Source organism: Canis aureus, chromosome 29 (genome assembly GCF_053574225.1).
Source record: "Canis aureus isolate CA01 chromosome 29, VMU_Caureus_v.1.0, whole genome shotgun sequence".
Classification (NCBI taxonomy): Eukaryota; Metazoa; Chordata; class Mammalia; order Carnivora; family Canidae; genus Canis; species Canis aureus.
In genome coordinates, this window is record NC_135639.1 from 28,881,805 (window position 1) to 30,031,412 (window position 1,149,608).

Sequence of the window (1,149,608 nt, forward strand, 5' to 3'; positions counted from 1 at the left end):
TGCGCATGCTATTTGGGAGTGCAACGAACAGTTTTAACTTGGGGATTAAATTGGAATTCTACATGCATTCCTTAACTTTTATTTATTTATTTTTTGAGTGAGTTTAACTTCCTGTAGCAAAGTTTCAATGTCTATAGACCTTTTAAAATATAATCTGACTTCAGAGGAGCGGCTGCAGTCTTTGGCAGATTAATTCTTTAAACCAGAGCGCCTGCTTGCTCTGTGAGGATCTCTGAGCAGTAAGGGTGGAAGGGTGGGGGAATGTAGTTATCACCTTCCAAGAAGCAGAGATTCTTGGTAACTCTTTCTAGCATGATCTTCCCAACCCTGTTAGCTCTCAACCACCAGCTTCTGGACCCTGGCTTCCTAGGACATAGAAATCTCTGCCCAAATCTCACGGTGGGGGGGGGGGGTCACTAAGAGTGAATAACTTGAAATCGTTTGAGAACGAAAAAGACTTTCTCATTTGGGAAAAAATTTTTTTTGCCATCTTCTTGTCGCTTAAGAAAAGTCTTATCCCGCCCTCACCGCATCCAGCCCGGAGGTCCTGGTCTTTGGTCCGCACTGGGAAGAGCGATTCCCAAGATCTAGGGGTAACCTTTGCTCCGTCAGTGGGCGTCAGGGTCTGCTGGCCTAGTCCCCCCTTGCTCTTGGTTTCTTGAAGCCCTGGGCATACCCAACAATTCCCACTGCTCTGGCGACAGTTCCAGCTTGTCAGACTCTGCAGGATGTTTCGGGGGTGGGAGACGGGTGCTGGCCTTGCTCGGAACCGGCCAAGGACCCGACCTGGAAAGGACCAGGGCCCAGGGGCCCGCCGCGCTCCAGGGCGCACAGCCAGGGACGGAAGGCGCGACTTGCCTACTCGCCGGAGGAGCAGGGCCCGGGTCCACAACTCTGGGCCTCTGGGTTTCACAGCCTTGGCCCGTACAGACGCCGGCGTGTCAGGTCTGAGGTCAAGAGTTGAAGGCGCGGCATCTAGGCTGCGGGGGCTGTAAGTGTGCCAGGCCTCACTCCGCCATCCCAGCGTGGGTGCCGCATGGGGAGCCCGAGCACTTTGTCCACGCGGGTCCGGGCGGGAGGGAGTGTTGGGCTTTCTCCCCGGCGCGGCGCGCTGCTCTCCGGATGCGGACCAGGAGCCCAGACCTTAGTGAGGAACCCCCCTGGGAGATGCTGGCTGGGCCTTGCCTTCATCCTCAGACGTGCCTGTAGGTTCCCCGCACTTCTGCCCCCGGGAGAGAAATACCTTCTTACCTCTGGCTGCTGTGGCACACCGGAGACCGGAGACCGAGACCCCACGAGCCTGGGAGCCTGGGAGCCTGGGAGCCCAGAACTTCCGCAGTCTGCACCTTACCTCTTGCAGCCAACCCCTTTCCCCTTTGGACTCCTTCCTCTGGCACTAGGCCCAACACTTCTCTACTCCTTCCCTTCCTCACCCCCCCTTTCTCACTCCCCCTTTCTCCCTCACCTCCTCCTCCTCCTGTCCCCAGCCCTCTTTCCCTCCTCTCCACTCCTCCTTGCCTTTTCCACTCTTATTTTTTCACTCTCTTCCTTTCCCCCATCTTATCTCATCACACCCCCACCACCCTGACCCCCTGGGAAGCTCTCCTGCATTTTTGTCCCTGGCCCCTGCAGGGGTTTCGTGTGTGCACCAGGTGGCTGCATGGGATTGGGTCAGACTAGTTGTGCATGGTCTCTCTCCTGAGCCCCAGACTTCCCTCCACCGCCGTTCTACTCCTGGCTCGCTCACTGGCACTCTACCTCAGGGGCTGCTCCTAAAGATGCCCAAGCACTTTTGGATTTGTGATAGGGACACTCCTCTGCACCCTGCTTCGGCCTGGAGGACCTCTCCCACCCTCCAGCCCCACAACCCTGAGCAACCTCAAATGAGGGCCCTGATGGGTCTGTGAGGCTCCAGGTGGCAGGCTTGGCCATCCTCCCTGTGGAAATCCCCGCTCCAGGCAGATCCTGCGGGGCCTCCGTTTCCTACTATTGTGGCAGTCTGGAGAGGATCACAGCCGAGCTGAAGGCAACAGTAAGGCCTGGGCACAGATCAGGGCTCCCAGATCAGGACCGGCCTCCTCCCTCACTACACAGGAGCATTATCCAACTGAACTGATCTTTCCTTCTGTTTCTTTCTTACCAGTCCTACATTAGATTAGGGGTCTTGAGATCATCTCAGCTGGGAAAGATTTCAGGGATTGCAGTAAAATGCAGGGGCCAGCTCAATGTAGTTGAGCTCTGCCTTTGGCCTAGGTTGTGATCCTGGGGTCTTGGGATGGAGTCCTGCATCAGGCTCCCCAAGGGGAGCCTGCTTCTCCCCTCTGCCTACATCTCTGCCTCTCTTTCTGTCCCTCATGAATAAATAAATAAAATCTTTAAAAAATGCAGGGACCTAATCTAGGAGAGGAGAGTGGGGTCCTGTCTCCCACTAGCCAGCAGGGGCAGGGATTGAGCACTCTGTAGCTATTCTCAGCCCACCTATAATCTCTTAGCCTCTTCCTACTTACTGGGTATGGGGCCACTGAGGACATTGAGTCGTCAGCCTCTGAAGAGGAGACAGGGTTTATCTAGGGCCTTCTCCCCTGTAAGTCAGGCTCCCCAGTTGCATAGTGGCCACCCCTACCCTTTTCCATCCCATCTACAACCATGTTTCCGAGGTTGATGACAGTTGTACACTCTGATAAATATGAGTTTCCAACAGATGGACACAGACCTGACATATATTTCTATGGACTTCTTTTTCTCTTTGGATGAAAAAGGTGCTTTCCTGTGTGAACACATCAGTGCATGCACATGTGGATAGGCATGGGAAAGAAGGCTCTCGGGACTGTGTCCATAAATGTAGACTACATGTTAGGGCTTTTCTCTTTCAGACAGTGTGGTCAAAACGGAGGGGCTGGGCCAACACTCATTCTGAAATCTTCTCCCTTCTTTTTTTCCCACAATAATATGATTGCTGGTAGTGGCATGAGGTTTGGAGAGAAATGTTTATATGGTCCAAGAATAAAACTAGCTTCCATGACTATGAGATGCACTATTCCATACAGGCAATTTGTGGGATCATTACAATTACACTTGTACAAAGTGGTCCCATAGGGACCACTGCATTCAGAGAAGAGGGAATAGGTTTTATTACTAGAGTTGTAATGACTCTGGGTGTTCTTGAAAGTAATAAAACCACACTGAAGTCATTCTGTAATTTAGACTTTTAAAAACTTTACATGCTCCTCCCCCATTAGTATAGGATGCATGCAAACCCTACAAGCATGCATGTGTAGACGTGGTACCTATGACACCTTCTTCTGCAAGGAGGTCCCACAGAGTGAAGGAGGCTGGGTTTGGGGTGGGCCATAGGGGGAGATGTGGCTTTCTCTAAAACATGATCACACCTTCGATGTCTGTCTTGGGCCAAAGCAGTGACCCTGGAGTCCATCAGAAGGGGTTTGGAGCCCCGTCCTATCACTTTTTTGTCTTGTAACCTTGAACCAGTCCCTCAACCTTGCTAAGCAGACATATTCTCACCTACAAAAGGAGATAATAATGGTTTGGACTTTATAGGCCTGCAGTAGGATTAAAGAAATGATGGAAAGAAAGCACTGATGGAGCTCTGAGCACAGAGAGACATGTAGTAAATGTGAATGGGGACACACTGGGTGGTTGTTAAGCTCAAGGAGGGAGGCTCTGAACCTCTCCTCCACTGAGCAGAGATCAGGAGCTGGATTCCTCGCTGCTCCTTTTTCTTACTTGGGGGTGGGGAACATTATTAAACTATCAATCAAATTGTGTGTGTGTGTGTGTGTATATAGGTTTTTTTTTTCTGTCCCCAAACAAGAAGAATCCGTTTTCTTAATCATTGGAGTTTTAGGATATACTCTTGGAACCAATAGCCTCCTCTTGGCCACCCCCCACCCACTCCCCACCCACTCCCCACCCTCTGGAGCTGCAGCAAACAAATCCCACACCCAGACTGAGCTTCCCGCTCCCACAAATGCATCATTTTTAGCAGCGGTAAACAAATCCCCAAAGACTCATGTCATTGTTATCATGTTTAGATAAAGATCTGGCCAATTGGTGTCCACACTGGAATGTAAATAAATCAGCTGCTCTGGACCTACCCCAGCGGGGGGTGGGCATGCCTCTCCCACCCGGGCTCAACCCAGTACCCTGCGTTCTTCCTTCTCGCCTTTTCCCTTCTGGGATGGGAGAACATCTGGCCTTCAAAATCACTTGGTTTCTAATCTTTTCGCTCTGTCCCAGATCTGCTGTGTGACTTCAGGCAAGTCCTTTATCCTCTGTAATGATTACTACACCTCTCAGGATTGGGAGGGAGCAGCAGGAACTATAGAATAATACTGTTCTAACAGTAACAGCAATAATCCTCTCTTAAGCAATGGTCATACAGATAACGTCAGCTACCATTCAGGGCTTTCCTACAAGCACACAGTAAGGCTCAGTGATTAAGAGCCTCTCCACTCACCAACTCGCACATAAGCTGTCAGACTGTGGGCTAGCTGCCCTGGTGGGGCGGAGAGAGTCATGGGTATGACGATGGGAGATGGGTACCAGGCCTGTTGTAAACTCTTCTGAGTGTCCATCCTGGTTATTGTTTCTGCTTCTGGCAAGGGTCTTATCTACAGCCCTGTTAATGTAACTCTTACATACAGTAGGAAACTGAGGCTCTCGAGAGGTAAGGTCGCTAACTTGCCCAAGCTTAAGTTCCTTGCCTTTCGTGTGAGCTCTCTCTCTTTGCTCCTCTCCCTTCCCTGGGCAGCCCCAGCACTAACTACCAGACTGTGCACCAGGTAGAGACTGCTTGCCCGGGCACTGTTCTATCTGCTTTTGTGAATTCCTGCTAGGTACTGGACAGCCCACCCCACCACAAATCTTCCTATAAGGCCTAGGCAGTAGTCCACAGCCCCCAGGCCCTGGGACTGAATGGAAGCTCCCTTGAAGATAAGCTTGCCTTGGTGGTGGGCTGAGCTGCATGGAACCTCCTTTCCTCTTCCCCCTATCAGCACCCCCTCAGAGCTGCTTCCTTTCTCCCCATTTCTGTCTTATTTTTTGCTTTCTCTTCAAAAAGAAGAGGAGCTGCCAGCCCTCTGCTCTGCCTTCTGAGGCACCTGCCATGGAGGTTATATTAATCATGATAATAAACCTCCTGCTGATGAACAAAGTGTTTCACATTCGTGATCTCTTCCTTATTGTTACGAGATCCCTATGGGACAGATACTATTGCTTCTTCCCCTCATTTTAGAGCCAAATTGAGGTTCTAAAAAATGAAATGACTTGCCCAAGGTCACAGAGCAGGTAAGAGGTGGATGCAAGACTTACAGGCCTGTGGGCCAGATGTCATTACAAGATGTCAAGGCTTGGGTGGGCTGGAGAGAATGCCCTACTCCAGCCCAACTCCAGGAACCTTGACTTGACGGCAGCCTGGCCTGTAGCAGAACTTCTGCTTGAGCTGACTGGGTTGCCTGGAGGCCCCAGTCTGGGAGCAGCTTTTCGGGCTTGGCCCCCAGGCATCCTTGCTCTCAGAGCTCAGTATGCAGCTGCAACACCAACACCCAGAGCTCCACCACCAACCCTCTGGGAGCCCTTTGAGCCACCAACTCCCGAGCTCCCAGAACAGGCCACCGTGCTTTCCCAGGCGTCTCCCCTCCTTCTCTGTCCCGACATCTCAGGCCAGTCTACCCACGCCCTCCGCAGAAGTAGCAACTTCCCACTGGAAAATCACAGCAGGCGGGTGGCGCCAGGGACGCTGGAGCCAGTCACGTAGGAATCTGAGCAAGTGCTTGCCTTTGGGGTGTGCAAAGGGATGCTGCCTGGAGAAGAGCGGTGGGTTCGAATCCTGTCTCCAATCTCTGGGCGAAGTCCTTAATGCCAAGCCCGGCTTTCCCAACGTGTAGAACTGGGAATACTAGACGTACCTACCTCCTAGGTCGCTCCGAGGGTTAGAGGAGATGACCTCTGTGAAGCACTTAGTGCGGTGCCCGGCTCAGTAAATGCTCGTTTATTGTTACTGACCCGGGGCTAGTGGAGGCTGACTTTTCCCGTTCCTGGGTGTGGGTGTGAGCTCTGTGTCCCTGAGCACACCGAGGCCGCAGATGGGGCCGGGTCGCGCCCGGGGGCGGTGGCTGGACACTTAGGAGCGCGAATTTTTGGAGAAGCGCCCTGTGCTTTGGGCCGGGCGCAGGCCGCTGTGGGACCGAGCCCCAGGGCCACTGCGCTCCCCGCCTCGGGCTGTGCGTGGGCCCCGAGCCGCGTGCGTGTCGAGGCCTGTGCGTGTCAGGAGCCGGGTGGCCGGTGACGCGCCTGCGGGGACCTCACCTGCGCTGGATTTAGATTTCGGCGGGGACAAGGACCTCCGGTTTACCTGACAGATGCGCGGTATCCGCGCTGTGTACACAAACCCGGGCGAGACGGAGTCCCGGGGGCTCGGCCGCCTGCTCATCGAACAATTTTGGCTATTAATGGTTATTTTATTTATATCGTTAGAATTGTCCCCCCCGGGTCTGTTTACACCAACGTCTGGCCGTCCTGGCCGCAGTGTTTGGACAGCGGATTACACTAATGGATGGCGAGCCGGGAGGGGGGCAGAAGGCGCGGCTGGAAGCCGGGCTCGGGCGCCCGCGGGGTGGGCCGGGGGAAGAGGGAGCAGGCCCCTCCGGGGCTCGGGGCTCGGGGCTCGGGGCTCGGGGCTCGGCCTCTGACCCGAGGAGGGAAGGAAACGTGTCTGCTCGCGATAGGAAGCTTCGGCCTCCGGTGGGGTGGGGGCTGGAGGTGCCTGCTCCCGGGGTGTGTGGGAAGGAGGGGGAACCTCCCTCCAGGCTGATCCCAACCTCGAGGTCGTCCCGCTCGGGTGCGCACACGTCAACAAGTAAACAAGACCCGGAGCTACCGGGACGGCGGCCGCTTTGATTCCCGCCGTCGGTGGCGGCCAGCTTAGGGCTTTGGCCTCCAAATCCGGATTATGGCTGAGCCCCGGGCGCCCGGCGGCCGGCAGGGTTGAGCTGCTTTCAAAGGGGGCCGCCCAACGAGCGCGCGGCTCCCCCAACTGGGGAGGCCCCGCCGCCCGGGACCCCAGGTGCGCCCCCGCGGGCCCCGAGCGCGCCGCGGCCGAGCCAGGCCCGCGCACCCACCCCGCGCCGCCCGGAGGCCGCCTCCGACAGCCGCAAGGGGCCAGCTCGCTGGCGCCCGGGGCCAGGGAAGGTCTTGGGGATCCGTCAGCCCTTGGCTTGCAAAGACCTGGCTTCAGCCCCGAATTCCTGGCTTTAGAGCCAAACGTCTTTACTCCAGGAAGGGGGTTGATGCCTACAATTAGCTAACATTTAAGCTAGCATCTACTAGGCGCTGGACACCATGCTAAGCCTTCGTATCCTGCCCCACAATGCCAGGAACCACCATCCCGTTTTACAGAGGAGGAGACGCGAGCTTTAGGTAATTTGGGCCCGGCCTCACAGCCAGTGTGGGAGCTGGAACCCTACCATGCAGGACAGCTGCAGAACTAGTGGGATAGTTGACATTTTGGGGTTGGAGCACCTGTTTGGGACCCGATGTAAGCTACGGACCCTCTCCTCGAAAGAGTGAGTGCTCAAGGGCACAAACAAGTCCTCTGTCAACAACTCCGGGGGCTTCTCGGAACTCCCTAGGCTCACCCACGGACATTTAAGAACTTTGGCTGTAATTGCAGGTTATACAAATTGCACTTAATGTAATTTCTTAATTCTGAACATAGACTAGGAAGTTAGTAGTACTTTTTATGTCCGTTTTATAACTGAAGACTCCCGGAGTTCGGCGAAGTGAAGTCATTTGCTCAGGATCACACAGCTGGGAAATGTGGAGCTGACCTCTCAGGTCTTTGGACCCTATAGAGTGTTGGGGTGCCCCACTCCTCCAGTCCTGAAGTTCTCCTTTTCCTTCCCTCTTGGCTCTCACGTTCTCTCGTCCGCAGGGAAGACGTGCGGCCAGCCCTTTGGAGGATCTGGCTTTTCTTGGGGGCCTCTGCAAGGCACTCTGCTGGCGGGGGCGCAGCGCCAGGACCCGGTTGCCCTGTGCTCTGTGGGCCGCGCTGCCAGGACGCGCGCTCCGGTAAACGGTTTATCTAAAGAGAACTTCTGTTTCTCGTTCGCTGTCGGGAGTTGCCCTGCAGCCAGCAATGAAAAATGCTCCTTTTCCCGAGACTCTGGCGCTGGTGATTTATGTGGGAACCGTCCTCACCCGCGAGGCCTGGGCTGCTCAGCCGGGTCCGGGGGGTGGAGGGTGAGAGCCCGCCTGGAAGAGAAGCCGGTGCCTCGCCCCTCGCCGCTCCCGCTGCACGGCGCCCCCCTTCACCTCTACCTCCAGGACATTTTACAGCCGCTCCCCCAGGGAGCTGAGCGCTTTATCGTAGTAAAGTAAACACCATTATCCCAGGTCCATTAACACGGAGATTTTGGCGTTGTAAATAGACTGCGAGAGGGAGAGGAGGAGCCCCAGCAAACTCCCTTGTAAAACGGTGACGGTTCTCCAAGATTTATGGCCACTGATTGGCCTCCCAACCTTCTAAGAAATCCCAGTCTTGACCAGAGCCAGAAGGTAGGGCATTCCCCCAACCTAGAAATCCCGCCCCGGTGTTAGGACTTCAAGGGTAGGGAGTCCCCAGGACGCGTCTAGTTCAGTCATTAATTTTCTTTAAGTTACAAACCGAGGAATGCTGATTCCTTTCGGGCTGTGGATGCACAGATAAACCCCGCCGGTCCCCAGGAGCTCTCAGAGACCTACCAATGTAGATGGTGCTGGGGGCCAGAATGCTTGTATTTCAGGCTCCTTTCTCATTTGTAAACTTAGCTGTGCTTTCAGCAGCTACTTAGGAGTTTATAAAGCACAGGAGAATTATAACTGGTGGGCGCTCCCCAAACACCCTGTGACCTAGGGCACTCATTTTGCCAGCTTGTATGGTCTTGTTTTTGCTTCTCTTTCCAAAAGGAAATACCCTCCTTATTTATTCTCAGGCCAGCCTATATATGAAATCAAGTCAGGATGATGATGCTGGTACACAGCACAGTAGACAGTCCCCGTTCTCTGCCTGAGTCTCTCTTTCTGATGAGTATCTAGTGACCTGATCTAGGAAGTTTCTGCTCATCTAGAGTGTGGTTTTCTTCCCTCAACTCAGTATTTATACTGACAAAACAGAGGATTTTGAGGTAGGATAGGTGGCTCAGATTGTTTGAGATAACAAAGGGATGAACAAATTCTCCAGGCCAAGGGAAGCTGCAGCAGAACCCAGACTCTACTAACCTTTGTCAAGGTCACTTTCAGGACATAGTCCATGCCAGGAAACAGCTCCTTCTTTAGCCCTGAAAATTCAGTATTTCCGGTGAGATCCTCCACCTGGCTAATGAGTCGGCTTTTGGGAAGCGACAATAGAGAAAAAGCAGGGAGCAGAAGGGTGACAGAAATTATTTGGGTCCTTTAGTGTAACTAGAGCTATCTAAAGCAGGGTCTTTTAGTAATTTTTTTTTTTCTGGACCAAGGACCCCATTGACAACTTTGACAAAAGTTGGTCTGGTGAAGAGGTCCTCCTCTCAGAATAATATTTTAAATGCTTAAAATAAAATATACACAATGATGTTAGAATATAGTTACCAAAATCTTTTTTAAGATTTGTTTATTTATTTATTTGAGAGAGAGAGAGAGAGAGAGAGAGAGAGAGAAAGCATGGGGGGAAGGCCAGAGGAAAGAGAGAATCTGAAGCAGACTCCATACTGAGCATGGATCCCATTGAGGGCTCCATCACACCATCCTGAGATCATGACCCCAGCCAAAACCAAGAGTTGGATGTTCAACAGACCACACCACCTAAGTGCTCCACTTATCAAAAAAATTTTTTTTAAGATTTTATTTATTTCAGAAAAAGAGAGAGCACAAGCAGGTGGGCAGAGACACAGAGAGAAGCAGACTCCCTCCTAAGCAGGGAGCCTGATGCAGGGCTCAATCCCAGGACCCTGAGATCATGACCTGAACTGAAGGCAGACACTTAACCACCTGAGCCACCCAGGCTCCCCTGTCAAAATATTTTTTAAATAGTGATATAGTAATATATGTGCTTCTTTATTATTTGATTAAATAACAGAAGCTAGTGGCAGGTCTAATAACACCCATAATTCAAAATAGTGATGAATATAAGTGGAATTCAAGGTATCTGAAGCAACAGTAATGTGATATGACAATATGAAGGACTTCTGTTGGTGACAAAGTCACAGGTTCTACTAATACTACTGAGTTTATTGCCTACATTCAAAAATAAAATGCTAAATTACAGTTGGAACTAATAAAAAATAAAGATGTACTTTTCCCCCTTCAGGTTCATGGATCCCCTGAATTCTCATGTCCCTTGGGAATCCATAAGCTGCCAGGTTAAGAACCACTAGTCTAAAGTTTAGACCACTTCATCTCAAGAAGTGGTCTTTGGGTCACCTGCAACAGAATCTTCTAGGGGTGCTAGAGAATTCTGGAGACCCTTCCGAGGTTTGGGTAAACCCAGAAAAGTGCATTTTAAACTTAATCATCACAGGGTTATTTTCTTGTGAAGTTTGAGAATTGCTGCACCAGGACTTCACTGATCAACATCAGCACTTTGGTTGGCTGCTTGGATAATGAAAGGAAGCAAGATCCATGGGAGAGCTGAGGATGGGGCGGCAAAGTGGAGATACTGGGCAGAAGGTCTACCATGGAGACTACTTTGAGGTGGCACACATGAACTTGGTGGCCCCAGCAAGCTGGCGGTAGGAGAACAACAGAGAAAGAAGCTGGAGGAGAACATTTTTGTGAAGGGTTCCAACGTGCTGGCAGAGGCTCTGGAAAAACTTTGGATATTAACAAGTCCCCATCTCCACCTTGATCCCATATTTTACACATCAGAATAGAAACTTGCCAAAAGCCACATTTCTAGTGGCTGAGGTAGGTCCATAGTCCACTATTCTGAAATGCCAAGTTTAGTCCTCACACTTGCTGGTGGTTAGTTCAGAGCATAACTCATGGTCAGAGGCAAGCCACAACCCCATGGCACTATACTATATAAACCTCTCCATCAGCTCTCTGCATTAGCTTTTTTTTTTTTTTTTTTCATTTAGTTCTCCTGGTTCTGAGCTCCTTTACAGAATCTTACTATGTTGGCATTTTTGGGGCTTTCATTCATTCACTTACTCAATGGATACTATGGACCAGGCCTGATCCTAGATACTATAAAAGATACACAAATGAGTAAAGAGATGATCACTACCCTTTATTCTTTTTAAGATTTTATTTATTTATTCATAAAACACACACACACACACACACACACACACACACATATTGAGGCAGAGACACAGGCAGAGGGAGAAGCAGGCTCCATGCAGGGAGCCCGAGTGAGACTCCATCCCGGGTCTCCAGGATCATGCCCTGGGCTGAAGGCAGCACTAAACCGCTGAGCCACCCGGGCTGCCCCGATCACTACCCTTTAAAGATTTTCACAGACACCTGCTCTTATCACCACCAATTTTAAATATCCCTGATAAGCATCAAATTTCTTTTGATCCAGGTCTGATCTGATGTTTGTGCAATCACCAGAGGCCAAAGAGGTTTTATTGGAAGGGAAGAAGAGCTTGCAGCATAATGATTAGTTGAGGACCTGTCTCTTCTATTGTAAAAGGTGACTAATTAGACCATGAGATTTGATGAGCACCGTTATAATGTCATAGTGTTGAACAAAGTGGGGCTTGTTCCAAATATAAGAAATGTGCAAGATATATCCACCATGACACTTCAAGATAGTTATGACATTGCTGGCTCCAGATCAAGCAAGTGATTATAATAGCGCAAGAGTAAACACAACTCTAAAGAGAAAACGAACCAATTTTCACAGGATGTGAGCTTCAACTTTAGCATTACCATTTGCCTCATTCTGTGTTTTCACACATGCCTTCGTCAGAGTCTCACATCACACTCTCATAGACAGCAGTGGGTCTGTGTGCAGAATTTAGAGTTTAATAAAAACAGGGAAGAGTGGAAAGGGAACAGGATCTAGAGTCAGAAGATTTGGGTTCAGTTCTGTTTCGTCACTTAGGAACTTTCTGATTTGGGCAAATAAGTTGAGTTTGAGTTTTCTTTGGTAAAATGAGTGGAGTAATGCCTATTTCATTAACTTGTTGGAAGCAGTAAGGTAATGTATAATAACGGTGCTTTGTAAACTGTAAACCACTATGCAATGTGAATAGTTTATTACATGCTTTTGGAGCCAAAGGGACCTGTCTTCCAAGCCTGGCATATACCACTTACTTGTCATTTGTAGAAGTTCTTTAACTTTGCAGGCTCACTGTTCCCATCCATAAAATGAGACTAATAATATCTATTTCTCTTAATCATTGTCTAAGATTTAAGTGAGATCATTGTGTGTGGAAGAGTATCTATCAGGGGCACCTCACTGGCTCATGGTGGATCATGTGACTTTTGATCTTGGAGTTGTTGAGTCTGAGCCCCATGTTGGGTGTAGAGATTACTTAAAAGTTAAATATTTTTAAGAAGAGTGTCCAGGGCAGCCCGGGTGGCTCAGCGGTTTAGCTCTGCCTTTGGCCCAGGGCGTGATCCTGGAGACCCGAGATCGAGTCCCACGTCGGGCTCCCTGCATGGAGCCTGCTTCTCCCTCTGCCTGTGTCTCTGCCTCTCTCTCTCTCTCTCTCTCTGTCTCTCTCTCTGTCTCTCATGAATAAATAAATTAAAAAAATAAATTAGGGAATCAAGCAAGAAATGTTTATTGAGTTACTACTGTGTACCAAACACTGTTCTAGATGTTGGAGATTCTGCAATAGGTAAGACAGGGATTTCTTCATCAGTCCCTTTGGCCAGTGCAGAGAGTGACACCTAGAGTTGCTGTTTCTTTACTGATTTTCTTTTTGAGATGAATGGACTTGAGAATCTGGAGGTTGAAGTGCAGGGAAATTGTTGTACGGGCTCCCTGCAGGGAGCCTGCTTCTCCCTCTGTCTATGTCTTTGCCTCTCTCTGTGTGTCTCTCATGAATAAATAAATAAAATCTTAAAAAAAAAAGAAGTTGTTGTAGTGACTGTCCCTGGGAAGGTGGTCTCTGAGGAATTCAAGGATATACAAAGGACCGGAGAATCAAGCATAGTCACACACACTAGTCAATAAGGACACAATTAATAGAGGGAGAAAGAGGAAGAAAGAGAGAGGGCAGGGGGAAAATAGAATGTTTTATACTGCTTCTGTAACAAATTACCACAAACAATAATTTAAAACAGCATAAAATATTATTTTACAGTTCTATGGATTAAAAATTTGACATGGGTCTCACTGGGCTAAAAGTAGTGTTAGGCTTCCTAGAGGCTCTAGGGGAGAATCTATTTCCTTGCCTTTTCCAGCTTCTAGAGGCCACCCTCATTTCTTGGCTAATAGCTCCCTTCCTCTATTTTCAAAGCCAGCAATGACAGGTTATGGCCTTGTCAGCTGCCACCTCACTGGTTCTCTCTCTGACCCTTCTTCCGAAGTCAGGTCTCACTCTGACCACACTTGGCAAGATTTCTCTTCTACTAAGGATTCATGTGATTAGGTTGAGTTCATCTGGATAATCCAGGATAAAGTCCCTGTATCAAGGTCTGTATCCTTAATCACAGTGCAAATTTGCCATGTAAGGTAATGCATTCACAAATTCCAGGGATTAGGGTGAGGGCATCTTTAGAGACCATTGCTCTGCCTGCAAGACAGACAGAGAGAGAGAGAGAGAGAGAGAGAGAACAGAGGGGAAAGGAGAGAAGAGTGGAGAGAGGAGAGAAAGAGGGGGACAAGAAATGTTTATCTAGTGTCTTTCCTGGAAAAATGAGACTTCCATTCCACTAGCTTAACAATTAAGAATACATCAAAAAGTCAAGAAATGGGGCAGCCCAGGTGGCTCAGCGGTTTAGCGCCGCCTTCAGCCCAGGGTGTGATCCTGAAGACCCAGAATCGAGTCCCGAGTCGGGCTTCCTGCATGGAGCCTGTTTCTCCCCTGCCTGTGTCTCTACCTCTCTCTCTCTCTGTGTCTCCATGAATAAATAAAATCTTTAAAAAAATAGTCAAGAAATAACGAGTGTTGGTGAGGATGTGGAGAAAAAGGAACCCTTGTGCACTGTTGGTGAGAATGTAAATTGGTACAGCCACTGTGGAAAATATTATGGAGGTTCCTCAAAAAATAAAAAATAGAGATATTATATGATCCAATAATTCCACTATTGAGTATGTACGCCAGGAAAACAAAACACTAATTCGAACAGATATGTACACCCCTATGTTTATTGCAGCATTATTTACAATAGCCAAGATATGGAAGCAACCCAACTGTCCATCAGTGGACAAATAAATTTAAAAAGATGTGGTGCACACACACACACACACACTCTCATACACAGGAACATTGTGTAGTCATACAAAAGGATGAGATCCTGTTATTTGCAACAACACGGATGGACCTAGAGAGTATTATGTCAAGTGAAATAAGTCAGACCAAGAAAGAAATGCCACATGATTTCAATTATTTATGGAATATAAAAAACAAAACAAACAAATAAATACTGAGAACAAACGGGTGATTGCCAGAAGGGAAGAGAGGGGGGAATGAACAGAATGAGTGAGGAGGAGTGGGAGATACAAGTTTCCAGGTATGAAATGAATAAGTCATGGAAATAAAAGGCTTAGCAAAAGGTGTATGGCCAATGATACTGTAATAGTGTATGGTAACACTTGTCCTGAGCATAGCTTAACGCAGAGAGAAGATGAATCAGTATGTTGTACAATTAAAACTAATATAACATCGTGTGTCAATTCTACTCAAACAAAACACAATTTTTTAAAGAAATAAGAATGGAACTAAAGTTCAGCATTTTTTAAGGAAATCATATTTTACTTTTTGCTACACATTCAGCAGCTGTAGACATAACATGTCATACTGAAAGCACAAGCCATGTCTTCTGCTCTCTCTTCTCATTCAGGAGCATCGTGCTACATGTTGGCTAGCCTTCAGTGTGCAGAAAATCAACTCCTTGTTAACTATACTCTGTCTGTGTCATATTCCCAGGTTTCCATCTGGTGCAAGATGAGCCCCAGGCAAAGCTGCAGGAGAGCGGATGTTTGCCTTTGGTGCCACACTTGTCTTTACCCCTAAACAGGCTCCTCTGCTTAAAGGCACATACAGAACTGGGGTGCCTGGATGGCACAGGCGACTGAGTGTCCGACTCTTGGTTTCCACTCAGGTTATGATCTCAGGGTTGTGATCTCAAGATCTCCACGCTCAGTGGAATCTACTTGGGTTTCTCTCTACCTCTCCCTCTGCCTCCCCCCTGTTCTCTCTCTCATTCTCTCTAAGATAGATAGATAGATAAATAAATAAATCTTTAAAAAACACACACACAACTGTCTGCGGATTCCCCCCTCCTCTTTTAAGGTATATATAGGGAAAAGGGCTGGAAAAGAGTACTCCAAAACAATAGTATTTGTAAGGTGGTAAAATTATGGATTTCCTTCTCATATCTCTTTTGAAAAAGCCATTATCTACCATTTTTTGGTGTCTTTTGATATAAATGTATATTCACAAGTGTCAGCTGTTGGATGGAGAACTCATTCTGCAATATGGAAGTGAGAGTTGTAGATCAGGATTTAGATATTATAATACTTTTATTTCTGAAGAGACAGTTTTGCCTAGAAGAAACGAGTATGGGATGCAGGTAGGTCTGCATTAGAGTCCTAATTCTTCCATGTAGAACCTAGTTGATCCTGCACAAGTGACTCTGTTTCTTCAGGTGTAAAATGAGGAAACTAAATAGCTTTTATCTCATGATGTTTCTGTGAAAATTAAATCACAAATGTATACAAACCATTTAGACTGCTGTCTGGCACATACTAGGCCTTCAATAAACATGAATTGTTATCTTTAGAGCTTGAAACATTCCTTAATCCAGCCCTCAAAGCAAATATCAAATCTAATATTAGAGACAGCAAGGGTGGTCATGTTCCCAATTTCTGAATGTGGCAATTATGGGTAAACAGAATGTGTTTCCATCTGAGAACCTTCAATTTGGGTGAAAGCCCATAAGTGACTTAATTATATAGACAAACACTATTGGTAATGCAGGATATTAAAGAATAAAAAAGTAGTCTTTCAAATTTATTCACTTGTTATTTATGGAGTACTCAGTATTTTCCAGGCCCTCTGGAGACAGGTCTCTGTCCCAAGAATTTGTAGTGTATAAGGGGAGAAAAGAAATGAACACAAATGGCTATAAAAAGGGACAGAAGAGATAACAAGTAGCCTGGAAGGTTAAAGAAGGTGGTTTCCTCGGAGAGTGGTGAGGCTTCCTGGAGGCAGAGAGATTTGAGTGGGGAACTATAGAAGGATATGTTTTGATAAGGTGATTGGGTGGTGGGAAGACAGTCTGGATTATCCTGCGAGCATTTTCATGGTACAAGCTTTCAGGGAACAAGCTTCCACTAGCACAAAGATTCAGAGCATGTGATTCTCGAGAGCTATGGTTTCTGAAACAAAAAAGAGTTTCAATATACAATCGATTACAATGATCCCTAAAATGATAAATATGCAAAGCATTTAAAAACATAAGATGCTTATGTTATACAGCCTCTCAGAAAAGGTATGTTTAAAAAATGTATGCACAATAGGAGCTCAATGAAATACACAGAAAAATGATGATAGGAAATACATATAAAGGTTAATATCATTTGTTGAATCTAGGTGTTGGGATTATGAATTTTCCCCCTTTTATACAGTTATTTGTGTGTGTGTGTGTGTGTACTAAGTACCTAGAAAGGACAGTGTAAAACACGTATGTTGTTTAATAACCACAATAATATAAACACTTATGAGCTTACCATCTTGTTACAAACAAACAAACAAACAATTATTGGTACTTAAAAATCTCCTATGTTCTCTTGCCCAATTGCTTGTCATCCTTTTCCTCTAGATAGTGTTAACTATTTCCTTAGGCTTTTTCAACCTATGTATGTATCCCTCAACATGATATTACTTAATCTGGAGAAAAAACTGAGTGTCAAACAAATTCAGCTGTGTGAGAAAAAGACACACAGCTTTTTGTGTGTTGCCACTATTATAAAGCCTCCAAGAGGGAGGGTGAACAGTGTCTGGGTCATAATCCTATAGCTTTCTTAAGAGTTTACCTGAACCACCTGGGAGAACTCAATGGACAAAATCATCAACAAGTCCTGAAGTCCAAGGGCTCTGGAACCAGGGAATCTAAAGGCTGTGTATGGGATAGAGAGAGGATGTCCAGCAGATAAACATGCTCTATATGTTTTGCTTCTAAGCACCTACAGTCTCTCCCTAATGCTCTGGATTATAGAAAACTTCCACAGGGTGAAACGAATGTCTTCAGTTGGCCCCTATAACTAGCATGAAAGGGAGAAGTGGAATTTGATCCACATATGGCCAGTGCACAATCTGGACCATGCTTACCTGGGCACTCTGTTCTCAGATTAAAAAGGTGATATAATGGCAGAGAAAATCCTGGTAATGACAGTGCTAAGAATGCCTGGTCCTTGGATCTTTTTTTTTTTTTTTAAAGATTTTATTTATTTATTCATGAGAGAGACAGAGAGACAGAGAGAGAGAGGCAGAGACATAGGCAGAGGAAGAAGCAGACTCCCTGCAGGGAGCCTAATGTGGGACTCTATCCCAGGACTTCAGGATCATGACCTGAGCCAAAAGCAGACACTCAACTACTGAGCCACCCTAGGTATCCCTGGTCCTTGGATCTTAATGCTCCAGCCTGAACTGGCTGTCTCCTTCAATGGGAGACACTTAGGAATCACTGTCATCACTGTCTTAGGAATCCTATTCACCACTCTCCTAGGTTGGTTTACTGGTTTCCTGTATCCCATGTTCTCTTCATGGTTTGTAGGAGTACTATAGTACTATTTCCAAGAGTTTTTTGAAAGAAGAAGGGTACAGGGAAGGAAGTTAACAAGTTCAGACCTTGAATATCTAAAAATGACTTTTACATTTGTATTTGATTGATTGTTCATCTGAATCTAGAATTCTTCTTGGGAGATAAGGTATTTTTTTCTTCCAGAATTTGGAAAACAATCCTTCATTGTCTTCTAGCTTTCTTGTTAGTGTTGAGAAGTTCTATTCCTCCCTAATTACTTGGATTTTCTCTCTGGAACTTTGTAGAAACATTTCTGTTCACCCAATCTTATATAAAATTTCACAATAACCACAATAACGTGGCTAATGTGGGTCTATCTTCACCCATTGTGCTAAGCAGTTGGTAGATCCTTCGAGTATATCAATTCATGTCCTTTGGTTTTGGAAATTTTCTTGGATTGTTTTAGTGATTATTATCCTCTCCAGGGTTTCTTTGTTTTTGTTTTTGTTTTATTTTTTGCTTGTTTGTTTGTTTTTGCTATTTTTTATTATTTCTATATTGGATCTTTCAGACTGATCCTCTATTTAATTTTTCTTTTCATTTATCTTTTTAATCTCTGATTTTTTCTCAACTTTTTAAGAGATTTTCTTTATGGTATTCTCCAGCTTAATAGCTTGGCTTTTCAGAGTTTTTATGTTTTTTGAATTTTTATGTTTTTAATTCTCAAGAGCTCCTTTTAAGTTTGTCCTCTAAATATTCTTTGTTGAAACACACATTCGTTCATGTTTCGTGTTTGCAATCTCTTCTCATTTCTCTGAAATTAATATTGATAATTTTGTTTTGTTGTGTTTTCTTCTGTCTGAATAACTGCTGTTTCTACAAAGTTACATATTTTATGCTTTGGGGTTTTTGTTTGGTTTGTTTATTTATTATTTATTTATTTATTTATTTAGTCTTTGCATTATACAACAATGACTTTCCTCAGATGTCTGGTCATACTTGAGTGGTGATGATTAAGAATGGGCACCTAAAATGCTGATTAGAGCTTTTGAGAGCAGGAGTGTAATTTTGGACATTGAGCTTCATTGTATGGTGATTGGGGTGAGCTGTTTGTTGCAGAGCCCCCATATCAGGATCTTGAGGTAGTTCCTCTTGGTCTTGTCAAATTCTCACAGAGGAATTTTCCAGTCTCCTGCCTGATGCTTCCCATTCTGAGATTTTGAAGATTCTGTGGTATAAATTGAATTGATTCTCAGCTTCTCCCACTGCTAGCTTGGGATTCAGTTTTCTTGACTCTGTCATCTGTCCCAATGGGAGGTGAAATACTAAAAGACAAACAAACAAAGGTAGTACTATAGTATGAGGTTAAATTCTGGATCCTCACATCCAATTTTTATTTCAGGAAGGGGTCAGATGTGTATAAGAAGATGCAAAAAAATCAAATAAAATTGTCTACATCTTAGATGTTCAGCTAACTCTTTAATCACCTAAGGGTAATGAAGGGAATCTTGGCTTCTCACAACAGCAGATTGTCAAAAATGGCAGTCACTTTGGAACTGATTCAAGCCTGACATGTGACAAGCCAGTCACCTATATTTGCTCCAGAAAGCATTCTCTACACTGTGTTTGCCTCACCTAATGAACAGCTAGCTAAGATCCTTGAGCATACATCTCCGGGGGGAAAAGAGGGTTCCCAGAAGTCTGGATCTTGAGGGATTCTGAGGTTATCAGTGCACCAAACAAACTGTACACAAGTTGCCTCATTAGGTTTTGCCCCTTGTGATAAAGTTCTGAACATTTGGGAAGGGCTTGGTCTTGGAGTTGCAGATGACAGCATGATTACAAGAAAAAATGATGGAGGAACACTTCACTTCCCATTGCCTCACAGGGGCTATTAAAAGCTAGAACCTCAATTTTCAAACCCATCATTAAAACCCAAGCTGTGGTTCAGTGAAACGCTGGGATACCTGCACCCCAATGTTTATAGCAGCACTGTCCACAATAGCCAAACTGTGGAAGGAGCCTCGGTGTCCATCGAAAGATGAATGGATAAAGATGTGGTCTATGTATACAATGGAATATTACTCAGCCATTAGAAACGACAAATGCCCACCATTTGCTTCGACGTGGATGGAACTGGAGGGTATTGTGCTGAGTGAAATAAGTCAATCAGAGAAGGACAAACATTATATGGTCTCATTCATTTGGGAAATATAAAAAATAGTGAAAGGGAATAAAGGGGAAAGGAGAGAAAATGAGTGGAAAATATCAGTGAGGGAGACAGAACATGAGAGACTCCTAACTCTGGGAAATGAACAAGGGGTGGTGGAAAGGGAGGTGGGGGGGTTGGGGTGACTGGGTGAGGGGCACTGAAGGCGGCACTTGATGGGATGAGCACTGGGTGTTATGCTATATGTTGGCAAATTGAACTCCAATAAAAAAAATTAAAAATAAATAAAAATAAATTAAAAATAAAACAGAAAAAAAAAAAACCAAGCTGTGCTGTGTAAGTCAGAACAGAGTATTGTTATTCTAAGTAGCCTCAATTTGTAGAGTCATAGTAAAAAATAGGAATCGGAGGCTTTTAAAATTATCTTTGATGTCATTCTGGTTGTTCTTTCTTTTATAATTTCCCTCACCTGGTAATGTGCTGACTTGGTGCCACATCCTCTCTTTTTTTGTTTCATTGCATTTTGTGTTTAACTGTATTTACTAATTTAAGTGGGTATTAAATTCATGTTTTTCAAATTTCAAGATGACGGAGTCTCTCTCTTATTTATATGTATAAATTTATATACATATATACACACATATACAAAAAACACAGATACACACACATATATAAATAATTATGTGCTGTTATACTATCTACCTACATGATTGAATTATAGGGCTTTGCTAAGGCAAAATGTAAACCCAAGTAAGCTCTTTGTCCAGCACCTTTGTCCTTCTAGGGACCCAACAAAACCATTCACACAAAGTTGATACAAACTTAAAAAAAAAAACAAGTATTGTAGAGCATGTAAGTTTTTAATTTTTTTTTCGAGCTATTACAAAGCTGTATTCATCAAGGTAGTATGGTCTTAGCACAAAAACAGACACATAGATCAATGGAACAGAAAGAGAATCCAGAAATGGACCCACAACTAAATGGTCAATTAATCTCTGACAAAGCAAGAAAGAATATCCAGTAGAAAAAAAGACAGTCTCTTCAACAAATGATGTTGGGAAAACTGGACAGCAACGTGCAGAAGAATGAAACTGGACCAATTCCTTACACCATACACAAAAATAAATTCAAAATGGATGAAAGACCTAAATGTGAGACAGGAAACCATCAGAATCCTAGAGAAGAACACAGGCAGAAATCTTGTTGACCTTGGCTTTAGCAACTTCTTACTAGACATGTCATTGGAAGCAAGGGAAACAAAAGCAAAAATGAACTATTGGGACTCCATCAAGATAAAAAGCTCCTGTAGTGAAGCAAACAATCACCAAAAGTAAAAGACAGCCTACAGAATGGGAGAAGATTCTTGCAAATGACATATCTGATGAAGGCTTAGTATCCAAAATCTATAAAGAACTTATCAAACTCAACACCCAAAAAACAAATAACCCAGTTAAGAAATGGGCAGAAAATATGAATAGACATTTTTCCAAAGAGGACATCCAGATGGCTAGCAGACTCATGAAAATATTCTCAGCACCACTCATCATCAGAGAAATAAAAATCAAAACCATGATGAGATTACCACCTCACACTTGTCGGAATGGCTAAAATTAACACCATAAGAAACAACAGGTGTTGGCAAGAATACAGAGAAAGGGGAACCCTTTTACGCTGTTGGTGGGAATGCAAACTGGTGTAGCCACTCTGGAGAACAGTTTGGAGGTTCCTCAAAAAATTAAAAATAGAACTACCTGACAATCTAGCAATTGCACTACTAGGTATTTACCCAAAGGATACAAAAATACAGATTTGAAGGAGTACATGCACCCCAATGTTTATAGAAGCATTATCAACAATAGCCAAACTATGGAGAGAGCCCAAATGTCCTCAACTGATGAATGGATAAAGAAGACATGATATATTATTCGTATTACTCAGCCTTAAAAAAAAAAAACCCAAAATCTTGCCATTTGCAATAATGTGGATGGAGCTAGAGTATATTGAGCTAAGTGAAATAAGTCAGTCAGAGAAAGACAAATACCATACGATCTCACTCGTATATGGAATTTAAGAAAGAAAACAGATAGACATTTGGGAAGTGGGAAAAGAAAAAAAGGAGAGGGAAACAAGCCATTAGAGAGTCTTAATGATAGAGAACAAACTGAGGGTTGATGGTGGGAGGTGGGTGGGGGGATGTGCTAGGTAGGTGATGGGTATTAAACAGGGCACTTGATGTGATGAGTGCTGGGTGTTATATGTAAGTGAGAAATCACTGGATTCTACTCCAGAAACCAATTTGTACTGTATGTTAACTAAAATTTAAATTAGAAAATTTTTTTCTTACAGCAACATTAGCTGTAAGGTAGCTAGGGAAGACATTAATATCTTCATTTCACAGACCAGAAAACCCAGGTTCCATGAAGTAAGAACTTGCTATAGGCTACACACTAATGAGCAGGAATTCTAACTAATCTTCTTACTTCAAAACCAAAAGACCTTCCGTCCAGGAGTTTTGTATCTAAAAAAGGACCACAGGAGGGAATGATGCTTTATGTACAGTGATAGGTTGGTAGTGTGGGATTCTAGGCTTTGGAAGAAGATATTTTGGAAAGAGCCCCCTTTCCAAAGACTATCTCTGCCTGCCTCCATCTGGAGTGGGAGGCAAATGCATGAGGGTCTTTCTTAGGGGAAGAAGCAGTTTGGGGAGATTTTGCAAACGGAGAACTAAATGAATTTGGAAATTTGCTGGATGCTGGGGAAGAAGAAGAGGAATCAGAGAAGATGGTAAGGCTTGAGCTTGGATGAAAGGAAGAACTTGTGCTTGGAGCTGGTTTTGGAGAAAGGATGACAGTACCCATTGACTCTGACACATTGCATTTGGAAAACATCTAGATAAAGGTGTTGAGCGATCGTTTGGAAATTCAGGGTTGCATCTCAGAAAAGGAAACTTTAAGCTGTAGAGTTAGGAGTCACTGAAGTAGAGGAAACAGCAGGTAGAGGCCTTGGCAGGAGATGGATGGAGACAATGGAGAGTGGAGTGGGTCAAGAATGAAGTCATATATAGTAAAGAGGAGAAGGAAGGAAAGAGAAAACCAAGAAAGAATGAAGAAGACAGAGAAAAAGCATCCAAGAAGAGAATAGGAGGATGGTGTAATGTCATCAAAGTCTGATGAAGAGTCCCATTAAGGAAGGCAGGGCTTATCAACAGACGAAAGGTCACAAGACAGTCAAGGAGGATGAGAACTGAGAAAGAGCCATTGGATGTGTTGAGAGCTGAGAGTGTGTTATTGAATTGAGTAGTTTAGGAAAAGGAAACAGCAGTTTGAAGGGTTGTGAATGGGATGAAGTATGGATAAAATAAACATATATCGTTCTATCACCTTATGCTCCTTTGAGAGTGTAAGGGGTCACTGACTCCAAACAGGACAAAGTAACGGATCACTCCTTTCTGAATCCCTGCACCTCCAAGTCCTAGCTTCTGTTCTCCTGCAAGTACATATTATATTCAAATCTGCTGTTGTTCATTTAACCCACCTTCTTCCCAAACAAAAATACTGGCAAGAGGTTATAAAACGAGGCTCCCCTCCACCACCATGTGTCCTACCTACATAGCTAGTGTGCTTCAAAATATTCATATTGCCATAGTTCTGGTAATAATGAGAGAGAGAGAGTAGGGGAGATGAAAAGACAGGGAGAGGGGAGGGAGAGAGGATAAAGAAAAGAGATGAGAGAGGAGAGAGAATGTCTGTATGTTTATATTAGGTATAACATGCATACAGGAAAGGCACAAATCTGAAGTGGGCAGCTTAATGAATGTTTATGCGCTACGTGCCTGGGTAGCCACTGTCTGCATGCTAATACAGAACATTTTCAGAACTCTAGAAGTTGGCCTGGATGCCCTTGGCTGTGAATGAGGAGAACTGGTCCAATGCCAGAGGGGAAACCATGGTAAGGAGAAGTCCTGACTTCAATGTTTAACTGCCCTGAAAAGCAGAATAGCATAATGTCGGAAATGTGGACATTGTGCTACTACCTGGTTTGAATCTCAGCTCCATGACTTAGCTCTGTGAGCTTTGGCAACTTACTCAACATTTCTGAGCCCTAATTTTCTCATCTGTAAAATGAGACAATAATGGTACCTATTTGCCAGGATGGTGGTGATAACTGAATGAGGTACTAAGTGTCTGGCACTTGGTAACCACTCAATAAATGTAAGCTCTTTTGAAGCCATTGGTGGGAATTCCAGGTGCACTGCCAGAGCCAATGGAGCAAATATTTGGGGGGGAGGGTGGTCATATTGACCCTTCAAATCCCCCACTTAGCCATTTCTACCTTGCTTACAAGCAGTAGTTCTTTTCCCTAGATCTCCCCAGCCTCTCCATAAAGTCTCTGTTCTAATTCTATCCCTGGGCACTGCACACTCAGCTGAGGGAGTAGAGACGCCAAGCCCAGCTCTGGTGGTGACTTTATCAAGAATTTTCCATCAGACCCGCTGGGTCATCGGAAAGGCTTGCTCCCTGTGTGCTGGCTAGTCAGCTTCCAGAGAATTCATCAGCAGGCTGGAACTGGGGTGTGTGTGACCCTCAGCTGCTCCCAGGGCTTTCCCCTTCCTTCTCCCCACCCTGGTTTCACCTCTGGAATTAGACCAGTTCTCCACAATCGCGGCCAGGGTGACAGCAAAGTGTGATGGATGAACAAGGAGCTGTGGAGTGGCAGGGTGCTTGGTCAGGAACCCAAGGCTGTGTTTATGAGAAGGAAGAGGCTGTTTCCTGGAGCAAGCATAATGCAGCTCTAAAAAAGGCAGGGGAAATACATCATGCGAGGGAGCGTAACCCTGGGAGGGCCGCTGGGAATGCGAGTACCAGAGAAGCCCTGGCAGGTCAAGGTGCCTCTGACAAGGCCTTTTTTATAGGCCATTTGCGTGAGGGGTTGCTGCTGTTCCCTACAGAGCTGACAGCTACTCAAGGTCTCAGTGGGGAGGTTGGAAGCTAATCTTAGCTGTCACTTTCCAGACCTTCTCCACTGGCCCTGCTGATACATTTAAAAAAGAAATAACAAACTCTATTGTTTTTTTTTAACTCCAAAAATGACAATTTTGACCGTTGGCTCTCACAGTGCTACAAATAGATTAGGAGTATCAGCTCCTTTCCTTCTTTCCAAACCCAGGGCAAAAGAAAGTTTGGCTGGGTACCCCTGATGGTCAAGAGTGGTATGAGAATGAGTTTTCTCCTAGGAGTGCTAATATCTCTGTTTATCTCTATGGATTCATATCCCTCTGATTTCCCTGAAGATCCTGCTAGGCTATAAAAGAGACTCAGGATAAAATGAGCACTCTGTATTAATTTCTGTAGCTATGGTAACAAACTACACATTTTGTGGCTTTAAATAACAGAAATTTAGTCTCTTACATTTCTGGAAACCAGAAGTCTGACCTGAGTTTTATGGGGCTAAGACCAAGATTCTGGTAGGACTGGTGCCTTCTGGAAGCTTCCATGGGGGTGGTAATCCAGGCCTCATCTCTTCCAGCTCTGGTGCTTGCAGGCAATCCTTGGCTTGCAGCCCCGTCCTTCATCCTCAGAGCCAGCAGTGTAACATCTCTCTCTGCATCTGCTTGCCTCTGCTTCTGTGGTCAAATATCCCTCTGCCTCCTTTCTTTTTTCCCTTCATTTTTTTTATTGTGGTAAGATATACATAATATAATTTGCCATCTTAACCATTTTAAGCCATACAGTTCAGTGGTATGAAATACATTTATAATGTTGTGCACCTATCACCACCATCCATCTCTGTATCTCTTTTCATTTCATAAAACTGAAACTCTATACTGATTAAACACTGACTCCTCATTCCCCACTTCTCCCAGCCCCTGGAAACCACCATTCTTTCTCTCTGTATGCATTTGACTACTTTAGGTATCTTATATAAGTGGAATCATACAGTATTTATCTTTCTATGCCTGGCTCATTTCACTTAGCATAATGTCCTCAAGGTTTATCCATGTTATACTGTGTGTCAAAACTTCCTTCCTTTTGGGGCACCTGGGTGGCTCAGTCAGTTAAGCATTCGCCTTCAGCTCAGGTCATGATCCCAGGGTCCTGGAATCGAGCCCCACATGGGGCTCCTTGCTCAGCGGAGAGTCTAATTCTCCCTCTGCCTCTGCGCCTCTCCCTGCTCATGTTCTCTCTCTCAAATAAATAAACAAAATCTTAAAAAAACATACCCAATATTTCCTTCCTTTTAAGGCTGAATGATATTCCATTGTATGTATAGACCACATTTTGTTTATCCATTCGTCTGTTGATGGACACTTGGGTAGCTTCCATGTTTTAGCTATTGTGAATAATGCTGCTATGAATATGGGTATACAGATATCTTTTTTGAGACTCTGCTTTCAATTCTTTTGAGTATATACCCAGAAGTGGAACTGCCAGATCATATGGTAATTCTATTTTTATTTGTTTAAGGAACAATCATGCTGTTTTCCGCAGTAGCTATACCATTTTACATTCTCACCAGAAGTGTACAAGAGATTCAATTTTTCCACATCCTTTACCAACAGCTGTTTCTTTCCATTGTTTCGATAGTAGTCATGCTAATGGGTGTGAGTGTGGTGGTATCTCACTGTAGGAGTTTTGGTTTGATTTCCCTAATGATGAATCTCATTGAGCAAGGTGCTTATGGGCCATTTAAGTATCTTCTTTGGAAAAATGTCTATTCGGGTCATTTCTTCATTTTTGAATTGGGTTCTTTTTTTTTTAAAGATTTTATTTATTTATTCATAGAGACAGAGAGAGGCAGAGACACAGGCAGAGGGAGAAGCGGGCACCATACAGAGAGCCTGAGGTGGGACTCGATCCAGGGTCTCCAGGATCACGCCCTGGGCTGCAGGCGGTGCTAAACCACTGCGCCACCAGGGCTACCCTTGAATTGGGTTCTTATAGGACACTTGTGATTACACTGAGGACCCACCTTGATAATTCAGAATAATCTCCACATTTCAAGATCCTGCAAAGTCTCTTTTGCCGTATAAGGTAACATTCACAGGTTTCAGAGATTAGGACCTGGATATTTTTGATGGCCATAATTCAGCCTATCACAACTTGTAATAGCCATAGGAATTTATTGAGCATTTACTGTATGCTAAGTACTCTGTTAGCTGTCTTAATGGAGGTACCCTTCTAATTCTTCAACTTTATAAAGTAGGCACTGCTCCCAGTTTGCATATGATAATTGCTAAGGCTCATTGAATTCTTAGTATATGCCAAGCTTTCTTGGCTTTGGCTATACTAACTCTTTGAACTCTCACAGTAACATATGAAGTAGGTACTGCTATTATCTCCATCTTAGAGATGGGGAAACTGAGGGATAAATAGGTTAAGTAATTTGCCCAAGATCTTCTAGTAAGAAGCAAAACTGGAATGTGAACCTAAGTAAATAGATGCTAAACCTTCTGCCAATTCACTTTTGTTCTTTATACTTCCTAGCACAGTTTCTTTGACTATCACTGTCTTTATTCCATTGACAAGGTGAAAGTGGTACTGTGATCTGAGAGTCATTTTGGAAGTCAACTGGCCAAATATCAGGTTTTTTTCATTGCTTGAGTATATTCCCTTGCATTCAGTACTGCCCTTATACCCCCTTTGAAACTAAACATTCTTACAGGAGAAACATATTGAGTCATTAAAATCTTTGTGTGACTAGGTTTAATGGGTAGTTTTTATAGTAGAAAGAGAAGCATGAACTTAGAATGCAGAAGAGAAAGTTAGGATACCAGGGTTAAAAATCACGGAGTGGATGAAGGAGTGGGGAATAAAATAATCCAGTTTCTGCTCTCAGAGAAAGAGGTCCTGGTGAGGAGGGAAGGAGGGAGAGAGAGAGGCATGACACGTGAGAACTGGAGTGTTTTAAAGCCCACTTACAAGGCAACTAGGCTTTAAGTGTGGAGATGAGTAAACAGCCAGCACTGGAACAGGTGCTTTCCTGGGAAGCAAAGTGGAGAGAAGAGGTGTTAAAAGGAACTCAGTCGATCATATTGTTCAGCCTAATAAAGCCCCAACCCCAATCTATCACTACAACTTAGTGCTTCCAAAAAGTGTTCATTCCATTCCTACTATATACAGGGCTTTTCAAAGAGCTGCCATTGAGAGGCTCCTGCCATCATAAGTATAGTCATGAAGTGACACTTGGTTTGCAAACTGACAACCCAGAAGCCTAATTCTGGAAACAATATTTTTGACAGCAAAACATTTAAAAAGTGAATTAGAATTTTTTTAAGTTTGAGCATGACCCTGTCCAGGTCACCACACTTACTTCTTTCATTCTGTGTTGGCATAGTCATAGTCCCCACCCACTTCAGCCTGTATGAATCCAGCCTCTGAAGGCATTTGAGTTTGCAGCCTTTGGGATGAGGCATTTTGCCATGTGACACAGGCTACCAAACTTTTAGAATGAAGGCTGTGAAGCCAAGGAAAACTATGCTTACAACCATCTTAACTCTGGAAAGTCTCACACTTGACCTTTCAGCCTCATTTGTCCACTAAGTGTACCCCATTAGAAGATCTGTATCTCATGAGTTTTACTACTACAAATTATAGGGTCAGATCTTTCCCCATTTTGTCCTCTACTTTTGGCTCTCCTGGGAGACTGGAGGCCACTTCTCCCTTGAGTATGTGGGAAGTATTTGTCTCAATGGCTTTTGATGGGTGGGCAAGATTAATTTTTAGTCTACATGTACCTGAGTTTTGTGGCAAAGAGGTAGTTTGGGCCAAGACTGGGGTTCAATTGCTATTGGGGGCTGGCGGGAGTTAAGGCACCAACACTGTATCAGATGATTCTGTCCGAAGTGGTAGGATATCAGAGCTAGAAAAGACCTTAGATTTTTCATTCATTCAATAAATATTTATCAAGTGCTAGTATTTTGCTTGGTGCTGGGGTCACCACAATAAAAGACAAAGTCCCTGCCTTCACAAAACTTACATCTAATAATAGCTGTTCAGAAATCATGTCTATAGTCTGATGCCTTAATTATACAGATGAGGAAACCAGGATTAGAGTAGACACGTGAATTGCCTAAAGTTATGTTGCTCCCCCTTTTTTTTTTATTGTACGGATTTCATTACTTTTACTAAGCCATTTTATCTTTCTCGCACTCAGTGCAAAGAAATAGAACAATATAAAGAAAAATATGTCTTCATTATTATTTATAATATAAAGTGGCTGCTTCATTCTCTAGGTCTGGCACATTATATAAGAGGGAGGACTTCATGGTGTAAGTGGACCAAAGTACCATTTTGATTCTGACTCACTGAATAGAAACCTCAAGCAAAAAAATAAATAAATAAATAAATTAAAAAAAAAAAAAAAAAAGAAACCTCAAGCATATTTGGTGACTGGACTAAGTCCATGGGAGCTGTGATGTACCGAACCATTTCTCTGGTATTCTCAGATCTCACTAAATTAAGAAAAGACTCTATACAAGAAAAGATAACAATCAAACTGTCTATAAATTATACTTACTTAGAGCTCTATCTTAAGCATAAGGTGGGGAAAGGGGACCATTCTTGAGTACATGGATACAAGTATCGTTGTGGTCTAAATATTGCTGTATTGATATTGTGCTTGTTATAATGAAAATAAGTGTACATCAAAACCACTGCCAAATGAAGAAACGTCCACAACTCCCGGCTATGAAACTCACCACCAAAAGTAAATGATTGTATTGAACCACCTGGTGGGTGTTACATAACAGATGATATTTTTATTTATTTTGTTAAGGTTTTATTTATTCATGAGAGACAGAGAGAGAGAGAGAGAGGCAGAGATATAGGCAGAAGGAGAAGCGGGTTCCATGCAGGGAGCCTGATGTGGGACTTGATCCTAGGTCTCCAGGATCACGCCCTGGGCTGAAGGTGGCGCTAAACCACTGAGCCACCAGGGCTGCCCTACTTTGATTTTTTGAAAGCCCAAGTTTGCTTCCTTGGTCTGTTGCAAGGTCAAAAGTAGATAAGAAACCAAGTCTCAAAGCATGCTCGGGGGCATTATCATCAGCCACTCCAATAGCAGGCACTCCATCTCTATCTTTTTTTTTTTTTTTTAATTTTTATTTATTTATGATAGTCACAGAGAGAGAAAGAGAGAGAGGCAGAGACATAGGCAGAGGGAGAAGCAGGCTCCATGCACCGGGAGCCTGATGTGGGATTCGATCCCGGGTCTCCAGGATCGCGCCCTGGGCCAAAGGCAGGCGCCAAACCACTGCGCCACCCAGGGATCCCTTTTTTTTTTTTTTTAATTTTTATTTATTTATGATAGTCACAGAGAGAGAAAGAGAGAGAACTCCATCTCTATCTGACACAACGACAGATGGAGCCCTTCAACACTTGGTAATTTTTTATACAGGAATCACTTTAGGTCATTCACCATAATGAACTTTCTCCTGCAGGATAAATCTCCACTCTGGGCTTTCTGGGCTGCCATGTTCTCAGAGCTGTAAACTCAGGGATGGCTTCAAATTCAGTCTTCAGTTATGTGGCTTGTTAGTGACAAAATCAGGACTGAATATAAGGTTTGACACTGATTACCAGGTGTTTTCTACTTCACCTCCTTCCTCCTTCTACATCCTTCTAAATGGATTTCATCTGCCTTCATGTTCCAGAAAGCTGCATCTCAAACCATCCTTCTCCTGAAGTTGGTCTTATTGAGGTCCCCTGAGCTTATCAGTTGATTCTCCTATCTTAAAAGACCAGCAATTTGTCCCATATTTATAGAACAGCTTTTCCCTCCTTTATTGCCAGATTATGTTCCTTTTCCCTTTAGGTTACATTCAAAGACTTTACCATCTACAACAATCATTGTGTTTTTATGAGAACCAACAGAAAGGACCTGAGCTGCTGGGATCCATTCCCAATGAATTCATGGCATAATGGTATTAAAAACAAAACAAAATAAACAAATTTTAACTATCTCATGGAAAAATCAACTTCATTTTTTTGTTCTCCCCATGTTTGTAGAGAACAGAAATTGAATTCTATGTCTATCACAGTCTAATCCTCCTGTCCCCTGGGATATTTGACAGAATATTTCCCTGGGGTCTTGAATAAGTTTTTCAACCTGATGTGTCTCTGAATATGAATGTTTATGTGCTTATAACTGGTAGCTTTGTCTTTTATATCAACTTGGAATCCCCTCCAAACTCCTAGAAGTGAGAGGTTATGTTCATTTTTACAATAGTATGAGTATTTACAATGGTCTCTGTGTTGCTTGATAAATACCTGTGAACTATTTGTTTCCTTCCGTTTTTCTAACTTCAAGTTGTAACTGCAGTTTAATTTGATTTAAAAGGATTGTTAAACATGCTTCGTGCCCAAAGCTCCCCCGTGAAACCACAACAGGACTGGTAAAACCATCCCAGAGGGGTCTGTGTAATAATTAGTTCACTAAAGTTACTCAGTCTTCTCTAGCCTTACCTCAGCTGCCTCTGGGTGATGAACATACTCTTTGGGGGAGTGATACAAATAGGGCTTAATCCTAATACCTTACATTTGCTGGGCACTTGATGCATTTAATGGAACTTTCACATGTACTATCCTCCTAACCAGCCTGGGGGACAGACATCATGACATCATCCTCATTTTATTGCTCAGAGAGAACATGAGATTTGCCTAAGGTCATATGGTGAATGAACAAAGTTGGAACAAGGACCAATAGGTATGGACAATTAACAAGACAAAGACAGAAAAGAAAACCTGTAGAGTCATGATAAAAGCATTCATCAGATAAATGGATGAGGAAAGCAGCTACAATTTATTGAACACCTACTATGTGCCCGGCATTACAAGACATGTTTTATGTATATTACCACATCCAAGGTCATAGAAAATGTGGGGTCATAGATTGTGTGGGGGAATGAAGAGTATGTTTATTATCCCAGGATGAGTGATATGCTCAATGTACTCAAGTACTAAAGGAAATCCATTCACCATCCCTTTTTTATAAAAATATCCCAGAAGGTAGGGGCGACCCAGCCCCAGTCATTCCTCAGCCTCAGCCTCAGCCTCTACTTCCTTCTTAGCCTCCACCCCTTGTTTTTCTTCCTTTTCACTTCAACTTCATTTATTTTCAGTCACAAACTCATTTTCAGTCTTAACTTCATCATCTCCTCATGGTCAGGGAGAATCAGTCTTAATGAATAGAAGCTGATGAGAAGGAATTTCATGTTTCCTGAGTAGCCCCACCTAATCTCCAACTTGCCAGCACGATTTCTGACAAGCCACCTTTCTCACGCTAGTCTGTAGGTAACTGTTCTCAAATATTTCTATTGAGTAAGCTTGTGTATTGTTTTCTCCATTAATTTGTAAGCTCCCTCAGGATAGGAATTATGGCTACTCTTTGCTCTCTAGACTAAAAGGATAGCATAGTTATTTTTCCATTGTGGGAAGTTAATAAATATATGCTCCTGGTGATGATGTGATTGTACTTACATTGGGTACACGGAGTTTCTTCATGGATTGTTTTCATTTGCTTTTTGTATTGGACCCAAAAGTTCATCACTCTTTCTTATTTTCTTTATACGTTATCACTATTACCATTAGATTTTACTAAATGTCTTCATTTATTCATCCAACAAATACTTATTTGCTAGGTAACAGGAATAAAAAAAAAAGCAAGACAATCTCAGACTTCAAGTCCTGAGGCATCAACTAATAAACAATATGGCCAAATTTAGTTTTATAGTTGGCATCTCTGCATTTCTCCAGCATTCAACCAGGCTCCTCTAGCTATTTCCTTTCATGAGGAAAAAGCTTAGGTTAAAGCTTAGGATAAAAGGGGCCCCCCAAAAGTAGTAAATAGTAAGATGCCAAAGAAAAGTTAGGAACAATTGTACCAAATGAGAGAGAGAGATTTTTTTCATAATTAATTATCTTTAGTCTGTAAGGAGATTTATTTACTACCCTGAGATACCCCATCTACAAATAGTTGCAAGATGCCCATGGTCAGGGAATATGATAGACTGGAATTCTGGGATTCTAGCCAGATTGAATCTTGGTGAAGGACAGTGTAAGATCACGTGCTGATGTAATACTGGAGTAGGTCAGCATATGAGAGAAAAGAGAAGTACAGGTTTCCCTTTTCTAGAACTTTCTAATTAGGAAGATACATTGTTGTATCTTTTAGAAGATGTCCAACTTGATAAACATTATTCTGTTTCTGAGAGCATAAAAAATTTCCCTACATATAGCATCCACTAATGTAACTGTTTGGTTATATTATCATTGTCATACTTTTAACTATCCAACATAGTTCACTATGGTGGTTTTGCAGTATAGACCAGAGCAATAAATATTTCAGAATATTGGAATATTGGATATATTCTGGGGGATATGCAGGTAAGAAGGTGAGAATCCTTCACCTTGTTTCTTTCCTCTCTCTTATCTCTTTGTTTTTCTAGATCCTTCATAATCAAAGGCTCCCTTATCTCCGTTAACTTATTTTCCATATGGTTCCTCAATCAAAACCCCTCTCACAGGTTAAGTCAAGTTTCCTTACTTTCATCCCTCCCCCACAGGATACAAATCCCTCCCTCAGTTCCCCTAGGGAGGAATGCCTTTTCTGCTTCCCAATCCTTTCCTTCCTCCAAGGTCCACTTTAGACCAATGTCCTCCATCAAAGTCCTCCCTGACAGCTCCTGCCCAGTTCCCTCTTCCTTCTCTGACCTCCTCATACACAATGGCAAGGGATAATAATAGCCCAGTGGTTGACAAAGTACTGTACTCACTTGTGATTTTCACAAGCCCCTGAGGTTGGTAAGGAGAATTCTCTTGACCCCTTAGAAGAATGAACGATCCCAAGACCATGTTGCAAGTGGCAAAACTGGGATGTCAGCTCAGGTTCTGGAAGTCCAAGTTTTTTTCCACGAAATCTTTTGTCTTTCTCTCACAGTGTTAAGCCTCAATGGTACCTATTCAGAGCTGAGAAAAATTAGGCACTCTATAACTATTTGTAGATTGTTCTATTGATCTTGTCAAATCTTCATCTTTCATCCTATAGTCCACCTGCCCCTGACCCAAAGTGGCTGTTTCCATTTTTCATGAACCACGAGTCTACAAAGAACCAAAGGTGGAAGTTCTCTTCCCACACTTCATCTGTGATGGAAGCTATATCTGGGTAGTGGGGCTGGGGTCTCTTCCTCAGAGATGCCATTTGGGAGGGGCCTGGTGTCTCTGAAGAGCTACAGGTGGGGGGATATCTCTAAAGCATGGCAGAGTAAGGACATGATTTCACTTGTTTGTATGAGATTTTTTTTTTTTGAACCTAAGAAAAGAGGTCTTTAAAAAATACTCGCAGAGAAAATCTCTCTCCTTTGGCTGAGTGACATTTCATGCCTGTTCATATCATTATGTCAGTCTTTGAAAAATGAAGAGCTAAAGCATTCTCTTTCCTCACTAGACAAAAGGAAGAGCTGGGTGTTACCCTGGTGGGAGAGCCAAATGTGTTGAGTGAGGCATTAGGATTGAGGCTGAGTCACTGGCATCAGGAGGGTGGGGGTGGTGGACAGAGCCTTCTCCTGAGCTTTTAAAGCCAGCAATTGTGCTTAGGGACATAGTTACACACACCAATTTGTTGCAGCCAGTGCTAGCATTGTTGGCATCTGGGACATGGCTCAGGAAAAACTTTCAGCTGTCTTTGATTCTTTCAAAATGGACTTTTTCCAAATCATGTGGGCTAGTGTTTTAGTTTTTAATAGCTTAAAAATAGCAATATAGGGGGTGCCTGGGTGGTGAAGTCACTTGAACATCTGACTCTTGGTTTTAGCTCAGGTAGTGATCGCAGGGTTGTGAGACTGAGCCCCGCTTTGGGCCCTGTGTTCAGCATGGAATCTGCTTGAGATGCTCTCTCCCTCTCTTTCTGTCCCTCCTACTCATGCTCTCTCTTTCTCAAACATAAACAAACAAACAAACAAATAAATAAATCTTAAAAAAATAGTACTACAGGACTCACAATTTGTTGCAAAATGGTACGAAGTATTCCTGTGTACCCTTCACCCAGCTTCTGCCAATGGTAATATCTTACTTAACCATAGTTTTTTTTTTTTTTTTTAAGATTTTATTTATTTATTCATGAGAGACCCAGAGAGCGAGAGAGGCAGAGACACAGGCAGAGAGAGGAACAGGCTCCATGCAGGGAGCCCGACGTGGGTCTCAATCCCGGGACTCTAGGACTACACCCTAGGCCGAAGGCAAGCGCTAAACTGCTGAGCCACCCAGGCATCCCAGCCATAGTTGTTTTTGATGTAGCATCTAAGAACAAATGATTTATTATTATTGATGAGCTCTGTTGGTGGTTTTCTTTTTTTTTTTTAAAGATTTATTTATTTATTCATTCAGAGAGAGCAAGAGAGAGGCAGAGACACAGGCAGAGGGAGAAGCAGGCTCCACGCAGGGAACCCGACGTGGGACTCGATCCCGGGTCTCCAGGATCACACCCCGGGCTGCAGGCGGTGCTAAACTGCTGCGCCACCGGGGCTGCCCTGTTGGTGGTTTTCATGTGGGGTTCTTTCAGTTGCTATCAGCTGGCAGCTGAGGCTAGAGCCATGTGAAAATTTCTTATGTGAAGCTGGTAAGGCATCTCTTTCTACACATGGCTACTCCAAGTGAGTGGGTAGTTCCAGCTTTTTAGCAATCTCAGGTAATCGGATTTTTATAGGGTATCTGGCTAGCTCCAGAACAACTATTCCAAGAGGTCTGGGTGGAAGTTGCAAGGCTTCTCAAGATGTGGTCTTGAAAGTCCCAGAACATCACTTCCCAGAATATCATTCTATTCGTCAAGCAAATCACTCAGGCCAGCCAGATTCAAGGAAAGAGGGATTAGATTCCACATTACATCAGAAATACCAAAAATCAACAGCTATCTTTAGTCTTTAACTGCAGAGCAGTTGTGGTCCTCAAGTGGACAAGCATGCTAAGGAAGAACTTATTAGAAGTGTTATTTATGTCACTGGAAGGATAAATCCTTATGTCTGAGAGTATTCATCCTGTCATAGTATCTACAGCACCAGTAGGTAGTATATGCTCAACAAATGTTGTCTGATGAAGCAATCGAATCACCTTCTAAACCCATATATAGGAAGTAGAAAAAAATAGAGAAGTGGTGAATTTCTATGTGGACTTCTGGGTAAACCTTGGAATTGACCTTGTCCTGGTATAGCTTCCATTCTCCAAATAAACTGGAATCCATCAGACATTTTTTGCTATATTTGTGTCTGTTACAAAGTGATCTGCCTGGACTAGTTAAGGCACTTTGCTAGGTCTGTGTGCGATGACTTAGGCTTGGCTCCTGCTCTCAGGAATGTTGATAACAAATCCTCCCTACCTTTCTGTCGAGGGTCTTATTTTCCAGCCTAGGTGTTAAACACCACTGGAAAAATGGAAAGGCCCTGGTTGGCAACGGGAAATGTTTAGGGGGTAGAACTGCCACAATTGTTGTGATGGTTCGACAGGTTATAGTGGTTATTTCGTGAAGGAGTTAGCAGGTTGCATCTGGGTGGCAGCTCTTATGTGACCCTTCTGGTTCTCTCTTAGAGAATAAGAATGGGGATTGGCAAATTGGATCTTGACTTTTTCCCTAAAATATTTACCCTCTTCTATACCTGGATGTCAAATTATCTGGAGGACAACTCTTTGAGTATGCATAGTCTGGGTGGAAAGAAATCTTCACCAAGGGGTGGGGAACACTCAGCTAATGGTGGGGAAGTCCTTTAGGTAGGAGCACAATGGGCTTTAAACGGAAGCTGGTGAAGGAGGTGAGAGCTAAGAATGAACCCATGGGTTGCTTGAATTGAGGAAAAGGCGCAAACTGAGCAGCTCAACTGGTTTGTGTTTTGAACATGCTTCCTGTGATCATCTTCCTCAGATTAAAGATGATTATAGTTCCAGTGAAGGAAATTCAGTGAAAAGGAAATTAGTTGGGAATCTAAAATGGGTGTGTCTGACAACAGCAGAAGACGTGAATGAAAGAGCTCCACCTGGTGGTAGCAGAAAAGAAAAACGGTGGTGTATCTGGGCAGTGGTCTTGGGGTCTTGAAGAAGAGAGGAGGGTTCTTCTCCAGAGACTCTCTCATAAAGAGTGGCAGAATGGTGGAGCTTGGGGTTGATACAATGGGCTGGTAGAGAATTGTATATGTCTGATTGAATGACGAATTATTGTTATTAAGTTATTAAGTGCAAGGGGAAGGCTGCCCTCACGATGGGGGTGGAGGGAGAAGCCCTTAGACAAATGCCAAGGGTTGGACTATGAGAAGCCCCTCAGCGTGGTGTTGCCAGTTATCTGAGTGTTCCATGCTCTTTGAGATCTCCATACCTTTGCCCATGCTGCTCTTTCTGCCTGGAGTATCTCCCTTCTTCTTGGGCCTGCATTGATACGAGGTTTTAAGATTCAGTGGATGCTTCAAGCCCTTAGAAGGACCTCTTATGATCATTCATAATTTGGATTAAGGACCCCATTTCTGTGTCCTACATGATTTGTGGTTGCCATTGGACATGAGCACCATGAAATTGAGATTGTGTCTGTCTTACTTATTGTAACATTCCTGGTGCCTAAGATTTATAAACTCTCAATAAATATCTATTTACTTAATGAAATATCTCTGTTGTAGCAGTTATCATATGTATGGAAAATGTATGTAGGCTTGTCTGACTCTCTTGCCAGAATATGAGCTTTCTGAGGGCAGGGACCTGGCTTACTCATCTTTGTTTCCCAAGCTCATTAGCACAGAGTATGGGAAATAGATGATGGCTTATCAAAAAAAAATTGGAAGATGACTTATCAATATTTGTTGAATGAATATTAGAGGGGGAGGGGGCAATCTGAGAGTACACATGAGGCTAGCCTGTGATTCTAAGCTCTGGTGCACATAAGATCACCAGAACTTTAAAAATACTGATGCCTACACCCCACACCAGACTAATTAAAACAGCCTGTTGGAGTGGAGCCCAGGCATTGGTATCTTTTTTTGACAGATTTTATTTCTTTATTTGAGATTGAGATTGCACAAGGAGGGTGAGTGGCAAAGAAGGGGGAAAATAGGCTCCCCCTAGGAACAGGGAGCCCAAGGCGGGGCTCAAACCCAGGACCCTGGGATCATGACCTGCGCCAAAGACAGATGCTTAACCAACTGAGCTACCCAGGCACCCATGTATTTTTTTAAATCTCCATAGGTGAATTTAATGTTGGAAACTTCTGGGCTAGGCTCTAAAGGAGTGTAGGAATCTAGGGCAATCAAGAGACATTCCAGAACAGAGTCCCTTTCTGCTGGAGAGGGAAGGGCTTCAGTTTCCTTGCAAAACTGTGTAAGTACTAGAGCAGAAGATTCCATATTAATACTCAATGGATTTCCTTTGGGAGAAGAACCGAGGTATCCAAGTGTGCTCTGCTTTTAAGAAGTTAGGATGTTTCTAAGAATGATCACTATAATTCCCAGTACCAGCAGAATCAGTACCAACTGGAAGCTTATTAGAACTGAAGAATCTCAAGCCCCAACACTCCAGAACCTACCAAATGAGAATCTGGTAGTTCCCCAGGTGATTCATATATTCATTGAAGTTTGAAAAAACATTGTTCTGAAGTAGTTTTTCTCAACGTGGGTATACTAGCATTATCTGGGATGAGAGGTTGTGGTTCTCAAACTTTAGTTTGCATCAGAATTACCTGTCTGGTTTCTGATCACAGACTGTTGGGACAATTCACAGTCCAAAGGAAAACTGGTCAACCCATTAACCACCTCATTCAGTAGGTCTGGGGTGGAGTAGGAGAACTTGCATTTCTAACAAGTTCCCCACTGATGCTGATGCTGCTGGTTCAGAGACCGTACTTTTTGGTAATTCACCAAATAAGATCATTATAACCATTAATGTAAAAATCTCTGCAGATGTATGTTTTCATTTCTTTTAGGTAAATACTTCGGAGTGGAATTGCTATATCATGTGAATTCTATGTGCCATTTTTAAGAAACTGCCAAACTGTTTTCTGTTGTGGTTGGGCCATTTCACATTCCCACCAACAGTGGATGAGAGTTTTAGTTCCTTCACATCTTCACCAACCCTTGGTATGGTCTATATTTTTAAAGATTATTTATTTATTTATTTATTTATTTATTTATTTATTTATTCATAAGATACACACAGAGAGAGGCAGAGACAGAGGCAGAGGGAGAAGCAGACTCCCCATGGGGAGCCTGATGTAGGATTCGATCCCAGGACCCCAGGATCATGCCCTAAGCTGAAGGCAGATGCTCAACCACTGAGCCGCCCAGGCATCCAGGTCTGTACTTTTTAGCCATTCTAACAGGTACACGGTGCTATTTTGTGATTTTAATTTGTATTTCCTTAATAGACATGAAGTTTGGCATCTTTTCATGAGCTTATTTGCCATCCATATGAACTCTTTGGTGAAGTATTCAAATCTTTTGCCATTTTCTTATTGGGTGGCTTAATTGCTTATTAATGATGCTTTTTCTTATTAAATTTGAGAGTTCTTTATTCTGGATATAAGTCCTTTATCACATATGTAATTAATAAATATTTCATTTCAATGATCCATAGTTTGCCTTTTCATTTTCTTAGCAGAGTTTTTCAAAGAGCAGTTTTAAATTCTGATGAAATCCTATCTATCTATCTATCTATCTATCTATCTATCTATCTATTTAGAGGGAAGGGGGGAGAGAAGGAGGAAGAGGGAGAGAGAGAGACAATCTTAATCAGGCTCCACACCCAGCATGGGGCTTGATCTCTTGACCCTAATATCATGACCTGAGTCAAAATCAAGAGTCAGACTACTGACGGAGCCTCCCAGGTGACCAATTATCTCTCTCTCTATTATCTATAAAATATTTTGTTTATTTATTTGAGAGCGAGAGTGCAGGGATCCCTGGGTGGTGCAGCGGTTTAGCGCCTGCCTTTGGCCCAGGGCGCGATCCTGGAGACCCAGGATCGAATCCCACATCGGGCTCCCGATGCATGGAGCCTGCTTCTCCCTCTGCCTGTGTCTCTGCCTCTCTCTCTCTCTCTCTCTGTGACTATCATAAATAAATATATAAAAATTAAAAAAAAGAGAGTGCACAAGTGGGCAGAGGAACAGAGTGGGAAGGAGAGGGACAGGTAAAGAACCTCAAGGAGACTCTGTGCTGTCTAGCTGACCCTGAGATTGCAACCTGAGCTGAAACCGAGAGTTGGACACTTAACCAACTGAGCCATCCAGGTGCCTCTATCAATTTATTTTATTTATTTTTTAAAGATTTCATTTATTTATTCATGAGATACACACACAGAGGCAGAGTCATAGGCAGAGGGAGAAGCAGACTCCTCACAGGGAGCCCAATGTGGGACTCGATCATGGACCTGGGATCACACCCTGAGCCAAAGGCAGGCGCTCAACTGCTGAGCCACCCGGGTGTCCCTCAATTTATTTTTTAATGGCATGTGCTTTTGGGGTTGTCTAAGAACTCTTCACCTAACCCAGGGTCACAAATACTTTCTCCTATGTTTTCTTCTATAAATGTTATGATTTTAGGTCTTGAGTTTAAATCTATAATTCATTTTTAAAAAGATTTTATTTATTTATTTGTGAGAGAAAGAACATGAGCAGGGTGAGGGGCAGAGGCAGCTCCTTGCTGAGCAGGGAGCCCTACAGGGTTCGATTCCAGCCTGACCGGAGATGAGCCAAAGGCAGATCCTTAACCAACTAAGCCACTCAGGTGCCCCTATAATTCATTTTTTTAATATATGGATATCTAATGTTTTCATGATCATATGTTGAAAAGACAATCTACTGAATTGCCTTCCACCTTTGTTGAAAATCAGTTATCTAAATGTGTGGTCTTTTCTGGACTCTATTCTGTTTCATTGATCTAATTGTTTTACTCTCATTGTCTAATTACTGTAGGTTTATATCAAATAATGTTAGTCCTCCTACTTTTGTTCTTTTTTAAGTTTTTTTGACAATGGTAAGTCCTTTGTATTGCCACATGACTTTTCTTAAAAAGATTTTATTTTTTTATTCATGAGAGACACAGAGAGAAAGGCAGAGAGACACAGGTAGAGGGAGAAGCAGGCTCCCCGTAGGGAGCCCGATGTGGGACTTGATCCCAGGACTCGGGATCATGCCCTGAGCTGAAGGCAGATGCTCAACTGTTGAGCCACCCAGGAGTCCCTGCCACATGAATTTTAGAAGCAACTTTTCAAATTCAGTTTTCATTTTCTTTCAGTTAAAAATATTTTCTAATATCCGTTTTGATTCCTCCTTTGATTCATGGGTTATTTAGAAGTTGTCATTTAATTTCCAAATACTTGGGGATTTTCCAGAGATCTTTTGGGTTTTATTTATATCATAATTCATGTGGTCAGAGAATATACTTTGTATAATTTGAGTTCTTTTAAATTTATTTAGACTGGTTTGTGGCTAAGTGTATGATTTATTTTGGTGAATGCTCTATTTACATATGACAAGAATGTGGATTCTGCTGCTGTTGGATGGAATGTTCTACAAATGTCAATTAGGTCAAGTTGATTGATAATGTTTAACTCTTCTCTATCCTGATCTTCTACTTTTGATAGAATTGATAAAATCAATTGTGAGAAAAGGGTACTTAAATATCAAACTGGAATTATGGATTTGTTCATTTCTTCCTACAGTTCTATCAGTTTTTGCTTCATATGTTTTGAAGCTCTGTTATTAGGTATATTGATGTTTAAGATTATTATATTTTGATGATTTGATGCTTTTATCCCTGGTAATGTTCTTTACTCTGAAATCTATCCTATCTTAAATTAACATAACGACCCCAGGTTTCTTTTGCTAAGTGTAGTGTGCTGTAACTTTCCTTATCTTTTTATTTTTAACCTATTTGTGGTTTTAGATTTGAAGTGCACTTCTTTTTTTTTTTTTTGAAGTGCACTTCTTATAAAGCATCTAATTGAATCTTGCTTTTTAAAAATGTAATCCAATCCAATCAATACTCTTAATTGAGGTATTTAGACCATGTACATTTTTTTAGACCATGTACATTTAATGTTATTATTTATGTGATTAGGTTTAAGTCTGCCATTTTTCTATGTGTTTTCTACTTATTCCAACTATTCTTATACCCCTTTCTCTTTTTCCACCTTCTTTGGGATTAAGCAAATTTTTTTTTTTTTTTTAAAGATTTATTTATTTATTCATTCAGAGAGAGCGTGAGAGAGGCAGAGACACAGGCAGAGGGAGAAGCAGGCTCCATGCAGGAAGCCCGATGTGGGACTCGATCCTGGGTCTCCAGGATCACACCCCGGGCTGCAGGCGGCGCTAAACCGCTGCGCCACCAGGGCTGCCCCAGATTAAGCAAATTTTTAAATGACTCCATTTTGCCTTTGTTCTCTCATTCCTTATAACTCTGTTTTATTTTAGCATTTGCTTTAGGGTTTATATTATACATCTCTACTATATCACAGTGTACCTTTAAATGATATTATACCACTTCCTGAATAGTATAAGATCCTTACAGGAGTATACTTTTATTTCTCACCACCTAACCTTTGTACTATTGTTGCCACACATTTTACTGTTATTTACTGTCATTATTTTTGTTTAGACATTCAATTAGCTTTCAAAAAACTTAAAAAATAGAGAATTCATGTATTTAACCACATAGTTACCATTTTCAGCTTTCTTTATTATATTGTTTAGATCTGTATTTCCATCTGTTCTCATTTTTCTTTTTTTTTCCTCACTTTTCCTCTGTCTGAAGGACTTTCTTTAATAATTCACTTGTATTGATCTACTGATGATGAATTCTTTCAGTCTTTATTTTGGAAGAATATTTTCAACAGATATAAAATTCTTGGTTGACAGTATTTTTTAATACTTTAATGATGTTGCCCCATTGTCCCCTTATTTACATTATTTCTAAAAAGAAATCTTCTGTCAACTTATCTTTGTTCCTCTGTACAGCAGTGTCTTTTTTTTTCTTTCTCTAGCTTCTTTTAATATATTCTCTTCATCATTGCTTTTGAGCAATTTGTTTATTTTTTGCCTTGGTATAATTTTTCATGTGTCTTGTGCTAAGAGTTCACTGATCTTCTTCAATCTATGGGGTTTCCTAATGTTCAGAAAAATTTGTTGTCATTATTTACTAAACATATTTTCATTCCTCCTCTCCCTCCTTTCCTCAGATAATTCTGATGACATATATTTTAAACTGCTTGAAATTGTGCCAGAGGTCACTGATACTCCATTTTTTAAATTGCCATATTTTTTCTTTAAAAAAATTTTTTTAAATTTAAATTCAATTTAGGGAGTGTCTGGCTGGCTCAGTCAGTTGAACGTCTCCTTTGGCTTGGGCCATGATCCCAGGGTCCTGGTATTGAGGCCTGCATCAGGCTCCCTGTTCAGTGGAGAGCCTGCTTCTCCCTCTCCCTCTCTGCCTTTACAACCCCCATCATGCTCTCTCTCTCTCTCTCCCCTCTTCTGCTCTATCTCAAATAAATAAATACAATCTTTTAAAAAATTAGATTTAGTTAACATACAGTGTATTATTAGTTTCAGGTGTTATATGCAACTGATGAATTTAGTAATTTAGAATTACTAATTTCTAAATTAGTAATTTTAGTAATTAGTAAATCTTAGTGATTTAGTAAATTTTAGTAATTTAGAATTTAGAATTTAGTGATTCATCAGTTGCATGTAACACCCAGTGCTCATTACATCAAGTGCCCTCTTTAATGCCCATCACCCAATTACCCCATCTTTCTACCCACCATCCCTCCAGTTTGTTTCCTATAGTTAAGTCGTTTATAGTTTGTCTCCCTCTCTGTTTTTATCTATTTTTCCTTCCCTTCCCCTATGTTCATCTGTTTTGTTCCTTAAATTCCACATATGAATGAAATCATATAGTATTTGTCTTTCTCTGACTGAATTATTTCACTTAGCATAATACTCTTTAGTTCCATCCATGTCATTGCAAATGGCAAGATTTCATTATTTTTGATGAATAATATATATCTATATCTATATGTATCACATCTTCTTTATTCATTCATCTGTCAATGACATCTGGGCTCTTTCCATATTTTGGCTCTTGTGGACATTGCTGCTATAAACATTGGGATGCATGTGCCCATTCAAATCATTATGTTTGTATCCTTTGGATAAATGCCTAGTAGTGCAATTGCTGGATGATAGGGTAGTTCTATTTTTAACTCTTTGAGGAATCTCTGTACTGTTTTCCATATTACCATATTTTCTTTCTTTTTTTATTTTGGATAGTTCTATTGCTCTATTTTTGTGGTCCCTAATCTTTACCCCATGTCTAACATTCCATTAATCTGATTGAATGTCTTTTTTCATCTCACACATTGCCATTTTCATGTCTAAAATGTGATTTAAATCTTTTTCTTTTCAAAATGTATGTTCCTCCTACAACTCAACAACAACAAAAAACAAACAACCCAATCAAAAAGTGGTCAAAAGACTTATAAACATTTCTCCAGAGATGATGATATACAAATAGCCAATAAGCATATGAAAATGCCCAACATCACTAATCATTGTGAGTTAAAACCACAATGAGACATCACCTCACATTCATTAGGTTAGTTATTATAAAAAAGCAACAACAGAAAATAGTTGTTGGTAAAGATCTGTTGAAATTGGAACCCTCATGCACTGTTGGTGGGGATGTAAAATGATGTAGCTGCTATGGAAAATAGTGAGGCAGTTCTTAAAAAAATTAAAAATAGAATTAGCATAGGATACAGCAATTGCATTTCTGGGTATATATTTAAAAGAATTGAAAGCAGGATCTCAAAGAGATATTTGCACACTCATGTTCATGGCAGCACTATTCATAATAGCCATGAGGGGGAAGAAACCCAAATGTCTATCTATGGATGAATGGATAAACAAAATGTAGTATATATGTAAGTGGAATATTATTCAACTTTAAAAAGGAAGGAAATTCTGACACATGCTACAACATGGATGAAACTTTTAGACATTATGCTCAGTAAAATAAATCACAAAAAGACAAATACTGTCTGATTCCACTTTTATGAGGTATCTTGAGTAGCCAGGTTTAAAGAAACATAAAGTAGAATGGTGGCTGCCAGGAACAGGAGGGAGGAAGAAATGGAGAATTGTTGTTTAATCAGCATAGAATGTTAGTTTTGCAAGACAAAGGGGTTCTGGATATTGATTCTAAAACAATGTGAATGTGTTTAACACTACTGAACTGGATCCTTAGAAATCGTTAACATGGTAAATTTTATGTTATGCATTTTTGCCACAATAAAAAAGTCCACAGCAAAACACAAAATAGATTATAGAGCAAAAAGATAATACACGAGGTCTACTAACATAATGTCAAAATATTTTTGGGAAAAGTAAAATATTGTTCATCCCTGTAGTCTATTTTGAAAACATGTTCTTTTTAAGCATATTAGAAATAAAACAAATGGTATTTGTTTCCTTAAAGAAATAGATCTTTCATGTCTTAATTTTTGAAATGTGTGTAACACAGCTCCAACTGTTTTAATGTCCTTCTCTGCTCAATCTAACATCTGTATCTGTCTTGTACCAGTTCCAATTGGCTGTCTCATCTCCTCACTGTGGATTGTACTTTCTTTTGCTCTTTTGCATGGCTAGGAATTTTTTTTTTTTTTTTTGGCTAGGAATTTTTTTATTGGGTTCTAGGCATTTGGATTTTATTTTGTTGGGAGCTGAATATTTCTGTATACCTATAAATATTCTGGAGCTTTGTTCTAGGATTTGGTTAAATCATCTGGAATAGTTTAATCCTTTGGGTATTGTTTTTAAGATTTGTTAGTCAGGACTGGAGTAGTGTTCAGGCTAGGACTAATTAGTCCTTACTACTGAGGCAATACCCTTCTGGATACTCTATGCCTCCCACCCTCAACTTTCCATCCCACCCCTCATGAATCTTGAGGTTTTCAAGTACAGTTGATGAGGAAAGACACAGTTCCCAGCCCTATGGGAGCACCAGTCAATTACCCCTAATCTTTTTGGATGGTTCTTCTCTGACCTCAAATAATTTCCTTCATGTATGTGCTGATTGGTCCTCAGCTGAATACCCAAGTGGGAACCCTCTGCAAACCTCCAGAACTTCTTCTCTCCGTGTCGTTCTCTCCTTTCTTATACTCTGTGCTAGCTGCCTTAGTCTCCTCAGGCTCTCAGCTTTGTATTCTCAAGTCACTGAGTTTGCCTGGCTCTGCCTGGGCTCTCCCTCTCTGCACCATGACCTGCAAACTCAAGGCAGTAAGCTGGGACAATTGTAGTGCTTACTTCATTTGTTTCACATCTGGCAGGGATCACTATCTTTTGCTTAATACCTGGTACCTTTCAAACTGTGTTTCAGATGTTTTGTCAACTTTTTGGGTTCAGATGGGAGAAACCAGTTCTGATTATCTTGGCCAGAATTTGAAGTCTGCATTTAAGTTTTTTTTTTTTTTTTTTAAGATTTTATTTATTTATTTATTTATTTATGAGAGACACAGAGAGAAGCAGAGGCATAGGCAGAGGGAGAAGCAGGCTTCCCACAGGGAGCCCAATACGGGACTAGATCCCTGGACTGGGACCATGCCCTGAGCCAAAGGCAGACGTTCAATCGCTGAGCCACCCAGGCATCCTTGCATTTGAGTTTTAAAGCATGCTTCTCTCCTAAAATTTCTTTATATGTTTAAAAGAATTAAAAAGAATTGATTTATGTATTTCTCAACCAAAACTACAGTTTTCTTCACCTGAAAACTATTCCTGACCAAGTGAATTGCCCTTTACTTTTATTGCAACCCCACTGCTCACTCCAAGATGTTGGACTAGAGCAGCCTCTGAATATAAACCAAGCTGCATTAAATCACTGTGTGTGTACTTCACGATGACTGGCAAAACACAACTGTAGTTCTAGGTACAGCCACTTGAACTAGAGCAGCAGCATTAAATCTTTGCCTCACTCAAGTCTGGCCATTCTGTGGTTTGCTTTACAGCTGACACGTCAAAGACATTATGAAGAAGAAGATGAAACTTAAAGGTAAGATTTATAAACACACGCTCCCTGCTCTTAGATTAAGTGTCCCTAAAGACTTCAACCTAAAGTGGATCTCTGTAAGTCAGACTCCTGCACATGCACACGCTGATGTCTTCTATTTGGATACCAGTGGGAATTGCTAAGTAACTATGTAAATCTGACGATAGTGAAGCACAAGCACTTATTTGACAGTGTTGAATGGGGGGAGGTGCAAAATTTGGAGGAGCAAATGAAAACTGCCTGTAGACATAGAGGAATGACAAGGACATTTCAGGCATGTACTGAAGTATGAAAGTGTAAGTGCACTTACTTCTATAGAAGTAAGGCAGATACTCTGGGGCCTGGATTCAAGTCCTAGCTGAGACGATGATAGTTGCATAAACTTGGGAAAGTCACTATCCTTCCTGTCTTAACTCACGCAGTACTGCTTTGCAGGGTTGTTATAAGAATTAAAATTATCTGTGCAAAGGACTTAGAAGAGTGTCTGCACATAATGAGCTCAATATAACATTAGTTATTGATATCATTATTGTTATTATTATTGTTTTGAGAATTGCATATGCCAGAGCAGGAGGGATTGTGGACTACAGAGCATTAAGAGGGAAGGTCTCCTTGAGACAGTGGAAGATGAGCTGGGCTTTGAAGCAAAGAAAGAACTTAAAACAATGGAAAATGGGCAATGATTCTGGGTGTAGGAAAGAGAAGGTGCTGAAACCAAAGTCAAAAAAAAGTTCGCGATACGAGGAAATCAGGTTAGTGTGTACAGTGTTGCTGGCAGTAGAGAGTGGTAAGCCTGGAAGGGAGAAGATCACCAGGTTTGGCAACTGTTTAGATGTGGCAAATGAGGAGGAAGGGGTGTTGTGTTGAACCCAGATAGAAGCTGAACATCCCCGTGACCCAGTCTCAGAGCAACAATGAACTGAAGAAATTCTAGCAAACAGATCTATTTTAAAACTAATTAAGAGTTTTGCTTGCCTTTCTCCCAGAAAGTTAAGAGGCATACAATTCATAAGCTTTAGGAACAATTCTGAAGCATTGCTTTCTTCTTCTCAAAAATTCCTACATTTCATTAGCCCTGGAGCGTCTCATTCTCTCACCCCTCACCTTCCATTTCTCCTGACCTGAAACTCTCAGCAGAGTCAGCCCCAGAGCCCCTGTCCTTTGTTCTCCTTTCCTCCTGGCTTGTCTCTGTGTATCCACTCTCCCAATTTTGAATCATGAGGCCTATGGGCCATCCTGAGAAAGGCAGGACCCCCCTTCCAGGGCCAGCTTCGCAAAGCCATCAAAGAATACTCTGGCACTTCAGGCCACAGGGGCAGAGGAGAAGCCTTAGGGGGCTCTCTCATAGCCTTGTGAGCCCAGAGGGAAGGTAAACCTCTAGAAGAAAATTGAGGTGGGGGCCATCCTGTTTTCTGGTGCCGGAGGTGGAGAGGCCTGCCTTTTCGCACAGCCCCCTCCTCAGAGCTTCCAGCAGCACCCTCAGTGCTGTTTATGAACTGGCGTCGACGTCTGGGGCTGTGGTGGTGAGCCTGCCAGAGCTGATGAGGACATAGCATTTGTGGGAATTCTGTGACTCCAGAAGGCAAAAGGTCAGTTTCTTTTCATTGACAGTGTTCTCGCTGCCCGAGGGTTTATCTCCGGGAATCTTGACTGGTTTCCAGGGTCAGGCTTCACCTCCATTGTTATCTGGAAACACAGGAACAGCGCTTTTGTCTGGCCAGACTGGGTTACACATTGGACCCCATTCCACACGGCTCTGTAACCATACCCTCCCCCCCATGAGTACAGTTCTATACTCTTCCAAAACAGCTGCAAGAGGATTTTTAAAAATACTCAAATGTGCTCGTGTTCCTCTCAGGCACATACATTTGTCCTCGGTTTATACTGCCCTCTGTATTTCCTTTTGTCTCTAGGCACCACAGAATTACCCACGAATGTGATCCAACATTGGAATCCAACTCTGGAGCTCGAGGACATGCCTGAAATCCCCTGCAAACACTTGTCTCTCACCCCTCCTCACACATAGAAAGGATGTACACATATGACCCCTGAACGCACACATGACTCCACCAGCCCACAGCCACACTAAAAGTGGGTTCGAGTTACATGGATACTTGCTTACACCTCAGCTTGCACACTCCCACGTGGAGGTCTGTGTACACAGGGCCCGTTTATAGATGCAAGAGTCAGCATCTATGCTCACAGCCACATCAAAAACACATCTGTGGGTTCCTAGAAACAAATGGCAAACAGAGAAGGAAAACAGGGCAACTAAGAGAATGGCCCTGCTCCTTCCTCTTCTGTCCTGAAGCAGAGCAACCAGGATCTTCTGGGCTAATGTGGTGTGCTGGGCTGCAGTGTAGACTCTTACAACAGGCCCTGATCTGACTCCAAGGCTAAAAGCAGCAATCTCCTTCCCAGCCATGTCTGCTGGGTGCCTCCAGCTGTCCCAGGCAATTCTCCCTAAATGCAAACTATTAGCATTTCCTGTTAAAACATTTCTAATAAATAAATGAATACATCATCTTCCCAACGCAAGGCAGGTCTGAAAGCTAGTAGGAGCTCCTCTGAGCTAAGGACGGACATGGACCACCCAGCACCAGCCCACTGGCTCAGGGCCAATGCTGCTTTTGTTTGAATTCCTGTATGAGTAACTGCTCTAGCTGACGCCAGCCAAACTCAGTGAAATATTATTTTTAATATTAAATAAATAGATGGTGGGATGTGTTGATCTTTTTTTTTTCCCAGTAAATTGCAGCATCACCACATAGAAGCCTGCTCTTGTATCCAGATCTCCTCAGATAGCAGAGGGAAGGTTGACATTGTCTTAGACCTTCCTTATGGAGCACTTTACCCCCAGGAGACAGAAAAGGCCCAGTTGGTGTTGACAGGACCCTATTTGGAGTCAGCTGGGATTTCAGATCGTAGCAAAGCGTGTATAGGATCACCAACTAGTTTCATTCATTTTTCTAACTTACTGCTTCCTTCTAATAAACAAAAAGCATATGCTTTTTTATGTAAAAATCAGAAAGCACAGATCAACAAGAAGCTGCTGAAATCCCACTATCCATTAAGAGATAATTACTGCTAAATTTTGGTGAATATTCTTTCCAGCTTTTACATATTTATATGTACATATCCCACTCATGAATGCTGATTTTACAAAAATGGGTTCACACTGCATATGTATGTGTGTATCTATATTTTTTATGTGGAATTAATTTGGGGCATCTATTTTATACTCCCCTACAACTCTACTTGTAAGGGATACATCATGCCCACCATTTGAATATGCCACAGTATGCTCAACCAGACTCCTGCTGTCAGATGTTAGGCTTACTTCCAAGTTTGTAAGATTACAAACAACACTCCAATAAACAAATCTGCGTAGCTAAATCTTTGCTTACATCCTTAATTATTTTCTTAGGATAGAGTCCCTAAAGTAGCATTTTGAGACTTTGGCTACATATTATCAAATTGCCCTCTGAAATGATTATACCAGCTTACAGTGCCACCAGCAGGAAATCAAAACCTTATCTTGCTTGTTACTGCTGCCTATTATCCTTTAAAAACCATTTCTGACAATTGTTAGGCAAAAACCAAAAATGAATCAACCTCAACATTTAACATGAGAGGTGAGCTGTATGGAACTTCTTCACGTCTAGGTGGTGGGTGGTCGTGAGTGACAGCAACATTGGGCAGTGAGGGAGACAGACAGGAAAGGACACCCTGGTTGTGATGGCCTTAAGGCTCTGACGGGTGAGAGGACTCTTTGACATCAGGCAAGGCTGGATGAGCTCAGTTCTCTGAAGCCTCAGGGTGAGTCAAGAAAAGAGGCTTGGGCAGCCGGGTGGCTCAGCAGTTTAGCACCTGCCTTCAGCCCAGGTGTGATCCTGGAGACCCGGGATTGGGTCCCATGTCGGGCTCCCTGCATGGAGCCTGCTTCTCCCTCTGCCTGTGTCTCTGCCTCTCTCTCTCTCTCTCTCTGTGTCTCTCATGAATAAATAAAATCTTAAAAAAAAAAGAAAGAAAAGAGGCTCAATACCATGGGAAGATTCCCAAATTGTATTCTCAGTGAAATTCATTTATTTGGAGGAAAAAGAGACCAGGGTCAAGGAGGTTTGGGGAAGAGTGGTATGAACCTGGTTAGACCAGTTTCTTCACAGCAGGATTTCTCCTTCAAAATGCTACTGAGGGGGATCCCTGGGTGGCGCAGCGGTTTGGCGCCTGCCTTTGGCCCAGGGCGCGATCCTGGAGACCCGGGATCGAATCCCACATCGGGCTCCCGGTGCATGGAGCCTGCTTCTCCCTCTGCCTGTGTCTCTGCCTCTCTCTCTCTCTCTCTCTCTCTGACTATCATAAGTAAATAAAAATTAAAAATATTAAAAAAAAAAAACAAAAAAAAAAAAACAAAATGCTACTGAGGGATGCTGAAGCTCCAAGGTATAGTGGTATGCAGTGGTTTCTGAGCTTACTTAAGCACAGATCCAGCCCCACTTCTCATCTTTCTTATTTTCCCCAGTACATCTCATGGATCTAGCTAGCCTTTGGTGGAAAACATTCTTTAGGAGCCACAGTCTGATGCCATAAGTGGAAAAGAGTTTTCATAGAAAGGGCAGAGAATGGGCGATAGGACAGTAAAGAAGGGATGGGGGAAGAGGAAAAGAAGAGGACAAGAGAGCAGGAGAATGGAAGGAAAATCAGAAAAAAGAGATAGAAGAGAAACACAAAGGGGAAAGGAAATGAGAACAATGCAAAGTGAGAAGGGAAAATTTTAAGAGAATGAGGAAAAGAGAGTGGAGCAGGGAAATACAAATAGAGAGGCCCCTTATTACTGGAACCACCTTACTCCTGCTTTTAGGAGACACCCAGGAGCCTGTAATCTCCTCCATGCTCAAGTCCCCTAAAGGCCACCCCAGCCCCACTTGTGTCACTCTCTATGGCAGATTTTCTCTGACATTGTTACCTGTCTTGTAGGCCCTTGCTCAATGGTTAGTACTTAAAATGTCAGAGTTCAGTAGCAAGGGAAACTCAGAATATAGAAATAAATGGTGGGCCCTAAGGAAACCTAGGAAAAATAAAACATAGAATAAGAAAATCCAAAAATACTTAATGACTACATCTTTTATTGATGTCATGTAGCTTCTTGTAGCACAATAGGACTTGACCAAAACTAAACAAACATCCTCTACTCAGCCAGGAAGTCTAGTTGCCTAAAGAAATTGACAGCTTTTAAATGCCATCTGGGCCTTTCACCCAAGAGGGCCTGCTTTCAAGCAAACTGAAAGGACCAAAGTGGTAAAATAAATTCCTAAAAGCTTAAATGCAGTGCATGTACACAGTGTTGAACCCTTTAGAATTTCCCAACAAAAAGACATTTAATCATTTAATGAAAGCTATTTGCTATTAAAAAAAAAAAAACTCAAGTAACACCTACTAAGATAGAAGTAGGTATTTTGAAATAAACTCATGGAGTCATCTAAATCTGAAACCCCTAGAATTCTCAGCAATATGGGGTAGAATTTGAAGCAGTTACATTAAGATTGATGTCAGATTTCATTAGGACAGTGATTCCTAACCTCTTAATTACTAAGACCTTTTTTTTTTTTTTTTTTAAGCATTACTCCCTGCAATCACTCATCTTAGGCCTTTGCTGTCTTCATGTCCACAATTACTCATGGGTTCAATGCTGGACTGTCAGGTTGACCAATGATATTCCCAAAATTTCTGTGATTTTTATAAATTTAAGTCACAGGGACTAGTGTGATACACCTTGGGTCCATGAATTTGGGTACTATTCTATCTAAAAGAAAAGAAACTTGACATTTAGTTAAGCTAGTCAGCCCCCTCAGAGATGAGGAGTTAGCCCTCCATACCATTAAAAAATAAGACGTAAGTCATTTTTACTGATTTTATCAATGCCCCAGGGATCCAAGACCCCCAGGATGAAAACCCCCACATTTGAGATTTTTCTGGGAATCTTCCAACTTTTAATATTTGCTGTCTATTTAAGAATTGACTCATCTTAAACCTGTAAACCAAGGGTGGCCAGTGACAGCACATGTGCTGCTGTCCTCACTTTCTATACTTGTGGCAGGCATCCCTAATCAATCACTACAATGTTTCCCATTGAGTGATTTTTTTGTTTTTTACTTCTTAATACAGTTTTTTAAGCAACCAATGAATCAGAGCTGGTGTTGAAGGTAACAGACCCAATTCAAGGGGCTTAAACAATAAAATGTATTTGTTGGCCCAGATAACTGGAAGGAAATTAGGGTAAACCTCAGGATTAGGTGAGCCAGAGCCTGAGCCATGTCATCAAGGACTTTGATGTCCATAGTGTTGCCTTCATACTAAGACTCCTTATTCTCTCAATGTGGGATGTTTGAGATTTTGTGCTTCCAGGTTCACCTATGTGAGCATGTCTCATTAGCTGGAATTGTGGCATGGACCAATCACTGTGGCTAGTGTGAAGGACTTTACTGATTCACTTAAACCAAAATTCATTCCAAGAGCTAAGGTAGATTCAGCCCTTCCAAATTCCACAGCTGCTTCATAATCTGAGAAGGAAAGAAGAAAAGATGGGAGATGACTATGGGTGCCCACTATCATTTCCTCTTTAAAATTATCCACTTTAGGGAAGCCTGGGTGGTTTAGTGGTTGAGCATCTGCCTTCGGTTCAGGTCATGATCCCAGAATCCTGGGATCAAGTCCCGCATCAGGCTCCCCCCAGACTCCCCTGCTTCTCCCTCTGCTTATGTTTCTGCCTCTCTCTGTATATCTCTCATGAATAAATAAATAAAATAAAAAATAAAATCTTTTAAAATTCCCCACAACTATACACTTTAAACTGTTGGCTATGGCTGGTACATGGGAAGTTCTAAGTAAATATGATCTATTTAACTGACCATCTACCTGTTAATTACGAGCTAGAATGTACATGCTGGGAAGGGGTAATAATGAGACGGATCCTACAGGAAGCATAAAGGGAAATGTTATGAATATGAGGTCAACACCCCTCTGGACTCTTTTGTTGTGGCGACACACAGGAATTCAAGAAAGGGACAGACGTCTCTGGTTCCCAGAACTGCATTTGGGGTTTCACTGGGTCCATACTTCATCTGCATCCACTCCTTCCTCCAGGTCTGGGAAGAGCCATCTTCATTTTTCTTCCATACTCAAATTGGCATTGTATCATGCCAGCCTGGTAGGATCTGAGTTTTTAGTTTATTTATATCACTTTACAAATGATTTTTAGAATATATATATATATATATATATATATATATATATATATATATATATAGTTTAAGAGTTGGGAGCCCATTATACTAAGTGAAATAAGCCAGTCACAAAAGTACACATACTGTATGATTCCACCTATGAGGTAGCTGGTATGGTCAAATTCACAGAGTTGGAGAATAGTGAGGTGGGTGCCAGTGGCTGGGGGAGGACAGAAGGGGAATTAGTGTTTAATGGAGACAGAGTTTTAGTTTGGCAAGATGAAGAGTTTGGGAGATGGGCAGTGGCAACGGTTACACGACAATGGGAAAGTACTTACCCACAATTGAACTGTATGCTTAAAAATGGTTAAGATGGAAAGTGTTATATGTATTTGACCACAGTTTAATAAAAAAAGAGTCACACATGGGCTTTCCTTTCTTTAACCTTATTTTCACCATCATTCTTTAAAAGCCTTTTCTATTTCCATTATCAACATCTTACTTGAATGGCCAGCAAAATGGTTTCCCACCTCAGGCATCTGGACTGTTCTTTTATGGTTAAATTTAGAGTTTCTATTGAGGTACTCTAGATTTTTTTCTAGATTTACAATTTTTTTTTCCTAAAATGTGCCTTTCCATTTTTCTCCTCTCCAACAACAGAGTTCTTTTGCAACTTTTTTTGTAGCTGTTAATTTTTGCCTAACCACATTTTGCATAGGATTCAGCAAAAGCCAAATTCTACCACTTACTGGGGCTGTAGCCTGAATGTTGCATTTTTCCCTAGTCTCTCGCTCAAGGGTCACTTCCTTTGCTAGGCCCATTATGAACATAATTTCACAGGGTTGCCCAGCTCCCCTAAGAGGTGACACATCAACATCATTATACACAGGGGCACTCAGAGAGCTTAGGTGACTTAATCAAATCTTACAGGTGGTGTCTTTGGCTCCAAAGCTTTGGAATACCTTTCTTTTTTCTTTTTCTTTTCTTTCTTCTTCTTCTTCTTCTTCTTCTTTTTTTTTTTTTTTTAAGATTTTACTTATTTATTACGAGAAATACAGAGAGAGGAAGAGCCTGATGCAGGACTCAGTCCCAGGACCCCAGGATCAGGACTTGAGCCAAAGACAGATGCTCAACCACTGAGGTATCCAGGTGCCCCTGGAATGTCTTTTTTTTCTATACTATACTTCCTGCAACCTGTCTTTTCCTTCTACTCCAAGACATTAGATATCTCTATTTCTCACCCTTGGAATACTATCTTCTGTGGGGGATTGAAAAAGCCTGCTAGTGAGAGCTGGCAGTAGAATCCCCTGCAATAGGAGATGAGCCATCACAGCTTTCTGACTCATAGCCTTGGTCTCCCCTCTCTAGCTGTCCAGTTCCTGGCATCCCCTCTCACCCCAGTTCTCCAGCAGCCACCACCACACCTAACCCAAAAGATACTTCGATCCCCTCCTTGAGCCAGCCTGGGTAGACTCACAAATCCCCTTCTTCCTTGTTTTGAGCAGAAACAAGGAGAGCACATTTACTGTGAATGTAAGATGAAACCAAACCGAATTGCAAGCAGGAAAGACAAAAGCATCAGCATAGATGTATTGACAAAAGGGGGACCTTTCTCATAATGTAACGGAGTCCTTCCAGAGTGGCTGGGGGTGGATCTGACCATAGTTCCATTCCCCATCTGCACTCCCAGATCTCCTCAAGGGGAAGGAAGTCGAATTCCCACTCCTTCATCCCTCCTGGGCCAACGGTGGGTCTGGGGGCCAAACGGACCATTGCTACTACAGCCAGAACCTTCACATCTGTTTAACATTAAAGTGACATGATACCTGGAACCCACTGCCTTCTTCTAGGGGTGGTGGTGGTGGCAAAGGAAACCAACATATTGAGTGCTGGTGTGAGAGGAGCATGTAGTATGAGGGCATGCCCACAGACAGGGAGTTGTAAGGAAGAGTTAAGAGTGTGTTCAGATTCCCGTGGTGTCCACCACTAGTGGTGAGACCTCAGGTTGGGCAAATCATTCATGTCCCATTTTCCTCTCACATTGGGTTTTGGGGAAGATTGAAGAAGTAAATGCACACAGCCCTCAATCACATCCCCAAATGTTCACTATTACCAATGACCCTGTGCACCAGGTGTCAGGGCTCCAGCTATACTGATGAAGCAATTTAAAACACAGGTCTGCTGTGGTCAAGATCCACATTCTTTCCATTTCCCTATTGCAGTGGCCCTCATATGAGTATCTGTCCTTGTACTGTCTTGTACCATTACCAAGCTGCACATTTGTGGAGGCCATAACAGCCCTAAGTAAACAACTGTTTGAATTGAATGCATGAATGCCCATGTTAGTGAAAGGAGAGGAAATGATCTGAATTTGAGAGACAGAAAAAGCATTTATACCAAAAGCTAATAGATTAATTCATTTAGACAGTCAGTTGGTTAATATTTACTGAGTATTTATAGGATGCCTGGCCCTATTCATATAGATTGTACCATTTTGGATGCCCGGAGGAAGTGGGGAAGGCAGGGAGGGGGGAATAGGAGGAATGAGGAGGTTGATCTAAAAAAAATAAAAGTCTGAATTATAATACTTAATATTACTTTATTGTTTTCAGACAAGTGTAATCCTCAAACTGGGCTAAAAAAGTATTGGTTGAGAAGTAAAAACTAATAGTGTGACTTATCATAACCATATTAATAGCTTTTATATGAAAACATTTCTGTCCTCTTCTATTCCCAAATCCTGGTTGCACGAATGCTTTGCAGATAATCTCTCAACTGGGGATTTCAAATTCGAAATTAGCATACAGCCCAGGAGAAGGTTTTTATTGGACTGTTGATCTGAGCAGAAATGACTTGTAAAGAAGATACCATGCCTTGGACTGGGGGACAAGATTCTCTAGAGCAGGACTTCACGTCTTGAAGGAGCTTTACACCTCTTGATTCAGTCATTCATTTAATTTGTGAAAAGGACAAGCAACAAGTAGAAGCCGCAAAGGTCAGAGGCATGTACAGTGTTAAGGATAATATCACTACTACTGGGAAGGCTTGATGTAGTTAGGATTGTGAATGGATCGGTAGAGGGGGGGAAGAGAGAAGGGGAGTCTGGGCCAAGGATCCCTCAGTGTGGGCATCTGCAGGTTCAGACAAGTAAGAGAACAGACAGGTTAAAGCAGGTTGGATCACAGGTGACACAGTAAGAAAGGGCTCCCGGGAGTGGCTCTCAAGCATGAATCCTCGAAATGGGTGTTGAAATAGGCATGAGATGAATCCGAGGACCTCACTCCTCCTGCAGTCAATCTTGAGTAACTAAATGGATTCTGGTTGGTGCAGAAAGGGGACTCTCCAAAACAGTCTAGTAAAGTGCCTCCAAGCATATTCGAATCCCAGTCTGTCACAGGTTGAATGATCTTGGCGAGTCATTTAATCTTTAGGTTTCCACTTCCTCATCCATAGAGTGGGGATAACAGCAGCACCTGCCTCACTGGGATGTTCTGAGGATTAAATACCGTGATGGCTGTCACATGCTCAGTCTTGTACCCAACACCTTGGTGCTCAATACCAGGTGGTGATGATCACTATTGGGCTACCACTTCCAGTTTGTGAGCCCCTCAAAGGCAGGGTCTATGGTTTTACCTTAAAGTACTCCATTAAATTACTTAGTTCATCATTGTTATTGTTGTTAATAAAATAACAGCAGTTTGGAAACATGGCTTCTGCCTCTAGGGGTGACTAATACCTGATAACAAGCAACCTCTCTGGAATAAACTCTTTCAGGTTTTTCCACCAGAGAAAAAGAGCTGAGCAACAGCAATACAGCTAAGCTGTCATGTGAGTTGTCACTGCCCCCAGGCGTATCATCACTTTATTCCCTGAGCCCCAGATGCCAATAAAGAAGACAGCATCGATAGAAAGAAGAAAGAAATAGAAGAACAAAAATAGAGAATTTTGGAAGGCATTAAAGGTTCTCCAGATCAACCACCCTACAGTCAGCAAGGAGTGGTGACTGATGTCAAGAAGGGAACAGGAACCTGGGTGGCTCAGCAGTTGAGCATCTGCCTTTGGCTCAGGTCGTGATCCCAGGATCCCAGGATCGAGTCCCACATCAAGTTCCCTGTGAGGACTCTGCTCCTCCCTCTGCCCATGTCTCTACCTCTCTCTGTGTGTCTCTCATGAATGAATAAAGCTAAAAAAAAAAAAAAAAAAGAAGGGAACAGGAGAGAGGTGAAATGAGGGAGGAAGAGAGCCCTCCAAAGAGAGGTGGAGTAAAGGCACTAAGGTGGTTCCACAGAAGCTTTGCCTCTTGGTACCATATCGACAATGGATTGATGTGTTGGGTAGGCTGAGACCCCTGGGGAGTAGACAGGCCATCTCTTCTCCCAGTCATAAGGTTTCTGGCTGAGAATCTCTTGCAAAGACAGTGGTCATCTCCTTTGGATATTCTCACCAGATAACCTAGGTTAAATTATAATAGACTTCTTTATTTCTTTTTACTCTAATCACTTTCTCCTGCTTGGATTTCTTAGTACTTGATGCATATTACCATCTTTCTTTGCAATCCTTTTCCTTTTGAAATGTCTCTCTCCATCTCTTTTATTTTGAGTACAAACTTAAAAAAAAAAAGTCCCTTCACTTCCTTACTTTCTCCCCCTCTGCCTCTCCAACTCTCTATCTCCTGCCCTTTTGCCCTTCTGTTCTGGTTATTTATTTCCTTTTCTGTCTTACTAGCCATTCATCTTGCTCTAATGCCACATAGGAGTTTCCATTCATCTTCAGCCCAGGACAACTCCATCTCTTCATAGAGGGGAAGAGCTATGAAAAATCCAGAGCTCTGGGTTCTGGCCCTTCTCTTACTGTGTGGCTCTGTTATTCCCTTAGTGCTTTCAGTTTTCAGTCTCAGCATTGACAAGAGAGAACACACTAGGATTTTGTTCAGTACTGTGTTCCACGAATCACATTTCAGCTAAGGGTTTAGAAGATGCAGCTTCACTGTTTAAGATGCAAGATGTGCCAGGCCAATGTTATACCACTGATATTATGCTCTTATGGGATGAAGTGTTGTGGTTGAAACTCAGCCTCAGCTACTTTATAGCCCACAGGCATTGGGACACTTTGTAATTCTTGGTCGACTTTACTTTGGAATTATGGGGACTTCTGCAGAAAGTTCTTCAAAGTCAATGTGGTCCACCCTGTTGCCTAATATCTGCATCCCTGAATCCATGGAAGGGGTCCCTCACTACTTTCCAAGATAGCCTGATTTCCTTTCATGGCCAAGTAAGAAAGCTGAATTTTCAAAGAAAACGTTCTCATGTTTGGTCGTGGTGGTGGTTTGCTTAGTAAACTATCCCTCCATGAGTGACAGTTATTCTTAATTTTCAGTAGCCACAGGTCATTCCCTTTCCATCGAGTTCTTTGCAAGAGAAAGGGCTTTCCAGTGTTATCAGAACACTGGATTATTTGTCTTTTTGAAATTTACCGATGTAGAGATAAAAATGTATTTGTAGTGGGTGGATTCACCCTCATTAGCCTCATCACTGGGCATAATAATAATAACAGCTAACACTTCTATAGACTTGCTACGTGCCAGGCATTATTCTAAGCATTTTGTATACATTAAATCAAGAAAATATGATTTCTCTAAATATCTTTTCCATTTGCTTTCCTAAAGGGGTCTAGAATATAATGCCACATCAACGAGAGAAGGAATCTACATGCCATCCTGTCTAAACCCCAACTTTGCAGATAAATACCAGAGAGGGTAGGTGCCTTGCCTTAGGTCACACAGCTACGAGTAGTAGACGGGGATCTCAAATGTCTTAATAACAACGAGCTCACCATTCAGAGCCAGGATCAAGTAAGGTATTTTAGGAACCTGAGATGCTTTTGTTGAAAGACTCTGCCTCATTTTGCTCTCCATGTGGCTAGCACTCTGCCATAAGGTGCCAAAATCGCCTTTTTATTTTTCCTGCCTTCTTATCTTTTAAAATAAGCCTTTCTTTGAATTCCCTTCCAGCACTTGTATCATCTCATTTCCCAGTCTACTTAAAAACTTTTCTAATGTAGCCAAGTGAGTTTCTCCCCAAGTGAGAGTGAGATTTCTGGCTTGGGAACAAAACGGTCGTTTCAACCTCACTTCCATTGACTCTTACCAGAACAACTGACAAACAGAGTTCACTTGACCTGTTCAAGATCTGCTGGATCTTTTTCCTTTTGTGGTTTGTGCTGAAGGATACAAGAAGCAGTGGGAGAGTGGGTGTTAGGGAGAGGAGGCCTTTGGGTAGAAAAGGAAATGGATAGTATCTCAGCTTGCTGCATGTTGAACAGAACACCTCTCAGGCAGGAGAGAAGTAAGAGGATCCCTGGCTGTTTGCTTCCAGAGAAATCCATCTAGATTTTGCTTCTGGGATAGCTGAGGAGCACAATATGGAAACTCCTGCCCAGTTCTGGTTGTGAACATTTCTTCCCAAGAACCTCTGTCTATGTCCAATCCACATTTGGAACCAGGTCTGGCAGCATTCATTAAGAGGAAAGATCTTGTCCTCTCAGGATGTCAGCAGCTGCTTTTTTTTTTTTCCCAGTGTGTTTGGTGCATCAGTGTGTGGGCTACATAGAATATTTTAAGATAATATTTGCCTTCAAATAATGACAGCATGGGCATGGGCAGATGACCCAAATTTAACTTATAACTCCTGCTAAGGCTATTCCCAAATTATTTCATTGTACAGAATTATTGTTCAGAATGTTTATTGGGTTTGAGCTTCTTTTGTTTTTAATATAGATATAGTTGTATTTGTTGGGAAAATATACTGAAGAGAGACTGGTTGATTTTTTGTTAGGTTTTGGGCAAAAGTGTGTTTTCCTTAATTACCTGAACTTTTCTCCACTTCCTAACTAGAAATATGGGGTTTGTATTGATATGTGGGTCACATATGCCTGGGGCTGAATCTTCATTGTACCACTTCCAATTGTGGAAGCTTGTGTATGTGATTTAACTCTCTAGGTTTCCACTTCCTTCCATGCAATAGCACTTCTCTCACAAGCCAATGTGAATTTCAAATAAGATATTTGAAAAGCACATGGAATAGTTTTCATAGTGCTGAGTATATAGACATCCAGGAAATGTTAGTTTCCTTCTATCTATCTATGTGTGTGTGTGTGTGTGTGTGTGTGTGTGTGTGTGCTTGGAGTGAAGAGGAGGAACTAACTTAATGAATATAAATTGGAGGGCCATTCTAGAAATAAATGATCTGTTAATAATCAAACTAACAAAAGAATAAAACACAAAACAGAAAGGAACAGAGGTGAGAAATGGAAAAACATTTAGAAAAATGCCATCAGCAGGTATTGACTGAGCAGCTGCTATTTATATGTTCAGGTCCTCTACCAGGTGAGCAACATGTGGGGCTCAAGGATACTTATTGTCTTCAAAGAGCATACACTAGTTTGAGGAGACAAGATTTATTCATTTGTAAAATAGATAATGAAAATGCAAAAAAAAAATAAAAAAAAATAAAAAAAAAGAAAATGCAAAGGAGTTGTTCTTCTTGGGAGTTGAGAGGAAAGAGGAATCTCTGTGTTTATGGTATCTTTGGAGGCCAGAGAGTTCAGTGGTGCTGAGGGTGGGAGATGAGGGCAGTTGAGAAAGCCTTGATATGAACAGCCATTTGAGTCTGATGACAAAGGCTTGGGAATGGCTTTACTAGGCGAGACTGTTGAGTTGTTGTTGCTGTTTTGTTTTGTTTTGTTTTTTTTAAATAGAAGTGATGAAAAATGATCTTGATATTCTTTGTAACAACAGAAAATCCCAAAACAAGCCTAAATGGGCCCGAGTAGTCTCTCTCCATTTACGCTAAAGGGGAGGGGGTGGGTGGACAAGCTGAAGCCATCCAATGCATACTCCTGGTTTCCTTATTCGGCCTCAGAGACACCCATATCCTTTTGTTGAGTTACTTATCCAGATCCTCCTTAAGCTCCCTTTCTTTCTTTTCCCAGCAGATCCCGGGAGAGATGCCCTTTCAACCCTGCATCTCTGCTAAATGCCTTTTGGATCCCAGCAGTGGAGCCCATTGGATGGTTGGACTATCTCAGAGACTTACTGAGGCCTATTAGGGTTGGCAAAAAGAATTCTAGCCAAATCTTCCAGGTTAGAAGAGAAATGACAGCTGCCCCCAATGGGATTCCCATGCTGGAGCACAGCAACCATCCTACAAAGGGTTAATACTCCCCCTCCCTCCCCTGCCCCCCAACTTGCTGCCAGAGATCAGCTAATCTGATAATTACAGCAACAAACACAGTTTAGACAAACAAGACCTGACCCTGAGGGTTTGGAATGAAAACATTTACTCTCTCCCTCCCCAGAGAGACGGTGCCTGGAGCATACACATAGAGACACTGGGAAAATACCCGTGTGCTGGAGCAGCAGGGTGAAAACATCTGTGTTCCTGAGCTGCTTGAGGAGATAGCGTTAATGGGAAGGGCGGGTAGGGTGGGGGAGTGGGCAATGGTGCGGTCGAAGGGTGTGCATGCCGGCAGCAGATGGAACATGTACCCATAACTGGAGATGTGAGCCAGGGGTAATTGATTTTACAGCAGAGGCGGAGTATGGGAGGGGTACATAAGAGACTCAGTGCTGCAGAATTCCAGGGAAAAACCTGACAGTGGCTAAGTGGGGAGAAACATCCTATAACACAAAGTGGGGCAGTCCTGAGAACTAGAGGGGAAAGGGATTCAAAGTAGCCCGTGATTCTAAGGGAAGTTGACATCAGCCCATCAGGGAGTGAGGGGCTCACCCTCTCACCCCCTCCCAGTTTGGCTTCCAAAGGGAACAACATGCCCCTTCCCCTTCCTGCCTGCCTCAAAACTCTCAAGCTACTTTTCCCCCTTTTACTTCTAAAATGCTTATTCTTAGAAAAAACCTTTATGGGATGTTTACACTGGAGAGTATGACTTGGCTTGCTTTAATCTGGAGCTCCAGCAGTTACTCCTTTCCCAAATCCACCCTCACCCTCCACCCTTCTGTGCCATGTACCTTCAGTCCTTGGGCCACACATCATTTCTTTCTTATACTTGGCTGATGGCCTGTCAGCTGGTGAACAACAGTCCCTGCCCCTTAGAGCTCTTGAAATGATCTCTAGGCCTCCAGATCCTTGGGGGATTGCAGATCACATATATGGATTACATCCAGCTAAAAGGAATAACTGTGATTGATGATAGGCTCAAGGTTTAAAATGAATTCCATAAGGTGAAAGATAGCCTAAAATCAATAAGATAGGATATGTCAGGAATGTGAAGCACTGCATTTAGGTCCAATAATCAATTGTGCAAGTATGAGATGGAGAGACCTACAAAACAATAGCTTATGTAAAAAAGAACAATAAAAAAATATATTTTGGTCAGCAAGTGGTTCAATATGAGGTGATGAACCTATCTGCTTAAAAGGTGAATATAATCATTGTAGGTATTTTTTTCTTTTCTTTTTTAAATCATTGTAGGTATTAATAGAAGTATTGTAATCACATTAACATTTTACTGTATTCTTAACAAGGACTGAACAAATCTTTTTGTTTTTAAGTATAACTATTGGCTGATTAAGCACAGTGCAAATCAATCTTGGTTTGTTTGTGCTTTATTTATTTTTTTAGAAGATTTTATTTATTTATTCATGAGAGACACAAAGAGAGAGAGAGTGAGAGAGAGGCAGAGACACAGGCAGAGGGAGAAGCAGGTTCCATGCAGGGAGCCCAACATGGGACTCAATCCCAGGTCTCCAGGATCACTCCCTGGGCTGAAGGTGGCGTTAACCGCTGGACCACCGGGGCTACCCTTTGTGCTGTAATTTGATTTCAGGTTCATGTCCCCTATTGCAATCTATACAGTCTTCGTTGGTGGTTGTCAATGGCTCCCATATCCTGTTCAGCTACCCTGTTCACTCGCCCCGTGGTTTGAATCTCACACAGACTCACTCAGTTGCCCCTCTGCTGGTCTGTTGGAGAGTCCCTCACTCCTCAAGGAGACACGTTTCTTTCCAAATAGGCCAGTCTTCTCAGAGTTCCTCACATACCCCATGGTCATTTTTGCTCATTCATTCATTTGTTCTTGTTATCTATCAGCCATCCATGATGTGCCAGGCACTGTTGCAGGAAGCGGGGACTCAATAGTGAATATCCTTGATCCTTGCAATCATCAAGCTAATGTTCTCATGTGGGTCGGCAAATCCTAAACAAAAGAGAAAAAGAGGTCAGATTAAACAAAAAGGATAAACCAAGGACTTGAAAAGCCTTCCACCTTCTGCCTAGACTTCTCTGAATGTCACCTCCTGCCTCCTAGCCCAAGAGAGCTCAAGCACTCTCCCCTTGAGGGCAGAGAACTCTTCCCTGAACTTCCGGTACCCAGAGGTACCCATAATTGACACTCAACTGCTCTCTAATTGTTTCCCCAGCTAATTTGGCCTCCCAACAGACTGTAGGAGACATGAGCTCTTTGAAGTTATCGGATATACTTCCACTTTAGATGTATTCAGTCTATCTCTGTCCAGGGTGCTCTTTGAAAGGAAATGAAAAACGCAGTTCAAACATACAGAGGTTTAAGTCGATTCCCAGATAACAAGAGAACTCCTTCTGGTGGTTACAAAATCCTCTAGAACAAGAATGTAAAGTTAGGACAATAGTTTGTTTATTTGCTGAGCCTACCTCCTCCAAAGAGTCCTCGGCCCTGTAAGGAGATCTTTAAAGCAACAAACAAACATAGCTTACATGGAGTTGTAGTCTGATTAGAGGGAGCAGCAGAGGAGAGCATCCAGCAAGCCCAGAAAGCGAGAAAACACAACGACAAACAATGCCAAACTCAGAAAGGTGTTCAGTCCAAAGTTGAGGCCGAACAATATTCTTCTGGGGCCCTCATGCTCTATAGAATAAAAGCAAGGCCCACAAACTGCCAAGAAACAATACAGATGGCCACTAATGGAGGATTGGTTAAAGAACTACTGGAACCTTCATGTGGTGGGTGGGTCTGCGGAGAGAGTCAAGTCTGTACAGCTACATACCTTGACATGAGGAGATGGCCACTACTACTTGTTTTAAGGAGCAGGTCTCAGAACAATGCAGATAATGTGATCCTTTTTGTATATTGATATGTGTGTAGAAGAATGCACATAGAGATAGATATATAAAATAAATTAACAATGGTATTTCTGGGAATGTGGTTATAGGCAATGGGGTGAAAGAGACAGGCAGGCAGGAGAATTTAAGAATCTATTTTCTTTCTTTTTTTTTTTTTTAAAGATTTTATTTATTCATGAGAGAGAGAGAGAGAGAGAGGGAGAGAAGAGGCAGAGACACAGGCAGAGAGACAAGCAGGCTCCATGCAGGAAGCCTAACGCAGGACTTGATCCTGGGACTCTAGGATCACACCCTGAGCTGAGGGCAGGTGCCCAACCGCTGAACCACCCAGGCATCCCTAAGAATCTATTTTCACTTCATGGCTTCTGAAAGCAATGTCTGTTGTATATTCTGCACTTAATTATACGCATATTTTTAATATGAGCATTTATTGCTTTAATAAAGTAATAAACAGTTAATTAACAGCCAGAGTTTTCTTTAATCTGTCTTTTGGAGAAGACACACATGTGGTAGGGAAAGAGATTATTGGTAATGTTTGGTTTGTGCCTTGGAGAATTATGGATGCTTGAGTGGTTCTTGGATTTGTACAGGTGCCCTGGTGCCACGTGGGAGGGCCTCTGAGGAGAAATCCTAAGCATTTCCCCAGGGGCCATACATGGATACCCCCTAGGAAACACTCTAAGGTAGAAGAAAGCATATCCAAGCCAAAGATATGGTGGGGCACACAAGAGAATAGGAGGCAGCTAGAAGCCACTTCATGAATTTGCTTCCTTAATGCAATTCAAGGATCCAGTGAACCAATTTCTTGACAAGTTTTTTTGGGGGGAGGGGTTTGTATAAATAAGCTACTGGAAAAATATGTATAAATAAATCTTTTATATCAACCATAATTGTAGGTAGTAAGGAGAAACAATATTTAGGAGATGGAGAGGTCAAGAATGTGGCTTTAGAAAGATAGAGACATTTTTTTTAATTTTTTAAAAGATTTTTATTTATTTACTCATAGAGACAGAGAGAGAGAGAGGCAGAGACACAGGCAGAGGGAGAAGCAGGCTCCATGCAGGGAGCCCGATGCGGGACTCGATCCAGGGTCTCCAGGATCACGTCCCTGACTGCAGGCGGTGCCAAACCACTGCCACCGGGGCTGCCCAGATAGAGACATTTTGAATTCTGAGTTTGCCACTTAACTAGCTTTGTGATTTTGGGTAAATTGAGTCACCTCTCATTGTTTTCCTCTTACATCTCCTAAGTCTCTTCTGGGGGCTCCGCCTCCCCTTTCCAGCCCTAGAATGTTGGTGGTCCAAAGGCCGCTGTCTTCTCCCTTCCTTGGGTGATATTATCTCCCTGTGAGATGCAAGTCAATGGATGAAGCCAAATCTTTCCCCTCAGCTACATGCTCTCACTGATACTTTTTCATGGATCCCCATTTCCCACATACTAACATCCTTTAACATGCTTTGTGTGTCACTACAAAATCTGGCTCTAGTTTCTCTCTCCAATCTCACTGTTCACACATTGCTCACATCCCTCCCTGCTCCAATTGTACCAAGCATTTTTACTTCCTTGACTCACTGAATTATGTGCTTTCTTAGCACTGGGCTTTTACAAATACTCTCCTCAGTCCTGATTCTCTCCTTCTCTTTTCTTGGCCAATTCATACTTATCCTTTAGATTTTCACTCACACCTCACTTTTTGTGAGAAACTTTGCTTACTCCTCCAGGTCTAGGCTGTGTGTCTTCTCACCCAATCCAGTGATTTCCTAGTACCCTGATGCTTACACTGCACTGAATAACTTGTTTACACATTTGGATTGTTCAACAGATCATGAGTACCACAAAAACAAGAGCCATATTTGCCTTATTTGTCACTGTCTACTTAGAACATAATCCCCGATAGTGGCACTTAATAGCCTTGTGATAGATATCTGTTGACTAAAGCACTATTATGATTAACATGAGCAAGCTGATAAAATGGTTAAGAATTGGCCTCTGGATTTAAATATAGCTCTACTGCTTCACAGCTGTGCCAGTAAATTACTTTGGTTGTGCCTCAGTTTCCTTATCTGTTACTCCATCTAAAATGCTTAGGTGAAATGATAGACTAAATGGAATAATCTTTTTCATTACAAAGCAAATGCTCAATAAATGTTCGTCATTTTAACATTTCAGTTTTTATTTACTCATTTAAGTAATCTCTACACCTAACATGGGGCTTGAACTAATGACCTTGAGATCAAGAGTTGCAGGTTCTTCTGACTGAGCCAGCTAGGCACCCTGTTATTTTAACATTTAAAAAAATGCTTAGAGCGGTACCTGGCACATAATAAGAACTTAATAAGTATTAGCATTATCACTATATTTTTGTAATGATAAAAATAATCTCTAATTAGTTGTGAAAATTTAGATTTTTAAGTATAGATTTTCTTAAAGCCACAACATGTTGGTACTTAGCAAGTCTGATAGTCTAGTAGCTATTTTCCTCTAGGAAAGTATTTGAACACTTGAGTGGAAAATTATTAGGGACATTAAGAGAGCAAGGAAGGAGAACCAATTGTGTTCAGTGTTAATAATGTTTTAGATTTCCGGGCACATGGGTGACTTAGTTGGTTAGGCAGCCAACTCTTGGGTTGGTTCAGGTCATGTTCTCAGGTTCCTGGGACCAAGCCCTGCATTGGGCTCTGCACTCAGCAGGGAGTCTGCTTTGGGATTCTCTCTTCCTCCACCCCAGATCCCCTTTCTCTCTCTAAAATGAATAAGTATGGGCAGCCCCGCCCAGGTGGCTCAGCGGTTTAGCGTCACCTTCGGCCCAGGGTGTGATCCTGGAGACCCAGGATTGAGTCTCACGTCAGGCTCCCTGCATGGAGCCGCTTCTCCCTCTGCCTGTGTCTCTGCCTTCTCTATGTGTGTTTCTCATGAATAAATAAAATCTTTTTTTTAATAAAATGAATAAATACATCTTGAAAAATGTTTTAAATTTCAATTTTTGTAGTATAGTGGTTATTTTATGATGCTTTTGTTCTAGATGATGGTTCTAGAAACTTTGATGTAAATCTGTATCAACTGGTAGCTTGTTAAACTACCAATCAACCAGCTATATCCCAGGTGGTTGGGATGGGGTCTGGGTCCATAGACTTTAGCCAAGCTGCCCTGGTAATTCTGATGCATACTGAAGTTTAAGAGCCTGTGATCTAATAAAAATCAATTGGTTAAAATCAACCACTATGATCATGTGGCAGCAAGGGGCCCAACAAGTCTTTGTTGGGAGTTGCTTTCTACTGGGGGCTCTGAATGATGGGGCTCTGGGAGATGCTTCTCTGCTGGGAGTGGCCTCTGGGGACTATGGTTACCTGAAGGAAAATCCTAGAGACAGCTGACTCCACTTCCAAAGGAAACAGCTGCTGAGAAGCTGCTCCAGGCTTTTTGGCCAAGAGGGAGAGGAGCTCCCGCCAAGAGGTGTGCCAGAAGCACTATTAAGAGGTCTGGCTGGGGGGATCCCTGGATGGCTCCGGGGTTTGGTGCTTGCCGTGGGCCCAGGGTGTGGCCCTGGAGTCTCAGGATCGAATCCCACGTTGGGCTCCCTGCATGGAGCCTGCTTCTCCCTCTGCCTGTGTCTCTGCCTCTCTCTCTCTCTCTCTCTCTGTGTGTGTGTGTGTGTGTGTGTGTGTCTCATGAATAATAAAATAAAATAAAATAAAAAGAGCTCTGGCTGGAGGTGGCTGGTGCAGGTAGTAGCAGGTAGCAACAGTACTTCTTCAAGGGAGGCTCCAGGATTACCTGCTTCCAGAATTACCTAGAGAGTTTGTAAAACGCAGATTCCTTAGACCTATTCCAGACCTTTTGTGTTAGGATCTGCATTTTAAATATACTTCACAGATTTTTCTGAAGCATGTTAGAGTCAGCCACTGACAGAAGGTTGGAGAGACTTTGAGATACCAGTGTGTTCACTCTCCGCCGTCTGGAGCAGAGCAGCATTTCATTTCATCATACATCCCTTCCTGGTAATTTGGCAAAGTTGGAGGCCCAGACATTCTGCTGGGAATTCCAGATGGACTTATTAGATTTCAGATGGTCACCAGCCATCAAAGACCAAGTGGAGGGTATAACCTGGAAAAGACTTTTGTAAATCAAAGCATAACTTCCTTGGAGTTATGACGTGTTACACACTTTTCTGAGGACTAGAGTGGACATTTGGTTTCCAGGAACTGTCTGGTCATAACGATTTTCTTTCGAGAGAAATCTCAGTTGTGGTGGGTGGGTCTTGTCCGGATCCCTCCTGTAAGTCCCCTACAAGGGCAGCAGGGCCGTCTTGGCACACCTGGCTCAGGTGAGGGAAATGTTTTGTAGGTGACATCTGCTCTCCTTATTTGTCCAACACAGACAGATGAGCAGGGACTTGGTTGCCACAGGGGATGTTACTGTCTTACTTTTCCCATCAAACTCTGTCAGGCTTTGTAACTTGAAGAAATTAAAGGGGGCTTGGGAGAGAGACAGTTTCTAACAAGCTGTCAGCAGGGCCCCACGATGGGCTGGAAGCCTTGTTCTTTGTCAGTCTGCTTCTTGGTTGACTTTATTCCAATGCTATTAGGGTAAAAATCCTTCAGTTTCTTTCAGAGAAAGAGAAGTGGCCTGGGGCTGAGAGAGACAGATTCGTAAGTAATTTCTCTCATTATACACTTCTAGTGCTTACTCACCATTTCAAAGAGAAAGAGCTATCACAGCTGACTTGGAGAATTTTTCCCCAGACAGGATGCACTCCCTTATCCTACAGCTTAATCAGCCTGCTTTCCCCAATTATCTAAAATGGAAGAGACCTGACCCTTAGCAAGGCTGAGCTGTAGGTGGCCTTCTGTCCTTAGTGATTTGTAGGGCTGGACAAGGGGGAATTTACAAAGTGCTAATATAGAGATCCTTCTAGAGGTAGGATCTGCTTGCATGGGTGAGTTATCCAAGGAACTAGAGCAGTTGTTAGAGTCAGTGCCAAGTATAACATTGGATGGGATGGTGTCTAGAGAAGTCAGAACACCATAATTCCAGTAATCCCAGAGTTGAGAAGTGACAGGTTGAATAACAAAAATGCTTGTTACCCCAGCGGTTTTTGTGTTGTGTAGGTATTATAGATTTATTTTGTTTTTGTCAGCCATATTTATTATAAAATTATAAAAAGCATTCAAGATTACAATATTAAAATAATAATTAGCTTAAATAGTCTATTATCCAAGATTACAGATGGTATGACAGCTCCTGGAATGTATTTTGACTACTTACACAAGTAGTGCATGGATACATTCTTGTTGTAAAATATTTAGAAGTTTATACAGTGAAAAGTCCCTTACTCACCCATTCTTCTTTCCAGAGGTAACCACTGTCAACAGTTTGGTTACTATCCTTCAGTGATCTTTCTAAACATTTACATACCAGTGTATGTATATATGCACACTTGTCTTTTCAAATGAATGAGATCATTTGTCACATATTGTTAGGTAACTTTTAAAAATTTAATAATATATATCTTGGAGATATTCTCATGGCAGTAGATATGTCTTCCTCATTCACTTTAACATTAGCACAGATAGCATTATATGGACATGGCCTGCTTATGTGATCATTCACTAACTGGAGGACATTAACATTGTTTCCCATGTTTGCTTTTACACATAATGCTGCAAGGAGCTTCTGCACATACATCTTTGTACACATACTCTTGTAGAATGAATTCCTAGAAATAGAATTGCAGTTGCAATTTCTGTATTTGCTTATTACACCATAGGTCTAACTCTCCTCATTTCTTATTTATTTCCATCAATTATTTTTAACCCTAGCGGTACATTAGATTTACCTGGGGAATTTTTAAAAAGCGCATATGCCCAAGCTGTGCCACAGACCCACTGAATCAGAATAGTCTTTGGGAGTAGGGCTCAGGCTTTGGATTTTCAGAAAAAAAATCTGAAAATTCTCATGTGCAGCAAGGATTGAAACAATCATTGATCTATACATTAAACAAAATAAAACAGAACTCTAGGGTATTTTAAGATAGTACAACCAATTATTATAGGAACAGAGTCGGTCAAATGGTCAGGAGTAATCTTTGTTTCCTCTGAAAACAGGCTTAGTAAATCAAGTTGTTTAGGTGAAAATAAATGATGTTAAAAATTTTTAAATATTTTATTTATTTATTCATGAGAGACACAGAGGCAGAGACATAGGCAGAGGGAGAAGCAGGCTCCCTGTGAGGAGCCTGATGTGGGACTCATCCCATGATCCCAGGATCATGACCTGAGCCAAAGGCAGCTGGTAAACCGCTGAGCCACCCAAGTGCCCCAATAATGTTAAATCTGATGTTTAATAGTTACATAGCATTTTTGTTTCTTGAAAATACCTTTTGTTGTTGTTTTGAAATCACAGGGCATCTTTAATTCAAAGCTATGACCAAGGTGGGCTGGGCAGGAATGACCTTGTCCATTTTACATTCCTGGAAGCTGATAGAAGTAAAATGATGCTTCTCAATTTTAATGTGCTTAGAAAAAATCTAGGGACCTTCTTGATATGCAGATTCTGACTAAGTAGGCCTGGGATGGGGCCAGAGATTTTGCATTTCTAACAAGCACTTACATGACGTTGATGCCACTGGTCTGAGGACGACACTCTGATCAATAAACACCTAGGTAAAGGGTAATGAGCTAAATACAATGGAGAATCCAATCCAATAACAGACATAGGGTGTCATCAAAATGATGAACACTTGGGGCGCCTGGGTGGCTCAGTCAGTAAAGTGCCTTCAGCTCAGGTCATGATCTCAAGGTCCTGGGATAGAGCACTGGATGGGGCTCAATAGGTAGTCTACTTCTCCCTCTCCCTCTCCTCCCAACTTGTACTCACTCTCTGTCTCTCAAATAAATAAATAAATAAAATAAATATCTAAAAGAAATGATAAATACTTGGTAAAACAAAGAAAAGGGTTAGGACGCTTGGGTGGCTCAGCGGTAGAGCATCTGCCTTCGGCTCAGGGCGTGATCCCCGTGTCCCCGGATGGAGTCCCACATTGGGTGTCCTGTGAGGAGCCTGTTTCTCCCTCTGCCTATGTTTCTGCCTCTCTCTGTGTTTCTCATGAATGAATAAATAAAATCTTAAAAAAAAAAAAGACAAAGAAAAGAATGAAAGGAGAAGGGAATACAGGGTGGAGAAGGATGGAAGGCAACAAAGCCTGTCTTCTACATCCGCTAAACCAGGATGCCCTCATCCTAGAACCCCATGCTCTAAACAGGGGCACATTCATGAGTCATTTAATAAAAACAGTTCAGTCTTTAAGTAAAAAAAAAAAGTGCATCTTACTAATGGAAATTAGATTTTTTAAAATGATGTTTTGGTATTTTTATCTTTTGGAACAAAAGAGAAGCAATAATAAAATAATAAAGGTATTATTATTTTTAAAATATTTTATTTATTCATGAGAGACACAGAGAGGGAGAGGCAGAGACACAGGCAGAGGGAAAAGCAGGCTCCCCGCAGGGAGCCCAAGGTGGGACTTGAACCCAGGACTCCAGGATCATTCCCTGAGCCTAAGGCAGATGCTCAACCACTGAGCCACCCAGAGGTCCCAATAAAAGTATTATTTTTAATGGGCTGTTTTCTCTTTAATATATTGGCTGCCAAAATGGATTCCAGAAATTGAAGATTAATATGTACAAGCTGTAAGATCTAAGAGGTGCGGCTCGGGCAGGAATTAGAAGAGGAATGCTATCCATGCTAGAGGGAACATTCTGAGAGAGAAAGAACTGGCTTCAGTTAGATTCTTTCCCCCTCTTATATATATTCAGGTGCCTTTTCCATGAAGGTAGTAGCACTAACCATGGCTACAATGTTCATAATTTCATTTATGCGGCATTTTTGTTATCTGTCTTTCCCATCAGATTAGAGTAGCCATGAGGATGAGGACTTTTTTTGTTCACCATGTTAGCCTTAATACCTAGTGCAGTGCCTGGTAGATAGTAAATGGTCAATAAATATTAATTGAATGAATTGAATAAATGAATTAATAAATCACAAAAAAAGAAACAGTGGTATGATGGTATGAGATGAAATTAAATTAGGTTAAAACTAAAACAAAGGAACAAAAAGCCCTCAAAGCCTATAAAGCCTAGCTCCAGAAGAAGGATTCCAAATTGGAAAAATTGGAGATCTATTGAGTTAATTATGTGGACGATTAAAACTCACACCACCTGGGGCACCTGGGTGGCTCAGTTGGTTAAGTGTCTGACTCTTGGTTTCAGCTCAGGTCATGATCTCAGGGTTGTGAGATCAAGCCCCATGTCGGGGTCAGTGCTCAGCATGGAGTCTGCCTGAGGTTCTCACTCTCTAAAATAAATAAATAAAATCTTAAAAAGAAACCCAAACTTATACTACCTTACCCCTTCCAGCAATTTTAATCTTATTATGTAATTTTCTCTGTAAACTCTTATGCCTCTTCCATTTATATGAAAATTCTATGACATCAGAAAGCAAATATAGTGACTTCATCACAGGAACAAGGATAAACCATGGTCTTTTCAAACACAATTCATGAACTAGTAATACGTTGTAAATGTTATAAAAATATGCTCTACTTCAAAGGGAAGTTGTAGGATTAACTTTCAGGTATGGTTTAATATAAAATCCAAGCTCTCTAGATTATTTTTTTTAAAACAATCTTATTTATTTATTCATGAGAGACACACACAGAGAGAGGCAGAGACACAGGCAGAGGGAGAAGCAGGCTCCATGCAGGGAGCCCAATGCAGGACTCTATCCTGGACATGGGGATCACACCCTGAGCCAAGGGCAGATGCTCAACCACTGGGCCACCCAGGCATCCCTAAGCTTTCTAGATTCAAAGCACAATATAATTTCCAAAACCAGTAACGTCTCATTCATTCTCTCATTGGATAAATTTTTACCACATGACTGGCAATGTGGCGCAGTGGAGCAGGGATCCTGAAGAAAGACTGGCTATGTTCATGTCCCCACCATTGTCCAGCCATGCTCAGTTGCTTTCTGCTTCAATTGCCTCATCTGTTAAATGGGATAAGGTTAGCTACTTCAGCTTATCGTAATTTGAATGAGTTAGTGTTTATAAAGCACTTAGAACAGTATCTGGCATATAGTAAGCACTATAGACATGATTTTAAATAAACAAATTCCTATTATGTGCCAGGCAGGTATTAAGCACCAACAGGCCTCCAGGAGAGTGGTGAACTAATATCTACTAACCACTTGTTATGTATCAAACACTAATCTTTAGGTAGTTTTGCTTCAAGGCTCAGGACAACCCTGATAGAAGTATCATTCTCATTCATTCAGCCAATATTTATTGTCTACTAGATGTCAGAAACTGTTTTATTTAGGTCCTGGGGTACAAAATCTGGGATTTATATTTTAAAAAATCACTATTTTGTTAACAAGTGATTTTTAATAGCTCTCTCAATTTCCAGATTAATTCTAAACCATAGCATACAACTTTATTAAAGGTAGTTTCTCCTAACTTCTGAAGTTTTAGTGGCTATATCTGTAATGCTTTGGAGAACTATTTTTCTTCCTCTTCTACTTAATTAGCATTGTTAGAAACTATCTTAATTTTGTATTCTTGTGATATCTCTTTCAAATGTGTTATTTTTCAATAAAACTTGATTTTTTTCATTATAAAATGACACATTTGTTGGAAAGTATGTCATTCTTTACTATTTTTTATATGAAAGCTATGCTGCAATGCACAGCCATATACTTCTGTCCCTACCGGTCTTGCCAAACTTGTATAAACTTCATTAGGATAGATTCCTAGAGGAGAAATTGCTTGGTAAAATGATATGTCCATTTTAATTTTGACGATAGTGCCAAAATGCACTCTAAAAAACATTTCCTCATTCAACACTCTCACCTAAAGTGCATGAAAGTGCCTTTTCTTCTGCACTTTCAACACCATTTACCAATATTTTTAATTTTTATCAGTCTGATGGACAAAAATGGATGGATTGGTGTGGTTTCAATTTAATAATGATGATTTTGGCAATGTTTATTCACCATTTGTATTTATTCTTTCTCCATTGAATTTTTTATATCATTAATTCATTTTTTCTATCAATACAATGAAGCTCTGAGCTTCATTCACATATAACAGATGTGATATGCATTATAAGCATGCCCCAAATACTTTCCAAGTCATCATATTTCTGTTTATGCTGTCTATAACCATACAAAGTCAATTTTTTTCTTTATGGCTACTGAGATGGTGTCATGATTGGGATAGTCTCTTCTATCCCATTATTTTCCATATTTTGCTTGAAGTTTAAAATGTTTAAATCTTAAATCCACCTAGAGTTTGTTTTTGTTTTTACTTGGTATAAAAGAGAAAAGCAAATTTTTTTATCTTAAATGAATTTGACATGATAATTGACAGTCACTTTAGATGAAGCTCTATGCTTGAAAAGATGAAGTTTCTAAAACCATATATTGAGAGTTCAATACTATCATGCTGTCCTGAGAGAGTCCTAGAAGCACATCGATCTATTGGCTAAGCAGGATGTTTTTGAAGGACAGTTCCCCTCTATACTCTAGTCCTCCTCATACCAGCTAAATAAAAGTGCTACTGTGATACTATGAACAATTTAAAACAATACTTTATTTTCAGTAGTTAACAAAAGTCAGATACTCTGAAAATCAAATAATTGGCAAGTATTTTAATTTTAATGTAATAGTTTCCTTCATATAAATGTTTAATTATATGTCAGATATAAATGACTCGTGAACACATTTTATAGAGGCATTTTATAGAGGCATTCCCTTTCTGGCATATGTTCCCAAGTTTATAGAAAATGACTAATCTGTGGGTTAGAGAGATGAGGGCAGAACCTCCATGAAGGCAAGAAGGATTTAAAAGAGTGGAAGTCTTTTGATAACCGTGTTCCACACATCCCTAGCCACAGAGGGACTGTCTTATATATTTTCCCAATTAGTAATGAAGCACTTTGGATACCACGGGATGTGGAAGATAGTTATTAAGAATAACTAAGTTGAAATAGAAATAACTAAGATGAAAAAGTTCAAGAGATCTGTGGCTCGACAGTGTGCATATCATTAACACTACTATGTATACACTTTAAAATGTTAAGATTTAACATAAATTTTATGTTATGTGGGTTTTTTTTTACCACGATTAAATAAAAAGAGTTAATTCTGCATTGTAGTTTTTGTTTTAATCAAGCAACACATATTGGAGTCCCTATTATGTATCAAATATATTCTCATAGAGATTACAAGGAAGTATAGCTGATGGTTTCAGTTCTCAAGGAACTAATGAGCCATTGAGTTAGAGGATAAAGCTAAGTAGCCATGAAAAGGAACCATCTCTGGTAATATAATGATACCATATGAGGAGAAAAGATAGTTATTTTTAGAGAATGCAGTAATCTCTTTGGGCCACAGTGATAGAAATATTTGTTAGCTACTTAAATGGCTTTCAATGCACTTTAATATATAGTTTCTAAATTGACCCTTTTACTAGATCTAGGAGGCATTATCTCTGTTTAACAGATGAGGAAACAGGCTCAGAGGTTGTAATTTTTCCAAGTTCACACAGAGAGCTGGGAACTAGACACTGTCTTCCAGCTCTTACTCCTGGTAGAATTTATTTAAATTGGCATTGAAGATTTGCTGCCAAAAAGGTTTTGAGGGTTAGAGCAGAACCCAATGTGCTAGGGATACGATGGTTATGTATTTGCTAAAATTAAAATTATTCTCTCCTGTCATCCTGCCAAGGAGCATTAAGTAGCTTTTAGCACAAAATAACATTATTTTTTTCTTGCTACTTACTGGATAGAGAAACTCAAATCATAGTACAATAAAATGAGGACTAGCATACAAGCCTTCAGTCTCACTGCTATACATACATAGTCCTTTAGCCAACGACAGTCTCATGAAATACTACTTACCATCATGTCTGACGTCATTCTTTAAGGTCATAATACAAGGGGTATAATTGAGATAGGTCTGATCTGATCTAGGTCTGACAGAGAGGAAAGCTAACACAGACAGCAGAATAAAGTCAGTGAATTAGGATTTAAAACTAGTTATCAGGGCTAAAACCATAGGAGTTACACACATTTTTAAAACCACATCCTGCTAGTTCAGTAGATTGACTTCTCCCCAGAAAGTGCAGAATTAGGTCTGTTCTTACAGTAACGCTATCTGATTGCCCAGGGTCAAGCTACTGTTTATCTTTGCTAGACAGAACCCATATCCTGAGCATATTCTGTGTTTTTCACCATTTACTTCAAGGCAATACAGGCTCTGACGTTCTTTCTACCTAATCACCTAAACAATAAGAAAAAGACTCTAAGTTTTTCCCCCCTAAAGCATTAGGTAAGAGTAAACACACAGACACTGTGGTCAAGAGTGTCTTTTATTTTCCTTCTTATGAGCGCTATTTTGTAAAAGAAGGGCAGTACTGCCCTCTACTGCTGGATGTTGAAATTTAGCAATACACTTCTATATCCTCACTAGCCGTGTGAAATAGATTAGGACAATGTATTGCATTGCTTCAGACTATCCCTGTAGGAGCTGTTTAAAAGAAATTTGCTCTTGGCAAACCCATTGAATTTGTTTCCTTCAGTATCTCCTCATCTATCTTCATCTTCCATCAAAGCATGGGGCGTTAGGACACGACCCCACAAGATAAGGATATCCCAGCTTGTGGGTGGTGGTGGAGAAAAGCTTAAGACCATGCTTGAGAAGTAAGAGGCTGTATTTGTGATGCGTTTGGGGAGAAACGGGGCAAGGAGAGCAACTTTTCTTATGACTTAAGGGCTGCAGCCTTCCCATTCTTCTGTTATTTGTAGTGTTTTCATTTGCTTTTCGCTAAAGCTATTCATTTCGTTTTTTTTTTTTTTTTTTTTTGACAGGAGACAGCAGTGTCACCTTGAAATGTTGAGAGAAGAGTGGAATCACTCCCGTGTTTCTAAATAGTTTCTACTCTTCAGTAAGAGATAATATAGAAAGACAAGGAGTTATTATTAACATTGTTATATTTTAATTAAATATTTTTTTAAGATTTGTTTATTTATTCATAGAGACAAAGAGAGAGGCAGAGTCACAAGCAGGCTCCATGCAGGGAGCCCGATGTGGGACTCGATCTCCAGGATCACGCCCTGGGCTGCAGGCGGCGCTAAACTGCTGCACCACCAGGGCTGCCCTTAATTAAATATTAAATATGTTGTCTTGTTACCTCTAAATTGCTTTGAGATTTTACACATCTCTACAAGGACTTTTCGGAGGACTCTAAACATTTAAGTACTTGTGTTCTCTGCTTTCTTTTCCATCTTTAAAAAATTTCAGAATAGGGACACCTGGTGGCTCCGTGGTTGAGCATCTGCCTTCAGCTCAGGTTGTGATCCCGGGGCCTGGGATCGAGTCCTGCATCAGGCTCCCCTCAAGGAGCCTGCTTCTTCCTCTGCCTATATCTCTGCTTCTCTGTGTGTCTCTCATGAATAAATATATAAAATCTTTAAAAAATTTCAGAGTACATGCCTGTAAGAGGGATGTACTCCTCCCTCCCTCGACTTGTTCCTAAGTTTAGACGTGCTAAACTTAGGGGTGTCAGAGGGCAGAGAGATTTCAAAGCTAACCTATTACCCTATAGCTACCCAGGGACCAAAGTGTAATCTTAATAATAATAATAATAATAATAATAATAACAACAACAAATAGCAATACTTTCTACAACTGTGTTAAAGGTGTGTGTGTGTGAACACTAAGCAAAAATCTTTTTGTCCAATTTACACTCAGCCATGTTAAGTAGCTTACTCCAAGTTTCAAGATTAGTAAGAGGCAAAACTAGAATTTTATTGTAGGTGCAAAGCCTATGTATTGTTTTATTAGGCAGCTCCTCATTCAATGAATAAATAAATCTAAAGGTCAGGTGCTAGTAAACAACATCTGTGATGATGATGATGAGGATGGTGACTGGGAACATATTGAATACTTACTAAGTGTCTTGTACAATTCAGTTTTACATTAAAGCATTTAATCCTGGGGCCACTAGGTGGCTCAGTAGGTTGAGTGTCCTACTCTTGATTTTGGCTCAGGTCGTGATCTCAGGGTTGTGAGATTGGGCTCTGCACTTGGGGAGGCTGCTTCTCTTCTCTCTCCCCACTCTCCTGCTCACATGCTCTGTCTCTCAAGTAAATAAATAAATATTAAAAAAATACATCATTTAAAAAAAATACATCATTTAATCCTCACAGCAACTCCATAAAGTAAAACTATATTATCCTCACATTACAGATGAGGTAAAGAAATTGAGGCATACAGAGGAAACTAGTTCCAGGGGCCATGCTTTTAATCATAAGCTATATTGTTTCTGAAGTACAAAAACTATAAAGCACAACAATTTCTTTTTTAAGATTTTATTTATTTTTAATTATTATTTATTTTTTAATAATATGGGGCTTGAGATCAAGACCTTAAGCTCAAGACCTGAGCTGAGACCTAGAGTCAGATGCTTAACCTACTGAGCCACATAAGGTACCTCTTTAAAGATTTTATTTTTAAGTAATCTCTGCATCTAATGTGGGGCTTGAACTCAAAACCCCAAGATCAAGAGTCACATGCTCCACTAACTAAGCCAGCCAGGTGCACCAGTACAACAATTTCTTTTTTTTTAACTTTTTTTTTTTTTAAAGATTTTATTTATTTATTCATGAGAGACACAGAGAGAGAGAGAGAGAGAGGCAGAGACACAGGCAGAGGGAGAAGCAGGCTCCATACAGGGAGCCCGATGTGGGACTCGATCCTCGGTCTCCAGAATCACGCCCGGAGCTGAAGGTGGCATCAAACTATTGAGCCACTGGAACTGCCCAGTACAACAATTTCTAATGGTGCCCTGGAACTTAATTATGTTAATCAAGGAGATAAGACAATCAGTAGTTGTCATTCTATTGCTATCTCGGTTATAAGAAGGTCTCAGCAGCTTAAAAAAAAGTTCTGCTCATGTGGGTGCTTGGCTCCTGTCTGCTTCAGGCCTCATTGGACATACCCTTCTATGAATTAGTAAACAATAGACCCTCACTTGGTCCAATCCATGTGTGCAGGTGGAGAAAGGAAGGAAAGAAGGGACAGAAGAGAAGTAAAAGGAGATGATAGTTCCACTAAGGCATGCCCAGGAAACAAGCCAGTTAATTGGAAGAAAGAGGTTGATAAGCAATTATTTTCCTCAGCAAGAGTAAACTCAATACAGCAAGAGAACAGCACTGCCTTAGGGGCTCTATGCTTATGTTACTGCCCACTATTTAGCCACACAGTGATTCTTGAACAGGTCTCCTCTTGCAGCTTTTGTTTTTAAAGAAATACTTGATTAGCACTCAAGTCAGCTTTTGAATAATATTATACCCTTAGTGACAACATACACCTAAATGTAACTCTTCTAAAGCACTTTGCACATGACTTTGTACTTGAGGGCAAAGTGTGAAAAACTCCTCCCTCCCTCGACTTGTTCCTAAGTTTAGACCTGCTAAACTTAGGGGTGTCAGAGGGCAAAATTGAGTACAATCAGCAGGTTTGGATTTGCTTAGAGGTCCCTGCAGTGTCTGTGGCTGACCTGGCCTGCCTCTTATGCTACGTGGCAGTGCCACTGAGCCCTGAAGGCTTCAGATTCCCAGCAGAGTATATTTTAGAGGCATTCATTCCAGATGAAGCTGTAGCTGTGTAGGTTCCCAGTTTCTCCCTCCCAATTCTTTTGAAGAAAAAAGGGAAAAGAAAAAAGCCAAAAGGGAGATGGCGAGGAAGATGCTATGACAGTCACAGCAAAGTCATGCAGCAAGGAGAATACTAGTCCTTCTTTTTTATGACTCTATTGCCCTCTCCCCGCACACTCACTTTACCTGGCTGCCTATTTGGGCAATGCTAGCCTCTAAAGAGTCTTTTGCTTGTTCTAACCATTCAACAGGGAGTCAGTGTTGCTCAATTCTAAGTCAAAGTGTTAAAATTAGCAATGGCCTGGGAAGCATTTTGTTTATTTCAAGACTGGCATTTTGTGTAGAGGAGTAGCCTACAGGTCTCAAGACAGAAGGAACAAGAACCAAATATTACCAAGGAAAAGGTCTGAGACTTGGATCTTATGTCATATGTAGTTAGTTCCCTTCTCCACTACACCCAGTTAACTGTTTGCCCTTTCTTTCTTCCTTCCTTCCTCCCTCCCTCCCTTCCTTCCTTCTTTTCTTTTTCTTTCTTTCTTTCTTTCTTTCTTTCTTTCTTTCTTTCTTCTCTTTCTTTCTTTCTTTCTTTCTCTTTCTTTCTTTCTTTCTTTCTTTCTTTCTTTCTTTCTTTCTTTCTCTTTTTAAGATTTTATTTATTTATTTATGAAAGACAGAGAGAGGCAGAGACATGGGTGAGGGAGAAGCAGGACTCTATCCAGGCCCCCGGGGATCGCAACCTGAGCTGAAGGCAGATGCTCAACCACTGAGCCACCCAGAAGTCCCTGTTTGCCCCTTTCTAAAATTTAGAATGGATATTGTGAAGTTATGAAGGAAAACTGCATATGTCACTTTCTTTGCCACTGTCAGCTTGACTTGGTTATGGAGCTGCTTTGATTGTCAATAAATATTTATTTGGACTTAACTAAGTTGATAAGGTTTAGGTAACCATGGGTTGTTTTTCCCCAAGGCAATGACGTAAGAAATGACCATGATATTGTTGGCCATTGCTGCGAAGATCATCCTTTTCAAACTCTGGAAAGGCTGGGCCGTAGAACAACCCTCTCAGCAGTTGCCCTTTGCCTCTGCTTTTGGAATCACGAAAAGTTCATTGTCATTTCACCTTCAGTGTTGAACTTGCAATCTTAGAGGAAAGCGTTGTTAATGAAACACTGTGGGCAATTAGCTTTAAAAGCAGAGACAAAACTTCTGGAAAAAAAAAAAGCATGCAATACAAAGATTGGCAGGTGTTGCACAAAGTTTCTTTGGCTCGTGTTCATTACTTTGAGTGGAAAATATGTTTTGAGATTTGTCATATTATCCAATGAACAGAGGCTGAGGTACTGTTTTCTCCTGAAACACCAAGAGAATGGATTGGTCCTTCCAGCATTTAATGAATACTTACCAAGTGCAAAAAACTGGGGGATACTTATGTAGGGTAAGGTATCTGGCCAAAAGAAGGTTACCATCTACAAGGGGTGTGCAGATGTGCAGTGACAACAACGGCTAACATTTAGGGACTGCTTACTATACGCGGCTCAACACTTTATATGTGTTAACTCCTATAATCCCCACAACAGCCCTAAGGAAACCCTATTATCTCCACTTTACCGAGCAGGAACAAAGAGGTTAAGTCACTTGCCTAAACCTGCCTAAGTCAGTAAATGACAGAGCCAGAATCTAAACCTAGGTGGTCTGGCTGCAGAGCTAGGTTCTTAATCAGGGCATTTTCTGAGATGCTAATATTGCCCACAAGGTACAGAAGCACAGGACGGATTTTGACCCACTCCGGCCAAAAGCGGGCATTCATTTACTGTGCGTCTTGAAGGTCACCAGGTGGGCAGGAGGGCTGGGGAGGAGGCAGTCTGGGTACCAGCCAGCTGACGACCGCACGATCCGGTGGAGTGCCCACGAGGGAGGAAAGCTGGAGGGGGACGCGGGGCCCGGGTCCTGGAGGTCCTGGAGGTCCTGGAGGTCCTGGAGGACGCGGCTGCTTCGCAAGGAAAGGGGAGCGGAAAATGTCACAGTCTAAGGGCGGCAGAAGGGAATTCCAGGCCACTCCCCCACTTTCAGCGGGATGCCCCCGCCTGGCAGGCAGACAGGGAGGCAGGCAGGGAGGCAGGCAGGGAGGCAGGCAGGGAGGCAGGCAGGGAGACAGGCAGGGAGGCAGGCAGGCAGGCAGGGAGGCAGGCAGGGAGGCAGGCAGGGAGGCAGGCAGGGAGGCAGGCAGGCAGGGAGGCGGCAGGCGGCCCACCCACGCTGCCTCCCGCGGAACAGCCGGCCGGGCCGGTCCAGGTCTCCCGCCGGGCCCGGGCCGCGGCCCCGCAGCCGACCTTCAGGCCGAGGACGCCGGGGCTCTGGCCGCCAGCCCGGGGCAGGAGGGCGCCCCCGCTCGCCGGGCCGCGGAAGGTCGAGGGGGCCGCGCCGCTCGGCTCCGGCCTCGGCCATAGGAGGCCGCTCTGCCACTCAGCCCGGCCGGGGCCGCGTCTCGGCCGGCCGACCCCGCATTGGTTGCATCACACCGGCCTCCGATAAGATCCTCCGCTTGGATTGGCCAGCGGCAGCCCCGCCCCCGCCCCTCTGCGTCAGAAGCTCGCGATTGGTGGGCCGCGTTGCCAAGGCCCGGACGCAGCGAGGCCATTGGAGGCCGCGGGCCCGCCCCCCGGCGAGGTGAAGGTGAGAGTCTCCTCCAGCGCGGCGGCCGCGGGACCGAGCGGCTCCAGACGGCGAGGGGGCGGCCGCCCGAGCGCTCCGGCCATGGCGCCTCCGTCCGTGTTCGCCGAGGTGCCGCAGGCCCAGCCGGTGCTGGTCTTCAAGCTCACTGCCGACTTCCGGGAGGATCCGGACCCGCGCAAGGTCAACCTGGGAGTGGGAGGTAAAGATGCCGCGAGCTCCTGCTCCTGCAGCCGGGGGCGTGGGCGGACCCCACCCGGGCCGCGGGGCAGGGGGCGAGGCCGAGGCCCGGCTTGGCGCCGGCTGGAGAGGGGAGCCCCGGGGAGGAGGCGACATTCACGAGCCTTTTTTCTACTTGCCCATTTTACAGATGGGCACGTGGAGTCTCTGGATAAAAGGAGGCAAGGTGTGGAGTCCAGGGTCCACAGTACAGGGTTAACAGCCAGGACATAAACGCAGTTTTTCCAGTTCCCCTTTCCGTGTTCTTTATACTACACCCTTTCGCCTGTTAATAAATGGGGAGGCCAGAGGTCATAAGGAGAGGGGGGAAACCAGGAATGCTGGGAGGCTTGGTGTCCAGGTTGCTGGGGAGTGGGTGAAGGAGAACTCTAAGGTCAGGGAGCTCTGGTCTGGGTTAGTAAATATTTGATTGACTACCAGGTATCAATCAGTCCTTTACTAAGCCTTGTGGGGTAAAGACCGAGGCTTGTTTCGTCTCAAGGATTTTAAGATCAAAGTGTGATATAATAGAAATCTAAAATGCTCCTGAGACAGGTTAATACTGCCTGGGAGGATCTGGGAATCATATTCTGGCCCTCACAGCTGTGGCAGGAATGGGTAGAGAAGGTCGGTGGGAAAGAGTGGAGAGGAAGTAAAGTTCACTTTTCACACGTTCTTGTCTTCAGTTCTTGCTGGTATTTCTTGGACCTTGGACAGCTCAGAACATGGGCCTCAGTTTCCCCTTTTAGACTGGAGTGCCTCCACAAAGGTTCTTTTTTTTTTTTTAATTTTTATTTATTTATGATAGTCACACACAGAGAGAGAGAGGCAGAGACACAGGCAGAGGGAGAAGCAGGCTCCATGCACCTGGAGCCCGACATGGGACTCGATCCCGGGTCTCCAGTATCGCACCCCGGGCCAAAGGCAGGCGCCAAACCGCTGCGCCACCCAGGGATCCCTCACAAAGGTTCTAACCTTTGGTGAATTTGTTATTTCTGTCACCGTCATGTGAACGTTTGAAGCCCCACAGACTGTCGACCACAAAGACTAGCCAGGTTGAAGAAAATGAGTACAATGATGGTCTGTGCTAAGGAACAGATTTAGAGTAAAAGGATTAGGAAGTTTGGAAAGAGACAATCGAACTATTTTGTAGTAGAGGGTGGTGAGAAGGAGGTTCAGAATCAGGCATCTAACAGTGGCTGTACATAGGACCTGTTGAAAATAAGTCTTCAAAAAAAAAAAAAAAAAAAAAAGAAAGAAAATAAGTCTTCAGGGGTGCCTGGGTGGCTCAATGGGTTGGTTGTCGTGTCTGCCTTCGGCTCAGGTCATAATTGCATGGCACTGGGACAGAGCGCCACGTCCACATCTGGCTCTGTGCTCAGTGGGGAGCCTGCTTCTCCCTCTCCCTCTGCTCACTCCCCACCCCATGCTCTCTTTTTCTCAAATAAATAAATAAAATCTTTAAAAAAAAAAAAAAAAAAAAAAAAGAAACCTTCCCTAGGGAAGGAGTATGGGAGAGGGGTGAGAAAAAAAAAAAAAGCCATTAAAAAAGTATGTTTTGGTGAAACTAGGTAATGGCTAGGTGGGCATCCATTATATTATTCTTGTGACTTTTGTATATATTTGAAATTTTCCATAATAAAGCATTTTTTAAAAAGTAAATACTACAAGTTTCACCCATGGAGAGTAAGTGATGTTTTTAACAGGCACATGAGTGGGAGAAGTATTGAAAGGTTGCCTTGAGTTGAATTGGAATTGGGCACCATTCAACCTCTTAATTTAAATCCAATTTAAATTTAAAATCCAATTTAAAACCTCCAAGTATTTATTTAGGGCCAGATATATATGTGTTGATGTTGACTTAACTACATCTTTTAAAAATGTTCAATTCTTTTCGGACTCAGTTACCATTAAGTTATCTTACAGGGTTTTTGTGAGAATCAAACACATTTAAAGTACTCAGAATAGTATCTGGCAAATAAGTAGGGGTTATGTAAGAGTTGTTTTGGCATTTCTGTTACTATTATTGTTGCTTTTGGCATTTCTTTGGGTAGGTTGCTTAGAAGATGTTGAGTAAAACTTTTCAGCCTAAGAGCTGCAGAATGAAATCATTTCTGACATTGGTTCAGAAATAAACTGTCCGTGCAGAGAAAATGTGCCCTGCCAGCCCAGGCCAGAAGTGTAGTTTGCAGTTTGGGTGATCACCTCACCTGAGACGGTACCTTTTCCCAGGAACCTGTTTCCCAGGAACCCAGGAACTTCCCCTCCTTCTTATGAACAAATGATTTATGCATTTAATCTTATTTGATGGTTACAACAACTCTGGAGGGTTGTTTTCGACAGAAGGAAGGCTGAAGCCCAGATAGATGAAGCAGATTGTCCCAGATCACATGGCTATTGGTGATGGAACTGTCCTCTCCTCTATTTTGGGTCCTTCAGGTGGTCCAGAGGCTGCCAGTGCACCCTGGTGGGAAGGACCAGGAGATCTGGGTACAGGCCAGCCCTGCAGCCCAGCAGCCCAGCAGCCCAGCAGCATGACCTTGGGAGGGCTGTTTAACATCCTGGAACTCAGTCTGTTAAATGAGGAGCAGGGATGGGATGATGTCTCTCTAAAATTCTACTCGGAGGTTCACTAGCACATTACATGTAGGATAATGTAATCAACATCGGTTGGCTGAGGATTAAATGAATAATTATGTGTGAAATGTGAGATATAAGTGAAAAGTGTGGTATGAATATTTTTCTTTTTGTGATCTCTTTTGTGGATGGCAGGTGCTCCGATAAGCGTCTGATTAGAGTAGAATAAGAGGTCTCCTTCCAGCTTCTGTATGGCGTAGCTCTAGTCGTACACATCCCCAAGTATATCCTTTGTGAAGGAAATGTAATTAATCATCGACTTTGAGGAAGATACTTTTTTTCTCCCCATGTTAAGATAAAGCCTGGTGGAGATTATCCAGCTCAAGTTCTAGTGATGTTGGACATGTTTAAAATAAGCTGCAACTATTTATAATTTCACTACCTCATTCCTTCTTGTTGATAGTTTCTCCCAAGATATTCTTGCTGTGACCATTTCCATAATTTCTTATAGTTAAGCAAAGCAGAGCATCACATTTAAGTATGATGTGCTCTGAGCTGACCATTTTAGTGCTTCTCAGAGTTTGAGACAAGTCGCTTCAAAGGGGGGTGGGGGGAGACATGGGGCCAGCCTCAGTACAGCATGAAGCAAGACATTTCTTCATAGACTCCAGTCTGTTCACATAAACTGAGCTTTCTTTTGTTCCAGATAAACTGCTCTTGTTTTAATATTTGTTGCGGTTTTAATGTGGATTTCTAGCATTTTCCCATAAAATTTTTGGATGTATGGGCTGTATCAGGTGTTGCTGAATACTCCCAGCCCCTCTTCCCAGGACTCTAGTTAGAAAAGGGTCTTAAGAGCATGCCTGGGGCAACCTGGGTGGCTCAGCGGTTTAGCACCGCCTTCAGCCCACAGCCTGATCCAGGAGACCCAGGATCGAGTGCCACGTCGGGCTCCCTGCATGGGGCCTGCTTCTCCCTCTGCCTGTGTCTCTGCCTCACTCTCTCTCTGTGTCTCTCATGAATAAATAAATAAAATCTTAAAAAAAAAAAAAAGAGTCATGCCTGTGTGCAGGGGCTCTTGGCTGGCGTGGATGAGGGAAGTGATGTTCTTTATCCTTGCTGCCACTACCTTAATCAAGACTTCATTCCACCTCTGTTCCCCTTTCCAGTTTATGTTTCATCATGTCACTCAGATGATCCTGTTAAAACGTACAGCTGTCCACATCACCCTCTTGTTTAAATGCTTTCAGTGGTTTCCCCATTGAAACTACGTCCTTTAAAAAGGATATCCTCCAAGACTCTTTGAGTCACTCCTTGCTATTCCTCCACAGATCCTATGTCTGAGCCATGAAAATGCAGATCCTCAAAAATTTCCTTTCTCCAAGCCTCTTGGGCCTTGCACAGGTGTTCCCTCAGTCTGGTGAAGGGAAGCAAAAGATACCACCCCAAGATATGCCCTAAGCTTGTTATTTTTAAGAAACTGCAAATACAGAGGCACCTGGATGGCTCAGTCAGTTGAGCATCTGCCTTCGGCTCAGGTCGTGGTCCTGGGGTCCTGGGATTGAGTCCCACAGAGGGGTCCCTGCTCAGTGCGGAGGCTGCTTCTCTCTCTCCTGCTCCCCCTGCTTGTGCTTGGCTTTCTCTGTCAGATAAAAAAATAAAATCTTTAGGGATCCCTGGGTGGCACAGCGGTTTGGCGCCTGCCTTTGGCCCAGGGCGCGATCCTGGAGACCCGGGATCGAATCCCACATCGGGCTCCCAGTGCATGGAGCCTGCTTCTGCCTCTGCCTCTCTCTCTCTCTCTCTCTCTCTCTGTGTGTGTGACTATCATAAATAAATAAAAATTAAAAAAAATTATAAATAAAATAAAATAAAATCTTTAAAAAAACCCAAACTTCAAATACAGTTGAAGCTCTGAAAACCAAGTTGAGGTTACTGTTTTGTAAGAAACATTTACATTTATAGGGGAAATACCCATTAGTAGGAGTGTCTCTCTCATATGACTCTTAAGTCTCTAGGAACTTATCAGTGGAGAGGCTGCGCTTAGGTCTGCAGAAGGTCACCTCTCAGAACTGACTCCCCACCCCCAACATCTTTTATCTTTAGCTGAAGGCCACAGTTAAGGTGATGGCTTTGGCCATTTTGGGGAGTTACTCAGTTTTTCTGGGTCTCTCCCATGTATGCAGGCAGTACAGGTTGTTAAATTTTTGTTTTTCTCCTTTTAACCTGTTCTGTCAATTTAATTATTAGACCGGCCAAACAACCTAGGAGAACTCCCTTCTATGCTGGAATGCCCTTTCCTTGACTACCTTTAAAACTCTTACTCATTGTTCATCCTTCATTCTCTGTAAAATCTTCCCTGACTCGTTACAAGAGAATTAAGGGCTCTATATTCTATGTTTCCTCCAGGGCAGACAGTATCTTATTTTATCTTACCCATTTCTGTGTAGCTACTTGTAGCCAGTGTCTGGTTCTTGGTTCAGTAAGTCCTTGTTAAATGAATGAGTGAATAAAAGCATGAATGAGAAACTCCTGAGTCTGACAAATGGAATAAAAATCCCCTGGCAGAGCAGGAATCATAGTTGTTACTGCTGTTTGACCTCATTGCTCTAATCACCCAAGAGCCATCTGCTGTTCTGCTTCATTAGGGCAGTTAAACCAGGCATCAGGAATAAATCTGGAACTGAACCTGGGAGAAACTGGATGGTGAAGGAGGGCGGGGAAGCATAAGTTGGCCAATTTCTCTTATGTCACAGTATGTACACAATGCCTCCTTGAGTCTAGTCATATTCCAGGGTTTTTTTAGAGTAGTACAGAACATACAGTATAGGTAAAGCACAGTGGTACTGTGGCTTTATCTTTCCTATTTTATTTATAATACATGGTTTACAAATGATATCATAAATATAATACATATGGCATGATTACATAATATACATAACCTCCAAATACAGATGTAAAGCATAATAGAACTGGCTTTTCTATGAACACCGACATTGTACATCTAAATAGGATCTCTTTTGTGTGGTATAGTCAAAGATGTGTTTGCTCTTGCTGCAAGTACCATTTCTGAAAATCAAATTTATTTTCAAAGGACAAAGATTTAGCACCATTAAGGTTATTCAAAATAATGAGACATCATGTCTAAAAATAATTCCAAAAGAAGAATTCCAAGAATATTATGAACAATGGTAGCATTGTGATCATAGATTTCATTCAGAGATAACTCTTAAAAATGGTTATGTTGCTATCTCTTTAAAAAAAACCAGACCGGGGTCCCCTGGTGGCTCAGTTAATTAAACATCTACCTTTGGCTCAGGTCATAATCCAGGGGTCCTGGGGTCCTGGGATGGAGCCTCACATCGGGCTCCCTGCTCAGTGGTATGTCTGCCTCTCCCTGTCCCACTGCCCATCCTCCTGCTCGTGCACTTTCTCTCTTTTGCTAGCTCAAGTAAATAAGTAAAATCTTAAAAAACAAACAAAAACGGACCAAATCCCACCTGATAAAATAGGCTTTTGACTTGTTTGTAGGGAATCTGGTAGGCCAAGGTGTAGCATGTCAGTGTTGTAACAGGATTGTGAGTTATAGCCACCTACTCAGACTATGGTTGGTTAGTGGCTGTGTCAGTCTGGAGCTCTGTCCTCATTCTTATTACTAGTTTGATAATGCTTATCAGATTTGCAGATGACACATTCCTAGAGGGCAGAGTTAGTTGACAGAAGAAAGACCGCAAATCAAAATGATCTTATAAAATTTGATTGGTTGTATACTTTTGACTGTAATTTTACATCTAGAAACTTTTTTCTAAGGGAACACTCATGAATATGTGTAAAGGCATAAGAATATTTATCACAGTGTTTATATAATCAAATAATTGAAAGCAACACGAATAGTTAATAAGTTATGCCTGGAAAGGAATGTTGTCTAGTCACTAAAATTGTATTGTAAATGGATCATGAGCCTGAGTGGCTCAGTCAGTTAGCCTCCAACTCTTGATCTCAGCTCAGCACTTGATCTCAGGGTCATGAGTTCAAATTCAGTGTTGGGCTCCACGCTGGGCATGGAGCCTACTTAAATAAACAAACAAGTATGTAAGTAAATAAGAAAAATGCCCATTGCATTCATAATAAGAGAAATGTGAATTAAAACTACCCTGAGCACCATTTGCATCCTCATACTGACAAAAATTTACTCTGGATGAGGCTGTGGGAAGCAGACACTTGTACGTGGATGGTAGGAATGTTAACTGATAAAATCCCTATGGAGGCCAATTTGGATATATCTGTCAAAACTACAAATACACATACTTCTTAGCCAACTCTTCATTTTCAACCCTGCATCCTATGGATATAGTTACCTGTAAGATGACATGAATTAGGTTGTTCATTGAAATATTTTTCTGTAATAGCTAAAGACTGGAAACAACTCAAATGTCCATTAACAAGGGACTGGCAAAACAATTACAATTTGTGGTACATTCATCAGTTATGCAGCTGTTTAAAAAAAAAAAAAAAAAAAAGAATGAAAAAGGGCACCTGGGTGGCCCAGTTGGTTAAGCGTGCGACTCTTGATTTCAGCTTAGGTCATGATCTCAGATTGAGGGCTCCCTGTTCAGCCTACCATCTGCTTGAGATTCTCTCTCCCTCTGTCTCTGCCTCTGCTCCTCCCCAACTTGTACTCACTCATGCATGCTCTCTCTCTCTCAAAATCTTAAAAAGAAAGAAAGTTACTCCATGCACAGATAAAAAAAAAAAAAAAAAAAAAAAAAAAAAAAAGATCTTTTTTTTTTTTTTAAAGATCTTTAAATAGAAAAGCAAGGAACAAAACATTGTATAGTATGCTACATGTTACCTTTTATGTAAAAAAGAGGACATAGGGCCTATATTTGCTTGTGTATGCATACCGAAATTCTGGAAGGTTACAAAAGAAAATAAGAACAGCTGTTATTTATTGGAGGGTGGGATTTGGAAAGAGGTAGTTGGAGGATTAGGATGGGGGGCGGACATGTGAATATATCACCTAGTAGAAGAATAATTAATGACAACGAAAAATGCTCATTTTTAAAAAAGATTTATTTATTTATTTATTCATGAGAGACAGACACAGAGAAAGGCAGAGACATAGGCAGAGGGAGAAGCAGGCTCCTCCTCGCAGGGAGCCCAATGTGGGACTCGATCCCTGATCCCGGAATCATGCCCTGAGGTAAAGGCAGACGCTCAACCACTGAGCCACCCAGGTGTCCCAAATGCTCATATTTAAGAGGAAAAAAATGTTGAAAATTTTATATGCAATATGATGCATATTTTATAGAAGAACATACTCATGTAAAATAAAGCTTAGAAGGTTGTACACCAAAATATTGATACTCTATCTCTGAGGCCTGGGATTATAATATTTATAACATTATAATTTATTAAATAAATAATAATAATAATAATTAAGTAATTTATTATTTGTTCATAATGTTTATCATTTGCTTTCTGGGCTTTTAAAATTTTTCTACAGTCAACATATATTGTTCAGTAAACAATTTCAATCACCCTAAAAAGTGTTTTTTTTTTTTTTTTTTTTAGTCAAGGATTAATGTTTTTAAGTCAAGAATTATCAACAAGATAAAACAATCAGAATTACTCTTAAATTTTCAGTTTCAAAATCACTTGCAAAAGTGTGGGCCTGTTGGAGACCTAAACATTTCAGCAGAGTCAAATAACCCCTGTCAGGAATCTGCTAAAATGGTGCAAGCCACAGCAGCTGCCCTCTAAAGCTATAATCCTAAGATAATCATATAGTATTAGAGGGAGAAAATATCAGTGATAGGATAACTGGACTAAAAATACTTTAAGCATATAGGTGGCTTAGAAATTTGCTGTAGGCAAGACTAAATATTATGAAATGGATTACATTTAGATCAATAAAAGTGTGAAATATGAGGTAGGAGGAACAGTCAAGATGGTCAGCAGTGGTAGAGAGGATACACATCACAAAGATGTGTGCAGATATCGGATAGGTTGTTGGGTGATTGTGTAACCATTTGCTGGAACCTGCAGCCATGGAGCCTTTGCTCGCCATTTGTCCCATTCCTGTTCTTATAGGACAAGGGGAGGAGGTCATCCTCCTCTCCACATTTTATGTTTGAAGGTCCTTAGCACTGTGAAGTAGCCCCTAGCACTCTTCTGGAAATTCCTTGGGGAGATGCAGAAGGAGGAAAACAAGGGCCCATGGCAAAACAGACCTCAGTGTGCCCCTACTATCAACATAGCAACTGGAAGGGGTTTCTCAGTGTGCAGAGCACTTTGACGTGCACTCTTTTCACCAATCAGGCTCCATGATGTCCCAGTTTTACTTCAGTGTTCTGTCTTATAGAGGTCGCATACGTCAAAGCTCCAGTATCCATAAGGGTCGGAATGGCATCTGTCCTGCCTGCGCCACACTTAGCCCGGTGCCTGGTTCCGAAGCAGGCAGGCAGTCTTCGAAGGAGCTTTGCTTTCACTTCCCTTGCTCTTCTGTCTGATTGGAGGTGGAATGCGCCCCAGCCCCAGTGCCAACTCTTCCTCCAGTGAAGCCTGCCTCCTCCTCTTACATGACTCTCTGCTGTGTTCCAGCTTATCGCACAGACGATTGCCAGCCCTGGGTTTTGCCAGTTGTGAGGAAGGTGGAGCAGAAGATTGCCAATGACCATAGCCTAAACCACGAGTACCTGCCGATCCTTGGCCTAGCGGAGTTCCGGACCTGTGCTTCCCGCCTTGTCCTTGGGGATGACAGCCCAGCTCTCCAGGAGAAGCGGGTGAGTTTTGGGTAAGGATGCACAGTTGACCCTTGAACAATGTGGTGATTAGGGGTGTTGACCCCATGCTCAGCCGAAAATCCTTGTACCACTTTTGACTCCCGGAAAACTTAACTGCCGGTAATCTACTGGAAGCCTCATGGATAACATAAATAGTCAGTTAACACATACTTTGTATGTTGCATGTAGTCTATATTGTATTCCTACAATAAAGTAAGAGAAAAGAAAATGTTACTAAGAAAATCATAAGGAAGAGAAAATACATTTACAGTACTATACTGTATTAAAAAAAATTCAGGTATATGTGGACCTGTGCACTTCAAACCTGTGTCATTCAAGGGTTGGCTGTATTTTCTTTTTTTTTTTTTTTAAACTATATAGAGTTTTTTTTTTTTTTTAATTTTTATTTATTTATGATAGTCACACACAGAGAGAGAGAGAGAGAGAGGCAGAGACACAGGCAGAGGGAGAAGCAGGCTCCATGCACCGGGAGCCTGACGTGGGATTCGATCCCGGGTCTCCAGGATCGCGCCCTGGGCCAAAGGCAGGCGCCAAACCGCTGCGCCACCCAGGGATCCCTGGCTGTATTTTCTTTAGAAACTGCAAAGGTAAAAAAGGATTTAAATCTTAATTTGGTTTAAAGTATTAGGTGTTACGTCTGTTGAACTGTCCACGAATAGGGGTTTTAAGTAGTGTGATCTTAGGATCTGATAGTGTACATGATGTGGCCATACACCAAGCATGGCTTCTTTGATTGTTCTGTTTTATGCAATAGGTGATCAGGTTGTGGCTGCTGGGTCTGAAGTAGTCAGTGGAAATGCCAAGCCAAGGGAATTTTATGGAGTGATCAAGAGATCAGGGTCTGGACCCAGATCTGCTCCTTCTTTGACCCGGGGCAAGTCATTTACCCTGACATCTCATCTACATGTTAGGAAAGGACCAGTTTGTGGTTCATGATCCCACAGGGAACAGTTGCATAGGGGAACATTTAAGGGGCCTCTGAAACTCCTGAAAAAAAAAAAAAAGTTTGGTTTTTCTTTTTTTTTTTTTTTAAAGAGAGAGTGTGCACATAAGCAGGGTAGAGAGGGGCAGAGGGAGAGAGAGAATCCCAGGCAAGCTTCATGCCCAGCACAGAGCCTGACCTGGGACTTAATCTCACAATCCTGTGATCATGACCTGAGCCAAAATCAAGAGTCGGATGCTTAACTGACTGAGCCACTTAGGCACCCCCATCCCTGAAATTTTATGCTGAATTCTGTGTGTATGTGTATTTCTGGGGAGAAAGTTTATAGCTTTTATTTTATTTTATTTATTTAATTTTATTTTAGGATTTTTAAGTAATCTCTACACTCATTGTGGGGCTGACACTCAGAACCCTGAGGTCAGGAATGGCATCCTCCCCTGACTGAGCCAGCCAGGTGCCCTGCTCTTACAGGATTTTCGGGAGTCTGTGGCCCCAAAAGCTCAGGAGCCACTAGTCTAGATGCTCTGCGAAGTCCTGCCAGTTCTAGCATTCTTTAATTCTCCTAGCCTTGATCTTAGTTCCTCCCATTTAAGTGCTTCCTGGTATATATTCTATGTAAACGAGAGACATGTGGAAGAACACATCTGGAAGCAGATACAGCGAGATGAAGGGCATATGTGGCAGGAATGGTTTTGTAGACCTTTTCAGTGTTGTAAGGATTCAGAGGACAGGGGTGGTGGTAGGGGTAGAATTGGGACATGAGTTGAACCTTGGGGAACGAGGCCAGGACTCTGTTCCCAATTCTGGCTATATATTAGTACCACCTGGGGGTTCTCTACACATACAGATGGGTGGACCCCAGTCTAGACCAGTTCAGTCAGAATCTTGGAGGTACCACCCTTATCTGCCCCTTCACTCCCAGTGCTCCCCTCTTCCCCTGTAGGTCCCTTCCCTGCGAGGGCATGATTTTAAAAACTCAGTTGCCTGAGTGGCTCAGTTGGTTAAGCACCTGCCTTCTGCTCAGGTCATGTTCTTGGGGCCGGGATCGAACCCTACATCATGGAGAGTCTGCTTCTCCTCCCTCTGCTCTCCCCATTGCTCATGCTCTCACTCTCTTTCTCTCTCGCATATTCTCTTGTCTCTCTCAAATAAATAAATAAAATCTTAAAAAAAAATAAAATAAAAGCTCCCCTGTTGACTCCAAAGTCCTGCCCGCATTGGGAACCACAAAGTACAGTGGAAGGAAAAAGGAGGGGCATTTGTTTGCAGTAGTGGGAATGCAGGGACAGGAGGCAGGTGGGTCTAGGTTGAAGAGACATCTACCTGACTGGAGCTGGGAGCATGTCCAGCCTGATTTTGGCACCCTGACTAGGGGAAACCACCTGACGGCTTGAGCAGGAGAGTTACCCAGTTCAAGTGTTTGAAGAAGATAAAGCTGGCTGCAGGAGCAGGATGGAGATGGGCTTATTAAGCTTTTGCAATAGTCCCATTAGGTGTTGTTCAATTGAAGCCAGCTGCCCTTGCTGCTCTTTTGGGCTTGTGCTGTAGTGCAAGCCTCATGCGTGGAAGGGACTGCATCTTGGAGCCATCTGGTTTATTCCCCACAGGCTGTTTCCCAGATGCCTCGATAAGCAGGCATTTGGCAGGGAGTGAAATGAGGGGCACATACGCACCATCTTTTATATCAGGAGGCAGGGAGGCTCTGGGTGAAGGTTCTGGAACTTGGGTCAGTGATTAGGCAAGTCATGAACCAGTTTTGCTGGCTGGCATCGGGACACTGAGGAGAGTCCCGATGAGTTTGAGCATGGAGGACTTTAGCAGCTAGGGTTATCTTGTGGGATGCCATGGATAGATTAGATGGAATTCTGTTGTTGAGAAAGAAAAACCATTTCTGTGTTGGGGACCTTCTTCCTCTGAAACTGTGCATTTCTTCTACACTTAACAACCGTCCTGGGCAGGTACTTGTCCCTTTTCCTGGTGCTCCCATTTTGATCATTTCATTCTGAAGGCTTGTGGGACCTGACCTTCCCTCCTAGCCTACTTTGTCCTCTGTTGTATTTTTGATCAGAGAACAGGTTTAGGTGGCAGTCTGTAAATATTTGAAGGCTTTTTTTTTTTTTTTTTCCAGGATGGCAGGGGATGGTTTAGGATGCTCTCTTGGCATCTGTATCTCCCTAGGTCCTGGCTGGTTCTGAGCTCAGAGTCTTTTCTTTTTCCCTGGATGTCCTCACCATCCCCAAGCTGCTGTCTTAGTTCAGTCCTCTTATTTGGATTCTTGTGATAACCTCCTGTCTCTAGTCTCCTCCCCATTCTATTAGATTCTCACAGTGCAGGGGCACCTGGGTGCTCAGTCAGGTGTTTGCCTTTGGCTCAGGTCATGATCTCAAGGTCTTGGGATCGAGCCCCCCATTGAGCTCTCTGCTCAGGAAGGAATGGGGAATGGGCTTCTCCCTCTCCCTCTGCTCCTTCCTACTGTTTTTTGTTCTCTCCCTCCCTCCTTCTCTTGCTTTCAAGTAAAAAAAAAAAAAGAAAGAAAAGATTCTGCACAGTGCAGGTAGGATGATCTTCTGTAGCAAAAAAAAAAAGAAAAGAAAAATTTGCTGATAATCATGTCACCTGCTCCTGACCTCACACACAAACACACAGTAGCCCCTCCATAATCTACAGGACAGATCTAGACTTTGAACTGGACATGTGGTATATTTTGTAGCCAGCCTTCATCCTGTTCTAGTGACTCACAGCCCGCACTACCATTCCAGGAGCCTCTAAGTCCTGCAGGGCCTGACCAAGGGTCACTTCCATGATGAATCCTTAAGAGCCGAGTTTTCACAGGACTTAGTTCACAGTTTAGGAATAACCATACTACTGTGTTTACTATGTTGTATAATTTTGTAAGTCTGTGTCTCACACTTCCCTCGGGGCAGAGATTATGGCTTACTTATTTTTCTCGTACATAATTAGTACATACTAGGTCATAGCCTGGCATTTCAGAGATTCTCAGATGTTTGAATTCACTCATTCAGTCAACAGGCGAGTGCTTACCGCTAACAGCACTGTTTTGGAGAAGCTAGAGCACAGTGGTGACCAAAAGACCCAAAATCTGCCCTGGCTTACAGATTTGTGTGGAGAAGCCAACTGCAAATGTCATAGATAAGAATATGATAGAGTATGTTAAAAGAATATAAATGTTGTTAGAAGAGGTGCATTAAGGGTGCTGAGGGTGGGAGTTGGGGTAGATGTGGTTTTCACAAGAGTGGTCATGATAGAAATAGAAATGACATTTCAACCAAAACTTTTTTAAAAAAAAAATTTATTTATTTGATAGAGAGAGAGCAAGGGCAGGGGCAAAGGGAGAAGGGGGGAGAGAGTCTGAAGCAGACTCTGCGCTGAGTGTGGAGCCCAATGCGGGGCTTGATCTCATGACCCTGAGATCATGACCTAAGCCGAACCACGTCAGATGCTTAACCAAATGTGTCACCCAGGCGCCCCTCAGCCAAAACTTGAAGGAGATGAGGCATCAATGAATGAATGGACCAGAAAACAATTAGTAATCTTGTCTTCCCATAGATTTTTCTTCTCAAGATTTAACATTACCAGGTCCATCAACCATTTTGAGGAGCCCTGTTTTCTATACTTACCACTGCCGCTTACTGCTTTCTATTTTTAGACCTTAGGATCCAGACCATATGTCCAGGTTTCATCTCCTGCATTGTAATGCAGCTTTGGAAATTCCTGAGCTGCCGTTGGTAGGAGGGTCATGTGATGCCATCCCAGTTCCTCACTTTGACTCTTGCCTCTGAGAGGCTCAGGGCTTTTGCTGTGGCTCATCCTTTCAACACCATCATCTTCTTCATCTGGTTTGCCAGACACTGAACTGGTAGGGGTGCCCAGGTTTATGTGCCATGGCCTTGGCTATAAGCAGCTTCTGATCAGCTCTCCTGCTTCTTACCGTGAAGTCATCACATCGGTAAACTCTGATCTCAGACAAGTGTTCTTGAGTCCGGCAGGGATTTCTTCAGGCCATGTGGCTAAATTGAGAATATAGATTCCCAACTGGCATCATTCACTCCATATGTTACTGGATTTTTCTTGTCCTGGACACCCCCAGTTTAGCCACCCAGGGCCAGTTGCCTGGCTCCTTTTGAACTTTACACTTGTTTTCTTCATTCCAAATGCAGGGCTTCCTTGGGCTTTAGAGCAGTTTGCCAAAATTCAATTCACAGAATGACCAAATTGATACATTATTAATTCACCCCAAATTTCTCTCTTTTAATTGCTGATACATTTGTGTTTCGCTGAAGCCATCCAGTGTTCAATACATTTTTAGGTAATGATAATTTCTTGAGAATTCGATGTTAAGTGTCATATATCATATATATACATCATGAATGTTAAGGATCAGTTAATGTTACTGAAGTAGGTTTATTTCTTCTAAACATGTTTGCAATCCAATCTAGTCTACTGACCTTCTGACTCCTTTTAGTTAATGAATTTGTGTTTTAAAGTGGGAGAGAAATAAAAGATTATACCTGGGAATGTTTGCACTGATGTCTACATATACCTGTACATACCCAGGATAATTTAAAACCAGATTCAAGGAGAGTCTTGCTCATTTATAGAGAAGCATCAACATTCCAGACTTGCTTAGGTGTTTGAAATGTGAAATAATGGATAAATTGACGTTCAACTTCGCTGGTGACAAATCTATGAAAAATAAATGTGCATTTAACATCACCTTGGTAGTGATTTGTATGAGGAATCCAGATAGATGACATGTGAAGGCAAGACCTTGAAAGTAATGAGAGGGGCCTGGTGCTCAGTGGGGGTCACTGTGAAGGACAGAGATGGTCAGCCTACCATGCGCTGACCATTCTCAGCCAGTCCACTGTCCTAGCTCTCCTACAGTGCATGACTGTGCACAGCTCCTTCCCCCGAATGTCCACTTTGCTTCTGTTTCACATTTCAGACAGTATTCCTTTACAGATGCTCAGACCTCTGAATACAAACAGAACACTGGGGAGAAATAACAAGTGGTGACAATTGGTATCACTGCCTTGTTCCTGGCTTAAGGAAGATGTCAATGATTCACAGTTCATCATGAAGCTGATTTATTTGTCATGGCTGAATGAATTTTTCCTGTTATTTTCAAGAAGTATCCATTATCTCCTGTTGTACTGAGCATCAAAATCAGGAATGGCTCTGCTTTTAATCTGTTATGAAGACCATTTGGGTTTTCTCTACCTAGCAGCATGACATACTTTATTTTTTTAAGTTGGCTCCACGCATAGTATGGATCCCAGTGTAGGGCTTGAACTCATGACCCTGAGATCAAGGCCTGAGCGGAAATCTAGAGTCAGATGCTTAAATGACTGAGCCACCCAGGCGACCCAGCAGTACACACTTTATGATACATTTCTTTACAATCTTGAATTCGTGGGCTGTCACTTGAGCAATGGGGTGTGCTTTTTTTAGTGTGCTGTTGGATTCATGCTGTTCATAAATGTTTGTTTGGAAAGTATCAATATTCATGAATAAGCTCAGTCTCCCTTTTCTCCATTTTTTTCCTCTTTGTTATCTTTCAGCATCTGTGTTTTGTTAGTTTTAAAAAAAAAATTTAGAAGCTTTTCTTCTTTGTCTAGGAAAGGTTTTTTTTTTTTTAACCTTTTTTATTGTGGACAAATTTCAAATATTTACAAAAATAGATAATGCAGTGTGATGAACAGATCCACGTGTCTATCACCTAGCTTCAACAATCACCCTCTGCTCTCATGCCAAAGGTGAATTATTTTACAGCAAATCCCAGACATCTAAATATATTTTAAAAATTATTTTAAAATTTTGCAAATAATGCATGAATACATTCTCCTTATTTAAAAAAAATAGCTTCTAGAGTAGGACCACTATTCCCCCATCCTAGGCCTCTCTTGGAGGTTGTCCCTGTTGTCAGATTGGTGTGCCCTTCCTTTTATAAAGAAAAGCCTATCTAAAGATAGACTTTCTCAGATGATCTTTTTCTTTCTTCCTCCTTTAGACGTTTTGAGCAGTGTTTGACATTTCTCTACAGAAAGGGTCATACCAAAGCCTACTAAGAATTATGAGAGGGCAGACTTGAAGGTGTGTAGGCAAAACAGCGTAACAGGGCAGGTAACTAGATCTCAAGCAAGAACGCCTCCTGGATTCATTTCCAGTTCTGCTGCCCACAGCTTTTCTGCCACTCGTAGCCTTTAACTTTTCTCAGACCACTTCTCTGAATTGATTTCCTTGAGTGTGAGTTGGGGATCTAGGACTTACTTTATAGAGTTGTGTAAGGATCAAATGTGTATGAAGATCTTTTGTAAATGGGAAGACCAAGACTCTGTCTTTGCCCACGTGAGGTCATTTTGAGATGCAAGGAAGTTACGGAAAGTAATCCTCACACGTCACCTTTGTTGGAACATATTTCTCCGGGTTAATAAGCCAGCTTTGTAGCGATGGGGTATGGCATTGCAGATTGAGGTCACTGGCAAGCTAGAGACATTATTTCATAGGCTTCTGCTGGGAGGAATTTTGATCTTGGGATGGGTGCTGAAGGGGTGAGTTTGCCTTCCAGGTGGGCATAGTCTAATGTGGCCTGGGTATGTCCTCAACCTGTGTTCAGTAGGGAAACTCCCCTCAAGAGTCAGACTCTCAGACTTCCCAGGTGGAAGACCTGGCCTTAGTGCTCAGAGGCTGGTTACTGAGCAAAGTGCTTCACTTCTTATAGGCTCAGTTTCCTCATTCATAAGCATGGACGAATAATAGTATCTCTGTCATGTGGTTGTGAGCTTTTGATAAGATAATACGTTTAAAGGGCATAGCACAGAGCAGGCACAGAGTAAGTGCTTGTTGTTACCATAGTTTTCCTAATAATCATCTGATTTCACCATTATCGACCAGTGACCCTGCTGCTGCTTCTCTTCCAGGTTGGAGGTGTGCAGTCTTTGGGGGGAACAGGTGCACTTCGAATCGGAGCCGAGTTCTTAGCACGATGGTACAATGGAACGAACAACAAGGACACGCCTGTCTATGTGTCCTCACCAACCTGGGGTGAGTCATTCAGCTTTGGCAAGAGAAGAAACAGAGGAGCTGCAGGAATTAACCTCACCACTGTCACTGCTTATGCAGAAAATGTAACTCAGCGCTGGATCAACTGATACTTGGGGATGGTTTGAGCAGTGGGTGATGGCAGTACATGAGTAACCCGATGCTCCAGTTCAGATTAGGAATACTTGTTTTTAAGACTCTTGGTGGACTTGGGTTTTAGTGTATGTTGAAACTTCCCCGAGGAGGCATAAAATGTAGATACAGAGAGCCTCACCGGGGTAGAATGTAAGTGTAGCGTGACTGACTGGTTGAACTTGTTCTTGGGCGTTGCAATCTTTCTTCTAAGTTTTCACCCCTTGCCTTGATGTTGCCCATTGAATGCTGAGCCTGTGAGGGCCCTGGAGGCTGATGTGTGTCCTTTCCAGTTATGCCTCTGTGTTTGTCAAAGCGTTTAACTTTTTACTCCTCTGCTTACAGAGAATCATAATGGTGTGTTTTCCGCCGCTGGGTTTAAAGACATCCGGTCCTATCACTATTGGGATGAAGCGAAAAGAGGACTTGATCTCCAGGGTTTCCTGAATGATCTGGAGGTGGGCGATTAGATAAAAAGTAAACAGAGCCCCATGATGTCAGGAGGAGTAGGGGCAGGTCTCTGGATCGTTGATCAGGGAGAGAGTCTGAAACATTCCTACTCAAACCAAAATAGTGGTTTCTGAGTTAGCATGTAAGGAAGAAACACACTCCCGCTTGCCCAGTGTGTCACTGACTCTGACCCCCCAATATTCCTGCACACGTTGGGGCTGACATCACTTCCTTCCCTTTAGAATGCCCCCGAGTTCTCCATCTTTGTCCTCCATGCTTGTGCACACAACCCAACTGGGACTGACCCAACTCCGGAGCAGTGGAAGCAGATCGCCTCTGTCATGAAGGTAACTGACTGCCCTTTCAGAATATCTCTTGAAACATTAGCATGTATTACTGTTTTGTGTATTCAAATGCAATACCTGTTTATGGAAGAGTTTGGAAAATGGAGAAAAGCCCAAAGAAGAAGATAAGTATGAGCCAAGAGCTACTGTTAATATTTTGGTAGATAGAGTACTGGGCCTTTCTTTTCTTTTGCTTGCTTGCTTGCTTGCTTGCTTGCTTTATTTATTTATTTATTTATTTATTTATTTATTTACTTACTTACTTACTTACTTATTTGGAGTTACACATGTAAATATATTTCTTTCACAAAGATGGCATCATTTTATCTATACCGTTTTATACGATCCTTTGTCTTTCATTTGAACTTCTTTACACGCCATTTAAAGCTCCGTAGCACAGTTCTCATGCATGGCTATGTCACATTAGCTATTGATTAAATCAGTTGATGGACATTTAGACCTCAGGTTTCTTGTTCTTCTAAACAAATAGGTATAAGACTCCTTTTTATTATTTCTTGGGGATAACTTTCTAGATTGGAATTTCTAGCTCACATTTTATATTCCTCATTAATGTGTTTGAAGAATACTCATTGAGAAACTGTTATGTGCCAGGCACTGGGTGGGGGGTGGGTACAAGAGTAAACACAGTAGAGATGGTCCCTGCCCTCAGAGAGCATATGACCTGTCTGGGGAGACAGCCAAGTACTGTGGCTGTGCTGATGGGGTTATGTGAAGGCACGTGCCCAGACTTTGGGGAGAGAGAGAGAGTGTGTGTGTGTGTGCACGCGTGCGTGTGGGTGTGCACGCAAGCATGTTGGGAGGGCAGTGATGGCAGAAGAAGCCATGTTGAAACTTGAAGGATGAGGACAGGTGGGGGCTGGCAGGGAAGGAATGTTCCCTACAGAGGAAAGTGTGAGATCAAAGCCCAGGGCAGAAGTCATGGCCCATTTAAGGAATTGGAAGTAATTCTCGGTACAGACTAGAGTTCTAACGGGTTGTGAGTGACTTAGAGGTAAATGGGGGCCAGATCCTGTACTGAGGCATTGGACTTTATTTGGAGGCAGTGGGGGGAGCCACTGAAAGACTTTGATGTCATGCCATGTCATGATCACAGGTATGCTGTCTTCAGACTATATAAACAGGGAGTGGATCAAAGGGAGGCAAGATTAGACAGCCAAGAGAACAGTTGGGACTGTGACATAGCCATGCATGGGAACTGTTGCCACAATCCGAGTGGGAGCTGACGGGAATCTGAATGCAGTCTGTGGCAGGGGCAGACCTGAAAGGACTCTCAAGCTCCCAGGACATGGGGTGATAGGAACTAGGATGTGGTTGGATGTAGTTGGATGTGAGGGAGGAGCTGCCAGGGTAGGAGTAGAGGATGCACCCTGGCCTTTGGCTTGGACAGTCGGGGGCTCAGAAGTGGTGTCTTCTGGGAGGACGAGCCCAGTAGAAGGGGCAAGCTCCATTGTGGGAAGTTCTTTGAGTTGGTTGGTCAGAGGGGTGAGAATAGGGCCTTGGCAGTCTCCTTTGTCTCGAGTGCTCAGTAGATGAGGCCCAAGGCTGTTGGGAACCCTGGGTGGACCAAGCTGATCAAGCTTATCACGAATTCAGAGGAAAGAATACACCGACCTAGGATGCTACCTCCATGCCTCACAAATAAGTCTGGTTGGCAAAATGACATTGTGACACTCTAGGACAATAAACTTAAAAAAATAAAGTTTACTGAAATTATTAGATTTGTTGGTTGGCATTTAGTTGAACAGAAAAAAACAGATATAAAGCGGTGGTTGAATGCCAAAAGGGAGAGCTGGGAGAAATGGGTAGTTAGAAATCCTGTGCAGGCACCAGCTGGGGAAGGAAGGCTGGTGTCTGAGGTTGGTGTCAGAAGGATTTCCTGCCCTGACTCGCTTTCCTTCCTTGCAGCGTCGGTTTCTGTTCCCCTTCTTTGACTCAGCCTATCAGGGCTTTGCATCTGGAGACCTAGAGAAGGACGCCTGGGCTGTTCGCTATTTTGTGTCTGAAGGATTTGAGCTCTTCTGTGCTCAGTCCTTCTCCAAGAACTTTGGACTCTACAGTGAGTGCCTTCCCAGGTTCCAGCCCTGCCTCCCCCGCCCGCCCCGCGCCCCGTCAACACCCTGAGCGGACTCTCATCCCTTCCTTTAGATGAGCGTGTGGGCAATCTGACCGTGGTTGCCAAAGATGCCGATAGCATCCTGCGGGTCCTTTCCCAGATGGAGAAGATTGTTCGAATTACTTGGTCCAACCCCCCTGCTCAGGGAGCGCGGATTGTGGCCTCTACCCTCTCTAACCCTGAGCTCTTTAAGGAATGGTAAGGGGCTCAAAGCCTGATGGGTGAGGTGTGGGGATGTAGAACAGTAGTTGTCCTATTACATTTAACTGCCTGTTCCTTTCATTTTGGCAGAGGCAGGACAAAATGACTTTAAACTGTTTGAGTCTCAGGTACTTCTGTAAAATGAAGCCAGCACCTACTCACATGAGTGTAACACAACACATGTGAGTAACATAGCACTGGGCACAGAGGAGGAAGCGCTCAACGAACGGGCAGTTCTCCCCAACTCACCTACCACCTAGGCTTCCTCCCCTAAAAGTTGGGAAACAGGAAGGAATTCGTGATAGAATACAATATCCAAATGCAAGTCAGTGCGACAGTCTGGGGACTTCATTCTTATTCAATTTGCATATATTTTGCCCTATTTTAAAACAATAATTTTTATATAGTAGCTAAATCTACAGGCTACTTAATTAGGGCTGATAAAATACATGATCCTGTCTGGGTCAGTACCTAGGTGAATTATAGGTTAAAATCTGAGTGGTGTTACAGCCGGAAGACCCAAGACAAGTCAGAAGCTCACTTACTTCCTTGGGCCTGGTAAGTGCCTCTCTGGTCTGCTCATCCACCCCATCCAGGCATCCACACATACCATAGCAGTGTGTGGTCTCGCTTTCAGCATGTAGATTAAATTCCATTTTTTAAACCTACATGCTTCTGTGAATCATCTATCTGCCCTAACTGGATTGACATTTATATTGCTGTCCACTTAGGACAGGTAACGTGAAGACAATGGCTGACCGGATTCTGACCATGAGATCTAAACTTAGGGAACGCTTAGAAGCCCTCAAGACTCCTGGAACCTGGAACCACATCACGGAGCAAATTGGAATGTTCAGCTTCACCGGGTTGAACCGTAAGTGTCTCCCAACCACCTTGAATGCTGTTGGATACAGTCCTTCTCTCTGTGTTCTTGGGTTCCTTTAGCTGTCACCTCTTTGGTCAGCCATAACTTTGGGCCAGAACAAGTTAGGTTTTCTTACTGAAAACCTACTGACCCATCACTAGGATATTTTCATTTTTATGGGTCAGGAAATAATAGGATTTATAGCTTGGAGCCTTGCTTTAGGCAAGGTCTCTCATCAATACTCAGGTACCTTTTGGGTTTTCCTTAATCCTAAGTATAATTATTATACCTGATTATTTAGGGACCTAATTTCTTAAGAGGTCTTTCCTAGTCTCCAAGCATTGCCCTCAAAAAAAGAGGTGATGAAATTATCTCTCCATTTCATAAATAGGAACTTAGGTTGATAGTTGGAATTGAGAGCCAATTCAAAGTCTAGTGGGCAGTGTGTGATCTTGGTCAGCCGTCAGTAGGGCGTATCAGTGACCCGTTGTCCTTCTGACGATTGAAGATTCATTTATTTGATAAGTAGTTCCCGAGTACCTACTGGCCAAACCACAGGTCACATGGTGCAGATGTGACCACTTGCCTGTGTGTGGAGCTTGTGTCTGAATGGCTCTGAGGACAGTTTTGTGCCTGACTTGGGTGAGTAAATGGAACACCAGAGGTGCTGGGAAGCATTGTAAACCAGGGTCATTAGGGCACCAGTGTGAAATGAACTCAGAAAAAAGCAGAAGGAAATATAAACAAGATAAGTGGTAGAGACTGTATATGGTAGACCCCTAGAAATACTTTGGGGTAAAATGAGGCTTCCCAAAAAGTGAAGGGATAGGATAGTTCAGTTGGCCATAGGTGTCCTCATGATTCTGAAATAGGGCATTAGTTCACTTAAGTAAAATCATACTTTGCAATTTTTAAAATATTAAGTGTAATAGAAATGATATTTAGTAGTAATATTCTGAAAGTTCACAAGATGAGGATTGTCATCCCACAAAATATCCATATTATCCCACTCTCCAGAGTAGGAAATTAGTTTTACTATGAATTAAAAAATGGTGAGAACACACCTGTGCTTATAACGTGTAAGTTCTATTTTTAGCACCTGGCACTATTTACCCTTTTTAAAAACATTTGTTTTTTTTTTTTTTTGTTTTTCCCCTCCCAACATTTTATTAGGAAAAAATTTTAAAACAGAACAGGTGGAGGAATTGTACGGTGAGGCCCATATACTCACCACCCACCACCTTGGTTCTGCAGTGCTCCCTTTATGACATTTTATCCATCAGAACAGGGATTTGCAGCCTGTCGTCCATGTCATATTTTAGATCTGTGAAGCCCCTGAAATGATATTTGAAAAATTGTGTATGTGTATTGGCCTTTTCTAGGGAAAGAATCCATAGGTTTAGCTTCTCAGCTGTGATGCTCCCCTTACAAAATTAGTTAAGTTTCATTTTTATTAAAAAACAAGGTTGGGGTGCCTGGCTAGCTTAGTGGTGGAGCATGCAACTCTTGATCTCAAGGTTGTGAGTTTGAGCCCCACACTGGGTGTAGAGATTACTTAATAATAAAATCTTAAAAACAAACAAAAACAGGGTTTGGAGCCCTGGAACCGCAGCATCTGCCAGGGAGGCATAGGTTTTACAAACAGTGGTGTGCCTGTGGCTCTGATGGTGTCTCCTTGCAGGACTGTAATTCGTCTTCTTGCAGGACTGTAATTCACACAGTTCCAGCTGGTCAAGGTAACTTCCGAAGGTTGCTTTGTTTTGTTTGGAGGGATCCCTGGTAGCACTGAGTATGGGGTCCAGATTTTCCACTTGCATACATAGACTTGGGAGTTACATGCCTGCCTTAAAATCCCAGATCCACCACTGACTAGCTCTATGATGTTGGAAAGGTCTTTTAGCTTCCCTCTACACCCTCTGTGCAATGGGAAAGATAAGGTTATTATCAAGATAAACTGAGTTAATATAAAGTACTTAGAACACAGCCTGGCACACAGTGTTTGCTCCTCTAGTTATTATGATTTTATTACCTTCGGAGTTTGGGCTGCTGTAACAAGGTACCATGGGCGAGGTGACTTAAACAACAATCATTTCCTTCTCACGGTTCTGAAGACTGGGCAGTTTGAGATCAGGGTGCCAGCATGGTCACTTCTGGGGCAGGGGCTCTCTTGTAGCTTGCAGTTGGCTGCTTTCTTGCTGTGTCCTCAGATATTGGTTGTAAGGGAAAGAGAGAGAGAGGGACCACATGCACACACATACCAGCTCTCTAGTCACTTATAAGGGCACTCTTGCCAACACAGGGGCTCTACTTTCAGGGTGTCCTCCAGACGTCATCACCTGCCAGAGGCCCCAGTTCCTCCTACCATCGCATTAGAGGTTAGGGTTTCAACATAGGAATTTTGGAGGGACACAAACATTTAGTGACAATTCATGATAATTACCCATTCCTGCTAATCAAGGGTGCTAATTATTCAGGCAGAAATCAAATAAAATTTTCTCATGGCTTTGTAATACACCAAAGATCTCTAGAGATGGTGGCATGAGGGAAGTATAGGCAGTCCCTTCCTATTCATGCCAAGCCCAGCTGCATGTGTGTAAGTGAGGGACCTGAGAAGTGCTGGGTCACAGGGACCTTGGCAGTTTTTCAGCCTTTGGTTCAGGCACACAGCATTACTTCTAGCACGGGGCCTTCTACAATGAGCTGAGAAGAGGAAGCGTCAGTGGGAGTTTGCTGCTGTGTGCTCAGGGATAAGCAAATACAGGTTAAGGGGGCGAGATAAAGGAAGCACTTCAAACCAGTTTTTCATATCAGTAGAATGTTCGTAAGTTTGAGGGTTGTTTTAATAGGGTGTCCTGGTGAATGTAACATGCAAGCTTCAGTTGAGAGGTAGTCCCAATTCAAATTCCCATTAGGAGGAGTCATGTTAAACTTCCTGGGGATTAGAAAGTTAGCTAAGTGGTTTCCAGAATCATTTGAGCATACTTCCCTATATTTTCTAATTGGACAAAATAGCTCCTTTTATTTTCTTCTGTGTTGGGGGAAAGAAGGAACATGGCAATTGTCATGGAATCTCTGAACCTCCATCGCTGAGGGGATTCCTGCTACTCTCATTATATCGCTTTTGGTTTTCAACAGCCAAGCAGGTTGAGTATCTGGTCAACGAAAAGCACATCTATCTGCTGCCAAGCGGTCGGATCAACATGTGTGGCTTGACCACTAAAAATCTAGAGTACGTGGCCACCTCCATCCATGAGGCTGTCACCAAGATCCAGTGAAGAAATAACCACCCGAACCAGCACCACCAAAGCGGCCCTCTGTCATGTGTGTTCCCTGCCTGCACAAGCCTCGCTGTGTGTATCACGGAAAGAGACTACGGAGGACTAGAACGCTGCTCTGGTGAGGTGGCCTCTGTTCAAGCTGGCCCCCTACAAGAAGAACATCCCTCGTAAAGAAACGGGGGCCTAGGATCAGAGCCCCTTAGGAGGCCAGAGCAAATTAAGGTTTTTATTTAAGAATAAAAAGGACTTTGATCATGACACCTAGATATCTCGCTCCCTCACTAGAAGCCGGAATGCTGCCTCTCTTGCTCATGTGCTTTTGTGTATTGCTTGACTCTGCACAAAATCTTGCCCCAAAGATCAAGTTGTCTGAAGAGCCAACTGTGATTGTGAGTGTTGGCTGTGTCATTAAAACTTGTCATCTCTACCCAGACTGTCTCCTGCTCTTTCTATGTGGTTGTGTCCCTAGCCCTATGCTTTAGTTCTCTAGGGCAACCAAGGTAAATAGATTTACATCTCTCTCTCTCTCTCTCTCTCTCTTACACACACACACACACACACACACACACACATAACTGAAACACAAGTTTAACACATTATTTACCCTTGCTGTGAGCAGTGTGTCCTGATATTTTCTATCCTTTTGTGTTCTTTTTCACTAAAGAAATGAAAGTTGATTGAGACCCATGGAATTGATTTTGAGATCCACTAATGGGTTGTAACCCATAGTTTAAAATGGATGCTCTAGGGCAGCCTGGGTGGCTCAGCGGTTTAGCGCCGCCTTCAGTCCAGGGCATGATCCTGGAGACCTGGGATCGAGTCCCGTGTCGGGCTCCCGGCATGGAGCCTGCTTCTCCCTCTGCCTGTGTCTCTGCCTCTCTCTCTGTTTCTCATGAGTAAATAAAATTTAAAAAAATAAAAAAAATAAAATGTATGCTCTAGAGGGATTTGCTAGTTGCTAAAGAAAAAGCTGAACTGTCTTCTTGAAATATGCCTCCCTTCAGAGAACTCACTCACCCAACTCTGTTAGTTTTGTGGGCTTGTCCTTCAGTGGCCAGCTATCTTCTTCAGTATGTGAGAAATTGGACTTCATGGATTCATGGAAGGGTTGGCATCACTTGGAGTGATTCTAGAACATAGCCCCTCCCATTGCAGGCAGAGGACCTCCTGGTCTCTTGAAACAAGGAGAGCCACTTAAATACAGATCACCTTTTCCAGAGAGTCTGACTCTCCAAATGATAGTTTTGCAGTCTTTTTGAGTCTTACTTAAAACAAGAAGGCTACTACTTGGAGAGTTTTTAAATAATGAAAGATAACTCTTATTATAACAGGATCTGCTCCTTTCTGGGATGGCTTTGAGTGATTCTAAAATCCTGCAGTCCTGGGGGATGTTTGGGGTCTTATCAGCCCTACTTTGTCTCCCCCAGTACAATAGTATTTTGTACTGTCCTTGACTCCTGCTTTTCTTTCTTTTCTCTTTTTTCTTTCTTTCAAGATTTTATTTATTTATTCATGGTAGACACATAGAAAGAGGTGCAGAGACACAGGCAGAGGGAGGAGCAGGCTCTCTGTGGGGAGCTCAATACAGGACTCAGTTCCAGGACCCCAGGATCACGACCTGAGCCAAAGGAAGATGCTCAACCACTGAGCCATCCAGGCACCCCGACTCCAGCTTTTCAATGGGGTGGGGTGGGAAATGGATTCTTCCAGTACTTTGTGAAGCATTTCATTCCACTGGAGGAGCACCTTAATTATTATTCTTTTTTAAATATTTTTTTTACTTATTCATGAGAGAGAGAGAGAGAGAGAGGCAGGCTCCATGCAGGGAGCCTGACGTGGGACTCGATCCCGGGTCTCCAGGATCAGATCTTGGGCTAAAGGCGGTGCTCAACCGCTGAGCCACCTGGGCTGCCCCAGGTGCACCTTAATGTAAAGGTCTTAAAAGACCTTTACGTTATCCAGAATTTGATCTCCACCTGTCCTGCTCCCTGGTCTCCTCCTCCCGTCTTTGAAACAATGGGCATCAAATCCAGTGGCACTCAGGATTGACCTTTCAAATAGTTGGAAGTAGCAGTTTTCCTTATTTTTGCTTTTCCATGAAACTGCTACCCCCATTCTTTATTGTTTCTGCATAGACTGGTTTCCAGATGTCCTTAGGATCTGCATGGATCGCGGGTAGTCATTCAGAGAACACAGTGTATGATTGGATCTAGCAGGTGTCAACAACAGATTTGAAAAGATGACCTGACACTCATCTCATGACCTCCCGTCCTATTTTCCCTTTCATCAGTATTTGTTCTTCCTATTGAAAGATGCTGGCTATTAAGACACAGAACCAGGGTCAGTGATCCTACCTGCAGTCACTCTAATGTCATCTTCTCTAAACACAGCTTTAAGCCAGGAATTCTCAATGGGGTGACAGTACCTCCCAGTGGGTGAAAGAAGTCTAAGATAGTAAAATGATGTGTGGCCCTCCAAAGTGCACGCCTACCCTATAAATTCTCAGTTCTCAGTATTTCATTTTTCTCATTAGGGAAAATTTAATTTTTCTCTTGCGGGAAGAAGACATGATTAAAAACCAAAAAAGGTTAAAAACAGATCTTTAAGCCAGAATGCCCCCACCAAAGTGCTAAAATAATTTTTTCGTGTTTAAAACAAACAAAAAAGCCCTGCGATGCCTGGGTGGCGCAGTGGTTGAACGTCTGCCTTTGGCTCAGGTTGTGATCCTGGGGCACTGGGTTTGAGTGTCACATCAGGCTCCCTGCAGGGAGCCTACTCCCTCTGCCTATGTCTCTGCCTCTCTCTCTCTCTCTCTCTCTCTCATGAGTAAATAAAATCTTAAAAAAAAAAAAAAGCCCCAATCACTGGGAATTGGGCCCTCCTCTCCTGACATAGGCTGGCGTTCCCCACACTGTTCTGGTTTCCCCCGTGTGAAGAAAGGGTTTTGTGTCAGGTTTGGTAAAAGCTGGGCTTAGGGAATCCCATAGATTTCTTGACTATAGCTGGACTTCTTGGGGCCTCTCAGGCATGTGTGCACTATGTGAATTTCAGAGGTAGGACTGTTTTCTACACGTTTTGTCTCAGGAGCAGGGGTGCTGCCATCTGCCACTTCCTGGCTGTGACCTTGAGCAAGCCACTTAATGACGCAGAGCCTGTTTCATAAACTAAAACCTTCATAGGGTGGTTTGGGACAGAAATGAGCAAATGTATACTTAGTACAACACTTGGCACATAAAGCCTTCACCAAAACAGCTGTTCCTGTCATTTATAGTCATTGCTAGGAAGGGTAACAGACTCTCTGGAGGCTCCTGGGAAGAATCTTTAGTTGTCCATAGGCCACTAATGGACCTTGATCTTGGTGCTGGTTTGAGACATTTATAGTAGGTGTCAAATCCCAACCTTCCTTCCACAAAGACGTCAAATGCCCAAACACACCTTACCTGTTTAGCTGTTGCCTCCCTCCGACACCGGTTGGCTTAAAATTGACCAATATGTCTGGCCCACTCCCCTATGACTTTTCCCAGCCTTTGGTTGGAAACCACCAGAGTTGTACCACTTTGGTTCCTCGCCAAAGGGTCTGCAGAAGTGAACCAGTGCATCCAGCACATCATCTCGGGGGCTGGTCTGGAGCTGTCCCCCCAGACTCTGAACTTGGAAGGTGCCCAGCCCAGTGCCTTGCCCGGGCCTTGCCCAGGGCTTAACGAATGCCAGAACTTCTCATCACCGACGGAGTACTTGTCCTCATTCACGTTCTGGCTTCTCATTTTGGTTTTAGTTTTCCTTGCTGGCATCCACTGCTGCAAAACCTTACCCATCTGGCGCCCAGAGGAGAACACTAGTGCTCCCCTGTAACCTGAACTGTGGACTCACATCTGGCCTCAAGAGCCTCGCCTCCTTAGGGAGGTGGGCCTCCGCTGAGACAATTCTGCATGTGCTCCTACTCAACCTGTGTCTCTAATGTGAAGCCACTTTAGAACTGAGCTATTCCAGGGGCAAGAAAAACATTCCAGGAAAAGCATTTTCATTTTATTTAAAAATTATTTACAATTTATTAATCCTTCATAAATGCTTTATTTCAAAATCTTTGTTTTTATTTTTATTTTTTAACCTGAAGAAAATCTTAAGAGAACAGAGCAGGGACTAGTGAGGAGAGTGGTGACAGGCTCCTTTGGGATTTGGCAAAGGGATGGATGTAATGCAATAGCAGTAGCCTGAGCCCCGTGGCCTGAGGGTAATGAAAGGAAGACTAGCCAGGCTGGCCTCCTTGGGCCAGTGGCCAGCTGGGCAAGAAGACTGATATGACAGTGCTTGCTCGAAACTCACTGTTGGCTGATTTTGGTCTCAGGTGCCCAGCACGGAGGGCTGACACTTTGCCTCTTCCTATTAGGCAGGATAGGTGTTGTGGGTGGGTGGCAGCTGTGGGGTCACCTAGGGGGTCATGCACCGCTGAGCCTCAGGCAGAGCCAGGCAAGGGGATAACTGATAATCATACACTGCTGGAAAGGGCATCTCCAGCTGGAAAGTCTTTCCTTCCACCTGCTGTGGCCCTCCAGTCTGCAACACCTGCTCTGGTTTGGTGGTGAAGAGAGGACAAAGTTACTGGGGGTATGGCAACAATACCCTAATCCTTGGGTGTGCCAAGGATTTCTGAAGACTTCCACTTCTTGGCGTGTGCCAACTTTCTCCATTTAATAAACATGAGAGAAGACGGCCTGTCTCTAAAAGTCTGTCTTGAATGGCCCCTTACTCACTTCACTCTGCATTGCAGAACCTTTGGGCTGACAGTTCCACTAGTTAAAATTTGTAGTTTTTAACCCTTTGTGGATCTGAGACCTTTGAGAATCTCATGAAAGCGTTAGCCCTCTGGACAACACTCATTAGAACACACACACTAAGTTCTGACGGTATTAGGGGTTTCACAGACCCTCTGAAGTCCAATAATGGACCTTCTGGGGTGACTGACCCCCAAATTAAGAACCCCTGAGTTAAAGGTTCCTTTGGGTAAGCATTTTCTTTTGAGATGCAAATAACCCAGAGGAATTATCAGTCTTCCCTTCTTCCCTTGTGATTACAGACTGAATGCGTGTGAGGGTGTGAGAGTAATGGTTTTGGGGGAAGGCGAGGTAAGCCTGGATAGTAAATCCCACGGAAAGGTTTGGGAGTGGTTTGGAGATTACTTTAAGTAGCAGAATGAGATCACTGGATCCCTGATAGAGGGAACTCAAGATATGGGAGATGGAAAGGGAGACAGGTGTCTTAAAGACAACCTTCACTTACTCCCACATTTACCCAAAGGTTGGTTGGCTGTATGGTTAGTGATCTCGATTTTATTCTCCAAGGAGGTATGTGGAGTCATTCTGCCATCTGGTGGTCATACTTTGAATTGCATCTGCTGTAACATCCAGGTGAAAAAACATCTAGTTAAATTCTTGGAATAAACTACACTTAGCTGACCTGCTGGGGGAAGAAGGAGTAAGGAATGGGGTGGAGTGGAGGAAAGGGATGAAAAAGAAAAGCAGCTCTTCAATGTTCCTGTGTAATGCACACTGAAGTCCCACGAAAGCTTGCATCCTTCTTGGCTGACCTGGGCACTCTTTGGTTTGTCATGGCTATACTTGCTTTAACAGCTTAGAATTTCTCTACCTAAGTTTTTGTTTGTTTGCTTTGATTTCAACTTAAAACTTGAAGTTCCATCTCTAGCTCCCAATTGGGTCTCTGCTCTCTGCTTCTCCTCTTCCAGAGCAGATATACTGATGGATCAAGAATTGCTGATCGGGAGCCAAAAAGATGTGTCCCTGGGAAAAAAACGGTGACTTGGAGGTTCCAACTTGTGGTCTTTCCATTCCAGCCGAGACACACTTCCCTGGCTGCTAGAACCCTTATCTAACAGGAAACCGGTCACCAACAGTTTTCTGTTCTGTAACATCACATGCCAACACAGCTGAGTCCCACTGCTTTCAAGTCCTGGAGGAATTCTCAGTGCATCTCCTGACCTAACCTTCATACCTGCTACTCCAGCTGCCTATGTGCTTGTCTGCCAGTAGCACCTTCTGAGCTAGGCTAAGCATGAAATATGGCATCAGGGGATCCCAAAGAACAAAAAGGGAGTCAGGGGTCCCAGAGTGGCATTGTCATCTTGGGGTCATTTCTTCTCCAGTCCTAGACTGTACTGTGGAAAAGACCATTCTAGCATGTTCCACTGGAAGCACCTCTATCCATGGTGGCCACAGCAGGGATCTGAGTCAAACTGGAGGCAAAAAGGGAAAATCTGCCAAACTGACAGCTAGGGGTGAAGAGGTGGTAAGGAAAGCAGAATGCTCTGTCACCTGTGGGAGGCCTCGGGAGACGCAGAAGATGGGAGGGTGGGTTCTCCCTCGAAGCTGAATCTCACATACCCAGCAAACACTGTCTGCCCTGTCATGTGATCAGAGGCATTAGATTGGAGTTCTCCTCAGAGGCTCTCTCTCCATCGGATGACCTCTTCCTTTTTCGACCACCTGGAAAACAATTTGTAAGGATCAATCTCTGGCTGGGAGGACATTCCTTGATCCATTCTCTCTTGGTGGCCCAACTTCTCTTCAAAATAGAAGCAGAAATGCAAACAAAGCCCCTGATAGTTTGGCAGGACTGCATCACATCCTGGCGCAGATATCAGCATATTTACATCTTGAAGGATTAGGACAACACCTTCTACCTGAGATGACATCTCTAAAAACCTAGACCAGTGTCAGTGGAATGGAGATTTCCCCAAATGATTGAGTAAAGCCCATGGAATACCTCAGGATCATGTCTGTCCATCCCCTGAAGGCCCTGGCCCACCTCACTGCCAGACACCTGAGAGAGGACTGATCTCACAGCCTCTGATGATCTGTGAGTCAGGGTTTCAGTGGGTGTAGCTGGGAGGCATGCTCACGGGTCTACACTCTTAGCTTGGAAACGACCTTCCTTCTGCATTAGGGCAGGTGGGGGTAATCACATAATTGTATTTAAGGATGGAAGGGCAATCTGTTCCCAGCTCTGCTGATTTTAGGAAGGAGTATTTTTTACCTTGTTCTTTTTGCTATCAACTTCCTTCCATGAACGGTATTACTTTCTTTTCTACTAGGCCTCCTGGACACAAATTCTTTTTTTTAAAGGACCAGACAGTAAATCTTATAGGTTTTGCAGGCCATCTGGTCCCTGTTGCAACTGCTCACTGCTGCCATTGTGGCTATGAATCACAATGGGTCTAGGATCCAGTAAGTCTTTCTTTATACAAACAGACAGAAGAGGGAGGTCAGGATTTGGCCATGGCCGTGGTTTGCAGACTCCTGTCCTAGATAACCACCAACTAAATGGGACACATCCCCCCATATCAAGGGCACAGTACTGGCCTGAGCCCTGTTATGGATTTTCACAGTTGTACCTCATTAGGGTCCCACAAGGAGTCAACGGTTCTCCTTCCAGGAGTAATATCCTAACATGCTTTTTCTAGGTGGTGGGAGGCTTTCATCTGGGTGAAGAGCTACTTACTTAAAGTTCTCAGCAGCTTCTTGCCCACAGTTTCCTCAAAGTCACTACTGCAGGGGCTGGTCTCTGTGTCGAGGTTGATATTACAACATTCGCTATCTGATGCTGAGAGAAAGGACAGAAGAAAGAACTCAAGAACTCTTCCCACCCTACAGACCTAGGGGTCTAGAAAGGGTGATTCTGACTGATATTCCTCAGTAGGTGAAAGTTCAAAGCCAGAGCCAAGTTATGGCCGCAGTGGCAGCCATAACAGGGATGGGTGCCTAGGGAACTGTGGGCTCTCATTAGTTGGCAAGGGGCATCTTAGTGTCACAAAAAGAACGAAGAGGTCAGGAGTGAGAATCCAACTATCCAAACATTACTTGGCAGGAGAGAGATGAAGAGGTCAAGATGTTCTCTGATCAGTATCTTTGCCAGACAAAAAGCACCTTTGAGGACACTGACATGGGGATGTCTCCTTCCAGTACTTGCTAGATCAATACTAGATCAGACAAGTCCCTTCTCTGGGCTTCAGAGTCCTCATGCAAGGTACCCTGTGTCACACAAGGAGGATGGACTAGATGAACTCCAAAGACTATCTTCACCATTCTTATTCCTTTGATACAATTTCTTGCTTCATGCTTTAGCTACCAAACTCAGTGTGTGAGGGAGAAAAAAAACACCAGTTCTAAATTCAGGTCCTGGAAAGCTGACTATGTATGCCTCAGATATTGAGTTAGCCACAAGTTCAAATGTTGTCTTACTGACCACAAAAATTGATGAGCACCTATTAGGTCATTGCTCTGGACTTGAGGGGTGTCAGACCATGGACTGGAGCAGGTCTAGGATGTCAGGTGGGGTAACTGCTGCCTTGTGGGGTGCATCGGCACTGCTGAAGGCTCGGAGAAGTATATCTTAGTGAGGAAAGTACAGGAGGATCTCAGGATTGGTGGGACACGGGGAGCTTAGAGCAACACCACTGCCAGGATAGAAGTGTTGAGAGTCTCAGAGGGAGGTGATACGACCTCAGGGCTCAGGACAAGTCCTACAGATCACCTCTAGCCCAAAAGAAGGGAAGAGCCCTGCCAGTAAGAATGATGGCTGACTTCAGTGTTCTATTCTGTAAGGTAGGTCTAATGACAACTACCTCATATTCACAGAGCTGTGATGTGCCCTCTATATGTGCTATCTCATTTATGCCCAAAGCTTCTTTATGACCTAGCCAACGGGATTTGCATCTCTTAACCTATTAAGGAAACAGAATCTTAGATGAATGTAACTTGCTAAAACTTGCATAGCTCCTAAGTGAAGGAGCCAGGATCCGAATTCAGGTGGAAACTGGCTCCTAACACCTCCTGACACATTGTCCTCCTGGGAGAGTGGATTGTCGGGCCTGATGAGGGGCTGGTGCTCAGTAAGTGTGAGGAAGTGGTAAATACTACAGGGAGGTTGGGGTCCCTCGTCCTGCTTTCCCTGGGCCATGCCAGTGCCTGATGGTGAGGACCCCGATTTCCCTCCCTGACCTGCTGTGGTGGGAACGGCTGCAGAAGACAGCGAGAGCTGCTGTGTGCTCTGCTCCTCGAGGTCCGTCATTTCCTCCTGGGTGAAGGCCATCTCCTCCATCCTCAGGTACACCACCTCGCTGGGGCTTCTCAGCCCATCTGAGCGGCTGCCTGGGGAGGACGGCAGGTGTGTGACTGATCTGCTCTGGAGAAAGCCTGAGACTCTGGCTGGCACAGGATGGCAGCTCTGGGCAGGGGTGAGGGAGGAAGGCGGGGCTGCCTTCACCTCGTGGCAGCCAGCCCACCCACCCAACTGACTTACACGGCAGGCTGTTCCTGTTGCCGAGGAGGGCGATGGCAGGGTCATCCTTGGGGGTCTGGGGTGTACCCCGGGTCGTGGGGGCTTTGGTGGAGTCTCCATCAGCGAAGGCCTCCATGTCGGGGGACTGGGGTGAGCTGTCCATGTGGCAGGCAGTGAGTGCATTCTGGTACTGCTGCCGTGTGATCTAGAAAGAAGAGGCAGAGGCAGGAGGAAGCTCAGGAGGGCTGGGCAGAGCTCTCTCTGGATGCGGTCAGCTTCTCTGAGCTCAGAAGCAGCTCTACTAGGGTGTGCTGGAACCCCCGACCTCTGTGGTCTAGGATCCATGAGCTGGGTGCTTTCCCAAGCTGTACCAGCCTAGCAGTTGAGGGACAACGAGTTCCCATTTTCATTTTTATTGGCTCTGGATTCCTCAGTGCACCTGGAGGAGCCAGACTCGAGAGAGGATGGAGGGTACCTTCAGTTAGCAGGGTAGCTGGCCACAGAGTTCTAAACGCATGCTTCTATTGCCAAGGGCCTTCTTCCCAAGGGTGAGTTGATGGGGACTGTGGGGAGGGAAGTTCTGCTCCTGGTCCTTCTGTCAGGAAGCTGGAGGCTGAGGCCTGAGAACATTGCTGATTTGACTTGGCCCATGGCTGGATGTGGGCTCCTACTCCTATGTGGGAAAATTCTAGAGCAGAGGTCTACCCAGTCGTCTCCTCAGATCATGGGAGTCTTACTCATGATTTTCCTGATATCTCAAGCCTCACTCACAAGGAAAAATATCTGGAGAGTTAGGCTTAGCAGACCACAAGGGAGCTTCTAGAACTCCAGGTAGGAAAAGTAGGGATCAAGTATCTTTTCTGGAATATAGAAAGGTTTATCTGTCATCCCTGTTCTCTGTCTGCCTGATACCCCTGTTTTCAGTAAAAGTGGGCTGGTTTTTGCACTATCCAGTATAGAAACATGATACAATTAATCATTAAAAGGCATTGGGTGAAAAGTTACAATGGTACACAGTGCTACATCCTTCCCAAGGACCATGGCCTACACTGTTTTCCTTCCTTCTTTCTTGCATTTAGTTAGACAAATAGCAAAACTACAAACTGCTCATATTCCTTCTTTCTTTAGGGGAGGTATCACATGTGGGAACAGGAAGGCTGTGTGGCTGGAAAAGAGGGGATGGTTACGTGTTTCATGTTGGAACAGAGGCGGCTTGAAGCTGATTTGGTATCTGGCAAGGGCTCTTTTGACAGTGGGCCCTCGTCAACTGAGGATTCCTCAGCACCTGCTCTCCAGACCCTCCTTTCCTGGATGGCTGGGATGTGCCCCATGCCTGGCCTCCCTGGGAGCTGTCGATGATGGCTGAACCCAAGGCCTGGTGTCAAGCCTAGTCTGCTCAGTACTCACACTGGGTTAACTCACCATCACCTGTGGCTCATCCCACTCTGCATTCCTCACACACCAGTGTTCCTCCTTTCAGTATGGGCTGTTGCTCTGGACATTTTTTATTGAGTAGGTGAGTTAATTTTTCCTGCTTTATTATCCTCTGATGTTCTTCCTACATTTCCTAGACCGTATGGTCCTCCATTTACTCCAAAATGTTTTACAATTATTTAGTACTCACCCTGAATGTTAGGTCACAATCTTCACCAAAATACCTAACCTCAACAACCATTCAGGCAATGAATGTTTCCTCTTCATAAACAGAAATCTTCTATCTTCCCTCAAGATGGGAACTCATTATTTTGTTGGACATTATCAATCCTTTCTTCTCTGACAGACTTCGGGATATCTTGCATGAGGATCAAGCAAATTCTAAGCACAACTAATCTAATCACTAACACCTATTAAGAATGCATGTCATTTTGCAATCCTTATGGGACACATGCATGCAGAGATCCCAAGCTTCTTCTTGATAGTTTAAAACTGTGATTCTCAAACTCAACATCAGAATCACCTGGAGGGCTTGTTAAGACAAGATTGCTATGTCCCACTCTCAAGTTTCTAATTCATTAGATCTGAAGTGGGCCCTGGAAGTTTGCATTTCTAACAAGTTCCCAGGTGATGCTGATGCTGCTGGTTTGGAGACCACACTCTGAGAATCACTGACTTAAGACGTAGTTAAAAATCAAACACAGTTAGGGACACCTGGGTGCCTCAGTGGTTGAACATCTGCCTTGGGCTCAGGTCATGGTCCCGGGGTCCTGGGATTGAGTCCTGCATCAGGCTCCCCGCAGGGAGCCTGCTTCTCCTTCTGCTTATGTCTGCCTCTCTCTCTTTTCTGTGTCTCTCATGAATAAATAAATAAAATCTTTAAAAAGAAAAATCAAACACAGTTTTCAGGTTTTTGTTTTTTTCCCCTTTTTTAAAGGATTCAAATGGATAAAGCAGCAAAGCATTAACCGGCATGGATACTTTTCAGGTCAAAATAATATGTTCTGTGCTTTATGGCGTGCAGCAATGGGGGTCTCCACTTAGCATTCGTCTAAAGTCTTCAATAGATTCAATGTTACTGCCGACCTTTGCAGCCCCTTTTTTGGGAAGTGAGAAGTCAGGTTCAGAAATTTCCCCAGGAGATCTCAACTCTAGAGCCTACCCTCAGTCTTAAGTCTTATCTTGAGTCAGTCACACAAAACATCAGGCATGTATTAGAGATCTCACAACCAGCCGTCTGTGATGCAGCCCAAGCTGATGGTTCAGGGACTTGAGTGCTTCAGAGAAAGGATCAAAGTGACATGCTAATTATTCATGCCTCCTGGGATGGTGCTTCTCAACCTTGGCAGCGCATTAGAATCACTTGGGAAGCTTTAAAATATCCTGAGACTCAGGCAACACCCTTAAGCAATTATATCCAAATCTCTGAAAGTGGGGCACAGACATCAGGATTATTTGAAGCTCCCTAGGTGATCCAGTGTACACCACGGGTGAGAGGCACAGCTCTGGATTCTTGGAAGTGCCCCCTGTAATCAATTAGTATTTTCACTCCCCCTTGATAATTGCCTTCACTGATGTTCAACTTTCATACTGGACCCCCAGCCTGGGGAGAGGGCTGAAATAAGAAACCTCCATATGAAGAACATAAACTCTGGCAAAACTACAGATGAAACCAATATTATTATTTCTTTCTGAATGCCTTCCATAGTCCCACAGAAATCTGTTTGATAAATCCGTCAAGAAATTACTGCCAGGAAAAAGCTCCTTTCTCTAGATAAATGATGTACTTCCTCACACCGGATGAGAATACAAATATCCCACTATATTTGCCCTCTTTGCTTTTATGTCCAGAAAGCTCACAGATAAATTTATTATTTACTTATGGTAACAAACTCATGCCTGTTAACTTTTTCACTGCATTTGTTTGCAATTTCTTTTTAGTTTCTTATTTAAAATATCATTGGGTTAATTTTGGGAGGGAAATCATATATATTACTGGAAGTGCTATAACTATCCTAAAGAGATAGGACTGATATTAGGATTTCAGATGTTGGTGGAAGCCCTAGTGCTAGTGTCATCTGTAAGAGCTTGCTTTTGCAGGTAGGGGTTAGGAAATGATGATGGAACCTTCCATCCATAGAGCGGATGATGGCTTACAGAGCACTGGGATATGTGCTATCTCCTTTGCTGTTCATAATGACTGTGTGGGGTACATATGAGAGCCCTTGCGATCCTCACCTTACAAATTAGAAAACAAGGTCCTGAAATGTTGAGGGATTGTCTAAATTTTGACAGTAAGCTTTCAGAATCTTAGCCAGTGCACTGTCTCCTAAGGTGTGCCCAGGAAAGTGCTATTCACTCTTTGGAGCCTGGAAGATGGAAGGGAAAGTGAGATGGTGGAACTCCGAGTTCCCAGAGGAGAAACTCCAGAGTCTAATAATGGTACCCCTGCAGCCTGGTTATTTTGGTTTAAAGGCCTTTATCTTGCTCTCCAGGGACAATTGATCTTAGCCTGGGCTCTGTACACTGTGAATGGATGGTTGCACTGGGCTGTCTTTCACAATCCTTTAGGGGAGGTGCCCCAATAACTGCTTTGTATCTTGGGGTCTTGATGATTGAAAAAGAGCTGGCACATGGCCTGAACTAGTGTTACCATCAAACCCAATTATCTAACATACCCATAGTGTTCCAGAAGGCAAAGGTTTCTTTGGAGTCTTGCAGGTTCTCCTGGCTTAAAGGATGGAGAATTTTCCTAAATGATACTTGATAAGCTCAACAAAGCACTTGACATTACTCTTTTTGGGTTAACTACTTAGTTTAGATTTGGCTTGTAGATTAGTGTCACTTCTGCCACTTTCAAGCTGGGCAACCTTGGCCAATCATTAACCTCTCTGAGATAATGAGAGAACATGAATTAACTTGTCATCCAACTGTTAGAAATTACTGTTTAAAACACATTCACACCCCATCTCTCACAAGTTAACTTTATAATGGGCATATACTTCAAAGAAAGGGGTCAAACCTACCATCTCATTATGTCTAAACTGTGGATGGCACATCATGAGGTGGGGCAGGAGAAGAGGTCCCTCTCCCCGGGAGTAAGAGTAGAGGTACTGCCAAAGAACTAGATCTTAGGAAAGTAAATCCTTAACTAGAAAAATAAAGCAAAAGTAGGGGAAGGAAGGAGAATCCAAGTGGAGACAATGAGAAAAGGAAGCTGGAGAGAGGAGACATGGTGAGTGAGAGAAGACATGAGGGAGGGGGAAGGAAAGGGGTGTGTGCTGGTTTGTGAAATGGCTTCAGGGGTTCAGGGCTCTGATCACTGGTACATTAACTATGGTCCCCAAACCAGAAGCCTCTTGGGAGTGTTGCAAAGTGCTGTTATTTAGTTTATTTTTGGAAAGATTCTGTCCAGGCGGCATGCACAGTGAACTGTGCCATTCTTTGTTCTTAAGAAAAAGTGATATCATTCTCCAGTAAGCTGGAATGAAGGATCCAGGAATTCCAAGACTCTTTAAGCATTGTTCTAGAGTAAGACAACAAGTGGGGAATAAAGTATTCTTTCTGATATTCCTTCCTTATGAGGTACTGAGTTCCCTATTATGGAGGTATTCATACAGACACTAGGCAACCGCTAGTCAATGGTGTTAGAGGGAAGATTCAGATGGCCACAGCCACGACCCAACAGAAGTGGGCAAAAGCATGGCTTTGTGTGTGGGGGTGGGGAGGGGTTACCCCATTCAGGGGTGAGGGCAGAGGTTGGGGAAGAACCTATACTGTCGGGTGGATGGTTGTGTAAAAGGAAAAGTACCATCCGCTGGTTGCTCTCTCTCTGTGTTTCACAGTCTTGCTTTCATAATGCTTCTTCTTTTTAAATTTAAAAAAGAAAAACAATCAACTACCGCTATGTCAATGTGTCACCTTCAAAGAAATTGTTGACAATGCACCACTCTAGAAAATGTGTTCAGGAAACAACCTCTCCCCAGCTGCATTTCTAGATTTACGTGTTACTTTTTTTCTCTTTCAGTTTTTTTTTAAAGTTTTTATTGTGATTCAAGCATTACTTTTTGTCAGTTTGCTCCCCCTGTTCAACGGTCCAAGATCTTCTTCCTATCTACCACAGTACTGTCCAATAGAAATATAATGAGTCCCACATGTAATTGAAAATTCTTTAGTAGTCACATTAAAAATAAGTAAAAACAAATAGGTGAAACTAATTTTAATAATATGTTTCATCTAACCCAACATATCCAAAAAAATTCACTTCAACATGGAATCAACATAAAATTATTAATGGGGAATTGTACATTCTTTTTTTTTTTTTATTAAGTCCTTGAAACCCAACATGTGTTTTTCATGTATAGCGCATCAATTTGGATCAGCCACAACTGGTGTGCTTGGGGGCCACTGGTGGCTACTGGTTACCATGTGGATGGCAAAGGTCTAGCAGACAAACCTGAAGCTCCCTGCCCAGTTTTGGTAATGTGGCCTTGCATGGCCAGTGGTACTCCTACTGCCTGCACAGAAGCATGGGGCCAGTTCAGCTTCTTCACTTCCACTTGAATGCACTGTGCCTACTTGCCTTCCACACGCCTGTTCATCGATGTCTCTCCTCCTAGTCTTTCCTAATTCTTAAAGGTCTCGCATATTCACCAGCAATATCATCCTTAAAGTAAGTGCCACACAGATTCATCATCAATTAGAGACTACCCTGCATAGGTCACTACAGCCTCACCTACATTTCTTCTCCCTAACTAGCCTTTACTCTCCTCATATGGCAGAAGTTATGTTTTACATTTCTTTAGAGTAGACCGTGGGGTCTAGAACCATTATTAATGCTTAATAAATGTTTACCGACTGCTTCACTGAGGGAATCAAACCACTGCTCCAAAGGCAACATGTTTTTATTCTCTCTTTATTACCATAGATACAACCATTTCTTAGCAATAGCTTGAGCTCAAGCTGTCTTACACGGTGAACAGTTAGGAACTCAAGCATCCTCTAAATTACGAAGAAAATGGAGATCTGTTTATCTTGAACCAGAAGTAAGTGTACTGTTCTGGACATTTTGCTTTAGTGGCCAACACGTCCAGCAGCTAGCCTTTGGCCAGTGTGCTGTCTCCTATCTTATGATGTTCTTCCCTCAAAGTACCACCCTGAAATTTAGGGCTTCTGCCACCAGATGGTGATGGGGCATCTTGGTCACGGTTACACAATCCATACTCTAAGACATCTGCTGAATGGTCTGAGTTTAATAAAGACATTTACAAAATACATTCTTATAAAATTCATAAGGATGCTTTGATACCTTCACTCATAATTCACTATGATTAGTCACAGCTTTAATATCTCTCCCAGATAATCACTAGACACACCTTTCTATCTAATTTTGTAGCTTATCTTGGAGTCAGATTACTCCTGAACTTAATAAACACTGGAACTTCAGTCTGTTAGGCATAAAAAACCCTTGCAAAACTCTTCCTGCAGCTGGTCACAGGGGCTTGGGCTGTGAGAACACCGCCCTTGCAGTTTTCTCTTTAGCTCCTCAAAAGCTCTCCCTCTGTTAAAAAGGCAATGGGGGGTGGGTGGGCAGGTGGACCAGAGGAGTAAAAGGGCAGCCCAAACAATGGCCCTCACAAGTCTGTTACATCAGCAGAAAGGGATTTTTTTTTTCCAGAAAGGGAATTTTAACTTTTATCTAAGGCATCATCTTAATGTATATTAAAAAACAAACGGAAGAGAACCAGCACCAAAATGAAACACATGCTTGCATTCAAGCAAGAGCGTGAACCCCTAAAATTTCCTTCTACAGAACTGTTAGAATTGAAGTTTTTAAGAGACAGGGTCACAATTTGAAGGAGTTTCTGAATAATACTTTAATTGGTTTCTAGCCTCCCCTCGACTTCTAACATTTAGTCTTCTCAATGTCAAAATGTCAAGGTGGGTAAAAGGACCATGTTCTGTAATGCTCGGCTGCCTGGGTCACAGCAAGGTCCTCTGTCTTGACCAAAGGATGACCCCTGTGGCTGAGCTGACCCCGGGTTTGGGGTTCTTAACTCGCCTTCCATCTCACGTCGGGAAAGACACTTCCCTTTTACATTCCTCATTAGCTGTGAATGTCCCTTCATTAGGTTCTGGCATGGATGTCTAGGAGCTCATCTGTGAGTTTTAAGAAGATCCTTATAAACTTCATGCTAGGTGTTCCTCTTAACACATTCCTCTTTGAGGAGCTGCCCAGTTCATCCCCTGAAAGTGCTCTCTAATGTACGCATGCCTAAAGATGTTCCAGAAAACTCTGGGCTCACTGTGGTTGCTCATTAAATAGGATGCCACCCCAAAATCTCATTCACTTTCCTCCCCACCAACAAGCCAAATCCTCATATTGATTTTCTAAATTTATTATATAAATAATGTTAGAGACTGAACGTTTGTGTCCTAAGATTCATATGCTGAAATCCTACTCCTCAATGTACTGATGTGTGGAGGTGGGGCCTTTGGAAGTAGTTGGGCTGTGAGGGTGGAGCCCTCACAGATGGAATTAGTGTCCTGATAAGAAGAGAGCTTGCTTCCCTGTCCGCCTCTTCCCACCACGTGAAGATAAAAGAAGATGGTTATTTGCAAACTAGAACAAGGGCTCTCACTGGATCTGCTGGTTCCTGGGACTTAGATTTCCAGCCTCCAGAACTGTTGAGAAATAAGTGTTTGCTGCTTAAGTCGCCCCGACTGCTTAGTTCAGCAGCCTGAACTAAGACAAATAAGAAAATCTGAGAAAGAAACTTAACAAAAATTCTCAGTGCACGTACAGTGGAGTCCAAGTGGCTTCCGTCAGCCCGCATATGGCAGGCAACACTGCTGCTGACCCTCCACTGTCACTTCGCACCAGCCTTTGTCTTTGCACACCGTGTGCCAGCACTCAGGTCTGTGAACCACTAAGCTCTTTCTCACCTTTGTGCTCTCAAATGTTCTCTCCACCTCCCCTTTCAGGTCCCAGCAAAAATGTCCTTTTCTTAGCCTGCTCTGATAACCATTTCTAAAGCAAGCAGCCCCCTTGCCAAGTCTGCCCAATCACTGTCTATCCCACCACCCTGTTTGTTTCCTTGGTAGCCTTTACCACTACCAGAAATTAAGTTCTTTACGATGTGGTTACTTGTGTATCCTCTCTGTCCCCCTCCTAGCATGGAAGCTCTAGAAAGACAGGAGCTTATGGTCTTGTTCATCAGAGTATCTTGTCAATGTCCAGGCAATGCCAAGCACAGTGTAGGCATTCAGTCAATATTTGTTGAACCCTGTGCTCATACTGTGACTTTCGAGTTCTTTTCCCATAATCACAAGACCAGTACTACAAACCCAATAATAGCTGTCAGAGTAGATCTTCTCTGATCCCATTTTTTCCTACCCCCACTTCTGAGGAAGGCCTGCAACAAGAGGGCTTCAGGGCTGGAAGCAGGGAGGGGAATCATGGGCTTCAGTTTTTCTTAGGCTCTACTTGATTGTCACATAGGATTTGTGAAGTGTTTCTAGTCATATATATACCCATGACTATTTGAGGGTTCATTCCCAAAGTCACTTCCCCCCGGGGCTCCTTCAACTCGGATTTCCTACAACTCTCCCTAGAGCACAGGGATTTGAGGGTTTGGGCTCTGGGGACAGAGAGACCCAACTCTGAAGCTTGGCTCTGCCACTCACCAGCCCTGTGACCTTAGATGTAAGCTCCAATGTCTCCATGTCTATAATGGGGATGGAAGTAGAACCTACCTCACTGGGTGGTGGTAGACTTAGTGGATCATTCAGGCAAAGGAGCTATAAAGCACATGCACAGAGTACCCCACAAACAGTTAGTACCCCACCTCACAGTCCAGGCTCAGCCCCTCCCTCTGGTAGCTTTCCATCTTTACAGTTTCAGCTCAGAGTGTTTGCAGAGTTCTGGAACACAGAAAGCCAGCCAGCACACACTGCTCTCCAATTATCAGAGCTTGTGTTCTGGACAGAAGGAGATGACCTCCTCCCACCTTTGTGATTAATATAGCTCTCATAATTCAGCCCACAACTGGGACAAGATTTATCAAGTGAATTCATTGGGTGGTTTGTTGGACTTGGATAAATGGGGGCTCACTCCTGATCTTTGGCCCAAGCATGTAACAGTTTGCAGAATGCTAGCAAACAAAACAAATAAAATAAAACCTATCAAAGCAAGAGAAAGGAGGCCATTCTAGAGGGTTTCTATGCAATCCCAATCCCAATTCCAATGAGGGATATGAAGAAACAGCTCCCCTCCTAACTACAAGGGAATGAGCATTGCTGCTTCTCTCTGCTGCATGTGCGAAGTGATGCTCCCCTGAGCTCCACACAGCCCAGGGACGGCTAAGGGTAGAACTGTTACATAAAGGGTTTTCAGTTAACATGCATGTCAAATTGCATTTTAGACTTGAAACAGTAAGGTGTAAAAATATACTATCATACTTAAAATCATAGCATGGTTTCTTCTATACACTTGGTTTATTAATCACCTGCAAATTAATCTTGAAAAGACAAGCAACTTGGTGCCAATGGCAGGGGATCCAAAGCAAACAGTTCTACTGGCAACTTGTCTCAGGCAAACTAATTCCCTATTGTTTTGTGCCTCAGTTTCCTCACACAAGAAACAGGGATCAGGAGATCCTAAAAGAATGACAAATAATGAGCAGGAATCAAGCTAACTGAAAATAGGGCCCTTCTAAAGCCAGGGAACAATGACCACGCAGCATTATCTGGGAGCACTGGGCATGGGGAGGCACACCCTGTCCTGCTTCCCCAGCTGGCTGGCCGGCGAGGGGATGGCCCTCCTGGGGGAGTTACCTTCACAAACTGCACATCACTGAGGATGTGCACCGAGTAGTCAGGAGTGTAGAGGTTGTTGCTGCTGCTGCACAGCTGGGTGTTGCTCCCCCCAAAGTCATTGCGCTCGCGGTTTGGAGACTCGGAGCGGTTCAGCCCGCTGCAGCGAGAAGGGGACCGGTTTACTGCAGATGGTGGGGGAGAGGCAAGGGAGAAAAGGCAAGGAAAGGTGGATAGGGAGAACAAAAAGGGGAATGGAAAGAGAGATGGGAGGGGAGAGAGAAAGGTGTCGTTTACTGAGGGCCTGCAGGACTTCTGGGCAGCAGTGGAACCGGGCCCTCACCCTTCCTGTCAGAAGGTGCCCAGCTGCCCAGCTGCTCAGCTGGGGACAGGAACTCAAGGCTCTGCTGTGCTCAGGCTCCTCCTGCTCCCCACAACCTCTCCCAGGGAGGAGCTGGGCAGAGGTGGTCCACAGCCTTTCTCACTTCTGGTCTTTGGGTCAAGTGCAGAAGATGAGGACCATGCTGTGAGTGCGGTTAGCTACTCCAGAGCATGAGATCCTCTACCAGGATATAAACTCCCTTCACAAGCCTTATTTTGGAAAGGTGAAGGCCTTAGGTCTGACAGCACATATATACCTTGCCATGGTGAGGCATTTTAGTGGGAGTAGCTCAGGTCTGCCCTAAGTTTGGCAGGACTCTGGATAGGCGGTAGCCCACAAACATATGGGTACCTATTTGGAATAACCCACATGCCTTCTGTCAAAGGCATCCTACATGTTCAAAGTCAGTGTTTTTTTTTTTTTTGTTTGTTTGTTTTTGTTTTTTGTTTTGGTTTGGTTTGGTTTTCAAGAACCACTTCTAGGGAAAGTTCAATTAAGACCATGTCACTTGGTTTCAAAACAGATATGTGAACTACCTTCCTTGAATCAATACAACAGAGGTTCTTTTTTTTGTATATATATATATATATATATATATATATATATATATATATATATACATACACACATATATATATTTTTTGTATATATATATACATATATATATATATATATATAATTGGAGTTTGACCTGTCAACATATAGTATAACACCCAGTGCTCAAGTGTCCCCTTCAGTGCCTGTCACCCAGTCACCCCATCCCCCCGCCCACTTCCCTTTCCACTACCCCTTGTTCGTTTACAAGAAAGCTTTTTTTTTTTTTTTTGTATTTTTTTTTTTTATTGGAGTTTGATTTGCAAGAAAGGCTCTTAAAGTGACTCTAACATCATCTCAAACACAGAATAAACCTGAGGGAGAGACCATCAAGCCCCTTTCACCCCTCGGCTTCCCAACTAATGTCACTCCGCATTTCTTCCCCAAAATGGGAAGGGGGTGTGCTGTCAGCCTCTCATAACACAGACTTAGTTCAGGGGCTTGAATACAGAGTCTGGTTCCTCAGAGATTCTGCTCCTTGTTCTTTAGAGGTAGAACCTCGGGAATTTAGTCTTGTCTCCTGAGATAATGGTGCCATCAATCAAGATAACTGATTAGCATGTATTTGGAGCAAATCCTGGAGGTTGATGGTCTGTTTAGCTGCAAGCTGTTACTGGAAACCAGGCAGTGGAAAGGGTAAAATAACAATAGGCTGAATCATTTTTCTCATTAGAACCATAACAATCGCTGCCTTGATAGGATTATAGAATTAAGGATTCTATTTCCAGTGTTCCCTTCTCAGTAAGTGCCCCCCGCATATGCTCCATTACTTAAGCCAGAAACCTGGCGGGCGCACCCCTGACTCCTGCCACTCCCCCAGCCCACACCAGGCCCTCTCACCTCCACTTCCCAACTAATAAGCCAGTCGTCTCTATCTCTGACCCCACTCAAGTCCCAATTACCTGGACCCCAGTCCTGTCTCCCCTCTGATAATCTTACGATCTGTTCTCACCTCAGCTGCCAGAATCACATTTTTAAAAGCACAAATCAGCTTCCTTTTATTTAGTCTGAATAAAATTGAAACTCCTTGTTTTTGTCCCTGAAACCCCCCCCATGACTTGACTCCTGCTTTCCTGTCTGGTCTCATCCTGGGGACTCTTTTCCCCTCTCTTTTTTGCTCTGCTGCCCTCAATCATGCAAGTGTTTCCCAACTAACTCAGAAATAGTATTTCTCTTGCCCACACTTATCCCCACCCCCACTGCTTGAGTCTCAGTCATTAGGTCTCAGCTGAAATCCACCTCCTCTGAAGACTATGGCTGTCCTAAGATTTCCCTGTGTTCTCCTATCACTGTCCCTTGTTCATTCCTTCCAAGTATTTTTCACAAGTTTTAATTCATTATGTGTTTGAACTTATGTCTATTCAACTCAATGCTAAATTCCATGAGGGCGGAGGCCTTATCTTTCCTGGTCATTGTGGTACACCCAGTACCTAGCATTGTGCCTGGCCTAGAGTAGGTGCTCAGGAAAAATGTATAGAATGATTGGATCAACACCTAAGGGATTCTTAAAGAGTTTTAATTTAAAAATCTAAATTTTGTGGGGTGCCTGGGTTACTCAGTCAGTGAAGTATCTGCCTTAAGCTTGGGTCATGGTCTCAGGGTTCTGGAATCGGGCCCCACATCAGGCTCTCTGCTCAGTGGAAAGTCTGCTTTTCCCTCTCCCTCTGATACCCCCTTCCCCACCACTGCTCATGCTCTCTCATGCTCTCTCTCACTCTCAAGTAAATAAAATCTTAAAAAAAAAAAAAAAGAATCTAAATTTTGTTTAAAAAAAAGATTTCAGAGCTCTCAAATCATCCTGGATAGGAAATCCTTTCCTTTGCAATTTAAAATCATTCTGGGGAAGTTGACTTCTCCAAGAAGCTAGGGACAGGTAAAAGGACACTTCAGAACTGCAGCTGGAGAGAGTCAGAGAGTGTGCAATGAGAATCAAGGGCACCAGGAGGCCTCAGGCTTTGGGCCAGTAACCAGCAGGACACCAGTGCTTTAATAAAAGCATGTGAAACGGGATCCTGGGGTCAGGTCTCCTCAGCCCTACTTATCCCCTGGGTGATGGAGGGCCAGAACCTCTTCCACAGTGACCAGGGGCCAAGGAGGACAGTGATGGCACCGTGGACAAGAGTGAAGCACCCAGGTAATTGTAAATGGCAGTAGTACTGGGTAGGAAAATAAACATTTCATTTCTGGTTCTGGTCCCTTAAAAATAAACTGATGAGTTCTGGTTTGGCTAAATCCTTTGTGGTCTTCTGCAGGTGGTGGCTGCTAAGTTAGTCAATAGTGCTTCCTTGGGGTAATTGCTGTGGAAAAGGAAGGCAGGTAGTCCTGCAGGAGGGTGACTTCTTTGTTGTGTGAGTGGAGTCTGGAAAATCAGATCCTAAACTGGTGTGTCTTAGCCTCTACTCAGTTTGGAACAAGAGGAGAGAGTGTGAGCAGGGCCTGAGAAATAACCATATCTCCTTGACAACCCTCCACTTTGCCTGGTGGGACACATGCTTCACACACCTGATATGTGCTGTTCCATATCATCACCCCTTATGTCACATTTCAGGAGAATGGCAGGGAAACAGGCCTATCTTACCCACTAGACCACTTCCATCCATAGAAGGCTCTGCCTGAATCACTTCCACACTCTGTTGAAAATGAGGCCACAAATGCACCCCTGTTCCTCCCAGAGCTCTCATCCTCAGTGGCACTCAGGACAAGCATGCCACTCTGCTGTCACTCACAGGGACCACATGTCAAATGCAAGCGACATCACTGTTGTGCTAGGAGGAGAAGCATGTTCTGTTTCGTTTTGTAAAGTAAGAACAATGCTATTGAAAATTCCAAAGGATTTCCAACACCAAAAGATACAACTGTCTTATAAAGGTCGGGCCTATAAAAGCAATTTTTAAAAGGAAAAAAACCCTCACTTCATGACAAAGAAATCCCAGCTCATCTGAGTGTTGTGTAAGATCAATGTTTTCATGTCCCAGAGCCTGACATTCCTCAATAGGTAGGATGCTGATGACTTGGCATTTTGGTAATTGTGCACATACACTCAGAGGTTTCTGAGCAAGGGAAATGGAAATGCTTTTAATAAAAAAAAAAGAGAAGAAATCAGTAACAGACGAGTGTCCCAGCAGCATGGCAAACTAGTTCAAGTTGCATAATTCCCCTTGGCATTTCCTAAGAGCAGAGGCCCAGTCTGGGGAAGTAAAGTGAAGAGGAAAATCCTAAACTATAGTCAAAGAGGTCTAAGAGGGACAGATCAAACAGTGATCAAACTGACCACAGAATCCCTCAGCAGGAGGTAGGCCAAGCAGCCAACATATCCCTTGCCTACTCTTGCTTACATCACACCCTCAAGCTGGCTCTGGACGTTGGCTGGTGGGGAGCAGGGTTTTCTGCTCCAGACTCCCAAGCTCTGTGGAGAAGCATGATAGACTCCATTCCTGCAGCCTTTGCATGGTCATTCTGCAAGAGATATCTGTCCTACGGCAAGTTGGAGTTACTGAGATTGGGTGGAGAAGACCCTGGGGTAAAATTGGACATGGGATGGAGGAGGAGGTTGAAGAGGAATTTACACTGTAACTGGGGCTGAATGGAATATCCTCTGCCCTGATAGGTGGAGCCCCATGAACCTATACACAGCTCTGGGATACTTGCCTCACTCATGACACCTATATCTAGAGCAGAACCCATGATGTAGAAGAATGCCCCATTTCCCTTTTTAGTCTGGGGATTTGAAGGGAAAGAAGGGGTCAGTGGCTGTCTGTTTCTATCTTTTGGAGCATCAGTGAGAGACAAGAAGGAATAGCCCTTTTTGGTCTTGGTCCCTAAGCCATGGGCCATCTGTATTCTCCAGACTAGATGGGGAGCTTAACTGGATAGGCCTACAAGAGTACAGACTAGGATTATTAAAATTCATCATTCTGGGGTAATATTCAACATCAGACAACCAAATGCCAAAAGCTCTCTGTCAAAGCTACAATGTGAACTCTGCAAATCAGCCAAAGTGAGGAGCCCAGATGAACTCGCTCACATTACATGGAACTTTAATGGTTCCCAAATGTTTACGACACAAAAGCCAACCCAAAGGAATATTGCCACTTACCACATTTTACAAAGTAAAAGGATTATTTTTAGAGACTCCTTGTATATTTTGGGAGGAAACGGTCCCCATCGATCTCAAAGCACATTACAGATGTCAATTGAACACTGAAAAAGAATCACTGCTCCTGACCCGTCTCCTGCCTCTGTGCTTTTGTGGATTTGGAAAGATTATCATGGAGAACTCGGAAATCATCTCCACTGGGAAAAGAAAAAAGGAATGAATCTGGGGAGAGGGAATGATAACTGCAATAGAGCTGTGTAGTCTCAGTGGGTTGATCAGAAGTCTATTTTTTAAACCAAAGCACCTGCAAAGCTGGCTAATTACATCATTCTCTGCTCTGGAATCAATGCACAAAACCACTCGGCTCTCCTTATTTCAAACTAAAGCTTCATATAGAAGGAAACTGCCTATGGATAATGGTGGCAATATTTGGTGCAAGGACCGCTGGCCTCAATCCACTGTAAGCACCAGAATTCATTAGCAGGACAGCTTTCAAAATGCTAGTAAGTCACAGTCCTCTAGGGGGCACAAAAGGCCCATGTTCAGGGGGATAGCCAGGTCCATGACAATAGAAGCAGGACCTGAGTCTTAGACCCAATACATCACCCAGTGCTCATCAAGGCAAGTGTACTCCTTAATCCCCATCACCTATTTTACCAATCCCCCTCCCCTCCCCTCTGCTAACCATCAGTTTGAGTCTGTTTCTTGGTTTGTCTTTCCTTTCCTTTCGCTCATTTGTTTTGTTTCTAAAATGCCACATATCACTATACCTGAAACTAATATAACACTGTATGTCAACTCTACTGGAATTTAAAACAACAAAAAAGAATTTTGCAGTAGATACGATATATACGTATCAATTTATCCCATACATACAAACTTACATGATGTTATATGTCAATTATGTCTCAATAAAGCTGGAAACCTTTTTTTTTTTTTGGAGGATGGTTGACACACAGTGTTACACTGGTTTCAGGTGTACAGCTTAGTGATTTGACAAGTTTACACATTATGCTGTGTCCACCACAAGTATAGCTCCCATCTGTCCCATTACATCCCTATCACAGTATCACTGACTGTATTCCTTATGCTCTGCTTTGTATTCCTGTGACTTATTCATTTTAATTGGAAACTTTTTGTTAAAAATAAAAAAGAATTAAAAAAATTAAAAAAATAAATGTAACATTAAAAAGAGAGAGAATGAGATTAGGATTCCAATCCTCATCCTTCTACCTTCTCCCTGTGATACTAATGGATGGCTCGATGTTTTCGGAGCATGTTTCCTTTACCTATTGTTTTCAAATGATAATTCTTTGGAGGGTTGTGGGGATCAAATAAAATGACTGGGCTCTTTTTAAACTTAAAGGCTCTATTAATTTCCAGGATTTCTTTTTTCCTCTGTGTAAGGTGGGGGCAAGACATAATATATGCAAATAATTGTATTTGGATCATAAATTAAGTATGGGGCCAGACAAAAGGAGAGCAGATGAAAGAAGGTGGGAGGAAAGAGTCAAAGGAGAAGCAAGGCATTCACACCTTTTCTTTTTTCCTGCTGTGCTCCTCACTGCTCTACTCTGTAGAGGTAAACCAAGGGTCAGAAGAAGCTGGCCTTGCTCTCAGCTTTGTGGCTCACCTATTGGGTTGGACACCCACTCATGGAAAACAAGGGGAAGGTGCAAAGAGCTCTCAGGAGCAGCTGCCACCAACCAGGGTAGGATCAGAAGTGGCAGCACCTCCTGAGGGGGCGTGGAGTGCGTCACACAGCAGGAACAAGTCTCCTTCATCTTGGTCTCATAAGGGGTTACTATCAAGTTTTTCATGATAAATATCAATGAACTAAAATTAACCTTCCTTTAATTGGAAAGTTACAAAGAACTGGTTTGTCTGGTTAACTGAGGGTAATTTAAAAGGAAAATATACCCCTTCTTTGATCCTTTTGGTTGAACATCTTTTAAAAAATGTAAACCTTCTCTTTTGGCTGAAGCTTTATAGCATTCTCTTCATTTACCAAGACTCCCTGTGTGTGAAGGATCCTGAAGGTCCATGATGTGGTCATTTCTCATTTTGCCCACAGGCAGGAATAGACCAGTTAGCTGATAGAAGGCACCAGGTTGGCATCCCACATCGACCATGCTGGTCTGTAGACATCATGAAGGCGTGAGCTCTCACAAAGCGAGAAAAATGTTATTTCTTGGTAGAAAATCATCATTAAATAAGAGAAAACTTTGGTGAAATTTGAGAAGATGATTAACTTGTCTTTTACAGATAAACATGGGATCCAGATGGTTTTTGATGGGAAAAATGTGATTTGGGAGAAAGCAGGAGTCAATATAAATACTGCTCAAGTTGCAAATTTGGGGGTTTGAGGTCTCAGGACATAACCTTTATGAAAGTTGACGGTCTACTGTAGAGATAGCAAAACGTAACTCGATTCTTGATGGCTGAGGTTGTGGTGGGGCCTCAGAGTCCTACACTGGGACAAGGAGACAGATGTGGTGGGTGCAGGAAATTGGACTGTATTTTCACATTCTGACTTCAAGGCAATTTAACAAATAAATTCTTGGTTCGGTCATTACTTGTTTCATGAGCCTAAGAGAGCAACCTCTAGAGATGAAAACAAAACAAACACTTCATTGATTATTTAGATTTATTACATTGTCCTCCATCCTCGAGTTACCATGTAGTTCTATGAAGAGTTGCCTGACCCAGTTAAAAAGAAACCCAGCAACTTTTATTTAATTAACAACAGAGGTTAAACCTAATAGAACGCTGTCTTGAAATTTTTACACATCTTCTTTGAGTAAAGCCAGAGAGAATATGGTCCCCAGGGAGTAACATTATGAGGAAGATGAGGATGGGTTAGTGGTCAGCTAAAGGTAGAGGCCACATAGAATGAATGGTGGAGAGAAAATAGGCAGCAATAAAGAATAGTAGCCCATTGTTTCTATTTCTCTCCTGCTGCACTCCTCAGCCCTCCATTCTGCAGGGAGACAAATGATGAGGAAGAACCACACCATCCTTCACCCCATCATTTCTCCCTGTACATCCACAGAGACATCCCCAGGAGCTAAATTCCCAAGTGACACCATTGAACCAGCAATGCCTGGGCTGTTTGCGCAAATGAGTGTTTTCCATGTGGTGTGCTGTATACCTCCATCCTGGAGCACCTGCTGGAGGAGGCTAGTTCTTTCATAGGACAGTGATAGAAACCAAAGGCCTCTTGCAAACCCCGTTGGATCTACAGAGACCCGAGAGACACCCACGCATGTTTACCTGGGGAGCCTGCCAGGGAGTCCCCTCTGCTGAAGGCGAAGGTACGAGACACAGAGACGGGCACTAGAGAAGAGTCAAGGGCCAGGGATTTGTGAGTTGCAAAAGGTAAGATAAACATAAAAGGAGAAAGACAAAGAGCAAAGTGTGTGAGTCAGTCTGTTCTTGAATCTTCACAATGTTACATTTCTCCGCAAAAAGGGAATCTTGCCTCTGAAAACAGGGAAACTGCCTACCCTCTCACAGAATCGCTCTCCAGAAACAGGAACATAAAATAGTCTTTGCTCAAAGTCTTCTGAAAAGATGCACAGTAATCTTAGAGGGCATTAGACCTGCCGATGACAAGATCAGGCAGGCTCCCTGGGAGGTAGGGGGTCGCGGGGACGCGGCGTTCTCTCTGAGCCAGCAAAGATGCTGGGAGTCCAGCAAGGCCTCCCCTCGCCACCCCGGGCCTCCCAACCTCCACACACATCTGACTGCCTGCGGGATGGCTGGAAGCAGAGTGCGTGCTCCTGCGGTGGCGGGGGGCGCCCTGAGGAAGCTGGACCCTGCTTCAGACTCCTCGGAGCTCCTCGTGGTCAGTGCTCCGGAGGAACGGTGCATTGCTAGATCAAAGGCTGTTTCTGTCTGGGAATCTGTCTTCCTCTCTCTCATCTAATTATCCTGGGAGCCCCTTCCTTGGGGACTAAATGAAGTCGGTCTGCAGGGGACAGCACACTGAAACTGGCAACTTCTGTAGTCTTAGCCGCTGCACCAGGTGATTTTACTGACATCACCCATACACTCAGGGGATTTGCAGAGCTTTGTTCCTACCTGATAATCATTTGGTCTGACACCAGATGTCAAAGAATATTGGAATGGACTCCTAATGTTGTGAGACATACCGGAATAAGAAACCCCAGTCTCAAGAAGCATCCTAGAGCTTCCTGGGCTGCAAATTAAATGTACACTCCAAACAGGTAGGAGATGGTCTCTCCCTGCCTGCCTAGCCCTGTGCGCATCTGTTTTTCCTACCCTGAGCTCAAGCCTGGTTCCTTCAGAGTTCCGGGCTCATCGTAATCTGCTTGGGTTCCCTGGCAACCAGATCCAAGAGAGAGAAGACTGATAACCTCAAATATGACTCTGAGGCTAGGCTGCAGGGCCAGTGTTCTGGCAAACCTGCCATCCCATTTATCTCCCTCAAAGGCTAATAAAGCTACAGGCTGGCTTCGAGGACAGTGGTAGTTTGCTAGATCAAGACTACAAAAATGTACTGCCTTAAGCTCTCCTTTGACTGCAGGCTGACTTTCTCAGCCAGTGAGTTATGCTGGGTGGCTGGACCCTGGGCTGAGGGCACACCTGGCACAAGTGCAGGGTGTGGCAGCCTTGGCAGATATCTCACACTGTCCTCCACTAAGTGGGGGGCGGGGAGCTTATACGGTACAATGGAAAATGTCTCCATACCTTACTACTGGCTAATTCGACTTCTTTCTCCTTATGAAGATTTATAGAGATGCTCAAAAGTGAGGGGGCAGGGAAGAGCTTAATGCTCCTTTTTAGTTAACCAGTTTTGAAGGAGAGATCAGTATTGCAAATTTACTCCTGTCTCACTGATAAGATTAAAGGAGAAATGGATAGAAAGAATGAGAGACAGGAAGGAAGCAAGGACAGAAACCAGGTAACGTGTTCCACAACTCTTAAAATAATTTTTTTTTAAAGAAAAAGGTCATCCATATCAGGTGGGCTGGGGAACCTCACTTGGCTCCTTGTTCCCACATCTTTTGGGCTTCTGAAAGAGCCAGAACAGGGCCCCATGTCTAGGTAACATTTAGAATCCTAGGAATTACTTCACTTTGAGCAATCCCTAACGTGATGGATGGAAATCTCCTTTAGAGAACCAAGATTTCCCTGGTCCTGTAGCCCATCCCTCACCCATTCCACAGTTCTTGTTCTAAGATGGTGATGCTTTCTTCATCAACCTTGTTTGAGATTTGTTGGCTTATGTTAGTGTAATAATGTACCAGGGCTTTTCTTTTCCATTTCTTCAGCTCATGCTGGGCCACGCCTTGGGTGGGACAGGTACTTCAACTTCATTTCAGCCTTCTGCTGGGCTAGGATATGAATTACACTGCAAACTCTTCCAATATTTCCACAGAGAAATTGCATTCCAGAACGTGATGGGTCTCAAATCTGTATTTGAGATTGTGTGAACCAGCCAGGACACTGGAATGCATCAGGGTAGTCATCAACTTGCTTGGTAATTTGGAGCAAGTCAATTCCTTAGTTTCTCTCTGTTAAAATGGTATCTACCTTTCATGTGCCAGGGATCATGATATCACAGCTTTGGGATCCTCTGATAAATCCCAATATAAAGCACTATGTAAAATCCTTTTTTATGATGAGAGAAAACACCCCATTTGGCATTAAAATAGCCACCATTGTAAACACTAACAGCTGAAAGCAATGCAAAATTCAGACTCATGAATCAAAAAGAAATCTAGAGAAATCATTCTTTCTGGATCACACTTATATTCCAATAAATGCCATGCCTTCTAAACACAAGTATAATAACTCCACACAGGAAACAGCGAGAAGGTAGAGCACAGAAGGGACAGAACAAACCAGCCATCAGCCCTGTGGCAGCCCTCACCATCAGCATGCACAGCCACCTGGCAGCCGCTCTCCACTAGCTAAGATGTGGTGACGAGGAAAGAGAAGCAGGTAAGCACTATATTGCATCAGCCTGGGACTTGTGTCCTAAGACCTTGCAGTCATTTCCTCCTGATACCTTAATGACATACCAGGGTTTTCAAGTAAAGGCCAGTGAGTGAATTATATCATAGCAGAGAAGGAACGGCTGAACCAGAGCACACCAATCACCTGCCTGCATTCCCCGGCAGGTGACAATTTTAAATGGTGCCCCTCCCCTCACAACTTCCCGCCCTGTCATTCATCACTTGCCCATGAGCAGAGAAGCAGGAGAAAACATTCCAAACACAGAAACTAAGCACCTGTGGTCTGTGGGTACCTGGCAGGAGGCAGTGTTCCAGGCAGAGCATTACAAAGAGGCTGCCAACATTTGTGTTAGCCCCAGCCCAGGCTCAAAGTGCTCGGTCCAGGTCCCCAGAGTGGGCTGAGGCAGGACCACGATGGGGGCAGATGAGGGAGGGGTTTGAGAGATACATACGAAAGACAGAGGATCCAGCCAGACTTCCAACCTTCCGCACATCGTTATCTAAGGAAAGAAGGATATGATGCGTTTCAGAGGCAGTTCAGAAAACACACCTTCTTAGGGGAATGCCCCACCTCCCGGACCAACCCTGCAAAAACCAGGCAATCAATGTAAGTGTAAAAAGCAAAATAAACTTGTCTTTTCATATGGAAAAGTACCACCACCCACTCCTGACACTTGATAATGTTATAGTCTACCATGTACTTCTGCAAACAAACTCTCTGTATATGAAATGACTCTTACACTCATTTTACAGAGGAGGAAACTAAAGTCTAGGAAGTTAAATGGCTTGTACAGAGTCCCTAAGAGGAGTCAGGACTTGAACCCATATATCCCATTGCTTCCCCAAAAAGCTCTGGCTTGGGAACTGGAGTACCTGAGCAAGCAGTGGTCATGATGGCTGGGACCCCATAGTAGGTGAAGGCTCCATTCTCGAAGCGAAGGCCTTCCTTCCCAACCTCCACTTCCACTTTACCCTGGAGAAAGAAGAAAGTGTACTAAGGGTGTGCATAAGTCCTTCCAATTCTCCTATTGACTACAACCCTAAAGTCTTCCGTCTGGATAACAGGTGGGCTGATGTTCTTATCACAGGGAAATGTGAAGTCTGTCTAGATCCATTTCAAAAATAGCACCTCCAACTTCAGTAGCCCTTTGTAGTAAATTAATTGCTTAGTTCATCAAAGAGCATCCAGTCCTGACTAACCAATTTGCTTCGTGATGGCCCTTCCATAATGAATGTCCCAGCACCAGCTAGTGTCAGGCTCCCTGCATGGGACCTGCTTCTCCTGCCTGTGTCTCTGCTTCTCTGTGTGTGTGTGTCTCTCATGAATAAATAAATAAAATCTTAAAGAAAAAAAAAAAACCAGTGGGGCAGTGCACAAGGCCAGGGGCTAGCTAAACCCCTCTACTGGAGACGTACCCACTCTACTCCATCATCAACACTGCTGACTGGCCAGACTAACTGCCATCAAGATTCCACCACTCTTGGGACACTAGCCAGTCACAACAGATCCCTATGGTGAGTCATGGACAAATGCCCACCCCAACTGGCCTTGCCGCAAGGTAGCAGGCTGAGTCTTAGAACCCGGCACCAAGAAGGCACAGCCATTCCTCTCCAACCAGCCTGGATATGCCCTCATCTTGCCCTCAGAGGGTCCCTAACTTTCCCACTCACCTGCAGAAGCAGCACAAAGTAGTCCACAGGGCGGTTACGCTGGTAGAGGTAGTGTTCTGGGGCTTTCTTGTTCTTCTCATCAAACTTTAGTTCCTGGATCACATTCGGATGTTTCAGGAGCCGGAGCAGGATCTTCTCTGAGAGGTACAGAGATTTAAAGGGCTCCACTTCTAGGGGAGATAGGGAGGCAGGAAGAATCAGCAGCTGGAGGAGTCAGGATAGGCACGACCTGGCTATGTGTCTAGAGCCACCTCCATTCATGCTCCTGGGCACCAAGCTGGCAGGGCTCTTGTGATTCTCTTAGGGAGAGAGAGGGGGGTCTTATACCCAAGTGTGCATCTCAGTTTTTCCCCATGGCCTCTGGGGATGTATGTCCCTAAGCTGGCACACTGGAGAAAACAGATCACCGTTTTGGAAATGTCAGTTTTGCTATTCATTTTCTTCTTGATTTTATTTAAAGTTGTGCATAAACTTAAATAAAAAGGCAATTTTGCTAGTTGCAATAACATGGATGAACCTGAAGGACATTATGCTAAATGAAATAAGCCAGTCACACAAGGACAAATATGTCTGATGCCACTTTTTTTTAAAAAAGATTTTATTTATTTATTCATGAGAGACAGAGAGAGAGAGGCAGAGACACAGGCAGAGGAGAAGCAGGCTCCATGGAGGAAGCACTGATGTGGGACTTGATCTTGGGACTCCAGGATCATGCCCTGAACCAAAGGCAGAGGCTCAACCACTGAGCCATCCAGGCATCCCTCTGACACCATTTATATGATGAATCTAAAATAGTCAAATGTGGGACACCTGGGTGGCTCAGAGTTGGTGGGCATCCAACTCTTGATTTTGGCTCAGATGGTGAGATCAAGCTCACCTTTGGGCTCTGTGCTGGGCCTGGAGCCTACTTAAGATTCTCTGTCTCTCTCTCTCCCCCTGTCCCTCCCCTCCCCTTATGCATATGCATGCTCTCTCAAAATTTTTTTTTAAAAATGTAATAAAACAAAATAAAATAGTCAAACTCATAAAAGCAGAAAGTAGCTTGGTTGGCCAGGGTGAGTGGGAGGGGTGCATGGAAAGATACTGGTCAAAGGGTGCAAAGTTTCAGTTATGCAGGATGAATAAATCCTAGAGATCTTCTAGCTCAGTGCCTGTAATTAGGAATACTGTATTGTATACTTAAAATTTTGCTGAGAGAGATTTTATTTTAACATAGAAAAAATAATAATAAATAATAAATAAATAAGGTGGGAGGAAACTCTTGGAGGTGATGGATATGTTCATGACACAGACTGCGGTAGTAGTTTCACAGGTGTATACTTAGCTCCAAACTCCTCAAGTTGTATACATTAATAACGTACCGCTTTGTGTATGTCAATCTTACCTCAATAAAGAGGTTTAAGGAGAAAAAGAGTAATGGTGAAAAGAGCACAGATAAGTAAGCCATATGAATAACAAAAGCTTTAATACTATAATCAAATGAAATATGGAGAATTTAATCTGATTTGTTAGTATGACATGTATCTGTTGAATGAAAAGAAATTCCAAGTTAATACAGAGTTAATTACTTAAGGGATACGTTCTCAAAAATGTGAAGCCTTGCCGCATCACATTTTTATATTAACAGATACTATTTTATGTTATGTTATGAACAGATGCAGCTGTTTTGCTGTGACAGGCAGCCAGTAGTTAAAAGAAATCTGTAATTAGGACTAGAAAACATGTTGAAAACTACTTTCATGAAGCTCCAATTTAAAATTTTCTGTTTTCTAGCACCTGGAACAGTACTAGGACTCATAACACACCCAAGAAACCCATGTTGGATTAACTGATAATTGAACTTAGTCATGGGTGTGATTATTCTAAGTCAGCACCTTCATTAGGCCTGGATGAGAAGGATGGAAAGTTCAAAGACAAATACTATCTTCTTTATAAGAAGAAGTTTGTATTTGGAGCCTCATTTTTTTTTCTAAAGATTACAAGTTTCACAATCGACTTCTGTATTTTAAGAACTTGTAGGTCATAAGCCTATGTGGTCCTGGGAAGGTCCTGGGCCTTGGGCCTCGTCGCCCTCCTCAGCAAATCCTCAGGGGCACCTCAGCTCCAACAGGATGGAGCTCGGCCTCAGGCTCCTGCCAGGAAGCAAGGGGAGGAAGGGAAAAGAGCAGCAGTGGTTTCTTTAGCTCCCTTCTTGAGAAGAAGAGAGAAAAGCAGAGTTGAGGTGTACTTCCACCCTAGAAGATCAGGGCTGGGGCTGAAAATGATGATATGTGGCATCCTGCGGCCCAACCTACGGCACTCCCTCCCTTGGAACAGAGGTTCTGTGTCTGCTGTGCATAGGAATTAGGTTGTAAGGTGAGGTGCTATAGATGTAATTGGTGCACGGGTTTCACCTTCTAGATCCTAAGGAGGGGATGTGGGGGTGGGCGGTCATACCTGTGGCCATGAAGCGGTGTGTGGCCAGCAGGAGCTGCGGGGAGATCTTCACCCTCATCTCTGAGTCGGAGAGCTTAAACAGGGAGAAGTCGTGCCGCTTCCTCTCCCGGTGCGGGACCCTCTGCTTTTTCCGGTTGTCTGCTGTAGGGGCACAGGGGACAGATGGGGGCCATCTCAGAATCAGTTTTCCCACAGTCACATGGGACAGATGGATCCTTTGGGATCTCGTGAGTGTCTGCAATGTATCAACTATAGGTGACCTCACAGCTTCTCTTTCCCGGGGAGGAGAAGGGTGCTGATAAGGGACAGACAGCAGGACATGCCTCCAGGTCTCAGTATCACGTACACGGAGGTGGTGTGGACTGGAATAGGGGAAAGGCTGGTCTGGTGCCTCCAAGGCTGGGGTTCCAGTGCCGGCTCCCCTCCTTACCAGCTGTGCAAAGTCTCTAAGCCTCGGTGTGTCTGTTTTCATCTACACAGTGAGGTTCCTAAGCAGCGATAACGCTTCTCCTCATCCTGTGCAGTTAGTATGAAACTCAGGGCAGGTTTGGCAGAGCCCAGCAAGATTCTGCCTCTTTTCCTGTCCCCAGAGCTGGGCTCACCAGGTCTCTCTCTTCCTGCTGATTTAAACTCCGTGCTGAGCAGTACCTGGGGCATGTCACCGAAGGGATGTAGGTGGTCGTCTCCTCTTCCCACTCACAATTCTCCTGCTTCAACCCTAGCCTCTCCCCAGGTAGAGAACTGGGAAAAATCAAGGGAAGAAGAAAGGGGAAGGAATGGGAACAGCCCTACAACTTACAAAGTTGGGTTCTCAGGCAAAGCCTTAGAGGGACTTTAGATGGCCTGTGATACTGATGGGGAAAATCTGCTTTTTCCAATTAAATTTTTTTCTCTCTTCTTTTTTTAAGCTTATCTTCAAGAAATATTTTCTTAGGAATAGGGGGAATGTTTTCTTTGGTCACATATTTTTTTGCTTTCCCTTAGTTTTGAGTAAAATTTTGAAGTGTCTCGCCTATTTCACAGTGCTAAGGAGAGCAAGGAGAGCGATTTGGGTTTTCTCCAGACTTGGCCTGGAGACAGACAGGGCTGCAGGGAACTTGTAGTGCAAGCCGAGCAGATGCAGTGGACATTAAATGGAATGAAGCCCAGGGACGAGGAACCAGGGCCCTAGAATCTGGCTCCCCGGTATTCTCCTCCTTTTGGAGCTCACTTCAGCCCCATTTTCTAGAAGTTTGGATTTCCTTCTAGAAGACAGAAAGTGCCCTTCTACCGTGCTGTCCTGTGGGCCTATCTTGGACTCACGGCTGCTGCTTTAACTTTCCTTTTGCTCCGATAACAACAGTGGCAAGATGCAGACCTGGCTGTCCTGTGGGTCAGGGTCAAATGAGAAGAAACACAGTATTCCTGGTTCCGTGGCCTTCTCACAGCTCTTAAAGAATCCTTCCAGAAGCTTATTTATAAGGGCAGGAAAACCCTAACCTTCTCTAACTTTAGAAAGAGGATTGCTCAGCAAGAAAGCAGCAAATAGATGTATCAGATCAATTCTTCTACTCTCACTGGTGAGCAATCTTCTGCTTTAATAGGACATGTTTGCTTAAATATCTCTTCTCCCTCCTTCAACAGAATGCCACTTAACATTTCACCATTGGAGAATCATTCCTCATCTCCCTCTTCATTTCTATTATTTTAATAGTAAGTATTTGGAACATCAAGGTTGTTAAAACAAATGCTGGAGGAAGAGCATACTCATTTAGATTACCATCACTACTATCAGCCACTAACACTTTAGTGTGAATGCCTTCCCTAATAGATCTACTGAGATACTTGGGAATTCTAAATCTAGAGTGGTGGACAGAGGAGCACCTGGGTGGCTTAGTTGGTTAAGCGTCTGCCTTCAGCTCAGGTTGTGATCTCAGGGTCCTGGGACTGAGGCCCACATTAGGTTCCCTGCTCAGCAGGGAGTCTGCTTCTCACTCTCCCTCTGCCCCTTCCCACCACTCATGCTCTCTCTCTCTAATAAATAAATAAAATCTTAAAAAAAAAAAAAAAAAGAGTGGTGAGTAGAGGTGAAGGGAGAAGGGAATGGGGGAGGTAGAGGTTAACCCCTATTTGAAGAAGTTGGGTCTGGCTAGGGTATCACAGCAAAATCACTCTGACACTGTGACACTCTTACTTGTGTTTTGTCTTGTCTGGGCCTGACCCATCTTTTGGGTTTGGTCTCTAAGAATAAAGGGAAGGCAGTCTTTATGCACCACTCACTGCCTTACAGCATTAAAGCTCTTTCTACAGTGAGCTGGTTTCAGAATGGCTGCTCCTAGCAAACTAAGGACAGGATTCTGGATGGAATGAGTTATCTGAGGTAGGGAAAAGAGACTGCTGTCTCATGAAGTAAAATTCAGAGGAGGAAACACTTCCTGGCCTAGGGACTCCGGTAGATTTAGATAACACTCTCCTCCCACAGACAAAGCAAGCCTTTGTAATGTTTGCAAGCAGAGCTTTGATAAGGCTCAGTAACCAAAAGCCCTCACCCTCTGCTTGGAGTCCCTATTGTTCCCAAGGAGAGGGCTGTGGGTGGAAGGCAGAGGTGGAGAGGGAGAATGAGACACCAGGCTGCAGGGCTGAAAAGGCATGAGGGAGAAGAGCAGTGTGGAAGAAGGGCTATTTACGGTTTGGGCTTAGGTTGCATGTGGGCAATCTCCTGACAGTCTTGACTGTGCGCTGTTGCAGTTTTGTGGGCCAACTGTGAGTGCAACCCCAGGGAGTGCTAGATGGAGGAAGAGACAAAACCAAAACAACGCAGGGGAGGGACAAAAATGAGGGCAGAGAGGCCACCCGAGGCACACTTAGTTTCCGTTAGTTCCTCTTCCATCCAAACGCCAGGAGGTCTCCTTTTTAGTGTTGGCTTAGTTCCCGAAGGTTCCCTCCTGATAAACATTTAGCTAGCATTTTCTCAGTGACTCAGGGTGACTCAAGCCAGGGTATCCTACCGTGCCAGCACCTAACATTTGGGGGCTGACAGCAACGCATGGGCTTGTCCCAACACTCTGACACAGTATGTCAACCTAGGCCAGCTCTGAGAGTCTCACAAGAAATGGGATGACCCTGGAAAAAGAGCCAAGGCCATGCACTTACTGTAGAGGTCAGTTTCATCCAGGATCTCCGACTTAATGATCTCCTCTATGATGTCCTCCAGTGTGACAATGCCCATCACCTCATAGAAGGGGTCCCCTTCACCCTCATTGTTCACCCGCTGGACAATGGCCAGGTGAGATTTTCCTAGAGAACAAATGAAGTCACAGTTAAGCATCTGGAACATTTTTAAAGAAATCTTTCCTTATGAGAAAATTATAAAAAGTTGTTCTGTGACCAATTGTGGACTGAACTCATCATAGGACCTCCTTAAAATATGAAGCTTGTGTACAAGCTCTTACAAATGCAAACATTATACTTTTTTGAAAAATATTTTATTTATTTATTTGACAGAGAATAGCATGAGTGGTGGAAAGAGGTGGGTGGGGGGAGAAGCAGACTTCCCACTGAGCAGGGAGCCTGATGCAGGGCTCCATCCCAGGACCCTGGGATCATGACCTGAGCCAAATGCAAATGCTTAATCAACTGAGCCACCCAGGCACCCCGAAACCTTTTACTTTTATATCTATCTCTTTTCTAAGAAAGTTACCTAGTATACACAAAGCCAGTTAACTTTTTTTTTTCTTTTAACTTTCACATATTAGCAAGTATATCTAAGCTGAAGGAGGATAAATAACCTAATTAAAAGAATGAGAATTTGGAATCAAAAGATTTAGGTTAGAAGTCTTTTTTCCTCCAAACTTCCCCCCATAACTACCCCAAATACTCTCTGTGCAACTGCCCCTGGGCACATCATTTAACTTCTACTGAGTCTCTATTTTCTCATTTAGAATTAGGAAATAATACCAGTATGGTGATTTTAAAATAGGGCCTCCGGGGGCACCCAGGTGGTTCAGTGGGTTAAGCGTCTGCCTACAGCTCAGGTCATGATCCCAGGGTCCTGGGATCGAGCCCCATATCAGGCTCCCTATTCGGCTGTGAGCCTGCTTATCCCTCTCCCTCTGCAGCTCCTCCTGCTTGTGCTCTGTGTGTGTGTGTGTGTGTGTGTGTCTCAAATAAATAAATAAAATATTTTAAAAATAAAATAAATAAATAAAAAATAAAACATGGACTCAAATTCTTTGATACACCTCCTATTTAAAGATGTGGTCTATATCTCTTTCTCTGGAATCTGGACAGGCCTGTGACTACTTTAAGCCACAGAGGACAGGAAAGTGGGATACTACAAGGATACTTCTGAGGCTAGGTCACAAAAGGCATGTGGCTTCTTCTGGAAAAATGCTCTAAGAAGTTTGAGGCTACCATGGTGGAGAGGGCACATAGAAGTCTAAGTGCTCAGGTGACATATTCAGATGAGCCTTGCCTTCCAGCCATCCCACCACGGTGCCAGGCAGGTTAGTGGAGAAGCTGTGTTGGCTGTGGATCTGCAATTTTCATGATCCAGCCCCACTTGCTAGAGTCCTCACCAGCCAATCTGGTCTTCTCTAGCTGCAGGCATAGACACTGTGAAGCAGAGATAAGTAAGTCCTGTTGCACCTCATCCAAATTCCCGACTCATAGAATCTGAGCATCATAAAATGGTGGTGTTTTATGCTTCTAAGTTTTGGAGTGGTTTGTTAGCAGTAATGACAGCTAGGATTTGGTCATTGGGGGCTCAGAGGACCTAGTGGGTGTGTAAGAGTGCTTTGTAAACTATAATGTGTCATAGGCAGGCAGTTAATTTTTATTGTCCAACAACTGAATGATAATAGTTAATGTATAGTGAACTCTCATCATATGTCAGGCACTATTTGGAGCACTTTTTATGTATTAACTCATGTAATCCTTCTAACAACTCCTGAGACAAGTACTAGTCTTATCCCCATTATAGATGAAAGGACTGAGGCACAGATGGGTTAAGTAACATGCCTAAGGTTACATAGCCTGGATGTGGGGCAGCTGGATTGCAAACTCAGGTAACTAGAGTCAGCCCTAAAGTAGAGACTGAGTCTTATCTAACAGTCCTACTATCCTGCTTTACCTTGATTTGTTTTTATCTGCTGATAAATACATTTCCTGGTCCTATTTCTAAAATGCAGACCTGGGTGGTTTTTTTTCCTTGGCAAAGAGACATTTAAGGAGAAAATCTAGGGTTGTGACTTAGATGTTATTCTTGCCCCCTCCCCCCCAATAAATTAATAAAAGGAAGGTCATACTTTATCAGTATTACCCTTTCTAAGCTTGGCCCTTGCTAAAAATATCAGATAAATGGAGTAGTCAGTTTTCTGGAGGCATAATTAACCATTAAAATTATACATGTGAACTTCTGTATTGGATACCTCAAATCACAAGATCACTACCTATTGGTAATTTTAATTGGAAAAATGGGATTTGTATCACTCAAGAATGGTCTCTGGGGGATCCCTGGGTGGCTCAGTGGTTTAGCACCTGCCTTGGGCCTGGGACGTGATCCTGGAGTCCTGGGATCAAGTCCCACGTCAGGCTCCCTGCATGGAGCCTGCTTCTCCCTCTGCCTGTGTCTCTGTGTCTCTGCCTCTCTCTCTCTCTCTCCCTCTCCCTGTGTGTGTCTCTAATGAATAAATAAATAAAATCTTAAAAAAAAAAAAGAATTGTCTTTGATTTCTTCTCCAACTCCAACCTGTCCTTCAACTAACCCCAAACTGGTCTGATCATCCCACTGCCTTGCTCAAAAACCTTATAAGACTCCCTAGTATGCACAGAATCAAATCCAGATTCGTTGGTTTGGTAGTATCAAGACAGCAAAATGCCCTGCTATATCCCCTACCATTCTATACTCCAGATGCGCCTTGTTACCTTCACTTCCTCAACTTGGTCCATATGTACTTTCTAAGTCTTCGTGCACACTGTCTCCTCCCACTCCATTTGCACTCTTCAAGTTCCAGCTTAGGCCCTAGTTCCTCAAGAAAGTCCTACCAGATCTGCTCCATTCTGAATCTGAACCAATCTCTCCTTGTTTGTGTTTTGAAATCCTTGACAACTCCACTAGAGCATCTGTCACAACTTCCTGCTTCTCGTAACTAGCAATGAGTGTGTCCTCTATTGGACCATGTTTCTTCCTCAGGCCATAAGCTCCTCCAGGATATAGACTAAGATAGGATACACTCCATATAACAGGAACCCAAATAAATGCCTGATGAACTGAACTAAATGGAATGAAAATCCATAGTTGACACAATAGATGATATTAAAACCAGACACCAAAACCTTTGTTTTTTAATAAAATATAATGTGTTTAAATTAAAATTTAAACTCTACATCAGTGGTTCTAAAATTATCCTTCTTTGAAACAACTGCTTAAATCAGATTATGTTAATTGTTAGAATGTGCTCAATTTAAAGGCCTTTTCCTCAACACATTGTTCTTAAACTTATGGCACCTGTTCTCACTTTCCTCCTAACATGTGCTAACAGATGACAAAACAAATGACTACTGTAACAGAAAACTTGGAAAAATGATTTCTTAAAATTATTTTCTATAATTGGATAATTTTTGTAATGTGGAGCTCAGAATATATATAAAAGAGCCATTTTCTGCCACTAAGAGATTAGTTCATAAAATGGGATTAGTAAATTAACATTTTGGGACACCTGGGTGGCTCAGTGGTTGAGCGTCTGCCTTCGGCTCAGGGCGTGATCCTGGGGTCCTGGGATCGAGTCCTGGACTGGGCTCCTTGTGGGGAGCCTGCTTCTTCCTCTGCCTATGTCTCTGCTTCTCATGAATATATAAATAAAATCTTTTAAAATAATAAATTGATTAAGATTTTATGATGTTTCATGGAGTGCCATAACTTCCATGTGAAAATCAACCACTGGTATACACTTCATAAGGTCAATTTGAGGACATACTATGTGATCACCAGGGAATAGAGATTTTAAGTCCTAATTTTATAATATTCAAGACAATACACTTATGTAATCTATTAGAAATATTTTATAATTCACAATCAGCCTCTCTGATCACATCAAATGCCTATAGAAATCTACAGACAAATGAATGAAGTCATTTTCTTGGGTACAGACTGAAATGGGAATCAGAAATCACATAGCCCTGTTCACATTTCACATAACCTTTGTTCAGAAATCAGCTGTGCTCATGACACACATACCTGAGGTCCATCTTCTCTCAAAAAAGGTTGCCCTTTAAGAGACCTATCTCCCTGTACCCCTCTGCTTCCTAGGCCTCAGAAGGGTTGGGGGTGGCTCCCAGTGAAGCCAACCTTGAGACATGGAAAATGTAGTCACTCCCTCCCACCACAGCACTTTGTACAAACCTCTCTTTGGCACTTATAACAACAATATAGCTATCATTATTATTGTTATTATTATTATAGCAGCTACCATTTGCTATAACCACTCCAGGAGCTAGGCATAATTTCACCATGCTGTTGTTCTAAGTGATTTCCCCTACTATGATGATATGTTTTCTGAGGGGCAACAGCTATGTTCCACTTAATCTCCATTTCCCCAGAATCTAAGAATAGCACCTGGCACAGAATAGCTCCATAACTAGTGGGTGACAAATGGATATCTGTATGCAAAAGAACGAAGCTGGATGCCTACCTAACACTGTATACAACAGTTAATTCAAAATGGATCAAATGCCTAAATGTAAGAGTGAAAACTATAAAACTCTTAGAAGAAAATACAGGAGTAAATCTTTGTGACCCTGGAGTAGAAAAATATATTTTTAGATAAGACATCACAAAAACAAGCAACCAAGAAAAAATAGGTCAACTGGACTTGAGAATGCTTTTAGAATGTATTTAACGGACTACCAGCAAATCCTATATCTAATAGGGAGATTATACCCAGAATATATAAAGAAAATTTACAACTCATAAAAACATAACTCAGTTAAAAAGTGGGCAAAGGGGATGCCTGGGTGGCTCAGCAGTTGAGCATCTGCCTTTGGCTCAGGATGTGATCCTGGGTCTGGGGATAGAGTCCCACAACGGGCTCCCAGCAGGGAGCCTGTTTCTCCCTCTGCCTATGTCTCTGCCTCTCTCTCTGTGTCTCTCATGAATAAATAAATAAAATCTTAAAAAAAAAGTTGGCAAAGGATGGAAAAAGACAGTTATCTGAAGATAAACAACTAGCCAATAAGCACATGAAAAGTTGCTTAGCATCTTCATCATTAGAGAAAGGCAAATCAAAACCCTAATGAAATACCACGTCACACCCACTAGAATGGCTCTAATAAAAATGACATTGGTATGGATGTGGATAAATTGGAACCCTTAGACATTGTTGGTGGAATTGTAAAATGAGTCACCTGCTTCGGAAAAGTCTGGTGGTTTCTCAAATTATTAAACATAAATTATCTTATGATTCAGCAATTCCACTAAATCCATATATGTTTACCCAAGTATGGATATACACCCAAGCAAACTGAAAACACAGGTCCTCACAAAAATGTGTTCCCAAAAGTTCATATTATTCTTGATAGCTAAACAGTAAAAACAATCCAAATGTGCATCAACTGATGAAAGGATGAATAATATGTGGTATACCCAGACAATGGAATATTATCTGGCCATTAAAAGGGAATGGATTACTGGTACATGCTACAGCATGGACAAACTTTCAAAACATTATGCTGAATGAAAGAAGCTAGACCCAAGAGGCCACAACTTGTATGATTCCAAATCTATGAAATGTCCAGAATAGGCTAACCTATACAGAAAGAAAGTAGTTTAGCGATTGCCAGGAGCTAGGGGAAGAAAGGGATGGGGAAAAACTCTGGGGTTTCTTTTGGAGTGATGAAATGTTCTAGAATTAGGTAGTGATGGTTGCACAATTGATGGTCCACTGAATTGTATACCTTAAAAGGGTGAATTTTATCTCAATAAAGCTGTTATTAAAGCCAATTGGGAAAAAAAAGAATCAGTATTTAAATGAACTGGAAGTCAGTGGGTGAGTAAAAATAGCAACTGTTTCACAAAAAGAGAATAGAATGAAATATAAGAGCAATGCTGGTTTGGACAGAGGTGGCAATGCTGGTAACATGCTAGTTTAGAGTACTTGTCTTTTTGTGCTCTAGGATGCGGCAGAGACAAAAGCGGACACAGGCAAGGCCATCAGGAGAACAGGAATGGAGGAGAGGGCACCATCTTATAAATTTCTGTGGCAATGGAGAAGGCAGGCAGGAATGAGAATTTGTCACAGCTGGGAGGAAAGAATGTAAGAACAAAATCTCATTAAGATATGAGGCAAAAGGTAATGTTTTACCTCAAAAACTAGTGAATGCTACTGCTTTATGAGGTATTATGTCCCTAGACCAAACCATTGCGGCACTGAACACCAAAGGATGGGAAATCTGTGAGCTGAGTTGAAAGATACAGACACAGTGGATTTTATGGCAATGCACTTTCTAAAAATCAAGGCTACATTTGTCTCTGTTGTAAGGAGTATATTTTATTCCAGTTTACTGGTATTCTACTTCTGAACTGGTAACTACAGACACTCTGGAATGTTCTACTCTGCCATGTTCCTAGTGTCCAGTTTCTGCAGAAGCTCCAGCTCTGTCCCAAGGGCATGGCTTGCCAACATGTCTTTCCTGGCTTCTAGCAGCTGGGAGCTCCTTAAGCCTGCTTAAGTTTGCTTCCCTCCAGCATGGGTTACTTTCTCTCAGCCTCTGATGTACAGTCTCTAGCTTCAATGTTGTCCACACCCAGATGAGACACAAAGTAGAGAATATATACCTATCGCCTGAGTCTTGCTTGGACCACAGTGTCAGGATGGATTTGGTTGGAACTCAATCCTCAATGGAGCATAAGGGGTCAGTCACACCTTTCTGAGACTAAGTCACAGCCCTCCATTAAACATGAGACCCTCCAAGCCCAATGCTTTGGAATGCATTTTACTGGTTCAATAGGTTCTAACACTGGCTGTGTGTTAGAATCATCTGAGAAGCTTTGATGGTCTAAAGATTGGATCCCACACCCAGAGATTCTGATTTCAACAGCTTGGGGTGAGGCCATGGCATCAATAGTTTAATATATTCCCCAGGTGATGCTAATTCTCAGCCAAGGCTGAGAACTACTCTAGTTATTTATAGTCATGGTTCTCAAAGTGTGCTTCCTGGACCAGCAGCATCAGCATCACTAGGAATGTAGTTAGAAATGTAAATTCTCAGGACCCACCCCACACTTAGTAAATCAGAATATCAGGGGTTGTGCCCAGTGACCTGTGATTTTAATAAGTTCTACAACTAGTTCTGATGCAGTCTAAAGTTTGAGAAACTTTATGGGTAGGCTCTAGCACTCTGGTTATTTATCTGATGACTTACTAATAAGGAAGAAAAACAAGCACTGAGATTTCTAATAAAATCCTGGTCCCTTTGGTGCCCCTGGTTTAAGTTGCCAGATGCTAAGTACTTACTAAAAGAGAAGAACCTCCTGGAACAAAGGGTAGTTGTAGTAGCAAGCTGATGAGTGCTCTCATATGATATGGTTGGTTATGGCATTTGGTTCACACCGAGCATACAGTGAGCACTGACTATTTAATGCTGAGCTTCTTAGAGTGCCTGGGTGGCTCAGTCGGGTAAGGTCTGCCTTCAGCTCAGGTCATGATCCCAGGATCCTGGGATGGAGCCCTATGTCTGGATCCCTGCTCAGCAGGGTACTTGCTTCTCCCTCTGCCCCCTCCCCCATGCTCTCCCTCTCTCTCTCTCTCTCTCTCAAATAAATAAGTAAAATCTTGAAAAAAAATAAAAGAAAAGGGGTTTCTTATAGCTTTTGTACCAATCACCTCTGAGACAAGCTTGAGGTACTTGCACTATCAAATTCTTGGTGTGTCTCAGGTCAATAAAATTTCCCACTATTGAAAGTTAAACTAGTCATTTCTTTTGTCCCTCAAATCCAAAGGGTTGTCCTGGGCACTAGTTTCTAGAAGTAGCTTATCTCATTACCCCGGGCATTGACACACCCAAACTACACGTCAAATTTCTTAGAACGGCAACTAGGTTTTCAGGCGTTGCTTTTAAAGCAATGGTTCTCAACTGGGCTGATTTGATGCCCCCCACCCCCACCCCAAGGGGACATTTGGCAATGTCTGGAGACAAATTTGGGTTGTCACACTTGGGGCAGGGAATGCTACTGGAATGTAGTGAGTAGAGGCCAGTGATGCAGCGAAACATCCTCCAATGCCCAGGATAGCCCCATAACAAGGAATGTCAATAGTGCTGAGCTTGGAAACCTTACTTTAAAGAGACAGAATGTCAGTAAGCAGGCAACACCGCGACTATATTTCAGTGTTTGAAGAAGTAGAAATATTCTCCAAGGGTTTTTAATAAATGTAGCCTCTAATTGTTTAGGCACATCACAGAGAAGACCTCCTAAGGTCTCTGTTAGCATATGCCTTGAAAAAAATAGCAAATAATTGATTTGCTTTCTTTCTCTTTCAAAAATAGCTACAGCATTTTGCTAAGGTAACTGTTCCCAAGATAAAATTTAGAAGCTAAGGCAAAAGCATAATTGCTTAGAAATAGAGAACTAAAGAAAGCAGAAATCATGTTATGGCTTCTGCCTTACTTATGACCTTCACCTTGTAAAATACATTGATATTTGCTACCTTTTTATTCTCCCTGGTGTCCCTACCGCATCTTTTACTTATTGAGTGGACAGTATTGAGTGCCTCTTCTTCCTTACCTTGGTCTCAGTAACGCTCCCCCTTGGAGTGTGCACTGAACTCCAAGTGTGTTCCTGGGCACATCATCCGGGCACTTGTTCAAAACGCAGGTTCATAGGTGCCACCTCTGTGCCACATACAGAATCAAGATTTGGGTGGTGAGGTGCACCCCAGACAGCTGTTTCAATGGTATCCCAGGTGGTCCTCATGCACATTGAAGTCTGAGAAGCACTGCTTCTGACACCTGCTACTCAAAGTGTGGCCCTGGGACCAGAAGACTTGGCATTACTGGAAGGCTTGTGAGAGCCATGGCAGCTCAGCCCCATCCCCGCAGTCTGAGTCAGAATCTGCATGGCATCAGGATTTCCCAGTGGTACTTATGTACATTTGAGTATGTACATTTGAGTATGAGAAGAAATGGTCAAGACCCCGGTATTCTTCCCATGCTTATGACTGATATTTTTCTGTTTCCACTGTGGATTTCTTTATCCTCACCTAAAGATAAATACATGTCACAGGCTCTAGCTCAGTGAGTCTCAACCCTGGCTGCAAGTGGGAGTTACCCAGGGAGCTTTAAAACCTATGTGCCTCTCACAGAGGTTCCAGTCTAACTGGCCTGGGATGCTGTCCTGGCATTAGGATGTTTAAAACTTCTTCAAGTGACTCTACTGGGCAATTGAGTTAAGAGACTCTGCTCCAGTCCTTGATTCTCTGCCTCTCTCTTCTTGATTACAGATCCCAGAAGAGCCCATCACTTTAAATATCACCACTGTCTGTCTCCTGAGGACTAAATTTATATCTCAGCATCAGTGTCTACTTTGATCTTACATTCTGTTTTAAACATTTTGCCTGGGCTGTCTCCTTGTCTTGTCAAAATCACTTATCTCAATAGGAACTCATGATCTTTAAAGGGCCACTATCCTTGCTCTTCTTTCTGGTTCCTTCACTATATAGAACGTAGCACTATCAACCTTCTAGTTACCCAGGGTCATCACTCAGGAGTTATTTTTTACTTTCTCTTTGTTCCTATTAGGAAACAAAATCCCCGCATTCTTGCAATTTGCCTTTTCTTTTTTCATTTTATCAACAAGTGTTTATTAAATGCCTACTATGTACCAAGCACTAACCTAGGCACTAGAAATTGAGCAATAAACTCAATGGACAAAATCATTTCCCTTCTGTAGCTTACATTCTAATAACTAGGGGCGAGAGTTAATAAGCCAGATAAATATGTAAAAGCTACATCACAGCTCTAAGGGGGAAAGGAAAGTGGGGTAGAGCAATGAGGAAGTATGTGTGTGTATTACAATTTTAGGTAAGAGAGGGCAGGGATGAACTCCCCAAGAAAGTGGAATTTGAGTAAAGATCTGAAGGCAATGAGGTGGGGAACCCTGTGGATATCTCAGGGACACCCTGCAGTAGAACAAGAATCAAAAGGTCCTTAGTTGGAAGTATAGCTGATGTGCTTAGAATAGCAAGGCTGCTAGTGGAGTGGCTGCTGATTTGGGGTAAGGACAGTAGTAGGAGCCGAGGTCAGGGAAGTAAGAGATGGTAGGTGAGCCTGTGATAAAGCCTGGAAGGCCTTTTAAGGACTTGGCTCTTTGAGTAAGATAAAGCCATTGTACAGTTTCGTGTTTGTGTGTGTGTTTATTGTTTTACAAAAGAGTGATATGATCTGACTTATGTTTTAAAAGCCTCTTTCTAGTTGCTGTCTTAAGAATGGACACAAAGTGGGTAGAAGTAGAAGCAGAGAGATCTCATATGAAGCTCTGGCAATCATCCACGTGAGAGATGGGTGGTGGCTTGGCTGGGAGCTAGCAGCGGAGGTGGTGAGATGTAAGCAGATTCTCTAGATATGCTGAAAGCAGAGCATACATGAGGGATTGGGAGTGAGGCAAGAGCAAAAGAAGAGTTTGGATCTGACTAGCAATAACAATGGAACTACAATTTACAGAGTTTGGGAATATTGTGCGAGGAGTTGCTTTGGCACAGACAGCCTAAGCTCAGATTTGGACAGTTTAAGTTTGGGATGCCTTTCAGACCTCCAAGTGGAATGTCAAGTGGTAGCTGGGAAATATAAGTCTAGAGTTGATAATATCTTTGGGAGAATGAGTGAACGAATGAATGAATGAATGAATGAATGAATGAAACAATCATGGGAGGGAGACTAGACAAAGAGATCCATTTCTGAGCCCTGGGGCGTTGCAACCCTTAGAGATCATAGAAATGCAACATTTATGCAACAAATAAATACTGGAGCATCTGATATGGATAGGCCTTGCTCCAAATGCTGAGGATATATCAATAAAGATGATGTAGGAGGAACCAGTAGAAGAGCCCAAGAAAGAATGTCCAGAAAGGTAATGAGTCTCAGAGGTTTTCTCCATTCTAATTGCAAGTGCACATTCCTGAATTTCCATGTCCTCATCATATCCTAGACAACTGAATTAATATCCTAACCAATCCTCCTTCTGGTTTCTCCAGCTCCAATCAGTCTATCCACCAAACCAGACTGACTGCCCCAACAGCATTTATGAGCTTATTCCCCAGTTCAATAACATGTACCAGTTACCAAAAAGGATAATTTCTGAAGTCTTCTTGCTGCCATTAAAGGCCACTATGGGTTTTTTTTTTTTTTTTGGTATATATCTTGCCTTCTTTCCCACTACTCTATCAAAATGGACTGCATTTATTCCCCATTCCAACAATAACTGGTCCAAGGATATTCAGCTTATAAATAGTAGAGCCAATATTTGAACTTAGGGAACTGAATAGGACCCACCTAGCTGGCGTTTGTGGAAAGCTTCAAGAAAACTAAACGAGACTGGATAGTTGAACTTTAGGCCTCTCAGACTCAGAGTTTCTCTTAGAGGTAGCCCACAGGGCCAGTTTGTCTCTCTCTAGGTTCAGGCTAAACATAACTAGGATCCTCAGCTTAAAAATCACCATGATGACCCAGAGTGATCTGGCTAAGTTTTGACTGATGGTGACATATGCAGGCCATGAACCAACCCCAGACATGAGAAAAGACACTGAAAGGCAAATAGTCCTGGTCTAAGTTGTCTAGAGACCATACAGTTCTGGGCTAGCCCAGAGGCTATGGCCAAATGAGGCTGGTCCCAGGGAGGAGAGAGGTAGGGTTCCTAGGGGCTCTATTTAAATAAGCTAGACTCTAGAGGTGACCTTAAAACCTATCCTTTTGGAGGTTCTCATTGCAGGTAAAGACAGCCAACAGCTACTCCAACATTCTCCTCACTGTTTCTGAACTAAACCAAGTGGACTCCTGAGGGCACAGGTTCACATTCACTCCATTTTCCAGTTTTTGCCCTAGGGGTCATTGCTGTACCTATTGTTCAGAGAGTGTACACATTAACCCCTCATCTTCATCATATCTCTGCCAAATGGGGGTTGTTATTATTATTAATATATTATTAATATATGAATGGAGACTCAGAAATAGTGACTTGTCCAAAGTAAACAGCTCTCACTTCTATTCATTATGTCCAGTCACATTTACATGGGTTGGATCAGAGAAAGCACTTATTATACTAAATGACTAACTAGACACAATTCATGCAATTAGATCAGTGAGGTAGGAGGCAAATGATGCATTGTCTTAAATGTGTTATAGCACAGGTATTATCTTTAGCCTTTGCAGTAAACTTATAATAATATAGTATCATTATTCCCATTGTGGGAAGGAAGATAAGTCTCAGAGTGATAAAGTGTTCTGCCCTAGTACACAGCTATTAAACAAAGAAGCCAGGATCTGAGCCCAGTTGTCTAGGACGCTGTGTCTGTGTCTCCATGGCCTGAGGCAGCAAATCATAGATGTAGCTTCGGATTCTGCCTTAGTCACTAACATTGAGCACGACACTCCTGTCTCCAGATCACAGGTGCTTCATATGCAAAAAAGGGGAAAAAATGCTACTGACTTCATATGCATGGTGAGTGCAAAATGAGTTACTATTTGGGAATGATCTTTGCCAATGTAAAGATTAACTGTAAGGGATTATCATCTTTAATTTTATTATTTGTCTTTTCTGGGCCTCAGTTTCCTCCACTATAAAATTAAAGGATGGAACCAGGTGACCTCCAAGTTGCCTTTTCCAGCTCTAAAATTCTCTACTTTTTTTTTTAGAGAGGGGTGAAGAGGGGGCGAGAAAGAATCTTCAGCAGGCTCCACACCCAGCACAGAGCTTGACATGGGGGCTCAATCTCACAACCCTGAGATCATGACCTGAGCTAAAATGAAGAGTCAGACACTTAACCTACTGAGCCACCCAGGCGCCCCTTAAATTCTCCACTTTTTAAGTCTAAATGGTCCTGGGCTACAAAAACAGTTTGGCTTTACAGGATGCTTCTTCTGAATGATATAGGATATACTAGAATTTTAACAGTGCCGACAGCTATAGCTTCTTGTATTTACAAAGGGTGACTCCTAATGTTTGTATCTTAATATTGAAGAATCCCATTGGAATAGATGAGAAAAAGATGTCTTGACACATGCTAGATTTCTAAAAAAAATCTATACAATCAAATCAAATTACTTTTTATCAAAATCAGGAAGAGAAACACAAAAATGTTACCCTACCTACCAGTCCTGTAGCAACCACCTTGATTTGGAAAAATGAAACAATCTCTTTCTCTAGTTTATTAAAGAAAGGCTATCCTTTGTAGTGATTATCTTGCTCTACTTCATCCAAAATAGAATAATCAATACACTTCTCACAAAAAAAAATTTCTTGAGCCACTGAAAGGCAATTATAAAAAGCCAACTGTGTCACCCAGAACACCATGGTAACCAGCATCACCAGGGCATGAAAAAATAGTTGTTAGTCACTAGGATCTAAGCCGGTTGGCAGTTTGGCTTGCTAAGCAACACTGCAAAAATAGCAGAGTAACGACCCATTATCTGGAGATCTGACTTTGCACTGCTTTATCTGGTCCCAGAAGGAACTATCCCAGGTCCATTACACCAACCTCATGCCCTAGGCTCCTGGTCAAAGCCTAATTAATCATTTATTCAACAAATATTTATTGAAGCTTACTGTATACCAGGCACACAATTTCCAACACGTATATTTACTTGATTCTCAGTTAAATAGAGGCTCTGAAAGAGACACAGAAAGAGTGGTTTTGTGAAGAGCGAGGTGGAGGGAGGGGTTAGCTTGAGGCCAGCTCAGAGAACTAGCAGCTGATAGCCGGAGGGCAGAGAAAAATAAAGAAGTAGACAGCGAATGGCTTTATAACACAGCATAAAATAACTACATTCTCTTGACCACCATCCTGCGTCATCAAGAAAAGATTAAGTTATATTTAGGATCCTTTCCTAAGGAAGGCAGGAATGGGCATGAAACATTTTAGAAATATCACCACCAAAGATGGTTAAAATATACAGTTTTGGCCTTTGGAGAGAACAGAAATTATGTTTAACAAATATCTCATTCTGCCTAGTTCCCGCTTTTGCTGGAAGAAAAGCAGCACTGAGATCACCGCCTTTCCAGCATTCAAATGTGGTGTCGGCTTCCTTTCTGCCTTTATTTTTCTAGTTCAACCTCCTGTCTCAGCTGGAATGCCCTTTCCCTTCATAACTGCTTATCAGAATCGCTCTTTTCTTACTTCCTCAGAGAAGTTTTCCCAGATCCTTCCAGGGGATTTCTCCCTCCTGCCTTCCCCACAGATGTCTGGATGCCCTTGCCTGTCGGCTAGGTCAGGCTGCTTGGTATCCTTTCCATCAGAGGCCTTCTTCCTTTCACACTCCTGGAGGGCAAGCTCTTCCCCATATTTATATCCACATCCATCTCCCGAGCCCTGGTAGTCAGGCCCACAGGGAATGTTCCTGAACTTGGCTGCCCACACAATCACTAGGGGTAGAGGGAAGTTTGGCTGGCAGGGGTGGCACTTTCTCTAAAGGATGTTCAATGGCCCAGGAACCCACGTGGCCCCCACACTTGCCCCCTTTCCTCAAAGCCTTTGCACGTTTGTTCCCTTCACCTCAAAAGCTCTTCCTCTGGTAAACTCCTTCTTGCCACCCTCAGGATTCAGCTCAAATATCACTTAGGGAGGGGGAGGAGTCTATCCTTACCCACAAGACTGGCTCAGGACCCCTATCATAGGCTCTTATGGCTCCCTCCACCTTTTCTTCAAATCACTGTTACCACTTGTAATTATTTCTTGGTTAATGTATATATTCTTACTGTATGGCAAGTACCGGGAGGGCAGGAGGCCTGGCACAGAAGGAAGGAAGGGAGGAAGGGAGAGAAGAGAGAAGGAAGGAGAGAAGGAAAGAAAGATAGGGAAAAGGGAGGGAAGAAGAGAAGAAAGGAAGGAAGATAGGGAGAAAGAAAGAAAGAGAAGAGAGAAGAATGGAGAAGAATCCCAATTTGGAAAGGAAGACAGCAGAATATAAAGAGAATTGAAGAGTTGTGATGGAAGGTCCAGGGGCCCCCAGATTGGGCCTAGAGATAAACCAGTTTAAGAAAGTATTAGGAACATCCACAAACACCACTCCCCTGAGATACCCAAATGCTTTAAAAGGTCCAGAAACACAACCAAATGTATTTTGTATTTTGATTGTTAAAAAATGGAAATGGAATTGAGGTGAGCTTCTATAGTCTTCAAATAAGAGAGGACTCACCAAGGATGATAAAAGGAGAAAATGGAATTTAACTGCAGCCTGTGGGATTTAGATTAGATAAAAAGTCTGACATTGAAGGCTGTTTTTGTCTTGGAAAAGATAACTAAATCTAAAAATGAAAGTGTGAATTAGATTCTTTGTCAGGTTTTTCAGTGCCTCTTCCAGCTCAGATTCTATGGTAACCTTGTATTACTTTTGCTAGGCTGAGAAAAAAAATTATTTCAGAACAATATTACAACAATCATAATAAAAATTTCTAAGGAAAGAAATATAAATCGGTAATTTAAGGCCTTGTATATTTAATTAGTTCTACTTTTCAATTTTTGTTTTGCCTCCCTGTACATGATGGGCTATGCTTTGTTTATTGTTTGTTCTAATTATTGTTTAGAAGGTAAACATTCTAAATTCTACTGATTATTATTCAGCAATGTTTAACATGTTGAGCTTTTTTTTTTTTTTAAGATTTTATTTATTTATTCATGAGAGACACAGAAAGAGGCAGAGACACAGGCAGAGGGAAAAGCAGTCTCCCTACAGTGAGTCTGATGTGGGACTTGATCCCAGGACCCTGGGATCATGACCTGAGCCAAATGCAGACACTCAAACCACTGAGTCACCCACGCATCCCTAAACATATTACATCTAATTATGTCAGTGAAATAAAACTTTCAGTGAAAATAATTTTTTATTTTGTTTTATGAAAGACAAAAAAATGTAGCACTAATGTTTTGGCAGCTTTTTATAGAATTAAGCAATGGGATGATTATTCTCCCTGTTAAACTATCACACCAGAATTTGGAGTGATAAAGCAAAAACATTGACTTTTCAACCAGATTATTCCTCAGTGAAAATGTTACATTGTGTGTCTATGCCAGGAGCATTTACTGGCTAGTTGGAAGTCTTTTAAGCAACAGATCACATGCAGTAGAACCAAAGATTGAAGAGGATACCTTTCAGCTCCACAATGTCTGTCTCATTCACCATTGTATTCCCAGGGCCTAGTACAGTGCCTGGTCTAAAGCAGGAGTTCAATATTTACTGAATAAATGAATGAATGAATCAACCTATGAATGAGCAAACACTGAGTATGAAAATTGCAATAATTTTACAGCCATGCTAGCCTATAGACAGAATAACCCAACATTATGTGCCTTATGCTATCTTTTGTTTAGGAAGATGGTGTTACTAACTAGGCAGAGCTAAGTTGTTTAACTATTAAATACTAGAGCGATGGTACTCAGAGGCCATGTAGGTTCTGACTTCAGAACAAAGCTTTATTCTTTCTCCCTATTGGCATAGGGTTGGTTTTCTCCTAAAGACAATCTAATAAACAGAGTAAACTGCAGAAATTAATTTCAACAAATCTTTAGGGCTCCATTTTATAAATTAGTCTTTTCAAATTATAGGACTCACTCCCAAGGAGACTACAGTGAAAATAATATCATCATATTTAAAAAATCACTCTTGGGATTAGCATTGGATATTTTATTAGTGGAAGAAGGTAAGACCATGGATTTTTCTCTTTATTTTCCTTTCAGTAATTTGATTAAGGTTGTTACTATGGGTGCTATATTTTTAAAATGACAAAATATTAGAGGAGTTATTATCTCAGGATAGTGGGATGATTACCTTAGGAGATTTTCATGCTTTGTCTACTGTTCTATATTTTTCAGTTTTCTATATGAATATGGAGTATAGAAACTTACAAACTTCAGTAAAAATTTAATAAAAGACATAGAACCTAACCATAATCACTGTCTTCTCCATGCTCTCATTGCATTTTTATATTTATATTGTATCACTTTTATTTTAATGACTTATATGCAGGTCTGTCTTATCCATATGCTTATATGCTGAAATATGACTTGTGAATTGCAATGCTATTTATCTGAGGGGGAAAGGTGAGTTCAGCCTGCCTCCTACCTTTCAAAGGGGAACACTATTCTCCTATTAGGCTGTAGGCTCTTTTTTTTAAAATTAATTAATTTATTATTTATGATAGACACACACAGAGAGAGAGAGAGAGAGTCAGAGACACAGGAGGAGGGAGAAGCATGCATCCATGCAGGGAGCCCGATGCAGAACTCAATCCCGGGACTCCAGGATCACACCCTGGGCCGAAGGCCGGCACCAAACCGCTGAGCCACCCAGTGATCCTCCCAGGCTGTAGGCTCCTTGAAGGCAGGGATTGTATGTCATACATCCAACTCTTAGCACAGTGCTTTGAACATGACAAGGGATGGATAATTGTTATAATAAATAGATATACCTAAAAAAGTGGAGAAACCTTATATATGCAACACTTTTCTTCTAACACTTAAAATTTGCCTCTGTCCTGAATTGTCCAAAATGATTGGCTGGAGATCATTAATGATGCATTTCCTAGAGATCTGTGCAGATTGTGTCTGTTAAAGTTTAACTCCTTCAGTTATTCATTCAGTCATTCAGCAAACATTTACTGAAAACTTAGCATATGGCCTATCCATTGTTAAGACAGATAAGACAGTCTTTGCTAGTTATGTGGGTGAGCAGCACTAATAAGCAAAAACCAGTCGTACAACCTGTTAATTCAATGAGAGGTATGGGACAATTAAGTTGGCTCCCACTGGGGTTTACAGGAGAAGCTTCCCAGAAGAGGTGGCCTGGGTGCTAAGTATTAGAGGAAGAGGTGGAGTAGGGAATGCATATTAATCAGGCAATGATATTCCTGACAAAGAGTGCAGCATGAGGAAAGAGACAAAGCAAGAAAAAAAAAAGAGAGAGAGACAAAGCAAGAAAGAGTAAAGGGACAAAGGCAAGCAATAACATGGGTGGCCATGAAATTCAGCGTTGCTGGAGCACACAGCTGTGGTAGAGAGCAGTAAGGGATGAACCAGGAGGGGAGGGCAGGGAGCAGATCAGGAGAGTACAGCTTAGACTTTATCCTGCAGGCAGTGGGGAGTGCAGAAGGGTTTTAAGCAGGGGATGATGTCACCAGAGATTATTTTAGTGGCAATGGAGAGGGTGCATTTGAGAGAGACAAAAATCGGAAGAAGTGACATGACATTTCTTAGGAGGCCTTTGCACAAAAGAGTAATAGGTTTGTGTTTATATTTAAGAATCTTGGCTAACATTTATTTAGCATTTATAATGACAATTACTAAATAAGCAATAGAATACCATATTATCTTATTTCACACAACCCTCTGAGTAAATAAATACCATCACTACCCTCATTTTACAGCTCACAAAACAGACAGCTACATAACTGGGCAGTCTGGCACCAAAGCTTATGCTCTTAATCACTACCTCATTTGTTTAATTTTGGTCTCTTGCACTGGAATGAAAGCTTTATGTAGACAGGGACTACTGTATGTTCTCCATGCCTAAACAGCAGATATACAGGAATTATTTCTTGAATAAACTCAGTGAGTCAATTAAGTGAAAGAAATAGTGGACTATACTATATACAGATGCAAGAACTATTTTAGATGCAATTTTGGCAAATTTTTGGCAGACTTTGGTGATTGTTACAAACTGAATGTCCCTCTCCTGCCACCCAAATTCATATGTTGAAGCACTAACCCCTCTCCCCAGTGGGGCCTCTGAGGAAATCATTTAAGTTAAATAAGATCATAAGGGTGGGGCCCTAAACCAATAGGATTGGTACACCTTTATAAGAGGAAGAGAGACCAGAGCTCACGCTCTCTGTATACATGTACTGATGAAAGGCTGTGTGAAGACATAATGAGAAGCTAGCCATCTACGAGCCAGGAAGAAAGCTCTTGAACTTGGACTTCTGGCCTCCAGAACCATCAGAAAATAAATGCCTATTGTTTAAGCCACCCAGCCTATGGTATTTGGTTATGGCAGACTAAGACAGTGATAAGTAGGATGAGGGTGAGTGGTGAAGGGCAAGTTTCTAGCCTGGGAGACTGGAAGGACAAGGTTGCCACTGACCGGGGTAGAGAATCTGGGAAGAGGAAAGGTTTGTTATGGTCAATGGACCAACACTTGTTACCCAATACTTTGGGTTCACCTCACTCAAACATAAAAAAATATAGTAGAAATTAGCTACTTGAAGCCATTCATTCAATAAATGTTGATTCATCCCCTTGCTGTGGGGGCTGCTATGCTAGTCCTAAGAATACAAATAAATAAGATTCATTTTCTGCCCTTAAGGAATTCACAGCTCAATGGGGGAGAACTACTGTTTCTTTAGTAAAGCAAGCACTTAGCTGGAAAGACCTTTTTCCTCTTTCTCATTTCTAAAGACCTGCAGGTCATAAGAACGAAGTATAGAAGTAAAACTTCATACGGACAAGAACTTTGGAGTCATATGACCTGGATTTGAATCTGGGCCTTGGAATAATAGCTTAATGATGGTCCTAGGTAGGCCAAGTAACCTGGGTCTTAGGGTACTCACCTGTAGCTGCAGAGTCGTTTTATGGATCAGATAAGAGAAGATAGGTAGAAATGTTTTGTAAAATGCGACATACATGCTAGCAATCACTCAGCTAATTATCAAAACTCCATTTCTAACCTATGAAAACTAAAGGTAAATCAGCCACTGGCAGCAAGTCAGAGGTCAAAGGTGAACTTTGAACCCTGTGGGTGGCAGGAATTCTAGGATGGAGGATTATGTAAGACTGGCGTAGTGGGAAAAAGAGCAGGCTTAGAGGTCCTACAGACCTAGTTCAAATCACAATTCAGTTATCAATTGTGAAGAGCTGAGTAAGTCCTGTAATGGATCCTATAAAATGGGGTTGATAATGCCCACCCAGGAGGGTTGTGCTAAGTATGTAAAGGGCTTGGCAGGGTGCCCATCAGAACTGCCACTCAATTAATGGTGATTGTTGCTCCTATTTATCATTTTCCTCCCCTACCTCCAAAGGTGCTTGTTTAGTTAAGTTACTTGAGATGCAAAGAAGTGAGGGAAACAGAAGGGCTTTTATGATTTACTTTAAGAGTTATTTTTAAGGGTAAAGAAAACTAGTTCAATTCGGCTTTCCTTTCCTAACCTATAGTGCAAACACAATGTTTATAGAAAATGACCACTGTGTTATATGCCATGAAGCCAGAGAACACTCAATTGCCACTTATTCCTTGTATTTATTCTAAGTAAATCTACCAATCACTGTCAGTAAGGGTGCTCTGAAGGCAATGCTTCTCAGACATTAATGTACACATGAGTCACCTGGGGGCTTGTTAAAATGTAGATTTTCATTCAGTGGATTTAGAATGAAGTATGAAATTATGCATTTCTCACATGTTCCCAGGTGAGAAGGCCCTTGCTGCTGGTTTCTGGAGTATACTTTGAGGAAGGAGCAAGGCTCTGAAGGGACGTGGCAGGCTCTTCTTTGGCATGGTAATTCCCAGCTTCTCTTTAGCGATCTGCCTAATTACAGACTACTGATAGAACGCTGACAAGCCTTTTTCAAACCAGATTTAGAAATTCTGCAGCAGGACTCATTTCAGATCAGTATTTACTTTTTTTTGAGCAGCCTACTATATGAAAGGTACTGTGCAATGTGCTAGGAATACAAAGGTTAGTGAGACACAATTCCTGCTTCTAAAGACTGTCCTTAACATTATATGTTCTCATTCATTTGGGGAATATAAATAATAGTGAAAGGGAATATAAGGGAAGGGAGAAGAAATGGGTGGGAAATATCAGAAAGGGAGACAGAACGTAAAGACTGCTAACTCTGGGAAACGAACTAAGGGTGGTAGAAGGGGAGGAGGGCGGGGGGTGGGAGTGAATGGGTGACGGGCACTGGGGGTTATTCTGTATGTTAGTAAATTGAACACCAATAAAAAAAATAAATAAAGACTGTCCTTATTCTGACACTATATATCTTTGTAGACTTAACTTTCTAGGGGCAGTGTTCTGTCTCGCCTATTACCTACTACATAGATGCTCAATAAATAGTGAATGAATGAATGAATGAATGAATGAACGAGTTTATAGGAGTTTCATGAAAAATGTCCTCCGATAGCATGTAACAACGACACTATCTCAACTGCACTCTGTCTTAACTATCATATTTAAGGGATAATTAAGTTAGAACCAAGCTGATAGGGAGGCTCCTAATCCAATCTGACTGGTGTGTCTTTATAAGAAGAAATGATTAGAACCACAGAGATTCCAGGAATGAGCTCACACGCACTGAAGACGGACCATGAAAGGACCTAGAGAGAAGGAAGCCATCTGCAAAAGCCAAAAAGAGTCCTTAAAAGAAACCAAACCTGCCAACACCTTGATTTTGGATTTCCTGATTCCAGAATTATGAGGAAATAAATTTCTGTTGTTTAAGCCACTCAGTGTATGGTATTTTGTTATGGCAGTCCTTGCAACTAATATACATAGATTTTCACAGTTTTTATGCCCAGTCCAAGACTCCTTTCTGTAGGAGTCTTACAAAATGTAAGAATAATGCTAAGAGTGGTTGGATGAAAGTAGGGGTAAGGTGGGAACAAGTCATGCAAGGATTTGGGGGAAGATAGATGGAAGAGGGTGAAACAGTAGCCCAGATTGGGCTAAAACAGCTGTAATATACACACATGTCCCTCCCCTTCTCATGATACCAACATAAAGTCTACAAGCTGGGACTGAAAGTAGGTTTTCAACTTTTTTTCTCCCTTTCCAAGCCACACTTTGATACCTAACACAATTTTATTTGTCTAGAAAAATTGTGGTAGGAGGAAGACCCAGATTTCTCTTTGTATGAAAGACTCAGAGTACCTGTGATGATCAAGTAGTAAGATTGAGTGTTTGATAAACAAAAAGATGTGTCAAGATATGCCAAATGAGATTCCTGCTAGCCACAGGGAAGCTACATTTGAAGCTTGATTCTAAAGTCAGGGGATTGAATTTTTTGTTTTGTTTTTAATAAACATGCTAACTCATACGTACAGATGAATGCTTCCTTCAAAATGGTCATTCTAGAAGGTTCTACTCTTATTCTAACCATTTCACTATTCTCAACTCATTCCTGGAATTGTTTTCGGGGTTGTGAGATAGTCCTCTGCACTCAATGGTGACTCTTGAAGGTAGATTTGATCTTCAGAAACCATCAAGTGTCCTTCAAGTAGGAGAACCAGCCAAACTGTGTAACTCCAAGAAGATCAACCCTAAGAATCCAGGCTAATTTTTCTTGAGTGAATTGTACTTAACTCCAAAAGGGAGTTTCTAAAGACAAACCCCAAAGAGTAGTAAACATGCAATAGACACGGCAGGGGTGGGGTGTAACTGCTCTGAAGGAAACCCCATTCATTTGTATATGCAGATTTTCTAGTGGTTCCCTTTACCAGAATATTTCCTCACATCCAGATATACTGTCCCTCATGGGAACCCAGGTCCCAGAAGTATAAGGACTTCACTGCCTTAGTCAACTTTTTATCCAACCTGGGTACTGATAAAGTTAAATAAGGAGAAAGAACTAGTAGACTGTTTGGGGCTTCTGTGATTCAAAGGACAGAAAGGGGACCCAGAGAGAAGTTCCTGAGACAACTTTCTGCTCCAAGTAAGAAAGACATTATCAGCAGCTGGAGCTGTCCAACAATGGAGTTAGTTTGCCTGGGAGACTGTGAGTTCCCAGCCCCGGGAAAAGTTTAAAAGGAAGACTCCTTGTTAGGGGACGCTATAGAGGATCCTCCTCTATTGGGTGGGGAACTGTCCAATGACCTCCAAGGACCTTGGTCCAACCTGCACAATAATACCTGGCAATTGTTAGATCCTGAAAAAGACTGAAAGGGAATGAATGAGGAATATGGCACATCTTGTGAGCCAAGGCAAAGGTTAGAGGTTGGGGCTTAGTCGGCTGCAAGGAAGGTAGTGAAATGAAAATAGCCACCAAGAGGTGGGGCCTTCCTTCAGTTTCTGCGATCACAGAGAGTTGCTTTGCACATCTGAAAGCTCTCATGTTTACGAAAGAATCATACTTTTGGAGTGGGAAGTAGCTGAGAGAGGAGACAGACCACTGCTCACCCTTCTTAAACTCCTCCAGCACCGTGTCCAGCCGGGTGTCATTGAAGACGCAGTGCAGGGGCCGGTTGTAGAAGCGAGTGACCGTGAGCAGCGGCGTGCAATCGTCGGGGTCCACGAAGGCCAAGTCCTTGACAAACAGAATGTCCACTATGTTGTGCCGCTGATCGCCCTCGTACACGGGGATGCGAGTGTAGCCGCTGCGCAGGATCTCGGAGACCGTGGCGAAGTCGAGCACCGCGTCCGAGCGCAGCATGAAGCAGTCCCCGAGGGGGGTCAGCACCTCTTCCACCACCTTGGTGCGCAGCTCCAAGGCGCCCTGGATGATGTTGAGCTCCTCCTTCACCAGGTCGCTGTAGGGGTCCGCGGCCCGTAGCGTCTCCAGCAGCTTCTCCCGCGTGTAGAAGGTGCTGATCTCCTGACGCAGAGCCCAGTCCAGCAGGCGGCCCAGCGGGTAGCACACGGGGAAGGCGGCCGCCATCAGGAGTCGGGTCAGGCACACGCTGTGCGAGGCGATGGCCAGCCCGTGCCGCGAACACACCGAGTAGGGGCAGATCTCGGCGCCCAGAAACACGGCGCCGGTGCACACGAGCGCCGGCAGCCACGGGAAGTGAACGCCTGCCTCGCTGTAGGCTTCTCCAGTGCCCCCGACGCCCGGCGGCAGCGAGGCGTACAGCCAGCCGGCCAGCGCCGCGTTGGCTCCGGCTTGGCCCAGCAGCAGGGTGCAGAGCAGATGGGTGCCCCTGCCGCGCACGGCCTGCACGCGGCGCGCCTGCTCCTGCTCGGCCGCCGAGCCGCTGTTCCGCAGCACGCGTAACTCCACCGGGTCCAGCGAGAGCAGGCTCAGGCGCAGGCCGCTGAACAGGGCGGACAGGGCGAGCAGCAGAAGCGCCCCGAGCGCCCGCAGCCACGCGGGGGGCAGCAGGTCCCCGCCAGGACCGTACAGCCGCGGGCGGACGCGCAGCAGGAAGCCGCCGGCGGCGCCGTGGTGGTGCCAGGCGCGCCCGTCCCAGGCGCACAGGGAGAAGAGCTTCCCGCCCCCGCCCGCGCCGCCCCTGTCGGCCTCGCCCTTGCGCAGCTCCCGCACCCGCACCTGGACCAAAGCCGAACCCGCCACGCCTCCGGGACGCAGGGGCCCCAGGACCTCCACGTCCGACGCCCAGTCGCTCTGCTCGCGGCAGCGCTGCGGCCCCGGGGGGCGCGTGGGGACAGCGCTGGGCGCCACGCCGCCACCTCCCGGGGGCTCCTCGATGAACACGAGCCGCGGAGCCCAGTCGCCGGTGGCGTTCTCTCCCGCGGGAAGGGTGGGCGCGGGCACCGGCGCCGCGGGCGCCGCGGGCCCGGGCTGGAAATAGACGCGCAGGAGGAAGCTGGTGCCTTCCGCCGCGCGCAGGGTGCCCCCTTCCAGGGACACGCGGCCTCCGGCGGTGTCCTCCGGCCGCAGGCCCAGCAGCCAGGCGGCGGCAGCCGGGGGCTGAGGGGACAGAGAGAAGAAGAGCAGGAGCACAGCGCCGTGGCTGCAGCAGTCCCGGAGCCTGACACCCACCGCGGTAGCCGCGGCCGCCATCCTGCACCCGGCGCGGCTGCACGTGATACTGCAGAGAACGGAGCGAGATCTGGAGGGAGGAGGAGCCGGAGCCGGGAACCCGGCCTCGGGCAGGTCACCACGTGTGCGCCCCCTGCGAGCGTGCGCTGGAGGCGATGGGGGTTCAGGCCGTGCCCCCGCGCAGAGTCTTCACGGGAGGCCGGAGGCGGCCGCGCATCCCTGCACCATGCAAAACGCCCTTACACACTTCAGGCTATCTGAGGCCTGGCGTTGGAGCTCTGGAGCTCGGCCTCCCGCTCCAGCAGTAGGGGGCCCCTCCGCGAACTCCTACCCGGCAGTAATTCCCTGTCCGCCCCACCGCTTCCCTATTGGCCAGGGATATTTCCCAGCCTTTTGCCTCTCCTCCTGCCTCTTGCCTTCCCCCTTCTGGTCAAAAGATAATCCAGAGACAAGTCTTGAGTCTGTAAAAACTTTGCATTTGGTGTCAACCTGGCTGACCTTTTATGGTTTAAAATTTTTGGAATTGCTTCAGTTCAATTCCTTGTTAGGATCCAAACGTCCATGAATAAGAAACTGTTGAAATAAATTGTGGCACTACTGTGCGATGGAATACTATGCAGCAGGGAAAAAGAAAGAATGACGTGGATCCATTTGTTTGTGATGTGGAAATATCTCCAAAGTAATGGTTGAAAAATAGGGAGTGGCACCTGGATGGTTGGTTGGTTAAGCCTGAGACTTGAGTTCCACTGAAGTCATGATCTCAGGGTCTAGAGATGGATTCCGTGCTTGAGAGTCTCTCCATCTCCATCAGTCCCCCAACTAGCACTTGCCTACCCCCTGTTTAAAATAAATAAATATTAAAAAAAGAAAAACAGTGATATGCAGAAAAATATGTGCAATATGCTAGGTCGTATTAAAAGTTAAATGTACAGGTGCATATATATATAAATATATCTATATATGTATATATAATATTACATATATTCCTTTTTTATGGTTGGGTAGTATTCTATTACTCAGATGTACCAAAGCTTGTTTACCTATTTACTAGTTAAAGAACACCTGAGAGGTGCCTGGGTGTCTCAGTGATTGAGTGTCTGCCTTTGATTAAGGGGATGATCCTGGGGTGAGGGGATCGAGTCCGCATCAGACTTCCCTCTGGGAGCCTGCTTTTCCCTCTGCCTCTCTCTCTGTCACTCATGAATAAATAAATAAATAAATGATTTTTTAAAGAAACCTTATATATAAGAAAAGAACATTTAAGTTATTTCCAGTTTTTGGCAATTATGAAGAAAGCAGCTATTAATGTTTGGGTGAAGGCTTTTTTTTGTATTAATTTAATGCTTTTTTATTTTTTTATTATTATTATTTTTTAATAATAAATTTATTTTTTATTGGTGTTCAATTTACCATGGGTGAAGGCTTTTGTGGGAACCTATGTTTTCATTTTTCTTGGGCAAATTACCATAGGTCTATATTTCTTTTTATTTTTATTTTATTTTATTTTTTATTTTTTTATATTCCTTTTTAAAATATAAAAGTAACAATAATTTGCTATACTACCTCTAGGTACTTTGGCTAATGTTAGAAATCATTGGTGTGTGTGAGATCTTATTTTCCATAGAATTTGTAAGACCCCAATGATATTGATTGAGAGAGCCTTGCAAAGGTTACAGCTCAGTACAAATGGTTCTAGTTAAAATTATCTTGTTTTCATTACAAAGTCTTATAATCCAGAGTGGAAGTAACCCCTTCCCAGTTTGGGACTGGACAGGCCTTAGTAGACCGCTGGTCACATTCCTACATAAGCTATCTTCCACAGGGAATGTGAAATAGGATGCAGGGATTGTGAAACAAATTTACCATTGCCTTAAAATGCGCAAAGCCTGTATTACAAGCTGCCTTTTGCCTGGACAGCTTGAGAGATAGAAGGAAGATGTAATCTCAAGAGGCAACATTGAAGCATGTATGGGAAGTATAGGGGAAAGAGAGCAAAGGGGTCAAGCATGTGATTGTTTCTCTTAAGTATTGACAAAAACTGCTCTCACTGTTTTCCTGACGCTTATATCTATCTCTCTCCTCTCCCAACCCAACTTCCTTAGCTCAGAGCTACATGCTATCCTAAGAGTTCTCTCACCTCTTTTAGGGCACAGGATTTTATTACCATTATAACTCTACTTAACAGCCGTATCAAACTTTAGTGTTACCAAGGAATGTTGTATTTATTATTTCACACACATACACATAGCCCTGTGTAGTAGATGTAATTCTACCCATTTTGCAGATCAGGTTCAATGACTGGGTAAAACTTCTTTGGACTCTAGAGTGATGCTTCCTCACCTTGCAGTGTTGACTAATATCAAAGTAAAACCCTTCAGAAATACTAGATCAGGAGTTTAAAAACCTCAATTTCTGATTAGAAAGTATTACATGCTCATTGAAAATAAAATTTTAAGGCATAAAAGCATTAATGAAAATAAACTATAACCCCACCATCCAAAGTTAAACTGTTAATATTTGGCACATTTCTTTTTTTACTTTCTATATACAGATAACTGAGAAATACACACACACACACACACATATGCCTTCATATATTTGTATATTTCATAATCGAATACATATTATACATACAATTCTCTCTGTCTCTTAATATAGTGAGAGCATTTTCCTGAATTAAAAACATTTTTTTGTAAACATACTTTTTAATGAATGGGACTATTACTATATCTATCTGTTATATTGGGAGAGAGAGAAAACTGTAAAAATGAAACTTTTTCCAGTCACGTCAGCTCTGTTATTCACAAGTGTTAGGCTTAGGAAAGTCAATCCACTTTTCTGGGCCCATTTCCTTATCTGTGAAATGAAAGACAGTTTCAAAATCCCTAACCTTTCATGAGTCAGTGAGTAAGGGCTAATGTACACTGGGTGAAGATAATCTAGAGAGAAAAACTTTTCCTTTACTGAACAGGAGGTTCTGGAAAAGTACTGGATTTCCAAAACTCTACTATAACTGAAAGGATACTCAGGGACAGGTTTAGGCAGTGTGATTCTAGTAAGGTAGAGTTGCCAAAAATAGCTCCCTGGAATCTGAATGTTGATGAGATCATCATATCTCTTATAAAATAGGCACTTTGTAGTTTATAAGATGAGCAATTCCTCACTTCCCAGAGAGATGGTGGAAATTATACTTGCTTTTAATCTTAAGACTATGCCATTTCAGAATGTACATGTTAAAAATGCTTTTTATTTCATTACTTGTCATTCATTCAGTTAATTCTTGTCTGTGAACAAAGTGCTAGACTCTGTGTTAGAGCCTATGCATAAACAGATATCATGGTTGCTATCACAGAGCTTAGATTCTATTGAAGATGACAGACATGAACTAGACATTGCTTACCTCCCTAGTGAATTAATAACTTCTATGAAGATGATGGTCAAAGTGCCACACAAGTATATAATCTGGCAACCCATCTAGAGAGGAATATTTGGAAAGACTATCCCCCAAAACGGAATTAAATGAAAATGGAAGAATTTACATGTTAGGAAGAACATGAAAAGTCAACTTAAAACTATGATATATATATACTTGAAACTATGATAATGTATTAACAATATTCCTAATAGGAAATCAATTAACATTTACTGAGAGGATACTATGTACCAAGTACCTTCTCTGTTTTATTTTTATTTTATTTTTTAAAGATTCCATTTATTTATTTATGAGAGACACAGAGAGAGAGGCAGAGACACAGGCAGAGGGAGAAGCAGGCTCCATGCAGGGAGCCCAATGTAGGATTCAATCCCAGGTCCCCAGGATCACGCCCTGGGCTGAAGGTGGCGCTAAACCACTGAGCCACCGGGGCTGCCCACATTCTCTGTTTTAATCTTCACAATAGATAAAAAACTGAGGGTCGGTTTGGGAAATTCTGTAAAAGTTGTGTCATCAATGGTTAGTGGAGCCCAATTGGATACAGAGTCTGAGCCTAGAGTCTACAGTTTAAAAAGTTGGGAGAATAATAATCCCAAGTAACGTTTACATAAAGTTTATATATCAGGCATCAACTAACTCATTTAATTCCCATAAGAACCTTTGGAAGTAGATATTTTTATTATCATTTCCACTTTATATGACAAAGCTAAGCTATGGACAGATTAAGTACCTTGGTGGCCAAGATTGTACATACAATCAGTGGCATAAGCCCTGCATTATTTTACTCTACACACACTACACCTGTCACATTTTTGGTTACATTGTTTTATATAGTTACACTTACAATGTTCCTACAATTATAATATTCTGTTTCTTTTCATTCACTGTCATGGCATATTTTCCCTCAATAAAACTATTTATAAGCATGTTTTTCCTTTTTCCTTCCCTCTTCTCATCTTCTGGTGTTATGGTTGTTGTTGTTGTTGTTTATTTATTGGTTTTACCCAGCCCCAGAAGATTGAGTTAATCATCTTTCTCAGTTCATGGGCTTTGAAGAGGCCTCCTTTACCTCATCCTAATTCTCAATCCCATTCTCTCCCCTTTTAGGTAGCCACTCCAATATTTTGATGTGTCCTTAAATGCATATGTATTCTTGTACAATATAGAGATCGTACTGGTTTTTGTGTGTGTGTTTTATTGAGATATGATTAACATATCATAAAATTTGCCCTTTTAAACCAAACAATTTGGTGGCTTTTCATGTATTTAAAAAGTTCTACAGGGGATCCCTGGGTGGCGCATCGGTTTAGCGCCTGCCTTTGGCCCGGGGCGCGATCCTGGAGACCCGGGATCGAATCCCACGTTGGGCTCCCGGTGCATGGAGCCTGCTTCTCCCTCTGCCTATGTCTCTGCCTCTCTCTCTCTCTCTCTCTCTCTCTCTGTGTGACTATCATAAATAAATTAAAAAAATTTTTAAAAAGTTCTACAACCACCATCACTATCCAATTCCAAAATATTTTCATCTTCTCCAAGAGATCCTATACCCATCAGCAATCACCTCTTCCCTTGCCCCAGGCTCCAGCATCTGCTGATTTACATTTGTCTATGTATGTACTTTTCATTTTCATTAAGTGGGCTATAGAACCTGTTATGTTTCTTATATTGTCACTCAACACTGTTTGTAAAATAGGTCCATGTTGCTGAATGTGTGCCTGGTTTAATGTTCCTAAATGCTGAGTAGTCTTCAACAGTGGATAGCCACATTATTTTCATCTGTTCCCTTGGGGGTGGACACTTAGATGACAGTCAACTTTCCACACACAAAGCCACATTGAAATCCTTGACCATTCCCTACTGGACTTATGGGGGATTCATCTGGGATATAAGGACTGTGGGACTGTTGGGTCACAGTGTATATATACACTTAATTTCACTCAGTATAGCCAGCTTACCCTCCACCAATAGTCTGTAATTTCCTATTCTCCTACATCTTAGCTAAAATTAGTATTATTCACTCTCCAGATTTGATGAAGCTGATGAGTGTGAAGTGCTATCTCATTTTTAAAATGTGAATGTCCTTGATTCCTAACAACTTTGAGCATCTCTTTATATATATTTGTTAGTCTTCAGTTGTGGAATTAGGTGGAATGGGGTTAAAGTTTTGGGTTGGCATTTAAAGCACACCTGCTCTTTTATGGGATATACTTTCAACAGTAGTTTATGTCTGAAAACACTAACCCAAGCTTTACATTGCTTGTAGCCCTGGACCCTACTAAGACAGAAGCACGAATTGGAGCATCCCAGTACAGTAGAGGTAAGGCAATCTGGACTTGTTTATGTCTATGATAAACAATTAATTGTGTGGACAGCATTTCTGAGATACAGGAATTTCTATAGCTAATAAGAAAACTTTTGCATAAGGTAGGGAGGTTTTAAAAATTTTTTTCTTTCAAAAAAGTTCAAAGTTTTTTGGGGAAACCATTAATCCCCAGCATCTGGGCAGTCAGAAACTCAACTTCTCTTAATCACCAGCTAGTCAGTTTATTTAACACCGAAATCAGGTAATCAAGTATGAGGTACCAGACTAAGTCACAAAGAGATGGAAGCAGATGTAACCTTTAGGAAAACAGAAAAAAAATTGAAGATGTTTCTTTACTAAGAAGAAATGGGAAAAATGGAATGTTATTCAGGTGTGATCGGCTTGAGCACTACTTTTTTAGGATAATATGTTCTCAGATGGATAGGGGAAAAATAAATGGAATTAGTCTTTATTATAGCAAAACATTACTTTTTTTCTTTATAGAGCAATGTTTCTATAATTTTATTATGTATTATAATCATAAAAATCACATGAGAAGTTTGTTTTTGTTTAAACAGGTTCCAGAAGAATACATAGAAATTGGTTACAGTGGTTGCCTCTGAAAAGAAACTGGTACCTGGAAAACTGACAGGAGAGAGACTTTTTTCCTTTGATCTTTTAAATTTTGTGCAATTAATATCCATTTTCTATTAAAAATAATTTACATTTAATTAAAAATGCACATTCTTATTTCCATTTTGATTCTGTGGGTCAAGAATCTGCATTTTAACAAACATCTCATGCGATTCCAATAGAGCTGATCCATTGGCTCACTTTTGGAGAAAGAGTTATACAAAGGAATGGTTCTTAGTTTTTTTTAGATTTATGCATGCTTGTGAATTTTTAATGAAAGCTATGGGCCTTTTTCCTAGAAAACTGCACATTTACTCAAGGACACAATAATGTGAATATATAGTGATTACAATTGTAGGGGGTTCATGGGAACCCCAGCAGCTGCATGGCCATGATCTTCATGTTAGGGACCCCAATATAGAGGTTTTGTTCTACATCATGGCAAAAAAAAACTGTTTTAAAAAAGAGATGTTTAGAGACTTGAGAACACTGTTAAGTGTGTGTGCACGTATGTGTATGTCTGTGTGTACATATGTGAGACTGTGTGTGTGTATAAGAGCAGAAGTGATTCCTACTTTTGACAAACGGGTTCCTTCTCTGTTTCTAGAAGTAGCTCCTAACTAATAAAGGAACAGAAGATGGATCCCTCAACAATTCCCTTCCAGCTACATCCTGTCCACAAACATGTTAATGAAATTTGCAGATGACCCCAAAAGAGGATATGCTGCAAACACCAGGAAAGCCAAAGAAATTATGTAAATCATTAGCAATATGGCAAAGAGAATGACACTCAACTTGGAAAAATTTCAAGTAGAGGCATCTGGGGAGAAGTAATTGGAAAGAAAATTTTTCATGGGGAGGGCAACACCTGGAAAATAGTAATAACTATAATAGGCCCAAGGGTGATGCTAAATGGCAAATTAGATACATGTCTGTTGTATAATATTGTGAGAAAAATATGACACTGGCCTCTGGTTACAAAGCAGGGAGATAATGGTTCTTTCTGTTTGGCCCTAGTGAGATAGCACCTGGGATGCTGTTTTTGGTTTTGGACACTTCATTAGTGGAAAATTGTTGGTTAACATTTGGGAATTTGGAGGCAAGAAACAGAAACAATTAAAAGCATTTATTTGACACAACACAACCATTCAAAACCAACATCACAGAGGGAAAGAAGAATAATGAAACTCTATACTTAGATTGTGTTGCTGGGAAATCAAAGAAATCAAAGGTCTTTTCATTGTAATTTCAGCATGGACCCATTGTTAAAGCAGGGAGGGACTTTTCAGGTGAATTTTGATGATGTCTAAGTTCCTGGGCTATGCTAAAATTCTGTTAGCTGGGCATGTTGCTCTTGGACTATGCATTTCACAGAGCTCTAGAAAGGGTCCTCTTAAAACATAGATCTAATATGATTTCCCTGATTAAAGCCTTCCAGTGGATTCCCATGGCATTTAGAATAAACCTAACCTTGTAACAGGGCCCACATTGTTATGTTGAATCTGGCCTTTGCCTGGATCTTGACTTTTACCACTCTCCTCTGAGCTCACCAATCTTTAGCCATACTGGCCTCCTTGCTGTTTGTAGAGCTCTCCAAGATAGTAACAGGCTCATGGTCTTTGCATTTGCTGTTCATTCCTCCAGCTTCTTGCATTACTGATTCCTTCTCATATTTCCTCCTTTCATAAACACGTCATGTGAAGTCTCCATCCCTAGGTCTCCTGGGTGGCTCTGTCTGTTAAGTGTCTGCCTTCAGATCAGGTTATGATCCCAGAGTCCTGGAATCAAGCTCCAAATGGGGCTCCCTGCTCAGTGGGGAGTCTGTTTCTCTCTCTCTCTCTGTTCCCCCCTCCACTTGTTCTCTCTCTCTCTCTCTCTCTCATTCAAATAAATAAATAAAATCTTAAAAAAATAGTCTCCATCTCCACACCACCATCCGTTTAAAGCACTATCATAATCTGAAATAATTTATTTATTTATTATCTTTTCCTCCTGTTAGGACTACCTAGTAAATACTAAGAAGAGCAATTGCTGGGTCATATGGTTAGAGAATGGTTATCTTTGTAAGAATCACCAAAACTGTCTTCTGAAGTGGCTATACCACTTTGCATTCTCCCCCAGCAGTAGATGAGATTTCCTGTCGCTCCACATCCTCACCAGCATTTGCTGTTGTCAGTGTTCTGGATTTTTTTTTTTTTTTTTGCCATTTTGATAGGTAGGTGGTAGTGCTTCATTGTGGCTTTTTTTTTTTTTAAGATTTTATTTATTCATTAGACACACACACACACACACACACACACACACACACACACAGAGATTGAGAGAGGCAGAGACATAGGCAGAGGGAGAAGCAGGCTCCATGCAGGGAGCCCTACGTGGGACTCGATCCTAGGTCTCCAGGATCAGGTCCTGGGCTGAAGGCGGCGCTAAACCACTGAGCCTCCTGGGCTGCCCTCATTGTGGCTTTAATTTGCATTTCCCTGAACAGGCATGATGTGGAGCATCTTTTCATATACTTACTTGCCAATTGTATATTTTCTGTGGCGAGGGATCCATTTAAATCTTTGGCACATTTTAAAAATCTGGTTGTTTTCTTACTGTTAACATTTAAGAGTTCCTTGTATTTTTTCCAGCTTTATTGAGAATAATTGACATAAAACTGTATATATTTAAACTGCACAAGTGATGATTTGATATACATATACATTGTGAAATGATCATCAGGAACACGTTGATTGACATGTCTGTCATCTCACATAGTTAACTCTTTTATTTGTGTGTGTGATGAGAACACTGTGAATTTACCTTCAGCCAATTTCAAGTATACACTATTATATTATTAACTATAGTAACCATACTGTACATTAGATATTCAGAAATCGTTCATTTTATAATTGAGAGTTTGAGCTACATCTCCCCATTTCTTCTTTTCCCTAGCCCGTGGAAACCACAATCCTATTGTTTCTATGAGATTGACTTTAAAAAAAAAATGTTCACATATAAGTGAGATCATACAGTATTTGTCTCTCTCTATATGGTTTATTTTACTTAGCATAATGTACTCCAGGTTCACCTACGCTGTTGCAAATGGAAGAATTTCCTTTTTTTTTAAAGGTGTAATAATAAAGGTGGAAATCCAGTGTGTGTGTGTGTGTGTGTGTGTGTGTGTATTTATCACATTTTCTTTATCCATTCATCTGGATATTTAAGTTGTTTCTGTATTTTGGTTATTGTGAATAATGCTGCAATGAGCATGGGGTGCATATATGTTTTCAAATTAATATTTTTGTTTTCTTCAGATAAATACCTGGAAGTAGGATTGCTGGATATGGTTGTTCTCTCTCTCTCTCTTTCTGAAAAACCTCCATACTGTTTTCCAGAATGACTATACTAATTTATATTTCCAATAACAGTGTGTAAAGGTTCCCCTTTCTCCACATCTTCTCCAAAACTTATCTCTTCTCTTTTTCTTCTGTTAAATTTTTATTTTTATTTTATTTTTATTTTTTTTCACTTCAATGATTTATTTATTTATTTATTTATTTTTTACATATTTTTTAATTGGAGTTCAATTTGCCAACATACAGCATAACACCCAGTGCTCATCCCATCAAGTGCCCCCCTCAGTGCCTGTCACCCAGTCACTCCCATCCCCCGCTCACCTCCCTTTCCACCACCCCTTGTTCGTTTCCCAGAGTTAGGAGTCTCTCATGGTCTGTCTCCCTTTCTGGTATTTCCCACTCATTTTTTCTCCTTTCCCCTTTATTCCCTTTCACTATTTTTTATATTCCCCAAATGAATGAGAACATATAATGTTTGTCCTTCTCCGATTGACTTATTTCACTCAGCATAATACCTTCCAGTTCCATCCACGTCGAAGAAAATGGTATTTGTCGTTTCTACCATCTCTTTTCTTTTTGATAATTGTCATTCTAACAGATATTAGGTGATATCTCATGGTTTTGATTTTCATTTCCCTGATGATTAGTGATGTTGAACACCTTCTCATGTACCTATTGGCTATTTGTACATCTTCTTTGGAAAAATGTCCATTCAGGTTCTTTGCCCATTTTTGAGCTGGATTGTTTTTCTACTACTGAGTTGTATGAATTCCGTATATGTTTTGAATATTAACTTTTTTAATATTAACTTTTTATCAGATGTATAATTTATAAATATTTCCTCTCATGATGTAGGTGGCCTTTTCATTTTATTATTTTCTTTACAGTACAGAAACTTTCAGTTTGATGTAGTCTCACTTATTTATCTTAGCTTTTGTCGTCTATGCTTTTCGCATCATATCCAAAAAAATCATTGCCAATACAGTATCAAGAAGCTTTCCCCCTATGTTTTCTTCTAGAAAATTTATGGTTTTAGGTCTTTCTTAACTCTTTAATCCACTTTGAGCTTTTTTTTTTTTTTGTAAGTGTTGCAAGGTAGAGAGATCCAGGTTCATTCTTTTGCATGTGGATATCCAGTTTCCTTAGCACCATTTATTGAAGAGACTGTCCTCTCCCCATTGTGCATTATTATTAAAGAATAGTTGACAATATATGTGTAGATTTATTTCTGGGCTTTCCATTCTGTTCCATTTGTGTATAGGCCTATTTTTATGCCAATACTATACTGTTTTAGTCACTGTATTTTTGTAATATTCTTTGAAATCAGGGAGTATGATGCCTTCAGCTTTGTTTTCTTCAAGATAGTTCAGTTATTTGCGATCTCTTGTGGTTCCATATTAGTTTTCAGATTGTTTTTTCTATTTCTGTGAAAAATATCATTGAAATTATTTTTCAAGGTTTTTTTTTTTCAATTTTATTAAGATATAATTGACAAGGATGCCTGGATGGCTCAGCAGTTGAACATCTGCCTTTGGCTCAGGATGTGATACTGGAGTCCCAGGATTGAGTCCTGCATTGGGCTCTGCATGGAACCTGCTTTTCCTCTCTCTTCCTATGTCTCTGCCTCTCTCTGTGTGTCTCTCATGAATAAATAAATAGAATCTTTTTTTAAAAAAAGATATAATTGAAATAAATCACTGTATAAGTCTAGAGTGTATAGTATAATGGTTTGACTTACATATATTGTGAGATTATTACTGCAATAAGTTTAGTTAACATCCATTATCTCATATAGATTTATTAAAAAGAGAAATTAGAAAAAATAAAAAGGAAAAGAAAATATAATTCTTTTCTTTGTGATGAGCTCTCCTAGGATGTACTCTCAACAACTTTTATATATGTCATATAGCAGTGTTAACTACAATCATCATGTTGTACATTACATCTCTGGTACTTATCTTGTGACTGGAAATTTGTACTGTTTGACCACCTTTCTCCACTTCCTTCACCACTACCCCCTACTACCCCCTCCCCCCTCCCCCTCCCCCCTCCCCCTCTCCCCTCCCCCCTCCCCCCTCCTTTGTTTTTTTTCCCCCCCTCCTTTGTATAGCTACCCCTCCTCTCTTTTAGTTTCTGTTTGCATGGCATATATTTTTCTTTCTTTCTTTTTTTTTTAAGATTTTATTTATTTATTCATGAGACACACACACACACACACACACACACACACAGATTGGCAGGGACACAGGCAGAGGGAGAAGCAGGCTCCATGCAGGGAGCCGGATGTGAGACTCGATCCCTGGTCCCCAAGATCACACCTCGGGCTGCAGGCGGCGCTAAACTGCTGCGCCACCGGGGCTGCCCTGGCATATATTTTTCTACTCCTTCACCTTCAGCCTATATTTGTCCTTAAAACTAAAGTGAGTCTTTTGTAGGCAGCATACAGTTAGGTCTGTTTGTTTCACCCATTCAGCCTCTTTCTATGTCGTTTGATTGAAGAATTTAATCCCCTTACATTTAGAAAAATTATGGATAGATAAGAACTTATTATTGCCATTTTGTCAGTTTCCTGCTTGTTTTGTAATTTCTTTGTTCCCTTTTTCCTCCCTTACTGTCTTCCTTTGTGATATTTTTTTTGTAGTAGTAGTAGTGTGCTTTGATTCTTTTCTCTTTATTTTTAGTGTAGCTACTATAGGTTTTGCTTTGTGCTTACTATGAGACTTTCATGATACATCTTATAATGGTCTATATTAAATGAATAACAATTTAAATTAAATTGCTTAAAATAAGGGCTACATATTTACTTGCCCTCCCACACACATATTTTATATTATGAATGTTGCAGTACAACTTTTCCTATTGGACAGCCACTAAAAGAATATTTAGCTATAGGTATTGTTCTTTTTAACACTTTTGTGTTTTAGTCTTTACACTAGCGTACAAAGCAATTTCCACACCATCATTCCAGTATTAGAGTATTGTAAATGTGACTATATATTTACCTTTACCAGAAATTTTAAACTTTCATATGTTTTCTGATTATTAATTTGTAAATCTTTGTTTCAGTTTAAAGAGCTCCCTTTAGCAGTTCTTAAAAGGAAGGTCCAGTGGTGATGAATTCTTTCAGATTTTGTCTGGGAAGAGATCAATATTTCTAAAACAGAAATTGTTTACACCAATCCCCTGCCTCCAATGGTTCTCTATTGGTTTTAGGATAAAGTAAAAATCCTTTAACATTGCTTATCAAAGTCCTTCGTGGGCAGCCTTCTCTCTGCTTCATCATTCTGCTTCTCCATGGTGCTAAACGACAGAGCTGAAATTTGAACCCAGATAATTGATTTCCAAGTAATAATATTCTTAATTGCTTCCCTGCATTGTCCCAGCAGTGAGCCATAATGAATCTCTTTCATTGTCTCCCAGGAACTATGCTCTTATCTTTAGGTTTTGCTACATGCTCTTGCCTCTGCTTGGAACTTTCTCTGGTCATTGTTTAGGCTTGGAAAACTCCCTTATTTTATCTTTCAGATCTCAGCTTAGAAGTTTCGGTGTCTTACATACAGCTTTACATAATTCCCCAAGTCTGGGTCAGAAGATCTTGCCTTATATTCCTTTAAATTCCTTTTCTTCCCTTGACATATAACTTCTTCCTTATATTATAACGGCAAATTTATTTACTTCCTTGGCAGGAATTTAGATTCTGTGATTTCAAGAACTGTGATTTTCCTACGGATAATTACATCTCCAAGGCTTACTGCATAGTAGGCACTGGAAACATATTTGTTGTATAAACGAACAGAAGACAGACAATTCCTTAATAATGTATTCTCCTATTCTGGACATTGTTAGATACTTAATTCTGGGGGTTGGGAAGGTAATACTAGACTTATTTTCCTGTTTGGATCTCTTATGGGGGCGATTCAAAGCACAGCCTCGAAAGAACTGAAAGGCAGAGAGATGCTCAGGAGAAACAGAGACAAGGCCAGAGCTGCAGTGGGAGGAGGCAGGTATGCTTTACTCTTAGAGCTTTTGCCTCAGTGGCCCTTTCGCGGGCAGAACGGTATTTTGGCTCAGTGGAGCCACACCTCCCCTAGGGGGCGTCTGTGAGCCCAGGGCGGGGGGGGGGGGGCTACCTCTCCAGCCAGGACCCGCCTCACAGCGGGCAATATCGCGATACTTCGTCCACTAAGAGGTTATCGCGATACCGCCTCCCCCGGCCCCGAGTGGTCGCGTTTGACAGCTTCCCAGGGGTCATCGAAAGTTCAGGAATTTTTTAGGTCTTCGAATGGGCACTGACCTTCCAACGCGTGTTCACCCTCTGGGCTTGTCTTTCCGTGGGGCCCTGAACACCGGACTGGCCTGGACAGAGCCCGTGGGAGAATGGGGGCCGCCTGGCTGGAGTTCCTGCGAGGAAAGATGCTCGCGAGGGCAAGAGCCCACCCGCGGCCCTCGGGAATCGTCGTGTGCCCGGGGGGGGGGGGAGGGGGCGGGGCGGGGCCGAGGCGGCACTTCGGCGGGAAAACCAGGATTGGCAAACGCGAGAAAGCTCTGCTTCCAGAAAAAGAGGGACCCGGGAGGGGATTATTTTTCGCGGCCAGCGATGGAGAAGAGCCCTCGGGTCCGTGGACAGAGGAGGCCGACGGACCTGACATCTGGCCGCCGCCTGAGGGCCCTGGGTCGAGATCCGAGGGCAGCAGGTGGCAGCCAGGAGACAGGTGAGCACCCCCCGCCTTTGAAGACTCCTAGAGGGACTAACGGAGGAGGGGGGTATCCCGAGGAGATATGGACTCCTGTTAATCGGTGGCTCTGGGACTGAGGAGGAGAGGGTGGATAGCACTCCGCTGACCAACCGAGTTACAAAGTGTGGATATAAAATCTCCTTAGAAATAACGATAGCACTGGAGTGAACATCCGAGTTTATTTGCTGAGCCCGAGTCTAGAGGTTTAGGTATGTGTATGTCTTGTATTTCCTCTCCTCATTGTTCCCTTCTTACTTCCATTAAGCCAGGGGTTCTTAACTCTAGGATTTTGGTGATTCATAAGCTAGGATGGAAGGAAAATCACTTATTTTGTTACACCTCTGAATCAAGTTTTGCATTTTCATCAGTTATGAAACTAAACCATGGAAATATTAGCAGTACCTGTGACAATGTCATCAGTAGAAATCATGCAGTAGGGGCGCCTGGGTGGCTCAGTGGTTGAGCATCTGCCTTGGGTTCAGGTTGTGATCCAGGGGCCGTGGGATTGAGTCCCACATCAGGCTCCCCGCAGGGAGCCTGCTTCTGTCTCTGCCTCTCTGTGTGTCTCTCATGAATAAATAAATAAAATCTTTACCAAAAAACAAAAACAAAAACAACCCCCCCCCAAAAAAAAAGAAAAAAGAAAGAAATGGTAACAGTACTTGTACATTTGACCATAGAAATCTCAGATGTTGACGTTCACATCGTGAATGTTTAGAAATAGTCGTGCTCACTACTGTGAAATTTTGATTTGCCACTTGATCTTTTATTCAATGAATTAACATTGATACATTTGATGCTATGTCACTAATTTAAAAAAATTATAACTATAATTCAATATAATCGGTTTCTTTTGCAAATTTCTCATCCATTCCTAATCTTACTATGGTGCATAGAAGGAAAATTGGTGCCAATCTTAAGAAAGTGAATGGCCCAAATCATTGTACCACAAATATTTTTATAATTTAGGTGTTTACCAGTTTTTTTTATTGTTTACCAGTTTTTTTCTACAAAACTGAAGGAACACCTACTATAGTTCTTAATTGATAGATAATTAAAAGTAATATTTAATAAGAGATCACTGCGATTTGGTATATAACTCTAGAGAAGATCAAAGAGGTCATATTGCCATAAGAAAATGAAAAAAAAAAAAAAAGAAAATGATTACTATTCCCGTTTACTTATTTATGTAAACAAACTTTCTCAGAGTTTATATTTAAACATAAATTTAAAAAAGGGAAGTGATTGATTTTATACATTGACTAATACTAAGTGCATAAATATAAAGTAAAAGCCACATTTCATCTCACTAAGATATATGATACCAAAATTTTTCCTGTGTTTAATATCTATATAAATTATATTTATACTGTTTGGCTCAACTGGGTACTAATTGTCATGACAGTGTCATTCAAAAGAAATTTTTAAAAGAGATTTTAATTATTTATGAGAGAGAGAGAGAGACTGTGTGAGCAGGGGTGAGGAGCAGAGGGAGATGGAGAAGCAGGGAGCCCAATGTGGGACTTGATCCCAGGACCCCGGGATCATGACCTGAACTAAAAGCAGAAGCTTAACAGACTGAGGCACCCAGGTGCTCCTCCAAATACATTTTTTTTAATACTTTGAGTCTTGGCTTCTGGCAAGATGCGGGAAGAGTAGAGGTCCTCAACTCAACTGGCCCCACAAACTTACCTAGATAACTTTCAAAAACATTCTGAACACCTGCAAATTCAACCTGAGATTTAAAGAGAGAACAGCTGGAATGCTACAGAGAGAAAAGTTTTTGCTTCTAACAAGATAGGAAGGCAAAAAAAAAAAAAAAAAAAAGTAAGTAAGTAAGTAGGGGAGGGGAACTGCACGTAGCCAGGCTAAAGCAGAGCTGCGAAAGCCTCTGGGGTACAAAAGCCCAGCCCTGAAGAAGTGTGAACTTTAAAAATCCACACCAGAGTTTTCTCTGACGGAAAAGTGCTTAGCAGGGAAATTGGGCAGAATTGCAGGAGGGGCAGTGAAGCCTCAAGATTCCCAGAGTCACTAAAAGAGGAGGGGTGCCTGAGGGAAAGCTCATCATAAACCGAGGTCCAATATCGGTAAACGGCTGGAGCGCTGCAGCCCTCCAGGGCATTTGGGAGAAGCCAATTGGTTAGGTGGGCTGGCTCCGGATGCAGGTGGCTGTACCCTGTTCCCTTTGGGAGAGGTGGTCCCCAGGAGCACAGGTCCAGCGGCACAGGGTCCCTGATCCCAGGGCGCCCAAGCAGACAAAGCCAGTGATCCTGTGATCCCCCTGGGACAAGTGTAAGCGAGGAGGGCATAGGAAAGTAAGAACTCTCCTGCTACGGTGCCCTGCAAGCTGTGCAGATCAGTGTACCTGGGCCTGCCCCCAGGAGCATCTAGACCAGTGAGGACTGGGAGACTGTGGTTAGTTACTCACAGGGAGTTCACCTCCAGAGATGGAAATCTGGCTACTGCCATTGTTGTTTTTCCTCTTTTACCTTGTGCCTGGGAGAAGGAACAAAGTTCTCACAGGATAAACAGCTCACACAGAGCCCAGCACCTGGCACGGGGTGGGGCATTTCTGCCCAGGCACAGACACCTGAGAATCAGCACAGCAGACCCTCCCTACCCCCCACAGAAGAACTGCTGGAAGTACAAGGGAAAAGCAAGTGATTGGCCAAGCAGTGCTGGAAAGCTCCAGGACTGAGGGAAAATAGTATATAGAACTAGAGGGTCCTTTTTTTTTTTTTCCCATTTCTATTCATTTTTATATCCGGCTAAAAATTTTCAATATTTTTTTCTCTTTTCCCACCTTAACTACAGTATTTTATCAGCTCTTCACTTTTAGTTTTTTTTCCTTTTTGACTTTCATATTTCTACAATTACATGTCTTAGATATATTTTTCACTTCTGGATTCCCTTCAACGTATTCAATTTAATTTTGGTAGATATACAGAATATGGGTTTTTGTTTTTTGTTTTTTTCTGCCTCATTTTGTTTTACAGTGGTGGAAGTTAGTACCTTCTAAAACATGACCAGTATTCACCCAGAACCAAGTGGAACACTGTGTTGGTTCATTCTGTAAGATTGTATTATCTCTTCCTTCCCATTCTGCCCTCCTCTTTTATCTTGTTTATATTTTGGTGGTCAATGTTGGGGCTTTATATAAGCATTGCTGGTTTATATAAATTTGGGATTGAGCATCTTCTAACATACAGAACAAAATACACTCAGAACCAAAAGAATAACCCTCTAGGACCCCCTCAGGTAGATTACATTCTCTCTCCGCTATTGCTTCCTCACCATCCCCACCCTTTTTTTTCTCTTTTCCTCTTTTCTTTACTTTTTTCTTCTTCTTTGTTTTTGGCTTTTTATTTTTACTACTCTGTTTTAAAATTTGTTTTCACTTTAGTGGTCCTTTTGCTTTATTTTGTTCTGTTCTTCTTTATATGTTATTTTCTGGCCTCTGACCTCTTTAGAATCACCTAGGGTGTATTTTACTCAGGTCATGGTTGATATTTTTGACTCGGCCTACTCATACAGCCACTCTGCACTAGACAAAATGACTAGAAGGAAGAATTCACCACAAAAGAAAGAACCAGAAACAGTGCTCTCTGCCACAAAGTTATAGAATTTGGATTTGCAATATGATGTCAGAAATTCAATTCAGAAGCACAATTATAAAGCTACTGGTGGCTCTGGAAAAAAGCATAAAGGACTCAAGAGACTTTGTTACTGCAGAATTGAGATCTAATCAGGCCAAATTAATAATAGATTAAATGAGATGCAATCAAAATTGGATGTTCTAACTGCTAGGGTTAATGAGGTGGAAGAGAGAGTGAGTGACATAGAAGACAAGTTGATGGTAAGGAAGGAAGCTGAGGAAAAAAGAGAAAAACAAGAGACCATGATGAAAGGCTTAGGGAAATAAATGATAGCTTGAGAAGGAAGAATATACATCTAATTGTGATTCCAGAAGAGGCTGTGAGACAGAGATTGAGAGAAAGAGAGAGGACCACAAAGTGTATTTGAACAAATCATAGCTGAGAATTTTCCAAATCTGGGGAAGGAAACAGGCATTCAGATCCAAGAGATAGAAAGGACCCCCCCAAAAAAAATCAATAAAACCATCAACACCTTGACATTTAATAGTGAAACTTGCAAATTTCAAAGATAAAGATAAAATTCTAAAGCACTGCGAGACAAGAGTTTCTTAACTTACATGGGGAGAAATATCAGATTAACAGCAGACTTCTCCACAGAGACCTGGCAGGCCAGAAAGGGCTACGTGATATATACAGGTTACTAAATGAGAAAAACATGCAGCCAAGAATACTTTATCCAGCAAGGCTGTCATTCAGAATAGGAGAGATAAAGAGCTTCCAGGATAGGCAGAAACTGAAAGAATATGTGACCACCAAACCAGCTCTGCAAGAAATATTAAGGGGAACCCTGTAAAAGAAAGAGGGAACCCAAAGAAATAATCCAATCCCAAAAACAGGAACTGAATAGGTAATATGATGACACTAATTCATATCTTTCAATAGTTACTATTCAATAGTTACTATGTGAATGGGCTAAATGATCCCATCAAAACACACAGGGTATCGGACTGGATAAAAAAGCAAGACCCATCTATATGCTGTCTATAAGAGACTCATTTTTTTTAAAGAACTCATTTTAGACCTGAGGACACCTCCAGCCTGAAAGTGAAGGGGTGGAGAACCATTTATCATTCAAGTGGTCCTCAAAAGAAAGCTGGGGTAGCAATCCTCATATCAGATAAATTAGAGTTTATACCAAATACTGTAGTAAGAGATGAAGAGGGACACTATATCATAATTAAAGGGCCTATCCAACAAGAAGACCTAACAATCATGAATATTTATGCCCATAATGTGGGAGCTGCCAGGTATATCATTCAATTAATAACCAAAGTAAAGAGATACTTAGATACTAATACACTAATAGTAGGAGATTTCAACACAGCACTTTATGCAAATGACAGATATTCTAAGCATAGCAACACCAAAGAAACAAGGGCTTTAAATGATACACTGGACCAAATAGATTTGGTATATATACAGAACTTTCCATCCAAACACAACTGAATACACATTCTTCTCAAGTGCACATGAAACTTTCTCCAGAATAGACCACATATTGGGTCACAAATCAGGTCTCAACTCTTACCAAAAGATTGGGATTGTCCCCTACATATTTTCAGACCACAATGCTTTGAAACTAGAACTCAATCACAAGAAGAAATTTGGAAAAAATTCAAACACATGGATGTTAAAGAGCATCCTACTAAAAGATGAATGGGTCAACCAGGAAATTAGATAAGAATTTAAAAGATTCATGGAAACTAAAGAAAATGAAGATACAACCGTTCAAAAATCTTTGGGATACAGCAAAAGCAGTCCTTTCTTTAAAAAAAAAAATTATTGGAGTTCAATTTGCCAACATACAGCATAACACCCAGTGCTCATCCCACCAAGTGCCCCCCAGTGCCCATCCCCAGTCACCCCAACCCCCTGCCCACCTCCCCTTCCACTACCCCTTGTTCATTTCCCAGAGTTAGGTGTCTCTCATGTTTTGTCACTCTCACCGGTATTTTCACTCATTTTCTCTCCTTTCCCTTTATTCCCTTTCACTAATTTTCACATTCCCCAAATGAATGAGACCATAGAATGTTTGTCCTTTTCCAATTGACTTATTTCACTCAGCATAATACCTTCCAGGTCCCTCCATGTCGAAGCAAATGGTGGGTATTTGTCGTTTCTAATGGCTGAGTAATATTCTATTGTATACATATACCACATCTTCTTTATCCATTCATCTTTCGATGGACACTGAGGCTCCTTCCACAGTTTGGCTATTGTAGACATTGTTGCTATAAACATTGGGGTGCAGGTGTCCCGGCATTTCACTGCATCTGTATCTTTGGGGTAAATCCCCAGCAGTGCAATTGCTGGGTCGTAGGGCAGATCTATTTTTAACTCTTTGAGGAACCTCCACACAGTTTTCCAGAGTGGCTGTACCAGTTCACATTCCCACCAACAGTGCAAGAGGGTTCGCCTTTCTCCACATCCTCTCCAACATTTGTTGTTTCCTGTCTTGTTAATTTCCCCCATTCTCACTGGTGTGAGGTGGTATCTCACTGTGGTTTTGGTTTGTATTTCCCTGATGGGCATGATGCGGAGCATTTTCTCATGTGCTTGTTGGCCATGTCTATGTCTTCCTCTGTGAAATTTCTGTTCATGTCTTTTGCCCATTTCATGATTGGATTGTTTGTTTCTTCAGCAAAAGCAGTCCTAAGAGGGAAATACATTGCAATACAAGCCTCTCTCAAAAAATTGGAAAAAAAATCAAATACACAAGCTAACCTCACACCTGAAGGAACTGGAGAAAGAACAGTAAATAAAACCTACACCAAGCAGAAGAAGAGAGATAATAAAGATTTGAGCAGAACTCAATGAAATAGAGACTAGAAGAACTGTAGAAAAGATCAACAAAACCAGGAGTTGGTTCTTTGAAAGAATGAATAAGATAGATAAACCATTAGCCAGCCTTATTAAAAAGAAAAAAACCTCAAATGGAGAGATCACAACCAACACTAAGGAAATACAAACGATTTTAAAAACATATTATGAGCAGCTATATGCCAACAAATTAGGCAATCTAGAAGAAATGGATGCATTTCTGAAAAATCACAAATTACCAAAACTGGAACAGGAAGAAACAGAAAACCTGAACAGGCCAATAACCAGTGAGGAAATTGAAGCAGTCATCAAAAACCTTCCAAGACACAAAAGTCCAGGGCCAGGTGGCTTCCCAGAATTCTATCAAATATTTAAAGAAGAAAAAATACCTATTCTACTAAAGCTGTTTTGAAGGATGAAAAGGGAAGGAATACTTCCAAACTTTATGAGGACAGCATTACCTTGATTTCAAAGCCAAAGAGCCCACCAAGAAGGAGAATTATAGACCAATATCCCTGATGAACACAGATACAAAAATTCCCAACAAGATACTAGCCAATAGGATCCAACAATACATTAAGAAGATTATTCACCATGACCAAGTGGGATTTATCCCCAGGATGCAAGGGTGGTTTAACACTTGTAAAACAATCAACGTGATAGATCACATCAACAAGAGAAAAAACAAGAACCATATGAACCTTTCAATAGATGCATAGAAAGCATTTGACAAAATGCAGCATCCATTCCTGTCTAAAGCTCTTCAGAGTTTAGGGATAGAGGGAACATTCCTCATTTCTTAAAAGCCATTTATGAAAAGTCCACAGCAAATATCATTCTCAATGGGGAAAAACTGAGAGCCTTTCCCCTAAGGCCAGGAACACAACAGGGATGTACAATCTCACAAGAAGAAATAAAAGGCGTTCAAATTGGCTAAGAAGTCAAACACTCCCTCTTCGCAGATGACATGATATTGTACATAGAAAACCCAAAAGACACCACCCCAAGATTGCTAGAACTCATACAGCAATTCAGCAATGTGGCAGGATACAAAATGCCTAAAAACTAGGGGCATTTCTATACACTAACAATGAGACTGAAGAAAGAGAAATTAAAGGATTCAGTCCCATTTACAATTGCACCCAAAAGCATAAGATACCTAGGAATAAACCTAACCAAAGAGGTAAAGGATCTACACCCCAAAACCAAAGAACACTTCTCAAAGAAATTGAGGAAGACACAAAGAGATGGAAAAATATTCCATGCTCATGGATTGGAAGAATAAATATTGTGAAAATGTCTATGCTACCCAAGGCAATGCAGTCCCTACCAAAATACCATGGACTTTCTTTACAGAGTTGGAACAAATAATCTTAAGATTTGTACAGCATCAGAAAGACCCTGAATAGCCAGAGGAATATTGAAAAAGAAACCAATGCCAAGGGTTATCACAATGCTGGATTTCAAGCTGTACTACAAAACTGTGATCATCAGGATAGTGTGGTACACAAAAACAGACACATAGATCAATGGAACAGAACAGAGAACCCAGAAATGGGCCTTCAACTCTATGGTCAAAGTAATATTCGACAAAGCAGGAAAGAATATCCACTGGAAAAAGGACAGTCTATTCAATAAATGGTTTGGGGAAATTGGACAGTCACGTGCAGAAGAAGGCAACTAGACCATTCTCTTACACCATACACTAAGATAAACTCAAAATGATTAAAACAGGGCAGCCCCAGTGGCTCAGCGGTTTGGCGCCGCCTTCAGCCTGGGGCGTGATCCTGGAGACCCGGGGTCGAGTCCCGCGTCAGGCTCCCTGCACGGAGCCTGCTTCTCCCTCTGCCTGTATCTCTGCCTCTCTCTCTCTATGACTCTCATTAATAAATGAATAAAATCTTTTTAAAAATTGTTAAAAAATGATTGAAACATCTAAATGTGAGACAAGAATCCATCAAAATCCTAGAAGAGAACACAGACAACAACTTTTTTTAACTTGCCCACTGTAATTTCTTGGAAGATACATCTTTGAAGGCAAAGGAAACAAAAGCAAAAATGAACTATTAGGACTTAATCAGGTTAAAAATCTTCTGCACAGCAAAAGAAACAGTCAACAAAACTAAAAGACAACCTACAGAATGTGAGAAGGTATCTGCAAATGACATAAAGGGCTAGTATCCAAGATCTATAAAGAACTTATTAAACTCAACACCCAAGAAGTGAAAAATACAATCATGAAATGGACAGAAGACATGAACAGAAATTTCACCAAAGAAGACCTACACATGGCCCACAAGCACATGGGAAAATGCTCTGCATCACTTGCCATCAGGGAAATACAAATCAAACCAAAATGAGATACCACCTCACACCAGTGAGAATAGTGAAAATTAACAAGACATGAAACAAATATTGGAGAGGCTGTGGAGAGGGAGCCCCCTTGCACTTTTGGTGGGAATGCAAACTGGTGCAGCCACTCTGGAAAACAGTGTGGAGGTTCCTCAAAAAGTTAAAAATAGAGCCTATGACCCAGCATTTGCACTACTGGGTATTTACCTCAAAGATACAGATGTAGTGAAATGCCGGGACACCTGCACCCCAATGTTTATAGCAGCAATGTCCACAATAGCCAAAATATGGAAGGAGCCTCGGTGTCCTTTGACAGATGAATGGATAAAGAAGATGTGGTCTAAATATACAGTGGAATATTACTCAGCCATCAGAAGAGATGAATACCCACCATTTGCTTCAACATGAATGGAACTGGAGGGTATTATGCTGAGTGAAGTAAGTCAATTGGAGAAGGACAATCATCATATGGTTTCACTCATACGGGCAATATAAGAAATAGTGAAAGGGATTATGAGGGAAAGGAGGGGAACTGAGTGAGAAAAATTAGGGAGACAAACGATGAGAGACTCCTAACTCTGGGAAGTGAACGAAGGGTTGCGGAAGGGGAAGTGGGGAGGGGGATGAGGTAGCTGGGTGATGGGCACTGAGGAGGGCACTTGATGGGATGGGCACTTGGTGTTATATGTTGGCAAATTGAACTTCAATAAAAACAAATACATAAAAGCACTTTGAGTCTTATGGTTGTGATAAGTGACACCTTGATTTTGGAGTTCTGACCTCCAGAACTGTGGGAGAATTAATTTCTGTTTAAACCATCAAGGCTATGGTAACATGTAACAGCAGCCACAGGAAGATACAGAGGGTTTATAATGTAATGAAAATATTCAGTTTTGGTAGATAATGCCATATAGTTTTCTAGAGTGATTGCACTGATTTACACTCCCAGTGGCAATGTATGAGAGTTCTGGTTGCTCTGCATCAAGGGCTGGGGGCCCGATATGAGTCAGTCTAAATATTTTAGTCTTTATAGGCCAAATGGACTTGTGGCAAGTACTCAGCTCTGTCATTGTAGCATGAAAGAACCCATAGATGATACATAAATGAATGAGCATGGCTGCTTTCAATAAAGCTTTATTTAGAAAAATAGGTGGTGGGTCCTGGTTTGCTGACCCTTCCTCTATATCCTTGTCAACACTTGGTATTTTCTGTTCTTTTCATTTTAGCCTTTCCAGTCAATGTGTACTAGTATTTCTTTATGGTTTTAAATCACATGTTCTTGGTGACTGATGAAGTCACCTTTTCAGGTGTTTATTTAGATGTACTCTTGTGAAATGCTTTTTTGCTCCTTTTTATTTATTTATTTAAAGATTTTGTTTGGGGATCCCTGGGTGGTGCAGTGGTTTAGCGCCTGCCTTTGGCCCAGGGTGCGATCCTGGAGACCTGGGATCGAATCCCACGTTGGGCTCCCGGTGAATGGAGCCTGCTTCTCTCTCTGCCTGTGTCTCTGCCTCTCTTTCTCTCTGTGTGACTATCATAAATAAAAATAAAAATAAAGAAAAAAACAAAATCTTTTTGTTTATTCATGAAAGACACACAGAAAGAGAGAGACAGATTCATAGGCAGAGGGAGAAGCAGACTCCCTACAGGGAGCCCGATGCAGGACTTGATCCCAGGACCCTGGAATCACAACCTGGGTCAAAGGCAGATGCTCAACCACTGAGCCATCCATGTGCCCCTGCTCATTTTTATTTTTATTTATTTTATTTTATTTTTTTCCTGCTCATTTTAAAAATAAGGTTGAGATATAACTATAAAACTCAGCGGTTTAGCACCTGCCTTTGGCCCAGGGCGCAATCCTGGAGCCCCAGGATCGAGTCCCACGTCAGGCTCCCTGCATGGAGCCTGCCTCTCCCTCTGCCTGTGTCTCTGCCTCTCTCTCTATGTCTATCATAAATAAATAAATAAAATCTTTAAAAAACTCATTCTTTTAAAGTAATAATTCATTGGTCATTAGTATATTCAGAGTTGTGTAACCATCATCACTACCTAATTTTAGAACAAGAAAAAAACCAACCTATACCCATTAACAATTACTCTCCATTCCTTCTCCTAGCTCCTGGCAACCACTAATCTATTTTCTGTCTCTATGGATTTCTGAACATTTCATACAAGTGGAATCATACAATATGTGATCTTTTGTGTCTGGCTTCTTTCACTTAACATGATGTTTTCAAAGTTTATCCATGTTGTAACATATATTGTTACTTCATTCCTTTTTATGGCCAGATCACATTCCATTGTATTGGATACGACATATTTTGTTTACCCATTTGCCAGTGGATTGGGAGTTTGGATTGATTCCAATTTGGCTATTATGAATAATGATGCTATAAACATTCATGTACAAGTTTTTGTGTGGGTGTATGTTTTTTAAATTCTCTTGGGTATATACCTAGTGGTAGACTTGCTAGGTCACATGGTAACTTTATGTTTAACATTTTTGGGACTGCCAGACTGTTTCCAAAGCAGGTGAATAATTTTGCAATCCTACCAGGAACATCTAAGGGTTCCAATTTCTTCATATCCTCACTATTGTTTGTTATTGTCTGTCTTTTTTCATTATAGCCACCTCATGGGTGTGAATTGGTGTTTCATTGGGGTTTTGATTTATATTTCCTTAATGACTAATGATGTTGAGCATCTTTTCATGGTTTAATGACCAATTGTATGTATTCTTTGGAGAAATATATATTTCAGTTCTCTGGCCACTTTTTAATTGAGTTGTCCATTTTTAAATTTTGTCTGATTTCTTTATAGATTATGGATACAAGTCTCTTATGTTATATATGATTTGCAATATTATCTCCCATTCTGTGGTTTATCTTTTTTACTTTCTTGATGGTGCCCTTGAAACACAAAGTATTGTATTTTGATGAAAACTGATTTATCTAATTTTTCTTTTGTCACTTGGGCTTTTAGTGTCATATCTAAGAAATCATTTCATAATTCAAATTACAATGATTTCCACTCATGTTTACTCCTGAGTTTTATAGTTTCAAAACTGCTCTTACATTTAGGCATTTGATCCTTTTTGAGATCATTTTTTGTGTATAGCATTAGGAAAGGGCTCAACTTCATTCTTTTGCATGTGGATATCCAGTTATACCAACATGTGTTGAAAAGACTTTCCTGCACTGAATGATCCTGGTAACACAATTGAAAATCAGTTGACTATATATAAGAGGTTTATTTTGAACTTTCAGTTTTGTCAGTTTTGTCTTGTTGGTCTGTATGTCTGCTTTATGCCAGTATTGATTACTGTAGCTTTGCTACAGTAATTTTGATGTCTGGAAGCATCATTCTTCCAACTTTGTTCTTTTTCTAGGTTGTTTTGGCCACTTCCGGTGGTCACCCTTGCTTATCAAGTACTGAAAAAAAAGATAGCTGGGATTTTGACATGGATTGTGTTGAATCTATAGATCAATTTTGGAGTATTACCAACCTAATAATAGGAAGTTTTTCACTCCATGAACATTGGAACAGGTGATGTTCTTCCATTTATTTAGGACTACTACAGTTTCCTTCAACAATGTCTTGTAGGTTTCAGTGTACAGGTTTTATACTTCTTTTGTTAAATTTATTACTAGGTATTTTATTCTTGTTAATGCTACTATAGATGGGTTTTTTTTCTTAATTACATTTTTAGGAGTTCATTGTAAAAGTGTATAGAAACACAATTTATTTTTGTATATAGGTCTTCTATCCTGCAACATTCTGAACTTGTTTATGAATTCTAATTGTTTTGTCATTGTGAATAGAGATCATTTTACTTCTTCCAATCTGGATGCTTTTAAATTCTTTTTCTTGCTTATATGCTCTGTTTAGGTTATAACCTTCAGAAAAATGTTGAATAGAAGGGATATGAGAAGATATTTTTGCCTTGTTTCTGATTTTAGGGAGAAAGCTTTTAGACTGTTATCATTAAATATTATGTTAGTGGTGGGTTTTATTGTAGATGCCTTTTACCTACATAAGGTAATCCCCTTCTATTCCTAGTTTGTTGAGTGCTTTTAGTATGAAAAGTTGTTAAAATTTGTCTCATGCTTTCTCTGTATTTACCGAGATGATCATGTGCTTGTTGTCCTTTATTCTGTAAATGTGGTTTATTATACTGACTGATTTTCATATGTTGATAGTCTTTTTATATGTTGCTTTTTGTTCATTGTAAAATTGGGTTTTTGTTTTTTATTTGTAGGAGTTTGTTATATCTTCTCTTGGTGTCATTGCACTCTTAATGATGTCTATTCATGAGCAAAAGGTTTTACTCCTAATATAATCCAGTTTACCATTTTTTTCTTTTTCGTTAACATTTTTATGTCTTATTTAAGAAATCTTTGTTAGTCAGAGAAAGTCAGAGAAAGACCTCCAAGATTATGAAGATGTTTTCCTATATTCTTTTTCCTGTAAGATTTATTGTTTTACTTTTCACAATTAGGTCTGCAATCCATCTGGAATTGATTTTTAGGTGTTAGAGGTCAAGGTTACTTTTATTTTTATATGGATATCCAATTCACTTATCCTTACAGGACTGTCTTTTTTTTTTTTTTTTTCATGAATTAGGTGACCACATATGTTTGGGTGTGTTTCTGGGCTCTATATTTTGTTCTAATAGGGTTGAAAAGAAAAAAAAATAAACTCTTTATGTATGCTGCTCAGTTTTTGATTTTATGGCTACTCTTGAAATGGTTTAAACCATTTATTAAAATTTTAAAATTATTTTTGTTTTTATTGAGAGAGTGTGGATTTGCATGTACTAGGTGGGTGAGGGGCAGAGGGAGAGGGAGAAGGACAATCTTAAGCTCCAGGTGGGACTTGATCTCACCATCCTGAGATCATGACCTGAGCCAAAATTAAGAGTCAGATGCTTAAATGACTGAGCCACTCAGCTGGCCCAATTTATCATAATTTTTAAAGTTAAGGTGGAATTCACATAATATAAAATTAGCCATTTTAAAGTGAGCAGTCCATTGTGCATTTACAATGTGCAGTCACCACCCCATGTTTAGTTCCAAAGCATTTTTCATCATTCCCTGTACCTAGTAAGCAGATATTCTCTATATTCTTTTTCCTCCTGCTCTTGGACAACCACTACTATGTTTTCTGTCCTATGGATTTACTCTATGATTTCAGTCTGGATATTTTATATAAATTCAATTATAGACTGTGTTACTTTTTGTGCCTGGCTTGTTTCACTTAGCATAATGTTTTCTGCTTTTATCCACATTTAGCATGTATTGTTACATTGATTTTTGTTTATCCTTGCACCAATGTCTTAATTCTTAGGGTTTTATACTAAGCCTTGTTATCCCATAGTTCAGTCATTTTCTTTTCTTTTCAATATTGCCTTGGCTGTTTACTATGGAAAACAGTATGGAGGTTCCTCAAAAAGTTAAAAATATAATTATCCTACAACTGAGCAATTGCACTACTAGGTATCTATCCAAAGGATACAAACATAGTTATTTGGAGGGGGCACATGCACCCCAATATTTATAGCAGCAATGTCCACCTTAGTCAAATTATGGAAAGAGCCCAGATGTGCATTGACAGATGAATGGATAAAGAAATGGTATATGTACACAATGGAATATTACTGAGCCATCAAAAAGAATGAAGTCTTGCCATTTGCAATGTTGTAAATGGAAGGAGAAAATATTATGCTAAATGAAATAAGTTAGAGAAAGACACATATCATATGGTTTAACTCATATGTGGAATTTAAGAAATAAAACATGAACATAGGGTAAGGGAAGGAAAAATAAAATAAGATAAAAACAGAGAGGGAGGCAAACTATAAGAGACTCTTAACTATAAAGAGCAAACTGAGGGTTGCTGGAGGGGAGGTGGGTGGAGGAATGGGGTAACTGGGTGATGGGCATTAAGGAGGATGTTTCATGTAATGAGCACTGGATGTTGTATGCAACTGATGGATCACTAAATTCTACTCTTGTTAGTAATAATACACTATGTGTTATCTAAATTGAATTCAAATAAAATATTTTTTAAAAAGATTGCTTTGGCTGTTGTTGGTCCTTTGCATTTTCTTATACATTTTAGAATCAGTTTGTCTATTATATATTTTAAAAAAAACTGGCTAGGATTTAAATTGGGATTATGAGCCTTTCTAGGGAGAGCATGGCTAGGTTCCCAATAGGTCCAAAAATGACTTACAAGAACTAGAATAGGTGACTAGCTTTGGCTTTTATTGTGACTAGGGATTGGGCCACAGTGAGGATTTTTATATGCTGACCAGGGCTTGTGTATTTTAAATTTTCATCTGTACCAAAGGAAGGAGTTCATATACATTATTATCAGCTTTCTCAGATATGGGGAAGGCCAATATCTTTTAACTACTTGAAAGCCATCAGTAGTTAAACATCAAAAATGGGAGCCAGACTTTTTATTATAATTCAACTCTGATATTTGACCACTGAGATGTTCCATGTTTAATTTAATTTAATTTAATTTTAACTTGTTTAAGTCATGTGGCATTTTTTGAGGCCTGCAGCCTGCAGCTGGTAGAGAGTTACAGTTCAATTGAATATTGTGTTCAAGAGGCCAGTATTGTGTATTTTGATAATTGAAATGTGTGTCTGGGTCACTATAAATAATGTTAGGAACACCAAAGGCAATTAGTAGTATCTTAGTGAACTCTTATAGTGTGGCATTAGGATGTGAAGAGATATGAGTGATTTTTGGTACATATTTTGGGTATCAGTAAGGCATGAGATTCTGAGAGTTCTTTACCTCAAATGGGGCAACTTTGAAGAAGACATCGTTTTTTACCATTTGCAATGTCCCAGGAGTCTGTAAAAATGGATAAAAGGGGCAAATTGTGACCAGGGCATTCAGCACTAAGACTACCTGAAGTTTGGCTGATTTTGCTGATCTTTGGGTCCTATCCTTTTTATTAGAGATGTGCCATTAAGGATGAAAAGCAGTAATTGTCTATTAAACTCCATCATGTATAATGGTGGTACTGCTATCTATAAAGTATATGAGCTCCCTTTGCTGCTCACTCAGTTGAGCCAAGGGGTTCCCAGGGTATCTAGGAGATAAATGACCTTCCCTGGTAATGTGGTATTTGTCAAGGGACTGAGAACAGGAGAGACTACCCCTCAAGCAATTGGGGAATGCCAGAGGGCCTGAGGTTTGGTTCTAACTTGTAAGTACTGTTTCCATTTTAGTAAGGGGGCCTCAATGGCTGTGCTGAATTTGTGAGTGCTGCTTCCATGACCCAAGGCACAATGAGCAGCTGCGTATAGGGAGTAACTGGGTCAGAGTATATGAGAGCCTCTGTTTACAGGAGAGCCCAGTAATGAGCTAATAACTGCCTCTTAAATGATAGCATGTAGTTTGGGGGTGAGGAGAGTATTTCTTGCATTGAAAACCCACAGACAATTTATGACCATCATGGGTGGTCCTGAGTTCTAGGATCCATGAGAGGAGGTTGTTAAAGACTTTTTGTGGTAGGCAGGATAGTGTCCTCAAAGATGTCCATGTCCTAATCTCTAGAATACATAGCAAAAGGGACTTTTGCAGATATAATTAAGATAACACCGATTGATATAGAGAGATTATTTTGGGTTATCTGGCAGTATCCAGTCTAATCACAGGAGTCCTTAAAAGTAGAAGACCTTTCCTGGCTATAATCAGAGGGGAGATTTAATTGTAGAAGAATGGTCAAAAAGGTGCAACATTGCTGGCTTTGAAGACAGAGAAAGGTTCCTGAGCTAAGGATTGTAGGTAGCCTCCAGAAGCTGCAAAAGACAAGTAGTGAATGCTTCCAGAGCTTCCAGAAAGGAATTAGCCATACCGGCAGCTTGATTTTAGCCTTGTAAGAACTGTATTGGGTTTCTGACTTACAGAATTATCAGGTAATAAATCTGTGTTATTTTAAGCCACCAAGTTTGTGGTAATTTGTTGCAGCAGCAGTAAAAACTAATACACCTCTACAGTGAACTAGGCTCTGTTGTGCTGGAATTTGGATAGATTCTAGAGCCTTTTGTTGTATGGAGCTGTAATCAAAGTGAGCCAATTTGTGATCATTAGCATAAGTGGGCTTAAGTAAAATTTGTTGGTGAGAAGTATGTTGCTTCTTGACACCCAAAGGCCTAAAAGATGTTGGACTTGTTTAATGTTGTAGATGCTGAGAGGATAGACAGCTATGGCAGTATCAGGAAGGGAAGCATACTCATTTGTCCCTTTGTCTTCTATTTTATTTTTCAAAAGTCCTCTAGGAGTATCTTGTTATTTTATTTATTTATTTTAAATATTTTATTTATTTGAGAGAAAGAGAGCATAAGCAGGGGGAGCAGCAGAGGGAGAGGGAGAAGCAGACTCCCTGCTGAGCCGGGAGCCCCACACAGAGCTCTATCCCAGGACCCTGAGGTCATGACCTGAGCCAAAAGCAGATGTTGGTGGCCCATTTTTCAGGAGATTCTTAAATCTGTAATCATCATGATTAGGGGCCAATTCCATGGCAATGGAATTTGAGTTTAAGGATACTGGGTGTAGCTCAAGTATGAAATAATTCCTTGGCTGTGCCATGGATGTCCTATGAGTCTTCCATAAATCTGAGGATCAGGATGTTTTTTTTTTTTTTTTTTTTTTTTTTTTTTTGGAAACAGAGACCTACTAACACCAGAAGCAGAGGTGTTTAAAGTATAAGGTGCTAATGAGCCATATGCTCTTAGGAGAGTGGACCTTAGCATGCTACATGGTGATCACCTCTTCTCTGCACAAGTGATGATACTGGCTGTGTATCAGTTTTTTCTCTGAGTGTTCTATAACATAGTGACCAACATCTGTTTGAGATACACAACCATTGGTTATAGGGTAAGAGTCATTTTCCTGAGTCTAGTGTTAATTATGGCTTATACTGGAATTCAGACACAGAGTTCAGTGTGAGACCCAATGATAGGTCCTGGTCAAGACACATGACCCAGGGATACTTTAAGGAGGGACCGACTCCCATACTCCTTTCTCTAGATGTCAATTATTAAAACTCCCAACTTAGGTCAGTTAAAACTCTTAACAGAAGCTTAGTAGGTATCAGAAGATGTAGTACAAAACAGCACAGCAGAGCTCTAAGTGCAACTTCTCCAGCTTGAAGTGCATGCTCAATAGTGAGCCACTTAGCAAGCAAGCTAAAGCAAGAGAAGAGCCTCAACACCCCCCCCCCCCCCCCCCCCCCCCCCCCCCGTTAGTCATCTTAACATCTTGCTCACAGCACTAATTTTGTTATGATTTCCCTGCAGGGGGCAATATCAACCCTCTCCACTGGAAATTTCATTCAGATGTTGAGACTGATTTTATGTGCAAGAACCATGAGGACAGAAAAGGATGCATTGTTTACATAATGAGGCTTTCTAGGAGACAGCAGGGTAGGCAGGCTCTCAGGCAGGTCCAAGGTCTTAAGCTCCCAGGCCTGAGATAACAAGGAAGAGACACTGGCTTTAGCTTTTATTATGGAAAGAGGATAGAGATGAGGTGAGAGTAGTTACACATGGGCCAGGGCTAGTTTGGATTTCCTGCTAGTGCCAATGGAGGACTCTTACTTACTTGCCCATAAATGGGGCAAGAAGGTAAAAGGGAGGGGTAGAGCTTGAGAACTGCCCAAAACAGAGTTAAATGTTTTATTCCAGTGGATCTTTGGATCAGTTTTAGAAAACCCTCCATCATTATCTCTTCAGATATTGCTTCCTTTTCTCTCTCCTCTTCTTTTGGAACTCTGCATGTAAGTTAGATCTTTTGACTGTCCCCCACATGTCTCTGTGCTGTGTTTGTTCTTTTTCTCTTCACCTTCTCTCTCCTCTGCCACCCACCAGCAGACCGTATTTGTTTGTTTCTGCTCCAGTTTGGATATTTTCTATTGATTTCTCTTTGAGTACACTTCCTGTCTTCTGATATGGTAATTTATTTTTAGACACATGTATTGAATTCTTAATTTCATATATTTATTTTCAGTTTTAGAATGTCCATTTGACTATATATATTTTGTTGAAATTTTATATCTTTTCATTTCTTTTGTCCATATTTTACACTATTTTAAAAAACATATCAATTATTTGAAGTCCTTGTCTGCTGAATCCTATACCTGGACCCCCTAGGGTTTTTTGTTTTTTTTTAAAGATGTATTCATTTCTTTGAAAGAGAGCAAGCGCAAATGAGGGGTAGGGCAGAGAGAGAGAGGGAGATAAGCAGACTCCCTGCTGAGCAGAGAGCCCAACTTGAGGCTCTATTCCAGGACAGTGAGATCATGACTTGAGGTAAAACCAAGAGTCTACTGCTTAACCAACTGAACCACCCAGGCACCTGTGGGTCTGTTTTTATGGGTTATCAGTCAAGTGGTTCTGTCTTCATATGCTTAGTAATTTTTGTTTAAATGTTGTATGCTTTATATTAAAAACATACACATACACATCATACACACACTCCAACAACTTTAGAGGTTTCAGAAGATAATATTATTCACCAGAGAAGTGAGATTCTTTTTTTTTTTAAAGATTTTATTTATTTATTCATGAGAGACACACAGAGGCAGACACATAGGCAGAGGGAGAAACAGGCTCCTTGTGGGGAGCCTGATGCAGGACTTGATCCCAGGACCCTGGGATCACGACCTGAGCCAAAGGCAGATAGATGCTCAACCGCTGAGCCACCCCCAGAGAGGTGAGATTCTAAGAAGATAGAATGGGGTCTTATCAACTTAATACAGTTACAAACTTAATTAGGTCAAGACTGTTTGCAGTTTTGGTCAGATCTAGTCTACCTTTGTTTTCTTTGTTCCTACCACACGGTCTTTCCTGGATTTTCATTGAGAGTATGGGTAATCTAAGAACTTGCACTCTAAAAAAAAAAAAAAAAAAAAAAAAAAAAATTAAAAAAAAAAAAACTTGCACTCTGCTTTTTGGAAGTTTGGCTGAATTCAGAATCAGCAAATACCTTGAGGAAGAAATGAACCTTGTGTTTGAGGTTTTTCAAATCTTCACTTTTATCACTTCAGCCCAAGTAGGTGTCAGTAATTTTGCTCATTTCTCTGTCCTATAGCAGTATTTCTGTACTTGGGTCAATCCCAGATCTCAGCCACTAGTCTGTGCCCAGAAATGGCAAATGCCCCCAAAACACCATGGACCTTTAGACCACTTCTGAATGGTTTTTTGCTTTCTGAAATTTTGATCATGATATTCTTTATTGCCTTCTCAGTTCTTTGATACCTTTAAATATGTGATTTTTGTAATTTATCCAAGTTTCAGTTGTTAAGTGTTAATTTTACCTGCTTCTGACTACTCCATCCTGCATGGAAACATAAATGTTCAAAAGTCCATATTTCTAAAAAGTCTTTTGGAGGGCTATGTGAATAACCTTTGAAAGGCCTCTAAACCAGAAAGTGATTGAACAGGCAGTGTAATAAGTGTTATGACATGTTTAGGGGAGTAAGGGCTACCTAAGCCCTGGTTAAAGAAATTAGATTTGGGGAGTCAGAAGATACTTACTGGAAGAAGTATTGTCTAAGATGATAACCTAAAGGTTAAGTAGGAGTTAGGCACAGTTGAGTATAGATTTCTTTTGGTGGAATTTTTCTTGGAATCTCTTACCTTAGCTAGCAGATTTCATCTGGCCTATATCTCAGACTTACCCGATAATCATGAGCATTTGGAAACTGCATACCATGCTTTCTGGTGTGCTGCAGTTTGCATGTGCTCACATCACACTTCCTATCTGCTGTTCACAGGTGACCCACCTTTCCTAAAATCTTTATTGTACCCCCATAAATTTAGGTGTTAGCTGCTTGGAAACAGAGCATTTTTAAAACAGATTTTATTTATTTATTCATGAAAGACACACTCAGAGAGAGATAGAGAGAGAGAGGCAGAGACACAGGTAGAGGGAGAAGCAGGCTCCATGCAGGATCACGTCCTGGGCTGAAGGCGGCGCTAAACCGCTGAAACCCCGATGGAAACAGAGCATTTTAAATTGGATCTGGATTCAGCTTTGGGTTTTAATTCCACTAGCCTAGGGTAGCATTATTTTAAAGGAACTTTACTTCCCAGTGGAGTAATGAAGTTTTGTGGGACATCAGAGCAAAGGTTTGTTAAGGTTCTTTACCTGACCTATGTTATATCAGAGAGGATGTTGAGAGAGTGAAAAGTGTTTTCACAGTCCTTGAAGTGATGAAGTAGAATGTGGTACTTGGGAAGGTTTGACTGTAAATTGGACTTTTCTGTATCTTCAGACACCTGTGTTTATCTTCCCATTCTTAAAAGTTAACTGAGATGGCCATAAGTAAAGCTGTGAGGTCATTAGGAACTTTGGTGCTACAAACCTCCCTTCCATACTCTTTTCTCTTTTCAGTTTTACTCTTTCACTTTGAAGATGAAAGAAAGGAACAACATCAATCTTTATCATCAGCCCGCCAACACTTAGAAAGCATTTTCATGTATATTTTCTTACTTTATACTCATCTAGTGAGGTCAGCCTGGCATTTTACTGGTGCAAAACAGCTCAGAGAAAGTAAGGGACTGCTTTAGGGACAATGATGGGCTTTTCTTTATGTCCTTAGTGGACCCAAATGGTCTGCTGGAGTCCTGAATATATTAGACCCTAATGTGAAAGGGTTTACTCTCATTGTTTCTCTTATCCTGCCATTCTATGGCCCAGTGTTTTTAATACATCTCTCAGTACTTTAGACCATGGTGTGATCTGCTATTAGTTATTTATGAGTTAGGTCTGCTATCAGTCATTTATGAGTTTGAATAGGCTGGCTTAGCCAGAATTAGTAGGGTTCAGTTCCCAGAACCTACTTGTTGAGAAGACTTTCTATAGATTTAAACTGTCTTATATTTATTGGAGTTTCTACTGCAGTCATACACAATTTTAACAATGTGAATAAACTAGGAGTTAACTATCCATCTGCGTTCCTGTAGAAAATGTATTTGACTCTAAAACAAATGAATGCAGCTTACTTGTAAACTTTAAAGTGACCATATTTGAGGTTTTTTAGAATATGTATAAATATTTTCATCTTTTATCTAAGTCAGCCTGAATGCAGGGAATGCTAGGGAAGGTCTGGTCCTCTCAACACTAGGCTAGGGGTTAGGGTTGAGAAGAAAGAAGCAGGGGTGCTATTGTATACCCAAATATAGCCACGGGTTGGCTACTGTGTGGATCACTTTGTAGCATTTGTATGGTGGAGATTATCTGAATATGGGAGAGATAATCTGCTGGGCCTTGTGACCACTGGGCTAGAGAAGTAAAAACGGGCTCACATAGAGAGAGAGAAGAAAGGAGAGCCCAACTTACCTGGAGGGGAAGAAGGGTGTACGTTGGTCAGGGCTAAGTAATAATACCAAATTGATTTCCATTTTATTTTCACCTGATCAACTTATTTTATCTTCACAGTAATCATAGGACTTATTTATATTTCTATTCTACAGATGAGGCAAATCTGCCTTAAAGCATCTCAGGTCAATTGGATTTTTTAGCCTGTCTTTCAAATCCAAAGCTGTCATCTTTATTTGCTCTATTTTGCTGCTTTATTGGTGGTGTTATTTTTATAAATATGAATTTGAAAACAAAGTGTATCATTGTGTTCTGTTCCCTCAGAGAAGTATGGCTGTACTTTCCAGTTGTACCTTGTTTTAAGTAAAATATTATAAAGAATTTGGAAAATATAGAAAAGAAGGGAAAATAGTCTTTAATCCAGTCTTTTTTCCTTGCTTTAAAATTTTTTTCTTGCTTTTTTTTACAGAGTTGAAATAATAACTGTGTGTCTATGTATAATTGTATCTTGCTTTTTCATTTAACATTACCACATAAGCATTTTCGAAGTTTTAATAAGTCATTCATAAACCTAATTTTAATGCCTATTTGATAATCTACTGTGCGGATATACCATAATTCCTTTCTGCTCAGGGGCAGTATAGTGTAAGAGTTAAGAACACAGACTATGTTTTATTGAAGTATAGTTGACACACAATGTTACATTAGTTTCAGGTGTACAACATAGTGACTGGACAGCTGTATATTTTATACTATGCTTGCCACAAGTGTAGATACTATCTGTCACCATTCAGTGCTATTACAGTACCATTGACTATATTCCCCATACTATATCTTTTATCTCCATGACTATTTATTCCATAACTAGAAGTGTCTATCCCCCCACAGTCTTTCACTCAATTTTTCCATCCCCCTTCGCCCCTCCATTCTGGAAACCATCAGTTTGCTCTCTTTATTTATGGGCTTATTTCTGCCTTTTGTTAGTTTATTCATTTGTTTTGTTTTTTAGATTCCATGTATAAGTGAAATCATATGGTATTTGTCTTTCTCTGACTTATTTTACTTAGCATAATATCATCTGGGTTCATCCATGTTATTGCCAGTGGCCAGATCTCATTCTTTTTTATGGCTGAGTAATATTCCATTCTCTCTCTCTCTACACACACACACACACACACACATATATATATATATATATATATACACATATATATGTACCTATACATATATATATGTTTTTATCCATTCATCTATTGATGGACACGGGTTGCTTCCACATCTTGACTATTGTAAATAATGTAGTAAATACAAAGGATGTATCTTTTTGAATTAATGTTTTCATTTTCTTTGGGTAAATAGCCAGTAATGGAATTACTGGGTCATATGGTGTTTCTGTCTTTACTTTTTTGAGGAACGACCATACTGTTTTCCACAATGGCAGCACCAATTTACATTCCCACTAACAGTACATGAAGGTTCCCTTTTTCCCCCTCCACATCTTCATCAATGCTTATTTCTTGTCTTTTTGATTCTAGCCATTCTAATAGGTATAAGGTGATATCTCATTGTGGTTTTGATTTACATTTTCCTGGTGATTAGTGATATTGAACATCTTTTCATGTGTCTGTTGGTCATCTTTATGTCCTCTTTAGAAAAGTATCTATTCAAGTGCTCTTCCCATTTAAAAATTGAGTTATTATTGTTATTGGTATGGAGTTATATAAGTTCTTTATATATTTTGGATATTAACCCCTTACTGAATATATCATTTGCAAATATCTTCTCTCATTCAGTAGGTTGCCTTTTCATTTTGTTGATGGTTTCCTGTGCAAAAGCTTTTTATTTTGATGTCCCAATAATTTAATTTTGTTTTTGTTTCCTTTACCTGAAGACATATATCTAAAAAAATGTTGTGAAGGCAGATGTCGAATAAATTATTACCTGTTTTCTTCTAGGATTTTTATGGTTTCAGGTCTCACGTTTAAGTCTTTCATTCATTTTGAGGTTATTTTTGTGTATGGCGTAAGAAAGTGGTCCAGTTTCGTTCTTTTGAATGTAGCTTCCCAGTTTTCCCAGCATCATTTATTGAAGAGACTGTCCTTTCCCCATTGTATATTTTTGCCTCTTTGTTATAGATTAATTGACCATATAATTGTGGGTTTATTTCTGGCTTCTCTATTCTGTTCAATTGATCTCTGTGTTTGTTTTTGTGCCAGTACTATAGTGTTTTGTCTACTACAGCTTTGTAGTGTGTCTTGAAATCTGGGATTGTGATACTTCCAGCTTTATTGTTCTTTCTCAAAATTGCTTGGGAGGTATTCATGGTCTTTGGTGGTTTCTTTTCTTTTTTTTTTTTTTTAAGATTTTATTCATTTATTCATGAGGGAGACAGAGAGGGAGAGTGAGAGAGAGAGAGAGAAAAAGAAAGAGGCAGGGACACAGGCCGAGGGAGAAGCAGGCTCCATGCAAGGAGCCAAATGTGGGACTCAATCCCGGGACTCCAGGATCATGCCCTGCGCCGAAGGCAGGCGCCAAACTGCTGAGCCACCCAGGGATCGCCTCTTTGGTGGTTTCATACAAATTTTAGCATTATTTGTTCTAGTTCTGTGAAAAATGCTATTAGTATTTTGATAGGGAGGGCACGGAATCCATAGATTATTTTGGGTAGTATGGACATCCTAATAATATTAATTCTTCCAATCCATGAACATGGAACAAACATCTTTTGACTTGTTTATATCTTTAGTTTTTTTTTTGTTGTTGTTAGTGTTTTATAGTTTTCACCTTCTTGGTTAAGTTTATTACTCTTTTTTTTTTTTTTTTTGAGGAGGTGCAATTGTAAATGGAGTATTGTTTTAATCCTGTTTTCACCACCATTTTGCTGTCCATATGACCTTGGGCAACTTAATTTAGTACATCACTTTCTCCATTTTTAAGTTAAGAATATAGTACCCACCTTTTGAGAGGATTAAATGAGTCAACATGAAAAACTGTTCAAATCCTGCCTAATACAGGGGCACCTGGGTGACTCAGTGGTTGAGTGTCTGCCTTTGGCTTAGGTCGTGATCTTAAAGCCCTGGGATCAAGTCCCACATCAGGTTCCCTGTGGGGAGCCTGCTTCTCCCTCTGCCTATATCTCTGCTTCTCTCTCTCTGTCTCCCATGAATAAAAAATAAAATCTTTTAAAAAATTGCCTAATATAAAGTAAATGCTGTTAAATAAATACTGCTAATTGTCAACTGATAAATATTTAATTTATTTCATTTTTTTAATCTGATAAATAATACTATCTCTGTTCATATAGATTTTGTAGGACTTTGATTACTTGCTTAAAGTAGATTTCCAGGTGTAGAATTGCTGAGTCAAAATACATTTTTTGAAGCTCTTGAAACAGCTCACCAAATTGGTTTCTAAGTGTGTTGCTATGGGGAGTGATTAGAGTTTTATCCTGTAAATGTTCTAGGTAAGAATGTAATAAATGTATCACAGCCTTTTCTTAACATTATTTTAATTAGAAGATTTATCTTCAGTTAGAAATATACTCCAGGAATTGTCATATATGTAAATGAAAACTCATTCTCTTATAGATGGTCTTAGTAGAAAGCCATGTTTTCTGAGTATAGATACAGAACAGAAAGAGTTGGTGGATATATCAAATGCTTTATATCACTAGGCTGAGATTGCCTGGTAGATCTGTCTACACAGTGGAGGTTATCATGTCAATGGGAAAATAATGATAATACAATCAAATTGAGCACTTACTAGGTTCCAGCCCTAAAATAAGAAATTTACACCTGTTCTATCACTTAAGGCATACAACAGCATATGAGAAAATATTATTAGCACTGTTTGCACATGGAAAACTGAAGCTCTGAGATACTAAGCAACTTGCCCAAGGTCATCAGAATGGGGGATTCCATAGTCTTTACCACTTCCCCATTTTGATTATTGAAAGAGGTTAGTTAAGGTATATTCATATTGGGTATAATTTCAAAAAGATAATCCATTGATTGGATCGTACTGTTACATTGACCTCAGAGAAATATCCCTAGAAAGGGATATTCTTGCCCTAAGAAGGTTTGGTAAAAAGGAAAGATAAAGGAGGAAACCTGGAACCACATTTGGAATTTAAAGTGTTAGTTAGCTTTGTCCATCAGTGGTAGACCTGGACAAGTATTTATCCAGTCTTATTGGCATGCATTTTGGATGATAGACTAGGAAAATCCTAAGGATAGCCAGGGTTTGGATTGAGTGAGAGAGTAAGACATTTTTACCTTTCTCTGCCCATGTTTTCCTCTCCTTTTAGTCTCCTGTAATTGGCTATAATCTGGGGCTGAAGTTTTAAAAAAAATTATAGTTGCTATATTATTGATTAAAATCTAATGTTCTCTTGATCAGTTTTTCTGTTAGTCTTCTAATACTATATACTGTTTTCAATTATTTAAAGATTGAAAAAACATTTTCCAGTGTCTGTATTTTATTTTAAAACTGGCAGCTGTAAGAAACAAAAGTTGTTTTTCACTTGAGCATGACCCTTAATTGACTCCTCCCTATCACCCCCCTGCCCCACCCCTGTTTTTATAGGAAGAATAAAATGTTCCTATCCCCTTCCCTAAACTTACTCTGGGACTGGGTACACAGTCTATTCAAAAAAAATTTTTAATGCATTTTAAGTCCTGGCTTAACCAAGTTTTCAAATTTTTATATGACAGAGTATTTTAAATTTTATTTCAATGTGCATTATTCATCTTTCAAGACACAGTTCAAGTCCCATTCCTTCAATAAAGCTTTGCCTGGCTGCTCTGCCTAGCCAATGTTCTCACTCCTAACTCAGCATTTGCTATATAATCATGCGCTTCTTTGTGAAATAGCTTACCTTTGCTTTTTTTCCTATTTACTTCCTATAATAATGCTATTTTATATTTGTGTGCTCTTTAGATTTAATGGTGATTCTCAAATGGGTGTGTGTGTGTGGAGGGGTGGTAGTGAGGTGTGGAGACAGGTAGCTGCTTATCAGACTTTACAGATAAAGAGGGTCATATGTATCTTGGAAAAGCATGGAACTTCTGGTCACCTGCCCTGGCCAGCATAGTAAAGACTACTGAGTGAGCAGGGATAGAAAGGGAGAGGAGAATGGAGGAGTTCCTCCTTGTTGGAGTAAGGTGGGTGCAGACAGGATACAGATCAGAAACTTCAGAGGTGTGTGAAATATTAGGTTTATCAAAAGAAGTTTGAGAAGTATTGCTCTAGAACTGTACACTTCAATAGGATAGCTGTTTGCCACTTGTGGCTTTTGAGCACTTGAAATATGGCTTGATTGAATTGAGATGGACTGTTAAGTATGGAAGAAACATTCTGGACTTTCTATAAAAAGCTATGTCAAGTGTAAAATATCTCATTAATTTTATATTAATTACATGTCAAAGTGATAATATTTTAGATATATTGAGCTAAATAAAACATTATTAAAATTAGTTTTACCTGTTTCTTTTTACTTTTTTTTTGGTATGACTGCTGGAGAATTTTAAATTACATATGTGGTTCATATTTGTGGTCCTCATTATAGTTCTGTTGGGCAATACCACTCTAGGATGCAAATTATGAGTGCAGGGACTGCCTTTTCATCTCTGTAGTACCTAGCATCTAGCACTGCGCCAAGCACCTGGTAAGCACTCCCTGAATGCTTGTTTAATCATGTCTTCCAACTAGATTAAAACCTGACAACCCACCACTGCATTTTAATGTTTTGAGTACTTCTCCATAGACTTAGTAGAGTGTTACACACATAGTAGGGATTTGGAACATGTTTATTAGATGAATGAATAAAATAATGCTTTCTAATGGAAAGTAAACTTCCCAGATGTTTACTTCCTTTTTTATTAGCCAGTTCCCAGCTGATTTTCAAACATTTCCAGTGTTATATGTCTGGCTACTTGCCCCTTTACTTTTCTCTCCTTTCTCTTTTCCCCCCTCCCTGTCTGTCTAAATTCTTTTTCTTGGTATTTTTAAACCAACATGGTATGTGGCTATGACAGCCTTTTATTTATTCTTTCAAAGGCCATTTAGTTGGTCCCCTCTTGTTTCTAGTTTTTTGCTCATCCTTGCAAATTACAATTAAAGCTCACTAGAGGGGAATGGAGCTTGCCAAAGGCAAGAGAGGAAGATCTAGCTTTCCTCTCTCTCTGCCCAGACACCTGCAGAGGCCTTTCTCAGTGGGGCTCACTACAGTGCAATTTACTTGGCAGTTTGGAACCCTTTACAGGCCATTATCTTTTACAACTAAATAACTGAATGAGAGTGAGAACAAGGAGAAAAAAGAGAGAATGTGAGCCAAATAAGAAAAAGTACACAAAGCCAAAGACAGTCTGAAGATCTGGGTGATGGTGCCATTCCTAGTCCTTATTAGGAGTATATTTGGGGGAAATCTCTTCTTGTAGTCTCAGATCTACATTAGCAAAAATCAAGGAGATAGGATGATTTCTAGGATCCTTTCTGGCACCAACACTCAGTGATTCTTTAACCATTAACAGGAGAGGGCAGAAATGAGAAACAAATGAAGATCAGACCATTGTGTATTCAGGATGGGAACTTGGTTGGTTGACTCACCCTTTGTGACCTTCTATGCTCTGTTATTCTACCATCAACATTCTAACATCAACAACTCTCTTACCCTTTAATCTTACTTGTTATTCTTTCTTTTCCAGTATTCTTTCTGGAAACAGAATATCCATAAGAGGGGGATTCCTCAAAAAAAAAAAAAGAGGGGGATTTCTCAAGGATTCACTTTAGCTCTAATTACTTTTGATTTTTCACCAGTTGCTTTTATCTTTTTTATTGTGTTAAAATACACATAACATAAAATTTACATCTTAACTATTTTTAAGTGTACAGTTCAGTGGTATTAAATACATTCACACTGTTGTGTAGCCATTACCACTATCGTTCTCCATAACTCTTTTCTTCTTGTAAATCTGAAACTGTACCTATTACATAATAACACCTCATTCTCTTCTCTTCCTGCACCTGGAAACCACTGTTATACTTTCTGTCTTGATGATTTTGACTACTCTAAGTAACTCATACAGTAATTTGTCCTTTGGTGACTTGCTTATTTCACTTAACATACTGTGCTAAATATTAATCCATTTGAAGGATATTGTAGAATTTCTTTTTTAAGGCTCAGTAATATTCCACATTTTGCTTATCCATTCATCTATCAATGAATAGTTGGATTGCTTGCATATTTTGGCTATTGTGAATGATGCCGTGATGAATATAGTTGTACAAATATCTCTTTGAGATCTGGCTTTCAATTATTTTGGGTATATACCCAGAAGTGGAATTGTTGGGTAATATGAGAATTCTATTTTTTAATTTTTTGATGAAACTCCATACTGTTTTCCATAGCCAAACCACTTAAAATTCCCCATCCCATTTAAAATTCCCACCAACAGTACACAAGGGTTCCAGTTTCTCTACAGCTTCACCAACACTTTTCTGTTTTTTGATATTAGCCATTCTAATGGGTATGAGGTGGTAACTATCCCATCATACTTTTGATTTGTATTTCCCTAATGATTAGTGATCCTGAGCATCTTTTCATGTGCTTATTGGCCATTTGTATATCTTCTTTGGAGAAGTGTCTGTTCAAGTATTTTGCCCATTGTTTTATTTTTGTTGTTGAGCTTTAGATGTTTTCTATATATTCTGGATATTAATCCCTTATCAGATACAGATGATCCCCAGTTATGATGGTTTAGACTTATGACTTTCAGACTTTATGATGGTGTGAAAATGATACATATTCAGAAAAAACATACTTCAAATTTAAAATTTTGATCTTTTCCCAGGCTAATGGCATGAGGTATGATACTCTCTCATGAAGCTGAGCATTGACAATGAACTGGGCTGTCAGTCAGCCATGCAGTCATGAGGGTAAACACTTATAGCCATTCTGTACCCATATAACTATTCTGTTTTTCACCTTCAGTATAGAGTTTAACAAATTACATAAGATAGTCAACAATTAATTATAAAATAGACCTTGTGTTAGATGATTTTTCCCAACTGTAGGCAATGTAAGTGTTATGAGTATGTTTTAAGGAGGGATAGGCCAAGCTATGATGTGAGGTGGGTGAGGTGTATTAAATGCATTTTTGACTTAGGACATTTTAAATTTATGATGGGCTTATTGGGACATAACCCCATTGTAGGTTGAGGAAATCTGTATGTGATTTGCAAATATTTTCTCCCACTCTGTGCGTTGCCATCTTACTCTGTGGATAGTGTCTCTTTTTTTCTTTTTTTTTTTTTAAGTAGCATTTATTTTTTGTTTTTTTAATAATAAATTTATTTTTTATTGGTGTTCAATTTGCCAACATACAGAATAACACCCAGTGCCCATCCCGTCAAGTGCCCCCCTCAGTGCCTGTCACCCATTCACCCCCACCCCCCCGCCCTCCTCCCCTTCCACCACCCCTAGTTTGTTTCCCAGAGTTAGGAGTCTTCATGTTCTGTCTCCCTTTCTGATATTTCCTACCCATTTCTTCTCCCTTCCCTTCTATACCCTTTCAAATATTTAAACGATAAATTTAAATTTATCGTTTAAATTTGATGTACAAATTTAAAAATTTTCATAAAGTCCAATTTGCCTGTTTTTCTTTGATTGGCTATGCCTTTGGTATCATATACAAGAAATTACCACCAAACTTGGTGTTGGGAAGCTTTCATCCTATTTCTTCTTCTACGTTTTATTATTTTAGGTCTTTGATACATTTTGAGAGAATTTTTGTATATGGTATTAGGTAAGGGTCCAACTTCATTCTCTTGTTCAGTTTTCCCAGCACTATTCAATGAAAAGACTGTCCTTTCACTATTGAGTGGACTTGGCACCATTGTCAAAAATCATTTGACCATATATGTGAGGGTTTATTTCTGGGTTCTCTATTCTATCCTGTTGGTTTACATATCTGTTTATGCCAATACTATACTGTATGATTACTATAGTTTTATAGTTGGTTTTGAAATCAGGAAGTGTGAGTCCTCCAAGTTTGTTCTTTTTCAGTATTTTTTGGCTATTTGGAGTCCTTTGAGATTCCATAAAAATTTTATTTATTTATTTATTTATTTATTTTCATAAAAATTTTAGAAAAAGATTATCTAGTTTTGCAAAAAAGTCATTGGTATTTTGAGAGGGATTGCATTGAATCTGTTGATCGCTGTGGGTAATATTGACATTTTAACAAGATTAAGTATTCCAATTCATGAACATGGGATGTGTTTCTATTTATTTATGTCTTCTTCTATTTAATTTCTCTTAGCAATGTTTTGTAGTTTTCATTGTACAAATCTTTCATCTCCTTGGTTATGTTAATTCCTAAGTATTTTATTCTTTTTGATGCTATCATAAATGTAATTGCTTTTATAATTTCCTTTTCAGATTTTTCATCTCTTGTATATGGAGATGCAATTAATTTTTGTGTGTTGAATTTGTATCCTTCTAGTTTCCTGGGTTCATTTATTAATTCTAACAGTTTTTTTGTGGAGTCTTTAGGACTTTCTACATAGTACTGTATTGAAGAGAAGTTGTGAAGATGGGCTTCCTTAATCTGTTCCTGACCTTACAGGAGAAGCTTTCAGTCTTTCACCATTGAGTATTATGCTTGCTATGGGTTTTTCATATATGGCTTTTATTATGTGGAGACAGCTTCCTTCTGTCCTTGTTTTGCTGAAGGTTTTTTTTTTTTATCATGAAAAGGTATTGAATTTTGTCAAATGCTTTTTTCTGCTTCAATTGGGATAATTTTGTGGGGGAACCCCTTCATTTCATTGATCACATTACATGCCAACATTTATTATTTCTTGTGTTTCTGATTCTAGCCATTCTGACAGGTGTGAGGTGATATATCATTGTAGGTCTGATTTGCTTTTTCCTGATGAGTTAAGTCATGTGTCTGTTGGCCATCTGCAGATCTTACTTGGAGGAATATCTGTTCATGTCTTCTGCCCATTTTTTAATTGGATTATTATTTTTTTTTGGTGTTGAGTTGTTTAAATTCTTCATATATTTTGGATATTAACCCTTTATCAGATATATCATTTGCAAATATCTTCTCCCATCCAGTACGTAGTCTTTAAGTTTTGTTGTTTCCTTTGCTATGTAGAAGCTTTTTATTTTGTTGCAGTCCCAATACTTTATTTTTGCTTTTGTTTTTCTTATCTCAAGAGACATATCTAGAAAAATATGCTGCAGCTGATTGATGTCAGAGAAAAACTGCCTGTTCTCTCTTCTAGGATTTTTTTTGATTTCACATCTCACATTAAGATCTCATTCAGGTCTCACTTTAATCCATTTTGAGTTTATTTTTGTGAATGGTATAGGAAAGTGGTCCAGTTTTATTCTTTTGCATGTAGCTGTCCAGTTTTCCCAGGATTGTTTGTTGAAGAGGCCTTTTCCCATTGCATATTCTTGGCTCCTTTGTTGAAGATTAATTGTCTGTTTAAGTGTGTTTTTTTCCTGGGCTCTCTATTCTTTTCTATTGATCTATGTGTCTATTTTTGTGCCAGCATTGTTTTTATTATTAGCTTTATAAAGTAAACATTTGTAGCTATAAATTTATCCCTTAGTACTGTCTTTGCTGTATTCCCTAAGTGTTTTCATTTTTTTTTTTAAAGGATTTCATTCATCTATTCATGAGAGACAGAGAGAGAGAAAGGCAGAGACATAGGCAAAGGGAAAGACAGGTTCCATACAAGGAGCCCGATGTGGGACTTGATCCCCGGACTCCAGGATCACACCCTGAGCCAAAGGCAGACACTCAACTGCTGATACTCAGCTGGTGGCTACCCAGGCATCCCAGTGTTTTCATTTTCATTCATTTCTAAGTATTTTCTAATTTCTCTAGTGATTTCTTCTTTGTTCTATTGCTTATTTGTGTCTTAATTTTCAACATTTAGTGATTTTTCCAGTTTTCTTTATGTTAATGTTTTCTGATGTCATCTTTATGGTCAGAGAAGAAACTTTGTATGACATTTATATTTTTAAATCTACTGAAGCATAATTTATGGCCTGAGAGGCTATTTTAGAAAATGTTCCATGTGCACTTAGAAGAATGTATAGCTATTGTTGGGTGGAGTGTTTATATATGTTTGTTGTTGGCTTTGTACAATTTCAGTCCTCTATTTCTTTACTTCTGTCTGATTGTTCTATCCATTATTTGAAAGGGATATTAAAGTCTCCAACTATTACTATGGAACTGTTCATTTCTCCCTTAATTCTACAGTTTTTTTGCTTTGTATATTTTGATCATCTGTCATCAGGTGCATAAAAGTTTATTATTATATCTTCTTTATTGAACCTTTTATTAATATATAGTGTATTTCTTTGTCTTTTGTAACTTTATTTATTTATTTATTTTTAACTTTTTTATTTAAAATAAAATTTTATCTTATAGTAGTGGAGTTACTTCTGTTCTCTTTTGGTTACTATTTGCATGGAATATAGTTTTCCATCCTTTTATTCAACGTTTTGTGTCTTTGTGTCAAAAATGAGTTTGTAATAGATAGTATCTAAGTGGATCATGGTTTTTAATCCATTCTGCTGATCTCTGCTTTTAATGGAAAAGTTTTAATCCATTTATATTTGTTTATTTTATTTTTTTAAAGATTTTATTTATTTATTCATGAGAGACACACACAGAGAGAGGCAGAGACATAGGCGGAGGGAGAAGCAGGCTCCATGCAGGGAGCCCGACATGGGACCCGATCCTGGGACCCCAGGATCACACCCTGGGCTGCACCAAACTGCTGAGCCATCCAGGTGTCCCTCCATTTATACTTAAAGTAATTACTGATAAGGAGGGGCTACTTCTACCATTTAGCTGTTTGCTGTGTGTCATGTATGCTTTTCATTCCTTAGTTCCTTAGTTCTTCCAAAGGCCTCAAATTGTGGAGAAAGTGAAATCATGATTTTTTTTTGAAATCATAGTTTTAATATTTAAATGTACTTTTTGAATTCTACACATTATATAATTCAGTACCAAGATGAGAGAGCTAAGTTACCAAATATTCAGTAGTCTTCAGGGAAAGTATATCATTCTTGAAAAAGGTAAAGTTTTTTTAAGGGTTCATTTAAAAAAAATAATTATAAAGTACTTAATATTTACAAAGTACAATGCTTGGTTCTGTAGAGAAATAAAGTAAAATAATAATAATGGCAGCTATCATTTGTTAAGCCATTTAAAATGTGAGTTTAATCCTTACAACAACCCTATGAAGTTAAGTAGTGTTATTCTTTTGTTTTCTTACTCCATCAACCAGTATTCTTGGCTCTGCTTTCAAAATATATCCCATTTCAGTTCACTTCTTGGCATTTTTACTGCTGCTACTTTAGTCCAGGCCCAGTAATTTATCATGTGTCCTCATTTCTGTGCTTGCATTCTTGTCTCCCTGTAGTCCTCTCTCCACACAATGGCCATCTTGAACTTCTTAAAAGTGTATATAAGATTATGTCATTCTTCTGCTAAAAACTTTCAATGACTGTCTGGTACATGTAGAATAAAATCCAAATTTTTTACCATGATCTACAGGTTCTTACACAATCCCTTTGCTTATCAAGGGGTTAAAAGGGACTTTGAAGAACTTCTGATTTAAAAAGCTGAGGAGACTTGTCCAGGGTCACACAACAGTTAATGGCAAAACTGGTTGAGAACCCAATTCTCCTGGACTTGTAGTCATAGGCTCTGTGGACAGTCCACTCTATCTCTCTTTGATTTGCTAAAAGCAGTGTCTAAAGGATATGCTGCTGAGAGGGCCTCTGGGTCTCTTCTGACATCAATTTAAAAATATGTGCCAGTGAATTTTCATATATAGAGTATGGAATTTTTCAAGAAAGTCACGTCTGTTTTATTTACTCAGTGTAGTCCCTGACAGCAATATGCAAATATAGAATTTATTTAGTCTGCTTCTCCTGGTAATTTGCCAGTCTCCAAGGTGGAAGGAAGACATTTTATGTTTCCCAAAGGTTTTGTTTGTCATAGCTTGATTTCTCATAATGAAAAGAGTCCTGGATAGCCCCATGTGGAACAAAGCTGGAGGTTATTAAATGCTCCTGTCTTATGTACATTGGGTGTTCATATTTACTTATGAAGCCCCTCCATGCATTGAATTTAGAACTTGCCAAAATCTATCACTTGAAAATTGTTTTTTTTGGGTGTTTTGATGAACTATAGTATTTGACAAAGGAAAGTAAGTCTTTTAGTTACAATGTAGGAAATTTAAACCTGGGTTTTATTTATAATTTAGGAATCTCTTTTAGCTAAGGTTACCATCCTCAAGGTAGAGTAAAAGCCATGATTTTTATTGAAAACTGTCATTCTTTCACCTCTGTTTTTCCAGTGCCAGCAAGTTCTTTATCAGAGTGGATGTTCTTGGTCTAAAAATCCAGCATCATCCTGACTTTCTGTATGTAATTTGCTTGTAGCATTTCTCTGAGATAGCTCATTTACATGCCATCACTTTCTGTGGTGTTGGTAAAGAACAATACAATCTTTTCATAAAAAAAGGCATTTCTTCCTTCTCCCTAATTAGTTCTGTCATCTACTAAAAAGAACAACAATTGCTAACTTTATTGTTCTGAAATGAGACTTCTTTCTGATGGTAAATGAAGATCCAGGGAATTTGTATGAGTTCAATGATTAGGAGAGAAATAATGTTTTTTTTTTTTACAAATATTTTGATAATGTAATCAGTTATATTTGGCATTATGAAGTCTAGAGTGGAAACAGGCATTTTTTAAAAAGGGGAAACATATGCCTACAACATAGTTTCCTTTAAACATTTTACTATTACTCTGTCTGTCCTCCATTGCAGAATACCCACTTGATACTTTGAGAAAAGGAATGATCTGAACCTTTCTTTTACTTAACACTACTGTGTAACAGCTCTCCTCTTTCTTATGAACAGAATCTCAGTTTTATTTTGAAACAGCAAAAGATAATTTCTCAGACTCCTTTTCAGCTAGGAGTGGCCATGAGATATAAGTGGAAATTGTTGGATGGGACTTCCAGGAATGACTCAGCTGGGCTCCTCTTCTCGTCTTCCTTGTTCCTGTCTAGAAATTAGGTTATCACATGAATTCTAGCAGTTGTTCTGTGAACATGAATGAACCTTGGAAATGGAAGCTACATGCCAATGCTAAGGATAGTGGAGTAGAAAAATGGGAGTCTCAGACCCTATGATAATATGGCGCCACCATAATAGCCCTGGACTGCCTACCTTCAGGCCTTATGTTAATGAGACAGGTGGAGGGAGAGAACCCATGTCTCAGAAGAACCTGAATTCAGGACCTATTTACAACAGACTTCAAGAACCATTCTACATTTATTATACTAGACCAGTATTGCTGGTCTGCCTGCCAAATTTTTAATAACTGAGTGACTAGGTTTTTAAGTTCCACATAATCCAGTGTCTTATTATTTAAAGTGTAGTGGGTAGACTAGCAGCATTAGCATTACCTGGTAGTTTGTAAGAACTGTAACATCTCAGTACTTCATAGACCTATTGAATCAGAATCTGTATTTTAACAAGATCCCCAGGTGATTTGTATGCCTATTAATGTTTGAAAAACACTGGTTACCTTATAATCAGTCACATGAGGTTCTTAACTGAAAATGAATTCTACAAAGTATACTTAAAGTATGCCTTGATTTATGCAGCAGATGTATTTATGGGAAATAGTAGGCCAATCAAAGTTTCATAAATTAAATTATATTAAATATACTGGAACAGAGGGGCAATTCATTTTTTAATTCTTTGTGGCTAACATCTACTATGTGCCCAGTCATTGTGTTGAGCATTTTTTTGCATTGTTTCTTAAAACAGTCCTATGAATATAGATGTAATCCTCTTTCACTTCCTCCTCCTAATCATCATTGCCATTTACAAGTGAGGAAACTAGAGATCAGAGTTTAAGTAACTAGTACTGTCTCAAACATCTAGTTTGTAGCAAAACTGGGATTTGAATTTAAATCTGTCAGATTCCAGAAACTTCATTCTTAAGCATTTAAAAGTAACTTCATGATGTAATCATTTGTAATCTCTTTTTAAATAAAATGCCTTCTAATATTTTTCCTTATAGACTTTGATATACTGAAGCAAGTTATGTAATAAATATAAGAATATGATAATGCTCAGCTATTTATTAAACAGCAGTTGTTATTGGCATTTACAATGTTATTTCTGCCAGATTTTTTATTTGAATTTACACAAAGTAATAATGCTAATGTTAACAGAATAAAATCTGCATTTTGGAAGTTCCTTAATTACCTTTCTTTGACTTTGTAGTTTAAATTTTATTTCTTAAACTACTTTTTTTTTCTGATTACACAAGTAATATTTGTTTGTTATAGAATGTTTTTCAAGTACAGAAAAGCATAAAGAATAATATACAAATCACTTATAAACCCAAAAGTAGCCATGTATACCTTTCAAATTTTTTTCCCCTAACATACATATTACTTTATACATATTCATCATCAAAGTATTATGAGTTTTACTGTCCCTAATTTATTAAGTTAAGAGTTTTATATATCAGTTTTTCATAAAGTGGGGTGCATATATATTAAGTTGTATTATGTGATAGACATATTGAAGTTTCCATCCTCTTAGGAATTTGAGAATTTATATTTTATTACATTGTGCATATGACATTTATACTATCAAGAGTCAGCTAATTGTTCCAAAAAGTACCAGGATGCACAGATGCTAAAAGTTTCATTATCAAATGCTTTCTTATATGGAGAGCGGCATGGTGGCTTTCAGAGGTGAAAGGGCTTGTAGAGATCTCACTTGATGAAGACCAAACCCCTTCCATTATCCTGTCTTTTCAAAGTTTTATCCAGTGAGACTGAGCTCATTATTTCACAGAGCATCTATTACATTTTCGTTGAACAGCTGTCCTTGGTAGATGTTTCTTAAACTGAACCAAAATTTTATTTTCTTTCGCTTTCTACCTGTTGGTTTTACCTCTGCTCTTCATAGCAAAACAGAACAAAGTACTTTGGCCTCTTTTTGATTTTTCTTAAAGGGAGGTACAAGTGTCCCAGGAGAATGAATGAGATGATCTACCTCTTTGACTTATATTTTGTGTATTTATTTATTTATTTATTTATTTATTTATTTAGTGCATTTTTAATGTATATTATTTGGTAAATTGGCAAATATATACACATATAATTCATAAATTAATAATATAATTTGATTTGTTAAAATATGGTCAGAAAGTTTGGAGACTACTTTTCTGTCATTTCAGTATCTTTTCAGTATCTGAAGCCTCTCATAGCCCCTTTCCCAGCTAGGAAGTCTCTTGGGGCCTTTCTTTGACTAACCTTCATGTTAGTCAAAAAAGTAATATTTCTTCAAGATGTTGTGTATAGACTTCTACCACCTGATTTTTCTCTCCAGAAGCTTTCTAACTTATCCTTGTCCCTTCTGATATGGCCTACCTGGGAAGAACTTTTGTGAGGATAGACTCTAATATTAGATTGCACCATGAGTTATTTATCTTTTTATTGTTAGATAATTATTTATTTTTCTTCTTAGAAGTAGGGTTAGGGTTAGGGTTTAGGATTTATGGCCAGGATTAGGGTTAGAGCCAGGGCGACGATATGTGCCTGGTATCCAGCAGTTTAGAGAAATCTCCAGAGGGTTTGATTTAGGGTTAGGGCTAGGGTTAAGGTTAGTGGGTTAGGGTGTTAGTGGATTTATATTAATGAGAGAAAATGTTACCCGAATGACAGTTTATATATAGTGTTAGACATTGGGTTCTTCCTTTCTTATAATTTTGTGTGCTAATATTTGTACATGAATTCTTGAGTATCATTCTAATTATTTTCTTATGATGACTTCCTAATTGGAAATATTCTGTAAATAAATAACAGTATTTTTAAGGCATTTGATATATATTGCCAAATTGCTCCATAGAAAGATTATATCATTTTACTGTTCCACCAGAAATAGATGAAAGTATTCAAATATTATAGCTTTGGCAAAAATTAGTTACATTTCTGGGAATCAATATTTTATTTTACTCTGTTTAGTTAGATGGACAAAATGAAATTTTTTTATTTTAAATTTCTTTGAATTTTAGTGTTCTAATTGTTTTCTGTAATTATACTGAATGTTGTCTCTTCTGTACATTATTTGTTCTTAATGTTACACACTCACTATTTGTTAAATATCCTTTTCCATGATTAATTTGGGCCAACTGCAAATAAATGGAAAAATATTTATGAAGGCATCCCATAGAAGTAGATTTTGTCGCTGTAGGAATAAAGAAAAAGAATCCTAATATTTGCAGGTTTGGATTGGTACACCACGATTTTAAAAGGCAGACCAGCAGGTTATATGAAGAGAAATACAGAAAGATTTTATTGGTGTAAAGTCAGGATTTACTTTCTTCCAGAATCCTAGTAAAATTGTTTTTCTCTTAGTCACAATACATTCTTCTTATTTTTTTATTCAAGTTGCTTTCTAAGCCTGTGTGCATGCATGTGTGTGAGTATCCATGTATGTGTGTACTTTATAATGCCATAACATAGTAGAAATGGTTGTTTTATGCTATGTCTCTTCCCACTCTCTGGGGAATATCTTGGTTGAATTGGAGGATAAATTTATTCTCAGCAGCTTTCCAGTATGTTTGCTGTAAATATTTTTCATTTAATTAGATAAAAACCTACCAGATAACAGTCACTATCCATTTTTTCCTTTTTGTCTTATGCTTTCAGAATTGTCCTGATAACTTAAAGGTTATGACTTTAATATAGTACTATGACTTAATAATTCTATTCATACAACATAATCTTAAAATAATCAAAGCAAATGGTTGCAGTTGTCATTTTTTTGCTTTACTTTGGAGTTACAAATACTTCCTGTTATAATAGAATAATAGTTTTATATTACAGTATTCTTTCTAGTACCCAAGTCATTTGCTGGCATCTGATTTGTTGTACTAGGGTACTTCTGTTGAACTAAATGGTACCCTTGTGGCTTGAAAAGAGTGAAGTTGCCTCTTTGTGTACATGTCACTGTCACTGATTTAATAATCCCTGGAGAGAATAGGGCTCAATATCGTTTCCTGTCCGCTGTTACTAATAGCAGTTACACTACTTGCCAGTTATGGGTTTTTCAAGACTCTAAGCACAAATTAAAAAGAAAAAGATTTTTAAAAAGTACTCTAGAATACATAAAAGAGTGTTATAGATATAATTTGAATGAGGCTATGAATGCTCAGGTGAGAGCACTGGAGAAGGGGATAATACATTCTTTGAAAATTATACACATTAAAGGGATTAATGTGTAGTGAAAAACCCTGGAATGGAAGCAAAATTCTTTTAAAAATTATTACTAGATAATCATGCTAAGCAAGTACCCAGCTATGACATTTTAACACTTTTCTGTGGGGTTTTATGTGCTAATGAAATAAAGACATGTAGTGATACATAGAATAGTTCTTGGGTTGTAAGACAAAGAGGCTTTGGTAGAGAAAATGTATCTAAAGCACAGTAGTGTCGGCCCAGTTTAGGTGTTAGTAAATGAAACTCATATGATTATTGTTATAAGTAGTAATATTGTTGTGTATATGTGATAAAATAGTTCAACCTTACTTTTATTCATTTTGTAACAGACATTTATTGGGTATTTACTGTAGACAAAGTACCATGTATGATAATAAGATGAATTAGATACCATTATTTTAGACATATAAACTATTATCAGGAAAGATTACAAGTAAAACCAAATTTTTAGTATCTCAGTTTTGCTGTTTATTTCATATGTATTTTCATGGTACCATGTACTTTTAATCATCATTAACATTACCAAGATGTCCATCACACACATACACATATACACTCTGCTATAATAATATCTTCCCTTCACTCCCAGTAGGAGGGTTCGTTCTCTTATAGTCCCATGTCCTAGATATTCTGGGTTAAGGAACCCAGTCTCGGCTTGATGGGGGAGAGGTCTTGTTGATGGGGAAAGGGCTGAAGAAGACCCAGGGAGGATGCTACAGCTGGAGAAAGGGATGATTCAAAGTGAATGGGCTTTACATATCCCCTGGGATGGACTCTTGGAGTTGGCATGGGGAATGAAGGTCAGGAGCAGGGTGTATTCAGTAAGATGGGTCAAGATTAAATAAAAGAGGAAGGAAGGGAGAGGGCTGTCTCTGGGATCCTTTCTGACCTAGAGCGCCAAAGCAGGTATTACTTTTGTCAGGTGACCATTATATGTTCCAGAAGAGTTCAGTTTATATCTTGGTCCTTGTGTACTTATTAGTAATAACTCCTTAGCTCTCAGAAGTGTCCCATGGGTAATAAATTATAGGTCATCTTGCCCTTAGGGTACTAGGGTGTAGGTGTCCAGAAAGTTCCCCTTGGCTCATGATATCTACATGACCACCTCTACAGAGAACAGGATACATTGAAGGGAAATGATAACAAAAAGAGTTCACTGCAAACAGTAAGATAAACTTTAAAAATTTCACCTCAGTTTGTCTTCATCTTGATGGGAAAAATTAGAAGTTGAATGCAAAATTACTGCAGTTCTCCAAGATCCATAATACTGGGTTTTAGAAGAACTAGATTCTAGATCTAACTCAGTTACAGACTTGCTGTATCACTTTTCTCCTTTGGCCCTGCAAGAGCCTAAGTTTCTATGTTTTTAAAAATTGAGGACTGTATTCAATGATTTCCAAAGTCCCTTACAGTTGTGATATTAAATGATTTTTTTAAAAATGAGAAGTGGATTAGAAATGATTAGAAACCCTTGCAGAATTTTGTTCTAATTTAAAAAGTTATATCCATGCAAGGGCTGTTGCTGAAGTATATTTCCCAGCTGAGAGTTATGTGGTTTGACTTTATATTACATAAAGGCTTGCTCCAGTTTGCTCTGTGGATATTGAGAAAAAATTATTTTTCAGACATCTGTAGTACCATATCTGTTAGAGAATTTCATTACCTGCATTTAGCCTCCTGAGAAGTGATCTCAGACAGAATGAGCTCTGAAAACATGGAGCTGTCCCAGAGATGTTATCTCTTGCTAAAGCAGTTCTGATGCAGGAGCTGAAAGGTCCCTTTTTGTCTCACTGTCCATTGATTGAAGGATTACAGCTTAGGAGATCCAAGCTTAGTTCTTAGCTTCTGTTTTTGTCTCCTTGGACTTCTTGCCTCACACTGTTAACAGGCATTTAGCTATTTTTTATTTATACAAATGGTATCAGAGAAGTTGTGTATAAGATTCCAGATTGGTTAGTGATCTATTTGCCTTTATTTTCTAAATGGGCTTGCTTCAAATGGGATTTCAGAAGTCATGGCCCATGGCATCAGAGATCATGCACCTGTACATATTATCACTGGCCAGAGTGTCATGGCTTCCTTTTCGTCACCACTGCTAATGGCCACTCCGTGTCTCTGGAGCATTCATTTTTTTTTTTTTCCACAGGGTCCATCAGTTAGTGGATGCTTTATTTATCTGTCAGTCCCCCTGTTCATCTATCCATCTGTCCATCCATCCATCCATCCATCCATGCACCTGTCTGTCCATTTGCCCATTTTATATGTGCCCTGCTAAGGATCTATATCACATAACTCCAGGAGAGAAGATTTGTGTCCTTTGTTTCTCTTGTATTTGTCCCATGCTCATGGGGGGACTTTATGTCTTGGATCTGATTCTTCTAGATTTTAGTACCTAGATTTAGAGCCCTATTTTCTTAGGTTCTAGTTTCCTTGTCTATAATTTGTTAAATATTTATCTTTAACTTACTTGATAGTCATCACATTTGGTCCAAAGACAGAGGGAAAGGGAAAATTCTCAGGCCATATATATTTTTTTAACTTAAAAAACCCTTTTATTATGGAGACTTTCCAAAAGACTCCAAAAATAGAATTATGTAATTATCCTCATGTATCTGTCATCTAGATTCAATAATTACAACATTTTGAGAATGTTTTTGAGCTATCTTCCCTCTCTCCCTTTTTTTCATTGAGTATTTTAAAACAAATCCCAATGTGTAATTTCACTTATAAATACTTTAGGGTGCATCATTAACTCTGAGAACATTCTCCTTCTTTCTTTTTAAATATTACCATGACAGCCTCAGTTTTATTCCATCTTTGATGTTCTAGTTTTTGCTTAAAGGGAACTTTGATAATGGGAAGAGCATCAGGAAGGAATGAAGGGGAAGTCGGGATGTGACTATGGGGGTGTGGGAGCCTAGCAGTGAAAGTTAGAGTTGTTAAAGAGAATTTTAATTCCTCTTTTAAAACCAGATGATTCAAACCCCTGATATCATCTTATTGCAGTTATTATTTATCTCACTTGTAAGAAGATGCTTTTCTAGGGCTTCTCCACATAGGTTCAGAGCTTGAGGACATTTTCATAAATATTTCAATATATATCTCCAAAAGATAAAGGCATTTGCAAAAACATAACATGACCATATAATTATATCACTTATAGAACCATATCACATAAAGAAATTAAATCCTTAATACCATAATATAACCAAATTTTCAATTCTCATAAATACTGTGAAGTTTTTCATTTTATTTGAATCATGTTGTGATTGGTTGCTATGTTTTTTAAGTCTCTCTTAATTTAAAGTGCTCCTCCTACTCCTTGCAGTTTTTTAAAAAAAATTTTTATTGGAGTTCAATTTGCCAACATATAGCATAATACCCAGTGCTCATCCCCCCAAGTGCCTCCCTCATTGCCCATCACCCAGTCACCCCAACCCCCTGCCCACTTCCCCTTCCACTACCCCTTGCTCATTTCCCAGAGTTAGGTGTCTCTCATGTTTTGTCACCCTCAATGATATTTTCACTCATTTTCTCTCCTTTCCCTTTATTCCCTTTCACTAATTTTTATATTCCCCAAATGAATGAGACCATATAATGTTTTTCCTTTTCTGATTGACTTATTTCACTCAGCATAATACCCTCCAGGTCCCTCCACATCGAAGCAAATAGTGGGTATTTGTCGTTTCTAATGGCTGAGTAATATTCCATTGTATACATATACCACATCTTCTTTATCCATTCATCTTTCGATGGACACTGAGGCTCCTTCCACAGTTTGGCTATTGTGGACATTGCCCTTGCAGGTTTTTTATGGAAGAAAATGGATCATTTATCCTGTAGAGTTTTTCCGGGTTTGGATTTCCCTTCTTGCATTGCCTTGATGTTTAATGTATTCCTTTGCTCTTTGTATTTTCCTGTAAACTGATAGTTGGGTTTCTTTTTCTCCCCCCCACCCCACCCGAAGACTTCATAGATAATGCTGTGTTCTTCCATCAGGAGACACATCATATGTTATTTTCTCTCTTTTTGTAGTGTTCTTTTCCCAAAGATCTGTTATTTTTCATGGTAGAGAGACCTGTACATTAAGGGTGCTCATTGCTAGTGGGTTGATCATTGTTTCTAGGCCACTTCAGTGGGTGGAACTAGGAAATATGATTTTTGTAAGGATAAAATGCATTTTGAATTCTTAGTAATACTTCCAATTCAAATTCACTGCTATAGGATTTTAACTTCATCTTTTTTCATCTCATTTATGTGTTATTCTAATTCTCTTTCTATGCTGAAAATTCTGGGTCTCAAAAATGCTAGATGTGATAGTATAAAATTGAATATTACATTAGAGTGAAATTTGCTTTATATCACATTATACATATAGCTATCTAAGAATAATAATGCCAATGCTACTACCAGCAGTTATGACTATTAAGGATGTATAAGTTACTGGGCTTTAAAGTCACTTGAAATAGTTCTTTTGTGTATAATTATTCTCCCACGTGTGTACATTTAGGTTGATTTGTTTCTTTTTATTTTCTATTTTTAAAGGCTGCTTTAGAAATTTTTTCTTTTATAGTTAAGTAAAATATCTATATGGTTCCAGGTTAGATCAGTTAAATAAGCAAGTTGTAAAAGTTTAATATCTCTATTTATTTTAGCCCACTTGTACTTTTTGTCTTTCTATATGAATCAGTATTAAAACTAGCCAGATAACTTCTTCCCTTCCCCCTTCTTTCTCCCACAGCATCTGACTTGAAGTAATAACTTTAACTCTCAGTTAATCAGCAAGCTTATTCCACTTTTTTCATACTTTCCTATGTTTTGGATAGTTTTACTGGATCTGCATTGTTAGATTGTACAACCTTTGCCTGCTATATTCTCTCCCTTACAGCTATCATTTTGTCTTAGTTCTGTAAGTAAATATATTGTTAATATGGTTCCTTTGTAGATGTCTATCTAGTTGTTTGAATTGTCTGAAATTTATTCTTTAATAGATTTCTCTTGAAGTCCTCAGGAGAACAATATTCCTTGGGTTCTTATGTGTTCGTAACAGTCTTTTTGTGGCTTACTTGAAAGTTAGTTTGGCTTGATATGGAATCTTTGGCTACTATTTTCTGTCCTTGGAGATTTTTTAAAAGATTTATTTATTTATTTATTTGAGAAAAAGAGTACAGTGGGGAAGGAGAGGGAGAGGAAGAGAGGGTCTTAAGCAGACTCCAAGCTGAGCGCGGAGCCTGATTCAGGGCTCTATCTCACGACCCTGGGATCACAACCTGAGCTGAAACTGAGAGACAGATGCTTAACTCACTGCACCCTCCAGGAGCTCCAGTCCTTGAAGATCTTAGATATGCTGTTTTATTGTCTCCCAGCATAAAGAGTTGCTATCGAAAATCGATGATAAAATTGATTTCCTTTCCCTTATAAGTAAATTGGTCTTTTTGCTTATCACCAAAGGATATTATCTTTTTTTTTTAGCTTTATTGAGCCAAAATATTTTCTTTTCTTTTATCCAGTGTTTTACTAGAATTTGTCTAGGTATTGGTCATTCTGTGATGTATTGTGTCATTTCAAAATGTAGGCGTTTTTAAAGGAAAGTTTTATTGAATAATAGTTTTTCATATTTATTTTGTTCCATTGCTTTAGTTTTCTTTTTCAGGAACTCCTATTATATATTTGTTAGATCTTCCCCCCCCCATTTCTGTGTTTGTCATTTTCTCTGAAATTCTTTTTTAAAATTTTTATTAATTTTTTTTCTTCTTTTTATCTTATTGTTTAAATTTTTTTTTTTACTTATATAGTTAACAGGCAGTGTTATATTAGTTTCAGGTATACAGTGTAATAATTTAGCAACTCTGTACATTTCTCAGTAATACTCAAGATAAGTGTGCTCTTAATCCCCTTTATCTGTTTCACCTATTCCTCAACCCACTCCCCTCTCTAAGTCATTATCTTTCATGTTTATTTACTCTTTAGTTCTCTTGATATTCATTTATAAAACAATATTTTTCTTTTATTTTTAATTCTTTCTTGAGTTCTAGAATCTCACTTCATGGTTTTTCTAATTGTGATTTATGCTTATCTTTTGTATCTTTTACCATTTTCTTTTTTTAAAATTTGAAATCAGTTAATTAACATATAGTGTGTTATTAGTTTCAGAAGTAGAGTTCAGGGATCCCTGGGTGGCGCAGCAGTTTAGCGCCTGCCTTTGGCCCAGGGCGCGATCCTGGAGACCCGGGATCGAATCCCACGTCGGGCTCCCGGTGCACGGAGCCTGCTTCTCCCTCTGCCTGTGTCTCTGCCTCTCTCTCTCTCTCTCTCTCTGTGTGACTATCATAAATAAATAAAATAAAATAAAATAAAATAAAATAAAATAAAATAAAATAAAATAAAATAAGAAGTAGAGTTCAGTGATTCATCAGTTGCATATGACACCCAGTACTCATTCCATCAAGTTCCCTCCTTAATGCCCATCACCCAGTTACCCTATCATTCTATCCGCTCTCCTTCAGCAACCTTCAGTTTGTTTCCTATAGTTTACAGTCTCCTATGGTTTGTTTCCCTCTCTGATTTCATCTTATTTTATTTTTCCTTCCTTTCTCCTATGTTCATCTGTTTTGTTTCTTAAATTCCACATATGAGTGAAATCCATATGGTATTTGTCTTTCTCTGACTTACTTTGCTTAGCATAATACCCTTTAGTTCCATCCACGTCATTGCAAGTGGTAAGATTTCATTTTTTTTGATGGCTGAGTAATATTCCATTGTGTATTTTTACCACATCTTCTTTATTCATTCATTTGTTGATGGGCATCTGGGCTCTTTCCATATTTTGGCTATTGTGGACATTACTACGTGTGCCCAGTCAAATCACTATGGTTGTGTCCTTTGGATAAATACCAAGTAGTATAATTGCTGTGGGATAGTTCTATTTTTAACTTTTTGAGGAACCTCCATACTGTTTTCCAGAATTGCATTCCCACCAACAGTGTAAGAGGATTCTCCTTTCTCTGCATCCTTGCCAACATCTGTTAGTTCCTGAATTGTTCCTGAATTGTTAATTTAGCCATTCTGACTCGTGTGAGGTGGTATCTCATTGTGGTTTAGATTTATATTTTCCTGATGCTGAGTGATGTTGAACATTTTTTCATGTGTCTGTTGGCCATTTGTATGTCTTCTTTGGAGAAGTGCCTTTTCATGTCTTCTACCCATTTCTTGACTGGATTATTTGTTTTTTGGCTGTTGAGTTTGATAGGTTCTTTATAGATTTTGGATACTAGCCTTTTATCTGATAAGACATCTGATACGACATTATCTGATAAAACAAATGTCTTCTTCCATTCTGTAGGTTGTCTTTTAATTTTGTCAACTATATCCTTTGCTCTGCAAAACCTTTTTATCTTGATGAAGTCCAATAGATCATTTTGTTTTCATTTCCCCTGCCTTTGAAGACTAGCAAGAAGTTACTGTGGCTGACATTGAAGAGGTTGCTGTCTGTGCTCTCCTCTAGGATTTTGATGGATTCCTGTTTCACATTTGGGTCTTTCAACCAGATGGTACAGTTTCATTCTTTTTTTTTTTTTTTTTTTTTACAGTTTCATTCTTATGCATGTGGCTGGCCAATTTTTCCCAACACCGTTTATTGAAGAGATTGTCTTTTTTCTACTGGATATGCTTTCCTGCTTTGTTGAAGATTGGTTATATGATAGACTTGAGGGGTTTTCCATTCTGTTCCATTGACATGTGTGTTTGTTTTTGTGCTGGTACCATACTGTCTTGATGATTACAGCTTTGTAATACAGCCTGAAGTCTGGAAGTGTGATGCCAACAGCTTTTGTTTTCTTTTTTCAACATTCCTTTGGTTATTTAGGGTCTTTTCTGGTTCTATACGAATTTTAGGATTATTTGTTCCAGTTCTGTGAAAAATGTTGATGGTATTTTGATAGAGATTACATTGAATATGTAGATTGCTTTGGGTAGCACAGACATTTTAACAATATTTGTTCTTCCAATCCATGAGCATGGAATGTTTCTTCCATTTTTCATGTCTTTCTCACTTTCTTTCATAAGTTTTCTATAGTTTTTAAAGTACAGATCTTTTACCTCTTTGGTTAGGTTTACTCCTAGGTTTCTTATGGGTTTTGGTATAATTGTAAATGGGATTGATTCCTTGATTTCTCTTTCTTTTGCCTTGTTGGTGTATAAAAATGCAGCTGACTTCTGTGCATTGATTTTTATATCCTGCCACTTTGCTGAATTCCTGTAGGAGTTCTAGCAATTTTGGGGTGGAGTCTTGGGTTTTCAACATAGAATATCATGTCATATATGAAAAGTAAAAGTTTGACTTCTTGTTTGCTGATTCAGATGCCTTTTATTTCTTTTTGTTGTCTGATTGCTGAGGCTAGGACTTCTAGTACTATGTTGAACAGCAGTGGTGAAAGTAAACATCCCTGTCATTCTTCTACCATTTTCTTAATTCTCTTTACTGTGTTTTGAAATAGTGATAGTTTTTATGGGCGTGTATTCTCTGGCATGATTTTATTATTTCTAAAGAGATTATTCAATCTCCGTTCTTTTTTCTTATAATGTTTTTGCATGAGGTTGATTGTGATTCTTTTTTGTTGCTCATTTTTAGGCAAAATTAGTTTTCCTGAACTTTTGGTAAGGAGACATGGATTAGGAGAGCTTTTCTAGTTTCACACCTTTAGGGTTCCCTTATGTGTGTGTGTGTTTAGCATTAAAAAGTATGGCCTATTGCTTTTTGAGATATCTTGGTTTCATTCCCCTTCATCTCATTTTAACTGAGTTTTCTGTTTCTTTACCTCAATAATCTATATACTATACCATGTGGATTCTTTTCCCAAATGTTTTGCCTTATTACAGGGTTTTTTTGTGGAAAGGAGTTTTGGCTGTTTGGTTTTGTGAGTTTATAGGGCCTAAAGTGCTTCAGGCCCGTCAGACTTTCCATGGATCCTTGAACCCACCCACAAGTTGGATTATACAAAATCTTCCTGGTTGTCTGCTACTGTTTTCAAATATGCCTGCTACTCTTTCCTGTAAATATGTGTGTGTGAGAGAGATGTATATAGACAGAGAAAGAGAGAAAAATGAACATAAACCAGAAAGTGTACATATGAGGGGGGATTTCTAAGGCTTCAGGAGCTATATTTTCTATGCATTAGTCTCAAACCACCATATGCTCAGTAAAAGTACACCTAATCATGAGTATAGAATTAGTTTTTATGCATTAGTATATTTTGTATATCAAATTTAAAACCTATAGAGACAATCAAATGGTCAATATTGCTGAAAAAGAAAATAAAATTTGTTTTCTTCAGACTATAACATACAGAAGGGGATGCCATTTAGATTGAGAGGAGAAAGCTGATTAAAAAATTAAAAAGATAAGCTAGATTGATTAAAATGTTTATTGACTCTAAATATATGGGCCTACTTATATGTTACATATACTGGTTCAGAATATCTGAGTGATTAACAGTTTAGCTTCTGGAAGGACAGACCTAGATTTGATTCCCCAAGCTGCCTTACTAGTTATTTCTAGCAAGTTACTTAATCTCTCCAAGCTTCAGTTTTTTTCCTTCTTAAAATAAGGCTATGAGAACCTGTCTATTAGTTGTATTGTAAAGATTAAATGAGGTGATGCATTAAAATGCTTTGCATAGTTCCAAGTATTTAATAAGTGCTCAAGAAAGTTGCTTATTTAAGTATTATTCTTTGTCTACATGAGTGGGTAGATGGATTTCATACTTGAGATGATGAAGGGTTTGCAATGACATTGGATTTATTTTCAGATTGAGTCTCATCTGGTAGAAACAGTTTTTGCTTGTTTGCTTGCCTGCATGGTATTGTGTGCCTGTTCTTTTTCTTTAATAGTATGACTTTGTTTTGATTCCATCATACCTTGTACAGAGTGGATACTAAACAAATATTTCATAACTGTTTTGTCTTCACAGGATAGAATAACATATTACTTGTTTTTAGAGAATCTGGTTAAAAGCTCAGGTGGACCATGCCCAAGGTTTGTTTCATGAAGTTTATACCTTTATACTACCTGGACTTTCAGATTTCCCAGCAACTGGGGGTTGTTTCCCTAGCTCATGCTGGCTGCCAGGTTTGAGATTGCTGCTTCGTGTATCATTACTCTCACAAAGATGGATAGATAGATACATCTGTGGGCATTAATTTGCATGATTTTTGACTGATCTATTTCATATTTTACAATTGCTTCCTTACCATCATTAACAGAAACCCTGCAGTTCCATATTCCTTGTAGTGTTTACCCAAGTCCATTTTTGTCTTATTTGGCTTTGGAACATCATTTTTGTTAATGTCATACTAACATTTTTCCTTCTTCCCTTCTTTCCATGGGCTGCATGTTAAGTGCTATATGTCATGCAAAAATTTGTTTTACTAAAATTTTAAAGAACTGAAGATGTTTCAGTATTTAATTGCTAAAACATAGATAAATTTAGCCAAGAGGAGCAAAACAGCTAGTTCTGGAGACCTCTTCTGAAATAATGGAGCTTAGGTCCTATTTGCTGTCCCCTGAAGTAATGCTTCTCAGACTTTAAATCAGAATTTTAATCATTTGGGGAACTTGTTAAAATGTAGATTCTAATTTGTTAGGTTGGGATGGAGTCTGAGATTGTGCATTTCTAACCACTCCCACATTATGCTAATGCTACTGGATCTGTGGACCACACTGTGAATAGCAAGACCTTAGAGCAGAAGTGTGATCTGACCGGATGTACAATGAAATATTAAAACACATTTTGCCTTCCATTTACATTTTTTAATGAAAATTAATTGTATGAAATTTCTTAGAGCTGGCAAATTATTTATATTAAATATAAGTATCCAGCATAAATGAGAGGAAGATCTAATGTCATTGAGGATGTGTTGTAAAGCATATTTAAATTTGTATTGGGGTTTAGTTTAGCCATTAAATATTTTTGTGACATTGCTAGGCATTCTAGTTTTACATGTACCCCCACAAATTATTACAATAACTCTGTCAATTAGATTACTATTATTATTCTTATTTTAGGTATAAATAAATTGAGATTCAAGGAAGTTGTTTAACTTTATAAAAAAAACTTCCTTAAGGCTTCTTAATAAATAGGAAAACTGAGATGGACTTAGGTCTGACCTTGAAGCTCATTTGTTTGGCATTGTAGTAAGCTTCCTTCCTAAATTTGTTTTCCTGGCAAGTAAACTTATATAAATCTTTAAATATGTCTGCGGACTCCTCTAAAGGAGTTTATATGTATATCTAGGAAAATTTAGATAGTTTAGCTTTGTGAATATTTACTATAGTGTTCTGTGAAGCTTACAGTGGTGATGGGAGACATGTGCGTGTGCATGCATGCACACATGTACATTTCCCTGAAATTAGATGTACTCATGCAAGGAGATACTTACCCATCTCTAAAACCAGTCTCCTGATCTCTAAGATTCCTTGAAGCCCAGATATCCTAGATACATGTGTTAAGTTTTGTTTTTCAAAAAGGATTATGAGATAGATGGGGAATTTAAAATATTTCTACCAGCAGATGGCACTCCAGCATTTCTACAATTGGCAACCCTTAGCTGTTACCAAAGCAGAAACACAGGAGAAAACCGGGAGACATGTTAAAAAGAAAAGGGAAAAAAAGCGCCCAACTCATTAGAGTATGATGTATTTGTCATAATTGTGATGGCAAATTACATATGTATCAAGTAACAGACTCCTGTATATGTACAAAGTAATGTTACAACATAATACTTTACAGTGCTTCCTGGCAGTTTTCACTAACTCTACTATAGCACTTACCAAATGGATTTTTGTTAACCTGTTCATTTTCCCAGGTAGACAATAAGGTTTCCAAGGGCAAAGATATTCTTTGGATCCCAAGGGTGGGGGGAAGACACACTATCTAGCCTGTAGTCAGCCTTCAATATTTCTCCCTTTTGTTCCCCAGAAAATTAAGTATTACCTTGAATACAGGAGAATGTTTAACATTGGTCCACGCAGTCTTTTATTTTTTCCCTTTGCATGATTACCTTATGGGCATCAACTCTAATGTGTTTGATGGATGTCCTTTGATATTTTTTTATCCTTGTAAAATATATTGGTTCGTGTGTGTTTAATTTATACAATGTTTTTATGCTATAATATCCCATGTTTTTTGTTCCTCACATTATCATTCCGTGTTCTTGTATTTACATTCAGTTCATTGCTTCTAACTGTTGCCCTCTTCATTTTACCTGTGCATTTCCCTTGTGATGGACATCTAGGTGCCTCTAATTCCTCTGTATTAAAATCAGTGCTTTACTGATCATCCTTCTTCAAGTCCTTTTGTGAGTCTTTTGTGAGTTACTTGGATAATTTATGTCCATACTGGGACTGTTGGATCTTAGGGAATACAAATATATAATTTCATTAAATATTGCCAGATAGTCCCTCAGAATGGCCCAACTCATTTACACTCCCATCAATGTGCAAGAAAGTGCATTCTCCCTGCAAAATCTCCCCATATCTACAACTGGTGTTATTCAATATTTACATTTTGCCAATCAGATAGTGTAAAGGGGAAACATTTCAATCAGTTGAAACTCTGTTAAAGCTAATAGGATATATGGTATTTATTTGCATAATTTTCCTCCTCTGAGGATGGTCTCTCACTATCTGAACTTTCATTGTCTAAACTTAGGAATAGAATAGATTCTGATAATTTTCTTGATATAGCTCTTAGTTTTTGGACTCTTGCGCCTCATTACCTGAAACCTAGAAATCAAAAAGATGGAAATAACATGGTATCCCTTGCCATCTAAATTTGCTTTCTGTAACTAGAAACCCAAATAGAGTTATATAGCAATGGATCTAGGATATGCTGAGGCCCTACTCCAAAATTAGTTCTCAGAATATCTGCAGCTGGGCTGAGGCATATATCTTTTTAAAGATTTTATTTATTAGAGAGAGAGTGTGCATGCACACGAGTGGGGAGAGGAGCAGAGACACAAGCTGACTCCTCACTGAGTGCAGAGCCTAACAGGGACTCCATCCCAGGACCCTGAGAGATCATGACCTGAGCTGAAATCAAGAGTAGGTCACTTAACCGACTGAGCCACCAAGGCACCTTGAGGCATAATTATTTTTAAAAAGCTCCCAGTTGATTTTAATGTGCAGCCAGGGCTGAGTATCAGTGACCCTCGATTCTCAAATTATTTTTATTTCTTCCTGAAAGGGAAAGACATTTGAAAATACTTAAACACAGTAGCATGCTGGCTAGGCTTCAGAAAATCAAAAGAGAAATGTAATGTTTAAGTGTCCAGTGGAAATGAAACATACTTTCTAAAAGTCACATCATATCATTGTCTCTAGGTGACTAAAAGGACTAGAAGAATTGGAAAATATGGTGAGAGTTCAGGTTGGTAATGTTTAACATAATTGGTTTTGAACCAAGAAAGGACTTCGATATGCTTATGTGGCAACAAAACTATTTCAGAGAGTTAGGAATCTAGATGTTAATACCAGCAGAAGTAAAATATTCCATTGTATGCACAAGTAGTCTATCAGCTGATTTTGATTATGAGGAGTGGACTGAACCTGTGATAGGCTTTCTATTGTCAATATTTGTTTAACTCTCATTACTATGAACTAAACACATTAGGATATTTAAAAAGGTCCAAGTGTGCTGTTTGCCTAGGGAACAAAAGAAAATGCAATCATAGTTGGCACTCATTGGGGGTCAACAAATGCAACTATGTTCCCTGCAAAAGTTTTATTACAGGTTTCATATTTCAATGTAGATACTAAAATAGGAGATATACTGAGATAAATAGATAAGATTTACAAAGGGGTGCCTGGGTGGCTCAGTCAGTTGAGTGTTTGACTCTTGGTTTCGTCTTAGATCATGGTCTCAGGGTCATGGGATTGAGGCCTGCATTGGGCTCCATACACCACATGGGGTCTCCTTGTCCCTCTCCCTTTGCTCTTCCCCTGACTTGTGGTCTCCCTCCCCCATTCTCTCTCAAATAAAAAAAATAAGTAAAATCTTAAAAATAATTTATATATATTTCATCTTCTTAGAAATTATCTTTAGCATCAATTAAATACTTAGAATTATATGACTAGGAAGGCAGTATAATGGAAACTGCTGTATGTATAAATAACTTACAGTGAATGAACTTATAGAATATGTGAAAGGCAATCTGAATTTTTTAACTGGGACATTATATGTAAAAAGTTCTCAGGTATTTTTGGTAACAAAGATAGCAAGAGATTAGTCTGATTATCAGTCAGTAGAACTGGCTTTAGCCTTAGATTCCTTAAGAAACTGCATTTTGAACTTTATTTTTTTAGTGGTGGGGAGGGGCAGAGGGGGAGAGAGATATTGATAATCTTAAGCAAGATCCACACCCAGTATGGAGCCTGACAGTGGGCTTCATCTCACAACCCTGAGCCTAGACCTGAGGTGAAATCAAGAGTCAGACATTTAACCAACTGAGCCACCCAGGTGCTCCAGTATTTCGAACTTTTTGACTTTGTATTTCCTTACCAGAGTTATGAGGATAAAGCTTGTCCTATCTATGCTATAAGCATAAAACAGAATGTATACCTATAAGTTATTATTAGACTATTTCAAATTCTTAGGTTTCAGGTATATAAATTTCTTCCCACCTTATCTATGCAAATTATAATTGTTTCTACCATGAAACCCAACCAGTGAAAATGATAGTTGAATAATAGCTAAGTGCCAAGAACTAAAGACATTATCTCGTTGAGTTCTCACAGCACATGTGGAGTGAAGTATTCTTAAGCTTATTTTGTAGATGGGGAAATTGCAGCTCAGCAAGAATAAATGACTTGTTCAACAAAGGTCACATGAACAGATAGTAAATTCTGAACTGAGTTTAAACAGTTCAAATCTATTGAACTCTAAAGCCCATGCAATTTCCAGTAAAACATGATGCTTTTCAGGACTAATCTGAATGTACAAAAGGCAAAATGGGCTAGGATGGTAAAATGACTCTTAATGAATGTGACTAAGGACATAAATAAATGTAATCCATTTTTCTGTTACTTAGTTTCCTACCTATAGCAGTTTCTCAAATAACTCTCATCCTTACCCCAAACATGCTAAGGGATTTTGAACTGAACTCTAATTAGAGTCAACTGCATTTATTATGGTTATGATCTTCCCCACATAAGTTTACTGCTTGATGGAAACAATGGGAAAAAAAACCCATCCAGCTAGAGTTTTCTTATATAACGAGGTAGAACAATCATAATTATAAATTCCTTTCCTCTTCAACTTTCCATATGGAGAAACTGTTGCCATCCCTTGTTCCCCTAAGCATGACAGAAACACAGTCTTTGTTATTCCCCAGCACTGTCCTTTGCCCACTCTTTTGCCTTCTCCTGTCTTAGTGGAAAACAGAAGGAGCCATGTAAAACTTAATCAACTTTTTCTTCCTTTTTCAGATCCTAGGCACAGGCAGATGAGCCTGCATCTTTTAACTATGTAGTACATACTTATTACTGCATTTATTGACATTGTATTAGAATTGACCTTTTGTTTCAACTTTATAGTTTAAAGAACTTTATAAAGTTCTTTATATATAACTTAATTCTTGCCCCAGTCATCAGTTAAGGGGATGTATTTGTGGCAAGTGTAGAAGACAAGAAATAAGAGATAACAAGAAACCAGTGGCACAGTTGTATAATATTTTGGAATTCATAAAGCAGTTTATCCATAGATAATCTTATTTGCTTCTCATTCTAGGATATTATATTAGTTTTACAGAGTAGGCAGCTGAGACAACAGTTATAAAATTTACCCAAGATCACAAAGCTAGGATCTGGCAAAATCAGGACTTAAACTCAGGTCTTCCAACTCCTAGTCTAAGGTTTTTTCCACTGTACAATGACAAATTGTTAAGGGGTATGCAGTATTTTAGCCACTTACAGTAGAGTGTGTTGGTTAAGAACACTGACATAGGCTTTGGAGTCAGGTCCTAGGTTTCAATCCTTGCTGCCACTTATTAGCAGTATATAATGAGGAAGTTGCTTAACATTTCTGAGTCACTTTTCTCATATATAAGCTAGGTATATAACTGAATTTATACCTACCTCTCAGAGTTAATTAATAAGATAATATAGGTGTAATTCTGAGTATCATCATGGGACCACAAGGTCTCAATAAATAGTAGTCATTGTGGACAAGTACATATACAGTGATGAGACAGCAGGTTGGCTGCTATAGCTTCGTGCTTCCCAGTTCCAATTATTGTGGCAAGAATTTTTTCTTGCTATTTGACATCTTGGTATAAATCTTCCAGAAGGGGAAAACAAGTATAGAAATGACTGTAGCTCTGAATGTTTAATAGAAAGAGAGCATGTAAAAAGCATGTATATCTTGCAGTAAGATGGCATAGTATCCTAGAGTGAGAAGCAAATAAGATACTGTATACTAAAAAGTAGAATTTGGCCATAAACACAGGATGTAGCATTAGCCCCAGTGATTAGCACTGGTACACATATTGGTCACTGGCATATCTCTATTGGTCTGAGATGAAATGATAAAAAATATTATAATGATTTTTCATGAAATTAAATTTATTTAAATACTTGGTTTTTATTTTTGACATACCATCTCAGCTTTTTTTTTGTGCTATTTTTTTTCTTTTGGGAAATAATAGTGATAAATAGTTGATAGATGTTTTTTAAGGTCCTGGCTAGACAAAATAAGTTGACAAATATATGTCAGCTCTTCCCTATTAATGTTTATTTTGAAATCCCATAGTCATAGTCTAGAAAACCATTGAATGAGTTAATCTTCAAGATTTCTTACAGGTGTGAGAACCTAGACTCCTAGATATCAAAGGAATTTATCTATGAGGACCATTCGGTAACATCAGGAAGAGAATTTCTAAGGAGATGCAGCTAGTTCCCAGAAATTCACATTTTATACATAGGCCCCAGTTCTTATCTCTTAGGAAATTACAATTTAAGACAGACAGAGATACAGGTCATTGCTACTCAGCACATAGAAACCAGGATAGAAACTAATCTAATATACAGATTAATAATGAGCTACTTATAACATATAATTTAGGATTAGATAGGAAGTAAGACAAAAACCATGCTACAGGGAGAGGAGGCTATTTGGAAAGAATAGCCTTGTGAAGATCTTTATCCAAACTAGACCAAAGGAGCAAAGAATCAGGTCATCTTGAAGTCAACCAGGGCTATCTGGAACTCCTTAAATGTTACTAAATGGCTTTCTTTGCCTCGGTGTCCTGAGGCTGTATGTGACTATAGAATTTCAATGGCTGGCCTAAAGAAGATGGTTTTCATCAGGAATTTAAAAAAAAAAACAAACACTGTTTTGTTGGTTTTGATTTTTGTACCACTATACAGGTTCTGAGGAGAATATTAAATACTGATTAAAGTAACTAGGACACCAAACAATTATAGAATAGTTGAGTAAGTAAGCAAAAATCATGGATAAAATTAAGAACTAGGCAGATTTTCATTATACCCAAGTTCATCCTTAGTCCCAAGAGTAGGTATTTTTGAAAGGTATATTAATTATAGACATCTATTTGGGTGAGTGACGTATTTCATTTATGTGGTTGTCCTCTGGTCCCAATTAATGTGGCTTCTAAAAGTACATTCAATTGTAAGCCAGTGGGTGTTTAGGCCTTTGGAAAACCTGACTCCTTGTTAAACATATATAATCGATTTTAATTCTGAATACAGCAAATGAACTAATGGCTTCTGAATTCATAAGATAAGTACTTCCTGAAGGAGGTAACCAGGAAAATGCTAATAGCTGGGAAAACAAATTACTGAACAGAAACCTAAAAAACAGTTCACCATGACAAAAAAAAAATCTTATTTTTTTCCATATTTTTCTTGAAAGCACTATATGATTTTAGTGTGTTAAGCATGCTTTGATTTACCATTAATTTATTTCATAGACATTTATTGAGTGCCTGCTAAGTGCCTGGGTCTGGAGATACAAAGATAAATAAGAATCTTTGCTCACCAGGCTATTCCTGTTTAAGGAGGTGCTCAGTGCACATTTTAAAATTATAGTTAATTTCTATGGGAACTTATACCATACCACACACCCACACACACATATTTTAAAGGACTTAGGCATGTCAGAAACTTTCAGGAACGGAAAGAAGCGGGCAGGCCTTAAGGGCTGAAGCCCACATCTAATACTTCAGCATATAACATTCTGGTTTTTAAAATCATCTTTAAATAATATGCCTTGGATTTTCTTTCTTCTTTGTCCTTATTTTATGCAGTCCTACTTCTAGAAGGTCTTAGTGGCACTTCTCAGTCTAACCTAACTTAACTTCCATATTACTTGCTTGCTTAGTTTGATAGAAGCTCCTCAGAGAACTTCAGTTGAAGGTCATGCATTCCAGCCCTTTTCAAATTCCTTCATCCTGTCTGGGGGTATAGAGGGGAGACAGGTTGCCATTTCAGTGTTTGTGGGCTCTGAGACTGCCATTGCATATCCACTTTTGGGGAAAACCTTTGCTCTGCATTTTGCATGTTTGATATCCGGAGGCCCTGGGATGTTCATGCATACCCACAATACATAAAGTAGTTATCTTCATCTGCCAAATAAAAGGCCCATTTTGTTCCAGAAAGAATCTCAATGTGGGTCCTCAACTTTGCTGAGTACAGCAAACTGGGCCCGACTTCTTTCCCTTGATTAAGTTTGGGATCCACGGCTCCGCTTGAGAGGTGGTGTGGGTGGGGCTTGGTGAGCCAGGGCGGGTGGTGTATCACGCGACTCCTGGCGGACACTGGCTGTGACTCCTGGCTGAGTTTGAAAACCCAACTGTGTTACTCTGTTCCTTTCTGGCACTATAAAGGCGCACTTCCCTCGCAAGAGGGATAACCCCAGGGTCGACCTCAAGGAGGGCCTGGAGGAGCAAGTCTGCTTGCACAGTGGAGTGGCCATGCCGTGGTTCAGATGGGCGCAGCGCCGCGCAGACTATCCAAGCACCGACCAGTTTGCTTTGACTTGTCCTGAGTCAGCATATATTGACATTTTTCCCGTGGTTGCAGGCAGAACAGAGCCACGTGCAACCAACCTGGGCTCTTTTGCCCCTACCAGTGTATAAGCCCTTTGACCGGGTCACTCTGTATTCCTTCTCGCTACCGTTTCCCCTACTGAGGTCAGAGGATGCTCTGTGTGGCTGCTCTACGCATAGCTGAGGTCCATACTTGTGTCCATGAAGTCTCCATCTGCACTCTTATGCTTTGGCAGGAATCACAGTCGCCGCTGAGGACCCCCTGCAACTTAACCACTCTTACTCCTGCTCCTTCAACTCCTAGGGAAGGGCCCAGAATGGAAGAAATGCCTGATGCTGTCAGGAGAAACCCGCGCACGGCGGGTGCGCACTCTACTCCGGCGCGCCCAGGGCTGGCGCTGGGGCTTTCGTGTCGGGATTGAAGCTAGAACGGCCCTCCCCAGAGCCTCGCTGGGAGGGAAGTAAAAACAAGACGTCCCGCCCGTACCCAGAACGTTACAACCGTACACTTTCGGTCCCTCTCTCTGCTTCCTGACCCTAGAGGGTTAAATCAGGAGGGTACAACGCCACCCCTTCCTCCTACTTCCCGCCTCTATCCTCCACCCCCCCCAACCCCCTTACCTTTAAAAAGTTAAAAAATGTCTGCAGTCGAAATCTCTTAAAGGGGCGGTGCTGGTGAACGAGTACTCTTGGCACGAGTCACTGAGAAGGCTGGCTAGGGGCGTGAGTTCGCTCCACCAGCACCAAAACACTGAAAAAAAAGAGAGAGAGAGAGAGAGAGAGAAAGAGAGAGAGGGGGGAAAAAAGGAAAGGAAAAAAAAAAGTGGGGGGAGGCAGACAGACACACACTTTAGATAAGGACAATTAGTCACCAGTGAGACCCTGTAGGAAGAGAGGTTTAAATCAGAGGGATTTAATGAGGGTGCTCTGTGCCTTCCCTGAAGCCATGCCCTCCAGCAACTCCCGCCCCCCTGCGTGCCTAGCCCCGGTGGCTCTCTTCTTGGCTCTGTTGTTCCATCTCTCCTTTTCCTCCCAAGTTGGAGACAGGAGACCCTTGCCTGTAGACAGAGCTCCAGGTTTGAAGGAAAAGACCCTGATTCTACTTGATGTGAGCACCAAGAACCCAGTCAGGACAGTCAATGAGAACTTCCTCTCTCTGCAGCTGGATCCGTCCATCATTCATGATGGCTGGCTCGATTTCTTAAGGTAAGGCAGGGGCTTCCATGGATCATTTTTTTTTTTTTTAAGTAACAACCCCCACCCCTTCCTATCCCCCATTCCAAAGGGGGAAGAAGAAGAAGAAAATCAAGCGGATCTCACAAAGAGAAGAAAAGAGGTTTTCCTCCTCCTGGAATATTTGCTGTGAGGCTTTAACTGGTGATTGAGAAAAGCAATGTTTTCTATTAAGATGCACATGTTTGCAATGCAGAAGGCATTTCAGAAACTTATCAGTTATGACTGAAAAAATGTTGTGCTTACATATATCCACAATTAGCCTCCCTGTCTCCTTCTGAAAAAGAAACAAGAGGTTCAGGGCAGTTACAAAAGCGAAGAAAAAGTCTCGAGCAACAAAGACCCGAGAGGAATGGGTGTGTATGCGTGTGTGTGTGCCTGTGTGTTATGAGTGTTTAAGCGGGCTCGCACGAAAGTGGAATTTTCCACGGAAAGATCGATTTGTCAGTTCTCTCCCACTCCAAGACAGAAAATGAATTTAAGCAGAGACTGAGCGGTTGGCAGGTTGGATCGGATTTTTGAAGTTTTCTTTTATATCCTCCGCTGTCCTTTCCAGACTGCAGGACTTTGTTAGACGTTTTTTATAGACCGAATGGCCCCCCAGTCCCTCCTCCTTAAATCTCCTGCGGTAACTGCATAGTTTAGTTTTTCTTTAAAGAAAAAAATTCTCGCTCCAGTCATAGGGTATATAAGAAGAGCCGAAAGGGTACTAGAAATACTCCGGGGATTTTTCCGAGGTCTGAACCCGGCACCAGCGTATCACCAAACCGGGTGGTTTGTGATCGTGGACCACCCCCCACCCCCTTATTCAAGGGCTTGTAATCTAATTGGGCTCACTCTCTTCCTGGGTTGTTGCTGGTTAGCAGTTAGGCAACTGCGATCCCTTTCCATCAGGGACAGAGTTGCAGTGTTAAAAAAAAAATAAATAAATCGTCTGCAATGTCGAATTCAAGTGTTGAGTTATTAAAAATTCCCTCCAAATTGGATCCTCAGCTGTGGGCTCTCCCGAAGAGCCCCGAGCGCTCTCTCAGTCCCGCTTTTCTGCTCGGAGGCCGCGTCCGCCGCGCGTCTTTCGTGAGTATCTTTCACTCCCGGAGAAATCCGTTTTGCTGCTGCCGTGCTCAGCGCCGCGGTCTGCCCGGGCCTCGGCCGGGTCACTGGACGCGGCAGGTAGCGGGAGGCGCCACGTGGAGCGCCCCTTCCACGTGGAGCGAGCATTGCGGGAGGACCGAGTGGCTGGTGGTGGTGGTGCTGCTGCTGCTACTGCCGCTGCTACTGCCGCTGCGGCCCTTTCAGTTCCTGGCGGTGCCTCCGCTGGGAAGGCGGGAAGAGCTGCGCGCGGCCCGGCTTCCTCCTCGGAAGTCCTGTCGTGGAGCAGAGCGCGTCTCTGGGCTTGTCGGTTGGTTGGGGGCGACGGGGGTTTTACGAAATACACGCCCCACTTGCCTAGCACTACTCCAGCTGCGCGGACTCCTACGGGCTTTTTTCCTTCCTTCTTTTTAAAACCATCTAGTTAAATGCATGCTGAAAAAAAAAAAAAAAGGTTCTGGAAGGCAGCTTTTCGGGGAAGAAGCCGTGGCGGGGCGCATTTGCATTGGCTGTGCAGGCTTCCGGATGGACGGTTATTGGAAATGCCTTTTGTGCGGGGCCGCACTGGCGCGGAGGCTGCTCTGCCAGCCACGGCCCACGCGACGCCCGGACTGCACGCGTCCTGGGACGCAGTCCTGCAGCCCTCGGCTAAACGATGTTCGCGGCCACTGGGCTCCTCCGGGTGCTCACCGCTTTTGTCAGCGGCTCTCCGAAACTGCAGCCCCCGGCTTTTTTCTTTCATATCCACCTCCGATATGATCCCGTGTATTTTCTACATTTGGATTTGGATTTTCAGAACCTGAACCAGCAAAGCGTTAAAAATAACTGATAGATCCAGAATTTAACAGTTGCTCGCCTTAGTACTGAGAGTATTTGCACTGCTCCTTCTTTACCCCGCCCTGAAGTAGCTTTTGGCTTTTAAAACTATTTATTTATGGAAATCCTGAACCTAAATAAATGTAAATGCTTTTCTTCTGGTGCTCCTCGAATATCCTCCGACAAGCAGGTTCCATGTTTCGGCAAACTTCACTTTTTCCTCAGAGCTTGCTTCCAAAGGGCCCCACGTTAGGAATGAAAAAGATGGGAATTGAACTCGGAGAGTCGGAGAGGAGTATGTTACCTTTCCTGAAATCAAGGCTGAATTATTTAAGGGACCGAAGAGACCCTGCTTTTTACCGTGCAAGGCAGGGAGGGGGAGAGTTCCCAGAAAAGCAAGGATTTACCCCGGGAATCTCTTGTCCAGGGTTTGGGAGGTGGACGCGGTTGTTACAAGATACTGTTAAAGGAAAATCAACTTTAGCATTAAGGGAAAGCAACAACCACCGCCCCACAAACTAGACCTCGGGTACCTGGTCTGAGAGAGGAGGCAGGTTTCACCCTATCCACAGAGGCTGCGGTGCCCCTGCGGCGGCGGAGGCTGATCTCGGCTTTCAGCCTCCAGCTTTGGCAGAAGTCGGACCCGGCAGTCCAGTCCGCGCGCTGCGCGTCTCCGCCAGGAGCGCTTTCCGGGCGGCGGCAGATGCTGGGCAACTGCGCCTTAGCCGCGCATTCCTAGCAAAAGTGCCCCCCCGCACTCCCCCCCCGCCCCCCCCGCCACGCGCGGTGTTCACAAACAGACTAACCGTTTGGAAAGAAGTACCTTTGGCGAGCGGCGTCCGGTTGTCTGCGGGAGGGGGCCGTGGCCGCCCGGGCGCAGGAGGCGTAGCCGGGGGAGCGGGGCGCACGCGGGATGCCGGGCCCGCGCGGGTGGCGGGTGGCGGGTGGCGGGTGGCGGGTGGGGGGGACGCCGCCTCCAGCCTCGGCCAGGTCGCTCGCGGAGAGTGGGAAGAGGGCCTTGGTCGGTGCCTCGCGCCCCCTCGCCGTCCCCCCGGATCCTTTCCTCTCTCTTTCTCTACCCTTGCAGCTCCAAGCGTCTGGTCACCCTGGCTCGGGGACTTTCGCCCGCCTTTCTGCGCTTCGGGGGCAAAAGGACCGACTTCCTGCAGTTCCAGAACCTGAGGAACCCGGCGAAAAGCCGTGGGGGCCCCGGTCCGGATTACTATCTCAAAAACTATGAGGATGGTGAGAAACTTGCTTCCAGTCTAGCGGGGTGGGGGAAGTTTGAGGACAGGAGCGAGCACTCGCTGTGTGTGTGCGGGGGGGTGGGGGGGGTAGCAGGCTAGGAGGAGAGTGTGGTGGAAGCTCCTCTGTTAAGCTGGTGGCTGCGGGCGAGGGGGTACCGGAGTGTGGGACGCCTGGCGTGGTTACGCAGAGGGGGTCCCCAGCTTGTCCCCGTCCCGGCTGCCGGCCTTTCGCTGCGCGCCTTTGCTCCGAGGCCGAGATCTGGCAGGCGGAACAGTTGCTGGCCAGTGCAGTGGGGAGAAGATGCAGTGGGTTTCTTGAGAAATGTCAGACAGGTTCATAGGCTACTCATGGGTCCGGGTCACGTTTCATTCTTAAAATTCTAGAAAAAAGTGCCTTTCTGTTTTTCTTATTTCTTGCTTTCCTGAGATGAGGGTATGGATGATACAGTCTCTTGTGAAATCCATTTAAAGTTTTCTGAATAATCCCTTTTAGATTGAACCTTTGTTGGCGAAGGTTTGAAAATCCTCACAGGAGGTTCTCCTTCAGGCTGCCTAATCTTAGAGTCCTTTTTTTTTTTTTTTTTTTTTAATGGGGTTATAAATGCCAGCCTTTATTCTTGTCAGGTCAAATGAGTTAAGTGTTGGAAGGGGTTTGAAAACTCCTAATCATATGCTAGTGCGAGAGACCAATATTTTTAGTTTGAACAGTATCATTTTTACTAGGAAAAAAATGAAAATGATATTTAAAATTTTTGTTGAAGGGATGTAGTGTTAATATATATGAATCTTCTTTGTGGGTAGGGAGACATATTTCTTTTAGATAGTCCAGGTGGTAATTGGTGGGTCCTCAGCTACCAAGACTGTTTAGATTGTATAAAAGAGGCTTTGGTGTCCATTCTTGGAGGGTTATCTCTGCCCTGCTGTCCCTTTTCATAAGTGAGCCTCAGTTTAATTTTTAAAGGGCTCAAGGACAGGTTCTTAGAGCTCCATAGAGTTTATTACATCTTGTCTTGTAAATCAGCAAAATGAGGAAATGCTGATGTATATTCTGGAGTTTCACTGAATGGAGATTCTGGAGAGATAGTGGGATCTATTTCAAGGATGACTGGGAAAAAAAAATTTTTTTTTAAGTGCCAGAATGGAGAAAGAGAGCAAGGCTGAGGCTTCTTGAGTTTAAAGCGTGAATAAGACTTACTCTTATAACATTTGCCAAAGTGTATAGGAGTTTAAAGCTATGTCTTTTCAAAGGTAAATGTCATTGCCATAAAAATGTGGATTGCAATAGATTTTGCTGTCACTCAGCATAAAATGTTGAAAGGTAAAAGATAATCCTGAACAGCAGCTCTGATGGTAATTTGACCCAGGGCCTTATAGCTCCCAGGGTCACTGTCAGCTCTGTGATCAGACATGAGAAGGGAAGGGAGAATATTAATGGTTTTCCTGGTGAAACAGCTCTTCTTGGAATCCATGTGAACCACCACTTCTTTGGCTTGTGAAAAAAACTTGTAAGAGCCCCCAAGAACCACTGGGGGGGAAAAAGGACCATAATAAATTACAGGAATTGGCCTTTTTCTTCCCCAACTTGTACCTAGGATTATATTACCAATTTATTGAGAACATGAGATCTGCTTAAAATGAAGCATACAATTTGTTTCCCTTTGTGAAAGGAGAAAGTGGGCATCATGGGGAGAAAGGAAATTGGCAGAAGGCTATGCCCTATAAAACTTCATAGAATTAAACAAAAAAAAAATCAGAAATGGAAAAGATCTAAGAGGTCATCTTCAATCCTCCCACCACTTCAGGGGCTAGTATAGGATCTTTCCATATGGAATCCTTTTCTTATTTTGTCCAACCTGGTATTAGATATCTCTAGGAATGTAGTTTTTACCACACTTGTGGGAGAGAGGTCTCTGTCCCATAGGTTTTTGCCAGTATATTTATCCTGAATTTTCTTTTTATAAATATTCTTCAAATATTTACGGTTATTTCCTTTTTGCATTTTTAAAAACATCTATCTTCAAAATAATTCTGTCTTTGGTGTGTCAGCTTCAAAAAATAGTTTCCTCAAAGCTGTTGTTTTTTTTTTTTTAAATCTAGACTACCTGGATTTAGTTCTTTTAAAACTTTCTTTAAAGTCTGTACTTCCAGACACTAATCTGTTTTATTACTCCTAGCTGAGCTCCTTTTGATTTATGTCTCCCTGGTAATAAGATGCTCTGAAATATATCAGTATTTGAGGCCTTGGTAGAATTAAAGAGTAGGAATGCCCTATTCTGCCCTTTGATCGTCACATATCCTTAAATCAACCCATATTGTCTTTGTTGTTGCATGTTGCACTATAGAATTTAAGGCAAAAATGTTTTTGGTATAGTCTTAGCAATTTTGCAAACATAATACTTTAGTTATCACTTTTCACCCAGTGACAATTATCATCATCATCATGAACATCTTAAACATAATTAGGTCTTCTTAGTAAATGGCCCCGTAATAGGCTCTTGGGCATAAGCCCCTTATTAAAAACAAGATGTATTGACTTAAATATAGTACAGAGTAATAACATACATTTTGGGAAATAAGATACACCTTTTGGCACATTATGAAGTTGAATGCTATAGTGAAGGGAATATGGAATTTGAACTTAGAAAGCCTGTGTTGCAGGCCTTGCTCTATCACTTATAATTGTGTGGCCCTGAACTTGCTTCTTTATAGCATATGGATGAAGATAATACTTATTGTGCATTGCTTCTGTGAGGCTTTTAAGAAGTAATGTGTGTAAAATATTTTGTCAGTTACAAAGCACTACGTAAAGGCTAAGGATCTTACTTTTATTAAGAGCAATTTCAGAAAATTTCTAAATTTAATATTTTAAAGTGCAATTAAGGAGTGAATAAGATTCAGTGAGACAAATTTATATAGAAGAAAAGAGAATTAGGGAATTGTCTGAGAGGATTAAGGGAATTGTCTTTAAGGAATGGAGATGGAGAGCATAGGGGGGCTTACTTTTTTTTTGTGGTAATGAGAGAAGAGACCAAACTTTAGTTTTGTTACATGCTAACAGTGAAATGAACCAATAGTTCCAGTGTGGGTAAAAAATACACTTTTATGGTTAATTCATTCATATTGCCACTTTGATATAATTTGTTGTTTCCCCCCTGAATTAAGAGTGCAATTAACAAGACATGTGGCTTATATTTTCCAAATACTTTCTAAGCTTTAGTGCAATTGCATTTTCTCTACTTTCTAAAACCATTGTTTATGTATCACTTTGGGAGAGTCTTTGGTTACTCTTTTAATACAGTAATCTATTCTACTCTATGTTTAGGCACCTTGAATTTCATACAAACATGGTAACAGTGAAAGAAAAATAGGATTGTTCTTCATACCTTGGAATCTTACCATTTGCCTTACCTTTTGGATACTGCTTATTATGCGTGTCAAAAACAAGGTTGATATTTCTAAAATACTATATTCATTATATCACTCTTTTACCCAGAAATTTTGTTTATTTACGGATTGTGTACAGAAAATGTTCGAGCTCCTCAACTTGACATTCAAAGCCTTTCACATCTCAGTCTCGGCTTACGTTTTATATCCTGTGTTTTCATTTATTTTTTATTACAATCCTACTTGATTTTCACTCTCCCTAAAGCACCTTCATTATCTCATCCCCATACCTTTGTTCAGCCTCATATCTCTGCTCTGAATGCCTTCTCTTAGCTCTGTTCAAATCTCACCCACTACCCAATTCCTGAAGGCCCATTGTAAATGCCTATGCTCTTTATTTTTTCAGAGCCTTTCCTAAGCATATCATTGCATAGTGATCTCTTCTTTCTCTGGACTGTTGTAGCTTTTACTCTTTATGTTTTTTTTTTTTTTTTTTCCGGCTCCATCTGCCTTATTTTGCTCTTTAACTTTTCACATGTGTATGAAAAGTTTTCCTTTCCATTAAATGTTTTACCTTTACAATTAGAAAGCAATTTTTTTGTGGGAAGGGACCATATCTAATTATTGTATATTCTGAAATATCTAGCATTATATAGAACTTCAGCAAGTATTTTTGAAATATATTGGGTTAAGAATACTGTTAAAGCCCTAGGAAAATGGAGGTGACTAATGAAGAATTGAGTGAATTCATACATGAAGATTCTATTCATTTTTCATCTTCAATGCATAGTCTTACAAGTCCATTCTTAATGCTTATTTTTTTAAAAAAGATTTTATTTATTTATTCATGAGAGTCGTAGAGAGACAGAGAGCGAGAGAGAGAGAGAGAAAGAGAGACAGAGACACAGGCAGAGGGAGAAGCAGGCTCCATGCAGAGAGCCTGACGTGGGACTCGATCCTGGTCTGCAGGATCACGCCCTGGGCTGAAGGCAGGTGCTAAACTGCTGGGCCACCGCTTAATGCTTATTTTAATGACAGTTTTCATTATTTTAACCATGTACTATTATGTAGTCTAAATCGTCTTGATTTCATGCTACATATTTAAATCAACTTTTTCCCCCTGATTTAAAGTCTTGCACTGGACTCAGACTAGTTTTATATTGTATCTGTTTCTTCTTTGTCTTTACTTTTGCTTTTCCTTGTTAGCCTTACTTAGTTTCTATGTCTGATTTTTGAATTCCTGGTTTAATAGCACTTTTTCACAAACTTCAGAAGTTTTTAAAAATCTTCCTTATCTTGAAGATTTTCCCTTCAGAGAGCTTCTCAAATTCTAAATGATGAATGTGAGTGCATTTTTAAAACTCTGAGGTACTCTACAACTGTTGTTCACTTTTCTCCAGGAAGTTTTCCCAGTTTTAGTAGAGGTGAGGTAGTTAATTTTTTTCTATTACCATGCCATCAATCAAGACATAAGACATAAGAACAGCACAATTGCCAAAAAACGTATTTGCCTTGAACTTACCTACCTTTTGCTATCTCATTTTATTTAAAATAAAGGTTTTATAAAGGTTTCTTGAACTTTGATTACATTTACAAGGATTTTATGGTTACCTACTCTGTTTAGTTTCACACTAGACAAAGAATGGCAAAATATCAAATAAATAAATGATAGTGTCCCAAATTACTGTTATAATACAACAGTAATAATTGCTGTAGGCAAGATCTACTAATCAGTGTTAAAATAAATAGATGAGGGATGCATTGGTGGCTCAGTCGGTTGGACATCCAACTCTTGGTTTCAGCTCAGGTTGAGATCTCTGGGTCCTGGGATGGAACCCCACATCAGGGTCTGTGTTTGCTGAGGAGTCTGCTTGAGGACTCTCTCTCTCTTGAGGATTCTCTCTCTCTCTCCCTCCCCTTGCTTGCCTTTTCTCTCTCTCTCAAATAAATAAATCTTAAAAAAATAAATAGATAAGACTTTAATGTACAACTGGGTATTTGCATAGCCTCAAATCATCTCTCCCAAATATTTATGAATTAATTGTTTTGGTGGTTTTAGTTTATGTCCATAAATTCTTTGATACTTTTCTCTTTAGGAGGTAGAACTTGACTTTTGTTCCTTTAAGTATAGGATGGATTTAATTATTTGTTTCTAAAGAAGAAAATTTGTAAAAGGAAAAATACTAGCTTTATAGTGGAGAAACAGACTGTTGTTTCAGCAAAGTGATCAAACATAACATAAGCAGATAAATCATGTGGATAATCATGTATTCCCTGATATGATATGATATGATATGATGAGAAGGTATATCACCTTTTTGATATTCTTTGCAAGAATCTCTAACTCTGTAATTATGAGAAAACACTAGCCATATGGAAAGACATTCTACAGAACAACTGACCTGTACCCTTCAGAAGACACTGTCCCTGCTGTCAGTAAACTAATAGCTTACTTAGTGAGATAACATTTATACTGATAAAATTTAAGAGTAATTCAGAGACAGTATAGAAAGAAGTGCTAAGTGAAACATAGTTTGCCAGGTATACTATGAAAAGTAAAGGTGATTATGGGTCAGACTTAGGCAAGAGTTAGGTTTGGCCTTGTGAAAGATATGTAGACTTTGGAGAGGTAGCAACAAGAAGAGAGGACATTTAACTCAAGGGAAAGAGTGTGAAGGCAAAGTCTAAACATGTGTTTGGATAGTAAGGAGACCATCTTGGTTGCAGAGAAGGCACATGTTAGGAATTGTCTTAGTTCATTTTGCTAGAGCTCTGTTTTTTTTTTTTTTTTTAGAAGCCTATTTGCACATTTTGTTGTTAATTCAGAAATGTGATAATTTAAAAAATAGAATAAGTAAAGTACATGTTAGAAATTATTATTTAGGGGATCCCTGGGTGGCGCAGCGGTTTGGCGCCTGCCTTTGGCCCAGGGCGCGATCCTGGAGACCCGGGATCGAATCCCACATCGGACTCCCGGTGCATGGAGCCTGCTTCTCCTTCTGCCTATGTCTCTGCCTCTCTCTCTCTCCGTGACTATCATAAATAAAAAAAAAATTAAAAAAATTATTATTTATTTAGAGAGAGGAAACACAAGCAGGGGGAGGGGCAAAGGGAGAGGAAAAGTGAATCACAAGCAGACTCCTCGTGCTCCATCTCATGACCTTGAGATTAGGATCTGAGCTGAAATCAAGAGTCAGACACTCCACAGTCTCTGCCACCATGCACCTCATTAGAAATGATTCTAAGAAAAGCTCTGAGTGCTCACATTGTGTCTAAATTGAGTTTAAGAAGTTCTAATATATTTTTGTTAGCTCTAGAATATGTAATTAAAGAAGAAAGTATGTGTTTGAGGGAAAAGGTTGGTTGAGTAAATCCAGATTACATTATGAAAATCTTGAATTTTAGGCATAGTAAAATGGTATTGTTCCTATAGGAAACTAGAGGCTATTGTAAATTTTCTTGTTCCATTGGAAAAGGGAAGGATATGTTTTCAACATGGGCAGTGACCTTTGCCTTCTCCCATTCTTTTTTTTTTTTTTTACGATTTTATTTATTTATTCATGAGAGACAGAGAAAGAGAGAGAGGCAGAGATACAGGCAGAGGGAGAAGCAGGCTCCATGCAGAGAGCCCAATGCAGGACTCAGTCCTGGGACTCCAGGATCATGCCCTGGGCCAAAGGCAGGTGCTTAACCACGGAGCCACCCAGGCATCCCCCATTCTTCTTTTCAAAATTACTGCACATGTTCACATACTTTAGCTAAAGTACTTGGTGATGTTTGAGTTATGAAGCATGATTGAAAGACAGATAATTTAAAATTTAATAATTAATTTAGTTTTTACATCATCGGTATATAAAAGAAAGGAAAAGGTTTAAAGATTTTTTAAATTTATTAATGAGAGACAGAGAGAGAGAGAGAGAGAGCAAGAGCGTCAGAGAGATAAGCAGGCTCCATGCAGGGAGCCTGATGTGGGACTTGATCCCAGGTCTCCAGGATCAGGCCCTGGGCTGAAGGCGGTGGTAAACCGCTGAGCCACCCGGGCTGCCCAAAAGTTTTTAGAACTTACTTGATAAGTTTTATGATACCCTTCATATAGAATAAAAATAGGCTAATATTTTATAATACTCATTTACTCATGAATTGACTCATTGAACAGATATCTAGTTCCTGTTTGACACTGAGGCAGAGAAGACGAATAAGGCTAAGATATTAATGTCAAATTTCATACTACTGACCTCTTGTCATGTTAGCAGCATCAGTCAAAAGCAGTTTCTGGAGATTTTTAGGCCGAAGAAGAACTTTCAACTTCATCATTTGGCATTTCATGATTTGTTTGCTAGCAACTTTAGAAGGATTTGATTTCATTTAATATTTTATTAAAGGGTGTCAGAAATCACTTGAAGTTTTATATATGTTTTATTCTGCCGTTTAGAAACAGAATGGATGCCTTTTCTGTAATGTTTAAAATTTGGTACCCAAGTCCTGATGTTAGTTGCAGCTTACTGTATCTTGTGAATTTGAATATGCTATCTCAAAGATACAGTCGTTCTGTCATTTAGTCATTCTGTAGAGTGCTGTAGAGTGCTGGAAGTGGTAGAGATCAGGAAACTCTGGGTCTATTATGGGTAGAGGGGGCTTAATTAATTTCAGTGAGTCAGAAGATCCAGTAAATAAACCTTAGATTCACAATCACATCTGTATAATCTATCACCTGGTCAATCCATAGATGTTGTGTATTCCTGTACAACATGATTATGCTGCTGCTGCCAATACCAAATATCATTACTTTTCTTGCCAAATGAGTTTAAATTCTCTCTCATTTTCTCCCAAGCCCTCCTGGTGGGATGAGTACCTCATAGAAGAAAAGAAATTTCTTTCATGATTCTCTGGGCCTGATCAGGCTGCCAATTACTTGGAGTCAGGAGCATCTTCTGAGAATCCTTCATCGAAATGGATTAGATGTTAAGGGTCTTAACTTTGGTGCTCCTTAATTCCTTAATCAAGTTTTTAGTTATCTTAGTCTGTGTGGCAGTGGATTAGGGACACTGAGAGAGTGTGTGTGTATGCGCATGCATGTGTGTTTGTGTAAGAGAGAATATATGAGCATGAATTTGGTGTGTTTTATTTCTTGCACTTGTCTGTGGATGGTGATATATTCAGAATAAATACATATTTCTGGATTATTGGGTAGTGCTGTATAAGGCATAGATACCTTGTTGAACTCTGATGTCCTTCGGTTTCATGATTTATTGAGTGATATTCAGTTCTGTCAGTTTTCTTCACTTTAGTATAGTGAAAAACAGTGTAATTTTGTTTAATTTAATCAAAATTTGATTATAAACTATGTGCCAAGCTTAGTGCTAGATGTTGGGGATGCCAAGAAGAATAAAGCATGAAGTGCAGTCTCAAGTGTTCTGGTCTTACACATTTGTAACATTTCATAGTAGTCTCCAATATTATCTTTCTATTTCAGTCAGATTAATCTTTGCTTAGTCTCTCCACTTTGCTTATATCATTCACCCTCCTTCTTAAATTCAAAATTTTATTTGTCCTTCAAAGTTATACCCGTCTCCTCTCCCACTAAACCTTCTGCTAAACCAGTCTGCATTCGTCCCTCCTCATTCTCTGAATTTTTGTGAGATTCTTCTCTGAATACTCCATCTAATTTAGTCCAAGTGCCCCAGAATTTGTTTGATTGACTTACGTGGACATCATTTTTGTCTTTAGGATTTTACAATTAAAACACACTAGCATTGACATCGATGAAAATCCATATAGAGATAACTATCAACACACTGCGTGGAACAGGTGCCTTAAGTCAAGCAAAATATTTATGTTATTTAGAAACTTTAATGCATGTGTTTTGCTTTTTGTATGGCAGAGAATAAAGAGTAAAAAATATAAGCTGCATAGAGAAAAGATGGTGTGCATATCTGTATCTATATGTTTGTATTGAGGATCTTTGTGTTGTTGGGGATTAAACCAGTACCTTATTTTCACTTGCTCTGGAAAGGCAAAAATGCCAAGAGGGTTGGAAGGTGAGATTGGAAATCTGGGAAAAGGTTAACTGCTCAGATATGGGGTATTATTTCTGAAATAAGAATGGCTGTTTTTCTGTAGCTTAATAATAGTAATAATATAATAATAATATTACTTAACATTATTGAGTGCTTATTATGTGCCAAGTACTATTTTAAACAATTTACATGCACTAGGACATTTAATTCTTTATCAACCCATGAGAAAAGTACTGTTCTCCTCACTTGACAAATGGGGAAACCAAAGCACAGAATGGTTAAGTAACTTGCTCAAGACCACGCAGCTAATAAATTGTAGAGCAGAGACTCAATGACGTCAGTTATTAAACCTGAAGACTTAAAAATCTTTTCAGACACATAAGACATGCAAAAAATAATAACAACAAGAACAAGTTAAGATATATTCAAATGTTATATCATGTAGAACAAGCTGTAAGGACTCTAGGAGTTGAGAGAAGGAGATTGAGAGTTGGAGTAGTCAGGACAGGTGCCTAGGAGGAGGGCTCTTGACCGAGTCTTAAGGGTATATAATAATAATGCTAATAATAGCTACTATTTGCTGACCTCTTACTATGCTTTACATGTTATCTCATTTAATTCTTAAATCAAGCTGATGAGAAACATTGTGTATGTGTATGAAGAACCTGAGACTCAGAAAAGACATGTGACTTGCTCAAGGTCATAAAGATGGGCAGTTGAAAGAATCAAGATTAGAACCCAGTCCTGTTCTCTCTTTACCATGCTTAGATAGGAGAGGGATCCTGTCTTTGATTCATTCATTATTTTATTTATTCATCTGTTCACCTATCTGGCTGGCCCTCAGAAGCCATATATTAAACATTGTAGAACATTAAAAATATGTGCGCTCCAGGCCTTCCCACAAGGATAATGAAAATCTTGTGAGTTAGGACACAAACTAGTTGTTAGGTAAAACCACAAAAGAATAATCACAGAAAGACACATGAAAAATGAAAGATGGTTGTCACATTTTTAAGATGTATTGAAGGAATAGAACAACTGATCTAATGGGGAGTAAAACTTACTAGTTTATCTGGGAAGGAGCTATATTCAGAAGTGGATACTTTTTTTTAAATAAATTAATTTTTTATTGGTGTTCAATTTGCCAACATACAGAATAACACCCAGTGCTCATCTCGTCAAGTGTCCCCCTCAGTGCCTGTCACCCATTCACCCCCACCCCCCGCCCTCCTCCCCTTCCACCACCCCTAGTTTGTTTCCCAGAGTTAGGAGTCTTTATGTTCTGTCTCCTTTTCTGATATTTCCCACACATTTCTTTTCCCTTCCCTTATATTCCCTTTCACTATTATTTATATTCCCCAAATGAATGAGAACATATAATGTTTGTCCTTCTCCGATTGACTAACTTCACTCAGCATAATACCCTCCAGTTCCATCCACGTTGAAGCAAATGGTGGGTATTTGTCGTTTCTAATGGCTGAGTAATATTCCATTGTATACATAAACCACATCTTTTTTATCCATTCATCTTTCGATGGACACCGAGGCTCCTTCCACAGTTTGGCTATTGTGGACATTGCTGCTAGAAACATCGGGGTGCAGGTGTCCCGGTGTTTCATTGCATCTGAATCTTTGGGGTAAATCCCCAACAGTGCAATTGCTGGGTCGTAGGGCAGGTCTATTTTTAACTCTTTGAGGAACCTCCACACAGTTTTCCAGTGTGGCTGCACCAGTTCACATTCCCACCAACAGTGTAAGAGGGTTCCCTTTTCTCCGCATCCTCTCCAACATTTGTGATTTCCTGCCTTGTTAATGTTCCCCATTCTCACTGGTGTGAGGTGGTATCTCATTGTGGTTTTGATGTGCATTTCCCTGATGGCAAATGATGCAGAGCATTTTCTCATGTACGTGTTGGCCATGTCTATGTCTTCGTCTGTGAGATTTCTGTTCATGTCTTTTGCCCATTTCATGATTGGATTGTTTGTTTCTTTGGTGTTGAGTTTAATAAGTTCTTTATAGATCTTGGAAACTAGCCCTTTATCTGATAGGTCATTTGCAAATATCTTCTCCCATTCTGTAGGTTGTCTTTTAGTTTTGTTGACTGTATCCTTTGCTGTGCAAAAGCTTCTTATCTTGATGAAGTCCCAATAGTTCATTTTTGCTTTTATTTCTTTTGCCTTCGTGGATGTATCTTGCAAGAAGTTACTGTGGCCAAGTTAAAAAAGGGTGTTGCCTGTGTTCTCTAGGATTTTGATGGAATCTTGTCTCACATTTAGATCTTTCATCCATTTTGAGTTTATCTTTGTGTATGGTGAAAGAGAGTGGTCTAGTTTCATTCTTCTGCATGTGGATGTCCAATTTTCCCATTGAAGAGATTAATAGAAATGGATCAGCAATGTTATTGATATAAGGGAAATAGCAGGATAAAAACCAGAAAATTAAGTATATTTTAAAAAGTTGTTGGAAAGTTATAAACAAATTGTTGGGCAATTTTAGAATTACCTTATTTTTTAAAAAAGATTTTTTTAAATCCATTTGAGAGAGAACAAGTGGGGTGGTGGGCGGTGAGGCAAAGGGAGAAGGAGAAGTAGACTCCCTGCTGAGCAGGTTGCCCAATGGACAAGGGTATGAGGCTTGATCTAGGACCTGGAGATCATGACCTGAGCTGAAGGCAGAGCTTTAACAATCTGAGCCACCCTGGCACCCCAAGATTACCTTATTTTATATTTACAAATGGACCCATACTCTGCCTTCAGTTCTAAGCCCAGTGAAACCCTGTGAATGATAAAGAAAACTGATAGGGATGAGGTTTCAAGAAAACTCTTCCTTTCTAACCTCCCTCCCTGTCTTTCTCTTTGAATTGAGATTTTTAAATTCAAGTGGAGAACACTTTTATAGCCACTTAAAATGAAGAAACCAACAAACAAAGAGGTTTAAATATTCTGCACAAAGTCTCAGGGGTGATTTAAGTAACTCTGTTTTTAGGTGGCAGAGCTGTGATTGGAAGACATTCTCACTCTGAAGTTAGTCATTGTCACTGTCCCTCTTACAGCATAACAGCACCAGGTTCTTCATTCTTCTACCAAGACAGCTTCAAAGGTCTTTCCATTTCACTAGGGGTTTATATTAGCTTGAGTCTGATTTGGAAGTTTGAGAATAGGGCTACGTGAAAAGTATTATTTCTTTTGTGGCTGTTTCCATCTAGTTTTGTCATTTATTTCCTCCTTCTATCACCTCTCTCTGACACCTGAGTTCCATGTCTCTGTCCTTTCTATCCTGCTGCCTGATTAATCTTTCTGAAGCTCTACTGTCTGCCCAGCTAGAAACCTTCAGAGATCTCTTTTGTCTGCTTATTCAAGTTCTCACTCTCCTTCAGCTTTCCAAGGCCCTTGAGGGTTGGCTTGTACTCTCTCTGCCAGCATTTCTAGCCCTTTGATCCCCCACTCCATCATGTGTTGGCCCATTTTCTACCCATTTCTCAATTCTTTCTACCTTGCAAAACCCTGCTTACATTTGTCCTCCTTCTCTATGAATTCTTTACTATCTCAGCTCAAAGTGGTTTAATTAATGAATTTACTCATGAAACATTCATCAAGCCTGAATTTCTAAGGCATTTATTATCTAAAAATCACTTCTTTGCTATTTTCATATTGTGTTATCTTCTCATGTATCTTTTTGTGTATATTCATGTAGACTTGGTTCTACCCTTAGATTATAGGTCATTGTAAGAGTAGTGATTGTATCATTTCTGTAGTCTCTATAATATCTAGTAGAGTGCCTTTGGCATAGTAGCTCTTCATCACATACTTGTTGGCTAATAATTTGCCATTTATTTGGTAGCTTAATACACTAAAGGGAATAAGCTTTCTTTCATTCATCGTTTCTGCTTTTTTTTGAAAATAGGATATTTCTAGTGAATGCTTAACTTCTTAATTCATATTTTTACTTTTAAAGATTATGCTTTTATTTATTTTATTAATTACCAATATAATGCAGGCTCACTAGTATAAATTCAATAATACATATATCAAATCACCCCCAATCCCACTTTATAGATATAATCACTCTTAATAGTTTGGCATGTATCTCTTCAGACCTTTTTTTTTTTTTAAGATTTTATTTATTTATTCATGAGAAACAGAGAGAGAGAGAGAGAGAGAGGGGCAGAGACATAGGCAGAGGGAGAAGCAGACTCCATGCAGGGAGCCCGACATGGGACTAGATCCCAGGTCTCCAGGATCATGCCCTGGGCTGAAGGTGGTGCTAAACTACTAGCCACTCAAGCTGCCCCAGACCTTTATCTATGTATACAGCTGTATATAAACTTTTAAATATATAATTGGGATCATATTGTACAACTTGCTTATCTAGATCATCTTTTAGTCAGTAATTATGGTCAGTTTTTTAGTGAGTAAATGATCCATACGTAGATGAGCTGAAATTTAACTATTCTCTTTAGTTCTTTCATTGGTACTTTTTTGCAAGAACTTCTGTTTGGTATTTGTCCATAATTTCAAACAAAGCAGTGCTGTAGTGTCATATTTCTTTCTCCATATTGGAACTTGATCTAAATTATTTATTTTCCACTAATGTCTTTTTAAATACCCTTATCCATTTTAATCCTTTTAGCTATAATACATTCTTTGAATAAATGTCAAGAAAACAGTCACAGCAAAACTAATTCTGTGAGTCAAAGTGTGGTTTCATTTAGTGAAATAAGTGCTTTGTGAGGTTTTGGATACAGATGGAAAGTGACACTCAAAATATTTTGAGCTTTTGTTCAAATATTATATCACTGTGTGATTTAAAAGAAATCCTAGCTGAGGATTTCTTGATTTTCTTTGAATGTCACTCATCTCATTAAAGTTGCTCTGTGAATTTGAATATTAGTTAGCCAAAGAAGTGAGATTTATGAAGACCTGGAATAATGTTTTGCTAGGAACAGGTAGCCATTTTTGAAGACCTCTCTAATCTCTTGTTTACAAGAGAAAAATCATTACATTTTACATCTGTAATTCTCTTTTTAAAGATTATTAAAACACCTCTGATCCTTAATAAGGACTGTGTATAATAGGTTTACTTAAAATTTTGTCATTTCCATTTTATAAATAAGAAAACAGACTCAGGGAAGTTGTTCAAAGTTACATAGCTTTTAAGTAGAAGAGCTGGAATTAGAATTCAGCACCTCTACCTTCAAGCCTGATACTCTTAAATAAGGTATCACAGCTAATGATAGTCCCTCACTGTACTATAGTGAGCCACATGGGCACTAGTATTCTTCCATGATTGGGTCACTCTGCAGCAAATTCTCTGGGAGGCTAGAATGGGTCTATGGCTTTTGTGAGAGAGTGTGTTTGCTTGAAGGTGTGCTGGGGTCCAGTTTAGTCCTGGGTTCTTGTGTCTTTTTGAACCGCTCTTCATTGACAACGCGGTGGACAGGCCATAGAATGCTATTCTTGGAGATACAGCACCTGAATCCTAGACTCCCTTTAGACCAGATCCAAACCCAGGGTAAGTTTGAAATAATCCAGAGAATGGGACCAGGGGACTTTGAGAGCACTCTGTGGGATGCCAATATCTCTGAGGAGACTTCCAGCAAAAAATTGAAAAGCCTTTTCAATGTAGACATTCATTAGCTATTACAGTATACTCAGTGAAAGGGTGGAGGAGTCTGTTTCATTTACCCTGAGGAGGCCCATAGTAAGTAGGCAGAGAAGTTAGAAATAAAACATGAGCTTTTTGGTGTTAATAGTTACCAAACCATGCACAATTAAAAAAAAATCTTTGTAATCACTTTTGAAATAAATCTATATGTATCTCTCAGTGCCTTAACAGGTATGCTGTTTTCGTCTGGGTGTTTATTTCTTTGCAATTGTTGAAAAGACAGATTTTGAATTATTTGCCTGGCCATTGTGAATCCCTTTGGAAGAGTAGACTCAGGTTAAATCCAGTGAGATGTAAGATTCAAAAGGAACTCCAGGCCAGGCTGAGCCAAGTTAAAATCCACAGGTGAAACTAAACACGTAACCTAAAACCATTACACAAGTAAATGCTATTGTTTCATAGACCATTTGTAGAAGCAAATGAATGGCACCCCAGTCCAAAGGTCAGGATTTTCAACAACTCACAACAGAAAACTTACACTTATTAAATGTCTTCACTAGGGGTTTTTGTGTTAGTAGATGACTGAGGTCTTTTGTTTCTTCTGTTTTCCTCATGGCAATAAAGTTGAAATTTAGCAAGCTTTCAAAATGAAATTTCTCGTAGAAGTTATAACCACAGGTTTTAAGCTTTCATCACCTAAATGTGGAACAGAATGATTGAAAACTTGGGGGGAGGGAGAAAGAGAGTTGAGGACACATGTGGTGTGTATCAGGAATCCGTGTAAATCAGGGAGGTGTGGTAGGGGGATTTCCTGTCTTACAGAACTGCTGAAACAGTGCTCCCCCACCCTCCCGCAATACATTCCAAGTGAGGGTGCTGGCCTTTTCCGACACCTTGCAGAGATGGCTTACCCCTTCCCTGACACACTATAGTTTCCTTGAAGCTTCATTCAATCAACAGTTTGCTGCTAGGAAACACTCATCCTGGGGATAATGCATTCTTTGATTGTGTCCTTTCTTTGGAGCTTCTTGAGTTTGGCAGGTACCTTCCCTGTAGGGTGGGGCCAGACATTTGAGCCTGTTCTTTTTTATTCTTTCTCTGGAACAATTCATTTTTCAAATTTCCAGGTATGATGATAATAACTACTGATTATTGAATACTTACACATTCTAGGTACTGGGCCAAAAGCTTTTCAAAGATGATCAGATTTTTTTCTCTCACCCCCTGAAGCAGATACTCTTAACTGTCCCATTTGAATGAAACCTAGAGATGTTAGTCAGTGGTTCTCAATTCTGGCTGCACAATAGAATTAACTAGAGGAGCTTTAAAAATATCAGGTCCTAGACTAATTAAATCAATCCCTGGGGAGAGGCTAAGGCATTGTGATTTTTAAGAATCTCTTCAGGTACTTCTAAAGTGCACAACATGGTAAGAACCTCTGGGTGAAGTGATTTGCCTAAGGTACCCTTTCTGGTCTGTTGTGGAGTTCAAACCTAGGCAGTCTGACTCTAGAGCCCTGGCATAGCCAGCTCTACTGTAGTGATGCCTAAATTCTAACATGGAACGCAAGTCACCTGGGGATCTAGTTAAAAATGAGATTCTGCATTTCTAAAAGACTCCTAGGTCTTGCCCGTGCTGCTAGTTTGGGGACCATACTTAGAGTAGCAAGGCTTTTCTGCTAGTTATTAATATTAGTGCCTATGGTAGCCAGATGCAGAAAATGTTCACCGAAAGGCAGCAGCAGGATGAGGAGCTGGGAAGGCCTTCTCATCCATTTTACTTTAGTTATGATGGCAGAGATCATGGGCTGATTATATGAACTTTTCAGTGTTTTCCCAGGGCTAAATGACTTGTTTGAGAATATTTCCATGTTCTTGAGAGCCCTTGGAACTTCAGGTCTGTGACAAAACTAGTCGTTAAGGCATTTTCACATTTTAGGTAGGAATACTGGGTGTAATTGCTAAGTTGGTCAGCTTTCAAAACTCTTTTTGAAACAGGAGTTTAGATGATAATTTACAAGAAATCCTTGAATTTTCAGTTAAATGTTCATTCAGTAAAGATTTATTAAGTACCTTCTATGTAGTAGTATTGCAATCTCTCAAAGAATACAAAAATGATTGGGATATATATAGTTTTTCCTCTGATAGAACTTAAGACTTAGTAGGAAAAAATAACGTATACAATAGATAATGATAATATAAAGACGAATAGACAAATTACAGAGGAAGAAGCAGTAAAGTTTACCCGAAGTACCTGAGAACAACTTCATGGGTATCACCAGACAAATTTACTGTTGTTATTTCTGGTTGTTGTAAATGTTTATAAGAATTTAGGTTATTAGACCATGCTGAGATTTCTTAAGTTGTTTCTATATTACAGAATGGCTTTATAATTTTTAGATTAAGGGTCTAGGCAATTATCATCAATAGCATGCATAAAAAAATAGACAGTAAGTGTATTTTCCTCTGGAAACAGTATCAGTAACATTATCAACCTACACTACATTTATTGAGTTCTACCAAGGTACTATAGGCATTTCTCATTTAATCTTTTTCTTTTCTTTTCTTTTCATTTAATCTTTTAAAAAAACACTTTCATTGAGATACAATTTGCATTCAGTATGATTCACATACCATTTATAGGATATACTTCAATGGCTTTTAGTATATTCACAGGGTTGTGCAATCATTACCACAATCAATTTTAGAGCATTTTAATCACTCTAATAGGAAATCTTGCACTGCTTAATTATCTCCCCCTGCCCCCCCCCCCAATCGAGGCAACCACTAATATATCTTTATTATCTTTGTGTTTGCCTATTCTGGATATTTCATATGAACAGAATTATATAATATGTGGTTCTTTGGGACTGATTTATTTTTATTTATTAAAAATATTTATTTATTTTTTAAAGATCTTATTTATTTATTCATGAGAGACACACACAGAGAGAGAGAGGCAGAAACAGGCAGAGGGAGAAGCAGGCTCCATGCAGAGAGCCCAATGCGGGACGATCCCGGGACTCGATTCCGGGACTCCAGGATCACGCCCTGGGTCCAAGGCAGGCGCCAAACCGCTGAGGTTTGGGGATCCCTTATTTATTTATTCATGGGAGACACACAGAGAGAAGCAGAGACAGAGAGGGAGAAGCGGGCTCCTCACAGGGAGCTTGATGCTGGACTTGATGTGGGACTCGATCCCCAGACCCGGGATCACACCCTGAGCAGAAGGCAGACGCTCAACTGCTGAGCCACCCAGGCGTCTCTGGGACTGATTTCTTTAGCTTAGCATAATGTTTCTTTTTTTAAAAAATAAATTTATTTTTTATTGGTGTTCAATTTACCAACATACAGAATAACACCCAGTGCTCATCCTGTCAAGTGCCCCCCCCCCAGTGCCCGTCACCCATTCACCCCCACCCCCCACCCTCCTCCCCTTCCACCACCCCTAAGTTCATTTCCCAGAGTTAGGAGTCTTTATGTTCTGTCTCCCTTTCTGATATTTGTGGGAAATAGCATAATGTTTCTAAGGCTTATCCTTATTGTAGCTATATTAGTACTTATAGCTTTGTATTGCTGAATAATACCCCACTGTATGGATATATCACATTTTGTTTATTCCTAAAAGAATATTTCTTTTAGTTCATGTGTAAAATGAAGCCTTTTTGATGTAATGCCAACTGTCTTTTTTTGCCTTTGGTATTTCTCACTTTCCCTTTGTTCTTATTGTCGATCTTACTGTTTTAGGCCTTTTACTAAAATGGTAACCTTTTAATTGGTGTCAGTGCCCTCATTTCTTTGAAAGAAAGAGAATAAACAGTTCTTGAGCACCTGCCCTCTGCAAGATACTTTATATTACATCTCATTTATTCCTCAGAGATTTTCCAAATATCCTCATTTAAAGATGAGGAAAGTGAAGTTAATCTATGTTTTTTTTTTCAACCATACATGGCTATTCCCAATCCTTTTTAAAAAAAGAAAAAATTGACAAAGAAAATTGACAGAACATGGTAATTGATTTGATATGGGTAGTATCCTTTGCAATTAATTTGTGTTCCAGTTCAAACATGAAAGGGAGAGGGGTGGGGGTTTCGTTTTTTTTTTTTCTTTTTTTTTGAGAGTAACTGGGATCAAAGAGTGCTATAAACTGAGGGATTAATAGCATTGGCAAGAGTCAAACTTAATTTTTAAAAATTTAGTGAGTGCAGAGCAGGTTTTTGGCTCTGTGAGTTCAACTGGAAATAATCCCCTTTTCCACTATTTATGTATGTATGTATATCTTCATTTATTCATTCATTCATTTAACCTGATTTCTCTCCCTAAAAGCAAATAAAGCCAAATTGGATGAGGTTAAAAAAATGGATGGGGATAGGGTTAAAAAAATGTTTTCCAAGTATTATTAGTATATGGGCAGAAAACACTTTTGTATTTCAGCCTTTCTCAGACATTTATAAAATATCTATGTGACAGATAGGTATGAATCTAGTTAACCTGTAGAGGATATTTTCTTTCCTGTAGCTAATCTGCACTGTTAAATCTACTCTGTTGTGCTACAGTTATATGTTCTTGCTTAATAGAGACTAGATGTGTGAGTGGATGTCCCAGTTCTCCTATTCCTTCTTCCACTACCTCTTCTCCTCCTCCCTCTCCTTCTTTTTCTATGCCTGTTTATTACTAATGACTTTTATAAAACATTTAATATGAGTCAGATGTTTTATCCACATGATACCTACTATTTTACTTAATTTTCATAACCATTTTATGAGGTGTAAGAAACATTTTTATTATTGTACACATGAGGAAGCTCAGGCTTAGAAATGTTTAACTTGTTCAAGATTGTACAGCTAGTAAGTGACAGAACTAGGACAGGAATTCAGATCACTTTGATCCTAAAGCTCTGTTCTATCTAGTAAAATATTTCAAGGTACATCTCCAGCAGATATGTGGGGAGCATCAGTATTCCAACTAAAAATGACCAGTACAATATTTTTGAAACTCCTAAAGAAAAATGTGATTATATGGGTAGCCCCAGTGGAATAGCGGTTTAGTGCCGCCTTGGGCCCAGGGTGTGATTCTGGAGACCCGGGATAGAGTCCCACATCAGGCTTCCTGCATGGAGCCTGCTTCTCCCTCTGCCTGTGTCTCTGCCTCTCTCTCTCATGAATAAATAAATAAAATCTTAAAAAAAAGAAAAAAGAAAAATGTGATTATAGGGGCAAGGAATTATTTATAAAATGTTGGACACTAGTTTTCTAGGTTCCTATATTACTTTGCTACATACTGAACACATTTTAATAAGTCAGTGATTAATAGTAATGAGTCACTCTTTGCTCAGGTAGGATTTTTAAAAATTGTGGTAAAAAACACGTAACATAAAATTTACCATCTTAGAACTAATACATGAATTCAGTAAAGTTGCAGGATACAAAATCAACATACAAAAATCAGTTGCATTTCTATATACTAATAATGAACTATCCAAAAGGAAATCAAGAAAAATATCCCATTTACAAAGCATCAAAGAGAATAAAATACTTAGGAATAAAATTAACTAAAAAGATGAAAGACTGAAAAGTACAAAACATTGATGAAAGAAATTAAGACACAAATAAATGGGAAGACATCCTGTGTTCATGGATGGGAAAACTTAATTTTTTAAGTTTAAGTTTCAAACTTTAAGGTGCCCATACTACCCAAAGTGATCTAAAGATTGAATGTAATCCAATTAGAATGTAATCTCTATTAAATCCCAATGGTACTTTGACGTCTGTTTCTATAGTGAAATAGATAAAACAGTCCTAAAATTCATTTGGAACCACAAGAGATCCCAAATAGCCAAAATTATCTTGAGAAAGAAAAACAAAGCTGAAAGTATCACACCTCTTGACTTCAAAATATATGTAATATAAATGTAATAAAATATATTACATTTCTTTTTAAAAAATATTTTATTTATTCATGAGAGACACAGAGAGAGGCAGAGACATAGAGGGAGAAGTAGGCTCCCCACAGGGAGCCCAATGAGGAACTCAGGACTCAGATCATGCTCTGAGCTAAAGGCAGATGCTCAACCACTGAGCCACCCAGGCATCCCAATATATTACATTTCTTTTAGGTTGTCTAATTTGTTGGCATATAGATTTTCATTATATTTTCTTACATTTGTTTGTATTTCTGTGGTGTTGGTTGTTATTTTTCCCCTTTCATTTGTGATTTTATCTGAGCTGTTTCTTTTTTTTTTTTTATGAATCAGCTAGAGCTTATCACTTTTGTTGATCTTTTCAAAGAATCAGCTTCTCATTTCATTGATTTGTTCTATTTTTTCTTTTTTAATTTCCATATCATTTACTTTTGCTCTAATTTTTATTATTTCCTTCTTTTTCCTGGTTTTGGGTTTTTTTTTTCTAACTCCTTTACGTGTAAGGTTAGGTTGTTTGAGATTTTTCTTGCTTCTTGAAGTAGTCCTGTGTTGCTATACAATTTCCTTTTAGAACTGTGTTTGCTGCATTCCAAAGTTTTGGTACTGTTGTGTTTTCGTTTTTGTTTGTTTCCATGTTCTTTTTGAGTTCTTTGACTTCTTGGTGGACCCACTCATTGTTTAGTAGCATGTTACTTACCTCCCTGTATTTGTGGTCTTTCCAGATTTTTTCTTGTGGTTGATTTCTAGTTTCATAGCATTGTGGTCAGAAATGGTACATGATATGACTTCAGAGGAGATAGGTGGGCAATAGGGGAAATAGGTGATGGGATTAAGGAGGGAACTTGTGATTGAGCACTGGATAATGTATGGAATTGTTCACTCACTATATTGCAAACCTGAAACTAATAAAACTAATAAAACACTGTATTTTAACTATACTGGAAATAAAATAAAACATATATCACAAAGCTACAGTTATTAGAGCAGTATGGTACTGACATAAAGACAGACACATAGAACAGTGGAACACATCAGGCTCCCCAGAGGGAGCCTGCTTCTCCCTCTGCCTATGTCTTGTGCCTCTCTCTCTGTATCTCTCATGAATAAATAAAATAAAAATCTTAAAAAAATTTTCTAGACCAGTGGAACAGAATAGAGACCCCAGAAATAAATCCAAGTGTATATAGTAAACTGATCTTCAGCAGGGATGCCAAGGATCCACAATGGGGAAAGGCCAATCTCTTCAACAAATGGTGTTGGGAAAACCAGATATCCACTGGATATCCATATGGGAAAGGGTAAAATTGGATCCTTATCTTACATCATGCACAAATCAACTCAAAATGGGTTAGAGACTTAAATATAAGACCTGAAACTATAAAACTCCTAGAAGAAAATATAGGGGGAATGCTTCATGACATTGGTCTTGACAATGATTTCTTGGATAGGACACCAAAAGAAAAAAAAAAGATGAGAGGGATTACATGAAACTACAAGTTTCTACATAGCAAAGGAAACAACAGAGTAAAGAGACATCTTATAGAATGGAAGGAAATATTTGTAAAGCATATATCTGATAAGGGTTTTTATCCAAAATGTATAAGGAACTACTTCAACTCAATAGCATAAACAAACAAAAAACCAAAACAAAATAACCTGATTAAAACTGAGCAGAGGACTTGAATAATTATTTTTCTACAAAAGACATTCAAGTGGTCAGAAGACAAACAGATGGCTAACTGGGTATATGAAAAGATTCTTGACATTACTAATAAAAAGTGAAATGCAAATCAAAACCACAATGAGATATCACCTCATACCTTTTAGAATGGCTTTTATCAAATAAACAAAATATAACAAGTGTTAGTATGTAAAAAATTGAAACCCTTGCATACAGTTGGTGAAAATGTAAAATGCTGTAGCTACTGTGGAAAACAATATAGAGATTCCTTAAAAAATAAAAAACAAATACCCTATGATCCAGCAGTACCACTTCTCGGTATTTTTTAAAAAGATTTATTTATTTATTCAGAGAGAGAGAGAGAGGCAGAGACACAGGCAGAGGGAGAAGCAGGCTCCATGCAGGAAACCTGACGTGGGACTCGATCCCAGGTCTCCAGGATCACACCCTGGGCTGCAGGCGGTGCTAAACCACTGGGCCACCAGAGCTGCCCCACTTCTCAGTATTTATAAAAAAAATTAAAGTCCCGTCTCAAAAGATATATGCATTCCTTTATTCATTGTAGCGTCATTCACAGTAGCCAAGATAAAAAAAGAAAAAAATCCTGCTATATGTGATAACATGTATGATCCTTAAGGACATTATGCTAAGTGAAATAAGCCAGTGATAGAATGACAAATACTATATGATTCCACTTATATGAGATATCTGAAATAGTCAAACACATAGAAGCAGAGTAGAATGGTGGTTGTCAGGGACTAAGGGGAAGGGGACTTAGTGAATTACTGTTCAGTGGGTATAAAGTTTGAGTTATGCAAGATGATTAAGTTCTAGATATCTGTTGTACAACATTGTGTAACATCTGCTGCAACAATACTGTATTATACGCTCAAAATTTTAAGAGGGTTGATCTCATGTTGTGTTCTTACCACAATAAAAAAAGATTTCTACCATAACAATAGTATAAAACCCTAAAGTTTATTATATGAATATAGTAGGGTTTTAAAGTGCTATCTGTGACTATTTTTGGCATCCTAAAATTGTAAACTCTGAAAATGGAATCCATGTCTTTTATTTCTTCCATACCTCATGCTTTTAAAATGGTGAAGAACCACACAATGTATAGCTAATACTTGATAAATGGATAGATTTACTAATTATGAGGAAAGTAAGGATTTCAAACTGATGGAAACTGATTTTTTAAATAAGATTATATATTTTTTAAAAGATTTTATTTTATTTTAGAGAGAGTATGTGTATATGTGAGTGGGGAGAGGCAAAAGGGGAGGGAGAGGAAGAGGGAAAGAATCCCAAGCAGACTTTGTGCTGAGCCTGGAGTCCAGTGTGGGGCTTAATCTCATGATCCTGAGATCATGACCTGAACTGAAACCAAGAGTCAGGTACTTAACCAACTGAGGCACCCAGGCACCCCTATAAGATTATCTTTTTAAGTTTTATGTATTTAAGTAATCTCTACACCCAGTGTGGGGCTTGAACACAATCCCAAGATCAAGAGTCTCATGCTGTTTTGACTAAGCCATCCAGGTGCCCTGGAAACTGATTTTTAAAAACATTTGCTCTGTGCCAGACACTGTGCTAATGTTTATTATAGTTTGTTTTATTTAAATGTTTACAAAACCCTGAGAGAAAGTTACTACTCCCCTTTTAATGATGAGACATCTGAGATTCAAAAACAGTGAATTGTTTGAGATGGTATGGTTAGTAAGATTTGAAACCAGGGCTTTGTTACGGTTTTTGATTGTTTTTTCTTACTTCAGAAACCTATCTCTTTAGCTACTAAAAATTATTGTGACCTAGGGAAAATATTACTATGTTAACCACTTTTAAGTATATAGTTCAGTAGTGTTATGCCCAGGTAGTTTTGAGTTTATGAAAAGGATTCGTCCTCTCTATCTACTTCACCTTAGGCAGATTCACATTTTATATTAGTAATTCTATGTTATATTTATCTGGTATGTTATTGTTTACTAAGGAAATGACACATAGATGTCATTTAATTTTCAGATAGCTGTGTCGGGGGCACTCTTACTCTTTTTCAAAAAAGAAAAAATAGACTTAGAAATTAGTTGGGTCAGAGTTAGAACTTGAACTTGGTAGTTCGAACTCCATGTTTGGTACTCTTCCTATTGTAACCTATTAAAGTTAGTAGGGCATTCTCCTGAGTGTTGGAGAAAAGGCAATTTGCTAGTGCTGGTGATTCAGAGATGAATAATATGCTTGCTTTTAAGGAGCTCTTCTGGTACAAAAGACAGATACGCATAAAATGCATATGAAATTGAATGTTAATGTTAACCTGGAGAGATGTACAAATTCCAGTGTTAGTAAGGAAACATGAAAAACACAGTCATCCTTAGCCAGAATATAAATGTTCATCTCTCCTTATATATCTGTGGGACAGTATATCTCTAACTGGAATCCAAAGACATTTGGAGGTTCATGTGTATTGTCAGTGTCTTCTCAGGTGTCCAGGAATTCTTTACTAGAATTTAAAAATGTTATATCTCATCTTAATAATAATTTTTTTAAAATAATAATAATAATCTAATAGATATGTGGATCTGGCTACATTCTAATTCATCTGGATAAACACTTCTGCCATAAGATTTTGCTATCTATTTATTGGTCTTTAATATTGTGTTGGTGTCAAGACATACTACTTTGTCTCAGATTTATGGGGAAAGAACAGGGGTTAGCTTAATATATAAGTAACGTGAACAGCTCAAAATCATGGCAGAAAGGGCTCTAGGAACAAAAATTTTGAAATAGTTCCAATAGGGAAAAGTTGTGGGAGAATTGAATGATCCATAGGGCATATGCCAGATTCAAGATGATGATGATGATGATGATGGCAATGACAGAGATGATGATACTGATAATGGTAATAGTTAATATTTTGTTTTTTTAATAATAAATTTATTTTTTATTGGTGTTCAATTCGCTAACATAGAGAATAATTATTTTGGAGTGCTTATTATACACTAGGTACTGTGCATTTTACAGGCATTAGCTCATTAACTTATCGTAACTGTGAGCTAATAAGTTGCATTTTTATTTCTGTATTTTCTACATGAGGAAACTGAAGCATAACCTGTGCCATAAATCTTAGCTATAATCAGATCATGAATGTTGATTTGGTATTTCATAAAATGACACCATCCATCATGTTAAATTTAAATTTTAAGGATCTTTCTGGTTTGTTTCTGTTTAATTTATAAATTTGTTTTTGACAGTTGCTTAAGAACTATAGATAAAGACTGATTTTTATGCCATTAAATATTTACATAACATGATGATGAAATAATTTCTTTTAATTTTGGGATGACCTTGAGAATTTTTTCTTCCCTACTTTGTCTTTAAAAGGAGAGCTATACATGAAAGATACTGCCAGGGAACATTATAGATATTCTGTTGCTTTCTGTCACAGCAGCATGTCATTCTCTGGGTGTAGAGATTGAAGTAGTGGACTCCCAACTTTTTGGCAGTGTAATTCCATTAGTAAAAGCTTTTGAGTAGTCCCACAAATTTTGTTTGTGAATGTATTTACTTATAAATTATATACTTATATTATTGCATTAATTATTAGTATTGATATTGCATATCCATAAAAATAGAAGTTATAAATTAAAATGATACATAGATGTTGCATTATTTTCTCCTCACATCTCTGGTGTAAACATAACCCATTTCAGAGATCACAGGTATAGAAGACAGTTACATTCAGAAGACTGGGGTCTATTCCTGGCTCTGTTGCCTTAACCAAGTAATCTGTTATTTCTGGATCTCTCTTCTTAAAAGCTGAGCTTTATGGGTTAGTTTTTTTCTGTAAATAAGTCATAATTTTATTCTTTCTTATAATACAGTTAGTTTACACCTGTAGGTAATAATTGGTGTACATGCTAATTGTGGAAGTCAGGACATTTGAAATAATTCTTGCCAACATTACCCATATTTTATTTGTGATGAGTTAGCTCCTTAAGTTTTTAGCAAAGGATGTCCCAGTGATCCTGAATGTCTATGAAATATGATTTGTCAAATATGTTTGTGAAACATTAGGTTAAAGCAAATTATTTTTTTAAGGAGTTTTTAATATACTAACATGCAGTGTGAATCTCCGGAAGAGGGATAAGATATATATTTCATGAGATCCGTGTTCCACAAAACATGCTTTGAGAAACTCTGGGTCTGAGTTGTGGGTTTTTTTTTGTTTTGTTTTGTTTTGTTTTGTTTTTTTGCTTTTTTGTTTTTGCATCAGTGTGATATAGCAGTGAGGGATGTTGGCTTTTTTTTTTTTTAAGATTTTATTTATTCATGAGAGACATAGGGATTGTGTCTCTCATGAGAAAGAGAGAGAGGCAGAGACACAGGCAGAGGGAGAAGCAGGCTCCATGCAGGGAGCCCAATGTGGGACTTGATCCCGGGACTCCAAGGATCACACCGTGGGCTGAAGGCAGGCGCTAAACCACTGAGCCACCCAGGGATTGCCCCAGAACATTGGCTTTTGAGTCAGGCAGACCTACTTTGAACTCTAGCTGTATGATCTTGGACAAGTCATTTGGTCTTGCTAGGTCTTAGTTTTTAAATTTGTCACAGAAATAAAAATGGCTGACATTTATTGAGCACCTCATTTAATCTTCACAGAAATTCTGTGAAATAGATTCTCATTCTCTCTACAAATGTGGCAGCTTAAGGAATGAAGAAGTTACATAACTTCTCCAAGATTATTCAACTTATATGTGGTAAAGTAAAAAAATCTAACTCAGGTAGTTTGACTCTAGAACGTATACTTTAATTATTATTCCATACTGCCACACTGGGTATTGTGCAATGAAGTGTGATACATATGTCATGACATGCTAGGTTAAATGACACAATATGTAAAGTATTAACACAATGCCCAAAGCTTAGTACTTAACAAATGATATTTATTCTCTTCATGTAGACGAGTCATTACATGATTGCTCTGTAAAGCTGATCTGTGGCAGGGAAAACTGTACCAAATGAAGTTAGAAAGACTACACAGAGAGGCAGGCAGTGGGGGGGGGGGGGGGGCGGAGATTCATGTATGGTAACAGAAGCATCTGTCTAGACTATTACTCAGAAGATTGAAGAGACTCTACTTCCTAAGCTGGCCAGAATATCTCTTGGATTCCCTGTGACTTAGAGAACACTAACTCCCCATTAGGCAGGGTGGTTGATTAATTCAGAGGGAGGCAAGACACTCTAGGATATTTCAGGGGTCTCCTATCTCAAAAAAGGACCCATATGAGTTGTGCTGTTCCCTTCTGAGCTACAGTCAGAGCTCATTCAGGAGATTATGTTCTACATAGGCAAGTATAAACAAACAGGCAAACAAAACAATAGAGAAAAACCGTGCTTGACATAGAATTGTACCATGTGGTCAAGTTCTTTCAGGACACGAATATTGGTATTTCCTAACTTAGAGTTAAGCTGCAGTCTTCATGGGGGTCTGATGTCATTTTGTGTATAGCCCCCACTATGCAATCATCAGACTTTGCAGCAGAGAACACTTTATTAAAATTTCCACACAATGACAAAATGACTTAGTGAATTCATGCTTTTTAATGAGGCCGTCTCCTCTCCTCCCAATCATGGGGTCCTTTTCTCCTCAATTGTCTACTCTGACGTGTAGAAAAGGAAAGAAAGGTAGGTATCTCTGCCTTTTGGGGAAATGTGAGATCTAACATCTAAACTTGCTCTTATGTGTGTTTTGCTTTCTTGGCCTGCTTATATAAATATAAGAAGCCAGAAGCCAGTGAAAATAAAAATCATGAAGCTATCCATGAGGCATGGCAGAAGTAGCCTTGTTGAATGATAAACAAGCTCAGCTGCAGGAAGATCTCTGGTCTGATACTCATTACTGAAAACCTCCCATTGGATGGACAGTTTGTCCAGATGAGTTAATTAATTGTAAGAGCTCTCTGTCCTCTTAGAAATATACCATTCCAGATTGGCTGCAAACATGTTTACTTTGAACATTCATCAGTAATTCTGGGTCAGCCACCCCACAGCTTGGTTTGCTTTGGTGCCAGCTGCATGTGGCAGAAAAGCTAATTAAATGTCTCTTGTATTACAAGGGGGAAAAGTCATGTGGGAGAACAGGACTCTTGCAGAGAGAATGAAATGTTGAGTTTCCACTTCTCAGGACTGGGAAGCAGAGAGCACAGACTAGTCCATATGAGTCCTTAAGGAATTCAGAGGCCTTTCCCAAGGATAGCTTCTCATCTCTACAAATGAATTTTCCATTTTGATATTCTAGAAATACTTAAATTATTTTACTTGTCCAAAGGCTCTTTTTTAAAAAAAAATTCCAGATTTTATCCTGCCTTTCAAGTCCTATTTGTGTGCTACCTTCCTTCACTCCCAATCTCTCTCTTATTGCAGTGACTTTATTAAGCCTTTCCTTATATGAAGTTCTAAAGCATAAGGGAGGTACTAATCTCGCTCTTTTCCATTATATTGTACTGTTTGCTGGTATTTTAAGTGTACTATAGCTCTCTCTATTAAATTTAGGTAAGGAATTACCTTGTGAGTAGATAGAACAAATGATCTTTGTAAATGATTTTGTAAAAAAGTTTCCTCTTCTTCCACTTCTTTTCCATAGCCCCTCCCTTTTGATCTGCATTACTTAGGTAAAATTTGCCAGTTTTTAAGTGTATAATTTGATGATGAGTTTTGACAAATGTATTCATTTAACTATTTCCACAATGTCCTATACATTTCTATATGATGATATAGAGCATTTCTCAAGTTTCTTCTTGCTCCTTTATAGTCAGCCCCCTACTCCTCTAGGAACTGCTGATCTGCTTTTTGTCACTAGAATTTTGTACTTAGAATTTTATTTAAATGAAATCATGCAGGAACACCTTGGTTGCTCAATAGTTTGAGCATATGACTCTTGGTTTTGTCTTAGGTCATAATCTCAGGGTTGTGAGATTGAGCCCTGATTGGGCTTATGTGTTGTGTGTGGAGCCTGCTTAGGATTCTCTCTCTCTCTCTCTCTCTCTCTCTCTCCCTCTTCCCCCACTCCAGTTCCTTGTGTGCTCTGTCTCTCTCTAAATTTTTTTTTAAATAAATAAATGAAACCATGCAATACATAGCTCTTAAATTGGGCTTCTTTCACTTAGTGTAACACTTTGGAGATTCGTTGGTGTTATTGCATGAATGGGTAGTTTTTGTTTCTTTGTATTGGTAGGTAGTTTCCATTGAACAAATGTACTATAATTTCCGTATCCATTTCCCACCTGACGGAAAATGGGTTCTTTTTAGTTTTTGGCTATTATGAATAAAACTGCTTTGAAAATTCCTGTTTTTGCATGGACGTATGTTTTTATTTCTTTGAGATAAATGCCTGGGAGTGGAATTGCTGGATTGCATGTAAGTGTGTGCTTAACCTCTTAAGAAATTGATAGTAATATTTATTGAGTGCTTACTACATGATGGGCAATGTGCTGGGCATTAAAGAAAGTTTTTAATTTTGATGAAGTCCAACTCATCACTTTATTTATTTATTTTTTTTAAATTTTTATTTATTTATGATAGTCACAGAGAGAGAGAGAGAGGCAGAGACACAGGCAGAGGGAGAAGCAGGCTCCATGCACCGGGAGCCCGATGTGGGATTCGATCCCGGGTCTCCAGGATTGCGCCCTGGGCCAAAGGCAGGCGCCAAACCGCTGCGCCACCCAGGGATCCCGCAACTCATCACTTTAAAAAACATTTTGTGCTTTTGTGTTCTAGGGTTTTCAAAATATACTTTACATGATCAAAATCTCCTTAATAACCATCACTCATTAAGGAGGGCACTTGTGATGAGCAATGGGTATTATATGTAAGTGATGAATCTCTAAATTCTACTCCTGAAACTAATATTATAGTATATGTTAACCAATTGGAATTTGAAGAAAAACTTGAAACAAACAAAAAATAAATGATCAGAATATACTTTTAATTAATATTATACAGTTTCATGCATAGTGTAAGTACCATGCTTCTCCTTTTGATACCTCATGCCATTGATAAAATTTAAACATATGCTATGCACAAAGTTCATTATTCCTGTACTTGCTTGAATCATTCAGCTATCTTAGAGTAAATAAAGAAAAAGATTTTGTTTTTATCTTCATTTATTCCTTTTCTGACACTGTTCAGTTTTCTTTTTTAAGATTTTATTTATTTATTTATTAATGAGAGACACAGAGAGAGAGAGAGAGAGAGAGGCAGAGACACAGGCAGAGGAGAAGCAGGCTCCATGCAGGGAGCCCAACATGGGACTTGATCCCGGGTCTTCAGAATCAGGCCCTGGGCCGAAGGTAGCGTTAAACCGCTGAGCCTCCCGGGCCACCCTCACTGTGTTTTTACATGCAAGTTTCTGACCTATAATCCTTATGCCTGAAAACAAGACTTTCTTTTTAAAAAAAAATATTTTACTTATTTATTCATGAGAGACACAGAAAGAGAGGCAGAAACATAGGCAGAGGGAGAAGCAGGCTCTCTGTAGGGAGCATGACATGAGACTTAATCCCAGGACCCAGGATCATGACCTGAGCCAAAGACAGACGCTCAACCACTAAACCACCCAGTTGCCCCTGAAGACAAGACTTTCTTGAACATTTCTTAAGGAGAATGTATGCCAACAATGAAGTTGTTTGTCTGATAAAGTATTTCTCCTTTAGTTTTGGAGGATACTTTTACATAGTGCAGAATTCTGGGTTGACTTTTTTTTTTCCTTTGAACACTTTAAACATGTCACTGTTTTCTTCCATGCTTTCTGATGAGAAGTTTGCTGTAGTTCTTATTCTTGTTCATTTACAGGCAGTGTATCTTTTTTTCTCTGATTGCTTTCAGGATTTTATCTTTGGTATTTAGCATTTGGACTTTGATATGCCTGGCTCTGTGTGTGTTTGTGTGTTTGTGTGTGTGTGTGTGTGTGTTCATGTGTGTTTGGTTGTTGTTGGTATTTATCTTATAATGTATCTGAGTTTATTGGCTCTGGCCATGTTTTGTTGTCTGTCACTAATTTTGGAAAATTCTTAGCCACTATTATTTTCACGCTGTTGTCCTTTTCTTCCCCTTCTAGGATTACAGTTTTGCATATAATATATCATTTGATATTTCTCCTCTGCTCTTGGGCTCTCTGTTCTCTTTTTCTTTTTCTCTTTTTTTTTGTTCTTTTTTTTCTCTTTTTCTAATCCTTTTTTACCTTTTTGCTTTTTCTTTAGATAATGTCTATTGACCACTCCTATTGCTTACTTGTGTTGTCTCTGACAAAATGTTTGCTGTCATTATATATATGTGTGAGTGTGTGTGTGTGTGTATACACATACGTGTGTGTGTGTGTGTGTGTATAATGCCCTACCTACCAAAATGTCTTTTGCTCTGTGTACTATTAGGATTTTTGCAGGGTGCCTGGGTGGCTTAGTTGGTTAAGTGGCTGCCTTCAGCTTGGGTCATGATCTTGGGGTCCTGGGATTAAGCCCTGTGTCACGCTCTTTGCTCAGTGAGGAGTCTGCTTCTCACTTTCCCTCTATTCTCTCTGTCTCTCTCTCACTTTCTCTCTCAAAATAAAATAAAATCTTAAAAAAAGATTTTCTCTTCAATGTGGAGAAAGGGGAACCCTCTTACACTGTTGGTGGGCATGCAAACTGGTGCACCCACTCTGGAAAACAGTGTGGAGGTTTCTCAGTAAGTTAAAAATAGAACTTACCCCATGACCCAGCAGTTGCACTACTAGGTATCTATCCAAAGAATACAGAAATACTGATTCAAAGGGGCACATGCACCCCAGTGTTTATAGCAGCACTATCAACAATAGCCAAATAGTGGATAAAGTCCACATGTCCATCGATGGATGAATGTATAAAAAGGATGTGGTGTGTATATGGTATATATGAACATATGAACTCACATATATATGAATATTCCTTAGCCTTCAAAAAAGAATGAAATCTTGCCATTTGTAATAATGTGGGTGGAACTAGAGTATATTATGCTAAGTGAAATTAGTCAGTCAGAGAAGGACAAATACCATATGATTTCACTCATGTGGAATTTAAGAAACAAAACAGATGAACATAGGGAAAGGGAAGGAAAACTAAAATAAAATAAAAACAGAGAGGAAGGCAAACCCTGAGACTCTTAACATAGAGAACAAACTGAGGTTCCTAGAGGGGTGGTGGGTAGGAGATGGTTAAGTAGATTATAGGCATTAAGGAGGACACTTGTGATGAGCACTGGGTGTCATATGTAAGTGATAATTATCTAAATTCTACTCCTGAAACTAATACTACACTATATGTTAACTAATTTGACTTTAAATAAAATCTTGGATGAGAAAAAAGAAAGCAAATGTAAGCAAGGATGCAGGGCAACTGAAATGCTCATACATTGAATATGGGAAGGTAAATTAGAACAATAAATTACAAAAAAGTTTGGTGGTGTCTTACAAAATTGAATATATGCCTGTTATGTGAACCAAATAATTCCAGTCCTAGGTATTTATCTAAGAGAAATAAAAATACATCTTTACAGAAAGTTTTGTCCAAGAATAGCTGTAGAAGCTTTGTTCAAAAATGGAAATAATTCAAATGCCCACCAGCAGGAGAATATATAAACAGATTGTGGTATATTCAGGACAAAAATTTAGGAAAGTAACTTGGCACGAGAGGGGAACAAGTAGGAAGGGGCCTGAGAAAAATGTTCTAAACTTGATAGGGGTGGGGATTACATGAGTGTCTGCCTTTGGGAAAATGAATTGAATGCTTAAGATAAGTACTGGAATGTAATATATACGGATGACTAAAGCTAATACCGCTGTATAATATATAGGAAAGTTGTTAAGAGAGTAGAGCCTAAGAGTTCTCATCATGAAGAAAATTTTTTCTTTTTCTTTTTTAAAATTTTTTATTGGAGTTCAATTTGCCAACATATAGCATAACACCCACTGCTCATCCTGCCAAGTGCCCCCCTCAGTGCTCATCACCCAGTCACCCCAACCCCCCACCCACCTCCCTTTCCACTACCCCTTGTTTGTTTCTCAGAGTTAGGCGTCTCTCATGTTTTGTCACCCTCACTGATATTTTTCACTCATTTTCTCTCCTTTCCCCTTTATTCCCTTTCACTAATTTTTATTTTTTTTTAATTTTTAAAATTTTTTATTGGTGTTCAATTTGCCAACATATAGAATAACACCCAGTGCTCATCCCATCCAGTGCCTCCTTCAGTGCCCGTCACCCAGTCACCCCCACCCCCTGCCCACCTCCCTTTGTACCACCCCTTGTTCGTTTCCCAGAGTTAGGAGTCTCTCATGTTCTGTCTCCCTTTCTGATATTTCTCACCTATTTTTTCTCCTTTCCCCTTTATTCCTTTTCACTAATTTTTATATTCCCCAATGAATGAGACCATATAATGTTTGTCCTTCTCTGATTGACTTATTTCACTCAGCGTAATACCCTCCAGTTCCATCCACGTCGAAGCAAATGGGGGTTATTTGTTGTCTCTAATGGCTGAGTAATATTCCATTGTATACATATCCCACATCTTCTTAATCCATTCATCTTTTGATGGACACAGAGGCTCCTTCCACAGTTTGGCTATTGTGGACATTGCTGCTATAAACATTGGGGTGCATCTGTATCTTTGGCTCCTGTTTATGGGTCATATTTTCATGCTTCTTTGTTGGCCTAGGAATTTATAATTGGAAGTCAGACATTTTCAATTTTACATTTTTGGATGCTGGATATTCTGATATTCCTTTAAAAAATTTTTTTTGTCTTTTTGCATGGTGAACTTAAGTTCTGTGGATCAGTTTGATATTTTTTTCAAGGCTTTCTTTCAAGCTCAAAAACAGTCTTAGTCTGGGGCTAATTTGGCTTCTCTATTGAGGCAGAACCTTTCTGAGGCAATACCTTTCTACATCCATATGCTTCTTACTTGATGCCTTGTGTGTTGTGAGGCTTTTTTAGTCTGGCTGGCCTAACCATGTGAAGTCCTCTGTGCACTGTGGTAATTGTTCCACTCACTGCTTCTTGGTGGTGGTTCTTCTCCCGGCGTTGGTAGTTTTATCACATATGGTAGGTCATTACCCAACAGTGTCATGGCAACTCCACTGTAGGCCTCTGAGCACTTTATGTAGCTCTTTCCTTTCCTGTAATCTGTTCTGTAAATTCTAGTTGCCTTGGGGTCTCCAAACTCTGAACTGTGTCTCTTCAAATCAGCAAGACTGCTGAGTTCTATTTGGGTTAGATCTCCTTGTACTACAGCTTGAAAGCTCTCTCTAAGTAGTAAGATGGTATGGCATCCTAGGGCTAACTTTGTTTTTCCTTCCTCAGGGATCACTGTCTTATACTTTCTGTTTTCCTATGTCTGAAACCATTGTTTTGTATATGTTGGTCTTTTAAGAAGTTATTTAATTAGGAGAGTTAACCCAGTTCCTTTTTTTCCATCATGACTGGGTGCTGAAATTTATGATATGATTTTAAGTTTCCCAGAATTCTGTCCCCAGATATTTTCCTTACTGCCTTTCAAGGTCCTTATAATTTTGCCATTAAGTAATCACTAATTTGGGTCTTTTGGTATTTGAATATCCTGTTAAGATGCAAAAGTGCCCCATAGGAAAGGGGCACTCACTGATACTCACTGGTACTTATGGGGCATCTGAAAGCATAGAAATGTTATAGAACTAGAACTCTGGGTATATGGATTTAGTCAGAGATCTACCACAGGCTACATATGAACCCCTAGCTAAGTTGTTTAACTTGTCTGGACCCTGTTTGTCATTTGTAAAATGTGAGGGAGATGGAATGAGTGAGTAGTTGGAATAGGTAATTAGTTGGCCTCTGGCTGAGAGCAAAAATAGGCCTATGCCTCACTCCTTAAGGAACTTACGTGTAGTTGGAGAAACACAACTAAATTTTTAATGTAATAGAATATTATCTATGATAAGTGCTATGAAAGTCCATATATATTAACCTAATTAATAGATTTATTAAAAAAATAGATTTATTATTATGTATAATATTTTAAAATTATTAATATTTATATATTATTTTGGATAATAATATATTATCCTGAAAGAATAATATAAGGCTTTGTGGCAGAGATGGAATTCAAGGTATTCTTTGAAGGATGTGTATTTTTGGATAAGCCAAAGGGTACAAAAGTTAGAGAAATAAGATGTTCACTTTTGTTAAAATTTTTTTGTTATCTGATGGAAGTTTATTCTTCTAAGATGGGATCAATCAATTTCAGGATATTATTTATGAAATGGAAGTAATTGTTGTTTTTCATATACCACTAGGAGAGATAACACTATTTTATTTTATTTTATTTTATTTTATTTTATTTTATTTTATTTTATTTTGTTAACAATATTTTAATAGTGATTATAACTCTTGTGGTTATTCTGAGATGGTTATAATTTGTTCATAGTTAGGAGTTTTACAGATACTTTCTAGTGTTTCTTAAACCACAGATCCAATTTGTTCTCTAAATAAAACTTACTGAATTTCCCCTTTATTATTCAGTCTCTTGACTTCTGTGTTCCCTACCTTGATTTATGGCATCCAGTGTCTACCTTGTCTCTTGAGGAAAACTTAGAACTATTTCTGATTCTTTTCTGAGCCTAGTCTCCCATACTTACATGGCTGTTAGGTGTAATTGTCCTTAACTCTGGAATTTTCTTTTCTTGCTACTGCTGTGCTGCCATCCTTTCCTATCCCTCTCCTGAACTGTTACGACAGATTAATAGGTCTCTCTGCTCCCCAGCTCTCTTAATATAAATCTCATACTGCTATAAGAGTTATTTTCTGAATAATCTTCAGTAGTCACTTTTCTGATTCAGACACTCTGGTGTCTCTTCAGAGCCTGGAACATAACGCTCCAATCATAAAGGCACTCATAAATTTGCTCTCAGCCTCTTCTTTTTAACTTTCTTCCCACCCTACTGTACTCTAGTCTTATTATTCTAAGTATGATGTGTGGAAAATGGAATATTTCAGATAGGAAGCAAAATTAGCAAAAACATGAAAATATATAATGTACTTGGATTCACCCTCAGATAGACATACTTATCCTTTAATAAGGACTTGGCTAAGAAGTCAGCCTCCTTTAGTACAGACTCCTGACTTCATCCCCTTCTCTATTTATGCAGATTTTAAGTGCTTACTGCGCTGTTTCAGAGTTATTTCTGTTCTTACTTATTTGTATACTAGGTTGTGAGTTCCACGAGGGTCACTAACATTTATTCATCTTTGCATTTCTAGTGTCCAAGATAGTGTATTGAGCACATTGTGGGAGTTCATGAGTTTGTTTGATCAGCATACTAACACTCTCTCTCTTTTTTTTAATAATACATTTATTTTTTATTGGTGTTCAATTTACCAACATACAGAATAACACCCAGTGCTCATCCCGTCAAGTGCCCCCCTCAGTGCCCGTCACCCATTCACCCCCACCCCCCTCCTCCCCTTCCACCACCCCTAGTTCGTTTCCCAGAGTTAGGAGTCTTTATGTTCTATCTCCCTTTCTGATATTTCCCACACATTTCTTCTCCCTTCCCTTATATTCCCTTTCACTATTATTTATATTCCCCAAATGAATGAGAACATATAATGTTTGTCCTTCTCCGATTGACTTACTTCACTCAGCATAATACCCTCCAGTTCCATCCACGTTGAGGCAAATGGTGGGTATTTGTCATTTCTAATGGCTGAGTAATATTCCATTGTATACATAGACCACATCTTCTTTATCCATTCATCTTTCGATGGACACCGAGGCTCCTTCCACAGTTTGGCTATTGTGGACATTGCTGCTAGAAACATCGGGGTGCAGGTATCCCGGCATTTCATTGCATCTGAATCTTTGGGGTAAATCCCCAACAGTGCAATTGCTGGGTCGTAGGGCAGTTCTATTTTTAACTCTTTGAGGAACCTCCACAGTTTTCCAGAGTGGCTGCACCAGTTCACATTCCCACCAACAGTGTAAGACGGTTCCCTTTTCTCTGCATCCTGTCCAACATTTGTTGTTTCCTGCCTTGTTAATTTTCCCCATTCTCACTGGTGTGAGGTGGTATCTCATTGTGGTTTTGATTTGTATTTCCCTGATGGCAAGTGATGCAGAGCATTTTCTCATGTGCATGTTGGCCATGTCTATGTCTTCCTCTGTGAGATTTCTGTTCATGTCTTTTGCCCATTTCATGATGGATTGTTTGTTTCTTTGGTGTTGAGTTTAATAAGTTCTTTATAGATCTTGGAAACTAGCCCTTTATCTGATACGTCATTTGCAAATATCTTCTCCCATTCTGTAGGTTGTCTTTTAGTTTTGTTGACTGTATCCTTTGCTGTGCAAAAGCTACTAACACTCTCTCTTGAAAGTCTGGTTCTTTCCAGAACTCTTACTTCTGTAGGTCCCCTGAGGCTACCACTAGGAGGCTCCAAAGACATCCACATGGAAATTTGGTTTGCTTCCAAGTTAGGCAAGGAACTGATGATGCCTGACAATTCTTATCAAAAGCTCAGATGTCTAAATCTTTGTTGCAATTTCTTTAGAATTCTGTTTTGTTTTCTGGTTGTCTTTGACATTTATCAACTCTGTGTTATGTATTGCCCTTCAGAGAACTTACAATATACCTAAATGATGATAAGCCAAGGATATAAACATTCTAGGCAGATCCAGTCTACCCATATCATGGGAGGAAGTCAACTTTCCAAGAAGCTAAGTTAGTTTTTTAAGGCACAGAATGAAGGTAAGTGCTAGTGATCTCTAATCCAATGCCTAAATATTTCTTCTCTTGTTCATTAAAAAGCATGAATTAACTATAACTGTTGCCTCTTGTCCTTACCTGGTCATTTATTTAGCTTCAAAAGATTTGAATATATCGGATTCCAGCAGAAATTGCCATTTAGGATTGTTGCTTCTCAGTGACCAAATATGCCAGGTCTTTGGCTCTAATTGGCATTTGTGACTGCTGCTTTGGTAGAGTAAATTCTAAACCATTTTGTAGAAGGTTGTCTCTTTAGGGGCTTCTTGAGCTTCTAAGTGGTTTTTACTGTTTGGATGTGAGAAGGAAGAGAGTAGCCCATTGGTGCAGAGCTACATTGTTCTCTTCATGTACTTCGGTCTTCTCTTTGACATCTAAATTCTGTCTGTTCTTCATGCCTATAGCACATCTTCTATGAGAGTTTCACCAGAATGTAATATTATTTTATTTTATTTTATTTTATTTTATTTTATTTTATTTTATTTATTTTTTTAGTGCAGGCTAACTAAATGTTAGAGTTGGAAGAACTTCAGTTCATGTAGTCTGGTCTTCTATCCAATTCCACCAAGTGTGGGTAGAGATGGCAAGTATATACTGAGTAAACCAGCCAAAGTTTTGGTTTTGGCTAAGACCGGTTATGTAGTTGTCTGAGCCCATTCCTCTTCTAAGAACTGGTGGTGCTTTGCTTCAAGTTGTATGTATCACAGCTAATAGCTATTTATGATTACACAGTCCTTCCATGAGGCAATTTATTTAGTACTTTTGTGAAGAATCAATCAGGCCAGAAACTAATATAACACTATATGTTAATGAACCAGAATTAAATTAAAACTTAAAAAAAGGAATCAATCAGGCCAAATACAATATCTTTGTGGTTGGAATCTCAGCAATTGCAGATGACAGAAAAGAAGTAGATGTGATACATTCTGACACTTTGTATACATTAGTATTAGATCCAGTTCTACAGGGACTCTCACTTGAAAATAGACTTCAGGTTGATTGGGTGTGAGACCTGGTGTACAGATGAAAAAGCAGGACTGTGGTCAATACTGTGAGGATGGCCTTAGAAATATATTCAGCAGATGAATGATTTATGCTGAGCTGTTCAAAAGTCTGCTTCTGAGTTCAGTGTACAACCCAGTTGTGTTGCGTGTTTTCATGAACATACTTGAGATGGAACAATGGTGTCTTCATCTGGGAATGATGTGAAACTAGAGAAATACTGCAGACCACAGAGGAGGGAGCTGGAGCAGAGATTTGAATATTCATGGACATCTGCCAAATATCCATATATATTTGCATACATTTGTAGAAATGGATAAAAATACTTACTGAGGCAGATTCTGCTGTGGAGTCATTTATTCTGCTGGGTGATACAGTGGGAGGAACAATGATAATCATAGGAGGCCTAGGTTCTAATCTTTGCTCTGTACAAAATGCTGTGCAGTCAAGATGCTAGCCAAATCATTTCATCCCTGATTCCAGTTCCCTTATCTGTGAAATTTGAAGATCTTTTACTCTGTACCATCTCTCTAGCACAGGAGTCAGCGAAGTACAGCTTGCAGGCAAAATCTTGCCACCACGTGTTTCTGGAATTTTTTTGGAACGCAGTCTTGCCCATTTATTTATGTATTGTCTATGGCTGCTTTTGCATAACAACAGCAAAGTTTAGTTGCAATAGGAGGCTGGATGGCCCACAAAACCTAGAATATTTACTGTTTGGCTTTTTATAGAAAATAATCTGGCAATCTCTGCTCTGGAAAACATTTGAAAAAATTAGAGGGTTTTAGTCATTGAGACTAGGGATGCTACTGGTATTTAGTTCGGTGGGGGAGCAAGAATGTCAAATGTACTTCAGGGCAGGACATAATGAAAAACTGTCTTAACCTGAAATTCCAATAGCTCCCTCCTAGAAATTCCTTCTCGATTTTTAATTCTAAGAAGAACCACGTTTGAAAGCTGTCTGTACTCTTTTAGGCCACTAAGGCATCAGTTTCCCAAATTAAATGGGTTAGGAATTTTTTTTTAACCACTCCCCATAACCTGAAAGGAGTATCCACTAAGAATCTGAATCCATTATTATGCTTATTGGTGAAATGTTAGAATCATTCCCCTTAAAATCAGGGTGAAGCCAACAATGCCCACAGGTCACCTTTGTACTGGAGGTTCTAGGTGGCAAAATAATGTCAAGAACTCTGAGAGTCTGTGTTTTTAGCCTACTTGCAAGGTAAGAAGGTAGACTGCCAGAGTTTCATGATGCTGGCAGAAGATATGAAACCTCCTGTGTCAAACACAAACGAGTTTGTTTTTTGCAGCAATAGCAGTGGACAGAATATCAGCAACTTTTTGCACTGTTTTCCTGAGTCTCAATTCCCAAAAAACAAGAAGAATGCTAGGTGATACTTGCACATGCAGTGGGTTGTATAACAAGAGGGGAACCCTGAGGTTAAGGAACCTGAATCTTTTATGATGAGAAGTTAAACAGACCTTCCCTTTCCTCTGGAAGGAGATACTATATTATATTAGACACTAAGCGTGCCTGCCCTTTGCTCTGGAAGGAGGGTACTACCTTTGTCTTCTAAGACTCTTTAGTATACAAACATCTTTGAAAAGATAATCTGGAACAAAGGTAGCTAGTATCTCTGATTGTAAGATAAGCATAAATCCAAGAAACCAGTGTTTTCCAATACATAAGAAAAGCAAATTAAAAAGTTTTGGAGGGATGCCTGGGTGGCTTATCGGTTGGGTGCCTGCTTTCGGCCCAGGGCATGATCTTGGAGTCTTGGGATCGAGTCCTGCATCGGGCTCCCTGCATGGGGCCTGCTTCTCTCTTTGCCTGTGTCTCTGCCTCTCTCTCTCTCTCTCTCTCTCTCTTTGTGTCTGTGTCTCTCATGAATAAATAAATAAAATCTTTAAAAAAAAAGTTTTGGTAACTTTGTATGGTGACAGACAGTAACTACACTTACTGTGTTGATCATTTTGCAGTATACGCAAATGGTAATTGCTATGTTGTACACCTGAAACTAATATAATGTTGTATGTCAATTATACTTCAACAAAATAGTAAATAAATAAAATATGTAAGAATTAAGGAAGAAACAAATTTATTTTTACTAGCAGATATGATTGTTTATGTAGTGAATTCATGAACATTGAGTCACAGATGTTTACAAAATAGAGTGTTTGCCAAGATTGCTAGATTCAAGTTCTGTATAACAAAACAAGCTACATTTTTATAAACTGGGAACAAAAATTTAGAACATATTATAAAATTGATATCATTTATAAAATTAGCAAAACTATAGAACCTTTGAATAAATCTAAGAAACGTTGCACTACATTTTAATAGAGGACATTGTAAAACTTGAAAAACATAAAAGAAGACCTCATGGAGATGCATAATGTCATGGATAAGAAGACTAAATGTCTTGAAATTGTTTCCAAATTAATTTATAAGTTCAGTGCATTTCAAGTTTTTACAGGCTGTGTGTGTGTGTATCTAATTTACTTAACAGGTTGGTCATCCCCATAGATGCAGAGAAAGCATTTGAAAAAATTTAACATCTATTCATGATAAAAGCTCTTGAAGGAACTTCCCTAACCACATAAAAAGAATCTACAAAAATGCTATCGTAACATTATTTTAAATAATGAAAAACTGAATACTAGCTACAATTGAGAAGAAGGCAGGATTTTCATTTTCATCACTCTTATTCCACATCATTCTTGAAGTCTGAGCCAGTGTAAAAAGGGAAGAAAAAATAAATGAAAGGCATACAGATTAGAAAGGTCGGCATAAAACTGTATATATTTGCTGATAACATAATAATATACATTAGAAAATTCCAAAGACTAGGAAAGTTCTTAGTACTAATGATGAGTTTACCAAGGCTGCAGAATACTATGTTAATATACAAAATTAAATTGTATTTCTGTATCTACACTTACAATGAACATTGGAATTGGAAATTTACACAAAGTAGCACCAACAGTATAAATTTATGATAGCACCAAAAATTATAAATATAACAAAATACATGCACAATATTTATGCTGAAAATTACAGAACAATGGTGAAAGAAGTCAAATAAATGGAGATATATATACATATATAATATAAGTTTACAGATTAGAAAATTCAGGGTTGTTAAGACAGCAGTTTCCCTAATATGTGATGTATAGATTCAATTCAGTCAGAATCAGAATCAGGAAACTTTTCTATAGATATATTCGTCTATTAAAATATGTGAATATGTCTGTGTATACACAAGCACAAACACACACACAGGAACTAGAATAGGCAAAAAATTCTGAAAAAAGAGGAATAAAGTTGGAATACTCACATCACTTGATTTTAGTAATTACTGTAATGCTGTAGTAATAAAAAGCATATGGTATTGGTAAAGGAAAAACACATATCAGTGGAACAGAATAGGGAGCTTAGAAATACATGCACACAAATATCGTGAACTAAGTTTTGACAAAGGTGCAAGGGCAATTCAATGAAGAATGGAAGTCTTTTAAAAAAATGGTGCTGGAATGATTGGAAGATACTATGTGAAAAGTTGAACCTTGATACATACTTCACACTCTACAAAAATTAACTCAAAATTGATCATACATACCTAAACATGAAACTTATAAAACTTCTAGAAGAAATGATAGGAGAAATCTGTATGACCTTATAATTGGCAAGAACTTTTTAGATGTAATATCAAAAATATGATCCATAAAAGAAAAAATTGATTATCTTATCAAAGTTGGTATCTTTTGCTTGGCAGGTGGAAGACCCTTTAAAGAGAATAAAAAAGTGAAGCCACAGACTGGGAGCAAAATTTTAAAATTGCAAATCTGATAAAGTATTTGTGTTTAGGACTTACAAAAATTTTTTAAATTAAAAAAAAATTAGAAACTGAATTTAAAAATGAGTAAAAGATATGAATAGACACTTTACCAAAGAAGAAATTTGGATGGAAAATAAGTATATGAAAATATGTTCAGTATCATTGTCCTTGGGGAATGAAAATTAAAACCACAATGAGATGCCAATTCAAATCAATTAGATAACAGACAAAACTGAAGTGCTGTTGAGCATGTGGAACAGCTAGAACTCTCATTCATTGTTGGTGAGAATGCAGATTTGTACAACCACTCTGGCAAAGAGTTTGGCTATCTCTTATTAAGCCAAACACACTTATCATATGACCCTGCAGTCTTGCTCCTGGAAATTTACCCAAGTCAATTTTTTCTATGAAATTTATGTTCATAGAAAAACCTGAATGTGAATGTTTATAGGAGCCTTATTCATTGCCAAAAACTGGAAATGACCCAGATTTCCTTCAGTAGGTGAATGGGTAAACAAATGCTGGTGCATTCATCCAATAGAATAATATTCGGCAGTAAAAAGGAATAAACTATTGATGTACAGCAGGATGAATGAATCCTAAATGCATTTTGCTAAGTGAATGAAGCCATATTCCAAAGTCTACATGTTGTATGATTCCATTGATATGACATTCTGAAAAAAGATGAAGTTATAGGGACAGAAACCCCAAACCAAAAAACAACAGATCATTGTTTGCCAGGGTGAGAATGGAATGAGAGATTGATAAGGAAGGGGTAACAAGAGGGGTTTTCTTAGGTGATCAAACTGTTTTGTATGCATATGTGTAGTGGATTCTTAATTCTGTGCAGTTGTCAAAACTCACAGAACCTGTCACACCATAGAGTGAATTCTATTGTCTTCAAATTAAAAAAAAAAAATCAACCAGGATGTTAGGGAAACAATGATGGAATGTACATTTACAAATGAATATAACTGTATTACAAGGAATGAGAACCACATTGAAGGCTTAGAGAAGAAAAGAGATGACCTAGGTAGCTTTATTTTGACTGGGTTCTATAAGGCTAACGAAAAAAGAACTGAAAAACAAAAAACCACTGTGCTTGATAAATTTGTCATAGGGGTATGGATTAGCAATCCTGAAACTGCATGTTACTACTGTTGAACAAATAAGTAAATATATTATAGTATAAAACAAGCAGATTTCTCACTGTCAGAGAAAGAAATTACAAATAAGAAAATGGGAATGCTAGAATAAACCCTTTGGTGTTGGATTGGAATTGGAGACATTAATATGAACTATGTTTTTTTTCCTTTTAATAGGTAGATTGATACAGTAAATATAGATTTATCTATATACATCAGTTAGTAGATACATATACATTTCCTAGGTCAATCTACTGAGAGGATCTAGAAGTAGTGCACCCCAGTAGCAATGAGTGCATGTTGTGCCCAGATCTTGGTTTTTAAATAGCATTCTCAAACAAAAGGAACCAGAGCTCCTTGGCAAAGTATATGATTCAAAGACTGGGGCAAGGAAAATACAAGATGTTCCTGGAACATTTGTGGTGTTAGAAAATAAGGAAGTTGTTAAGAAAAAATGATGTGGGTATGTCAAAAGGACACAAAAGCTAACCTGGAAGAGTTCCAAATAGCTAAAGCTGGAACAACTTGTGCAACAAAATAGATAAATATGATGACTTAAAGAATGAAATAAATACTTGTAAGTCCATACTAATATAAACAGCGATTGAATAAATAAGTGGAGAAGGGCCACTTAATTTCTTACAGAATTAATGAAAGTAGAAGGAATGGGGAAAATAGAATATTCCACCATTGGAATACTGGAGGAATAATTGCTGTAGGCAAGATCCTCTAATGAATACTAAAATTAGTGGGTAGACATTTACAGGAAAGCACGGTATTGTATAGACTCAAAGTTTCTCCTATAAAATATTTATTAATTACAAAGGCAAAATAGTAACTTAACAGTGAAGAAACCTGTCAGACCACCTTAACAAGGTTATTGGGGTTAATATCATCATTAATAAGACCTAAGAATAACTCTCTGGTATCCTGGCCCCAAATCCATAATTTATTCCAGCTATGAAAAAACTTCAGCCAACTCAAACTGCAGGACACTTTATTTGAGCCTGATGACTACTCTTGACAAGTGACAAAGTCATGAAAGACAAGGAAAGACAGGAACTGTTACAGTTCAGAGGATATTAGGGAGACTTGACAACTAATAATGTAGTGTGGGATCTTGAATCAGGTTCTGGAATCCAAAAGGGTACTCATAAACTGGTGAAATATATAGTAAAGTCTGTAGTTTAGTTAATCATATTTGTAGCAGTGTTGCTTTCTTATTGTCCCATGGTTGTAAAAATGTAAACTAATATATTTTTTTATCTATGTAATAAAAGCATACATACATACATATATACAGTTTTGTAAGTGTATTATTTGGAGGATTTAGGTTGGTGGTTATCTTTGTAAAGGTGGAGAGAGGAAGGAGAATGTTATTGCTGACAGGTAAGCAGAGGGCTTCACATATTTCTGAACTATTTTCTTTAAACTGATCTGAAGCAAATATAAAAATGTCATGCAACCATGAGAAAATGCTCTGCATCACTTGCCATCAGGGAAATACAAATCAAAACCACAATGAGATACCACCTCACACCAGTGAGAATGGGGAACATTAACAAGGCAGGAAACCACAAATGTTGGAGAGGATGCGGAGAAAGGGGAACCCTCTTACACTGTTGGTGGGAATGTGAACTGGTGCAGCCACTCTGGAAAACTGTGGAGGTTCCTCAAAGAGTTAAAAATAGACCTGCCCTACGACCCAGCAATTGCACTGTTGGGGATTTACCCCAAAGATTCAGATGCAATGAAACACCGGGACACCTGCACCCCGATGTTTCTAGCAGCAATGTCCACAACAGCCAAACTGTGGAAGAAGCCTCGGTGTCCATCGAAAGATGAATGGATAAAGAAGATGTGGTCTATGTATACAATGGAATATTCCTCAGCCATTAGAAACGACAAATACCCACCATTTGTTTCAACGTGGATGGAACTGGAAGGTATTATGCTGAGTGAAGTAAGTCAATCGGAGAAGGACAAACATTATATGTTCTCATTCATTTGGGGAATATAAATAATAGTGAAAGGGAATATAAGGGAAGGGAGAAGAAATGTGTGGGAAATATCAGAAAGGGAGATAGAACATAAAGACTCCTAACTCTGGGAAACGAACTAGGGGTGGTGGAAGGGGAGGAGGGCGGGGGGAGGGGGTGAATGGGTGATGGGCACTGAGGGGGGCACTTGACGGGATGAGCACTGGGTGTTATTCTGTATGTTGGTAAATTGAACACCAATAAAAAATAAATTTATTATTTAAAAAATGTCATGTAAGGATAGAGCTGGGTGAGGATACATGGGTGTGGGTGGGTATTCTGTGTACATTTCTCTGTTCCAAACATTTTATATTTAAAGTAATAATGAAGGTTTTTTTTTTTTTTTTTTTTTTTTTTTTTTTTTTTTTTTGAGGGGGGAGAGGGGCAGAGGCAGAGAGAGAATTCTACTCTGGGTGCAGAGCCTGACACAGGACTCCATCTCATGACCCTGAGATCCTAACCTGAGCTGAAATCAAGAGTTGGATGCTTAAAACTGAGTCACCCAGGTGCCCCAAGAAGGACTTTTTTTTTTCCTAAAAGCGATGTTAATGCCTTGGAGATCCATGAGACTGTATTTGTGGATTCCAGTGTACAGTTTTAGTTACCTGATATGAGGTGCATATTATTAATTGGAATTGAAAAGAAGGGGACAACTTCAAGAGACATTTTGAAACCAAAGTGGATTAATTTGGTGACTTGAGGAACAGGGAGAGAGAAAGAAGAATAAAAGATGAGGAGACCAGAGACTAGAAGGTTAGGAAAATATGTGGCTGACTAAATCAGGGAAATTAAAGAACATAGGCAATGAGTGCTTTGACTTGGGGTTATAGGCTCTCAGCACAGAGACTCTCCTAGTTTCTGTGAACCTCTTTGAAGGGTTTGAAGATTAATCAGTCTTTCTTTTCCTATTGCTGTTTTAGTGGCTGCATTGAAGCCAGGAAGGAAGGGAGTGGTTCTAGCTAAATCCTCCATCATTTGGGTGAGAATAGCCAAAGCATTCTGTCAAGCCTGTACCTTCTGGGTCTGGCAGTACAGTAGCAGCATACAAAATTATATCAAAGTTGTGTTGTCTAATCTCATAATCCTCAGAGAAAACTATATATGGACTTTAACAATGGCATTGCAGCACCAAGATCCTAAGATGGTTCTTGTTTTAATTTTTGAAAAACTCTTATATTGCTGGTCATTTTGATTACTTAAAAAAATTTCAAATGGTCATAAAATACACATAATGAAATTTACCATCTTAACCATTTTTAAGTGTATGATAAATGGTTTTAAGTACATTCACATTATTGTGCAACCATCACTATCATCCATCTTCAGAACTTTTTTCTTCTTGCAAAACTAAAACTTTGTACCCATTAAATAACAACTCCTTTCTCTCCACCTTCTAGCCCTTGGCAAGCAACATTTTACTTTCTGTGTCTATAAATTTGACCATCCTAGGTGCCTCAAACAAATGGAATTATTCAGTATTTCTCTTTTAAAGTTTTATCTGTGTATTACTGGCTTCTTTCACTTACCCTTAAGGTTCATTCATGTTGTAGCATGTGTCAGAATTTCCTTCCTTTTTTTTTTTTTAAGATTTTGTTATTTATTCATGAGAGACACAGAGAGAGTCAGAGACATAGGCAGAGGGGGAAGCAGTCTACCTGCAGGGAGCCTGATTCGGGGACTTGATCCTAGGACGGCGGGATCAGGACCTGAGCTGAAGGCAGATGCTCAACCACTAAGCCACCCAGGCCCCCCAGAATCTCCTTTCTTTTAAGGCTGAACAATATTTCCTTATATGTGTATACCACATTTCATTCATCTATCTGTCAAAGGACTCTTGGGCTGCTTTTACTTTTTTGCTATTGTGAATAATGCTGCTACGAACATGGGTGTATTATTTTTGTTACTTTTTAACAGAATTTTAAAGCTATAATTTGCATATGAAAAAGTTCATCCATTATAAGTATATTGTTATTTCTGTGAAATATATAGAGTTGTGCAACCATCATCCTAATCCAGTATTAGAACACTTGCATGCCTGTTTGCAGTCAATTCTTCTCCCATACCAGCCTCTGGAAACCAGTGATAGCTTTCTATCAGATTGATTTGCCTTTTCTAGAAATTTTACTTAAGTAGATTCATACAATACATAGCCTTTTTGTGTCTGTTTTTTTTTTTTCACTTTATGTTGTTGAGGTTTTCCAGGTCTAGCATTTATCAGTAGTTTGTTTCTCCTTTATTGCTGAATAGTATTTGTATGTATCTTCCACTTTTTGTTTATCAGTTTACCAGTATATGGAATTCGGGTTGTTTCTAGTTCTTACTGTGCACAGTGCCGATGTATTTAACTACAAGTCTTTGTGTGAAGATACGCTTTTATTTGTTTTGGGTAGATTTCTAGGGGTGGATTTGTTGGGTCATACAGTAAGTTTATGTTTATCTTTTTAAGAAACTGCTGAAGTGTTTTACGAAGTGGCTGTATCATTTTACATTCCCACTAGCAGTGTGTGGGGGTTCTTGTTTCTTTACATACTTGTTAACACTTCATATTGTCAGTCTTTTAGATTATAGCCCTTCTGGGGTAGCGCCTCGTTGTGATTTTAGTTTGTGTTTCCTAATGACTAATGCATGATTTGAGCATATTTTCATGTGCTTATTAGCCAATTGTATATATTCTTTTGTGAAATATCTGTTTGGATATTTTGCCCATTTTTTAAATTGGGTTGTTAGTCTTTTTATTGAGTTGTAAACATTTCCTTTATATATTTATCATATATGTGATTTTTAAATATTTTCTTTCAGTCTGCCTCTTAGCTTTTTATTTTCTTAATGATTTTTTAAAAAGCAAAATCTTTTACTTTTGGTGAAGTTCAATTCATTATTTTTTCAATTCATTATTTTTTTCCACTGTGAATTGTACTGTTGATGTTATAACTAGGGAAATCTTTACCTAACCTAAGGAAACAAAGACATTTTCCTATATATTCTGGGAAATGTATGACTTCAGTTCTTCTCTTTAGGTCTGTGATCCATTTTGAGTTAATTTGTGTGTGTGTGTGTATTATGTAAGGTGCAAAGGTCTAAGTTCTTTTTAAATTCTATTTTGACCCACCGTTTGCTTCGATGTGGATGGAACTGGAGACTATTATGCTGAGTGAAATAAGTCAATCAAAGAAGGACAAACATCATATGGTCTCATTCATTTGGGGAATATAAAAAATAGTGAAAGGGAATAGAGGGGAAGGGAGAGAAAATGAGTGGGAAATATCAGAGAGGGAGACAGAACATGAGAGACTCCTAACTCTGGGAAACGAACAAGGGGTGGTGGAAAGGGAGGTGGGCGGGGGGTGGGGGTGACTGGGTGACAGACATTGAGGGGGGCACTTGATGGGATGAGACTGGGTGTTATTCTATATGTTGGCAAATTGAACTCCAATAAAAAAAATAAATTAAAAAAATAAATTCTATTTTGAAACAAATTTAGACTCCTAAAAACTTGCAAAAATAGTAAAGTAACTAAACTATAAACCTTCCTTGTATTTTATCAGTTTTTAAATGTATTTATTTCTTCTTATTGGTGTGTGTAATTTTTTAGAAGAATTTATTTATTTATTTGAGAGAGAGAGAGAACATGTGGGGGGACAGGGAGGGAGAAGCAGGCCCCACACTGAGCAGGGATTCCCAGGACCCTGGGATCATGACCTGAGCCAAAGGCATATGCTTAGCAGACTGAGCCATCCAGACGCCCCAGGGTATGTGTAATTCTGTGAAATTTTACACATATGTGAATTTGTGTAACCAATAGAACAGTCAGAATACAGAACTATTATACCACCCAAAATCAACAACCTCATACTACTTGTTTGTAATCTGTTACCTGTCTTTATGATTTTGTGATTTTGAAAATGTTGTATAAATGGAATCATACAGTATATAACCATTTGGGATTACCTTTCCTCCCCTATTTTTGGTAATTTGTGTTTCTTATTTTGCCATTTTCTTAAAAATTCTCAATTTTGTTGATCTTTGCAAAGGAACAGTATTTTGTTTCTTTGATTTTCTCTGTTCCTCTGTTTTTTAATTTCAGAATAGACATCAAGAGAAATGTCTGTTTTCTTCTTTCTACTTGCTTTGTGTTTAATTTTTTCTTATTTTTCTAGTTTCTAGGTGGAAACTTAGATTATTGATTTGAGGTCTTTCTTTTCTAATATATGTATGTAATGCTATAGTTTTCTAAGTACAATTTAGGCTCTGTTCCATAAATTTTGATATCACGTGTTCCCATTTTCATTTAGTTCAAAATATTTTCTAATTTCCCTTGTGATTTCTTTGACTTGCAGGTTATTTAGAAGTGCGTTGTATAGTTTCTTCATACTTGGGAATTTTCTAGAGGTCTTTCTGTTATGGATTCTTAGTTTAATTCCAGTGTTGTCAGAGAACAAGCTTTGTATGACTTCAATCCTTTTAAATTTCTGAGACTTATTTTATGGCCTAGCATAAGGTTATTCTGGTTATGTTTCATGTATGCTTAGAAAATATGTATATTCTGCTTTTATTTGGTATGTCCTATAAATGTCAGTTAAATATATTGACCTTTAAGTGATTTTCTACCTAGTTTCATCAAATACAGAGTAGGAGATTAAAATCTTGAACTATAATTGTTGAATTTCCCTTTCAATTTAGTCAGATTTTGTTTCATGTATTTTAGAACTCACTTGTTATGTGAATATACATTTATGGTTGTTGTATCTTCCTGATATATTGACCCTTTTATCACCATGATTTGTTCCTGTTTGTATCTAGTAATATTTACTATCTTAAAAACAATTTTGCCTTGCACAGCAAAGGAAATCATCAACAAAATGAAAAGACAACCTACTGAATGAAAGAAAATGTTTGCAAATGTATCTGATTGGGTTAATATCCAAAATACAGAAGGAACTCTTACAACTCAATAGTAAACAATCTGATTTAAAAGGGGCAGAATGTCTAGATATTTTTCCAAAGAAGACATCCAGATGACCAACAGGTACATGAAAAGATGTTCAGCATTACTAATCATCAGGGAAATGCAAACCAAAACCACAATGCAATATCTCATTCTCATGCCTGCTTGAATGGCTCTTATCAAAAAGATAAGAAATAACAAGTGTTGATGAAGATATGGAGAGAAAGGAACACTTATACACTGTTGGTGGGAATGTAAATTGGTGTAGCTACTACAGAAAGCAGTATAGAGGTTCCTCAAAATATTAAAAATAGAACTACATATGATCCAGAAATTCTACTTCTGGGTATTTATTTGAAGAAAATCAAAATCTTAAAAGAAAAAATATATGTAGCCCCATTTTCATGTAGCATTATTTAAAATAGCAAGATATGGAAACAACCTAAGTACCCATCAGTGGATGAATGGATAAAGAAATTGTGAGACACATTGACACACACACACACACACACGCACACATACACACAATGGAATAAAAAAGAACAAAATTTTGCCATTTGTGATAACATGCATGTATCTTGAGTCCATCATGATAAATGAAGTATATCAGTCAGAGAAAGACAAATACCATACAATCTTATTTATATGTGGAATCTGAAACAAAACAGAACATGCAAATTCATAGAGAACAGATTGGTGATTGCCAGAGTCAGGAGGTGAGGATGAGGTAAAATGGGTGAAGGGGATCAAAATTTATAAGCCTCCAATTATAAAATAAATAATTCATGGAGATGTAATGTATAGCATGTGACTATAGTTAATAATACTGTACTGCATATTTGGAAGTTGCTTAAGGAGTAAATCTTAAAAGTTAACTCATTACAAGAAAAAAATATTACCATGTATGGTAATGGATGTTAACTAGACTTATTGTGGTAATCATTTCACAACATATACAAATATTGAATCAGTATGTTGTATACCTGAAATTAATATAATGTTATATATCAATTATACTTCAAAAAAAGCAGATTACACAAAACTTAAGAAAAAAAGTTAAGTGGGCTGTTTTTCTTAACTCACTCTTTGGGAGTGTTGGCTAGAAGGACTTGCCTATTATGTTAAGTAGTGTGAAAGAAGGGGCAACTGACAGTCAAAATCAGCAATCTTGTGAATATTAGCCATAGATTCTTTGCCTAAAGGTAATGAGAGAGGAACCAAGTTTTCACTCTCTCAATACTGAATGGAGAGCAATTGTTGATAGAAAAAGGAAAATCTTTTTCTTCCCCTCTCCAGAAAAAAAAAAAAAACGTGATTAAATAACAACATAATGGGTACAACACCAAACCTGTATAGATATTTTGTTATGAATTTAATCACTTCAGCTCTCTTATGGTTATTGTTTGCATGATATATCTTTTTCCATTCTTTTATTTTCAACCTGTATTTGTCTTTAAATCTAAAATATGTCTCTTTAACAGCGTATATTTGGATCTTCTATAAATTCAATCTGACTGTATCTTTTGATTATTTAGTCCATTTACATTTAGTGCAATTATTGGTATAGTCGGCCATTTTGGTATTTTCTATATTTCTTATGTTTACTGCCTTTCTGTTAAACCAATTTTCTAGGTTTTCAAAAAGATTTTTTTAGAATACTTATTTAATTGCTTTGTTAGGTGTTACTCTGTATTATTTTCCATTATTTTCATAGTGGTTGCTCCAGGAATTACACTGTGTATCTTAGTTTATTACAGTCAAATTCAAGTTAATACTAACCTAATTTTGATAAGTTACAGCAACTTTGCATCAATATACATTATTTTTCTATTCCCTCTACAGTATCAATATTTTATATATTACATCTATATATGTTATAACTACAAAATAAATGTCCTCTGTATATAATCTTATGCATTTTAAAGACATTGAAAGTATAAAAATTCTAACACATTTATCTACATATATGTATTTCTAATGTATTTTTTTTCTGTGTATTTATCTGATGCCATTTCCTTTCAGGCTGAAAGACGTCCTTTAATATTTCTTGTATTAGAAAATTCAGTGTTTTTTATATGGAAGTGTCTATTTTGCTTCCATTTTCTGAATGATAGTTTTGCTGGATATAGAATTCATGGGTTTAAGGATTTTTTCTTTCAGCACTTTAATATGTTGTACTGCTGCTTTCTGACTTCCATTGTTTCAGATTAGAAGTCAACCATTAATTGTATTGCTGGTTTCCTTTTTTGAGATGATTTGTTTTCCTTTCTGCTTTTAAGATTTTCTTTTTATCTTGGGATTTCAAGACTTGTACTATGATGTTCTAGGTATACATTTCTTTGTAATTATTTTTTTGTTTGTTGCACTTCTTGGATCTGTGGTTTAATAATTTTCATCAAAGTTAGGAATTTTTTTTATTACTTTTTGAAATAATTTTATGTCTTCTCTCCTCTCATTTTATTCCATAGTACTCTGAGTATTTGTTCATTTTGCTTCAATCTTTTTCTCTCTGTTTTTCATGTTAGGTCATTTCAATTCATCTGTTCCCATACTGATTCTTTCTCTTGCCCTCTGAGATCTGCTGTTAAGCCCATCTACTGCATTTTTTATTTCAGTTATTTTACTTTTAAACTTTATTTATTTTTTTTTTTTTAAATTTTTTTTTTTCAATTTTATTTATTTATGATAGTCACAGAGAGAGAGAGAGAGAGAGGCAGAGACACAGGCAGAGGGAGAAGCAGGCTCCATGCACCGGGAGCCTGACGTGGGATTCGATCCTGGGTCTCCAGGATCGCGCCCTGGGCCAAAGGCAGGCGCCAAACCGCTGCGCCACCCAGGGATCCCACTTTTAAACTTTAGACTATCCTTTTATTCCTCTTTTTAAAATAAAAGTTTCTATTTGTTTCATTATTGTATTCATTGAGTCATTATTAGATTTTTCTTAGTTATTTAAACGTTTTTTAAAAAATTTTTAAAAATATATTTACAATTTATTCTTTGAAGTCTGTCTGCTGGGCCATGATAGAGTTAGCTCTAATTGAATGCTTTTTTTTTTTTTTTTTTTTTTTAGTATAAGTCACACTTTCCTGTTTTTTTTTTTTATCACTCATAATTTTTTGTTGGAAACTGGGCATTTTAGGTATATAAAAGCCAATCTGTAATTTAATTTTTTTCTCTTGATAGTTGTTGCTTTGCCTTTTTAAAAATAAATTATTCAGACTTAATCTTTTTAAGTGCTGCCACTGATATTTCTTCTGTTTTTAAATTATTATTATTATTATTGTTGTTGTTATTATTATTATTATTATTATTTTTTTTTTTAGCTTGGCTTCCTAGGGTTCATCTTTCAGTCCTAATAGTTTAGTGATCACCCAAAGATTGTTCAGTAGCTGTGTTTCAAACACTTTGAATCCCCAATCCCTAAGGCTTTTACTTGCTGTTGATGGATTTCTGTGAGGATTGGTAGAAATGTTCAGTTTTATGGTAATTTTTAAGTCTGCCTTACCATTTACTTTCCTCCCAGCCTCTTGGCTCTCCCTTGAGTTTGTGTATGGTTTCCCAGTTAGCCAGTTCTGTGTGAAGAATCTTATGCTGAATATCCCCTGCATGTGCATATAGCCTCCCAGTCAGCCAGGGATGTGTGGAAAATTTATGTAGTTCATTTTTATGTTTTCCAAAGCTAGGATTTCCCTGTTAAAGCTTTTGACTGGTCTACTAATCTGCCACTTGCACCAACGGGAACTATAGCCTTAGGCTAATAGAACTGTGGGTTACTAAGTGATTAAAGAATGGAGAAAGATATATCACAGAAAGAAGCAAAAACGAAAATACAAGCATGATTATGCTCACATGTTCAGAAATCATGATTGGCAATAACTTGACGTTAGGGTACCACCTTTGGTGGAGAATGCTTTCTCCCTTGTTGCCTCCCTCAGGGTATATGTTGGATCTTTGGCATTCTTGAACTACATCAGAATAAAGACCATGGGGGAGAGATGAGAAGATGACATATGATAGCTTGTTACTTGGAACTACTTTAATCACATAGCAATTAGGAATATCAGCAAGAAGGAGAGAACTAGTAGGAGGAGGGTAGAAGTTTAGGGATCATTCACCCCATCAACTTTTCAGTTTGGTAAACCAGGAAAGAGCCAAGGCATAAGGATCTTAAGTTTTTAGTCTATGGTTCCATGATTATTTGATAAATTATTTGAAATTCATGCCTAAATCTCCTGGCTTTGAATCTTTATTTTTTTTCTATTATGTTTGACAAAAGTAAAAGTTTTTGTAGAGCCATAAAATTTTTGAGCTAAAAATGAGCTAAAGGTATAATAATATCCTCCAGTAACAACTTTATGATATTAATATAATTATTATCATCCACAAAAACAACCAGAACTTGTTGATATGTCCCTATCAAGGGTCCTGGAATTGAGCCTGGAGGTTGGCTCCCTGCTCAGCAGGGAGCCTGCTTGTCCCTCTCCCCACCACTCATGCTCTTTCTCACTATCTATTTCTCTCAAATAAGTAAATAAATAAAATCTTTTTTAAAATTCTCATTTTGAAAAATTAGGAGAGATTTAGTGATTTGTCTAAGAGCTCTCAGAAAGTGATAGAGATGGGATCTGAACTTGCATATATTTGAATTCTGCCTTTAATATCTGTCATATTGCCTCATATAATGTTGGTGAAAGTACCTTAACCCTTTACTTGGCAGGCTTTTAATGACTAAACTGAAATAATTTTATTGTGTCTGCATCACCTAGTCTTTGCTTAAATATCTCCAGTGATCAGGAACTCACTCCATCTTTAAGTAGTTCCTTATAGGACAGCTTTTACATTTCTTTCATGTAGAGCTAAGTAATATGTCTTTTGGCTACTCCTATAATGTTTGGCTTTCTGTATTTATGCAGAATAAGTCAGTTTTCTTTTCTGTATGAAGCAAGCCATCTTTAATGTTTTCTTTGCCAGGCTCAACACTTTGTTTCAGCTATTTTTAAAAAAATAAAATTATTTACCATCTTGACATTAGATGATTAATGTCCTGAGAAACTATTACAGGCGGAAAACATATAATACTACAAGTAGAGTATTATAATGGCAAAAATAGTAACAGCTACCCTTTGTAGAGTTCTTATTATGTGGTATCTTATTATGTGGTATAGTGCTAAATCTTTTATGACTCTTTACAGTAACAGGATGAAGAAATAGCCTTCAGATGCATTGTTGTCTGTCATTTCCGCAGCTTATAAGGGACCACCAAGCTAGAATTTGAACCAAGGTCTGCTTTAACTCCAACTCTTTACTGTGCTGCCTTTGGCTAGCATGGAATTCAGGGTGGCTATGTTACCTCCTGTATTCTGGATGTTCTGGTTATATTAATTTAGTCTAAGAATTTTGTTAATCTTTTTGGCAGAAGTACTATATTTGGCAGCATTTTACTGACTTACATAAAGCTTGGATTCAACTAAAACTTGTAAAACTTAAAAAGATCTTAAATATTTAAGCTTCTGTTTGGTCTGGCCTTACCCTCTTATGTAATTAATTTTCAATATAATTGCAGGACTTTGTGTTCATGTCTACATCTTGGGGATTTCAGCCTAAGTTTCTAGGTTGTCAAGGTAATTTTGAATTGTGAATCTGTCATCTATAATATTAACTCTCCCTCCAGATATATATGACCATGTACATCTTTAATAAGTACCTTTTTTGTGTGTTTATCTAGTTTTTGATACAATTTCAAACAGATTATGGTGAATAAAGAATTTGTACAGCATATCTATTTTTTTCCTCAAACATTATTGCAGTGTACATTTCTAAAGTCTCAGATAAATGTTTGGCCATGCCCATGGTTTTCTTTTCTTACTATTATTAAAATAATATGGTCACTTTATTTTAAGGTTCTAGTTGGAATGATATTGAAGCTATCAGTTATAATATTTGCTTTCTTTGCCTTCTGAGCAAGACATTTATTATATAGGAAATAGAGAGTTTGGTAGGTGTTCTACTTTTGTATTAGATTCCTGGTAGAGGTATCTGAATAATTTAAACTCCTTTTAACTCTATATATAATGTTTTGGTACAAGTTTGGTAATGTTTTCTGAGCAAGTATCATACATTTTTCTTTTCTGGATAGACCATCTATGGTTTTGCTGCTGTAGAGATTTTTCTCTTTAGTTCCTTACTTTTATTATTTACCATACTTTACTATTAAATTCATGAATTTCTATATAGGAGTAACTTTTGGAAAGATCACTGGACTTGACTTTGAAAATTTCTGGATTTAGGGACTGACCATGCACTGTGAACTTGGGGAAGTCACTTAAGTTTTGTGGACCTCAGTTTCCTCAAATATACAATAGGGATAGTAATATTATTCTTTATCACTTATGATTACAACAACAGGTCAGGATTTCAAAAATAAGAAATTGATATCTCACATAACAAGAAATCAAGAGGTGGGCAGTCTAGGTCAAGAATGGTAGCTATGGGAACTCCTTAAAAACATCAGCACCCTGATGTTATGCTGGAGCTCCAATGGGAGAAGGCAGCTCAGATGCATCTTGTTCTCCTAAAGAAGCAATTCTCAAATCTTAGTCTCTCCCGATCTTCCATTTCACCATCCTTAATGTGTAGTCCTTTGTCCTCTGGCTTCTTGACTCAAGACACAAAATGGCTACTTTAACTCTGGGCTTCATGTCTATGTTTTAGACATAAGGAACAGGAAAGACTAATATGCTAAAGAAAAAAGACCCTGGTTTTCTCTTAGTGAGGTTTTGTCACTAAGGTTAAGTCCTCCTAAGGATGTCTGCCTGTAGCTTTTTGAGCAGAACCATATTACATGGTCATCCCTTGCTTCAAGGAAAGCTGGGAAATTATTAATTTTTGTGTTTTAGTCTCTATAATATAGCAAAGAAAAGTAGAAGGGATTGTGTGTAGGGTTTGGGTCAGCTAGTCAACAAAATCTGCCACATTCATAGGATTATTAGAGGGATTTAGTGATACAATGTAATAAGTTTTCCTCTTGCTTTCTATTGATGGTCTTAAAAACTAGAATGTATCTTGAATTAATTTATTCTACTTTTGTATTCAAGCCTCAGAAAATCTATGAGAGTATTTACTTGAATGTTAAATGAGTTCACTTTATTGCCTACAGTCTAGAAATTGGCATAAATATGTTTAGGAATAAATACTGCATTATTTCCAACCAGCTCCCCTGTTTTCATCCAAGATTAAGTAAGGACCATTCCCACATCTGGCTAATTGTTGTGTCAAATGCACATCCTAACTCTCATTGCCATGGGTTAGTATTTATATCTGGACTTCTCTTTTAGGGCTATGTTGACGGGTTTAAAGATTTATTTGTCTAGAACGATGTCCATATTTCATGCCACATGCCCTATTTTCTCTTTGAGCATTGCTTAAAGAACCAAATATTTCCTGTTGGTACGGTTAACACAGGTATTACTTTTTCCCTTCCAAAGCCATTGGTATCAACAGTGGCAAAGCAGTTTGTTCTTTTTTCTTTTCTTTACTTCCTTTCTTTTCTTTTTCGTTTCTCTTCCTTTCCTTCTTTCCTTCTAGCATTTTCTCCTAAAATCCTTCAATTTGCTACATAAAACTCGAAAGTTTCTGCTGCTATCCAGATTGCTGCTGATAAACATTATTTGTTTCTATGATAATCAGCTGAATTATATTTTAATTTGTAAAAACAAATAACTTAAGGGCATCAAAGCTCTATGGTAATTGGGAAATGTTCTAGGTGAATTTTTTTTTAATTTTTATTTATTTATGATAGTCACAGAGAGAGAGAGAGAGAGAGAGGCAGAGACATAGGCAGAGGGATAAGCAGGCTCCATGTACCGGGAGCCCGATGTGGGATTTGATCCCGGGTCTCCAGGATCGCGCCCTGGGCCAAAGGCAGGCGCTAAACCGCTGCACCACCTAGGGATCCCCTGTGCCACCCAGGGATCCCTAGGTGAATGTTTTTGAGGAAGACTATTTTCTGGACAATACTTCTGCTTTGAGTGAAAATCATATTGAAGTATAAAAAGCAGCCTGTCACTAATGGGAAAATAATTGGGAAAGAGACAGATCTGTAAAGGGTCTCTAGCCCTACTTTTGCTTTCTTCACTGACCCACAAATACTTTTAGATTTAAGGAGTTACTAGTGAGTCAGAATGCAGCCAGAGGCACATGAAAGATAGCAGGAGAAATCCTGAGCAGCTGACCCATAGAATGGCAGCCCTAATTTGAGCTGAATGAACTGGCTGGGAGATAAATTTGAAAACAGGTCACATGTTCTCTGAATATACATGCAGGAGCTATCACCTGGTCCTACAGCAGGAGGTAGAGGAAATAATCATAGTCACTAGTATTCAGACAAGGTTGTATGACTTTTTTTCTACGGAGAATGGTAAAAGATGTTAAGAAAAAGCCTCAGGAAGTGCACAAGTCCTGGAAGTAGACTGAGAGGAGAATGGAGGAGTGAGAATCTTAAGCGAGGTCACAGTGAGGTAATAAAATGGAAATTGCCAAAGATTTTGGAAATAAGAGGAGCCTGGGTGGCTCATTTGGTTAAGTGTCTGCCTTCAGCTCAGGTCATAATCTCCAGGTCCTGGGATCAAGCCTCATGTCAGGCTCCCTGCTCAGTGGGGAGTCTGCTTCTCCCTCTGCTCTTCCCCTTGCTCATTCTCTCTCTTTCTCTCTCTCTCTCTTTTTCAAATAAAATCTTTTAAAAAAGTAAAAAAAATAAATAAAAGAATTTGGAAATGACCAGAGAAATTTGCAGGGTGTATCATGAAGTTGGAGACACTTCAGGTTTATTACTTCTGGATCTCTTAATTCTGATGAAATCCTAGTAGGTTATAAATTCTGTCATTTTAGGTGAAACAAGATTTTGATGGGTATATGGTTTTCTGTTATATTGTTTTGTTTTGTTTTTGCTGCCTGCCTTTATTTCTCTTTGTAGACATTGTTCGAAGTGATGTTGCCCTGGATAAACAGAAAGGCTGCAAGATTGCTCAGCACCCTGATGTTATGCTGGAGCTCCAACGGGAGAAGGCAGCTCAGATGCATCTTGTTCTCCTAAAGGAGCAATTCTCTAATACTTACAGTAATCTCATATTAACAGGTAAGCCTGTTGGAGTCGTCTGAAATCTTAGAGCATTATAGATTGTTGGCCTCTATTAATTAATAACTTGATGCTTGGGAGACATTAAAATGGACTCTAGATGAGCCCACATCTGTCTGTCTCCACCCACCATATTCCTTTTTAAATTGTGATGACTTTTGCCTTCCTATAAAAAATATTTCTTGTAGTTTGCAGTATTTTGGCTTGAGGTTATAGGCAACTCAGCATGTGTGTTCTCAAAAGACAGAACCAATGAAAACCTAATGAAGCCTTATAAAAATATGACTTTTTAGATGTGTGCCAGTAGATTTGAAAGAATTACTAAATTTGGTGTCTAAGAAGCTGCTATTTTCCTCTTTCTGTGTATGCCCTTTCTATGAACCCAGTGAACATAAAGATGAAATGTAAAAGAGATAATGATCCACAGGCTGAGCTGAGAATGTTCTATTCCTGGTGGAGTCTGAAAATATCTGGAGAATTTGATTTCTTTTTAAGAGCAAAGAGGCTATGAGACAGCCATACTCCCTTACATCCTTGGTTCAAGGAGGAAAGTGAATTTGTATGAGAGCTCAAAGGAGAAACAACTTTTTGCAGGGCTGCCTGCAAACTTGGCTGGTAAAGAGCATGTGAGTTGCATGCTTTTGTCAAGCTTTAGAGAAGATTCTTAGAGCAGAGCTAATGTGAGAATCATTGAGGACTTGGGATAATTAAGAAGAGCAGTCTAAATTACATCCATTTTCTTGAGCAAGGCATACCTGCATTATATTGATCTAAATAAAGTTAAATAAATCAGTGTCTGTTTTTCCTTGTTTATGAACATTTAAAAATCAAAAAGATGGAATGTCTGATAGGCCATGAACATCTCACACTTATTTTTGTCAACCCCAAGTTAGGAAAATTTTAACTTTTTTTACAGGCTTCCTGGCATTTCACCAGGAATTGCTGAATGGCAACCAAATTGTTTTGCTCTTGAGAAAGCACAAGTCTTCTCTAACTTTTCATCTTGTACCTGGTGGAAAACCCAGTTGAATTAGATGAAAGTCAGATTTAAATGTGGCTTTGGTGAACAGAGAAGCGAATTATGGATTTCATAAGTATAGGCCTTGTTTTTTGCTCTTTAATAGGTCATTAAGGAGGGAAAACTTAAAAGTGATTTACGGTCAATGCTTGGTTAGTGAAACTGTTTAAGTTTAGATGTTTGGGAAGAACATAGATTTTTATCCAGATTTCTTTATTCTGTCTCAGGTGTACATGTATTTAGTATTTCTAAATTTAGTTATTAGAAATGAAATATTTTTATTTCATCCTTATTTTAATTTTAGGTCCATATTAAAGGGGTCAAACCCCATGCTCTTTAATGTGGCATAGACAGGGCTTAAGGTAATTCTAACCCTAAACTGTGGATCCAGAGTGTGGCTTGAAGGCATATTATCTTTGAAAACACAAGTGTTCTATTGGGTTCAGTGGAATCTTTTCTAATTCTCAGTAACATAATCCCTTTGGATGTTTATTCGCAGTTCAAACTGTTGGAATCAACATTGTCAACTTTTACCCTGACAACTTGCTTACTTTCCACTAAACAAACTTACCCTAGAGAAGAGCCTCTTTCCTGCTCTCACTTCTCCCAAGCTGCTTCAAAGAGTCCTCAGGCCTTTTCCACATTTTTCACCCAAATGCGTGTACAGAGGTGGTACCTTGCCACAGACAGAGCACTTCGTGTGCACCAGTTTGTTTATATGAAAGTTCAGAAGGTTTTGGTCCAGGTGTTGGGAAGAGATGTACTCACTTCAATTTAGCACCGATGGTAAAGCTATTTTAATGTCCTTTAACTAAGTCTTTGATTTTACACAGTGTGGTTTCCTAATTGTTATGAAGTTTAATCCTTGATTTCTTGTATAAATTTTGAGAACATGGTCTCCAGACAGCTAAACATAATATTTAAACATAACTAAACTAACTTTTGTAAATATTTCCCTTTTCAGTGATGAATGTATATTGGTAAGGAGGGTGAGGTTGAAGGGGCAGAGACCTCTCAAATGAAGTGACTTTCTATACCAACATGTTCAGAACACCTACTCCAGGATTTCTGCTTGGTGATGTTCCACTTATTTTTTATAACTCTGGCATAATCTTTGAAATGTCTGCAATGAAAGTATTTATGTGGAACAGTATGAGGAAACTGGGCCTCCACAATCTCAGAAAGAGATAATTTTCTTTACACTTCTGCCCTCCCCTCAACCCTTCTCTTTAATTGTTTACAGAATTTCATGTATATGGTTAGCAGTGTATCATAATTGTTTCCTGGTCAGTTAGCGGTATATTTTTTATTTTAAAATTGGATTCCTAAGATGGTAGTATGGGAAAAAATTAATAAAGTCAGCAATGTAGGAAATTAATTAAGTGACTGAAATATCAGATAGCTAAAAGCCTTTTTAAAATGATGGGTGTTGTGCTTGCTTTGGTAGCACATATACTAAAATTGGTGGGTGTTGCCTCCACCTAACCAGCAAGCCCTCATTCTTAGTTATTCCATCCCTTAACTAACGTGACTGTCAGTGTTGAGGTGAGAGGTATGTCTTCACATTCTGCATTCCGGCTCATGATCTCTCTTAAACAAGCCACCCCTCAGATGCAGGCTTATGGTATTCTAGCTTTGAAGATCTTCTGACCATTCAATAAAAGGAAACAACTCTGCAGTCCTTAGTGACAGCCCAGTTACAGAAATTAATAATATTTCTTTTAATGTGTATATCTTATTGAAGTATTCCACCTTATAGTTTTGGAAAAGTAGATTGTATTTTTGCATGGTATTAAACATGTCTTAATATTTTCATGTGAATGATTTACATAGCAATGGAAATAATGTTAGCCTCATCTAATCTAGAGGGTTATTGAAATAAACTCCAAGGCTTTCAGAATATGATGGGGTAATACCAGTAGAATATCAGTGATAGAACTATTTTAAATGGTGATGAGTAACATGATGCACTTTTCACACTGACTCACAACACATGGATGTATGCTTGTCCTGTAGCTTCCAGTTTGTCCTGGAGCTTTTAAGAAAGAACAGGGACGGTTCCTCCATTTCTTTGTGTTCTTATGATTCTTAATGTAATAATGTTCTGTATATTTGTTGGAAATATTCTGCTGTGTATATGATGAATGAATTCATTTGGGATAATTTTGACATCTAATTAATAACTTTCATAGGTTCAGATTCAGCTATTCATTTCTCCTCTCCTTTTGCCATCCCCGTACTTTTTTGAGATGTAAATAGAACTTTTGTGGTAGATACCTATAATCAAATGAAAAAGTCAGCCTTAAGGGGCAATGTATTTTCTAGGGTTCCATTTAGAACATAAGCTTCTGGAGGACAAGGAATATCATATTGTACAGCATTCTGCATAGTTATATAGAGCATGAATGATCTTGAAATGAGGTCAAATTAAAATGTATTTGTGCTGTGAAGTCATTTCAACCCTCTATAACCAGGCAGCCTGAACTGAAGCCATAATAAATAGATGGCTTTACCTAAGATGCTTTCCAATGAGGACTATTGTTATGTTAATTGCTGCCACTTTTTGTTTTGTACCTCCTCTTTCAGTCTTAGATTCCGAAGTGAATTGGAGTCCCTATAGTCAGCTTTACTGTGTTACTGTGGCAAATGAATTGAGCAAAAGAAGCTCGCACTTCTGTGTTGTGGCCCATTCTTCTAAGTTTAGTTGAACCAAGAGCTCAAATCAGTGGAATGAGAACTTTCTTTCAGTTCCCATAAGTCATAATGCTCAGAGGACAATTTGCAGGTCTTTTAATGTTACATTCTGTGGTATTGAAGATAAGATACTTTATTTAACCATTTCCCTGTTAATGTACATTAATTTATATACATGTTGACGCATTTATTTCTGTAGAATAGATTTCTCAAAGAGGGATGTCTGGGTCAAAAAGTTTGTATTTTTAAATTTTACAAAATAAGTTTTTTTTGTGGTATAATCTATAAGAAAACATCAATTTTGACAAATGTATACGTCATAGAGTCAAATAGCCACCACTACCATCAAGATACGGATTTCCCTCATCCTAGAAGTTTTCTCATCTCCCTTTGCAATCTCCTTTCCCTTCCTCCAGTCCTTAGCTGTATCTGAACTGATATTTGTTCCTAAAAGTCAAAGAAATGGAATAATAAAGTGGTTGTGTGTCTGATTTCTTTCACTAAGCATAATTTTTTTGAGATTCATTCACTTGCTGCATATTTCAGCATTTCATTCCTTTTACTTGCTGAGTGATATTTCATGTTGTGAATATGCTGCAATTTATTTATCCATTTCTCTGTTGATGAACATTTGGTTTGTTTCTAGTTTTTGGTGATTATGAATAAAGCCACTATAAACGTTTGCTCTCAGCTCTTTGTGTTGACATATTTTTTCTTTTCTCTTAGGTAGTATGGTACCTAGGAGTGGGAATGCTTGATTTCCTGGTGTCTGTTTGACTTAAAAAAAGCTGTCAGATTGTTTTCCAAAGTGGCTGAAACTATCTTATATCCTATCAGTATGTAAGAGTTCTAGGTCATCCACATTTTTGCCAACAATTAGTATTGTCTGACATTTAAATTTTAGCAACTCTAATAAATATATAGTATATCTCATGCTTTTAATTTGCAATTTACCTTATGACTAATGGTATTAGCAGCTCTTATGTGTTTATTTGTCATCTATATGTATTCTTTGGTAAAGAAGCTTTTGCCCATTTAAAAAAATAATGAGTTTTGTTTTCTTACTATTCAGTTTTGAGAGAGTTCTGTATATATTTTGTCTATAAGTCCTTTTTTCAGATATGTGATCTGCAAATATTTTTTTACTGTGACTGTCTTTTTCCTTTTGACTTTTTTTTTAATGGTTTTTTTTTTTTTTTTTTTTTGAGAGGAAGAAGGGCTGAGGGAGAGGGAGAAAGAGATTTTTTTTTTTTTTTTTTTTTTTTTTAAGGCATGGGAAAGGAGAAGCAGAGTGAAAGACAGAGAGAGAGAGGATCTTAAGCAGGCTCCACACCCAGTGCAGAACCCAGTGCCAGGCTTGATCTCGAAATCCTGAGATCGTGACCTGAGCCATAATCTAGAGTCTGCTGCTTAGCCAACTGAGCCATCCAGACGCCAGTGTCTTTTTATTTTCTTAACAGTTTCTTTTAGAGAGAAGGGTCTTAATTTTGATGAAGTCCAATTTATGAATTTTTTATGGTTTGCATTTAAAATTGTGATGCACATTGCCAGATAATTTTTAGAAAAGATTATAGCAATTCCTATTCTCACTAGCAGTGTATGAGAGCAATTATTTCCTGACATTCTCATTAGCACTGGATATCAGCATTTTTTTCAAGCTTACTCGGCCTAACAGGTGAGAACTATTATCTTATTGTTGCAATTTTCTGGTGATAGCCAGAGAGAGTATATTTTCACATATTGTTAATTTGCAGTTTGTTTTGTGAGTATTCTTTGTGAATTAGGAATGTTAATCCTTTGTCCTATGTATTGCAAATAATTTTCCTGGATATCATTCATTTTTTTACTCTGTTTTTAATTTAGAGCTTTAATATCTTACTAAAACTGTAATTTATGTTTATATTAGCTTGATGTAAGTATATCACATTATTTTCTTCCATGCTGTGAGTGCACTGTTTTTAAAATAAAACATTCTTTTGCTGCTAAATTGAAACATCATATATGGTTATATATTATATATTATACTCCCACATATATATGTACATCTTTCTGAACTGTATTTTCTGTCATTTTTCTGTTTTTTATTTCTGTGCCAATACTATACTGTTTTGATATCTGGTAAGGTTTATTAACTACTCTCTCACTTTTTCCCACAAGGTTTTCATAGCTATTCTCATATAATCACTTTTTGAAATGAGTTTCTCATTTCTTCCAGTTCAAGAATACTCGTCACTAGATTCTGATTGGAATTGTATTCAATTTATATCCTGATTTGGAAGGAATTGATATTTTTCTTAAGAATATGCTACATCTCTTTATTTGTTCAGTTGTTGTATGTCATTTGAAGATATTTCATAAATTTTTTCACGTGACTTTTTTAACTTCTTCTTTAATGTTTTATACCTTTGCTGATATGGAGAGTGAATTTCTTTCTTTTTATAACTTATTTCCAGTGTAAGAAAGAAGCTGTTGATGAAAGACAAAGGTAGATTTTGATCTCTTTTCTAAGTTTTTACCAAGTATTTTCCTTTTAGTTTCTAAAAACCTCACAAACAATATTGAAAAATCGTGGTGATAGTTGCTTTTTACATTTCAATGAAATGACTCATTATTTCATGTGCATAAACATCTAGATATTTATCCATGACAACTAATAGTTTAAAAAATATGATTTTCAAAATGAGAATAACTTTATTATTTTTCTGATTATAGTGATAAAAATCTTTTTATTAATATCCTTTTGGACATTTCTCTATTCATATACACACATATATAAGTTATAAACATATAGGAAACACACATACTTTATACAAACCAAGTAACATGATACATGCCTGTTATTTTGTAATTTCTGTTAATATTTTGTGAACATCTTTCTATATCAGAGAATATGGGCTCATACTCTTTTTAATAGCTACATTAGAATTGTGTTTTATGGATATATTGTAATTATTTAACTGATCTTTAGACATCATGGTTATCTTTAATTTTTCATGATTTTAAACAGTGTTGTGATGAACATCATTACATTTGTATCTTTGTATACTTCCTAGAAGTATGAGTGCTATGTCAAAGGAATGAACATTTAAACTATTTTTAGTAAATGGACTTTAAAAAAAATAGTAAATAGACTTTTAGGAAGGTCATGCCAGTTTATACTTATACCAACAATATGTAAGAGAAAACTAATTTATTTTGCTTTTTGCTAATGCTGATTATTTTCCCTTTTTACATGTGTTAGTGTAATAGGTTATAATTAATACATTGTTTCTAATTATAGTTCATTTGATTACTAATGAGGTAATGATCTTTTTATGTTCTTTGTCATTATTTCTATGAATTGTCCATTTCTTTAGTCCACTTTTTTGGATTATTGGTCAATTTCTTATTGAATTATAAGAACCTTTTTATGTGTAAGTGATAGTAATCTTTTGTCATGTATATTGCAAAAAATGTTTTCTTGGACTTTTAGTAGTCTTTACTTATATTTTTTTCAATTTTAATTTTCTTTCTTGTGTTTTCTTTAAAAAAATTTTTTTATTGGAGTTCAGTTTGCCAACATAAAGCATGACACCCACTGCTCATCCTGCCATGCCCCCCTCAGTGCCCATGACCCAGTCACCCCAACCCCCTACCCATCTCCCTTTCCATTACCCCTTTTTTGTTTCCCAGAGTTAGGTGTCTCTCATGTTTTGTCACCCTCACTGATATTTCCCACTCATTTTCTCTCCTTTCCCCTTTATTCCCTTTCACTAATTTTTATATTCCCCAAGTGAATGAGACCATATAATGTTTGTCCTTTTCTGATTGACTTATTTCACTCCGCATAATACCCTCCAGTTCCATCCACATCGAAGCAAATGGTGGGTATTTGTCGTTTCTAATGACTGAGTAATATTCCATTGTATAGATATACCACATCTTCTTAATCCATTCATCTTTCGATGGACTCTGAGGCTCCTTCCACAGTTTGGCTATTGTGGACATTGCTGCTATAAACATTGGGGTGCAGGTGTTCTGGTGTTTCACTGCATCTGTATCTTTGGGGTAAATCCCCAGTAGTGCAATTGTTCAAAGAGTTAAAAATAGAACTGCCCTACGACCCAGCAATTTTAGTAGTCTTTAAATTTTGTTTTTCTTTTCTGTATCTCTCTTCCTCTGTATTCTCCCCTGGCAGGCTAGCAGTTTGGCTGTCATTGCTATTGCTCTTGGTGTACCTAGCTCGGAACCAGGTTTTATAGTGGTGTGTGGTTCTGCTCTGTGGTGATATTTGGGGTCTTATTATATCCAGTCTCTGGGCCACGTGGCTTGGTGAATTCTAGGTATCTTGCAGCCCCTCTCACTTTTCCCTGCCTGCTTCCCATCGACTTTTGTCTCTGGGCAGCAAGTTAGCGGTGTTTATTTTTTATTTTTATTTTTTTAATTTTGTTTTTCCACTTAGTGAGTCTGGCTCTGGTCTTCCATCTCTCCCAGGGCACTTTTTATCTGCATTATCTCTTAACAGTCAAACTACTGTGACATCACTGTGACAGTGATAGGGTCGGCAGGTTTGGAGCAGAGACTACTTTAGATATGGCAGTCAGAGAAGGTCTCTCTTAGCTGAGACTTTCCAGCTGTGTAATCATTAGTATGTTTCAACCATCAATGTCCCTATCATTAATAGGTTGGTAGTAATATGTGCATTGCTTTTCTTTTTAGAGTTACTTTTGGGAATCATTGTCTCAGAGAGTGTTAAAACTAGAGAATTGGCGTTCTGATCTGTGTTTGAATAATAAGATAATGAATGTGAAAACACTTTATAAGTTAATCTGCTTCATGTCTTTATTAGTGAAGGAATCACAGTGGTCCCTTGGTGCAGAAATACACAAGTAGTTGGGCAGTTTTTTATTCTACCTAGTTGTGTTTGTTCAACATGTGAGTTTTGGAATCAGACAGTCTGACTCTAGAACAACCACACCAGCTTTCTTATCTTGGGAAAGTTTTTATCCTCTCTTTAGCTTTGAGTTCTTCAGGCATAAAATGGTGTTTGTATCTTACATATCTCAGAGAATTATTTGAGGATTAAATGAGACTGTGTGCATAATGCTTTAAGTACAGTACCTGGTATATAGTAAGTAATTATCCCATATTTGTTAGATTTATTCTTGTGATTAATTTTACTATTCTTTCTAATGCATATATTACTCTTGGTAGCTCAATTTCTTTTTGGAACTGAAATTTGTCTATTTTTAGATATCAGTTAACATAATATGGGAAGATAAAACTAATGAGAAACTATTTTGAGCTCTGCTGTTAACTTGTGGTAACTTCATGATAAATGTCCCTACCACTCTGAACCTTGGATTTTTTCAGTTATGTAGGATGTGTGTAAGCATTAGTAAAATAAAGCACAAAGAGTCACTCAGTCTCCTAGATAAGAAAGGTCTGAAACATATGAGAAGTGTTGTTCATGATTTTTTGGTTAAGCATTTTGAGTTCCTTGAAGGCATGGCACACTAGATGAATATTACTTGGTATTAGACTTTTCCTGATTATCCTAAATGAAGCTCTGATGCTGAGCAGAACAGAAATTAGATGGTATTCTATATATTAGAATGAGTCTAATGCCATTATCAACGTAATGAAATGTCTACATAAAAGTCAGTGACCATATACAAGCGCACAGCCATGAGGTTAAATAAATGACTAGAAGTTTCCCTTTTCTCCAGCTGCTTTATGGTTTTAAGTATAAGGATACACTCAGTTGCTGAAAGATCCTCTTATAAACCATCACATGAGTGAAAAATAAGTTATTAACAAACTCAATTTCTTACGTTAAATATCTTCTATATTTAACAGACATAAATTACATTTCGGTAAATATGATCAGAAAATACAAAACATAAAAAAGAATATAATTATACAAACTGTACATTTTGTTGTATTGACAATTAGAATAATCACTAACGGATGTTTTTAAAAAGTGCTCGTGTTCTGCTTCTCTCAAAATTAGATTTGGGAGCATCAACTGATTTTCTCCCAAGGTGATGGAAGCTTTGTGTGAATCACAGAATGAACTTCCTTATTTCTAGGAGTATTTATGTTAGGAGACATGCAGAAATATGATTATTTCTTGTTTTTCAGCCATTGTCTGTAAAGGTGATGTAGGAAGGAGTCCTTTGAATTCATTTTAACTTTAGTTCTCCTGTTCTCTTACTATGAGAGAGTTTCTCCTATGTTCCTTCAGTAGGCTGATGGCATCACATCAAATATAATTGAATAAAAGTGATTTTTTTGCAGAGTGAATTAAATGCTGACTGTTCTATACAAGTCTACCAGTGGTATCTTTTAGAGAATTTAGGTCAGTGATCTACAAGGACCAGGCAGGTGTGTGGGAAGGTGTATAGACATTCCAGGAGATGTGCAGATAAAACCCCATCGAGTGGAGGAGTTTTGCTAATTATTAATTACTGTCAGACAGTTTTTAGTTTTATACATTTTTATTTATTCTGAGAATGGAGTGAGAATTTTCATAATTGGGAGGAATTGATAATGTATATTATCTGTTAGGTTATTTTCAGTATATTTCAACATACTGCAGTTCACATGTGCCCAGTTCAATAGATTTAAAGAAATTTTTTTAATAAAAGAAGTTGGATTAAATATGGTTCTAGTGATGCCAGCACAAAGGAACAAAAAGAAAATTGCAAAGCTGACAGTTCGTCTTTTTAAAAAAAGTTTTTATTTATATTCCACTTAGTTAACATACTATGTAATATTAGTTTCAGATGTACAATTTAGTGATTCAACAGTTACATACAATCTTTGTCAGCCACATGATTTGGTAAAAATAATCTGACAAGAAATCCAAAAAATTTCTGAATTATCAAGAATATTTGAAAATTGTAGGTAATCAAGTTTACATATTATTTTGAATAATATGTCTTATTGAAAGTTTAATAATACTCACATATTAATACTATTTTAAAAATAGGAGCAAAAAAGTTTTTGAACCATTATCAAAATAAAACAACTTTAAAATATTGCTTATTTAATTTTTAGCTGGTTAATTAAAAATTTCTATTTTGACCTATGTTTTATAATGTAACTAAAATATAACTACAGTAAGTACATGTGTAATATATATATATTACATCTATGGAAATATATATTTTATATATATTAATACTTATATATGGATCATTTGTGATAAAAATGTTTTACTCATATGCAATCAAAAAATTTGGAGATCACCAACCTATGAAGTTCTTTATTTCTCAAAGCAGTGTAGGAGAGTAGATGTAAGCAGAAATTTGGGGGCTAAACAGACCCAGGTTTTGATCCTGTGCTGACCATGTACTAGTTGTATGGAGCCTGGACTAACTACTTAATCTCGTTCTCATTTGTGAAATAGGGAAAATAATATCTTACATGGTTTGTGGGTTTAGATTAGCTAATATGAAGTGCTTAATACAAAGCCATACACTCAATGAATGTTAGCTATGTTGTGTTATTATAATTATTATGTTGTTATTATTAATAAAGAGATTGTCCTTTAGGGAATCTTCCATAAATAGCACATGTCTTGGGTACTATCACAATACAAAGTGAAAAAGAGCTAAATAGATTTCAAAAGAAGCAAATCTTTAAGTTTCATGATTGTTGTCAGGACTTAAGTTTTTCATGCACCTGGAGTGTGTGTGTGTGTGTGTGTGTGTGTATGTGTGTGAGGGCTGAGGCTTTGGAGGAAATAGAGTGTTTATAGAGATTACAGGGGCATGGGAAAATGAACATGCTTGCCACACTTTTTCCCTAGAGCAGTTCTAGTCTCTGTTAGGCATCTGAACAGGAGAAATGCAACCATCCTACAATTTCTTTAGTTTTTGGCCTATTTCCTTTGAATGTAACGGCTTCAGCTGTTACAGGTTACTCGTTCCTTTCCTTGGTATGAAGAAAATTTACAGATCTGCAGATAAAACTTCACAGATAATCTGGGTGAGTGAAAGTATGGTGGGAGTAGGAAGTGATTAATTGTACTATGCAGCAGGGAAAAATAACATTTTGTGCACCTGGAATAGCCACTTGGTTCTCAGGTGATTCATGTTGTAAAATATATTATTGTTACAGTGATTGATTATATATCAGGGAGACAGTTTTAGAGTTGAGAGACCTGGATTTCAGCTTTGCCATTTGCTTCTATGTACCCTGGGGCAATCCTCAGCTTCCTCGTTTATAAATTTGGAATTACAGTATCTGCCTTTTGTGAATATTCGTACAACCCGTATCTGAGCACCTATCATGTGCTAGTACTGTGCTATCCACTGGGGATATGTAGGTAAGACTTGATTTGATCCCTGCTTTCCCTGAAAGTATAGTATGATAAGGAGACAAATGTGCAAACAATTGTAGCTCACTGTGATTAGGGCTATATTAGAAAATAGTCTGAGTTGGCCTACCGGAATCGAGGAGGTCTTCATGAAAGAAGTGGGGCTAACGATCTTTGAATTTTTACTCTTACATAAAAATTCTGGTTATCACTTGTTTCAGAAGTTAAGAACTGTTTGGCATATTAAAAGGGAAAAAAGCACAGGAACAATTTTCTTCAAATTTGTTGGCAGTCTCTGGTGCCTTCAAATAATAAAAATAGTTTACAGGGAAGGAAGTACTATACCTTTATTTTGTACACTAGAATTAGAGATATATGTATGTGCCTGCAGATGTGGTATGGAATTAGAATTGTTGAGCAACTTGGAGGATCTCAATCTTTCTTTTTCTGGTTCTTTTTCCTCATCTCTGTCTTTTGCTTGTGTGAGGATATACATCAGGGCCTCACCTTCTGTTGTCTTCCTCCACGTTTTAATCTACACTTGCAGCTTGAATTATCACATAAAGGCACATTCTGGCTTTGTGGGATCTGTAGTTTATAGAATTTTATTTGATTTCTTTAAGACAAAGGATACAAAATTATGAACTCAAAATTAATTACACACCAGTGTTTATATGGAAAGTCAGAAGAAGATCTAGAATAGCCAGCACAGTTCTGAGGAGAAACAAAGTCAGAGAACCCAGCTTTAAGACTTACTGTAAGGTGGCAGTAATCAAGATAATGTGATAATCAAGAAAATGTAGTATTGCCTCTGTAAGGTGGCAGTAATCAAGATAATGTGATAATCAAGATAATGTAGTATTCCATCACAAGATAAGTAGATCTTGTGATGGAATAGAGAGCTCAGGAGTAGACCCACACAAATACTTGATCTGGTCTTTGACAAGAGGAAAGGTAATTCAGTGAGAAAGGTTAGTCTTTTTAGCACATTCTACTGGAATAACTAGTCATCCATATTTAAAAAAAAAAAGAATCTAGAAACAGACCCTCCACCTTTCACAGAGATGAGAATGAATGATAGATCCAAGAGTAAAACATTAAACTGTAAAACTTCTAGAAGATAACATGGAAGAAATTCTCGATGACCTTGAGTTTGGTCAATAGCATGAGTTTTGAAGTAAAAAGTTGAAAAATTGCACTTCCTTAAAATTAAGAACTTGTACTCTTCAACAGTTGCTATAAGAGAATGATCAAGTGGGTCCAGAAACATTCCTAATTTATAATTTGGGATATTGTAAAATAATATTTTATGTTAAATTTGTCAAAAAATTACCTTCTTTCTCTCTACATACATTGTGATTTGTATTTCACAAGTAAATTTGTGATCCTTTACAAACTTGTCAGATATTGCTGTTTTATGAAAGGAAAAGTGATTAATATTGAAAAACTGAATGATGCTTTTATGAATCTTTTGGGTAATTTCAATAGAATGTTTGGGTTTCCTAATCCGTTAATAAAAGACAAATGGAATAAAAATATTGTTTTTCTGCTAACATCAAGATTTAAATAAAATGTTATTTTAATGCAGTAAAAACTTTTTTTTTAAAGATTTTATTTATTTATTCATGAGACACACACACACACACACACACACAGAGAAAGAGAGAGGCAGAGACACAGGCAGAGGGAGAAGCAGGCTCCATGCAGGGAGCCCAATGTGGGACTCAATCCCGGGTCTCCAGGATCAGGCCCTGGGCTGAAGGCAGCGCTAAACCGCTGAGCTACCCGGGCTGCCCAGTAAAAACTTTTTCAATGGCCGATTTCCATATTTCCTGAAAACATTTGCGAAAGTGCAACTCTGTACATCATCATATAGATGAGTCTTCTTGATAAATCTTACTCTTCCTTGTGCATTGAAGTCATACGTCATTTTAGAAGAGGAAAGGAGGCTTATTATCTTGTGTTCCTAAGGCAAGAAGTTATACCTGTCATGGTATACTTGTCAAGTATAGTGAGCTTCTGCACACACTTTGAGGAGCAGTTTCCACCTTTGTTCTGTGGCTGCTGCTCCTTTCTCTTTAGAGATAATTTTGAGCTGAAAAGCCAACCAGGAGCTGAAAACTAATCTCCTTTTCAAGTGAACCTACTCAAAAGAAGAGTGTATGCTAACTACAGGAAACTAATACTAAGGAGCATGTCTTTTTCTTCTAAAGTAGCTTCATGATAATATTTTCTTAGGAGAAGAAATCCTCAAATTAATATTCTTGTGTCTTTGAGTCAGATAATTCTATATTGGTGTTTTAGAGATATTTCCTCATGACACAAACTAACTAGCTAGTATATGAATTTTTAGGGAATAAATTGTCCTGTTTTCCTTAAAGATTATTTATGCTCCTGTATCCATCAGATCTCTTTCTCCCAGGTCTGTATTTCTTGATTCTCTATATGAGTAGATTCACAGAATCTAATTTTCATGGTACCGCACACAACCAGTCTCATATTCAACAGTGATGTTTAGTACTTTTATTTCTTTTTTTTTCAAGATTTAATTATTTATTTTTGAGAGTGAGAGAGAGCATGAGCAGGAGGGGCAGAGGGAGAGGGAGAGATAATCTTAAGCAGGCTCCAAGCTGAGTGTAGAATGTGATGTGGGGCCCAATCTCATGACCCTGAGATCGTAACTTGAGCCGAAACCAAGAGTCTGTGCCACTCAGGCACCTCTACTTTTATTTCTTCCAACTTAATTGTATCTGTATGCGTTCTTTTTCCTTTTTTCTTTTCTTTTTTTCTTACTCATGTGCTAGCAATATCTAATCCAGTGTATGGAGAATTTTTCTTCATGTCATTTTCAACCTCTGTTCGAGAGGCTAATGAAAGAGAAGAACAGGGCCCACATTTGTTGTGCAGCCAAAACACATTCTGGAGTGTTTGCGGGTCATTGAATGCTGCCACTTTGTTCCATTGTTTTACTTATAAGAAGAGCCAGTAAAGAACTAGCCCCATATGACACAAGAGCTTCCTGTTTAGCATTATCATTCCATCTTGGAGTCACCCCATTTTTGGCTGGGAAATAATCCATTCCACTCCATGCCAGTTGGGAATAACTTTTGTTTGCCTGGCTGAAATCATTTCGGCATTGAGTACTCTAGGCAAGAATTCCAAGAAACTCATAACCAGATAAAAAATTAACCAGATAAAAAAAATTTCCAAATTAAATATACATTTATAGCTGGGAGTGTTATTAGGAATCAAGTCCAAGCCTGCCACATTACAGGTAGATAAGCTGAGGCTACATATTCAAGGACACACAGTTGCCTAGATGAGACTAAAATGCCTAGGCTTTGGACTCTTGAGTTCATGGCTCCTACTAGTATCCTGTAAAATGCTGTCTCCTGGAAATGAAGTATCTTCTGTTCAGTTGAAAAAAATTATACAATTAAAATAATATGTATACTCCAAAAAGTTTACTTAGGCCCCATTCTGTTTAGTACAGAGGTAGGCACTAACAGTGTGGAGGTGAACACATCAGTGTTTTAGTCCCAGATAAGTCTGCTGCCTGTGGATGTGACTGACAGACAGATCTACAACAATACAAGGAGAGAATAAGTGCTCCACTCTCAGATGTGGGGACCTGGAGTAACTTCATCTGGGAAATAGGGAAGTATCTGAGTTTTGAAGGAAGAATATGAATTGGAAAATGAATGAGAAGATACAGTTTAATTTTATTGAAAATGTGATACATCATTTAACACTTTAAGAAGTAAAAGTGTCAATTACAGGAGTATCCAATTTAAGAAACCACTTCATGTTAGGATTAAGGCTGTAGGATAAATCCAAGAGGGATTTAAAAATTCTTTTTAGGTCTTTTAATTTTTGGTGGCTGAATGGTAGTTGCTAATATGGTCTCGCTTTAAGGTAATAATTAGATTTTAGGCATAGACAATGGAGAAAAACAATATTCCATTGCTATATGCTTATATCTTTAGTAGAATTATGATTGTTATCTATAAATTAGCCATGAAGTAATATATAGAGAGAAATTAGAAGAAACAGATTTTTAAATAAGATAGGTATACTGTGTTACTAAAGTAACTGATTTTTTTTCTCTAAACGGTGTCTCCTCTTTCTCTTCCTTGTGGGTTGCAGCAGATTATTTTCAGTATGCCTTTTTAAAATTTGTGCTGATTAGTATGAAGTTATGAAATAACTCCTTAGCACTTTCCTGCTAACCTCTGAACACAATAAGCTTTTTAACAGACTCTCCGATCCTCTCAGCACAAGTCTGTTCTCCAACTGCCTAGTTTTGTATCTCTATTTCTTTGTTCTTAGTTGTTTCCTGTCTTGTAGTTCACAATGACAGTGTCTTCTTTTAACGGTTCAGTAGCTTTGAAGCATCTCTCAAAGAAGAAACATGCAATGTCATCTGCTTTGGTTATTTATAATTTCTTCATTTAGAGAGGAATGTTATTTTACAGGAGTTAGATAAAAATTGTTATGTCCTCTTTGAAAAAGCAAAACAGATTTAAGTACTAAGAAGGTTTCTTTACAATTAGTCCTATCTTGCTTCTTTGTGGAATATTAGTATTTGCAAAAGGCTAGTGGTATGCCTTCTTAGAAAGATGAATCCAGGAGATACTTAGTGTTCACTTTGTTCCCCTTCTTCATTCCAAGAAAACCTAGTATGTTCAGTGTGCAAGTCCCTGAGAGATACATGTTGAATGTTCATATACAGTTCCATGAAAATTCCAATGGGTATGTTCTTGGGATTTTGAGTAGTCTTTTATCAAACAACCATTTATTGACAAAAAATCAAATGTATACAAGGCACAATGCTAGAAGCCATGGAGAAAAAGAAGTTGAATATATGTTCTTGATTTCCAGGGTAACTAAAACAAAGTGTTAAATATTGATCTAAGAATAAATGCCAATCACTATAAAAATATTTAAAACTACTCATAATAACAAATGTGAAATTAAAAATATTAGTGTTGGTTGAGGTAGAGGAAGACATCATTCTTATAGGAAAGGAGTCTGTAGGGGCACCTGGGTGGCTTAGTGGTTGAGTGTGTACCTTTGGCTCAGGTCATGGTCCTGGGGTCCTGGGATCGAGTCCTGCATCAGGTTTCCCATAGAGAGCCTGTTTCTCCCTCTGCCTATGTCTCTGCTTCTCTCTGTCTCTCATGTATAGATAAATTAAAAAAAAATTTTTTTTTAAAGGAAAGGAGTCTATGGAGAGAACACTAACTCATTTTCCAAATTAGCTAAGAAGTGATTAAAGGCTAGAAAATCAATGAGAAAAATTTTTTAAAAATTACATTGTCAGAGTAGAAAGTGATTAATTTATAATGGTATAGTTAGCCTCTCAGAACTAATGGATCTGCTTAAGGGAAAGTTTGAATAGTCTATTTCAAAAGATGCCTAGACTATTATCAGATTAATGTCAGGGAAAAGAACATGAAACATGTTAAAAAAAATTAGCGAAGAGTAGTAATTTCTTAAATGTAGGAGTCAGAAAAGCCAGCAAGACTAGAAAGAAATTCTGACTTTATTAGCTGGACTTTGGAATCACTTCTTTAAGCCTCAGCTATAAAATGGGGGTAATAATAGTATCCATTTCATAGGATTGATGTGAGGATTAAGTAGTATGTATGTTTAGAGTTTAGCACAGTGTCCAGTTTATTGTAAGTCCTCAAGTAAGTGGCAGCTATTGTAAGTATTATATAATTAAACCTTGGAAAAATAATAGGGATTTAAACATATTATTTTTTAATTTTTAAATTTACATCACTTTTCTCTTACATTAAAATAGAATTGTTCTTCTTAAAGCAGTTCATGAGAACTCTAGCACTTAAAAAAATGGTTGGTGAAATATTGATAAAATGTCATTAACTTGTGTGTATGTAACTTGCCCACAAACCATTAATATCTACATCAATAAAATGGTTATCATAACTGAAGCTGATTCTAAGATTTTTATTCTGGCAGAGATTTCAGAATAGATTTTCTAAATGTGATAAATGGAGTGGTTTGCTATTTTAAACTTTTTAAAAACTAATTGTTTCTACACACATCAATATCAATATAAGAGATGTTTTGCATTCTTTAATGATTCAGGTAATAAAGAGGAATTAAAAATAAAAGGCATGTAAGAAGCATTTATATATATATATTTTGTTATGTTATATTATGTTAAGGTCATCATAATAAGAGAGATTAAGCCCTGTGAAAGAAAGGATAAAAAAAGCAATAGAATTGAAATCCAGCATATTTGCTAAGCATATAGGCTCTTTAAAAATATGAGGTGTGTATTTTTTTAAATTTATTTATTTATTTTTTTTATTTTATTTATTTATTTATTTATTTATTTATTTATTTATTTTTTTTATTTTTTTAAATTTAAATGTTGTTAGTTAACGTACAGTGCAATATTGGTTTCTTTAGTAGAATTCAGTGATTCATCACTTAACATTCAACACCCAGTGCCCATCACCAATGCCCTCTTTAATGCCCATCACCCATCTAGCCCATCCCCCACCCACTTCCCTCCATCAGCCCTGTTTGTTCTTTGTCGTTTACAGTCACTTATGGCTTGAGGTGTGTATTTTTCACTTACTTGTATCTTGCATCGGAATTTAATGATGAAGGGATAAGACTGGATCATATTTGAAAATGGAAAAGATGAAAAAGACAGGCTCCGTGGAAGGAATAGAGCCACCAACAGTTAAGTTACAGCCATAGAAGCTCCCGACTGCTACTTCAGTGTTTTGGCCGCTTTATGAGAAGACAGTGACTTTTCCTATCTGCCTTTTTTAAAGGCAGAAGACCTGGCGTTCATTTCTAGTTCCTTTACTTACTTGTGTTTTGATTTAAGACATGCCACTTAATTCTTGTGAGCCCATTTTCTTCTCTGTAAAATGGGGATAATGATTTCTAGCTAGCTAACCCATAGGATTGTTTTCAAGTTAAATAAAATAATGTACATAGAAGTACTTTGCAAATTATAAAACCCTATTTCATTATGAGGGAGTATTATAATAAAGGGATATCTCTACGTATTAGTTATGTTGTGTTTAAGGAAATATTTTATGGAGATTACTATTGCAAAGTACTGTAAAAAGAAATTTGAACCTTGTGGCAAAATAAAAATTTTTGAACTTGTAATTTTTGTAAATGGAGATAATTAGATTGTGAGAAGAGAAGGCTAGTTTACTATAGAACTAATTGGGATGGATCAGTTATTTTCCAGAATTTTTAGAGAAAACTAAAAACATATTAAAGACATGGAACTTCTAATATTATTGAAATAACCAAATGCCCCTTACAATGTAAAAGAGGCTATACTTGTTACCTCTATGGGGATTCAGAGGATGTAAATGTTCTTTAATCAAAAGGATGTTTTTTTCCCCTGTGGGGAAGAAAAACATTTATTCCAATTTTTACAGTTTAGGGAAACACAATTCCTGGAAGATATTTCAGTGTCCCACAGTATGGATTGTCCCAGGTACAAATGTTTCATCAGTCAATTCAGAGAGATAAACTAAGAAGTGTGTAAGACATAGACTATATAATGATGATTTAATAAAGTAGAAGAGTGCCACATATTAAGGACATTCTTAGTTTCAACTGGCAAAGTTATTTAACAGCCCCAGATCTCATTTTCTCATCTCTAAAATTGGCAACAAATTAAACTCCATAGAATTGTTGTGAGAACTAAATAAGTAAAGCACGGTTGAAAAGTACCTGACATGCATTAAGATTCAGTAAATTTTAGTTACAGAATTATTTTCATGGTTGATAAGATATACTAGAATGCTGGATAAAAGAACAAAATTTTAAATTATGTACTATTGTATGTTCAGTGGAATGTTATGGAGGTATTAAATTGTCTTTTTTATGAAAAGGGAAAATATTAATGGCATGATATTGAGAGAAAAACCACCATATTGCAAAACCAACTGCTCAGTGATTTCAATTTTGTTTCAAAAAAGGATATATATATATACATATATATATGTATATATCTTTTTTATAATTTTATGAAGATCTGAAGAAGATATGTAAAAGATACTGTTTATATCAGAGTGGTATATTATAGATTTTAATCTTCTTCTTAATCTGGTTTTGTATGGACTTTACTCATCTAGTAAAAATAATCTTCGGATTGCACCATTAAGGCAAAACCATACTATGCTGTATATGAAAAAAGTACTTTAAAATGTGATTCAGAAAGACTTAAGACAAAAGCATATGAAAAGTGTATTAGAATGTTCACACAAAAACTAGTATACAAATATTCATAGCAGCATTTGTCATAATAGCCTGAAAGTATAAAAACCCAAATACTCAAAAATGATGAGTGGATAAACAGATCCATGCTACAACATGGATCAATCTTGAAAACGTTATGCTAAGCTAGTCACAAATGCCACATTATTGTGTGATTCCATTTATATAATAAGTCCAGAATAGTCAAATCAGTGGAGACAGCAAGTTGATTGGTGGTCTTTTAGGGCTAGAGGCTTGGGAGGAAATGGGGAATGGCTGCTGATGAGTACAGAGTTTCTGTTTGAGGTGATGACAATGTTCTATTTTTTTATAATAAATTTATTTTTTATTGGTGTTCAATTTGCCAACATACAGAATAACACCCAGTGCTCATCCCGTCAAGTGCCCCCCTCAGTGTCCGTCACCCATTCACCCCCATCCCCCGCCTTCCACCCCTTCCACCACCCTTAGTTCGTTTCCCAGAGTTAGGAGTCTTTATGTTCTGTCTCCCTTTCTGATATTTCCCACAATGGAATGTGGTGATGATTGCACAGTTGTGTGAATATTCCAAAAACCATTGAATTGTACAGTTTAAATGGTTGAATTGTATGATATGTGAATTAAAACTGTTTAAAAGTATAGTAGGCAAATATCAAAAAGAGTAGGAGTCAAATAGAAATACCAGGAAAAGTGAATGGCTAAAAAGCATTAAGTAAGACAAAGCAGAATTTACCATGCTAATAAATACAAAGTGCAATAACAGCTGTAAATACCTACATGCCAAATAATCCTAAAAATTTTCCTAAAGCAGAAATTTAAGAGCTAAAATGACAGGAGATTTAAGAGAGAAAAGGAAAATAATTAGAAACACTGGTATTCACTACTTCACCTCTCAGTTCAATAGAAATCAAGTAGACACCAAAAATATGTGTAAATTCAGAAATGTATATGTATATAAATATGTATATATGCTTTTACTTTGAAGTAGGGAATATACCATCTTTTTGATTGTTCCATGGAACATTCTCTGAACCTGATTGTAAAAAGTTCGCAAAGAAAATCTTAATATAATCCCTGAAGAATTAGTATATAATGTAACAAAACTAGAAATTAATACAAAAAAACAATAGCAATGAAACCTGGAAATTGAAAAAAAAACCCACAAAATAAAAACTCAAAAATTGAAAATATCAGTGAGGATGACAGAACACGAGAGACTCCTAACTCTGGGAAATGAACAAGGGTGGTGGAAAAGGAGGTGGGGGGGGGGTTGGGGTGACTGGGTGACGGGCATTGAGGGGGGCACTTGATGGGATGAGCACTGGGTGATATATATATATATACACATATATATGTTGGCAAATTGAACTCAAAAAAAAAAAAAAGATAAAACCCTCATAAGTGTCAAATTCAAAAAAAAAAAAAAAAAAAGAAAGAAAGAAAAGAAAATGCTCCTTCTCAGACTGCTGGAGAGTATCTGTGCTTCAGGGCAGGCTTCATGGATCTGGTTCATTTGGAGCTGTGCTCTCCTATTGGCTCCCTAGGGGACCTCTTGGGTTTAAATATCACAGAAACTGGGAAGGAAAGGAGAGGTGAGGGCATTTCTGTAGCTATCCTCGTGAATCTACATTCTGTTCACTTGTTTCCATTTTTGTGAGTGTTTCAAATACATATGACATGAAATATTCCATCCTAAAAAAAAAAAACCTCAAAAAAATCTCTCTTAATTCCAGAGTCAAACAGAAAATTAAATAATCTTAAGTAAAATATTTCTAGAAAACAATGGTAATGAAAATACAGGATGTCAATCTATGGCATAAACTAAAGCAGTGCTCATAGAAAAATTTGGAGCCTTAAATAACTATCTCAGTCAAGAAAGAATGAAAATCAATCTACTAAACACTTAAATAATTCAAAAAAATGAAAAAATATATGCATTGATAATAGCATGCATTTACATAAATTCAAGAGGGAAACAAAAACAAAAGTGATGATCTAGGAATGGTTGCAGGCCGGAGAGTAGGATGGATAAAAGATTGAGAGGGAAACTTTATATGCCTACTTATGATTCATGTTTTGCTTCTTAAACTATGAGAATGTATAATTTATTCAGTTAAAAAAAATAAAGTTATTAGGTTTTTTCAGGAAAATATTATGCAGAAACTATAATAATTATGATAGATAGCTAGTTATATAGCTGAGAGAGGAATTTTTGGGAGGTTGAATGGGCTACACTTTTTAAGAAATGCCCATCTTGGAGAATGAAGTGAGCTTGCATGGCCAAATCTATATTATCTAATTTTTTTTTTTAAGATTTTATTTCTTTATTCATGAGAGACACAGGGAGAGAGAGAGGCAGAGACACAGGCAGAGAGAAGCAGGCTCCATGCTGGGAGCCCGACATGGGACCCGAATTTGGGTCTGCAGGATCATGCCCTGGGCTGAAGGTGGCGCTAAACTGCTGAGCTACCTGAGCTGCCCTATATTATATAATTTAAATTTCTCAGAAGTCAACAAGTCTACTTGGAATTACAAAAGTACCGAATCTATTTTTTTAGTGCCTTCTATGTCCTAGGTGTGTTATTTCTAATTCTTACAACAACTTAGCAGAAACTGATGGTGATATCCTCAATTTACATCTTCAGAAACTATGCATAGGATAGCTAAAGGACCAGGTTGATTTTGAATGTTTGACTCTAAAAGTCAGTTGGACTCCTTACCTCACATTATGGTGTCTCTAAACCATCACTGATTATGCTTTAAGATATCCTGAAATTGTAGCATTTCAGAACTGTTGATGCTCAGGTTCCTGAGAATTTACTGAATTTTTCATTGAAAATATAAACTGACATTATTTCTGGGGTCCCACTGACCCAGGTGCTTTGGACTGAACACATTTGACCACAGCTTGCCATCTTTAGAATAATGGGTTAGCTGAATCATGACATTTATTGACATTTATTATATAGTAGGCATTATATACTTACTGGGTTTTCTAATTTTACCATATAGTAAATTCTGTGGGATATTATTAGGTGTTAATTGGAGAGAGGAAAGGTTACATGGTGAAGCTCGTTTGGGACATATTGAGTAAAACCATTTTTTCACTGAAGGACTTATTAGAGCTTTTAATATGCTGATATATATATGAATTTTAATGAAGTGAATATAAAGTGTGGTTTTATTTGACCACTAACCCTTTCTCTCTCCTCTTCCCACTTTTTCTACATGTCTTGAGACTGAGATGATCTGAAGAACATACTTTCATAACACTGTCTGAAAGGGTTTGTTTGGAAACTTCAGGATTCTTAGCATCTGAGCTTATGCATGTAACAAAGATTAAAGCAACTTTTGAGTTAGGTTAAAGAACTTTTAAAAGGAAAGCCCAGAGAATTCAAAGCCTATAGTGAATTTTGTTTTAAGTTAATTAACAGAGTGACATGTCCTTTATTTAAAGAGAATATGGTAAAGAGACCAGAAAAAAAAAATGATACGGCACAACTGCAACATCAAGACATTTGGATTCGGGACATAATAATGACATTCATGCCCCCATAAAAGGGTAAATTAAAAGCAGCTGAGAAAGACGAATATGCTGGCTGAGCTATCAAGAAGCATCACAATAAGGAATGGAGCACAGAATACCAAAAAGAACATGTGTAGGAGACTTTGTGTCCTTCCTTTTTTTTTTTTTTTAATATCAGAGCAACTTTACTTTTTAAGGAACAGCAAATTAGGCCAGAATCACACGAGGCAGTGGCTGTGGCTTTAAAGAATGCATTTATAGATTGATTAAGCTGAGTATTCTAGAAATAATTGTGGACTGAGAGTCTCTGGAGTCATTTGTTCAGTTTTTGTTCTGCAGGTGATTCTGGACAAGTAACAAGATTGTTTACCCTTATTTCACAACTGTTCAGGTGAAAGGAAGTAGTGAATGTGATTTTCTGTGCTACGTAGTAGGAGCTTATTAATAAGTTTAGTTGTAGCTCTGTGTCTCTTGGAATATATAAAAGAAGGTTAAGATACTCTAGAACTTCTATTTCATTTTCTGATTTTATGGGATACTATTACACGATGCTGCCAAGAACTAATAATTTAAAAAGATATTTTTTATCACCGATAGCAATGTTGGTCTGTAAATAACATCTCTGAAGTCTTATTACCAGTACAAGGAGAAAATATATGTTTTTTGAATCTCTAGTTAAGGCAAAATCCATTTGTTTGAATTGAAAGATTATCTGTACTCAGTGAGACTGAGGGCTGCATTGGGTTTTGCAGAGTGAGGGACTAAAGGAATTGTTTTCAAATGTAAGTAAGCATAAGGCTCCCCTGAGGAACCTGTTAGAAAAATGCAGACTTATAGGCCACAGCCCCGGAGCTCTTAAGGGGAGGCAGGAAATTCCATTTTTACCAGTAAGCACCTCAGATGTTTTTGATGCAGATAGATCTTTGATCACATTTTGATAATATTGAGATACAACCTATATAAAACTATCATCATCATGATTAAATAAGGTACAATAATGTACAGGTGAAAGAATAATTTTTAGAAAATTTATTAATATTTTTACATCTTTGATCTCCACATTAAATTTTTTGAAATATTTTTTCTAATCCTAGTCATCTATTTATTGGTTTGTGTATTTCTCATTTAAACATGTATACTGAAATTTTATTTAGCATTTATAGATATTTAAATTCATGTGAGAGGAGAATATTCTGATAATGATATACTGTTTTGGGGAAGTCTTGTTGCAGTAGAGCTTCCCAAATGCTCCAAGTTATTCCTGAGTGAGTTCTCTCATTCATCCAGAACACACTTCCATTCAGTATATATCAGGCACTGCTTTAATTGCTACAGAAAATTACAATGGCCATTTTAGAAAGGAAGAGAAAAACTAACTAAATAAAACATATACTTTGTTAGATGGTGATAGGTGCTGTGGAGAAAAATAAAAGCAGAAATTATTTGCAAGTTGATTTTGATAACAAATGCCAAAATTCAAAGTTTGATAATCAGTTCTTGATGTAAACTCCTGGTTCTTAGATATCTGAGTTAATTCAAGGCCTATACAATCACACACACACACACACACACACACACACCATTCCTTTGGGATAAAAGTTATGTCTTTCCTTAGTAGCTCTTTGAAACAAATACGGTGTGTATGTTTTCAGTTTTTAAATTATGCATTGCACCATTCTACAAAATAACATGTTTGTTATCACTTAGAGTTTTACACAAATTGTAAAGAATTCAGAGCTTAATTCCAAGTTTCTAAATCTTACTGAACTTGATGGATGGGTTGGTAAAGGGGATCTAGATAACTACTGAATTTGCCATTTGGGAAGAGTTCAGATAATGGACTTCAGATATTGCCTGAAGCTAATGGAAAGCCATTGGATTATATTAATGAGAACATCATTCTTAGATTAGAAGTTTAAAAGGATCATTCTACCACCTGTGTGGAAAATGGATCGTGTTCAAGATAGGGGTACAGGAGACCAGAACAATGAGACTATTATAATTGGGGGAAAAATGACAAGGCTAAAGATAGTGGAGTTGAAGAAGGGAGAAACTCATGAGTTATTAAGGAGATAGATTTGAAAGGTCTTGGTGTCTAACTGTATATGTGTGGTTTTGTGTGTCTGTGAGTGGACAAGGTGGGGTGGACATCAGACAAGGAAGAGTGACAAATACGGGATGAGCCTCAGGCTTCCAGGTGGTTCCAGATTGCCACTTTGCTCATTTGTCTTTATTTGTATGCAAGTTCATAAATGTCCTGAAATTATTAGGCTTACACTTTAATTCAGTGAAAAACAACAAATGAAAAATATCACAATTTAGTGGCTAAAGACAGCCAAATTGTTTTGTTTTTGTTTTTTTAGGTGATGTCTATTTTTATTTATTTTTTTGTATATTTTTTTATTGGAGTTCGATTTGCCAACACCCAGTACTCATCCCATCAAGTACCCCCTCAGTGCCCATCACCCAGTCACCCCATCCCCCGCCCACCTCCCCTTCCACTACCCCTTGTTCATTTCTCAGAGTTAGGAGTCTCATGTTTTGTCACCCTCACTGATATTTCCCACTCATTTTATCTCCTTTCCCCTATGATCCCTTTCACTATTTTTCATTCCAATACTTTTAACAACTGTTTTAAAAATTAACATTAATTAGAATCTCAGTTTTATTTTCTCTTTAATTAGGAAATGGATCTGGAAATGAAAAACCTGGCTTTGGGCTGGTCGTCAGGGCAATAACAAACCACAGAACAAAGAGGACTTAAAATCTAGTTCTTTCCTTAGGTTAGAGGCCACACAGGATCCAACCTGGCTGCGAAGTTCTTCATTTGTGCACAGCCTTCATGCATCACCTCTGGTATTATGTGCGCATTTAAGAGAAAGGAAGCCAAAGTCAAACCAATCTTCACGAAGAGAATTTCAGCAGTCACGTTAGGAGTATGGAGAGGACTATAGTCTGCCCTCAGATGCACACCCAGAATTTCCATTGACGTCAATACTTATTGCTCACACATATCCAAGGGCAGAATCTGGCCCTTAAAAATTAAATTAAATAATTCCCTGTGTGGGATGCCAGAAAGTATCACAGATCTGCTGAGAGGGACAAACTACTAATCATGAAAGGGAAGTTTTTCTTTGGTAATGTCAACACTGATGGATTAAGATGGCCCTGGGATGCAAAATAAGGGCCCTGCCCATTACCATTTAAGTTTACAAACATTTGGGCAGCCCGGGTGGCTCAGTGGTTTAGTGCTGCCTTCAGCCCAGGGCCTGACCCTGGAGACCCAGGATCGAGTCCCACGAGGGGGAGCCTGCTTCTCCCTCTGCCTGTGTCTCTGCCTCTCTCTGTGTCTCTTATGAATAAATAAATAAAATCTTAAAAAAAAATAAGTTTACAAACATTTTTGATCTGCAAATGTGTTTTCAAGTGCACATGATTTTTCAAACATCAGGACATGGCTCTTATTTTCATCCTTTCCCTGTTATATGCTTTTAAATATGATGAAAATAAAATTCTAAACCCTAACTTTCCAAAATCACTCTCATTCTATAATTTTAGACTTGGAATAATGCAGACAAAGCCAAATATTCTCCAAACTAGTCATCCATTCCATCCATAGGTAGATGTGTTTTTCTCAAGAAGGTGTCTAGAGTTTGAGAATTCCTGCGAGTCTTTTGGACTCAACAAATGGGAAAATGATTCTCTGCATGATCTTATTTAGAGGTTGGATGGAGTTGAACTCTTGTCAATCCTTGGAAGGAGAGAAATGGTTCTTTTTTTTGCATGGGAGTAAATAGAAAGGAGTCTTCATTTTGTGAATTTGCCACATTTGTTCTTTGAATGAAAGGTGAGATAGGATAATCTGTTTTCTATAAGAAATCCAATTCAAATATATACAGAGATCATCATTTAAACTCTTCAGATGAAAGTACTCTTGGGTATGTGGATTATTTAATGCTGACTAATAATACTTCCTTTGTTCTGAACCTGCAGTTCAATTAAAGAAATATTGGTTGTGTGGTTGTTTTTTTTTTAAGATTTTACTTATTTACTTATTTATTCATAGAGATGCAGAGAGAGAGAGGCAGAGACACAGGCAGAGGGAGAAGCAGGCTCCAGGCAGAGAGCCTGACGTGGGACTCGATCCCAGGTCTCCAGGATCACACCCTGGGCTGCAGGTGGCACTAAACCGCTGCACCACCGGGGCTGCCCTTGTGTGGTTTCTTTAGGCTAGTCTTAGGGCTAGCACTCTGGGCTGAGATCTCAGTCCCAGCTATCCAGATACTTAGTATCTGTTGATAGGAACAGCCATACTACACTATGCACAGAAGACAGAGTGTGCAAGTTCTTGAAACAGACATAGGAACAAGATTCTTGGAGAAAGGGAACTGGGAGAGAAAAAATTCAAATTTACCTGCTGTTTTGGAAAGGCCTCAATTGCTCTGATTGTGATGTACTTTGTAAATGACCGGTTTTGTCTGGTGACAGAGGTGTGGATGGGAAAATGAAGACAGTATTTCAGATGGAGCAATAAACCTTTAAAAGGAATTAGATGAGTGCTTGATACAGATAGAGGAGCAATGAGATGTCTGACATGATTAGAACATAGAATGCCCTGAGTAGTAGTGGAGATAAAGAAGTTGGGACCAACCTTGGCCCTTGAATGCCAAACTGAGAAATTTGCATTTTGCTCTGAAAGCACTTCACATTTTATAGTGTTCTTGTTTAATATCAGTTCATATCAGGATAAAATTCCAGTCATTCTCTTCATAAAAATAGTTTCACAGATATTATCTCTAAGCCTTTTATACTCACATTGTTTTTATTTTTTTCACTTTCTTTCAGTGCTTTTAATAAATATCATTCTCTATCTTTCTCATCCAGGAAAGTTTTAATATTGAAAAAATGGATTCATGAACCAGTATGATGAATATCCTAGAAGGGATTCAAGGTGGAAAGGGGTAATGTGAAAATCTTTGTGTGAGAAAGAGACAGATGAGGAAAAAAACAGTTTTTAGCTCTTATCTTTTTATTGTAGTTTTCCGTTGCTTAGGGATGAGGTAGGTTGTGAAGCACAGGCATGAAGCTAGCCCTAGCCCAGTCAGCTGTTGTGCTGGGAAGTAATCTTGGACCTCTGTGTTAGCCCTGTTAGCCCTAGCACATTGACTTGGACAAATGACTCCATATCCCTTGGCCTCATGTTCCTTCTTTTGAAAATAAGAGTTAATCTAAATAAACTCCAGGTTCCCTTCCTCTTTCATTTTTTTTTAAATCTTTTTTTAAAATTTTTATTTATTTATGATAGTCACACACACACACAGAGAGAGAGAGAGAGAGAGAGAGAGGCAGAGACACAGGCAGAGAAAGAAGCAGGCTCCATGCACCGGGAGCCCGACGTGGGACTTGATCCCGGGTCTTCAGGATCGCGCCCCGGGCCAAGGCAGGCGCCAAACCGCTGCGTCACCCAGGGATCCCCCTCTTTCATTTTTTAAAAAAGATTTTATTTATTTACTCATGAGAGACACACACACAGAGAGGCAGAGACACAGGTAGAGGGGAAGCAGGCTCCATGCAGGGTAATGTGGGATTCGATCCCGGGACTCCAGGATTACTCCCTGAGCCGAAGGCAGAGGCTTAGCTGCTGAGCCACCCAGGAGTCCCTCCCTTCCTCTTTCATAATTCATTATTGGGCAGTCATGACTGAACCTAGCAAGAGAATCCCCTCTTGGAATTTTCTTTGCTGCTGCTGGGCAGTGCTGAGCACACAAGCATCTACTCTGGATATATTCAGAGATTCTTGCATCTGGCTTGCTCTGCAGGCCAAATGAAGGGTAGTACAGGGGATGAGAATAAGAGCAGTTGGTGGTCAAGGTGTACTTTGAGCTGGTGGTGTGAAAGATATAGACCAGAAGAGGGAGAACTATAAAATAAACAAAGCTGATCTTTTTCACTACTGAGTTTGTTACTTTTTATGTACCCTCTGTGTGTTGGGCAGCATTGACTAAGGGGCCAGTTGGTTCATTGACTTCTTTTTGCAGGTTCTACTCTGTTAACTTCAGATATAATCACACTATTTTGCTGGCAACTGAAGGCATGCATTTATAAGAGGTGCTATCTTTGGTCACCAGGTTTTCCTATTTTTGTTTTTGTTTCTGCATTTTAGAATATTATCCCTGAGGGGATACAATTCTAATCATTGGCCTCCTTCAAATCAATTTCTAACCAGTGGAGCCACCCTGCCCAGCAAAATGGTTCCCAAGGGAGTTTAGTGTTGGTTTGTTTGCAGAAATATCTAACTTTAAAAATAATTCTCTGAGTATAAGGGGAAACACATGCCCTGAGAACATTTGGATCCCTCTGTGAGGACTTTTGACCTACCTGGGAGCTCATGTGCACTAAGTGGTTTCTTAGTGAAAGGGGCCAATATATATTTGCTAGAAAAAAGGCTATTTTACATCTTTATTTCCTCAAGCATTTTCTTTAGGGAGAAAAAGGCCTAAAATTGTCATTGCCCTTAGTTCTCTGGAATTGAAAATATGGACTTCAGTGCCCTTAAATGCACTGGTTACCAAGAAAAGCAAATGTTTCTCTGTGGCATTCAGTTGACATTCTGGGAACATGATTCTGCCTAGCATTTATTTCAGGATGGGGAGGAATGGAGTTTTATGATCTCCTCTGCAAAGGGCACAAGCCAAACAAATCTTGGGCTTTCTGACCTGGCTGTGAACAGCAGACTTTTTCCAATAGCTGTACCTTCCGTTTCAGATTGAAAATGGGGTAACTAGGCCTGAAATGACTCGGGAGAAAATCTTGAGCAGTTACTTAAAAAAAAAAAAGCTTTTTGCACATTCTCATAGTTTTGTAGGCCTTTAGTTCAGACTTGAAAAAGAACAATGCCTTCTAGCTCACCGATATTTTCAGTCTTTTGCAAAATTCTCAGGTCTTTGCCATTTGTTCTTTTTCCTTCAAGACATTTCTTTTCCATTATTGACACCAAAAGCATATTTGTTGGAGGGAAAAAGTCCCTCTAACGAACAAACACCTCTTTCCAAGAAAAAATAAATGACAAGATAGTTGAGAAGGGGTGGAGGAGTTTTCACTCCTCGATGGATTGTCCACAGGGCACCCAGGAATAGTGTTTTCTGGACTGAGAAAGAAAAGACCTTTACTGCTGGTTAGTGTTCTCTGTGACCTGGATCTATCTTTGCAGTCTTCTCCCTTTATTTCTTTTACTGCGAAACTACGTTGTCCATCGTATGAGGCCTTTTTGTAAATTTCTGTTCTAGGTTTGTTGTGCCCAAGATTGCAAATCCGAGAAACCACCGAGGAGCCGACACCGATGCAAACACACGAGGGTTTATTTACAACCTCGAGTCTGGGTCCTCAAGCTTGGGTCCAGGGACTTGGACCCAGGCTCGAGGTTGTAAATAAACCCTCGTGTGTTTGCATCGGTGTTGGCTCCTCGGTGGTTTCTCGGATTTGCGATCTTGGGCACAACAGGTTTATTTAAAACCAAGACTTCTGATCCGTTCTTCTTGTCCCCTTTATCCTTCAAGCTTGGGCAGGCAATCTGGGGTATTAAGTCATAATAAAAATAAAGAGGTTAAAAACCCAAAAACCCACTGTAAATTGTGAAATACTATTTGAATGTAAGATCTTTTGAGAAACGAAATGGAGGGTTAACATTTTTTTCTAGACTAAGATGTGATTTACTTTAGGTACTTGGAAATGCCCTATTTTTCGCAGTTGCTTCTGATTCAAAAATTTAGAATAGTGACCTTAAAGCTTTCTACTTCACACTTCCCTTTGGACAGAAATCCACTTAAATAATCTCAGAAAGATGAATACTCTGAAAAGAGTATCAGTCTGTAGAGTTGAAGAATTCATATCTCTTTTGGCAGCTTTTGTCAGTGTTTCACATCCCTTGAGATGTGAATTCTAATTTTCAATATAAGAATCTCCTGCTATAATTGAGGCTGTTCCTTTTGTTCCATTACAATGGAAACGAAATAGCCATTCACCATTATTAATGTAATATTCCTTTAAATTATTGAAGGCTCAGTTTCTCTGGATGAAATGTGTTTGGTTTCTTTAGATTTTCTATATAGTTACTATTTCCGGAAGCTTTATTTTTCCAAGCATCTTTTTAATTTTCTAACTCTTGTTTTAGTTGTAGAACCCCAAAGTAGAGATTTTTTAATTGAAGGCATGTTCAGTGCTGGAAGATGAATCTGTTATTCTCTTCTTTTTATGTGTTTCTATAGATAGTACTCACATATTATTAGGATTTTTTTTCCTGCCAAATGACATAATGTAGTTTTTGACATTCAGATATTTTTGTATTTCGCTTGTACTTTGCTTAGGACCTAGGTAAATATGAACTTTGAGGTTCCTTTGAAATAGGGTAGAAGTAATGGCAGGTGTTTATGTTCCCTGTAAATTTATTTTTTCATTCCTTCAACGAATAATGTGTATCTAGTATGAGTCCAGTACTACAGATTTATTAATAAACAAAGATTATAAAATCTCTACCCTTCTGGAACCAACATTCAAGAATGTTGTCAAGAATTTCTTACCCCACCCATGCCTCCTCCAACTTTTTCAGTTTAAACGTATGTGGCTTGAGAATGTAGTTGAGACTGGTTATAAAAGGTGGGTGATAGCAACTTACTTGCTTAGGTGTAACACAGAATATAACATGGAGTAGAAATTCCATGGATTTCTCAGGAAGCAATATCAGCTGACTGTGTAATATTCAGGAGCTTAGCCAGAGTGTTCAGCCTTAGCCAAGACATTGAACAGGCTGTGTAGCAACTCTTTAGTTTGCAAAATGACAGGCCCTGTCATTGTCTCTAGCCATCTGAAAGACTGTGGAAGAAGGATTAACTATGGCTTGTAGGGGTCTAGGGTCTCATGAAATATGACTGGTATAATTTAAAAAGAGACATCTTTTAGTTCACTGTATGGAAGGGTTCTGCAATAAAGCTGTCCCAAAATGAATCAGTAGCTTTAAAAAAATTGTGTCATTATCATCACTACCATGATTTTTCATAGTAGAGTAGTACTCTAGTAGCTACTTATTGAATAATATGTCCAGATAGTATGTTCTAAGACCTTTAACAGCATTACTTTTTTTAATCTTCAAACTATCCTGTGAAGTCTCATTATTCCTATTTCACAGATAAAGCACTTGAGACTTAGAGACTTTGTGAGTTCTCCATTTTGGATCTAGGTTACATGACAGATGGTGTTGTAAAGGGATCAAAGCAGTACATGGGAGGAGGTGGCCCATTATTCATTTTTATATTGTGCAATGTGAGTTTTAAATGGAAATATAAGAGCATTTAACTTGGGGACGCCTGAGTGGCTCAGTGGTTGAGCATCTGCCTTTGGCTCAGGGAGTGGTCCTGGAGTCCCGGGATCGAGTCCTACATTGGGCTCCCCTCGAGGAGCCTGCTTCTCCCTCTGCCTATGTCTCTGCCTCTCTCTGTGTATATCTAATGAATAAATAAATAAAATCTTTTTTAAGATTTTTTTTTTAAAATTTATTTATGATAGTCACAGAGAGAGAGAGAGGCAGAGACACAGGCAGAGGGAGAAGCAGGCTCCATGCACCGGGAGCCTGATGTGGGACTCGATCCCGGGTCTCCGGGATCACGCCCTGGGCCAAAGGCAGGCACCAAACCGCTGCGCCACCCAGGGATCCCAATAAAATCTTTTTTAAAAAAAGATTGTATACAGGAACTTGTATACAGAATCACAGAAATTACATGGTTTGTATTTTGTAGCTCACACATGCATATGCATTTTGATCTTACCATAACGGTGGAAATGCTGTGAAGTCCATCTCAACAGATTTTACTTCACTCTTTGATAATGCACACATTCTACCAACATTCTGTACTTTTGGCTAACTAATCAATAAGGAAGACTCAAAAGAACAAAGAACTATGGGTTGTTCTATCTTTCCCTTAACTTTTCATGTCATCATTTACATTGTAAGTAGTTGGTTAGTATGGGGAAAGAACATGAATAAGAGAATACGATAGGCTTCCTGGTTGTTCTAGTTTATTAGGATACCACAGCCTTTCTCCTGCATTCAAAGCAAGTTCTAGTTTGAATGAAAAGTGTGGCTTCTCCAGGCTGTGAGTGCCTCTGCTTATTCAATTGTAGATGTAAACACACTTATCCTGGACCCAGTTTGAGTCTCCCTGAACTTACACATATTGTGGATCTGTCAGAATTCTGTGCTTCTAGAGCATCATGAAGGCTATATGTGTGAAAGTGGCGGCAGGATGGGGTGGGGTGGGGATATGCCTTTTGTACCTGTTGCCTCTACTTATGTGTGTATGCTGCATTGTCCCATGGACTTATACAATATAAGTTCAAAGATACAATCATTGAGAATTTAAGATGGTGACATTTAAACTAAGTACAGAGCTCTTATGAGCACAGGACTTTGAGTATAAGGTAAGTATGTTGTAGAGACTGTAGTGAGCATCACAAAAGCTATATCCTAATGGGACAGCAAGGAACCATGGCAGATATGCATATTATGTGTATCTCCTCTGCTCACACTCATGTTCCATTGGACTTCACTTATAAAATACAAGCTCAAAGATAAAATTATTAAGAATTTTAAGATGGCAGCAACAGAGATTAGACCAAGGCTAATGCCTTTCTGAGTGTGGGACCCTGGGTGATAGTATAGGTTGCATGCCTGTGAAGCCAATCTTGGCTTCTTCACTCACATTTCTGATGTCTGGGATAGGAGGACTCAAAAGTTGAACTCAAGTAGGCCTATTGACTAGAGCACCTACATGTGGCCTCTTGATATGAATTGGGTTTCTGCCATTGTGGTATCAAGCTGTGGAGTCCTTACAGGGACCTTTCAGAGAACAAACATTCTAAAAGAACCAGGTAGAAACTGGCCTTTAAAGACCTAATCTTGGATATCGCATAGTGTTACATCTGCCATACTGTATTTGTAGAAACAGTCAGAAGAGTATTCTGACTTAAGGGGAGGGGGCATAGAGTCCACTTATTGATGGGAAGAGTGTCAAAGAATTTGAGACCATGTTTTAAAACTGCTTTATTTTATTTTTCATTTAAATTCAATTTAGTTAACATATAGTATATTATTAGTTTCAGTGATAGAACTGATTCATCAGTTGCATATAATACCTCGTACTCATTACATCAAGTGCCCTCCTTATTGCCCATCACCCAATTACCCCATCTCCTCACCCATCTCCCCTCCAGCAAAACAAACTGCTTTAGTGATAAAAGTGCTGAGGTGTTTTCATACTCTTTTTTCTCTCCTCTCCATTCTTATTTATTCCCATCTAGTACTTTCTCTCTCATCTCCCTTTCTCTTTTTCCTTTCCTCCTCCTCTTCCTTCTTTTTTTACTCTCATTGCACTACACTTTTTCTCATTGTTGAATAGGAGAAAAAATTTAGAGAATTGGAGAAATATGAAAGTAGGTGAGAAACGAAGAGCAAGGAAGAGAGAAAGTGGGATTAGCACATCTTTCTTTTTAGCTATGTGAATTTATGGCAATGTTTAAAAATTCCAGATACCTATATTATCTCCATTCACTCCATCTCAGCCCCATCTTCATTTCAAGAAAGGTCTGTGATTATACACGTTCCCATTTCTTTATATTTATTTCTCATCTATTTGCTTTTGAAAGTGAGCACATCTACTAGCCCTGGTCTTATCTTCTCTGTGCTTCATTTCCTTATCAATTCTGCTACATTTCTTGACTCTTCTAGAATTCAAGCAACAGGGCTTCAAATATTCCATAATCAGCATTAAAATAAAAGAGATAAAAACTTACTCCAAATAAACTGAAGCAAGATGTGGCTGCAAGAGGAATTTTGGCCTATAAATGTGAAGAAAAAAATCTCATTGTATATTCGAAGAGAATGCATTTGGCAAGAGCATAGACTTCAGTGGAAACTGATAGAGCTGGTTTGTATAAAGCATCTTTAATCCATCTGCCACTTGAATGATGGTTTCTGACTCAGTCTCCTTATTTCAAAGGATACCAGTGGAGTATTGCCTTAAATCTCAAACATCACTCATAAAACAACACTTTGATTTACTAAGTGGAACTAAATCAGAAACACGTAGACTTGGCATCACTCAGATTTACAGAATGATTGAGCAGTGTCAAGATAATGCCAAGTAAAACAATGTGATGAGCTCTAAACATTATTTTCTCATATATCTCAGAGTACTTGGTTCCAGGCTCTTCATAGTCAATGTCAAAGATACCCTGACCCTGAAAGAATCTATGGCTTAACAAAGGCACTGTATCGTGGTATTTGTCCGCAAAGCCATTATTTCCCAAATGCCACAGACTTGATTTGTATTGTTTACTAAAAAGGTAAGAAGTGACAAAGGCATTTTATAAGTATTAATTTTTTTTTGCCAAGATAGTTTAAGCTAATGTATATTAAAGCAGTATCCTCCAAGGAACAGTAGGCTAATGACTTAAAACCCAAATGAAGTTATTTTACACTAAGAAATTATCTTTCTTTCCCTTTTTTAAAAAGATAATTACAATATCATGTCCAGACCATTTTGTATTCCACTTTTCCCATGGATTATAACAGTGTGAAGAACATGGGCTTTGGAGCCAGACAGATCTGGGTTTGAATCTAGATTCTATCATGTACAGTCTCTATGGGCTTGGTCAAGTTGTTTATCCACTTTGGTGTTCAGTTGAAATGAGAATGACAATTGACACTCAAATATAACTTGGGTTCCACATGACCAGTCTTTGCTTAGTATCTTATTCACAGAAACAGAATTTAGCAGAAAAATGTAACTAAACATAATTAAGATATATAGTCTTTAAAATATAGGAGAAATTTATAAAACAAAAATTTATTTCATTTAATTGACATACAATAAACTGCACATATTGAAGCATAAAATATAATCAATTTCAGCATTTATATACACCCATGAAATCATCATGATCAAAATAACGACATCTCTATACCACAAAAGTTTCCTCAAACTGCTTTATTCATACCTTTTTTCTGCTCACTCTGGCTCCCCTATCCCTAGGCTACCACTGACCTGTTTTCTGTTATTCTGCATTAGATTGCACTTAATTTTTTTATATAAATGGAATCAGACAGTGTGTACTGTTTTTTGTTGACATCTTTCACTTAGCATAATTGTTTTGAGATTCATCCATGTTGTTGCACATATCAATAATTCATTCTTTTTTATTTCTGAATAATTGTATCAATATACCACAATTTGGCTATGCATTTACCTGCTGATGGATGTCTTTTGTTTTTTTTTCTTTCAGTTTTTAACTATCATCAATGTAACCACTATTTATATTCTTGTGCAAACCTTTGGATATATGCATTTCTTTGGCAAGTGAGTTTAACTTTTTAAGAAACTACCAAACCATTTTTTTTATAGTGGTTGTAACCACTTTACTTTCCACTAGTATTGTATGGAGGTTTTCACATCCTTGGTATGATCAGTCTTTGTAATTATAGCCATTCTAATTGAAAGGTAATGATATCGAGTGCCTGGGTGGCTCAGAGGTTGAGTGTGTGCCTTGGCTCAGGTCGTGATTTGAGTGTCTGTCTTTGGCTCAGGTCGTGATTCCAGGGCCTTGGGATCAAGTCCTGCATCAGGCTCTCCTCAGAGGGAGCCTGCTTCTCTTTTTGCCTATGTCTCTGTCTCTCTCATGAATAAATAAATAAAATCTTAAAAAAAAGAGAGACAATGGTATCTCTTGTGTGTGTGTGTGTATTTTTTTTATTGGAGTTCAATTTGCCAACATATAGCATAACACCCACTGCTCATCCCGTCAAGTGCCCCCCTCAACGCCCGTCACCAGTCACCCCAACCCCCCACCTACCTCCCTTTCCACCATCCCTTGTTCGTTTCCCAGAGTTAGGTGTCTCTCATGTTCTGTCACCCTCTCTAATATTTCCCACTCATTTTCTCTCCTTTCCCCTTTATTCCCTTTCACTGTTTTTTATATTCCCCAAATGAATGAGACCATATAATGTTTGTCCTCCAATTGACTTACTTCACTCAGCATAATACCCTCCAGTTCCCTTCACATTGAAGCAAATGGTGGGTATCTGTCGTTTCTAATGGCTGAGTAATATTCCATTGTATACATAGACCACATCTTCTTTATCCATTCATCTTTCGATGGACACTGAGGCTCCTTCCACAGTTTGGCTATTGTGGACATTGCTGCCATAAACATTGGATGAAATATCTAAATGTGAGATGAGAATCCATCAAAATCCTAGAGGACAACACAGGCAACACCTTTTTGAACTTGGTCACAGCAACTTCTTGCAAGATACATCTATGAAGGCAAGGGAAACAAAAGCAAAAATGAATTATTGGGACTTCATTAAGATAAAAAGCTTCTGCACAGCAAAAGAAACAGTCAACAAAACTAAAAGACAAACTACAGAATGGGAGAAGATATTTGCAAATGACATATCAGATAAAGGGCTAGTATCCATGACCTATAAAGAACTTATGAAACTCAACAGCAAAGAAACAAACAATCCAATCATGAAATGGGCAAAAGACATGAACAGAAGTTTCACAGAGGAAGACATAGACATGGCCAACAAGCACATGAGAAAATGCTCCTCATCACTGGCCATCAGGGAAATACAAATCAAAACCACAATGAGATACCGCCTCACACCAGTGAGAATGGTGAAAATTAACAAGGCAGGAAACAACAAATGTTGGAGAGGATGTGGAGAAAGGGAAACCCTCTTACACTGTTGGTGGGAATGTGAACTGGTGCAGCCACTCTGGAAAACTGTGTGGAGGTTCCTCAAAGAGTTAAAAATAGAACTGCCCTACAACCCAGCAATTACACTGGTGGGGATTTACTCCAAAGATACAGATGCAGTGAAATGGCAGGACACCTGCATCCCAATGTTTATAGCAGCAATGTCCACGGTAATGGTATCTAATTGTGGTTTTAATATCCATTTCCCTAATGAAAAATGATGTTAGCATTATGTCCTGTGAATATTTGCCTTCAGAATATAATCTTTAGATCAAAAATTTGGATCCAAATTTTCCAAAATTTGCTCATTAAAAAAATTGCATTGTTCATTTGTATTTGAGCTCTGAGAGTTCTTCATATATTCTAGATAAAAGTCCTTTATCAGATATGTGATTTACATATATTTTCTCCTGCTCTGGGGCTTGTCTTTTCATTCTCTGAACAGTGTTTTTCAAGGAGTAGAAATCCTAATTTTGATGAAATTCAACATCATTTTTCTTTTATGGGTCATACTTTTGGTGTTATTACATTATTAATGCACAGAAAAACTTAAAAAAAATTAAATATCTTTTTTAATAAAGATTTTATTTATTTATTCATGAGAGACAAACAGAGAGAAGCAGAAACATAGGCAGAGGGAGAAGTAGGCTCCTTACGGGGAGCCTGATATGGGACTTCATCCCAGGACCCCAGAATCATGACATGAACTGAAGGCAGACACTCAACCAGTGAGCCACCCAGGTGTTCCTGGACATCGTTTTCTAAATTGCTCTGTACAACAGTTCTGAAAAACCTTGCTCTGTACTTTCCTTCAAATCTCAATACATAGACATGTAGACTCTTATTTCTTTACCTTTACCCCAGTTTTATTATGGACCAAATATCCCAATCTGATTTGTCCAAGTGAGCATAGTTTTCTTTTTTCAGTGTATCAAGTAAGATTCAATTATAGTAGTTGCAGTGTCTACATAACCCTCTTTAGAGAACAAAACATGGACAATGTAAAATTTAGATGAGATGATACATGATAGCACTGTGTACTAAGTAATGCTCTATATGGCTATCATATTAGTGCCATTTCATACTGATATAGCTTACCACTTTTCATTGTCACTCAGAACTGTGAAGTTGAATATTTGTACTATATAGATATAACTAGGGTATGCACATAATTAAGTATAGAAGAAGGAAGAAGAGAGGGAAAGAAAGTTTTTTTGTTTTGTTTTGTTTTTGTTTTTTTGCAACATACTCTTAAATATAAGGGTTTTTTTTTTTTAAACTGGAAAATCATTGGGCACATGGGTGGCTCAGTGGTTGAGTATCTGCCTTTGACTCAGGTCACGATCCTGGGGTCCTGGGATCGAGTCCCACATCGGGCTCTTCACAGGGAGCCTCCTTCTCCCTCTGCCTATGACTCTGCTTCTCTCTATGTCTCTCATGAATAAATAAATAAAAACCAAAACCAACCAACCAACCAAACAAACAAAAAAACCCCAAATCCCAAACCTGGAAAATCACTTGTTTTTCATAGATGTAATAACTTCAAATATGAGAGATCACCTAAATCAGTAAGGTTAAACCAGTAAGGTTTTCTAGAAACTATAAAGTGATTTAGAACTGAGAAGCCTAGCTCTCATGGCTTGATCCTAATATTGCCCTGCAAGCCAAAATATTTCAGTTATTAGCTTCTTTGGGCAGAAATGGTGTGTATGTGTAGTTCCTTTATAGCTTTTAAAGGTAGCTATTCTCAATTTCTTCATGAGATAGTTTTAAATTTTTAAAGGACTTTTGAGATCCAGGTTGGTTCTAGAGCTTTCTTAACATGTACTTGGATAATATTTCCAGCTTCCTAGTTGTTCCTTAAGAATCCATCTGGAACCCAAAGATACCAGCATTAACTGAGTTCTGTGATCCTGGGTTTTGTTCAGACCAGGTTTAGAAAGCACTCTCAGGGGAACATCGACCTTATATTATGAGTTGGGAAGTATTCCCTTCTCCATCTTCTGGAGGAGTCTATGAAGGATTGGTACTATTTCTTCCTAGATGCTTTAAATGATTTTATCAGTAAAGCCATCTGGATCTGGTGTTTTCTTTGAATAAATATTTAAAAATTTTAATTTAGTGTCTTTACTCATTATAGATTTATCCAAATTTTCTATTTCTTCCTGAATCCATTTTGTTTATTTGCTTCTTTCTAGGAGTTTGTTCATTTCATCTAAGTTGTCTAATTTATTGACATAAAATTGTTCGTAACACTCCCTTAGAATCTTTTAATTTCTACAGATTTTGTGGTTATGTGTCCTTATACATTACTGATTTTGGTAATCTATCTTCTCATTTTTTTTCATAGTGGATCTTGCTAAAATTTGAATATTTTTTGTTTCTGTTTTTCCTTTTCTGAGAAGCATTTTTTGGTTTTATTTTTTACTTTTGCCTTTTTAACTTCTACTCAATTGATTTACAGTCTAATATTTATTATTTCCTTTCCTCTCTTTATTTACTGTGGGTTAAATTTACTCTTCATTTTCTACGTCCTTAAGGTGGAAGCTTGGGTTATTGATTTGATATTTTTTTCTAGCAGAGGCATTTAAAGTTGTAAATTCCCCTCTAAATATTGCTTAGCTGAAAATGGATAAATTTATTGCTGGCTATTTTTTATTTCAGAAGTTTTTAATCTTGATTTGGCAGAGACTATACAGATATTTGTTCTGTTTGGACATTGGGGTTGAATATTTACTGCCCTGCCAAAGCTACAATCTTTAGGAGCATATACACTGTTGCTGGGAATTTTGTTTTGTCCCAAACATTTGTTCTTCAGAGAAAATCTTACAAAACCATTTCCCCAGCTGTCTGCCTGTATCTATTCACTTTATGTTCTGATTTGTGATTTTCTGTGACTTATTTTACTAGTTTGACTATTTTCCATGGCCACTTGAAGCTGAAGAGAGGTAAGGATGCCAGGGATATAGTGTTCCAAATGATGAAAGGAACTAGAAGTTAGAAAGTTTGAATTTTGTTCCCACTTCACTACTCTTCAGAGTCAGACATGTATTTTGGATGAATGAAGTGATATGATTTCAGAGGTGTCAGGAAGGCATTCTTCAGAAACCTTTGTCCAGTTGGTGCTCACTCACTCTTAAGTCTTTGGCTTAGATATTTCTTTTAGAATTCTCTGACCCTTTGCACTTGGTTAGACCTCCCGTCTTTAACATTGTGTCTTAACTCAATCATAACCAACCACAGTGTAGTATAACTACTTGTTTGTTTATCTATTCTCCATGTTTTCTGAGGATAGGGTCCCTCAATTTGGTTCGCATTGTACACAGTACCTGAAAATATTGGGTACTTATGTAAAAAACCAATTTCTGAAATTTAACAGTTATAGCTTTATTTCTTTGTATATTTTTTTACTGATAAATTTGCTTTTCAGATTCCTTTCTGAAAGCAGGATTTATTGGAAGGGTGCTTGGTATAACTTGGGAGGCAGTACTGAAGAAGAACTGAGTACAGAAGGGGGCAAGGGGTACATTAAGTCTCCATTTGCCTCTGAGCTTAGCATGGTTTATTGGAATTCTTGTTTTTTGATGAACTTGTCATATTTTTATGTTACCTTGCATGATGAAATGGAGAGCATATGTGTTTAATTTGCTTATATCTCACAAAATTAAGCTGGTGATCTTGTTGTAAGTGAGAGAAATATGTTCAGATTTAAAATGATTTAATAAACTGAGGAAAGGGGAAGATATAAAAAGAAGGAAATTTCAGTTTGATGTAATTACTTTAGAAGGCAACTAGGTCAGAGGTGGAGTAAAGGTTAGTCACATTTTAAATGTTACAAATTGCCTACCGAAAAGGTTTCTATTTCCTCCAACTGTATATATGAGTATCTTATTTCCCAAATCCTTGCCAGCATTCATATTATCAATCTCTTTAATTCTTGCCAAGCTGAAAGGTGGTACCTCCCTGTTTAGTTTGCAGTTTCCTGATCTCTGGTGTGGTTGAGCTTCTTGTATTTTTTCTGTGAATTGTCTCTGTATGCCTTGCTATCTTTTTCCTCGTGTCATTTGTAGAAGTTTTTGAATTATTAGGGATAGTGATATTTTAAATATTTGTTAGAAGTATTTTCTCTCAGTTTAAAATTTATCTTTTAACTTTGTTTATAGTGTGTCTTACCAAAAAATTCATTTGTGATATGTCAAATCTTTAAGATTTTCATATATATTCTCATACGATCTTTAAGCCAAATCGATAAAGGTAAGAATTATTATTATCATTGTACAGATGAGCTAATTGAGATTCATAGAGTCTAAATTACTGGCCCAAGAAGGAAGGGATTCACATGGAAGCCTACATTGCTAGAAATAGCACACCAAAATAAGAGAAACTAGAATTGGCAAAGGAGCCACAGAACAAAGAATGTTTTTTTCCAAACTGACTGCTCCTATGGCTCAGCCATTGGTCAGTAGTCTTCAAGGAGACTGTGCCTAAAGCAGCAGTTACAGTTTGCAATGGCCTCTAGGTGGTTCTTGTAATATGAGGTGTTTGTAACTCCTCTGGCTTAACTTTGACACCCATTTCCCTTCCCTGCCTTTTCTTGCCAACTTTGTTTTATGATTCTTGGCTTAGGTTTTGGTTATTAATTTTGCTTCCTTCATGACTTCTGGCTCTGACCATTGGCTATGCCTATGGATAGATTATTGGCTACAATCTCAGTGGATCCCCCAGTTCCAGATTTAGGATTTTGGCCCTGGTTGAAGGCCCTGGTGATGATATTGGGATCCTAGGCCTTTATATCTGTGGATAACAGAGAAATGGAGAGCTGAGGAAAATGCAACAACAAAAAATACTTTATTTAGAAATGCCCTCCAAATGCTTAATGAGAAAATTCAGCTACTAGATACCAAATATCTTTGAGGAAGTAGGTTGGAAGAGTGGTACATTTCATTCTTCTTTCTGACTGGAAAGAACTAGTTATAGGTAGTTTAATTATGCACAAAAGATTTATGATAGGGATTTTGGTGGCAAATTGAAAGAGGTCTTGGAGAAGTTTCTGCCCGTTCTCCCCTCCCCATTATGATAAGCATATACAATCACTATTTCATACCCAACCATGGGAAAAAGCCAAATTTTTCTTTCATACTTCTCAGGAAATGGAAGTTTCTATAAGTTAAATCTTTTTATTGACAAATACTCCTTTTTAAAAAAAAACATTTTTATTTATTTATTTGAGAGGTGAGAGAGAGAGAGAAAGAAAGAGCACGAGCAGGGGGAGAGGCAGATAGAGGGGGAGAAACTGACTTCCCACTGAGCAGGGAGCCCGACACAAGACTGGATCCCAGGACCCCAGGACCTGGAGAGAATGACCTGAGCCAAAGGCAGATGCTTAACCAAGGGCCACCAAGGTGCCCCATACATGCTTTTATTTTAAAGCATTTCTATTTTTTAAGATATTGTTTACATATAATATCTCATTTTATTCTTAAAATGACCCAATTTATGTATGGGAAATGGGAGACACAAAGAATTTAAATAATTTGCCCATGCCCACACAGCTAGGAAGTGGTAGAGCAGGGTCATCCAGAATCTGTGCTCTTTATTGTTTGTCCTAACCACTATGCTGTGCTGCTTCTCATGGGCAGAAGTATGGGAGAGGGTGAATGTTTTCTTTAACAATAGCCAACACTTACTGTTTATTATATTCCAGGACATGTACTGCGTGCTTTATATGTAAAATGTCACTTAATCTTTACCATAGTCCTTTGTGGGAGGCACTATTATTATCTTTATTTTATAGATGTAAAACATGAATTTTAGAGGGATAGAGTAACTTGCTCAAGGCCACACAATTAGTAATGGCAATGCTATAATGGTTAAAAAGAAAAAAAAAAAAAAAACAAGCAACAATAAAACCCAGCTACATTTATTCTCCTAAGCATTGAACTTACAGACCTACAATTATAAGTTCAGATACTGAAAGTCAACTTTCAGAAATTTGTGAGGAAGTAACAGGAATGGACACCTCACTTGAGGACTTGGTGTGGAGGCAGAGTGGTGCAATGGACAGCATACTAGGCCATACTGGACCACTGGAGATAGGGTACTATGATTAAAGCCTTTGACTGGCCACCAACTCATTACGTGATTTTGTATAGATAGTTCACCTCTTTGGGTTGAACACTTAACTATAAAATTAATGCATAGGATTAGATAATCCCAAAATAACCTTCTGATTCAAATGTTCATGGATTATTGCCACAGGTGGTTGATGTAGAGATGTTAGACTGTCTTGGAGTTTGGTTTTCACTGGCTGTCTTGTCTGACATTATTTTGTCTTTTTTTTTTTTGGCCTAATTTTCCAATGAATTGACTCTTTTTGCCACTGGCAGGCAGCTTTCCTTCCTGCCCAGTTCCCTTCCATCATTGCCCCCCCTCCCATCATTGCCCCTTCCTCAACATCTGCATTTCTTTCCTGTTGTGCTCTGTGTAACTGTGTTCTGTAAATCACTCCCCAGTCTCCTCAGAACCTTCTCTGAGTTCCTGGATTATTTGTCATCTATACCTATCACCAGATGCTTAGAACCTTTTAGTTCTTTCTTGTTGCCCATGTTTGCATTTTCTTTTGTTTCCCACTTTCAGAAATGTCTTTATTGTTTGCTTTAGACTTCTCTGTGTGTATTTCAATATGGTTTGCATAGTCATTCATTTTATTTTATTATTATTTTTTTCATGATAAGTGTACTCCTTAATCCTCATCACCTACTTCACCTGTTACTCCTCCCACCCACCCACCTCGCATCTGATAACCATCAGTTTGTTCTCTATAGTTAAGAGTCTATTTCTTGGTTTGTCTCTCTCCCCACCCCCTTTGCTCTGTCGTTTTGTTTCTTAAATTACACATAGGAATGAAATTGTATGATATTTATCTTTGTCTGACTGATTATTTCACTTAGCATAATACTCTTTAGCTCTGTCCACATCATTGTAAATGGCAAAATTTCATTCTTTTTGATGGCTGAGTAATATCTCATTGTGTGTGTGTGTGTATACACACATATATATGTGTATATAGGTACACACATATATATAATATATATATATAAAATCTATTTCTACCTTATTGAAAAATCTCCATACTGTTTTCCACAGTGGCTGCACCAGTTTGCATTCCCCACATGTTTACATTTTCTCCAGAGTTTTAAACACTACTAGCTCAAACTTTTAAATTCACCATTGACTTTAAACCTGAAAAACATAACTCCAAATATATGCCACAAGGACATTCATCTATATCCATATTATCATTTTATTATATCTTTTGTGCTTTACTTCTTATATTTTACCATGTTTGTAATTGTCTTCTTTTTCTCTTGGATCCTTTTTATGCATAGGTTTTTTCAGCGTGGGGATAGGTTGGGGATTTACACTTTATTATTGCCTTTTGGGGCATTTTTCTAATTTTGTTTTTGTTAGGCAAAAGTATTTTGTCAATATATTTTTGAGTTGTAATTTTTCTCATACAATTTCTTTAAGCTTTCATTTTTAGAGTAACTGTGTGGGATTCCAAATTGCTGTACATTTTAATATATATTGAAATATGTAAAGTGTTTGTGGTTCAACATATACTCTTCTTTGTGCCTCCCGATGTTCCCACAACTAGACTCTAAGTTTTTTGAGGCCAGTACCATATCTGTAGCACCAGCTCCTGGCTTATACTTTTGGCTAGGAATGATCCTTTTAGTGAAAAGTCTTCTGAAAAGTACTGTGCCCAAACTTACAAGTTATAAACTGCTCTTCTTGCTTATCTTTTCATATCCAGCTCTTTTTCCCCTTTCAAAGTGATATAGGAGTTTGTTCCCAGCAAATAGTCTGCCAACATAGGATGCTAATTTGTGTAAGTGACCATTTTAGTGCTTTCATTTAAAAAAAAAGAGGAAAGAGAGAAAAGAAATGTACTGCTATCTATATTAATCTTTTTAAAAAATATTTTATTTATTTATTTGTGTGTGTGAGAGAGAGATCATAAGCAGGGGCGAGGGGAAGAGAGAGTGGGAGAAGCAGACTCCCTGCTGAACGCGGAGCCCAACCTCGATCCTAGGACCTTGAGATCATAACCTGAGCCGAAGGCAAATGCTTAACCTACTGAGCCACTCAGGCACCCCTATATTAATCTTTACCATCACCAAAGTAAAGTACTAGTAGATACTTGAAAATGTTTATGATCATCAAGACACTACCCTATCTTGATTGCAAACAAGACTGAAGAAGATCCACAAAAAGAATAGGTAAAGTAGAAAAGTTTTGTTAAGTTTAAAAGTGGAGAAGGAATTCATTTTAGATACACATTTATTTACACATTTAGGCATCTGTGATCCTGAGAAGAAAAGTTTACCACAGTTCCTCATGATATGATAGAATGCTTTAATTTTGAACAACTCTACTCATGTAAGACTCTTGCTGAAGCCATTGTGTAGTTCTGGAATTGAACCTTGAGTAATGGTATTTATTGGCATTAAATAGGGATCAACAACCTGTAGTCCAAGGGCCAAGTCCAGCCTGCTGACTGTTTTTTTTTTGTATGATTTGAGAGCAAAGAATGGTTTTTACATTTTTAAGAGGTTTTAAAAAATCAGTAATATTATTTCATGACATGTTAGAAGTATTTGAAATCCAAATTTCATTATCCATAAATTGAACAAAGCCATGCTCATTCATTTACATACTGTCTATAGTTGTTTTTATGCTACAATGGTTGAGTTGAGTACTTGTGACATAACCTGCATGGTCCACAAGTCCTAAAATAGTTGCTAAGTTGCTATCTGGCCCTTTATAGAAAAGGTTTGATTTATACTTCTGGTATAAAACAAGATAGGAGACCAAAAAAAAAAAAAAAGTCAATTAAGGGCAGAAATGAGGATAGAAGAGGCAGAATTGCTTTCCTGCTGCTTTTTATTCTTTCCCTTGCCCTCCTGTTCCCTAATAGGCTCTCTCTCTCCTTTTCTTGTATACTACTCCCCACTGCACCCCACCTCCTATTCACAAGCACATATATATTGTGAAAAAAGAAAACCAAAGGCTTTCATTTTTATGAGAGTTTGATTTGTGATTACTCTTAATTTTTAAAATTATATTTTCCCTTATTGTTTTCAATCTGAAGTTTGGACCATCTGGGAAAGAAAACTGGGGACCTCAGTATGTAGGCTCTCCATTTGGCAACAGCTAAAAGTAGTGCTAAGACCAGTCAAAAGGAGTGAGACTGAAAATGAAGCTTTGTTGGACTGTGTTGGGAAATTTGGACCAGATCCGACAGTTGGAGCACCATTTTTGACCATCATGCTAGGAATCATGTTTTGTTCCATTGTACAGAAAACCTTTGGGGTTAAACTCCTACCATTCAGGTTGTTTTGTGTGTGTGTGTGTGTGTGTGTGTGTGTGTGTTGGGGGGGAACAACAACACAAAACTAGGGGCTCAATTTGGAGGAGAAGCTGAAACTGATTCAAACAAGATTTTATTAACTAATTTAGGGAGCATTTGGAGCTGTTCTGAGCTGTACAATTACTTCTTTTCTCATCTCTACTGGCACTCTGAGAATCAGATCACCTGGGGAAAGCAGATTTAAAAAATTCCAGATGGTGTATGCGATACTCCAGCTGTGGAGAATCTCTCCCAGTCAGGCAATCTGCCTTTCTGCCGGAACCCTCTAAAACTGTGCTGCCCATTTGTCATGCTTCTCCAATTGCAGCCTTCTGGATAGCTTCTTTTTGCCTTGTCTGACTCTTCCTTTCCAGTTTTTATCATCCCCCTTCATGAGCTAATGTAGTAACATCTCTTCATTGGCTATAAATCCATAGAAGAACCCGATGTAAAATATGGTTTTGTGAAGGATAATTGGAAAACATCTGTTTTTTTACCCATAAGATTCAGTGTTCACTTGTCTCATATGACGACGTGACTGCTTGTGCATGTGTGAAAAAGAAAAGAAACAGGAAGAGGGGAGGGAAAGGCTAGCATGAGGGTGAGCAAGAAAGAATTCATGCATTTGCTTTTGTAGCCAGCTGGACAAAATAAGTTCATCTCCATGTCATCTTGATTAGAATCCTGGGTTAATGTTGGGAAAGGTCAGTCTCATTGACTTGAATGACCTTGATGAGGCTACCGAAGAAACAATTGCTTTTGGGTTGGTCCTGACTCTTGTTTTGATAAGTTTTGTCTGGAGTTATTCTTAGCTTATGGTGACAAGGCCTGAAAGCTTATGGACAACTTTTGGTCTTTAGAACATTCAGATGGGGTTTCCTTAGAAGTTCAACACTGTGGGGAGGTGAAGGGAAGAAGCAGATAACAGATGACACTTCATGATTGTTCTTCTATCTTTTCATAGTGGATATGCCTCACCTAATCTGTAGAATACTAAGTGGGCAAACTTTGGAATATTTAATTTTAGCTGTATTAGAATTGGATTCACATAAAGCATATGGGTCATTGAGTTTTATTTTACTTGATACTTGGTACATTTTGAAATCTGGATGGAAAATTATATAAATCAGCAGGAATTAAATTTTTTATATTGTCATTTGAACAATTGAGTAAAATTTATATATCATAAAATGCAAAGATCTGAAGTGTATAATTTGATTGCTTTTGATAAAAGTACGCACCTATGTAACTATCACCTTAAACAGGATTTAGAACATTTCTATCATCCATAAAGTCTGCTGTCCCTTTCTAGTCCATCCACATTTTACAAGGTAACTGCTATTCTGATTTCTGTCACCAGAAGTTCTTGAACTTCTTATATACTGTTTTATGTCTAGATTTTTAAGCTTAGCATAATGTTTTCAATAATCATCTTTGTTTTATTTTTTCTTAAGATTTAATTAATTAATTAATTAATTAATTAATTTTTAACACATGAGCAGGGAGAGGGGTAGAGGGAGAGAGAATTCCGAGCAGACTCCACGCTGAGTGCAGAACCCAACATGAGGCCCAATAGCATGACCCTGACATCACAACCTGAGCTGAAGGCTGACTTAGCTACCCAGGAACCCCCAAAATACTCACCTTTGTTGTGTGTATCAGTAGTTCATTTAGATTTTTTTTTTGACTCTTTCCCATCTTGCAAAATGGCAGATGAAAGAGCTGAGAATGCAGATGGTAAGGAGAAGAAACTTAAAGCCAAGAAAGCTGATGCTGGAGACCAGATTAAGAATGGTAATCTCGGGATCCCTGGGTGGCGCAGCGGTTTGGCGCCTGCCTTTGGCCCGGGGTGCGATCCTGGAGACCCGGGATCGAATCCCACGTCAGGCTCCCTGCATGGAGCCTGCTTCTCCCTCTACCTGTGTCTCTGCCTCTCTGTCTCTCTCTGTGTGACTATCATGAATAAATAAATAAAATCTTTAAAAAAAAAGAATGGTAATCTCAAGGCTGAAATACCAAAGAAGGGGAAGCCCCACTGAAGCCAAAACTCTGACCTAGTCAGAGGAATTGGCACACATTCCCAATCAGCTATGTATTCCAAAAAGGTAACGTACATGAGGAAGTATTCAGCAGCTAAATCCAGAGTTGAAAAGAGAAAGAAGAAGGTATATATTTATACCAAAACCAGTTGGTCGTGACAGGAATGGTGATATCGAATTGGTTAAACTTCACAAATTGCCTGCATATTATCCTACTGAAGATGTGACTTGAAAGCTATTGAGCCACAGCAAAAACCTTTTAGTCAGCATGTGAAAAAACTACGAACTAGCATCTCTCCTGGTATCATTTTGATCATCCTCACTGGGCACCACAGAGGCAAGAGAGTAGTTTTCCTGAAGCAATTGAGCAGTGGCTTGCTACTTGTGATTGGATCTCTGGTCCTCAGTCAAATTCCTCTGCATAGAACACACCAGAAATTTGTTATTGCCAACTCCATAAAAATTGACATCAGTAGTGCAAAATCCCAAAACATCTCACTGATGCTTACTTCAAGAAGAAGAAGCTGAATAAACCCAGACACAGGAAGGTGAGGTTTTTGACACAGTGAAGGAGAAATAATAGAACAGTGCAAGGCTGATCAGAAAACTGTGGACTCACAAAATCTGCCAAATCAAAGCTGTTTCTCAGCTTCAGAGCTATCTCTGCTTTGTGTTTTCTCTCATAAATGGACTTTATCCTCACAAATTGGTGTTATAAATCTCTTGCAAAGAACTTAATTAGACAACTGATCCATTTCGAAAAATAAATAATAAATAAATAAAAATTTAAAAAATCTGAATTGTTTTCCAATGTATGACGATCTATATTTATGCTTTCTCCTGTTAGTGAACTTCTAACTCTTATTCAGTTTTATAAACTCTGCTCTACAGAGCAGAAAGTTTTAATTATGGTAAGTCCAATTTATCAAAATTTTCTTTTATGTTTAATGTTCTTGGTGTTCTATCTAAGAAATCCTTGTCAACTGTCAAGCCCACAAAAATTTTCTTTCATCTTTTCTTGTAGATATTTTATAATTTTGCTTTTATACTGAAGTCTGTGATCCACTTCACATTAATTAATTGTGTCAGGGGGAGATTAATATTCATTTTTTTCCATATTTTTATCCATTTATCCTAGCAGCATTTGTTAAAAACACTGTCTTTTCCTCTTAATTAATACAGCTGAGGTTTGGGTTATTTGGCTGTAAATTTCTTTTTTTGTAATGTCCTTGTCAGATTTTAGTATCAGGATTAAGCTGGCTTATAAAATAAAGTGGAAACATTCTTTTCTCTTTCATTTTCTGAAATTGTTAATGTAACATGATACTAAGTCTTCTTTAAAGGTTGATAGAACTTTCCAGGGAACTCAGATGAGCATGGAGTTTTATTCATGCAAAATTCTTATTATAGTTTCTTTGATACATATAGGGCTATACAGATTTTGTGTTTCTTCATAAAATTATGTCTTTTTAAAATAAGAATTGCCCATTTTATTCAAGTTGTTGAATTTATTGCCATGAAGTTGTTTGTAATATTACATTATTATCCTTTTAATGTCTGTGGGATCTGTAGTGATGCTTCTCTTTTATTCCTGATATAGTTAATTTGTGATTTTCGTGTTCTTTTCTTAATTATTATTGCTAGGTGTTTATTAATTTCATTAATCCTTTAAAAGAAAAAATGTTGGCTTTGTTAATTTTTTCTATTTGCTGATTTCTTTTTTTATTATTATCATTTTTATTTGCTGATTTCTAATCTGATCTTTATTATTCCTTTCTTATGACTTACTTTGGATTTAATTTGCTCTTCTTTCTCTGGCTTCTTTTCTTTTTAAAAGAGTTTTAAAATTTATTTGAGAGAGTGAGAGCATGCACAAGTGGGCAAAGGGCAGGGAGAGAAGGAGAAGGGCTCCCTTCTCATTGGGGCTCCATCCCAGGACCCTGGGATCATGACCTGAGGAGAAGGCAGTGGCTTAACCAACTGAGCCACCCAGATGCTCCCTTTCTCCAGATTCTTAACGTGGAAATTTAGATAATTGATACTAAATCTTGCTATTTTCTCTAATGTGTGAATTTAAAACTAAATTCCTCCTTTAAACATTATTTGGTTTGTGTTCCACAAATTTTGGTAAGTTATTATTTTTTAGTTTGAAGTATTTTCTAATTTCTCCTGTGATTTTTTTCCTTGACTATGAGCTATTTAGAAAAGATTTAGTTTCCAGATACAAGGAGATTTTCTAGCTATCTCATTATTTTTTATTTGTAATTTAATTTAGTTTTTGCATATTTGTGGAAAGTTCAAGATGTTTCTCAAACTCCTCTAGCTTGTCAGGACTTAACTTTCAAACTCCATTTCCCTTCTGGATCTTATTAAAACTTGGCTTCATACTTTATTAGGGTGAATCTAGAGTACGTCTTAAATGAAAGTTTCATTGTTATTCCTATAGTGTGGCCTTCTGCTGTCTCAACCAAATGCCAACAATGTTATTACAGTATTAACAGGATCTCTCCACTCTGAAGGGGCCAGGAACTGTGCTTTTTTTCCCTCCCTCATAGTAATTGTTCTCTAATATCTCTATTTCCCTCTCAACTCTATTTTAACTGCTATCTGGTAAACTCTCATGGTCTCATTCTGAGCCTCATCCTCATCCTCAGTTGGGATTTATACAGGCCTTCCCAATGGGGCCTTCTCTGCACAGCCACTTTTTCTCTGTTACCGTGCATCATAGATTACAGCTTCTTCAACCAACCCAAACTGATTTCTGCCTCTTCATACTAATTGGATCACCTAGAGCAGCTCAGGGTCTAGCTCTCTGCATTACAGTTGGAAAATTATATTTATTTAGAGAACTGGGTGATCATGGGCTCACTTCAAGAGCTTCCTTTCGCTCAAGAGTTACAGTCATGTGCTGTCTGTTGTTCTCTGCCTGCAAAAGTTGCCTCAGTTTTTTTTTTTTTTCAGATTTATAGTTTATTTCAGGAGGGCTGATACAGTAACACTTATTTCAACATAGTTGGAAGTGGAATTCTAAGTCTATCATTTTGCTATTTGCTTTCTATTTGTCCTGCCTTTTTCCCTCTTCCTATTTTTTTCTTCTCTCCTGTCTTCTTTTAGGTTAATCACATTTTTATGTTTTGTTTTAATTATTTTAATGACCTTATAACTATAACTTTTGTATTATTTTTAATTAGTTGTACTAAAGATTGCAGTATTGATCTTTAACTTAAGTTCTACATAGAGTTAATGTAGTACTAATTTCAATAAAACTTGTATAACTAGTTTTAATAAAACTGTGATCCCACTTAGACCCCCCATCCTTTGCGATATTGTTTTATGTATTCTGTATCTATGTATATTTTAATCCCATCAATACAATATTATATTTTTATTAAATAATAAGTTGTTTTTTTATTGTGTAAAAAACATACAAAATTTACCATCTTAGTTATTTTTAAGTGTATACTTAAGTAGTGTTAAATATATACTGTCAGTTGTTTTTTCAAGAAATGAGTAGAACATGCAAAATATCCACATATTTACCATGCCCAGTCTCCCGCCCCCCCTTTTTTATGATAGTCACGCACAGAGAGAGAGAGAGGCAGAGACATAGGCAGAGGGAGAAGCAGGCTCCATGCACCGGGAGCCCGACGTGGGATTCGATCCCGGGCCTCCAGGATCCTGCCCTGGGCCAAAGGCAGGCGCTAAACCTCTGCGCCACCCAGGGATCCCCCCAGCCCCCTTTTTTAAAGAGGGAAGGAGTTGGGGAGGGCAGAGGGAGAGAAAGAATCTTAAGTAGAGTCCATGCCTAATGTAGAACCTGATGTGGGGCTCCATCTTACAACCCTGAGATCATGACCTGAGTTGAAATCAAGAGTTGGATGCTTAATTGACTGAGCCACTCAGGTGTCCCTCGTGTCCCCTTTATTTCTCCTTGTATGTGTGAAGTTCCATCTCATGTAGTTTCTCTTCAGCTAAGGAACTTTTCAACTTTGTGAGTTTTGGGAGGATGGCTCCAGCCTTTTCTTAAGCCTATATATTGAAATTTTTATTTCAGATATTACAGTTTTCATTTCTAGAGTTTTCATTTGGTTCTTTTGCATAGTTTCTATTTTTCTGCTTAGATGTTCCATCTTCTTATCCATTATGATCATCTTTTCCTTTAGAAGTTGATTATATTTATAATAGCAGCTTTAAAGAACTCCTCTGGAAACAGTATGGAGTTTCCTCAAAAAATTAAAAATAGAATTACCATGTAATCCAGTAACTCGGCTACTGGTTATTTACCCAAAGAAGATAAAAACACTAACTTGAAAAGATATATGCACCTCTGTTTATTGCAGCATCATTTATAATAACCAAGATATGTAAGTTACCCAAGTGCCCCTGGATAGATGAATGGATAAAGAAGATGTGGTGTGTGTGTGTGTGTGTGTGTGTGTGTGTGTATCTTGTATGTATGTGTGTGTATCTATCTATCTATCTATCTATCTATCTATCTATCTATCTATCATCTATCTAATCTTGCCATTTGCAACAACATGGATAGATCTAGAGGATATAATGCTAAGTGAAGTAAGTCAGAGAAAGACAAATACCATATGATTTCACTCATATGTGGAATTTAATAAAACCAAAAATAGAAAAAGAGTGACAAAAAAAATGGATTCTTGGGGCACCTGGGTGGCTTAATCAGTTAAGCATCTGCTTTTGGCTCAGATCATGATCTCAAGGTCCTGGGACTGAGCCCTGCATTGGGCTCTCTGCTTAGCAAGAGGGAGTATGCTTCTCCCTTTCCTTCTCCCCCTCTCCTCCCACCCCCAGCTCATGCTTTCTCTCTCTCTCTCAATTAAATAAATAAAATCTTTTTAAAAAATGGACTCTTGGGATGCCGGGTGGCTCAGCAGTTGGGTGCCTGCCTTCGGCCCAGGTCATGATCCTGGGATCCGGGATGGAGTCCTGCATTGGGCTTCCTGCAAGGAATCTGCTTCTCCCTCTGCCTCTGCTTCTGCCTCTCTCTCTGTGTCTCTTATGAATAAATAAATGAATCTTTAAAAAAATCAACTCTTAAATATAGAGAACAAATTGTTTGTTGCCAGAGAGGAGATGGGTGGGGGAATGGGTGAAATAGGTGCAGGGGATGGGATTAAGAATACATTTATCCTATGAGCACTGAGTAATGTACAGAGTTGTTGAATAATTATATTGTACACCTGAAACTAATATAACATTGTATGTTAATTATACTGGAATTTAAAAATAAATAAAATTTAGAAAGTAGTTATCTGATAATTCCAACATCTGCATTATTTTGGAGTTTCTATTAACTGCTTTTTCTTTTAACTGTGGGTCACATTTTTCTATTTCCGTGTGTAGTAAGTTTTTAATTCTATCTGGACATTATGTTTGATACTGTAGAGAATCTGGACTTTATTCTCTTTCTCTGAAGAGTGCTTTTTTTTTGTTAAATTCAAGTAGACAGTTCATTTATTGGTTGGTCATCTTAAACTAATATAGGTTTCATTTTACATTTTGATAGAGCAGATCTGTTTTAGTTTTTCTTTTAGTCTTAGGATGAGACATAGTCTTTACTCCTTGGCATTACTCCTCTCTGCAATTTTACCGGAGAGTCCAGATATTTATCAAGCCTCTTTAATTTGGCATAATTCAAACTCAAAACACTCTTTCCCTGCATTGGGAAGCAGCAGAAATCTTTGCTCAGCCTTTTCAACTTTCCAGCTATTGCCTTCCAACAGTCTTTTTGGAGTGTCACAGTTCTGTGGTCAGTTTATACTTAGATTTTATACCTAGATTATAATTTTTGTATTCAAATTTATTCAGAGTTTTGGGAGCTCCCTCTTCAGTGTCTTTTCCTTTTTTGGATTTCCTATCTCAATTTCCAGACTCCTTGCCAGCTCTAACCTTGTGCTCTGAGAGTTTCTGCACCATTCTGTACAGACTAGGGAATGCCCTAAATAGATTATTGGGTAAATTATTGTATATGGCTCTTTCATTTTCTATGGACTGAATCAATGTTGCATGAAAAATAAGAAGAATGTTTAAAAAAAACACACAAAAAAAACAGGGATCCTTCGGTGGCTCAGTGGTTTAGCGCCTGCCTTTGGCCCAGGGCACGATCCTGGAGTCCCAGGATCGAGTCCTGCGTCGGGCTCCTTGCATGGAGCCTGCTTCTCCCTCCTCCTGTGTCTCTGCCTCTCTCTCTCTCTCTCCATGTCTATCATAAATAAATAGATCTTTAAAAAAATAAAAAAATAAAAAATGTTTTTAAAAAAAGTTGTGACAATAGATGCTTTGTCATGTTGGAAAGCTTAGGTGGCTCTTCTGTGAGTGGCCTGGGAAATGATTGGCAAGGATAGAATGACACACTGTATTTCACTAGTAGCCAAATTAGGACCTTTTACTACAGATCACTGAGCAACCTGTATCACTATGTTATTGTTGTTGTTGTTGTTTTTAACAGGTTTCTCATGAAGAATATGTGCATTTATCCTTTCTGTTTGGTTGTAGTAAATGGGGAATGATAATTTTCTGATGAGCAGCCCAGATAAGTGTCTTTGTGAAACCTCATATACCTTGTGAAATAAAATTTATATGTCTTCTTTCTGATTTGTACTATTCATGGGAAAGGGTACTTCTGGTATGTTAAGCCAGCATATTCTGTTTTCTTCTTTCTGATTATGGTATTCCTTTACTATCCCACTTCTCCTTTGGAGAACCCTAATGTCATTTATGTGGAGCATGCAATCTTTATAATTGTATTCTTTGCCTATCTTTCTGATCCACAACCCCATCTTTCTTACCTTAGGGGTAGAAATGTGGTGCCAAATTACCACAGTAATTAGTTCAAGTATAGGCCTGAATAAGACCAAATAAAATTTTCCTCAGGATATTTCTCTTCAGCTTAGACCCTGAGCTTCTAAGGCAAGAACCATGTTTTTGCTCAACATTGCACCCTCTGTACCAGGCACAGATCTGGAAAAATGTGAATGAATATTGAACAGAATGAGTGGCCCTTGGCAGAATCATGCATTGATTGACTTTGGCTTTCCAAGACTGGATTCTTCTTTTTTAACCTAGTAGCATCTATCTATGAAATATGAGTCAGAAATTGGCAAAGCTATTCATGAAATGGACCTGACCAACATATTTTTGGGGCATGACTGAAAGAAAGAAAATCCCAAAGAAAGTATTTTTGAGACTAGACCATCATTTCCCCAGAGCAGTGTAATTTTGATTTTTGAAACAGGTGCATGCACATTTCCTTCAAGTCCTTGTCCCACTCTACTCCCAGGACCTCAAAGGACTCAGGAAGTTCTTTCACAAGAAATAATCTATTTCAAGTATATCAGTTCTCTATATTGAGTTTTAGAGAAGTACCATTAGCATCATTGAAATAACATTTGTGAATTAGGAGACCTGGAAGGTGTCACAGACTGGTTAGAGGGAGAATGATTTAGGAAGTGGGAACAATGGTACCTGGTTAAGATGTGTTTGTTACTTTTACAACCATCTCCATTTTCCTTTTCTTTCTGCTATTTTCAGGTACTCAGTGATCTCAGAGTTACAGCTTTCTTGGTAGGGATTTTGGAGAAATATCATTACTATACTATAGGTTAGATAAGAATAGGCTTTTTTGAAAATCTGAAATTTAATTACCTTACATATCATTGTTTCATTGTGGAATTATTACTAAATTCTAAACATTCAACCTATACATGGATATTTATAAAATGACTGCTTGTAAGTTGGAGTGGTTCATTGTCAATAAATTTAGACTCAACAAATGGTTAAGTGCTTAAAGTAACCACTGTGTTAGGGGCTTTAGGTGTGTTATTTGGCATAATCATAAAATCCTGTGTGCATGTGTCATCCTTATTTTATGGAAAGGGATTTAAACAACAATTAGAATTAAAAATAAACATTGTGACTTTTGACTTCTGGTCTGGCATATAAGGAGCTTGGACATCTCTACTCCATCATAACAAGAAATAAAAAGCTGAAGAAATGAAAAAACCAACTCTTCTTAATTCATAAGAGAAATGAAGTTACAGGGCAAGCCCTTATGCTTTATTCCTTATGGATCATCTAATTTGGAATACACTCAAGTTTAACTCAAAGAAATATGAGGTCCAAAAAATGAGTAACTGTGTAAACGTTGCTTGGTCAGAAGACACCTAGAGCAAACCTTTTAACAAATGCCAGAACACTAAATAGCTTAATTAGCTTATTCAGAATCAAAATTTCAATGATTCTAGAAAAATATAACTCAAAATCCATTAATGTTCTTGTCCCTGAGTAAGACTCAGAGCGCTCTCTCTCTCTCTCTCTCTCTCTCTCTTAGAAATGGATTGCCAGCCTCCCAGTAGAATATAAAGCTCTCCTCACCTTCTGTTTTCCGTCTTAACTTTAAATCTTACTTCACAGATTTTGTTAAGGGTCAATTTGACCTCCATTTATTAAATCAGATTTGATAGTGCTCTTTATGAGTCTTCAAAGCACAATTTGGAAGAAAGGCTACTAATTCAAGTTTGAAAAATGTACTCCATGAATGATCTCAGAAGTGTTTGGCAACAACTGCGTTATTAGACAAAACTGAAATAATCATGAAGCTGAGAAAGAGCTTATTTTATATATGGTTGGGTAGAAAGCTAAATAATTCTACATATTCTAACATTGGTTGGTGTCCTGACCTTTGTAAACATTTGACCTGTAAAGACATTTGAGAAGCCTACGACTTACTCTGTCTCTCTTAAAAAAATGATAGATTTTATATTTGAATTTTTACAAATGGAGTCACAACTACCTGTATCTCCAAAGGAGCAGTTATCTTACAAGGTACAGAACATGAGAAAATATATTCTAGAGAGCTCTGGAAACTTTTAAGGTCTTAAAATTTGTGGAGAAAATGAAATTTTATTTGTTTTTAAATGAAGAATCTACACTATGATAGTGGGCTACATCTGTTTGGAAGCAGCCCTTTCCAGTTTTCACTTAGCATGCTGCTGCACGTATTTGCTTAATTCCTCACAGAAATGTGTCATCAAATAAGAAATTATCAAATTACCATTTAAAAATAAATAAGCAGTTGGCATTTTTAGGAGAATCATTTCCATGAAATTCCAGATCTTATGAACTAATGCTAAGCATTTTCAAACCAGTTGTTTCAAGGATTTGAAGAAAATTGATTACTATTAAATCTTGGCCAGATGACCAGTGATAGATTAAATAGTTTCCAAATTTTTGTTTTGGATCATCAGAGATGAAGTAAAATGGAATATGTTTTGGGAAATGAGAAGTAGAGCTAGGGCAAGGAGTTCCCATCCCAAAAAGCTTGGTGTTTTGGAAGGCTCTCCTCAGAAATGGCAAGGAGAATATAGAATCCTACCAACAAGAATGTGGGGCACATAACCTACAAATGCCAATTGTAGGATTCTGCCTCATTCCTGACCATATTAATTCCCAAGTTATCTCTGGTCAACTAGCCTTTTGGGAATGAGTGACAATATTTTTTTTCACTTTTTTTAAAGTTTTATTTATGAGAGACACAGAGAGACAGAGGAGGCAGAGACATAGGCAGAGGGAGAAGCAGGCTCCTCACAGGGAGCCCAATGTGGGACTCAATCCCCAGACCCTGGGATCACGCCCTGACTTGAAGGCAAATGCTCAACCGCTGAGCCACCCAGGCGTCCCTGAGTGATGATATTTAAGGGAAGAGCCAAATATTTCAGGAAGTAGAGTTCTCAGCCTCTGATGAACCTTTGATGAGCCTCTCATAGTTTGATGGAGACTGGCCTATGGATTCTTGGAATTATATGGAGATTGAGCTATGCCTTTTACATTCCAATGTATGGAATTAGAGCAGCATGTTGAATTAGAAGTTTTTACTAAGGGATCAATGTACAATAAGTGTTACATACTAAAGCAGAGTAACAGTCCAAAGTGTAGAAGGATATACCTGGAAACTGGCCACATCATCTTAAAGACTCCTCATCTATTAGGAGGATATTAAATTATGTATTGTTAGATAGTTGAGGAGGATTTTTAAATAGATTTTTATTTATTTGAGAGAGAAAGACAGCATGAGTGGGGTGAGGGCTGAGGGAGAGAGAATCTTGAGCAGACTCCCTGCTGAGCGCAGAGCCCGACACAGGGCTCAGTCTCATGACCCATGAGATCATGACCTGAGCTGAAATCATGAGTTGGATGCTTAACTGACTGAGCCACTTAAGTACCTCTTGAGGAGGATTTTTAAAGGAAGCTTTATTTGGAGAAAATGGTATTCTGAATCTTTTCCTGCATACTTGTCTCCCAGGAGTAGGGTGAGAGTGCTTCCATCTTCACCTAAGGTTAAGAGAGAGGGCTACCTGAGGCACTTGATATGGATTTCCTATCAGTGGTATGGAAGAATGAAATGAACTCACTTCTTTCAAGGAAATCTAGAGGATGAAAGAGATGGCCACCTTCTTTCATGGTGGGACATGGAGAATTGCTGCTGTATTGGAATTGGCCTACACTTCTCAGAGTATTTGGAGGGAAAAATTCATGAATGTATCTAGTGGGTCAGATGTGGTTATACCTACAAGGGCCAGTATGGGAGATTTCTTAGATCCAGGACAATAGAAGTTCATAGACAGGCAAACAGGCCTCAGCAAGGTGGACCCTACTGTTTCCATGGAGCCCAAGGAAGAAATAAATGACTGCCAGAATAGAGTACAGTAATCCAAGTTGAGGGAAATAAATGTGACAGACTGCTAGCATTTGGGTGTGTGTGAGGTGCTTCAAAATACCTGTCATGGCACTCTCACCTTCAGAGAACATGATACCAAATTACAACAGTACCAATTAAATAAGAGTTTTATTGTTTTCCTTACCTTTCCTTACCCTTTTATGAACCTTTGAGCAGGAGATAGATACAATTTTGAATGAAATATAAAGGTTTGATAACCTGAGATTAGACATTTTGTGAACTTCAAGACTTATTGAGTCTTAAAGTTACTATAGAACATTTGCTACCTGAGAGTGAGAATTAAAAACCATGAAACTGCTCAAGTTTCTATCCAGGGCCATAGGAAATGCTTCCCCCACAAAGTATATTTTAAAGGGATAATGAAGACAAAAGTAACTCTACTATCTGATGATCTCCTACGAGTCTGCTTGTTCAGTGTGTTGGTTTTATAAATGTTTTTTCAGAGTTTGCAGATTACGGCACAGGATCAATTTAGAAGAGAATAGCATGATGGTTAAGAACATGAGTCTAGAATCGGACTAGTTCCAAGTCTTGGCTTTTCCATTTTTTAGTTATGTTACTTTGGATAACTTATTTAAATTATTTAGGATCAGATCCAGATTCCTTATTTGTAAAATGAGGATAATAGTGATAACTACCACAAAAGATTGTTAAGATTAGATGAGATAACGCAAGTAGAATGCACAGCTGGGTGTCTAGCTCAGGTGTTAGCTATATAATGGGTTTAGACTTTGAAGAGTTTAAATGGTAGGAACTTCTACTAGATTTGTTTCCTGAGGCAAGGGAAACAAAAGCAAAAATAAACTGTTGTGACTTCATCAAAATAAAAAGCTTTGCACAGTAAAGAAACAAATCAACAAAAGTAAAAGGCAACCTACAGAATGGGAGAAGATATTTTCAAATGACACATTAATAAAACTCACCCAAAATCCAAACAATCCAATTAAAAAATAGGCAGAAGACATGAATAGACAGTTCCCCAGAGAAAAAATACAGATGGCTAACAGATACATGAAAAGATGCTCAACATCACTCATCATCAGGGAAATTCAAATCAAAACTACAGTGAGACATCACCTCACATCAGTCAGAATGGCTAAAATTAACAACACAGAAAATAGCAGGTGTTGGCAAGCACGTGGGGAAAGGAGAATGCTCTTACACTGTTGGTGGGAATGCAAACTGGTGCAGCTGCTCTGGAAAACAGTATGGAGGTTCCTCAATAAATTAAAAATAGAACTACCATAGCATCTAGAATCACACTACTAGGTATTTACCCAAAGAATCCAAAAATACTAACTCAAAGGGATACATGTAACCCAATGTTTATAGCAGCATTATAAACAATAGACAAACTATGGAAAGAGCCCAGATGTCCATCAGCTGATGAATGGCTAAAGAAAATGTCATACATACACACACACACACACACACACACACACACACACACACAGGAATATTACTCAGCCATCAAAAAGAATGAAATCTTGCCATTTGCAATGATGGAACTAGGGACTATTATGCTAAGCAAAATAAGTCAGAGAAAGACAGATACCATTTAATTTCACTCATGTGGAATTTTTAAAAGATTTTGATTTATTTATTCATAGAGACACAGAGAGAGAGAGAGAGGCAGAGACACAGGCAGAGAGAGAGAGGCAGGCTCCATGCAGAGAGCCTGACGTGGGACTCAATCCAGGGTCCCCAGGATCACACCCCGGGCTGCAGGCGGCGCTAAACCGCTGCGCCACCGGTGCTGCCGTCATATGTGGAATTTAAGAAACAAAACAGATGATCATAGGGAGAGAAAAAGAGAGGAAAACCAAGAAATAGTCTCTTAACTATAGAGAACAAACTGATGGTTATCAGAGGGGAGGTGGGGGGGATGGGTGAAATAGGTGATGGGGATTAAGGAGTGCACTTGTTTGATGAGTACTGGATGTTGTATGTAAGTGTTGAATCACTAAGTAGTACACCTGAAACTAATATACTATATGTTAACTAACTGGAATTTAAGTAAAACCTTGAAAAAGAAAGAAAAAAAGTAGAATAACAATTTTTTTTTTGCAGTAAGGGAATTTAGTCATATGGATTTTAAAGTAATAGCCAATTGTGAGCTATATTGGTTTTAATGTTTTTGTTGTTTAAAATACTGTCAAAATATTTTAAAATATAAATTATCAATAATTATTATTTGAGTTTATTAAAAAGTTTACTACTACAAACCATGCTAGAATAAAAATGCATGTATATGCTCATTTACTGAGAATAGATTTATTTCTGTAGTGTAGATTTCTCAAAGTGGGATGTCTAGGTCAAATTTCTATGTATTTTAAAATTTCATAAAGTCAAATTATTAAGATATAATTTATGTGCAGTAAAAATGATTTTAACAAATGACTATAGAATACAGTAATGAAGCCACCACAACCATCAAGATAGAGATTTCTATCATCCTGAAAAGTTTTCTTATGCATACTCTTTGCAGTCAATCTCCCTCAGTTTTTAGTTATCTCTCATCTGATATCTGTTCCTAAAGTTTTCCCTTTGCAAAATGTCCTACGAATGGAATTAGCTTCTTTCACTTAGCATGATACTTTTTGAGATTCATCCATCTTGTTGAATGTATTAGCATTTCATTCCTTTTTATTGCTGAGCAGTATTCTGTTACATGAATGTTCTACAATTTGTTTACCCATTCATCTGTTGATGCACATTTGGTTTGTTTCTAGTTTCTTGATGTCATGAGTAAAGTCACTAGAAATATTTGTTGTCAGATCTTTGTATGGACATTTCTGTTGTGTGAATACCTAGGAGGAGTAGAATTGCTTGAACATATACGTGTATGTTTGACTTTTTAAGAAATTACCAAATTTTTCCAGAGTGACTACCATTTCACATTTTCCAAAGTGACTACCATTTCACATTTTCACTAGCAATGTATAAGAGTTCCAGTTTCTCCATATCATTGCCAACAGTATTGTCAGTCTCTAATTATTGACAATCTAATGGGTGTAAAGTGGGATCTCATTGTGGTAATTTACATTTCCCTAATGACTAATGATGCTGCACATATTTTCATGTGCTTATTAGCCATTTGTATATGGTGAAATGTCTATGCAGATCCTCTACTTGTTCTTTTCATTGTGCTTTTATCTTATTATTGAGTTGTGAGAGTTATATATATATATATATATTCTGGATATAAGCCCTTTATCAGATAAGTGATTTTAAATTTAAAAAATTTTTTTTAACTTTTTAAAATTTAAGTTAAAAATTTTTTAAAGATATCTTTTAAAGAATGTAAGTTTTTTATTTGATGAAACTCTTTTAATCATTTTTTTCTTTTGTGCTGGTATATGGGCTTATCTTTATTTCATCCTTCACATTTATAATGTAGTTTTGCTGGATATGAAATCTTTGGTTGATAGTTTTTCCCTCCAGCATTTTGAATATATCATTCTATGGCTTTGTGTCTTCCACTGTTTCTGATTAGAAGTCAGCTTTTAATGGTATTATTATTCTTCAGTAGGTGATGGATAGTTTTTCCCTTGATATTTTCAAAAATTTCTCTCTGCTTTTGTCTTCCAAAGTTGGATTATGATGTGTCTAAGTTGGGATTTCTTTGAGTTTATCATACCTAAGAGTTCTTGACCTTTTTTAAAAAATATTTATATAAATGTGTTTCATCATCCTGGGCTATTTTCAGCTCTTCTTCAAATACTCTTTCTGTCTTATATGTCTCTGAGGTTTTGCTCACTGTTTTTTCAGTTTTTCCCCTTCTCCTTCATATTGGGTCATTTCTAGTGGTCAGTCTTATAGTTCACTGATTCTTCTGCCATGTTCAATTTGCTGTTGATTCTACTTAATGAATTTTTCATTCTAGTTACACTTTTCAACTTTAATATTGCCATTTAGTTTTTAAAATTTTCTGTTTCTTTCTTGAGATTTCCTGTTTGTTGAGTCATTATCCTCATATTTCCCTTGAAATTTCTGAATAAACTTCTTAAAAGTTTTGAACATATTTTTAAAAAAAGATTTTATTTATTTATTCATGAGAAACACACAGAGAGAGAGAGAGGCAGAGACACAGGCAGAGGGAGAAGCAGGCTCAATGTAGGGAGCCCAAGGTGGGATCTCCATCCCTAGTCTCCAGGATCAGGCCCTGGGCTGAAGGTGGCACTAAACCGCTAAGACACCCGGGCTGCCCTGAACATATTTTTAACAATTGCTTTGAGGTCTTTGACTACTAAGTCTAATGTCTATACTCACCCCGAGTTAGTTTCTTTTATCTCCTTTCTTTTCCCTGAGTGTTTCTTTGCATGCTTTATAATATATTGTTGTTGTTGAAATCTGGGTATTTTTTGGTTTGAAAATGAGATTTTTTTTTAACTGAAGTATAATTAACATACAGTGTTAAGTTAGTTTCAGGTATACAACATAGTGATTCAACAGTTCTATATATTACTCAGTGCTCATCCAGATAAGTATACTCTTAATCTCTTATTCATTTCACCTGTATCATCACCATATCTCCTCTGGCAACCACCAATATGTTCTCTGGATTTAAGAGTCTTTTTGTTTGTTTGTTTTTCTCTTTCTCCCCCCTCTTCATTTATTTTTTTTCTTAAATACCACATGTAAGTGAAATCATATGGTATTTGTCTTTCTCTGACTAGTTTATTTCACATAGTATTATGCCCTCTAGGTCCATCCATGTTGTTGCAAATGCAAGATTTCATTCTTTTTTATGGCTGAGTAATATTCTATTGTGTATATTTATGTATACATTGTGTGTATATGTATATATACACACAAACAACATCTTTATCCATTTATCTAGTGGTGGGCACTTGTAAATAATGCTACAATAATAAACATAATGCTACATATGTATTTTTGAATTAGTATTTTTATTTTCTTGGGGTAAATACTCAGTAGTGGAATTACTGGACCATATGGTATTTCTATTTTTAATTTTCTGAGGAGCCTCCATACTGTTTTTAATAGTGGCTGCACCAATTTGTAATTCTACCAGCAGTGCATGAGAGTTTCTTTTTCCCCCACATCCTTGCCAACAGTTGTTGTAACTTGTGTTTTTGATTTTAGCCATTCTGGTAGGCATAAGATGATATCATGATTTTGATTTGCATTTCTCTGATGTTGAACATCTTTTCATATGTCAGTAGGTCATCTGTATGTTTTTTTGGAAACGTGTCTATTCAGGTCTTTTGCCCATTTTTAATTGGATTGTTTGTTTGTTTGTTTTTGAGTTGTATAAGTTCTTTATGCATTTTAGATATTAACCCCTTATTGGATACATCATTTGCAAATATTTTCTCCCATTTGGTAGGCTCTCCCATTTTGTTTTGTTGATGGCTTCCTTTTCTGTGCAAAGCTTTTTTATTGTGGTGTAGTTCAAATAATTTAATTTTGCTTTTATTTCACTTACCTAAGAAGACATGTCTAGAAACATGTTGGGAAGGCCAATGTCAAAGAAATTGCTGCCTAGGAATTTTATGGTTTAAGATATTACATTTAGGTCTTTTTTTAATAAATTAATTTTTTATTGGTGTTCAATTTACCAGCATACAGAATAACACCCAGTGCTCATCCCGTCAAGTGTCCCCCTCAGTGCCCATCACCCATTCACCCCTACCCCCCGCCCTCCTCCCCTTCCACCACCCCTAGTTCGTTTCCCAGAGTTAGGAGTCTTTATGTTCTGTCTCCCTTTCTGATATTTCCCACACATTTCTTCTCCCTTCCCTTATATTCCCTTTCACTATTATTTATATTCCCCAAATGAATGAGAACATACACTGTTTGTCCTTCTCCGATTGACTTACTTCACTCAGCATACATTTAGGTATTTAATCCATTTGAGTTTGTTTTTGTGTAATGCATAAGGAGGTGGTTTTGTTTCATTCTTTGTATATAAGATGTCCAGTTTTCCCAACCATTTGTTGAAGAGACTGTTTTTTTTCCATTGTATATTTTTGCCTTCTTTGTCACAGATCATATAAGTGTGCATTTATTTTTGGGATCTCTGTTCTGTTCATCTATGTATCTGTTTTTGTGCCAGTACCATACTGTTTTGATTACTATAAAAGCTGGGAATTTTAGATTATATATTGTAGCAACTCTGGACTGTATTTTTTTCCCATTAACAGTTTGTGTGTTTTACATTTTGATTTTTTTCATTGTTTGTTTTTAATAACTTGCTTGTACTTACCCAGAATATGGTCTTCTCTATGGTGTTCAGCTTCATTTTTTGTTCTTATTTTTATTTTTAAAATTTTAGTTTCCAAGGGATTGTCTTGTTCCTGTGTATGTGGTCACTAGTAGATTCAGAAGATACTGTGCCCAAGTTTCCGCAAGCCCCTAAAGTTTTCACCTTCTGTTGATGAATTTATATGTGAAGAGTATATTAAAAGTTCAAACAGTTCATAAGCATCCTTTAACTCTCTGCCTGGCTCTTCCTGGTATCCTCTGTATATGCCTTTGCCAGGGATATGTGATGGTTTATGTAGTTCTATGCTTTGTTCATTTCCAGGCTTGCTCTGTTCAGTTTCTGCATAGTCTTTTACTTTCACCTGCTGAAACTACTTTTTTTGGGGGAGAGTATTTTTTTTTTTTGGGGGGGGAGAGTATTTGCTGACGTCTTTCCCAACTATTGCTGGAAGCCTTACTTGTCTTCATATTTTAAGATTCTTGATTGATATTACAAATCTCTTTCATTCTTCTGTCAGTCTGTAGGCATATATATATATCTGCAAGGTATTTCTGATGGTGGATAATTGAATGAATTATTGTTGTATGAGCCCATGAATATCTTTGTTTTATTTACATATAAATGATAACTTGGCTTACAAAAACTTGTGGTCATGGGACGCCTGGGTGGCTCAGTGGTTGAGCATCTGCCTTTGGCTCAGGGCGTGATCCTGGAGTCTTGGGATTGAGTCCCACATCGGGCTCCCTGCAAGGAACCTGCTTCTCCCTCTGCCTATGTCTCTGCCTTCTCTCTGTGTCTCTCATGAATAAATAAATAAAATCTTTAAAAAAAAGGTTGTGGTCACAATTATTTCCCCTTAATTAATTCTGTAATACATGGTTGTTTTGCAATTGATGTAGAAGAGAAATATGACTTCTGTTCCTTCACATATAACTTTTTTCTTGCTTGAATGATTTTTAAGGATTTGTCTTTGTTGTTTCAATTTAAAACTAGAATATATCTAGGTATAAGCATTTAAAAATTAATTTGGTCTAAAATTGAAATAAATTTAATAAAGAAGACATAAAATCTAAATTTGAAAACTGATAAAGTTTTACTGAAGTTTGTAAAACTTGATATGAATAAATAGAGAAGCATGCCACATTCCTGGAGAGAAGAAATAAATGTTACTTCTTACCAAATACTGTCATCTTTCATAGTATCAGGTGACACATAATCTGTTTGTCACACCATTAGTAATACAATTATAATCTGAATCCAAAAGGGTTTTGTGTGAATGGAATTTGATGAGTTGAGATTTTAAGGTTCATTTATAATAGTAAGTATGTGAAAATACCCAAGAAATTTTGGGAAATTAATATATTATACTGCTAAAATTTTAAAACATTGGGATGGGTGAAAGATCAATGGCATAGAAGAATGAGTCTAGAAAAAAGTAAGTATATATGGAAATTTAATATTTAAAAACAGTTGTGACATTTTAGATCAATGAAAAATAAATTAAAAAATTGTGCTGAATAGTTGAATATGCAGCTTTAAGAAAGTAAATTTAGATTTTTCTACTTTATACTACATACAAAAATTAATTCTAGATGGATTAAAAGTTTAAATATAACTCATTTTCTAACTATAGAAATCTTAAGGAAATGTGGAAGAATATTTTTATAATTTAAATGGTATAAACACACTACTTAAAACTTAATAATAAAAGAAATGAGGGATCGCTGGGTGGTGTAGCGGTTTAGCGCCTGCCCTTTGGCCCAGGGCGCGATCCTGGAGACCCGAGATCGAATCCCACGTCAGGCTCCCGGTGCATGGAGCCTGCTTCTCCCTCTGCCTATGTCACTGCCTCTGTCTCTCTCTGTGTGTGACTATCATAAATAAATAAAAATTAAAAAAATAAAAGAAATGAGTGGCAGATTTTAGTACATCAGAATACTCTTCTGTTTTACAAAATACTATATAAAGTTAAAAGTTAACAACACACTGAAAAAATGGACATGAAATCCAGAAGACAGAATGTTGGTGAAATGTGTGAAAGTGGACATTGCAGGTAGGAAAATGTTTGGTATAAAAATTAAGAGGCTCATTCCTAACATTCTTAAATCTGGAACATATCTTATGAAAATAATTCCATGAATATGTTAATATGTTTTCCTTATATCATAATTAAAGAAGCAAAATGCTAGAAGTAACTATACATATATTAATAAGGGAATGATCAAATAAATTTGGTATATCTGTTCAGTTGGAATACAGACAGCTATTAAACAGAATGTAGTAGCACTGTGTGAGCTGGTACAGAAATATGACTGTAATGTATTTTTAAGTGAAAACATAAATTTGAAGAACATCTGTATAGCATGATCCAATTTTTACAAAAAATATGCATGTGAAGGTATATGTGCACATATATGCCTGTATATAAACTATAATCTTCCTGCATAATTATACAAAAAACTGTGGAAAGATATATTTTACAGTTAACAGCAGTTAGATCTAGTACATGGATTTTAACAGATGGAGGTATACATTTATACTTAAAAATCATTTTTGAAGAATAATTAAGGATACATAAATATACTCAAGATATAATTAAAGCATAACAAGTATACCGCTGACTCTCATTATTTTAGTTTGGCTAAGTCAGAAATAAGACTGTTGGATCAAAGAGTCAACTTCTTCCTTTCCTTTTCTTCCTGCTACTCTTAGTATTAACTCTTCTTTTCTACTGTTTAATTCTAAGACTCCCAGAACTCATTTCCACTGAACTTGTTCTTTTTCTCTGTACTACTGTCCCTAGCTTGGACCTTCCATAACCCATTGCAATGTGATGATCTTGTTGAAGCTATGCTTGGAAAGACCAAACGCAGTATCACAGTGCAGAGTACCTACTGCTTCAGATGAGAAATATATATATTTGAGGTTCTTAATTGAGTAGATTTTGTATGTACTCTTTCTTGATTATTCCAATAGTACTATGAATGGGGAAAGGCAAGTATTTCCATTTTAACAGAGGCTTGACATGGTTGGTGTCTTATTCAAGACAAGCAAGAAAGGTAGTAAAACATAGATCTAGATATTTACTCTATTAGAACAAGAGCATAATCAAATTGAGGTGAAATAACTCCAAAGGGAGTAGTTAGAGCAGTGATGGGAATCAGAAGCCTATGGCTTTGAACATTTGATTTAGCCACTTTAGACCTCTGCCTCACGCTATTTTAAGATTAGTCAGATTGGCAAACTCAACTGCCTTTAAGGATTAGACAGGAATTTGAATGAATGGAGCACAGAGTATAAGATTATAAAGGAGTGGAAACTAATGAACTAGATCTCATAATCTCACTCCAAAGACTTTGAAATTAAAAAAAAAAATGATGCTGTTAACACCAATTAAAGCAAGTCTGTTGTTCATATCCAGTGCATGGGCTTCCAGTTTGTAACTTCTAGATTAGTTGATTTCTTTTCAAGTCTAACATCCTTTTATCCTTTTTGTAACATAGAAAAATAATTGAATGAATGAAGGTGGCAATTGGTAGAAGGTATTGAATTTATAATATGATTTTTTTAAAACTTTTATTGAGATCATTTTAGTGATTAATGGTATACAGATTGTTAAAAAGATAGTATGGAGAGGTCCTGGATATCCTTCATCTAGTTTCCCACATTAGCTACCTAATTTGTATAACCACAGTACAACATCAAAATCAGGAAATCAACATTGGTGTGAAGTATGTATAAAGCTCAGTGTCATTTTATCACATTAGTAGATTTGTGTAACTCACCATAATCAAGTTACATAACTATTTATTTACCACAAAGATCTTCTTGTGTCAGCCCTTTATAGTCACACCCTCAACATGTATGTACCACAGTTTGGTTAATTATTTATCTCTTACAGCATATTTTGGTCATTTCCAGTTTGGAGCTATTTGTAACTAACATATGAACAATTGTGTGCAGATTTTTATGTGGATAGTTTTCATTCTGGGTTAAATGCTCACGAGCGTAATTGCTGTGTCGTATGGTGAGTGTATATTTAATTTTAAAAGAAACTGCCAAACAACTTTTCAGAGTGATGATTCCATTTTACATTCTTACTTGTGATGTTTCTTTGCATTCTTGCCAGCATATAGGATTGTCACTATTTTCATTTTAGTTGTTCTAATATGTATGTAGTAATATCATCATGGTCCTAATTTCCATTTCCAATAGCAAGTGATGTTGGACATCTTTTCATGTGCTTATTTGCCATCCATATATCTTTTTGCCTTTTGTTCATTTTCAATTTGGATTGCTTGTTTATTTTACTGATGAATTCCCTTGGAATGTCACCTTATATGGCAAAGGGGAATTTAGGTTTTAGATGGAGTTAAGGTTGCTAGTCAGGTAATTAGTCTGAATTACCTGGGTGGACTCAATGTAATTACACGGATCCTTAAAAATGGAAGACCAAAGCAGAACAGTAAATTGTGGTATGAGAAGGACTCGACCTGTTTGCTTTAAAGGTGGAGGAAGGGAATCATGAGCCAAGGAATGTGAGTAGTCTCCAGAAACTGGAAAAGGCAAGGAAATTATTCTCTTCTAGAATCTTCAGAAAGAATTGCAGCCCTCCCAACACCTTTATTTTATTTTATTTTATTTTATTTATTTTATTTTTAAAAATATTTTATTTATTTATTCATGATATATGAATATATATATATATATAGAGAGAGAGAGAGAGAGAGAGAGACAGAGAGACAGAGAGAGAGAGACGGGGGCGGCGGAGAGAGAGGGAAAGACACAGGCAGAGGGAGAAGCAGGCTCCATGCAGGGACCCCAACACGGAACTGGATCCCAGGTCTCCAAGATCCCACCCTGGGCCGAAGGTGGCACTAAACCGCTGAGCCAGTGGGGCTGCCCTCAACACCTTAATTTTAGCTCAGTGAGACCCAGTGATACCCAATGATATGTAATATATATAAGTAATATATTTGTATTGTTTAAGCTACTTAATTTGTGGTAATTTGTTACAGTAGCACTAGAAAAATTAAATTACATAATATGATTATGCTACATCAAAAAGTGTTTATCCACTATAGGACTCCTAAAAACTTTTAAAAGGTAGAGGAATAAATAAATGTTAAAATAGATAAATATTAATTTGAAAGAGACGGGGGTGGGAGTGTGTATATCCTGAGGTACTTAAATCAAGTCCTTAGGGTTCCATGATATTTACCTTGAATATTATTTATTTTCTTATTCAAGTGTAGTTTACAAACAATATTATGTTAATTTCAAGTGTTCAACATAATGATTCAACATTTATATATATGAAATGATCATGATAAATCTAGCTACCACCTGTCATCACACAAAGTTGTTGCATATTATTAACTATATTCTAGGTGCTGCATATTGTGTCCCCATGTTTTATTTATTTTATAACTGGCAAATTTGTACCTTTTAATCCATTTCAACTAGAAGATTATTAATTATTAATTACTGAATAGTGGTGTATATTCCTGCTTTTGTAAACCCAGTTTCTTATGTGCCAATGTTTTTTTCTCTCTACTTCTTTTCTCAAGCAGTGGGTAAACAGAAGGGAGACCTCATGATCTCAAAAGAGAATAGGTTGAAGACATTTTCTAAATATTGCTCTATGTGCAAATATGTGTCTGTTGAATCTAGATACAACAGCTGTTTCTCACTTTCTTATGATGTGCTCCAAACATTCAGCAGTATCTATAAAAAACACCTTTAAAATGTCTTATTTATGAAGTGGCAAGTGGAGATTAAGATTATTGTGCTTATACTTGAGCCAGATATATGTGGTGTGATTGATGCAGACATTCAAACTAAGGCTAAAAGCCTAGGTTGATTCGTGCAAATTCTGTGAATGTTGTGATTGCTCTCATACTTAATAAGGTAGTGGAAATCCCGGGAACAAAAATCACAGACTAATAGCTTGCCATATTTGAACTTCTGGCATTCTCCATAAGCCTAAAAAGTGCTCAGCCTATTCCCTTTTCATTGCTGATATGTCACATTTAACTTAGAGTTGGATCTATTAATTTAACTATAAACTGTTCATCCTTCTATTTGAGAACTTTCACAACCTTCCCTGTTTTGCATCTCCCAGGAGCACTCTATAAAAAAATCAAAGTATTATAAAAATTATTGTCTTCTGATTCCTACAACTAGTTGTATCTTTTCCTTTCTGTGCCTCACTCAGAATTCTCTCCTCTCCTTCCTCCATCCTAGCCTACAGAAGTTTTAGGCATTTTTAAAATCCCAGTTCAAATGTATCTCCTTCCATGAAGTCTCCTCTTATGTCTTGTGAATGTGAAGGAAGGAATTTGTCTGTTAGAGAGAGCTTAATTAACTTTGCTGTGTAGTATGGAAATTTGAGTATTTATAAACTCTTCAAGATAGGGACTTTCTGAATTATTTTTTCATTTCTTTAGGGCCTAGTGTAGAAATTTAGATTCTCAAGAGATACTGCATAAAGTTATATGAAATAACTGTTAGAGTAGAAAAACTAGGACAACTGACACGAGTCCACACACAGAGAAGATTCTTCACACTTTAAAACCAGCTTTTGGTGACATGGTATTAGTGTTCATATGTGTGCCTTTTATTTTGTATTAATATATTTATTCCTAACACATTGGTTTCAAGTATTTGATATGGAAATTTCAAAGAAGTAGACTACTTAAGAGTAAATAATATATTAGTCTCCATGGGAATGTGACTTTAGAACAAAAAGGGGGAAATTTTGACTATATATTTCTGAGCTCATCTCATAATTGAAGAACACCCAAGAAATTATTATTCTTTCTTAAACCTTGGGAGGCTAAGATGGGTAAGGAATGAAGATTCTTCCAGGGTGTCTTGTTCTATTACAGGCAAATTCCTTCTTGTTAAGCATTCTTATTTCTTCCTCAGCTGCTCACATTGAGCACAAACTAGCTTTCAAGGGAAACCAGATAGATCTTCTGCACATAACTCTGATTCCCTCATTTTCATTTATTCAAGAAGAGAGAATGAAAGGTCAGATTCAACTGTATTAATTAAGAAAATGCTTATTCAACATAGGTGTGTGTCTTTATAGACCTAGAAGGGTGTCTACCTCACAAATCAGTGACTAAACAAATTCCCTGCCCTCATAGAGCAATCATTGTAGTGGGGACATTTTCCAGGTCATTAATCCACATTTTCTCATTGAAAGCCCATGCTTTCTTATCTTCCTATTTTTCCAAATCTTTGCTGATCTCAGCTACCATAATGTACTTACCTCTACCTCCCTTTGTGACTTCATCTTATTTTTGCTCTTATATAGTACTTGGGAATACATGTTATCTGGATGCCAACACTCTAACTTTAATTCACTGTCATTCTTGATCTTCATCTACAAATCACTGTTCTTCATGGTCAGAGCCTAGGCTTGCTGTCAAAAGAGACTGGAAACCTCTGCTTCTGAGCAAGAAGGAGTAATGGGGACTAGATTTAACTTCCCACCTGAAACATCTCCAATACTGGGCAAAATAAAAGTTTTAAAAAGCATACCAGGCAACTCAGGACTGTGATCTCTGAGAAAGGGAAACAAATGAGATAAATTCTAGTTATGCCATTTTACTATTTGCAGAAAGTTTTTTTCAAACTTCAGAGGAAGCAGCAGGAAACCAAAGCTAAGTCCACTGGTTTTCCTGAGATGAGATTGAACTGGGAGTCCAGAAAGGCCAAGGTAGTTAGAGTTCACATCTTTGCACAGAGACAGCCTCAGAGATATTCAGAGTCACCAGTGAGTTTTCAGCTGACTACTGACCAGCATATGTATGAATTGAAACTGTCAAAGGCCAGAGAATGTCTACCCAAAAAGAAGCAGAAGGAGTAATCTATGGGGTTACTTATGTCTGGTAATAGTTGATATTCTCACCAGCCATAGAGAAAAACTTCATAAATAATGGGCATTGGATAAGTTACTCAGAGGGTATTATCTCATTGATGGGGTAAAATCAGTGTTAGGTCAAAGATTGCTCTGGTTCTGCTTAGCAAAATTGAAAAGCAGGCATCAAAAGAATCAAAATGGTTCCAAGAGGGAGGAACTCAGGGGAGTGACTGAATTATTTATAATTATTATATCAACTCTTGTCCCTAAGCTGGGCATGCATGAATCTGATCTTACACACAATATTAAAAACCTTGAGAACTGAATTAAGAGCTAGACCACTGATCCAGTATGATATTGGTCACTGTGGAACACAAATGAAGAATATATTGAAATTGCACCGTAAAGGCTTTGAGAATAGAATTCTCATTGAAATCCTAACCCAAGGGGGCAGCTGAGTAGCTCAGTCCTAAGGTGTCTATCTTTGGCATAGGTCCGGATACTGGTGTCCTGGGATTGAGCCCCAAATTGGACTCCCTGCTCTGCAGGGAGTCTGCTTCTCCTTCTCCCTCTGCCTACCATTCCCCCTGCTTGTGCTCTCACTCTCTCTCCATCAAATAAATAAATAAAATCTGTAAGAAAGGAAGAAAGAAAGAAAGAAAGAAAGAAAGAAAGAAAGAAAGAAAGAAAAGACCCAATGAGGACTGGTTTGAACTTGTGGCCTTGAACTCATTGGTTTGATTGTCTACTAAAACAAAAATACCAATGTTCTTCATGGGACTGAACAAGACCCAAAGTCTTATATCATACAATTCAAAATGCCCAGGATATATCAAAAATTACATGGCATTCAAATAACCAGGAAAATTTCAACTTGCATTGGAAAAAATAATAGATGCAGATGACAAGATGACACGGACATTGAAATTACCTAACAAAGACTCTTAGGTAGTAGTATAATAATATTACAAGTAAAGTTGGACACACAACAATTGGAAACAAATGGAAATGTAGATTGTTACGGTAAAGAAATAGAAGCTACAAAGCAGAAGGAAATGGAAATTTTAGAACTGAAAATATAATCAATGAAATAAAAAATGCATTGCAGTGGCTTAATAGCAAGGAGAAGATGACAGATGAATGTGTCAGTGAATGATAGCTCAAGAAATGAAGATAGATCAAGAGAAACTAATCTGAACAAGAGAGACAAAAAATTGAAAAAATAAACAGATCCTCAGGGATCTGAGGATCAATACCAAAATGTCTAACATTTGTTTCTTATGAGTCTCAGAGGGAAAGGAAGAGAAGTGCAGTACAGAAAAATATCTAAAGAAATAATGTCTGAAATGTATCAATTTTTTTGAAAGACATAATCCTGCCAATTCAAGAAGCTTAGAGAATTCTAAATAGTATAAATTCAAGGAACCTGCACTGGACACATAATCTGCTGAAACCTAAAAGCAAAGAAAAAAATCTTCAAAACAGTCAGAGAAAAATGTATTTTTTATGGGAAGTCTACAATTTAAATAATTACAGGTTTCTTACAGAAACCATGGTGACCAGAAAGAAGTGGAACAGCATTTTTAAAAAAAGATTTTATTTTTAAGTAGTCTCTATAGTCAAAGTGGGGCTCAAACTCATGACCCTGAGATCAAGAGTCACATGGTCTTTCCACTGAGCCAGCCAGGCATTTTTAAAGTGCTAAAAGAAAAGAACTGCCAACTACAAATTTTGTGTCAAGTGAGAATATCCTTCAGAACTAAGGTGAAATAAAGACGTTCTCAGACGAACTAAAATAATTTCTTCTAAAGGAATTTCTAAAATATTTTCTTCAGGCAAAAGGAAATTTGAAAGATCAGAAATGAAGGAAGAGCAATAGTAATGGTAAATTTTATATTATGTGTATTTTACCACAATAAAAAAGTAAAAGGGTAGAAGTAGTTATATTGTGAAAACACTAATAAAAAGAAAATTGGAGAAGTTACATTAGTATTACACAAAATAGACTTCAGAGAAAATTACTAAGGATAAAGAAAGATACTACATAATGATAAAATGAGCAATTTATGAAGAAATCATGATAATCCTAGATTTGTATACACCTAACAACAGAGCTTCAAAATACATGGAACAAAAAGTCACTAGATAAATTATTTAGGTAAGTTACATTTAAAATTATTGTACTTATGTAAAATTATACAAAATATAGAATAATTTATAAGCAACAGAAATCAAAATACTGGTTGCCTGGGTAAAATAAGGTAGGATTACCAAGGGGCACAAGGAAACTTTCAAGAATGATGGATATGCTCATTATGTTGATTGTTATGATAGTTTCCTATGTATATACATATTTTAAAATTTATCAAATTATGTACTTTAAATATATATTGTTTATTGTATATTCGGCTTTCATAAATCTGTATAAAAATTTAAAAGGAAAGACTGTAACAGATTTAATATTTCACATTCATCTTGGATTATAGACTCCAAATTTCTCCCTATTCCTACTCTTCTTCCCTACCAAATCTGCTGTTTACCTTTTTTGGATCTCTGGCCTCTTGGCGACTTCTTTGCTTCTGGATAACCCCTTTCTGGCCACACATGAAGGAAAGTCAAAGTATTGAGGCAAGTTCTCAAATGTCTGACTTTACCATTCCAGCTGGGAATTATAATCTAATCTAAAGGCGGAGAGTATGAAAAGGACAAATATTTTAAAAATTTGTTTAAGATCTTGAATCTTGAAATTACAAAGCTACCAGTAATTTATAAGCTTGGTCTACTGGAAGTTAAACCAACACTGCTGCCTCCCCACCTACAAACAAACATGAAAAGATGCTCAATATCATTAATCATTAGGAAATGCAAATAAAATCATGAAAGAAATGCTACTTTATACTCACTAGGATGGGCATAATAATACTGTTCAAAATGGAAAATAACAAGTTTTGGCAAAGATGTGGAGATACTGGAATCCTTATACAATGCTAGAAAATTGTATACTTATGGTCTGAATGTGATATCTTTGAGATGTGATTTGTGGTTGGTTTCGTTTGATGTCATATGTGTAAGTAAGTGTAAGTAAGTAAGTAAGTGCTGCCACTAGGACATTGTAAATTTGTGAGTAATGTAAAACAGAGAGTCCAGACAAGTGTTAGGACTCTAGAAGAATCCTAGGAAGGAAAAAGTCCTTAGAAGATTACACAATGGACCCTTGTACAACCTGGGTTTGAATTATGCGAGCCCACTTATATACATGGATTTTTCTGATAAATACAGTACAGTACTGTAAATGTATTTTCTCTTCCTTATGATTTTAATAGCATTTTCTTTTTTCTGGCTTACTTTAATGTACGACTATAGTATATAACAAATAAAATACAAAATATATGTTAATTGTTTATATTATTGGTAAGGCTTCTGGGTCAAGAGCAAGTGATTAATTAGTAGTTAAGTTTTGTGGGAACTTAACATATTTTTGACTGTGTAAGGCTAGAAGGATGGTAGGTGCTCTTAATCTCCCAGGTGGTTCACAGGTCAACTGTAATTAATTGGAAGAATGACTTGTATTATTAATAACTAACATTTGTATTAATGTTCTGAATTTTGAAAAAGATTTTATACCAAATGCAGTTTCATTGATTCTTTACTATCTCAGTGATATAAGTGGCATTATCTTTTTTTCATGAGGGAGAGGACTACTTACATTTCAGTGCACTTAATGCTAACCTTCTGAATCTTTTGCTTGGTTAGAGATCACATCAACAAGAGATGATCCCTTTCCAACTGTGTCTTCTCCATTCTTCCTTGAAAGATAAGGTTCCTTCTAAGTCTTGCTTCTGGGATTGCAAAGCAATTGGAAAGTGTTAGTTTGAAGACTACTACTATTTCAGGGAGAAAACAATGCTGAAGCAAATACCTTGGGGCTCAGGGAGTTGTCCTTTTAGGATAGCATGTGTAGAGGTAATAGTCCAATGTGTGTCCATTATGATGTGTACTATGTAAGGTATAGTGAGAAAAAGGCTGCTAGGAAATGTGAACTTGCAGATATGGATGATTTGTTAGTGATCTTCACTCTGTGTAAGCCTTGGATATGTTATTCTAAACTGATGTTTTCTCATCTATAAAATAGAGAAAATAGCGTCTTTCTCAAAAGATTCTCTTGAGGATAAAAAAATTTATGCATTATGAATCACTTAATATCAGACCTGATGTGGAGCAAACAATTGATGCATATTATCTATTAATATTAATAAATCATTATGATGAAGACAAAGATTACATACTCTAGTAGTAGCAAATCTGTTAGAGAACACTTGGAAGTGGGGGGAAGATAGTCACAGAGAACACTTTTAGGTAGACAGAAAAGACTTGGAGAGAGAAAAGACTTACACAGGAAAATTTCCATGAATGGATATTAGGACCACCAGTGTGCAGTCTTATCTGAACTAAAGGATAGGTTTTGGAAGAATAATAGAGGAAAGATCTCTACTTCTAAGTAATCATAAAAGCTCTGAAGTATTCTCTGGACTTAGGGTTGAGGGTGGAAGGAAAACAAGGTTGGTGTTAGGAAAGTAAGTGACAGCCTATAAGTCTTATCAGTGCACTCATCTTTATCAGGCTGCTTTAGATAGGGAGATTTTGTATTTGCAAATCTTTTATTCTAGAACACCAGACATTGTAATTAAATAGAATCAGAATTAATTAGTGTAAGAGATGCTTACACTAAAGCATCTCTTACACTAAAGCAATGTCTAATGTAACTTTGTTAAATTTGATTATGTTCACATAAGACAAAGTCCATATTCTTCAGGAGCTTACTCGAATGAGCAAATGTATATGCAATGCAGATGGCCAGTTTTGGGTAAGAGAGAGTAAAAAGGAATTGATAAGGAAAGAATACATTGTCCCAGAGTCATGGTCTAAAAAGGAAAAATACCAGAAATCATTCTTGAGTATTGTTGGTAATAGAAAGCTATTAGGATACAAATGTTAGGGGACCTTAATTTTTTTTTTTTTTATAAATTTTTATTTATTATTTATGATAGTCACAGAGAGAGAGAGAGGCAGAGACATAGGCAGAGGGAGAAGCAGGCTCCATGCACTGGGAGCCCGACGCGGGATTCGATCCCGGGTCTCCAGGATCGCGCCCTGGGCCAAAGGCAGGCGCCAAACCGCTGCGCCACCCAGGGATCCCAGGGGACCTTATTTTGTTTGCTTATTCACATGCTTTCTCTGCTGGAGATGGTTACACTTTGGGCACTGTATTGGTTTGCCATTGTTATGTAACAGATGACTCCAAAGTTCAGTGGCTTTAAACAGAGCATATTTATTATTATTATTTATAAGTCTGAGGGTTAGCTTCCTGGAGGTTAGCTGATCTAGACTGTAGTTGGCCTAGAACATCTCTGCTCTTTGGTATAGTGACCTAAGCTGAGCATGTTCTTAATGTGATGGTAAAATACAAGAGAGTAGGTGGAAACATGAAAGGCCTCTTAAAGCCTATGTCCAGATACAGGTCACCGTCATTTCAGCCTCATTCAGTTGGCCACAGAAACTCACATGGCCAACCAAGCCTAGGGCCAAGAGGTACACTTGTCATGGTGGTGAAGGAGAGTGAGTGAAAATTTCTGACTACTTATCTAATCTATTAACCATAGGCTCTGAGAACACTGAAAAAGGTTTGTCAAGAAGCCAAAGAGCTTGGGGTCCATGACATTGATTTCCACCATGTGAATTGGAACTTTGAGCAGGCCTTTCTATTTACATAGCAAATTCAAAGAAAACTTTCATATATATTATTTCAGAACTGTTTATTAATATAAGAAGAGATTATCATTCCTAAATTAAAGATCAGAGACATGATATGGCAATCCCAGGTTAACATTCTCTAGGAATGAATAAACAGGAATAGTTTCCATCTGATTTAATACAGAAGAAATTCTGAAACAATGTTAATACTCAGATGGCATTTTGGGCTCTCAAATCATCAAGTATTTCTTTGTCTTTAGATCAAGGACAAGGAGATTGGAAGAATGGCTTCTCTTTTTCTAAAGTCTGACTCTACACTAGGAAAGAAGCCATAGTTTTCTTTCTTTGACATCAGATGGATGGAAAACGGATTATTTTGGTTGCTTCTATAATTTTCTGTCATTCCAAAAGCCTAGAAGATTGGAATTGATTGCAACTTTGCCTTCAAACATAACTAGATTTGAAAACATTTGACAACTAGTATTTAGCAGTGGTTAGAAGATGCTTCAGTTGACATAGCTACTAGTTTCACTTATGAATTGGTTTGGGTATATGGCAGTTATTATTAGTTTTCCACCTAACAGCCATTCCTGCTCTTCTTCCTTTCTTAAAAGGCCTCACTTTTGCTCAGGGACAGGCCGCTATAAAGCCTCAGAGGAAGCTGATTCCTCCCAACTTTACTTGTAGGTGGATTTTAATTACTTTAAGTAAATCATGGGAATTCTCAACTCTTTATCAGTGATTGGCTTGAGAATGACCAATGAAGTAAAAACAGAAGTCTACTGGGGACACTCAGAAAGATTTCTTCACTTTTAAAAGAAGTGCGCTGAGAAAAATGGTTTTCTGCCTTTAGACACAACTGTGAAGAGGCGATGCTGGCAGCTAGTGCAGCCATTTTGCTACCTTTGAAGGGCAGACACAAGCACAAAAGCCAATACTCTCAGGTCAGCAGAGCAGAAATTGGAAAGGGTTTGCATTATTAAAGATATCACTGAGCCACTGAATTAATCAACCCTAAAACCACCTTATTTCAAGACTTCTTTACTTGTGTGAGATATTACATTTGTGTAGTGTTACACTACTTTTTTCCTTTTGTTTGCTGCTGAAAGTGCCCTAATTAATTGAAAGTAGGACCCTGTAGTGAGATGCCCTACATCTTGCCCTGCCTTGACCCTCAAGGAGGCTATAAATATGGTGATCAGGAGCATGGCTTTGAAGTGTGCCAGACCTATGTTTAAACGCTGGCTCTTGCCTTTTATTAGCTGAGTAACGTTGGATAAGTTATTTAACCTCTTTAAGCTTCCTTTTTTCCCTTCATCTATGAAATGGGAATAATATTATTAGCTATCTTTAGGGTTATAGGATTAAGTAAGGTAAATACATTCCTAGCATTAACACAGTATCTATCACAAAGTATGCACTAAATTCTTATTATTTATTTATTAATGTTAGAAAATCCACTGTCTACACCGTTTGTGCATTCAGCAAATGTTGATTAGACACATAGTTTGTAAATTGAGTGTTGGGGACAGCTTGCTTTTCTCTTGTGGAGACAGAAATCTAAGCTGTGAGAGGAGTTATATTTATGGGAGAAAGTTTTACAGTTTACAAGAAATTGTAAAGCTCTTAATGGAGGGATCAGATAGCTGAGAGTTCTTTATTCTGTGTCCTTTTTTCCTTCTCTAGGGGAGGAGGAGCTGGACTACCCAATCTGGCTGCCCTGACTTTTGAGATAATGCTTCAGAGGGCCCTGACTGCACTCTTCTAGCCAAGTAGCACACTTTCATGCCATAGTCGGTTATTCTTGTTTACCAAGTCATGTCTATGCTGTGTTCCCTAGCCCTTTAAGCTGAACTGAGTCACCATTTTCAGCTAATATTTAAAGATTTTATTTATTTATTCATGAGAGACACACAGAGAGAGGCAGAGACACAGGTAGAGAGAGGAATAGGCTTCATGCAGGAAGCCCGGTATGGGACTCGATCCCGTGACTCTGGGATCATGCCTTGAGCAAAGGCAGACACTCAACCACTGAGCCATCCAGGTGCCCCATCAGCCAATATTTAAGATAGAAGTTGGTTGTTATTTTAGAAAATCAATTTAGAATGTCACCCTTCACCTACCTCTTTTTCTTTGGAGGGGCAGGTTATCCCTAAGATAAAGCCAAGGGGCCACTGCCATCTTCTACTTTTACTAGAGTATTCATGTGTTCTTTACAAAAGCTTAGGACACCTTCATGATGGAGATGTTCCTCAGCCATGCCCCCTAAAGCACAAACAATACACTTACCCTTCCTGCCCTTCCCTCCCAGTATGTCTCAGTAAAAAGCCCAGAACATTCTGTAGTTGTGGTAAGAGGTAAAAAACTTGGAAAATCCTGCTCTAGAGCAGCTGCTGTGAGATTGCCTTGGATATAGAATGTCAGATCATCATTCAATCATAAAGAAGCACCCTGAAATACATTAGGGTACAGAATGAAAGAGAACTGGACTGGGAACCAGAAACTGATATTTTATGAAAGACTCACTTCAGGACCTTAGGAAATCACTTTACCTTTCCATGTCTATTTATTCTTTCTCAGTCGATAACTATATATTGACTGAATAATAATTTATTTAATAATCATACATAATTTATGAATTATACATTTATTTGGACAATTGTTTAGCGTTTTACTATATAATTGCTTCCAAGAGATGACTATGTCTCGTTCTACTAGATATTGTAACATTAGCAAAATTCCTAAATTACAGCAAGTGCTCAAAAAATAATTGTGACTAAAGAAATGAATCTATAATATGAGTAGGCTATAAAAGAGGGTCCCTAAGGTCCCGTCCTGTCCTATAAATAAAGGGAAAATTCTATTTCCTCATGCTCTCTTTAGTGTAAAACTGAAGAGTGGTTTCTTGAGGAATACAAATACCATTATATTTCAGTCCTTGAAGCATTAAGATACTGGAGGCCTAGGAAAGAACTTTTGAAGAAAATGTGGCTATTTTAACTTGAGATGAGTGGATTTGGCAAAACTTGAAAGTATGTGCATATATGCACTTAAAGACCAAAGTAGGTTAAAGATAAGATCATTGCTTTGGACTATTTGGTCTCAATCAGGAATAAGAGAAAGTCCAATTCTTCATGTGTTGAAATAAATTTGGGAGCTTCCATAAAAGTGATTTGGAAACTGAAGAATTCTGTAGGAGAAATTCACTCCTACCTATATGTGAGATGCCTCGGATGCAGGGACATCTTGAAGTAATATGCGACTCTTGATGACACCTCTTCAACACTTAGTAAATCTGACCTTTCCTTTCATCTGTCATTATGCTGAATCACATGGACCAGCAAGCAGCTAACACATTGCAACCAAACTTCACAATTGCCAGCTGGGAACATGTGCTCTCTCAATTGATTAGTGATATTACCAGTGTTTAAACCCATTTCCTGTCACCTTGGAGGATGGAGGTTACTTGACAGGAAGTCATTCTGCTGTCATCCAGCAGGGCTGCCAATGTAACTCTTTAAACTTACCAGTGAGTTGAGGCAGCCAGCTTTACTCTGGTCTAAAGCTTTTGCACATGTTGAGTAATGCAAGCATTTAGCATGTCATGGAAGTACCTAGTTTTGATACTTATGGAATGTGCATTTCCTTGAGGTTTCTAAGTTCTCAAAGGTTTTGGCAAATGCTGACATGGAAACTGTTTTAGTTAAAAATGAGCTTATTTTGTGCTTAAAGGGTCATTTTGCATTAGCTGTGTCTTCAAGTTGATTTTGAAAAATCAGCTCTTTGGGAGTGGGCAAAAAAGAAGTCCCAAGAGGCAGCACATTTCCTCTAATAAATTCAAGCAACTTTTTCTTTGTATTGAAGATATTATTTGTCATACATTTTCCTTGTCATACTGAGCATTCCCAGACTATCGTTTAAAACAGATTGGTAATTTGGCCCTTAATTTTGGCACCTGTACATCTTTTAAAGCTCTGGTTTGTGTTTGGAGACTTAACTACTCTGTAAGTTAATACCCTTTTAGGGCCTAAACACCACCATTAACAGCAAATTGGCCTCTCAGGATGCTGGATAGAACCATTTTTTATATTTATTTGTTTAATCTTTATTAGCCAAAGGTTGTCCAACAGCTCCAAGGGAGTGAATTGCCCATGAGGCTTGGAGGCATGTTAAATTTTCCCCTATAACTTCAGGGTTAGGACCACTGTAAGTACTTTGGGCTGCTTGTGGTTGCAGCCTCCATTTCTAGGCGGCCTTGAAAACCCAGCCATGAACTCCTTTCATTCCCTGGCTTGTTTGGCCCCATAAGTCCTAAATCTTCATAGCTGGAGGAGACCACAGACATCATCTGATTAAAACCAATTATTTCACAGGTAGGGAAACTCAAGTCCAAAGGAGGGAAATGATTATGTAGGTGCCTATTCCACCTACTTTTTCTCAACACTAGTATTAACGCATCCTCTGCCAGGGAGGAAGACCCCTTAAAATTACAGAAGTTTCATTCCATGTAGTATCTGGGTATGTTTATTTTAGGACAGCACCTAAGCACAGTGCCTGGCATGAAGTTGGTACTTAAGAATGTGTATTGAAAGCATATTTTAAAATGGCTTTAACATAACATTCTATTGAATATTCTATTTTACATTAGGAGTCCAGATTTCCAACCCTAATAGGCTCATCCAAGCATGACTGATGATTATTGAATTGTCAGTATTATGAAATTGTGCAGCCAGCATTCATCCTCATGAATATTTTGTGTTTGTTTTGAAGTATTTGATTAATTTTTTGCTGATTCTTGGCTAGTAGGGGTTGGGATAATTAAAGAATCCTAGATTCTTAGAGTTGGATAGCTTCTTAGAGGTCATCTATGCCAATCTGCTATCTAAGACTTGTTTGCTTTTCCTTTTGTAATGAACTTGCAAAATTGTTAAACAGGTTTTGCTTAACCTACTTACAGGTTAGGGCAACTCCTCATACCATGAGGTGGTCCATTGTCTTTGAACAGACTTAGAAAGCTATGCCTTTTTAAGAAAAGTTCTTATCTTTAGCAATATCTTGCATCTCTTAAAATTTCTGTCCAATGGTGGTAGTTCTGATTTCTGGAATCAGAGGAGTTAAATCTGATTCCTTTTCTATATGATTTCAGTTCATGAGTTGGCTTTTTCCCAAGTTTGGTGGGTATGTTGTTAACATTATTCCTGCTTCTAAGGGAAGATGAAGATTCCAAAACAGGCAGATTCCATAGTTATTTTTCTTCAAGAGTATGTTTTATTTATTTTTTATAATACTTGGTGCTTACAGATTTTCAAAGTAATAGTTAATAAACACATTTACTTTCCTTCCTAGTCTTTTGGTTTTCCAAAATGATGGTTTCTTTATGCTTTTGTTTGTTACCTTCAGTGTTGACAAGTATCATTTGATGTCCTTTTCAAGCTGAGTAAAGAATCTCATTCCCCCCAAAATCTCACTGAGTTTTGGATTATTTCTTAATGGGACAGTAGTAATTACCAGAGAGGATTTTAAAGGTCTGCCATTAATAATTGATCTTTGGTAATTTTTTTCTGTCCAAAAAAAGTAAATAAAGAGACAATAATAGAGTGTATCACTCCACTGCTCAAAAAGTTTTAGTTGACCATGACTGTCTTTCACTTATGTCTAAATATTACAGTGCTATCCACAGGTGAGCAGCATCAATATTACCAAAAAGGTTGTTGGAAATGAATTCCTAGTCCCTACCCAGGTCTATATGATCAGAATCTCTGGTCCCAAAACTCTATTCTAATAACTCTTCAGGGGATTCCTATACACACTGATGTTTGAGATGCAGTGGTATAAACTTCTTATAGACCTACATTCAACATCTACTGAAATGCCCAAACAACCTTTCTTCTTCTTTCCTTTTTATTACTCTTAAGCTTTGTCCAAATCAAATATGAGTTTTCCATCATGGAACCTTAACTTACTTTCTTACTAATTTTTGCTCACACCATGCACTTGACTATGAAATATCCTTACTGCCTTCTTTTTCTCCCTTAAGGCCCAGTTCAAGTGTGGCATTTTGTTACTTGTTTTGAACAATTTTATTTATTTATTCAGTAGAGAGAGAGTGTGTACATGTGTGGAGTGAGGGAGAAAGCAGAGGGGGAGGGAGAGGGACAAGCCAACTTTGCAGCACTGAGTGCAGAGCCCAGTGCAGGTCTCCACATCACCACCCTGAGATCACAACCAGAGCTGAAACCAAGAAGATGCCTAACTGACTGAGCCTCTCCGGTGCCCCCAAATGTGGCCATTTCTATGAAAACATCAGGAAGTCCCAAGTATAAGTGGCTTTTTCTATTTTTTTGAACTGTCCTAGCAATTTGCATCTCCCTGCACGTTGCATTCTTTTCTAAATTAGAGTTAATACTTATCATTTCTCCAGGATTCTATCCACCTCCCTATTCCGAAGGCAGATGCTTAACCCACTGAGCCATCCAGAGGCTCCACTAATTACTATCTTAAATGTCTTTATTTGCTAAAGCAAATGACTGTGAGATAATGAGCAACCCTGTTTTGGTGCCCTCAGTAATTATTTTTTTTGAAATGTTACTGGTCCATGGAATCCATACATATGTGAATAACTGGCTTAGATGCTTGCGCTCTAGATCTCCTCCCAGGGTTAACATTCTATAGCCTATAAATTGTAGTTGGATCGGCTTGAAAACAAAAACCTGATGGAGAATGCAGGTGCTACAGAACTGAAGTTTGGAATTCTACAAGAGACTGACTGCTTTGTCCCTGTGGTCCACTGTATAGTGGTGGCAAGTGTGATGGCAAGGATATGTGGCTGCCAGTAACCGTACTCTGGGAGGAAGATGAAAGCTGGCCCTGGTGCTCAGAACTCTAAAGATCCTTTAGATTATCTCTAAAAGCATCTGCACTGGAAAACATCATTGGACCAAAATGGAGATTTTCACAATTCCCTCAGTCCTCAAAAAGTTTTTGGTTCACATGTGACAGAGCAATAGAACTTCCAGGTATAAGCTAAGGCAGTGGTGTCAGTAGCAATTCTTCTAAAATGATGCATGTTTTCAGATACAGGACCAAATTCTATTGCAGTAATAAAGGGACCATTTAAGAAAAGCTTATTAAACTGTCCTCAGGACTGCTTCATTCTCTTTTCATTCCAGTCCCCAAGCACCGAGTCTTGCTGCTTTAGTGTTCAAGCAGACTGACTCAAGAGGCTTTCTGTATCTAATTTTACAGTAGCATATCTCTCGATTATTAACACATTAAGGGCAATATACTTCTAGCGTAGCAATCTGATACTAATTGGCTTTGGGATATTTTATTTAAAAACATTTTCCAAATGGGGCTGTGAATTGTTAAGTTTCTTTATTCAGGACTAAAGAAAACATTAATTCTGCCAGCAAAGTTGGACCAAAAGTTGGTCTAACAGGGCAGAAACATTAGAGTCTTGGAGTTTACCTGTCAATCTTGTATTTTCATGTCCTTTGCCTAGAAACAAGGCTACAAGCTAATTGACTTCTGTTCCTTTCCTCTTGGCCTCTCATTTTTCTGAACATGGAGACTCAAATTAAAACAAAGATAAAATTCCAGGGGAAGCTGGCATTGATCAAGGTTTGGATTAAATTAAATTAAGTGCTTTTTATTGAACTCAGCAGTATTAGTTATTAAAACCAGAAGGCTTTACCCTGGCTAGTGTAAAAAAAGAAAACAATGACTCATACTGCGGCACAGATTTTATTGGGAAATTAAAGCACTCGTTTTCTCTTATTCCATTAAAACTTTTGCAGACAAACACATGTAAACAAGATCAGGAGATGGAAAGCAGTGAGGAGTCAGTCTTTCTGGGCCCTGGTGCTTCATGGACTCTAGCTTTAGTTGCGGGAATTAAGGAAAAAAATCTTATCGGGGAAGAAAACAGGAAGCATAGTAGGATTTTTTTCTTTGGAGGGCATAAGTCAGACGAGTTGCTGAAATGCTCCTTTGTTTCTGTAGTGACTTGGAGTTGTGTATATAGGAAAAAGGGAGAGGGCAGCAGTATAGTGTAACATAAAGAGCCTTAGCCAGGTAATTAGGCCGTCAAATCTCAGCTTTAGTTCTGTCACATACAGGCTGGTCAGCCTTGGGTAAGCCACTTCACCTTTCTGATCCCGTTTTTTCATTTGTAAAATAAAGGGCCAGATTGGGTAGTATCTAAAGGCCCTATTGTCATTCTGTCATCTATTTCTGTGTTTTGTTTTGTGCCTCATATGAGAGAGCAATGTTCACTATGATCTATAGTGAATGCAGCAATTAACCCAGACTGGTCCAGGACAAATCTGGCCAGCCACCTGGTATTATTACTATTATTATTATTATTATTATTATTATTATTATTATTTTAAATTAACTAAAAAAATTATTCAGATTTCTTTAGTTTTTAAATAGGTTCTTTTTCTGTTCAAGATATCATCTGGGATGCCATATTACATTTAGTCGTCGTGATTTTTTTAGGTTCATCTTGATTGTGACAGTTTCTCAGAGTTTCCTTTGTTTTTTATAACCTTGAGAGTTTTGAGGAGAGTGAGTCAGGTATTTTATAGAATGTCTTCCTATTGGGCATTGCCTGGTGGTTTTCTCATGATTAGGCTGGTGCTACAGGTTTTGGGAAGGAAAACCACAGAGATAAGGTGCCATTCTCATTGTATCATATCAACAATATGTATTATTAACATGACTAATCACTATTGATGTCAGCTTGATCACCTGGCTGAGGTAGTGTTTGTCAGATTTCTCCACCATAAAGTTACTCTTTTCTCCCCTTTCCATACTGTACTTTGTGGAAGAAAGTCCTTATGCATAGCCCATAGTTAAGGAGTTAGGGATTTATAAGAATGGAATATTCTTCTGCGTGCGAAATTTGCCTGTTCTCTTCAATTTATTTATTTACTCAATCATTTATTAATATCAGTATGGACTTATGAATGTTTATTTTATTTTTTGGTATAATCCAGTGTTATTTTATCTGCTTAGAGTTGTTGTTGCCAAGCAGTTCCTTTTGCTACCTGTTTTTTAGATAAAGTTTTATTGAGACATAGCCACATTCATTCTTTTACATGTTCCTTATGGCTACTTTTACACTACAAAGACCATATAGCCTGCAAAGCCTAAAATATTTACTGACTCTTTACAGAAAAGTATTTGCTGACTCTTGGTTTAGCCCATTCTGCATGTTTTTTAGTAATAAATTATAGCTGTAACTTTATGGAATGTAATTTCCAGGATTTTCAGATTTAACTTTATGTCATTTTCTTCATGATCTAGACCCTAGATCATAATCTAGAACATGATTTTGGTTCTGAAGAATAAATCACCAGTGGTACCATCAACAAGTCTTTGGTAAATACTCATAGGTTTGGGAGGTTATGTTTCCTTACCCAGGCACTTCAGAGTTGCAAAGTGTTCTTTAATTTTTTTAAAAAAATTTTTATTTATTTATGATAGTCACAGAGAGAGAAAGAGAGAGGCAGAGACACAGGCAGAGGGAGAAGCAGGCTCCATGCACCGGGAGCCCGATGTGGGATTCGATCCTGGGTCTCCAGGATCGCGCCCTGGGCCAAAGGCAGGCGCCAAACTGCTGCGCCACCCAGGGATCCCGCAAAGTGTTCTTTTCTGTTAGTAGTTTTTCATTGAGAGGGAAAAATGCAAAGATCCAATCTATCATGTCTTTATTCCTTTTACTAACTTGGACTAAAATAATTCATATAACCAAGATCTAAGTTGCTTAAATGGCTATGTATTGATAAATTCCTTCTTGATAGCACTCAGTCTTCCCCATGGAAGCATATAGGTGGAGAACTTGATGTGAAATGAAGAATGTTGACTAGAATTTTGGACAAGGCGATCAAGCTTATTTCATTGGTAAATTTACTCAAATTAGAACTAAAGGTTCCAGTAGTGAAATATGAGTGCATTAGCCCACTTCTCTTAAGTGTTCTCTAAGCCATATGCTCTGACCTATAGTGAGAGAAAATAAATCATCAGTCTCCATAGTGGTTTAATATGTCTAAACATCTGGATTTAAACATAAATCTTATTTCAATATGGTTTTCACAGTCCAACATCATCATCTCACCAAATTAGTAAAGTTGTCAATAGAGGGTGATTAGAGAAATGGGGTGATTTATTTCAAATAATAAGTGTATTAAAGTCCCAATGAAGCAACATTAGTGTTATAAATTCAAATTACAGTTCAACCTTGTAATAACACAGATAGGAGTAGAATGGATAAGGATAATACTCATATGCTTTCTCTGGTGTATCGAGACTGATATCCTACATAACACTATGCACAGAGGGGACGGGATTTGACCCATGGTATGGCCTGATTCAGATTATAGCATAGTGGTGCTTTAGCATAGAATTTTACTATAAAAATAAAAATTAAAATAATGGCCTGAGAAAGTTAAAGTTCTCTCCGGTACATTAAGCTTAGCACATAATATAAAGTACTATTTGTTTTTTCTTTCACTACCTATCTTTTCAAATGTTGTCTGTCCCACAGTCTCCACTTTCAACCCACACTCTCATTAATTCTCTGAAGTCTGCCCTTTTCTATGATTACTTGCCTGAACCAGAACTGTTGAAGATCATCATGACCTTCCAATTGCCAAATCCAATTATCTTTTCCCAGCCATAGTTTCCTTGATTTGCATGCAACATTTGATACTGTTTTGCACCTCTGATTGTGTGTGTGTAAGTCTAGCTCTTAGTCCTTAGCTTTGGTCACTATGGAATTTTCCTTAGTGATTTTGTTTCTTGCTTTGGCTCCACCTCTATGCAGATGATGGTCAAATCTGAATCTGAAGCCTGATCTCTCTCCTGGGTAGACATTTTCCTGTGGTGTATTGAAGTCTCAGATTCGGTGCATTTTAACCTGTCATTTTTCTTTCTTAAATTTGGTTCCTTTCTCTTAAATTTCTACTAGAAATAAGAAATTTCTTATTTTTACTTTATAATTTCTTTCTAATTTCTACTACTACTACTTATACTACCATTCTCAGAGTTGTCTGAGCCTTACCTTAGAGTGACATTTGATACACCTTTTCCCTTGTTTTCCATAGCAGTGAGTTAACAAGTTCTCATAACTTTCTCCTTGCATTGCTTTTTCCCTCCTGCTCTGTCTTTCTATAAATATTTACTGGGTATGGTCCACCATGTGTTAGGAGTTGTTTTCATATTTCTCTTCCTTTCCCTTCTATCTTCGGTTACCACTCTATATCTGCACTATTACAATGACTACCTCAGTTTGACTCCTCTGCTTTATTCTTTCTCCACCAATCTATCTATCTTACCCCATCCCAGATGACATTTCTTAAAAGTGACTTCCATAATGTCATTCAAAGAACTATAGTGGCTTCCCACTATAAAGAGAATAAGGTAAAACTCTTAAGATTTGTTGTATAATTTTTCCATGATTTGGCCCAGGCTTGTCTTGGGAGAGTCAGCCTCCTTCATTTCTGTATAATCCTCTTTTTCAAAACAAGTGTCCTCTTACCCTAATAAACTCATCTTTTTGGGGGGATTTTTCATGGCAGTCAGAGTCTGCTTACCTAAAATGCCCTCCTCACTCCATTCCTCAGTGAAATCTGAACATCTTTCAAATCCCAGCTCACATTTCATTTCCAATGAGATTACATCAGTACAGAGTGATAGCATGAAAAGGCAGTAATATAGATAGAGAACCAAGGGATTTGAACATAGAGGATTTACCTCTCTACTAGTCACCATCTGGGTGACTTTGGACAAATCACTTTATTTGCCCAATCTTCCTTTCCTTATCTATAAAAGTTAGGGTATACTGTTACCTTTACTAGGATATTGAGAGGATTGAAGAAAGAAATATGCCGACTCTCCAGGCATAGTATCTGGCATCTAATCATTGCCCACAAATGTTTGTTGCATCTGAGTCTCCAAAGCCAAATTGCGATAGCATTGTTTGCACAGTCATTTTTCCTTCTGTGTATTTACTGCCCACTATAGTGAGTTATCTGAGTTATCTCTTTGAATTCTCTCTCTTCTCTCTCTTTCTCTTTTCTTCCCTTTCTCTCTTTTCCTCTCTTCCTCTCCCTCCCTCTCTCTCTCTCTCTCTCTCTCTCTCTCTCCATCTACCACCTAGTAGAGTACTTTGGGCATAACATGGGAACAGTGAATATTGATTTACATATTATTTCACCCAATAGAGAATTTAACTGTAACCATCTCTCCCCTTTTCCTCCAAACTCGGGGATCCCCAAACACTACCCCCACCCCCTAACCCCCACATATACATACCCATAATACTGAGATCCAAAGAAATAATAGATAAATCTAATCCTAGCCTCAGAATTCTGTCTTTGACCTGTCTTTCCCTTTGGGTAGAGTGGAAGGAGGAAAGAACTTGTCCTATGATAATGATGAATGAGTTTACAAGGTTGGAGTCTCTTTTGTATCCTCTGGTATCCAGGAGGTGTCACTACAGCCTTATATGCATCGTGAAAGGATCTAGAATGTACCTTTTGTATGAGTGGACCTCTTATTGTAGGATGGAGCTCTGGGCACTGACTTATCTTCAACTGGCCTTTTGAATAGTAAGTGCATGATTTTCAAGGGGGAAGCATTGAAATTCAAGGCACAAATCCTTATGTAATCCTGAGAAGCGATGGGAAGTTGCTGGAAGGATGAGTGATTTGGTTCAGTTGTTGTGTATGGAAAAAATGATTTGAAGTCTAGTATCCAGAACAATTTGGAGTTAAATGAAGGAGGATGTGTTTCCAGGGAGCTGAGGCCAAGGTGTGTTGATTGTTTACAGGTGTGTTCATACCCCTCTTACAACAAGATTTCATAGGCACAGTCCTTGCTGAAAGCACATGGAGAGATCTTCATCTCTTTTGCATCTAGAATTCTCCTCCAGGCTCAACAAAAACTGAGCTTTCCATCAGGTAGACCCTTGAAGGCTATCACAGGGAGAAGAAAAACACTCAAAAATTTCTCCTTTAATATGGCAAAACAGAAGTATTCGAAAAGTTCCTAAAAGGGGAGTCTTTGGATGACAGTGTGTTTGTCTGTACTCTCAAAACCCCCATCACAGCTTTCTCTGTTCTCTCTGCTTGTGATGGAATATATCGAACTAAATGTTGGCTTGACCTTATGACATCAGGATAGAAAGATTTTGTAAGATTTCTACACATATTGCTCGTGTGCAATATTGTACCTGGAAAGGAGACTGCAGGATGGGATGGTTTGGGCATGGATAGTGGGAATGTTTTTTCTGTTGTATTAGAAATAAGCCAGTGCTCCTGATGGAAGGAAAAGGTACTGGTGCCGTGGAACGTGCCGTTTGTGAGATGAGGCTCTGACCACTAATGACACTTGTGCTTTTCATTACGACAGAGGTGTTAACCACATCGTGCTGGCTGTGCTCCAGCCCAAGCCATTGCAGCCTTCTGCTTCTGCAGCCTTCCTCGTCTTCACCTCAGTTGGCTGTAGAATTCTTTGCTTCCTGTCCTAAACTTTTGTGAGGTGTCATGGCTGTTAAACAGCTGCCATGTTGCAGGCCAGATGTCGCTGCACTTTAGTGTGCATGAAATGTTCCTCCTATAAAATATTAGATAGTTTAAAAATCTGTTCTGAAGGTTTGTAAAACGCTTAGGATTCCTTCAGATAAGAGGACTATTTGTATATTCTTAAATTGTAGTGGAAAATGTGCCAAAGTATAAAATACAAAGGATAGAAGTACTGTAGTTTCCTAGTCTTCTGATTGTGAAGATAAGTTGCCAACTCTTCTGAGGGGGAACAAGTGAATATGGTCCAATAAGATTTTCAAAAACCTATAACAGGATTTCTAACCAAAGGCCTTTAAAATATAGTCGTCTCATTGATTTTGGAGTGGGAGGAGTCTGACTGAAGTGGGGACTTTATTTAAGAACAAGGAACAAAAAGAAGGAATCCTTATGTTGTTTTAAAAATTGTTTTATTGAAGTATAATTTACATAGAATGAAGTACAGATATCTTGCCTGTACAGTTTTACCAGTTTTCACAAATGCATGATAGCCCTATCCCTATCAGCACCCAGTATATTTTCATCACCCCCAGAAAGCTTCCTTATGCATTTCCAGTCTGTGTTATCCTGCTCCACCCTCAAATAACCTCAGGCCTACCTGATTTCTATCACCACAGATTGAATTTGACTATTCTAGGATTTCATACCAATAGAATTATGCAGCATGTACTTTTCTGTGTCTGGCTTCTTTCACTTCTCTCACTTTGTGAGATTTACCCATGTTATTTTTTAAATCAGTAATTTGCTCCTTTTTTGTTGCTGAGTACTATTCCATTATGTGAATATACCGCAGTTTATTTATTGATTATCCTGTTGATGGACATCTGGATTGTTTCCAGTCTTTGGCTATTATGAATAAAGTTAATATGAACATTCTTGTGCAAGGCTTTTTTAGACATACATTTTTGTTTTTCTCATATAAATATTTAGGAGTGAGTTGTAGGGTAGGTATATTGCTGAGTTGTAGGGTAGATAGATGAATGTTTAATGTTTTAAAAACTGTTACATTGTTTTTCTTTTTTTAAAGATTTTATTTATTTATTAATGAGAAACACACACACACACACACACACACACAGAGAGAGAGAGAGAGAGAGAGGCAGATACACAGGCAGAGGGAGATACTCCCTGCATGGAGCCTGATATGGGACTTGATCCTGGGTCTCCAGGATCAGGTCCTGGGCTGAAGGCAGCGCTAAACCGCTGAGCCACCCAGGCTGCCCTACATTGTTTTTCAAAGTGATTCTATCACTTTATACTCCCACCAACAATATATAATGGGTTATCTTACGTCCTCTCCAACATTAATTCTTTTTCATTTTACCAATTCTAGTGGATATGGAGTGGTATTTCATTTTTTTCAACTTTTTTTTCAAATAATCTTAGATTTACCAAAGCTTTAAAATGTATGTAAGTAGGTTCTTAGTTTTTATTTGGATTTCCTTAGTTTTTCACTACTGTCTTTTTGCTCCAGGAGTCAATCTAGGATACAACATTGCATTAATCTTATGATGGTTTTAATATGTACTTTTTTGGTGACCAATGATGATAATTTTTTTCATTGGTAATCTGTAGGTTTTATTTTTGTAAAGTGGCTGTCAAAGTGTCTTGCTTGGTTTTTTTGAGGGGGGATTATTTGCCTTTTTATCACTGATTTTTAGGAACTCCTTATTTGCTCTAAATATGGGTCCACTGTTAGAGATATGTGTTGTGAATATATTTTTTTCAGTCTGTAGCTTGTCTGTTTTCTTTATAATGTTTGGATGAATAAAAGTGAATACCTCCTTAAAGGGAAGTGTAATATTAGAGTTTCTATGGATTAGAAAGAGGACCTAGATTTGATCATTTTAAAATTAATCTGTAAGGAAGAACATACAAAGACTTCTTCAAAGAGGCAGGTTGAACTAAGTTTTCCCGGCATTGAAATATACACCTGAAGGAATATCAGAAATGGGCCTAATAATAATAGCAGTAGTAATTGCTAATACTTGCTGGATACATACTATGTAGCAGATCTTTTATTACTTTATTACTTTTATTACTTTGTAGGCATTATTTTGTTATATTCTCACAACAATTTTATGAGGGTAGGATTATTAATCTCTACATTCAACAGCAAGGAACCCAGGGTTTAAAGAAGTTAAATAATTTGTTCAAATTACAACTAGAAAATGATGACTTCAGGGTTTTAATCCAAACAATCTGACTCTAGAGCCTGCAGGTTTAATTTCCGCAACATTTTGACAGAAAGAAAGAAAATCAGTTAACATCAGTGTCTGTGACTATAAACATGGAAATCAGGTACTATGGAATATTGTTGCCTGATGTCATTGCTATCGTAAAAGGTGCATATTGATAACTTTATGGAAAACACTATTTTATCCTTGGGTAAAACAGGTGCCCTTCTACCCAGAGCACCATGTGTTCAATGAACCATATTCAAAATCATGGAATCAGAAAGGTCAACTAAAATAATAGAGTGAGAGGAGGAGGTGGTGGTAATCAATATATTCAGGGACAAATATACAGGGTGTATCTTTGAAAAGTGAAGAAATCTTTCCCAGAATCCCCCCAGTAGAATTCCATTTTTACTTCAGTGGCTATTCCCAAACCAATCACTAGTGAAAAAAATTGGAATTACTATGATTAATTTAATCAAGAGCCACTTACCTAATATTGGGAAGAAATTGGTTTCCCTTAAAGCATAGCTACCTGTTACTGAACAAAACGGAAACCTTTTTATAAAGGAAGAACTGATATATGAAGCTGGGGGGAAACATAATGAAAATGTCAAAGTACCCAGAGTATGGACAAAAGGATCATGGTTCTTAGTCACTGGATCCCAGAACTGTAGCATTAGAGGACTATCATTAAAACTTCTTCCATCAGTGGAAGCATGAGTATAATAAAAAGAACTCTTTTATATAACTTATGGAACCTATTAACTGAAAAGGTAGTGAAGAGTAAAAATAGAAATATGTTCAGAAGAAAGGTTGAAAGCTTTAATGAATGGCAGTTTTATGAGTTATTTAGGGGAGCTAGCCTGTGACAGGGAAGGGACGAGGACAGTCCTAAGCTTTGAAGTTGATGTCCAAGAGAACAACTATATTCAATTTTAACAAATCTCACTGTAAAACTTTAGGACATTCTATATGTCTGAATGCCTTGTCTTTCCTAGAATACGACATTGCATTTTTATGTTATTGTATATGCAGCTTTCTCTGGCTCTCTTCATCCTTAAAGACTCAGCTCAAAAGGGATATCATTTGTGAAGCCTTACCCAACATTTCTAGGCAGTTAGTCTCTGCTCTATGTTCCATGTAATTTCTTCTATTTTTCTATTTTAGCACCAATTTCAGTATTTAGTGTTATAGCCTAAATTTTCACTGGTGAATAACTGAATGGCAAATCTTGAGTTCAGAGCAATCAAAGAGGGGACAAGAATGTACAATCCTCCTGTCTACCCAGAACTAGAAAAATGGATATTGGTTAACTATAGTGATTTCTACTACAACTATTATCCCTGTTTTGAACTAAAACTCAGAGAAGTTAAGTAATTTGTCAAAGGTCAAGCAGCTGTAAAGAAATATAGCCAGGATTTTAACCAGTATGATATGAAGACTCTTTGACTCCTGTATCACATTTTAATTTACTCCACACTTGGCTATCATTGAGAACACCTGTAAGGAAGAGGGATGTTACTCTCCTTTAGCATTTTGGCCCTCCTTTATAGGCATCATTCTATTCTTCCTTGTATGTCCTTTCTTGTATAATAAGTTTCTCCACTGCAGGGCTTTTCTTATTCGTTATTTCCTCCACAGATCTAACACACTGTTTTGCCATGTTAGGTGCGCATTAAAAATTGAATTAATTGAATTGTATCTTATTGTGCTTCAGTGATTCAACACAGAGCTGAGCTGTGGCTTGGAAATTAAACCCTCATTGCCTTAGCTTCTCCTTATATCTCCCCAGTAAATGATTGGCAGCAACATAATCTTATGCCAGTGTTCTGGGATGCATTAACATTTTCTATTTTAAAATGTCTTATTTAGGCCCTTCTAGAGAGTTATTACTAAAGAAGTTGTATTTTAAAAACAGAAATCAGTTACTATGAAAAAACAACTATTTAAATTATAGAATTGTTCTAAAGAAGATGGAAAGCAAAAGGGGAAAGGGGCTATTCTAGTTCTCTAAAACCAAGGGAATAATAAAATATTTTACATAGTAAAATATATTGTTGTCATTTTTCACATTTATTTTTAAAAAGTAACCTTGCTCACATATGAATTTATCTTTTATTTAGGTATAGGCTCTAAAATATTGTCTCTGTCTTTAAGGAAGTTAAAATCTGATTGAGGAGTTAAGATAAAGTTAAAAGAAGCAATTGATAAAAGATGTAATTGTTTTTTATTTACACATGAATGGAAAAGAGTCAGTGCTATATGTCTTTAGAGGAATAACTGTGGAACTTATGAAATGAAAGAGGTGACTGAAACTTAGAATGGTCAAGGGAGTTTTGGAGAGTGAAGATGTCTGGGTACAGCCTATTTCAGAACTGCTCCCAAGCAGTTTTATGTGGATAAAGAAAAACCTAACACCTTGCTAACTAGTCTTACCTTAATTTCATGACTTTCAATAAGCCTTGGTCATTTTCAGCAGTCTTATTGTTTTTCTTGTCTACTCACTCTCCTATTCTCCTCATTTTCTCATCTCTCCTCAAAACCTACAATACTCACCACCCCCTCAACCCCCAGCCCCTGCCCCCTGCCTATCCTTTACTTTCATTGGCATCCAGTCTCCATCCCAACTTGCACTGGTTGCCCCCTCTCTAACCTTTTTCCTACTCTCCCATTTGTTACCTTCACTGGCCTCTTTGCTCTTCCTTGAAAATATAGAGTATGCTCTGTGTAAAGACTTTTACATTAGCTATTTTTCTGCTTGGAAACCTCTTTTCTCAGATGACTACGGGCTTGTCTCTCACTTCCTTCCAGTCTGTTCAAATGTCAGAGAGACTTTTCCTGGCCATCTACATAGAAGAACAATCCCCACTCTGACCTCAACACTCTGTAGCTCCCTTCCTCTGCCTTGTGTCTCTCTACGTTTTATATTTCTTTGTTTATCCCCATAAAGCCTGTCATTTTCCATTTGAATGCAAGGGACTGTGTTTTGCTCTGTGTTGTATTTTTAGAGCCTACATGTTGTAGACACTAAATTTTGAATGAGTGAATGAATGAATTAGACATTTGAAAAATGGACACACATTTGACAAATAAAGGCTAGGAAAGTAATTCCATGTCAGGGAAATGGTATGAGGAAAAAAGCAGAGATGGAAGTATGGATGATCAATAGAGGTTGAAGAGGTAGTTGTGGACCAGTATGACTGGGGCATTGGGTTTGAGCTGGGAAATGGTAGGACAAAATTTAGAAAGTTATGTGGGGGTATATTGTTATGAGTTCTGAAGAACCAGCTAAGATGTTTTATTTGTATGTATAGATGATGTGAAATGATTGCAGTTTTTAGAAGATTAGAATATCTTTCCTGCCACCAAGACAGAATCCATTAGGTACATCTCATAGAAGCTAATGATCCCTCCAGTGTCCCTCTTGCAAGACTCCCAGAAGCTTGCTTTATTTTGGAATATAGATGAACAGATTTTAATTAAGTTTTGAGCTGAAAGACACATTTGACATGTGTCTAACTACTAGTTTAGTGCCTAAACTACTACCATGAAACACTTATAGTACTTTCATGGCAAGGACTATTGTTTAGCACATTATCTGGCATCTAGTAGGAGGCAGTAAATATTGGTTGTAGGAGTACTATTTGTTGAGTAGAAAGAAGTCTCAAAGAATTTGAGTGACTTACCTCAAGGTCACCCAACAGAGTGGTTCCCAATTCAAGTTTTTTGGCAACTGTTCTTCATGGTTTCTTTACAGCAAGTAATTCTAGTGATTAGCCACATAATCCAAACTCTATACTTAGATTTTTTTCTCCTTAAATTATCAACTATTAAAATATAACAGTATTTGTTGTATTAGAGGTAAATAACTAAGTGAAATATATTTTTGATTAAAATGGAATGAAATAGAACTGTAATTACAAGTTACCTATTCCTAATTGATTTTTTATTAGGATTATAATCTTATCTGGAATGCATAATGAACTGTTTTACTATGATTTTATCTTGGCTTTTGCTTGATTGGTTAGTTGCAACTCTGACTTTGGAAAGGCACATCTGTTTTTAGGAGTTTAGGAGCTTTCTCCTCCTAATTCTTGACTTTTTTTTATTCCTTCTTTTCAAGAACATTTATTTCCTTTACTTCTAGATATCAGGTGTTCAGTGACTTTACTTTTAGATATCAAGTGTTTAGCCTAAAAATTCCTTTACCCAGGAATTTATTTGTGTGCATGTGTGTGTATAAGTCCTGGGAATCTATTGAGTTCATTGAGAAAACTTTCTCCATAGGGAATCTTCCCAGGTCCCAGCTTTTTCATGTTTTTATTGTTGTTTTCTGATTAACTTAAAAATCTTGTAACTTGGCAACTTTAAATCCATCTCTCCTCATTGCCCCAGATTTCTTTCTTTCTTTCTTTCTTTCTTTCTTTCTTTCTTTCTTTCTTTCTTTCTTTCTTCTTTCTTTCTTTCTTTCTTTCTTTCTTTCTTTCTTTCTTTCTTTCTTTCTTTCTTTCTTTCTTTCTTTCTTTCTTTCTTTTTCTTTTTTGCCCCAATTTCTTATGAGACATTTTTGTGTCATCAGTTCCATCAGTTGAAAGAGAGTTTTAGATGACACTATTCAGATCAATGGGGGATTTTCTTTCTTTCTTATTCTTCTTTTTAAAACATCAGATGACCTTTTATCTCTTCTATCTCTTATAACAGATGATCTTTTATCTCTGAATTTCTGATGGGGGCTTAACATTTTTCCTCTAAAAATATTTTGAAACATATTGATCAAGAGGAAACAAAACCTAATTTTTGAGGGGAAAAAAAAGGGTAGAAGAAAAAAAAAAGGACAGTTTAAATTTGGAAGCAGCGATTTAAGATTAGTACAGGGTTAATGAGGCCAGTAAAGAGAATATTGTTTAACCTAGGACTCAGGTATTGGTTAAAGAGATATTAGAGAAAATAAGAAAGACTATATGAATGTAGGAAAAGGATTGACTTTTTTTTAAAGAATGGTAAGGGAGAAATAATAATAGCTGTAGACATAAGGCATTCAGGAGGGCAAACTGGGTTTAGATATATTAGAAGAGAGGGGAGAAGGGCGTAGAAGTAGAAATAGTCATCAGGCGGGTGACTGTACTGGACAAGAAGTTAGAATAGGTGTCAGTATTGGAAATGGAGTTTTGAACTTTCAGTAGCCTAGAGTTCTTTTACCCAAAGACTGTTTGGATCTCCTTATGGAACCAGAGTGAGAGGGAAGAGGAGCACATTTCTTGAACTCATCAGTAAATTGAATACTAAGCTAACCTTTCATAAATGTTATTTCAAAGACTCTTGCACTGGGGGCATCTAGGTGGCTCAGCATTGACCATTTCCCTTTGGCTCAGATTAAGATCCCAGGGTCCAAGGATCGAGTCCCACATCAGGCTCCCCACAGGGAGCCTGTTTCTCTCTTTACCTATGTCTCTCTTTGTGTCTCTCATGAATAAATAAATAAAATCTTAAAAAAAAAAAAGACTCTTGCACTAACGCTGTAAGGGTATAAGCCTCATTTTTCAAATGAGGATATTAAAGGACTTGCTAACATGTGGTAAATAAAGCCAGAGTTAAACTCAGTATTTTGTTTTCCAAGTTTATGTTCTTCCCATTTATATCACACTGATTCAGACATCTAAGAGGAGGAAAACTGGAAAGAAACTTTGGGGATAGGCATTAACAACTACACAAGGAAAGTATTTGGGGGATGAGAGGGCAGAATGAGGGCATGAAAGAGATAAACTGTTGAAGAAAATCAGGAGTAGCTTAGGCAGTGTGAGAATCTGATTATTTGACTAGTAATATTTTATCTAAAATCAGGTTATATAAATGTGGATCTGATTCTACACGAGACATCTGGTACCTGGTATGCTTGACTGTCAGTATTTCACATACTCAATGCATTGGAACGTTGCTACCTAAAATAAACATACTGTCATCTTTGGCTAATGATTTCACAAGGCATAGCTACTGAAATTACCAGAATTGGGAAAGATTCGGAGTACTCTGTTGGTTAAGCATCTGCCTTCAGCTCAGGTCATGATCCCAGAGCCCCAAGATCGAGGCCCAGGTCTGGCTCCCTGCTTGGCAGGGAATCTGCTTCTTCCTCTGCCTCTCCTCCACTTATGCTCTCTCTCTTTCTCTCTCAAATAAATAAAATATTAAAAAAAATAATTGGGAAAGGTTCTAGTTTAATATCCCACCATACTCCAAATTAGCAGTCAAATCATAGCACGGATTGAGTGATAGAGGGAAAACATTTTGATTTGTCAGCCAGAATATATAGTTACTTGACAAAAGTATTGTCTTCACTGTTTATTTATTTATTTATTTATTTATTTATTTATTTATTTATTATTAAAGATTTTATTTATTTATTCATGAGAGGCACAGAAAGAGAGAGAGAGAGACACAGGCAGAGGGAGAAGCAGGCTCCATGCAGGGAGCCTGACGTGGGACTCCATCCCAGGTCTCCAGGATCACGCCCTGGGCTGAAGGCAACGCTAAACTGCTGAGCCACTGGGACTGCCCTTCACTGTTTATTTAATACTAAACATTGGGCTGTAGGTTCAGCCCTATGAATTCCAATATTCCATCAGTTTAACAACAGGAGTAAAAAAAATACTAAGAACAATAATTTATTGACATTACTGTTTGTGATATGCTAAATGCTTACTATTGATGATCTCATTTAATTCTTCAAGCAAACTGTGTGATACCATTCCCTCTTTTTAGAGATGAGGCTAAGAAATGTTGAATTTGGGATGCCTGGGTGGCTAAGGTTGAGTGTCTGCCTTGGCTCAGGGTGTGGTCCCAGAGTTCTGGGATTGAGGCCCCCGACATCGGGCTCACCTTGACAAGGAGGCTGCTTCTCCCTCAGCCTGTGTCTCTGCCTCTCTCTGTGTGTCTCTTATGAATAAATAAATCAAATATTTAAAAAACGTTGAATTGTCCATTGGCATATAGTTGGAAGGTAGTAGTTATTTGAGTAGAGATCTCTCTGACTGTACATGCCTTGCCGTTCAGTATGGTGGGTTGATTTCTTATGGAGAAGCAGCAAAGTGAAGACACTTGTAGTAATAATTACACAGTTACATAACACATTCCATTTTAACTAAGCCATGCAAAAATGGATATCGTGTCTCTTTCTTCAAGTTTAGAGTGACTTTTCTGCGGTCAGTCCAGTGGGGCTTTCCCTTTTTTCCTTTGCCTTGTAAATTCCTTCTGTAAACATTTCTCCTTTGTTGCCTAAATATTCTGTTAGAAAATAGAATGTTTGAAAGAGTCTATCAATTAAAAAAGATTTCTTTCCTATTTGTTGTTTCTTTAAAAATGAACTACTATAGTGGTTATATTCTACTAGCTGAAGAGGGTGTACCATCCTCCTGACCCTAGATAATGCACCTACAAATTTCTTTGAATTTCAGCCTCACAATGATGCTATCTTCTATGCTTTTCTTCTTCTTTTTTTTAATTTTTAAATTTTTTATTTATTTGTGATAGTCACAGAGAGAGAGAGAGAATGAGGCAGAGACACAGGCAGAGGGAGAAGCAGGCTCCATGCACCGGGAGCCTGACGTGGGATTTGATCCCGGGTCTCCAGGATCGCGCCCTGGGCCAAAGGCAGGCGCCAAACCGCTGCGCCACCCAGGGATCCCTCTTTTTTTTTAAATTGCTCATAATATCATGAATCTTTTCCATAGCTTTACCACACATTATGGGTGTTATTTTAGCTCTATTTGGAGTGATCCCCTTTTCCTGGAAGTACTCTGTTATTGATTCATTGTCATTGAACTCAAGGCCAACAGCACTAGAACTCATGCCTGAAGGAAGCTCATCTATTACATGCGTTTCCTCTGAAAGTCACATCACAGTGTTCCTGAACTTGGGAACACTAGAGAGCCCTTCAGCATTATACTTGGGGGCTATTTTAAATGGTAAAATCACCAACGAAATGCACCAAAATGTGAAAATGTAACATAAAATAGGCTAGGAAAAGCAGACTTGTTTTATGGTTTAAAAGCTGAAACAAGAAGACATTACCTTGTTTGGCTTCAGTTGGGAACTTGTGAATTGGATATCAATTTTTTGGCCATTTTATGCATATCTTGTGAATGATAAGGAGAGCAGCACCATTAGTATCAACATTTTTTAGCAAATGAACAAATTTGCAAATACAGAATCAGCAAAAATAAGGATTAGTTGTAATGGATTTATTAAAAAACACAGTTTTTTTATGCATTGTAATTTTCATAGGTTCCATGGATTTGACATGAGTATTTTGAGGGGGCCATTTTTTAGCCTACCACAGGTAGCAACCACTGTCATGTCCATTTCTTATGAGGGTATGAAGAGTTCCTTACTTCAGGTGTGAGGAATGATTATGTTGCCAACCATAGAGAGATGGCAATATGTACAAAACAGCTCAGCTATGCTTAAGGATTGTCTTTTTGAAATATATTAAGTTCTGAACATCTTTCTAGCCACACATGCTAAGCCGTTATTGAGAAATTTAATTTTCATTTAACCATCCCCCCCCCGCCCGCCCCATCAAGGAAGATAGTGGAATACAGGCTCTATATTTTAAGTTGCTTGGCTACAAATCCCTCACCCCACTCCCATTATTTCTAGTCATGTGGCCTTGGGTAAGTCTTATCTGTAAAATAGGAATTATTATAATACTTACCTCATTGGGTTATTGTAAATTAAATGAATTAATACATGTAAATCATTTAAAACAATGCCTAGTGAATAGTATTTAATTAGTTAATGTACATTAACTTTTATTAGCTATTGGTGTACTTACTGTTGTTGGGGATACAGGAGAAATATAAGACATGGTCCCTTTCCTTGAGGAAGTACAGAAATTTGCATTTAGTGAAAATCTAGAAAATACAGAACTAACATAGTTGAGTTCTGGTTCAGGGATGGGAGACCAAAATCAAGAAGTTTGTCTTGCTATGGTAAATCACATGTGAGATAAGAGAGCCTGAACTGGAGCTATAGAACAGCGTAGTAGAAGGGTTGAGTAAGTGAAGAGTTTTAAAGATCAGTGGACCAAGACTTGGAAACTGTATTATACTGCATTATGGGGGAAAACCATTTTTTTTCTTATTTTCACTGTTTCTAAAACCAGCATTGGTTACCCTTTTTCCTCTAAGGTGAATTAATGGTAAGATTCCTTCCAGAGCTCGAGTGTTCTGAATCTGAACTCTTCTGAGTTTTGAAGAAATTCCGGAAGTCCAACAGTTTGTTCAGGTGAACCGAGTGCTAGAAGCCTAACCTAGTTCTAGCCTCTACATTGTCTGAATTATTCTCTGCTGCATGATCTATCCTATTCTCACTCGCTCTTGCTCTTACAGTTCTTGAAACACATGGGCTGGATGGCTCTATGTAAGAGAAGACTTACTGAATAAATTACATATGCTTACATTACTTATTCTCCATCTAGTCCTTTCCTCTGAAAGAAATACAGACAAATAACCAGGAAGAAAGAAAAGCAAAAGTCTTGAGAAAAGAAGTGGCTGTCGTTTCTTTTCTTTGAACAGTTAGTGTGATCTCACAGTTGATTTTTAAATTATGCAGCTGAGTACGACTGATTCAGCCTAATATAACAACATTATAACTTCAGCAACTGTTGCAGTTTCTCTATCAAATCTAATAAAATTTCATGAAAAGCAGTCACTCAAACACAAGTCAAAAAGGAATCCACTTATGAAATAAAGTTGAAGATAAAATTAAAACCAAGTTAGAAGAACATTCTTACTTTATTTTCGTAATTCAGCATTGATGTATTGTTATTCATTCAAAGAAGATAAATCTAACATTTCATCTGCTCTGTTGAATACCACAATAACAGAACTAATAACATTAAGCTTTCCCACTATTAAAGGTTTGATGTTATCTTTCCTCAGCATCAGTTCCCTGCTTCCAAAATGGTGTATCTGTAGTCATCTGCAGTTAGTGGTGGTAGCTGGAGAGAGCAAAAGTTAATTAACAAGGTGGTAAGGTTTTTAGTTACTTTATAATGAACATGTTGGGCCTAAAGTTGAATTACCATGCCTAACACGTAACTCTGAATTTTCCATGATCTCTCTATGACTATCAGGTAATTGTTTTCTCTATCAAGTTGCTTCAATCATTTAAAATCCCACATTAAAGATACAGATTTTCCCTGCTGTCTGAAAGTTCCCTTTAAGCCACTTTTCTTTTTACAAAAGATCTACACTAATACCAGTTTTTGCAAACCTGAAGAAATCCAAAGAGGATATTCCCTTTTATAAAATGGTAATCACTTGTCATTTTGACTTACAAAAGTTTTCATGGAACACTGTACTTTCAGCTAGCAAGGGAAACCTGTATTTTATTTGGCATTATAAATTATTCTCTTTGCTCATTCAAGTTCCTCTGTATTTTGAACTTCTCTTTTGTCACTGTGTATGTGTGTGGTGGTGTTGGTAGTGGGGATATGGTGCATGGGGAATATAAGTAGGTTTTTTTGTTAAATGAATTATTCCATTTTTGTCCATTTTGCTCATCATATGCAATTTGCAAAATACAGACAAGTTAAAAATATTACCCAAAAATACTTTTAGAAAATTCCAATGACAAACATAAGCATATTAACCAAGTGAAAAAGATGCTATATTCTTGCTCTTATAAGCTGTTCACATTTAGTAAAGCAAATTTGGGATTTACTTTTTGTTATAAATCAGATGTGATCATCAAGACCATCTAGTTCAGAAGTACTATTTACATCATATATGCTGTTTTAAATTTTGTGGGCCTGGATATTTTACTTTGGAGACAGCATCTTAATTATATGTGAGAAGTTACCACCAGAGAGAAGTGTTTGTAGGCAGGAAATTCTTTGAGCAGTCTTAGATAGAGATATGTTGGAGGAATATTCTGAAATTAGTGAATTGGCTTGGCACTTTTATATGGGTAGCAGCTTTTTCTGAAAGGTGTTTCTTTGTGGCAAAGTTGTGACTTGCAGTTAATCTAGACAGAAGCTTATTGCTTATTTTTTTTCCAGGTTATTTTGACATACTGGTAATCGTGTTTATGTAGAAAATGCAAACATTGTCATTTTTGTGTTACTACTTTGTTGAGGGTTTTCTTGGTAAGGGTTACTATGGCCTCTTATTGATGGAAGTTACAATTAGCCTTAAATTTATAGTTCATTACACTAATGAACTAGTTTATTACCATTCCCACTTGATTTACATTATAAAATTGTATAGTGGAAGCCACTGCAATCCTTATAAGAAAAAAACATTAACAGATTTTGGTTGCTTAGTAAAATCTAGAAAAATATACACACAATTCAATATGATCATGTTACTATTACATGACTCAGGAATCAATATATACAATTTATCATCTTAAGAAAGAAAGATCATCTCTAGGGGCACTTAGGTGGCTCAGTTGTTTAAGTGTCTTCCTTTGGCTCAGGTTATGCTCTCAGAGTGCTGGGAACAAGCCTATGTGGAGCTCCATGCTCTGTGGGGAGTCTGCCTCTCTCTCTCCCTCTGCCCCTTCCCCTGCTCATATTCTCTCTCTCTCTCTCTGTCTCAAATAAATAAATAAATAAATAAATAAATAAATAAATAACATCTTTAAAACATTTTTAAATATCATCTGTACCTAAAGTGCATTGTTGTCTAAACAAGAAACATACCCACATGGAGTTGTCCCCCAAAATACATATCTTATAAATACATTGAGAGATAACTACATCAAATGAGACTACATTTCTAGGAACTAAAATGCTTTCTGCTTTGTTGATTCCCTAATCATCAAAGTAGGACTTGATATAATAAAAATAGCACTAGGATGCTTGTCTTCCTTCTCTTGGCAATCTTACACTTTTGGGATGGGAGTTGATAGGGTGGTTTGAGCTAAGAGAGGAGAGGAAGACGGAAAGACAGTAGCAAAGTTGTTCTATTTATTGCATAAATGATGACACAATGCCAAATAAATAGCCTGGTGGAGCAGAGTAAAGATCTCAAAGAACAGTCCATGTATGTTTGTTATTTACATATGATTAGGTGGCACCACAAATCAGTGGACCTCTATGTGAAGGATAAGTCCATAAAGTTAATAGAAGAAAATAGAAGTGAATATATGTGTGATCCAAAGCCTCAATAAATGACTTCTTGATAAAATTTTAAGGCACAACTCATAAGGCAAACACTGATAAATTAAAATTAAGGATTTTTTTGTGCAATAAAGCATCTAGGGCCAAAGTTAAAGACATGACAGAAGAGGAGACCATATAGGCAATGTGTGTAACTAACAGGAGATTAGTATCTTGGGTATATATGAAACTCCTGGAATCAATGACAAAAGAAAAACAGGTAAAGGATAGGAATAGAAACTTTAGTTAGAAAATTTAGTTAGGAGAAAACCCTAAATGCTAGCAAGCATGTGCTCAAAATCATTAATAATTTTGAAGGCACACATTGTAAAAGCAATGGGATACTACCTGGAAAAATTTGAAAGTTTGATAAAGCCAAGTGTTTGCACACTTGAGGGATATGGAAACCCTTATGCACTGCTGGTGGGATTGTACACTAGTGTATCCATTCTGCAGGGCAAATAGAGTATCCTTACTTTCTGACTTTGAAATTCCACTCCTCTTTTTTTACTTCCATCGAAATTCTCATGTGGGCTTATAAAGGGACATGTACAGGGTTTTCATTGAGCTTTACTTGTGAGGGAGTTTGAACAATTTGGGTGTTTATTTATGGGGGAATGCATAGAGAAAATGTGGTGATTACACAAATATTATACAATAATTAAAAGCAACCAATTTGTTGTTATGGATCATATGGGTGGATCATAAAAGCATTGTGAAAGAAACAGACAGTAATATATAGTACAATACCAAATGCTCACAAAATAATGCACATTTATAAAAGCTCATGCAAAAGAAAATGTATTATGCACATTTAAGTGGTTGTCTGTCTTAAGGATGGGGGACTTGAATGTGGTATGGGTATAAAGAGAAATAAAATTAAATGCAATAAGAGTGAGGCTTTGCAAAGATTGATGATGGTGTGTCATGAACTGACCATAATTAATTCTACCCTCTGCACTTGAGATCACAAGCAAAAGAACACAAAACAAGGTTATAACAATAACAGAAATTAAATAACAGAAATTAAAAATAAAACTTATCTATAATTCCTCTACAAATTAATATTGTTTGAAAGAATGAATTTTAGGGCACCTGGGTGGCTCAGTGGTTGAGCTTCTGCCTTTGGTCATGATCCTGGGATGCTGGGATCAAATTCTGCATCAGGCTCCCCGCAAGGAGGCTGCTTCTCCCTCTACCTATGTCTCTGCCTCTCTTTGTGTCTCTCATGAATAAAGAATTAAATAAAATCTTTTAAAAAATGAATTTGTTGTTGCTAGTTTGTATAACTTGTGCCTGACATGTAGTGGTAAGTGCCAAGTTAATTATTATATTAATTAAATGAGTAAAATAAATGGAGGAAAGAATACAACTAATTATTTCTCAGTAACCCTGTGTTCTTTACAGTTGTTATCTCCAAGTTTTAAAATGCTCTGAATCAGGGAAATAAATAGAGCCTCCATTTTGGTGGCTCTGTCCATCATATCAAGACTTTTAATAAGAGACATCTATATGAAATACAAATTTGATTACTTCCATGGTCAAATTCTTTATTGGCTCCACTTAAAGTTTTTTTTTTGGGGGGGGTGGGGGGAAAGCGACTTTTTAAAATGTAGCATGCACGCGACTTGGCTTATGACTACGTCTTTTGCTTCATCTTTTTCTTCAGGCACCCTGAGCTCCAAGTCATAAGGAACTTCTTTTATTTCACAAATGTGATATGTTGTTTGATCCCCCATTTGCCTCTACACATTCTGATTCTGGAATAATGCTCTTTCATTCAAGAAACTTACAAGATGGTTTCAGATACTTGAGACAATCAAAAGTCTGGTTTGGGCCAGTTATTTTTGTTAAGCACTGTCCTGGTTCAAGGGATACAAAGATAAGAGAAAAGGATACATCACTTAAATTAATGCGCTTTTTAGTCTCAACTCACTTGATTGAACAGGGTTGCCAAATCATTAATTTTCCACTAATTTAACTTTATCCTTGCCTTCATTGAGCTAGAGGAGTTTCTGTAATTATAAAATGTTGCAGTTGTAAGGGGTCTCTGAAGTTAGACCAGTGCAAATTCTTGGGTCACTGGTTAGGAACTGAAGGCAGTAGGAGGAAGTTAACGGCTTAATGCCACAACGCATTCTGTATTTTTAATCAAGGATACTTTCTAGAAACCTCATCATGGTGCTTTTTAGTTAACCTCAAGTAAGGACCCAACAGGCACATTTTCCTAGAAAGATAAAAGCAGAAACATAAACAAGAGAAGGTTAAGGTACAGACTTGTCCATTTGCCCCCTTGAGGCTTGTGGCATTTTCCCTTTCCTGTAGAATAGGGGAAGTCTGGGCAAAAACAGTTGGCACTGGGCTTCAGATCAGTGTAACTGTTAACTATCTGAAGTAGGAATGAACAGTGGACATTTCCTTTCTAATGCTGAAGAGCAGATGGAAAAAGGAGAGGTTCATATGAAAAGCTTTGGTTTGCTTAGACTTGACTTATGTAAACTTGGCTTTAATACTTAGTTTTCCATCTGCCAAGATAAATTTTTCCTGGTGCATAAACATATATGTTATGCTCAGCCTTGAGTAGTTTGTTGTGTGAGGAGTGAGAAGCCCCGACAGGAGTCTCATTGAGAAGTCATATTACTGCTTCCCCCCTTTTTATTATAGATAGCTACTTAATTATCTAGTAATGTAAAGTGACTTTGATTTACAAAAACAAGTACTTTCATAAGAATCTCTACATCAGATGGTCCCTGGCTTAAGATGGTTTGACTTAGGATTTTTTTACTTTACCATATTGCAAGAGTGATATACATTCAATTGAAACTGTACTGTGAGTTTTAAATTTTGATGTCTTCCTGGCTAGTAATATGTGGTATGATATTCTCTCCTGATGTTGGGGAGCGGCAGCAATGAGCTGCAGCTCCTGGTCAGGCATGGAATCACCAAGTGGGATGGGGCAAGTAGGCGGTAAACAACCCATACACCTAACAACCATTCTATATCCATACAAACGTGCTGTTTTTCCCTTTAGTACCATATTCAATAAATTACATTCAATATTATAAAATAGCTTTCATGTTAGATGATTTTGCCCTATTGTAGGCTAACGTAAGTGTTCTGAGCACATTTAAATTCAGCTAGGCTAAGCTAGGGTATTTGGCAGGTTAGGTGTATTAAATGAATTTTTGACTTTGGATATTTTCAACTTATGATGGGTTTATTAGGATGTAACCCCATTTTAAGTCAAGGAAGATCTGTAGTAACTTTATAGAAGTCAGAGAATATTAATGATAAGAAATCTGAACAATAGCTATGTGGATCCAGACAGTGATGATTACTCAAACGACAAACTAAGAATATGTTTAGGGTGCTAGCAAAAAATCGTCAACAAGAAAAATAATATCTTTTTTAGAAAGTCTTAAAAATGGCCACCATGGAGAAAATCAGAAATTTGTTGGGCTTCCTTACACTTTGTTTTTTCCTTTACAGGTTAATAATTGTTTTTATTTTGAATTACATGGTGAGAGATGTGCAGAACCAAGTTTTCAGTCCTATAAAGGTTTTAACCAGTCTCTGATCTAAAAAATTCATTATTTAAGCCAGAAGTAAATGAGTCATGTGTGCAATGGACATGTTTCTGGTATTTCCCAAGGCCTGAGCAGTTCAATCTTGAGTGGGTCAGACACTCCCTCTCTTCTTGCTTCTAGGCTCTGGTCAGTTTGGAAAGACACCTACCATAATTGGGTCATTTCTAAACTTTCCCAAGTTAAAATCTTACCAGGCATCTATCCATAACAAGTGTCAGTTTGGGGTCACTAGTGGTTATTCAACTGAATCATCATCCAAATATTTTACTTTATTTGCTTTACTAGTTCATTATTTAAATTATTTTTTTCCCCAAACTTAGCTTAGAGTCGTCTGAGGCTTGACCACATGTGAAGTTTGACATTTTAAAGGTCAGCTGGTTTGAGTTATTTGTATGTAAGTCAACAGATTTGTTTTTTCTTTTAAACAGGGAAATGTCTATTGTTTTTTCCACTTGAAGAACTAAATAAAACATACAAATATCTCATGAGCTTTCCTCAGACTTTCCCAGAAAGTGTCTGTATTTGTGCCCAGACGAAGCAGAGGGAAGTTTCAAATTCAGATGGTTTAGAGACAGTTCACATTGCAATAGCTCAAGGGTTAGATAAGGGAAAACCCGTGAAAGGCAGACTTCCACTGGCTTAAATGGAGAAAAGAAAATGTGACTTCTTTATATCTGTTATAGCACTCTACAGTATCATATGCTCCACTACATTTGAGACATGGCTGGAGTGAAACTAATATAGTAGGATGTGTTTAGCTGTTTCTGGAATATTCTATCACTTCTTAGTTAAAACCAGCTCCAGTATTCATATCATCTTTTGAGCTTAAGCTTTCATGAAACTGAAGGTAAAAGCTCAGAAGAAAACATTTTGGAGTCTACCACCTTCCTCTAACTGCTCTCTCCTCTAAAGCATCATCCATATGGCAGAGGATGGTCTTCTTAGAATGCAAATCAGATCATACACCCCCTTTCATAAAACCCTAACCGTTTTTCATAGCTTGAAGGATGCATGATCTTCATGATCTGAACTCCAGTCTAGAAGGAGGTCTACACAGTACTCCAATAGAAAGTTATTTCAATTTGTAAAATGTTTATGGATAACAAAACAGTGTCGAGATTAGATTTAATGACTGTTCATAAAATAGGCACTTTCATCTGAAAGTAAAATATACCAATGAGACCAATGGAGGTAGAGAGATGCAGTGGCTAAGTTGGTTGAACGTCCGACTCTTGATCTCACCTCTGGTCTTGATCTCAGGGTGATGATTCCAAACCCCCCTCCACACAGGGCATGGAGCCTCCTTTAAAAAAAATGTGTCATTTGTGTATATGCAACATACCCTGCATCCCTTCTCTTCTAAAGGTTAGTCCTTCATCATTAGCATGAAGATCAAAACATTGCTCTACTTTAAGTGATTAACATCAAACCTGTATCAGCAAGTTAAAAAAGGTATCAACTGAGTTGATGGGGGACGTGCTAAAAAGGGCCATTGGTTGGTAGAAAAGCTAAATCTAAAAAAGCATCACCATTTAACAGCCTCCTTTTTTTGTCACCTTGGCAGCTTTCATATTTCTACCTCCTAAGTCTTTTCGTTATGGTATTAACAACTATAATTTAATGTATTACAGGCACCTTTAAACATATGTGGCACTTTGGTAGAATATTCTCAGGGGAAGGAGCTACTTCCTCTTCTCTCTTACCGTATTTCAGTCTGGTTCCTTTCTGCTTCTCTACCTCATCTGTTTTGTTTTGTTTTTTAAGTTACTTTGATTTGCCAAGCTGTTTCTGGTCCCAAGACCTTCACACTAGCTGTTCTTTCCACCTGGAAGCTCTTCCTCCCTCTATTTGTCTGGCCAACGTTTAGTAACCCGTTAGAACTCAGTAATTCAGTGCTCATCAACAAGGACTTCCTATAAAGGGTTGAATGAGAGATACAAAGAGGAAAAGTGCAGAATGGTAGCCCTCAAGGAACGTGTAATACTGTAAAGGTGATATGTTCTGAATACATGAAAAATTCATGATATAGGACATGAGTTAAGAGAGTTGAGTGCTTAGAGGAGGCAATGACTGCTTTTAACTAAGGTTTTATTACAGGCTTTACAGAGTAGGGCAGGTTTTGAAGAGAACTTGAAGGTTGGTAATATTTGTGTAGGTGTAGAGGAGGGGCACAAGAAAGTGGAAGAATTTTCTCATTTGGGAGAAGTAAACATGAGAGCTGTATTGGAGTGGGGAGACTGATTGGAGAAGGGAAACCTTGAATTTTAGAGACAGAGAGACCTTATATTCAGATTCAACTGACTTCAACTTAATGCCTACCATGCATCAAGCATCTTAATTTTGCTTTTACTTAATTTATGTTTACTCCAACTACATGAAAACATTATTACTTATCTCTATATTATGGGTCAGGAAACAGATTCGTGGAGGTTAAGTTACTTGCCCAAGATCAGACAATTAACAAACAGCAGAAACTGGTATTTTAGCCTCTTATCTCCTTATTCAGAGTCCAGTATTCTTTCTACTTACTGCGCCATTTCTTATAGTCCTAAAATAAGAATCTTTCGTGTAGATAGATTGTAGAGGACCTGAATGTGAAATCTGAAGTTTGTTTTTTTAGCCAACAGTACCTATTAAAGATAGTTTGATAAAAGGAATTACATGATGAAAATAGTATTTTCAGATTATTCTGGTAGTCATGTACAGGATAGGTAAGAAGTGGGAGAATCTGTTGACAAACTAGGAAGAAAGATATTGAAGTAGTCAAAGCATGATATGGCCTTATCTGGAAATTGAAAACAATGGAAGCAAGTTATGGTATTAGGAAAAGGATCAAGGAGGAATCAACAGTACTTGGTAATGATTAAATATAATGGGCAGGAAAGGTAAGTGAAGAGTGATTTCAAGGTTTTGAGTCATCTAGGAGAATGGTTTACCTCTATTAAGAATGAAAAGAAACCAGGAATTGACATTGATTTTGAGGAAAATGTCAAGAAACTGGTTATTCATATGATGCTAGCAGGACATATAATTAGAAATATTTTGTAGGCATCTTAAGAATATGTGACTGGGAGGCACCTGGGTGGCTCAGTGGTTGAGCGTCTGTCTTTGGGTCAGGTCATGAACCCAGTGTCCTGGAATCAAATCCCACATCAGGCTCCCCACAGGGAGCCTGCTTCTCCCTCTGCTCATGTCTCTGCCTCTCTCTGTGTGTCTCTTGTGAATAAATAAATAAATTTAAAAAAAAAAGAATATGTGACTGGAACTTGAGAGAGAAGTCAGGGCTTGAGAGGTTTAATTAATAGTTGACTAATAAATGGGGTAGCAAATGTCATGTATGCAGATGCAATCTCTAGGAGTAGAGGATTTTGACAGAGATGAGAGCAGAGACTTGGAAACAGATCCATGGGGGATACTAACATCTAGAGGATAAGGAGGGGGACATGGTACCTGAAAGCTAGACAGCAGAGTGATTAGAGGGTGAGAGAACCAGACTAGAGGTGAAAGAAGGTGCTTTAAGAAATCAAGTGTAATTAGCAATGTGACAGTGTCAGATGCTTGATACTTGGAGTGAACATGGTTTTCACGTTATTATTTAAACAATAATTGAGCTATTAGCTGAGAAAAGGCCCAAAAGGAAAATAATGCCAAAGAATACCAATCCAATTACAATTTCAATAAACTCATTTTTATATAATGTGTAACAGCTATTCCTCACCCCCCCAAGGAGCTTAAATCTCTACAGAAAACTTTAAATAGGAATTTATTATATTACACATTCATGGGAATGAAAATAGGAAATAACTGGAAAATAAAACACAAAATTGGGGCAGGGTAGGCAGTTGAGATAAGGGCAAAATAAAAATTCAGGAAGGTGATGGTGATAAGTCACTGGATGGACACTGGGGTCGGGAAAAACTATTGTTTTTTGTGGATTTATTGAGCTATGCAGGTATTCCTCATTTAGTAATAGACACACTCTTTTTAGGTTGTGTGAACATTCACCTGTCTTTCCCATTGAGTTACATTATAATGTGAAATATTTTATTTCCATCTGGCATTGAGCCTAGATAATGGGGCCTACTGTTCCTAATGAGTGTTCTTTACTAGGTCATTAACTTTATCTTGACCTTTGGTTCCTAGGCTATAAAGGCATTTCTGAAACCTTTTTCCAGCCTACACAGTCTATGGTTCTGTGACTAATCCTTAATTGGAAACTGCCATCGTTGCTGTTCTCCACCTAAATAAATATTTTAACATATCTTTTTTTTTTTTTTTAACTCCTTATGTTTCCTTTTAAGTCACAGAATGCCTCTACTGGGCAAAAGCTATCAGGGTCATTTATACTCATACTTCTGTATTTCTTGATGTTTCTACATTTCTAGTCATTCATGTGGGTGGTACCTAGAAACCAAGTACAAAACAAGGCAGCCCAAGAATGAATGTGAAGGTGATTAAGATGAAAGGCAGGGACACGATTTAATATACAAATGCATTATCAGTGCTCAAAACAAACCAGCAAAGAAAAGGGACTGGAAGAAAACACTCTATAATGTCTATAATGTTAATAGTAGTTACCTGCAGATGTGGAAATTGTGGTTTACTTTTATATATTTTTAAACCTCTTTGCCTATGCCTTTTAGATCATCTAAATTGTCTTAACCTAGCATATTTAACTTTTATAATCATCAAAAAATTATAAAGATGTCTTGTTAGGTTTTTATGCATATCCCAAAGGGCTTTAAAATGTTGGAAGTTTAGTAAGTCTGTCTTGTTGTTTATTGCCTGCTCTTTAATGAAAGTAATGAAAATTGTGTGCTATAGTGAAATCTTATGCTTTGTCAGTCCTGAGGATCCATAAAGTGACTACCAATATTCTACACCTGGGACTGAGATGATTAGGTTCCCAATTCAACAAACATTCACAGAGAATGTACTCTGTGTAACACAGAGGGGATCCATAAAAATGGGCAAAATTTCCAGGAGCTAACTCCATTTAGGAAAATGAGAAATATATATATAGCTAACTATAACTGAAAGAAGATGAATTCATGCTGTATCACAGGTACAAACAGAACTGTGGGACTACAGATGAGGGAGGAATTAGTTTTACCTTGGGGTGGTAGAGGGATACATTTTGAAACATCCTGTTTTCTAGTAACTAGTATCTCCCAAATTTAATCATTTCAACCCACCTTCATAATTTCCCCCTTATCTACATTCCAGTTTTATAGCTGATTCACCTTTTTAACTTTAATAATTCAAATAAATGAATTAAGAAAGTAAACTTTATCTTACTACTATAAATGGAAAGCTAATTCCCTTGCCATAAAAAGACAGTAACTAAAAATAACGATGGTATAAACAAAATAGTGTTATTAAATTCTGTGTAGGTACTGTTGCCTATTCCTTGGCGCTGAGACTGAGTCCTTATAAAAAGAAAGCTTAGCAAGTGTTGGAGACATGCTAATGACATTATAATATGGCTCTGGGACTTGTTTCTTAATAAATCAGAAAATCAGAAAAAGAATTGAAACTGGAATGGCTTTCTCACCATGTGATTCAATGCTATATAATGACTTCTCTTACCACTTGTGGTACCAATGGTACCACTTTTTTTTTTAGAAATACTTAGGTAGATAAGCAGTCCAGACTTTGATATGATGGATATGATCTTAGTAGAAAAGAAGCAGATTTCATGGAAGAATTGGTGTCTGAGGCTTTTGGTTGGTAGAAATGAGGCAAGGACATTCCCATGGAAAAGTACACAGAAACATACTGGTTTCTATGGTGGTAGTGGAAAGAGAAGGAGGAAAACTGACTTCTATTTTACAGCCCTATTTTTCTGTCTCCAGAACTCATTTAGGATCTAGAAGTTAGGATGAGCTGAACAGCAGTTTTCCTGTGTTTCTAAGGACTTCTTAGTTGTTTCCATCTATGTGAAGGCCTCCACCCACAAGCCTCTGTGAGTCAGCTTTAGAGTATAAATGCCTCTGCAGATGTGAATAATGGGTGCTTTTTTTTGAATGCAGATGGCGTTTATATACTGAAAATGGACTTCCCTATAAGGTTTCCTTGAGTTTATCAGCTTCAGAAATAAAACCTTTCAAATATAGATCATTGAACACATTAGTATCATTTCACAAGACATCTTGGGCACCAACAGTGCTCTTTGATGCTTTGAAATCCAAGATAAATGCTGTCAGTCAAGACAGAAAGTGATAATTCTTTATGGTCTAGACCTTTGAAGAGATACGGGTGTTGGACTTGGCAGCACATCAGCAGCCACTGGGACTCCTTTTGCACTGGCTGTTTTTTTCAGAGATAATTTTGACAAAAGACTGGAGAGAATCCCTCTCAGTTCTCTGGGGAATGTGAAATTACTAGATTTATAAGATTTATCTTGTTTGCCTCAGCAGAGCACAACTTTAAGCTTGGTATGAATTGTAATTTGTTGCTGAATACAAAGCAATAATGAAAGGACTCCCTTAGGAAGTGTGAATTCACATCTCATGCTAATGTTCAGAAAGCATGATCAATATCCTAGTCATCCTCCTCCCAGAATAATAGTAATAAATATATTGGCTGTCATATTTTTAGTGCTTTTTCTGTTTGCTATATTCCAGACACTGTTTTTTACTTCACACACATTATCTTCAATCTTCACATCAACTCTGTAAAGTAGATATTTATCTCACTTTCCCATGGGGAAAGTGAGGTTCTTGGAGCTAGCCAAGGTCACAAGGCTAGAAGTGGTGGAAGCCAGTACCTCCTAACACTGCAAGTCTATGTCTTTACATATTGTTCCTAATTTTTTTAAAGATTTTATTTACTTATTCATGAGACACACAGAGAGAGAGAGGCAGAGACACAGGCAGAGGGAGAAGCAGGCTCCATGCAGGGAGCCTGACGTGGGACTCGATCCGGGGTCTCCAGGATCACGCCGGGGGCTGAAGGCGGCGCTTAACCGCTGAACCACCGAACCATCCAGGCTGCCCAATTTTGTTCCTAAATTTGACATGATACTCCAGGTGAGCTATGATTGGAATATAATCCAGTATAAATATTATAAACTTTTAATACTAATGCTTAATTTTACATTTTCCTCTCTCCTCTTTCCTAATTCCTGTGGCATACGAGCATCACATAAGCATAAGAAGCTGTTAGAGCACAGGGTTTAGAGTTAGACAGATCTGGTTTGAATCCAGCTCCATCACTTATTAGTTCTCAGACTTGGCAAAATATTCAATCCCTCTGTACTCAGTTTCTTTAGCTATAAATAGGTATAATAACAGCACCTGTCTCTTGACATTATTATTTTAAGTAAGATAAGGTAATTTAAGCATTCAGCACATTGCTTAGAATGTAGTAAATGCTCAATAGAGAGCACAAATAATAATCATTGTAATTTTTTATTCATTTAATTGAAGTTAGATATTTTCCTATTGCATCAGCTTCTCTTTTGTTCCATAGTTCTTTGTGTGACCTCATTTTCCTTGTATGTTTTTTTTTAAGAACTATTATGTTTTGGCTAATCCTTGACTTTAACTTGTTTTCTACAATGCCCAGCTAGTTTCTACAAATGCATTAAAAATATATCACATACCAATTAATTAGCCTGGTTTAGTTTTTGTATATGTATATAAATGTATATAAGTATGTGTGTATGTATGAGTGTGTGAGTGAGTGACATTTATGGAGATAATTAAAGACTTTTAAGATACTAGCCTTATAGGGCATTATTTTATTAACAACCCTACTGATCTCCTCTTGGGAATCTAGATCCATCTTTAAACAGCTAAACTTTCTGGAAGATCTGTGACTCAGATTGTCAAAGCTTACAGAGAGCAAACGCTAGAAGATGAGACAGCCTCTCCAGCTGCTCCCTTTCTTCTCTCTGCAGATGTGGACACTTCCCACAAACCCCTATATGAAATGTAGGGGAAACAGAAGGGAAACTGTTGAGCTGTTTATTTTATTGCAAACAAAGGTTAAGAGAGTCTTTTCTGAATGTTTTTCTTGGATGCTGAGAAAGAAATCTTGTATTACTTGGCCAGTTGTTTATTTTGAGGTAATTTAAGATTTAACTACCTTGAATTGTATTTCTGTTCAGGACATGCCTGCACAATCTGCTTAAAGCCAAAGCACTCCAATGTAACAATTGAGAAAAGCTGCTAAGGAAGTCAGGGGAAGGAGTGAGACACAAGAATCAGAAACCACTTTATTGATGGAGCATATAGAACAAGAAGACTGCTAAGTAGGCATGTAGTCACCACAAGGGAATTTAGATAAATGCGATGTTTGATGGTCTCCAACTAAGATGACCGTATGTATCCTTATCAAGATGAGGACAGCCCTTTGAAGAGGACTGAAAATACTTCAATTTAAATTCATCATTGTGACGAGGCACTTGGGTGACTCAATGGTTGAGTGTCTGCCTTTGGCTCAGGTTGTGATCCCTGGGTCCTGGTATCAAGTCCCGTGTCAGACTCCCCACAGGGATCCTGCTTCTCCTTCTACCTATGTCTCTGTCTTTCTCTGTGTCTCTCGTGAATAAATACATAAAATAATTAAAAAAGTAAATTCATCACTGTGACCTATCATAAGGTCTAACACGCCAGTCCCCTGATTTCATGCTGTAGCACACTTTCCCTCATTTAATTTTTTCTAGCTTTCTTTTGATTCCAGAGTATGTAGAATTCATTCCCACTTTGGGGATTTTGCTTTTGTCCTTTTATCTGATTGAAATGTTCTACATCCACATCTTTTCATGGCTGTGTCCTTCTCGTCATTGAGGCTTCAGGCCATGTGTTAGCTCCTTAGCGAGAATGCTAAACAAGAATGCTATGTGCTTCCAGTATATTTTCTCTCTTTATCCCCTTATTAGGCTGATTGCCACACAGCCAAACGGCCATATTATGCAGCTTCTCTCTATAGTTGAATATTGTCCTAACTAGCCAATGAAATGTAAGACAAAGTGTAATGTCATGCCTTGAAAACAGTACCTAAAAGGAAAAAGATATGTCCTTCTTTCTCTCCCTTTTCATCCTGTTCTGTGGAATATCAGATGTGGTGACTGGGCTCTAGTAGCTATCTTGGATCATGGGGAGAAAAGGGCTTTTACTAGGGATGGGAGCAGAGATATGGAAAGACTGAGTTTCTGATGGATTTGTGAGTCTCTCAAGAATCCTAGGGTTGTCTATTTCTAGGCTTCTTTTAAATGAGATAAAAATAAATTTTATCTCATTTAAGCCACTGCTATTTTTTATTCCTTTGTATATTCATCCAAACCTATATCAAGCCAATTTAAATGTACCTCCCCTGCCTACACACACTGTGCTTATCATACCATTATTCTCTGGTTTGTCTTCTTCATTGAACTTTTAACAATTAGAATGTCTTTCTTTCTTTATTATTTGTTTCTTCCATTTAGAATGTAAGGTGGGAGCAGGACCTTATCTTCCTTATTCACTATGGTGTCCTCAGATCCAAAAGAGTATTTATTTAGTAGGTACTCAGTAAAAAATACTGGTATTGTTGAAATTCTTTTTTTTAAATTTTATTTATTTATTCATGAGAGACACAAAATAAAAAGGCAGAGACATAGGCAGAAGGAGAGGCAAGCTCTCTCCAGGGATCCTGATGCAGGACTCAGTCCCAGGACCTCAGGATCACAACCTGAGCCAAAGGCAGATACTCAACCACTGAGCCACCCGGGTCCCCCGATATTGTTGAAATTCTGTAGGCTAAGATTCCTCCTACTCACATCAGAATTTTTCTCTATGATTCTGCTTTTATAGTTAAGCAATCTTCTTCTGATCATACTTTCTTTTTTTTTTTGGATATGATAAAATATTTAAATAGGTCTTTCTAGCCTTAAAGTTTTATATATCATTGATCCTTTGCTCCATTGATATTTAATACTCAATTTAACCTTCATTTCTAATTTTGTTTTGAGGGGAACATCCATTATCATCTCCAAGTACTTAATCAAATTTGAGTTATTTTCAGTTTCACTACAATATAACCTAAAGTATACATACATTACAAAAGCATAAGGTAGAAAATGCTTGGATTTATGTAGTACTCACCTTATACTGTTGCCTCAAAGAGAACGAAAGGTTTTAATTTCATTTATTTCTTACTGATGTGCTAAATAAGACAAGGTTAGTGCTTTGTAGAGCTGTGCTCCCAGGATCCCAATGACTACATGTTGCTAATTGGTGTTCAGCTTGTCATCTCTTTGACTCCATGCAGAAAAACCCATGAGATTTCCCTAAGAGTGATTCAAAGGCAACCACAGTGATATGAGAAAATATTTGGATTACTTTGCAAGGAGTGGAAGGCCAAGGAACATTTATTAACTCTGAAATATTTCTAATGTTTTAAGGCAGGAAAATGAGGAACAATCCAGAATCAAATGCTATTAATGTCTATAGGGAATCTGTGAGAAGAGGTGATAAAATATACAACATTGTGCTCATAGACATGAGAATGAGACCTCTGGATCCCTAAGAGTCAGGGTGGATTGTGAGGGACAAGAGGTTTCAGGGTTTTGTTGGAGAGAAGATTGAAGAAGGATTATGAGAGTAGGAGGAAAAGTAAAGAGACTGCAAGAGGGTATTATGGCAAGTGCAGACTTGGAGCATACAGTTATCCTCAGAAGGACTTCTTTGACTCAGTGTCCTCAGCTTTCACACAGGGCTGGCACTTAGGGATGCTCAGCAAATGATAAATTGAGTAGAAATATAGCCTGTTACCTCTGTGTGGGCAACATCAATGCTATACCTTATTTCACATTTCAAAATTAAGGAAGCAGTCTCTTTCATTATGTTACTTCATAGAAATAAGTAGGCTTTCTACACCAAAGTTACCAAAGCCATAGAAATATATTTATAGTGAAATCAATCTGAAGATTTCCTTTCTCTTACAGAAAAATAAAAGCATAGGAAATTAAGAACCTTTGGAAATGTCAGAAAGTAATTTCAACCAATCGATGACTTTTAAAACTTGAAGCTCACCATGTTCTACCTAATACTGTTAGTGTTGTCATTTTTGAAGAAATTTGGTATCTTGCTATCATGAGCATTTATTTATTTATTTTTAAAAGACTTTATTTATTTATTTATTTATTTATTTATTTATTTATTTATTTGAGAGTGAGACAGAGAGAGAGAACACAAGCCAGGGGAGCAGCAGAGGAAGTGGCAGAGGGAGACACAGACTTCCCACTGAGCAGGGAGACTGATGGAGGGCTCAATCCCAGGACCCCAAGATCATAAGCTCAGCTGAAGGCAGATGCTTAACTGACTGAACCACCCAGGCACCCTGCTATCATGAGTGTTCAATCAAGAAGAGTTTTAGTGATATATATGGTGCCTTTAGGGCTCCCAGTGAAGATTCTTAAGCCTACCCACTTTCCTGCACTTTCCTCCACAAAAACTTAGTGCTGTTTTCCTCCATCTTCATGAATCTTCTTAATAATACCGACTTCTATTTATAGAGTTCTAATTATAGATTATAGTCAGCATTTTGCTAATATTATATATTTAATCCTGGCAAAAGCCATATAAATAAGTATCATCCAGATAAGATCTTCTCTATCTCCCCCCAATTTCTCAAGCTTCAAAATAGTCTATCCTTTCCATTCTGTCAATGTGGAGTTACATTCTTTTGCTCATAAGCAAGTAGGCCCATAAGTCTTATCATAGACCTGGGTAGGTAATATAGAATATCACAGTGCACAGACCTGGGTTGGGGGAGGGGGTAGAAGGGACCAGGATTAGGCAGTGTGAGCACAGTTTGGTGCAATATGATGGCTGAGTTTGCCTAGGTCCCTGATGTGTTGGATAGAAACAGGGTGAGGTAAAATGGCATTAATAGGCCAAAGGGTGGCAGTCACAGTGACAGAGCTAGATTAAACATATCCATGCAGCCATAAGGGCCAAGTCAGCAAGGTTCTAGTCACATGGAAAGACAGCTACCCCAAGGCCCCTACACCAAGGATAGCATCAAATGAATTCGAATTCTGACTGGCATCTTCTAAATGAAGCCTTTTATTGAGTGTCTCAGAACTGCCAGCTCAATTCTGTTACATGCTATCAGCTCTTCTATGTAAGAAGCAACCCCCTGTCCACCAGGCATCTTTTGGCAAGTAGGCAACAGTACTTTTTTGGGGCATCTTTTTTCAACTATGTAGTAATTCCTTTGAGTTATTGGGAGCTGGGGCCAAAGTGGAGAGAAGAGAAAGTATGGGTTGGGTATTATAAGTCCATCTGCTTTCTCAGAACTTAACTGCTACTACTGCTTTGGACGGAATTATGTCTCCCCCAGATTTGTATGTGAAACTCTAACTCGCAGTATAATTGTATTTGGAGATAGGGCTTTTAGGAGGTAATTAAGGTTAAATGAGATAATAAGGATGGGGTCCTAATCCTACAGAATTTGTGACCTTATATGAAAATGAAGAGTCAAGAGGTCTCACTCTCCACACACCAGCACTGAGGAAAGGCCACAGGAGGATACAGCAAAAAGGAGGCTGTCTGCAAGCCAAAAAGAGAGCTCTTACCAGAACCTGACTATACTGGCATCCTGATCTTGGACTTCAGCCTCCAGCACTGTGAGAAAATAAATTTCTATTGTGTAAGGCACCCAGTCTATGGTATTTTGTTATAAGCAATCTGAGTTGATGAATACAACTACTTTATTATCAGAGCCTTTATCCTTAGGTGCAAGTCATTTTCTTTGGCCAGAGCAGCAGTTCTTTCAGTCCTAAAACAAACTGATCACAGTAATTCATAGTTGTGAATGACGAATAAATTTAACCTGAAGGAGGAAGGCTTTACCTTTTAAAGTAAGGTTTATTACAGCCCATCTCTCTCTCTCTTTCCCTACTCGCCTACCCCCAGTCTTATCCCATTTTGCCAAACTACACACACACACACACACACACACACACACACACACACACACCTCCTTTTAAGCAAGGACTACTTCCTCAGTGGTCCTCTGCTTTCTTGATTACCCTTCCTTTCACCCATATGGTGGGTTGTGGGAATGGGAAAAAGAGGTGATCTCCTTGGAAAAATATTCCATGCTCATGGATTGGCAGAATTAATATTGTGAAAATGTCAATGTTACCCAGGGCAATTTACACATTTAATGCAATCCCTATCAAAATACCATGGACTTTCTTCAGAGAGTTAGAACAAATTATTTTAAGATTTGTGTGGAATCGGAAAAGACCCCGAATAGCCAGGGGAATTTTAAAAAAGAAAACCATAGCTGGGGGCATCACAATGCCAGATTTCAGGTTGCACTACAAAGCTGTGGTCATCAAGACAGTGTGGTACTGGCACAAAAACAGACACATAGATCAATGGAACAGAATAGAGAACCCAGAAGTGGACCCTCAACTTTATGGTCAACTAATATTCGATAAAGGAGGAAAGACTATCCAGTGGAAGAAAGACAGTCTCTTCAATAAATGGTGCTGGGAAAATTGGACATCCACATGCAGAAGAGTGAAAGTAGACCACTCTATTGCACCATACACAAAGATAAACTCAAAATGGATGAAAGATCTAAATGTGAGACAGGATTCCATCAAAATCCTAGAGGAGAACACAGGCAATACCCTTTTTGAACTCGGCCACAGTAACTTCTTGCAAGATACATCCACGAAGGCAAAAGAAACAAAAGCAAAAATGAACTATTGGGACTTCATCAAGATAAGAAGCTTTTGCACAGCAAAGGATACAGTCAACAAAACTCAAAGACAACCTACAGAATGGGAGAAGATATTTGCAAATGACCTATCAGATAAAGGGCTAGTTTCCAAGATCTATAAAGAACTTATTAAACTCAACACCAAAGAAACAAACAATCCAATCATGAAATGGGCAAAATACACGAACAGAAATCTCACAGAGGAAGACATAGACACGGCGAACACGCACATGAGAAAATGCTCTGCATCACTTGCCATCAGGGAAATACAAATCAAAACCACAATGAGATACCACCTCACACCAGTGAGAATGGGGAAAATTAACAAGGCAGGAAACCACAAATGTTGGAGAGGATGCGGAGAAAGGGGAACCCTCTTACACTGTTGGTGGGAATGTGAACTGGTGCAGCCACTCTGGAAAACTGTGTGAAGGTTAAAAGAGTTAAAAATAGACCTGCCCTACGACCCAGCAATTGCACTGTTGGGGATTTACCCCAAAGATACAGATGCAATGAAACACCGGGACACCTGCACCCCGATGTTTATAGCAGCAATGTCCACAATAGCCAAACTGTGGATGGAGCCTCGGTGTCCATCGAAAGATAAATGGATAAAGAAGATGTGGTTTATGTATACAGTGGAATATTACTCAGCCATTAGAAATGACAAATACCCACCATTTGCTTCAACGTGGATGGAACTGGAGGGTATTATGCTGAGTGAAATAAGTCAATTGGAGAAGGACAAACATTATATGTTCTCATTCATTTGGGGAATATAAATAATAGTGAAAGAGAATAGAAGGGAAGGGAGAAGAAGTGGGTAGGAAATATCAGAAAGGGAGACAGAACATAAAGACTCCTAACTCTGGGAAGCAAACTGGGGGTAGTGGAAGGGGAGGAGGGCGGGGGTGGAGGTGAGTGGGTGGCGGACACTGAGGCTGGCACTTGACAGGATGAGCACTGGGTGTTGTTCTGTATGTTGGCAAATTGAACACCAATAAAAAATAAATTTATTATTAAAAAAAAGAGGTGATCTCCTAAGTACCTCATTTGTGAAAGGAAGCCCACCTCTGCCAGTAAATTGTTCTTTTTTGTCTGTGATATGTGAGAAACAAAATCTTATCAAATAGAATCCAGAGGAAGTCACTCATCACACCCCTCTATAAGAATAGCAATTCAGGTTAGCAGTCATTTAGTGTAGGACTAAGAATATTTAAGGCTTTGGAATCAGCTACCTGGGCATGAATCTTGGCTCCAGAGATTATAGTTATATGAACTTGGGCAAGTCATTTTGCCTCTCCAAGCCTTCATTGTCTCATCTGTAGGATGGAGTTATGATAATGGCTATTTAAAGTGGTACGGAGATTCAGTTGGATAATCTATGTTAAACTTGTAGAAGAGAATCTGGTCAATAAATGTTAGCTTTACTATTTATTTACTAATCATCCCCTATATAGGACACTATACTTGGAAGTAGACAGAGAAATAATGCTCTGTTCTTGCCTTCAGGGAGCTTACAAGTATGAAAAACAGCATGCAGCATTCCTATGAAATGAACAGATCCTCATAGACACCAAGTCTTTTAAAATATCTTCAAAATTCCTATTGTCTGGTAAAGCTGCTGTCATGTTTTTCTGCACACTCTGTTTATTTGTCTTCTTAAGTCTTTTGAAGTCAGCTACACTAGTTTTTTTTTTTTTTTTGCATCTTTCCTTTTAGCCCTGCGCATAATATGGCCAAATATTATACCTAATGTATTATTTTTTTGTCACTTCCCTGGTGCTTCTCCAAAGTAGACCCCTTTCTTGCATGCAAAGGAAGGAGACTTTCTTGGAAGAACATCTAGTCCAGAGGCTCCATGTATCACATATGCCGACTCTGTCATTTCTTTTCAAAGACAGTATATTTTTTTGGAAAACAAAAACCCAGCTCTGTAAGAATTATCAGAATATTTTAGTGGTACCGACTAGGATAAAAATACTTTGCTTCTTTGCTCTGTTAGAGCTGGTGCTGCAGTGTTTCTGTAGTCATACTGTTGTCAGGATAGAGTTGTTGCAGAAGTCAGTGCGTGTGTAAACTGTGATGCCAATAGTTAGAACAAATAAAGGGGAAAAAAGTCTTATCACTTCTTAATGGCTAAAAATTGCCATGGTACTTCGTGGTTTTAGCATATTATTAATTCATGATGTATCTTTTGAATTTATCTTCTTGGATGAGTTCTTTGAGATAGAAATGTTGATTTGTTTATTGAATGAGCCCATGTCAGTATTGCACTGAAGAACAACAAATGGTGCTGGTCATTCTACCATCATATGATATCATAATAAAACACCAGTTTGATTATAATGTTTCTCTGATCTGTGCTTTTAGAATGTAAATTTTAAGGAAGTTGGTATAACCATGGAGATGGTCAGAAATATTAGGAAATATTGATAACATGGAAGGAAAATTATAATTGATTTTGTGAAAAAGGACAGTTAACCTTTCATCTTTTCATTTACTTTAATCATTCAACAAATATTTACTGAGTATCTCCTACTATATTTCAGTGAACCTAAGACTATCTAAGATCCACCATCATTTGAGGTAGGAATAGAATGGCAGGCAGGTTCTGATACGGCTCACCACCTCCTAGTATTCATGCCCTTGGGTAATCATTGAGTGTGGGCAGGATCTAGTGACTTCTAAAGAATAGAATATGGGAAAACATGGTAACCTTCATGGTTAGGTTACAAAAGACCATGACTTTAATCTTGCTAAGACTCTCTGTTTCTAGCACTCTCCTTTGCCTTCTTGTTTGCTTGTTCTGAAGCAAGCTGCCATGTTTGATATCCTCTATGGACAGGCCGATGTGAGCGACCTTGAGGCAGTGTGACCCAGTTAAACTTCTCCTGGATAAAGGAAGCACTAAAATTGAATCAGCTGTCATCAAAGTTTTGTTTCCTAACTTAATATAGAAATACTCATTTTTTTGTGTTTCAACTAGACATAAATTATGTTGCAATATAGACATATTTTTATATATTTAAATATATATTTTTATTAATATTTTTACTGGAATTTTTACAGCATTTTTTCCATTTGCTGTACTTCTGCCTGTGCTTCATATTTTCCCCTTTTTATGCCTTTTTTTCCATTTAGCTGCTTTTTTTTTCTTTCCTAGGGTACAACTTGTTTTTATAGAAAAGATTTGTATTTCAAGATGAAAGCTTACTGACTTGTAATCTTCCTTAATTTTTCTGAAACTTAAGTTTCCTATGTATAAATTGGGGATAATAAAATCTGCTATATTAGACATGACCTTTTTATTTCAACTGACAGAAACCCAACTCAAACTAACTTAGGCAACCGATAAAAGTAGAAATTCATCAATTTAGTTAACTTCAGAAAGGAGTGCAGTTGAGGCTTAGAGATTACTAACACCAGAGACTGCAATATCAAGAGAACAGTCCCTTTCCATCTATAAACTCTATTACTTTCTAGTCAGCTTCATTTTCTTAGACTGGCTGCTTTGACATGGTTTGAAACCTATTTACCACTAACTCCTATTTCTTACATCCCTGAGACACTTTTGCCACCAGAAAGGGACTATATTTCTTTCCCAAGCTCCAATTTAATAAATGCAAAAGAAAGACTGATTGTCCCATCTTGGATTACATTGGTTGTGGGAAAAGGCCTATATTTGGCAACCCTCAAGAAAATTACCTGGTTAGAATGTGTATGAGGAGTATTATTCTTGTTGTTTTTCCTTGAGTGTGAAGGGCATAGTCGCATCTGTATATTTGTAAAATAGAGACTGTGGTACCAACCAATTTGGAGGACTGGGAAAAATGAAATATTACAGTGTAAACTATAAATGCAAAATAAGAGATTATTATTATCTAATTGTCTCTCTTTTGATACTATTAAATTTTCTCCAAAAAAGGTCTGAGATTAAAAAAATCAATATAAGATTAAAGAGGAACTTTGAAGAGGGAAAATAATTACCCACAATTCTATTTACTTCACAATTTTTAAAAAAGATTTTACTTATTTATTCATGAGAGACACACAGAGAGAGAGAAAGAGGCAGAGACACAGGCAGAGGGAGAAGCAGGCTCCATGCAGGGAGCCCGATGTGGGACTTCATCCTGAGATTCCAGGATCATGCCCTGAGCCGAAGGCAGGTGCTAAACTGCTGAACCACCCAGGTGTCCCAACAAATTTTTACATATTCCCTTCCAGGCCTCTTCCACATCCCCCAAAACATCTAAAGAGTTGTGACTGTATTTACCTATACTTTCTATCTTGCTTCTAATATTATGTAACAAATATTTTCCATCTTTCTAGGTAGCAATCAGAATAATAACATAATGGTTATATACTGTTCCATTATATTGATGTATATGATGTTTATGCTGTACTTCCTATTTATTGATTGGATTTCACAGTTTAATATAAATAATTTTTGGCTGTCATGGTTTTTACATGATAGTTTCTTAGTAGTGTGCTGGATTAAAGATCGGTTGTACTAACATAAAATTGTTCACAAATAGGCAATTGCAATACTGTTTGGTAAGTGTTCAATAAATACTTGTATGAATGAATGTGTTAAAGAATGAGTTTCATGGAAGAAAGTACACTTTAATATGGAAAGAGCATTTGGCTGAGGATATAAAGAGAGGGAAAGGTGTGCATTTGAAACTGTGAGAGATCTTGTTTTGCAATATAAGATGCCTTTGGTGTCAAGAACTTTAACTTTTTGATCTGCCCAACTCTATAACCTTGAATAAACCTTTTACTTTCTTGAGACTCAGTTTCTGGAGGATTCCTAAAGTTTTCCAATAAAAATTCTTTGATTGTCTGATGACTAACTGCGTACAGATTGTCTGACTGGAGAGAGGATATGGATAATACTTTCCTAATACAGATTACAATGCTGAAAAGAGCAAATTATAATAATTGTGAGAACTTAACTATCTTGATGGCTGCTGGAAACTAGTGTCTGCCAAAGGCAGTAAAGAACTTGTTTGATAGACAGTTTTAGATGGTAAAGAGGGTAAAGAAAGAAAGAGGCTAAAGAAGAAGTGTAAAGAAAGAAAGCTGTAAGAGAATCTTTCCATGTCATCTACAAATGTGATAAGTAGGGAAAGCTATTAGAAGATCAAATGTGAGCAAAAGGTCATTTTTAAAGAGAAAAGTAGTGGATTCTGGAAACAATAGAGTGATTTATATGTTCCCATATCTGTGAAAACAATGTAGAGAATTATTAAGCTTGTGCTTTGTAAACATTTAGAAGAAAGAGTGATTAGTAAGAGCCACTAAGAAGAAACCCTGCCAAAATAAATTTACTTCCTTTTTGGGTGGGGTTGGTGCCTTCATGTATGGGAGAATTCCATACACAAAGAGTATATTGATTTCAGCAAATCAATTTACAAAGGCTCCCATGTCATACATCTTGTAGCTAAAATGATGAATTTGCACCTAAGTGAATTTGCAGTTGATTGAACAACGATTGTGGTGTGACAGCAAAACAATCTAAGCAATCTTAGGCTCCATTAATAGATGTGTAGTGTCCATAAAAAGGGAAATAATGGTCTCCCTGGTTATTAAAATTAATAGTGCACAGGAAGGTCCTTGGCTCTCCAAGTGCCCTTTCCTTTCCAAAGTCAGCACTGTGAAGACAGAAGAATAGATGTGTGAGCTTAAAAAGGTCAGGGATGAAGAAATTTGAAGCGAACTAGAGATTTCAGGGATGGATGAAGGAAAAAGGAAACTTTCCACTCAAGCCGAAAGGCAGGTATTGTGATAGGGTCAGACCAGGCAGAATGAGTGTATTATGGGTTTCCTGAGAAATAGTATTATGTCTCATTCAACTTTTAAATCCATTCTTACCCTTAAAGCCTAGTGCATTATGCCTAGAACAGAGGAAATACCCAGTAAACAATTATTGAATAAGTGATAAATGCAAAAGCACGAATGGGTTGCCTTCCAAGTGGAGAAAGTGCCCTGTCAGTACTTCTGTCCCTCAGGACCACTGAAACAGAATAAATTGTACTTCACCCAGGGCAGTGCTACTGCCTCTAGCATTGTGCAAAGAAAATATTCCAGTGATAAAGTTTATAAACATCCTATCCAAATCTTTTTTTCATATACGGAAACTGAATCCCTAGAGAGATCAAGAGGCTTGTTTAGGATTCCATAGTTAATTAGGAACACAATCAATTTCGGAAATACTGGTCTCTTGGCTCTTAGTCCAGCAAAGCTTTTTCTTTGCCCCCTGTCTAGTCTCCTGTTCTCTGCTTCAGCAACTTCATGGACAAGTCCCTTAATACATTTTCTACCTGAACACTTGCTCAATTAAAATTTGTTTAAAAGCTATTATAATGGAGGAATACATTTATGCAGTCCAAAAGTAAAATATAGAAAGATATTCCCCCCTCATCTTTTCCCCTTCATAGGTAACCATTTAAAAATGTTTCTTGTATATTAACTTAGAGCAAAGGTTAGAAAATCTTGTTATATAAAGGGTCACATAGTAAATATTTTAGGCTTTAGAGGTCATACTCTTAGTTGCAACTATTCAACTCTGTTGTAGCATGAAAGTGCTCATAGCCAATAGTAAACAAGAGAAGATGGCTTTGTAGCAATAAAACTTTCTGGACATTGAAATTTGAACTAAAAAGAATTGTGTCATGAAATATTATTCTTTTAATTTTTTTTCAGCCATTCATACTTGGCTTGTGGGTTGTATTAAAGTAGGCTGATTTTGCCCACTGGCAGTAGATTGACAACCTATTCTAGACTTTCTTTATGCAAATGCAAGCAAATATTATAGTCTTATTTTTTCTCATTAAGAACATTAAATAATCTGGGTCACTTCAGAGCAAGCCTCTTATCTGTAGTCAGTGAACTTTTGGTTATTGGAAATTCTGCTGGCAACTACTCTATATCTTCAGGAACCATTTAACGTCATACTTCTTCATGAAGTTGGGCTTTTCCTCCCTTTTTCCAGAATGAGGAAACTTTTAGTATCTGGGATAAATAGTGCCAAAGGAGATTTGGATATCATTTTGTCCACCTTCTTACTCATTTTTCCATTTTATAGACAAGGAATCTGGAAGTCTAGGGTTTTAAAATTTTTATTTTAGCAAGGAGAGAGCTAGTACTACAACTTTGGTCCAAGGAAAGCCTTCCTCTGCTATAGATTATAAACAGCAAGAAAATGGAAGATGATAGGATCTGCAGTGTCTGTTGTCATTGAAGCTTCCAATTTCTGTTTCTTGGTCTGGCATGATGACAGTGATGTATGTTTCTGGAATTTTGTGTCTGTTGTATTTGTTGACAAGGATACATTCAGTGTATGAAGCATATTAATAGTAGTGTATTAGGATGTTGATGGATGCTGGGGAGCATTAGGGGACAAGGAAGACTAAAAAGGGGGTGAATTTGTGGCAGAAATGTGGGATTTGGAAGCAGATGGATAAATTAAAGCTTGTTTGTCTGGTTGTGTTTTGGTTTGGTTTGGTTTGTGGGGTTTTGTTTTGTTTTTTTGCTTGTTTGTTTTTGTTTTTAGAGTTTGAGGGTAGGGTTTCACTGTCCTGGAAAGAATAAGGATGAGCAAGGGAGAAGTTGTATTATAACTTTAATTTAATGTGTACTAATAACTGCCTTTTTTTCTCCCTTTACCTTGTGGGTTTGGTGCAAAAAGCACATGTCAGATTTTTTTTTTAATTTTTATTTATTTATGATAGTCACAGAGAGAGATTGGCAGAGACACAGGCAGAGGGAGAAGCAGGCTCCATGCACTGGGAGCCCGACGTGGGATTCGATCCCGGGTCTCCAGGATTGCACCCTGGGCCAAAGGCAGGCGCCAAACTGCTGCGCCACCCAGGGATCCCACATGTCAGATTTAATGGTGCCTTAAAGGCATGTGAATGTTTTGTTGTTATGACCATTCTTGGCAGTGCTGATTAGGAGGGCAGGCATTACAATTAGAAGGTATTTAGGGAAATGGGTTGATGATAACTTAAACAGATCAAACTTTTCCCACTACCTAAAAAGCTAGTATGAAGCATGCCTCCTTTTTCTCATGCATCATGCAGTGTTTGCTGATCATGGGGCACACTAACTTAGAGTTTGTCTCCATGAAAAAAAAAAAAAAGAATTTGTCTCCATGAAGGAGTAATCTTAGCTGTATTATGCTATATTCTTCCTTTAGTTCAGCTGTATGTACTCTTATGTTTTACTACTCTCTGGTCATATTTTAATTTTGCTTTCTACCTTTAATTCTTTTTTTCTGCCTTTAATTCTTGTTAGACTTTTCTTCATTCCTCCTACTCACCTTCAAACTTCCTTCCACTGACAGAGAACTAATTTTAAAAATCAGAGTTCTTTTATTGTTTCTTTTCTGAGACCACTTATTTTATAGCTTCATAAATTCATTCAACAGGTTACTACTGTCAGGCAAAAAATGCTGATGTTTTGAGGCTTGCTTTCTAGCAGAGGAAGACAGACAATAAATCATAAACATTATCCCTGAATAAATATGGTATTTTAAAAGGTAATGTAGCCTAATTCCACTTTCAGGAAAATAGAGTAGATGTACTTTCCTTTATTCTTCTTGCTAAATACAATTAAAACCCTTCATATATCCATATACCCATTTATATATGTGTATATACCAGTAAAGGAACAACCTAGGAAGACATAAAACTTTTAGACAATAACTACTCTACTAAGCCAAACAGCACAAAAGAATTGTGTCCCTCCCTACTATGTTAATTAACCAAGGCTGAGTGGGAATTCTATACTTCTACTCTTGTGAAGCTCTATTGCTGTTCCTCTTGCCAAATTGATGTCAGGTAAGTTCAAATAGGGAACATGGACTTTCATTCCTAGTGACTGGTAATGATGTCACTTTTCCACTGTGATGTCACTGAAACTGGAGAGCTGGAACTCACACACACTCTCCCAGCAGTAAAAAGAGCTCCCTAGGTGTCAGTAGAGGCTAAGTGAGTAACCTGGACTTTTACTTCCACCTGCACCCTTACTTCTACCAGAATGATATCCAAAAAAGCCAGTTAAATAGAAGGTTCAAAGAAGACTCAGAGTCTCATAGCATAATATAAAAATGTCCATGTTTCATTTGAAAATTACTTGTCATAGCAAGAACCACATCTCAATTTGAATGAAAAAAGATAATAGGTGCTGTCATAGCCAATTTTTTATAAGGACACTAATACCATTCATGAGAGCTCTGCCTTCATAACATAATTACCTCCTAAAAACTGTAACTCCTAATATCAACACATTGGGGTTTAGAACTTAATTGTATGGATTTTGAGGGGACAGGAACATCCAGTCCATTGCAGATGCCAACACTGAGATAAAGAGGAAATTAGAATTATCTGACAAAGATTTTAAAGTAACTGTGAGAGAAATGCTTCAATGAGCAATTAGGAATGTAATTGAAAAAATGGAAAATAGAAAATCTCTGCAAAGAAATAGAAAGTATAAGAAGAATCAAATGGGAATTTTAGAACTGAAAAATATAATAACCAAAATGAAAGAGCTCATTGGATAGGGAAGAATGGAGAGGACAGAAGAAAGAATCAGTGAGCTGGAAAATAGAACAATAGAAAAATAATAAATCTGAGCAAAAGGAAAAAAAATAAACTTAAAAAAGAACAAAGCCCCAGAGACCTGTGGTATTGTAACAAATGAGCCAACAGTTCTGTTATTAGAGTTCTGGAAGGAAAGGAAAAGAGAGCTGATAAAGTACTCAAAGATGTAATGGCTGAAAACTTGGCACAAGATGTAAACCTACAAATTCAAGAGGCTAAGTGAACCCCGCATAGGATGATCTCAGAGAAATCCACACCAAGACACATCATAATTAAAACTTCTGGAAACTAAAAACAAATTTTGAAAGCAACCAGAGAAAAGAGACACCTTACCTATAGGCAAAAGCATTTCAAATGGAAGCAAATTTCTCATCAGAAAACATGGAGACCAGAAGAAAGTGGTACAATATTTTTCAAGTACTGAAAAAAAGAACTGTCAACCCAGAATCCTATATCCAGTGAAAATACACTTCAGGATTAAGGGAGAAAACAAGACATTCACAGATAAAGGAAAATAAAGAGAATTTGTCACCAGCAGACCTATCCTAAAAGAATGGCTAGAGAAAGTTTTCTAAATAGACAGGAAACAACAAAAGAAGAAACTTGGAACATTGGGAAATGAGAATACCATAAACAAAAATACATGTGAATACAATAGGCTTTTCTTCTCTTGAATTTCTAAATTATGTTTGACAGTTGAAACAAAATTTATAACACTGTCTAATGTGGTTCTAATGTAGGTAGATGAAATATTTTTAAAAATTATAAATGGGAGATGGTAAAGGGATGTAAAGAGAGGTAAGGTTTTTATTTTTCACTTGACTTGGTAAAATGATAATACTAGTACTTATGTATATGTAATGTAATACCTAGAGAAGCCACTGAAAGAGCTATACAGAGATACAGTCAAAAACACTAGAAGATAAAATGGAATTCTAAAAATATCTTTAACTCCCAAGAAGTAATAAGAAAATAGAGAAACAAAAACAGAACAAATGGAAAATAAAAAAAATTGGAAGACTTAAGCCCTAACATAGCAATAAATATACTTATTAAAAGACAGAGATTGGGTAAGTAGATTCAAAATCACGATTTTTATTTACTCTCCTCAGGAAACTCATTTCAAATGTTATGATATAAGCAGGTTGAGAGTAAAAGGGTGTGGAAAAGTATACTATGCAATCATTAATCAAAGAAAACCAGGAGTAGCTATAATATCAGATGTTAGGTGATAAATATGTTCATTAACTCAATGGAGGGATCCTTTCATAATATATACACATATCAAATCACTTTAAATACTTAAAATTTTGTTTGTCAATTATACCTCAATAAATCTGAAAAATAGCAGATTACACAGATTTCAAAGAAACAGAGAGGGATATTACATGGTAATTAAAGGGTCAGTATACCACGAAAACAACAATCCTCAGTGTGTATGGACCAGATAATATAGTTGCAAACATTGGAAGCAATAGAACTAAAAAGAGAACTAGATAAATCCACAGTTGGAGACTTCACCTTTCTGTTAACAATTGATACAGTGACTATACAGGAAATTAGCAGGATATAGAAGAACTCAAAAGTGCCATTGACAAGAAGATCTAATCAACATCAATAGAACATTCCACCCAACAACAGTAGAATACACAGTAGAATTCTTTTCAAGATCCCACAGAACATATGCCAAGATTGACCATATCCTGGTCCATAAAACGAACTTAACAAGTGTAAAAGAATTGAAACCTTACAGAGTGTATGTTATCCAACCACAAAAGAAACAAGATAGAAATCAGTGACTGAAGGATAGCAGGGAAATCTCTATACACTTGAAAACTAAATAATAAACCAAACACTAAACAATTCATGGGCCAAAGAGGAAGTCTCAGGACAAATTTTAAAAATACATTGAACCGAGAAAATGGAAATCAGAATACAACATATCAAAATGTGTGGGACCCAGTTAAAGTAGTACTGAGAGGAAAACCTATAGCAATAAATGCATACACTAGAAAAGAAGGAAAGTCTTCAATCAATAATCTAAGCTCCCATATTAAGAAGATAGAAGAAAAGCAAAAAAATAAACCAAAAGCAGGGAGAAGAAAGTAAATACTAAAGAGCAGATATCAGTGAAATCAGAAACGGAAAAACAATAGAAAAAAATCAATGAAAGAAAAAGCTGATTCTTTGAAAAGAGCAGTAAAATTGATAGGCTTGCAAAACAAAAAAAGAGAAACACAAATCACCAATATCGGGAATAAAATAGGCCATTACTAGAGCCTTGCAGACATCAAAAGTATGAGAAGGGAATACTACAAACAACTCTATACACATTAATATGACAACTAAACAAAACGGACCATTTCCTCAAAAAAGCACAAGATTCCATAACTTAATATGAAATAGGTGATTTGAATAGCTGTGTACTAGGATAATTGAATTTGCAATTTAAAACCCCCAAGAAAGAATTTTCCAGGCTCAGATGGTTTCACTCTAGAATTCTATTGAATTAACAGCAATTCTTTGCAATTCCTTCAGAAAATAAAAGGGACCATTTCCCAATTTATTTTTTGAAGCTGGTATTGCCCTGATATAGAAACTAGAAAAACAGTACATATAAGAAAACTATAGAACAGCATTCCTTCCTAATGTGGATGAAAAATTCCTTAACAAAATGGCAAATTTACCAAATTCAGCAATATATAAGAAGAATTACACACCATGACCATGTGGGGTTTATTCTGGGATGTAAGGCTGTTTCAATATTCAAGGAGAAATCAATGTAAACCACCATATTAACAGACTAAAGAAATATATGTCAACTGATGAAGAAAAAGGCTTTGACAAAACTCAACATCCATTCATGATAAAAGCCCAGACTAAAGGAATAGAGGGGAATTTCCTGAAACTGAGAAAGCATATGTACATAAAGCCTACGACTAACATTCTGCTTAATGGTGAAAAACTAAATGCTTCCCCCTAAAGACTGAAAAGAAGGCAAGGATGTCTACTCTCACCACTCTTATTGAAGATGATGCTGAAAGTTCTAGCCACTGCAATAAAGCAAGAGAAGGAAATAAAAGTTATACAGAACAGAAAGAAAGAACAAAATTGTCCCTGTTTAAATATGATATACTTGCCTATGTAGAAAATCTTAAGGAATTTACCAAAACTAAATACCTGTATTTCATGTCTCACACAATATTAACTCAGAAGGGATTATAGACTTAAAAATAAAGTAAAACTATGAACTTAAAAAAAATGGGAGAAAATCTTCAGGATACAGGCTAGGCCAAGCATTCTTATACTTGACACCAAAAGCATCATCCATAAAAAGAAAAAGTAATAAATTGGGGTTTGTAGAAATTAAAATTTTGCTCTGTGAAGGCTCTGTTAAGAAAATAAAAAAGAAAGCTATAGACTGAGGAAAATATTTGCAAATCACGTATCTGTCAAAGGACTAGTATCTAGAATATATAAAGACTTATCAAAACTCAACAGTAAAAAACCAGACAGTCCAGTTAGAAAACTAACAAAAGACAATAGATACTTCATTGAAGAAGGTATATAGATTGCAATCAAGCACATGAAAATCTGTTCAATACCATTAACTAGCAGGAAAATGCAAATTAAAACCATGAGATGTCATTACAGACCTATCAGATTGGCTAAAATTAAAAATAGTGACAGCACAGGTGGCAATGCTGGTGAGGATGCAAAGAAACATACCTTACTGATGAGTATACAAAATGGCACAGCCACTCTGGAAGACATTTTGGAAGTTTCTCAAAGAAAAAAAAAAAAAAACCCTAAACATGCCACCACCACTCATTTGACCAGCAGTTGTACTACTGGACATTATCCCAGAATAATGAAAACATATTCACACAAAAACCTGTACATGATGGTTCAGAGTAGCTTATTTGTAATAGCCCAAAACTTGAAGCAACCTAAATGTCCTTCAGTGGGTTGAACAAACAGTGGTACATCCAAACCATAGAATACTACTCAGCAATGGAAATGAATGGACTATTAATATACACATACTGTATGAATATTCAGGGAATTATTCTGAATGAAAAAAGCTAATACTCAAAGGTTATATATTTTATTTGTGTAACCTTCTTGAAGTTACAAAATCATAGAAATGGAGAACAGATTAAGTGCTTGCCAGGGGTTGAGTTGAGAGTTGGGGGGTTGACAGAGAAGGGAAATGGGTGTGGCTATAAAAGGAGTAATAAAGGATCCTTGTGATGATGGAAATGGTCTGTATCTTGACTGTATCAATGGTAATATTCTAGTTGTGATAATATAGGTTTGAAAGATGTTACTATTGGAGGAAACAGGGTACCTGGCATCTCTGTATTATTTATTACCACTGTGTGCGAATCAACAATTATCTCACTAAAAAGTTTAATGAAATTAATTAGTTAATTAATGCTATGGAAAAACAAAGAAGAACAGGGTACAGGAAAATGGAAAATCTAGATTTGCCTGGAAGGGGCATGATTTTAGAGTAGTCAGAGTATGCCTAATTGAGGCAGTGAAAGTGACATTTGAACAGGTTAGGGAGTTAACTACATGCCTATCTAGGAGAAAAACGATGCAGCTAGAAGGAGCAGCCACTGTAATCAGTAGCTTTATTGAAGGATTTATAATTAACTGCCTATAGGTTGTCTGCTTTTAGGATCTGAGACTCTTGAAGACTAAGCCTATGTCTTATTTGCATCTACGTATTTAGTACTTAGCTTGGCACATAAACATGGAGTAAATTCCTTACTTCTGTTCTTAAACACAACCTTATTTCTTATTATATAGATCAAACTTCCAGTTTTCTTCATAGAACTGTATTTATAATATAACAAATAGAATTACCCTTATAACTTTGTTGTGTGCAGGCCTATTTCATCACAGAAACAAATATTCTTGCACTCAATCATAGATATATGTACCTAAGAGCAAAGGGGGCAAACCACTTCTGTTCCCTTTATTTTTCCTTTCATTTCACATAATATGATTTTGAAAGGTTCTGAGAAGTATTTTATTTGTACTTTCTCCTTTCCTTCTTTTTTCTTGTCCTCTTTTCATAGTGTGTCAGTTCATGTTGCTGCCATGTTTGCACTCAATGACTGTAAGCATCTTCTTCCTTTGTTGCCATTTATCCTGTATTTCAGAGTGGAACACCTCTAAGGCAAAGGCAAACACACCTCTTTTACTTAGACTGATGGCGTTTTGTAACCTAACTTTAAAATGTTGGGCTCTGGGCAGCCCCAGTGGCGCAGCGGTTTAGCGCCGCCTGCAGCCCAGGGCGTGATCCTGGACACCCTGTATCGAGTCCCACATCAGGCTCTCTGCATGGAGCCTGCTTCTCCCTCTGCCTGTGTCTCTGCCTCTCTCTCTGTGTCTCTATGAATAAATAAATAAAATCTTTAAAATAAATAAAAAATAAAATGTTAGGCTCTGAGATACCCTACCCTTCACTAAGGAGTGAGGATGGGTTACAAAGTAGACAGAATACAGTATCGTGTCATTCTTGATAATCTTAATAGTTGAGTACTTTATATTAGCAGGTACTATGTACCAACTGCTGTGATAAGAGCATGAAATACCGCTATTAATCCTCAAGTACTTCTACAAGGAATATACTATTATTATTCCTACATACACAGATGAGGAAATGGAGATCCAGAGAGACCATGTGGCTTGTTCAGAGTAATGGGGCCAGTAAATGGCAGAACTGGGACTTGAATCCTTGTCTGTATAATATAAAAATCTGGATAGGACATTATCTAGATTTATCAGTTTGGATTCCTACTTGAAACTACAGAACCCACTCTAACTAGTTTAAGCATAAAAAAGAATTTATTGAAGGATATTAGGTAGCTGTGCATGCCAGAGAGGTCCTAGATTTAGCTCTTTCTTTATAGCTGGTCACTTGCATCCAGCACACAAATCTTTCCCCACAAGTTGTCACCTACTAATTAATAGTTACCAACCCCTTAAAAGAGGAGCATGAGATGGGTGACAGAACATCATGGAAAATATTCCCTTAATATCGATTCTCTTGCACAGATGGGAGGAGGTCTATGATTACACTAATTTCAGAAAATTTCCTCACAGGACATTGGCTCCAACTGTTGGGGAATGGACTTTGAAAAGTAAAGGTTTGTGCTGATAAGTGATGTCACAGTTGGGCGAAGGAGTATGTGCTAATGAACCATGCAAAGCCCCAGTCACTAAAATTGGGGTTTTACAGATGTGTTTTTATGGATCCTTATTTACCATGAATGTTTAGATGGTAATCGGAGCACAAATTGTCTGCTAAAATAGTTATTTCAGCTTTCCCTTGGCCATCGTAATCTTCTGGTAATCCCTCTTTTGGCCCTTTCCAGCTGTCTGCCCCCTATTCAGAAAGAGGCCAGCTTCCCCTTTGCTGCTGTGAGTGAAGACTGAGCCTTAATGTGTGGCCACTTACATAGCTTCTCAACTTTCTAGTTAAAAAAGAGGCCAGATCACTTTATATGGTCAATGACTTCTTCAATGTGGAGAACAACTCTGTCCATTCCCAGAGCAGATGTTCCAACTAACAACAATGACATAAATAATGGTAATTCCCAGATACTAAGTATTTGGTATGTGCCAGGAACTGTGCTAAATGCTCTATCTGCATTGGTTCATTTACTCCTTACAAGAAGGGCATAAGATATAGGTACTATTATTATAATCAGTTTACAAATGAAGGAACTGAGGATTAAAGAGGAAAAAAAAAAAAACGTACTTAAGATCACCTAGTTTGAGCACCAGAGGAGCCAGGATTTAGACTCCAATGTGTAGTAGTACAAACCCTGTGTACTTAACTATCATGCCAGACTGCCTCCCTTGACTAGAATTCTTGTGTGTTGACTTTGAGGCAATGTCATCCAAATATTCTCCTGACAGCTGGATGTAGCTGCTTGCGGCAAGAAAGGCAAATTCTCCTGAGAAGTGGATGAACATTGTACTCCAGAGAAGACTCTTGTCTGCCTGAATTGCTTGTGCCCCTGGGGCTCAAAGAGGAGACTATGATTATTTAGGTTGAGAATTCACTTGGTTCAAAACAAAATTCTTATGGATAGAGTTTTCACTATTTTTAGTTCAATCCGGTTTTTATGGGAAGTTTAATCTAATTTAATTCAATTATATGAAATGTTAGTAAAAGATGTTCTGGAAGTTAGAATGGAACATATGACCCAAGGGAGGTGGGTATGTCATTAGGAATAAAATGTCTGACTATAAAGGTTGTTAAACACTGGGCCATTGTGTAATTTCTGGAAAATCCTGGGGACCAGCTAGCTACATTTCTCTCCCAGAGGTTGTTGAGGTGTGAGATTCTCTAAGAAGGGCTTCACATTTCCTTATAACTCTTATTCTTAATAACCTTACCTATAGTACTGTGTCAGTTCAGGCCCCTGAGAAGCAGACACCAAAAGGGGAATTAGGCATGTATGAATTTTATTTGGAGAAACCCCATGAAGAATAAAAAAGAAAGGAGCAGGAGTGGGCAAGATCCTTGAGATGGAGATGCAGGCCTGACACTTCTGAAGGTTGCAGGAGAGGAGAAGAAAATTGGGCAGGGAGAGCTTCAGACCACAATGCAGTTCTGAGAAAGTCTTGGCCAGGCTGATGGGGAGGCTTTAGGCAAAAATTCCCCTTTAGAGGGCAGCCCAGGTGGCTCAGTGGTTTAGTGCCGCCTTCAGCCCAGGGCATGATCCCGGGGCCCTGGGATTGAGTCTCACATCGGGCTCCCTGAATAGAGCCTGTTTCTTCCTCTGCCTGTGTCTCTGCCTCTCTCTCTGTGTCTGTCATGAATAAATGAAAATAAAAATCTTAAAAAAAATCCCCTTTAGAGAAATCCTGTTTTGGGGGAATGGCCCAACTCTGCTGCACCTTCTGTGCTCAGTCATTGCCTGGGAGCAGCACAGGAAGCAGAAGTTGGAGGTGGGGTGGGTAGCATGGCCTCAGAGCTAAAGCTGCCGCTGCCGTGGATCTAAAGGTACAGCCGCTGGAGGTTGTCAGATATCTGTGCTTTTAACAGTTCGTTCTCTTGAAGGGAGAGCTGAATGGGGTATCTCCGTGTCTGCCACAGTTACATATTGCCTTGCCAAACTGAAGTACTTGCCTAAAATTTACTGCTAGTGTCAAGCAAACTGAGAAGACTTTCTGTTTCAGTGGTATTTTCTCCTAAAAGTAACCCCTGGCATCAAAGTGCATTGTTTATAAAAATCTCTTTGTCCCCTCCTCCCTAGACACCATAGCCAGCTATCTGACCTTTTATTTTTAGTTTTTTCTGGAATCTCTTAAAGCTTTGCCATTTTTGATGTCTAATTTCTAAATGCTTTCAATGTCTATTCTGATGTGAATAGAAAGAACACTCCTGTATATATATTCTTCACTTTCATTTTCCATAAATATTATTTAAAATTATTACTAATTTTTCTCTTAAATATATTTAAATTTGTTCTTTTTCTCTATTCCCTATGTTTATAAATTCAGTTCCCTCATCCTCATTTCCTTGGATTATTTTAGTAGCTTTCCATCTGTTCTCTTTGCCTCTGTCTTGTAGCTGTTCAGGTCACCTTCTGTCTAGGTACAAAAACAAATATGACATTTTTAGAAACTTTTAATGGCTTACTAGCATTTAGAGGGGGAAAATAATCCAAGCTCCCTGGCATGGCAAGTGAGGCAGTTCATAACTTATCCTCTGCCCATCTTGCCAGCCCATTATCTCCTTCTGTTCTCCCCCATGTGCTTTCTATTCCAGTGCTATGGAACCAATTATAGTTCTGCACACTGCCTGCCTCCTTTGTCTAGACCGTACTCTTTTGTGTCCACTTGACACACTGCTACTAAAAATCTGATCAGGTATTGCACTCTCTTTGAAGTTTTTCCTGATTTCTGTTCAGAATTGATCACTTCATCTTTCATATTTCTATTGAGTTTCTTACCATTCTGTAATTGCAGGCTCCATGGATTGTGTTATAATTATTTTTACCTTTTCTTCAAGGGCCAGGTTGTATCTTATTTTTCTTTACATCCCCTGTACTTAGCACAGTGTTTGGCCTGTGAGAGATGCTCCATGAATGTTGGGGAACTGAACCAAAATTGAGGTACTTTCTTTGTATTGCCCACAATGTCTTGCACAGTCTCCTTGAACAAATATTTACGTAATGAGATGTAAATGAATACAATGAAAATGCATTTAGGGAACAGGAAATATCAATTTCAATATTCATTAACTGGACTTGATGTGTTTGCATCTTACCGGTTTCATTACTTGAGAGCAGTTGCCTCATATGCCTTACTGTGAGGTCAATACCATTCATACGTGTATCATGGATGTATACATAACTGTGATGATGCAATAAGCAAAAACTGAGGGCCTGAATTATCTGACAGGTATGGCCCTGGCATGATATCACTTTTATTTCCATATAATCTGTACCTGGACAGATATTGGGTTGTGTCTGCAGAAAAATGTCACTAGGGATGTGTCACTACTCTTCATTAAAATTCCCAGTGTGAGCTGTCAGAAGAAAGACTAACAAAAAAGGAAGTGAAATCTCCTTGCTAGATGCCTACCAGAGTCTCTCCTTTATGAGTATTGCTAGATAATTATGTTGTTTCCTTTCTTCCTTTCTTTATTCATTCATTCATGCATTCATTCATTCATTCATTCATTCATTCATTTTTCATCTTACAGTGGTAAGCAATTTATTCCAACAGTGGTTACCAATTTATTGGTAAACAACCCATGAGAAAAAAAACTAGTATATGCCAGTTACTGATGCTCATTCAGACACCAAAATAGGTGACTAATCCTCAAAACAGCTCTACGAGGTAGAAAATATTTTCATTTTAACAATGAAGACTTGCATGCTCAGAGAAGTTAAGTGGTAGAGGTAAGATCTGAACGCAGGAAATAGTGCTTTGCAACAGCCACATTCCAGGATTGATTTCAGACTCATCTGTTTCAATATCACTGCCACATACTCATTTAAAGATTGCTCATGTAATCTGTTGTGCTGTTTTTTCCACTCAATCCAGGAATATGATGATATCAACTTCCAAATTAGATGGTGATGCATAAAGTTCTGAATCATCATCATATTTATTGAACAGCTTATGTATATAGTTAGATCATTTGCAGTTTAGTCCTTATTTGGCTCACAAGAATTGTTTCTATTAAAAATTCTGGTGATTCTTTTTCAAATTTCTCTGGTTTTCAACCAGCTAATGGTGAATTGGTGGTGGGGAGGGTTTCTACTTTTAAACTGACAGTGATAAAATTGTCTTGGGTGGATCTGTATTTATGTAATACTTATAAATGGCTTCCTCCTTCCCTACTTTCCCCACCAAAAAAAGCAAGAATTGAAAAACCTGGCACAATCTGGAATAGTTGCCAGATCCTGATGTGAGGCTTTTATTTTGCTTTTAATAATGACAGACCACAATATAGCCCAAGGGGAGCTCCAATCAGCTCTATGGCAGGCTCATTTCCTCCCAGTAGGAGACATGGCGAGGAAGGTTTCTGAGGACAGATGCTCTAGAGCTCCTCCCAGGAGTGCTAATGTGGAAAGAGCTGACTAAGGAGAGGACCAGAGCTGAGCCTTGTGTAGAGGCACAGGCCAGGCCTATGTGTTAAGGCTAATCAGAATAGATGATCTGATTATCTCCCAGAATATAAACACCCCAAAACTTACTGGTCCTATTTATGTTGAAAGAAATCAAGAAACAAACTTCATTATGTTATTTGGAATAAATCTGTGCAAATGGTAAGCAGAACCAGAAACTGTTTGAAGTTTCATGACAAGCCAGGGGCATACATGAATATGATAACTTTTCCTTTTTTTAAAACATTTGATTTTATCAGCTTGTTTACCTATCTGTCACAATAGAGCATAAAACCAAGAAATGCTTGCATAGACTGATATCTGAGAAATATGTTTCTGGTAGCTGAGAAGTAACAAGAGAGTCATACATCAGTTTTCTGCTCTTTGTTAATTGCAGTAATAAACTAGTTCTTCAAAAATCACCTAACTGGTTGTCAAATAGAGTGTGACAGTGGGGAGATTTATAGCAAGGGGTAGGCATTGTCTGTGTAACAAATTGCTTTCTTGCACCAGTATTTCATGCCCTGTGCAGATAAATCAAAAGCAATTTGTCACATTTTTTAAAATTCCCTCCCATTAAGTTGTTAAACAAAGCAAGTAATTGTGGTACAGAGTTTTCTGTTCTTTAATCCTCAACCAAAGGACACCATGTCGGCCTCTGACAAACGTGGGTGGTTATTGCAGCCAGAGCAGAACTGGTTAAATCTTATTCTGCCTTCCAACAGGGAGCTAAAAGTAATTGCAAAATATTTCGTCCCCCTTGGCTCTGCGTGTAGATTTAAAATTAAATTGGTTCTGGTTAGCAAGCTAGAACAGGGCAACTAAATTGAATTTTCTGAGGAATGTTGTGAATCCTATGTGGAAAAAAAACCCCACACATACAAAGTTTGTATGTTTCCCGCCATCCTTTCTTTTGTGCTCTGCTCTCTCCTGTCCATTGTAATCTTTCCATACTCTCCTCCCCATTGGTAAGGCCAGCTTCAATCGTATCTCATTTGGGGTTTTAAATGCATTTGGACCCCGCATATTTATCTGAAAGTTGCAGTCACTACTTGTCATCCTTTCCAAACACTCTTCTCCCCAAGTGCAAATTGCTCCCTTTCTTTCTCTTCTCACACACTTCATGCAATGAGATTATTGTCAGCATTTTGTCGAGTTTGCACAAAGGAAAAACAAATACAGAAACACCAGAGACGGGCATGTGAAGTCTTAGCTTAGGCTGTTGATTATGTTTTCAAAGCACAATCACAGACTTTTGATTATACTAACTTCCAGAGTAGATGATGACATTCTAAAGAAGAATCTAGAATTATCTTAAAGCTCAGTTTCTCTCTCCATCTCATTTTTCTTTTTTATCTTAAAATTTATTTTCTTACTGTAAAACTAGTGCTTCCTTGTTGTAGAAAATATGGAAAATTCAGAAAAGTATATAGAAAATGGAAAAATTATGTCAAAGTTTATAAAGGTAAATAGAAATAGATGAAAAAATAATCTTGCCATTAAAGGCAAAAACAGTGAATAATTTAACATACTGTAGTGCCTATTTCTGTATTGTTGAGAGTTTACTGTATATACATTTTTGAATATTGCTTCAACCTTGGAAAATTTTGTTTTTTATTAAATTGATATTTGATGTAGGGGCCTAACCTTGGGGTGAAGTCTGCCTTATACCTCCTTTCCAATGTTCAGCTAGCAAGATATCTAGAATGTGATAAAACTGGCCTCAGCTTGGCAGCAGATGGATGTCCATATATCTTTTAAGCACTTCTCCCTTCATTCTTAAGTGTAAAGGGCAGGTATCTTATTGCTGCCTCATTTCAGATTTCTTTGCTTCTATTATAGAGGGTACATTTTCTTTCGTAGAACCTGAGCAATTTTTCTTATTAAACATTATTCTGTAGTTAAGGAGATACTATGTCAGAAACACATCTGATGCAGCAGGTTACTAAATGGAGCTGCTCTGGATTCAAAGTATTTGCTATTTGGCCTTTAGGTACATATTAGAGCAATCTTGATTTTTATTTTATAGTTCCTTACAGAAAAATAAATGCCTCAACTGATACTAGTGTGTGTGAATTTGAGAAAATCATCGTGGTTTTTGTTTTGCTGCTTTTTTTTTTTTTAAGATTTTTTTATTTGAAAGAGAAAGAGAGTGTGTGTGCACAGTGGGAGAGGCAGGAGGAAAGAAGGAGGCTCCCTGCTGAATGCGGAGCCTGATCCAGGGCTCTGAGATCATGACCTGAACCAAAACCAAGAGTCACACACTTGACTGACTGAGCCACCCAGGCACTCCCTGTTATTGCCTCTTATATTTGTTGAAGAAATAACACTAGGTCTCACAATGCTTAAATCTTCCATGTTCAGCTACTAAAATTTCACTGATCTTTCACCCTCACTGATCTTATGAGAAAGAGAAATAGATTATCTCTTTGGTTTATTCCCCTCAATTATTTGTGGGTTGGATGTTCTGCATGTCATTCAGTATGGTACTTACTTGCTTTTAGTAAAGAATTTAAGTTAAATTAAATCTAAGTATTTAAACTTCCCTTTCAAGAAATCTGTTAAAATTTTTTGATGATCCATCTCAGATGCCTCCTGGGGGAGCTTTAATAGTATTTTATTTGCTGTGATTCAGGTATTTCCAAGCCATGGTAAGCAGTCAGTGGGTCACATCCCTGGGCACTGTAAGTGTTGTTTGAGTTTCTCATTTGGGAAACTTTTAGACCAGTTTGTCTCAAATGGTGTGTCTTTAGGGTGATGTTTTCTAATATTTCAGAAGGAAACCAAAAGCCAGGCACATTTCAGTCTTTTCTGAGGCCAGTTCTTTTTCCAAGAATTGTTGGTTCCTGTTTCACCTCCACTATGCACAAACTGAAGATGCCAGAAGAGGTTAAAAATATTTATACACAGTTTACTTCATTGCATGAGGATAGATTACGTATGATTTTGTCCTGCAGTTCATTTCAACAGTTCTCCCATTAAAGCAGATAAATAGGGCAGCCTGGGTGGCTCAGTGGTTTAGCGCCACCTTCAGCCCAGGGCATGATCCTGGGGCCCTGGGATTGATTCCCACATCTGGCTCCCTGAATGGAGCCTGTTTCTCCCTCTGCCTGTGTCTCTGCCTGTCTCTGCCTGTCTCTCATGAATAAATAAATAAAATCTTAAAAAAATAAAGCATATAAATAATCTAAGATGGTGGTTGGCTTCCAATTTACACAATACTCCTGTTTCAGGGATAGTAACTTTGGTCATTTCAGTTTGGTTGTAGGACTTCTCAAGGTTTCACTATACAGAGATGGGGTTCTTTTAGCATTTTACAGCTGATAATTGTTGCTAATTAGATTAAAACTCTGCCTTGGAGATAAATCTCTTAATACAATTCTCTAATACATTTCTTTTGAATACCTGAAATCTTTGAATAGATGATCTTAACATTAGCCAATGAAGTAGAGGGCAATATGAGAAAGAAAAGATGACTAAACTCATACCAGTGGTGTTGCTAGAGGATTCTGTTGTACTAGACACGGTATCTAGCTGAGGCAGATGTTAGCAATTCAGTGGGTTGGTATTAGACATGTTTATTACAGAAAACAAAATAGTTGCTAAAAACAGGACTTTTCTCTCTCCTTGCATCTTCCTTACTCCATATCCACTTAGTGCTCTAATCCTGTTGGTGGTGATCTGTTTGCATATCCCCAGTATCTGCACTGCACTATCAATGTATTTGTCACTATCATTTATTACCTCATATGTAACCAGATACTACATTAGACACATGTTCATATTTAATTCTCACAATAACAATTCTGAAAAGGTAGGTATTATTATATGTATTTTACAGAAGAGGAAACAGAGGTTTGGAGAGATTATATAATTTCTCAAGGTTGAACAACTTGTACATGATAAAGCCAGATTTGAAGCCCATATTCATCTTGCTCCAAAACTGCTTCATCCATCTGCTTTCTCTATTTGCAACAGCCTCTTGATTTTCTTGCCTCCACCTCTATCTCGTTTCCAGCTCCCCCTAGTCCTTTTTTGCAGTACCTATACATTAGTGTTAAAGTATGGAAACACCAATGTGCCTCCAACTGCCTAAACAATGAAATCTAAGCCTCTTGGCTAAACTTCTCTGAACCTCTGACCCCTGGATCCCTGCTTCATCTCTATCCTTCCACTTACTCCCTGTCTGCCTACCTTCCAGTTCCTCACGCTTCAGCTGCTTATGATTCAAACTAGTTGGCATTATCTGAATGTTCCCTACTCTTTAACATCTCTGTGCTATTTTAGTTGCATACAATACACTCTGCCTGCCTCTTTCTTCTTAGTCTGTGAACTCCTATTCATCTTCCTAGCCCCGGCCCCCGTGTTACTTCCTTTGTGAGTCCTCCCAACTTTTCTTTTCTTTTTTCTTTTGTTTCGTTTTCTTTTCTTTTCTCTTTTTAAAGATTTTATTTATTTATTCATGAGAGAGAGAGAGAGAGGCAGGAGACACAGGCAGAGGGAGAAGCAGGCTCCATGCAGGGAGCCCGATGCAGGACTCGATCCCAGGACTCCAGGATCATGTCCTGGGCCGAAGGCAGGCGCTAAACCACTGAGCCCCTCCCAGGGATCCCCACTCTCCCAACTTTTCTAGGCAGATTTTGTCGCTCTGACCTCTGTACTTCTATTATACATGCAGAGAGCCTTAGTTATTTATGTACCTGTTTCTCCCGCCCTGCCAAGTCTGTGAACTCATTAAGAGCAAAAGCCAAGTCTTATTCTTTGTACTGTCTCCTGTAGCTGCTAGCAAAGAGTCTGGCAATGGGCACTAATTAACATGCTATTCCTAGAAAACTAGGAACCATATCATGTCTTAGTAAAAAAGACACAATCCAAAGACTAAAGCAACATTTGTTAAAGCCCTCTTTCCCCTCCAAGCCACTTCTATTATCACTAGAATTTGGTTTTGTGGAAAGATCACTGGGTATGATCAGCTGATCTGGGTTCAAGGTCTCTGTTGTGGCACATACTGATTCTTAAATGTGGTGTGCTATGTATAAGCACTTTGCAAGCTCCCAAGCAGTACACTGACACTGAGTGATGAATTGCTCCTTTGGGACTGTTCTTAGGCCTACATTGAACATTGTCCCTTCCTGCCTCTAAAGTCTTCTATCTCATGTAGGAAGACACTGATGCTGGATTTTTTAACAGTAGATATTTTGTTACTAAATATAGCATACAAACTCAAAAGTAGCTAAAACATGTATGTACAAGCTAACAAATAGTTATATATGAAACATCATATACCTAGCAGGAAACAGACCATTGCTGGCACTCCCTAAGGTCCCTTCCCATCCCATCTTCCATGTGTTATTTTGTTGATTTTTCACACTTTTAGCACTGGTCTCTTTATCCCTTTTAGTTGAATTTTTTTTTCTCATGACTAAGAATCCTCCTTGGATCTGATGCTGTACTAAAGCTGATGTACTTGGCAATGGAAAGCTTTGTCTAAAAAAGCAGCCCCATCTCATTGCCCAAGGTCCTGTTTGGTCACTGTGACTACTATTCCCCTCTTAGAACTGTCAGCTTCTTTCCTTGATCCCTGGGAAGGTAAGCAGATGGTCTCTAACTGCCCTTCCTTGTAGTCACATTGCATCAATATAGATGTTTGCTCATGTTATTAAAATTCTTCACCAAAATCATCTTAATGGTTGCCTAATATTCTGTCACATGGATATAATTTACTAAATGATTCCTTTATGAATGGCATAAATTTTATAAGTTTTTAAAAATTTTATAAACCTTTCAGTAAATAAACTTTTGTATATAAACTTTTATCTATGTTTCAGTTCATTGACTTAGGCTAAATTCCCCAAAATGGAATTACTGAGTTGAAAGACATGAATTTCAAAATACAAATTTTTTTTTCTGATTATAGAAGTGTTATATCTTCCTTACTGGTATTTTGGAAAATATAGGAAAAAAAATAAAGAATATTACAAAAATTAACTTGTATCAGTTACTAATGTAACAAATTAATTCTTAAATGTCAATTGTTTAACTCATTACTAGTTAATTTCTGTCTCAGAGAATAATGGACTAGGCCTCTCCTATACCTCTACTATATGACTCTCTTCAAAGCATTAGGGACTAAGGAAAGTTTTTTGTGGTTCCATCGTTTTGTGGCTTCCAAGTTACCTTGATGTCACAGCTGATTGACAGGATAGAAAGGAAAGTCTGTAAGGTCACATACAGATTTAGGGCTGGAATTGACATATATCCTTCACATTCCATTGCCTGAACTCAGTTAAATGGCTAAATGAGCCATATGACGACAAGGGAATAGGTGTTTAGGAAAGGAATATGTCTTTTTATGCCATGAGGAAAATGAAATGGCTTGGAGGACATATAGCTTAGAGGCTATAGGATTATAGCATATCATTCACAATCCTGTCTTCCAGGAGTAACCTGTAGTAGTGTGTGATATGGTATGGATATGTCCTCCCCCAAAGTCATATGTTGAAAATCTAATGTCCACTGTGGTAGAATTAGTCATTTCTTTGGGAAATGACTGGGTCATGAAGATTTTGCCTCATGAAGGGGATTATTGCTCTTTAAAAGAGACCACAGGGGAATCTCTTGCCCCTACCACCATGTGAGGATGCAAAAAGATTTTGGTATTCTGTGATATAGAAGAGGGCCTTCACAGAACTTGACCATGCTGCACCCTGATCTTGGAGTTCTAACTCCCAGAACTGTGAGAAGTAAATTGCTATTGTTTATAAGCCATCTAGTTTATGGTATTTTGTTATAGTAGTCTAAATGGACTAAGATAGTAGGCTTAGATATATTTTCTTTTAATATCTTTATATACATATGCTGAATATTATATAAATAGCAATTATTTTGCATATATATATCTTTTATCTGTTTCCTAACACCTTAGGAGCATTTTAATGTCATTAAATATTGTAGCTTTGAGTATTTTTAAAGCTCTTGATATATAATGATACACTGTTTTTTATAAAATGTGGCACCAGCATCAGTATGAGAGTGACTTGCTTGCATGGTTCTTTATTGATTCATATCTTGCTAATCTCTTTGGACCTTTGTGTTCTCATTTATCTACCTTATATGGTTGTTGTGAATGTTTAACAAATTAGTGCATGTGAATATCTTAAAAATAGTGCCTAGCACAGTGTAACTGCTCAGAAGATATTGTCTATTATTATTATTGTAAGAAGAGATTTGAATTCCCCAAGTCAACTATCAATCTTATGATTTAGCTTTGGTATCTTGGATACGTTTTTCTTTCCTTTGTGCTTGGTATTGAGTTTTCTAAGCACTTTTTTAAAAAAAATTTACTTGTTTGAGAGAGAGAGAGGGAGAGTGTACAAGTGGGGAGAGGAGCAGGGGGCAGGGAGAGAGAAAGAATCTCAAGCAGATACCCTGCTGAGTGTGGAACCTGATACCGGGCTCCATCTTACCACCCTGAGATCATGATCTGAGCTGAAACCAAGAGTCAACACTTAACCGACTTAGCCACCCAGGTGCCCCATGTTTTTTAAACACTTTTTAAGTAATTTTTTTTATTCACAAAATAAGGTGATCTCTGTCAAATAAGCTTAACTACAGTGGTGAGATTTTAAATAAACACTAAATTGTTGTTAGGGATACAGGAAAGGAAATTATTGTTTATTGAACATCTTCCATATATTGGACACTATTTTTACTTTCATACTGGATCTCATGTAATTCTCCCAGCAACCCTTTAAAGCAGATATTATTATCTAGATTGATTAGATAAGGAAAGTGATGTCCTCGTAATTAATTCAAGATTACAAATGCTAGTAAGTAGTAGGATCAGAATTTATTTATTTATTTATTTATTTATTTTTTGGATCAGAATTTAAACCTAAGTCTGTCTCCTATCAAAGTCTCCCTACTATTCCATGGTGCCTTCTATTTATAATGTTATCCCTGTTGCACTTGTGGTATGTTAATGTGAAATAGTGTGCAGTTCTGAGGCCAAACAGTGTCAGAGCAATTACAGTGACTTTTGTTAAGCACCCAAAAAAGAAATCTGAAGCACATTTGAAAATCCTTTAAGTAAGGTTGAGAGTTTGCTTCTTGACTCTTCCATCATTTTTCTCTTTTACATTTTTCAATTAAGAATCAGAAAGAACTTTTCACTTTGGTTTACAAATATTCAAACAATGTACCAGCACTAAAAACAAGGGAGAACATTGTACCTTCTTATTTGGAGTATATTGGCTACATTGCCCTGATTCATGAGCTGTGAATGTGTATCAAATCACAAATCCAACTCCCCTTCAAAATTGCATATGTTCATTACTTACCTTGCTGGTCATTTAAAACTCAGTCTGGACTGATGGAGAAACTTGGGAAAGTTTGAAAACAATTTATCTTCTTTCCCACATTCATTCCCATCAGTTCTGCTCTCACTTTTACTCCTGCCACTCTGATTGAGATCTCTATAAGCTGAGGTGCCTGCAATGACAGCCTTCTAATAGGCCTCCTTGCTTCTGGTCTTTGTTCTTTCTATTTCATCTCCATCAGTTTGTGGACCAGATCTGGCCTCAGGCCTGTTTAATTGTCCTGAGAGCTAAGAATAGTTTTTACATTTTTAAAGGGTTGGGAAAAAGCAGAAGGAGGAGGAGTGAGGGGAGGAGGAAGAGAAGGAGAAGAAGAAAATGTGACAGCTTCTGATGGTCAAAAATATTTACTACTTGGCCTTTTATAGAAAAAAAGTTTGCTGACCCCCTTGATCTAGATTATCACTGGTGGATGAATCCAGGGAAAAACCCCTCACAGAGATAACAAGGTATATGACATAATGGAATGAATACTAGCTCTTGACTGTGGCATCTTTGGTTCTAATTCCAGACAAATCTTCCTCTATTTGTATCCCTACTTAGAAAGGGAAGTGAAGTGATGTGATCCTTAAATTCTTCTTGTCTTGACATTCTAACATTTGGTTTCTAAAAAACTATGTTTTAATTATATAAGTAATTCATGTACAAAGCACTATAGAATATATGTATATGTGTTTGTGTATCTTAAAAAATGTCTAGGTGAAACTTTCCAAGCCTTTTATACACACACAAATATACATACACATAAATATGTATCTATATAATTTTTTCCAACTCAACAATACACTGTGGATATTGTAACCTATCAGTGCATAAAATATTTCATTTAAAAAAATAGCAATGCAGCTATCTGTTAACCTCCTAGGTATGTGCCATGGCAAAGGGAAAATTTGCATTGGTGCCTTGAAATGAAAAACGTTGCAAAGCACTGATCTGGGCTATTCCCCAGCCTTCATAAAAAGATGGTGTTAAGTTATTCCATATGGATGAAAGTTACGCTTTCATTTTCAAAGACTTATCTTTCTCAAATGTGCCATGCTTATTTTTTATCTTGATCATGTTATTCTGTCTTGCTTGAATGACCTGCCTGCTGCATTACCTCACATCTATCCTGGTTCTAACAGCCCTTCAATGTTCATCTTTATCTCAAGGTGCCTTTCTTTCTGGATCGTTCGCATGCCATTGCCTAAGCCTAAGTTACTCTGTTTTCAGAATTCCTACTCTCTTGATCATCTCTATTTTCCAGAAGTATAAGACTTGCTTTTTAATAGAACTGCATATAAGAACATTATTTCTATCCTCAATTTTTTCATCACTCACTCAGAGCAGCTCCTAGAAGTGAATATTCTTTAGTTTCTCAAAAGGTTGTAACATTCTGAAAATTTTTATTCTATTCAACGAAAAGTGTAGAATCCTAGATTTTATTGATGAGGGGCCTCAGACAATCATTTGTTTTTCTGAATGCCTTTTAGGCAAAAAAGGCATCATTATGTCTGTTTGACACAGATAGCCACAGAGGCACCAAAAGAGTCTATGATTTGTCAAAGTCTACATCAAATAGTCATTTTTCCCTCTGGATTAGTGAAAATTAAGCATCTCAGATTCTAACAGAGGACACAATGCATATATACACAAAGGGGCAGTTATTCAGAGCACAAATTTTAGAATCAGAAAGACCTGGGTTTGAGTCCTTACTTCATCCTTCTTAGCTGTGTAACTTTAGACAAGTTATTTTATTTTTTAAGCTTTATTTGTAAAATGGGTGTAATAATAGTAATTCCTCATAGCATTGTTGTGAGAATTAAATACTTAAATATGCTATATGATATACTTGCTGGAGTTCCTAACATAAACTCAAATTATTATAAATGCTATTAAATGAATAAATTACTTCTATTAGCAAGTTGTTCTAATATTCTAGCACTTTTAGTTATTGGCAAAATGTCTTTATGTTTAACCTGTATCCTTTATACTAAAATTTTACTGTCTATTCTTATACTATTGGTTTTCTCTCACTTGTCTCTAAAATAAATAATTCCATAGGTAGGCCACCAAAATGCCTTGGGTGATATTTGTTACCTTCTTACATACAGGCTGCTGGATAGGAGTCACTGCAGCCTGAACATTTAAATGTTTTCCAGGTTATTTAAATAAAATGTCTCCCTTTTCCTAAGTTTAGCTTTTTTTTTTTTTTCCTTCTAACCTATCAGTTGCTAGGCTTCAATCAGAAGTACTTGTGGTAACCATGATAGTATATTTCATGTTATGTATGGTCTCTGTTTTTCTCCTGTCTCTTACCATGTCCAGGTTAAGTGTAAACTGGCAACAATGTATTAAATGTTGAAAAATTTTTTGAAAATATATCTTACATTTATAGTCGTTAAAATGGAAAAAAAAGGTACACAAGAGTTGGGACATTTGAAATGTTAAATATCAAATAATACTATAATATAATAACTCATATAATAGAGTATTATTTGAGATTATAATTTAAATCATTTGCCTAATATAGATAATCTGGGAAGCCAGCTTACTTTTACCATTGTAAAAATTTCTTTATTTTATATAGATTTATTAGTTAACTTGTTCTTTAGCTAAGGGAGGGATAGGAAACATGCAGAGAATCCACAATTTTTTTTTTTTACCAGAAGTCACCATTGTACAGATAAGCAAATATTAAATCAGCCAGAAAACACGTTGTTCTTATGTCTGTTGATGTAGCTGCTTGGTCTTCATTTGTGGGAGATTGAACTACAGTAGAACTTTGTATTTAAATTATCCTGAAAGGATATTATAAACTTCATTTTCACTTTTTAAAAGAAAATACATGTTGTTAATAATAACACAATCCAAGCTCATGACTCTCACTAAAATTCCTCTTTACTTCCATAGCCCTGCCTTCAACGGTGTGTTTTCTATCATACCTATGTTCTGTTCAAGCTTACTATCCAGTTAGCTTTTGTCTGTTCCAACCATGCTCTAACCCTTCTTCCATGTTATTCTCCATCTCCTCAGTCAGTCTTGAAATCATTATGTTTTAAGCTATTTCCTTTCTTCCAAAAACTATTAAAATTCCATCTGTTACTCTCAGTTATAGGGAAAATATTGTATTTATTATTTTTCCTCAAACCCTAAAGCACATTACTAACTTTATCCTTGCTAGTTTACAAAGAAAGTTAGATAAAACAACAATTATTTCTAAAATATTGACATGTCACAGTGTATTTAATTATCATGATAATCCCATGAGATGGGTGGTATTTTCTTCATTTTACAATTACAAAACTGGTAAACAGGGTAATTAAATGTCTTAAGATCACAAAGCTGTTAAACCTCTTTCAATTTAACTGAAGGTTTCTGATTCTAAGATAATGGCAAAGTCTATTCTCCCTGAATACTTCTACATGCTTCAGTTGTGACACATGTTGATTTATATCTTAATTATGTGTTTACATATCTGTCTCCTTTACTAAACTATAGACTTTTTGAGGGCAGGCAACAGGTCTCTTTTGGCTTTTATTTTAGGTGCTTAACAAAATGTCTGACATAATAGAACTACTCTGTAATACAATCTACCAATTGAATGAATGAAATCAGAAAAGCCTCAACAGGAATATTGTGGTCCAAGAACAAAGGTGAAATAAAACCCCAAAAGAAAATCTGAGGAGTTTCCCAGAAACATATAAGAAAATTTTAAGTACCAGGATGCCTGGGTGGCTCAGTGGTTGAGCGTCTGCCTTCGGCTCAGGGCATGATCCTGAAATCCGGGATCGAGTCCTGCTTCGGGCCCCCTGCATGGACCCTGCTTCTCCCTCTGCCTGTGTCTCTGCCTCTCTCTTTCTGTGTTTCTCATGGATAAATAAATAAATCTTTTAAAAAAGAGAAAATTTAAAAAAATATATAAAAAGAGAAAATTTTAAGTACCTATAAAGCAAAAATTAAGACAGACAATGAAACCACTTCTTAATTATAGTGCTAAAGAGGCACAATGTAGAGAGAGACTAGATAAATTATTTGACTTAATTTTTGATTTTTAAATAGCTTTATGAGGAACAATTCTCAGACCATATAATTCACTCATATAAACTATACTATTCAATGGCTTCTGGTATATTTACAAAGGTGTGCATCTATCACCACAGTCAATTTTAGAACATTGTCACTGCTCCAAAAAGAAAACCTCCATTCAGTAGCCATCAGCCCCCAAATCCGCATCTCTTCCAGCCCTAGGGAGCCACGAACCTTTTTTCTGTCTCTACAGATTTACTTATTCTGGACATTTCATATAAATGGAATCATATAATATGTCATCTTTTGCAATTGTTTTTCTTACTTAGCATAATGTATTCAAGTTTTATCCATATTGTATCATGTATCAAAACTTCATTCCTTATGATGGCTGAATAATATTCTGTCATATGGATTTAGCACATCTGTTTATCTATTCATTGGTTGATGAGCATTTAGGTTGTTTCCACATTTTACTATTATGAATAATGCTATTATGAACATTGTGTTCAAGTTTTTTAAGGCATATGTTTTTATTTCTCTTGGGTATATATCTAGGAGTAGAACTGTCAGACCATGTGGTTACTCTGTGTTTAAACATGAGGAACTACGAGACTGTGTTCCAAAGAGGCTTCACTGTTTTACAGTTCCACCAGCAGTGTGTGAGAGTTTCAGTTTCTTCATGTGCTTGCCAACACGCGTTATTATTATCTTTTATTAGCCTTGTTTTCTGTACAAGGGGCTAAGAAACTATGTGGAAAAGATTAGGAAAGAGAACCTTACCATGTGTGAGGGGTTTATAGGGTATAAACACGTAAGATGAATCAAGACTATAGAGTATTTTTCTCTGGTATTTAAATAATTATTTAACTGCTATTTATTTTCAATATTTTATTAGGAAAATTTCATACATAGAGCCAGCTTGACAGAATTTTACAGTGAACACACATATACTCACCGTGTATATTCTGTCATTAACATTTTTGTATATTTGCTTTATTATCTCTCTCTTTCTTTCCTCCTCTCCCTCCCTCTATTCATCTTTTATGGGTGCATTTTAACATAAGTTGTAGAAAACTGTATACCTCATCCCTAAATGTTTTAGCATTCATATCATTAATGAAAGTTTATTATTTGTGTAGAGGATTGTTTTCATTTCACACAGAATTTACATACAGTAAAATGCACAAATAGTAAGTATATATATTCACTGAGTTTTAACAAATGTATACACACGATCAACCCAGGTTACAGGTTTTAAGTTAGAAAGGACCTTTGGAAGTCATTAGACCATCCCCTTCCAGCTTACAGATAGGAAAACTGATGTCTAGAGAGGGGAAGTAAGTTGTTCAAAATCCAAGGAGGAATAGAACATCAACTTAGCATGCTTTGACTCACATTGTCATCCAGATCTTAGGTATTGAGGTTGCTATGATCCACAGAGAACCCCTTAACATGACAGTAATCTTAGGCTGCAATGTCATGCTTGCTGTACAAAGGTTTAAATGAGGCAGGATTTTCCATGTGAAGTAATAAAGTTCTTTTTCAGAGCACTTCATGAAACAAAATAAATTAAGACACTGGAAAGTCTAGCCAAGATCACGAGTTAATTTCTCACTTCAATCAAATACACCTTTATTCATATACTTTCTGGTTTGTAAAATCCTATTCAAGTCTTGCTTCCACTAAAACTTATTTCAAATCCCTCTTTTCTAATCCTCTCACTCTATTGTTTGTCCCACATAATTAATAACTCTTCAGTCACCATATTGTGATTGTGGATTCAGATCCTGAGGCAACTTTAATGCTGAAAGAAATAATTGATAACTGCTTGAGTTGTGATTACATTAACATATTATAGCGTTTTCAGGCAACCTAGATGTGGAGGGCCCCTGAATTAAGGTCTTAGAGATTGAGGTACCTGGTGTTGATTAGCCTGGGTATGAAAGATAAGGAAAGCTGCTAACAAGTGAGGATATACCATACCAGCAGGTATTTTATGAGGTGCTCTCCATGCATGATCTTCTTAATCCTCATAATCCGCATTGTGCTATTAATATGAATATTTAACAGCTGAGGAAACTGAGGCCTAGAGAGGTTAAATAACTTGCTCAAGATCACTCGTAAATAATATATATGGTAAGATTTAAATTCTAGGCCTGTCGGATCTCAGAGCTCAAGTTATAATTCTGCCATATTGTCTCCAAGATAGGTATTTTTGCATATTCAAGGGCTGTCATGAAAGATCATATTAAGGCTACTGCAGAGGGCAGAATTTGGACCACATATGGTCATTAGAGGGAAGTATATTTAGACTCAGCATGGGAAGTTTTTCTGACAAAGCTGTCAAGAAGTGGACAAAGCAGCCGAATGTAACTCTAAACTTCAGATATGAGAAATATTCGGGCAGAAGTAGGTGACTATTGTAGAAAAGGTATTTGCATACAGTGGACTTAAGCTTTGTTTGGAGATTTCTCCAATGCTGGAATCACTTAGTGGAAAATTTTTTTCCCACCAGATTAACTATATGGAGGTAAAATTAACATACAATGAAATGTTCTCATTGTAATTGTACATTTTTAACAAATTTATACAACCATGTAACAACCACCAAAATGAAAATATAAAACATTTCAATAAGCCTCCAAAGTGCCCCTGTGCTTCTCCCAGTTAATGCCTTCCATATCCCTATCTTCAAGCAAACAGTAATCTAGTTATTTCACCATAGAGTAGACTGGTCTTCTTTAGCATTTCGTATAAATAGAATCATACTGTGTAGGTAGCATAATGTTTCTTAGATTCATTCATGTTGTTGTATGTACCAGTAGTTCATTCCTTTTATTGACAAGTAGTTTTCTATTATATGAATATAGCACAATTTATTTATTCACTTGTTGATGGACATTAGGGTTGTTTCATTTTTGGCTATTATGAATAAAACTGCTATGGATGTTTATGTGTATATTTTTATATGGACTTTTTTATTATTTATTTTTTTATTTAGGCATAATTGACACATAACTTTTTTTGGACATATGTTTTTATTTCTCTTCAGTAAACACCTAGGAGTGGAATGCATGGATTGTATGGTAAGCATAAAAAACTGCCAAACTGTCTTCACCTTTTTACATTCCCATAAGCAACGAATGAGAGTTCCAGTTGTTTTGCATCTTCACCAGCATTTAGTATTATACATTTTAAAATTTTACCATTTTGATTAATATTTAGTAGTATCTCATTTTATGTGTTTTTTTTTTATTTTTTTATTATTTATTTATGATAGTCACACACACACAGAGAGAGAGAGAGGCAGAGACATAGGCAGAGGGAGAAGCAGGCTCCATGTACCGGGAGCCCGACGTGGGATTTGATCCCGGGTCTCCAGGATTGCGCCCTGGGCCAAAGGCAGGTGCCAAACCGCTGTGCCATCCAAGGATCCCCTGAAAAATTTTCTTATGCCTTTTTGCAACTCTTCCTTCTTTCCCTTCTACCCTTTACTCTGTGCCCAGGTAAAGTTGATCTGCTTTTAATTACTATAGATTAGTTTGCATTTTCTAGAATTGCATATAAATGGAATATTATAGTTTGCACTTTTGTTTGGCATCTTTCTCTTAGCATATATTTTGATATGCATTCATATGGTAGTATACCTTTTTTTTTAAAAAAAAAAGATTTTTATTTATTTATTTATTCATGAGAGACACACAGAGAGAGGCAGAGGGAGAAGCAGGGTCCAGGGAGCCTAATGCGGGACTTGCTCCCCAGACCCCAGGATCATGCCCTGAGCCAAAGCAGATGCTCAACCACTGAGCCACCCCGGTGCCCCTGGTAGTATACCTTTTTACTGCTAGTGATATTCCATTGTATGGCTATACCACACCTTGTTTATCCATTCATCTGTTGATGGACATTTGGATTGTTTTCCAGTTTTTTTACTATTATAAATAAAACTACTAGGAACATTTTTATATGTTTTTATTTGTTCATAGGCTTTTATTTCTTTTGAATAAATACCCAGAAGTGGAATGGCTAATTTACATGGCTAGTATATGCTTAAGTTTTTAAGAAATTGCTAACATGTTTTCTAAATGATTGTACTATTTTACATTCCCACTAGCTGTATATGAGAGTTTCCTATCCCTTTACATCTTCATCAAAACTTGGTATAAGCAGTCTTTCTTTTTAGCCATTCTAATGGTATGTAGTGGTACTTCATTATGGTTTTATTTTCCTAATGACTAATGAATGATGTTGAACATTTTTTCATGTGCTATTTTCCATCCATATATCTATCTCCTTTGGTGAAGTATTTATTCAAATGTTTTAAAGTGTGAAGTTTAAAGTTTGGTTGTTTGTTTTTCTATTACTGAATTTTGAGAATCTTTATGTATTCTAGATACAAGTCCTATATCAATTAAATGGTTTGCAAATATTTTTCTCCCTGTATGTCACTTGTAATTTTATTATCTTGATGGTGTTTTTCAATAAGCAAAAGTTTTAAATTTAGATAAAGTCTAATTTATCAATTTTTTAATAGACTGTGCTTTTGGTGTTCTCTGCCTATGTCTCTGTCTCTGTCTCTCTCTGTGTCTCTCATGAATAAATAAACTCTTAAAAAAAGTAAAATTGCCAAGTATTATTGACAGCTCCCACCTCCACCTACTTTCCCTTATTATTAGTGTGATCATGATCATCATCACCATTTATATGGATCATTCTAGCCTTCTGTCCTTGTTTATTCCTTGCATTTGTATCGTACATTTGTTACAATTAATGAATCAATACTGATAAATTAATTTTATATCAAGTCCATGCTTTATTCAAATTTCCTTAGTTTCTACCTAATGTCCTATTTTCTGTCCCAGAATCTTATCCAGAAAACTGTATGACATTTGGTTGTCATGTTTGCTTTGGCTCTTGGCTATAAGTTTCTCAGATTTACCTTGTTTTGATGACTTTAAGAATGGTCAGGTGTTTTGTAAAACGCTCCTCATTTGGATCTGTTTGATATTTTTCTCATGATTTGAGTAGGGTTGTGTTTTTGGCAGGAAGACCACAGAGATAAAGTGCCATTTTCATCACATAATGTCAAAGGTATATGTTATCAACATGACTTCTCACTTTTGTTGACTTTGATCACCTGGCTGAGGTAGTGTTTATCTGGTTTCTCCACTGTAGAGTTACTACATCTCACCGCCAGCTCCCTTCTTCCTATAGAAGGAAGTCATTATTCACAATCCACATTTAAGGAATAAGGAGTTATGCTCTACCTCCTAGAGGATGGAATATCTATATAAATTACTTGGAATTCTGAAAGAGAGATCTGTTTCTTTTTCCTGTTTATTTATTTAGTCAAATCATTTATTTACATCAGTGTAGAATGTTGGATATTTATTTTATACTTTGGGTTATAATCCAGTAGTACTCTATTTCATTGCTGAAACTTTTCAGCTTTGGCCAGTGGGAGCTCTTTCAGTTGGCTTTTGTATCCTTTGACATATCACTGTCAGTGTTTGTGCGTGTGTGTGTGTGTGTGTGTGTGTGTAGTACTTCCTTGCATTCTGGCACTATGATATCCCAGGCTCATCTTGTATATTTTCTGCTCTGGCCTAGAATCAGTCATTTCTCTAAGAAGCTGTCATTCCTTTTATTGGAGAATGGTATTAGAAACCAAGATCTGGGTGCCAGGTGCACTCATTGCTACTGGGATGTGTTGCTTCTAGGACTTCTCAACAATAGAATAAGGAAAAATATATGTGTGTTTTTATGCATATACACATATCTATAACTATGTTATATAAAACACCTTTATTTATATTAAGATGAACATAAATAATACTGATGTGTCCTACTCTAATCCATTACCATATGGGTTGTTCCAGCTTTCTCTCCTTGTTTATCTTTATCTGTAAACTTCCATTCTGACAGTGAGAAATCTGCCTCACACCATCCTCCATTCAGTTACTTACTGTTCAATTCTAGTATATATCTATAATAGTATCAGAATTGTTAGCCCATATCCCCATGGGAACAACTTTACCACCTATAGTAGAGTGTGTATGTATAGTTTCTTTTACCTTCAGTCTTACAGACTCTACTCATTTTTGAAGTTACATAAACTAGTACTTTTTCTCCTACTCCCTTCAGTGTGATTGTCTCAGACATTTGTAATACAGTTATAGTCTCACATTATGCATTCCATTCCTGGATCTTCTGACCTCCTAAATAATTTTCTAAGATTTGCATAAGATTTTCTAACATTTGTGCTAAAAGTTCAATGGGTTTTGTTAAATGAATAGACTTGCACCCACCATTAGAGTATCATTCAGAGTAGTTTTGCTACCTTAAAAAAATCACCTGTGTCGCACCTATTCAACCCTTCCTCCCTTTCCCTGAGCAATTAGCAACCACTGATCTTTTTACAATCTTGATAGTTTTGCCTTTTCCGGAATGTCATATATTTGGGATCATATGTACACAGCCTTTTCAGACTGACTACTTTCATTCAGCAATATGCATTTAAGATGCATCCATGTTTTTGTGGCTTGATAACTTATTTCTTTTTATCACTGAATGATATTCCACTGTATGAATATACCGAATTTGTTTATACATTCACTTCTTGAAGGATATCTTGGTTGCTTCCAGTTTTTGGCAATTATGCCAATTAATTAATTAAGCTACTATAAACATTAATATTTTTTAGCCTGTTGACCTGGTGGATTACATTGATTTTCTTTTTTTTTTAAGTAATTTTTATTTTATTTTTCTAAAGATTTTATTTATTTATTCATAGAGACAGAAAGAGAGAGAGAGAGGCAGAGACACAGGCAGAGGGAGGAGCAGGCACCATACAAAGAGCCTGATGTGGGACTCCATCCCGGGTCTCCAGGATCATGCCCTGGGCTACAGGCGACCCTAAACCGCTGCGCCACCGGGGCTGCCCAGATTACGTTGATTTTCAAGTGTTGAACTAGCCCTATTTACTTGGGATAAATCTTACTTTTCATGGTGTACATTTCTTTTTATGCAATGTTGCATCCATTTGTTTATATGTTTTTGAGAAGTTTTGCATCTACATTTATGAGAGATATTGGTCTATAGTTTTTCTTTTTGGTAATAAATGTATCTGGTTTTGATATTAAAGTACTGTGGCCACACAGAATGAGGAAGTCTTTTCCACTGTTTTCGGGTAGAGATTGGAGAATTGGTATCATTTCTTTCTAGATGTTTGGTAAATTTAGCAGTGAAACCATGTGAGTCTGATGCTTTCTTTTTTTAAAAGGTCATTAATAATTCAGTTTCTTTAACATATATTGGCATTTTCATATTATCTCTTTCTTTGTGTGAATTTTGGCAGTTTGTGTCCTCCAAGTAATTGGTCTATTTCATTTATGTTATCAAATTTGTGAGCATAGATTTTTGCCTGGTATTATTATTCTATTAACTTTTCTATGTTCATTGGATTACTAGTGACTCCTCTTTTATTTTGCTATTTGTATTTTATATCTTGTCTTTTCTTCTAAGTTAACATGGCTAAAGCTTTGTTAATTTATTGGTCTTTTCAAAGAACTAGCTTTTAGTTTCATTATTTTTCCCGTTTGTTTTCCTAATTTTAATGTAATTGAGTTTTGCTCTGATTTTTATTAATTATTTTCTTATGCTTGCTTTAGGCTTAAAGTGTTCTTCCAATTTCTTTTTTTTAAGATTTTATTTATTTATTTGAGAAACAGAGCAACAGAGAGAGCATGAGAGGGGGGAGGGGCAGAGGGAGAGGAAGAAGCAGGCTCTCCTCTGTGCAGAGAGCCAAGGCAGGCTCAATCCCAGGGTTCTGGGATCATGACCTGAGCCAAAGGCAGGCTGATGTTTAACCAACCAAGCCATCCAGGTACCCTTCCTCTAATTTCTAAAGGTTGAAGCTTAGGTTATTGATTTTAGGCCTTTTTCTCTTTCCTTCCCTTTTTTTTTTTTTTTTTAAGATTTTATCCATTTGAGAGAGAGAGAGAGAGAGAGAGAGGACGGGAGGGAGTCAGAGGGAAGAGCAGAGGAGAGGGACAAGCAGGCTCTCAACTTACCGACCCACCCAGATGCCCCTTTTTTCTTTTCTAATACATGCAATTTAATGCTATAAATTTCCATCCAAACAGTGCTTTTCTTCTATCATCATTTTTCCAGGTTTTAGACAACCAACCAAACTTATGATTAGAACTAGTCTCAGCTGCTGTCTATTTCACTGAATATAGAGTGTCTGATAAATTTACCTATAGTTACAAATTAACTATTTCTAAAATAGCTAATTTCTTTCTCCCTGATCTAGCACCCTCAGAATATTTTCCCCTATATAATTCTTACAAATGTAAAATTAGGAGTTATTTTTGGTGTGCAAGCCTTCTTTTCCTGGATTTTATGTTGCAATTTACCACCTGGAAATATGCTGGGATCTGCCATGGGCGATGAGAGATATTTAGATGGAGCATGAGAAAAATTGTTACCCCTTGCAAGGGAACTATATATATATATAGATATATATATATATACCTTCGTACTAGTCTTTCCAAACATGGAGCTGAAGCTTCTATTAACAGTATAGGGAGAGTGGGGTTTAGGATAGCTGGTTGCTTAGAATTATCTGAATTTTCCTAAACTCTTTAAAAAAAGATTTTATTTATTTATCATGAGAGACATAGAAACATAGGCAGAGGGAGAAGCAGGTTCCCCACAGGGAGCCCAATGTGGGACTCAATCCCAGGACCCTGGAATCATGACCTAAGCCAAAGGCAGATGCTCAACTACTGAGCCACCCAGGTGCCTCTTCCTAAACTTTTAAAATCAATGTGTTAAAGTTTACACAGAGATCTGGTGAGGTAAGTTAATTAAAAAGCACACAGATTAGATTCTGCATCCAATTTTCAACTATGTGAACTCTGTGGTTACCAGAGAGTTTCTTACAGTGCGATCCTAGAAACTGGTTAACAAGTATCTCAGGAAATAAATTTAAAACATAGTGCCTGTTTTGATAAGCAGTATTTTTAAAATTATTGTTCAGTTCCCTTTATTTTCTTTTTCATCTTTATTGAAGTATAATTGACAAAATTATAATATTTTTAAAGTACGCATCATGGTGATTTGATGTAGATTGTGAAAGGATCTCCCCATTTAGTTAATTACCACCAAATTCATCACCTCACATATTTATCTAATTTTCTGTACCTTCTGTATGTTATTATAATTTCTTACTTTCCTCAGCTAGTAAAAATGTGTTTTTAATTTCTATATGTGTGGTGCTTTTCTAATTAATTTTTTATTCTTAATATCAGTGTTTTACTGTCAGAGTTTGCCTGTCTATGGATGGTAAACTCCTAATTCTTTTTTATCTTTAGATGTCTTTATTTCATCTTCGTTTTTGAAAACAAAAGGCTTTGTTTTATATATAATTCTGGGTTTATAGTTATTTGTGTTTCCATTACTTTGAGGTATTATTTCACTATCATTAGTTGTTGTTTTGAGAAGTCAGACATCAACCTAATTATCATTCCTATGTCTTTATTTTCTCGCCGGCTGCTTTTAAGATAATCTCTTTGTCTTTGATGTTTTGTAGTTTTACTATGATATATCTTAGTATAGATTCTTGTTTATATTATTTGGTACTGGTTCTATTCCTCAATCTGAAAATTCAAATTTTCATCAATTCTGAAAATTTTCCAACTTTTTATTTTTTTAAAGATTTCATTTATTTATTCATGAGAGACAGAAAGAGAGAGAGAGAGAGAGAAAAAGAGAGAGTGAGGCAGAGACACAGGAGAGGGAGAAGCCGGCTCCATGCAGGGAGCCCCATGCGGGACTCAATCCCTGGTCCCCAGATCACTCCCTGGACTGAAGGCGACGAAACTGCTGAGCCACTGGGGCTGCCCTTTTCTGCTGTGTCCATTATTTCCTATGGAATTGTTTTGTACTCATGTTAGCCTTCTCTACCCTTCTTTTTTATATTTTTTATACCTTTGACGTTCCATGCATATCTCTAGGTAATTTCTTTAGCTTTGTCTTTTATTTCATTATTTTTTTTACTTATTCTTTTGCCTTATTATTCTGTTAACTTTTTTATTAAGTTTTAATTGGTAACATTTTTAATTTCTAGAAGTTCTGCTTCATTCTTTTTCAAATTTGCCCTACTCTTTCAGTTTTAAAAATATCCTATATTATATCTTTAAAGATAGAAAACATAATTTTGTCATATTCTATACCTGATAATTTTAATGCCTGAATTTTTTTTTTAGTCTGATTCCAGTATCTGTTGTTCTTGCTTCTTTTTGCTCATGGTGACTTGTTTTCTATTGTTACATATTATGAGAGATTTTTTTAGTCCTGAATTGAAGACTTTTTTTTTCCTTCAATTCAGGAATGTGGTTTTACCAGGTACCTTTAGGCACCAACAATCCATGACCACTTTAAAATAAATTGTAAGACTGAGAGGTTTTATTCAGCCATGTCACTAAATGTGAATTTAGGTTACATATTTATGTGGAAGTTAATTTGTGGCATATGTTTTTAGAAAATATTTTTTCCTTCTATCTGTATTCTCTTGCCAAGATTTAGAAAAATAGTATTCTCTACTGTCATCTTTTATATTTTTTTTGTTTGATGTTTTAAATTTTTTTTCTAGTTTATCATTTTATTGTGGTAGAGCCCTTGGAGATCTCCGGCTTTATGCAGGGATCTTCTATGACTCCCTGCATTGAGAAACTCTGGACTTTCTCTTTTGTCCTTTTACTCACCAGTATCATAAAACCACTACTCAAAGTCTCTAGGCATTGGTGGATGTTCCCAGGACTTTGGCTTCTGTGCTTGTTTTTCTCTCTGAATTCTCTAATTTCCCCCCTTTGATTTCTCTTGTTTTCTTACCAACTCAGTAAAGCATTTTTCATATATTTTTTTTTTAATTTTTTTAAATTTATTTATGATAGTCACACAGAGAGAGGGAGAGGCAGAGACACAGGCAGAGGGAGAAGCAGGCTCCATGCACCGGGAGCCCGACGTGGGATTCGATCCCGGGTCTCCAGGATCACGCCCTGGGTCAAAGGCAGGCGCCAAACCACTGCGCCACCCAGGGATCCCCATATATTTTTTTATCTTTTATTCAGAACTTAATTTTTTGTGCAGGTCAAGTAATGCTCAGGATATCTAATTTGCTGTCTGACTAGAAATGGAGTTTAGGCATTTTCTTTTATTACTTGGTATCCTAGCTCATGACTTTCTTTTAATTTGACTCCATCAATGCAGATGTTTACATGGAATGCATACTCTTTCATCTTTAGGAGAAAGGGCTGTTTTTACTAGCTTTATGACTATGTACCAGTCACTTCTCTTTTAAACCTCATTCTAAAAATGATGGTGATAATGATATCTACTTTATAGTACTATTTGCAAGAGTTAAATGAGATAATGTACATAAAGCACTAAGACTACTGTATGGCATCTGGTAAGTACCCTTCCTCCTTGTTGCAGGAAAGAAGATGGCTCTACAAAGGTTTAACACCAAAAATAAAACAGAGCTAATGGCTTTTTCAACAATGTACTTCTCACTTCTGTCACAGAAGTTAGTCACAATTCTTGGCTACAGGGATAATTAAAATCATTCAGGGGAAACAAGAGACTTGTCATAAGGCAATTTATTTTAGTTGTCAGAGTTAACTGGTTGATGAATTAGTTTGTGGTTTTCGGAAGTTGGGACTGAAACTCAACTCAGCAGAAAAGACAGTGGCACAGTTGTAAATATCTTATTTCTTCCAAAAGAGACCTATAAAGGATAATAGGTTATTTTGCTCAAGAAAAATCTGATAGTTCATTAATTGGGAGCTCAGCAGAGAAAGGTTCATATTTGTTCATTTCTGGTTGATTTCCTATACCTATTTTCATGCTTTCCACATTATAAACATTTAATAAATTTTTGCTGAATTATGAAGATGGACTTGTTGGTGGTGTCAGGGTAATATTAAAGAATTTTTACTCCAAGTTTATTCCAAAGCCCATTTAGAATCTTTGGGATTATCATGGGGCCTTGTTTCTTATAACTAGGTCAAAGGTTTTGACCTTTGACAGTTGAAGATTTGGATAATGCAACAGATATAGTGCACCTAATCCTGAGGCCCCTCTTATTTTCTGATAACATTTATTTTACTTAAGTTTTTCTTTTCCTTTCACTTAATTTTGACAAGAGTATTTTTCAAATTTTTGTTCACCTACCTCTTTTTATGTTCCCCATATCTAGTTTTGTGTTTGAAAGATTCATGACCACATGCTAAAAGTATAAATAATTCCTTTACACTCTTTTTTTAAGGTTATTTATTTATTTATTTGAGAGAGAGAGTGTGTGTGAGAGAGAAAGAAGAGAGAGAGAGAGAGAGCACGAGCAGGGGGAAGGGCAGAGGGAGAAGGAGAAGCAGAGTCCCTGCTGAGCTGGGAGCCCAACAAGGGGCTCATGGCTGGAGCTGAAGGTAGATGCTTAACCAACTGAGCCACCCAGGTGCCCCTCCTCCACACTCTTGATTTAAGAATATAACAACTGGGGGCAGTCCAGGTGGTTCAGCAGTTTAGCGCCACCTTCAGCCCAGGGTGCGATCCTGGAGTCCCGGGATCCAGTCCCAAATCGGGCTCCCCGGATGGAGCCTGCTTCTTCTGCCTCTCTCTCTCTGTCTCTCTCTCTCTCTCTCTGTCTCTCATGAATAAATAAACAAATAATATTTTAAAAAAAAATAACAACTGTTAACTCTGTTAGTTACATTTCATAAATCAGTTAGAAATAAATGTTCCACACCTATGGGCTTTCAGCTGCATTGATTCTATATGATTTGAATTATTGATTTAGTTTACTATTTTTTCCATGCTTATGGGATCATTTTGGAATTTTGATGACCCACTATTCAAATGGTTTTTGTTGACTATTGCTGCTAATTTGAATATGGTTCTTTTTTGTTGTTGTTATTTACTGAGTTCAACTGATATTTGTAGTAAATAATTTGATGCAATTAACAGAAGAGTTTAAAATTTAATCCTGTCAGTAAAATAGCCATGTCAAAAGCATGTCCTCTGATTACCCTGTGCACATATCTTGGAGATGTGTAAGGTTCTAACTGTTAGGATGCCCTGGGCTTAGTGCTCCTTTTACCATCCCAATGAACCAGAAGTGTCATTTATTAATGTAATTCTTTATCTGGAAGGTTTTTCTTTTGTTTTGTTTTATGTGTTTGTTTTTATTTGCTGAATTAATTTTTGAAATGCATTTTATAACAATACCACACTAATATTGAACAAAATTTTTAATCAATAATAGCCAAACTATGGAAAGAATCCAAATGTCCAATGACTAATGAATGGATAAAGAAGATGTGGCATATATATACACAATGGAATATTAGCCATCAAAAAGAATGAAATCTTGCCATTTGCAACAACATGGATGGAGTTAGAGTTTATTATGCTAGGTGAAATAAGTTAGAAAAGGACAAACACCATATGATCTCACTCATATCTGGAATTTAAGAAATAAAACAGATGAATGTATGGGAAGGGAAAAAAAGAGAGAGAGGGAAGCAAACCATAAGAAACTCTTAACTATAGAGAACAAATGGAGGGTTGATGGAAGGAGGTGGGTGGGAAAATTGGCTAAATGGGTGATGGCTATTAAGGAGGACACTTGTTATGATGATCACTGGGTATTATATGTAAATGAGGAACCACTGAATTCCACTCCTGAAACCAATATTACACTATATGTTAACAAACTGAAATTTAAATCAAAATTAAAATAAAATAAAAATACATAGTTTATTTAAAGAAAATCTTTGCAATGAAACGCTGGGACACCTGCACCCCGATGTTTCTAGCAGCAATGTCCACAATAGCCAAACTGTGGAAGGAGCCTCGGTGTCCATCGAAAGATGAATGGATAAAGAAGATGTGGTCTATGTATACAATGGAATATTCCTCAGCCATTAGAAACGACAGATACCCACCATTTGCTTCAACATGGATGGAACTGGAGGGTATTATGTTGAGTGAAGTAAGTCAGTCGAGAAGGACAAACAGTGTATGTTCTCATTCATTTGGGGAATATAAATAATAGTGAAAGGGAATATAAGGGAAGGGAGAAGAAATGTGTGGGAAATATCAGAAAGGGAGACAGAACATAAAGACTCCTAACTCTGGGAAACGAACTAGGGGTGATGGAAGGGGAGGAGGGCGGGGGGTGGAGGTGAATGGGTGATGGGCACTGAGGGGGGGCATTGACGGGATGAGCACTGGGTGTTATTCTGTATGTTGGCAAATTGAACACCAATAAAAATAAATTTATTATTAAAAAAAATAAAGAAAACTTTTATACTCTCTAAAAGAAACTATAGACCATCATATTATTACCTAAAAAGTCCATTCTCAAATGCAATAGATTGGTAATTTTTACAAGGTTAATGTTATCATTTTTATACATGTTACAACTATGCTGACTCCAGTTTTAATGACATTGGATTTTGGTGAAAGAATAAGAAGATGAAGACCCCTTAGGAGTATAATTCATGAGCATTTGAAAAACAGTAATAAGTTACATTATTTATCTTCTGAAAGTCAATAATCTAGTTTAAACTATCCTTACATATTTTTAAAGTTTTTAAAAAGAAAAATAAAATGATAACTCAGTTTACCCACATATATCCACTCATTTCACTTTTTTGTGTTCTTTTCTAGCTCCTATATACAAACTTAAATACTTGAAATCATAATATAAAGCCAATTTGAATCATGCTTAATATCATTCTACACATATTTTCTCATAATAATAATTTCAACAGATTCTTAATTCTGTTTTTTTACTGCCTTTCAATATTTTTCCCACATTTCAATTGTTGAACATTCATATATTTTTAAAAGATTTTATTTATTCATGAGAGACACGGGGGAGAGAGAGAGAGAGAGAGAGAGGCAGAGACATAGGGAGAAGCAGGTTCCATGCAGGGACCCTGACGTGGGACTCTATCCTGGGACTCCAGGATCATGCCCTGGGCCAAAGGCAGGCACTAAACTGCTGAGCCACCCAGGGATCCCTGAACATTCATATTTTTTGCAGTCTTTTTCCTACTATTTTCAATGATATCACAAATTATCTCATCAGATGCCTTGTTTCTTCTTTACAATTATTTCATAAGGATAAATCCCCGGGAATGAGTTTATTGGGTCAAAGCATAACAAAAAATAATAGCTTATATGTCTTTGGTATTTGCCATGTGCTGGGTTGTGAGTGGGGAAGGCCTTTAACCTGAATTTAATCTTCACAATAATTTATTCGATAGCTACATTAGTATCTTTATCATAGACAAGATAACTGTGGTAGGGCAGCCCCGGTGGCGCAGCGGTTTAGCGCCGCCTGCGGCTTGGGGTGTGATCCTGGAGACCTGGGATCGAGTCCCACATCGGGCTTCCTGCCTGGAGCCTGCTTCTTCCTCTGCCTGTGTCTCTGCCTCTCTCTCTCTCTGAATAAATAAAAAAAAAAAAAAAAAAAAAAAAAGATAACTGTGGTAAATAGCTTAACTAAATGGGCATTGAAATCTTGCCACACTGAAAACTAGAGACTGCAATTTGGAACCACTGTGTGAGTCTCACTTTCTGGACGTATTTTACCAGATTTCTTTTCTAAAGGGTTATATTAATTTCTAGTAATTCTCCACCCTGTCTTGTCCATTCTAGCTATTAATGAGAGTACAGAATCTTAGAAGGTTATGCATTCCCCTCTCCCCTTCCATTCAATTTTGTTAATTTAATAAAAGCAAAAATTACCCCATGGTTAGAGTAGAATTTTGGAGCTGGAAGGAACTCCTGAAATATCATCTTACTGATTAATAAATTGAAGTTTAGAGGAGTGAGGTAATTGTCCAAGACCAACCTGGTATCACTTGATTCCCTGGGCCAGTGCCTTTTGTAGTGTACTTTGCTGCCATCCAGCTGTTTGTGTCTTTCTTCTGTGTTTTCTTTCTTGTTCTTACTTGGTCCTTCCCCCTAGATACCAAATACAAATTTTGCAGAGCCAAAATAAAAGTTTAAAACTAAAATAAATCCAGTCTATAAGATTGAATCAACCTTATCTTGTTATTTTTTATTGAGGAAGGGGCAAGAGAAAATCTAAAATAAAAGTTCATGTTATTTTAGAAGGGAAAGTGATTGATCTGACACTGGTATCACTGGTGAGATTACTAATTCTGAGAATATGGCTCCAAATTACTAGCTTTTACATATCTTTTAAGCAATTCCAGATTGAAAGAAGTATCAAATTTAACTGGCTTCCCACAATTCCTTGTTTTTGTTGGATAAATGCCTTGTTCACAGTTAACAAGAGATTTACTAAGGCCTATGGACTATAGAGAAATATTTTTTATGTATATAAGTGAATTTTAAGTGTCTTAGTGTTTATGCCAGCCAGTTTGAGGAGGAAGAGAAAAGGAGACGGTAATTGAGCACTTTAATATGTACCAGATTTGTGTTGAACATACCTTTGCTTCCCCAAACCAAGGATATCATCACTCCCATTTTACAGATGAGAAAACTGAAGCTCAGAGAAGTTAGCTGACTTACTCAAGTTCACAACAGATAATTAAGAAGTGAGATAGTATCAATTTGATTCCACTATGGTTTGTTTCTCATTGAAGCTCATTGGTATTCTTCCTTAATTTCTCAGTACCAAAATTGGGATAGTCGGTTAAATGTATCATTTTTAATAAGTAGATAAAAAGTTTATCCTTTTCTGACTTTAGAAAAGGTGATTTCTGAATAATGACTCACTAGGAGTTATTCTGAGACAATTTCCTTAAGCATAAGGATGTAAGTGATCAGACTCCACCAACAGATTTCAATGGAAAATAAAAGTAGGGCTGCTTAGGTGGCTTAGTTGGTTAAGCATCTGCCTTCAGCTCAGGTCATGATCCCAAGGTCCTAGGATCAAGCCCCACATTGGGCTTCCTGCTCAGTGGGGAGTCTGTTTCTCCCTTTCCCTCTGCAGTGGGGAATCTGCTTCTCCCTCTCCCTCTACCATCACCCCCCACCCCCCGCCTTGTAGTCTCTGGCTCTCTGTATCTCTTTGTCAAACAAATAAATAAAATCTTTTTTTTTTTTAATATTTTTTTCTTTATTTATTTATGATAGTCACACACAGAGAGAGAGAGAGAGAGAGAGAGAGAGGCAGAGGGAGAAGCAGGCTCCATGCACCGGGAGCCCGACGTGGGACTCGATCCCGGGTCTCCAGGATCGCGCCCTGGGCCAAAGGCAGGCGCCAAACCGCTGCGCCACCCAGGGATCCCCAAATAAATAAAATCTTAAAAATAAAAGAGTAGGGATAACAGAGAGAAGACTGTATTTACTAAATTTACTTCAGGGCTGATTACAATATTCTTCTGGGCTTTCTTTAAAACTTATCCTGGTGTGTGTTTGTGTATATGTGTGTGTGTGTGTGCACATGCACGTGTGTGTTTAAAGGCTTGTCTCTATTAATTTTTACATCTGGTCTTTTCATGTGTTCACATTTTCATTTCAAAATTGCTATAATTATATTTTCCTGTATCATGTTGCTTTCACCAAAGTTTACATTTCCTGTTTTCTAAAGGGTACATTTGCACCAAATTTGGCAAAGAATTCGTCTGTTCTTTATGGAGCTTCCCTTACTGTCTTCTTGGTAGGTTCTCCTTTTTATGTCTTCAAGATTGCATCATTTCTGCTCCTTCTCCTTTTGTGCTTTTTCAGTTAGTTTTTGGTCTGCCAAATTGTTTTTCTTCAAAGCTCATTCTCATAAATATATCTTGGATTAATCCTATTTTACTTGTAAATTCCTGCCACACCTTGGATGCTTTCTTTTCTGACCCCTTGGCTTTCATAATGCCTCTTTGTCTGTTCTTCTTACATCTCATTTACTAGACTTGCTGATCCTGTGTTGTCCACATGGTTCAGATTTTTCAAACTAGAAACATCTGCATGGGGAGGAGATGCTAATAATAAATAATTAAACTTAGCACATTCCATGTCTTAGACCTCTTTACCAATGTTGTTTAGTTATTTCACACAACAACAGAGCTAGTAGGTAATATCAATTTTTTCCTCACTGAAGAAACAAAGGAGGCTAATGACTTGAAGAAATTGAGGTAAATTGAGTTTCAACCCTAGGATTTATGCAATAATTAGTTAATACTATGATTCCCAGTTTTGACCTGAAAAAATTAACTTACACTGTATGTTTATATTCTATTGGACATTAATCAGAGGTGATTATATAGATGTAGATTTTGTGATAAGGAAAACTCAATTGTTTGATATCTTAATCATTTCAAATTTGTGACTGTTTTGACTGTCAGCACTGAAGCATTTCTTTGTCATATCTGTATAAATTTACAGAGGAATCAAAACTATAAGTCTGTGCTTCGTTTTCTTCAGAAAGCAGAAAATTGAAAAAGATCTGACCATATTGTCTTTATATGGATATGACAAATTGCAAATGAGACCAATAATTTGGAAGCGTTTTTAGCAGTTATACTATTGTATCTTTCAAATTAATGATACAAAAAATAAATAAAAATTAAAAAAAAATTAAAAAGCAAATTAATGATACATCCTATTACTCCCATGCTTTAAACAACAACAACAACTACTACTACAACAACAACATTTTTCTGGCTTGTTTCCCATTTCCTGCTGAATTAAGGAAGTACTCCAGGAACTATAACTGGCTGCCTCTGCCTTACATATTAAACTCTTTTTTTCTCCCTAATCTCCCTTTCTTATTCACTGAGAAGTTTACTCATCAAGCCATTCCAGATTCTAGCACTAAGCGTAGAACAGGTTAGCAACTCACTGTTCTTTACCCCTGTTGAGTAGATGAACCAAAGTATTCCTTCTGGTCTCCTTTGAATCTCCCTAATTCTGCAGGAGCTTCCCTACAGTGCTCTTTTCTTAGTATTAGTGCTCTTTTCTTATGCTTTGTATTAGAGTCATTAACATGCATCTCTTCTGTGCCCTAGTAGACCTTTAACTCCTTCTGACAAAAATTATGTGTTGCCATAGTGTTAAGGTATTATTCATAATAAATGTTCTGTAAATTTATGTGGGGTTTGGCATATGTGAAAATAATAAATATTTATTAAATATATTCTACTTGATTAGATTGGCATGACTTTTATTTAACCCAAGCAAATGTGGTTTTACCTTATGTGTTTTGTATGTATCTATGTATATGATTCATATATAGCCTTTATATAGAATAGGTGAATATTTATAATATCTCTTCTCCAGTGTTATTTTTGAAAAACCATGTGGCAGGAGATTAATGAATGAGGAATACAAGAACTCATGGCAAAAATAGTCTTAGGAGGACTAAGAATTATTTTATAAACATCTTTATAAAATTCTTTATTTACTATACCTTAATATTGATGCCTGCCTCACAGGAAACTTTTCAAATTTTTTTCATCCTAAAGTTTTAACGAGATTCTCATAAACTGGTTATGCTTCTTTTGCAAATAATATGGGTGTGAAGGATGTTTATTTTTCTACAGGTAGTCTTTTATCTAAACTTTCAACACCTTTCAGATTGTATGTTCTGTCTCAGGTTTCACAATGATTCCAAAGGTTAAAATCATTTGGATGCTTTGAATGGAAACACAAAACAAAAATTAAAAAAAAAAAAACTCTACAGATAGCCTTAATTTAATATACACTGCAGAAATGAGCAGACATTTTCCAATTCTCCTAGGCCTTAGCTCTGTCTATGCCAAAGTGTGTTTTTTCAGCCCTTGTTCTTATTTTTGTCTAACAAATTAAGCATTCAGTTCTAAACACTGAATTTACTTTCTATAGTTTCCCTTATGCACTTCAAGATAACATAGCAAACATTTCTACTCCCGCTCTGCAAACATTTTTACTTTTTTAAACTTTCCAACACCATCTTTTTTTCACCATCCTTTTTTTCCATCGGAGTACCCCCAAATCAGCTATTCATCGTTTACTTTCTTTGAAGTTATGGTTATAGATTTTGGCACTTATTGGAAGCTCTTAATCACCTCCGCTAAATTTACATGCTCTAGAGCACCAGCAAATAATGTAGATTTTAATGAAGATTTCCTGAAGGAGCAGAGGAGACAATTTATATCACTTGTTCCACAGCCAATACATTCAGAATCCCTATTAGATATCATTTTTCTTTAAAATTTCTCCTTAGGCTTGCTACCATCAAAGATCTTCTTCTTTTATTTTTTCTCCATGTGTACCTCAGCTTCCTTGGCTTTGCCAGATTTCCCATATGAATTCTTAGTTCCTTATCACTTTATTATGCAATGTTTTGAGGTCAGTTCTATCTCCTATCTGCAAGTTTATATTTAAGTCCATCACAGGGCTCAAATAACCAAAAAACCCTTAATAGTAGGATCAGTGTTGCTTAGGAGGCACGATCTTCTTTTATTACTTGAGCAGTCTTACTCCAAACTCTAAACATATAAAATATTTATTTAAATTATGTTCTGTGCTTCCCCCCCCCCCCAAAAGCTGTCTTACTAGATTAGAGAATGAACATCTATGTTGTTTATATGTCTATTTTGTTGTCACATCTGATTCTCTAGTAGGAGTGGCTTAAAATGAACATATTTTGGAATAAATGCATTGAAAAATGAAAGATACACAGAAATATTCTACACCAGAAGTTTGTCCAAAGGACTAGCTGTTGTGGAGGAATTACGGTTGGAAGTATTAAATAAGACAACATGTATTAAGTGCAGTGTCTGGTTATTCTTTTTTTTTTCTCTTAAAGATTTTATTTATTTATTCGAGAGAGAGAGAGAGAGAGAGAGGCAGAGACACAGTCAGAGGGAGAAGCAGGCTCCATGCAGGGTGCCTGACGTGGGACTCGATCCCGGGACTCCAGGATCAGGCCCTGGGCGGAAGGCGGCGCTAAACCGCTGAGCCACCGGGCTGCCCGTGTCTGGTTATTCTTATTATTATTTCTTATTTTTGTTCATTGTTTTATTGTAAATTTTGTTATATAACAAACTAAAATGATATGCAAGAATCTTTTAAAAACAAACATATTAGAACTCTAATGTCCAAATGAGCTTTAATCCCTTTAAGGCACCTATTAGAGGTCAGATACACACTGTAACAATGTTGTTATCAAGCTAAACATTTTTGTCCAGGGAAATTAGCTTTCAGGCAGTTATTTTAAGGTCTCATCAGAAGAAAATCAATTTGACTGTAATGTAATTAAGATTGGTTTTTCTATTCCAAATGTAATTAGGTAGGTTAGTCACAAACTTTCTATGCTAACTTGGCTCCAGATTGCTTTAGATTTATCACCAGTGAGTGTTTGTTTCCAATAATGTGCCACAGGCTCAGAAGACAGTGCCCAAGGAGGACCAATAGTGGCAAATTTGGGATAAATATGCCATTTCCTCAATACTTGTGTGATCTTGGGCAAATAATTTGCAGGGCCTGTTTCCTTCTTTAGAATATTGAGGGGGGTACTGTCCAACTCTATCATTCAGTTATCACAGTAGAAAATCAAAGCATATAAAAGCAACAACCTAAGGCAATCTGACATGGAGCTTAAAAACGGAGAAGAAAGAATAAATGCTTATCAGAAGTGTTTTTTTTTTTTTTTTAATGCTGTCATTTAAATTTTAACTCTCCAATTTGGAAAAAAATAGTTCTTGCAACTGACTTTTTATTAGAAAGAACATGTCTAAAGTGTAGAGCTAAGATACGTATTGTATTATCTAGAAGGCTATCAGAAAGGAATGAGTTATCTGGTGATAAATAGGCTATTTGTGAATTTGAATGAAACTGAAGTAGAACCCAGGAATCCAAGTGTTATCTCTTTTTGTTGTATTGCCTTTCAGTGATCAGAATTCAAAGTTGGATGTATAATTTAATTGGCAACCAGAGCAGCTGAGATGCCCTCATTGTCAGAAGGATGTATGGCCCCAAAGATTAGGACCTGGCTTTCAGAATACCAGTTAAGCAGCAGCCAGGGCTAAAGCCACAGTGTTCCAGAGAAACCCTCTCAGAACAGCAAACCAGTGGAAAAAATACAGGCTTTAGAATCTGATATGATCTAAATATACATCCTGGCCTGGCTACTTACAGTTCGGTGACCTTAGGAATGTGACCTCACTTCTTTCAATCTCAGCTTCCATATTCGTATAATGGGAATAATTCTACCTACTTTGCAGTGTTGTTGTCATGAGAAAGTGTACACAAAACATAGATACTCAATTAATGGGATTTTGATTTATACCTGGTATATTCTTTGAGATTCATGGAAATATAATTCTAATCTGTATGCCCCCCCTAATGATCAAGGGCAGGTAAGACATAATCCTTTTGGCTACAGGAACTACACTGACAGGTTTTTACCCTCCCCAGAGGAGGCCTATACAGAACCAGATATTTTTTGTCCCTATTTTCACAAAAGTGTTGGTATTACTAGGTCTTGGTCTTAAAAAAAAACAAAACAAAACAAAACAAAATGTATTTTTTTAGCTAAAATACTTTAGATCTTAGGCAGTTAGAATAATTTAATAGTATATAATGTTATTTATAATTTAATGACATTTAATAGCAAATGTTTTGAAGTTATGATAATACTGTTATAGAATTACATTCTTTAGTTTTTTCCATTTTAGCCATTTTATTATTTTCATTTTATTTTATTTTTTATTTTATTATTTTTTAAAGATTTTATTTACTTATTCATGAGAGACAGAGAGAGAGGCAGAGACACAGGCAGAGGGAGAAGCAGGCTCCATGCAGGGAGCCCAACATGGGACTCGATCCCGGGTCTCCAGGATCACGCCCTGGGCCAAAGGCAGCTCAAACCGCTGAGCCACCCTGGCTACCCTATTATTTTCTTTTTAAATTAAAGTGTAGTTGATATACAATATTATATTGGTTTCTGGTATGCAACATAGTGATTCAACAATTACACACATTACAAAATGCTTACCATATAAGTGTAATTATCATCTGTCACCATACCAAGTTGTTATAATATTATTGACTATGTTCCTTATATTGTACTTTTCATCCCTGGGACTGACTTATTCTATAACAGGAAGTTTGTACCTCTTAATTCCCTTCACCTATCAACCCACCTTCCTCCCCTCTGGCATTACCACTTTATTTTCTGTATTTATGAGTTTCTGTTTTCTGTTTGTTTGTTCATTTGTTTTGTTTTTTAGATTCCCCATATAAGTGAAATCATATGGTATTTATCTTTCTCTGTTTGCCTTATTTTTCTTAGCATAATACGCTCTAGGTCCATCCATGTTGTTGCAAAAGGCAAAATTTCATTATTTTTTATGACTTAGTAATATTTTATTGTATATGTATGCCACATCCTTTTATCCATTTATATACTGATAGACACTTGGATTACTTCCATATCTTGGCTTTTATAATAATGTCTCAGTAAACATAAGGGCACATATATATTTTCAGGTTACTGTTTTCATTTTCTTGGATAAATACCCAGAAGTGGAATTACTAGATCATAAAGTATTTATAGTTTTAATTTTTTTCATTTTAATTATTAAAGAGGTGATTGATTTTTAGTTTCAATTTTTATTTAAATTCCAATGAGTTAACATACAGTGCAATATTAGTTTCAGGTATTGAATTTAGTAATTTATCATTTACATACAACACCTAGTGCTCATCACAACCAGTGCCCATCACTCACTTAACCCGTCTCTCCACCCACCTCCCCTCTGGTTACCAGGAGTTTGTGCTCTACAGGTAAGAGTCTATTTCTTAGTTTCCCTATTTCCCTTTTCCTTTGCTTGTTTGTTTTGTTTCTTAAGTTCTACATATGAGTGAAATCATATGGTATTTCTTTTCTCTGACTTATCTCACTTAACATTACACTCAAGCTCTACCCATGTCATTGCAAATGGCAAGATTTCATTCTTTTTTATAATATTCCATACTATGTATATATATCACATCTTCTTTATCCATTCATCAATCCATGGATATTTGGGCTGCTCCCATATTTTCACTATTATAAATAACACTATTGTAAATAATGTTTCTATAGAGGTGGTTGCCTTTTAATTGTTGATGGTTTCCTTTGCTGTGCAGAAACTTTTTATTTTGATGTAGTTCCAATAGTTTATTTCTGTTTTTGTCTTCCTTATCTTAGGGGACATATCTAGAAAAAAAGTTGCTAAGGCTGATGTCAGAGAAGTGACAGCCTGTTCTCTCTTCTAGGATTTTTATGGCTTCAGGTCTCACATTTAGGCCTTTAATTCATTTTGAATTTATTTTGTACGTGGTGTGGTGTAAGATAAGAGAGTGGTCCATTTTCTTTCTTTGGCATGTTGTGTTCAATTTTCCTAACACATTTGTTGAATAGACTGTCTTTTCCTGCTTTGGAAAGAATTGTACTTTCTTTCCTGCTTTGTCAAAGATTAATTGACCATATAATTGTGGGTTCATTTCTGGGTTTTCTGTTCTGTTCCATTGATCTGTGTGTTTATTTATTTATTTATTTTTTTGGCCAGTACCATATTGTTTTGATTACTACAGCTTTGTAGTATAACTTGAAGTCTGGAATTTTGGTTCCTCCAGCTTTTCTTTTCTTTTTCAAGATTGCTCTGGCTATTCAGGGTCTTTTGTGATTCCATACAAATTTTAGGATTGTTTCTTCTAGTCCTGTGAAAAAGACTTATTGGTATTTTGATAAGGATTGCATTAAATGTGTAGATTGCTTTGAATACTATGACTTTTAACAATATTTGTTCTTCCAATCCATAAGCTTGGAATGTCTTTCCATTTCTTTGTTTCATCTTTACTTGCTTTCATCAGTTTTTTTATAGTTTTCAGAGTAAGGTCTTTCATCTCTTTGGTTATGTTGTATTCCTAGGTATCTTGTTGTTTTTGGTGCAGTTTGAATGGAGTTGACTCCTTAATTTCTCTTTCTGTTGCTTCATTATTGGTGTATGGAAATGCGACACATTTCTATAGGTTGATTTTGTATCCTGAGACTTTACTGAATTCATTTATCAGTTCTAGCAAGTTTTGTGGTGGGGTTCTTAGAGTTTTCTCTATACAGTATCATGTCATCTGCAAATAGTAAAAGTTTCACTTCTTCCTTACCAATTTGGATGCCTTTTATTTCCTTTTGTTCTCTGATTGCTGTGGCTAGAAATTCCAGTATTATGTTGAATAAAAGTGATGAGACTGGACATTGCTGTCTTGTTCCTGACCTTAGGGGAAAGGCTCTGTTTTTTCTTATTTACGATTATGTTAACTGTGAGTTTTAAATATATAGCCTTTATTGTATTAAGCTCTGTTCTGCCTAAACCTACTTTGTTGAAGGCTTTTTTTAAAAATCATGAATGATGTTGTTTTTTTGTCAAATGCTTTTTCTGCATCTATTGAAATGGTAATATGGTTCTTATCCTTTCTTTTATTGATGGGATATATCACATTGATGGATTTGTGAATATTGAACCATCCCTACATTCCAGGAGTAAATCCCACTTGATCATGGTGAATGATTTTTGTACTGTATTGTTGGATTTGATTTGCTAATATTTTGTTGAGGTTTTTGCATCTGTGTTCACCAGAGATATTGGCCTATAGTTTTCTCTTGCTGTAGTGTCTTTATCTGGTTTTGGTATCAGAGTAATTATGGCCTCATAGAATGAATTTGGAAGCTTTCCTTCCTCTTCTGTTTTTGTGAATAGTTTGAAAAGGATAAGTATTAACTCTTCTTTAAATTTTTGGTAGAATTTGCCTATGAAACCATGTGGTTCTGGACTTTTGATTTTTTGGGAGTTTTTTGGTTACTTATTCAATTTCCTTGCTGGTAATTGCTCTGTTGAAATTTTCTATTTCTTCCTGTTTCAGTTTTGGGAGGCTATATATTTCTAGGAATTTATCCATTTCTTCTAGGTAGTCCAATTTGTTGTCATGAGTTTTCATGATATTCTCTTACAATTGTTTGTATTTCTGTGTTGTTTGTTGTTGTTTCTCCTCTCTCATTTGTGATTCTATTTGCTTGGGTCCTTTCTCTATTTTTCTTGATAAGTCTAGTGAGAAGTGTATCAATTTTATTGATTTTTTTTTCAAGGAACCAGCCCCTACTTTCATTGATTTGTTTTATTGTTTTTTTCCTTCTATCTCATTTATTTCTACTTTAATTTTTATTATTTCCTTCCTTTGCTGGCTTTAGGCTTTGTTTGTTGTTCTTTTTCTAGTTCCTTTAGGTGTAAGGTTAGGTTAATTATTTGAGATTTTTCTTCTTTCTTGATTTAGGCCTGTATTGCTATAAACTTCTCTCTTACAACTGTTCTTGCTGCATCCTAAAGATTTTGGACTGTTGGGTTTACATTTTCATTTGTTTCCATGTACTCTTTAATTCTTCTTTTATTTTCTGGTTAACCCATTCATTGTGTAGTAGCATGCTATTTAACCTCCATGTATTTGTGTTTTTTCCAGGTTTTTTCTTCTAATTGACTTCTAGGATTGTGGTCAGAAAAGATGCATGTTATGACTTCAGTCTTCCTGAATTTGTTGAAGCTTCTTTTGTGGCCTAATATGTGATCTATTCTGGAGAATGTTCTGTGTATACTTGAGAAGAATGTGCATACTACTGTTTTAGGATGGAATGTTCTGAATGTATCTGTTAAACCCATCTGGTCCAAAGTGTCATTTAAAGCAACTGTTTCCTTGCTGATGGTCTATTTGTATGATCTATCAACTGATATAACTGGGGTGTTAAAGTGCTCTACTATTATTGTATTACTATCAATTACTTGCTTTATGTTTGTTATTAACTGTTTTCTGTATGTAGGTGCTCCCATGTTGGATGTGTAAATATTTATAATCATTATATCTTGTTAGATTGTCCCCTTAATGATTATACAGTCTCCTTTTTTGTCTCTTGTTACAGTCTTTGTTTTATAGTCTAGTTTGTCCAATATAAGTACTGCTGGTCTGGCTTTCTTTTGACATCCCTTTGCATGATAAATGTTTCTTCATCTCCTTACTTGCAATCTGCAGGTGTCTTTAGCTTTAAATTATTTTTTTTGTAGTCAGCATATATTTGTCTTTTTTTAAAATTCATTTTAACACCCTATTTCTCTTGATTGGAGCATTTATTTTATTTAAATGCCAAGCAATTATTGGTAGATATGTATCCACCGGTATTTTATTACTTGTTTTGTGGTTGTTTCCGGACATTTTCTCAGATCCTTTGTTGTTTCTTTCATGATTTGCTGGTTTTCTTCCATGATGTATTTTGATTTCTTTCCCTTTATTCTTTACATGTTTATTAGTGGTTTTTTTATTTGTTGTTACCATTAGATTTATATAATACATATTCTGCATTAGCAATCTATATTAAGTGGATGGCCAATCAAATTTGAAACCATTCTTTTCTCCCCTCCTCCCCATGTTTTAAGTATATGTTTATATTTTATATCCTTTTTGTGTGAATTCCTTGACTGTTATTTTACAGAAATATTCATTTTAACTGCTTTTGTGTTTGCTACCTTTTTATCTTTTGGTCTCTACGCTCAGAGAGCCCCCTTCAATATTTCTTGTAGGGTTGGTTTAATAGTCCTGAACTTCTTTAATTTTTATCTGGGAAAGTCTATCTCTCCTATTCTGAATGATAGTCTTGCTGGATAAAGCAGTCTTGGCTGCTTCCCTTTCAGCACTTTGAATATGCCATGCCACTCCTTTATGGTTTGCAAAGTTCCTGTTGAAAAATATCTTGGTAGCCTTATGGGTTTTCTTTTGTAAGTTACTGCCTTCTTTTGTCTTACTGCTATTAGCATTTTTTCTTTATGACTATATTTTACAAATTTATTTACAATGTGTCTTGGTGTGGGCCTGCTTTTGTTTATTTTGATGGAAGTTCTCTATGCCTCCCTGATATGGATGTCTGTTTCTTACCCCAGATTACAGAAGTTTTCAGCTATTATTTCTTCAAATAAATTTTCTGCTTGATTTTCTCTCTCTTCTTCTTGGACTCCTATAACATGAATGTTATTATGCTTGATGAAGTCACTGAGTTCCCTAAGTCTACTCTCATTTTGCATAATTCTTCTTTCACTCTTTTGTTAAGCTTCATTACTTTCTAGTACTTTGTCTTCTAGGTCATTAATTCATTCCTCTGCTTCTTCCAGTCTGCTGTTGATTGCATCAAGTTTCTTTCTAATCTTGTTTATTGCATTCTTCACCTCTGCTTCTTTTTTAACTCTTCTCTCTGTTGTAAGGGTCTCACTAATATCTTCCATGCTATTTTCAAGTCCAACGAGTTTCCTTGGACCAATAATCCTTATGATTATTGTTTTAAATTGTCCATCACACATATTACTTATATCTGTTTCACTTAGACCTCTGGTTGTGGTCTTACCTTCTTTCACTTAGAATAAATTCCTCTCTCTTCTCATTTTATCTAATTTTCTACTTGCTTCTCTGTGTTAGAAAAGCCAATTATATCTGCTGTTCCTGAAAGTAATGGCCTTAAGAAGAAGAGGTCATATAGTGCCCAGAGCCCTGCATTTCAAGGAGTGTCTATGGTGTGTGCAGTATGCATTCTGCTGGTGTGTTCTGGCCAATCTGTCCCTCAGGTCAGTCATCTGCAGAGGCTCTCCTTACTTGTTTTGGGCAGTTTTTGGTCCCTGGCCTGATTATAAGGGAGTTTTAACTAGGTAAACCCTGGTCTGCTTGTGTAATGAGACCGATTACTACCTCCACCAGAACTGAGGCCCTGCAAAACTCTGTGGTTGAAAGACATGGTATGAGCAGGGATTTGTGCTTATCTTCTGGGGCAGGAGTCTGCTGTGCTAGGACTGAAGTAGGCATGACTGAAAAAGGCTGTTCTACCAGAGTGCAGGAAATGGGGCTTATTGTAAGCAAGGTTGGTAGTCAGTGTTTGTGCTGTGCTGTTTTCTGCAGGTGGCTCTGTGTTTATGCTGAGGAGTATGGGAGGAAATGGTACCATCCAGCTCCTTTGTTCTTGGAGAGGCCTTTCCCTGAATGCCTTCAGGGGCATGCTCTGAGAAGAGCAAATAATCTCTCCACTGTGTGCTTTAGGGTCTCTTCAGATCATTTTTTCCTCACTGAATGCCCCACAGGCTGTTTTCCTGCCTTGTCTTCAAGAGCAGCATAGTGCCCGCCAGGCTCTCTCCCAGCCAAGCCTGCTGGCCTTTAAAACTCCAGGCTATGAGCTCTGCTGGTTGCAAGAACTCATGAAATTCAACCTGTCTCATTTTCCAAGCCAATATCTATGGGTAAATGTTCTTTTTTTTTTTTAAGATTTTATTTATTTATTTATTCATGAGAGACACAGAGAGAGAGGCAGAGACTTAGGCAGAGGACCCTGGGATCATGCCCTGAGCTGAAGGCAGATGCACACCCACTGAGCCACCCAGGTGTTCCTATGGGTAAATGTTGTTGTGTGTTCCCCTATGCTCATCTCTTTCACCTTTTTCCATGCCCATGACTCCCTCACCTCCTCAGTAGCCAGGATCTGATTCTTCCCCAACCACATTCTCTCCCTTCTCTGATGTGGCCTCTTCTCTCCCTTTAGTTGTGGAGTTTGTTCTGTCAGTCTTCAGGTTAATTTCTGGAGTATTTAGGATGATTTGATAGTTACCTAGTTGTATTTGTGGGATGAGGCAAGCCTAGAGTCACCCTACTCTGCTGCTATCTTCCTTTTTGCTGTTATTTCTTCAAATAAAACTTCTTCGCCATTTTCTCTCTCTTCTTGTGGGATCCCTATAATGTGAATGTTATTATGCTCGATTGAGTTGCTGAGTTCCCTAAGTTTATTCTCAGTTTGCAGATTTTTTTTTCTCTCTCACCTGCTCAGCTTTCCATTACTTTGTCCTCTATGTCACTGATTTGTTCTGCTTCCTCTAGTTTGCTGTTTATTCCAGCCAGTTTGGCTTTAATTTTGTTTTAATTTTGTTTACTGTGTTTTCCTCTCTGATTCTTTTTTTATTTCTGTTAAGTGTCTCACTGATGTCCTCATCTGTTCTCAAGTTCAATGAATACCTTTATGAATCATTACTTATATTGTATACCAGATATATTACTTATTTCCATCTTGCTTAGGTCTCTTGCTGTGATTTTGTCCTATTCTTTCATTTGTGATACCTTCCTCTGTCTCCTCCTTTTGTCTACTCTCTGTGTCTGTTCTCTGTGTTAGGGAAGTCAGCTATGTCTCCTGCCCTTGAAAGTAGTGACCTTATGAAGGGAAGTCCTGTAGTGCCCTGCAATGTAATATCCTCTGTTTACCAGAGACCGGTACTTCAGGCGAGTCTCCTATGTATTACATGCAGTCTGCTGTTGTGGCGAAGCCACTTTTGCCTTCAGTCTAGTCATCTGTTGCAGCTCTTTTGCCTGTTGTTGGCAGTGTTTGGTCCCTTTGTGTTTAGTGGACCATTCTGGAGCTGCCTTGGGCTTCAGTTGAGTCAGAGCAGTGTTGTCCACAAATCCAATGGTATCAAACTGCAGGGTACTTTCTGTGTTGTCCCCTGAGTAGTTTTTGATGGTAGGCTGAGCCTGCAATCAGACCAGCTGTCTGCCCCCAATCCACTCCAGGGCTGCATTCTGACTGATATATGTGGTTATCTTTCCCTCTTCCCAGGACAGGACTCACTTTAGAGAGGTGCTGGTCCTTGTTGGGGCTGCTTACACACTGTCAGGCTTATGGCCCAGGTTTGAATGGGCTGTGGCCAAGAGAGTATTGGAGGGTCAGATCTGCAAGTTGCATGGGGTAAGTGAGGCAGTGGTGTTAGCAAGGTTTGTGTGCCTCAGGTCTCTATGGGAGGGGCCTTGCAGCACCAAGACAGAGGCAGGCCTTTCTGGAAGGAGCCAATCTACAGAAGCCAGTATGAGGGTAATAGCAGTGGGAGAAGATGAGGGGATGGGAAACAGTGTAAACAAGTTAGGTAGAGAATGTTGGCACTACACTGTTTACTGCAAGTGGCCCTGTGTTTATGCTGGGAGAGGGAGAGAGAAATGTGCCTACTGGCTCCTTTTTTCCTGAAGGAGTCTCCCAGTGACCTCTGTCCCTCTGGGATACACTCTGAGGTTAGTATATAACTCTCACTTACATATGCTCCAGGCATTTTTCAAATTACGTCTTTTATGTTGTATCTCCATGAGTTATTTATTTTGCTGTCTCTTTAAGGGTGAGGACTCCGTTTCCTCTCACCCTCCCATTTCTCCCAGGGTCAAGCCTGCAGAGTTTTAAAATTCTAGGCTTTCAGTCCCTGTTGGTTGTAAGAACTCACAAAATTTCACCCCTCCAGTTTTCAAAGCCAAATATTATGGATACTCTTCTTCCCCATGTGGGCTTCCCAGTGTGATAGTCTGTTTTTCTCCCTTCTTTCCACTTGTGGGTCCCTTCCTAACACAGATAGTCCATGTTCTGTTTAGGTCCTCACTGCATCTCTACCCTTTCTATATGTTTCTTATGGCCTCTTCTCTCATTTAGTTGTAGAGCTTGTTCTGCTAGTCTTTGTGTTGTTTTCTGGGGGTATTTAGGATGATTTGATAGTTATCTAGTTGTATCCATGGGACACAGTGAGCTTAGGGGTCCTCCTGCTCTGTCATTTTCCCAGCAATCACATACTTAGATTTTAATAGTATTGTTTTGTTTACTGTTTTTAAATGTGTTTATGGAGTAGTATATTATAATAGTTAGGCAGACAGGCTTTGTAGTTACTTAGTCTGGCCTAAAAATACTAGGTCTGCTACCTACTAGGTATGAGATCCTAGATATGCTACTAAACTTCTTTGTGTCTCTTTGCTCTCAAATGTGTATGGATCAAATGATGGTGCTTGCTTCATGGGGTTCATGTGAAGATCAAAAGAGTTAATATATGTAAAGCACTAAATACCATGCACTATCAAATACTCAATAAATGTTAGCTATTATTTTTATTTTTGGCAAGGATAATAGTTTTCCATTATATTAGGAAATTAATTTTATGTTAAAATAAAAGTTGAAAAGTAAAAAAGTAATCAGTATAGAGAAAATATTAACTAAAATACTAATGTAATTCATTGAAGGCTATAGCTAAAATCATGATGGTAGATGCCTCAACTTTGGAAGGTAGTATGTTAGGGTATTAGTTATAAGTGAGTTAACCAGTTCTGGTAGAACCACCAAGAGGCAATGACTCCCAAATCATGTGTTCTGTGGAACTACTCCAATGTTTGTGACCATTGGACTTAACATATAGCCTGGCACTTAACAAGGACTCTATAAATATTTGTTGAGCAATGAATGATTAAGATAACTGGTACATAGATTATTAGAATTTCCTTGGTTAAAATGCAACTTTTCTATTTTATTTTTTAAGGGAAACATCGAACCTATTTTCAGCCACCTTGTAGCTCACCTCTAAGCAGATGGTAGATTTTTCTGGTTGTTTTTATAATAAAATGGCAACTTTGCCAGCTATACATTAATATTCAAAGCATATGGATTTTCTTGCAAGCAACAGCCAGAGAATATCTTTATTGCAGGCTTTTACAGGAGAACTTTGTCCTAAAATTGTTGCCATAATGTTAGCTGAAATCATTAAGATTTGAAGAAGATGGGCCAAAGAAAATGCTCTCTCTCTCTACCTTTCTATGAATTCCAAGTTCTATTTTCAGACTGGATAAAAACAACAGATGAATATTTATCTGAATCTCATTACTTATTATCCTGAATATATACTTTTATTGAAGTTTTGTTGTTGTTGCTATACTTCTGGAGTTAATTGGACATGGCTTTATTATAGGGAATACTATTGAATATTTTATAAAACCATTCCCCAAAACACCATTTCATTATAAAATATCTATTACATAATAAGAATATATAGTATAAATTGCCTTTAGAAGATGAATTAGCACCCTTCCTTTTATTATAAAATAAAATTTATTTGGAGACTCATTGTGTTTCCCTTTTACTTTTAAGTAATGGGAAGCTTGGAATTAAAATTAATATTCTTTTGCAGAAACATGGATTAGTCCAAATTTTTCTAAATTTTTTTTATTTAAATTTATTTATTCATGATAGTCACACGGAGAGAGAGAGAGAGAGAGAGAGAGACAGAGACACAGGCAGAGGGAGAAGCAGGCTCCAAGCACCGGGAGCCCGATGTGGGATTCGATCCCGAGTCTCCAGGATCACGCCCTGGGCCAAAGGCAAGCGCCAAACCGCTGCGCCACCCAGGGATCCCGGATTAGTCCAAATTTTTAAGGAACTACATGCTTCCTATCACTATGACTTTTATTTAAGAATTTTGTTTTAATAAAATATTTCATAAGTGTTTTATTATAAGCATACTATAATCCTATTTGGAAGTAGAAAGTACGAAGAGGCAGTTTAGGTAACAATAAAAAGTACACATGCTCAAATTGTCCGTTTAGATCCCTCCTCCATTGTGTTCCAGCTGTGTTATTTTGACAGTTCACTTAATCTTCCTGTGCCTCATTTTATCATCAGTTGAGTAGGAATAATAACAGACAACATCTCATAACTTTGCTGAGATGATTAAATCAATTAGTATAGTGCCAGGCAAATCATAACTGAAAACAAATGCTAGATGTTTTTCATAAGCAGGAACTGTGATAAATTAAATAAGTAGTAGTTAATCATTATGAAAAGTAAACTGATAAAGAATTGAAATAGTAAAAAATTAAATGTACAATTTTTTTCACTTCCAAAACCAGAGTACCAATTATTTATAGGATTGTGATTTGCCAAGGCAGATCTACAGTAAGTGAGGGTATTTGGGGGGTAATTTTCATTCAACTCTTAATTTATTCAATGTTCCACATGTTGTTCTGGGCCCTGGTGATTCAGAAATAGAATCCTAGCCCATTGGAAATTAACATCTAGGTTTAAGAAAGTATCAAAGGAAGAAGGCTAGTTTCAGGGGTGAAATAGAATCTAAACCACAGAGAATGATAATGTGTCGTAATTATAAAGGAAAGTATTTACATTCTAACCTTTAAAATTGACCTGGAACATCCACTTGTAGCCAAGGTGAAATAATCAGGACCAGAATTTTGCTCTTGACTTAAACAGGTAAAAATCTGGACAAAATATAGTTAAGTTTCAGATCTTAGATAACAGGCGGCACAGGACTGTAAACACTGAGGAAAAGGAAAGAAATGTCTCCAACTTACAGCCTGAAAGTAGTTTCTAGATCACAGCACATATATAGGATGCTACAGGAGTGTATAGTAAAGGAATTTATTGGGGGGGGGGAGGATAATAGAAGGTCTTCTTGAAGAAGTGATATTTATTCCAAGACCTAAAAGATTAATTTATTCATTCAACAAATATTTGCTAGACATCTATCATGTGCATGCATTTTTCTAGGTGTTAGGATGGCTAGCTAAAAACAAAACAGACAAGGTACATAGCTTGCTGTCATGGACTTTATTTCCTGGTGGATGAATAAGAAATAAGTAGGTCAGGGTTGTTAAGGGTGATAAAATGTTCCAGAATAAAGAAAGAGAAGGTTCAATGATCCAGAAGTGAGAGGAATCCTAGTATATCTAAGCAATTAAACGTTTAGTTTGATTATAATGGAATTAGAGGGAGTTGACGGGTGTCCAGCTAAAATGATGCTAGAGAATGATGCAGGGATCAGAGAATGCAGAGGATTGTGGGTCATGTTAAGAATGATGCTCTATCCTAACGACAGTGGGAAACCACTGATGTTTTTTAAGCAGAGATTGAATCAATTTTATATTATTAAAAGATCATTCTGCTCTAATTCAAGAATGAATTGGAATGAGCAAGCAGCAGGGAGATCAGTTAGAAGGCTAATGCTGATGCCTCAGTGAATGGTTATGGAGTCTGATTACAGTATGGCAGTGGGAAGCAAAGAAGTAGATGAGTGAGATAGATGTCTCGAGAGATGTCTGGAGAGAGAGTGAAGGATAATTTTCCTGTTTCTGTCTTCAGCAACTGGAAGAATGACTCAGTCCTTTACTGAAGAGACAATTCTGAAGAAGAAATATATTTGGAGGAGGTCAAGATAAGTTCAACTTTGGACATATTGCATTTAAGATGTTTATGGAATATCCACGTGGAGTTGTCAAAGTAGTGAATACACTGATCCAGAGCACAGGTCTAGCAAGATATGAGAGGCTCCCACGGGTAGATAGTAACATAGGTCATAGATGTTGGTAAAAGTAGCCCTTTCCCCCACAATGTGCCTGAGCATCTTCTGTTTGTTTTTGTTCTTGTCTACTTCTCTGTATGCTTGGTAGTTGTTTTAAGGTACTACACACACATCTGTTTTCTTAGTCTTTGATTTCCTCTAGAGTACTTTTACATCTTCCTAGCTTCTGGTATAAACTTTTATACATAATACACGTACCATGAACATTTTAATTAGAGAAATCAGGATGAATTATTCCTGTTCCAACCAGTGACTGGTTAGAACCCACTTTTCTAACAGGTATATCATTCCACATTTGAGGCGATAGATTTCTTAGGAATTACAGGAATTTTGAAGGACTTTTTCTTCTACCATGATGTGTATCCTGGCAAAATAAATATGCATTCCCTTATTGATTCAGGCAGCCAGGAATGAAGAGCTCTGGGAAATCCCTGAAATAATAAGCTCTGCTGTGTAAAGACCCATGTGAATCATTTTCAGGCACAAGTTGATTGAGCTTGTCCCCAAGTTGGCAATGGCTTTATGGAGCAAACATCTGTGGCCTGGTGGACCTCAAGAAAATAGACTTAGAGCTGACAGTTTTTGAGTTAATAGTGTAGAACAATTGTAGCTCCGTGTGTGTGTGTATGTGTGTGTGTGTGTGTGTGTGTGTGTAAGATGCATTTCTGCAAAATTCTATTATTCTATTCCAACAGGGAACATGAGTTTTACATTATGGTTGTTTGCCTTTCTGTACATGATTTTCCCTTCAGTTTTTCTCTTGCTGAAGCTGCAGTGCTGGTCTACTCTGATGTTTCTTCAGTGCAGCTGGAGGCATGTCTTTTGGCAAGGTTCTGTGTTTATTATAATCTCTGTGATGTGCAAAAGTAAATTTCTTCTTTAACTTTCTCTTTAAATACTTAGAATTATGAATGTGGTTTTAATTAAGGATTTCAAATAGAAACATTTCCTTTTTCTTAGGACAGTTTTAAGTTAGAATATTTTAGAGGTTTGAGAAATACCAGATCCCCAATTCACAAAGATCAGGAAAAAAAAAAAACCCAATCATCAGTTGCTTTAAGCTGCTATGGTGTCGCTAAGGTTGTAGGGCATGAATTTGGGTCATAGTCACAATGAAGTAACTCTTTTTTGCCCCTATAAATGTCTACAACCTATTGGCAGATTTGGAAAATCTTCCCCTACATAATATGGTGAGTGTTTTTCCTTTATATAAAGTCAAGCCTGTTAGGCTTAGGTCTTACTCCAGGCCTGGCTTTTCAGATCAGACACTGACTTTTCTTCTTACAGGCTATGACCTTGACAAGCCAAATTAGCCTTTGTGAACCTCAGAAGCTTCATATGTATAACTTACATGTTCTGCTCTTACTAGGTACAAAATGAATATTCAAAATTAAATGACTCTATATGCTGTGCTTCCTTTTTTTTTTAATTTTTATTTATTTATGATAGTCACAGAGAGAGAGAGAGAGAGAGAGAGAGGCAGAGACACAGGCAGAGGGAGAAGCGGGCTCCATGCACCGGGAGCCCGATGTGGGATTCGATCCCGGGTCTCCAGGATCGCGCCCTGGGCCAAAGGCAGGCGCTAAGCCGCTGCGCCACCCAGGGATCCCTTCCTTTTGATCATTAAATCTATCTCTATCTATCTATCTATCTATCTATCTATCTATCTATCTATCATCTATCATCTATCTATCATCTATCTATATATCTATAAATGTGCTTGTAATTCTATGGAAATAAGTCTGTGGAGCTAATATAGGACTTGAGTAAAAACTGTTGCCTCTAGGGGTTGGCTAGAGGTAAGAGGAAGACTTATCTTTTCACTATATATCCTTTTGTACCTTTGAATTTTTTTCCATGTTCAAGTATCACTTTTTAAAAACAGCAAAGCAAAATAAGTATGAATACAAGCCCCTACTTTGTGAATTGTGAGAAGTATTTTCTGTTCTTAGAGTTTGCCTTTTCAGATATTCTTAAGATTGCTGTGCCAGTCCTAAGTGGTCAATCCTATTTACTGTCATTAGAAAGTATACCATGCCAGGAAAGGATTTGCACCCTACTGTTGTTACTACTTTCATTATTCCATAGTGTTTCTCCTTTATTCAAGGATAGCTCCTAGGACCCACTAGTTCCTGCCCAGAAATACAGCTTTGTTTGCTTCCAGATTTGGGCCTCCACCCTTCTCTCCTTGCAGTCTCATGGCCTCAGCACAGGCTGTGAGCAGCTGCTCAGGAAGAACACAGAAAGAATGATGAAGTCATAGAATTGCTAGTGTTTTCAGGAGGTCTATTCTTGCGGGAAGCTGTCAGCTCTGTTTTTATGGGTATGGATTCCACAGCTTCCCTGGGTAGATATGGTCCAGTTGAGTCCTTCTCTCTTATGTTGTCAGTGTAACATTTCTTTCAATGACTTCGATGAAGATAAAGTGTATATACGCCATGAAGGTGATAAAATCAGGATCCAAAAATATCAGAATACAGCAAGATAGTCTTAAATATATGTATAGCCAAATTATTTATCACTTAATAGGAAGAGATGTTTGAGCATCAGTCTGTATGAAAGAGAAGCAGGATTTTAGGTGAAAGTGATGGGCTACCAAAAATGTTAATGCTTAGGCTGGCTTAAAATAAGAAAACTACCTAGAATGGGAACTATCATAATCTCTTCTATCAGATCAAATGCTTTCTACATCAGCACCTTATTTTTGAGGGATACAGTAACAAATTACATTTATAGCAGAGTAGCAAAAATGGAGAAGAACCTGAATCATTGTGATAATATTTAATTATAACTAGCATTTGTTTACTAGTTTCTATGTATCCAACATTCTGTTAAGAGCTTCTATTAGTTTTTGCTGCATAACTGTAGTAGATTAAATTGTTTCATAAATATTCATCCCTCTCTCAAATCCATTAGAAGAATAAATCTTCTTCCCCTCTCTTGACTTTGGACTTGGGCACATGATTTTCTTTGACCAATGGTCAGCTAATTTATGTGACAGGTAAAAGCCCAGGTTTTTTGCATGTGTTTTCTTAGTTGGGTTTGCCCTGTTACATTCCTGCTTGTAACCATGAAATGAACATGCCTTGTGTAGGTGCTGGAGTAAGGAGGATAGGATTTATTTGGAGCAGATTCATATCCAATCTGCAGCTTTTGGAGCAAATCATAGCCAAGACCAGTATAGATCAGCTGAACTGCAACCTATAAAAAATAAGTTAGAAATAAATGCTTATTGTTATATGCTATTGAGTTTTTTTTTTAGTTTATTTTTTATTGGTGTTCAATTTACTAACATACAGAATAACACCCAGTGCCCGTCACCCATTCACTCCCACCCCCCGCCCTCCTCCCCTTCTACCACCCCTAGTTCGTTTCCCAGAGTTAGCAGTCTTTACGTTCTGTCTCCCTTTCTGATATTCCCCACACATTTCTTCTCCCTTCCCTTATATTCCCTTTCACTATTATTTATATTCCCCAAATGAATGAGAACATATAATGTTTGTCCTTCTCCGACTGACTTACTTCACTCAGCATAATACCCTCCAGTTCCATCCACGTTGAAGCAAATGGTGGGTATTTGTCATTTCTAATAGCTGAGTAATATTCCATTGTATACATAAACCACATCTTCTTTATCCATTCATCTTTCGTTGGACACCGAGGCTCCTTCCACAGTTTGGCTATCGTGGCCATTGCTGCTATAAACATCGGGGTGCAGGTGTCCCGGCGTTTCATTGCATTTGTATCTTTGGGGTAAATCCCCAACAGTGCAATTGCTGGGTCGTAGGGCAGGTATATTTTTAACTGTTTGAGGAACCTCCACACAGTTTTCCAGAGTGGCTGCACCAGTTCACATTCCCACCAACAGTGTAAGAGGGTTCCCTTTTCTCCGCATCCTCTCCAACATTTGTTGTTTCCTGCCTTGTTAATTTTCCCCATTCTCACTGGTGTGAGGTGGTATCTCATTGTAGTTTTGATTTGTATTTCCCTGATGGCAAGTGATGCAGAACATTTTCTCATATGCATGTTGGCCATGTCTATGTCTTCCTCTGTGAGATTTCTGTTCGTGTCTTTTGCCCATTTCATGATTGGATTGTTTGTTTCTTTGGTGTTGAGTTTAATAAGTTCTTTATAGATCTTGGAAACTAGCCCTTTATCTGATATGTCATTTGCAAATATCTTCTCCCATTCTGTAGGTTGTCTTTGAGTTTTGTTGACTGTATCCTTTGCTGTGCAAAAGCTTCTTATCTTGATGAAGTCCCAATAGTTCATTTTTGCTTTTGTTTCTTTTGCCTTCGTGGATGTATCTTGCAGAAGTTACTATGGCCGAGTTCAAAAAGGGTGTTGCCTGTGTTCTTCTCTAGGATTTTGATGGAATCTTGTCTCACATTTAGATCTTTCATCCATTTTGAGTTTATCTTTGTGTATGGTGAAAGAGAGTGGTCTAGTTTCATTCTTCTGCATGTGGATGTCCAATTTTCCCAGCACCATTTATTGAAGAGACTGTCTTTCTTCCAATGGATAGTCTTTCCTCCTTTATCGAATATTAGTTGCCCATAAAGTTCAGGGTCCACTTCTGGATTCTCTATTCTGTTCCACTGATCTATATGTCTGTTTTTGTGCCAGTACCACACTGTCTTGATGACCACAGCTTTGTAGTACAACCTGAAATCTGGCATTGTGATGCCCCCAGATATGGTTTTCTTTTTTAAAATTCCCCTGGCTATTCGGGGTCTTTTCTGATTCCACACAAATCTTAAAATAATTTGTTCTAACTCTCTGAAGAAAGTCCATGGTATTTTGATAGGGATTGCATTAAACGTGTATATTGCCCTGGGTAACATTGACATTTTCACAATATTAATTCTGCCAATCCATGAGCATGGAATATTTTTGCATCTCTTTGTGTCTTCCTCAATTTCTTTCAGAAGTGTTCTATAGTTTTGAGGGTATAGATCCTTTACATCTTTGGTTAGGTTTATTCCTAGGTATCTTATGCTTTTGGGTGCAATTGTAAATGGGATTGACTCCTTAATTTCTCTTTCTTCAGTCTCATTGTTAGTGTATAGAAATGCCACTGACTTCTGGGCATTGATTTTGTATCCTGCCACGCTACCGAATTGCTGTATGAGTTCTAGCAATCTTGGGGTGGAGACTTTTGGGTTTTCTATGTAGAGTATCATGTCATCGGCGAAGAGGGAGAGTTTGACTTCTTCTTTGCCAATTTGAATGCCTTTAATGTCTTTTTGTTGTCTGATTGCTGAGGCTAGGACTTCCAGTACTATGCTATTGAGTTTTGATGTGGTTTGTTATACTGCATCATTGTGGAAATAGGTGATCAGTATTGTAACAGACAACCTCAAGATCTCAGTAGCTTACACCAAAAAGCTTTCTCCCCGTTCCTCAAGTGTCTGTGAATCAGTTGTGGTTCTGCCAGACTTGGCTGAGATAGGTGAGTCTTGGCTTCTGGCTGCAGATTGGGTTCAAGTACGCTATGTGTGTTTTCTTCTTTTCCTTAGACCAGTGATTTCCTGGGAGCATATTCTTCATATGGAAGATGATCACAGCACAAGAAAGCAAGCAAACTATGCAAGCATGTTTTAAGTTCTGATGATATATCACTTCTGCTAACATTACGTTAGCTAAAGCAAATCATTTGGCTAATAAACCCATTATCACTGGGACAGGGAAATATGCTCCACCACAGTGGTGGTCGCTCCATACATAGAAAAGAGCATGAATATATACTTCTAAGACAGGGAGAGAGGGTGTAAAATTTGGAAACAGTAATCATCCAATATACTCTAGTGCTTAACGCATAATTTATTTTAATCTTTATGACAATACTGTGGAATCAATACCATTCTTATTTATCTTTCATAGATGGGGAAGCTGATATACAAAGATGGCATTTAGTATCCAAATATCACACAGTCAGTAGGTTGTGGTTATGGGATTTGAACCTTCGGAGTGTGATACTGAAGAATGTGTTCTTTACCACTATGATTCACCTCCTCCCAAACATGTCATATAAGTAACATCTAAAAAATTAGAGCTGCTTTGCTTGGAGAGGAGAAGCCATGTGTTCACCATCTTCCTAACTCTGAAGGGTTATCATATGGAAAAGAGAGATAAGATACATTTTATGTGTTGTCAAAATGTAGTATCCTTGGTAGGGATAGTGGATAGAGAGATCAAAAGGTTATAAATTTTGGCACAATTAAGTCCTTTTTATCAGTCAAAAGTTCTCAAAGATGGAATGTATCCAAGTGAATATCGAGTAGGCATGGATGTTATACAGATTTCAGTATCATATGGAGAATCAGGTTAGCTTGAGAGATGATTGAAACTTTAGGGATGCTTTCAGCCAAAAAAATTTTTATAATCCTATAACATGTAAATTGTTCTAAAAATAGATACTCATTCTCAGTTAAAAACTTAATAGTGATAATAAAGCAGAGATTTCTGATATTTAAAATGGCTAGACATTTTTTAGAGATAGCTAATGATTAAGAATTTAGTGTCATGTTCTGGGTCAGCTATGCCCCATTCTATAATATTCCAAATGTGGGCAACAGATAATTTAGACATGGGTTATTTATGACTATGAGGTGTAAAGATAGTTCATTAAACTCCAATTCATCACAGTCACTAATTTACCTCCTCCCACTCTGGAGCTCAGTTTCCTCCTATATTATATAAAATAGGCGGTGTTAGGCTAGATACTCTCTAAAGACTTTCAACATGTCTCTGATAGTTTGTGATTCTATATATTAAGTATGAAGAACTCAGGGATTATTATTAGCTTATTTTATTTTTAATTTGTCTATTTAAAAAAAAGTAATTTGATGCATCCAAAATTTACAGTTGTTCTTTTTTTTTAATAAAATAATTTTTTATTGGTGTTCAATTTACCAACATACAGAATAACACCCAGTGCTCATCCGTCAAGTGTCCCCCTCAGTGCCTGTCACCCACTCACCCCTTCCACCACCCCTAGTTCGTTTCCCAGAGTTGGGAGTCTTTATGTTCTGTCTCCCTTTCTGATATTTCCCACACATTTCTTCTCCCTTTTCTTATATTCCCTTTCACTATTATTTATATTCCCCAAATGAATGAGAACATACACTGTTTGTCCTTCTCCGATTGACTTACTTCACTCAGCATAATACCCTCCAGTTCCATCCACGTTGAAGCAAATGGTCACTGTTGTTCTTTTTAAAAAAGAATAACCCTATTTATACCCAGGCAGCTAGAAGAATATCAAGTGTGCAAAATGAAGTGTGGTTGTCTGTCTTTCTAGGTGATACACAACAATCTATCTTTTCTCCCTTTATCCTCTTTTCTGCTTATTTCTCTTCATTGGATTTTGTGATACATTTTTTATTGATAATTAAAATTTAAAACTCATAATAAAGATAGCATTTAAAGTTTCCACCACCTAATTCAACTTTAAAAGAATATATTTTAACCCTAAAATATGCCAAGATGTGTCTGATAGCAGGTTACAAATTCTCATGGAATTCTTGCCTAACAGAATGTTGTGTGATGTGGTGAACTATAGTTTGTTGACAAGGTTGCATGCTAATGTCCTCCTGGGTTGGTACCATAAGACCTTTCCACTATTGCAATCTCTTACATGTCCAGATAACAAAGACAGTCAGCTGGAAGTCAGAGGATGTCAAAGACAAAAAAAAAAAAAAAGCTTGGTGGCAACAGAGGCACCAGTTTACACTTCATATGTTTCAAGAGAGAGGTCAAGGGACCAGCCAATGTAATGACATTTGAACCTTCAGTTTCTAACTGAATATGTTGGTTAAAGTAGGAATATTACTTTTGTTGGGTAGATGTGTCTTGCTATGGTAAGTGGCATGGTCTATCCCAAAAATGTTCTTGTTACAACAAATTATGAGAGGGATAGCTTCCTGAAGTCCTTATATATTTAAAATTATATAATTATTGATATAAGTCCCCCATAGAAATAAATGTGGAGCCTTGTAACCATTACAGAAAATTTTGGACTTTAATGATGCTTTTTGATATCCTAATCTTACCTCAACATATTGGAAGTAACCTAGGATAAACTGCACTTTCTTAAATTAGCAGCATGACATACTGTGGTAGTCTCAAGCATTTTTCATGGCATTTTATCAGATCTAATTTTCTTGAGTATAGTGTTAAACACAAGTTCCAGTGTTGAGTAACTGACAGAATAGCATTATTGTAAATAAAAATTATCTTAAATTGCAGAGATGGCCACTGTGAAAATAACTACACAATAATTAACAAAACCTCTTACCCAAATTTAATGCACATGAGCAGTATAGTTCTTACCTTACTGGTATCAGTGACTGGTTTGTTTATCAGTTTAAATGATACCACTATGAGGTAAATTTTATAATTCACTTGACCTGTTACCTTTGAAATTTCTTGACTTTTTTCCTCCAAATTTTGCACATAAACTGAGGCTCTATTTCAAATTTTTTTTCCTTTTTAAGTAGGCTCCATGCTGGGTATGGAGCCCAATGCAGGGCTTGAACTCGTGACCCTAAGATCAAGACCTGAACTGAGAATGAGTCAGATACTTAAGCAACTGAAACACCCCTCTATTTTTATATCAAACTTCCCCCCCAGATTTTAATAATTCAAAATGCAATGGCACTATACCTACATGCTGCTCATAAATCTGTCTTTCTAGTAGTCAGGCTGGAATTCTTTGCTGGACATTCTTTTTAAGAGGTAGCAAAGGACTTGAGGTTTCCCACCCCGTGTTTCACATGATGGGCTTTGGTCTCAGATAGAAGGTGAGCAATTTATACTTGCAGAGAGAATAGCATAGAAATTGTATTCTTATTACAAATGGAATTCAATTGATCATCCAGCTCATGTACAGATGTACATACTAGTTCTTCTTGTTGAAATGGAATGGAATACTTATGAATACCATCTTTCAAATGAAGGTGTGAAGGCAGTGTTGTGGCATCTTTCACCTACTATAGAAAGCTAGAAGGAAGGTCACTCCTACTCTAACAACAACAACAAAACCCAGATAATATAAAAAGTCATAAATTTTATTTGAACCTATAGTGAGCTAAGGTTGTAAGGAAGCCATCTAGTTTGAGATCTGAGTAAAGGCAAGTGTCTCCAAGAGAGCACTGGGTTACATGTAACAAGGCATAGGAGGATGGGGTCATTGTTAAATGGATAAGATGAATTCAAGTGAAGTTTTTAACAAATTGTTAAGTACTGAATATGGGCTATCATGAAAGTGTGGACTATATGGGAACTTCAGACACAAGGAGAGTTCAGACCCACTTGCCAGCTCTTCTCCATAGGCCTCTACTGGGTTCTCACAAGAAAGACTGGGAGTGTAACAAAAAAGAGACTGCAGGAGGGGATTGGCTGCCACTGCAGGAAAGGTAAAAATTCCCACTTGGACCCTTTTTCCGTAAGTAACAGAAGCCATAAGTCCTGAGAGAAGGGCACCAACAGGCATAGGATAATTGTAGCTGGTAGATGAAAATAGGAAAAATATTTCCATTCCCAGGTGTAGAGAAAGAAACTGTGTTAGGCCCAGACCAACTAGGGAAAGGGAGGATCACTGAGAACCCTCTCTCTAAGACCCAGGAACACAGGGCTTGCCTAAGAATGAAGACAACAGAAAATCCTACTCCCAGCCTCCTATCACCAGGGTTGCTGCACTGAGTAAATAGAAATAACAATCTAATGATGGGGTGGATTGGGGTGGAGTAAGGGAAAGTTTACTTCAGAGATTTAACAGAAACTCTCTCTAAGGTGTAAGAGCACAAGGAAAGCTTAAAGCTATGGATGGAGCAAGAACATTAAGAAAAATTCTCCAGCAGATCAGTACCATCCTAAACACAAGGTAGAGCTGGAATCATTTGAAAGTCACCACCACAACAAAACCCTGATTGAACTCAGTTCCTTATTAGATTGATTCACAGACCTCCACCCCATCCAATACTTAGTAAAGAAAGGTATGCCCATTTCCAAGCATACATACTGTGTATTTTGTCTCCACAATTCTATACACATTGTTTGGAATTCAGTAAAGTATTATGAGACACACATACAAGGGCCAAATAACTCTCTGTCAAGAAACAGACCCAGATTCAGAGATTACCCAGATAGTTGAATCATGAGGCAGGGAATTTAAAGTAACTATAATTAATATGTTTAAGTCTTGATTGGAAATTGTAGGCAGTTTATTAAGCATGTAGGGAATTTTAGCAGAGATAGAAACTAAAGAGTTAAATGGAAATATTAGAAATTTAAAAAAACCATGGTAACAGAGATGAAGAATGCCTTTAATGGATTCCTCACAAAGGAATAAAGGGATTAGTGAACCTGAAGATATATCATTAGCAATTACTCAAACTGAAACATAAAAGAAAAAATTAAATGGAAATAAAGCAGAGCAAAGGCACATGGATGGCTCAGCTGGTTAAATGTCTGACTCTTGATTTCACTCAGGTCATGATCTCAGGGTCATAGGATCAAGCCCCATGTTGGGCTCCACTCTGAGTGTGGAGCCTCCTTGGGATTCTCATTCTCTCTCCTTCTCTTCAAATGCCCCTCCTTCCCCATCATGCACACACACTTTTTAATAAATAAATAAATAAATAAATAAATAAATAAATAAATAAATAGCACAGCAGGAAGATGACAGCCTAGCAGAGTAGGAGGACACTAAGCTTACCTCATCCCAGCCACATCAATGTAAATAGCCCAGATAATGACCTGAGGGATGGCAGAAAAAGCTCTCTACAGCTAAATGTAGAGAAAAGACCACATCGAAGAAGGTAGAAAGGGTAGAGACAGGGTTGAGAGCTAAATGGACCTGTGGTACCTTTCATAAGAAGAAGACTGCTGTGGCCATGGAGAGAGGAGAGAAATAAATTTTTATACCAGGGAGCCCTCATGGGGTAAATTAATTCCCATAACATTTGGGTTCGAAAACCAGAGAGGCCCTTTCTCAAGTTCTTACAATCAGTGGGACTTAAAGCCTGGAACTTTAAAAACCAGCAGGATCATGGGAGAGCTGGGAGCCTGAGAGGAAACTGAATCCCCACCCTTAAACTGTTGCACAGCAAACAGTCCTATGGAGATACAGCATAGAAAGCAATTTGAAAAATGCTAGAAGTATACAGGAAGGGGATTTGTTTACTAATCTCAAAGCATGTGCTGGAGGGACAGGGATCATTGGGAAACTTCTCCAGGAAATGCTGGTGGTCACTATTTCCCTCTCCCACACCAAAGCCTAAACACACAGACACGTGAGGGAATCAGCCTTATGCCAACACTTGATACTGAACTTGCTAATAGCACACTTCACCAATATATTCTCCTATGGACAATTCCCCCATCCAGTCAGGCATCACCTCCAAGTCTCTTCCTGCAGCAGACCCATGAAAATCTTGCTAATACTACAACATATTTATGCAGATCCACCCCCTTCAAACAAGCAGCAATAAGTTCTCTCCCAAGACACTGCAAAATCTGCCCCTCTGTTCTCCTACAGTTCAGTGCTGCTGCATCTTTGGTAAACACCTCATCTGACATGACTTAAGCTCAAGAAAGCCCTAGAGTGACCCACTAACAAGAGAGGGACCAAATCCTGCCCACAAAAGGCAAAGAGTATTGCAGATGACTGAACTGAAGGCAAAAGTGGCTCAGCCATAACAGAGCACATGCAGCACACACAGAAGACTCCACTTGAAGCACCAGGTTCTAGGGGACACTGCACTGCAGGGCATTACATGACCTCTACTTAATAAGGCCAATACTTTCAAAAGCAGGAGATGTAGCTGACTTTCCTGACACATAGATAGAGATGCAGAGAGTTAGACAAAATAAGGAGACAGAGGAATATGTCCCAAATTAAAAAAAAAAAAAGACAAAATCACAGTAAGAGACCTAAACGAAATGGGGATAATAATATGCTGGATACAGAATTTAAAGTAAATGTCGTAATGATACTCCCTGGACTTTTCTCAAGAGTGGGGGACCTCAGTGAGACCCTAAACAAAGAGATGGAAAACATAAAAAAGAACAAATCAGAGATGAAGAACTCAATAAAAAGATTAAAAATACATTAGGTGGAATAAGTAGTAGACCAGAGGAAACAGAAAATGGATCAGGGACTTGGAGGACAAAGGAAATGGAGAGGTACAAGGAGGACAAGGTAAATAGGAGAGAGAAAAATAAAAAATGAAAATAGACTTAGGAAAAAAAAATAGACTTAGGAAAGTGAGCAACACAATCAAGCGTAATAAGATTCACATTATAGGGATCCCAGAAGGAGGAGAGAGAAGGAAGCAGAAGATTCATTTGAATAAATAATAGCTGAAAACTTCCCAAATCTGGAGAAGGAAACATAAATCCAGGTCCAGGAGACATAGCCCCCAACAATGGCAACCCAAAGAGGTCCACACTAAGACACATGGTCATTAAAATGGCAAACAGTAGTGATAAAGAGAATTTTTAAAGCACCAAGAGAAAACAGTTACATACGAGGGAAACCCCATGAGGCTATCAGATGATTTTTCAGCAGAAACTTTCTAGACCAGAGGAGAATGGCATGCATGATACATTCAAAGTGCTGAAAGGAAGAACCTTCCACCAAGAATACTCTATCCGGCAATGCTATCATTCAGAACAGAAGGAAAAATGAAGTTTCCCAGACAAACAAAAATTTAAGGAATTCATGACCACTAAACCAGCCTTACAAAAAATGTTGAAGGGGAATCTGAGTGGAAAGAAAAGACTATAAGTAGGAGTAAGAAAAGTAGAAAACACAAAAGCAGTAAAAATAAGTATATCTATAAAAATCACCCAACTGACTCATAAAATAAAAGGATGTAAAGTATGACACCATATACCTAAACATGGGTGGAGAGGAGTAAAAAGTGGGTTCAAACTTAAACAACCATTAACTTAATATAGACTGCTATATGCATAATAGTTAATATACAAACCTAATGGTAATCACAAATCAAAGCTCAGTAATAGATATGCAAAAAATAAAGAGAAAGGAATCCAAGTATATCACTAATGAAAGCCAACTTACCATGGGAGAAGAGAGAAAGGGAAGAATGGAACAGAGCAGGACTACAACAACCATAAAATAAGAAACAAAGTAGCAATAAATATATACCTATCAGTAATTACTTTGAATGTAAATGGACTAAATACTCCAATTAAAAGACATAGGATGATGGCAGGGATAAATAAATAAGACCCATCTGTGTGTTGCCTACAAGAGACTCACTTAAGACCCAAAGACACATGCAGATTAAAAGTGAGGGGATGTTGTATGGAAGTATTGAATCACTATATTGTACACTGAAACTAATATTATACTATATGTTAACTAACTCGAATTTAAATAAAAACTAAACAAAGAAAAAAAAAGAAAATAAAGGGATGGAGACACATTTATCATGCAAATAGAAGTGAAAGGCACATGGGTAGCAATACTTATATCAGACAAAACAGACTTTAAAACAATTGTCACAGTACACTATATAATCATTAAGGGAACAATCCAACAGGAAGATAAAAACAGTTGTAATTATTTATGCACCCAACATGGGAACACCCAATATATAAAACAGTTAATAACAAACACAAAGAAAGTAATCTACAATAATAGTAGAGTACTTTAACACCTCATTACATCGGTGGATAGATCATACAAACAAATTCAACAAGGAAACAGTAGCTTTGAACGATGTATGGCCCAGATGGACTTAACAAATATATTCAGAACATTACATCTAATGTTGTGCAGGATACACATTTTTCTCAGGGGCTTATGGAACATTCTCTAGAATAGGTCACATATTAGGCCACAAAACAAGCCAACAAATTTCAGAAGTGTTCTGTAGTTTTCAGGGTATAGATCCTTTACCTCTTTGGTTAGGTTTATTCCTAGGTATCTTATGCTTTTGGGTGCAATTGTAAATGGGATTGACTCCTTAATTTCTCTTTCTTCAGTTTCATAGCACCTGCTTTCTTTCTTTTTTTTTTTCCTGCTTTCTTTACTAGTTGGTTTTGCTCATTTGCTTTCTTATTTTTTTAATAATAAATTTATTTTTTATTGGTGTTCAATTTGCCAACATACAGAATAACACCCAGTGCTCATCCCGTCAAGTGCCCCCTCAGTGCCCGCCACCCAGTCACCCCCACCCCCCGCCTTCCTCCCCTTCCACCACCCCTAGTTCATTTCCCAGAGTTAAGAGTCTTCCATGTTCTGTCTCCCTTTCTGATATTTCCTACCCATTTCTTCTCCCTTCCCCTCTATTCCCTTTCACTATTATTTATATTCCCCAAATGAATGAGACCATATGTATGTCCTCCAGTTGACTTACTTCACTCAGCATAATACCCTCCAGTTTCATCCACGTCGAAGCAAATGGTGGGTATTTGTCATTTCTAACGGCTGAGTAATATTCCATTGTATACACATTTGCTTTCTTAATCTTATTTCCTAGGCACACTGTATATTGGACAAGAAATAAGGTAATGTAGGTGTTATTAGATGTGAGTTCTTACATTCACAGAGTTTTTCACTTTGCAAAGCTTACTTCTCCTACATTGCTTCATTCAAGTTTCTCAGAACTCCTTTGAAATGAATATTACAGACGTTATTTTTCCCAGTAGGTAGATGAGAAAAAACAAGTTCATCTGAGTTTATTAGAATTCAGTTAGTTAGTAATAGACCTGTGCCTCAAATTCAGTTTTTCTACTTTCAAATCTAATGTTCTTTATTTTCCAGCTATATTCTATGAAAAGAAATGAGATTCCCTGATTTTTGTTTTACTATACAGTAATGTCCTGTTATTATGTGACCCACTTATAAGAATCTAATAGTGTCATTAGGTCTGACATTTTCTTGGCATCAAATCTCACATATATAAATTAAAAAACACCAGCAAAATTACATAAATCCTACATATCACTTAAGTCATAGTCTCCAAAACTGTGCATTGGGATAGTAGCCCTATGAAGTTCTCCAAAGAAAGGGGTTCTTTGACCAACTAAACTTGAGACTGGCTATAAATTATGTTCTTATTTCAGAAATTTTCAGTGCTTAGTCTCTGAGAAGCCCTGTAGCAAGAAATTAACATTTTCTTTGTTATGTTTCTTTCAACTCCTTTTGACTAACACAATACCTTTAACATTCTGCAAAACCAGTAACCTGAGGAATACATTTTGAGAACCAGTGAACCAAGGCAAAACATTCTGAGATACAAAGGAATGTATGTAATAACCATGTGGTCCTATATTCATTGATGTGGTACTTGGTTAATGGCCCTCAAAGATATCCACTTCCTATCCACTTCCTATCCACTTCCTCAAAGATATCCTATCCTATCCAGAACCTGATTGTTAATTTATATGACAAAAGGGAGTTTGCAGATGTGACTAAAGTATCTTGAGATGGGCAGAGTAACCCAGATTATTCAGGTAGGTCCTAAATTGTAATCACAGGTGTCCTTAAAAAGAGAGAGGCAGAGGGAGATTTAACACAGAAGAGAAAATAGGGTATGTGACCATGGAAGCATGAGGTTGGACTGCAAGGAAGTGGTCATGAACCCAGGAGGGCAGGCAACCTCCAGAAGCTAGAAGAGGCAAGGGAACAGATTTTCCTCAGAGCCTCCAGGAGGAGCCAATTCTGCAAGCATCTTGACTGTGGCCCAGTAAAACTGACCTCCAGAACTATAGAAGAATACATTTGTATTGTTTTAAGCCCCTAAATTTGTGATAATTTGTTTTAGCAAAATTAGGAAACTAATATGGATGACTTGGAAAAGCAGGATATTAGAGAGTTAGTACTAGTCTTAGCCTAGAGGAGGACAGGCAGGAAAATATTGACCAAGCTTTGGGTCCAGATGTAATGTTTTAAATTGGGTTCTGGATATACCTCACCCCAATTCCACTTTATATCACCCCTTTATAGATTCTCTCATAAAAATGCCTGCCTTTTAGACTAGTGATCTTTCCCCCACATTGGATGGTATATGGAAAGCATTTTGCACAATTATCAATATTAACATAAGCAAAATAAATAATTTTATAAGGATACTTATAGATTCATCTGAGACTTAGTCACCCTATTACAAGGAATCCTTAAATCCATATGGCCATTGAATATTGTCTATGTATTAAATAAAGAATGTTCTCATATAAATGTGAGAATTAAGTTTGAATATATGCATTCCTATGAACACACTGAATTCTGAGAGGCTTTTTATTATTATACATTTTCTCAAAGAACAGAACTAAAGGCTACTTGGGTTTATATCTTAGCTTGGCCTCTTGCTAGTTGCTTGACTTTGGCCAAGTTCTTTAACTTTTCCACACTTGAGATAACTCATCAGTAAAATGAATAGATCAATATTACCTCATCGCCTTATTGACAGATTAAATGTGTGTGTGTGTATGTGTGTATACACTTGGTACAAAATATTGATCATGGAGCCTAGTTTATAGCTAGTCCTCAAACATGTCAGCTATTATTAATCACATAGTTAATTCTTTTTTTATTTTATTTATTTATTTATTTATTTATTTATTTATTTATTTATTCATTTATTTTAAATAAACACTGAGGTCTAATTACTTCTTGGGTCTTCCTTTTTTTTTTTTAAATTTATTTATGATAGTCACAGAGAGAGAGAGAGGCAGAGACACAGGCAGAGGGAGAAGCAGGCTCCATGCACCGGGAGCCTGACGTGGGACTCGATCCCGGGTCTCCAGGATCACGCCCCGGGCCAAAGGCAGGCGCCAAACCGCTGCACCACCCAGGGATCCCTAATTCTTTTTTTAAAAAAAGATTTTATTTATTTATTCATGAGAGACACAGAGAGAAGGAGAGGCAGAGACGCAGGCAGAGGGAGAAGCAGGCTCCATGCAGGGAGCCTGATGAGGGACTTGATCCGGGGGCTCCAGGATCAGGCCCTGAGCTGAAAGCCGTGCTAAACTGCTGAACCACCCAGGCTGCCCAATCACATAGTTAATTTTTAATAAACATCCACTGGTACCCATAGCTCTGTTGGTATTCAACTTATAGTACTGGTTTCCTATTATGAAAACTCTTAAAAACCATAGACCTTTGCAGTGACCCAATGGCTGTTTACCAAGAATTGGTCTGCAGTATCACTTTAGCTGCTTAGAAAGAACAAATTTCTCTTCTATGTAATTATTTTTATAAAACTTTGACCTTTTGCTTTTTAACAAAATATTAATTACAGTGTGGCATAAATAACAAATATAATGAATAGTGTATTCCATATTTATTCCTCCTGTGCTTTTCAAATTAAAATTCCAGTTGGTTAAACTTTAGTATATAAAATTCAGTTTATAGAATTCCAATTAAAACATGGTGAAGTCTTCCAGATCCTTTACCCTTCATATATATATATATATATATTTTTTTTTTTAATTCAATTTGCCTTTACCCTTCTGAAATATATCCTAGAAATGACTCCTTTTGGGGCCCCTTTTCTAGAAGAGAGGCCAGTTAAAAAAAATAAGAGTAAGCAAACAGAAACTTTCTTGTTAATGACAATGCATTAAGTAAAATTGAATTTTTTAGGAAAAAAAATCTCATTCTAAAGGATCAGTGGTCCTCAATATCAATAGATTTATAGAAAAAAATTTATTGGATGCCACACTTTTTGTCAGATTTAAGTCTATTTCCTACTTAAACATTACTAAACTGTTTTGTTTCTCACATTTCCTTTAACTGCTTTCATTAGAAAAACACATAGAAAACAAATGACTGCTACTTAACAAATTCTATTAATGTTTTCAAACTAAGCAAGCCTTCCTAAGATAAATACTAAACTACATTACCACTCCTATTAGCAAATGGTTTATCCATTTCTTAAATTACTCATGTATTCTCCTTACCCAGATTCAGTTCTTATTCACATTTTTCTTTTTAAAAACAGATTTACTGAGATATGATTGATATAAAATAAACAGTATATACCTAAAGTATTTGATTTGATGACTTTTGACATATATGTACTATATATTATATATACACACACCCAAAAAACTATCACCACAATCAAGATAGTGAACATATTTAGCACGCCCAAAATTTGTCTTATGTCCCTTCATATCCCATTTGTTTGAATGGGCCATTCATTTTCTACTGCTTGGCCACTGCATTTTTGTCAAAAATCAGTTTTTCATATATGTCTAGGTTTATTTCTTCACTCCATTCTGTTCCATTTATGTTTTGTCTTTATGCCAATGCCACTGTCCTGGTTACTGTCCTTATTACTGTAGCTTTAAAATAATCCTTGAAATCAAATGGTGTTAGCCCTCCAACTTTGTTCTTCTCTTTCAGAGATGTTTGGCTAATTTAGTTCCTTTGCATTTCCATATGAATTTTATTTTTTTTTAAGATTATTTATTTATTTATTCGTAGAGATGCAGAGAGAGAGAGAGGCAGAGACACAGGCAGAGGGAGAAGCAGGCTCCATATAGAGAGCCCGATGTGGGACTGGATCCAGGGTCTCCAGGATCATGCCCTGGGCTGCAGGCGGCGCTAAACCGCTGCGCCACCGGGGCTGCCCTCCATATGAATTTTAGAATCAGCTTATATCTTTCTGCAAAGAAAAGATTGTTAGGATTTTGGCTGGGATTCTGTTGAGCATATAAATTGATTTGTGGAATAGTCACAGCTTAACAATATTGAACATCCCGATTCAGTAACTATCTCTCTATTTATTAAGGTCTTCCTTAATTTCTCACAGCAATATATTATAGTTCCAGTGCACAGAATGTTTGTATATTTTTGTCAGAGTTATCCTGTTGTGGACTGAATTCATATGTTGAAGCCTTAACCCCAATGTGACTGTACATAGAGGGCATTTAAGGTAATAATTTAGGTTAAATTAGGTCGTAAAAATACAGCCCTAATCCACTGGGAAGAAATAACAGGAATGTGCACGTACAGAGGAAATGCTATGTGAGAACATAGTGAGAATGTGGCTGTCTGCAAGGCAGGAAAACAGATATCACCAGAAACCGACTCTGCTGCTGCCTTTACCTTAGACTTCCAGCTTTCAGAACTATGAGAAAATAAATGTCTGTTGTTTAAGCCACCCAATCTGTGGCATTTTGTTATGGCAGCCTGAGCATACCAATACATATCCATAAATATTTCATATTTTTGGTAATATTTTAAATGTTACTTAAAAAATTTTAATTTTCAGTTGTTCATTGTCAGCATGTTTAGAAATAACATAGTTTTTAAATATTGATTATGTATCCCATAAATTTGCTAAAGTCACTTTTTCTAGCAGGGTTTTTTTTTTAATATCCTATTGAATTTTTTACACAGGTATATTATCTGTGAATAAAGACAGTTTTACTTATTCATTTCCAATCTAGATGCCTCTTATTTCTTTTTATTTGCTTAATCAACTGTTTAGAATCTCCAGTACTATGTTACATAGAAGTTATAAAAGCAGATATCCTAGTCTTGTTTCTGTTTATTTTTTTTTAAAGATTTTATTCATTCATGAGAGAGAGAGAGAGAGAGAGAGAGAGAGAGGAACACAGGCAGAGGGAGAAGCAGGCTCCATGCAAGGAGCCCGATGTGGGACTCGATCCCAGGACTCCAAGATCACACCCTGGGCCAAAGGCAGGTGCCAAACCACTGAGCCACCCAGGGATCCCCTCTTGTTTCGGTTTAAAAGAAAAATATTCATTCCTTCATCATAAGTATATTGCTAGCTAGGTTTCTTATTAATGCTCTTTATCAAGTTGAGAAAGTTTCTATTCCTAGTTTGTTGAGAGTTTTTAACTGGAGTAGATGTCAAATGCTTGTTCTGTGTCTATTGAGATAGTATCATTTTTCTTTTTTAGTTTGTTAATGCAGTAAATTTTATCAATTCATCTTCAAATGTAAAACTAGCTCAGCATTCCTGGGCTAAACTCTCCTGGTTCATGATGTATTATCCATTAATTCAAAATGATTTTGAATCAAATTTATTTTTTTTGTTTTTGTTTTTTGTTTGTTTTTGTTTTTCTTTTTTTTTTGAATCAAATTTAATTCAAAAACTAATTTGCTAAAAATATGTTTGGAATTTTTGAATCATGTTCATGAGAAATATCATAAAGTCTGTATTTTTCTTATATTGTCTTTGTTTTGATATCAGGATAATTCAGGCAGGCCTCACAGAAAGAGTTGGGAAGTACTCTCTCCTTTTCTATTTTCTTGGATAGTTTGTCACAATTTCTTCCTTAAATGTGGGTAGAATTTGCTAATGAAGCCATCTGGATCTGGAATTTTCTAGGTAGAAAGGGTTTATTTTAGCTACAATTTTAATTTCTTTAACAGATATAAAGCTATTTAGGTACTCTGAACGAGATGCCTTGATCTCTCCAGACTTTTCTCTTCATTTCCTCAAATTGAAAAGTCTATCAGGTTCCCTCTCACTTTTTCCTCTTTGTGCCCTTGTGTAGGATCTATTATTTGTAGAACTTGTAGTGACATTACCTATTTCTTAATACTAGCAATTAATGTCTTCTCTCTTTTCCTCTAATTTATCTGACTTGAGGTTTATCACTTTTATTGATATTCTCAAAATTAATTACTTCGATTTTTTTTATTTTATTGACTCTACTTTGATCTTTATTATTATCTTCTAGTTATTTTTCTTTAATTTTCTCTGATTTCTCTTGTTTCTCAAGGTAGAAGATGAGATCTAATCTAGGCATTTAATGCTATACATTTTATCCTAACCACTTCTTTAGTTTCATTCCATAAGTTCTCATGTTCTGTTTTTATTTTCATTCAGTTGAAAATACTTTGTAATTTTTCTGTCTCTGCACACAGATGTTATTTATGTATGCATTTATTTTTAAAGATTCTATTCATTTATTCATGAGGGACAGAGAGAGAAAGAGAGAGAGGCAGAGACACAGGCAGAGGAAGAAGCAGGCTCCACGCAGGGAGCCAAATGTGGGACTTGACCCGGGGACTCCAGGATCACACCCTGGGCAGAAGGTAGGTGCCAAACCATTGAGCCACCCAGGGATCTCCCAGACTTCTTTTTTAAATATTTTATTTATTTATTCATGAGAGAGAGAGAGAGAGAGAGGCAGAGACACAGGCAGAGGGAGAAGGAGGCTCCATGCAGAGAGCCCAACGTGGGACTCTATCCCCGATCTCCAGGATCACACCCAGGGGTGATGGTGGTGCTAAACTGCTGAGACATCCGGGCTCCCCAGACTTTATTTTTTAAAGCAATTTAAGGTTCATAGCAAAATTAAGTGGAAAATACAAAGTTCCCATATACTCCCAGCTCCCACACAGGCACAGCTTGCTTCACCATCAAAGTCCCATTTGTTATAATAGATCAATCAACATTGACACATCATTCTGAAACCAAACTCAGTAGTTTACATTAGAGTTCACTTTTGATGTTGTAGTTCTATGGGTTGTGGCAACTATATAGTAACATGGTCCGCTATTATAGTCTATAGAATAACATGGTCTGCTATATGTCCTATAGAATTATTTCACTGCCCTAAAAATCTGCTGTGCTCCACCCATTCATCCTTCCCTGGTCTTTTTATTGTCTCCATATTTCTACCTTTTCCAGAATGTCAATATTTGGAATAATACAGTACATATACTCTTTTTGGTTGGCTTAGTAATATGTATATAAGGTTTGCCTATGCCTTAGTGGTTTCATAGCTCATTGCTTTTTAGCACTGAATAATATTCCATTGTCTAAATGTACCACAGTTTATATATTCACCTATTGAAAGATATCTTGATTGTATCCAAATTTGAGCAATTATGAAAAAAACTGATATAAGCATCCATGTGCAGGTTTTTGTGTGAAAGTAAGTTTTAAGTTCATTTGAGTAAATACCAAGGAGTGCAATTGCTGGATTGTATGTTATTAAAAATTTTAAATTTTGATTCCAAATGTTTATGATTTTTCTAAGGGTCTTTCTATTATTTATTTATCTATTTATTTTTTATTTAAAATCAGTTAGCCAACATATACTACATTGTTAGTTTCAGGTACAGTGTTCAATAATTTATCAATTGTATATAACACCCAGTGCTCATCATATCACATGTTTTCCTTAATGCCCATCACCTAATTATCTATTGCAACCCCTCCAGCAACTCTCAGTTTGTTTCCCAGAGTTAAGAGTCTATTGTGGTTTGTCTCCCTCTCTGATTTCTTCCCATTGTTTGCCCTCCCTTCCCCTACGATCCCCTGCATGGTTTCTTATATTCCACATATGAGTGAAACCATATGATAATTGTCTTTCCCCAAATGACTTATTTCTTTTTTTTAATTTAATTTAATTAATTTATTTTTTTAAATTATTTTTTTATTGGAGTTCAATTTGCCAACATATAGCATATCACCCAGTGCTCATCCCATCAAGTCCCTCCCTCCCTGCCCATCACCCAGTCACCCTAACCCCCCACCCACCTTCTTTTCCATTACCCCTGTTCGTTTCCAAGAGTTAGTCTCTCATGTTCTATCACCCTCACTGATATTTTCCACTCATTTTCTCTCCTTTCCCCTTTAATCCCTTTCACTATTTCCCAAATGACTTATTTCACTCAACATAATAACCTCCAGTTCCATCCCCATCAATGTAAATAAGTATTCATCCTTTCTGATGGCCGAGTAATGTTACATTGTATATATATATATATATATATATATATATATATATATATATATACAGAGTTTCCATTATCACATCTTCTTTATACATCTTTATATATTCATCTGTCGATGGACATCTTGGCTTTTCCCAAGATTTGGCTATTATGGACATTGCGGCTATAAACATTGGGGTGCAGGTGCTGCTTTGGATCACTACATTTTTGGAGTAAATACCCAGTAGTGCAATTACTGGGTCATAGGGTAGCTCTATTTTCAACTTTTTGAGGAACCTCCATACTGTTTTCCAGAGTGTCTTCACCAGCTTGCATTCCCACCAACAATGTAAGAGGGTTTCCCTTTCTCCACATCCTTGCCAACTTCTACCATTTCCTGACTTGTTAATTTTAGCCATTCGGACTGGTGTGAGGTGGTATCTCATTGTAGTTTTGATTTGTATTTCCCTGATGCCGACTAATTTGAACATTTTTTCATGTGCCTATTAGCCATCTGGATGTCTTCTTTGGAGAAATGTCTGTTCATGTCTTCTGCTCATTTCTTGACTGGATTATTTTGTTTTTGGGTGTTGAGTTTGATAAGTTCTTTATAGATCTTGGATACTAGCCAAGATATATCATTTGCAAATACCTTCTCCCATTCCTTAGGTTGCTTTTTAGTTTTGTTGACTGTTTCCTTTTCTGTGCAGAAGCTTTTAATCTTGATGAAACCCCAATAGTTCATTTTTGTTTTTGTTTCCCTTGCATTTGGAGATATGTCTAGCAAGAAGTTGCCACAGCCAAGGTGAAAGAGGTTGCTACCTGCGTTCTTCTCTAGGATTTTGATGGATTCCTGTCTCATATTTAGGTCTTTGATCTATTTTGAGTTTAGCTTTGTGAATGGTGTAAGAAAGTGGTCCAGTTTCATTCTTTTACATGTGGCTGTCCAATTTTCCAGCACCATTTATTGAAGAGACTATCCTTTTTCCACTGGATATTCTCTCCTGCTTTGTCAAAGATTTGTAGACCATAGAGTTTCTGAGTTCTTTGTTTTGTTCCAATGATATATGTGTCTGTTTTTATACTGGTACCATACTGTCTTGATGATTACAGATTTGTACTATAGCTTGGAGTCTGGTATTGTGATATTACCAACTTTGGTTTTCTTTTTCAACATTCCCCTGGCTCTTCAGGGTCTTTTGTGGTTCCATACAAATCTTAGGATCATTTGCTCCAGCTCTGTGAAAAATGTCAATGGCATTTTGATAGGGATTGCATTGAATGTATAGATTACTCTGGGTAGCATATGCATTTTAACAACCAAAGTTGTTAAACACTTTTTCATAAATTATTGAGAGAATAGTATTGAAATCTCTGACTAAAATTATGCATTTATACATTTCTTGTCATTCTGTCAGTTTTTACTTCATGCACCTTGAAGCTCTGTTATTAGATGCATAAATATTTAGGATAATTCCTTTTTCTTGACTTATTTACCTCCTTATCACTATAAAATAACTATCCCTGTTAATATTCTTTGCTCTGAAATCTTTGTGTTTGTAAATATAACCACTCTTTTTTGACTACTGTTAGCATGGTGAAATTTTGCCCATTCTCTTGCTTTTAGTATATTTGTTTCTTTATATTTAAAATGCAGTTCTGGTAGACAATATATGGTTTATCCTGCTTTTTTATCCACTCTGATAATCTTTGCTTTTTAATCAAGGTGTTTAGAGAGTTTATATTGATTATTGATATGTTTAGGTTTGAGTCTGCCATTTTATTTGTTTTCTATGTGTCCCGTCTTTGCTTTACCCTTTTTCACTACCTTTTGCATTAATTGATTTTTTATGATTCCATTTTGTTGTCCTTATTGGCTTATAAACTGTTATTCTGTTTTGTTATTTTTATGATTGCTTTTAAGGTTTAAAGTATACATTTTAACTTCTCATAGAATACCTTCAAGTGACATCATACCATTTTATGTGTAGTATTAAGAAGCTTACAGTAGTATACACCCATTTGTCCTCTCTTAGCCTTTGTATCACTGTTGTCATGCATTTTACTTTTTTAATGCACTTTACTTTAAAAAAAAAAGATTATTTATTTATTTATTTATTTATTTATTCATGAGAGACACAGAGAGAGAGAGGCAGAGACACAGGCAGAGGGAGAAGCAGGCTCCATACAGAGAGCCTGATGTGGGACTCGATCCCAGGACTCCAGAATCACCCCTAGGTCAAAGGCAGGCTCTAAACTGCTGAGCCACCCAGGCGTCCCTGCACTTTACTTTCACATATCATAAACTCCACAATACATTGCTATTATTTTTGTCTTAATAGCAAATTATTGTTTAAATATAGTTAAATCATTAAAAATATTACATATCTATTCCTATGTTCCTCATTTCTAGTACTCTTTATTCTTTTGTATAGATCCAAATTTCCATCTGCTATTATTTTCCTCTTTCTTAAGAACATTATTTAACATTTCGTGTATTTTAGGTCTGCTGATAATGAATTATTTGACCTTTTACATATCTGTCTTTATTTCACTATTTTTTGAAAGTTATTTTGGCCAGCTATAAAATTCTATATTGACAGGGTTGTTGGTTTTTGAAAATTATTTTTAAAATACTTTAAAGATGTTGTTCCCATCTTCTCACTTGCATTGCTTCCAATGAGAAATCTGAAGTCTTTGCTTCTCTGAATGGAACATGTATTTTTTCCTTCTGGCTGCTTTAAACATTTTCTCTTTAAAAATTTTTTTTAAGTTTTTATTTAAATTCCAGTTCATTGGGGCACCTGGTTGGCTCAGTTGGTAAAACATGTAACTCTTGATCTTCAGGTTGTGAACTCAGGCCCACGTTGGGTATAGAGATTACTTAAAAATAAAATGAATTCCAATTAGTTAACATATGGTATTATATTAGTTTCAGGTGTACAATATAGTGATTGAGTATTTCCATACATCACCTCGTACTCATCACAATTGCACTCCTTAATCTCCATCACCTACTTAACCCATTTCCAACCTACCTCCTCTCTGGTAACTATCAGTTTGTTTCCTATTGTTAAGAGTCTATTTCTTGGTTTGCGCCCCCCCCCCCCCATCTTATTTTCTCTTTGCTTTTCTGCTTTGTTTCTTAAATTCCACATATGAGTGAAATCATGCTATTTGTGTTATCGTTACTTTTGAGCAATTTGATTATGATGTGCCTTCATTTAGTTTTCTTTGTTTCTTATGCTTAGGGTTCTGCAAGACTCTTGGATCTGTGATTCTGTAGTTTTCATCATTGGAAAGTTTTCATCCATAATTTCCCCAAACAATTTTATACCCTTCTCTATTACTTTTGAGATTTGAATTATATGTATATTAGGTTTCTTGGAATTGTCCTGCATCTCACTGAGTATCTTTTCATTTTTTTTGGATCCTTCTTTTCTCTGTGTTTTACTTTGGGTCATTTTCAGTATTACCCCTTCAAATTCATTAATATTTTTTCCTGAGTTGTCTAATCAATTGTTAATCCCATCCAGTATACTTTTAATCTCACACATTGTAGGTTTTATCTCTAGAACTTGATTTGGTTCTGTTTTGTATCTTCCATATCCCTATTAACTTTCTAAAGTATAGAATACAATTACAGTAATTGTTTTAAGGTTCTTTTTTTATTCTTCCAATTCTAATATACCTGTCAGTTTTGGTTTGGTTTTGCTTAACTGATTATTTTTCTTGTATTGAGTTGTGTTTTCTTGCCTCTTTGCATACCAGATAATCTTTAACTGCATGCCAGAGACTGTGAATCTTATCTTGTCAGGATCTATATGCTTTTACATTCTTATATATTGTTTTGAGCTTTGTTTAGGGATAGAGTTAAATTACATGGAAACCATTTGATGTGCTCATGGCTTGCTTTTATGATTTGGTAGAAGCAATGTTCAGTCTAGGGGTAATAATCTACATAATTGAGGCACTTCAGACTCATCTGTGTACTCTATTTAATGTGCTGTGAGTAATGAGTCTTTTCAGTCTGGCTGGTGGAAATTAGCACTATTCTCAGTCTTGGTGAGCATCAAGCACACTGTTCCCTGTAATTTTTTTTATGGTTCTTTCCATGGCCTCAGGTAGTTTCTTCATACAAATATGCTGAATACTTGAGGAAGACTCTCCAGATATCCAGGGCTAGGTCTCCCTGCATCTCTCTACCCTCTGGCACTCTGAACTAGGTCTCTCCAGATTCTCATCTTCATCTCTTCAAATCAAGGAGTCTTCCACTCTGTGTCATAGCATATAAACCCTCTTAAGGCAGAAAGATGAGAAATTATAGTGCCCACCTTATTTGTTTCTTATCTGTCAGAGTTCACTATCCTTTTTGTCTGATATCCAGTGTCTTAAAAGTCATTATTTCATGTATTGAGACTGGTTCTTATACTTCATGTTGGCTGGAAGGAGAAATCTTTCACATTTTCTTTTTTTTTTTTTTTCACATTTTCTTTAAACTACAGTTAGTGACTTACTAATTTGGAAATATCTTAGGAATCAGCCAGCACACCTTCTGTTTTTTAAATCTTTAGTTTTATTTTCTTTTTGTGGCCACCTGGATTAAATTGATTCTTCCAATTGAGAAGAGAAAGTTCTCGACTACGATTCACATCTTAATTCTTGTCCTAACTAGGGGTACAATTGTTGGGTGTCAGTTGAAATTATCTTTTATTAATCTTTTTAACATCAACATTTTATGCATCTGTTCTCCCATGACAATAGTCATAAATTGTTTTGGTAACAGTTTGTGAAGATAATAGTAGTAAAAAAATTAGTTTGACGTAATTAAATATGATTGCTGCCTACTAAAATTACCCAATGGTGGAACCTGCTCTCACATATACTCTCAGTTGTTGAAGAAAGAAATGATCTGAGAACCATAATTTTTTAAATTCCTTGGATTATTAGGAAATGAAAATTATAAAACATTTATAAGTATTGTTAAATAATATGCATTTGATCAGTAGTGTTCAAAATTACTCTAAAACCAAGCCAACATGTTGCGTGCACTGCGGCAACATGATCAGGGTCCTGAGGATAAGGGGATGAGGAAAATGAAAGAAAAGTAAAGAGATGGGGACAGGAAGGACACAGTGGATGATGTCCAAGCAGTGCCAGCTTTATTCAAGGTTTTACAACATTTTATAGCATGAGCAAAACAAAGCCAAGAAGGTGTTTATTTTTAGCAGGTTTGTGAAACCCTCCAAAGTTCCCTTTTCTCAGCATGCAAGACAGACTCACAGGTGCCAGAAGACCTTGGTAAATAGATAAGCTTGTTGCTCCAGATGTGCATACTTCAAAGGAACATTAGGTATGGTAAACAGACCAGCAAGGACAGCACAGACCCTTATTTTCATTTATGACCAGGTCAGAATAAGTTGTATCTATTGTGTTATGTGGGCGATCACATACATGCGAGCCCTGAGAACCATTGCTCAAGCCCTTTCTCAAGCGTCTACCAACTATTCACCCTTTAGGCTCCCGAGCCTTTTGAGTGAATGAGGGACTCAAGTCCGGGCCTGGTTTGGTTCAGTTACTCCAGCTAGTTCGTGGTCGCCCACACCAACATTTTCCAGGCTTAGTCAAATAATGAGTGTCAAAGGAAAAAAACCTGGCCATTTATACAGCAGCTTTTCCTGATGCAGAATGCATGGTTTTGACATTGTTATTCTTTAGGGGCAACTTGTATTAGTGGGTATCCTATTGGCTGGCCTGGGAAATGTACCATATATAGTGTTTTTACACAGTCCTCAAGTAGGTTTAGTGAATCTGACAAACTGGGTAAATTTATTTAGTCTCTTATAGGTTTACTGTCTTTATAAAAATGATAATAATAATAATAATATCCATCTTAGTGTAGGGATTAAATAAGATAATTCCTTAGTCCATTCATCCTCAATAGCCACAATATAGCCCCCAAGAAAAGTTAGTTTTTACCAGAATATGTGTAAAAAAACTTAGATATTACAATGGTTTGTGCTCCTCCAAAGGGCTACAGTGATAAAGCAGGTATAAAGTATATGTGTAGTATTAAAATTTCATGGAGGAGGGAGGGTGATTAAAAAAACCAAATGCCCTAAAGGGCTCCTGGGGGAGATAATAAGAAGAAAAAGTTGAGAATCACTACCTTAGTCTAATGTTTAACCATTATCATTAATTTGGCTTGGTTGATTGATTAGAACCCAGGGTGCATTTTCTGTGTGAGATTAGTCTTATAAATCAGTGGTTCCTAACATGTGGACCTCTGGTTTCTAGGAACCTCAGAATTAGAAGAGGTTTTTTAATCCATTTACATACTAATTATTACCTGTAGGCTAAATAAATTTTATGTTTTGCATAGTGCATATAATTTCTCAATTATGTATGTATTTATTAATTATATATATCAAATATATATTTATTATGGTGATAAGAACTGAAATTCATTTAAAAGTTTTAAGTTCATAACATCTTTTTTTCATTATGTATTTTCTCAACTTAATAGATTCTTAAAAATCCAACTACCATTTTTTTTAAAGATTTTATTTATTTATTCATGAGAGACACAGAGAGAGAGAGAGATAGAGAGAGGCAGAGACATAGGCAGAGGGAGAAGCAGACTCCTCACATGGAGTCTGATTCAGGACTTGATCCCGGACCCCAGGATCACACCCTGAGCCCAAGACAGACACTCAACCACTGAGCCACCCAGGCGTCCCCAACTACCTTTATTTGAGAGCTCAGATGTTCTTCTATTAGAAAAAACTCTTATAAGGTCAGTAAGCACATGAAGGAGAGTTAGGTTTTTTAGGCCTGCACTAAAGACCTATTTAACCCATAAGGTAGCTGAGCTGTCTTACCGATTGTTGGCTTGAATACCTCTGACACAGACCCCTTCTAAACTTGAAGCAGAAGGGTATTGAAGAAGAGGATGCTGGCTATAAGTTTCCTCTACTGGTTATCCTTTAGTGGCAGTGGGCAGGGTGAGTAAGAGGAGACAAGAAGCAGCAACTGTATATGTATATATATATATACATGGTAATTTACAGGACAAATCTTCCTAAGTTGGGAAATAAATTTAAAAATTATATACATACATATATACACACATACACATACATACATTCATATAAACACAAGCACATCTGTGTGTATATATATATGTGTGTGTGTGTGTGTGTGTGTGTATTTAATCAGGTTTATTCCTGTTTCCTAGCCTATGGAATTACTGACAAGATCTCCCAGAAATAATGTCAGTGATTTGGGCATTGGAATTTCCTAGATCCTAACTGCCTTGTTATTTCCTCTCCCATAATTTTTTTCCCAAAGCTTAGGTCTCATTGCCTGTGACTTTTTGTGGGAACCAGTAGTCAACAAAGATTCTGTCTTTTCCTTCTCTTCAACTGCTGTCACATATTTCATTCCTTGGGGGAATCAAGGATTTTCCTTTCCACTTATATATTTTTAAAAGATTTTATTTATTTATTTGAGAGGAGAGAGAGAGAGCGTGCGCAAAGTGAGGGGGTAGGCAACAGGGGAGGGAGAAGCAGACTCCCCGCTGAGCAGGGAGCCCAATGTGGGGCTCAATCCTGGGACTCCAGGATCATGACCTGAGCCAAAGACAAGCATTTAACAGACTGAGCCACCCAGGTGCCCCTCCTTTCCACTTATAGCAACATTGTTTCCACCTCTTGTCCCAAGAATCCTAATGAGGCCTTCTTGATAGTTATCTCTTGCTTGCTCTACTCTTTTGGGACTTGGTGCACAATGCAGGTGTTTTGTTTAAAATTTTTCTCTAGGGATTCTGCTCTATTTTGTAAGCAATAATGTATCTTTCCACAATCATTCTCCCACAGGCATAGGCAAGAATAACTGTAGATTCTAAACTGACGATCTGATGATAGCATTAAGTAGCATTAAGTTGAATAATATGAAATTTGTCATCCACATATTAATAGGAGGTTAAACAACACCAAGAGATGGGACAAATATTATTAGCCCCATTGGACAGATCAGAGAAGTTAAATAACAAGTCATAGTTTTAGTAAGTGGAAGTAACAGGACTTCAAAGCAGACTTTCTGAATACCAAGTAGAGATTTTTTTTTTTTTTAATTTCCAAGAATTGACATTTGGAATTATGAGACCTTTAGGTCTGACCAATTTGAAAATCATGAGTAAAGCCCCTTAAATTCCTACCTCTCTATTTTTTTCTCTCTGGAGGCCAGCTTGCTGCTTCTTCTCTTGGGCTTCCATGGTGTCAGCCCGATTTCCAGTACCCTTAGAGCTCTGGTTGCAGAGTGCTAAAGATGTCACTTGCTCCACCCTATGTTATAGCTATCTGAGCCTTGGATCCAGCCCAGCCAGTACCCCTGTTAAGGAGTCAAATGGAACACTTTCTTGATATGTCTGCTAACCAGTACTTAATTAGGAGTACATAATTAATTTTTTTTTTCAGTTTAAGCATGGGTTTCTACCTTGATATCATACTGGACAATTCATTATCCTTGTCCACACTAGAGAGCCTGTGTTTCAAAAGTTCACCCCTGTATATGATATTTAAATTATAGGACATCTTGTAGTCATAAGTAAAGTAGCCACATTGTTTACCAGTGGTGGCTCTAGCATCAACCTGCAATGTTGAAATATGGCCCTCTAAGTCCTCTTTCCAAAATCCCCCTCTTGATAGTGCCAGGATCATTATCTTTTGGTTGTCCAGTGATTCTCTGATATGATCACCCTCATAGGTTTGTCCTCTCCTCTTCCTCCAGATTTTTTCTTGGCCTTGTATCCATCAAAATTTATCTTCACATTATGTCAACAGGCAGATATTGAATGCTGATTGCTTCAAGGCCTATTTTGCTCTAGGTATAATTGATGAGCTAGTAAGTAATACAGTACTAATATATGAAAATGCATGGATGAATTAGCATTTATTTCAGTATGGTCTCCCAAGCCAAATTGTACTCTGAGTCCTAGATGTTCTGTTGTGGTGTGCCAGAGGTCCTTTGGAAATGGAAGAATTCTAGATCTTTCTGTTTCTCACCTCTCCAACCCCCACTGCTTCAATCACAAGTTGCAGTTTTGTCTGTTTTATAATTGGGATCTCCATGAGGATTTAAATAAAATATTGAGTGAATAAAAAAGATTGAAGAAGGTCTTAACCCCAAAGAGATATGAATGCTGGGACTTCTGTTTTTCTGGCTAGATCTTATATGATGAAAAGAGCTTATTTAAGCTCCCTCACAGCATCCCCTCATGTTGTATTGGCCATATTTAAGGCTTGGTTGAGATGATTATGTGGGTCAGAGAATTTCTTGATTATCACTTTCCTAGAACAGCAAATGAAACCAAGCTTCCTACCTTTCATAATGAGAATATTTTAATATCTTTACCAGCTGATGAATTTTCTTCAGTAGAATATTTTGTTTAATATCAGAAGCTAGCTGCTCTACTTTAATCCATTCAACCAAAATGGATTTATAAAGTAACTATTGAGTATGATATAGTGAACTGTAGTTTTATGCCCTCAATGGGCCCAAAATTCACATTTTGTTTGTCTGTGCATGTGGGGGATGGGGAATGGGGTCGTATAAATTAGAATACAGAGTAAAGAATACTTTCATAGATGGGCAAAGGGCTGATAAAACAATTAATATAGTTATTTGAACTTCTGAGCATAGGGAATCTATGAGAAAGGTTTCATGAAGATGCTGGCATTTAAATTAAATCTTAAATATTGGAAGACTTTCAAAAGTTAAAAAGGGGATATAGCTTGTGGTTTGTAGATAATAGCACAATATTCAAGATTGTGCTAGATTGCCAGGGTTTATATCCTGACTCTAACACCTACCAAAATTATTAGTTGGAGCCAATATTTAACTTCTCGTGGTCTCAATTTCCCCACTTGTAAATGGGCATATTCATAGTAACTATTTCATTGAGTTACTGTGAAGTGTAAATAAAGCAGTGCATGTGCAATACTTACCTTGAAAACGCTCAATTTTTAAGTCATAAATGTTAGCTGAATTTTTTTTTAAGTTTTTTTGTTGGGGGGAGGATATTCCAAGTTGTCTGAACAGCATAAGCAAAGTTAGGAAACTATGACTGAAAAGTTTGCTCTGATATTCAATGCTTCCATAACTGGAATGCCACCAGGCAGGCATGGACTTGCGGAAGCTATTAACACCATAGCACAATCACATTTTAAATAATATCGCTTTTTGCCAGCCAACTTGGGAATGTAATATTCATTTATAATGAGGACCAGCAATTTTTTCTGTAAAGGGCCAAATGAAGTGTGAGTGTATTGTTTTAGGTTTGTGAGAGATAGAGTCTCTGTTGTAACTGCTGCTATAGATGAAAGCAGCCTTAGACAATACATAAACACATGGTTGTGGCTATATTCTAATTAAACTTTTATCCATGGGCACTTAAATTTGAGTTACATGTAATTGTTATGTGTCATGAAATATTAGTCATCTTTTGATTTTTTTTCAACCATTTAAGAGTGTGAAAGCCATTTTTAGCTTGCAGGCCATACATAACCAGGTTGTGGGCTGTATTTGGCTTGCAGGCCATAGTGCTGATTCCAGATTTGGAATGTTGTTTCCTGGTGAAATGAATTCTGTATTCTTCAACAATTAAGTTTGAAATGAACTTTTGTAGTACAACCTGTTGGTAAGGTAGGTGCTATGTAACTCCTATATTCTTTTGGCAGCCCCCTCTGCTGGTTGATTTTATTCACAAAGAACATAACAAACAAATTTCTTAGGAATGCCTTTTCCTTACAAATAACTTGTAATTCCAGCTCACATATATTAATAACATTGAGTTTGACATCCTTCCACACAATTCCAAAGAGGTTTTTCAACAACTTTCCACTCTGGTATGGACCACTGTTTCTTCTCTAAACTTACTTTTCCCTAATTCCTAATGATGAATAATGAAGATTGTGGCTTTAAGACCATAGAAGTCAACCTATCAAGTATAGAAATAAAATTCCTATGATAAAATTTGGTTTTCTATTATTTGACTGTAGAATATCCCAGATCTTTAAAGTTGCCAGGGAATCAAGACTTAATAATCATGCCTCAGGATTTTGTTGTTGTTGTCTTATAGGCATCTAATTGTCGGTACTTTATTCTAGATTAAGGTCAAGAGTGACAGAATCTACAATTTCTGGGTCAGTTCTTTTCTTGATATATGAAAAACCAAATTCAGTCTCCAGAGGTAGTGATGCTAATGATTCAAGACAGATTCATTCATGTAGGCATTCAACAACCTTTGTTGTACTGTTGGCCAAGCTACTTAAACTTTCTGAGCCTCAGCTTTACTGTAAATAGGAATAATGGCTATTTTGAACGATTATTAAGTATTGAACGAGATGATGTATGCTACCTGATAACTTGATATGTATGATTATTATTTGATAGTTATTATTTTTCTCTAAGACCCATGTTTTTCCTTTATAAAACTATCTAAAAAATTTAGTCTTTACATTTTTTCTTCTCATAGTGTTTTGTGAAATGAAATTATATTTTCTCCTTGTTTCTTTGACATCTTAAAATCTAGAAAACTTTCTGTACTCTGCAAATGTAAGGTTTTCACTATGTGTTCCCTGTTTCTGATAATGCTTTAAAATGCTAAATAAAATTGTGTTGGATCAGATCTTGTGGTAACTTCATTATTAATACTTCTTCATTAGGATATAAAGAATGACATCATATACATAAGACATAGGGGGTAGTAAAAATTAGGGCTTTTAGAATGGGTTCAAAATTAAGCAACCATCAACTTAATATAGACTGCTATATGTATAGGATATTATACATAAACCTTCAGTAACCACAAATCAAAAGCCTGTAATAGATATGCAAAAAATAAAAAGAAAGGAATCCAGCATATCACTAAAGAAAGCCATCAAACCATAAGGAAATAGAGCAAGAGAAAAAAGGAACAGAGAACAACTACAAAAATAACCATAAAGAAGTGACAAAATGGCAATAAGTACATGTCTATCAATAAATATTTTGAAGGTAAATGAACTAAATACTCCAATCAAAAGACATAGGATGACTGAATGGATAAAAAAACAAGACCTATCTATATGCTGTATACAGGAAACTCACTTCTAGCCTAAGACACATGCAGATAGAAAATAGAGGTATGGAGAAACATTTATCATACTTGGAAGTAAAAAGAAAACTAGAAACTGGGGAAGCAATACTTAATCAGATAAAATAGACTTTAAAACAAAGACTATAACAATTGACACGGACACTACATAATGATAAAGAGAACAATCCGACAAGAAGACATAACAAGTGTAAATATTTATGCACTCAGCATGGGAACACCAAAATAAATAAAGCAAGTATTAACAGACATAAAGGAAAAAATTGATACTAGCACAATAATAGAAGAGGGCTTTAACACAACTTACATCAATAGATAGATGTTCCAGACAGGAAATCAACAAGGAAAGTGGCTTTGAATGACACATTGGACCAACTGGATCTAACAGGTATATTCAGAACCTTTTATCCTAAAACATCAGAATACACATTCTTTTCAAGGACATGTGAAATATTCCCCAGAATAGATCACATATTAGGCCACAAAACAAATCTTAACAAACTCAAACAGACTGCAATTATATCATGCATCTTTTCTGATCACGACAGTATGAAGCTAGAAGTCAATCACAAGAAAACAACTGGAAAGAACAGAAATACTTGGAGCTGAAAAAACATACTACCAAAAAATACATGGGTCCCAACCAAGAAATCAGAGAAATTAAAAAATGCTTGGAAACAAAAATGAAAACACAATGGTTCAAAATTTTTGGGATGCAGCAAAAGCTGTTTTAAGAGGGAAGATTATAACAATACAGGTTTACCTAAAGAAACAAGAAAAATCTCAAATAAATAACATAACTTTACACCTAAAGCACCTAGAAAAAGAAGAACAAACAAAACCCAAAGCCAGTAGAAAGAAGGAAATTTAGAGCAGAAATAAATGAAATAGAGACTAAAAAACCCATAGTAGAGACCAATGAAATGAGAAACTGTCTTTTTTTAAAGATTTTATTTATTTATTCTTGAGACACACACACACACACACACACACACACACACACACACCTAGAGGCAGAGACACAAGCAGAAGGAGAAGCAGGCTCCCTGCAGGGAGCCCAATGTGGGACTCCGGTCTCCAGGATCACTCCTCAGGCTGAAGGCGGTGCTAAACTGCTGAGCCACCGGGGCTGCCCAAGAAACTGTTTTTTTAAAAGATCAACAAAATTTAGTCAGATTTATAACAAAAGGACTCAAATTTTTAAAAATCAGAAATTAGGATAAATAACACCACAGAAATACAAAGATTTAAAGAGAATATTACAAAAATATTATACATCAACAAATTGGACACCCTAGAAGAAATGGATAAATTCTAGAAACATATAACCATCCAAAAGTGAATCAGGAAGAAATAAAAAATGTGAACAGACTGATTATGAGCAATGATATTGAATTAGTAATAAAAAACTCCCAGTAAGCAAAAGTCCAGGACCAAATAATTTCATAGGTGAAGTCTACCAAACATTTAAAGAAGAGTTAATAACTATTATTCTTAAACTATTTCAAAGAATAGAAGAAGAAGAAAAGATTCCATATTCATTATTGGAGGCCAGAAAAGATTCCATATTCATCATTGGAGGACAGCCATCAGATAAAGAAACTACAGCAAAAGAGTACTACAGACCAATATCTCTGATAAACATAGTTGCAAAAGTCCTCAACAAAATATTAATAAACCAAATCCAACATACATTTTAAAAAATGATTCACCACAATCAAGTGGATTTATTCCTGGGTTGTAGGGGTGGTTCGGTATTTGCAAATCAATCAATGTGATACATCACATCAATAAGAGGAGGAATAAAAACCATGCTATCATAATAATAGAGGCAGAAAGAACACTTGACAAAGGACAATATCTATTCATGATAAAAACTCTCAACAAAGTAGGTTTAGAGAGAACATACCTCAATATATTAAAGGCCATCTATAAAAAACCCACAGCTAAAATCATTACTCAATGGAAAAAAAACAAAAAAAAACTTAAAGTCTTTCCTCTAAGATCGGGAACAAGACAAGGATGTCCACTCTCACTACTTTTTTTTTTTTTAATAATAAATTTTTTATTGGTGTTCAATTTGCCAACATACAGAATAACACCCAGTGCTCATCTCATCAAGTGCCCCCCTCAGTTCCCGCCACCCAGTCACCCTCACCCCCCGGCCTCCTCCCCTTCCACCACCCCTAGTTCATTTCCCAGAGTTAGGAGTCTTTATGTTCTGTCTCCCTTTCTGATATTTCCCACACATTTCTTCTTCCTTCCCTTATATTCCCTTTCACTATTATTTATATTCCCCAAATGAATGACAACATATAATGTTTGTCCTTCTCCGATTGACTCATTTCACTCCGCATAATACCCTCCAGTTTCATCCACGTTGAAGCAAATGGTGGGTATTTGTCATTTCTAATGGCTGAGTGATATTCCATTGTATACGTAAACCACATCTTCCTTATCCATTCATCTTTCTAAAGATTTATTTATTCATTCAGAGAGAGCGAGAGAGAGGCAGAGACACTGGCAGAGGGAGAAGCAGGCTCCATGCAGGAAGCCCGATGTGGGACTCAATCCTGGGTCTCCAGGATCACATCCCGGGGCTGCAGGCGGCGCTAAACCGCTGCGCCACCAGGGCTGATCTCCATTCATCTTTCGATGGATACCGAGGCTCTCGCTACTTTTATCCAACATAGTGCTGGAAGTCCTAACCATAATAGTTAGACAAGGAAAAGGAACAAAGTCATCCAAATTGATAAAGAAGAAGTCAAACTTTCACTATTGGCAGATAACATGATGCTATGTAGAGAAAACCCTGAAGACTCCACCAAAAAACTCCTAGAATACTACTCCTGTATCAACAGGAGTTCAGTAAGGTCTTGGTACACAATTCATGTACAGAAATTCGTTGCATTTCTATACACTCCTCATGAAGTAGCAGCTAGAGAAATTAATTAAACAATCCCATTTACAATTGTACCAAAAAGACTAGAATAGCTGGAAATAAACTTAATTAAGTCGGCAAAAGACCTATGCTCTAAAAACTATAAAACACTGATGAAAGAAATTGAAGATGGCATAAATAAATGGATATTCCTTGCTCATGGATTGGAACAACAAATATTGTTAATTGGCCATACTACTCAAAGCAAACTATAAATTTAATGCAATCCCTATTAAAATACCAGCATCATTTTTCACAAAACTAGAACAAATAATTCTAAAATTTGTGTGGAAGTACAAATGACCCTGAATAGCTGAAGCAATCTAGAAAAAGCAAAACTGGAGATACCACAATCCCAGATTTCAAGATATAGTACAAAGCTGTAGTAATCAAAACTATGTGGTATGGCACAAAAATAGACACATAGATCAATGGAACAGAAGAGAGTCCAGAAATAAACCCATACTTTTAGAGCCAATTAATCTACAATAAAGGAGGCAAGAATATACAATGGGAAAAAGTCTATTCAACAGATGGTGATGGGAAAACTGGATGGCTACATGCAAAAGAATGGAACTGAACCACATTCTTATACCATGCACGAAAATAAACTCAAAATGGATGAAAGACCTAAATGTGAGATCTGAAACCATAATATTCCTAGAAGAAAACATAGACAGTAACCTGACATCAGCTATAGAAACATTTTTCTAGATAATGTCTTCTGAGGCAAGAGAAGCAAATGCAAATGAAGCTGTTGTTGGGACTACACCAAAATAAAAAGCTTTTACACAGTGAAAAAAAAAATGAGCAAATAAAAAGACAAAAAGAATGGGAGAAGGTATATGCAAATGATGTATCCAATAAGGGGTTAATATCCAAAATACATAAAGCACTTCTATAACTCAACAGCAAAATATATGCAATAAAAAAGTGGGCGGATGAGATGAATAGAAATTTTTCCAAAGAAGGCATATCGATGGCCAACAGAAACATAAAAGATACTCAACATCATCAGGGAAATGCAAATCAAAACAACAATGAGATATCACATACCATCTGTCAGAATGGCTCTAATAAAAACACAAGAAATAACAAGTGTTGATGAAGATGTGGAGCTAAAGGAATACTTGTACACTAATGGTGGGAATGTAAATTGGTGCAATGACTGTAGAAAACAGTTTGGAAGTTCCTTAAAAAATTAAAAATAGAATTACCATATGACCCAGTAATTCTACTACTGGGTATTTACCCAAAGGAAACAAAAATACTAATTCAAAAAGATACACACACCCCCATGTTTATTGCAGCATTATTTACAATAGCTAAGATATGGGAGCAACCCAAGTATCCATCAATGGGTAAACAAAGAATATGTGGTATATATATATATATATATATATATATATATATATATATATATATTATATGTAATGGAATATTATTCAACTATAAAAACAAAATCTGGCCATTTGCAACAATATGCATGGATCTAGAGAGTATAATGCTAAGTGAAACAAGTCAGAGAAAGACAAATACCATATGATTTCATTCATATGTGGAATTTAAGAAACAAAACACATAAAGAAAAAAAGACAAACAAAAAAACAGACCCTTAAATATAGAGAACAAACTGGTTGTTGCCAGAGGGGAGGTGGGTAAGGGAATGGGCGAAATAGATAAGGGAATTAAGAGTACAGTTATCATGATAAGCAGAGTCATGTATAGAATTCTTGAATCATTATATTATACACCTGAAACTAATATAACACTATATGTTAATTATACTTGAATTTAAAAATACTTTTTAAATAAAATTTATATATATTTAACCCTCATATTTACTTCTGAGCATTAATATAATTCTGTCTAGTATAAGAACTACAGAATAATATACACAGATATACACACACACCCCTAAATCAAGTTCCAAAGACATGAAAAAATCTAGAGCAATCAACCTTAATGGAGTTCCTCATCTATTTCAACCATTCCCTTGTGGAATGATTTAAAAATTTATGGCATTCAGTGTTCTCAACCAATAAAGAGATACTTGTTGCTCCAAAAAGATAATATTGTTCCTATTGCAGCTAGCACTTGGAGGACTGAGTTGCCTTCACATGGTAGTGAGCTATTATATAGCTTATATAGACATATAAATGTCTTTTGTTTCTTCTGTTACATATTTTTCTGGCTACGAAGTGTAGATATTAAGTCCTCTCTATGCTACTAAGTTTCTCAAGGGGACTCTAAGTAAAAGAGGCAATCTTGGGATAAGTAAGAAGGGCTGGCCAACATAAATAGGAGGAGAGAAGGTCTAAGAGTAAGAGGATGAATTAGTTCTAAGTCCCAGAAAGGGAGCTGACTGCACATGTTTGGTCTGATATCTCCTGAGAAGTGATATCTCTGGGCAACTCTACTAATTATCACGTTTTGTGATCAAGACTTGAGGGGCATGGGCCTGGAGGTAAAGTCAAATGAGGAGAAGCTGAGTGTGAAGAAGTGATGGAGGGGAAGGAGACATTATCTGTATTATGGAAAAGCTAGGATACCCACTGGATCACTGAGTCTTGGCCAGACTGCTGCTGATCATAGGTTTCTTTGAGTATGGAGAGTTCTCTTTGGGAATAATACTAAAGTAGGGCCTATTACAATTACAATGTTTCTGATTCAGCTGGAGACAATTGATAGATACATGTGGGGTAAGTATGTGCCTGCTGGCTTAGCTGTGAAAAGCAAGAGGCAGGAGAGTTTTTCTGTGTTGTCATGGTTTAGCCTTATTCTTAGGCACTGTGTACCTGGGTCTTAGAAGTAGAGCTTTCGGGGGATCCCTGGGTGGCTCAGCAGTTTGGCACCTGCCTTTGGCCCAGGGCACGATCCTGGAGTCCCGGAATCGAGTCCCCCATCAGGCTCTCGGCATGGAGCCTGCTTCTCCCTCCTCCTCCTCCTCTCTCTCTCTCTCTGTCTATCATAAATAAATCTTAAAAAAAAAAAAAAAGTAGAGCTTTCTTGTAATTGATTCTGCCTCACTCTGGGTGACAGATAATCTTGAATGGTCTGGGTCAAGGACTTTTCCTGACCCACTCACAGTGGTAGTGGGCTTTTCCCTTTTCTGTCTCTCTCCCTCAATTGCAATGTGTTTTCAACTATGCCCTGATAATGATAGGGTGTGTTTTCAATTCCATAGCAGCTTAGAGCTTTTGTACCTTAGAAAAGACAGAAGAAAAGAACTAGAACATGGCTTTGTGTCTTTCCCTGAATGACTGTTATTCTCTCCTACCCTCACCCCATCCCTTCCAGGCTTGAAAAACCAAGGACTCTCTGGTCTCCTGCCCTGCCCTCCTCCCTGCCTTTCTGACCAATCATGAGATTCAGAGAGAAGAGGCTGCAAGTGGATGAAAAACTCCCTTTGTATCTAGACTCCCAGGGGTTCTATACTCTCATGCTAGTCCACATTCTGCCTTTTTCAATTTGTTGTACTTTCTAGTTGAGTTCTTACCAGCTTATATGATGTCTGGCATCTCCTACTCCCATGCTCTGCCCTAGGTAAACAAGTCCAGGCATCCCATCTCTGCTTGGAAGTGCATGTCTTTGCTTAGAATTGGGATTAGTTGCTTGCTCTGAGATTTCTGAACTGTTTCTGATGAGTTCAATAAATAATTTTGTAGATTACCTGGCTTTTTTAAAAAAAGATTTTATTTACTTATTCATGAGAGACACAAAGAGAGAGGTAGAGACATAGGCAGAGAGAGAAGCAGACTCCCTCCAGGGAGCCGGATGTGGGACTCGATTCCAGGACCCCAGAATCATAACCTGAGCCAAAGGCAGATGCTCAACCACTGAGCCACCCAGACGCCCCCTGGCTTTTTGTTGTCATAAGGATGGGAGTGAAGCTTTCTGTATTCTAAGAAGACTTCAAAAGTCCAGTAGGTTAACATCAGAACTTTTAAAGATGTTGAATAGATTAATTTCTTTTGTTAGTTTTATTGGCTATTATAAGTGAATATTATAGATAAGGAGCTTGGTGATTTAGAATAATTTCCTATAAAACAAATATAAAAAGCTTGTTTGTCTTGCCTTTCACTAGTAGTGTCCATAGATTCTGGTTTTCATGTTTCTCAGTATATACTCCATACATGTTGTATGTCATTCTCTTTTCTCCCTGGTAAACTTTTAGTTCCTTGAGGGCAGCAGTTATATCCATTTTTCATTTTTGTGCTTTCGAACTTCCCCCATCATACTGCCTATGTGTAGCTGTAGCAGTAGGTTAATAAATGTTTGCTAAATTCCAATTAAAGGAATTTACCCTCAATTATAGATCACTAGACTACTGGATCTTTGGAGTCATTTCTTTCCCTGAATGGGAGGTAGAAATGTCATAAACTGGCCTTGATAAGCAAAGAAATGTTGACATTAATCCCTAATAATACATTTTAAAAACAAAGAACAAAAAACAGATTTCAATCTTCTCTGTGTAAGTAGTACATTTAGCAATTCATAATTGGATTTCTCCTAAGTGAACCTTGAGACAATTCTCTCTCTGCTTGATTACACAGTAAACCATTTCTCATAAAAGAATCATCAACTCATAAAATAGTCATTATGATATAAAGTGTGCATGAAATGTGCAATATAAGGAAAGCAGTCTAGAGGAAATTAAGAGAAAGAGCAGAGGACATTCAGGAAATCTTTACTTTTAAATTTTCATTCTTGCCTTTATGATCTTTAATTCTCAAGGTAAAGGAAAGGGGGAAACTTTTTCTTGTTATATTGCTTTTCTTAATATACTTTAAAAAATTACTAAGATACACAAATCATGCTTATTGTCTGGATTCTTCTGATTAGCCTACTTAGAGAAAAGAACAGAAGGAAAATAAAGAAAACAATTCCCTTCCACTTGTCTAGCACTTTACAGGTTACGAAACAATTGCACATATCTCATATGTGAGGTAGTTAGGACCTTTAGTCTCATTTTACAGATAAAGTAACTGAAGCTCAGAGCAGATATATCAGTGGCTCAAAGTCATGTGGTTAGTAAGAAGTAGAGTTGGACCATCTCTTCTGGCTTAGCATCATAAACTGCCTCTAACTGCTCTAGATTTTGTTTGGATTCTTTTATAAATATACATTCAAGTTCCAAATGTATGGGATAGTTTGTGCTAAGGAAGCTATTACTATGGGAAGGTGAGGTTCATGAGGGAGACAGCAATTTAACTATTTCTTGGCCATTTTACTCTAAACCATGCCATCTCCCTGTGCCAAAACATTTTTCCTAATGATACATGTGGAAAGGAGAGGATATGAAAAGAAAGAAGAGGTAATAAGGAGATGAGACTCCCCTTCAAAAAAAAAAAAGAAAAGAGAGAGAAAAAGATAAAGATAGGTAACCTCTATTTTCTTTATGTCTACTGTCAACACCAAAGGCATTATCATTGACTGAGAGAACACTGAGTTAGAACACAAATCTCAGGGAGTTTTGTTTGGTGAAGCACCTTGCTTCTCTGAAGAGGAATGGAACAACTTGCTTTGATGCCTTACTTGGCTTTATGACAAACATAAGAAGGAAAGCATCTCTCCTTTGTCTTTGTTTTATTTAGAAGTCCTCCAAAAATACTCAGAACTTTTAGGGGAAGTTTTTCTGCTTCTTCTCATTTAGCTATGAGAATAAAATTATTTAGTCTTTCATAAATTGCCTATTGCATAAGAATTTTCCAAAGAAGATTAATGACAAAAACATTTATGCAAATGTCTCTGTGACTCTCATTTGTAATTATTCAGATATGAGATATGTGGCTTTTGCCATTTGTATTTAATTTACATTTTAAACTTCTTTTTTTGATCTCAGCCAGACAACATAGAGCCCAGCAGAGGGCTTTGAAACTGTAAACAAGTAAATAAATGATCCAATGAATGTTATATACCTATAAAAAACTTCTCAGTTCTTGTTCAAGGAAGTCAGCAGCTCTCTAGTGGCAGGTGGGTAGAAAGTCTCATCTTACTCTTCTCAATTTCTTTGGTTTCTTCCTTTAATTTGTAGGTTACCAGTAAAGATGCAGGGTTATAATGTTTGTGAAGTCTGCATCTGGAGAGGGTTAGTTCTTTCAATGTAAATGAAATGGGGGCTACCATAGCTGGACACCAGTCTTGTTGACATAGAGGATTCATTATAAACCCTAAATTTTTAGACTTATTTTTTTTCCATTTCCTGGTTTACCTCCTAATTATAGCATCTATTTTTTATAGTTCTCTTAGAAGACAAGGCAAGAGGGAAGCCTTTACCAAACTAGCTTACCAAACTGACTTTGACTAGGTCATGTGGTTGTAGAGAAGAGGACTCCAGAAATAATTGTTCTGATCCCATATAGAAACTTTCTTGGAGATGGAAGTGACCACAATTAAAATAAAAGCTAGTTTAGTCTTTGTCTTAATGACCTCCCAAACTGGCTAAGGAGCCAACATTCTAGCTAGGCTTTAAAGGAGATGAATGTAGGATTAGAGAACTTTTTAAAGAAAGACCTTTCAAAATGTGAAGAAGAAATGTGAAACCCTTCAAAATGTGAAGACACATAGGAAAGAAGGTCTGAGTGGTGAAAAGCCAAGGAGAAACTACAGAGAAAGTGTTCTTTCATGTGAGAGATACTTGCTTTTTTTCAAAAAGGAGAAAAACAGAAGGATCTAGGAGGATGCTAAAAGAGAGGCATGAATCGGTTATGGGACATATTTTCTTGAGGAACACTTTTTCTGGCTTTGTGCCCACAAAAATACAAAAAACTTTCCACTTTGTAAAAATCTTTACAGCAGGAGTTTAAGGACAGGTGGAGAGAGAGGGAGTGGGCATTGAGACATTCCAGAGAGAAACAGCAGCAACCACAGCATCACTAAAATTCAAGGCTTCCTCTGTTCAGCAAGGGTCCCTAAGTCTCAGGTAACTCTCTCTGCCTCTGTCATCAAGATCCTTTCAAACTTCACTTCCAAAGATTATATAAGGTCCAGATCATATGGATATCTCTCCTGAGGTACATTTTCCCTTCCAAATTTACCTCTACTCAAACATGTATGGTTGGCTGTTGAATTCATGTTATCATTATGTAAAACAATCTCAAAGTACAGACTATACTAGCTTCTGATACTTAGTTTTAGTCACATTGCCAACTCAGTTTGACATGGATTTACAACAAATACTAAATTTTAGAGTCATTTCTAGTCTAGCTTTCTGGTTCATCTGCTGAATTAGTATCTATTTCTTTCAGCTCTCTTGGAAGACAAGATGAGGGCAAAATATACCTGGTTTTATTGAGGAAATTTATTCAACTTTTCTGAGATTTCTTACCTATATAAAATGGCAATGATAATAGCCCAGGCTTATTGGGAGAATTAAAGTCATAATTCTAACTCATTTAGCATGATATCTACATCCCAGTAAGTATTAGAGTCTACCAATTTGTTTCAGATAATTACTTCTACAATTGCCAGAACTCTTTTTATTAATTCTTTCCTCATCACTTTTAAGCTGTATTTGTCACTTATATAAGGGCTCGGGGCAACTGTTGAACAAAGTTAAATAGATGTAGAATATGCAATCCACACCATCTGAGATGATTTGTGTAGTACATACAGGTCTTTTCTATCAGGAAACTTCTCTATTATCAGCTTGTATGAAACTAGACCTTCTCACAAAAGGGATGTCATTGGTATATTTGAATTCACTTCTTTATATATCGAAGAAAAATATTTTTGAATTCAATTTTCTTATTACTTTTTATTACTTATAATTCAACTAATAGTGAATTATTAAATCTTTATATTTATTAATATATTGAGAAAGAAGAATGAGTTGACCTACTTTTCTAGTTCTCATTTTTTCCCCCTTTAGAAGATCCTATGGTCATATCAAAGTCTTGACTTCAATTTCCAAAGTAAATCTGTTCCTTAACTTCCGGGTGATGAATCCAGTACTTTCCTACCTTGGAAGACTTTATTCATTCATTCATTCATTCATTCATTCACTTATTATTTTTTAGAACTCATCATCCCAACTAGATTTCCTGAACCTGGAAATGTATTATCTTTTGGAAGCAGAAGAATGATTGCCAGATATTTCAAATCTTAGCTTACTCTTTTGCTTATTTTATTCTGATTCTGTGTAATAATGGTGCAAAATTTTTACTTTCTTAGTCTTTTGCAGGGTGCAGGGTGCTTTCACATATATCTAGTGTTATCCTTTACACACATGTGTTTATAGGTATGTATGAGTATGTGTGTGTATACACATATGTCAAAGTCTATGCATATTAATTATGTAGCCTGTATAGAACTTAATTATCTGGGAGGGAAAGAGGGTATATCCTTCACTTTCTTTTCAGTCATTCGTTCCTTTTCTACCTCTTCTTTATTGACCATATTCTATAATATAGAGAGTTGATATTGGACAATTCACTTGGACTTCGTTTTCTTCTTCTAACTGTAAAAGGGAGATAGTAATTCCTTGCCCTGTCTAAGAAAGTGCTTTTAAAGTGTTGTGAAGGATCCCTGGGTGGCGCAGCGGTTTGGCGCCTGCCTTTGGCCCAGGGCGCGATCCTGGAGATCTGGGATCGAATCCCACGTCAGGCTCCCAGTGCATGGAGCCTGCTTCTCCCTCTGCCTGTGTCTCTGCCTCTCTCTCACTGTGTGCCTATCATGAATAAATAAAAAATTTAAAAAAAAGTGTTGTGAAATTATACTGTATTATTGTTCTTCTCCCCCACTGGACTGTGAGCCTTGGAATGGCAGAGAGTGAATCTGATTCACTTGTGTAAACCCAAGGTTCTTAGAACATAGAAGGCCCTCAATAATGTCTTGTAAGAGGAAGGTGAGAGCAAAGAGGGGAGGGAAAGGCAATGAAGGGAAGGACAGAAGGGAACACAGAGTTAGGAGGAAGAGGAGAGAGTACAGAAAGAATCTTCAGTGCATCTGGTTACTTTCTCATCTTGGTAGAGGTTAGCAGGTAAGACTGTGTTGCAGCTAAAGGAATGTGTTGGAACAAAAGGAATGCTAATGGCCTGACTCCCCTGCCCTTGTCTCAGGACTTGGATACTCTCACCCATTTCCAAGGCCTGTGAAATGCATGTTCTATTCCTTGTACCCACAAGACTAACTCTGACCCATCTGTGTTGGTACAGTGATAAAAATTGCCAGAATATAAGTGGTGAGTAAATAATCCGTTCTGTAGAGTAAGATATGGCTTTTATGAGTTTCACCTTTGATCTGATTCTCTTTTTCTTTAACCTTGCTGCTCTTTTTACCTTTTCCTAGTTTTTAATTCCTTTGCTTACCTCCTGCTCAGTCAGTTTTCATTTTTAGTTTCAAAACTTGGGTTAACTTTTACTGTGGACAAGTCTGCTTCATCTTAGTCTTAATCTTTTCAAGACTGTTTTTTCACCCTGATTATTTTATAAACAATATGCACAGAAAAGATCTAGCTAGTGCATAAAGGTTTGTTAATATTTTAAAAACTGCTGGTCCTGTTGTTCTCCTACCTCGAGTGAACTATCACATATTTATAGAGAAATCAAGGCCAGTTCCTCATTCCTTCAAATTATACAGCAATCATACAGCCTGGATAACCTAACAAAATAACTAATTAAGGAAATTCTGTTAAGCTAACAAACCACATATTCTCATAATCATCTGGCAAAATGTGGTCACATAGACGTGACATAAACTGGTCTACAGGGTTGATCACATACCATACTTAGAGAGTAATACTTCATAGAGGAAGCATTACCTGGGCAGAGTTGGCACATACCTGATTTGTATGTCACTGCTACCACTTATCACCTGTTACAGCAGACATCAATAAATGATCACAATTCTTTTTCTAATTGAGGTCACACTTTGCCTAAGAATCTAAGAATGTATTCCCAGTGCAAGGAAATTGGCACATAAAGTGAAATCCAGTAATAGTACCTGGAGTAGCAGTTAAAACCACAGGCTTTAGTGTTTAGTCAAATTTGGGTTTAATTTCAGCTCAACTATTTATTAGCTGTGTAAACTTTCTTAGTCTTAATTCCCTTAGCTATAAAATAGGGATAACAATAAATACATCCTAGAGTTGTTGTATTATATGAGATAATATGAGGCACTCAGCAAGTGCCTGACATCTAACAAGTGTTCAATAAATGGTTGTTCTTATTGTGACTAGAAATAAAGGAGCTACCCAATGCATTTTGGGAGGCAGTATGACCCATGTCTGACTGAAAGGCAAGGGGATATAGATTCTACTCTTAATTCCACATCCACATCACTCTGGAAATCTCTTAATAATCTGGAGTTTGTATTTCTTATCAAATGTTGTTATTGAATCTGAAGGTGGATGATAAATTAAAGAGGCAACTGTGCCAGATTGTTAAGAATATGTTTGGGCTAACTTCAGCCATCAGTATTCTTCCTCTGTATTTTATTACTTGCTTGAAATTTCTCTAGGTTGTTTTGCATCTCTAGATACAAATTCTCTGGCTTGCACATGACATTATGGAATTCATCTCTTGCACTAATCAGTGTGAACCCTGTCATTGAAAACAATGTGTCATTACAGCTGTTTGGCAGCTACCTTAGGGAACTAGGGAACCTCATTTTTAAAAAGCATTTGTTTTTTAAAAATCTGTTTGTTGGGCATGTGGGTGGCTCAGTGGTTGAAAGTATGCCTTTGGCTCAGGTCACGATCCCAGGGTCCTGGGATTGAGTTCCACATCGGGCTCCCTGCAGGGACCCTGCTTCTCAGTCTGCTTATGCCTGTGTCTCTCTGTGTGTGTGTCTCTCATGAATAAATAAATAAAATCTTAAAAAGAAAATCTGTTTGTTGACTTGAGTTTCAGTAACTTTTGATTTTTTGGGTTTTACTGGAAGTTTTCTCCTTAATGATGAAGATGTTTGAATTGTAGATTGGTTATTCCAGATATGTCTCTAACAGATGCTACCCCATTCCTGGGTTTCCTAGACAACAAGGCAACACAATGTGTGCGAGAGATATATAGCAAGGGGAGTCTCCATGCTCAGCATATTCACATACAGCCTTGTGTTGGATTTTCAGGTTTCTTTTCATCTGAACTTCAAAGCTCAGGTCATGATAAAATATATATATATATCAAGGGTAAGAAGTAGCATAACAAACTAAAAGATACAGTAGCCTTGGATCCTAGTCCAAGATCTGATACAAACTAGTTGTTTGACCTTTCTTGTTTAAATCACATAACCACCCTGGGCCCTAATACTTTTGTCTCCTAAATGAAAACATTGGTCCATAGTACTTATTCTTGGTGACTTAGGGGAGCCTCTACGACACTTAAATGCTTTTTTTAAATAAATGTTTTTGTCATATGAGCAGTCTGAAAAGTTATATTCAATATTGTAATGTTATATTTGAAAAGCAAAAAACATATTCTCATAAATAAAACAACAGAAACTAAAACTCAAAAAGTTCTTCTTGGTTAGTAGGACATGTATGTAAAAAGGTTAAGAAACAGGGATGGCCTGAGTGGCTCAGCAGTTGAATGTCTGAACTTCAGCTCAAGGTGTGATCCCGGGTCCTGGGATCAAGTCCTGTAGCAGAGGCCCCCGCCCGGAGCCTGCTTCTCCCTCTGCCTATGTCTCTGCCTCTCTCTGTGTCTCTCATGAATAAATAATTTTTTTAAAAAAAGACTAAGAAACAAAACTTTGCAGGTATTTCACACCTCTGCTACATGTATTTGCCATATAAGAGGTGTAGAGGTCTATTAGAATTGGCATGTTCAAACGTGAATACAACACAATTTCTGGCCCGTAGGAGCTAGTAATTGCACAGTAATACCCTTGTACCTTTACTTTCCAGTCTCTGCTCCTTGAACTCTTAAATTTTTAAAAATTATTTCTTGTTAATTTTAAGCCATCATTTCTGGGTAATATAACAAGTGCTATATCAACTGCTTTATGTTTTCTGTTTCAAAAATCCAAAACATGAAATCTGAAAATAAAATAGCAGCCATGCTTTTTAAGCTCTAACTAACACTAAGGAATGTTCTACTTGAAAGAAGTGGAACTTTTAATTCAATATATTTTTTTAAAGATTTATTCATCCAGGGCAGCCCTGGTGGCGCAGCGGTTTAGCGCCGCCTGCAGCCCAGGGCGTGATACTGGAGATCCGGGATCGAGTCCCATGTCGGGCTCCCTGCGTGGAGCCTGCTTCTCCCTCTACCTGTGTCTCTGCCCCTCTCTCTCTCTGCATCTCTATGAATGAATAAATAAATAATCTTAAAAAAAATTAAAGATTTATTCATCCATTTATTTTGAGATAGCAAAAGCATGAGAGGAAAGAGGGGCAAAGGGAGAGGAAGGAGAGAAGCAGACTTCCCACTGAGTCTGTAGCCTGGCACTGGGCTTGATCCCACAGCACAGAGGTCATGGCCTGACCCAAAATCAAGAATTGGAAGCCCAACCAAACACCAAGCCACCCAGGTACCCTTCAATATTTCTTAATATAACTATCAAAAGAGAACCTAAAATAATTCATATATGAACATGGTCAATAAAGTCATTAGGTTTAATTTTCTTCCTTGTCAAGAAATTATATGTTAGACCTAAACAGAACGTTTTGCTTATCAAAGTATTTTTCAGATAAATATATCTGTAGTGATCCCAGAAGCTAGGCAGGTAGCTATTACATAGCCATTAAAAACTTCAATTTTGATTCATTCTTTTTTTAAATTCTCAAAAGCCAGTATCAGCTTTTTACCCAGCTATTTTTCTTCTTAAGCTTTATATAGACAAAATAAACATTTTCTATCAGTAAGTTTATAATAATTTATTTCTCTGCAGAATCAGCTATGACAAAAGCACATCTGATAGTGAATAATTTCTAGCCTAAAGAGAATCTGTAAAGTTATCTTGCTTGAAAGGAAACAGAAATCCCACACCACATGCCAGGCCCAAGGCCCCTTTTTCTGCATCTGTTAAGCGGGAAATACACAGAATGGAAAAGAATTCCTCTTAGTTGGGAAATACAACTACTGGTAATTACAAGCTCTGATTACTTTACTGAGCAGTCCCAAGACAATCAGTAGGAGCTTGTGCTCTAAAGACTCCAGCTGCCTTCAGCCTGCAAATGACCCAGTTCCCAACCGTATGTTAGTCCATGACACACCTGTGCATTGGTCCTGACCACTGGAGAGTAGACGGGAAGTCCCTCATTCAGCCTGCTCACAGCCACATCAGAGACACATACCAGGTGTGACTGGAATATAATGAGGCTACTCAGAAACAAAACAAGACAACTGGACCAAGACAGGATTTATGCATCCAAGTGAGAATTGTTCCTCAAAGTGGTCACTGTGGAAAACATAAAATGCTGCCATTGCTCATAACAATTTTAGAATGTCTCCTTGAGAGTGGCCTTTAGAGATTATGATCTTCTTGAGAAAATTTGTCCATTTCTTTATACTCACATGTTGGTCTTTTAACCCAAAACTTTGTGATTTGCTAAATAAATGTGGTGGTGCTCTGAGGAAAGAGGTTTACAGGAGATAGATAACATCAGAGATGCCATCATTGCCACCACTCACCTATTAGAAACAGTAAAAGGAGATGAGAAACTGACATTGAAAGTCATCTTAAGGATGTTCACCCAATCTCCAGCACTGCAGCATTGACTTGAGTGGGCTGAGAGGAGTAAAGTAATGAGCTCTCCTGCCTTGACCTCATGCTCTTAACTTAGTTTGACAGATTGCTTTCTATTTCCTTTTCTCCACATCTTCCTTAGCCCCATCTAGTTACAAGGCCGCTCCCTGGTTCCTAGCCATCCATTACCACCTCTCCCTCCTAGGTGCAACTTTAGGAATTAGCTCCATTTCATTTGTGTCACACTTGGCAATGTCTTCTGCCAAGAAGTTAGAATCTTAACGGCATTTAACATTTGCCTTACCTTGCATATAATAGAAATAAATTTTCTTAATTTGATATAATTTGCTGAAGGAGAAATGCCCAGGAAAGAAGTTGGAGTTTTCAATCACAAGTCTAGAATAAGAATCTTGAGGTTCTCAAGTAATGTCACTACTCTAAGTTTCAGATTTCTCACCTGTACCATGGGAATAGCAGTACCTACTTTTCAGGATTTGTGGTAAAGATTAAATATTAGAAATATATATGTAATGTAAATCTATCAAATGCCTAGTACATAGTATATATTTAATATGTGGTAACTATTGAAAGTAACTGCTGAGGTGGCTGCATGGCTTGGTTGGTTAAGCATTTGACTATGGATTTTGGCTCAGGTGATCATCTCAGGGTTGTGAGATAGAGCCCCATGTCCAGCTCTGTACTCAGTGTGAAGTTGGCTTGAGATTCTCTCTCCCTTCCTCTGCCCTTCCCTGATCACTCTCTCTCTCTCTTTTTCTCAAATAAATAAATAAAATCTAAAGAAAGAAAGAAAGAAAGAAAGAAAGTAAATGCTGAATTTCTCAGAGGCTAAGTGACTTTCCCAAGAAGGTCATGGCTAATTGATACCCTGGTACAAACTGAGTTCAAGTATGTTGAATCTGTGATTACTGGTATTCCATGGTGCTTTTTCATTCCATTAATATTCCTCTATCTTTGTCTCTAAAACTTTCTGTGTACAGGTCAAAACTTGATAAAGGTCTAAATTCTTCAATCTCCTGTCTATTTCTAAGGAAATTATTGTTGAATGTACCCTATCATTTAAATAATTATTATAACCACATAAGAAAATAAATAGCTTAATATCGTAAACTCAAACATAGCCCCAAACCCAAAACATAAACAGTTCTAAATGAAGATTCTTGCAATCTAGAGACTGACGACTCCATAACCCTCAGTTGTTTTTCATGGAGGCTTTAATTTTACAGATGCCTTCTGCGGAAGCTCATTCCCCCCCTTCCCCCCCCCCCTTCTTTTGTACTATTGAAACCAGATAATATCAAAGTTGGAAGACATCTCATAAATCATATGGTCTGCTTCTGGTTTACAGATGAAGAACCTTAGGCCCAGAGAGGTAAAGTGACTTGTTTAAGGTCACATAACTTAGAAATAGAACTAGGTCAATTAATACCTTATTTAAATGAGCCTTACTATTGGTAATTCCTTACAAGCACCAAGGAATTTCTTTCTTCCAATGAAACTACCATCCTAGAAATGAAATAAAATTCATCTTTAGCCAGAATTAGAATTGAGGTAATAATATTTTCTAAAAATAGAGGAAATATATGTATCTAAAATTGAGTCAGATGACTCAGGATTTTATTTACTTTTCTGCAACAGGCAGTAAAGTCATCGTGTAGAGGCTTTAGAACCAAGGTATTTGAATACCCTTTCCCCACCATAGGGAAGGTGTAGTGCATAGATAGAGACGTTTAGAGAGAAAAGAAGTTGGTTATTTGTAGATTTCTTGTAGAATTCTAGTTTTTTTACAGGAGATGCTATGTTTCGTTTACAGAGTGGGGGCGGGAATAGCTGTTAGCAGGAAGTAGGTTAGGGATTTGAAGAACTTTACATTTTTTAGTAGTCTTTACGTTATGGTTTAATTTAATTACTGAAATTTTATGTAGTTTAAAAACCTCTCCATATTCCAACATAAGTGCCCAAATCCTAAGCCAAATACATATAACTTTTGAATTAGTTATATCATTGTTTCACTTCAGTTCCATTATAACTAAGAATGTATTGTATTCTGTATCATATTGTTCTTTCTAGTATCAACCATTTCCTTTATATCTCAATATAAAGGTTTATATTAGAAAGGATATTAATTCTTAATGACTCCAACTTCATGTCATTGACGTATCTATAAAACAATGGAGTAAATAGTTTGGCACACTCAACCAGAACCAGCTCATCCAAGTGCATATTGTCCCGTATAAGAGTAAACTTGTGGAGGTAGCAACCATAGCTATGGTCTCTGGAGTGTGCACTGGGTTGTAGCTCTTAGGTAAGCACATAAAAAGAGAGTATCTTCTGATGACCTACTCTGTCCTTTTTCACTGATGTTTCTATATACTAGTTCCCATTGCTTCAATGTATATGAATAAATATTTCTTGAGTGTCTATTATAAGCCAGGCAAGGAGATTCTGCAGTAAATAAGAAAGACTAACCCCTGCCAAAAATCATGAATTTTCATTCTACTGGGGTAGACAATGTACTTTTTTTCCATCTTTTTTTTTTTTTTTTTTTTTTTTATGATAGTCACAGAGAGAGAGAGAGAGAGAGAGAGGCAGAGACACAGGCAGAGGGAGAAGCAGGCTCCATGCACCGGGAGCCCGATGTGGGATTCGATCCCGGGTCTCCAGGATCGCGCCCTGGGCCAAAGGCAGGCGCCAAACCGCTGCGCCACCCAGGGATCCCGTTTTTTTTTTTTTTTTTTCCATCTCTTTAACAACTCTCAAGTTTGCCTATTACATGAGAATACTGAAAAAAGAGTCCTTATGAATAATATGCTCAGAAGGAGTAATTGTAGCCCATTTTTTACTCACAGATACTCACAGATACAATTCAATTGTGAAATACAATGTGATTTCACAGATGCATTGTAGCTACACAGAAGTAAGAATGAATCTTAGCAATACTATTGAGTGAAAAAAGTAAGTTTCAGAAGATTACCTAAGCATGAGTATAAAAAGTCATGATATCTTTTTTATGAAACCAAATATAACTAAAAATAAGAAATATACTTCTTACGAATATGTCTAATCAACCTATATTTTTTAGAAAGCTAAGGGAATCATTAACAAAATCATATCAAAAAACCTTAGAATAGCTACTATCAGAGAGGTGAAGGAAGACTAGAGAAGGAGCATACAGGCAAATGTATGTTATTACCAGTATTACATTTCTAGTGTTGGGTGTCCAGCTTGAAGTGTTAACTAGTTAACTAAACAATAATTAAAGTGTGTGATGAATTAATAATTATGATTAATCAAAAAATAATTATGATTAATCCAGTGCTGTGTACTGTAGGTTATAAAAATTTTTCCCCTGAACATGAAAGATCTTTAAGTAAACATGGCTGTCATGACTTCCTTTCATTTTCTTAGTTCTGGGCTAACCATGCTAATTTCTTTAACCATTCTCATGTATGGTCTCAGTAAACATTGAATTATCATCTTCCTCCAAACAATTTTTTCTTCAGCATTTCATGTTTTAGTCGATGACACCATCTTCCTCCAGGCCACTCAGGCTTGAAAATTTGGAGTCATCTGTGAAGGTTACTTTTTCTTTTTTCTTCTCCCAAATTTAGTCAGTTTTCAGGGCCTGTAGGGTCCCCCTCTTCTCTGTTCCCACTGTCATCACCCTAGCCCAACCCCTAATTATCTCTCTTCTACAAGATTGAAATAGCTCTCAACTTCTGTCCCTGCTTCTATCCTGTCTCCCTTCCCATCCATTTTCACTATGCTGTTGTATTTATTCTCCCTTCATACTTTCATATTTCATGGCATATCTCTACTCAGAGCTTTTTAACATCTCAGGATACAATCCAAGCTCAATACCTTGTCATCTAGACCTTCCATCTGCCCCTGCCTACTTTCAATCATATTTTCTTCCCTTCTCCTTTACCTTTTATATAATTCAGCCCAGCTGAACTATTAATTCACTTTTCCTTATAAATGACTCCCTACTCTATCCTGACAGGAGGTTTTCTTACTTAAAGGATTATTTGTTTACTGGAATGAAAAATCGACATGAAATAAGACAGCTTGACTTTAAGTTCAACAGCTATAGGATCTTGAAAAAAATCACTGAATTTTTCAAGCCCTGATGTCTTTATTTGCAAACAAACGAAATTGAACTGAAGACTGTCCTAAACACTAAATAAGAATGTATATCTAATGGAAAAAAGTCTCTTCAGCAAAGTGTAAGAAAAACTGGACAGTAAAATACAGAAGAATGAAACTGGCACTGTCCTACACCATACACAAAAATAAATTTAAAAAGGATGAAAGACCTAAATGTGAGACAAGAATCCATCAAAATCTTAAAGAAGAACACAGGCAGAAACCTCTTTGACCTCAGCTATACCAACTTCTTATTAGACATCACTAGAGGCAAGGGAAACAAAAGCAAAAATGAACTATTGGGGCTTCAAGATAAAAAGCTTCTGCACAGCGAAGGGAACAATCAACAAAACTAAAAGGCAGCCTATGGAATGGGAGAAGAAATTTATAACAACATATCTGATAAAGGGTTAGTATCCAAAATCTATAAAGAACTTACCAAACGCAACACCCAAAAAATAAATAATTTGGTTAAGAAATGAACATAAGACATGAATAGACATTTTTCCAAAGAAGACATCCAGATGGCTAATAGACACATGAAAAGATACTCGACATTACTCATCATCAGGGAAATACAAGTCAAAATCACAAGGATATACCACCTCACACCTGTCAGAATGATAAAATTAACAACACAAGAAACAACAGGTGTTGACAAGGATGCAGAGAAAGAAGAACCCTCTTGCACTCTTGGTGGGAATGCAAGCCACTCTGGAGAACAATTTGAAGGTTCCTAAAAGTTAAAAATAGAACTACCCTATGATCCAGCAATTGCACTACTAGGTATTTACCCAAAGGATACAAAAGTACAGATTTGAAGGGGTACTTGCACCCTGATGTTTATAGAAGCATTATCAACAAATAACCAAACTATGGAGAGAGCCCAAATGTCCATTGACTGATGAATGGATAAAAAAGATGTGATGTGATATATATATATATATATATATACACACACACACACATATATATGGCTCATATAATATATATAATGGGATATTATTCATCCATCAAAAAGAATGAAATCTTGCCATTTGCAATGATATGTGTGGAGAGAGCTAAAGTGTTTTCTAAGTGAAATAAGTCAGAGAAAGACAAATACCTATGATCTCACTCATATGTGAAATTGAAGAAAAAAACCAGATGATCATATGGGAAGAGGGAAAGAAAAAACGAGAGAGGGAAATAAGCCATAAATGACTCTTAAGGTTAGAGAACAAACTGAGGGTTGATTGTGGAAGGTGGGTGGGAGATGGGCTAGATGGGTGATGGGTATTAAAGAGGGCATTTGTGATCAGCACTGAGTGTTGTATGTAAGTGATGAATCACTAAATTCTACTCCAGCAACCAATATTGCACTGTATATTAACTTTAAAAGTTGAATAAAAAGCATATCTTTAAATATATATATATATATATTTAAATGCTTTGTAAAATATATTTCAGGGCGATCGCTTATTTATGTGTATGTCCTAGCTCTCCTACTTAATTATAAGGATCTGTAGGATTAGGTACCAGATCACTTCATCTTTAAATCTGCCTTCTGGAACTTAGGATGCTGTCTTAAACATTGTATATATGTAACATATATTGTATAATTTTGTATATGTAAGTTCTATTATACTCAATGGATGAATGATGAATTTGAATTTGATTACAAAAGTATCATTTACCTTTTTTAATTTATTATTTTTATTTTTTTAAAAGATTTTATTTATTTATTCATGAGAGACAGAGACAGAGGCAGAGACACAGGAAGAGGGAGAAGCAGGCTCCATGCAGGGGGCCCGATATGGGAATTGATCCTGGGACTCCAGGATCACGCCCTGGGCCGAAGGCAGACATTCAACCACTGAGCCACCCAGGCATCCCAATTTATTATTTTTCTAATCTCAATTTTATCTTTCAATAACAGACTACTGGTGAGGTTTTAGGATTGGTTTGAATCTGATAAGAGTTTAAAGTTTCAAAACTGATATCAAATGCAGTAGCAGAGCTATGTGAGTTGAGTAACTAGACATCAATAACACGAGAAAATTACCTCTCTTAGTTCTGCATTCAAAGTTTCAGTCTTAATGTTGCATGGCTCTGATTTTGGCCTTTAATTTATAAAGTTTCTGTATTTTAATTATGTCTAGATGAATGAAGTGAATGTTCTTTATATGGCTCATTACCTACATTAGTAAAGACATACTGTAGTAAAATATGAATCACATATTTTTCAAGGGCCTATTTCTAGAACTGATCTATCTATTGCAATTTTATATTAACTGTCTAGATGGTTTATGAATTTTAAATATAAAGTAGATCATAAATTTCTAAACTCCCCTAGCCAGGTGAAAACTATATATGGGATCCACAGATGTGCCCCTATGTGTGTTGTCAAGAGAGCTCTGCTCATTGGGGTTAGCCGAGGGCTTAGGAAGCCAGTAGGCTGTATAAAATAGGGGAATGGGCATCTTCCCATATTCTTTTATAATCATTTGAACACCTAGAACTGTGCTCAGTGCTGTGAAGAGTACAAAAATGAATCAGGCCTGAATACCTCTCTAAAGGAGAGGATAAAAATTTTAAAATATAATTATACCACAAGGTAGACAGAAACAATACAGTGCATTCAGCTCTTCTGTATCAGGCTGTCTGTACATTACTGTTATATTTTAATGTAGTTACTCTTTACAATGAAAAGGTTAGATACACACTCTTGTCTCTACAGATTGGGAAACTGAGGCTCAAAGGAATAAAGTTATTTGTCTATGGTCATTGAACTAGTAAATTATAGAGCTGGAATTTAAATCCAGGTCTGACTTGAAAGTCAATTACAGCAGGATTTGAACCATAGGTGAGATGTACAAACTACTGTGGGAGACTAAAAAGAAAAAATACTTCCAACGTGCAGTTTCAGGGACAATTTCAACTATTTTTTAAGAGGAACTTGTCTGAAATATGCAATATATTTTCCTGATGGCTTTTAAAATATTATGAAATGGTTCAAACATACAGAATAATATAGAGAATAATACTGAGAATAATTAATATCCATGTGCCTACTACCCAGATTTGTCAAATATTAGTATTTTTTTCAAATTTGCTTTAGATATTTTTTAAACAAAACTTTACCTATACTGTAAGCTTTCTTTATACTCCTCCCAGATCTGATTTATTCTCTCTCATGAGGTAATTACTATCCTGATTTTTATATTTGTTCTGAATTTATTATTCCTATGCATAGAAAATAGGAAGTGGTAGTAGTGCCAAGAAAATAGTAGTATTGTCAAGTAGATAACACTGAATATGAATAGCAGCCTTAGGACCTCCCATCATTTTCTGGTACCTGTCCCATTCATTGAAATGAATACACAGTTGTCATTTCTCTCTGTAGAGTGCAAATCCTGTTGAAGCTCCCAGCTTACTGCCTCTAAACCTCTCCAACACAAAAATTCTTGTCACCACTGAATGACAATAATGCTTACATTTCTTAATGTTTTGAGTCAACCTATGAGTATTAATAATAATGCTATCTTATACTGTGATATTTTGATGTATTTGGAAGACTAAAGTCCTTAGCTGTTCAATCAAATGCTGATATAGGTGCTGCTTTAAGGTACTTTATGGATGTGATTTAAGTTTGTGGTCAGTTGACTTTATTTAAGGGAAATAATCCTAGATAATCTGGGTGGGCTTGATACAATCAGTTGAAAGGTCTTAAAAAGCAAGTTTGGGACTTCTGAGGGAAGAAGTTCTGCCTATAGACAATACCTGATGGCCTGTCCTATGCATTTCAGACTTGCTGGCCAGACCACATAATTGAATAAAGCTTGTAATAAGCCTTTTTATCTTCTATTGGTTCTGTTTCTTCTGTTTGAACTCTGACTGATACATATACTATATTGAAAAAAATTCTGGTAGAGTGTCTGTTTTCTGCTTCTTTGTCCCTCCTTCCTTTCCTTCCTTCCTTCCTTCTTTCCCTCCCTCCATCACCCCCTCTCTTCCTCCTGTTCCTCTTTTTGTAAATATTAGGTATGTTTTTATTATTATCTATTATTCAAAAGTTATCATTTTAAGTTGTTTCTCTATCTCCTCCCTCATGTATTTTTATCTTCCAATATTTAACAGTGTATTGTACATAATACACAGTATACATTTGCTGAATTGGCAATCTGTAGTCATCCTTCTCCCTTTCTAATTTGCCAGTTCTAACACATTTTAAGCTTATAAATCAGACAAGCAAGTATTTAAGAGAAGTACATGAAGTAAGAATAGATAGGCTCTAATAAGTATTGGAGGAACAGAATAAATGGCATGGATTTTTATGCATCTGACTCAGGGATTTGTGACTTTTTATCAGAAACCACCTTGAAGTTTGTCAGATCATTATGGAACTGGTTTCCTGAGAATCTACTTTGTGCTAGTTTACTGCAAAGAGGCAGGTGGATTATGAGTGAATGAAGATAGCAAAGAATTCCAGGTTCTGTGCTAGAAATTTGCCTGGAATACTTGAAGGGTCTGAAGGAAGCAGGAGCTTGCTTTATAACTCAGCATTAAATTAAAATGATTTTACTGATTAAATACGTGAAACATTACTTAATTTTCAAAGGTGGTTTTAGATTCCAAAGAAAAGATGTTGAGAACCCATGATGAGAGTTACAAACATAAGAATTTGAGAGGCATATAGCTAGTATCCCACCTTCTTTTAAATTTGGCATTCAAGGGTGGTCTTTTTAAGTTGTAACACATCCATCAGTGTAACATAATGGGTAAGCAGACAGATTCTGCACTCATTCTTGTCATGGAAAGTGTTGAGTGGCACAGGAACTTGCCCTATTTTATTGATTCTAAGATGAATTCTTCAGGGCTTGATGAATTATTATAAGGTAGACACCTTTATAACAACTACCAAGGTCAAGAGGTAAAACCTTTTAGCCACCTTGAATCCTCAATGTACCCTACCCTAGTTGAGCCTCTCCTTCCCAAATAATTACTTTAGCAATCATTTCCTTATATTTCTTTAAACTTTTATCTTTCAAGTCTATATCCCTAAACACTACAGTCTTGCCCATTAAAAAAATTCATGTTTTGAAGTCTCTTTTAATATGTTCTCCCTTTATCCTTTTCTGTTTCTTATACTTTGTCTGTGGAAGAATCCAGGGCATGTGACCTGTGGAGTTTCCCACAGTCTGAATTGTGTTGATTGCATACTTATGTTGCAGTTCAACATGTTTCTCTGTCCTCTGTTTTTTCCTGAAAATTGACAGCTGGATCCAAAGTCTTGATCAGACTCAGGTTCAATATCTTTGGCAAAACCAACAGTTCTCAAACATTTTAATTTCAGGATTCTTTTATTAAAAATTTTTGAAGACCTCTCCAAAAGCTTTTGTTTATGTGAGTCATATTTATCAATATTTTCCATATTCAAAATTAAAACTGAGAAATTTAAAATGTTTATGTAATAATTCATTTAAAAATAACAATAATAAACCCATTACAAGTTAACATAAATAAAATTTTTTACATTATAAATAACTGTATTTTACAGAATGAAAAAATGTCTGGTGAGAAGAATGACATTGTTTTACATTTTTTGCAAATCCCTTTAATGTCTGGCTTAATAGAAGACAGCTGGATTATCATATCTGCTTTTTTTGCAATCTGTTGCATTATGTTGTTTTATTTGAAGTGTATGAAGAAAACCTGGCCTCACACAGATATGTAGTTGGAAATGTAAGGACCTCGCAAATCCCCTGAAAGGATTTCAGGGTTTTTAGGCTACACTTTGAGAACCTCTGAACAAGTCTATTGGTGGTTTTTAGTTTTTTTATTAAGAAGGGCGCGATGACTGGGTTGCCCTTCTTCTTTGTGGTAATAGCAGCTATTAATGCTCAGTGTCCAAATGAATTAAATAATTGGAAGTTGGAAAATGGTGATATTCTATCATTTATTTTTAATTTATTGGCTGTAATGCTTTAATAAAAATTTGTTTCCCACATTTACCAGTACTCAGTGGTAAAGTTAATGTAGGAAAGGTGGGATAAATTATTCTTTTCCCTTATTTACCATTTTTTCACGATAATTAATTGGTTCTCTATCATCCTTCAAAGATAATCAGTTGGCTTTTAAATATCACTATGGATTAGTGGACTTAAATATATTTTGTGAGTTCCAATCAATCACAATTTATATCCTTTTTGAAGCTTCTATTGCTCCCTCTTTAACTACTTAGAACCTCTTGAAATTGCCACCTGAGTCCTGATAGTGAAGAAGTTAAGTCCTGTCCTTTTTTCCACAATCAACATCTGTGAAATAAGGGGAGATGTCTTATAATTTGGCAACATTGTTTATTTGGCAACATTTTTTTTTTCACTTAGTGATACTAAAATAATCAGTGAGATCTTAAATTTGCAGGAATACTTTCATACAATTAAAATTTATTTCTTGCTTAAAGACTGTAAAAGTATCGCTTAAAGAATGTACAAGTATTACTTTTACTTTCATTTTTCATTGGCTAACTTTAATCATGTGATTGCAACTCAGTTGCGAGGGATGCTGGGAAGTGTAGTCTTAAGCAATGCCTCTGTGATATTCATTCGGTAACTTGCTTAGCATCTGTGTCTTCCTTTCCTTATCCATGAGGATAATAACAAGACCTACTTTATAGGATTATATTAAGCATTAAATAAGTTAGTACATATAAAATATTTCATACAGTACCTGATATATAATAAGTGTTCAATAAATGTTACCTATTAGTAATAATACTATTTCAATAGCAGTGTGTTAAAACAAACACCTAATATGTTCCAGAATTCTGAAGCATGGTTATTCCTTAAAAGGTATTCTTCAGAACATGCTCAGATTCAAGAAGCATAGAAGGTTTTGGCAGAGATATCCATGCTTTAAACCAGTTCCCTAATGAAGCCATCTTTTTAAAAATCACCTTGAATTGTCAGGTCAAAGAATAAAGATATCCAGGAAGAAATAGTTGGTAGTAATGGTTGATTTTTGCTTCTTCCCTAAGGGATCATTTCCATTTTTGTCTCTTGAAGAGCCTCATGGATTATTAAAGGTATTTGGAGAGCTGTCTGCTTCTTGACTATTTGAGTATGCTTTTAAAAGTTTCCAGAAACTGCTATTTGTTGATAAATCAGAATAATAAGAAAGAAGAGTATTAGTGAAACTGTAAAAGTAGGAACAAGATTTTATGCAGTGGTGCCAGCTGTCATCCCACATAGAAACACACATCATAGATTTCAGTGCTTTTCAGACGTCTGCTCTTGTAGCCATATAAAACAGTCGTTCTGTCAGCAAAAGTCCTGGCAAAAGAGTTCCATTATTTCAAGAATCACATTCCCAGGCCTGGTGCCTGTATCTACATAGTTATGGATGGAGAAGTCCCATAATATTCTTTTACAAAATTAGCCCATGACCTAGTACTTGTATACAGATTTTCTTACCCCATGGCTGGAATTCAAGCTTCTTGCTTCATTCGCTAAATGTATAGCCCAGGATCAATGTATCTGGGCACCCTCTCTATCTCATAATTTGAAAAGTGTAGCCACTGTCTAAATCTTTTCCCACATGGATCATGACCACAAGTTTTCCCCAATCATCTAGTGCAGATTCTTAGCTACCTCACCTAGACTTTAGAATCCTCCAAGCTGAACTCATTCCTCATGACAATTATCTAAACCCTTAACATTTTGAGATTGAACCCAGATCTTGCAGTTTATTTCAAGCTGTTTGTCAGCTTTCACTTGAACCTAGAAACCATTGTTGTCATTTGAACTCTTTACCATCTGACGATTGAAACCAGACCCCAAGCTGGTCTTCCAAGCATTTTAATGACAAGAGATTGAACCCAGACCTCATTCCTGACATCCAAAACTCTTACCATTTGAGGATTAAATTCATTCCCAAATATTGTCCAAGCTCCATGCCATTTGGGGACCAAAAGTTTAGGTCTTAGAACTTTTATCTAAGTACTTTACAGTTTCTGTATTTAACCCGTGCTGCTCGTATGTTATCAAAGCATTATATCAATTGGAGATTGACTGCAAACTACAAGGCGGACAGCCAAGCTCTTTAGCAGTTAGATATTGAACCCAGACCTCACTGAGCATTGTCTTCCAAGTTTTGTGCCAGCTGGATTTCCAGCCCAGTCTGTGGCTGTCTTCCAATCCCCTTATTGGTGGGGGAGAAACAGAGGTCCCAAAACCACTTTAGGCATTCTATCCCGAGGGATCAAACCTATCTCTGGTCATTATCCAACCTCTTTACCAGCTGTGGATTGGACTCAGCTGTTAAAAGCCAAGCGGAAAGATTGGTTGAAAGCCTATTTATCTTTTTCAGCTGCTAAAGATCTTGAATGATGATATTAGTAGCTCTGAGGAACAGTATTTCTCAAAATGTGGTTTCCCACCACCTGCATCAGAATCACCTGAGGCTGCTTATTAAAAAGGCAGATTTCTGGGCTATGTCCAAGTTCTTCTGGCTCAGAATTCTTAGGCCTGTGACCATGGAATCTGCATTTTTAGCAAGCACTCTAGTGATTTCCATGCACACTAAATTTGAGAACCAGTTCCCTTGAGCAAGGTCTCCCTTATCTGTTGATGAACAATCCCAGATCTCCCAGCTGCCATCCAGCTGCTCACCAGCTGGGTTTAAAATGCAGGTTCTTATTAATATATTCTATCAGTACACTACTTTATTAGCTTGGATATATAAGCCAATTTTTTCCTGTTACTCAGTTGTGCTAGTTTATAGGAGGGGACTCATTCCCCTAGTTCCCCTCCTTTAAAGGGAGGGGAGTAAGCTGAGTTGTGGTACAGCACAGCCAACTCTGCCACAGGGATTTTATTTCCCACTCAAAGAGGACCACCAATACAATACTTGCCTTAGGGAAAGCACACCAGCAGCCATGAATGCATGTTCCTTAGAATCATATCATCCTGCAAATACAGGCCAGTATGATTTCTGTGAAGGTAAAACTGGCCTTGTGCAGCTTCTCACCAGCAGACAAACTGGTCAAATTGGCATAGCAGGTGAGATCTTAAACCTCCTCCCCACCTAACTTCTTCCTGATTTCTTGCACTCCTCCACATATAAAAAATCAGAACACTTAAAAATGTACTGTTTTATAAGGAAATGCAGAGGGGTGGAGAATGAAAAACAAACAATCTAGATGTTAACATCTGGAGCAGACCAAATTAAGACATAAGAGCTCATTACTGCCGCAATTACTTACTAAGTCTGGGAAACTTAAGCTTAAATCTGGATTGAAATTTTTGAAGCATGCCTTAATATAAAAATAACTTGGGAAAAATCTGCATGGACTATTGTGAATCAAATTGAATTTCATGTTCACTATTGAAAATGCATGGCTCTGCTTTCCCATTGATTCTGAGGGGAGAATCATGCTCTCTAGGGTTGAATATGTGTGTTTGCTTTTAACCAGGGGATATTAAGCTAAAGAATATTTTAAAACATCAAGTCTTTTCCCCACATATGATAGCTGTTTATTTTTTTAACTTCTTGGTTAAGTGAAGCAAAAATTCTCATTATGTTAGAAATTTTGTTTATAAGGCTTGCTTGTGTCCACATGAACATTTTTATTGTTAGATCAGCTTCAGGAAGTGTCAAGCATAATTCATGTAAATTCTTCTTACCAGGAATTGTAACCCCTGAGTCTCAGGATTCTGCCATTGAACCAACTATTTTCAGACTGAAGCCTTTTGTTTCTAAATCATAGATGTCTTTTGCCCCATTAAGTGGAGGAAGGCATGATACTGAATAAAAAGGAGAGAAGGATGGAGGGAATTCCTACCCTTAAGAAGTATATAGACTAGGGACGCCTGGGGGGCTCAGTGGTTGAGCGTCTGTCTGCCTTTGGCTCAGCGCATGATCCTGGATTCCTGGGATTGAGTCCCACATAGGGCTCCTTACATGGAGCCTGCTTCTCTGCCCTCTACCTATGTCTCTGCCTCTCTTTCTGTATCTCTCATGAATAAATAAATAAATAAAATATATTTTTTTAATTTTTTATTTATTTTTATTTATGATAGTCACAGAGAGAGAGAGGGGCAGAGACACAGGCAGAGGGAGAAGCAGGCTCCATGCACTGGGAACCCGTTGTGGGATTCGATCCCGGGTCTCCAGGATCGTGCCCTGGGCCAAAGGCAGGCGCCAAACCACTGCGCCACCCAGGGATCCCTAAATAAAATCTTTTAAAAGAAGAAGTATGCAGACTACTAAAGAGGATAGAGAAATAAGCAATTTCAATGCATACTGCTAAGAGCTACAGTAGAAATAAGGTCTTAAAAGAGTTTTAAGAATAAAAACAGCAACAACTAATGCTGCCCAAAGGGTTTTCTTAAAAACCAAGCCCACTCATGAAGTGGTTTTGATATCCAAGGCAATTTCCATCACTCAATTTAGTCTGCAGATGGCCTGAGTAGCTTAAGGGAATAAAATAATAAATATGAGAATCAGAATATAACTAATATGAGAATCAGAATATAACTAAATCTTTCTCCCAGCTTATAGAATAATAAAAGATTAGAAATGAGATGGACATCTGAAGTCATCTAAAGATTAGCTCCTTTATTTTAAAGATAAGGTAAATGAAGTTACATTTTGTTAACCTAGTTACCTCTCTGATGATAAGGGATATTATTAGTTCACCCACAAAATCTACAAGTACTACATGAAGGAAAAATGAAGGAATATATTCTGTTATTATTAATAAAATTTTATTGCATAAAAACATACATGCAGAAAAGTGCATATGGCATTAGTGAAAAGTAAAATGCATTTTTACAGTGAGCACAACTGTGTAACAGTCATCCAGATTAGGAAGTAGATCATTACTATATATTTTTTTAAATGTTATGTATTTTTTATTTGACAGAGAGAGGGATGTGGGGGAGGGGCAGAAGGAGAGGGAGAGAGAGAATCTCAAGTAGACTCCACACTGAGCACAAAGCTTGACACGGGGCTCAGTTTTATGACTCTGAGGTCATGACCTGAGCAGAAATCAAGGGTTGGATATTCAAATAACTGAGCCACCCAGGTGCCCCAGATCATTACTAGTTTTGACAGGGTCTTGTCATGACCACTTTCTCTTACTAAACTTCATCTTCTTTTTGAAGATAACCAATTGTTCTTACTTCAAACTCTATAAATTAGTTCTGCCTTGTTTTGAACTTAATATATATGGAAAGAGATACATTTTTTTATGTTTGGCTTCTTTTACTCAGTATTTTTGTGAGATTCATGTTGCATATAGCTATAGTTTATTCATTATTGTTGCTGTATACTATTCTAATATTTGAATATATCAAACTTATTTACTATCTATTGTTGATGAACATTTGGGTTTTCTCAGTTTGAGGCTATTAATAATAGTACTTATATACAGTTTTAGATTTTGGTGAACATATATTCACATTTTTATTGGATACATGCCTAGGAGTGAAGCTGGTAGCAGCTTTATATGCTGTCCAACAGTTTCCCGAAGTGGTTATAAAATTACAAACCCATTAGCTATTCTAGTTTTTCCATGTTCTATCCAACATGGTATCAATAGTCTTTTTCATTTTAACCATTTTGGTGGGTACATAGTGTTATTTAATTGCATTTTCCTCATGACTAATGAAATTAAGCATCTTTTCAAATATTTATTAACCATTGGGTATCCTTTATGAAGTGCCTTTTGATGTCTACTTTTCTATTACCTACCTTTTTCTTATTGAATATGTGTGTGGTCTTTTTTTTTTTTTTTTTTTTGTGTGTGTGTGTGTGGTCTTTATATGTTCTGAATACAATCTTTCTGTTGATTATAGTATTACAAATATCTTTACCTACTCTGTGTTCTATTCACTGGCTTAGTGATGTATTTATGAAAAGAAGTTCTGGACAGTACTGTAGTTTAATTTATCAATATTTTTCCTTTTTGTTAGTGCTTTTATATTCAGGAAATTATTGCCTACCCCATGTAATGAATATATACTTCTGTATTGTTTTGTTTTACTGTTTTACCCTTTACATTTAGACCTATAATACCTATTAAATTACTCTGTATATGAGGTGGTAAAGTGGGGTAGGTTAATTTTTTCTGTTTGCATACCAAGCACCATTTTTTAAAAAAGATCATTCTTTCCCTGCTTGTCCACAGGGTAGCCTTTATCATAAAACAAGTATCTAGATAAATTTAGGTATGCTTCTGGACATCTGTTCTGCCCATGCTTATACCAATATCATATTATCTTAATTATTATAGATTTATCAATCTTGATTTCTATTAGAATAGATTCTCCAACTTTGTTCTTTTTTATGGTTGCCTTGACAATTCTTGACCTTCACATTACCATATGAATTTAGCATTAGCTAATCGACTTCTACAAAAAGCCTACTTATGATTTGATTGGGAAAGCATTCAATCCATAAATCAGTTGAAGAGAATTAAGCTTTCTAGCCAATGAACATGATATATCCATTCATTAATTTATCTTTTATTTTTAGCAGTATTTTATAGTTTTCTCTATAGATGTCTTGGACATCTTTAAATTTATTCAAAGCAATCTGGTTTCATATGTTTATGCTGTTGGAAATAGTCTCATGCTTTTCTAATTTTATTTTCTCATTATTTGTCGATAGAATGTAGAATGCAATTGATTTTTGTATGTTGACATATATCCAGTGACCCTGCTTAATATACTTATTCATTCTAAAATTTTATCTGCAGAATTTTTGAATTTTTATGTACACAATCATATCATTATGAATAATGAAAGTTTCATTACTTAAAGGCAGAAGTTTATTAATTATGTATTTAAAAAGTATTCAAAGAAAAAAGAAGAGGAGGGAAAATTTGAGGTGACTATCATCACCAAAGATGTTCAGAAGCATTGCTTCAATATCTGTGCTGTTGCATACAGTATTCACTAGCCACATGTGGCTATTGAGTGCTTGAAATGTGGCCAGTACCATATGTCAAAATGATATTTGGATATATTGGGCTAAAGAAAATGTATAATTAAAATTAATTTCATCTACTTTTTCTTTTTTACTTTTTTTTTCTTAAAGATTTTATTTCTTTATCTGAGAGAGAGAGAGAGTTCATGAACAAACAGGGTCAGGGGTGGAAGCAGGGGGAGAAGGAGAGGAAGAAACTCCATCCCAGGACCCTGAGATCATGACCTAAGCTGCAGGCAAATACTTAACTAACTGAGCCACCCAGGTGCCCCTCTTTTTTACTTTTTTAATGGGCCTACCAAAGACTTAAAATTACATGTGTGGGTTGCATGACATTTGTTTTTCTGGACAGTGCTGCTTTAAAGGGCACAGGATACATTAGCATTTGTCAACTATGGTTCATGGAATACCTGCATCAGATTCACTTGGAGTGACTTGTTAAAATGGCAGATTCCTGGGGTGTCTGGGTGGCTCAGTCAGTTAAGCATAGATGCCTTTGGCTTAGGTCATGATCTCAGGGTCCTGGGATCAAGCCCTGAATCAGGATCCTTGCTCAGTGGGGCGTCTGCTTCTCCCTCTGCCACTACCCCCTTCTCCATCCACCCTTTCCCCTGTTTATGCTCTATGTCAAGCTAATAAATAAAATCATTTTAAAAATTAAAAAATAAAAATATAAAATGGCAGGTTTTATAGTCTTAGCACCAGAATTCCTGAGAGTCAACCTCAGAAATCTGTAATTTTTAAAGATTTTTTATTTTTTTTAAGTAATCTGTTCACCCAACATGGGACTTGAACTTACAACCCTGAGATCAAAGATCACATGGCTCTACTGAATGAGCCAGCCAGAAATCTGTATTTTTAACAGGTATTCACAGGTGATTCCTGTGCATAGTAAAGTTTGAGAATTCCTAGGGAAGTCTTTTATTCCTGTCTTTCCCATTTTCAAATCAATTGGAGTTAGGACACTTCAGGTCAATTTAAGATTCCTACAAAGACTCCTATTGATAACTCTTGGTACATTCATAATCCTCTCTGAACAATATTCCTTGTGAATTGAAGATGGAGCAAGAGTTACCCATTAGAAGATTAATTGTGATTGAAACCTATCTGGTAGTAATGTAGCATTTTCTTTGGCTAGTGCTGGATAGGTATATGAGAAAGAAACACACTAATCAAATGAAAGCTGTAGTGGCTTTACTAAAATGAGATATAGTAGAGTTCAGAATAAGGAATATTGCTATAGGTAAACAGGAACATTATATAATAATAAAAGGTTTGAGTCACCAAAAAGCTATAACAATCCTAAATGTGTATGCAAACCAGATAATATGTGAATATTATATGTGAAAGCAAAGCCAGATAAAATTCAAAGGAGAAATAGACAAATTGACATTTCTACTTGTTAACTTCAATACTCCTTTCACAATAATGAACAGGATAAATATGCAGAAAATCATAAAGGTATGGAGGACCTGAAAACATTGTCACTCAGCTTTACTTGATTAACATTTATAGAACTTTCATTCCAATAAAATACACACTCTTTTCAAGTGCACAGAAATATTCACAAAGATAGACCATATTTTGGCCATAAATTCAGGCCGAAATTAATAAAATTAAAAGGGCTAAAATTAAACAAAGTATGTCCTCTAATTATAGAAATGGAATTAAACTAGAAACTAATAACATAAAGATATCTGGAAGATCCCTCAAATATTTTTAATTTCTTCAAATATTTGTATGTTAAACCACACATATCTAAATAACCTATGGGTCAAAGAAGAAGTCACAAAGCAAACTTAATATTTTAAATAGAATAAATATGATAATACACTATATTAATATTTGTGGCTGCAGCTACAGCAGTGCTTTGAGGGAAATTTTTGGCATTAAGTGATCTAAGCTTCAACATTATGGGACTATAAAAAGAAGAGAATTTTAAAACCAAAGAAAGAAAAATGAAGGAAACAGTGAAGATAAGAACAGATATAAGTGAAATTTCAAACCAAATAACAATAGACAAAATTAATGAAACAAACTAAGTGCTTTGAAATCAATAAAATTGACAGATTTATAGCCAGAATGATCAATAAAAAAAGAGATAAGACACAAATTATATGCCCCAAGTATCAAGAACTTAGATGAAATAGACCAAGTCTTTAAAAGACCTAAGCTACCAATATTCAGTCAATGAGAGATTACTTGAATAGTAATGTATTAAGCAGAGAAATTGAATTTCTAAAAGCCTTTCAATAAGAAAACTCTGGGACCATATTACTTCTTTGGCAAATTTTGCCAAACATGTAAGGAAGAAATAATACCAATTATATACGAACTCTTTAATAAAACGAAACAGGAGAAAGTACTTCCCAATTCATTTTATGAAACTAGTATTATCCTGATACAAAAACCAGACAAAGCCATTACAAATAAACTACAGACCAATATACCTTGTAAACACAGAGTCAGAATCCTTTACAAAATATTAGCAGATTGAAGCTAACAATATGTAAAAAGAATCAAATAGTATTTATCTTGAAAATGCAAAACCAGTTCTACATTAAAAAATCAGTGTTCTACAGACTAAATAAGAAAGACCAAGGGAATATTAGAGGAATTTGGTGGAATAGGAGGACCCTGCACTCACATTGTCCCTTGCATACAACTAGTTAACAGCCACAAGAGTGTGAATAACCCAGGAAGCCATCCAAAGACTGACACAACAAACTCCACAGCTTAATATAGACAAGATGGCACATTAAAGGGGATAAGAAGGGCTGAGACTTGGTCAGGAGCTAAATGGACCTGTGGGAATGTCTGAGGGAGAGAGAATGCCATGGGCTTGGAGAGGGGAGAGAAACCAATTATCACACCAGGGAGCCCACATGTGGAAGACAAATCCCCATAATATTTGGCTTTGAAAAAAAGAGTGGACTCTTTTGTGAGTTCTTACAACCAACAGTACTTAAAGCCTGGAACTTTAGAAACCAGCAAGATAATGGGAGAGCTGAGAGGCTGAGAAGAAACTGAGTTCTTGCCCTTAAAGAGACAGTACAACAAATAGTCCTATGGATATACAGCATAGAAGCAACAATTTGAAAAATCCTGGGGGTATACAGGAGGGCGATGCGTTTACTAATCTCAAAGCATGTGCTGGAGGGACAGAGATCATTGGGAGACTTCTCTGGGAACAAAGGAACCGGTAGGCACCATTTCCCTCCCTCACACATAAACACACAGTTACCTGAGTGAATGAGTGCTATGCCAACACTTGACACCAAACTTGCTAATAGCACATATCACCCATGTATACTCCTACAGACCCTCTCCCTCCAACCAGGCCATAACTCCAGATCCCTTCCCACAGCAGACCTGTACGCAAACCCTAATACCACAATATATTTCTGCAGATACACCCCCATCAACCCAGCAGCAGAAAATCCTATCCTGATGGCACTGCACTCCATGCTCTTCTGTAGCTCAGTGCTGCTGCATCTCTGGCCAACACCTAATCTGACTCAACTAACACACGACATCCCCAGACTCATTAACAATACAGGGACCAAACTCTGCCCACAGAGGCAAAGAGAGCCATTGCAGATGACTGAACTAAAGGCAAAAGTGGTTCAGCCATAACAGGGTACATGCAGCACACATAGGAGACAACACTGAAGCATCAGGTTCCAGTGAGGAGGGGACATTGCACTGTAGGGAAGTACTGGACCTTGTCTTCGTAAGGCCACTACTTTCAATAGCAAGAGATGTAGCTGACTTTCCTGACACATAGAGATGCAGAGAGTTAGACAAAATGAGGAGACAGAGGAATATGTCCTCCCCAAAAGGCAAAATCACAGTAAGAGACATAAACAAAATGGAGGTAGTATACCTGATAGAAAACTTAATGTAAAGGTCTCAATGATACTCCCTGGACTTTTCTCAAGAGTGGAGGACCTCAGTGAGACCCTTAACAAAGAAATGGAAAACATAAAAAAGAATAAATCAGAGATGAAGAACTCAATAAAAAGATTAAAAATACATTAGGTGGAATAAGTAGTAGACCAGAGGAAACAGAAAATGGATCAGGGACCTGGAGGACAAAGGAAATGGAAAGTAATCAAGGTAAACAGGAGAGAGAAAAATAAAAAATGAAAATAGACTTAGGAAAAAAAAAATAGACTTAGGAAAGTGAGTAACACAATCAAGTGTAATAAGATTCACATTATAGGGATCCCAGAAGGAGGAGTGAGAAGGAAGCAGAAGATTCATTTGAATAAATAATAGCTGAAAACTTCCCAAATCTGGAGAAGGAAACATAAATCCAGTTCCGGGAGACATAGCCCCCAACAATGGCAACCCAAAGAGGTCCACACTAAGACACATGGTCATTAAAATGGCAAACAGTAGTGATAAAGAGAATTTTTAAAGCACCAAGAGAAAACAGTTACATATGAGGGAAACCCCATGAGGCTATCAGATGATTTTTCAGCAGAAACTTCTAGACCAGAGGAGAATGGCATGCATGATACATTCAAAGTGCTGAAAGGAAGAACCTTCCACCAAGAATACTCTATCCGGCAATGCTATCATTCAGAACAGAAGGAAAAATGAAAAGTTTCCCAGACAAACAAAAGTTTAAGGAATTCATGACCACTAAACCAGCCTTACAAAAAATGTTAAAGGGGAATCTGAGTGGAAAGAAAAGACTATAAGTAGAAGTAAGAAAAGTAGAAAACACAAAAGCAGTAAAAATAAGTATATCTATAAAAATCACCCAACTGACTCATAAAATAAAAGGATGTGAAGTATGACACCATATACCTAAACATGGGTGGAGAGGAGTAAAAAGTGGGTTCAAACGTAAGCAACCATCAACTTAATACAGACTGCTATATGCATAACATGTTATACACAAACTTAATGGTTACCATAATCAAAAATCAGTTATATACATGCAAAAAATAAACAGAAAGGAATCCCAGTATATCACCAAGGAAAGCCAATTTATCATGTGAGAAGAGAAAAAGGGAAGATAAAATAGAGCAGAATTACAAAAACAACCATAAAATATGTTAGAAAGTAGCAATATGTACATACCTATCAGTAATTACTTTTAATTACTTTGAATGTAAATAGACTAAATGCTCCTATTAAAAGACATAGAATGATGGAATGGATTCAAACAAACAAACAAAAAACAGACCCATCTATGTGCTGCTTACAAAAAACTCACTTGAAACCTAACAATACATGCAGATTGAAAGTGAGGGGATGGAGAAACATTTACCATACAAATGTTAGTGAAAGGAAAGCAATACTTATATCAGGCAAAACAGACTTCAAAACAATGACTGTAACAAGACCCAAAGAAGGACACTATATAATCATTAAGGGAACAATCTAATAAGAAGATATAATAGTAAATACTTAGGCACCCAACATAGGAACACCCAAATACCCAAATAGAACAGTTAATAACAAACATAAAGGAAGTAATTGCTAGTAATATAATAATAGTAGAACACTTTAACACCCCACTTACATCAGTGGTTAGATCATACAAACAGAAAATCGATAGGGAAACCAGCTTTGAATGACACATTGGATCAGATGGAATAAAAACAGTCCATCCTAAATGGCAGTACATGAAGAACATTTTCCAGAATGGTTCACATATTAGGCCACAAAATAAGTCTTAACAGATTCAAAAAGATCAAAGTCTTACCGTGCATCTTTTCTGATCATAATTGTTTGAAACTATAAATTGATCACAAGAAAAAGTCACAAATATATAGAGGTTAAAAAACATGCTATCACACAATGAATGGTTAAAGGAAGAAACCAAAGAGGAAATAAAAAAAAAAATCATGGAGACAAATGCAAATGAAAACAGAACAATCCAAAATCTTTGAGATGCAGCAAAAGATGTTCTTAAGAGGGAAATTTATATCAATTCAGCCTAACTCAAGAAGCAAGAAAAATCTCAAATTGCCATTATACCTAATGGAGCTAGAAAAAGAAAAAAGAAACCCCAAAACCAGTAGAAGGAAGGAAATAATAAGGATCTGATTCTTGGGAAAGATCAACAAAATTGATAAACCTTTAGTTAGAGTCATTGTGAAAGAGGACTCATTTATAAATGAAATCAGAAATGAAAGAAGAGAAATAACAAGCAACAAGAGAGAAATACAAAGGATTATAAGAAAATTTTGTGAAAAATTATGTCACCCATTGGACAACATACAGGAAATGGATAAATTTCTAGGAATTTTTAACCTCCCAAAACTTAATCATGAAGGAATAGAAATTTTGAACAGATTGATTACCAGCCATGAAATTGAATCTATAATTTAAAAAACTACCAATAAACAAAAGTTCAGGACCAGAGGGCTTCACAGGCAAACATTGCCAAAAATTTCAAGAAAATTTAGTACCTATTTTTCTCAAAGCTTTCTAAAAAATGGAAGAGAAAGGACAGCTTCCAAATGCATTCTATGAGGCCAGCATTACTCTGATACCAAAATCAGATAAAGACACTACAACAAAAAATACTACAGGACAATATTTCTTTTTTTCTAATAAATTTATTTTTTATTGGTGTTCAATTTACCAACATACAGAATAACACCCAGTGCTCATCCCATCAAGTGCCCCCCATCAGTGCCCATCACCCATTCACCCCCACCCCCCGCCCTCCTCCCCTTCCACCACCCCTAGTTCGTTTCCCAGAGTTAGGAGTCTTCCATGTTCTGTCTCCCTTTCTGATATTTCCCACACATTTCTTCTCCCTTCCCTTATATTCCCTTTCACTATTATTTATATTCCCCAAATGCAGGACAATATTTCTGATGAACATAGATGCAAAAAATCCTCAAACAAAATATTAGCAAACCAAATACAATAATACATTAAAAAAACATTCACCATGATCAAGTGGGATTTATTCTTGGGATGTAAAAGTGGCTCAATATTCATAAATCAATCAATGTGGTATATCAGTCAATAAGAGAAAGGCTAAAAATCATATAATCATTTCAAGAGATGCCGAAAAAGCATTTGACAAAGTACAACATCCATTCATGATAAAAATCCTCAACAGAGTAGATATAGAGAAAACACACCTCAAAATAATGAAGGCTGCATATTAAAAACCACAGCTAACATTGTACTCAATGGTGAAAATTGAGAGCTTTTCCCCTAACATCAGAACAAGAAAAGGATGTTCACTCTCATCACCTTTATTCAAATAGTGCTGGAAGTCCTAGCCATAGCAGTTACACACACAAAAAAGAAACAAAAGCATCCAAAAGAAAAAAAAGACACAAACTATAGAGAACAAACTATTGATTATGAAAGGGGAGATAAGGTGGATGGTTGGGTAAAACAGGTAAAGGGAATTAAGAGTACACTTATCAAGATGATCACTATGTAATGTATAGAATTTTTGAATCACTATATTTTAGTGTTGAAACCAATACAATACTGTTTGTTAACTATACTAGAATTAATATTTAAAAAGAAAATAAATACTATGTGATTATCTCAAAAGATACAGAAGAATCATTCAACATATTCAACATCATTAATGATGAAAACTTGCAGCAATAGGAATACAAGAGAATTTCCTCAATTTGATAAAGAACGTGTTCAAAAAACACTAATAATTCGTGGCGGAAGACTAAATGTTTTCCCCTTGCATACAGAACAAAGCTAGGATGTTCATTTTAAACACTTCTATTCGGCAGAGCAATAAGCAAGGAAAATAAATAAAGGCATACAGATTGATAAAGAATAAGTAAAATTGTCTGTATTCACAGAGAACATGATTGTATAGAAAATTCCAAAGAATCCATAAAAATACCACAGGAAGTGATAAGTGTGTCGTACAAGATTACAGAATACAGGTTAATTTTTAAAAACTGTATTTCTATATCCCAATAATGAACAATTGGCAATTGAAAATTTAAAAATAGTATTATTTACAGCAGCACCCCAAACTATGTAACAATTAGGTGTAACTCTAACATATGTGTAGGATTTTCATGCTGAAAACTACAAAACAGAGATAAAATAGATCAAAGAATCCTGAGTAAATTAAGACACTTGCTGTGTTCATGGTTTATAATACTCGTTGTTAAAATGTTAGTCTGCTCTCTAGAGTGATCTGTTGAGTGAATGCAATTATAGTCAAAATCCAGCAGGATTTTTGTGGAAATTAACAAGCTGATTCTAATATCTACTTGCCTATGAAGTTGTTCCGAGGATCAAATGAGACAACTACATTTAAAGAGTTTACTGAAAAACCTAGCATAGAGCGAGCAAAAATTATTAACCCTATAACACAATTTTCATTGTTCCTTTTGGCCAGTGGATATCTTTGAACTTAGACACTTCATGCCCTTCAATAAATACTAAGAATTGTATCCTCTTAGGCACTCATTCTCATTCATTTCTTCATTAATTCTACAAATATTTTTTGAGCTCCTACTCTGTACCCGGCATTGTGTTAAACTAGAGGGAAGATAAACAAACAATGTGACCTCTATCATCATAAAGTTTATATTCCAGTAGCAAAAATAGATACTAAACTGCTTTTTACACAACTCTGTAATTGCAATCATGAAAAATGTTTTGAGAAATACTAACAAAGTAGCATTTGAAATGAGGTAGAGGATAAGATGAGGGTCTAGACAGAAGGAACTACCTATGGACAGGTTCTGAGGCTAGGAAAGAAGATTAGTGCAGCTGGGTATATAAAGAAGAGTTCAAGAGGCTATTGGAGAGGAAGGAAAGAGCTAGATTATGCAGTAGTCTTGATATTATCAAGAATAATGAGAGTCCATTGAAGGGTTTGTATCAAGGATTTGGTAAAAAGAGGATTAATCCTAACCCATGCTTGTTCTCATGTATTGCAACTTTATTTTGAAGACTAATATGTGTAAGTCATTAGGCTGATTCAGAATTGCTGAGAATTCAGCATGAAGAAGCCAGACATAGGTTTATCGTGAAGCTAATGAAGCTTAGAGTTTGGGATGCATCACTTACAGAGACTCACAAGCACTTGTGAGTGCTTGTAATGGGAAGGGAAAGCCAGGCTGCAATCAAGTTGTTTCCATGTGAGGTTATCTAGTGAATTATCTAAAGAAGCTTCAGAAGAGAGAGATCTTAATCTCTAAAGCTTCAATAATCCGTTGTGATTTCATTTCTCTTTTCATTTTAAATAGACATTTATACATAATTTTGTATTTATAATTTATATTTTTAAAGAAAGCTCCCAATGTTGTACTAGTTTCAGGTCCCACAAAACCTGGATCCACACCCCTGGTTGACTTCATCTTGCAGTTTTATGGGGGAGGCAGATTAGTAAACAGTTTTAATATAATATGGCAAGTGTTATGATATAGGAAGGCACAGGACCCACGTATAGGTGGGGAAGTAGAGAAAGGCAGAGAAGATAGTACCTGAAGTTTATAAGAATTAGTAGGTACAAAATCAGGGAGAGAAACAGATCCCTTGGCAAAAATAGGGAAGAGGTAGGAGTATTTTTGGTTCAAGCTGAAAGGTAGTAGCTACTGGTTGCCATGGAAACACAAATTTACTTCGATCAGGATTTTGAAGAAAATTATGAATTTGGACCCAACTAAGGGACAAAAAAAAATCTTTTATGGTTTTCCTCCATCTGTTCTGCCTATAACAAAAAAAGATCAAAGAATTAAGTAAAACCTTGCCAAGAAGTAACAGAAGGCAGTCCCAGATAAGGTTAGTAGGAAAAGCACTTAATTAAAGTCAATGCCTTGAGAGAGTAGGTCACATAAATGGATTTTACCTTTAGTATGTAGCATGCTTTGAAGTATAGTCATATACCTTTAGTATTTCTTAGTATTCAGTACTCCTAAGAATATGTCTCCAAGTCCCTGTGGCACTAAAGATTTTAGATATTAATATAATTATTATTTTCTATATTTTTATATTCCTAGATGCTGATAAAAATTCAAACCTTATTGCAATATATAGAGTAAGATATGATCATCCAATTCTATCCGAACCTAATTACCAGGGTTAGCTGTCAGTATGGTAGGTCTCTGTCCAGGCCTTTATCTGTGGATATGCAAATTTATATACCCATAAATGCACAGAGAGCTTTAAAAACCTCAAAATGGAGCCATATCATACTTATTGTTTATTAACTTGCTCTTTTTCACTTAGCACATATCATAGCTCTATTTCTGTGAGTACAGATTGATCAGTGTTGTTTCTATTGTTACATCATATTCACAACAGATATGTAACTTAATTTTTTTAATTTATGGAAAAAATTTTAAACATGCAAAAAAACCAGAGAGGATTATATAATGAACCCATCATTCAATTTTAGCAATTAACAATTTATGGCAATTTTGTTTTATCTATACGCTCACCCACTCTACTACCCATTTACATAGAGGCATTAAGATTATGTCTAAGATTTTACTAAACAAATGTGATCATCGTAGATATATTTATAAATGTATCTGTGCATGTATGTTATCAAAACTTTGAGCCCCAGAGCACCGGAGTGAGTATCAATTGGGGTATTCTCTGATAGAAGAGTCACTTAGGAAGGTAGATATCTGGATTATACTGGAATGCAAAAAGAAAAACTAAGCAGAAAACTACAATCTGGAAGTTAGCTGTTTTGTATAGCTGGGGGCTGGGAATGGAAACCAGTCATTAGAGATAAATGTTCTCAGTTAAGATAAGCTCTAGCTTTCATGTTAAGCTAGTAAACTGGAATTTAGAGTCACGTAGCTAGGACACTAATTGGAGATTATCAAGACTGGAACTTTATGGCACCTTTGAAGGGCTCTCTAAATGTAATAATGGGAATACAAGTTTTTATATAGAGATTGTAAAATTAGGGAAATGTGAGCTATATTTGAGAGGGCCCAGATTGCACTCAGACTTTCTTCGGTGTGATTTCTCTGAAGATTATCAGATGTTTGCATTATTCAGACCTAGTTATAAAATAACATGCTTTACCAATAAAGAAAACTTTGTTTTTCTCTGGCTCAAAGGATTTGTGTCTTTTTAAGCTTAAAAAAAAGTGTTAGATGAAGGGCTGCCTGACTCTCACTTAATTTCTAGAAGAGTTTAGAGTTCTTGCCTCTTGGTTAAGCATTATATGCTAGAAATTATATTTGATTGACCATATGAGCTGTTGCATTAATTAGATTGTGTAATTGTAATGTCCCCAATTAGTGGAGTTGGGAAAAGTGTGGAGCAAATGAAAGAGATATTTTGAAGGAAGAATCACTCTTCTGTGGACTTGAATGTGGTATAGGGGTTAAGGGATTTAAAAAGTTAAGAATGAGGCTCTAGTTTTTGTTTTTTTTTTTTGTTTTGTTTTGTTTTGTTTTGTTTTGTTTTTGAGGCTCTAGTTTTAGATAGAATGACCAAGAGGGTGATAGCTCCATAAATAGAAACAGAATTTCTGGAAGGGAGAAATATTTTGGGGTTATGATGGCGAGTTCATAAGATTCTTGAGGTCAGAGAACTGTTGACTAAAGATGTTAACTTGACAGCAGCTCATAGGTACATATAGACCAAAACCATATAAATGAATTATCTATTGGAGATAGTAAAGGAACTCAAGACAGAGGAATAGGTATTAAAATATTTCCCCACTTAGTATGCAGAAGGATAAAGTGAAGCTAAGAAGAATCTATGAGAGACCAGAGAGTGTAGTCAGGGTAATGACCCAGAAGGAGAGTCCGCGCTTTGCCATGTCCTCCATAGTAATTCATCCATTAAAGGGAAGTCAAAGGTGTTTTTGATTTGCCTGCCAATACACTAGAATAAAGGGCTGCAATAAATTGAGAAATTCCTCACTTAGTCTACTGGAGCTTGTTTTATTACTGTTACAATTAAATACTATCACTAAGCTATAAAGAACTTTGTTACTTTTCTACAAAGATCATTATCATATTAGAAACTTAATTAGGTTCATAGGTCCCACCTAGATAAGGTACAAAGGAATAATGAAAAAATGTCAAGAAAATACAAATAAAATTGAGAGTCATCACATCAGTGAAATGGAATCCATTGTGTTATCAGCACAGCTCCTTTGGGAACAGTATTACCATATGAATGGGTGGGTGAATGAACTAACAGTTACTTAGTGCCTATTATGTGATACTACAGTGCATTCTTTAAACTCTACAACAACTTTGAGATAGATGTTATGACGTTCATGGAAAAGGAACTGAAGATTAGAGCAAAAAAGTCATGTGAATTTGGATGAAAATTGAGGTGTTAGATATCTGATTTAAAAAGTGAGATTCTCATAATCATGGAGGGATAGGTGGGGAGTGGGTGGAGATTTAGCTGATATGAGAATGGCAGACACAACATGTGAATGTACTAAAAGCCACTGATCTGTACTAAATATATGTACTAAACACTGATCTAAATGTGGTTAACATGGTAATTTTATGTCATGTGTATTTTACTACAATAAAGAAGAATGGCAGAATTTTGAATATATTAAAGGTAGATTATAGGTACATGGGGATTCATTATATTCTATTTAATTTGTATACATTTGAAATTTTCCAAAATCAAAAGCTTTTCAAAAATTAAGATTCCTTAAAGATAAATTTGAATGTATGCAACTTCTTTTCTAAAGCATGAGAATTAGGGAAACAAACTACATGTCATACGATAGTCACATGACAGCCTAGTTATTTGAAAAATAACTGATATTGTATTAATAGTGATATTTGAATGTCTCCTTTGCCAGCATTTTGGGGTTCTAAGCCTGAACTGTTTGCCCTCTTGTAGTATCACTGTTGGGTAACTTTTGGCAAATCAATTAACTTTAATTACTTAATTTTTCTCATTTGAAAAGAGAGAGAACTGAACGAAATTACTGTCTTGGTTCTTCTTCATCTCTAAAATTCTACGGATTAGATATCATGTTAACTTTAGCACTAATAGAAGTATAGAAATAAAAAAAGAAGTAGCGGTCATTTTGCATGTGCGAGGTCATAGACAGAATTTGATTTCTAGATATGATATTTTAAGACAGACATTGATAAAGAAAACTAAAACCAGAGAACGACCATGCCCCATGCCTTTAAGGCCCTTAGGATCTAGTGGTCTAGTTAAATTCACATTATGGAACTTCTTGCTTAATCTATACCCACTCTCATTCTTTATATTTTCTATATAGGTTTTATATTTGCTGGTCTTTTTTTTCTCCATTATTCCTAGTGACAACATTTCAAACCGCACCTTTCTTATTTGTTTGCTTTTGGATAGTATTTATGGTAAACAAGATATACTATACTATACTATACTATACTATACTATACTATACTACAATCAAAGGGAAGCTATACTACAGTGGAGACCCTTGTGATTGCCACTGGGTGTGTACTCATTTCAGTTTCTTCAATGCTCAACTACTCCTTTTCACATTGCCTATGTAAAAGCAACTTACTTATTTATCTAAATATTCAGTTTATTTTATTTAAGCTGTATAGATTTATATTCAAAATCACAGTTATTCTTATTTGTTGAAAGTTTGCTAACATACCTTTGTCCTTATTGATAACTCACATTGTGTTTTCCATCTCATTCTTCTTTAATGTTTTAGAGATTCCTGAGGTTTTCTTCAAGCTCTGTATTCAGGATTTGAGCAAGTGAGGAAAGCTTTCTTGCATTTGCATTTAATTCAGAATTTGTCTACATTATACTTCTATATTTAGAATTGACATTATTTTTTTGCTACCATCTAAAGCATAAACATACATTGATCTCCCCCTAGCAAAACTGCATTTTTTTCATCATATTCCTCTTGCATACTAGTAATGGAACAAACTGATTGATGTTGTGTGCTTCCTGGTATATTTAAATAAAAAGCATAAGCTTCATAACCTGAAAAACCTGAACCTAATTTCAAGGAAATATCAAACAAACTTAAATTTAAGGGCATATTGTGAAATAAATGGCTGGTACTTTTAAAAATATATTCGTGAAAGACAAGGAAAGAATAAGGAAAGTTCCAGGTTAGAGAAGACTAAAGGGGCATGAAAATTAAATGAAATGTGTGATCGTGGGTCAGATGAATAAAATTTCTAAAAAAAAAACACTTTTGGGACCAATAGTAAAATTTAAGTAAGGTAAATTAGATAATAATATTATATCAATGTTATTTTCTGATTTTGATAATTGGATATGTTAGTGAAATTTTCTTGATTTTGATAATTGTACTTTCACAGTTGTCCTTGACTTTAGGAAACACACACTAAAATATTTAGGACTTTTTATTTTATTTTATTTTATTTTTTTTTGAGGTATTTAGGACTTTTTAAAAAAAAAAACACTTCACAGTTTTTGAGATCTCCCATGTATAACTTTGACTTAACAGTACCAGTGTGCCTCTTGGATCTCTCAGAACTCATGTCCTACCTTTCATAGCATTCAACAACCTTAGCCCTATTTTGTTCCTCAAACATTTCAAGCTTATTCTGTCTCAGAACTTTTTTTTGTACTTGCCATTTTTTCTGCCTACAACATTCTCTTCCTAGATCTGTGTAAGGTTGGCCCTGGCTCAAATGTGATACTTCCTAACCCCACCTAAGGGCAGAGCTTCTGACTACTCAAACAAAAGTCATTCTCTACAGTTTCAATTACATTAACCTGATTTCTTGTCTTCATAAGACTTCCCACTACATGAATTTATGTTTATTACCTGTCATCTCCCTCACTCCCACTCTTTGTTTCCTACCTATTTAGAATTTAGGGCCATGAAAGCAGGGACTTTGTCTTGACTGCTATAAACCCGTTGCCTAGAACAATACCTGATACATAGCAGGTGCTCGGTAATATTTGTCAAATGGATGAATATACTTATATGTAAAAAGACTAGAGATAAATAGCAGCAGAAAAAGAAATAGATTGCAGGGAGTGATGTTATGTGTAACTGCAAAATTTGTTCCACATCACTCGCCCAGTTGATTTTATACTAGAAAGTGTCCATTACTCCAAAAGAGTTAACACCTAAGGTGCTTTCTGCTATAGTGGTAGCAGTGATTGTTTGCTTTCTACCTATAGCAAAGGTGTGAAGAGCTAGGACATGATATGAGGATTAGGGAGAATAGTTTCCAATCTTAACTGGTATGACAGGGGAGAATATCTAAAATCCAAACTATCCTGGAGTGTTCGTGAAATAGTATATGTCCCTGAGAGAAGGCAAGACTCCAGGCTGGTGGAAATAAGGCATTCCCACATTCTAAGAACAATCCATTGGCCTGAGGGCTCATTCTGATGAAAAATTTCACATTCCAAATCACTTTTTTGTCTGTGAAGTGGGCATGTCATTATTGCTTTTCCACATTTTGAGATGTGCTGGAGAAGAGCTACGGCAGGCATTTGTTTAATAAAGGCACTAAGTAACAACATTCCTCATTTCATCTTCTTCCGACCTTTTCAAAGCCCTTCTTCAAAGCTATTCTCTTTGACGCTGTATTTACTCCATATTAAATGTCTCTCTGAGTAAATTCTTTGGGTAAGGGCCAGTCTTCATGGCGTTCTTGCTAATGCAAGACTGTGGAGCTATCTATACATGACAGGTCTCCTTTGTACAATTGGTTGGAGCAATAACCACCACTCTGACCCCTGGGTGGCAGGAACCATGTCCCATGTCCCATTTTTCTTTTCTTTTTTTTTGGTGGGGGGGGGGGGAATTTGTAAGGACCTGGGCTTCATTAGACTCTTTTAAATACATAAAAATACCAACCACACTTTACAGACATGATGTTTTCAGACACTTGTAAGTTCAAAAATACCCTTTATTCTTTCCAACTCAGTATGAAGGCTGTTCTCCCATGGAGGCCTAGCCACAAAACAAGTTTGAAGTTTTCCTTTTTTTTTTTTTTTTTGGCTTATATGGAGTTATTGGTGAATTAGCTATAGAAGCCCCTCTGCCCTTTTTTCTGTTTGGGGTGAAGGAGGAGGTAAATGGGAGAAACAAAGCCAAAATTGTCTTCATTTCACTCTACTTTATGTTTAAAGGGATCAAACAGATTTTTACATAAATATAGATATTGATAATGTTTTAACCTTGATGATAAACAAAGAGAAAAAGAAATCGCTAATGATTAGACTTATTGGCTGAAAAGAAAACTGTTTTGGATTGTGTGGTGGGACTGTATTTTAGTGGAAATCCCTATACACCCAAAACAACAAGCACAGGGATTTACCTCTTCAATGGTATGGTACATTAATTTATAAGTTCTTTTATGTTCAGCTCAGAGTTATACTTAGTTTTGTAGAAAGCAGAGATGATAATGAGCATATTTCTTCCCATACTTTTCTGGAGACAGATAAGTTTTAACTATTATAGATCTGAGATAGCATAGAAACTAATCAAAACAGGGTAATTTCAAAGAACCATTCTCATTTTATGCATGCCAGAAAAAATAAAATTAGATATGTGGAAAACTTGAACTAGAAATCAAATGACAAAAGAATAATTCAGTAGAAGGGATATGGAATTAGGCATCAGAAAACTGGTCCATGGATCTGTTTCTATCTAGCGGTGCAAAGTGAGGCAAATCTTGTCATCTCTGTAGGCCTCTATTCAAATATTCACACTATGAGCAATATAATACGAGAAATAGGAAATTATTTTGAAAAGAATAAGTGCTATAATATTGGGGGACTAATGGAGTAATTTAGTTAAGTCGAAGTATCTCTGCAGCACAGATGCATTTGTGGAGAGATATTGTGATGTGAGGTCAACTGCCATTGAACAGGTATCTTGGTAGAATATTTGAATCTTATGAATAAGGCAAACAAATCCATATTTGAGAAGTTCCTTAAAAAGTTGCCCTGGCTCCCCTCCAATCTTTCACAGCAGATGTGCTAAACACATAGTCTGTCTACTTTCAAAGCACACTGTGAGTCCTCAACACCAGACAATCCGATTTCCATCTTCAAAAGTATTATTTTTCTTTAAGCTCAATCGTTATCTGTTGACCAAATCCAACAGCCTTCTGTTAAAGCTTTATACTGAGTATCTGCGATAGCATTACATTTGCTCTCTCCTCCAGGTCTTAATGCCTGCCCCTGCCCATCCCTGCCAATCAATTCTGATATTCTTTATGTCTTTATATTCTAAAGGGAAAACAATGACAAGCTGTGGGAAAATGATAGACCATGAAACACAAACTATATGTAAAGTTGTGAAACATAAGATATTCTCTTTGTTCTAGGACAATAAAAAATTTGCAGAATGTTTATTGATAGAAACTCTGAAAAAGTGGAACTATGAGTGCCATCTTGTGGCAAGGCATGCCCTGCCACATCTAATTTGATATACCTCATGGTCTGAGGTCCCCCCAACCCCAAATCTTTTTTTTTTTTTTTAATTTTTACTTATTTATGATAGTCACAGAGAGAGAGAGAGAGAGGCAGAGACACAGGCAGAGGGAGAAGCAGGCTCCATGCACCGGGAGCCCGATGTGGGATTCGATCCTGGGTCTCCAGGATCGCGCCCTGGGCCAAAGGCAGGCGCCAAACCGCTGCGCCACCCAGGGATCCCCCAACCCCAAATCTTTTAGCTGTGTTCTGCTTTTCAGTGTCATTTGACATTGGATTCCATTATTTTTTGAGACTTTATTATCCCTAGTTTCTAAATAACTGAAGTAATTCTCAGTCTTTATCTTCTTTTATCTACCTTCTCCACTTTTCAAGGTTCTCTATTCTATCATCATCTTATTATTTTAAAAAATCACCTCCTTCCTTAGATCTCATTACTATTACTTCATTTTGGTTCTTGGATCATTCTGTGACTTCCTCTTATCTCTTTATATCAATTCTACTTAACTTCTTTTCTGACAACTGTGGCTTTACTCTAAGATTCAATCCGTAGATGAGTTGCCAGATAAAATACAGGACACCCAGCTAAATTTGAATTTCATATAAACAGCGAATAATTTTTTAGTATAAGTATATCACAAATACTACATGGGACAGGTGTGTATTAATGAAATAACATTATTTGTGTTCATATTTATTAAATCTGGCAACCCTAACCATTAGCCTTTTCTTCTTTTTCATTTGTGGTAGATATGTAGATATATTGCTCAGGTTTTACTTCAGAGAAGTGCTTAGCACCTAGATTTGGAGAGTGAGGTCAGCTGTTGTCTCATTTAGGATTCTCCTCATTCAAGGTCAGTCCTTCTCAGGGCACACACATTAGTGACTGAATGAGTTGGGGGTATTAGGCCCAACCATTCTGGTCTGATGCAGGACAACACTGACAGGCAATATTTGCTTCAGAGCTCCCCATCAGGTTGGCTGAGGCATATTCAGCTTGCACTGCAGTTTAACTTTTTCTCTGTCCAATGCACTTACTTCCCTTTCTTTGAAAGGTATTGATCCTTAATAAACACTCAGACTTTGTCTCAGCTTTTGCTCTTGAAAAACCCAACCTGCAACACTCATCTCTGAGTAAACTCATTTCTATGACTTCAACTATGACCCCTCCAACTATGCTGATGTGTCCCAAGTATGTGTCTATGGATGGGTCTCTCATTCTTGAATTCACAGATATATCTTAGTACCTCTCTATTCAAAAGTCTCACTGTTTTTCAGACACAACTAAACTTATCTTTCTATTCATTCATCCAACAAATATCTCTTGAGTGCCTACCATGTTCCAAGCACTGTATCACTGGGCTTATAACTGTGAAGCAAACATACATAAACAGACCCAGCCCCCATGGAAGGCATTCTGGGAGAAATAATAAGTAAGATAAGTACATAAAATGCATTATAAATTATAGAGTGATAAGTGCTAAAAGAGGAAAAAAGTAGGGATGGTAAGTGTGTATGTGTGTGTTTGGGTTTTTGTGTGGAGAGAGGGTCAGAGGAAATTTTAGATAGGGTGACCAGGGAAGATATATATTCAAAATAAGCAATGCTCTACTACCCAGCAATTGCACTGCTGGAAATTTACCCCAAAGATACAATGCAATGAAACGCTGGGACACCTGCATCCCGATGTTTCTAGCAGCAATGTCTATAATAGCCAAACTGTGGAAGGAGCCTCGGTGTCCATCGAAAGGTGAATGGATAAAGAAGATGTGGGATATGTATACAATGGGATATTACTCAGCCATTAGAAACCACAGATACCCACCATTTGCTTCGATGTGAATGGAACTGGAGGGTATTATGCTGAGTGAAATAAGTCAATCAGAGAAGGACAACATTATATGGTCTCATTCATTGGGGAATATAAAAATTAGTGAAAGGGAATAAAGGGGAAAGGAGAAAAAATGAGTGGGAAATATCAGAGAGGGAGACAGAACATGAGAGACTCCTAACTCTGGGACACGAACAAGGGGTGGTGGAAAGGGAGGTGGGCAGGGGGGGGGGTGACTGGGTGACGGGCACTGAGGGGGGCACTTGATGGAATGAGTGCTGGGTGTTATGCTATATGTTGGCAAATTGAACTCCAATAAAATAAAATAAAATAAATTAAATTAATTAAATTAAAAAAATAGGCAATGCTGTGCTGTAGTAATAAATCTAAATACCAGTGGTTTTAGCCCAACAAAAGTTTACTTTTTGCTCAGGGGAAGTCTGATATAGGTGATTCATTACTCCATTCAGCAATTCAGGATTGCAGGCTTCCTCCATAATTTGATGCTACCACATTGCCATATAGTTTCTTTTTTTTTGTTTTCAAGATTTTATTTATTTATTAACGAGAGAGAGAGAGAGGCATAAACATAGGCAGAGGGAGAAGCAGGCTCCCTGCGGGGAGCCCACTGCAGGACTTGACTCCAGGACTTCAGGATCATGCCCTGAGCCAAAGGCAGATGCTCAACTTCTGAGCCACCCAGGCATCCCTGCAATGTAGTTTCTAAGGGTAGAGACAAATAGAGGTAGACCAGTAGCCAATAGGTATTTGACCTGTAAGTAACACATATCTCCTGCTCATGTTCTCATTTGCAAAACTAAGTCATGTCTTCCCACCCTTAACTACAATACAAGGGAAGCTAAGAAATACCTTCCTATCTGCCCAGAAAAAGGAAATAGTGTGGTTATCATGCCATTTTTTGTTTTCCCTTACAGAAGGCTTCACTGAAAAAGTAACATTTGAATAGACCTGAAAGAATTTTCCCAGAATTTTTTCTCTATTTTAAATTTTTGTCAAATGTATTTTTAGATTTCACAAATCTCACAACTCCTTTTCTGTTGAAAACATGCATTTAACTTATGTTTTTCTTTCATCTTCTCTATCTAAACAATCAAAACCTAACTCTTGTCAATGTATTATAATAATCTCCTGTTTTCTATTTCTAACCCTAACCCTAACCCACTTTCCAGTCCTCAGTCCATCTTTCATGTCACAGCTAGGGTGAAAGTTCTAAAGCAAAAAATCCTGTTGATGTATGCTTTACTTAAAAAAATATTTTTTTTATTTATATAAGAAACCCAATTGTAACCATGTTTCTGTGATTTTCCCACCAATTACTGTTATTTACACAACTCAAAAGTTATAACAAGGAGCAAGACTGAAAAAAAGCATAAATATTTCAGTACAAATGAAATGTCTTCCTAATAAAAATTTAGCTATTTATTAATCATTTCCAGCAGTTATTGATAAACACAACTTTTTCTAAGAATTAGAGATTTTCGATGCTTTGTGCTTGACTATGGTTTCATTTCCCGTATTAGCTCTTTGCACACTTTCTTCAGCTGTTAAATTATCTGCTTCTAATTTATTTATTTATTTATTTATTTATTTATTTATTTATTTATTTATTATTTTAAAAAGATTTTATTTATTTATTCATGACACACACACACACACACACACACACACACACACACACACACAGAGGCAGAGACACACGCAGAGGGAGAAGCAGGCTCCATGCAGGGAGCCTGACAAGGGACCGACCCCCGGGTCTCCAGGATCACGTCCTGGGCTGAAGGCGGCGCTAAACCGCTGAGCCACCCAGGCTGCCCTCTGCTTCTAATTTATGAGAAAGAATTATCACCTGTTTTCTGAGTACTTTGTAAACAGTTCTCAGAACCTCTTTTCTAAATTGGCCTTCCTGCATATACTGTTTCTCCCTCTTTCCCTCCCCTCTCTTCCTTACTTTCGTTCTTATAAAGGAAACAATTTTAATTTTATGTAATTAAAAAAAATCTGCTCAGAGAGTTTCAGCTTAAAGTAAGGTAAAACATGTATTATGGGAGATCCTCCATGCTTGCAACCAACGTTTGGCTGTCTAGTAAGTCTCTCCCAAATCAAGCAACTCCCTACCCTTTGATGTCAGCTTCTTGATAAAAACTTTGTAAGTTAACTGCAATGGTTTGGACTTCAAAATTAATGTTTTTCTAGTATTATTACTAGAAGTAGTACTAGTAGGATTACTAACTGACTGAAGTCTTCCCCTCAATAAAATAATGGAACTGCATAAAACAGTACCATTCCCTAATTTGTGTTCCTACTTTCCATGTTCAGTGAGTTGAATAATATGGGAGCACTTCTTCCTTCAGCTTTATTACAAGTGATTCCACCTCTCTCAAATATCAATTTCAATGTGCGGAAGTAGCTCTGTCTTTTGGAAGAGAGAGAGAGGGAGAGATTGAATAATTTCAAGGTATTTCTGTGTCAGTGACTTCAGACACTGATCTTTCTCAGAGCTTTCAATAATTTATCTCTGCATCTATCGGATGACGGAAAATGAGACACTAAGAAATGAATTTTTCTCTTTCATGGGCTATATTCATATCAGTGCATTTACTCACTGCCCCCTGAATCCATTTTCTGCCCAGTAACCAAAATTGAGCTAAATCTCATCCTGCAGCTTAAAACTAATCTCTCACTTAACATCTGTTTCACCATATTATTTAGATTTTCATATGTAATTTGATATAAATCTCAAAGATGACATATTTTGGATTTCTGCTATATCATCAGTGACTATGATATAACAAGTGACTTATCATCATTAAACTTGACTGTGACTTGGAACTTTATCTTTTTTTGACTTTCACAATTTCTTTGAGATGATTTCCCTTAAGAGGAAAACCTCTTCTATACCAGAGTGTATTACACAAATTCTCTTGTGCTTTCTCTATGCCACTTCTTAGATTCATGGACAGTGAGGGCAAAGAGCAGATGGACATTGGATATAATCTGATCAACCACTGCCTTTTATAGATGAACTATGATAGGGACTTGCCATAGTAGTCATCCTGGAAGCAGAATCCTGACAACCCGACTTCCTATATGCATAGATTTGGTCTTGGGTGTTTTTGTATCTAATATGTTTATGTTAGGCACACCTGTGGCATTAAGGGCTACATCATATTTCTCTTGATTTAGACCACTCAGCAGGAAAGGCTGGTGAAATGAGAGGACCTATGCCTCAAAGAAATACAAGTAGTTAAGTAATACCCCCTGAAGGAGTAAAAAGTGGATATGACAAGGGAAGAGAAAAGATAGGGAGACAGGGATTCCCTCATAAGGCACCTTCAGGTTGTTATCCCAACTGCAACAAGAATTTTACTGGGGCTTGACATAGAGTTTAAAAAATTGTTTTATTTTGTTGTGAGGCTGAATAAAACTATGATATAGAGAATAAACAAAAAACGAATGATGTTATTAGAAGACAAAACTTCAACTATCTTGTTTGTAAAAGGTTTACATGTTTACCCTGCAAACTTCCTGTGTCATGTAATAATGCACTTTATTGGTCTGACAGCTATAAAAATTCTGAGACATAATTCAGTTAGATTTTCTCTTATTTATTTACCATTTTTCTGATTTCTAAAATGAAACTAAGTATCTCATTTAGTTGTTATGAGGATTCAATGAAAATTTGCTTGTAATTGTTTTCATATTCCTTTGTATGAAAGAAAATGGCAGGTAGGGCAGCCATGGTGGCTCAGCGGTTTGGCGCCACCTTCAGCCCAGGGCCTGATCCTGGAGACCTGGGATTGAGTCCCATGTTGGGCTCACTGCATGGAGCCTGCTCCTCCCTCTGCCTGTGTCTCTGCATTTCTCTCTCTCTCTCTCTCTCTCTCTCTCTCTCTCTTTCTGTGTGTGTGTCTCTCATGAATAAATAAATAAAATCTTTAAAAAAAATAAAGAAAGAAAATGGCAGGCTTAGATCAAATTTATCTGTTGAACTACCTAGTCACTTCCATTTATAGCTTTTAAGTCTTGCATTAACTTGTGATATGGTACTTATTTGGGAATTAAGCCTGCCAGAGGTGTTGGGGATGAAAGTACATGGCTTTGGTAGGTCAACCTTAATGACCTCCCTACCATTTTTTTAAATCTCTAAGAAATTCAAGTTGTTTTTGCAAGATGGAAGATGTCTACTGGAAGAACATTTAGCAATGGTGATTGGCTCCTCTCTTTCTCTTTTTTCCTACAACTTTTATTTTGAAAAATTTAAAACCATAGGGAAAATTGAAAGATTAGATCCATCAGTTGTTTACATTTTGCCACATTTGATTTCTTTCTATCACCTAGCCATCTACCTATGTAATTTTTTGCTGAATTGTTTGAGAGTAAATTGCAGACATCATGATATTTCATCTCTAAATACCTTAGCATGCATCTCCTAGGATTAAGAATTTTCTGGGACGCCTGGGTGGCTCAGCGGTTGGGTGCCTGCCTTTGGCTCAGGTCATGATCCCGGGATCCAGGATCGAGTCCTGCATCAGGCTCCCTGCAAGGAGCCTGCTTCTCCCTCTGCCTATGTCTCTGCTCCCTCAGTCTGTATCTCTCATAAATAAATAAATAAATCTTTAAAAATAAAAAAAAGAACTTTCTCCTGTATAAACACAATACCATTCCAACACCTATGAAACTCAACATTTATTGATTCAATATTATATAATACATAGTTCATATCGTAGTTTTCCCTAATTATCCTAATAATGTCCACGGTAGCTATTCTCACTCCCTCCCCATCAATTTTGAATGCAAAGAAGAAGCATGTTTATATTTAGTTTTCTTTAGTCTTTCTTTATCTAGAACAATCCCTTCAGTTATATTTTTGGGGTTTTTTTTGTGACATTGGTATTTTTGAAAAGTCTAAACCAGTTGTCTTATAGAATTCACCTAAATCTGTATTTGTCTGATTGTTTCCTTATGGTTAGATTCTGTTTAAATATGTTTGGCAAGACTGCTACATAGATGATGTGTAGATCTCCTTTTTAGAAAGCTCTCTGTGTTATAGTATGGAGACAAGATTGAAGGGTGCTAAATGGGAAGGCTGTGTTCTCAGTTTTTTGGGTGAATGATATGGTGGCATGAATTAGGATAGAAGTGGTGGGGACTTTGGAAGGAAAAATCTAGGAAAGGTTTAGAAGATAGACTTGATGACCAGCTTTGGTTGGTCCCAAAGGGAAGAGGGAAGAACCTGGAATAAATTCCACAATTTCTGATAAATGATATATAATTTATCAATTCAGAGAATATAAAAAATATTTATTGGGGTGGAAAAATAAATGAGTTTATTCTTTCACAGGTGCCATTTGAAATGCCTGTGGATTATTCATAGAGATGATTGATAAGACCAGTATGGATGGAGTTCAGGAGAAAAACCTTGGACTAGAGATTTAAATTTGGGAATAAAATACTAACATGTATAGGTAGGTATAAAGCCATAGAGATGGATCAGATTGCCTAGAGAGAGTATTAAGTGAAGAGGGATGAGGTGATGAAGCATTCTTAGTTAAGATTTGACCAGAGCTCATAGTCCAGTGCTCTTTCCTTAGTTCTTGCTTAGTCTCTCCGTGCTTTAATTTCTGAGGTTGTTTCACTCATTTGATTGTTAGTCATCAACTAAACTCAGAGTTGTTGGGACTCATCACAGACTTCATTTACTCCAACTAGACTAGAGAATCACTGGCACTGACCCCACACTCATAGTGATCCATATTTCATCTAAGTACCCTTAAGTCAGTGTGGGCTTTATCCCAGAAAGGAGCCACATCCTATTTAAGATAGAACTACCAAACATTCCCCACTATTACTTAGTTCAATCTTCGAATGTGCAGAGGCACATTATGCAAATAAACCAAGCACAATAAAAATGATCATACATCAGCTGTGTATGTGTACATGTGTGTTTCTGCAATCTGGATTGCAATTCTGTGATGGAATGGTTCCAGACCTAGCAAAAGAAAAAAGAAAGGAAACCTGAAGAATGTTCTCTCAGCTCCATTTAATGCCTTGACTTTATCAAACTTGTGTGCTATGTTTCTGCCTGTAGCTCTCAGCATATGGAGAAAAGAGCCAGGAACCAATCATTCTTTCCCACTCCACCAAGAAATCTTTTATACTTCCTCCACAGGTAAGATTCTAGGTCACCAACAATACTAGGAAGTGTTTTATTGAGACTTGTGGCATTATATCATCAAAACCTTCTCATTCCCAGCACTCTTAGAATCATGTCTAATGAAGATCTACAAAGTGGAAATTCTTACTTAATGACCTCTAAAGAGGAGCCGAAGGAGATTGAGGTGATATAAAAGAAAAAGGGGAATCTGCTTGTGAGGGAAGGGAATGCTGAGCCTGGTGGGGAAGGCCGACTGTTCAGCTGCCAATACCTGTTACTTAAGAACTGACATTTTCCAGATCTCACTTCAGGGAAGGCAACATCTGATCTCACTTAAAACTGCAGCATCTGCCCTGCTGCTTTCCCCCTGACCAGGCCCACACCTCACCAGCCAGAGTAATGATGACTAAAAGAAAGAAGGATGCAATTAACTGGTGAGTGGAGGTTGGAATGAGTGGGAACCTCTTGAGAGTTTTGATCTGATTGTGCAGCTGACTTAGGAGGTTTCTCCCACACACTAACACACATTAATAATATAGTCAAGTGCCAAGAAGCAAGAGAGAGACCTGATGCCATCATTTAAGCATAATACTGCATTTTGTTTGGGTGGTTGTTGGTGATGTTGGCTTAGTAACTGTGGCTCTCTAGCTTCTGCTTTCTTGCATCACATAGCATTGAGGAACAGATAGAAATATGTGGAGCAGATAGGAATTCTTCTCTTAAATATTACATTAGCCTCTCCAAGGAGAACTGTGAAAGTTGATCAGGGCACTAACATTTAATTATATTATTTCCTATTCTGGTTGTTAATATCTTCTCTATCTTCATTATTTTTGTGTGTACACAAATACATATAGTGATGGCAGAGGAGACATTAAGGACCAGAATAGGTACGTATATGGATGGCTGGGTGGATATACAAATGCAAAAAAAATTCATATATATATGTACATATGTATATCATCAAAAGATGATTAAAATTTCCTGTTAGTTTTAATTTGAAAGATCTCCATTAAGGCTGAAATAAGACAGAAAGCTCAGAACAATAGCCAAGGCAGAAAGCTTTAAAAGCACATAAATATTTATTTAGCAATTTTTTTAAACAAAAGGATTATATTTATTGTTTTGCAATCTATTTTTCACTTAGTAATATTAATATTTTCCTATGTCAAAAATGTTTCTCTGTAGTGCATTTATTGAATCCATCCTATGGATTTATATTCCATTTCCCCTATTCTTAGAAATTTAGCAAGTCTTTTACTCTCTCTTTCCCTACCATTAAACAAAGCTGTGATGAACATTCTTTTTTTTTTTATTGTAATGAACATTCTTATGTACTTGGAATTCAGTTCTGTAAATTCCACAGAGAAAATATTTAGAAGTGGAGTTTTTTAGTCAAAGGGTATATGCATTTTTAAAGCTTTTGATACATATTGCCAAAATATCTTTTTCCAGAGGAGATGTTAAGTCTTATGAGGATTATTTGGTCTGAAATTTCCATAAACAAATTGGAATTTAGAGCAGGGGATTACAAATTACAAGGGAGGTTGTTACTGTATATCCTAAAAGTGTCAGGACCAGAGTAATTAGTATAATTGTCTGTGAATATTGTGCCAGAGTAAGTCTTTTCTACTCCTATGGACTGGTTCAGAGAAAGAGAGCTAATCTAAGAAGTGGGTCTCTTATTCCTTATTAATGGAGTTCTGGTGGATGCATCAGTAGTTCTGGTATCTAAATGAACCCACAGGTTCTGAGTTGCAGAATACTAAAAGCCTAGAGTCTCATTTTTTAAAAAATCCAAGAAAATATAAGGAAATAATATTATGCTAGAAAAATAGTTAAGCTGTAAAGGAATAGATTCTTGCTGTGTCTATTGATTTATTATAATACTTCTTACATGCAGAATAGCCTTGACTCTGGGTGAAGGTTCATATACCTTTGGCTAGGATCTCAGGAACAGGCCACCAAAAGTAAGCTTTTAAATAAGGAGCAGCAAAGTAGAAGCTAATGGCCTTTACAAGAAGAGGAAATAGATTTTCCTTAATCAGTCATAATTCTTTGCTGTTCTCATTAGCTTACTGAGGCCTAATGGAAGGACTGTCCTTGCAGTTTTCATTTTCCCTAGAAATCTCTGGTATCTAATAAATTTCTACTCAGTATTCCAACCTCCCAGCAGTAATTCTCATACTCAACACTTTTTGTTAATGATGTTTTTGCCTCTAGAATTTATACATGGAAGACTACCTTCTGTAGCCATGTCCAAGAAATGGAACCTTTTTCCTTATTTTCCATACTCGTTCTTGGAGTAAATCAAATCAATCAATCAGTAATAGGGGCCCTATTGACACTTTTAGTCTCCAGGTATCACTGTCCACTCAGCCCCTATACTAAATATTCCCCAAAATGTCTGAGTTCTTTCTTTTTTTCAGTGTAAATTATCTGACTAAATGGCTCTAGTACTTTTATGGGGGAAGGAGAATCATTATATGATGCTACAGTATTCCCCCTAAATATCTGGCCATGTCTTTAGTCAGTGGGTTCTGGACCAAAAAATTGACTCAGGATCAAGAACTAGTAAGAGATTAGGACCTTTTTATTAGGGCAAACATCCTCAACTTCCTGCCCATCCATTTCTGTGGTTGTAGATATTAAATAACACTCTTGTTGGCTGCCCATCTTTTTGCCTCTAGGGATGTCATGCTTTATTAACTACCTTCACAATTCCCTGCTGGTTTGGCCCTCTTGGCTGCCCCTCTCACCTTGCTGGCCATTATCATAATTGTAACCTTTTGGCTTCTTATAGTTAAATACCACCACTTGGGCTCTATTTCTTTGGCCCCCATCATCCTATCCTTATGGTTATTGACAAGCCCAAACCTGACCTGTGGCTAAGAGCCACCACTGAACCTTATTAGTGATGCTGTGCCCCTCTCACCAGCACATTTCTTATGATCTTTGTGGAATGGTGTCATTTGGCTTCTCCCATGGGGCCTACTCCTCTGGTGGGTCTTCTGGCCTTATTAGTATATCCATTCTACCATGTCCACTTCTCTCAGTCTCTTGTTCCTCTCTCTACCATCTGCCAGGGCAACTCAGGCATTTCTGCACTAAATATCATCTTAGCAGTGAGTTTGCCCCATCCCCTGGGATCCTTGTCAGCTGTTAAATCCCATGTCCTAAGAAAACATCCCCAAGTCAATGAATCCTTGATTATCCAATCTTGTCCTGGCCCTCTTGATTCAACATCTTCAGGAGTATATCCCTGGCTTCTGTTGATACATACTAGCTAATTCTCCCAGACAGTTGACTATATAATCTCTTCCTTTCCTTAACTGGTAATGCTGGGCTTTAGTTCTAGTAATGAGCCTGGCAGCTAGAAGAGGAGATGGGGCAGCTTCTGAGGAGGAAAATTGCTGTCTTGCAGAGAGAGGCTTCCGCAGTGTCTTGCAACACAGGATGAGTGCAACCTCTTACTTGGGAAGAGTGGGCCACCTTGTAAGCTCTAGGGCATCTTCAGCTCCAACATCTGGGACATCAATCCAGATGTCCCTAACCCATACTTCAAGGTACTGGTTTTTTCCACACAGAGCCCTGATATTATGATAACAGACATGTCTTTATTAAGCATTCAAATGTCTCTGAAGCTGTGTAACTCTTAGATCTTCAGTTTTCTACTTAGCTGTCTGCTCTTCTACCACAGAATATAAGGGTGCCTCTATAAACAACCAGTGAAGTCCTCTGGCTCTCACACTTAGCCATTAGTTATTTGTTAATGGCTCTCAATTTCTCATTATTTTTCTTCAGAGCCTGAATGCAATATAGCAGTAATCTGCAACTCTGCTGTCCTTGTAGACATCTTCCCCTAACCCATTTCTTTTGCAGCTGAATCTCTATATACCTGACTCTTGTGTCATGTTACTACCAGAGAAATCTTTAGCACCCATGTTCCACACTCAAGATGGTATTTTTTTTCCCACAAGATGGTGAGTAAGCCAGTCCCAAATTCCTATCTTACTTAGACCATTCTCATTATTATTTGCAGTAGTTTATGTCAAGAAGCAGACACAAAGATAGGATTAGTCTATGCCAGAGATTAGGGGTAGGGGAACTGTCAAAGGGGAAGAAAGCCTTCAGACCAGTTGAACATCTGTGGAGAAAAAAAGGAAAAATAGAGTAGAAGGAATCAGACTACAGCACAGTTCCAGAAAAGGTTCTGTCAGGCTGATGGGAAGTCCTCAAGCCAAATTTGTAGAAGTCTTGCAACTTGCTGGAATGGGCATGCCTTAGTAACTTTGCCCACCATTTTTAGTCACTGACTGGCAAAAACAGCTAGAGGGAGATATAAGTTCATCATGAACACAGTTGTGGATGCAGAGGGGCAGCAGCTAGAGCAGATCATCAGTTACACTCCCTGTAGCAGGATTTCTGAGTGGTATATTTCATGGCACACACATACACGCTCAGTCATTGGTTAAGATCAGCAAATCTTCATGTTCAGTACTAGTAGATGAAAGTGTGAGGGGCTGTATCAAAAGAAAGGGGACCTTGGCATCTCCAATTCAAATTTGAAATACACAAACACACACATACAGATAGTACACATAGGAGTCAGACTCTACCATGCTATTAGTATTACAATTTTTTATTTATAGTGGATTTGTACAAACTTTCTTGGGCCAGTCTAAAAAATGACCCCCATTTGTGGTTTTGTTTCTATGTGAAAATATGTGCCAAATTTCCCACAGCCAACTGCTAAATGAGTCTTTGGAACACAATAAACTATAAACTGAGAATATCCTGTAGAGAGGCCACTTGGGCTTCTTCTGGGCACTTGAGATAGAAACAACCAAGTGTGCACTGTCACTATTTTAGTGGCTTTGGCAAAGGGACTTGTCTGTCCATGCTGTTTCTGGACAAAGACTCTTCAAGCTTAGCAACAACATTCCATCTTCACATCCAAAAGAAAAATAATACAATCTAAAAGTGTGGCTTTTGTATGTGACCAACATGACTAGTGCATGTGTTTTTGCCTCATTATTCTATTCCATGTTGATAATCTGCTGGTTGTATCCAAGTCACTATATCACAGCCTATAAATTCCTTGAAAGCAAGGACCATGTCTCATCATTGATTACATTCAATACCCAAATGACTAAATCAGTGCCAACAAGTACTTGGTGACCTTTTTCCTTAACCCTCTCCCTCCTTCCCTGGACCAGCTCTTTATAGTTCCCCATTAGAATCATAGTCTTTGGAGAGATGCCCCATATCTTTGTATAATGATTTCTCTTCTCTGAATTATTTAGCATCCCCACCTCTCCCTCATGGGAGAGCTGGGTCTGCCCTAGAGCCAAAATGGTTTTAAGTCAAGTAAGAAGTGTACTTCTTACTGCCATATAGTAAGATTTATCACTGGCTTAATGGGACCTTTGCCAAAAAAACTGGCTAATGTGTCATCATGGCATCTTAAGAAATTTCTTCCTAAGAAAATATTTTTCATGACTAAAGAAGCCAATTTTCATAATGTCGCTAACCCACATATCACAACTGCTACCTCTATCCCACCAGACAACAAATCATAGTTAGAGGCTTCAAGACACATATACAGAAGTAAGATTTTTTTATTTATTTTTATTTTTTTATTTTTTATTTTTTATTTTTTAGTAACTAACATGTTCTAGAAGAGTTTGGACTATGGATGTTAACTATGAGCCCTTGAGAATTCCTCCCAGCCTTTCAGTGATCTCCTACATTTCTTCAATTCAAATATGCTTTATACTATTCAAGAAAATTGATATCCATTTTCTTGCTTGACATTTAAAATAACCTTGCAAAACAGGTATTATTATTGACACCTGAAAAATAAGGAATCTGAAGTACCATAGAGTTAAATGATATATCTAAGGAGTAAATTTGTGACCAGTGATTAGAACACAGAGACCAGGGTGGACTATAATCTTTAGGAAATGAAATACAACAATCAATCAATATGTACTTACTATACTCTGTGTGTTGGGCACTGCAGCTAGACTCAAGAACACAAAGACAAGTAAGATCGAGGCATCAAAATGTTTAGAATCTGTGAAGTGGTCCTCAAACTTTTCCAGTTTCATAAAAGACCATTTTCATTAAAGCAAATAAAAATCTTTTAATTGTAGTTGTTAATCAACAAGGTTACAAATCAAATACTGCAGAATTGGTTATGATGAAAATCAATAGTCTCCTTCTCCTTTCTGCCACTACCTATCTTAGCCCCTCTCCAAAAGTTACCTTTTTCATTAAAATAACCATATTAAAACTTTTTTATTTTTAGCATTTTAAAAAAGATTTTAGTTATTTATTCATGAGAGACACACACAGAAAGGCAGAGACATAGGCAGAGGAAGAAGCAGGCTCCCTGCAGGGATCCCGATGTGGGACTCAATCCCAAAACCCTGGGATCATGACCTGAGCCAAAGGGAGACACTCAGCCACTAAGCCACCCAGGTGCCCATTTTTAGTAATTTTATTAGGAAAAAACAAACTAAATAAAAGGTGTATAGAGAATAATGAAATAAATACCATCTACTTACCAATAATTAACTTTATTAAGGCTAATAAGTCTTTACATATAGATATATTTACTTCAGATCTTTTTTTTTAAGACAACATCTCAGATATAGTTAAAACCACTTGAGTGTTCCTTTCCAACCCCACTGCCCTCCATCTCAACACATAGGTAACCACCAAGCAGTGAATTTTTTACTTACATTCGTCCTCACTTTTATTTTACTTATACTATATACATAATACACACAGATGTATATATACAATATGCTGTATATATACATACAATGTACTTCTATAATGAATATATGATATTATTTGTATATTTTGACAACATATATCATTCTGCAACTATTTTTATTCTGCTTAGTTTTTGAGATCTCTTCTAATACATATAGCTCTAGTTCATTATCTTTAAATTACTTATCAGTTCTCATTGATGGACATTTAAGTTGTTTCTTATTATTACTGCAAACAACATAGCATTCAGTCTTTCACCAATAAGTATAACATTTGCAGAGGATTTTATTAAGCCACTCATGTTGAGGTAGGAATGACAAAAAGCTGTAGATACTTAGTGTATACAACTAGATGTATTTAGAGATTAGATACCCATGAAACCATCATCACTATCAATGCCATGATCTCATTTATTAATTATCTCAAAAAGTTTTCTCCACCCCCTTGTTTTCTTTTGGGGGTTGTTTATTTGTCTTTCAGTGGTAAGAGCACTTAACCTAAGATCCCCCCTCTTAGCAAAATTTTAAGGATACAGTGTTGATAATATGTGGCTCTATGTCATACAGTAGATCTCCAGAATTTATTTATTTTGCATAACTGAAACTTTGTACTCTTTGACCAACACTTCCCTACTTATCTCCCCTTAAAGCCTCTGGCAACATCATTACACCTCTCTGTTTCTGTTCAACTATTTTAGATTGCAAATGAAATAATGTAGTATTTGTCTTTCTGTTCCTGGTCTATTTCATTTAGCATAATGTCCTCCAGATTCATCTATTCTAGCAACCTAAATATCCATCAATGGTTAATGGGCTAAAGAAAATGTATATGGATCTACAGCTACCCAGGGAAGATGGCCACTCCAGTAGTTTCTGGGCTCTCCCAGCAGGTGTGTTTCCTTAGTGCATCTGTGGTCAGGGTGTTTGCCAAGCACATGAGACCACTTCTTCAGGTATATGGTATTGAAAGTTGCTATGCCACAGCTCTTTCTGCTGCATCTAAACAGAATAAACTGGAACAAGTAGAAAAGGAATTGCTGAGAGTAGCACAAATATTGAAGGAACCCAAAATGGCTGCTTCCATTATGAATCCCTGTGTAAGCAAACAGTGAAAAAGAAAAGACTAAATGACATGACAGCAAAATAGAGGTTCTCTCCCCTCATGTCCAGCCTGATCAGTTTTCTTGCTGAAAATTGTTGCTTGAACAATATCCCTGGAGTCATTTCTGCCTTTCAACCATGATGATCATGCACCATGGAGAAGTCCCTTGCACAGTTTCCACTGTATCATCTTTATTTTTTTTTGAGATTTTATTTATTTATTCATGAGAGACACACAAAGGCAGAGACATAGGCAGAGGGAGAAGCAGGCTCCCTGCAGGAAGCCTGATACAGGACTTGATCCCAGGACCCCGGGATCATGACCTGAGCCGAAGGCAGACACTCAACCACTGAGCCACCCAGGTGCCCCCTCTATCTCCTTTAGATGAAGCCACTCTTTCTGAAATAAAAACAGTCCTGAAGAGCTGTCAAGCATAGTGGCAATGATTGTCCATATTGGAGAAAAATATACTGATATTATGAAAACCCAGATTCAGAAGCTGATCAGGGCTTTGTGGGAGATTTTCTGAAAGTGCTGATTTTCTGTCAGTGAAAATTCCTAAACTTGGAGCAATGATAAAATGCTTCCTGAACGATAAAAAAAGAAAATGTGTTGTATACATACAGTGGAATATTATTCAGCCTTACAATGGCAGAATTTTCTTCTTTTTAAAGGCTGAATAATATTCCATTATATTTATATACCACATATGCTTTGTCCATTTAGCTGTTGATGGATTTTTAGGTTTGTTTACAGATCTAGGCTATTATGCAAAATACTGCAATAAAGGTGGGAGTACAAATATCTCTTTAAGACAAAGATTTCAATTCCTTTGGCTATATATTCAAAAGTGAGATTATTAAATCAAATGATAATTCTATTTTTAATTTTAAAGGAACCTCCATATTGTTTTCTGTCGTGGCTACACCAATTTACATTCCTACCAACAGTCACAAGGGTTCCCTTTTCTCCACATCCTCACCAACATTACTCCTTTGTTTTTTGAATAATAGTTATCCTAACAGGTGTGAGGTGATAGCTCACTGTGGTTTTGATTTGCATTTCCCTGATGACTAGTGATGTTGCACACCTTTTCATATACCGGTTGGCCATTTGTTTGTTTTCTTTGGAGAAATGTGTATTCAGGTCGTCCTTTGCCCATTTTTAAATTGACTTACTTGTGGGGTTTTTTTCCTATTGAGTTGTAAGACTGCCTTATATATTTTGGATATTAACTTCTTATAAGATATATGATCTGAAAATATTTTTTCCATTGCAGGTTGTCTTTTCATTTTGTTAATTGTTTCCTTTGCTATGTGGAACCTTTTTAGTTTGAGATAATCTCATTTGTCTAGTTTTGCTTTTGACATTTCCAGGAAATCATTGCCCAGTCCAATATCTAGAAACATTTTTCCTATGCTTTTTTCTAAGAGTTTTATGCTTTCAAGTTTGTCATTTAAATATTTAATTCATTTTATTTGAGTTTTGTATAAAGTGTGAGATAAAAGTCCAGTTTCATTCTTTTGTATATGGATATCCAATTTTCCCAACACAATTTATTGAATAGATGATCTTTTCCCCATTGTATATTCTTGGCACCTTTTTTTAAAAAAAAGATTTTATTTATTTAGAGAGAGAGCATAAGTGGACAGAGGGAGAGGTCTCTATCCCAGGACCCTAGATCATGACCTTAGCAGAAGGCAGACACAACTGACTGAGTCACCAGGCACCACTCTTGGCACCCTAGTTGAAGATCAGTTGACTGTATGTTTATGGCCCTGTTTCTGGGTTGTCTATTCTGTTCTACTGGTCTGTCTGCTTTTATACCAGTACATAGTGTTTTACTATAGCTTTGTAATGTGTTTTGAAATCAGAAAGTGTGATACTGGGATCCCTGGGTGGTGCAGCGGTTTAGCGCCTGCCCTTGGCCCAGGGCGCGATCCTGGAGACCCGGGATCGAATCCCACGTCGGGCTCCCGGTGCATGGAGCCTGCTTCTCCCTCTGCCTGTGTCTCTGCCTCTCTCTCTCTCTCTCTCTTTCTCTCTCTCTCTTTCTCTCTCTCTGTGATTATCATAAAAAAAAATTAAAAAAAAAGAAAGTGTGATACTTCTACCTTTATTCTTTCCCAAAACTGCTTTGACTATTTGAAGTCTTTTGTGCTTTCAAATGTACTTTAGGATTGTTTTTATATTTCTGTAAAAAAATTCCACTGGAATTTGGATAGAGATTGCATTGAATCTATAGATCATTTGGGGGAGTATGAACATTTTAACAATATTAATTCTTCTGGCCCAAGAACACAGAATGTCCTATTTATTTGTATCTTTTAACATTTATATCATCCTTGTTTTGCAGTTTTCAGTGCACAAGTCTAGTCTTTTACCTGGTTAAATTTATTCCTAAGTATCTTATTGTTTTTGATGCTAATGTAAATGGAATTGTTTTCTTAATTTCTGTTTTGAGTAAGTTGTAAATGTACAGATATATAATTGAGTTTTGTGTGTTGATTTTGCATTCTGAGACTTTACTAAATTTTTTATTAGTTGTAACTTTTTGTGTGTGGAGAATTTAGGATTTCTACATTTAAGATCATGCCATCTGCAAACACAGACAATTTTACTTTCTAATTTAGATGCTTTTTTTCTTGCCTAATTACTCTGACTAGGAAAAAGCCTATAGTTAATATCATATTCCACAGTGAAAAGTTGAATAGTAAAAAGCTTCAGCCCCTTCCAAGAGTTGGAAATTTTTTGTAGATACCCTTTATCAAGTAAAGGAAGATTCTTCTCTTCATAGTTTTCTAAGAGTTTTTATCATAAATGGAGGTTGAATTCATTAAAAGCTTTATCTGTATCTATTGAAATGAATGCAATTTTTCTTCTTTAGTTTGTTGATTTGGTGAATTACACTGATTGAATTTTGAATGTTGAATCAGGTTTCCACTACTGGGATAAACTTACTTGATCATGTTATTCTTTTATATATTTATATTTCGGGATTAAATTTGTTAATATTTTCTTGGGAAGTTTAAGGATATTTCTTAAGGGACATTAGCATGTTTTTTTTTTAATTTCTTGTAATTGCTGTTTCATTTTGGCATCAGGGTAATGCTCGTCTACTAAAATGAGTTGAGAACTGTTCTCTTCTATTTTCCCGTAGATATAGTGTTGAGATGGTATTATTTTTTCCTTAGTGTTCATTGATACAGAATTGGCTTCACTGGTGAGAATTTTTTGGGCCTGTTTTATTTTTTGGAAAGTCTTGAACTATGAATTCAATTTCTTTAGATGTATGCCTATTCCTATAATCTACTTTATCTGATAGAATTTTGGTAATTTCTGTCTTTCAAAGCATAGTTCTACTTTATGTAAATTCTTAAATTTATGGACACAAAGTTGTTCATAATATTTTATTCTCCTTTTAATGTTTATATGGTTTATATTAACTCCTCTCTTTTAATATTGGTAATTTGTGTCTTTCCCCATAGTTTCTTGGTCTGTTTGTGAGTTTTGTCAATTTTATTGATTTTTTTCAAAGAACTAACTTTTGGTTTGATTTTATTCAATTTTACTCATTTTTATTCTTTTTTAAAAATAATCTGGGTCCTTTATTCTAGGTGTTTATTCTGAATCTTTTTAATTTTTATAAATTTATTTTTTATTGGTGTTCAATTTGCCAACATATAGAATAACACCCAGTGCTCATCCCATCAAGTGCCCCCCTCAGATGGAGCTGGAGGGTATTATGCTGAGTGAAATAAGTCAATCGGAGAAGGACAAACATTTTATGGTCTCATTCATTTGGGGAATATAAAAAATAGTGAAAGGGAATAAAGGGGAAAGGAGAAAAATGAGTGGGAAATATCAGAAAGGGAGACAGAACATGAGAGACTCCTAACTCTGGGAAACGAACTAGGGGTGGTGGAAGGGGAGGTGGGCGGGGGTTGGGGGTGACTGGGTGATGGGCACTGAGGGGGGCACTTGATAGGATGAGCACTGGGTATTATTCTATATGTTATTCTTTATTATCTTTCTCTTACTCTTAGCTTTGGGTTTCGATTTTCTTTTTGTAGCTTAGAATAATGATATAAAATCTTTCTTTTATGTGAAAGAATTAAAACTAACAATTTCTCTCTAAGCAGTATTTTGTTTGTGTCCCACAAATTTTGATATATTCTATTTTCATTTTTACTCTGCTCAATATATTTATTAATTTCTCCTTGACTTCTTGTTTTACCGAAAAATTATTTACTGTGAGGTATAATTTCCAAATATTTAGAGGCATTTTCCAGATATTTCTATAATTAATTTTCAGGTTTTATTCCCCCATATATTCATGCAATTCTGTGAGACTAGGGTCACCTGAGAGGCAAAGTGATGAGAGAGAAGAAGGTGAAAGACGTACCAAGGAATCCCTCATTATTTGGGCAGTGGGAGCCCATTTAAAAAAATCTTTGCCCAGAAATATGAATCTTTTCTCAGAGCTGTAGGTGCCTGTGTCATCAATGTTACAGCCATAAAATTCCCAACTGGCCAGATCTACTGGTAGGGATGAGAGAGAAAAGAGAAAGAAGGAAAAGGCTGAAAGAAGGTATTTCTCTACACACTAACATGCCGGAGCCTCTTTTCCTGGTTTCATGGCTAGCGGTAATATTTTGAATCTGAGAATTTTTGTTTTCAACACCCATAGCACAGTTCTGCCATTTGGGCCTTCCCTCAGCCAAAGGTAGTAGTTAAAGAAAGAAAATAAGATCGTGAAACTTGCCCTCATTACAGACCATTGCCCATATTTTGAGTTCAGTTTACAGTCTGCTTGCTAATGTTTACTTTTCAGAGTACTTAGGTGGTTGTCTTCTTCTGTCCAGAGATTTTAGTTATTATCAGTGTGAGTGATATGCTGTAATTGGCTTATTTCATCTTGGTTGACACCGATGGAGTCTTAGAAGTCCTGTTTTCATTTTTGGAGGATATTTTCTTTTGGGTAAATGATTCTATGCTGAAAGTTTGCACTCTGAGAAGTTTCATTTTCCATTAACTTGCAGTTTCTATTGAAAAGTGAGCTGTCAGTTTTATTGTTGATATGGTAAAACTAATATGCCTTCACTGTGATTGCTTTTAAGATATTCTCTTGGCTTTGAGTTTTCACAACGTGGCCATGATTTTTCTAGATTTCCTTTGTATTTTTCCTACTCAGAGTTTACTGAGCTTCTTAAATCTCTGAATTGATTTATTATTTATATTTTGGAAAATTATTGGCTATTATTTCTTCAAATATTATTTACCCCATTCTCTTTCTCCACTCATCTAGGACTCAATTACACATATGTTAGAACTTTCATTCATCATCCTACTCCAGAATTGGCAAATGTCAGCATAGAATAAAATGGGTAGCAATCATTAGCTAACATCAGGAAGGATCTCCTCCTCTGAGGTGCTTTGCTTTTTACTCTTCAATATTAATTTTAAGATCACTTTGTCAAATTCCATGATAATCTCTGATGGAGCTTTTATTGGATTTACATTATACTCATGTGTTAATATAGGGAGAATTGGCATTTTAAGAAATATCAACACTTCTTATCCCCAAGTAAGGCATAATTTTCTATTACTCAAACCTTTTCATGACAATAAGGTTTTGTAATTTTCTCCATAAGGGTAATATACATTTTTCTTGGGCATGTGCCTTGTTATTTTACAGATCTCTCTCTATATATTATAATATATCCATAATATGTTATCATGAATGGTATTTTTTTATGTTTTGTATTTTTCTAATTGGTTATTGCTGATGTGTAAGATTTTCCATCTCAATTTTAGTGACATAATGCTTTTTATATGTATTATTATCATGTAAAAATACTTTAACACTATTCCTTTTTCTTTGCTAAAATTATTGTTATATGCCTTTTCTTCATTTTTTTCTTTCTCTTCCTTTTCTCTTATCAAACTTGCTAAAGATTTTACCTTTTTTTACTATTTTACTAGTTTTTCAAAGAATTACCTTATGGTATTGTGGGATTTTCTACTATTTTTTAATCTTCCAATATCTTCCAATATTTAATCTCTCTGTGATCAAATAATATGCTCATACATCCTTTTATTTAGTTAGTTATGCTATCAAAAGTATTCAAATATTGAAAAGCAATAAAGACGATCTACGGAATTATTGCATAAAATTCTTTTATTGCTGGGACAAGTTCTATACTAGATTGACATTTTCTACTTTGATATTCTAATGTCACAACTCCTGAGCCACTCAAAGAACTTCCCTATAATCAAGGTCAAACAATCTTTCTTTCCTTTGTACTCCTTTAACTCCTTTAAGATCATATCACATTTTAGATTATTTCATATTTGGACATAAGTTTCTTATTCAGCTTTTTTGTTCCCAGTTTTTAAATTGCCCCTTTTCCCTTACAAAATGTGTCTTTGACACATCTACACATTTTTTCTATTCCTCTCATTCAATGTAAACTCATCCCCTTCTAAGTCTTCTGTGTAAGTCTCATTCTTGGGCTTTTCATTATTACACTCTGAATTTATCTACTGCCTCTGAATCTCATGCCTTCTTTTCTTGTTTGACTGAATTGCACTCTTAAGTAATTCCTCTAAGGAAGTGTGTGGAAGTTACATTTTCTGAGTCCTCGTGTGAGGAGTCCTTTTTAATATGAAGACATCTAATGAACTGTCCACATAAGACCAGTTACACTTTTGCTATTCACTGATTAAGAAAATCAATGAGAATGGGAAGTTTATGTGAATCCAGTAATGCTTTTTAAAATAATTTTAATGCAACCCCTATCAAAATACCATGGACTTTCTTCAGAGAGTTGGAACAAATTATTTTAAGATTTGTGTGGAATCCGAAAAGACCCCGAATAGCCAGGGGAATTTTAAAAAAGAAAACCATAGCTGGGGGCATCATAATGCCAGATTTCAGGTTGTACTACAAAGCTGTGGTCATCAAGACAGTGTGGTACTGGCACAAAAACAGACACATAGATCAATGGAACAGAATAGAGAACCCAGAAGTGGACCCTCAACTTTATGGTGAACTAATATTCGACAAAGGAGGAAAGACTATCCACTGGAAAAAAGACAGTCAATTCAATAAATGGTGCTGGGAAAATTGGACATCCACATGCAGAAGAATGAAACTAGACCATTCTCTTGCACCATACACAAAGATAAACTCAAAACGGATGAAAGATCTAAATGTGAGACAAGATTCCATCAAAATCCTAGAGGAGAACACAGGCAACACCCTTTTTGAACTCGACCACAGTAACTTCTTGCAAGATACGTACACGAAGGCAAAAGAAACAAAAGCAAAAATGAACTATTGGGACTTCATCAAGATAAGAAGCTTTTGCACAGCAAAGGATACAGTCAACAAAACTCAAAGACAACCTACAGAATGGGAGAAGATATTTGCAAATGACCTATCAGATAAAGGGCTAGTTTCCAAGATCTATAAAGAACTTCTTAAACTCAACACCTAAGAAACAAACAATCCAATCATGAAATGGGCAAAAGACATGAACAGAAGTCTCACAGAGGAAGACATAGACATGGCCAACAAGCACATGAGAAAATGCTCCTCATCACTTGCCATCAGGGAAATACAAATCAAAACCACAATGAGATACCACCTCACACCAGTGAGAACGGGGAAAATTAACAAGGCAGGAAACCACAAATGTTGGAGAGGATGTGGAGAAAAGGGAACCCTCTTGCACTGTTGGTGGGAATGTGAACTGGTGCAGCCACTCTGGAAAGCTGTGTGGAGGTTCCTCAAAGAGTTAAAAATAGACCTGCCCTACGACCCAGCAATTGCACTGCTGGGGATTTACCCCAAAGATATAGATGCAATGAAACGCCGGGACACCTACACCCCGATGTTTATAGCAGCAATGTCCATAATAGCCAAACTGTGGAAGGAGCCTCGGTGTCCATTGAAAGGTGAATGGATAAAGAAGATGTGGGATATGTATACAATGGGATATTACTCAGCCATTATAAACGACAAATACCCACCATTTGCTTCGACGTGGATGGAACTGGAGGGTATTATGCTGAGTGAAATAAGTCAATCGGAGGACAAACATTATATGTTCTCATTCATTTGGGGAATATAAAATATAGTGAAAGGGAATAAAGGGGAAAGGAGAAAAAATGAGTGGGAAATATCAGAAAGGGAGACAGAACATGAAAGACTCCTAATTCTGGGAAACGAACTAAGGGTGGTGGAAGGGGAGGTGGGTGGGGGGTGGGGGTGACTGGATGGCGGGCACTGAGTTGGGCACTTGACGGGATGAGCACTGGGTGTTATTCTGTATGTTGACAAATTTAACACCAATAAAAAATAAATTTATTAAAAAATAAATAAAATAATTTTTATGTTAATCCTAGAAGTATCTATAGCTATTCAAGAAATATCATTACATAAGTGTTTGACATATGTTATTTATTCAGCCTAGAGGTAGAATAATGTCTGGAATTCTGCAGTAAGTTGTCCATATCCCTCAGGTTGGGAACCCAGTATAAGCTAAGAATGGTTTTTATATTTTTAAATAGCTATTTAGAAAAAAAGAAGAATATGTTGGACAGAGATGATATGTGGCCCACAAAACATAAAATATTTACTATGTGGTCTTCCACAGAAAAAGTGATGTGATTCTTTGCTAAACTTTCATAATATATAAGAATAATCTACATGTTCTTTGTTTCACTACAACAAAAATACTAGGTTGTATTGTTTGCTGTAGTGAGTGGGAAATCTTTTCATTTCAGAATTCATGTGAATCAGAATCATAGAATACTGGGCATTATATACAAAAGAACATAGTTTATTTAGAATATTTAAGCAATAGCACTGAAGACTTAATTATTTTTTTTCACAAAAGCAAACCCTTAAATTATATGATAAATATTATAGATTATTTTCATTTTTTATTCCTTTATTTTAATAGAGAGATATAGAAAAGAAACTGAGAAAAGGACCATAATTTCTTGCCTATAATCCTTTTTTTGGTAGAAATTCAGACTTGTTCTGTCTCCCTTTCTGATATTTCCCACTCATTTTTTTTCCTCTGGGAAACGAACAAGGGGGGGTGGAAAGGGAGGTGGGCGGGAGGTGGGGGTGACGGTGACGGGCACTGAGGGGGACACGTGATGGGATGAGCACTGGGTGTCATGCTATATGTTGGCAAATTGAACTCCAATAAATAATAAATAATACATAAATAAATAAATAAGTAAATAAATAAATAAATTCAGACTTGCAGAAACTGAAAAATAAAACTGTCACTTGCTTTTCTTACCTTCACTTCCTGTCCTCCCAAATTATGAGGGTTTTTTAATATTTTATTTATTTATTCATGAGAACAGAGAGAGAGAGAGAGAGAGAGGCAGAAACACAGGCAGAGGGAGATGCAGGCTTGATGGGATGCAGGCTCCCTCCCCATGCAGCCCAAAGTGGGACTGGATCCTGGGTCTCCAAGATCATGCCCTGGGCTGAAGGCGGCGCTAAACCACTGAGCCACCTGGGCTGCCCCAAATTATGAGTTTTAACAGTTTTATTTCCTTGCAAAAAAATGGTTGTTTAAATACCCATTTTGTATATACATATATGATTGTATATAGTTCTGTGTATATGTGTACATGAATATATCACTTAGAAGAGATCATATTATACCATTCTGGTCATTTCTTTTTTCTTTTTCATTTTTTAAAAATGGTAATAAATCTTGATTTTTTTCCATATAAATCTATACAGATCTCCTTTTGTTTTTTTTTCATGTTTCATATTAAATTATTTTTAGTCTTATAAAAGCATTCATCAAATTTTGTGAAATCACAATTCATGTGTAGTTCATACAGATCTCCTACATTCTTTATCCAACTTCCCCTAATATTAACATTTGATATAACTAGTACAATTATAGAAATAAGGAAATTTAATATTGATATAATACTGTTAACTAACCTATAGGCCTTTTTCAGATTTGGCCAATTTTCCCACCATTGCCCTTTTTCTGTTCTAGAATTCTGTCTAAGACACTACATTGCATTTAGTTGTCATTTCTCTTTCAATCTGTGATCATTCTTTAGTCTTTTGTTTTCTTTCACTTTTGGAGAGTCCAGGCCATATATTTTGTAGAATGTCCCTTAAATTGATTTTGTCTGATGTTTCCTAATGATTGAACTCAGCTTTTACATTTTTTAAGATCTAACTACTGCTAAAGTGATGTTCTACCTGTGTCAGGGCTTCATATCAGGGTTCCTTTTGTCAATATATCTACTAAGGTTAATTTTTTTAAAGATTTAATTTATTTATTCCTGAGAGACACAGAGAGAAACCTAGACATAGACAGAGGGAGAAGCAGGCTCTTAAAAGGGAGCAAAATGCGGGACTCCATCCCTGGACCGGGATCACGCCCTGAGCCAAAGGCAGACATCAACCACTGAGCTACCCAGGCGTCCCTACTAAGGTTAATTTTGATCACAAGGTTAATTAAGATAGTGTCTGTCAGGTTACCCTGTATAGAGTTACTATTTCTATCTTTTTATCTTGAGGGAGATACTTTGAGACAATCCAAATCTTTTTTTTGTCATCGTACTCTAACATACTAATTTTAGCATCCATCAATGGTCCTTGACTGAAGCAATTACTATGAGGTTTTGCCTAATGGCGGTTTTCTATGTCCATTCTTTTACATTTATTAATTGGTATTCTGTGAAGAAGAGCTGTTCTTCCTCTCTCTTTTATTTGTTTAGTCATTATTTATACAAGATGACTCTGGGGTCTTTATTTTTATTCTGAGGGTTATAATCAAATGTCATCATTATTCATTTTGTTGTTCAAATTCTTTTAGCTTTAGCCATCAGGGAGCTTATTCAGGTTAGCTCCTATGTCCTTGTGACATGCCTTCACTTTTTTTTTTATCACTCTCTTAATTTCTGGTACCACAAAATATTCTAAACTTATATCTTGTCTTACTTAGCTCTGGCATCAACCATTTGTTTAAGGATCTCTGGTTCCTTTTATGAGAGACTGGTATTTAGAAACAAAGATCTGGGTCCTAAGAGTGCTCATTGATTCTGTAATGTCATTGCTTTCAGGTTTGCTCAGTGGAGAGGAAATTATAAACATAGATATAGATATAAATAGATCTAGATATCTCACCTGTATATACATTTCTATTTCTGTTTCTATCCATATGTACATATATTAAAAACCATAAATTATATTGATAGCACCAATTCCAATCTAACTCCACATGGTTTATTCATGCCTTCTTTTCCTTATATGGAATCTCTTTCTGTAACATAGATTCTTTATAATTTATTCAACAGTCCCCATTACATAGGCATTTGGATTATTTTCAGCTACTGGCTATTAAAAAGAGAGGTGCAATGATAATCTTTGTATATCTTGGGGAAATTATGAAAGTATATGTATATATAGGAAAAATGTCTAGTGGTGGACTTGCTTGATCTAAGGGAATGAACACTTAAATTTTGTTAGGTATTTCCAACTATCTTCTAGAAATTTTATTTTCATATTCTAAAATCATTTACTTAAGGGCACATTTCTTAAAAACAATCCTAGCCTCTTTAATAATGTCAATGTCTCTTTTATACTTTCCCTGTCATGATTTATATGGACTTCTGATAGGATCCAGAAGACCCATTATACTCACTGGCATTTAGTTTTCCCTTTAAATGTAGTTAAATTGATTAATACAATAATTAGTCTCTGTCCTACAGTCTTGGAGAGTGTTGTAATTTTTATTCACAGACATTTCCCAAATCTCATTCTCCTTCAATAGCTTCAGTCAAATTATAGACTTTTAAGCTGATTTCTTTATAACCTTGTTAAGATTTCATTGCCCTGACAAAACTGGAGATATTTCTCTTCGTATTAAAATTAGCTCTTAGCTTAAAAGGATATCTTCACTCTTTGTGAAATGGCTGTGTTTTCCTCCCAGGCAATTTTCAAACTGTTCTCTCTTAATAGCTACAATTAAAATGCTCCCCTTTTTATTGGTTGTACTCACTAATTCAAATGGTTCCCCATTAACTGATGGTTTCTCTCTGAATTACAAGAGACAGAATTGGTAGAGTTCACCTCACTTTGCTTTCACTCTCACATTTCTTTCTGGCTTCTGTTAGAAATTTCTCTGTTCTTCCAGCCTCTAGTGGATAGTCTCCTATACCTCCCCGATATTATTCACTCCAAATTGAACACTTAAAGCAATGAGCATATTATGTGAGTGCATTTAAAAGCATGGAGTAATAGACGTAATCTAGAGTGAATTTCCTACAGTGAATAATGATTACTGAGATTGGGTGTTTATGGTACAGCCAGATTATAAGTGGCATTGAATGGGTCTTAATAACACCTGCATGAGTTAGATATTTATTAAGACTTATTGTGTATCAGACACTGAAAAGGATGCTAAAAAGGCAGTCATGGTACCTTCTTTTTGGTAAATGGTCCAGTATAACTTTAGAGGGTGGGGGCAAAGTTGAACAATAACGACATAGCTGGCTTTTGCTGTAATGGAAGCTACTAACTTTTCCTCTCTTTTCTTCTCCTAATCTTCCACACTTCCTTCTTCATTGCCGAGATTATCTGTCTGTTACTCAAGCCAAATACTTTGGAGTTTTCCTTGACCTCCTTTTTCTGCATACTCCACATCTAATCCTCCAGCAAATATTATCAACTCTACCTTTAAAATATCCCAGGAATTCAGCCATTTCAACCATTCTGCTGCTACCACTCTAGTCCAAGCCACTGTTATCCCTTGCCTGAATTATTACCATAAACTCCTAACTACTTTCTGTGCTTTCACTTTTTCCCTCTCCTCCCCCTCTAGTCTCTTTTTAGCTCAATAGCCAGACTGATACTTTTAAAATGTGAATTGGGTCATATTCAAAACCCTCCGGGGTTTTCCTGTCATTCGGGGTAAAAAGCAAAGTCCTTACAGTGGTCTTTAAGGCCCTACACAGTCTGGCCTTTCTACTGCTCTGACCTCATCTCCTGCTGCTTTCCCTTCCATTCGTTCTGGAGTAGCCACACTAGCTTCTTTGCTGTTCTTCACATTCATCAGTCTCATGCCTGTCTCGAGCCTTTGCCTTTAAGTCTACTTGATTTACTCTCTTACTTCTGTAGGGTCTTTGCTTAAATGTTACCTTATCAGTGAGGCTTTTTAAAAATAGCATACCTCTTCCATTGGTTCTACAATCCCCTACCCTGGTTTACCTCCACTACTGAACCCCAGGACAACCACTCTAAGTGTAAATTCCATGGGGCTAGGGCCTGTTTTCTGTTTGATTCATCACTATAATTTTCAAGTATATGATATTACCTGGCCTATAGTTGGTGCTTGGGCAATATTTATCAAATGAATGAATTCTATTAGCAATTTTAGCTACCAGTTCCTTAGATTAATAAAAGTCCTACTTTTTTTGTCTGTTGGTTTATTATTATTTGTCTACTTTGTTTTTATTTACTTTGTTTTAAAAGTGCCAAATCTTGAGGAAACTACGGAAAATAACCATCATTCATATATTAATGTGAATTCATTGATTTTATGTGTTTATAGTATAAGTTTAGATTAGCCTTATTGAAGAAATGGCTTTTTGACAAAACTAGGTGTTGGATCTTGATTTTTCTTAAACCTATCTTTGGTGCTTCTCTAGTAACTTTTTTGTTTATTTTCTTCCTGTTACTGCCACAGAACTTCAACAAATAAGTTGAATGTACCAGAGTCTATTCCTTGCTCTTTACCACTCATTCTTTAAGTCTATACCCTAATCTAAATTTAGTTTCTAACCTCACTGTTTGATTATTTGTAATAACATTTTTTTCTCAGTCCATTTGCTTCTCAATTTCTCACTAACATGTACTGTCATTGACTAGCACGTCCTTGAAACTATCTTCTTTAGGATTCCTTAAGATAACATTTTTGTGTTCTTCTTCTCTGCCCTTTTTCCTGATCTTCATACATAGATATTTCTTAAGGTTTCATCCTCAATCATTGTTTCCTTCAGAAGCCTCAAGAACTTTTGCAGCATCAACTACCAGTACTATATAGATGACTCCCAAGCCTATTCTCTTTTTCATCTCAAGCCCCAGATCCTCATCTTCATCTTCCAGTCAGATAAGTTTGCTTAGAATTCTGTTCATGTAAGATGCCAGGGAACTTGTCTAGGAGACATAGAAGCACTGGCACCCTCTGGTGGAGAGAGTAGAAAGTCATATTTTAGTATCTGCTTGCTTGGATGCAACCTGACAGCAGATATTCCAAGGAAGATTCATTCGTTGAGCATCTACTAAATGCTCTATATTCAAATATATGTAATATTCTAATAAACTATAGAGTACATACGTGAGCTAGCAATAATAATTATTAGACAGATCTTTCTTTGGGTCCTTCAATTTTTTAATAGATCACTTATATGCATCAAAAAAGATTTGGGTTTTAAGAATACTTCAGCATGATTTTAAGGCAGGAAATTATTCTCAGATAGATGTGATGAAGGATAGAATGAGGTAAATAATAATCATTAAGGAACTTAGCATGTTAACTGGAAAAACAAGCCATTCATTCTGGAAAAGTGCCTAAATCAAGAGGTAAATCCCAAGATAAGATAATCCCATAGATGTCACAGAGCACTCAGATGCTAACAAATGATATAAAACCTGTGTTTAGAGAAAGTTGTGATCACTGTAGAGAGATTAATATGCTCAGGAATGACTTCATAAAGAGGCAGGACTTAAATTTATCCTTAAGGAGGTATTTCTCAAACTTCTAGCACTCTAGTTCTCAATTTTTCCCATGTTAACAAACCATCTATATTTTTATTTCTCCATACTTTTTATATATTGACATATTTTGGGGGGTAAATCCCTTTGCCTTGTCTTAAATCATCAAAGCAATGAAATCATAGGTTTGATGTGCTTTTATGTTTGACATATATTTGTTTTTCTAATATACATGAAAACTACAGGAAATATTCATTATTATAAAGATAATTCTAGAAAAAGGTCACTTAAAGGAAATCAGTCTAACTAAAAAGTGTTAGTCATTCATATTCAATTTTGATGCAAAAGTTTGATTTATAAATGACACCTAAATTAAGAAAATAAGTGTAATAGATTATAAGTTGTTATTGCAACTATGAACAATTTCAATGAACAAAACATTATTTAATTGAACATTGAGTATTTTTCTGAGAAAATAATTTAACTTTTGTGGCAGGAGCATAAATATTTAAAGACTTCAAAATAGACCTCTCTTATCTTTTAATATTCAAATTATTTTTTCTTTTCTTCTTTTCTTTTTTTTTAAAGATTGTATCTATTTATTCATAAAGAGCAGTGGAGACACAGGCAGAGGGAGAAGCAGGCTCCCCAAAGGAGACTGATGTGGGACCAGTCCCAGGACTCTGGGATCATGACCTGAGCCAAAGGCAGATGCCTAATTACTGAGCTACCTAGGTGCCCCTCAAATTGTTTTTGGGCAACCTATTGTGTTATCTTGTGAGTTTTCTCTCATTCAGTTAATTGACTTAATTCTTCTAGATCTTTATTTATTAGTGGATTTGCATGTGGTTTGAGCAACTATCAGATATTGTTTTCATTGATTTCATGAAATCCTGCCTCTTTTGCTCAGACTTGCAACTTGGCTTTCCAATAGATTTGATTAGTGAGGATTTTGCCAAGTAGAAAGAATGCTTAAGTCAGTTCTCAATTCAACAGTGAATATTTTGGTGTTCAGATGACTTGATTTCCTATGCATTCTTTAACTCTAGGAGAACTTTCTCAAATTTTTTATACCAGAGGAACACTTAAAATAATTCTCAAGTTTCAGGGAACCTCTGGATAAAAATATCTAAATCTCATGGTATGTCAGTGAGATCATTTAATTATAGATATTATAATCCAATAATATTTGCCAATGTTCACTTAAATAAACAATTATAGTTTCTTGAGAATCTGTGCAACCAACTTCTTAGCCTATTCTTTTGTAGGTTCCCTCTTCTCCACAAAGGATACCAACTCCAATGAAGGTTAGTGGTATAGATAGAAGATACTTTAGTTTTCCTTTTTAAAATTTCCTACTTGATTTCTTTATATCTTACCCAAGTAGGGGTAAAAGTCTTACTACAAATTTCTATCATACTATTGAGTATGCAGGGCTATTATGATATGTGATATAGGGTAGGTACAAGGATAGGTTTTTTTCTCCCTATTTAAAACTAAAAATGACTTTTTAGACAACCGTACTTAGAAAAAGAAAAAGAAAGTAGTTTACTTTCTTTCTTGAAATTAATCTTTCTTTCCTTTACATGAATTTGAAAACTTATAGGCAAATATAATATGTTTTTGTTAAATAACTGGTTTAAGCCAAAATGGGATGTAATTGTTCTAAAGGTAAACTTGTTAGACTTACTTAAAGCTTATGAATTTAATTAATGTTCTCAATATGAACATAAATGAACAATGTTGAATAGTAAAGTTAATAAAACTGCATGTCAAAGCAATATAAATAAAATTATAGCCTAAGACACAATTTTATATAAAACTTTGAAAGAAGGCATTTTTCTTAATGAGTGGCATGATCAGGCTTGAAAAAGATAATTGTAAAATTAATATATACATGTATTGGTTTCATGATCACTTTAATAGGCTTATGAATGAGTTTTAATTTTAATTAGTATTTTGGAGCTAAAAATAAATAAGTGTATTCCTTTTTGTTTATTTCTTTAATGTGAAACCTATGCCTTTTGTTGTTGCATAGTTACTAGACTGTGGGCTGAGCGTGAGATAAGTTCCTATGGATTTTATTTTCAACTGAAATTAGACAATTTCTGTTCTTTTCCTTCATGCTTCTTAAAAAAATATTTTCTCATATATATAAGAAGACAAAAATGGCAGCCTCCCTATACTCCACTTCAAAAACTGATAATGGACTCAACCAAATGATTGTGGTTCTGCTTTACAAGACTAAAAGAACAATTGCTAATGGGACATGTTGGTCACTCTGCATCATCTTTTGTAGAACCCCCTCGTGTTCTACAGAACTCCATTTGAGAAACCCTGCTCTACACACTTGGATAATGAATACTAGGCTGATGTGAACCTCTGTACATAATTATTAACCTAATTTTTTTTCAGTCTATTACTTAAGTCATATCATGCATATTTTGTAAAACACTGCCTAAAAGAACAAGATCTGGATATGTTTAAAAGAGGGAAAAGGGCATGTCAAATGAGAATAATTACTAATGGAGCAGGAGATTCTGCAATAAATAGAACTGGGTGACAACAACAAAGAACTCATAGATGACAATAGAAAGGCTTGAAGTTGGGGGGAAATTTGTTTGAATTGTAGAGTTCTTGAACTAAAGAAGAAAACAGTCTAAAAATCCACTAAATTTTGAGAAATGAATGAAACTGATGAAAGAGGTTAGAAAGAAGATGAGTCTGGACAGGCAAGCACAGATATTGTTGTGATAATACATGCAAGTAGAAATGAGAGCCAGAACCAGAATAGTGCCAATAGATATGAAGGAATGGGATGGGTATGAGACACATGATGAGTAGAATTGATGGTGTCAGGGATCAAAATGACAATAAATGTATTTACATTAATGGTGTTTCCATTCTCAGAAATACTAGAAATGTAGAATCAGGTGAATTTTTTTTTTGAAGTGCTGCTAGGGTGAGCTATTTTCCAATGCCTACCAGCCAATCATTTGTCTCGGACTCGCCTCCCAACACTATTCTTATCATTTCATAAAGCAATACAGACCCAGCAGTGTCAGATCCTCAGACTTTTCAAGAGGAGCTAGAAACTAGCTACTTTGTGATACCTTCCCATTTTTAAATTAGCAATTACATTTTTTTGTTGTCATTAACAAATAAAACATACTATGGACTAGACTTGGTTGCTAATTTGCAACCTGTGTCTAGAATTCTATGTGCTGCTGTCTAAAATCACTTCAAAATGCACACTGAACCAAGAGGTAATATAATCCTTTTGAAGCCTCTCTGCATAATTCCTAGCAGGAATTAATTAGCAGGAAGCTTGTAGAAAGGCTTTTTGTAGTGGCTAATACTTTCCTTTTGTTGAAATGTTGATTTTAAAGTTACAAGCCTTTTTCTGCTTCTTCCCAGCCAGGTCTCTAGACAAACTTTATAACTTTGCTGACTGTTCTGGACTCCACCTGATATTTGCTTTAAATGCACTGCGTCGGAATCCCAACAACTCCTGGAACAGTTCTAGTGCCCTGAGTCTGTTGAAGTACAGTGCCAGCAAAAAGTACAACATTTCTTGGGAACTGGGTAATGGTAAGTAAGGATGTTATTTCCTCTGAATTGACAATATTAAAAATAAATTGGCCTGGGATATAGCCTCAGTCAGACCATCTGTAGTGTACTGGCCCAGAAAACACTTGGGAAGTTTGGCCACTGAATTGACCTTCTAAATAAGAAAAGACCACATAGTGAAGTACAGTGGATTTAGTGAATCTACACCTGATTCTTGGAACTGTGGATATAATTTGCTGTGTTGTTTCACTTCATATTAAGGATGACATAAGAATCATTTAAAAGAATACTATTGGCCAAAGGATCTGAATAGATATTTCTCCAAAGAAAAATTCTAAGAGGCCAAAAAAACACATAAAAAGATGCTCAACATCATTAGCCACCAGGGAAAAGCAAATCAAAACCACAATAAGATAGTACTTCACATCCACTAGGATACCCATAATAAAAAAAGGATAATCACAACTATTGGCAGAGATGTGGAGAAATTGGCACCCTCATACACTGCTGGTGGGAATGTAATATGGTGCAGCCACTTTGGAAGACAGTCTGTGAGTTCCTCAAAAAGTTAAGCATAGAGTTGCTATATGACCTAATAATTCCACTCCCAGGTATATATTTAAGAGAAATGAAATATATGTCCACAGAAAAACTTATATACAATATTCTCAGTAGCATTATCCATAATAGCCAAAAAGTGGAAACAACCCAAATGTCCATCAACTGATAAATGGATAGGGATGCCTGGGTGGCTGAGGGGTTGAGCATCTGCCTTCAGCTTGGGGAGTGGTCCTGGAGTCCTAGATCGAGTCCCACCTCAGGCTCCCCATGGGAGCTTGTTTCTCCCTCTGCCTATGTCTCTGCCTTTCCCTCTGTGTCTCTCATGAATAAGTAAATAAAATCTTTTTTTTTTTAATTTTTTTTTATTTATTTATGATAGTCACAGAGAGAGAGAGAGGCAGAGACACAGGCAGAGGGAGAAATAAAATCTTTTTTTAAAAAACCTAATGAATGGATAAATAAAATGTGGTATAGTCACATGTTGGAATATTATTTGGCCATAAAAATGAAATGAAGCACTGACACACATACTACAACATGGATGAACCTTGAGAAGATTATGTTAAATGAAAAAACCCAGTCACCTATGTCCAAAATAGGTAAATCTCAAGAGACAGTAGATTAATGATGGCCTAGGGCTGGGAGTGGCAGAGATGAGAGGGAACTGCTAAAAGGCCTGAAATTTCTTTTGAGGGTGATAAAAATGTTCTAGAATTTGTTGTGCTGATGATTGCACAACTGTGTAAATATATTTAAAACCATTGGATTAGACATTAATTTGGTGTATTGTATAGATATGAACATCTGGATTATTTCTTTTTTGGGCTTTGATAAATAATGCTGCTATAAAGATTCACATATAAGTCTTTGTGTGGATATGGGTTTTTATTTCTCCTAGGAAGATACTTGGGAAGGGAGTAGATTTGCTAATTCATATAGTAAGTTTATGTTTATTTTTTGACAACTGCAAAACTATTTTCCTAAGTAGCTGTACCATTTTACATTTTCACTAGCAATGTATAGGGGTTCTAGTTTTTCTACATCTTTGGAAACACTTGTTAATGGCTGTCTGATTATAACCATTCTAGTGAGTTTGAAGGAATATCTTAATATGGCTTTAATTAGTACTTCCATAATGACAAATTATGTCGAGGGTCTTTTCATGTGCTTATCAGCCATTCTTACATCTTATTTGGTTAAATGTCTAGTCAAATCTTCTGCCCTTTTAATTGAATTACTTTATTATCAAGTTGTAAACGTTTTATTTTTTTAATTTTTTTTTAAACGTTTTAAATATACTCTGGATATCAGTTCTTTTTCAAATATATGATTTGCATATATTTTCCCCAGTCTATAACTTTTCTTTGTACTTTCTTTATGGCATTTTTTGAAGTCCAGAAGCTTTGAAAATTGATAAAGTTCAATTTATCAGCTTTTCAGTTTATGGATCATACTTTTTGGTATCATTTCTTTGCCTAACCGCAAACTATGCAATTTTTTTTTTATATTTTCTATATTTTTCTAAAAGTTTTATAGTTTTTGCTCTTACATTTGGGTATAAGATCCATTACAAGTTAATTTTTGTGTATGTTATGAAGCTAGAGTCTAAATTCATCTTTTTGCATATGGATATCAAGTTTTTGCAGCCCTACTTAAAAGATTATCCTTTCCTATTAGATCCTCTTAACACTTTTGTAAAAAAAAAAATGATAATGGATTTATTTCTGGACTCCTAATTCTGTTCCACTGATCAGTATATCTGTCCTTGTACTAGGATTCCATTGTCTTGATTACAATAGCTTTGTGATAAGTTTTGAATTTGGGAAGTATGAATCCTTCAACTTTTTTCTTTTTTAAAATTGTGTTTGTTATCAGAGGTGTTTGCATTCCCACACAAATTTAAAGGTCACTTTTTAAATTTCCTCAACAAAACCTGATGGAATTTTAATAGAGATAGCATTAAATCTATATATCATTTTGGGGAGAATTGCCAGCTTAACAATATTGAGTCTTCTTGTCTGCAAACATACAATATCTCCCCATTTATTCAATTTTTAATTTCAGCAATGTTTTATAGTTTAGTGTACAAATTTTGCACTTATTTTGTCAAATTGAATCTTGAGTATTTTTTTTCTTTTTCATGTAACTGTGAATGGAATTATTTTCTTAATTTTATTTACGACTTGTACATTGCTGGTATTTAGAAATATGAATGATTTTATATATTGATCTTTTATCCTCCAACCTTGCTGAACATTTTTAGATCTTGTGTTTTCCTCCTGCACATGTATGTGAGTTGTTTAGGATTTTCTATATACAGGATATGTTGTTTGAGAATAAAGAGAGTTTAATTGCTTTCTATCCAATTTGGATGCTTTTTATTTCTTTCCTTGCCTGACTACACTGGCTAGAACCTCTAATACAAGTGCTGAAGATAAGTGGCGAGAGTACACATTCCTGCACTGTCTTAGGAGGAAAACATTAAATACTTCACCATTAAGTATGATGTTTTACCATTAAGCATTCAGTATTTCATCATCAAATATGTAGGTTTTTCTAAGATACTATTTATCAAATTGAGGAATTTCCCTTCTATTCATAGTTGTTGAGAATATTTATCAGGAGTGAATGTTGGATTTTGTCAAATGCCTCTTTTTGCACTTATTGAGATGATAATGTGTTTTTGGTCATCATTTAATATGATATTTTACATTAGTTAGGTTTTTGATATTAAATCAGTCTTGCATTCCTGGTATATATCCCACTTAGCTGCTGTAATGTAATGCTTCTGAAACATTGCTGGATTCAGTTTGTAACTATTTTGTTGGGGATTTTTAAATCTATATTTATGAGGAATATTCATCTGTAATTTTCTTTTCTAGTGATATCTTTGTCTGACCTTGGGATCAGGGGAATATTACCCTCATAAAATGAGTTGAGAAGTGTTTCCTCTTCCTCCATTTTCAGGAAGAGTTTATGAAGGATTGGTATTATTTCTTCCTCACATATTTGGTAGAATTCACCAGTTAATCCATCTAGATCTGTGCTTTCTTTGTGGAAATATTTTTAATGACCAATTCAATGTCTTTTGTTGTTATGGGCCAATGCAAATTTTCTATTTCTTTTTTAGTTGGTTTTAGTCATTTATATTTTTCTTGAAAATCTTTCATTTTATCTAAATTGTCTAAATTAATGGCATAAAGTTGTTCATAGTCCCTTATCCTCTTAGTTACTGTGAGGTCTTAGTTACTTCCTCTTACTTACTTCCATGTCTTAGTGGTGTTCCTTCTTTCATTTCTAATTTTGGTAATCTGTGACTTTTCTCTCTTGTTTTTTGGTCAGTCTAGCTAATGGTATGTCAGGGTTTTGTTTTTGTTTTTGTTTTTTAGATTTTATTTATTTATTTGAGAGAATTGTGGGCACGCACTTGTGAAACAGAGAACAGAAAAGAGAGAGAGAGAGAGAATGAGAGAGAATGAGTGAGGGAGAGAGAGGGAGAAGCAGATTCCAGGCTAAGCAGGAAGCCTTACTTGGGCCTGTATCCAGGACCCTGGGATTGTGACCTGAGCTGAAAGCAGATGGTAACTGACTGAGCCACCCAGGGGCCCCCTGGTATGTCAGTTTTGTTGATCTTTTCAAAGAACCAACTTTTGCTTTTAAGATTTTCTCTATTTTTTTTTATGTCATTGATTTCCACTCAAATTTTTATTATTTCATTCCTTCTTGCTTTGGGTTTTCTCTTCTTTATCTGCTTTCTTAAGATAGAAACTTAGATAATTAATTTGAAATCTTTCTTTCCTAATATAGGAGTCTTTTTTCCTCCTAAACAACAAAAATATATTTTCTCATTGTCTGGAAGCCTAGGATCTTAAAGCCTAGGATCTAGGAATTAACAGATCTGGTTTTCTTCTGAGGCTTCTCTTCTTGGTTTGCAGATGGCCAACTTCTCACTATTTTCTCACATGCCCTTCTCTCTGCACATCCCTAGTGTCTCTACATTTTTTTAAACACATTTTTGGAGAGAGTTTTAGGTTTATAGCAAAATTGAAAGAAAGTATATATTTCTCATATATTCCCTTGTTTTCCCTAGAGTGTCAAATGGTTGGAATTATACAGTATGTAGCCTTTCACATTGGCTTCTTTCACTTAATGTTATGCACTTAAAGTTCTTCCATGTCTTTTCATGGCTTGTTACCTCATTTTTTTTTTTAGTGCTGAATAATATTCCATCGTGTAGATGTACCAGAGTTCAAAAATCCATTCACCCACAGAAGGACATCTTCATTCTTTCAAGTCACAACAATCATTAATATAGCTGCTATAAATTCACGTGTAAACAAAAGTGAAGACATAAAATTTCAACTCCTTTGAGTAAATAAGAGGGAGCATGATTGCTGCATTGTATAGTAAGGATATGTTTTATTTTATAAGAAACCACCAAACTCTTCCAAAGTGACCATATAATTTTTCATTCCTGTTGCTCTACATTCTACTTAGTTTTTGGTGCTGTCAGTGATAACAAATTTTGGCTGTTCTAATAGGCATGTAGTGGTATTTAGTTGTTTTAATTTACATTTCCCTGATGATGTATGTGGAACATCTTTTCTAAATTTTTTCATCTTTTCATATTTTTATTTGTTACCTGTATATCTCCTTTGGTGAGGTGTCTTTTGAAGTCTTTGTCCCATTTTTAAATCAGGTTGTTTCTTTATTACTAAATTTTAAGATTTCTTTGTATACTTTTTTCTTTGTATATTTTGGATAACAGTCCTGTATCAGATGGGTCTTTTACAAGTATTTTCTCCCAGTTTGTGGCTTGTCTTCTCATTCTTATACTATTGTCTTTTGCAGAGCAAATGTTTCTAATTTTAATGAAGTCCAGCTCATCAATTATGGCTTTCACGGATTGTGCCTTTGGTGTCATCCCATATGCTTTTGTATATTATATTTTCATTTTCATTTCATTAAAAATATTTTCTAATTCCCCTTGTAATTTCTTTTATGGCTCATGGATTACTTGTTTAACTTCCAAATATTTATAGATTTCTCAAATTTCTTTCTATGGTTGAATTCTAGTTTAAATCTGTTGTGATCAGGGCACATACAGTCATTGTATGATTTAATCCTCTTAAATAGATGAGACTTGTTTTATGACTTATCATATGGTCTATCCTGAAGGATGTTCTATATGCACGAAAAAAATAATGGGTAATCTACTGTTGTTGAATGGAGAGCTCCATAGATATCAATCAGGTCAAGTTGGCTGATAGTGTTATTCATGTTTTTTATGTCAATGCTAATTTTCTGTCTAGTTGTTCTATTTATTATTGAGATTTTGGTATTGAAGTCTCCTATTATTGTTGGATTTTCTATTTTTCTCTTCAGTTTTGTTTCATGTATTTTGCTGTTGTACTGTTGTTTATATATGTTTAAAATTGTTATATCTTCCCAACAAATTGACCCTTTTATCATTATAAAGTGCCCCACATTAACTCTGGTAACATTGTTGTCTTAAGTCTATTTTGTCTGATATTAGTGTAGTCATTCCAGGTCTCTTATGGTTACTCTTTGCATGGTATATCTTTCTTCATCCTTTTACTTTCAACCTATTTGTGTCTTTTACTTTGAAGTATGTCTCTTTAGTTGGATCTTAGTTTTTTATTCAACCTGACAATTCCTCCTTTTAATTGGAATGTTCAATCCATTTACATTTAATGTGATTGTTGATATGGTTGAATTGACATCTGCCATCTTGCTGTTTTCCATTTATTTCATTTTTTTTGTTCCTCTGTTTCTCCTGTACTACCTTTTTATGCAGAAGAGGTAATATCTAAGATATTACTTTAATTTCTTTGTTTTTATTTTGTTTTACTTATTTTCATAGTAGTTTCTTATTGCAATACATCTGAACTCGTTACAATCTATTTTAGAGTAATACTAACTTAATTCCAGTTAGCTATAGAAACTTTGCTCTAGTAGAACTCCATTTCCCCCTGCTTTGTGCCATTATTATTCCAAATATTACATTTTCATATCTCATAAGCCCAACAACACAGGCTGACAATTTTTGTTTTATGTAAGTTAGTTAAGCTAGTTAAGAAAAGAGTAATGGATATTTTCAACTGTCTTTTATATTTACCTATGTAATTGCCATTACCGGTGTTCTCTATTTTTTTTGTGTGGTTTTGAGTCACCATCTGGTGTCATTTCCTTTCAACCTAAAAGACTTCCTTTCTCATTTCTTATAAGGTAGATTTTCTCACAACAAATCCTTTCCTTTGTTTTTCTGGTTAAGGTCTAAATTTTGCTTTCAGTTTTGAAGGATAGTTTGCTACATATAGAATTCATGGCTAACATTTTTTTCATTCAGCATTTTGAATATGTCAGGCTACAGTCTTCTGGCCTCCATTATTTCTGGTAAAATTCAGCTGATAATTTCCTTGTGTTCCTCTGTATGTGAAAAGTCATTTCAGTTCCAAGATTTCCATTTGATCATTTTTATAATTTCTATCTCTTCATTTATATTTGATTGGCCAAAACAGTCATACTTTCCTTTAATTTTTTATTGTTCCTGGTAGTTCTTTGAACATATTTATAGTAGTAGTTTTGAATTCCTTGCACATGAAGTCTAACATTTGGGTCCCTTAGGAAGCAGTTTCTATTGACTGCTTTTTTGTTGTTGTTTATAGGTCACACTATCCTATTTCTTTGCATGCTGTGATTTTTGTTGTTGTTGAAAACTATACATTTTAAATACTATGTTGGAACAACTCTGGATTCTGAATCCTCTATCCTAGAGGTTGTTTTTGTTGTTTCTTTTTTCTTTGTTTAGTGACTTACATGGAATAATTCTGTAGAGTCTATTTCCCTTGAATTGTGTAGCTGCTGATATAGCTTATGTTTTTCTATTTTTTAATAATTTCTTAAGGCCAACTTCCTAGAGGTTGTCCCTGAGTCAGCATAGCTTAATGGTAAGACAATGATTCATTAGAGGTTGTGCTTACCTTGCACCAGTAAGGCTTCCATCCTTTGCCAGTGGATCTGTGTGTAAGTTGGAGGACACATTCCAAATTTAAACAGTTTATAATTCTCACTGGCTTTTCCTTTCTGGCATGCCTTCTCATGTCTCCTTTATAAATGTGCTAGGTTTCACATTTATCTGTGAGTACATGGATTCTTAGTGCCCTCTCCAGTCTCTCTTGAGTATGCACAGCCTTCTAGACTATCAGGGGTATGTGTGAGCTTATCAAGGCCCACTGTGTCTTATTCCCCCAAATCTCCCTGATAAATTCCTTGCAAGTCTGCTGGTCAATTTCTTGACCCTACCAGTATCAAAACCTCAAGGTAGCCGCAGTACTGGCCTTACCTGGGGGCATTTGCTTAATTCCAAATCAAGTTAACTTTCTCCAGCAGTGTATTTGCTGGTTTTTAGGACTTTCCTTCCCCTTTAAGAACTACTAAGTTAATGGAAACTAAAGGAGGATGTGGTGTTCTAAATTTTTTCACCCAGCTACTTTGTTATTAAACATTAAGATTTTTCTTTAGCTACAATGGCTATCTTTATAAAGCCTTCCTTTCTTATTATTTGTATCAGTTTCCTAATTAGCCTGTTCATAACAAATTACCACAAACTCTGTGGTGTAAAACAACAAATGTATTCTCTCAGGGTTCAGGGAACCAGAAATCGAAAGTCAGCATTGACAATGTTGATTCCTTCTGGGGGCTCTGAGGGAGAATCTATTCCATGCCTGTTTCTCAGCTTTCTGTAGCTGCCAGCAATCCTTGACATACATAGCAGCATCCCTCCAATCTTTGCCTCTGTTGACACATGGCCCTCTTCTCAGTGTATCTGTGTACCTGAATCTCCCTCTCCGTTTGTTCTTTTATAAAGATGCCAGTCACTGGATTTAGGGCACACCCTAATCCCATATGGCCTCATCTTAATTACATCTTCAAAGACCCTATTTCCAAATAAAGTCACATTCTGAACTTACAGGTAGACATGAACTTTGGGGGACACTATTCAACCCAGTAGAGCATTCATTATAAAGTATCACCCAAAATCAGCATGGCCTCTCTGTTGTGGATTAGCTGAATTTATGTGAAGATTAGTTTGAAAATAGTAGAATGGTAAAATGGCACTTGACTTTTTGTTATGATGTTCCTCAAGCTCTAAACTAGCTTACACTCTCTTTTTGGTTATTTTATTCACATTGTTGAGGAAAAAAGGCAGAGAGATCTGTGGACAGGAAAGGGTTGGCAGAGCCTTACCCTTCTCAACTCTGACTTGCATGTCTGCTTTTAATCTAGAGCCAAATAACTATCGAACCATGCATGGCCGGGCAGTAAATGGCAGCCAGTTGGGAAAGGATTACATCCAGCTGAAGAGCCTGTTGCAACCCATCCGGATTTACTCCAGAGCCAGCTTGTATGGCCCTAATATTGGGCGGCCCAGGAAAAACGTCATCGCCCTCTTAGATGGGTAGGTCATATTTTTTAGCAGTTCTTATAACACTATTCATTAATGTAGTGAATTAATGTATTTGTATTTTTGCTGGTTATTTCTGGTCTTAGGAAAGATGGAAAGACTTTTTCCATAGTGACTTCTCCAACTCTAAATCAGTGATTCTCCATCAAACAGCAGAAGAGCTTTGCATCTCTCCAGGCCTTCCATAGTCAGCAGAAGGTGGTGGGATTGGGGATGGATATTACAATCTCCTGGGCAGGTTGGAAGAGATAACATTGTTTTAAAATCACATTTAATATTGCAGCATTTCATATCATTTTATATTTTTAAACAGCCAAAATATTTTTAGTGTATTCTTGTGACCACTTATAGAAAATAATGCTTGACAATCCAGTATAGCTGGATTAAAAAGTGGAGAAACACCACTGCTACTTGTAGATTAAAGCATTGCTTAACTGACAGATTCATTAACCAGTATTCTAGAGAATTGCTACCATGTGATTAACTTGACTGAATCTAATAATCATTAAGCATTGGTTGTGGATGAGGCACTATGTTAATGCTCCCTGCCCGGTCATGTTGGTGGGGCAGGCACAGATTGAATCCATGCAGCTTAGATTCAGTTATATAGGGTCAGAGGGAATGTCTGAGGGAATGGTATGAGAAAGGCTGAAGCTATGTGTTGAGTCCAAGACCCAAAATGGAGATATGATTAGAGCAGGAAGGGTGAGAACTATAAAGTTGGGAGAGTCAGGAGTTCCCCTAGAGCTCAGAGTATGCACCAAGACATACCTATTATGGTGAGATCCTGTCATACTCTGGAATAGGTATGCTTATTCCTGAAAATTGAAAGGTGAGTAAGATATTTTCCAGTGAAGTGCACATTCCAAACGAGGTTAGATAAATGTTATATAAGTACAAATAGAGATTATCTGAGGAAAGAAACCTTTGGCCAACCTCCAAGATGACCCTTGTAGCTTGATGTCTCTTATAATTCCCTCCTTCCTTTTGTGATGGCTTAGTTTTGATCTAAGGTAATGAACATAGCAGACATCACTGAAGGTTTGGGAAGGCACAGGGACTTACACTGTAATAGCATTAACAACCTGAAATTTAAGTTTAGGCATTTCTTTTTTTACAAAGAATCTCTAAGCCCTTAGTTCAGTTCCTATTCTTTCCCTACCCTTTTCTTTTTTCCTCCTCTCTCTCAGGAGCAGCTTCCCCATTTTTTTACACAGCAATTTCATGACCTTGGCCCCTACCCACAAATATAGTTCTTGGTTTCTTTTTTCATACTTTCACTGAACTTTAAAATTACTATGTGTGTATGATGGAGATGAAGAGGTTGCTTTCATTTTATGTGTTACAATTCAGGGATAAGAACCACAGATTTAGGACTTTATTCATAGTTCATAATACATAATAAAGTAAGGCCAGTAAATATCATTTTAATCCATGTAGCTATTCTTTTGGATTGTCCTTTTTCTTTAATGATTTGATCAGTGTATTTTCATGGAACTGACAATGTCCTCTCAGTAACATGACCTTACAAGGTCAATCATTCATTCATCCTGCAAATATTTCTTGAGTAACTGCTATGTCCTGGTATTACATTAGGCACTAGGAATGTAATAATAAACAAAACAGATACTTTCTCTGCCCTCATATAAGATACAATATGGCAGGGGAGACATAGAAATTAATTAAATGATCATAAAACTAAGACAATACCAAGGAAAGGTACATGGTGTTATGAATGACTGTAAAGGATGGGATTTGATTGAGTTAGGAGGTCATGGAATATGGATGGCCCACTTCCCCATACATCCAAAAACTAATAGGACTCAAGAGACTAGAGAAAATCACATAGGGAAAGGAAAGGTACTGATAAGCACTTTTAAAATGTTTATATGCCAAGAAAAAAATGGAGATTTATCTTTCTCAATGTGTATGTACTAAATATACAGTGAATTATAACTTGAAACACGTAAATATTCCCAGCAACTCAACCAACAATAACAAAAATGTCAGCACTCTAAACTACCAGCTCTGTAGTCTTTTCTAGTACTCCTGGTTATACAGATATAATTTCACATAGTTATGATCATCCTATATGCATCATTTTGAGTACTGATTTTTTACTCATTGCTTTATATTGCTGTTTTCTTATTTCTACATAGTTCTCATATTTTTCATTCTTAATAGCAATAAAATATCCCATTGCATTAATGTACCAAAGTCTGCTTAAACATTCCCTCACTGTTGGGCATTTGGGCTGTTTCCAGTTTTTGTCTGTAATATATAGCATAGCTATAAACATCTTTATACAAATAGGTTTTTTATTTCTTTTGAATTATATCCTTGGGCTATATTCCAAAAAGTTGTGTTTCTGGGTCAAAGTACATGATAATTTTTATGGCTTTTATATTTGTTGCCAAATTTCTTTTCAGAACGACTTCACCAGGTTGTAGGGCAGCAATGTATTAGTATATGTTTCCCCCCCCCAAGACCCCACAGCAGTGATTATAGTCATTTTTATTAATTTACTCTATTTTAATTAATGCAAGCCTGTGCCTCATGGCTGTTTAAATTCGAATTCTGTTAACTATGAAAGGAACTGAACATTTTCCAAAACCTTATGTTACCTCCTTTCCCCCATCCCAGGTTTGGTTAATGACACTATAACCATATGGCCTGAGGTGCAGACCAGGAAGGCCATTTTACATTCATTCCTTTCCTTTGTCCACAGAGTCCATTAGATAGTTATTAAATTCTGTTTTTTCTGACTTCTTAGTAACCCATATTCTATCTTCTTTTCATTTTTATTTTAAACCTTATCCTTCTTCCTCCTTAGTGGTTTCTCTATATCTCATCTCAGATTCTATATATATCCATAGATTTTCCAAGTAGATTTTTAAAAAATAAAACATGTGGTCAAATCACTCCTGCTTGAAATCCAACACTTTCACCCTGGCCTGTAGGGTCCAGTGCCTGCCTCACTTTGCAGCTAGTAATCAGCTATGCCTCTGTGTACAACCTGCCCTTATCTAAATCAATGTATATGTATGTTTTGGAAGATGCTATACACTTTTTACTTTTGCCCCTTTTTAGTTTGTGTCATTTTCTTTGGAATACCACCCTCTCCTCTCATTTTTACTCTTTCTAACAGGTCTTTTCTGACACGCTCAGGCAGGATTTTTCACTTCCTCAGGACCTAGTCTATCTTTTCTACATCTAGCCTCAGAACCTATGAATACAGTAGATAGCTGGTGAATGACTACTGTCTTATTCAACAGATGACTCTAAATTAATCTGATCTGAAAACACTATGTACAAATGTGATTGTGAAGCACTGTAAATCATTGTATAGTGATTTAAATAAATTGTGGTGATTTATATAAATCATAATCATTAGCTTTAGTTTTAGAGAACCAGTTTTAAATTTTTTTACTTAGGCAGTTTCAGGACTAAACAGAATTATCTTCCTAGTTAGGATATAACTCCACTAGGACAGAAATAGAACCTTCACATTTGTTTCTTTAGGGCTAGCATAGGGAGGTATTTAATAAAATACTCGTTTTATTATTTTCATTTCCTCACTTGTGAACTGGCCATTTTTAGTCAGTGATTTTTTTAAATTTTATTTATTTATTTATTTATTTATTTATTTATTTATTTATCTAAAAGGGTAAGAATTGTTCTTTAGGGTTATATCAGTTTCCTGCTTTTCTTTTGTAAACCTGTATGCACCATCTATATAATGACAATTTTTTCTTAATCTGTTGCTTTTCTTATTACTTTGAAACGTTTTTATTGTTTCAGAAGTTCATTTTTATTGTAATTGTTGTTATCTGCTTTTTTATTGATAGTCTTTTCTTCCCTTACACATTTAGGATAAAGTTACTATTTTATTTCCATCCAGGCTTCCTAATGTTTTAATTTTCAGTGTTAGGCTCTCTTAACTTATTTGGAGTTTGTTGCTGTATCTGCTATCGAGTAAGAATCTAATCTATTTTTGCTGATGTGCAGTGTCAAGAAAAGCATGTATTCACTGAAAGCGTGTTTGTTGGGGCTTTTTTTTTTTTTTTGAGATCTTTACCTCATAGTGAGATGACTACTAAATTTCCTCTCAATAAATATTTATTGAACAGTACTTTGTATTTGAGTAGAGAGAACAAAGTTCTAGGTAGAGGTTCTAGGCCATGTTTGTCAATGTCCTAATTAGAAGTAAAGGTAAGGCATTTGAGGAATAGAAAGATGGGCAGAGTATAGTGAGCAAAAGGAGAGTGGTAGAAGGTAAGAACACACAGATTAGTCAGGACAGGATCATAACTGGACTATGCATACCATGGTAAAGAAATTGTGTACCTTATTCCATGAACAATGGAAAACCATTAGAGTTTTTGTAAGGGTAGTGATATTCACTAGAGTCTATTCTATTCTTTATGCCAAATAGAGGCACAAAAGTAAGGGATCAAAAGAAGTCAGAAAGAATACCACTTTATTACAAGATGGTAGATTGAGTTAAGGTAATGGCAGAAGAGATAGAGATAAATTAGAATAGATATGATTTATTGATAGATATCTTGGCAAAGTGGGGGTGAGAGAACTAACGAAGGATGACTTCCTCCTTTTGGACAGTTAACAGCTCTCTTTCAAGGGTCATCACATGCAAAATGCGAGCTTTTCCAAACGAAGTTACACCAAGACAAACATACATTCATATTCAGGGAATACTAACCCTAGAGCAACAAAAGAAGGCTTTAAAAAATATTGAGTGAGCTTCAAGTTCAGAATAGTGATCTGAGCACAAGCTCCATTTCCTCCTGGAACCACTATCCCAACTCCTATTAAAAATTGATTTAAAAAATCCATAATAACACACAAAAGAGGGATTATAAACAGATGAGAGATTTTTGACAGATTTCTATAAGACAGTAAACAGATGGAAGCCTGCTGACAGATTAAGCAGAGTGAGGAAGTGGCAACCCAGAGAACATAGGCTCTGAGAAAAGATAGCCAGTCCACCTAACAGATAGCCTCAGAGTCAGGAGGGGTTAGGATAAGAAAGGGGTACCAAGCCAAGGGGTTTACATAAAAGTTTGTCTGCCATGGAACTACACTTATAGCTCAGGTCCTCTCTCCATCATTTTAAGTTCTCTACACTGCACAGATAGAGCAAAGACAGCTCAATGTATTACCTCTGAGTAAATCCCAAACCAAGGTTTTTAGGAGCCTTCACTAAAGAAATTGAAGGAATTGTTTAGGGATGAGCTAGTATTGCTAAAATGGAGTTGTTCCTGCATAGTAAAACACTGAGATAAAGCACTGTCATATACTCTAGCCCAGAGGCTGTCTATGCCCTCCGTAGTACTTTACTCCTTCTCTAAAGTGAGGTGTATTGGTGAACAAGCTCTGCCGACAAAATAGAGATTCCAGTGAAAGGAAAGCCATATCTAAAAAGCCTAAATATTCAACAGCTAATAAAAATCTGTACCTGCTACCTAGAAGAAGAATCTACTTAGTCCCCAGTTTTTAAAGATGAATAAATAGCCAAAGATCAAAAGACACAAGAAGGAAATCAGTAGCATGAAGGAGAAAACCCAATATAAATAAATTTATTTTTTTTTATAAATAAATTTAAAAAGTGACCTAGGAAGAATTATAATTTAAGAGTAGAATTTAAAAAATAAAAATATGTAATTAGTATCCTTATAAAGATATAGAAGATACTGTACTTGCAGAATATAAACACATTTCTATGGAAAAAAAGGTACAAACAGATATTTTTTTAAACTAAACTTATAATTGCTGAAATTAAGTCCAGGAAAGGTTAGACAGTAATTTCTTAGGTACAACACTAAAAACATAAGTGATAAAAGAAAACACTGATTAATTCGACCTTATCAAAATTAAGAAGTTGTATGTGTCAAATGACACTATCAAGAATGTGATGACACAGAACGGGAGAAAATATTTGCAAGTCATGTAACTGATAAGTGACTTGTATCCAAGATGTATATAAAGAACTCTTACAAATTAACAATAAAGAGACACATAGCCTATTTTATAAATTAGCCAGAGGAACTTAAATAGACATTTCTCCAGCGAAGATATGCAAATGACCAGTAAGCACAAGAATGGATGCTTAGTATCATTAATTAGGGAAATGCAAATCAAAGTCACAATGAGATACTACTTCATACCCACTGGGATGGTCAAAATAAAAATGACAGAAATAAATATTGGAGAAAAGAAAAAGAATACACATTGGAGAAGATGTGGAAAAATTGGAACCTTCATACACTGTTGGTGGGAATGTAATATGGTACAACTGCTTCCGAAAACAATCTGGCAATTACTCAAAAGGTAAACAGAGTTACCATTATGACTCAGCAATTCCATTCCTAGGCATATACCCCAGAAATTAAAATGTATGTCCATAAAAACATGTGTACAAATATTCACAGTGGCATTATTCTTAATAGCCATAAAGTAGAAACAACCCAAATATCCATAACTGATAAATAAAAAGTGGTATATCTATACATTGTGACATTATTTGACGATAAAAAGAAATGAGATGCCTATACAGGTTACAATATGGATGAACCTTGAAAACATTATGCTGAGAGAAGCCAATTACAAAAGGCTCCACATTGTATCATTTCCTTTATATGAAATGAACAGAATACGTAATCTATAGAAACAAAAAGTAGAGTAGTGGTTGGTTAGGGCTGGTGGAGATTGTGGGGAAATGGAGAGTGACTGCTCATAGGCACAGGGTTTCTTTTTGAAATTAAATATTCTAGAATTAGATTGTATTGGTGCTTGCCCACTTCTGTAAATAACTATTGAGTTGTACACTTAAAATGTACATTTAAATAAATTTATATTGAATCATATCTCCAAAAAGTTCTTTAAAGAAAGAGTCCAATAAAATAATTGAAAGAGAAAATCTCCCATATACAGAACTTTAGATGCAGATAGAAAATTTGAGATAAAATATTACTGATATAGAGGATCATTTCAGGATACACAACAGCTGTTAGAAGATCCAGATCTAGGGGATCCCTGGGTGGCTCAGCGGTTTGGCACCTGCTTTTGGCCCAGGGCTTGATCTTGGAGTCCCGGGGATCAAGTCCTGCATCAGGCTCCCTGCGTGGAGCCTGCTTCTCCCTCTGCCTGTGTCTCTGCCTCTCCCTCTCTCTGTGTCTCTCATGCATAAATAAATAAAATCTTTTAAAAATATATATAGAAGATCCAGATCTAGAAACAAGGAAGAAAATTGTGGTTACAGAAAAGAAGGAAAACCTTATCAACTTTTACAATGTAAAAAGTAAAGAGACAAGTGACAGAAAATAGATGGTAGAAATGGAGAAAAGAAATAAGCTGTATAAGGGCTGATAGCCTCGTGTGTGTGTGTGTGTGTGTGTGTGTGTGTGTGTTGAATCAGAAAATACTGTCTAAACTATTGAAATAATCGATAGGAAGGGGAGAAATGGAGTCTCAGTAAACCAAGAACAATGAGTTAACTCTTGGTTAGAAAGACTTATGGTAGCATTTCCTTAAATGTGGTCTGGAGAATATCATTTTTGCAGGATATTAACATTATGTTGGGGGAGGGGGATTAAAACATTCCATGGTCCAGTAATTTGGAGAAATACCGGGATACACAAATGTTCTGAGACACTTCCTGGCACCTTTAATATAACAATTTACATTCTGAATCTCCAAGAAGGGGATTTAGCAGAATTTAAGTTTATTTGACCAGAATCTTACTTTCAGAGACCATCTTGAAAGACTAGTGTTCTACAAATATGTCTGGACAATTTGAAATGTGAACCCTGCTTTGGGGGAGGGGTGGCAGTGAAGCAGATAATAACAAAATAATTACCACTTGGAGAATTCAGAATCTAGACCACGTTAATAGTCTTATCAGTGCACTTGCTTCTATTTTTCCCCCCTTTGATCTATTTACCAATCAGTTGTCAGAAAATTTTCTGCAAACATAATTCACATGACATGTCTCTTGCTAAAGACTCTTAATTACTTTTCATTGCTCTTAGAATAAAATTCAATCTCCTTACCACATCTACAAGGCTCTACCATGAATAATCTGACTGCTGCCTAGCTCTTCATTCTTATATTCTTCAGCTTTTCCCTTGTTTTTCATTTCACTTACACCTCAATGGGTTGGTATGTGCTAAGCTTCTCTTTACTTGGGGGCCTTCACATATGTTCTTCCTTCTAGAATATTCTCTCTGCTTGCCACATAGGTAGTTTTTCCTCATCTATCAGAAACCTTCCTTGAGTAACTGAGCTAAATAATTCTCTATCAACACACTCTGTTGGTTCTCTTTGTGGCATTCATCACAGTTTAAAACTACATATTTATTGTATGTTTATTTGTTGGTTAAAGATTACAAACTCCATGAGGGTGGGAGGTTTATCTGTTGTATTTACCAACATGTATGCAGTGCTGGCAAAAGGCCTAATGCATAGCAGGTGCTCAAATGTGTTGAATGAGTGAAAAATGAAAGTTATCCTAACATTCTACAGAGCTGTTAGTAGAATATTCCAACCTGAACTTATGTTGGAACAGAAAGCTAGACGGGGCCTTTAGCTCCCATGGCAGCCCAAAGAGCTGTGTAAAACATTCTATTTGGGACAACGAAGGTAAAAGCAGAAGGGAATTAGGCAGAAAATAATGGCCTCCACCATCACAGCAGACCACATGATGTATGTTACATGTTCAGTGGTCTGCAAACCAGAAACAGAAAATTTTTTCTTTTTATATCCAGAATTTCTCTTTAGTTGTGTCTAATTCTCCTACTAAGCCTAATGCTGATTTATAGACTCTACTTGTACTTGAAGCATAGATAGTAATGAAGGCTATATGGGTGGATAAGGATGGAAACTTTTCTATGTTCCTATTACTGGGCTCCCATTATGACTTTTATGGGCTGTATGTATTTTTTACTTTATGGGTTCCTTCCTCCATAAAGACATTATAACAACAACCTGTTTTCAACTGTAGTGAGTAGGATTGGGGAAAAAATAGTAGGATAGTGAAGAGCATGCACTTTGCAACTAGTTAAGACCCAGGTTAGTGACTCACTTGGTCATCTTAAGAAGTTATTTAATGTCTGTAAAACCTCAGGCTTTTTATCTGTAAAATGGGACTAATTACCTGTTTCTTAGACTTACTGTAGAATTAAATGAAATAATGAATTTAAAGTGCTCAGCACAGTTCCTGGCACAGTTGACACCTAAAGGAATATCAGCCACAATTGTTAAGAAGAATAACTATATTTCAAAGATGAAAAGGCAAGTTTTCTCCTTTTTTTTGCACATAACTTTATGCAGCTTTCCAAGTAGTTTAGAGGATCCAGTGGATATAGAAACTAGAAAGATTAACTATAACATGGATATAAGGATGATCACAACTCTACCTCCTGTGTAGAAACCACCACATTCTCATTTGGAGTAGGAAGATGCACAGCTGGGGACAATTTGTTGTGCAGAGTAATTATTACAATGTTATTCCTAGTAATTGTTCTGTTTTATTTCAACTGTGAAAGAGTTATATAACTTGACCAAACTACAGGAGGAGAGAACAATTTATTCCTCTTAATTCATAAGAAGAGAGTTACCATCTCTGCCTCTAGAGAAGCAAGGCCCCCAGCAGCTGTTCAGTGCTCATTAACAAGGAAGCACTGGCTACTGCAAGGGTCTGCTCCCTAGCTAAGCATTGTGATAGTGACTACTACTTCTAAACTTGCTTTATTTTCTTTTATTTTTTTTCTGGAAAGGACTTCTTTCCTGATTAGAGGAACAACCTAATTCTTCCCCAAACCTAAGGTCATCAATTATTGTCATTATAATGAAATGGTTTTCTCTTCCTTCAATATCAGAGAAGTCAGATGGGGGTTAGAAAGAACATTGGAAAAGGAAGCTGGAGTCCCGGGACATAGACTTAGATTTGACACAGATGGTCTTAGGAAATATTCTTCCTCACTTTCTTTTTTTTCATTTATTTTCTCATTTTTTTTCTTCTACTATCACTTAGAATCCTACCCTCTCTTCCAAGAATGGCCTACCCGAATAGGCACTGCTAAGATATGGCCTACTTGAACAGGCATTGCTAAGATCAGAATCTGTCAAAGGTGTGACCCATGGTCCTCCTGCATCAGAAGCGCCTGGAGAGTTCTTAAAAATGCAGCATGATTCTTAGGCTCCAGCCCAGACCTACCAAACCAGAATGTGGGGGATGGGACCTCGATATTGGATTTTGAACAGCAACTCTGAGGCATTCTTTGCACACCAAAGCATGAGAACCACTGCCCTGTAATATAAGCAGAGTTGATTTTATTATATTTGTTTTACAGATCAAGGAATGGAGGTGCACAGATGTTAAATTTTTATCAAACTCATATTTATTGAGTGCCAACAGTATGCCAGACAGTCCCCTTGTTCCCTCATGTGTGTTATTTTGTTAATCTTCACAAGGCCTTTGAGAAATAGGTGCTGTTCCCTCCATTTGAAATGGTTTAGAGAGATTAAACAATGTAGCCAAGGGCACATGACTAATAAGCTGTGGAACCAAGTCTTAAATCAAGTATCTTTCTGACTCCTGGGCCTATGGTCTTACTACTATTTTCTTGAATCTTCATTTTTTTTTAACAAAGTCACATGGTCTAGCATACCAGGAAAAATATAATCCTTTTCTACTTTAGTTCCACAATGTTCACTCTCCTAAATTCAGCTTAATACGAAGGCTTGAGCTTTTGGAAAGTTTAGCTTTACATGTGAAATTTGTCATGACATCTTGATGCATTTTTTTTCTCCTTTCCATCAGGCTCCACAGCCAGGGCAAATCATATCAGATCAGTTATAGCCTTCTTTGTTTGAATCCAAATCTTTATGACTTCCTTAGCAGCATTTTAGACTGTCAAGACATGTCTATAATAATATTCCCCTAACAAGTGCCTTCCAGCTCTAGCTGTAGACTTCCAGGTCTGTTTCAACATCTTATCTCATCATTCCCCACCCCTTTGCCATTTGCCTTCAATTTAATCAAGCAAACTTATTTTGTCCTTTATGTATTATTACCTCATATCTGCCTCCATTTTGTTCCAAACATGGTCCTATAGGCTCCCTCCTTTTAACTCCCCACTAGCAGCAAATAGCCTCCATTGCAGGTAATAGTGCCTGGTACCCTGTCTTTAGAAGGATTCACAGTTCAATTATGAGATTAATGAGACAATATTGAGATCTATTACCAATATCTACTATGGGCTCAGAAAAAGGAGACTGCACTACACACATCACAAATTTGCTATCTCTGCATGGCTAAAACAAGGGCTTTAGACTCAAAATGAATCTCAGCTCTGCAATTTATTACCTGGGTGATCTTGAACACAGTTTCTTCATCTATAAAATAAAACCTTACAGGGTTGTACATTATGTAAATCACTTACCAAATGCCTGTCAATCTGTAAATGGTAGCTAACTTATTTTTTCCTTTCTTCACTCAAGATTTCCCTTAAATTAAACCTCATGGACGTAACTTTTATTGGCAAGAAAGATTGGTTGAAGAGTCTCATCCATTTCAAGTTCCAGTACATTAAAATCTCTATCAGTCTGTCAAATTGAGGGAATAGTAAGCTAGAAGGGAAACCCAAACAGAGAGCTGCACTAGCTTTTAAAGTTGATGAACAGCCATGCTGTTTATCAGCTTACTGCCAATGTAATATTAAATATAAATAGGAGTGGGGAGAAAAAAGGAAGGGAGGGAGCGAGAGGGCGAGGAAAGGAGAGAGGAAAGAGAAAGAAAGAGAAAGAGATATATCAATATATCATTTGTTCTATGCAACATCTAATATATAGAGTTCAATATATAACTAGCCATGGAAACATAAGTGGCTTTGGACCAAATGGAAGATGCCTGGTTTGCTGTAACTTAAGATGAGTAATTTCCTCGAGGGTTTTTCCTAGGCTTTGTGTAGAATGGCTGTCACATCTTATCCATGCTAGTTACACAACCAAAGTTCCCTTTGTGGAGAAGGGAAAAAAAAAAAAAGATCAGACTACCTCTCTCTTATTTAAGTTTATACTCATTTAAACATCCAGTTGCCTGTGAAGGATTTATCCTCCTTCCTGGGAGCAAAATTCAGAATCCAGTTTTCAGCGTTGCATTATGTGGTCCAGAAGTAGAAATCAAACCCCAAAGACCATGAATAAAGATGTGCCTTATTATATGAGAGAGCTGTGATATGCCCTGGGAGAGAAGGCTCAACAATATTTCAGATACGTCATATATGCAGGTGGATAACAAAGGAAAGAAATTCTCCCAGATTTGGGATCTCTTGGGGGAGGAAAAGGAACTCTCACAGTGAAAGGGGATATTTTGTTCTTTTCCTTAGCAGCAGATTGGCTCCAATGGGAAAGATCCCCCAATACTGAAAGGTCTGCCTGGCACTGGCCAATTTCTTTTGATACAATCCCTGCCCTTTTCTGTCTTATCCTTCTTTGCATGACTGGATGTCAGCATGAGGGCATACATCTTCTGTTCTCTGGGATAATACTCTAGGATTTCTGTCTTCATAATTCAGGTATGGAGACATCCCACCTTAGAAAACCAGGATCTTGCCCTTTTGTTATTCACATCCTGGGTCATCTTTTACTTGTGCATTCATAGACCTAAATCTAGGGATTAGAATGGAAGTGGATGGCTGAAAATCCTTGGATAATACCAGATACTAAATGGAATTTCACTTTCCCAGTGGTATTTCACTCCTGACAGCACTAGTCTGTGTGCATGTTATTCCACCTCTAATATTACTGTTGTGGAGCATGCATTCTGCAGCTGTGTTGAAGTTATTCATTTATGTGGTTTGGGCCAGTTTCTGAGAAACAGGGAGAGCTAGAGAGCAGAAGAATCCATCAGTGTTAGATCTGAACAAAGAAAATTATGATCTTTATGGACTTGCTGTCTTCCAGAGTGCCAATATAGATATAAAAATAAAGGATAGAAATGGTAAAGATACAGGGTAGTTATAGAGAGCCCTAATTTTCAGGAAAGGAGCATGGAAGTGGGGAGAATTCCCCAAACTCATTGACTATAATAATGTCTATCCTTGGAGTTTTGTCTCATCAGTTTCCTTTATGCGTTATTTCTGTAGGGTTTTTTTTCTTTTTCTAGTTTTAAAAAATATATATCAAAAATTTCTTAGAACAGGATATTTCTCTCATTTGAGATGGGTTTTTTACACTTCTCAAAAAACAAGAGTATGTTTGGTCATCTTGGTAGTATTTGGAAATGCATATTTTGTTTGACATTATTTATATATTAGATTTTTTCCTCCTCAGAATAAGTGTAGAAATGCTTCCATATGTTTGAAGTTGGTTTCATCATTTTGCTAAGAAGAAAAAAGGAAGAATGTAGTTTATAGCAATTTTCATGTGAATACATATTTAATAATGGTGTTTCCTCAAAGTTAGCTAAAACAGCTTTTCTACTGCTTCAATATGGTACTAAAGTTAAGAAGATAATAATATTTGTTCCAAATTTTCAATTGTAACTGAGATATTCTTTAAATACGATGAAACTAAATTATATTACTATTTTGATTTCTTATACAAAATACAATCTTAGGTGAGGATATGACTTTAATTTTTTCCCCAAATAGCCACAAATCACATAGCATCTTTAAAGAAATGATTCATTTTTTCATATATGAAATTCTTCTCCATATAATAAATTCTTACATATAACTTTTTAAAAAATCTTCTTTGTTACATAGATACCCTTACTAATTCCTAATCTTTTTGCCAGTTCCTAAGATCTCCTTTCTAATTCCTAGAAATGTTTTAATAATTGTGGGTTTATGGTATATTTTAATATATGGTAGTTCTAAATAAATGTCCCTTCATTTTCCAATTTTAAAGAATATTTTTGCCTTCTAGATGAATATTAGAATGATTTTGTAAAGTTTCAAAAATATCTGCTGGGATTTTTTAAATTAGAATTTCATTAAACCCATAAATTAGTTTAGGAAGAATAACTGAATTTCCTATGCAGGATCATGGTAGGTCTTTTCCTTTATTCAGTTTTAAAATATTTCTTTGTAAACTATAATATCCTATATAAGAATCTAGTATATTTTGGGCAGCCCAGGTGGCTCAGTGGTTTAGCTCCGCCTTTAGTCCAGGGTGTGATCCTGGGGACCCGGGATGGAGTCCCACGTCAGGCTCCCTGCATGGAGCCTGCTTCTCCCTCTGCCTGTGTCTCTGCCTCTCTCTCTCTCCCTCTGTGTCTCTCATTAATCAATAAATGAAATCTTAAAAAAAAAGAATCTAGTATGTTTTATATTTGCTTATAGATTTTATAAGTTTTCTTTGGGGATGTGGGGTAGGATGTGAGGGGAGAAAATATTAGCCTTACTTTAAATGTTCCTAATTTTAGTTTTCCTATTCTTTTTATAATGCTACTTTAATAATGGAAAATTACTTAAGAACTTAATTATCAACCTATAGCAGAACAGACTATCTAATGCATACAAGGATCTCCAGATTATAGTACGATGAAGAACCAGTTTTCAACTTTTAAGACACCAAATTAGAAATGTTCTTAATTGCCTATCCAGAGCCTTTTAGCCAAGCAGGGCATTAGTGATTTTTTTCCTCCTTATTTTTTGTGAATGCATAGCTGTTATCATCAATGACTATTTAACTTAAAGTTCTTTGAGGCATATTCAAGAGGATTGGAATACATTCACCAACATCAGCATCAAAAGTCTGTTCCAGGATTGCCCATCTTGGGCAATGGCATTACTACAGTTAAAAGTTTGGGGTCCTCTCTTTTGCCCCTTGCCCAACTCAGATTCGCTCACCAAGTCCCCGTGAGTGCTCTACCAGTGCTACTAAATGGGTCTTTTTTCATTCTCATATTTCCAAGCCTCTCATCAATTTTACAGTCATCTCCTGCCAGTTTGTCCACACCAGTACCATTCACCTTTACCACAGTTAGAGTGATCTTCCTGACACTCAGATCTGATCCCCCTTCATTTGTTTACACATGGGATAAATCCAACAAATATACATGAAAAGAGCCAGCTGTATTTTTCAATATTACGTTGGGTGCTAGACTTGTACCTAGTTGTTAAGGGGTAAAGGCCAGACTTAGCATCACAGACTAGCAGCTAGTGACCTGATGTCTCCTGACATCCATTCAAGATAAACTCCTGAGAACACACTCACCTTGACTCTACCTTGCATTGCCTGCTCTTCATGGAAAAATCCTATCCTTCTTTCACTGCTAGATTCAGTGTCATGTGTGACATGAAGCTTTTCTCAATGCTTTTCTCTCTTCTAACACTACAGAGGGTAGAGCTAACTGCTCCCTTGACTGCTGCCCCACAGCAGTTGGTTTGTACCAGTAGTACAGCACATAGAAACTCTGATAGCTGATTGTCCCCAGATCTGTCTTCTTGGCTTTATGGTGGTTGTCTTATAGCAGAGGCCCTGATTTATTGTTTTGCTTGGTCATGCCCTGCTTCCCCAGGAGTGCTACTAGGAGGGGTGGCATGACTCCATAAAAATGGGCTGTTCGGGATGTCTGGAGCCACTTCTTCTCTAGCCATTAGGAAGGTTAATAATCTGTATAATGGAATCAACAATATCCACCTTACCAAACAAACCAGTTTTGAGAATTATAAGAAATAACATTGTAAATGGCTATAAATGGTACTAAGTAAATCCTCAATATGTGTTATATTCCCTCCAATCTCCATTTACATTTTAGCCTTGCCCATCAAACCTTGATCACCCCTATGTTCCATTTCCCATATTCTTGTTCCTGGACTCCTGAATGGTATAGGAGAAAAAGAGGCAAGACATAGACAAGAGCCAAGCTGTCTCCTCCTGCTATGTCCTTCTCCTGTCTTCCACATTTCTTCTTCCTCTTCCTTGTCCTCCTCCCCTTCTCTTCGTCCTCTCCCATTGTCTTTCCCCTACCCCACCCCCATTTCCCTCCTCTCCTTCTTGTTCATCTTCTTTTATAAACTTCACTGATGCTAAGCAGCAATCCTGGCATCCTCTCTCTTACTTCCAATCTTGCAAAAATTAAGTATTCTTCCACATCATGGCAAAGCAGATCCTCTGTTTGGGCAGCACATGGCAACCCCTTTGCCATGTGTCTGCCTGCAAGATTATTCTAGGATAGGGTGTGTTAAGACCTAATTGACAAAATAGTATCTCCCTTCCTAATGGAAGAGTTCTTTGGTTATGAAGTACTGATGGAAGATTGTTTCTGTCTGAAGAAAAGTTCCCGTTCATGGTCTCAAGGTTGAAAGGAATGTCTTAAATAACTGAGATATTCCTTTTGATTTCCTGTTTCTGGGTGATAACTCTCAAATACTAGTCATGATAGCCCTGGCCTCAGAACATGTGGATAGGGAGAAAGGAGGCAAGTAAGTGGTTGAATTATTCAAAGACTTGCAATTTATGATCTCTTGCAGCATATATGGGGCCTTGGATGCTTCCTCCCAGCTCTTTGGTTCTTGTAGAACCTCTAGGAGTACAGGAAGCTGGGGAATTAGTAACAAGGCTTTGCTGTGTGCTTTGAAAGGAAACAGGTCTGGTTTCTCTTTTGAGCTGAGCAAATGTCAGACAACACTCGGTTCTCTACTTAACTGCTTCAGAAATAGATTTCTCTATGCTATATGTAAGTAATGAATTTTAAATTCTTCTTCTGAAACAAATATCATACTATATTTTAACTAACTAGAATTTAAATAAAAACTTGAAACATTAAAAAAAAAAGATTTCTCTGTGTGGTACTCAGGTTTCTACATTCAGGTATGGCAGCCCATCACTGGGGCACATTTGAAAGTGCTTTATACCTATATAATGAAATTGGGTTTTCTCATGCTCTCTTCAGAAAGAGAGGCCTGAGGTTATTCAAAGGAATCTATTGAGTTGCCATCCTTGGGAAATGTTATAGTTTGTTTCCTAGCAGATTTCAGGGTCCTTAGAGGATAGAAAATGAGAGAAAAAGTTTTATGCATGGGGAAAGTGATGTGGGAACCTTCAGGCATGGGCTTGGGAAGACAGACATAGATAACATGCTGTATTGGGGTCTTGATTTCCAGATGGTAAGGTTGTGTGAAGAGCTGAAAGTATCCTTACCTTCACATTCTGTATAGTTTACCTTCCAGTAGCTCTGGATAGGCCATAAATATGGCTATGGAATCTTAGCCCAAGGATTGGCCTAATCTATGCCTCAGCTTATTTTGTTTTTTCTGTTCTATACAGATTCATGAAGGTAGCAGGAAGCACAGTGGACGCAGTTACCTGGCAACAGTAGGTATTCACCATTTTTGCTTTTATTATAGCTACTGTGAAATGAAAGAGAATTGTTCCAAACTTTATAGCTGACATCTAAGAGAAAAAGCTAAAACTAACTCCAAAGCTATTCTTGTGATGCATAATAACTCATATAATTTTGTTTTGTTGTTTAAAAAACAAAACATAAAACAATGAAAACTCAGCTATTATGTATACTTTTAAATTATTCTGTCATCAGTGAACAGGTAATGGGAATCTGAGCATTCCACAACTTACTCATAAGCTTTTCCTTAGGAATAAATTTCTCTACGAGAGGAAATAGTTTTAATTACTCAATATATCATGTGAAAATAACAGCACTTCATTATAGTAATGGGAGTGGTCTTAATTAGTGCCAAGATTATAACTAATATGAAGCAACTTAAAAAAATGGAATATGAAGAGAATGAAGCATCCTCAAGAGAAGATAAACCCCGGTGTTCTTGGAAGAAGCTTATAGTGGCAAAGACCTGTTACCCTGAGAGTAGCTTAATTTGTAAAGGTAATGATCTGATACATAAATACATTTTCTTAAAGTTTCCTTATGGTATTGGTGCTGGAATGTCAGCATCTCACAATGTCTTACCAATTTTATACTGAAATCTTGCCCTTCCTTTTTGTAAGAAATCTATCCCATAGAATCTTCCAAGTCATCTTTCATCTAATGTGGTCCACACAGCTCAGTCATGTGCTCTTATTATGGGCCCCCATAGTTATCAACTATGACCACCTCTCTAAACTACTCTAACCCTGTCTGCCTATCTCACTTACTTCTCTTCTCTAGCCTCCATTTTAAGTGGGTCATAGTATCTCTTGGGATTCATGACAGTTGTGAAAGAAGCAAGAGCAGTAGATGAAACCTGTATTAACTATCCCAAAAGGATTTTTAATTCTTGGCAATTAAAAACTTCAATCATAATGGAAAATATTTTATTATGCATTTATACTTAGTTTCTCTAAACATCAAGTTACAATGTTTCCAGAAATTCTTATCCTCCTTCAGTTTGTTTTGTGAGTCATGGATGGAGTAAGTCTAGGGATCTTATCATTCCCATGCTTACAAACCCTTGGTGCCTTCCTTTTGCTCTTAGACAAAAGACCAAACTTTCTACTCTGGCCTATAAGGAAGGTACTTTGTGTTTGGCCTCTGCTACTTTATGATCACTTCTAGTGCCACCCTGACCTTACTCATTGTGTCCCACACTAGTGGTCTTTCACTTTTCAGAAAGTTCACATGCATGTCTGCCTCATGATCTCATTTTTTGTGTGGCTAATTCCTTCTCCTCTCTAAAGATTCAATTTACATGTTATCTCCTTTGAGAGGCCTTCCCTAATGATCCTACCTAAAACACCCTCCCTTTAATTCTTTCTTAGCTCTGTTCTTTCCATGGTACTTCACATAGCTTAAAATTACTTTACATAAATTATAATTTTTTTTCTCCTAACTTGTCTTTGTAATTTGTGTTTTTCTATTCCACCACAATAGCACTTAGTTCAACAAGTGTTTATTTAGGCAATTGTTTACCGAGCCTTACCATGGGGGAAAATAACAATGATGATAATAACGTGGCAAGAACTGTTCCAAACCTTCTATGCGTTACCATATCTGATTCTTACAACAACCAAAATGAGTTTAAGACTAATTTCATCTCTTGCATAGCTTAAAGGAAGTTGTAGAGAATCCAAACGTTACACAGAAAGTGGTAGATTTTGGACTTAAAGTTGAGCCTATCACAGATATGTATCACACTCCAAAGGCTATTCTCTTGTTACTACTTTGATAATAAGACACTGATTTTTTGCTGAAAATATTACATTCTACTAGAGCAAATCACATCCTCTTCAGTGTCTTTCATCAAAGGCTGTCTGGATAATGTAACATAAAGGCTGAAGCTTGAAGAATATAAAGTGTTTGTAAGGAGAAATAAAGAAATCAGTGTATGAAAATTATTGGGTAAGAATGTAAGGCTTGCTCAGTTATAATGACTGACAGGGAGGGATCAGAAAAAGGTTTTCTTCCATATTCAAACACTCTCCAAAGCACAAACAGAATAAAGTGAGCCCAGTCTTTTTTTATAATGGAGAAATTCGATTTTTATAAATACATTTTTTATTAGCTATTTTTAAAACATTGGCCACTTCTCAAGATAAATGTCATGTGTTTGCAAATGCTCTAAAAATACCCCTCAAATCAGGCAAAGAGTTGTGTTTCTTTTGGCTCCAGGATCAGCACTCATTTGGGGACAAACAGTAGCACCTGGAATCTACCATTTATTCCTTCCAGCTACATTTTTCAATCAAGACTTGGAATAGTCATGGAACAATTCCAGGAAATCCTGGCCAGGAGGATTCAGTGAATATTAAAGCCAAATACCATGTTTCTCTAACCCTGAGAAATGCTGAGGTGAATTTCTTAATAATGTAAAGAAATCAAGAGTCACAGTCATAGTCAGAAAAAAAGAACACAGAATTTGTCAGTATATATCTATATATATAGGTAGCCAAAAGAATCAATTCAGTGCTGGAATATTGAACTTGGAGCTTGAACAACAAGAACTCTGAGTCTGAAGTAATATATAGTCAGACTATTTTGATTTGAAAGTTCATACTCTTCTATTTTAAGGACCAAGATACATGACTTAATGATTGCTCCTGCCCAATACATGCAGAAAACCCAGCAAGAGTTAGTGAGATGAGGTCCCAATTATAAAAGTAAGTAGTGCAGTAGTTTGTATCAGTTGTCAATGATAAATCTGGATGAAAAAATATTACACACACACACACACACACGAGAATGACCAAAAGGCAGCAAAAGCTAGAGAAAGTTATTCAATCCTTGAAAGAAGTGAATGATGCTAGTGAGATCTGTGGTTACTTAAGAATCTATCCAGTATGATATGGCTAGAACTCAAACAAAATACATGGCTGTATATTAGTTTGAGGTCTCAGGATTCAGAAGGTAGAACTCTCAGAAAGAAGGAACTATGGGCAAAACACCAAATATGCAAATAAACTTCCTTCAATTTCTTGCCTGATCCCTGCAATGTGTATATTCAAGGGAGACCCCAAGGAGTCTTGTAGAAAATAACAGCTGGAAATCTGAAAAAGTTGAACAGCAATTTCAGCTGCTGTCTGTCACATGAGGGACAGAGATTGGAAAGTGGATTTCACAAATTTAGAGGGACTTCATAAACACCTTGTGCTTTCCATTGAAAACTGAGAGTTATGCCACAGGAATAAAGTCTTGTCCTGGGACTAAGGATTTGCCCTAAATCTAATGTACAACCGAAACAGATTCACCATAACAAAGTATAAACTGAAGCTCCACAAGAACGAGATGATCAGTCATTCATCCAACTTCCTGCTATATCCAAAACCTACATTCTTTTGTTTCTATCAAATATCATCCATTTACTTTGCGGTTTACAATTACAAATTATTAGATATGTAGAGAAACAGGAAAGTGTGACCATGGACAAAAGAATGAGCGATAAATAGAAGCCCTGAAATGACCTAGGTAATATCATTAGCTGACAAGAATTTTAAACAAGCTATTGCAAATATAATCAAATAATTAGGGGAAAATGTTTGTATTGAGTGGATACATAGGGAAAGATCAGCAGGGAAATGAAAACAATGTATATGTATATAAAAGAACTGAATGAAATTTTTAAAGAAAAAAGAAACAAACAAAAAACACACTGGGTGCACTTAACAAGAAATTGGAAACTACAGAAAAAAAGGGTTAGTGAACTTGCATATAGATCATTAGAAATGATACAATTAAAGAACAGAGCAAAAATATTGGGAAGAAAATGTTCAAAGCTTCAGCAACCTTGACAATATCAAGATGTCTAATATGTGTGTAATTAGAGACCAGAAGGCAAGAAAGAGATAATAAAGCAGAAAAATTTTTTGAAGAAAGCAAGAGCTCCTCTCAAATTTGGTGAACCACATTAACTTATAGAACCAAGAACCTAAGAAAATACTAAGAAGGATAGGGGCTCCTGGGTGGCACAATTAAGTGTCTGACTCTCGGTTTCAGTTCAGGTCATGATCTCAGGGTCCTGAGCTTGAGCCCAGGGTTCTGAGATTGAGCCCTCATGCTCAGCACAGAATCTGCTTGAGATTTTCTCTCTCTCCCTCTGGCCCTCCTGCTCATGCGTGCTTCTCTTTCTCTCTAAAAATCAATCAATCTGAGAAAAAGAAAGAAAGAATATAGAAAGAAAGAAAGAAAAAGAAAGAAAACCCTAAGAAGAATAAATACAAGAATAAATACCTTGGCATGGCATAGTCAAACTGCTGAGAACAAAGGGTAAGGAAAAAATCTTCAAAATATTCAGATAAAATCATCCTTTATATACAAAGACACAAATTATGGCTAATTTGACATCAGAATCAATGGAGAATAGAAGACAATGGCACAACATCTTTAAAGTGCTAAAGGAAAAAAAAAAAGTCAAGCCCGGATTCTATATCTAGCAAAAATATTCTTTAAGAATGAAAGTGAAATAAAGATGTTTTTGATAAATGAAAGCCAGTAGACTTGTGCTATAAGAAATTCTAAAACAAGTTCTTCATATAGAAAAATAGTAGTAACATCTGAAGGGAAACTTAGATTTCAAAAAATAATGAAACACATTAGAAATGGTAAATTTGTAGATAAACATAAAAGACTATTCTTCCTCTTTACTTCCTAAAAAACCAACTGTCTAATGCAAAAACACAACATTGTATCATGGGGTTTATAACATAGGTAGATGTAAAACCATATGGAATCATACCACAAAGGAGAAGGAAAGGAGGAGGACCAATAGAATTACACTGTTGTGAGGTTCTTTTACATGAAGTAATACAGTATTCATTCCAAGAAGACTGCAATAAAAGTAAAGGTTCAAATTTTATTCCTAAAATTATGGTTTCACTTGGAACTAAGGTTGCTGATCTAAAGTAAAGTAAATCCAAGTTGTCCTGAATTATCCAGATGAATCCAATGTAATCGTAACACAGAAGAGGGAGGAAGATTTAACTACAGAAGAGAAGGTTATGGTAATGTGACATGAGAAGGACTTGACCCATCATTGCTGGATTTGAAAATGGAAGAACGGGTCCATGAAACAAGGAATGTGGGTAGCCTTTAGAAGCTGGAAAAGCCAAGGAAATGATGGATTCTTCCCTAGCACTCCTGAAATGAATACAGCCCTCCCAATACTTGATTTTAACCCAGTGAGATCTATGATAATGTCTAAACTACAGAACTTAAGTTTGGTTTGTTTTAAGCCACTATTTGTTAATTTGTTTAGAGCAACAGTAGAAAACTAATGCAGTACCTAAAAACAGAGATCCAAATACACAAAAGAAAAACTAACAGAACCACATGGGTAAAAAATAGACAAATCCATTGTCATAGATGGATATTTAAAAACACCTCTTTCAATAATTAATAGGAAAATTAGATTAAAGGAAGGGTATATGCAGGCACCTGGGTGGCTCAGTCAGCTAAGCATCTGCCTTTGGCTCAGGTCATGGTCCCAGGGCCCTGGGATTGAGCCCTGCATCAGGCTTCCTGCTCAGCAAGGAAGTCTGCCTCTCCCTCTCCATCTGCCTCTCTCCCTGCTCATGGTCTCTCTTGCTCACTGTCTGAAAAAGTAAATAAATAAAAATTTAAAAATAAAGGAAGTATATAGAAGATTTGGGTAATACTATGAATCAGTTTGACCTAATGGACATTTGTAGACTACAACTAAACACACATTCCTTTCAAATTCACATGGAACATTCACCAAGATAACCATGTGATCAGCTGTAAAACAATTTGCAATAAATTTGAAAGCATTGAAATCACACAAAATGTTTTTTGATGACAAAGAAATTAAGTTAGATATTAGTAACAAAAATATCTATCAAACACATAAGTATATGGACATTAAATTATACATTTTAAAATAACCTATGGATCAAAGAAAATATCCTGAAAGAAAGTAAGAATTATTTTGAAATATATATGAAGATATTTTATCAGGATTTCTGGGATTCAGCAAGAACAGAACTTAGAGGGAAATTTACATCTAGTATGTGTAATTAGAAAAGGAGAAACACTTACATAAACAGACAAATAGGAGAGAAAATTTACAAAGCCAAAGGTGTTTCTTTGAGTAGATCAGCAAACTTGAAAACTAGAGAGAGAGAGAGAGAGAGAGAGAGAGAGGAAATAAATTATCAGTATCAGGAAAGAAAAGGATTCTTACTGTAGATCCCACAGACATTAAAAGTATAATAAGGGTGGGGAGCAGGGCAAGATGGCGGAAGAGTAGGGTCCTCAACTCACCTGTCCCCACCAACTTACCCAGATAACTTTCAAATCATCCTGAACACCTAGGAATTCGACCTGGGATTTAAAGAGAGAACAGCTGGAATGCTACAGAAGAAGGGTTTTCGCAAGGTAGGAGGCAGAAAAAAATAAAATAAGAAAGAACCAAGTAGGGGAGGGGCCCCGCGAGGAGCTGGGCTAACGGGGCGAGAGCCTCCGGGACAGGAAAGCCCAGCCCTGGAGAAGCGGTAACTTTATTTTTTAAAATATATATTTATTTATTATTTATGATAGACATAGAGAGAGAGAGAGGCAGAGACACAGGAGGAGGGAAAAGCAGGCTCCATGCCAGGAGCCTGACGCAGGACTCAATCCGGGGACTCCAGGATCGCCCCCTGGGCCAAAGGCAGGCGCTAAACCACTGACCCACCCAGGGATCCCCGAAGCGGGAACTTTAAAACTCCGCACCGGATTCTTCCCAGACAGAAAAGTGCTCAGCAGGGAAACCCGACAGAACCGCAGGAGGGGCAGTGGGGCCTTCAGGGTCCCGGGGTCACTAACAGGAGGGGCGCCTGGGGAGAGCGCCCCACACACCCGGGCCCATCTTGGTAAAGGGCTGGAGCACCCGGCGGGGCCTCGGGGAGAAGCCGGGGGGCAGGCGGGGGCTCCCGGGAAGGGGGCTGTGTCCTGCTGCCTTCGGGAGCCGCAGCCCGGGAGCGCGATTCCAGCAGCACAGGCCCGGGAACCCGGGGCTCGGGGGACACTGCCCAGGACCCTGCACTCCCCCGGGACAAGGCGGAGGTGGGGAGGGCCCAGGACAGCGAGGACGCTCTTGCCCCGGGCGCCCCCCCGAGCTGCGCAGGCCCCTGCAGACTGGGAGCTGCGGGAGTTACTGCGGGAGCTGACTCCAGGGCTGGAGGGCTGGCCGCCGCCAGTGGTGGCGTTCCTCCTTGTTGCACCTTGTGCCTGGGAGAGGCGGGGCTGCCAGGGAACAGAGGCCTCCCGGCGTCAACAGCTCCCACAGAGCCTGGCACCCGGCGGGGGGTGGGGCAGCTCCCCCAGGTGCACACACCTGAGAATCAGCACAGCGGGGCCCCTCCCCTAGAAGAGCAGCTGCAAGGACAGAGGAAGAGCAAGTTGTTGACCAAGCAGCACTGGAAAGCTCCAGGGAAGTCAAGGGATTTACGGTACATAGAACTAGAGGGTACCCTTCCTTTGCTCCCCTCCTTTTCCAGTACAACTAGTTTTTTTAGGAGTCTAAAATTTTCCAATATTTTTTCTCTTTTCCCACCTTAACTACAATATTTTACCACCTCTTCATTTTTAAGTTTCTTCCTTTTTGACTTTCATATTTCTACAATTACATGTCTTAGATATATTTTCCACTTCCAGATTCCCTTCAATATACTCAATTCAATTTTGGGAGATATACAAGATATGTTTTTTTGTTTTGTTTTGTGCTTTTTGTTTTCTCTGCCTCATTTTGTTCTACAATGGCAAAAGTTAATACCTTCTAAAACATGACCAGCATGCACCCAGAACCAAGTGGTATACCATGCTGGTTCATTCTGTGAGATTATATTCTCTCTTCAATCCCATTCTGCCCCCCTCTTTTATCTCATTTATGTTTTGGTGGTCAATGTTGGGGCTTTCTCTCTCTCTCTCTTTTTAAAAGATTTTATTTATTTATTTATTTATTCATTCATTCATTCATTTATGAGAGACACAGAGAGAGGGAGAGGCAGAGACACAGGCAGAGGGAGAAGCAGGCTCCATGCAGAGAGCCCGACGTGGGACTTGATCTTAGGTCTCCAGGATCACACCTTGGGCTGAAGGCGGCACTAAACTGCTGAGCCACCCAGACATCCCTATGTTGAGGCTTTTTGCTGGTTGTGTTGCTGGTTTATATAAATTTGGGACTGAGCATCTTCTAACATACAGAACTTAATACACTCAGAGCCAAGAGGATCACCCTCTAGGACCCCTCAGGTAGACTACATTCTCCCTCCACTACAACTTCTTCACCACCACCATCTCTCAGATCCCCCCTTTTTTTCTTTCTTCTCTCTTTTTTTCTTTTTTTATCTTTATTTTTGCTTTTCTCTCTTCTTTTTTCTTTTTTTTCCTTCTTTGGGATTCTTGGCTTTTTAAAAATGTCTTAGGGGATCCCTGGTTTGGCGCCTGCCTTTGGCCCAGGGTGCGATCCTGGAGACCTGGGATCAAATCCCACGTCGGGCTCCTGGTGCATGGAGCCTGCTTCTCCCTCTTCCTGTGTCTCTGCCTCTCTCTCTCTCTCTCTCTCTCTGTGTGTGTGTGACTATCATAAATAAATAAATATTAAAAAAATGTCTTAATTTTTTTTATTGTAACCATTTAAGAAGGTATGATTCAGTAGCATTAAGTACATTTACAGTGGTGTGCAGTGGTCACATATAATTCCAGACATCAAATTGAAACCCCACACTCATTAAGCAGTTCATTTTCCCTTTCTCCCCACCCTCGCAACCATCACTCTGAATTAATTCTGTCTCTGTAAATTTGTTTATTCTTATCCACCTTGCCAAAAGGTGGAAGTAACTCAAATGTCCATCAATGGATGAATACATAAATGATATGTGATGTATCCATACAATAGGATAGTATTCATAAAAAGAATGAAGCTCTGTATTTGCTACAGGATGGATGGACTTTGAAAGCATTACTCTCAAGTGAAAACAGCCAGACACAAAAGAGCACACAGTGTATGGTGCCACAGGATTTTTAAAAACTCCAGATGACCATGATGTGGAGCAAAGCTTGGAAACACTGCCTTATTGAGTTTCAATCAATCCAGGTGTAGGTTGATATGGTTCATAATCACAGTGGACAATGACATCCCAGACCCAAAATGAACTTATTTCACAGGCAGATGTGGATGAGGTGCTCAGTCCCCATGTTGCTCAGTCTTTTGGACTGCTTTGCAGAAAAGTGAGGTGAGATACTTCACTGAACGTGCACATACTTCTTGGAGATCATTTTCCTGTAAGTTCACAGGGAAGTGGCAACATTCTACCTCTATACTACAGCCGGAGAATGGCCATGTATCCAAAGACTAAAGACTGTTCACCCTTGGGCACATGTATCAATCCATCTTTGTAGCAATAGAGCCCTTTCCTTATTTGGGGTCTTTATTGTTTTTTTTTCCCCTTGTGTCTTTTATTTTTATTTTAAATTTTATTTATTTTTTAAAAATTTTAAATTTTATTTATTTATTTATTTATTTATTTATTTATTTATTTAGAGTATGGGGAGGGGAGGGGGGCAGAGCAAGAGGGAGAGAGCATCTCAAGCAGACTCCCTACTGAGCACAGAGACCTTCTGGGAGCTCAATCTCAAGACCCCAAGATCATTACCTGAGCCAAAACCAAGAGTTGGATGCTTAGCTATTGGAGCCATTGTTTTTTTTTTTTTTTTAATTGGAGTTCAATTTGCCAATATATAGCATATCACCTTTTACTTTTTACTACTTTGTTTTAAAATTTGTTTTTCACTTTAGTGGTCCTTTTGTTTTATTTTGTTCTGATCTTTGTTTCCGTTTTCTGGTCTCTGACCTCATCAGAATCATCTAGGGTGAAATTACTTAGGTCGTGGTTGATACTCTTGACTCAACCCACTCATATGGCTACTCTGCACTGAGCAAAATGACTAGAAGGAAGAATTCACTACAAAAGAAAGAATCAGAAACAGTACTCTCTTCCACAGAGTTACAGAATATGGATTACAATTCGATGTCAGAAAGCCAATTCAGAAGCACAATTATAAAGCTACTGGTGGCTCTGGAAAAAAGCATAAAAGATTCAAGAAACTTCATGACTGCAGAATTTAGATCTAATCAGGCCAAAATTAAAAGTCAATTAAATGAGATGCAATCCAAACTGGAGATCCTGATGATGAGGGTTAATAAGGTGGAAGAAAGAGTGAGCAACATAGAAGACAAGTTGATGTCAAGGAAGGAAGCTGAGGAAAAAAGAGAAAAACAATTAAAAGACCATGAGGAAATGTTAAGGGAAATAAATGATAGCCTCAGAAGGAAGAATCTACATGTAATTGAGGTTCCAGAAAACACCAAAAGGGACAGAGGACCAGAAAGCATATTTGAACAAATCATAGCTGAGAACCTCCCTAATTTGGGGAGGGAAACAGGCATTCAGATCCAGGAGATAGAGAGGTCCCCCCCCCCAAAATCAATAAAAAATGTTCAACACCTCGACATTTAATAGTGAAACTTGCAAATTCCACAGATAAAGAGAAAAATCCTTAAAGCAGCAAGAGACAAGAGATCCCTAACTTATATGGGGAGAAATATTAGATTAACAGCAGACCTCTCCACAGAGACCTGGCAGGCCAGAAATGGCTGGCAGTATATATTCAGTATACTAAATGAGAAGAACATGTAGCCAAGAATACTATATCCAGCAAGGCTCTCATTCAGAATGGAAGCAGAGATAAAGAGCTTCCAAGATAGGCAGAAACTGAAAGAATATGTGACCACCAAACCAGCTCTGCCAGAAATATTAAGGGGGACTGTGTAAAAGAAACAGAAAGCACAAAGAAATAATCCACAAAAACAGGGACTGAATAGATATTACAATGACACTAAATTCATATCTTCCAATAGTTACTCTGAATGTGAATGGGCTAAATGATCCCATCAAAAGATGCAGGGTCTCAGACTGGTTAAAAAAGCAAGACCCACCTATTTGCTGTCTACAAGAGACTCATTTTAGACCTAAGGACAATTCCAGCCTGAAAATGAAAGGTTGGAGAACAATTTACCATTCAAATGGTCCTCAAAAGAAAGCTGGGGTAGCAGTCCTCATATCAGATAAATTAAAGTTTATCCCAAAGACTGTAGTAAGAGATGAAGAGGGACACTATATCATACTTAAAGGATCTATCCAACAAGAGGACCTAACAATCATGAATATTTATGCCCCTAATGTGGGAGTTGCCAAGTATATCAATCAATTTATAATCAAAGTAAAGACATACTTAGATAATAATACACTAATAGTAGAAGACTTCAACATGGCACTTTATGCAAATGACAGATATTCTAAGCACAACATCACCAAAGAAACAAGGGCTTTAAATTATACACTGGACCAGATGGATTTCACAGATATATACAGAACTTTCCATCCAAACGCAACTGAATACACATTCGTCTCAAGCGCACGTGGAACTTTCTCCAGAATAGACCACATATTGGGTCACAAATCAGGTCTCAACTGATACCAAAAGATTGGAATTGTCCCCTGCATATTTTCAGACCACAATGCTTCACAAAAAGAAAGTTGCAAGAAACTGAAACCCATGGAGGTTAAAGAGCATCCTACTAAAAGATGAATGGGTCAACCAGTAAATTAGAGAAGAATTAAAAAGATTCATGGAAACTAATAAAAATGAAGATACAACTGTTGAAAATCTTTGGGATACAGCAAAAGCAGTACTGAGAGGGAAATACATCACAATACAAGCCTCCCTCAAATAATTGGGAAAAACTCAAATACTTAAGCTAACCTCACACCTAAAGGAACTGGAGAAAGAACAGCAAATAAAACCTCACCAAACAGAAGAAGAGAGATAAAGATTCAAGCAGAACTCAGTGAAATAGAGACTAGTAGAACTGTAGAACAGGTCAACAAAACCAGGAGTTGATTCTTTGAAAGAATGAATTAGATAAACCATTAGCCAGCCTTATTAAAAAGAAAAAAACTCAAATTGTAAAATCATGAATGAAAGAGGAGAGATCACAACCAATACCAAAGAAATACAAATGATTTTAAAAACGTATTATGAGCAGCTATACACCAATAAATTAGGCAAATTAGAAGAAATGGATGCATTTCTGGAAAACCACAAATTACCAAAACTGGAACAGGAAGAAATAGAAAACCTGAACAGGCCAATAACCAGAGAAGAAATTGAAGCAGTCATCAAAAACCTCCCAAGACACAAAAGTCCAGGGCCAGATGGCTTCTCAGGGGAATTCTACCAAACGTTTAAAGAAGAAATAATACCTATTCTACTAAAGTTGTTCCGAAGGATAGAAAGAGATGGAGTACTTCCAAACTCATTTTATGAGGCCAGCATCACTTTAATTCCAAAACCAGACAAAGACCCCACCAAAAAGGAGAATTATAGACCAATATTCCTGATGAACACAGATGCAAAAATTCTCAATGAGATACTAGCCAATAGGATCCAACAGTACATTAAGAAGATTATTCACCATGACCAAGTGGGATTTATCCCCAGGATGCAAGGCTGGTTCAATACTCGTTAAAAAAAAAAATCAACGTGGGCAGCCCACGTGGCTCAGCGGTTTAGCCCCGCCTTTGGCCCAGGATCTGATCCTGGAGACCCAGGATAGAGTCCCATGTTGGTCTCCCTGAATGGAGCCTGCTTCTCCCTCTGCCTGTGTCTCTGCCTCTCTCTCTCTCTCTTTCTCCCTCTCTCTCCTCTGTCTCTCATGAATAAATAAAACCTTCTTTAAAAATCAACGTGATAGATCACATCAACAAGAGAAAAAACAAGAACCATATGATCCTCTCAATAGATGCAGAGAAAGCATTTGACAAAATACAGCATCCATTCCTGATCAAACCCTTCAGAGTGTAGGGATAGAGGGAACATTCCTCAGCATCTTAAAAGCCATCTACAAAAATCCCACAGCAAATATCATTCTCAATGGGGAAACACTGGGAGCCTTTCCCCTAAGATCAGGAACAAGACAGGGAAGTCCACTCTCACCACTGCTATTCAACATAGTACTAGAAGTCCTAGCCTCAGCAATCTGGCAACAAGAAGAAATAGAAGGCATTCAAATTGGCAAAGAAGAAGACAAACTCTCCCTCTTCACAGATGACATGATATTGTACATAGAAAACCCAAAAGACTCCACCCCAAGATTGCCAGAACTCATACAGCCATTTGGCAGTGTGGCAGGATACAAAATCAATGCCCAGAAATCAGTGGCGTTTCTAGACACTAACAATGAGACTGAAGAAAGAGAAATTAAGTAGTCAATCCCATTTACAACTGCATACAAAAGCACAAGATACCTAGGAATAAACCTAACCAAAGAAATAAAGGATATATACCCGAAAAAACTATAGAACACTTCTGAAAGAAATTGAGGAAGATACAAAGAGATGGAAAAATATTCCATGCTCATGGATTGGAAGAATATATACGGTGAAAATGTCAATGCTACCCAGGGCAATTTACACGTTCAATGCAATTCCTATCAAAATATCATGGACTTTCTCCAGAGAGTTGGAACAAATCATCTTAAGATTTGTGTGGAATCAGAAAAGACCCTGAATAGCCAGGGGAATATTGAAAAGGAAAACCAGAGCAGGGGCCATCACAATGCCGGATATCAAGTTGTACTACAAAGCTATGATCATCAAGACAGTGTGGTACTGGCACAAAAACAGACAAAGATCAATGGAACAGAATAGAGAACCCAGAAATGGGCCCTCAACTCTATGGTCAACTAATATTCAACAAAGAAGGAAAGACTCTCCACTGGAAAAAGGACAGTCTCTTCAATAAATGGTGCTGGGAAAATTGGACAGCCACATGCTGAAGAATGAAACTAGACCACTCTCTTACACCATACACAAAGATAAACTCAAAATGGATGAAAGATCTAAATGTGAGACAAGATTCCATCAAAACCCTAGAGGACAACACAGGCGACACCCTTTTTGAACTTAGTCACGGCAACTTCTTGCAAGATGTATCTATGAAGGCAAGGGAAACAAAAGCAAAAATTAACTATTGGGACTTAATAAAGATAAAAAGCTTCTGCACAGCAAAAAATACAGTCAACAAAACTAAAAGACAACCTACAGAATGAGAGAAGATATTTACAAATGACGTATCAGATAAAGGGCTAGTATCCAAGATCTATAAAGAACTTATGAAACTCAACAGCAAAGAAACAAACAATCCAGTCATGAAATGAGCAAAAGACATGACCAGAAATTTCACCAAAGAAGACCTACACATGGCCAACAAGCACATGAGAAAATGCTCTGCATCACTTGCCACTTGTATTTCAGGGAAATACACCTCAAAACCACGAGATACCACCTCACACCAATGAGAATGGGGAAAATTAACAAAACAGGAAACAACAAATGTTGGAGAGGATGTGGAGAAAAGGGAACCCTCTTGCACTGTTGGTGGGAATGTGAACTGGTGCAGCCACTCTGGAAAGCTGTGTGGAGGTTCCTCAAAGACTTGCAAACAGATCTGCCCTACGACCCAGTAATTGCACTGCTGGGGGGTTTACCCCAAAGATACAGATGCAGTGAAACTCCGGGATACCTGCAGCCCAAGGTTTATAGCAGTAGTGTCTACAATAGCCAAACTGTGGAAGGAGCCTTGGTGTCCACTGAAAGATAAATGGATAAAGAAGATGTGGTCTATATATATGCGATGGAATATTACTCAGCATTTAGAAATGACAAATACCCACCATTTGCTTCGACATGGATGGAACTGGAGGGTATTATGCTGAGTGAAGTAAGTCAATCGGAGAAGGACAATCATTGTATGGTTTCACTCATATGGGGAATATACAAAATAGTGAAAGGGATCATAGGGGAAAGGAGAGAAAATGAGTGGGAAAAATCAGAGAGGGTGACAAAACATGAGAGAATTCTAACTCTGGGAAATGAACAAGGGGCAGTGGAAGGGGAGGTGGGCGGGGGGAATGGGGTGACAAGGTGATGGGCACTGAGTGGGAAACTTGACAGGATGAGCACTAGGTGTTATACTATATGTTGGCAAATCGAACTTCAATAAAATTATACGCAAAAAAGAAATATAAGGGAATATTATGAATAACTGTATGCCAATTAATTTGACAATTGAAATGGACATGTTTCTTGAAAAATATAATTTACCAAAATTGACACAGATTAAAAATTCTTAATATCCCTATATATAATGGTTCATTTTGGAGAATCTGGCAATTTCTTATATAACTAAATGTATACCTATCCTATGACAAAGCAATTCCATTGCTAGGTGTATACCCAAAAGAATTGAAGACAAATGCCACGCAAAAACTTTTCTGAGAATGCTCATAGCAGGCAAGGACTAGAAGCAGTGCAGGTGTCCATTGACAGGAGAATACATGAAGCAAACTATTGTATATTCATACAAAGGAATGCTACTCAGCAAGATAAAAGAACAAACTTATGATACACTCCACAACATGGATATTGTCTTAGAATCATTATGCTAAGTGGAAAAAGGCTTATGTAAAAAATTGCACGTATTGCAATTATATGAAGTTTTAAAAGTTATAACATTGCCTTTGCAGTTGTAGAGGGCAGGAATATGGATTGAGAGGGGAAGGCACATGAAAGAACTTCTGGGGTTATTGTAATATTCTACATCTTGATAGGGGTTTGTGGTTACAAAGGAGTATGCATTTGTTAAAATTCATCAAATGATACACTTAAGATTTGTGCATATTATTATACATGTAAAATTTACTTAAGAAAAATAAGTAAACAGATGAAGAAAAACCATAAATGTTGAGATGTTGAACTCTAGCTAGCAATATTCCTAATAAAGTGTTTAGGATGGAGTGTAAAGTCTGCAACTTACTTTGAAAGGCTTCAAAATATAAAATGGATCAATGGGTGGATACAGTGATAGATTTGTAAGTGTGAGATAGAGCGAGTATATTAAACTGTTAATTGCAGAACCTAGGTAGTAGCTTTACTGTTCTCATTACGTAGTTTTTTCTACTTGTTTCTGTTTAAACTTTTTTATAGCAACATATTTGAAAAAACCCTAAATTGTTACACCTAAATAATGTTATCTATTATATAATATAATTTATTGCTATGAAAATATTCATGAAAAGTATAATAAATGAGGGAAATGCTTTTGTGAATAAAGTAAAATATAAAAAATATATAAATTGTACTTCAATAATATAAAAAATGCACATAAGAGGCACTAATAGGTCAAAAGTGTTAATATTTAGATATAGGGAATAATGGAACTCTTTCATTCTCATTTTTACTAAGTAAAATTTTTGCCTTTTCTGTAATAAGCATGTATTGTATTTTTGTTTATAATATAAACCATCAGTACCCAGCTCTACCCTTCTCACCCCCTTATCCACCTCTCCAGAACCAATCATCACGATTTGAGACACTTCTTCTGTTTCCATATTTCTAAACAAATTTGATGCTGCCATTTCTTTATATTTTCCACAATTCAAATGTTATCTATTAATTTCCTACTATGGAAAAAGAGAATTTAGCTCTTATACCTCTCTAACTCTTCACATACTAAAACATATTTACCTTTCCCCATTCCCCAATATTTTAGATCTAAGCATTTGTTAGATCAGAATTCAGTATTCACATTTTTATTACTGTGTAAATATGACTCAGAGAGAGAATGTGTTGTGTTAAATTTTCTTTCTCTCTCTCACAACTTGTTTTCCCTGAGTTAAATACTATCTCTTTTTCATTTGCCTATATTGTTTCTATTAATCTAATAATAATTAGATTATTATTCATCCCTAAACTCTGTATCAGAGAGGTAAATCTCCCCTCTCTCTGCAAACACCCCAGGTAGTCATTAGTTTCATCTTGTCCTTGTCCTGCTCTCCTGAAGCCATCCCTTCTCTGGTCCCATCTGGACTGGTTGATCTCCGTGCTTCCTGCACAGCTGTTGTCCTGGGATCTTCCTTCACCATCATCTTAAGGATTCTTTTGACTCTCTTATTTTTTGGATCCATGCCTTTTTTTTTGAGGTTTACTCCCTCATTTTGGTGGAACATTCTTTTTCTAGGAACTTCCTGAGAAAAGATTAATGAGAGGTAAACATGTTGAGACCTTGTATTAGAGTTTGATTTATATTTTGGATGCATACAGATTTCGCTCAGATTTTGATGCTTTGGTTCCATTTTATTCTAGCTTTCCTGTAACTATTGAGCAGTCCAATGCCTTTTTAATCTCCAGTCGTTTTATTTTCCCTGTTTTTTCTCTCTTGGTACATTTAAGATCTTTCCTTTGTCCCCAAGGATCCTTTATGTGACTCTCTATTCTGGTCACTAGGTATACAATAGATTCTCTCAATCTGAAATTCATACCCTTCGGTTTGGGAAATTTTCTTGGATTTTTTTTCCTTGATAATTTCCTTCTTTTTATTTATTTATTTATTTATTTATTTATTTATTTATTTATTTATTGTGCTTTCTCTTTCTGGAACTTCTGCTAGTTAGATATAAGGATTCTTCAAATAGTACTCTAATTGTTATATATTTTCTCTCCCTTACTTTTTCTTCTGTTTCTGATAAATCTCAAGGATTTAAGATTTTCTCTGAGGATATCAACTTTAGTTGTTTGTTTCTTTTGTTCCTTTTCCTCTTTTTTCTTGTCTCCTTCTCTTTCTTCTTCCCTCCTTTCCTTCTTTCCTTTCTTCCTTGCTCCAATAATCTTTTTATATTTTTTGCATTAAATTTTTTTGCTCTTTGATCTTCCCCACTTCTGCCATCTTAAAAAATTTTGGTTTCTGTCTTTCACATTAAAAATTTTCCTCAAATGTCAGATGATCCTTAGAATTCTACTCCTATTAAGAGATGCATGAAAAGCTGATCAGATGTTTTTTGTTTGTGGATATTTCTTTTTAACTAATGGGGGTCTCTGTTGAGTGATCTGCCTGGGTTATTGCATTAGGGGACTCCTCGCTGTCCATATCTGTTGGTCTTTTCTCTTATGTAATTTAGTTTTCCCTTGAGAAGATTTCTCTCTTCTCTCATCTTAGATGTATAAATCAGCAGGTATTCTCACATTTAAGGAAAGGGACTAGATATTTTATTTTTTACTATGTAGCCTTTCACTTAATCCTCTTGTTTGCAATGTGGTTGGCCCCACCTCAACTGTGCTTAGTGACATTGACTCTAGCTCAACTTTGAGTGTTCCACTTTATCGGAAATGGGGTAGTTTCTTAAATGTGTAAGACAGTGATCATTCTAACTTTCCGTTTCAGGACTCTTTCATCTTGAAAAATATTGAGTGCCCCAGTAATTTTTTTTAATTTTTAAAAATTTATTTATGATAGTCACAGAGAGAGAGAGAGAGAGAGAGAGGCAGAGACATAGGCAGAGGGAGAAGCAGGCTCCATGCACTGGGAGCGCGACGTGGGATTCGATCCCGGGTCTCCAGGATCACGCCCTGGGCCAAAGGCAGGCGCTAAACCACTGCGCCACCCAGGGATCGCTGCCCCAGTAATTTTTATGCAGATCATATTTATAAGTATTATAATTAAAACATAATTTTTAAAACATACTTATTTTAAAATAGTAAAAAATGTAAACCTGTTACATTTTACCATAAATGATGTATTTTATAAAAATAACTATATTTTCTCAAAAACAAATTAATGAGAAGAGTGGCATTATTTTATATTCATGCATATCTCTTTAATACGTAGCTTAATTGAAGATAGGACTCATATCTTCATACATGTTCTATGGTAGTATGTTGTTTTGGTTTGAGAATTTGAAGAAAACTTTCAGTCCAAGAGATATGTATCTAGAAAAGGTAGCAGTATTTAAATAGCCTTTTTCAGATTATCATGGCTATTTTTTTCAGATATTATACCAAGTTCAATAAGTGATAGGTTTCTAAAGGTTAGTTGAAGTGTGAAATACAAGCCGTATCAGTGACGTGGCTTCATATGCTCTGATGCATAAAAATCTATTGCTCTTATGTTTTGAATATATCTTTTACCCATGCATGATTGTGTATCATACATACATCAGTCATTTGGAAAATACTGTTTTATTGAGTTATGAGTTATACAGATCTCATGTGAATGTTAACACTTTTTATGAAACATCAAAAAAAGCACATTTATTAATATCACCACTGACCTAATCAGAAAAATCTTTTGGGAAGCTGACAAGCTAATAGTAATTATGAGCTTTCTAAAATTCTAAAATTCCAATGTTCACCTAACAGTTCAAAATGTATAATCAGCAACAAGTTCTGATTGTTTTCCTTGAAGTGAAAGGCTTACTTTGTTCATTTTTGGAAAAAAAAAAAAAAAAGTCTTCCCAATAACCAACACTGAATAACTATAATTTGTCCATCATTTTAAGTAAAAATATTGTTCTATGAAAAAAAATGACCAATTCAGTTTGCAGCTCATACATGTGCTTGTCTTTGGGATAGACAACATATTTTACTGTGGAGATGAAGTCTTTTATGTATATTTCTCATTTAGTCATAGAATATTTTTAAAAATGTGTACTCAGGGGTTGAATTTAATAAAATTAATAATTTTACTATTTTATCAAGGAAATTTTTTAGTGAAACTGGCATTTTTGTTTTATTGCAAGTATGTGACAGTAATCACCAACATTTTGATGCTCCTGACTTGATTTGTGTGAACTTGCCAGTAGTTTTAGCACTGGCAAGTTTAGTTGTACCATCAGTCCAAATGTCCCTATAGTTTTTGCAATACAAATGAGATAACACTTTATCTCATCTATTTGTATTTAGTGCTAATACAACCAGTATATTTTAGTGTCATTCACATAAAAGAAGATCTTACCAATGATTAGTTGGTGTTGACATTAGATGGATACAAGAAAAAAAGCTTCATCTGTAGACCTATCCATATTAATATTAATTTTGTCTTCATGTTTGCAGCTAAATCTTTAACAAGTTGCTGTATTGTTGAGAAGTGGCACTGAGGTGATTTCTTTTATCAACTTACTGACTTTTCATTTGGCAGGCATTTAGTAATATCGATTGTACAGGTTCTATCAGTCCCTCAGCTATTTTGTGTACCTTTCTAGCCAGCGAAATATGATAACCTGCTCTTTAAGATGCTTTCCAAATTTAAAATTTAGAAAAGTCTTCAAAATAATTTTAAGATATTACTGCAAAACAAGACAACAAAGTGTTTTTATTTCCATATTGGCAAAAGTAAGATATCAGAATTTCTAAATAACTTACTGAATGATTATGGTGTTACACAGGTTATAGCAGGTATGATGGTATAGATTGTAAAACACAGAAGTATTGAGAACAAACTGAGTTAACTTTTGAAAACATACATACTTATACCCCAAAACTATACTTTAGAAAAGTCTAGAAAACAAGAAAATAAGAGTTCTATGTTTCATTAATTGTCAGAGAAGTGACATTGTCATGTCATATGGACCGTGGAAAACTCCCCTATATACTTGTGAGATAATGAGAGTGAAAATGGCAAGTAATTGTTTTAGTGTAATTATGAAAACAATTTTGATTCCATGGACCCCTGAAAGGGTCTTGGGGCTCCCTAGGAGTCCCTGGACCACATTTCCAATAACCACTGTTATAGCAAAGGGTAGGGATCTGAGGATCTAGTTATTTCTCAGTTGTCCTGTTTCAGTGCATCCTCCTATTCTCAATGGCACCTGCTGCTTCCAGCTTCTGAGACTGATGTGGAATCCAGTGTCCTCTGGTCAGCTAAAATACCACTCTTCCTTCAATTTGCTTATAATATCTTTGTGATGTTTTCCTGTCCTATTCTCTGGTACCATGTAGGTGAACACCTCTTCTCCTTTTTTTTTTTTTTTTTTGGTCCCATTTCTGTTGTTTTAGGAGACAGCTTAGTAAATACCTGTTTTTAAACCTCCATATTTAACCCAAAATTCTGCTGTCTGCTTTTTTGTTTCTCTCACATTTTTTTAAGGGAAGCTTTATTAGCAGTCATGAAGAGTGTGCTGAACCACAAAGGAAAAAAATTACTAAATAATGTCACATACCATTGTTCACACTGTGTCGAGGTTCTTTATGTATTTTATCTTGTTTCATTCTCACAATTATCTTGGGAAAAAAGATAATATTCTCACTTTACAAGTAAGTAATCTCTCAGATTATCTTAATAAGATAAAATTTGAAAATTAATTTCTAAAAAGATATGAAATCCTTTTCTAATATTTGTCGAGTTAGGCAAGCCCCAGTGTTCTCGATGTCTGAACCCTGCCAGAGACCAACAGGATAAAATTCTATGGCTGTGTTGCCCAATCATCAGTACTTTTAAGAAGTTCATTAGTTGATTCTGACATTTAGTGAGAATTGAGAACTACTACCCTGGAGCTTTCTGATTGAGCATCAGTAGGCCCTGAGCACTTAAACTGCAGTGAGTACACTCTGTTTATAGTTTCTAGATCAGCAGCAGTAGCAATACTCGAGAACTTGTTAGACATGCAGATTCCCAAGCCCCATCCCAGATCCACAGAACCAGGACCAAGCAATCTGTGCCTTGACACACCCTCCAGGCAATGCTGGTCACACTCTAGAGCTGGAGATCGCTGCCATAGAAGATGACTGCCTGGATCTGATTTCTGAGGATACATTTATCACTTGAGGTTTTGGCATAAAGCTTTCTCCAGTAGCTTCTTTTCTAATATGTGGATAGGAGAAAAGGTGTAAGAAAAATCGTCCTGGGAATTGGCCTTCAGAAAATTCCTGCCCCTGTAGTTAGAATCAGAACTTCAAGTCATCTAATTTTCAGTAAGTTTTTCTTGTATACAGAAGTCAGCACTTTGGTACTAACTAAGACCTCTTTGGTCTTAGTCTACACTTATATACATCGCTCCTCTCTTCTGCTGTTGCAGAAAAACAAATGTGATGTGTCTCCTACAGTTGTAGGCTTAAAGAGATCAATTTTAATAGATCAATTCTATAATTTAGATTTTCAACTACATGTAAAAGCATAAAAATGAACATTTTAAAAAGGAAGTCATTGCAAGCACAACTATGGATTTTCCTACAACATATGTGTGAGAATAGCAGCTATTGGAAGTTCACAGGCATTTCCAGGAGTAATGGGACATTAGAATGACTTGTTAAGCAATGATTCTGCTTAAAGGGAAAAGCTGAGGAAATTAATCAAATTAATACCCAATTTTAGAGAAAACAGTGCTGTTGAAATGTGGACCTTATTTAGAAAAAAAAATAGAAGCAAGATTTAACAATGTAAGTGAATTATAAGAGTGTAAAAACTTGTTTAAGAGACTATTTTGGAAGCCAAGAACCTATGGAGCTGTGCATTTTGGTTTGTTAGAAAGAACAAGGGCTTTGAAGTCAAACAGGCCTGGACAGAATCCCTCTGACCCTTACTAGACTGGTGGCCTTGAGGAAGAAGTAAATCCTGCAGAAGGATCCTTTAGTTTTCCCATCTATTAAGTACAGTTAAAGCCCATTGCACAGGACTATCTAGAAGGCTAAGTAGGGTGAGACATGAAAAGCTCTTTGCACAGCACACACAATATGTTAAGCCCTCACAAAATGTGAGTTCCCTTGTTCTTTTCCCTTCTGTCTTTCTGTGATCCCCCCCCCCCATCTCTCTGTGTTTATGAAAGTGTGTCACTATTTATACAGATGCTTAGCACATATTCTGTTACTGAACATTTTTATAGCATTCTGCAGATGCTTCAAGATTTTTGCTTATGGTCTTTTCAGCCAAAAGAGGAAATTGGGCGGTACTGGGGGGTAACCCTGTTGTGTTTTATTGATTAATCCATTCAAAAGATATTTATTAAACACCTGCTAGGTTTAGGCACTGTGCTAAATGTCATGAATAAACTAGGGAGAAAAAAAGACAAGATCCTTCCCTCTGGGAGCTTAATAGGGTTCTAGTTAACAAGGAAGTTGTCCTTCTAGTGATCACTTTTGGAAACCATGCTTATTCTCCTTCCAGAAGAGGAGGTAGAAAGGGAGAGGTGCTCCTGGTGGAGGAAGTAAAGATGACAATAGATCCTTGTGGGAAGGATCCTGTGAAGAAGATCCTTGTGGGCTCCAGAGATAGTTGTGCTAAACAAATATCTGCTGCAGAGGACTTAAAAAGGAAAAGATAAGGAGGGAAGGGAGCCATAAATGACATAGGGAGCTGGGCTACAAAAAAAAAAATTAGAGAAAAAAGAAGAGAGAGAAAGAGAACTTTCTAGAAGTGAATTAAAGAATTCTTTGTGTTTAAAAACACTGTATACACACACCTGTGTGTGTTTATGTGTGTGTGTGTTTATTTAATTTTTTAAATATTTTATTTATTTATTCATGAGAGACAGAGAGAGAGAGAGGCAGAGACACAGGCAAAGGGAGAAGCAGGCTAATCACAGGGAACCCGATTTGGGACATGATCCTCGGACTAAGGATCACACACTGAGCCAAAGGCAGAAGCTCAACCACTGAGCCACCCAGGCATCCCTATTTATTTAATTTTAATTGATCATTTTCTGGGGTTAAGCTTTGTGCTTTATAGAAGTAACCCAGAGCATGAATTTTGTTGTCTAGTAGACTGAATTCATATCCTTAGCACCTACTGTCTGTGTGAACTTAGGCAAGTTGGTGAGTACTTCACTGAGCCTCAATGCCTTCTTTTATAAATTAGGCATAATACCTATGACCCATGTAGTAGGCTCCCTATCATCAGCTGAAAGGGTGCTTGTAGCTTTTCTCTCAGTCTAATTCTGGAAGGCTGTGTAGTCTCCGTTCATGGCTGCTTTTACCCCAGTCACTCCCAGGGAAGCTGTCCCAAGTGGCTTACTGTTGCTTTGCACTATTCCTTTCTCATCAGAGTATACACATATACACAAAACCCCAAAGAAGACTTGATCTGGCATTATCTCCAGGTTCCCACGATATCTCCTTTGCCTAAGGAGGAAGAGTTTGAGAAACACTGGTCCAGAGCCTTGGGTATAGCTAATAACATCTGCCATTCATTAAAGCTGCCCCAGCACATTTTATGCATTACATCAAGGGCATCTGCTAAATGTATGGGTATTAAATGGGCTGCTTTTAGAGACTTACTAGGCTTGAAATTCCAAGATCATCCCTTCTATCTTTGTGCCAGGTCCTAACCGTCCTTTTCTCAATCACCCTAGATCCTACCCTAGGGAAGTGCTCGTTGGTAACTTCATGGGAAATGGAAGGATGTGAATGCCAGCTTATTAGACTTAGAAATTCCTGACCCTTACTGTCTTTACTCCTCTGTTAAACAAGTTTTAGACTAGCCTGGAGTCAGATTCTCTGGTTTTAAATTTGGGCTCTAACACTTATTTCTCATGTGACTGTACTGAGTCTTAAATAGGTTTAAAGGAATAAAAGAAGTGCTGGAGGGAGGAGGGCAGACCACAGTATTAAATAGGGTGATCTTTGAAAAGGGCATTAGAGCAAAGATGTGAAAGAAGTGAGGGAGTCAGCTAAGCAGATATCCTGAGGAAGTGTGTTCCAGGTAGAGGGAACAGCTAGACCAATGTCTCCAAGATGGGAGTGGGTCTGAGGTTTCATATAATTCCCCACCAATATATATTGCTATGAGGAAAATGTGATACTGCATGTAAAGCATTTAGCATAATACTTACAATCATGAATGTTTAGTGAGTTTTTGATCATGGCTATTACTTATTATTTTTATAGAAGTCACATTTCTAAATGTACAGTACATTATAGAATCTTTCAAAATGTTTCATCCACATAGCACATGAGTAATATGGTGCCTTTTTGAAATTGCTATTTCCCTCCATCCATATTCTTGACTTTTATATATATATACTTTGAGATGAGAAAATATATACATTGTCTCTGAAGAAGTTCCTTTCTTGGCAAGAGGCATGAAAGAGCTTTAAAGTGTGTTATATTAAACATGTTTTGAAGCTAAATGGGTCATTCCCACGACTTCCAGTGTCTCCTCATTCACTCAGTGTCTAATGTCAAAAAGACTACTATGACCCAAAGTGCAGCCACCTTCTGGGGGGGACTTTCCAGGATTCCCAGCCTGCCCAACCATTTTTGCTTTCTATGTGTCTTTTCAATTTAGAAGAAAAGAATGAAAGATTTTGTGTTATTAGAATTCTGTTTTGCCTGTCTCAAACTGGAAATCCTCAGAGAAACTGAAGCTCTGGATACATGGTGTTTTATATGATATATTGTGTGGGGGTGAGGATGATGAAAATGAAAGGGAAGAGCACTAACTGAAAGCCTTCCATCTGCCAAATATTGTTTTAGCTGCTTTATATAAAATTCAATCCCTGAAAGACCTGACTACCTTGCTACTCAAGGTGTGGTCCAGATCAGCAGCGTTAGCATCTTCTGGGAATTATTAGACATACAGACTCTTGGGCCTCAACACAGGCCAGTTACTGAATAGGAATCTGCATCCTACTAAAGACCCAGGTATTTCATATGCACATTAAAGTCTGGAAAGTATTACCCTGACAAGACAGAGTAGGTAATTTGTCTAAGTACACACAGCTAATGCTAATAAGTGATGATCCAGGATCTGTTTAGTGAGTTTTTGATCACAGAAGGTCTGTTCACAGAAAAAAGTTCTTACTGACTAGTTCCCTCACTAGTTCTTTTAATAGGTGTATTTCTTAATCTATTTTATAGAGAAAAATATAAGTCAGCTTCCCCTTGAATGTACTTTGAAAGCATTTGCCCAGACAGGATGAGTGTAAACACCTGATTCAAAGAAGTGGGCCTAGAAGATGAGAATGGAGTTTGTGTGCGGCTGTGGATGGATGAGTCACATGGTCCCTTGTTCTTCTGAGGTAACTGGCCTTTCTATTGAATTAGGGAACCCAAGTGTAATTGTTGGCAGGATTCACCCCAAATCCTACACTGATGAACAGAAGAATGGGGAAAGGCAGACCATGGCCTGAGGAGATGAACAATCTGGCATACAAGTCAGAGAATGTCTTTTTTTATGAGCAAGGAGGTATTTTTATGGTTTGCCTGAGTGAATAGTCTCTGATGTTGGGAAAACAGACTGGGAACAGCTGGACCACACTTTGGATCAGTTGCCACAACAACTTGATACATTTGTCTCTGGTGTCATTTGATCCCTTTGAGAGCTGTATTACCTCAGTGTGGATGTTTGACTTTCAGGCTTACTTTGTGCAGTAAGCATGTCTGTTTGATTGTATTCCTCAGATTACATGGAGTGTTGATTATATTCCTTTGGGAGTTTGGATTCTAGAATTACAGAACATGGTAACCTCACAGGTGACTGGATCCCAGAATCTTATAGAACCATCATTATATTTACCATCATCAGATCTCTGATTTCCAGGGGGCAAACTCTACCTGAACAGCACCTGGGAAAATCATGAAGATATATTCTATGTCATCCCTAATTTTCAATTTCTGGTAATATATTTTACGTTCTCATCTCAGATGATCTTTGTGAGCAACACTCTTAAAACAATGTCAGTACAAAAGTTATTGTTATTATCATTATTTAGTATTTACCTTTTTCTTGGAAAAATTAAACAAGGGATACTCGTCATTTTAAGGTTTGCAAAGTAGAATTGAATGCACTTACGTGATTCCAAGAGCAGCTTAAACCTTTTCTCTTAAGAGGTTTAGAAATTACTGGTCTCTTGATGACACACTGAGAGTGAGCCCAGCTACTGTCACACTGGAAAAGGCTGTGTTCTGCATGAATCATTTACCCTGACAGACATTTGTTCTCCCTAAGAAAAGCGGCTGCTTTCTCCTCTCTTTGATAAGAAATAGTCAGGCACATCTATCTCAGTTCCCAATTACTAGCAACTGAAACTGGAGGTCCTGATAAGCTTATATTACCACAATTGTGTCCACCATCTTCACCATCACCACCACCTCTGAAAGCCACAGTTAGGCTCTTTACTAAAAACAAAATCTCCTCAGAGAATTCAAGAAAGCAAAGAACATCAACAAAGAAATTTATGTCCTTAGAAGCTATGGAGGATGGTTTTGAGCATGTGCAGGATGTAATTTCATTATTGTCTAGAGTTACATGACTGTTTCTGGGATCAGGGAGTTTCTTAAACAGAGTCTATTGTTAGATGGCAGCATAACTGTGGTTTTCTGCTGGTATTTTGGTGCGGAGGTGGAGGGCTGTTTCCTGTCATTTTCCTTTTTTCCCCCCCACCTCTATTCCCACTTTGTTTCATATAAATAAAAGGAAACAAAGAGTAGTAAAAGCACCACCACCAACAAACGCTTCTGTAAAAGTTCCAAACTTGGCCAAAGAAGTCAAGGAATTCACATTTTCCATAATTCTTAAAATTTCATTTACATTGTAAATAGTATACTTGTTTCAATGCTTGTTCAACTTTTACATAAGATGCTTTAATGTGAATCACATGAAAAATGTGGCCAAACATTATGAGCACTTTAACATTTGCATTTCCTGTTCTGTGTAGGTAATTTTGTAAACTTGGGGTTAGCCTAACAGGGTAAGAGGGGAATGAAGAGGAAGTTGGCCAGCCAGGCTTGGAAAATGCCCTTCTGGATATCTGGTATGCCCTGAATGAAGAGATGGTAATTTCCCGGGGGGCGGGGGGGGGCATTTTTATTTCATGAAGAGCTGAACTTTGCCATAAGGGGAGCATAAAGCCTCTACTCCAGACAGGGCAAAATCAGTAGGATCACCAGCAGCGGCAACCTTTCTTTACGTAAGAAAACTAACCTAGAGACTGGGCAGTTGATGGACTGGTGGAACTTGAAATCCCAGGAAGGACCTCCAGATCTTAAGAGATTTCCTAGATCCTTATCCACTCAATCACAGGCACCAAATCTCTAGTACTATTTTTTGGGGTTTAAGATTCCTTTTAAAGTAATCAATCCTTTACAATTCGATGAAAACTATTGATTTTCTTTGAAAAATGTATGTGTATATGCAGAAACACACACAAAGTTTTACATAAGATTTCAAGGTTTTTTATAGATCCCTTGAAACCCATTCATGGGCCTCATAGGGAATCCAAAGACCCTATGTTAAGAACTAGGTTTGGGCATTAGTTCCTCCACACTACTGACTCTGCTGTTCCCAAGTCCTCAATTAAAATGCTTCTGAAGGGATCTCTGGGTGGCGCAGCGGTTTGGTGCCTGCCTTTGGCCCAGGGCGCGATCCCGGAGACCCGGGATCGAATCCCACATCGGGCTCCCAGTGCATGGAGCCTGCTTCTCCCTCTGCCTGTGTCTCTGCCTCTTGCTCTCTCTCTCTCTGTGACTATCATAAATAAATAATAAATAAAATAAAATAAAATAAAATAAAATAAAATAAAATAAAATAAAATAAAATGCTTCTGAAGTAGAACATGTAAAGGCCCAATAATCATAATGTAAATTAGCTTACTCTTTTTTTTTTTTTTTGGTTTGGTTTTTTTTTTTTTTTTTGGTTATGGTTATTCACCATAACCAAGTGGGATTTATCCCTGGAATGCAAGGCTGGTTCAACACTCATAAAGCAATCAGTATGATTGATCATATCAGCAAGAGAAAAAAAAACAAGAACCATATGATCCTCTCAATAGATGCAGAGAAAGCATTTGACAAAATACAGCATCCATTCCTGATCAAAACTCTTCAGAGTGTAGGCATCTTAAAAGCCATCTACAAAAAGCCCACAGCAAATATCATTCTCAATGGGGAAGCACTGGGAGCCTTTCCCCTAAGATCAGGAACAAGACAGGGATGTCCACTCTCACCACTGCTATTCAACATAGTACTAGAAGTCCTAGCCTCAGCAATCACGCAACAAAAAGAAATAAAAGGCATTCAAATTGGCAAAGAAGAAGTCAAACTCTCCCTCTTCAGAGATGACATGATAGAAAACTCAAAAGACTCCACCCCAAGTTTGCTAGAACTCATACAAAATTTGGCAGTGTGGCAAGATACAAAATCAATGCCCAGAAGTCAGTGGCATTTCTATAAATTAACTTATTCTTGTGTAACAAGACAGAAAGGGGGTGTGGGTACAAGAAAAGAGCAGTCTTTCTTAGTCACCCCTCCATCATTTCACATAATGTTTTGTATGTGATTAGTGATCATTAAATCACTATAGAGAGAAAGGAGATGATACACAAAAAAGACGCACATCACTGCCTGATGACATTTTATTTTATCTGATTTTATTTTTCCTGCACTGATATTTGCCAGGGTCTGGGTGTGAGAGAAAAAAAGGCAGTGAAATGTTTGTAGAAGATCATGATCCATACAGTTTTATGAATTTCTCCCTCATAGATTCAAGGGATATTTCTGGCCAGCACATTCTTCTTCTAACACTTCTGGGAACATCTGTAAAGACAAAGCATTTTTACTACAATCATACTAAGAATTTTAATTGACAGAAAATAATGCACAACCCATTTATCAGACATGTAGTGGACAGATTGTGAAAAGCTGCTGATTAATGTGGCACAGCCTCATTTTGCAGAGTCTATTCAATTAATAATTGGTTTCTGCTCAGTTGCTTCTATGTTCAACTTCAGCTTTCCAAGAGCTGCACTGTAAGTGAGTTAGCAGATAGAGAGGAAAAAGCTCTTGACTCTAGCCCGGCCTTATCACTTCCTCTCCTCTCCCATCAGTTCTGTCTCTACATCCATTTAGTCAGATTCTAACTACTTACTGCCTCCAGGAACCATCAAGTCACAGGGTAGCTGTTGTTTGCTTCCTTATGCTCTCTGCCCAGCACACACACATTATTGAAGCTACAATTCCATTGTCTCCACGAGGAAGGGAATTAATACATTTTTTGGTAATTGTTATTTTACTTCACTTCTCTACTTCTCAACTTCTTTGGGGACTCTTAGAGCTTCTCAACTCACGGAGTCTTCCCAATGGCCTACCCACTTTTATTACATTGCTGAATCACTGTCTTTTAAATTTATGTATTCTTTTGTACTATGGAAGAAATAGCATCCTACTTGAAATCCAAAGATCTGAGGTTTCTATGATCAGCTATTCACAAGTTGTAGAGCCTTAGGCAAATATATTTAATTTTCTTGAGGCTTCATTTCTTCATCTATAAAATGAGGGTAACATCGTCTACCTTGTAGAATAATTGTCAGAGAAAAGAGAGTAACATGTTAAAGTATTATGTGGAGCCATATGACATTTCAAGGTTCACTGTTCTTGACCCACAAGAAAGACAATTTTAGGTGCAGTTCAACCTAATACCAAACACATTGTAAATTAAAGACATTTGATAAATGTTGAATGTGAATCTGTCTCAACTAGGGGGAAAGTGGCACAATGATAACACAGGGCTGTTTTTCAGAGACCTTCCCTGATCACACCATAAAACACATGCTTTATTCCTGAAGCACACCCCTAACAAAGTACTATGGGGAGACAGTTCAGATCTGTTCTATATCACAACTCACCCCTGAGGATAAAATACAAAATTTCAAGGCCACAGTGTTAGGTACCAAGATGGTTTTCAGACTCTGGAAAAGAATAATCTTAAATATAATACTTAAAATTTTTTCAACAATCTGGCCAAAAATTGTTATGTAATTAATATAAATTATGTTATAGCATATGTATTAAGAGTATTGTTCCTGGAACTATGTTTTTGGTCAAAACAGTATTATTCTATTTTGTAGATGATGAAAAAGAGGTTGTAAAACGTTAAATCATTTAATCAATTTATCTTTACTATAATCAACTTATTTATATTATTATTATATATAATTATCTTTTTATCTCTGTTATCTTTATTATAATTATAATTTCTCTTTATATCTTTATTATAATACATCTCTATTATTTACTATAATTTGTATTTATTATTAGTTATAATAATTAATTCATATATTTAGTTAATAGCAGAGCCTTTATGAGAACCTAGATTTCTAAAATTTCATGTCATCCTGCATTTCTTTACTCAGTTGGACACATACTTATTGAGTCCCTGCTAGTTGACAGCTCTGTGCCCTTTCTGTTTAGTCCAATGGTACAGTTTCCTGGTTTATACTGTGAATCCTGCTTTCCATCTGCACCTGGGTTTACCCTGGACTGGTCTGTCTCTCTGAAGTTGTTTTTAACCTGTGAAATTAAGTGCTTAAACAGAGGACTCCATTTTGGTTCTAGATACAATTCTGAGTAGAAACAAGGCAGTCATTGTCAAATGTCATTATAATAATGATGCAGCTTTTTCATATTCCCCCCAAAGGGCTGAAATAAGCATCAGTAGGTGGATTGGAAACAAGATTGGCCCACTGTCTAGTCAATTTTGTCGTGACACAAAGAGGCACTTAATAATCAGGTATTACATTTACACTGGATCAAAGTAAATAAAGGAGATGAAGCAGAAGAAGAGAAAGGAACAGAAGAACAAGAACAGGAAAAATATAGGAAAATGGAAACCATAGGGAAATAACAATGTCCAAATGTGCTTGTTGTCTGTATCATTTGTCTCTAAAAGATTTAAACTCTTGAAACTACGATGTATTTTCTAAAAGGACTTTTCTTTTTGTTGGCATTCACGAGGAGGACAGTGAAAGGGAGATGAAAAGTGGGAATGCTAAAAATAAATTTACCCCTTAAAATGTGACCAGTTTTCTTTCCCAAGGCTAAGCCTGCCTTTAGATGTTGGATTTGGGGAGAAATGGCAACTCCCTCACATTAGCTAGAAATACACCCACTTCGGGTGGTCCAGAATGAAAGTTTTACATGCCCTAGAATAGTTTTTTAAAAATTCAATCAGTGGCTTTCTGTCTCCAAGTGGTAATTTAATTAACTAACATGAAAAATCAAGGAGTCAGGAAATGATTACATTTCATGCAGGTCTCAAAAGCGGTTAGTTCCAACTCTTCTAATGTCAGTTGGCCATCAACCAGCATCTCTCCAAAGCCAGCTGGCACTGTGACTGGTGCCTGTATGCCATGTATCTCAAGACCCTAGAAACTTCATAGTCGATTGATACATTTCTTGAATACTCATTGCCAAGGACCCCATGGTTGTGCTTTTAGAGCCTTAGGTGTAAACTTTACCACCTGAATGCCAGCATGGTTTATTCCTTGCAGAGCTGGCTTCATGGCTTTGTGACTTATGCGTCACACAGGGCTCTGTGCTCAGAGGGCCTTGCGTTTGGTTTAATCCTCTGTATCACTGATGAAATACTTAATGATTTTTAAACAAAGTGCATTTTCATTTTGCACTAGACTCCACAAATCATGTAGACAGTTCTAATTCCTTATAACACTTTTAGCCCCCTTTCATTGGCTCTGTTTTAAAATTTTCATTAAAATGCTTGACTTTGTTGGAAAGATCATCAAATATCTATACAACTTGGTGCAGGAAGGGGCAGGAAGGAATAAGAAGTAAAAAGCATAATTCAGTCTGAGCCTGTTCAGCTTCAAAAATTTCAAATGCTAAAATTCTCTTTTCTGATTATTACTTCAGGTTTAGTCAGAAAACTTTTCCTAAGTTTTGTTTTGTTTTGGAGAGAGAGACAGAGAGAGAGAGAGAGAAAGAGAGAAAGAGAGAGAAGGCATCTGTGGATGAGAGCAGAGGGAGAGAATCTTAAGCAGGCTGTATGCCCAGCTGGCACCCAGCATGGAGTTCGATGTCACAACCCTGAGATCATGACCTGAGCAGAAATTAAGAGTCAGATGCCTAACTGACTGAGACACCCAGGTGCCCCCTAAGTTGTTTTAACTTACAGAATCAGCCTTTTGCCTTCTTCCTGGTGGAATTAATAGCTATATTGTCACATACTTTATTATGTGCCTTGTACTTCATGTTTATCTCATTTAATCCTCATAACCACATGGAAGGTTAGTACTGTTATCCGCTTTTTACTAATGAGGAAGGCAAGGCTCAGGACTTAAAATTAGATCTAATTGTTTGTTTGTTTGCATCCCCAGCACCCCCTGTTACTTGAACATCCTTTTTTATGTAAGACCAATATTTAGTTCCATTTGAGTCCTCGCTGAATGTCTCTCAACCCTGACCTCTTTCACTTTCTTGGTCTTGTCTCCTACCTTCTTTTATTCTTGTTAATTTTCATTCCTCAGTTCTTACTCCTTCTAGACCTGGACCATCCTTTCTCACTTGTTCTCTAGTCTTTATTGAAAATTCTGTTTTATTGTAAAGAATTCCTCTGAATCCTTAATTTTTTCACAAATAATCCCTCTGCCTTCTTGCCTTTTGCAATGTTATGACTTTGATATCATCCCATAAAGAATTATGTAAACCAGTTAATACTGCAAGAAAGGAATAACTATTTTGTGTACATCACAGAGAACAGTATTCTCCAAAGTGAGTCAGTTACAGCAGTTTTGGTATCAGAATCATTGCATATTGATTGATCGCTCAACCAACAAAGCAGATTAGGTCATGTAGATTTAATGGCTTTTCTGCATTAAATTTATAAATATTAAAAAAATTATAAATATTTATTGAGTACCCCTGCATACGAATATTTTTGAAGAAAATGTAGTTGTTATTAGCATTCAATTATTTAAATTATATTCAACAAAGTTCCTGTTGATTACAATTAAGAACATTGTATACCTGGCCTATTAAGGTTAATCTAGACTGTCAATAATGTACTAACTAGGTGGTCTCTCTACCTCTTTTCTATCTCACTTCCCAGACTTCTCATCTCCGTTACCAGCTATTTTTCTAAAACACAGTCCGATCATGTTGTTCTTCTGTTTAAAAACAGTGATTCACTCAGCAGCTATTTATTGAACCCCTACTATGGGCCAGACATGTGACAGACACTAGGAATACAATGGAGAGCAAGATAGGTAGAAGGCCTTGCTGTTATGGTGATTACATTCTAAAGATAACCTCCCAGATTCTCCTTGGTAATGTGAACACTTTAGAAACATGCAGAATTTATCATAATTTGGATGCCACTTACCTCTCCAGATTTACTCTTCTCCATTTTGCTACCTTTCTCATCCTGGGCATGCCATGCTCCAGTTGGGGCAATGGTTCTTTTTCCACAGAATGCACTTTCATGTAGTGCTATTTCTTCTCCCTGGGATGCCTTTCTTTCCCTTCTCTTACAAAATTTCACCTCTCCTTTAAAGTTGAGTTCCCAGGGCACCTGGGTGGCCAGTAGGTTAAGCATCTGTGTTCGGCTCAGATCATTGATCCCAGGGTCCTGGGATGGAGCCCTGCATGGGGAAAGGGGGGCCGTGGTTCCTGCTCATTGGGGAGTCTGCTCCTCCCTCTCCCTCTGCCGTTGACTCCCCCCTGCTTATACTCTTTCTCTCTCTCTCATAAATAAATAAAATCTTAAAAACTAATAAAATAGAGTTCCCATGTCAAACTTTCAACTTCTTTACTAAGCCTTTCTTAACTAATCCACCTACCTCAACATAGTAACTATTGATTTGGAACTTCCTTCCTGGTTCCCTTCCCTTCCTTGCTCTTTGAAACTGGAGCTTGTTTTTAAGCACTAACTTTAAAGATTCACAGGAAAATAAAAGAAGTAGTGGAAAGCACTATATTTATTATCTGAGGATTGTTTATTCTCAATCAGTTGATAAACACTGGATGATACATAAGGGTATTAGACAAGGTTCCAGCTTCCAAGAAATATACAATGTAGTAGAGAAGATACAATTCTTTACATGATATTATAGTGAGCAATACAAAAAAGTAAATAATAGAGTGCTAATTTTGAGGCACAGACTAAACTAAATGTATAGATTTTACAACTGAAGTTACTTCATGAGACCCTTTGACTTCGTCTGCTAACTCCAAGCAAGAAATTAATGACCCCTTCATAAGTGGGGTAGGCAAGACCCAAAGGGAATTATATGGGCTGTTCAAAGTCACAGAACCAAATAGTAACAAGAGAGACCAGAAGCCTGGATTTTTCCCTCCTTGTACGGAACACTTTGTCCTACACTACCATCACCAAATCTTCTTAGTTGTCCATTCAAAATATATCTAGATTCCAAACACTTCTATTTCCACTACTACCATCAAATTTCAAAAGAATTTTTATTATTTCTCCAGACTATAGCAAGATCTCCTTGTTCTAGCTATGGCCTATTTTCAATAAGCAGCTAGAGGGATCCTATCATTTCTTTGTACAAAATCTTTCAGTCTCTTCATCTGACTTAGACTTAGAACTCAAACCCTTAAGTTGGCCTATAAGGCCAAAGTTAACCAGCTCCTTGAATTCATCTCCTTCTACTAGCATCCTACCTTCTGCCTGGCCCTACTCCCATTTGCTTACTGTTCATTGAACATGAACATCATGCTCTCATCTTTGGTAGTTGCATTGCTTTTCCCTTTGCCGAAAATGCTCTTCCTTCAGAAATTTGCATGGCTCTCATTTCTTTCAGGGCTCTGCTTCAATGTCACCTAAGTAAAGTGACCTTCCTGGCACTTTTTGTAAGAGAGTAATTTCCCCTCAGCCCAATACTCCTTGTAACCTCTTTATTCTGCTTTAATTTTTTTCTTCTAACATTTATTCCCAATATGGCACATTTATTATTTTTATTTTTTATCTGCCCCTTCTACAATGTAAGTTCCATGAGAGCAAAGGCATTATTCACCTGACTCACTGCTGTTTCCCCAGCACCTAAAATGGTCCCTGGTAAATGAATGATGCTCAGTAATAAGTTAAATGAGAGAACTAAAAGATTATTGGTGAAGACTAGTAGCCTGGTCAAGCTGGTTTCCATTATGCCCAGAACATGACTTGTGTTTTCTTGAGTCTTCAAATGTTTAACTTTCAGAACTTTGCCATTGAGTTTGCTCATCCTTTGTGGCCTATATTAATTCTGACTTTCTTTATAATGACCTCTTTCTATCTCTAATCCTGTAGTTAACATGGAGTAATTTATTTCATAATTCATCATATCTTATTCTTAGTCTCTTCAATTTTTTCTTTAGAGTTCTTTGAATCTTTTAAAATTTATTTTACAAGTTTGTATTATCTTCCTAGACAGATTACTGTTTAAAGCAAGTAAACAATTATTGAGCTATACTGCTCAAGCATGTGATAAATGCTGAACATACAAAACCTTGAGACTGATTCCATAGCTGTAAAATAAGAGGAAACTGGACTAGATTCCCTTTTCTCAAAGTGTATTCTAAGAAACATTAATTCTATAGCATGTTAACAGTTGGTCCCTGAATCAATCAGCATTCTTCAGAGAAACAGGACCAATAAGATATGTGTATATTCAGAAAGATATTGATTATAAGGAATTGCTTCATGTCATTTTGGAGACTGTCACATTTATAGTGTGGTACAGTAGGTTCAAGACCCAGGAGAGCTGATGATGCAGATGAAGTCCAAAGGCATCCACTGGACTGCCTCTTGTTTTCTCTTACTTGGGAAAGCCAGTCTTTTTTTTTTTTTTTTTTTTTTTTTTTAAGGTCTTCAACTGATTGGATAATCAGGCCCACCCACATTATGGAAGATAATCTGCTAACTCAAAATTCACCGATTTAAATGTTAGTCTCATCCAAAAATACTCAAGTTAATACATAAAATTAACCATCAGTTTCTGGAAAGACTACCCCATTATTAAATAAATTTATGAAACCCTGGATTAATTAATTTGTGTTCTATGTGGTCTTCTCAGAATCTAGTTTGTATTATCAGTTTCCAGGGTATGTACCCTTTGGGACTAGTGTTTCATGGACATGCTTTGGGAAAGTGCTAGACCAAATGGTCATTAAGATTCTTTCCATTTTTAAAAGGTCAGAATACTAATTGATTTTTCAAGGCCATCATGGCTGCATAGTATTAGAGCTTAGATAAAAACTCAGTTCTCATAGACCTAGACATCCATTACACAAGGCTATTCATTGCAGCTTTGTCATAACAAAATATTTGAAGCAACTTGATGGTATTTTAAGAAGGAATCAGTTAAATGAAAATCATGGTATATCCATGGTATAATACTATATAGCTTAAAAAAGAAAGAGGAAGTTCTTTGTACTATAATATGATACAGTTCCCAAAATGTATTATTTAGGTGAGAAAAAGAAAGTCAACAACAATCTACAATACTACCTTATGTATAAAAATGTATGTGGAGAGGGGAGGTAAATATATGCTTTGTTTAACATTATTGATAACATTTTTTTGCCTCCTGCAGAGGGAATAAGGTCACTAGGATATAGAGGTAGGAGGGAGACTTTTCATTATATACCCTTTGTTCCTTTGGATTTCTGAACCCCATGAATCTAGTGCCTACTTAAAAACAAAAATTGAATAAATAAAAAGTAATTTCAGGTGATTATAACAAAGCATGGATGTGGAAACCAACTGGACTATATGTTTTCTTACTGGACCAGAATCCCTTGAGACGTCATTAGTTGAAGTTTTATCATGCTACCTCTGGTGACTCTCCTTATGCATCCTTTGAAAAATATAATTATGTCCCCCTCCCTCATTCATCCACCTTTCCCCTTTCACACAGGCTTATGATTTCCAGGGGAGCACCAATGCTGGTTATTCTGCATGTCTCAGGCCTGATACAACCTGGGAGGAAGGCTGTATCAGGGCAAGGAGAACCCAATGGCTAGCAACCAGAATTCAAAGTGGGCATCCCAAGGTGATCCTTGGTCTCTAGTGCCAATTTAGTGTACTCTTTCTTTGCGTTCAGCTTTCTTCTCTGGAAAGTTGGGACAATAGGGCCTGACTTAATCATATAAGGAAAGTTTTGAGGCTCAAATTAGATTATAGATGAAAATGTACTTGGCAAACACAATGGGTCCCATATATATGGAAGAGAGAGATTTTTTGTGGAGAGTAAACTGCTCCAGGTACATCTACTAACATGACAATAAAGCAGCATTGTTCCAGGTGGCTGCACCACCATCCCTCATAAAGGAAGCAGGAAGTGGCTATGTATTTTTCAAGGTCTGGAACTTGAGAGTATAAGGGATATTTGGAGAAGCTGAAGCAAGTCCAGAGACACAGCCAATGCCAGGAATTACCTCCTCTGTTCAAATGAGCTCACTTGCCACCCCATTGCCAAAGTCTTTCCTCTGGCCAAGAGAGGTTATGGTGTGACAAGGGTGTCTTTTTAATAGGGGTGAAATAATTTTAGAAGTAGAGCACAGAATTATTTTCAGAGGGATTGGAAAGAGGCCCAGTAATGACTTCTATGACCTTGGACCAATAATTTACCCTCTCTAGGTCTCAGTTTCCAAGTCTGTAAATGAGAAGATCCTTAGGACCATGTAGCCTTTCCCAATTCTAAAGTGAGAAAATTACCCAACACAACTGGAAAAAGGAAAACAGAAACCCTAGGTATTTGTGCAATTCTGCACTCAGACTGTCATCAAATTTAGAAAATAAATTTGCAGTAAGAAGATTGTGCTGAGAACCTCTGCAGGATCAGCTCTCTCTTGTTCGTGAACACATGACCATTCTTTTCTCATGTGTACTTCAACTTGATCTGCCTCACCAGCAGTACTTCCTCTCTTCATTGAGACAAAAAAAAAAAAAAAAAGTAACCAGCCTAGTGGCCAAGAATGAAATTAGTAGCAGGCAGAACAGCTTAAGTTTAATGATGCTGCAATCAAATTTTTCTTTAAGATTTTATTTATTTATTCATGAGAGACACAGGCAGAGGGAGAAGCAGGCTCCATGCAGGGAACCTGACATGGGACTTGATCCCAGGTCTCCAGTATCACACCCTGGGCTGAAGGCAGCACTCAACCATTGAGCCACACCGACTGCCTTACAATTGAATTCTAATTGAACTCATGACTTTCCTGTTCTTAGCCCCTAATGCCCTGCAAGCACTCAGTGAAGTTGGCTACACCTAGCTCCCAGGGAGGAAGATGTTGACACTGGGCATCTATTGTCAGTCTTCCTTTCCACCTTTAGAAAAGAACCCATTTCCCTGCAAAATTTCTATTTCACTTTGGCCTAGGTTTTGTTTGCTTATTTTCTTTATCTTTAAAATTTTTGTGAAGAAATTTGTTTAGAGGATACTCTTTACTGATTCTTTTTCTGAGGTGAGAGGGTGGTTGGTTACATTTAATTAACTATCCATAGGGTCTTCCTCCTGTCTTGTTTTGTAAGTGATCAGAAATGGCAGAAGAAATAATTATATGAAAACAGTGTATCCACACTTATAATATTAGTATGTTTTGAAGTTTTATTTATGATATTTTTATATAAGACAAAACATCACAGACATGAAGTTGAAGTCTACCTGTTATACTAATTAGTCTCATTAATTCCAAGAGAACAACTTACTTAACTTTATATCGCATGCTGCCGGTTTATATTTATATTTTTACTAAAACCAGGAGAATCTATAAACTATCTGTTGTATTACTTTGTATGCACTAAATGTTCACATAAATTACATAGTTGAAAATTATATAAAATTACATAAATATAAGAGTAGCCGGGTGGTGCATTTAGTTAAGCATCTGACTCTTGATTTTGGCTCAGGTTGTGATCTCAGGGTCATGAGATCCAGCCCCATGTTGGGCTCTGCACTCAGCGAGGAGTCTGCTTAAGACTCTCTCTTCCTAAAAAAAAAAAAAAAAAAGACTCTCTCTTCCTGGGCAGCCCTGGTGGCTTAGCATTTTAGCGCTGCCTTTAGCCCCGGGCGTAATCCTGGAAACCCAGGATCGAGTCCCATGTCGGGCTCCCTGCATGGAGCGTGCTTCTCCCTCTGCCTGTGTCTCTGCCTCTCTCTCTCTCTCTCTCTCTTTCTCTCTCTGTCTCTCATGAATAAATAAAATCTTTAAAAGAAAAAGACTCTGTCTTCCTCCCCATACCCTGCCCCCCTGCAATCTCTCTCTCTCAAATAAAGTATTTTTTTAATTACATAAATATAAAGTGCAAGGACTGCTTATTCTGCAAATTGCTTTCTTTGCTCAACATGTTAAGATCTATGTATACTGTTACATATAAATTTATTTTATTTATTTTCTCTGCTGCATAGTATATGAAAAACATTTCCTATTATAAGATAATAATTGGTTTTTTTCTTAGATATTTTAAGCTTTTTAATACTTAGGTCTAATTCTGTCTCAAATATATTTTTATTTATGAATATGAATTAGAAATCTGATTTCATAAATTTCTTCATATAGTTCCTGTACATTTAGATAGATTTATTCCTAAGGATCTTACAGTTTTGCTACTATTGTGAATGTCGTTTTTAATATATTTTCTAATTAGTTATGTTTAGTATTTCAGAACACAGTAGATTTCTTATGTTCATCTTTTAAGTAGCTACCATGATAAATTTTCCCACTAGGTGCCCAAATTTTCCTATGATTACTTTTTGATTTTCTGTTGCAAATAACGATATATTTATGTTTTTCTTTCCAATAGTTATGTGCCTCCCTTTTTAATTTTGATTTTTTGAACTGGTTAGGACATTCTGTATTGAAGATAAATGGTCAGGGTGATAGAGGACATCCTTGTCTGTTCTTGACTTGAATGAGAATGACTTACTTTTCACCATAAAGTATGTTTTCTCTGGATATTAGTAGTTGGCCTTTATCAGGTTAAGGAGATCTTATCTTCCTAGTTCATTAAAGAGTGGTTTTATTTTAATTTTTTAAATTAAAATAATTTAATGAAATAATAAAATAAAAAATAATAATGAAAGTGTCATATTTTATCCAACTTATTTTTTTCTGTATCTATCAAGATGATCCTGTGGGTTTTATCCTTTAATATGTTAAGATAGTATATTATATGGACAGTTTTTGATATTTAACTATTCTTCTATTTATGGGATAAATCCTATTTAGACTGGAGTATTTTTTACTATGTTGCTGTATTCTGTTTGCTAATATTTTATTTTAAAATTTTTGTTTCTGTATTCATAACTAGATGATTCTACAATTTTGTTTTCTTGTACTATTTTTTACTGCCTTTAGAATCAGAGTTCTACTATTATAAAATGGTTTGAGTAGTTTTCCTTCTTTGTCTATTCTTTGTAGCAATGTATTTAATATAGGGATTATTTGTTCCCTCAGTATTTTGTTAACTTGTTTGTTGAGAGGTTCTAATCTGGCCATGTTGGTGTAGTTTGTAATGGACCAACCCTCCTACCGAAAACAACTCTAAAAGGTTTAAGCACTGAAGTATAACCAATAGCAGGAGACTTAAGTGGCTAGCATCCTTAAAAGAAAGGAAATTCATGAAGTAAACCCCATATCACCATCATCCTTAGATTTTTTTCCCTAAGGATGTTTTCCAGATTACACCCTAGGAAAATAGAATTTAAGCAGAAATGTTATTCTTATTGGGCTGAGGGTTCAGAATCAGAATTTGGGGACATCAGAGTGGCTATATATTAAGGGGCAAAATTCCAGAGAAAAGCAAAACACAGAGAAGGAACCCAATAATAAGAATATAAATTCCCATAAGTCATGGCCACCTCTTTAGCTACACGTAAAAATAAGACCCGCCTAGAAACCAAGTAAAAACCAACAGCTGATTTAGAAAAAAAAAAAAAAAAAAAAAACCAACAGCTGAGAGGATAAAGTGCTGCATAAAGATTTCAACAACCACAAGGTGATAAAAAGACAGATTGGAGCGCAAATCTTCCCAATGTGTAGGGGCTTTAAAAAAGCCTCCTGATTTTTAGTTGTGACTCTACAAGGCTTATGCCCTAGGAGTAATGATTATGGCTTAGAAGTAAAGACAGTATCGTAGGAGTAAGGGCAAATGTGAAAGACCAAACCTACTAAAGCCTTAAATAGAATCAAGGTAATCTTCTGGTATTCTATATTCTTTCCAGAAGAAAACATAACTGTCTTTGAAGAATGGCAAATTATTTATACCCTTTAAAATTTTTCATTCACAACCTCCAAGATCCACTTGAAAATAATGAAGCATGCTAAAAAAAATAGAACTAAATGGCATGTGCACACTCAGATGAGCCTGGCACTGAAGTTATCAGACAAGGAACTTTAAATAACTCTGATCAGTATGTTCAGGAAAATGTAAATAAAAGATAAAAAGGAGAAAATTTTAACAGAGAATTGAAATCCATTTTACAGAAGTGCCTAGCTGGCTCAGTTTGGTTAAGTGTTGATTTTGGCTCAGGTCATGATCTCAGGGTCATGAGGTTAAGCTCCACACTGGGTGTGGAGCCTGCTTAAGATTCTCTCTCTCCCTCTCCTCCTCCCACCCCTCTCTTAAAAAAAGAAAGAAGAAAAAAGAAATCCTTTTTCACAAAAATCAAATGGACAGTCTAGAAGTGCAAAAATATCTGAAACTAAGAACCCTTTGGATATGTTTAACAGCAGATAAGTTATAGCAAAACAAAAGAAAACAAAAAACAGAATTAATTGTCACCAGGTTAATAAGAAATATCCAAAATGAAACATGGGGAATTTTTAAAAATGGTGAAAAATGAATATAAGGAACCTGTGGGATACAGTCAACTTTTATTATACCTAGAATTGGAGTATCAGAAAAAGAGGAGGGAATGTATCAGAGACAATTTTTGAAGACAATGACCAAGGAAATTCCACAAATTCAAGAAGCTCACATCCTCAAAAAGTTAAACATAAAATTACTATATGACTCAGCAGTTACACTCCTAATTATATACTTCAACAAACTGAAAACAGATATTATCCAAATTGTATTTATATAATTTTTTAAAATTTTGTTTAAATTCAACTAATTAACATATAAATGCATTATTAGTTTCAGAGGTAAAAGTCAGTGATTCATCAGTTTTATAAAACACCCAATGCTCATTACATCACCTGTCCTCCTTTATGTCCATCACTCACTCTATCTCCCCATCCCCCTCTCCTCCAGCAACCCTCAGTTTGTTTCCTATGATTAAGAGTTTCTTATGGTTTGTCTCCCTGATTTCATCTTGTTTTATTTTTTCCTATCTTCCATCTATAATCCTCTACTTTGTTTCCTAAATTCCACGTATGAGTAAGATCATATGATAATTGTCTTTCTCTGATTGACTTATTTTACTTAGCCTAATACCCTCTAGTTCCATCCACATCATTGCAAATGGCAAGATTTCAATTTTTTTGATAGCTGAGTAGTATTCCATTGTGTGTGTGTGTGTGTGTGTGTGTGTGTGTGTGTGTATCTTCTTTATCCATTTATCTGTCAATGGACATCTGGGCTCTTTCCATAGTTTGGCTATTGTGAACATTGCTGCTAGAAACATTGGGGTACAGGTGCCCCTTCGGATCACTACATTTGTATCTTTGGGGTAAATTGCTGGGTTGTGGGGTAGCTCTATTTTCAGCTTTTTGAGGAGCCTCCTACTGTTTTCCAGAGTGGCTACACCAGCTTGTATTCCTACCAACAGTGTAGGAGAGATCCCCTTTCTCTGCATCTTCATGAACATCTGTCCTTTCTTGACTTGTTAGGTTTAGCCATTCTGACTGGTGTGAGGTGGTCTCATTGTGGTTTGGATTTGTATTTCCCTGATGCTGAGTGATGTTGAGCATTTTTTCATGTGTCTGTTGGCCATTTGTATGTCCTCTTTGGAGAAATGTCTGTTCATGTCTGCCCTTTTCTTGACTGGATTATTTATTCTCTGAGTGTTGAGTTTGATAAGTTCTTTATAGATTTTGGATACTAGCCTTTTATCTGATGGACATTTGCAAATATGTTCTCCCACTCTGTTGGCTGTCTTTTGGTTTTATTGCCTGTTTCCTTTGCTATGCAAAAGCTTTTTATCTTGATAAGAAGATAGTCCTAATAGTTCATTTTTGCCTTTGTTTCCCTTTCCTTTGGAAACGTGTCTAGCAAAAAGTTGCTGCAGCCAAGGTCACAGAAGTTGTTCCCTGTGTTCTTCTCTAGGATTTTGATGGATTTCTGTCTCACATTTAGGTCTTTCATCTATTGTAGTCTATTGTTGTGTATGGTGTAAGGAAATGGTCCAGTTTCATTCTTCTGCATGTGACTGTCCAATTTTCCTAACACCATTTGTTGAAGAGATTGTCTTTTTCCCATTAGATATTCTTTCCTGCTTTGTCAAAGGTTAGTGGACCATAGAGTTGAGGGTTCATTTCTGGGTTCTCTATTCTGTTTCATTAGTCTGTGTCTGTTCTTGTGCCAGTACCATACTGTCCTGATTATTACAGCTTTGTAATAGAGCTCGAAGTCTGAAATTGTGAAAAAGTTGATGGTATTTTGATAGGAATTGCACTGAATGTATAGATTGCTACAGGTAGCATAGACATTTTAACAATATTTGTTCTTCTAATCCATGAGCATGGAACATTTTCCCCTTTCATTGTGTCTTCCTCAATTTCTTCCATGAGTGTTCAATAGTTTTCTGAGTACAGATCTTTTAACTCTTTGGTTATGTTTATTCCTAGGTATCTTATGGTTTATGGTACAATCATAAATGGGATCAACTCTTTAATTTCTCTTTCTTCTAATTGTTAGTATATAGAAATGCAACTGATTTCTGCTGAAATTCAACTCTGCTGAATTCCTGTATGAGTTCTAGCAATTTGGGGGTAAAGTTTTTCTGGTTTTCCACATATAGTATTCTGTCATCTATGAAGAGTGAGAGTTTGACTTCCTCTTTGCTGATTTGGATGCCTCTGATTTCTTTTTGTTGTCTGATTGCTGAAGCTGGAACTTTTATTTCTTTTAAGATTTTATTTATTTATTTATGAGAGACACAGAGAGACAGAGACATAGGCCGAGGGAGGAGCAGGCTCCCTATGGAGAGCCCCATGCGGGACTCAATCCCAGGACTCAATCACATTCACCCGAAGGCAGATGCTCAACCACAGCCACCCAAGCATCCCAAGGAGTTTTAGTACTATGTTGAACAGCAGTGGTGAAAGTGGATATCCCTGCTATGTTCTTAACCTTAGGGGAAAAAAACTGAGAGGTTTTTTTTCTCCATTGAGAAGGATATTCACTGTGAGCTTTTCGTAGATAGCTTTTATGATATTGAGATATGTTCCCTCTATCACTACACTGTGAAGATGTAAAGAGGTATTCTTAAAAACAAATACTTGTATGAAAGTGTTCAGGGATCCCTGGGTGGCGCAGCGGTTTAGCGCCTGCCTTTGGCCCAGGGCGCGATCCTGGAGACCCAGGATCGAATCCCACGTCAGGCTCCCAGTGCATGGAGCCTGCTTCTCCCTCTCCCTGTGTCTCTGCCTCTCTCTCTCTCTCTCTGTGTGACTATCATAAATAAAAAAATAAAAAAAAAAGAAAGTGTTTAGAGCAACACTATTGACAATAGCCATAAGGTGGAAGCAGCCCAAATGTGTATGAATGGATGAATTATGTAAATAAAATGTGATATATCTGTATGATGGAATAAGTACTGATACATGACACAACATGGATAAACTTTGAAAACATTATGCTAAGTAAAAGAAGCCAGTCACAATGGACCATATATTATATGGTTCCATTTATATGGAATGCCAGAATAGGTAAATCCTAGGGACAGAAAGATTAGTGGGTTTTGGGAGAGAGGGAAATGGGGAATAACTATTGAATGCATATGAGGTTTCTTTCTGGGGTGAAAATGTTCTGGAACTAGATAGCGATGATGGTTGCACAACATTGTGAACGTACTAAATGCCACTGAATTGTAAACTTTAAAATGACTGATTTTATGTTATGCAGTTTTGCCTCAGTTGAAAAACATTTAGAGAAGAAGCTCATTAAATTACAATAAGGACTCATTCATACAAAGAAAATCATGCCTCAATAAATAACAGTCATACTGGTAGAAAACAAAGTTGAAAAAAATGTCATTTCATTATCTTCTAATTTCCATAGTTTGCATTGATAAGTCAAATGGAAGTAATATGGTCACTCTTTTGAAGTTATAGTCTTTTTTTTTTGTTTATTTGGCTGCTTTTAATATTTTTACTTGATCCATATTCCACACCATGAAGAAAAATGTTCATTCAAGAGAGATCATAGGCCTAAATGTATAAGGTAAAATAATAAAGCTTCAGAAGAAAATAGCATACATTCATGATTTGAAATAGGCAAAGATGTTGTAAATAGGGCATAAAAATCATTAACCCTGAAAAAAGATTGATTAATTGGACTTCATATCAATCAACAATGTTCACTAAATCAAAAAGAAAGAGGAAGAGAGATTCCATACAAGAGTAGAAAGGCAAGTCACAAACTGAGAGAAGATATTGGCTATATATATACTATATTGTATATCTATATTGTATATCTATCTATCTATCTATCTATCTAATCTATCTACATTACATATATATGTATATATGTAATATATAATACATATATATATACATACATAATTTAATACCTATATATATTATGGTAAAAGAGAGTGGTCTAGTTTCATTCTTCTGCATGTGGATGTCCAATTTTCCCAGCACCATTTATTGAAGAGACTGTCTTTCTTCCACTGGATAGTCTTTCCTCCTTTATCGAATATTAGTTGACCATAAAGTTCAGGGTCCACTTCTGGGTTCTCTATTCTGTTCCATTGATCTATGTGTCTGTTTTTCTGCCAGTACCACACTGTCTTGATGACCACAGCTTTGTAGTACAACCTGAAATCTGGCATTGTGATGCCCCCAGATATGGTTTTCTTTTTTAAAATTCCCCTGGCTATTCGGGGTCTTTTCTGATTCCACACAAATCTTAAAATAATTTGTTCTAACTCTCTGAAGAAAGTCCATGGTATTTTGATAGGGATTGCATTAAACGTGTATATTGCCCTGGGTAACATTGACATTTTCACAATATTAATTCTGCCAATCCATGAGCATGGAATATTTTTCCATCTCTTTGTGTCTTCCTCAATTTCTTTCAGAAGTGTTCTATAGTTTTTAGGGTATAGATCCTTTACTTCTTTGGTTAGGTTTATTCCTAGGTATCTTATGCTTTTGGGTGCAATTGTAAATGGGATTGACTCCTTATATATATATCTCTTTCTTCAGTCTCATTGTTAGTGTATAGAAATGCCACTGACTTCTGGGCATTGATTTTGTATCCTGCCACGCTACCAAATTGCTGTATGAGTTCTAGCAATCTTGGGGTGGAGGCTTTTGGGTTTTCTATGTAGAGTATCATGTCATCGGCGAAGAGGGAGAGTTTGACTTCTTCTTTGCCAATTTGAATGCCTTTAATGTCTTTTTGTTGTCTGATTGCTGAGGCTAGGACTTCCAGTACTATGTTGAATAGCAGTGGTGAGAGTGGACATCCCTGTCTTGTTCCTGATCTTAAGGGAAAGGCTCCCAGTGCTTCCCCATTGAGAATGATATTTACTGTGGGTTTTTCGTAGATGGCTTTTAAGGATATATATATATATATAACAAAAAGGTTTGCATGCAGAATATATAAAATATTCCTGCTAGTCAGTAAGATAAAAGAGGGAATTTGATCTTTAAAAAAGGCAAAAGACATGAACAAGTGCTTCACAAAGTTTCCTATTTCAGGTATGGAGCAGCCCTCTGAGATTTCTGGTACAAAATGTAGCCCCCAGTTCCCACCCTTCAGGTCAATCCCTGATCCAGGTTCTTTTGATTCAATTAAATTACCATTATGATTTTGAATCCTTATTTATTGCTACTATTCGGGGATTTCCCTTTATTTCAAGTTTAGCTAATATTCTTTGTTTTATTTGTGCAGTATTTTTACATGTTTAAGATTGGAGCAGGGATTCCTAGCATCCACTTAGTCATGGGCATTTACTTAGAAGTCCAAGTGACATTTTTATGAAGTCAGTTTTGATTATAGTGAGTGATATTGTCCTGACTTGTTTCTGGATTCAAGACTTTATATTAATATAAAGTATAGTGGACACAGTAGATTAGAAGAGTTCACAGAGAAGAAAGCTGTTTAGAGTAGGCAGAGTAAAAGAGAAATCTGGAGCTTTATACAGCTTTAGGAAACCAATGTTGGAAGACCAGATGTATTTTTAGCACTTTATTTTCTGCTTGACCTTACTTTGAGCACTTGCTGTTTGTCACTAGGGACCAGGTCGATTTTTGTTTGTTTCATTTATTTTTTTAAAATTTATTTATTTATTTTGGGGGAGGGAGACAGCAAGAACATGTGAGTGGGTGAAGAGGCAGAGAAGAGGGAGAGAGAATTCTCAAGCAGATTCCCCGCTGAGCACAGAGTCCCATGGGGGGACTCCACCTCAGGACCCCAAGATCATGAAATGAACCAAAATCAAGAATCAGATGCTTAACTGAGAACCAAGGCATCCCTATTTGTTTTACATAAACAAAGTATCTAATAATTTATAGTGATCCAATGATTTGTAAAGTTTATAAAATCATATTACCTGGGATGATGATTAAATTATATATACAAGAGCTTTACCCAGGGCCACAGAATCTATATTTAACATACTTTCTATAATGGTGATTTATATACTTAAGTGTGAAAATCATTACAGATAAGTATCAGAGATATGTATGTTAGCCCTACCAATAGTGATTATAAATCAACTGTGGGAAATCTGGCAGATATGCTTAGTCCATGGGGATAACTGGTAGTTTTCTAGTGTCAGAGAATTTGAATTGTTTAGAGGGGCAAGGACTAGCAACCTATTGCCTGCAGGCCAAATCCATCCCATCATGGATTATTGTATGGCCAGCAAGCCTTACAAAATTCTATTTGCATTTATAAATGGTTGAAAAAATATCAAAACAAGAATAATATTTTGTGATATGTGGACATTTTATGAAATCCAAATTTTAGTGTCCACAAGTTCTATTGGAACATAGTTATACTTATCAATTCATGAATTGTCTGTAGTTGCTTTTGCATTACAAAAGTAGAGCTCAGAAGTTGCAACAAGACCATATCGCCTCCAAAACCCAAATAACTAATTACCTGTCTCTTTACAGAAAAAAATTTGCAGGTTCCTTGGCAAGACTATATGCCTTCACATACTTTGCAGGACTGTCAATCTCCCCATAATCCTAAATCTGCCTCCACTTCTCTACCAACCTCCAACCCTCTAACACCACCCACACCCCCTACCCTGACACATACATTCCACACACTGAATGAGTGTCCTGACTGACTGAATGTCCTATAGTGAAGCTCTGGACTGCCTTCTTTATTATGAAAGAAGATAGCAAAACTGCCCTGTTCACATTCAGAAAGATCCTTTAAATTTACCTGTGAAGTATTCTGTGATCTTTGGGGAAAAAAATATCTGGAAATATCTTATTATATTGATTCAATCTTTGCCAACTCTTGGGGCCACTTCTGACATCCAGGTCTAGCCCCAGGAAAACACAAAAATGTCTAAAAATTCTTAGAAAGGGAAATCCATTTACAACAAATTAAAGGTTAATGGATTCATAATTCAACCTCAAACTATATTATATCAAATAAAACAGTTGACCTGACAAAGAGTCTTTAAACTTGATAAGAGAATAAGACTTCCTGAAGCTTTACCAAATATTTGATAAAATATGGATTTTGTATAAAAGAAAGAAAGCATGAAATAGGACAAAGGCTTTTTGTTTTGCTTTGCTTTGTGTAAATAGAGGGCTAAATATTTAGTTTGTGAATTACTGAGTGGCTTTTATTTAGTCACAGCTTCTTTCAACACTACTTCTGGTCGCTTTTCTGTCCAAAAGTGAAATGATAAAAAATAAATAAATGAGGAAATAATAATAGAGAGAAAATAGAGTGAGAAGGGTAATAAATCAGTGGGAAAGATTAGCACTAAACTGTATATCAGCTGTTTTATTCTCCTGTTAGTGATGGACTACAGATTTGATTTTATGTTTCCAAGTAGATAGCCAAAGCAAAGTAGAAAACAAAATCTAGTGGCTACAAGTCAAAAACTAAACTAATTTTTCATGAGAAACATCATTTTCCTATTACTAAGCTTTGAGATAAATTTTGGAAGGTCCTCATAATAAGTCTACCATGTGAAGACATGGATGCTGTTTTATACATACATACAGTATAGACACTTTTGCGTATCCTATTCTTTCAAAGTCATGGATGCAAAACCCACATTAAGGAAAAGCATAGTATAGGGACTGAGGCAGTGCAAAACAACAATAATTTCTCAACCTCGGACATAAACAAGGGTGTGGAAAATCAAATTCAAATAGAAAACTCACATGAGACCTTTGGCCACGTCATTTTGTTTTGGTTTACTCATATACTGGTTATATCCCTGTGTACATCTGTTGAACAACTTCATAAGCAAATGCAATTTCATTAATATTAATGGAAATAGTAGTCTCATATGTGTTATGAGAGGGAACACCAGTGTTATTCCACTCTTTGCCAAAAAGAAGACCTTGATCCTTGAATCTGGAAAGGGCCTTAGAAATCATTTTGGTAAAAAATGGCAAATATGTAGCATATGTGGCTTTATTCCTTACTGTCATTACCACAACAAACATTACTAATTGAATACAATACACTGATTGACAATACAAAGTAGAGAGAAGGCTATTTCTCAACACCATCCTTCATGCTAATACTGCTGAAAGATCAGCATTGGCCTATAAAATAAGAATGTGTTTAGTGGACTTCTGATTTTAGCCCCAGCATGTAAAGAGCTTGGAAGTTTTTACTTTCATCCATTCAGCAAGGAAAAGCTGAGCAATTTGAAAGTGAATGACTTTCTTGGGCCCATCAGAGAATTAAGATTGTAAGACAAACCATACCACCCTGAAATCTGGAAAACCAGGTGAATCCAGGGAGTCACCAAAATTTACTTAGCTGGAACAGAATATACTAAAGCCATAAACCTGTAGGAACACTTTGGTGATAATTTCAATGAATTGCTAGAGAATTAGTATGGACTAGCTGAGAGTGAAGGCTGCAGTCTCAGCCCCCACCCCCACCATCCCCACCTCCCCCATACACACACATACTTTTGTGGAATCCAAAATTTATAGTAGTTCTGGTGGAGAAAGGGAAAAAGTAATCATTGTCAAATATCACCAGAGCATTCTCTGTGTAACAAAAGCCAAATCTCCAAGGGGAAAGACATAACCAGAGCCTTCTCCCATCTGGGGAAGGGATTCCTTTCATTCTAACCTCCTTTAGACTTTCTGTCTCACCTGAAGGTGAAAAAGCTATACCACTGGGAAAAAATCATGAGGTTTATAGTCCAGAGATATGGATCCACTAAAATATTGAGATTTACTCATAAAGTTAGGGAATACTTCCTTTCCTCTGTATCCAGCTGCCTCACCAATAGGGTTCCAGTATGATAACAGTGAATTATAGTTGAAAGAGCTGCAAGACACAAACTCTCTCTAAGGAAGGGTAATTAGGGAAGACTGAAGTCAAGAGAGGATGCATAAACAAGGACATTAGAGGAATTTGAAGCCTCTGGCACCACAGCTATAGCATACATGAAACATAGTCCAACTTCTAACACAAATCCTCACACTAAGGTTCTGTTTATCTCAGTTCCTATTACCCATTTCAGCATGGTGACTTTTAACAAAAAACTACAAAGTATACCAAAGTACACGAAAAAAAAAACATAATCTGAGCAAACAAAGCAAGCATCAGAATTAGACTCAGATATGAGTTGGAATATTATACAGGAATTTTAAAATAAATATGAATAACATATTAAGGGCTTTAATGGAAAAAAGTATACAACATGAAAAATAGATGGGTAATGTAAGCAGAAAGATGTAAACTCTACAAAAGAATCAAAAGGAAATACTGGAAATCAAAAACTCTGTAAGAGAAATGAATGCCTTTGATATGCTCATCAGTAGACTGAACATGTCTGAAGAATCAGTGGGTATAAAGATAGGTCAACAGAAATTTCCCTAACTAAAAGAAGAACGGAAGAAAAACCAAAAAAGAACAGAATATCTAAGAACTGTGTGACAATTTCAAAGGTTATAATATACACATACTTGTGATACCTAAAGAAGAAGAAAGATATAACAGAATAGTAGAATTATGAAATAATAATGGCTTGAGATCATTCAAATATTGAAATAATAATTCAAATATTGAAGTAATAATGGCTGAAACTTGCCAAAATTAATGACAGACACAAAACCACAGATCCAAGAACCTTAGAGAATATCAAATATGATAAATACCAAGAAAGCTACACCTAGGAATATCATTCAAACTGCAGGAAGCCAAAGAAAAAGAGAAAACCTTGAAAGAAGCCAGGAGAAACCCACACTTTACCTATGGAGGACAAGGATATGAAGTACAGTGATATGAAGCAATATGAACAAAGACATGAAGTCTCAGTTGGAAACCATGCAAGCATGAAAGAATTGAGTGAAATAATTAAAGTTGAAAGAAAAAAACCCTCAGCAACATGGAGTTCTATATCCAGCAAAATTATCTTTGAAATGCAAAGAGGAGGGACACCTGGGTGGCTCAGCAGTTGAGCATCTGCCTTTGGCTCAGGGCATGATCCCAGAGTCCTAGGATCAAGTCCCTCATCAGGCTTCCTGCATGGAGTCTGCTTCTCCCTCCACCTGTCTCTGCCTCTCTCTCTTTCTCTGTCTGTCATGAATAAATATATAAAATCTTTTAAAAAAATAAATGTGAAGGGGAAATAAAGGCTTTCTCAGACAAACAAAAACAAAGGAAATTCATCACCAGCAGATTTGCCCTACAAGAAGGATTGAAAGTAGTATTTTAGGGAGAATAAACATAACATAGGTCAGGAATTCAAATCTACATAAAAGAAAGTGTCAAGGAAGGAATAAATTAAGATAAATAAAATATTTTATTTTTCTTTATTTTTGATTGATCTAAAAGATATTTGTTTAAAGTAATAATAGCAACAATGTATTAGGTAATTATAGCATGTGGATAAATGAAATGAATGACAGCAGTATCATATGAAAGAGGAAAGAAAAATTGAGGATAATGTTATAAGGTACTTACACTACATGTAAAGTGACATATTTTTATTTGAAGGTACATCTAGATTAGTTTAAAATATATGTTGAAAACTCTAGAGCAACTAATTAAAAATTTTTAAAAATAAGTTCATTGTATCCTAGGAGAGGAGATAAAATGTAGTGATATATATTATTAAATTAAAACCAGAAAAAGAAGGAACCAAAAAAAAACAAAAAACAAAAAACAAAAAACAAAAAAAAACAAAAATCAAAGAACAAGCTCAAGGAATTAGAAAATACTTACATAGTAAATATTAATCCAGATTAGAGCAATGATCACTTTAAGTGTGAAATAAAAGACAACAATTAAAAGATAGATGTCTGGAAGGGTGTTTGTGGCGTTAGTTGTTGAGTGGTGAGGCTTGGTGGGCTGTGCAGAGGTAAAGTAAAACACAGAGGCCAGGAGGGTGATTTGAGTTTTGGGAATACCAAAACATCCCTGAAAGGGAAATGCCCTCTTTCCCCCTATCTTCCTGTTCTTCTCTTCTTTATATATTTCCTTCTACTCTAATTGCCCAAAGCATGTAACCAGAATATATTAAATGACATTTTACCATTTTGTTCTTAATTTAGAAGTCAAACTATCATTGTTTCTCTCAAGGAAAAAAGTAACAGAATGTATTTGCTTCTTATTTCTGTCTTGATTAACTTTTGATTGATTAACTCTTTAAAATAGAAAAAACTCTTTTAAAGGGGACTGTTCTAAAGGAGAAAAAATGAGTGGGAAATATCAGAAAGGGAGACAGAACATAAAAGACTCCTAACTCTGGGAAACGAACTAGGGGTGGTGGAAGGGGAGGTGGGCGGGGGGTAGGGGTGACTGGGCGACGGGCACTGAGGTGGGCACGACGGGATGAGCACTGGGTGTTGTTCTATATGTTGGCATATTGAACACCAATAAAAAATAAATTTATAAAAAAAGGGGGGACTGTTCTACCTAAAAATCTTTGTAGTCAGCTTGCTTTTTCTTCCTATTCAAACAAAAGCTTTAATCACAGAGAAGACAATATGGGCTGATCCCTAGCCCCTTTTTTTGGTTTAATAACCAAAGTGACTTTGTAGGAGATTTGAGAGAAAAAGGACAGTTAGGGATAGTACCCAAATTTTCTGAAACTTTTTAAAAGGAAGGGCAGTAAGGAATCCTTTATTTGTAGAAAGGTATATGACATTTTACCTTGAAATTATGACATTAAAACTCCTATTTGATAAATAAATCTAATCAAATCATCCATCAGTTACAAATCATATGATTATGTATTCTGAGTAGTAGCCCAAGGATTTGAATTTTATTTCATGGTAATGATGTGATTTATAATATTTACTCAGCTAGAAAACAAATATATGTTGTGATTAAACACTGATACGGATCTGACTTCAAACTGGCCTGTGCCATTTACTAGCAAGGTATTCAACTTTTCGGAGACTCAGTTTATCCATATGTAAACATGAATACTGATAGATTCTACCTAGAATCTAGAACATAGCTAGTATATAGTATAAGTTCCATAAGTGTTTATTGAACAAATAATCTCATAATATTGTGTGAGTTATTATAAATGTGTGTGATGCAGGACACATACTCAGCATAATTGTTAGTTTTATACTGTCATCAGCATCCTTATCATTAATTTCCCTATTTGATTGGGGAGCATTCAGCTAAAATGAAAGAGGATGTTTTATTGTTTCTAGGAGAGTAATGTCTAAGTATTCCTCCTAAACAATCAGAACTAACTATCTTCTGGTTATAACCTTTAATGTAGTTAGAGATCCTTGAAATTGAAAATTTGATATAAAGCTGTCTCATTTATTATAAAAAACTCATATCAGCCAATTATATGTACCCAACTTGTCTTTCATATATAGAGGCAGCAGAATGAAGTTTTCAAGCATACAGAAACTTAGGGAAAATTTAGTTATGCACAAGATTTTGTTGAAAAATCTGCTTGAAGGTGAAGCAGGCAAACAAAAATGGAATCATCATGGAGAAATAGTGGTAAATGGGATTGGTTGTAAATATATAAAATAAGTTTAATTATTTTTATATTTAAGGATTAAAATTAAAAATTAAAATTAAAATTTCTGGGATAAGAGTTAAAAATAAATATGGAAATTTTAGTTCCCAAAAGATGGAGTATATATATTTTTGCCTGTTCCTCTATTTAGGTAGAACTAAAAGCTCTAGCTATTATTTATAAAACAAGTATGAAAAATATCTGAAAGGTGAAGAGAAGAAGGTAGACTGAGAATCAAGGAACAACACAGTGGTAAACATCCTTGTTTGTATGTGTGTGTGTTCTGCATAGATCCCAGACTTGGTTCTAGAGAATCTGGGAACCCAGATACAAACAAAAAATGCTGTAACAAAGGCCAGCACTCCCTATGCTAAAGGCCAGGAATGGAACAGCCTAGCAAAAAAGAAAAATCTTAGACAATAATCACTGTATTCTAGTCAAACACCACAGAAAAACTGGAACAATCCCCACTCCAAAACCTGCCAGTGAAGGCCAAACAGGGAGCGGAGACTTTTACCCTGACCAGACTATGATAAAGCAAATCAATGCCCCCACTGGGGTGCCATCAATGAAGGCCTAATGAGGAGTCCTGAGACTTTCACTTATGCTAGTTTATAATGAAGACCCTCTCTACCATCCCCACTCAGGGGAAACAAAATGGGGATCCTGGATTCCTACCTCCAGTTGTCAGGAATGACACATACCTTCTCTCTGGGATGCTGTCAGAAGATACCTACTGGAAAGCCAAAACTTTCACCACCACCTAGCAGTAGTGATACTATTCTCCCATTTATGTCAGTGGAAGCCATGTGAGGAGCAGTAATGAGGCACTCCTACCCCTTGTATGGTAGTATATCAGTGGATACCTAATGGGGAGTTGGAACTCTTGTACCCAATTACCAGTAATGAATTCCCCTATTCCCTGAGTGTCAATGGAGGTCAAGTGGGGAACCTGGACTTCTCCCCCGCATATGTGGCAGTAATGAGGCAGTGTTCCTCTTACCCTTCCAGAGTGGTTTCTAAGGAAGCCAATCAAACAGAAGACTTAATTAAGATCCAAAGTCTTATAACACAATACCCCAAATGTCTAGATATCATGTAAAAAATCACTTGTCTACCAAACACCAGAAAAATGTCAACTTCAATGAAAAAAGATAAGCAATAGATGCCAGCATTGAGACAACAGAGATGTTCAGATTATATGAGGATTTTAAATCAGCCATCAAAAAAATATTTCAATGAGCAATTTCAAAAACTCTTGAAACAAATGAAGAAATAAACTCCACAAAGAAGTAGGAAGTCCTAAGAATGAAATAAAAGATATGAAGATTAGCCAAGTGGAAATGAAAATATGGAAAATGAAATAAAAGCTCAGTGGATGTGTTTGACAACAGAAAGAGGGAGGGATATTTTTAAAAATCAGTGAACTTGAAGATAGAATAATAGAAATTACCCAATCTGAACAATACAGAGAACATAGACTGGAAAAAATAAAATGAAATAATGAACAGAGTCTTAGGGATCTGCAGATCAAAACAAAAGACCTAACACTTATGTAAAGAATTGTCTACCCAGCATTCTATATCCAGAAGAAAGGTCCTTCAGGAATAAGAGGGAAATCAAGACATTTTTAGATGAAGAAAAAATAAACTTTCTTGACAGAAGACCTACCTAAAAGAATGGCTAAAGTAAGTTTTCTAAAAAGAAAAGAACTAATAAAATATGGAAACGTGGAACATCAAGTAGGAAGAAAGAAAAACAGAAAGGTAAAATATGAATACATGAAATAGACTTTACTTCTCCTCTTGAGTTTCCTAAGTTATGTTTGATGGTTGAAGCAAAAGTTGTAACACTGGCTGCTGTGGTTGTCAATGTTATAGAGACAGAGTAATATCCTTCTCTTTTTAAATTTTTCATAAAACATTTTAAGGGAGTAGAATCCGATATTCATAATTACTTATTTTACTTTAACTTCTTTCTCTTCTAATACATTCATATACCATTAAATTTTGCCTATTTTGTTAACAAAACAGAATATATAACATGATAACATTGCTCTAAAATTATTGATATCAGTATTTTTATTATACATATATACACACATACATATGTACATATATACAGACCTGTCTGCAATGATTTTCTCTGAATGTTGATTGATTAAAATGGCATATTGAGATTTGGTATGATTATTAAACTTCTTTGTGCTTTTTATTATCATGTTTAAGTTTTAAAATGAGTATGCATTTTATTACAGAATTATTATTATGTTTAAGAATTATGAATCAAAATAATACAGCAATTGAAAATAAACTATTTAAAGGAAAATTACAATTTTATTTTTAAATATTACTGACACTCAAATTGCACAATAATGCAAATACTAAAATTTAAAATATCCTACCAGAAATGCTTTCCTTGGGGCCTCAATTCACATTCTATGCACACAAAAACTGATTTTATGTTAACCACAGTCTTGAAATCTAATAGATTTCTCTCTCCCTCTCAACCTCTTTGTCCCTCTTAACACATATACACACATGCATGTGTGTACAAAGACATATATTCATGGTAAATAGTTTCTTTAAAGGCTTTATATGGCAAGAGCCTTTCCAGCCTTTCTTTTTAAATAAAGAAGTGGCATCTGTCATGAAAATAATTATATTGATACAAGATTTTTATATAGGTATAGTCTACACAGTGAATATACTTCAAGGAGGTATAGCTCTCTGACACTGAATTTGCTGAGAATAAAAGTTAGGTACAGGAATTAAGATATATAAGATGATGGCAGATGTAGCAGAAGCAGCTTGGTGTGTGTGTCTGCATTTATGAACACTGGGTGTCTGGAAATAAGCAACCTCATGCAAAGTAGAGTTGAACCTCTGGTTTGCCTGTGTATGTGATGTATGTAAGTGAGGACGTGTGATTTCATTCACAGTAAGTGAGGACATGTGATTTCATTCACAGTAAGAATGCTTAAATAATCTAACTCAAACTAGCTGTCCCTCAAAATGAAAACTCAGATTTTCCCCAGAAACCTAAGGGAAAATGTTGAATATTGAGTTAAAAGGCTGCCACCTACTGATTTATGACAATTGACTCCCCTTCCAAAGAGCTAGATTCCATGTTTCCTTGGTTATAAATAATTGCCCTGATCACTATTTTCATCCTAGGCTCAATTTGCCTAGATACAGAAAAATATGAATGATCTCTTTCCCTCATCTACTGTACTCACATGGCATTAGAATTCAGCCCCTTGTTGACAGTCATCCAGTCAATTCAAACTAAAATTAACTAGAGTTCTCCAGGTTATTCTTTTTGTTTTCATACCAGGGACCATTTACTTTCAAGGTACACCTCTTTATTATGAACAGCTCTTCAAGATTTACTGGTGTAATGGAGTTTTGTTGTAACAAATACCTCTGCACTAATAAATATAACTCTAATTGCTTTAATAAACAAAACCCCAAATCTCAATTGTCTTAAACAATAGAAGTTTGTTTCTCACTAATGTCATGTCCAATGCTGATATACCTGATAGATGGCCTTATATGTGATCATTTCAGAACCCAGGCTTTTACCATCTTGTGACTTCTCCTTGGAGACTTTCCATTCATTTGGCAATGGGGAAAGAGACTATGTGAAAGATATGGCTTCATAATTTCTGCCCCAAAGTGATACACATCTCCATCAACTTGAGCCCTGAAGTGATGTATTACATCTGCTCACATTGCTTTGGCCCGATTAGTCTTTTAGGCCCCTCTCCTGTGACAATGGCACAGTAATAAGAGGTTTTGTCTAGGTAGCTGCTTCTTGACAAATAGCTCCCACTATATAGCTTGTGCTATAGAAGGAGAGCACAAAATTTTGGTGGTCAGTAAACTATCTCCACCCTACCCAGGGGCGCAAGCCCAGGTGAATGTAAGGCTCAACTCATGTCCCCCCCTCCCCCCATTCTCTCAAAGATCACAGCCTGAATTGGTTGCTGTCTAACTACTTCAAACAGTTGTTTTATATATTTTGTCTTGGATTTTGAGTTGTCTATGACAAAAGGGTAATTCTTATACCAGCTATTCCATGGTGGCAGGAAGTAGAATTTGGTTTTAACCCAGCATTTCTTAAACCTATTTGACCATAGAGCCACTTTTCTTCGTATAACAGTTACTAAATGACTTTGAAAAACATTTTTGCAGAGTAAAGCTATACAACCTCCATTTCTTTACTTATAGCTCCAGGTTTTTGCTTTTGTTATTGTTTTGGTTTTGTTGCAATGTTTTGTTTTCTAGAAAAATTTGAGTTTATCTCGGTATTGTTTACCTGGTCAGGATGGCTGAAGGAAGCAAGACTAAAGATGGCTGGAAAGCAATTGTACTGGATTACAGGGCAGATGAAGTAAACACAGTATTCTATAGCTCCAACACTGGCAGACCAGAGAGGGAAGAGTATTTGGTAATTATCACTTAGTACATAGATCTTTTGGGATGCCTGGATGGCTCAGTGGTTGGGTGCCTGCCCTTGGCTCAGGGCATGATCCTGGGATCCGGGATCCAGTCCCTCCCGCATCAGGCTCCCTGTGAGGAACCTGCTTCTCCCTCTGCCTGTGTCTTTGCCCCCTCTCTCTCAGTCTGTGTCTCTCATGAATAAATAAATCTTAAAAAAAAAAAAAAAGATCTCTGGCTTTCTAGTTACTCTCTTTCTGTGAGCCACAGTTTGTAACCTGTAAAACAGGGAGTATTCTTGAGGATTAAATGAGACACCATATGTAAAATATCTAGCAAATAAGGAACTTAATACATATAAGGCTCCTTCTTCCTCTTTCTTTTTTTTTCCTTTAAAGATTTTATTTATTTATTCATGAGAGACACAGAGAGAGAGACAGAGACATAGGCAGAGGGAAAAGCAGGCTTGCTGTGTGGAGCCTGATGTGGGACTCCACCCAGGACCCCAGGATCACAACCTGAACCAAAGGCAGATGCTCACCCACTGAGCCACCCAGGTGCCCCCTCTTTCTTCTTTCTATGTTCTAGTTAGTAATATACTAACTTAATTACAGTTAAATTGGTTGTACTATTCTGCTACAATGACAATTATGTGAAAAGAGACCAGGGAAAAGATGAGATAACTGTATAGACAGCTCCCAATATACAAACATTGAGTTAAAAAGCACTGCACATTGAAGGTTAGGTTCTGATAACTTAGACCCTGCCATTCTTACTATCAATGCCCCACAGTTAATTGGCCATGAAGCTAATGACTGAAGCTTTGAGCCCCTCACATGTCTTGGCTCCTAGGAGTGCTGGGAGATGGTGAGAATTGTGGGATGTTCTAGGTGGAAAGGGGTAGGGCAGGTTGCTATCAGGAAGCATTACTATGTAAACATTTCTGGCAAATTGCTGAAAGAGCTCTCAGGGAATAAAAAGGGTTTGATTCTCAAAGTTTCTGAGTGTTTGTTTCAATTTCTTTTATCACTCTAAATAAGTATTTGCTTTTGTACCTAATTCTCTACTTTTGATTTCTTTTTCTTGAAGATGGTCCCAAAAATTGTTTGAGAACTCAAACACATGGATCTGCTCCTGCCCACACTTTTGGTTCCATCACCTGCTACTATTCCGAAAAGTCCCAGAGGTGCTCTCCTCAGAGCCCACTCTGAAGGATGGAGCTGCAGATGGCTTTCCTACACCTCTCCTCTACCTGGCTTTCCTTAGAGCTCACCTCAACACTGCTAAGGTCAAGGCCCAGCTGTTTGAGCCTCTGCCAAAACGTATCCCGCATATCCTGGGTTTATGAGGGAGAATGACCTGGGCTCAAGGCTTAGGACCCAAAGTGTGCGAGGAATTAGGAGAGAGGAAAGGTCACATAAATGGGTCCCTTAGGACAGCAGTTGCACCTCAGGGCCCGTCTTTTGGCTTATTGTGGGTTAGCTTATTCAGGCACACATGCTTTTATTAAATATATTTTTTGAGTATTCATTATGTGTCTGTGGGATTGCCTGCAACCTTCACCTTTACTTGTACCATTTTTCAATGATAACGTTTTCCCAGAGTACAAAACTTTATAATTCCTGAAGACTTTAGTCAGCTGGGTGACTCCTGTATGGATTTATAGGAACTTGTTTAAGAAAGCTAAAGCACATCTATATTCTGTAGAATCTTTATTTAATTGGTAACAGTGTTCATTTCATCCAAGCTTTACCTGCCCAACATTGTCCAGAACAGGAGATAAGAAGATTGACCCATTACAAAGAAGATCAAGAATAAGGTAGCCTCAGAAAGAAAACCTAAAGGCAAGTGTGAAGTAAAATGTGCTCAGCAGGAGCCCAGTGTGAGAGCCTTTGGAGGAGGGGCAAATACAAGGTATAAAGCTTTAGAGAGACTCAAGTTGGCCTCTCCAGAGTTTGGCTTCAAGGTGTCAGAATAGGTTTTATAGGTCAACAGAGTTGTTCTAATGATTATCCAAGTTTCTCCCCCTTCAGCTGGGAAGGCCCCAGTTTTATGGAATTACCTGCCCAGTCAGCAGGCTGGGTGTTAGAATTTTGAGCAGACTGCCCCTCCTCCCTGAAAGCAGCAGGCAGCAAAATAGGTCCGGAAATTCCTGTGCATTGGGAAGCCAGCACTAATGCAATTACCTGAAATAAAAGAAGGGGTCAGATAATAAGGGGCAAAGGTTTTTCCTTTTAACGTAGAGCCAGGTAAACAAAACCAGCTGTCCCTGGAGCCAACAAATTTTCCTCATTAAATGTTTTAAGAAGCTAATGGGCATAAGTAGCTACTTGTAGTACAATCCTGAAGACTGAATCTAGGGGCCTGGAGAAGGCAGAGTAGGAGGATCAGGGTTAAAACCTGGCGGACAGAGATTGAAAGGAGATGAGACCTGCCTCTGGCAGATGATCCTAAATGGACAAAATGGAATTAAAATAAGAGTAAGATGTTTTGACCTGGAGTCTTTAATGTCTCTTGTCAATATCCTTGTGGGATGGGCTTGAGAGTTAGCTGGTACAGTTTTAAGCTTAAAATAGGATCTCGAATGAGTTTTTTTAAAATAACCAATTATGGGAAATTTTATGTGCATTTACTATGAAAAATCTCTGAGAGGATATACAGCAAAATGTTAACAGTAGGTTTCTCTGAGTGTTGAGCTTATTGGTAATTTTTCATTTTCATATTTAAATTTTGCTTATGTACATTTTCTAATTTGTCTATAATGAACATTTATTTCTTTTATAATAAGTAAATAAAGGGCAAAATTTTAAATAAGATGAAAAGTCTTAAACCAGAAATAAACATTAAGGAGGGCAAGAAAGTTTGTGAAGGAATTGGTAAGAGGTTTTAGTAACTTTGTATAGTCTGCTATGTTTGCCACCTCCCCAGATGTGTGCTTGATATGACCTGCCAATCTAGAGGCCAGCAGAGGAAGGAATAATGGTTGTTGGTAGTAAGCCAAACAGGCTATTTGTCCACACACAAAGGTTTTGACCTCATTGCATTTGTAATAGTTCCCAGAAATGTTATTTCTACACAGCCTCTCTTGGCTTCAGCTGTACGTTAAACAACACAGCCACTTGTGGTTTGATCCTAAGAGATGCTGAAAATTCAAGAGAACTTGGAGGAGGATTATGATTTATATAAAAGCGTCAGTCTTAGTGTTTGGAGAACCAACTATTCTGCCAAGGTTTATGTGAAATATGCCGAAGCACCACGAATTGATGGATTTGCCTTCTCTCTCTTCTTACTTTTTTTCTTTCTCAATCCTTACTTTCTTTTCTCATTTATTTGGTCTTCTGACACTTTTGTAGCCATTACTAAATTAACTAACTCTTTGGAAAGATTGCTTAATGTCTGAAAATCATCTTTATCCTCCCAATGAGAAAGACGAAAGAGCGTTGCCCCCAGGTCACTGGACAGTTAACTGGAATATAGTACTGTTTTCTTTTACCCAACCTTGGTTAGAAATCACCATCTTATCATTTTTAATGATACATTCAATGATATATTCTTTCCAAATGGTTATGGTAGACCATTCCACTTCCGTGTCCAAATCCGTACAATATAGCTGGCCACAGGCACTCACTACCAGTGGAATTTTTCAAATAACTACTGATTATCAACACTGAATGTTTTTCTTCAATGTGTCACATTTATGAAGGGTAAATGTAGCAAGCTAATTATCCAAGGGTACCAAAGAAAAAGGCTTAGGTATTATCAGACTTACATATGGTTAAATTGGCCCCTCTCTTAAAAGTGACACTAAATTCTGAGGTGCCAAAGTTCATATTTCCATAGTACAATATATAGGTGGATTTAAGATCGCAGATTAAAGTTGCTGAAACCTCTCAGTATGATATGGGGATTCCTTTGACATCCAAATGTGAATTTGACTCAGATTGAGGTTATTAAAATGAGTGAGGAAAGAAAGGATTCTTAGCTGGGTCATATGTAGAGGTAATGCCCATGGCCATATTTGGCAAGCATTTTAGAAGGTTTCTGACATCTCTGTTAAGTTCTCCTATCTTCTTGGAGAAGTCATCTATAGCTGAAGATTCATCTATTACTTATAAGCTGATAACCCAGCTATTTTCCTATCTCAACTTTTGTCTGTACTTCCTTCTCATTTCTCCAACTATCTGTTATATATTTCCTCCTTGATGTTCTTTGTGTCCTTGATATCTCAAATAGAATTGTTCATCTCCTTTGACAAATTAAAGCCTAGTCTAACTAACCCACATGCTCATCCACTGAGCCACCCAAGTGCCCCCCTCTTTCTACATCTTCTGGGCATCAGTATTTTCCAAGATATTCTCTCTCACAAGCTCTTGGTCATCACAGATTCCCTTCCTCTTTCTCTTACAGTCTATAGAAGCCTTATTTTATTAGTTCTTCCTTCACAGGCTCTCACTTTTACTTCATGACCCTGATCCCTTCCTGCATGCACTATTGAGATAAGATAACCTTGTCACACTGGTTTCCTGCCCAGAGTTCTCCTCTGCTCCATTCTAATTCATAATCCACAGAAATAGCCTGAGACCAACTGAGAATGATTGAATACAGCTTGTTAGGTAAAAAGTGGGGCCAAAAATAGGCTCTAAAAAGCTTAAGCCAAAGTTTTTATTGGAATTCCTCTCCCATATGTCACATGAAAGAGGAATTGGATGATTTCTTGGTCCAAGAAAACAACCATTGAGTGGACAGTAAGAGGGAGCAAATTTTAGACTCATTAGAAGAGCTTTCCATGGATTCAAGCTGTAGTACAGTGGAACAGTACAAGTAGTATATGAGAATGGGTTCTTTGTCCTAGATAATCACTTCTCAGTCATGTTGTAACAAGCTTACATGCTTTAGACTACGTTGCCCTTCAGCTGTTTTCAAATTCCAAATTTTTGCAACAGAAACACAGCTCTTTCCATCTGTCCATCTGCCTCCCACCTACTGGGAATCCAGAGTCTATTCTTGCTGTCCCATACTTCCCTCATTCCAAATCTTACAGTGAATGAATGAACATGCTCTCCTTCAGGATGTTCCCCTGCTGACATCATCCCATGGCTTTTTCAGTCTAGGTTGTTGCTACTTTGGGCCCTTTATATAACCTGAAGGGTAAATTTGCTTATTGGATATCTTTTATGTGCCCAGATCTATCTCCAGCATTTTTCCTAATTTGACTAATACAGTGTACCCTGAATACCGTGGGTTTGAGGTTCTTTTTTAATCAACTTCAAAGCTGGGGAAACCTAATATCTTATAAGTGGTAGGTGACAAAGCTGAAACTGAACCAGGGTTTTCTAACTCCAAGTTCTGAGTTCTGGAGAAAAGAGACAAAAGGAAGGAATGGAGGAATAAAAGGCCCCTCAACTAAGGAGAGTGCAGGATAGGAAGGATGTTCACAAGGAACCCTACATATTGAAAAAGTACATCTGGCATTTTTATCTCAGTAAGTATTAAAGTATACATGTTGCCAGCAAAACTTATAAATTCTGATGTTTAAAGTAGCTATTGGGAGCTAACAAAGAGAAAAGTGGTAACTATAATATATTTGATTAAAACATAAAAGAACACTAATTATAGTGCATTTGTATTATGTGCCTAGTAATCATGTAATATAGTAACAAGTATTTATATCCTTCAGTGTGTATTAGGTTAGCATTGCATGAATTATTAATTTTATCATTATTATGTTTTGGTATACCTAGCTTCTATATAGCAAGCTATCTAATCACATTTTTTAAAAAATCAGAAATGCTAATAGTGAAGTACTAATAGGATGAGTTTGGAGTGGTAAGTAAAAGGCACAGACATGCCCAGCACCGTGTGTTGCCATAATAAATGTTTATTTGATCTGAGTCTAGCATCTGTACCAGGAATGAAATGAAAAGTCATGTCATTATTTTGTTTTATTCCCTAATATAAGTAACCACCAAAACTTTCAAAATCACATACCCTTTGATATAGTAATTCCACTTTTAGGATTCTAGACTCACACATAATTTAATCAACCATCCCCTATTGTCTATGATTCCATATTTGTGAACTGAAAATGAAATTAGAAGAGAACTGAGAGTTGTTGAATGCCCAACACTTTAGATTTACTTGCTTAATCATCAGTTAATCCTGGGAAGCAGATGTTACCTCTTTTAAGAATAAGAAAACTGTGGTTCCTGGGTGGTTCAGTTAGTTGAGCTTCCAACTCTTGATTTCAGCCCAAAGCCATAGTCTCAGAGTTGTGAGATCAAGCCCTGCATCACACTCCACACTTAGTGCAGAGTCTGCTGGAGATTCTGTCTCTCCCTCTCCCTTTGCTCCTTCCCCCGCCCATTTCTTTGTCTCTGCTTTCTCTCTCTTTCTCAAATAAATAAATGAATCTTTAAAAAAAAGAATAAGATAAGAACTCCTGGGTAGTTCAGTCGATAAAGTGGCTGACTTGATTTCAGCTCAGGTCATGATCTCAGGGTTGTGAGATCAAGTCCAATGTCAGGCTCCTCACTCAGTGTGAAGTCTGCTTGGGATTCTCTCCCTTTCCCTCTCCCTCTAATGCTCTCTCTCTCTCTTAAATAAATAAGTAAATAAAATCTTTAAAAAAAATTTTTAGCCATTATACTACACATATTGGTATGGGGATTTGACATTAAAAAGAATTTTCACATAGTTCTTTTTTAAAGTTTTTTTTTTAATTTTTATTTATTTATGATAGTCACAGAGAGAGAGAGAGAGAGGCAGAGACACAGGCAGAGGGAGAAGCAGGCTCCATGCACCGGGAGCCCGACGTGGGATTCGATCCCGGGTCTCCAGGATCACGCCCTGGGCCAAAGGCAGGCGCTAAACCGCTGCGCCACCCAGGAATCCCCATAGTTCTTTTTTAAAAAAGATTTTATTTATTTATTCATGAGAGACACAGAGAGAAAGAGAGTCAGAGACATAGGCAGAGGGAGAAGAAGGCTCCATGCAGGAAGCCCGAGCCCAATGTGGGACTTGATCCCAGAATTCCTGGATCATGCCCTGAGCCGAAGGCAGATGCTCAACCACTGAGCCACCCAGGCGTCCCCACATAGTTCTATAATATGTACTGATAGGTTGGTGTCTTATTAAAAATGAAATAGTCTATCATTAGCCATCAGCTGAGGAGACTTGAGTGGGTTGGTAAAGGCACCCGGGAGTCATAGGCATTTATTTTAATTCAACTGATTTAATCAGAAAGTTTGTAAAGATGGGGGAGGATTTGAGATGATAAAGGTCACCTAAACCTGGAAAGAGTCTCCACTTAGTCTTAGAGTAAGGATTCACAAAGCTGGATGGGCCTGTTTTGGTCAAATGTTCACAACATTGTATCAGCACAACTTGATGTTACACTTAAGCAACCTAACAAAACCCACACCACCACAGCCAGTAAATGCTGAACTTGTTATTATTTTTAGGAGAGAGCTCCTAGACTTAATCTAATTTTTTGTTTGTTCATTTATTCATCCATTCATTTATTCTGGAGGTGGTAGGAGAAGATTGACTGTAAGGTGAACTGGAGATGAAACCTTTGAGACCTACTCACTACACTAACTCAGATTTTTGTGGTTATGATTTGTTTTCTCATTGAAAGGTGTGGAAACCTATAAAAATACTTGAATATTCTTTCTAAATCTCTCAAATACCTTCATTACTTTAAGGTTGGGGTAGGGGTGGTATGGGACGGGTGTTAAATAACTCTTCCTAAGGGAAAAAAAGTAAGCTTTTCCCCATTACTTACTTTGTATTACAGATTCCTGTCAGCTCCTATAGAGCAAGCAATGCAGTTTCATGTGACAATGGTTGAAAAAAAGTCACAATATAGGCCATAAATGGAGGTAGAAATGAAGAAGATACAAAAGCATATTACTTGTTTGAAAAGCACCCAGGATCAAAACTTCTTAAGATGTAAAAGCGCAGGTGAACTCTGAGCTGTTTCTTCAGGCAACAGAGACCTCTGGCTAGCAAAGTATATTGGTAGTCTCCTCAAGATTTTACCTGATTCTTATTTTATTTTTATTCCAGTTGCTACATTGATGGCCGAGTGGTCAAGGTGATGGACTTCCTGAAAACTCGCCTGTTAGACACACTCTCTGACCAGATTAGGAAAATTCAGAAAGTGAGTAAAAGTCCCCTGGGATGAAGGAATGAGTTTGGGGATAAGGCAAGGAAAAGGTCTCTGGTCCCAGCTGGATGTCAGCCCTTTGGGAACCAGGGTAGAAAAAGAGTATAGTCCAAAGCTCCCTTTCACAGCTGATGGTTGTTGTTTATTGTTTTTCAAATTGAGAACCGTTTGAATGGGCTATTTCCAGGTTTAAAAGCTTCTATATTTTAATAACAACTATTTTGTGCTAGTTTGCTTCTAAATTGTGAGTTTCATAAGAGAAGGGTAGGTTTACTTTGTTTTCTTTTTGCAAGGGTTTATTTGGAGCTAGTTTAAGGAAAGAATGATTATATTTATTCAGTGAAATTCTGGTCTGGGGCATCAGCCATGTTTAAACTATTCTAAAAAGTGTTAAATAGCTACACCATATTTATACTATTCCTAGGTGTCTTAGAATCTGTCAACTAACATCTTACTTTTGTAGAAATGTGGGAGAAACTATATTATATTAAGCAGTTGCATGTAGGTCCCATTAGCAAAACACCTTTGGTCAACAATTCTCAAACTTGAGTGCAATCAAAATCATCAGATGTCGCTCATAAAGTTTGCAAAATCACTCCTGATGTTCTGATTTAGTATGTCTAGAGCGGATCCCAGACAGCTCTATTTTTAGAAGTCATGTGTCAAGTGATTCTACTGAATGCAAATCACATTTTGAAATAAAATGGATTAGTTAATTTTGAATTGTGATGATCTTATGTCTGTAATTTCCACCTGCCTCTACAAAATGATATCCCATCTTTTGTTGCTTAGTCAGGACAGTTTTCTAGGAAAGGGGGACATTTTGAACACTCACCTATGTCTTGAGCAATTTAAACAAGTCTTTGCAGAAAAATTGCAAAGGGTAGATCCCCATTAATATGGAATTAATGAATAAATGAATGGACAAGTGAATAAATGGATCATGTATAAAATGTGCTGTGAAAGAAAATCATATTTGGAGTAATCATAAAAAAGCACTCTTGATTGGTAAAGTGGTACCTTTTGTATTCAAACCAATGTCCTGCTCAGATTACAAAAGCTTTTTGAGTCCCCATGTTCTCAAAGAGTATTAGCAGCTGGGAAGCCTTAGGACTTCTGGACTCCTGCATCCCAGTTTGATCCCTCTGGGGATCAGGTGCATTGGTCAGCATCCTTATCTGTCACTGCCTCCTACCAGGCAAAGTCTGGGAGAACTAAATAATTTGAAATATCTCTGCCAGTCTCTGTTTGACATTCATTTAGTTTTTAATATTAATTATTTCATATATACTGAGCACTTAGCAAGTACCAGGCAAAGTGCCAGGTGCTGGGGATACAAAACAGAATAAGGCATGGTCTCTGCCCTCAAGGAACTCACAGTTTTAAAGTTTAACAGTTGATTTAAGCAGGCTGAAAAACATCACTTACGGTAGTTGAATATCAACCTATTGAACAATGTAAAGCACTTTATGCTAATCTGATATTTAGGTATCATTTTTTAGAAGGAGGGAGGAAATTTCTTTCATTCATCATTCATTTGTTTTTCCAACCAACAGATATTTACTGAGTATATACTAGGTTCCAGGCACTATGCTAAATGCTTGTATTACAACAGTGTAGAAGATAGACAAGTCCCTGTATTTTTGACTTTTCTGATTTCAAATTGAATGACCTGATCAAGGGCTGCCATTGGAAATAAAATAATTTAGTGGTATCATGGCACTGAGAGTAAAAGTTCTAGCTGTGCTCATTACTTATTTAAGTAAAACATATAATTCTAGGTCAGAACTAGACAAAGGCATTGGGAGTCATGTTCTTCCCTTTCTCCACACTACCCACCTCCCTCCACCACTGAATACTTCTTAACCACCACAGAATATTCAAAGACTGAAATAAGTGGCTAAGCTCATCTTCTAATTTGTCCAGGCAGAGCCAAAGAACCTTAAAGAAAATGGCTCAAACCCCATGCACAACTGAGGTTCAGATTCAGACCTTTTAACATGCCTACTGGACTTGGAATGGAGGGCCAAGTGCAATTGCAGGGAGGAATAGTGAGTCTTTTTTTTTTTAAGATTGTATTTATTTATTCATGAAAGACACACAGAGAGAGGCAGAGACATAGGCAGAGGGAGAAGCAGGCTCCCTGCCTGGAGCCTGATGTGGGACTCAGTCCCTGAATCCCAGGATCACACCTTGAGCCAAAGGCTCAACTGCTGAGCCACCCAGGCATCCTAGGAACAGTGACTCTTTAAGAGAAATGACCTTTATGAAGAAGTACCTGGCAGGGGACAGTTAGAATTAGCAGTAGGATCTGATCTTACCTTTGGGTGTTGCAGATAGAACATGCCAGAGGTCTCCTCAGGCCTAGGTTTCTGTTCTGGTTATGACTTCCTATACAACAAATTACCCCAAAACTTAGTGACATTAAACAACTATTTACCACGCCCTTGGATTGTATGTGTCAGGAATCCCCACTGGGAGCTATGGGGATGGCTCATCTTTGCTCCATGATGTCTGAAGCTTCAGTTGGAAGACTTAAAGGCTGGGATGACTCAAAGGCTGGTGACTGGAATCACAAGACTTGTTCATTCACAGGTCTGGCAGCTGATGTCAGCTGTCAGCTTGCACCATTATTGGGCTGATAACTGGAATACCAACACATGAACTTTCTACGTAGCCTGGGTTTCCTTCCAAGGTTCAAAAGTCAGATGCCCAAGGACAAGAGTCAGGTGGAAGCTGTACCACCTTTTCTAACCTACCCTCAAAAGTCCAGGGACACCTGGGTGGCTCAATGGTTGAGCATCTGTTTTTGGCTCAGGTTGTGATACTGGGGTCCTGAGATCGAGTCCCACATCAAGCTCCCCTCAGTGAGTCTGCTTCTTCCTCTGCCTATGTCTCTGCCTCTCTCTGTGTGTCTCTCATGAATAAATAAATAAAAACCTTTAAAAAAAAAGTCAGAGGGCTTCACTTCACCCGCAGTCTAGTCCTTGAGATAGTCATCAAGACCAATGGAGAGTCAAGGAGAGAAGAAATAAACTCCTTTTGATTAGCAAGACTCTGGAAGAGCATTTAGGACCAGAATGATTTTTACAGTCATCTTTGAAAATACTGTCTGCCACAGTTTCATCCTCCCTATATCATTTAGTAGCCCTTCCATCATTTTCCTGTCTAGTTTTCTTTTTTCAACTCTTCTTTACAAAGCTCTTGCCAGATATTGCCTTAAATGGGTATCTGCTGGAGTTGTTGCTGGATTATAGATTCCCTGGGATTTGATTTATGGGTAGGCTTTCCATTGGCTGCACAGCCTGGACACCCAGTTGCTAAGGCCTCCAGGATGAGAATCTCTCTTACCACAGCCAGGATGTGCTAGGCACCAGTCTGCTCTGGGGAGATGGGGACTGGGAAACGAGAGAAAGTTCACCATGTTTTGCCAGTTAAAAAATTACTTTGACTATTTCTGAGGTCCTCTGTGGGTGAGAGGATGGCCCGGGGAATTAGAGTCCAAGGTATATACTGGGATAGACTGGCCAAACTTCTTTTCTACAAGCTTCCAAACCAGTTTAGAGATGGACCAAATAAGATTTTAAAATGTATATATCTAGAAACCTCATCCAAAAGCTAAAAGTAGAATCTTTGTTTCTACTCTATTTTGAAAATCTCACAGAAATTATGATGATCCCCCTTAGACCTACAGTGATAGAAAAAGTACAGATTTCCTACCAAAATCAATTCATGAAGGAGTGGTTAGATACATCAGTGTTAAGACTGTTTTTGATTAAGAGATAGAATACAGGATTTGAAGTCTGATGGCTTGGGTTGGAGCTCAGGCTTAGCTGTGTAACCTTCGGTTATTCACTTAACCTCTCTAACTTTGTTTCTTTATCTGTAAAATGAGGGAGCTAAGAATACTATCATCTTTCTCTTTTACAGAGATTAGAAAAGTCACATGAGCCCCTGTCTTGTTAATTGCTATTGAATGCTAGTACTTATTGCTATTATTATTGTTTTTTCAATTATTATAGTTTATTTCTTTTCTTTTTATTCCAGTATAAATATGGAACACTTTACAAATTTGCATGTCATCCTTTTGCCGGAGCCATGCTTCTTTGTTTCATTCCAATTTTAGTGTATGTGCTGCTGAAGCAAGCACTGTTATAGTTATTTTTAATAATAATTTATATGACTGGAAAAGCTTCCTGCTACCTTTATCCTCAACTTGTTCTTTGCTTTTTTCCTCTTTCCTCTTTCTTTGAACCCTGGGGAATATGGTAGGTGATATTTTTGGCATCTGAAAGGCAGTGACTCAATTGCTAAAAACAGCTGCGATTTTCGAATTTGGACTGCCACGTAAAGAAGAATTCTGAGATTTCTGAGCAGTGGGCAAATTCTGGTTATATGAAAATCTACATTATGTGTTTGAAAGCCAGAAAGAGACAATGTTTAAACAAGCCACCCCTTTGGATGATCTACACATTCTCTCCCTTCCGTTAGAATAAGGATAATCATCTGTACTTTGGGAGATGAGTCAGGGGAAAGAGTTGAAAGTCTAACAATGTAAGCAAGAGTCAGATGGGAAAGTGAGAGATGTTTAGGATGCAGTGCAGATGGTATAGTGTGGATACCTGGGATGACTCCAAAACAATGACATAAGAACCAAGAGGAACCCCTTTGGCTTAAGTCACTTGGACTCTATGATTTGTGTCTTCATCTCCTAGAGGAATCAGAGGAGGAAATAACACTTTTTGATATTATTTTCAGCTATTCAATAAGCATAGGAAGGAGTTGGTGAAATCCTAGTCATAAGGAAAGTAGTTCCAAAAGTACTATCCATACGATTGCATTTTGAATACTAAATAAACTGAACAATTGGCTTCCCCAATATTTGAAAAATTTCTTCCTTCTCTCTTCCTTTCTTTCCTTCACTTATCAACTGTTTATAACATTCTTAGTATTTTCCAGACCCCTGAGGATAAAATGGTGAGCAAGACTTGCATGATGGTGGTCCTCATAGATCTTGTGGTCTAGTGGAAAAACAGTTAATGAAGCAAGCCATGATAAGTGTGATGACTTTTATAATAGGGATGTATAGGGAGATCTATGAAGGCTCACATCCACTCCATGTGAGCCCATGATGGAAATATCTACCTTCATGTATAAAAGAAGGGAAAGCAGGGAGATCCTTCCAGAGGAAGTGACATTTAGGTCAATACCTAAAGGACAGACACCTTCTAATTTATTCAGTTTCGAGGATGAGAACAGAGGACTAGCAGTGTTAAATATATATGGTGGAGAGAATGGTTTATATGATTCATATTAGGGCCATGATTGTTCTTTTGTTAATATCATCATTGCTTACGATTTTTTAAAAAATATTTTATTACTTTGAGAGAGAGAAAGCACAAGCAAGAGAAATCACAGGCAAGGAGGGGGCAGAAGGAGAAGCAGACTGCCCCAGGCTCGATCCCAGGACCCTGAGACCATGACTGAGCCAAAGGCAGATGCTTAACTTACTGAGCCACCCAGGCACCCCTATTGCTTACGATTGATTACAATATTTAATAAAGATGAACTCTTTTGAGGCTTCTTTTTCCAGTATATGTTAGTTACAGGATCAAGGAAGTAGGTAAGGCAGAAGAATTTTTAATCCTTTTGAAGTAATTAATAGGTCAAAAAAGACCTATTTGGTCTCAACCAACCTTCTGGTTTGAGCCTCTTAGGACATTAAAGGGGAAGGGGATAAAAAATAGCAGCTATTCTTGAGGATCATAGAATAGCTAGCAGCCCAACTAAGGAAAAATGGGGACAATGATAACGTTAATCTTCTCTGAATGAAGAAAACTGGAAAATGAGAATGACATTACTAGGGTAAGAACAGTAGCATCACCACAAAAATCAGTGTTTGGCTCTTCTATTCATTGAGCAATGTTAAAGGCTCGTTTCTGTGTGCCAGTACCTATTTACCATAATGCCTATCATTTGGCAGGGTCTTAATAAATGTTAGTGGGAGGAGAACAGACAGGAAAGGGAAGGTAAATGAGCAAAGTAAAATAGTGGAAGTGTAAGAGAAGTAGTGTCTTTGTCTCATTCACATTTGGATCTGCTATCTCAGCTGTTCGCATGCAGAAGAACCTAATCTGCTGCTAACTGTGTAGCATAGTGCTGAATAGTTGGAAATTGATTTAGGCAGCCATAAATGGGCTGTGCCTACATGTAGGCAGAGTAGGAGAGTGTCTTCTGGGTATGTGTTTAGGGGCGAATGAAGAAGAGTTTCTTTGTGGTTCAAAATAATATTTCAGTCTGTTTGCTAATGCCAGATATTTCATTTGAAAAAAATAACCTCTCATTCTATATTAGGAGGAGGATGCAAAATATAAAAAAACCTCAGAAGAGTTAAATCACACTGGTTCAAAGTCACACTAAGGTGTTAATATCAAACAGAAATCCTTTCCCAAGAGCAGCTTTTGATGGAGAGGAGGAGAAACAGGGGACAAGGATGTACTCAGAAGAGGCAGAGTACCAAACACAAACAGTGCCACAGGAACACCTGGGATGACATCTCTGAGTATTCTAAGTTTTATGGAGATAGAAGCTCTTACAATGGAGACCTCTTTAATAAAAACAAAATGAATTTGCGCGTTTTAGAAACTTATCTGACCACATGAACACAATACGAGGGCCCTTCCCAGGACACCAGCAAAGGCTTGTGAGAGTGGGAAGCTGAAAGTTTGAGCTTCATGAGCTTCCCAGTAAATTAGCTTCTGTGACACCACTTGGCTGTGTATCTGCAAATGGGACAGTATGACCCAAGGGATCTTCAGCTCTTTTCTTTCATATAGAAGACACTAATAATAAATAGGCGAATCTAGCTAGAAAGGTACATTTACCACAAAAGAGTTTCAAAGTTTTAGTTGTTGGGATCTTAGGAACAGTATCTCCTTGATTGTTAAACACAAATAATTTTTAAATGTACCATAAATTTAACAGCAGCTTAGTGGGGGAGATAGGAGATAGGGTAAAGGGCTGACAAGTTTCTTTTGATATGGACCATGAAAAACATTCTGATACCTTGAAAAAAAAATTCTGATTTCAAAACGATTAAAATGTGGAAAATGCATCATTAACTTACAGAAATATAGTAACCATATTATCTTTTAGGTTACAAATGCCATTTATTGAGTGCATCAGATTTTGCCAACCCATTGAAGAAACCAGTTATTTGCTCAAGGCCACCAGTAGGTAAAATCAGAATTCCAGGCCAGACCCACTGAACTCCAGAGCCCACACTCTCACCCCATACACTCTTCTGCATCTGCCATACTTATTAGCCATTTGTTTTATAGCCCATATAATATCTATATTCCTAATCACTGAGAATCAGGAAGACTTTTAAAGAATACTGAATGTCCATGGTGAAAGAACATCAATTTGACCCCATGATCAGATCATCTGGGGTGGGTGTCCTAGATGAATTAAATGAAAGCCGTATACCCCAATGTTGGGTAATGTCTAATATTAGCACAGTATTAGACACTGGAAGAGGACAGGGCTTTTCAGGGAGTGATTTGCATCCATTCACTGGGCTACATTCTTATATCTCATGTGCACAGGCTTTTGGTCAATGCACAGTGAAGTCTAGTTATGTGCAGACAATGACAATATGAGGATATGTGCTGCCTATGGATACTTAGAGAAATGGCCCTGGGAATAAATTGTGGTTTGGGGCAAAAGCTCCTTCAGGAGGAAGAGGCAACTTGGGTGACCTTCCAATTTTCCACATGGAAGTGGGAGGATTATAGGGTTTGTCCTGAGTGAGAGGAAATTATTTCTGAGGCTGATAAAGCCTATAACTTGTCAGTGGGGAGACTGTCCAGTTAAGCCTGGGGATTGGTTCTTCATGGAAAAGAACTGGGAAGGAAGAGTCATTCTTTTACGTCCAGTCTCTCCCTCTACTAGCACTTATCCTTGAACATAGCCTTTGCTTTGGGATTCTGTAAAATCCACTTCATCTTCTTGCATATGCTAACACTTTCCTTGCCTCCCCTATGACTATATCTTTTTAGTGTATGCTCTTATTTTAATTTTATGTTTGTTGCAATTACATACAGCTGCTTTTCTGTGGTTGGAGATAACAAGAATAGAATGCAATTTTAAATCCTAAAAATGTCACAGAAACAGAAACCACAAATTAAAAATTGATCTGATACCAAAAGAAAATGGGTAAATATGGCATTCCGGAATAGGGAGATGATAAAAAGAAATTATACGGAAAAAAAAACTAATGAAACTGACAGGAAGTACATCAGACAGAAGAAATAAATCAGGAAGAATGTGATGAGATATTAGAATGGCTGAGCTCAGAATAGCCCACTTTGTCTACCCTGAGAAGGACATACTAAATACGGAGGCAGGTTAGTCACCCAGAAGCTTCTAGGTCTCTTCAAATGAGAAAATTTGATTAGAAAGTAGATTGAACCCTGAACTGGAATTGTAACAATTTGCTATTTGCTCTTATGGTTTTGAGGTTATTAGTTATCTTTACTGAAACTTGGCCTTTTCATCAGTAAAATATCATCCCCCTCATTTATTAACAAATAAGTTATTTCATTATTGTATTATTTGACAAGTATTTAATAAGCAAAGTAACTGTCAAATGACATGTCAGATTCTTAGATATTTCTACAAGGCAGGTAAAAAGAGAAAAAAAATGTGGCCTTCTCAAGCTATTTATAGTATAGCATGGAAGACAGATAGATAGGCAAGCAGAAAATTACAATTTAGTTTAATAAGGTCAAGGTCAGAGATAAGTTTGAAGAACTTTGGAACCCAGAGGAGAAATGAATTAATTTTCTAAAGATTTGAGGAAAGTTTCACAGAGGAGGTAACATTTTAAATAAGCCAGAAAAAAAAAAAAAATCAGACAATGTGGATGAGGCGTGGGTAGGAGAGGAGGCAATCAGTTAAAACCTAAAGGAAGGTCTATAGTTGGAAAATAGTAAGTCCACTCTGTGTGGTGAACCATAGGTCTTGTGGGGAGGGAGGAAGAAGAGGCCGCTCAGGGGTCCTTGTGAAAGATCTAAGATGCCAAGTTAAATGAAGGCAGCTGGCATGTATGCTGAGGGCTGGTGGTTCTCATCGTCATTCCACCACATCTAACATACTCCCATGAACAAATCAGTAAAACAGACTAGGGATTGTGTGTATTTACTGGCTCCTTAGCCTTTTTTCCCTATTAGGGAAACATTTCATAATTTTGGTGAATTAAAAGAATGTTATTGTAACATCTTAGGATCCATTTTTTTTCTTTTTTAAGTAAATCATTCCTTAGATCACTGCTTTCAATATGATCATAGCACATATCCCAGTTAACAGCACAGACCTCTGTGAGCACGTGATTGAGTGCTTCTGCCATTAATGGGGAGCCAGTGAAGGTTCTGAAGCTGAGGAGGGACCTGGCAAGTTAACAAATGGCAGCGTGAAGGATGAACTTGTGGACGAAGAGATTAGAGGTGGGAGACCAAGGGAGGAATGATAAGATCCAGGACTCAGTGAGGTAGGAGGTGGCAAAATGGAATAACCCCTTCCTCTTCCAATATGGTAGGTAGGCTAGAGTCAAAAATACATAAGAAGGATGGACAGAAACACAGAACATTACTGAACTCTGACCTGGACCTCTAGTAAATACAATAAGAAACAAAGAGGCAGGGGCACCCTGGAGAAGAGCCCTGTGCATAGGCGAGGTTTAAGAAGCTTCCTGAAGCTATTTGCCTTTCTCTAACTGGTGATCAGGGGACCAGTTCTGGTTACTCAGAAAGCTACTGCTCTTCCCGAAGTCATGAGGAAGGTTGATTTCCAAGTAGATGAGATGCTGGAATTAATGGACTCCAGGTTCTTTTGGAAGTTGGGCCTCCTGCCAGGGCTGATTAGCCCAGCTGGCCTGTCCACTATTCCTGTTTTATTGCTTCCTTTCTCATTAAGGAAGGTGTTGGGTTTGGATAACCATAAACAACATGTCTACTGCTACAGAGCTACCATCTCTTGCACAGCCAGTGGCTAAAACCAGGCTCTCAGGAGTTTTCGAAAGACTTAGGTCACAGTTTTGGAGAAACAGGAAAAGGAAGCCCAGATTTGAAAATGTGCCACATAAATGGTTATTTTCTTTTTTGTTTTCTTTCTCTATGCCAAAAAAATTTCACAGTGGCAAGGAAAATAAAACTTTAAAAAATAAAATAAAGTAAAATCAGAGCTGTTTTTCCTCATTCTCTCTTCTGTCTCACCCCTGCTCTCTCAAGTCTCACCCCTGCTCTCTCAACACAGCCACATGGAACAATCCTGATGTCCTCAACCCCCGAGATGGGAGGAAAGGGAGTTGGAGGCTTCCTTTTACATCAGCCTGCCCCCAGCAGGGCCAAGTAGTCTGAGCAGCCACTGGCCACTTGTTGAGCTGTTCTGTGGGTTCCTCACTACTTCCCTTGTCCACCTGAGCCCAAGGGCTGAAATCTTGTGGGACAACAGAACCCTTGAAAGGGAGCCAGTCACCTAGCCCTTCTATATCCTCACCCTAGTAATCTCAGTGCTTAGATTTCTTCCCTCTCCCCAGGCAACATGTTCTTTAAAAGGACCTTCACTGGCACATCATTTCTCACCAGGAACTGTACCCTTGTTCTTTCCAGTCCAGCAATTTTCTCTCTTCCAGCACAGGGAGAATCATATTTACTCAGAAAACCACAGTGTTGAACTATAGCCCTCAGTTTCTTAGAGTTTCACTTTCTAAGGGAATTTTGCAGCTGGTTCCAACAGCTTTTCCTGATTTTTTTTCTCTCCTCTTCTGCCCATGCTGATTTCTTCCCCAGTCCCAACCAGTCCCAGCCTCAGGACATCCCCAACATGTCACCATGATGGTCTTTTCTGCTCATGGTAGACACACAACTCATCAAACCTCTCACCATGTCCCAAACAGCAAATGCTCAGAAACTCCTTGTTGATTTGTACCAACTACTGCCAGAGCCTTTAGTATTAATACTTTCTAGGAAACTCTCCCTTGCAGAACATCTCATAAAGCTGGTTTTGGTTGTACATAAAAGTCCTATCTCACCATATTTTTTGTTCACCTGGCTTGTCTAGAAAAGGACGGGAATTACTCCTGTGCTGAGGATTGATAAATGAGCTACTCTAAATGCTAATTATGTTAATATGAATTATCCATGTGTGTTTTAAATTTTAAGCAGACCTTTTCCTGCTAGTTAATATACATCTGGGGTCCACAAACATGTCCGAAAGAAAAGGAACCAACTCTAATGTTAGATTGATCCAAATCCAACTCAATGTGCTTTAGACAAGTAGCATGGTCTAGGTTAACATTTGGCTGATTTTAGGAACTTACCAATAAGCCAGATACCTTTCCCAGGGCTTTACAAATATTTGATCATTTAAATATAAAATGTTCTGAGGTGGATATTATTACTATTCTGATTTTACAACGGAGGAAAGTAAAGCACAGAGAGGTCACACAATGAGTAAACAATAGAATCAGGATTCAAACACAGGCAATCTGTGTGCAAAGCCCATTCCCCTAACCACTACTTCACGCTACCTCACCAATAATAGCATCTTGTAGATCATGTGTTACAAATCCCCCTGTGAGACAGAAGAGAATTCAGATGAACTTCTATTTATATGGTGTCTATGTCCCTGCAAAGTCTTATGCATACAGTATTCTATGAATCAACCATTTTCTGGATTCAAGTCCTCATTTAAAAGAGCTAGACTTTCAACTCCTTTTGGAATATAACCATCTTATACAAATTGATGCCACCTTCTGATGAAATACTTATGACAAATGTCCTCACAGGATAGGTGGTAGGAACATGATTGTCTCCTTATCTTCAATATCAGAACTTTATAATAAGCTCAATACATCATAAAATCCTCTGGTCTCCAAATCTCATTAGATGGTGATTTGCCTTTACCACTTCTGGGATTGTTGGATTCTGTATATAAATTACCTGGTAAGCAAGGCATAATTCCCTTTCCTTCTCTGAAATTTCCATCTTTCAAAAGTCAAGAGAGAGGAGACCCCAGGCCTCATATCCTGAGCGTTAGCAAATTGACATGTATTGGTCTTACCTAGATCTTTAGTGCCATTGTAAGTTTTCATGGCATGCTTTTATTTTTCCTGATCTACAAAGTTGTTTTTGTATTCAAGGTACTGCTTCCAGTTCTTAGCCCAGTTCAGTTGCCCTGTCTTAGGTCATATAACTTCTTTAAAGAGTGGCAGTTTCCTGTGAGCTTGTACATGGTCAGGTTTGGAATCGTATTGACTTCTTTGTGCAACTAGAGCACCACAGCCCCCAATTAAACACTCACTCTGTGCTGGGCACTCTGCTAGGAAGTACATACAAATGATACAAATGATATAGGATCCCTGCCTTCACAGGGAGGGACTTTTAGTAAATACAATAATAAATAAGAGCTAATAGTTCAGAGTTTCTGAGAGTAGTCCATAGATTCCTGGACTCCTTTGTTGGGTCATAAATGATAGTTCAGAATCCTACCACCAAACTATAACTATGAATTATCAGTCTATTTAGCATTAGTTCATTTGAATTCATGCATCACCTTAGGTGGACCCACATAAATGTTCATCTGCTATGTCTATGCCACTTTCTGTAGCTCTCAGGATCTTCCTGTGATTGGTCCAATTTATCATTTGACTAGTAGTCAGAATCCTTGACTCAACTTTGCCAAGTATTATTCCAGCTCATGGATGAGGAAATTGAAGCTCACAGTGATCACAGAAATAACAGAACTTCAACATGTCTGTCACTTCAGTTTTATTTTTTATGTATATATGATCTCATAATATGAAATATTGTCATAAATCACTTCATATTACTTTCTTGTATAAATACCTCCAATAGCTTTCCATCACTCTCAGCATAAGAAATATCCATCCTTTCTTCTCTGACCTTTTTTTTCCTATTTTGTTTTATTTTATTTTCATAATGATAAGTGTGCTCTTTAATCCCATCCTCTATTTCCCGTATGCCTCCACCCATCTCCCCTCTGGTAACCATCAGTTTTTTTCTCTATAGTCAAGAGTCTGTTTCCTGGCTTGCCTCTCTCTTTCTTTCTCTTTTTCCTTTGCTCGTTTGTTTTGTTTCTTAAATGCCACATATTCCACATTCCCTTACTATACTCCAGATGGTCTTCTCTTGGTTCTACAAACCTGTCTGTATATCTTGTCCTTTTTCTGTGCTCCCTCTTCACTCAAGTCTAGGCTCAGATACCACCTTTCAGAGGGGTGACCTGAGCATAGCTAAAGTATCTACCCCCACCCCTCCTGCCAAGTCACTTTCTATCAGATTATTCTGTTTCATTTTCTTCCTAGCTCTTATTATTTCTAAATTTCTTTTCTTTGTTCACTTTTTATTGTTAATATTTTTCCCCTTAACTAAAATATAAGCCAAAGAGACCAGAGCCGTGTTCTGTTTAACTCGATGCTGTATTTCTACCCCTAGAATCCATTTAGCATATAGCAGGTATGCAAGTATTGGTTGAGTGAATGAATAAATGCATTTGATAATACCTTAATGTTTTGTGATGGAAACCCTAAGCCCCTTGCTAGACTCATTTTTAGATATTCTCCTTAGGTAATTTCATCTACTCCAATGGCTTTTTCTATCTCTCTCACTATTTACCTCTAGCTTGATTCTTTTTTCTATCTCTCATATTTGTTGTTTATGTAATTTTAACTTTCATAATCAGAGATACTCTTGACTGTTGAGAAATAGGAGCCAAGGAGGTTGGTATTAATATCACAAAATGCTAATACATTTTAACACTTTATATTTTAGAAGGAGCTTAGTTTTCATCTATTTTCAATTCATGGCTTTGCATGTAGATGAAGAAAGTTCAAGATAATAACAAGCCCAAAATGTCACAGCCAGTGTGTGCCAGAATCCAGAACTTCCAGGGTACTGTTTCCACTGTAGTTATCTGCCTATTAGATGCTACCGCTCCTTTTGCTAGTGACACCACATACATGCACACATAGAGTTTTATTTTTGGAGATAAAATTCACATACCCTGAAATTGTGCATACCCTTTAAAAGTGTGGAATCCTATAGTTTTTAAGGTATTTACAGAATTGTGAAACTATCTATTTAATTTTAGAACATGTTGATCACCCTTAAGAGAAACCTCATATCTGTTTGCAGTCATTCTCCCCTCCCCCAGCTCCCCTACATTCCCCCTCCCCTTCTCCAGGTCTTGGAAACCACTAATCTACTTTCTGTCTCTGCAGACTTGCCTGCTCTGGACATTTCACGTAACAGAATCATACAACATGTGGCCTTTTGTGTCTGGCTTCTTTCACTTAGCTTAATGACTTCAAGGTTCATCATGCTGTAATTTTACCTTTTTGTTTTGCTTAAGCCCTTTTCTCTAACTGCCTTATTTTAATATCTGTCTTTGAGCAAAAATTAAACTCTGAATATCCTGGAAGCCAAAGGCAAAAAAGAAAAACAGAAATATGTTACTCTACTCCAGTTAACCATAAAGGAAGCCCACAGTTTATCATGAGCACAGAGTTTTTGTAGCACTACATTTTGAAGGGAGCCATCAGTGCAGTCCAGTTTCCCATACAGCTCTGTCTTTTGATCATTTAAGGTGTTTTTCTCATTTTCTTAGTCATCCTATCCTTCCAAAGGGAAGTGGGCACCATAAACCGTATGGAGAAGGGAGAGAGAACTACCTTGTGGTGTCCTCAGTGGCTCTTCATTTTCTGAGTACAAAGGGGGCATTCTTATTTAATTTTTAATAACATTGTAATTTGACCTCCACTTTTAATTCTCAGGATCTTTCTTCCATTCTTGATCACAATCCTTTCTTCCAACTCAAATTTGTGAAATATTTTTACAACTTACTTCTGAAAGAGTCAAGCACTTTGCCAACCCTGATTCTAAAACAGGTCTCAAATAATACAAATACTCTCGTAGATGGGGGAAGAGTACAAGCAGTTATACTTAGGGAAGGATGAAAAGAGGAATATGATTGTTTGCTGATGCCTGCCTCTGGATTTGGTAAATGGCAAGTTCTAGCATTTATGCTACATCTCACATTATTTTTTTCTTTTTGGGGATCTGAGATGCAGAGAATTAAATTAAAATCATGCTTCTCAAAGACAGCAAACTATCATCAGTTCATGCAGAGCCTTGCTTTTGTTTTAATTTTCACCTTGATCTCTAATCTCTGCTGACATCTACCTCTCTTTTATACATGCCTCTTTCTGCATTTGATACATGTCCTTAAGAGACATGTGTCTTTATAAACTAGTTAGTGTTATTAGATGTGAGTGAGTAATTACACAAATAATATTGTGACATAAATCTCATTCTGTTGCTATTTTTTTAACTCCCCACTAAATCTTTAAAGCTAATTCATGTTGCTGGATTTACATTGACTCTCTTGCTCTAACTGCTGCATGTTTTATGGTATGTATCCAACACTTTTTACTTTTCCATTCCTTTAGCAACAGAAACCTGTCTCAAACAAGAACATAGTGAACATCCTCATACTTGACTCCTTAGAGGCCATAGGATTCAGATACACTATTGTCTTTATACAGCTCCTCTTGTGCATGACTGGCATACTCTCAGCCCTACCTCCTGTACTGACTATTGCTGCAGGGCCCAGAGGTGGGCAGGTGCACAGGCTGTCACCAGCTTGGTGCCCATGGGATGCGGTACAACCTCACTTCTTATTTCTTGCTCTGGGACTTCACCAAGGCAGAAATACAGAACTTGGGGAACCTGCTCAACACTCATGCCTACACAATTAAGTGGGGCAATGGGGAGGGGCAGGGGTTCAGCCCCAAGACCATTCTTGACCTTTTGAAGGGTAGGAGCCAAAGGATAAATATGCTTCTTCTTGAATTCCCTTGGGAGAAGTTATGAGACGTAGTTCATAAGACTCTTACCAAATTTCCTGTGAGGTTGGGTACAAGTTTCCAATAGTGGTTGCCAACTTGAAAACACATCCTGGTACTGGTTTTCCCTTTTCCCTGATTTAGACCTTTAGTTCCTCATTCCAGCTCCCTGTTATTACTTCCCAAATGAACTACCTGTAGATAAGCCTTTGTCTCAGGCTCTGCTTCCAGGGGCTATCCAGAGTACAACATTATCCCTAAGTATTGACACACTGCTGTCTAGGAGATCTGGGCCCTAGTCTGGATAGTTTGCCCATCTCCAACTTGAAGACCAGAGACTGGGCCATTTCAAAACTAACAAGAAGCTTTGCCTCTGCTTGGAAAGCTCCTGAGGTAGGATCTTTCACCTGTGGATCGGTGATTTTTTTTTAGTACTTACTGCAGTTATTTTTAAAATGTGGTTGTAATATACATACATGCCCTGGTGATTATACTATATTTCTCCCAAATATTGACCTCTGCCTTCATGATTTATGACTTCTGATGCATGGGCAGTAGACTCATCCTAGGATGTGCCATAACAGAGTATTAAGAAAATTTCCTTCTCGATACTTGTTAATATGGAAACATCATATGATTTATACTTTCCAATGAAGGGTATTGCAGTCAGCTTAGGTCCTAGAAAATGCACTTGTTCTCATTGTCATATTTTCACTTGGGTTTACTTAGGGAAAAAGGGTCATTTTTTTAATTGATATACATCAATGTTAATGCCTGTATGCGTGTGTGTGTGTGCGCATGTGCGCGCACACTCATATGCACACATGCCAGCTCACTGTGTGGGGTGAATCATCATGAAGAAACACAGACTGTGACTACCCACCTGGGAGCAGGGTATCAGCAGAACTCCCTCAAGAAATATGTCTTCCTTCTCTTAAGGAACAACTTTTAACAATTTCTTTTTTTTTTTTATTTATTTTTTTTTTATTGGTGTTCAATTTACTAACGTACAGAATAACACCCAGTGCCCGTCACCCATTCACTCCCACCCCCCGCCCTCCTCCCCTTCTACCACCCCTAGTTCGTTTCCCAGAGTTAGCAGTCTTTATGTTCTGTCTCCCTTTCTGATATTTCCCACACATTTCTTCTCCCTTCCCTTATTTTCCCTTTCACTATTATTTATATTCCCCAAATGAATGAGAACATATAATGTTTGTCCTTCTCCTTTTAACAATTTCTTATCCCCTTCTGCTTTTGTTGTGTGAACAGGTGGTTAATACATACACCCCAGGAAAGAAGATTTGGCTTGAAGGTGTGGTGACCACCTCAGCTGGAGGCACAAACAATCTATCAGATTCCTATGCTGCAGGATTCTTGTGAGTAACATGTGCAGTTTCACTCCCAGGGACTTTGTAGAAAGAAGGATAGTGAAGTGGTACTGCTCATTATTCTGCCTCCTGGAGGGGGAGGTTCATTTCCCATTAAAAGTTCCTTATCTGTTCCTTTGTGAATGGCTGTAACCCATTCAACCAACAGTGATGAGTGACTTCTCTAGACACTAAGATGACACAACAGACATCAGAGCAAAGATAGTAGTAATAAGAGTAGTAGTAGTGACCATGACAGTCATAAGACTTTTATTTAATATCTATAGTTCATAGTGCAGACAACATATAATTTCTCATCCAGTTTTCACCATAGTTCTAGGAGATAGGTAAGAGTAAGATTGGAGGAACAGAGACAGGAGATAAGAAAAGGTGTAGGAGATTACTGCCATAATAATAACAATTTTAACTGTATGTGCCACATGCTTCTGAAGTACTCTCTCTATATCTAATAATTCAACAACCAGTGATACGGATACTATTATTTTACAACCACCCAATGAGATGGGTATGAGAGCTTGGACTCAAGCCCAGGCAGTCTGCTTCATGGTCTAGCCTCTTTATCACTACCTTAGACCATCTTTCTTTCTGCTTCACACGGTCTGTTCAAGAAAAGAAGTGATAGACAGGCAAAGAGATCAGGAATTTCTCTGACTGGGAGAATCAGGAAGGGCTTCATGGAGGAAGTAGCATTTGAGGGGAACATAGAAAAATTAATTTCTGTAGGTAGAAAATGGTGGTGATGGTGGAGGAAAGCATGAGAGGCAGAAGGAACATTATGGGCAGAAGCACAGGGAGGGGAAATGAGTCATGTGATAAAAGCCTCAAGAGCTGCAGGGATGTAGTGAGGGCTGCAATGAGGTGGGGGGCAGGGTGCTTCTCCACCAGTCATGAGGCCTTGTTCTAGACTCAGTGGCAAGCCACTGAAGACTTTGGTGGAAGAGAGAAACACCATCTGACTTGTGTTTACACGTTGGCTTTGGGAATAGTATGCACAAGAATGTGGAGAGGCAGGAGATAGGACAGTGGATTTGAAGGCTTCTGCAGTTATCTGGACAATGACTTATACCAGAAGCATAAAGGACTCCACTTGGCCAGCCAGCATTATGTGGCAGGGACAAACCTCTCAGGACCATAGACTAACCAAGTGACCTGGTCCTGTGCCACTCTGGTCCTGTGGCCCTGACTTTTGCTTAGGGAAGTTCCTCCTAAGAACTGAGCTCTGCCCTCAGCTTTGTGTTTCCTTACTAACAGCTGTTTGTAATTATACACATGAAGTTTCCTTCCATTAAGGCAGCTTCTTGAATACATTTGTAGAGGACAAATCAGGGCAGTCAAGCAGATTGTTTCTGCAGATGGAATCCTGGAACATGCAGATGAAGATAATGAGTCGAAAGAATATCTGATGATACGTTGGGTCTTCCATGCGTGTTCTCAGCACCTAGCCTTGAGTGAAACAGAGCAGTTGTTCCATTAGCATGGTTCAAGTGGGTGAAATGGGATGAATCAGCATTTGATACAGTGGTTCTGAGAGTCTTCTTTCAAAAATACAGTCCTCACCAGGTTTCACTGTGAGCTGTGGAGCAAGGGCGAAAAGCTAGTGGCAGAGGCCTCTCAGAACCAGCAGAGAATAATTAAAAAAAAAAAAAAAAAAAAAAGAACCAGCAGAGGAATGGCTGTTGCTCAGCTGTCAGAGACAGACTCTGCTGCTGAGACAATGAGCAGCACCATTGTTCTGAGTGTTTTCATGAGCATTCCTCCCTTCAGAGAATGATGTGAACTGAGAAACACTACAGCCCTTCATAGAGGGAGCTGGAAAGAAACCTGCCTTTTCACGAGCACTAGACAAATATCCATGGATCAGTGACTCTGTAAACCTAGATTAACCTAGCTGTTCAGGGTTGGGTTGTAGACTAGGTATCTCATGTGTGGTGGACACAGATCAGATGAGAACTAGCTCACTGGGCTCCTGGTCTTCTCTCTTACCTCTTTATCACCCATTTGCTCTCCCCTCTGCTGGCAGCACCCAGCAAAGTGTCCTTTGAGTCTAGTTCTCCAGGGAGCATAAATTGCTTTCTAGGGGGACAAATAAAGCACTCTAAGAAGCTCCAGAAGACTAGTACAACTGCTTGGAAAGAAAGCGTCTTCAGGCTTTTTTTCAATACATGGTATAATGATGAGCCTACTAGGACACTTGCACATTCATGCAAGAATCAGAATTTTCTGATTCCAGGCAGGGCTTTGAGACTCTCTGATGCACTACAGATATACCCTTGGCATACTGCTGTGTCTCCAGTATCAGTAGTGTCTGCCACCCAGCCAATAGTCAACATATTTTTGTGGAATGGAAACTACTGGCTGCAGTAGCATCCTTGGTAGGATGTATCAGTTGTCTTGCGACTTTTCACTGCTTATGCATGAAAGGGAGACTTGAAACATCATTTATTTCCCCCTCTCAGAGAGCTTATTATTTACAAGCGGAAGAGGAAGACAACTTCCTCTAACTGTTCTACTCTGAAAAGCATGGGGAAGCAGGGATTCTGGTCATAGTCATTTTGAATGCTCTAGACCCCAGATGTGCATGTAGGATGTGGGTTTAGAAAGGAGGGTACATATTTTTCCCTCTCACATTAGAGTTCCTTCAAAAACTCCCTATAGTAGCAGGAAAAACCCCTCCAGATTTACGAGTTAACATATTATTTGTTGAGTATATATTCTTTTTGGATCACTGTTATAAGGTCTACAGAGATCATAAGTAGGAATTTGATACCATTCCTATAAATGAGTACAGGTATTTATGTACACAGTGCTTTACAAATGACTCACATATCATTTGTATATCTATCCTCAATACTGAGAAGCATTTTTATATCTCCTCAATACTGAGAACAAGGCCTGGCATTTGCAGCTGATTAATTAGTGTTGTTGAATGAGTGATGACTGAATGGCAAATGGGATATTTTAAATACCAAAATACAGTCCTGTATGGATATTCAGCTGCTGCTGCTGGATATGATTACGTATTTACTCATCATTTTGTTTCTTCATTCAGCAAGTGTAGGTATAGAAGGGTGAATAAGACATACTTGTTTTTATAGATAAATACTTGCTAGATATAGATCCTAGTTTTTAAAAGATTTTATTTATTTATTCATGAGAGACACACAGAGGCAGAGACATAGGCAGAGGGAGAAGCAGCTCCCTGTGGGGAGCCTGATGTAGGACTTGATCTCAGGACTCCAGGATTCTGTGCCAAAGGCAGATGCTAAACCACTGAGGCACCCAGGCACCCCATATAGACCCTATTGAATTAGTGCTACATTGGTGGAGAGACCATTGATTTAGTGCATCAACTCAGAATTCATGTTATGGTTCTACCCCAGGATATTTGTACTGTGTCTCCGTGGTTAAAGGAAAAACTAAATCAGCTATCCTGATTTCACGGGGTTGGTAAATTAATAAAAATAATAAAGGCAAGTAGCTTAGCCATGTGGTATTCCAAAAGTAATTTTAGTTCCTAGGTTGCAATGTTGCAGTCTGAACAACAACAACAAAAGTTCTGTTATATAATTGTCAGATTTTCTTTTTTATTTAAAACTTTTGTTTTTACATTTTGCTTTGTTTTGTTTCTATAATCTAATTGTCAGTAAATATTTTTTAGTTTTAATATAATTGTTGATGTGAAAAAGATTGTTAATAATATTCATTTATAATATAGAAATTAGCAATGCTCTTTATTCCAGTAAAGAGAAAGTTTAATTCTACAAATCACTGGTTTGGAGTTCCATATGGTTTCAAATTCGGAAAATCATGGCTATGCATAATTTGTTCTTAGGATGCTGAATAGTGATTCTCAAAGTTCCTTGAATCTAATTTTATCTAGATCAATCTAACATAGAGTCTGAAGCACCTACAGTGTGCTGGGAACTGATATAGATGTTTGGGTACAAAACTAAAACATTGTGTCTGTTCTCAGTGAGCTCCTAACCAACTGGGGACAGCAGAGAAGTAAGGAAGTAATTATCGTGGGCTGGCAGAGGGTGTAAATGAGTTCTGTGAAGGTACAGAGGAGGAAAGTACTACTGTTGGCTGGGCTAGCAGGATTTAGAAGATGACACTTGACTTGAAGATGAATAGATGGCAAGAAATTTGCCAGATGAGGTGGGTTAGAGGAAGGGGAAGGGAATTCTAAGCAGAAGTTAAAAAACGTATGAATACTTAGGTGAATATGCAAAAGCATGGTGAGTTTGGGTAGCCTCGAGTAGTTATATGTGGCTTAGAGCTAGGAAATGGGAGTTTAGGGTGAGAGAAGGGAAAAGAAGTACAGATGAGGACTCACATGTACACTCAGGAAAGATTGTGAATGCCTTATCTTTTATACTATTTAAGACTGAAGCTCTCAGTCACATTTATTATATATTATGTATTATTACAATTAGAAATTTCCCAAAGTTACAGAAGTAGGAATACAAAGAGAAAATTAAATGAATGGGTGAATGAGTGAATGAATTGAATGCATAAATAATAAAGGCAGAGCTAGCAGTGGGTGTTGGAAAAACCAAGAAGGAAGTACTTTGGAAGGATTGCACACCCTGGAAAGTGGGTATTTGGCATAGTGGAGTATGTGATAATGTATGAGCAATGCAGGTCCTCCATTATGATGTGTAGCATAGTTGAAGTTCTGCATTGTTAATTACAGTGCCAAGGAAATTATTATTGCATTGACTGCTGACAGTGGTATATGAGGGATGTAAATGGCTGGACCTTTCTTGCATAGGTCATAGGAATATGTGAGTTAGAGTCACATGAAAGGTACATATACATTGACAGGGTGCAAGCAGGGAAGTTTGAATGATGGAGAGTGTAGTGTGTATTCTCCTGTGATTGTGTGTCCTATAGCCGGGGGGCAAGGGAGATGATAATTGGGCTTATAAGCGGCTAGGATATTCATTTTATTTGTTAGTATTACAGGGGTAGGATAATTCATTTGCAACAAAATATTTTACATTTTATTTCCCGGGACCTCTGTTTCTTTTCCTATAAAATGAAGAGGTTGGACTTGATAATCCCTAAAATGTCTTCCAACTGTGTACTCAATGCTTAAAATAATCTTCTCCTTTAAAGTACTATGTAAATTTCATGGTGGGGGTTGGTGTACGTGTGTGTGTGTGTGTGTGTGTGTGTTAGCCAATCGCTATAGAGCTTGTTATATTGCCATTTTTAAGATGTATTGATAAGGCATTTTTTTCCTGCTTTTTTTTAGATGGTTGAACACTTTAGGAATGCTCGCTAACCAGGGCATTGATGTTGTGATACGACATTCATTTTTTGACCATGGATACAATCACCTTGTGGACCAGAATTTCAACCCATTACCTGTAAGTGTATGATAAAGATTCCCAACTCCTCTTCTATGTCATTCAGTTATTTTGACCACATCTTGTCCATACTGGGAGAATTCCCCCTCCCCCCGTAATGAGGTAATTTCATAAATTGGACAGAAGCATTCATGTCTTTGTTCTCTTGACCCATTTTACAGACTTTGGCTTCACTACACACACACACACACACACACACACACACACACACACATATCTATATATACACACATATATACATATGCATACGTATGCATGCATCTGCATTTATACAGTTAATATATTTATATACATTTATATATTTATTTACTACAAATTATTTTAACAAACCTTGTGCAGTTGAGATTCCACATCTATTTGTGGCCTTTTTGAACTCTGCTTGAGAGTGAATTTTTCCAGATTGTTTTTAATGCTAATAGGACACATTAGTTAACGTCAGATGCAACATGTTGAAAGCAGATGGGAGCGTGTTGGCCAAGATCAGATATAGTAGGAACCCATCTCTTAGGGAGTGGCTGAAGTACACTTGCAGTTAGGTGTTGATTCCTATATGACAATGAGGGGATTCACCCTCATATAGTTGGTGAACTTCTCTAGGAGAGAGAAGGGAAAGGAAAGCTAAAGAAGATTGGCAAGAGCAGAGATCTTGATTTGTCAGGGGACTGTATTGACCAATCACAGAAATCCCACTTAGTCAAGAGAAGCTGCACTCATCAGAAATACTACATGGGTCATCCTTTTCATAGACATCATGGTCATGGAGAAAGGTCAGGCTCCTCTCATTAGCTCAGAGACTGTCAGAGCTGGGATTCTCCTTTGAGGAGATGAAGTTGCACCTCCTATAACAGAAGAAGATATAGAACCAGCTCTAGAACCCTTCCCTCTGTCCTAGTCCAGTACTATTCCTACAAAATTACACCTGCTCTTGGGTCCACAGTAAGCAAACTCAACTGGAATCAGTGAGTGTTCCTGCCATTTGCTTCCCTCTGCCTGTTCCTGCCCTGCATTCCCCTTATTTTCACCCTCACCCTGAGCCAGGAGGCTTCTAAGCCCAGAACAGAGAACAGCTTGGCACCCAATGGTACCATTTCCATGTTTTGAAAGAACCCCTGTAGGCTAGAGGACTAAGTAGTTATTGTATCACTGATTGTACATGACTCCAATTAAGTCACAAATACTAGAACTGACTGGAACAGTTGTTTCTATTCACAGGGCCAGGCTACCTTTCTCAAAGTCTGGTAGTGGGGAGGAGAGTGACTAATGTATACTGGAGAGGGAACTTTCAAGTTGGAACCAAATGGTTTTTTGTTTGTTTGTCTGAGCTCATAAACCTGTAGAAATAAAACAAAATAATAATTAGAAAAGTTTCTATGAAGTGTCAGCATTAAACAAACACAATGTCACACAAAAATAAATTCTTACTGACCATCAGGCACTGGAGAGGAGACCAGTAATAAATGAATGAATAAACAAATAGTAGAGTACTATAACAAGGAATCAGTGAGGGCTTCTTTGGAGGGAGTGTATAGGAAAGCTTCTCTGAGAAGGTGACTTTTAAGCCAAGAGCCCAATGACGAGAAGGAGCCAGCCATGCAGACTTTGCAGAGGAACTTTCAAGCAGAGGAAGGGGCTAGCACAAAGGCGCCAAAGTAGGAATGGGCTTGGCATGTTTGAGGAAACACAAGGACACCAGAGTGTTGGGGGCCTGGCAGAGAAGGGGAGACTGGTTGGACATGAGGCTGCCAAGGGGTCAGATCCCATAGGGCTTTGAAAGCTAACAGGAGTTTGACTTTATTATACATAGTATGAAAAGCCAGCAGAAGGTTTTAGGCAGGAGAATAATACGATCTAGCTTATATTTTTAAAAGATTCACCCTGGTATAACTAATGCATCAACTGTTACTTATTATTTTAAAATGTGGGTAATACTTAATAATTCACAGATCACTTTCATATATGGTACCTCACTAATGCTATATCCACTCTGACCTTCCTTTTCTCTGTCCTTCCTTCTCACCTCACTCAAATCTCATTTACTCCTCTTGATCATGTACTACATGTTGGTCACCATTCCTGGCAGTGGGCCTCTTTGATGAACCAGAAAGACAAGGTCCCTGAACTCTTGGAGCTTATAAGTTAATAAAGCATAGTGATAAATAGAACATAAATAAACATATAAACAAGATAATTGCACTTTGTCATAACTGCTCTGAAGAGAGTCTGGTGAGAGATGTAGGACTATTTATACTTACCTTGCTGAAGAACAAGGGTTCTGTGAAGATATTAAGTCCAAGGTCCCACAAATACTGGGACAAAGTTTTACAGTTCTAAATCTGATTTTCTTTTCTCTTTCTGTGGTACTCTTTGGTGTCTGTCCCATGGTCTGAAGCCAAAATTTGTGTCATTTGGGTCTGGACATGGAAATGGGCATTTTATGGAACTGGAGAAAAGAAAACTCTAGGCTAGAAAAAGATATTCTTCGGGTGACTAGATAGGCTGAATTTCCAGAGGTGGACAAACCTGGGTTTCATATCAACTCTGTGTGCCTTTGCTGGCCACATATAGGTTAAAAATGGACGTGTTCATGGCTTTGTTCTCCTCAAATGAGAGTGGCACAAGAGTCCTCGGTTGATAGGTGGTGCTGCAGAGCTCCCACAAGACCATGGGAAGCTAAAACACCTCCCACTGATTCAGTACAAAGGCTCAAATGAGCTGGGCAGCTGTATTTCTGGAAACAACAAACTCTAATAATAAGGAAACTGAATGTAAAAACACTTAAGGTGGCAGCCTTTCTTTTTATTTTCTTTGCGCTAATAAATTCTGCACCTTATAAGTAAGGAACTCGACAGACTGAAAGTGTGTGTCTTAAACCTCCCTTGGAAAGAATTTACTAGGCTAGACCAGGGCATCAGTCAGGAAGAACTTGCCAGCAGGCCCTTGGAATGGGCAGTGGAGGCAAATCTGGGAGTTGTACTGGGTGCCACTTTAGAGGGTCGTACAGTCAATAACCAGACATTGCCGATGAAAACTTGTGGACTTTACATTGTGATTAAACCTTCAAGAGAGTTTGTTAAGAGCTTTGGGGATTGGTGAGGTGTGTTTTGTCTCCCAGAAAAATCAGTAATTTCTATTTCAGTTTCTTCCAACTCAGCTCAGTGTATTTAAGGAAAGGATCTTATTAGCAAACATGGTTTTGTTTTTGTTTTTGTTACTGCTCTTAGATAAACTTAGAAAAAGTGAGGATCTTGGCCTAATGGCTCCTCACTCCATATCCCATATGACCCCTCCACCTGCCGAGTTGACTTTGATCCCAACTTGTGGGATTCTAGCAGCTTTGGCAAAGTCATTCCAATAGCAGTCTAGGTAAGAGAGAAGAGGAGAGTGGCCCTTTAAAAAAGAAAACTTGTCTTCAGAAAAGATCATTTCCAACTACATCTCATGTTCTTTATGGTTGTTCTTCTAGAAAAATGCCAACACTCCTACTGTTGGAGATTTTCCCTCCTGGGAAGAGGAGAACATTTAGTTCAGCAGTGCTTCATCATCAACTCCCACCCCTTTCCCCTGACCCTCCTGCCATTGGGAAAGAGGGAACGTGTGAGTCTCCACAGCCAGTCAGCCAGTCAGGGAGTCCCTTGGGAATAAGTGATGTTTGTGCAGAAGAGATCTGCACATTTGGTGGACATAGTCCAGACCCCACCAGCCGTGGGCATTTCTCCTAAGAGAGGGTTTTGGAATTTAGCTTGCTGCTTTTTTTAAGAGCCTGATTTACAGAGCTTCCAGGGAAAGGAATGGTGAATTACTAGTCAACATCTTTTTAACTCCCACGCCAGCCAAGCAAATATAATTCAATTCAAAAAACATTGACACTTCAAATGTGTCTGCCTCTGTGCTAGGTATTCTGGGGACACACAGATAAATAAGATATGGTTCCCTCATCTGCAGAGCTAACAGTCTGGCATGTGTTTGTGTTTGGTGGATTACAGTTTAGTCCTCTATTTAGAATAAAGCAGAAATCTAGTTCACACTGGACTGCATTTTCTATAGTGGGTATAGTGGTGGCGATATTTATATTTGCTGTCACCTTTTATGCTGTCACTGCTGAATAATAATATACATTCAGTTCAGCCTGATGCACATTTATTGAGCACTTACTGTGTACATGGTTCTAGAATTTAGTCAGTGGACTGGAGTGCTACCCACTAGTTTATGGTAGGATTGAACCTATGGCTGTGGTTCCCACAGCAACATGCTCTCAGCCAAGCCCTCACTGTTCAGATGCCATTTGCCTACTGGAAGAAAACTCTGAATCTTAATGGTGCCTGCCTAACTCTGCTGGTCACAGGGATGAGATCCTAAATGCTCCATCCTTGTTTCCCTTAGAAATGTTAGACAGTGCCCCTATGCACTGCACAGGTATGATGCAGATATAGGATCAGCTTAAATCTGTCCCTTTCCTGAGAAAGAGCATCTAGTTACAAATCCATGTGCCATTGATTGTAGGTTAATGCACAATTTCTTCTTGTGAGAATAACGCCACTTAAGTAGGAGACCTACGAGGAGTAGAGGAGCCTGGGACTATGATGAGATTCAGGGCTACTATTCCTGACTCTGCCATTAATTAGATGTGTATCTTGCATACCAGTTTTCCCATCACTTAAATTGCAATCAAAATGCCTTCTCTATCTGCTTCCAAAAGATCTTGTTGTAATCCTTGAGAAAATTAGGTAGGGCAATAGGATTCCAATTTCATATATATTCATACACACAAATTACTGGAATCTCTTCATACATCTAAATGTTAAAAGTGGTTTTCTTTGGGTAGTGGGATTACAGACAGTTGTAATTTTCTTCATTGTGGATTTTTTTTTTGGTATGTAAAATTGCTGTAGTCAGTATTATTGCTTTTTTAATCTGAAAAAAAGGCTATTTTTAAAAGAAAAAATAAAGTATTTTGAAAGACTCAAGTGCTTTAAATAGTTAAGCAAATATTTTCCCACACTATTTCATTTATCATTCATGATTCATTCATTCAGAAATACTTATTACATTTACGCTGTATGCTAGATACTGTGCTGGGCCCCAGGGAGACCGTCCCTGCCCTGAAGGAGCTTATAGGGTGGAAGGGAGACAGGGACTGTGGCAGAAGTGCTTTAGCAGGACAGAAGAGGAACAGAAATCAGCCAGGTGGAGCGAAGGTGTAAGACATCAAGGAGGGCTTTCTGGAGGAGACAATGCCTGAACTGGATCTTAAGGGAGAAGGACAAGTTAGTCATAGGAAGAGGAGTTTGGTGTCTAGGGAGGATCTTTCAAACAGAGGCAGTAGCAGATGCAAAGGGACAGGGGCAGTAATTTTCTAGAGTCATGTGGATGGATTATGAAAACTTTCTTAGGAAAGCTTTTCCCATTGCTGTCCAGGGGCCACACAGGGTGTGTGAAAATTCAAGAATTTCAAAGATACCCATCTGGAGGTAGTGGGGCGGGGGAGGTACAAAACCCCGCCAAACCAGCCTGTGACCTGTTTCTTGGTGTAGCTTCCTTTCTTTTTCTTTTCATTCCCGTGGGAGCCATCCAGAAGATGAAAGAAGCAGAGTGTACCTGTTTAGGGGTAGCTGTGATGTGAAACCCAATCCTCTCATTAGAGGCCCTGACAAAGCCTTCTCCATGAGCAGCCTTTCTTTGTGGGGCCCTGTGGCTGCTGAGGGAAGAACATCCCCTGCTGCACGATCAATCACTGGGACCCAGGCCGGTTCATGTCAGTGGCCGCTGCTCCTGGGCTGCGTGCCCAGTGGGCATGACTTGCCTCATTCTTCCTCTCTGCCTCTAAACCCTGGTCTCCCAGCTCGGAGCTCATGCCTCACCATCAGACCAGGCAGGCAGCTCTTTTACCTCTAATGCTTTGAATGGAAGCTCCTCTGATTTTTAACTACCAGCCTTCATCCTTTGCTTATTTATCAACCTGAGTGGTGTGCATGGGGCATCAGCACTTATGATAGCTCACCCTGACGGAGGCCATCTAGAGGAGAAGGAGCTCTGTGTCTGAGGTCTGAAGATGCAGCATTCCAGTGTTGCTATTGCTGGACTCTTCATTTCCTGGTTTGGAAAAGGGGCCTGACTATGCCGGGGTTGGGGTGGGGAATATTTGAGGGACCACTTAAAACTATTGGCTTTGGAGTCAGACCAACCTGTGTTTCAAATCCAGCTCTACCGCTTACTGGCTTACTAAGCCTCCATAAACATCAATTTCCCTCATAAAATGGAGGCAACAATAATGTCTAGCTCACAATGTTGTTGGAAAGAATTGAATAAGCCAATACCTATGTACCTTTTACCACATAGTAAATATTCAATAAATAGTAGCTGCTGTTATTATTTATAATGTCACTTTGTAAGTATAAAATTCTCTAAGTCTCAGAAATAATTATCATTAATAATGTGAACTATGGTGAGAAAATAAACATTTGAACACCTGTACAGATAATCTAGAAATCAATTCCAGTAATAATAACTAAAATATGAAGAGTAGATATTTTTTGCAAAAATTAAATTACTAGAAAACTAGAAAAAAAAAAAAAAGCTGTGATTCTTGCCCTTGAAAGAAATTGACTGCAAATGGTTAAAGACAAACTAAAAATTACAATTTATTTTCCTCCTTAGAAGATGTTGCCAACTTTTCCCAGTGAAGGCAATTAAGGCAGTAACCACACTGCAATACCAGCTCTAACACCTTCATTTGGTATTTATAAATGGCCCAATAAGCCCTGGAAACCATGATATGTCACATCGAAGTGCTAATGACAGTACATTATGTGAATCACTGAGAAGCAACAATTGAAAATTTCTCTCTGCCATCAACCATTTATATTGTTCCCAGATTGCAGTACTGAGGGATTACAGCTATGGCGAGGCGTGCCGGCAGCAACCTAAATAAATTAAGGAGAAGAAAAAGTTAAAGCCCCACAGAATTTGGAATTCAGGAGCAGGGTGCCATTCTCGAAGCAACCTTCACATGATGGAAGAGCAAGGCAAGCTCTGGAAATGAGAAAAGTTGCACCTCACCTAACCTCATCAGTTCACCTAAAACACTAGAAAGAACATATCTAAAAATAATCTGACAAGGAAGAGAGGAAGGGAGGAGGGAGGAAGAGGAAAGAGAAGAGAGATAAGATGGAATGCTCTTTGGTGGGTTGGAAAGATCTTTTGCAAGTGCCACAATATGACAAACTTAAAGTTATTTCGTTTGCATTTTATTGCAAACTCTATGGCACAATGTGGTCTGCTTATGACGATTAGGAAGCAACAAGTAGAACTCTGGTAGAAGTGACCTGAGAGCCAAAGATAATCTATTCTTTCAAACTCAATTGTGTTTGTGTTGTTTGTGTAAATAAAAGCAGAAGTCTTTTAAAATAGAAATAGAACACATACACATAAATTTTGTTTTTAATTCTTAAATACACTACACTATTTATAAATTTTAAAAATCTATCCATCATTAGGTACTTCAATTTCAACTAATGTCAAACTGTTTATTTCATCTCTGATTTGTTTTTTTTAAGATTATTTATTTATTTGAGAAAGCATACACGCCAAACAAGTAGGGGGAGGGGCAGAGGGAGAGGATCTGAGGCAGACTCAGAGGTGAGTGCAGAGCCCAATGCAGAGCTCTATCCCACGACCCACGATCACGACCTGAGCCAAAACCAAGAGTTGGATGCTCAACCGACTGAGACACCCAGGTGCCCCCCGATTTGGTTTTAGGCATTGAAAGGATTGAATAAAATACATCATTTTGACTCACTCTAAACTTGAGCAGACTGTCTTCTACTCACTGCTCTCATCTTGATGTTAAAATCCTTATAGCCTTTTTTCATTCGAACAGTGATTCTCGGGGAACCCAGATGGCTCAACTGGTTAAAAGCCTTCAGCTCATGATCCAGAGTCCCAAGTGGAGCCCTGAGTCAGGCTCCCTGCTCAGCAGGGAGTCTGCTTCTCCTTCTGCCCCTCCCCCGGCTTGTGCTATCTCCTACTCTCTCTCTCTCACTCTCAAATAAACAAATAGGGATCCCTGGGTGGCGCAGCGGTTTGGCGCCTGCCTTTGGCCCAGGGCGCGATCCTGGAGACCCGGGATCGAATCCCACATCGGGCTCCCGGTGCATGGAGCCTGCTTCTCCCTCTGCCTGTGTCTCTGCCTCTCTCTCTCTCTCTGTGACTGTCATGAATAAATAAATAAAATCTTTAAAAAAAAAAATAAATAAATAAACAAATAAAGCCTTTAAAAAATAATAAAAAGGGGGATCCCTGGGTGGCTCAGCGGTTTAGCACCTGCCTTCGGCCCAGAGCATGATCCTGGGGTCCCGGGATGGAGTCCCGCATCAGGCTCCCTACATGGAGCCTGCTTATGTCTCTGCCTCTTTCTCTGTCTCTCATAAATAAATAAAATCTTTAAAAAAATAATAATAAGAAGAAGAAGAAGAAGTGATTCTCAAGCTTATGCACATTACAATCACCTAGGGGGCTTTTAAAAAATACTTCTGTGTTCGTACCACCTCTGAGGATTCTGATTCAGCTGGTCTGTAGGGGATACCAGGTGTTGGTATTTTTTAAAGCTCCCCAGGTAATTCTAATGTGCAGCCAGATTTGAGCACCACTGGTTTAGAGGTTTCCATTTACCCTGATTAAATCAGAAATTACCTTTCCCCTTTTCTCTATTCGTTTGTACTCAACCTTTGTTCACCTTCCAAATATTAACAAAATTTTAATAGTCTATCATTAATTCATTGGGCAAATATTTATTGACTATTGTTTTCCAGACATTTGTTCTAGTTTGTTGAGGAAATAGAGGTGAAGGAAAAAGACAAACCCCTCTCCCTCTGGAGGTTACAGTCTAGTAGTGGAGACTAAAAATAAGTAAACTAACAAATAATTAATTACAAAATTCAGAATGGTGTGTAGGAAGCAAGCAGCCTACTAAATTGAAGAATAATGAATAGAAGATAGTGCTTTAGAAAGTTTGGTCAGGTCAGTCATCAAGGAAGAGGCAGCAGCCATTGGAAGAGCTGGTAGAAGAATGCATCATTCTCTAGGAAGAAGTAGCATCTGCAAAGCTGCTGGGGGGAGAGGCTCAACTGCACATCAGAGGTCATGCAGTTCCTCTAAGACCACCCTGAGGCCTGGCCCACCCACAGCCTGACACAGCCAGCCAGTGAACTGCCTGGTTCAGTTTATCTCAGGCTCTCCCTTGTACCTGCCCGATTCCTACTCTACACCAAGCAAACTGATTTTCTCCCTGTCTCCTGCTGAGAATGATTGTGCTATATCCCATTGCCTGCCCCTATGTCTGGAATCCTCAACTGAGCCTAATGCCCATTGTGTCCCCCTGCCACTGGCCTGGCCATCTCCACGTACACATTCATTCACCTCTCTAGGCTTTGAAACAAGAATGGCAGCGTAATGACACTTGTGGAAGCTGGCAGTGAACATTTGGGAATTTGTCATACTATTCTATTTTTGTGTATGTTTAAAAATTTTAGTGACAATTTTTTAATGTCCTCATGCTAGGATGTTGTGACATACACTAAAACAAAGCACCATTTTAGTTATTCTGGGACATAAAGAATAAAGTTGGGTTCTTTCTCTTCATGTTTACAATCTGTTTGGAGTGAGAAAACCTAGAGCTTTGGAGAGAAAGCTAATAGATGATGTATGTGAAAGTCTGTCTTGTTCACTCAGTATCTCCAGAGCCAGACCTCTGAGTAGGAGACATTACTACTGGCTGGAGGGAAGTGGCTAGAAGGGAGAATTGGGGAAGGCCTGTGCAACATGTCCTGAGTGGACATTTGTGATATTAATTACCCAAAGAATACATGCTCCTAAGAAAGCTCCTTGCCCTGTGGTACTGAGACCATAGGAAGGAAGGAGTGCCTTAGGAGTTCTAGATCCCATATCAGGCTCTGCCACCAACTCATTCACCCCGGGGCACTGAGTACTCTGGTTCCCATGTGGATGTTGAAAGAGACCATCTGAGGCCCCCTTCAGCTCTGACGGTTTCTGCTTCATCTTTAAGACTTCCATACCAGTATCTTCAGACAGACTTCCCAGCTGAATTTATATTAATAAAACCTTTAAAGTAAAATTGAAAGGGCACCTTGTGGCTCAGTTAAGTGCTTGACTCTTGGTTTCAGCTCAGGTCACAATCTTGGGGTCCTTGGATTGAGCCCAGCATCAGGCTCTGCACTCAGCATAGAGTCTGCTTAAGACTCTTTCCTTCTGCCCCTCCCTCCCTTTGTCTCTCTCTCTTTTTCTCTTTTTCTGTCTCAAATAAATAAATAAATCCTTTAAAAATTAAATTAAAAATCACTATTTCACTTTTTTTAAAGATTTATTTATTTATTTATTTTATTTATTTATGATAGACAGAGAGAGAGAGAGAGAGAGAGGCAGAGATACAGGAGGAAGGAGAAGCAGGCTCCATGCCAGGAGCCTGACGTGGGACCGGATCCCGGGACTCCAGGATCGCGCCAAACCGCTGAGCCACCCAGGGATCGCCACTATTTCACTTTTAAATCATTCAAGGAGGAATCCCTATTTTCTTAAGGCTCTTGTAGCCCTGTTACAGAAGCTAACACTTTCTTTTGTTATTAGAGTTGTTTGGGTACATCTAACTTCCTCTCTTTGACTGTAAGTGCCTTGAAAACAGAAGCCACCTCTCCTATCTTTATTTCCCCCGTAATGACCGCTCACAGGCAATCCGTACTGAGCTCTAAAGATGCTCAGTGACTGGGGTTCTAGGGGTTTACAGTGCACTGCTTGGTAATGGAAATATGGAAGGCAAGCTTTTTACTGCCAGGTGTTGTGTACATGCTGGGAAGTAGTAGAACATGGTGCTTAAGAGACTGGGCTCTGGAGTCAGATCTGGATGTGAATTTCAACTCTAGTGTCTACCATGATGCATCATGTTTGGCAGATTCCTCATCTTCCATCATCTTTATGATGGGGATGCTAATAATCTGTGCCTCATGGGCTTACAATAGTTTCTGACACTTAGTAAGTACATAATAATGTGACCATTATTATTTGTTCTAAATACATGAAAATTATTCCTTGGAATTGGATGAAATTCTAATATCTTGGGAAAGATAAGAACATGTGGGAAACAGCCATCCCACAAAGTAGGTGCTACTTACAAATTGTAAGTAACAGGAAATATTTTAATTATAATAATGTTAGTTGGCACATATAGATTGTTTTAGAATCTTCAAAATCCTTTAAATATCATTTCATACTCCATAAACCTATCTAATAATAGTTTTCTTCTTTGGCTTCTTTGACTTTGTTCTTTATGTCCTGCTTTAAGTTTCCATAGCTTATTTCCATCCATTAAATCATCTGGCCTTTCCAACTTCCTGATAAGGCAGGTAGGATAGATATGCCCAACCAGTTTGGCAGAGAAAAAACTGAGGCCACGAGACGCCCAGCAACTTATTCAAGGGAACACAGCAAGGTAGAGCAATGGTTATGAGTTCTGTGATTCTTCATTGCTACTTAGTTTTCTCTCCTGTCATTCTCCCACAGCTTTGTCAAGTCAAGAATTCAGGTTAGCTGTCTCTGCTAGCAGCCAAAGTAGATAGGAATGGCCATGAGGAATCAGAAAAGGTGGTTTCAAGGTAAAATAAAATGATCCAGGAGATAAAACCTGGGATTTAACAGTGGCTGATTCTTATAGATTTACATTTTTACTGAATAATGAATATAAAAAAGAAAGGAACAAATTTTCAATTTCATGCAGCAGTAAGTTAGTTTCACTGCCTCTATTGAATGGATTAAAAAAGCAGTATAGAAGGTCTACCTCTCTTAAGGTAGTTATCATTCTGCCCCATTATATATATACACACACACACACACACACACATATATACATCTACCTCCATTTTAAAACCTTTCAAACCTTAGGACCATGAACAGTGCAGGAGCTGGACCATCCTCTAATGTTCAGCCATCCGATACAGATAGCAGATGCAGATCCAGAAGTCAAGCACATTGTTGAGAGAGCCATACCAGGGCATTTGCGTTCTTGAAGAAAGTTCCAGGATGATCCTAAAGGACAAAAGATCAGTAATATACCTTCATTAATCTTACCTCCTGGGAAGTACTGCAAACATGTATTAGAAGCTTTGCCATGAATAAAGACTGATCTGGACCCTTGCCCTTGAGGCCAAAATAGAATAGGAAAGAAGCTGTTGGCAGCGTCCAACACAGCATACCAAGTGCCATCCGTCTGTGCAGCAGATTCAGTTATGGTTACGGTGTCTGCAATAGCTGGGGCTATAGGAATAACAACTGAATTCAGTTGGTAATAATCTACTATAAGTCTCTAGTTCCCATTCCTCTGGACATACAGGGCTGTAGTATTGAGATATTACATCTCTTACTAACCACACTGCCTTTTAGACCTTAATCAAGGTTGTGATTTCCCTATCTCCTCATGAGACCACTCAAGATAGAATTGGGAGATTGGTTGGGGAGTGATTTACATGGTCTATTACATGTGAATATTCCCACTACATGTCCCACTACTTCTCTACATGTGACTCTCCTCAATCAGGACAATCCCCTCTGGACATTATGAGCATTCACAGCACAAGCATGTAAAACATCAATGCCAATATACATTCAGTAGGGAATGTATGTTGGAAGTCACAACAACAGGACATTGAATTGGTCCCACAGGCCTCACCCACAAGGTCACTTTAGATTTATTTTCCCTACTGGGAACCTTGCCCAAACCTTATTAGTTGAATTCAAGAGCCCTCCTCCCCAGCGAAATTGATAGGATAGTGACTTGGGAACTTGTATCTAACAGAGCCATGAGAGTTTGAGTTCCTTCCTCCCCAGTGTTTCTCACATACTTGAATGTATGCATATGGGTTTTGGTCCCCATGGAGATCGGGAGGCCTCAGTTCCACCTCTAGGCATTTTTCTTCTTAAAACAGCTAAAGCCAGGATGGGAGGAAGTGCAGGATTGGGGCATTAAGGAAGAGAGCAGCTCCCCACAGTAAGAAAGCTTTGTACTTACAATAATTTAAGGTTTTTAAAAATAACAGCTTTATTGAGATAAATCACCTACCGTAAAATACTCTTTAAAAGTGTACAGTTTGGGACACCTGGGTGGTGCAGTGGTTTAGTGCCTGCCTTTGGCCCAGGGCATGATCCTGGAATCCCAGGGATCAAGTCCCACATTGCCTGCATGGAGTCCGCTTCTCCCTCTGCCTGTGTCTCTGCATCTCTCTCTCTCTCTCTCTCTCTCTCTCTGTCTCTCATGAATAAATAAAATCTTTTTAAAAAATTAAAATAAAAAACAAAACTGTACAGTTCAACTGTTTTCAGTATATTCATGGAGCTGTGCAACCATCACCACAATCTGTTTTCAAATGCCACCAGAAAAGGAAACCCATACCTATTAGTAGCTATTCCCCATTCCCCTCCCCTCTGCCACCAGCCCCTGGCAACCACTAACCCATGTTTTATTTTGTTATATTTGCCTGTTCTAGATATTTCGTGTAAATGGAATCACCCAATATATGGCCTTTTGTGACTGACTTCTTTCACTTAGCCAATTGTCATGTTGTCACGGGCCATCCTTGATGGTGTGTGTTACTACTTCATTCCCTTCCATTACTGAATAGTATTGCACTGTGTGAATGCACCACATTGTATTTCTCTATCAGTTGATAGACCAATGATGTTTAGCATCTTTTCATGTGCCTATTGCCATTTATGAATCTTCTTAAAGAAATGTCTATTCAAATTCCTTGCCATTTTTAAGGGAGGGTGCTGTTTGTCTGTTGCCACTTTGACCCACTTAGTCACCTATGTGAGTAGCTATAAATTATTCTTTATCAGAAGTTAGATAAGCCTTGTTGTATAGCATACTCATCAAGAACATGTAGCAGTTGATTATCAAGGCTGGTGGCCAACTGCCTCTCCCTGTAATCTACTCCTTGGCTTTACATGTTCTTGGCTGAACTCAACTTTATACTTGAGTGTGCCACTCTGTCAGCCACTCTGATTAATCTGACTGACAGAGGCTGGAGTGAAATTTGTTCCATTTGTCTCACACAGTATGATGACTAATATTATATATCAGGCTGGCTAGGCCATGGTATCTAAATATTTAGTCAAACTTTATTCTAGATATTTCAATAAAAGTACTTTTTAGGTACGATAACATTTATATCAATAGACTTTGAATGAAACAGATTATCTTCCATAATGTGGGTGGGCCTTGTGCAATCAGTTGAAGGCTTTGATAGAAACAAAACTGACCTTTTCTGAACAAGAAATAATTCTGCCAGCAGACTGCCTTCAAACTCTAATGGCAGCATAACTCTTCCCTGTGTCTTCAGCCTGCTGGCCTACCCTACAGATTTTGGACTTACAAGATTCCACAGTCATGTGAGCCAATTACTTAAAATCAAGCTCTTAGATAGATAGATAAACACACATGCATATTCTATTGGTTATTGGTTCTTTTTTCTCTAGAAAACCCTAATATATATAGCCTTTAATTAAAATTACCATCAGCAGGACCTTTATAAAATAATGATCATATTGTATTGTAACTTACCTGTTCACCTTTCTTTCTTCTCTCCTATAAAGGAGAGAAACATTTGACTTGAAAGAGACTGTGAAATGTTGGGTGCACAAACTTTATTTTAGTCATTCCCATTTTCCTCAAATGTAGTAGACACTCAGTAAAGGTTTGTTGGATGAAAGAGGGACTGCATGTGTTTGAGTGCATGATTAGAGTTCTATCAACCATAGTTGCCTTCCCCAACATATTAATCTAGCAAAAAAGCGCAGCCATCTTTCAAGGTCCATCTCCAAGATCAACTCTCTTTTTTTTTTTTTTTTTTTTTTGATCAACTCTTTTCCAAGATTTTCTTTGATTCTTCTAAGTGAGTGTTCTCTCTTCTTCTCTTAAACCTCATTAACATTTTATCTATATCCATTTATGCATTTATTAGGCATGCTATTAACTACAAATGCTTAGTCTTTTGCAAACTTGTCATATTTTCATTCCTAAAATATAAGTTCCTTAAGAGTAGGAACTTGGTACACTGATCCTTCTGCCTCTTCTAGCAACCAATACACCATCAGTACTTAATAGACACTCAAAAATTTCTGCTGAATTGGATTGTCTCAAATCAGGGTAGGGAATCACTGGTGCCAACGTGCTAATTACCCACAGCTGGTCTTAAAGGTGTTTCTGATTATTACTTAGCAGTTCAGCTCCGCTTTAGGAAACATGGCCTTTTTGCTAATGATCACTTTAACTACCACACATCTCAGTAATGGCTGGTTGCCTTTAAAATGAGCCAATAACTAGAAGTTTATAGAGAGCATATATGTGAAAGACCTGTGAATACAATCCACAAAAGGTTCAGAGTCCCAGTAGCATGGGTGTTGAATTGTTCTAGAAATCTTGGTTCATCTTCCTCATTATCATTTTCATATTTGAGCTACCATGAAGTGGGAGCCTTCTCTATGCCCAAAAATAGATCATTTCATACCTTGTTTTTTAATCCTTAAAACAAATGGAGACACTATCTTTCGTCTATTCTTCAAGAAAGAGGGTGCAGAGAGTTTTGGTAATTTATTGAGAGATCACTCACAGCCCATCTAATTTTGATATTTTGCTCATCTCTAAGCCATTTGGAATCTCTCTCAGCAATGTGTTTCAAAGTCAAGCTATTCACTGTTGTTAGTCTCTGTCATCATTTGGCACCTCTTTAGCTCTTATCTGGATCATCACAGTGGCCTCGTCATGTTTCTCCTGCCTGTAGTTTCTCCCACTTCCAATATGTCTTCCACAGTGTCAGTCAAAGTCAATGTCATCCCCTTCTTCAAAATCCATGTTGAATCCTTATTGCCTACATACTGCCCTAAATTACTAAGCATGGCATTCAAGGTTTCCCATAATTTGGACTTTCCCTACTTTTCTCATCCTGTTTCTAACCAGTTACTCCCAGATGGCATGTCTTTTACTGGAATCGCTTGCCCATTTTCATCAACACCTTCTCTAATGTCCCCAGTAGGAGTCTCTTACTCTTATTCTCTCGCAGCGTTTTGATTGTGTGTTACACTTGACCCTCACTATACAATGCCATCCATCATAATTATAAATATACAAGTCAGTCTCTTCTTTTAGACAATAAACAAACTGAAGGCAGGGAATATTATGACTTATTGTGCCTAGCATATAATAGGAAAGATTATTAAATTGGCCAAATTACATTGAAATGGGCTTGAATTTGGGGTGAATAAGCAATTAGAAGCTATGCCCAATTACAGCTGAGGCACAATTACAGCTGCTGCCTAAAAAGATACTGATTATAAATTCTTTAATCATTCTCTGTAGTGTAAGACATCAACCATTCAGGCAACTGTGTATCAACTACAGTATGAACAGAATGGAATCTCAGGTATATTCAGGGCTTTTCCAGTGCTGAGAAGCACCTGGTTGTGGTGGTTCCATACCAACTTGAATAAGACCTGAGAGGGGATTTGAAAGGTGAAAGAGAGGTAGCTTGCCAAATGAAATGTCTTAGAAACACCAATTTAATGACTTACATATAAATTAATCATAAACATGTGGATTAAATTTCCCCAGAAAAGGCATGTTTTGGCTCTCTGTGGACCACAAATGATTGAAAAATGATTGGAGATATTTCCTGAGCCCAAAGACGAAGAAGGAACAGGTCTATACTTCTTTAAATGCAAATATTAGTGCAATAGATAAATTGCCAAGGGGGTCTGGGGAAGTTAGAAATATGGACAGGAAATAAGAAAATGAGATTCAGCTTGAAAGTATGCTTCCAGGTACACCTGGGGCAAAATAATCAGAAACAGAGAGATTTTGTTTGAGTGAGAACCCAATAAAGTTATGAAGACTATATAAGACATTCAGAGTGATTTCTAGTTGGCATGGCTCATGTGATATAAAGCAGGTCATTCTTATTCCTGAGGATGCAATAGTCCTGGACTATGGGATATGAGATGGTATTCATTACCCATAGAGTGTAAACAAAGCCTTTGCTTTGGGTTATATCAAGATTTACTGGTATAAAAAAAGATTTGGCTAAAATTAAGCTGACTTTTGCAGACAGCTCAAGGAAATAAGTGACCAAAGTTAAGACTGTGGTCTTTGAGCAGAGTCCAGAGGCAAAGTGGAGTCTGAGATCTGAAGCAAAAGAAATTGAAGCTCAAGTTCCTTCCCTAGGAAGAGGCACAGTCTTTGTTTGAAGGCATAAATGCATTATAGGCCTTCCACAGAGGCCTTCCTAGAAGTGTTTTATTCTCCCTTGCCATTTGAAAACACCTCTTAAAGAGATTAGACATTTGAATAGACCAAACTAAAGTAGTCATTATAGGCAAGTTCTGACCTTGGCCATTGGGCCACGTGGTGTTTTACAAGTACATTGAAGTAAATACCAAATGCTCTTTTGCCAAGGAAATGCAAAGAAGTTAATCCTTGAGTCTAGAAAAAGAGTTGAAGAAAGTAATCTATTGTTTTCTAGGAGGCAGAATATTTTACAGAAGTCTCACATTTCACTAAGAAATGTGAGAAAAATAATAACAATGATGATAGCGGCATTTTGCATTTGTACAATGCTTTGCTATTTACGTGGTGCTCCTTATAAATTGTCCTATAATCTTCTCAATAACTGCCAGGCAATATTATTGTCTCATGTTTACAGATGAAGAAACAGAAGCACAGAAATGGCAAATAATTTACTAGCCAGTGGCAGTGTCAGGGACTGAAGTCTGGTTCTCCTGACCCCTAATTCAGTATTCTTCTTATATCTAAATAATTTAGTAGCTTATTAGTGTGATTTTATAGGGAAGAAGATTACTATAGCTTATTGAGAGTCTGTCTACATATTTCAAATTCTTTGTTGATGATTAGATGATCTAAGCACTTTATTAACTCATTTAATGCTCACAACAATACTATAAAGTAACTTTATTATTATTCTTATTTTGAAGATAGAAACAGTTACAGAGGGATTAAGTGACTTGCCCACTGGTTATTAAGTGGAGGAGCTGGAATTCAAATCCAGGCATTCTGACTCCAGGACTCATTCTCTAACCTACTGCACTGAACTGATTTTAGAAATGTTTTTATCATAAACACCATATTCCATGGTTAGGAAAAAGCTATATCAGGATGAAGTTGGTATCTAATTCTGGAAGTATCTACTCCTGGCATACAGATTTCAATGAATTGCGAAGAGAATTCCAAAAGTGAAAAAAATGGAGAGTGTTATTTAAGTAGTGTAGTATTTAAATGATATGACCCCTGGAAGTATAACCAGAGTCCTAATGCAGCATGGTTGCTTCTTTCTTCTAAATGGGAAATAAAGAGAATAGAAAGTCATTTGATATTGGAACTTTATCTCCTATTTTTTTTCCTCTTGCTTTATAGAAAAGTAGTGACCAGGGGACTTGGACTTGTCCTCCTAATTCAGCTCATTTCTTTGTTTAAAATCTACCAGCCTAATGGAGACAAGGCAGGGAAAATGGTGAGCATCCGGATAATTGAGTTGTAGTTGCCAGAGGCCTTTTCCTGACCATCCCAGCTAAATTCTGCAGTCATTCCATAGGGGTTTGAGTCAAAGATGAGGATTCAAGGGGCATGAAAAGAACCATCCCAATCAAAACTGAGGGTAAGAGAGAAGTCATGTGACGTAGTGATGTGCACCAGGGTGGAATAAGTGTTGTGTGAAGGGACCATAGACAACTTGTGAATGCTTCTACAGAGAGCAGTCTGGGACAGTGGAGGGACTGTGAATCTAATGATATGAGCAGGGGGGAATGTTCTGGGAAAAGTAGAAGGAAGAGCGGACTTGCAGGTGATGTGAGGTTGTCTTCTGACATCTGAAAGGCTGTCATGTTCAAGAGAGTTTAGATTATTCTATAAAGCACAGATTTCTTTCTTTTTTTTTTTTAAGATTTTATTTACTTGTTCATGAGAGACACAGAGGGAGAAGCGGGCTCCCTGTAGGGAGCCTGATGTGGGACTCCATCCCGGAACTCTAGGATCATGACCTGAGCTTTGCAAAGGCAGACGCTCAACTATTGAGCCACTCGGGTGCCCCTAAAGCATAGATTTCTTGTAAGACACAGAGCTGCACCCCTGGCTGGAAACCAAAAGGAAAGGGATTTTAATTCCTGCTAAAAGTGAGCTAGGATTTGAAGCCCAAACCTGACCCCAGATCACTTTGTCCTAACCCCTATGCTATTTTAATAGGAGGGCTTGAATGTATATTCTACAACTCAGATGGTTTAAAAAAAATGAAACTTTATTTCACTAACTAATCACTCCTGACCCCTAACAGTGCTTGGGAGTAACAGAACAAAAAAAGAAATCAACTTGCCAGTTGAAGCCAGTTAAAGGCTTCTCTTCCTGGTAATTTCAGACTTGTCAGAGTTTTGATGTTTTTCTCCTTCTTTCCTTTCTCCTAGTTGCCATCTGGGTACAAAGGAGTGCTGACATTATATGCTGATAATGAGGGGGGGCTGCATGGGTCCTGTGCTGTCATTGGATTACTTGGTGACTTTCACTCAATCATCCCCCCATAATTACTTGACACACTACCTACTATTTACTGAGGCATGGTGGCTGCTGCCAGGTCTTCTTGGCTTCATGTTGGCAGCGGCTGTTGAGCATTGGCATTACCATTGCACTATGCTTAGCTTCCCATATTCTGGGACATACTATCACCAAGATTATTCCAGAACACCAGTCCCCTCAGCAGTTCTCTGTGGCCTCACAGAGTCCATGGTAACTCATAGATCTCCTATAGCCAGGTGGAGGCCATGGCAGGTAGAAAGCACTGACTCAGGCCCTTCCTTTGCAGAATCACACCAGGCCACGATTTCCATGCCACTCTTGCTGCCGTAGGTATTGATATGTGAGGCTTCCCCCAACCCTGGAGTTCCATGTGGAAATGGAACACATGTATGCTCTTCTTTCAGTCTCCCCTTCTTCCTGGCATGAGAACTGGAGGGATGAACTGGGTCTCTTTTCTGTGATCCTGGCAAATTCCTAACCCTGGTCTTATTCCCTCAGAACCTCCTCTGTCATGTCCTCAATCTTCTCTATAGTAAGGCCTCCAGTAAAAACTTATGTTCACATTTCTGCACATTGCTAGTTAAGAAAAGCTTTAAAGGTCACCTGGGTGGCTCAGTTGGTTAAGCATCTGCCTTCAGCTCAGGCCATGATCCCAGGGTCCTAGGATCAATCTCCACATAGAGCTCCTTGCTCAGCGGGGATCTGCTTCTCCCTGTCCCCTTTCTCTCTCTCTCTCTCTCTCTCTCTCTCTCTCATGCATGCGCTTGCTCAAATAAATAAATAAGATTTTTTAAAAAAATCAAAACTAGGTTCTTCTGCTTCCAGGAAGATGGTATAGAAATGCTTTTTTAAAAAAATAAATAAATAAAAGCTTTAAGAATTTGGAGGAGGGGAGTGGGCTACTTAACAAAATTTGTTTTCCAAGACTTTGCCTCACTAAAGATTTTTAGGCTAATTTGAAACTCAAAACTGAACACTGACCCTTCTGGTCTAGGTGGCTTCTAACTTTCTAAAGAAGCTTGAATGTCCTGGATTCAATACAAAAGGAGCTGAAGGGCAACAGGATTTACAGAGAATGAAAGCTAAAATTGGTTACAGAGAATAAAAACTAAATTGATTATTTCGCGTATTCTGTTTCAGTGAAATATTTCATAATAAAAAATTTTAAATACATTGGTTAAAAAAAATAAAAAATAAATACATTGGTTTAAGATTTTAAAATATCATTTTCATTATACTTTACTGCCTTCTGTAGTAAAGAAAACCAACCAGGGCATGTTAGCATTAGCCTGTATTCAAAAATGCCAGGCAAGAAAAGGTTCTGAAGAAGTGTTCTAACTTGGGGAAGCAGGGCAGAAGTTTTTAATAGGGCTTTTAGCAGAAGGGGTTAGCTGAAGTTCAGCTGGTTTCGGGAATAGTTGGATCAAGACAGTTCTCAGAAGAGGGAGGAATTGTACATGTGAGTTAGCAGCCGTTGTTTGGGCAATTTGATTTTATTAAGAGTAGAGAAGAACAGCTGTGGAAGACAAGGACATGCTAGGGCCATAGTGGAAAATTCTCTGGCTTTGAATGTCTCTTAATTTACAAAGTGGAAAAATAAACCAGTTGCTCTGTTCAGTATGTGAAAGGCTGTTTTCTGAGCAACTGTTCTAATGATGTGGCCATAACCCACCTTGAGTATTCTGTGTCTTGATAACTGAATTTGCAAATATTTTCTGAAATAATGAGATGGTTCAAAAGGCTTTGAACATAGCGGGATTTTAATCAATATCTGCTTGGCTGGCTTGAGAAGAGGCTCTGTCTTAGAACTCACCAAACAACAAGTGAGACAGATTTGAAACAAATTAAATTATCCTATCAAAATGATAGCATGTTCAGAGTGTTCTGAAATTTCAGGGAAGAAAGTGGCATTTCTACAAGATGGAATGACATTTGATTTATACTTTGAAGGATGATAATGATGATAAAAATAATAATATTAATATAAGCTATGGTTCACTTAGCCCTATCATGTGCTCTCTATAGACAGTATTTCAATTTTTCAAAATCTCCCACCCTTCATCCCTCAGGCTACTAAAACAAAAATACCATAGACTGACTAGACTTTAAACAACATACATTAATTTCTGAAACTTCTAGAGGCTAAAAAGCCCACTTTAAGGTATCAGCTTTGGTGAGGCCTGCTTGCTGGTTCATAGATGGCTGCCTTTTCTCTGTGTCCTCTAGAGGAAGGGGTGAGGAGTCTCTTGAGATTTCTTTCATAAGGGCACTGATCCCATTCATAAGGGCTCCACCCTCATGACCAAATCACCTCCCAGAGGCCCACATCCAAATACTATCACCTTTGGGGATTAGGATTCAACACATGAATTTTGAGGATGGACAGAAACATTCAGTCTATAGCACCCACTGAGATAGATCTTATTTACCTAAGGAGTAGAAAGTGAAGTTTACAGAGATTAAGTGACTTGTCCAAAGCCAAATTTGCAAATAGCAGAGCTCTGATTTGAGCCAAGCCTAATCCGGCTCCAAAGCCTACTACTGTTCTCCTGTACCAGTGTATCCCAAAGTATGGGGCAGGCACCAGTGATGAGAAGGGAGAGGAATCTGGATGCCTTGTGAAAAAGATTAGGAAAATCATGACATAACATTACATAACACTGAATCCCACAGTGGGGAATTATTCTCATGTCATTGTTCTGTTAACATCTAAGAGAAAGTTTCAGTTTGATGGACTATGTCCACACCCCTCCTTAATCTTTCCGATCTCCCATTTTACAAAGAGCCTTGGGATCATTACATTTGGCAGCTTTCTAGCTAGAATTTTTTTTTTTTCTAGCTAGAATTTAATAAACTTTTCATAGTACTTATTTTTATGGTTATTTTCCAACTAGAAAATGATGCTTTTTAAAAATTTACATAATTTGAGATGAAGTTTCCAATTTATAGTTATTTAAGTTAAAACGTATGTAGTATTTTTTAAATATTGGAAACATATTGGTGGAGACAGATGATGAATATGTGACGGTGGCCTGCATGAGTGGTGTTGGGACTCAGACACCATACCTTACTGACCATGTTTTCACTAGATAAATGTGACCATGAGAAATAGTTGCTGGTGGTGAAGGGAAGAGAGCACTCCAAAGAGAGGAAAAGACTCCTAAAATGAGGAGCATATAAAAATATGATGCATTTGGGGGTGCCTGGGTGGCTCAGTTGGTTAAGTGTCTGCCTTCGGCTCAGGTCATGTTTCCAGGGTCCTAGATTGAGTTCCATGTGGGGCTCCCTGCTGAGTTTCTGCCTCTGCCCTTCCTCCTAATTCTCTTTCTCTCTCTCTCTCTCTTTCTCTCTCTCTCAAATAAATAAAATAAAATTTAAAAATATATATGATGCATTTGGAAACAGTGACCAGTTAGGGAGCTAAAGTGTGCATGATGGATGGAGCTGGCAATGTTGTTATTATATACAAATCCTTTACCTCACTATTCCATAATGGAGATGTGACTGATAGTAAATAGCATTCATGTCTTTTTTGTTATCTATTGTGAGCTCCCTCTTTTTTTCTTTTTTTACAAGAAGCTGCCATAACCTTGATTAAAAATTAGAAAAGCTTTATTCTTTGTAAGTAGGTAAGAAATGAGGATGAAGGGAATCAGAATATACCACCCCAAAATATGCCACTTTTGCAGGGCTGTAAGAAGTCTGCCTCCCCATTGACCTAAAAGCAGAACATAAATTTCCCTTTGTGAAGGTTTTGCTCCCTCCCCTCTTCTATACCAGGGGGAAGAAAAACTATGATTATCACCGGAGACAGAAAGTCAGCAACCAAGATGGGTTGGCACAAACAAACTTTACTAAAATAACCCTTATCTTCTGTTAGGTATACTAGTTTCCCCTATGTATTTAGTTCCCCACAGTTTACCACTCCTAGAAGCCCAGTATCCTTTTCCTTAGTATTGCCACATCTCCACAAATCTATCACTCTTTGTTAAAATGGTAAATAACCTCTGAATCACCCTGCTTCTTTGGGTCTTTTCTTCTTTTCTATGAATACCTCTATGTGTGTGAAAATTAAAATATCAACATCAAATAAAATTTGTATGCCTTTTGGGATCCCTGGGTGGTGCAGTGGTTTAGCGCCTGCCTTTGGCCCAGGGAGCGATCCTGGAGACCCGGGATCGAATCCCACGTCAGGCTCCCAGTGCATGGAGCCTGCTTCTCCCTCTGCCTGTATCTCTGCCTCTCTTTCTCTCTGTGTGACTATCATAAAAAAAAATAAAAAAAAATAAATTTGTATGCCTTTTCAACTGGCAATCTGTCTCTTGTCAGTCTAATTCAGAGGCTGCAGATACAGAACCTAAGAGGGTAGAGGAAAAGTTTTTTTCTTCCCCTACAAAGGTCTTTTAAACAAATGAGCCTCATCACAAGTTTCTCAGAAGGCAAGTGGGAGAAGAATGTTGTTTTGAGTTTGAAAAATATGCCCCCATATTGAGATGTGCCTGTCTCATTTGAGAAATGTATTTTAAGGAGTACCTGGGTGGCTCAGTTGGTTAAACATCTGCCTTTAACTCAGGTCATGAACCCGGGATCCTGGAATCCAGTCCCTGGTCAGGCTTCCTGCTCAGTCGGAAGTCTGCTTCTCCTTCTCCTTCTGCCCACCACCACCCCCACCCCCAACCCTGCTCATGCTCTCTCTCAAATAAATAAAATCTTAAAAATATATATATTTTTTTTTTGGGAAAATTTCTGCTTTTTCCAGTCCTTTATCTCTGGTTATTTCAAGTCAAATAATAGTAAGAAAAATAGGTGAGAACTTATATATGAAGTAAGTTATACTCATTACCAACTACATAAGTTAAATGATTTCAGTGAGGGACAAAAAAAAAAGTGTGGTGACAGTTAAACCTTCTTTTTTTTTTTTTTAATTTTTATTTATTTATGATAGTCACAGAGAGAGAGAGAGAAAGAGAGGCAGAGACATAGGCAGAGGGAGAAGCAAGCTCCAAGCACCAGGAGCCCGATGTGGGATTTGATCCCAGGTCTCCAGGATCGCGCCCTGGGCCAAAGGCAGGCGCTAAACCGCTGCACCACCCAGGGATCCCCAGTTAAACCTTCTTATGAAGAAAGCAAAGCCTAAGAGACTGTTCTGCTCCCTGGAGCACACCGCCCTCTTTTGCTTTGTTTCCTCCTCTCATCTATGATTTGTACAGAAAAGAAGGAGGATCTTTGAAACAGGGGAGGCAGGAAAGAGAATTGAGGCCCTCTTATGATCTAAGACAAACACCGTGGGTAAGGTAAATAGTGGAATCTAACAAAACCATAAATAACAATGCTACTTCATGCTATGTCACTGAGCTGGCCTTCCAGGGTAAGGGGGGGGGGAGGGGGGGGGGAAGGAGAAGTAAAGCTGAAGGCAGATATATGTCCTTTGCCCAGGGTGAGGGCAGCTTCTGCCCTCCTCATTTAATTATTAACAAATTGTCACTTACCAAAAATATACCTATAATATAAAACATTCTACATCAAATAAACATCAGGCAAATCATTCTCAAAGAAACTACTTTAGAACAACTTTTAAAAAAAGAAGCGCTTGCGGTATAATTTGGCACCTTTCTTGCTGATGATAACTTTCCATGAAGCAACCCAAGATTCAGGGCAAACCATGTGACTTAAGGCATTCTAGTCATGGCTTTGTCACACTACCATCATCTGGTAGCAATAGAACAAACTGCAGGAGTTTTCTTAAGTGACTAAATCATTAGAAACTTCTAAAAGAATTTGTATTCTTATAGAATATTTAAATTTTATTTTCTGTCTTTGCCTTTCTCATTTTGCAATCACAGTACTGTGTGACTTTTTTCCTTCACTCTCCTTTGTAACACAGGAACCTTTTACTACTCATCCCTATGCAGCTTTGGCCTTTTAGACAGGAAGGCAAGACACCTGTCTATATAAGTACTTAGGGCTGCTAGCTTCCTTTCACAAATATCCACTGTTGGATGCTAACTTTCCAGAATATCACCAAAGCAACCTGTTGGTTGATAAGACAAAACTGTTTGGTTTTGCTGGTTAAAAAACAAAACAAAACAAAAACAAAACAAACAAAAACCACTGCTACATATAGTGTGTGAGCTTGGTTAGAATTGGGTAGGAATCATGATAAAATAGGTTAGTATTGCTGAACAGCCAGGTGAGGATTTTAAGGTGAGGAGTTCAAAGGACTCTTGGGGTATAAAGTGTTCTTTGCTGTGAAGGATTGATGGGTCTTTCAGGAAGTCCCTGGAATGCACAATTAAATTATTTCCATATCTATCACTCCTGGGCAAGAATTTCCTGAAGTAGTAAACTTATATTGATGAAGACAGTTAAGACAGGAAAGTCAAGTTACTGTGGACAGTGAACTGTGTAGGTACAGATAGTTTGGGTTCTTACTACCCAACCACCAAACTCCTTATGTCTGCCCTCACATGGCTGAAGAATCATTCCCATAAAGGCTTTCTGGTCCTTCAGGGTAGCACAATGAAAATTGCCCAGGTTTTGAAGTTATTAGATTTTGCATAGCCTGGTACTCAGTAAGTGCTCATTCTCTCCAATTCCTTTTCCTCTCTCTGCTTTCTAAGCCTTCTGTTAAAATGTGGAGAAATTGGAACCCTCATACATTGCTGGTGGGAATGTAATATGGTGCAGCCACTTTAGAAAGCAGTTTTGGAAAATGTTAAACATAGAGTTACCATATGCCCCAGCATTTCCACTCCTAGATATACACCCAAGAGAATTGAAAACATATGTCCACACAAAAGCTTGTGTACATAGACGTTCATAGCAGTATTACTCACAATAGCTAAAAAGGGGAAACAACTCAAATGTCTATCAACTGATGAATGAATAAATAAAGTGTGATATGTCCATGTGATGGAATATTGTTTGGCCACAAAAGGAACAAAGTATTGTACATGCTACAACATGGATGACACTTGAAAACATGAAGCTAAGTGAAAGGAGCCAGTCACAAAAGACCACATATCATATGATTGTACTTATATGAAACGTCCAGAATAAATAAATATACAGAGACAGAAAGATAAGTGAATGCCTGGAGCTGACTGGTGGGAGGGAGGGGATAAGTGAGGGGAATGAGGAGTAACTACTAATTGGGGTTCCTTTTTGGGGTTTTGAAAATGTTCTAAAATTGTGGTGATGGTAGCACAGCTGTGTGAACATACTAAAAACCACTGGAAGGTACACTTTAAAAGGGTGAGTTGTGTGCTATGTAAACTAGATCTCAATGAAACTGTTTTTTTTTAAAGGTTCCCATAAAATTTAAATACTCCCTTTGCTAAGAGTCATACTATAAAAGAATATAGTGCTGATAAAAGAACTAATGGCTGAGAGCAAAATTGTAGAAAAGCCATTTTGGGTTGGTGAAGAACGAGATGGGGAGCAGGAAGGAACTTGGCTGGAAAGAGGAAGCGCCCGTGGAGCTGATGAACCGGCAGCTCTGACCTTGCCTGGTTCAGACCCCGCCTGGGCTTGCCCTCACAGAGGCCAAGTCACGCAGGCGCATGCTCAGTGCATTTGGCACCCAGAAGGAGATCATTTTTTAACATTCCCATTCCTCAACGTGACAGTGTTTTGCAGTGATAATCAGTAATAGCATTATTTTCTTGACTTCTTTTTTTAGTATTAAAGCAGTTGACAATTTAAGAGTGCATACATTTCTATTTTAAAGATGTTTCTATTTAAAGAGAGTGTTCAAATTCAGTAACAGATTTTAGTATGAGCTAAACTTTGCATTTGTCAAACAAGAATAATATACCTCATAACTGGCATTCTGTGTTCACATTTAACTTAAACACAAAATCTCTAAGTGGTCACATAAAGTGACAGAATTGAAATAACTCTAGTTCTGTTTTATCATCTTAAGGTCACAGAGCAATCTCTGTTTACTTAGAGCCTGTGGTTTAAATGTAGGTATATTCACTAACCCTGGGGTGGAAGATGTGAAGGGAACTCACACAGTTCAGAACAGCTTGAATCGTTACAAAATTATTCTGGAAAGGAACATGTGTAATCAACACTGTAGAGGACCCACTGAATAACTGGGAGTTCTCAGAATTAACTTCTATGTAGAATATAGTTTTTACTAACGGATGCATTGTGAAAATGTGCTAATTTAAAGCTTACATATATATTATTAAAACTTACCAGTAACCACTGTCATTGTTTGGAGGTTAGATCAACAAAAGACTTTTTCAGGGAGGAGTATTTTATCACTGCAATGTTTAGAATTGTTGGCACATGGTGATAATAAAAAGCAGACTGACTTTTAGTCGGTTTTATTATTGTTTTTAAAAACTCTACACATAACGCAACCTCTTGATGCCTGTGTCCAAGAAGGCCCCCACCACCCTACACGTGGAACACTGCTGAGGTTAAGTCACAAATTCTGTGTAGATTTAACTGCATCCATGGTAAATGATTATACCATTTATTATTATCTAACAACTATAGTTACTGTGAATAAAATAGGTTAATTTAAGAGTAAAAAAAAACTATCATTTAGATCTAAATTTGCTGTAAGCCTGTTATATAATCCTAGCACTAGGATTAAAAGGTTAATTTTTATTATACCTCTGAGCTCATGAAGGCTCTAAAGCCCACACTAATTTATAATAAGTTAAAACGGATTTCTCAAGGTAAAAATTGGTTTTGTTTGTTGCAAGAGAAAGACTAACTTTTACAAACTATTTACAGCCAGATGGTGAGTTCCTGGGGCATCCAACACACATATTGTTTTTAAATGTTGAAAATCTTTTAAAATAAAAAATAGGGCACGACAGATGAATAGTAATAACAAGCAAATAATTATAACAGTACTCTATGAAAGCATTTGAAACCACAACTCATAATGGTGTATTGTCTGAGTTCACCTCTGTTTTAACAGAAAGGTGGCATGAAATATAAGAAATATATACAAGGAAAATAAGACCAATTGACACTATAATCTGAATCATTAGGAATTCTAGAGACTTCTTATATAATTTCCTCATATGTTAGAGATCTAACATTTATTTGAAAAACTGAAATACCCCATCAAACTATCCACTCATTCTCTTTCCTTCCTGCCTGCCTGCTTTTCTGACCTCTTTACCCCCTTTATTCTCATTCTTCATAATTTTCTCTTATATTCCAGGCACTATGCTAAGTAGTGGGTTACAAACATGGATAAATTACCATTTTTGCCTTCAAAGATCTCTTAGTCTGGTGGCAAAGACAGACACATAAGCAGCTTAGTATAACTCATGTGGCTAGTGCCGTACTATAAGAATGCGCAGATAGATGTATGAACACCAGGGAGCAGGCAACCAGCTCTGTATGGGCAGGGAGAAACTCTACAGAGGTGACATCAAACTGAGTTTGAAGAGCTTCAGGATTTCTCCAGGCAGTGATTCACATAGGTAATGTGGGAAGCAGGGTGGAGCAGAGGGAAGACATTCTACAGTGAGAGCCAAGACTTGATTTACTTTTTTCTCCTTATGTTCCTCAGTTTTATATTGAGGTAAATTAAAACTCATTCATTCTCAATATTTTATTGAGCATTTCATATGTACTACATGCAACTAATGAGAAATTCCAGAATCACTGACTGCTTACAAATCATGAATTGCTTTTCAGAACTGGTTGTCAAGTTCACTTAAGTAGAATCTGCGCATATTTAAATTCTAACCCTAAAATCTTTTCTTTCTGCTTAGCTCTACTCAATAGTTAAGTTTTGGACAAGCAGTGCTTTATAACTTTTCCTCACCTCCATCTTTCAAGTTTGAGAGGTCCTGTTAATTCTAATAGTCCATAACGTGGTTTACAAAACCTGCTTACCCTGGTTGATTCCCTTGAGGGGCAAAGTCAGGGAAGCCAATAGCCCACTGGGGCATGGCTTCTCCTCAGAAAGCTGTCTCAGTGAGGGGCATGCTCAGTCTCATTGGAAGAAGCACCATCTAAGGGCTACCTTCCCTAGGCCCTGAAATTCCCAACCATAAACAAAATTAGTTGAGAAAAGAAGAGCTGCTCTCAAAAACAGAGCTGCTCCTACATGGTCTTAGAGCAATAAAAATTCACTCAACCTAATACCTGGAAGTATTCTTGCACCTTGTTTTCCAGACTACCAGAGCAATGTCTCCCATCCCACATGTTCTTATGTTGTGACCTTGACATTCCCGCTTTAGAGAGAGGGCTCTATGTTCCTTCTCTTTGAGTTTGGGCGTGCCATTGTGACAGCCTCTGCAAATAGAATTCGGGAGGAGATGCTATGTGATTTCTAAGACTAGTTATTAAAATAGAGGCACTCTGGATGCTTACTCTTACATCCTAGCCTCCATGCTCTGAGGAAACCCAAACTAGTCTATACAGAGAGGCCACATAAAAGTGTTCTAATCAATAGCCCATCTGAGGTCCCAACCAGGAGCCAATATCAGCCACCAAATATGTGAGTAAAAATGCCTCGAGATGATTCTAGTCCCCAGCCTTTGAGTCCCTGTAATTATTTTATTAACATTTTATTTTTCTAGATTGATCTGATACTTTTAACCTATAAATCCCTATGACCTACTATGCTACAATAGCCTAGCATATGGATCTACCATGACAAATGTTTTACTTCTAGGCTTGTATTGAGTTAATTTAAGTAGGATACACTATAATAGAAAATATCACCTAAACTCTTTTCTTCATGGCTTCCTATTCATATCTAATGAAAAAAATAAGTTGGTCAAGCTCTTCCGCCTCCCCGCTGAGACTATAACACTTTCATCATGGCTGGGAGTCTGAGAGCTGTAAATGGAATCCAATGTGAATGATTTAAGGTAACCCTGCCTGTCAGACCATCAGACAGGATTTGACTTGGACATTCTTCTCTTCCTCTCGCTTCCCAATTCTACTCAGCAGGACATCACCTCATTGTCCACCTGGCTTCAACATAACCACACAGTATTCCTATCTTTCTGTTTATCCTGTTGGTCAGCCTAGAAGAATGGACCCAATACATAGAAGTTTCAGGAGCTTTGGAAAGAAAGAATTGGCATTTCTGTAGTTCTGGCAATAATAACAACCTACCTCAGATTTGTCTACCTTTTACAGTTTCAAGTGCTTTATACTGCTGATGACAATGCAGAGAAACTTAATCTGTCACACTTTGCTGTGAAATAGTATAGCTACTCTGGAAAAACATTTCTTAAAAACTAAATTCACACTTATCATATAACTCAGCAATTGTATCCATAGGCATTTATTCCAGAGAAATGAAAACTTGTGTTCACATAAAAACATATACACTATTGTTCATAGCATCTTTATTAATAATAGTTTACAGTCTGTTAATAACCAAAATATCTCTTAATAGGTGAATGGTTAAACTGTGGTATATCTGTACCATGGAATACTACTTAGGAATAAAAAGTCAACTGTGGACACGTAAGAACTTGATTGGATTTCAAAGGCAGTATGCTAGGTGAAAAAAGCCGATATCAAAAATAAATTAAATAATGTATTATTCATTGGTATAGCATTCTTGAAATGACAAAAACATAGAGGTGGAGAACAAATTTCTTGCCAGGGATTAGAGAATGGGGGAGAGGAGAGAGGGGTGAGAATGATATAAATGGGAAACATAATGGAGACCTCTGTGGTGGAACAGCTTTATGTTTTGACTGTTCTGGTGGCACACAGATGTACACATGGGATAAAATGGCATATAGCTACACACATACTATACCTATGTCAGATTCCTTATTTTGATATTGTACTGTAATTACCTTAAGATGTAATCATTAGGCGAAACTGGGGAAGGGTACAAGAGACCTCTATACTATCTTGGAAACTTCCTAAGAATCTCTAATAATTTCAGAATTAAAATTTTTTAAATACATTTTTTCCTCACTCTCAAAAATCCTTTCAGACATGTAAACATTTGATATTTGTCCCCACTTTTTAAAACTAAGTTTCAAAAGGGTTTTGACTAGCCTAATGTCATACAGCTAAAATGATTTTGAAACTGGTTCTTCTAACTTCAAGTCCAGTTCTCTTTCATTCAGTGATAGCAGAACCACCTCAAGTCTGGGGGTCAGAAACTTAATACGTCTGTTTTAGTTTCACTAACATTTCATTGGGTTAGTTTCACATGGTTTATTCAATTGATTTTTTTAACCACTTGGACTTAATAGTGTATCATTTCATGGCATAATATTTGTAGCTCTATAAAATTAATTCTTTATTTATATGAGTGGAAATGTTATAGGACCAAAATAGCATAAAGTATGTATTTGAGTACTAAGGTTGAACTCAAGTTCTTTTAAAAAATCTGTATAGTAAATATATTTGGGACTTTAGGGATTTAAAAATTTCAAGCCTCAAAATATTTTGGGGTTTTCTTCTGAAAAATGGCAGGTCAAAATAGTCTTATTTTGTAGTCTCAGGATTTGTAAAACTGAAAAAAGAATACAAAAATTTTTAATCCAAAATGTATTTAGCTCCTTTTGCCTTTTTCCAATTTCTTTTTTTTTTTTTTAAAGATTTTATTTATTTATTCATGAGAGACACACAGAGAGAGGCAGAGACACAGGCAGGGGGAGAAGCAGCCTCCTCACAGGGAGCCCAATGTAGGACCCAATCCTGGACCCCAGGATCATGTCCTGAGCCAAAGGCAGATGCTCAACTGCTGAGCCACCCAGGTGTGCCCAATTTCTTTTTTTTTTTAAAGCAGAGCCAGATATTAAAGATACTTGAGAAAAATCTGTGACTAGAATCTTTATACAGTTTTATGATATTTTCCTCTGTTTTTGTCCACACCTAATTGGCAGCAGTTTTCTTTTTGGTAGGTCTCTCATGTACCAAGTCTTTCCAAAATATTCAACTTAGTTTTCATGAAAGTAACAAGTCTCTTCATATTTTATTGGTTTACATCATAAATTATATATATGAAAAACAATCATCATTGGCATTACAAAATTTGAGGGAAAAAAACACAACTCTTCTTGATAGGTATTCATCTCAGCTGATGGAAGTAGGAATGTGGGCAAACCTGTGAGTGGCCTATTAGTCATGAGCATGCTGTGAGTTATTATGCTTCTCAGAGGGACAGGAAAGTATGCATTAATCCAAAAAGCTAACTAATGGAAGTCAACTAAGAGGGCCTCTAGTGTATTACATTCGAAAATTAGAACAGCAGGCTATCTTGTATACTAAAAAGGGGAATAATTAAAAAATAAAGACCTCTTAGAAATTAAAAATATGGTTTTCAAAATAATAATAATAACAGTAATAATAGAAAATGAAGTAGAGAAGAGTCCCCATGTATGGAGCAAAGAGAAAATCAAAGAGACAGAAAAAAATGAGATAAGATTTATGAAGTGGAGAGGACTAGAAGGCCTCAATTTCACTAGTAGGGTTCTAATAAGAGAGAACAAAGCAAATGGAAGAGAGGAAGTGGTCAAGGAAATAACATAAGAAAATATCCTAGAAGTGAATATGTCCCAGAACAGAAGGGAAGTAAAAGTCTTGACATTTTAAAGGCCTAGAAAATTCTGAGCAGAATGAAAGAAAAATGATCTACATATATACACATCACTTAAAATGTTCATAAAACCAAGAATAAGGAGAAAATACTAAAAGCTTCCAGAGGGAAAAGGGAATAAAGCATAGACGGCATTACATTTCTCATCAACAACACGGGAGGCCAAAATTCAATAGAACAGTTCTTTTAAAGTTCTAAGAAAAGATAGTTTTTAACTCAGAAATCTGTACCTCATCTAACTTTGAATCAAATGTGAGGTCAAAATAGAGAAATTTTCAGACATGAAAGTCCACAAAGCACCAGCTGGGTAACAAATCTACAGAGCTGAAGATCAAGATTGAGGCAGGAAGATGGAGGACTCCCAGAGGAAGGTTTCTGGGGAGAAAATGGCAATTTGATGAAGCAGGCAGTATGTTGGAGATTTTAGGAAAAAACTGAAACATGATAAAGCAATAGAGTTCAAGAATAACAGAAAGGCCTTTCAGACATTCTGAGATGGAAGGAGAGGAGAGAATTAAACCAGAAAGTAGCAATTCAAATATAAGCAAACTAAAAGCTGATATGACGTTCAGTTTTTAATATTTAGAATACACCATTAGACAAATAATGAGAAATAACCGTGGTTATAGAATAGTTCATAAATATTATCAAAGCCTTGGAAAATTATACAAGTAAAGATAGCGCTGATAGAAGTTGGATGGTGGAAGGTGAGAGGAGAGATGGAGGGAAAAACAGGAAAATTAATGACCTTATTTTACAAAATGGAACAATAATCTGTTATTATGGTAGAAAAACAGAAAAATAACCTATTGATATGGAAAAGCTGAGTATATTGCCTACCACAGTAATGGAGACCACTACTGTAGCAAATGTTATTCTATTTTTTTTGTTCTAAGAATCTTTGAAAATATACAGTGAAGGATTAATGGTCTGGCAATAGGATTCATTCCCATTTCAGATTTCACTTGCATATTAAATCTGCTATTTCTGGTTAAAAGCCATTCACAAAAGGTGAGAGGAGCCAAGAGTCACCTCTGCTTCAGGATCTGCCCTGAATGCTGTCTATAAGTGTTAAAGAGCTTATCCTTGAAGTCTCAGATGCACTTACCCTTTCTTTTCTTACAAGACCAAACTGGAGCTTCCGGTGTAATTCTAGGTCTTTTAAGACAGCCTCAGGGTCTTCCCATTCCGCTTTCTCCATCCGAGTTTCTGCATCGAAGATTCCCATTAACATATGAACAAATGGGTATAGACTACTCTGGAAGCCCTGAATCATACACAACTAAAACTATTCTAAATTTCTCTGCAAATTTCAATCTATCTTTTGGAAAGTCTTTTTTTCCATGACTTCTCTCAGCTCAGATCAAGACCAGGAATCAGCACAGGGTATTATACTATATGTTGGCAAATTGAATTTAAATAAAATATATTTTTTAAAAAAGGAAAGAAAACAAAAACTATAATTCAAAAAGAAAAAGAAAGACCAGGAATCAAAAGCCAGAGGATTTCCCTGTTCTGAAAGGGGTTTAACTTTAAGGGGTAATTGAGCTTTAGAGTGTCTGCCCATCCAGGAGAGAAGGCAAGAGGGTGAAGGAGAGAAGCAGAGGGACATGAAAGAGCATGGGATGAAGAAAGAGGAAGAGTAAGATGAGGGCCATTTGTTTCAAGTTGTGAGTTGTGGGGGTATCTAAAAAGAAAGTTTTAAATGTTTCACATGTTTCCTTTTCCTTGGCCAAAGAATCTCTTAAGGAAATGATTTTGGAATTTAAATTTCTTTTGTATGATTCTTCATGCCAGTCAAAAACTGGAGACCATTTGATATTTACAAGCTTTTCATTCTAAGGTATTTCTCAATTGAGCATTTTTATTCTATGTGAAAAACTCCATAATTCTAAATTATCCCTTGTGAAATTATGTTACTTAGAAAGTAAGTTCATGAATTTGGACTTTGCATGAGTACTTAATAAGAAGGAGTATGGCCTGGAAATTTGAATCAGATTTAGATTTAGACTGGGTCACACCCACAAGAGGCTGTGGAACTGGTTAAAAGTGTCACTATGCACCTCTTGACTTGGGTCCCATCCTAATGGCTAGCCATCTCTGTTAGAAAATTTGATGGATTTCCAGCTCCCATAGGACAGAAGGTTTGGAGAGAAGATCTCTCCCAGAATCACAGTCTCACATACAAAACAGCAAGAGTAATCAAAGTCCTCAGAAGGGCAAAGACAAAGTTGGGGTATTAATGAGGCTTTTTTTTTTTTTTTTTTTTGAGATGTAGTTTAGAGTAAGTCTTACAGTGTGTGGGCTTGATTAGGATTAGTTAAGTATCATGACAATATAGTTTAGGATTGGTAGACACAGCAAAGGAAGTGTTTTGAGGTGAGGGTTTCTCTTTTTTATCTTTAAAGATTTTATTTATTAATCTGAGAGACACAGAGAGAGAGGCAAAGACAAAGGCAGAGGGAGAAGCAGGCTCCGTGCAGGGAGCCCGATATGCAGAAGGTGGACAGTAGAGAAAGCAAGAATATAATTTAGTTCTGTTGGGAGAAGAAAAGAAGGAAAAAGTGGGGGCTAAGTCCCCATCTTTCATCTCAGAAAATCAGGGATTTTTCTAAAACTAATAATTAAGAAATAGTATATTTGTTGGGTGAGGTGACACTCTTCATTATAAGCCTTTGTTGTTCTTTTTTTTAACCATGTGAATATATATTTCTTTGGTAATTTTTTAAAAAGAAGAAGGAAAGGCTGATTAGCAACTGAAAGTTCCAGAGGAAGGCTAGAGAGAACAAGGGCTGTGTGAGAGAAGGGGTCATTGATAATCTTCTCCAAGTTTCCTCAGAGCAGGGTGGGGAGGAAGGGGAGGGGGGGAGCTGGGGAGTAAAGGGAATGCCTGGGAAGTTTAGGCAGCAAAGAAACAAAGAAATAGGATAGTCCTGAGGCAGGCACTCCAGGAGAGGGAGCAGCCTGACAGAGACTGATGCAGAGGTGTCTGGGACCCTGCTGAGAGCCCTCTTTTCTCTCCCCTGCACTCCCTCTTTCTCTGCTTCTCCTTTTCCTCTTTCACTGGCTGTAACATGGGTCTGGAGTAGTTTTTATTACAATTTTTGGTGTATTTATTGACTATAGTTTTATGTTTCCTGTTCATAATTGAAAAAGCAGATGAGTTAAACATTTCATGTTCCTCACAAAATAAAAAATATTAAACCAAATTGAGTTGCTTTTTATATCTCAGTTGTCTTCAGTTGACTTGTTCTGTGGGTGAGTGGTCTTCAAAGACTCATGCCTTCCCCCTCACCCCAGCCTACACTATTCCCTTTGGTAAATGTAATCCACCTTCTCAAATGCCAGAATTTTTATTGTTTCCCTGGTGATTTGTGCTCTTCTACAACACCTTTGATTATTTTAACCTACTCTTATCTCTGATCAAAAGTTCATCACTTTGTAGCTTAATATATATAATATCCAAATTATTTCTGAACTCATTTTTGACCTTTACATATATTTCTTCCAATAAAAAGTAAAGCAGAGCTTTCACTCCACTTGGAAACTCAGGAGTCAATTTCGATTTTAAACAGTGACAATAAACTCCTGAGGTTATAAGTGTCATCGTGTCAACTAGAGGTTCACACAGGATGAACAAAATTCTAGCAGAAAATTATTTACTAAAATAACCTCTTGTCTTTATCAGATGAATTTACTTCAAATATACAATTAAAAATGACAAGAAAGGATTAAGAAGCCTGCCTTCAATTTGGAAGCTATGAGGAATTAAAGATTTCAGTTGTAGGAAGCCTGAGACAAGAAAGTCAAGAATTGGCATCTTGAAAATTATATCAGACTAAAATCCATAAACATGAGGTATCATTCTAGTCTCTTACTAGCTGTTAGACTTTAAGCAAATTAGTTAATCTCTCTGAGTTATTTCTTTATCTGTAAAATGGGGATAATGGTAACATCTGCATCATAATGCTGTTGTGAGGATTAATAGAAATAATGAATATGAAATGCTTAGCACAGTGCTTGACACATAATGAGCACTTAATAAAATATTAACTATTTTATCATCTATGTTTCTATGATGCTTGCCACTACAAATTCACCACTGGACTTCAGGCAAGTGACGTTACATATTTGGGCATCTGTTAGAATAGATGAGTTCCATCTTAACTGTTTTTGTGACCTTCCAGCTCTGCTCTCTTCTACCTGAGATCTACCATGGAGCTCCACAGCTATGTGGAGACCTGGCTTCTATCCCTACATAGGTAGATGGCACACATCCCTTCTAAGGTGATTATTATACGTGCAAATTCAGTCATGCTTAGGTCTTAAGCAACAACACAGTCTGTTGAAAACAAACCTAAGTTCTTCTCATAATCCTTAATTAGCTGCTTAAAAACTTAAGACCCTATCTGATGCCTTTTCCTTTTCAAGGATCCTCAAGGGATTGTCCCCTATAATGACTGGCTGCAGATTTAGTTTGCCCAGCTTCTCTTCCCTATTATCTCAGAAAATAGTAAAAAGGAAAAAAAAAAAAAAAAAGGAAAGAAAGAAATAAAGAAAAAGACAAGAAAGTTCCCTTTTCTCTTGTTTTAAGAGCTACACCACTATTCTCTGTGTGGACACTAATCTCTGTGGAGGCTCCTGTAGTTAGGGTAGTTCCCAAGTTTCTAGAAATTGAATCTTGCTCTTTGTGTAGCCATCCTGGATAATGCAGTTCCTGGTTCCCTTCTCTATCCTGGATCCTGGCAGTCTTCTTACTCAGTTCCAGTCCCCCACTTCCCTTGAAATCAGTAGTAAACAGCACAATTTGGGGTGATCCTGTGGTTGAAGTAGACCTTGTTTGTGACTCCAGGACACAGACGGCCTCATTCCTTCCTGGGCTTTGCTCTGCACCTAAATTTTATCCAAGGAGTTGTCTGCACACTGGGTCAGTTGGAGAGGTCTGTGATATCTGAATGGTCCCAAGTTCTTTGGGAGCTCTCAGGGCACTGGGACTCCCTGTCCACTTTCCCTCTGGGGACTTTTCAAGGAAGCCTGCTTCTCTCTCTCTCATTTCTGATGTTCTCTTTTTCTGTCTTCGTTCTCTTCCATTTCCGGTTTCCGAGGATTCTGTGGAATGACCCAATTGAGTGAAGGCCAGCAGTGCCAGTGGTGAAAGAATTCATCTGAGGCAGAACAAAGGAGATAGAAGTTAACTGAATATGACACAAGGGAGCAGCAGGCAGGACAGTGAAGGAGAGACTGCTTGCCAGGAGGCAGTGATGAGGGGCTGTAGCTAAGGGGGAGAGAGGAGGTATGAGAATGTATGCAATTTTCCTTTTTGGTACCTGTGTCTGATTGTAAGTAGCCCACTGGTCAGCTAGGGCTTATGGATTTTCTGAGGTGGGTCACCTAATGGGCCTTTGTTCAGCCCAGTGGTGACTGTGACCCTTTTATCTCACTTGGGTTGCCAGTGCTCAAGCCTGTGGCCTAAAAGCAGGCCTCTACAGATTCTACTGATATATCCTCTAGCTCAGAGATTTTTTTTTTCTCCTCAGCTGTGTCCAGTCTACTCATAAGGCCATCAGAGGTGTTCTATTTTTCTGCTACAGTTTTTATCTCCAGCATTTGTTTCTTTCTTAGGATTTCCATTGCTCTGCTGTCTGTCTGTTCTTGCACACTGACTATTTTATCCATTATAGCTCTTTGTATATTAATACTAGTTGTTTTAAATTTCCAGCCTGATAATTCCAATATCCCTGCCATGTATGGTTCTGATGCTTGCTCTGTCTCTTCAAATTGTGCTTATTTTACTTTAGGTATGTCTTATAATTTTTTCTTGCTAGCTGGACATGATATGCTGGGTAAAAAAGAACTGCTATAAATAGGATTTTAGTAAGGTGGTGCTGAGGTGTGGGGGAGGGGAAACATTCTGTAGTCCTATGATTAGGTCTCCCTGAACCTGTGTCGCTGAACTAGGAATCTCACAAATATTTCTCTCCCTTTTTTTTTTTAAACCCCCTTAAGTGAGACAGGATAGCTAGAGTGGGCTGGAGTTGGGTAATTTCCTTCCCCACATCACTTAGATTCTGAGAAAACCCCAGCAGGTTAGGCTCTGGTTAACTAGTTGTGAAGAACAGTGTTCTGTTGGATTTTAAAGTAGTTCCTTCTCTGTGTCCTCTGCCAATGGCCCAAGGAAATTTTTCTCTGATATTTACTGTGGGAACCTGATCAAGCTCCAGGAGGCAACTCTCACAGAATTGTGGGGCCCCTCTATGACTGGGTCCCCCTAGAGTTTTTAAATCTTAGGGTCAAATACAGTTCATTTCTCCCTGTGGGGCACTTGTTCCCACAACGTTTTCTGCTCCCAAGTCTTTGTTCCCCTTAGCAATGGTGACCCTTACTCACCTGTCTTCCATCTTGAGGGCAGTGGTGTTCACTGCACCCTCCCCTCTCTTACAGATCCAAGAAGAGTTGTTGATTTTTTAATCTGTTTAGCTTTTTACTTATTATTAGGATGGAGTGTCTACTTCCAAGCTCCTTACATGTGAAACCAGAAATCTGAAATCTAATGTTCCCTTTTTTAATCAATTTTTAATTTTAAAGTAATACATGAATAAACTGTCCTTGAAAAAAATTAATATATTGCAAATAAGGAGAATTTTCTTTGTATTCCATCCTCAGTCTTATTCTTCTTCCCCCTCCCTCAGTTCTGTACTTTTATCATTTTATTGTGCATTTTTTAATATTTTGTATTTGTATGCATAGATTGGAGACCTTTATCAACATATGTAGACTTAGCTCATTATTTTTAAAGTGCTACAGTGATCCACAGTATGGCTATACCCTGCTATTTTTAGCAACTTCCCCTTTGACAAACATTTAGGATACCTCTGTCTTCAGGAAATATAATAGTGCTAAGTGAAAGAAGCCAGTCACAGAGGACCACATATTGTATGATTCCATTTATATGAAATGTCTCTACTAAGCAATTCTGTAGAGACAGAAAGTAAATTAGCGCTCTCCTGGGCTGGGGACGGGGTGGGGGGTGAGCAGTGTTGAGGAGTGATGGCTGAGGGGCACAAGGTTTCTTTTTTAAAAATATTCTAAAATTGTGGTGATGGGTGCAGTGCACAACACCGTGAATATACTAAAAGCCATTGAATTTTATACATGAATCAATGAATTATATGGTACATGAACTATATCTCAAGCTGTATAAAAGAGAAAGAAATATAGTAGTCATCCCATTAGGTATGCTTCATCAGGACTAATTAAATTAGATGCAGTCTCCAGGGACTGCCTAATTGTGCTGGTGATTTTTAACCTCAGCCCCTCATCTACACAGGTGGCATACTCTGTGACAAGCTTATTCTCTTCAGCAATTAAAGTTTTTTTAGGTTTGATACATGACATTAAACTTAAGTAAATGGTCCAAGGTCATGCAGATCTGCTGCCCCAAAGTCAGTGTCCTTCCTACTGTATCACACTATCTCCTATGTATTTTAGCCTTGGGGACTCTCAAGGACTCAAGGGCTCTTTGAGGTCAGAGGCCTTACTCACTTAATCTCTGTCTTTTTTTTTTTTTCAATTTTTTTTTTTTTTTAATCTCTGTCTTATATGCCACCCCACTCAGGGTGCTTAGCAAAAGTTGGTTCCTAGTGCATGTTGGTAGAAATTCTTAGGACGCATTCTTAGGACACTCTACTCTATTTGTGCAGATCTTGCCTGAGTGTGGCCATGTACCACCTAAGGCACCTGAGTTCCTGCAGGGAGTTCACACAGGAGACCATGTGGAGCCTCTGACTAACTCCCAAGAAGGGGATTTTCTTTTTAAAGAGGATGTTAGGAAGAGTCTACAGGGAAATGTTAGGAAATTAAAATCTGTGGAATCAGCATGAAGGCTGCTTACAGATTACATTAGTCATGGAAGGTGAATTCATTCTCAAGAAAACAGAAAAGGGGAGAAATGTAGAGCATGCAGTTGGCAGGATACAAATGACAGGTACAAAGTACCTTCAGAAGGAGGAAGCCCAACCTAAGTCATTCCTAAGGCATATAAACATGTGCAGATCAGATGAAGAAGGAGAGAAAATTAGCGTCATGGCCAAAGCAGAAAGAGACACATTGAGATGTGGTTATATGCTTATAGAAACAAATAAAACTGACCTCTGGAACACATAGATGCTACCTCTGGACAACAAATAAGTCAACTATAGCATCTTGCCTCAATAGAAGAGAGATTCTATATTTGGAAATCAATTTGTTTTGGAATTAGAAGTAAAGCCAGATAAGAACAGAAAAGGAATAAAGAAATTCTCTTCTACTTGGAGTCCAGAGTAGACAGACCAAAATCCTAGTGACATGGACAGTTATGAAAAAAAGCCTGGCCTAACTGCCAATCCCTGAAATGAATCAGGTGGACCTAAAGATCTTCCATTGCTCAGCAATTATTTTATGGGAGATTTTATGAAGTCATCTTTGAATGTCCTCAATTCTTTTTTTTTTTTAAGGTTTTATTTATTTATTTGAGAGAGAGACAGAGAGAGAAAGAGGGAGAGAGTGCTGAGTGGGGAGTGGCAGAGGGAGAAGGAATCTTAAGCAAACTCAACCCTGAGCATGGAGCATGGAGCTGGACTCAGGGTTCAATGGGGGGATAGAGCAGGGCTGGATCTCAGGATCCTGAGATTACGACTTGAGCTGAAACCAAGAGTCGGAGGGTTAACCAACTGTACCACTCAGGCACCCCTGAATGTCCACGATTCTGCCCACAGTTTCTTCATCTCATGAAATAAGTCAGCAGCCCATGAATATTGTCACTTCAAAATTGGAGTCCAGTCTCTGGAGTAAATCTTGAATTCAGTCCTAGGTCCACTCTGGACATGTTAGGGGACACTAGGAGACACTAGTCAGTTACTACATTTTTCTCTTCCTACATTTCTCTCTTTGTAACAGAGATAATGTAGTTTTCTTAGTTACCTCAGGATAAATGCTTTTAAAAATGTGAAATTATTTTACTCCTTTGAAATCTATTCAACAATCATTCATTAAATATTGGTCTCCTTTGTGCAAGGTACAGGGCTTGAGTCTATGCAACATGATCCCCATGCTTACTTAATCCAGAGGATTATTGTACCAGGCAGCAAATGAACCAAGTACTGACATGCATTAGGTCTTTTCTACTTTCTTTTCTAGAAATATCTCTCCTGGAATCTGACTCTGGAATTTCCTGACTTTTCCAAGTTTAGATAATAAATCTTCCATTGCACTAGTATAACTTAATGCCTTTATTTGCCTGAATTATATTTTAAAAAGAAATTTATACAGTCTCACTGCCCTCAGCAAGCCACAACATATTCAAGCATATTTCATTAGATTTATACTCTTGAGATTTTACACTGTACAGTACTAAGAACTTTAAACATACAATAATTAATACTATACAGTTGAAAACAGAACCTGGGAAGGAATATTTTTTAAATTGGACAGGATTTATTTCAAGCCTCATACTTAGAGTCAGAAGATGTAAGGTGCCATTTGAAAGAAGGGGCTCCAGTTGACCTATCCTAGTTAGTGGCCCATCCTGGATCCCCAGCCCCATCTGTGGCCATAAGGTCACATTGTACAAAGGGCTGCTTCTGTGGTAACCATCTGATGGCTCTGCATTACATGAAAAGTTAAGGGAATCGGTAGATGAGGGCTGAGCAGACAAAACAATTAATCCAACCACCCAGGTCACCACTGACTGCTGGTTTTCCCATTCTAACGGCCAAGTTCAGAAAAAAGAAAAGAAAAGAAAAGAAAGCTCCCAAAGTGCCTAACACAAAGACAATTGAGAGTTAATTAATTACTTAATTAACAGTAATTAATTAACTGTGTATTATTAAAAACAAAACAGTGGTGCCTGGGTGGCTCAGTTGGTTAAGCATCTGACTCTTGATTTTAGCTCAGGCCATGATCTTAGAGTCATGAGATCAAGCCCCATGTAGGGGTCTGCACATAGTGCAGTATCTGCTTGTCCCTCTCCCTCTGCTGCTCCCTTTCTCCTCCTACCCCACTGCTCTCACTCCCAAATAAATTAAATAAATAAATAAATAAATAAATAAATAAATAAATAAATAAATAAATAAAATCTTTCTTAAAAAAAGAAGAAAATTCACTTTAGCAGATATTCACCTGAGTACCTGCTGGGTACAGTGTATCAAACTATGTGGTGAGGCCATAAAAGCAACAGAAGCCATGCCATGTAGATATTACCAGTAAGGACAAAATCCTGGACATAAACTGAACAAGGAAAGATCAGGTATGTGTGGCAAGGCTACTTAGAAAAAGAATTCCTTCAAGGATAAGGAATGTTCAGATCTGGCTCTGGGATGTGGTGAGGGACAAGGAAAAAGCAGATTCAAGAGAGAATTCCATCTGCCAGGAAGAACCCTTGCAAAGACAGCAAGTGGGCATGTTGAGAAGAGTCAGGAGATGCCAGTGAGATTCAAAAGAGCTAGTCCAGAGAAGGCCTCTTAGCACTTAGGTGGACTCAATAAGCAACTTGGATCATGTTGGGTCCTTAATTAGGAAGGGAAAGTAAACAGAAATGTATCAGGAAGTTTCTTTTGTAGCAGCTCTTTGGGAGTCAGTGGAGTAGGAGGATCCAGGAGGCAGAAGACCAGATCCAACCCTAGTCTGAGTCAGAGACTGGGAAGCTATCCTGGAAGACATGAATGAGAAAGACTCCTAGGTAGATGAGTACCCCTGGGTGTTCCTGTTATTATCCTCCTTTACCCCTTCATTTCTCCACTTGAAGCCTTCCCATGCAGAACAGATAGGTGTAAAAAAGCACAGGTTTGATAAGTGATTAGATAGAGGACTCTTGCTGGTGGAGACCCAGAAAGCGTTAATGGGATAAATCTGGAAAGATTAATTGGATTTTGATGGGCACAATGGTACTTGAGGAGGGAGAGAAAGACGGAATGAGAAGGAATGTAGATCTGCAGGAGTAGAGGTAGTGTTTCATCTTGGTTCACAATACTATGTGATATGTTATGGCTCATTATAGTTTAATTAAATTTATACTTTGTAATTTAAATGTGTAATTTAAAATTATAATTAAATTATAATTTATATTTCAATTAAAACTACGGAAAGACAGAAGAATGGAAAACTAGATAGTCTCACTTATTTTATTTGTAACAACTTTATTGAGATATAACTCACCATAAAATTCACTCTCTCTTAAAAAAATATTTTATTTATTTATTCATGAGAGACCCAAACACAGAGGCAGAGACACAGGCAGAGGGAGAAGCAGGCTCCATGCAGGAAGCCTGATGCAGGACTCAATTCTGGGACTCAAGGATCACACCCTGAGCCAAAGGCAGACGCTCAACCGCTGAGGCACCCAGGTGTCCCTTCACCCTTTTAAAGTATACAATTCAGTGGTTTCTAATGTATTCAGAGTTGTGCAAACATCATCACTGTCTAATTTTAGAACATTTTCATCACCCCAGAAAGAAACTGCATCCATACCCATTGGCAATAGTCTAACCTATTTTTAATCTAAAACTCACAAACGCAATGAGAGTAGAGACTGGCTGTCAGGAACTCTCTTGTCTTTCCTAGCTGGGGAGGAGCTTTCAATAATTCTCATTAATCTTCAAGTCCCGTGTCCCTGCTGCTCTACAGAAAAACTTCCTGATGTGGCTAGGTTGTAAGGATGAGAGGAAAGGACCTGGAGACCAGAATGGAAGGATGTGTATGAGAACCTCAAGGGATGGAAAGGGAGCAGTTGGGCCTCAGGGAAGGAGAAGCCAACCAGAGTGAGTAGAGCAGATAAGGCAGCACTTCTCCCAGCAGCCCCAGGAACGTGAAAACCTCACAGGACAATCACGTAACAGCTCTATCCCCATTCACCTCTGGGGCTTCACTGAGCAGGAAATAATTTCCCTTTTTCCACCCATCCTCCCTGGAGCAGTGGAGCCTTCTCATCTCCCCCTTTCTGCCATGTGGCTAGGAACTTTCTCTGTGTTGACTCACAGAGATAATTTAATCCCCACACCAGTCCTAATGAGGTAGATATGGTTATCCCTGTTCATTTGGAGATCAACAAGTGTAGCTCATAGAGTTAAAGTACCTTGCTCAGGATCATTTGCCTGGTAACTGGTAGAATCAATTTCAAACCCAGGACTCCAACCAGGATTCATTTAGCTTCTAGATCTTTACTGTCACTGCCTCAAAGGGTTCCACATCGTTCTGAATCCCTCCTGACTCCCCAGGACAAAGAACCAAGGTATAAGAAGTCTGCTCTTCAAGTCTGATAAAAGCACTGTGGTGACTAAGGTTATAAAAATTTTTGAAGCCTTCACTAATGTTTTTGAAAGTGATGTGGTCTTCCCAGCAGTGTCTTTTCTGTGTTAGCCCTTTGCACATCTGGCATGCTAGATCCCAGATGTGTGATTTTCATCCCATGCGGTGGGGGCCACAGTACTGGGGATCCTGCCGGTTCAGCTGTTCTCAAGAAGGCCTGTTTCTTTGACAGGGCCTGCAGGAGGTGGCTAGTGGTGGTTTTGTAGCCCCTGATTTATTACTGTCTCCAGCCAGAGACAAGTGCTATGCAATCGGTACACACACAAAGACACCCGTGCACACACACACACACATGCACACACATGGACACACCCCATCCATTTGGAGAGGAACACGAAGAAGGAAACATTCACAAGGCATCACCACTGATTTCTCTTTTCTCCCAGATCAACTGGTCTGACTTCTCCCTGTTGCCTCCTTTGCCTGTGGTCTGTCAGCTGGAGGTGATGACAAGGAATATTTCAGACTCTTTCCCCATCTGCTCCAAACACCAGGAAGCTGCAGGCCTGCTTCCCTCCAGGCCAGCTTAGAAATCCTGGTGTCAGGATAGAACAGGCTTCCAAAAGCCAACCACAGAACATTTAATACCTGTGCAAACCCCACGTAGAATTCATATGCCATAGGGTCATGGCTTTATGAGTGTTTCCATGACATGGTATTATTACACCCCAGATCTCTCACCTCATATGTCACTCAAGCATTCTCTGTCAGGAAACCAAGGATAAACATCCAAAAAGAAGATTAATATTAGACTAAAAGAGTAAAGTTCACCTAAACCATATGGTTCAGCTCAGAAGGGATGTGTGTCAGCCCTTTTCTCTATCCCTTCACCCCTGCCTTCCACCTCATCTTGCCTCACACTCCAAACAGGAATCCCTTTACAGCAAGTCTGCGTGGGCTACCTATGTCAGAGTCAGGAAAGTTTTTTAAAAGGCAGATTCCTGGGAATCATCATTTTTGGGACATGACCTGAGAATCTACATTTCACAAGCTCCCCAAGAGATGTTTGTAAATGGCAGGTCCCCAGGTAACCTCCCCAAGAAGCAAACCACCTACCCCTGTTTGAGTACATTTTGTCATGCAGGACTCACTACTTCCTTGGGCAGCTGAGTCTAGTGTAAGATGATTGTAATGAGAGGAAAGATCTCTTTTCTTGTGCTGAATTTGACCTTCTAGAATTCTCATCCACTTTTCTTTCCATTTTTCCTCTTCCCCTTGGAGCCACAGGGACTGCAACCACCCTTCCACAGAAGAGCCTCTAGCTCAGACCTCCCTTTGTTCCATCTCAAAAAGCAGAAAACTGAGTCCACCCACTGGCCTGGCACAGCCAGTCGGAGCAGGGCATTGAATAACAGAGTTTTCACCTGCCGTGGTCTTGCAGAAGGCCTGGAGCTGAGTTAAAGGCCCAGCCCCTGGATTCCTATCAGGGGTGGATCCTGACTATATACCCATGGGCAAGATGCTCCTTCTCTCTGTGACCCAGTTCCTCATCTGCAAAACAATGATAGCAATGCAAGTTTTTGTAAAGATTAAATAAAATAATACACCTAAAGCACTCATGAGAGTGCTCGTTACATATTAAGTGCTCTGTAAGTACATCATCATCTCTGAGTGGGAAAAAGGCAAGGAAACAAATTCTTCAAGTTTTGCCTGCTTTGACTTCTGCTTCTTTTTTTCTGGTCCACACATTGACAAAAAAGTAAAAGTTTAAGGATATAAGGTTGTTACACAGACCATGAGAGCCAGTTGTTCTTCTCTGTTGACTACTAAGTAAAATAATGTGGGCGGCACTCAAAACAGCCTCCCAACTAATTGCCATTCATGAGGTGACTATACATCCCAGCACTTTGCCCAGCATTGCCTCACTTTGTTTCTGTGGCCATTATTCATACTCTTAAAGATATCTGTTTAGATGACAAACTGTTAAGTTGCTCCAGACATTAGATATTCGGAAGACTTTCAATATGGGTTGGAAGCATTAAGACAGGTTACTAAAAGAGTTTGTGAAATCTCTTCCTCAGAAATATTTAAAACATGCCCATCTGGCTGGGATGATTTAGAACAACTGCAAATAAGTACGCATTTATAAACCCCTAAAATGCTTTGTTTGGTTTGGTTTAACTAAACTGCCTTTCCCTGCCTCCAGGAGGCACGTAGGTAGTAAAATTAATGGAAACAACATTCTTAACTATTCAATTCGCCCAACAAAAATTGACTTGTGCTGTGGGCTCGTGGATGTGGGTGAGCAACCATTATGAGCTTAGAGTCAGTAACATCCTGCCTCAGATTATAGGAAAGAGATACCACAGGCTAGCAAGCTAACAAATGCTTGGATAGCTTAGAGTTTGAAAGCAGAATGTAGTCTTTTACTTGAGTAAGAATATTGTAAGAATGGTTAACAATGTGCTGGGTATTGTATAGATATTAACGCATTTTATCCTCAAAAACCCCTATGAACTTACTGCTGTTATTATACATAATTACAGATAAGAAAACTGAGTCACAGAGAGTTAAGGAACTTGCTCAAGTGAATGGCAGTTTGTCCCTGGTGGTTTGCATCCAGAGCGCATGCTCTCCACCACCCTGCTGCATGCTCTCTAGAAGAGAGAACACTTTAGTGTAAATGAGGTGGGGACAGGAGCTCCAGCTAGTCTGATCTGAGCTGGCTACTGCTGAGAGCAGACTGCTGAAGGAAAAAACTGGTCCTCACTGAGGGATGAATGAAGAAAAATAGTATTTCTAGGACTTTACATGTAATCCTCACAACATCCATGGAAGATGGGTATCACCGTTTTCATTTCACAGTTCAGGAAAGTGAGGGCCTAGAGAGGTGGAGGAGAGTCCCCAGGACACATCGTAAGTCAGGAGCAGAAGCAGGATTCTGACTCAGGAATCCTACCTGACTGGGAACCCCTGCTATTCGTATCTCTGGGAAATGCCTGCCATCACCACTAAGCCAAATACATGGGCTACAAACTTGGATAGAGAAAACGACCCCGGGTGTGTGTGTGTGTGTGTGTGTGTGTGTGTGTGTGTACGTACACAGAAAAAGGAGAAAAAGGAGAAAAAGAATGTATAGCAGAAATGTCAACAGTGGGTAGCTCTGGATAGTGGAATAATAGGTAATATGTTTCTTCTGTATGTATTGATTTTCTAAGTTTTGCTTAATGAACATGTATCTTTTTTAACAGTTTTATTGAGATATAATTTAGATTCCAAATACTTTGCCCAGTTAAAGCGTTCAATCCAATGGCTTTTAGTACCTTCACAAAATTGTGCAACCATCACTGCAGTCACATTTAGAACATTTTCATCACCCAAAAACGATACCCACAATCAGTAGCATCACTCCCTGTTTGCCACCAGCCCCTCCAGCCCTAAGGAACCACTCATCTACTTCCTGTCACAATAGAATTACTTATTCTGGACATTTCATATAAATCAAATCATGTAACATATGGTCTTCTGTTAATTACTTCTTTCATTTAGCATAATGTTTTCAAGGCTCATCCAGGTTGTCACATGTATTAGTACTTTATTTCTTTTTATTGCCAAATAATATTCTATTGCATGAACATACCACATTGTATTTATCCACTCATCAGTTGATGAGCATTTGAGTTGTATCCGTTTTTTAGCTATTATGAATAATCATGCACCAGTTTTTGTGCGCATATGTTTTCGTTTCTCTTAGGTACTTACCATTAGAATTGCTGAGTCATGTAGTAACTCTATGTAACCTTTTGAGGAACACATGTATCTTTTTAAAAGTAATTTGTTTTAAAGCCTGGACCCCAGGAACCACTTATATGATAGTTGGAGCAGAAAAAAACTATCTTAAAATTAGACGTTCCATGTCAAGCCTCTTATAAAATCAAATCATACAAACAACAAAAAGAAAAATAGAATAAAAAATAAGAAACATAATCCTCAACCGATATTAATATGTATATTGAGTCATTTGTCTATTCATACTACAAATATTTTTTAAGTATCTATTATATATAAGAAAGGACCAGTGGATTTGAAGTCAAAAGACCTAAACAGTGCCTTTTCAGGCACTCTCTCTCTCTCAAAGGGTAAATGTGAGGTTCCAATAGGATCAAGTGTTTTACACTGTAAATGTCTGTTCACTGTGAAGGAGTTGCAGTAAAAGGGATCTCAGAGAGGCAAAGTCCTCCTGAGGTATACTGAGAAAATATGCTCAGTGGAGAAGAAAAGGCCCGAGAGGCAGAGAGGGAAGTGGTGCCTGTATGGGTACAGGACCAGGCTTTGGTCTCAGGCTGCTCAGGGTTTATCAGGAGACCCCAAAGGGAGGACAGGGCCCAGGACCATCTGTGGGGTGCATCTCAGGGCAAAGACAAGTCCTGTGTGGCTTTGCTCCTTTGTCTAGCTACTCTTTATCCTGATCAGATTTGGTTGGTTGGGAGAAGAAGGCAGCACATGCAATCACACTTGAAGGAGACTTCAGGCTCACCAGCAAAGGAACAGGGAGAAAGAAGTAGGTTGTGATGTCACTCCCAGTACCTAGACTGCTGTGGTAGTTGGGCAAGGAGATTTTCAAAAAGATTTGGGAATATGATTGACAGTAATGGTAAGTAGAGTGTAAGGGGGCGAGGAAGGCTGAGGGATTTAGAATTGGTGAGGTGAACATGAATAAAATGGGATTGTTTCCAGCTCTGTACTCCATTTTTCAAAACCTTTCAATAGTCTGTACTACCTATAAAGTGAGGCCTTTAGTGAGGCATCCAAGACCCTCCATGGTCTGACCCCAGCTTAATTCTCCATCCTTACTTCCCACTGCTTCCCTTCAGTATATTCAGCCACACTGAAGTATTTACTTTTTCACAAATGAAACCAGAATCCAGCCTTTGTCTGGAATTACCTCCTCTACTCTCTGAGTATCCAAAGTACTGCTCATTCTTCAAAGCCCAGCTTCCAAACTATGTCTTCCACAAGGATTACCCAGAACCCCCACACCCTCCTTCCCAGACAGAATTAGTCCCAGGGGTGCCTAGGTGGCTCAGTTGGTTAAATATCCAACTCTTGAACTCAGTTCAGGTGTTGATCTCAGGGTTGTGAGTTCAAGGCCCACATTGGGCTCCATATTGGGTGTGGAGCCTACTTAACAAAAAATTAGTCTCAAACTTCACAGGATACATATAATGTTTTATCCATATAATGACTCTCACAGGTTGTCTTTACTTCTCATTAGAGAGTAGGTCTCTCAAATTCACCTGCCCCTGATATAAAGTCTGACATATAATAGATATTCAATAAATATTTGTTAAATCAGTGAGTGTAGGAATTAATGGAATAAAGGTATAGATAAGGGAAGAGAAAGGGAGATTTGGGGGATGTGAAGATAGATATATTCAGGTAAGTGCCAGGGCAGCCAGGAGAGAAGTCTTCATGGAGAGATGACTGGAGGTGTGCTGAGTAAGGTACAATCAGATATGAGTGGAGATTGATGGTGGGGTGCTAGAGCAGACAGAGAGGAAGGGAATATACAGGGAAAAGAGTAAATTCTACCCTAGGGACTCAGACTTGAGCTAGAACCAATAGACAGAATGGGTTTTATTCCTGGGAATGAACTCAGAGGCCTACGAAGGCTAGACATAGGGCACCAATGTGTCTTGTATGACAGTATAGCTGTGGCTCAACTCCAGTGAGCCTCTTGGAGGGAAGGCACCATGGACAGGTCTTGAAATGTTTTTAGGAGAAGCCAGATGTGTTTTTTGATGAGATTTCCCCTTTGTGAAATATTACAAACTAATTTGGGCTTTAAAAACTTTATTGAATATGTAGAAATGAACTCATGTCCTAAGTGAATTTTCAATGAATTTTCACAAACTGAGCATGGTCATGTAACCAGTACTGATCAACTATCAGAATATCACCAGCAATTCAGAAGCACACCTCCCCCACCCATATGCTCCCTTCCAGTCCTTACTGTCTCAGTAGTAATCACTCTTGGCTACTTAGATCATAGAATAATTTTGCCGCTTTTATATTCTATATAAATGCAATCATGTAGTACTTAGTTTTTGGATGTCTGGGTTTTTTCACTCAACATTATGTTTGTGAGAAGCATCCATACTGCTGGATATAGTCATGGGATTGTGCATTTCATTGCTGTATAGTATCCCACTGTGTGAATATACACAACTTATATGTTCATTCTACTGCTAGAGGACATTTTAACTATAACACATAGTGCTGCTAGGGACATCTAGTAGGTGTCTTGGTGAATATATGAATATATGTGCCCATTTTTACTGAGGATACCTAGGAATAAAGTAGCAGAATCCTAAAATATGTATATGTTCAGGTTTGGTAGATGCTGCCAAAATGTTTGTACAGATTTGCATTCCTATTAGCGGTATATGAAAGTTCTGGTTTCTCTACAACATTGTCTACACTGATTTTTTTTTCATTTCAGCCATTCTTGCGCATGTGTACTTCTACTGCATTGTTGTTTTGATTCATATTGCTCTGATGAATAATGAAACTGAGCACCTATCCCTTTGTTCATTTGCCATTTGGGTAGCTTCTTTTATGAGGTGACTGACTATTCAAGTTATTTGCTCATTTCTCCATTGAGTTGTCCATCCTTTCCTTTATATATTCTGGATATGATGCTTTTGACAGATACATGTACTATGAATACCTTCTGCTACTCAGTCACCTGCCTTTTCGCTCTGTTGGTGGCACCTTTTGATAAACACAAGGTCTTAACTTATTGTTCAATTTGATCATCATTCTTTGTGTTTTAAAAAATATTTGCATACTCCACTGTCATAAAGGTGTACTCTTATGTTTTCTCTAGAAGCTTTATTGTTTTATCTTTCATATTTAGCTCTGCAATCCATCTGGAATTGCTTTATTATATGGTATAAGGTATGGTCAATAAACATCTTTCCATATGGATATCCAATTGTCTCAACACCATTTATTGAAAAAGATCATCCTTTTCCCAATGCTCTGCAATGTTGCCTTTGTCATAAAACAGATTATCATAGATGTGAGGGTATGTTTCTGGATTATGTATTACATTTTATTTGTTAGTTTGTCTATTTTTGCACCAAAACCTCAATGTCTTAATTATTCTAGCTTTATAATAAATCACCAGATCTGGTGGTATTAGTCTCTTCCAGCTTTGTTTTCTTCTTCAAAATTATATTAGATATTTTTGGCCTTTAGCATTTCCACATAAATTTTAGAACCAGCTTGTTAATTTCTGCAAAAGAACCCCCCTGAAATTTTGATAGAGATTGCATTAAATCTACACTTTAATTTAGAGAAAATTAACATCTTTATAACAGTGAGTATTCTATTCCATGAATATGCTAAATCTCTTCATCTATTTAGATTTCTCATTTCCTCTCAATAATGTTGTGGTTTTCAGGGTAGAGGTTAGGTCTTACCCACTTTTTATTAGATATATTTGATATTTGTTGAAGTTAAATCTTTTTTAAAATTTTATTTTCTATATAGTTGTTGCTAATACATAGCAATGAAATCGATTTTGTTGTTGACCTTATTATAACCAGTGATCTTGCTAAATTCACTTATTTCTAATAGTTTGTAGATGCATGTGGATTTTCTACATACACAATAATATTGTCAGCAAATAATTACAATTTTATTTCTCCTATTCTGATTATTACTCATCTTTGATTAGGGCCATCTATTTGCTGAGGAAATATGTTTATAGAGGTGACCTACTATTTCTATTGGGATTTATTGTTCATACCTCCTTCTACCATGATTTTATTTCTTTTGCTCTGGAACTATATATACTCCTTCTTCTGTTCTCTGAATTCCAAGGGTCAGTGTAGCTCACAGTAAATTTCTTTAGACTGTTACTACTGATGAGCTCACCTTTCCTTTTATCACCACTGCACTGTTTTTGCTAGAAGTGTATGTGATAAACAATAAAAGTGAGTAGTCAACATGGTTTCTTGTTCAATTTGGTCTTTTCTGTGGTATGGAGCTAAGTCTCTGCTAGGAACACTCTCCATTTCTCTGGTGGCCCACCTATGCCTAGATTTCTTAGTGCCAACAAGAGTATGCTTTTAAGACTGTCTTAAACAAACAGGCCTAGCATTTGGTAAGGATGCTAATTATGGTATACTGTGGTGGTTTCCGTGATAATGGTCCTTCTTCTTACTGCTATTTCATTACTTTTGTTTTTGTCAGTGGGTTTTGAAGGAGATAAAGTTAAAATGCCTTTATTCCATCATCTGCAGCCAGATGTTCCCTTTCACATTCCCCTCCCCTTCACATTTTAAAAAACTAAAATGTATAGTTCTTTATTATAAACATTATACATGGTCATTGTAGAAAGTATAGAAAATAAATGGAAATACACAGAAGAATCATTAAGAATAGAATAGTATGGACTTATTTGCTTGAGGCAAGAGCAGCAGAGACTTTGGTGTAACTGCAAGACAAGAGGTGTTAATGGACAAAAGAATCCCTTAGAGAGCCAGACTGTGCCAAAATATACAGCCCTCAAAGGGGAATTTAGTTAGACAAATCCACAGGACAAGCCGAGTGTGCAAACATAAACAGCCCTCAGAGGGGAGATCTGGTCAGGCAAACCCAGACAAGGCCCTGCAGGAAAGCAGAGGCTACAGAAAAAGCAGAATGTGCAAACAGCACCTCTCAGAGGGGAGGCATAAAGAGGGTGGAATCCCAGGCATTAGAGGTGCTGGTAGGCTTATTAAGTTACATTTCATTCCCTAGGGCCAATGCTGAATCATTTCCAGCTAAAGATTAATTGAATGCATTTTCCTAAATGACTCAGAGGGGGCATGGCATCCCCAGAGAAGAGAGAGCTATTATTGTTGGAAAGGATCTCAGGTACAGTCTAGGCCAATACCTCCCAAAGCATGGTCCATGGGCCACAACTGGCATAAGAAGTTATTTAAATGGTACAGAGACTTTCTTTTTACTTGAATAGTCATATTTATTTTAATTTGTGTTTGAAAAAATTATAAACAACAAAATGAAACCACAGTTTCATAGATATCCTTATTTAGGATGAGGCTATTAAATTTGATGGTAATGTTAGACCTGGGCTAATTTAAAGAAAACTATTAAGCAAATATAGTACAGGATTAGGCAAGTATCACAAAATCAAGGTTTGGGAATTCTGTTCTAGGGCAGTCCTCTGACCTTAACTATGGATAATGGTGAAGTCTCATCTGGCTGGAGGCCTAGATAGAGGAAGCAGCGTGTAGGATGTTCTGAGAGGTATGACTTTAAGGACAGATGAGTCTGAATCTTGGCAAGCATTGGAAGCACTGCCAAGAAATTTTAATTTTAATCTCTAGATGATGACAAAAGGTAAATGGGTCTGAGGAGTCCCATATTTCCATAGTAACCATGACATGCCTATATTTAAAACTAAGAGTACTAAATTTCCTGAATCCTTAGTGAGTTCTGAGAAGGAAAGAGCACTAATGAACCACATCATGATGCCAGATTGTACTATAAAAAGAAACAGGGACTAGAGGACCAGCAAGACAGAGACACAGTTGGCTGTCCACTTGCAATGAAGGAATCTCAAAGAGGATGAAAAGCAACTTCTCAACCAGCATAGGAAGACCCATAGAGAGAAAAGAATGACAATCAAGTTCCTCTTTCCTATTGTGACATTGGAGAGGCTTCAGCAACCCACAGTCTTGGAAAAGAATGAAGGCTGATGACTTCATGTGATCTGAGGATCCAGAGATGAGAGGCGAAAACAGAGCTTCAGCAATGGGATGCCAAGGCTAGAAATGGTGGAGAGAAGGGTGGTAGAAAGATAATCCAGGGCAGACCAGAAAATTTACCTGGCCATTGCCAGGTGTGAAGTATGCTGCGGGCATAGTGTATGCTTGGGTAGGAGGTGAGCCCTTTACTTCAATAAAGATGCATGTCTAAGCATGTAGTTGGTCCCTGAAGATCCTGGGAAACTGAAAACACAGAGAAGGGCCACCCAAAGCCTCACATGTCATCAGGGAAATGAATAAAGCTTCATTAACATTAACATTAATATGTGTGAACATTGTTCTCTCTTCTCACAGAGAACTTTGTTGTAAGATTTCTGGTACTGTCTTTTCAATATTCTCTCTCAGAATGCCTAGAGTATGTTTTCTTGAAATAGTTCGTATAATCAACTGTTTTGAATCAGATGTGATGATAACAATCTGAAAACAAGTATGCGTTTAAGCATGTCAAATTAACTGTGGATTAGGAACAATGATGAGGCTAGTTGCAAAATATCAGAAATTCTAAAAATAATTGATATCTTCCTTTGGAATCCAGTTTAATTCAAGCAATTTTTATTGATGTCCTTCTGCAGGCAGAACCATTTACTATATCCTTAGAGAAACAAAAGGGAGAATCAGGGCCTTTCTTGACCCCTGGGTCAAGAAAGTCTAGTAGTTGATAGTCTAGTAGTTGCAGTCTAGTAGTTGATAGACATCTCTTTATAGGCAGACTGAAATCCATGTTATAAGGAAAGCTCATCTGAGGTGTCTCGGTGGTTCAAAGAAGTGGTTCACACTTGTCATGTCTCATTAAATCTAAGATACTGTCAGTTGAATGACACACTATTATATTATGCATCACTAAGGAAAAAAGAACTCAGAGTAAACTATGATATGTCATTGATTATAAGAGGCATCCTTTTCCCAGAGATGTTAAAAAAGTGAAAAAAGCCATCTTAAAATTAATGAAATATGGTAACTGAAGAATTTTGACAGGTGGAAATAAGAGGAAAAGCCCACCACACAGGGGTCCTCCTGCTTTTTATATACTACATACTTCCTTTAATCATTCACATGACTTCAATCACTGCCTCTACGGTAACTCATAAATCTTCAGCTCCTGCCAGAATCTCTCCCCTTAAATGCAGACCTTTATGTCTAACTTTATTTCACTCATTTATTTTACACTTATGTAGTACCCATCATGTGCCAGCCAGTATTCTGTTTTGTATTAAGTGTCATAAAAACTCTATGAATAAGTATTATTATTATTCCCATTGTACATAGAGATTAAGTGACTTGCCCAAATCACAGAGCTCATAAGTGACAGAACTAGAAAAGATGGGCATAAGAGAAATTGCAAATCACAGGACTTGAATCTATAGTACTTGTCAACTGAGTGGGGATAGAGGCTAAGAGAGAAGGTTTTAAAAGGAAATGACAGGAAGAATCACTGTCTTAACTCAGGCTGCTATAACAAAATATCACAGACTAAATACCACTGGCTTAAACAACAGATTTATTTCTCACAGTTCTGGAGGCTGAGAAGTCCAAGTGCCAGTAGCTTCAGTTCTTGGTTGAGAGCCCTCTTCCCGGCTTGTAGATGGCCACCTTCTCACTGTGTTTTCACATGGTGGAGATAGAATGAGCTCTGATATCTCTTCTTCTACTTATAAGGACACTTATCCCATCATGGGGCCCCACCCTCATGACCCCATCTAAACCCAACAGCCTCCCAAGAGTCCCACCTCTAGATACTATCACACTAGGGTTTAGGCTCAACATATGAATTTGAGGGAGACACAAACATTCAGTCCATACAAATCAGCAATAGGGGTAAGGGAATCAAATAAGAAAATTTCCTTTGGAAGGAAAATATTTAAAGTTGGGCAAGTTGTGTTTTTAAGTGCTGCAAGAAATGTAGGCATAAATATCCTCTACTCAGTTGGAAACACTAGTGTGCAAATTTGGGCCGATATCAGGATAGGGATATTGATTAGGTAGTGAGGTGCAGAGCTCAACTGTGGGAGTGGATGATATTCTGAGGAAGAGATCTGGTACAAACAAGCTAAGGACAACTGGAGAAAAATCCATGTCTAAGAGAGATAGAAGAAAAGGCTCAGTATGACATAGGAAGAGTCCAAACTATGGAGGGTCACAGAAGGCGAAGAAGAGAGTTTCAAAAAGGAAAAAGTTGTTGGTCAATGTTAAACTACTACAGTTAAATGCAGATGTGAAGAATGACTTATGTAAGGTAAGGAGAAGCTCACTGGAGATGGGAAAAAGCACTAGCATCTGATTGATCGGATAGAAACTAGTGGGTAGGTGACTTTAAAAGAAGGCAGGAGTTGCAAATATTGTTTTCAAGAAGTTTATCTATGCTGTGAGGAGAGCTATAGTCCTGTAGCAGGAATGAGGAAATAGGTTTTTAAAATGGAATTTTGAAGTAGTGAGGGAGTGGATTCAATGCAAAGTCAAGATGTAAGAGGCAGGTAATTAGAGAATCAACTTTTGAAGGAGGCCAAAGAAAGGGGGGTCTTAACAAGTAGGGCACTTCATTCTCTGCATTGATGGGATAATAATAATAATAATAATAATAATAATAATAATAACAATAACAATATCATTATTTTGGACTTTTGCAAGGTATCAGGAACTATTCTAAGTAGTTTATAAGTAATTTATCTTATCAAAAATTCTGTAAGATAAAGCTCTTGTTCTTCTCATTTTATAAGATTTTTAAAAAGTGAGGCTCAGAGCTTTAAACAACTCATTTGAGGTCTCAATGCCAGTAAGTGGTATAAGCAAGATTTAATCCCAAGAATTAAATTATTGATTCCAGAATCCCCACTCTAAACCAGTATACTGTAAAATAATAAAGATATTGAGAGTGCTAAAATGGAACTTTAGAATTAGATGGCTTAAAACTTTGTAGTAAAATAGAACTTGAGGTTTTCTGCTGTAAGTGGGCAAAAAAAGGGAAGGTTGGGGGTCTCTATGGGAACAGGGATGATTTGAGAATCTACTGTAAGAAATTCAATGGATTTGAATTAATAAGAATGAATTAATGAGAATTAATAAGGATGAATCAAAAGATCCATATCCTTCTTACCTGCCACAGTGAGAGAAATATGAATATTATGGTAAGATTACTGTGCTTTTTTTTCTTGACCTTTCCAAGGTGTATCCAGATGCTGAAGTACTTGATTGTAGAATTAAAGGTGTAGGGATGGACCTAATGTTTCAGCTTCTCAGTGTGCTGAATGGGATTCCTACAGTGGTATGCATATGGCACCATTCGAAGGAGCTCTTATTAAAAATTATAAGCATACATCTGTGAATCTCTGAAATTATATAGGAAGATATTGGGTAAGGGAATTTGTCCACCCATTGTCAACATTATGATTTTTTGTTGACATTCATTCACTAAGTCAGAGAATCATGATTACAATCTAAGTTTTATAAGAGCTATTAGATCTGAATAATATATACTTTTTCTCTGTGACTTTAATGCTTGTCTTCTTATGAAATCTATAACTTTCATTATATTATAGTTATTTGTGGGCATTTTTTTGTCCCCCTGTAAGACCATCAGCTTTGGAAGGCAAGGACTTTGTACTGTCCATATCTATTTTTCCAGTGCCTGAATTCTCCTCAATGCATAATATGTCTTTACATTGAATTATTGTAGGGGAGAAAGACCTCTTGCCTAACTTTTTGGGAATTGTGTCTAGTTCAGTAATCCTGAATTAATTTTTTTTTGTAATTCTGAATTTAAATTAATCCCTGGACATGGACAAGTCATTTTCAATATCCTTACTTTAGTTTTTATTTAAGTGATTTGCAGAGACAATGGCAGTGTCTCAATAAATATAATGCTTCTGTGTGGTTTGAAATTTGACATATGCAGCACATTTAAGGGTAGTAGAGTTCAACTCTGAAAAATTAAATTTTAATAATTAAACCCTGATGTAGCACTATAAAGTTACCCTAATGTTCAAGCCCTTTTAATTATAATTGAAAAGTAAAAAACTAATTTTTCCAACTACAATGACTCTAAAAAACATTTATTCCATACCAAATCATTACATGAAAACCCTTTTTAAAAAATTATATGACTGTGATTAGTGAAAACTGTTCTATTGAGTCATCCAAATCCTAAATAAGAATTATTTCTAAGAGAATAGCTATTCTTCCCCTTCACATTGTTCTTGCTTCTCCTTTATAATTTGATACAGTTTATATCACAGTCTTCAAGTCTATACAACCTTAAATTTAATTATCCTGATATTTCCTTTTTACATCTAAAATCCAATTATATCATAGTGTATGCATTTGAAATGGCTGTGCATTTCAAACTTGCTGTTTCCTAACTGGATTATAAGTCTTAATGTGCTATGGTTTAGTTGCTTTTGTTTACTTAATTTTCTTGCTGTTTAACTTACCCTCTATCTTGCAAACTGTATTTTCAGAGAGAAAACATTATCTATTTAAGTTATTTATGTGCTTTTGAAGGAGTTTATGTTTTATATCTTTGGTTTATTGCTCTAAGACCCCTTGGACTCTTTTTTATTCATATAGTCTATTTTTTAAATGCTTCTTTTGCTATCTTCATATGCTCTTGATTTCCTCAAAAATGTGTTTAAAACACACTTGTAAGTGATTTTAGAGAATGGTCAAGCCAACCATAATTGCATTTGGCCCACTACACCTTCATGATCCAGTAATGGTCAAGGTCGCAAGTCCTTTACCATATGGGCCCGTTTATGTCACACCACTTTACATATCACAGACCTTGCTCATGACCTTATTCAAAATTCACACAAATGTATATTTTTAGGCACAAGAGAAACTAGGAAAAAAACATGTATGCATAAATCCACATCCAACCCCACTACTAAAAAAATGGTTTAATTTATGTGCCCTACCATTGATGGCTTCTTCAATGAACACGTGTTTTCATTACTCAACAAAAAATTGACTTCTTCCTATGTTCCATGTACTCTTTTAGTTACTGGAGGCAGCAAACAAAAGAGACTATTCTAGCCCTCATGAAATTTTCATTATTATAGACTCCCACCTTAAGCATAGATAATAAACATAATAACTAAGATACATAATACATTGCATAGAGATAATGCCAAAGATTTTCTGAAAAGCAAATAAAATAGGAAATATCAGAGAGAAAGGTAAAAATTTTAAATAGAGTGGCATCTCTGCAAAAATCTGTTGGGCACCTGCTGTGTTCCACGTATATGGTAAAAAGGCAGACACCGTTCTTGCCTTCAGGGAGCTCACACTCCTATAGGTAAGACAGATATTGAACAAGCAAATACCAGGCTGATGAGTGATCCATAAAAGGGAAAGTAGAGTACAACCAGGTATTATAAGGGGTGCCAATCTGAGGGCAAGGGAGAACCTCCTTGAAGAAGTGGCATTTAAATGAGACCTATCGGATGAAGAGTTAGCCAGGTGACAATGAGGAAACCCAAAGTTACAGATTTGGGGAGGGGCCCTTAGACATCACTCTTCCCAAATTTATCATTTCGTATTTAGGAAAACTAAGCCCCCAAAAGATAAAATTACTTACCCAAATTACACAATGAGTTAGGGATAGAGTTAGGACCATAATCCAGAACCACCGGAATGAAAGCTTCACAGGAAAGGGGTATTCATCTGTTTTCTTAGTGCCTAGAGCAGTAAACATTTGTTGAATCAAAGAATAAATAAGTTGCCTGATTGGCTTGTCAGTGGTTTTTTCCCCCACTCCATAATAAAGCTCATACATAAAACTGTATGAGGCCAAAAGGGCTGTGTGTGATATGAAGTAAAAGAGACACATTCCCTGTCCTCCAATAGCTTGTCATATTAGACCAGCAGCTCTCAAACTTTGTGGTCTCAGGTTCTCTTTACACTCTTAGAAAAAAAATTTTTTGAAGATTTTGTTTCCTTATTCATGAGAGACACACAGAGAGAGAGAGAGAGAGGCAAGGACATAGGCAGAGGGAGAAGCAGGCTCCATGCAGGGAGCCCGACGTGGGACTCGATCCTGGACCCAGGATCACACCCTGAGCCAAAGGCAGATGCTCAACCACTGAGCCACCCAGGCATCCCTATACTCTTAGAAATTATTGAAGAACACAAGTATGTGTGAGATATATATATCAATATTTACCTTAAAGAAATTAAAGCTAGTTTCATTCTTCTGCATGTGGATGTCCAATTTTCCCAGCACCATTTATTGAAGAGACTGTCTTTCTTCCAATGGATAGTCTTTCCTCCTTTATCGAATATTAGTTGACCATAAAGTTCAGGGTCCACTTCTGGGTTCTCTATTCTGTTCCATTGATCTATGTGTCTGTTTTTGTGCCAGTACCACACTTTCTTGATGACCACAGCTTTGTAGTACAACCTGAAATCTGGCATTGTGATGCCCCAGATATGGTTTTCTTTTTTAAAATTCCCCGGCTATTTGGGGTCTTTTCTGATTCCACACAAATCTTAAAATAATTTGTTCTAACTCTCTGAAGAAAGTCCATGGTGTTTTGATAGGGATTGCATTAAACGTGTATATTGCCCTGAGTAACATTGACATTTTCACAATATTAATTCTGCCAATCCATGAGCATGGAATATTTTTTCATCTCTTTGTGTCTTCCTCAATTTCTTTCAGAAGTGTTCTATAGTTTTTTGGGTATAGATCCTTTACCTCTTTGGTTAGGTTTATTCCTAGGTATCTTATGCTTTTGGGTGCAATTGTAAATGGGATTGACTCCTTAATTTCTCTTTCTTCAGTCTCATTGTTAGTGTATAGAAATGCCACTGATTTCTGGGCATTGATTTTGTATCCTGCCACGCTACCAAATTGCTGTATGAATTCTAGCAATCTTGGGGTGGAGGCTTTTGGGTTTTCTATGTAGAGTATCATGTCATTGGCGAAGAGGGAGAGTTTGACTTCTTCTTTGCCAATTTGAATGCCTTTAATGTCTTTTTGTTGTCTGATTGCTGAGGCTAGGACTTCCAGTACTATGTTGAATAGCAGTGGTGAGAGTGGACATCCCTGTCTTGTTCCTGATCTTAGGGGAAAGGCTCCCAGTGCTTCCCCATTGAGAATGATATTTGCTGTGGGCTTTTCGTAGATGTTGAGGAATGTTCCTTCTATCCCTACACTCTGAGGAGTTTTGATCAGAAATGGATGCTGTATTTTTGTCAAATGCTTTCTCTGCATCTAATGAGAGGATCATATGGTTCTTGGTTTTTCTCTTGCTGATATGATGAATCACATTGATTGTTTTTACGGGTGTTGAACCAGCCTTGTGTCCCAGGGATAAATCCTACTTGGTCATGGCGAATGATTTTCTTAATGTACTGTTGGATCCTATTGGCCAGTACCACTCTCTTTCACCATACACAAAGATAAACTCAAAATGGATGAAAGATCTAAATGTGAGACAAGATTCCATCAAAAACCTAGAGAAGAACACAGGCAACACTCTTCTTTTTTAACTCGGCCACAGTAACTTCTTGCAAGATACATCCATGAAGGCAAAAGAAACAAAAGCAAAAATGAACTATTGGGACTTCATCAAGATAAGAAGCTTTTGCATAGCAAAGGATACAGTCAACAAAGCTAAAAGACAACCTACAGAATGGGAGAAGATATTTGCAAATGACCTATCAGATAAAGGGCTAGTTTCCAAGATCTATAAAGAACTTATTAAACTCAACACCAAAGAAACAAACAATCCAATCATGAAATGGGCAAAAGACATGAAGAGAAATCTCACAGACGAAGACAGACATGGCCAACACGCACATGAGAAAATGCTCTGCATCACTTGCCATCAGGAAAATACAAATCAAAACCACAATGAGATACCACCTCACACCAGTGAGAATGGGGAAAATTAACAAGGCAGGAAACAACAAATGTTGGAGAGGATGCAGAGAAAAGGGAATCCTCTTACACTGTTGGTGGGAATGTGAACTGGTGCAGCCACTCTGGAAAACTGTGTGGAGGTTCCTCAAAGAGTTAAAAATAGACCTGCCCTACGACCCAGCAATTGCACTGTTGGGGATTTACCCCAAAGATTCAGATGCAATGAAACCCCGGGACACCTGCACCCCGATGTTTCTAGCAGCAATGTCCACAATAGCCAAACTGTGGAAGGAGCCTCGGTGTCCATCGAAAGATGAATGGATAAAGAAGATGTGGTTTATGTATACAATGGAATATTACTCAGCCATTAGAAACGACAAATACCCACCATTTGCTTCAACGTGGATGGAACTGGAGGGTATTATGCTGAGTGAAGTAAGTGAGTCGGAGAAGGACAAACATTATATGTTCTCATTCATTTGGGGAATATAAATAATAGTGAAAGGGAATATAAGGGAAGGGTGAAGAAATGTGTGGGAAATATCAGAAAGGGAGACAGAACGTAAAGACTGCTAACTCTGGGAAACGAACTAGGGGTGGTGGATGGGGAGGAGAGTGGGGGGTGGGAGTGAATGGATGACGGGCACTGGGGGTTATTCTGTATGTTGGTAAATTGAACACCAATAAAAAATAAATTAAAAAAAGAAATTAAAGCTAAACAAATTAAATATTTATGTATTCATTCAAAAATAACAACAAATCTCATTAAATGTTAACACAAATAAGTTTCATACGTCTTAGGAAAATAGTTATATTATCCAAAACAAAAAAGTAGTTAGTGAGAAGAATAGCATTGATTTTTATATTTTTGCAAATTTCTTTGTCTGGTTTCACAGAAGACAGCAAAATTTTCATCTACTTCTTGCATTCGATTGTTGCAATATGTTGTTTTGATTAAACTATATGAAAAAAAATCTGTACATATACAGACATGCAGTTGGGGAAAAGAGAAGGGTATTTAATAGCCTTTTCAGATTATTCAGATATTGCTTTTGATACTACACCAAAACTCAGTAGTAGTGATTTTTCAAAGGTTAATTGCAATGTGGAATCCAAAACTCTACCAGTGAACTTTTCATATTGTGTTGCATGAAAATCTAGGATCTGCATTATAATCTTTTACTCATCATGATTTTGTAACATCATTCACTGGTCATCTGGAAAATACTGTTTCACTGAGCTATGTGAATCTCCCAAAGTTATAGAATTTCATTATACAATGTTTAAAAATAACCTTACTGATATCATTAGCAATCTCATGAGAAAAGTCATTTATTATTGGGAAGCTGTCAGGCTCACAGGGGTATATCCAAGTTTTCCAAAATTCTAATTTTTCACTTGAAAGTTTAAATTTTTATTATTGCCAACAAATACTGTCAGTTTCCTTGAAGTGGCAGACTCACTTCGTTTTGGAGAAAATGTCTGTGGCAGTATCCAGGTCCAAATAATCATGGTTTGTTACTCACTCAAGCAACAGTTATGTTCTAAGGAAAAAAGCAGTTAGTTTAGCTCATAACTCAAACACATAAGTGCTTCTCTTGAGATAATCATTGTACTTCAGTATGCACAAGAAGTGTGCTTTATGCATGCTTCTCATTTTGTCACATGGAATATTAAAAAGATATGTATTCAAGGGTCAAGAGTTAATAAATACTTTCTCTTTTACTCCTTCATCAAGAATATCTTAAAGGGAACTTAGTTGTGGCTGTTGTTTACTCCAAGTTTGTGGTAGTGCCAGGAAACTGAAGGAGACAGATGAGTGGGAGACTGAAGAGGAAAGAGAAGGATGTGGAGACAAAGAGTGAAGATGGAAGGTGTGGGGGCAGAGAACAAAGAAAAGAGATACAGATGTGACAAGAAAGAGGTGGCTGGAAAAGTTGCTGAAGTGGAATGGCACCTACACTCTTCTAATAATATGAGTAAAATATTTTTGGAAGAAAGAAAGAAAAAAAAGAAAGAAGAGTGAAAAAAAAAAGGATCATACAAACAGCTTTCTTAACATGCCTTTTAAGGAAGGGTAGGCATCATGCCTTCACTTACCAGACTGTTAAGTATTATGGAGTTGATTTGTTGGTGAAATGGTTTGACAAGAGAGGACCAGAAATAGATTTCAACCTCTCTACCACTTTCTTGAACCTAATATTAAGCTATCACCTATTTTTTTTTCTCCATGTAATGAGTCAGTAATGCTGCAGAATGGTATCCTGGCTCTCTACTTGGTACTGCTACCACAGACTCAGTCTATGTCACTGGCCAACTGTGGACAATTTAGACAAGATATTCCAAAGTACAGTATTTGGCAATACATAAGAAATCATCTGCTATGACCCCACCAGTGTCTTCACTATCCCCATAAATAGGCATGCTCACTCCATTCACTTACATTCCTCAAGAGCCTGCTCGAGTTTTTCACTTCTTCCATTAAGCTAAACCAACCAGTTCTCTAGAGATAAATATATGCTGTTTATTAGGAAACACTAATGCAAGATCAGAAGCCATCTTAATTAAGGTCAATTGTTCTCAATCTTGGCTACATATTTAAGATCACCTGGGGAGCTTTTAAAAATTCCAATTCCCAGACAACATTCTAGACCAATTAAATCAGAGTTTTGGAGGGTAGGACCCATTTATCAGTATATTTTAAAGCTCCCCAGATGATTCCAGTGTTCAGCCAAAGTTCAGAACCATTGACCTGAGCCTTCTTAATGAGATATACTGGGGGACATTACAGAGGCCCAGAGAATTAATAATCTGCCTGTTTGTTCTCAGCTGCCCCAAGAAATTAATGTAAAACAGTAATAAATACATTTCAAAACCTACTGGTAATATTAGGTAAACCAGGTTTCAGAAAAGTTCACAACTGTCAGGACCCATAGAAAGATGAAGAAAGCCCAGTGGAGGAGAAAGTTGATAAATGCTTGAGTTTGAAACAGTATTCTTCCTGGCTTCCCACCTACCCTTCCTGGTAGACTTCATTTCTCTTTGCAAGCTTTTCTTCCTCTACCCATCCCCTAAATATCAATATTCTCTAGGGTTCTTTCATAGTCTTACTTCTTTTCTTATTCTAAATATATTCTAAATATGTAAGCTCATCCACTTGCACAGCTCCAATTACCTTCTATTCATCAGTCATTCAAAAAATGCACATGTGTAGCCAATTCCTCCATCCTGACTTTGAGCTTGCTACTAGATATATCTCATTGGATGCTTCACAGGCATGTCTAAATGTAAACTGGACACCTCCCTTCCCCTACCCTCTTACTCCTGTGCCATAAATGTGGAAGTCCTTTTATGCCATATTTAAATGAATGGCACTACCATCCACCCAAGCTAGAAACCTTAACTTATCCCTTCACCTCATTCCCTAAATCTCCTTAGCCTGTCTTGGCTCTTCTGTGCTTCTCTTCAGTGTATTTTCTATATTGCAGCCAAAGTGATTTTCTAAAACACAATGCCTACTAATACCTGCTATAAAACAAACAAAAAACACCTCTAACCCATTGCCTCTGGAATAAATTCAAATGTATTAAAATGATGCACAGAGTCCCACATGATTTGGTCTCTATACCCACATCTCCAACCCTGTCTCCCGCCAAATTGAATTTCTTTTAGTTCCTTAAATGTGGTTTGTTTCTTTTTTCATCTCTGAGTAAACTCTATTGTGTTCTTTGCTGCAATCCCAGTGCCTGCCACAGTACCTAGCACAGAGTAAGCACCCAAGGAGCAGTTGGAGTGTGTGTGTGTGTGTGCGCGCGCGTGCACACACACATCCACATGAGAGACCAAATATGTTTTCAGGCACTTAAAGCCTTAGATGTTCTCCTTTCCTATAATGAGCTAATTCACCAGCACTAATCTATTGATTCAGAATAATTCTTATCTTGCGTTACCTGACTCTCTTTTTCTTGACCCTGGCTTAGCAAACCTGACTCTGGCCTCTTATGCCATTGACCTTACTTCTTAATGCTTTTCCACTAACCCTGACTTGCTCCTTTCTTCCTCCTCTCTGATAACCAATTCTGTCTCCACGTAATTCTGAATAGTTTAGTAGGAAGGACAGCAATATTTGCTGTTCACATCAGAAACACTGTCTTTCCAGCATTACCTCAATGGCCTCTACAAGACCTTCTTCAGCAGTTTTCTTTGGGTTCTCTACTCACCCAAAATATAGCTAAAGAAATAGTCATGTCTGAAATGGTTTTTTCTTTTTTTAACATTTTATTTATTTATTTGACAGAGAAAGAGAGAAAGTGAGCAAGAGAGAACACAAGCAGAGGAGGGGCAGAGGGAAAGAGAGAGAAGCAGACTCCCACTACGCAGGGAGCCTGACATGGGGCTCAATCCCAGGACCCTATGATCATGATCTCAGCGGAAGGCAGATGCTTAATTGACTGCACCACCCACACGCCCCTGAAATGACTTTTCTAATAATAAACTGAGACTATCCATTCAGCTTTTCTGTGGCTTTGATTCTCATTGAGCCTTTGGTTTTGTAACAAATGGAACTTTTCTGTTGCCCATTTTAACTCAGGAGTCAAAGCTAAGGTCAATGGGTGTAAAGTGCCCTACATCACAAAGAGAGGCTAGAGTTAGACCATTCATGCAGGATCTCCTACAGGGTGGTCCCAGACCAGATGGTATCTATTGCCCATTTCCTGTCTACATGTAAGAGAGGCTAGAAGGCTAATGAGAGAGAAGATTATGTCTGTATCTGAAGAGAGATTTATCAGCCTAGAAATAGGGGAACAGGAAAGGTTCTCTCTACCCCAAGCCTCAGCATTAGAAGTGTTCTAGAAGGGTATAAGGAGAGTTCTTAGGAGGACTTGATGTGTGTTCCCTGTAGTTTGGCAGACACAGAGTCCAGAGCCTGGTCCTCACCTGGAAAGGTCTAATGAAAAGGCTGGCTGGAGCTGTCCTTAACAATTCAATGAAGTGAGAGAGCTGGCCTAGAGTAGATACCACAGAAAATAACCAAGCTTCAGTTGTCTTAAAAGAATCTCATCCAAGAAGAAAGAAGCTGTGAGAGATATATCATCAGGGTAGAAGCTCAGAGGAGTTCTAAGTAGTCAACTATAAAGCCTGTTGTCTGCATAAGGTAATAGTATTCATGGAGGGTCCTAGCAGGAAAGTATTAGAAGAAGCCACAAAAATGTCCCACAAGAGAAGGGTCCATGATTTGGGCATCTCCCTTAGAGGGTACACCAAAGCCACATTGCAGTACCATCAGTCAATAAGGCATTTTTGCCCCTGTCTTACCTTTTTTCTTCCCATCTAGTCCTTTAGGAATTGGTAAAGAATAGGATTAAATTAAAAAAAAAAAACAGCAAACAAACAAAAGTATGTATCCCCTCCATCCCCTGCAGTTTTCTGATTTATTCCAAGCTGAAACTGGTCAAGAAATGAATCAAACTGGATTTAAAAAAACTAAAGTTTTTGATACAAGATTGGGCTGGACTTTTTAATACCCAAAAATGAAATTATTGATTAATATTCAAAATCTAAGAAATAAGCTTTGAGATGACATTCAGAAATAGAAAATTGAGTTTGAATGGCATAATTTTAAAAAGTAGCATGAAGTTGTTTTCTGTGGGTACCCCCACCAAATTGAGCCCTTTCAATAAACCACTACACTTGTACTCCTAACATCTAATGAGGTGGTAGAGAGCAGGGAAAATGAAGTGCCCTACATATGAAGTAAGCTTAGGGGGTAACACGCTAACTTTTTCTCAAGCACACCAGAACTAATTTATCCAAATGAAAGGACTTCTCTTCAAAAACAGTCACTTCAGAAAGCTCTACAGTTCTTTTTACTGATATTGCCTTTGCTGAAGATATCTGTGAAACATCTCTTTAGGAATTGCATCCTGCATTTATGGCACATTCTTTAGTGTCTTATCTATGGTTAATCTTTATCCTGTAGTGGTGGGTTGCATTTTTTGAAGTAGCTAAATGTTATTTGGAGTCAGGAAGACTGAACAGAGTGGATAATTTAACTGAGAAATTTCACTTGGGGTGAAAAATATCCCAGATTGTGACTATGGAGTGGATTTCTTCCATGACTTTTACTGGCTTAAAAGGCAATTCCAATTTAAATATCCAAATGGTTATGAGTCATGGCAGTGTTATTTGAAGCACCAAGTGACTGAGTTGGTGTCCAGCTTTAAGAATCAAATTGTCCTCAATTTCTCAGTAGGACAAAACAGGTGGTACTTGTCAGGTCTTCAGAGCAGATGCCACTCATGCCCCTCAGTATCATGGTTTTGGCCAGTTCTTCCAATTGTGATGTCCTGGCATTTAAAGGCTCATATCTAACTCGTATTTCTGTTATTTTTTTAAACTATGAATTTCTTCTTGTCCTGAAAAGCTAAGTCATCACCCAGCCTCCTTTTCTTCAGACAAAACAACAACCACAGTTGTTGGACACCAACAGAGTCTAGTTAATTGCTCTCTGAGGACCAAGTGAAACTGTTTCACATCATTAGAAAAAAATGAAAATGGTCATTTTGAAATTCAGGATGACTATTAATGACCAACAAAATCAGTATGTTCTCCATCTGCATTTAAAGTCCCCACAAAAGAGTTCTATTGGCTTTCATTGTTCTGTCCAATTTTGAAATTTCCAGAGCCTACCAAAGTCTGCCGGACAGCTTCCTAACTCCCTCCATTCCTTGGAGTGAGCAGTATTCACTGAGCTATCCCAGGCCTTCATACTTTGCTTCAGGAAAGTGCCTTTCCAATTCCTCTGCTGACCCCATTGCTAGAATGTCTAAGGATTTCTCCCCATCTTGAATACCAGTCAGAACCATCTCTGAAAAAAATCAGACCCTAATTTCATCAAAGAGTTAACTGGTGTTTGGAACCATACAGGTCTCTTCACTATAAAAAACATATGTTTAAAATTGACATTTGGACCAATTTTTGCATCCATTAGATCCCAGATTTAGAAGAATTGCATGTGATTAACATTACGAAACATAAACACTGTTCCAGTGACTCGAAAGAAAGCCAGGAAATTTTGTATTAAGGCATTATTATATCTTTAAAATGCCCAATTGTGAATCCTCTAAATACCTCCCCAAACCTACCTTCTTTTATAAAATTCTGCTTTAGTTTGTTTAAGCCTCTAATTACTGTGATACTAAGAAGTACTAGACATCACAGCTGCTTCATTTGTAGTCTAGCCCATTGGTTGCAATCTTTATTGCCCACACTGACCTTGAATACATCCAGCTTTGTTACAGTCTCAGCCAAACACCCACAGGAAAAGCGTACCGGTTGAGATCTACAGACTCACAGAATATTGAAATTAGAAGGGACTTAAGAGATCCTCCTAATTCCTAAAACAGAATCTTGAGGTCCCAAAGAAGGGGCATACGTGGTCCCAGGTCCTCAGAGAGAATGATGGTACCAAGGGAGTATCTGCAGAGATGGAAATGAATGCAGACCCCTGGAAGAGAAAGAGCTAGATCAGCACACATCCCTGAGAATCAATAATGCCAGCAACAATAATGGTCAAAAGAGACAAAGAGAAGCTTTTTCAGGGTCTGTAGTTTGTTCTCTAAATCCTAAAGAGTGAGAAGGTTATTGTTCCACACTCTGAAAGGTAAGATGAGGCTAGAATCAGCTGACTAGACTTGAGAAGAATCTTTTCAGATCATTTTCTCCTGATCCTTTATTCTAAAAAGAAGAAATCTATTACTAGAAAGCTATTACTTCAACTTCCAATCTGATTTTCTTTCCATTATGCTACAAGACCTAATATTACTGAGTGCTTGTTAAGTGCCAGGCACTGTACTAACAATGCTTTACCAAATTCTATTACTTGATTGTCTCAACAGCCTCTTGAGGTACATACTTTTATCGCTTCCATTTTTTCATGTAAGTAAGGAGAAGCAAAGAGTGGTTAAGGTACATGCTTAGGATCACAAAGCAGAGGCAGCATCCAGACTCATGTGACCTAAGAGTCCATGAATGTAACCATTACTCATGCTTTAGAAGAAGTGGTTCAAGATTTCCATGTTGGTCATTTGTGTTATTAACTGTCCCCTAGGATCTGATGTGCCTTCTCTATTCTTTATGACTTTGTACCTCATAAACAATTTCAAGGAGTATAGAAGATGTACTAGAGACTCCCAACATACAGGAAAGAAGAGAATTTTCTTCCAGCAAGCTCTCAAATATCTGAAGAACTGCTCAGCCATAGGATTTAATTAGGGGTCTTCCATGTTGATGGAGCAAATACTGCACATGGCCCTTATGAAACCCAGACAGAGTTCTGAATTAAAGCTATGAAAAAAGTGGAAATATGTGGAAATTTTGGGCCTATTCACCTAAAAATACATTTGCTTAGCTTAAATGTCAATAGAAAAAAAAAACAGCTAGTAGTTATTGGGAGCTTACAGGTATTATTTCATTTCATTCCCACAACAACCCTATGAGTGTAGATATTATGATTCCCATTTATGGATGAGGAAAACTGAGGCACAGAGAGATAAAGTAACTTGCTAAGGGTTACATAATTAGGAGTTAGATGTGGAATAGAAGTTCAAAGTCAGTAGAAGGCTTCCTATGTTGCATTTTCAAGTAGGTATCTGGGAAAATCACTGCTCCGTTCCCTATGTCACAGGCTATCGATAAAGAAAGGCCAACTTTCTGAAATGTTGGTACATATTTGAAAATGAGATGTAGAAAACTGAGTTTATTGTCTTACATTTGAAAAACTGGACATCTTTCCCTCAAAGGACCCTCTTTGAAGTTTTAAACTACGAATATTAGTTAGTAATCGGTAATCAAATCAGTAATTTTGCCTGCATCTGCACGAAGTTTGTTAGGCCCAGAGTAAAACAGATCATGGCAACAGCTGGAAATTCAGGAAGCTGACAAATATCCCTGGTGGGCAGAGCTGCAATTAGAAACACCCAATGTTCTTGATGGCACTAAGTAAAAGCTTAGAAATACACTGCTTCCGCATCTCCTCCTCCCCTACTCCAATAGCACAGAAGGGCACTCTATTGTGGAGAGATTCTAGTACTCATTCTGTTCCCCAAAGCATAGACTCCCTGCTCTTCTCTTTCTCCTCCTACGGCCAGCTGGAATGACACCCCCTCTTCAGAGTCTAATTTCTTCAGTCAAAAGTAATTATCCTTTTTTTCCGGGCTCTCTGTACTTCCAGAATTTGCATTTTAGCACTAAATGCTTTTTATTTTTTAATTTTTATTTATTTATGATAGTCACACACAGAGAGAGAGAGAGAGAGAGGCAGAGACATAGGAAGAGGAGAAGCAGGCTCCATGCAGGGAGCCCGACGTGGGATTCGATCCCGGGTCTCCAGGATCGTGCCCTGGGCCAAAGGCAGGATCCAAACCACTGCACCACCCAGGGATCCCAGCACTAAATGCTTTTGATCTCCTGTGGTAACCACTAAGGTGTCTGTCTCCTCCAGTGGGGTCTAAACTGTTCGAGGGTGGGGACCAAGTTTTCTACATTTGTTGCCTCTGAAGTCCACAGTACTGTGCCTGGCACAGAGCATACATTCTCTGTGTTGGAGCAGAGTTAACATTGGGGCAGAAAGGAAAGAAGAAAATATGTTTTGGGTAGAGGGAGAATGACATGATAGAGAGAAGGAATGAGTGGCTAATATATCAGGTCCTTCTCCCCAGGATCCAGAGCCCTTCCTGTGACAATGGACTCCCTGAACAGTCTGTTGGCTCGCTCCCCACTTGGCTGCAGAAGGCCCCTTCCCCGGGAGGATGGGAGGCAACACAACGCTGGTGGGGAGGGGGGGTGAGAACACAGGATGCATCGTCTCCCATACCCAACACTCCAGAGTCCTGCTAATGGTTATGTATGGAATGCCATGTACACACTGCAGGGTGAGAGGCTGCAACCCTAAAGCCAGACAGAATAGAGACATTCCAAAGGGCTGTGTGCTGCCCGTCCAGAGCAGAAATTACCGGAAGTTGTTCAAACAGCAAAGTCAAGGCTCTGGACTGTGACCAATAAAAGGGATGGCTGCTCTCCCGAATGACCACATGGCACTTGCCTAAGGATCCGCACGCATGAGAAAAGGAGAGTAGGCTTACTCCATTAAAGTGGTGATCCTCAAAGTCCAGTCCCCAGACGATGTGCATCATCTGGGAATTTGTTAGAAATGCAAATAAATGCTCAGGCCCACCCTGGTCTTACTGAATCAGAATCTCTGGGGATGGGGCACAGGAATTGAAGTTTTAACAAGCCCTTGAGGTGATTCTTTTTGCACTCTAAGATTTGAGAACTACCAAAATATTTAAAAGGCCTCCAAGTGAGGGATGGAACCCTCTTTTCCCTCACTTGAGGGAACTGAAGTAAGTCTAGCTGGGCTTAGTATCTTTGAGTAGGAGAGACCATCTACCCCACCCTATCCCACCTGCACATATACACCCCCTCCATTATGTCTGTCCATAAATACAAATGAGGCAACCAGAAGGAAACCAAAAGAAGCCAGCGGGCACCAATGTGGTCTGCAGGTTCTTTACATCAGACAAAGCCCTGGCAATTGGTGAGTCAAGGAGGTCTGTGCCAGTAGCACCAGGGATGATTCTAATCTGAGTACTTCCTAACTAAAGGAAACTCTGTCTTATTACTGTTAGCAGAGGAGTAATGAGAGTGTTACCTGTTTCGTGGTTTTTTAAATTATAAGATGTTATAAAGAGGTAAAATTTACTCTGGAAGATTAATCTTCCTAGCTGGCCAGACTGAACTTTTTAAAGCACAAAGTCTTTTAAGACCCTCCAGTTCCCATCCAGTAAATGCAGACTACTCACTCTCCATACAAGATCTTTCCTGGTCTGGTTACAAATCTACTTTTTTAATTGTCACATTCAACACAGTTTTTCATAGCCACCTCAAGTTAATCTTTTGGGAAAAGGCACAGCAGGTCTCCATTAATTAATGAAAATGGTTACTTACATATGTGTCCTTTACCCCCTAGCTTCTAATAAACAGGGCCTAGTATCTCTTGGAACAGAAATGCAATATATGGCTACGTTTTTGTTAATTAATATATGTTTGTATTTTAATTTTAAGAAGATTTTAAATTTTAAAAGTAATCCATAATTATGTTAAGAAATTCAAGCTGTACATGGGGACAGAAAGGATTCCCTCTAAACAGAAGTACCAGCTATCACAGTTTCTTGTAGGTTCAGGAACTTTCCATGCATATGCTATAATATATTTGGGTGTGGCATAAGACTTTTTAAATACTATGCTCTACAGTTTTGCTTTTTTTTTTTTTTTACCTAATATATCTTGGACAGTTTTTTATCCCTGTGAAAATAGTTCTACCTTTTAGTATTCTAAGGATATGCCATCATTTATATAACCCTTCACTTATTAGTAAACATTAAATTTGTTTTTTATTTTTTGGTATTATAACAATGCTATACCTAACATTCTTGTATTCATTTGTTCATTTACCCAAATGTTCATCAGTATTTATCGATCTCTTTCTATGTATGACATATTGTGTGAAGGGTTAGGTATACATATCTGAATAATATTCCCTGCCTTGCAGAGTTTACAATCTAGTACCCAAAATATATAGAATAAATGAGGAAGTAAATAGGCAATCACAAATTGTGATAAATGCTATGAGGGAAATGAAGTGTGCTAATGTAAAGTTAACTGGGAACACTTACCTGGAGGACTTTTTGAGAAGTTGGTATTTAAAATGGAACCCAAAGGTGATAAAGCATTCCAGGCATATGGAATAGCATTTGGAAAGCCCTAGACAGAAATGAACTTAGTGCTTTTAAGGAATTGAAAAGAGGCTGTGGCTAAAAGGTGATAGATAAGAGAAAGCAGCATGAAATAACATTGCAGAGGTAGAGAGAGACCAGTTATAAAATACCTTGTAAGCTGTGGTAAGAAGTTTGGGTCTGAAATGTTACAGGAAGCCACTGGAGAATTTTATTCATTTAATGTGATTAGATACAGATATGGATATAAAGATAGATAGATGATAGATAGATAGATAGATAGATAGATAGATAGATAGATAGATACCAATACAGATATAGAGATACATATATAGAAAACCACTCACATACTCTGGAGAACAGATTGTAATAGTTAGGTTTAGGCCAGGAAGGAAGCTTTTTCATTAGTACAGGCAAGATGACGATGGCTAGTTTGGGCCAGGCTAGTGGCTATCAAGATAGACAGATTCAACATATCTTTAAACAGTAGAATTGACATGCATAACAGGGATGGATGTGGGAATCAAAGAATAGAGGCTTGGACAACTACTGAGTGGTGCAACCATTCACTGTGTGAAGAAGACTAGGGGAATAATAAATTTGTGGGGAAGGATGGGTCCTTTGAACATGTTAATTTTGAGACGCTTGGGAGACATCCAAGTAGAGTATCAAGTATGCAGATTAATCATATGTGGTCTATGTATACAATGGAATATTACTCAGCCATTAGAAACGACAAATACCCACCATTTGCTTCGACATGGATGGAACTGGAGGGTATTATGCTGAGTGAAATAAGTCAATCGGAAAAGGACAAACATTATATGGTCTCATTAATTTGGGGAATATAAAAATTAGTGAAAGGGAATAAAGGGGAAAGGAGAGAAAATGAGTGAAAATATCAGTGAGGGTGACAAAACATGAGAGACACCTAACTCTGGGAAACGAACAAGGGGTAGTGCAAAGGGAGGTGGGCAGGAGGTTGGGGTGACTGGGTGATGGGCACTGAGGGGGGCACTTGATGGGATGAGCACTGGGTGTTATGCTATATGTTGGCAAATTGAACTCCAATAAAAAATATTAAAAAAAATAATAATAAGTCTGGAGTTCAATGATATTTGTACTGAAGATACAAATTTGCCAGCATATTTTAAGCCAGGCAAAAGCATGAGGATTGACAGTGCAAAAAAAGAAGGTGGATTTGAGGTGGTAGACAAAGCCTAGCCTTCTTTGGGAGAGACAGCACTTCCAACTTGTATAGGAAGAGAGTAGGATATAGCAGCAACTGTGCATGGACTAGGTGACAGAAGAAAAGGAGCTCCCAGATCACAGTTCCTTGTATTGTTTGAGACATAGGGCAAGATGACTGAGTGGAAGGCATATGAGCAAAGAAAAGGATTTAAGCAGAAAAGAAATGTACGAAATAGTCACTTCAGAGAGTAGAAAGGCCAGTTTGATGAAGAAACTAAAAAATTGTCATAAGATTACCAGTAGCACTGAAAGCACATGTGAGATGTTTGATCATATTCAAAATGAAACCTGTCTGCCTGAGTGTGTGGTTTTCTACAGCTACATTCAGCTTCTTGGTTACAAAAACGGAGAAGATAGGTGCTTAAGGATGTCTTTGTGTAGTGTAGTAAGTCTGCATAAAGATACCTAGAAATAAAATTACTAAAGTAAAAAGGTATGTGCTTTTAAATGTTGATAGTTATCACTACCAATCTATATATTTGCAGATTTACCTGGAAAAAAATTTAAGAACCACTCTTCATCCTTGTTAGTCTATTTCGATACAACAACAAAAAAGCACTAAATGGATAATAGTACTGTTGTGACTAATAATTTAGATATTTCAAAACAGGAAAGTATAGTGCAATTTAAGGAGAAAAATTTAAAAATTACTTGAATAATTCATCTTATATGTATAAGGCTATTACTACATGTGTGTTGGTTAAGTGTGTGTGTGTGTGTGTGTGCGCGCGCGCGTGTGTTTGAAAATGGAAGGTGACCCACCTTATCCTGAATGGACCCAGAGACATTACACTTGAGCCCAAAGGGTACCAAAGCAGTTGTTACCACTGATTTTTCGTGTCTTCCCACTGTGCAAGTCTCTGTCAGGAAAACAAAGTGGTTTGGCTGGATATAGTTGGGATTTGCTATGACGGGGGTAAAACTGTCAGATTTATATGGCTTTTTCTTCTAAAAATATATGGCCTTCCTCTTTCATTCACAATAACTGTGAAGCTCATTTAGAGCTGTTGTATCCCCATCACTTGGCTCCCGAATCCTAAAGAGTGCATAGCACATGGCTCAGAGGGACTGCACTTCCAGTGGACACATCAGATAGGAAATTCCCAGTGATTTGGTCCCAAAATGCCTTTCTGGGTGTCCACATTTACATAGTTCTCTCCTTTCACCTGCCAGTCAAAGGTTATTATAACTAATTGGGTATCTGTCCTGCACTGGCCTTCATGGGTCGATCAGCACACACTTAGTTCCACTGATGGAATCACCATGTGATCTGAGGAATGAGTGTTGATCAGTGTACTGGCCATCCTCTTGCTTTCTTGACTTTTTTTAAAAATTCCAGCAGCTCTGCCTTAGGAAATGTCCTCTAAACCTCGCATCATATGCTTTTTTGGGTAAAATGACATGACTCAGAGAATGCGTCTAGAATTATATCTCCTAAAGCTCAGCTTTCAAAACTTAAGTATGTTGAATGAAAGCCAGTCAAATAAACTAAAAGCTGGCCGGGGGAAGACAAACACAGGAGAGTGATGAGTGACTCTGGGCTGCACAGAGGGATGCCTGCTGGGAGTCTGTCGAGAGGAGGAGTCGCTTCTTTGTCCTTGTCTCTCACCATTATTCCTCATCTAGGAAGGCAGATGTTAAGGCTACCTTAATGAAAATGCAGGTGATGCTAAATTTAGAGGCATTCTCCAAGGCATAGAAATGTAGGTGAAAAGTCCACAAAAGAAAAAGTGTTCTTGCTGAAGCTGCCACTGCTGTGATTGAGGGTTCAAAGATCACCTGACCATGTGCTATAACACCTGCCCCATCCCTGAAGGGCCTCTGCTAAGCACCTTGGGAGCTTGAAGATACGTTTTATTTTATTGTCCAGGTACATTCATCAGCTCTGGAGCCGCAGATTACTTCCCCAGAAATGACTACAGGATTAAGAGGTCCAGTTTTAAAATATGCTGATCACTACAGTGGCCTTGTGACAGGAGATGGGTTTAGTTATTCACACATTCTTACAGAGTGCCAGCTCTGTACTAACACTGTGCTAGGTTCTGGCAATATAGCTATGATGGAAATAGACATGGCTTCTTGTTCTCAAGAAGCTCAGAGTCTATCTTGGGCAGAGAAAAATAAGAAATAAGTAACCAGAAAATAAGATAATTACTACAGATTGTGACAATAACAATAAAGGTTTGGAGAAATCTGGTGAAGGTTTGGTGAAGAGGCTACTTTATTATTTTTAAGATTTTTAAATTTATTTTAAGAGAGTGAGACAGAGAGAGAGCAGGAGTAGAGTGGGGGAAGCAGAGGGAGACAGACAAACAAATTCTGTACTGAGGACAGAGACCGATGAGGGGCTTAATCCCACGACCCTGAGATCATGACCTGAGCTGAAATCAAGAGTCAGATGCTTAACCAACTGAGCAACCCAGATGCCTGAAGAGGCTTTTTTTAAAAGGATTTTTTATTTATTCATCTGATTCAGAGAAAGAGAGAGAATGAGCATGAGGGAGGGATGGGAGGGGGGAAGCAGACTCCCTGCTGAGCCCGGACCCCAATGTGGGGCTCAATCCTATGACCCCAAGATCATGACCTGAGCCGAAGGCAGATGCATGGAAGTGGCTATTTGAGATGAAGTGACACAGATAGGTCCCTGAGCAGGAAGTTGAGCAGGGAGCTGAACGATGAGAATGAGGTGGCCTCAAGAAGAGCCGGGGGAGCACTCTTGTGCTGGGGCTTTCAGAAGGGAGCAGGTCCAGAGGATTCATAGGGTGGAGAAGAAAGCTGAGTGAAGTAGGGAGGTAGAAGAGGTATATAAAGAAGCTAGAGAGCTAGGCTGGAGCCAGATCATGCAGAGCATAAGGACCACCATGAGGAGCTCAGGTTCTAGTCCAAGAGCAATGAGCAGCCACTGAAGGGAACTGCTCTGATCTGACATAAGTCTTGGGAAAATGACTTGAACTGCTCTGTGGAGAACAGATAGCAGAGAGTCCAGAGTTGGGGCAGAGAGCCTAGGGAGACACTGTCATGGACCCAGTGAGAAACTATGAAGGCTCGCACAAGGGCACTGGCAGTGGCAATGAAGAGGGCAGAAGGGGACTGATGAGAGAATATAGTAAGAGGTAGAAATGATAGGCCATGTGGATGGATTGGATGGGAAGGAGTAAAGATAAGAGAGGAACATTTTTTTTTTTTTTGCCTTCCACTCCTTTTATGCAAACCCCAGGATAGCATTATCCTAAATCATCACATTAACACTGTACAAACCACAGAATGGGTTGGAGCTCTCCTGAAAACATGTTTCCACCCCTCCCCCAGCAAGAGTGGACTGGCTGAACATCTTTGCAAGGTACTTGAGTTAATATTAGCACGGTTGGACACTGGGCCCTCTTCCTGAGTGCTAGGCCCCAGAAATTTTTTTTTATTTTTGTATTTTTTATTATTATTTTTATTTATTTATTTATTTATTTATTTATTTATTTATTTATTTATTTATTCATGAGAGACACAGAGGGAGAGAAAGAGAGGCAGAGACACAGGCAGAGGGAAAAGCAGGCTCCATGCAGGGAGCCCAATGTGGGACCCGATCCCGGGACTCCAGGATCATGCCCTGAGCCAAAGGCAGGCACTAAACCACTGAGCCACCCAGGGATCCCCGGCCTCAGAAATTTATACCACTTTCATTTCCCCCAACCCCAATGAGCCCCCATCCTAATCTAGACATGACCACACAAAGATAGTCCTTCGCCATCATTCACTTTTATGGTTAAGACTCTCTCTAGGCCTCTACCCTGCATTTGTTCCTGTTTAGAATTCCCAGCCTGCCCTTCTTCTCATTAGTGTCATCTATAAACTTAATGATGACCATGTTCTGTATTTTAGCCCCCAGGTCCTTTAGAAACTATGTTCTCTGTATTTATTTTTGAAGTCATAAGCAGATGGCCATGCTGTATGAACACAGGCATTGTAATCTGAATCAAGGAAATATGATTTTGGAATGAGACTGGCCCCATGACTAGTGCTAGACTTTATACTATAGAGTTTAATTTAATATTGTAGTTAGTGTTGTAATCAAAATAAAATTTACAGCAGAGCTGATCTGGTATATCTAATAATGTGATTGTTATTATGCTGAGAGAAATGACATTTGTATAAATGACTTAATACACATTACTATTTCACAGCCCCACCAAAGCTGTAGTTTTCGTGTAAGAATTTTCAATAATTTTCCTTGTCACCCATGTGAATACAAACTCACAGAGAAAGACAAATATTCTATCTAGACCTTACTTCTAATCATTGTACTCACAGGGCTAAGATTTCCGTTCCTACACTCAGTCCTCGTGCTCGCTTCGGCAGCACATATACCTACACTCAGTCCTCTCCCATAGCTTGCCCTATACCCAGGTCCTGAAGCAGCACACATTCTTGTTTCCACATCTAACCATACTAGAAGGCTAGATAGCAGAAACTCTAGCTGCTGAGGCTATGGATCGAGGTTATGATGGCAATCATCATATCCCTGTTCTGTGAGGTGATTAAGGGCTGTGTGATGTTGGAAATTACATTGTAGGCAGTGCATTCTTAGACAACTCTGCATGTGATTTTGCCTCACACTCATGGAAGCATCCAACCCACAGAAGAGTTAGATCAAAAATTTTAAGTTGAAACATTATTCATGATCGGTATTGAAAGATGCCAAACACCACTTCCCTTGTGCTGCCAAATTCAGAAATCCTTTTATGGAGGTAAAATATTGAAGAACCTTTCTACCAGTCTCGTCCTTCCATGTTTACATGCTCCTCACCCCAACCCACCTGCATGTGTCACTTCCTGCCCTCTGTGGTCCAGAGGCCACAGTGGGAGATGCAGGGCACTACAGCAGCTCACAGGCCCACTTTACTTTCTCTGAATCATGTGGGTCTCACCCATCAAACTCAGTTTTCACCAAGGCAAGATCCTTATAGCCCCATCTCCTCTTTTTCTATGGCTATTCCTTTTATAGCCAGCAATCAGTTTGAATCTCCCCTTAGACCTGTCTTCCCAGCAGTATCTCTCCAGTTTTTGGACTCCCACCCTGTTTTGGTAGATGCTGGTGAAATATACAGGAAGGGGATATTACAGTGCTGCAGAGTTGTTGGGAAAAGTGAGGATGGATCCTGCCACCTTACATAATCTGCGGGACCCCATGCAAAAAGAAAATGTGGAACCTCAGTTTTCGAAAAGTGCCATTAAACATATACCAAACTGCAAAGCTTTTTTCCTTTCTGCCAGTCTCTCTTCTGACTTACAGTATTTTTTAATTTGGTATTAAAGTTTTTCTAAATAAAGAACAATTAAAAATTTAAATAATTAACATGACTTTTGCCATTCATCTTTCTATTGTGAATGCGAGACATAGTGCTAATAGAAGAGCCTTTAAATTCCATGCAAATTACCAAAATTATACAATTTGTATTTCATAGCTTGTACATGTATATGTATTTTGTTCTTTTAGAACAATGAAAACATTGCATAAAACACACACTCACCTTGCACTCACTTTGTCTCGTTGAACTCTCATGCATCATGAATCCACTGGAATTCTGTGCTCATTGGTCATTATCAACGTTATGTGTCACTTGGGTAGCAAAGAACTACAGACACGCATATTGTGCATATCTCCTCTGCTCATGCTCATGTGCATGTGGGTTGGATGCTTCCATGAGTCTGCAAAATCACATGCAGAGTTGTCTAAGAATGCACTGCCTACAATGTAATTTCCAACATCACACAGCCCTAATCACCCCACAGAATAGGTATATGCCAAAGGAAATCCCTTATTATGTTAAGAAAGGCCCCGAACCTATTGGGTTCTGGGCTCAGTTTCTGTCAGTAACACCTGAAATTTGAATTTATATCTTTGACTATGAGGGTAGAGAGGATAGGAGGGAGTTCTGCCAATTTTTTCATTTATAGTTGACACGGAAACTTCATTGAGGTAGAAGAGAGAGACCAGAGAGTGAAACTCTATGACACAGTCTTTATTTCCTAATTGTAAGGGAAACTTTTAAATGCATTTTCACTGTCCCACTTACATTTTTAAAACAACTGCGGTCATTTAAAACTAAGGAATGGTAATCAGAGCAAAATAGAATAAAATTTTCCATCAAGCTTAATTTGTGTGGAGAATTTGTGCAATTCAAGACTTAAGTCAGCAGGCTTTTGCAAATGTCAGAATTATCAAATTATGTAATGAGATTTATAATAATGTCTTCATTCAGGGTTCAAGAAGCTGTTTTCCAGCTGGCAATTTTCTGGCGTTGGACTTCCCTTTGAACTGTGAAAATCTTGCACATTTCAGAGAGTCCATATTCTATTTTCTTAGTGGGTTTCTGTGCCAGGGTTGCTATTCTTTCCAGCTTCTCCATCAACTAATATTTCTTTATGCAAAGTCTGTAAAACTCCATAAATGAAGCTTTTTGGGTTTATAATGATTGATTTCCAATATGTAGGAGTTATGTATGAAAACATCAAAGGTAGTTACTGAGTTGGTAGTGTGGCTTCTCGTTTGTACTTATTAAAATAGTAATATATAACTGGCAAAGTACCTGCTCCAAAGTGTTCCTGTCACTAACCCACAATTGTTCGCTGAACAGTAAGGATGTAATGGCTAAAGATAGAAACCTCTGGTGGTTCTGTGCTATGCCCAGCCAAGAGAACTGCTTCTTGCCCCTGGTCATAGGGGAGCATCCATATAGGAAACATTGAGCCAGAATGCTGTATGGGTGACCACTTTGGTCAATTCTGTTTCTAGTGTATTTTCTGTTGAGAATGATATAGTTTGGCAACATGGGTTTGCCAGTTAATTATCAGTCCTCACTTTTAACTTGATATCAGCAAAATGGTCACCGAAATGAGAAGTATACTCAAGGCACAGAATAGAGACAGACCTCCTACCTTTTCTCTCTAATGCTTCTGTCTCCCCTTCTCTAGATTCCTGATGGAGATGGGCTTTATTCCACAAGACCTATTTTCTCACATCCTGGAATTGCCCCACACACTTCATACACTGCCTTTCATAAATAGCAAAGTACCTACTAGCTTCCATTATAGGATATGGAATACAACAAAGATTCTCTGTCCCTCCCCAGCTTGACTCTTTATCTTATTTCATATTTCTACACATATGCCCTGGCTTTAGGGTATAGTAAATGCACTTTGGTGATTACAAGGTTAACTATTCTTTTAAAATCATATAAACCCTGATATCAATGGAGATATCTTAAAAGCCAACAAATATATAGTTTCTTCTTAAAGGATAGATCTTACCCTGATCCGTGAAGCTCACTTCTTTGGCTCCACTCAAATTATGGGCCTTTTAGAGCAGGGTCTGGAGTCTAGACAACCTTAGTGGACCCTATAAAAGCACAGATAGCATATTCTACACTTAAAAAAGTCAAGCGTGAGGTCATTTGGGACTATTTCCTGAAAATCAGTTCTTAAATTTCCTTGTAGATGGCCTGAGGGTCTAAAACCTGTGGCTAGCCTAGCAATTTAACTTTGCCCAGGAACAAGGGGAGAGATGAAGAGACTAACCTAGTTATCTGAGGCAGTGTTTCTTTTCTCAGGAAAGATCCTGAATTTAGAAGTGCCTCAGGCATAGAAAACCCTTCTCCAGTGTTCAGAAAAACTGAAGGGGGGAGCTAGCCCCCTTCTTATGACAGTTGAGTTCTGGGTGTATTTGTCCTGCAGACCGTGGATTGATAGAACCACTTTGGTCATGCTTTCCCACCAGTTACACATTGTAGCCATTTCAGGTTCAGCCATGCATGCCAGATTGAATTAAATGCTTTTTAAAGTCTCCAAAGCAGGAAAACATCTTTCTCTGATTGTTTGGTTTTTATTTTTTTTTTTTTTACATATTTGTTAATGAGTGTCTGCACAATAAAGATGTGGTCTGTAGCTTGTTTTCCAAGGAGAAATCCAATTTGGCTCTCATTGGATGTTGCTGCTACTCAGATATAGTTTAATTCTGTAATTGAAGCAGCTGTGGAATAGCTTGTGGACAATGCAGTGTTCCTCCACAGGCTTTCCTGGAGCTGTCTGGTTGGAGACCACCTTTACTTTTGTGTTCCAAATCCCCTGAGCTTGTCAGAGTGGCTGTCAAAAGAATGTCTCCCCTGGGGCTGGTTGACCCTGCCATTGGCCTGTGAAAGCTGTGGTCAGATCTGTGGCTGACTTCACAGACTTGATTCTTCTCCTTGTAGTCAGAAAGGTGCTAGAGCATGCCACCCAGCACAAAGGAGCAAACCAGCTTTTCTCCAAATGCTCTTCCAGAAATCTCTCCACTGGCTCAGCATCTGTAGCCTGCCTAAAAGCCTGCCTATTCTTCTGAAGTCTTTTCAATAAGCACCTCAATGCACTTAACTTTCCTGACTTGTGCAAAATATTGGGCACAGAAAAACATTGGTGGTAAAAGAGCACAAGTTGGGGAGAGAGAATCTGTTCAAGGTTTGACTCCTTCTGCCTACCAACATCCACAGACAAGGCCATTTAGAGAGAGTAGGACCTCTGAGTTAGATGAAAAAGTTTACTTAGGGACCCGGTAAACCATGAGCTCTTCAAGGTGTGACATTGCCTTATTATTTGTTTGTCCAATGCATCACAGGAACTCAGTGAATATTGCCCGATGATAATGATAGCAAAACAAAAGGCTCTTCTACTACCTGTCCATTAATTTTTAGTAAAGGTAGGACCTTGTCTCTGGCCTGACTCTCTAAGCCTCTAGTGCACACAGCTACCTGACCCCCAGCTTTTACATAAGAGTACCACTATGCACTTTTAACCTTTGTCTTTTTTTCCCACTTTTTCTATCTTATTCCTGCATTTTCTCCCATATATAGCTTATCCTCTACTTCTTCTCTTGTGATTGGTTAGTTATTTGACTTCTGTCTTATCTACCTTGGGCCTTGTTATCCCCATCATTCATCCTTTCTAGAGTACATTCAATACAATAAATATAAGCACAGGTATCCACAGAAGACAACTATTCATAGTACAATCAGCTAATACTGTTCAGTATCTACCACTCACCAGGCACTGGGCTGATCCCTTTACATACATTAGCCTTATTAATCCTCACAACATCCTTATGAAGTGTGTACTTGCCCAAGATTGTGGTCTTACCTAGAAAGTAGTGAAGTTGAACTAGAACCCAAGTCTGACTTCAGTTGCTGCCATGCACATTATGGCTTACAAAATGACATTGAAGAGGCCTCCTGAGTGAAACACAACTTCTGTAGCAGCAGCCTTCTTACCCTGTGAGGACATCTTTCCTGATAAAGCCCTACTCACTTAAGCCCCGTCTTCACTTACTGTCTCCCGAGCTGTTTCCAAGCAGTCCAGGTCAAAGCTCTCAATCACATTCAAGAACCTTCCCTGATTATCCCAGCATGACTTTGCCACCTGCCTGTACTATGCTTTGAGAAAAGCTGAAGGAATATTCGGGGGCACTAAACTCTGTGATGGAATCTTTCTCTTATTCCTATTTCCTGGGTAGTAATCCAAGACCAAGGGAAGAAAACATTTATGAGCAGAAACCGGTTCAGCCTGCTGAGACTGGGCCAGGCACTGTCCAAGGCCTCATCTCCTCCTGAATTTTCACCATGATCAAGCAAGGAAGGTTCTCATGGTTGAGGAAATTACAGCTCAGAACAGTTGAGTGAGTTAACAGTGAACACAGATAAATGAGTTTTAACTGGAATTCCAGTCCAGGGTACCTGACTCCAAAACCCAGGCTTTTCTGCCCCTGCTAGGAACAAACACAAGTGTCCAGAAATCCAGAGTAGTCTAGGAATTCAGCTCTGTTGTCCATGCAAAGATTGGAGCACAAGCTTTCCATGCTTGGAAACATCATTTGACTGGGGTGAATGGAAAGAATATTCTTAAATGATCACTAACAAGCTGTTAGACATTCTTACATACCACCATCATATATAAAACATAAGGTTAATGGGATGCTACATACTTCCACACCACATACATAAACAAGAAACATGAGTGTGTCCACAATACATTTATGAGATAGCCTGTGAAATGTAGGGATGCATCAATGTTTTCCACTTGCCACAGTCTAGGTCAGTGGTTTGTCAAACGAAGGTGACTTGAATGCTGAGGGGAGACTCAGCAGTGTCGGGAGGCATTTTTGTTTGTCACAACTGGAGGAAGGGAATGCTACTGGCATCTAGTAGTTGCAGGCTTGAGATGCTGCTAAATAACCTACACAACGCAGGGCAGTCTGTCCCAGTAGAATTATCAGGCCCAAGCTACCACTAGTGCTAAGGCTGGAAGACCCTACTCTCAAGTTTATGGTCTGAGTTTCTCTCAGGTCCTTAGGATCTTACAGAAGGGATTATTCCTAGTATATTCCACTGCATCTTGGATAAAAAGTAACTGCCTGGAACCAAGAATCTGTCTGAGAAGACTCACTGGTTTGTTTGTTTTTTTTCCTTTACTCTCACATTCTGCCACACTCACACTTCTAACCCCAGATGTGGAGGTTTTTTTCCCAAAACAATCAATTATCCGATCCAGCTGAGTGTCCTGTGATTCAGTTTAGTTCTGAAACTATCTACCTGGAGTAGCATCAGGTCCCACCAGAGCTGTCTCACAGTACTGCCCCCACTTCAGACACCAATCACAAATCCCTGGCTGTCCCTTGTACTTCTGACCAACAAAGCCAGGGTTCCCATGACTCCCTCCTCAGGTCTGATAATTTACTAGAATGGCTCACAGAACTCAGGGAAACACTTAATTAGTCTTACTGGTTATTATGTAATAAAGAATATGATAAAGGATACTGATGAACAGCCAGATGAAGTGAGAAACAGAGCACGGTTCAGAAGAGTCCTGAACATAGGAACTGTGTCCCTGTGGAGCTGGAGTATACCACCCTCCTGGCACATGGATGTGTTTACCAACCCAGAAGCTCTCCGAACCCTGTGTTTTGGGGATCTTTATGGAGGCTACATCACATAGGTACGATCAATTATTAATTCAATTTGTAGCCCCTCGCCCCTCTCTAGAGAATAGGGGAGGAGATACTGAGAGTTTTAAGCTTCTAATCATGCTTTGTCTTTCTAATGATCAGCCCCAACCCAGGACCCCAACAAAAGCAACCTCATTAGAACAAAAGATGCTCCTATCATCTAGGAAATTACAAGGGATTTAGGAGCTCTGTGTCAGGAAATGGAGTCAAAAACCAAATATTAGCAGGAACTGAGGGTAGAGACAAATATATGTGTGTGTATTTTTTTTTCATAGAATGTCTGAAAGAACCCAGTGAATTTAGGAGATTAAACAATCCTACTGAAAATCAGGAGAGTTATTATCACTTACTTTTCTGTTTGCTGGATCCCAACTTAAAATTCAGATTTTGGCAGTCTGCTCGTTTCTGCTTCAGCGCAGCACTCAATTGATTATCACATTTGTCCCAGGTTAGTTCTTCGTATTCCTGGAATATTGCTCAGTGTGAAGGTCTGGAAAATGACATTCACATCTGGGCTCAAGCTTTGTTCAGGTCTTCTAGTGCAGCAGGAGCAGTACAGGGCATTTTGGTGGCCAGTTTAGGTGAGAAGCGTGCTTTCTTCTTGCCTTGTCCTGTACCTAGTTTAGACAGTGAAGTATGGCTGCTATTTAACTAATTCTCACAGAAGCATTCATAGGAGGAGAAAAGATGGGACAGATTTTTATCTCTATGCAGAAGTGGCTCTGAATTTTTTAGGGATCTTCACAGTGAATTCACTAATCAGTGAAGATAAGATGTTGTTTCCCCCTTTAGCTGTATACTGACATCTTACTCATTTGATCAGGCTGGCACTTTATTTTTTTTCAAGATTTTATATGTTTATTTGTGAAAAAAAGAGAGAATGAGCAGAGGGAAAGGCAGAGGAAGAGGGAGAAGTAGGCTCCCCACTGATCAGGGAGCTTGACATGGGGCTCCATCCCAGGGTCCCAGGATCATGACTTGAGCCAAAGGCAGATGCTTAAATGATGGAGCCACCCAGGTGCTCCCAAGCTGGCATTTTAAATTCTAGTAACACTCTTTAATTATAGATTCAGAGAACTGCAATAATTAGATTTATTGACATAATTTTAGTATATTCATTCATTAATTCAACAAATATTTATTAAGCACTTACTATATACCTAAAACATGGTGCTAAATGCTGGAGGTACAACTCCAGCACTTAGGTACATTGCTTTATATCTCTAAGCTCCAGATCCTTACCTATAAAAAGGAAAAATAATAGTGTTATTTTGATAAATTCAGTGAGATAATACATATGAAACACTTATAGCACCCAAGGGATGTTCATTGACTTTATTATGAAAAACATGGACCCTGATCTCCCTGAAAGGTTTAGTAGACAAACACATACAAGTCAGTAGGCAATTACCACACATTGTGAAAACTGCTATAAAAGGAAACTACAGGATTTGCCAGATCACATACAAGAGAAAACCTAACCTGGACTCAGGGTTTCAGAGGGTATTCCAAGAGGAAATTTCATTTAGATGGAAATCCAAAAAATATGAAACAGTTAGCCAGACAGGACAGTGAACAGTGTTTCTAAAGGCCCAGAGATGAGAGAGAATGGGCCTTTTGAGGACCTGGATGAAGAAAGATAGTACTACTCAGAGATAGATACTGTTTCCATTTTGGTGTATATCCTTAAAGTTTAACTCCAGAGTAATGTTTAATTCTCCTCAAAAATAGGATGACCCTACTTTAGAGCCTGTTCTTTTTTTTTCAAGTTTATACTTAAATTTCAGCTAGTGAACATACAGTGTAATATTAGTTTCAGGTGTAGAATTTAGTGATTCAATACTTACATACATTCAGACAGCCAAGAGACATGTGGAAAGATGCTCAACATCACTCATCATTAGGGAAATGCAAATCAAAACTACAATGAGATATCCCCTCATACCAGTCAAAATAGCTAAAATCAACAACACAGGAAGCAATGGGTGTTGATGAGGATATGGAGAAAGGAGAACCTTCTTATACTGTTGGTGGGAATGCAAACTGATGCAGCCACTCTGGAAAATAGTATGGAGGTTCCTCAGAAAGTTAAAAATAGAACTACGTGGGCAGCCCGGGTGGCTCAAAGGTTTAGCACGGACTTCAGCTCAGGGCCTGATCCTGGAGACCCCAGATCGAGTCCCACATCAGGCTCCCTGCATGGAGCCTGCTTCTCCCTCTACCTGTGTCTCTGCCTCTCTCTCTCTCTCTCTCTCTGTCTGTCATGAATAAATAAATAAAATATTAAAAAAAGAAGCACTTGCACCCCAATGTTTATAGCAGCAATGTCCACCATAGCCAAACTGTGGAAAGAGCCCATATGTCCATCAACAGATGAATGGATAAAGAAGATGTGATACACACACACACACACACACACACACACACACACACAGGAATATTACTCAGCCATCAAAAAGAATGAAATCTTGCCATTTGCAATGACGTGGATGGAACTAGGGAGTATTTTAAGTGTAAGAAGTCAGTCAGCAAAAGACAAATACCATGTGATTTCACTCATATGTGGAATTTAAGAAACAAATGAACATGGGTGGGGGGGAGAAGAAAACCAAGAAACAGACTCTTTACTGTAGAGAACAAACTGATGTTTACCAAAGGGAAGGTGTTTGGGAGGATGGATAAAATAGGTGAAAGGGATTAAGGAGTACACTTGTCATGATGAGCACAGCACTAGGTGTTATATGAAGTGTTGAGCCTGATTTTTTTATCTACACCATAATGAACATGTTTTGACATCATTAATTATTATTCTAAAATATAATTTTTAGGGACTGTAAAATATCCATAGTTTGATCTACTACAATTTGTTTATCCAGTAATTTATTTATTGAACTTGTAATTGTTTTCAGATTTTTTTCCCCATTAAAAATAATGCTGTGATGACCACTGAACCAATTAAGATTCTTTGGCCATAGCCAAAGAGGGAAGGAAGAAATCTAGGGATCTTAAGCGGAGAAGAAATGGGGTAGTTGAAAAGCTGAAGCACACAGCCTAGAAAGGATAGAATCCAGGGAAACATGGGACCCAGGTGGCAGCACCAGTGACAGTCTGCTCAAAGTGCCACTCCATAGAATAAATCTATTCCAGCCACTCTTAATGTGCTTGGCTATACCATTCGGTTTCCAGATTTCTTTGGAGAGAAAGTCCAGCTGGGCTAATAAGATCACTTAGTCTCCTCAGTGGAGATCAGGGAACCTTGATAAACAGTATACAATCATGGCTGAATCGCTTCCTAGTAGATCCACATGCTGTTATCAGGAGAAGGAATTTAGGGCACAAAACCAACTATACCTACTGCAGCCATCTTGCAGACAAATCTTTGCACATATTATGATTATTTCTTTGAGATAAATTATGAGAGGTGGAATTGTTGGGTCAAAGGGTATGCAGCAATTTGAGGCTGAGATGCATATTTCCAAGTCATTCTCAAGAAAGATTATTTCTGACAATTCCTTTTTTCATTCTGATAAAGTATATAGAACATAAAATTTGCTAATTTAACCATTTTTAAGTGTACAATTCAGTGGCATTAAGTATATTCTCAATATTGTGCAACCATCTCTGCTATTTCCAAAATTTTTCATAACTCTGAATAGAAAGCTATACCCATTAAGCAATAACTATAACGTCCTATTCTCACCTACCCCCCCATATGCCCTCTAGTAACCTCTATTCTACTTTCTGTGTCTCTGAATTTACTTACTCTAGATGTTAATATAAGTGGAATCATACAATATTTGTCCTTTGTGTCTGGCTTCTTTCACTTAGCATGTTTTCAAAGTTCAGCCATGTTGTAGCATGTGTCAGAACTTCATTCCTTTTGATGACTGAATAAGATACCACTGTGTGGATAGACCACATTAAATTCATCTAGTGATGGACACTTGGGTTCTTTTCACCTTTTGTATGTTGTGAACAATGCTATAATGAACATTCATGTACAAGAGTCTGTTTGCCTCCCTGATTTCAGTTCTTTGGGGTATATTCCTAGAAGTGAAATTGCTGTGTTGGGGGTAATTCTATGTTTAATTTTTTGAGGAACTGCCAAACTGTTTTCCACAGTGGCTGTGCCATTTGGCAATTTATTCTTGATATTAAACACTAAGAAGTGTTTCAATGACATGCTAGACTTTCATGATCTGACTATCAAAGTTGTTGAAATAAGGATAGAATAATGCATATTTGCCAAAAATAACTCTCACTGAAAGCGTATAATTTGGCTTCATTTTAAAGCAAACTTCTCAGTTCTGCCCCTGGCATTTTGAAGCCAGACAACATCACTTGCCTTGTCTCAGATCAGATTCAAGATGGGCCCTTATAACCCTTTGTGCAAGCTTGTGATTGCTTCCACGTATTCCTGGAATCTTGATTTTATACCCCAGTACTTCTGGTGCCCCTTGAGTGATGACTCTCTGGGATGCCTTTATAGGCTGAAAGCTTCCTAGGTCTTGAGTCTGCTCAATTCTCTGGTTTGGGCATCATCCCCATTGTACTGAGCTAGATGTTCCTCACTGCTGCCCCACAGAGCATCACATCACAGACTGCATCACAGAGCCCCACTGCATCACAGAGCCCCACTGAGCCAGTGCTTCCTCCCACCCTTACTTAAGTCTGGGATTGATGAAGCTGAGTACAGAAAAACTCTGTAATTTGTTTCAAAGTAGATTACCCAAAGTCCAGCTGTAGATAAGACTGAGGAAGAGGAGCAAGGGGCAGGAGGCCAGAACAAGGGGTAAATGGGTATCTCTAGGCCCCTTTAGTATCCCCTCTTTAACAAGCACCTTTATGTTCCAGGTACTGTGTTAGGCTCAGGCACACAGCTGTGAGAAAACACAGCACCACCATCATGGAAGTCATAGTGTAGAAGAGAAGAGATATATGAACCATAAAATCCTACCCATAAATGTGTAAATACAAACTGAATCAGGTATCCTAAGAGAAACCATTTCTATAGTTCTATGAGAACATATAACACAGAAATGTGACTTAGCCCAGGTAGGGAATGCGGGTGGTCCAGGAAGACTTTCCTAGGAAAGTGACCCTAAAGCTGATATCTGAATTAAGAGTTAACAAAGCATATATGTATGCACTAGTGATCGTGCATACTGGGGAGGGATGTGTGGGATGAGATGGGGAGGTAACTAGAGAAACTGGAAGGCCTTGTCCAAGGTGGGAGGAAGAAAAAAATCAATGTCCTCGAGCATAAAAGGCCAGGTAGAGAAAGACAGGATGGTAAGAGGCCAATTCATGTTTGAAAACCACCAGTTTAGCCACTGGTCTCTAGACTGTGAGCATCAGGAAGCCATTTGATAGTTGTGAGTAAGGTGGTAAAAAAAAAAAAAAAAAAAAAAATTGATTGGAGGGATTTCATCCCCTCCAGGGAGGGTAGCAGGGAAAACTGTAGCTTTTAGTATTTCCAAAGATGCCTTAGTCACATGGAAACTTTCTGGATCTGAATCTTCCCTGCAGCTCCCTCTCTGTGGAGGAAGTTGGAGCAGCAGGGTTCTTTCCCTTACACGTGAGCTCTGGCACACTGCCATGTCTAGCGCCAAAATCCATAGTGATGTTCCACTTCATTTCTTCTTGGCTCTCTAAGGTCAGATACTAGATGAAGGTGGCTATTGGTGTAGTATTTATGCCCACTAAAACGTAACTAGGTTTTTTGTGACTTTGCAAGTCAGACAAGAAACTCCGTGAAGGAAAAATATTTGTCATTTTGCTGTCTACTTCAGTGCATCTATATTATTCACAAGAAGAAAATATTGAGATTAAACAAGTTTAGGAAGCTGCAGCAAGGCCACCAGTGCTCAGAAAAACCATAACCTTTGAATCTTGCAAAGTTGTCATTTCACTCCCATTCATCCCTGGAAGCTACCCCTCCATCAGCTTCAGGAAGAGAATCTTCATTTGATCATTTATTCAATCAAACATTTGTTGAGTGCCAATATCTATGTTCACAGACATTGGGGATGCAAAGGTAAGCTCTGACCTCAAGGAGGCCTCTTCCAACAATCCCTAATCTTCCAAAACATGCACACATGTATACACACACACCCAAGCACACACACATACCCCAACCCCCTCCACACACATACCAGTTATGTTTATGTTTTCAGGGAAAATTGTGATTTTCCTGTGATACAACTATGTACATACTGGAATATAACTATTTTCATGAGGCTAAAGAAATCTTTCAAGGAATAAAGAGAAGAATAAGCAGCATGTATTAAATATTTTATTTACCAGGCACAATGACAAATGTTTCCAGATATATCATCTCATTAAACCCCTATAAGGAGACTGGGGTTTAGAGATAATAAATCACTGTCCAGGATTTAAATGTGTATCTTTCAACTCTAAGCACATTATTTCTCCACTTTTGTTTCTCTGTGAAGCTTTCCCTGAATCTCCTGGTCATAAGTAATTGCTTCCTCTCTAAATTCCCAAAGTACTACAAGTGGTTTCTGCTCATGTGGAGTTTACTTTGGTCAGCCTCGTTTTACAGAGAATTATTTACATGTATCTTGACCACTAAGTTCCTAGAGGACAGGAAGATGTCTTGTTCATCTTTGTGTCACCCAGACTCAACGGAAAAGTTTGTGTGCCACTAATATATGTTCAGAAAATGTTTGTAGAAGTCAAGAATGTATTCACAGCTCTCACTTAGTTGGTAAGCACATAGGGCCATAGCTCAGCACCCCTACCTACACCCTAGTGTATCATCAAGGGCGTCATGGTCATGTATTGTAGCTAACCCAGTCTAAAGCCCAAGCCCTGATCACATCTCCATAACCAGCTGACCTTTTCCACCTTTTCAGCCTAGTAGTGCATACCTCTAAACTATTGTCTACTCTTAGGAAGCCAGATTCCAGGTTGAGATCTATGATACGAAGTCCTGGCTATAAAATAGGGAATTCTGGGGCTCAGAACATGGTCTAGAAAGAGGCATAGGCCCTTGGCTCTGTGGACTTCTTACCCCATGGAGAAGGGTGCTGCCAAAGGAAGACCAGAGCTTGGCTCTCTAAAGCAAGGGTCCCCTTGCCCAGCTAGATCTATATCAATAGATATAGTAAATGTGAGAAGTAGTGGATGAAGTAAGTAAATAAAGACAAAACATTTCAAAAATATGCATTGGATTTAGTATGCACTAAAAATAAAAAGAAACTTCAGAACTAAATTTCAGGGACACATTAGGAAATATTCATCCATTGCAATTTGTTGGATATCATTATCACTCTGATTTCTCTTAGGTATGTTCTGTGCTTGTCTCTGTCAAAACCTGATCACACTAAGCTTTTATGGGCTAGGATTGTGTTAGGAGGAGGTGCGTTGAGGATTGAAGGGATATACTGTACTTGTCTTGCTGTAGTCATCCCATCCTCTAGAATTAAGGATTGGAGCACTTAAAAAGCTCCAAATCCAGGTTTCATGCTCATTCTCTGTATCTAATCAATCACCATGTCCAATCAATTTTATCTCCTAAGTATTTCTCAAAATCCCCTTCTAATTTAACTTCCTCACCTTAATCAAATGATCATTTTTCTTCTAAACTAATCTCCTAAATGGTTTTCTCCAGTCTGTTTTCTTCCCAGCTGTGAAAGTCAACTTGCTAAATGCAATTTGAATAGTATCTGTTTTTCTGTTAAAATTTTACAGTGGCTTCCCATTTATTTTAAGACAAATTCTAGAATCCTGAGGTCTACAAGAACTGGCCCTGCCATCCTCATTTTGTATTTACTGCTGAGTTCCAAGCTCAGTTGGTCTGCTTTCAGATTCTCAAACATTCCAAACAAACTCTTCCCCTTCTCAGAGACTTTTCCTAAGCTCTTTCTCTTGACTAAAACACTTTCTATCCTCTCCCCTCTTTTCTTCAAATCTTAAATGAAGTCTTTTACTCCATGAGAGATTTCTTTCCTCACCACAAGGAAGTGACCCTAGATTGGGTCACAAGTTCTATTATATTGCAGACTCACAGAGTCCTCCATTACCATTATACAATTAAAATTAATTATTTACTTAACGCTTTCTTCTTGCTAAATATAAGCTTCATGATAGCAAGAACTGCATGTGTCTTATCACCACTATATACTTAATACCTAGCATGGAACCATAAACATAAGATTCCATAATTCCACATTCCATAATTTAGTTCTAGCACCTCCTGCAAGGCAGGTGCTCTACTAGGCGTGAGCTATAGCAATGGGTAACTAGTCTTAGACCTCAAGGAACACACAGTTCAGTGATTAATCCAGTAAATTCTGCAAAATTCTGTCAGTTTCTTTCTCTTTTCCCATTTATTTTGGTTCAACTTACTCCATACACTGCATTGTCTAGCTTTCAGACAGCAATTGACTTTTTGATAAATAGTAAAGGAAAAGAAAAGATTTAAAACCTCTGTCTTTTTAGTGTCATCTGTTATTAGTTTTCCCTCTCCAGCTAATAAATGAACACTATTTTTCTTCCACCTTTCCTTTGTCTGATACACTTAAAGAATGTCTGTTTGTTTCTCCCTCTGTCCCTTGAAAATTGCAGTGCATTCTTTGCTTTAGATTTTTTTATTGACAAAAAAGCCATTATATTAGCCCTCCTTCTTGATGACTCTTACTGTCTGAAAACTTCTATTTATACTCCATCTTTCTTTCATATAATGTATTGTTGTTGTTGTTTTCTTTTTAAAGATTTTAGTTATTTATTTATTCACGAGACACAGAGAGAGAGGCAGAGACATAAGCAGAGGGAGAAACAGGCTCCACTTGGAAAGCCTGATGTAGGACTCGATCTCAGGATCCCAGGATCATGACCTGGGCCAAAGGCAGAAGCTCAACCACAGAGCCACCCAGGTGCCCCTTGTTGTTGTTATAAGATATGCATGAGCATTCTTCATTTTTCCTATCTACTCTATACATAGAGGTCATTTCTTCTACTTTTTCATGTCATTTCCTTAACAGATATTCAGGAATCATTTCATTTGCTTAGTTTTACTTGTGATTATATAAATGGCACGTATCTATAGTCAAATAAAAGAAAGAAAGAGGAGAAACGGAGGGACTAACAAAATGAGGCCCATAGAAAATATAATTTGATTCTGTTGGGAGCTGGTGTACATGAGGGAGAGATAAGGACAGAAAAACAGGGATGGTAGAATTTTTAAAAAGAGGTAGGATAAATAGGGAACTGAGAAGAGCAAAGGTAAGAGAGGAGTCTGAAAATTGTACATGGAACTAAGTAAAGGTGAAATTTTCACATTCAACTTGACTTTTAACCTACCATCAACTCCCACCAACCCAAATCCTCTATTCCCCTGAAGGAAGAGATGATGAACTAGCAGCATATTACCATAAACTCATCTCTCTTTGGGCAAAACAATTAAGGGATACCAGCTTATGGGTGGATTGACAATGTCATCTTCAAAAGGGAAGCTCTGATAAACAAATGCATACACAATTTTCTTTTATTATCTTTTTAATATTTTATTTGACATGTTCAAAAGATTATCTATGCCTACATGTTACTTTTAAAGCAGAACAAAAACAGCACCATGACTCCACCACCCAACCCCAAAACGAAGCTACTACCATCAACCTCTACGTTCTCCCATTATGCAATTCCTGATTCCTCCCACCCCACCCCATTATCCTAAGTTTCATGTTTATCAACCTATTGCTTATATACCTATATACACAATGTTATCACAAATATATGTTCACTTAAACAATATATGTATGAGCCAAATGTAAGTATTTTTTAAAAAAGCAAATATTTGCCTACCGCATCTGAGAAACACACAGATATTGCCTAGATCACATACTTTACCTGAGCACACTATCCTTGAATTCCAGAAGGTTGGGTGGGGTGGGGTGGGAGGTGGGGAAATAAAGGCTTTTGTCCATCCATGTGTGCTTTTAGAAATGAAAGTGTAAGTAAAGAGATCGTTGCAAATAGATTGCATAGAATACCAAAAGGATAAGCAGAGAATAAAGGGGAAAAGGAATACAGAAACACTTTGAAAGTGCTTTCTCTAGAAATGGAAAATCCGTGAATCTGCCAATAGAGGAAATTTGAGGCTTAACACCAGATTCTCCTTATTGCCATGCTTACTACTAAATGGTTAACAGAAAACTCCTAAAAATAAAATGTTTCCTGATTTCAGTCTCTGAACAGAAAATATTTCCATGTTTTCTTCTCCTTTCAAGATTAGTTTTCTTTTTTTTTTTTTTTTTTTAATTTTTATTTATTCATGATAGGCACACAGTGAGAGAGAGAGAGGCAGAGACACAGGCAGAGGGAGAAGCAGGCTCCATGCACCGGGAGCCTGACGTGGGATTCGATCCCGGATCTCCAGGATCGCGCCCTGGGCCAAAGGCAGGCGCCAAACCGCTGCGCCACCCAGGGATCCCTCAAGATTAGTTTTCATTGTGAAACATCTAGGATACTTTCTGAATAGAAAAAAATTAGATGATTGTGAACTTTGAAAGAAAGAAAAGAAACAAACAGACAAAAAGAAACAAAGAAAGAGAAAAGATTCCTTGACTGGAAGGAATTTACTTTTCACTGCCTTTTGTATTTATGGATGAGAAGACTCAATAATATAAGAATGTAAACTCTTCTCATTTGAGCTGTAAATTCACTGAAATTCCAAAGTCCCAGAAGATTTTGTTTAGATACTTAATAATCTAATTCTGAAATGTCTGTAGCTGAGCAAAGGTCCAAGATTAGCAAAATCATTCCTGAAGAATAAGATAGGAGGGTTTGCTCTACCAGATTTCAAGACTTATGTAAAACAATGGTAATTAAAACAGTGTGGCAGTGATGCAGGACAACACAATGGGACAGAATAGAGAACCCTGAAACAAACCTATGAATATATGAAAGTTTGATATATAACACAGAGGACATTACAGATCACTAAAGAAAAAGAGACTATTTAATAAACAATGCTGGTATAACTCACTATCCACATAGAAAATATGAAGTTAGGCACCTACCTCACACACCATACTAGCAGATCAATTCTAGATTGATTAAAGATGTAATGATTAGAGGGGAAAAAACCTTCAAAAGTTATAAAAGAAAATATAAAATATCTATGAACTGGACACGAGGAAGGACTTCTTAACACACAAAAAGAACTAGACATTTTGTGCCCACTAGATTGGCAAAAATTCAGTCAGAAAAGAACAGATGTTGGCAAAGATGTGGATCAAAGGGAACTTATACAGACAATGCTGGAGGAAGTACAAGTTGGAATAACTGAAATCACTTTGGAAAACAGTTTGGCATTATCCTGTAAAGTTGAATATTTGTATATTTTTGTATGACATAGCAATTCCACCCTTAGATAGGTGCTCTTGAGCAGTGCTTCTCTAACTTTAATGAGCATCAGAATCACCTAGAAAGCCACACAATTTTGGGGCCCCACCCCTGGAGATTCTAATTCCTAGGTCTGTGAGTGTGTGCTTTCTGAGAAGCACGCAAGTGTTGAGGCTGCTGCTGCTGCTGCTGGCTTCCCATCACAGTGGAGCAGTGCTTCTCCAGATTTCCTCACTTGTGTCTTGAGAAACAGGAATAAGAATATTCAGAGCCACATCGTTCAGTAACAGCAAAAACCTGGGCACAACCCCAATATCCATCAGCAGAAGAATGGAGAAACGAACTGTAGTATGTTCACACAATAATGTATCATATAACATTGCGAATGAATGAACAAAAGTACAGGCAGTAACCTGGATGAATCTTAGAAGCATAATGTTAAGTGAAAAAAAATGAGTCGCGGAAAATTACATTCAGCATGAGACCACCTTTATAAAACTAAAAAATTAAATAATATATTGCTTAGGAGCAAATGTATGGATAAAACAAAATATGAAGCAAGTGAATGAAAAACACAAAAATGGGAAAGGGAAGAGTCACATATGGGATGCCTGAGTGGCTCAGCAGTTGAGCGTCTGCCTTTGGCTCAGGGCATGATCCTGGATTCCAGGGATTGAGTCCTGCATCAGGTTCCTTGCATGGAGACTGCTTCTCTCTCTGCCTGTGTCTCTGCCTCTCTTTCTGTGTCTCTCATGAATAAATAAATAAAAATCTTAAAAAAAAAAAAAAGAGTCACATAACTAGATGCCACCACAGAGCTGTTAAAGTAGCTTTTCAGGTGGGTGGCAGGTTCTTATATGCTTCAGAACTCTCATATAAATTATAGGTACACAAAAATTTGTTATAAATATTTGTCATATATATACATATATATATATGGAAAACATATACATGGTACACATAAATGGAAAACAATTTTTAAATGAGTGCCAGACAATCAGGTAAGCTAAATGAGACAAGGTTATAGGGAAAGTAAAATTGTAATAACAATTAAAATACTCAAGTGACAGAAATGATCCTGAAGGAAATGTAAAGGACAAATTTGAGCTATCCTCTTGCAGAGGGAAAACAAAAAGATTGAAAAGTGATGAGAAAGGAGATGATAGATGTGCAGGATTGAGGATGGAGGGTTCACAATCAGACTCCTGAAACAAAGAGTGAAGCAAAGAGAAAGAAAAAGAAGTCAAAGCTATATTTAAGGAAAATTTTCATTGGTAAAAAAAAAAAGACCTTAGTCTTTCTGATCAAAAGTATTCCTCAAATATCAGCAAATTGATGCAGAAACCCACATTGACATGTTTCCAATAAAAATTCAAATACCAAGGATAAAGCATGCCTTCATAAGCATTCTGGCAGAACACAAAAGATAGAAAATAAACAGGCTAACCAAACAGACTAAAATTCAGACTGGCCTCAAGTTTCTCTGAACAACAAACGCTACAAAAAATTATTTCAAAGTTGGTTTGTAAAAATAAATTGATATGACTAATTAAAGAAAGTTTGATTAAAGAAAAATCAAAAATGAACTTGAATCTCTAGATATTAAAATGTAAACTACAATAATGAAGTGATATAAAACTGTATAATACAATGTGTTATATTACATATTACACTGTTATATATTTATATATTTTTACATGTATATATAAAACTTGGTGATTAAGATGGATTTAAAAATACATTATCAACTGTATGATGCTACAACTAATTCCTGTAGAATAATTTAGAAAATAATAGTACCATATCACAAAATAATTTTCAGTGAATTAAGAGGTTATACTTTTAACTGATGAACAAGAAGAAATATCTTTGAAGATTTATCTGATCCTTGTGTGAGGAAGGACTTCCTAAGAATAAAAGAGGTGAAAGAAATCAAAAGGAAAAAATAGATTTTCTCTATAATTTTTTTAATTCTCCATGTCAAAAAATCATAAACAGTGATAACAAGTGAACTACACACTTGGATGGAATATTTGTTCAATATACATTCCAAAGATTCTTAACAATAATATGAAAAGATGTATTACAAATCAATAAGAAAAGGATAGTGTCCCATTGGAAACAGGTGTGACTGTGATAATCATTTAATACAGTTTACTTCAGATCAAAAATACAGAAATTGTAGTCAAATAAGAGCAAATGAAACAATGAGATTTTTTTCATTTATATGATTGATGATGATATTTAGCATTTTAAGTATTAGGAGACCAAATTTAATGGCCATTTTGAAGATACTTAAGGTTAATTAAGGTAGACAGTTGGGCAAGTCTTAGAGCTCACTATTCAGGGCAGATTTAGAGCTGTTCTGGTGGCAAAGGGGCTTGGAGACTTTGTTCTGATTTATGCAATTCAACAGATACTTTTAAGTAGCTGATGTTATAGATAAACACACAAGGAGAAAAAAAATCATTAAAAGATTTCTGCCTAGAAAGATGAAGGCTGAGAAGACGTGCATGATGTCTTTTAGACTTTGAGAAGCATGCCCACATTGAGTAGCATGATTATGGAATTCCAGAACTGGGGGGAGGGAAAAAGCCCCCAAACAAATTAGGAAGCCCTTTATTACATGGAGAGTTATAACCACTAAAGTCATTACCCCATGATTGGATATAACAGCAAATACAAAATAAATACAAAATACAAAATATGTCTTGTATCAAGTATAAAAAACAAAATATGGTAATAGCAAATACTATAGAAATTAAGGTGCCAGTGAATAGACTTTTGTAAGGTCAGATACACGTATGGGTCACAAATTGAATATTTATTCATCAGTTACAAATGGATGCCAGAATGGTTGAAAGTATCATATTCCTTTAGTTTAGAATTATTCATTTTATTTTAGAATTATTGAGGATGACCAAGAATTAGCACCAGGGTTTGCAAACATTCTTCTGTTTGTGTTTCTGACTCTGGAATTCAGAAGTCTGGTCTCTTGCCTAGAGTACCTTCCTCTCCCTCCCACCACACAATTAGTCTTTAATGATAATATTTGAAGGATGACGTGTGGATTCTTATATTGATGGCAATCCTAAAGATTGGAAATCTTCTATCCTACAGTTAAACACAAGTGATAAACCAGTATGAAAGTAAAGTTAAAGAAAGTAAAAAATTTAAGGCCCTGACAGGTTATTATTTCATATGTGAAAAACTTTGATTCATTTGTTTTGTATGCTGGTCTGACTCCACCCCACTTAAATTTCCCCATTTGGTCAGTTGAAAAGGTCACTTTAGATAGTGCCCATTTCATTATCAACCCAAGGTGAGCACTTCATCGTGTTGACATGCTTAACTGAATTAGGGTCTCTAGTCACGATTCACTGTACCCCTAGTAAGAAGTAGTTTCTGGCCTGTGTGTTGGCATATTTATCTTTGACACTCAATGTGCATCTTTCTCTGACTCTCCACCTCTCTATTCTCCTCAGGACTACTGGCTCTCTCTCCTTTACAAGCGCCTGATTGGCCCCAAAGTCTTGGCTGTGCATGTGGCCGGGCTCCAACGGAAGCCACGGCCAGGCCGAGTGATCCGGGACAAACTAAGGATTTATGCTCACTGCACAAACCACCACAAGTAAGTCTTCAGAGAGATGTTACAGAAGGCTACTCCCAAAGGGCTTCAGGCTTCAAATCCCTTCTTAGAATTCCATACCATTTGGGACCCCTGTAAGACTTACTGTAAACTGCTTCTGGAATTATTTTACTTGCTCTTTACAGGTTTTAAAGGATCTCTGATAAATAGCTTTTTCTCCAAGTAAAACCATTTTCTCACTCTCAGAAGATTGATGCACAAAAAGTTCAGAAAAACACATGCCATTTTTTCATTTACTTCATCCAACAAATTTTTATTGAGCCTTTTCTCTGTGCCAGGTGATGTAATGTGCATGAGGCTTTTGTATGTACCTACACCTGAACCAAGTCTAGAGATATAAAATTTGTTCTTATGATCCACCAGCAGAGCTTGAGGAAATAAGTCTACATTTCTAAGGTGTATGCTGAAGAGCTCTACCACTAGAAACCTAGCCCTAGATCTGTTGTGTCCCAAGCTGGAAAGCCCAAAGGCAGTCACGCCAGCTTTAGAATCATTTTCAGAATTTCAGAAATCTTTCCAGCTATTTTAAATGTTAAGAGGTTAAATAAAATCTGGGCTTCCTTTTTTACAGGGCTGGACTTAGAACAATCAGTGTGGTAATGTGTGGCTATCCTTCTCTTTTTGATCTGAAGCACTGGTTGTCATTGAAGTCTGTAAACAAACAGGGAAAGTAATTATCATTAAACTGATAAAGTTTAGCAGATGCCATTTTAAAACATGAGAATCATAAGGTAAAAACTGTAAACAGCCTAAAGCGAATCCCATCTGACCAAATATGGCTTTCTTACATCACTTCCTGTTTAAGGAGCAGCGTAGGCAGCTCTGGAAAAGAACTCTTTCTCTTAATGCAGGTGGGGGAGGGGGAGGAGGAAGCTAATGCCTCCAGCCAGACCTTCATTCCCGTGGGCCTATCAGGGGCAGATCGTGGTCAGTGGATAGCACAAAGAGCTCCAGTGGTCAGGTTACAACAGAGGCTCTTTCCCCTTCCTTGATGAGAGAGGAGCCAAGTCAATTAATTTATCATGATAAGATTTTTCAAAGAATCACTCTGAACATAGTGGGGCCAGGGGCCAGTTGTCTTGTCTGTAGATACAAGTGCCTATTGTGGATGAGAGGAGGCTGGTTTGGGCAGAGGCCAGAGGTTTTCAACGTCCCTTTTGCTCAACAGGAAGCTCAATCCAATACCTGACAGAGAGTGACTGCTTTATGGCTTTGGCTGGAGTTATCTGATCCCCACACAAGGATACATTGTACTCCTTGTCTCCACCCTAGCCCTGAGGTAACCACTCAAAAGGAGGACCCCCAGCTTCAAGAGAGAAATATTACCCTTAGCACCTTTTGTCTCTGTTGGGAAGCACTTCAGTTGTGCCCTTTAATACTATCAGTCTGAGGAACCAGGGGGAAAATGTCAGTAGCCATGGGCTTTGCTGACCTTTGGTGTCCTCACAGAGGGCTCCTCACATAGTCTCATCTCAGTGCTCATCCTGACATTCTTTGACATTCTTGTCACTAATAGTCTGAATATACCATGAACTCAGGGCCAGTGTCTCGTTCATTTTTGTATTCTTGGTGTCTAATATAGTGACTGGCATGAAGAAGATCTCAGCAAATGTTTAATGAAGGAAGGAATGAGTGAATGAATGCAGAAATAGGACATCAAGACATCATGGAGGATTTACAGTTCTGGCTCTCTTCCCCTTTGATGTCAGCACATCATCCAGAAAGAGGTGGTGTGGTAGAGTGGCTACAAATTCTACCATTCACTAACATCATCTGGATCTAATATTCTCTCTACATCACCAGCACCCCTCTACTTTCCATGGGAATACACTTCAGAACCTCTCTGGGGAAATGGTGCCACTGTGCTTCTGTCAGTACCATCCCTCTTCCCCATTACAAAAGAGAGACAAGACTAGACTGATGCACATATGACCTTCATGATAATAATAGGGATGAAGGTCTTGTTGTTCCTATTTGAAAAGTAGACCCACAATGAATGCATGGAACTGGCTGGGGTTGCAGATCTCCTACATGTCTATTGGTGTCAAGTGCCCCAGATTGGTAGGCACAAAGATAGGACAAGTGTCTCTGCTCCTTCTCCCTGGAAAGCCATGTGTCTTGTCTGTGTCTGCTCATCCCTCACAACAGTCATGAGGAAGCACTACTGATTCACTTAGTTGATTTATGGTCAACAAGCTCAAGGTCACAGAAATGTCCCAGAGTGGACATCTTGGCTTCACACTATTCACTCTTGACCAATACTCTGAAAATATATATCCTGGATCAAAACAGGGATTGGGTGAGAAAGTATAAACTTACCAGTAGAACAACCCAAAGAGAATATCTATTGAAACAACTCCTGAACTTCAGTGTATATTGAGCACTTGCTGTATGCCAAGCATCTTGCCAGATATCTACACTTATATTATCATATTGAATTCCAAAAGTTTTATGGTATCACTCCTGTATTCAAATAATAACAACATTAATAATGCAAAGAATTTTACACTTGGGAAGAAACCTTAGAGATCTTTGGCCCAATATCCTATACAACAGAAATTCCTTTTACAGCCTCCTTGACAGTTATGCAACCTCTATTTGAATATCTTACTGAAAAAAAAAATGAATATCTTACTGCCTTTCATGGCAGCCTCTTACATTATGGTTTGTTTCTGACCTAGGAGAGTGTTGTGTTTTACAATCGATTTAGGATAAAAAATGTGATATGTATACCAACACCAGCAGGTGTTCCACTGCCTTCTGTTCTAGAGTCAACAAATTACGAGCCTGGTGGCATGGCAGTTCTCACCTTAGATCTTCTTGTTCAGAGAACAAATAAGTTTTGACTGGGAAACCTTGTTTTATAAATCATTCTGCTGAAACAATGTATGTTTCTGGGGAGGAGCTGAGGTCTTAAGCCAAGTTCAGAACCAATTGGAACCTGGTGGATACTGAAGCAAAATTGAGCCGAGCCTTTTGGGGTTCAAGTTTGTTTATTATTGGCAAAACATGACTTCCTGTTTTTTAGAAGAAATTTTTTTAAAGGCTCATAAAAAAGGTTCCTGAGGCTTCTTGGACATCAAATGGCTCTTACAAAACAATATTTTGATGAGTTAAGTGTAAATGAATCAGAAACATGTGGATTAAATTTCCCTTAAAATACACAGGGGCTTTGAAATTAGGGGAAAAAATGTTTGGCAAAACATGGCCTGACTTTTACCGAACCCAAAAACTTTGAGTTAGATTTGGAGACAATGGACCAACCCAGTTCTCAAACACACGGACTTTCACTGGAAATGACCATGGATTCCAAAGCACCGTCTTGTCTTCCCTTTTCTCATCTCCCAGCTTCACTGGAGACATTCCTAGAACAGTGACTATTTTTTATCTGGAAGTCAAGATGCAGCTCTCCATATGATGTCCCCCACCTCTTAAATCCAGGATACTCCACTTTGAGCCTCCCTTCCCTGACTCACTTCCTCCTACCCCCATGGCATCACAGAGATGTCAGGCAGCAAAAGAACAGCCAGAAAGATGAACTCCAGATGCATGGATTCTCTGCTGGGGAAAAAGTCTGACTGTGAGTGAGACATGGAGTAAGATAGATGTTCTACCAGACAGAAAGAGACATTCGCTAAGAGAACCAAAAGCCACCTGGACTTGACCTCAGAAGACGATCGATTGCCTGTGAGCCATTCTTTCAGTCAGATCCCTAACTTCTTAGGGAACAACATTCTTCCAAGATTATTTTTCTGTGGGCAGAGAATATATATTCTTCAGGAATCTGGATTCTCGACACAGTACTTTCAGGTTGGTGCTGCACTCCCTCGCCAAGAATGTGTCTTCGCAGCCACAGGACCTCTGCTTAATATCCTTGCCCATCAGCCAAGCAGAAAAAGGGATGGGTGAGGCAGGCTTCAATGCCAGTTCCTACCTGAAGAGGCTCCATGAATTCTGAGAGCCTCTGCACAAGGGTCTCTGAGCTGGCTTGCTGTATGGTTTGTCTCCCCCAGGGGAACTATGTAAATAAAAATCAGACCATTGCCAAGCAGCTTGAAAAGACAGCTTTCCCTGTAGCAATGCTGTGCTGTCAGGTCTCCCTCCCACCCACCACTTCCCTACATCCCACCCTTCTCCTCTACAGTCTCCCAGGGCTCATTCTGCCCCAGCTTTGCAGAGGAGAAACTCGTAAATGCAAGTGTGCAGCTCTCCCTCCTCCACTGCTGGACTTGAGAAGGTTGTCTGGTGGTAGTTAGCACAAGAGTTTACCACAGTCTGGCAAAATTGGTACCCACGTACCATGCGGGTACCATGCTCATACTGAAGCCCAGAGTACCTGTAGTTAATGTTTCCCTCAATTTCCTCAGCTAAACTAAGCTTAAAGCCCATTAATAGAATATAGTTAATGTTCTTTTAATGATGGTAAGTGATTACACAGTCTAGCATCCTTCTTCTGAGCTCTGGTGATATAAGTCTGTTAGGAAATGGGCATTCTCTTCTGACCTAACTCAGTTGGCTCCAAAAACGACTTCACATGCTTTAGAAGACTAAGAAGGACCAGAGGAGGAAAAACCAGAGAGAAAAGTCATTTAATAATTTATCAGAATATCAGTGCAGGCATTCAGAAAGCCTTGAATACAATGAAGTACCCTCCTACAGATGCAAGAAAAATCTTCTGACACAGTCAGTGGAATGAATACACATTAAGAATTCTAATCTTAATGGATTGCTCTAGGCAAGTGGTTCCCAAACCCACCTCATCTGCCAAATACCCTAGAAAGATTTAGACACACACACATACCTACACATACACACACAACAGCTCCCTAGTTCCCATCACAAATGGATGGAATCAAAATCTCCAGGATGAGCCCTGGTAACTGTTTTATTAAAAAACAAAAACAACCCAAGTTATCAAGTTGACCTGCCCTCAGTCACTCAACTCTTAATTAGCACCTTTAGAAGCAGAGGTGAGTGACCCAGAGGCTAAGGGATGCTGTTTCTGCAAGGAATGATATTTTCCTCTGGGCAAAGTTGACTTAGAGTTTCTCTGAACTCCTTTGAAGGCAGGACTGGGTCATTTCTTCTGTTTCCTCTCATTAACCCATCCAGATGGGGCCCTAGGGGACCCCTTAGAAACAAAGTCTTTTTTCCTACAAGAAAGAAGGAAATCATTATAGTTTTGTTGATACATGCTGAAAGGCTCTTGCATGTAGGCATATAGTTCTCCCAGGCTTCTGAACATCCTGTGCTGGTTTAAAAGGATTCCAAAATGTGAATAGGCTTATAATCTTGGTGTAGATAAAACAGCAAAAGCAGAAATGAAAAAGATCAATAAATTTGACTACCTAAAAGTTTTTAACTTTTATACATCAGAATACAATATAAACAAACTGAATTCATCAAAGAAACCCCAGGGGAAATTTTGCAACATGCATGCAAAGAATAACTATTTTTAATAAATTGTTTGTTTGTTTGTTTGTTTAAGATTTTATTTATTTATTCACAAGAGATGCAGAGAGAGAGAGAGGCAGAGACACAGGCAGAGGGAGAAGCAGGCTCCATGCAGGGTGAAGTGGGACTCGATCCCGAGACCCCAGGATCATGCCCTGGGCGGAAGGCAGCGTTAAACTGCTGAGCCACCCGGACTGCCCAAATAGTTTTTTTAAATCAATAGAAAAATGGACAAAGGACATGAATAGTCAGTTTATAAAAGAAGAGATGAAATGGCAAACAGGCCAATGAAAACAATGCTGTACCTCAACATAAATTTTTTTAAAATACGTATTAGTACAACATCAAAATCCCACTATCACCTCTTAGGTTAAGAAAGATATTTTAAAAGGTTAATATCCATTGATATTAAGGGTATGAGGAAATGAGTGCTCTTATAGATAGCTGAACAGAGCAAATTGGTACAAGCTTTCTAGAGAGTTGACATCAGTGTTAGCAATATGTGTGTTATCAGTCAGGATAGGTGAGGTTATGCTATGATAATAAAAGACCAACAAATCTCCATGGCTTTCAATAAGAAAGTGTATTTCTCATTCATACTACTTGTCTGTCATGGCTCAGCTGTAGCTCTGCTCCACATCATCTTTGTTCCAGGACGCAAGTCAATAAAATAGCCTCTGTCAAGAACATTGTTGGTCTTCTGGCACAGGGAAAAGAGACATGGCAAAACATAGGCAGCCTCTTAAATCCATGCAAAGATTTTAACATGTCCATCCATGTTTCATTGGCCAAAGGCAATCATATGATCCTTAGGGTTCCACATCAGGGCAGAAAATCTTCCCACAGGGAGGAGCATCACTGGGAATGAACCAGAAGATTTGGTTAGGAATCATGCGATGTGCATTCCCCTTGACCTAATGTGTCCAACTTCCAGGACTTTATTAGAAATGATGATATGCAAAAAGTTTATATAATGGCATATGTAATTTGTGATGGCAAAAATTTGAAAAGATGTAAGTCCCCAAAGGTAGAGGATTAACTAAATAAATTATATTACATTTCTATAATGAGGAATTTAGCATTCTTCTGTAAGTAGAAGAAAATACAATAACTTAATAACATAGAATATGTCTGAGATGGTCACGAACTGAAAAAACAATGTGGTCCCAATTAGATGAAAACTGAGAAATATATATGTATGTGTCAAACTACTCAGTAAATATTTGAATTAATATTGAATTAATAAACAAAAAATACTGGAAGGAAATTTACCAAAATTGTATCATATCGCAAGATACTTGGACTATGGGAGAATTTTCTTTTCCTTTTTTGTATTTCTCTGTATTTTTCCTTTTTATTCTCTGCAGTCTGCATGTTTTTTTCACACTCAGAAAAAGATATTTTGTTTTCTAAAATCATTGTAATACATTTAAACAAAAACAAAAAGAGTGTGGTGGGAAGTTGGTATCTTCTTTGCAAGAAACCACAGTAACAAGGCCTTCCTGTCTTTGAAGGTCAAGAGTGACCAAGAACCATAAAATCAGTGCCCTTTCCTGGGGCAGTCCTGTTTGGTGCAGTCTATAAATTATTTAGCAGCATCTAACTGACCACTTTATTTCCATTTTCCCCTTCTCTCTCTCCATCTCAGCCACAACTATGTTCGAGGGTCCATTACGCTTTTTATCATCAACTTGCACCGATCAAGAAAGAAAATCAAACTGGCTGGAACTCTCAGGGATAAGCTTGTGCACCAGTATCTGCTGCAGCCCTATGGACAGGAGGGCCTGAAGTCCAAGTAAGTGCAGACCTAGAAATGGCTTAAGAGCAAGTGCAGCAGGAGCTGGATGGGGGAGTTGGGGCGGGGGGAGGGGGGTAGGGAGCTAGAGCTGCCTCTTTCCTGCTGCTAATTCACTTGGGGGCTCAGTGGGATGGAGTCCATGGACTGCTGACTCCCTTTGGGACTCTGGTCAAGCCCTTCCTGGTCTTTAGGCTCAACTGTAAAGTCAAGTGGTAGATAAGGTATTTCTCAACAAGGGCATTTTTGGTATCTGGACAAGACAATTCATTATGAAGGATGATCTCATTTCAAGCTACTTATTTGCACCCTGGGTCCCTGCCCACTAAATGCCAATAGCACTCCCTAGTCATGTGACAAACAAAAACCCTGGTAGTTGAGAACCATGCCCCTTTCAGCTGTAATATTCTGTGATGCTGTATCTCCCTGTTTGTCAGCATCTATAAACCTCACGGGACTAAAAGGGAGGAGCACTGAGCAAAGGGTCAAAAGTTCAGAGGTCAAGCGTCTGTTCTGCCCCAAAATTTTATAACTTTGGACACATCATCTCTTGGATTTCAGTTTCCTTATCTGAACATTTATTAAAAGAGACATTATATTCTGGGGGCTCTGCAATTCCCTCAAACTCTATGAATATATGCTTCTGTAATGCTCCATATTTCCCTCAGTCTCTCCCAGAGACTATTGACAACACTGACATCTATCAAGAGAAAGCAGTTCTAGGCCACAGTGAGAAGAGCTTGGTCAAAGGCAAGGTCACCTCAGCTCCCCGAGTAAGGCCTCCCAGGAAGGGTATGGGATGCTGTACAAACTGGGAGCATTCCTAGTCCATTTTTAATGTTTACCAAGTTTAACAAAGCTGTAAACTTGGAGCAGGTGGCTTGCACTCCCACAGCTGCCCACAACTATTTGTGCTATAATTGTTCACTGTTTCACTGCAACCTTGGTGGCTTGCATTTGGCTTCCAACTGTATGTGCAATGGGAACAAAACACAATCTGGGAAGTCACTTACTGAGTTGCTTTAGCCCACCCGAGATCTGTGTTTTCAGTCTTGGTTCACATACTGGCTCTTTTCTCTGGCTATGTGTACATTGCATCTACTTGTCTTTCCTCTCAATCCTATCTGTATTGGGAGACTTTCTTGAGTATTTCATCCCCTCTCTTTCTTTTCCCCAGTATTCACAACTAGTGTGCTGAATTTTCAGCCTTCATTCTAGGAAAGAGAACCAGTTCTGGTCCCAGATTCACTAAATAATCACTTGACCTGGGCAGATCCTTGAATCCTGATCCTTTGGCTTCAGTGTTCTCATCTGCAAAATTCAAGAGTTGCTGTATATTTGGTAAGGTCCCTCTGGCTCTAAAATCCTCATCCTGGGTCTGATTTTCTGAGGATCATGGGTATGTTCCAGTTTCCCACTGCCATTCATTAATGACCTGAAAAGGCATTTCTGGCACAATCTGGTGTTAGCAGTGATTGTGATAGTTCAAGATCCTCTGGAGCCAAAGAGATTAGGAACTGAGCCTGCCCAACATTGGGAAGACCACATGTACCATGTGGAAGGAATGAGCCGAATACCTTAATTCCAACAAGCCACTTGCTGGCTCTGTGTCCTTGAGCAAGTTCTATAATCTCTACAAAACAGTCTCCATTTCTTCATCTCATAGGGAGAGGAGTAAAGAAGGTAATCTATGTAAAGTTCCTGACATATAGTCAGTGTGCAGTACATGTCCATTGCCTTCCTTTTCCGCAGCTCATGACTCCAGCTGGCTGGGGAAGAAGAGGGAAACAATTGCTCTCTTTCTAACACCTCTTAGATGTTCTTCCAAAGCAGAATCTTCTCCAACTTTTTAAGATAATGTGTTGCTAAGACATTTGTTAAGATTATAATAAGAGGGCAGCCCAGGTGGCTTGGCAGTTTAGCGCCACCTTTAGCCCAGGGCCTGATCCTGGAGACCGGGGATCGAGTCCCACATCAGGCTCCCTGCATGGAGCCTCCTTTTACCTCTGCCTCTCTCTCTCTCTCTCTCTCATAAATAAATAAAATATTTTTTAAAAATATTATAATAAGAATGGGATAAATGCAAAACCAAAAACAAGAGGAGATGTAGTCAGAGGGTGACATCATTTTATGAGCTTTTCCCCCCACAACCAAGGCATACAGGCCTCCAGGCCTGTTTACTCCACTCTATGTCCTGCCTCCAGGATTATTCCCCTAATATTTGAACCTGGCCACATCTCAGTCCCTCTTGCCTGTACCTGTCCTTTAGAGTGACTAAAGCAACTCCCACTGGCTACTGATATGCTCTATGTCCCAATTATGCTGTCTTGCACTTCACCTTGTCCCCATCTCAGTGAGAAGCTGTGTTACGGCTTTGTTGAAAATGTGGGAGACAGACAGGGAAAATGAGAATTTCATTCCAGAGGGGTCCTGAAGAGGGATTTGGTAATGGCCACCGAGATCAAATAACAATGTCATGCAATTAAAAGAAGGGGGAGCTGGAATCACAAGCCCTGTGAATCCAGTTGCTGCCATTTACTCCTGTGGGCAAACCTCAGCTCCCTTACCTGTCAGATGGGGTTATCGTGAGAATCAAACTAGAGCATGTGGGTGAAATACAGCTTTTTACAAATGAAAATTTCATACACCCAAGTATATGCCTATGTATATAAGTAGAAATATAGACAGGCACATATGAGTTTACATATATCATATTAAAGAGAATTTTGGATTGGAAGTCAAGAGAACTGGATTCCAGCCCTAATCCTACCATTACTTCACTGCGGAGCTTCGGGCTCTTCATTTAATTCTCTAAGCCTGTTTCTGTCCTGTAAACTACTGCTAATTTGACACCTCTCCTACTAGACCTCAGTGGTCTGTGCCACCTTGGACTGTTAGCTGCTGGCAGGGGCTGTCACGTATATGTTCAGTGCCCCCCAGTGCTGTGCTCAGTAACTATTAATGAGTGCAAGAGCCCTCAGTGGTTCTGAGATGGGGGTCTCACAGGAAGGGTGTGGTTTTGGTGAAGCAGACTCTGCAGGAAAGGATGAAAGGAAATGCAAGGAAGTGATTTCAGCCTTTAGTGTCTCCTTCTCTGTTTTATAAGCCTCTGGGGCTAGATTCTGTGTTCTGTGTCTGCTAATTCCTTGCTGCAGCCTGGAGCCATATTAGCTCAGAAGAGGATGGAAAGCATTGGGAGCAGAGGAACCTGTAATTGCTCTTGTCTGGAGGAACCAGAAAGAGGATATAGAGCAAGTCAGTGTGCCATTCAAGCCACCAGTTAGACCAATTTGGCCTGGCGGTTCAGGAGTAAAGAGATGCCAGTAAACCTTTATGACTAGTTGAGAACATGGAGTAACTGATTCTCTCGGAGCTGCCAGCAGGACTGGGGATATTTGAAATCTTTGCAAAGGTATCTCCACGAGATCTCAGGGCTCAAGAATGTCAGGTATTGCACATGAAGCCCCCTTAGGGCCACTAATCAGGCACAGTCTAGGGATCCAAGTCCACAGGTGAAGGTTCCTGTTTCTCATTTCAGTGAGTGAACCAATCTTAAGACCTACCACTCAAGTCTCAACTCTTTATGCAAGAAATAGTTCTCATTCTTGCAATCAGACCAAAGGTGGGTGACCAATACCCTATAGGATAGGAGAAGGGAAGCTCAGAAAACTGCAGTATGTACACAAAAGGAGGGGGTTCTGTGTCTGGAATACATATTATGTAAGGCTGTCTGAAGAAAATAGGGAGATTTCATTCAGACAAGAAAAATAAGTCATGAGGACTTTCTTCAGATACTTCAGGAACTGAGAAGTGAAAGAAAACAGATTTAGCCTAGAATCCTCCAAAGTGACAGCAAACCAGGGAGCATAATCTAAAAGAGAAAGAATTCACCACAAAAAAAGAGCTAATTTTCCTTCAAAGGCTTGCCTGGTCTGACTGAGGACAGGGTTTGTTGGGAGGTAGCCTGTTGCACAGAGTGAGCAGCCATGGCCAGCCCAGAGGGGCTCCAAGATTCCAACTCAGTGGGAGGGTGAGCTCAAAAGAGTTCTGCCTCCCATTGAATTCTAAAATGTGATTCTTCTTTTCCATTCTCATTCTCCCACTCCCACTTCACTTTTGGAGCCTGTTGTCTCCACGGTCACTAGCCAAGTAGCTTCTTCAGGCCACTAAAAGGCCACACAGAGAGGCTGTGCTGTAAGAGGAAGTGACCGTAACATTAGGCTAGTTTTTCTCCAGAAAATCTCCAGCTGCAAGTCCATCCTCTGTCCTGTTTCCTACATTCTCATCTTTCTGGGAGGAAGACTGATCATTTACACCCAAGACAATAATAGTTCCCATTCTGGATAAGTCAAAAAGAACCTTTGGAACATCTCTGTCATCCATGAAGAAAGGAATCTGCCCAATGCCTGATGTGATCACAAATCAGTGAACATTGTCCTCTAGGGAATCAGTTCTCCCCAAGACATAAATATCTCCAGTGTCTTTTGACAAACAGGGAAAGCAGCATGAAGTGAGGCCAAAGAAGTCAACTTACATCAAAATACAGGACTCAGGTTTTTAGGGAAAAGTCAAACCAAGAGCAAGGGTTTGGTCACATCCCAGTGTCCTGCCCTATGTGTCTCATTCAATTCCATTTGAAAGGAAAACTATCCAAAAAAAGAAAAGAAGGAAAGAATTTTCACCACATTGACTGTTCTATTCTGACACCAGAACCTGAGGGAATCAGATGCTAAGAATCCTGGGGCAGAATGACGTTTTGAAGTGATCTGCTCTATTCTCCCTACCCTTACTCATTTGCAGCAAAGCCATCTGGACTAGAAGATGCTCAAGGTTTAAGGCCTCTGGGGAAGGAGTGCCCACAACTTCAATCCTGTCCGAACACTTAATTTTATAAGAACACTGTGGCCCAATGTGGTTAGGACTTTATAGATAATAAAGAGCTTTAATAGCCATTATCTCATTTGACCCTCTAAATAGCACCATGAAGAAAGTAGAACAATCCCTGCCTCCCTCACACTTTAGAGTTGGGGAAACTGAATCTCAGAGAAGTAAATGACTTATTCAAGTCACCCAACTATTAAGTGATAGAAAGTATCTAGCACCCAATTTTCCTGGCCCCAAATCCAATGCACTTTCCTCAACACCGTGCTACCCCAACTGGCATTCATACAGTATAGATCACTGTACCCTATCACCATAGTGTCTGCTTTCATTTCATCATAGGCTTTTCACAGAATGAATGTGAAGAGCATCAGATTAGTCAGCAATGTTCTCTCCTCTAGGCTAACTCACTCTTGTTTCATTAACTTTTCTTCACAAGTCCTAATTTCAGATCCTTCTTAAAAGTTATTCTCTGAGCTTCTTCAAAGCTTCTTTTTCCCAGTCATATAGAATTTTAATAAAAGCTTTTGTTTTCTCAGCAAAAGTGGGGACTTCCTGTTTCCTCTATGCTTTTCTCAAACAAAAGGATTATTACATTCCAGCAGTGACTATAAGCTGGTTTAATTTGAAGCCTCTAAAAATCAATTTTGACATAGTATATTCTAACCCCATACATATAGGCACTGCCAGCTAGTTCCCCTTCCCCTACTGGAGCACAAGCCCAGAGGCACATCTCTGAGGGAAAGATGCTGGCACATGAGCCTTCTCATGTCTTCATCCATCCATCACCTTTTATTGAGATCCTACTTTGTGCCAGACATGACTTGTTTCCCTTCAGCACTCTAATGTGCAGTGGCAACTAATGTAGCCAAAGTTTTAAATGAATTGTAGTCCCATAATTATAAAGAGCTCAGGAATCCCAAATACACAAGTTAGGGGAAAACATCTGAACCTGAAGTTCATTGTGAATACTTCATCTCAGAATGTCTCCTGATCCTTCAAATGCCAGCCCCACATCATCAATGGCCTTCAAAAGCTATCCAATGTGGGATATTAGGGGGGAAGGGGGAGGGAATTCTAAAGTCCTTATCCTCAAGTTGTTCATCTCTGTTATTAGAAACAAACAACTAACAGGAAGCAGCTTGTGGGTGGTGCATGAGAGAGGTGTGGAATATTTCTGCTTCAGGGCTAATCAGTTCCATACTAAATATTTGCATTTCATATCTGTATTAAGCCTCTCCTTCAGCTGCCATGATTAGCTGAACTTGAGGCTTCTATTAACCCAGAATCTTATTGACTATTCTGTGAAGAAATGAACATATTTTTTTTTCTTTTCTGCATACTGCTTATTTTTTTCATCTCTCCGGGATATGGCTTTTGCTTTGATTTCACCCTCATTAAATCCTATATCAAAGAAAAACACTGGCATCTAACTGCATGCCTTTAGAAGGGTGTCATTTGATGTTAGCCAAACAGAATAGTTCTGAAAATACTCAAGTTAACTCCCAGGTGCTAAGACTTGAAAACTATCTTCGTGTCCCTGTTGGAACAGACCACATCATGATACTTCATCTCCAGATTCAGAGCTTGGTGAGTGTGAGGCCGAACTGGCCACCACCTGACCTACCACAGTCTCTCTCTAAAGATGACTAGAAGCACCACGTTTATTTTTGAACATGGACAAATCTGGGAAAAGAAGCTTGGGGAAAAGTCTTAACCCTAAGAATTCTATACCAAGACTTCTCACTTACACACTTACAAACAAAAACTGAAAACCTGCTTTCTAGAACCAAAGGGCCATTATTCCACTTACCTCAGCAGACTCAAGACAAGTAAGTGTGTAAGTTCTCCCCTGCTGATATTAGTTGGTACCTGGAGTTTTTTAACTCTGTTTGACCAGACATACTCCCTGCAGGTTTCCATTTTCTCTACTTGTCTGGGATCATTTAAATTAGTTTCTTCTTAAAATAAACCACTTTATGAAAGTTCTGAAGTTATTAAAAGGTGACTTTATAGAGGAAAAATTGGGGAGTACTCTTAGGGATCAAGAAGTTTCCTCTGTAACATCCCCGACAGAAAGCCGGCAGCTTCTGTTTGCTGAGACTACTCATGTCATGAGTCAGCCCACTCTGGGACTCAACAGCTCTGATTGTAGGAAAGATCCTCCTTGTATGTGGCCAAAGTGTGTTTTCTTCCATCTATCCCCTTGCTTTAGAAAAATTAAGCAGAGTAAATCTATGCCTTCTTCATAATAATTTTTCAGTGTCTCCCCGTAGAGTTGTAGTCTCCAAACTAAACAGTCAGTTCCTTCAACCATTCCTCAAATGGTCTGGTTTCCAGATTTCTCACTATTCCATTCATGTTGGACTCCATTGAACTATATAGAACCTTATCGCCTATGATTAACTGTTCAATTTTCTTACCTCAGACAGGCTTAGTTGTGGCGGCCTGAGGAGTAGGAAGTGTGAACATTTTGTTATTCCAACTACCTCACCAGCACAGAACAGGAATATTTTTAAATCTTTGCCAACTTCATAATGAAAAATAATACTTTCATCTTAATTTGTATTTTTTGAGTATTAGGGAGGTTGAAAATTTTTCATGCCTATTAGTATTGCTTTTAGGCATTTTCTATCTCTTCTGCTTATTTTTCAGTTGAGTTGTTATATTTTATTAATGATTTCTAAGTTTTTCTAACATGAGGCAATTTCAAAAAAAAAAAAAAAGAGGCAATTTCCCCTTTGCTACCTATCAGATGTGTTAAAATATTTTCCCCAGTATTTTTTTTTTGCTGTTGTTACAACTATTTCATTTTTAATGTATTATCTTGACATACAGAAGTATTTCCTTTTTATATAGTTAGATCTATATATCTTTTGCTTTGTGGTTCCTTCCATTCCACTTATATGTCTATGTATTTATATTCCTGATATCAGATAAATATGTATCTTTGTTTTATTCTAGTTTTTTTGTTTCATTTTTTATATTTATTTCTTTAATGCCTCTGGAATTTATTTTGATATTCTGTAGGAGGTAAGGACCATCAGTAGTGCTATTGGAGCTGAAGTGTGTGCAGAAGCTGTTCACCCACACAGGGCATCTGGTGCTGGTTTTTAAAAGTCAGAAAAAAAAGGGGCGCCTGGGTGGCTCAGTTGGTTAAGCATTTGCCTTCAGCTCAGATCATGATCTCGGGGTCCTGGGATGGATCCCTGCGTTGAGCTCCCTGCTCAGCCAGGAGTCTGCTTCTCCCTCTCTCTCTGCAGCTCCCCCTGCTCATGCTCGCTCTCGCTCTCTCTGTCAAATAAATAAAATCCTTTTTAAAAAAGTAAAAAAAAAAAAAAAAAAAGGATTCTTTTCTTAAAAGTAGGCATTAGAATAGAGACCTCTTTTACCTGGAGGAAGAAACCCTGCTGGGCAGATGCAACCACATTATCTGCAGCCCCTTTAAAAGGGCACTGAGCACCCCTCAGGAGGAAAGATAAGCCACTGATGCTGAAGCGCTGAGTGGGCAAGAAAGGTTCATGGGACAGGGGAGATTTGCAAGCTGGCCTCAAGGGAACAGGAAGGTAGTACTTAATCTAACCAGCAACATTGAAGCTAGTGTTCCAGTTCAGAAAGTCTGAAGTGGACACTGTGAAAGTAGAAATGTAAATATATATGAATATGTATATTTGTAAAAATACTTACACACAAAGCTTTGAGTTGTCTGTAGAAAAACTAAAGAGAAGTAAGGACATAGAGAAATGAGCCTTACAAATCTTCAGTTAATGTAAGCCTACTACTACTCATTGAAACCTAGAGGATTTGGATTCTTTTAACCCTTGTGCTCATTTCAGGGTGTTCTGTGGTTCAAAAAGACATAGTAGCCATAACCAACATATACTGTGCGTTATCGGAGTAATTACATACATATCTGGAAACCGCAGTGAAAATACTGGATGATATATTTAATCCCCTTCGGTTCCTCTTGCCTGGAAAGAGCTTGACCCACCTTCTGTCTGTAGGGAACTCTCTGTGCCACAGCTCAGAACCTCAGAGAAACCTAAATGCCTTTGAGAACTTGCCCTTCAAAAAGAAGCAGAAGTTTTCTCCTGAATGTTAAAGAAATGCAGAGTTTGTTATCTGTGCAAATGCTTCATCTGATTAGGTTCTTAATTCATCCTGGGAAGTGCTACACACTCGCCTCCCTGGTAGTAAGGAGCATGTTCATCTCACTAGTGGACACACTGGAGGGAGAAATGAAATGAAGCAGTTCTCTTGAAAAAGCAAAAATGCTTGCTTCAGACAATTCAAAAAAACTTGCCTTTGAGAAGCTCACATCTGGGGTGCCTGGGTGGATCAGTCATTTAAGCATCTGCCTTCAACTGAGGTCATGATCCTAGATCAAGCCCTGTGTTGGACTCCTCGCTGAGCGGGGAGCCTGCTTCTCCCTCTCCTCCCTGCCTGTGCTCTCTCGCGCGATCTCTATCACTGTCTCTCTCTCAAATAAATAAAATCTTAAAAAAAAAAAAAAAGAAAAGTTCACATCTTACTATTAGGTTAAAAATAATGTGGCCTCTTGACATGGTACTCCAAAACAGTAAGAAAAGCTCTTTTTATTGGAAATAAATGAAGAATGTTATGGTTAGAAAGCTGTTTGAGTCCCTTCCACCCCCAGCTGCAAACATATTCCCACTCTCTCTTCTACCTCTGGTGCTCAACTGTGGCTGTGCTCTGAATCACCTGGGAGCTTAAAAAAAAAAAAAAAAAAAAAAAAAAAAACATGCCCAAGCCACACCCCAGACCAATTAAACCAAAATCTCTGGGCTGGGACCCAGGCAACAGTATTTTTAAAGGTCCCCAGGTGATTCAAATATGTGGTCAAGGTTGCGAACCATTGTCGCTCCAGAAAACGCTGGAGCAACATCCCGGCTGATTTCCATCTTTGATTTCACCCAGATTCTAGTCTTCATTTAGGCACGAAGCCATTTTGCCAAAGGTGTGAACATGCCATGAGCCCCTGGGAGTTCTCTATGACTAAGTGGAAGGATGTGTACGGCTCCCCATAGGTTTTATTGTTTGTTTTGTTTGAACTCCCATATTAGTAATGTACAGATCGCTGTGCAGATTAGAGGATTATAAAATGCTTTTATATTTTACAGTAACTTGACATCTTAAACCAAGATGTTTAGGAATTCAGGGTTTTCACTTTGCACTTGGGGTTGTTTTCTGAGAGTTTTTCATTTGTTCTCGGCTCCAGAATACATTTTCTTGCAGCTCACTCCCAGCAGCTGGAATCTCTCTGCACAGCTGTCCATCAAGGCTAGGGCCTCCCCTCCCCACCTTCACTCACCTGGGGACTCTCACTGCAGGCAGAGACTTCTATTCTGTTCCAGATAACCCAGATGAAACACTGGTGAATGAGCACTTTAGGCTAACACTCACATGTTTCTAAGCAGTTGACTCCAAAATGAGGGGCAAGGAAGCAGACTATGTAGGCAGTTCTGCTAGACTGAGAAGAAATGGCCCTTGTCTTCTCCTTTCTCCACATCCTCCAGAGGCTGTGGTTTGGGTGACAGACAAATGTAAGCCACAGGGAACTGAAAAATCTTAATCCAACTCATCCCTACGGCAGGGCCTGGGCCCTGAATCAGTAGATCTTTGACTGCCAAGCACCGGGAAGCCCGAGATGACATGTGGCTTATTCCAGATGAGGGGCCTAGAGCACCAAACTGGGGGACCAGCTGCCCAACACCAATAATCACTTGGCAGACTACTTCTTCTCTGCTCACCTTTGCAGGAATGATTCTGAATCACCGCACACTATGCATTTTGACATCTGTGGGCTCTGGAACAGAGCCTGTGCCACCTGGGATGTCTTACTTTTTGCTTTTGAGGGTGCACCTGATACTATAGGGAGCGTTTTATCAAAATCCCATAAAACCAAGATATTTATCCCTTTAACATATTTGAATAGGTATTCATGACTTTAGAATGATGGAACTAATTTTGGGTGTGGCTTATAGACTTTATCTCATACTTTTACATATGGAAAACCCATCTGTGCACATGTGCACACACATACACCTGCCCTCTTGCCTGACTCTCTTCATCTCACCTGTAGACTGCCCATAAAGGAGACACTTCTCATCCCCACACTTGCCTCTTCCAGCTCCACACAATTAGAGCTGGGGGAACCTGGTGATATTTTAAGACAAGAAGACAAGACAGACCACAAGAGGGTAAATATAGGAAAGGGGAGTATAAGGAAGGAAGAGATGAATTCTATCTTGGCAACCTAGGAAGTCCTCAGGGCTGAGGGCCACTGAGCAGGAGCTGGAAGGATGAGTGATATACCTAGGAAATGCTGGACAGAAGGAGATTCCGGGCAGTGGGATGAGCTTACTAATGTTCAGAAGTACAAAAGTTCAAGGCTCATTTTGTTTGAAGGGAGTGGGTGATGGCAAATCATTTTACATGATTGGAATATAAGATGCTTTGTATGGGTGAGAGGAAAGGCCACAGAAATATACCAGAGCCAGAACACAGAAGACCTCAAAATCCAGGCTGAGAAAGTGTGATTTTCCTTGTCTCTCTCCTTGTGTAATGTGTTAATTATAGTGTATCTGACCACACATTTGCATGTTTCTGAGTTTCTGTCTTCACGGGTAGGGCTCCGTCTGCTACAATTGAATTTGTACAACACAGAGAACAGTAGGGAGATGAGTAATGCCCCTTGTATACTCATGAATGCCGGAGATCATGGCACCGATTCTTTATAATGGGAAGGGAACAGAGTTAACCACATGTTAAAGCCTCTCCATGGTTTTTATAGCTGGTTCTTATTGTGTCCTGTGGTTTGAGTGTGATAGGCCTATGACATGGAGCTTTGAGATGGTCGCAGAATCAAATTTTCTTTCCAAACTGCCCCCAGATGATTTCCCCATCTGTTGGGAATTAACAATATCAGTATAAACCCAGGTTCCTTAGCTGGGCTCTCATCTTGTCTGCCAAATGTGCTAAGTTACTCTAAGCCATTAGAAGCACATGGTAAAATCCCAGTATGGAGTAGACATTATTACACAGCCTGGGATAGAACACAGATCAAGTCATGACCCCCAAACAGGAAAAGCCTAGATCTCTGACAACTTGTCTATAAAATCCCCCAGCTCTGTCCGCATAAAGGAGTCCTAGTGTTGGTTCAGTGATACAGAAGTTAGACCAAAACTCCTCATTGTTTCTTTTTTTTTTTAATTTTTAAAATTTATTTATGATAGAGAGAGAGGGGGGGGGGCAGAGACACAAGCAGGCTCCATGCAGGGAGCCCGACGTCGGATTCGATCCCGGGTCTCCAGATCGCGCCCTGGGCCAGAGGCAGGCGCTAAACCGCTGCGCCACCCAGGGATCCCCTCCTCATTGTTTCAACACACCCCTCAAAGAATAGGATGAAGGGCAAATGATCCTCTCAGCCTCAAAGGGTCTGAGTGGCCAGGAGCCTCACACACAATGTGGGGCTACTTGAGGGGTGAGGGGAACAGGAGATCCATTTGATCTCTCTGGTACAGTCTCCTCTCCTTAACAATAGGGGAAGGGGTTAGTGTCCAATCAGGAGAACTCCTAGAGAGGCTGACTTAGTGGAAGGCAACAAACATTAAGTAGGATTACTCTCCTAAGCAAGAAGGCACTGAACCACATGCTACTGAAAACGAGGAAATGAAAACAGTCGGGTGTAGCCGGCGAAATGACCCCAGCACACAGGTAAAGTAAAGCCGGCAGGACGGGTGCTAGAGGGAGCTGCAGACACCGGCCTCTCCTCCGCTGCCCCATGAGGCCTTGAAGGCCGCGGCCAGTGGGGCCTGGAGGGAGAGGGGACTTTCTGACAGTCTCTACCAGGTTCCAGGCGAGGCAAAGAGAGGGGGAAAGCTTCAGGGCGCACTGGGACGCCATCCTCCCCATGGCCCCTGAGGCAGGAGCACCCCCGGGAGGGGAGTGAGCATCCTGCAGCCCCTGCTCCAGCGGGGCTAGTGAGGCCGGCGACACTAGCTGCGGCGCCTCCGCGGCCCTCCGCGGCCCTCCGCGGCCCAGTGGCATCACTCGCGGCCCTTTCAAAGGAACTTCCCCTCTACGCCACCCAGATGCACGGCCTCCCCCGGAGCACGGGGACAGCAAGGCCCCTCTGTCCTCGAGCCCCCAGGCCCCAACCTGGCGCTGGCCCTGGCCCTGGCCCGGAGAAGGGCAGCCGCAGCCGCAGCCGCACAGCCCAGCGTCCTGACTCGGCCGCGAGGGGCCGCGAGGGGCCGCCGGCCCCGGGGAGCCTGTAAAGCGCACACAGGTGCGCGGCCGGCGCGGAGGCCCGGGGCTCCGGGGCGCACCTGCGCCCCCTCCCTGCTCGCCGGCCGAACCGCTTCCTGAGTCTCGGCAACCTTCAGGCGGGCCCCCCGCCAAGGGGACCGCGACGCGCTCTCGGCTGGGATCCGAGCGACCCTGCGCTGCGCTCCTCGGGGAGGCCGCGCGCGGGCGGGGGCGGCGCTCCGGAGCCCTTGTGTGGAGCAAGAGCGCCCTCTAGTGGCGCAGGGGGCGCCTCCTGGCCCGAGAGGCCGCCTGGGAGCACAGGGAGCCGAGGCCGCGCCCCAGCACACGCGCCAGATTCCTATGCATTATCCTCCCTCTCCTCTGCCTCCCTTCTTCTTTCCCCTCCAACGGTTTAACGATCCAGGAACAAGGACCAGACAGACTGGTGACAGGGCCAGGCCGACATAGTTCATGCTGGAAGTCTACACTAAAACTCGGGTCTCTGGCCTTCCAGTCCAGGGTCTTTTCCTTCTAGGTTCATCTCCCTGCATACATCTATATCTATACATATACATATAATCAGTCCTTCTTTTCTTGATCACCTGCTATGTGAATTGGTATAGGGAGACTGCAGGAATGGACAAGACACACACATGGTCTTCCCGCCTGGGGGAGAGACTGACAAGCTGTCAGCAATGCCAGTGCCCTGTGAAGATGCCTCTAAAGGGCTGGAGACGTAGGTAAAAGGCTCTGGACAGTGTTCTAAGGTCAGCAGGGCGCTACTGAACATTAGGTGGGCGAATATCGTGATCAGATTTCTAACTGTGCAGGATCACTCTGAGTTTGAGCAATGCCTCAAGCTAGTTGTTAGGCTTTGGACAACCCACCTAAAAAATGTTCAAGACAGAAGGAATCTTAGGTTTCAACTAGTCTATCTTATACATAGAGAGACCCAAGCTCTCAGAGAAGGCAAATCACTTCCTCCAAATAGCTGAGTCCCTTCGCCTAAGTCCCTTCACCTCCCACTCAAGGTCCCAAATATGCCAGCCTGAAGCAGACACAGCTCCCACGGCTGCTCCCTATAATACAAAGACTTCCCTAGCCTCTGCCCCCACAAAAGTTCACCCGGGGCCACGCCAGAGTCAAGCAAATTATCTTCAAGACTGACAAAAAAGCATGCTCACTAGACCTGCTACCCTGAGACCTCAGGGTAGTTGAGAGCTTGCTTCAGTATCCATGGCTAGCAACAACCAGGGTAAGACATGAAACCCAGAGACTGTAGACAGGTGTTGGGGGAAGGAGGGTGACCTTGGCAAGGGGCTCCCACAGAGACCTGGGGAGCAGGAGGCTTGACTCACACTGACACATTGAATTCCATTCCAAATAGCATGCAAAATAAAGAAAACAAGTTTAGGAATTGAAAAGTAACTCAGACTTTGTAAAAACAGATGGTGATAAAATGCAGTTGTCCTAATATTTGGATAATTTAAATGCCCTCAGCAGCTAGGGAATTAAGAGAAATAGTTCAACATAGGCTGGATCATTTAGCATTTGGCTTGAAAAGTCATGGGCAGTAAAGAGGTCCCAAAATATGATGGAAACATGATAAGGAATGGTTTTGAAATAAAGAAACATGATCGGGGTGAGTGCCATCTGGAATTGGAGAACACCATGAAATAGTAGAAAGAGAGGTCGGAAAGATTGAATTCGAGACCTAGCTTAGCACCTATTAGCTATGTGACCTTGCCCAGACCACTTAACCTCTCTGACTTCATCTCAATAGTAAAGTTACAATAATAATAATAATAATAATTGCCCCATGTACCTCATAGGGCTCTTTAGCAATCACAAGGGAGGCCAGATAGGACCATGATAAAGGACAGCATTGCAGATCTCACCCCTACCACTTATTGGCTTTGTGACTTAGGTGAGGCCCCTCTAAACTCTGAGGGGTCTCACCATAATATAGGGATGTTAACCCCTGTTTCAGCTGGTTGTTGGAAGAACTAAATGCAATAGTCAAATTAAATCATAGCTAAATGACTTTGTCTACAAAATAGTGTGTACTACTCGATTTTTATCATCAGTGTGACTGTTTTCAAACCTACAAATTATTTATAAAAATGAAATATTATTGTAATATTTAGCATGCTATGACTTCACTGGGTAACAGGATAAATATTTAAAGAAAAATATACACAGAAAAAATTGGATGGAGGTGGTAAAGCATGTGGTCCGTCTTTATAAGGGAGGGAGTTCATAGATAAGGATGTATGGGGACTCAGGGTCTCACCAAATTAACTCATTTTAACTTAGTTAAGAGATGGTCATATGGATCTTTTTTAAGGATGAAAAATACTGTCCATGATCAATGGCCTTGTGTCAGGTTGGGATAAGGTATTTGGTGAGTGACTGAGAATCAGCGATAATTCAGGTCTTATCTAACATCTCCAGAGCCACTGAGAGCAAGAGTAATTGGTAGGTTAATGAAATCTGTAAAGACAGCGAATCTCCAGGGAGCCAATCTCAAGCTGGAGAAACTCCTCCCTCCTCCCCACAGAAGATAAAAAGTAATGCAGAAGAGCACCAAAGTTCATTCACTCCAAAAATACTTCTTCCCTACTCTATACTGGGCACCTTGTTAGGCACCGAGGATTTAGGTTTGAAAGACATGATCCCCTTCCTCACCAAGCTCACAGCCCAGTGAGGGGGAGTGTAAGTCACTACAATTCAGTAGGTAGTTATAGAGAAGTTTAGGGTACAGGAGTGTCCAGAGTTGGGGCTTCTAGCCCAGCCCAGAGATTAGAAAAGGTTTCCCAGAGGGACAACACCTGAGCAGGTTCTGCAAGGACCCAATGTAGCTAGTCTGACAGGGGGTCTGACAGGGGAGGAGGGTGGTTGTATTCTAGGAGGAAGGAGCACCACAGAAGTGGAACCACAGGTTGTTCAATTTGGTCCTTCAGGGTAAGGGAGTCAGCCCTGCAAAAGAACTAGGGTTCTTTTTATTATTATTATTTTATTTTATGATAGTCACAGAGAGAGAGAGAGAGGCAGAGACATAGGCAGAGGGAGAAGCAGGCTCCATGCACCGGGAGCCCGACGTGGGATTCGATCCCGGGTCTCCAGGATCGCGCCCTGGGCCAAAGGCAGGCGCCAAACCGCTGCGCCACCCAGGGATCCCACTAGGGTTCCTTTTTAACGTCGGCTAATGTCATGGCCTTGCCACATTATAGTGATTGTCCTTTTAAAATCTCTTGCTTGAGGGGCACCACAGGGGATTAGTCAGTTAAGCGTCTGACTCTTGGTTTAAGCTCAGGTCATGGTCTCGGGGTCCTGAGATCCAGAGCCCTGCCCTGCATCAGGCTCCATGCTCAGCAGGGAGTCTGCTTGTCCCTCCACTCCTCTTTCTCTACCACCCTCCCTCTGTCTCTAAATAAATAAGTAAAACCTTAAACCTCTTGCTTGAGAAAAGCGCATGATGCCCCCCGCCAAAAAAATTCCATTAGGAATCTTTTAACAGTTTTCTATGAACTTGTGTCTTACTAATCCCAACAGTGTCTGCTGGTACTTACACTTGAAAAATATTTATTATACTTTTGAAGGAACTTGTGTACTTTATTCCCAACAGTATCTACTGACATTGTCATTTGAAAAATATTTATGTGCAAGACTTAGCTAGCTTTTCATTGTGAAACACTCTTTGTTCATGCATAATTGTTCATGTTCATGACCTTACAAGGACTGCCAACTCAGCTCATGCCCCACTCCCCACCCCCAGAAGTTGGTGAGCCAGTTAGCATTGGAGTAAAGGGTACTGGCAGGATCTGAGACTGGAGAGCTAGCCAGAGCTAGGCTTCATTGTCCCTGTGAAAGTAGAAGGCATGGGGAGATGCTGAAGGGTTTAAAGGAGTGACAGCAATTGATGCTCTGCTGGCAATGTGGCAAGCAGCAGGAGAAAGGCAAGGCAGGGGACAAAGAGATGGGTTACATGGCAAGCTCTGAACTAAAGAATGGAAAGAAAGGAGCAGATATGAAAAATATTAAAAGGTAGAATTGATTGGACTCAGTGACCCTGATGTAAGAATTGGGGGCAAAGTCCCAGATGACCAGCTTGCTGGCTTAGGTAATTGGGTAGATGGTGGTACCAACACAAAAAAGGCAGAGAAAAGGACAGGGTTTGAGAAGAAAATTTTGACTTTGGACATAGCGACTTTGTAGTTCCTATGGGACAGCCAAGTGGAGATATATTAGAAGAAGGACCTAGGCTAGGTTTGGGAAGTATTGACATGGATAATAAAGTCCTGGGTGTGGGTAATAGCACTCAGCCATGGTATAGAGTGTGGGAGAAGAGGTCCAAGGACAAAACACCAAGAACCTCACCATCTAAGAGGCAGGTAGAAGTGAATAATTCCCCTCAGGAGGCAACCACATGCAGAAATGAAGGAGAAGGAGAGTAGCGGCAAGAGAGACAGAAAGAGACAGAGGTACCATGGAGCCAAGGGAAGAGAGGATTTTAAGAAGAAGCCATGAAATTTGTCAGTCCCAAGAGCAGTCAAGTACAAGGACCAGGGATCCCTGGGTGGCGCAGCGGTTTGGCGCCTGCCTTTGGCCCAGGGCGCGATCCTGGAGACCCGGGATCGAATCCCACATCGGGCTCCCGGTGCATGGAGCCTGCTTCTCCCTCTGCCTGTGTCTCTGCCTCTCTCTCTGTGACTATCATAAATAAATAAAAATTTAAAAAAAAATTTATAAAAAAAAAAAAAAGTACAAGGACCAATAACTTTACTAGTAGCTATGGTGAAAAGAATTAATAACAAAATACCATCTCCTACTTATGGGGCTCATTATGCTGTCAGAGCACCGCATACTTTGTATTTCATGTGTCTGGCCCTACAGCCTATAGCAACTGTCCAGAGGAAAAAGCCCCTAGAATGGAGGTGACTGTCTAGCAAGTTAGTGACTGGGCTCCTGGAACTGGAGATCAGTCCAGAATCTCAACCATGCTCCCTGGTTCCACCCACACTTGGGTTAGTGTCTTACATAACCAACAAGGAAATCAGAATGGGCCCTGTTCCAGAATAATGATATAGACTTTCAAAGGCTTGCTTATCACACTTTCTTTTGCACTTCCCAGAATCCAGAGGTATCAATGCTGTGGGATCATGTGACTCCTAAAAGGCATTACCTAATTCCTTACAGGAAGGGCTTGCACCCAGTTCCATATGTAAGAGGGATCATTGAAGGTCTTCAAGTAGAGCAGTGATATCAACTGAGGAGTCATTGGAAAGATTTATTAATTTTATTGAACTTGTATTTGACGGTACGTATTGTCTGGTTGTTGGATATTCACACCACCTGAAACAAAATAATGACAGTACACTGTGAAGACCTGTTCTGGATTTTTTTTTGCAACTGGACCCCTTCTCCTCACCATACCTCCTACTCCAATGAGTAGTCTATCTTCACCAGAGAGAATCACTCAAATTTGGAGCAAAAGCTCCTTGCAGATTTGATGAGGTCAATACTTCATCAGATCTCAGTTCTCCTCCTTCTGTGCTTTTCCAGGGGCAGGTCTGGCTCTCCCTACAGGAGTCCTCTGCTCACTCTTTCATCCCTGAATCACACCAATAAGAAGAGGGCAGCTGCCCTTCTGGTCTGTCAGATCTGGACCAGGCCCAGACTTTTCCATGCGGGACCAGGCTTGGACCTGCCTCCCTGTCTTGGTCTCTGTTGGGAGCAATTCACAACATACTTATCTCTGGGAATTCACTGCTCTGCTGGGCATAGGTCTGAGTATCTCTCTCTAAACCTATCATTCATAGCACAGAAGTAATATGAAAAAAAGACCTCTGGGGGATCCCTGGGTGGCTCAGCGGTTTGGTGCCTGCCTTTGGCCCAGGGCGCGATCCTGGAGTCCGGGGATCGAGTCCTGTGTCGGTCTCCTGGCATGGAGCCTGCTTCTCCTTCCTCCTGTGTCTCTGCCTCTCTCTCTCTCTCTCTCTCTCTCTCTCTCATAAGTAAATAAATAAATATTTTTAAAAAGACCTCTGTATCAGTGTCTAACATTGCATTCTCTACATCTCTCTATGGCCCAGATAGTATCACTGCACTGTTATCACATTGGAGGTTGGGCAAGGCCCCAAAACAGTCACCACTATGCAATGTTGATTTTCTGAGGGTGACTCATAGCCTTAGTTCCAGCTGGTGGCCTGGCTCTGGCCTTTTCTTCTGACCCAGAAAACTGAGCTTCAATCTGGGTACATGACTGCACAAGTCATTCCGGGTCAGGAACAGCTGAGAAGTTCTCTGGACTCTGTACCACTGGCCAAGGATGAGTGATGAGCTACTTCCTTTCCTCCTAAGTGTACTCTGTATGTGGCCCTCTTCTCATGATTGAAGATGGCTGGTACACAGGAAGAATAAAAGCAAGCAGGATGGGTAAATTGGAATTTTAAAATGCCTGCTTTGTCGCCTACTCCATTGTGTTGCTAAAACAGAAACATCCATTAAATATTAGATATGAGGGGCACCTGGGTGGCTTAGTCAGTTGAGTGTCCAACCTTTGATCATGATCTCAAGGTCATGAGATCGAGCCCCACTTAAGATTCTATCTCTCCCTCTCCCTCTGCCCTCTGTCCCTGCTCACATTCTCTCTCTCTAAAATAAATAGTTATGAAAACTCATTCTCAGAAAAAGGAGTCATTAAATGTCTGTCTCCTCCTTCAGAACAAGCCTAGACAAGTAACATGATGTTAATTCTCTCATCTCTCAACTAAATTAAAGAGATCAGTTAACTAGGAGACTTCTGAAATCATCTTAAGCCTATGCAACATTCCACCGGAAAAAAATTCTCTCTGTGCAAAGTCAAATTGAACTGCTATTATGATTTTAAAAAAATAGGTGTGATACACTTTTTAGCTTCTGCATCACAGACTTTTTGCTTGTCTAAATGACGTGTCTCTGCAACTAGACAACCTGTGTTCAAATCCTGGCTCCCAGACCAATAAGCTGGATGACCTTGGACAAGCCACTTAGCCACCCTGGGTAAAATGGGATAATGGCATTTCTTTCTCGGAGCATTGCTGGAGTATTTTTAATACATTTTAAAAAGTAAAACACCGAGGTGAGAGCCTGGGCATACCAAGTGTCAGTACAGGATAGCCCGGGGAAGTTTCAGACTGACTGATACTGGGTGGCAGGCAAACAGGGGCTGCCCAGGCTCTGCTGTGATGGTGCAATAACAAGCTCCCTGCTGTTTTTCTTCACTGTAGGTCAGTGCAGCTGAACGGCCAGCCCCTAGTGATGGTGGATGATGGGACCCTCCCAGAACTGAAGCCCCGCCCCCTGCGGCCCGGCCGGACTTTGGTCATCCCTCCAGTCACCATGGGCTTTTATGTGGTCAAGAATGTCAACGCTTTGGCCTGCCGCTACCGATAAGCCACCCTCATACCCACAAGTTACCAGCTGGTCTGCTGGACCGCTTTCCACTCTCCCACCCTGATAGTATCCTGATTTTTCAGACATCTTCTTAGCAACAAATCAATCTCTGCTGCCCCATCCTGCTGGAATCAGCAGACTTGCTCTCCAAAGAGACTAATGCCATAGCATGAGCTTAGCCTAGGTAGGCCACATCCACCCCAAAGGAACATGTAGACATCACCCATCACTGTACCTATGTAAGGATGAAGGTACATGTATAGAGCTGTATGTATCCATGTATACACCATGTAAATGAGCTGATGGCACATGCCAAGGACAGATGAAACAGCTCTCCATGATCCGGGTCACACAGCTATACGACTGTGGACCATAGTGTGTGACTGCTGCCCTCAGCACAAAATGGGGAAGGAAACCACCAGGTGGGCCCTCAGGAGCCCAATCCTCCTCTGATTCCTCTCCCTGTCTGTTCCCTGCTGTTGCCCTGGGTTTCCCGTCACCTCTCTTCCTACAGGGGAGCAGGCAGGTGGGTCAGCGCCGGCCTGCTGGGTGAGCTGTTTCTGTCATTTCCTGGTTGATGCATGATTGTGTGCATCTGGGCTTCTGACAGTGGCATCCATCACTGACTATTCCTCTGGGAAGCGGGTGCTTCAAAAGTAAAATTGCAATCATGCTCCAGATTTTGTAAGAGGGTTCTATTCCTCTGTGCATCCAGATTCCCCTGGGGTTGGAATGGGAGTCAGGTAACAATATTCATGGAGTGGAGAACAATGTATTAGGCACCACAGAAAGCAATCATCATCCGTCATGTGGCTGAGAGGAAGGGAGCTTCAGCACAAAGAGAAAGCACACTGAACCAGCAAATGCACATGCACACGTGCACACACGCACGTGCACACACCCCCCAACTGAACAAGCAAATAATTAGACCTGTATCAAATCTGAAGGAATTTTAAGGGCATGTAGATCAAGCTCTTAATAGTTTGTCTGACCAAAACCATAAAAAAAAAAAAGGTGTAAATCGAAAGTCATCACTGTAAGATACAAGGGAATCTAACCTTTCTGCCTCTTCCCAAGGAGTGGTGAGCCTGCCAGTGGCATTTCCTAGGCAGAAAGCTAATCCAGTCCTGAAAGATGACCAGGTCCCTGCTCCCCCAGACCAGCCCCCAGGCAACAGAACAAAGCTTTCAGTTCACCACCTGGGGAAGAGGGTATCTGGAAACTGAGGTCTGCTGGGGAACTGTGGAGTGGTGAGTGGGATCCCCCCACCCCGGAACTGGGCAGGGGACATGGACTGATTTAAAGTTTATGATAAACCTTCCATATGATTTAAGAGGTAAGATGCAAATAAGCTGCCACTGAAACTACTCTTTCCTATGGGTTTGATTTTCTTTCTCAGGGTAAATGGCATGAATGACAGGGGCTAAGGACAGGGCCAGGTCTGAGGTGACACAAGGGAGGAAGTCCAGGAGACTCAGCATGGAGAACAGAGATGGGGGTGATTGGGGGGAGGGAAGCCAACAGGCCACTCTTTGCGTGAGGAAGAGTGGACTTGGGTTTTGTCAAGTGTGTCAGCAGGTCCAGGAGGATGAGCACACCGGAGGTGGGGGACCAAATACTGGGCTGGACCTGGTCAGTGGGCATGCTCAGCCCAGAAGAGGATGGAGAGAGGGGAGCAGACCCTGGCACTGTCAGGTACAAGGTTATCCTAGGGGGCCTCCTCCTCAGGAAGCAGGCAGCTCCTGCTGCAGCCTCAGCTCTGGTGGGGAGCGAGGGAAGAGAAGCGCCAAGGCTGGGATAGAACAGCCCAAATGAGGACAGTCCAAGTAAGGAAGACAGAGGAAAGGAGAGACCAAGTAGTTGTCTCCCCAAAGTTTAAAAAATTTGTGCAGATACCAAAATCTCCTCTATATACGGGCACAGCTATAGGCCTCCAATGATAACATAAGAGCAGCGGTCCCAGTGGGTCTGGGCCTGGCCAGTTTGCTTTACATATATAGTAGCCCCATGAAGGAGTCCCTGGTTTTACCCCCAGCTTCCCATGAGGTGTGGAGAGAGGTCGTAGCTGGCCCAGGGCCACCCAGGGCAGTGGGTTGCTGAGTGGAGAATAATCCAGTGCCTGTCCATTTAACCACCAAGCCCAGTGGTTGCCCACCTCACAGCCTCACTCTCTCACCTCGAATTCAATGCAGTCAAACCTCCAGAACTCCGTGCAAAGCACACTTTGTGTAAATAAGTGTTGATTCTTCACTAAGCTTCTAAGCCTCCAGAAGATAGGCAGTTTCTGCTTCTTTTTTCTTTCTCTGTGTATTAAATGCTCCCAAGAGGTTTAAATTTTGCTTTTTGGGTTTTTTTTTTTTTTTTTTTTTTTAGTTAATAAAAAGGGAAGAGGGAATCATTGAAATTTATCTTTGGGGTCCTGAAATTCTAATTTTGTGACTGTCTCGTGGAAGTATTTGCGTTATTCAAAGGATACTGATAACATCATATTCTTTAGGGATTTCCCTATAGAGCACCTGTCCTGGCTTTTGCATTTGGGATGGGGGATAATTACTAAATCAGTAGGGCTCACTTCCTATAAGGGATTCCCCTATAATACTCCCCCAAAAGACAGCCTGTGGCAAAACTCAGCATCACAATGCATACCAGGGGAGCAGTTTGCAAGGCTGGGCCCTGGGACAAAAGAGTTCATCCACTAGCTTCCCAGATCAGATTTTTTCCTCCTAAAATAAGACACGACTGAGATCATCCAAGACTTTAGAGCCACTTTACTTGAAACTGAAGAATGGGCTTGCAGAGATGCTTATTTGAAAGCATAATAAGGTATAATGAGAAGTCTTTGCCTTTTGTTGAGATGATTGTCTGTTCTCCCTGCCTCTAGGAATGATTTTCTTTCTCTTTTCTTATCACAAAGGTTCAGAACAAATTCTCATTGTTGTCTGAAGAAAAGGTCTCAATTCTTCTAGTTCCCTGAAAAAGCTGCAACTGTGGGATATTAGCTTATCTCTGGATGGAGAAAAGCTTGAAAATTCCAGAACAGGTTTACAATGAGGCTAAGGCCTGGGACCCCCCAGAACAATTCCCAATGGCCCAGTGGCCCTCATAGCCCCAGCCCCTCCCCAGCAGTTGGGCCCAAGCCCTGCATCCTCCAAATGGTAGAAGCTTTTGGTGGATTTCACCTGAAAGTCCTCCTGCTGGCCTGGAGCATCAGAAGCTGCTGAGGCTTTGGGAGTGGAGGGGGGTCAGGGGGGATGGAGGGGGTGGAGGGGGGTCCGGGGGGGTGTGCAGGGAAGAGATCCAGCCTGACTGTGAACCTGGCTGTGAACTGCTGAGCTGCTGGAGGGGTTCTGGCCATGCCCCACATCTGCAGGTGTGGTCCACAAGTACATTCCAGGCCCATGTTTGGGAAGGATGCAGCTGCTGGATTCACCTTGGAAATCCACTGAGAGAGGCTTTATTTCCAAAAACAAAAGGGCAGTATTTAAACTCTGCAGAAGCAAAGATGAAGCAGGTAGATATCACTGGCAATAAAAAACACTAGGACAGAAAAAGACTTTAAAAATTTGAAGCATCAGGGGATCCCTGGTGACTCAGCGGTTTAGCGCCTGCCTTTGGCCCAGGATGTGGTCCTGGAGTCCCGGGATCGAATCCCACATCAGGCTTCCTGCATGGAGCCTGCTTCTCCCTCTGCCTGTGTCTCTGCCTCTTTCTGTGTGTCTTTCATGAATAAATGAATAAAATCTTTAAAAAAATTTTTTTGAAGCATTAATAGAATATCTAAAAATAATAGAGATGTGTCTTGGAGAAGGCAAGGGAAGAAAGGGCATAAAACATTTATGCACAAGGGTTCCTCCACTACCCTTCTCTCTCTAACCTCAGTACTCCTGCCCCAGCCTGGACACTGCCCACTGCTTTCCCACTAACTCCTCTCCAGTTTCATTGCCTTCCCTCTGCCTCGGGCTCCCAACCTGGAGGCTAGGGAAATCTGTACTGACCAGGAATTAAGTCTTATTGTAGAATTGTTTGCAATCTTTTCTTAGGATATACCAGAATTGCAAATAAGGTAGTAAGGGGCACTCAAAGATAAACAGTTTTTATAAGACTCAAACAACTAGAGCTTTAGAATCATTGCTTTAGAATCACATGGACACAAAAACTTCTATAACTGCCTTCTTATGCCCAGTCCTGGGTGGTGACTGTTTGGGGAAGACCAGAGAAGTGATTTGTCCAAGACAATCCAGATAAGCAGAGCGGCAGAACCAGGAGTCAAACCCAGATCTGTTGGATTCCAAAGCCTGCTCTCATTGAACCATGCTCTCTCTCATTGGACTGGTGGTGGCCAACTTTTTCTCACCTCCAAAGAAGCTCCACAGCTAGCTTTCTTAACAGCCTGTGAGTGTCTACAGAAACCCCTACTAGTGCTTTCACCCAGGACAGCTGTCAAGTGGGGGGAAGCCTGTGAGCAGGCCTAATGAGTAGTGAGTAGGGCTGTAACCTACCAACCTTGGCTGTAACATTTGGAATCCACCCTCCCCTCAGGCCCACCAGTGGTCCTCCTGGTCACTCCTCCCCTGTGTTTTTCTGTAGAATAATTTAAAGGACAACTCCTACCATCACCACCCACCACAGGTGATGATTCCTGATATTTCTAAGTCCTGGAGAGCCAGGCAGCACCCACACATGCATTGTCCCTGAAAGCACTGCTCCTCCTGTCCCCATCACTAAGAGGTTTGGAAGTTTCTCTTTGTCTTCCAGACTAAATAATAAATCCATTAACTACTGCCAGAGGGGTTGTATTTGTATAGACCACTCTAAAATAAGAAAGCTAAAACACAAGAAACCAACTGCTTTGGCACCCACTTCCTACTAAACAGCAGAGCAGCTCCCCCAGGAGCCCTGGAGCACTTGGAAGGAGCTGACCAAATTCCAAATGACTGGCTCATGAGTAAACCCCCCTGTCCTATGCACCCAGCTGAGAAAAGGGGTCCTTCCTTACAGCCCACAGCATGAACTTTACTCTTCTAATTATTATTCATGAAAATATTCTAGGATTCTTTTTCAAGTTCTAAATGTTATATAATAAATTATATTTTTGGAAGAAGCAAAAAAGAAACCTAAGTTTTATTCATCTGGAAGTTGGCAAAATGAGTAAAGGAACACCTCCCAGGAAAGTTTCTTCTCTGCAGGGGATTTTACCAGGTGTTAATATTTGCTTCCAAAAACAGATTATATTAAGGTTTATACGAGCTTGGTGATTGCAGAGAGTCTGGGTCCATGAGGTAGTTTATATTTTGAAATGACATTCTGTAAGTAATAAAATGTGAATGCTCTAACTTTCTGTTCTCAGGGTGTTCTGTGGGGAGAAGGGGGAGGCGGGGCACAGTTGTCCACACTACATTTCCACCCAACAAACTAACACACAGGTGGGATCATTGGTTTCGTGATGTGCTGCCGTCTCCCTATTTCCTCTTCTCCACAGGCTTTGCTTCCAGTATTAGGGCTCTAAGTGCAAATGAAATGTTGCTGTTCAAGTTAGGTGACATGCACTATGTCAAAGTAACTGTTAACTGCAATAACAGATAAACCCCAGAATCTCAATGACCTAACATAATCGACATTTCTTGCTAATAGATCATGTAAAGTTCAACTGGTGGCAGTGGGGTAAGTAGTGGTTCCATTCCCCACAGCCCTTCAGGGACCCAGATGGAAGGCAGTCTGCCATCTCAGCACTTGGCCTCCAAGGTTGCTATGGGCATCCACCTGTAGTTGGCAGATGAGAAGAGAGAGTGTGCAGAACCACCTATGCTAGCTTAGGGGCCTAACCCGGAATTCACATAAATTCCTTCCACTCAATTCCATTGACCATCAGTCACATAGTCCCATCTAGATGTGAAGGTTTCAGAAATGATGTCCCTGGCTGGACAGTCACTTCTCAACAGTTGTATTTCATTGCTATAAATGGAATGTCTTTGATCCCCACCACCACCACCAAACTCATATTGAAACCTTATCCTATGTGATGGTCTCCCAATGAGATAGTATTTGGATGTGGGGCCTTTGGGAGTGATTAGATCATGAGGTGGAGTTTTCATGAATGGGATTATAAAAGAGACTGCAGAGGGCTCCTTTGCTCCTTCAACCATGTGAGAACACATCCAAAAGGTTCTTATGAACCAGAAAGGGCCTCTCATCAGATACTGAAGCTGCTGGAACCTTGATCTTGGACCTCTCTGCCTCCAGAACTGTGAGGAATAAACCTCTGTTGTTTATAAGCCATCCTGTCTATGGTATTTTTATTATAGAAGCCTGAACAGACTAGGACATTCATGAAAAAGGAGCACAAAACTTTGATGGACAGCCAGGAGATGATAAAATGTATCAATGATATTGGGTCGCTCTGGTTAATTTGCCATCAAGTGAGTGTTACAAGTGAGTGGTGATATCTAAATTCAGAGGATTCTTTTACATATTTCAGATTGACCTAGAGGAGCTTCCTTCTCCCTCTTTCCCTTCCCTTAAGTCATGCCACTCCAAGTACTTGGCCTAATTTTAACAGAAAACAATCTTTGTGTTGTCTCACTGCTATCCAGTTAGGATGCATCTGGTATGGATGCTGTGCCCTCTACCAGACATAGCAGAAATATAACTTAAAACCTCCAAATAAAATAATAAAAAGTAAAACCTCAAATAGCAAAGCAGAATCAAAGAGGCCATAGCTACAGACCAAATGGGAACCCACCCCTGGAGATGACACAGTTTTCACTGGTTGAATCCACCTGAGGAGAGTGGGAATCTATATCTTCAGGCCAGTTAAGGAGGCTATTCTGGTCTCTGGTCCTGACTGCCCGTCTACTGTGTGATGTTAAACAAGTCACTGGCCTCTCTGGAGCTTAGAGCCCTCATCTGTAAAATGAGGACCTCAGATTAAGTGAACTCTAGGGTCACCCAAAACTCCCTACTGCCCGAGTTCATAAATATATGCATACACACACACACACACACATATATACACATATATTGTGTATATATATATACATATATATGTATAAATATATACGTATATATTTAGATATACCTTTCTGAGAGGTCTCAAAGTTAGCCTTACATTTTTTGTCGCTGCTTCTATATAAATACAATGTGCCTTCAGGATCCATGCACGTGAAATTTAACAGACCACACCATTTGATGATTTTTGTTTCTAGAGGTAAGGTCATGATTTTTCTTTGAGTTAATTACTTGACTCCTCCCATCCAAATTTCTTCCAAGCAGCGACTTAGTACAAATTTAATGTAAATGAAGCACGCCCCAAGGTATACTCGCCTTGTTATTAGGTATTTAAAAGAAAAAAACAGTTGACCTCACTTTTGAGAAATTAAATTGCACTAGAAGACATGAACAAGGGATGCCACAGCAACATTTGAAATGTAACACAGTAGATTTTTTTCATGTGTACACCTAATGTCCTGGAATTCAACTATTTGGGGGGGGAGGTGAGCAGTGGAGGAGTGAGGAAGTGGGAGGGGCAATGAAAGATGCAGGGTGGACAGCAAAAAGAATGAATAATTAAAATAATGCTAAGGGAGATGCAGGGAAGAACAAAGAGCAAAATAAATGGTAAATATATGGGGAAATCTAAATAAATATAAGACAATAATAATGGTATTTCTTTTTTTTTAATGGTATTTCATAGAATTGAAAATGCGTTACAATAGCATACATTTTAAAAGCAGACAGGCAAGTATTCTAACATCCTTTCATTTTCAAGGAAGAGGTAAAAGTACCAATTTATATTAAACTTTGATAAGTCAAGGATGCATGTTTTACTCCCTAGGGTAACCACTAAAAGAATATTAAAAGAAGGCATTATTTCTAAGTGAATAGAGGCAGGGAGAAGAGTGGAATCAAAATAAGAAATAATTGATCTAAAAGAAAGCAAGAAAAGAAATAACAAAGAACAGGTGGGACAAATAGAAAGTGAATAGTAAGATGATAGATTTGAACACAAATTTGTAATGTTATTAAATGTAAGTAGAATGCTCCAATTAAAAGACAAAGATTGTCGGAGAAGATAAAAAGAAACAAAGCCCAACTAAATGCCATTTAAAAAGAAACATCTAAAATATAAGAAGGTAAAAGGATTAAAAAAGATATGCCATGCAACAAGAGGTTACGTTGATATAAGACAATAAATACTTTTGTAAAACAAAAAGCACTGTTAATAATGGAGAGGGACATTTCATAAAGAATTTTTAACCATAAAAATTCTAAATTTGCATGCACTTAAATAACAAACCTTAGCTGTAAGAAAAGCCTCACAGAAATATAAGGGGAAAAGACAAATTCACATGTATAATAGGAATTTTTTTTTTTTTTATGATAGAGAGAGAGAGAGAGAGAGGCAGAGACACAGGCAGAGGGAGAAGCAGGCTCCATGCAGGGAGCCCAACATGGGACTTGATCCCAGGTCTCCAGGATCATACCCCAGGCTGATGGTGGCGCTAAACCGCTAAGCCACCGGGTCTGCCCTGTAATAGGAAATTCTAAACACATTTCTCTCAAAAAATGAGAGAAAAGGCAGACAAACTCAGAAAGGATAGAAAATTCAGACAATTAACAAATTTCATCTAAATGAAATTTGATGCATAAATTTTAAAATGAAACTAAATCATATATACAGGGATACCTGGGTGGCTCAGGGGTTGAGCGATCCTAGAGTCCCAGGATCGAGTCCCACGTCGGGCTCCTTGCGTGGAACCTGCTTCTCCCTCTGCCTATGTTTCTGCCTCTCTCTGTGTCTCTCATGAATAAATGAATAAATACTTTAAAATTAAAAAAAATCATATATATACACATATCTATGTGTGTGCACATATATGAAGCAAAAACTGACCCACAGTCAGTAAAATGTTTTTTTTTGTTTGTTTGTTTTAGTAAAAATGTTAATGCCAAGCTATACTAAAGCCTGAGGCAAATAGGTAAATCAGAAATACTGATCATATTTATATTCAAAATTTTGATATTTTGTTCATCATGGATTTTTTGCATTAGTTTTGACTTTTGGAAACATTAATTAGAATAGTATTATATTGATTACCAAATTTTTTGACATCCCTTTAAAATCTTCAGAGTATCTCATTCTCCCCACCCCCATCCTGGTCCTGAAGCCAACATAGGAGGTAAAATGGAATCCTAGAAGGACTCATAAATGTTTTTAAAGGCATAAAAAGAGGAAAAAAGAAACAAAAGGTGGGACAAATGCAAAACAAATAGCAAGATAATGACTGATAGGCTTTAAACCACAATACTAATCCCATTAGTGTGAGTTGTTCTTTACACACAATCTGACAAATCTGTCTGGCAGAGATGGTCAGTCTGGAAAAAAAATCAGACCCAAGTATAACGTGCCTACAAAAAAACCTGTGTTTTACATATGAAGACACAAGTAGGCTAAGAGTAAAGGATGGAAGATTACATATGCAGGGGAGGTAAAATGTCTCCTCTACCCTCTCAGGGTTTCTGGCTGAGGCTGACACAAAACAGAGTCCCAGGAGAGAAGCACAGAGATTTTATTTAGTAATTTTTAACACCTATGTGGGAGCCCCCACAAGAACGAAGATCCGAAGAACTAGCAAGGCCTAAGTAGATACTAGACTGAAGAAAGAGCGGCAATTGTGGAAAAGTAACTAGAGTAAATGAAGAGACTACAGAAAGATAAGAGTTATTTTAACCTAGTCTATTTGTACAGATTTCTCTCTGCCTAGATTGCCCTTCTCTGGTGCAAAGAAATTTCCTTTGGAGGAGGGCATCTTTCCCATAGAAGTTTCATCTCCTGCTTACTGAAAGAAAAGGGAAGGTCAGTGTGCCTTTCTTGCACCTGCTATGTTTCAAGTGCCTTTAGCTCACAATAATCAACACACCAAAGTAGCATATTTTGGGGTTACATGTCTTGAATGCTTCCATATGCCATATTAACTAATCAAAATAAAGCTGTCGTGGTGACACTATTCTCAAAGTAGATTTAGTGCAATGAATAGTGTTAAGGATGAAAAGGTAATTTTATAATGGTATGGGGGCTCATTCATTAAGAGAACATAATAATCATACTGTTAATGTATCAAATAACAGAGCTTCAAAATATATGAAGCAAAACTTGACAGAATCATGAGGAGGAATAGACAAATCCACAATTGTAGTTAGAGAATTCAATATCACTATCTCAATATTTGATAGAAAAGGTACACAGAAAATCATTAAGGAGATAGAAGACTTAAGTGTCAGTATCAACCAGCTTGGCCTAATTGACATTTGTAGATCACTCAACCCAACAAAAGAATGATATATATTATTCTCAAGTACACCTGAAACATTTACCAAGATTTACCATATCCTAAGCCATCAATACATTTAAGAGGACTCAAGTCTCACAAAGCATATTCTCTGGCCAAATGGAATAGAAAACAATTACAGAAAGATACCTGGAAAATAGTTGGAAATAACTATTCAAATAGTTGGAAATTAATACCACACTTCTAAATAATCTACGAGCCAAAAATAATCAAAGGAAAAATTAGAAAGCATTTTGAACTCATTGAAAATGAAAATACGACATATCAAAAGCTGTGGGTGCTGATAAAACAGTACCTCGGGGAAAATTTATAGGAGCAAACTCCCTTGTTGGAAAAAAAGACGAAAGGTCTCAAATAAAATGGGTCAGTTTCTACCCTAAGAAACTAAAAAATAATAAAAAAAAGAACAAATTAAATCCAAAGTAAACAGAGGAAAGGAAATAGTAAATAGTGCAAAAATTGATGAAATAAACAGAAAAACCAATGAAAATTGTTGAAACCAAAAGCTGTTTGAAAAAAATCAATAAAATCCTTAGTGTGATCTGAATCCTTCTAAATTTATTGAACAGAATAGAGAATCCAGAAATAGAGCCACATATTTATATTCAACTTATTTGAGACAAATGTGTCAATGTAATTCAATGAAGAAAGGATATTTTTTTCAACAAATGGTGTTAGAAAAATTGGGTATCTATATGCAGAAAAATGAACCTGAATATTTCTCTCATGCTTTCTACAAAAAATCAACTTGAAATGGATCATAGACTTAAGTGCAAAACAAACTATGAAACTTCTGGAAGAAAACAGGAGGAAATCTTTGTGACCCTGGTTTAGGCAAAGATGTTTTAGGCAGTGGTTCAAAAAGCACAAAAATTTCTGTTCCTCAAAAGTCACTGTAAAAGAAAATGAAAAGACAAAGCCACAGGCAGGCAAAAGAAGAAAGGAAAGGAAAGGAAAGGAAAGGAAAGGAAAGGAAAGGAAAGGAAAGGGGAAAAAAGAAAGAAAGAAAGAAAGAAAGAAAGAAAGAAAGAAAGAAAGAAAGAAAGAAAGAAAGAAAGAAAGAAAACATCTGGTAAAGAATTCATTCTAAATATATAAAGGAATCATATAAGTAATAAGAAAAAAATTCTAATTTTAAAATGGGCAAATGATTTGAACTTTTAACACATGGCATATAAACACATGAAAAGAAGTTCAACATCATTAGTCATTAGGAAAATGGGAATTCAGACCCCAGTGGGATACTACAACATACCTACTAGAATGGCTAAAATTACAGAAGGACGATGTCAAATGCTAAGGAGGTGACAGAGCAGCAAACTCTTTCAGAGCTGCCAGGGTGGGTGTAAAATGGTGCATTCACTTTACTGTACAGCCTATACCATACAGTTACTTATTATACAGCCCCGCCATCCTACTCCTAAGTATTTACCCAAGTAAAATAGAAACTTATGTTGACACAAAAGCTTGGATATAATTACAAATGGGTATAGCGGATTAAATCAAAATTGAAAACGTTTGTGCCACAAATGATACCATTTAGAAAGCAAAAAACCAAACCACATAAAGGGGGGAAAATTGTAAATCATAGATCTACTAGGGGACTTGTATCCAGGATATATAAAGAACTCCTACAATTTGATAATAAAAAGACAAGTAATTTTTAAATGGGCAAAGGAACTGAACGTACATTTCTTGAAAGAAGATTCACAAATGGCCAAAAAGCACACGAAAGATGCTGAACACCGTTAGTCATTAGGAAAATACAAATCAAAATCAGGAGATACCGCTTTCCACCCACCAGGATGGCTAAATAAAAAGAGACAATAACAAGCGTTGACACAGATGTGGAGAATTGGGAGCCTCCCACACTGCTGGTGAGAAATGGAAACTTCTAGCAGTGGCAGGGAAGAATGGCAGCATATCCACTTGATGGAACTAATTCAAGCCCTGAAATCCGCGCTTATGAAGAGTCTTAGAGAGGAGAGAAACAAGGGGAGCGAAAACGGGGTGAAGAGCGCAGCGCCACCGGATCTCAAGACACTCGCCTGCAGCACGTGGGAGCCGGAATGGGCCGCTGCGAGGTGGGGCGCTGAGGCGAGCGGGGAGGCGGGAGCAGCGGCGGGGCGCGGTGGAGCCCGCTCGGGGGCCCGCAGTGCAGGCTGCAGCTCCCGGCCGGTTCTCCCGACTGCTGGGCCTGGCCGCGACCCCCCCACCCCCCCACCGGGCTGCGCCCAGCGCCCCCAGGGAGCCCCGAGGCACGGGGCGGGGGGGGGGGTCGGGAGGGGATTTGCTCCCTTCCAGGATCTTCATCAGCAACCCTCACTTCAGCCGCTCGGGGTACACCATTTATATGGAAAACACGGGTTCGGGATCCCTGGGTGGCGCAGCGGTTTGGCGCCTGCCTTTGGCCCGGGGCACGATCCTGGAGTCCCGGGATCGAGTCCTGCATCGGGCTCCCGGCATGGAGCCTGCTTCTCCCTCTGCCTGTGTCTCTGCCTCTCTCTCTCTCTCTCTCTGACTATCATAAATAAATAAAAAATTAAAAAAAAAAAAGAAAGAAAACACGGGTTCTAGGCCGAGCCCCTAAGGTGCCCTGGCCTCCCAAAGGGATTGGGAGCTTTCATCAGGAAGTTCCAGCGTCGCGCTGCGGGGGCAACCGGGCCCTCGCGCGGGCGGTCTCCTCCCGGGGCGCGGGAACCCTCGCTCGGAAAGCCGGAGGGTGCGAAGGGGCGGGCGGGAGCCCGGCGGCCTGGGCTCCGATCCCAACTCGGGCCCTCTGCGAATGATTTCTTCTTTCTGGGCCGCAGGGGTTCAAGGCAGTGGGGCGCGGGCCGGGCTCGAACCCGCGGAACCGGCCTCCGCTCCCAGCCCCTCCCCCGGCGGGGCGGGGACGCGGGCGCTCACGTGACCACACCCGGAAGCGCGCCGCGGGCCCGCACGGCCGGGCGCGAGCAGGTACGGTCCCCGCCCTCCGCCCGCGCCGCCCCCCGCGGCCCCTCCGTGGGCGGCCGAGCTCCCCCGGCGCCCCCGCGAGCCCCGCGGCCTCCCGGAGGCGGGCGCCGGCCCCGCCCGGCTGCACGTCGGCTGCACGTCGCCCGCCCGGCCGGGGGCCCGCCGCTGCTCTGGACCCTGAGCCTCCTCGGCCGCGGGGTTGGCGGGCGCCCCCCGCCGGGCCCTCCGCCCGGTCGCCGTGAGCTTCGTGGGGTGCGGGGCGGAGCGGCCTGACCCGGCGGCTGCGGGCGGGCGGGCGGGGGGCGCTGACGCGGGGCTGGGCCTTCCCAGCGGGCCCGGCGCCGCCTGCTTGGAGCGGGACGGAGGGGAGAGCGGGGAAGCGCCAAGGGACGCGGGCGAGGTGCGCTTGGCAGCGGCCTTGGAATCAAACAGTGGAGCCTGGCGTCCGCGGAAAAGCATCTCCCCTTTCCTGGGAACGGGCCACCAGGGCTGGTCCCGCGGGCGATGCCAGGTCTCATGCTGCAAAAGATGCAGAGCCCCGAACTACCCTTTCTTGCCTCTTACTTGCGTACTACGTTTGGTTTCCTAATTGGGTTACAGCTTCCTGTGGTTCCTGCCTTGGATCCTCAAAATGTAAATGATTCTGGAGCCGGCGTGGTTCGCCCTGTTATTTGACAAAGGGCAGCTGGGAAGTAAGAACGGAAAATAAGCCCACTTCTACGTAAGAAAGCAGAGTTTGCTTCCCGCCTGGCTATTCTTCCACCGCAGCCCTAGGAGGTAGGGCAGGGGTTGGAGACTCCCAGGTCCAAGTGCCTCGGCCAAGCCGAAACTAGATCCGGGTGGGTCTCCCGCGCCTTTTGTTTGGGGTATTTCATGGTCCCAGGATTTCACCTCCTCCTCCCAGGAGGGCTTCCCTATGGGGCTGGGATGTGCTGCGCCGTTTCCAGTCTCTCCTAGCAAGATCCTTAGGGCAAGGTCGCTGACCACACCATGGTTCTGAGTGACCCACGGTAAAATGAGTGCCCGGAAGGAAACAGGAGGTGGAAATTAATGTTTGTGGGCCCCTGCTGTGTCCAAAGGACTGTGCTGGCCTGGTGTGTGTTGCGGGTTGCGGGTTGTGGGAAGGCAGGGTGGGTGGGATACAGGGCACCAGGCAGGCGCCTCCTGGCTGTGGGGTGTGTGTTCTAGAGAGACGTTTGACCACCGAGTCCTTCGCCAGCTTGTCCTCCCAGAGATGATCAGCAGTGAGATGAGAGGCTCAGCTTGCCCTCATGACCTCTCTGTTTTAGGCATTTGCAGGACCCTGGCTGCTGTGCCGCTCTCCATGAGCTGGTCATCGAATCTGTCTACTGCAGCCCTTTCTGAAACTGGCTGTCTGGAGGCTCTGCTGTTCATCTCAAGGTAGATGATCCTGCCTGGCCTGGGGGCAGAACCCAGGCATGCGCCACCCACTCCGGGGCAATGAGTGGTACACGGGCAGGGCAAGAGGCAGGCAGTGGACTGAGCCTTCCCTGGCTCTGCAGAGCCCTGTCCTCCCCAACCCCTGCCGCAGCTCTGCCTCCTGATGTCACCTTGCCTATTTTCTCCTTCCCTGCATCCAGGCCCTCACCAAGACCCAGGACTCTAAGCTACATCTCTTAAATCGGCCCCTTCCTCTCCTGGCCTCCGCCAAGAAGTGGGCCCTAATTACCTCCCACCAGGATCCTTAACCTCACCCACCTGTGCCCAGCATGTCACTCCTCACACCCTTCCCAGCCTCCAGGGGGTGCTGCTGCTGACCACAGCCTCCATTCTGTAGCCCACCATTGCCCAGCACACACACTCCTTCCCCATCAGGCTGGCCCCTGTAGCCCCCCTCTCTTCCTCCCCGGCTTTGTCACACTCACCTGGGTGTCCCAGAGCCACCTCTTCCTGGTCCACCTGCCCTCAGCCAGCAACCTTGACTTCACACTCCATTGTTCTCCCAGTCTCTGCCTTCTGTTTAGCAATTCCATGGGAATAGGCTGCATTCTTTTCCACTGTGAAGGAACCACCCTGAGGCTAGGTGCTATGAACTAATTAGAGTTGATAAACCAACTGGAGATTTGGGAGGAATTCACTAAGTGCCACTAAGTTGGCTGGACCTATCAGGTATCCTGAAGAGGATAACTGAAACTGAGACCTCAAGATACAATGATCCTATTGAAACTGGACATCCACTCAGGGGGGCAGAGCAGAGTTTTCTGGTCATCGTCACGTCTCAGCACACGTACAACGTGATCTCATCTGTGTGGCACACTGAGGGGCAGAAGATGTGAAGCCCCTGCCTGGGGTTTTCTCAGCTGCAAGTAGCTGGCCTGAGAACCCTGGCCTCCCCTGGCTTGGGCGGGCTGCCCCAGGAGTTGAGAGGATCAATGTTTTGCTGCACACCAGGAGTGAAAGGCACGGTGTGGGAAGCTCTGGATTAAGAGTCTCCCCATTGATGAATAATGAAACACATTTTGTATAATCAGGCATTAAAACATGTAGCACAGAAGGTGTGGGTGGTGGGGAAAGTGATTTGGGAGGGCCACGGTCCTGGTGGATGCAGCGGAGGAAGCCGCAGCTAAACAGATGTGAATGAACTGTGGACAAGGTTAGGCAGCCTCTGTTTCCACCCAGAGCAGAAGGAGCTTGGGAATGAAGTTCCGTCACAGTGAACCCACCACTGGGGGGGTGGGTTGGAACTTGTCTCCTGGAGCTGTCTTTTCCTCAAGGAGGAACACATTTCTGAAGTGCCCAGTGGGAGGTGCCTTGGCCTCCCTCCATTCTAGACCAGGTGCTGACCACCCTGAGCCACGCACGATACTCGCTGCCTCTCCTGTGCAGTTGATTCCATGTCCAGATCAGGAGCGGGGTCCTTCTGTCTATTTGGTGCAGGTAGGCCCATGAAGAGCCTGACACTCTGGTGAGAAGTACTGGAAGACGTGGAAGCAAGAGCCCCAGCCTTAGGCCCGGATTTAGATCCCAGTGGCTCTGCTACTCCAAGCTGTAATAAGTCTTGCACCAGGAAGTGGGAGTAACTCAAGATTCCTGCCTCCTCAGGGGCCTGGGAGGGTATGACAGAATAACAGCAGGAAGGCCCCTGTCGTGGTGCCTGGTGCCCAGTGAGGGCTCAGTAGGTGATTGCAGGGGCAGGCTGAGCTTATGGGTGAAGGGGCTGGGAGGTGACCTTGGCCTTGCTTCTTCTTGCCAGATGAAGTGCGTCTTGGTGGCCACAGAAGGTGCAGAGGTCCTCTTCTATTGGACAGATGAGGAGTTTGAGGCAAGTCTGCGGCTGAAGTTTGGGCAGTCGGAGAATGAGGACGAAGAGGTGAGTGCAGGGTAGGGAGGGAAGAGCACAGAACTAGCAGGAAGTGGGAGAATCTGCCCGCCCACCCCGAGGAACTGAGACGGTGGTGCCTGTGGCCCAGAGTCCTGCACACCCAGCTGCTCGTCCTCTGAGGTTGGCCCCTTGATGCTCTCAACTTAGTGACCTCACCCCTACTCCACCAGGGCTCATCAGGCTAAATGAGAGCAGGAGAAGGAGGTATAATTTTAATCACACAACAGGGACGTTTGGTGTTCCTAATTTCTTTACCTGAAAAGTTTAGCATAAGCTTAACATAATCAATTTTTTAAACGGCTATGTACTGACATACTGTACACTGAACATTCTCAAAGGGTACAATTTGACACACACACCTGTGATTCTGTCACAGTCAATAAAATAAACATATTTTTGTCCCAAAACCTGTGACCCCTCCCTCACCTCCCCCAATCTGAGCAGCTACCAATCTGCTTTCTATCATAACAGAGGAGTTTGTATTTCTTAGGCTTTTATGTAAACGAAATCACACATTATATACACAAGGTTTGGGTTTGGTTTTGGTCTGGCTTCTTTCTCGCAGCATAATTTTGAGATTTATCCGCGTTATAGCACGTATCAGTAGTTATTCCTTCTCGTTGCTGAGGGGAGGCAGTCTGTTGTGTAGGCACACCACTGTGTATCCGTGTACCTGTTGGTGGTAACTGTGTTCAGCGTTTGACTCTTCCGAATAAAGCAAGTGTGAACATTCACTCTCAGGTCTTTATGTGGACATCGCCTTTCACTTTTCTTGAATAAATACCTAGGGTAGAATGGCTAGATCGTGTAGGTATATGTTAAACTTTGTGAGAAACGGCCAGATTTTGCCAGAAGGGTTGTATCATATGATAGCCCGCTACTCGTGTATGAGAATTCCACTTCTTCCATTCCCTCCCTAACGCTTGGGGTGTGGTCTTTTTAATTTTAGCCGTTCTAACAGGTGTCTCTCGGAATCTCGTTGCCTTAATTTTCATGTCCTATTGGCTGATGACTTTGACATCATTTCATGAGCTTATTTGCCCTCTATCTTTTTTAATTGCAGTCAGTTCAAATTTCACCCATCTTTTTATTGGGTAGGTTATTTCTTATTGTTCTTCCTGAGTTTTGAGAGTGTTACATATGTAGTTTGGAGCAAGTCCTTTATTAGGTAAGTGTTTTGCGAATATTTTCTTCCAGTCTGTGTTTTATCTTCACATCCATTAACCTGTATTTTGTGAAAAGCGGAAGTTTTTCATTTTGATAACTCCTGTGAATCCATGTTTTGCTTTTAGGGAATCACACTTTTGGTGTCATATCTGAGAAATCTTTGCCCAACACAAGATCACAGAGTTTTCCCTGTATTGTCTTCTGGAACTTTTATCTTTGTAGCTTTTATATTAGATCTAATGATCCATTTTGAATTTTTATATATGATGTAAAGTATGGATTAAAATTTATGTTTTGTATGTAGATGTCCAGGGTAGCTTTGAAATATTTCAGCTCAGAGATAGTTGTAATTTTCACTTGTAATTTCTATTCTACATTTTAAAGGAGTATTGTATTTTGGACATTTTTTCCAGATGAATTTTGGATTAAAAATTTTTGCAGGGAAAGCAGCAGAGAGAGTTCTCACATTTCTGCAGCAGCACAGACTGGTGGCCTGCCAGTCCCCTTCTCGCTCTGCTGGGCTTAATCACCAGCTGAGCCAGTTCCGCTTCAGCAGGTTAATCCACCTCAACATCACCAATATTCTTGTCACAGACTTTAGGAATAAAGATATCAGAGATCATGACATTTTAGTGGTTTTATTTAAGCTAAAAAACAAGTCTGTCTCTTAGGCTCTTTTATTTTTAGCAGTCAATGCATACATTTTTAAAACATTATTTATTATAGAGAGAGAAAGTATGAGTGGGTAGAGGGAGACAGAAAGAATCTCAGACTCCCCAACTGAGTGTTGAGCTAGATGCGGGGCTTGATCCCAGGACCCTGAGATCACAACCTGAGCCAAAATCAAGAGTCTGATGCTTAACCAACTGAGCCACCCAGGCGCCCTGATACTTACAGTTTTTTAAAGAATTTTTACGTATTTTCATTCTTAAACTATTTTAATTAGGTCAATTGAAGAAGCAAACTATCAGCAGACCTCTGTATCTCCAGAACCTGCCATAATATTGGCATAAAGTCACTTAATATATAGGTGAATGAATGAATAAAACAAAAGAAGCAAGTTATGTGATAGTGTTTATCTTCCACATTATTAAAAATCTTGTAAAGAAAAAAATTCCTGATTTTTCAGTTCCTAAATGACTAATGTAAAGAAAAAAATGCCTTCAAAATTTTATTTTTTATGTACCTAACATTTCTTTTTTTTCTGAGTCTATAAATAACATGAATTAATTGTAGGAAATTTGGAAATACAGAGAAATCGTTTTTAAATGACCCATAATTCTAGTACCAGAGCCATTAGCTCTTCTACATATTTCCTTTGGGTCTTTATCTTTTATGCATAGTTGGGATCATACCGCATTTACAGTTTTATTTCCTGTTTTTCCCACTTGCCATTATATCAAAACAGTATTCCTTTTTGTTAAATATTCTCAAAAGCATAAATCTTAATGGAAGCATTATATTCCAGTGTACAAATAAATGTATCATTTATCTGACCGTGTTTCCCATACTAGACGTGTATATTGCTTCTAGTTTGCTAAAACTATTGCTGTAGGGAACATTTATGCTTGAATTTGATCCCACATCCCATTATTTCCTTAGGATAATTTTCTATAAATAGAAACATTGATTCAAAAGCCATTCAGAGATAATGTACCACTTTATAATTCCAAGTAATAGTTATTCCTTTACACTCCATCTACGCCAAATATTTTCATCTTCCCTAGCCTTTTAAAAAAAATTCTTGCTACCTGCAGAAAAAGCAACTACTTTAAAAATGGAGTTGCTGTACACAATCTAGATTTTTTTAAGTGACTTTCTGTTAACCTAATTCATTCATGACAGCTCAAGAAAATTGTGGTGCATGAATAATTCAACAAATGTTTGCCTATGTGGAGGGATATTCATTCAACGCATGTTAATTGAGAACATACTGTGTACCAGCCTTCCGGGGGTGAATCAGTGAAATAGCAACAGGAGCCTGCTCTCGCAGAACTTAGGGCTGGGAAGGGATGATACACGGTGACCCAGGTGCCCATAAACACAGGAGAGAGGCCAGCAGAGCTGAGACCCAGGTGGGGCACAGGAACCACTGCTAAAGCTTGCCAAGCAGACCCCGGAGCAGCAGGACCCAGCTCGGTTGCCAATCAGTTGCTGAGCACTGAGAAGGTTGGAAGGAAATTCGCACTACTGTGCTGCTGATGGAGTTCCTGTGGTAAATGCTGCCATTGCTCCAGCAGGCTGCCTGTTTTTCTTTTCAAGGCAGGGTCTTCCTCCTCTCCTTCCAGATTTCACAAGCTCAGGATTTGGCTTTCTCTGTATTTCAGTCAAGACTCCCAAGGTGACATGGGGAACGTCAGCTATCCCCTGTCTTCCCCTTGCAGTGAGGCAGGTTTGAGTGGCGACCATTCTGCTGGCTTTATGCCAGTTGTATTCCCAGATTTTTCAATAGATTTGTCCAGTTTCTCTTGGTTTTATTTGTTGTGTTCCTTATTTTGGGGGGCAGAGAGAACAGTTGGAAGAAGAGCTTGTACAAGGGAAGGTTGGCTTGTTAGGGAGATCAGGACAGTCCAGAAGCATAACAAGGAGGGATGGTCCCTCATACTCTCTCTGCCAGAAGGAATAACTAACAGCGTAGCATTGACTTTCTTAATGTTTTTTTTTTCAATACTTTGTTTTTTTATGCATTTTTTTTTAATTTTTATTTATTTTATGATAGTCACGGGGGGGGGGGGGGGTGGGCAGAGACACAGGCAGAGGGAGAAGCAGGCTCCATGCACCGGGAGCCCGATGTGGGATTCGATCCCGGGTCTCCAGGATCGTGCCCTGGGCCTAAGGCAGGCGCCAAACCGCTGCGCCACCCAGGGATCCCTTTTATGCATTTTTAAATACAGACCATTCACAACTTTTTTTTTAACATAGTATCAGAGGAATTTCCCATGTCATCAAAACACTCCAATATTTTAGATGGCTATATATCCTTCCATCATTTAGGTGAGCACTGGGTGCTGGGCATTTCTGTTTTTTACAGTTGCTTGCTGCTGTAAATTATACTGTAGTGAACATCATTGTGTGTGGGTCTTTGCCCTATCCCTGCTCATTTTTTTTAGGACATGTTCCCCCAAAGTAGACTTAACTCCAACAAAAAGCATGGACTTTGGGACACATAGAGAACTTCCTTAGAGTTCGTCTATTCTCCATTAAATGCCCCCCAGACATTCCAGTGTGGAGAGGTGACCTCAGTCCTTACTGTTTCTTTCTAGATTCAGAGATGGAAGGGCACAGAAATCTGGCTGAGCCTTCCCAGCCTTTTCTAACTGCCACCCATGGTGTAGGGGGCAGTGTCCTCTTGCCCTCTTCTCTGTCAGGACCGTGGTGCCTTCTAGGCAGGTCTAAAACTGTGAAGACCCTTGCTGGGGAGGCCTGGGTCCTGTCCATTCCTCTGTCGCTGGGGTCTGGCAGTCTGAGCAGCATTCTTTCCTTCCCATCCTGCAGCTTCCTGCCCTGGAGGACCAGCTCAGCACCCTCCTGGCTCCAGTCATCATCTCCTCCATGACTATGCTGGAGAAGCTCTCAGATACGTACACCTGCTTCTCCACAGAAAACGGCAGCTCTCTGTATGTTCTTCACCTGGTGAGTGTGTAGCCCAAGCCCATGTCCCTCTTCCCTATGCTCCATGGGCTGTCCACACACCTCTCCCTTACCTCAAATTTTAGACTCCTTTAGAAGGCAAAAGCCACGCCTTCCCTGAACCCCTGGGGCTCTAAGCCTCCCCTCTCCATCCCCGAGGATCAGGACCGGTGCAGGGTCCCTGGGGCTAGCTGACACCCACCCCCTCTGCTTACAGTTTGGAGAATGCCTGTTCATTGCCATTAATGGAGACCGCAGTGAGGGTGAGGGGGACCTGCGGCAGAAGCTGTGCGTGCTCAAGTACCTGTTTGAGGTCCACTTTGGGCTGGTCACCGTGGATGGCCAGCTCATCCGGAAGGAGTAAGTCCTCCTGTGGTCCCCTCTGAGTCCTATGCTAAGCACCTTCTTGAGGCCTTGCTATGTGTGCCTGGCCTCTCTGAAGCTGTTCACCTACTCCCTGTCCCTGGCTCCTTCCTGGGTCTTTCTACCTGGCTTCATATTGTAGGTCTTGGGGGGCAGGGGCAGCCGGAGAAGTGAAATGGTCTGTTCAAGCATCCCGCTCCACGTCCATTGTACAGCCTGGCCCTTCCGTGCTTGGCGGCCTCTGCCGCTCCTTTGCCCACGTCACAGGAGCTCGCCCAGCCCCAAAGAGAGCTATGCTCCTGTGGTTGAAGGTGGGGACAAGCAGCTTTCTCAGGGTCTTCTTTACTCTGCCCCCAGGCTGCGTCCCCCAGACCTGGAGCAGCGTGTCCAAGTGTGGGAGCATTTCCAGAGCCTGCTGTGGACCTATGGCCGCCTGCGGGAGCAGGAGCAGTGCTTCGCTGTGGAGGTGACTGCAGGGTGTGGGAGTGCTCAGGCCCCAGGAGAGTCAGGTCGGAGGGCTCGGGAACTTTTGGGCCATGTTTTGACTCGCACATCCCTATTTGTGAGTGCCTTGTCATAGGCAGACCACCAAACTGTTGCATTTCAAAGGTTGCCCTTTGTGGCCACCCGGTGGGTTAGATGCTCTGCTGTGTTCCCTATGATAAAACAGTGAGATCCTAGGTAAAATAGGCTTTTTAGTGCAATTTTGGGCTCACAGTAAATTACAGAAATTCTGAAGATAACCCTCAATTCTGACCTCCCCGCCCCAAAATTATATTGAGCTGAAACTAGTGTGGAAAAGTAGTGAAAACTAAGCAACACTGAAGGCAAGATTGCCTGAGTGCAGATGGTGATAACACACCATTACAACATCTGGTTGTAACCAGAACACTAACTTTGGTCCTCAGCTGTGAGGGGAGCTGAGCCTGAGACTCCCTGCATCAAGCCCAGACCTACCACTCCCTGGCTCCCTGTGTAGACAAACACAGATTTTCTCCAGAGTGGTGGTTCTCACCCTTACTGTACATCCGAATCATCTAGTCTTGTTAGGTAAAGGTTGCCAGGCCTCACTTTTCTCATAGTAGGGTGGTATGAGGATCTTTTTTAAAAGATTTTATTTAAGAGAGAGAGAGCACAAGCCAGGGGAAGAGGGAGAAGCAGCCTCCCCACTGAAGAGGGAACCTGATGCGCGGCTCAAATCCCAGGACCCTGGGATCATGACCTGAGCCGAAGGCAGCAGCCCAACTGACTGAGCCACCCAGACACCCTAAAATTTGCATTTCTGACAACTTTGCTGGTGAAGCTGGTATGCTGGTCCAGGAACTGCACTTTGAAAGCTACTGCTTTAGAGGACAGGTCCAGAGCAAATAAATATGAGCTCACAATTAACAGATGCACAAGGACATGAGCCACCACAAGTGAGAGGAAAATCAGTCAGCAATAGATTTAGATCCCAGGGAGCTTGATATACTGGAATTATTAGGTACAGAATATAAAATAACTTTGAAATATTTAAACATGTAAAAACTAGAGGAGAACTCATGTAGATATTTTAGAAATAAAAACATAATTGTTAAAAACCTCAAGGGATGGGTTAAATAGTAGATGAGACATAACTAGAAAGAGAATAAGTGAACTGGAAAATAGATCTGAAGGATTCATTTTCACGCCCCACTCACTCCTCTGATAAATGTATAGTACCTACTGTATGCTAAGAGGTGTGCCAGGCCCTGGGAACAGAGATGAGTAAAGACACAATCCATGCCCTTGAGAGGAAATCAGCCATACAAATACACCTGAAAATACAATAAAGCATCCTGGGCGCTGCCACATTGGGTTTCCCATCCACATCTACAGTGGCACAAAGGATGGCATGGTCAGCTCTTTCTGAGACATCTGGAAAAGCTTCTTGTAAGAGATGGCCTAATGCAGTTAGAATAAAATCCAGAACCTACCAGGCCCTGTATAATAAGCTGCTGCTGCAGGACTCACCCCACCCTCATCTCATGTCCCTCAGCCCTTGCTCATTGTGTACTGGCCACCCAGGACTTCTTTGCATTTCAGGAGTACTTGACATTAATTCTGTCCAGTTCGGATATTTAGCTACATTTGGCTATTGAACATTTGAAATATAGTTTGTCCAAATTGAGTTACATCGTCCATGTAGAATATATACTGGATTTTGATGACTTAGTACAGAAAAGGAGTGTCAAACATTCCATTGATAATGCTTTTATAATATATGTTAAGGTGATAAGATTTTAGATATATTGAGTAAATAAATTATTAAAATTAACTTCACCTATTTCTTTTTACTTTTTAAATGTAGTTATTAGCAAATTTTAAGTTATGCATAGGGCTTGCCTTATATATCAGTTGGAAAGCACTGCTCCAAACTCTCTTCCCATCTCAGGGCCTTTGCATATGCTCTTTTCTCGGCCTGCAGCATTCTCCCCCTCCACTCTCTCTGACAGGATTTCCTGTTCTTTAGATATCAGTTTAGAGGTCACTTCCTCAAGGACATTTTCCTTGGACACCCTACCCAAGCAGGCGTTGTTCCGTACCAGGTGTTTCCTACACAGCACTTATTAGAGTTGGCAGCTTTTTGCATATTGTCTGTCTCACCCAGTAAAGTCTAGTGACCAGATCATAAGCCCCAGGAAGGCTGCCCCAAGTCACCCTGTTCCCAAGTGACTGGCAAATAGCATCCATTCAGCATGAACCAAGCGAATATACCCAGCACCCACCCAGGACCTGGCACAGGGGAGGGTGGCAGGTGACCTGGCTTCCTTTCCCTGCCCGCCAGGCTGTGGAGCGGCTGATTCACCCACAGCTCTGTGAGCTGTGCATAGAAGCCCTGGAGCGGCACGTCATCCAGGCAGTCAACTCCAGCCCCGAGAGGGCCGGCGAGGAGGCCCTGCACGCCTTCCTGCTCGTGCACTCCAAGCTGCTGGCCTTCTACTCCAGGTGAGCTCTGGTCCTGGCAGGCGGGGTGGCCCAGACTCCTACCCCTTATTCCCTCTGCCTGGAAAGCACCACCTCCCCAGCCAAGAAGACCTTCGGGACCCATCTCTTCCCTATGATGCTCTGCTGTGTTCCCTATGATAAAGAGTTAAGCAACTTACTTAACTCTTCAGTTCTTGACACTCTCTGCTCATTCTCTTCTCTGAATTAGGTCTTCCTGGAACACTGCCTCCAAATCTGAATCTTAGAACTTCCCCACTGGTCCCCAGTGCTTTCACATTGGTCCAGATTTTTTTTTTCTTTCACACGCCAAGTTTTATTTTAAAAATTAATGAACTAGTTAATTTTATTTGTACCTTGCCTTTCTCCAAGAAGGATGAAGCTAGCCGACACGTTCATAAATTCCGAGAGCAGGGGCGATGCTCCAGATTCCCTCAGCCTGCCTACCCTGGGTGCTGACAGCTGTACATTCTCTCTGCAGCCACAATGCCAGCCCCCTGCGCCCAGCCGACCTCCTCGCCCTCATTCTCCTGGTCCAGGATCTCTACCCCAGTGAGAGCACAGTGGACGATGATGACCCTCAGGTCTGGGGCCGGCTCCATGGGCAGCTCTGAAACCCAGTCTGGCAGGTTGCTGGGGAGGCTGTATTTCTGCATCACAGTTCTGGGCATGTGGTTGGCCTAGACTTCCCGTTGTTTTCAGGTGTAACAGATTCTAGAATGCATGAGATTTAATCAGTGAAAAGTACAGATTTTCAGAGTACTTACCTCTCTAAGCCTTGATTCCCTTATCTGTGCAATGGGATAAAGGTTGTTTGGAGGAGTAAAGGGCACAGTTTAACTAGGGCACAACCAATGCCTGGGGTGCTTGTAGGTGCTAGCCACTACCATCGCCAACATTGGCCCCATTATTGGTGGTGGTTTGGTTGCCAGTGTGTTGGAATTTGGGGAATTTTGGTGGTTCTTGAGAAAGACTAGGCCACCTGGAATGGAAACATCTGTGGAAAGTGAGGATGCCCACCCAGGGCTGCATGGTGGCAGTGGGAGGCACAGGGGTTATAGGGCTCCTCCGTGGGGAGAAGGGATGGAATGGAGGAGCCATTCAGAGGAGCTCTAACTGGGTCTCCCTTGCCCATGGCAGCCTTCTCCACGGAAGCCCCGGTCCAGCCAGAGCATCCCTGTGCAGCAGACCTGGAGCCCTGGTTCCACAGCCCAGCCCAGGAGGAGTTCCGGAACAACTGTGTGTGCTCTGTGCCCACCATGTGGAGGGGAGAGGAGCCCAAGGTTGAGCCCATTAGGAGAGGCTCTCCCGGCCCTCAGCTCAAGGTGCCCTCTTCTCCCTCCCAGGAGACTGACAGCTTCTCCCTCCCTGAGGAGTACTTCACACCAGCTCCTTCTCCTGGGGAGCAGAGTTCAGGTGAGGCCTGGGCAGGAACAGGAGGAGGCCCAGGCACAGACACCCAGATTCCTAGAGCACAGGATGCCGCCTGCAGGTCCCCTTCTGCCCACCCTGCCAGCTCCAGTGTGAATGAAAGTGCAGCCACTCAAATGAGACCTAAAGCTGTGTGACAAGCTGATTTCATTTAAAAATTCATCTCCCCTAGGTGTATTCTCTGTTTTTTGGGGGGTAATCAATAAGAAACTAAAATTAAGTAATAATAGTTTGTTTTCAAGTATATAATGACTTTCAAGTATAATTGAATACAAATATTCAATTTATATACCTGTTTTTCCAGATTATGTGGGTGAGTGAACAATAAAAAGAGATACAAAATATTCAAAATGTTGCTAACAAAACAATAGATAAGATTGCCGAGAAAAAAGCCAAAATCTGTCCTGTTGTAGCCTCTTTGAAGTTCTTGGGAAGAAGGAATGATTGTATCGTTTGTGTGACCTAATAGAAGAAGGCCAGGGTTTCGGAAGACATTTCTCAGGGACTGAGTTTTGTTTCTAGTTTAGGTTTTTTTTTTTAAGATTTTTAAAATTTGTTCATTCATGAGAGACAGAAAGAGGGGAAGAGACACAGGCAGATAGAGAAGCAGGTTCCCTGCGGGGAGCCCGATGCAGGACTCAATCCCAGGACCCCAGGACCACAACCTGAGCCAAAAGCAAATGCTCAACCACTAAGCCACCCAGGCACCCTCTGGGGACTAAGTTTTGAAATGAATTTGCTCTGTGGTGTCCTTAAACCACTGGTTCTCAACCCTGGCTGCACATTAGAATCACCCAGGCCACTTCAGCCAAACCGGTTAAGCTGTAGCCCGAGGGCTGGGACCCAGATGTGAATACTTCTAGAAACTTGCCCCGTGTGGCTTGTGAGCCTCAGAGTAGGAACCAGCACTGCACAGATGTAGGTTAGATAGTGGTTCTCAGCCTTGCCAGCCCTCCCCCATGTTCTCACCTAGGGATCTTTAAAAACCACTGAAGCTGGGCTTGCCTGTGCCAGAGATTCAAACTTAATTGGTCTGGGACGTGGCCTAGCTTCCAGATTTTTAAAAGCTCTCATGTGCAGCCACAGTTGAAAACCAGCAGGTTAGATGTTCTTAACTTTAAGTCTTTGGATGGGCTACCAGGAACCTGGAACCAGGGACCTCTGAGATTGTGCACCAACTCCTGTGGGCTTGCACATCTCTCCAGGGCTGGGTTCTGTAGCTACCCTCGAGTCTGTAAGCTCTCCAGGAGCCCAGAACACATCAAAAAACACCACTCTGGGGTGATCACCAAGGCTCCTTTTTCTTCTTACTACTCCCTTCCCTCATTCATCACAGTCCTCCTCCTGGCCTCTTTCTCCATGGTTAGTTTTTATGCCTCCGAGCTGTAAATAATGCCATTTCAGTGCCTGGAACTCACCGCTTACAAAAGGCTTGAAGTTGTACTCATTCATTTGTAAATCAGGTGTTCAAAACGTAGAAACAGGCTTCCCAAGAGAAATATGATTATAAATGGTAGTTATTTGCAATGAAATATAAGGGAGAAGAGTATTATTACAAACATGTAATATTTCAAATACGTAGTGGGTTCAGTAAGCTTTTGTGAGCTCTGCTGGGAAAAGAGATGTGCTCAATTCTGGGCATAGTAGGTGCTCAGTAAAAGTTTGCTGATTGAATAAGTGTGCTGCCTCTTGGGGAAGAGGCCCTGTGGTAGACAGGGAGAAACCTGATGGAGTGAGAGGGTGGAATCAAGGAGGGGGCTCAGGGGGCTGAGGAGAACATGCCTCACCTCCCCCCTGCCATCCTCAGGAGCCTGCACCCAACAGCGGGCCCTGGGGAGCAACTCTTCCCCAGGCCGCTTTAGCTATGAGACTGTACAGTGCACCCTGCACTGCTGGCCTGGGGTCAGATGAGATGAGCAGGGCAGTACTGCTCCAGCCCCCACTTGGTGCCCTTGTACCTGCCAGGTCCTCTGCCCCTCCCCCCCCATTCTGACATGCCACTGGGCTGTTACTCACGTTTTCATTATCTATGTTACCTTATTTTTTGTGTCCTGTAGGTAGCACCGTCTGGCTGGATGAAGGCACCCCCCCAACTGATGCTCCTCAGGTCCAGGTGAGTTTCTCCCAGGAAAGGGAAGGCCCCCTGAGCACAGGGGGCTCTGAGGTGTCTCCTCCCCAGGACTCTGCACGAGGCTGGCCCTCCTCCTGTCACCTCAGGGCTGGTCAGCATGAGGACAGAGCTCATGCCAGGGGCCAGGGCCAGGCAGGTGGTGGACGAAGGGTGGCCTCATCTCCTGAGAGATCTCACCCTCCTCACTATTGTTGGGACTAAACATCCACTTTGATTTTTAATGATTTTTTCAAATGAGGAAATAAACATATTTGCTGTAGAAAAACTGGGAAGTATAAAAGTATGGAAAAGGAATAAAAATAATGCTCAGTCCTTCCCTCAGATGTACTATTAAGATCTTTGGGTGTTTCCTTCTGGTCTTCCCTCTGATTTTATATACATATAGGTACATATATGTGTGTGTGTGTGTGTGTGTGTACTGACACATATGGTGTATATATTTTTCCTTTTACCAAATTTGAATCCTAACGTACTTCATTACATTTCCTTAAGCATTTTTCCATTTATTCCGCACTGACTTTAAGAGTCCATCACATGCCTCTAATACTGATTTAGCAAATCTGCATAGCAACTAGTACATTGTTGCCAGCTTTTGGCTGTTACAACTAAGACTGTGACACCTCCCGGATGGACAAGGTCTTGGGGCATCTCTGGTGATTGAATTCTCTACTTTTTCCCACTAAAGCCTTTCTTATTTACTAAGGCTGGAGTCTTGCTCATTTAGTCCTTCTACACCTCAGTTTTCCCCATGGGACCTGCTGTCCGGATGCTGTGAGGTTGTGTAGAATGACCCTGTTATTGGAATGCTTTGGTCTCAGTGAAGGCCTGGGAGGGAGCTTCCCCCAGCCCTGACCTTTCCTGCCCCTTTATCCTCTTTTCTACCACCTTCCCCAGTTCTGTTCTCCGTGGGCCCTGCTTGCCATCCAGTCCTGACTCCAGGTGGAAGGGCTCAAGAGATGAGACGAACAGCAGGGCCATCACAACAGCGCAGGGATTTAAGAACTGGATTTTCTTGGAGCTAAAGTGTCTACCCCCTTGGTTCACAGGGAGACCATGAATGGGCAACCGTGGGTGGGCACATGAGGCAGAGGCCCAGCAGCTCCCCCACCCCAGCCCTCCCAGCGGCAGCTCTTCTCCACAGATCACTGAAGACAGCCTCCAGACACTGGTCCCTCACTCCCCAGTCGCTTCCCGCCCCAGAAGGATTTTCCTGGATGCCAACGTGAAAGAGAACCACTGCCCCATGGTGCCCCACACTGTGTACTGCCTGCCCCTGTGGCCAGGCATCAACATGGTGCTCCTGACCAAGGTGGGAGCAACCCCCATCAACCTCAGCCATGCCCCAGCCCTGACACCTTCCCACAAGGTACCCCTGTTCTTCCTGCCCTGTACTTCTTCCCCTAGGGCCCCAGCACCCCCCTGGCCCTTGTTCTATACCAGCTGCTGGAGGGGTTTTCTCTCCTGGAGAAGAAGCTGAAGGAGGGGCAGGAGGCCGGGAACACCCTGCGCTCCCACCCCCTCATGGGGGACCTGCGTCAGAGGATGGACAAGTTTGTCAAGAATCGTGGGGGGCAAGAGATTCAGGTAAGATCTGATTTCCGAATATGCCAGCCTCCAGGAGAGGAGGCAGGGCCGGGTGGAGGGGGGGTCTGTTCTGTCCATGCTAGGTGAGGGGCCGAAGCTCTGGTTCCTGCTGCTGCCCCACCATAGGCCTGTGACCCTCATCATGAAATGATAACAGAAACTCAGTATTTTCAGAGCATTTTGGTGGGAGTTTGGCAGGATATGAATTCTAATTCCTGTATTTTATGTGAGGAAACCAGGGCTCAGATTACTCAGTGAGGGCCAGCGGCCGGGGCCCGGCACCCCTCACAGTCTGGCAGCTCACACACAAGTGCAGGACACAGCCAACACCCCACCTCAGGGGCCCAGAGTCCAGGTCAGAGATGAAGCCTGGTGAGGCATAAACAGTAGAAACACATAGTCTCTGGGGAGCCTGGAAGGAGTTTGGGAGGGGTAGATCACCCAGGGGAAGCAGCTGGTCGTGTTTGGGTCTGTCTGAGGACCCAGGATTCACTGTGGCTGCCATACATGTGCATCTGAAAATGAGGAGAAGGATTGGAGGAGACTGAGCAAGTGAGTGAAGCTCAGACTCAGACCTAGATGCTGCTCTGAGGAGTGCTCCCAGCGTCTCATGGTGCGCCAGGCCACCACAGTGAACACTGGGGGTAGAATGCAAGGTCCCCCTTTAAGGAGCTTGCCAGGGCCCCACCTTAGCACCCCAGTGCCTACCCCATGGCCGCACCTCTTTGGGATGTCCCTCTGACAGCATTAGTCCAGCAAGGCAGTGAGCCCAGTGCTTGCTGCATGGAAACTGCTCTTGAAAGGGATGCCTGCTGAGTGAAGAGAATGGTGGGTATGGTGAGATGCAGGGAACTGGGGGGGGTACCCCAGAAAGCTGCCAGAAAGCCAGCTTTCGACTGTGTGTTGAGCCTAAATATTGAAGCAGTCGGAGGGTGTGGGTCCCCTCTTAGAGCCCAACGTCACAAGGGGCTCCCCTGGACGTCACCGTGGGGCCATCGTCAGGAAGCCACCCTGTCCCTCATCCTACAGAGCACCTGGCTGGAGTTCAAGAGCAAGGCTTTCTCCAGAAGCGAACCTGGATCGTCCTGGGAGTGAGTGGTCAGCTCTGAGGATGGGGAGAGTCATCTGGACAGAGGGGCAGTTTCCTCCAGGCCAAGAGGGAGAGGAGGATGCTCAGGAAGGAGGGGCTTCCCAGAGAGAGGAGTCCATCCGGGCCGCAGATGCTGGAGGGAGACTGGGAGGTAGAAGGGCTGCAGGTGGAGCAGAGGCCAAGTTCCCACCCAGCTTCAGCCCTGAAGGGTACACCTCCCCTCATTTCTGCATAAACCATGGGATGGGGTGAGATTCCAGGAGCTTCGACCACATTGGGGGAAACCAGTGGGGGGACGGGCTCCTTCCTGTCCCTCTGAGGACAAGGGTGTGCTTCAGCAGCTGCGTCTGTCACTGGTCTGGAACAGGGGCGCCCATGGGATGAGTGCGGCCCTGAGTGTGTGTCCTCCGCTCGCATGCGGATGGCCCACCCTCCGGGCCCTTCCTGCGGTCATGCTCCCCTCTCTGGGCACCAGGCTGCTCCAGGCGTGTGCGAAGGTGAAGCGGCAGCTTTGTGCCATCTACCGGCTCAGCTTCCTGACCACGGCTCCCGGCCGGGGGGGCCCGCACCTGCCCCAGCAGCTGCAGCACCAGGTCCAGGCCACCATGCAGTAAGTGCGGGTGGGGCCCTGGGGAGCCAGAGTGGCGGGGGGGGGGGGGGGCACCGCGGGGGTGGGCACCGCACCACAGCCCGCCTCCCCGCTTCCTCGGCAGAGAAAAGCTGATGGACTGGAGGGAATTCTTGTTGGTGAAGAGTAGGAGGAACGTCACCATGGTGTCATATCCTCACGCCGAGCCCCTCACACCCCCTCACCTGCCTGCTCGGTAGGACTTCTGGGAAAGGGCGGGTGTACTCCACTGCCTCAGCTCCTTTACTCCAAAGGAGAATAGGAAATATCGTCATGGGTGGCTTGTCTGTAGGAAGGCTCCAAGACGGAAATTTCACAAATCCCTGCTGTCTCATGGTTACATCATAAAAGCTTTGGCAATTGTTGATGTTGACGTCCAGCCAGCAAAGTGGTAGCAGGTGTTCCAGGACGGACAGGGGTCCTGGGGTCAGGTAGGTAGGCAGGCCATGCCCTCCTTAGAAGTTACAGTACGCAGTGGAACACGAAGGCTCTGAGAAGGCCTGCACCAAATATGCTTATCCCTGTTTAAAAAACCTTGTCCAAGACCTATTTGGCCCTTTTATTATGGAATACTAGGTTTATCAAATACTGATTTCTCCTAGAACTTCACATAAAGCAGCTTTTCCTATAGTAAGACCTCAGAATGCATGTGAAAGGGATGACAGAGGCCCTCTTCAGCCACCAGCCACCACCCTGCCATGTTTGTTGGCTCTTCCCTGTCTAGTAGGAACCATCCAGCTTCACAAGGTGAAGTGTGGAGACATGAATAAAACCACGCCGAGGGGTGTGGGTTAGGCAGTCAGCCAGGCTCATGCATTAGCTAGGTAGCTCTGCTCTACGCCAGCCTCACCGTGTATGTGATTTCAACTCCTCCCTCATGAAAATGATAAAGTATGAGCATACACTATTCCTGTTGGGTCGAGAATCCCCGGGTTAGATGGGCTAGTGTTAAGGGATCCGCTGTATGTGCATCGTAGCATTTCACAGGGTTGGAGGGTTCAGAGGTAAAACGCTCCCGGAAGACAGGGATCCTTGGTGGGGGCTGACATGGCAGCTGTGGGGAGAAGGGGGTATATGGCAGGCCTGGCCTCTGGACTCTGCTGCTGAGCCATGCCGGAAGCCTAGGTGGAGGCTGGAGTAGCACCCTCCCTGGTCCCTGGCTTTTTGAGCACCTTAACTCAATCTTCACCTACCTAGAAGACTTCCCAGGCTTGGTGCATTTTATCTACGTGGACCGTACGACTGGCCAGATGGTGGCCCCTTCCCTCAGCAGCAGTAAGAGGATTTCATCAGAGTTGGGCAGGGGCCCTCTGGCTGCCTTCGTCAGAACCAAGGTAACCATCACCTGGCCCGGGTACCCTTTACCCCCTCTCCCCCGTCAGATGAGGCCTGCCAGCCTGACCCCTGTCCAGGAGGCTGATGCCTCCCAGCCTTGGGACCTCTGTGAAGCCTGGAGCACACCTGCCTTAACCCTTACTGTACTCTTCTGTCAGCGTCTGCACCCAGCTGGCCCACAGGCTCCTAAGGATAGCAGCTGGTCCTCTCTCTCTAGGGTCCTGGCACCCAGGGCCACACGGGGCCTTCCTGGGTATATTCTAATGTACCTGAATGAGCTCGTCTGGGCGGTAAGGTCAGAGGGAGAACTAGCCAGGACCTAACGTTGTGCCTGACATAAATAAGTCCCAGGAAGTATTTGTTGAATTAACTCAAATGGAAAGAAGAGACCCCAGGTCAATCAGTTTGAATATAGGATTTAACACCACGTGGTTTGTACTAAAGAATCATTGTCTGAGGGTTCTTGTATTCTCTTTAATGGACTCATGGCAAACTAGTATGTGCATGTTTATATATTAGTATGTGTCGTAGGTGGTATAGCATAGACTTAGATTTGTCTCGATAAAGTATACACTAATGGTTAAAATCAAGAGAGTGACAGAAGGCAGTCCAGCCCTGTCTTTTCCTGGCCATGTGGCCTGGGGCTGTACTTAGTCTGAGTGGCCATGTGTTTATCTGTAAAGGAGGCTAGTGATACCATTGACGTTCTCGAGTGGCAATGATTACAGACACCTCAGATGCCATTTGTTAAATACTTAGCATGATATGTGGCACAAAGATAGACGGAATTCATGGAGCATTCCCTGGTATCAGCCTCTCCAGCCATCTTTCTGGAGGTTGTTGGGGTTCTCTGACTGCATTTCCTTGCATTTTTCTGTGTAGTTTGTTGCCGTTGGTCATTATCACAGATCATTCCGTAGATGCAGTTGTGTTTACCCACTTTTTCACTCTCTATCTGATGCATTTCCTCATGTCATTAATTCTTTATAAACAGGATTCTTAACAAGTCCACAATAGTCCATCATGTGGATGTAACATAATTTCCTTAGCCATTTCCCCAATGTTGAACAGTTAGATTGTTTCCAGGCTCTCGGGGTCATAAATAATTCTGCAGGACACACCTTTGTGCATCCATCTTTGTCCTCGTCTCTGATTATTTTCTCAATATGGATTCCCAGAAATGGAATTACTAAGTCAAATGGGAGGAATGTTTTTAAGGTTATTGATACATGTTGTCAAATTGCTTTCTTGAAAATACAGCAAATCCATGTATTTGTTTGCAGATGTAATTAGACATTATGCTGTAGTCAGGCTTGCCGTGAATCATGCATGCCTTCCCCTGAGCTTTTCCAGCCCCAGGAAATGGAGGAGTCAGGCTGTCTCTGCCTGTCCTCCCTCGGGCAGGTCACAGGCAGCATCAGAAAGTCCTTGGATTAGGCCAGAGACTATCACCCAGGGGATATAAGGCACATTGTCCCTTGGTTACTGTGTTTGTGTTGGACCTCTTGGTGAGCCCTAGTTGGGACTTTACCCCTGGAGCAGAGGACAGGCCTGGCTCAGGGTACTCTGTGTGTCCAAACACTTGACAGCACCTCCCTGGCATAGAACCTATGGCAGAGACACCTGGCCCTGGAGGGGACTGGGTGAGTGGGTGGCCCTGGACAGCAGGAGGGGTTTCCAGGTGACCACACACTTACCTCCCTTTGTGTTAACTAATGGTGTCCTTGGCTATTTTCTGGGCTGAATGATAAGTTTACTAATTTATGGCTTCTGTGCATAGTAAAAGTCACTTGAGGTGTTTCTACGTATATTTTATTGTCATGGTAATGGTGGAGGGTAGTCCGCCCACCCATCCAATAATGATTTCTTTTTGAGCTCCCACTCTGATCCAGGCCATGCCCCGGCACTAAGAAAACGGGTGAGCAGAAGCAGCCCCTGGCTTTCCAGGAGCTCCTCCTCTGGGCGCTGTTCTTCCAGAGGCGAGAGCCTGAGCCCGGGGCCTGCTGTGGGGAGAGGGCCGACCCCGCAGGCCCTGGTGAGGCCCAGGAAGGCCACGAGCACTCTCTCTCCCCGCCCCCAGGTCTGGTCTCTGATCCGGCTGGCACGCAGATACCTGCAGAAGGGCTATACCACGCTGCTGTTCCGGGAGGGGGACTTCTGCTTCTCCTACTTCCTGTGGTTCGAGAACGAGATGGTGGGTATGGCCAGGTCCTGGAGCAGGACAGTCCCGAAGTGCTTTCCTGTCTGCTCGCTCCGAGGTCCCTCCCTTCTGCGCTGTGTTCAGTCTTCTGTCTCTTCACCTCTTCTCGTCCCTGGCGGAGCTGACAGGGAAGCGTGGCCATTGGGCCCCAGACATCAGAGGTCCCACTGTCGTGTCTGCTTTGTGACTCTTCCAGCAGCTCTCTGAAAACTCGTGCTGTCATCCAAGGCAGCGCCCAGGTCACCCACGAGCAGATGGACACAGGCCCCATGAGAAAGGCCGCTCGTGTGTGCTTCCATGTCATCATCCGCACTTAGGGAGCATGGCACGCTGTCGTTCCCATTGTAGAGGCAGATAAACTGATGTTCAAAGCAGTTAGGCAGCCTTCCAAGGTGAAGATGACAGTATGGCCTCCTGGCCCGGTTCTTGTCTCTAGACCTCATACTACAGTGTAAGCATAGGTCGTGGGAGTTCACTGGCTGTTTCTCTCTCTCCCTCTCTTCCTTTTCCTGTTTCTCTGTTTTCTCCTCACTTGTCACTAAGTCAGTGTTCCGGCTCTCTGCGTTGCTTCTGCCCCTCAAGTTCCTGCCGGCGCCCACCAGGCCCTGCCCTCTCCTGCTCCTGGCAGCAACCCGCCTTCACTCTGCCCTGAGGGCGATAGCCAGCATCTTCCAGAGTGCAGGTGCTTACGGGCTCTCTCCCAGCCTCCCAGCCTGTGCCGTGGTTAGGGCGGGTATCACTGGCCCCATTGTATAGATAGAAACACTGATGCCTTGACATCAGATGCCTTGGCCATGGCCACTGGGGTCATAAATGATGAGGCCAGACCCCAGGCTCAGGTCTCCTGGCCCGCAGGCTCCCGTCTGCACTCCATGTCCAGGATGTGTGTACAGCCTTTACCTGAGCTTCTGGGTGGTGACAGGGCCTTGTGTGCGTGACTGGCCCTGATGGAGTGATAGACCAATGGAGGGCTGTGGGGGCAGAGCCAGCTGTGAAGGCTGGCACCTGTGCTGTCTTGGGCAGCCACTCAGCACACTGAGTGCACCTCCTTGTCTGCAGGACGGGCCCCAGAGTGCCCATGAGAGTGTGGAGAGGAACCCACATGACTGAGCCCGAAACAGGGGACTGCCCTGCAAATCTTAATTCCATTCTCTTCCTTTTTGTACCCTGGGTATTTCAATGGCTTTCAAAGCAAAGACTTGGGCCTTTTGACAATGCCTAGCCCTTGGAGACCCTGCATGAAACCTCCCAGAGTCACCCTCCCGGCAGCCCTCCCGAGCTTGTACTTGTCACTGGTCTAGGTCCGTGCACTGATAGATGTGAGCTACCACATGTGTACCAGGCAGGACACGCAGAACTTTATATGCATCACCTCCAGTGTTCACTGGGAGCTTACTGTTATTCCCACTTCAGAGATGAGAGAACGAAGTAAAAAGAGGTTCAAGCAGCGAGCATTCACCAGGCGGGGCTGAGCCAGGCTTGAACTTGGTGTCTGACTCCTGCTCGTATTCTTTCCACCATACCATCACCTCCCCATTTAAGACCGTCTTCCTCTTCCTCAGGGGTACAAACTCCAGATAATAGAGGTGCCTGTCCTCTCAGATGACTCGGCCTCCATCGGCGTGCTGGGAGGAGACTACTACAGGTGACCCTGATGCACAAGGCTGCTGGGAACAGTGGGTGCCCAGCTAAGTGCCTGTCCCCCATAGGGGAGCAGCTCCTCCTTTGGGAATGCCTCCCAAGAAGCCCTCAGTGGAAGCTCCTTCCTGCCCAGCCCCGTGTTCAGTGAGAGAGGGGTGCGTGGGGAACACACCTGGGTTTCTGCCCATCTCTGGTTGCCTCACTCTTGGCAGCATCTGTCAGTATGTGTGGTGGGGCCCTCAGGCTTCCCTGCTGGCTCTGTGGCATCCCTCAGCCTGGACACTGCCAGACTCCATGTGGAGTGGGAGCCCAGAGGGGTGGACCATTCAGCCCAGGGCTGAGCCTCGTGCAGTTAGGTCCACAAGGGGTGGGAGGGCTTTGCTGGCCAGGTGCTGGGCTGCTCTGACTGCGTTCCTGAATCCTGCCCCGCCCCCCCTCTTTTTCCAGGAAGCTCCTTCGCTACTATAGCAAGGGCCACCCCGCTGAGGCTGTCAAGTGCCACGAGCTGCTGGCCCTCCACCTGTCTGTCATCCCCACGGATGTGCTAGTGCAGCAGGCCAGCGAGCTGGCCCGGCGCCTGTGGGAGACCTCCCGTATCCCCTTGCTCTAGGCCAGGGCGCACTGCCCTGGTGCAGTCTGTGCCCAGCCCTGGTACCCATGCATAGCCCCCACCTAGGAATAGGACAACCCTCCTCCCAGGTCTCTTAAAGAAATCACCTAGATTGGTCTCCCTTTCAGGTACCAAACCCCCAAATCCTTCTCTTTGGGGAAGGAGGGAGGCCAAGGTGGAGTTCCCTGGGTCTCCACAAAACAATGGTGGCTGTGAGGTTAGAACGGATTCAGCTGCTTTCAGAGCTGCCTCTCCATTTATCACCGGGAGACAGGAAGTCCCCAGTGCCTGCAGGTGCCTGAAGATACCTCCTTTATGCTTCTCCTAGAGTGGAGAAAGAGCGCCCTCAGGAACACATTCCTCTCCCCAAATGAAAGGTGCTGCCTTGGCTGGGTGGGAATTCCATCTGTGCCACTTTCTCTCTGCAGTCTGGGCAGGTTTCCTACACTCCAAACCTGTTTGCCCACGTTTAGAGGGATGGCACCCACCTCTTAGGGTGGTTGTGAGGACTGCCCGACACACAGCAAGTGCTAAATAAAGGCTGGTTGTGGTTATTGTTGTTCAAGCCAAACGTGCCTGGGCTCTAGGGCCCTTTGTGGTGCCTGGAAGTCCTGGCCCCTTCAGACCCTGCTCTGTCTTGACTCCTGCCCCAGCTCCACCTCAGAGATTCCTGTCACTTAGTCGTAGGGATCCAAGGCATGGGTTTGTTTGTTTGTTTGTTTGTTTTGTTTTTAATTTTATTTTTTTAATTTTTTATATGTATATTTTTATTGGATTTCGATTTGCCAACATATAATATAAAACCCAGTGCTCATCCCGTCAAGTGCCCACCTCAGTGCCTGTCACCCAGTCACCCCATCTTCCCTGCCCTCCTCCCCTTCCACTACCCCTTGTTTCCCAGAGTTAGGAGTCTCTCATGTTTTGTCACCCTCTCTAATTTTTCCCACTCATTTTCTCTCCTTTCCGCTTATAATCCCTTTCTTAAACTCCCTGTATAAGTGAACCCATGAGTTTTTAAAAACTTCTCAGCTGGTTCCCATGTGCCCTGGGTTGAAAACCACTGCCCAAGGGGTACAGCCCCTCTCTTGTAACCTAGAAGCTCCCACCCCAGGACAAGAGAGCATCAAGCCTACCCGAGAGAAGTGCCGTGGCAGAAGGAGGCACCCAAGCAGTGTTTCTGACTTGCTGAGAGCGGCCAGGCCTTTGTGTCTTCAGCCTTGAGCCAAAATTCACTCAAAGACTCTTCTGTTAAGGAAACAGCTGGTGGGGGCAAAGAAGAGGCAAAGGTACTGAAAGAGCTAGAACACACCCCACGCTAACATCCTCAGGTGGCAGTGAGGAACAGTGTCCCCTGGGGTGACTGGGACTGCATTCCTCCTCGATATCTTGACTTCACAAATGGAAATTTAAAACATCAATTGTGTAAAACACAGAAGAGCAGAAAGGGGGAAAAGTAAGGTCTAGAAGCCCTCTGCTGCTTAGGGTACCCACTCCTGTCACCTAATATTTTCCCTTAATTTGTAGCAGCAGCATGATGTGACAGGTCTAGTTGAGCCAATCCCCTGAATTTTTCAATATTGTGGCACGGGTGAACATCCTGCATCAGATTCCAGCATAGATTCACACAGCGTGAACCTGGCGTGGGGAGGGGTGTCTCAGTCGTGAGTAGAAAGCTCTTCAGAAGGCCCTCCTGCTCAGATGCGCCTTCTCTGCATACTCTCCCTATGTTAAGATGCATTTCTAACAGCAGGTTTCTAGAACATGGACAGATGTCACAGCAGTACAGAAACTCAACTCGTGGGTGCTTTTTTCCCTACAACAGAAGGAATGGCCTGCAAGCTAATGGGCAGAGAACAAAGGAGCTCCTAATTCATCATAGGCCAAAGAATAGCAAGAATGTGTGAGCCCAAGATATTCGCAGATGTGATCTTTACTCCTCGAGGATTCTGGGGAAGTGGGAAAGGTGCCAAGAGACAGATGAGGGATGTCCAAGCCTTCAAAAGAAAAAGGCAAACCCCAAGCCCTTGCAGGCTCCCTGCAGTGGCCTGCTGAGTGCAAGGTGCTTCGGTGTCTGAGAGAGCGCTCGCTCACCAGGGGCCGCGGCGACACGTGTGGCCATCCCCGTAGTTTTGCTGAGGCCCTGGTCAGTCACGGCGACCCTAGGGGTGTCGGTCGAGCCGCTCACTGTCCTGCAGGCAGAGGGATGGGGAGCTAGAGCAGCTTCTGGAGGTGTCGCTTCGGGAATCACCCCCAGCACAGCTTGGACACTAAGCTCCTTAGAAGCAGGACAGTGCCTGGGAGGGAACCCCACCGACACACCCCTGGCTGCGTGACCCCCCCAACCCTCCTCCCAGCCTCAGTGCCCCTCTTCCGTGAAATGAAATGCGAGTTCTGGGGCCTCCAGGAGAGGTGGGGACTGTGGACAGCCCCGCACCCGGCACGTGGGAGCCCTGGAGTTGCCAGCACCGTGGCTGCTCTGGCCTGGAGGTGACAGCACCTCTGGTGAGCAGGCGACTCCCGAGACTGCCCTAGGCGGACTCTGGGAGCTGCACGTCCTCGGCTTAGGGCCCAAAGCCAAGTTCGGGGCTGGACTGCAGCTCCTCCTCTCTTCCGGTTTGCTCCCTGCCCCTCCCCCTGCCCGGGCAGCACAAAAAGCCGATTGTAAGCAAATTCCTGGCCTAGGACTGGGCAGAAATGGCTGCGAATGGCCTGGGTCTCGGCAGGGCCTCGGCTGCCTCTCCCTGCCCCCCTTGGAGACGAGCTCACTGGGAAGCCAGGGGACGCCTAAAGCCTCAGTACGACGCCGTGGTGATAGGAGCAGGTAAAGGAGCTGCGCCAGGGTGACGGGGAGGGCAGCCCTGCTCAGAGCCTGGCGGGCTGGGGAGGCATTTGTGGGGCTGGCTCTGCCATCACCTTGCTGTGTGGTCTGGGCAGATTCTTGCCTGCCCTAGGCTTGGGTCTTCCGTTCTAGAATGACCAGGGAGGAATAGGTGAGCTCAGGAGTTTCCGCGTATCCCCTGCAGAATTAGCGAGTTGCCACCACATTCTTGGAAAGCATACGGTAGGGTCGGAAAGACCCATGAGATCCAGCCACCCCAAGTGCTCTGAGTTCTGGTCACCACCACCTCACCACTGAGACCCCCCCCCCCCACAAAGGAAACTGGAAGGTTCCTTAAAGGGGAGTTAGGAAAAAATAGAACCGAGTCGCAGAGATCCTACTGCATTCCTGCGGAGGGTGACAGCCCCCGTTGTCCCGCATATCTGGGGCACGCAGGGACCTGCTGCACTTTGCTGACCCTCAGGCGGCGCAGTGTCAGATTCCACCACGTGATTGTGGGAGGCCGCAGGCCCTGGACGGGGTTTTCTGCCTAGAGCCTTCCATTCACACTTCCAAAGGGGCCCGAATTTCAACTTCTGGCATTCTCTCTCACTGGGCTCAGACAGACAACGGCAGGATTGAAAGAAGATGCTCATCACGGTTTTAAAGCTGCGTTCTTTTCTGCTACCTTTTCATTCTTGTGTGCTCTAAGAGCAGTTGTGGCCAGTAAATGTTCCACAGTCACCCCTCCAGGGAAAAAGGTGTGCAAACATATATACATAGGCTTATGATAAATACTGAAACAAAGGAAGTGTAGCACACGATTTTACAAATAAGACACATAATCTTATTTGGCTAAATTCCGGGTAGCCAGTTGGCTCTCCCCAGAGTTCTGTGATTTTTTGCTAAACTTGGCAGCAAACCTGTGGTTACTGTTGACCAATAAGGCTAGCTCTGACGGGAACATTATTTGCTGTTTGCACGGATTTTAAAGCGTAGAACTGAGGTGAGGTGACAGAGTCATGTCTGAACTTCGCTCCTTCAGTGATGGGAGAAACTGCTCAGATTATGTTTCTCCCATCCTAGGAGAATCTTCTCTCCAGGTTTTGTGCAGTTTGCCACAAAACAGCTGCAGACAGCGTACTGTCAGGTTCCATCTGCACCGTTAGCATTTTATCCATCGCTTTCTTATATCGAACCGTCAACAAAGTAATCCCATCAAGCCCTGAGGTGTACTATTCGCTGCCTTCCGTGGTGCCTTTCGTGCGAGCTGTGGCCTTTATCAAGTTGCCAGCGTGGGGTGGCTGCACGTGCACTAGGGAGAGAGGCACAGGCCCTGACGGGTGCTCGGAGGTAAAGAACCGCAAGAGCATAGGTCATTGCAAATTGTGGAAAAACGATGAGGAAGTGACAAGTTTTGAATATTTATTACCTTTGTTTTTAATGCAATTTATTTATTTCACTGTACGTTTATAGACTCTAAATTTATTAATGGCTGCGGTAGATGACGGTCACTAACCTCCTGGCCGGGGTGGAGGATGCCATCTCCACACCTCGCTGATTGGGCTCAGTAAATGGAAGCTCCCCACCACCGCCCCTGCTTTTCTCCCCTTGGTGACAGCGCATCCCTGCTGTCTCCTGGAAGGGAGGGTTGACTCCAGGTCACCAGGGGCCTGGGTGACTTGCTCACACGTGTCTGAGTCTCAGGTGTTTTTCCTTGATGTAGTTTAATTGCTAAGCATAAAGGGAAGCCCATTAAGGGCATTTGGGGACCAAGTAAGGAACAGTGGCATTTTCTGAGAGCCACCTTGAAGATGACCCTGATTAGTCACTTGACCATGCCTAAGAATGACCCAAGAAGCTTGTTAAAATGAAGTTCCTGGGCCCTAGCCCAGGAATTAGGATTCAGGGAAAGTCAGCACATCCAACCAGAATTTGGAGTGGGTCTGATGCAGGTGGCTGCAGGCCCCACTTGAGAACCCAGGTTCAGAGCAGCTTCTCTTGGGATCCCCACATGCCTGCCTGGCTGTAAGGATCTCTGGAGTGAGGCTGGAGATGATCAGAGCCTGCAGCTTAAGACCCCCACAGGGGAAAAGGAGAGATCTCCAGAAGCCCCAAGAGGGCTCCGGCAGGAGTGGGGATGGAGTGGTGGAGGGATGAGGGGCGTGGGTTGTTGGAATATCGACCTTTGTCATTTGAGATCTATGTGTGCATCTGTGGGCTCAGGTGTGATGCTTGAACTGGACCCAGTTGCCAGGAAGCCTTTATTAGTTTTTCAAGATTTATGATCAGCACTATTTAAGAAACAAATAGTTACCATTTATCGTGGGTCTGCTGTGAGTCAGGTGCTTTACATATATTATTGGTTATTCTTGCTCCAACACTGCAAGAAGCATGAAGTACAAGGCTGGCCAGAATGACTCTCTGAGGGCCACATCCTGTAAATAGCAGGAGCCAGGTTGAGCCTGGGACAGTTGGCCTTTAATTTAATGTATATATTTGAGACCAGGCCTTTCCGAACTGCGGGCTACAACCCACTCATGAATCCCATCCAGCAAAGCTTTTAAACCTTAACTAAGAAACTTTTCAAAAGTATACAAAAATAGTAGATCAACCAGTCTTTTTAAATGAAATATAATCAAATAGATCATCATATGCTTATCGCATGGTGAGTTAATATGAGTTCATGAAACTTTCATTTCTGTGAAATACATTTATATGTGGGATGTGTGCCAGGTCATAGTGTAAAACACGCTTCTTCCTGTGGCTCATGGTCAAAGAGGGTTGAAGAACTCTATTTCAGAGATTCTTTTAATGGAAGAGATGTTGGCTCAGTGACCTCTAAAATTCTGGGTGTCTCTATGTGGAAAATATAAAACAAAGTCAGCTCAGCCATGAAGAAATCCGTCATGTGGGTCATTGCTGCCTCCTATTTATGGATGTTTGTCAAATTAATGGCTGAACATTTTATTTGAGTGAACACTGGGTTCAGGTTGGTGCTCAGAGAACATAGTCTTCTGCTGACATCTTTGAAGACTCAGAAAGACCTTCTGTCACCAAGGAGAAACACGTGCCAAGTGTTCCAGACAAGACCTGTCCCCACTACCTGAAAACAACCAGGGCCTGTCCTCTTCCCAACAAGGGATTCTCCACAAGCAGCTGCATTGTATCCTGAGAGTGAGGCCAGAGGAGACACTCCCAGCCCACTGGCCATGCTTGACCACCTGCATCCGAATCACCTGGGGGCTTGGGAGAAATCCATCCCAGGTCCCTGCCTGCCCGCTGCTGAGCAGACTCCAGGGAGGGGTTATGAATCATTGTTCATACGAGTTCTCAGGTGATCCTGAAGCTTCTCAAAGCAGGAGAGGCACTTAGTAGCAGTAGACCTGGTATGGAACAGGGAATCCCAAGCTGAATTTAGGGCACCTAACCCAGGGGCAAAAATCCTGAGATTTTTGACAAGAAACTTAATATAGAAGATAGATAAATTCACCCAATCAGCTGGCACTCCGTTAGCACACGTTGAAGCTGTATGTGTTTAATTACTTCATTTTGAATTGTTCCTATTTTATTTGGAGAACATTGGTGATTGACAAAGACAAAACCATGTGACTAAAGCCTTCTGGGTGCTAACGTGCACCACATTTGGGGAGAACAAGCCGTGTTTGTCAGCAGCTGTCCACATGCCCAGCATGCACCTGGATGGTGATTTCATGCCAGACGAGGTCCAGCACCAGCCTTCCAGCCATGCTTCCCTTCTGTTCCCACCAAGTAAACTGTGATACTCCCTCCACCAGCCACTTGCTCGTCCCCAAGCTATGGAAGCCCAGCAATGCTTCATGGGATGGATAGCTTTGTCTGATGATTGTGGATTTCTCCTCACCCCTCACTCCAGATGGAGCCACAGGCCAGGGCAGGGTGACAGGACTTTTTTCAAGCTGGAGCATAGCATTGCATACGCAAGAACAGGGTTTTCTGAATCCCTAGAGACCAGGTGTTTTATGGCATCAAGCTAGATGCTGTTGCAACATCCAGGTACAGGTGGGGAGTCCCATGCCCAACTTTCTGATACCTCCCCAGGATCTTCAGGGGCATGGGGACAGGGATGGGTGACATATTCCCCAAGGAGCGTGTCTGTTCATTGACCACTGGTGCTTTCCTCCTCTGCCTTGTCTCATTGCAGGACACAACGGGCTGGTGGCTGTGAGTACCTTCCCCTCTGTCCTGCTTCACTGGCCCCTGGACATGCGGTGTTAGCCAGAATGGGAGGAAGTGGGCAGGGTGCAGCCCCAAGATAGACGGGGAGGCGGCTCGTCTCCTCTCCCTGGCGCTGACCAGTGGCTATCAAATGGGGTCAGCAGTAGTCAAGGAGGAGAGCAGGAGCTCCCTTTCCTCTCCTTTTCTTACTGTATGTGCATTTCCCTTGACTTTGGGAGAGTCAGGGGGCTTTCAGAAGCAAGATGATCAAGAGGTGGGAAAGTATGTAACTGGCATAGCCAGGGACATGTGTTAGAGCCTGGGAATCTGGGGCTGGTTGGGGCCCCCATGCCCCCAGCTAGGTCCAGACCATGTGCCAACCTGAAGCACCCAAGCAGCTACACAGCCCCAGGTGTACCCCAGAGACGACCACGAAGCCAGTCTAACAGAGGAGGGAGGGCCCTGCCTCCAACACCCGGGCTCCTACGTCCAAAGCTGAGCCAGGCAGGGTTACCCTAAGGCTGTGCTTCTCAAACTCTGGTCCCAGTACCCCTACGAGGCCATAGTATGTGCTAGACAGTGTTCACAAAACAAACATGGAACATTTCCCTGAGGCAGTGGCGGCTCTAGAATATCAATAACAGGAGGAGTCGGCAAGGTCGGGGAAGGCAGGCTCTGAGACGTGCGTTAAATCTTGCTTCTCTCCCTGACATGATAGTTTCACTTGAACATTTTATGGGGAGCATCATGTAACTCAACTGATCAGTAATTTAAAACATTGATTTTATGTTAATATAAACATGGGTTCATCCCTCAGCTCTGCCACTTTCTATGTGTGAGTCACTTTAGGCTCCTGAGCCAGGGTGAGATGAGAACAAAACACCCCCTCACAGAGCTGCTGTGAGGCGAACAGACATGTGCTCCAAGGACCTGCCACCCAAAGCCTCACAGATGGGGACTCTTACTACTGGAGGTCCCCATCCCAAAGGAGGCTGGTGTCAGTGCCCTTCAGCCACAGACCTGGGCCCCTCAGGGGAACAGCCTGAAGTTCAGGAGGCAGGAGGCAGACAATGACTGGCAGTGGGCTGGGCGGGGGTTGGGGGGGCAGGGAGGGTGAACAGTGCACACCTTGGGGGACCTCGAGGATGCTCAGGAAGCGAGGTTAGGAAACCTGCTCTAGGATGTGAGCTCTGGTTGGATGATTTGGGGGACAGTCTAGGGAAGCAGAGGTTTCCTCTAGGTTGGATACCATCAGAAAGCAGGAAACACCCCTGTAACTGGGCATCTCGATAAATCTTATTTGGGAGGGGTCCCAGTAGGAGGAGGGTTAACTGGTGAGGAAGTAGCAGCCACTTAACTCTAGCTGAGCCAGGAGGCAGGGAGTATTTTGTGGGTGACTCAGAGCCCTTGTTTTTGTTTGTACTCAGACAAAATTATGAAGTGGCCTTGCTCTGTCCTGTTTTACCATGGTCTCAGACTATCCTCGTCTGAGGCAGTCATTCCGTGAGGCCGTTTGCGTTGATGGGAGAACAACACGGTGTTCCTCAGAGGGCCAGGCCACTTCCCAGTGCCAGGGCTGCTGTTTTTTCCCTCTCTCTGGGTTGGGTCAGGAGCATCGATCATCAGGCCCAGACCACCTGGGTTCCATTCCCAACACCTGTACTCATGAGCTCGCTGAGCCTGAGGCAAGCTGTTAACCCTCCTGGGCCTCTGTTTCCTCATCTGTGAGACAGGGAGAACCACAGCACCCACCTCGAGGGTTGTGAGATGCATTAACGGGGTGATTCACTCACAGTGTCTGCCAAGTGAGCTTGTAAAAGGAGCATGGCTTCTGAGCAACGCCATCTCTGTTGTTACCCTGGTGGGGGTGGTAGTGGGGGGGCCAGCATGGCAGGTCTGTAGACCCAGGGCCAGTTCGATTCAACACATATTTCTTGAACTCCCATGAAGTGCTAGGGGAAAATTAAAAAAAAAACCCTGCAGTATCTTTCACCCCCCAAAGGAAGCTGTCATCATAGCTTCATCTATGAAGCACGTCCTGTGTTCTGGGGACAGCAAGTCCCATTCAGGGGGCAGCTGAGTGAATCCTCCCAGCAGCCCCGAGAAGCAGGCCTAACCGGTGTTGCCATCATCAGCCCGGTGTTGGTACACAAGGGGATGGAGGCCAGACGGTTCAGGTACTGAGGCTGCCTGCCAGAAGGAGGAAGAGCAGCAGAACCTGGGCCAGCTGGCTCAGCGCTCACAGGCCAAGCTCACGTGCTGCCCCCTGGTGCTTGAGGAGGCATGAAGCTCACCCCCACCTGGAAGAGATGGGCACCCCAGGCAGGGCTGGGCAGGGTGCAGTAGGACTTCACACAGCCACCCAGGCCGCACAGGAGGGAAGGTCAGCTTCTGCTGGGTCGTGGAGGGGCAGGAGCAGTCTAGGAAAGTGGGAATTTACAGAGGAGGCAAGGGGAATGGCCTTCCCAGAGGCAGGAACAGCGTGAGCCAAGGGGCAGCATGCTAACCCCGTAGCAAGGACCCTGAGCTGGCAGATCGGTCCCAGGGATGAAAGGAGGGCCCCGTGTGCCCAACCCCCAGGCCGCGTACCTGCAGAGATTGGGGGTGAACACAGCAGTCTTCGAGAGACGTCCTGTGACAGGGGGTGCAGCTGTCACAGAGGAGATCATCCCAGGTGAGCCCTGACAGGTGGTGTGAGGGTGGCAGAGGGCGACTGCTGGTGACCGCTGGTGACTGTCTTCATCGGATTCTGTTTCAGGGTTTAAGTTCTCCCGAGCATCCTACCTCCTCAGCCTGCTGAGGCCACAGATTTACACCGACCTGGAACTGAAGGTAGAGCGCCCGTGGTCCAGGGGGGGCGGCGGGGCAGTCCCAGCTTCCTGACCTGGGGTGAAGACTCCCTATTTTGCACCCACGTGGTTCCTGCACCTGGAGACTCTCTTCCATCCAAGGGTTTGTTTATCCCACATCCTCTCCTCGGTGCATTCCCACAGATGGGTTTTATGTAGTCTACCCAGGGTCTTTAAAATGGGAAATTGGACATCTTTTGAAGAACAATCCTTGTCAACGCGAGGCTCACATTCCCGCATGCAACACCAGCTGGTGCCTTGCCCGGGACTGGGGTTCCAGTTCTGCCCGGCCCCATCACTTTCTGGCGTCTTGTCTGGCCCTCGCTGGGCACCTGCCTAACCCTTGGGCCTCTGACAAAAGCCTGATTTCTGCCTTCATCAAACCTGAGGTCCTAATACCTTAGGTGGCAGCCTGAGCAGAAAGTTGGACCCCAGGGACTTTCACCTCCTCTGACCCCTGGGCTGCTTTGCGGGGGTCCCGTGGTCCAGCTCTGCCCATCGTTTCAGATTCCTGTCACCCCCACTGCCTCTTCTATAAGCTTGGTGACCACATTCCCAGAGCCCACCTAGCTTCTCCCTGCTTGGTGCCCTGCCACCTCCACTCAGAAAAAAGGGTCCTATGTGTCATCTGTATAAGAAGCTGTGAGCACTTTTTTTGCATTTTATTTTTTTATTTTTAATTTCATTTTATTTATATTCAATTAATTAACATATAGAGTGTTATTAGTTTCAGAGGCAGAGGTCAGTGATTCCTCAGTCTTCTGTAACGCCCAGTGCTCATTACATCACCTGCCCTCCTTAATGCCCATCACCCAGTTACTCCCTCCCTTCCTCCCCTCCAGTGACCCTCAGTTTGTTTCCTATGATTAAGTCTCTTATGGTTTGTCTCTCTGATTTCATCTTGTTTTATTTTTCCCTCCCTTCCTCTATGATCCTCTGTTTTGTTTCTTAAATTCCACATATGAGTGAGATCATAGAATTGTCTTTCTCTGATTAATTTATTTTACTTGAAGCCGTGAGCATTTTAGCATTAACTTTGCTCTAAATTGAAAGTTTAAAATTAATAAGACGTTCAACCACTGTTGCCTACTGAGAGAGAGAGAGAGAGAGAGACAGAGAGAGAGAGTGAACGAGCCACCAGCCCAGCGGGGACTGATAAAGTCTAGCCAAAGTCTGGGAAAGCATCTCTGGCCTTCAGTCCATACCAAACTATCGCTGAAGGCAACTTGCAGATGTGCCAGTGACACATAGTGGCAGACGTGGCTGGGCATGAGGGCTGTGAAAAATCTGACGAAAACTCAGGATCACAGAATAGAAATTTTCATGTAAATATTATCTTTATTTTTTTAAAAAAAGTTTTCTTATTTGAAAATGGTTTGTTGGGGATCCCTGGTGGCTCAGCGGTTTGGCGCCTGCCTTCAGCCCAGGGTGAAATCCTAGAGACCCAGGATCAAATCCCACGTCGGGCTCCCTGCATGGGGCCTGCTTCTCCTTCTGCCTGTGTCTCTGCCTCTCTCTCTGTTTCTCATGAATAAGTAAATAAAATCTTTAAAAAAAAAAAAAAAAAAGGAAAGAAAATGGTTTGTTTTTGGATTCCTTTAACTAGAACCTCCCCCCTGCCCCCACTGAATTGAGTATATGACTTGGCCTTTGACCCTGGGCTGCATTAATAGGAGCATGGTGCTCAGATGGAGGGAGGAAACAGTCCTGCTTCATGCTACACAGAACTAACCATCCCACATGGCATATGGAGAGCCTTATTTAACAAGACACTGATGAGCCGGTTGGCATCTATAGGAGGGCAGCTGAACTCTTTCTGGGAATGGTCTATTTCCAAACAACAGTAAAGAACAGTTCTTTTACCAGTGTCACCACTTGGACTACAAGCTCTAAAGCTCTATCCATTGGTCTTCACCTGTGAGACTGGTTAATGTTCCCGTTTTGTGACGACAGAACCACGGTTCTGGGAGGTTACGTTCACACACTATGAAATGACAGCTTGAACCAGGTCCACTGCCTTCTGCTCCTTGTCCTGGAGTTACCGTGTGCTGCCACGGGCATTGTGACCACGGTCCTGCTCAGCTTTACACATTCTGGCACATTGTAGTTTGCCCTGGATGAGGTCACACACAGAAGCCGTCCACGCAGCCCACCTGGGCAGAGGACAGGGCTGAGCTGACAGGCTCTGGGACCCAACGGGCTCATCTTGAATCCCTGCTTGATGGTCTTATCAGCTGCCTCGCGGTGCCTCATCTGCAAGGTGGAGAGGGGAGTAGTACCCACCTCATAAGGCTGTTGTTGTGATTAATATGTTTGCTAACCATCAGTGCAGCGTCTGGGCATGGTCAGTCCCCTGTAGCTGTCAGCTAGCATTATTACTTCCATGTGGCAGTTGAGAAACTGAGGCTCCAGAGAGACAGAGCAGCTCCCTAGGCACCCGGGGCTGGCTGTTGCCCCTCAGACCTAGCCACTACGGGCCTGTCCCCAGTTAGCTGGGGGATGGTACCCCTACCCACATGGGGCCTCCATAGTCTGTCTTCTGGGCCTCCGTTTCCAGCTGCCAACAAAAGCATCAGATGGGATCACCCCCTGGTTCTGTCTGCTAGATAACAGGTTTGCTTAGCAGTGGCCCCAGCACACTAAGTGCTGGAATCCAGGCTGGGCTGGCTGAGTTCCACGCTGGTGGGATCTCTCCTCCTCCATCAGTCAGCAGCCACCTTGTCCAGCTCTCCCTGGGCCAGCCTTGACCTCACACAGGTGGCAACCCTTTGTCCTCCCTCCCCACTCTCACTAATAATCTTCTGGGTCCCAACCAGATCATTATGCTCCTGCTTTGCTTCCAGAAACCTAAGGCAAGGCTCTCAAACTCTCAGGTCTATCAGAACAGCCTGGGAAATGAATGGGACCCTAAGGGACCTTGAACCAAAGGCTGATTCTACAGGACTGCAGTGGGGCCTGGGCACCACACCTTTCACATCTCCCTTACCCCTGGTCCCTCATATGCACCTTGTCCCCTCCTAGCAGTTTCCACCCAGAGTGGCTGTGCATGCTGAGAACTCTCATGTGGGAATCAGAGGAAGAGTTTTATTTTTATAAGAGGAGAACTGCATGATCTTAACAAATCTAATGGTGATTTAACATCCCTCTTCTTATTCTGACGCCACATGATTAAAACCATCAAGAATGACAAAGGTTCCATTTATAAGAAAGTCCTGGAATCATACAAAAAATTATTCATATTCAATTAGTTATACTTGAACAACTCATGGGTCCCTTATTCGGGTGGAGTATTGATTCATTCATTCAGTAATTGCTTCTGAGTCCCTGCCCTGTGTCCCACACTGGGAGAAGCCTGTGGGGATACCATGGTGAGGGAGGGAGGCCAGGCTTCTGCTTTTAGTAAGAGGACTTCGGATAGAGGAATGTGTTACCTGAAGAAAGAAAGACAAGGCAATATGATAGGGACCAGAGATCTAGCCTAGACTGACCAACGACGACAACTTTCCTGAGGAGGTGACATTTGAGCTGACATGCAAGTGCTAAGAAGTTACCAGCCTTGTGGTCACCTTAGCAGAGTGTTTCCATCAGAGGGAAGTAGAGATGGACGGGTCCAAGGTGGAAGAAAGTAGGTAAGGGATGGGCAGAGGGACAGTAGAGGTGTGGGAGAGGGACTAGGGCCAGCCAAGACAGGACCTTGTAGGCTGCAAAGGAAAGACTTCATTTTATCCTGAGTGCCAGGGGCAGAGGAAGTAGAGGGATGGAGTTTGTGACTTCACAAAAGGTCAGTCACCTTGGGTGTTGGGTGGTGTGGAATGTGGTAGAAGCAGCTGTGGTCTCAAGGAGACCAGTGAGGCAGCAGCTGCAGCGGTTCACAAGATGGCGACTTGGGCTGAGGGGCAGTGGTGATAGAGGGGAGCGCACACAACTTCTGGAGACTGGACTGGTCAGTGAGACTGGTGACGGATGGGATGAGAGGAAAGAAAAGGAGGAACCAAGGATACTTCTTGGGTGAGTAAGAGTTTACTAACCTGAGAGAAATCAACACTTGGATCAAAGACATTTCCACATCTTAGTGTAAGAAAGGATCCTGGAGGTCTCCCAGCCCAAACCCCTACCAATGTTTGGATTCACCTCCACAGCAGGCTCCACCCATAGTGATGCCGCCATCTGGAATATCTGACTTGGGGAAATTTCGGTTGTAATTGTTGGAGAGGGCTTTTTTTGTTTCCTTGTGTTTTCTAGGACTTCTACTCACCAATCTTGTTTGTCTCTGGACATGTACCTGGTTGGCAACATGGCATTCATTTATTCAATCAACAGAATGCATATTAACTGCAGTACATCTAGGTGCTGGAGATATAGCACTGAGCAAAGGGACTGTGCCCCTGCGCTCACAGAACGGACATTCTACCTGAGAGAGACAGGAAGACTAAGCATGCAATTAACCAGGTGGCAGTGAGTGCTTCAGAGACAAAGAAAGCAGGCCGAGGGGGCAGGAAGTGCTGGGTGGCAAGGGGGGCCTTGCTGCTCAGGTGATATGTGAGCAGAGCAGTCACAGAGGGCAGGGAGCTGGCCATGTGTCTGGGAAAGAAGTCTCTAGATGCCAGATTCATCAGGTTAAACACATTAAATCTACCCAGCTTTTGGTATGTCGATCATACCTCAATAGAGAGGTTTCAGAAAAAAAGATGTCTCTAGTGGGAACAGTAAGTCTTATTTGTGAGGACAACCCAGGCCCCTTTTTGTTTTATCTGTACTTCTGTTGAAGAAGTAGATGTACTCTTGGAAAGTTCTGTTTGCCAGTCAAATATTTGTAAATCGAATCATATTTTAAATACATCGAGGGAACTTCCATTTAAAGTGACCCTGGAGTAAATGAGTCTGCAAAGTAAATAAAATTTTTTGATGTGAATAATTTATCTACCTTATAAGTATGGATTTTCACATAACCATTACTTTATTGTGTCTTTCTACATTTTAATTATTTATTTCTGAAGTGGGAGCAGTTATAGACTAGTGCTGAGAGCCAGAGCTTTGGAGTCACAGGGATGTGGTTTCGAAACCTAGATCCACCTCCCAAGGTGACCTTGGACAAATTATTTCTCTGCTCTGAGACTCTGTTGTTGTATTTGTACAATGAGGATAGTATACTTACAGTTGCTGTAAGGTGATCATTATAAATCCCAATACAGTCCTTGGCACAGGGTAGCATGGTATGGTATGGTGTAATGTGATGTAGTGTAGTGTGGCGTGGCATGGTGTAATGTGGCATAGTGTGGTGTGGTATGGCATGGCATAGCATGGTGTGGTGTGGTGTGGTATGATATAGCCTGCCAAAGGATGCCTAGGCAAGAATGCTTTTTATACACTTACATTAAAAAATAAGAAGCAGCACCACTGCCTTGGGGAACTGTATGCAGGTACCTAAATGGCTACAAACACAATCAGAGAAGGGTCAAGGGCAGAGGACACAGACCCCTTAAAATGCTATGCTATGTGTGTTCTGTAGAAACACGGGCTGAGGCTTCATCTTCGGAACCCCTACTCCTTCACCCCAATGCTGGAAGAGAGCATGGGGAGCAAGGTGCCCAGGTCCCTTCTTCTGGGCACAGACATGGCGGAAAACCAGAAGCAGATTGCCCAGTTTTCACGGAAGGATGCCCAGGTAGGAAAAGGAACTGGCAACGGATCTCTTCCTCCCTCATCAGCCTGTAGGTGGCTCTTGAAAGGAATTGGGCCTGGTTGGAGTTATCCCAGAACATGTTGTCCAAAGACCATGAGAGCTTGGACAGGCTGTCCCACCTGCCCTAGGAGAGCTCCAGTCTGTGCTAGCCATGATCTTAGGTACTTTGAAGAGAAGGGGATGGAGAACAGTGATTAAAACTGGTGGCGGACACTGGGGGCATCTGGGTGGCCCAGTGTGTTAAGTGGCTGCATTCAATTCAAGTCATGATCTCAGGGTCCTGGGACTGAGCCCCCAATCAGGCTCCCTGCTCAGCAGGGAGTCTGTTTCTCCCTCTGCCTCTCCCCCTCCACTCATGCTCTCTCTCTCTCTCTCTCTCAAATAAATAAAATCTTTTTAAAAAGATGGGTAGACAATGGAGCCCCTCAAGCCTGTGTGTTCAGTATGAGGTCACTGTTCAGGCAGTCTCCACCAGCTGTATTTCAAAAGGGAATCCACTGGTGCATACTTATACTGTATGTGTTTTCCATCTCTCCTGCTTTTGGAAAGAATTCCAGGTGGTTATCAATATTAAAGCCCATGAAAGCCATAAAGAAGGATGAAGGGAGGATCAGAGACAATTAAGGATAGAATGAACTGGATCAGTTATTTAGGACAGGAGAGTTGTAATAAATATTCATTTGATTTGGCATCAATCCCCTGGCAGCTCAAGGCAAGAAATTGTCCATGATGGCATGCAGGTCTGATAGAAGGAAGTACATATGTCTGATGGAGAAGGCACATTTTTTCCTCAGGATTGAAGTATAAGGAATTTGTTGGGTGACCTTGTGTACATGGACCATTGAAGAGTGTTACGGGCCTGGTGTGACCGATTTTGCAAATACAGATTCTTTGCATGGACATACTTTTGTACCAGGCCTAGGTACAAGCTGAAGGCACAGCATGAACCCATATATCAGTGAGAACATTTTCTTAAGAAGACCTAGGTTAATACAATCAATGTGTGTTGCTTTTTGTAACCTAGTGTTGGGTAAAGCCAAGAGAACCTCGGACACACAGTATGTCTCTTCAACCAGTGGCTTCTAAACCTGGCTGCTGACCAGAACCACCTTGGGAGCTTGCTTTTTTAAAGTGCTTCTTTTCTGTGCAGCTGGTGGGGGACTAGAGCCTCTACCCTCCCCTCCAAACCCTGACCATCTCAGATGCACCAGAGAGGATTCAGGACCAGGCCACATCCCCGGGCCTAGAGGAGAGTAGTTGTGACCTTGCATGCTAGTGACCACAGGAGGAGAAGGCAGGGGCCACATCCTGTTGTGGAAAATAAGGAAACCCATTTCTGGCTTTGTCTTCTCACATTGTCACACTGAAGGCCTACTGTATGTAGAGAAGGCTGCTTGAGGTCGTTTTTATCAAGACTTCTCAAACATACTTCAATGCAGAACTTTTCTTTATGTAATCTTATTAAAATTCCACAGATATATTCATGAGTATAAATGAACCAAAAATTGAAAGCTGGGGGCTGAGGATTGAGGTAGGGCCCCCGGTGGCACAGGCATCCATCCCTGCTCCTGTCACCCACCCAGTGAAGAAAAGGTGGGTGTCCTAACCACGCTGTTGAAATGGATTCTGGGGGGAAAACAAAGGAGAGAGAGAGAGAAAAGAAATGGATTCTGTTACTTGCACTTGTGGGGCAAAGGGATGTGGGCTTCTGTTTCTGCTTATGTCAAGAGGACAGAGGAGATTTGCAGACCAGGAAAGAACAGTCATCATGCTGGAATACAGGGGAAGAGATGTTACTTTTACCAATAATATATGGAAAGACGACACAGAGAGAAGAAACTTGAAAGTGGTTTTGTGGTTTATCACAGAGACCACACCCTAGGATACTTGGCAGTTTTCTGTGGCTGACAACTGGTCTTGGCCAGCATAAGCCCGTGTCCCTGCCACCATCCTGGTGGCTCATAACCACCCCTAGTGCTGACAACAGCTCACAGACCTGGATCTGGGAGTAATTTACCACAGCCAAGCTGGGCCCAGGCTGGGTGTGAGGCCTGAGAAGCCACAAAGGCTCCAGTAGGAGCAGCAGGCCACGTGAGGGCAGCCTGGAGGACAGAGCGTGGGGGTGATATGCTTGTGGGATTCTAAGCAACAGGGCCTTGACTCAGAGCTCTCTGTTCCAGGCCTTTCCCAAATATGAGGCATTCATGAATCGGTTGGCTTTAGCCATAGACCCTCTGCTGGATGCAGCTCCCGTGGACATGGAGGCCTTCCAGAGGGGTTCCCTGTGGCAAAGGCTCCGGTCGCTCTCCACACTCAAACCCCTGCTGCAGGCAGGTGAGTCCCAAGTGCAGGCATCGGGGCATGATGAGTGACCTTCAAGGAGCTGAGCCCATTTTCTGGATGATAGAACATGAGCTTGAACCTTCATAAGCCTGCCAGCTGCCGTCCACAAATAGGGATTGCCCGGAGCACTCTAGTGAGTGGGTATTAGCCTGGCTACCCTAAAAGTAGAACCTGAGATGAAGGCTTGTGTGCAGGAGTTCATCTTGAAGGGTGGCCCCAAGGAAAGGAGTAGTGAAACTGGAAAGAGAGAGAATCAGTCCCAGGGTGTGCTACTGTGCTGGCCACCACTGCAGGTGACAGGTGCTGGTCCTGGGAGGCCACCTGAGTAGTGCTATGAAGTGCACGTGAGGATGACTCCCAAGAGAAAAAGAGGAAATGTTTATACATCAGGTTCTGTCCCCTGCTGGTCAGAAATTGCCCCATGGGGCTTAACTCCCACCTGGGGCTTAACTTCTGGGCTGTGCACCCATGGGTGTCAAGTGGGTTCCCATGGTGTCCTGTCATGGTGCCAGGCATGCCTCAGAGAAGAAATGAAGAGGTTCATCTCACAGATCTGAGGTGAGATGCTGTCGGGTTTTATCATGCAAAGCTGATTGAAGCCTGCTTGGATCTTGTCACCATAGTCATGGCTAGAACAAGAAAGACTGGCCGGGAGAGTGAAGCATCCTTCCAGGAAGGATGCTAGATTTGGGCTCAGCAAGGACAAACTCTATGATGAATTAGTGACATTTGCCACAGGTATGGGAAAGGACATTTCACCAAGCATGCTACTTTTTTCTACCATTCCTCCAGGTTATGAAAACCAGGTTAGCTTCTGTATTCTGGAAAAGTGCTGATGAGTTGGTACTCATTCAAAACTGCTGCATAACAGACAACTACAAAACCCAAGTAGCGTGTAAAAATAAACATCTATTTCTCACGTGTCTGCACAGTTCAGTCTGGTCTGGCTTCACACGTGTGTTTACGGCTGGGGCACATCAGTCAGACTAGCTTTGTTCCAGGTGCTTCCCATCCTCCTCCTGGAAGCAGCAGGCTGGTCTAGGCATGGCCGCCTTCTGTCAATGGCAGAAGCATAGAGGGCAAGCACCGATGTGCAGGCCGGCTTCAAGCGACTATTTGCATCCCATCTGTAAAGATTCCATTGGCCAAAGCAAATCATGTGGGCGAGCCCTGAATCAAGGAACAGGGCAGGTCAACCCAGCTACAGTGGGAGGCACTGCAGAGTTGCATGGAAAAAGTGTGTGGATATGGGGAGGGGTGAAGGATCAGAGCCAGCAGAATCTACCACAAATGCCAAAAGTAGACATTGCCTCTGAGATGACCAGTCCAAGAAGCTTATGCAAAAAATTTATTAAGCAAGTGCTATATGCTAGACACTAAGCCAGGCACTGGGACTCCAATAGCTAGAGATCACTATCCATGCCCTCAGGGATGTCCTTACTGTCCAGTTATTTTCTGAGATAGTGTGAATCAGCATCAGGGCAGTGGACTGGCCAACCAGGCCACCTCCTGGGGGATGGGCCTTCCAGAGTTCAGAGTAAGGGAATAAGGTACAAGTTAACATTTTTCCAAAAATTATTCCAACAACCAAAATGTATTCAGTGCCTATGAGCTTGCAAATGCTATGATATGCCATTTAATCCTTACAGGAGCTCTTGGGGATACGAAATATCACTCCCATTTTACAGATAAAGAAATAGAAACAGTTATCGAAGATTGGAATGACTCCGTCTTGCCTGACTCATTTTGTTTTATGGGTCTTCTCTTTTAGGTCGTATACTGGGAGCCCAGCTGCCCCAGTATTACCAGGTCCTCACAGCTCCAATTATAAAGGTGAGGGGCTCCCCAGCCTCAGTCTGGACCCCACAAGTGAGGGGGCCTCTCCCCTCCAAAGCGTCTATGCCTTGCTCACTGCTGTTTCGCTGTCCCAGGTGCTGGATCAGTGGTTTGAGTCTGAGCCTCTAAAAGCCACTCTGGCCACGGATGCTGTGATTGGAGCCATGACAAGTCCCCACACTCCGGGGAGTGGGTGAGTGCAGGGGTGGGGTGCATTGGGAGTGGAGTGAAGCCCCCAATGAGAGTGCTGACGGATGTTGCCCACCAAGCTCTCCCAGTGAGCCAGGCACGAAGCCAAGCACCCATCGGACCCTCAAAGCAACATCTGAGAGCCACGGTTCAGAGAAGGGGCAGGTCTTGCCCAAAGTCACACAGCTAGTGGTGGCAGAGCTGATTTCCAGCTGACCCTCCAAGATCTTCCTTCTCAGTCACTACTCCCTACTGCTTCAGGGAGAAAAGCCTCTCTCCCACTGTGATATCTCAACATGAACAACTTTCTGCTCTCTTTTTCCTACTACTCTTCCTCCTTTTTCTCTTTCTCTCCCTCTTATCTTTCTCTCCTCTTTCTATATCTTCTCCTCCCACAAAATTCCATTGCCCCCTCCATCTGCCACAGATCCTTTCTCTGGGCTCTAGGACATGCACGCACAGACACCTTCATAAGGGACACCGCCTTTCCCCTTGTGAGGGGGTGTGTTGACAGCCCAATCCAAGAAGGGGCAGCCAGACACAGTGAAGTCTGTTCCTGTGGTACGACTACCAAACCCCTTGTAGGAGCAGGAATGGAAGAGGTGCGTGTGTGTATGTGGGTGTGGGGATAGAGGATGATGCCAAGTGTTGGTCCATTTCCAGTGCATCAGAAGATGCAGTTAGAAGCTGTTGACATGGCTTTTCTCTCAAAGGATGAGAACCACCCTTGGAAGTGGTTTTTCAGCACACATTAAGCCAGTTCCAAATTCCCAAGGGCCATGGAAAAGGGGCGAGGGAAGCGTTGGCAGTGGTTGCCATATCTTGGCCAACTCTGTAATCCACCAGCCAATCTGGATCTTCCACTGGGGCCTCCTGTCCTTTTTTCTGTGGCTCTCCGAGAGGCATAGCTACTGCCCAGTTTGTGAAGTGGGCCTTTAAGTAATTTGTTTCAGCATTAATTCCTCCAGTGAATATTGATGGAACCCTTACCTGTGCCAGGTCCAGGGCTAGATTGTGAGAATGGCGCTGAGATCCTCATAGGAGAGGTAGACACAGAGCAAGTGACAATAGTGGAGTTCTGTGAGGGTTAGGAAGGGAGTAGAACAGGAAAGTGATGCTGTCCAGGATCAGAGGAGACCTCCATGAGGAAGAGATGTTTAATCTGAGATTCTCAGGACAAGAAGAATTAGCTAAATAGACACAAGGGAGGAAGGGGCTTCCAGGCTGCCGGAACAGCATGTGCAAACGCTGAGGGCTAAACATGGATCATGTGGAGGTTTACTTTGGCAGGAATGTGGGCTGTGAGGGGGAGCATGGTGAAGGATGAGGCTAGAGCCCTGGGGCCATTTCCAAAGACTAGCTATGGCCCTGAGAGCAATGCTGAGCTGGCAAAGGCATCAAAGAAGAGAATTGACAGGACTTGGCTGGGTTTTGCAATCGGGCTCCAGGTCTTCAGGAAAGAAAGAGTGGGAGGAGGTGGTCCAACTAGGAGGACGCCACTGCAGAAGTTTAAGGAAGGGAGGAGAGTCCTGGACCAGGGAAGAGGCCCCAGGGAGCCAGAATTGAAAAGTTCTTTGGGAGGCAGGGTTGATGCATGGAGGAGGCACTGCTGCGAGTTGAGACTGGGCCTCAGCTTTCTATGGGAAACAGAAGCTGCCATCAGTAGGATGGGGAGAACAAAGGGAAAACAAATTGGGGAATGGGGAAAGAAATGGGTTTAAGCCGCCTGCCAAAAACACACTCAAATGGGGGATATCTGGGGTAGCTGGTACTCAAGAGAGTTAGAACTGCGGGTTTGGGCCTCGCCACCTCAGTTGGTGTTTAAGCTCTGCCTGCAGACACGTTTGCATGGGGAGAGAATGTAGGGCATGGGGCAAAAAGCCCTCACAGGGGCCTAGAGCCCATTTAAAGGCTGACGGGAAAGGCAGTATGGGGGCAGGAGAGGCTAAAGGCACCAGAAAGAAAGGACTGTTTGTGCTTAGAACTCTAGGGACGTTAAATCCCACCTCCAACCAGTGATCCCAGTGATCTGTCCTCAGGTATGTGCTGCTACATCACGTGATGGGGGGTCTGGAGGGGATGCAGGGGGCCTGGGGCTATGTCCAGGGTGGCATGGGTGCTCTCTCTGATGCCATCACAAGCTCAGCCACCGCACATGGAGCAAGCATCTTCACTGAAAAGGTGAGTGACCTCCCCCCCCACACCCCTTACCCTGACTATTTGCAAGCATCCCAGTGTAGAACAAAATGTCAAATTTGAAAGCTTCCTCATTTTACTGATGCACAAAATGGGGCTTTGGAATCAAGGGGCTAAGTTTATGGAGCCTGTTAATGGCTGAGCATCTGTCAACCAGGTCCCAGTTCTTCTGACCACCCCCCTTTGAGCACTCTGGCCCCTAGCCCCCATTAGAGCTAGCCTCTGCATGGGAGCAGGTGGGCTGAGGCTTTGCCACATTGTCACAGAGCCCAGCAGGTGGATTCAGGCTGGGGAAGCTGTGAGCCCCAGGAGCAGCCCAGACAGTAGAAATCCCCCAAGATCCAACCTGTATTTTCCATCGTGGGTGGGTGAGTGGAGGGGAGTTCCCAGGGCCTCACTCCAGTGAGCTCTAGGCAGTGGCTAAAGTGCTGGTGAGCAGTGAAGGACGCGTCCAAGGAGTTGTGCTGCAAGATGGCTCGGAGGTGAGGAGCAAAGTGGTGCTGTCCAACGCATCCCCACAGGTCACCTTCCTGAAGCTGACACCACAGGTAAGGCCTGGGGGCTGGAGGCAAGATGTCTGCCAAGACGGCAGGGGGCAGTGGGGATGAGTGTTGGTCAGGGGCCCCAGGACTACATGGGGATGGAGGTGCAAGTGCCAGGTCTCTGCACTGGGGGAGGCCAGTCCTCTCCCTTTTCTAACAGGCAGGTAGCAGACAGGGAAGAAGCCTCACTGGTGGGGAGAAAGGTCCAAGGGAATGAGGTGACCTAGGCCATGCAGCTGGCAATTAGCAGAGCCAGAGCTAGAACCCAGGTCTGACTTTTAATCCAGAGTTATCCTACTACCCTGATCTCCTGCTCTAACCAACTCTAATTCCACCATCTGTGTCAATTATCTATGGCCATATCGATGCCGTATGAAACAACCACACAGCATCTGGGCATTTAATAAGAAATACTGACTTAGCACACAGAACTGGAGAATTCAGTGGAACTTGGCTGAGTTCAGCTGACCTGGGCTTGCTCATGCACCTTCCGTCAGCTGTGGGTCAACTAGTGGGCCCTGCTCTTTGTGGCTGGCCTCGCTCACGTGCCCAGGTTGGCTGCCGTGGCTAGACCAAGACAGCTTCTGCTGGAATGAACAGGCTGACTAGCTCTGCTCTGTGTGTCTTTCATCCTGAGGTATGATAAGTCCAGGCATGTTTTCAGGGTCTGGCAAGGGCAAAAGTGAGCAAACTCACTTAGGCAGGTGGTTTTCGGGATTCTTTTTGTATCCTACTTGCTAACGTTCCCCTGTCCCAAGCCCAGAGCCACTGTGAGAGGATGTTACGAAGGTGTGTGCATACAGGGAGGGATGAGGATTAGGGGCAGTTTTTACAACCATTCATACCTTCCGTGTCACCAAAAGATACGATATGAGTATGGAGCTCCCAAACATTCTTCGAACTGTTCTGGGGGACAAGGCACCATTTTTTCTTAGTGATTCCACTAAGAAAATTCAACAAACATCAGTTCAAAAGCATCTTGTCAAGACAATTCTGAGATAATCAAGATCTCCAAGAGTTTACAGACCAGAGGAGAAAAGGAGCCTTCAGCCCACTGGCCATAGCCAAAGTAAGAGTTGGTCTGGGCCATTTACATTTGCTCTGGCAGAGTTCAAAGGAAAAAAATGGTTAGTGATGAACTGGAGGGGATCCAGGAGGGCTTCACAGAGGGGGTGCTTTGGCTGAGCTCTGAAGAGTGGAAAGGATTCTGGCAGTAGGGATTGAAGGACCATCCTGAACAAAAGAAGAAGGCAGGCCCCTTCAGGCCTCCGCCATTCCCAGGCCTTTTCATGGAAACTTCTTCCAGGAATGGCTTCCTAAGGAGTTCGTGGAGAGAATCTCCCGGCTAGACACCAAGTCACCTGTTACCAAGATCAATGGTAAGAGGCACACACATTGCAGAGCTATCTCTTTTGACATTATCTGAGTGAGAAATCTCCCAATTTGGGAAAAACTCCCTTACGTCATCATCTCTCTCTATTCCCGCATCTCCACCCTGGCGCCCACCCACCCCCACCATACTTTTTCTTTCTAATCCACCACTTGAGTGAGCAGGGTGATAGGTAGAGAAGGAGGATCCTGGAGGCTGAGGGCCTTTGGGCCCTCACCCTCCTCTTTGCTCCCTCAGTGGCTGTCGACAGGCTGCCTGACTTCCTGGCGGCTCCCAATGCTCCAGGGGGCCAGCCACTGCCCCATCACCAGTGCTCCATCCACCTGAACTGTGAAGACACACTCCTCCTCCACCAGGCTTTTGAAGATGCCATGGATGGCCTGCCTTCCCACAGGTGGGTGGGACCTAGGGTTTGCACCCCCCCCCCCCCCGAGACACTCTTACATACTTGGGCTTGAGGGGAAGGGGTAACTGTCTAGACACAGGAAAGATGGCCTCTTCCTCCTGGTGTTAAGCCTTCAGTGTCTTAGATTTGCCTAAATCCACACTTAAGTTCTGAGGATAGGAAGTACATCCCAGATGATAAATCTGTGCGTCAGGGCAGGTAAGGAGTAAAGAATAGGGCACAGTGCAGCCAAGTGTCACAGATTAGCAGAGGGGTCAAAGTATTACAGAGAGAACATCCCTGGCATTTGGGAGGAATTGAAGGAAATGCTTTCTGGAAGAAAAAGCATTTCTCTGACTCAGCAGCCCATCAGAGGGCACACACTCCTCCGATGCCCCTGCTCTATATTCTGTCTCTGATAAGCCGCCTTTGTGCAAAGCTTCTAAAAACATCTTCTACCTCCCATCCCAGCTGTATCTCCTTCTGGGAACAGGCAGGGGTGTTTCAGGAGCAAGTATCTCTCCATGCTGTCAATTGTCCACCAAAGCTTGTTGAAAATCTGTTCTGTGTGGGCCTCTTTATTGAGTATGGGTTAGGGGATTTGGGGGTCGGGCAGGGGCATGAAACAGACACAAAGCTTACCACAGGGCAGGCACACAGACATTTATAGCACGAGGTGAAGAGGATGTGTGCCTGGGAGACGGGTAGAAGGCAATGTCCATTCTTTATTCATAAATATTTTGGAGCCCCTCAGGCTTAGTCCAGGGACCTGGGCACAGAGCAGCAAGCAAAGTCACATGTCCTGCCCTCCTTCATGGTAGACCTTCTATGGTAGAAGGCAAGACAATGAACAAACATGCACTGATAGTATGGAGAAAGATAGATCAGAGGTGATGGTTCACTAGTCTTTATGAGAAGGTCAGGAAAGAAAGGCATCTCTGACAGCAAGGTGTTTGAGCTGAGACCCAAGGGAAGTGAGAATAGAGGCCTTATAAATTTCTGAGGAAGAACATCCAGGCAGAAGAGAAGTCAGGTACAAAGGCCCTAGGGTACGAGTGAGCTGCTGTGTTGCAGGCACAGGGATATAGCCAGAGAGGCTGGAGAAAGAACCTGGGAGGGGGGAGTTGTGGCGGGGGTTCCCCAGAGCTGCAGCTGGGCCCTGTCAACCACTCCTGGCTTTTACTCCTAGAAAGTTTGTGCTAAGCCTAACTTAGATTTTGGAAAGACCACTCTGGCCACTGTTTGGGAAAAAAAAAAAAAAAGGCACTTGTTGCAATTGGTTACTATTGTAGAATCCAAGGATCAGAAGATGGTGGCCTGGACCAGGGTGGGGATGGTGGAAGTGACGAGAAGTGGCCAGATACCGGGTATTTTAAGATGAAGCTGGCAGTATTTGCTATTGGACAGGAAGTGGGGTGTGAGCAAAAGAGATGCCACCAGAAGATGGTGTCTGTCTTTATAAAAAAGGGGAACCTGGTGTGTGGGGAGGTGGAGGAGCAGGCTTTAGGCATTCGGGTTTGGACAAGTTGCTTTAGAGATGCCTACAGGACATCCAAGTTCAGAGGGCACATTGCAAGTGAGGGATGCAGGGAGAAAGGGCATTTCATGTGGCCTTGAAGGTGCTCATATTTAGAGATTAGAGGGAAAATGTGCTCCAAGTGGACAGAGCATTGTAAGCAGGGGAAGGGTGGGAAACAGATTGGGGTTCTGTAGGTAGCTCAGCAGCTCTGTGTTGCCCAGGCTGCTCCGGGAAAGGTAGGCAGATAGGGGCAGCCTGGGTTGACATTTGGCCACCTGAGCTCCTGCTGCCCTGGGCCTGGCCCCTTCCCTCATGTGTGCTGTCTGCTGGGCTCTGAGACCTGTCAGAGTACAGGCTGTGGTGGGGGTTATGGGGACAGGCATGCATTTAGAGGGAGGCTAAGTGGGACCTGAGACCCTGAGGCAATGGCAACAAAGGGTGTGTCGAGGGGCTGGGAGCTCCTTTAGGGTAGTACCGTCCACCAGGCGAGCAACTGCCACGCCCCCCAGACACCCCATCATTTCACCTTAGGCCTTCCTGCATTTTGCCCCTGTCACTTCCGAGAGGCTCCCATCCCCTTGACACCCAACCCTCTCTCCTCCCCCGTGCAGGCCTATGATTGAGCTCTGCATCCCTTCCTCGCTGGACCCCACCCTGGCTCCCCCCGGCTGCCATGTGGTCTCCCTCTTCACTCAGTACACTCCCTACTCGCTGGCCAGAGGCAAGGTGTGGGATGAGCAGGAGAGAAACGCTTATGCAGACAAAGGTAAAGAGCGCAGACTGTCCTGTCTCCACAGTGACAGCTGGCCACGCTCCCCCCAGTGGGCCTCTCCCTCCTGAGTGCCCTATTCAGGATTAAGGCTAGTTAAGTCCTGTGCCAGAGGGAGAGAAATACCCCCATGGAACCTAGGTCAGCACAGCGAATGCCTGCTGGGGCCAGGCACTGGGCTAAGAAAGCCTAAAAGGCACAGTTCCTGTCCTTAAGCTGCTCACAGTCCAGTCGGGATTTGGGGGATGTTACGATACAGCATACTACGTGAACCAAAGGAGGAAGCCATTTGCCTTTCCAAAGGAAGGGACATTTGAGCTGGGTAAGAGGAGTTGACCAGGCAGCAGTGGGCATTCCAAGCAAATAAACAACTTGAGCAAAACAACGAGGTGCAGAAAGCTCTGCATATTCATGGAAGACAAGTAACTCTGTATTTAGGGTTGGGGTGAGCAGGTGGGAAAGTGGGGTGGACCCATAGGCCTTTGTAATGGATTATTTACTTGCCCATAGACTGTTTTTATGTATTGCTTATTGAGATATGATTTACATTTACATTTACATTACTTAAAATAAATAGATTTTAAGTGTGTAGTTTAATGAATTTTTGTCAGTTTGCCAAGTTGTACAATCAGAGCACCTCCTCATCTTCCTCACGGCATCTTGTTTCTCCACTGTCTGGTGCACAGTGTTCGACTGCATCGAGGCCTACGCCCCTGGCTTCAAGGGCTCTGTGGTGGGCAGGGACATCCTCACACCACCTGATTTAGAGAGAATCTTTGGGCTTCCCGGAGGCGTGAGTATAAGACCAGGGGTCCCTCATCACATCCTTCTCCCTGTGACCCCAACCCCTTGGAATGCCCCCCTGGCATTCTCTTGCCCCTCCACACTCAGCCTGTACCAGGAAGGGAGCATGGTGCAGAGACAACGGTAGAGAGGGGACGGAAAAGTGGTCTGACCTAGGGAGTGCGGAGGAATGAGATCAGATAGGAGAGCTGGTGCCTGCTGAGCGGGTCACCAGGGCTGTGGCACCCCTGTCTGGACATGCATTGCCACCTCTCCCAGCTGGCTTTCTTCAGAGGGAGCTCCCCTCTTAAGGCAGCATGTCCTTGGACTTGCCTCTCTGATTTATCAAAACCTCACTGAGACTGGAGGCAGAGGGACCAGTTAGGAGGCCAGGCTCATACACCTGGCATCAGCTTCATGTGGCTCTTGGTGGCTTCAGTGAGATGAGGCCAAACTGCATGTACAAAATGCCCCCCAGCCGGCAGAGGCTTAGGATGAAAAAAAACAATGTAACCACATCTCATTAATAATTTCTATATTGATTGCATGTTAAAATGATAGTATTTCAGATCTATTAGGTTAAATAAAATATTATTGTATACATTATTGACATTCATTTCACCAGTTTCTTTTTAAATTTTAATGTAGCTCCTAGAAAATAAAAATTGCATATGTGGCTCATGTGATGTTTTTATTGGATAGCGCTAGCCCCGAAATAGAGGGCAAGAGACCCGGCAGTGGGGAGGGAACGGAGTGGGGGATATGGGAAGGTGGGGCAGCAAAACTGAGAGGTCTTGGTACAAGGTGCAAGCAGAGGTCAGGGCAGAGGTGAAGGGAAGAGTCCCTCCAGCCCAGGTGGGAAGCTGCACACTGAGGTGGGGAAGGCGGGAGACAGCAGACTTGGCAGGGAAGGGCAAGCTCAGCTTGGGACACCCTGAGAGGGTTAGCTGGAAGGATGTCCCTGTGGTGACGTCCAGGAGGTGTTGGTATCCTTGTCCAGACCTACATCATAAGTCTGACCTTCCCCCTGGCCCTTGTCCCCCTCTTTCTGGCTGCTCAGACCCAGGCCAGGGGAGCAGAACCCACCTCGAGTCCCTTGCACCTTGCCTCCTGCCATCTCCTGTGACTCTGCTAGGGCATGGACCCTCCCCCCCAATCCCCACCTCGGGCTCCAGGCTCCAGTGGGTGTCTTGGCCAAGGAAATGTGAGCTGGCTGCCAAGATAAGTCAAATCTTCCATTTTTCAACCACAGTGAAGAGGATTTATAGTCCTCAGCAAAATCCTCAAAATCCCCCTTTTCCTCACACTCTAAAGGTTTTCCTCACCTTTCCTTTTTCCTGAAAACTGCCTCTGGAAAATTCTCTTCCCCACCCGAGGACATGTACCTGTTCTCTCTCTTCCCCTCCCTTTTCTGCTTCCTAAGAGTCCAAGAAAACATGCTGGAAGAAGAACCTTCCTGGGAGACGGGGAGGGGAAGGAATGCACAGAGGCGGTAAGACCCTGGCACTCCTATGTTAACCACTGCGGCCCTGCCTCCTGCAGAACATCTTCCACTGTGCCATGACCCTGGACCAGCTCTACTTCGCCCGTCCCACGCCCCTGCACTCCGGCTACCGCTGTCCTCTCCGGGGCTTGTACCTCTGCGGAAGCGGCACCCACCCAGGTGAGTGCCCAGGGCCCCTTCCCAGGTGCAGCTGTGGGGAGGGCTGGGCCCAGCAGTGAGGGAGGTGGGGGGAGAGGGAGGGGAGCAGGGAACTCCCAGGAGAACGGGCCATCCCCCACATTCTGGCTTCTGAGCATGCGGGAAAGGAGCAGAGCAGCGGGGTCCTCTGCCAGTTGGCCGCCCCCTCCACCCTGGGGGAGCTCACACCTCCCCCTCGCCAGGTCTGAGAATAGGTCCCAGAGGCGGCTCTCCAAATGCCGACTCTGGGCTCAGAGGGACCCACGTCCCTGAATCCCCGCTCCAGATTTTAGACCAGTAAGAGTTGGTAATGTTACATTTCTCAATTTAAAAATTCTTCCTGGCATCTATTCCAAGCCTAACTGACCTCGCCAAGGCTGCCGATCCCTGTGGACACGTCCCAGAGAGGTCTGTACTTCCACAGCTTCTCCCTCAAACCCTGAGTCTGGTGCTTTAGTTTCACAGTTGAGTTTCGCCATCTAGCACCTTGACTTTCAGACTGAGGGGAGCACTTGCTTGGACTGTGCCCCGGGCCCCCTGCCCAGAGCTCTGAGGGAAGAAGCCTGGGGGCGAGCTCGGAAACTGTCTCAATGGTCATCCCAGGGGCTTCTGATGCCCATGGTCCAAGCACCACCCTGCAGGCACCCATGCTCTGCTTGGTTGCTGGCTTCTCCATCAGCCCTGGCCCTGTCTGCTCCCTGGGGAGGGTTGTGAGCACAGCTTAGATTCATGGGCAGTTCCCTTCCAGGAGGAGGTGTCATGGGAGCCCCTGGACGCAATGCAGCTCATGTTGTCTTCAGAGACCTCAAGAGCATGTGACCCTGAGCCAACTCTGACCCAGGAATAAGAATCCATCCTGGAGATTTTAAGTCCCCTTTGGGTCAGCTTCCCAGGATATGGCTGGAGGCAGACAAGCCCTCGTGCTCAAGCCACTGTTTTAGAAGAACCATACAGGTTACATTTGATACTTGTTAACCTTGCACCCATGACTTGGATGAATTGGTTTTGTTTTATTAAAAACGGTGTTTTGTATAGATAGTCTGTGTTTTTTTCTATATATTTTCTATGCATTAATAGATTTTGCTTTTTTTTCTATATGGTAGCTTTTTCTATGTATTAGTGCATATGACTATGTAATTAATAATAGGTGAGATAAGCTTGTCTAGGATACTCAGCCTTCTCACCTTGGCTCCAAACAGTCCATTGACCAGAGCAGTCTTTAATGCGAGCACCCCTACTCACTGCTGGGCCCCACTACCAACTAGACTGGGGACTGTCCTGGGGAGGCCTAATCTACTGTGGTCACATTCCTGGCAAACTGTAAGAAAAGACCCAATTCCCCAGTGAGCCAAAAGCCATCCATTAGGGCCAGGGGTCTGAATGAAGTTTGGCATCTCAAGCCATCAAAACCACCAGTCAGGCAATAATAGTCAAGGGTAAGGGCAAAGTGGATGCAGCTGGAGGGCCACCTGGGAGCTCACATTCCTGATTCGAGAGCATTCAACCTCCTACCTTCCACAAGCTACACCTGCCACATCACTGAAACCTTTAGGTGTAAACCTGTGTTATTTTAAAGTGAGCTGGGCCATCACTCTTGATCAGAAAGATTCATATAGATACCCCATGTGTAATGCAGCTCTCCTAGCCTGCTTCCCCAAATCCAGCAGCCAAGGCTGTGGTCCAGAGGGCCTCATCAGCAGGGAGGCAAAGGGTTCTGTGGCATCTCTTCTCTCCCCTACCTTGGAAAATTTATACAGATTAAGATAGAGCCGTCTCATTACTCAATCTTGCTTAACTCCAGTGTTTCATTTGTAAAGGAGTTGTTTAAAGATCAAATAAAACAATAGGTCATGCTTTGGTCCAGCATCTGGCACACCATAAACATTCAGTACATGGTGGTGGTCTGGCTGCTAATACCATTTTTGTGCTCTGCAGAAGGCAATCTCTCCAATATTCTTTTTTTAACTTGGCACCCAGAACTGACACCAGCCTGCTAGAAGAAGCATGACTAGGACAGAACAGAGTGATCTTTGAGTCTGCTAAGCTTTTTCCATTAGAATGGCTGCCAGGCTAAGGTTCCTGGTCAGCGCTGGCACAAGTGACCTTCTGAGCTTGTTGCAAATTTGGTTCTGGTCTGGATTCTGAGATTTACTGCTTCTTTCCAGGGCCCAAAGAGGGAAAACATTTGGAAGACAGGGAAAAAGGAAGGGAGGGAGGAAGAGGAGTGTGGAGTTGACGGCAAGTGCTGGTTGAAATCTCTAGTGAGACACAGTCTTCATTCTCTGCAAAGTCAGATGCCTTGTTTACATCTCCCCCGGTCTCAGCACCCCCCATTCCCAACACTGGCATAACAAGAGCAGAACCGAATCACAAATAGGAACCCACCAGATCCCTGGAGCCCTGGGGCACATCACATCTGATGTGGTGTTTCAAAATGTCAATGACTGGTGGTGGTGGTGGTGGGTGGGGATTGGTGAATAAATGTCACAAAAGCTTGTAGGAATGTAGGGAGAAATTTAAATATAATAAGACAGAACATAAAATACAAACATAATCTTGCCTGCAGAGAAAATCACCATTACCATTTACACAATTTCCAAATAGTCTTTTAGATGATTTGGATCATATTCTATATTCTGTCTGTGGGTTTTACATCTCTATTTCAATTCATGTCATGAGCATCTTGCTGTCATTGAAATTCATTGAAAACATTATTTTAAATAGCTGCCTAATATTCTCTTGTAAGGATATACCATAATTTATTATGGAACATTGAGTTCAGCTCTGACCTTGATTGCTAATTAGCACCAGCCAAAGGCCAGGAAGCTACCCATTTACTGCGTCTACTTCCACGTGAATGACTCGCCATGATGCCTGCCAGGGTGCAGCTGCCGTCCAGGCAAACACTCCCTCGCGGAGGGACTCAGAGGACAAGTGGAAGGAGTGAAAGAGCACTCAGCACAGAGAGGAAAAGTTTCCCACTGTTTGGTGACTTCCTGTCTCTGCCTCATGGCTGTGGATGATAACACTTGGCCCAGGCCAAGATACGCGATCGATGGATCAGGCTGGGCACTACGGGGTGCCCAGGCCCTCGGGCTGAGTAAGGGGGACTGAGCTTCCCTAAGTGCTGACTGCACATTGGCCGTGGATCAGGCAATGGCTCCCTTGTTGCCTTCAGAATGTAAAACTCTTACAAGGATAAATAAGTCAGTGCCATATTGTTACCTGATTTACAGTTGCCCATTTCCCCAGAACAGCAGGGAGCACTTCCTCTGAGGCACAATTGTGTAAAAACCCAAAGTGCACGTGAACCTCACCTGGTTAAGTCATTAGGAAACGTGGCCGGCCCCTCCTGCTCTGATGGCCCCTGGGTGGTGTCCAGAGTCCGGGTGACAAGTGAGGTTTATAGCCCTGAGAGGAATTGGGGCGTCCTCATCGGAGGAAATGACAGATGTGGCTGGCCGAACCACCTGCGGGCCTTGGGAAGGTGCATTTTTCTGACACATGTTCTGTTTGCAAAGTATTTGACAATGCTGAGTTTTCTGCGAGACACTGCTATCACCTCCATAACAAAAGCAGAGATGAGACTTGCCCAAGTACAGGGCAGCATTCTGTAGGGGAATGAGAAAACGTGAAATAAAAAGGAATACGAAATGGAAGTGTGGAGAAACTCAGACAGCAAATCTGAACAAATATTTTACCTCACCAGGAATCAATGAAATGCAGTTGAAACTAAATTATCACATTTCACCTATAAAACTGAGAAAAAATTATTGTAATAGAAAATTGTCAAAGTGGGCAGAGAAGATGTTCTTGTATGTTGTTGGCAGTGGCATAAATTTGTATTTGGTGAGACACAAAAACTAACGTCCAAAAGTCAACCCATTTGGTGGGCTGCTCAACATCTTGTCACTTAGCCTAAGGAAAATATCAGGGATATCTGCAAGAATTTAGGTAGAAGTGTGTACATGCTGTGTGACTTGCAATGGCAAAATGTTGAAAACAGCTTAAATGTCCCCAAATAGAGAATGAGTTAAAAGAATCATAATAATTGCATGTGAAAAAAAAAATAATAATTGCATGTGATGGGTATACCTAATATGTATGTATATGTATTAGAGCTATCTGTATGATGTAATGACATGTATGTCACACACAGAGACACAGAGAGAGGTGAAGAAGAACAGAACCAGAGAGACAAGTGAGAAAGAACCAAATACACCCAAATGTCAGCAATAGCCTGAAGTCTATCTCCCCACTCGGTGGCAGTTTGGAAAATGTTCCTTACTACCTTTATACAGTCTATCTTAGCTTAAGAACAAGCCCAAAGTAAATGGATGGGGCTTTGAAACTTTGTTTAAAATGTTGATCCAGGCCTGGTCTAAATGGTGTGAATTACTTGTGCATTGATGCATGTTTATTGATCATAAACCTAAGGATTTCAGACATGGTCTGGGTCTTAGTTTCTCTTAGTGGGAGGGTGAGGATTTTCCTCACTTAAAGTTCCCTTAACATCATCAAGGGGAAAGGGCAGCATATTGTAAATGTTTCAACAGCCTAATAGAAACCCTGTGTTCTTGTAAGAAGACTAAGAGGTGAACCCAAACCTGGACTTTCTTTGGTTTTATCTGAAATTACATCAGTTCTGCTAGGCAGGATGTCAGATCAGCAGCTATGCCGCTGGTTAGATATGTTCCTGACTAATAAGAGAAATGGAAGATGAAATAAATGATACTGAGCCAACATTTGCTTAGTAGCTTGGTATGCAGAAATCTTCCAAAACAATGGGTCTCTTAAGAAAAAGTAATAAAGCGTTGTCAATAGTGAAAAAGCACTGGAGCCAGACCTACACATTCTCCACTGTGCTGGTTGGCCTTTCCTCGTGTTTGATCTTCCAGGACCTCTGCAGGAAGTGTAGGTCTGGCTCAAACACTGCCATGCATAAGGGGCTGAAGATGCCTTCCTCACACAGGGGATGTGAGAATTCTATATATAAACATAGCTCACCAAAATAGGTATGCCCTACAACCCACCAATCCAGTCCTAGGCATATATCCAGCAGAAGTGCTTATGTGTGTTCACTAAAGACACATACTAAACCACTCATAGCAGCACTATTTGTAACACCTCCAAACTAGAAACTAGCCACATGCCCATCAACAGTAGAATGGATAAGTAAATTGTAGTATATCCACACAATGGAATCCTATTCAGCGATGAGAACTGAACAACCTAGAACTACGTATGCCACAATACCATGTTAAGAAAACCAGACACAAAATAATACAGCTGTTGGAGTCTACTTATAAAATTTTCAAAAACAAGTAAAAAGTAACCTTTGCTGTTAGAGATCCACCTTCAAGGGTGTTAGGGACTGGAAGCAAGACTGAGGGGGTCTCTGGGATGCTGGTAATATTCTGCTGTTTGATTTATGTAATGGTTACATGCCTGGTTACATGCCTGTGTTCACTCTCCAAAAAATTCATGGAGCTCTGCATTTAGGATGTTGCAGTGTTCTGTATGTATGTTATACTTGAAGAGAAAGTTAAAAAGAAAACTAGCTTGGTGCCTGGCACAAAATGGTATTACTTATTAGCATCATTACCATAAAGCTCTTACTTAATGGCAAAGACCTAACTCTGAGTCTATACTAGGATGGGAAATGAAGAGGAGGGTAAAAAGGAAAAAAAAAAAAAAAAAAGAGGGGAAAGGACAGGAAGGATGTGCTGAACAGACCCTCAAGGTGCCCCCACCCATGATCCCTGCTTCCTGCTGTTCGTGGACTGGTGTGATCCCTCCTTTTGAGTGTGGGTAGAACCTGTGACTTGTTTCTAACCAATAGAATATGACAAAGGTGATGAGATGTATGTGACTGTGTCACAAAAGGTAATAGTGCCATCCAGCAGGAAGCTATCTCTCCCTGGCAGGCTGTGAGGAAGAAGGGGCCACATTGGGAATCCCCACATGGCAAGTCCCTGAGGTGGTCTCTAGGTGCTAAGAGCAACCTCCAGCCAACAGCCAGCAAAAAAGCCTGAAGTCCTCAGTCCTACAGTCTGAAGCAACTGAATGCTGCCAAGAGCCATGTGAGCAGGGAAATATGTCCTTCCCCAGTTGAGTCTCCAGATGACAGTGCAGCCCTGGCCAACACCTGGATTGCAGCCCCATGAGACCATAAGCAGAGGATCTAGCTAAACCTGCCTGGAGTCCTGACCTATAAAAACTGTGAGTTAATACATGAGGGTTGTTTTAAGTTTTCAGTAATTTGTTACAGAGCAACAGATAATTCAAGAGAGGCCAAACAGCCAGATCTGGGTACAAAATGTCTCTGATGAAATAAATTTAATTTGTGGCCCTAGATTTCAAAATTTTTCCATTTAAAATGACCCTGTGATATGGAAGTCTCTCAGTGGGGCAAAGCTGGTGTTGGCCATCACTGAAGTCAACAATCAGACACATGGGTTTGGATTCTGACTCTACTGACATTTGACCTTGGGTATACGTTTCTTTACTCTTCTGAGTCTCAGTTTCTTCTGACTAATGGGGAGCATGATATTTTGCATGGCAAGGGGCACACAACAAAGACTGGTTTTCTTTCTTCCTTATAAAATGACATGTTGCCACACTCAAAAGCAAAGTGTTTAGACAGAATGAGAGATACTCTGGAACATTCTGTGCCCAGCTGAAGCAAAGGAATAAAATTAAAGCTACTGTATGAAGAACTGGAGCAAGATTTCCTTTGGTTTCTGGTTTAGAGCTCCCTCAGAAAGAAGGCCCCCAAGTTAAGAGCTTCCATTTTGAGATAGCAGCGCACACACACACACACACACAAACATACTAAACTACACCAACTCACACACACAGATCAATATGTCAGGGCAAGAGAGAAAGAAGCAGGCAGGGCAGTTTGCCAAAGACAGAATCGTTGTGTGGGCTGTTGAGCTGTATTTCTGGTCCAATAAATCAATCTGCCTTGAAAGAGTTCCTCCGACTCCATGACTGTAATTGGAGCTCCCTTCCTCAGGGGCTGTTTGTTACGTTCAAGGTCAGGTGACAAGTACAGGTTTTCAGAATCAGGCACAGTCAATCTTCACCTGCCTCTGGGAAGAGCTCTACAATATCTGGAGTATTAGCTAAAAGCTAGTCCATCCGTAAGCTGTTGAAAACTTGGTAGGAATAGAATTGAGTTAACCTCTGATTTCTTTCCTTGTTAGATTTCTAAACTCACTTCAACATTCACTCTAGGATGCCTCCCCTAACCAGTGTCTCCATTAATTTGGAATTTGTTGTGTCTTATTGTAACAGAAGTATCTGGACACCAGCCCCCCAAAAAGCCAGAAAATATTAACCACTGCTGTTTATTGGGTCCCAATTCTATGTCAGGTACTAGACCAACCATGTATTTCACCTGCATTACTTCACTTAAAGCCACAACACTAGCTGTGTGTGTTCATAATTGAGGAAAATGAGCCAATGACGTTAAATAGCTTACCTAAGGTCACAAAGCTGGGAGTTAATACAGTCAAGATTTGAACTGAGGTCTTTCTCACATCAAAGGCCATGCACTAAGCAAGAACAAGTAGACAAGTGGATCCAACAAGTAGACAACTGGTTATATCATAATCAAGGCACACTAATCGTTTATTGATTTATGTGTAGGGCTGTACACGAACGTGAAGCCATGATCCCTAGTCTCAAAGCATCTAAACTCTAGCGGGGGGAGACAAAAAACATGCATATAAAGGGTCACTAACATCTTAGGGCCATGTGACCACACAGAGCACACCAGTGACATGTGACAGGGAGAGAGCTGCCAGTGAATAGGTAGGGTCAGAGAGTATTTCCTCCAGCAGACAGACTTGAGCCAGAGTGATTTTGCCCTAGACTTCATTGAGAAGAAAAGACTCTGAGTAAAAAGGATGAAGACGGCATCCTGCTTCCTCCAGGCATAGGGGTGTGGCAAAGGCATAGGGGTGAGAATGGGAAGATAGAGAGGGCTGGATTTCCACTGGAGAGACCATATAAACAAACTCAGGAACACACGGTTGGCTGGGAAGAGGATTTGTGAAAAACAGTGATGGGAAATACGTGAGACAAAAGGCTCAAGGGGAACATCATGTCCGGCTGAAGGTGGGCTTTGTTCTACAAGCAACATGGAGTCTGTCTGAGAAGATACTACACCAGAAGATTTCACACAAGTTAAGGATGGCCAGTCCCTTAACTTGTCTAAGTGGCCACATTCACGGTGTTGGCAGAGACCATCCGAGGCAAGCTTTTGGGCTGCCCTCATCCCCTCTCTTGGCTCTCTCCCAAAGCACTCAAATGAGCTTTTCAGAGGTAAAGTGAGCTAGGAATAGGATGTTGTCTCCAGGAACCAGTTTTTCAGACCATCACACCCAGCTGTGTGCCCTGGCCAGGAGCTGAGTGTGGGGATGTCAGTAGGAAGCCTATGGGGCTTCTTCTGGTCTCCATAGAAAACCCTGTCACCAGCAGCCTCAATGCCAAAGGCTCCTTGGTCACCCCTGCTACAAGACAGACTCTGGCTGTGGGGCCTGAATTTGGGGAGATCCAGTTGGCAGCCTCCACTTTTTCATTAGAGATGTTTGTAAAACCTTGTAAATGTAACAACCTCCAGAGCCTTTCATTCCAAGAGTAGTCTGGACAACTGTGCCATGAGCACCTGCTCTAGGACTGTGTAGCTGACCTATATTTCATCAAGGATCAGGACAGGATCCAGGGGCTGGGTTTCCCCCTGGAGAAGGCGGAAATCTGCTCACTGTATAAACTGGAGCCCATATTTGGAATTGGGAAGAAGGTTAATAATAGTAAACAAACTTCCTTGAAGGGATGGCCTAAAGGGAAACTGGTTATTAAGAGGGAAAAAAAACCAACACCACTGCTTTTACAGTAACTCTCCTCAGTCTATAATGAGAAAACCTCTCTTCTGTATAAACGACCTCCTAATGTGAGTCACCCCAAGACCCAGCTCCCAACCCTTAGTCCAGGAGGCAGGGGCATAATGGAGCAGTCAGGTGTAAATTATAGGAGCCCGCCAGGACAGGAAGCAGGGTGAGTTATAATAGTAGAGTAAATTAATTTCACATAAGTGGGATTAGCAGTTAAATAAATAGCAGCCCCACCACTAACCCCGTCTGGAATGCTGAGTGTCTGTCCCCTGCCAGGGGACAGAAAAACCTTATGGCTGAGCAGGAATTCGGTCACAACATGGTCACCTACCCGCTTTTAAGGACAACTCCTCTAGAAAAGTAAGGCAGAAAAATGTTTGTGTTAGAAAAGACATTCCAAGTTAAAAAAAAAAAAAAAAAAGATGAGATGTGAACTGCCTTCTGTTGATGGTTCGGCTACAGTTCATGGTGGCTGCGATGCCCCATGAGTCAACAGAGCCCCAGATGCAAGCTGAGCAGTGGGGGAGGGGTCATCCAGGATTGGGGGCAATGAGTTCTACAGATGGACCCCTCAAGAGTTTCCATTCCAGGCTGAGAACGTGTTGGTTTTCTTTTTAAATTGTCAACCTCTTGATTCCTTGTTTGGTCTTTTTAAGGCTTCTGCCTTTTCACAATTTGACAGAGACCTCTGTTCAGGTGAGTGGAGTACTTGGGTTTGGGGGACCTCAGAGGCTATGGGATGTGGTGGGGAGACCAGGGTTTGAGCTAAGCCAGGAAAGGGCAGGCTGGACTGGAATTTCAGCGTTGGCTCCAAAGTAGGGTCAGTCATACTTCATGCAGTTGTTGTGAGGGTCTTAATTATACTAAGTCAAAAGCAAAAAGCCTCTAATCCTAGTTGTGACATGCTGAAGATGAACGTGTAAGTAAATGGCAGCTCTCTTTCCCCCTCTTTGACCTTCCCATGAAACAGTGGAGCCAAATAAGAGGATCCGTACTAGACACCAAAGAAGATTATATCAATGCCAGAATCTTAAGGTGGGGAGAATTAACTACCTTTTAGGTAATTCTCAGTAAAGATCTCCAGAGATGCTTCCCGAAGCTGTGATTCTTTCTCTCCATTTGTTTAGACATTAAGCCAAGTCAAATGGACTTGTAGACTTGGCTACAGCAGGGAGGGCATTACCATCAGCCCTTTACAGAACCATTTGTATGGGGCCAAAGACCACCAACACCCTACCTATTCTATATCTCCTCTGAGTTTGGTAAATTAAGGGGCTGAGGTGTAGGGGAAGAAGATGAGAATGCAGAGGAACCAGATGAATTTGTGGTACTGAACCTGTTGAATATTCAATATTTGTGACTCACTTCCTGTGTATCTTAAAAGAGAAGAACCTGACATTATCCACTTGATTATAAATGAATGCCCTCTGGTCTCAGAAATAACCCTACTAATTTTATTCTGCTAACCTTGAGTGTAAGATGAAAGTTATTAGAATAGCACAAATCCAGAAAAACAGGGAAGCAAGCCACCAATTAAGGTTCCATAAATAATAGGGTGACCAATCAGGCCAGCTTGCCCAGATTTTCTTGGTTTTAGCATTGAAAGTTCTGCATGCCAGCTAAACTCTCTGTCCTGGGCAAACTGGCATGACTGGTCACTCTACCATACAAGTAAACTGTACGGGATTAAGTCCATCTCTCCCTTAGCAATAGGGATCTATGAGCCATTGCTTACTGAGCTGCAATTCATTTCTATATAATGTCTAGATAGTGGACAATTACATGGGCCAAAAATACCCACTCAGGACAAACAAAAACCTGTCATGGCCTAAAATGGATAATGAGGGCACAACCCAATAGTAATTTATAAATAAAGAGTCTGAATAACAACAACTGAAAACCACAACATAACAACTGCTAAAACACCAAGTAAAAAGAATCCTTCCAAAAATCGGAGAAATTCTGCGCATGTAAAGTAGAGGAGGAAAAACAAATTGAGTCCTCAGTAAACTGTGTGAACACTAATTTTAGTTTATGAATACCAAATTTTTGTGGGTTACTGGCAAATAGCCTTTAATTGCATGTGAGGAGGAAAGGCCATGAAACGTGTCCGCGAGTCATCTGGAGAAACCACAGAAGAGACTTGCATTTTGGGGTCAGTTCATCGTCATCACAATGACATTTAATTCCTACCAGGATAGCACAGGCAACACCATGAAAGTTGCTGCTTTAGCTCACTTCATAAATGAGAAAAACAAGGCCCAGACGAGTTAAATGACTTTTTCAAAGCTCTAACGGTCAGAGAGATACCACAAAGATCTTCGTGCTATAGAGCTGTGTCAGGAAGGCAGATTTTTAGATACTGAATCTGTCCTGTTTGGTTGTCCCTCTAGATGTATCTGAAATAGTGAAAGGATGAATTCAGTTGGCTTCCACGAAGATATGCTTGAAGTTCTAACCCCACTATCAGCGACTGCGACCTCACTGGGATAGAGGGTCTTTGCAGACACATCAAGCTAAGAGGAGGTCATTAGGGTGGGCCCTAATCCAATACGACAGCCCTCCTTCCTTTCCTAGAAGAGGAAAATTCACACACATGCATGTACACACATAAGCACACAGGCACACAAACGTGCAAGCACACATGCATGCACCTAAGTGGGCACACGCACGCACACACACACACACACACAAACACACACACACATGTGACTGTGCTCTAAGAAGATACAGATGCAAGAGGGAGGGGGAGCTCTGAGTCCAACAGCCACAAGCCAAGAAATGCCTGGGGCTACTAGAGTCAGGAAAAAATCCTGGAAGGATCCTCCCCTAGAGGCTTCTGAGTGCACCTGGCCCTACTGACACTTTGATTTCAGACTTCGAGCCTCTAGGCCACAAGAGAATAAATTTCTGTTGTTTTCAGCCACCTAGTTTGTGGTACTTTGTGACAGCCGCCTGGGAAACTAACACAGGACCCCAAAGTAGCTCCCAGCCTCCAGGGCCTGGGTATCTTCCCTCTGACACCTCTCCTAGCAGCTGGTTGGGATCAAAAGATGAGGCAGTTCTTCATCAGCCTCGTTTTTGTGAATTTCCTATCTGCTCTAGCAGCATTAGTGAGCTTTGGGGCCTTCTCCCGCTGGGTGGGCACACATCTCAATCAGAGAGAGTGGCATGATGTCAGGGCCTGTATCTGTGTACCAGGAGGGTGGGGGAACCCTGGTGGGCACCCCTCCCCTTCTCCGTGAGGGTGCTGTTCTTGGCCACATGCTTCCAGCATGACCACTTGACATTTTCCTGTCCACACACCATTTGGCAAGGGCAAGAGATTCGATGAGCCGTCCTGCCCTTCGCTGTTTGTTCTAGGACAAAAGCAAAGAGCTCATCAGATTACCGAGGGACAGCTGCCACTTCAGAAACTGAGAAGTTTGCACACTATCTTGCTTTTATGTCTCAAGTCTTCTTCTCAATGCAACATATAGAGTCGGTTGGGTTACAAACTACTCTGCCTGTAAAATTCCACCCAGAGTTAACCCATAAACTTCCCCAGGGATAGGAAGGCACCATCCCATGGAAAGTTGATAGCTAGAAATATTCACCAGATGCAGAGTTTGATCCTAATTTTATAAAATAAAGGCACTTACATGTCTATTTGTATATCAAAATATCTGAGAAGAAAGCACCAAAATGTTATTTATCCAAGGTAGAATTATGAATGTTTTTATTTTATTTAACTTTTATTTCTAATAACTTTTTTAAAGAATGTCTTTATTTACTCATGACAGAGAGAGAGAGAGAGAGAGGCAGAGACACAGGCAGAGGGAGAAGCAGGCTCCATGTAGGGAGCCCGACGCGGGACCCGATCCTGGGTCCCCAGGATCAGGCCCTGGGCTGAAGGCGACGCTATACCGCTGGGCCACCCTTAACTTTTATTTCTCTTCTAATATTGCTACATTAAGCAAGCAGGAATGATGTAATAAAGCTAACCAAATAAAAATTCTCCCCTGATTACAGCTCTTGACCACAAATACCGTTACAATTCTGATGCTTGATAGCTGAAAACACCAAGAGCTGTAATAACATAAAAATACGTAATACAGAACATTAACCCTTTCTTACTCTAGCAAGGAATAAAGAAAGCTTTTTCCAGTGAAGCACTTTTTTTCCTAGTTGGGATCGTTCTGTGTTTATAAAACTGTGGTTTCACTTAAAGTCATAACAAGCACTTTCCCGTGCTGTTCTAAATCCTCCCATTCATAATAGCCATAATATCCAATAGGTGCGGAACAGTCACATCGAGTATATAAACTTTCATTTACCTGCATTTTTAATGAACCGCCATCCAGTTTGATTTGCCCTCATGGAATGGCAACTTTCCCTTCTGCTAAAGTTGTGAGAGAATTTGCAAAAATCAGTTTAGAGCCAAGATGCTTTTAAGTGTTGTCTGGCCTATAACGTTGGCTGCACCTGGTCCAAGGGAAGAGAAGGCTGGTGGACTCCCGCCCCCCTGCTCCTGCCAATGCTCACAAGATGATCAGCTGAGTTGCACCTCTTTGGCCGACATTTGAATTTAGGCTTCTTTTTGCCCCATGCCAGCCAGCTTGTAACCAAGCGCTCATGCTACTGTTTTTCACTTTGCTACTGGCCTTGTGGGACTGAAAGTGATTTTGAATATCAACTGAAATTGAGTAAATGAACACAATTTTTGCTCCCAGGTCTCCATTTTCCTAACATACCACTGATATTTTCAGCTTGAATCCTGCCCTCCCTTCACTCATGTGACATACCTGTCTTTCTGCAAGGAGGCAAATATGCGGCATATGTCACATCATTCCTCATTCCTTTCCTGTGGCCAAATCACCAAATGGTCACTACATTCTTTCGGCAGTGCCTGGCCACAGCACTGATTGGCGTGGTGCTGGAGACCGAAAACTATGTCATGCCAGGACCTGATCATGTTTAGTGCCTCTTCTAGCACTGGTATTCTGTGAACCCTACCCATATCTCTCCGCTTTTACCCTTTTAATTTAAAATCTGAACTGTGTAATATCATAAACAGAACATAAAGTCTGCAATCACACAGATCTTGACCTGAGGAATCATGGTAGAAGGAAGAGAGTCTCCCAGGACCCACCAGTGCGGGGCAGGAACAGCCTAGAAGCTTGAATAAGAGGATCAGAGGCACAGAGATGATAAATCCAAACCAGGTGAAAAATGGAAACACTTCCTTAACCACCCTGGGCTGAGGATTTTCACCAATCCTTGGTGAGGAGTGATCGGAAATTAGTAGCAGAAGCCCGCTGTGTATCTGTAATTCACAGCATATAATTAATTATACTTAAGTTTACTTTACAGTAAACTGTCTATAATTCTCATTCCATAGTGTAGGTTCAGACAGCCTCAAACAATTCTTTTGTTGTCTTTAGAAATTCTACACTAAAAATCTTACTGGATACCTTTATAATTATAAATCTGTACTGGAGGGTCCCCACTGAGTGACTGGCAAACAAGTTTGCAGTTACCAAAGAAAGGAGACCAGGCTAACAGAATCTTTTCCAGAATGTTGCTTTAATAAAGCTGAGTTTGGGGGTGGGGTGGGGGGTACTACACGGGCCAGCAGCCCTGGGGGCCCTGTGCTCGTGGGCCATCATTCACCCTCCAGCATGTGCTGAGCACTTGGGGCCGAGCACACACTGTGCTGGGTGCTGGCAGCGCAGAGCAAAATCAGTCTGTGACCTCAGAATGCCTCCAGGAAATAAATAAGCAATACACAGATGAGTGGGAATAGCGTTTTAAGAAGAGAAGGTCCGGAATAACCACTAAGGGACAAGGATGAGGAAGACAGTGAGAAATTAGCAAAGGGCTGCTGTAAGGCTAGGCCCATACTGGGCAAGCCCATGCTCCCTGGCATCTGTAGGTAACACTTAGAATAAAGAGAAGAGAGGGATTTCTGTTTCAAGCTCCGGGGGTGTAAACAGCGTAAACAGTGAGGTTCCGGAGGATTTGGATGGTTGTGAACATCAAGATGTCAGGTGGCGCACGCCCTGGAGTGCACGCAGATGGCTTCAAGAGGGCATGTGAGCGAGGAGAGGAATTCGTGTCCTCCGGGGGCAGGGGAGGTGGGGCTATTAGCAGCGGCAGCGGCGACTGAAATGCCCATCTTGGAGCGCAGCTGCAGGAAGGACAGCCAACAAGACACAGGCAGGCGACAGAAGAGGGAGCGTTTCATCCGGTGCCATCCTTGTGCGATGCCAACCCGAGAAGGCAAAGACGGGAAGTTTGGAGGGACCCCACCTTTGTTGATGCTCAGCCTCAGGAGCCTGATTACCAGGAAGAGGTTAGCATTTGGGTTCTCAGGAAAGGAGACGGAGCTTAAACCAGAGCTGTAAAAATGCTGGTGGAAGTTACCACCCCACCTGGAGGCCATTTGGCCTTGGGGTGTGTGTCAGAATGTAGCGGGGAGCCTCAGCTCTTGGCAATGCTTGAAGCTGGGAGCAACTTGAAAGGCCACATGACTGCATCCTCCAGACTCTCATCTGCCTCCTCAAGCCTCCACTCCCGTACTGTGGTTTGTAGCTGCTGTTCTGGGCATCAGCCACTTACCCCAAGCAGCCTGGCCTCACTTGATAATAATGAAAATTATAACAACACCTCCTCATAGCTGTATATAGCTCACAGTTTACAAACTTCTGACAATTTTTGGTTCATTTGATGGAACAACAGTGGAGACAGAGTACACTTTATTTTACCCCCATTTTAGAGCAGAACAAACTGAGGCACAGAGAATAGGTGGATCTTTTCTCAGCACCTCATAACTGGTGAACGGCACTAAGACTCCCAGCTCAAGTTGCTTGACTGTAAAGACCACTCTAATATGTGGTCTACACAGCCAGTTATAAGTTATTGATTGGTCTTCAACCTTACAATTGAATCTTGTAAGTTTTTTTGCAGAGAAGGAGATATGCTCCTTCCCAGTAGCCAGATTTGGAGGATGTGAGAGCCCAGCCCATCTCTGCTAGAGAGCAGGAGATTGTGGCCATCCCAATAGCATGAGTAAGACTCAAACTGCAGGGCCCTGACCCAGCCCTAACTCGGTTTGGGGTGGCCAGAATCTTAGTTCCCAATACCTAGAATGTTCTAGTACAGTAGTCATCTGCTGTTTGGGCACTCTGCATCCATTTCTTCTTCATTTGCTAATAGCAGCTTGAGTTAGATGTCTCTTCCCCAAGTGTGCCATCTCTGGGCTTGTCTCCCTGGCTTACAGGTACACACGAGGTCCCAGGACAACCAATCAGGCTCTTTCCTGGGACTTTGACAATTGCAGAGTGAAAGAGAAGCAAGGAAAGCAAATCTATTCCAGGGGCAGGGCCCCAAGGAGGCTCAGACACTAGATCACTCTGGTTCTTGTCCTTTTGGAACCGTGGCTCTCCTACATCCCACTGGATTCTGAGCCATCTGTTGGCCCTCCAATAAAAACCTTTCCCACCAAAAGTAGCTAGAACCAGTCTCTGTGGCTTGCACCCAGAGAAGGGTTGATAATCGCCATCTCCCTTCCCCTCCCCATGCCCCCATTCTCTCCTATCTCCTTTGTGGGAGAAACAGAATTGTATAAAGGAAAGAGCCCTAGAATCAAAGTCATGAATTGAGTTTGAATCTAGTCTCTGCCAAGACTTTGACCTACCAGCCAGTTAACAGTGAGTTACAGGCGCACAGGACAGTTTCAGTGGTGCTTTTGTCAATAGATCATGAGACATCAGGTCCATTAAAAATAGCTTCTAAGATAAGTAAGAATAAGGAAGGAATTCATAAAAGCTGAGGGTAAAGCTGTTTATCCTGGGGGAAGAAGATCCGTCTTCCTCCCTAGAGCAGGACCCACAATCCTGCCTTGATCTCTAAGGGGAGCTTTGTCCCAGATACTTTGTAAGAAAAAGAGGGCAGGCCCAGAAATATTCTCTATGGAGAAGAGTAAACATGCTGGCACCCTGGACACCAAGTAAGACAACCGCCCTTTTTCACGCGGGGACAAAGAGGACACTGAGTGTGAGAACACGGTGAGGGTGGGTGTAGGGAACGTCGGGCTGGCTCTGAGTCAGGTGCTGTGTTTGGGGCCGGACATCCTTTTCCTGTTGTGCATTTGTCTCCCACCTCACGCCGTGTGTGGAAAGAGGGGTCGCCAGGGCTGTGTGTGGGCCTCTGTGCGTGACCCAGGGGGACCTATTGGTCCCTGGGCAGTAATTAGCCTTCAGAAAGGCAGCAGGCAGCTGAAAGGTCAGGGCCCGACTCAAGTGGAGACAGAGCCCCAGGCTGCATTGGACTTGGCTCTGCCAGCACCATCGTGCTCTATGCTCTTCACTGCCTTCTTCCATCTGAGCTCCTTTCCATTGAACTTGTAAGAGGTATTTTAAAAATATTTTCTTTTTTTGGTCTTAGATGATAATGAACTATTGACTCAGCCCCATGCAGCTTCCAACAGCCTTCAGAGCCAGAGCCTCTCAGGCCGGAAGGGCAGAAGTTCCAGTGACATGGCCCCACCAACTTGTCTTTTGTCCCCTGATCTGTTACTGGTCAGATGCACGTGCCCAAGTGAGCGCTACAGCCTGGGCCACATCACTAGGCTTTCTGAGATGCTCTAGCAGGTGAGAACTATCTGAATGTGGCCACATGCGTGGGCCATCTCAAATCATGTCTTACCCCCCCAGCACTTTCAAAATTATTAAAACTCTGTGTGTGAAAATGTGGCATTCTGGGTGAACAGTGAACCCTCAGAAGGCAAAGCCTGACATTGAACAGGGCAAGCAAGAAGAGCTATTCTTCAGATGCCCCCATTGCTGAGGCCCTCAGCCCCACGACGCTGGTCCCAAAGAACACATTGCTTCCCTTCTCCCTCCTTTGTCTCCTCATCTCCAGTCATGAGGGAAGGAGGACCATGGGCACTGGTGGATGTCATTGCTAAGTGACTAGTGTCTGTCCAGAGACAGATGCTAGTCACTGAGGTAAGGAGCTAGTCCTCTTAGGTAAGGAGCAGGATTTACCTGGCTGCTCCACTGAGGTGTTTGATTCAGGTAGACTCGTGTTGTGTCCTGCGTGTTCTCACTGTAAGTGTATGTTTCTCTCAGAGGGGCAGCTTCCAGCCAGCTGCCTGCCTCCCCAAGTTTGGTTCGGTGCTCCATCATTTGCTAACTATGTGGGCAAGTGACTTAGAGTTTCTGAGTGATACTTCCTTGTCCCTAAATCAGGCTGCTAGGGCTTCAGAGAGCTATGATGGTTAAATAAAATAAGAGAAAAGCATCTGGCACAATCTGTGGCATCCAGGAGATGCCTAATAAATGTTAGTTCCCTTCCTGTGTTTGGTGGATGGTAGTAACAACTGTAGTTTGCTCCCTGACTCCACTCCCTCTCACTCTCATTCTGGATGTGGCCATGCAACTCTCCTTGGCCAATAAGATGTTAGTAAATGTGACATAGAGATTTGAAAAGTGCCTGCATAGTGGGCCTTGCCCCCTTGTTGCTCCCGGAACCCTGCCACTCTGTGACCAAGCCTGTGCTAGCCCCATGGAGGAGGAGAGACCACCGGGTGGGGACAGAGGTGGCCCAATCACCAGCTGCCAGCTTCAGCTGGCACAAACGAAAGTCTTTAGAGCATTTACTTCAAATTACCATTGATCCCTCAAATGCACAGTGTTTTAGGGCCAGTCTCTTATTGGTCCCACAGCTTTACCTCATGTTAGAATTTATTGAAACAACAAGATGATTGACTTCATATTTGAATTTTTATCCAGCTGTCTTGCATCAGATTTGCTTCTCAGGTGCCTAAAAATCATGGCAAAAATTAAAGTTTTGAGAAAAAACTTCCTGGAAATTAAGCTAAATTCACTTTCTAAACAATTAAATGGACCACGGAGAAAAGTGCCCCGATGTCCAGTTTGCCAGGCAAACTCAGAAGGGGCCCAACCCCAAAAAGTCAGGCTGGGCCAAGAGAGGCAGCTGCCCAGGGCAGACAGGACAGCCCTAGCCAGAGGCAGGTTCAGGGCATGCATCCCAGTCACAGTGGCCATGCCAGTGCTGATGGGGCAAGGCAGGCCAAGAGCAGGCAAGTGGGCCATAAAGTCAGTCTGAGAAAATTGGGAATATTTGGGAAATAAAGGGCCAAGTAGATCATAGTAAATGGCTTTTAGGATAAAACTATGGATACTGTGAATGAATTAGAGTCTCTTCCAATTGCATGGGCCTGGAGCGGTTGACCTTTGGCTTTCAAATCAACCTCAAGGCTTGGCTGAACATAATCTCAGCAGATCAGTCAATGAGTGGGTACTAATGAAGCACCAACTATATACCCATGGTTAGGCTAGGCTCTCAAAGGAATATAAGAGCAGGCTAAGGCCCCTGCTTCATGCCAACCGGATCCAGGAAAGTATGTTCAGAGCAATAAGTGCAGAAATGAGTGGGAGTTGAATTGTTTTGTACAGATCTTTGGAAGAGAAGGCTTGAGTTAGACTATGAGGAATGGCTATAATTTAACAACAAACAAACTTTTTGGCTTTGGATCCAGACAGAACAGTGTGAAAGAATGCCATGATTGATTAGTGATGTCTGCATGAGCATATGTCTATTTACCACCTCTGGCCTAGATGATATTTAAAATCCCTTTGATTATCTTTGATAGCCATGACTGATGGACTAAACCAATTTGTTTTAAGATATATCCATGGCACCCAGGATCCCTGTTAGTTAGGGTAGTCATGGGAGGACAAAGACAGATATTATATTTTCCTTGTCTGGATTTCTCACCCAGAAACCTGAGAAGTTGGTTAGTCTGGTCTAGAATCATCCCTGCTGCAAACATGCTGGTCATTAAAACAAACAAACAAACAGGTAGAAACCTCAGAAAACAATGGATGGAAAGAAAAGTAAGGGAATGATTAACATAAAATTCAGAATTACTATTGAGAGGAGAGAGGGGGGCTACACTGGGCAAGCAAGAGTAATATTCTTGGTAATATTTTATTTTTAAAGCTGGCTGGTAAGTACTCGGGTGAATGGTAAGTGAATATTTGTTATATATTCACAGAATTGTGCAACCATCACCACAAACAATTTTAAGACATTTCATCACCTCATAACCCCATAACCATGAGCAGTCCCTCCCCTTTTCTCCCGGAACCCCTCAGCTTTAGATAACCAGTTATCTACTTTCTGCCATGTGCGTTTGCCTGTTCTGGACGTTTCATATAAATGCTATCATGCAATATGTGTTCTTTTGTGATTGGCTTCTTTCACTTGGTGTAACATTTTCAAAGATCATCCTGTGGTAGCATAACAGGACTTGGTTCCTTTTGATTGCTGAATAACATTCCATTGTATAGATATACCACATCTTATTTATCTATTTATCAATTGATAGACATTTGGGTTGTTTCTACTTTGGGGCTGTAATGAAAAACGCTGGGTATTAGAAAAAGGAGATTTTTATACCTATTTATTGATTAAAAAAAAAACCTAAGGAGAGGTTAAGTGCCATGTCGAAGGTCACCTAGCCAGGAAGGGGTAGTCAAGTTCTAAAACCTTGGTTCATCAGACTTTAGAGTCTTTCCTTTCCCCTCCCCAACCACTGTCCAAAAAACACCTGGGTGGGCACATCAGGACTGGGCCCCTCCTACTTCTCTGCTCTCTCCATGCACAACATGGTCATTCTTTTTTTTTTTAAGATTTTATTTATTTATTTGACAGAAAGAGAGAGAGAGAGGGAGAGCACACGTAGGCAGAGCAGCAGGCAGAGCGAGAGGGAGAAGCAGGTTCCCCACTGAGCAGGGAGCCTGATGAGCGGCTTGATCCCAGAACCCCAGGATTATGACCTGAGCCAGAGGCAGATGCTTAAACAACCAAGCCACCCAGGTGTCCCCAACCTGGTTATCCTTAAAATCACCCTCCTTAAAACACTCAGAAATGGACACTGAGGAGCCATAAGCATCAGTTTGCAGTAGCTTGAGCTGCAGGATTTGGGGAATGGGTGCCAGGGTGGGTGCCAGGCCATGTGGGGTCTGCTCTGTTAAGCTGCCATTCTTGTTGCAAAAGCAGAACTCTAAGGTGTGGTGCCAAAATTCAAAATATTATCGAAGTACATTTTTATTTGCATTTTATAATTTATTCTGAATAGCTGAACTCCTTAATAGTTATCCAAAGTGTGTTCCCCTTTAAAAGCACACTTTAAAATGTTTCACAGCATCCAATATGATTTTATTACATCTTGGAATCAAAATGTTTTCTAAAATTAATGTCTGGTTTTATGACTCAAGACTATCAGAAAATAAGCCTAGTTACATTCAAAAATTACATTACTGGAATCTGTTATGTGTTTCCATTCCAAAAGGAGGTGTGACATGCTTCTCTCCCTCCTCCCTCCCTCCCTTCTCTCTCCCTCCTTCCCTCCCTTCCCCTCTCCTCCTTCTCCCTTGCTCTCCTGCATTTCACAGAGAGTCAGAGACTAACTGGTGGGCCTCCAGACAACAGAATATTTTTGGCCCCCATAGAAATTTAAAACCACTTTCAAACATTAAGTTCCTTGTACCTTTTTGGAAAGATGAGATATTGCAATCTGGGGCTTTTTCACTGTTTAAGCATTTGCCATTAAAAACCAGCTGCTGTTTTTCTCCTTCAAAGCACACACACCAAACCACACAGGCAGGGGGTTCCCCTTTTGCTCCAGTCACTTCCATCCCACCTCCTAAACCCTGGGGATTTTATGTTTCTGGGGAGGGGCAACACACTGGAAATCTAATTCACCTCACAAACTTCAGGCAGACACAGAGAAAGCAAACATAGCCATAAAAGTGGCTCATTTATTTTGCTGTATTTAGTTGCTTCGTGGCCTTCAGGTGGCTCTCAAGTTCCTCCAGGTCACAAAAACAAGCCAGCAGCTCCAGCAGGCTGCCTAAATGCAAACACAAAGGCCCGCTTGTTTGTAGGAGATGATCTGCGAGGCTGGAATGGCATTGGCTGGTTTAGGAGGCTCCTAACTGGCCTCCCTGCCTCCAGTCCCCCTATCTCTGCCCAGGCTGCACTCCACAGGAGACCTCTCTGAAATGCCTAGCACTTCTCTTCCCAGCTTAAAATCTCACAGATGGCAGGAAAGGAGACAAACAGGCATCCCGAACCTCCTGAAGTAGTTTTGGAAAAGAAAAAAAAAAACAAAAACAAAAAACCACGGAAAGAATCGAACCTACATCTGCTACCATCTCTAGCTCTAATTCCCAATTTACAGGAAGCACACAGATAGAGGTACATGTTTATGTTTCATGACACCGTAGGCTCGCAACCCACAAAATCCAGATTATGGTAGACTCTACAGGACACATGACCAGGTTTCTTCCACAAAAGTTTGCAAGAGGGGGAAAAAAGAGAGATGAAAGGGGAGCCTATGAATTCAAGGACTTTAACAAGCAATCTACAAATTTTATATTAATTAAGTAAACTGGTAAATAAAAGGAAGGGGGTGGGGAGAAATGTGAACACCTGACTGGATACTTGATGATATGAAGGAAATATTGTTAGACATTTTCGATGACTTAAGGGTATTGTGGTTATGGCTTATTTTCTTTAAGAGTCTCTACCGTTTAGAGACACATACTAAATGTTTACAATCGAAACCATGTGATGTCTGAGATTCATGTCGAATTAATTCAGGAAGGTGGGCAGAGGTGGAGGTACAGCCACCACCTGGGCATTGTTGAAGGTGGGACAGAGTCTCTTACATTGTTCCCTCTACTATGGGAATGTTTGGAAAACTTCTATAATTAATAATATTTTCAAAAGGAAGCAATGTTCTGATGGGTCCCCAGGGTCTGTATCAGCAGTGATGGATCTCAATGAGACTCAAGATGAAATATCTAGTCTCCACTGGAAAAATGCATGCACACTCAGATACTTCCATACAATTTGGGAGATCACAGACCCCTGTGATGCCCCTTTCACTTCTGGCCCTCGGGTTCAAGTATATTTGCCAATGCCCTTTGTGATCTGGCCTCAGCCACCTCTCCAGCCTCTCTCTACCACCTGCCACAGGCTTTGCCCATACTCGCTCCTCTTGACCTCTACTCCTGAGGTCCCCTCTGTCTGAAGACCCTTTCCTAAGAAGGTCCCTATCAAATCTCCTCTCCTCTGGAGCTGTCCCTGATTAGCAGCTCACTCCCTGCCCTGGCCCCTGCCCCCTCCAGCAGGCTGCTTGCTCACCAGTCAAGTGTCCCGCCCTGTACTGGAAGCCTGGGCTTACAGGTTCGTTCCTGTCATGCCAGGAGCTTCCCCAGGGCCATTTCACCATTTTCTTTTCTACGCTGAGCCCAGAGCTTTGCAAAGCCAATAAACGTTGGTTAAAATGAATTCAGTGGAAAATTTAAAGCCCCAGGGTCAGGGGAGAACTAATGGGATCTCACAGCTCCAATACTATATGTCAGAGCAGAGGAAATAAAATGCTGAGCTCATTGCTAGCAGGTCTTGGTCACATTTGTTAGGTGAGGAGTCTTGCCCCAAGGTGGTCGGGGCGGAACGGGGACTTGGCCCAGTCTGGTGGCCGGCACCGCCTCAGCCCACAGGGACTCTGCCCTTGATCTCAGCTAAAAGGTGAAGCTGCCAAGAGAGCTCACGTGAGTCCCACATCTAGCGCTTCATTCTTTCCCCGAACAGCCTGGGGAGAATGTGTCTGCAGGGGGAGGAGGGAGTCCTCTTGGACAAGGGTTCATTCACCCTGCTGCTACTGAACCTGTGTGCCGGCCTGCCAGCCTGCTGCCTGCACACCCACCACCGCATGCCACCTGCCACCCTCCATCTCTCACACCTTCTCTGCTCCTGGCCTGCAGGTATATTGCAGAGTGAGGCTTCATTCACCCCTCCGTGTACATTAGTGCAATCTCTCAGCTGAGGGAGGTCGGGGACTTTGCGCGTTGGACACATGGCTGAGACTCAAGGCTTCTGGAACTGCGAAAGTGGGATACTACAGAGGAACGAGTTCAGAAGGGGGCAGGCAACCAGAAGACGTGGGCAAATACTGAGTCTAGGGCAGACAGAGTGGCCAAAGCCAGGAAAGCCAGTGGACCTTGTAGGAAAGAATGTGGGGCTCAGTCAGGAGCAGACAGGGCCAACGACAAAGTCAGAAGGCCAACCCCAGGGGCTAAGCCCCCACTGGCCCTCCACGGCATCAGCCTGGCGCTTGAGATTTCTTTTAAGAGGTTTTGCCTTTCCCTTTTTCTAAAAGAAACCCCTGGGCTTGGAAAGAATGGGAGAGGGCCAAGGGAGAAGCCCCTTGACTTTTCTGAGCCTGCATTGATGTCTAAATACCGGCGTCAGGTGCAGTCTGAGCGGCTGCAAACTAAGACTCCATTTGACCTTCCAGGCACCTTGGCTTCTCTTCCTCCTCTGGGAAGGGAGGGCTGTCTTGAGTGCGGTACTGAGGTATAACCCTGGGCACCCGTTGTCTCCGGTGACCTTCCCTGTCATCCTCTGAGGCAGGTACTGTGATTCCCCTCGGAGAGTTGGGGAGACATGGCAGGGTGATCAAGTCCCTTTCCAAGGAAACTCCTTGAGCAGGGAGTGGTGCTGGGATCAGAAGCTGAGTCTGACATGCTTAGAAGCCCTGGGCCTCTTAGAAGCCCTGGGCCTAGAGGAGGAGGAGGAGGAGGAGGAGGAGGAGGCTCCCCTGTTCCCTGCAGACCGTGCCTGTGCCTGAGTCCCTTCCGTTAGCCATGGCTGCCCCAATGGCAGCCCTGGTACAGGCGTGCAGGGGCGTGCAGGGACGTGCAGGTGTGACACAGTATGGAGTGAGAAGTGACTTTCCCGCTGTGCGGGGAGCAGGAGAGGGTGCCGGCCCCAGGGGATGAGTGTGGGCCTGGCCAGCCTTGGCTCTCTCTCCAGCTCCCCTCCCTCTGGATGCTGAGGCAGCAGCTGCCAGGAGAAAGTTCCAGAGATGGTCCTTCCTCTCCGGGGCTCCTGTGTCCCTGGGCAAGGTTTCTGATTCTAAAATCCCCTACTTCCCCTTCTGTCGGTAGCATCTTATGGGGGACCCCCAAGCTGTGTTCCAGCCTCAGGCCCGCCCACATTCTCTGACAGATCTGGAAATTGCTCTTACCACCCTCTCATTATCTCATTAGCGACGGCGGGGCTGGGACTTGCCCCGGGTGGGCCTTCAAAGCTCCCGCCCGGCGATGAAGGAAGGCGCCCGCGGGGAGAGCACAGGCCTTTCCCCCGCCCCGCTTGTCTGCTGAACCCTAATTCTCGCTATTTGTTCTCTCGTTTCTGCTTTAATCGTAGATGTGCATACTTCCCATTTTTCCCACTTTGCTCTTTGAAGCTGTTTGTGGGCACTTCCTGAGTCTCCCGGAGCTCCTCTGTCCAGAGCGCATCCTGGGTGCGGTTCAGTTCTTCCCTTTGCTGCGATTTTAACTGCTCGCCCGGCCGCAGTCCCAGGGCCCCGAGCTCTGCTGCTTCCTCCTCCCGGAACACGCCCCGACGGCGCGCTCAGCAACATGAACTGGCCTGGGAGGCCGCAGGGTTATCCCAGCCCATTCGGGCCCCAGCTGACCCTCCCAGCCACCCCAGGCCTATTGCACAGCGGGGGGGAACAGGCTCAGAGACTCTCCCGGGCTGCTGTGCCACGTGAGCCATCGGGGTGCCTGCATTTTTTTAAATTTGTTTTTTATTGGTGTTCAATTTGCCAACATACAGAATAACACCCAGTGCTCATCCCATCAAGTGCCCCCCTCGGTGCCCGTCACCCAGTCACCCCCACCCCGCCCACCTCCCTTTCCACCACCCCTTGTTCGTTTCCCAGAGTTAGGAGCCTCTCATCTTGACCGAGTTTGCTCCTTTCCCCTCATTAGCTGCGATCAGCAGCAGCCGGAGGGTGAGATACGATCTTATTCTGGGAGGACCTAGCTGTGGACATGTGCGGATTTCTCAAACTGAATTCCAAAAACATCGTTCCGTGCCCGCCCCAAGCACCGTGTGGGTGTTTCTGCGGGTGCTCAGCAACCATCCCGGGGGAGAATTGCGACTCCTGCAAAGGCTGGGTGGTATCCGCCCTTCTTTGTCCAAGTTTCTAGGCTCCAGGCCTCTTCTGCTTTGTGGGAGACAAGGAGAGCAAAAAAATGGAGGTGGGAGCCCCTCCGTAGGCTTGTCCCCCTCCTGCGGGCCTCGTCTGGCAGCTCTCCCACATCCCCACCCCGTCTCCAAATCTGGACCTGTTTCTCTGCAGAATGCATCAACCCCTGCATTTTATAAGTTGTCCAGAGTTTATCTGTTCCTTTCTGAACATTTTAAAACACTTTATACCAGGTGTGACTTGCACACGAACGTCCTCAATAACCTCGCCCCTGCCTGTCTACCCCCTCTCCCCTCCTGGGCTCGTACAGTCCTCCCGATTGCCTTCAATTTCTGGACTTTAGCCCCAGCTCTTAACACCTTATCAACTTTAAATTCAATGGGGACCTATCAACGTTTTAATCAACGTTTTAAATTCTTCATAATTGATGCTTTCCTTCTTCATTGGAACAGGCACGGGACGTTTTCTCTTCCTTGCTGTAACAGAATCCCCTGGTCTGAGCTACCGCGTCATCTGGGCTTGTACTCACAGCTTGGCCTGTGCCCATGATCCAAAGCCTGTGGCCACCACCACCAACACCTGCCTTAGTTTACTCGAGCTGCTAGAACAAATTACCACAGAGTGGGTGGCTTAAGCAACAAACATTAATCCCTCACCACTCTGGAGGCTGGGAAGTCCAAGATCAAGATTCAGTGGCCAGTGAGGACCCGCTTCCTGGTGCATAAAAGGCCATCTTTTCACTGTATCATCACATGATGGACGGGGAGGGGGAGATCTCCGGGAGTCTCTTTTATAAGGGCACTGATTCCGTTCATGGAGGCTCCTCATGACCTAACCACTTCCCAAAGGCTCCAGGTCCAAATACCATTACACTGGGGATTAAGTTTCAACATATGCACTTGGGGGTGACCCGAACATTCAACTCTCAGCAATACCTACTATCTACACATGCTGCCCTCTGAGGCCCTCTGTGCTACCCTCTGTGGGACTGGGGAGAGTCCTGTTTACATGGTGAGATCGTCCTTCCAGCATGGGATTCTCCCTGTGTAGCCTTTCCTCTGGTCTGGGAGCCTCCCTGAGAAATCATAACACATGGAGTGTGTGTCTTGTGGACATGGGGTAGGGGTGGGGGAGCTGCCTGTAGGAGTGTTGCTGTTCCCTGCAGGATGAAGGCAAAACTCTGAGAGACAGCCTTGTGCCCTAAACCAAGGGTCATGGTGCTCACCAGCAAAAAAGGAAGACCAGGGTCGGCAAACAGAGCTCTGGAATCATAGAGCAGGGTAGTTCAGGAAATTAAATCTCAGAATCTGATTCTCACTGGGGAAAAAAAAAAAGAAGAAAAAAGGAAACTTTGTGAGGTGATGGATGTGTTAATTAACTTGACGGGGAGATCCTTTCATAATGCATATGCATACCAAATCATCACATTGTACACTTCAATTATCTTACAATTATATTTGTCAATTATACCTCAGGAGAGCTGGGAAAAAATAAAACAAACAAACAAATAAATAATAAAACCCTATTCGTAGCTATTCCCACCCTACCTCTTTTTTACCTTTCTGGCTTGGTATTTTTTATCTTGAAATAATTCAGATTCCCAAGGAAGTTGCAAAATAGTATAAAAATATAGAAAACTTCATTTTGCAGATCTTCATTTCAAAAGATAGCACAGACCCTTACCAGTTTCCCCAAATTCTTCCGTAATTATAGCCCAATCTCAGAACCAGGAAACTGACACTGGGGCAACGTATGTCTATGGTTATGAAAAATACAGCTTCCCTTTTTGTAGGGTCCTACCAATGTTTTAGGTGCTATGCTAAGTAGGATCACCTTTACTTCCTATAATACCCTACATACCCAGCGAGAGTTTATAATTGCCTCTTGAATTATTAATTGTAATAATTAAGTCTGAAGCCCAACATGAATATGTTTCTGACTGAGTCTCTCACAGGTAGTGACAGAGAGAAAGAACTCATGCCGGGGTCTTCAGGTCTCTGTGGCGTAGCTAGCTGTGTTGTGCTGCTCCAGGCCATGGGTCAGGAGCCCCCCCTTTAGCATGTATCTGTTGAGGATAAGGCTGGGCTTTACATTTGGAACACAGAGACTGAGGAGAACATCATCCCAGCATCTGCCTTGTCTGATTTCATCACCAGAACTTGATACTCTTCAGGTGAGAGTCAGCAAACATTTAGTGTGGACAGTTTGTGGCAGAAAATAGAAAAACAACATAATTTAAGGAGAAGCCAACCCTAAATGAGAGAATGGATTCGTAAGAACACAAAATTGAGCAAGAAGAATGTTTTCTCCCCTTAGCGAGGAAGGACAAGCCTAAGCAGAGGTGTGAGGCAGAGGCTTATACAGAAGAAGGGTGAGCCATGCGGCATCAGGGCTGGAAGGATATTGCCAAAGATCTCTGGGGGGCGATGGAAGAGCTGAAGCACCTGGAACAAGTGCTCAGGCAAAGGGCTATGGGTACAGGTTGTCCTGCAAATCTCAATCTTTTCCTCACCACCACAGCAGTGATGTTGTTCAGAGCAGGCTCTGGGCTATTTGCCTCAATTCCCACTTCATTCATACTCCATTCCGTAAAAGATCTTTCCACTTGCAGCATCATTTGCTCTAGAGATATCAAAACTGGATGCTGTGTTTCACTCCTACTGCTTCTAACCATACAAAACCAAGAGAACACCACGGACTGTGAGCTGTGCCGGAAGCAAGACCCTCCCAACCCATGAAAAGTGATTTGTTTTAACTCATCATGCACAGACTAATGGATTCATGTATATTGGCTAGTGTGGACTCGTAGAGCCGTCACATATGGACTCCGGGATTCACATCACGTGTAGACTCATGGATTTACTCCACCGTCCCCAGGCTGTCCGCTTCAATCTTTCCTTAGCACATCTACGATGAAACTCCCTTTTCTAGAACATAAGCTCCCCAGGCCATTTGCCATCCTGGAGCCCCTCGGGGATGCCTCCTCGTGTGTGGGTTCCTCCGTGGAGCAAGCACTGAGGTGGTCGCTGTGTGGTCTCTGTTTCTCCTGTAACAATTTTTCCCTCTCACTCAGGCAGTCGCTTCGAACTACAAAGGGGGATGATGATGACGTGGGTTACAGAGAAATCTCCAATATGTTTTGCTTCTTTCTTCTTCCGGCATAATTTCTTCACCTCTGAAAGAGACGAGTTGCAGCATAGCACGCCTGATCGTGACAGCGTAGTTGAGAACGAATGAGCCCCCGTCATTTTTCCTGCAAGATGCCTTCTGTTTTGTCAAGTCTAACGCGAGGATGTCTGAGCCTCTAGCAAGTGGACTCTGGTGAGTCTCTGTGTAGTCACTCAGTGCGGCTGTTGGCAGAAAGTCACTCATTTTGAAATACCTTAAGGCTGTTTCCACTTGGCAAGCGTGATCACTGCTGCTCAGTAACGTGGTGCTTTTGGAAGTGGCTGGATGGGGCCATTCACGCAGCCATTACTTACACGTAGCCTCTTTCCCTCCCCCCTTCTTTTTTTTTTTTTTTATGGCTGCAACATTTTATAGTTACATGTTAATCACATTTTCTACTTCCTTCTCCACCAAGTTCAGACCAGGCAGTGATGTGTTTAAGAGCCTCCTCTCAGCACGAAGCAGGGATGCCTGAATTCTTAGTTGACAGCAGCTTGCGGACTTGGAAGCTTTCCTTCTGTCATCCTGTAGAATGTGGGCTTGTTTGAGGTCAGGATGCGGGAAGTATCTGTGTTGGCCAGACCCGCGGGGTCCCCGGGGAGCCATACTTCAACAGCAAGAAAAATGTATAGTTCTTGCTTAGTTGCGAGTCCAGATGTGCACGCTGAAGAGACGGCACGCTGAGAAGTGTTCAAGGTGAACACTCAGGGCAGCTGCTCTTCAGAAGCAAGGCCTGTAATTTGGCACCAAGTACCCTCTCCTGCCGTTTGTCTGGAATTGACATTGCCGGTCAGGGTGCTTTGAGAAAGGCTATAAATCTCTTCTTGCCTCTGATTGGATCTAGCAAGCTGCCAACCCTCATGGGACATCGGGTAGGTTGGCTCTTCAGTGGGCTAACCCCAGCTGTCCTTCAGCCACGGGGATGGGGGGCAGCCTCAGGGAATGAATTATGGCCCCGGGGCCATGATCATTACTTGGAAATTCTGCACATGGAATTGTTACCTACGTCCGCAGGTCCCAGGAGGGCAGAACTTAAATGTTCTGGCAGATTGGCTGATTCACTTAGCTGTGACCCAGAAATTCTATGGAGAAGAACGTGCGAAGGAGTTCTTAGATGGGAATATCAGAGACCTAGTTGAGGCTGATGTTGATAGAGGATGAACACTCCTCCACCGATCCAAGAGGCAATTGATAAACCAGTGGGAACCTCAAGTTCAATGACCAGAGGAGGCAGCCTTGCTGGGGGCAGGTGGTTTATATTATGGCTGTTGTTTTTTTGCTTCCATGTGATACACCAAGAGATATTCTTAAGAGTGTCTTCTTTCAAATCTAACGTCTTCTAAAGTAAAGTTTCGCTGTGTCCCAGATACCCTGCATCAGACTACTCAATCCTCATAGTACTCCTCTGCTACAGGTGTTGGGATCTACCTTTCACCAATGACTACAGTAAGGCTCAGAGAGAATAAAAAAATGTGCCCAAGGCCCCTCAGTTAGGAAGTAGCAGGACAGAGGTTCATGTCATCCCTCCTTCTTGAAGTTACTTAACCTCTGAAAAGATGTATTAATTCACTTGGTCCGCTATCACAAAACATCATAGACTGAATGGCTTAAACAACAGAAATTTGTTTCCTCGTAGTTCTGGAAAGTGGGGAATGAAATATCAAGGTACTAGCCCATTCAGTTTCTGGTGGAGGCTCTCTTCCTAGCTTGCAGATCACTACTTTCCTGCTGTGCCCTCATACCACAGAGTCAGAGACAGAGAGAACAGGACGGGGGAGAAGGGAAGAGAGAAAGCAAGAGAGAGAGAGAGCGCGCACACTCTGGTGTCTCTTCTTATAAGGGCACTTTAATCCTACTGGATCAGAGCCCCACTCCATGACTTAATTTAACCTCAGCCACATCCTTAGAGGTCCCATCTCCAAATACAGCCAACTGGGAGTTAGGGCTTTGCATCATGAATAGGGTGGGGGGCCACAATTCACAACAGACAGCTACCAGTTCCAACTGGGCATGAGTAGGTTGAAGGCATGCCCAAAAAGGCCCTGTATCCAGCTCGGCATGAAGCAAATGGTTATCTTGCTTACACCTGTTCTCCTTAAAGGAGAGCTGCACCTGGGTGGGACTGATGAGAGGGGTGCAAAGAACTGGGGCTACTGGGGTTGAGGGCTAGACCCAGGCCACGTGTCCCAGTGAGATGCATACGTCTGGCTGGAGAAAGGGCGTGTGAATCACAGGTTACTCTTGAGAAGGGTGTGGGTGGTGTCTGAGGTTTTCCAAGAGGGACCTGGGATTTTGGATAGAAGGATTCTCAAACAAGCAAAATAGCAGAGGTCCCCTCTTCCCCCTTCTTTCCCTTTTCTCTATTATTTTTATCATTTATTGATTTTGGTCTTTGCCTCAAAAGCCCTATAGGCAGAAATAAATGGGACCAGGGAGGCCATCTTCTATCTCATCTAGTATCATGGTAACTCATTCACCTACAACACTAATGCCACAAATTCATTCAACCTCTTCTTGAATATGTCCCACCTCCTAAACCAGCCTGTTTTCAAATATCTTTAACTGACACTACCTGCACATCCTGGTTCTACCTTCTGGAGCAACACAAACGGAGTCGGCCCTTTAGAAGACATTTAAAACAAATCTTTTCTCTCTGCTTGAAATTTATGGTTCCCTTACCTGTTCTTCATGCCCAGTGTTTCTGCCCATATCTCCATCTCTGAGATGAACTGGCCAGTTCCTAAAATATATTTTATTTCTACATCAAGCAGCAAGTTCTAGAATTCATAAATCAGTATGCATTCACCAGAATTAAGCTTATTTTAACTACTCCCTCCATCACTTCCTTCTGAGCCAGGAAGCTGCCATTCATACACTCAAAAACTACTTAATGAGCATTATCTATGTGCCAAGACCACCCAAGGCATCAGGATGACAGCTGAGTAAGACAGTCAGAATCCCCACTCTCCTAGAGCTTTGAGCATAATGGAGGAGACAGGCAAACAAATAAGAATGTCAGGTAGGAAATGCCATAAAATAATATTTTCTCTTACAATCAAACTATAGTTTGCAAATCTAGTGAGCACTTATTTTGAACAAGGCGCTTGGCTAATTATGGAACAAATAATCTTGTGTGCAAGTACAGGGTTTGTTTTGTTGTATAGGTTTCATAGAGCTTTATACTTTTTGATCCTCGGAAGAATCTGGTAAAGTAAACATGATGGGCATTATTTTAAGATTTTATTTATTTATTTGAGAGAGAGAGAGAGAGCGTGAGTCAGGGGGAATGCGCAGAGGGAGAGGGACAAGCAGACTTCCCGCTGAGCAGGGGGCCCCAGACAGGACTCTAGGACTTGGGGCTCACATGGGGCTCTCAAGGTGGGGCTTGATGTGGAGCTCAATCCCAGGACCCCAAGATCATGACCTGAGCCAAAGGCAAATGCTTAGCCGACTTAGCCACCCAGATGCCCCCAGGATGGACATTATTTTGATCATGAAGCCCATTTTGCAAATGAGAAAACTGAGACTTATTTTTGCAGCAACACAGCCAGTGAGGGTTTCCCAAGCCAGCTCTAATTCGGGCATGAGCATGCCAGTTTTTGTCAAATGTATGCATTCATATGTTTATTTGATAGCTTTGATATATCTTGTATCTCCCCATCATCATCAGCCTTCACAGGGAGGATCTTGATGTGGGGAACCAGGGAAGAGGCTTGCTGGGAGGAAGGGACATCATCACAGAGCAGGGAGGCAGCTGTCTGAGTCAGGAAGCGCAGGGTGAGACATCTGGGGAGGTCAACCGGCCACTCATTCCACAGCCAGGACTCAGGGGCAGCCCAGGAGCCCTGAGCGGGTCACTCTGCACAGCTGCAGGGAGGCAACTGAGCTGTGAGGGCTGCGGGGATGGACGAGCAGAATGAAACGTCTCCTAACAATTGAGGAGGCGGCTGCGTTTGGCAGTCTGCTAAATGAGGTGACAAAAAATGCTTCTGGCTCCCTTGCTGAGTCTCCGCCTTAGCGAGGGCACTCAGCTCAGCTTTCCCTCCTCCTTCCACCCACTAAGAGGGGACAACTCAGAACACAACGCACCCATCTTTCTCCAGATTTCTCATTGCTAGTCTTTCAGTCTAAAAAAACAAAAACAAAAACAAAACCCACAAAACCTGCATAGGACATGTTTTGTTCACCCTCTGATTGGTTCTTTAACCATTCTGCTGTGTAACCTCTCTGAGGTCCACCTGCATATGGACCCATATCAATCCCTCATGCTTGCAAGGTGTAGTTGGGTCTGCTGGACCAGGGCCCAAACAGGGAATCTGGTGGGCACTGGGCACTGAGATGGTGCAGGGCTCTGTCAAAGACATCAGATAGGGTGACTCAACTGTTGAGTGTCTGCCTTTGGTTCAGGTCATGATCCGGGGGTCCTGGGATCGAGTCCCACATCGGGCTCCCCACAGGGAACCTGCTTCTCCCTCTGCCTATGTCTCTGCCTCCCTCTGTGTCTCTCATGAATAAATAAATAAAATCTTAAAAAAAAAAGACATCAGATAGAACAGGGGTGGCAGGAAGTGGGCTCTGCTCAAGAAACGAGACAGGATGGAAGGAAACCCTAACTTGGGAAAGAGGGAGTGTAATGATGCTGAACACAGGAGACCAGAGGCTTTTCATCTTTTTCCACCTGTCTTGGCAGTGGGATCCTGACTCCACAGAGGGTCATCATTTCCGAAACAGCCTGCCCATCACCACAGAGAATCAAAGGTAATTCATACTTTTCGGAAGACAACAGGGCCTGGGCGCCGCTGAGTGAGCAACTCTGCCCCACTGAAAAATTAGAACTCAGTTTCTACGGTGAGCAGCATGAGTTGTCCTTAGAATGACATGTGTATTGAAAGTAAAATGTAAACTAGGAGAGTAAAGAACAAAATAAAAATTTAAATCAGAAGAGCTGGATTCAGACAACCTGTGATTGGTTCGATGGTATTTGATTTGTTCTACAGTTAGGCACATGTGACTGAATCTGAGTGCATTTTTCCTAGTCTGGAACATGACAGGAATGGGTCAAATAAACCCCAAGATCCCCCCAAACTCAGACACACAGGATTCCCCTGACAAAACTATAAGACGAATGAGAAGGCAGAGGCATACTAGTAAAGAATTCTTCAAAGACACTCGAGGTTTTCAAATCTTGCTAATTCTCCTGCTCTCAGCATCACGTTCCCAGCTTACAGTGTTTCACTTAGATGAGCACCCTCATAAAATCCTCATGGGGACCACATGCCACCTCGTTTGACTGGCGAGGGTACGACTCCATGGGTGGAATTAGGTGAGTTGTCGGAGGTGACGTGCAGCTCGGGACCAGCACGGAAACTGGGCCGTCTGACCCAGACGTTCTGCTGGTTCCTTGTCTGGTCTTGAACCTGCCACAACATCTGGGTCTGTTCTCCACTCCTTCATCTGTTCCTCATCTCTTGAACTCCTACCTTGATCCCAGCCTGTGGCTCATATTCATCCCCTGCCCCCATGGAGGACTGGACTTATGCTCCTCTTACCACTGCTGGGCTCCCTTCCCCACCACAAACCATCTTCGGCCTTGGGTTGCATTTGTTTTTATTAATCCAGGCAACACTCAGCTCAGACCTCGACTTACTCTGGTGTAAGACGGCGTGACCGGCATCTGCGAGAAAGGAGTTCAAAGATACCACACAAAAGAATCAGGCACATAAACCAAGAGGGTCTTTTTGCCACATCTCTGAACAGGAAAATCAATTCCACAAATATTTATTGAGCACTTACTCTGCGTGAGGCATGGTCTGTATATTAAAAAGAAAAATGGTATGGCCTTGAGGTGGTGGAAAAAATAAAAACATGGTTCAACCAATTTGTAAATGTCGGAGAGACTACAGGGAACAAGGTAGGCTCCATAAAGCGCGTGTCCAATCAGACTAATATCTCTATTTATTCCAAAATAAGAATAATGACATCTCAAAGGATATGTCATCCCTCTGGACAGCAGTATGACTTCTATTCCAGAAACCAAACAATGAGCTACATCAAGAAGCAGCGCTGTGCCTGAGGGAATGAACCAGGCAATGAGGAGGCCACCCAGGGGGGCAGCTGCAGGCAGGCACACGCCCAAGCGCAGTCCCCAGGGAGGTGGCTGCCAGGGGTGAAGACAAAGCTGAGCTGGGAAAACTCGTGCTGTTTGCTTCTCCTTTGGTCCCATTTCCAGGAGATTTTTCCTCTTTTTATTTAACGGCTGTGTCTCTATGTGCATCCTATGTGTTTCTTTTCTTTTTCTTTTTTTTTTTTTTTCAGAAGGACCATTGTCCAGAACTTCTTGGCATGTGGAACTCAGAGATTAACTCAAAGCTTCTAGGGATGTACTTAACCGATTGAGGTTGGAGATAGAAATGAAAGAAAGCAGACTGAGGCAAAGCCCCTAGGAGACTCCCCTGCCTCAGCAGTCAGGCTCCAGAAAATGTGCCTTCTGGGGCATCACATGAAGTCACAGAACTGCAGAGACCTGTGACACTGAAGTCCCTCACACCACTTCCAGAGAGGTCACCCAGCCTCAGCTCAAAAATCAGCACTGGTCACCATTACCTGTGCTGGCTGACCAGCAGGTGGTGGGGATGCTGTGCTGATTAGCACGCTCTATCTCAAAGTTCATTTCCAAAATGACTTCTAATCCATGATTATGGCTTCTGCCTCTTGGGGCCATAATGAACAAGCATAATTTCTCAAATTTTCAATGTCTGGGAATCTAATGCAAGATTAAGAGCTTCTAGCATAGGGACCAAATTAATCATTTGAGATCCTTTTGCAATCCTTTTGCAATTATGAAAGAAATACAGCTCCCTGTATAAAATTCAAACCATATAGTCAAGACATTCAGGTCTCCCTTCACCTCTTTCCCTACGACACCTGGCATGAATAATTTGGCAGGTACATCCAGACCTTTTATTATGCATTTCCATTCATCAGGGGTATGATTTCCACTTTTAAAAAACTCTGTTTTAAAAAAATAAAATAAAATAAAAATTAAAAAACTCTGTTTAGCTGCAGGAAGGAGGCAGGAGCAAAAACAGGAAGTCCACTAAATCGAGGTGAAAAAATACTGGCCGCCTAGGCAAACATGGTGCAGGGAGGTAAAGTCAAGTGGGCAGATGCAATGTATTTTGGGTAGGTAGAACCAGTAAATAATTGTTCAGTGACTCACTGAACCAATGCTTGAGGTGATCTTCCTTTTCCGGTGCTCCACTTTTGTCTACCTTCTCCCTGGCAACAGTCAGAAAACAAAGAGCTTTAAAAATACATCCAAGCTTCCCTCACCTGCCATCTAAACACCGTCCCTGGATAGCAAAGAAAACGATAGCATAGGGAGCTGCGTCTGCTAGCTGCAGAGGAAACTTTTCCTTTCAAATCTCTATTTCTAAACACTGAGCACTTACTACAAAGTGACCCTCCAACATGCACATATATTTAGCTCCTGACGATTTCCAACCCAAGGCCGGATATTTGGGAAAATAACCAACTCATGCCACCTTTTGAATTGCCCCAGATTTATTCCTGGGGTGTAAGCCTATTTGCAGATTTCTTTTCTCTTCCCACTTGTTTTTAAGCTGCTGAGTCGTCCCTATACATAGTCAGGGAAGAGGCTGGCTTTGCCCCGAAAATAGCTACTTAGAGAAACAGAGCAATTTGGAATAAGCAAAAATAGCTCTTTGCGGTAAACTGGAGTGTCTCATTTTTGATATTGATTTCAGTGCCCTCTTGAGTGTGGTTTTCTAGAATCGCAGGTGGAGGCAGGTCTTGACACCACCCTTGTTTATTTCCTGGAGCACACAACACACGGTGGCCCTCTGGTCACTCCTGTTTAGTATGTGAAAGTAAGAGAGCAGACTTATTTTCACGTGTGGTCACAAAACCTGTAGGTGCCACAGTCATGATGGTACACAGATGTCTTACAATGTATTTCAGACACCATAGAACATCCCATTTTTTTCTACAAAATGTGATTCCTTCCACTAGGTGCTGCCTGAATTCCTTTTCCTTCACTTTAGTGCTCACTGCCTGAGTGACTTTTGGAAATTAGTGGCATTACTTCAGATCAGTGGTTTTCAACCTGCCACACCTCATACCTCTGAACCATTGCAAATGGGGTCTGGGCACATGTCATGTGAACAGGCAAGGTTTGAGCCCTTTCAGTCCTACTGCTTTGGAACCATCTGTATGTGCCTGCTACTAGGACACAGGGAACATCTGAGTAATCAAAATGCAAAGTGGTAGAAACCCTAGGCCACTGCAAGTCTATGCCGGGTAAACCCAGCCAAGACTTTGAAGAAGCATTCCACGGGCCTGCGTCTCTCCCTAGAAAATACTTTGCCCACTATGTGCGAGAGAAAAGAACATCCCCCCAAAACAAATCAATAACAGATAGGATATCTCAAAATAATTACACTGAATAAAAGAAGCCAGACAAGAAAATAGACGCATAGGGAAGGATTCCACTTATAACAATTCTAGAAAATGCAACTAATCTATAGTGATAGAAAGCAGATCTTCATTTGCTGGGGGACAAGGAGAGAGGAGGATAGGGATTATAAAAAGGTATAAGGAAACTTTTTGGGGCAATGGACAGGTTCATTATCTTGATTGTGGTGATGATTTCATGAGCAGATACATATGTCAGAGTTCATCAGATTGCACCCTCGAAGTATGTACAGTTTATTGTACATTGGTTATACTTCAAAAAAAGGTGGGGAAAATAAGACAACTCCAAAAGAACTGGATAGGCAGTGCTGTTCATTACTCTTGAGCCATAGGAAGAACATCAGACTACAGCTCATCTTCAGCACCATGCATAGCCCATGCCAACCTTGATGTGCATTATCTCATTTAATCCTCATAACAGCCTTGGGAGGAAAGGCACGTGTAGACATAATGAGGAGTTTGCTCAAATTCCTCCAGTGTGTAAGTGGTAGAGCTGGAATTGTACCCATGTCAAAATGGCTTCACAGTCTAACCTCTTATGTCCAAAGAAATATTTAGTCCTGGCTTTGTTACTAAACAGCCAAGTGACTGAGTTGGGAGGGTCCCCAAGCAAACATCCTTTTGAGGGCCTGAACACCCCTCAAGCAACATCTCTTTATAATAAGACTTTCGCCTTTTTGGGAGGGGAACCAAATTGTTTCTAAAATTGGTCAAAGCCTGTAAGTCTTAAATAAAAAGCTGACTGATATCATTCAGCTATAATGTGGCAATTTGAAAGTAGGAGTCACTATATTTGAAACATAAAAGTGCATTTAACTTTCCACTCCATACTTTTAATGAGTTGTGGGTTTTTTAAGATTATTTATTTATTTACTTATTTGAGAGAGAGAGAGGGAGAGAAAGTGACAGAGCATGAGCAAGGAGAGGGGCAGAGGCAGATTCCCCCACTGAGCAGGGAGCCTGACTCAATCCCAGGACCCTGGAATATGACCTGAGCTGAAGGCAGACATTTAACCAACTAAGCCACCCAGGCACCCCAGCCATTCCATACTTTGAAAGAATGAGTGGGTCAATGGGATCCCTTGTTGAGAGTCCCTCATGGCCACCTCTTTGGGCAGCCAAGGCAACAGGCTATCCACATGAACATGCTGTTGATGCAAATTTCCGAGCCACCCAGATGGAAAAGCTGCTCCTTTTCCTACTAGAGGAGAAAGAACCAGAATCTTAGAGCTCTTAGCTCTTCTTCATATCCCAGTGCTCCATCCTTCCTGGAGGAGGGGTAAGGAGCTTTTCTTTCTCTCTTGCTGGGTCTTGGGCTTGTTGTACCCACATCTCATAAGCCTGCAAATGTTCAAGTCTCAGTTTTCCCCAGTTGGTAGGAAAAGAACCTGCTGCTAACTTCCCCCTAAAACCAAAAAAGTATCCCTTCATCAGACTAATGCCATGACCTTGAGAAAGTCATTTCAGTCTTTCTCACACCAGTTCCTTCAGGTACAATAAAAATAACAAGTCATTAGTTAAATGACATTGAGCAAGCCATCTAACCTCTCTGTGCCTCATTTCTCTCATCTGTGAAATGGGACTAAAAATAGTCATTTTATGTCATATGGTCCGTCATATGATTTATGTAAGCATTAAATGAAATAATATGAGTAAAGTATAATTGTTAGCTGCGGCCGATCACTCCTGTACCACTTACAAAGAGCTTTAGGCATTCATTTTGTACCCGTGTTACAGAGGAGGGGCCTGATGTCCAAGAAAGTTAAGTAACTTGCTTAGTTAGTGAATGCAAGCTAGAACTTGAGCCAGGATTGACTTCATGATGGAAAAGGCCCTTCCCACTCTAGCTGTAGGTGGTTTTTCTCCTTTTTGACCAACAATGTCAATTCCCTTGCAGTTGCAATTCCCCTCCTACAAGGTCTTCCAAATCCTGCTTACAACTCTTGAATTGTCACAGAGATGATGAGAGCGGGCAGAGGAATCCCCACTAGAGGACACTGCCCTCTGTTGGCAAGGACACAGAGGTGGGAATGGCAGGAGTGACCCCCACTGGAGTCCACTGTCCCATGTTGGCAAGTCCTCTAAACCTCAGTAGCTGCCCTAATTAGCAGCTCATTTCTCATCTGGCATCCACTGCCCCCTGCAAAACAGATTAATTTTCCACTTCCAAAAGTATCTTTTGCTAGTGAGTCTGTAAACTTTTGTTTGATTTGAACTCTGAAGCTATTTGGAACCGGATGTAAAGCATCCCCTGTAATCTTGAATCAATGGCAATCCTGAAGGACACTCAGACTTGATTTAGAAGCATCTTTGTGAACCAGACTAAAAATCTAGGATAGCAATGCCAAAACTATAACTTCTGAATCTTCTTTATTTACTGCTGCAAAATCCCAAACCTTATCTGTCAATTCAGTGGTCTAGTTAAGAGGAACATTTCTCAGGGACAAAATGTTGAAATGTGTTTGCCTTCAAAATTGAAGGAAACAAAAAACAGCTAGCGTTTGCTCGTTATCAGTGCCTTAATACTCTGAGTTCTGGCTTCTTGGTGCGAGAAACAGAAAGCCACTTGGGCTAATTCAAGTAAAACAGTTACGGAAGGAGCGAGGGGCATCTAGAGGTCACAGAGTTATCTACTCATATCCATATTCTTTTTTTTGAAGAGTATATTTTTAAAGCTGCATAAGCTTTGGGCCCCACTCAGGCTGGACTATTCCTGTGTTCCATGCTTCCATTGTCTGCAGAATGGCCTTCTCTGCTTGCCTGTCCATCTGTGTGCCCTGTCTGAAGTGCTATCTGAGGACAGACTCTGTCCCATTCAGCACAGGACTTCAGTACTTTGCCTGGAGTCACTGCTACCTTCAGCTCAGATCCTGGATAGAAGGGATCTCACCAATTGTTGGCCATCCAATGCCTTGCCTATCTCCCATCCAATCACTTGAAAGAATGTAGGGGAAGGGACTCCGTTGGTTTAAAAATGCAACTGTCTTTTTAGCATAGCCTTTGAGGGAGATTCTCAATAAAGGTAGCCCCAGAATGGGAAGCAACCTACAGGGAAAGACCCTGAAGAAAATGACCAAGTCCTCAAATTCCTCTTCTTCCTCTTCCTTCTCTTTCTTTCCCTTGGAGGTGGCAGTTACAGCTGGGGGCTGAGAGGCAGCCCGGCAAAGGAGGTGGTGCAAGCCCATGGCCCAGGAAGCTGCTATGGGCGGAGATGGTGGAGGCAAGGCTGGAAATTCAGAGGCTGTCGGCCTTGTTGGGAGATGAAGACATAAGGGGGAGTGAGTAGAGAAGTAAATATATTGAGGCTGATTGGAACTAAGTTGCTCATTGCTGGAGAAGGCATTTTCAAATAGGGAACAGAGAAAGGGAGAATCCTGAAGTGATGGGCTATAGTTGGAAGTTTTGGTGTAAACCAGTTGTCAGACAGAGAGAGACAGAGACAGAGACAGGGACAGAGTTAGGTAGCAGGCAAGTCAATCAGAAGAGGTAGCTCTTCTTTACCTTAAGATATCAATAAACAAATGTAGAAGGAATAATAGCAATCAATTATTGCTGTTTGGCAACCATCGTAGAGGTTGTTGATAAAGGCACGAACTAATATTGAGACAGGTGGAGGTCGGCTAAGGAATAAGATATCTGCATAGTCTTAGAATATCTCCCCAACTATATTTTGTAGTTGGAAAATACTTGTCAATCACAGAGGGGAAAGCAATAAGTCGGCAGTGGAGAAGTCTGGCAGACAGCACCTTGACCAGATGGATGAGTATGGATCCATCACAGCAGTGTGAAGAGGAGACCATGAGACCCCTGACAAAATGCACCCCAGCCTCATTTCTGTTCTTTCCCAATTGAAAGGTATGGCCTGAGCTGAGCATGAGGAAACACTGGAAAACCCCAATGAGAGATCTTTACTCCATAAATGGTCAAGATCAAGAAAGAGAGGAAAAAACTGAGGAACTGTCCCACACTGAAAACAAATCAATGTGATAACCAGGAGCAGCATGTGGTCTTGGATTGGTCTTGAACCAGACGAGAGAAGGAAACATTGTGGGAAGAGCTGGCAAATTCTGGATGAGATCTATGAATGGGACGGCCCGTCACAGCAGTATTTCCTGATTCTCAGGATTTGTGACTGCCACAGAGGAGGGTGTCCTTGATTTAGGGAAGTACATGCTAAAGTATTTAGAAGTATGAGGGATCACGTCTGCATCTTGTCCTCAAATAGCTCAGGAAAAGAATAATGATAATGGGTAGATCCATGGAGACAAGAGACGGTAGTGGAGCAAATGCATTATCACTTTAACACATGGGGAATCTGGGTTGATATAAGATATAAGATATAAGATATAAAATATAAGATATAAGATATAAGAAAGGAAGCAGATGTATCCAGGTATATAACGTATATAGAGTAGGTACCTAAAGGAAGTTCTTGGCATTCTTTTTGCAATGTTTCTGTAAGTCCAAAAGTACTTCAAATTATAAAAATTTGTTCAAAAAATCAACCAATTTTTGGGATCCCTGGGTGGTGCAGTGGTTTAGCGCCTGCCTTTGGCCCAGGGCGCGATCCTGGAGACCCGGGATCGAATCCCACGTCGGGCTCCCGGTGCATGGAGCCTGCTTCTCCCTCTGCCTGTGTCTCTGCCTCTCTCTCTCTCTCTCCCTCTCTCTCTGTGACTATCATAAATAAATAAAAATTTTAAAAAATTATTAAAAAAAATCAACCAATTTTTAAAATATCTATCCATGCCCCCAGTCTCTTGATAAAAAGCAAGAAGTGTTTCTTCACTGTGCTGAGCAGAGCCTCTTAAACATTCTAGCCATCATCTACTTCAGTGAAGCTAGTACATCCCCCTCTTCTGCTGACCGCTGCAAAAACAAAACAAAATCAGAACAAAACAACAACTAAAAAAAAAAAAAAAAAGTAAAATAAAATACATTTTTAAATCTCTCAAGAGAATAAACAAGAAACTGGTCCTGCTTTGGTAAGACGGTATGAAGTAAACCCTTTGTTTCTCAAAAGCAAACAATCGATTCACACCAGAAATAGAAAGCATTTAAATTTTAAAAGTAAGTGCCTCTGGCAACAGTTGAAGTTGATCAATGCCGAGGCAAAATCGTTGTCCATAATATTTTCACTTACTTCAGTCCTGTTACAAATATTGACACTGAAGAAGGTAGCCTGGCAAAGCCTAAGGAGCCCATGCTTGGGAGTCAGATGTGGCTGGTCGAATTCAGACTCCTCCACTTTCCAGTTGCGTGTCTTCAGGCAAGTTACTCAACCCTTCTGTGCTTTGGTCCCTTGGCCTGTAGGGTGTGGATAAGAACAGCTACTTCCTACAGTTGTGGTGAGGCTTGAGGAGATATCATAGGTCAAGAGTCCTGCATTTAGGACCCTCAATAAACACCTGTCTCCTTACTTTCTGTGAAACTTGGAAAAACTTCAAGGGCCACCTTGATCCCTAGGCCATACTTTGAGAACCATCTCAACGGACACCAAGGCACTTTGCCAGCTTCATTTGCATCTCTCCAAGCCCAGGAGTCCTGTAGGCTGTGATTTCTTGTCTTCACCTGAATGACATTTTTTCTGTCTTTATTTCAACCAGACATCCCTTCATCTCGCAGCACAAAGTCCAGGCCACACTTCTGACATGCTCAAATTTATACTTTTCCCTTGAAGACATTTCCCTTCACTTCTCATGGCTTATAAGCTAGGGAGACCAAGAGGAAAAATGTTCATCTGTCGCAGCCTGTCTGCAAAGAAGAGCAACATGGTAAGAAATTGGACTGAGATGAATTTTCGGAGGGCTGAGCTTAATAGCAAAAAGCCAAGTGAATCTCAAGGAGTGTATACACAAGACCCAGGGGCAGCGCTTTGGGGTCCTTGTCTCTTAGAGGCTGGTTTATCTGGAGAAGAATGTTTCATCTTTTAAAAGCCAGCCCGATGTCAGGGCCAGCAATTGTTCTTGGTCTGTCCTCCCATCATTTGTCACGCGGTAGGGAGATGGCCGAGAAGCTGCTCTGTCAGTACAGGCCTCATGATCCTCTCGTAGCCAATCCTTCACCATCACGTCAGCTGGGATGGGAGAGGGAGGAGAGAAGGATGGACCCTCAGGGGTTTCAGGCTCTCACAAGAGTTGCTTCAAACCCGGGGGGACAGAGAGGAAAGGACAGTACAGACAAATGGCCTGAAGATGCTCTGATTCTATTCAGAACCAACTTACTCTCCTGAAGTCAGGGAGCTTGTTCCAAATGTGCTTCCTAAAGAGCATCCTGACACTCGGGAGATTCCTCTCGTTTGCCTCCAGAATACAGAACTATAAAATAATACTGCTTTTAAAAGTACTTCTTCCTCCTTTTTTTTTCATTACCAAAGACATACATAGTATTCTAGTAAATACAGATAAGCCCAAAACAGGGATAGAGGAAAGAAAGCAAAATAGCCTATAATCCTACCGATAAATACATTTTACCTTTTTCCAAAACTAGAATGGTCCCATGCCTGATCTTTTGCAACCTCCATTCTTCATTGAACAGACAACTGCAAAGCATCATTCCTTGTCAATAAGAATCCTTCCGAGCCACTCTTTGTGATAGTTGTACTATGTTCCTTAGGAATGCAATGTGTTTATTAACTACATCTCTAAAGGTGAATATTTAGGTTGTTTCCACACTTTATGACATAGATAATGCTGTAGGGAATACTTTTATGGCATTATCAGTCTTCACATGCAGCCGTGATTATTTCCTTAGAATAAGTTCCCACAGGCAAAATGAGTGTAGCGAGAGTACGCACATTTTTAAAACTTTTGCGATAGGAAGCCAGTTTCCTGCCCGAGAAGTTGTCCAGTGAAATAACACGTTCTTACTTGCAGTAGGTCGAAGCTGCCAGTATCTTCCATCATCTTCTTTCCCCGTTGTGAAATTAATGCATGTGACTTATTTATACAACTCGGAAAAGTGAGGTCAGGTTTAGTAACTGGTAAGCGAAGCAGAAACAGGAATGAAGAGCATGGCGTAGTCCTAAAAGTGTAGACACCTACTTGCTTGGAAAAGCACCTGTTCAAACAAACATGGGCTATTGCTGGCGATTCCCCTCCACCACGCAGACCTCCAGAATCAGGATTCAGAAAAGCAAGATTTCTTTCTCTTTCTTTTCTATTTCCAGAAGTTACACCAGCTAAGTCCAGAAGATTTGGGAAGTGAAGCAAATTATGAACAAAATAATCCTCCAAATCTCTACCACCCAATAGTTAGTACCATGAACATTCCAGCAGATTTCCTTCCAGTCATTCATCTTTGCATGTACGTTTTGTTCATGTAAATGAAAGAACACTGGTTTCATTCCATGTTGTGGTCTGTTATATTTTGTCCTTTACCAAGGACTTGCTTCACTTTCCTCCACTCAGGACATTACCTTGTGCTTTCAGGGGGAAAGGGCAAGACGGTGTCAGTGGGGTAGTACTTTCTCAGCCTGGCTACCAGGGGGAAAGCCACACATCTCCCCCAAGACTTTGACCTCTGGCTTTAACCCTAGTCTTCTAAAAATGCCTACCTAGGCCTGCCTCTACAACAACAGTTGACAAGCCATTAGCTGGGGCTGCATGAAGTCTAGAAGGCTTCATCCCTAAGACCTCAGCTTTTATCCAGGGTTCATGTAATGAACGACCATTTGAAGAATGTTTCTGCATTTCCTGCAGAGGTCTTTGAAGAGAGCATGTATTATGTGCCTCTGTATCCTTATATTGAGATCCTCGTGATAAATTTGTGCTCACATTGAGTACCAGGGAAAAGTTTTCCTCTCCTGACAAATGGCTCTACTTCCTTTCATCCAATAACTCATCATATCTCCCCTTTTGCTTTAGCTCAATTTAATGCACAATCGCAATAACTATCTTCTGCTAGGTTTCTGCTTTAATCATTTCCTCCCTTCATCCATGTGACTCTGGATATTTCATCCCTCATCTCACTGTCCTGGGCCTATATTTTTAATTGTCAGTCATTTCAAATTTGTTTGAAAGTTGGTAGGAATACCAGTCATAAAGAAATAAACAACAATCTTGACTCATAGGTCATCTCTTGAAGGTCATATCTGCCTTAGTAATTAATAATCCCTTTCATTAACTCCAAGTTCTTTCCTGGCATTTCCAGGCAACTGCACTCAGAGCTATTATAAGATGCAGTTGGGTACATTAGGCCTGAATGAGAAGAATTGGATTTTTTAGGAATAAATTCTAATATATTAGTGTCGCTTAGTCATTTTCCCACAGAACTGAAGTCCTGGTAAGCCTCTCTGATCAAATATACTTCTTACTGTTGTGACAGTAGGTTTATTTCCCTGTAAGGATGGTAGCCAAGCCACTTTTGTGCTAGGCCATTTGGTGACTGATAAAACAAAATGCAGAAGGGCTTCTTGGCAGTGCCCTGGGACCCATGGAAGGGAACACTACTGTTTCTGCCCGACCTCGTACTGTCACTTAACATCTCCTTTCCCCTGATGCTGCACCATGGACTTTCCCTGGTGTGTGTGTTTCTCACTTTGGTGTATGTCACCTTGGTGATCTCTTTATCACCTAAACCTGCTTCCCCCTTTTAGGGTCCACTCTTTATGTGGTAGATTAAATTAGAGACCACAATTCTTCACCTCTTCCCTGCAAATACACCCTTACTCTGGCCTCAACATGGGCAAGTGCATTTCCCCATTCCTTGACTTCACGCTTGTCCCTGTGGCTTGCTTTAGCCAATAGAATAGGGGCAGAAGTGCCAGTGTGCCAGTTGAACCAAGGTCTTAAGAGGCCTGTCAGGCTTCCACTTGTTCCTTGTGCTTTTGCCATGGCCACTAGAAGAGCTTTGAGAAAACTGCTGTTTCTTCAGCCTGGGGTCCATACAAAGCAGAGCTTCCCCAGGTAACTTATAAATCTGGGAGCAAATAAAGCACTTGTTGTGTAAGCCACTGAGATGCTATCATAGTTTGTTACACAGCAAAAGCTGATCAACGCACTCTGTGACGGATCCTTCTGGGAAGATCTGGTTCTTTTCTTGCCATTAATCCTTTGGCCTTGATTCTGCAGACCATTCAGTTGATCTCCAGGTCCCCTGGAAATTCGACGTCACTCCTGTGTGCAGTCCCAACCTGCCCCAAGCATCCCAGCTGAGGTCAGAGTCCTGAATCTCCTGCTTGTCCCATGGTTAGAATCTCTAATTAGGAAGCTATAGAATGTATGCATCTCTGTCCCTGGAATTCGGGTCCTTGACACTGCAAATAGTTAAGTGCTCCCGAGTGCGTACCAACAATAGGTTGGGCCCTGCCATAAGCGCCTTCATGTGCTAGTTCAGACACTCCTCAGATTTACGTGGCAGGTGTCATTATCACATTTGCTGTGCATGGGAGTAGACAGATGCCCTCAAAGGAAAGTAAGTTGCCCAAATGCCCTGGCCATGGGGAAGGGGAACTCAAGCCCACCCATGTGCTATTCCAGAGTCACCCTCTTAGCTGCCTAAATTGTGTGAATTGCTGCATTCACGCAATGAATTGCCTGGGTGAAGGGCCATGTCCTGGGATGGGGAGCTGGCATCTCACCATTGCTCCCTCCCCACACTCCAACCCCTCTGCCCTGCAAGTGGCCTTCTAGATGGAAATTGTGACAGGAGCCTGTGTAGATCCTGCATAGGACCTCTTTGCTGTGTCCTGCTCACCAAGGCCTTTGGGGAGTGGGAGGTGCTGCTGGTGAACCCAGGGGCAAGGGAATGATGGATCATTGGGAAGGTTTTCCAGAACTTCAGGGAGGAGCTCCATGTGGCTTGTGCAAAGGATCACACTTGCTTTTCCAAGTCCATGCCAAAGCCTCCACTACTGCCCCACACTAAAGAACTATAGCAAGGCAGAGCTGGATAGGGCCCTGGAGAACTTTGGTTACAGAGGGGGAAACTGAGGCCCATTTATTTATACTGCAGGATCCCAAGCAGCATCAGCAAGAATTACATTGCCAGAGCAACATGGAGGTCCTCTTAGTAAGGCTTTTTTTTTTTTTTTTTTTAAGATTTTTATTTATTTATTCATGAGAGAGACACACACAGAGGCAGAGACCAGGCAGAGGGGGAAGCAGGCTCCCTTTGGGGAGCCGGATGAGGGACTTGATCCCAGGAGCCTTGGATCATGACCTGAGCCAAAGGCATACGTTCACCCACCAAGCTACCCAGGTGTCCCTTAGTAAGGCTTATTATAAGCCTTTGTCTTTAATTCCGTTTGAGATTGCATCCCTTAATCCTAATTCTGCATCTGGCGCATTACTGTTAGTGCGCTAATTCATTCAGCTGAGACTTGAATGTGCCAGACTGTCACAAACCAGACACCCTCTGGGCCCTGCACCATAGAAGCTACACATTTTCCTCTAGACACTCATCCAGATCTTTTGTTTAGGAGTGTAGATTTACATTGTGTGTAGATTTATATCATGAAAACCTGTCCCTTCCCCACTCCACAGGCCCCAGGGACAGTTGAAATTGCTCCCCCCAGAAGTCTCTTGGGATGGGAATATGTTTCCGAGCAGACACGGGCCAATGTCATCCTGGAGAGAAGGGGCTCCTCCCCTTCCGCTTATTTCCCACGCCCTCACGACTCTGCTTCCCATCTCACAGTGAGGTGTCTCATCCAAGAGACGAAGTTTACTTCCTAGGAGATAAGCCCTTGGAGTGGAGACCAAAGGTGGGCTCTATTTGTGGTTAAGAAAGCTTCATCTATCGTTTATCGGTTCCCGTGTAACTCCATTCACGTCTTTACCCCCACACCTGGCCACAGTGATCTTATGTACCCCCGATTCCTCTCAGAGAGAGAGAGTCCTGAGATCCACTCAGAAAGGTCCCCAGAGGCCACCACCCAGCTGTCTCTCAGCTGAGAATGCATGTCCCCACTGTCCTTCGACAGGTCTGCGGGAGGTGACAGCCTCGCGGTCCTCTGGCTTTCGGAGCCGGCCGGTGCCTCCCTCACCGCACCCCTGACAGGTGTAAATTGGCTCACAAATCCTGCAATTCGTTTAGCCCATGCTCTGCTGAGTTTCCCAGGCGATTTTCTGGTTTATTGCCCGTTGCCTGGTTGCTAAGATTCCTTGTAAATTGCATTGCCCTCTGCTCTGCTCCGCCGTTTGTCCAGGCTCAACGTGGAAGCTGCTGTCCTGGCATTTGCCACGTGCTGCCCGTGAGTCGCTGTAAAGTCAAAGCTCTGCTGCAGGCGGGCCGCCACCGGAATGGCAAGGAGGCTGCGCGGTGAGACAAAACCCCAAGGGCACGGAGCTAATTTATGCCACCGAGCAGAACTCATCCTTCTTGCCTGTCTCATTCCGGAGGAGGAATCAATATCTAGAGGTGGTGGGATCGCTCAGCGCTCTTGAAATGTTTCTTGATGCCATCACACTCTTGGACTGCAGATGACTGACAGACAGACAGACAGATGGCCCTCCATCAGCGCTACAGAGACAGACAGACAAGATGGGACTCAGAGGAGGCTGACAGTGCAGGCTCTGGTCAGATGATCTAGGTTCAAATGCAAGCCCTGTCACTCCCTGGCTGTGTGACCTTGAATTCGTTGCTTCAGCTCTCTGTGCTTTAATTGCTCTTCTATAAGATAGAAGCAACAGGAGCACTTAGTGCATTGGATTGCTGTGAGGTTTAAATGAGATAATGTTTATAAACTCAAACTCCCTGGCATATAGTAAGTGCTCAGTGAATGCTGTTATTGCTAGTATCATCAACAACATCATTGTCCCAAAACAGCGTGCCAGAAGCCGGGGAACCTCGCACCCTTCGCGTCCCTTCACCCAACTGAAGGCAGCACTGTTATCCTGACCGCTCCTTTGGCTCAATGTGTCTGGTTAGTTCCCTCCCTTGTCTGCCTTCCTCCTCAGCTCCCTCCTCTTGACTCTGTGGCTTCACATTTTCTTGTACCCTTTAATTGGGAGAGACAAGCCACTTGTCCTAATGAAAAGAGGGGCCTGGGCTCTTGCTCCCACTTCTGCAGAGCAGAATTGTAAATTACGCATCACATTTCTGTAGATGCCCTATAGTTCCCTAGATTACAGGAAATGTTTTTATAGCATGTACATATGAACCTTTACATAGATAAACTATTTATACAGGTCCCTCTAAGAAGGCTAATGTACATTCTCCTGGCACAGACCAGTTCTCAAATGTTCTCAGCAGCCACCAGACACCAACGGGCTGATGGAAGCCTTCTTCCACGTTAACCTTCCTTGTAGCTGCCTTTACACAGGAAGTTACAGAACCCTGGGGGCTTAGCAGCCACTTTGGAGGAGCTGTCTCAGGAACTCAGAGCTGAAAGGAACCTCAGGAGTTACTGAACCCAAACTCTTGCCATGCCCGCAAGTCCCGTTTCCAGAAAAGTATGCCGCAGAGAGAGAGAGTTTGTTCGTTGCTGGGTGGCTCAAGATGTCAGACAGTCACTTCTTAAGTTGAACTAAAATCTATCCTTTTACAATTCCTTGACCTGAATCCTCTTGGACAACGTTGAAAAAAAAACTGGACCTTTTAAATACAACAGGCTTTTCAAACGTTTGATTCCACCCTCCCATCTTTCCTTTGTCCTCTCTTCGCCAGGCTAAAAAGCCTAAATTCCCTCAAGTATTCCAGGCCCAGTTTCTCCATCTCAGCCACTTCCCCTGACCACACCCTGGGGCCGACACACCAGCTGTCATATACTCCTCACAATGTACAGCCTGGCCTGGAACACCTCCACCTAGATGTGGCCTGACCAGCCCCGTGGCTCTCACGCCCCTTCACCCTGATACCACAAGGAATTCAGATTTGTTCTGTAACCTGAAATTTGAAGTGACTTTTCAGTTGTAGCTTTGACAGTTGAAACCTCTTCAGGTCTTGCTCACCAGGACTGATACTCAGCCGTGGCTCCCCTAACCTGCATTTGCAAAATCGATTCTTTAACCTAAAAGTGTAACTGTACACATTTATTCCTTGCAGCCTTTGGCTCCACATCACCCTTTCCTCAACTAAGCAGGGCCACATGCATCTAGGGGGTGGCCTCAATCACTCTGACACTTAGAGAAGCAGGCATCTTAACAGTGACCCTACATCATTGATTTCTCCTTCCCCAGCCTCCACCACAGTGCTGTGCATGCAGTAGGTGCTCAGTAATAGCTATTTCTGCATCTCACCTGCCGTGTTACACCCAAGTCACAAGCTCAAATGTGTGACATATATGAAAGCCCTTCGAATAGTGCCAGGTGCTTTAAACATATCACCTATTGCGAATGTTGCCAGGGCGACCAAATGCCTATGGAAGGCAGGAGCCATAGGCTGTTTTTTCTCCCCCCACGGTGGCCAGAATGACGCCGTTCACACAGCAGGTGCTCCATGAAGGTTGTCAGTTGAATTTAACCGCAGTGGCTTGCCCAGCATCTTAGACACAGACTTAGAAGAAGAAAGTCCCAACATGGGGTTGAAGGTTCTGTGGCCAGGCCATGACAGGAGATGAGGGCATAGGACTAAACAGGGAAGTAAAAAGAGAAGTGGGGACAATTCTGAATGCGAAGGGGTTCATTTCCCTGGTGTCTGCGCCTGATCAGCTATCACTGCACAGCCAACCAGTCCATGGCTAAATGGCTTCAACACATCAAGCATTTATTATTGCTCATGAGGCTGTGGGTCAGCAGGCTTGGCTGGCCCCGACTGGCTCCATCTTGCATCTGCGATCAACTGGTGGGTCGGCTGGCGTCCCCTCACATGCATGTCTGGCAATTGGCCACCTGCAGCCTGGGGTGATGGGGTGACCAGGTCATGAGTCTCTCATCATGCATCAAGCTAGCTCCTGCTTATTCACTTGGCCACTCAACAGGGTTCTAAAGAAAAAGCAGAAGTGCACAAGATGTCTTGAGACCTTGGCGTGGACCTGGTCACTGTCACTTCCACTGTATTCCACTGGCCAAAAGCAAGTCACAAGGCCACCCCAAATTTAAGGGGTTAAGGTGGGGGAGACTTCACCTCTTCATGTAAGGAGTTCAGAAGTTACATTGCAAAAGGTCATTGAGAGAGGCATGAAGAATTGGAGACATTTTAATAATCAATTTACCCCTTCCTTGCTTCCTTGCTTCCCACCTTCAATCCATTCTTGCATCCATCCATCCATCCATCCATCCATCCTTCCACCCATACTTCTATCCATTCACACTGCTTGTATATTGACTATAGGACAGGACCATGCTCAGTGTTGGAGGCATGCCTGGAGAATGTGCATGTTGGTGACATAAGCCCTAGACTTTAAAAGAGGGTTCCAGTGTGAAGAAAGCCACCATGGAGGCAAATTCAAAGGAGGGCTGCCCGTAGCCAGAGTTGCTTCCATGGGCATGAGTAGTCTCTATCTTGCTGTGACCACAGGAAAATGATCCCTGTGCAGATGCTTTATTCACAGCCACTTGCTCTTGTGACCAGGCCAAACCCTGATGCCCACCCAGCATTGCTTGCTGCCGCTGCTGCCAACATGCTGAACAATTTATGAATTCAGTCAGTTGCTGTGCACCTTGCCACAGCGCATGTCAATCTAGCCCTGGCAAGGACATAAACAACCTGATGGGCCTCTTGAGGACTCAAGGAGCCTGGCAGTGAAGTCAGCTGTAGAGCTCTCGCAGGGTGACTTGGGACAAGGCAAGGACTGCCGGGCTGGGCGCCGGGCTGGGCGCAGCCTGGGATAGAAAGTGCTCTTGGCAGGGCACTGTTATAGCTCAGTTTTATGAGCTCTTAAATCTCAACATTTACTAAAATGAGGGAGCCCGGCAGGAAGATTAAGCACTGTTGGGCCCCTTAAATCATCAGCACCAGCCATCCTGGGGGCTAGATTTGTTTTAGCCCCTGGCATGATCTCTGTGTCAAAGACCCAGGGAAATGAGCAGTAGCTAAGTGCTCGGGTTCCTTGCCAAGTCCTGCCACATACTAGCTTGAGCTAGTATGACCTTGAGCAGGTGACAGAACATTTCTGTGCCTCAGTTTCCTCTTCTGTAGGTGGGGCTGTAAGCACTTGAAAGAGAATGCCTAGGAAGTTCAAGGGTGCTATTATAGGCTACAGTGACTCTAGGGGCTCTTGGGAGCTTCCAGCCCCAGGAAGAACCCCTCTCCACCCACCTCACTCCACCATGACCTGGAAGGCAAAAGGCCCAGGACTCACATTCCTGAAGAAGCCCTCAACTCTTAATCAGCCAGAGCCAGAAAGAGATGCTCTGACCCAGCCTGAGATGGCTCAGACCCTGGAATACTCTGTAATCCCTCGGAATTGCACTGGGGTCCAGGGTAGAGATGAGCTGTGCTACTTCATGCTACAAACTTGCTGAATGACTCTGGACAAGTCACCTAACCTCACTGAGCCTTGTAATGCTCCCAGGGACTTTGAAATCGTACATCAAGATGAAAGTCCTTTAGAAATTGTAAATCTCTGCATAATTCACTCATCTGTTCAACAAACATTCACTGAACACCACGAACCAAGCACTCTGCCAAGTCCTGGAGATGGAAAGAAGAACAAGCCTCCATCCTTGCCAGATGCTCATGGCTGTGTGGACAAGTAGGCAGTTAGCAAGCTCCTGTCATCAGGACAGGGTCTGGGGGAGCCCAGGGGAGAGTAGCAGGTGTGCCCCAGTGTCCGGGAGGCTTTGCAGAGGAGGCAAGAACAGTTAAAGCATGACAACCCAAGGGCTTAGCCAGGTCAAAGAGGCTGAGAGAGAGCAGGAGAGGAAGGTCAAGGAGGATGAGATGACCATGTGGCCATGTGGCCGTGAAGGGCAACTGCAAGCTGACTGGCTGGGGCCTGGGGCCTGTACCAACAGTAGGAGGTCAGGATGGAGAAGAGGAGAAGATGAGCTCATGGAGGACCTTGTAGGCCATGCTGAGGGAGCTGGATCTAGCCTGAGGTCACAGGGTGTCAATTAGCAGTAGCAGCATGGGCTCTTGGAGGAGCTAACCTGTGCTCATGTGTGTCCTGAGCCAGCATGTCCCGAGTACTTAGTACGAGCAGAGCACCGTGCTGCATACCGATCTTCTCCCAAGAAGTCACTCTAAAGGTAGGGTGCATTTTCCAAGTGAGGCAACTGCTCTCCTCACCTGAGGCCACCCAGCAAATCAGAAGCAGAGTGGGCTCCAGACCCGTGCAGCAATGCCTTACCACCTCTCTGGGACCTCGGTGAAGTGCAGCCTCCCCCACTTTCCCCAGGACCCTCAGAAAGGGGATCTCCTCAGGCCCCCCAGCATGGACTGGTTCATCTACACCTGCTGCGTTTCTCACTCCTGCTTGCCCATCTCCGGCGCTGAGAACAGGCATCACTCGACCTGAATTGAATCTTCCCCCAGGACCTAGCAGGGAACCTGCCAGTAAACTCTGTCCCCAGAGAGGGCATTTTGAAATCCTCTTCATTAGACTCCTAATGTGGGAAATTAAAACTATGAGCTTGAAGCTTTTCAGGGCAGCAAATAATATTTACGGTAACACCATTTTAGAAGATCAAATATTTATAACAGGGTAGACTCCATCACGTTGCCCGTTGTCTGAGCCTCTGGAGCTGCTGCAAGTGCATTATAGATGGATCCAGGCATTAAAACACTTTCAAAACCATTTGTGCTCCTGAGATCCCCCTTTCCAGGGAGCAGGCTCCAGCTCTGTGTGAGAAAAGCTACCCAGGGCTCCATGAGTCAGGGTTCCAGGGGCTGCAGCAATGCCCCGCCCCTCCCATCCCCTCTCTCTTGGGCCAGGGAAGTGCCCTTCCTTTGTTCAGGTGCTGGGGTTCCCATGATCTTTCCCATCATCCATCCTTATAGCTGTAATTACCATCTTTCTTTCTGGATTCCCACCTGAGAATTCATTTCTTAAAGGGCAGACAGTGTCTGCCTTCTGCATGCTGTTTCCTTTGGGCCCAGCACAGAGCCTGACACATGGTAAAGGCTGAATAAATTATGACCATGCCTCCAAAATCATAATTTTCCTCAAGAGCCTACCGTGGATCCATCAGAGAGGGATTTTGCTAAATCTTTTTTTTTTTTTATCTAGCTATCTTTTCTGCATATCTTTCTTGTAAGAAACTCCATTTTACAAGGAAGTATTTTTTTTTTTTTGTCTGATTTAAAGTCATTTCTTCCAGGTCCAGAGTATATTCCTTGTTTACTTGCTCCCTCTTAACTATTTTCTTCCTTCTCAACCTTGTCTCATATTATTCTCAAAAGAATTTTATTGTTATTTGTATGGTCGAATTATTCTTTTTATTTTTCTGTCTTCTTCTCCCAAACCATCACCCCCTTGATCTTCTGGAAACTTCCTGAACTGCCTCTGATTTGGGGGTATCCAGTAGCCAAGAAGCATCCCATCTGCACTGTGGCGAGCTCATTGCTGAGTTCAGAGGTAGGCAATGTTTTCCAGCAAGAGGCCAATCAGCTTCCTGGTCTTTGCAGAACTCCCTATAAATTCCTGCAGAGACTCCACAGGGACACTAGGTCCTTTTTCCAGGTTTTATTGGATAGCTCAGTAGGATGCAATTTAGGCCAGGGAGATGGTGGCCCTGATCCCAGGATAGGCCCTTCCTCCAGAGGGTGTTTCCCAAGGCAACTGATTGAGAAGTGCCAGGTATGGACTCTGGAGCCTAGGGCCAACATCTGTGATGCAGCTTTGACACAGACAGCATCCTTTTGCATGGACAGGTGTAGACAGATGAATCAAAGTGTGGCCAGGAAGTAATGAGGTTATGTTTGGCTAATGAAATGAAGCTGATTTTCTGGTTTCACTCGAAGGCCAAAAAGGTCTTCAAGAGTGTTTTCTATCAACTCTATTAGACATGGAGTCTAATGAGATACTGCTTGAAAATTTTAAATGCCTTACATTTATCAGTTTGCCTGTACCTGTTACAGTTTCCACCTCCCCAAATACTGATGAATTAGCGACAGATGGCTTCTTTCAAACATCCTCCTTACTTACATGTTCAATGATTTTACCCTTTATTATAGATCAGTGGTTCTCAAACTTGTCCATGTGGCTGAGCACCTGGAAGTTAAGGGCTTTTTGCGGAACACCATGAAATACTGATATATTTAATCCCATTATGTGAGCCAGGAACAATTTTACTAGCAGAAAATATGACTATATTAATGTGTGCAATATAATATCGTGACCACAAACACACGTGTCCTAAAAGAAAAAAAATAAGCTGCCAAGCTGAGATTGGCTGTATGCGCAGTTTCTCTTTGGTGTGTTTATTGCTTGTTCTTTCATGCTGTTTTCTTCTGAGGCGGCCCAGTGGTCAAGGAGCAATAGGTACCAAAGCCTTAAGAAAGAACTCGAGAGTGGGGGTGAGCAGACTGAGCAGGTGCGAGCAGGAATCCGGTCCGTGAGGGTCAGAAAGCCTCTTCCAGCTGCCTAGACAAGGGGCTCTGTTGTCCACAACGCCCCAGGGACTAGGGCAGCCCCCACTCCCGACACTATCCCCAGGCCCTTCAGTTGCTAAGACCCACAGCCAACGCCCTCCGAGGCTGATCTCTGTTCTCTCATGTTCTCACACCACCTTACGTCACCTGGGCCAGTCTATCCCTTGTGATCATGACAAACTAGTTGGGAAAAACCGGAAGGATGGAGAAGCAGGAAGTCACCATCTGACAATCCATGTCACCCAGGAGAGGCCCCACCCGGATAACCCAGGATGATGTCACCTGTGGCCAGAGCGCATGCCGCCCCAGGAAGAGGTTAAGAGGCTCTTGATTTGTGTTCCCTTCCTTCTGGCAACAGCCCCACCCTGTGCTCTTTATGAGAACCACAGTCTCCATGCATCCCAGTCTTCCACCAGGGTTTTCACCACTTAGTTCTGTACCCCTCATATCAGTTTCCTAGGGCTGCCAGAACAGATGGCCACAAACTTGGGCTCTGAAAATGACAGAAATTTATTTTTGCGTAGTTCTGGAGGCCAGAAGTCCAAAATCAGTATCACTGGGTCAAAATCAACCGGGGCTGCACTCCTTCCACAGGCAAGGAAAGATTCCTTGCTTCTGGTGGCTCCAAGTGTTCTTTGGCTTGTGGTTGCTTGACTCCAACCTCTGCCTCTGCTTTCATATGGTCGTACTGTTTTCTGTCTCTTATAAGGGTCCACCCAGACAATCCGGGGTGATCTCACCTCAAGATCCTTAATGTGATCACAACTACAAAGAATCTTTTTCCAAATAATGTCACATTCATAAATTCTGGGGATTAAGACATGGACATATCTTGGCGGGGTGGTTGGAGGGGACACTACTCAACCCACTACACCCAAGATAGGATCACTCTAGTGAAAAATCTTATCAGCAGGGATGATGCTAGCCCAGGTATATATCTCTCCTCTGCGGGTTCCCTTTGCCCTTCCCCATCCCACTCTTGCCCACAGTCTTGGCTTAGGTTATTGTAGGATCTAGATCATGCCTGAATGCTTTAGTAGCCACCCCAGGGAATGAACAGTCCCACCAACAGGTGGACCTAAGAATTGCACTCAGCTTCACTCCCATCTCATCCTAAGACCAGTACACCTGACCTTCTAGAAGAAAGTAGATTTTCCATATAGACTGACTTACTCCAAAATGATAAATTCTTTTTTATTTTATCTTTTTAGAGCTCACTCCCAGAGATGGTTTTTTGGGTACAACGTTGACAATAGTAAAGAAGAAAACAATTGAAATAGTTTATTTTCTACAATTAGGACCAGAAAGTAAGATTATCACAGCCTGATTAAAGCTGAGAATTTCTGGGGCCACTGGAAAGTCTCATCCCCTCTGCCTCTGGGGAAATATTATCCTTAAGACTGTGAATATAATGAGGCAGGTGATACTTGAGAACAGAGTTCCACCTCTGGCTGATTCTTCCAGGTGCAGGAAAATGGAAAGATGAAGTCCCTGCCAAGTTTAGACAGACCCCCACCTCCAGAGGAATTCCACGAGGCCAGTGAGGGTCCCCAACTTCACCCCACTAATCCCTTTCTGCTTTGTTGCCTCCAAAATACTTATCATCTGCCAGAGGATAATACTTTCATGTGCTGCTTGTCATCAGGCTGTTAAACTTCTTGCTCTTATATATTCATTTTGGCCATTTGGATTTTCCATCTCATTGTCTCTTATCTGCAGTGCAGAATGGTAAAGAAGCCTCAACGGCTTTTTCCAATCCCAACACAGTTCTTTCTCCTTTCAGAAGGTGCCACAGAATGGGAGCAAGGTGGTGAAGGCTCCTGGCCTGGACCCCTCACACCCTGCGGGATCAAGGCGGAGGGAGTGCTGGTACACAGACCCAGCTCTAGCTCCAAGCACAGAACATGACTTCAGTACGTTGCACAGAGAGCAGTGAGCAGGATCTTCTGACACCACTCCTGGGCGTACCTCAGCATCATTTCCTGGCCAAGTCGTTAGAAAACTTTTTTTTTTTTTTTTAATGTCTTGTGTCTCACCAGACTGTGAACTCCCAAGGACAGAGATAATAATAGCACTAATAGTCACCATTTATTCAGCTCTTACTATGCACCTTGCACTGTTCTAAGCATTTAATATACATGACCTCAGCTAATCCTCATTAGAGCCCAGCGAGTTGGCCGCTGCCGCGGGCTTCATTTTAAAGATGAGGATGCTGATACGCAGGGAGGTGACATGGCCCAGGGACAGAGTTGGAGTTTGGATCTGGTCCGACCAACTCCAGAGTTTCTGTCTTACCTCCAGCACGAACCACAGTGCCTATCACACAGTTGACATGTAATAAAATGCAGTGAAAGGAGCAAATGGAAAACCGGATGCCTTCTCTCTGCCTCCCTGCTTTGCACGTGCTCAGCAGCCTCCACCCCATCAGCTCTTCCCAGCATGGAGACCACAACCTGGCCCTTCCAACCAGGCCTCCCACCCAAGGACCCTGGTGACCTCTGTGTTGCTGCAATGTGATTCCAAGGGTAAGAGCTGCTCATGGTTCAGCACCATGAAAATCCAGAAGACGAGATAAAACCAAAATTGTCTGCTGAGACCTTTGTGGGTGTGGCTCTCACAGGTGTAAGACAAGTGATTTGGTTCACCTCATCCTCACATTTCCCCTTTCATGGCTCCCTCTGTATGCCACCTGTCCCTGTCTAGGCTGCTGAGGAAAGAAGCATAAAGTCGAGGCCTGGCCTCAGGGATGCCCACTGAGAAGGACACAGTGTGCCTGGATCTTTCCAGGAATCGGAGTCTCAGAAAGCAGAGGGCTCCTAAGGGTGACCAAGCTGTAGGGGGACAAGATGGCCTTTGGAGCAGACAGACCTGGTGTTCCTGCCCAGTAGGGTGGCCTCAGAGAAGTCTCAGCCCTCAAAGACCACATTTCTTCATCTGTAAACACAGGATGGTAAGACTTGTAATTATGGGGATTAATAAAATACTAGTATGTAAAGAGCCTAGCCAGTTCTCTCCTAGTCTTTCCCCTCTGGCCCTGCAGTGGGTCTGAAACACAGCATTACACAGAAGGGTGGTTAAACGCACTCTAAACGCATCTAGAGCCAGATGTCCTGGCTTGGAGTCTCAGCTCTGAAGCTTCCTGATGCCACTTCATGATTTGCCTGTATGTCTCAGTTTCTCCAGCCGTAAAGGAGGTGTTCACTTGCCCTCCTTCACAGTTGTGAGGATGAAATGAAGCAAAGGGACAGACAAATGTCCCTGTGACTAGTAATATCATGCCAGCAGCAGGGGCAGCATTTTTATGATGACTCCCACCTCATCGCCAGATACAGGGAAGCATCACCTCCTACAAGTACTAGTGTGAGAAGGCCTCAGTCCCTACTCCTCACGCTGCAGCACCTGACATCAAAGACTCCAGGAAAGAATCTGAAACCCTTAGAACCCTGTGCCCTATCTCAAAATATTCAAAGCCCCCCCCACACACACACACACACACATCCCCTCCAGAGAAGAACACTTCTGCCCCAGCAAAGATTCAGGAACTCAGGTCTGGAGCTCTGTAGAGAGAGACCAAGGTGGAAACCCCAGTTCCACTACATGTAACCATTCCCTAGGTACTTAGCCTCTCTGGGTCTCAGTTTCCTCATCTGTAAAGTGCGTGTGGGGGGAATCATAGTATCCAATCTCTTAGGGTAGAGGCTTAAATGAGATATTGCAGGTAATTCATTTAAAACAGACTCTGGCAAATTGTGAGCACTCAGTAGAGTTTGGCTATAGCCCTTTCTATTTGTACCATGCTTTACACAGTTTATAAAGTGTTCTCACATGTAGCCTCTCCTTTTGAGGATCCAATCATAATGGTAGACCCCAGGAGGCCTTCAAATTTCATTAAGTGCTAGACATTCCAAAGTAAGGATTATCCCTGTTTGACAGAACTCAAGGCTCAGAAAGAACATGTGACAGGCCCAAGGCAGGGCCAAGCCTTATGACACTGGAGAGCATGCTCTTAATCACCGTGCCAGGCTATTTCCCAACCGAGGAAAAAAATGTCACCACACCCATGGAGATATTCAATTTTGTTACAGCCCTGGGGATCCAAGTCACTTCTTTGCCCTGGCTTGCTGGGTAAACAGCTTTGCTACATGTCACCTCTGAGAAGAGGCCACTGTTATAAGGCCGAGGCTTGGATGTTGACATGCTGGAAACAGTTGCCCACCCATTTTCATCCTGCAAATAAATGCCTGACATCTGGCCAGGGGCAGGATGACCTTAGTGTAGATTAAAGCAGGGCCCTGTTGACAACCCCCCTCAAGCTGGAGGCAAATGGCCCCTCCTCTGTTGTTTTCCAGTATCTTCTCCCTATTAAAATGCAGGCTGCGTCAATCCCCTGTTGGAAATTGTGCTTTTGCATATGTTATGAAGGCTGTGACCATACTCATGTTCCCCAAACACTCATTTGCTGACCCAAGGGATCCCTTTAGCTAAAAGTCTCAAAGGCCTGAATAATCCCTCCATTTCAAAAGACACCCCTATAAGAAAGCAGTCAAATCTCAACCCAAGTATCAGCAGATACATCTTCAATGGAAGAGAGCAAAGAGTGAGAAATGCCAGTCGTCCCAAACAGAGATCCTTCTATTTTATTCTAAACGAAGAGAATGAGTTCATTACCCCCGTAGCCCCACTGTGGAGCTGCCGCCAGACCACTGTGTCTCAACATGTGCTCCATGGGATATTCCATGCATTAAATAATCCACCAGGGACAAGAAGGCATTGGAAGGAGGGGAGGGTGCCATTGTCAAATAAGTTTGAGAAACTCTGGACTAAGGAAAGTTAAATGAGTGTCTTTCCTCCTCAAGCCTTTGAAAATGCTATTGGAGATGAGCTACAAGAGAAGGACCCAGAACACAGTGCTTTCCAAACATGTTGGACAACCATCACCACGTGGCATGTGGCACAGAGCCACGCTATGAGGCCATTCCAGAAATGCTCTGTCCCCATCCTGAGAACTCTGTAAAGGCAAAGCCCACCTTCTTCGTCGTGGCTTCCCTAAGGCACCTGGCACAACACCTGTCTTGCAGTAGACAGCAATAAAAGTGTGTTGACTTTAATTGAATTCTAAAGCCCCTTTAATTCTAAAGCTGTTTGTCAGCAGCTTTGCAAGGTCTTTGTCCTTGGAATTCTAGCAACAGATTTTAATGCTCCCAAGTGTTCCTGAACACTTGGAGCAGTTTCTACTTTAGGCTCAATTAAATGTAGCTTAAATTCCTGCCCAGGATGCTAGTGGCTTCTGTGAACTCTTCTCTGGGATACCTAGCTCTTACCCTCAAATACAAGAGAAAAGCAATCGGCCACAAGAGTTCACAAGCCAGTGCCTCCCTTCCCTAGTGGGGGGCTTTGAGCAGGGCCTTTTCTCATTGGAAACCTGAATGTGGTTCCTGCCTAGGCTCACCTTGGGGATTTAACCAGAGAATGGAAGTGACAGAGCTGGCACACAGCAGGCCCTTTTTCAACATTAGCACCTTCCTTTGTCACACTTCCAAAAATCTGAGTAAGTTACAGAGACAGGTGTATCTGCAGACAGGTGCAGCCTAAGAGCTTGGGCAAGACCCTCGCAGAGGGAAATGCAAACCTTTAACTGACAATTAGTATGAATGCCAAGAAAGGGCTCACAAATGGTGAAGCCGTACATCCCCCAGAGCCCCAGAAGCGAGTTCCGGGCTGAGCTAGCCCAGCTTCAGAGGTCTTCTGCTGGAGGGAAGGCATTTACACTTAGTCAAAACCACAGAATGCCTGGTAGTTGGTCTGAGGTTTTAGCAAATAATTCATAAGCCGCATCACCAAATTCGGCTTCCCTCTCAGAGCACTTAAGCTGAGGCTGAGCAGTCAGCTGCTCGGGGCCAGCAAAGAGGGACAGACACATCTGCCCCAGGGTCCCCACTCGGCCACTTAGTAGTTGTATGATTTGGGATACGCTAGTGTCTTCAAGCCTCATTTTCCTTGCCTATAAAATGGGAATCACGATGCCTACCTCCTCAGAATGTTATTATAAAGATCAAATGAGCTAGAGCAAAATGAAAAGAATTTGTAAACTGCAGAGCATCCTGCCATTCAAAGAGAAGCTGTTTTGATGCTATTTCTTGGGAAAAGCCCTGACATGCCCAAGGCATCCAGTGTGTCACATGGGCTGCCCAGTGTAAGGAGGCTCTTCTCTCTGGATCCTGCAACAAACGCAGTGCCACCCTTCGGGGACAGCAAGCCTGTGACCTCCTCCCTGGAGATTTTGCTGACTTTCAGCCCAGCACTCCTACAACCTGGCTATGTTCCCTTCTTTCTTTAAATAAAAGTGACCTTTACTGAGCACATACTACGAGCTGAGTGTGGCACCGAGTGCTATACATCATCGAGTCCTCACATAGCCCAGTGGTTTGTGAAAGAGTATCTTCATTTCACAATTAGGGAGATGAAGACTTGGAGGCCACACTGGGGAGAGGGAAAGAGGCAAATAAAGAGAAATGATCTGTTTTCGAGGGAGGTGTCAGTTACTACCTGGTCAATGAATGGAAATGATGAATCATCAGCCACTAAATACTGTTAGAAGCATTAGGTAGCAACAAAAGAAAATGATTGTATAATGATGAAAAAACCAAGAGCAAAATGCCAGGTGCACCATGGCTACAGCTGAGGGGTTACACTCCTAGGTGTGAGTGGTGGGCTTTTAGGCTGATTTCAACATGAATTAATGGCATCTTGTAAGTGGAGGAGAGAGGGCACAGGTGTCCATGCTAGGGGAGCACAAGGAAGGTAAGATTTCCCTTAAAGTCTCTCCTTTAAGACTGGAGGTGCTGGTGACAGGAACCAGCATTTACAGGTAAAGGGACTGACAGAGCAGGGATCTGGAGGTGGCCAGGTCCAAAGATTTAATGAAGCCCAGAGCACCAGAGGGGAGGCTGAGAGGACTGACACAGAGAAACCAGAGCATAGAAGTGCTTCCTCATCACTGGGTGTTTTCTTTGGTTTCCAGGTAGCAGAGAGCTGTGTTTCTGCACAGGGTGTGCCACTGTCTCTGTTCCCTGGTATAAAGACGGTCCACGAATTGCCCCTAAGGGGGTGGTGGTGTTCCCTTGAAGAAGAAACTCCGAGGCTCCCTCTCTGAGGGTGGATTTGAGCCCTCTGTGTCTCCCTAGGAGCCAGGACCCAGGACATCCTTGCCGAGGTCACTGGAAAGCCCCGCAGAGCCTGCCCAAGCCCTGACTTTTCTAGGCTGGACTCCTAGGCCCCAGAGGCCCCAGGGCGTCTTGTAGCAGACGCTGGTTCAGGGGCGGCCATAAGAGGGCAGGAGAGCGCTGGTAATGGGCCCTGCAGCCTCTGCAGTGCGAAGCTGGCCCTACTGGCAGGAGGAGGCCCTAGGGGCCCTGCAGGCTGGCTGGCGGGAGTTCTGAGTCCGTGTGATGGGGTGGCATGCGGTGGGTATGGGAAAGAGAGATTGAGGGAGGGGGCAAGGTTACCACTGCCCCTTGGGGCAAATGCCATGATGAACACTGGACTATATCGGACAAACCTGGGTTGGATTCCCAGCTGAACCACTTCCTGGCTGTGTGAGATTGGATGAGTTAACTGACCTCTCTGAGCCTCATTTCCTCTTGAGCAAACTAGGAGATGTTAATAGCAAAGTTATTGAGGTGTTCACACAAAAGAACGTGGGGGGACAAACCTGCATTGATCCTAAGGCACTGGTCTTACACAGGTGCATAGATGGAGGTTTGAATGTGGTCAGGGATGTGGGCTCCTCTCACTTTTACTGAAAGAAAAGCCACTGGGGTCACTCCCCTACAGCCTCCCTAAAGCTCTCTCTGCTGCTGAACCACATTCCTCAACCTCTTCCCTCAGCCCCACCCCTATCACTTTCCCAAGCAACACCAGGAAACTTGCCCACCCAACCCCGGACTCCTAGGACCTGTTGGAATGTGCCTCCAGGTGTGAGGGTTGGGGTCCCCACCTAAGAACCCTGCATGGGCCACTTCCTCAGGGTAGACTGAATCCAGAGTCTATGGGACATAGTCTCAGAGCGCAGACTCCAGAGAAAGGCTTGTCCAGGGAGCTGCCTGGGGCAATCAGGGTCTAGTCCATTCCTCTTCTCCCCCTACACTTCCCTACTTTTGCTACCCAAACTATAGGGTTAAGGAGAAGAATGCTAGATCCCCTTCACTGACGACCCTGAGGGATGCACAGAGTGGCAGTGGGGGACGCAGGTGAAGACCACACCCCTATCACTCTCCTTTGGGTTCCAACAGGGGGCCTCTCAGTTCACCTTAATACATACTTGTGGACCACAGGTCATCAGATTATGTTATTATTACCTGGTGACAACTGGGGACCACAAGCTCTCCTGCCCTCACCCCAGACCATGCAAACAGAAGCAGCTCGCCCCGGGTCACCTCCTCAATAGGGGAGGTCACAAGACCCCTTTGAGAATCAGATAAAAGCAACAGACCCTTTACCTGAAACTAATGTAACATGTCGACTATACTCAAAAAAAAAAAAAAAAAAAAGGACCCTTTTTTTTTCCCCAGAAAAAAAAGCCACCTTCATATTCTTTTCTGCATACATTTTTAGAGAATTTATGGGTTCCCCAGCCAAGGGCCACTCCTGGGCCCTCCTGGGCAAGATTAACCTGTACCAGCTCCTAGGAGAGTTGCTCACCCTGAGAATCAGGAGATCAGGACTGGAATGGACTCCGAGCACTAGAACAGACTCTGCAACCTGAAGCAAATCACTTTGCTTCTATGGGCCTCAGTTTCTCTATCTGTAAAATCAGGGCGATGATAACAGCACTGCATAGCTTATCGAGTTGTTTAAGGACCGGATGTGCTGGTGAGCAGATCAGAAGCACAGTGGCTTGTTCTTTTGAGGGCAGCCTCCCTTCCAGGCCCTGAGAGGGGTGTACAACCTCTGCTCTTGCAGAGCTAATGTTAGAGGTCCCAGCATCGCATCTAGAACATAAAAGAAAGGACTGTATCCTCAGCCCCAATTTTCTCATCCCTCAAGCTCTCTGTCTCCAGGAAGACCACGGGCTACCCAGGCTAGAAGCTGGGGCCTCTCCCTTTCCCCAGGCCCCTGTGGCCAGTCCATCACCCCTTAGACATCCCTCAGTTCTGTCCTCTCTTGCTCACTTTCTCATCTGGGTGACTCCAATGGCACCCTGTCCACAGTCTCACCCTTCCCATCCCTTCTCAAAAGAGTATCACAGGATCTTCCTAAAACACCAGTAAGATCGTGTCACTCCCTTGTCTAATGTCCATGGCTCACCATGGCCTCCAAGATAAAAACCAGGCAGGCAGCTCAACATGACCCAAGAGGTCTAGCCCACACCTCTGCCTGTCTCTCATACTCCCCAATGACTTGTAGCTCCTGGAAGTGTGCTGCTCTTCCTAGAATGCTCATCCCCAGCCCTTCCTTCTCTTCCCCATCCCCTCCCTGCCCTTCTCTGGCTCCCATGTGCCCATCACCTCTCCACCCAAACCTCACGTGCTCTGCGAGCCCTTCCTGTCCTCTCTCACCAGGGCCAGGTGAGGAGCCCCTGCCCGGTGCCTCTCCACCCCATCCATCCCCCTGTCAAAGCACCGACCACTCTGGGCTTTAGTCACTCACTGCTTCACTCAGCCACAAGCTCCACAAGGACAGGGGCCAAGCCTGAATCCCGGCAGCCCCAACCCTCAGCATTACCTGGCCTGTGGCAGACAGCTGCTCCAGAAAAGTGTATTGACTGGATATGTGGATGGTTTATATGGGAACAGAAGCCACGGCCTTTGAGGCCTACACTCACCCTGGAATGCTCAAAGATAGCAGCGTTCTTCTCTGTCCCTTCTCTGCTCACCTCTCTGTGGCCCATCCCTTTTCTTGTAGAAAACCCTTATCCTAGCACTGAGTGTCAAAGAACCTTGGAACCCAATTAACTGACCAAATAAAAATAAGTAGAGTGAACATTTGGATGCCCCAGGCGCTCTGCTGAGCTCTTTACATGGGGACACTTGATTTAACTCTCAATGACAGGCCTATGAGGCTACTGTCCCATTTCACAGACTAGGAAGCCAAGGCATGGAGAAGTTCAGGGGTTTTCCCAGGCCCTCCCAGCTGGCTTCCACATCCAGGCTGTCTGATCCGAGAGCCCACAACTCACTCTCCCCACCACTCACTGGTAGGTCGTACCCAACCACCCCTGGCTCACGCAGCGGACTTGTAGGGATCTAGGACTGCAGCTCAGACCTCCACACTGGGCCCCGGGGCCTCATCCTTGCTACCCTGCCTTGTCTGGGGAGCCCCACGCCCAGAGGATGCCACTCTTTACCTCTCCCCTAACACCCTGCTGCCTGCACACCCTGAGGTGCTTCCTGACAGCTGAGCTCCCTCCCGAGCCTGCCAGACCCCACAGGTGGGCACGTGAGCACCCCCCACACACACCCCCTGCTGCCACCAGCTCCTGCCCCCGAGCCTGCAGCAGCGGTGAGCGAGGACGGCTCACCATGGCATGAACCCAGTTCCTCAGGGGCTCAACTGGGACTGTTCCACAACCACCAGGATCCCATCCCAAACCTCTCTCCACCCAGCCACCCCATTCTGAGCTGCATCCCCCCCCCCCCTTGGTGTGTGCCCTCTTCCCGAGCTAAGAAGGCTTCGGAGTCCCCAGCATAGAGGTTTCCCAACAAAGCCCCAGGGGGCAGAAGGGGAAGAGGTGCCTGGGTGGGTGCCTCCAGGGTGGGAGGCAGAGAGGGGCTCCGCTTCCACCACAGAGGCCCAGCTGTCAGTCTGTTTCATGTAACAGGATCCTATGTATGCTTTTGTTTGAACAGAGGGTTCTTTCTGAGAAAGCCTTCTAGCGCCTAGAGTGGGATCAAACCCTCGGCAGGTTCTGCGCTCCTCCAAGTCTCGGCCTTAACATCCGGGCCCGGCCAGACAGATTCCATCCCCTCTCCTGTTGTCACCTTGCAGATATTTATAGCATCACCATGGCCACCAGAGAGCATAATGGGCTTTTTAGGCTAAACCAATTAAACTCTCCGCCCGTAAGTCATGTCTTCAGGATGGCTTCTGCTGCCCTTCTCTGAACTTGTACTATCTTCATTATCTCGGCTCTTTGTGGCCGGGGGGGGGGGGGGGGGGGGGGGGGGGGGGGGGGGGGGGGCAGGGCACAGCCCGGCGTTCACACATGGGTTACTGGGGGATGTCAGCCTCTCTTCCCAGCCCCATCTGCATCTTTCTGTCCAACAGCACTTCTTGATCCTTGTGTGAACTTGCTGCGGACCTGGGCAACGCTGTCTGCCCCTTGTAAACTGGGAAGCAGAATATACTCAACAAGGGAACAACGGTCTTTTCCTCCTTTTTCCCTTTGCTCCCTCCGATCTACAAATTTCAAGCACCTATGTGGCGGGGAATACACCTGGCTGGCACCTCGAGACTGCAACACACAGTGACTGAGTTCCAGGATGGGCTGCCCAGCCCTACAGTTTGGTGGAAGCCGGTGTAGGCGTTTCCCAAGGGTTGAGTGTAAGCCCAAGGACTCATGAAGATAGAACAAGAGATCTAAGAGCTTAAACGCAATGATACAATGTTCCCATTTCTTGTCTAAGTCAAAAACAAAATATTTACCTTTCTAAATGGGATGGTGTGAGCGCTCCGAAGGCATGCCACGAGAGCACACCCACCAGTCGGCTGAGATCGGGAAAGCTTGCCTGTGAGTCAGCCCCTGCCCATTGGCTCATCACATAACCGACCACCGAGAACCACTCGTAGTTTTTACCAACAGGCAGTATTAAATTCTTTTTATGTTTAGTCATACTCAGCTTAATTTACACCCAGTATGGACCATTGGTTTAAGACAAGAAACTTAAGGAACGCTGAGATGGAAATATGATATCAAGTTAATGGACATAAAAAACACAGTAATTCTCAAAATTTTCCCAATACTCCATAAACCATTGCAAAAAAAGGGCAAACACACAGTGGCAATTATAGCCAATTTGGCTTTTTTATTTATTAAGAATAAAGATGATCCACTCATAGTGTGTTTTTGAAAAGTGCTTATAAAAAGCAGTTTCAAGCTTTCTCTTTAGTCTTGATATACAATGGAAGAAAACCCTTTATGTCTAAAAAAACAAGTTGATCTTTCAAAACACAAAAATTTCAATAACTCCAAATAAAAGGTCCTAAAAAAAACTGCTTTTGATGCTGTAACTTATAATTGCAACTTGCATTTTAAAATATATTTGGTCTCCAAATGAAACATCAAATTACAATTTTGTCAACAAATCACCTTTTTGCATAATTAACTTAAAGCAAATTAAACATTATTTATCACTTATTCAATGGGAAAGGTGCCCAAATTCATCTTTAAACATTATGGATATAATTAAAGAGTGATTAAAATAAACTTTATAATCTTTAATAATACCCTGATCTAAATTATGTTATTACACTTAAAATTTACTCTCTTACATACCACAGAAAAATTACATAAGTGATTTTTAAAAATTCATTAGTGTGGCTCTCTAAATTTTTCCAGTCTTTTTCTTTCTGGGTCCCATGACAGATTTGTATTTGTGGGGCCCCTGTAGTTAAAGTTGCTGGCCAATGAGTTAGAAAGTGGGAGTGTCTAGATCTTCCAAAGTTCCTTTTCTCTCTGGCACAGGGACTGGAGACATTTGAGGTGGTGCCTATTCCAACAGTTGCCTGTTCCAATCAGTTGCCCTGGATCCATCCAGCCTTGTCTGATGCCAGCAAATACCTCTTTATTCCTGGTTATATGAGTCAATAAATTCGTCATGGGTTAAGCTAGTTTGTGCTGAGTTCTGTTGTTTGCAACCAAAAGCATCTTGATGAGTTCAGACACGCACACATATAAGACGTGCACAACCGTAGCACCATCTAGGCGGAATGTGATAAGCACCACAGGAGACATACCAAAGGTGAGCAAATATACAGGGGAGTGCGTAGTCCGGTCTGACTGGCTAAAGTGGGTGGCGATCAGGAAGGGCTTCCTGATGGAGGTGGCACTTCAAAGCAAAGCCCTGAAGAAGGGTAACCTGTCAATGGATGGTGTTGTATTTATTTATTTTACCTTTTTAAGTACTGAGAACCTGCATCCTCTCCCCCACCTTACCCTTTCAGACCTGGACAATAAATCTAGCAGGTGATGTGAATTTTCCCTACTTTCCTCTGACTAAAGTTTAAATTAGTGTTAAAGAAAACACTTAGAAAGTTTCCAGGCAGATTTTTCTTAAGCCCTGTAGTGTCCTCACATCTCCCACTACCCCAAATTCTAATCATCTGTTGACAAAGTGACAGGTACAGGGGACGTATCTCTGAACTTTATGGAGCTGACAGCTTCCCTGGGAGGGGGTGGGGGGTGAGAGATCATGAATATCGATGAGAGCCACCAGGGAAAGCAACAAGGAGCAAGATGGAAGATAACCAGGGGGTAGAGGGTGAGGCATCCATATCGCATAGGATGTCCAAAGCCTTTCTAAGGCTTCAGAAGAGAAGCTTTATTTTCCTTCAGAAGAGAAGGAGGCAGTCATCAATGAGAGGAAGTTCATCGGGGCAAAGGGATCAGGGTGTTCAGAGGCTCAGAGGTGGAAGGAGCAGAATGTTAGGGGAACTGAAGGAAAAGCAATGTGGATACAGCACAGTAAGGACAGGAGGCTGGAGGGGATGGAGCCTGAGAGATAGCCAAGGACCCAAGCATGCTGTCTCGGCAGCCATGGAAGGAGCTGGGGTTTATCTTACAGGTGTAGAAAAATCCCTATAAAGTTTCAAGCTGGGGAATGACAAGATCTCTCCCATCTCCCTCACTTTAAGCCCAGATCCTACCTTTTACCCCACCAACCCCATTGGAGGGATTTAAGGACCTCACTCAACTGACTGCTTCCTCCAGCTTCCTCCTGGAGACCTAGTGTCTCTGTCCTGGTGGCTGGCCCTGTTCCCTGTTGTCCTGTTGCTTAAGCTCCAGACTTGATTACTTGCCCTGCAGCGCATGTCCTCTGAGATTGGGGCCTCTCTGTTCTCATTACTTCTCCTGGGCTAGAGTATTTCAAAGTATCATAACAGGGCATCTGAATCAGAATCACCCAAGGAGCTCCAACTCCCAAGGGAGGCTGAGTGGGCAGGCCTGGTTGGTGGAAGCTTCTGAAGGCTCAGAAGAACTTCCTCGTATGAAGTGGGACTTCTTTCTCCGGGCATCCCTCACCAGGACTGACCCTCTCCCTCCTGATTCACCTGCTTTGCCTTCCTGCTGGCACCAAATGTAGACCACTTGCCCAGGGTTTCCAGACTCTGAGTAGCCAAGGCCCATCTGCCAGACCCATACTCCCAGTAATTCTGGCAAGACATCCTTCCGAGTGCCAGACATCTGTCTGAATACTTGTCTATCACTGTGTTCTCCTCCCCAGAGCCCCTGGCTGGTCAACTTCTCGTCCCTTGCAGCTTGGGATCCACAAGCCTTCTAGGCAGATCTACTTCCCACACTGCCCCATGGCTAAACATGTGGGCTTTATGGTTGGACAGGCCTGAGTCTGAATCCTGGCATTGCTATGGACCAGCTGGGTGGCTTTAGGCAAGTTACTCTCTTCAAGTTTCAGTCTCCTGTTTGGGAAATGAAGCTAATAGTGACTATCTTATCCCTTTGCCAAGAAGATTAAATGAAATAATACATTTAGCAGTTCACAGTATATAGCCAGCACTCAAAAAATGTTAGCTACTATTGCTATTATTACCATGATTACTATTATTATTCCTGGCCAGGTATGATTAGCTTGCCAACCAAGCTCCCATTCTTTTAAGTGATGATAGAAGCTTCCTCCTGACATGAACATCTTCTCCCTGCTGTCCCTTCCTGAATGAGGACACTGGTCCAGGTGCTGTCGAATGGTATTTCAGGACATAGGAAATGGCAAGAAATTATTCCCTCCGGGAACCAGCTATCCTCTCCCACAAGGTAGACCACATGGCCTGTGCTGATTTAGGGAGATGAAGAGGGTTTGAGCCCCTGGCCCCTCCTCTCATTTCTGCTGCCCTGGCTAAAATCTATTTTTGTCAGCTTTGTACTCCCCTGAGCTGAGATATTTGGCTTCAGGGAACAGCTACTCCAGGGGGGAGAAAAACCCCATAACCTCTAAGCCTCTTTCTAAAATCAATTGCAAGAGTGGTTCTGCTGCTCTGGCACCTTTGTGTGCTCCAGCTGGGAGACCAGCTGTCGAGATGCTGGGGCCGAGGAGCTGGGCTGAGACATGCACAACCCCCCTACCTCCGGATGGGGAGAGGAACACATTTTCTCCCAATCCAACTGTCTGGAGGTGGCCTGAGAGCTCCAGGGACAGGGCCAATGTGGACACAAACCCACATGTGAGCCATCCTCCTACCTGGTACCTACAGGCCATGTCAGGAAGTGAGCTGCTCAGAACTGCCCCTATTAGAGTCAGCCAGGCCACAGAAATCCTTTCTTGCTGCCTCTCCAGCGAACAGCTGGGGAGCTAAGGCCAGAGAGGAAGGCAGTCTCTGAGCCCTGAATAAGGCAAAGCCACAGCTCCTGGCCTCATAGTGACCTCCCTGGGGGACTCACTGCCTGGGCTGCTCAGCCAGGTCATCTGTTGCCTAGAGTAACAGCCACATCTGGCTGCACCAGCGCCCCTCTCCAGCTGTCTGGTTGGTCCCTGGTCCCACTCTGTTTACTGCCAGCATTGCCTTCCTGTTTGTTTTCTTACGGGAAGAGCCAGAGGGGCCAGGCAGGGCCACAGCGATTGAATAGCCCTTCTGAAGAGCGGACTGTTATTCCAACAGCTCTGGAATGTCTAGAAGGATGAAATGGAACTGCTGTTTGCAGGAATGGGGAGTGATCTGGACCTGGCTTTAGCGCTGTGTATATTATGAGGTCAGAATTCTTAAACAGTACCACATTCCAGATTTCAAAGCATGTGTGCATCATTTTCATGCTTGCTTCTCCCCATGCTCCTGAGAGGTTAAGGCTGAAAGATTTCACAGCTACCACAGCCCATAGATGATCAGCTGAGGATCAACCAGTCAACTGAGCAGCCTGGTCACTAGTTCTCACTCTTCCATCTTGAATCAAAGTTTTGGAAACTGCTTTAGTTCCATGTTCCTGGGCCAGATACAACTGACAGAATGAGATTTACTGTATGTATGATGCATAAAGTACCTCAACATTTATGGGGCTTCCAAATAGAGGGTCACATCAGTCTACACACATCTTTGTACAAAGCAGACAAAGGTTCCCGTTGCATACCTCATTTTGCTTCCAATGTTAAAAAAATTGTTGTGATATCTTGGTTTTGCTAGCACAAGATACCTGATTGCTGGGAAACTATGGTAATTCATTTACAAAAATCTGCAATGTGCACAACATGAAGGGAACTGCTAGAGTGGTGCAATGCATCACCTGTACAGCAGTACGTGGTGGCCTGGGGCGATGGCACAGCACCACCTCCTATCTCAGACCCTTCCCAAATGGCCCTGTCCATGCCTTTGACTCTCCTTTTCCATTATGAATAGCTGGCTCAGCCAAGGATGGAGAGCTTGTGGTGACCCACAAACTCGGGGAGCAGATTGAAGGGGCCCTTTGCTAGGCCCTAAGTGCCTCCTTCACCTTCCCCAGGACGAGGAAATGGAGAGCAGCCCCAGGGTAGAATAGGAGCTCAGGCTGACATCTGCTTGGAACAGGAATAGTAGGGCAGGAGGCCGGGAGCTGCTCCTAGCAGTGTAGGTGGGCAGTGTTGAAGGAGTGGTAGGGTGTAGAGTGCCAGCCAGTGTGGAGGAATGTAGGGAGAGCGATAAATGGGGCACAAAGCCAAATGTGTCCAGAGAGCATCGAGACTCTACTCCCAGGGTCTTTCTCTAAGCAAGGAAAGGGATATCCTAACTAACTTCTCTAGATGGAGAACATGACAGTGGAGAATAGACTCCTGGATATAATTCCCCTTCACAGGCTGAAGACAGAACTATTAAACTGCTGGATACTCCTCACCAGAATCTCTCCACACAAGAGAAAAAAGAGAGAAGACCCTGGGGGGTTAAAATTTATTTCCACCTTCCTTTAGGAACCAGAAAGCTTTGCTCCCCCTTCTCCTCACTCACCCCACCATCACTCCCTCCATCCATCTGGGCCTTCACCCTTGTCACTGCCTCTGGGCTCATTATCTGCCCACTGATATTCAGAATGATTTCATTAACGTCATCGCAAATGCAGTCATGAAGAACTTATTAAGGAAGTCTGAACTGGCCAGGGCTTCCTACAAAGAGCCAACTTAAATACCAAGCAAAATACCCATTTTCAGTGTCAAAGAAAACCCCAAATGCACAGGGTCGAAGAAATATTGTTGCTCCTGGTTGATGCGGAGGGCGCTGCCAGAGAAGCTGCAAGAAAATTATTAATATCTATTTTTGGGAAACATAGATTAAAAATAAACAGCCATAGTTGAGGGCAGACATGTGACGATGGAGCAAATGTGAAAAGCAAGTGCAAGGATGTTCAGTCACAAATTTTGAGCCTGAATGATCAAGCTTTATTTGTTCTCTGTATGGCTCATAATTTTAACCTTTTATTATGCAAAACAACCAGTTTGGTTTTACATTGCCAAAGGAAGCTTGGATGATTAACAGTTCACATTTGTCAATCATTTCATCTATGAAAAGGTGGGCTAGCCTGAAAGATTTTTTTTATTTTCAACATTTTGGACGTGGAGAGATGGGCACCCAAAGTCAGCATTCTCTCCCAAAAGCTGATGCAGGGAAAAACTTATGATGGGGAAGGAAGATATGGAGGATGACCTAAGATAACGGGGAAGAAACCTTCCCTGAATGTCACTGCACAGCCTTCAGCTTCCAGAGGTGCAGGGTGGGGGCTGAGCTGCCAAGCAGAAGGGTTTCGTCCTCCTTGCTCCTTGGGAGCTCTCCAGGGTCCTGGACGGCCTCTGCCTGAAAGTGTCCGACCTACTGGACCCTCGGGCCATCAGCTGGGCTGTAGCCTCTGCCTTCCTGGCTTTTATACTCCAGATACCAGGTATACCTAACATGAACAGCCTGCCAGTATCTGCATCCTCTGCAGTCTTACACAACGTGTGAAAGCAGCATGGTGTCGTTGAAAAGAAGCTAGATTTTCAAATGAGACATGGGTTTGAATCTCTGTTCTACCACTCATTATGTGAGTTGAGAAAGCTATCTCTTCTCCTTGAGCTTCAACTCTCTTTCTGTAAAATTAGATAACAGCATTTACCTTTTAGGGCTATAAAATTTTTTAAAGTTGGTGAATATAAAATACTTATCTGTGTCTGATGTAAAGCAGGTCTCAATAACAAATGCATGACATTATTATGCTCGTTAGCTTCCATGCTGTCCCTGGGCTGCTTTAGCAACCTGGACTGGTGACCTCATTCCCTGTTCACGAGTTAGGGCTCAGTGGTTGCAAGCAACAGAAAATGGTCATGGACTTATGTAAAAAAGGGGGGAGGAGGGAGGGTTACATTACAAAGACATGGTGGTATCTAATGGAAGCCAAGAGTCTGAGTGTACCACACCTTCGTAGGGTGGTAAACTGAGAGTGGTGAGGTCACCAGGACCCATCGCCATCTCCCATCTCTGTTCCTCTCTGTTATCTCCTTCTTCCATCTGTGGGCAATTGTCCTGTTCTTGGCAGAAAATGCCTCCAGTGTTCATGAGTATTCAGTTTATAGGTCTAAATAGATACTGGCTCCATTTTCTCAGTTCTGATTATTGTTTATTGGAAGAGAAAATAAGATTGGGTCTGTTTGGAATGACCCCTGATTAAAACAAGCCAGGATTGGGGCAGGTCACCCAACAGGAACATGGCTACTGGTCCTTGCCAGGAGAGACAGGGTGGACACACATCCACTATGGTCACCCGGGTTTCCAGTGCAAACCACCTTCAGGTACTGGTTGATGTATAAAAGCTGCTAAATTTTTTGATAGATAGATAGATAGATAGATAGATAGATAGATAGATAGATGATAGGATTTTGGAAGTGATAGAGGCAAAGGTGTGTCAGTCACATATTTTCAAAATGTGTTTTTCTTGTCATCAGACTCACAGGGAATAAAAAGCTAATGGTCTTGTCAGAGTGAGACTTACCAACACTATTCAATAACTTTCACTGTGTGGGGCCATGGTAGGAAACATTGAAGACATCGATCGGCTTTGCCCAGAAGCCCCAGAGGCCTGCCATCCTATGTGCCTGGCAGCGCAGGAGGTTAGAGTGACCAGGGCCCAGTGGTTTCCCAGCCTGTGTGTTAGAGATAATGTGACCCTGAAGAAGATACTCTTGACCAAGAAGCACTGCCATATATAGAGAAGAACCTAGAATCTGTCTCCATATAGCCTGTTCTAGAATATATGTCCAGCCTCAAAGGGCTTAACTGTATGACCTCATTCTCCATGCTCTTCGGACCCTTCTCTGCATTCTTTTCCCTACCAACATGTCCTAACAGCCTCACCACAGCCTCTGTTACCTGTCTAGGCAGTGCTTCTCAATTTAGCCAACCATCAGAATCATGTAGAGAGTTTAAAATATGAAGTTCCTTAGACCACCCACCCTGCCCCCGACAAACACACTCTGCTCTCAGGGACTGTTCTGAAAGCTGGGGGTGGGGAGATGCGGAGGAACTTATTTTTAAACAGCTTCCCTGGGTGATTTGGATTTACATCAGCCTTGAGAGCTCTGAACCAGGGTAAATAGTCTCTTAGCAAAATGTAAGTTAAGGCTCTATTATGCTAAGCCTGGGGGTAAAGGCTTTAGATATGATTTCTATGAACTGCCTCTGCTTCACTCCTCAAAGAGAGAAGAATGGCTTTCTTGTGTGCTGCACTGGCAAGCTTGCCAGAGTGCAATGCCTTGGGGATTGCCAGGTTGATCAACAGAAGGATAGCTTCTGTACCATAAAGGGTGATGCTCCATCCTCCCAAGAGCCCTCAGAAGAATGTTACCCACAAGCCTGCAATCAGAGAAGAACAGTATTTTAGTACAAGACAGCTACACAAATGCCCATGGGACAGTGGTGCAGGGACTGGCCTGTGATTACAGGGCCATACTCCACATTGAGCCACTGTTTACACAATCCAACAGTCAGGACTAATTGCTAAGGGCCAACTGGTAATGGGAAAGTGAGAGCCGCCAGCCTGGCTAAGAGGGGCAGAGAGGCTTTGGAGCTGGGTGGGAGAGGGCAGCTGGACCAGAAGCAGAGAATACGGAAGAGCTTGGCAGGACAGGGAAGCTCGGAGGAAACGGAGGGCTAAATCAGAGGGAGCAGGGAACTAGACAGAAAACACTAACTTCTCAGGAAGTCTAGAAGAGAAGGATACTGGGCAGAAACAAGCTGACCCCAGCTGGCCTACAGAAGCCTGTAGACTTGAGTAATTTCAGGGGAAATTTCAGGAGAAGAGCTCAGAGCTCTCCAGAAATAGAGAATTTGGCCTTAGCTGCAAACTTGCCTCTAACAAGCTGTGCAACCGTGGACAAGCTGCCAAGCCTCTCTGGGTCTCGGTTTCTCCATTAATAAAATGACAGACCAGGGGTCTGCCCAGAGCAGTGGGTCTCTAGATTCTGTTTCAGCTCTGAGACTGGCTGATGTTGCTCAGATCTCCCACATTGACGGGACCACCCCTAACGACTGACTAGGAGGAGGGAAGATGGGGGTAGCCTGGGAGGGAGCCATGGAGGTGGGGAGCCCCGAGGGGCGTCATGGCCATCTGGAGAGCAGAGGGGACTAAAGCATAAGGAGACCTGAGGCCAGGCCAGCGCTCCCATTGTGGGCTTCTCCACACAAGCCCCACCCCGAAGATCTCAAGGAACCCCACAGAGAGGGATCACTACTTCTAGTGGCAGAAGGGAAACCCTAACTCTGCACATGATCAGGTTACACAGGCCAACCGGGGCATCGGGCTTTTTGCTCTGGGCTGGAATGGCCCCATGGCAGTGTGGTGACTGGTGACACCGGCAGCCACCCATGCCTTTGATGGATGAAGAGCAGGTGTTGAATTACAACTTCCTCGTGCAGTCGGCTTGGTAGCTGTGGGGTCTGTGTCCATGTGTGGTGGGGAAACAGGAACCACAACAGTTATTTTATCAGGGACAATTTAATCTAGAGAACTGCTTAAAGCCATACTGGATGGGAAAGAGAGTGAATAACTACAAACGCAGCCCCCCTCCCCCAGGCAGGAGCACAGGAAGAGCGGGGGGCACCAGAATGTGCGCGCTTGGAAGCGGGGCTGCAGTGGGAGGAGCGGGCGGCCGGGCATCTGCTGCCCCCCTGATGTATCTGAGCAGGCGCAGGGAGGCTGATTCTAGAAGCATGCCGGAAAGGCTAGAAACTGGAACCAACTTCTGCTGCCGGGATGCAGGACCTTTGTTAGGGCGAGACTGACAGGAACAAGAAACAAATTGAGAAGGAGCAAGCGCCAGTTCCTTCCTCCTCTTGCCTTCTTGTCTCTTTCCAGCCTCCCCAGCCAGGGCACCACAGAGTTGAATGTACAAGAATGGGGTCGGGCCGGGTGACCCTATAGGGCCGTCTGTTTGGCAGCGTTGAGGCCACGGCAGTGGGGGAGAATTCAGGGGGCCCGGAGGGGGCAGTGTGAAAACTCAGCTAAAGCTTGCTGTGGTGTGATGCCTCAGCCTGTGTGCCACAGCCCCCCAGGCTTTACCACTCGGCCCAACCTCCTGCCACCAGCACCGCAGCCTCCTCTTCCCACCTCCCGAGTGTGAGCAGTGGTGGGATTGGCATCCCTGTTGCCTTGCTCCCAGGTACGCTGATGCTGAGGTGCCTGTCTACACCACTTCCAGCAGAGCTGGTCCCCCCTCCTGTCTTCCAGCCTCCCTTGCCCACCCTCACAGCAGTGTTGCCTGGGATCCTCTCCTGAGCCTCATCACCCTCATCTGAGGGATTGAGGCCCCCCAGAAATGGTGAAAAGGAGGCGAGCCTCATGTTCAGACAGGAGCTGGCCCCACTAGAGGACCGGCCAAGGACGATGTGTGGGCACCGGCCTCACCCTCTGCAGGCGGCCCCAGAGGCCCCCACGGGAGGCGCCCACAGCCAGGCTGCCCTTTGGAGTCTGGCCTGACGCTCAGGCTTGAGGTTTCTCTGAGCGGGGCTGCGGCTGTGCTCTGGTTGGTATGTTTTCCCCGAGACTCCGTCACACCCATATCTACATGACACCCGGCCCTTTGAGCTCCTAGCATACTTCTGAAAAGGGAAAAATCTAGGTCAGACAGTCACCATGCAAGCAAGGTTTCAAAGGACTTTCCATTCCCCAAGCCCTTCCCTTTGAACCTGGCCAAAACTTTCCTCCTAGGCTGATATTTCTTCCTCGGAATGATAGCCCAAAGGTGAAAAATGCAGGGCAGCATTCACCGCAAGTGGGTGGAGTTGTTTTTTCGTCTGATGAGTAAGCGAGGAAAAGTACTGGCGGCCCAGGCTGGCAGCCCAGTCCTGCCTGGGACCGCTCGGCTCCGTGCCAAGGCCTCGCCAGTCGCTCATGCCATGGGCTGCCACTCGGAGAACTTCCCTCGTGGAACCACAAACTGGTTAAAGTCACCACCCTGGTCTTTCCTCCTCATGCCTCCTGATGTGGCCCTCCACAGAGCTCAGGTTCAGTGATGTGTCCTGGCCGCACGGGGCCGGAGGCCAGTGCCAACACTTGTGTCACCACCCTGGGTCTCTTCCCTGTACCTTCAGGTCATCCAGGTCCACATGCCTTGGGGCCCTGGCTCAGTTGGCCAATTCAGGCTAATTCCTTTCTGGGGGACTTGCCCCAGTAGCAGATGGAGTGACCACACATTGTTCTCTCTGGGTGTATGATGGTGGGCATGGGAGTGAAGGGGGGCTTTCTTCCTCTGGGACCTTAGGAAGTGGAGCACAACTCAAAGGAATAACCGCATGGACGTCACACCTCTGCCCCCGCAGCCATCAGCTGCTCCTCAGCATCCAGAGGAAACAGGGCTTTGGAGCCTCTTGGCCAGTCCCAAAGGAGACCAGAGAAAGCCCTGGAGCCTGCTGTCCCCACCAGCCCAACTCCATGGAGAAAGGAGGCAGATAGTTGGTGCTGTGGCCACTTCTTCAAGAGCTGAGGGCAGCGCTGCTGTAGACAGACCCACTGCCCATCTGGATTCTGAAGCAGGGCTGTCCTACCAGTTTGGAGAGCTAAAGGGAAGATCCACAGAACGGGCCCCAGAACCACCCTCCTCCACGTGAAGTCCCTCTTCCTGGTACTGTCAGAGTTTGATGTGTTCCAACAGAGGAAGATCCTTTGCTTTCTAGTTTTTCTTTCATTCTCGGTGTACAGTAACAAATGTATAGATTCACATACCCGTCACGGCAGTCAGGATACGGGACAGTTCCATCGCCCCCAGGACTCGTAGACATACCCTCCTTTCACCATAAAACTCGGCAACTGCTGACCTCCTGCCAATGAACAGAAATAAAAACAAAGTCCGGGAATGAATTATATGGCAAGTCAGAGTGATTGTGTGCTTCCCCCCAAAGCACCAGGTGTGTGTAAGGTAGAGAACACTTCAAGCGAGGCTTCAGGTAGACCTGGGAACATGAACACCTGCGGGGAGAGATTGGGCTTTGTCACGGGAGAAGTGGGTCTTAGCATGGACTGAGCTGTGTGCCTGTTGGCAGGTTGCTTGGCTTTCCTGAACCGTGGTTTACTGGGACTGATGCTTCCAGGTTGGATAAGGGTGTTTCGATTGTGGTGAGTATCCAAAGAAGGTCTAACTAAAGGCTTAGGTCCCAAGTGTAGCCTACCTGCAAGCCATCCTGGAGGAAAGAACCCCTCTTGAGATATTGAGGAAAAGTTACTTTCTAGCCATGTGCAATCCGTGTTTCCCAGCTGACAAGTCTCTGGTGGTGTGAGAACAATTCCTGGACATAAGAGCCAAGGAACAGATCTGATCCAGAGGAGAGAGCTCCACTCTGGCAAAAGTGGTGAATAAATTTGAACTTTCTCTCTGGACCACCATGACGCCTCAGCTCTTCCTCACCTCTCTAGGTTTGGACTCTTGGAATCTAAGCCTCCACTCCCCCACTCAGCAGCAGAGAGGTCCCCAGAGCAGATGATCAGAAGATCATCGTCCCCTGAGCCACTTTCTGGCTGGCTGGCCATGGACAAACCCCTCAACTTTACCAGCTTCACTTTCATCATCTGTAAATGGGGGTGACAACAGCCTCAATCATGGGGCTGCCCTAAGCATCAAATGAGCCAATACCTGTAAAGCCCTTATCATGGGCCTGGCACACACCAAGTTTTCAGGAAAGGTCATTTTGTTTGTTGCTCTGTTGTTCTTTATAGTTTTTTAAATTCAAGGAAGGATGCTGGACCTCAGTTCCCAAAACTTTCTCCCAGTTCTGGTGTTGGTTAAAAAAAAGTAGGTCCTACTTGAGCATTCTGGAAATCTAAAGTTAGGCAAAACTGATTTCCTGGAAACAAGGTCTACCCTGGAAAAAGGGCCAGTGCTGGCCTCATTTTTTCCACTGGACCCGAAATGATGTTAGCATCAGTTTTGTTGACTGTAGACCAGAAATTCTCAAGCTCCTCATCACAGGTGGAAGGAGTCAAGTCAAGGGCTTCTGGAGCTGTACAGAGAGCCAGGGAAGCCTGGGTCCTCATCCTGCCTGCAGATCTGTCACTCATACCCTCTCAGGCCCACAGTCAATCTCCAAATTCATGTTTTAAGTCATGGAGGTTTCTTCCTGGTCTTGGCCACATGCAGCGAGGGGACGCTCGACCCCCTCCAACTCGTAAATGTACAAGCAGACTCCATTTTGCCTCAACAGGTACCTGAAAACTGCATAATAAAATGGATTGTTGTAAAGCAGCACACATTTTCCCAGAGGCCCGGGGTTGTAATTGGTGGTTACTGGTCTGATCAGTGGTGACTTAACAGCAAATTTATACCAACAACAACGTCATAAAAGCAAATACTGTATGTCTCTGTAACCGCTTACAATACTCCAGCTCTGCTCCAAGTCCTATAAAATGGGCATAAATATACTGAACACTTTATTACATGAAGGGAACCAATGGCCTATACGCAATATATGTGCAGCTATAAAAAACACAACCATGTCATAAATTTGAACTAAAACCAATATTCCAAACTTAATGGACATCAATTAAATATTTAATTAATGCCCATTTTCCCCACTCGCTTTGAATTCCAAATGAATTTGGGAAGGATGATTTGGGGAGTTCGGGTCTCTTTTAAAAACCACCCAGGGAAATCTGCATGGTTACTTTTGTCCCTTAATATATGAAGGTCCTAGAGGAGACAGCAGCAGCAAACTTCACGAGTGGGTGAGTCAGTGAGTGAGAGGCAGTTGTTAAGAATGGTGTTAATCCCACAGAAGAGCCAAAGGGCTGCCCCCACCACATGCCCCCCGCCTCCTCCACTTCTGAAGAAGAAGCTGATCCGCCCAGCTACCTGGCCACCGAGCTAAGGGAGGAAAGTGGTTTTATGGAGTTGCCACAGGAGTGCTGCAAGGGAGCACTGGTGTCAGAATGGTGTCGAATGCAGAAGTCTGGGCCTCACCCTGAAGACCCACTACACCGTGTCTGGGACAGGGCCTAGGAACCTGCATCTCAACCTGCCCCTTGGCAACTCCGGTGCACACCAGTGTTTGAGAATCCCTCCACAGGGGTCACTCTCATCTCACCCCACTCCCGGCCACACAGACCCCCACTGCCGCCCCCTCGACAGCAAACCTGGGTATGAGGGCCCTCCTCATGGCCATTCTGTGACTACTCTGCCTTCCCTGCAGGCCTCTGCTGTCATTCATTGGGGGTGCATCTTTCTCGACCTTTTTAAAAATGCATTTGCATGCCCACCTACCATTTGAAGTTCTTCTCATTTACACAAATGGCATCATGCTACCGTATTGATACAGAACTTGCTTTTTTCACTTTTCAAAATGCCAGGCAACCACTTCATGTCAGTGCCTACAGAGCTGCCTCATTGTTTCTCTCTCTCTCTCTCTCTCTCTCTCTCTCCTCGCATTGTATAACAAGGCTCTGCCACGGGCTATTTCGTTACTCTCCTGCTGAGGAACGTGTAAGTGGCCCCCCTCCCTCGTTCTGGTCACTAGCCAGGTTTCTTTGCACAAGCCTTGGTTTCATTCATACTCTTTCTATTGATGGGCACTTGCAGGCCTAGGAAAGGAAGGAAGCCAAGGCTCTGAGGATCGCTCCCGGCAAGGAGCGCAGCACTTTAATGAAAATCTTCCAATGACAACCAGGACCTTACTTAGCTCATACATTAGCTTTTCTCACTAACTTGCCTATGCCTTAATGGAGGGTCCTTATCACTTGAGACCAGGAATAACCCCCAGGTGTGCTCCCATTTGTGCTACCACATTGCTCTTCCTAGCTCACCATTTGATAGTGCCATTCCCCTACTAAGCCTGTGGGATGGGCTGCAGCGTCTGGTCCTCACCTTTCCAGCATTATCCCCTTATGGGGCCCTTCCACTGACCTGCTCCAACCCACCCGGAGTCTCCCCTCTCTCAGTCCCATGCGGGAGGTTGTTGGGGGATGCCTTCCCACCCAGTGTGCATCCCCCTGGATAACCTACCTGCTCCTCACACCCTACACGCACGAGTGGCTCCCTCTTCCAGAAGACCCCCTCACGTTACTCCCTCCAGCCTTCGCACTCCCCCTAAACACTCACATATGTCCCCTCCTGTTGGGTTCCTGGCTCTAAGTAGTGCTACAGCCAGCAGCCTGCACGCCTCCTCTGCCCAGCTGGATCGCCAGCTCCTCAGGCCCGCGGTTGCCCCTGCGCTGTGGACATTAGAGGCCCTAATCCAAGGCTCCTCGGCCAGCGAGCGTGGACTACAAGGATGCAGGTGCCTACCCCCTTCTTGCCTTCACGTGCTCCCTGCGTGATGTAGAGCTTGCTGCGTTTTCCCCACAAGTCAACATGACACTCTTAGCTGACTGCTAGAACTAGCTGTGCAGAGGCCTCGGAATGTCTGAAACAGGACATAAACCTGTCCTGGTCCCAGCGTCTGTGTTCTCTGATTCAGCCTCTCTCAGCTGTGGGTTCTAAGGCTCTCAGCCTGCTGGGTCAGCCTCCCCCAGGTACTGGGCTAGCCCAGAACACATTCAATGAATGAGGAGGCCCTCACTCCCTGAGGGCAGTATTCCCACCTTGGGGTACCCAGGCTTTTGCTCAGATGGAATGGTGGCCCCACCAGAGTTTCTGATTCAGAAGGTCTGTGGTGGAGCCTGATAACTGGTACTTCTAGTAAGTTCCCAGATGATGTTGAAACTGCTGCTCTGGGGAACACACTTTTAGAACCACTGCCTTAAACGGCATTGGAACCAGTTCCTGCTGCCCTGATTTTGGGAGAGATGAGTCTGAGGGGAATCCCAGTTTACTTTATGTCCATCACCAAACTTGTTCTCTTTTTGCAGCTGTTTATATACAGCTGACAGGGAAGGTTCCTGTCAGGGCTGGTGGCCGGCAGCCTGGCTAAGGGTAGGAGGGCAGCTTTGCAGGATTGTGACAGGAGGTGCTGCAATTGACCACCAGCAGCAGAATCACCTTAGCTTGAATCTCCCTCCTCTTCCCTGGCACAGGCTATCTATCCCCTTTATTCCTGTGCTTTGTGTCCTTGGGAGGGTCACAGGCCACTTTGCAAATCTGATGAAAGCAATGGGTGCCTGCCCCTAGAAAAGCATATATACAGACAATTTTGCATTTAGGGGAGACATCATAGATGCTTCCCAGAGCCCACCATGGATCTCAGGTCAAGGACTCTGCTCTAACTCAGTGATTCCTAACTTTAATAAGATGTCACCTGGGTACTTAAAAAATATAGATGCCCAGAAACACCACAGCCACCACCACCACCACCACCACCACAGAGATTCTGATGCAATCTGTCTGGAGTAGGATGGAGGCTCAAGTGTTTTTTCAGGTGTGGCCAAGTTGAAAACACTGCAATTTGCCTCCTTGCCTTCGACCAGCCCTTCCTTCCCTTTCCATTCTGCCTATACCCTTTTTAAGGCCCTTCTGCTTAGTGAGGCCCTGGGGCCAGTCCTGAGCCCCTGTTGTTTGCTATGATGATTATGGGTTGGATGGGATGGCTTGGTGTCTGCGCAGGGTCACCTCTCTTCAATTATCATCCTTACAAGGGTTCATGGTCAATCTCTAGGCTGTAACCGTATCTTCTCTGAGAGGGCATCTGGAGCAGTCAACCCCATCCTTCCCACCTGGGAACAGCCGTATGCCCCATTAACTGGGCAGCTCCTTCCCACTTAGATTCAAATCAGCACTAGAAGGAGCTGCTATTCTATCCTGTCTTCAGAAACAATTAAGATGAAAAAGTATCTCAAGCAACCACATGGAAAGGTCGGCTCAGCGCAGGGTGTTCACGTGCCTATGAGAATCACAGTGGCAAAAAAAAAAAAAAAAAAGAATCACAGTGGCAGGGGTAGCATCCCAGGAGGGTACTTTAAGACTTCCAAGATGCAGGACTCCATAATCAATACTTGGAGACAGCATAGGCGATTGTAAATTGATTAACTGAAGCGCTTAAATAGAACAATCACAGTCTAATTATCGCCCATCACTGACTCGAGGTATACTCTGAAGTTATTAAAAAAAAATCTGTGGTTTCTCTCTCCTCCTTCTGAGGAACCGAGCAGGAAGAAGTAGAGATTGGGGGTGGGGAATCAGGGGGAGAAGAGGAACAGTGAGCCAGCTTTTGTCCCTTGCCTAGGCAGCTGGGGTTTCTGTCCGCCCAGAATCCTTTCCCCTTTGTGGTACCAGCACTTCAACATTCCTTTTGAGGAATTAATCCTCCCATTCTGGGATGCCTTGGTTCCACTTCCAAACTTCCTACTTCTCACCACCACCTCCTCATCCCTTAGCATCATCTGCCCCAGTCAGGCCTTCACTGGTTGAATTTCAACTTGATGGGATATGACCTGAGGCCACTTTACTGGCAGAAACTTGAATCCCCTGTCCTTTAGTTCTGGCTACTAACCAGGTCCCCTGCACTGTTAGCCTGCTATCAGCCTGGATTATTCAGCTTTTCTTGTATCCTTGCAATAAATTCTCTTTTTCTATTTTTTGTTTTTGTTTTTGTTTTTGTTTAAATTAGCCAAAGTTGGTATCCATTGTTTCTAGGTAACACACACTAACTAACTTATCCAAGTCACCCCAAAGGGTCCTACTAGGAGAGATCTGAAGTGTGATGGATAAAAAGCCATATCCTGTGTCTTCTATGAGGGCAAGGTAGGGGCACGCAAGCCACTCCAGGGCTATCCTGAGTGTAGGCACCATGCAGGTCAGGGCCAAATTGAATGGGTACAAATACTGTAGATATGGCCAAGTTCAGTCATATCAGGGGTGAGGGCCATGAAGCCAACAAACTGTGGAATGGCTGCTTTCCAGCAATCAGAGGTGACAACAGCAATGGGGCAGCTGCTCCATCTTTGCAGAGCTTGGTCCTCTCACAGCAAAAATTTCCATCTGTGCTAGTGTTATGGTTTCCTGCAGTTGCCGCAACAAATTACTATAAAACATGGCTTAAAACAACAGAAATGTATTACCTCAAAATCTGGAGACCAGAGGTCTGATATCAAGGTGTTGGTAGGGCCATGCTCCCTCTGAAGGCTTCAGGGGAGAGTCCTTTCTCAATTTTTCCAGTTTCTGGTAGTTTCAGGAGTTTCCTAACTTCTAGCAATATAACTCCAGTCTCCAATTTCATTTTTAGGTGGTCTTTTTTCCTGTGTTCATGTGTCTCAACTCTCCCTCTCCTTTCCTTTATAAAGACATTAGTCATTGGATTTGGGAGCCACCCTAAATCTAAGATGATCTCATTTCTATGTCCTAAATTGCATTTGCAAAGGCCCTTCTTCCAGACAAGGTCACCTTCATAGATCCTGGGAGTTAGAACTTGGACATATTGCATTTGGGGCCACTATTCAATGTACCACAGCTGGTATCTAAGAATGGCATCCAGCCCTGCCTACCCCTACCCTCCATCAGAAAGCAGTCTGAATCCCATGGGAGAGTCAACACTGGGGGAAGTCTGGTTGATGAAGAGGCCAGCAAAGTTAGAATCAGTCAGGAGCAACCTAGACATAATGGTTAGGAGTATGCCATAGGTCAGAATATACCGTAGGCCAAAGATTATAGGATTAGCTGTCAATACGCCTAGATTCCATATTCACAGCATGGTAATATAGCAGATGCTTCTTATGCACCATGCCACATCCCCACAAGGTGGTTAATGCCCCAAAGGTAACCTCCACAATTGAGGACACAATTGGAGAAAGAGTAAGAGTTGATAAATAAATGCCCTAAATGTAAGAAGACTCCAGAAAAAGTAGAGAGAAGAAGGCAAGCCAGCTAGGGACTTTGGAAACCAAGGAATGACATGACATTGAGTTCCTTGAGTTTTCTTTTTGCCTCATATATCCCAGACTTGTTACTGAAGAAGCCAACAGCTTGGCAGCACCAACAGACACAGACCACAAAAGCCCCAGCAAAAGCCAACTCTCTCAGCCAAAGGATCAGGAAGCCTATCTAGACAGAAAACTTTTAGACAATGACTGCTCTACTTCAGGAAATACCATAGAAAAAAACTCACTGTGGCACCATTCCCCCACAACCTGAGAAACACACACATGCACCCACATCAGCAAAAGCCAAGTAAAGAGTCCAGATTTCCACCCTTACCAGGCTGTAACAAATACCTAATCCCCACCCAGACACAGGGTGGTATAATAATAGAAGGTTGAGCAGGGAGCTGAGACTTGCATCTCTACTGAGTGGAGGCATGTTAAGAAATCTTCAGGGAAAAAAAAGAAAGAAAATATAAAGAAAAGCCAAAAAAATTTTGGAACAGAAAAATACAATAATATTTTCAGCCATTACTTCTTCAAGTATTTTTTCAATCCTGCCTTCATTTTCCTCTGCTTCTAGGACTCCAATGACATGAATGATGAATATTAGATCTTTCATTATTGTCCTGCAGTTCCCTGAGGCTTCATTAACTCTTCTTCTTCTTTCTTTAATTCAATTTTTCTTTATGTTGTTCAGATTAGGTCATTTCTATTTTTCTATCTTGAATCCACTGATTCTTTCCTCTGTCATTTCCATTTTGTTCTTGAGTTCACCCACTGAGATTTTAAATTGAAGAAGTAACGGCTGAAAATGTTCCAGATTTAGCAGAATGAGTAAACCAATAAATTCAAGATGAACAAACTCCAAACAGGATAAACCCAAACAAATTCATACTGAGATACATCATAGTCAGACTTCTGAAAACGAAAGGCAGAAAAATCTTGAAAGCAGAGAAAGAAAAATGTCCTTACCTATAGGGGAAAAGCAGTTTGAATGACAAGGGATTCATCATCAGAAACTAAGGAAGCCCAAAATAAATGACACATTTTCAAAAAAGAAAAGAAATGAAAGAAAAGAACTGTCAAGACAGAATTTTATATCCAGCAAGAAAAATTCTTCATGAATGAAAGGGTAATCAAGCCCTTCTCAGATGAAAAAAACTAATAATTTGTTGTTAGGAAGTCTATCCTAAAAGAATGTCCAGCAATTCTCTAAAAAACAGAGAGAAATGATCAAAAGAAAGCATTTTGAAATATCAGGAGGGAAGAAAGAAAAACAGAAAAATAAAAGATGGCTAAATACCTATTTTCTTCTGTTCTTGAGTTTTCTAAGCTATGTTTGACAGTTGAAGCAAAATCTATTAACAGTGACTTGTATGGTTATAAATTTATGTAAAGGGAATATTTAAGACAAGTATATTATAATTGGGAGAGGATAAAAAGACAAAGGGAGATAAGGTTGCTACTGGGAAAATGGCAATAACAGTAGACTTAAAAATTATATGTTTAATGTAATACCTAAAGCAATCACTAAAAAATGGTACACAAAGAGATATTCCCTAAAGCATCATATAGATTAGGGGTGCCTGGTTGACTCAGTTGGTTAAGCCATCTGCCTTCTGCTCAGGTCATGATCTTGGGATGCTGGCATCAAGCCCCGAGTCTGGCCTCTTCTCCGTCTCCCTCTGCCCCTACCCTCAGATTGAGCTCTCTTGCTGTCTCTCAAATGAATAAATAAAATCTTTTTTAAAACCACTATAGATTAATCAAAATGGAATTCTAAAAAAAATGTTGTAGTAGCCCACAGCAAGGCAGGGAAAAGAAAGGGAGAAACAAACAAATGAAAAAAGAATTCCAGACCAAACAGAAAAGAAAAAACAAAATGACAGACTTAAGTACTTAATTGCATTAAATGGGAATGGTCTAAATACACCAATTAAAAGGTAGAGATTGATAGAGTGGATTTAAAAACATGACCCAACCACATTCTATCTACAAGAAACTCATTTCAAATATAATGACATAGGCAGTTGGAAGGAAAGGATAGGGGAAAAAAAAGATATCACTCAAGAATTAACCAAAAGAAGGCAGGGGACACCTGGGTGATTCAGTCTGTTGAGCATCTGCCTTTGGCTTGGGTCATGATCCCAGGGTCCTGGGATAGAGTTCCACATCGGGATCCCTGCTTAGTGGGAAGTCTGCTGCTCCTTCTGTCTCTGCCTCTCTCTCTATCTCTCATGAATAAATTAATAAAACCTAAAAAAAAAAAAAAAAAAAGAAGGCAGGAGTGCTGGCTATATTAATATCAGATAAAGTATACCGTTGAACAAAGATAATGACCAGAAACAGAGATAGGGGTTATATAATAATAAAAGGACCAATCCACCCAAAAAAGGAATCCTTAAATAAGCATATACAAACAACAGAGCTGTAGATGTGTGAAACAAAAGCCGAAAGAAAAAAATCTATTATTTTTATAATCTACAATTATAGTTATTGACTTCGACATTCCTCTTTTGACAACTGATGGAACAATCAGAAAATCAGTAGGATATAAAATTCAACACCACCATCAGTCAACAGAATCTCATTGACATTTATAAAATACTGTACCCAATAACAACAAGATATACATTCTTTTCAAGTGTCCCTGGAACATATACCAAGATAGATCATATCCTGGGCCACAAAACAAACCTCAACAAATTTTTAAAAATTTAAATCATACAGAGTGTGTTATCTGACCGTAATAGAATCAAATAGAAATCAATAATAGAAATAAAACTGGAAAATCACCAAATACTTGGAAAACTAAACAACACACTTCTAACTAACTCATAGGTCACAGAAGTCTCAAGGGAAACAAACAAACAAACAAATACACTGACCTAAGTGAAAATGAAAATATAATATATCAAAACTTGTGAGACAGAATTAAAGCAGTGCTAAGAGGAAAACTTATAGCATTAATGCTTATATTAGAAAAGAGTAAAGCCTCAAATCAAAAATCTAATTTCCTACCTCAAGAAACTAGGAAAAGAACAAGATAAACACAAATCAGAAGAAGGAAATAATATGGATAAGAGCAGAAACTGAAAACAGAAAAACAATGGAGAAAATTGATGAAACAAAAAGTTGGTTCTTTCAAAAGACTAATAAAATTGATAATCTTCTAGCAAGAAAATGACAAGTAAAAAGAGATTTTTTATTACAAATTACCGATATCAGGAATAATCAGGGAATATAACACCTATAGACATACATCCTGTCAGATATCAAAAGAATAATAAGAGAATACTGTGAACAACTCTACACAAATAACTTTGACAACATAGGTGAATTGGACCTCCAGGTAACATCTTATTTAATGATGAAAGGTTGAATGCTTTTCCCTTAATATTGGAAACAATCCAAGACAAAAATATCCAATATTGGGAGTACCATAAAATGCAATAGGACAAGAAAAAGAAACAAAAGCATCCAGACTGTAAAGGGTGAAATAAAACTGTCCCTATTCACAGATGACTTACTTTTCTACGAAGAAAATCCCAAGGAGTATATAAACTACTAGAAGTGAGTTTAGCAACTTCTCAGGACACAAAGTCAATGAGTAAAAAATTATTGTATTTTTATTTACTAGTGATGATCAATTGAAAATTTAAAATGTTTAAGTGCCATTATAATATTAGCAAAATGTGAAATACTTAGGCATAAATCCAACATATATGTCATATTTGAGATCTTTAGGTCAAAAATTACAAATCATCAATTAAAGAAATCAATGAGAAATGGAAAACCATATTGTGTTTGTGTATTAGAAGGCACGATTATCTTAAAATATCACTTCTCAAACAGATGTAGAAATTTAGTGCAATTCCAATCAAAATTCTGGTGGGCTCTTTGGTAGACAAGCTGATTCTAAAATGTACGTAGAAAGACGAAGTAACTAGAATAAAACAAAACAATTTTGAAAAAGAACAAAGTTGGAGGACTCATACTATTGATATAAGACTTAATATAAAGCTATAACAACATAGGTGAAAAGGTAGGCTGTAGGCCAGTGAAACAGACCAGACTTCAGGTGACACAGCACAGAACCATGGGGAGGGGGTGTCTTGGGGTGGTGAAAGGCATTCTCCTCACTTTGGAGGGAAGGTGGCACCCTTCTATGCCATGAGAGGTGGCCGCTTTAGAAGCATCAAGAGCTAGCCCCTCTGGCTTGGATCTCAGCTTTTTTCTCAGTGAGCACTAGCCAAGAGTACTTGAAAATTTTTCAAGAAGCTTCTCAGGTAATGAACATCAATGGTGGGGGAGGGGAGGGTGCAAGGCTGGGAAAGAAGATTACGGAAGACACTACAATTTAACCCTAGTTTATAGCCTCAATTATGAGTCCATATTGACCATCTGCTGAAAACTCCTAGATGTGAACTGGGTGAGAATTTGGTTGAAGGCAGGGGCAGAGGGTGCTGGAAGTGCTCCCTAAATAATAGAGACAAGAACCTAGAAAATGTGACCTTTCCCATTAGTATGACTCCAGTAGCACAAAGAGCCTGGGAAACTTGGATTATATTTACTTTTCTAGATTTCTTTAAGTGGCTACATAAATAGTAGATGCTCAATAAACATCTGTGGAATGAACAAGTAAATGAATGATCTTATCTACACAGATTCCACGGGTTGATGTAATTCATGTAATTCGTATAATGATATAAATATAACCCATGACTTAGGTGACTTACACTGAGAGTAGGAACTGGGTCTTTATCTCTTTGTGTCTCCACCAATTGCAGCAAAGTGTTCTCTGTACAAATATGACGGATCTCTGCCCAATATTTAGGACAAGATATCACCTTGACTTGAATGAGATGAATTCACCCTTTAGCTCTGGTTTACAAATCCCTGCCAAAGGCGCAAGGCACTGCACCAAGTTCCTGTCACACCACCTCACCATAGTGACAGTAATTCAGAGCGCTGGTGGGCAGAAGCTTATGCTCATTAATTACTAATGAGGAGAGGAAATTATTTCCCCTAAGAAGTTAAGTTTCTGCTGATATCTTGGTGGAATTCCTTTTCTCCTACTTTGTTTACTAGCTCTCAATGCTAAAAGGAGACATCGTTTATCTACATTTTTTTTCTGGATAGTTCAGTCACACTTTAGAGGTCAGGCTGTCCTAAGAAAAGTGGTTTTCAGTTAATGGCTAGGAAATGAAGCTTTTCTTGTCCTTTCTGGGCAGTTTCCTTTGTGAACAAATTAACAACCTTGTATCTATTTAACTCTTCTTGGGCTGCTGGTATGTCCAGAATGGTCCAGGATGAAAAATTATCCTGCAACTCAAGATGTACTGTGAATTATGAAAGCCAGGACCAGCTCCAGAAAGAAGAGGGCCTCTGGAACCAGCTCTGGGCCCCTTCTGCCTGCCCAGAGCTGTTGGGCATCAATGACACCTGTTGGCCAACTGGTCTCCCGGAAGATCTCAGACTTCAGGCTGATGTTCACAATGGCATAGATTTTGTGGCATTGAATAGATGGTGAAATTCCTGTCATGCAGGAAGATCCTGTCAGAATCTCGATGTTGACCTGACTTCCACTCCTGGCCCAATAGTGAGGAATCCCTCCACCACCACCCTGATAATGCTCCTTAAGGATGCAGAGGTCCTTGTAGAACTCTACATAGGACAGAAGATATGGCATGAAGGGATTGCAAATCCATTTGAGAATAACTGGGATGTAGAAGACTGTGATCCCCCAAAACTTGGCCCATCATATGTGGAGGAGCCTCCTTATAACACAAGAGGACCCCAAGAGGGCTGAGCTCACCAGGCATGTCTGGGACTCTAAGGAAAAAGGCATCCATAAAAAGGCTCTAGACTCTGTCAGTGCAAACATTTTCCAAGAGTATTATCTAGAGAATTGGTTCTCAAATGTTAGCAGGCATAAGAATTATCTGGAGAATGTGTTAAAATACAGGTGCTAGGGCCCATCCCCAGAGTTTCTGGAGGTAAGGCTTGATAACTGGCATTTCTAATGGGTTCCCAGAGGATGCCGCTGCTGCTGGTCTGGGACCACAATCCAAGAACTGCTGGGCTGAAGTGTGAGATTGCCAGGCCAGCCTCCAGTTCTGTCTGCTGTCATCTGAATCAGCCCATCATCAGCCTTGCCTTCTGGTGGGGCTTGTCTTTCTTCCCTGCACCCCCGACCCTCACTCCTGGTGTGGCTTTTAATGCCAATGGCTCCTCACCTCACCTTCAGGATTCTGGCCTTGGTCTTGACTCAGCCCCTGCTTCATCCAGGGACTTACCCTGACCTCTGTCCCTGTGGGTTTCCACCCCCACCCTCTGGGGGCAGGCCAGGTCCTGGGAGTGCTCCACCCAGGCAGTTCCTTGCTGCCCCCTCCTGGTTCCTGGAAGTGGAGCATTGGTTACAGGAAAATTAACCCTTTGGAGCCTGTCAGTCCTAGCTTTCGAGAAAACTAATTCCTCACAAGGAACCTTGACAATATTTGCAAAGCTCTAGATCAACAAACTCAGATGCAAGAGAATACAGAACTGGTTTTAGGTCACATGTCCTTAATTGACAGCTCTGTTCCCGAACTCGTATTTCCCACTGACTGCCATAATTAAGCCCAGAGGTCATTCAGAAACGTTGACCCTGTTGATCAGAGGCAAGGAGTGGCCCCTAACCCTTAGGCCTGCAATTTGGCTCTGCCCCCAAATTGGCTAACGATATTCCTGAAGAGGCTAAGAGAAGGCGAGTCCCTGGGCTAGGGGAGGTGTTGCATGGGCTTCAAGGTTCCCAGGATAGCCCACTGAGGCCTACTGCCCTCAGCCAGCACAAGAAACTGGGAAAAGCAATGCAGTTACTTTATTCGTTGTTTTTAAAAATCCAGGAAAGCAGCGTGGAATAAGAAATGTTTTTTAATTTAACTTGTCTGGTGTTGCCTGGGGACAAAGGGGTTCAATTATAGGCGGGTGAGAAGGGCAGCACAGACTTCTGGGAGCTTCCGAAGGGGCCTGGGAGGCTTCTGGGCTGTGGCGCTGAGTCTTCATCCTGTCTCATTTCCTCCAGAACTTATGACTTTAATTTACCTGAATAGAAGTGTGTCCCAGCATCACCAGTGTTAGTTACTGGGACAGGGAGAGTAGGGGTTTGCAGGTGGCACTGAGGGGGAAGAGAGGATGGAAGATATTCTCAGGAGACTAGAGGAGGCCTGGGTAGGGGGAGTTTGGGCAGGGGCCTGTGACTGAGAGTGGGAGACAGGGAGAGAAAGGAAGGGAGTGAGCGGGGCGGGAGGCCCTGGAGGGCGGGGAGGGGGGAACTGATGATGGGGAGAATGCTGGTTGATGACCGTCCTCAGGCGAGGACTTCAATATGACAAGCAGGGTAATGAGGTGCGAGCTTGTGTCTGGGGGAGCGGGGGCTGGAACAGGCTGAGGGCAGAGGCGCATGTTAAGCTATTGGTATCCAATCAAACTGAACGTTCAAGCATCTGTGGGAACTCAGGGCCTTTGAGCTGGGGATCCCAGGGGCAGAGGTGGACATGGGGGAGTTTAAGTCAGGTTCTCTGGCTTTCAGCAGCTTATGGGTTGCTAAAATCCTCCCTATCTACCTCCAGAACACCCCTTCCCAGCACCCCCACCCCCCACCAAAGGTATAAATCTGTGAAGAGTTAAATACTGGCTCAAGACAGCACCAGCAAAGATAAAAAAAAATTCCTAAAAAAAAAAAAAAAAAAAAAAAAATTTCCTAAAAGCTTCAGTGCCCCCCACCTGCGGCTGCCTGGCCCACAGCACCTCTAAACACCACTTCAGTGACTCGGCTCCCCACCTCTCCCCCACCTGTAAGCCACATTCCCATCTCCATGTGGTGCCTCTTGGCCCCCCCACCCATACACCTGGGTGGCCATCTTCAGACCTGGGCATTGCTCCCTGCTCTGGCCATCCACGCATCAGAGGGCATCCCTGGGGCCCTTGGCCAACTGCACCCTCCCCCACAGGGCACAGAGTTCACAGGGCCAAGGGGATGTGCCTCCTGGAGCCCCCATCCCACCTCCAAAAGAAGCTCAAGGAGTGCCTTGCCCAAGAAGCCAAGCCTGCTTCCAGCCCTTCCTTCCGAATGCAGACTGCACCTCCAGACTGTGCACCCAGGCCCAGGGGGGCCAAAGGGCAGCTGCTGGGGGGCTCTAGACAGAGCCTCCTGTGCACGTGTTCCTGTCACAGCAGAAGGTCCCTCGCTGTGTGGGATGGAGCAGAAGGTGGGAGAGGAAGGGGATGGGTCACATTGGGCTCAGGGTCAGAGGTAGATACCTCCCATAATAACATGTTTCATACAGAACTCTAAGGAGTAGAAAGTTCTGGATTCAAATCTGGTCTTCTAGGTCTTTCCGAAGATGTTACTTGTCAAGGCAGGAAGAGAGACCATGTTTTATTTAACAATGACTTAGGTTTGATTTTTAACTCTTAGATGTATGACATGAGGCCCTCTGACGCATGCCAGGCCCTGCCAAGGTTGAGGTGAGCCTGTGCAACTCCAAACGCTTCGAGGGCAATTTTTCTGAAGCTTTCAGAAGAATAGGGGGGAAGTTGACATCGCATATTGCAAAACAAAACTTCCTAAAATTTCTCTTTAACAGCTCTGTCTTCCCCAAAAATGTCCTCTCCTTACTGTAGCCAGCTCATTTCTCTCTCTCCCCAGGAACCATCTCCCAAGCCAGCCTCTCCCTGGAGGTCCATCCCTGCTAGATCCACCTCCTCGCCTCCCCACCCCAAGACTTCTCAAAATCCCCTCTGCTCCCACCCCTCCCATTGGAACAAAAGCCTTGTACGCTGGTTAAACAGCTCTCAGCAAAGGAAAAGCCTGTCCTGCGTGGGACCAGTCAGTTCCCTTCCCTAAGTCCTGCCACCTGTCATCCCAGTCAACTGTCCCATCACCGCCACATCTGTGAGTCAGCTCCCATCAGGCTGGTGCATAACCGAGGGCAGCGATCGTGTCTGCTTTAGCTCTGTGACTCCTCTGGGACCTGATACTTTGAGAGCATTCATGTACGCTTTCATGGGCAAATTAGTAGAGGAGCTGGGATCAGACTGAGGCCTCAAGGACAGATAGAATAGAAGAAATGAAGTCAGAAGTGGAAAGAAGGACAGGGAACAGGAGGAACAGCAGTGGATTCTCCATATCCTACAGGCAACAGTGAGCCACTGAGGATTCTAGAGCTAAGGCATGACAAGTCAATCTGCTCACTGAAGTCAGCAACAGGCAGGATGTAGGAAGAGAGGAGAGCAGTTTGGCCCTTGGATGTCAAAGGGCAGGCATACAAAGGCAGGACAAGAAGATGCAGGGGGCTGTACCTACCCTGGGCTAGGCCAAAGGACTTGCCTGGCCACACAGTTCAGACAGTCAGAACAAGAACTCGGATCCCCCGATTCCTAAACTGTACAGTTGCCTCCCTAATGAGTCTCAAAAGAGGTGGGTCTGGACTGAGCCCTGAAGGCCATCGAAGAGGAAAGCTTGCCCAGCAGCCCTGGAACTGTGTACTCTAGCCAGGTCCCTGTCCCACTCCCTACCAACATCCCGGGACACAGCTTTCTGCAGGAGAGCTTGGCCTTTCCATTTGGAAGGAAAGCACAGGCCCTGATTTAGGTGGGTTTCCCCATGGGAAAGAGACTCGTCTTAGCTACTTTTCAACCTCTCGGCTCCTCACCATGGGAGGGGCGGGCAAGATGGTAATACATATGCCCTGGTCCTGGGGGACTGGAGGAAAGAGATGGGACAACTCGACACCTGCCCGGCACTCCAGGGCGTCCAAAGCACTATACATGACCACCCCACTTTCCCATCTCTCTACTTAGTGAATTTGCAGAGTAGTGGGAGAGACAGACCCACAATCAGCCAACAGATGAGGCATTGTCATCATTATAACAGCTAGCAGGTCAAGCCATCCTTCAAGGCACTTCTTTCTTGAAGCCTCCAATCCTCAGACTCTACCTGCACCCCCAACCTCCCCGCCCCTGCTCTGTAACGGGGAGCGCAGAGCACAGAGCAAACTATGCTTCAGTTCACCACTCGCTACTCTCTGCAGAAAATGGCTGTGTGGTTCTGACCAAATCACGTAACCTCTCTGTGCCCCAGTTTCATCATCTGTAAAGGAGAGTGATGACAGTGTTGTCCATGGGGATTTCAAGAGGATTACATGAGATGATACAGAGAGCAACTGCTCCACACCTGCTGGCTGTCATGATGATGATGAGAATGAATGCCTTGTCTGTTGGCTGACTGTGAGTCTGTCTCCCCCACCACCCTGCAGGCTCCTTGAGGACAGGGATCCCATCTGGCTTGTTTGTGTCCCCCCTTGTGTGAAGCCCAGCCCTATGTCTTACTAGTGGTGGGATTTTCTCCGCTGCTCCGCTGAGTGGCCATCTCCTCACCCTTAAATTTGATTGCTGTGGGGGTCAAATGGGACAGTTCAGTTCATCTCAATAAGCTCTGACTTGATGGAGACGGCCTGCTACCTCCTTCGTGCCTGTGCTCACAGCCACAGCCAGAGCCAAGGACCTCTCGATATACAGGTCGGTGTCCTCCTCGACTCTAGGGGTCCCTGGAACTTCTATTTACTCTAAACGCAGATTCTATCACAGGGCGTGGTGTATGGCAAGTGCTCAGTATATGCCAGCAGATTGAATCAACGGGCCTGCTTCGTGTGGGTCCTTGAGCTAGCTTCACTTCTGAGAAAGAGCCTTACAGTGACCCCCCACCTCTGCCCCCGGGGGGTTCCTCCTTCCACTGCTCCCTGGCCTCAGCCTCTGCCCAGAGTCTTGTAGGTCAACGGACTTCCGGGCAACACATCCATTCATTCCCTGGGCTCTAGCCCGGCCAGCCGCTAGCCTCTGGGGTATTTTTAGTTCTGGGTGGGTGATTGGCAGCAGGTGGAGCCCAGGTTTTCCGGGCCCTCCGTGTTGTTCCTGGCTCAGCATAAGAAGTGGCTGGGAATGGGGAGGGGGCTGAGGCATACCTGGCACCCTAGCCCACAGCTGCCTCATTGTCCCCAGGGGTGGGGCCAGGCTGCTGCCGCTGCCACTGACCCAAGGCTGGGAGCATTCTTTCCTGTTGATTCATGCAGGGAATGCTTTGGGCCCTGATGGGGCGGGGCGGGGGCACTGGGGGGACATCTGGGACATGAGCGGCCAGGGGTGGACAGTAGTCCTCCCACAGCCGGGTCAGTGTGACCTGGCTATCACCCAAGGGTCAGAAAGGTCCACCTTGCCATCCTAGCTAGCCCTTATCACCTTCTGCCTTGTGCTTTGTGCTAGTGTTTGCTTACACATCTGCCCCGGCCACCAGACTGGGAAACCCCCCTCCCGCCCCCGCAGCGTCTAGCACTCCAGCACCCTGTCTAGCAAGGAGAAAATCAATAAAGATTTGCTGAATGAATGAGCCTTTGGAAGGACATTCAGGCAAGGCTGGGGAAAGAGGAGGAACCAGGCTGTACTGATCTGGACCTAGGGAGGAAGCTGGAAGGCTGGAACTCTATCCATTTTACAGATGGGGACACCGAGGCCCTGGGAGGAACCAGGACTATGGGGAAGAATTTGGTAGAATGGGGCTGGGATTCGGGTGCCTAGGAGTTCAGCTGCGCTGATGGGCCTCCCCTCTTTCAAGGTTTTCTACTTTTGTTTTATCACACAGTCCCCCACCCCCACCCCACCCTCTACGCGTACCCTCCCCCCATGGGCCTGTCAAGGGCCAGGACTGCCTCATTCAACTCCATAAGGAGTTTAGAGAAGGATTTGAGTTGATCCATTTACGGCTTATTACTGGGAGAAGGGGGGCGGGGCAGAGCAAGTCGCGTCTCTTGGGGCTCAATGTTCCCAACTGTGCAATGGGCAGACCAGAGATCTCGCGCGCACCAAGTGCTCAATACATTTCCAGGGACCAGGGCAATGGCAGGGCCGCCTGTTACGGCAAACAGCGCACCGGCACCACCATCCCGACCTCGACGGGTTTGAAGCGAGCCCCCCACGGCCCTCTGGCCGCCCCGCCCCCAAGGGAGCCCGATGGCCCGGTGACAGCGAGGCGCTCCCGCTCCCGGGGGATCCCGCGCTGGGCACTGACACCTCCGCCTCCCGGGACTCACTGAAAGGGAGGACCCCGGGGGCGGGGTGGGCAGGGCCCCCGGCTTCGGCCTCGGCTCCAAGACGGACGCTGCGCGTGGGACGGGACCCCCGAGGCGGCGGGCACCGCAGGCAGACGCAGCCCGCAGGCACCGCGCCGCCGGCCCCCCGCGGGACTCGGGTCCTGCCCCAGCGCCCCCCAGCAAACGGCTGCCCCCGCGGCCCCGGGGCTGCGCGCGGGGGCGGGGGCGGGGGCGGCACCGGGCGGCGGCCGGCGGGGGGCGCAGGGCCGAGGGGGCCGAGCGCGGCCGGGCGCCCGCCTCGACCGGGTCCGCCCGGGGGCGGGGCCTGCGGGGCCTCCTCCGCGGGCGGCGGGGTGGGGGGCGCCCGCGGGCCGCCGCGGGATAAAAGGGCCCCAGGGCGCCCCGGGAGGCCCGCCAGCGCTGCTCGCCCGGCGTCCGGCCCTGCGCCACCGCCACCGCCGCCGCCACCGCCACCGCCGCCGCCGCCGCCCGTCCGAGCTCCCCCCCGGTGAGCCCCCGCCGCCCGCCCGCGTCTTCCCTCGCGGTCCTGTCTGCCTCGCTGCTGCCTCTCCCCAAGGGCCCTGAAGGCGGGGGGCTGGGGCGCTGGGGTCCCCCGGACAGCTGGCCTCGCCCCCGGGTCGCTCACCAACCTGCTCCAGTGGAGGAGACCAAATTAGGGAGCTTGGCCCAAGGCCCGCCCGGGGTGGCCGGCCCTGGCCCGGGTGCCTGCGTGTCTTGTTTGTGAACACGCTGCGTGTAACCATTTCTCTGCCCTCCCACCCAGGCAGGAGGCAAGGGCAAGGGCAAGGTGGGTTCAGACGTCACTCTTGGGACTCGAGGGGCCAAGAGGCAGGGTGGAGCCAGGCTCTCCAACTAAAAAAACCGGAGCTGATTATGCTGGGGGGTGGGGAGGGGGGTGGCAGAGGACCAGGGGTGGGCAGAGGGCTTCGACCTGGACAGGTCCTGTGCCCGGCCAGGTAGGGCTCAGAGCCACTTGCTGGCACCATTTCAGGTCACCATAATTAGTGGTTCCAGGGAGGGACCCCATCACCCAAAGAGCTAGAAAGAAGGGGCTGATGCCGGGGCTGGTGCCAGGGGCAGTGCCCCCCACCCCCATGCCAGGTGCCCCAGGGGCAGTACCCCTCTCTCCTGAATACCCTCGGGCATTTCCAGGCCTCCCAAGGGGGGGCGGGCAGGTCAGGCCAGGTGCCAGAGTCCCCTGGTAGCACCTGAACAGGTGACTCTCTGCGTCAAGCTGGCAGGGTCCTGGATCTGTCACTTGGTTGCACTCAGTGCTGGCACCAGCCCCAGTGCCCTCACACCACGGCTGGGTCATCCATCAGCCAGCAACAGGGTGGAATTTCATTCATCCCCCTGCCTCTCCTTTCCTCCTTCCCCTCCTCCTCCAGCGTTCATCTCTCCCATGGCTCAGAGCCTGGCTTCTAGAGCAGGGCTACCTGGCTTTGAATCCTGGCTGGGCCGGTTATTTAGCTCCTCCGGGCCTCAGCTTCTCACCTATAAAGTGGAGATAAGTACTCTGTAAGTAGTTTTAAATGTATTATAATAAGTATTATTATTAAAAGCCCCTCCCCCACCTTCCTTCCCATACCCTGTCCCCTTCTCCTTCACTTGGAAAGAGAACTGCCACTTTTGAGGCTGCTTCCTTCTCTAAGGGAGGCTTCTCAGCCAGCGGGCTTGCCCATACTGGGCACTGGTGGAACAGTTCCGGGGAGACGCTGTGGAGGCTGGATGTGGAGACAGCGAGCAAACACCAAGTGCTAGGGAGGTGGGACCCCCGGAGGACTTGGTGGCGGGGTAGATCTAAGCTCGGTGTTGGAAGACCTGTAGGAATTTACCAACCTGAGACAGAGGGAAAGGGTACTCCAGGTAGAAGGAGGAGTGAGAGCAGAGGCTTGGGATGTGGAAGGAGAGAATGGACAGATACATTTGGGGAATGGTGGGAAGGCAAGTGTGGGGTGAGCAGAAGCTACAGAGGGCCCTTTAGTGGCAGGCAGGCTGGGAAGAGGGGCCCTCCCCACATCGACTCTCCACTTCTGCTGCCGCCCATCCACTCCCTGGGCAGCTCTCACAGCAAGGAGCTGTCCTCAGCCAGGTCCCAGGGTCCTGCAGCAGAAGCCCACCCCAGCCTCCAGGCAGGCCCAGGACTATGCACAGCCTCTAATGAGAGCTCTGTGGTCCTATGGGACATCAGCCACGGGCCATACGGCAGACCTGACCAGGCCACCCTACAGCTCATCACAGCATGTCATAGATAGCTGGACCCCTAGGGCCACCCCCTCATTTTATAGGTGTTGCACCTGAGTCTCAGAGAGAGGAAAGCCCCTGACTCAAGTCACATAACAATTTGGTGGCAGAGCGAAGAGCATCCTGACTGACAGGGGCAAGGGTGGGGGCACTGGGTCATTTCTCAGGGCTGACTCAATGTGACCACTGGGTCCTAACAGCTGGAGGGCCCTGAACCCAGTCCTTCCTATCCTCTCTTGTCATCTGGGGAAGGTCCCTACCAATAGTGACTTCGATTTGGCTCAGTCCCCAGCTGTCCAGCTCATCCTTCAGGGGGCACAGAGGAGGGAATGGCACATCCGGACAGCAGAGAACACACTGCTCACAGTGACAGCCAGGCAGGAGCCCCCACAGGCTCCAGAGCGGAGAGTCACATAAGGAAAACAGTGTTTAAGTCTGGAAAGGAAGTGCAGGAGGGATCACGATGGGAAAAGACTTAGGGGTGAGGATGGGGGGAGGCAGCACTTGGCCCCAGGGAGGAGAAGGAGGAGAACCTGGCTCAGAGGGAAAAGCGGCAAATCTGGAGGATGTCACAAAGAAGGGTGCTGGGGACTTGTGGCTGAGTTCGGATGTAGCCTCCGTTCCTTCTTTATCCAAGAGTGGCTGTTCCAGCTGCCGTTACTAGTGGTTAACTGTCAGTGGAGAGCTGCTCTTCTCGAGCTCAGCATGCGTCCGTTCATCTAAGCTCCACAAGAATCCTATGGGGTGGGCGCTATTTATTATCCCCATTTCACAGAGGCTCAAGGGTGGCGCTGAGCTATGAAATCACCTGCCCAAGGCTACCCAGAAACTCATTGTTGGAAGTGGGATGTGGACCAGGCAGTCTGACTCCCAGTCTGTACCCTTAAGCACGTGCAGTGCCACCTTGCAGCCATGCAACCTTGAGTATTTACAGGGCACCCCTGTACCTGTCTGGCACTATTCTGGGCACTGGGGGCATGACACAGAGCTGCTGTCCCCGTGGAGCACCCGTCCTGAGCCCATCTAGTGTACTTCTAGGAGCACACTCCACCCAGCCCTGGGCTCACCAAAGCGGGAGGATTGGTGGCCGGAGGGAATGGGCTGTGTGCAGGAAGGAGTAAGGACTGACTCCCAGCCAAGTACCAGTCTGTGGGAAAGGGCATAGCAGGAGGCCCTGGGAGACCCTCCCTCTGGAGACTAACCAGCTATGCAATCCCCCAGGGCCAGCTGTGGCCATGGAAGAGGGTGTCTCCCCAGAATGAGCTCTCTTAAGACTCAAGCATGGAGCAGGAAGTCAGGAACCCAACTTTCTCCACCATGTCCCAGGCGGGCCTCAACTCCTGGTGCAGGGCCTGGTGCCAGAGGAGCTTCAGCATTGGTGGCTGCAGACGCTCTGGCAGCCCTCTTCCTCACTGGCCATGACACTCTCCCCCGTCCTGTTCCCAGAGCCAAGGCTGCAAATGTACGAGGGGGAAAAGACCAACACTTAACCTCAACCCCTCTGAGGACTCAAGGTGCATGTGATCACAGCCTCCTGGAGACAGGAGCCCTCTGTCTGGTGTATGGTCACTGCCTAAAGCCCCCGATGACCCCTCACCTCCTATAGGATAAAGAGTAAACCCTGTGCATGGTGCACAAGGCCCTTGATTGTCTGGCCCCTGCCGGTGCCTCCACTACTACAGTCCAGGGGAAAGAGAGGATATTTGCTGCTCTTGCACAGACTCACCTCTTTCCCCCTCTCCTCCTTTACCCATCCCATTCTCTCTACCTGGAATCCCTCTTTGCCCACCCAAGAGAACTCTTACTCACCCAGTGAGGCCCAGGTTAAGTGTCCCTCCTCTAAAATCCCTCCTTTCTTCCCCTTCTCTGAGCTTCATGAGAGCAGGGAGTAGCATTTGATGTATTCACTTCTGTGTCCTGGCACCTGGCCTAATAATTGGCCTGAAGCATGTATTCCAAAAATGTTGGATCAATGAATCAGACACCTAGATGGAGCCAGAGCCTGAGGATATCATAGACTATCTGAGCTGGATCCAGAATTTTTGGTTCAGTTTCTTCACTTTAGAAATAAGGAATTAGGACCTGGAGAGTTGAAGAGACTTGCCTGAGCCACATAGCAAATGGATGGTAGAGGCCTAGACCCCCCTCAAATGGCTTTATCCACCCCAGCATTCCATGTGCCTTCTATGGTGAGGGTGGTCAGGGTGCTGGGGACATTGCAAAAAAGGCGGAGCGATGTCCCTGGGATAGCTATTCTGGACCTGAGGGCACTAGGGGGGCTCTCCTGTGACTCAGAGAGTAGGCCACCCCCTTTCCCCCTTTTGATATAGGACTATATCAGGATTAGCTATTTATTGAGTGCTAACTGTGCAGTAGGCTGATGCTAAACACTTTATATACCATGTTTTATTTAACACTAATACCGCTGAGATGAGGATTATTATCCCCATTTTACAGATGAGGAAGTTGAGACTCAGTAAGGTCAAAGCTAAACTTCCTCAAGGTCACATGGACAATGAAGGGTAGGTTTAAACCAACTGACTAATCCCAGAGCCCAGACTCAGTCGATGCCACCACGCACACCTACACCTGTGCATGCAAACACTTGGAGGGACCCTGCCATCTTTTGTCTCTGCCAGCAGAAGAGGCTGAGGTCAGGGGGTGAGGTGGTGATCATTGTCATGTTTCCTCATTCCCCAGGTGCTTCGGCCCCAACTGCGCTGGAAGTCCCCATGATGCGGTCCCTACCAGCAGCCCTCTCCCAGCTCCTGCTGCTCCTGCTGCTGCTCCAGGCCCCTCCTTGCAGGCTCCAGGCACTGAGCACCATGAAGCTGCGGCTGGTGGGCCCAGAGGGCAGGCCAGAGGAGGGCCGCCTGGAGGTGTTGTACCAGGGCCAGTGGGGGACTGTGTGTGACGATGACTTCGCCCTCCAGGAGGCCATGGTGGCCTGCCGCCAACTGGGCTTTGAAACAGCCTTGACCTGGGCACACAGTGCCAAGTATGGCCAAGGGGAGGGTGAGTGCCTGGTGCCGCCCAGCGGGATGACAAGGAAATGATCATGGGTTTCTCTCAGAGGCTGGGCTCACTGAAGCTTCCACAGACTCCTGCTCATCCTTTCATACCCAGCTCAAATGACCTTTATGAGGCATTTCCTGAGTGCCCCAGCTACAAGTGACCCCCTGCCCTGACCCTCTCATTCTTGCTTGCAGCAAGGCCACCACCATCACCACCACCACCCCACTCTGCTCCTACAGAGTGACTGGCACATTATAGGTGCTCAGCAAATGTTGTTGAGTGAATGATGGATGTACAGATAGATCTAGTATCTGGCATTTTCCAAAAACAGATTCTACAGGACCTACTGCCAAGAGGAGGTGGTAGGTAGGGTTATAGATACCAAAATCCAGGGAGAAACAGCTTCTCTCCCTCACCCCTCCTTTCTACTCAGGCTCTGGAAAAAGACAGTTGATAACTGTGGAGTCTTGTAGAGGAGGCACAGCCCAGGATTTGCCTCTCTTTCCCTCAGCATCACCCTTCCTCTGCCCACAGGGCCCATCTGGCTGGACAACGTGCGCTGTGTGGGCACGGAGAGCTCTCTGGACCAATGCATGTCCAATGGCTGGGGTGTCAGTGACTGCAGCCACTCAGAAGACATCGGGGTGGTGTGCCACCCCCAGCGCCAGCGTGGCTATCTTTCTGAGAGGGTTTCCAACGCCCTTGGGCCCCAGGTAAGGAGGCTGTTCAGGCCTTGGCCTGAGCCAAGGGTTGAGTCATGGACCAAGAGGCTCCTGGGTGATGAACCTGGAAGAAGACGGAAGAGAAAGGGCACAGAGTAGGCTAAGAAACATCCCCCAGGGCCCTGCCTCCTGTCAGTGGCCTGGAGCAGGTGCATGGACAGAGGCCCCACTTGTAGCAGGGCATCACTTCCCATAAGGGAGGCAGTGTGGGGTGAGGGGCTGCCTCACCCACAAGGCCCGGCCACAATTGCTGCCTCTTCCCGGCACAAACAACCTCGAGCTAAAAACAGCCCAAGCCAAACAACAGGAGCAGGCAGGGCCGGTTCTGGCTTTCACTCTCCGCTGCTAGACAGCCCCAGCCTGAGGACAGCTAGCCCTGGCCCACGAATGCAGCAGACCAGGGTGGGGTGGTCTTCATCGTCCAAGTCGCTGCAGAGCTAGGGTCCCATGGGCCAAGGATCCTGCTGGTCATCTCAGGAAAGCCTCAGCTTTCCCCAGGGTGTCATAAAGAAGGTCCCTCTGTGCCCAGTGGAAGGCTCTGCTCTCAAACTCCAAAGGGCCTGAGCCTGATCCCAGGGAGGGCACAGATCTGCCTGCTTCTCTCTGGAGTTGAGGAGAGGAACACAGACACACCAGGGCTCTGCCTCCTGCTTGCTGTGTGGCTTTGGTAAATGCCCTCATCTCTGGGCCTCTGCTTCCTGCCCATCCAGTGAGGGCCTGCAGGGGGCCGGGGATAATCTAAGTTTCCTGAACCCCAGCTCTCCCATGTGAAGGCATGCAGCAGGCCTAGTGGGTGCAGGAATCTCGGGGGTCACGGTGACCATGCACCCTGCAGGGCCGGCGGCTGGAGGAGGTGCGGCTCAAGCCCATACTCGCCAGCGCCAAGCGGCACAGCCTGGTGACAGAGGGAGCAGTGGAGGTGAAGTATGAGGGCCACTGGCGGCAGGTGTGTGACCAGGACTGGACCAGAAACAACAGCAAGGTGGTGTGTGGGATGCTGGGCTTCCCCAGTGAGGCACCGGTCAACAGCCTGTACTACAGGTAGAGGGGATGCTTGGGTGGAGGGCCTTGGTGGGGGCGTGGGGTTGTGGGGCAGTGGCCAAGTGTGTGCCTGCATGCGTGAGCATACATGTGTGTTCCTGTGTGTTGGAGAGATACATGTGTGAGGGTGCATGCGTGTGACAGAGGGGTCCTTCCAGAGTTCAGGCAGGGTGGTGAGATGGGCAGGGGTGTCTGTGGCAGGACTTTTGGTGGGTTTGGGACTGGGGGGGAAACAGGCCCAAGGGACTGCCTGAGTTGTGGGTCTCTCAGAATAATGAGGAGGAGAATGAGGACGAGCTCGGAGACCCTGTGAAGTACCTAGAAACAGGTACTTGCTAGTCACATGAAAAGAGCTGAGAACAACTGAACACAAACCGTGTTCCTGATTAAAAAAACCTGGACTTGACTGCAGATGCCTCTGGTGGTGCTCCCCAGGGACAGAGGACCTGAGTTCTGGTCTCAGTTCTGCCAATAATGTGCTGTGGGTGGCTAGTGGGGCCCCCGGCCCTCCATCAGCCAGTGCTCAGGGAATTTCCTCCACTCTGATCCAAGCCAGGCTTCGACTGCCTTGCGTGTGAGCAAGGCGTGGGGTGGGGCAGCACTTGGGAGAGACATAAAAATACTCCATCAAAAATGTGACAACTGTCACAAGATTGCATCAGCCTCTAAACAGTACAAGCTCTGTGCCAGTGAAAACTGTGTGTGTTTCTCATCAAGGGAGAAGGGCCCCATGCTACGTATGAGTGGTCTCCCCTTGCCCACCCCAGTCAGTTTAGTGGCTCTGATGTGGAGGGGCCTGTTCCTGAAGACCAGCCACGTGGCTCCATCCCTGGGGATGACTGGGACGTGGGCCCCTGACTCCCCACTGCCTGGTAATTGCACCTGTGGGCCTGGCTGACTCGCCCACTGCCCCTGAGGAGGGCAGACCTGATTATAGCCTCTGGGCAGCCCCCAGCAGCAAGGCCTTCAGCTCTCACCTGTGCCCAGAGGACTTTCCCCTGGGTCCATTTTCTCAGGGCACTCCCTAAAGGCTCCCCTTCGTCTGCATGGGGAGAGGGTGAGCTGGGGTAGACAGTCCGGCACAGAAGAGCCCCCAGTTCTCCCTGTGAAATGGAGACCATGGGTGTCTGCAAGGAGACCACCCTGCCAGGGCTGCTGTGAGGCTCGGCATGAGAATGATGTGACTGAGTTTACAGCCGGACTGCAAACTCAGGGACAGCTATGAGGAGTTGGGGGACAGGGAGGGTTCAGCACCTACTCTATCCCCACCGTTTTCTCCCACCTAGGAAGGTCTGGAATTTGAAGATGAAGGACCCCAAGTCTAGGTGAGAAGCAGCATCCAGAGAGGAGGGTGCAGAGGGGGGGTGGCACAAAGGGGAGGGCATGTCCCTTGCCTCCCTGACCACCGAGCTCCCTCAACCCCTCCCCACCTTTAGTGTCCCTTGTCTTCCAGGCTGAAGAGCCTGACACAGAAGAATTCCTTCTGGATCCACCGAGTCAACTGCCTGGGAACAGAGCCCCACCTGGCCAACTGCCAGGTGCAGGTGGCACCAGCACGGGGCAAGCAGCGGCCGGCCTGCCCAGGCGGCATGCACGCCGTGGCCAGCTGTGTGCCCGGGCCCCGCTTCCGCCCCGGGAAGGCAAAGCCGGGGCGCAAGGAGTCCCGGGCAGAGGTGGGTCCGGCCAGTGTCAGCGGGAGCAGGTGGGAGGGACCGGCAGGGAGGGGCGCTCCAGGACAGGCAGGAGTGGGGGGACGAGTCACCCCCATCGAGGAGGCATTGGTGTAGACTGGGAGGAGGAGAACAAAGCATAGCGTGGTAGAAACTTGGAATTTATTTGAAAGGAACCGTTTATAACCCGACCATAAATGGAAAGCTGACATCAGCGGCCACGAATAGCAGGGAGCCGTGAAAACAGTAATTACATCGTAGCTAACACCCGGTTGAGGCCAAAGGTACTGAACCTGAGACTGGCGCTTTGTTATAAAAAGCATCAGGCTAGTGCAGGCGAGCTGTTTCGGACGGGGCAGCCCCACGGCGGGGTAGCCCCTCCGGAACTAGGAAGGGCTGGACGAGAACTAGCGCGGAAGGCACCTCCCCACTGCGAGTGGGCCTGATCCACACCGCCGCGCTGCTCCGGACCCCTTGGGGAAGCGCTGATCTAGTTCAACCCCGGAGCGCCAGGAAGAAGCCAGGGCTGGAGGAGAGGAAGGGACCCCCCTAGGGACCAGGGCGAGGGTGGTGAAGCCCAGGAACCCCAGCTCCTCAGGCTCCCTTGTCACCGCTCTGGCTGGTGTGGTGGTTCTTTGTCATGAAGAAAGGACACTTGAGAAAACCGGCCTAGTGGAGTATTCGAGGTGTTAGCTGAGCCGCGAGAGGTGCCACCGGCACTGGCTGGCCCAGCCAGAGGGGGCCCGGCCCAGGCTCCCCCAGCAGCTGGGCCGTGCCTGCTGCCTCCTCCTCAGCCCACCCTGAAGCCAGTTTTCTACCGGCAGGAGCTGAAGGTGCGCCTCCGTTCTGGGGCCCAGGTGGGTGAGGGCCGGGTGGAGGTGCTCATGAACCGCCAGTGGGGTACAGTCTGTGATCACGGATGGAACCTCATCTCCGCCACCATCGTGTGTCGTCAGCTGGGTTTTGGCTCTGCTCGGGAGGCCCTCTTTGGGGCCCAGCTGGGCCAAGGTAAGTGAAGAGGCCCAGGGGGGTGGGGGTGGGGACCCGGATGTGCCACTCTCCATCCCTAGGTGGCCCTGATGCCAAGGCCCAGGAAATTCTCCCCGCCTGTGGAGGTGTGAGGTTACAAGGTGGAGCCTTACAGGGCACCTCTCCCTCTCTCTGCTAGGCCTGGGGCCCATCCACCTGAGTGAGGTGCGCTGCAGGGGATATGAGCGGACCCTCAGCGACTGCCCCTCCCTGGAAGGGTCCCAGAATGGTTGTCAACATGAGAATGATGCTGCCGTAAGGTGCAACGTCCCTAACATGGGCTTCCAGAATCAGGTGAGCTCAGATTCGGGCATGGCCTCAGGCTGGGGGGGAGGGGCAGGAAGCCCTGAGAGAGCCCCAGGACCTCACATCAAGCCAGTGGAGAAGAGGTTCTCAGAGCCAGTCTGGAATGTCCTCTCTTCTAGGCCTCCCCTGGCCTGACCCACATCTCCTCACAGCCGGGTTCTGGCTTTCAGAGATGTCCCGTGGTGATGGGGACTCTTGGGTGGATGCACTCTCCCACTATACCCTCTCTGGACCCTGTGGGGCTGAGAGACAAGGTGGCTAGGACCACAGGGCCATCAGTGCTGGGGAGTGTCAGTGGCGAGGCTGCATGGGATGGTCAGAGTTCACATGTCACGCATAATGTGGACAGTGGGCAAGTCACCCATGTCTCCGAGCCTGGTTCTCTCTTCCTTCAACTGGGGTGAATTGTCTCATAGGGTTATTTTGAATGCGACCATAGATACGAAAGCCCTTTGCAGTTGGCAAGTCATCGTTAATGGTAGAATTTCAGGCCAGAGGAGTACAAGTACTGGAGCAGGAGACCCAGGTGCAGGCACCCCGAGTGGGATTTCTCTAGTGGGCAGGGACAGCAGAGACTAGCTAGCAAAATGTCGTCGAGTAACAGAGGAAGGCCAGTCCCGGGAGGGGGAGAGTTGCGCCCGGGGCTGCACAGCGCGCTGACCTGGGCACGTCTCCCGGGCAGCGGTCCTGAGCCCTGCCCTCGGGGGCCACCGTGCTCCTCACACACCTCTGACCACTGCAGGTGCGCTTGGCCGGTGGGCGCAGCCCTGAGGAAGGTGTGGTGGAAGTGCAGGTGGAGGTGAACGGAGTCCGACGCTGGGGGGCCGTTTGTAGTGACCACTGGGGGCTCACCGAAGCCAGGGTGGCCTGCCGACAGCTCGGCCTGGGCTTTGCCAACCATGCAATCAAGGTGAGTCCTGCCTTGCTTCCAGACTTTCTGTGCCAAAAGTACCAACCCTTCATTCGCTCATACGTTTGTTCATTTGCTTAGTGATGAGTTATTGAGTGAAACTATGAGCCGACGTAATGCTGGAAGCTGGGGACAGGGTGGTGAATGAGACATAGCTCCTGCCTCATGGAACAGTGATGTGAGGAAGGAAGTCACTAATAAAACATTCGCACGACAGGCACATGCTTTTTTCTGTAGGAAGGATAACTAGAAAGAAGCTCACCAGGTGAGGTGGGGTGGGGAGAAGCAGCCCATGCAGAGGCCCTGTGGCCCACGGAAGCTTGACTCTGTTGGGTAAATCAAGGACCGGAGCCTGAGTGGGGCTGCCAAGGGTGAGTGGTCTGATGTGTGACGGAGGGAGGAAGAGGTAGGCAACCCATTCAAAGCCTGCAATGCAGATTTTTCCAAAATTTCCTCAGTGCGGGTTGGCTCGCTATTGGGGTAGAGATGAACGTGAATATGGGAAACATAATATCGCAGGAGCCCAGCTGAGAAAGGATGCTGGCGTGGCCCAGACTAGTGGCTGTCCAGGGGGAATGAGGATCAATTCAAGGAGGATCCAGGAACAAGAATCACGAGGCCATGGTGTGACTGGAATGGCAAAACATCCTCTGCTGGACCCGCATTGGCCAGCAGGGCAATGCCAGCCCCACTTCACTTAGAAAACTGGGCCCAATCCTGAGCACAGCTGACCACCCAGGGCTATACTAAACACAGCTGGAAAGACAGGGCAGGCCACCCGAGGCTGCCGCAAGAGTGCAGGACCTCCTCTTCAGCAGCTGAGGGTGGGGGCAAGGCCAGTGGGGGAAGAAACATCTGATTTTGGAGGGATGCAAAGTAGCAGGGACTCTCCTGTCACTGAGATTTTCAAGTGAGGCTGGACATAGGGGTGGCCAGATGGGGTTCAAACATCAGAAGAGATGACTCCAAAGCATCCCTCAGCCTTGACTGGGTGCTGCTGGTTGTTTTCTCAGGACACCTGGTACTGGCAGGGGACGCCGGGGGCCGGAGAAGTGGTGATGAGCGGCGTGCGCTGCTCAGGCACAGAGCTAGCCCTGCAGCAGTGTCAGAGGCACGGGCCAGTGCACTGCTCCCATGGCGCGGGGCGCTTCTCAGCTGGAGTTTCCTGCACAGACAGTGAGTAACACCCACGGCGCAGGTGGGACAGGCTGGCCTGGGCCCCCCCAGTTTGGCAAGCCCATATGTCCCATTTTCAGGGAGGGCCTGAGAGCTGGTCCCAGCTCCAAGCCTGGAAGGGTGGGGCGTGGAAGGGAGGCTGGACTCGGAGCAATGGCTCTGCCATTTACCGGCTGTGGGTGGCCAAGTCACCCTTCACCTGGGGATCCAACCCTGTCCGGCCCATCTCATAGAGTTATTGCAGGGACTAAAGAGAATATGAGAAAACTCGAGGATATACCACAGTGTTTTTAATTTTCAGGTCGTGACAGGTAGTTGAAAAAAAAAACAGTATGGAAAACAAGAAAACGTGTTAGACTTAGTAAGGGCAGTCCTTTCTTCTGGAAATTATGTACCTGTGCACGAGGCTGCAGCATAAAATGTATTTCTTTGTGATGTCAGTAGTAAGGAGTTTGAAAGCAATTGTACATGTATGTAAACATGAGGAGCATGAGGGGCCCAAGGTTCTGCCCTGTCCCCTCTTCCTAAGCGGTGGGATTTGCCCAGCAAGCTATAGGACAGGATTGTTTTGAGGCATCAGTCTGCTCTACACACCCAGATTCTTGGGGCAGCAGCATCTGTTTGACATCTGCCAACCAGGTCTACGCCAAGATAACTATATCCAGTCCAAAGGCTGCAGGCTGGCACCAAACCAAGTGGCCGCTTGACCTTCTTCCCAGCCAAGCTTCCATGCCACGACATCCTTAATCTTTGTCAGCGAGCTTTAGGGCTGCCTGTCTGTCATTAGGAGAACCTTAAAAGAACATTAGGTCCTCGCAGCACACCCGCACCAGCAGGCTGATGTGGCACCACAGTGGGCCTTCCCAGCACCAAGGCTCACAGCGTGTTGGGGGCCTGCTCCCCAGTTTCTCCCCCTCCTGAGAACCTTGTACCCCTGTCCTGTCCTACTGCCTGGAGTGGCAGCTCTCCCCCTAATGCTTTTGACATTTTGCAATGGCTGAGCACAGACAGGTGACCTGCCACCTGAGTGACCATCCCTATTCCTCTTCTGTGATTTTTCTCATTCCTTTTTTTCCTTTACCCTCTCTCCTTCTCGGTCTCTCTGGAAAATCTTCTTTCCCTCAGAAACTCTAGGGTTTGCCAGTGGGTATAGCCTAGGAATAACCACAGGGATCTCAGGAGCAATTGGTGATGGTCCAGGCATTCCAGGCCCCACTGCCACCCTCGATGCCCACCCACTGAAATAAACCAGTAGTCCCATCTCACCATCCTTAGCACATAGGCTCTTACCCAGGTGATGCCGCTACCAAAAATCTAAACTGTAACCCTGCTTTTGCAAGAGCAGGCCTTGAGAATAGGCAACTTTTCTCTCTGGATGTCACATGATAACAGCTGAAGATCTCCACATCTCTGTACTGGCACGTGGCCGGGGAGACCTGTGGCTTCCGAGATGGGTGAGAGGCCCTGTGACAGGAAGGGAACCGGAGATCTACTGAGCGGCATTTCCAGCATGGGGCTTCTATGCACAGGGAAGCACCGGAAACGTCCTCAGAGGAGAGCTCACAGGACAGCCTCATGCCTACCCAGCATAGCAGTCGGGTTAGAACAGGAACCCTGGGGGAGGCCCAGGCTGAGAACTGTGGCAGAATAGACCAGAATGGTGGAGCTCAGGAGCAGGCTCAGAGATGATCTCTTCTGACTCTCCCGGCCAGTCCTCTCCCCTCCACTCCCTACCTTAAAGGAACTGAGCCCCAGGGAGTGTGATGAGCTGAGGAAACTGAGCGGGCTTAGGAGGGCTGCATGAGCCAGGGTACACAGAGGCACATGTAAGCTGAGGAGCATTTTACAAATGAAATACTAGCTTACATCAACCACAGGCTCGCCATACAGTGACCTGAGCGCGATACGGGTATTGGCATTATTGGCATTATTACTATCCCCAGCTTAGTGATGAGGAAAATGAGAAGCAGAAGGTGAAGCAAGTCACAGAGCTAGTTAAAGGTGTGGCCAGAAACTAAGCAAGACTTGAACCCAGGCAGCCTGACTCCAAAGCCGTCATGCTTAACAGGGACACTGTCGCTGCTCCCCAGGTTAGGGCGATAGCTCATTCCTATCTAGCGGTTCTAGCGGTGACTAGAACTCACCGCTCCTGACTCCTACACCACCCTCCTCTTCTGGGTAGAGCCCTGCTCTTCTGGCAGGTCCCCCAGAAGAGCTTGGTTTGCGGGCAAGCCTGCCCCCCTTGCCCAAGAGCAAACAGGCCCTGTGTCTTCTGTGGCCCCAGGCGCCCCAGACCTGGTGATGAATGCCCAGCTGGTGCAGGAGACGGCCTACCTGGAGGACCGCCCACTCAGCCAGCTGTACTGTGCCCATGAAGAGAACTGCCTCTCCCAGTCTGCTGACCACATGGACTGGCCCTATGGGCACCGGCGCCTCTTGCGCTTCTCCTCTCAGATCTACAATCTGGGCCGGGCCGACTTTCGTCCCAAGACAGGTCGCCACAGCTGGATTTGGCACCAGTGCCACAGGTTAGTGCCTGCTCATGCCCTGGCTCTATGGGGACAAAAAGCAGAGTCCCGGAATCAAACCAATCTGGTCCTTCCCTGACCCTGGGCGCTTTCCTGGGAGGGGTGCACACTCCGAGTGAGAACCTTCCTTCCTACATGCCTTACTGGCTTTGCCTCTGGGAGCCAGGAAGGGAATCCCAGGAGCACCGATTTGCCCTGTCACTCCCTTGCCTGTTCTGGGTGCACCGTGGTCGATGGTGCTCACGGGGTGCGTTTCCCCAGCAACGGCACGGAGCAGTCATTGCGGGCGGAGCTGGTCTGTTAGGATGATACTGGATAATCACTTTCTCTATGTTGGACCTTAGGCCTTGTCTTTAAAAGCCACATAAAGTGGGGACTCCTAGAAACCTGGAAACCCAGAATAGACATTCCACCCAGGATGCTGGCTCTGCAAAAAAAGCTTGCTGGTTCCTGCCGCAGCAGAGCAAGGCCCCCAAAGAAAAGCATGAACGCTGGTACTAAAAGGAAACTGGGCATTCTTTCCTATCAGGAGTCTCCAGCCCAGACAGGAGAGACAACGCCTGTGACAAAGACAGAATGGGAAAATGGTGGTTTTTTTCCTTCAGGACACAGCATGGGTGGGGAAGACTGAGTGGAAGGGGCAGTGACTTTGAGACTTGGCCTCACTGAGATAATGAGCACCTTCCCCCGGAGCAGGAACAGGGTTGTCATTAGACCTGGATGGGAGACAATGGTAGCAATTTGATAGCAGGCTCACAGGCTGCAGAGTAAGCACCCCTCCTCAGCAGCTCAGCCCTGAGGCTGGTTCCCAGAGGTGTCCCTTCCTTCTGCCTCCAATCAGGCCTGGTGGCCAGGCACCCGCCCCCTGCAGGCTGCCAGGGCAGTGCTTTTCCCTCCTCACCTGGGTTATTACCCTAGGTGGTGGGGGCGGCTGCACCTTGCCGCCTGGCGGGGCTGCCAGGAAAGTAGACTGTGGGTCACATGAATCCTGGGTTGGAGAGGGAGAAGGCACTGCCCTGCCTGGGTAATGATGGGGCCTAGCGTGACGGCCTCCATCTGCCCTGCTGACACCTCCAGAGTGGACCCTCTGCTGTTGCTGCCAGGCTGACAGCTCTTCCCCTCCTGCAGGCACTACCACAGCATCGAGGTCTTCACCCACTATGACCTACTCACTCTCAATGGCTCCAAGGTGGCAGAGGGGCACAAGGCCAGCTTCTGCCTGGAGGACACAAACTGCCCCGCAGGTATGTGGTTCCGGGCCAGCAAAGCCTCCTCAGCCCCTGCAGGGTGAGCTTCCCTTCTGCCCTCAGGTAGAACCGCCTCAGGCACCTGCAAATTCTGTCCTGGCAAGTCCATGCTTGAGGCAATTCAGAAAGGTGTTTCTTACCTTCTGACATCTTAGGTGGAGGGCCTTTCTGCCTCTGCCTACCTTAGCACACTTCGTACCACTTCTAAATGCTTAGTACTTTCTATTTGGGATAATAGCTGCAGGCCTATTTCATTTTGGCTAAGTCCTCTGAGGGCGCAGATCATCTGATTCCTACTAGCATACCCACAGTTCCTAGTCCTTAAGAATGGCATGGCAAACGCTCGCTCCTCAAAGGGTTGGAAAGATGGACAAATTATTAGCATGTAGGACTGGAACCTTCCACCCATACTTCCTAGGCCAGTAGAAGCCAATAGAAATTGCCACTGGAGTGTCCAAGAAGTCGTCTCTGTCACAGTTGGGGCTTGCTACAGTGCTGGATTCATGGTTAGTAGGAATTCCAGCTGATTCTCAGGCAAGCTATCTAAAGGACCCACAGGTCCCTCACCTGATTGCACTCAAGGGTATGACCCATGTAAAGATTCAATGTGAAGGGCTTCATGAAGTGCTTGGTCCTGAGCATCCATTCACTCCTTTGGTAACCGTCAGTGCCCTTCCTTACAGGACTGCAGAAGCGCTATGCATGTGCCAACTTTGGGGAACAAGGAGTGACTGTCGGCTGCTGGGATACCTATCGGCATGACATTGATTGCCAGTGGGTGGATATCACAGATGTGGGCCCTGGGAATTATATTTTCCAGGTAAGGGGGCTTGGGGATCCCCCACAGGAACTCCATTTCCTGCAGATATTCCAAGTCTCCCTGAGGTCAAATGAAGTTTCACAAATAAGGTCTCCAACAGGTGTGGCACTTGAACACTGAATGAAGACCCAGAGGATCTAGGTCTGACTCTTGATTCAATGGACAGTGTTAATTAATGCCTACCCTCTGGGTGATTAAAAGGTTTAACGAAGCGAAGAATATAAACACTCCTTGTGAGACTACATGAAAGGTATTGGATGATTACAGCCATTATCAATGGAAAAGCCACACCACCTGCTTTCACTTGTTCCCTGTCTCACTCCAGGTGGTTGTGAACCCCAAATACGAGGTGGCGGAGTCCGATTTCTCTAACAACATGATGCGGTGCCGCTGCAAGTATGACGGGCACCGGGTCTGGCTGCACAACTGCCACACAGGTAACTGCAAGCCCTTGTGCGGCCAGCTCTGTATGGGCTTGGCAAGCCAGAAAATGCTACGTGTACCCCCAAGTATGGCTGGAATATGGACGTGGAAGGCCAGAGATAGGACAGAGATGTATTCCCTCTGTACATCTTCTTTTTTTTTTTTTTTAGCTTTTTTTTTTTTTTATGATAGTCACAAAGAGAGAGAGAGAGAGAGAGAGAGAGAGAGAGAGGGGCAGAGACATAGAGGGAAAAGCAGGCTCCATGCACCGGGAGCCTGATGTGGGATTCGATCCTGGGTCTCCAGGATCGTGCCCTGGGCCAAAGGCAGGCGCTAAACCGCTGCGACACCCAGGGATCCCCCCCTCTGTACATCTTCATAGGCAAATTTCTAACCCAACTGGTCACATGAGCAATCTCACCCAGTAACCACTTACTTCTACATCTCTTTGTCCTTAAGGCTGTTTGGATTGTAAACTCAGTCTCTCATCTATCCTGGTCTTTTCTAGTCACTTCAAGCCAAGTTCAGATTCCTCTTTCCCAGTCCTGCTGTTTGCCCCCCACCCTTTCATGTGGTCTTTCTAGTCATGCCAGTCCAAAGTTGACTGCCTACAGGCAAAAGTAGAAGTCTGCCAGCTGTGTGTTGCTATCTCCAGCTGTGATGTCAGCGTATAAGGTGGCAGCAGCAGAGAACAGGGCTCAGGACATTTGCAGGATTGGTTGTATTGGAACATGGAAGAAGCAATGATTCACTGGGGGGCAGAGTATAGAGGTGGTTGCTCTACTTGTCTGTAAAGAAAGGTAGCAAATCCCTCTATCTTCAAGTTATGGAATGCTTGTACTTGCTATGGGGTGTGTGCCTTCACACCCACACTTTGCACATATGGGGTAGAGTGCAGCAGGACTGGTTTATTCAGTGAACAAACATTTAAAACCTACTTTTGTGCTGAATACTGTACCAGGCACTAGGAAAATAAATAGGAGTAAAGTGCGGAACTCAAATTGGATAAGCAAACATGCAAATGGATAACCCCAATACTACTGAGTACTCCAGACCAATATGAACTAATGCTGAGCAAGCATAGAAAGCAACAACCTAGGGATAGCAAGGTTTCCCGGAGGAAACATTTGAGCGGTGTTTCAAAGGAGAGGCAGAAGTCAGGAAAGAAAGGAAGGAGAAAGAGCATAGGATTTGGCCTCAGGCTTCACTGGGTTCCAAATCCAAGTCCACCACTTTCTAGCTAAAAGATTGAGGAAAATCTCAATCTCAAAGAAGTCTTTTTTTTAAATGGGGGGCTATATACTTCAAACCCAGTAAAGTGTTTTGCAGGGAGGGTTATGATGGTTCTTGCTAAAGGAATGACTATCCTGTGGGCTTTCTGGGAACCACTGACCAATTTTAGTCAAGAGGGGGCACAAAGATCAGATTGATGTTTTCAAAAGGTAACTCTAGCAATTGGTGAAAGACAACAAAAAGGAATTAGTCCAAGGATTTGAAATTGACTGAGTAGATTTTGCTGCCATTAAATGAGACAGAAACATCAGGGATATCAGGAATTGGAACCTAACGCTGCACAAGAGAGAGCCGCCATAATGCCAGTGGCAGGCTTCAAGGGATCCAGGGCAGTAAGGGTGGAAAGAAAAACAGTGCACCTCAGACCACTGTAGGGGCCCTTGTAGGAAACAGAGGGTGTACCAGGTGAGAATAGTTATTTAATCAAAGGACTATTTATAGAGGTGTGAATAGGACTAAGGAAATGGGTTGTTGAGGCATCTGGGGATAAGCAGGAGTGGGAAACTGTAAATGCCTTTCGGCATGAAGGGGCACAGGGTGTCCTGGAAGCAAGCAGAAGCTCTACTTTGGAGAGAGAACCTGCCTGCAGCAAGGCATAGGAGAGACTATCACCATAGGACCAGGGGAGAAATACCCCAACCTCTCCCTCCTTCCATTGCTTCCCACTGACCTAAATCAATCAGAAACCAGAGGATGAGGAAGTCAGGGTGAGGCCGTTTCTAGGGGTCAGTTCTCTAGGGCACAGAAAAAATAAAGAAGGGTAGAGAATGAAATCGGATGGGGTGGGGGGCAAAGAATAACCAGCAGGACCCTTTCCACTCAATGCCTCTTCTTCCTGATGTCCTTGAAACTACAACTACACATCAGGGTCACTTCTACAGAATGGATTGGTATTTGTGCCCATGACAGACCTAATATGAAGGGTGAGTGGTGCAGAATGTATCTGTGTGTGTGCGTGCAGCTGTCAGGGAGGGGATGAGAGCATGGCAGGGTTGGCTACTTATCCATTCTCCTTTGGTCCACAGGGGATTCCTACCGAGCTAATGAAGAGCTCTCCCTGGAGCAGGAGCAGCGTCTCAGGAACAATCTCATCTGAAGCCACGACTGCAAACTTCCAGCTGCTGCCCACACACCAGATACCTCAGCTTATTGGAGCCATGCCCTTCAGAGAGCCCTAACTCAGAGGGAGAGGGGCCAGTGCTAAGGGGCAACAAGAACTGCTCAGGAAGCCTATTGATGGCAAGATCACCAAACCAAAATGGTACTGCTCCCTCAGGACTCTGGGCCTATCTTTTAAGGGCCTTTGGTCTGTGGTCTATGATCTGTGGCCTCCAGGCTTTGTTCAGCTGAGTTCCTCTTCCACAAGGAGACCCAATCCTTCCTGGATTTTGCCCCAACGTTCCTGGTTCAGGAACGATCAGTTCCTAAGAGATGGGACTGTTGCCTAGCCCCCCATTTAAATGGTGCTTTGCAAATGTCTGGGAGGAGTAGAGGACAAAAGGACAAAAAATATACAGGAGGTGGGATTAACTCTGCTAGAAGCTCAAAGTCACAACTGGCAGAGATATTGATGAATCCAGTCCCTCATTTGGTCTGTGTTCATTTAGAACTCACTCATTCTAGGAGTCTGCTCCAGTGCCTTTACCTTTATCCTACTGCACATATGGATGTTTCTAATATCCTGGAAGTGTAGGCCTCAGGCATCCCCTTTTCTCCCAATGGGCCACCACCACCAGTTACTGGGTGCTTGAGAAGGGGCAGGATTTGCAGAGGTGGCCAGATAGGGCTTTCCTACAGAGCAGCAAGAGAAGGCCAAGCAGAGACTACTGCAGTAGTATGGACCCCAGCCCCTGCCAGGGCTTCTGCCAAGGGAAAAAATATATATGCCATTCACCTGGCAGGCAATCCAGTCTCCCTCAAGATTACTGTGCATCTCAGGACTGGCCTAAATTTCAAGACTCAACCAAGTTTCTGGAGTGAACTTTGCATGGACTAAATTAGACACATATAAGAGATGATTCTTACAGGTCTGACACCCTAATGCCAATAAAGGTTGCTCACTATGGACAGCTACAAAGGCAAGACTGGCTGTGATTCTTTGTTCCCAGCACACAAAGTCTAACCTTTTCCATTCTTCCTGAGCTGGTGACTAGGATGTGTGCAGTACATATACTACTCACAACAGTCCCACTACATTTCTCTTGATATTATAATGCCTATGGTCTGCTTTCCCCATTCCCTCCCCAGGCTCAGGGCTGAAACATGGGTTGGAAAGGTTAAAGGATGAAAGGGAGGCAGCAAGAAGGAAAAGTCCAAGGAATGTAAACTTTTATAACTGGGGCTGCAAAACCAAAATGAATGGTAGCAGATGGGGCAGATTTACAGTAGCACTCACTCCCCTCTCCACATCATGAGAGCCACCCCCTCCTCAGGGGGTACAAAGGGACACGATCTTGAGCTACCCTCTATGAACACAAAGAAGTGCTTTCTTCCTTCTTCCCTTCTGCCTTCTCTCTTCTCTGCTCCTTCATCTCCTTCATTAGGCAAAGGACAGCATTCGATCTTGGCATGGCCGTTTAGGTAAACAAGGGAAGTACTAATTTCCTGTTGGTGCCGGCAAACATCGCCTGAACAGTGACAACATTATCCTAGCACATGCAGCTAATGGTCTGTGAAAGAACGTGCAGCCCACGGGGAAGCGTGTGGCAACGGGTGACTACATTCAGGCAGGGAGGTCACCCACTGCTTCTTCTTGGATCCCAGTTCCCAGGGGGCCAGAAAAAGCTGGCCAGGCAGCCGGCCTCCGGCTCTGGTCTCAGGCTTGCTGCCCACATCACACATTTGATAGGTGCAGCCGGTTCCAATTCTTGGAAAAAGCTGTACAAGGGCTGTGCTGTTACACCACTGAGTTGAAAGGGAAGGACATGGGAAGATTGGTAGCTGGCATGACTTGTGACTGTATGAGGAATGTTAACAGAACACCAACCACCAAATTCCAGACAGAACCAAAAATGTCAGATCTTCACTTCAGCATTCTTTAGCCTCACAGAAGCTGAAGTGCTGGGAACCTCAGCTTACTAATTAGAAGCCTAATTTATTTCTTTTTTTTTTTTTTTTTTCTTTTTTTTTAAAAATGCCCTTGATGAAGCATTATACATTATTAATTTTATGAATCCAATTCTCAAGTACAGTTCTTTTGTCTCTCTTTCTTTTTTTTTTTTTTTAAATTTATTTATGATAGTCACAGAGAGAGAGAGAGAGAGGCAGAGGCATAGGCAGAGGGAGAAGCAGGCTCCATGCACCGGGAGCCCGACATGGGATTCGATCCTGGATCTCCAGGATCGCGCCCTGGGCCAAAGGCAGGCGCCAAACCGCTGCGCCACCCAGGGATCCCAGAAGCCTAATTTATTTCTATTCCACCAAGACCTTCACTCTATAGGGAGCTTATTAGAGCTCAAGGGAAATGTACCTTTCTACTACAAATTCCAGGTGCCGCTGGGATTTAGTCATGTTAACAAATACGAACCAACAAAAACACCTAGCAGAGTGCATTCACAGTCTTCTGGAATATCTAATAAAGAAGCTAGTGGCAGCTCCAGGATGCTCTCCAGTTAGCTCAGCTTGTGAAGATATGGTTTAGATGTGGCCAAGGACTGGGTTCCTAGGAGGACAAGCTCAATGTTATCCATGGTGGGCCATGGCAGGTCCTCTTACCTCCACCTAGTATACATGAATTTTAACAACTGGAAAAGTAGAAATAAAAAGCTCATTTTCTACTAATGGTGGAAGCAGCAACACTCCACAGCTTTCAGTATTAGCTAAAAATAAATCCCTTTTCTGGGTCCAATTGTAAGAATAAATCTGAAAGTTAGAAGTAGTTGACCATTAGCTGAAAAAAAGCATATTCTATTAGCCACCTAATACATACTGCACTAGAATAAGAATAGTACCTTACTGAAGTTAAGAGTAATACAAGAAAACTGGGTAATAAACGTGGCTCTATTAACAATGCCCTGCAGGCAGCCCAGGTGGCTCAGAGGTTTAGGGCTGCCTTCAGCCCAGGGCCTGATCCTGGAGACCCGGGATTGAGTCCCACGTTAGGTCCCTGTATGGAGCCTGCTTCTCCCTCTGCCTGTGTCTCTGCCTCTCTCTCTCTCTCTCTCTCTCTTTCTCTCTCTGTGTCATGAATAAATAAAATATTTAAAAAACAAAACAAAAACAAAAAAAAAACAATGCCCTGAAAAGCCACAATGGTATCAGAAAGGGGAAGCATCTCAAGGATAAGTGAAAGGAAGAGTTATCTTTTTTACTGCCCAAGGTCACTCCTAGCCTTGAAAAATCAAAACAGAGCAAAGGTATCCCTCTGAAATAGACCATTCAGTTTGAAGCCTGGCTACAAACTGCAGCCTTTCCACTGCAGCCATATTATTCAAACAGATCTGCCTATCTTAGAGTTCTGCTCTGTGAAGAGCACAAGTCCTGCAGCTACAAGCCAAAGTGATATGCACTGGTCTGGGTAGTACTAAGAGGGTCAAGAGAAGGATTTATTTAATTCTCCAAACTTGAAAAGGAAGCACTGGATAGGAACAAGGGGCAGTTCCAGAACTGACCAAGAATGAGAAAAACAATGCTGAGGAACTACAAGAAGGGTCCAAGATCAGAAGAGCAGTAGGGACAGTTGGATCGCACCAAGACCCAAGGCCAGTGTCATCTGAGGAACATTGGAACAGAGCCCCCACTTCACCGTGTTCTAGGCAGTGCTAATATTCCATCTCTGTCATGGGCACTAAATCATACAAATATGAGGCTATTGCCCTCACTGAAAGCACAATGGGACATTATTTTGCTACCGCTGCCTCTTAAGGTCTAGCACTACCAGTTCTACAGTGTAAAACTTTTTTCCAAAGACAATGAGAATGCAAGTATGAGATGGTTGGATGGCTCCGAGTTGCCAGTGTCCTTCAGGAAATTTCTCACTGCCCAGAGGTGTTTGTTTTATTCTGGCAACTCTTCACTGTAATGGATGGTTTGGTGTTGCTTGCCAAGCGCCTCTGGCATGGGCTAGGAAGAGGACATGCTGAGTGCCGGATGCCTTCTGCAGAATGTCAGGTTTGACAGATATGGAAGAAGGCAAGAAACTGGGGTTGGGGTCTACAGGCAAGGCAAGAAGGGGAGGGAGCTACACATACCAATCCCAAGGGATACATTTTTGTCGGATATTCTGGGGCAGAGAGATGACTAGCACTCTACCCAGTGGGGCTCAATAAAGCCAACAAACCCACTGAGCCCACACATAGCACTACAGGGAAGAAGACATGAGGAGAGCTGTTCTCCAATTTTTTTTGTGGGAATGACAAAACTGATAAATAGCAGAGTGGTACGTGCCATAAAATGAGCTTTAATGTCTCCCTCTCACATGACAGTACTGTTTCAACTGGAACCAGCTCCCAAGGCTGGCTTTCCATGAGGAATGAGGCTGGCAGGCCCCTGGCTGCTGTGCAGCTGGAGCAACCCCAGGCTCTCGGCTCAGTAAAAACTCTTGAGTCCAAACACCTACATCTGCTACAGCTCTCCAGCCCTGGAGTTCAGGACGTGACAGTGTAGATTCTGTGAGGACCAAGTACTTCAGACACTGTTGCATCTCTCTGCACTAACTGCTTCCTCCATCTCCCCTCAGTTTTGTGAGGCCGGAAGGAACAGCCCAACTTTGCGGGGCTTAAATCTCCCAACATCGCAGGTTTGAATCCTCTGTTTTCTAACTTCTTCAAACTTCTTAGACGTGTGAGCCATGCTAACAATGGGACTTGCCATACTCAGAGGACTCCTGGAAGTCATATCCAAGCTGTCACAAGTCAGCTTCCTAGCTGATGGCTCCCTTCTATGCCCAACACAGTAAGGCAGTTCCAAAGAACTGCAGTTAGAAGAGAAGATAGACAGGAGTCCACCTTTCTATACCCAGTCGGTGCTCATCTTGATGGTTTTCTCTCTTTCTTTAACATGCACTTCTGCATGTACACAGAACTCTAGAAGGATCCTCCAACTGAAGACTATGGAAATATTTTTTGAATTCATAGAACTATCCCTTTTGTTGAGTGATATTCAAACCGCCGACTGATCTCTGCCTTCCCAGATATCTTCGCGTTGCTTGGCTTCCAGTCGTTTTCTCTCTGTAAGTAAGGACAATATTAAAGGTGGTGGTGAATTGAACTCCAAATAAAAAATATACAAAAAAAAAAAAGGTGGTAGTACACTTAATGTAACCAGTGACTTTCCTTTAATCCAAATTATAAGCAAATTTCAATCATGAGACAGGAGGATTTCCTGGTCTTCTCCTTCCTGATTCCAAGAGTCAATATCTTTAACTTGCCAAGCACTTTGTAAGTGGAAACGATGTTACTAGTACTTTATAATAAAGAGAAAGATCTGGGGCTAACAGAAATAAAAAGTATAAAGTGGAGCACCTGGGTGGTTCAGTCGGCCAAGTGTCCGACTCCTGATCTCAGCTCAGGTCTTGAGATCTCAGTGTTGTGAGTTCTAGCCCAACATTGGGCTCCACACTTGAGTATGAAGCTTACTTAAAAAGAAAGAAAAGTATATGGAGTAAGTCAGAATCTAGGAGGATCTAGAATCTAGTCTTGCTGATAATGTATTTATTTTAATTCTATTTTTCAACTGTGTTAGTGGTTTAATATAATTGCCTTTTATTCCCACTTCACTGATCTTTCAAAATACTTCAATAAGAATGGAGAATATGTCTCAATATTCTTCTGCCTTCTTGCTCAAATGGAAACGGTAGCCACTGGGCTTTAGTTATATCTCCCTAGTACAGTCTCAGAGAAAAAAAATATTTCAGAGGCAAATCAAATTTCAGTATTTTCAGAGCACTTTCAGAAGCCACAAATCTGGAAAATATAATTCCAACATGGGAAAACGACCACCTATAATGAAGGGAAACAAAGAACTATTTCTGAAAACAAAACAAAATAAAAAGCACAAATCTGGGCAATCCATCTTGAATTTTTAAGAGAAGCTTGGTTTCCATTTAATACTTTCACCAAGACTTGAGATAATAGAGACCATACATGCTCTGGTGATCCAAGCACTTCATTAGATGCCAAAATATTAGCCCTAATTTTATGGCTAGTCATTTTACCTTTTCACCATAAAACATACATGATAAGCTTAAGTGCTTCCTCTCAAGGACTATTATTGCAGATGATGTCTGTAAAAGATTTTGTAAGTCATGAAACCAGGGAAATCAAGGTGGGTTTAGAGTTAACACTCGCCATGTTGACATATCTTTCCAAATCAGCAGACTCCCTTACAAAATTCCTTTACTAAATATTTGACTGACTTTAAAGGCAAAGAACTTGGGTCAGGAAGTTGACTGGCACTTGGAAATGTGAGAAAGAGAAATTCACTGCTATTTGGGCACCACCTTGTGGCATTATCTGAATATAGCAGCAAAGTTATAACTGGCCAAAAAAAGGGGAGTAGGGGGTCAGCAAATTCCAAACTGAAGGCTAATTAATTCAGTATCTTGTGACCTGGCTTTAAGGTAGGCTTGAATTGGGATTGGGATTCCTTAGGTAGACTGCACTAAGGAAAACTGGCTTGTCTAAAACATTCCAGGGTTTCTTAGGAAGGCACTGTGGTTCTCATTCTTTCAAACTGGGTAAAGTTAGAAGAGGATCTATCTATAGGCAAAAACAACAGTGGATGAAAGCAATCAAAAACTGGTTCTGGATTCCTAGAAAAAGTGAGGAAATCAGGAAAGTGAATTACTAGAACTCAAATTTTTCAATATGCTCAGAAATTTAAATCAGAAAGGCTATCTGGGAAGTTCTAAGAAAAAAGATCCAGGTGCAGTAAAAAAAAAAAAAAAAAATATATATATATATATAATATCATTGCCCATAATCCTCAAGTCCAAAATCAAAGCAGTTCAGAAAACAAAGCTTTGGTTTTCTTTCTTTCTTTCTTTCTTTCTTTCTTTCTTTCTTTCTTTCTTTCTTTCTTTCTCTCTTTCTCTCTTTCTCTCTCTCTCTCTCTCTCTCTCTTTCTTTCTTTCTTTTTCTTTTAAGTTTAGGGCCCAAATTCATTCAGTGGTAAATATAACCTGAAAAGATGAGAGGCTGCTTATAGTCTTATATATGCCACTTTATGGCATAGTCTTACCGTTTGTGGCAGAAATATTAAAATTAGTGTGTTTGATTCTGGTGTTATGAAATATATATTAAGATAACCATATTATTTTTCTAAAATTGAAAAAGTTTAGAATACTGAAGCATTTCCTACTCTAAAACTTCTTAATAAATCTCTAGTGCAATATATATGTAAATATGAGAGGCAACTCTGGTGGTAAGCCATTTGAGAAACCAGTGAAGGCCAGGGCACAAACTGAGCACAAGGAAATAGTGGCAATGTGAGGCACACATTTAAAAATTCAGAACATGAGTAGAGAAGGACTTTTTAAAGAGACTGAAATGGAAGCATGGAGAAGCTAAGTGACTCGCCTAAGGTTACATAACCAGCAACAAACTAAGGCTGGAACACAGGTCCTTAATTTTTAAAACAGCATACTTTCCACTGTACTGACATCTGAAAATGTCTACAAAGAAAAATGAAAAAAAAAAAAACATAGAAAGATAAGAAAACATGTCATCCCTTTATTAAAAGGGAAAGAAATGTAGATAATAGCTGATAGACTGCATGAAAAGAGCTCCTTATTAACTTTACTTCAACAATTAAAAAAGTAAACTAAGTAAAGAGAAAGCCCAACAGCAGCCATAAGGGTAAGGAGCTAAAGGAAGAAGAGAAGAATTCATATGAAAGGATTAACCCACAGTGCACATGAGCTGGCCCTGCAGACTTTCATTTCCCAGGAAGAGAAATCAACTGGCAGAAATGACTCTATTGAATGAGGTGACTGAATCACCACTTTTCACTTAGGGAATGGAAGGGGCTGAGGATGAAAACAAAGGGCCAATTTGGTGTCGTTTCAAAAGAAAATAAAGAAAAGGGATGTAAATCAAAACTTTCAAAATCTACTTCTACACCTAAGAAAATAACGGAGAAAAATCATCACAAAATTCCTGGGCAGCTGCCTACAGAGTAATAATCAACATGAAGACTGGAAGTACAAGTCTGGTCAAACTGATCTAATTGTCTTCTTTTATGGATTGACAGACCTGATAGATTAAAGAGAAATAATAAAAGTAACCTCTTAATTTTAGCAAGATTTTAGGTTTTAGGCTTATAATCATTAATATACCAAGAAATATATAGTCTGGATCACACAAGTGTTAAGGTGGCATTTAACTGGAAAGTGGAATGTTCATCAATGTATTAAGTGTCAACACAAAGAACTGTGTGCTACTTATTTAGCAACAGCCAGTAAACTCGTCAGTTAATTTGAGGGTTAACATTTTCATCTCTGATGTAGGTCAGGGATATAAGTTTACCAAATAGAAGATGAAGGCAAAAATGTGGATAAATATTGCATCTCAGAAAAAGAGATCACATTAAGATAAAAAGAGAAACATGGTTAGAAATAAGGGGAAATTTCAATTTCACATTAGGGAAAAAAGACACCAAGAAAATGCCACACCAACCTAGATTATGAATCAGCAATGCAGAAGAGTCCTTAAAGGCAGAATAATGGGATGCCTAAAGAATTTGAAAAGGTAGCAGTTGTGATTAAATTTTTTTATTACAGTTGACTAAGTATTCTATAGGGATGATTTCATTTTTAAGCTCTTAGTGATTTAATTAAGCAAACTAGGGGATCAAATCATTACTTACCTACTTTGCCTTTCAGGCCTGTGACCCAAAAGATGCCTTTTAGAACCAGCCAATTAATCATCTACCCCCAAGAGTAAAATGGAAATAAGTTATAAAATAAAATTTTGGCAAGCTCTGAAAAATGAGAGAGCATTTTATTCTGAGAAATAATGATTATCTTCTACTTGTAATTTTAGGTGGGAATCAAGTGTTTTAATAAGTAAAACATGGGGAAATTTTACACATACTCCTGAATCTGGTCTTTAAAATGTAGTTTCATTGTTATGTGTGAATCATTGCTTTAAAACATGATTCAGTCAAATACAAAGGATCAAGGATGATCTATGCTTTGATTTCCCACTCTTAGTGCAGCTCTGATCTATTATGCACTCTTCTGGACTAATCACTTCCCCTGTGTTCTAAGACTTAGAAACTAAAGTTCTTATCCTCCAGATATACACATTAAGATTTGCTTAAAATGATTTGGGTACTTTTTTTTCTCGATTCTTCTCAATACTTTCTGAATCTTGTTTAAAATAAATAAATAAACTAATTAATTTTAAGTAGGTGGAGCCCAACACTGGTCTTGAACTCACAACCCCAAGGTCAAGACCTGAGTTGAGATGGTGTTGGATCCTTAACCAACTAAACCACCCAGGTACCCCCGAATCTCCTTTTTAATTAAGGACAAAGACAGACTTCTCATTTTAAAATGGTAAGAAGACCAAAGCAGGGTGAGGGAACTTAGCAGGAAGTATTTAAACCTCAAAATCCCAAATCCCAAATTCATTAATTAGAAGGTTTTCATATGCAGTGTCCAACTCTGGGTCTTATAAAGAAAAACATAGAGGACTTAAAAGAGTTCAGAGTATAATCTGAACGAAATCAAATAAAGAGTTATGAAGAAAAAGTAACCACTGTCAGTCATATATTCTTCAGTCAATGAACATACACACTGAGTATCTTTTTATGAACCAGACACTATGCCAGACAGCAGAACCCCTCAAGGGGGGCAACTAGCTATTTTACAGCACTATTTATGGATGGCACACAGATTTCAATTTCCAAGCTAATTCTGATCAATTGGCAGTGATCAAGTCAAAACTCACAAAAAAGTGTCATAACTGATTAGCATTGTTTGTCATAGATAACAGATGGGAAGCAGAAGTACATAATACATATTTGTTTTTACTGTCTCATATTATAATGAGCACTAATTTTCTAAGAGCCACATAAATAATAGTATGCTTAATTTGTAAAGCACCTTTCTAAATAAATGTTTTTACACATTAACTTAGGTTGTGCTAAAAAAATTCTCCAGGGTACATCAGGCATTAGTTTTGCTTTGTTAGAAACTAGAGCAGAAAGATATAAGAGACGTGCCCATAGCAACATAGCTAAAGTTAATGACAAAAACTCTATTACGGATCAGACTTCTTTATTCCTAAATAATTGGCCCCTGATCTCTAAAGATTAGAACAGGATGGTGTCCACATGTTCCCTATTTCTAGAAAGGAAAAAAAGAGGAAACTAGCCTAAACTACTATACAAATTTAAGTTAAACCTAGGGAAGAATTTTTTTGACAGCAAAAGCTGCTAACCATTGAAAGAGGTAACTTTAAAAAAGCCTGCTATCTTTCACTTTCGGAAGACCTTAAAAAAAATTTTTCCCCCTGGAAAAATTGTTAATTACTCCAAAAGTCCCTTAAAAGGGATTACAGTATTGTAAAAAGAGCATGGGTTTTAATTAGAGAGGCCTTGGTTCAAATGCCTCCTCTCAATTTACCAATTAGGTAATTTTAGGCCAGTTACTTAACTTTCCAGCGCCAGCTCTAAACTGGAGATAATATCTTCCATCACAGAATCATCACAACATATTACATTGCCGGGAGTTGCCTTCCCATCCTTTTAATCACAAAAACTCATTATGCTTTTAATGTTAAAATCTTCAGAACTAAAAACAAATAATCCCATTAAAAATGGGCAAAATATTTGAACAGATATTTCTCCAAAGAAGACATAACAGATGGCCAAAGACACATAAAAAGATGCTCAACATCATTCATCCTCAGGGAAATGCATATAAAAATCACAATAAGATATCACCTCACACACTGCCAGAATGGCTAAAATCAAAAACATAAGAAACAAGTGTTGGCAAGGATGTGGAGAAATAGGAACTCTTGTGCACTGGTGGAGGGAATGCACACTGGTACAGTCACTGTGGAAGACAGTATGGAGGTTCCTCAAAATATCAAAAATAGCTACCACAGGATCCAGTAATTGCACAACTGGGTACTTTATCCAAAGACTAAAACACACTAATTTGAAAGGATACATGCACCCCTATGTTTATTGCAGCATTATTTACAAGAGCCAAATTATGGAAGCAGCCTAAGAGTTCATCAATAGATGAATGGATAGAGAAGAGGTGGTATATAAATACAATGGAGTATTATTAAGCCAAAAGAATAAAACCTTGCCATCTGCAACACCATGGATGGAGCTAGAGAGTGTAATGCTAGCAAAAGAATACCATATGATTTTTCACTCATATGTGGGATTTAAGAAACAAAACAAAGGAACAAAGGAAAAAAAAGAGACAAACCAAAAACAGACTCTTAACTACACAGAACAAACTGATGGTTACCAGAGGGGCGATGGGGGGATGGGTGAAATAGGAGATGGGAATTAAGAGTATACTTATCTTGATGAGGGCTGAGTAATGTATAGAATTGTTGAATCACTATATTGTACACCCAAAACTAATTTAACACTGTACATTAACTATACTGGAATTAAAAAAATTCTTCAGAACTGAAGTGAGAAGAAAAACAACTGCTTAAAATCATATTTTCTTCCTTACTCAAGGCAGATACCCTCACTTGATTATAAGTCTTAAGCAGAAAAACAAAGTTTTTCCATCTCTCTAATTCTCTCATATAAAAGCACAATGCTTTACACAGGGCAAGTGCCTAGCTGAAATGCTAAATGTTGTTGATAGAGCATTAAAGGAGACTTAAAATAAAAAGGGTACGGCTAAAAAATATGCATTGAAATCTGTGCTAGACTCACCATATAATATTACCACTATTAGTAAAAACAGCAGCAGCTAACATTTATCATATACTTATTACAGGCCCACAGAAACAGGAGAGTGCACATTCCGATGGGTTCCAAAGATGACTAAGCATCTTTTGTGGATTATCTCACTTTATTTCCACTTTATGGATGAGAAAACAGAGGCCTCCAGAGAATACATAATCCATCCAACGTCACATAGCCAGTAAATGGTTGAACTTAGAGGTAGATCTAGCCAGCATGATTGTACAATCTATTATGTTATCCACTATGCTGTACTGATCCCTCCCCTTCCAGTGGACGAAGATCTGGAACAAAAATATCTATTCTGTTTAATACCTAAATGGTACGTTTAATTTCCATAGGAAAAAAATCTTTTTTTTTTTTTTTTTTTTAAAGAAAAAAATCTTTAAGTGAAAAGTCTTGGGCTCTATGCAGGCAGCTATAAGAATATCTATCTGCCTAATGCATAAAGAAGTCAAAAAGAGATATATCAGGAATTTTCCACATGTGTTTTCTCAGAGATGAAGAATGGGAGAGCTCTGAAGCATTATAAAGAATCTTCTATAACCTGTACAGCCTCAGCACCAATGGATAAGAGGAACTTATCACAGTGAGTCTCCATTCACAAATAAAGGCCTTCTTTAGAAAAGTAATAGGGTACTCACTGAGCCAACAGTCTCATTTTTAATTGCATCATTGAAATGTCCTCTGCATAAGTGGGCATTTAAAACAAATACTTCAAATAAAGCTGCATGCTAATGTGCCTAGAGAAAAATAGAGGGCAATACTTAAGATGGTATCTGTGCAAAACTATTGCTGCAGTACACGTAGAGTTCCAGTTAATATTACATGCATACGGTAGGGAAGCATGAGACACTGCAAAGAGTACTCTCTCTCCCTCTAGTTATCTTCTGAAAGATCACAGAGAAAGCACTTTCCTCAGAGATAATTAAAAGAGGGTTAAGGATATTATACATTCTCCCTTACTCTAGTTCTATTATTAACATGTATAAAAACAAAAACAAAAAAAACCCCGAAAACAGAAAAATTCTCACTTGTTTCTATACAGTCTGTAAAAGGCCTTTGAGTGAACATGCATTGGAAAAAATCAAAACTGCCTCATTAAAATCATTAAGGTTTCAAAAATTAGTTGGGTTCAACTCTAAAACTCTAGCACCTGCCATGACACACTCTGTCACTGGTTATCTGGCCAGTGCAGCTGAGAGTCCGCAAGCTGCCTGCTATCACCAAAGCAGAGTGGACAGGAAGTATTAATGGCCTTGTTAGAACCGGCAATAAACAAGGAGTCTGAAACTTCAATTCGTTTTAATGGAAAAATGAAGTTACTTTTTGGTAAGTGGAATTTTCAGAATAAATTGCCTTCACAGGTTCCACAGATCGTGGGCTAAGGCAATGAGACTGTCTAAAGCCTGGAGGTTGATAAAAAGTACTTAAATGTAAGGCCAGAGTCCCAGGCCTTTACATGTAAGTCAATAGCCTAGAAAAAGGGAAGAGAGATTTTAACCTCAATTCCAAACTACAGGGAAAGAAAAACCCTGCTGTGGATCAGTGGAAATACTTTCTAAGGACATGGAGGTACCGCACAATAATCAGAAGATAGGTTAATCTAGATGTACACTAATGGAGCCACTCAAGACTGTCTTTAAAGAAAAAAATACCTCCTACAGTTACTATCATCCATGTCAGTAGCTGGCTTTTCCTTAATTTGTTTTTTTACTTTTAATCTAAACCATTAGATAATATCACAGCAATTGTGGCCCTGTAAAACCACAGCAAATGTTTTCTGCTTGGGAGACTACTATGTCTTCACAGGAAAATTTTGCTCAGACTTTGGAGCAGGAACTACAGAAAAAGCCACGGCTGATAAGCTGAGAAGACCGAACCTATCTCCTGGAAAACAACAGTTAAGAGCATGGATTAGGATGCCGTGGTATGTGGAACAGAAGGACAAATCCTACAATGTCTTCCCCCTAAATATAAGGCATGAAAACAATTTCAACACACTTGGAAGGCTCCTAGGAAATGGAAAACAAAATGGAATGGGCTTCATTATTTTTTTTTTTTTTTTAACACATGCCTATTGTGAGCTCTAGAGAATGAGAGAGGAATGCCATCACTTCAACTCACCTCGGGCTTCCTGCAGTTTCTTGAGCTCTGCTTGTCTTTCTGTTTTATTCTGCTTACTTCGAACCCCAAGGGCACTGATGACTAACCTTCTGGCAAGGGCTGCTGAAGTCTCCGGACGCTCCTTTGCTGGCTGGAGGAACTCTGAATGGGAGAAAGGGAGGGAGCAAGAGGAAGTAAGGAAGAGAAAGCACTCTAGCACCAAATAATTTAACTCTGTAATTAACATATAAAATAGACTAACAAGGGCTGCCTCAGCAGTAATTAATACAGGCCAACAGATGACGATCAGAGAAAACTAACATGGCAAAGCACAAACAACCCTGGCTTCCTCATCTGTATTAACACAATTTCTACAGTAACACTTTCAAACAGTTCAACACTGAGGTAAGGTGGAATCAGATGTCATCAGAAAACCGCAGCCACATTGCTTGGCTGTAACTCCCACCCTCTCTCCAAGTGGCTGCTCAGATGCCATATTTCCAACACAGCCTTTGTCTTTTCTTTAAAAACACACTTCCTTTAACACTAAAAATAAAAGTGATATGTCTTTAGAACGCTAGACGAGGTACAAGTGCTGGAAAAACAGTAACACAACCATCAACAAGAAAAAGCCCCTGAGATTATAGGCTCACCAGCATAAGCTCTAGCTTTGGCCTTGGCTGCTCTTGTGGCCTGTGACAAGGGCCGGATTTTCACCATGGTATGTTTACTACCCAGAGCATCACGAGCTGCAAAGAGGAATAAATATAAGGAAGTAGAAGTATGAAGAAGAGTGATACAAAAGAAAATTTAAGGCTAACCCTCAAAGTATTTCCTAGATATCTAGATGTTACAGTTTTATTTTTCATGGCAAGTTAAAGAGGTGGTCAGCTCTAGAAAATCCATAAACAACCTGGCAAGTGATTATTTTAGATCAGGGATCAGCAAACTATGATTTTGTGACCAAATCCAGCCAACCACCTGTTTTTTGTAACATTTTATTGAAATAGAGCCACTCTATTCATTTGAATACTGTTTAAGGATGCTTTCTTATTACAACAGCAGAATTGAGTAGTGACAGAGATCTTATACCCTAAAATATTTACTATCTGATCCTTTACAGTTGCAGACCTCTATTCCAGGTGGTTCAGACAGAAACCAACATCTCTAATTTCTTTGAATGCCTCTGTATCACATGGATCATGAGGCTAATGATAGATGTAAATAAGGCCCAATCAAATATTCAGAAAGTAGGTATTAAAATCTCTCACTAGAAAGGTTCAAGGGCTACTTCAAATTCATTTGCCTAGGTGGGGAAAAAAAAGTCACAAAATTGTTAAGATTTAGTAACACTGGCTTCTTAAATTTCTACCTATAATCTATTTATGTATGATCATAACTGACAGTTATACAGCATGTAACACTGGAAGGAGCTGGCTCTCTCTCCAAATTACTACTGGATTAAGGTGAAAAGAGAGAGGGAGAGCACATGGGTACAAAGTACTATGCCTCAAAAACCTGTATGTGCCATTTATCTACACCGGCTGAATAAAATGCCAACGGGCTAGAACACAAGGGAAGTAAGAACAAGTAGCAGGAGAAAATAGACAATAAGGGAAGAACACTGCAATCCACTGGGTGAATACCTGTAATTGGACTGGAGAATACTCCTAGGGCATGTGTGTCATCCACCCATTTAATATCAAATCCTTTCTTTCTGTAACAAAACAACACAATTTTATTTCTTAAAATAAAATTTACTTTTATAAAACATCTTTCAAATAGTCTCGTAAAGCATTTCATGATGAGATAAACACTCAACGAGCGCACAGGTGGAATGGGGATAATGACACAAAAAACAGCTTGGAGGACAGAAGAAGCCACTGAATTTTAAAAGCAATTATACCATCATAAAGAACTACCTGGGACTATTTTACGTTCCCAGCCATTTTATAGACACCAACTAATTAATCCTCACATGTCCCTTGGGGAGGTAATGTATTTATCATGCTATTTACAAGAGATGTTCTTATGGGCACAGAACAAGAAGAGGTGAAAAGAGGAAGCAGAGGAGAGGTAGAAGAATAGTGCAAGAGGAGGTAGGCAGGGAAGGTCACCTGGATTTAATGCAAATGAAAGCTCATAGACAGACGGAGAGGGAGAGGGAGATATGTCATTCAGAGCAAGAAACTGGGATGCCAGGGTGGCTCAGTGTTGAGCATCTGCCTTCAGCTCAGGACGTGATCCCGGAATCCTGTGATCACGTCCCACACTGGGCTCCCCTCAAGGAGCCTGCTACTCCCTCTGCCTGTGTCTCTGCCTCTCTCTCTGTGTCTCTCATGAATAAATAAATAAAATCTTAAAAAAAAAAAAAAAAAAAAAAAACAGAGCAAGAAACAACCCCTCAGAACAAAACAAAAAAATCAAGGAATTGAGAAAAACTGACCTGTTCTTTCTAGTTGGAGAAAGTAAGAAAGGGAAAACAGGAAAGAACTGCAGCAAAGTCAGAAAAATTCAGGATAAAAGATAATCAAGATTAGAGAAACATCAGACAAAATTAGAAAAGAATGACTGTTAAAAATACGTTTATTGTGGAACAGAGCTACATTGCAGTGAGCACAATGACTATCAAAATGATGATATTTTTTCAGCTAGGAACTTAAAAACTGTTCATAGATTCAACATAGCTCTTCTGTAGAAAGGGCATGGGGTTGAGGGTCAGATACTATAGGAGTCAGTCAGCATTCTGCCACCTTGAGATCTTGGGCAGATTTAACTTCTCTTGAAGCTAGGTCTGCTCATCTATAGAAATGGGCATAGCACTTTCCAAACAGTTATTATGAAAATGGAAATGAGATCCTCTGTGACAAGGCAAAGAGCACAGTGTTGAGCACTTATGGGCATTTAATAAATGAATGGTGCTCATTATTTTTTACAACTAATAGCAATATTCATCAGAAATATTATTAATATTGATAAAGATAGTGACTAAAATATAAAGTTGACTCAGGTATTTGACCCTCGGACATTATTATAGACTTTTGCACTGTGACCTTGACTTTATTTTTATAAAGCACTATAAAGAAAGAAAAAGAGACAACAGCTAAAATATCTTCCTTCAGTCAAGAAAAAAATTCCTTTGAGGAAAAAAGGAATGAAGAAGGCTTTGAAGGTTAGTTAAAGAATTTCCTGAATGTAAGAGTAAGTCTGACCATGGCATAAAATGACCACAGGGGTTGGAGACTGAAAAAGTTCAATAGCAGAAGAGCCTATATAATAAGAGTCTACAAAAAGGTTAGAAAAAGACCTTAGATGAGATCTGGAGCGCCTTTTAGACTTTGGAATTTCATAATCCTTTAAAATGCTTCTCCTTTTTTAGGAATGTTTTTGGGTTTGATAGAAAAATGGTCTATTAAAGGTAAAATTAGGAAGAAACAAAGCAAAGGGAAATTAATAATTCATAAGAATTAATTAGTCTTTAGGAAATTCTAGACATCAACAAAGCTAATCTTTGATTTTAAAAATCATCATTACTAATAACAATCTAAAATAGTTCTACTTTGAAATTAAAGCTCACTGCTTTTTCAAATCTATTAGGCACTTTATATGGAACAGGTGCTGATACAAGGTCTTAACATGTTAATGAATTCGACTAACTGACCAACCCTATACAATCAGCATAAGGTCTATGGAAAGATTAGCTATCCTCCAGGATCCAGTCACCCCCTTACTTTTTTTAGTTATAGAACTGATACCCTCTCCTCATCCAAATTTAAGTGAGGTGCGTGGCTGCTAGCTAGTTTTGCCTGTTCTAGAACTTTATAGAAAAACAGGGTGCGGGATCCCTGGGTGGCGCAGAGGTTTAGCGCCTGCCTTTGGCCCAGGGTGCGATCCTGGAGACCCGGGATCGAATCCCATGTCGGGCTTCTGGTGCATGGAGCCTGCTTCTCCCTCTGCCGGTGTCTCTGCCTCTCTCTCTCTGTGTGACTATCATAAATAAATAAAAATTAAAAAAAAAAAAAGGAAAAAAAAAGAAAAACAGGGTGCTTGTTTTTGTACATAAAATTTCACTGAATACAGCTATGCTCATTTGTTTACATACTGTCTGTGGCTGCTTTTGTGCAATGATGGCAGAAGTGCTTAAAATATTTCTTATCTGGCCCTTTAAGGAAAAGTAGGGGGTTAAACCCTAACAGAATTTTACAAATTCAAGATCTACATGAGTTGAATTTTAAATTAAAATTTGTAATATCAGATAACAGACCTACTTATTTTTAATATCAGGATTAGAGTGTTAAAGTATAATCCTTCTTGCTATTGACTTCTTCCAGATCCTGAAGATCTCTTTCTTAGTAATTTTCTTTCTGGACAGTTTCTTGATTCCTGAAGCTTATTTTCTTCTTATAAGTTAAAGATACAGAGGTATACTTCTGATTCACTTAGCTTGTCCTATACATGTATGAACTATGTACATAAGAAGAATTAGTGCAATTGTTTTCAAACCCACTTATGTCAGTTTTGATTCATTACGTAATTTAGTAAAATTAAAACAATGAAATATGAGTGTGAAAAAGAAAGATGTTGTGTCTATAAAATCAACTGAATGCTTTGCAAGAGTAGAGAGAATGGTGAAGTCACTAAAAAATCCAAAAATGAGGGGGTGCCTGGTGGCTCAGTTGGTTGAGTATCTGCCTTTGGCTCACTCAGGTCATGGTCCCAGGGTCTTGGGATCAAGCCTCACGTTGGGCTCCCAGCTTGGTGGAGAGCCTGCTTCTCCCTCTCCTGCTACTCCCCTTGCTTGTGCGCTCATGCACTCTCTGTTGAATAAATAAATTTTTAAAATCTTAAGAAAAGAATCCAAAAATGATTATCAATTATGTTTGACCAAAACAGCTCTAAAAGAGAAAACATTTTAACCTATAAGGAGTAAGCACTCAGATGACTCTAAAGGTTTATTAAAGTTCTCACTCCACTTTAGTTGATGTATTATGAGGATAATCTAAAAGAACTCTTCTATCAATAGGCCAGCAACTTAAAAGAAAAAAAAAAAGGCCTCGGCACCACATCAAAGACTGCCAAGTGACTAGACATTTATATGTGTTGTTAAACTAGTTGAGACACACAACGATCATTTTTTACCATTCTCCACTTGACTATTTCTATCTCGGTGGTCAGAATAACCTCAAATCAATAATTTAATTTACAGTGCTGCTGAACTTTTAGGGCCCTTGGTGCTTGGCAGAAGAAAACACGTAACCTCTCAGGAGAAATCTTCTACTGTAGACTTCAATTCCCATAAATAAAATTCCAAGGAAACTAGTTGGCTCACAGTAAAAATAAATAAATAAATAAATAAATAAGTAAACCTCTAAAAAAGCAAGGTACCAAGAGTGAGAATTTGCAGAAACAGAACTAAAAGACTTCAGGTAAAGGGATTACCAGAAAGACCACAGAATGTCTACGTTTAATACTTAAGTAATTGTTTAAATCTTGAAAATATTTTAGAAAAAAAAACAAGAAACTATAAAATGCCCATATAGATTTTAAAGAGAGAGAACTTAGAAAAATGAAAAACATAGATGAAATTTAAACATTCAACAGACAGATTTAACAACAAATTAAACACAGCTGAAGAAAAAATTAGTGAACTGGAAATATATATATATATATAATATATCTTTCCCTCTAACTATTCAGAATGTAAAAGAGACAAACATGGAAAACAAAAAAGAGAAGTAAAATGAGGATTAAATGAGAAGGTCTAATACATATTTTCTTGGCATCTTAGAGAAGGTAAAAGAGAAAGACTGGCAAAAAGGCACTACCTAAAGAGATAATGTATATATTCTCCAAAATCAATGAAAAATAAAAACTCACTGATTTAAGAAGCTCAAGTAATCTCGAGAAGAATAAATTTTTAAAGAAGCAAAGCCACATCATACTAAAATACACAATACAAGAAAAGGAGAAACCTAAGAGCAACCAAAGAGAAAAGACAGATTACATTCAAAAGCAACAGTTGTGAACTTACAGCTGGCTTATACTCCATAAAGCCAGTAAACTAAATCTGCACATTTCTGAGAGAAAAATAACTGCCTACCTAGAATTCAATACCTCGCAAACATCTTTGAGAAATGAGGCTGAAATAACACCATTAAAGAAACAACAACAAAAAAACAAATGGGTTTGTTAACAGCAGATTGTTACTAAACTAAATGGTAAAAGAATGTATTCCATGCAGGAAGAAAAAGATTTCAGATGGAAGATATGAGATGCAAGAGGTATAAATGAAAAACACAGGAAGTAGATAAATTAGAATGCTATGTAAAATACTAACAGAAAATGGAGTTTAAAAAGAAAATAGTCACAAGAGCATATTAGTTGGGGGTGGTGGAAAGGGAGGGAATTGGATTGGGAAATGGAGTTCAAAGCCCTTATAGTATTTGGAAAGAGTATAAAAATATTAACTTTAGCCATTGATAAGTTAAGCATGCAGTTTGTAATTTCTAAAGTAACCACCAAAGAATAGAAACACAATATCAGTTCCAAATAAAATAGAATGAGAAAAAAATACCTCATCAATCCAACAGAAGGCAAGAAAGAAGAGAAAAAGACGAAACAAGTAAACACAAAAAAAGATGGCAGGCATACATCTAAATATATCAATAATTATAACAACTATAAACAGACTAAATGCACCATGAAGACATCCAGAAGTCATCACTGAAGATATTCTTCTTAAATGCCTAAAATGAGGTCTAAAAAGACTATTTGGCATTTTTAAAGAACTTTAGAAGACAGGCTTGATACAGGAGATTTCCAACGGATTTGGAGAAGACAATAAACAAAACTGATGCTAAAGTAAACAACAGGGAATATGCAAACAAGAGATGATTTTTCAGAAGACATTTTAAGAAAACTTCATCCCACCTTCCCAAGTATGCCCAACCAATTGTAAATACTTACTGATAACTGCAGAAAACCCGCAGGAGGTCTTCAGTACGAAATTCTTGGGGGAAGTCATAAATTTCAATGACATGTGGAAATTCACAATCACTGAGGTCAATATCAGGAACTTCATGGTTGTAATAATCAAATCTAGGTTCCTGGATACTTTCTCTATTCTTCATATTCCCTGATAACTAGGGAAGAAGCAGCATGTAAGTGACTGTTATATCAAGCCAGAGCATTCTAAAATATCCTACCATGTGTAAATAATTCTTGTCTCCATATTCCAATTCCTTAACCTTTAGCGCTGTCTCTGTATTAATGCTTTTTGTGAATACAATAATGACCTGGGGTCTATCATTCAGTTTATATTAACATGTGGAATACAGGGGGTGCCTGGGTAGCTCAGCTCAGATCATAAGCCCAAGGTTCTGGGATAGAGACCCACGTCAGGCTCCCTGTTCAATGGGAAATCTGCTTCTCCCTCTCCCTCTGTACCCTTCTCCCCCACTCATGCTCGCTTGCTCTCTCTCTCTCCCAAAGAAATCTTTTTTAAAAAATGTAGAATACTTAAAAAGGTGTTGAAATTCCAACAAAGATAGGCAATGCATGAAACTTAACTTGCATCTATCAACTAGAATGTGAGAAAATGTAGAATGATTAATGTGGTGAGTTACAAATGGTACATCTTAGAAAATGAATTTCAGAAAATAGCTGAAGATGAATTAATAACATTTGTTTTATTTGAGCTTATTGATCAGGCTCATCTCAGTTTCTTTTCTGGAAGTAAACAAAAACAACACAAATTTTAAAAATGAAAACACTCTGTTAGCCTACTTTTTGGTGCATGTAGTTTACAAAGGAATTTGTTAAGACAAATATAAGTGATAAAAGCAATTATGTTTAAGGTCTCTAGCATGACAGCTACCTATAGGAATTCTTACATAGCAGATAAGTAAAAAAAAAAAAAAAAAACTAACAGTAATGAAAAATACTTAAAATTCTACTATCCTATGAAAAAACTGAAGGCTATTAACTATTTCACATTTCTGGAAGCAGAAAGGAAGGGGGAAAATGGAAAGGTAGGTAGAAAAGCCAAAACAGTCATTTTGTCATTCACCTGTTAAAAAACCTAGCTCCTACTACTGACCACCCAAAGCCCTCAGACCTGAGAATGTCTTCTCCCTGTTAAATCAAAAGTCCAACTAGGTCTCTTCCAGATTTTCCCTCATTTATATTCTGCCTCACTGCCCATCAAATGAGGAAATGAGAACTTACAATGCCAAGGATAACATCTCCTTTTCTTGCAGAAGTAAAAAATGGATTCGAGAATTTTATTTGGGAGGAAGAAGGAAGGGAAGATGATAATAGGTAAAGTCAACAAAAATGTTCCTTTATTGTTGTACCTCTAGTTCCTTTTCTCCATTAACCTTTAGTTTACATCTAAAAAATATAAGAATAAATATAGCACCTATACCCACAGATAGGTGTGTGGATTAAATGATTTGTAAGTGCTCAGCACACTAAGTATAATACTTATATATTACCTAAGTATTCAATGAATTCAACCCACTTAATTAAATTTTAACTGAGTGCCGAATCTATTACAGGCCAAGTGCCATGTTATTTCCACTCTGCTTAGGATGTAGAAAGCAGGAAGAGAATATTCCTTCCATCATAATAATGAAAAAAGATTAGGTGATCCATAAAATCGTTAACTCTTCTCAAATTTACCACATGGCTGAGTATGCAAGACAACAAGAAAAACCCTGAAATCCCAAGAGTGACAAGTCCCTCCAAAGAGAGACAGAACACAGAAACTGTTTTGCCACTGGCAGATCATGATCAAAAAAGCAGGCACTACAAAAGTGGGCAAGGAGGAATCAGCTAAACTTAAATTCTTAAAAGCCTAAAGAGGGCTGGTCTATCAGTTTAAAATAACCCAGAGCCCCAGAGACAAGGAAGGTATGCAGTCATTTCTAAGTCTATCCATATGCCAGTGCCACACTGTCTTGATTACTGTAGTTTTATAACAGTTTTTGAAATCAGAAAGTTTGAGTCTTCCTACTTTTCCCTGCTTTTTCAAAATCATCTTGGCTATTATGGTCCCTTGGATTTCCATATAAATTTAAGGATCAGCTTGTCAATTTCTGCCCAAAAAGGGGGAAGGGAGCTGGAATTTGTTATATATGTAAATCAATTTGAGAAGTATCTCAACATTTTAAGATTTTATTTATTTATTTGACAGAGAGAGAGAGTGCAGGTGCACAAGCACAAGCAGGGGCAGCAGCAGAGGGACAGGGAAAAGCAGGCTCCCCAAACGAGCAGGGAGCCCAACTTAGGGCTCGATCCCACAGCTGAAGGCAGACACCTAACTGACTGAGCCACCTGGATGCCCCAAGAAGTATCTCAACAATATTAAGAAAATATGAACATGGGATATCTTTCCATTTATTTAGGTCTTAATTTCTTCCAACAATGTTTTGTAGTTTCTGAAGTACAAGTTTCATACTTCTTTTGTGAAATTACTAAATAGTTTTTAAATGCAATTGTAAATGGAACTGTTTTCTTAATTTCATTTTTGGATTTCTGGCTTTGCCTCTATGAGTTACTCTGCAAAAACCAAAACAAATCACCGCATGTCTGTGCATTTATAAATTGGGGCTAAATACTGCATTGTGAAAGGTAAACAATGCATGACTACAATACCTTGGAATTATAAATCCTAAGAACTGACTATAAAGAGGAAGGAAAAGAGGCACAATGGTCTGGCAGGAACATTTGATTATGGTCCTTTGTTCTAACCTTTGTCAGTAAAATTGAACTTATATACTTCTATCCCATTTCTAAGGAAACTATTCAGTGTTTTGGCTTCTGGGGCTGGTTAAATACAAAGTGTTAATAACAGAAAAACACACAATTCTTATTCTATATTTCAAAATAATGGATATAAAGCCTGCAAATTACATACTCCTGACCAGTTTTTCCTATCACACATCACTGTTATCAGGGATTCCTAACTTTTCCAAGGAGGAGGAAGAACTTCATTTTATTTTCCCATGGTACTGATATTGGTGAGATCAGTTTACATTTCTGGTAACACATTTTTTGTGCAGGTAGAGTGATAGGTAGGAGGCCATACTGTTAATGGCACTTTCCCTACTGAGAATCTCAGCCAAACATGACAGGGAGCCTTGACAGAGTAAAGAGAGAGTTTGTGACAGTGAAGAGAGAAATGCCTGAGAACAATATGGAATGAAGTGAGGATGAGAGCAAGACTGTGAAGGGAAGTGAGGGGGTGGGGCCGATGTCACAGAGGGATTAGACAAGGCAATACACACAGCTTTAAGGAGAGGTGCTAAAATACCATGCACCAATTATGTAGATATACCTGCAGCACACCTGTACTGTCCAACACCGTAGCTGTCAGCCACATGTGGCTACTGAGTACTTGAAAACTGTGACTAATCTAAATTGAGATGTGTTTTATGTATAAAATACACATCAGATTTCAAAAACTTCATAGAAAAAAATAAAATCTCATTAATTTCTTATATTGATTACATGTTGAAATGATATTCTGGATATATTATTAATTTCACCTGTTTCTTTTTACTTTTCTTAATGTAGTTGCTAGAAAAATTTTAATTATATACATGGTTCCTATTTGTAGTTTGCATCATAATTCTATTACAGGCCACTGAAACATTTACTCTAAGAGTCACACGTACTGAAGTAGTAGCTGCTATACTGTCCATGTGAAACCTTCATATTTTAAGACCTACATATGGATTTTTCTTTTTTGATGACTAAGAAGTGTTTGATAGATCAATAAAGGGAAAAGTTCTGAATTTGATTCATTCTGATATCTCTATTAAAACAAGGGAAAGTTTGCAAATAACAAATAATTTTAAGAATCATAAACTTTTTAGAATCTTTTAACAGTGGTCTGTCGTGTTTGTTTAAAAAGCATAAGGGAAATCTGAGTATTCCTTTATATGTATAGCTAGCTTCCACAAAACCATTCAACTAAATTAAAATTCTCTTCCCCAAAGCGAGGGTTTTAAGAATCTCACAGCCTGGTAGTCTGGTCTTGAAAACAAGTCTGTAAAATAGTACCTGACCTTGCTATGACTTAATTGCCTTGATCCCTATTTGTAGTGGAAAAAAAGAGTGGGCAGAGTAGGTCAATTAGGCATGGATCACTGAGCTTTTTATTTTTTGTTAGATCCTTGGTTCTTTGAGATACAGAAAGAAACATAAAAAGTTATGAAGTTACCAGTTATTTACTCTCTACAGACAAAAAACAAAAATATGCTACATTATTTTGGAATAAAGTCATATTTATATCTCTGTCAGATGAGCATATCCGATGGCTGTTATTATTATCCTGATTATAAAGATGGAGGATTGCATCACTGAGAGACTAAAGGATAGCCTTAAGATTACAAATCAAATTACTGACAGAGTTTGAATCGTAACTCAGGTCTCCTGACTACTAGTCTAATATTCCTTCCATAACATGATGAAAAGGTCTTTCAGTGAACACAATCAGAAACAGTGCTGTATGCTTCTCCCTCTGCCTATGTCTCTGCCTCTCTCTCTCTCTCTGTGTGACTATCATAAATAAATAAAAATTTTAAAAAATGTTAAAAAAAAAAAAGAAACAGTGCTGTATTAATGTTCAGGACATTAGTATTCTCTCTGATTAAGGATTTATGGATATAAGGAAGAAGGAAGGGAAGGAGAAAAGGAAGGAGGAAGAGAGGGTCTATGGCAAAACTAAAAAGATAATACAAGGTTACGGATTTCTTTCTAGCCGTATATTCTAGATAACATACAAAGCATAAATTAGACTTCACTGTTGTGACCATGTCAAAGATCTTCAGTGGTTACACTTAAAGCTCTCATAATTTGGCCCTGCTTCTCAAAGATATGTACTAATTCCCTTAATCTGTGATTACAGTACACAACAAAGGAGAACTGAGGTAGGAGATGGAATTAAGGTTGCTAATTGGCTGACTTTAAATTAGGAAGATTATCCTAGATTTTCTGGGTGGACCCAGTTATAATCCTAAGGGTCCTTAAAAACAGAAGAACTCAGAGGAGAAGAGACAGTGAGTCAGACTGATGATATTGGAAGGACTCAACTGATTATTGCTGGCTTTGAAAATGGAAGGGCCATGAGCCAAAGAATGTAGGCAGCCTCTAGAAGCTGAAAAAGGCAAGAGAATAGGTACTTCCCAAGAGCCTGTAGAAAGGAATACAGCCCTGCCAACACTTTAATTAATTAGCCCAGTGAGACCCATTTTAGACTTCTGACCTCCAGAACTGTAAGATAATAAATTTGTGTTGCTTTAAGACACTAGTTTGTGGTAATTTACTACATCAGCAATAGTATACTAATATACCTTTCTAGCTTTATCTCATGTTATCCCTCAAAATATGCTACACTCCAACCAAAGAATAATACTCACTATGTCTAAACATATCTTATTTCCTCCTCCTTATTGCTTTGGTCTTATCATTTTGCAAGTGCTAACATCGGTTTGCACATCTCAAAATATCATACCACTTCTTCTATGATTCCTTCTCTATATACCCCAAATCATATATAATTTGACTTTTCCTCTACCCTTTTACAGCATTTACCTCATCTGCACTACTTTTGAAATACTCATTACACAACACCTTATATTACAGCTGGGCCTGTCTCTTCCTTCAACGTCATTCTGATCACCTAGCCACCCACCCAACAAACATTTAATGTATGTTCAGCATAGATTTTACAAAAGGAACTTGAATTTCAATATGTAATAGAGTTGTATTAAACTTAGTTATGTCTGTAACAAATTTAAACACAGGGGCATCAAGTCACAGGGACAAGAACAACAAAGACTCAACCACAAGCTGGTGATGTAACATGTTAACATTACAGAAATAACCCACGCAATCAATTCTCAATTAACACAAGTTAGGTTACTCAAGTTCTTTGTTTCTATTTTTCTCTTCCACTTACATCTTGTGGCTACTAAATAACTGATTAACTCACTTTCTGTTGAAGAAAAGCAATTTAAAGTGTCATTATTTACTATAAACCTTGATAAATTAAAAGATTTGGTTGGAGAACAGGCTAAAGCTATAAACAACAACAAAATAATAATAAGGTTTTTGGACTATCTGGATATAATTCTAAGGTGTGCTAGTATCACAGAAAGTTGAGAGCAACAGCCAAGAATTTTTCATGTTGGTCTACACTACTGTGAATAAACCAAAAGCTTGTATTAAAATGTTTCACCCATTTAACTTCTCATATTTGGTAGACAGGGAAATAGCAGTGTTTATTTATTTTTAAAGATTTTATTTATTATTCATGAGACAGAGAGAGAGGCAGACACAGGCAGAGGGAGAAGCAGGCTCCCTGCAGGGAGCCAGATGCAGGACTCAATCCCAGGATCCCAGGATCACACCCTCAGCCAAAGGCAGACACTCAACTGCTGAGCCACCCAGGCATCCCAACAGTATTTATTTTTAAAAAAGAAAAAATTATTTCAAGTTTTTCAAATTTCTCATTACCCAAGTTCAAAAACATCCAAAAGGAGTTCCCTAAAAAGCTATCAGTAAAGTATTACAGCATAAATATTTATATGCTATATAGCAAAAATGATAGCTTCTAGCCCTCTTTTACACTATTTTGGGCCTAAGTCCTTTTCAACAGAAGGATAAATTTAGACTTTTAAACTCTAACATTTTATATAGTAGGTATAAGAGTAGATAATGTCTCCAATGGAATTCCCTACCCACAAATAAAATTATCAACTATATCTAGGCTACACCTCCACTGACCTTACCAGGAAACCAAAGCCGGAAAGGATAACTTTGGCTTCATAAAATTTGTAACAAGAATGAGTAGAATGCCCCTTAAAGTGTCATCTACAGATTTCTCTAGCATAGATATAAGCAATATCTCAATACTTCTGCTTATCATCAGTGAAAGATGGTTTAAGGGGTTTATAAAGGGAAGAAAGTGAGGGAGCAAACAGAAAACAGAAAAGGAAAAGGGGCAAAAGGAAGAAAAAAGCTGTAACAATGAGACATGTTTGGTGCCCCAACAATTGGTTCAGATGATCATTTACTGGCCCCAGTGCCAGGGTATAAATTTGACAACTCTAGTTCTCTCTATTGTATGGTAATATATGACACATGAATATGTGTCATGATCAAGTAAACATCCTGAACCAACACGGACCCGGTTCCTAATCAAACAGTACAAAGGTTAACGTGGCAGACTGATGTTGGCATTCTTGACAAGATGCTAAAAGATCCACCGAAGAGATTTAATTTATAGTCAAGAAAGGACTGTGAAGGCAGGGAAACATCTGTATTTCCTCCTCTTCCCAGCGTGACTGGAAAGACTAGTTGGAGAGATGTCAATGATGCAGTAGAAAGATCTAAAACCAGAGTACCCAAAAATAGATTGCTTGCTAGAGGTTCAAATCCTCCCAAACTATAACTTAGGTACTGCTATGATAATCATTGAGAATGGCTGTCCAAAAGAAACATTGCAAAACAGATAAACTTAGCATTTACTGCCATTCTACTTCTTGATTTCTCTAGTCCCTGATTATGCTCTGTTTAGCTATCTAAGATCCTAAATCCTATCCATGCCAATTCTCCCAACTAAAATTTGTTTCCTTGTTTATTACTTTAGAGAGTATTAGTCCTTGCCTATCTGTCCCCATCAGGTAATACATCTGTACTTCTGACCTTCAAACTGCAGACTCAGACCCACGGCTTCAAGAAATGAGTCAGTCTTGTTCCAGACAGGCAATACAATAGCACAACTCATCATCTAGGATCAGAAACATTGTTTTCATGCATTAAGCCTAGTATTTAGTATGCCTGGGCATCCTCTTGGCTTTTCCTTGGCAATCTCAGTTTTTGGTCAATTCACACAAAATATCTTCTGTACAAGGTTGCTGACTAGCACTTAAATTCCCTTTGTCTCAAATCTAGGCATTATTGCAAATTTATATTCCAAATTCATAACACAAAACAGTCTGAATTCAAAGATATTGTGACTGTTGGCTACCCACTTCATCAGTCAGGCCTATAGTTGGGCCCTTTTCCTCTTTTACACTCCCTCCCAGAGCCCGGCCACTGAGTGTCCAATGTGCCCTACATGCAATTTCTGATACAAATGATTATGTTAATTCAAATCAGTGTAGATGAGTTTAATTCTCCTAAAGGTATGTTTCTATCTTTAACTAAACTTTTAACACAAATGAATTTTTAATTTAAGAGTATAGCTCTTAAGTTCATTTTTCTCCTGAGGTAGAGTGCACACTCGGGTTTTCTTTGCCAATTCCACCATTTTGCCTTCCTGCTATTGTCACTAAACAGGGAATGAATTAAATGGAATAAACATTATGAGTCATATCACTACTCCTACTCCATCTGCCCCAACTATACCCCACATACCACATCTCATGGCGCTCACTAAAGCAAAAGCACTGCCAGGGACAGAGTAGGGCACACCAAGAATTTCTGAAGCTTGAGATAAGAATACCTCCTTGTACCAACAGAGACCTAGAGCTGTTTACTTCTCTTTAGTTATAAAAAAGCATCAGAAATTAAAATGCTATTGGTGTGAGCAGTATCTCTTTAATGTCCCCTCTTTCTGTGTGAACCAGAGATCTAGTCATCATCCACTAGCAGACTGAACAACAGAGTACATAATTCAATTAGATTCTTCACTGGATGTCCCAAGTGATTGCATTCAAATATATGGCATCTGGAATCCTCACTTAGGCAGTCAATAACATATTAATTCAGAAATTTTAATAAAAATATTAAATATAAATCTGTTAAAATGAGTTGCAACTAACAATAAAAGATGCTGTGAAAATAAAAATCAAAATAGTAATAAAACAGTGAGGGAGTATATGGAAACCCAGAACTTTTCACTCAATTTTTTTTTTTTTTGTAAACCTAAAACTGCTCAAAAAAAGAAAATCTATCAACTTTAAAAAACAGAAAAAGTAAACAGAAATTGGGAACAGAGAACAATCTCTGAAGTAGGGCTTCAAATCTTGTTTAATCTTAAGGCCTCAGCAACAAGCAACAGTGTCAACCAGTTTAGCCGTCAGGGATCTCATCCTTGGTTGAAGCCACTGTCTAGATCACCCAACAGGCAATCAAATTTAGGACATCTCTTAGACAGTGGTTTTATATTAATTTTCCTTCAGATTGTTATGTGACTATCTAATCACATGGTTACATCTTGCCGCTCCAAATAAAATATAAGGAACTTTAGATGAAGCTGAGAAAAAAGCTGGCATGTAACACAGTGCCTTTAAAATGGTAGTGTTAGGGCAGCCTGGGTGGCTCAGGGGCTTAGCGCCTGCCTTCGGCCCAGGGCATGATCCTGGAGACCCGGAATCGAGTCCCACATCGGGCTCCCTGCATGGAGCCTGCTTCTCCCTCTACCTGTTTCTCTGCCTCTCTGTCTCTGTTTCTCATGAGTAAATAAATAAAATCTTTTAAAAATAAATAAATAAAAATAAATAAAAAATAAAATGGTAGTGTTAATAATCATATATATCCAGTTATTTACAATTTACAGTTTATCAAAACTCTAAGTACACACCTTTCCATTTAAATGCAAAACGACAAGGTATCAACTTTAACGAAGTCCCTAGAAGATGGCTTATGGACTTTCCTCCCTTCATAGTACTTCATATAATTTGCTTTTAGTGGTTGGATTATGAATTTTTCCTTTCACTTTTGGGTTTCCTACTTAAAAACAGAGAGCATTTTTACAGAAGTCTATAGGACGTTGAGTCAGTACACATAAAGGGAGATAGTTGGGGATGGGTGGCATTTCTTTATTCTTCTCTTTTCCATGGTTATAAACATTGCTAGTAGTCTTCTGTAACAAAACCAGACTCCTACCTAAATCAAGGCCAGAAATGACCAGTGTCAAATTAAAGCCAGAAGTGGCCAGTAAAGGGACCAGATGCCACAGTCTATCAAAACAAAGTTATGCTGCTCTATCTTACTAGCTCTACTACCAATCAAAATAGATTTGCAGATCACTACAGGAGGCAGCAGGGACAATGGAAGTTTTGTACCAAGATCTCAGAGGGTTAGAAGTCATGCCAACATCTTTTTCTTTATCAGTTACCAACTTAAATGTCTGGGCATCCCAAACGATGGCTTTAGAAGATTAAGTGTGATCTTTAGAGATTCAAGAACTGCAGTTCCAGGAGATCAGTAATGTCCTATCTAGGATCTATATCCACTCAGGTAGTTGTAGAAGTTCAAATGTTGCAGGAAAATTGCTTCACATGCCAATGGCCGTCACACCCTCCTCTATAGCATACCTCCCTGCCTATTAGAAGTATTAGACATACCTTAATGTGTAGCCATTGTCAACAAAGAAACAGGCCCACTGGGAAAAAAGCCAAAAATCATTGGCTGGCAAGTTTTCAAAGATAGGCAGACGTTCTGGTTTAGCCTTTAATAAAGTATGTTTGGAACAATATAAATAATAAATTAAGAATAATAGTCACCAGAGGGCTATTAATGTTACTGGATTTGTGACATCTTTTAATAACATTATTATTATATCTCCTAAAACTCAAAGCACAGGAGATCATAGTTTGGAGCTGATCTGCTACCTGCATTTCTCAATCCATTTCCTTCCTTCTTGCTCTCATCACCCATTATCCCTAAACTACAGATCCCACTCCCTGACAAGCACCAACTCAGTACGTGGTATCCAAACACAACACCCAGGCACTGGCTGTCTTCAGCTTAAAACATTACATACTTCATTTCCTAGCCATTCCCAGCTTTAGGTCACACAAGTGTCCTCTTTGGTTACATTACTATGCTCCTCAAAACACTGAGTGGTTGCCTACATTCTTCTGCACCTATTCTACAGCGTTAAGACCTAAAAAACAGAGTGCACACTTGAACCCTCTTCCCCGATTATAGGAGCTGTATCCCTAAGCTACCACCATACAGAATCCAAGTTCTAGCAATAATGAAGTATTATTGAAAGCCCGTGGAGTCCACCCTAAAAAAGCACGATACTCCAACTCTGCCCTATCATCTACATCCATTCAATAAATATTTACTGAGTCTCACCATGTATAAAAGGCTCTGTGTGCCATGCCTTTCTTTTGTAGGAAACTCTTTCTTTTCTCCTATGCATATCTGTGCTCCCTACCCCTCAGGTAATCTCTTTGCCAACTCATATAAACACTGAAACTTTCTTCCAATGATTGGATCCTTAATAACTTCTTTATATTCACCTAACTTACCACATTCCTAGTATTTAATCTAATTTGGGTCTAAAACCTCTGCTGAACAGTGTTTTTCTTTCTAGTTATGATTGGACAGCCATCTCTAGTTACCACACTCACATATTACCTTTTGAGCAATGGTTCTCACTTTATGTGCATCAGAGTCACCTGCAAAACACCTAAATATACAGACTGTTGAGCCAAAAAGTTTGCATTTCTAACAAGTTCCCAGGTGATGCTCATGCTGCTGGTCTAGGGACCATACTTTGGGAAGCACTATCTTTGAGAATCTGATGAAAGCTATAAAAAACTGCACACACATATAAAATTTTACGTGCAATTTCAAAGGGTTCATGGATGCCCATTCCTAGATGCCTCCTGTTCTATATTTCTGTCTAAGGAATGTTTAGGACACACTGTTTCCTGGCTTGACCATAAAAAGTGCTAACTGTGGTACAAGTGAACGTGCAAACACCTAAGCATGACAAGGAATAGCTTGGTACTGAAAAGTCAGTCTGTGCAATGGGCTGCCCCCTCCTTCAATCTCACATGTCTCTTCACATACATGTGATCATTTTTCTGTACTTCTGGTTCAGTTCTCAGAAACAAAAGTATTAGTCCTTTCATATTTAATAGGCTCTCTGGAATCACTAAACAAAACTATTTTATAGGTAAAGATGTGGTCGGGTAGAAAGAACATAAACATTGGAATGAGGGAACTAGACTGAAAACCTGATTCTGCCTTTCTTAAAGATATGACTGCTAAGCTTCAAATTCCTCATTTAAAAAATTGGAGACTTCAAAGGGAAATTATTTTTTCCCCTTCCAGACAAAAGTTATGTGAACCCACTACAAGAAATGAAGAGGGAAGTGGTTCTATTTAAAACCAAAGATTCTTATTTATGGTAAGGATTTTAAATACTACAAAGTGAACACCTAAATTAAGAAAATGAAAGATTAAATAATTTCTAAAATGCGTTCAAACCCAACATTTTGTATTTATGAACTCTAACTAACCAGCATGTCATTATTCACTCCTATCTTCTATATGTACTCAACAACCATTGGTGATATAACTCAACATAAACTAAACTACATAAACAATCATACCTTCCCTTATTTTACCCTTCCCTTTCTGTATTTCCTTCCATCTAGTGTCCGGCAACATTCCAAACTCTCCAGAAAAGACAAAATATATATGAATACTAAGTTATTATCCCCTCAGGCCTGTGTAAAATACATCTTGTCAATGCAGAAAATCCCTCTGCATGGAGAAGTTCCCTCTGTACTTCTTCAATAGATAGCCAGAATCCATTAAATTCATATTTAATCTATTCAATAAGATCTTTCAGGCTTTGGCTAAAATAGATACAGCTCAATTTGGTATGTTTTACTTTTTAAAGATCTGCCAGGCATTCTTTTCTCAATCTACAATACTGTTTTCTTTTTCATCGCAGGAACCCTTATACTGGATGTAATATGTGTGAATGTATGAGTGTGCACAAATGTCTGTTAAAATTACCCCCAAAATACCAGGTTCTATCAATCTATACATTATGTTAAGCATCAAGCAACTTCTACCAAACAGACCTCTTGTAGAAGACGTGGATCCAAGCAGTCCCCATCATCATTAAACAAAGACTCCCAGCTCTCCTCAGTAGCAGCACTTCCCTCCACGTGAGACATTTCCGTTGCTTTTGGTTCCATGGATGTTTCCATAGATACAGATTCTATATCAGGAAAGGATACACCAAATTCTACATTTTCTGAGTCATCTTCCTCTTTTGTTTTGAACTCTTCAGCAGTTTTTAGTTCATGCAATGCCTCTGTTATATCACCACTACAATCTAGATCATTGCCAAAGGCACTGTCTGAAAGTACTTTTGTCCCATTTAACATACTGAGTTCAGAGTCCAAAAAAGTGTTACAATTACTACCAGCAATCTTCTTTATAGGTAAAGAAGAAGCACAATCTGACAAGCTCTCTATCAACTTTCCTGTTGACTCTGTGAAACTAGATGAAATACTCTCAGCATAAATATCTGAGCAAGCAGTCAGGTTGCTGAAATTTCCTGTGTCATTCCCACTTCTAGCTACATGAAGAGGGGCTGTATCTGCACTCATTTCTAAATATTTTGATAAACTATCTGTGCTGCTACAGGCCTCATCAGCTGTTCTAACTGCAACTACACAAGGGCTGCCCATAGTTATATGATCAGATGGGACATCTGTAACGTCCATCTTACATGCCTTATTGGTAATGTCACCTACACTCTTCAACCCATTATCTGTATCTGTTTCATGAACAAGGAGAGCTGTATCAGAAGGTTCATACTTTATACATAAGTCATCTACAGTGCTGTCATTCTCCTCACACTCTTTAATCACTGTTGGATCAAAAATGCCATTTACATTCTCTAATTTGCTGCCCATAGTCATTTTATAAGAGAGGTGATCCACAACCTCAGGAATGGAATCTACACCTCTCTGACTCAAGACGAAATCTGTACTGTTGGCTACATCACTAACATTCTCAGCTTCAAAGTCTATGGAAGTTTGGTCAGTGATACCATCTGGGCTTCCAGGAACAGAAATAGCAGTGATGCCTCCACTGCTGAGAGTCAACATTCCACACGATGTTTGCATGCTTTGTTGTACAATTCCAGAATCAGAACTGAGTTTTACAGGTACGATCACACTCTCAGGTTTCAACACAGAACTAAAAACTCCAGGAAACTGGGATAGTATCTCCACAACCTTAGCATCAGTTTCAATTCTGCTTTCTAAACGTCTGCCTTCAAATGTTTTGCCACTTAATTCCTGTCTATTGACATCACATAATTCCACATTTTGGAATGGTTTGTTTAGAACTTGGGCCTCACTTATTTCTGAACAAGACTGAGACAGAAGCAACTTCCCAGGTCCTGCCACATCTGTGGTTTCAACTTCCAAACACTCCACCTCTTTTGGTTTAAAATGTCTTTGTAAAGATATACTAGGTATCATCCCAGGATCTGGGATGCTTTGCTGATGTCCCTGGGATAATGTTTCTTTAGATTCTATACTTTCCCTCTTAACACAAATCCTATCTTTCTTTCTTTCTTGAAGGCACGTGTCTTTTCTGAATTTTGTTGAAATTTTCTTTCCTTCTCTACAGTTGTGCTCCTTTTTATCAGGATTAATGCTTAGTCTTTGAATCTCAGATTTGTCTCTAAAGATCTCCTTTTGAAAGAAACCATCTTCTTTTTTCACCACGGAGTTAGATGAACCACAGCTTTTTTCCTCATCACCTGACTTGAGCAACACTACATTCCTTCGAGCTTTAGGTACATAAAGTGCCATGTCAGGCCTTCTGGCTCGAACTCTGCATCTCTCTGTTGCTTGCTGCATGGTATCACCTCAATCTGCAAGAGAGAATAATTCAATTACCAAAAACTAATTACAATGTATTGAATTAAGAGACTTTTAAAGACTCAGTAGAGGGCCTACTAATCCATCCTACAGAAACCCTCATGTTAAAAGAAAATAAAACCTGCCATAAAATAATTAAAGCAATCAGGTAAGGAACTAAGGAAAGTAAATTCCAAAGTAACTCATGAGCTCATGAATTTTATCTGTATATCCTCTTTCTTCATATTCCCAAAACTCTTTATCTCTATGTCCCAAGTCCTCTCTACCTTTTTAACAAGCAGCCTTATCTTCTCTGAATTAAAAGTATTAGAAAAGTGAGTGCCAGCTTTTAAGTACTCATAAAATACTACTATCTCCCTATTACTGGAGCTCAGAATTTACACTGAAAAGTATATTCAAGGAGGATCCCTAAAAACACGTTTGTTCAACATAAGTATACACATAAATAAGGTTTTAAAAAATAACTTGAATGTGGGCTAGAAAATGAGACAACTAATCTAGGGCTGCCTTCTATAAGATGCTTACTATTTAATCAAGTGAACTACTATAAATTTTCTTCCAGCAGCAATAAAAAACAGCAATAAAGCAGAATGAAGAAGAGTGGAGACCAAGAAATGTGGTGAGACAACTCACATTAGTAATTTCTTGATATCCTCCACCATGGTTGGTCAAAGGAAATTAACAAAGGGAAAAAATTTAACAAATGTTTAAATAAACCTTTGCTATCGGAAAAATACAAGAAAATGTGCTAGACAACTTGAGTTCTTTTAATGTTCAAAATCATACTATGAAGTATTAGGGTATCCACAGCAAAGAGAATAAGAAGTGCAATACATTAAGAAACACCCTTTCACACACTCAGAAGTACTCATTGTTAAGATTTCACTACATACATTTCAAAGGAAATAGATAGTAAGAGAGAAACTACTTCCAGATCCCTAAATTCTCACCTGATCCAGAATACCTTCTCAGTAAAGAACCTGGGCTCTCATGGCACAGGCTGTTTTCTTTTCAGCCCAGGTATATACCATGGCCCTGATCATCAAGTGTTCCTAGGAATTCTCAGTCCCTTTCTCTTTTAATGTTTTTATTATTATCTAACCCACAAATTATTATGATGGATTTTCTAATTGTGGGTGAAAATGACTTTAACATTTAGACGTGCCAGGATTTTTCAAAAATGCCTATTTTTCAAAGACAGAAGTACTAAAGTGTATATCACTGGAGGGGATCCACAGACATCATGTATCTTGATCTCAGGAAAGCATCTGACAATATACATCATGATGAATTTCTGAATATAAGATGGAAAATGTGAGCTATTTAACAGAACTAGTAGCACCCACAGAAAAAAATATAATAGGTAATAGTGAATTTAGGATTATTTTAAAGTGATCTGTGTCCCTACAGCCCTTTGAAATTCAACATTTTAAACAATAATTTGAATATAAACAATAACTACTCAGTGCTTATCAAATCTGCTAGTGACATAAAATCAGTAGGATTAAGAAATTCCAAAAATGATAAAATTATGATTTAATGTCATTTCTACAATCTGGAATGCTGTGCTAAAAATGTAAATACAAACATCTACTTTAAGAAAAAAAGTTTAAACAACCTAACATTTGACTTGTGTATAATTTGCACACACAAAAATTTAAAGGCTTTTACTTCATCCACAAAGTCAATAAACCCCAAAGGGTAGAGATGTGGATGTTTAAAAAGGCAACACAGTTTCAGATTACAGAGCTCAGAAAATACACACAAAATAGAGTTGAAAGAACTAAATAAAGGTGTATTTCTTGCCCAAAGAGCTCTAAATGGAAAACATCCAAACTACCTTTATACCTGAAGGTTGGTTGTTCTACAGAAGAGATAAATGTTCTCTTCTATGTTTCTCCAGAGGTCAGTACCAGAACCAATTGGTAGAAATGAAAGGAAAACATGGTTGAGTTTTCCCAGTCTATAGAACTCTAAGAGCTCTCCAACACTATTATCAGGTAATGAGCTCTGTCTCTACGTCTAGATGACTGACTGATACACTAAAGAAAGAATTTCTAGCTGTAGATTGGTCTGGATTTATTTTAAGCACTCTTTGAGCTTGCAATTCTATGATTCTATTTCTCTTCCACAAGAAACATATATCAAAGGCTTCAAATTTAAAATTATTTGTGTCACAGCTTAAGACTCTTAACACTCAACCTTTCTTTTTTCTTAGTTAATGATTATATATATATATGTCATGATATGATTTCCTAAAGCTGAAAAATAGTCTAACGAATTTATATTATCCACTTCTTACCAAAACACTGAACTCAATTATGCCATGATCAGAATGTGCTGGTAAATGTTTAGCAACCGGTTTTCCACATGTAATTCAGAGTGCTGGTTGATATTTTTGCTTACATCAATGATGTCAGCAATATGAGTAACATCTTTGCTAAAGTGGATAATCATTTTTGAATTGCAAAATGTATTCTCAAATTTTTGAGCTATGTACAATGTAATAGCTAAAGACATGACACTTTTAAGTTTGCATTATTAGCATTTTCTCCATCACCTTACATCTAGACAAGCAATAAACAATAAATCAAGCCCTGATTTATGGCATTTGCCTAACTGTATAACATAAATATTCCCACCATAGCTAATTTCAAGCTATCACTGTAACATCACTGAAATCAGAGCTGGGAAAAGACACAGTAGTATTCCATGACACAGTATTTCAACCTAAAGGTCCAATATTCATAAATAACTTCAAGAACATAAATTATAGTAAAATATAGTGAAATAATTAGGAAGTGATGAAGTTTAAGTATTACCTTTTTATAAATACTATTTAATAATAAGCTGTGTAATTTTTAATGATGGCTATGTTTAACAATCAGTTTGCATAATTTCTAAAATTTTAATAATCAGCTCTCAGGCCACCAGGAGATGCTCCGTTACACCACTGGCTAGAACAATTCTTTTATAGTAACTCACAGACATACGAAAAAAGAAAAGCATCCCCATCTTGTGGACTTTCAAGATCATGCCAATTCAGTTTAAAGCCTTGTTGTATTTTTGTGAACTTCTTTTGCAACTGTAGGCACAGAAGGCCTTTAACAAGGGGAGAAGGGATGCCTTTCATATACAATTTTTTAAATGTACCTTAGATTAAAATTTTCCTATCCATTTATTTATTTACTAATAGTACTTGATGTTTTCTCTCTTTTAACATAGTTTTAACTTTTTAAAAACATTCCACATGCTTTTATTGGTCCAGTTTGCTTTTTTTTTAAATATTTATTTATTTATGATAGACATAGAGAGAGAGAGGCAGAGACACAGGCAGAGGGAGAAGCAGGCTCCATGCAGGGAGCCCGACGCGGGACTCGATCCCGGGTCTCCAGGTTCCCGCCCTGGGCTGAAGGCGGCGCTAAACCGCTGAGCCACCCGGGCTGCCCTCCAGTTTGCTTTTTAATTGGAAGGGAGAATCAGTTATTTGGGGTATATTTTGTAGCCAACTCATCCTAGAATGGCCATGAATATGAAATTCTGTTCAAAATTATATTTTATAAAGGAGATGAAAATTGATTCCTTTATGAATTAATTGCTAATATACACCTTTAAAATACAAATGAGCTTGCAATTCTATGATTTAGGTCAAATCATCTTTTTATATACAACACTTCTGAACACAAGGATCGTATCTGAGAATCTGTCCAATTGCTTCTATAGTTTCAAATATTCCTTGAGAGAAAATAATCAGTAACTTCCTCTGCGTACCTCTCTGCCCCATCTTCATGAGTAAGTGAACTAGCACAAAACAAATCAAGCTTTTCCATCTTTATAACAAAATTTTAATGTCATTTGTCTATGTTTGGTATATAAAACATATGGATCTCTCTTCATTCAACAATAGAGAATACTGACACTTAAGGCATTCATTGGATAATTCAACCATGAACTGATTTGATCTAGTGCTTACCAATGGCTCACTTGAGACATCTGATATTTGAGAGAAACTGCCTAACAGGCATGTTAACTATCCATTCTTCAAGAATAAATTAAGCACTATCACTTTGTTAGCTCATTAGAATGCATCATAACAGCATATATCTTGCCTTTTTACTTAAAACGAAATAATTTTAAATACACAGGTAAGTTACAAAAGTAAAAATACTACAAAGAGTACCAGTACATCTTTTACCCATATTTATCTGCTAGTAATGCTTTTAGTTGCAAGGGAAAAAATGCACAGTAATTATTCAGTACAGAAATTGGACAATACCTTGATAAAAGCAATCCATAGGGTAACACTGCAAGAGCCTGTTCCTCATCAAAATATCCCCCTAGATTTAGCATCCACTAATGATTCTAATCTGATTCGATCTTTATTATGATGGTTGCAAAATTGTTTTCCAACTCCGAAAGTCCCTTCACATTTGCCAGTCAATCTAATATTTTTTTCTGAAAGCAGAAGTAAAACCATCAAAGTAAGCTATGATTTCCTAGGTTAAAATTCAATGTTAAAATCTCACTTTTCAGTTATTAGATAAAGGAAATGCCCATCTGAAAAACATTTTTTAACTTTTGCACACCGAAGTTGAAAGGAACTACCATCTTACCCCATCTCGCATGTATGAAAAAGAAGGGGGAAAAAAAGCATGTCTCTCAAAGTTACATAATCCCTTTAGGTAGAGCAAATGTGTCCCTTTCTCCTCTTTTCCAGTAAACACAGATTTAAGTTGGGTGTATAAATACAATGATTAATCCATCCCAGATGTCTGGTAATATTTATTTCTCTGTCCCTTTTTAAAATCATGTCAAATTCCTTTGGGAAGGACACAAGGCAAAATTCATGTATGTTAATAAACAGAAAAAGGATCTTCCCTGTATCATTTTCATATCATTAATTTCTTCTCCATCTTTAATTTTTCTTCCTTCAATTTTCTTTAGGATAACACTCTATTCCTATTTAACTTCTGAGTTAGTGACTTAATTAGCTATATTATAACTTTTGTATTACAAAATTTTCAAACATATATAAAAAAAGAAAACATTTATAACTCTCAAATGCCCATCACTCAGCTTCAAATCATGGCCAGTGTTTCCTCATTTTATCTGTGCACATTCTCAAATATCACTTCATTTTATCCTTAAGTACCCTCAGTATCTATCTTTAAAAGATTCAGATTTTTTTTAACAAAACCATAATACCAATACACACCTTAAAAAAAAAAAAAAGGAAATAATTCCTTCTATCATCACATATCCAGTGCCAAAATTTTGCCAACTGTCTCCTTTTATGTGAACACTTGGTTTGTTAAAATCAGGATCCAAAAAGATCTACATGCTGGTCTTTTAATTTATAGGTACCTGTCAAACTTTTTGTTTTCCTGTCTTGCCATTCATTTGTTAAAGAAACTGGGTTATTTGTCCTATAGAGTTTCCCACATTCTGAACTTTGCTGATTGCATTCTTGTAGTATTGTTCAATAAATTCTTATATAGTCTCTGTAGTCCTAAAAAGTAGTGGTTGTTCCAAAGGCTTGATAGGATTTGGGTTTAATTTTTTTATTGCAAGAATATGTCTTAAATGGTGCTTTGAACTCCCTACTGTGTCACATCGGAAAGCTAAAATGTCTGATTGTCTCCTTTTTGTAATGTTAATATTCATTGATCAGTGGGTTCATGTACTGTCAGCCTGTACCATTCACCATAAAGCTTAGAATGAGTTTGCCACCCAATGGTTTTAGCAGCTTCTGATGAATACTGCCAAGACATACTATTTCATCAGGGTTTGCAAAACGATGACATTCTAATTGTTGTTCTTTTTGCATTTATTAGCTGAAATTATTTTAAAATGAACTTTCTCTCACCAACTATTTTGTGACTCAGAGATACAGTTTATATGCCTAAGACAGAATACTTCATTATTTATTTACCAGTTTCTGAATAAACTGGTTTCATGGCATCTTCCAAAGGTGACCAACATTTTGTTGATTTTAACTTTGTGTTTCAATCCACTGCACTAATTATTCCTCTTGAAGCTCAACCTATCTTTGGCCAGTGGCTGTCCTGTCTGAGGGTCCTTTTGAAAGAACCCCAAGTTGTCCCTGACAGTTTCTTCTTTTCCTTTTTTTCATGACAAGATGTCCTACTATGCCCTACCCAGTGCTGGAATCAGCCACATTTTTCAAGAAGTTCTGGTTCACTTTAATGAAAACAGTATTTTAAAAACCACAATCTGGGCACTAACATGAGTATACTGCTATTGCATTTCATTGTGTCTAAGCCCTTTTAGATCTCACAAGGTTTTTGATTCTTGGAAAGCATGATAATGAAAATACCTATTTCCATGTTTTTTCATCGCATAAGTTATTCAGAAGTATCTAAAGCCTATATATTTTTTTAAGATTTTACTTATTTATTCATGAGAGAGACAGAGAGAAAGAGGAAGAGACAGGCAGAGGGAGAGAGGCAGGCTCCATGCAGGGAGCCTCGATCCCGGATCTCCAGGATCACACCCTGGGCCAAAGGCAGCACTAAACCGCTGAGCCACCCAGACTGCCCTATATATTATTTTTAAATTGATTTCCAACTTAATTACCTGTGGTCAAAATGAGATCAATTCTTCAAAATTTGTTGATTTGGTTTTATGGTCTAATAAATGGTCAATTTTGGTAAATGTCTCATCTGTGCCTAAAAGTAATGTATACCAATCAAATTTTGGGGTGCCGTACCTGTGTGTAATCATTAATCAAGTTTATTGAAGTATTATTCAAATGATACCCTTACCTGTTATCTGTTTAGTTAATCATGGGTGGTGCACGTGTGTTCATTAAATGTTTTTTTGTTTTTTTTTTTTTAATTTATTTATGATAGTCACACAGAGAGAGAGGCAGAGACATAGGCAGAGGGAGAAGCAGGCTCCATGCACCGGGAGGCCTGATGTGGGATTCGATCCCGGGTCTCCAGGATTGCGCTCTGGGCCAAAGGCAGGCGCCAAACCGCTGCGCCACCCAGGGATCCCTAAATCATGTTTATTAAAGCACTGTTCAAATCACAGCCTTATTATCTGTTAGCTTAATTAATCATGAAGATGTATATGTAAAATACCTATGTATGTGGATTTATTGATTTATCTGACTTAGTATATCAATTCTTATATTTTTATGTAATTTTTGATGTTAACAAATAAAATTTAGAATTGTTCTATTTTCCTTGTAAATTGTTACTTTTACCATTATGCAGCAATCCCTTCTATTGTTGAACTGGAGGAGTACAAAGTCTTTTTTGCCTAAAAGTAATATAACTATGGTAACTTTCACTGGTATCATTAGGTATCTTGTCCTTTTCCTTTCAACCTGTGTTATAGGTATCTTGCAAAAAGTATACAACTAAAGAGTGTATTCTTTACCCATTCTGTCAGTGTCAGTCTTTTGTCAAATTTAGTCCATTTACATTTATTGCAATTATGGATGCATTTGGAAGTATTTTCTATCTTTTTATTTTGTGCTTCCTTTCCATTTATCCTACTTTTTGTAATTTTATTTTCCTGTTTTCTTTCAGGCTGATCAAGTTTTTTTCTTCTATTGCTCAAAAAGCTCTATGCTCTTATTTCTAGTCTGTTAGTTTTAACTTAAGTGCTTATCTAAATATCTAAAGCTAACTATTATTTGTATATGTCTCCTAAACAACTGTACAATACTTTTATTTCACAATGCTTTCCATATGTACTCTTAGGTTTTGTCTGAAAATATCTTTACACTGCTCTCATCCTTTAAAGGATTTTGACTTTCATTGTTACTGTTAAGCAATCTGTTGTCAATCTATCATTGCTTTGTAGGTAATCTCTCTTTCTCAAGATATTCTCTTAGGTATTTGGTGTTCAAGTGTCTACTGTGTGTTTATTATTTTTCTACTAGAACAACACTATGCTTCTTGATTATTTTAGCTTTGAGGCTTTTACCAATTCTATTCATTCAAGGCAATACCTTCAGATCCACCTTTCCTATCACTAGTTTTCTCTCCAGGTTTGCCTATTCTGCATTTTATCCTATCCAGTCATTTTTAAATTTTAATGACTAAGGTTTTGTCACAGAAGTCCTATTACCTTCCACCCTCCCCCTGATTTCCCTGGTCTTATGTTTTCTTTAATAGCTGTGTTGATGTTGTTCTGATATTTGTTTTCTTCTTTTATCTTTAATCACTTTTAACATTTCCATTTTACTTTTTAATGTTTATTATTATAATCCAATCTTTTTTTTTTTTTCAGAAGTGTGTGTGTGCATTACATGAATGAGCAGTCAACATAAGCTGTTTCCTGGGTTAGAATCCCAGTCTCACACTTGATTAGCCCTTACCTTTGACAAATTACTTAAGTTTATTGGGGCAAAATGTACCACTCTAAGCCTTAGCTTACTCAAAACATAAAATGAGGATAATAACAGGCTTATTTCATAGGCACACTGAACAAATTAAATAAAATATGTATACAAATTTGCCAGTCATGGTAAAGTCTCAATAAAAGTTAGCTATTACTTAAATAAGTAGTTGAGTTTCTTAATTATAAGTTTGCAGAGAGAATCAAAAGCCCTTTTGATACAATATTCAAAATGTGCCTTGATCACTTATAAAATCCATTTCTACCTAACACAAATATCTACTGTAACTATGTATCCTGGTTTTGCCTATCATTCTCTTACTAACAGTCTAATATTGTAAACATCTAATAATTCAAAGTAAACACAATGTAACTCAGTTGCAAAGTAAAAATACAAATTTTGAAAAGAACGGATTTCCTGAAGTCTATGAAGATAATGTTGAAAGAAGTGTTCATCTCACAGCAAAACCCTTGGGGAATGAATATCTGACTGAATCAAACCAGTAACAACTGAAGGAGGGAAAAATGTAACAAGGATGATGACAGAATAGGAAACAAGAAAGAAAATGTCAAGGGATTAAGAAAAATCCCTTGAGAAACTGCTAAAGCTCTCAATAGTTTTCCTAAGACTGATGCACTAGGTCTAGTCTGTATGATAAATACTAAGAAAATCAAAGTGAAGGATGCTATCAGACTATCACACACTTTTTGTGGAAAAATCATACCTAGAAAATATATTATTTTTTGTTATGGAGAATTAGCATAGCCATAATTAAAACCTAAATTGTATTAAATATGTGGTAAAATAAATGTTTTTATTGCAGAAAACAAATTTTTTTTTCATTACTAAGAAACACTTTAAGAGGTATTTTCAAAGTAGCAATTTTCTTAAGAATTTCTCAGGGCACCTGGGTGGCTCAGTGGTTGAGCATCTGCCCTCAGCTCAGGTCATGATCCCAGAGTCCTGGGATCAAGTCCCACATCAGGCTCCGTATAGGGAGCCTGCTTCTCCCTCTGCCTATGTCTCTGCCTCTCTCTGGGTCTCTCATGAATAAATAAGTAAAATCTTAAAAAAAATAATTTCTCATAAATGTATTTTCTAAGGGAAGAAAGACTATCATATAAACTGTTAACAGGGTACCTGGGTGGCTCAGTTGTTGAGTGTCTGTCTTTGGCACAGGTCGCGATCCTGGGGTCCTGGGATCGAGTCCCTCATTAGGCTCCCCACAGGAAGCCTGCTTCTCCCTCTGCCTATGTCTCTGTGTCTCTGTGGCTCTCATGAATAAATAAATAAAATGTTTAAAAGTTAAAAAAAATAAACTGTTAACAGTGGAGTAGAAAATGAGAGATGAAAAAAAAAAAGAAAATGAGAGATGAAAAAGAATTAAGGATTAATTATCTTTTTATACACATACCTCAGTAGTGTGTGAATTTGTTACAATAAATGTAGTATTTTTGTAATTAAAAACAAGATTCCTAAAATTTAAAAATATGCTATTGTTTTTGTACGAGGCCATTACCATGAACTGCTGTAGGAGAAAGCAAAGGCAATGAAAACTGATAAACAGATCTTTATTGGACAAAAGGACTCCAAATAGGAAAATGATGATTGGAGAAAAGAGTGACCTCTTTAATATACTTGACAGTATAATAAAGCAAGTAGCATATAAATTACTTGATGTTGAAAAGATACCCTCAAATGTTGCAAATGCTGAGAACTTTTACTTTCAGTCTAAGAATGGTCTAGAACAACACTGTCCAATACATAACCATTAGCCACATGTTGCTATTGAGCATTTGAAAAGTGGCCAGCCTAAACTGAGATGTGCTATGCACGTAAAAACACCCCCTGGATTTCAAAGGCCCAGTACACCAAAAAAATAAAATAAGAATAAAAGGAAAATGTCTCATTAACATTTTTAAATTTATATATGTTGAAGGGATACTATTTTGAAATATGGGTTAAATAAAACACATTAAAATTAATTATGTTTTTTTAAACGTGACTACTAGAGAATTTTAAATTACATATGTGGCCCATGTTTGGGTCTGTGTTACATATCTAACATGATAGCACTGGGCTAATATCTTGCCATATCTAATACCACAAGAACAAACAGTCTGCTTATCCTCTTGTGTATTACCTGTTTCAGAATTTTCACTTTTAACAACAAGGCAATATACCAAACCAAGAAATCAACTAAAACATAAATGTGTAGGTAAGCTTATCTCTGCATAGACAAAACACTTTAAATGTTCCATAAGTTCACAAGAATCAAAACAATAAAGCATCAAAAGAAGTCTACTTATATTTCACAAATTAGAAAATAAGACTGATTAAACAACATAACTATGTGGTAAAAGTTATCCTCAACTCAAATTTATGAGCATTTTTTTCAGATATATTTAAAACTGTGAAGGGCCCTAGATTTAGAATCATTTCTTTGCATATAATAAAGCTTCCTTTGTGTTATTATTCTATTAAGAACATTCTTATTCTCACTGGTCTACTTACAAACTGGCAAAACTAAGAGATGCCAGAATCTTTCAGTTCAGCATCATATATGTCCATTTGGAAGGAATAAAAATATCTTGAAAGTAAATTTAGGGCAGCTCCGGTGGCTCAGCAGTTTAGCACTGCCTTCAGCCCAGGGCATGATCCTGGAGTCCCAAGACCGAGTCCCACGTCAGGCTCCCTGCATGGAGCCTGCTTCTCCCTCTGCCTGTGTCTCTGCCCCCAAACCCCCCCCCCCACACACACACTCTTTCTCTTTCTCTCTCTCTCATAAAATCTCAAAAAAAAAACCCTAAATTTAATGATGTTTTTAATTAAATGTAATATACAAAATATGTTAAGTGACACAAGTAAACTAACAGATTTCTGAGAACATAATTATATACTTTTAAATTCTAGCCATCCCCTCAGAAAGATTCTCTGCTCTTCCCTCCCCAATTTCATAGTTAGGGGAATGGAATCACTGTCAACCCAGCTGTTCACACCAGCAACCTGGAAGTCATTATCCCTGACATTTCAATCAATTACCAAGCCCTGTTCATTCTACTTCTACACTGCTTCCAGTAATTTTCTAAAATACAAATTAGATTTGGCCATTTCCTTGTTCAAAATTCTTCAGTGGTCCTTATCACATAAAACCTTTAAAGTATCTTGCATAGTGTATTTGGCTCTATGTGATCTAACACTGCCACCCCTAAAAATATCTATCTACCTAGTTTCATTTCCAGCCACTCCTAATTTCAGACTTCATATTCCATCAATTCCAACTCCTGGTACTACTAGAAACATGACCAGCTGCCTTCTCACACCAAAGGTTTAAGACTTACTACCTTTTCTGTTGGATGCTTGCCTAATGATCTCCTACCTGTCCTTCAACTCTCACTTTAAAGATTACCTCGTCTGTAACTTCGTCACTGACTCTTCCTCATCTGTTCTTGTACTACTAGTAAGTTCCCACTATATACCTTTACATATACCTTCACTAAAGCAATTATCATATTGCTTTACAGTTATGTGTTTGCATGTCTGGTTCTCTTCTGAACAGTAAGTTCCTTCAGAGTAGGGTTAGTGTCTTTTTATCTACAATGCCACAGCACTACATTTGACACTAAATAAATACCTGTCTGATCATGACAAGTGAGACTTCTCAACAGATGATACTTCCCTAACCTCCAGCTGTGATTCAGGGCCCATACATTTATTCATTCCACAAACATTTACCAAACACCTATTATGTGCCAAGTCCCGTCTTAGGCACTAGGAACACAAAACAAAACAAGTCTCTGGCCTCATGCAGCTACACTATAATAGTAGAGACAAAAAATAAACACTGAAACATATAAAGTCTGATAGTGATAAATGCGATGGAGTAAAATAACACAGGGACAAAGATATAGAGTGATAAGACATATGGCTATTTTAGAAGGGAAAACCATAGAGCAAAGCAGGGAAGACCACTCTGAGGAGTTGATACCTGAGCTGATACTTGAACTGAGCCAGAGAGTCACACAAATCATCCAGGGAAAAGAGAATTCTAGGAAAAAAGAACAAGTGCAAAAGCTCTGAGGCAAGACAACAGAGTAAAAAGGGGTACTAGAAGATAACTAACGGCCAGAACAAGTAGGGGCCCACAGGCCAAGGCAAGAGCTTTGAAATTTATTTTGAATGTGTTGAAAAATCACTAGAAGGTTTCAGTAAGACAATGACATGATCTGACTCACCTTTGCTAAAGATCATTCTGGCAGAGATGTAAGGAACTGACTACAAAGAGTAAGAGTAGAAGGAGGAAAATCTGTAAAAAAAAAAAAAAAAGTCTAAAAACTAATAGGCATGCAAGCATGTCTCCTTCAACAGAGGAGGTCACAAGAAGTAGCCAGAGTAATGAAATATACTGAAGGGTAAGCTAACAAAAACTTGGTGGAATGACTGTATGGGACGTGAAAAGAAAAGAGGAGTCATTTTGAGAGTTTGGTCTGATCAACCTGGGTGAAGACAGTTACATTTACTAAGTACAGAAGACTAGGGGAAGGAAATAGGAAAAGAGAAATCAAGAGTTGTGATCTGTACATTTTAAATTTGAATGCTTTTTGGACACCCTATACAGTTGCTAAGCAAGCAATTGGAAATGTAAGTCTAAAGTTCAAGGGAGGTGAAAGAATTGGAAGATAAAATTTTGGGAGTCATCACCATAAGGATTCAAGTCAAGAAACAAGATTAGGCTACTACTAGGGAGTGACACAGAAAGAAGGCCAGGGGAACTGAACCACAGGGAAAATTACAACCTTTAGATGTCAGGAAGAGAAGATGTGGGCCAGTAAAGAATGAAGAAGAAAACAGGAGGAACAGAAGCATGTAGTATCCCAGAAGCCAAGTGAAGAAAACATTTTTTTAAAAAACATTTTTAAAAGGCAAGAGTAGTCATTTGTATTAAATACAGAAAGGTCAAGTAGGAAGAACTGAGAATCTTCTCCTGGATTTGGCAGGATGGAGGTTATTGGTGACACTGGAATGGTTTCAGTTGAGCTGAGGAGATAAATACCTCACTGGAACGAGTTAGAGAGCAAGTACAAGGTATTAAGAATGATCCAACAAAAAGTTAACAACTGTAAGATTCGAAAATCTATCAATACTTGCTCTGTTATATCTTTATTAGAAACGTAAGGGTAGTGCTAGGTAGGATATAATGTTTGGAAGTGCTCAATTATTCACCTCAGGAGTTAAAGCACCTTGAGCCTCATATTCATATATAAATCAGGCTCATATATCCAACATCTTTCTTAAAACTTATTTGTACCTTAGCAAAGTTCAGGATTCATTAAAGCCTGTACAAAATCAGTTTTTCAGTCACTTGAATTCAGTCACAAATGCTTAAGTTCTGATTTTTCAGCAATGGGCATATATAACTTTGGAGTACTGGGTGATGAACTTGGGAATGTAGCAGTTACTATTCATTTACAAACTTTTACAGAATATTCAGTGTTCTGATCACAATAGATTACAAAGTTCTTCTATTTGGTCACTATGGTCTACTACCTGAGGAATGACATCTCCAAGTTAGAAAGAGAGAGGTCAAACAGGTTACCTTTTTAAAAGATAATAGATGACTCAAAGGTCTGTAACAGAAAATCATTTTAAGAAAAAATTTAGTAAGGTATAAAACTAGCTAAAAAGGTTAAGTTTTAGGGGTATTTTTCTTAATGCAAAAGCATCATACAACAAACCTAAAACTTAAAAAGCTGCATTCTCTCCTTATAAAAATAATCACTACAAACATATTACTACATATTCTTCTACTTTTTGTATTTTTTTAAAAAGCTTTGTAAGACTTATCTGCTATGAGCATAGATTCCTGTTAGATTTTCTAAGCTAGTTTTTTTCAAAATTTTTCCTGCACTCCTGTTAAAGACATTTCACATGACACAGTATGAAATCATACACACAGATGAGACTGAAAAAAATTCCATAAAATACCCTTACTAAAAAAAAAAAAAAAAAAATACCCTTACTATTTGCACTGGTCTTGTTTTTTAATCTTGTTTTTTAATTATTTTAGTTTAATTTAAAAATTTTAGATTTGTATCATAATTTAAAATCAATTTATTCACTAAGTTGTTTTACTTGATTGACTTTAAAAATACTAAACAGCATACTCATATCAGAGATTTTCACAGCAGGCGCAGAAAACATTATTTCAAATGATTTAAAATTTTTGTTGTAGAGCAAGACAAAAGGGAAAGTAAAACATGAGTAAGACATCTTAAGATTTAAAAAAATAAAAGACATCTGAAGATTACACCACCTTACCAGGAGTCTTTGGCAAAATAATAAAATTTGGAATAAACCTATACCTAATCTTTCCACTCTTGTAAGGTTCTATACTCCCACAGCTCAGCATATTTCTGCAAATAAAAAAAAACAAAAATGTCCTTCCTCTGCAAAAGAGCTTCACTTTAAAATACACTTGACCTAAACACAACACAGAGGCACTTGTGTGTGATATAATAACATAAAAAATTATACTTGGACAGCAGAGAAATGGCTTCACATTTAAAAACTATAAAATCTGCTAATGAACCACGACTGATTCTGCTGTAGTTTTCTTAATGCATCCTTCCGTAAATGCACTTGCACTAGTTAATACAATGACATATTTTATACTTGAAAACACAAAATAATTCCTACATCCACTTGAAGGTTTATTCTTAACTTCTATTCAAACCAGGTTCCCAAAATATAGCTTATATTTCAAATAAACAGAATAAAGACAATAACTTATAACATTACTATCTACAGTTGAGGAGATGATTCCTAAGGCTTTCTTTTAACACCTGGACTGAAAAAATAAGTTTTAGACACTCATTTTGAGGACCTTACATAATCCTTACTCAAAGGTATGGAAGAAACAGATTCATTAATGGGAAGCATTATCCAAACTGCTAAACTGGTCATGTACAAAGTAACACATCAGGGCCTTACTCATTGTGAAAGGCTGCTCTCAGCCCACATACAACACAACTATATTATGACCTCCAGATTACTAGTAGAGTACTATTTTTATTGTTTCTGCTCCTCCATTACCTGTCATATCTTGCCACTCTAAGCATTTTCATTTCTCTTAGAGTGCTATAAATTCCATTGTTCAAAGTATCTATAAAATAAGAATAACAGGCTTCTAAGTAAGGATCAGAAATGCCTTTTACTTGAGCAGAGTGTATTAACTTTAATATATGAACTTTATGATGCCTATCTTGAACCCTTATCAGTTATTATTTGCTTATTTGATGATATTCAAATAGTATCATCTTCATTCAAGTCTCCCAAAACCCTACAAAGCAGTATTACTACCAGTCCAATTTACAGATGAGAAAACTAAGCCATGGGGATGTTAACACACTAAAGGCCAAAGAACTAGAATGTGGCTGATTCTAATCCAGATTATCTGACTCCAGTGTGTGTGCTCCTAACTCCCTTTTGGCAATATGCTTTGATGCTTTATGACAATACGAATATCCCAGTGTGTTCAGAACCTTCAGCTTTAATATCTGACAATCCTTTGCGGGGAAAAACAGTTAGGAAAACCATATCAATTAGCTGATGTCTAGGAGATCAGAAGATCTAACTACTTCCTTTTGCTTCTTCAAAAGCTGTTCCAAAAATAATTGAGCCATGGAGCCATGGAAGTAAAGAAAAGCCAGAGGAAGACCAGTGGGTCAAGAAAGCTGATCAGCAAGTGTTCAGAGATCTAGTCTTGCCTAAGATTACACCATGCCTGTTCTATAGTGAATCCAAATCCAAGATTCTCCATTACTATTTGAAGATCTACTTGCCAAGAATGATGTAGGACTGTTCCTTTTGAGATGCAGCCCTAAATGATCTCTTTGAATGCCTGCTGCATGTTGTAGATTTCAATAAATATTTCCTGAGTAAATGTGGGGGAGGTATTTTCTGCTCCTTGCTGCCATACCAAACTACTAGCTCACTCAATTCTCAATTATACTCTGAGCTCCTTGAAAGCAAGAAATGCCTTATCACAATCTTATATTCTCAGTGCCTAGCACCATTCCTGGCAATGGACGGTGTTCAATAAATGTTTGGTAAATAAATGAGTATAAAAGCAAATGTTCCTAACACAAAGCAATATGAATCCAGATGTTTCTCCTTAATTTGAGACTCTGAATAGGTGAAAGTATTCTCAATGAAATTTAAGAATTCTTTATCGTTGTGCTATTATCGTTGTCCCTATTATCCCACAAGTAGACCTTTCTTAATGTACCATATGTGACACATAGTACATATCTATTTACAGAAAGAGACTTAATGTGCAAACTAATGGTGAGAGAAAAATTAAACCGGAGCCAGGTTAAATCCCTGTCCTCCATACCTGGTTCATTCCTGAATACCACAATGTACTACCACCATCAAAAAAATGATACTCTATATTTTTAAAGTATTACCCACTTTTGGTCAGTACTGAAAAGTGCTGAGACTATGAATGTTTCCAATACTATAAAAAAAAAAAACCTTATAGTCTGTTGGATTTAAAGAACTGTACATGGCAACATAACTTAAATCTGAACTGCACTAAAGTTGATGAATAAAGCACTACGCTAAATGCTCATATATATTATCTCATTTAACCATCAAAAACAAGTCTTCAAGATATGTACAACTATTACCATTTTAAAGACAAGGTCACTAAGAATCAATGTCATACATCTAGCTAGTAAGCAGTGGGAACAGAATTGAAACCCAGCTTTGACTGATATTCAAGCTTAAAACTGCTCAGAACTCTGCACTCCACAGTATATCCTCAATAAACAATTCTTGAATTTTCTGAATCACACTAACTTTAACATTGTGTTAACATACCATATTTAAACTTTATCATTCTGAGAAGTAAAATAAAGGAAAATTGTTTACCTTCATGAGCTCTACACATACTTTTACACCTTAACCACTGAAATCTTGAATCATATAGAGGCGTCTATCACTAACTTTCCCTTCTCTGAAAATTAAAACTTTGCTCCTCCAATCCTAGGAAAACACTGTTGCCATCCACCACTGTGTTCTGTATAACACTTGCCACAGCTACTGGTGGCGGTGGTCACTACCTTGGTGACACTGTGGAGTCTTAGAAGACTTGTTCTCCCCAATGCTTGTTTTAAAGGTTTTTACATCTACCACATGAAATGTTGACTAAAAACATCTGGGAAAAACAAGGAAATTAAGTGATTAAATATAGTAAATTTCTCTCTGCATGGAACAGCTCTTTCAGAAGATCGATTGTATGCTATTTTTGTTCCAAAATAACAAGGAAGACAGTTTGCAGATTTTATTTGTTTATATGCCAACAGGCTAAACATCAACACTGAAGGAATCAAACACTCTTCTGTATTTCTCAGGACTCAAAACAATCAGGGAAAAGAACCAACTTTATTCAGTATGGCTTACCTATTACTTAGATTTTTTTTTCCTTGTCTCCTTTTCTGATTTACTTCTACTCAAAACCTCAATGAATTTTGAGACATGGGCCATGAATGGTGGTATAATTAAAGTGAACCAAATATATTTCCTTTCTACTCTCTTAGGGGAAAAAGGAAATTTGGAGGTTCTGCAGACACATTCTCAAATAGGCAGGACTTCTGGACACTGTTGAGGATGTAGAAAGCTGGAGAATATCATTTCCACCCTTGACACATACAAAATAAAAGGTAGAAAATGTGCATAATCACAGATTTTCTTGAACTCACAGAGAAGGTCATAGGAAAAGCAACTAACACAAAATCTAAGGAAAGAAGCCAGGGTCTTCAAAGACCTTCACTGGATATACTTCAAAAATCTTCTTTTCTCTCCAAACTCAATCACAAGTACCACTCATCTTTATACCTAAGTACCTCTTCAATCTGTATAATTTTCTCCATCTTTAAAGATACCCCAAGTTAAACTCACACAAATGCCCAGAATATTATAAAAACCCATCTGTATGGTCTCTCTGTGTTGCTTACTTTCTATTCATTCTTTACCTTGCATCAAGAATGATCCTTTTAAAACAATTAGCTACTTAGGTATCCTCCTCCCTAAAATCTTACAACTTCCCATCATCCTTATGATAAAATCAACTTTTTAAACATGGTGTATAAGACTATAACCTGGTTCCAACCAATTTCTCTTAGCTTTTGTTACTTCTGTCTTCATATGCCACACAGCCACATCAAACTTCTTTCAGATTCTTGAACTCTCCATGTTACTGGTTTTCTCATCTTAGTTTCTACACAACCTCTTCCCTCTATCTAGTCTTACTCCCCCTGCAGCCTCCTAACCAACTTAACCTAATTTCTACTTAGGCTTTAGAGGTCTCTATCATTATTCTTTTTTGGAGAGCCTTACCTAATGATTTTAGATTAGGTGAGGTATCATTGCCATATACCTCTCCTGTTATAGCTCTTATATTTGATTACAATTACTTCTTTAATTCTCTGGTCTTGGGATCCCTGGGTGGCGCAGCGGTTTGGCGCCTGCCTTTGGCCCAGGGCGCGATCCTGGAGACCCGGGATTGAATCCCACGTCGGGCTCTCAGTGCATGGAGCCTGCTTCTCCCTCTGCCTGTGTCTCTGCCTCTCCCTCTTTCTCTCTCTGTGACTATCATAAATAAAAAAAAAAAAAAAAAAAAAAAAAATTCTCTGGTCTTCACCACTGTACTATACGTTCATTAGAGAAGGAATTATGTTTTCCTGTCCATCACTGCATCCCCCCACACTTAACACAGTCCCTGACATATTACATAGAATCAAAATAATTTTTTTCTTTTTGTAGAATAAATGAAAGAACAAACAAAAATAACAATTTGGGAACAGAAATTGAGAATGACAAATTTAAATGGTATTCCAACCAACAAAAATCCCATATCTAAATCATATCCTCAAGTAAGTAGAACTTCTGGACACTGTTTATGGTGTAGAAAGATGGAGAATGTCATTTCCACCCTTAACACAAACCAAATAAAAGGTGGAAAATGTGCACAATCATAAATTTTCTTGAATTCATCAGAGAAGCAAAGTCAGAAGACAAGCACCTAACCCAAAATCTAAGGAAAGAAGACATAGTCCTCAAAGGAGAGAAGGGACATGAACACTTCCTTACCTGTAGTGAATACTAGACACCATAAAAGCCAGAATGAAGAACTCGGTTAAAATGTTTTAAAAGTTGCTAAGGCCAAATTGGACTATCAGCAGAAGACAGAACCAAACGCAAACACAGAAACAAAGGGAATTCTCACCCACTCACAGAATCTTTTCCACAGACCTCACTGGAGGCTCAAGAGACTAAGAACTAGGCAAGAGACAGTGAAATAAAAGTCTAGCCTTGTGGTATAAACTTGGAAGAAAGAAATAGCATCCCATGTGGGCAAAGTAGCAAGCCCCACCTGGATCCTTCTCGCCTACCTCCCCTACAGGAAAGAAAAGGGGGGAAAAAGCTTTAAGTGGCTGGGGAAAGGCAACAAATCCTGTTACCCTCAGCAGCAAGTGAAGGCCCACTGCAGCTAGGCAAAGTGAAAAAGAAAAAAAAAAAAAAGAAGAAGAAGAAAAAGAAAAAACAACAACACCTCTACCCCTAAGGAAGGGGCAAGATTGCTGAAAAAGCCCCACCCTGAGATTCAGGGGGAAAGCATCTACCTTAAAACGGAGACTGAACCAAACCAGCAAAAAATGCCATGCCCCACTCCTCTTTCCCCAACAACAGCCTAGTATGACACAACAGCAATTTACTGCTTGGGGAAGAACAAAGAACAGAGACTTCTCTCAATGCAAGTTCAAAGGGAAGACCTAAAGCTGAGGGGAGAGCAGACTAGAAGAGAAACTCTTTAGCAAACCAAACTGCACCCAAACCACAAGCTAACATAAGAAAAAGCTGAAGACCATGGTAAATGGAAAGTAACCTAACAATAAAACCCAAATTCAGCTCAAAATCCTGACCAGAATGTTCTGGCTCAAACCCCTCTCCCCTCAACATACACACAAACATCACAGCAAAAGATAAAGCAAGTTCATCTCCAGGCATAAATAGTATTTACTACTCTAACACAATGTGCAGATTTTAACCAAAAAATATAAAAAAAGAACAAAATCACAAAAATCAAAAATGAAACAAACATAACCTGGATTGTTAAGAGACAACCAACAGAGCCAGACTCAGATATGATCCGGATGTTCAAACTAATGTAAATGGAATTTAAAATAGTTATGATGTTAGGGGCACCAGGGTGGCTCAGTAGTTGAGCATCTGGCTTTGGCTCAGGTCATGATTCTGGGGTCCTGGGATTGAGTCCCACATCAGACTCCCTGCAGGGAGCCTGCTTCTCCCTCTGCCTATGTCTCTGCCTCTGTCTCTCATAAATAAATAAAATCTTTAAAAAATAATAAAAACTATGATGTTAAAAGTTCTAATGGCAAATGTGGACAACATGTACAACAGACGGGCAATTTAAGCAGAGAGGCAGAAACTAGAAGAACCAAATGGAAATGCTAGAAATAAAAACACTAAGTAACAGAGATAAAAACCTTCAATGACCTTATCAATGGAGTCGACACACCCATGGAAAGAATTGGTAAAGATGGGTCAACAGAAATTACTAAAACTGAAACAAACAAGAAAAGAGAATTGAAAAAACAAACAAACAAACAAACAAAACCAAAAAACATAAGACAGTATCCAAGTACTATAGGAAAATAGCAAATAATCTAACATATGTGTACTTGAAATCCCAGGAAATAAAAGAGAGAGAATATGTGACATAGCAATGCATAAAAAGATAAATCCAAGAATTTTCTATAATAAAGTATGTCTAACCACGTATCCAAAAAGCTCAGCATTATCAAACAAACAACTTGAGAATCTATGCTGAAATCAACACCTCGACAAATCATATTCAAACTGCAGGAAGAAAGAATAAAAGATAAAGCTTAAAAGCAGCTATAATGAAAAAGGCCAATTATATACAGAGGAACAGCATAAGAACTTTTAGGAATTATAAAGCCAGATATCATTAAAGTGCTGACAGAAAAAACTGTCAATCCAGAATTCTATACCCAGCAAGGATATCTTTCAAAACTGAAGAAGAAACAAAAACTTTCTCAGCCGAACAAAATATAATTCGCCATAGCAAAAGATCAAAGAAGATAAAATATATAACCATCTCAACAGATGCACAAAAAGTATGATAAAATTCAACATTCATCCATAACAAAAAAATTTCAGCAAGCTTGGGAACAAAAGGGAACTTCTTCACTTTGATAAAGGTTATCCACACAAAAAAACAGAAAACAAAAATGAAACAGTTATAAAAACATACAGCTTACATCACACTTGATGGTGAAAAATCAATGGTTTTCCTCCTAAAATCAAAAACAAGGTAAGGATGATCACTCTCACCACTTCCACTCAATAGTGAAATGAAGGTTCCAGCCAATGCAATTAAAAAAAAAAAAAAAAAAAAAAGATATCCAAATTGTAAAGAAATTGTCTTTGCTGAATTACTTTCTACATATAAAATCCCACAGACTTTACAACAAAGTTAGCAGAACTAATAAGTGAATTTAGCAAGGTAGCTAAATACAAGTAGTGTTCTATATGCTATCAATGAACAAATAAAAACAGAAAATGTAATGAGTACCACTTACAACATCACTCAAAAACATGAAATAACTTATGTATAAATCTAACAAAATATATGTAGAATCTATGCTGAAAACTGTAAGACACTGAATAAAAGAAATCAAAGAATATCTAAATAAAGTTCACGAATCGGAAGACTCAATATCAAGATGTGAATTCTCCCCAAATTGTCTTCATATTTTAATCAGAATCCCAGAAGGAATTTTATAGAAACAAGCTCATTCTGAAACAAATAGAGAGAGGCAAAGAAACTAAAAAAGCCAAAACAACTCTGATAAAGAACAACAAAGTGAAGACAACTTACTCTATCTTATACTACCTTATCTGTTTACTATAAAGTATAGTAATCAAATCAGTGTGGCATTGGAGAAAAGATAAATATATAGATCAACAGAATGGGGGGGAAAAGTCCAGAAACAGACCCACACATATATGATCAACTGATTTTCAGCAAAAGAACAACAAAAATTCAATGGTAAAAGGAAAATCTTTCCAATAAATGGTGCTGAAAAAATTAAAAATTTGTTATAACAAAAAGATAAATTCTATTCATACCTCACACCATATACAAAAACTAACTCAAAATGAATCACAGCCTTAAATATAAAACCTAAAACTATTAACGCTACCAGAAGAAAATATAGGCAGAAATCTTTTTGACTTTGGGTTAAGCAAAAATTTATTAGGTACAATACCAAAAGCATGATCCATAAAATAAGAAAAAAATGTTTAAATCAATAAACTGGACTTCAGCAAAACTAAGAACTGTTTTTCACAGACACATTTAAGAGAATAAAAAGACAAATCACAAAACAGAGGAAAATATTTCCAAAATGCATATCTAATAACAAATCCAGAATACATAATGGCCTCTCAAAACTCAATATCCAAAAATAAACAGCAATTTGAACAATACTTCACCAAAAAAGATATAAAGATGGCAAATAAGCACACCACAAAATGCTCAGTATCATTTACCACTAGGGAAATACAATTCCACTTATGAGACATTCTACAAAAAGCAAAAATTGAGGGGCAGAAAATATATCAGTAGTTATATGTAACTATAACTCAAGCTCAGGTGAGGGGCTGATTACAAAGGGGCAGAGAGGAATTTTCTGCATTGACGGAACTGTTCTGTATATGAATTGTGTGAGATTTATAGGACTGCATGCTTTTACCAAAATTCACACAATATACTCTAAGAAAAGCAAATTTTACTGCATGTAAATTATACATTAATTTTTTAATGAAAAAAAATCACATTCCCTAGAAATTCCTATCAAAATATAGGTGACAGCACTGATTCCTTAATTTCTGATTCTTGGCTTTGAGAAGCCAGTGAGTAATTAGCACAACCTTAATGAAGTTACATTAGTTAAGACCAAAGATCAATTTGTTTCTTAAAACTTAAGGTTATAGTCTTTCCTAATTTAATTCTGTAGTCATTACTTAAAAGTTCCACTGACTTACTCAACTTAGATGTGTAAAGATTGTAAAACTTTATTATCTATTCTACATATAACCAAACCACACAATCTTTGTATTGTACTCAGGGACATATATTGATCTATATTTTTAATCTGTTTTTTGTAATATTTTTATATTTTATTTATATTTTTAATCTGTTTAATAGTTTTGTTCGGAACAACCTTAGAAAAGAAGACAGTGAGAGTATTCTAAGATACTCTAGTAATTCCAAATAACATCAGGCACATCAATATATAATACTTTAACACACACCTTTTTTTCATAATTGCTTGCTCAAAACCTTGGTGACTCACCAGAGTCTATAAGATATAAATTAAATCTTACCCAAGATTCAAGGTTCAATAATTTGGTGTCACTCTAGCATTTCAATCATATTTTCTATCACTCTCAGACACAAATCCTCCATTCTGCATTGGATGGCCTCATGATCTTTTCACTCCAACTTTTAAAATGCTCTCCTTGAATTGTCTCAGTTTAAATGCTCTTCCTAGTCACTATTCCTTCAAAAACCTTATCTCAAATCCAGCTTTTCCCTTTTAACTGTTTGAAAACACACTGATTTCACGCTTCTGTGAATTCATGTGCATTCATATCTACAGTATTTGTTTCATTATATACTAACATATTCTTAAGTGTCTCACTTATGAATGTCACCTCATATTCTGTAATATAGTTTCTTAAGAGCAAAAACTATTTCCCACATGTTTCTTGTATCTTCAGGAACATAACAAGTACTCAGTAGATGTCCCAAGAAAAAAATTAATGTGAAAGTTAATATTAAAATAATTTTAGGGGTGCCTGGGTGGCTCAGTCAAGTGTCTTGGATCTCAGCTCAGGTCTTGATCTCAGGGCCAGTTCAAGCCCTGCTGCAGTAGCCGCACAGCATGGAGCCTACTTTAAAAAAAAAAAAAAGTAATTGTGTAAATCACTTTAAATTTTAAACTAATTTAAAATACTTAACTTCCTAGAAAAGCTTATTTTAAAGCTTGAGAGACTGAAGCCAAGGGCACTAGACTTTGCTTACCGAGGTATGTGCTGCATCACATTCATCTTCCTAGTTCCAGGGTTGAATAGAGTGCTTGACATGTAGAATATACTTAATATTCAAATATTTTACTGAATTTCATTTTCTAAAGCCAAAGTAAGAACTGAAAGCCTGGAGTTCTATCCCAATTCTCCCAAGATTATATTAGTGCCTTGAAATGTTCTCTAATTTCTCATATGTGTTCATAGATTCTCCCTAAATAGACATAAAAAAAAAATCACAAAAACAAAAACTGTACTTTCTCCTCTATTTCAAGCTCACAGAGCAACTACCATAGTGCTGAATACATGCAGAGTAGGTAGGCAATACTTCCACCAGATTTCTTAAAAGCAACATAAAGGCAGCTCATATATACTTTTCTGCCCCATGTAAAAACATACTAGTTACTCTTCCTACTAAGAAGATTTATTTTTCATCATCTTTGGCAAAAATTCTAGAATGCTATCTGCCAGGTCCACTGCCCCAATAAATATGCATCCACCAGCAATTATGGAGATAGATAGCTTATGGGGAGGGGGCACTCTTTGGTCAGGTCCCAATGCTGGCCTGTGGTTAGGGGGAAGGGAAAGTGGGGGGAGGGGTGTGGCCCCATGATTAATCACTGCCCACTCTGCTTAGGGGTATTTATCACAGCCCGCTGTCAGGTAAATCACTGGAAAAACACCTCTTCAGTAATTAATGTGAAGTGACGGATGGACAGCCCCTGGGCCCATTAATCAGGAACATCAGCAGCCTACTGAGATTATGAATGTCAGGATGCATAAACTGCCGGTGGATCAATAGGCCCAGGAATTCATCCAAGGCTCTCATTTCCGAGGCATCTCCGGTACATTAGGCTCCCCTGACCCCTCCCCCAATCTGAAATGAAAAGCAAGGCTTCAGAACAAAGAGCAGGAGCTGAGGTCTGAAGTGACCACTTCAAAAAAGCAGTCAAGGAAGCTGGCCATGGTAGGAAACATACCAGAATAGGCAACATGAGCACAGAACTATACTCACAGTCCCTGCCTTAGCAATGATTTGACTTAACAATTTTACAACTTGGGGATCCCTGGGTGGCTCAGCAGTTTATCGCCTGCCTTTGGCTCAGGCCGTGATCCCAGGATCCTGGGACTGAGTCCCACGTCGGGCTCCCAGCATGAAGCCTGCTTCTCCCTCCTCCTGTGTCTCTGCCTCTCTCTCTCTCTCTATCATGAATAAATAAATAAATAAATAAATAAATCTTAAAAAAAATAAAAAAAAACAATTTTACAACTTTACAACAGTATGAATTGCATATATATTAAGTTAAAACCATACTTTTGAATTTTGACCTTTTCCTGGGCTAGCAATATGCAGTACAATACTTTCTAGTGATGCTCGGCAGTAGTAGTGAACCACACCTCCCAATCAGCCACACCATCACAAGGATAGACAACCAATACACTTAGAACCACCCTATACCCAAACAACCACACTGTTTTTCCCTTTCAGCACAGTACTCAATATATTACATGAGATATTCAACGCTTTATTATAAAATAGGCTTTGTGTTAGATGATTTTGCACAACTACAGGCTAATGTAAATGAGAACATTTAGGTTAGGCCACGCTAAGCTATGATGTTAAGTTAGGTATATTAAACGTATTTTCAAATTACAATGGGTTTCTCAGGACATAACCCCATTGTAAGTCAAGGAAGATGTGTAACTGACCAAAAGGTCCTTAGAGGTCTCAGCACCTGGCAGGGAAGCAGGAAGATGACAGTTAACATTTAATCACTCAGAGCCTGGTTATCTGTTTTAGGAGTAATCTAGCTTCTAGCTTCTCGTCTTTTACACATTTCTCTATCCATATTTTCTTTCCTTCATATTGACACCACTAATATTAAGTAGAGAAAAATAAAAGAAAATTCAATTTCTGCTACCTAACAACCTAGGTACAATTTTCAATTTAATAGGAAAAATAATTCATATAAAATAACTAAATTATTTTCAAATTTAATTTAGCCTTATCCCTCAATACTACAACAAAGTGGGAAGTGCCAAAAGTACCCAGTGTTTTCAATTGAGAAAAAGTGGTTATCCTGATTCATTAGCACTTACAAAGCATTCCAACAATATAGGATGCAAATTCAAGGGTATACTGTGGTGAGATTCCAGCAAAATGAAATCAGGTCTTAATACTATTTCTTCTCCAAGTCAAACAAAAAACTTTCCATCAAAAGGATCTGTTCAACTTGTAAAACAATATGGAGCTGAAAGAACATTACTATTTGCTGGTCACCCCAAGTTTATCAAATTTTATATGGGAAGTATAGCTGTGCTCTGGTCTCATACGGAACACATTCTAGGCTTGCACTGACGGGAAAGAGACTACACTTGCTGCCACATCCCGCCAAACCCCAGTGCTGTGCTTTGTGGTCAGACTCAGGCCAGGGCTACAATTGTTGGTCAGAAAGTGTCTCAGAGTTACGGCTGCCTGTTCCGCTAAATCTCATTTCATCCTACTGATGGATGGATGGACAGATGGCTGCTTGGTGAAAGCAGCATTATCAGGCAGCTTCTATGGAGCCTCTGAATGATGGATAGCCCTCTTTCTACTTTCTCCAAACCACCATCGATCCAAGCCATATTTCAGCGGTCAGAAGCCCAGTAATATTAAGACACACAATCAGGTTAAGTTACTTGTAGTGTAAACCTCTGGAATAGAAATTCTAACACCTCTGCTTTGCTGTCATGAACTAGGCTGAAAATGTTACAGTTTCATTCTTTCTAGCTGCTATCCCAATGAATTCCAACAGCTCAAAGCCCAAAGGGAACAGCTGGGCTCCATTCCTAGGAGCACTCGGAAAGCTACCTTGCTTGCCAAATTTTTTACTAGCCAGTTCTGTGAAACGAACTCTGCAGTATTAGTGCACAGATCTGTGACTATGTGTATCCAGTGGAGTGTGAAGCCATCAGAGCCATACAAATCATGTAGAGTTTGTCAGTGATATTATCACTAGCCTCAAATGTGTGGAGCCTTGGATTTACTAAGCAGTCCCTGCCTACCAACACCAAGGATGGTGCTTAATTAAAGCCACGACAGGTTAAAATTTTGTCTTTTGCTCATAATCCTAAATTCTATCCAGTCTGCCTGGCTGGCTTCGACTCTCTTATGTACGTATCAAATTCTAAGTACTAATCCTTGCCTGTGTTCACAAGCACGCTTCTGCAACCATTCGCTCTGTTGCCTTCTAGACACTCAGCTTGTCTATTTGGACTCCGTGCCCTCTTTGTTCCTTCCACATTATCCAGTGCTCTCAGACAGCAACTCAGACTCATATAACTGGACTCTGGATCAAAGTTATTTCCACTTAGGTAGCTGGAAGAAATGGATTCTGACTCCAGCTTTTTGATATAGATTCCCTTTGTGATATAGATACCCTCTTTTCAAAGCTCACTCATCCCCAAATGACTTCCCCTATGAATGTTTCATTATCAGCTATACCCCACATCAGCTTAACCTACCTACCTATTAATGGCCCCCTCTTGATTGATTTGTTGCACCCTGAGCCTATGGTCCAGAGAATTTGTAGGATTAGAAAAATCTCAGTGGAGTGTTCTTCTTGCTCTTGTGTAGTTTAATACTTTAATGTTTATGCCTTAACAACATCTATAGTTCTGTTCCTTGTCCAAAAAAAAAAAAAAAAGAAATTATGTACTATTTTTACAAGATACTACTTAATTATAAGGTTGTATCAAGACTATCACTGCCCTTCACATAAACATTAAAGAATTTTTACAGAATCTTAGAATTACATTACTGAAAGGGACTGCATAGGTCAGAATTCAACACCTTAATTTTCCAAATAAGGAAACTGGGGATCTGAGCTTGTGATGTCCATGGTTAAATAGATATTAAGTGACAAAGAAAGGCTAGAACCTAGGTTTTAATTATAAGTGCTGTGCTCGTTCTATTGTTTTCTCAGACATTTCATTTTCATCCTTCGGATTTCAAAGACAATGGAGATAATTAGGGTTGAGTGTCATTTGTGTGTGTGCCTGTGTATTTGGGGGGAAGAAGGTGACCACAAATAATTGAATTTGGTCACCCACACTATTGTGTCTCCCATCAAAGTTGCCCACTGGTCATCTGAGAGCCATTCATTATCTTGGAGAACAAAATTAAATGAATCCCTGCCGACTAGAAACCTCTACTCTTCTCCCTTATTATTTGTCACACTCCTATCTAGAAAGTTGAACATAGGAAAAGCAGAAATATATTTAATTCAAGTAGAATCAGAAAAGCAAGAAACTCCATAATTTATTTAAACTAAATGGATATAAGAGCAATGTGACCTCCTCATTTCCAAGGACACTATCTTCTTGTCAAAACACTGCACATGCTGACTGACTGGACTTTTACCCTCTTGTGGCGAAAATGTGTCACTGCTGCGTTTCCGGAAAGGCCAAGCTACCTCCATATGTATCTTAAAAGCTTCTAGCTGAAAAAGATCTTTAAAAACCAAATGGTATTACCTCATTTTAAAGGTGAGGAAAGTAGTTGAGGAATTTATCTAAAACTTACAGCTATGTGAGTAGGAACTGAGATCAGAACCGAGGTCTCGTACCAACTGAAACTAGTAGGTTTGTCCTCCTCCTAGTTGCCTTACCCAGGTCTTCACCCAGCAAGTACCCTGGATATAGCAGCCAAACAAAGTCTAATCAGGAAGTTAATTGTGCTGTAAAAATAATCGCATGATGCAGACCATAACCAAATATAGTATCCACACTAATGCTCATCTCCATTAGTATAAATCATTAGGAAGATTTTCCATCCCATTTCCACAAAATAGTGCCTCATACACTGGACAAGAACTCTACCATGACTATTCTTAACACCAGACAAAACATTTCTCTAAGAATTTTTTAAAAGGCACTCCTTCAGAAAAAAAACAGCTTGTGTTTTGTGAGCAATAAGAAATGACAATACTTTGAACTTTTATTTCTGTAAACTCCCTAAGTTCACAAAAAGCCTGTTTTATTTGCATTAACCAAATACACTATAAAATAATTTTTTAATATTCATTTGCAAGGCTATCTTAAGTCAATGTAACAATCCTCTCATGAAAAAAGTCTTTTTTACGGAGTTTCTATTTGGTTAAGATCTATTAAGCCATGTCTAAGAGAATAATGATATATTTTTCAAAATCTGTGGCTGTGAACCATATCTAATTATGTTTTCTGTTTCATTAAGGTTCTGGCCCTACAAGCAAGATGGAAGAAGTGATAGAGTAGTACCAAGAGTAGTAGCAAAGGAAGAAAAAGAGGAAAAAATAACCAGCTACCATTTAATGAGTATTTACCACATGACAGGAACTATGCTAAATGTTTTTATATACATAAACACATGTATAAAAAAGATCTCATTTGATTCCAACTATAATACTGTAAGGTGGCTATTATTATCCCAATTTTACAGATGAGAAATCTGAAGCTGAAGTAACTCAAGATGACAAAGTTTTGAGTGCCAGTCAGGATTTCAAAGTCCCTGCATTTACCTGCTACAATATACTTCTTGATATTCAGCAGGATGGTCTCTCACAATAATATATTAATTTCATAAATATTCACAATTTGCTTAGAATCTGTATGAATACAAAAGCAACCAGAGTTCAAAGACTGCTGCAGTAAAACAAGAAAACCAGCGAAGGTAAGAAAGAACTTTAATGCTTTCATGGCATGTCTATTTCTAATAACCTTCCAGCCTTAAAAGTGCTGACAATAATAATTCACTATTGCCTCTGAAACTTCCTCATTCACCTTGCCTCACCCTCAAAGCCATATGGTGAAGAACTTCACCAGGTGTCAGAAGAGGAACTCCCTCTCTTCTATTCCCCATAAGAATAATCTCTATACTTCTTCCTACCAACTCCCCAACCATTTGAAAATATATCCTTCTCTACATACTTCCCTTTCTCCAGAGGCACATGTGAACATGGGAACAGCAACCAGTGAAACTGGTAACACAATTCTTAGACTGGAAAAAGCTTCAAAGCAGAATGGAGAGTGCACTTTCAAATCTGAGTCTAAAAACAGAAGAAACTTGTATATCAAATACCTACTGAAGATGTTCTTTTCAGATGTTATCTTAAACAGGATATAATAGTTACAGTATTTTGGTATTAAGTCTCTTTTGGAGATGTATAGCCTTTGCCACTCTGCATGCAGTTGCACAAGAATATAGTTTGCATAACTGGAAGAAGTACTTCATGAAAAATCTGAGTATTAAGACAATGAAACTGTATACAGGATACATGATTCCAGTAGGATCGTAGGGACACCAAAATATATAAACAAACTATGGCATGAAAAGGTTTTTCTCACAACTAAACACAATTCATGTCCTCAAGTTATTTTACACTCCAGTGACTAGAGTCGCCATGCATCGGCACCAACTGATTTCACGCTTTATAGGCTGGGAAACGGTCTGAAGCTTAGTCTCTTTCACACACCACTGACATGGTAGCCCCATAGTTCACAATTTAACTGTTCGAAGTTTAATGTTAGTACACCTATTACTGACCACCTCAAAAGGCAGTCAGACAAAACTTTAATATAACTGAACAAAAGCAATATAACATGTAGGAGAAAGGTGGAGAGAAAACTCTGCTTCTTACTCTGCATATATACCTGGTGATGGGAAAAGAGAAAAAAAAACTCCCTCCTAACATTTCTTTTCCTACCAGACACTGGAGGTTGATCTGTATTTCTGGACTTATTAGAAATTAGTTCCTCTCCTGGGTCTATCCCGGGTTCCAGTCACTGATATCCTAGAGTTGACAAGAGAGTTAAAACAGACAAGACTTTAGGGCTGCACCTCAAATGTGACATGCATTAAAACTTGATCTTTCTTTCCTTTAGGAATCACAGACTAATGCTAATAAACCACACAATAAACTCTGAAAGTAGAAGCTACTAGGCTTAACCTGTGCTGTTGTATACATTACCTCATTTGATGCCAATTACAAACTAAGAGTAGCTAGGATTATCCCAATTTTACAGATAAGAAATCTGAAATTTAAGTTACTTAAAATCACACAGCTTCCAAGCATCGGCTAGGATTCCAAAGTCCCTGCACTTAACTACTATAGTAGACTAGAATATATGCCTTCTAAAAATTGGGGTAGGGGCACCTGGGTGGCTAAGTCAGTTAAACATCTGGTTTTGGCTCAGGTCATGATCCTGGGGTCCTGGGACTGAGCCCCATGTTCAGGCTCCCCACTCATTGGGGCATCTGCTTGTCTCCCTTTCCCTCCACCCCTCCCCCTGTTCATGGATACTTTCTCTAAAGTAAATAAATCCCCTCCAAAAGATGGGTAAAACAACAGATAGCAGAGAAGAGCTTTAAAAACAAAACAAAACAAAAAGTGCAGTAGCAGTAAGAGAAGAATTGCAAAGGGGATGGAATCCCTATGTTAGAAATAGTTATAACTCTGTCTCTCCTCCCTCCTTGTAGCTATACTAGCAAGTGTGAAGGCCAAATGTAGCTGATAAGAATCTGAGAAACCAAAAGAAGTTTCACTTCAAGGCAGACATAGAAAAAAATTAGAAAATTAACAAATAAGAGCTTCTCCTAAATGCAGACTGAAGGTTTTTCTTGTTTTTTTGTTTTGTTTTGTTTTGTTTTTTATTTATGAGAGACAGAGAGAGACAGAGACACAGGCAGAGGGAGAAGCAGGCTCCATGCAGGAAGCCTGACATGGACTTGATCCCAGGTTTCCAGGATCACGCCCTGGGCTGAAGGTGGTGCTAAACCACTGAGCCACCCGGGCTGCCCCAGACTAAAGGTTTATTAATTAGAGATTCAAGAATAACAAATACTGTAATTACCTTAGAATATATCTTCAGAGCAATGCTCTTTTAAAAATCAGGAAGCCTGTATAGAGCCCTACAGAAGGCATTCCAAGTACAGTGTACTGAACAAACATGAATCAGGTACTTAAACTGCATTCTAATATCTATTATTTTTATGATACAAAAAGAAAGATAAATGTTAAAGACTTGAAAAGCTAACAATAGGTAACAGCATCTTCTCAGAGCCAAATATTTATTAAGTGCAGATAATGTATTGAGATCTATGCTGGGACGGTGAAGATTATAAAGTAAGACTACAATAATATAACATGATTTGAACCACATGAATAATGTAACCTCCCCTTTAAGTTGTCCCCACCTAATGGGGAAGGTAAAAAAAAATTTTTTTCAAAAAAATATGAAGGTAATATATTACAGGCAAAGAGAAAAGCAGTAAATAATAAAAACCCAGAAAGAAAGAAAGAAAGAAAGAAAGAAAGAAAGAAAGAAAGAAAGAAAGAAAGAAAGAAAGAAAGAAAAAAAAAAAAAAAACAGAAAGAGAAAAATCACTAAGGGCCTGGAATGGCTGACGATGTCATAAAGTAGGCAGAATTGGAGCCAGGCCTGGATAAGCTGGTACAGAGAAGAGAATCAGGGGGAGACATTCCAAGGAAAAGGAATACCCTCAACAATATGAGGAGGCAGTAAGTCAAACAATGCTATTTTGGAGACAGTTACAGAAACTAGTCTAGCTAGAGGCAAAGGCTGAACCATACTGAACCATAATCTGCCCCATATTAAACTCTATTTCCACAATCCAGAAATACTCAGAAACCCATGCCTTGATGTCCAATGAAGACTGCTCTAGCTGGCCAAATGTTTCTGAAACAACACCAGTTGGTGGTATGTGTATATAAAATCTAATATGTAAATAAATAACAGGATATACAGTTGTCTGAGATAAAGGCCCAGTCATTCTGGATCTAGATATGGTAACTGGCCTTACTACCATTATAATAATTCCTGGAAAAGATAAGTTCCATCCCTACCACCCTGACTTTTATAAGTCTCGTTTCCTGGCATGAAGTAGTATTTCGAGTGTCTTCAAAAATTTAAATCTATCCAATCCATACTTTCATCAACAGACCATCTAGCCTTATAGTTTTGATGACAGAACGAAACAATAACACTCTGAAAGGAAAAGTGAAACGCACAATTTTCTATTCTACCAACCTCCCCACACACACTCTGGCTATTCATTTCAGAGTCATTTTAGCAGAGCTAACAATAGCTTCCATTCAAGCTACTTACAAAACCCAAGTTACTCCGCTCTTTTCTCATTTGTTCCCCTCCCCATCTTCTCTGTAACTTACACACGACTTACAACTTCACTCTGCTGGCCAACAATTCACAGGCCATCACAGATTGTCAGCACTGCGTTCAGGGACTTGAGAAGTACTCTTGTGGGACAACGCAGTGTGTTAGTACAGCATTTTCTCGGACACAATGTCACTCTTTATAGCCAGCTGCAAATTAGTTTCTTCTTAAAAAAATAATACTCCTAATAAGACAGGTACAAGGAGATTTTAAATAACCAAGATTAAAACTCACTTTGGTATGCTCTAAGATCAGAGCCATTTCAGACTCGTGCACAATGAAATCCCATGCCTCTGCTCACACAAGCCACAGACACAACTCTAGAAAAATCAAAAGTCAGCTTTCTGATGCTAACATAAGCAAAGAAACTACCAAAAAAGATATGAAAGGAGAATATTATTTCCCTTTCTGTAGCTGCTCCTCATCCTTAGATTCTATTTGAGAATACTTAAGCTCAGCTCTCAACATCAATATTTACTTTTCATTATATGCTGCTGTGTAAAACCATTTAATAGAAAATTCTGCAAATCACCAGTATCATTTCATTATAGTTTCCAATTTTTTGCCAAATGCTTTAGCAGCACCTAAGTAAAATAATCTTCCGACATTTGCTGTGACTAACTCTCTTGTTACCACTAAAGCCTTCACCCTACATATCAGTTTCCCAGTTAACACTGGTGACACATAAGAATCAGAAGCTGAAATAGAAGGGATCCCTGAGTAGGTTCAGAGTTTTAGCGCCTGCTTTTCGCCCAGGGCGTGATCCCGTCCCAGGATCGAGTCCCACACTGGGCTCCCTACATGGAGACTGCTTCTCCCTCTGCCTGTGTCTCTGCCTCTCTCTCTCTCTCTCTCTGTGCGTGTGTGTCTTTCGTGAATAAATAAATAAATAAAATCTTTAAAAAAAAAAAAAAACAGAGATAGATTGAGAAGATCATTTAAGAGGACATGGGTAAGAAGAACCTCTTACAAAACAGTGGTCATATCAACTTACTGGTCTTCCAGGAAAAAAACCATATATATATATATATATATATATACACACACACACACACACACACACACATACATACATGACAAAAAAAAAAACACCTACAGCGTAATATGAAACAAAATCAGGGACACCTGGGTGGCTGAGCAGTTGAGCGTCTGCCTTCGGCTCAGGTCATGATCCCGCAGTCCCAGGATCAAGTCCCACATCGGGCTCCCTGCATGGAGCTTGATTCTCCCTCTGCCTCTGTCTCTGTCTCTCTTGAATAAATTTTTTTTAAAAATCTTTTAAAAAATAAAATCAGTTTCACTAAATATCTCATTATTTTTCATTTCTAATTTGATAGTATTATTCATTCTGCTTCATTATGCTTTACTGAAGATAAAATTGACCATCTATTCTTCCTGAATCAACTCTTCAAAGCTCCACAATAACACAGCTTCTTTACTGCTCCCTGTATAAATGAGAGGGGGAAGCTCTAAAGCTTTACGGGAAGGATGTCAATTCTCAGTTCTTACAGGTAGGAGGAGACTGAAAAGAGCAAAGCTAGTATTCCAGCTCTGAGAACTAACGCTAATATTTAACCAGCCTTTGTTCCCTTTACAACAAACACCAAAATTAAGAACAACAGTAAACAGAAGAAAATCTTTGAGACCTTAAGTCCTTCAGGAAATTCCCACTTGCAAACTTGTTTCACATGAGAGTTACAAATAAAATGACACTAAAGAAACAAAATATAAGCAAGCAGGGATCCCTGGGTGGCGCAGCGGTTTGGCGCCTGCCTTTGGCCCAGGGCGCGATCCTGGAGACCCGGGATCGAATCCCACATCGGGCTCCTGGTGCAAGGAGCCTGCTTCTCCCTCTGCCTGTGTCTCTGCCTCTCTTTCTCTCTGTGTGACTATCATAAATAAATAAAAATTTAAAAAAATATATATAAGCAAGCAAACAAATATTTAGAATAAATAAATACTTCTCTAATATATGCATGAAGTCGTCAACTGACTTACCAAATAAATGACATTTAATTTTTGAATAATAAAACTCTAGAACAAGCAGATAGATTTTCTCTAAAAGGCAAGCAGTACAAAGATTTCCTTCTGAGAAACAGCAACCTCACCTGGAAAATAATAATAAAAGTTATTTTTATAAAAATATATAATTATCACTTCTTTGACACCAATCTATGCAGTTAACTTTCATTATCTCATTTCATGAATACTAAGAGCTTACCTACCACAGAATGTACAATGAAGATAAACACAAATGACAAAAATACTTCTTAGAAGCTCATCAACCAAACAGAATAAAAAAATGTCATCTTTTCTCATTCTCAGTCCTGTGAAAACTAGTCTGAGAGGGCAAAAATGCCTATCATATGCCATTTAAAAAAGAGAGGGCAGTTACTGGGGTGGCTCAGTCAGTTAAGCACCTGCCATCGGCTCAGGGCATAATCCCAGGGTACTGGGATTGAGCCCCTTTTCGGGGGTGGGGGTGGGGGCGGGGAGCTCCCTACCCAGCAGGAAGTCTGCTTCTTCCTCTCCCTTCACCCCTCTCCCAATTTGTGTGCTACTCAAATAAATAAAATCTTTTAAAAAGAGAGAGAGATAAAACAAAATAATACAAATGATGAAAAACAAAAAGATGATCAACTTCTAGTCATTACTATAGTTCTAACTTACAGGATGGCACATGGTGGATGCTCAGCAAGAATATACTGAATGGATGGTTGGATGGATAAAAAGTAAACCAGCAAAGAAAAAATAAATCACATCAGTTAGCAGAGAAATGCAAATAAATGTACCTTTTTTTGCCCATCAAACTGACAAAGATTTTTTAAGGGATCCCTGGGTGGCGCAGCGGTTTAGCGCCTGCCTTTGGCCCAGGGCGCGATCCTGGAGACCCGGGATCGAATCCCACGTCGGGCTCCCAGATGCATGGAGCCTGCTTCTCCCTCTGCCTGTGTCTCTGCCTCTCTCTCTCTCTCTCTCTGTGACTATCATAAATAATTTAAAAAGGCCATTTTTTAAAAAAAAGGATGATCTCTGGTTCACAGGATGACTAAAAGTGCAGAGGTCTTTAAAACAGGGTGATTAAGTGACCCTGTTAAAAGCTAAGATCTATGGTTCCCCACCTCCATCCCCACACACCAGCTCCCAAAAAATGCAAATTGCTGTAGATTACAAGGACCTCGGAGCAACTACAAATATTCAGCACTACATAAAAAGAGACTCGGACCCACACCAAGACACATCACTGTTAAATTTTGGAATACTAGGAATGACTCAAGAGCTGAGCATTTGGCTTGGGCTTGGGGCATGATCCCAGTATCTGGGATCAAGTCCCAGGGCATTGGACTCCTTGCAGGAAGGCTGCTTCTCCCTCTGCCTATGTCTCTGCCTCTCTCTCTGTGTCTCTCATGAATAAATAAAATCTTTTTTAATTAATTAAATTTCAGAATACTGGAACAAAGAAGAAACTCAACAAGTTTCCAATAAGTAGGTCCAAATAAGAGGATTTACATTTGTTGAGGCCTTCTCAACAGCAATAAAGGACAAGAAGAAAAAACTATGCCTTCAAAATTCCAAAGAAAAACATTTTCAATCTAGAATTTTACACTCATCCAAACTATATTTATCAAATGTGAATACAGGAGAAAAAAAGACACTCTGACATGGAAAGGCTCAAAAAATGACCTCCCATGTATATTTTCTTAGAAAATTACCAGATAACTGAAAATTTAAAGTTCTAAAAATTTAGGAAAAAACAGATTGTTTGCAGCCATGGTAAATTGCCAGAAGAACCAGTTTTAAATCCATTCAATTGATAAGGCCAACTTAATCCAGCAGGCACTCTTTTACAAGTCAAACAATAAGGGACAGATTCACTCCAATAAACACATTCCGAAGTGCCAACCAATAAACAATGTCACCCAAGTAGCCACGCTTCTACAGATGTTAACCCACTTCCACCTCTTAAAATCTTCCAATCCCTGAACTCTACACTTCCCAAACCACTATGTTTAACAATCTGCTTTGTTCAAGAAGATTGGCCTGATGAGGTATTCTAGATAGTGAGTGATAGTCTCACCATCCTTTGACACCAAATGAAGAAATAAACCAAAACAAAGAAAGGCACAGAATATGGAAAACAGGAAATCCAACAAGAGAGTAGTGAAGGAATATTGGTGAATGGACATTTCTGGATTCCAGGATGCAAACTGCACCAAAAGTAGAAGGCACCTGATCCAGACTGAAACTATAGGAGTCAGGCATGTTGGAGGCTGTCATCCCCATGTTCTCTGCCACAGTAACACGTTTTTAATCCAACACAACTATTAGAGGATGTGCTCTACCTAAGCAAGAGGGTAAATGATGAAAAAAGTAAAAATCAAACTGAAAAGGAGAAAAAAAGTATAAAGATAACAAGGGGAAATCTTCCCAGGAAAAGGGCTGTGAAGTAGGCTCAGATAAGAGGACAGTGAAGGTCTCCAGAAGAGAAGTTGCCAAAATTTTTTTTTAAAAGGTAAGAAAATTGGAACTGACAGATTACTGTGACTGATTTGTGGAAAACTGCCCTGAAAGGCTACTATTTCAGACACTATCAGCAAATAAAATTTGTACAGCCATAATAATGTAAATACAACATTAACTATCTCATTTCATTGAATATTATAACAACTAAATTGGGAAGCTAAAGGAGAAATAGTAATGGTAATGACAGTTTAAGAACAGGACATATTTCTCTCCCATAATAGAAACTCAATATATAATGAAAAAAGTGGCTGAAAGTCGTTCCCTTCAGGAAGGAAACAAAGAGTACACAGGGATTCACTATATTTTGTTATAAATCCTTTTTTTTTTTTACTGTTTGACTTTTAAAACTTGTCTATTTTAAATGATATGTCTGTTGATAAAATATAAAAAAAGCAACTGATGAATTTATCTTAAATGTATTGTTCATTCAAAAATATATAAATAAGACGTTTTCAATTGAAAGGAATTAAAAAAAATCTTTGGGGAAAAAAGTTCTTCCTCTTTTTGGGAAGACCTTCATATTTCCAATGCTAAAAGAACACAAATATACAAAATCTAGAGGCTTTAAAAATAAAACAATTTTAAGGCAAATAATTAACACTTGAGTAGACAGACAGAATTCAGTAATTGTTATACTAGAAAGATCGTAGGTCTGATCTTACTTACAAATTCATTACTGATCAGGAGAATGCAAATAACACATTTAATTAAATTTGCCCATTTATCTATTTTGGAAAGTACAATTAACAGCAGTGAGAGAGAGCAGTAATATAAAAGGACAGAGATGGATTAAAACATTGCCCAAAACAACCAAACTGGAGAGTGGATGGAAAGCGAAGTAAAATTATAGGCTTAAAACTACAGAAGTATTAGAGGCTTATTTACCATCATTTTACTGCACACTGCTGCCATATGAAGTAATTTAGGCCGATGCCAATGTTAAAAGAGGAAGTCTATAAAAATCCACACACAGTATGTTTATTTGTATACACACAAGTATACACGTACATACAATTTTTTCCTTATAAGGGATTGATAATCCTTATTAAACAAGAATTCATGAAGGATTACATCCTAAAAACGAAATATTGTTGAACCAATCTGACAAGAGTGGTTTTATACTCACAGTTTTCCAATGTGTAGAAACTCTGTTAAGGATTACCAATAATGACAAAGTGCCCTCAAGACAATTAACTCTGTTATCTACCCTATATTCTTCATCTAGCTACACTTGGATTACCCTCATTGTTCCTGTACTTTATGCCCAGGCTCTGACCACTCAAGATAGGCTACGTTTCCCAACCTCTCCAGCAGAAAGGTATGGCTAAGTGAGTAATTTTCACCAATGGAATATAAGCATAAATGGTAAAATATCCTCAAAGGGAAGGAGATGTGTTCTCTTCTTCCTCCCTTCTGACGATTGGAATGTAAATAAAACAGCTGGAGCTCCAGTAACTGTCTAGACCATAAAGTGACTTTGGAAAAGAACAGAATCCATGCACAGAAGAGAAGCAACATGACACCCTAACAAATCAATCAGACCAGTCCTGGACTACTTTTGGAATATCTGACATTAAGAGAAATACAATTCTATGATGTTTAAGTCTCTGTTATCTCCATCTGCTCCTTTGCCAGCCCCTTTTCTGCCTCCCAACCCCTTTCTAGGAGTATTTCCCAATATTCCGCCCTGGGTCTTTTCTACTCTTCTCCCACTGGGTTCTAGGCCAACATTCTAAAAAACAAACAACCCACCCCACATCTCTCTATGTCAGATCTTTTGTGTTTTAGTTTTATCTCCAGCTGCCTATCATTTCACTTCTATGAGATATAACTAAACAGGAACATAAGTGATTTTCAAAACAAACAAAACAGAGAGGCACCTGGGTGGATCAGTAGGTTAAGCATCTGCTCTCTGTTTGGGTCAAGATCCCAGAATTCCGGGATTGAGCCCCACATCAGACTCCCTGCTCAGCAAGGAGTCTGTTTCCCCCTCTCCCCTCTGTTCCTCTTCCAACTTGTGTGCTGTCAAATAAATAATATCTTAAAAAAAAAAAAACAGATAATACAATAGTGACAATAGCAATAATAGTGGTGGTTGTGATACTAATAGATGGCTAATATTTACTGAGCTCTTAATATTTGTGAGGCACTGTTGTAAGCACAAGAGCTAATCTCAACAACAATCCTATGAGGTAGGGAGTATTATCACCATACCCATTTTAAAAAATGAGGAAACTGAGACACAAATAACTTGCTCAAGACACTTAACTAATGTACCAAAGAGATCATTCAAACCTAGGCTTTCTAGAACCTACCCTTTTAACCAGTGTGCACTAGCACTTTAAGGATGCTATCCCAGCTTCAGACTTTTTAAGTTGTCCTCAGCAACCACGCTACAGTCATTTATACATCCACCATAGTAATAAATTTTATGCCTCTGCTGATTCATTTTTAGAAACTGTCAAATATCACTTAGAAGTAAGTAAATAAGATGAGTGATCAAGCTAGAAAATACTCTCTTGAAGACAAAGGATACGATTACCAAGTAATGAGACTGGTTTTCTTGTATGACTCAACTGGTCCTGAAAGCAGTTTCAAATGACAAATTCCAAACAATATATTTGCTAAAATAAATGCACGACCTCAAAAACAAATTATTTTAAAGGGGAGAGCATTCATTTTTAAGTTCTTTAGTTTTAAAGCACCAGATTTTTTTAACTACCACTCAAATTATCTAATACCTAAAACCTGTAATAGCACTTGCACTCATTATCTTTCTCCCTAGGCCTATTTGAGCTCCTTTCCCAATGTCACTATCAACGACACCATAATATACTCACTAGATCAGGCTCAAAACTTTGAGTTATCCTGATTCTTCCAGCTCTTCCAATCCCATGTTTACTGTTCTTCCTCCACAAGAGCTATCATGTTTTGTTTATACATTACTCTACCAGTGTCCTATTGCAATACTCTCCAGCCACTCTTAACTAGAGGTTATCCCATAAAGCTGCCAGGACAACCTTTCTCACTGTTTTCATCATATGACTCACCATCACCCACAGGACCAAATTTATATTCCTCAGCCTAACCTTCAAAGCCTTCCATTAATTCTTCCTCATTATCACACATATATAAACCTAAAAAATCTCATCTCATTACTACTCATCATCAATAAAAATCAGACCTTTCATTTGTGCAATACTATTAACATTCCCTTTTTGTCTCTGCTCACATATCGTACTCATTTTTGCTTCTAACTTCCCATCCTTCCTTTCTGTGTGGAACTCTCTTCTGTCCTCTCCAGTCAATTTGTTATTCCAGCACTTCCTTCAAGAGCCTCCTCTTCCTTGAAGCCTAAATAACCTCACAGATACTGATATATTCAGTATTACTCAACACAGGGATCATCCAGTAGCAGAACTATAAGAATCTCAAAGACTGACCAGACCAGGTCTTCTGTGTATGAGTGATTGTTCTGTCAAATACCTTAGAAAGTTTGCATGACAGCTACCATAATAAAAGCCCAGAGATAAACTATAACTTGCCCAGTTTTTCAGTTTGGCAATGGTAAAGCTAGAATTTGAACCCATCTCCTAAATTTCCCATTCAAAATGATTACAAATTTGAAGGTCACTGCCCAGAATATAATTCATGTTAATTCTAGAAGTTGTGCTAGACACTATTCATAAACATATTACTTTTTTAAAATTAGGATACAAAAGTTCTATACAATAGCAAGAGATTCCAATTTAAGGGTATCTGCATTACATTAAACACATACACAGAAAAGAGAAAGGAAGGAAATAATCCAAAATGTTAACAGTTACTTCCAGATGGTGAAAATACAGATATATCTTTCAAATCCTCTGTAATGAGCACATATTGAATTTATAATAGTAACAAGAAATGTTTACAAAATTAAAACTGTATGACATTATAAAGTCAAAGATAAATTCCTTGACTGAACTCAAGGGTCAGAAGCAAAGAAAAGTTTCAGACTACTCAAGGAAACAAACAAGAAGCACAATACAAACAAGAAACACTATGGCAAGAAGGGAAAGAAAAGCAATGTCACATTAATGGCATTGGTGGCATAAACCAAAAGCTGCATGGCTCCTGGGGCTTGTCAACTCCAATATTTAATAAATCGTTGGTTCTCACACTAGAGGAGTCAAGAGGCCAAAAAAGCCACTGGAAATTCTGAATGTATTGAAAGATGGTCGCACTGAGTTTGAAACTGTTATTTAGAATGGTTGCAGAAAATTACCAATCACATAAACAAATCAAGGCTATTTCTTTTCTTCTGGGTCTTTTCCTAAAATGAAAATGTGAAATGAAAGCACAAAAGTTCAGAAAAAACTCATAGAATTAAAAAGTTTAGAACCACAATATAGGCTAATAAATTCATCTTTTCCTGGCACTAGGTTTTTAATTCCAGTACAAAATCCCTTATTCAAAATTCTTAGGGCCAGAGAGGCTTCAGAAATCCCAAATTCATGGATGAGTTTGTGTTCCTCTCTTAAAGACTCTGCCCTTCAGTCAGTTACTTCCCCGCACCTACCCAGTACCTCATTTCCAAAACATTCTTGTTACCTTTTGCCTCTGATCTTTGTAAACAAGCAGGATTGCTATTATTATCCCTATTTTACAGATAAGAAAACACAAACTGGACTACCAGTATAAATTTGAGAGCATGGGATCCATGCGTGGCTCAGAGGTTCGGCGTCTGCCTTCAGCTCAGGGCGTGATCCTGAAGTCCCAGGATGGAGTCTTACATCAGGCTCCCTGCATGGGGCCTGCTTCTCCCTCTGCTTGTGTCTCTGCCTCTCTCTCTGTGTCTCTCATGAATAAAAAAATAAAATCTTTAAAAAATAAATAAACAAATAAATAAATTTGAGAGCTTGCGATTTAAATCCAAGTGCTTCTTTTCTTTCTTAAAAACTCTTCTGGTATTCCATGGTAAAGAACTAGAAACAGACCAACTACAAGTCAATATTAGAACTATGCATATATTCTTTTCTAAGAAGCAAATCTCCTACTAACAAGTGCCACATACCTTTTGCCTCTATTTTGCCTCTGGGCCAAGTTAAATGGTCAGGAGCTGTCACAAATCTGTATCGTCATATTCATCTGTTAACCTGTATTATCTAGGACCCTCACAATACTAAAGACCAGAACCTGCTGTCTCCAACAGTGCTTCCCTGCTTCTCTATTTTTATCCCTAGTCTGACATCCCACATTTGACATAAAAAGGAAGAAAAAAAAAAGACACAAGAGGGACAACAAATATTAATAAAACTGAAGAGTGAATTTGAAGAATGGAAAGCTTCATAGAATACTAGCGTAAGACAGGTGAAAAATACACACCACGACTGGGAGCAACTGGTCTATGTTTTACTCCAAATTCAGGCTTAGAGCTTGCTGAGCAACACCCTATAACTTCTCTTCTATCTAAAGCTCTGACAACTGGTATTTCTCTGTAATTCAATAAACTCTTACAAGTACACCAGCATCATCCATCCTGCTGAGCTCATTAATGGGGACCTCTAAATGTTTTCTCCACTAGCTAAGAGCACATTTTCTGATGGGTGACATAGTAAAAGGAGGGTTCTCTTTCAAGATATGAATAGCCTAGTTTCATTTCTTCTCACTTCTCCTATAAGTGAGAAGTCTACAACAAATACTGTTCAACAACTAAAAGAAATGTCTAAATTATAAATCAGGTTAGTGGCTGTCAAAGATCATCCTTTAGGTCCCCAGTTTTATACAAAGTGTGAGAACTAGTCTTATATTTATACAGGTTTATAATTAAAAATCTATACTTTTACTTCTGGTAGTAACTCATTTAATTCTGTCTAATGAGTGTATGAGTGCCAAATCAACAATATATCAGTTTTATCATTCATTCTGGTGAGCTATTTTTTGAGTAGTTAGCTTATGGAGCTAATGAGGACAGGGTCATAGATTCAAACATGTGGGCCAATTAGCTTTGCTGTGTTTTCAGGATTCTATGGTCACAGTCAACAACCTTAACCTTGGCTAACAAAACAAAACAAAGCAAAACATACATACATACATATATACACACACACACGCACACACACAAACACTAATCAAGTAAAGCATTAGGGAAATGAATGCAGATGTATTACCAAACAAAGCAATGATTATCAGAAAAACATAATAAAAAAATTTAAGTAATAATAATAATATGATCTACCTTTTGCTAAGGCTGGTTAGTACACCACACAAATAATCTCTTATCTTTTCAGTCATATGGGGTTGATATTACTATCCCTGTTTGACAGATAGGAAAATGAATTCAGAATGATAATATGAATCGAAGTCATCAATTACCATTAAGTAGTGGAGCCTGGATTCAAACCTTGATCTAACTCCAAGCTTAGATTATTTCCATGATACTATATATATATATATATATATATATATATATATAGTCTCTCGAGAGCATGCCTTAGGGACACATGACAATCAACAAAATGTTTTTATTCAGAACTATTCAGCACAGTCATTACTAACTGAGCATATCCACTACATACACTTAGATGCTACAGCTGAGAACGAGCCTACCTTCCAAAACTTCTCTAGGTAAAAAAAAAAAAAATCATGAACCAAAATTTTAAAACAAAAGAAAAAATAACACAACAGAGTACACTAAATTTTAATGGAAGCAACTACTGCCATAGTTTTGTATAAAAGTTTATAGTGAAAAAATAGTTACCTGGCTGATTCATAACTAAACATAAGAATGAGGGGTGCCTGTGTGGCAGAGTTGGTTAAGCATTCAACTCTTGGTTTCAGCTCAGGTGATGATTTCAGGTAGTGAGATTGAGCCCCACGTCAGACTCCGCGCTGAGCATGGTGGAGCCTGCTTAAGATTCCATCTCTCTCAAATAAATAAACAAATCTTTAAAAAAAATAAGGATGTAATTTATAAGGCAGAGCCAGAGGATACCACATTCAAAAAGAGAGTAAAAGAAACATTTCCGGGATCCCTGGGTGGCGCAGCGGTTTGGCGCCTGCCTTTGGCCCAGGGCGCGATCCTGAAGACCCGGGATCGAATCCCACGTCGGGCTCCCGGTGCATGGAGCCTGCTTCTCCCTCTGCCTGTGTCTCTGCCTCTCTGTCTCTCTCTCTCTCTGTGTGACTATCATAAATAAATAAAAATTAAAAAAAAGAAGAAAGAAACATTTCCTAAATATCTGAGTCTGCAGAAATCTTGTAGTCAACACTCATTTGTAGGAACTAAAAAAAAAAAAATTTCAATTCTTAACCCTAAGATTTTGCTTTGACCAACAGATCAGTTTTCTCTATTAGATTTTTCTTTTGGTTTCTCTAAACTCTCACTCCTTGCAAATGCACATATACCAATGTCACTAAAAGTTTTCACCTTCAAAAACGAGGTCACCAAACCTTCTGGAACCTACCCACTAAACTAATTTTTGGAGTCAAATAGTCTGACTTTAAAAAAAAAAAAAAAAAAAGGCAGGGGTGAGGGGAAGGACAAAAAATGCTCTACAAAACTCTCTTCTAGTCAATAGTCACTAAATCATAAACATAGATAACTTCTACTACAAGCTACAATGTGCAGACAGAAAACCACATTCTTACTACAGGTTACAAATGAAGCACCAGTCCAAAGCACATCCCAACAACAATCTTTTCACAACAGCATTTGGAAGCCTCTAAAAGTAAAAAATAGCGTAATATAATTTTTATATAAAGTGCAATTACTAAAAAAAAAAAAAAACTGCAATCTGAGAACGTCTATTTACAGTATTTTTGAGCTAAGAATAGCTACCTCATTTTACAGGAAAAAAAAAAGAATCTCGAGAAATACATTACCTAAATTATCATTTTTGATCATCACCGCAGTCAACAATTACAACAAAATAATGAGCACTTACTACCAGCACTACTAAGCTCCTTATATTCACATCTCATTTAATCCTAATAGATACCTTGGCAGGTAAATGTTATTATATCTATTTTAGAGACTAGTAAACAGGCTTAGAGAGGTCAACTAATTGGCCAAAAGTTAATGCAGAAGTCACAAAGTAAGACAAAAAGCCACCTGCTTAGTCTCAGATCTTAACTGCCAGAAGACTGGAATATGGACTATTTATATTCTGAATTCTAACTATGAAGAAAGAGAGTTAGGTGAAGATAACCCCAACGTTGCAGCTAGTATGCACACGAGGTTTGCGGGATTGTGTCAGAACTAGAGCCCGATTTAGCACCAGTTAGTATCTGAAAGGGGGCGGGGCGGGGGGGGGGGGACACGACCTGTTGGAGACGGGCATTAATTTAACACAACTAAGAAACTGTTAAGTGCTGAGGTACTTGCACTTCTGTAATGAAGGAAGGTTAGAACAGAGCAAAAAGGGTAGACGGGTGGGTGTGTTGCGGGGAGGGAAGTGTCCAAATTCAGGGGGCAGGGTTTAAAATCCAGATGCAGTTGAAAATGGACTCCACAGGGGCTAGGGCCTTAATGTCACCTCTTCAACAGGTACATGGCTTAAGAATGTGTGTACGGCTTCCTCCTATTTACTAACTCATTTGATTTTCACAGAGCACGGTCATCTTTATAATCGAGTTCATAAAGGCGTGAATGTGGTTTTAAAATTACAACTGGGGACCCCTGGGTGGCGCAGCGGTTTGGCGCCTGCCTTTGGCCCAAGGCGCGATCCTGGAGACCCGGAATCGAATCCCACGTCGGGCTCCCGGTGCATGGAGCCTGCTTCTCCCTCTGCCTGCGTCTCTGCCTCTCTCTCTGTGTGTGTGACTATCATAAATAAATAAAATAAAAATAAAACAAATTTAAAATTACAACTGGCAGAGACTGAAGACAGTTGGAGGGTGAGCTTGGATCTGATAGGTGCTTTCTCACACGTACCGCTTCTGTTGAAGCCCCCAACGCTGAAAGGCACGCAGGCCGAAGCCTATCATCCCCATTTTCCAGATACACAAACCGAGGCTGCGGTAAACGGGCTACAAAAGATCCCAAGTCCAGCAAGTGACAACCCTAAGACTCCCAGAACATTAGAGCCCAAACCCTATGCCTCTTCCCTTTCTCAAGTCTGAGAGGCGGCTTTATTAATAAAAGAAAAAACTTAATAATCGGCCCTGGGGTTTTCCGAGGGCCGCCCAAGAAAACCAGGAAGTACCTCCTCCCGCAGAGACGGCTCACTCCCAGCCCACAGCCCACAGCCCACCGCCCGGGGCTCCCGGCCGGCCGGGCGGACCCACTCGGAAGGCTCGGCTCGCAGCCGGGAAGTCGCCAGCAGCCCCGGGGTCTTCTCGGGGCGGCCTCGGTGGCCCACGGCCCCGGAACCCCGGGGCGGGGAGGGGGGTCGCCACGGACCCGCTCAGTACCTGTTGAAACCCGGGGACGAAAGGTCCTCTCCGCAGAGAGTATCTGGGAAGAGGGCCCAAGGCGGGCACGCAGCCCGCAGCACAACAGGGCCTCGGAGGATCCCCGCAACCCCGGGCCCGCAGGGGTCGAAGGGCCGCAGCTTCCAGCAACCTCCGCCCCGGGCGCAGACCCGCCCCCAGCGTCACGTGAGAGAAAAGAAATACCGGTAACAGAGGGGAAAGGAAGTATTGTCCGAAGTGTGCGGGGAGGAGCGGGAGCCGCCAGCCGCGGCTCGGGGTGCGGAGGGAGGGAGGGACTGGGACGTGGGGCCGCTCGTTACCGGGGGCGCCGGGGCTCTCCGCTTCCGCCGCCGCCTCGAAGCTCTCGCTCTTCCGCCCGCGCCTCTGGGGCGCGCGCCAGGCCTCGACTCCGCCCCGCCCCGCCCCGCCCCTCGCCGCGCCGCGCCGCGGGGCCTTCTGGGGGTTGTAGTCCGTCCACGGCCCGCGCTGCGCCGGCTGCTCCGGGTCACGTGCGGGAAGGGCTGGCACCAACCGCGAGGGTGGGAAGGCGTTTGCGCTTCTGGCTGCCGACCCTACCCCCTTCCTCTCGTTCGTACACTGAGTTCGGACCCGCTCACACCTCGCTCAGTCACACCATCCCTCCTTTTCCCTTGACAGCCAAGTTTTTTTTTGAGAAAGGCAATCTGATTCGCCTCCAATTCCTCCTGGGTGCTCTGCGGCGGGTTCTGCCCCCCTCAGGAAATGCCCTTGTTGCCAATCATTACATCCTCGTTGCCAAACTCACGGCAGGAATTTTCAGGTCTTCTAACTTCACCTTTAGCCACCATTTGAGGCTGCTGGACATTCTTGATCACTTCCTGTCTATGTTACTACCTGGATTTTCCTTCCTCTCAGGCCATCCTCCTCAGTGTCTCCTTCAAGGATTCTTTTTCTAACCAATCTCTTAAATATGAGTGTTTTCCGGAGTTTTTGGCAATGGAGTGAAGGTTGGGGGCAGGGGAGGGCTGAGCTCCACATTTGTAATCCCAGCTTCTTAGAGGGCCCCTCCTCATCCGTGTCCCACAGGCCTCTCAGATGTAGCAGTTGGAGAAGTAAACGACTCTGCCCCCTTTCACTAGTAATCACTCCAACCTCCCACCTAGATTCCTCCTTCTCTCGCTTCCTCTTCCACCCATGCCCAAGTGGTCACCGTATCTTAGAGTATCTCCCAAGCACCTCTCCAATCTGTTCCCTCTTCACACCAACCGCCGGTGATTTAACTCAGACCTGCATCATCTCTCCCATTGGCTTCCTTACTGATCTCAGCACCTCAGCACCTCCCATTTGTGTAAATGGCAAATTTAATTATGTCATACTTTTGGTGATATCCTTTCAAGGATTCACTTGATTGGATTTGGGAAGAGGTATGGAGATGGATCCCTTAGGTAGCTTTTACAAAACAAGAATGCCAACCCCACTACTCCCCCACCGTCCCCATCCCATATTGTGATTAGGAGGTTCAGAGAAGGGAGACTTATATAGTATCTCTTATTTTAGGTTAGGTGGGCATAGGCAAGGTTTTAAAGGTTCCCAGGTGATTGACTCATCTAATAAAGATATTTTTTATTGCCTACTGTACAGTAAGTACTGTGCTGGGTGCTAAGAAAATACTAATGAACAAGATAGTCTTTGTCCTTGCGGAGCTTACATTCTCTTGAAAGAGATATTAATCAAATGATTACATACCAAAAAACAAAACCAACAATGATAACAACAACACCGATTACCAGCTGTGATAACAATTAGGCAAGAAAAGCAGTCTCTTTTCCTTCCCCTCTGCTGCCTGCTCCAGCCCAGGTTGGGAATCAGCATATGCTCCTCCCTCTATCAAACAAAACCTATCAGGAGTTAATCTCCTCCCACTCCCTCACACAGATATCCAGATTCACCAAACTATTGGATTGCATTTGCTCTCTCACCTTTGCAAAAGCTGTCCCTCTGTTTGGAAAACCCTTCTCCTTCTCCCTTTACTAACTCCTACACTGTCTGACTCTCCTCTGTTGGACTAAAAGCAAACCCAAGAGAACACCAGCCATATGGAAGGATTTTCCGAAGATTGGGCTGAGTCAGCTGATAACTCCCAGGCAAGCAGAGGGGAGACTGGATGGTTGAAAGTGGGCTACGGGGAGCAGGGCTACATTAACCAGTGTAATATTGGCCTATCAGGGCCTGAGTCAACATACCCATCCTTCAAAACACAGATGAAGTGTCACCTCCTCCAAGAAGCTTTTGCTGAGCTCCCCCAAGATGAACTACTATCTCTTTCCTGGGTTTTCATTGCACCCAATGCCAACCTCTCTTCCAGTAAAATGCTAGACCCAGATCACACCAGGTCTGAAGAACCAACTGTTAAGTACTAAGGAATTTTGCAATTCAGTTTCTAAACCATTGGTAGCTTGAAATCAGCTGTGATGGGAGTATTTACACAACCTTGGAAATAAATGACAAATCATGGCCTTTGGGGTGTTTGTTGGAGAGTCAGTTTGCCAGCAAGTTACTGCCTTTATCATCTCATGCATCTCTACATTGTATTGTGGTGATTACTCCCCTATTAGATGAATTCCTTGTAACAACTTCATTTAGCAAATATTTATTGTTATTTATTACCGTGCGGCAGAGACTAGCAAGATGCTGAAGGATATACAGTAGAGAACAAAATAAGCATGGTCCCTACCGTGAAGGAGCTTGGAATCTAGCAGATAAGACAGAAAATAAACAAAAACCTTTATACTTACAGATTGAGCTGGGCTGTTTTGTGACAGGGCATCCTGGCAATAAATGGTAGTGAACAGGAAATACTATACTACTTTAACAAGGTGGGCTAGGAAAGTTTCTCTGGGGTGATCATTCCACCGAGCATCAAGGATGAGAAAGAGATAGTCAAGGGAAAAAGTGTCCCAGCTGAAGGAATCCGGTTATACAAAAGAAAGCTAGGCTGTTTGAAGGACAGGATCATCAGTTTTGCTGGGATGGTGTGATGATTAATTGTGTCAACTTGACTGGGCCACAGAGTGCCTAGATTAAACATTATTTCTGGGTGTGTCTTCAAGGAAGTTTCTGACAGAGATTAGCACTTGAATTGGTGGACTCAGTAAAGTAGATTATTCCCCCCTCCAGTGTGGTCAGGCATCATCACATCTGCTAAACCTTCGAATAAAACAAAAATCAAAGGAAGGGAGGATTCATTCCCTTCTTGCCTATCTGTTGAGCTGAGATATTGGTCTGTTGGTCTTCTACTTCTCTTGGACTGGGATTCACACTATTGGTTCCCCTAATTCTCAGGCCTTTGGACTCAGACGCCACTGACTTTCCTGGGTCTCCATCTTGCAGAAGGCAGATTGTGAGGCTCCTCAGTCTCTACAATCACGGGAACCAAGTCCTCACGATATAAAAAATGTATAAATCTCTTATATATACATACACATAAATAGGAGATTAGATAGATAGATAGATAGATAGATAGATAGATAGATATCCTATTGACTCCTATTTCTCAAGAAAACCTTGACTAATTCAGACAGATGTGGGTTGAGTGATCCAGATGACAAGAAGAGGTGTGCATAGAACCAGGTATGCATGGGCTTGAGGCCACAGTAAGGACCCTGGATTAAATTATAGCCACCAAAAAGGTTTAAACAAGGGAATGATGTTATCTGATTTACATTTTGATATTATTCACTCTTGGTTTTGTTTGTTGGACCACAGTAGAAGTGGGAGCCCATTTGTTGCTATAGTCTAGGTAAGAAATAATGAAACAAAGTGCTGGCAGTGAAACAAAGTAGGTGGACTTGATAGGTATTTTGCAGATTGAGTCAACAGGACTTGCTGATAGATTGCATGTAGAGGACAATGGGCTGGTGAAGGAAAGAGAGGACCCAGGGACTGAGGTTGTCATATTCATCTCCATATCCTCAACCCCCTAGAATAGGGCCTGGCACATAGTAGGTAACTGTGTTAAACAATTTCATCCATTCTACGTGCTAAGCCCTATGCCCTATCAATGTCACATTGCTTCATATAGGGCCTCCAATAGCCTATATAGTACCTTTGTGCAAATGAGGGGGGAAAAAAGTGCTCCTTCCTCCAGGTGGACACAGCCCATCACCAGGGTGCACAGATTGATGAACGGAGCATAGACTACATTTCAGCTTCTAATTACTCCTTCAGTGTGCTGTGTACCATCTGCACAACCACATACAGCATCCCTGGTTTAACATCCCTGGGAGATGATTTTGTGGGATTAAGCCCAGTATTCTCGGGGAGTATTTGGGGTCAAGAGAAAGGAAACTGCCTGCCTGGGGTTACTAGAGCTGCTGCTGTGACTGAGATTCAAACCTTTGCCCTCTGAATCCCTGTTGGCTCTTTAGCCTTGGAGCCACATTGTCTCTTCCAAATCACTCAACCCATCAATAAAAAGCTAACTTCAAAATGGTGACTTTGCTTCCTTGAGTTTCTCATCTGTCTCAGTTACTATTGTTAGAGTATTTCACATTTACATAGTATCCAATATGTGCTTGGTGCCTTACAAAATACAATAAACGAACATGAAACCAAGGGACCTTGATTTTTTTTTTTTTTATAAACAGAATAAATAAGGAATGGCTGGTTTAAAGGGCCCTCAGCTCTTGGATTAAAATGAGCTGTCATGTATTGGTTTAAGGTGATGCTGTATAACAATACAAAAGAAAAAATAGGCCCTGTGCAAGCTGCTTTTCCATTGTACCCCCTGACCAGAAGAGGGAGGGTGCTAGCTCAGCTGGCTTCAGGAATGCAACTAGGGAGGAGGTCAAGGACCTAAGGAAGGAAAAGAAACACACAGAGGACAAAAGGATTCTCTCTAGTAAATAATAGCACTTAACATTTAGCAGTGCTTAATGTGTGTCAGGAGCTGTGCAAAGCTCAGCCGTCTCATCTGAGTGAATCCTCACACCACCATCCAAGGTACCATCTATTACTACGGTTAGGCAGGAAGACAGGCATGAGCCACAGGAGGGTGGACCTCAGACATCCTGACAGAGAGCCCCAGCCGAGGCTGGGACCCCATTCCACCCATCTCACAGTCAGTTTGGGGTCCGGCATCCCCGCAGGGGAAGAGTTAAGTTTGTTGTGCTTGTTACATGTGCAGAAAGCCTCCACCTTGCTCCTTCTTGACCTATGTCTCTAGAATAGAAATATGTTGTGGTTTCCTACTGCACCAGCAGGTATTTTGAATGCATCTTGGGAAAGGACACACTAGTTGGCCAATTATTATACCATCCAGGCCAGTGGCTCAGATGTTGCGACCCTAGGACCCACCCAAAAGAAAATACTAATGTAAGCCCACACCCTTGAGTTTCTGGGTCCTTCATCTCTCCTGATTGGCCCAATCCTCTCTTAAAGTGTTCTTTCATAAAATTTTGCTCTGCTTTGCTTTCATTTTGCTATCCTGTGATTCTTTACTGTGGCAGCGAAAAGAACTGAGGCTTCTTTCCTTTCCCATCTCACCCTGGGTAACAGCACCGTCATCTTACACTGGAGGATGCTGAAGCCCAAAGCTGTGAAGCTAATATGTGACAAACCTGAGGTTGTAACAAAGGCAATCTGGCTCTGGAGTCTGAGCTCTCAACCACTAAACTACAGTGCCTCTCAGACAGATGTTCCTAATGCCAAGTCCCTTGCTTTAGTAGCATGACCCTTTGTGGTCCTTGGATAACTAGTAGGATATCTGGTTCTCAGACTCAGGGATTGCACATGGCCTGTCTGCTCAGCGATTAGGGCATGGACATCACCACCCTCGCTTTCAAATCCACAGTTTGAACAAGGCATATGTAAAAAAAAAGAGAGAGAGAGAGAGAGAGAGAAGACAAAAAAAAACCACAACCCTCTGCTGGGAGACATTTTACATTCTCCCTGGAGTTTCACTATCCTCCTAGTATAATACCTTAATTACCCATATGGCATGGAACATGGAGGAGAAAATGTTCTCAGGAGGGAAGGACTAAAGAAGCCTACCCCTTGGAAGTGTGGGCCCTGATTGCTAACCCCTAACTTGAGGATTCTCTCCTTTGTGACTTTCAGCTGATAATCCCAGAAGGATCCAAATTTTATTGGGCTTTTAGGTACTTAGATCCTTCCCTTATGATTAGCATTAATAAATACTGCTACTATCTAGAAATGTATGAGTATTAGGCATCAACTAGAGCAAAGATAAGACTTTTTAGGACAATAGGAGGGCAGGGTATCCACAGTCAGCCCCCATTTAATTCATGAGGAAAAGCAGAACAGAGAAAAACTCTGATGCACAGTGGGGACACCAGGCCCCCAAAGCCTAAGTTAGGAGCCCAGAAAACTCTCCTACAACTCTTATTAAAGCCACCTTACAAAAGACATGGCAGAAATTACTGTTTTGTTGCCTCTGTGCTGTGAGGTCACAGCATCTGATCATCCAGCTGTGAGCTATGCCAGCACTCTCACCACATACACACACACATACACACACACCACATCCTTACAGTTCGCTTTCCAGCACAAGGGCTATTCTATCTGCCCCTTGAACTCAAGGTTTCTATGGCTAAACAATCCAATGCCACAGTGCCCACTCGGAGGGAATGGCTTGGTGATGGTATGCTCATCCTGATCTGAGATTGACTACTCAGAGCTATAACTGAGGACTAGTCTAGTAAATTCTGCCACCTTGAACTTCTACCATTATATAACATAGAACCTTAGATGATTCACCAAGCCCCAATTTCCCCATCTGTAAAATGAAGACCCACCAAAGCCACCTACCTCTTTGGTTAATCATGAGGATTAAAGCATAAAATGGATGGGAATGGTTTGGGCTAACCAAGGAGAGAGAGCATGCATACTACACAAGGTTGCGCTCATAAGGAACAGAGATGAGTAGGGAAAAAATTGATTTTTTAATTTAAATTTTTAAATTTCAAAGCTGTTTTTTCCCTTAAGAGAGTGGTAGAGGCACAGTGCCCCTTCTTCAGTTCCCCTTCTAGACCCAAACTGTTTTCCATTGCTCCATATCACTTGTCCACAGCATCCAGCACAGTGCCTTACCTATAGTAAAAACTTGGTTAAACAAATCACCTTTTCCACTCAAGAGCAGGACATCAAGATTTTAGCTTCACATGTCACAAAGAGTTACATTCTCAGGGATATCCTAGAATTCATGATCCAGTCCTTCATCCCGAGCAACAGGGACCAAATCTGTCCCACTTAACTCAAGAAACCCAACTCCAGGCAGAAGGAATTCCTTGTTCCTCTCCAAACATCCATGTTATTCACATGCCCTTTCCTTTGCACATGCTGTGCTCTCTGCCTAAACTGCCCATTCCCTCCTTCCTCCACCTTCATTAGGACCCAACTCACATCACCTCCACAAAATTTCTCTGGACCAACAAGTCATTTCTGCATCGTCCTCCCAGTGAGCTCTCATCATCCGTGGTCATAATGCTCCCCACCAAATCATAATTATTTAAGTGTGTCTCTGCCCCACCAGAATGAGTGCCATAATTAAACACAATGCATGGCACATAGGTCCCACACTCATTTATTGGATGAACTGGTTTTTCTGCCTTTTTAGGCTGGGAGAGGAAAACCAAGGGTAAAACCAGAGGAAATCAAGTAACCAACAACTTTAGTTTACACTCTCATTCCTCGAGAACACTGTAGCTGACAGCCTCCCACCCTCAATCCCTTTACCTCCAGAAATAATCTTGCAAAGCATATGATGAATTGCCTGGGAGTAAGCAGAACTTTTCAAAGAGTAATTCTGCTTAACCAGGTCCCTCTCACCCACCCTCGGGCTGGTTCATCAGGACTCTGAAGCAGAATAGCCTGGTTTTAAATCCTAGCTCTAGCAATTACTAGCTGTGCAACTTTAAGCAAGTTACTTAATCCTTCTTTGCCTCAGCTTTTTGATGCATACAATGATAATAATAGTAGTGATATCACAGAAGGTGGGTGGGGATTGTGGGTACTAAATGATATGTACCCAGCTTTTGGCACTTAATAAGGGCTCCATAAACAGTAGCTGATTTATAAGCAATCCACTCTTAAAGATGACAAATCCATTCTATTTAAACCTTCAGAAGGCTGGATTTGTTCCAAGACATTCTGGGCAGGGTGGGGGTGTTGGGGCCACTCTGGAGATTTGTCTGGAGGCTGAGACAACTGGTGTCATCGACCCTTGGTTCTAATCTGGATCCATCACTCACCAGTCGTGGCCCTAACCTGAGTAGCTGATCTTCCCAAAGCCTCATGTCCCCAGTAGGGCTAGCAGTACTGAGCTGTCTCACAAGGGGGTGCTGAAAAGATCAATTCGTGTTAGCAAAGTGCTTTGGAAATGTAACATGCTAAATATTAATGGGTCTCTCTGAATGTCGGGAAATTTGCAATCTGAACTCTGCTCAGGGCAAGCTGAAGGTGGGGAGAGCAATTCTGGGCAGCCGATCCACATCCTTGGTCTAATTGGGAGGTGGTGCTGAAGAAGAAGGGAGTGCATCTGGGGGCTGGGCAGGGCTGTGGGATGGCAGTTCTGGAAGGAAGGATGTTCTGAGGAAACACCTAATTACAAAAACACAGAAACCTGGGGTAGGTTTGGAGCAAACCCAGAAAAGTTCTCAGGCCTTCTTTACAAAAAGCAAACACATGCTCTCCGCTTGCTGTTCTCTCTCTCCTTCCCCAGTTCTGGAGAGGATGTCAGCCATCTGAGTTCTTATCCTACTCTCAACCTCCCAAACCCCATGGAAAGAGTGACAAGTAGGAATTTTTTTAACCCTAGCCAGAACTCTCAATCCAAAATCTTTAGTGTCATCATACATCAAGGACTTTCTGCCTGTGCCGTTGCCACATAGCTTCTAAGTAAAGCATCCCTTAGGACACTGCTCAACTATCTCCTCTTTCAGGAAGGCTTCTTGGACCCAACCAAGTTGATCTGGGAGCTCCTCTTTGTGGCATTGGTAGTGGCCTGTGCTTGTTGCTATAAGGGCAGCTAACAGACACTTTCAATGCCCACCTACATCCTCTTGGCACCATCATTTCCTACACACCCATGGCTTTCTACTGCCTATGGCCATGCACGTACCTATGGTAAAAGGTACGTGCATGGCCATAGGCAGTAAAAAGGCAAGCCAGAGGGGGGAGTTAATGGACAAATACCCCAGATTCTTCCCCCCAGATGGCATGACACTGAGCCTCTATACTAGCTCTGAGAAATCCCGAAGGGACTGAGCCCCAATTGTCCACAGCAATAACCTGCTTATCGACACACCTTGCCCTGGCTCCCTTTCCTCCTCTGTCTCAGCTGCTCACTCCACTCCTGGTACTTTCAGAAATCACTGCCCTGGAGGACTGCTTCAGGGGCACCGAACCGGGTATGCTGCCCTCACGCTGCTATGTGAGCGTTACCTGTCCGTGCCTCTCTTCTTCATTAGACGTAAGTGACCTAAAAGACTGTTCTGCTTCATCTTTTTAACCTCAATGTTTTATACAGTGCCTGGAACAGAAGTGTTCAGTAAATATTTGTTGAGTGAATGAATTAGTCAAGTATTGGGCCAAAGGATGATATTAATAATAATATCCAGCACTTACTAAGCTCTTCCCTCAGTAGTCTCAATATCAGGCCAGAAACAAGGAATTCGGTCCCAGGCCTTACAAAGAAAACAAATACTTCTAATAACTGAACTGACCAGGTGTGGCCAAATCTTGCTCATCTACCCTCACAGTTAGCTTCCATCCCAGGAGGGCTGCCCTCAAGAGCCCTACATGTCTCCCATAGCTCTGGCCTCTGGGAATTCATCACATTGGGTAGGACAGTAGCTTCTGCTGTATATAACAGCTTCAAATGTTTCTTTCTCATGCCAACTCCTCAGGCCTCCTCTCTCTTTTCTGTTCTTCATATTAAAAAAAAAAAAACTGGCTGACTATTTTTCATGAATTTTCTGCAGTGTTGCCTTTCTCCCTGATTTTTTTACTTTCTCAGTGCTAAGAGAAAGAAAAGAACATGAATCTGTAAGAATAGTGTCCAAAAAAACTGAAGCTAGAGAAAGAGCCAGTTCTCCAGGAAAAGCTAAAAGGAGCCAAACACAATAGCCCTTTTGGAGGAGAACAGTAAGAAAAGGCTAAACCTACTGGTGGTGGAAAATTCAGAATGTATACGTAGCAGAGACGAGGAGGTCAAGCTATTCCACGTTAATTTTTTCCCTACCTTCTCCAGTCTTTATGAAGTTCAAACTAGAAATCATATGATAATCAATATAAGAATGTATAGAATCCCAACAGTAGGAAAGCCCCTAAGCAGTTTACAGCAAGATCATATCCTACAAATTCAACTATTGGCATTTGGGGAAAGAGAAAAACAAAGAAATTGAGAGAAAATGAGCAAGCAATT

At 39.9% G+C, this 1,149,608-nt stretch overlaps 8 protein-coding genes, 8 long non-coding RNA genes, 1 other non-coding gene and 2 pseudogenes across 63 annotated transcripts; 9 read left to right on the forward strand and 10 right to left on the reverse strand.

Annotated features, from left to right (window-relative positions):
- Positions 1-64,019: 64,019 nt before the first annotated feature.
- On the reverse strand, positions 64,020-83,790 carry LOC144301280 (uncharacterized). Of its 9 annotated transcripts, none has more exons than XM_077878038.1 (3): positions 83,437-83,716; positions 82,997-83,172; positions 64,020-64,567 (listed from the first exon to the last, which is right to left on the reverse strand). In XM_077878038.1, the coding sequence occupies exons 1-3, from the start codon at positions 83,628-83,630 to the stop codon at positions 64,503-64,505; spliced, it is 435 nt and encodes a 144-aa protein (XP_077734164.1). In that variant the 5' UTR covers positions 83,631-83,716; the 3' UTR covers positions 64,020-64,502. The 9 variants fall into 9 exon arrangements, 3 of the variants coding, with proteins under 3 accessions (XP_077734164.1, XP_077734163.1, XP_077734165.1); XM_077878037.1 differs by lacking the exon at positions 64,020-64,567 and adding an exon at positions 82,075-82,391 and having other exon boundaries at positions 83,437-83,706; XM_077878039.1 differs by lacking the exon at positions 64,020-64,567 and adding an exon at positions 82,398-82,535 and having other exon boundaries at positions 83,437-83,711.
- Positions 83,791-83,842: 52 nt separating this feature from the next.
- GOT1 (glutamic-oxaloacetic transaminase 1) lies at positions 83,843-109,293 on the forward strand. Its single transcript, XM_077878035.1, has 9 exons — positions 83,843-84,057; positions 93,255-93,436; positions 101,342-101,465; positions 101,940-102,052; positions 102,287-102,391; positions 104,315-104,465; positions 104,555-104,720; positions 105,455-105,597; positions 108,724-109,293. Exons 1-9 carry the CDS (start codon positions 83,940-83,942, stop codon positions 108,861-108,863), a joined length of 1,242 nt encoding a protein of 413 aa, XP_077734161.1. The 5' UTR covers positions 83,843-83,939; the 3' UTR covers positions 108,864-109,293.
- A 3,577-nt stretch (positions 109,294-112,870) lies between these two features.
- Positions 112,871-171,797, reverse strand: CNNM1 (cyclin and CBS domain divalent metal cation transport mediator 1). 6 transcript variants are annotated; one of them, XM_077878040.1, is made up of 12 exons: positions 169,916-171,792; positions 146,701-146,844; positions 143,569-143,709; positions 141,133-141,302; positions 140,335-140,434; positions 139,914-139,961; positions 136,751-136,813; positions 128,427-128,590; positions 118,179-118,362; positions 117,878-118,027; positions 116,379-116,480; positions 112,871-115,363 (listed from the first exon to the last, which is right to left on the reverse strand). In XM_077878040.1, exons 1-12 carry the CDS (start codon positions 171,477-171,479, stop codon positions 115,284-115,286), a joined length of 2,910 nt encoding a protein of 969 aa, XP_077734166.1. In that variant the 5' UTR covers positions 171,480-171,792; the 3' UTR covers positions 112,871-115,283. The 6 variants fall into 6 exon arrangements, 5 of the variants coding, with proteins under 5 accessions (XP_077734166.1, XP_077734168.1, XP_077734167.1 ...); XM_077878042.1 differs by lacking the exon at positions 117,878-118,027 and having other exon boundaries at positions 169,916-171,796; XM_077878041.1 differs by lacking the exon at positions 136,751-136,813 and having other exon boundaries at positions 169,916-171,791.
- LOC144301283 (uncharacterized) lies at positions 152,479-180,039 on the forward strand. 3 transcript variants are annotated; one of them, XR_013368094.1, is made up of 6 exons: positions 152,479-152,591; positions 152,719-152,894; positions 163,353-163,447; positions 167,205-167,293; positions 177,152-177,205; positions 178,431-180,039. It is a non-coding gene; the product is annotated as an uncharacterized LOC144301283 (long non-coding RNA). The 3 variants fall into 3 exon arrangements; XR_013368096.1 differs by lacking the exon at positions 178,431-180,039 and adding an exon at positions 177,769-177,889; XR_013368095.1 differs by lacking the exon at positions 152,719-152,894.
- A 63,003-nt stretch (positions 180,040-243,042) lies between these two features.
- LOC144301289 (uncharacterized) lies at positions 243,043-249,358 on the reverse strand. Its single transcript, XR_013368106.1, has 3 exons — positions 249,159-249,358; positions 246,109-246,238; positions 243,043-244,894 (listed from the first exon to the last, which is right to left on the reverse strand). It is a non-coding gene; the product is annotated as an uncharacterized LOC144301289 (long non-coding RNA).
- HPSE2 (heparanase 2 (inactive)) lies at positions 246,208-873,479 on the forward strand. Of its 4 annotated transcripts, XR_013368097.1 has the most exons (13): positions 246,214-246,693; positions 249,713-249,870; positions 310,218-310,379; positions 624,177-624,350; positions 633,201-633,372; positions 650,677-650,724; positions 718,262-718,355; positions 735,556-735,662; positions 740,935-741,049; positions 843,144-843,289; positions 850,410-850,556; positions 868,908-869,028; positions 870,980-871,118. XR_013368097.1 is itself a non-coding variant. In XM_077878046.1 (12 exons), the coding sequence occupies exons 1-12, from the start codon at positions 246,404-246,406 to the stop codon at positions 871,143-871,145; spliced, it is 1,779 nt and encodes a 592-aa protein (XP_077734172.1). In that variant the 5' UTR covers positions 246,217-246,403; the 3' UTR covers positions 871,146-873,479. The 4 variants fall into 4 exon arrangements, 3 of the variants coding, with proteins under 3 accessions (XP_077734174.1, XP_077734173.1, XP_077734172.1); XM_077878046.1 differs by lacking the exon at positions 868,908-869,028 and having other exon boundaries at positions 246,217-246,693; positions 870,980-873,479; XM_077878047.1 differs by lacking the exons at positions 310,218-310,379; positions 868,908-869,028 and having other exon boundaries at positions 870,980-873,479.
- LOC144301286 (uncharacterized) lies at positions 348,238-389,328 on the reverse strand. Of its 2 annotated transcripts, XR_013368099.1 has the most exons (4): positions 389,239-389,328; positions 389,026-389,158; positions 387,860-388,000; positions 348,238-348,551 (listed from the first exon to the last, which is right to left on the reverse strand). It is a non-coding gene; the product is annotated as an uncharacterized LOC144301286 (long non-coding RNA). The 2 variants fall into 2 exon arrangements; XR_013368098.1 differs by lacking the exon at positions 389,239-389,328 and having other exon boundaries at positions 389,026-389,232.
- On the forward strand, positions 360,117-363,808 carry LOC144301285 (large ribosomal subunit protein eL6-like; annotated as a pseudogene).
- Positions 605,736-606,512, forward strand: LOC144300818 (ATP synthase peripheral stalk subunit OSCP, mitochondrial-like; annotated as a pseudogene).
- Positions 680,048-720,821, reverse strand: LOC144301290 (uncharacterized). The gene is made up of 3 exons (XR_013368107.1): positions 720,683-720,821; positions 712,257-712,380; positions 680,048-680,214 (listed from the first exon to the last, which is right to left on the reverse strand). It is a non-coding gene; the product is annotated as an uncharacterized LOC144301290 (long non-coding RNA).
- LOC144301520 (U6 spliceosomal RNA) lies at positions 722,410-722,511 on the reverse strand. The gene has a single exon (XR_013368330.1). It is a non-coding gene; the product is annotated as a U6 spliceosomal RNA (small nuclear RNA).
- Positions 801,916-832,875, reverse strand: LOC144301288 (uncharacterized). Of its 5 annotated transcripts, none has more exons than XR_013368102.1 (5): positions 832,634-832,875; positions 828,639-828,905; positions 822,791-822,968; positions 805,686-805,766; positions 801,916-802,034 (listed from the first exon to the last, which is right to left on the reverse strand). It is a non-coding gene; the product is annotated as an uncharacterized LOC144301288 (long non-coding RNA). The 5 variants fall into 5 exon arrangements; XR_013368105.1 differs by lacking the exon at positions 801,916-802,034 and adding an exon at positions 818,031-818,128 and having other exon boundaries at positions 805,539-805,766; XR_013368104.1 differs by lacking the exon at positions 801,916-802,034 and adding an exon at positions 824,571-824,658 and having other exon boundaries at positions 805,539-805,766.
- LOC144301287 (uncharacterized) lies at positions 849,326-854,837 on the reverse strand. Its single transcript, XR_013368100.1, has 2 exons — positions 854,484-854,837; positions 849,326-849,619 (listed from the first exon to the last, which is right to left on the reverse strand). It is a non-coding gene; the product is annotated as an uncharacterized LOC144301287 (long non-coding RNA).
- Positions 873,480-884,382: 10,903 nt separating the features above from the next.
- On the forward strand, positions 884,383-909,117 carry HPS1 (HPS1 biogenesis of lysosomal organelles complex 3 subunit 1). 8 transcript variants are annotated; one of them, XR_013368108.1, is made up of 22 exons: positions 884,383-884,449; positions 885,047-885,223; positions 885,736-885,847; positions 887,661-887,777; positions 892,452-892,589; positions 892,804-892,946; positions 893,307-893,415; positions 895,756-895,916; positions 896,395-896,497; positions 897,054-897,152; positions 897,260-897,329; positions 899,402-899,457; positions 900,617-900,784; positions 900,880-901,059; positions 902,089-902,150; positions 902,625-902,759; positions 902,863-902,927; positions 903,966-904,111; positions 906,193-906,306; positions 906,860-906,994; positions 907,875-907,957; positions 908,401-908,445. XR_013368108.1 is itself a non-coding variant. In XM_077878053.1 (22 exons), the coding sequence occupies exons 4-21, from the start codon at positions 887,661-887,663 to the stop codon at positions 907,916-907,918; spliced, it is 2,049 nt and encodes a 682-aa protein (XP_077734179.1). In that variant the 5' UTR covers positions 884,383-884,449; positions 885,047-885,223; positions 885,736-885,847; the 3' UTR covers positions 907,919-907,957; positions 908,401-908,538. The 8 variants fall into 8 exon arrangements, 6 of the variants coding, with proteins under 6 accessions (XP_077734179.1, XP_077734176.1, XP_077734180.1 ...); XM_077878053.1 differs by having other exon boundaries at positions 906,856-906,994; positions 908,401-908,538; XM_077878050.1 differs by lacking the exon at positions 906,860-906,994 and having other exon boundaries at positions 908,401-909,117.
- A 1,763-nt stretch (positions 909,118-910,880) lies between these two features.
- On the forward strand, positions 910,881-938,777 carry PYROXD2 (pyridine nucleotide-disulphide oxidoreductase domain 2). 5 transcript variants are annotated; one of them, XM_077878056.1, is made up of 16 exons: positions 910,881-911,384; positions 915,565-915,584; positions 918,159-918,252; positions 918,337-918,410; positions 923,937-924,092; positions 926,291-926,444; positions 928,225-928,286; positions 928,385-928,482; positions 930,518-930,659; positions 931,088-931,222; positions 932,523-932,595; positions 932,844-933,000; positions 935,122-935,276; positions 935,966-936,072; positions 937,605-937,725; positions 938,481-938,777. In XM_077878056.1, the coding sequence occupies exons 1-16, from the start codon at positions 911,258-911,260 to the stop codon at positions 938,588-938,590; spliced, it is 1,785 nt and encodes a 594-aa protein (XP_077734182.1). In that variant the 5' UTR covers positions 910,881-911,257; the 3' UTR covers positions 938,591-938,777. The 5 variants fall into 5 exon arrangements, with proteins under 5 accessions (XP_077734182.1, XP_077734184.1, XP_077734183.1 ...); XM_077878058.1 differs by lacking the exon at positions 938,481-938,777 and adding an exon at positions 938,101-938,461 and having other exon boundaries at positions 911,065-911,384; XM_077878057.1 differs by having other exon boundaries at positions 911,075-911,384; positions 938,492-938,777.
- Positions 938,778-1,011,351: 72,574 nt separating this feature from the next.
- LOC144301293 (uncharacterized) lies at positions 1,011,352-1,037,143 on the reverse strand. Its single transcript, XR_013368112.1, has 2 exons — positions 1,037,016-1,037,143; positions 1,011,352-1,017,279 (listed from the first exon to the last, which is right to left on the reverse strand). It is a non-coding gene; the product is annotated as an uncharacterized LOC144301293 (long non-coding RNA).
- A 4,187-nt stretch (positions 1,037,144-1,041,330) lies between these two features.
- Positions 1,041,331-1,056,887, forward strand: LOXL4 (lysyl oxidase like 4). The gene is made up of 14 exons (XM_077878061.1): positions 1,041,331-1,041,645; positions 1,042,180-1,042,358; positions 1,043,203-1,043,408; positions 1,044,695-1,044,733; positions 1,044,862-1,045,081; positions 1,045,903-1,046,086; positions 1,046,247-1,046,401; positions 1,047,156-1,047,323; positions 1,048,337-1,048,499; positions 1,050,784-1,051,027; positions 1,052,156-1,052,271; positions 1,052,958-1,053,094; positions 1,053,420-1,053,531; positions 1,055,836-1,056,887. The coding sequence occupies exons 1-14, from the start codon at positions 1,041,363-1,041,365 to the stop codon at positions 1,055,904-1,055,906; spliced, it is 2,277 nt and encodes a 758-aa protein (XP_077734187.1). The 5' UTR covers positions 1,041,331-1,041,362; the 3' UTR covers positions 1,055,907-1,056,887.
- Positions 1,056,888-1,060,188: 3,301 nt separating this feature from the next.
- On the reverse strand, positions 1,060,189-1,139,606 carry R3HCC1L (R3H domain and coiled-coil containing 1 like). Of its 13 annotated transcripts, XM_077878065.1 has the most exons (10): positions 1,139,390-1,139,490; positions 1,127,264-1,127,373; positions 1,122,778-1,122,864; positions 1,089,655-1,091,468; positions 1,076,771-1,076,946; positions 1,071,451-1,071,521; positions 1,070,458-1,070,553; positions 1,069,826-1,069,966; positions 1,061,272-1,061,384; positions 1,060,189-1,060,977 (listed from the first exon to the last, which is right to left on the reverse strand). In XM_077878065.1, the coding sequence occupies exons 4-9, from the start codon at positions 1,091,452-1,091,454 to the stop codon at positions 1,061,281-1,061,283; spliced, it is 2,388 nt and encodes a 795-aa protein (XP_077734191.1). In that variant the 5' UTR covers positions 1,091,455-1,091,468; positions 1,122,778-1,122,864; positions 1,127,264-1,127,373; positions 1,139,390-1,139,490; the 3' UTR covers positions 1,060,189-1,060,977; positions 1,061,272-1,061,280. The 13 variants fall into 13 exon arrangements, 12 of the variants coding, with proteins under 12 accessions (XP_077734191.1, XP_077734192.1, XP_077734194.1 ...); XM_077878066.1 differs by lacking the exons at positions 1,122,778-1,122,864; positions 1,127,264-1,127,373; positions 1,139,390-1,139,490 and adding exons at positions 1,138,707-1,138,801; positions 1,139,506-1,139,583; XM_077878068.1 differs by lacking the exons at positions 1,122,778-1,122,864; positions 1,127,264-1,127,373 and adding an exon at positions 1,138,707-1,138,801 and having other exon boundaries at positions 1,139,390-1,139,516.
- Positions 1,124,501-1,134,696, forward strand: LOC144301296 (uncharacterized). Its single transcript, XR_013368115.1, has 3 exons — positions 1,124,501-1,124,592; positions 1,131,015-1,131,107; positions 1,134,441-1,134,696. It is a non-coding gene; the product is annotated as an uncharacterized LOC144301296 (long non-coding RNA).
- Positions 1,139,607-1,149,608: the final 10,002 nt, after the last annotated feature.

What these genes read in the sequence shown, in the direction of transcription:
- LOC144301280 (XM_077878037.1), bottom strand. Translation starts at nt 83,630, where the DNA reads ATGGCCGAGGCCGGAGCCGAGCGGCGCGGCCCCCTCGACCTTCCGCGG. An exon ending in TTCCGCGGGAGGCAGCGTGG is followed by an intron (nt 83,173 to 83,436) that starts GTGGGCCGCCTG and finishes CTTGCGAAGCAG; the next exon opens with CCGCGTCCTCCAGGACCTCC. An exon ending in GGTGACCTTCAAGACGCACA is followed by an intron (nt 82,392 to 82,996) that starts GTAAATGAATGC and finishes TTTTTTTTCCAG; the next exon opens with AAGTTTTGTCTCTGCTTTTA.
- GOT1 (XM_077878035.1), top strand. Translation starts at nt 83,940, where the DNA reads ATGGCGCCTCCGTCCGTGTTCGCCGAGGTGCCGCAGGCCCAGCCGGTG. An exon ending in GTTTCCTGAATGATCTGGAG is followed by an intron (nt 102,053 to 102,286) that starts GTGGGCGATTAG and finishes CCTTCCCTTTAG; the next exon opens with AATGCCCCCGAGTTCTCCAT. An exon ending in CAGCTTCACCGGGTTGAACC is followed by an intron (nt 105,598 to 108,723) that starts GTAAGTGTCTCC and finishes GGTTTTCAACAG; the next exon opens with CCAAGCAGGTTGAGTATCTG.
- CNNM1 (XM_077878040.1), bottom strand. Translation starts at nt 171,479, where the DNA reads ATGGCGGCCGCGGCTACCGCGGTGGGTGTCAGGCTCCGGGACTGCTGC. An exon ending in ACACCGCTTCATGGCCACAG is followed by an intron (nt 141,303 to 143,568) that starts GTATGACCGCCC and finishes TATCTCCCCTAG; the next exon opens with AAGTGGAGCCCTTTAAATCT. An exon ending in CTCCCTGGCAGGCTCCCCAG is followed by an intron (nt 128,591 to 136,750) that starts GTAAACATGCGT and finishes CACCATCTGCAG; the next exon opens with TAAACCGGTCCCCTTCTCGC.
- HPSE2 (XM_077878046.1), top strand. Translation starts at nt 246,404, where the DNA reads ATGAGGGTGCTCTGTGCCTTCCCTGAAGCCATGCCCTCCAGCAACTCC. An exon ending in GGCTGGCTCGATTTCTTAAG is followed by an intron (nt 246,694 to 249,712) that starts GTAAGGCAGGGG and finishes CTACCCTTGCAG; the next exon opens with CTCCAAGCGTCTGGTCACCC. An exon ending in CAGGAGGGCCTGAAGTCCAA is followed by an intron (nt 850,557 to 870,979) that starts GTAAGTGCAGAC and finishes TCTTCACTGTAG; the next exon opens with GTCAGTGCAGCTGAACGGCC.
- HPS1 (XM_077878050.1), top strand. Translation starts at nt 887,661, where the DNA reads ATGAAGTGCGTCTTGGTGGCCACAGAAGGTGCAGAGGTCCTCTTCTAT. An exon ending in AGCAGTGCTTCGCTGTGGAG is followed by an intron (nt 893,416 to 895,755) that starts GTGACTGCAGGG and finishes CCTGCCCGCCAG; the next exon opens with GCTGTGGAGCGGCTGATTCA. An exon ending in ACATGGTGCTCCTGACCAAG is followed by an intron (nt 900,785 to 900,879) that starts GTGGGAGCAACC and finishes TTCTTCCCCTAG; the next exon opens with GGCCCCAGCACCCCCCTGGC.
- PYROXD2 (XM_077878056.1), top strand. Translation starts at nt 911,258, where the DNA reads ATGGCTGCGAATGGCCTGGGTCTCGGCAGGGCCTCGGCTGCCTCTCCC. An exon ending in CAAACCCCTGCTGCAGGCAG is followed by an intron (nt 926,445 to 928,224) that starts GTGAGTCCCAAG and finishes CTTCTCTTTTAG; the next exon opens with GTCGTATACTGGGAGCCCAG. An exon ending in CAAGCATCTTCACTGAAAAG is followed by an intron (nt 930,660 to 931,087) that starts GTGAGTGACCTC and finishes AGTGAGCTCTAG; the next exon opens with GCAGTGGCTAAAGTGCTGGT.
- LOXL4 (XM_077878061.1), top strand. Translation starts at nt 1,041,363, where the DNA reads ATGATGCGGTCCCTACCAGCAGCCCTCTCCCAGCTCCTGCTGCTCCTG. An exon ending in CCAACGCCCTTGGGCCCCAG is followed by an intron (nt 1,042,359 to 1,043,202) that starts GTAAGGAGGCTG and finishes TGCACCCTGCAG; the next exon opens with GGCCGGCGGCTGGAGGAGGT. An exon ending in TTGCCAACCATGCAATCAAG is followed by an intron (nt 1,047,324 to 1,048,336) that starts GTGAGTCCTGCC and finishes TTGTTTTCTCAG; the next exon opens with GACACCTGGTACTGGCAGGG.
- R3HCC1L (XM_077878062.1), bottom strand. Translation starts at nt 1,091,454, where the DNA reads ATGCAGCAAGCAACAGAGAGATGCAGAGTTCGAGCCAGAAGGCCTGAC. An exon ending in CGGGTTTTCTGCAGTTATCA is followed by an intron (nt 1,071,522 to 1,076,770) that starts GTAAGTATTTAC and finishes GTTTTGTTACAG; the next exon opens with AAAGAAAGGATTTGATATTA. An exon ending in ATTCTCCAGTCCAATTACAG is followed by an intron (nt 1,070,554 to 1,071,450) that starts GTATTCACCCAG and finishes TCCTCTTTGCAG; the next exon opens with CTCGTGATGCTCTGGGTAGT.